Source organism: Trachypithecus francoisi, unplaced genomic scaffold, assembly GCF_009764315.1.
Source record: "Trachypithecus francoisi isolate TF-2019V2 unplaced genomic scaffold, Tfra_2.0 Lachesis_group13, whole genome shotgun sequence".
Classification (NCBI taxonomy): Eukaryota; Metazoa; Chordata; class Mammalia; order Primates; family Cercopithecidae; genus Trachypithecus; species Trachypithecus francoisi.
The window spans coordinates 14,171,204-15,203,389 of NW_022681458.1; the positions used below are offsets into that span (position 1 = coordinate 14,171,204).

Genomic DNA, 1,032,186 nt, shown 5'->3' on the forward strand with positions numbered 1-1,032,186 from the left:
CCACACACACCACACACACCACCACACACCACACACACACACCTCACATACACCACACACCACACACACACACTCCACCACATAAACACATATACCACACACACACACACACACACACACATCACACACATCACACATCCATACCACACACGCCATCATTATGCCTAGTGGAGAAACACTGGAAGAATTCCAGTAAAGATGAAAAGATATCATTAAATGTTATGTATAAGATTATAACATACATAACAACTATATTACAAGAATCAATAGCCTTTTTATAGATATTCGAAACCAGTATGAAAGTATAATGATAGAAAAGATACCATTTAAAATAGCTTCTGAAAAGATAAACTATCTATGCGTAAATTTAACGAGTAATATGCAAGTCAAATGTGAGAAAAACTTATAAATTCTGAGGAAGAAAACATAAGACTGAAATATATAAAAAGACATGCCACAATTTGGGTCTGGAAGGTCCAACCTCATAACCGTGTTAATCCTCCTTAAATTAACCTGTGCATTTAACATTGTCCCAGTGAAAATACCAATTGTTTTGTTTTCCTATGTAGGAAGTTTTTTTCTAACATTAACATGGAAAAGTATGCAAGTAAAAATAGCCAGAGAATTTCTGTCAGGAATGAATAACGGGGGAAGGGCTAACTATAAAAAACTAAAATACGCTTATGGAAATTTTGTTTATGAATGAAGGGGCATTTCAAATCCATGGGGAATATGTGGTTTACTCTACAAATGATTTTTCACCTATCAGATTAGCAAAAATTTCAAAAGTTAAAAACACAGTGGGCTGGCAATCCTTCCCTGCTGAAGAAAGTGTAAATTGGTATTGTATGAAAAGCAGTTTGGCATTAGGTATCAAAATTACAAATCCACATACCTGTGATTCCACAATCCTGTCTCATGAATTTTATGCAGTAGGTACACTAGCCAATAGGAGTACGCACACGATTCTTCACTGCAGCATTGCATGTAATAAAGAAGGACCGGAAACCAGTCTAGTCATCAGTGGGACTAGTTATATAAATGATGATAAAATACACACGATGAAATATTACATACACACAATGAAATGTTATATCCCTATAAGGATAAGAATGAGGAAAATCTTTGTTATTGATGTGGAAAGATCTCCAAGACGCATCATTTGAAAAAAGCAGGGTGCAGAAGACAGTGCGTTGTATACTATCAGTGTGTAGAAAAGGAGAAAAAAGAGATCCATTGTGTTGCCTTGCACATATAAATTTATAAACAGTGTCCAGAAGGATAGTAAGAAAGTGAAATCACAGCTACTGGTGCGTACGTGTTTTGGGAGTCACCGAGAGATTTGGAACTGGGATGAATGAAGGCTTTTTACGGTATACCCTTTTGTAAGCTTTCTTGTTTGAGTCACATTGATGTATCACCTGTTCAAAAAATCAAACAGATAAAAAGGAAGTTAAAAATTCTGTGCTAATATGATTATATGTATTCTCACTCTAAGTGATAATCTTTAAAATGTTCTTTTCCGGTACAGTGTTGCATTCAATTGAAAATAAATGAATGGTCACAATCATTTTGAACTTGTAACCATAGGACCTTTTGTCTGGAGTTGATTTTAATGATCATCTGATGAAATCCCAAGTAAGTGGTTTGTCTTGCCTATTGTCAGAGTCGGGCTAGAATTCAGGTGTCTTGCTTTTTCCTACTGATTCACTGAATTTATAGGGCTCGTTTTCTGCGTTTTGGCTCCCTCATTTTTACTAAGGTGGTTCTTCCTCAGTGTTCATGGTGTAATAACTACTCCATGGGTCTCCCAAGCTTTTTCCCTGTGTGTAAAATTAGATCTCCAAATTTCATGACAAAAGGCTGGAATGACAATCCAATTTACCTGCATACAGAAACGTTTTGCTTGGGGTCTTATCCTGAAATTATGTATCGTATAATAACTCCAAGGAATTGGAATTTAACTGCTGAATCCAAGAATTTTTGGCAATTTGGAAGCCCTGTGCAAGCCATCTGTTGTTTAAAATAATAATAATTAATAAAGCTAACATTTATTGGGCTCTTTCTATAAGCAAGGGATTGAGCTAGGTGCTCTACATGCATTAACTCATTTAATCTTCAAGCAATCTTACAAGACAGACTACCATAAAATCTATGCTACAGAGGAAGAACCTGAGGCTTGTAGAAGTTAACTTGCTCAAGTTCAGAACTGGACGGTGGTGGAACAGAGTTGCAGACACAGAAAGCCTGACCCCAGAAGCACATTTTTCATTATTTTTCAGTTGTCTCTATCATAAGATTTTTTTCTTACATCTCTGAACACTGCTTTTCCTTCCCCGCTTCCACTCTCACACCTACTGAGTTAGAAAGTTCTTCTTTGTGCTTTCATGAATTTCTGAATGCAGTGAGCTCAGATGGCAGCTTACCACCAGTTCTCTTCCTTGATACTTTATCTAAGACTTCACTTAAGAAGGACTCAGAAGGCTGCAAGGATATTTCTCTTTGCCAAGTACCCAAATTTTAGCAAAAACAATTCTGCGTAAAAATGTTTTTGTTAACACATGCTTAATGTGGGTTATAGTCATAAGACTAATATGTTCATTTGTATGGATATTTTTCCTTAGAGAAATTAGTTATTAAGTATTGGAGTTAACTCAAATGCATTAAAAGTTACACATTATGACTTTTAAAAGAAATATCACTTGTGTTACTTTCAAGTAAAAATAGTAAGTCAAATAGAGGCAATACTCTGTTGCCTTATAAGGACCTTAGATTATCTCTTTCAATACACAGGATGATTTGTAACATACATACAAATAATATTTTAATTTTAGTAACTAATAGCTATTTAAGGTGTTTAAATACTTTTCTTTAGTGGCATATTTTTGCCACCTCTTATTTATCAAAATATAAGTTATGTCCTTATGCAACAGGATGCTGACCTGGAATTTTTAATGCAGTGTCAAGATACAATAAATGCTCACACCGTGTACAAATGTCACTCAAAATTGACCAAATACCTTATTTTAACAGCAAGAATGATAAAGCTCTTTAAATAAGACATAGGTATAAATCTTTATGACGTTATATTAGGCAGTGATTTCTTACATATGACACTTAAAGCACAAACAAAGAAAAAATAGATAAATTAGACAACATCAAAATTTAAAACCTTTGTGCTTCAAAGAATACTACCAATAAAGTGAAAAAACAACCTACAGAAAAAGGTAAAATATTTGTAAATCATATATCTGATTAATCTAGTGTTCAGAATGCGTAAAGAACATTCGAGTCAACTATAAAAAGACAAATTACCCAATTAAAAAATGAGCCGAGAATTTGATTAGACATTTCTCCAAAGAAGATATATGAATGGCCAATAAGGATATGAAAAGATGCTCAACATATTAGTCATCAGAGAAATGCCAAATAAAATCACAAGATTCCACGTCACACCCATGACAATGTCTATAATAAAAAATATATTGATTTTGTATCCTGAGACTTTGCTGAAGTTGCTTAGGTAGGGAAGGAAATCCATTTGCATATTTTCTTTTTCCTCAAAGAAGTTTCAGGAGAGAATCAAATTCTTAAGGCTTTCAAAATAGCAATATAAATGAAGTGATGATATGATTGAATATAGAGAAAGACTTGAGTTTTCGGAGCAAATATGTGGGCTACTACTTAAAAAAAAAGAGAAGGCGATTCCTCAAGGATCTAGAACTAGAAAAATACCATTTGACCCAGCCATCCCATTACTGGGTATATACCCAAAGAATTATAAATCATGCTGCTATAAAGACACATGCACACGTATGTTTATTGTGGCACTATTCACAATAGCAAAGACTTGGAATCAACCCAAATGTCCATCAGTGACAGACTGGATTAAGAAAATGTGGCACATATACACCATGGAATACTATGCAGCCATAAAAAAGGATGAGTTCGTGTCCTTTGTAGGGACATGGATGCAGCTGGAAACCATCATTCTCAGCAATCTATTGCAAGAACAGAAAACCAAATTCCACATATTCTCACTCATAGGTGGGAATTGAACAATGAGATCACTTGGACACAGAAAGGGGATCATCACACACTGAATCCTATTGTGGGGAGGGAGGGGAGGGATAGCATTAGGAGGTATACCTAATGTAAATGATGAGTTAATGGGTGCAGCACACCAACATGGGATATGTATACATATGTAACAAACCTGCACGTTGTGCACATGTACCCTAGAACTTAAAGCACAAAATAAATAAATAAATACATACATAAAAATAAAAAAGACACAATAAGAAGTGTTAGCAAGGATATAGAGAAGTCAGAATCCTCATACCTTGGGACTGTAAAATGGTTGCAGCCATTTAAAAAACAGCCTGGCATTTTCTCAGAATCTCAACATAAAGTTATCATGTCATGCAGCAATTCCATCCTAGGTATATACTTAAGAATTGAAAACATACATACACACAAAAACTCTTATGTATTATTTACAATAAGGCAGGTTCTGGAGGTTACATCCTCAACATATTTAGGGGACCATTATTCAGCCAACCACTGTTTGCAAGATCAAAAGCTTCCTCATGGGTACATCTGAGCCCCTCTTTTAAGGCATGGGTATAATCACTGTGCCAGCAAGCTGTGCTATTCTAGAGGCCCCAAGGAGGAGTTCATCTACTTTTCTGAAGGCCTAATTTATACCCACAGAGGGGCTTGGGAACCAGGTTAGATTTTTATCCGTAACAACTACTACCACTATTTTATGTTCAATCTGCATGACTAACCAGAGTAAGCAGTGTTTGCCTGAGTTTGTGTGGAAATGGAGGGAAAGAAAAGAAAGATGATTGGTGATCCCTTTCTCTTCTCTTGTGCCCTTTATCTTTCCAAATGCAAGTCTAATCACCTTGCAGGAGCGTTGACAAGAAGCCCTGCTGCCTGGGATCCTCCAGAGATCCTGTATGAGGCTGTGGACTTGGCTACTTTCCACTCCACAACATAGAGCCCCATCTATGACACTGAGTAGTACATTCCCTCTCAGACTTCTTGCCATGAGCCCTTAGTGCATGTGACCTACGGTGCTAGGGATGCTATATGGAGGAGTGAGTGAGGCCTATAGTTGGATATTGTGAATTCCAGATGATGTCAGACAAAGAGCCAGCTTAACGCCTAACATGGTTTGGCTGTGTCCCCACCCAAGTCTCATCTTGAATTCCTAGGTGTTGCGGGAGGGACCCAGTGGGAGGTAACTGAATCATGGGGGCAAGTCTTTCCTGTGCTATTCTCAGATACTGAATAAGTCTCATGAGAGCTGATGGTTCTTCAAAGAAGAGTTCCCCTGCACAGGTTTTCTTTTTGCCTGCTGCCATTCATGTAAGACATGACTTACTCCCACGTAAGACATGAGTTGCTCCTCCTTGCCTCCTACCATGATTGTGAGGCCTCCCCAGCCATGTGGAACTGCGAGTTCATTAAACTTCTATCTTTTGTAAATTGCCCAGTCTCTAGTATGTCTTTATCAGCAATGTGAAAACAAACAGATACAAGGCTTAAGCACCCAGTTTCTGGAGTTAGATTGCCTGGGTCTAAATCTGGACTGTATGATCTTGGGCAAGTCGGAAAACCTTGGAATGTCTCAGTTGCCTTATCTATAAAATGGAGACAATTGCAGTTCCTAGTTCTAGGGTTGCTGCAAGGATTGAATGAGATAATCTGAGTCAAGCTTTCAGCATGGTGCCTGGCATCTAGAAGCACTCAACTCATGATGGCTCTTCTGGATAATGTGTCCCCCCTTGGGGACTCTTAGGACATGGATTTGCTGATTGATTCACCAAGGTTATGCTGACAATATGTGTGAGGAGAAATGTACTGAGTCTCATCTTTAGTCTTGTAGATAGAGACTATTTACAGGAGGCAATGCTATGAGGAAGGGAGAAATGTATAAAATTTAGACCCAACCTTCCTGGTACATAGCATCTGAAAGAGATGATAAAATAAATCTAAAAGTTTTTTTTTTTTTTTAAATAATTGTGACAAGGCTAAGGCAGCTGGATCATACTGTAAGAATCGAGAGGAAACCAGAGGGATCTGGGGCTGTGGGAAGGAGGGACAGTTTCCTATAGAATGCAATGCTCCAACAACTTGTATATCTCTGAGCATGCCATTCTTTTGATTCTCTGAATTTGTTTCCTTTTCTGATTAGTGGTGTCCATGTATAGTGAAGCGTGCTACGTGGAAAGACGATTGGGAGCCGATTCCATAAGGACAGAGCTTGCTGACTTGAAGGCCTCACAGGAGAGTGTTCAGTAGGACCCTCAGTCAGAGCAGTTGGCTTCTCCAGAGAAATGTCTTCCCATCTCCTGCCTGAGCCAGCAAGAGGTGGATGTAACAACCTGAAAACTGAGTTCCGAAGCTAAGTAGGAAAAGGAGGCTGATGAAGGTATCTACCTATTCACTTCACCTTCCTGTGTCCAGGAAGTTGCCTTACTCTCTCAAGCTCCTCGGATGTCCTCTTCAAATCAGGGTGACTGTATTAGCTTCCCAGGGCAAAATGCCACAAACTGGGTGGCTTAAAACCCAAACATATTCTCTCACAGTTCTGGAGAACAGAAGTTCCAAATTAAGATTTCAGCAGGGTGGTTTCCTGCTGGAAGGTCTGAAGGAGAGTTCCACGCCTCTCTCCTGGCTTCAAGTGGCTGCTGGCCATCCTTGGTGTTCCTTGGCTGGTGGCAGTACAGTCGCTGGTCTCTGCCTTCATCTTCGCATGGCCTTCTCCCCTGTGTCTCTGTCTGCATCTTTCTTTTTTTTTTTTTTTTTTTTTCTGGAGACAGAGTCTTGCTCTGTTGCCCAGGCTGGAGTGCAGTGGTGCGACCTTGGCTCACTGCAACCTCCGCCTCTGGGTTCAAGCAATTATCTTGCCTCAGCCTCCCTAGTAGCTGGGATTACAGGCATATGCTACCACACCCAGCTAATTTTTGTATTTTTAGTAGAGATGGGGTTTCTCCATGTTGGCCAGGCTGGTCTTGAATTCCTGACCTCAAGCGATCCACCTGCCTTGGCCTCCCAAGCTGGTATTACAGGCATGAGTCACCACACTCAGCCAATCTTTCTGTCTAAGAGCTCTTCTGATTGGATTCCGGCCCATTCTATTTTACAGTGATAGCATCTTGAGATCCCTGCCTTTATAATACCTACCAAGACCCTTATAGTAAGTAAGGTCACATTCTGAGGTTCTAGGTGGATGGATATCTTGCAGGGAACACAATTCAACCCAATACAGTAAACGCATAGTTTTCTTTCAAACTAAGACATGTTTGGAATCTACAAATACTAAACTGGACGGAATGCCACATAGTAAGTATCCTCACCTGGGCACAGTGGGCTGTATGGCCGCCCTCCAGCTAACCATGCTCCCCGCATTTTCCCCTGGGAGGGATGAGGAACAGCTGCAGGCCCTGTGGGTTGAAAAAGTGAATGTGGAGGTTGAACTATTCTTAATACAGACTGTCAGAGGCACTAGTGCCTCTCATTTTTGAGTTTTCCCAACGATCTCTTGCAAAAATTCACTCGCTTTTTGTTGAGTCCTCTCTTTCAAGACCACAGAAGTTGAAACCCAAGTCACTTTCCACTTGTCCATCTGCTTTCCCTCTTCTAAACTTGTAATATTTTTAATTTAAAAAAAATTTTTTTCAGACAGTGTCTCGCTCTGTCGCCCAGGTTGGAGTGCAGTTTTGTGATCTCGGCTCACTGCAACCTCTGCCTCTCGGGTTCAAACAATTCTGCCTCAGCCTCCTGAGTAGCTGGGATTACAGGCAGGCAACACCATGCCTGGCTAACTTTTGTACTTTTAATAGAGATGTTCGTTTCACCATGTTGGTCAGACTGGTCTCAAACTCCTGACCTCAAGTTATTGGCCTGCCTTGGCCTCCCAAAGTACTGGGATTATAGGCATGAGCCACTGCGTCCAGCCTTCTAAACTTTTTTTGATATCCTTTCCTGTTATTCTCCTTTCTTTCCTCTTCATTAACCATTTTACTGTCATATCAGTAGAAAAATGACAGTGAGGAACATGGTACTTCAAGAGTGGGAAAGGAGTGGAGATAAGTCTGTGTGCCCCATCTATTTTCATGTAGAAAGATGTGTGCAATAGAAAATTGCATTTTGATTTTATCTTGCATATTAAAACATAAGACACGAATAAATGTAAGGGAAACTTTAGCAATAAGTTTCAAAATTTCAAAGGAAACTACAATATACTATAATAATTAAATATCACTCCAATAGATTCTTTTTAGAGTGATATTTAATGTTATTGAGGATATGGGAGAATAAGGAGTCTCACACACTGCTGGTGAAATACTAATCAGCAGACTTTTCTAAAGAACAATTTGACATCAGCTTCCAAATGCCTGAAAAATGTGCATAGCCATTTACCCAGTTTCAACTCTAGGAAGTTATCTAGAAGAAAAATAAAAAGAAGATTTGCTAAAGTCTTATACATGAGAATATGTATCACAAAAATTGCATAAGTCAAAATCATTCCAAATATGAGAATGGGAATAGTTACATAAACTAGAGGGTGTCCATATGATATAGCATTCCATGCATCCATCAGGTATCATGTTTTAAAAGAATGTTTAATGATATTGCCAGATACCATGATATTATTTAAAATTTAAAAGGCAGGTTACAAAGCAGTGTGTTCCTATTGACTCCCAATTTTTTAAAAATGTTATGCATTGTTGGCTGAGCGCGGTGGCTCAAGCCTGTAATCCCAGCACTTTGGGAGGCCAAGGCGGGTGGATCACGAGGTCAGGAGATCGAGACCATCCTGGCTAACACAGTGAAATCCCGTCTCTACTAAAAATACAAAAAATTAGCTGGGCGTGGTGGCGGCACCTGTGGTCCCAGGTACTCGGGAGGCTGAGGCAGGAGAATGGCGCGCACCCATGGGGCGGAGCTTGCAGTGAGCTGAGATCACACCACTGCCCTCCAGCCTGGGCGACAGAGCGAGACTCCATTTCAAAAAAATAAATAAAAATAAATAAAAATAAAAATGTTATGCATTGTAAATACAAGGCAGCTTGGGTATATGTCAGAATGTTAAAGTTTAGCATCTCTGAGTGATGAGATTATAAGTAGTATTAATTGCTATTTTTGTGTTGTCCTGCTTCTATATGTCCCATAATAAACATGTATTAATGTGCACTGCTGCTATATTAAGAAACAAACACAACAAGGCAATTTGTATTTGTTAATACAAAAAATGAACCCAGCGACAGGAAAAAAATAATCTGAGTCCTTATCCCTTCCCCTTGTGCAGTGTTCTTTGCACGGTAGAAGGTTAAGCTATTTAGGGAATGGAATCTATACGTACTCCCCGGGGAAGACAGCCCTCTTCCTACCAGCTGTCCCCTCTGAACCAAGGCATCTGCTTTGCAGACTTTCTGACCCCAGAATGCTTCTCTAAGCTTGGCTTGTTCACATGTCAGTAAACTCTTTGGTCCTTGGGGCTGAAAGAGATTGCTTTTCTTTTCACTACTAATTTAGAGAACAATTTTGAACAGTCTTTTGTATTCCCTTTCTTTCCTTCTGTAGTGAGCTCCTTCTACAAGTCACCTAGTTGGGAGGGCAGCAATAAGTGGCGACCACTTATTGTACGGCGATTTCAGTAGTTGTACCTACTGCAATAGGTTGTGACAGGACATTCTTTCTCAAAGTGCGGTCATTAACCTTGTCCCAAAAGGTAATCTTTTGGTTAGATAAATAATCTTGAACTTATTCCGCTTCGGGTATTAATCAAGTATTTGACGCTCCTTTTTCTCTTTAAAGGTATTGATTGAATGGCTCCTAATAATAATAATAATAATAATAATAATAAACCCAGACGCCCAACTCTCCCTTTATCCCATATCTTATCTCCCCTAATCCTATTAACCAGAGCTGAGATGCTATATAATTTCTGATACTTGTATCATTGTGCCTATTCCTTTTTTCACCTAACTTATTATGCTTTCAAGGCACCCTCCTCCTGCTCATCTTAGTTTCTTGCTCAGTTTTTATGTGTGTGTGTGTGTGTGTGTGCATGTATGTGTTTTAAAACACACAGCCAAACAGGCAAATAGTAGAACAATTAGATATGTTTCTGCATACTTGTTAATCTCTTTGGGTTTAAAAAGGTAAGACTCCTTATTCAGGTTATTTCATGAGCATTTCTATATTGCTCTTCTTTTGGTATCCTTAGATTCTGAGACGAAAATTAGGACATGTGGTTTGATAAAGCATTTTTCCCCTGATGTTTAAATATCTATTTGTTCAAAATACAAATAAGAGATACAAATTAAAGAATAATTTAGTTTAGAAGTTACTTGTGTTGATAATAATCAAGTGAGATAACATCTAGACCGTTTTAGGAAATCCGCAGCACCCGGCTATTGGATTGTTACACTTCGTTTGATGAGTGTGTGTGTGTGTGTGTGTCCTGGTGTATTATGTTCAGAGATGCTCAATCTACTTTGTATACAAGTAGCATTATATACATAATTCCATGGATATTATAATATGTAGTATCTCAAATCACAGTTTACATTTGCCTAATCAACTCATTAACTTATCAGCTCCAAACACATTTAACACTGAGCAGCAATTGTCCATGGCAGGCTATTGCTTGCTATTCTCAGCTGCTAGATGAAGGAATGCTAAAAAGAGCCTTTGTAGATTGGGAGACCTATGCTTGAAAAGAAATGACGCTGCCTGCAAGGAACACAGAGCAGGCGTTTTTAGAACAAGAGTTCCAGATTCCTGTGACTCAGGTGAGTATGTTACTCTCCTGCCTGCTCCAATGTTTATCTGATTATGGAAGTTGCTCATTAGAAATAACTTATTTTAAAAAGTGAACTCTAGGAAAACAAAAAGAAAAATAACTCAATTTCAGCACTCAGAGACAGCTTCTGTTGACATTTTGACTTATTATCTTTTAATAATTTTCTGTAGCTATATACAGGTTGTATTGAATATATAATTTTGTATCCCGCTTTTTTTTTTTTTTACTTAACATAAAATGTCAAGCATTTTTCTATTTAAATGCTCTCAAGGATATATTTTTTTTCACTGTGCAAACTCCAAAATGTTAGAGCTGTTTATTTTGCTAACCAGAGTTTATCAGGTGACTAAGGTAGTGCCTGCACACAGTAGGCAATTAATAGAGAGTAACCAAATGTTCATATATATTAATGAATGAGCTTTAATTAGCTTATTTACTCTTTAGTTGTGGACAATATTTTAAAATAAATAATATTGCCATGAACACTTTTGGGCATATTTAAAAATCACCTGCTTTCGGGGTTCTTTCCTGAAAATTGATTTCCTAAAATTATAACTACCAAGTCATACAGCACAAACTTTGTTACGGCCCTTGATGCAAACGGTTTTTCACTTACAGTGCCTAGCTTCAAGAAGACCCGTAGATTATGGATGAAAATAATTTCTATGGATAGAACACAAACAACCAGTTAATAAAATAATCAAACTATGACTTTGCTGAAATAATTTAACCAAGAGAGCTTACTAGTCAGAGATAATAAGAAACAGTTGCCCATGTGTCCACATGTTCATCCTACATTTAACATTAGGAGGATTCATTCATTTATTCAATAAATACATATTGTGTGCTAATAATGAATTATGTACTAAGCCCCGGGAAAAACCACAGTGAGGACTGTCTCTGGCTTTATGAGGCTTATAGCTGAGTTGGGGAGATAGAGGCCTCTGAAGAGGTAGGAGCCATCTGGGAGTATTGAGTCAGAGGGAGACCTCAGGGTTCATTTCTTTGAGTAATTTGGGGAAACCACATGTAATTTGCCTATTTCATAACATTTAGCGGTTCTTCTCTCAGGGAAGGGATATTCAACATCATCAGAATTTGGAGAGGAATGAGAGTTAGTGTAAAGCACATATGAATTCAAATCAACAGTTAGAAACGGAGGTCTGAATAGACTCAGTAGAAAAACTCCAGCAACTGGCTGGGAGCAGTAGTTCACACCTGTGATCCCAGCACTTTGGGAGGCTGGGGAGGGTGGATCACTTGAGGTCAGAAGTTCAAGACCAGCCTGACCAACATGGTTAAACCCTCTCTCTACTAAAAATATGAAAATCACCTGGGCATGGTGGCAGGTGCCTGTAATCCCAGCTACTGGAGAATCACTTGAACCGGGGAGGTGGAGGTTGGAGTGAGCTGAGATTGCACCACTGCACTCCACCTGGGTGACAGAGCGAGCTGCCATCTCAAAAAAAAAAAAAGGAGAAAAACTCCAGCAGCTCTAGCCTGGGCAACAGAGACTCTGTGTCTGAAAAAAGAGAGAAAGAAAGATGGAAAAGCTCCAGCAGAAGTCTTGGTGGTGATCGTTTAACTTCCCAAGGCCTTGGTTTTTCACCTATAAAATAAAGAATTAAAATTTCAAGCCCAGCTCCAACCCTCCTCAAAATCTAAGCTTCAGGGGTCTCTGCCTACTGGTTTAGAGATAACCTCCACGCTGCCTCATAATATTCACTGCTCTCTAAAGGTAGAACTTCAAGGTCATAGACAAATGAGACTTAAGAATCTTCCTGGCCCGGTGCGGTGTCTCACACCTGTAATCCCAGCACTTTGGGAGGCCGAGGCGGGCAGATCACAAGGTCAGGAGATCGAGACCATCCTGGCTAACACGGTGAAACCCCGTCTCTACTAAAAAATACAAAAAATTAGCCGGGCATGGTGGTGGGCACCTGTAGTCCCAGCTACTCGGGAGGCTGAGGCAGGAGAATGGCGTGAACCTGGGAGGCGGGGCTTGCAGTGAGCCGAGATTGCACCACTGCACTCTAGCCTGGGTGACAGAGTGAGACTCCGTCTCAAAAAAAAAAAAATCTTCCTGAGCTACCCCATGATTACCTTCTTCAAAATATTTGTCTTTATAATCAATTGGCAAAATCATGTCCCCATCTACCTTGTGCCCACTCATCTGAACAGCACATCCATTTCTCTCTGGTGTGTTGGCCACACTCAGCCCAGAGCATCCGGGAGCACATAGCTGATTCTCTGTACACTATTCCTCGGCTTAGAGTGTGCCTTAGAATGAAAAAATGGCAGATTTTTACTGTCGTGTAAATATTGATACATAACTTGTTTATTTGTTTGTTTTTGAGACAGAGTCTCACTCTGTTGCTGAGGCTGGAGTGCATGGCGTGATCTTGGCTCACCGCAGCCTCCATCTCCTGGGTTCAAGAGATTCTCAAGCCTCCACCTCTAGAGTAGTTGGGATTTTAGGTGCGTGTCACCATGCCCAGACAATTTTTGTAATTTTTAGTAGAGACAGGATTTCGCCATGTTGGCCAGGCTGGTCACAAACTCCTGACCTCAAGTGATACACCTGCCTCGGACTCCCAAAGTGCTAAGATTACAGTTGTGAGCCACTGTGCAAGCTGATACATTGTATCTCTCTCTCTTTTTTTGATGTAGAGTCATAGAGGATGCTTCATGCATGTCCCCTCCTAGATGAGCAGTAGCCTGGGACACTTGTTGGATGGTACTGAGAGGGTCAGGGATGGCCATCCCATGCCCTTGGTGCTAATGCTTAGTAACTGAAGGAAGTAGCATCTAGGGTAGAACAGAAATAAAATCAGATAAAACCATCTAGCTTCATTTGCCAATCTGAAGGATGCATGCACAGAAAATAGTCCAGCCAATAGGAGGGAAACCAGATGAGTCAAGAGGGTTGAGAGTGGCTGTGGGGGCCTCTGTAGCAGCCTTTTCCAGGCACCTTATCACCACTGGGGATGGCAGAGAGCTACCACTAAGGCAACAACTGGACCCAGCCAACTATTAACTGACTAGAACAGTCCTAGCAGGCAGGATCCTGACTGGCTGGAAGCCAGCAGCAGATTTCCCTGGAACTGTCACACCAGCTCAGAGCCAAGGAGCATACGGGGGAGCCCCTGAGTCATCTGTGTTCTGCTGAAGCGCTTCAAGAGACACTGTGCAATGCTCACAGTTGGGTATTGAGTGACACCAAATGACTTTGTTTGGCCTGCTGTATAAACTATCATTACAATAGATTTTACTTGATTGGAATACACTTCCTTAGGATACTGTGTCACTAGGAAGCTCATTAACAGGGAGTTGATGTCAGCCTTCAGGGCTGCTCAATGGATAACCTTTGTCCAACCATTCTGGACAGATGACCAGGATGACAGACCGCTAGACCGCTCTGGTTTGGAGGTCCTAACAGTCATTAAGGGAACGAATGAAGATGAGTTAAAAGAGAGAAAACGTCTCCTTCATGAGATGTTAGAAGAAACCGGCATTCCTTATATTCCCCTCCCCTCCTCGGGCCCACCCTCCCCACCCACTTAAAAGCCAGCAAGAAAGTGACGCCTCTACACAACCGTGATTATGCCAGGGAGGCTGTACAGTCACCTCACTTGTTCTTGTGTGTTTGGACAACTTGAACTTTTACTCTTTCTTCATGTTAATAACTCTAGGGCTAAATTAGTGCTCTGTACTGGTTTAAAAGTTTCCTGTGGGAACCTGCACCATCTCTTCTTGTACTAGCTGTACTTCCTTTAGTGAATAGTAGCAAATATGCTACCCAGTTTCAAAGCCATATTTGGTGACTTCTCTATGATCCAGTCAGAAGTGACAAAAGAGGTAATGTGGCCAGCTTTATCTGACTTTTGATAAGAAATTTAATTCTTTTTCAAGAAAAGTTTGCCAAATGTTTCCTTTAAAAAATAAATATATCGGCCGGGTGTGGTGGTTCACCCCTGTAATCCCAGCACTTTAAGAGGCCAAGGAGGGTGGATCATGAGGTCAAGAGATCGAGACCATCCTGGCCAACACGGTGAAAACCTGTCTCTACTAAAAATACAAAAATTAGCTGGGTATGGTGGCACGCGCCTACAGTCCCAACTACTCGGAGGATGAGGCAGGAGAATCGCTTGAACCTGGGAGGTGGAAATTGCAGTGAGCCGAGATCGCACCACTGCACTCCAGCCTGCCAACAGAGTGAGATTCTGTCTCAAAATAAATAAATAAATGAATAGCAAATGCCATTTTACCCAAATTAGTATAAGCTCTGTTTTGAATTTAGTGATGAATTGTTTACCTGAATGAAGATTTATTCAATAATCAACAAACATTAATTGATTTCTCACTGCTGGCTTAGAGTTGTGTTAAATCCTATGAGGTTTGTATTGATAAATGAGATAACTCTTGCTTTCAAATAACTCACAGTCTCTTGAGGGAGACATATTATAAAACATTAGTGTCACAGAGTGATTCATATTTGGGTGTAAGTAAGCACAGGGGCATATGGAGTTACCTTGGGGACTCTGGAAAGGGAACATCAGCCTCAGAAGAGAACCCACTGAAACGCCAAGGACTTCTACAACCACTTGTATGAATCCTTGTTTCTTTGAGCATATTGCATGGTCTCTACATGTTATGTGGGTTGATATCCCATTCTCTTCAGGTTTTTCCTCAAATATCACCCTCCTACTGAGGCCTTCCCTGACCACCCTATTTAAAATTGTACCCTCTGCGTGGGCCCCCACTCCATTTTCCCCAATCCTCTTCCATGTCTTTTTCTTTCTACGTAGCACCTGTCACTATCTGACATCATATCTATTTTACTTTTTATTTGTTATTATTATTATTAATCAACTATGTCCCTCTTCCCCTCACTAAAGAGGTAATCTCTAGTCTTTCACAGCAGTATTCTCAGCATCTGGAATCATGGCTGTCATAGAGGAGGTGCCCAATAAATATTTGTTGGCTGAAAGCAAGGATGAAAGTTGTATCATTTGTGCAAAGTCAAGAATATATCCAATGGCCTATGTGTTTTTCTTTTATTTTTTACATATCCAAAAATTTTAAGAAGAAAATATTAGATACAAGTGAGGAGAAAAAGAGTCATCTTGCAGCTGATAAATTAATACATGTTTATTGAGTGTCCACTGCATCCTAGGCATAGTGTTGGATTGTATGGTGAATATAATAAAGCCCAACAGAGATCTTTGCCTTCAAATATTTTACAATTTAATTGGGGAAGAACACATGAAACAATGTATGAAAAGATAAATAACAGGGTTTGAGGACCAATATAGAAAAAGAATATTGAGACATTTCTGGTAGAAAAAGAGAATTAGCTAAAGGAATATTGTCTTAGTCTGGTTTGCTATAACGAAAGTGTTATCGACTGGGTTGCTTATAAACAATAGGAATATATTGTCACAGGTCTGGAGGCTGGAAATTGGAGGCCATGGTGCTAGTAAGTTTGGGTTCTGGTGAGGGTTCTCTTCTAGGCTGCAGATTTCCTACTTCTTATTTTATGCTCATGTGGCGGAAAGAGGGTTACAGAGCTCTCTAGGGACCCTTATGAGGGCACTAATTCCATTCCTGAAGGCTCCACTCTTATGACCTTAATTATCTCCTACAGGCCCCACCTCCTACTACCATCACATTGGTGGTTAGGATTTAAACATATAAATTTGGGGGGACTCAAACATTCAGTCCATAACAAATATCGAATCAACTTTGGCTATGAGTTGACAAAGAGTAGGATTCTTCGTCAGGAAAAGTTTCCTGGAAAATACAAAACTTAACCTTTGGTGCACGATTTAAGGAGAAAGAGATGAGACCAATGGGGCAGGGATGATGGTGGTAGAGGGGTAGTGTGTGTCTGAGGGCACATCAGTTGTGGGGAAGACTGTGCAAAGTTGTGGCACTGGGAAGTGCACCATGGCATGAAACAGTCATTAGGTGTTTACCTGTGGGTTCTTTAGAAATGTTTTCTTGGGAAACTGTAAACTAAAATCTCATCCCAACGATACTATCTTTGCCCCAACCATTCTGAACTTTCTTGCTGCCTAAGAACATACATGATATTTTGAGAAAAGCCAACGGTAGTTGAGGGTCAAGCTGGGTAAATAAAGTGACTGATCAAACCAGGCAATACTGTTCAGGGCCTTACACTCCAGTTCTCATCTATCATTTCTCCAAACTACTTTTGCTAGCCCTTTGCATATGGAAATGTTTCCTCTGCTTCCTTATCTATTGGGATTTACCCCCTTTGAATTTAGATTACTTGTGATGGCAAGAAATTATTCCTGTGACTCAAGAACAACGTAGGACAAAGAACACAAATTCATCTTTTTTTTTTTTTTTTTTTGAGACGGAGTCTCGCTCTGTCGCCCGGGCTGGAGTGCAGTGGCCGGATCTCAGCTCACTGCAAGCTCCGCCTCCCGGGTTTACGCCATTCTCCTGCCTCAGACTCCCGAGTAGCTGGGACTACAGGCGCCCACCACCTCGCCCGGCTAGTTCTTTGTATTTTTTAGTAGAGACGGGGTTTCACCGTGTTAGCCAGGATGGTCTCGATCTCCTGACCTCGTGATCCGCCCGTCTCGGCCTCCCAAAGTGCTGGGATTACAGGCTTGAGCCACCGCGCCCGGCCCAAATTCATCTTTTAACTCCAATTTTTCATAAAATGCCATTGGAATTTTGCAGGTCATTATTTAATTATTAGATGAGCTTCATTGGCTTGGTCAAAGGAGGTATTTAACTTTGACCTTAATCAAAGGGAGCAGTTGGGAGGTGGCTCCATCTTGTGAACAGATTTGAAGACACTCAGTGACCTATTTCACTTCTCCCATCCCCTTATGCCCTGCTATACCCAAGTATACTCATCAGATAGACATTGGCCTCAGGCCTGAGTTCTCAAATACTCATATGACTGTCTATATTGATAGATAATCCCTGAAGTTTGCTTGCCTCTGCTTTCCTGGGAAGATATTATTTCCAAATTCTCCAGCATTTGATTTGTGTGTGTGTGTGTTAGAGGGATTATAATTGCTAAACCATGCCTATTTTACATATAAATGGAAAGGCCGGGCCAGGCATGATAGCTCACACCTGTAATCCCAGCACTTTGGGAGGCCGAGGTGGACAGATCGCCTGAGATCAGGAGTTTGAGACCAGCCTGACCAAAAGGGTGAAACCCTGTCTCTACTAAAAATACAAAAATTAGCTGGGCATGGTGGCAGGCTCCTGTAATCCCAGCTCCTCGGGAGGCTGAGGCAGGAGAATCACTTGAACTTGGGAGGCAGAGGTTGCCGTGAGCTGAGATCATGCCACTGCACTCCAGCCTGGGCACCAAGAGCAAAACTCCGTATCAAAACTACTAGTACTAATAAAATAAATAAATAAAGATCAATAATAGATTAAACATTTAGAATTCATGGAATTTCTTTCCTTTATAGAGACTTGAAGAAAATTTTGACAGGACCAAATACTAATGGATAACATTGAAAAGGCAGACTTGGTTACTGTGACTTTGAAAGTCATTCATCTCCATGTATCTAACCCAGCGTGGACTATCAGGGAGGGGAGAAGTCAGTGTAGATATCAGTTAGGGTAGAGTTTCACTAGCTGCTGACAAACAGGTTCTAAGTGCAAGGGATCACTTGGTAAGAACAGGCCTTGTGAAAGTGACAAGGTCAAGTTTCAGGAATGGCAGTTCAATGGTCACTTCGGCTCTTAACATCTGCAACTTACAGCCTGTAAGGCATGAAGGAGCCCACTAGTTATACAGTCCTGGAATTTATAAGGCATTAAAATAGAAAGGGAGCCAAGGAGGATAATTCATTTTCCCAAATTCACACTTAATTATTCTAGCATTTTTCATTGCTGCCTAATGTGGGATAGACTTGTTTCCAAGGTTGGGTTGTATATTCCTTGAATATAGGACAGCGTATTTGTACTCATTGGGTTTTAGCAAATGTTGCACCCAATGGAAACATTCAAAGATCTGCTGAGTTACTGCAGGGATTGACCATTTGTAATGGGCTATTACTGAGTCTCACAGTATCTGTAGAAACAGACAGAGGGCAGAAAAGAAGGAGGGGGAGAGCAAAGTACATACTGCTACACAAAACAACAAAAGACAAATTATTTTACAGCAGACTTTTCTACCCCACCACAGCTCTCATAGCTGTGCAAGTCATTTGGTTACGTGGTTTTAGTTCTTATTTGTGATTGCTGTCAGATCTATAATTTTAAAGGCAATGTAATAACTGGTGTTTAAACAGGAAAATAGAGACCGCGGTATTTGCAATGAAATGCAGGAAGGACAGGAAAACATGAGCTGGTTGGCATTTTGTAGATCATTATTGCCCTTGCTTAATAATGTAATAGATGCTTCGAAATTGCTTTGAAGTAGTTGCCAACTTCTTCACAGTGCTGTGAAATCTGATACTTCTGCCTTTAAACAGTGTGTGAAAGTGCAAATGGTAGTACTTGTGAATTCATTCAGCAACTTCCAAACTGTAGTCTGGGCAGGGAATGGGAATATGAAGACTGAGAAAGGAGGAGGAAATGGTCTCCGCAAGATTCCATGGTTGGATGTCAGATTTGGCTGACTTAGAGTTATGCAGACTTGAACTTTACAGAGATAAACAGTGGTCTCCCCAAAGGATCTAAAGGAATTAAAAGAAGGAACTTTGATCTTCTTAACAATTTCTATTTAATTTAATAAGCTCATGGTAGAGTTAAGTGAAAGGCAGCTCAACCCACATTTAACAAAAACACTTATTGGGATACCAAATTTAATAGATGGCTTTTAGAAGGTGGAAATTTGTATCCAAATCATAAAGGGAAGTAGGTCAGAAGAATATTTCTTGTGCTTGAACTGAGATGACTACAGCAGAAGACTGGCCCAGTCTTTTGTGGAAATAGTTTTCTGTTATCTGACTTCCCTTCCTGAGCAGGTGGTCCATGTGCTGAAGTTTTCAAAAATGTCAAGAGGCATTTTTATAAGTGTCATAAATGTCATACAGGAAACTAGGGAAGCTTTCTTCGCAGAGCTGTGTTATGACCTTGGCTATACACGTAATCCCTGTTGCATTCAGGGAGAACATGATAACTAGATTTTTGTCCTTGCCCAATTTGCCTGCTAACCAAGTGGGTTAGAACAAAGGTTGACTGCCTGCCTGCTCACTGCCTTCTGCATTGTGTAAGAGAGAAGTCTGAATCTGTGGCTTTATATATTTCTGAAGCAACAAGCTACTAAGTTAGAAGAGCAGAGTGATGGCTTTCTTGTGTCACCAACTGGGACATTCAAAGTAGTCATGTATTAAAATCAAGAAGGCTTTATTTGAATACTGGTGAAGAACAGTAAAGTTTCCTTGCAAGAGTGTATCATATAGGGAGAGTGTAGATCTCCATAAAACTTTCCTCAATAAAGGAAATATTCTATATTTGCATTGTCCAAGCATGGTAGCCACAAGCCACATGTGACTACTGAACCCAAAGAACTGAATGTTTAGTTTTACTTATTTATAATTCACTTAAATTTAAATAGCCCCGTACGTTTGGTGGAGTCTATATTGGACAGCACAGTCCTAGAAAAACAGCAGCAGGAACGTGATCACCTGCTTCATGTACAATTTAAAATTGCGGAGACAATGTTCAGTTTATGTTTTTAACGTATTGGGAGTTTCCATTAATTTTTCTCGTGAAGCTGCAAGGCTGATCATAAAATAAGACATGTTTCTGCAATATAAGACTCTCATTAAAAAAAGAAAAGAAAAGAAAAAAACCCTGAGGTTACAGGTGTTCCTGGAGAAAGACTGATGATTATTTCTTGGCCAACGATTTGCTGTGATGAAAAGTGGTATGTTTCAAGCATTTTACCACTACCAGTCATTTTTGGATGCTGGGTTTCTGCACTTCCGTCAGTGTTGGAGAGCTGTCTAACTCCTTTCCAAGCCACATATTAGGAAAACAATAACAGATAGAGGAAGATGTGCTCAGTGTGAGAAAACGCTGAACAGGGCAGGTCCCAACTTGCTACCAGGTCAGTCCATACGTGACTGTACATCACTTATTTGGAATTTGGAACATGCTGTCTTATGGAAGCACGTTCATAATTTGCTAGTTTCCAAGGCTCATCCATGGTAGTCGATTTTGCCCATGATGGGGCTGAAGAGTGGTATATTTATAATACAAATATCAGAAAATACTTCTGTGGAAGAGAAGTTAATGGAAGCCCACATCAAAATCCAGCAATATTAATTCACTAATACTACTCTCCATAAAGAAATAAACATTACATAGAAACTAGTTTTTGTTTTGTTTTGTTTTTAAGTGTTGACTGCTCAGTGAAAAGCAGATTAAGCTTAGAATTAGAGGGAAACTTCTGGGGACATTCTAAAGAAGACATTTTGAATATTCTGGGCTCATTTTTAAGGGTGTTTGCATTTATTTATCCTAACCCTATATTTTGCTCCAAATATTTCATTTCACAGTTGATGGTTTAGATTTTCATATTTGTAGGCATGTTAATAATGCTGTTCTTAGACTCCCTAAGTAGCCTTATTTTGATTTGTGAGTGGAACAAAGAGAAGGAGAGAAAGAAAAATTGAGAGGAAGAAAGGAACTGATATATAATGGACAGAAGTTGAAAGAAAGAAAAAAGGACAATGTCAAAATTTAGGATGGCTGCTGGAGGTGAAATTCACAGACTTGTGAATAATAATAACCATCCTCCACTGAGAGAGCATGTCCACCCATCACCCGGAGCTGGACTAGATCATTTACATTAATTATTTCATGTAATTCTCATGACAACCATCTGAAGCAGGTAGGTGTTTTCCCTTTATTGCTCAGATGGAGAAACCGAAGTTTAGAGATTAAACAGCTCACTCAAGGTATATCCCACCCCCTCCAGGTAAAAGCAGCCTGGATTTACACCAAGCCTCCTGACTGCCAAAACCTTTGCCCCTTCCATTACGATAGACTTAGTGCTACCCTGTGTGGGGTGAGAGATGGAAAGGTGGGTGACCGTGGGGTGTAGGAGTCTTTTGAGAAGGATTGAAAAGAGGTGCTGAAGGGGAGTGTTAAATTGATTTCTGGTGCCAATCACCAAGTCCCCAAGAGAGCTTAGGAAACGAGTTAAAAGCAGGTGAGGAGTGAGGTGGGATTGATTGCAAGACCATTGGCTGGCAGCAGGTTTCCAAGTTTTAAGGAGCCGGGGTTCCAAATGCAGCGAATGCCTCTTCTGTTGGCGTTAATGAAAGCTCCTTACCACAGAGGAAGCAGCTGAGACAATTTGCAAACGCTGACTGTTAGATCCATTGCTGGGGGTGTGTGGAATAGTTTGTGGTCTTGCAATGCTCACCTTTTTCAGGGAATTTGCTTCAGAGAGTGTTCTCTGTGATCTCAAAGAGTAAACAATACAACATGGTATGTTCATTCAAGCAATCCACCCTTTTTGGGTGTGTGCTACACAGCATGAATTCTTCTACATTCCACAAAGATTTAATGAGCATCTACTATATCCTGGGCTCTCAATATTACCCAGTGGGAACGTCAGCTCCACATACAGGACAATGTCTTCAGAAAGTCAAATTTTAATTTACTTACCCCCTTACTTTAATACAGGCTCCCTCTACTTTTTATACCACAATGCTGTGGTATTAAAATGCTTCTTAAAAGGAAATGAGAGCATTTTCCTTGTAGTGTATTTATAACTTCCTCTAGATTTAGGGCTTGACATAGCTGAGTAGAAAACTAAATATAACCCCTGTTTGTATTTTCCCTCCTAAGCCTATTGGGCATTAAAAAGGAAGGATGAGAATATGAGCTTTGTGAAAAAGGCTTCCAGTGTTAATGAGCAGCTGTATGTATCTCAGGGAAACAGTTTGTTACTAAAAATAGAGTCTATCTAACTATAGCAACTCGAGCATTTAATATCCAGATTCTGCATGGGCAGAAATAAATTCCAAAGGAGTATATGATTAAGAAGTGGTAGTGCTGAAGTTATCAGAACTGTGGCCCCATATCTAAGGTTGCATCAGTCTGCTCATCGGCTTCCGTCAATTGTGCTTACTGCATTCACAGGAGATTTTCCTAGTCTCAGAGACAATTAAAAATTAGTGTGCAACAATAAAGCTAAAAGGAAAAACAGTGCACAGAGGCTATTTTTAGCACCCTGAGCCAAATTGTTAAACTAACAACCCCCCCCTCCACCGCCCCACTCACACACACACACACACACACACAGACAGATACAGGGAGTGAGTAGAAAGAAAGGAAATGTAACTGCTCAAAGAGAAAGATAATGTAAGCTTCTTGGTGTGTAGCCATAGTTTGCTAAAGATGCAATATATGTACAGAAGGACATTCAGGGTCTTAGTTTTAAAATGACCATCTCTGTGTTTTATTAATACTTGTTAAATTAAATTAATATCTATAGAAAGCTGCCTTCTAAGATGAATTAGATCTTTTGACTGTGTTTTTGTTTTTGTTTTTTTTGCTGTTAATCAGTGCTTTGGTCTGAACTGTGTCTACCTTTCAAATTCATATGTTGAAGCCCTAACTTCCAATGTGGTGATGTTTAGAGGTGGGGACTTTGGGAGATAGCTAGCTTTAGATGAGGTCATAAGGTTGAGATCCTCAGGATGACACTAGTGCCCTTATTTATTTATTTATCTTTTGTCAGTTTTATTTATTTGGTGTTTTTTTCTTTCTTTCTTTTTTTTTTTTTTTTTTGAGATGGAGTTTCGCTCTTGTTGCCCTTGCTGGAGTGCAATGGCGTGATCTCAGCTCACTGCAACCTCTGCCTCCCAGGTTCAGGTGATTCTCCTGCCACAACCTTCCTGAGTAGCTGGGATTACAGGCATGTGCCACCATGCCCAGCTAATTTTGTATTTTCAGTAGGGACGGGGTTTCTCCATGTTGGTCAGGCTGGTTTTGAACTCCTGACCTCAGATGATCTGCCCACCTCGGCCTCCCAAAGTGCTGGGATTACAGGCGTGAGCCACTGCTCCTGGCCATTTATTTTGTTTTTAAAATTTTTTATTTCCGTAGGTTTTTGGGGAACAGGTGGTATTTGATTACATGAGTAAGTTCTTTACTGGTGATTTCTGAGATTTGGTATACCCAAGCATTATACACTGAACCCAATTTGTAGTCTTTTTTCCCTCACTCCCGTCCCACCCTTTCCCTCTGAGTCCCCAATATCCTTTGTATCATACTTATGCCTTGGCATCTTCATAGCTTAGCTCTCACTTATAAGTGAGAACACATGATGTTTGATTTTCCATTCCTGAGTTATTTCACTTCAGATAATAGTCTCCAGTTCCATCCAGGTTGCTGCAAATGCCATTAATTTTTTCCTTTATATGGTTGAGTAGTATTCTATCATATATATATATATATATATAAAATCTCAATTTTTATATCCACTCATTGACTGACAGGCATTTGGGGTGATTCTGTATTTTTGCAATTGCAAATTGTGCTGCTATAAACATGCGTGTGCAAGTATCATTTTCGTATAATGACTTCTTTTCCTCTGGGTAGATACCAAGTAGTGGGATTTCTGGATCAAATGGTAGTTTTCGTACTTTAAGGAATCTCCATACTGTTTTCCATAGTGGTTGTATTAGTTTACATTCCCACCAGCAGGGTAGAAGTGTTCCCATTACACTGCATCCATGCCAACATCCATTATTTTTTAATTATGGCCATTCTTGCAGGAGTAATGTGGTATCATATTGTGGTTTTGATTTGCATTTTCCTTATCATTAGTGATGTTGAGCATTTTTTTTCACATGTTTTTTGGACATTTGTGTATCTTCTTTAGAGAATTGTCTATGCATGTCCTCAGCCCACTTTTTGATGGCATTTTTTTTCTTGCTAATTTGTTTGAGTTCATTGTAGATTCTGAATATTAGTCCTTTGTTGGATGTATAGATTGTGAAGATTTTCTCCCACTCTGTGGGTTGTCTGTTTACTCTGCTCACTGTTCCTTTTGCTGTGCAGGAGCTCTTTAGTTTAATTAAGTCCCATCCATTTATCTTTGTTTTTGTTACACTTGCTTTTGGGTTCTTGGTCATGAAGTCTTTGCCCAAGCCAATGTCTAGAAGGGTTTTTCTGATGTTATGATCCAGAATTTTTCCATCATTCTTCACAGAACTAGAAAAGACAATCCTACAATTCATATGGAACCAAAAAAGAGCCTGCATAGCCCAAGCAAGACTAAGCAAAAAGAACAAATCGGGAGGTATCACATTACCTGACTTCAAACTATACTATAAGGCTATAATCACCAAAACAGCATGGTACTGGTATAAAAAATAGGCACATAGACCAATGGAACAGAATAGAGAACCCAGAAAGCAACCCAAATACTTACAGCCGATTGATCTTTGACAAAGCAAACAAAAACATAAAGTGGGAAAAGGACACCCTATTCAACAAATAGTGCTGGGGATAATTGGCAAGCTACATGTAGGAGAATGAAACTGGTCCTCATCTCTCACCTTATACAAAAATCAACTCAAGATGGATCAAGGACTTAAATCTAAGACACTAGTGCTCTTATAAGACAAAGAGAAACCAGAGTCCCCTCTCTTTCTCTCCACATCATGTGAGGACACAGCAAGAAGGCAGATGTCTACAAGCCAGAAAGATGATGTCACCAAGAACCAAATCCACCAGCATCTTGATATCACATTTCTAGCCTCTAGAACTGTGTGAAATAATTGTCTGTTGTTTAAGTTACTCCAACTGTGGTATTTTGTTATATCAACCTGAGCAGACTAATAAAACTTGCATTGCCACTGTTGAGTTGAAAAATTATATGGTTATGGCTCAGTAATCAAGAAATGGCCAATTGAACATTTTGTCCCCTCTCCATATTCTTTTTTCCTCCCTTATCAGAGGTTGAAATCTTTTGGAAATGTCAACTGGTAAAGACATCTCTGAATACATTCTCTGATCCTAATTGGCCTGGACTTGATACAATGTTTAAGGCATTTTCACGACGCATATATTTTAAACGTTTAATTAAAAGGCAAGACCTGAAGTGCTGAGCATTTCTCATTTTATGGCAATTAAGTACTAAAAAGAGGAAGATCTAGACTGCCAATGTTTAAACTACCTATGGCCACATCTTTGTTTTGAAATAACAATTGTTATGATCTTGGCAATGGAGCATGATCTAGTTCCATACATATAGTTAAATACATTAAGGAAGAATTCCAGCATGGTAAAGCTTACTTATAATGTATTTGCCTAATGCCCTTCTTGTAACAACACCAACAACCACCAAATTATCTTGAGAAATTAAAATGTAGTGAAAACTTTAAAAGAATATAATCATTCCTCAACTTCACACATTAAGTCATTTTAAGTTGTATTTTGGGCTAAACTTATAGTGTCAGGCATAATCGCGCCCTTTACTGATGGAGACACTCAATCAGAGAAGTTCAAGTTGAGATAATTTATTCCTCTGTGTTAAATGTTTCCTCAGAAATTTTAAAAGAACAGCTATCCATTTCTGGAGAATTTAATGCTATTATTCTTTTCTTTTCTTTTTTTTCTTTTTCTTTTTTTTTTTTTTGGAGACGGAGGAGTCTCACCCTATGCCCCAGGCTGGAGTGCAGTGGCCGGATCTCAGCTCACTGCAAGCTCCGCCTCCCGGGTTTACGCCATTCTCCTGCCTCAGCCTCCGGAGTAGCTGGGACTACAGGCGCCCGTCACCTCGCCCGCCTAGTTTTTTGTATTTTTAGTAGAGACGGGGTTTCACCGTGTTAACCAGGATGGTCTTGATCTCCTGACTTCGTGATCTGCCCGCCTGGGCCTCCCAAAGTGCTGGGATTACAGGCTTGAGCCACCGCGCCCGGCAACGCAATTATTCTTAAATTCTACTGATGGACTTTTTTGTAGTGTTGAAGTACTCTCCTTGCAATTTCTTCTGAGGAAGAAATTTCACCACTATTCTCAGATGTACCTATCCAAACATGAATGTAAACAAGGAAGCATTTACAACAATGTATATCGTTGCAATCTTTTTAGTTAAAATGGAATGAAATGAAACAATATAAAACCATTTTAAACTGTCTGCTTCCTCCACCTGCAGACCCTTAGGGTAGATGGGGGTAAATTTTGTCAATCTATTTTCCAGATTTAAATGTTTAAATGCAATGTGAATAATATTAAATTAAACCATATGAAATTTCTCTTTTTATGGGTCAGAAATGGTCAAATATTGGCCATTTCTGATGGTCTCACTTAGAATGGTTATTTTTCGGTTTGTATTGCTCAGGGTGATTGCAAAAGGGATCAGTAGTGGCTCAGGTATTATGTTAGGCTGTTATTGCATTGCTATAAATAAATACCTGAGACTGGGTAATTTGTAAAGAAAAGAGATGTAATTGGCTCACAGTTCTGCAGGCTGTACAGGAAGCAGGGTGCTGGCCTTTGTTCGGCTGCTAGGGAGGCCTCAGGAAGCTTTTACCTATGGCGGAAGACCAAGTGGGAACAGGCATATCACATTGTCAGAGCAGGGGAATGGGAAGTGCCACACTTCACAACAAACAGGTCTCGTGACAACCCACTCACTATGGCAAGGACAGCCCCCAACCATAAGGGATGTGCTCCCATGACCCAAACACCTCTCACCCGAGCCCACCTCCAACATTGGAGATTACAACTCAACATGAGATTTGGGCGAGGACAAATATCCAAACTATATCAGACATTTTAACTTTTCTCTATGCCCCACCCCCACCACCTCCACACACCTCTTTACTACTATAGCTATTGACATTGACACAACTACTGACAAAGATTCTTTCCCTGGCCAAACTCTAGCCAGCATCCTCTGAGTCGAGGCCTTAGCCTTGGCCTATAAAGATTTGCACAAGTCGTAACATAGTTTCAAACAGTGCAAGCTGAACCCTAAGATGACCCCAGCACCCCTTGAAGTGTCCAGCTGAGAAACTGAAGGCTGCCAAAATAATCTTTCTTTCTTTCCTTCCTTCCTTCCTTCTTTCTTTCTTTCTTTCTTTTCTTTCTCTCTTTCTTTCTTTCTCTCTCTTTTTCCTTCTTTCTCTTTCTTTCTTTCTCTTTCTTTTCTTTCTTTCTTTCTTTCTCTTTCTCTCTCTTTCTCTCTCCTTCCTTCCTTCCCTCCCTCCCTCCCTCTCTCTCTCTCTTTCCTTCCTTCCTTCCTTTCCTTCCTTCCTTTCTTTCTTTCCTTCATTGTCTTTCTTTCTTCTCTTTCTTCTTTCTTTTCTTTCTTTCTCTCTCTCTTTCTTTCTTTCTCTCTTCTTTCTTTCTTTCTTTCTCTTTCTTTTCTTTCTTTCTTTCTTTCTCTCTCTTCTTTCTTTCTCTTTCTCTCTCCTTCCTTCCTCCCTCCCTCCTCTCTCTCTCTCTTTCCTTCCTTCCTTCCTTCCTTCCTTTCTTTCTTTCCTTCATTGTCTTTCTTTCTTTCTTTTTCTTTCTTTCTCTCTCTCTTTCTTTTCTTTCTCTCTTTTTCCTTCTTTCTTTCTCTTTCTTTTCTTTCTTTCTTTCTCTTCTCTCTCTTTCTTTCTCTCTTTCTCTCTCCTTCCTTCCCTCCCTCCCTCCCTCTCTCTCTCCTTCCTTCCTTCCTTCCTTTCCTTCCTTCCTTCCTTTCTTTCTTTCCTTCATTGTCTTTCTTTCTTTCCTTCTTTCTTTCTTTTTTTTTTTTTTAAGATGGAGTCTCGCTCTTGATGCCCAGGCTGGAGTGCAATGTCACGATCTCCGCACACTGCAACCTCCACCTTACAGGTTCAAGCGACTTTCCTGCCTCAGCCTCCCAAGTAGCTGGGACTACAGGTGCTTGCCACCATGCCCAGCTAATTTTTGTATTTTTAATAGAGACGGGATTTTGCCATGTTAGCCAGGCTGGTTTCGAACCCCTGACCTCAGGTGATCCACCCACCTCAGTCTCCCAAAGTGCTGAGATTACAGGCATGAACCAACGTGCCTGTCCAAGAATTTACTATTTTTTTCCAGTCAACACCTGAAGATAGGGCCCCTGTCTCCCAGCCTCTGTGGGAGGGTAGGAGCCTAACTTTAGTAAATGTCAGTAACCAGATGGTTTCACATGGAATGATGCCTCCCTCCCTGCTTTTTGTAATTTTCACTTCCCTAACTCTTCTGAGTCCTTGGTCACCCTTCTCCTTTTTCCCTCTTTCTCACTTTAAAACACCCAGCTACCGCTGTACAAATCAAGGTGGAGTTCAGTGCAGTAGTGTAGTACTGATTAAAATCTATCCTTACCACTCTGACTAGTGTCCAGCTTTGTTCATCTTTGATACCACATACTTCCTGTATATACTCAGATTTCATTGAAACCCCAAAATGGGAAGGGGGAAATGGAGGAAATAACAGCAATAACAGTTCTTATCATCGCAAGAATTAAGGGTCCGTGGCATAGATAACTTGGGTCTTAGACTACATTTTATTCCTGGTGCAAATGTCCATAGGTTTTTCTTGCATAAAAGGAAGGGTAAGTACAGTTGCCATTGTTATGGGAATAACCTGGAATTGGCTCTGACTTATTAAAGGATCCAATCATTTTCTAATTTCAGTAATGATTTATTTCCAAAATATCTTGTGCTTGACTAATATTCATAGTGTCACAGCCTCAGGATTGAGAACGCCTGGTATTGCCTACCAGACCATGGGAAAAAGGGTATAATTCTAAGACTTTTTGCATGTGCCCTTAGGAGCATGTTGAAAGGGGCTACCCAGGAACTCTCAGGATGTCCATGAGTTCCACATGTAGAGGAGACCTCTTTCAGTTTGGATGCAATCTGGAAATTAATGTCAGTTGCTTTAAAAGTCCTCTGAAATGCTGTAGCCTCTCAGAGGCTGGACAGGACTCCAACGATATAGTGACTCTAGGTGCAGAATAAAGGCAGACTTTGAGTGCCTTGCAAGCTCAATGACCATGTCCATGTTGACAGGTGGCTAGCATTTCAGGAGGCATTGAATGAAAGCAATCATGGTAGGAATAAGATTGCTAAAGACTGTGTACTTAAAATTGCCACTTAAAGCAACTGCAGACTGAGAATCATTTGCAGCCAATATTAAATGGCTTGCTACAAAGAAAGAACACACTGGTGCAAATAGGTTTAGAGCCACTAGAAATAGGTCTTTAGGCAGCAGAATTGAGACCGTGATAGCGAGAGAGGATATGGACAGGCTAAACCAGGGCAGTATCCTTTTCTGGACCTGGCTAAGAATTTTTATCAATTCCTTTGTAAGAAAGGTTGAGAAGTGAATACCAGAACTTTATAGTATGGTAATTGTAATTTGTTTTTTGGGTGTGGTGGCAGCTGTGGCACTGCTGTGACTGGTGTGTGTGTGTGTGTGTGTGTGTACATGCTTATATTAATTAGTAGTCTCCCTCTGAATTTGTATTTTGTCACTTTCAATAGATTCGTTATAAAATCTTGAGTTAAAGAACCCGTTCAGATATTTTTATACACATATCAGTACCAGGTGGAATGCACTGATACATTCATATGAGTTTCAGATCCTCTGAGGAGGCTGACCACATACATAGCTCTCCTCCCAGAGTGTGCCCAGATAAGCTTGCTCCACCCTGGGCACAGTCTATGTTGCATGAGTCAGCAGCACTCTTGCTAGTGGTCCTGCATGAATTGTTTATATTTGGCAGAGATAGGGAAGGAAATCCATTTGCATATTTTCTTTTTCCTCAAAAAAGTTTCAGGAGAGAATCAAATTCTTAAGGCTTTCAAAATAGCAATATAAATGAAGTGATGATATGATTGAATATAGAGAAAGACTTGAGTTTTCGGAGCAAATATGTGGGCTACTACTTAAAAAAAAAGAAGGCGATTCCTCAAGGATCTAGAACTAGAAAAATACCATTTGACCCAGCCATCCCATTACTGGGTATATACCCAAAAGATTATAAATCATGCTGCTATAAAGACACATGCACACGTATGTTTACTGTGGCACTATTCACAATAGCAAAGACTTGGAACCAACCCAAATGTCCATCAATGACAGACTGGATTAAGAAAATGTGGCACATATACACCATGGAATACTATGCAGCTATAAAAAAGGATGAGTTCATGTCCTTTGTAGGGACATGGATGCAGCTGGAAACCATCATTCTCAGCAAACTACTGCAAGAACAGAAAACCAAACATTGCATGTTCTCACTCATAGGTGGGAATTGAACGATGAGATCACTTGGACACAGGAAGGGGAACATCACACACCGGGGCCTGTTGTGGGGAGGGGCGGGAGGAGAGATAGCATTAGGAGATATATCTAATGTAAATGACGAGTTAATGGGTGCAGCACACCGGCATGGCACATGTATACATATCTAACAAACCTGCACGTTGTGCACTTGTACCCTAGAACATAAAGTATAATAAAAAAAATTACCCAATAATTTATTAAACATTTATTACAGGCCGACCTAATTACATAATTACAATGCGTAATTATAAATAAAATAAAATGAATAGAATTAAAAAAAAAGAAACTCCAAAAAGAAGCTAGTAGAAGACCAATAAAATCTAATTGAAGACTTAAGATTAAGTCAGCATTAAATCATCAGGCTGTGTCTCTCTCTTTCTTTTTCTCTCTGAATTTCAATTTCCCAGTCGGACAATGAGAAATTATGTTAACAAAAAGAAAGCATGAACTCCACTTGGTTTTTTCTACTCCAGGCAAAGCTGAGTCTGATCCTTACCAAGACTCCTACAATGAGGTGATCTATCCTCAGGGTGAGACACAAACTCATTTTGGTGAAAACTTTCCTGATGTACACATGTAATCAAACTATTAAAGTGGTATCTAGGACAAGAATTTTGTTTCTATTTTTTGTAAACTAGAAGTGAATCATCCCTCAATGTTGGTGGCAGCAGTTTCTTTGGCATTTTTCTAGGCGGAGCCTCTGCCTTGCCCTGTGCCTGGACTGCAAGCAGAGCTCAAAAGGAAACTCAGGGCAAGGTGCTTGGGCAGCTGTAAGCGGAACAATCACTAGAATCAGTCACACTGCAGCATGATGATCCTAAAAGGCATCATTTAATAATCCCTAAAACTATTTTTGGAACAAGACAGGACATGAATACATAAAACAAAAATAAAAATATACATTTAACACTTATGCACAGTTTAAGCAATTTGTGATGAACAGAAGACAGGATAGAAAGAAAAAAAACTCCAACCTGCTCCTCTAGCATGAGAGACTTCCTTTTAGAGCCCTGTGTTTTAAAGACTCTAACGGAGAGATGTGACCAGATGCATGAAGTAGAGGTAAGAGACATCAAACCTAGAGAAACAAGATTATTTAGTGTAAAAGAAACATCTTTTAGGGCAGAGCAGTGTCGGAGGGGCTCTTGTTTCCAGAGCAAAGGTTTTTACATTTTTTGAGGTCTCTTTGGAAGTCTGGCAGAGCCTATGAATTCCTTCTCAGAATAATATTTTAAAATTATATAAGACAACACATAGAATTATAGAGATTAATTATCCCAGAATGTGATTATCAAAATACTGAAATTTATCATCTAGTAATATATGTATTTCTTTTCTTTTCTTTCTTTCTTTCTTTTTTTTTTTTTAGACAGGGCCTTACTCTGTCACCTAAGCTGGAATGCAGTGGCATGATCTCGACTCACTGCATCCTCCAACTTCTGGGCTCAAGGTATCTTCCCACCACAGCCTCCCAAGTAGCTGAGACCACAGAAACGCACCATCACACCTGGCTAATTTTTGTATTTTTTGTAGAGACAGGGTTTTGCCATGTTGCCCAGGCTGGTCTCAAACTCCTGACCTCAAGTGATGTGCCCACCTTGGCCTCCGAAAATGCTGGAATTACAGGCGTGAGCCGCTGCCCCTGGCTAATATATGTATTTCTTAATAAACTAATAACAAGATTTAGCAGCAGGTCTGAACTTCCAAAATTTTGTAGTCATGAGACTACACAAGGGAGATTCCAGATCTCTGTGCAGTCGTAGCGTAGTATGAAAATGTCTGAGACAGCTGTTGCTGACAGAGTCACAAGCCCTGCTCCTGTAAGTCTGGCTTATAGCTTCCTTTCACCACTGAAGGAAATGCTAAATTTCAGCTACACGTTAGTAGGTCCGATAGAGGTTGAAGAAGCAATTTAACAGATAGACAATAAATAAGCAATTTTTCCCCTCTCCAATTTCATAGGTCAGCCTGAGTTCTCTCCAGGGACCTCTGTTGGCCACCCTTTCCTTATTCCTTTAGACAGTATCTGACTGGTAACTTTAGAAAAAGGAACTCAGCTCAGCTCAGCCTCTTGCAGGGCTCTCTTTCTCTCTCTAGCCTGTCTGCACAATGCTGACTTTCCCATCCACTCTCTGTCCTGCTGGAGCAGCACACCCCCATAAGGGGGACCTGCAGTTGACCCAGTGGCAAATCTGTCTCTTTCAGAGGTGGATGTCTAACGTCTTCCACAGTGGTACTAAGCCCTGTGTTCCAACCTAGCTTTTGTTGGTAATAAATTTGCCATTTTGATCTTCGAATGTCTGCTATGCCCTGCTGCCTCTGTTGACCTCACATTGGATCCCCAGCCAGCTCTAGAGTGCTGCTGAACTGCTGTGATGGTTAATTTTATGTGTCACCTTAACTGAGCGAAGGGATGCCCAGATAGCTGGTAACACATTTCTGGGAGTGTCTGGGAGGATGTTTGCAGAAGAGATTGGCATTTGGATCAGTAGGCTGAGTGAAGATTGCTGTCCCCAGTGTGGGTGGGCACACTCAAACCGTTAACAGCCTGAATAGAACAAAAAGGTGGAGGAAAGGCAGATTGCTCTCTGCTTGCGCTGAGACATCCATCATCTCCTGCCTTCAGACATGGACATAGACACTGGTACTCGTGGTTCTCGGGCCTTCAGACTTGGACCAGAACTACACTATTGGCTTTTCTGGGCCTCCAGTTTGTAGAAAACAGATTGTGGGACTTCTCAGCCTCCATAATCACGTGAGCCAATCCCTGATTTGAAACTTTTTCTATATATGTATGTATTACTGTTGGTTGTGTTTCTCTGCAGAACCCTGAACAATGCAAACGCATGGAGTTTGGAGACAGCTTGGATGCAAAACCAATCTCTACTATCACTCACATTGGACTTTGGAAACTTTATCTTTCTCTCTTAGTTTCTTCCTAAAATGGGGGTGATGATAGAACCCACCATGTAGGGTTGTGTAAGAAGTTAGTAAGTGAACTCGCAGAATGGTTTTAGAAAAATATGGAGAACCTAAGACATGCTCCCAAGAGGTTAACTGCTTCTGCATGGGGTGTGGAGAAATGTATGCCTCCAGTCTCAGTACCTTCTACTTGTGATCTAAAATATCTGCTTGCCTGCATGGATAAGGTAAACTAAATACCTACCAGATTATATTTATTTGTGCTACTTAAATGTAACTCAAGAGTTGAACTTTGCCCATTATTATGGAGATATTATCTCTGCTTCCTTTTTGGCATGTACATACTGATAGGGCTGTGTTGTTATTAACATAGTGAGGTATTAGCCAGAACCCTATGAAATGGACAGTATTATAGGCCCCAAATGGTTAAATCAGTAATAGCGTGTGATTTAACCTAGTACTTCCATACTAATTGTTAAATAGCCACTCACTGCCTCTCAGTCCTCAAGAGACTCTACCTCCTCCCCAGGACTTTCTGAATTTCTCCAACTAAAAGGGTCCGCAGGATCTTGCTGTAGTGCTTAGGTCATTTGGTGTCCTTATTGTTATTAAAGGGAAGGCTCCTGAGAGTCTGTTATGTATTATTTGATGACTTGTGCTAGATTTTGAGACTGTGTAAGGCTCTCAACTTACAGTTTGGACTTCAGTGTTCCTAAGCAATCATTAAAAAAAAAAAAAAAAAAAAGGCCAGACGCAGTGGCTCACGCCTGTAATCCCAGCACTTTGGGAGGACAAGGCAGATGGATCATGAGGTCAGGAGATCAAGACCATCCTGGCTAACACGGTGAAACCCCATCTCTACTAAAAATACAAAAAATTAGCCATGTGGTGGTGGCGGGAGCCTGTAATCCCAGCTACTCGGGAGGCTGAGGCGGGAGAATGGCATGAACCCGGGAGGCGGAGCTTGCAGTGAGCAGAGATCGTGCCATTGCACTCCAGCCTGGGTGACAGAGCAAGACTCTATTCAAAAAAAAAAAAAAAAGGATTCAAAGCCTACTTTAAAGCATCCATGATATTTCTTGAACTCCTGTGTTGTGTCCCTATACGTCTAATTATCTCAGCTCTCAAACGTGTAAGACTTAATGTCTAGTTCTCTTAGGAGAAGAACAGAGTGAGGACTGATTTAGCAGAGGCTCTAAAAGGATTATCAGCAGGCACATGGCTCCAAGAGCCCACCAGCTGAGCACAACCTCCTTAGGTTGTGAAGTCCCTGTGCCTGGTAAAGGGAAACAGAGTGAAGTGGAGGATCGTGTTATAGTGTTACCTCCTGGCACTGTGGTAGGTCATCTCATGCACACAACCCATCTGACAGCTGAGCTCACTCAGGAGAGCAGAACACAGAAGAATTATTTTGACATTTAAGAACCTCTAGAATTTGGCTCTATCTCCTAGTCTCTTCTCCAACAGGTTGTCCCATGCAGGTTTTCACCTTTGCGTTCTCAGTACCTTTTCTTCCTCCTGAAGTGCCTTTCCTTTCCACCATTCACTGCGGAAATGTACAACCCAGCCAAAGTGCCATGTCCTTCTTAAAGCCTTACAGGACAGTATGTGGCCTGATGGTGGCTAGTTCACACAGGCTCCTTTCATTATGGGACACACAGATGAGAACTTCTTTCTTCTAAAGATTGGGACAGTAGAAGGAAGAGGTTTGAGGGAGATGAGACTCTACGATGAATCAAATACTTCTGACAGTTATTGTTTGCTCATTCACAGGGCAAATGTGTATGTGCTAGGCATGTCCTAGGCAGCGGAGACAGAATGGTAGACAGGACACAGTCCCTACCCTCAAAGAGAGACCGTCCCTAAGCTACACTTAAATCTAGATCTTTCTGTTTGTGAAGCATGATGTTTTTTATTTATTTATTTGGATGGAGTCTTGCTCTGTCCCCCAGGCTGGAGTGCAGTGGCACTATTTTGGTTCACTGCAACTTCTGCCGCCTGGGTTTAAGCAAGTCTCCTGCCTCCGCCTCCTGAGTAGCTGAGACTACAGGCATATGCTACCATGCCTGGCTAATTTCTCTTATATTTTAGTACAGATGGGGTTTCACTGTGTTGCCCAAGCTGGTCTCAAACTCCTGAGCTCAGGCAATCCACCCGCTTCGGCCTCCCAAAATGCTACGATTACAGGTGTGAGCCACGGTGCCCGGCGAAGCATGATCTTTAAATTAGGTTGTTTGGTAATTTTTTCTTTTGGAAGACAATGTACACAAATACAAATACATATGGAATAATAACCAAACATATTTGTTCCACCGTAAAATCCCCTCCGCAAAATAGATAACTGTGATGATTATTCTACCCCTACCTCGATATACAGTAATATAAAAGAGAAGTGTCATAGAAACATGCTGAAATAAAAGAGCCCAGGTGGCATGTGCCTACTTTCCTTTATGACTGCAGACCCATTGACTTCTCCAACGTCTCCATGGATTTTTGTGTGTAACACCCATGATAACACCAAGCATGTCAGTGGGCCACGAAGGCAGTGCATATGCCAGCCAGGCCACCTGCGTGGAGAGGCCTGCTTAGTTTACCTGCCAGCATGTGTAGATATGGAGAGGTCCAGACTGAACTCAGCAGTGAGCTCATGCTTAGATAAGCAAGGTCAGGCGTCTCTAGCGGGCATAGACAATTACAAAAAAAAAGGCAGCTCTTTGCAGCCCCACAAATAGGTTGCAATTTGCGCCTTGCCTTCTTTTGGGCATGGGGCCAATGTTATTCAGGGGAGTTATATTGTAATATTTATTTCCCAAAAAACAAAAGGCCTGGGCTTTTTACTAATGTGAACCATTTTGAATTTTACAGCCCTTGAAGGGAAAGGAGATTTTTGCTGTTGTTTGGCTGACTTTTGCAACCATCTTGTGAAGTTGATTTTTGTTTATTCATTTATTTGTTAATTTTTTGAGACGGAGCCTTGCTCTGCCACCCAGGCTGGATAGCAGTGGCACCCTCTCAGCTCACTACAACCTCTGTCTCCTGGGTTCAAGCGATTCTCCTGCCTTAGCCTCCCAAATAGCTGAGATTATAGGCATGCACCACCACATCCAGCTAATTTTGTATTTTTAGTAAAGACGGGTTTTTTTCATCATATTGGCCAGGCTGGTCTCAAACCCCTGACCTCAAGTGATTCGCCCAGCATGAGCCACTGTGCCTGGCGGCGAAGTTGCTATTCCTATATGTGTTCCTCTGTTACAGGTAAGTAAGCAGTTCTTCTATTAGTGAGAGTAACGTAACTGCTATTTATTACTAGGTGAATACATTACATGTGAAGTATTCCGTAGACCTTCATGTCCAAAGATATTTTTGATGGGGGAAGTTTTTCAGAGATGCTCATATGAAGTCAGTGTTTGGATGGGTAGGATAGTTACAAAGAGTAACTTTGGATAGTTACATATTGATGTTGTAATTTCTAATTAGCAAAATGACTTTTAAATAAACAATCTAGCTATGTATCTAAGGAACAATGTCTTTAATTGCCCTGTGATATACTACAAAGGAAATCCACATCAGGGTAACAGAGGGCGGTAGAATCTCTCAGTCAAACAAATACTGCTGTGCCTCCCAGCTCTGCTCACTTTGTGAGAGCCCTGAAGGCACAATCTTAATGGAGAATTATTTGAAAGACATTTAGGCACGCTGCAACACATCTATGCTCATACGATTTGGGAAAGTTCTTTTTTTTTTAATCCTTCAAAGCTAATTACAAAGGAGCAAAGCACATACAAAAATATTTAGGTAAAAAGTTTCCTCCTTTGAAGACTTTTGTGTGTAAAAGCAGAACATTGCCAGGATTACTGGTACTCAGATCAAACATTCACTGTGCCTGTTTCTTATGTATGAACACTGTGTACCAGATAAATGTGATTACCATCTAATTAGGTCAGACTCCACTGGAGGTGAGTAAACACTTTCATCACGGTAATATTCTTGGTCTCTTCTATCATGTTATTATGAAACATTTTATTGTTTTAAATGTGCTGAACTCTTCATCTATTAGGTGATTTTACAATGTTACTCTGATGTGGGTGAGTGGAAATTACCATGATTTTATATTCAAGGTGGGGTACTGAACATATTTAAATGACCTTTCAGGACGTCATGGAGTAAAGATTAAGACCCAGAGAACAGGAGGGACAGTGGTAACTGTGGCCTCTCTCTACCCTACGTGATTTTTCAGGGTCTTTCTGATAGCAGCCCTCTGTTCTCCCTTTGGTGCTAACCCCGTGTGTTCAGCGTGAACTTGGTGGGGCTGAAGGTCACAGTGCCTGTCCTCCCCCGACCACAGCAGTGGGGCAGATGACCCAGAATAGCCCCTATCCATGGCTAGAGTAATCGGTTCATAGAAGGGCACATTGGCTAATTTGAGTCAATCACTGTATTTCCTAAAATTGTTAACTTTCAGTTAACTGCTTTTCTGCTGGAATTGCTACACCGAGACTATGTGGCTGGCAGCCACTGGAGGCCATCTTGGAGAGATTCAGTTTGAAGAATGGAGCCAAGCTAGGTCAAGAGAGATGAGGACCAGAGAAGCCGAGTCCTGAGGATAGTATGTATGTCCCAATACCAGTTGTGCTTGAAGCTAGTGTTCATTCTAGACCTTCCGGAAATAAGCAGTGCCTCTTTTGCAAGTAATAGTTTGAGTTGAATTTCCATCATTTGAAATACAAAGAGTCATGATTAATTCAGAGAGTAACTTGTATGTTAAGCAATCTTGAAAACAGACTTCTCTTGAATAGAAGGACTAAGTGTAATCACTACTTACAAATCCTACCAAAACCGGGTCTATTCTACTACGTGGGAAGATACAGTTTGGAAGATAGTCCTGCTAATTCAACAAAATACATTGATAAAGGTTGTTAGAGACCTCCGAAAACAATTTTTTTTTTCCCGAGATGGAGTCTCCCTCTGTCATCCAGGCTGGTATGCAGTGGGTGCATACAATCTCGGCTCACTGCAAGCTCCGCTTCCCAGGTTCACGCCATTCTCCTGCCTCAGCCTCCTGAGTAGCTGGGACTATAGGCACCTGCCACCATGCCCGGCGAATTCTTTGTATTTTTAGTAGAGACGGGATTTCACCCTGTTAGCCAGGATGGTCTCGATCTCCTGAGCTCGTGATTTGCTCGCCTTGGCCTCCCAAAGTGCTGGGATTACAGGCGTGAGCCACTGCGCCTAGCCTCAAAAAACAATTTTATGTTACATTTCTTTATGATTTCTGCTTCAATTGAACATTGTATATTTACATAGGATATCCTCTTGGTTGAGATAATTCATTTAGTTTGTTGAGTTATGTATACTTACAAGGTAACCTGGAAAGCAATAAAAGCACACTGGAGTCAAAGAAAAGGAGAACATCTTCCTTTTTCCCTTGGTGGTCATAAATATTACCTTGGAGTTGGCCAAGTCTCAGTGACTCCTCTAAGAACATGTTACTACTACCAAGCTTTCCCCAAAAGATCCCACACCCAGCTCTTTCTGATTTAATTTCAAACTTTCTGACCTCACTGGCTGACCCCCAACCTCTGTATTTGGTCAACATTAATTCCTTCATCTTGTCTTCATTTTGCAATTTCTTAGATTTGATCTCATTTCTATGTCCTCCTACCCCAACCCAAGCTATCCTCTCTCCTTTGGGTTGTGCACACCTGAAAACAGTTCTTAAGGTAAAATGCCTCATGGACTGGCCTATGCTCTATGATTTTTTAAAATTAGGTTATTGGATTTATTAAGTAATTTTATTTTAACTTTTAAGTTCATGGGTATCTGTGCAGGTTTGTCATACAGGTAAACTTGTTTCATAGGGATTTCTTGTACAGATTGTTTCATCACCTGGGCACGAAGCCTAGTACCCATTAGTTATTTTTCCTGATCCTCTCCCTCCCCACACCTTCCATCCTCCGTTAAGTCCCACGGTATGTTGTTCCCCTCTATGTGTTCATGTGTCCTCATCATTTAGCTCCCATTTATAAGTGAGAATGCTTTCTCTCACACTGACTTTGAGAAGTTTTCTTGCCTCCCAAATCCCAACAATCATCTCTAGGATATAATATCAGAGTCATTAAGGGAAACTTTTTAAAATCAGAGTACCGAAATATAACATTTCAGTATTAATTCCTTCATCTTCTTTCTATCTTTGATAGCATGCAGATATATCTGGGAGAAGTGACACAAGAAATCTCATCAACAATGTTTTCCTTTGGTATGTGCTGGGTATTGGGGTTGACTCCACAATCTTCACTCTACTGCTCCCACTGTGGGTAGCAGCTATGGGGACTGGATATTGACCCAACTCCAGGGAGAGAGGGACCCTGATTATTCTTGGCCAAGCATGGTAACCTTCTTCCCTTTGTCAGTAACTGGTTCAAAAACTCAGACAGAGTGTGGTATTCTATGTATGATGGCTCAGGGGTAAGTGACATATGTTGATCCAATCAGACAGAAGAGACAGCTTTGATTCAATGTCTGGGGAAAAGCTGTTTTCTTTTCTTTTCCTTCCTGTTCCTCTCGCCTCTCTCCCCAGTCCCTTGTTGCTCCTTGGACATGAACAATGAAGCATAGACCCCTAACTGATACACATAACAACCCTATAACCACAGGGAAAACAACCTTGGAATGAAGCTGATATTGTGTTTAGCAGAGCAGAGATAGTACCGACCTGAGTGTTACATTGTCCAGCCTCTGGATTGTCCAGCCCTTGTCAAGACTTCCAGATAAGTGAGTCATACATTCTGCCTTGTTGAAAACAATTGGATTAAAAAATCAAATGTAATGAATACAATGGGTTTATTAGTGTTTTTTTTCTGGGATAGGGTTTTGAGTACCAGAGAATAAATAGAGCAATGAAGGAGGGAAAAGAAAAGTATTTCCCAGAGGAGGACTGGATGGAATAGGATATAAGGAAAGGGAGCTAGGAATACCAGAAAATGAACTTTTCATACTTTGAAACATGCCTGAGAGTCAGCACTCTATCCAAGTAGTCTGGAGATGGGATTATTTTTTCCCATTAATCAAGGTTAAAGACTCATTTTTTGAAAATTTCCTTGAAACCCTCCAAATTGCACCAGACTGATGCAGAAACTTGTCCTGTATTTCCAGACAAAGATCATGAGGTTGGGCCATGAGTCCAGCAAATAATAACAAGGGCTAACATTGACATTTATAAATCACTTTCCACTTTGCAAGGGACTGCTACTACCCTAATACCTGATTTCATTTGAGTCTTAGGACAATTCTCTAGAGTAAGTTATGATCTACGTCGTACAGAGGAGGTTAACTAAGACTCAGGGAGATGAAATGATTGGCATGGAGCCGTGTAGCTTGTAATATCACATGCAAGACTCGATGCTGGACTCAGGGGCTTTGCTGCTGCCACCATCTCTCTGCCATTCCACTTGGCCTCCACCCTTCTCTGGCAGGCAGCTGCTTCCTCTGAATTCATAATCAGCTTTCCTTATTGGCATCTCCTTGGGAAGGCCGCCTCAGGGCCTTTCTTATCAGTTTGTGGTTGCTAGATTTCTCTTACCACAAAAAGGGCTTTATTTCTTGACATCTAATCACCTTCCTTATCTACTCTCTCTTCATCATTACCTTACTAGGCTTCCTGTTGGCTTTGAGGTATGAACACCCTGGGTTGACAATTGGAGTCATTTTCTGCATTTGACTCAAAGGAAACTCAAGTGAATGAATTCCACACAATGGTGAACCTAGTGAATCTTAAGTAATTCCCAGGAAATGCTATGAGACTATAGAACAGATATTAGTAATCCTGAATAATATGAGCTAAGAGTGAATTAACTCTTTGGTTTTTAATAACATCTGTGAAACTACTGATGTCTCACCATAAATATGAAAAAAAGAAAAAAGGGAGAAAAAATGAAAAGGGAAGAGGAAATAGGAGAAAAGGGAGAGATGGAAGAAATAAATATATATGCAAATATTGGGAGTCAAAAAGTATACACATGCAATAGTTTTCTGACCTCTAAAGTTTTCCTTCCATCTTTGAGTTAATTTAGGCATTGTTTCGTGAACAAAATTAGTTTTTCTACCAAGGCTCTTGAGTACAACTGAATGTATTACATCAGTCATTTGTGTAATGATGACATTGGGTTAACATCTGACAAAATGGCAGATGAAATCAATAACCTACTGACTCACAAACCCAGTTGATTTGGCCCCAAAACACCTTTGTTTATTTATTGAATCTCATGCAAGGATATTGATAAGTTATAAAATAGCCTTGATTGTTTTCTATAAATTATTTACTTTTCCTCCTCCCCCTAAGCCCTTACAAATTAAAATGGGAAGTAGAAGTTTTGAATTCACAGGTTAAATATAATTTTAATCCTTCATCCTATTGTAGAATTGCATCTTTTTCGAGACAGGGTCTCCCTCTATTACCAAGGCTGAGTGCAATGGTGCAACCAAATCTCACTGTAGCCTTGACCTTCTGGGCTCAAGGGATCCTCCCACCTCAGCCTCCAGAGTAGCTGAGACCACAGGTGGGTGCCACCATGTCTAGCTAATTTTTAAACTTTAAAAAAATAGAGACAGGGTCTCACTATGTTGCCCAGGCTGGTCTCAAACTCCTGGTCTCCAGCGGTCCTCCCACCTCGGCCTCTTAAAGTGCTGGGATTACAGGCATGAGCCACCACACTCACGTCAATTGCATTTTTGATTGTTAAAATCCCTCTCTCTTTGCTTTAGTGAAGATGCAATTGTTTTATATTCTATCCTATAAATATTATAGTTTAGCTGAGGTGATACTTGGAGGAGGGTTAGAACATGTCAACCAGGGACTATTAGGTCAAGAGAACTTTCAATCATATTTGCTCTAGACTTCTGGTTTTTCTCTGTTATTTGTGATGTCTTCAAATCCCCTGACATGGAAGATATTTGAGTGTTCAGGGGTCTATACCCAGGAAAAATGATAGGGTGAGCATCATACACATGTGAACCCCGTCTTTTAGAATCAGGTGGCAGTTGATTTGTTTAAAGCATTGATGAATAAGTGGAACTCTGAGAGAGAATATTTGACTCATCCTTATCTTTTAGGATGTAGAGAATCCTTGCAATCAAGGAACATTAAAATAAACCATGTAATGGTGGGTGCATCTCATTAGTTTCACTAGTAGAACTGTGAGATTTATTGAGAAAAATTAATAGCTGGGTTTGGCACAAATTGCAATTGTTCATAGGCAGAAGGCAATATAAGGATTTCAAATACACCAGAAGAGAGAGTTATGGTGTAGGTAAGCATGGAAAAACATCTTCAAAATCTGAAAATATAACATTCAGTTGTCATACCGTGTATGTAGTAAAAAATGTTCAAATGAACAGACACGATGGCATGCACATTTAAAGTGTTGTTTCTCCAGATTGATCCAGGAGAACTTGTTAACTGGAATAAAGTCATAAATTGTGCAATCATTCAGAATTTGCATTCATGTAAGGAAAGATTTTTAATGTTCTAACTCGCTTTTACTTTTCTTGGACTTTGTCATTCCTATCTCGTTGCCTTGGTGTGCATTCATGTGGCATAGCCCAATGGTACAGGTTCCCTTTCCTGCCCCACCCCACCCGCTTGTTAATATTCTGTCCAATCCAAAGTGAAGCTTAGATGAGGGACGAATAATATTAGCAAGTCACAATTAGGGCAAAGGATATGAACTAGCCATGCTGCTGCCTCATGCTATTTACAGCTTTTCTCTCTTAAGGTTTCTGATCTGCGTGTGTTTGGCAACGCTAAGAGACAAAGGGAGGTCATCTTTCTAGTTCCTGTTTCAAAGAGAAAAACAGTCACAATAGCCACAGCAGTAGTCACCGAAATAGTTACTTAGCACATGATATAAATGCATTTACATCCATTATCTCGTTTAATCCTTTCAACAACCCAGGGAGGAAGGTAATATTATTGCATTTGACAGATGAGAAAAAAGAGATGCAGAAAAAGTTAGGTAATGAGCTCAAAGTTGCACAGCTGGTGAATGGAAGCATTAGGCTTTAAACCCAGATTTGTCTGTCACTAAAGCCCGTGCTTTTGTTACTGTTGTCTACTGCCTTTTTAAAAGCAAAGTTTTGAGAAGGTAGGGATGAGATGGAGGCCACTGGTTGGTTACATGGTCTTTCTATATTTGTCACACTTTCTCTCTGTTGCACTTTCCCCCTGGCTTTTCTATCCGCCACATCCAGGCAAAAAACAGCAAGATGAACCAAGATGCTAGTTGTCACCGATTTTGAAGTAAAAGAAATTAGTCAGCTAAAGTAAATGTGAAAACACTATTCTGCCATGTTCCTACATTTTCTGCTCAGAGGCTCCTCTCTTTTCCATTAAGCAACTACTGAGAGAATCATTTAGATGGGATTTCCTCTGAAACATAACTAAAATAAATCTCATTTCTGAATTTGGGGTACAAAAGACTCATTATCATTTATTTGCATCAATTTTGCTCTGATGGTCTGAACCAGTGGTTCCGAAACTTTGGTGTGAGTAAGACTCATCCAAGGATGAATCCATTGGTGTTTGTTGGTTGTAAGTAACAGAAATCTGCTCTGGATGTTATAAGCAGCCAGGATTTGGGCAGCTTGGGGATTCTGGGTAGAAGGAACTAATTATATTTTCTCTCTATATTCAACTTGGCAATTGCATCTAATCCCAAGGTTGTATATCACTATCTACAGTAGTCAGAATTCTAAGACGGGCCTTAACATTCCTATCCCCTGTGTAATCCCCTCCCTCTGATGGGGGGTGGGAGTATGAATGTGGTGGGACTTCACCTCTGTGATTTGATTACTAATCAGTTGACTGACTTCATCAAAAGAGTGATTATCCTGGGTTTGCCTGGTCTGATCAGCTGAATTCTGAAAAGAGGGACTGGACCCTTGCTGGAGTGAAAGTCTTTATGAGAAAGAGATTCTCTTGGTGGCCTTAAAGAAGAAAATTGTCATGTTGTAGAGAGGCCACAAGGCTTGGAACCGTGCATAGCTCCTGGGACCTGAGAGGGACCCCTGACCAACAGCCAGCAAGAAAATGGAGACCTCAGCCCCACAGTCACAAGGAACCGAACTTGGCCATCAACCATTGAGCTCGGAAGAGGACCAAAGTCTCACTGTAGCCCCAGCTGGCACCTTGATTTCAGCCTGTGAGAGCCTGAGCAGAGAACCCAGCCACGCTGTGTCCAGGCTTCTGACCCACAGAACTGTGAGACAATGGATATTATTTTAAGAAGCTCAGTTTCTGTTGTTTTGTTATGCAGCAATACAAATTAACATACCATCTGCATGTTGATGACTCCAGAATTTATATTTCCAGTCCAGGCCTCTCTCCTGAACTTCAGTCTGATAGCCAACTGCTTATTTGATATCTCTGCTTGGATGTCAAATGCATGTTGCAAACTTAACATGTCCCAGACTAGACTCTCTACATCCCCTTTCCTCTAACTCACTCTTCCTACAGTCCTTTTATCTGAAAAACGACAAATCTATCCTTACAGTTGCCTAACTAAAAAATGTTGAGTCGCGTTTCATGTTCAGTCCATCAGCAAATCCCTTGACTATAGTTTTAAAATATTTCCAAAATTTCCCATTTGTCACTAACTCTTCTGCTATTTCTCTGCTCCATGCCACCACTGTGTTTCTCATGGAGTAACATGATCACTTCTAACTGGCCTCTTGGATTCCACATTAGCTCTCCTACTCTCTATTTTCAACATACTAGCCACACCGATGTTAAACGAAAGTCAGACTAGGTCACTCATCTGCTTAGAACCTTCAGTGGCTCCCCGGTTCTGAGAAGAGTTATCATTCTCCATTCTCCATCCATCCATTTGCCATATGACTTCGCAGTGCTTCCCACTAGAGGTGAAGTCCCGTTAGAGAGTCTCAACAGTGGGGAGGGGGTAATTTCCATAAAGGAGTTGGGAACGTTTTAACTAAACAAGGACCGAGGAGCAAGGCGTGGTCCATTACCTGGGGCTGGAATTTAACCGCCTATCCTTATAGCGTATTCTAGAGCCCCACAGAAGAGTGTCTGCAGCTCACATTTTGAGAAACATCAGATGCAATAAAATAGCTTAGAAAAGTCCTTTGAGAATCTCAAAGAAGGGCAAGGAAACTTGAGGTTGTCTCTTCCGTGTATAAGGGGAAGAGGAAATACCATTAGAAGCCCTTGAAGAAGTTAGCCTGCGGACTTGGGCTAGGTAAACACACAGAATGGGAAGTAGTTCCAGTACTTTCCAAGAGTTTGCAGCCTTTCCTAGCTGCTCTCACTTTGAGTCCCTGATTGAACCCTTCACCATTTCTCTGGCCTTTTCTCCACCAAAGCCACTATCCCAGGCCTCAGAGATCCAGTAGAGTCTTTTCTTCTACTTCCTGGCTAGCAGGTAAGAGGTGAAGGGTAACTTTCACCTGCTTCTAGGGTTGCAGCTTGGCAGATACATTCTTGCTATCCTGGGTTGGAATCCCAGGAGCACTTTCCCATTGTCCACAGTATGTGGGTCATGGTGATTACAGGGCTCTTTTGCTGTATTCTGCCTATAAAAAATATCTGTGGGTTGGCCCTGGACCTGACTACACCATATGAAGGTGGAAAAGAGCATTCTGAGCACCAGACACCAAGTAGCTGACTTGTTTTTAGAACACAGATTGTTTGTGAGTTAGAAATTGCGCTTATTTTTTAATTTTTATTTTGTTTAGAGACAGGATCTCACTCTGTTACCTTGGCTGAAGTGCAGTGGCGCGATCACAGCCTTGAATTCCTGGGCTCCAGGGATGCTCCTGCCTCAGCTTCCTGAGTAGCTGGGACTACAGGTGCGCACCACCATGCCCAGGTAATTTTTAGGACTTTTTTGTACGGACAGAGGTTTCTCCATCTTACCCAGGCTGGTCTCGATCTCCTGGGCTCAAGCAACCTTTTTGCCTCGGCCTCCCAAAGTGCTGGGGTTACAGACCTGAGCCACTATACTCAACCAGAAACTGCACTTTTGGAAAAGGAAATTTGCCATCTTTCTAGGTAAAGCGACTCAGTGTTTAATAGCTTGCAGAAGTTGACTTCCTTTATCAGCAATTTCTCTGCCATTTGGTATAAACATCAACGTGGGATATGTCCATCATGAAATTGGAATATGATCTTTCACTTGTATGATAAGAAACACTAGTCTCTTATGTTCCAGAAACTTGTTACCTGCTTGCCCTTACTATAGCTAGGTCACATAATTCTCCATCTTCAACCTTTTCTCTTCAATGGAAATAAATATACTTCTCATCTGGATAGCTCATTAAAAAATCAATGAAAGATGTGAAGTTCTGTGAATAATTGTGAGCCCTTTAGAGATAGTTGTTATTTAAATTCATTAATTTATTCTGCATTTTGGTAATGTGTTTATGAACTTGTTGGATTCTTGTTATTTCACCTTTGGCGAATGGTTTAGGGAATTTAAAGTTGTACCTATCATTTTAACAACTTAGATATTTCTAGGTCCTGGAAATTAGATCTGAAGGTTTAGAGCTTTGGATAATGAAAATAATAGTAGCAGTAATAATGACAGTAATAATGGTAATCATAATATTCCTAGCAGTAAACATTTTGTAGACTTTATTATGTGCTATATGGACAGTGCTAGGCACATATATTATGTCATTTAACATTTTGGATCTCTGATTTGTCTCATGTCAGTCAAATGGATGTTTACTCATGTAGTGCTGGTTTTGAATTCAGATGAATATGGGTCTGAATCCCACCTGTGCCACCTGATTGGCTGTGTAATGGTAGGCCAGTTACTTAACCTCCCTATAAAGTATGGATAGCAATCCCTACCTTAGGGAATCTTTGTGAAAATCAAGTTAAACACAATAATGTATATAAAAGACTAGGTATGGAATCAAATAGTCATCTCTTAATAGACAATGGCTCTTAATAATAATAAATTTATCTCTCTACTAAAAATACAAAAACTAGCCAGGCGAGGTGGCGGGCGCCTGTAGTCCCAGCTACTCGGGAGGCTGAGGCAGGAGAATGGCGTAAACCCGGGAGGCGGAGCTTGTAGTGAGCTGAGATCTGGCCACTGCACTCCGGTCCCGGCGACAGAGCGAGACTCCGCCTCAAAAAAAAAAAAAAAAAAAAAAAAATAAATTTATCGCATGCTACACATATCAAAGGTCCTAATAGGTGCACATAAACACATAGGAGTTGAAGGAGTAAAAAGAAATTCTACCACCCAAAGCTCAAGGAGACAGCACACACACTTTGATTTTGATTGATAATCACAATTTGCTAACCATTAATACATAGGATTAGGAGAGCTTACAAGGACTCTGCCTTTACACCCACAAATGTAAGATGGGCTGACCATCAATTATTACTTCTAAGCACTTTATTGCTTTCTCACTGAGGTTCCAGTCTTTGGGCTGTGCAAGCACCACCAAGAAAATGCAGAGTTTGTGGGAGGTGGGAGTTGGGAGATAGGAAAGACACTCTTTAAAAAATACTTTGCCCAAGATAATTATAAACACTGAAGAATGATACAGGCAAATCAACATCATAATCTATGGGAGTGGAAGACATGGTGGTGATTTTCCCACAAGAAATACGTCTATTTTGGAATTCTCAGTGGTTTACAACTTTCTCTACCAAGGGAGTCGATACAGTTTTCATTTACTGACTCACTGTCCCTGGAGTCTTTTCCTCTGAATTTTAAACAACAACAAAAAAGAGAAAATAAAGAATGGTAGAAGAGATGCAAAGCAAGGAAGAAAGTAAATGAGGGGAAAAAAGGAAATGAGAGAGAAAGAAGAAAAGGGGAGAAAAAAGGCGAGCAAAGGAAGAAGAGAAAAAAATCAGTGTGCTGTCACAGAGACTGAAAGGATAATATTTCATTTTGTTCTAATTAAGAAAAATAAAAATTGAAAACATTTTGATTTAAACCATCATTGAAAATAGTTCAAAATTTGAGTGTTATTCAACCAGTGAGCCTCCTATTGACCCAATGACAAGTGTTTATTGAGTATTTACTGTGTGTCTAACTTTGTGCCTGCTGCTGTGTGGCAGATTGGGGTTATCAATGGGTCAATGTCTGCTCCTTCAATTGTGAACTGGTTGGAGATGCTAAAAAATTAGAGAATCAGACACCCTATAATGAAGGAGCAAAATCAATAGAGAGGCAGTTTATTTTAGTTCTGTAGGTTCTGGGAAGAACACAAAGGAGTGGCCCAGTCAGATACCTTTGGGAAGTTTTGCCTACTTCTTCTAGGAGGATCACAGCACATATCGGCATATTAAAATTCCTCTCTTTCAGTAGAGCTGCCTGGGTCTCTTCAAAAGCAGAGACTTCCAAACATTGTGTGTGTGAAATTTATTTGCAAGTGTAAATGCAGAGGGCAGGGCAAGAAGCAAAGGAGAGTGAGAAAGGGAAGGAGAAGAGGCCAGTATAAGAATGTGTCACGAGTCAGCTACCATGAAGGGCACCTGGTGCTCAACACTGTGGGGCTTTCTGCCAAATAAAAAGAAAACTGGGAAAGCAGGGCAAAAAGTTCAGAAAGAGGGACTGGAATCTTGGGAACTATTATTTGAGCCTCTGACTAGGGCCTTATCAACTGTGTCTTGGAATTGTCCCAGGAGGAGGCAAAAGGGGAGCACTTACCCATTGGCTCCTGAACCATCTTGGTCAAGAGTGATTCCCATGTGCATTGGCTCCCTGTACCTCTGGGTTGCCCCTCCATGATGGCTGGGCAGTTCCCACGGAAGAACTGGGCTGCAGGGTCAGAGAAGCCCAAGGCAGGAAGAGAGAAGCTCTAGGCATTGGGCCAAAGTGAGGCATTGCCAGCTGGCACCTGGGAGAGCCTGGTCAAAGCCTGGCAGAACTGGACTCTGAAAGAAGTGGCTGGAGGAAGAGGTGGGCCCAAGAGGATGTATAAGTTGTACACAAGCATAGGCCAATCCAGACACCTATTTAAGCTTTAAAATTTCTCATCTGCCATCCTAATTGAATGATTATCCTGCTGAATATGTTTTGGTAAACATAAGAACGCTTTCTTTGAAATGATAAGAGCAGGAATTGGTCCAACATCAGATATGGCCTATCCAGGGGATCGGATAACATTTCTCACATCTTTTATTTATTTATTTTTAATCTCTGCTTTGCTATGTTTTGTTTTCATTTACCAGCAGCTCTTTTTCCACATGGCAGGAAATACGGATCCTGGTAACTCCCTCTGGGTCATTTGTCCTACTCTTTCCTTTTGCTCCTAGGCACACAATTGGACTATTTTTCCCAGCCTTCCTTGCAATTAGGTGGGAGCATAAAATGGTTTCTGATTAATGTGAGGTGGGCAGAAGAGATGCGTGTCCCTCCCTCCCATGAGTCTTCACCTCAGGTCTGTTTCCCCCGGCTGCTGGGAGACTGCAGGGGATTCAATGAGGACTCCATGGCCCAGGGGATACAGGAGGACTCGGTGGAAGGCCACCAGTAAATATCCACATTGGGCCATTAAGTGAGTAAACAAGCCAACAAAAATCAACCTCTACAGTGTTAAGCCACTACAATTTTGGTGTTGTTTGTTACAGCAGTGAGCTTACCCTGGCTAATACACTTCTCGTGATCTGTGTATCAGTATCAATTCTCAAAAAAAAAATCTCATTACTTCAATTTAGGTCACTTGGCTACTCTCTGGACTAATCAGTTTCCAGGAAGTTGGGGGGAGGCAGGGACTTTTAACCCCCAGCAGAAACATGTGGAATGGGAATAGATAGTTTATAAGATGAAGAAAGAAGGGACAGGAGGAAAAAGAAAAGATGATGTGGCAGTTGTTACACGATCAACCCTAGAAGTCAAGGCATCTGCTATGGTTTGAATGTGTCCTGCAAAAGTTTATGTGAATCACAATGCAACAATGTTCAGAGGCGGAACATCTGAGGGGTGATGGGGTCATTATTGGATTAATGGATTAATGGGCAATTGAGGAAGTGGGTTAGTTATCACACAGTGGGTCTGTTAAAAAAAGCCAATTTGGTTATGTGTCATGAAGTCCTTGCTATGTAATGCCCTGTACCACCTGGGTACCCTGCAAAGTCCCCTCCAGCAAGAAAGCCCTCGCCAGATGTAACCCCTCAACCTTGGGTTCCCCAGCCTCCAGAAGTGTAAGAAATAAATTCTTTCTCTTTATAAATTACCCAGTCTCGGTTATTTGGTTATAGCAACAGAAAATCAACTAAGACAGCATTGGAGTCCAGACTCGGCTGTACCATAACTTATGTGTGTGGCCCTAGGCCTGGTACTCACCCATTGTGGGTCTTGCCTCCTTGGTACCATGAGAGAATTGGTTTAGATGGTCTTTAATGCCTCTTTAAACTTTGAGATTATTTGGTCATAAAACGATCAAAAATTAAACTGGACAGATTCTACTCTTTTCTAGGTAGACTGAGTGATACTTCAGAGGTTTCTACTCTTCATTTTCACAAGTGTCATGGGAAACATGGGCCTTTGCCGCCTGTTCTCGGCACTGTCTTCTACTAGGCCAGTGAATCCAAGCTATGGCTGTGGAAGGTGCATGTCCAGAGTATTGCAATCACCCACGTGCAAGGCAGAGGGAAAACACAGGTGGCTCTTCTGCTGCCTCTGTACCTGCAAGGCAGATGATCTCTCATCCCAACTTAATTCTCAGACGGGGTGCTTCGAATGGAGGCAGCAAGGGAGTCCAGGGTCAGAGTTGTTTCCCTTGTGGATGGTTTTCCTGGTGGCCCCATCTCAGAGATCTCCATCTCTCTTCCTGAACAGTGGGTGTGCTGGAGGGAATAGTTATCCTGCCCACTTGATGGATGGATATTTACTTAAGAATGGGATTTATTCCAGATTTAGAAATGGCAGAGGCAGGTCAGTTCCATCGTGGGCAGCCATGTGCAGTGGCCTTGTGGGCAGAACTGAGAACACAGGGACACAGTGAGAGGACATTTCAAGGAGCATGCCATGTTGTCCTGAAAGGGGCCAGGCAGTGAGAAATGACATTTAGATGGATTTATAGGGAAAACAACAAGGTGCTAAAAATAAACAGTAATACTCATGCATGCAATGAGTCACTTTAGAGGCATGTATAAATTCTTCACTGACACCATAAGAACATGGGAGAACTTAACACATAAGGAGACAGTGGGGAATGGAATCGGGGTGGATGGGGGAGACACAGATGACCCGCTAGGTGGTTCTGGCTAGTGACCTTTGCCCCACTTCTGTGAGGAGGCATCTGTAGTCACAGATAGAACGAGTGGTGGTATTTTTAAAGTGAACTGTTTTGATGATATGTGCTTAGCTTTCTCATGTTCATCTCTTTTTGTGGTAAGTCCTTCTAAAGTTATTGATTCATAGCAAGGTTTGCACTTTAAATCTAAGGGATCTCTGCATGTTAGGAAGATTAAGGGGTGGGGAGTAGAGTTCACACATGTTGGCATGAGGGGCCACATTGTGTCTTGGGAGAAGGACGTCATTGAGAAAAAGTCTGGGTACACGTTCTAAGTTCAATAGAAAACAACTCAGCATTCTGGGGGCAGGGTCAGTGTACAGGAATTCCTCTTATGGTAACTTTTGGAAACGGATCCTATAAACACATATTTGAGCTGCTGCTGGTGGTGGTGGTGGTGTGTGTGTGTGTGTGTGTGTTTGGAAATCAAACACATGGGGAGACTGACATTCATTAAAAATGTCTGGCTGTGTGCAGTGGCTCACGCCTGCACTTTGGGAGGCCGAGGTGGGTGGATCACGAGGTCAAGAGATGGAGACCATCTTGGCCAACATGGTGAAATCCTGTCTCTACTAAAAATACAAAAATTATCTGGGCATGGTGGCATGCACCTGTAGTCCCAGTTACTTGGGAAGCTGAGGCAGGAGAATCACTTGAACCCAGGAGGCGGAGGCTGCAGCGAGCTGAGATCGTGCCACTGCACTCCAGCCTGGTGACAGAGTGAGACTCTGTCTCAAAAAAAAAAAAAAAAAAAGGCTACGGCATTCTTTCCTTCCTTAATTTCTTTCCTTCCCTAATTATTTGTTGAGCACCTACTATGTGCCAGGCCTGGCACTTGTCCCTGGAGCACAGTGATAGGTACTCATCCTGCTTATATTTGAGGAGAACAAGATCCAGATGTATGAGGTAAAGCAAGCAAATGTCAACTGGTGATGAAGACATAATCAGGTTAATGAAACTGACAGGGATTAGGGGCATGTGGGGGTGGGATTTCGTGGTGAAACTTGAGAGATGACAAAGAGCCAACCCTGCAAGGAGAGGAGTGTTTCAAGCAGTGAGAATGATGACTGCAAAGGCCCCAAGGAGGGAAGGAATTGGCATGTTCTGTGACCTGAAAGGAGGCCAGAGAGGATGAAGCAATAATGAACAGGGTTAGAGACAGGAAGTGAACTGGTCATTTGGAGCAGGGTTTCTCAGCTGCAATGCTACTATTGGCATTTAGGACTGGAAAATTCTGTTGTTGGGAACCATGCTGTGTATTAGAAGACATTTTGCAACATCCCTGGCCTCTACCCACTAGATGCAAGTCGTTTTCCCCCAGCTGTGACTGCCACAAATGTCCTTTGGAGTTGAGAATGACTGGTTTGGGCTGGAAGCCCACCAAAAGGGAGGTGGGACCCTAAGGAGAGTTACTAAAATGTCAAACACAGAAGGTGATGGATAATTTTATGTGTCTGTTTGTCTGGGACACAGTACCCAGAAATTTAGTTAAACATTTGGATGTTTCGCGAAAATATTTTTTAGATGAGATTAACGTTTAAATGAGTAGGTGCTGAGTAAAGCAAATTGCCCTCCATAATATGGATGGCTCTCATCTACCCAGTAGAAGGCCTTAAAAGAAAAAACAAAGACTGACTTCGCTACAGAAAGCAGAATTCTGCCAGTAGACTGCCTTCGGACTCTGCAGTGTCATCTCTTCCCTGGGTCTCCAACCTGCCGGCCTGCTGTGCAGATTCAGGACTTGCTCAAATTCCCTAAAATTGCACACCGCCCCCCACTCTCTCTACACACACACACACACACACACACACGCTCTCTCTCTCTTCCTCTCTCTCTCGCTATTGGTTCTGTTTCTCTGAAGATACACACACACACATATACATATATATATATAAAATATACACACAGACACACACACTCTCTCTTTCTGTCTCTTTCTCCCTATTGGCTCTGATTCTCTGAATATATATATATACACACATATATATACACACACAGACACACAGACACCCACAGACACAGACACACACATACACACTATTGGTTCTGTTTCTCTGAATATATGTATACACGCACACACTATACATGCACACACACACACACACATTCTCATCTCTGCTTCTTAGCTATTTTCTCTGTTTCTCTGGAGAATCCTGACTACTAGACTACTACAGTCATTATTCTTCACACTTTGGCATTAAATCCAGGGATTCCTGTGATAATTGCGTCGGGTGGTGCCTGGTTGGTGGAGCTGGCAGTGGAAGTGGCTGAAGCCACCACAGAGCTTCAGGACCTCCACAGAGAACACACACTTCGGACGGGAGGGCAATTTTCTTGTTGTGGGGCCCAGAGCAGGGCTGGCAATGAGGCCCCCTCCAAGGCCTCACAGTTCAGAGAGGCCTCATAGAAAGACAGGAGGAGATAGCTGCAGTAAGGACGGGACAGAGGGAATTGGATGGTTCCCAGTGCACCTGAGGTCACCCCGGGAACACTCTTACTAACGAGTAGATAGGACTTTCAGTGGGGCTAGAGATATGTGAGGGGAAGTGACAGTCAAGGAGATGGGGTCACTGCTATTTTGTGGTGTTATTTTAAATCCCAGGCTAGTGTAGGGGAACTGAGGATTCCCTACACCAGGGAGACAGAGAAGAAATATCTCGATGTGAGTGTGACTGAATTATCTGGTGGTCCTCAAATGGTGCACAAGTACAGATTATCTACTTGCAACCTGGCTGCTGGCTAACAAAAAAGAGTGCCTGGAAATAGGTAATATACACACAGATGCCTATTCTCTACACATTTCCTGCTCCTTGGGGACTTAGAGAGTTGCTTACATTGTCACACCAAAAAGCACTTTCTTTTCCTGAATATTCAGAAGTTGTATTCTTTCTCAAGAGAGGCCAAAGTGAAGAGGAAAAGTGGTTTCTTCTCCATTTCCTGTTAGGAAAACACATAGGTTTCATGATTTGGACTGGAGATTCATGAGAAGTTTCTTTTTATAGATGTTGGTTTTGGAGTGAGTTCCAGCAGTCATTACAGGTATCTCTTCAGTTGTCTCAGTAAAGTTGCTGTGACTTGGCCTTAAGAGGAGGTTTGGCGGCCTTAGCTCCTGGGATATGCTGCTGGTCCAACCTGAAATCCTTCTGTAGGTTGAGTCAGCAACATATCCCATGACTTTTGGGTGATAACTTCTTTTATGTAAGACCTGGAAGCAAATGGCCCTTTCTCCATAGTGTTGAATTTCCCAGAGGCTATGACCAGGGATTAGATGGAGGTACAAAAGTCTAAGAGATACTGCTATAAAGCATTGAGTAATACATAACTTGGCTTAGTCAAGCCCTTCAAGTGTTTGTGGAGAGCCAATAAGACCACGGGTAATTGAGAAGAAAATGTGTTTATTTTCACACATGGGGATAGCTCCAGTGGAAATAAATCCCTTTAAACATTTTAATTTCAATGTAATCCATATTATAAGAGATGTACATACACACACTCATACATTTAGTTTTTGGCTTGTATTGGTTTTACTATGACTGTAGTTTTGCAAACCTGATGTTACATAAGCACATAAAAGTTTTTCTTAAAAATGATCCAATTTTATCAAAATGATCTAAATATAAAAATCTCAGAAAAGGCCACGTCAACACATAGTTAACCAAGTAAATACAATTCTCATTGTTCGGGCCTTTATAAAAAATAATCCATGACAGTTGTACGTATTTTGGGGTATACGTGATTTTGGTACATGTGATATTCATCACTCCATTATTTATCTTTTCTTTGTTTTGTTTTTGTTGTGTGATACATGTGTATAATGTGCAATGATCAAATCAGGATAATTGGGATATTCATCACCTCCATTATTTATCTTTTCTTTGTTTTGGCCTTTTGATAATCATTCTAGTTCACTAGTTCCCCACCTTTCTTCCCATGGATGCTGTTCATGGCTAACCTTCCTATTGGTAACAGCCGCTCATACAGAGTTGCTGCATGGATAATTCTGCAATTTCCGGCTCCAAATCCTCTCCTTTCTCATGTGTTGATCTCAGATGCATCAATATTCTGCTGACCGAATATCATGGTTGACAACACTGATCTATCTTAGAAGATGGTCAGTATGATAAAAGCACATTCAAGCACTTCAAATAAACTGGTGACTTCAAACTCTAACATGCAGTTTGGTATTATCCGGGTCTGTTCATTTCAGAGTTTTATTTAAATTAGAGGCATAGTTTTGCCAAACATTGACAAAAATTGATATTCCTTAATGGAGGAGTGTTTGTAGTAGGACAAAAACTTTGTTCTTTATACTCAAGAGACCTTGATTTGTGGTCAAATCCAACAGGCTTTGAGCAGATTACTCAACTTATTCTACATTTCAATTTTCTTATCTCTAAAGTGATGCTAACAATGATTGTCACTAACTCACACACAGCCTTATTGTGGTAGTCACAATCAATAATGAGTGAAAATGATTTGTAAGTTTCAAAGCACCAGGCATATGTAAGATTGCATTCATTAATCAACAATTATTGAGCACTTACTGTGTGTTGACAACCTTAGTTTAATCCAAGTTTAATATACAGATTAGGGTAAAAACAAGGTCCCTACCATCAGGGATTGCACTAGAGAGAAGCCCATGAACCAAGAAGGAACTAAAATTCTTTGGCCCCCACATAAAAAGTAATAAAAATTTAAATTCTGTGAGAGATGAAAGATGAATTCGCGTCACAAAGCTTTAAACGGCATTAATGAATTTTTTTTTTTTTTTTTGCACATTGGGTTCCATTTTGTTTTCGAGCCAAGTTGTAAGGTTAACACATTATTTATTAAAATAGAACTCTTTCTTATTTTATAATTACAATAGATGAACATTTAAATAAAAGGCTACGGGTATGCAAAAAGTAGAAACTACAAGTACTTTGACTGGAACTGACTATGAATCCCAGCATTGCTCTTACTATTAATAGCTATGTGAGTCTGTGAACTGACAGTTTCCTTCTCATCAAAATGGGGTTAATAAACATGAAAATTTTGTGAGAATTAGGAGAAAAGTGATTTAAAATGCCAAGCATAATAATTGGTGGGTATTTAATAAATATTGTATGTTTTCTTCCTATATTTTTAAAGTTAATTTGAGTAGAATTAATTTTTTTTTTATTATACTTTAAGTTCTAGGGTACATGTGCATAATGTGCAGGTTTGTTACATATGTATACTTGTGCCATGTTGGTGTGCTGCACCCATCAACTCGTCAGCATCCATCAATTCATCATTTATATCATGTATAACTCCCAGTGCAATCCCTCCCCCCTCCCCATGATAGGCCCCAGTGTGTGATGTTCCCCTTCCTGAGTCCAAGTGATCTCATTGTTCAGTTCCCACCTATGAGTGAGAACAGGCGGTGTTTGGTTTTCAGTTCTTGTGACAGTTTGCTAAGAATGATGGTTTCCAGCTGCATCCATGTCCCCACAAAGGACGCAAACTCATCCTTTTTTATGGCTGCATAGTATTCCATGGTGTATATGTGCCACATTTTCTTAATCCAGTCTGTCACTGATGGACATTTGGGTTGATTCCAAGTCTTTGCTATTGTGAATAGTGCCGCAATGAACATACGTGTGCATGTGTCTTTGTAGTAGAATAATTTATAATCCTTTGGGTATATACCCAGGAGTGGGATGGCTGGGTCATATGGTACATCTAGTTCTAGATCCTTGAGGAATTGCCATACTGTTTTCCATAATGGTTGAACTAGTTTACAATCCCACCAACAGTGTAAAAGTGTTCCTATTTCTCCACATCCCCTGCAGCACCTGTTGTTTCCTGACTTTTTAATGATTGCCGTTCTAACTGGTGTGAGATGGTATCTCATTGTGGTTTTGATTTGCATTTCTCTGATGGTGAGTGATGATGAGCATTTTTTCGTGTGTCTGTTGGCTGTATGAATGTCTTCTTTTGAGAAATCTCTGTTCATATCATTTGCCCACTTTTTGATGGGGTTGTTTGTTTTTTTCTTGTATATTTGTTTGAATTCTTTGTAGATTCTGGATATTAGCCCTTTGTCAGATGAGTAGATTGCAAAAATTTTCTCCCATTCTGCAGGTTGCCTGTTCACTCTGATGGTAGTTTCTTTTGCTGTGCAGAAGCTCTTTAGTTGAATTAGATCCCATTTGTCAATTTTTGCTTTTGCTGCCATTGCTTTTGGTGTTTTAGACATGAAGTCCTTGCCCATGCCTATTTCCTGAATGGTACTACCTAGATTTTCTTCTAGGGTTTTTATGGTATTAGGTCTAACATTTAAGTCTCTAATCCATCTTGAATTAATCTTCGTATAAGGAGTAAGGAAAGGATCCAGTTTCAGCTTTCTACTTATGGTTAGCCAATTTTCCCAGCACCATTTATTAAATAGGGAATCCTTTCCCCATTTCTTGTTTCTCTCAGGTTTGTCAAAGATCAGATGGCTGTAGATGTGTGGTATGATTTTTGAGGACTCTGTTCTGTTCTATTGGTCTATATCTCTGTTTTGGTACCAGTACCATGCTGTTTTGGTTACTGTAGCCTTGTAGTATAGTTTGAAGTCAGGTAGCGTGACGCCTCCAGCTTTGTCCTTTTGACTTAGGATTGTCTTGGCAATGCGGGCTCTTTTTTGGTTCCATATGAACTTTAAAGCAGTTTTTTCCAATTCTGTGAAGAAAGTCATTGGTAGCTTGATGGGGATGGCATTGAATCTATAAATCACCTTGGGCAGTATGGCCATTTTCACAATATTGATTCTTCCTATCCATGAGCATGGTATGTTCTTCCATTTGTTTGTGTCCTCTTTGATTTCACTGAGCAGTGGTTTGTAGTTCTCCTTGAAGAGGTCCTTTACATCCCTTGTAAGTTGGATTCCTAGGTATTTTATTCCCTTTGAAGCAACTGTGAATGGAAGTTCATTCATGATTTGGCTCTCTGTTTGTCTGTTACTGGTGTATAAGAATGCTTGTGATTTTTGCACATTAATTTTGTATCCTGAGACTTTGCTGAAGTTGCTTATCAGCTTAAGGAGCTTTTGGGCTAAGGCAATGGGGTTTTCTAAATATACAATCATGTCATCTGCAAACATGGACAATTTGACTTCTTCTTTTCCTAACTGAATACCCTTGATTTCTTTCTCTTGCCTGATTGCCCTAGCCAGAACTTCCAACACTATGTTGAATAGGAGTGGTGAGAGAGGGCATCCCTGTCTTGTGCCAGTTTTCAAAGGGAATTTTTCCAGTTTTTGCCCATTCAGTATGATATTTGCTGTGGGTTTGTCATAAAAAGCTCTTAATATTTTGAGGTACGTTCCATCAATACCGAATTTATTGAGCGTTTTTAGCATGAAGGGCTGTTGAATTTTGTCAAAAGCCTTTTCTGCATCTATTGAGATAATCATGTGGTTCTTGTCTTTGGTTCTGTTTATATGCTGGATTACATTTATTGATTTGCGAATGTTGAACCAGCCTTGGATCCCAGGGATGAAGCCCACTTGATCATGGTGGATAAGCTTTTTGATGTGCTGCTGAATCCGATTTGCCAGTATTTTATTGAGGATTTTTGCATCGATGTTCATCAGGGATATTGGTCTAAAATTCTCTTTTTTTGTTGTGTCTCTGCCAGACTTTGGTATCAGGATGATGTTGGCCTCATAAAATGAGTTAGGGAGGATTCCCTCTTTTTCTATTGATTGGAATAGTTTCAGAAGGACTGGTACCAGCTCCTCCTTGTACCTCTGGTAGAATTCAGCTGTGAATCCATCTGGTCCTGGACTTTTTTTGGTGGGTAGGCTATTAATTATTGCCTCAATTTCAGAGCCTGCTATTGGTCTATTCAGGGATTCAACTTCTTCCTGGTTTAGTCTTGGGAGAGTGTAAGTGTCCAGGAAATTATCCATTTCTTCTAGATTTTCTAGTTGATTTGCATAGAGGTGTTTATAGTATTCTCTGATGGTAGTTTGTATTTCTTTGGGGTCGGTGGTGATATCCCCTTTATCATTTTTTATTGCGTCTATTTGATTCCTCTCTCTTTTCTTCTTTATTAGTCTTGCTAGTGGTCTGTCAATTTTGTTGATCTTTTCAAAAAACCAACTCCTGGATTCATTGATTTTTTGGAGTGTTTTTTGTGTCTCTATCTCCTTCAGTTCTGCTCTGATCTTAGTTATTTCTTGCCTTCTGCTAGCTTTTGAATGTGTTTGCTCTTGCTTCTCTAGTTCTTTTAATTGTGATGTTAGAGTGTCAATTTTAGATCTTTCCTGCTTTCTCTTGTGGGCATTTAGTGCTATAAATTTCCCTCTACACACTGCTTTAAATGTGTCCCAGAGATTCTGGTATGTTGTATCTTTGTTCTCATTGGTTTCAAAGAACATCTTTATTTCTGCTTTCATTTCGTTATGTGTCCAGTAGTCATTCAGGAGCAGGTTGTTCAGTTTCCATGTAGTTGAGCGGTTTTGATTGAGTTTCTTAGTCCTGAGTTCTAGTTTGATTGCACTGTGGTCTGAGAGACTGTTATAATTTCTGTTCCTGTACATTTGCTGAGAAGTGCTTTGCTTCCAATTATGTGGTCAATTTTGGAATAAGTGTGATGTGGTGCTGAGAAGAATGTATATTCTGTTGATTTGGGGTGGAGAGTTCTATAGATGTCTATTAGGTCTGCTTGGTGCAGAGATGAGTTCAATTCCTGGATATCCTTGTTAACTTTCTGTCTCATTGATCTGTCTAATGTTGACAGTGGAGTGTTGAAGTTTCCCATTATTATTGTATGGGAGTCTCTTTGTAAGTCTCTAAGGACTTGCTTTATGAATCTGGGTGCTCCTGTATTGGGTGCATATATATTTAGGATAGTTAGCTCTTCCTGTTGAATTGATCCCTTTACCATTATGTAATGGCCTTCTTTATCTCTTTTGATCTTTGATGGTTTAAAGTCTGTTTTATCAGAGACTAGGATTGCAACCCCTGCTTTTTTTTGTTCTCCATTTGCTTGGTAGATCTTCCTCCATCCCTTATTTTGAGCCTATGTATGTCTCTGCATGTGAGATGGGTCTCCTGAATACAGCAGACTGATGGTCTTGACTCTTTATCCAGTTTGCCAGTCTGTGTCTTTTAATTGGAGCATTTAGTCCATTTATATTTAAGGTTAATATTGTTATGTGTGAACTTGATCCTGCCATTATAATATTAACTGGTTATTTTGATCGTTAGTTGATGCAGTTTCTTTCTAGCCTCGATGGTCTTTACATTTTGGCATGTTTTTGCAATGGCTGCTACCGGTTGTTCCTTTCCATGTTTAGTGCTTCCTTCAGGGTCTCTTGTAAGGCAGGCCTGGTGGTGACAAAATCTCTAAGCATTTGCTTATCTGTAAAGGATTTTATTTCTCCTTCACTTATGAAACTTAGTTGGGCTGGATATGAAATTCTGGGTTTAAAATTCTTTTCTTTAAGAACGTTGAATATTGGCCCCCACTCTCTTCTGGCTTGTAGAGTTTCTGCCAAAAGATCTGCTGTTAGTCTGATGGGCTTCCCTTTGTGGGTATCCCGACCTTTCTCTCTGGCTGCCCTTAAGATTTTTTCCTTCATTTCAACTTTGGTGAATCTGGCAATTATGTGTCTTGGAGTTGCTCTTCTGGAGGAGTATCTTTGTGGCGTTCTCTGTATTTCCTGAATTTGAATGTTGGCCTGCCCTACTAGGTTGGGGAAGTTCTCCTGGATGATCCTGAAGAGTGTTTTCCAACTTGGTTCCATTTTCCCCCTCACTTTCAGGCACCCCAATCAGACGTAGATTTGGTCTTTTTACATAATCCCATACTTCTTGTAGGCTTTGTTCATTTCTTTTTCTTCTTCTTTCTTTTGGTTTCTCTTCTCGCTTCATTTCATTCATTTGCTCCTCAATCGCTGATACTCTTTATTCCAGTTGATCGAGTCAGTTACTGAAGCTTGTGCATTTGTCACGTATTTCTCGTGTCATGGTTTTCATCTCTGTCCTTTCGTTTATGACCTTCTCTGCATTAATTAGTCTAGCTGTCAATTCTTCCACTCTTTTTTCAAGATTTTTAGTTTCTTTGCGCTGGGTACGTAATTCCTCCTTTAGCTCTGAGAAGTTTGATGGATTGAAGCCTTCTTCTCTCATTTCGTCAAAGTCATTCTCTGACCAGCTTTGATCCGTTGCTGGCGATGGGCTGCGCTCCTTTGCAGGGGGAGATGCGCTCTTATTTTTTGAATTTCCAGCTTTTGTGCCCTGCTTTTTCCCCATCTTTGTGGTTTTATCTGTCTCTGGTCTTTGATGATGGTGACGTCCTGATGGGGTTTTGGTATAGGTGTCCTTCCTGTTTGATAGTTTTCCTTCTGACAGTCAGGACCCTCAGCTGTAGGTCTGTTGGAGAATGCTTGAGGTCCACTCCAGACTCTGTTTGCCTGGGTATCAGCAGCAGAGGTTGCGGAAGATAGAATATTGCTGAACAGCTAGTGTACCTGTCTGATTCTTACTTTGGATGCTTCCTCTCAGGGGTGTACTCCACTCTGTGAGGTGTGGGGTGTCAGACTGCCCCAGTGCGGGATGTCTCCCAGTTAGGCTACTCAGGGGTCAGGGACCCACTTGAGCAGGCAGTCTGTCCCTTCTCAGATCTCTACCTCCCTGTTGGGAGATTCACTGCTCTATTCAAAGCTGTCAGACAGAGTCGTTTGCGTCTGCAGAGGTTCTGCTGCTTTTTTGTTGTTGTTTTATATCTGTGCCCTGTCCCCAGAGGTGGAGTCTACAGAGACAGGCAGGTTTCCTTGAGCTGCTGTGAGCTCCACCCAGTTTGAGCTTCCCAGCGGCTTTGTTTACCTACTTAAGCCTCAGCAATGGCGGGCACCCCTCCCCCAGCCTCGCTGCTGCCGTTTCGGTTAGATTGCAGACTGCTGTGTTAGCAATGAGGGAGGCTCCGTGGGTGTGGTACCCTCCCGGCCAGGTGTGGGATATATTCTCCTGGTGTGCCCGTTTGCTTAAAGCGCAGTATTGGGGTGGGAGTTACCCAATTTTCCAGGTGTTGTGTGTCTCAGTTCCCCTGGCTAGGAAAAGGGATTCCCTTCCCCCTTGCGCTTCCCAGGTGAGGCGATGCCTCACCTTGCTTCAGCTCTCACTGGTCGGGCTGCAGCAGCTGACCAGCACCAATTGTCCGGCACTCCCTAGTGAGATGACCCCAGTACCTCAGTTGAAAATGCAGAAATCACCGGTCTTCTGTGTCGCTAGTGCTGGGAGTTGGAGACTGGAGCTGTTCCTATTCGGCCATCTTGCTCTCCAGCCACTATCTTGATTTATAATCGAGTAGAATTAATTTTATATGTAATATAGTGATCTGAAAAAATCCTAGTCTCTATGATATATGTTTGCTTACTTCAGGATCTGTTTTTGCATAACAAATGTCGCAAAATCCCCAGTGCCCAGTGGAGGGGACTTCCTGGCCATTTACAAACTAACTGTCTCAAGGACTTTTCAGATAGTTGATCATCAACTCTCAGCAAATGCCTAACCCATAAATTATCCTGGGTGCTTTAAATTTTTGAGGAAAAGGCACATTAATGTTTTTGTTTGTTTTTGCATAACTTTAACTTGTAATCACAATAATTTCCCTGTGGGCGCAAACAATAAAGTGTCTTTTCTGAGTACTTAAAAACCAGGGCAATCAAAATCAGTAAATAATAAAGTTTTGCTTTCATTATTCTTGGAATAGCTTTACTGTAAATTGGGAAAAGAAAATTTGCTGGATATGGTACTGGTACCAAAACAGATATATAGACTAATGGAACAGAACAGAGTCCTCAGAAATAATACCACACATCTACAGCCATCTGATCTTTGACAAACCTGAGAAAAACAAGAAATGGGGAAAGGATTCCCTATTTAATAAATGGTGCTGGGAAAATTGGCTAGCCATAAGTAAAGAGCTGAAACTGGATCCTTTCCTTACTCCTTATACGAAAATTAATTCAAGATGGATTAGAGACTTAAATGTTAGACCTAATACCACAAAAACCCTAGAAGAAAACCTAGCTAATACCATTCAGGACATAGGCATGGGCAAGGACTTCATGTCTAAAACACCAAAAGCAATGGCAGCAAAAGCCAAAATTGACAAATGGGATCTAATTTAACGAAAGAGTTTCTGCACAGCAAAAGAAACTACCATCAGAGTGAACAGGCAACCTGCAGAATGGGAGAAAATTTTTGCAATCTACTCATCTGACAAAGGGCTAATATCCAGAACCTACAAAGAACTCAAACAAATTTACGAGAAAAAAACAACCCCATCAAAAAGTGGGCAAATGATATGAACAGACATTTCTCAAAAGAAGACATTCATAAAGCCAACAGACACATGAAAAAATGCTCGTCATCACTGGCCATCAGAGAAATGCAAATCAACACCACAATGAGATACCATCTCACACCAGTTAGAATGGCAATCATTAAAAAGTCAGGAAACAACAGGTGCTGCAGGGGATGCGGAGAAATAGGAACACTTCTACACTGTTGGTGGGATGTAAACTAGTTCAACCATTATGGAAAACAGTATGGCAATTCCTCAAGGATCTAGAACTAGAAGTACCATATGACCCAGCCATCCCATTACTAGGTATATACCCAAAGGATTATAAATCATGCTGCTATAAAGACACATGCATACGTATGTTCATTGCGGCACTATTCACAATAGCAAAGACTTGGAATCAACCCAAATGTCCATCAGTGACAGACTGGATTAAGAAAATGTGGCACATATACACCATGGAATACTATGCAGCCATAAAAAAGGATGAGTTTGCGTCCTTTGTGGGGACATGGATGCAGCTGGAAACCATCATTCTTAGCAAACTGTCACAAGAACTGAAAACCAAACACCGCATGTTCTCACTCATAGGTGGGAACTGAACAATGAGATCACTTGGATTCGGGAAGGGGAACATCACACACCGGGGCCTATTATGGGGAGGCGGGAGGGGGCAGGGATTGCACTGGGAGTTATACCTGATATAAATGATGAGTTGATGGGTGCTGATGAGTTGATGGGTGCAGCACATCAACATGGCACAAGTATACATACGTAACATACCTGCACGTTATGCACATTTACCCTAGAACTTAAAGTATAATTAAAAAAAAAAAAAGAAAAAAGAAAATTTGCTGGATATAAAAAGGAAAAAATGTTTTTTCTTTTATTGGTTTCTTAAGTGTTGTGACTCAGAGCATATTAGATGAAATAACTTCTTCACTGATTAAAATAGATTATTTGCTCCAGTTAAACTAGTAAATTCCAAAGAGATCCTGAAAGTATGTCTTGAAAGTTTTCTAGGAGTTAGCATGACTATCATGGTGTCACATGCAAAGAAATGTCCTTCTTTTGTGAAGGAGGTTGGCATGGCCACACAGAGCCCGGACTTTGGTGTTGTAAGAACCATTTTCACACTGGACTGCAAATCATATTCTGTGATCCAGGGAAGTTAGCCAGCTACTTAGAACTTCAGTTTTCTCATCTCTCATGTGGGGCAAACACTGTCTGCCTCATGAGAAAGTCTAGAAGACTGCATAGGAGAATATATTCATATTTCCTATACACTGTGGGCATAAGTAAATGTTTATTATTTCACTGCCTCCCCTAACTAAAAATGCTAGGCTAGGTGATCTTAAAACTAAACACCTCTCATTTGTATGGCAGATTACAAAGTGCTTCCACATACGATATCTCCTTTGATTTTTCAAAATAACCCTGGAAAGTTGGTAGGCTTGGATTTAGTATGAATACTATTTTACAAGTAAAAAGACAGTGCTGAGACAGGTTATGAGACTTAGTTGCCCAAAGTCACTTGGCTGGTGAAGAAAGATGCTGGGAGAAGGTGTAGGCCACGTGGCCCCTGAGTCTGTGGTTTCCCCACTATATTTTGTAGGGGCCCATGTTTTTGTGGAAGATCCAAATGGCAAACTTGAATATATTCTTGTTATTTTCAGATGACAATTATATCAGTTAGGGTTCAACCAGAGAAGCAGAACTGGTGTGAGATTTATCTGAACAAATTGGTTTATGCAATTATGGGGACTGGTTATGCAGGTCTGAGGCCCATAGGGAAGATGGTCAGAAGGGAAGTAATGAGCATGCCAGAACCCCAGAAGCATGAGCTGGAATGTGGAATCTTTCAACTCAGGGAAGGTCTAGGCCTTCCTACTGATTAAAGGACTTCCACCTTGATCAACAGGACTTCCCTATTAATTAACTTGAAGTCAACTGAGTAGGACCTTAATTACACCTGCAAGATCCCTTTACACTGGCACCTGGATAAGAGTTTGCTGAATCACTAGGAGAAGGTAGGTACATGCTATAATATGGCTGCCGCCCCCTTTCCATCCTCCTTCCAGGAAAGGATATTCTTTGTAGTTCATGCTAGCCAGAAACAATTCTGGGGATTGTAGTTCAATTGATCCAGGTTGAAAAATCACAAAGCCAACACAATAACAAACCAAAGCCCACCACTGAAATGCCTTTCTCTAGTAATGTCTCTCTCTGGTACCTGTGTAAACTTTCTCATCATTGCAAGAGATACTTGAGCAAACTGGAAAAAATGATTGGTCACCATGAGTTTACTCCTAGCATTTCTGCTATCAGGTTCCAAGGACAGAGCTTCTTTGCACACTGGATCTTGTGGGCTGGATTTCTGGAAGATTCCTAGAGAAGTTCCACATTGGGAGTGTTTGTTGATAGGTGGCACAGGTGCACATCTCACAGTTGAACTTGAGGTGCTTAACCATTTTAGGCAAAAGCAAAACAAACACAAACAGCCAAAACAAACAAAAAGAGCAACTGGAGTGACAACAGTATAACAAGATCAACAGCAACACTAGAGAGTTATTAGTTCAAGGTTTATATTCTTCCCATGATGCCTGGGATTGTTAACAGTGAAAGAAACAAGGGATGGCAAACCTGGGTACAAACCAGTCATTTACCTTTACCAGGCATCAAATATTCATTTGCCCTTTTGCCTGGCACAATATCCCAATAAGTCGTTGTATTAGAGTTCTTCAGGGAAACAGAATCAATAGGATGTTGTGTGTGTGTGTGTGTGTATGTGTGTGTGTTTGTGTATGTTTATTATAAGGAATTGGCTCATGATTATGGAGAATGCCAAATCTCAAGATCTGTAAGTTGGCAAGCAGCCAGAGATCCAGGAGAGCCAATGGTGTGATTCCAGTCTGAAGGCTGGCAGGCTTGAGACCCAGAAAGAGCTGATGCTTGAGTCCAAAGGCAGGAAGTAACCAATGTCCCAGTTCAAAGGCAATCTGGCAAGAGGAGTTCCCTGGTATTTGGGGAAGAGTTAACCTTTTGTTCTATTCAAGTCTTCGATGGATTGGATGAGCCCCATACATGTTAGGGAGGGCACACTGCTTTAGATGTTAAAGTCATCCCAAGACACCCTCACAGATATGCTGAGGAAAATGTTTGACTAGATATCTAGGTATGTCATGGCCCAGTCAGGTTGGCATGTAAAATGAACTATCACAGTAGTTTTAGTTTATATGAAGCATAAAATAAAATCTCAATTTCCCACAGTAGTTTTAGTTTATATGAAGCATAAAATAAAATCTCAATTTCCCAGAGGAGCACGAGTCCTCTTTTATCAGGATCCCCGTGTTTTTCCTCTGGCTCTCTCAGCTCAGGTATTCCAACGGTGCTTTCCTTCATGTCACCACTTCCAGTTATTTGTCCAGAGACGCAAAGCTGAACTTTACTACAAAGTTACTTGGGACATCTGTCTACTACTCTGGGAAGCAGTAGCTATCTACTACTCATGCAAAAAGGATTATCTCCCATCTTGAGAGTACCAAATAGTGGGAAGGCTGCCATGAAGGAACATCAGGCATTCTTGCTGTTGCTCTGATTGTCTTAAACAGAAATGCTGCACTCAGTCAATGCTGACTATGATCTGTCTTGTTGGTTTAGCTAGTGGGACATTAAGGAGCACGTGGGAGAGAGGGTTTTGTTGGATTGCAAAAGTGGCCACAATTTTTTATGCCTGGATTTGACTCTGAAACTCCTCTTATCAATAGGTGGAATTGATTTCCCTACTTCTTGAATCTAGGTTGACTCTGTAACTTGCTTTGGCAATGGAATGTGGTGGAAATGGCAGTGTGCTAGTTTTGAACATAGATTCCAAGAGGCCTTGCACCTTTCTTGTTCCCTTTTGGAACACTGCTCAGATAATTTATGAACAAGCCCTGGCTAACTTTTGGAGGATGAAAGATTTTGTGGAATAAAGACTAGCTATCACAGCTGATACTCTTCTAGAGCAGCCTACAGGCCTAGCAGCCAACCACAGACCTATTTATAAACCGAGCTGAAACCAGAAGAACTGTCCAGATGATCACAGCCCTATTACCAACCTGAAGAACTGTGAGCTAAATAAATGGCTACTGTTTTAAGCCACTGTGTTTTGTAGTGGTTTCTTATATAATAAAAACTAACTGATAAGGAATGCCTAGAGTGGCATTCCTTATATAGGTTCCCTGAGCATTTTTATGGTTCCCTGCTTTGGAGTAAAGAATAGAGTATTTCTTCTGGCGGAATCAATAGGTTTCTTCTCCCTAGCATTTTTTCTGATGTAGCCTAGCTCCTAAATTCTCCTGACTGGCATATGTATGGACTTAGGTTGTTTGATAGAATTTTCAAATTTTGGCACATAATCCTGGATGACAGAAGTCCGTGGGCTTTGAGTATCTGTTTCAGTAGCTCTTCCATGAACCCTGACTTCTCTCTTTTCCTTGTTCAAGGAAACGCAGGTTCTAACTGGCCAACTGGTCAAGCAGTTAATAACTACTCTCATTTCCTACTGCATTCATAATTTACTGTTGAACTTCCTTGACCTCAATGGCGTCACAGATTTGAAGAATTACAGAGCTATTTAGTGGAAGTGAAAGAACAATTTCAGAGGAGATTCATAGATTTTGATGACTATGAATCATATCTTAAGAATTTGTGGCTACCTTTGAAGCACAAACCCACGGGATATGTCTGAGTTACTCAGCATCAACGTTCTTTCTGTGGTTCAGTTTCCCAAAGATCTGACTGAGCTGAAAATGGACCTTGCTCACTAAGACCACTGGTAAAAACTTTGGGTATATTAACCAGAATTATTCTTAAATTTCCGGCCACACTGCCAAAATCTTGCTGAAGTTTGGGTTTTCTTGATTTTGTGGAAATGTTTCTTTCACGGAACTGTTCGGATCAAAGTTGCATCTCTCTTAGGGATGCAGATTGTGGCTGGGAAATGAGATGTGCCTTAACTTAAAGAATGTCTGAGCTTCTTCAGAGTAGCTCAGTTTAAAATGTTTTCTCATTGACTGACGGAGATGTGCAAGAGGCTGCCACCTGACTTGTAAGAATGGATTTTCAAGTGTATTTGTTTTTTAGATTGCTTCATATTGAGTGAAGAGAATACATAGCCTAGAATTTCCTCTAATTATAAGCCTAATCCAGTTAGTGCACAAATCTGGCATGTATTTTAATGTAATACAAATTAGTGTTTTTGTTTGCTTTAACTGATTTCTTTAGTTGAAACTTAAGTGTGTTTTAAATGTGAATTTCTAGTAACTATGTATCAATTTCCATGATCAACAAATTTTTTAGAGAAATCTGATAGCTTTACTCTTCTCTAACCTCGCATGTTTTTGAAATATTTTCTACTATAATTGCAAAATGATACTACTCTTCAACTGAAATCACCTTCATCCTTCATCAAAAACATCTTCCCCTAAGAAGCCTAGTTTTAGTTTGGCAGAAGAGAGAGGCTATACCTTTTTAAGGGGTGATAACATGCTTTTAGCTTGGCCAAACCCGGTTTATTAGACCTTTAATTAAAATAATTAGTTGAATGGCTATTTGATTAGTTTATTAGTGTTTGTAGTAGCAGTGATGGTAGTAGTGGTAGTAGTATTATTAATTACATTTATTGGGCACTGAGTAAGACTCTAAGTAAAATTAGCTACGTAGGTCATCTCATTTAATCCTCATAGCAATTCTGTGAGGTAGACACTATTATTATCCCCATTCTAAGACGAGGAAACTGAGGCACAGTGAAGTCAGATGACTTCTCCAGGTGGTTAATCTAGAAAACAGAACAGTTCAGGCCCAAACAGTGTCATTTGACTCCAAACTCACAGTCGTTCCAAAATACTATACAGCATATTGTCTCTTACCTAAATAGATTGTCTCGCTGTATTAAAACATGAATGGCTAGTGGCAACTCTTTTTGAGCAGGCAAAATGGATGCTTAAAACTTAATGTCAATCATTCTAACTCTGGTGTAAGCACCATTGTAGGTGGGGTCCTGAAACAGGGTATGAGGAATGACGTCAAGTCTACCATCTCTACTGGGTTATGCTCTGAAAGATCTTTTAGACTTTAGATTCCATTCATGGCAAAATGAAATACCCTAGAAGTAGGTGAGAGAGGCAAAAAGAAAGGGAGAGAGATTGATAGAAAGGGAAAGGAAAAGCGAGAGAGAGCATGCTCCGTCTTTACCACTACGAAGGAATCACTGACCATCCTACATCTCTCCAGGTCCTTCTCAGTGACCCAGGACATCTCAGTACAACTTAGTATTTCAGTTTCATTGCCTGAAAAATTAAAGGTCAAAACACATTTTAAGGTGTTCTCTCTTTCCTGTCTCATTCTAATCAATTTTGTCCATAGCTGGTTTCATTTGAACTCAATCATTGTCATTTGCCCCTTATGGTCAGCTACAATTAGCCAAGGGCATGTTAGTCACCACAGTTTGTGTACACCACATAATGAAAAGCCCATGAAATTTAGGCATTTCGAATGTTCTAAGAGCAAGCCTCAGTGAGCTTTCCCTTGCAGAACTGGCTTCCCGGCTGGAGGGAAATGTATGGACAATGCCTTTCCCAACCAAAATGTGTTTGTGACATTTCCCTGCGTAAACACTGACTTTGTTGGGGGGGAATCCTGCGGTGCCTGGAGAAATGGGAGAAATGGATTTCGGAAATGAGAACCTAGGGGAGCAATCCGCAGTACTGCAGCCTGCTGGGGCTGTGTTTGTATGCTCCCCACAGCTGCTTCTGAGCGAGCTTATTGACAAAGGCAAAGGAAGCTCTCAGTGCACCAGGATGACTCACTCCACGTCTGCTGGGTGGTTCACACGGCTGCCTGCTTGCCGGAACAGGAAGGCCCTTATTGTGCTCAATTGTTTTCCTGAATGCCTTTCTCAACAACAGCAAAAGGAAACATTACTTTTTGGCTTCCAGCCATCCTGGCCACTTGCTACTTCCAGTACTTAGAATGCAAAAGTTGGGCTCAGCCAAGACATGCAGAGGCACAAGGCTGCAGTTATTTCTGTCTGTGTTTCAGATTAACCGCTGCCTTTTGCAGTAAACAATCCAGGGTGATTTAAGACAACGGGAACTCCCTTTACTAGCAACAGCCCCGACCCGAGTTTGACCGTTTGTTTTATGGACTTGTTTCATGTACAGTAACCCCATGGGGGGCCTTGACACCACCACCCACTGAGTTGCCTGAATAAAACAGAAAAGGCCCTGCCTGTCAGTTACTTCCTCCTTGAATCTGATTGTTCCAGAGAGACTGTGAGGGAGGGGAAAGTGTGGCCTGGGAAAAAGGGAAGGAGGAAACCAGGTTAACAGCGAAAGGAATAGAGTCAGAGTGCCTGGGCTCCCCAGCCTCTGGGTGTAATTATAGGTACAGTAAGGCCTACTGGTGGTGGTTTTATCCTTCCATGCTCCTGCATTTGATATCTTGCCTGTGCTCAGTGACAAGTCTGGATCTGTCTTCCCCTCTGGACACCTTGGCCTGGTCCTTTACTGGTTCTTCAGTGGCTGCTTCCCTCCAGGCCGTTCTTTTTGAGCTTAGGGGCCAAAGTTATGCTGCAGTTTGTAGCCAGAAAATGGGGATGGGGATGAAGTGGCAAAGCAGAGTGTCAGCAGAGTAAACAGACACCTACCAAATGCGGGAAGACATTCACAAAGGTGAAATATGCAAAATTTATAGGGAACTTGAGCAAATCAACAAGATAAAAAACAACTTCATTAAAAATGGGCGAAGGACATGAACAGACACTTCTCAAAAAGGACATACAAGTGGTCAAAAAACATGAAAAATTGCTCAGCATCAGTAATCATCAGAGAAATACAAAGCAAAACCACAGTGAAATACCACCTCATGCCAGTCACCATGACTATCACTTCAAAGTCCAAAAACAACAGATGCTGATGAGACTGCAAAAAGAAGGGAACACTTACACCCTGCTGGTGGGAATGTAAGTTAGTGCAGCCACTCTGGAAAACAGTCTGAAGATTTCTCAACTTAAAACAGAGCTACCATTTGACCCAGCAATCTCATTATTGGGCATATATACTCAAAGGAAAATAAATCATTCCACCTAAAATACACATGCACTTGTATGGTCATTGCTGCACTATTCACAATAGTAAAGACATGGAATCAACCCAGGTGCCCATCAGTGGTAGATTGTATAAAGAAAATGTGGTACATATACATGACAGAATACTAAACCACCATAAAAGGAATGAAATCATGTCTTTTACAGCAACATGGATGCAGTTGGAGGCCATAATCCTAAGTGAATTAACACAGGAACAGAAAACCAAATACCCTATGTTCTCACTTGTAAGTGGGAGCTAAATATTTAGCACACATGGGCATAAATATAGGAACAATAGACATGTGGACTACTGGAGGGAGGAGGAAAAAATGGGATATGGGTGGGTAACTACCTACTGGGTACTATGCTCACTACTTGTATGGTGGGAGCCATACCCATACCTCAGCATCACATAATATTCCCATGTAACAAACCTACACATGTGCCCCCTGTATCTAAAATAAAAGTTGAAATTTAAAAAAAGAATGTTTATCTTTTTAACTCAGTATTGCTCTAGCCCCCAAGTGGCTCCCACTGTGTTCGCAGTCTTACTGCGCCTACCATGCCATGGTTTTCAGAGCTACTCTGAGCTTTCTTTGTCCAGGTGCTCAAGCTAGAGGCCGTGGAAGGTGTGTAGGGAGGGTAGGGGTGGCAGGAGGAGGCAGATCCCACACTGTTCCTTCTGGCCTCTCTGCTCCCTGTTCTCTTCCTCCTTTCAGGTTCTCCTGCACCAACTCCACCCACTTCACCAGCACAAGATCTGGAGCTCACATGCAGATTATTTCAACCCTTCCTAGGCCACCTGTTCTGACCCAAATGAAAGCTTAAATCAGTCTGGGCTCACCCAGAGCATCCTGCAGCATGAGCTCCTTGCAAAGCCCCCAGGACTTTTGCCAGTCTTTATCAACATGGATCCCTATAAAGCAGGTTGTCCAAAAGTGTTCCATGTTCAAAATAGTTTGGGAAACTAGACTAAAGGAAAGCAAGCAGGTTCCTGGCGGCAGGACTCCTCAGATACACTGCTGTGCTGCTGAGTACTGTGGCTCTGCAATGAGGCTCAAGTATGTAGGGTTCCCTTGTGCTTGAGACTGGTTAAGTGCTAATGCCAAAGAGGGAACAAAGCATAGGTACCTTTCCTTCAACTGATTGGGCCTCTCTCAGAATACAGACTCATAAAATAAGAGTAAAAGTGAAGCAAACTTTGTGACTGCCTTTAGCACCCCTACACCTACTGGGGGTAAAGGGCGAGTCCAGCTCTGGAGAGGGGAAGGGTCACTGCTTTCAGACCCTGGGCAGGGTGACATGCATGGTGCTGGCAGGTGGAGCCAGCCACATCTGCATTTAATGTATGATACTTCACCGGGAGTAGAGTGGGGATAGCCAGTATGGTGGCAGGTCCCAGCGGAGCAACAGCAATAGTCGGTTGTGGGTCCTGTTACCTCAGTCCGTTTTTGGGAAGGGACCTGAGGCCTCGTCCTTTGGCAGGACAGACTGGTCGAGTCAGGGCTGCCAGTGAAAACAACCAAGCTCATGCAAGCTAGGGTGCAGAGACTCATCTAGCTCATGATTCGCTCAGGTACATCAAAAAGCAGGCAAACCCAACAACAGCAAAAAAACGAGTCACCGTCTTAAATTCAAACATCACATCTGTACACAAATTATACTGTCAGTGTGTTCTAAGCAGGTGGAATCATCTTGTTCATTCCTTGGGGCTAGAGTGATAATCCCATTTGGTGGCCGGGCACGGTGCCTCACACCTGTAATTCCAGCACTTTGGGAGGCCAAGGCAGGCAGATTGCTTGAGCCCAGGAGTTTAAGACCAGTCTGGGCAGCATGGCAAAACCCCATCTCTGCAAAAACTACAAAAATTAACCAGGCATGGTGGCACACTCCTGTGGTTCCAGATACTCAGGAGGCTGAGGATTGCTGGAGCCCGGGAGATCAAGGCTGCAGTGAGCTGTGATCGTGCCACTGCACTCTAATCTGGGTGACAGAGTGAGACCCTGTCTCAAAAAAAAAGCATTTTCCTAGAAGCCCATGCATAAGAAATATTATCTTCCAACTTCCCTCCCTCTATGATATCCTAAACAAGCTAAGTGAAAGAAGAAAATTCTGTATAGACGGAGAAGAGGCAGGAGGTGCCGAGTTCATGGCCATGTTCTGACTTGGGTAACTAGTAAATGGCAAGCAGAACTCACTGAGAATGGGAACATGGGAAGTGGACATATTCTTTGGAGGAGTAGGCAGATAGCGAGTTCCTTTTGGACAGGCTTTAGAGACTTCTAAGTGGAAATCTCCACTAGGCAGGAAATGTATGAGTCTGGAGTTCAGAGACGTCTGGGCTGGAGGCATAACTTCGGGTCAACAGAGAGTTGAAGCATGAGTGTGCATGAGATCATCGGAGAAGGCAGTTCAATGTGAAAGAGGGCCTTGGCTGGGCTGCAAGAGGAGAATGGACAGAGACCAGGCAGGGAGGCTGCAGAGATGGGAGGAACCCAAGACTCCAAGTGCACTCGCAGTTCTCAGCAGATGCACGTTAGCCTGTTTGGTTCATCATTTAGCAGGACAGTGTGGATTTGCATTAAACAGTGGGCCTCAGTTTTCTTTAAAAATAATACCTTTCATTTGTATACTAGAGTTTTCAAAGTGCACATTCAGTGATTTTGTTTCATTAAAAAATTACATTCTTATAACAAACCAGTGAAGAAGTCCTAGACGGTATTAGGTGCCCTGTTTCAATAAGAACATTCATGCTCATCTGTGGGAGAGAAAGGGAGAGGGGAGTTCGTTGTGACTGGGCACTAGTGTCTTCACGGGCACATGATTTACCTCACTCTTGGTTCATTGCATTGTGACTTCTCTTGTACACACACTGGTTCTGCTTTCCTGCTGGATAGTACAAGTGGGTAGGAATTGTGTCTCAATTCTCCTTCCAACTCCCTTTCTCCATCCAAAACCTTGCTTTGCAACTGCAAACTATCTGATAAATTGAGGGGTGGGGAGTTGAATCAACAACAGGACAGAGGCTTTGAAGCCTTCAGCAGAGCTCAGCAATTCCTGACCCTACTATACAATGATGGCAGCACAGAATAGGGGATTTTGTTCTGATTAGCATTAGGAGAAGAGCAAACAGATGGTAATATATTCCATAGGGGAGTCTTCCTGCGGAATTCAACATGAGGAGCTCAACAAACACTTCTTGGATCACTATGTCTTTTTACACAATCCCCCCATTTTTTCCTTTCTTTCTCTAATCGTACACAACTGCGTGGGAATTTGCTGTTGAAATTGAATGAGGGAAATGTGGTGTAGCAGTCTTCTTTCATTTTTTTTTTTTTTACAGTTCAAAACAAATCTGATTTTAATTTTTTTTTGGTATTACATTTTGTACAATTTTGAATTGATTTCTCCTGAGTATAGACAATTGATGGATTCCTGTTATTGGCCAATTCTGCCCTGGGATATGAAAAATGAAGGCAATTCATGTAGTACAGGGGAGGGAACATAGGCTTTGGCCTCTGTTGTCTGGAGTGGACCCTGGGTGACCTCAGGCCAGTTCCTTCCTTTAAGAGTCTGTTTCTAGGGCTTGTAATGAGAATTAAGTGAGATAAGACATAAAGCTGGTGCGTAGATGTAAAGCTGATAGCATGTGCTTGATAAATGTTTATTTTCTTTCTACTCCTTCTATTCTTAACCCTGACACATATTTCTCATGTAACCTGGAGAGGGATCTTTCAACATCTGCACATAATAGTCTGTACCTGTCATTTAGTACTTCTTTTTTTTTTTTTTTTTTTTTTTGAGACGGAGTCTTGCTCTGTCGCCCAGGCTGGAGTGCAGTGGCCGGATCTCAGCTCACTGCAAGCTCCGCCTCCCAGGTTCACGCCATTCTCCTGCCTCAGCCTCCCGAGTAGCTGGGACTACAGGCGCCCGCCACCATGCCCCGCTAGTTTTTTGCATTTTTTTAGTAGAGACGGGGTTTCACCGTGTTAGCCAGGATGGTCTCAATCTCCTGACCTCGTGATCCGCCCGTCTCGGCCTCCCAAAGTGCTGGGATTACAGGCTTGAGCCACCGCGCCCGGCCCATTTAGTACTTCTTACTTTTTCTTCATTGGCCTGGGCTTTCCCACAATAGGTTCCAAGCACCTTGAGGATAGAACAATATGTTTTATTTTTAGGTGCTTTCATGTCCAATCACCTATAATTATGCTCATCACCAAGTAGTAGGTGGTCAGATGCTTTTTTTTTTTTAATACTTTAAGTTCCAGGGTACATGTGTACAATGTGCAGGTTTGTTACATGTGTATACATGTGCCATGTTGGTGTGCTGCACCCATTAACTCTTCATTTACATTAGGTATATCTCCTAATGCTATCCCTCCCCTCTCCCCTCACTCCACGACAGGACCCGGTATGTGATGTTCCCCATCCTGTGTCCAAGTGTTCTCATTGTTCAACTCCCGCCTATGAGTCAGAACATGCAGTGTTTGCTTTTCTGTCCTTACAATAGTTTGCTCAGAATGATGGTTTCCAGCTTCATCCATGTCCCTACAAAGGATATGAACTCATCTTTTTTTATGGCTGCATAGTATTCCATGGTGTGTATATGTGCCACATTTTCTTAATCTAGTCTATCATTTGTGGACATTTGGGTTGGTTCCAAGTCTTTGCTATTGTGAATAGTGCCGCAATAAACATACGTGTGCATATGTCTTTATAAAAGCATGAGTTATAATCTTTTGGGTATACACCCAGTAATGGGATGGCTGGGTCAAATGGTATTTCTAGCTCTAGATCCTTGAGGAATCGGGTTGTCAGATGCTTTTTAACTAACTTTGCTTGATTTCACCTGTCATGTGGTGATAATGACTGCATTTGCCTCTCTGTAAGAACTTAATGAGAAAAGTTTTTTTAAAAATTCATGTCTCCTCAGGTATTCGTGATGGAGATCTAAGGTGGTGTTATTGTTACTATTGATTTACTCCATGCTTTCTTTAATCTGGAGACACTTGCATCTATACTCATCACTCTTCTCTTTGCATGGCAGGATTCCCAGCATAATTGGCAAATTAAGAAACAGTGATGTTTGTGCAGAAATGAAAGTCACTCAGAAATACAGTGACTATATAATTTGTTGTAATGGGGACACATTTGAAAGTGAGGAGAAGACCTATTAATGGTTGTATTGGCGCGACAGTGGGAACCAGGGCTGTCCAGGGCAAACCAAGGTTTCCTGGTTCTGGCAGATGGGCATCAAGGTTGTTTCTGCCTTGTGACAGTCACCCCAAACTAGCTGCATTGCTACTATGTTGAAGCAATTACAAGAATAATTGAATTTTGTGGTGTCTTTCTTTCTTTCTTTTTTTTTTTAATCTCTCTGTTGCCCAGGCTGGAGTGCAGTGGTGCGATCTTGGCTCACTGCAGCCTCTGCCTCCTGGGTTCAAACAATGCTCCTGCCTCAGCCTCCCAAGTAGGTGGGATTACGCTACCATGCCCAGTTAATGTTTGTATTTTTAGTAGAGATGGGGTTTCAACATGTTGCCCAGGCTGGTCTCGAACTTCTGACCTCAGGTGATCCACTTGCCCTGGCCTCCCAAAGTGCCGGGATTACAGGTGTGAGCCGCTGCACCCGGCCAAGACTAATTCAATTTTGTATGCACGCTGCAGCATTCATTTAATGTGTACATTTCTTTACCTCTGTCTAAATGTGGCACTGTGTTGGCTAAATTAAGTATATTATGTTGAAGAGAAATTCCAGGTATAGCAGGAGAGACATTACATGGTCTCTTCATCATGCAACTCACAATTTAATGAGGGTCTCAGGTGCAGTACTATGGACTTATTTCACCTGTGTTTCTCCCCTAAGCTCCCTGACATTTCTCCAACCCTAGGGCAGCATGTCAGTCCTAAGAATTTTGTCTGAAAGACGACATAATCAGTTTTCCTCTAGAATTCATTTACAATTTAATTGTAGAGTTCGAGAGAAATTTCTTTGCAAACAGAAGATGCACGAATGAACTACCAGAAGTATTAATTCTATACATCTTTTATAAATTGTTTTTCCTCATTTTGTTAGAAGTTGCCTCTCTGAGCACTTACAATGTCTTCAGCGGTATAGTAATAACCATTGGGACAGTAAGTCTGTCTTTCATGAAAGGCAAATAAATCCAGAAAGAATTTGAAATAAAGAAGGGTATTTAAACTGAATCACATATGAGATTGTTGCCTGTTTTCCAGATGGAAATCAGATGCCTTCTGATGAGCAATCACCCTGTGAAAGTCTTTTTCATGAATAAAAATGATGTTTTTGACCAATAAGGTAAGAATCTCTTTTGCCAGTTCCTATTGAGCAATAAAATACTGTGGCCTGAATGAAAGGCCTAACAATCACTTATAACAATGCCTTTCTGGCAAGTTTGGTTCATTAGGATATTGGGAAGGGAATAGAACATAACAGAAAATCAGGTTCAAATCCATTCCTTGTCTTTTACTGTCTGGCTTTAGATTAGTCACTATCACCATGGCCCTCAGTATTCTCACTTATAAAAGTAGTTCTTTTATGGACTCAATGAGATAACATGTGCCCAACATGTGTGTTCCTGTGTGTCTGTGCATCTATATGTGTCGATCTGGATATGTATCCACGTGTGTCTATCTGGGTATAACTCTGGATATGTGCACAAAGAGTTAATTAACCTGGTTGGACACAGTGGCTCATGCCTGTAATCCCAGCACTTTGGGAGGCCGAGGTGGATGGATCACTTGAGAATGTAGAATACTATGCTAAATGAATTGACATTAAAACGATCAATTATCTTCTAGTTAATACCATTTCTTCAGTGAATCAATATTTATTAAATATATAAGTAAGAACGCTAGGGATGTCAAGAAAATGTTTACTCTTGTGTTTTTTTTTTTTTTTTCCATTGTGGTATCTTCTGGGACTTGTATGAGCTGCCTGGTCCTTGGGTGCCCATGGATTGAGATCATCTTATTCTTTTCCTTTTGGGCCTCTTTAAGTCTAATAACTGAGGGACTGTAAGCTGGAATATGGTGATTTCAGCGGGGCTTCCCATGGCCCAGTCACCTGGACACAGCCCACAAAGGCCTGTCCAAGAATGAGAACAGGAGAGGAGGGTGTTTTCATGTGTATGTCCTAGTGTGTGTCCTGGGTGTCCATGGGTATCCGTGTCTGTGCCTATATGCATATGTGTGTCTGTGTATCTGTGTGTGTGTCCATGTGTGTTTGTGTCTCTATATATGTGTCCATGTGTGTATGTGTGTCCATGTCTATCTGTATGTGTGCTCATGTATATATGTCCATGTGTGTCTCTATGTGTGGCTTTCTGTATATGTGTGTGCCATTTGTATAAATATGTTTGTGTGCATGTGCATCTATGTGTCTGTGTGTCTCTAGCTGTATATTTGTGTTTATATACATCTGTGTGCCTGTGTATACATGTCCATGTGTGTTGCTATGACCATACATGTCTCTGTGTGTCTATCTGTATGTGTGTGTGTGTCTGTGTGACCATGTGTGTCTGGGTCTCTGTGACCATGTGTGCCTGTGTGTCTGTGTGGGGAGGCGTTCTTCCTGAGACCCACTCAGGACTTTGCCCGCATCACTTTCTCCCTTATTCTTACCTCAGCTCAGGAAACCTTTTTCTATCTTCAGGGAACTTCTTCCCCCATTGATTTGTTCCATCTTCCCAGAAGCAGCCCCCTGCGATGATGTCCGCGTCAGCGGCACCAACATCAGCGGCACCAGCATGATCTCCGAGGGGCGGAAGTTCCTGGAGCCACACATGCCCTGGAGATTCTGCCACACCAGTTCCTCTGGGGCAAGGGACTCTTGAGCCTACTCTTCGCTTGTGTGAGGGAAAATTACCACGAGATAAAACCAAATACGATAATGCTGCAAAAATATTATTCTGCTACATGAATGGAAGAACAACTAGAGATCAGTCACAAGGTGAGACGTAATCTGGGGCATGACTGTAGAAAGTAGCAGTCATGAATGAGCAAGCCACCGGGGAAGGGAGAGCCCGATGAGGCTCCATCTTTTTTTTTTTTTTTTTTTTTTGGAGACGGAGTCTCGCTGTGTTCCCAGGCTGGAGTGCAGTGGCGCGATCTCGGCTCACTGCAAGCTCCGCCTCCCGGGTTCACGCCATTCTCCTGCCTCAGCCTCCCGAGTAGCTGGGACTACAGGCGCCCGCCGCTACGCCCGGCCAATTTTTTTGTATTTTTTAGTAGAGATGGGGTTTCACTGTGTTAGCCAGGATGGTCTCGATCTCCTGACCTCGTGATCCGCCCGTCTCGGCCTCCCAAAGTGCTGGGATTACAGGCGTGAGCCACCGCGCCCGGGAGGCTCCATCTTTAAGCGGTGAGGGCTGAGCGTCCCTCTGTGCGCCTGTGGGCGTGGCTAGACCTTCGAGGAGGAATTCAAGATACCAGGGCTTCTGTGTGGGGCCCTTGGGGAGCTGATGCCCGCTCCTTGTGTACAGTCTTCACCAAGTTCAAGCTGCTGTCGAAGGTAAGGCAGTGTTGCCCCAGCTGGGGCGAATCTTTCAAGGACTGCCTCGCTGAGCCACTTTTGTGTATTTTATGCTCCCTCAGCAGACTACATGAAGGTTGTTTGGATATTCTGCTATTTCCTGTTCCTTTTCTTTTGCAAGTTTGTTCCAATGGAAAATATACAAAAGGGTGAAAGGCATTAAGTATGGAATTAAGTAAGGTGTTGTTTAGCATATACACAGTCTCTGCTATTCATTCGGCCAACTCTGAACTTCACTTTTCTGCTCTTTTTTTTTTTTTTTTTTTTGATACAGGGTCTTGCTCTGTTGCCCAGGCTGGAGTGCAGTGGTGTGATCATATGAGTTCGAATTTTCAGTGCAGAAAAGTATTTCTTTATACCTTTGTCTGACTCTCTCTGTCTGCCTCTGCCACTTCACCTTGTATGACTATTGAATACTTTCCCAACCTAGTACTTGTGCGAATGGAATATTGAACTGGAAGTATCCTAAGTACTTCTTATGATAGTGGAATACAGTAATAGACCCCAGCATTGGACCTCGCTAAGACTGTATTCCAACAGTGGCATGCAAATAACCGTTCCCTCTTCCCTTCTTCATTCTTTGGGGATGCTGCATTCAGAGTGTCTTTTTCTTATAACTAATTAACTTAAATAGGAAAAGTTTTTCTGACCTGCCTGCATTTCTAGATGAAACAATAAATAGGCACAGGTTGTGGAGGTTGTGGTGATGAGTCTTGTAAGAAATTGTAAACTGATACCAGTTTACAACTTTGCTTGTGTGGGGGAAAATTACCATGAGATAAAACCAAATAAGATAATGCTGCAAAAATATTATTCTGCTACATGAATGGAAGAACAACTAGAGATCAGTCACAAGGTGAGACGTAATCTGGGGCATGTAGAAAGTAGCAGTCATGAATGAGCAAGCCACCGGGGAAGGGAGAGCCCGATGAGGCTCCATCTTTTTTTTTTTTTTTTTTGGAGCGGAGTCTTGCTCTGCTCCCAGGCTGGAGTGCAGTGGCGCGATCTCGGCTCACTGCAAGCTCCGCCTCCCGGGTTCACGCCATTCTCCTGCCTCGCCTCCCGAGTAGCTGGGACTACAGGCGCCGCCGCTACGCCGGCCATTTTTTGTATTTTTTAGTAGAGATGGGGTTTCACTGTGTTAGCCAGGATGGTCTTGATCTCCTGACCTCGTGATCCGCCCGTCTCGGCCTCCCAAAGTGCTGGGATTACAGGCGTGAGCCACCGCGCCCGGGAGGCTCCATCTTTAAGCGGTGAGGGCTGAGCGTCCCTCTGTGCGCCTGTGGGCGTGGCTAGACCTTCGAGGAGGAATTCAAGATACCAGGGCTTCTGTGTGGGGCCCTTGGGGAGCTGATGCCCGCTCCTTGTGTACAGTCTTCACCAAGTTCAAGCTGCTGTCGAAGGTAAGGCAGTGTTGCCCCAGCTGGGGCGAATCTTTCAAGGACTGCCTCGCTGAGCCACTTTTGTGTATTTTATGCTCCCTCAGCAGACTACGTGAAGGTTGTTTGGATATTCTGCTATTTCCCGTTCCTTTTCTTTTGCAAGTTTGTTCCAATGGAAAATATACAAAAGGATGAAAGGCATTAAGTATGGAATTAAGTAAGGTGTTGTTTAGCATATACAGTCTCTGCTATTCATTCGGCCAACTCTGAACTTCACTTTTCTGTTCTTTTTTTTTTTTTTTTTTTGATACAGGGTCTTGCTCTGTTGCCCAGGCTGGAGTGCAGTGTGTGATCATATGAGTTCGAATTTTCAGTGCAGAAAAGTATTTCTTTATACCTTTGTTTGACTCTTTCTGTCTGCCTCTGCCACTTCACCTTGTATGACTATTGAATACTTTCCCAACCTAGTACTTGTGCGAATGGAATATTGAACTGGAAGTATCCTAAGTACTTCTTATGATAGTGGAATACAGTAATAGACCCCAGCATTGGACCTCGCTAAGACTGTATTCCAACAGTGGCATGCAAATAACCGTTCCCTCTTCCTTCTTCATTCTTTGGGGATGCTACATTCAGAGTGTCTTTTTCTTATAACTAATTAACTTAAATAGGAAAAGTTTTTCTGACCTGCCTGCATTTCTAGATGAAACAATAAATAGGCACAGGTTGTGGAGGTTGTGGTGATGAGTCTTGTAAGAAATTGTAAACTGATACCAGTTTACAACTTTGCTTGTGTGGGGGAAAATTACCATGAGATAAAACCAAATAAGATAATGCTGCAAAAATATTATTCTGCTACATGAATGGAAGAACAACTAGAGATCAGTCACAAGGTGAGACATAACCTGGGGCATGACTGTAGAAAGTAGCAGTCATGAATGAGCAAGCCATCGGGGAAGGGAGAGCCCCTCTTATGAGACTCTTATGAGACACATAAGAGTTGCTGTCACGTGGGAGTAACTTTACAGGTTTTGAAGCACTTTTGTATATGTATCTGTAAATACATTCGAGCTTCACAACAATGCACTGAAATTGATAAAGCAGGTTTTTCTTGTTTTATGATAAAGCAGGTTTTTCTTGTTTTATGACTGTGGGCCAGTGACTTGCCCATGGTCATATAAATGGTAAAAGGTAGACTTGGAACTTTAAGTCTTCTGATTCCAAGACCTCTGATGAACAATGTGTGTTAGACTAACATAGGCTTGTTTCCTTTTTTATTTTTTAAATTAAATTTTATTAAAATTAAATATGTTGGCCAGGTTGATCTTGAATTCCTGGCCTCAAGCAATCCTCCTGCCTTGGCCTCCCAAAGTGCTGGGATTATAGGCATGAGTCACTGTGACTGGCACAGTAACATAGGTTTATATCTTCATACAAATTTTAATTGGATAAACATATGTAAGTGGGTTTGCATAATATACTACTTTTGACAAGTTTAATGTCCTTAAATCCTGAGAGATCGGCTCATAAGGTAGCTGGTGGGCACACCCGTTATTTTTGTCTTCTTAGCACGCAGTCCTCTCAACTCCTGATAACAAAACATTGATTTTCCTTTGGGGTCAGATTTTCCCTGTTATTTGCAGATTTGGTAGGACAGTGTCTTGACCCCTTACTGGCCCAAGGCTGGGCAGAATTCTCAATTAGACTGTCTCCCTTGAGAATTTGAATCCTCAGCTGAGTGACTTGATGGAAAATTGTCCCCATTCTGTGACCTGAGACTGCCTACTAGTTTCTGCTACTCAGACCTTTTGAGTTTTCTGGTTCTAATCCTTTCTGAGGTCTGTATGGTCAGATTTTGTTTTTTAATTCTATGAATTTCCCCATACTCTTTTGATGAATTTCTTTGTGATTAGCTTCGCCAGATTTATTTTAGTTGCTTATACTAAAAGGTGCCTAACTTATGTAGGAATTATGAAAGTAAAGTAGAAACAAGAAGGGTGTGTGCATGTGTATGTGAGATTTACCTCTTGTCAGATATATTCCCTCCCTTCTCACTTTCATGAAAGGAGTAAACTTCTCTGAAGTTGGACTTCACCATATGGCTTTCTTTGGCTTCATAGTGGATAGAAAGTATTTCACCACTCCTTGAGTTTGGTCTTAGAATGTGATTTGCTTTGGCTAATGGGATGTTAGCAGTTGTGACTCAACAAAGGCTGAAAATGCTCTTGTATGGTAAGTTCTGGGTTCTTGTACATCCGCTGTTTCCATGAAAGGAACATGACCAGGTTAGTTCGCAGGTTCCAGGAGGGGAATGAGATACATAGTGCTCAGCCACCCAGCCGAGTTGCCCCAGGGTCTGGATAAGCAGACCCTGCCCCAGCCAATCTACAGATACCATGAGCTAAACGTTCGTTGTTGCTGTGTTAGGCCATATTTGCATGGCTAAGCAGACCCTTCCCCAGCCAATGTACGGATAACGTGAGCTAAATAAATGTTTATTGTTGCTGTGTTAGGCCATATTTACATTGCTATAGAGAAATATTTGAGACTGGGTAATTTTTAAGAGAAGACGTTTAATTTGCTCATGGTTCTGCAGGCTGTACAGGAAGCATAGCACTGGCATCTGCTTCTGGGGAGACCTCAGGAAGCTTACAGTCATGGTGGAAAGCACAGCAGGAGCTTGCGCATCACATGACCAGAGCAGGAGCAAGAGAAAGAGAGAGCTGGGGGTAGCTACCACATTTTACAACAACCAGATCTTGAGAGAACTCTCACTATTGTGAAGACAGCACCAAGCCACGAGGGATTTGTCCCCATGACTGAAACACCTCCCTCTAGGTCCTACCTCCAACATTGGGGATTATAATTCAACAGGAGATTTGAAGAGGACATCCAAACTATCCGTTGCATACCACTGAGGTTTTTTAAAGCTGTTTGTTATGCAAGATTTCTGTACCAATTGCAAATGAATATAGAAATTCGTATTAACAAGTGGTGTGCTGGCTATAAGTAAAACCTAAATTATGTGGGACTGGGTGGTGGTATATGTTGGTAAAATACTGAAGAAAACATCATTAGCAGCCTGCAAAAGGGATGGCCCGTGTTCTCTAATTGTGGTAAACTGGAAGGTAGCTATGTAACCAGTGAACTTGTGGACTTGGGAAAGATGGTTTCTATGAGAATGTTGAAGTATTGGCTGGCTTTAATATATAATATTAGCTATATGATATCATGAGCTCAGAAAATAACCAGCTGGCTTGCAAATAGAATTTCAAGGGACTGTAGAAAACCCAGAACTTGCTGGTTCGGAAAAACATGAGTTTCTCAGACCATCTCTCCATTCGGTAGGAGATTCTTAAATGAAGATACAGCCTGATCACAGAGGTCAAGTTTAGGTACCCCAGCAAGACATGGCCTTTCACTCTAACCTTTGCTCCAAGGCTTAAAGACCAAAGCAAAAGTTGGGCTGTTAACAACTTTTAAAAACCTGTGGAAGGAATAAAATGGTGACTAGAATACCCTTTCAGCCAGACAAAATGTATCTTAGAAAACTTATGAATGTCACTGGTCCCACAGCAGCCTCATGCTCCACTGCCAAGAGTGAAGGCCAGAGATAAAGGCATGTCTTAAAAATAATGGTGGGTGTGGCTTTTGGAATGTGAAATAGACAGGAGTAGTTAACAGTATGCAAGTATAGCAGACATTTATTCGTCTAAACATAGTTTTAAAAAATTTAAACAAGGAATTAAAAAAAAAAACTCAAAATGACTAAGCAACTAAAACCTAGATATTCACCATATGAAAATCTGCCCTGAGAAAATGTACAATAAACAAACAGGAATTCTAATATGGTGATATGTAAACCAGAATGATGAAATGTCAGATATTTCCTTTCCAAGCCAGGAATGAGTTGAGATTATTGCAGCTGTTAGTGGACTATAAACACAGAAGGCTTGCATGATAAAAGGCAAGTATCAATGATGCAGGGAAATATTCGCAATGCCTGTGATAAATATCAGGAAATAAAATCAGAGTAAGAAGCCCAGAATTAGAGACCGATTAAATAACAACAGTTCTAATGAGAGCTTTGAAACTGAAGAGAAAATGTTGAAACCCAAGGAAGATGGAAAATTTAAGTTGGCTAGAATGAGTCTATTGTGCCTTGATTTTAGTTTAGTTCTTAACTTTGTATTCCCTAACCACCAGAATTTACAGAGTTAAAAATGGGATTGATATTCTAATATCATAAGCAAAATAATGGTAAGAATGACAAAAGTTGATTTGGCTATCTTTATCTTTCGCCAGTAAAAATTAGAACTAGTTTTCCAAAATCTTTACATGATGTAGTTGAGTGAACTTGGCCCATTTATAGTAGAGATAAAGAATTGTTTTAACCTCTATTTTCTCACACTGTCTTTTCTGTAGTGGGATTTTTTCCTTGTTCATAGCCACGTCTCTAGAAATGTAATGTACAGTATAGTAGCCACTAGCCACATGTGGCCGTTAAAATTTTTTAAAATTAAAAATTCAGTTTCTCATATACACACTGGCCACATTTTAGGCCCTCAGTAATCACATGTGGCTAGTGGCTATCATACTGGGCAGTGCAGATATGGAATGCTTCTACCTAACAGAAATTTCTAGTGAATAACACTCTTTGAGAACCTCATACCATGCTTTTGATATCATAAGTGCCTCATAAATATTTTTCGAGTAAAATTATTACAACTGGTTGCATTTTTCAACATCTCAGAGAAATATGCAGATGATCCTACGCCAAGAGGCTGTCACTACCAAGGGAATGAATGCAGAAAGAGAAGAAAAGAGGGCCAAGAACTGGTCCAGGGACACCCTGACATTAACCAGTTAGAGAGGAGGAAGCAGCCAGGAGGTCTGTGAAAGGGCAAGTGCAGCAGGAGGAAAGATGGAGAGGAGAAGAGTGTGTGCTGAAAGCCTAGAGAGGCCAGATGTCAGGGAAAAAGTTCGCTGACAGGTCAAACAAGGGGAGGACTGGGGATTTACCATTTCTGGTTTCATTTTTTAATAGTTTTTACTGTGACAAAAAGCAATATAGTTATACTTCTCTTTGTTTCATCAAATATATCAGCATTGATTTCTGCTCTTAAAGATAAGGATTTGTCCTATGTATATTCACCTTTTTTGATTTAACCTCTTCTTTATAGGTTCTGTTATTTTTAGTTCATGATAACTCGTGTTACTTTATGCACTTTGCTTATGCTTATATCTCTATTTCTTGATTTTCTTTCTCTTGCTCTTTCTTTTCTTTCTCTTGCTCTTTCTTTTCTTTCTTTCTCTCTCTCTCTCTTTCTTTCTTTCTTTCTTTTTTTTTTCTTTTTTGTCAGAGTCTCGCTCTGTCACCCAGGCTGGAGTATAGTGGTGCAATCTCGGCTCACTGCAACCTCCGCCTCCCAGGTTCATGCGATTCTCCTGCCTCAGCCTCCTGAGTAGCTGGGATTCCAGGCGTGTGCCACAACGCCCGTCTAATTTTTGTGTTTCTAGTAGAGATGGGATTTCACCATGTTGGTCAGGCTGGTCTAGAACTCCTGACCTCATGATCTGCCCACCTAGGCCTCCCAAAGTGCTGGGATTACAGGCATGAGCCACTGTACCCGGCCGATTTTATTTCTTAATTCCTCAATTTGAGGTGGTATTTCTTTGATGCCTAACTACACAGGTGGAGGAAATTAGCCTCCTATACATCAGGTAGCTTGCTTTCTTCTTACTGCTGACTTCTGTCAGTTCTGTCTTTCCATTTATGTTAGTCACCATTTTAGCATTTACATCATGTTCTGTAAATGTAATTAAGTCTCTTGTATTATTCTGTGTCTATAGGTTGACTGTAAAAATGGAAAACAAATATAAATTATGATGTTATAGTAAGTTTTTGCTCAACTAAGACTTGTGATTGTCAATTTCTCTATTTGATGAAAGTAGCACTTTACTTTGGGGAATCATAAAAAATAGTACTTACCTTACACATTTAAATGCACGTTTATTTGCCCGTATTTGAATGTAAGGCCAGGGACCTGTTCTTTGAGCAGATCTAATAATAACTGTGAGAGATTTGGAACATTGGAGTCTCAGTATCTCTCTGAAGCAGGCTGTGCTTAGAACAATATATTTTGAGTGATTATAATGCCAGATTCCATGAATAAATAACACTGTCCTATAATTGACATATAAAATGACATGAAAGGAACGTTTGTCTGAAAAATTCCTTTGGTGTATAATTATAATATTACATTCCTAGAGTAAGCACTGTGTTAATAACATTGATTAAATCAATATCCATAAGTGAACACAGCTATTGCTTTTATGCTACAAAAAAAAAAAAAAAAAAAAAGCCATTTCTTGCCATTAAGCACTGGCAAGTAATAATGAAAATGACAAATAAAACTAAAGCAATAAAAATGCATATCATCTACAAAATAACTGTACCATTTACACATATATGGCAAATTCCTCTGCACATAAAATTTCTTTATTGGCCTTCTGCAGCATTCTTCTTGTAGTTTTAGTCCCCGCACAACCTAAATTCTCATCTTAAAGGTGAAGAAATTGCTTTTCATAAGTGGTGGGTAAAGCTTTTGCTCCTTGCCACTCAGACAGATTTGGAGGTAAATTCCAGGTTTAGCAACTGATGTTTTGAGCAGCTTTCAAGTATTCTCATCTCAGTGTGGTTTATTTTTCATCTCTGGGCTTAGTGTAATATTATTCGATGAGAACTTTTTTTAAGTGCTACTATTAGGACAGAAAATGAATTCATGAATCCTTCTGGAGTCTTGTTATTTATAAGTAATAATTTGGTGCAACCATTAGAGCCCTAAGTCCATTTTTCTGTACAAAAAACACCTGGTTTCCCGATACCCAGAAGAAGACTTTGTTAACATTTTCTCCTGTTTGCCTCTGGTCTTTGTTTTTTTTTTTAATATATAAAAGAAATAAAATGGCCTCAGTTCTTTTTAATAAAATTTTACACATATAAACTAAGAACAAAGAACTGTTTTGACAGTGTGGAGTTCTAAGAAAGGGAAGCCCAGATTAAAGAAGCAGTAAGTGCCACCACATCTATTGCCAAAGGAACAACAGTGCTCGAGTGATATTTTCCAGGCAACCCCACGGCATAAATCTTTAATTCCACTGCCTTTCATGTGACATTTATATATAAAAACTGTTTATAGAGCAATGTAACCTTTTCCTGTGTTCATTCGGGTTTATCAGGGCCGCCAGTGCTTCAGTTCTTATGCTCTGACTGCTCATAATACGTCAGCAAATATGATCAGCACATTTTGCCTTTGCTCTCACCAGAACCAAATAAGGGGCTGATGTACCAGTTACAAAACAAGGTCAGTGGCAAGAAGACGAACCTCACACAGCTGGCCTCGCAGAATCCAGTGCCTGTGCAACAGTCACTGAACTGTTTTGCAGCAGGCCAGAGTGGGAATTTCTCTTCACAGCATCCATAAATTTGGACTTAATTCATCTTTGCAGAAAATTAAGGGGGGATAAATTCAATATCGTTTTAAGCAACATAAAACCGGTCCAGAAATAAATTAGTTGCTCTATTAGAAAATAACCTGCACAAGTTAGGGAATAGAATATTTTTTAGAGTCATAGGTCTGGAAAAAGGCCATTGAGAATGATTTGCCCATTTATTGAGTCAATTAGAAAATTAATTTTATAGGACTATTCAGCCAACTCTGTGAGGCTCTTGATTACAAATGACCAAAACCCAACTCAAACTAGATTTTGTGAAAAAGGGGAGTAGATTGACAGGGATAACTAGGGAGCCAAAGACATATACTTGACCTTAGGCATCCGTGGTTTCAGGCCTCTTGGAGATGCTTTCCTCGGCCTGGCTTGCCTCTCATCCTCTCCCTAAGAAGTAGCACAATGGCCCCCAAGAGTTCCAGATGCATGTGGCTTTCAATGTTCATAATCACAGAGAAAGAGAAACCATCTGTCATGGCAAGAGTGCTGGGAACATTATGATATGGCTCAGTCTGAGGAAGGAACCCTTTCCTGACCTAACCACCATGCCCAGGATGTGGGCTCAGTTCCCTGAATGACCTAGCCTGGGTCATGGCTGCTTCTTCAGCAGGAAGGTGATATCAATTTCACCTGCACAACATGGTCTAAGGAGAGGTCCCTCCCAAAATGGTGGAGGGGTGACTCCCCAAAGGATGGGATGCTGGACAGATCAGAAAAAATACCTGCACACTACAGCTAGTCACTGACAGGGCTACAAATGGAACTCAGGATGTATTAGTCTGTTTTTACACTGCTCCAAAGAAATACCCAATACTCAAGACTGGGTAATTTATAAAGGAAAGAGGCTTAATTGACTCACAGTTCCACAAGGCTGGGGAGGCCTCAGGAAACATACAATCTGGCACAGAAGGTGAAGGGGAAGCAAGGAGCTTTTTAACATGGTGGCAGGAGAGAGAAGAAAGTGAAAAGCCCAGTGGAAACTGCCATTTATAAAGCCATCAGATCTCGTGAGAACTCCTTCACTATCATGAGAACAGCATGGGGGAAACCACCCCCATGATCCAATCACCTCCCTCCCTCCACACGTGGGGATTACAATTCGAGATGACATTTGGGTGTGAACACAGAGCCAAACCATATCACAGGAATACCAACTCCATGTTTATCTGTAATGGTTAATTGGTAGCTTCTACTCTCTGCCTAATTAGCGTGTCCAGTCTATGAAGCAAAAACACCAGAGTTGGTGGGTATGTGTGTATGTGTGTAACTGTCAGCGTACACAGACACATCCATGCTTGGGTTTGGAGTAAAGAAGTAGGTTAATGCCTGGAAGCAGCTGTCTCTTTATAAGAAAGTTCATAAATGCATCACAGACCAAAAAATATTAATAGTTTGTTCTCCAGGAAGGTATGCTGCTATCTCAAGTGTTTACCTTTGAATTACAGTACTATAAGATGCAGCAGTAATCTGGGCTTTAAGGCAATGGCTGATGGGCAAACTAAAAAATGCACACATGTGATAAGGAACCCAATGTCTTGAACCATCTTTACTATCACCTGAGTTTCCCCTCCAAAACTCATGCTGGAATTTAATTGGCATTGTGATGGTTTAAAGAGGTAGGATCAGGTGAGACCTACAAAAGGTGATTGAGTGAAAGAATTCGTGGATTAATGGGTGATCAAAAGAGTGGGTTGGTTATCTCTGAGAATGGCTCTGTTATAAAAGCCAGCACAGTGGCTTCCTTGTCTTACCCTGTGATGCCTTCTGTCATGTTATGACAGCAAGAAGGACCTCCCTAGGTGTGCCCCTCAGCCTTATACTTCTTACCCTCCAGAACTGTGAGACATAAATTTTTTTTATTATAAATTACTCAGTCTATAGTAGTCTATTATAACAACAGAAAATGGATGAATACATTACAAAACAAAGCAAAACAAAAAAGCAAACACTGGTTTGTGTTTTCCTGAGGAAAAAAAAAGATGCCTCATGATATTCACATGTCTTTTACTAATAGTCCCAGCTGGAAGAAAGAAATGTAGCCAGTGAAACTTAACAAGTGAATTTTTATTAGCATTATGGAAACCTGCAAACCTCAAAACAGTTCTGCTGCTATGTGCTCCGTTTTTATTTAGTCAGGTCACTACTTAACTGTCCTGACATTTCAATTGAGTAAAACTGTAAGAACAGACAGCAGTGAGAAGATTCCTAATCTAACATAATAAAGTTAATAAATGAACACATTTCATTTGAGCATGACACCATCACACAGCAATCCATGTGAGCGAATAAAAAAAAGATGTTCTATCGTGGTCATCATATATCGATAGATGTTCTAGTACATGTGTCTTTGCTAGAACTATAGTCCAAAGACTTTAGTGTGCAGACTTTAAGGGAGTTGTTGAACCTCAGATGGCTGGGCCATACCTGCAGAGTGTCTAATTCAGTAGGTCTATGGTGGGCCCAATAATCTGTATTTCTGGTAAGTTCCCAAGAGATGTTGATGTTGCTCATCTGTGACTACACTTGGAGAATCACTCCTCTAGACGAATCCCAATGCTAAGCTCAGATGAGTAATTATAATCTGTAGTTCAGTTGGGAGCTGAGTTGAGGCTGCCCTGGGGACATAGTAGCCAGAGTTTCTAGCAGTGGTGGTGTTCCTAATTATGGCACAGGCAGAATTCCAAGAGGGAGGCATATGGATGAGCATGGGACTCCAGCTCATCTGCAGAGTAAAGTGGCAGTCTTTATATCCTTGGGAAGACACATCAAGCAGTATTTAGGAAGGTTGTTAGGAATTTTGTCAAGTACTCTGGGTTTTAAGAGCAAAGTTTCAGGATTGGCTGGGAATTTCAGTGCCAATAAGGATAGAAGGCTCATTAAAGGGCCTTGCGTATGTATTGGGCTCACAGAAAAGGCTGGAGCTGGAGGCTATGTGGATTCCTAAGAAGGTGACCTTGACTAGGCTTAAGGCAACTAAAGATGGCCCCAAGGATGGAGTTGGTGGGATGGGATGGTGGTAGTGGTGCTAACCAAATACTAAGCCAAGTGAACACAGGATACAGACCCAATTATATCTGAAAGTTGCCTGTTCAAAGCCTGCCATGATCAGGATGAGAGCAGGCAGGGTCTATCTGGAACACTAGTTGTGCTTCTTGAGCCTTTTTTGACCTTGATATATATTAAGAAATGCAAATTACATTGCATCGATAATAGCACAATAGTGTGACTATAGTCAATAATAACTGTACATTTTTAAATAACTTAAAGAGTGTAATAGGATTGTTTGTAATTCAAGGGATAAATGATGGATGGGACGGGCACCCCCTACTCTATGATGTGCTTATTTCACATTGTATGATGGTATCAAAACATCTCACATACCCCATACATATATACATCTACTGTGTGCCCACACATTAAAAAAAAAACAAGTTGTATCATGGTACACAGACAAACACACACACACACATGCACACATAGAGTTTCCCCAAATGATACGTCCTTTACCATGTGGAATGCTCTTTATTCTATTTTAATCTATGTATTCTATCACATTCTATTACTTCATGAAGATAACAGACACCTTTTGCTATGCAGGAATTTATTTTATGACCCACTAATGGGTAGAGACCTGTAGCTGGAAAACATTCACCTAGAACTTGCAGTTGATACCATCTGCCTTGACCTACAGCAGGCAGTCTCATCCTGCATGCAGCAGCTAGCACATAAACACTGGCTGTAGAACATAAAGTCATTTCCAGTTAAAAGGCCCAAGATCTTCTGACTTCACTCAACCTGCACTTCTTGGTCAGCATCCTCCATCACAGAACTCCCTGGTTTCTTGAACTTCATGCTTTGCATAATTTTTGGTTTTGAACTCTTTTGATGATCCTAACAACTTCAGGGAAGAGTCTTTCTCCTCCAGGTTTGACTTTGCAAATCCCTTCACCTAGGCTAATCCTCCTTCCTCCACCACTGAAAGCAGATTAGTGCTAGGCAAAATTATGTATTTGTATTAGTCCGTTCTCATGCTGTTAATAAAGACATACCTGAGACTGAGTAATTTACAAATAAAAAGAGGTTTAATGGACTCACAGTTCCACATGGGTGGGGAGGCCTCACAATCATGGCAGAAGGTGAAGGAGGAGAAAAGCTGTGTCTTACACAGCAGCAGGCAAGAGAACATGTGCAGGGGAATTGCCCTTCGTAAAACCATCAGATCTCCTGAGACTTATTCACTATCAGGAGAACAGCATGGCGAAAACTTACCTTCATGATTCTATTACCTCCCACCAGGTCCCTCCCATGATACATAGGGATTATGGGAGCTACAATAAAATATGAGGTTTGGGTGAAGACACAGCCAAACTATATCAGTATTTTAATTCTGTTTCCCTTCATGTGATACCAACCCAGTCCTTTTTGCTAAAAATCTGTATTTCATTTCTCCTTGTTTAATTTGTCTTTTTCTCAGTAAAATATGTGGAGCAATGATTTAAAAATTGCTTATTTGTGTTAGAAATAATAGATAATTAAGTAACTGCCAATAAATTCCAGTTGATAAGCAAGCAAAGTTACATTAGTGTAAGCAATAAAAGCATGATACTATCCAATAATGAATTATTTCTATTATCTGTGGCACCTGTAATGCAGAAAAGATGTATCTTAAACAATCAACCAACCAACCAGACAAGCAAAATTGCCATCAATCCAAGTTTCTGAAGCAAGCTTTCGTGAAAGTGACCCATAACAGATGAGATGACATGTTGATAAGCCACATTTTCAAAAGGCAAGGTTGTGTGTTTCTACAGCACTCATAAAACAAAGAGATATGCTGGGACAAGGGTAAGATGTCTGTTTCTAAGCCACCAAATTGATCTCTGACCAGAGGTATTTTCTAACATTTTAGTGCTATGAAGAATATTATCACGGTAGCTAAGAAATGTCTTAGAATATGCCCATCTCCTGCCATGCTTTGATTTTCAACCAAATGGAACTTTCTTGAGTAGGATCATTTACTTTTCCCTCCCTTCCTCCTTCCCTCCCTCCCTCTCTCCCTTCCTTCCTTCCTTTCTTTCATTTTTTTTTTGACAAGGTCTTGCTCTCTTGCTCTGTCTCCCAGGCTGGAGTGCAGTGGTGCTATTTTGGCTCAGTGCAACCTCTGCCTCCCCGCTTCAAGTGATCCTTCTGCCTCAGCCTCTCGTGTAACTGTGACTGCAGGCATGCACAACCGTACCTGGATAATTTTGTTTATTTTTTGTAGAGACAAGATCTCACTTGAAGCAAGGTCTTCAAATTCCAAAGGTCAGTAATTCATGCTGTGAGAATACAAGAATAAACAGAAAGAATGGTGACAAGCAAAGACCAAGGGACATCCCTGCCTCCTGACTCCTCCTAAAGTAGCACCTGCCTCTGGTGCATACTGTAGCACACCCCTGCCCCCTCACTGACACAAGCATATTTTATTCACAGAAGTTTCAGAAAACTTCAGAAATCAAAAAAGGAGATCACGAGAGGAAACTGAATTTTATCCTGTGGAATGGAAGACAAATATAAAATTAAACACTTGGTCATTGATATGGTTTGGATATTTGTCCCCTCCTGATATGGTCTGGCTGTGTCCCCACCCAAATCTCATCTTGAATTGTAACTCCCATAATTCCCACATATTGTGGGAGAGACCTGGTGGGAGATAATTGAATCATGGAGGGTGGTTTCTCCCATACTGTTCTCATGGTAATGACTACGTCTCACAAGATCTGATGGTTCTATAAGAGGTTTCGCCTTTAACATGGCTCTCATTCTCTCCTCCCTGCTGCCATGTAAGAAATGGCTTGCACCTTCCACCATGACTGAGAGGCCCCCCCAGCCGTGTGGAACTGTGAGTCCATTAAACCTCTTTTTCTTTATAGATTACCCAGTCTCAAGTATGGCTTTATCAGCAGCATGAAAATGGACTAATGTACCTCCAGATCTGGTGTCTAATTGTAATCCCTGGTGTTGGAGGTGGGGCGTGGTGGGAGGTGTTTGAGTCATGGAGGTGGATCCCTCATGAATGGCTCAGCACCATCGCCTTGGTGATGGAGTGAGTTCTCACTCCCAGTTCGTGTGAAAGCTGGTTATGTAAAAAAGTCTGGCATTTCTTCCTCTCTCTCTCTCGCTCCCTCTCTCACCACGTGACATGCAGGTTCCCCTTTGTCTTCCCCCTTGATTGTAAGCCTCCTGAGGCCTCATCAGTAGCAGATGCTGGCACCATGCTTGCTGTACAGCCTGCAGAACCATGAGCTAAAATAAACCTCACTTCTTTTTTTTTTTTTTTTTGACAGAGTCTTGCTCTGTCATCCAGTCTAGGGTGCAGTGGCAAGATCTCAGCTAACTACAACCTCCACCTCCTGGGTTCAAGCGATTCTCCTGCCTCAGCCTCCTGAGTGGCTGGAATTATAAGCTTGCATCCCAATGCTCCACTAATATTTGTATTTTTAATAGAGATGGGGTTTTGCTACGTTGACCAGGCTGGTCTTGACCTCCTCACTTCAAGTGATCTGCCCGCCTTGGCATCCCAAAGTGCTGGGATTACTTTCTGTATAAACCTCATTTCTTTATAAATCACTCAGCTTCAGGTATTCCTGTAGAGCAATGCAAAATGGACTAACACAGTCATTTCTAGTAGGATATGCTATAAATGGGAAAATCATAGAGCAGTCTTTTAAAAAGTTGTAAAACATACCTAAGGAAGGAAACGTAGTTTGTAAGAACTTGCTGGCTGGTGGTCTGGCTTAGTCTCTACAGCCTGGAATTTACCATCCAGTAAAGTCATGTCATGCCTCTCTGGCCTCTCTTTGTATTTGTGAAGTGGGCACAAAAGGCTGTGTGTCCCTTAAATGATTCACGGGAATTTACATGAAATTATTAGTCTACCTCCTGAAAAATAATTTTTGTGCCTAAGGAATCAATGCTCTTTAAAAACAAAATATTCTTGTGATTCTCTTATGGAAAAGAGAGCCTTTACCGCCAGCTAATCAGTATCTTCATTCAGACAGACACACATGCGCGCGCGCACACACACACACACACACACACACATGCACACACACATGGTGGGGGGATCTTTTTTGGCATGCCATTAAAAGCCACAATAAATATTAGCACCTGACTGAAAAAAAAAAAAAAAGGAAAAGAATTTCACCGAAGCCTCAGAGTGCTTAAATAAAGACTAAAGTGCTCTGCAGATCAAAATGATTTATTCTCAGACAATTCACCTAGAGACATTTTTCTCCAATTACTAAAGGTCTGGTGAGGGAGAATCCTTAATGACATCTTCAACAGACGATATCTTGGCAAATCCTTTTAGTTCCTCTTCGGGATCTAACCAGGGTACATACTTAGAAACTAGGAAACATTTGGCCGGCTCCTCATCAGAAAAAGAGAGGTTTAATCCCATCTAGTATTACATGCAGCTTTGCTCAAAATAAAGCAGCTGCTTGCGAACTGATTTGAGCCTTTTCCCATTTAAGCAAATCCATTTTTTGGTGTGTGTCTTCTTCAGCTGAATCTGACTTGTCAGGCTGAGAACATATGTGTCTGTCATTCCAGAAAGAATGCACATTTATTTTCCTCTCATTTAATGTTTGAACATGATCACAGTCACCAGATGGGTCAGAAAAACAATGACAGCATGGTATAAATCTTCAGAGGGTTTATCAATCTGATTGAATTGAGAAGATAAAGTGGATTTGCTAGAAATCCAATAAACTCTCTCCACTTCGAAGAATAATAAGGGTTTGTGCCAATTTTCTCCTTTATTACCATCTCTGCCCTTTCTCTTTTTATGCTGTTTTCTGTTTCACTTCCTTCGTATTACAAGACTCATTTTATTCTCTAGCGGTGTTAGGTTAGCCTCAGTCCTAGCTTAGTTAGTTGAAGAGATTGGGGGCCAATGGTGGCAGTAGGACTAGTCAGGGACTTAAAGCTGGATGAACCAGAATTTGAATACAGGCTTATCACCCAACTCACTGGGTGGTCCTTCAGCCTCAGTTTCCTCGTATAAAAAATGAGGCAGACCTTTTCATAATGTGACCGTTAGACATTATGAATGTGAAGCATTTAAAGTGATTTCTGGCCCAGTAAAGAGTGCTTATTCTTATCTTGGACACCCAAGTTTAGGTTTGTTAGCCAGAGGTTCATTTTCTCTAAGGAGGCAGGAATTATCACCAAGAGGAGTGAAATACTCTTTACTAAAGACCTTTAACAGTACCATTGAATGGAACCTCTATCTCTGTTCTGTGGCTCTGATGGCAGGAATTGTAAGTCCACATCTGTGATTTTCTCTAAGCATTGAAATTGAAATGTTAAATTTGCTATCACGTACTAATCAGAAAATTGCGATCCATAGTTCAACATGCAGTAACTGGCAAAGTCAAACTCCAGGACTCGATTTTGCCGGGACACGGTGCTTCAGATGTCTGTCGTTTAAAAAATAAATGGCTACGTCTACCAGACAGGTTCTATTGGAACTCAGCAGAGCTCCCAGTGACCTCACCCACCACGGTAACTCCAGCAGAGGGAGATGTGCAAAATTAACCTGCTAAAGACACCTGTGGTCAAAACGCCTTCCTTTTGGCCAGTGAACTGAGCAGTTTCTAAGGTGAAAGATTTCAGCGAGCCCACTGTTCTTTATGTTTATTTTTCACTGGAGAAAATGGACACCATCTTCAGACTGATATATACAACAATAGAGGAAGATTTTAAAATTCAGTAACAAAAGGGTTGTTTTTATAATCACACTTTAAGATTTAACATTAAAAGAACAAAACCTCCTTTTTTGTTTGTTTGTTTTATTTTGTTTTTGAGATGCAGTTTGGCTTTTGTTGCCCAGGCTGGAGTACAAGGGTGTGATCTCGGCTCACCACAACCTCCACCTTCGTGATCAGCTGATTCTCCTGCCTCAGCCTCCTGAGTAGCTGGGAGTACAGGCATGCACTACCACGCCTGGCTAATTTTTGTATGGTTAGTAGAGACCCGGTTTCTCCATATTGGTCAGGCTGGTCTTGAACTCCCTACCTCAGGTGATCTGCCTGCCTCGGCCTCCCAAAGTGCTGGGATTACACCCATGAGCCACCTTGCCCGGCCTAGAACAAAACCTCTTTAAGGAGAGGAAATCCAAGTTGAGCCATGTGAAGAAGCCAACCATGCAAAGACTGGACATGAACATTCTAGGCAGAGTAATCCGAAGGTACATATACCCTGAGATGGGAATGGATTGGTGAGTAAGGAAAAAGAAGCAGGCAGTGTGAGGCTGGGATATAGTGGATAAGCAGGGAGAGGCATGGTGTGACAGGCGTTAGGCACCAGAACACAGGAATAGGTAGGTCCAGGCCAGGTCTTGCAATGGGGCAGCACACTACTGACTGCCTTTAGGCAGGTAATGAAGTGACTACTCTGGCAGACAGTGGATTTAGGGAGCGGCAGCCATAAGAGCAGGGAGATAAGCTAGGAAGCTGTTGAGATGGTACAGGTAAGAGATGGGTGTCCTGGGCTAGGAGGTGGCACACAGATGGAGAGAAGTGAATGATTTCAGGATACATTCTGGAAGTAGCCTTTGAATGGAAGAGTGTGCCAATGGTTTGGTTGTTGGGAGCAGAAGTGATAAGACCAAGAGAGAAAACAAGGATGACTCCTAGGTTTTCGTTTTTTCCAAATAGTGAATAATTGGTACCATTACAGAAACGGGGAGGTGAAGAGAAACAGGTCTGGGGATCAAAACCACATGCATTGTTTTGGCTGTGTTAGTTTCACCCTTCATGATCGTCTCTAGAGTTTAATATAAACACAGCATAGTGAAAGGACAATTTACTGCAAGTTGTAAGTTCACTCTGATTAAAGATCAAGTCACTGAATATCATGTGTAAAGAAAAACCTAAGTTATGAAGAAAACATAGTATAACTCGAAATGTTTTAGTTTTCCTGTCTTCCTTTTCTCCACTTAGATCCATCTTTTGAAGACCTCCCTTCCCTGCTGGGCTTCCTTGCAGCACACCTAGGGCTTGAAATGTGCTCCCTCTTCTCTTTCTCTGCTGGGCTATGCCGTCGTCATCTCCACTAGTTCTTGGTGCTTGGCACAGAGGTGGCAGCCACAGGATGTTTTCTAAATGAAGAAGCAAATCAATGAAGATGTGCCGAGGCACCTACATCTCCACCTCTGGTCAGTCTCGTTGCAGGCTGTAATCGGGAGGTGAGGGAGATTGAACGGAAGGCACCTACTGGCATCAGTTTTGTTCTGACTTGGGTTTCTGCCCTGTTCATGGCACGGAGTCCCCACCACAGACTCTAGTTTTAGTAGATGGCTATCAATTCTCTTGTGCCTAAATTCCTGCCTTGTCAACCTAGCTGCGCTGTTAGGCCCCCCAAGACAAGAGCCCAGCAGGTTCTTGACAGCAGAATTTGTCTTGCCTGTATTTTGTCCACTTTATGCATATATGAGCCCAGATCTGTCATGAGCTATACTCTTTAATCTCAGACACCTTGGCCATTTTTCAGAGTGACTAAATAGTGCCTGCTCCCAAGTCCCTGTTTTCAAGCTCCATGGCCCATCAGGAAAGACCATGATCCCTCCCTGACCTCCCCTGTGATAGCTGTTTGCAATATTTATGGCTGCTGCTTGTCACTGTTTGGCCAGGATGTTCCCTCTACTTAACCATTGCTGCCCCTGGATTCTTTCCTAACCCTTACCCCAATTCATGGGCCACCTCAGGGAACATAGCTAGTTCAACTTCCTGGCATCTTTTAAAAAGTTTCTTGAGATGGAGTCTTGCTGTGTTGCCCAGGCAGATCTCAAAATTCTGTGCTCAAAGGATCCTCCTGTCCCAGCCTCCAGAATAGCTGGGGTTACAGGTGCAGGCCACTGTGCCTGGCTTGCAGGCATCTTCAACCATGCAAGCCCACAGTTATCATTCTTCAATCTGGTCAAGTCATTAGATACAACAAATGTAATCAAACAAAACACATGGAGGAGAAAATAAAATAACTTACTGGTATAAAGAAAAACAGCAGGTTGCGGCTACGTGGCTTCAGAAGAATCTGGTTATAAGGCATGTAGTGGAGTGTGTGTGCGTGTGTGTGTGTGTATGTAACCTGATATGTTTATCTGCAAATACTTTTATTTTTTAGTTGTTCACCTGGCTTTCTAGGAGAAAAACTTAAACTTTGCCACCACCCTGTCATAAGTCAATGAACATTGATTATTGAATATTGATGCTTACTAAGGAGTAAAGCACGTGCTAAGTACTAGGGATAGCAATTTCTATCCTTTCACAGTTGAACTCTTCCTATGTGCCAGGCGGTACACTGGCTCAGGACCCATTCTTGAACATTTTTACCCAAGATTAACACTGGAGGCTCCCTCTTTTCTAGGAACTGAGTGGGAGGGACAGATCAATTCCTTGAAAAGCTCCAGGCAATGAAAAGGTTACCTTGGCCCTTTCCCACCCTAATACAATTCAAACTCAAACAACACTAAACTAAGTGGAAGGAAGTCCAACAAAGTACTGAGTTTTTCCTGTAGTGAGTGATTATTTCAATAATTTTGTTAAAATAAATATCTATCAAAATATTTCTATTTCTTCCTCTTCTTTTTGTTGTTGTTGTTGTTGTTGTGTTGTTGCTGCCTGTCTTTTGCCAAGGGCTCACACACATTTTCCTGGCTGGTAATTTAGCATATGGTTCATGGAAGCAATAAACAAGTAAGCAGATTTAAATAAATAGTTGCAACATAAACAGCCACACCCTATATTAGAAGTATATTCAGAGTGCCCGGGATGTAAACACTGTTCTGTGTGAACACGGCACTTCCTACCCTCCCTCCTCTATTGCCTTCACATTCATATTCAGGGGTAATTGCTTCCAGATTCAGGGGAAAATGGAATGTACATAAATCATAGCTCTCAGGAAAAATAAGGTAACATATGGCCGCTTAGGTTTTTGTGTGAGATGAAGGAATGAACTCAGAAATATCCGCCTGTACTTTTGAAGTTTTGTGGGTCTTGTTATTGCAACCCTAAGGTGTGAAATGTTTGTACTGTGTCTGCAATTAAGAATTAGCATAGCTGCTAACTCAAAAGCTTCCTTTATATGCTGCTTTTTTCTTTCTTACTGAGTTTTAGCTTACACAACTTGTTCAAAGGACAGCATCAAAGGATTGCTTTATCAGTTAGTTTAGGATAATAGACTGGGGTTGAACTCTAGTCAGTCAAAGGAAACTTTTCAGACTTGGAGTTAAAGTTCAATCTGTTATTCTTGGCATATGGCCCAAGAGGGAAATAGAATTTATGGAAGAGACTTGTTTGCTGGACGGCTATATGATCCAACAGTTGCTATGAAGAGATCACAGAATGGAATGATCAAATGAATGTTCACACACTACTGACAGCATGAAAAGATTTCACTTTCCTCGCATGACTTCTTTCTTTAAGCGCCGTTCTTAGTGCTCCTTCAATATAGTGAAATCTCACTCATTGTGAGTGAAAGAATAAATGTCTTCATGTGGGTTCAATTCTGGTGTTCATTAGGTTATAGTGATCAGTAATGTATTTCCACTGGGAACACATGTTTCTGCTTCATGTTGCTGGTGATTACTTGGCACTCATATTGGATTAGTAAAGATTTCTTCCTCTCTGACGTAAAGACAAGAAAGAAGTTGTGTCTGGTGTCACTTGTGGAATGATTGGGAGCAGTGGTCAGCTCAGGTGGTGCTGGATGCTCATCCTGGGCCTCGGGACCTTGACAGTGGTCTTCCTTGCTATGAAGAGTGGTGCTCTCATAATCTTAGTGCCAAAGAGGAGGGAGTAGGAAGAGGGGTAGAAAGAGAGGGGGAGAGAAGAGAAAGAGGGTAATGGGGTATAAAACTTTGTAATGGATGAGCACGCTCCTGCTTCATGATCCATGGGCAGTGTCTGCAGCTGTTGAAAGGAAGTCATCCGTAGACACCACCCCGCTGCTCCTGAGTAGGGCCGTGCTCTCTGTTTCTCAAATGGAGCCCAGCCAGCCTGTGCTTGTGTGAGTGTGCTTGTGTGAGGGTTGGAGGCTGGTTGGTGTCTGCAGAGTGACACCACTCTGACCTCTATAATTTTCTTACATCCAGCCACCTTGTCTGGGATCCCCTGACCTCTCTCACGTTTGTGTCTTCTTATGCCACACTGGAGAAACCTTCTGGTGTCTGGCAGACTCCTGCAACACTTATCCTTCCTAATCTATTATTTAGGTATGGTCATCATTTCAAAAGTATTGTCTTACCACTATCACTTCCTTTCCTCTATCCTTTAGTAGAGCTGATGGAGAAAGACTAACAATAAACGTGGCAGTGCAAACACAAATATATCCAGAGATGATAAACTCTATTCATGGGAAGATAGTTAAAAACTATCAATTGAAAGATAACAAATGTGATTGAAATCCAATTGCTCGAACACGTAAGATTGTAATAACTAACACTCCTAGAGCAATGTTCTGAGAGCTTTGCTTATATTAATGCATTTAATCCTCACAATAACTCTATGAACCTGGTACAATTATTATCTTCATTTTTGTTTTTACAAATGAGAAAACAGAAGCACAGAGATATTAAGCATTTAGCCCAAGGTTATATAGTTGGTAAGTCCTAGACCTGAATTTGAGCCTGGGCATTCTTGCTCCAGAGTCTGTGTACCTAATACATATGGGTATAATATGCACAGATCTAAGCATGAAGAGACTGTGTGTGACAGAAAACTACATAAACTTCAATTTAGAAGGCTCTGCTACAGTTCACATAATTAATTTGAGTCTCAATGTCCTCATTAAACATTAGGGATGACATGCTTGTTCACAAAGTCTGTGTTCAGAGAAAGCTTTCATAAGAAAACACTTAAGTCTAGGCCTGGTACAGAATGTGTGTGCAATAATGTTTTCTTCTTTCCTCTTCTGTCTACACAAGTACCCGATGCATCAAATTCAGTCTTCAGGTATATTGCTGCTCGGCCTAGACAATATTATTAGCATCTGCTGTTAGGTGTTAATTCCTCATTTATTGTGGCACATATATACCATGGAATACTATACAGCCATAAAAGAATGAGGTCATGTCCTTTGCAGGGACATGGATGAAACTGGAAACCATCATTCTCAGGAAACTAACACAGGAACAGAAAACCAAACATCACATGTTCTCACTCATAAGTGGGAGTTGAACAATGAGAACACATGGACACAGGGAAGGGAACATCACACTGGGGACTGTTGGGGGGTGGGGACCAAGGGGAAGGAGAGCATTAGGACAAATACCTAATGCATGCACAGCTTAAAACCTAGATGACAAGTTGACAGGTGCTGCAAACCACCATGGCACATGTATACCTATGTAACAAACCTGCACGTTCTGCACATGCATCCCAGAACTTAAAATAAAATAAAAATTTAAAAAGAAAAAAAAAATTAAGTGCAGCATACAGAATAATGCCCCCTCCAAAGATATTCACGCCATAACCCCTAGAACCTGTGAATATTTTAGCATCATGTGACAAAGGGATATTGTAGATTACTTTAAAATAGGGAGATTATTCTGGATTATTCAATATAATCACATGGACCCTTAAAGGGAAGGGAGAAGCGTCAGAGAGAAATACAGCAGAAGAAGAGGCAAGGGAGAGCCAAGGCACGAGAGGGGCCTCAGTGCATCGATGCTGGCTTTCAAGATGAAGGAGGTCATGAGCCAGATGGCCTCTTTTGCATTAGTCCTCAGTTTACGTCTAGAAAACAAACAGGGACCTTGGTTTTGAAGTCACAAGGAACTGAATTTGATCAACAGCCTGAGTTAACTTGAAAATGGGTCCTTCTCCACAGTTTCCCAAAAGGGACACGGTCCTGCTGACACCTTGACTTCAGCCTATAAGACTCTAAGCTGAGGGCTCTCCCTGAGCCACAATGTATTACACCTGGACCTTGGATTTACAGAATTTGTGAGATAGTAAATGTTTTAAGCTGCCAAATTTGTGGTAATTTGTTACTGTGACAATAGAACACCTTCTATTGCAGGTACCTACCTTGTCCCAGAAACTCTGCCAGTTACTGGGAATATAGCTGGGACCTAGACAGACTGATACCCTGATATCTAGGACACAAGCTCACCCGAATGCGGTGTTCGGCGGAGGCCAGTTCTTTCCTGATCCTGCTTGATGGTAGTTCCTAAAGCAATTTTCTTGCCAGTGTGTGCCTCAATCTCCACAACTGTAAGACAATAGTAATTGCACAGAGCTTGTCTCTGGAATTGAGGTGTAAAGACTTGTGAGCTATTGTCCATTTAGTCCTTGGATGACCTGTGAAAACTTAACTGCCTGCTGATGCTGAAATGCATCTCCCACAAAATGTAGTTGTGTCCCTCTGCTCATAGATGTGGTCTGCAAAGATGCTACCTCTGGCTCAGGCGGGAGCACTTATTTAATCGAATAAATCAGCTGTCCAAATTAGTTTTTGAAAAAAAATTCCCATGCGGGTCTTTTCTTGGTGTGGTCCCTTTTGTAATTCTTTAGACAATGGTAATCATCAGATGAAAAAAAGAATTAAAGTGGAAAAGACAACAGAAGTGTTCTCACTGTACTAACTGCAGACAAATTTGAGATCATCAGACAATTAGTTGCAACAAACCCAGGTCACGTACAAACAAATGCTATTATGTAAAAATATAAAATACTTCCCTCAGCAAACAACCTTAAGAACTGAACAAATATTTAGATTTGCCAGCATCTGTTGAAAATCTGTATAAATCGCCTCCAATAAACTGAACAATGCTTAAGAAACACTTGTGTTAAATAACCTGAAAAGAAATAATTTGTATTTACTGAAGAATTACGTGAACCAAAGCCTCACTTGCCTCAATATAATCTTATATGGAGAATTTACCTCCTGGGATAGACTTTTTCTAGTCATCTTTTCTAATTTATTATACTTGTAAGTCTGTCATCATATGATTTATTTTCTTTAGAGTCCTGAACACTGTCTGACATTTATCTTATTTAAGTATTTTGCTCATTGTCTCTTTATCTTCTAGAACATGAACTCTTTGAGGGCAAGGCCTTGCCTATCGGTGAGATGCTGTTTATGTTCCATCTGGTACCTACCTGAATTTTCCTCTAGAAAATCCTCAGCCTTCTTCTGACCATTTATTCCCAGGGAAGCAGATATCATCTTGAACTTCAGTCTTTTTTATCCATATATCTGCTTTTAAATTTTAAAATATTTAACTGACAAGTAAAGATTGGATATATCCAAGTAGTGCAATGTGATGATTTGATAAATGTACACATGGTGTATAATGATTGCCACAGTCAAAATAAGTAGCACATCCATCATCACCCATGCTGTATATTATATTAGCTCTCCAGAACTTATTCATCTTATAGCTGAAAATGTGTAACCTTGGATCAACATCTCCCCATTTCTCTCACCTCTCATCCTCTGTTCTACTCTGTTTCTATGAGTTTGACTCTTTTAGATTCTGCATACAAATGAGATCATAGAGTATTTGTCTATTTCTAGCTTATTTCACTTAGCATAATGTCCTCTAAGTTCATCTATGTTGCTGCAAATGGCCAAATTTCCTTCTTTTTTATGGCTGAATATTTCATTGTATATATGAACCACAATTTCTTCATTCATTCATTCATTAATAGGCACTTAGTTTCCACGCTGTGGCTATTATGAATAAGGTCCTAATGAGAGTGCACATGGAAATAAAAATATCTCCTCAAGCTACTGATTTCCTTTCCTTCAAATATCTATCCATTGTATGGCAGTTCTATTTTTAGTTTTTTGAGGAAACTCCATAATGGCTGCACCAATTACCTTCCCACCAAAAGTGTAAAAGAGTCCCTTCTTCTCCACATCCTTGCCAACAATTATTAACTCTTGTTTTTTTAAAAAATAGCCACCAGACTTCAGCCTTGAAAGCATTTGCATCCATGGCCCAAAGTAGTCAGCACATTCCATCCCACTGGCTAGGAGGATGGATTTGTTACAGGCACATAACCAAAGTCATACCTATCAGGATGAAAACGATTCAATTTTGGGACTTCTGTTTGAGCTTTTCCACTGGGTCTTAAGCCTGAGAGGAGGTGGGGCTAGAGCTTCTGTTGCTATTTTACCTTTACATTGGCTTTATCAAAATGGTTGAAAGGCTAAGCCCAGAGATAGAGGAAAAGTGAATCTGATGGTGTAATGTAGGCCCTAAATCCTGCCATGTTCATTTCAGCACTGACCATGGGATTTTTACTTATGGGGCAAATATATATTTTTCTCCAAACAAATATCTCCAATTGAATTATAATTGATAATCCAGAGAAAACAGAGAAGCATAAAGTACTATGGAATAATTGCTTTGCTAATCTGGGAACAAAATTTTTATAACTTAATTAAAAAATTGTGTGTGTGGTGTGTGTGTGTGTGTGTGTGGTGTGTGATGTCTATCAGCTGCCCACCATCCTTTGTCTTAGGGTCTAATTCATTTAGAAAACTCAAGACAGGCGAAATGAAATAGTATATTAGCTATTCCCTAAAACAGCAAGTAAAATCTTTGACTTGTGGCTTTGAAAACTGTACATCATTTCTATTGTACCCAAGTTGGCAGCTCTAAACCCATTGGGTAAGAACTTTCTACTCTTCTTATTGAATACCATCAGCCTTAATGCAGATTATTAGTAAGGCAGATTATTTTGAGTTCTTGTGATGTTTCAAATTATGAAATTTGAAACTGTGATATTTCTAATTATGTTCCTATGTGTTTGGGCTACTATTGGATATCCAATGAATGCAATTTATTTAAAAATCCCAACAAAACTGGACCAAAAAGCTCTAAACATAGTTACTTTATCAATATTCTCTTAAGGACGACTGATTGACTGATGTATTGACATGAGAGGATCAAGACAGCTGCACTGCTGGGCATCCTGGTGGCCATGAGGGGCTGCAGTCATTAACTGGTGCTACAGCTCAACCTGTGGACCAGTGAGTTGTTTTTGTTCAAAATTTTAATGTGAAGAAAAAGGAGAAGGAGGAAGAATAGTATATCTAGAGAACTGTCTAGAAGCAAAAAGGCAGACTTGAAAGAAGAAGAGTTTTAAAGCACGAGGATGAAAATTAAGAATTTATCATCAGTCTTGCTCCTGAACATCCACTGGGAACATACTGCTATTTTATTAGTGAAAACGTTTTTTTTGGGTCTGGTCATAGATAGGAGCAAGAGAAATCATTTGAAAGTCCAGGCCTTGGTAACTGTGAAAAATTTATAGAGAGAAAAAAGGCAAAAATATATTACATGGACAGACATTTAGAATATACATCCAATGGATTCAACCAAAACTGAGTGCTTTCATCCTGAAGGCAGTCACAGCAAACACAACTGGAAAGCGTCACAAGTACCTTCAGCAAATGTCTAAAAATAAGTCCAAGATTTTAGACTTGAGATCCATGTAGGATCAAAAAGATCCAGTCTGAGCACAGTGGCGCACGCCTGTAATCCCAGCACTTTGGGAGGCCGAGGTGGGTGTATTGCTTGAGGCTAGGAGTTTGAGACCAGCCTGGTCAACATGGCAAAACCCCGTCTCTACTAAAAATACAAAAATTAGCTGGACGTGGGGGTGCGTGCCTGTAATTCCAGCTGCTCGGGAGGCCGAGGCATGAGAACAGCTTGAACCTGGGAGGCAGAGGTTGCAGTGACCTGAGTTCACCCTACTGCACTGCAGTTGGGCAACAGAGTGAGAGTCTGTCTGTCTCAAAAAAAAAAAAAAAAAAAAGAGATCCCAGAGACAAGGACAGACTGAGGTTTCAGAGGAGGACTGTCCAAACACCCAGCAAGCACTGGAGACCTGGGCCCAAGAAGACCTGTGTTTCTTTTCCCTTCTAAGGAAAAGAACTTGGGTGAAGGAAAAAAAGAAAGAAAGAAAGAAAAGTCATGAATCCAGTTAATCCAAAATTAAAGTATCAAGAATGACTCAACACTGAGCCAGTAAATAACCAACGTAGAATTTTTTCCAGTTCCATACATATAACAGGAGTTAAATGACTCATGTTTCAGAAAAGGAAAGCATAAATGAGGGTCGCTGTGGAAATGTTTCCTTTACCTGTCAGACCCTAGGCTTGGTCAACAGAAGGTAGACAGCTCAAGAAAATCCACTGTGAAGAAACTGCCAACACAAACAATCTGACAAAGTCTGGCAATGAGCAATAAGAGGGAATTTGAATAGGTGGATGGAGTAATTGGGAGTTGGCAATAGGCAAACAGCAGAGGTACAGAGAAGCAGAGGGTCTCAGATAGACAGAATTCAGGACTCCAGAACTGAGAGTTCTGGCTCAAACAAAGCAAGAACACTTTGTCTAAAAAAACCTGGAGTAAGGAATAAGACACTTAGAATAAAAGTCAAATATGAGACAATTGGATAAATATGTGACGTCTAGATCTCAGGCATAAGGCAGGACATTTGTCTGGCCAGGCAGGGATCTCTTGAGCGTTGATTTTGTGCTCTTTTGAACCTAGGGTGAAGTCAGTCTGCTGTGAGAAGCTGTGAAATCCCACATCTGAAGATCAGATGGACATGTGGGCAGAGAATACAGTGAAGCTCATTTCTATCTTTATTCCTCAAAATCTGTCCTTTGTCTTTCTCTCCTAACTCTCCTTGGTTTCAACTTCCTCATGGCCTCAGTATATACTGAGACCTTTTCCAGCTCTCTTTCTGTATGTATATAAAAATACCTATTAAAACCTGTCCTCAGAAGTTCCTGGGATGTGGGCTGTTTGCGGCAGCCACAGCAGAGGACATAATTATGAGACCTCAGGTCATCTAGGAAGCTATCTTCAGGACTATCTTGTAGGAGATTAATGATTCGTGTGATCTCATCATTCATCCATTCAAAGCATATTTATTTAATGGAGCCAGTGAAATCTCTACTTTCCTGGAATTTACAGCCTATAACTACAGTTCCATTCCTTAGTCTCAATCTCAAAGACATTTCAGATTCAGTGTGTTCTGAAGTCACATCATATAATGAGAAAACACAATTTCTTGTGTAGTATGGTGTGTCTGACTTATTGCATGTTTCAATAACTTTTCATTAAACAAACAACTTTTTGATTTCAGTAAATAGCTTAGTAAATAACAGTTTCCATGATCTAGTCACCTGACTTGACTGAATTAAACTGCTCTAACACCTTCCAAACAGTCCACAAATTGGTAATGTACAAGTAAAAAAAAAAAACTGTAAGTGCACAATTTTACATTTCTTACAGCTCTATGTTCCTTATGTAGAATGTAAATAATTAAAAATAATAAAATTTTACTCCCCAGAGATAATCACTGTTAATCACTTATAATTATCTGGCATATAGCTTTCCAGATTCTCACACATATATGTTGATGCTCAGTAACTATTTCATGTTTTGCTTTTTATCTATTATATCATAAATTACCTTTTCATATTAGATGTATTCCTGTAGTATAAATTTGATGGCTACCTACAATCCCATCTTACAGATGTGCTGTAGTTTATAATCTCATATTGCTTGAATATAGCTTGTCACAAGTATTTTCACTGTTACAAATAATGCTACAGCAAACAGCTTATATCTTTGTAAGTATTTATGACTATTTCCTCTAGGACAAATTCTTAAGAGAACTTATAGGTTAAAGGATATGTAAAAATTTCAACATTTTTGCTATTTATGTTGTCAAATTTAACTCCAGCAAAATTTTCCCCCAAAATTACAATCAGGAATCAATTCCTTATTATGTTATGAATCTGGCTACATGAGTTCTTCTGATAAATGATGCAACTAGTTATTAAATCTTCTATTTTCCTTCCATTGCATGAATCCTGCCTTTAACAAATGAAGTACACAATTTCATATTCAGAACTAACACCTGAAATTCTAGAGGTTCGGTCCTATTAATTCATTTATAATCGTGTACTAGATAAAACTATTGCTGAAAATGTATTTAAATGTATCAAGTGGCCTGAGTCCTAATGTCAGGTTAATCTCATGTTGGTTGGACCTTTGGATTGAGGTGGAACATGGAGGATTTTTGAGCTCAAAGGAGCTTTAAGAAGTGCATGTTTTCATAATAGTTCTGGTACAAGAAGCTTTGTTTTCTTAGGCATCTGGAGAGACAGCAGATGACATGGGTGGCTACTCCCTCTCCTTCTATTGTTCTTCCTGAACCCTGTCGAAGCCAGAATTTTATGAAACTTCAGAACGTGGTTTATGGGACCTCTTTTCTTGCTTTTAATTTTAAATTCCATTTGACACATCTTTAAATGGTCTTCCTAACTTCTCAAAGATGACTATGTCCAAAGAGGTTTGATTTCTTCCAATATTGTCTCAGAAATGTCAGTAGTATTCTGTCCTGGAAAGACTCACTGTCTGATGGGGAAAGGTGGTAGATTAAAGAGGCTTATGAATACTTGGCTGCTCCCCCTTCAAGAGGTACATTCTTACTACCTTGTCCCAGGCTTGGATGGCTTTGTGACCTGCTTTGTTCAATAAAAAGTGAAGGTCGTGGTACTATCCAAGTTCTAGGCTCAGCCCTTAAGAAGACTGGCAACTCCCACTTTTTTTCTCTTGTGCAGCTGCTGTGCTGTAAGAAGCCCAAGCTCAATCACTGAGTGATTAACCAGCATGTGGAGAGAGGCCTTAGACGATGAGATGTCATCGTTGATGTTTTGCTCTCAGCATCTGAATGCAGCTACATGAGTGACCTCAACTACTACAACACTTAGCAGAAGAATGGCCCTGCTGAACCTGGTTGGCCCATAAATTCATGAAAACTTTTTAAAAATGCTATTGTTTTAGGCTAGTAAGTTTTGAGATGGTATGTTACACAGTAATACATAACTAAAACAAAGATAGACAAATAAGTGTGCAAGTTTAATTCACTGGCTATAAAATAGACAAGTGAGAGATCATAGGTGGCTGTCTACCCTTATATGGAGGAATCAGAGAAGGCTTCCAAGGAGAAATGGTATTCTACTTGAACTTCGAGAGATGAAAATGTTTCTGGACAGATGAGGGGGAGTCTCTTCTATGGAATGAATATTCCAGAAGATGACTTGGAGACCAGGAATAACATGACATTCTCAAGTGAACTGATAACCTAATATTGACGATGGTTGTAATTTGATGGCTTAGAGAGAAACTGTGTAAAATCAGGAGGAATAATCACAGGAATACCATACTTGTCTTTCTTTTGTATCATGTTACCAGGAGAGAAGACCTTGTAATTGACACATTTCACCTACATACATTCTACAGTGCCAACATTTTCTGAAGGACTAATGAGACAAAAGGAACTGCATTTGTTGAAAGGCAGCGTCTGATCCTCATTTACTATTCTAACTAAATGATTAATTCATTCCAGAAACAAAAACAAAGACATAGTCATATTATAAACATGAATTCCTCAAGAAACCCGTCTATGGACCACCTAGGAGGCACTTGGGAACACCAGTCAGGATCGGTTTGGGCAAGATTATGAAGTGGTTGGAGTTTATCTTGGTGTTCCCAGGCTCTCATTTTTGTGTCTTTCAATCTGCTTCATGTCTCAGTAGCACTAGGCTCTCCACTTTTCTGTGAAAATCTGCTTCTCAGAAAAGATCAGATACACGTGTTCTTACTTAGAAGCATGATCCCCAGAAGAGGGCTATTGTTTCCAAGAAGGATATCCATTTTACTTCTGAGAAGACAAGGTTTTAAGCTACAGGAGTGATTCTGTGATGGCGTATTTTTTTAAAAAGTAATTTAGTGTGAAAGAATTTGCAGACAGGGAAGGGGAGAAAACATGTTGGCTTCTCACTTCCCCTCTAATCACGTCCTGAATTAACAGACTGCTTATTCTTTTAGAGTGAATCCATTGGACGAGTCATTAAAGGGAGTTTGCAATGTTTAAGCCAAAAAGCCAAATGTTGTGGGAGATACAATAGTTATAATAAAACCAGTCCCCACCCTCAAACATCTCACTGTTTAGTAGGAGAGGGAAGAAACAACAACTGATAACAATAAAGTAAGGCAGAATAAATCACAGGTAAAACATATACAAAATACTATATGAGAGCCCCTCAAAAGAAGACAATTCTTTCTAAATGATGAAAGTTATGAAAGTGGACTAGTGGTCAGAGGTGGGTGGGGATAGGGAAGGGCAGGAGGAAATGTGTGGCCGGTATCGTCAACCCTACATAGCATGCATTGGAAATTGGAGGCCCATAAAGGTAAATAACTTCCCAAGGTAAACTAGTTAGTGACTGGCATGGCAGGAACTTAAGGAGAGTGAAGGAGTGTGGAGGGATGTAGTGGAAAGTGGTGTAGGGATCACATTTTAATTCTGTGCTAAGGAATTTAATTTAATATTCTGGGAATAAGGGGAGCTTTTGAAGGTCTTTTGTTTGTTTGTGGGTGGAGTGTGTTGCTGGGTGAAATAGACATGATAGATACGTAAAGATAATTTACTTGATATTGTGAAGGATGAATTAGAAAGAAAAGAGGTTGCACTCAGGGAGACATATTACAGTGACTCATCCACCCATTTATCTACCTTTCAACAAAAATTTAGTCAGAATCGACTGTTTCCCAGGCATTACAAAATATTATGGCAAGAATCCGGTGAAAGAGTGTGAGATAAGAAAGTGAGTGAGCTAGAAAGTTCACAGTAGTGATTTAATGTAGGGCTGGGACCGTCCTTCTTATGTCTGCCACTTGGTGTTTTTCTCAAATGTAGGCATGGTCTTTTCACCACTGTCCAAGTTACCTCTCTGTAAGCCACTGGCTTCCTGGCTTTGTATCATCTTATCTGGGAAAAGACCTCATGGCCACTGGCTTGCTGTAAGAAGGAGGGGTGTGGGTGATGGGGAGGCTCTGGGAGAAGCATCTGGGCTCTGGCAGCCAGTATTGGATGGAAGTGGAGATTCTGAATCCAGAGCATCTTCTCTGAAGCCCAGAGGGAGCAGAGCCTTCGACATATCCTCTCCATCTCACTCACTTTTCCCTCCCCGATAATACCTTGTGATTTTTCTTTGAATGTCTTGTTCCCAGGACTTGCTCTCTCTGCAGATTTATAGGGACCTAGCATTTGGACTGAGGATCAAAGAAATAGTACACAATGAATGTCTAAATACAAAAATGTACCCCAAAACATCTAAATCACACATGCAAATGATGCCAGCTTTTATCAGCTTTGAGGAATGCTCTCTCTTCATTAGTGCTACCTGAAAATGCAGTCAAAGAACCAGGATGGCGTTGATCAAAGGGGCTAGCTCAGCTACAGGGGCTATAGGTCACTAAGGAGAGTGAGGAAGGTGGCTAGTGCGTTGCAGGGTGTGAATTGAAGGGGAAAATGGTGGGGTGAAGCAGTCATCCAAAGATCTTCAGGGCTTTTGCCATATTACCAGTTTGCATTTATTTCTTTCAAATTTGTTGATGCTCTTCGTTCTCTTTTACCATCTGACCTTACTTTTCTACACTTTCTTTAAAATGAATAGTATATCCAAAGTTGTGTCCTTTTTGCATAATTATTGATTCTTCTTTAATCAGATTAATGTCTTTGTTAAAAGATAGACTATTTTTAGAGCATTTTTTTTTTTTTTTTACATTTACAATAAAACTGTGTGGGAAGTAGAGAGATTCCGCATATACCCCTTGCCACTACACACTCGCAGCCTCACCTGCTATTAACACCCTGAATCACATTGGTACATTTGTTACAATGGATGAACCTACATTAACACCTCATTGTCACCCAAAGTCCGTAGTTTACATTAGTGTTAGTGTTTTACATTCTAAGGTTTTAAACAAATATATAATGACATGTATCCACTGTTATAGTGTCATGCAGCATATTTCACTGTCCTAAAATTCCTCTGTGCTCTGCCTATTCATTCTTCTCTATCTCCAATTTCTGGCAGCCAGCGATCTTTTTACTATCTCCACAGTTTTGCCTTTTCCGGAATGTCATAGAGTTGGAATCATACAATATGCAGCCGTTTTAGACTTGCTTTGATTACTGTTTCTTTTAAAGTACAAAGTGATCTTCTGTGTTCTTTTGTCTCTAGTGGAACTATCTTTACTTTGACAATGTAAGCTTAGGAGAAGATTTTTTTTCTGGGCTCAGTTTAACAAACTACAGGAGTATAGGAAGCGATGTCCTTCATAGAAGCATTTTGTTCCATGGTGCCATCAAAAGGGATGCAATTATATTATCATGCTCTAAAGTTAGACTTACCTTGTCAGTTAGGAAACAACATCCTAAGTGGAAGAGTCGCTATGTGTTTGAGATCAGAACTTCATTGGAACTGTCTCTCCCATGGCCAGAAGACATGGATCTTGGGTATGTATTTAGTAGTTTATCTCACTAATAACTGAATCATCATTTTTTTTGCTTTCCATTTGGTTTTGGGTAAATGCTTCCTCGATGGCCCACAACAGGTGTTCCATTGAATTGGAAGATGAGAGACTGCCATCTGGCCAGTCTGGGCTACTCACACCATTGAACCAGCAAATCTAGAAGGGGTTACTCCAGTAGCCAGTGTGAGTGACGCTGAGGAAGTTGGATTGTTACTCACAGTGGGGACAAATAACATGTCTGGAACCTAGGAAGTTCTCTGGGGGTGCCTCTTAGTACTTTCATAGCCAGTGTGAAAAGCTAATGAAGAACTAGAGTAACTATAAAGAGGCTGAACCACTGAGTATTTAGACCCTTCAAGAAGGTTCAGATCACCCACCATGCAAATACTCCCAGTTCGCTGAGGCCCCAGTTAGGGGCAAAGGAAACTTGGAAAGAATAATGAAAGAAGGAAGTGACAAATTCCATTATGGCCTCATGTCCACTTAGGGTCACAGGAAATACACATGTTGTTTCTTTGTTTATTTTGTTTGTATTATCTGTTATCTTCTTCCCTCTTCTTTCTTTCACTATTTTATACAAGTTTTGTTGGAGGCTAACTTCACAAATTAGTATTTGGTTAAAAGTCAATTCAGAAAGGACTTTGGCTGGATTCGAGGAGTAATTGACATAGTACCCAGATGGATACAAAGACTCTCTGGACTTGTGTCTCCTCATTTAAGGAAGAGAATGAGAATTCCTTTATTTGTAGTAAGAATAGTTGCATCTTGTTAGGCTGAAACACAAAGTTGGTTTTATCACTGTACAGAAGTTAAAATAATAGAAGGATATTCACGGATGCTCAGTACCCAAGGGTGTGGACAGTGCCTGCTTCTTCATGTTACCTCTTAGCTCCAGATCTACCCCTTTACACTCAACTGAGTGTTGCTTGGCTAGGACTGTGCAAACCATACTTCTGTTTAGCTAGATGGCTCTTGGTTATGCTCTGCTAATAGGGGACACTAGATGGGGGTCTTAGAGGCTGGAGGAGATAAAGAGAGACTGCTCCTTCCAAGATGCTTCTAGTACCTGTGAAAATGATCCTGGTTATGCTGCTTCAGTTCATAAGTGAGAGAGCCTTCCTGGAGCAGCATGAGAGTCCTGCTTGCAGCATTTGCAACAATTGCAGAGCACTCCTCATCTGCCCCTCAGGGATAAAAGCACCTGATGAACCATGCCTTTTTCTCAGGGGTCTGTGTTTCTTCTGCAGGGCTCCTCTCCAAGATTCTAGAAATTTAAATTCTAATCTTTATTTCTCCCAGCCCTGGGGGTGGTAGCTGCTTCCTGTAACTGCTACCTCTCTGATACTTCAGCGCTCTCCTTCTGGCTTTTCAGTTTTCTAAGTAGATGAGGAGTATCAAGGAGATGATTTGGAAATATAAGTAGAGATTTTCTGTCTGAAAAATGAACTAAAACTAATCTATGGACCTGTTGGTCCTGTCAATCTCCATTTGCTGCAAATATACTAGCTACCTGAGATTACTAATAAGCATCTCTCACTGAGACGGATGAAGCCAATGTTTTCATTGTTTACCTAGTAAAAAATTTTATACTATACCCTTTCTGCTCTCTGCTGACTGGACTCTGACTCTGAAATAGTCATTAATAAGATGGAGCTTGGTATAGAGAGATCCATTTAAAACAGGACATTGTCAATCCCAAATTCGAATCTCACCACCCAGGATGTACTAACCTTTGCATGCACAGATGAGCGATGAGGTGTTTTTGTAAGTTAGAGTCCTCTGAAGGAAACAGGGGGTATGATGTCTGCTCTGGTCCGTTTGTAGGGTTGTGGGGAAAACAGAATACAATCGTGCAGTAAGCAATGTTTGGTCAGTCTTAAAGAGCTGCACACATGTGTGTCAGGGACTGGGATCGCAAAAGCTAAAGACATTCTTCAATGAAGACATTGGCCTCATCTGTCTTGCTGAGAGGTGCTTATTGGTAACCTCAGGTATCTGGCACCCTTGCAGCTAATGGAAATTGAGAGGACCAACAGGTCCATAGATGAGTCTCAGTTCTTTTTTTAGATAGAAAATCTCTACTCATATTTCCAAATGAACCGTACCTCCTCCCAATTGCTACTTCCAAATGTTACCCATGTTCTATTTTAGTCTCTCCCGGTTATGATAAAAATGTCAACATGATTATTGTTGCTATTTTGCTTATATATTTTTGGTTAAACCTGGTCTTCTTATGTCCTAAAGCATGCTGAATTGGCTTACTGTAGGGGCCTGGATTCTAATTCCATTTCTACCTGTAAACTAGTTATTTTACCCTTCCTGGGCTCCATTCCCTCATCTGCAGATTGGAAATAATCAGTCTTGTCCTGTCTGTCTCACGGGGCTTTTATACCCATACAGAAGTGTTTTGCAGATTCAAAGGTGCTCTCAGGGATGTTACTACTATTGTTGGTAGTGTTTATGGTCATGGGAATTTAAGAAAATTTTAAAAAGATCTTGTAAGCAGTGTCTGGAAATAGTACCTTATGGATTAGCATTAAAATTTGCTATTTCAAATCCTTTCCACTGCTGTACATTAAATATATACTAGTAAAATATGTGGTATTAAATTTCAACAAAGCATTAATTTCTGGAACAAGATCAGACTCTTCAGCATATTTCCAGGCAGTTTTGATCCCATGAGTTTGTCCTAATACTGCAACCACTTGCTTGTGTCTGAGAGAGTGATTACATGTAAGAAACATTCATGCCTCAAGGAAGAAAAGACTGACAAATGAACACTCAGAGATTCCAGAACCAGGAACAACTGATTCCAAGGTTTTAAATATCAGAGACTTATATACTAGAGGAGACATGCATGCCAGAGACGCGAAACAGTAGTGTGGAAAATACCACAGCCCAAATTATTTCTTTAATGGTCTCCAAAATAAATGGTTGCCAACCAAACCATACTTGCCATACCTTTTTCTTTTGGCTACTGTTTTGAGCTGCTTCTAGACACAAAAGGGAAAAGGAGAATGAAGTCAATTATCTGCAGAACTCATGCTAACAAGCAGTAAAGGCTTATTACATACTGACTACTTCATAAAAATCAGTTATGTCTGACTTCTTTGTGTTGGCTGTCTATATTGATTAGATTAGATTATATTGATTAGATTTCAACTGCTAAACAGTTGAAAGATGAAAGGATATGGTTCACTTAAGAAACAATGCAGACATTGTTTGTTTGTGTGTATGTGTGCTTGTGTGTGTGTTCTCTTTATTTCCACTGTAGAGCTATTTAGATTTAACAAGACAATAGAAACAACTCCTGCCAAAATAACATACATGACATGGTTAACAAATAGTGAGCCTCAAAGTCACATGCCAAGCTGTCTCTTCATTGAAAAGGCATATATGTTCATGCATAGAAGCAAAAGCAAATTACCACTCTCTCCTGGTGAATTATTGGATGGCTCTCCAGTTGTGAGCCTGTGAAAATCATAAGGAACTAATTTTAGTTTTTTATTAGATTTTTCCCAGCTAGATTACAAATAGTTTATAGATCTCCCTAAATCTTTGCCAAATTATTTTCCACTTTAAAAAGAATATTGTCATTTAAGGCTACTGTCTCAGATGGTGTTTCCTGTCACTCAGAATTGCAGAGTTAGACTTCTCAAAATCATTAAAGTGCCAGTGATTCACCACAAGACTCTTGTTTGTGTCTGCTGATATAAGACTGTTAAAGAACATATGGCTTTTAAGGTATTTTACTTCTTAGCCATACATGGTTTTCTAGTGAGTTAGTTCTTTTTCCATCAGCCTTGATGTGGTCTGGAAATGTGATTTGTAGCATAGCATATAACTTATAACTGAGGACATCTTTTGTACATAGTCTTGTGTCTCAGAGGGTTAAATGAACTCTCCGATGAAGGCATGGTCTCCAGGCATGGAGGCTGTGGTGGGGAAGAGATCCATTCTGACTTCCAGTGTTTGAACTCTCCGATGAAGGCATGGTCTCCAGGCATGGAGGCTGGGGTGGGGAAGAGATCCATTCTGACTTCCAGCATTTGAACTCTCCGATGAAGGCATGGTCTCCGGGCATGGAGGCTGGGATGGGGAAGAGATCCATTCTGACTTCCAGCGTTCCCGCTGGGTCATTGTTAGAATCAGATTGGCCTGAGGTAGGACCCTAGCAAGGTGGTAACTCAATGCTATGGCTCATTAGATCCCTGTTTTGGGTTGTAATCCATTTTAAGAGGGAAAGGCCAATCTTTTATACTAATTAGGTAGCAACAGTTCCTAGCTGAGATGTTTTTTGTGAAACAGTGAATGGAGTTGTTTATCAGTGAATAGTAACACTTTTAATGGACCCTAGTGCTGTTGAGGATACTCTCTGTGTACATCATGCTGGAAAAAATTTCAGATGTAATTTCCAGCAGGCACCTTCACTCCATTTTATCAAATAGCAATGCAAGTCCCAGAGAGATTAACTGACATTGAGCTCATGGCAGAAACAGGTATTTTGACTCTAAGTTCAGGGTTCTGTTCACTATAACCACCACTTATAGACTTCTCCAGCAATAATGAGGTGAGCAAAACAAGATGGCTTTCTCTGTTCTCTGAGATTTCTGACATCAGTGTTCTTCATTCTCTGTAGATGTAAATACATCCGGCTAAACTTAAAGTGACAGCAAATACTTTTCTGGAAGAGCTTTTTATGGAAGAAGGAGGTTATGTATCCTCTATTACTTCATAAGTAAGTTCTATTACTTCATAACTAATTTTCTTACAACTTAACAACTTAAACTAAAACATATTTATTATCTCATGGTTTCTGTGGGTTGAAGTCTGGGAATATCCTATCTGGGTTCTCTGTCTCCAGGCATCTCACAATCAAGGCATTGGCCAGGACTGTGTTCTCATCTAATGGCTCGATTGGGAAACTCTGCTTTTAAGCTCACTCACATGGTTACTGGCAGAATTCAGGACACTGTGGGCTGCTGGCCTGAGAGCCTTCATTCCTCGCTGGCTGTTGGCTGGAGGCCCCCTCAGTTCCTTGTCACATGGGGCTCTTCAACATGACATCTTGCTTTATCAAGGCCAGTGAACAGATGGCAAGGGAGAGAGAATGCTAGCAAGGCACAAGGAACAGTCTTTTCTTATCTAATCCCAGAAGTGACATCCTATCACTTTTGCCATATTTCATATTTACATTCATTAGAAGCAAGTTCCTAGGCTCAGCCCATAGTCAAGGAGAGGGAACCACATGAGGCTGTGAATGCTGGGAAGCAGGGACTCGGGGGAGCCATGTGAGAAGGTCTATCACAGAAACATTGTTCTAGTTGTCACATATTTAACATATATGAAACTTCATTTATTTTGGTTTGCTAGAGTTCATCACAATGCACTGTTTACTTTAGGTCATGTCATCACATGTTTAGCTATAGTTTACGCAATCACCACTAAAACGGCAAGGGAGAGATGAGGATAGAGTGTGGAAAACCCTCTTCCACCTCCTCCATCCTCTTCCATTCCTGTCCCTCCACCCTGAGGCATACAGAGGGAACCTACGCTTACAGGAAGTGCTGCAGGATCCTCAGCATTCTTTTAGATCAAAAGCCTGGAGAGAAAGCCATGAAGTGGTCACATTAGGACTTTGGTATTGGAAGAAGTTGGGTTTAAATGCTGTTTCCACCCCGCGGTAGCCATGGGATCTTGAACAACATTACTCAAACTATTTCGTCATATGTGCAGTGGGGTATTAATTCTTGCATAACAGGTCGTTGGGAGCATTAAGCAAGATAATATATGTAAAGGAGAATAGCCAATCCCTGCCATGGAGGAAGGGTCACAGCAGATGGGCATTTCTGTCTTTCTTCCTTTTCAAATAATGGAATAGTCCATAGAAAGAGTCAGGACAAAATATTGTCTTTGTGGTAGGCCTCTTTGAGTTTGAGAGTTGTGACACAGCTTAGTATCTGGGCGTCATTGACTCTACTTGCTCTTTATAGTTCTATAAATTAGGGTTAAAAGAAGTACCTATCTCATGGGACTTTTTTATTTTGAAGTTTAAGAAAGATAATGCGTGTTAACTGCTTAGCGCAATGGTTTCCCCATAGTACACACTCAATAAATGCTTGCTGTTATAGTTGTGAAGCTTATAGTTTTCTTCGTATAGTACCTTGAAAAATTTATGTAAACTCTCTGTTCCTCATCTAGATAATGGAGAAAATTACGTAGCTACTGGGGTGGTCATTAAGGTTAATGAGTTAAACATATAAAGTACTTAAAACAGTCTTAGCATGTGTGTGGTAAGTGCACAAAGAATGTAAACAAATATTAACATTATTTGTATTAGTGCTTGATCAGCGTTTGTTTCTGTTTTAGATGACTCTTACCTAGTATAAAAGTTTAACAGAAGTTTATATTGTGTTATTCATATAACATATATTATGCTATTATTTTATATATCTATGTCTCGTATGATTATATTATTGAGAGGTTCGACATAAGGATGTTTCAGAGACCCCTAGAGTTCTAGTGTAGAATTTGCTAACTTTTAGTTATCAGGTAAAAATGCTCTCCTATGCATTGTAGAACACATATAGGACCAACTTTTCTAAAGTGGATGTTTGCTTGGGTTTTAAATCACCTGCATTTATATTGCTCTCTTCTGCAGGTGATCACAGCAATTACCCTATGATGCAGGATGAGGTGAGGGATGCCACCATCCAGCTGAGTTTCAGCATATTAGAGGAGAGGGGGTTGACTGAAGTGCTTCTCTTCTCAAAGCTTTTTCTTTCTTTTTCTTTTTTTTTTTAAAGCATTGGCTGACATTTTGAATTGTATCTCAGTGAAAACTGAGGACAATACCTATTAGTAGTGATGCAAATAAATATCTTTTCTTATTTTTATATTTTTAAAAAACCCTGAAAAGTAAAATTGGCAAAGAAAGAAAATCCTAAGGTCACCTACTCACATTCTCCTATCTCTGCTAAAAGGACCAAGAGCTTGATTTAGCCTCTACACACACATGCATGCGCACACACACATGAAGAACCAAGTGGTAGAATCAAATATTAAACAGAACAACTTGTTTTTTTTTTTTGGTCACTGTCCACTCATACATTGCGTGTGTGAAGAGCCTGAGGTCCCCAAAGACTATATGTGAGATGGACATTACAGTATCACATTCAAATGGCCTTTTTTCACAGGTGAATCTTTTTGGTTCCAGATACTCATTCTCTCTGCTTGGTTCACATTCCAGTCACCATCATGAGTGGATACACGTGTTCTTTGTTGTCAGCTTGACTTGCCTTCCCCTTGAATAGTCCCTGCAGAAATTTAGCCCCACTTTAAACATATCAAATGCACCCATTATCTTCAGAGTCTTTCCTGGGAAGAAGTTCTCTTGTAACAAGGGACTCTTGGCAACAATGATGAACGTTAGTGGTTTCAGACATCTAACAAAGGGTATGCAAAGCAATATTTGGTGAGAGAGAGAGACTGAGAACAAGAGAGTGTTCAAGAGAGAGAGAAAGAAAGAGACAGAGGAGAGAGAAAAATCCCTTTATAAAGTCATTGAAATACAACTTCAAATACTCTTGTGTTCCTGGGAAGAAAGCTTGTATGTAGCATCCTTCCATTAAGTTCTAAATTAAGTTAATAAAAACAAGTCTGCTTTCTGGAGGTCATAGTGAGAGTCGGGCAGTGGTGATTGTTTCCATGAGAAAATTAGTTGATTGTGGGAACCTAATGATTTATCTGGATTTAGTTCAGCCTCAGTCATATGGTAAATCAAAGCATCATGTTACTCTTCCTCTGTTGCTTTCTGTCTCTTTAATTTTTCTTAAAATAAATTTCCTTTACCATCTCGAAGTAAAACAAATAAAATCTCCCAGTCTTCATGCTGTTGGGGGCCAAAAAGCCAGTGACGAGATTTGTCACGGGCTGCTCAGTGCTCTTGAATTGGAGCGAAGATGGACCCGCTCAGGTGACTGTAATAGAGATAAGAGGGGGTTGCCTAGCTCAGAAAAGAATCTGTTTTTCTTTGACTGCACCTCAGGAAAGGTCAAATAGGATTAAATTTTTAAAGTTGACCAGAACAAAGATAGATGACTTGATTTTCAGTGCAAATTTGGTTATGTCAAACCAAGTAGCACCAGAAATATGATCGATTAACCTCTGGAGAGTCGATGGCATATTTCATTTCACTCCCTCTGGAGTCGCCATGAACACTGCTGCACTGTCTTTCAGGATGATGGATTTACAGGGATTTCCAAATGTCTATTAATGCCCTTCACCCACTTTGCTGAGATCAGTCATCTGAACAAATGGTTTGAAGATTTTGTGTGAAGATGCTATAAAAAGAGTCATTGGTTTCCCTTGTTCATAGTAGTTATTATGTATGTGGGTAGAGAGGAGGCTACAATTTGAGAATTAATGTCACTGAAAATGAGAGCAATATTTGAGAGCCTTGAAATCTCTGAAGAGTTCAAATAAAGATGTCTATTTTGAAGAGGATCTTTATTTTCTTATTTAATAAAGAAGATCTTAAATTTTTTGTTTTTTCAAAGTACATATTTCTGTGGCTTTTCATATTTCCACATGCTATGCAAGTTATTAAAACCCCAAATTTTCTGTCTCTGATTGCAATGGGGCTGGTAAAAAGGAATGGGTAAGAACAAAAGCAAAATGGAGAGTGTTTAGAGAGCATAACAGAGTCATAATGGAAAACAGTGGTAATTTTTAACCTTGCTGTTCCGAGCTGGAGATTTTGAGAGGACAGCAAGTGCATAGGCTGCTATCATCTTCTATAAAACAGAAATGCGAGTAGACATTTGGCTGAAAACCACATTCGTCATTGTTAATGGAAATAACATTTAAAATGTAACATTTAAGATGTATATGTAAATACTTAATAATATCATTGAGAGATTTCTATATATTAGGGACTGAAATAGTTGATGTGATAATTTTGGACAGTCAACCCTGACTGAACACAATATATGGATGTGTGTCTATGCAAATGATCACACAAATTGTAATACAATGTGATAAAACATAAATGCTAGACAACAATTGTAAACCATGTACTACAGGGAAAATGAAAAGGAATTAATTATATTATGGAGGAAGAAGAGGAAAAAGGGAGGGAAATGAAGAAGGCCTCACAAAGGAGGTGAATGCATGAACTTTGAATCATGAATGAGATTTAAGATTATTATTATTTTTTGACGGAGTCTCACTCTGTTACCCAGGTTGGAGTGCAGTGGCATGACCTCAGCTCACTGCAACCTTACCTCCCGGGTTCAAGCAATTCTCCTGCCTCAGCCTCCCAAGTAGCTGGGATTACAGGCATGCGCCACCACACCTGGCTAATTTTTAATTTTATTTTTAGTAGAGATGGGGTTTCACCATTTTGGCCAGGCTGGTCTTGAACTCCTGACCTCAAATTACTGGCCTATCTTGGCCTCCCAAAGTGTTGAGATTATAGACATGAGCCACCACACCCAACCAAGATTTCAGATTCTTAAGGAAAATGGCAATAAATGAAGGAGATGATTAAGAGAAGGAGGGGAGGATGTGGATGATAATAAACCCATTCATTCAACAAATATGTATTTAGTGCATAACATATGCCAGGCACTGTTTCAGAATATTCTAGCAGTGTTTTGGCATCAGTATGTGTATGTCTCTCAAGAAACCTAGGGGAAGATAACGAATGAGATAAATAATGGTAAATTCTAAGAAGGAAAAATAAAGTAGAGGAGAGTATGAAGTCTTGAGGGAAAGTGAGGTGAGACCCTTGGATGTGTAGACAAGAAAGTTCTCACGGAGAACCAACATTCTGAATGAAAAGCTGAAGGGAGTGAGGAATGAGCCATGTGGTTCCTGGGAAGAGAACATTCTAGACAGAAAGATCAGAAAATACAAAGCCCTCAAGGTGGAAACATGCCTGTGAGCCAAGGGGTTGCTTGAAGGGTGAGAATGAGGGGAGGAGATTTGAGGGGAGATGATTTGGAGTTGAGGTGAGACTTTGGCTTTTACTCTGAGGGAGATGGGAAAACATCAGGGTTTGAACACAGATATGACATGATCCAACAGTGTTTGCAAAGGGGTCTTGACAGCAGTGTTGAGAACTTATATTTTTATATCACTTTGTAGCTTGTAAAGTTCTTTCACATATAATGCTACACAACTCCTCCTTCTCTTGATGAAGGAACTTAAACTCAGAGAAATTAAAACAACTGTCCTGACATTTTGTCACTAATGAGTAGTTGCACCAGAATAAACGACCTGTAGGATCCAAGTTGGAGCTGTTCCCATCGTCCCACTGCCCCCAAGAATATCTGGAACACATAGGGATAGTCAAGAAGAAAGGGGACACTTCAAAATTCCTATTTTTTTCCTCTCTTTTCCTCCTTTCTTTCAACCAAAACTGCTGTATCTTTAACTAAAAATGGCATGTCTTCAAGATTGAAAGTGTGAGAATTATAGATGATGGTGGTCATCAATACATCAACACGTTAGCATTTGTCAACACATAACTTGCCAACACATAAGCATTTAGATGAAGATTTTAGGTTTATGTTTGTGGTCCTTCCTCAGGCTGGAAATAGGTTAGGGACTGGAACTGGTCATGACTTTCAGTCATAGAAAGTTCTTTCTTTGAAGGGAGTAGTCAACAAAATCAAGAGCTGAGCACACTCAGGTTTCTAGTGGTACAAATCTAATCACTAATGTAAGGATAAACTGGGGTGGAGAGGAGTGGGTTTTAGGGCTGTGTATGTGCATGTGTGTGTGTGTGTGTGTGTGTGTGTGTGTGTGTAAACTTTCTTCCCATCAACTTTCTTGCTGGCTGTGTTTGCATTCAAAGGGTAAAGTGCTTGTAGGCAACGGATCATGTTTCCCAATTATCTCTATTCCTAGATTCTAGAAAAAAATTTATTTTAAATTTTCAATTTTTAAAAGAATTTTTACATTTTTTTTGGAAGGCTTTGTGTTGAAATTTCTATCTAGAGATAGCTAGAATGGCCTCATTTTAAACTGTTTAGGTGAAATAGTGGAAGTACAATGAACGCACCTAAATCTTGATGAATATTTACATAATAAAGCTGTGTAGGCACTACTCAGACCAGAATACGAAACTTTTCCAGTACCATAGAAGGTTCCCATTTTCCCTTCCCCAGGAACTGGCCCTATTTTAAAACAAATTTAGCTGTGATCTTGACCATATCTTTGACCTTCCATTTTGGCTTATTTTTTTGCAAAAATTCACTCCCAGTTCAAAATAGAATATGCTGTGATTATTTAGTAATTATTAATGTCTCTTATAAACATCTTTTTTTGATTAAAACATGCAAGAAAACACTACTTACATTTTATTTGGCATCTATATGTTTAAATCACCAAAGAAAGAGGAGCTGGGGTAAAATACCATGAAAATTTTATTAAACACAAAATAGAATAAGTACTTGGAAACAAACTGCCAAATCCCAATTGCCCACTGTCCCTCCATTTATCATAGGTTCTAAGCCCACAGAATTGAGGTACTTAATGAAGCCTTCTGTTGGGGAAAAAATAATCCTCTTCATCACTTTTTTTGTTGATTCGGTATGCAGTACCTAGCCACAGGTAATGTGGGGAAAGCTACTTTCAGCAATTTTCATCTCATTCAAACTGAAGAGAAAATGACTGTGATTCCCAACTGGGAAGACTAATCAATACCCCGTTCCAGTACATTGGTGATAAGTGTAGATGTAGGTCACCAACCCATGAGCATATTTACTGTCTCCTTTTATTGAAATTTTAACATTTATGATAATTTTGTAATGCTATTTAGTTCACACATTACCCTGTTTCTCAGTACATTCATTGTTGAAATATGGGACATGTGTCTAACATAAAATGTGAGTCACACAGGTTGCTTTAGAGAGACCTCTGGCAGGTGCTTTCTAATTAAGAAGCATGTCGTGTTTGCTTCTGTCTTGCATCTCCATTCTCGGGGAAAGCACGGCAGACATGAGTGGAAAGCAGGTTTTATTCTTAATCCCCAGGATGGACTCTTGGTGGACCAATGTGAGTCTCATGCCTGTTTCTTAACCAGTCATATGACCAAGGAAATGAGATAGAGGTACAGGTTACATTGGGAAATGTGCCCATCCCTAGATATGGAGGGTTACAGGAGGGCACTTACTCTACAGAACCACTTTGGACAGTGATGCGGAGAATGGAGTTTCCCATGGGAAAGTCTGCTGCTTCCAGAAACAGGGGTAGTGGAGGCTCAGCATTGGAGTAAGGAGTGGAGAGTGGGGTGGATGTGGTGGGGGAGTCCCAAGGTCAAGGTTCAGAACAGGAAGGGCCAATTATAAAGCTGATATTTTAAGACTCATCTGGTTCTTTGAGTGAATTGTGGGAGGTTGGAAAAGTGATTCCATGTCCCCAAACCTCAAAAAATATAAGCAGACCTGGAAAGCTGTATGGATTTCCTGTGATGTCAATAAGCTGCCTATTCCAGTGCCTTTTGAAAAGAAGTACTTCCCGTTTTCAAAAATGTACTTCTGTTTTCCATTCCCTTTCTCTTATATCTGCTCATTAGCACTCTTGCAAAAGTCCAGCCTTTGAATTTGGTTAGAGATATTATCAAAAGGGAATAGATGGCTATTCTTGGCCAATATTTATTAATTTATTTTTTTCACACTCTTCCAGACCATAATGGAAATTTATCTTATTGAGAATTGTCTGAGCTCTTCTAACTTATTTATAAAAACATATGTTAAAAGTTAATTTCTGAAAGAGGGCAATAGTAAGAATGATTGTTTTGTGCAATTTTTAAAATACTTGGTTTCTGGGAAAGCTAAGATGATCGATTGGAAGCAGCTATGGTCTGCAATGCTCATGGAAATGAATGAAAGGAGCAAGAGAATTTAGCACCTTCAACTTAGATATTTGGGTTCTTACATTGGTTCTAACTAGGCAAACAGCTTGACCCATGGAGGCAAAGAGAAGCAGGGTGGGGTGACACCCACCAAGGAGCAACATAGAGCAAAGGTAACTCCCTCCCCCAACCAAGGGAAGTGGTGAGTGATTGTATGACTCTGCCTGGGAAATCATGCTTCTTTCATGGATCTTTGGATTCCATGAATTAGGAGATCCCTTCGTGAGCCCACACCACGGGGCCTTAGGTCTGATATATGGAGGTGTGTGGAGTCTCAGCAGAGTGGCTGCTCAGGAATGCACAGAAACCCAGGATTTTTGCATACTCTGGCCCTGGGATCCATGACAAAGTGGGAGATCCATCTATACATATCCCTAGGAAGGGGGCTGAGTCCAGGGAGCCAAGATACATCATTCTGTGGCCCCAATTCCAGGCTTCATGGGTTGAGACCCACCGGCTTGAAATTCCAGCTGGCCAGCAGCAGCAGGCTGGAGTTTGCTTGAGTCAGAACTGAATTCCCAGAGGAAGGAGTGGCCACCATCCTTGTGGTTCAGTAGACTCAGTCATTTCAGCCTGCCAGCTTTGAAGACTACAGGTGGACAAGTAAGGGTCCCCCATAGCACAGCACAGCCACTTTGCCAGATTGTGGCCATATTGCTTCTTTAAGTAGAACCCCAATCCATTCCTCCAGGACACTGGGCAAGACCTCCCTGTGGGGGCTTATTCTACAGACAAAGCTCTCATTTCTCCCTGGAATGAAGCTCCCAGGGAAAGGGCAGCTGCCATCTCTGTGGTTTGATAAAAGCTAACATCCCTTCATGTTAAAAACTCTCAATAAACTAGGTATTAAAGGCACATACCTCAATAATAAAAAGCCATATCTGCAGTTTGGTAGACTCAGCCATTCCAGCCTGCCAGATTTGGAGACTACAAAGCGTCCAGATGAGGAAGGGTTCCCCTCAATGCAGTGCACCTGTTCTACCAACAGACAGCCAGTCTGCTTCCTTGGGCAGATCCCTGATCTTGTTCCTCCTGACTCGGTGAGACCTCCCAGCAGAGGTCTCCAGCCACCTCCTACAGGCACATTTGGGCTGGCAACAGGTCAGTGACGCTCCCTGGGACTGAGCTTCCAGAATAAGGAATAAGCTGCCATCTTTGCTGCTTCACAGCCTTCACTGGTGTTACTTCCAGGTATAGGGGAAAACCAAGGCAACTAGGGTCTGGTGTGGACCCCCAACTAACTGCAGCAGCCCTACAGTAGAGGGGTCTGACTATTAAAAGAAAAACAAACAAAAATGACCCCACAAAACCCCATTCAAAGATCAGCAACCTCAAAGATGGAAGGTAGATAAGCCCATAAAGATGAGAAAGAATCAATGCAAAAATGCTGAAAACTCAAAAAGCCAGAGGGTCTTTTCTCCTGATGACCACAACACCTCTCCAGCAAGGGCACAGAGCTTGACTGAGGCTGAGATGACTGAATTGACATAAGTAGGCTTTAGAAGGTGGGTAATAACAAACTTTGCTGAGCTAAAGGAGCATGTTGTAACCCAGTGCAAAGAAGCTAAAGATCATGTTAAAACAATACAGGAGCTGATAGCCAGAATAGCCAGTTTACAAAGGAACGTAGCTGACCTGATGGAGCTGAAAAACACGACAAGAGAACTTCACAATGCAATCATAAGTATCAGTAGCAGAAAAGACCAAGCAGAGGAAAGAATCTCAGAGCTTGAAGACTGTCTTGCTGAAATAAGACATGCAGACAAGAATAGAGAGAAAAATGAAAAGGAATGAACCCCTGAGAAATATGGGATTATGTAAAGAGATTGAACTAATAATGACTGATTGAGGTACCTGAAAGAGATGGGGAGAATGGAGTCAAGTTGGAAAATATACTTCATAATATCATCCAGGAGAACTTCCCCAACCTAGCAAGACAGGCCAACAGTCGAATTCAGGAAATGCAGAGAACCTCAGTAAGATACTCCATGAGAAGATCAACCCCAAGACACATAATCATCAGATTCTCCAAGGTTGAAAGAACAAATGTTAAGGGCAGCCAGAAAGGCCAGGTTTCCTACAAAGGGAAGCCCATCAAACTAACAGTGAACCTCTCAGTGGAAATCCTAAAAGTCAGAAGAGATTAGGGGTTAGTGTTCGACATTCCTAAAGAAAAGAATTTCTGGCCCAGAATTTCGTAACTGGCAAAACTAAGCTTCATAAGTGAAGGAGAAATAAGATCTTACTCAGACAAGCAAATGCTGAGAAAATTCTTCACCACCAGTCTTGCCTTGGAAGAGATCCTAAAGGAAGCACTAAATATGGAAAGGAAAAACCATTACTAGCCACTACAAAAACACATGGAACTACAGACTAGTGACAATATGAAGCAACCACATAAACAAGTCTGCAAAATAACCAGCTAGCATCATGATGACAGGATCAAATTCACACATAACAATACTAACGTTAAATGTAAATGGGCTAAATGCCCCAATTAAAAGACATAGAATGGCAAGCTTGATAAAGAGACAAGACCCATCAGTATGCTGTCTTCAGGAGACCCATCTCATGTGCAAAGACAGACATAGGCTCAATATAAAGGGATGGAGGAGAATATACCAAACAAATAGAAGCAGAAAAAAGCAGGGATTGCAATCCTAGTTTCTGACAAAACAGACTTTAAAACAACAAAGATAAAAAAAAAAAAAGACAAAGAAGAACATTATATAACTGTAAAGGGTTCAATTCAACAAGAAGAGCTAACTATCCTAAATGTAGATATACCCAATACAGGAGCATCCCAATTCATAAGGCAAGTTTTTAGAGACCTACAAAGAGATGTAGACTCCCAAACAATAATAGTGGGAGACTTAAACACCCCACTGTCAATATTAGATCATCAAGACAGAAAATTAACAAAGATATTGAGGACCTGAACTCAGCTCTGGATCAAGTGGACCTCCGAGATATCTACAGAACTTGTCACCCAATAGCAACAGAATATACATTATTCTCATTGCCACATGGCACTTACTGTAAAATTGATCACATAATTGGAAGTAAAAACACTCCTCAGGAAATGCGAAGGAACAGAGATCATAACAAACAGTCTCTCAGACCACCGTGCAATCAAATAAGAACTCAAGAATAAAAAATTCATTCAAAACCACACAACTACATGGAAATTGAACAACCTTCTCCTGAATGACTCTTGGGTAAATAATGAAATTAATTCAGAAATCAAGTTCTTTGAAACTAACAAGAACAAAGAGACAACACACCAGAATCTCTGGGATGCAGCTAAAGCAGTGTTAAGAGGGAAATTTATAGCACTAAAATGCTCACATCAAAGAGCTAGAAATATTTCAAGTTAACGACCTAACAACTTAACTAAAAGAACTAGAAAACCAAAAGCAAACAAACTCCAAAGCTAGTAGAAGACAAAAATAAATAAATAAATAAATAAAACAAGATCACAGCTGAACTGAAGGAGATATACTAAAAACCCTTCAAAAATATCAATGAATCAATGAGCTGATTTTTTGAAAAAATTAATAAAATAGACTGCTAGACAGACTAATAAAGAAGAAAAGAGAGAAGAATTAAATAAATATAATAAATAATGATGAGGGGGATATCACCACTGACCCCACAGAAATACAGACAACCATGAGAGAACACCAAAAGCACCTCTATGGACATACACTAGAACATCTAGAAGAAATAGATAAATTCCTGGGCACATACACCCTCACAAGACTGAACCAGGAAGAAACTGAATCCATGATTAGACCAATAATTAGTTCTGAAATTGAGGCAGTAATAAATAGCCTAGCAACCAAAAAAAAAAAAAAAAATCCCAGGACTAGATGGATTCATAGCTGAATTCCACTAGAGATACAGAGAAGAGCGAGTACAATTTCTGCTAAAACTACTCCAAACAATTTAAAAGGAGGGACTCCTCCCTAACTCATTCTATGAGGCCAGCATCATCCTGATACCAAAATCTGCCAGAGATACAACAAAAAAAAGACAACTTCAGGCCAATATCTTTGATGAACATTGTTGCAAAAATCCTCAATAAAATTATAGCAAACCAAATCCAGCAGCACATCAAAAAGCTTATCTACAATGATCAAGTTGACTTCATTCCCAGGATGCAAGGTTGGTTCAATGTACACAAGTCAATAAATGTGATTCATCACATAAACAGAACTAAAGACAAAAGCCACATGATTATCTCCATTTATGCAGAAAAGGCCTTTGATAAAATCTAACATCCCTTCATGTTAAAAACTCTCAATAAACTAGGTATTAAAGGCACATACCTCAAAATAATAAAGAGCCATATATGACAAACCCACAGCCAATATCATACTGAATGGGCAAAAACTGAAAACATTCCTCTTGAAAACTGCCACAAGACAAGAATGTCACCTGTCACCACTCCTATTCAGCATATAATTGGAAGTTCTGGCCAGGGCAATCAGGCAAGAGAAAGAAATAAAGTGTGTTCAAATAGAAAGACAGGAAGTCAAATTATCTTTGTTTGCAGGTGACATGATCCTATAACTAGAACCCCATTGTCTCAGCCCAAAAGCTTCTTAAGCCGGTAAGCAACTTTAGCAAAGTCTCAGGATACAAAATCAATGTGCAAAAATTGCTACCATTCCAATATACCAATAACAGGCAAGCAGAGAGCCAAATCATGAATGAATTCCCATTCACAATGCTACAGAAAGAATAAAATACCTAGGAATATGGCTAACAAGGGAAGTGAAGGACCTTTTCAAGGAGAACTACAAACCACTGCTCAAAGAAATGAGAGAGGACCCAAGCAAATGGAAAGACATTCCACACTCATGGATAGGAAGAATCGATATTGTGAAAATGGCCGTACTGCCCAAAGTAATTTATAGATTCAATGCTATTTCCATTAAAGCACCATTGACATTCTTCACAGAATTAGAAAAAGCTATTTTAAAATTCATATGGAACCAAAAAAGAGCCCAAATAGCCAAGGCAATTCTAAGCAAAAAGAACAAAGCTGGAGGCATCGTGTTAACTGACTTCAAACTATACTACAAGACTATAGTAATCAAAACAGCATGGTACTGGTATAAGAACAGACACATAGACCAATGGAACAGAATAGAGAAGTCAGAAATAATACCACACACCTACAGTCAACTGATTTTTTTTAAATAAAACTGACAAAAACAAGCAATGGGGAAAGGATTCTCTAATAAATGTTGCTGTGTGAACTGGCTAGTCATATACAGAAAATTGAAACTGAATCCATTCCTTACACCATATACAAAAATTTACTCTAGATGGATTAAAGACTTAAATCTAAAACCCAAAACTAGAAGAAAATCTAGGCAATGCCATTCAGGACATAGGTATGGGCAAAGATTTCATGATGAAAATGCCAAAAGTAATTGCAACAAAAGCAAAAATGGACAAATTGGATCTAATTAAACTAAAGAGCTTCTGCACAGCAAAATAAACTATCATCAGACTGAACAGACAACCTACATAATGGGAGAAAATTTTTGCAATCTATCCATCTGACAAAGGTCTAATATCCAGAGTCTACAAGGAAATTAAATAAATTTATAAATAAAAAAAAAAACAAAACCACACACAATCCCATTAAAAAGTGGGCAAAGGACATGAACAGACACTGCTCAAAAGAAGACATACACACGGCCAACAAACATATGAAAAAAGCTCAGCATCACTGATCATTAGAGAAACGCAAATCAAAACTACAATGAGATACCATCTCATACCTGTCAGAATGACTGTTACTAAAAATTGAAAAAACAACAGATGTGAGCAGGGTTGCGGAGAAAAAAGAATGCCTTTACATGGTTGGTAGGGGTATAAGTTAGTTTAACCATTGTGGAAGATAGTGTGGTGATTCCTCAAAGACCTAGAGGCAGAAAAACCATTTGACCCAGCAATCCCATTACTGGGTATATACCCAAAGGAATATGAATCGTTCTATTATAAAGATGCATGCATGTGTAAGTTCATTGAAGCACTATTCACAATAGCAAAGTCATGGAATCAACGTAAATGCCCATCAATGATAGACTGGATAAAGAAAATGCGGTACATATGGAAATTACTATGTAGCCATAAAAATAAATGAGATCATGTCCTTTGCAGGGACATGTATAAAGTAGGAAGCCACTATCCTCAGCAAACTAGTGCAGGAACAGAGAACCAAACACCTCATGTTCTTAGTTATAAGTTGGAGCTGAATGACAAGAACACATGGACACATGGTGGGAAGAACACACACTGGGGCCTTTTGGAGGTGGGTGTTGGGGAAGGGAGAGCATCAGGAAGAATAGCTAATGGATGCTGGGCTTAACATCTAGGTGATGGGATGATCTGTGCAGCAAACCAACGTGGCACACATCTACCTATGTAACAAACCTGCACATCTGGCACATGTACCCCTGAACTTAAACTAAAAGTTGAAAAAAAGAAATACTTGGTATTTAACTTTGACATTTTACAATATTTTTAAAAAGTTTTTAAAAAAGATTTGAATGTTCTGTTAAGTTCCACTGAACAAAAGAATTATGTTTTCTAGATCAGTTTCTAAATCTACTGGAAATAATCAGATCTGTTTTCACACATTTGTAAGCAAATAAACAAAATCAGAATGATGAAATAACCAGATGTATTAACATATGTATGTTTGGCCCACATGGTCTAGATTCTGTTCTGCAGAACTGTTTTCTCCTTGATCATCTAGTGATTTGTGGTGTAGTGGATTTTTTTTTTCTAACAGATGTGGTATTAATGAACTCAGGAACAATGAGGATTATTTGGATTAAAGCTTATTTATCTTCTTCTCGAATTATATTTTTAGAAGGTGGCATGGGGTCACTAAATGTGTCTTTCCTAATACTACAATATCTCTTTCCTCCAGAGTATCTCCTCAATGTGACTTTTTTTGGGTTGGAGGTGGTGGTGAGGAGGTAGGGCTTGGGGGAAGAGCTCTTACTAAGTGCTTACTTTACTCCTGTATTTTCAATATGTGGGCTACATGCCTCCCTGTGCTCATCCTGCCAAATTCTTTGCAGAGCTCTTTGATCTCTTCTTGCTGCCTTATATGGGTGTGGGAAGGATGAATTAATTAACACTTAGAAAGAGCTTTGAACATGAAAGTGTTTTGTTAGTGCCACCACATTTCTAGGCTTCTCCTCTGTCTCTAGATTTTACTATGTCATGGTCCTCCCTACCTTTCACCCCCAGGCAGACACTGTTTGAACTTGTAGGGATAGTTCACTGGACTTCTAAAGAAAGAGGCCTAGGTTTTGCAATGGAGAATGAAATAGTTCCAACGGAAGCATTCTCATTTTCCTGGATTTGTCAAAATATAGCCAGCCCATTTTAGGTCAAACTTCTTACTTAACTTTAGATATTTTTTTGAGAAGGGGAGCATTGCAGATGTGTAATGGATTTACACTCCAAACCTTTGTATAACCCAGAATGCCTTTTCTACCATGAGAAAATGTTCACGTCAGTCATTTTCAGTAACACCTACTCACTGTCTCCATCCTGGCTGACCAGAACCCTAGCCTCAGTCACTGTCTCCTGAGATCAGCACCTCTTCTCATTGAGGTTCTAGCCACACTTTTCTGTCTCACTGGAATCTCACATTTTTATAATATCTCTGCTCACTTTTTCTTTAAACCACATAGAGAAAATTACTGTGTCAACATTTTTCCAGTTTGAATGCCTATTCTCATACCAATACACTACCCAGACAGTGGATTGATCACTGATGGTCTCTGGAATGTGGATTTGGTTGACACAAAGATGTGGCCATAGACTCCACCAAAGATTGTCATGTTAGCATGGCTCTTCTATGACAGCACTATGAAGTCTCGCTCCTTCCCACTCATGCCTGTAACTGCTGAGACCAGCCTCAAGGCCTTAGTGATCTATCACTGTCCTGATCTGTCACTGCTTTTTTGGATTGACCTGAAATGGCTTTTTGTAAGTGTAAGGATAGAGAATCTTTTGTGAAAATTGCAAAGACAGGTAGAATCCAAACCAAATGGGGGCTATATTTCTTCATTTTCAGAGACAGTGGTGAAGATTTGTAAATAGATGGTGTAGCCAAATAAAGTATTACTTTAGTACATTCCACCTTTATGAAAATGACTCCTTAGTTTGGCATTGCTGAGTGTTGAGATTTGAGATTTTGCCTGTTTTATTTATTCTTAAATTTTGTTCAGAAAGAAACTATTTTTTTACATCTTTACATCATCCCTTATATTTCCTTCTGTTTTCTTCTTTGGTTTAGAAAAATTTTATAGAATTATTACTATGATCATTACTATTTACAGAGCACCTGTAACATGCCAGGCATATACTAGATGCTTTTCTTCCAGTATTTCATTTACTACAGGTATCAGAACTAGATTTGACTAGTTCCATTTTATAAATGGGAAAAATGAAGGCTTAGAAAAGTCACTAATTTGCCCACGGAGCTTGTAAATGGCAAGACTGAGATCTAAACCCAGGCCAGAGTGAATCCAGAGTCCATGCCCAGAGTCCATGCTCCAGCTAATATTCTACCCTCTCAAAGACTATGTTTACTGTAGCAGTAGAAAGTGTATTCTCCTCTGATGCATAAAATGCAGGAAGGACTTTACAATCCACTCCAACGAGTCATCTAGCATGGTGGAAATTCTTCAAGATTTTTCCAGCTGAGTTTCTAGTCTGTTAGGATTACACTGAGTACTGGCTGGGGTGACATTGAAGAAGCTTCTTAACCTCTTTGAGGTTCAATATCTCCACTTCTAAAATGGGGCCAATGATAATACCCAGCACATGGAAATTTGGCTATGTGATTATATACATGCAATACATGGTGGATGGTGAGTTGCTAAGTCAATGTGGTTAGTAAGCAACTGCGTTATTCTTGATGAGAGATCATGAAACTCCGAACTAAAGGCACCTGAAAGGAGGCAACATACGTGAGAGAAATTCCTTGAAAAAAGGATGTGAATGAAAGAGAGGACTTCAACATGAAGCATCACTGGGAGGTAGAGGCAATAACTGAGGCAAGAATCACAGGACAAGGGACAGGCTTGTCGGGGGGAGGGGGATGAAGACTTCAGTTTGGAACATTTGGGTTTGAGGTGATGGGAGAAGTTTTGTTTAGATATGTTTACCAGGACTTTGCCAAATAACACAATTCTCCTCAAATTCTTGCTCCAGTTGGCTGTTGGTGAAACTCAATCCAAAACACCAAGTAACCCAATCAATAGATCTGTCTTGCTCTTGAGTGGATAAGATACACTCAATGTTTCACGTGATATTGGTCTGAGCAGTGTTCATTCACTGGCATTAGTATTTCAACCAGCCTTAAATCATTCCATAGCTGAGAAGAAGTTTGGTCAAAAGGAGAGAAGAGAGAGCTAAAGACGTGGGTTTAGGTGCCAAAAGTAGGAAGAAGATATTTTGAGATATCAAAAGGGCCAGGCGCGGTGGCTCAAGCCTGTAATCCCAGCACTTTGGGAGGCCCAGGCGGGCAGATCACGAGGTCAGGAGATCGAGACCATTCTGGCTAACATGGTGAAACCCCGTCTCTCTTAAAAAATACAAAAAAACTAGCCGGGTGAGGTGGCGGGCGCCTGTAGTCACAGCTACTCGGCAGGCTGAGGCAGGAGAATGGTGTAAACCCGGGAGGCAGAGCTTGCAGTGAGCCGAGATCCGGCCACTGCACTCCAGCCTGGGCGACAGAGCGAGACTCCAGCTCAAAAAAAAAAAAAAAAAAAAAAGAGATATCAAAGTGGATGAGATTGTCAAGGAGGAGAATACAAAGTCAGAAGCAAATTCTAGATAGAGTCTTGTGAAAGCCTACATTTAAAGAACAGGCATTTAAAGGAAATCCAGAGAAGACAAAAGGCAGAGAAAAACTAGGGAATGAATTTCAGAACAAACAAGGGAGAAGAGAGTTTCAAGTAAAAGTTGACATCAGTGTTGAGTTCTGCAGGGATGACGAGGATCAAGGGACTGTGAATTTGCAATTATGAGAGTGTTGGAAACTTCTGAGAAAAGAGTTTCTGAAGAGTAGTTACAGCTGAAGCCGCATTTCAAAGGGCTATAAAATGTTTAAGTATTGAAATGCTAGAGCCAGGGAATGATCTCTACTCAGTCCAATCTCAAGTGAAATCTTGGGCATATCTTATCCATTCAGGAGCAGGAGGGGCCACTTGGTTGGGTTACTTGGTGTCTTGGGTTGAGTCCCACCAAAAGCTGACTCCGGTCAGGATTTGGTGAGGAGTAGTTTATTTGGGGGATGATGCCAGGAAGAACCAAGAGAGGAATGGGGACCTGAGACAGAGAAGGGAAAAAACAATACAGGATGTTAATGATTAAGTTGATATGGGCAATTGGGGCTAATTTCTGCTGGGAACTTCTTGGAGACAATATAAAATATGCCTTGGACATGAGCCCTTTGATCAGTCAGGTAACTGAAAGTGTTTATCCTCCAATTCTTACTTGTATTGACTGAGGGTTGTTCTCAGAGTGTCAACCCTGACCCCTCTGACCTAGCCTGTGTCTGCAGAGTGCAAAAAAGGAAAAAACAAAAAACAAAACGAAATGAAAAAAAAAAAAACACTTCAGATGGGGTTACAAATGCATGCAAAACAAAGCTGTTAGTGCTTATGGTGAGTGCAGAAGGAAGTGGCCAGGGTCTGGCCACTTAATTAGGGATGGAAACAAGGAAGGAGGAGACTAAGGAAAGCAAAGGAGTGAGAGATGAACGTTTACTGAGTGCTGAATATGCGCAGGATACTGCATATGTTAGCGTGTATGTGTGTTTCAGCCTCATGTCATCCTCAACGTTTTCATTTGAAGAAACTGAAATTCAGAGAGATTAAGTAACTTTGTATTGAGCAACAGAGACCCAGTTCTTTCATAGATCATCTAAAGATCAAGCTACTCCACCAATCAGCAAGTAAATGCGGGGTGTTAACGTGGGCATAGTCGAAATAGTGGCCTGTGGTGTGTTTGGACAGATCATCTCATCGGAATGGTGCTCTTTGTTTCTGAATTTGTGCTTTCATTCCTTCCCTCATTTGGAAGGAGTAATTAACAGCTTGGGTTTAAAAAGATCCCCTGCGGGTTTACGGGCTGCATACGGAAATCAAAATAACTAAAAGAATAATGAAATTGTTTTAACAAAGGATATTATTATCTCTTCTAATTATTTATGTTGTTAGAAACTTGAACGTAAGATTTGCTACAATTATCCTGGAATGCTGAAAATAGAAATTACTTGTCGATGTGCTCATCCTGTCCCACTTTGGTGTCCTTCTCTCCCCTTTCCTTGCGTTCTTCCTGGAGCTGCATTCTTCCTGTCTACTACCTGGGCTCCAGATTTCTTTCCCACCCTGCGTCTGCCTTAAGGTTCTGACTGATAACACTGATTAACTTTGTCCTTCCTGGATGAAACCTCCTGTTTCTCTTCCTATTCATCTTTTCACTCCTTTTGCTTAAAATTCTCCTTCTTTATCTTCTCAATTAATCATGCAGTGGAGGCAGTTGTTGTGCTGTTTCTGGCTTTCTTCTCCCTCTTGACACCTCTCTCTTGGGTCCTAACCTTCGGACTCTTGGCACCAACCCCAGCTAATCTGATAAAGATCATTCTGGTGAATGCTCTCCATGGGGAAGACTAGAGCAGCAGGGGGCCCTCCAAGCCCCTCCTTCCCAGGTAGAGTCTTTCTGTAAATTGCTGTTTTTTGTTAATGATTTTCCAGTTTGGGTTTTGTATTTTAAAAATGTAAGATATAAACATAACACCCAAGAAGCTTCTGAAAAAAAGAATAGAAATAAATTCGCTAATCAACTGCACCACCCTGACAATTGCTGGTTTCTTTCTGCTTATTCTTTGCAAGTCTTTATTCTAGTGTGTAGTTCTGATTTCTGCATTTTAAAGTTAATATTATTTCAGGATCACTTACAATCTATTTCCACAAAAACATCAAAATTATCCATTTTAATGACCAGTTAATATTCCATTGTGTTGGTGGTACCAGGTTTAACAATTCTCTTCATAAAAATAAGTTTTTAATTATCTAGGATAAATGCCTAAGAGTGCAATTGTTGGGCTGTATGATAAATCTATTTTTAGTTCTAAAGGAAACTGGCAAACTCTTTTCCAGAGTGGCTGTAGTGTTTTACATTCCCAGTAGCAATGCATGTGTGATCCAGTTGTGTCAGAGGTGTCTGAACCAGCGTGACTCCATCTTGAATAGGGGCTGGGTAAAATAGAGCTAAGCCCTACTGGGCTGCATTCCCAGGAGGTTAGGCATTCTAAGTCATAAGATGAGATAGGAGGTTGGCACAAGATACAGGTCACAAAGAGCTTGCTGAGAAAAAAGCATGCGAAGAAGCCGGCCAGAATCCACCAAAACCAAGGTGGTGACGGAAGCGACCTCTGGTGGTCCTCGCTGCTCGTTATATGCTAATCACAATGCATTAGCATGCTGAAAGACACTCCCACCAGCACCATGACCGTTTACAGATGCTATGGCAACGTCAGGAAGTTACCCTGTATGGTCTAAAAAGGGGAGGAACCCTCAGGTTCAGGAATTGCCCACCTCTTTCCCTGAAAACTCATGAATAATTCACCCCTTGCTTAGCATATAATTAAGAATTAACGATGAGTATCCTTAGTTGAGCAGCCCACGCTGCTGCTTTGCCTGTGGAGTAGCCATTCTTTATTCCTTCACTTTCTTAATAAACTTGCTTTTACTTTATGGATTTGCCTCAAATTCTTTCTTGTGTGAAATCCAAGAGCCCTCTCTTGGGGTCTGGATTGGGACCCCTTTCTGGTAACAATTTCTTCACATTTTCATCAGCATTTGGTATTTGGTCTAATTGCTATTTTTTATTTTATTTACTCTAATGGGCTTGTCTGCAGTAGTCTCAGATGAAACTTGTTGTTTCATTAAAATTATTAATAGTGCTTCTTCCACTCTTAAAGTTGCCAGTTTCCTCAATACAGTATCTGGTTGTCACACTAGAGGACATTATATACATGGCCACCTACTTTGCCGATACCCACTACAGTTATATGTCTTTGTGGTTTTAATGTGCATTTCCCTGATGGCTAATGATGTGGAACATATTTTCATGTGCTTATTTGTCATCTGTGTATCCTCTTCAGTGAACTGTTTTTTTTTTTGCCCACTTTTAAAATTGGATTGTTGTTTTTTTAACGTGGAGTTTTGAGAGTTGTTACAATATAATTTGTCTGTTAGATATGTAATTTGCGAATATTTCTTCCATTCCATAATGTGTCTTAAACATGCTCTTTTGCAGGGCAAAAATTTACCCTTTTTTCTCTTTTATTGGTCATGTTTTTGTTGTCAAACTAAGAACTCCTTTTCTAGTTCTAAATCTGGAAGATTTTCTCCTATTTTTTTCTAAAAGCTTCATAATTTGTATTATACATCTTAGCCTACAATCTATTTGGACTTAATTTTTGTACATGGTATAAGATTTAGGTAAAGATTCATGTAGCTTTTAAAAAACTTAGTGGAATCTCATTTAGAATAGGAGTAGGATTAATAAAGTAGAGGTATACGAGGGTTTTTTAAAATATGGGTTTATTTCTAATTTAAGGGACGACTATGATATTGGGAATCTCAAGTGCTGGGAAATTCAAACTCAGTATGAGGAAAGAGGACAACCTCAGCTCAATAGTAAGTGAAATATTTACAGGGCAGGTGGGAGTCCGTCACACCCCAGAGAGAGTGCAGACAACATAACCTGGAGTGGTCTTGCACAATCCCAGATCACAGTAGTTCCCCTGAAATTATTCATAGTGCCACTTACCCCTTCCCCTGTCAAAGGGTCCTGATTTCTTCAATACAGAATATGGTCATCCAACTGGATCACATTATGTAAGTGGCCACCTGCTTTACCTATGCCTATGTGCTTTTTCCATGTCCCTAACTTAAAGGAAATGCCACAGACCCCCAAATTTTGTATAATTGTCTAAGATATTAATTTGGTGCTTGGTGCTTTAATTTCAGAAAAGTATAGAAATTTCTTGCTGGAAGGGATCGCAGGGATGCTTCAGACAAGCTAACATGTATCTAGCTCTTACTGTGTGTCAGACGCTGTTCTAAGAATTTTATGTGCAATGATCAATTCTCATTGAAACCCTGAAAGGAAGTTTTATCATTTTCATTTCACAGACGAGGCTACTGGGGGAATACAGAGGCTAAGCAACATGCCAAGGTTTGTGGCTGGGGATTAGAAAGTCATGATTCAACCTGGGCAAAATGGCTCCAAGGACTATGCTTAACCACTGTCCCTGTCACTCCCTCTCCATGGTGTCCTGCAAGTGTACCAAGAGAACCCAGCAAGGTTAATAAATTTAAAGTGGTGAAGGAGGACTCATCCCAAGTTCCTATATTGTAACAGAGGTATTCGGCAAGTAAAATGGACTATGGAATAATAAAACCCAAACATTTCTGTGTGTGGAAAACCTGGGGTCTGATAAAGGCTTGGGTTACATAGTCCCAGGTACACAGAAAAAGACCTTGGGCAAGTCACTTAATGGACTTCAATTGCCTCATTAAAGAGGGATAATGAAAATATCTAACTCATATGAAGTGTGAGTATCTAGGGAGGTGATGAATTTGGTGTTGTCTGAGTTACATATCAGAAAAATCATTGACACAGTATTAAAATAGTGAGTAGTACTTTAAAGTATTAATGTAGTATGGTGTCCTGGGCTATGGCTGGCTGGTTGACTGTGTTTACAGCTTGGTTTGAAAAGTCATGGCTCATTCTTTTGTATGTTTTTGTCTGCTCAGAAATGAAGGCAAGAGGAGCTTCCTTCTCATATTTCTCCTTCCATAGGTAAAGATATAATTGGCCCAGCCACAAAAGTCAACAGAATCTGAAATGCCAGATGATATCCACGTCTCAACTTTATTCTGAAACAACTTTGTTCATAGTTTTTATCATATCCCTGAATGCAGTAAACACTTGTGGCTCATTGGTAAGTCTCCTGTTTATAGCACAGAACTAGAGGCTGCATAAGGAGACACCTGGCTCCCACACTATAGAAGAAATTTCCGCAGAGTATATGGGAGGCTGAATGAATGGGCTGTGTTATATGCCATTAACTTTGGAGTGATTTTTATCAGAACAACATATATTTCCTCCTATATAGACAGTGGCAGAGTGTTGCAAGTTATATAACTAGCTGTTCTGGAAGGGTTTGAAGAAAAACAACAGGGGATTCAGTTAATGGTAAAAGAGATTTAACCACTCTTTCTAATCCAGCTCAAAATTAGGAGCAGAGAAAGGTGGACAATGGAAAGAAACATATAAAGGTCATATTTTGATTATATTGATAGTGTGGAAATTGCAAATTTGGGGTATGGGGAGGCATTATGCATAAGCAGGGGTCACGTGATCTGGAACCCACGTACCCATGGTGGTGGAGTAAGAGAAGTTAATGGGTGTGATGCCATTGAGGCCTCCGTGAAATCATCTGGTGTTCTGGGCTGGCATCTGCTCCATTAGGGGCCTGTAGTGACTGCTATAAAGCTCAGTTACATTGATCAGTTGTTCTCAGTGTTGGCTGCACACTGTCATCACCTGGGAGCTTCACAATTACGGTTGCCTGAGCTTTCCTCCTCGCAGAGTGTTTCAGCCGCTCTGAAGGATCTCCCTAACTTCTCTTGGAAGTAACCCCCTGGTTGGGTCCCTCACAGTGGATTTTTGTGAGGGCCGTATAGCTTCTGTTTCAAGACAGAGCAGCCCAAATATACCTTTCAAATTGGAAGATGAGTTATATGTTTTTTCCAGCAGCTGTGGGAGGCAACTGACTCTCTATTTCTTTGCAGTGGCTTACTAATTTTCAGTTGGTTGTAGACATGCTTTCCACATTTGGTGAAGCTCAAACCATCAGTTTCACGTGATGGGGTGACAAACAGAAACTTAATTTTATTATCTAGGTTGACCTTTTATACTCAATAACTGATTCTATGGAAAAATGTCTTAATTTTACCAGTAACGAATTTGAGAGTTTGAGTCAGTTTATACATTTGTACATATATATTTTTCTCTTCATTTAGAACTTACGATTTCTTATCAAACGTGAAGTTACTTTCAGTCCTTTAGTCATGAAAGATTCTCAGTATTCGGGTTCTAGTGTTTTTCAAGTGAAGAGTGCTTTAGAAGAGAGCTATGTTTCTTTCGTGTTATGGGGTGCCTAGCACTTTGCAATACTTAATACAAATAAAACTATAATAGCTTTTTTGTAGTCATCATGCAATAAAGGCACGGCTCATCACTGAACACACTATGCAGTTAATGCTTCGTAATTCCAGTTTCAGTATCTAACAGCTACCAGCCAGAATGTAACCTGACCTGACCTTCTTTGCTGATGTAAAGTGATGCAAACTGATGAGTCCACACAGAAGGCCCTTTTGGTAGATGGCTATTGGCTATTGTCTATTACCCTGGGACAAAGAAAATAGGCTTTTCCTGAAGCAAGAGAACTGGGGGAGCACAGGAACTTGGGATGAGGTGGTATATATGGAGATTATGGGATCCTTTCCCTGGAAGCCCCTTGGTTCTTGATGTGCCCCCATCTGCTCAGGTCTAGATGACCTTGGGGTAGCCCAGTCTCTCGACATTCCTCACTCCTTTTCTAGGGAAACAGGCACACAGATGCATGGCCTGAGGTCGCAGAGTGAGTCAGCATCTACTTGGAGATTCTAATTCCTTCCCCGGAGCTCCAGTCTTAAGGGGTCTGGGTAACCATTAAAACTATGCTTTACTGATTATTGTTTCAAAAACATTCAAAAAAAACAGCTTTGGAAAACACTTTCCCATCACCAACAGTATTGATTTTCCACTATTGATAGATTTTTTTTTTTTTAAAAGGACATTTGTATGTAAATCGAGCACGCAGGCGGATCATCATTTACATTTATATTAGCAGGGTGCTTATTGCCATTAATTATTTATTATTTTTAGTTCTCCTGAAAGGTGGGTTCTCTGGTCTCCATTTTGCAACTGATGCAGGTTTCTAAGGACAGCATGTTGCCAAATCCAAGTCAGGTTGGGCTTCTGTAACTCACCTGAGCGTGGCAGCAGGGCCTTCTCCCACAGGCCAGGTGATCAGCTGCTCACTGAATGAATTTCTACATAGATATTCTTTTGGGAAAATACTCGCCAGCGTTTTGAGATTTCATTCAGTGTTATTATGGAAACCTTTTGGTTCATTTGTTGCTAGCATGTTTGGTTAACTTTTACTATGGAAATTTTCAAACATTCACAGAAGCAGAGAGAACGGTATGGTGAGAACAGGCACCCATGTCCATCTTCAGCAATGAACAGTGCTTTGCCAGTTTCATCCCTTTTACCACCAACCACTGGTTTTCTTTTGGATTTTTGTTTGCTGAAATATTTTAAAGCAAATCATAGATAGCAGGGACATATTACCCGTAAATGCTTCAGAGAGCAGATAAGAACCTTAAAAAATCAGAATCATAACACCATTATCACTCCTAATGAAATGAACACAATTATTTAATCTAATTTAATGCCCTATAATCCCACTCATGATTTTTAAATGTCTAATTATGTTTAGTTTGTCGAATCTGTATCCAATATTTGTGCCTGTTTTATTTCAAACCCTTCAGTCTGGTAAGAATGACTGAGGACCAGTTATGGGCCAGGAGCAGGGGCAACACAGATGGATAGAATCTGGTCCCTAACCTGGATGTGTTCAGAGTCTCACAGAGAAGACAGACACAACAATAAAGTACTCTAATGTTTATGATGCAAGGAAGGCTATAACCAAGCTGTGCATCTCAGGCAGCTGGCACACAGGTGGAGGGAAGTGGAGGAGGCTGCAGGGGTGACCACGGGACATTTTAACTTCTGGTAGCTAACATTTATGAGTAGTTGCTATATGCCAGTATATTAGTCCATTTTCATGTTGTTAATAAAGACATACCAGAGACTGGGTAATTTATAAAGAAAAAGAGGTTTAATGGACTCACAGAGTTCCATGTGGCTGGGAAGGCCTCACAATTATGGCGGAAGGCAAAAGGCACATCTTACATGATGGCAGGCAAAAAAGAATGAGAACCAAGCAAAAGGTATTTCCCCTTATAAAACCATCAGATCTTGTGAGACTTACGCACCACCATGAGAACAGTATGGGGGAAGCTGCCCCCATGATTCAGTTGTCTCCTACTGGGTCCCTCCCACAACACATGGGAATTATGGGAACTACAAGTGAAGATGAGATTTAGGTGGGGACACTGCCAAACCATATCAACCAGGGACTGTTTCAAGTACGTCTTAACACATTAAGTCCCCTCAACAATTGCACGAGGTAGATATGACTATTATAACTAGCCTAGAGATGGAAGTACAGTTTGGTTACATAATGTGATTATTGAAAGGCAGGTAGGAGTTTGACAGGTAGCAAACTGGAACAGGATATTTGGCAGAGGAGATCCCATAAGGAAAGAACACAATGCACAGGTTAACAGTGGCCGATATGTGTCCCAGCCAGAGATGGGGGTGGGGGCAGGGACGTGGGTGGAGGGAACACTAGGAAGATGGGCTGATAGGAGGGTGGGAATGTATAAAGGAGACAAAGGAGTTTGGGCTCTTTTCTTTTAGGAAATGGAATATCACTGAAAGTTTTTAAAAAGACAGTGATAAAACCACATTTGTATTTTGGAAAGAAAAATCTTCTGGCACAGTGAAAAATAAAGCGGGGTAGGGATTGCCTGAGAAATCTCTGGGAAATAGCAGTGGATAAGCCAGGTAAGAAATAAGATCTATTCTACACTGATTATTTTCCTAAGGGTTCTTAGGACATTCTTTTATTACTATAAAAAGCAGTACACACTCATTGTAGAAAATTTGGAAAAGACATATAAAAGAAAAAAAATGTCCTCCCAGAAGATGTATTTGCTAAGATTTTGGTATCTCTCCTTCCAGTTTTATACACACACACACACACACACACACACACACACACACATTTTCTTTTTCTAAAGTTTGGATCCTAAGTATATATTGTTTTGAATCCTGCTTCTTTCACTTAATATAATGTCTTAATATTTTCAGCGTCATTAGATACTAAAAACATGACTTTGAATGAATATATTATTCCATTAACTGGTTAAAGTGGTTACATCACCATCTATTAATTATTCTCCTATTTTTGGACATTCAGTTTCCTTTTTCTTTGCATTTCAGAGGGTAACCTTTGCTTACATTTATACAAAACTTCTACACCCATGTCAGAATTGAAATTCTTGATCACTAAGAGCTTTGACTCATGTAATTACTGAAGTTTTCCACTGAAACCATCCTCTCATGCCCAATTGCAACAAGCTTGTAGCCACAAAGAGAGGAGACACTGAACTTCAAGAAGCTGATGTGTGGTCTGCACTTGCGGCTCCAACCTCCATCCACCATAGTGCATTTTGGATAATAGCTTACTAAGCATATGGGTCGACTTGGCTCTGACCTGGGTTTGTAAGTCAGGTTAACACTCATGCTCTTACTGCTGCCATCAGGAAAACTTTTTTTTCTTTCTGGTTACTGTTCATTTGGTACAATAGCCAGCATTTAAACCTATTAATAGCTATTTCCATAATAAAAATACCTGATTTTTGAGAGCCTACAAAGAAGGGGCATGTTTCTCAGCTGGAGAAAGTAAATGCTATTTAGTGGGAAACGTTCTAAATACTCAAATGTTCACTTGCACGCTACCGAGGAACTCATTATCGTAAGTCCACCTATTGTCCCTATTTTTTACTGGACCTCTATATCAATCATTTAAATTCTTTCAAAGAGTGCCATGGTTAGGCTACTTGGGAATCCAGGTATAAAATGAAATTTGTCTGTGTTTATGTGTAATCGTATCAGACCATATATAATGGAAGGATAGGAATTAGAGGTAATGGATCAAATCAATTATTCACCCTCCTCTAAAGTAATATGATAATCCAGGAACACAGTGTGAAAATACAGGAAATTTAGTTGGTAGTGCTTCTGATTAAAGAGGCAGAAGAAAAAAGGAAAACAATTAATACAACAGAGAAGTGGCCATGTTACCAATAGAATGTTTTTTCAGTAGTTCATTTTGATGTGCACAAATATTGCTGTTTATATTCAATGGATTCTGACTACTGTTACAGTCAGTGGTAGGCTGGGTGTGGTGTTTCACACCTGTAATCCTGGCACTTTGGGGGGCTGAGTCTGGAGGATTGCTTGAGGCCAGGGGTTCGAGACCAGCCTGGGCAACATGATGAAACCCCGTCTCTATAAAATTTTTTAAAAAAATTAGCTGGCATGGTAGCACATGACTGGAGACCCAGTTGCTCAGGAGGCTGAGGGAGGAGGATCTCTTGAGCCCAGGAGTTTGAGGCTGCAGTGAGCTATGATCACACCACTACACTCCAGCCTGGATGACAGAGCAAGCTCCTGTCTCAAAACAAAACAAAATTAAAAGTGAGTGGTTTATTAATTTGTCTACTACAATAAGCAAACACCATGTATCACTTGGAGGCTGGCTGCACCTGAGCAAGGTGTGTGCACCACAAGAATCCATGGCCATCAGCATCCAAGCAGGCCTCTGTGAGATAGAAGTTAGACAGCTTTGCTCAAAGGAGAGCACCACGATCTTGGAAACTTGTCTCAACAGAGGCAGACACGTGTGTTTCTGTCAAGGATATCTGGACACAGCCACGTTTCCTCACCTCCCACAAAGGAATTAAAAGGACTTTATTGCAGGGTTGGATAGGATTTGGTTGAGGACAGTGAGCTGACTCCGAAGACTTCATGTTCCTATTTAGATTTTAAGAAGCATCATTCTCAGGTGCCTACCTTGGAATTCTTTCTCACCTATCTCTGCAGTGATAGGACGTGGGTACATGGTAGGCATTTATGAATTGTCTGTTTTTACTAAAAAAGCAGGAATACAATGTTAAGAAATTATATATATGGATGGTATGAAAAATAGAATATTGAAAAACTGAAACAGATCCCTGAAAGAATTCCCATAATTCCATTATCCAAATAAAGCCTTTATTAATGTCTATTTGTCTTTTTTGGGCTTTGTTACTTTTGATATATATGTACAATATAGTAGTTAAGACTATAATCTCTTTAAAATCAGGTGAATCTCAACTCAAGGACCTGCTCTCCCACTGAGCAACTGTGTGAACACTTAGCCTAGCTGAGTCTCTTTCTCTCTTACATGAAAGGAAGATAAAAATACCTATATTATATGGTAATTGAAAGAATTAAATGAGCTACATGTGAAAAATTATGTTATTATGTTTAGCAGGGTGGCTAATTAACAGGGTGACTATTGTTAGCATTATTAGAGTTGTGATTTCTGCATTCAACATTATAACCGATTTTCTAGATTAGCATACACTTACAATCATTTTTGCCAAGTGCATAATATTCTGTCACATATTTTACTAAATTATTATAATTTAGCATATTTTGTTTCTTTAGAAACATATACGGCCGGGCGCGGTGGCTCAAGCCTGTAATCCCAGCACTTTGGGAGGCCGAGTCGGGTGGATCACGAGGTCAGGAGATCGAGACCATCCTGGCTAACACGGTGAAACCGCGTCTCTACTAAAAAATACAAAAAACTAGCTGGGTGAGGTGGTGGGCGCCTGTAGTCCCAGCTGCTCGGGAGGCTGAGGCAGGAGAATGGCGTGAACCCGGGAGGCGGAGCTTGCAGTGAGCCGAGATCCGGCCACAGCACTCCAGCCTGGGCGACAGAGCGAGACTCCGTCTCAAAAAAAAAAAAAAAATAAAAATAAAATAAAATAAAATAAAATATGCCACAGTTTTTTCAGCTTATTAAATTCCTTTCACCCCTTGAATTTTTATCCATGGAAAATTATTGCAAATTGACAGAATGGCAAGCTGGTTGTGAAGACCTTGTCACAGGGCTGGGGAGAACTCTTGCCAGCAACCAATGCAAAAACAAATACACACTTTCAGAGCGATCTAGCTGGAAGTAGTCAAAACTAACACACCAAATCACTAGGAAGTAATTAAGTGGATAACAGCATTATAGAACGGTCAGAAAATAGATGATTCGAGGTTGGAGTGATTAGATGTTCTGTGGACATAGTATCCAAGTTGAACTTTTAAAAGACAGAATCAGGAATTTTGAGGAGCAGGGGAGCTTTTCTGCTATGGACAAGTGTGGACGAGGGTGAAAATTATATGAGAAAAGGAAGGGGGGTGCACAATGAGTGTGCGTTTGTGTGTATGTGTATGTGTATGTGTATGTGTATATATATATGTTACAATCAAGATACTGGCCTCATTAAAGTGGAAAGTACTTGTGGAGCTGTTTTAGCCCATTCTCATATTGCTGTAAAGAAATACCTGTAACTGGGTAATTTATAAAGAAAAGAGACTTAATTGGCTCACGTTTCTGTAGGCTGTATAGGAAGCATGATGCTGGCACCTGTTTGGCTCCTGCCCAGGCCTCAAGAAACTTACAATCATGGCGGAAGGTGAAGAGGAAGCAAGCAGGTCATGTGGCCAGAGCAGGAGCAAGAGAGAGAGAGAGGGGGGTTCCACACATTTTTAAACAGCCAGATCTTGTGAAAACTCACTCACTATCCTGGGAACAGTACCAGAAGGATGGTGCTAAATCATTCACGAGAAATCCACCCCCATAACCTAATCACCTTCCACCAGGCTCCACCCCCAATATTGGGAAGTACATTGCAACATGAGATTTATGAGACTTGATGGGGACACAGACCCAAACCATAAAAGGAGAAGAGGGAAGTATATAGAGAGCTTGAAAAAGGAGACCTGAGTGCTAGGAAGGGAAGTTGGTTAAAATAGGATTTTAACTTTTTAAGTGACCATGTGGAAGCTAAGAGAAGCCATTGGTGACAATCATCACATAAACTTATGTTCTCCCTGCAGTGAGGAAAACTGTAATATGAGGGATTATATCAGAGAATGAGAGTCCTGAACAGCACACTGCTACGACTTCCTTAGTGGAAACATTATGGCCACTGACTTCCATAAACCTTGGGCTTGAAGCTCCTCCTCTATTGTTGCCCTCAAAGACCAATATGCTCGTTATCCCACCCCATGTCACTCACTTCTGAATCCCATGCTGTGCAAATGCATTTCATTTAGGGAACTTGCATCACAAGGAAGAACTTAGGTCTTTAGCCATAAAGAAGTCAGGGATTGCAAATTTTCTGAACGAATTGTATAGGAAATTACCAGAACATAGAAAGATAGTTCACAAATGTTTTGTACCTGCTAAAGTAACAAATGTCTACTACCAGGTTTTATGTGGGAGGATGGTTTTAGTTAATCATAAGCATCTTTTTTTACTTTTGTTTCTTTTTGAGACAGAGTGTTGCTCTGTCGCCCAGGCTGGAGTGCGGAGACGCGATCTCTGCTCACTGCAAGCTCCGCCTCCGGGGTTCACGCCATTCTCCTGCCTCAACCTCTCGAGTAGCTGGGACTACAGGTGCCCGCCACCACACCTGGCTAATTTTTTCCATTTTTCACGATGTTAGCCAGGATGGTCTCGATCTCCTGACCTCGTGATCCGCCAGCCTCGGCCTCCCAAAGGGCTGGGATTACAGGCGTGAGCCACCGCACCCGGCTTTTTGCTTTCTTACATGAAAGAATCCAATAATGTCACCTCATGAGTTCACAGTGGAGAAAAAAATGTTCTTCCTTCCTTTCTGGTTTCTGTGAAATATCTGGACCTTCGACTATGTGACATCCAGGGTAATGGAGCTTTATATATATCAAAGGACCCCAAATAGAGGAGCTCATGCCATTGTGATGTAATAGATATGTAGTGAGTACCAAAACGTAGGGGAGGGATTGAGATTCCTTTAACCTTCCCAATTTCATACTCTTCATGCTCCTGTTGCCAGCCAACTTTCGACCTCCACGTTAACAAACAACTCCTGTATCTCAGTGACTTTCATTCATACAGGTTGATTTCTTACTCACCATTATGGGATGCAGGCTGAAGGATGGTATGAGGACAAAAGCAAGGAGTTATGGTCTAAGATTGGAAGTTTTTTGTTAGTTTGTTTTTTAGCAGCCATACCACACTATTGCTGCATGTCATGCTTATAGCCATGTGAACCCTCGATTCTTTCCCATTCGCCACATATTCCTGATTCATCCTATGCTGCCTCTCTTCTGTCCTTTGTTATTAGTCCCAGTTTGGATCACATGTCATGTGGTTTCACAGCAAGAACCTTTATAGAGAGAAGCTGTCGCACTGCTTGTGTGATTTCCTCAAAAAGTTCTCTTCTGATAAGATTTTAGTTTTAGCTGACAAATAATAATTATATACATTTATGGGGTAAAATGTGATGTTTTGATATACGTTTGCATTGTGGGATGATTAAAATCAAGTTAATTAACACATCTGTTAACTTATATACTTATGTTTTGTGGTGAGACTGTTTAAAATCTCTTTTAGCAATTTTGAAATATACAATACATTGTTATTAACCCATCAATGTAGTTCAAAATAATTTTTCAGGTTCCTTCTACCCCATCTGTTATGCCCTCTACAAATTTACATGTTGAAGCCCTAACCCCCAGTGGAACTGTTTTTGGGGAAAGCATAATTACCTTTAAAGAGGTAAGGTTACATTAGGTCATAAAGGTGGGGCCTTAGTTCAATAGGACTGGTGTCCTTATAAGAAGAGGAAGAGGCACCAGGCTTCTTCCTTTCTAACACAGAACTTTGTTATCCTCCTTCTTTGTTATTTATTTGCTTATTTTAAAAATAAATATCAGGAACTAATAGAGGGGAGCTCGTCCCATCTGGGAGCACGTTATTCTGTTCCTGATTTTTCCCATTTTCTCACTTTCTCTTTATGTTCTAACCCTCATAATTCCTTAAAATCTCCATATTTCCTCAGATTCTTTTCTCATGGCAGCAGCGGCAACACCCTTTTATGTGTGCTCTGAGTTCAGCAGAGGGAGATGGGATTCAGATGAGGCTATTTATGAGAGTCTACTGTTTATAAGTCCAGGGTTTATAAGTTGTCTTTTCCTGTATATGTATGGTAACTTGAAACATTTAAACTAAAATTTTACCTAGAGCATACAATGCTTGAATTATATCGATTTTTGGTGGGCTCACGAGAGAATTCTTCTCTTGTGCTTGGGCACAAGAAATAATTGTAGACTAATGTCTAAATGTCCATCATTTTCTCTCCACATTAAAAAAATTACACAGGCTGATACCCGTATTCACTCCAAGTCTCTTTTTTTGTGGTATTTTTCTCTTTCTATAACTTAAGACAATTTCCTCTGCATTTCATCATCTTGTATAGCCAAAAAGTAATTCCTTTCAATTGATTCAACCAGAAGGCTGAAAACCGTAATTATATTACCACAGAGATCATTAAAAATACATACAACTGAATAACAACAACGAAAACACCCTTTGGCTGTGTTTTTCTTTGTTCTTTATCCACAGAGGAAATAAATTCCAAGTACCTAATTGTGAAGGGTGAAGTTGACTAGCCTTAGGGTTAAAACTCATGGTAGATATTAAATTTGCTAGAAAGCCAAGCAATTGACTGTGTACTTAAGTTGTAAATTAACATGCTCTTTATATAAAGATAGATTCACAAATCTGTGCCTTCAGTATATTCCCCATACTCTGTGTGTGTGTGTTTGTGTGCATGTGTATAGTGTCTTTGGTTCCAATAAAATCATGAGAAAAAACAAAAGTTTACAAATTTCACGAAAGGTAAATCTACAGGGAATTGTGGGTGTTGTATTAATGACTTTCCTAGATAAATATTGCCTCTTAGGTAGTTGCATTAGCATTAAAATAAGAGTCAGTTTCTTCACTGATGCATTTATTTTACTTTAATTTTCTGTGGTTTTGGTGTACCAGGATGCTTTAGAAAAAAAAAAAAAAAAGGTAGTTAAGTTACGGAAGCTAATAACTTTCTCAGTTTAGTTTTTATTTAAATTCCTTCAAGATCTAATGATTTTCTAGATCCACTCTGGGTTCAAATCTGCCAGAAAAGGAATCTTATTTTGGATTTAACAATGTTATTTTCTAAGAGGAATTTTTTCCAGTAGAAATCTTTCACCTCTATTTATCATAATTGTTTATGTTGTTTGATCTTTGTAATGGGCAAAATCCAAGAAAGGACACTCTTAATCGTCAAAATGTCAAACATCCTTGAGGAAAGTGGTAAAATAGGATTCATGTCTCATAAGCTTTGGGGCAAATGTGAGCTTTTAATGTCTGAATCCAGGGGCTGCTCCTTGTCAGAGGGCTGAACTGTCATTGGTGGGTGGGAGGAGGTGCATGGCAGAGATCTGGACACATGGGAACACTCACCTTTTGGATTATCGTCAGGTGCGCCCACATCCCTAGCTGATAGCTCTCTCTCTCTCATTCCTTCAAGGCTGCATTGTGGATCAGTGTGAGCATTGCACACACCTGGGCGCTGAGTCAGCATCCATGTTGGTGAAAGGGGAGCAACCCAGCGTTAGCATTTGGCTAGAAAAACAAAGTTTAAACATTGTGTCCTGATGCAGTGTAGTAAGAGCAGGAACGTCATGTTATTTACATTTTAGGTTCTACTTATCATGCAGAGTCACAGGTTTGTATAATAGGACTGTGCATGGACTCACTTGTATCTTTAACACAAATACCTCTGTTGAAGCCCTAACCTCCAATGTGACTGTTTTTGGAGATGGGATGTTTAAAGAGGCAATTAAGGTTCGATGGGATCAAAGGGTGGGACCTCGATTTAATGGGAGTAGTGTCCAAAGAAGAAGAAAGAGAAGAAGAGGAAGATAGAGAAGAGAAGAAGGCCTCTACTCACACAGAGAAAAGGCCATGTGAGAACACAGCAAGAAGGTGCCATCTGCAAGCTAAGGAGAGAGGCCTTAGGAGAAGCCAATCCTTGAGCTTCTAGCCTTCAGCGCTATGAGAAATGAATTATTGTGTAAGCCACCCAGTCTGTGATATTTTATGGCAGCCCCAGCAGACCAATATGCTATTCATTAATAATTCCAGAGAAATTGTGTATTGAAAAAGGAGTCCATTATATTTATTTCTACCATTTGCACACTTGGTTGAGTATTGTCAACAAGCTGTCCTCTTATTTATTGAAAATAATGTATCTCAAGGCTTAATGTTTTATTGCCCTGTAATTAAGGAGACTGGAGAAACCTCTAATCTTTTCTGAGAGCATAGTAACCCCGTCACTACTGAAAGATCCAGAGAATTAAGAGTCAACTTAGTTATCAGGCAGTCTTACGAATAAAAGGCCATTGGATTGTGGGCTCATGAAGAGGCTGAAAAACACAACATGCATTGCATTCATCTGTATTTCAGGAAGACCCATCAGCCTTAAATGGGAAAGTCTGAAATGTAAGTGCAAAGCAGGACTGCATGACACACACACTTTGCTGGAACTACCCATTTTTTAGCGCAGGAACAGAAAATCTAATACCACATGGTCTCACTTATAAGTGAGAGCTAAACATTAGGTACTCATGGATATAAAGATGGTAACGATAGACACCAGGGACTACTAGAGGGAAGGTCAGAGTGGAGCAAGAGTTGAAAAAACTATGACTAACTATTGGGTACCATGTTCAGTACTTGGGTGACAGGATCATTTGTACCTCAAACCTCAACGTCATACAATATTCCCAGGTAGCAAACCTGCACACGTGTCCCCTGAATCTAAAATAAATTTGAAAAAAAAAAAAAAAGAACTTACTCATTGTCAGAGGCAGTCACTCTCGTCATTTTATTATGCAGTTGGATGATAGCTTGGGATAATAACCAATAAACATCAAGAGATGCCTCATGAGAATTGTTACAGGAGAATGAAAGAAACAAATCATTGGCGAATTTTTTTTTTTTCTTTTCTTTTCTTTTTTTTGAGATGGAGTCTTGCTCTGTCGCCCAGGCTGGAGTACAGTGACTCGATCTCGGCTCACTGCAACCTCCAATTCCCAGGTTCAACTGATTCTCCTGCTTCAGCCTCCCAAGTAGCTGGGATTACAGGCGTGCACTGCCATGCCCAGTTAATTTTTTTTTGTATTTTAGTACGGGGTTTCATCAGGCTGGTCCCGAACTCCTGAGCTCAGGCTTTTTTAATTTTAATTTTAATTTTTTATTTTAATTATAAAGATGAGTTCCTGCTCTGTTGCCCAGGCTGGAGTGCAGTGGTGTGATCATAGCTCACTCCAGCCCCACATTCCCAGGCTCAAGCAATCCTTCCCACTTCAGCCTCTCCAGTAGCTGGGACTATAGATGCACACTGCTATGGCTGGCTCTCAGTTAGTGTTTTTAAGCTTTAAACGTGAAGATATGCACATACAACACTAATGAAGTGAGAGAGAACAACTTGTCTTCCTCTATTTACCTTGTCTTTTTTAGATAAAGATTCCATCAGCGTGGTAGGAGGAGAGAGTCAAATTTAAGGAAGAAAGTTTAGATTCAGGGAGGCTTTTGAGAAGGGGCCCATAGCTAGTTCAGACAAGGGGTGGGGAAGACACAATTAAAACCTCAGATGAGTTAGATCATCTGAGAGTTGAGGAGAGCTATTTCTTCCTTCCTGGGTATAGCTCATAGACATGACAATTTTCCTAGTATATAAGGCCTTGCCCACGACAGCGGATGCTCTGAGTAGAAGTGTTTAGACATGGGTCAGAAATAGTCTTGAGTAGTTTTTTCACTCCTATTCATAGATTTCTTGTGTGTTCTTGAGAGGCTCAGATATGGACCCAGGGAAGTCTTACAGCTGAGGGGAAGCGACCTCACAGCAAGTGTCTCTGTAACTCAACCACTAAAGAGTTGAGATGCTGCAGATACTTCAGTTGGTGCATGGACAGGTGATGTTCTTGCACTTCTAGGTCTTGGTCTGTGCCTGCCCCCAAGAGCCTAAGGGCCATCTCTTAGGAGGACCCTCAATTGCATAAGATTTCATTTCCGGCTTCCTTGTCCTCACCCAATGCAATGGGCTGTCCAAATGATAAAAAAAAAATAGGTTTGCTGTAACAATGAAAAACATTTATTTCTTATACATCTGAGTTGGAGCCTGAGAGTCAGGGCTGCTACAGCTGCATATAAGCAGTTGCTCTTAACTGGCACACACCTGGGTGCCCAGTCAGAATCTATGTTTTATTTTTTTTTTATTTTTATTTTTTTTTGAGGCGGAGTCTCGCTCTGTCTACCGGACTGGAGTGCAGTGGCCGGATCTCAGCTCACTGCAAGCTCCACCTCCCGGGTTTACGCCATTCTCCTGCCTCAGCCTCCCGAGTAGCTGGGACTACAGGCGCCCGCCACCTCGCCCGGCTAGTTTTTGTATTTTTAGTAGAGACGGGGTTTCACCGTGTTAGCCAGGATGGTCTCGATCTCCTGACCTCGTGATCCGCCCGTCTCGGCCTCCCAAAGTGCTGGGATTACAGGCAATCTATGTTTTATTAATGACTTTCCTAGATAAGCATTTCCAGGCAACCAGTTCCCACCTGCTAGAATGGAAATGTTTGGTGTTAGAGAAGCGGATGTAGAAAGGCAAGGGGTTGCCCAGCAACTTCTTCCCTCAAACCTACCTCCATAATTGGTTAACTTTAAGATGTTGAGAGCTTCTGCTCTAAAGATTGATTGATCTGTGAGGGCTTTGTGGGGAACATTTGCTTCTAGTCCTTTGTGTCTGCTGTTGTTCTAAATCCCTGAAAGAGACTGCTCACAGCCAAACCCTCAACTTGGTACTGAGCACAGATTACAGAAGCTTTGGGGGTGGTTTCAGGTGACCCAAGGCAAGCTAGATTCCTATCACCAACCCAACGAAATGCAATTGCAGATTGACCTTGGAGCCGTGATGACCTTCCTAGAACACTCTAAATTGGGAGGAAGTGGATCAGGGACAGAGGCCTAGGACATAATAGCCTCAGGCTCCAGAACAGCCTAGGACCTGTCTTTCCCCAACCTAGGTTACCTCTTATCAGGCTATCTTAGAACAGAAATGGTCCTCAGGTGACCAGGTCCTCCCCATACTTAGCCCAGTGGGCATTCTTCTGAGTGCTCTGAACAAATATCACTTAACTAAATGATTTCCTGCCAGATTAGGCCACTTTCCATTTTTAGTGGCTTGAAGTTCAGTGAGTCTGTTTCCGTTCTTTGTGTGTCCTCTTATAAAAACCACTGTCACCCCCTTCGTGCTTTGCAAATAGCTCTTTTTGCTAGGTAAATCCCTGAGAGTCTGCACATCCTTCCTGCTAGGGATGGAAGCTCCAACCTCCCCTCTAGGTATTTTTAAAGTGTAACCCACCCAATGTAAATAATCGAGTTTTCTTACTCCATGGTCACCTATTGATACTCTTTAAATGACTTGCTTTTATTGTGCCTTCTGTGACAGAGATGTTTTAGGGAGGCAGGTTGGAACAGGGCATACAGTTTGTCATGTGTGACCTGCAGGAACCCATTTGTCTTAAGAAGAGAGACTGGTGTGCAGCGTGAGAGGGCACTACAGTGAAATTCATGGCCTGAACTGGAAAGGGATAAGAGTACTGGGAAGAGGCGTGAAGATGGGAGTAATAGACCTGAAGCTTTCTTCTAGAAATTGCCAACAGAAAAAATATGTATTTCCCATTAAGAATTGTTGACAGGGAAAGAAAGAAAACAAAGAGAGAAGCCAAGGGAAGAATGTCTGGAGGAATAATGTTGGTTCCCTTGATGTGAAACCTATTTTTGTTTTCCCTGAGAGACTTGTGTCTGCAGTTGAACAGAGGTTATTGGCTACAGTAAGTGCCCTCCACTGCGACACCAGCAAAGGCCGTACTTCCAATCACGAAGAGTCACACGCTGGCTGAGATTGATAAAGTGCCAGTACACAAATGCAGTGAGCACCAAAAACACATCTGAGCAAGGGACACACAAATACGTTAATTCTCTTCAACCAAGAAGAAAGAACTCTGCTTATTTCCAGAGTAAGCACAATTTGGCAAGGGCCCTGAGATGGTGGTTCTCCACCAGGGGTAATTCCCGGTCTCCCTGCTTCCCACAAGGGACATTTGTAAATGTCTAGACACACTTTTGGTCATCACAATTGGTGGTGGGACAGCAGGATTCTACTGGTATCTACTGGATAGGGATGAGGGATGTACAGGACAGTCTCCCATTACAGAGAATTATCTAGCTCATGCTGTTGAGAAACTCATGTCTAATGTTAATTTGTAACGTGTTTCAAGATAAAGTGGACACTCACCACACAATATCTCTTCATCACATTGCTTTTTAGATACCTGCTGCCGATTAGACATAAAAAAAGTGATTCATTGTTCAAATCACTGCAAAAAGCAACTTACAGTTAAAATATACACGAACAGACCTGCTTCTCTCTTTCAAGAAAAAGATTTACAAAGAAATGGTGCTGCTTTTTGGCTTAAAAATTTTTTTTTCCCTAGAAAATATCCTGGCTTTTACATATGTCAATGAATGTGGTCTTTATAGAATTTTCACACACTAAAAAAAATAAATTGTGAGCACTTAAAAGCCAGTTTATTAGACTGTGGGATGGTTACATTACACAGTAGCACACATGAATTTTTTTTTAAAATGTCAGCTCTTGCGAAGAACAAAAATGCTTATCTTAGATGAAAGTGTAAACTCTAGGTGAATATCTGACAGAATAGGCATCTATTTCAGCCTTGAGAAGAAAATTGATCATTCATTATGAGAAAGATTACAACCTGTTCCTATCATATCTAAAACCCGAGTCATTAAAGTTGAAAAGTTTCACAAAGACCTTATACTTTAACTACTTAGAAATTTTCATGGGCTGATATGTCATTGGGGGATGGGGAGATGAGGCAATATTTACTGTGACATTTTTGTATGTAGTTCACCTTTCCCTGGGACCATTCCATTTATACACATTGGGAGATGATCATGGTGTTAAAAGACTCTTAAGTCAATAGAACATGACTTTCCTCTAGGATGTTTCATCAAGCAGTTGGGTTGATAATGAGAAGCGTTTTCAGAGACAGAATCTTAATATAGACCTTTTAAGCTCTTATGAATTCACATCAGTAGAACTAATAAGCTTACTATCACAGGCTAGTGTGTGTCTATTAAATGAAACTAATTTTACTTAATCTTAATTAATTTTCAATTTCTATTTTGTCTCCTCTGTTCCTGCATTATTCTCTTAATTACAGCTTATGCTTAGCTTTGCTGATACGAGAAATCAGTTAAATGAGGAAAGGAAGCCATGTTCAAATCTGCTTAGGTGGTAGGGTCCAGGGGATCAAACTCTTACTTGAATGTAGAGATGGAAGTTTCTCTGAGAAGGCTGTGTGCATATAAGTGCATGCGTGTGCATCTGTGTGTTTGCCTTGTTTCAATGTTCACAGATAATAGCTCCCTTCCCCAAATATTTGAGGCTGGTAGGCCATTTTCTACCTAAAAATACCATATTAAAATAGCCAGAGTCATATTATTGTTAGTACAGTATTTACATGTTATATGAAATTACTAAAAGATCAGCTGTGAACTATAGCAACTATGCTTCTCAAACTGACCTGATTACTTTCATATATACACAGAATGGAAGAATCCTAGAATCTTTGCTGAAAGAAATTATAGATTGCCATAACAAATTACAAAATTGAACAGTTCGTGTCAGTTGATACTTATCACTTAATCACATTTCTAAGTATTTGATCTTGCTTCCTAAATTAATTTTTTATTCTATTATACTGAGTTGAACTTTTATTCTTAACTCCTGTCAAAGATTAAAAAAAAAAAAAAAAAACCCAGTTCTCTCTTAAATATTCTCCTAAAAAGCAGTTGAATTATCCTGGACCAGTGATGAGAAACCATTCCCAGGACACTTCTAAGACAGACGATGCTGGTCTAGATTGGTGAGCAATGTTACCTCTCATTCCTTGTCAGCTCCACGATGTGTTGCTAGAGCATTTCAGTTGTCTGGGTTTTTATCATTCTCCATGACACTCGCAGAGAAGGAATGTGAGTATCTGGTGGCTCTGGCCAATGTATTGCCATGTCCACCTGTCACCAATAATAATGTAATGAGGACAAAGGAAATCTCCTTCTTCAGTATCCACTTCAGAACTTCTGGTTTAAAAATAGCATTTGGTTAGCGCCCCTAAAATAAACATTTACACAGAAAGGTGAAAATTCTGTACTCTGATGGAAACCTGAAACTGACCGTTTACCTATTGCCAGAAGCTAGAACATTGCACTAAATACCGAAGGCTGGTTGAATGAGTCTGAACACTATGGTCAGTAGTCCTGCATGCGGGCGGGCATTACAGCCTTTTCAGCATTTCCCACTGTCTGCCACCAATATAGAACTTAAGGTTTTCATCAGTTAAAACACTCAACAGCCCTTGTGTCATAGGAGCTCCTCAATCACCTTTACTTCTCTTTCCACTTCAACCTAAAACTCCTAGACAGCAACTTGATGAAAAGGAAATGAGGTGGGGGATAGAACAGGATGATAGTCCGTGAAAGCAGAGGTAGGAAGAATCCTGGCTGTATCATGTTTTCTTACATAATCCACTTACTCAGACTCAGAGAGCTAAAGAGTGGGGCTGGGAAGACGCCATCTCATTGAGGACAGTTTTGTTGGTTAGAGTAGAGGAATAAGCCTGGGATCTCTGTGCACATCCACACATAGTTCCAAAAAAGAAATTTGATGAAGACCCAACTGGACAAATGAGAGAGCCAAAGTAAACACATACATCCTGTCTTTTGGATGCTAGGTTTGCCAGATCTCTTATTAAAAGAAAAAGAATATATATGTAAACACCCATGTGACATATATAATAGAACAAAGGGAGTAGTATATCATCCACGTTACAGGTGAGTGCAACTCTCTGGGCCCAGTTTCACGTGGGTGGTTAAAGAATTTACCAAGACAGCTGTAGGTAAAGAAAGGCAGATTTACTACAGAAAGTATGAAAATACGGTGGAAAGGTGCAAGAGGCAGGATGGCAGAGAAGGGGCTGTCTACAAGGGAACAAAGAATTGCTGGGGATTTTCTAGAATAGTGTTTATGCGTATGCTGAAGAGAGCTTTTTGCTGTACTGATAACGCCAAAGTTACAGTGAGCTAGTTTGCAGGTGTCTGGTGATTAGTGGGCACAGGAAGATTGTGAGTTATTTGCGCAGGAGGGCTATGTGTCCTGGACCATGAAGAAAGGCAGACTTAGACCTTATCTGCTTTTTCTTTTTGCTTTCCCTTGGTCCTTCCAGCATGACTCTTTTTTACCTAATTAGGACTCCACAATCCAGAAGACATCAATGAAGAGCAGACCTCTGAAAAAGCATTATTGTAGGAATGAGAAAAAAAAAAAAAAGTAGAAAACTGGTAGCATCTATGGGATATTAAAACAGAAAAAGAAAAAAGAAAAGGACAGGCAGTGTTACAATATAATAAAAATAAGAATTCATATTAGATGAAATTGTAGTTTGGTAACATTAGAAATATATTGTTGAAAAAATAAAGGTGCATAAATACAATTAAAGCAGTACACAGCAGAGTGGAGTTACAAGCAATCAAATAGGTATTATAAGCAATCAAAAATACAAACTTGAGAAATTCTACTAGGACGCAGAGGAAGAAAAAAATCAAGGGTTGAAAATAATGCAAGAAAATGATATGTATGGAGGACAGAGAATGGAGAGCCAACCTGAGAATTATAGGTGTTCTAGAGAAAATAAATAACAAGTAGAACAAGAACAGAAGCAATTATTCCAATATATCATTAAATAAAAGTTTCCTGAGTTGAAAAAGAATGAACCAGCAGATCAAAAGAGTTCACCATGTTCAAAGTAAATTAAATGAAAAGAGAACTTTGTTACATTTGAATTACAGGGATGGAGGGAAAGAGACTATAAGCATTCGTGTAGAAAAAATGGTGAAAAACAAAAAGAACAAAGAGCTAAGCTGGCCTTAGCCTGACTTTTTCTCTGGACACAATGGAGCAACATCTACAGAATTTTGAAAGAAAATAGTTTTACATGACCGTTTTATATTTAGCCCTGTTAAAAAATATCTACTAATATAAAAGTAAGACCTTTACAGATATACTAAAAATATGCCAACCATCTAATTTTTCTGAAAACAAAGTTACCTGATAGTGACATATTTTAATATATGAAATTTAAGAAGAGGTTATCCCAGGTAAAATATGACTGCCAGAGTGCCCAGTGCTTTAAGAGATGGGCAAGAACATAGTTTACTTACCAAGTCTTGTGGCAAACTGTCACCCCAGAAAGTGTGATTAAACTGGCCGCAGTAAGAAAGCTACAAGAATTTAAAGAAATTGCTCCCTTTTTCCACAATGTCATCTAGATGGAGCCTAAAAGTAAATATTTTTATTGTAAATGATTGCTCATTGTTGCGCAGGCATCTTTTGAACTAGCCACAAGTTTATCTGAAAAGGTGTGCTTTAGATGAAATTTGACATTGGATGTGGGTTCTGGAGTCACACTATCTGGATATTACTCCTTGTTCCATCAATTACTCCACATACCACTCCTCGCATCTTCTTGGGCAAATCATCTAATCTCTAGGGGCCTCAGTTTTATTACTTGTAACATGGAAATATTGTAGACTTCCTGGCATACAATTTTTGTGAGGATGAAATAAGTCAACACATATAAGGTACCTAGAACAGTACCCAGAACCTTGTTGCTGATAAAGAGATATCAATATACACCATGTGTAATGTGGTGGAACATGTTATATATACACACACCATATGAGACAGGGGATATACATCAGTAGATTTGTGTTTTCTTTGGATTATGGTGATTTTTTTTCTGTTTCTCTAGTTTATAAGATTTTACTTAGTGAGCTTGCATTACCAGTTGAACAAAGTATAAGCTTAAGGAAAAAATGCTGATTTAAAAATAAAAATAAATTAGAGCTGTTATGTAATTGTAATTTATGTTATTATAATTCCACATTTATTATAGCAATAATGGGTGTACAATCGACACCAGTAATTCAAATTCTAGTACTTGATATTACTTGGATTTGATTTTTTCTTAGTATCTAGGAGGGTGATGACATCATTTCCATTTAAGAGTTTATGGAAATAGACATTGCTTTTACCCTCATCCTAGCTATACTGGTGTTTCTCAGGGCTGTGTTTGGTTTTCATTTTTCACGCCTGTAATCCCAGCACTTTGGGAGGCCAAGGTGGGTGGATCACCTGAGGTTAGGGGTTTGAGACCAGCCTGGCCAACATGGTGAAACCCTGTCTCTACTAAAAATACAAAAATTAGCTGGGCGTGGTGGCGGGCGCCTATAGTCCCAGCTACTCGGGAGGCTGAGGCAGGAGAATCACTTGAACCTGGGAGGCAGAGGTTGCAGTGAGGCAAGATTGAGCCATTGCAGTCCAGCCTGGGTGACAAGAGCTAAACTCTGTCTAAAAAAAAAAATGTCCTGAACAACTAAGAAGGAAGAGAGAGGAGTCAAGTGGTCTGGGGCATCATAATTACTCAGATTTGTCTTATTTTTATCATTCCTATTTCCTCTGTTAACCTGTCCTAACTATGGTAGTGAAGAAATAAACATGTTCAAACTGCTTTTGTGGTGTTCTTGGTAGGGAAACAATTCTCTATAACCTCATATGACCACATTGCACATGACTACCAAATCAAATAGCCATCCTGCTTGACTCAAGTGCGAGAATTAGACAAAATTAATATTTGCCAGATGGCTACATGTTTTTAAGTGATAGAGTCATGTTTGTTGTACTGGTTTTGAGTTTTAATTCTTAAAGTTTTACCCTGAAGCCTTCTCTTTGCTCTTTTGTGCTTTATCTCATGATATGGAATGTGGCACCACGCTTTGAAAACATTCTTTTATGTCTGTGCCATAACGCAAAATCTCCTTCTCACACAAAACCTCCGTGGTTTTAATGGTCAACTCCTGGATGATGGATTCCACGTCAGTCATTGAACATTTCACTTTTGGAGAAAACCAGACATGTAACCATGGTTTGTAAGTATCTCATAAAGCATATTTTGAAATTTTTTTAAGCCAAGTTGTTTGCACATTATCTCATTTCTTCTGAATATCATTTTTTTTTTTTTGTTCAGCGATAAGCAGTGTACTACTTACTTTGAATCAATCTCTCCAGTTGCTTTAAATTTTTCTAAATTAGGATTTTTTTTGGTTAATGTGCGTTCCCTAAGTCTTTTCTACTTAAGGATTTTAATTCAGTATTAGACTGAATGTGGCATTGGTATTAGTATCACTTTTATATCAGTTTCACTGAGATCAACTTTCTAGATATAAGATAATTATAGAAGCAACCCCCCATGGTAACTGTCTGGGGCTCTGGTTTCTAATAATGATGAGCTAAAATTATAAGGAAAGCTTATTGTGTGCCAGGCGCTGAGCTAAGTGCTTTATTTACATGGATTGTCCTAGCAAATTCTTCCAATAACAATTGAAAGAATTGTTATTGCTAAGAAATCAAGCACTGTTTTTAATCACCGTTTTACAAATAGGACGATTGTGGTTTAGAAAGGTTAAATAGTTGCACACATTTATAGAGAAAGGACAAATGTCTAGGTCTGATTATTTCCAAAGCCCATTCTCTTAATATCTGGCTCCTGTGTGTTTCTGCTTGGTTTTGGTAGACTAATGCCATACTGAACAGAACCATGGGAGTATGTCTGGATCTCCACACGAGGTTTTCTCTTTGCAGTTTCTAAGAACAGTTATACAAATCAGAAAAAAAAATTAGAATCTTCAAATATCAGGAGGTTCTAGGAAGTTGGTTTCTGACCAGTGGTAGTAATCTGTTAAGAAGTATACGGAAGCTAAATTAAATGAGTTTTTAACTGTATGAAAGTATTTACAAAATTAGTAGCTCCATGTAAATGGGGTTACTTCTGAGATGTCACAAGGAAGATTTGCAGGAGTCTTACCTTTCACTTGGGTTTGGGCTTCAAATGTGTGGTAATGGAAAAAGCAAAACCTTTTAGCTCCACCTGGCTTATATTCAGAAACCACACCTCTTCTGCATATCACCTGGCCGTATAAAAAATGTGTTTTGCTTTTTATGGTACGTGTCATAAAGAATCAAAACACAGCGAGAAGGCTTAGCATGTCTTTAGTATTCAAAGAAAAAAAAAACAGGGCAGCCCTGCCTCGTCTGAAAAATGTGTAGAATCCACTTGGCTTTGCTTTTCAGGTTCCAGGCAGGCAACTGTACCTGTAGCAACACACCAAACTCATTCATACCCTTACTCACAACAAAAGGTGAGGGGATGCTTGGTGGGAGAGAAATGCTGATGAAACTGGATCCAGAGCTCCATTGGAGAGCAAGAATCCTTCACACACCCTGTACTTTGACAAACCTGTTCTTGCTTTGCTGCCCATGTTCAAGGAAGCAGTTTTTCTAAATAACTATGTTTAGATCAGAACTCGGTCGAACAGAAGTTCTAACATGTTGTACTGATTAAGCAAATTACCATCAAAACAGACAGACAGGAACACAAACAAACAAATATGCATTCTTCTCTGGAATGTTCCATTTCTTAGAAAGCATGCAAAGACCTCCACACATTTTGGAAAATGTTGCTCTAACCTGAGAAAAAAGAGACTTTAGGAAATAGGGAATTGTTATTTATTTGATGGGGTAAGTAAAATGAAGGAATGAAAAATTGAATGCATTTGCTTTGGAGATGAGACCATGTGCCTGAAGCTAAGCGTCTCGCTGTTGGGAGTGGAGCCGTGACCCTGACTTGTCTGCAGGTCACAGCATTTGAGAATCAAGAAACCTTGTCTGAGGATGCATCCTTGCACCAGATCCCTCCAGCCAGTTTGCCAGATGCTGACTCAATTAGGGGAGAGTGGATTATGCCCAAGGAATGGATAAATCTTCTCACCGATAATCAGACATGGATGTTACTTTCTGATTCTTTTACAAAGGCAGATGATCCGACTTAAGCAAGGAAAGTAGAGAGCAGGGAGAAGTGTAAGCTGTCATAATAATCTTTTTATAATCTTTTGGATACATTACCTTATTTTCCATGATATGTGTAGCTTCTCAAAAGCCGTATGCAGTTAGGTTTTTTGCAATTTTCATATTTTTGATGAATGCATCATTTTAAAAAGTCTTTAAAAATGATTTCTTTCAAAAGGAAAGTGGCATCTTCTAATTGAATGATTTAACAGTAAAAAAAGTCTGTGAGTCTGTGATTGGGTTTATCAATACTTAGTGCCCTTGTATAATATAGGGCCAAAGTAAAATATAACAAAGATGATATTTACCAAATAATTATGTAACAATGTTTTTTTCTATATAATTGTAATTACTCAGTAATACAGCCAGTTATTGACGTTTGTTGTCAGCAGTTTCAGGTATGTTGTATTAAAATAAAGGCTTTAAAATTTCTCCTAGAGGTGTGCTCAGGAGTCTCTAGGCTGCTTGGCAGTCCTATTTGCTTGTTCTGAGTCAGAGTAGAATGCTTTCTCTTTTAAGTGGATCAAAGCAATACAGTTTGGAATTTGGAATGCAGGGAGTTAGGGAAGTATGTTTAGAATAACCTTTAAGTTTAAAAGATACGTGTCTGTAACCTTGTAATAAAGATGCTCTTTTGCAATATACCTTGGCTATGTGTTTAATTGTAGGTGCTTGATAAAATGCACTTGTGATTCTTTCCTGACATAATGAATGCCTTCGTATTTAATGCTGGGATAAAATGTGACACATTGGGTGTAGGGAGAGGAGACGGGGCAAGGTAGGAGTCATTTCTGGCCTTTCATCACAGAAGCTAATGCACAACTTTTGGCTGCCAGTTGTCACAGCCTTTTGGACAACCTGACCTTTGACCCTGTTTAGGAACTATCTTCTCCTGCCTCCCTCTGGCTGTGCTTAATTCCTAGCCCTATCTACAGTTGGACACATCCCCGCAGCACTCTCTCCAGCTCTCCTTGCCCCCTGTCCCACAACCACTTACTTCCTCGAGTCTTTGCTGTCAGCTTACTCACAATCGGTCCCCTTAGAAAAGTCTAAGGTCTCAGTAAAGCTGAGAAGATTGAGATCTGACCAGGCAGACCGGAGTCTCCCATTTTGCTTTTTCTGTGCACTCCCCTTTATCTTTTTTCCCACTGAGAAGCTCATTAAGATCAACACTTTTACCTGTGCCCTTGATTTCATCCAGCCCATTCCCTTTTGGAGTTCTTGAATTCAGCTGTATTCAAAAGACAAGTCCTCAAACACACCTGGGGTTCCCTTGTGCCTTGTGACACCACACACATGCTCAGACACACTTCCTTACAGTGCTCCTCCTTTAGCTTCCTGAACTCTCCAGCCTTGTTTGGGAGGGGGAACCTGGACTGGTTTAAACACGAGCCAGCCTCAGGGATGAACCATAGGCTGGCAGAGAAACCTTTACTGAAGATAAGCGGAGGTGGCATTGCTGGGGATTCAGGAGAGTCTCAGGACTGCTGAGGCCCAAATGCCAGAAGAGTTAGGAGCACCGGGCTCCAGAGATCCCAGGGACAGAACGAAGAGAACCAGTGAGCCGAAACCCATTGCCAACAAAACAGTATTTATCAAGGTGGGAAGGTACGCTATTTCCCTGAGAGACTGCTTAAGCAGACAGGTAACATTTCAGGTTTGTTTTTAAGAGCCTCAGAAATGAGTGAGTCGGTTAGCATAGATACTAGTTAGCATGCTATTTTGATTTTTCCTTTGATGATCAAATTTGTTGAATGAATTGACTCTGCCTTTCACTTCTCTGTAATGCCTGCTCTCTTAGCCCCCTGTGGAGGGGCAGTTCTCCTCGGTTTGTTAAAATTAGAGTTAGTTGATACATTCCTGTATGAGTTTGCTATGGCTGCTACCAGAAACGACCACTGACTAGGTAGCTAACACAGTGGGAATGTATTTCTCACAGTTCTGGAAGCTGGAAGTCCGAGATCAAGATGTGGGCCAGTTTGGTTTCCTCTGGGACCCCTGTTTTTGGCTTGCAGGTAGATCCCTGCCTTCTCACTGTATCCTCACAGGGTCTGCTCTCAGGCCAGGTCTGTCCCATGCCTAGGTCTGCTTTGACTTACATTGTGTTGGAAAATTTTCATGAGTGGCCAAGATTAAAAATCAGATCTTGACATTTTGCATGAATGTCTCAATTTCTGGCTTTTCTTCAAATGCTGCAAGACCTGGTTTTAACCCTGTGTGTCTGTTTGCAGCTGGAAGCTTTCCATGTGATGCCATTCAGATACTCCCATGAAATCCATTATCACAAATCACTGCAGGTCAGTTCAATTCTCTCACTTTTTATGTTAGTAGAATATTCTCTATACTTTCATAGGCTCAAGTGCTGGACATGTTGCTGTGACCGCCATCTGTAATGTCTCCCTCCTCCTGTCTTCTCCACCTGCCCAAAGTGTCTTGCCTCTCTGTTATTTTACTCTGGTTTAGGTCTTCACACTATGTCATTCCTGGCTTCTTGCAAAAGCTTCTTAGCTCATCTCTCCTCTTCCAGATTCTACACACTGTCTTCAAATGGTTTTCAACATGTTACTTTCCTGTTTACTCTGTTGCCTAGATGTTTAGCCTTTTATGTCCCTGCTCGTCATTTTCGTTTTCTCTCCTTCTTTTCTGGTCAGTGACTGGCACACTTGTAGGTGTTCATTCACTTCTTGTTGATAAGGGATTGCTTTGTTCAGATCCGCTAAGCATGTCCCTGGGCTTGCTTTGCCTTATGTCATCTACACCCTCCCACCCGTAGCCACCCAAATTCTCCCCATAGTTCCAGATCAAGACCAAATCATCCATGAGCAAAACGTTTGTTTCAAATAGATTCTTTTTCCTCTGAAATCCTCAAGCCCTTAGCATTTGGAGCAAACATTTGTTATTTACTCTTTCATATTATTGATTTTCTTACAATGTTACATAATTTAGTAATCCAGAACACAAGTTCTTTGAAGGTAGAAGCTATATTTCTACCTAATAATAAACAAGTCAGTAACTCAGAACTCAGTTGTAAGTCATGGATAGGACCTCCTGCTCAATATAGAATGTAGATTGTTGGCAATAGCTATGCTGGATGGCCAGTTCCTTAAATGACTCTGGTGCTGGAGAAGAAACATGTTAGAGAGAAAACCATGGATCTTGGAGTCAAATGGACTCAGGTTTCAATAAAAGTTCTGCTACTTGATAGTGCTGTGGCACACGGCAAGCAACTTACTTTCTATGCACTACAGTTTCATGTGCAAAAGTGGAAATAAGAATACTTCTTTACTAGGTTGTTCTGGGTATGAAATGAATTTAAAAACACCTGGCATAGTGCCTGATACAAGTGGGATGCAATAAGTCTAAGTTTTCCTTGTTTTTCTTTTGCTAGGTAGCATCATGACCCCTCAAAGATACCTATGTCCTAATCTCTGAAAGCTTTGAATATGTTGGCTCTGAATTACATGTCAAGAGAGAATTAAGGTTGCAGATGAAATCAAGGTTGTGAATGGCCTGTCTTTGAAATGGAGATGTTATTCTAGATTGTTTGGGTGGGCCCAATGTCTTTAAAAAGTAGGAGAGAGAGGCAGAAGAAGAGTCAAAGTCAGAGACGGGGATGTGATGATCGAAGCAGAAGTCAGAATGATTTGATATGAGAAGGATTCAATCTGCCATTGCTGGCTTTGAAGATGGAAGGGGGCCAGGAGATAAGGAATGCAGGCAATAAAATTCTTTGGAATGAGTCCAATGAAATGGATTCTCCCCTAGAGCCTCCAGAAGGAACTCAGCCCTGCCAACACCTTCATTTTAGTCCAGTGAGACTCATTACAGAAATCTGATCTCCAGATCTGGAAGATGATAAATTTGTATTGTTTTAAGCCACTAAATTTGTGGTAATTTGTTACAGTAGCAATAGGAAACTAATATGTTTTCCTTTCCTCCCCTAAGATTTTGCGCTTAAACTACCCTCCTCATGAAGAAAGTAGAAGAGTGGAGAGCTTTTAATTTATTGTGTCACTCACTTAGTAGGTGCTTGTTGAATAAAGCAATGAATGCGTAGGAAGATTACTGCTTACATAGTGTGTTTCACTGTTCTGATTGGTACAAACTTTCACCTTTTACTGAATCAGAATCAGCTGGTGATTCTTGGCTGATTGAAAGAGTAAATCCCATAATAGCTTCACTGTAATTAAAAACTGTGTATCTGTATCATTAATATTTACTAGAAGTACAAGTAAAAAGAAACCACCAGGTTTGCTGAGATCTAGTCATCTCATAAGAATTAAACTAAGTGCAGAATCAGAGAGCATGGAGACTTCTCTTACGTATGTCAGAAAATTCTAATGAAATCAACAGGTATCAGTGGAATATCAATATGTGCACAGCTCTGGACCACATACACAAGGGAATGTAAAAGTGTGTTTAAGGGCTGGGTACGGTGGCTCATGCCTGTAATCCCAGCACTTTGGGAGGCCAGGTGGGTAGATCACTTAAGATCAGGTGTTCAAGACCAGCCTGGCCAAAATGGTAAAACCCCATCTTTATTAAAGATACAAAAATTAGCTGGGTGTGATGGTGCATGCCTGTAATCCCAGCTACTCTGGAGGCTGAGGCATGAGAATCGCTTGAACTGGGAGATGGAGGTTGCAGTGAGCTAGGATCACGCCACTGCACTCCAGCCAGGGTGATAAAGTGAAACTTTGTATCAAAAAACAAAAAACAAAAAAAGTGTATTTAAGTATATTTAAGGAATTGTCCCTGATTATATTGATAAGACCAAGATACAAAGTAATAGTAGAAGAGCCAGAGGGTAAATGGAAAATGCAGTATATATGCTGTTTAACAAGATGATTAATAAGAGGAGACCATCATTTTAGGGGGCCCCATTCTGGCCTCAAGAGTGTTTTAATCACTGTGAATAAGATTTCTGCTCATGGAGAGCTGGAAGTCTCTTTTGCCAACCCTACAAAGACTTTGAAGACCTTCAAACTAAACTCAGCTGTACATAGGGTTGGCCTAATTTTGGAAGGATAAGAGTTCTATATAAAAGAGGTGGAATGGTTACCCCAGGAAGCCTGAGATTTAAAATGTAAGCACTTTACATTTGGCCAAGAGATTTTCATTTAGGACAATAATACTGGATGCAAAAGTACCCAGGTCCCCAAAATGAAAGTCTCCAATCAACAGTAAAAAAAATCATGACTTACTTGGAGCTTTCCCTGGTACTATGACCAACCTTGCTTGAGTCTTTCCTGCTTTCACAGAACCATTAACCTGGCTAGCATTACCTCCTGTGCTACTAACCTGCTTTATACTCTTCCTAGGCTATGATACTTGTTCTTATAGAACCTTGAATTTTGCTAACATTCTACCCATTGCTGACTCACTGTCCTGCCTGTTCCTCTATCCATTCTAACTGGCCCAGAACAACTCTCCCATACTGAATCCTGCATATCTTTCTTCAGTCAAGTCTCAAAAATTGAACTCACCAGAAAAACAAATAAATAAATAAAACCTAGAATATGACATAGCAAAGTTCACTTTGCAAAATGCAAAAGAGCTATTTAACATAAATATTCAAAGTCTATTTTTATTAATGTAACTCGTTAGATATTTTCCTTTGAGAAATGGTTCAATAGAGTGCTTACTGTTTCTTCCAATTAGTAATCATTAGTGTTCTGTGGCATTTCCTTGAGAAAGAATATTAACGGGCTAGACCAATGTCACCGGGGGCAGAACTTTTAAATTCAGAAGCTACGTCAAAACCAATCATTTTGGGATCAAACATTTAGTTAGTCTCATCACTGGGTACCATGATTCTTAATCTTTATGACAAGGGTTATTAATTTAGATGAGTTCCAAGAGAATCAGTTATTCTTTTGTTCTTTTGATATAGTGCAATGCAGATTTTCTGTGGTACTAAAAGCAAAATAGGCATGAAAAAAGACACCATTTGACTGAAATGTTATTTGAAAGTCAACGATGATCTATCTCCTCAAATTCAATTCCAGAAGCCTTTTCTCAGCTTTTATTCATACTAATATTTTATGTGCATGCCATTTTAGAGTTCACAGACTTGTAAATAAATTATTTGCTAATCCTTCTCTGTGTTCCTGTATAATGATACTCATCTTCCTGTATTTGTTGTTCTCTGAGTTCATTGAGGGCAGGAATCGTTTTTTCCCCCCAGTACTTTATCAAAATTCCCAAGTCATAGCTGTGATTGACTGCTGCTGAATGAGTAAAGGATGAATTTTGTGCCTCTTACTGTTGGCCATTCTTCTCCCTCACAAATGTTTTCCTCCTTTGGGGATATGGTTTTACTGTGCCCCCACTCAAATCTCATCTTGAATTGTAGCTCCTATAATTCCCACATGTTGTGGGAGGGACCTGGTGTGAGGTAATTGGATCATGGGGGTGGATCTTTCCTATGTTGTTCTTGTAATAGTGAATAGATCTCATGAGATCTGACGGTTTTATAAAGAGGGGTTCCCTTGCACAAATTATCTCTTGACCACCACCATGTAAGATGCCCCTTACTCTTTGTTTTCTGCCGTGATTGTGAGGCCTCCCCAGCCATGTAGAACTGGGAGTCCATTAAACCTCTTCTTCTTTATAAATCACCCAGTCTTGGGTATGTCTTTATTAGCAGCATGAGAATGAACTAAAACATTTGGGTTCTGCATAACACACTCCCCCGTTCTCTGGCCTTTTTGTTGACCAAGCTTCCTTTATTGTCCTCACTAGCTTTCCTCTCCTATGACTCTAAAGTTCTATGTTCATTCCTGCTTTCTTGCTATGCTCTGTCCTTTGTTTCATTCACTAGCAATTATCTGTGTGTTAATTCTGGACCTGTAATCCACATTTTATTTCCAACCTTGACTGCTCACCTGATTTCCAGTTCTATACCTCTGAGGTGTTCTTCTGAGAACATGACATGTCAGGAACAATGCCCAAGATTTTATCATTGAATCCATGCCAGATTTCATGACGAGTACTTCTTGATTTCATTAATGCTGTTAATAGTACCTGTCACCCAGTTTCAAAACCATAAATTCATCTTTTATTTTTTTTCTTCTTCCCAACTACATCTAGCCAGCTGGAAATCCTCTCAGCCCTGCTAGTTTGGTGGTTTTCACATTGGAGTGGAGGGTTTTGATCCTTCCATTTTATTTTATTTTAAGATGGAGCCTCACTCTGTTGCCCAGGCTGGAGTGCAGTGGTGCGATCTCCACTCACTGCAACCTCTGCCTCCCTGGCTCAAACGATTCTCCTGCCTCAGCCTCCCAAATAGCTGGGATTACAGGCACCAACCACCATGCCTGGCTAATTTTTGTATTTTTAGTAAAGATGGGGTTTTACCATATTAGGCAGGCTGGTCTCGAACTCCTGACCTCAATAGCCCACTAGCCTTGGCCTCCCAAAGAGCTGTGATTACAGGCATAAGCCACCGTGACTGGCCTGATCCTTTCATTTTAAACCCACAATTTATGAAACTGAATGTAATCACCTGATGAAGTCTTCTTGTCCATTTCCCAGAAAAGCTAATGCACAGAGAACAGCAGATGTTGCAGCAAAGAAAGAGTTTAATAATCACAAGGCCAGTCAAGCAGAAAGATGGGACATGTTATGCAAATCTGCCTCCCAGAGAATGTGGAAACTAGGGTTTTTCAAGGGTGGGTTTGGTGGGCAGGGGTCTAGGGAATGGAGGATGCTTACTGGTTGGGTCAGGGATGAAATCACGGGGGGTTGATTCTGTCCTCTTGTGCTGAGTCAGTTTGAGGGTTACAGGACTGGTTGAGTCAGTTTCTAGGTATGGGTTACTGGTCTTGGTGGTGCCAGCTGGTCCATCAGAATGCAAGGTCTGAAAAATACCTCAAACACCAGTCCTAGGTTTTACAACAGCGATGTTGCCTATAGGAGCAATCTGGGAGGTGACTAATCTTGTGACCTCCAGCTACATGACTCCTGAGTCATCATTCCAAACTTATGGCCAATTCATTAGGTTTTACAAGGGTGGCTTTTGTCCCCAAGCAGGGAAGGGGTTAGTTTTGGAAAGGAACTAGTATCATTTTTGTTTTACAGTTAAACTATAAACAAAAATCTTCCCATAGTTAGTTTGGTCTACACACAGGAATGAGCAAAGGCAGTTCACTTGTGAGGCTAGAAGCCAGATGGAGTTGGCCAGGCTAGACTTCTCTCACTGTCATAGTTTAATTTGTGAAGGTGGCTTCATTTAGATCCCATTGTTCTTGTCTAATCTGTAAGGGATCAAGAACACTGGGACCAAGAACATTATGTTTGAGGGAAAAGGTACCTAGGGACACCTTTGAAATAAGATTTCTGAGCCCTTAAATAATTTTGTCAATTTATCAATGTTGAGATATCTGAAGATTTTTTTTTCTCACAAATCTCTAATGAATTTCCTGCAAAACATAGAAACCATCAGTCTATTATTAGAAATAATGCACATTGCCAGTAGTGTAATTAATGGAACATAAAGCTAGCTATAGCTAAAGGGCAAGTGGTAAACTTTGGTATTTCTAACAAATTGATGGAAAAAACAAATCTTGACACAATTTTTAGATTCTTAAAAATATAACCTGGGTAAATTGGACTTGGTAGACTTACTGCCCACAAAAGAAAAATCACTGTAATGGTTAATTAATTATTTATTTTAAAAGATTTTATAAATCAAATTGCCATGCTAATCTCCTCGGTATTGTTCCAATTTTAGTATACGTGCTGCTCAAGGGAGCACTATAATGGCTAATTTAATGTGGCAAATTGACTGGGTCATGAGATGGCCAGATATCTGGTTAAACATTATTTCTGCATCTGTCTATATATGAGTTTGTTTTCACACTGCTGATAAAGACATACCTGAAACTGGGAACAAAAAGAGGTTTAATTGGACTAACAGTTCCACATGACTGGGGAGGCCTCAGAATCATGGTGGGAGGTGAAAGGCACTTCTTACGTGGTGGCAGCAAGAGAAAATGAACAAGAAGCTAAGGCGGGAACTCCCAATAAATCCATGAGATCTCATGAGATTTATTCACTATCATGAGAATAGCATGGGAAAGACTGGCCTCCATGATTCAATTACCTCCCCCTGGGTCCCTCCCACAACGTGGAAATTCTGGGAGATACAATTCAAGTTGAGATTTGGGTGGGGACGCAGCCAAACCATATCAGTCTGTGAAGGTATTTCCAGAGAGAAATACCAGAAAGGTATTTCTCTCTGGCCATAGTTCTTTACATTTGAACTATGTAAAGCAGATGGCCTATGTGGGTGCACATCATCCAACCCATTGAGGGCTTGTATAGAACAGAAAGGTGGAGGACAGCTGAATTCTTTTTCTGTCTCTGTGTCTGACTGCTTGAGGTAAAACCTCGTTCTTCTCTTGCCTTTGGACTAGAACTTATACCAACCACGGGCACTCCTGATTCTCAGGACTTTGGACTTGGACTGGAATTTATATCACCAGCTTTCCTGGGGTTTCCACCTTGCAGGTGGCAGATTGTGGCATTTCTCAACCTCCATGATAAAGTGAGCCAATTCTTTATAATGCATCTCAGTATCTCTCTCTATATGTCTATCATCATTTAATCTCCTGTTGGTTCTATTTCTCTGACGAACTTATTAATACATTCACATTAATAGAACCTAAAAGAGTAAAAATGTGTTATTTAAAATAAAACAGGCTGGGGGGTGGCTCACACCTGTAATCCTAGCACTCTGGGAGGTGGAGATGGGTGGATCGTTTGAGGCCAGGAACTTGAGATCAGCCTGGGCAACACAGGGTGAACCCATCTCTACAAAACAAACAAATACAATGATTAGCTGAGCGTTGTGTTGTGCACCTGTAGTTTGACTTATTTGGGAAGCAGAGTTTGAAGGATCACCTGAACCCAGGGATGTCAAGGCTGCAGCAAACCGTGATTGTGCCACTGCACTCCAGCCTGGGCAACAGAGCCAGACCCTGTCTCAAAAACCAAAATACAACAAACAAAAAGCTCTCAAATACACTAAAGAAATTTGATTAATAAATCAGATATTGGTTTGTAACTATGTCTATGGAAAAAGAATTTATCTTAAGATAATTTCAGTGAGATAAGAATAAAAATGAAAAAATTAGGAACAGTTTCTTCTGTATAGAAAATTGATCAAGGAATTAAGGTGGCTTAAGGAGTTATGCCCTGGAGAACACTTTCCCCTTTCAAAATCCTCCAGTTGTTGTATATTCTAATAATACACTCAGAATGTCCTCAGGGTGAAAATGCTGATGTGAAAAAAAAAAATACTGTATCAAAATGGCAGAAGAAAGCATTCCTCCATTTTCCCCTCCTCACCAATGCTTGAATTAAAACTTCCTTTATTTCTGAAATGATCTTTGGTTGTTAGTTGTTTCCCTTAAATTTTGGCTTTTCAGTTCTGAAACTTCCCTGACAAGCTGCACTATGCTAACGTTTTCGAGGACAGTTCTCACTCTGTGTTGATGTTTAGGGACGTAGGTTTCACAAGACTCTCATTACTTAGCACACTGTAGGTGCTCAGAAATTGTGATATCCCACCGTATTTGCAAATCCTTCCATGGCCAAACAATTTAACCTGGTTTTGAAGATAATCTGTTTAACTGCTCTCTAAATTACCAGTTTCATTTCTCTTTCTCTCTCTCTTTGTGTCCTCTACCCTCTCCAGTATCTGCGCTATTTATTCCATTTTCCTATTACTCTGCTTTTCTTCAAGCAGTTCCTCAATCCAGATTGCCTCCTTCTCATTTTTGTCAGTCTGAATCTTTTTAGTTTTGTTCTTCTGTGCCTAACTTTAGTGTCACCTCATCAGATAAACCTTGTCTTATCTTCTAAACAAATGTGAGGTGTATCTCCATATAACCAACCTAGCACATTCTTTTCACCATGGTGGGGTTATATGGTTTGGCTGTGTCCCCACCCAAATCTCACCTTGAATTGTAGTAATCACCATTTGTCAAGGGTGGGGTCAGGTAGAGACAAGTGAATCATGGCGGCAGTTTCCCCCATACTGTTCTTGTGGTAGTGAACAAGTCTCATGAGATCTGATGGTTTTATAAATGGGAGTTCCCCTGTACAAGTGCTCTTGCTTGCCACCATGTAAGATGTGACTTTGCTCCCCATTCACCTCCCTCCATGATTGTGAGGCCTCCCCAGCCATGTGGAACTGTGAGTCAATTAAACTTCTTTCCTTTATAAATTACCCAGTCTTGGGTATGTCTTTGTATGTCTTTATTAGGAGCATGAGAACAGACTAATACATGGGACTTTGCACATTTTGTCTTTCTTTCATACTAGAACATCTAAATTCCATAAGGATAAAGGCTATTCTTGAATATATTTGCAATCTGAATAGTGCTGACACAGTTTCTTACAAATGGTAGGTATTCATTAACTATGTACTGCCCAATGATGTGAAGATCAAAAAATGACAAGGTGTTTTTGTAGAGACTAAGCTGATAAAAGGTATTGTCCTTCTGTGGATAAACCTACATATTCAACTCAAGTCACAGTGGTGGAAGAGAGGGGAGAGGTTACTGGCAATGAACTAGAGATTACTAGAATATAAAATATTCTTATAAATACTTCAAAACTACCTATTTTTCTTCTCTTATTTCTCCCCCTAAATCCTTAATAACTGTGCATTTGAAAAAACAAATAATGCATTTTATTCTCGCCTCTCTCTCTATATTTTTTCCTTTCTTTTGGAGTCTTAGATGTTTAGAGAGGGGGAATAGTGATAAGAGAAAGGTCCTTCCTGGGGGAAGGGGTTGACTTTGACCCTGCAGTATAATTGGTTGGCACCTGATTAAAGATAGCAGTGTTTCCAACCACTACACAAGTGTCTGAAGTTCATCTGCTAAAAAAATCCTGACTTTTCTATTAGTCTGATGATTATTTTAAACTTTTAACTTTCATTGAAATGAAATTTCTCTGCTTGGTAGATTAATGTTCAATGCATTTACTTTCTTGCGTATTTGTCCTGCAGTAATCATTGGTCTAAGTTAGTCTCTGCTTCATTCCTGTATCATGAGATTTTTCTGTTCCTCAGCTTCTTATTGATGGTTTAGCATTGTGTCCTCACTAAAATCTCATCTCGAATTGTAATCCCCAGGTGTGGAGGGAGGAACCTGGTGGAAGGTGATTGGATGTTCTTATGATAATGAATCCTCACCAGGTCTGATGGTTTTATAAAGTGTTCCCCCACTTTTGCTTTCTCTTTCTTTCCAACCACCATGTGAAGAAGGTCTTTGCTTCCCGTTTGCCTTACGACATGATTGTAAGTTTCCCGAGGCCTCCCAGGCATGTGGTACCATGAATCAATTAAACCTCTTTCCTTTATAAATTACCCAGTCTTGGGTATGTCTTTATAGCAGTGTGAAAATGGACTAAGAAGAAGATTCGACTAGCATTATTATATTCAAGAAGAAAAGCAAACATAATCACACTTTCAGAAAGCCCTGGGACCATTAGCTTGTTCCTGATCCTTTACTAAGAACCTTGATTATGATATGCTTTCAGCTCAAAGTCACAATGTGCTTTAACAAATCCGGTTGTGAGCTAATCAATTACCAGTTACTTTCCTTTAATTGAGAACATAATTTTGTTAATGTCTATCAGTTTAAGAGTAGAGAGCAAGCATATCAAGATTATCTTACTGGCATAACTAATTAGTAAAACAGTGTGAGATACTAAGAATGAAGTCACTTATATGTGTCTGAGCTTGTGCTGAGAAAGGGAGTGGGGTCAGCAGAGGAGGTAACAAAAATAGCTTTATTATTTGGATTTCAGTTCATCGGTCTCAGTCATACGAACCTTTCTGGTCCCTGTGTAGATTTAAATGCAATTGCTGATTCTCTGACAAAGTAAGCATATTTCTAAGCCTGTGAGAAAAATAATATATCAGAGCTTTCTAGATTTGAACACATTCTCAAAATTTCCAACCTGCTTCTAGAAGGCGCAATTTTCTTGAGTTTCAGACTCTTGAACATTTTCTCACCCAGAGTGTAGCCACACTAGTGAAAAAAACATTTTTTTTAAGTACAAACCATCCCACAGATTGAGGTATTAGAGACATTTTGATTATTTTCCCCCTGTTAACGTATGGAAATCAATTAGGTTTGCTCCTGCAATTTTCATTTAGAATAGAGCATTAAATTTAACAGATGATCCATCTCATTACTTTCACTGAGAAGTCTCTTGCTGCTAGTAGCCACTAGCTTCCAAGTATTTTGATATGAAGTATGGCATTTCAGAAATCAGATCCTCACATGATCTGCATCAGAATCACCTGGGAAACTTGTTAAAGATGCATTTTGCTGGTTCCCACTGGATGTCTACTGAGCTGTGGCCAGGGAATATTAACCTTAGTGGCTGATGTTCACCAACAGTGGAGAAATAATAGATTAGTATGTATGCTTTCAGGTAGCTGAGGTGGATTCACATGACAATGAAATATGGTAATACTAATAATCAGTTTCAATATGTACGATTAGCCAAGCATTCTTGTCAAAGCCAAGCATTATTTTAGGTCAAAATACTCTTAATTTTGATAGAGAGTGGAATGATTATTTGACTTGTTACTCTTGAAATGAATTCAGAGAATTCTATCAAGAATGGCAAAATAGCTGCTACAGATAAACACTTAGTTTGCCAATTCAACCTTAAGGCTACCTTTCATTCTGAAGGGCATGATGGTGGAAGGAAAGATTCTGAAGGAAAGATGGTGAAGATAGAAGGAAGTAAGTGCAACAGAAGGTACAGTTTTAAGGAAACAAGAAGTTCAATTGTTAGTGAACACATGTTGCTTCTAATTCAAAGGAAATCACAAGAGTATATTTGCAAATCTCAGGATTACGTTTGGAAAATACTATCCCTCATCTGTTAAAATTGTGCATAAAAACCTGAAAGAGACTATTAAGTAGATTTAAAGTCCTTTTTTGCTTGGTACTCTTTTATTCTTTTAAAATAAGAGATGGAAGTCAGACAATTATAGAACAATATATTTTCAAGGAAGGGAAAATGCAAACAACTATACAATCACAACAAATTATAGATTTAATCCAACTAAAATTATCTGATACCTGTTCTGTGACCAGAACTATCTTAGATAAGAGGAAAGCAAAGATAAAATGCCAGCGACTCTGTGAAGGAAACTTAAATACATATTACTAAGGGAAAGAAGACAATCTGGAAAGGCTACATGCTGTATGATTTAAATTATATGATATTATGGAAAAGGCAAAATTATGAAGATAGGAAAAAGATCAATGTTGTCAGGGGTTGCGGGGGAGGAAGCAAAGCAAAGAGAATGTTTAGGGTAGTGAAACTACTCTGTGTGAACTGTAATGGTGGATACAAGTCATTATAGATTTGTCAACACCTATAGAATACACAATACCAAGAGTAAACACCAGTGTAATCTATGGACTTTGGGTGATGATGTATGATAGGGTTTGGCTGTGTCCCCACTCAAATCTCATCTTGAATTGTAGCTCCCATAATCCCCAGTTGTCATGGGAGGGACCCACTGGGAGGTAATTGAATCATGGAGGTGGGTCTTTTTGGTGGTGTTCTCATGATAGTGAATAAGTCTCATGAGATCTGATGCTTTTATAAAGGGCAGTTTATAAAGGGCAGTTCCCCTACACATACTCTCTTTTGTAAAAGGCAGTTCCCCTGCACATGCTTTCTTGCCTGCCAGCATGTAAGATATGCCTTTGCTCCTCCTTCAACTTCTGCCGTGATTGTGAAGCCTCCCCAGCCATGTGGAACTGTGAGTCCATTAAACCTCTTTTTCTTTATAAAATTACCTGGTCTCAGGTATGTCTTTATTAGCAGCATGAGAACAGACTAGTACCATGTGTAAATGTTAGTTCATCAGTTTAAACAAATGTACCACTCTGGAGTAGGATGCTGGTAGTGGGTTGGCTGTGCATATGCTGAGATAGGGGAGGATATGAGAAATCTCTGTACTTTCTGCTCAATTTTGCTGTGAAATGCAAACAGCTCTAGAAAATAAAGACTATTTAAAAAAAGACTTGGGATTGATGGATGATACACTCAGCAGAGTCAGGGCCATCAAGGCAACAGTGGAAGTAAATACTGAGAAGTGGAACTGAATGGAGGAGGGAGCAATTATCCATGGAGAGTGGGAGGAACCAGGGGAGGCCTTTGAGAAGTGGGGCCACTGAACTGAATTCTGAGAATCAAGACAAACCTGTCAGAGACATTCTAGCAATATGTGTGGTTTGGGGAACTGTAAATTATCTGGTATTGCTGGAGCAAAATGAGAAGCAGTAAGGGAAGAGCAATGGGAAGAAAGACTGAACAAATAGGGTGAGGTCAGGAAAGGTTGACACGTGCACATACACATGCACATATACATACACACACATTCACATTCATGTGAACATGCATACCCACACACATAAGCATATTTTAAAGGACTAAGGCATTTAAACCTGTTGGGGAACCACTGAAAAGCTTTTAGCTGTGAAGTGATGTGACCTGATTTGCATTTTATAAAGAGCCCTGAGGTCATCATGGGGAAGTGCAAGGGGAAAAAAATACAGATGGAAACATCTAGTTACCCGCATGCAGTTAGAAACCTATGGCAATAAAGGAAAGAACAGATTCTCATTCAAGAGAGATACTTAAGGAGTTGAATTAGCTGAATTTGATGAGTGCTTCACCATGGGAAGAGGAGTCAGAACTAACTGTCCTCAAGTTTTGGGCTTAAGAAAGTAGAGAGATATTGGTTAATTCAATCAAGACAGGAAATGTAGAAGGAAGACTAGTTTTAGGGGGTGGCTATTTTCTCAAGATTAGGAGTCTATGTTTGACACATTGAGTGTAACGTGTCTATGGAACGTCAACTCATTCAACTCAGCAAATTTGTATTGAGTCCCTTCAGATGCTCATCCCAAGCTTGATACCGGGGACTCAGCAGCGAACATGACAGGGATAGTCTCTGTCCTTGTGAAGGTACTAGTAGTGATAAAGGAAGGCTTCAAACAATAATTGCAGGTGTGGTGTCTGTTATGAAAGGGGAGGTATAACTTAGATATACAGGAGAAGTCTAGGGTGGAGATTCACTTTACGATCCATCAGCACGTATAGGTTAGAGTTGCCATCACAAAGATGAATGAGACGACTGACAGAGAAGATGACAAGGGAGAAGAGGAGAGAAATGTAGGGCATCTCACTGTTAGACTGAAGAAATGATGAGAGAATCATAGGGAGAGAATCAGGAGAGAGAGGTGCTTGGAATCAAGGAGGAATTTCAGGAAGACTGAAGTGGTCAAGAGATGTCATGAGAAGCCGACATAATATACAGCATCAGAGATGTCTTTTGGGTCTTGCAGTATAGGAGGCTTTTGTGATGTCTCTGTCAGCTGCTCGAGTGTATTGGCAGGGCCAGAAACCTCCTCAGAATGTGTTGAAGATGAAGAAGTCATAAGAGATGAAATCTGAAGGTGACATGTCCTAGATCCTTGATTCTGATGGGAATGAGAGAGGAAAGTCAGTAGGGAGGGACATGAGATAAAAGGCAGGTTCTTGAAAATGAGAGAGATTTGAAGATATTTAGTGACTAAAGAAAGGAGGAGTCAAAAATTAAGTAAAGAAGGGCTAAATTATGGGTCAAGATACCAGACCATGGCAAGAGGGCACAAAGCGAATTCATCTCAAATTAGCTTTAAACAAGTGGAAGGAGAGTTTTCCTTCAAAACTAAATGCAAAAAGGTAAGAGCGTGCCTGGATGTAAGTAGGGGAGGAAGGATAGGGTGGAAGGAACCTAGGGGAAAACAGTAATAAAATAGAAATTTAAAGATGAACAACTGTTTTGATGTCATTAAAAGTATCAGCCCTGATCACTTTAATATTCATCTTCTATAATACATTATCTCATATGCGAACTTCGAGCTTATCAGATAAAAAGTAAAAGAAAAAAAACAAAAAGGGTGGCTTCAATGTGAAATGAATGTCAAACATCAAAACTTAATTTTATTTTGAGAGGTCCTCCCTAGGGTTTTATATTTAAATGAGGCAAAGGCCTCTGAACTCTATAGATCACAACAGAAACACGAGTCCAGGAAATTCCTAGGTCATGTCATTCTTGGACAAAATTGTAACAAACAGAAGCTTTGGTGAGGAGTCCTATAAATATTTATCGGCTGTGACTTTTACCCACTGGAGGTTAAAGATCTCTGAGTTTTGGATGAGAATGCATAGCAGTCTGATTTGACTTGAATTAGCAGCAAAAATAACTCTCCGGATTTAAAACTGCTTACTGCAACCAAATGATATATTTTACAAAACATTACAAGATAATAGGAGGTGTTCTAGTCATTGACAAAACACTCAGTGTAAGTACTGTATTAACTTTTATCATTCTTATCATATTTAATGGATTATATTTTGCTTTCAGATTGGCTTTCCGTCAGAATAAAACCAAATAAGAGATATTCTTAAAATACATAAGATGTTAACTGGGTCAATTTTAATGTTAGAAATTTGTTAACTTTCTTTTTACTTTTCAACTATCTTGAACATTAGGTTTGAGCTGGTTTAAACTGGTCATATAGCATTCCATTTTATTCAGTTTCATCATGTGTTCTTATTAAAATATATCATAATTTGTATCCTACAAGGTTAAAAAATTTTCGGCTTCAAAAGTCATTAACTTCTTGATTTTATTACAAAAGTAGATCATTTATTAACTTAAAAATAGACACGAGTCAATATATTCAATAGGTCATTTAAGAGAAATATGAAGGATAGAAAGGAACATGAATTTCACTATAAATTTCTTTAGAAATATCATATTCATTTGTGATTAGTTTGATCACTTATAAAGTGTTCCATAGTACTTAAAAGGATATTGGTGTGAACTAAATGTGATTTTTCTCTTGATAATTTTATAGAGTTTATCAAGATGTTTTAGTGTGAAGATTGAGAGACAGAGGTTTTCCCAAATGTGACAGTTCAGAAACCTATCTGATATTATAAAAAGCACACCATGAATCTGGAAGGAGTCTTTACAACCTGTCAGTAATAACAAATAAGCTGGACACGGTGGCTCACGCCTATAATTCCAACACTTTGGGTGGCCGAGGTGGGTTGATCACTTGAGGTCAGGAGTTCGAGACCAGCCTGGCCAACATGGCAAAACCCCATCTCTACTGAAACAAAAACAAAAACAAAAATTAGCCTGGCATGGCAGCCCACGCCTGTAATCCCAGCTACTTGGGAGCCTGAAGCAGGAGAATCATTTGAACCCTCGAGGTGGAGGTTGCAGTGAGTCAAGACGGTGCCACTGCAATCCATCCTGGGCAACAGAGCGAGACTACATCTCAACAACAACAACAACAAAAAACTCCCCCCAAAACTCCAAAAACAAATTGAGCCATGCTAGAAGAAAGATTGCCTTTTTTTCTCTTCTCTCCATGAAAAATAGTATCATTTGCATGTGAAGAGCCATGAAAGAGTATGCAACCAAGATGTAGGAAAAAAGTCTACTATAGGCATATCAGGTGTTTGATTAATAAAAATTTAATGCTTTTCCTCAGATTTTGTGATTTTTTTTTACATTTAAAGAACTCTGTGTTCCCCTGTGATTTATTTTCTCATTAAAAATAAACATTCACTTTTAGACTTAATTGTATTTTTGCAATTTTGCATTCTTTTTTTTTAAAGGCTCCACAAAATGTAGACTTACCCTGTGGTAAATGTTGTAATATTCATTGGAACTAGGTTTTCCCAAACATTTTCAAAAATGCCTCAGTATTTGATGTTTTCTGGGGAAGCATCATTTACCTCTGTCCTGGGGTTCCAAGTTTTTTCCTTGCAAGTATATTTTTATTGGAATAAAATCTTATATTTTACAATGTTTACATCTTTCTCAATGTTGAAGTTGTCCTTTTCTGATAATCTATTATATTTTTTTCTTTTTTAGAACTAATAGTTCATATCCCACAAAAGAACAAAACTAACATGTTCATGTTCATAGTAGAATCATAAAATGATATCTAAACAATGATCTTCATGATTTGAAGGTTCTACATAAAAGTATAAAGAGCCGCTAATGTATTGCTGGGAATGTTTGTCCTTCTTTTACACATGCTTTTTACAACTTAAAGCATTTCTAAACATCAGTGCCTACGAAATCCTAAATATAATAGAGTATTTGAGAACTTCTCATTGAAGGGGTACTGATTATTGATGCATGTTTCATTAGCAATAGATTTATTGCCCTGCAATAATATTAATGTTTAGAATCCCTTTGTACTAGTTTGTTTCTATTTCAACAAGACTTCAAAAGTAGTTATATTTAAAGAAAATGTGGTACATATACACCATGGAATACTATGCAGCCATAAAAAATAATGAGATCATGTCCTTTGCAGGGACGTGGATGAATCTGGAAACCATTCTCAGCACACTAACACAGGAACAGAAATCCAAACACCGCATGTTCTCACTTATAAGTGGGAGTTGAACAATGAGAACACATGGACACAGGAGGGGAACAACACACATCAGAGCCTGTAGAGGTGGGTTGGGGGAAGGGAAAGCATCAGGACAAATACCTAATGCATGCAGGGGTTATCACCTAGGTGACAGGTTGATGGGTGCAGCAAACCACCATGGCACATGTACACCTATGTAACACACCTGCATGTTCTGCGTATGTATCCTGGAACTTCAAGTAAAAAACTTTAAAAAATAAGTAGTTATCTTTATATTTATTTCCTAGAGACCAATATCTGAGGAAGTGGATATGTATTTGTATATATCTTGATAGTATATGTTTAGCAATCACCTATGAATTGATTATTGCAGAGTGATTTGTTTTGCTTTTCCTACTATATTGTCATACCTGCCTCAATATTCTTGAACATAGTATAAGGTGTCTGAGCAGGTTCATCAAGGTTCTTCTGAGAAGGTGTCAAGCAGCTTTGCCTCTGTGTATATAACCATTTTTCAAAAGTAAACTTAGTAGAAGACACGAAATATATTGTAATGTCATGTTTTGAATTGTTGATGGGATAGGACAGTGACCCAGAAAATAACTGTTTGCTCTAGTTCTACAGTATCCAGTGACTTATGGATATTGTCTTCAGTGGCTTTCACAAGGTCAAGGTTGTAGGAGGATCCACAAGTCCAGAGCCATGGCCACTGCTTGCACCCCTGTTCCTAGCCCACCATCTTACTGATATGTGCTGATGGTCACAAGACTGAGGACAAGGGGCAAATAGCCTCTTGTTTCTACAAGCACAAATGTATCCCTGCTAATGACAGGTTCATTCATGATCTACCTACTTGGGCCTGGAAAATGGCAAATCTGCAGCATCAGCTCCATAAATGGAGGAGAGTGTGTTATTGTAGACACCAATTAGTGGGAAAAGGAAGAATTGCTAGTTTTGGAAGCAGTTTGTCATTTTGAAAATTAAGCTTGGTAAACAGGGTTACACAAAAAGCAGTCCTGAAATACTACATCACTGTCATGCCCTGGCATGTTTGGAAATATTTCTGCTTTTGTGAAATTGTACATCATGCTAGGTTTACTATACTTATATCTCGTATTCCGCATGACAATTGGCTAAAAGTTAAAAGACTCTGTGTAGTAAAGCCAAAATTCCATATATATATATATTATATATGTATGTATGCCAAATAAAGCATATTTACTTTGAGTTGTATTTTATCATGTGTGACAGCAATGGATTCCAGCTAGACACAGAGTATATTTTTCCCTAGTCCTGATGTTCTTTAATCTTAACACAGCAACAGATTGCAGGATTTATTTCCCCCAGTAGAATCTACTGCAAGTTAGAACCACTTTGTTTTCTTGAATTCCACTTACAGCAGTACTTTGTCTTACGAAACGAAGCTGGAATTGAGTGGGGTTGTGCGGGGTGGGGGAGAGCACATCTTGGTGAACTATATAGTCCTTGGCAAAAGCGGTTTCCACCCAGGGCTGATACAAATCAAGATGGGAGTATGATCCTTCATATCTAATTGATAAAAGATTTCTCAGTGCACCCTATGAGTCATTGGCTCCCATAAATGAAAACAGGGGCTCGTGTGGCATTGCAAGGCAGTGAAGTCTCCGGACTAGCATGAGTAATTACGGAGCAGTTTCATCCATAGGGCAAAGGAGCTCACAAACAATTTAGGAGAAAAAAAATGGTTTGTTACATATTGCCTTTGTCCTTGTAAAAATCTGTTATTTCATACAGGGCATTTTACTACATTCCTAATACGATGACATCATGTAGCTGCATTTTGGGGGTGTGTTTAAAGACCAGTGCTTTTAGCAGCATAAAGTCAACCGGAGCCCATGTAATTCAAACTTTGATTTTAATTCTCTTAGATGTTTGTGTACGTATGCCAAATTTGATGTCATTTTGAAAACTTGCATTTTAACGAGTATTTATTTATTTAAATCGATTATTGGAATCTCAGGTTTTTGACGGTGTTGGTAGTTTTTAGTTTTCAAGCAGATGACAAAGTATTCCGTGAGAAGCCTTCCACCCCTACCCCTACAGCATACAAAAGAACTCCTGTGAATTTGAATTTCATTCACTAATTCATAATAGAGCTCTTATCTATGACAATAAATGTGTTGATTTTTATTATATGTTTAGTGAACACACTTAGCCATGGAAAACTGAAATACGAGCCATGATGGGATGTTCTTTATCATTTCAAATAACAACATTTTGGTCATAAGTAGAATGATCAAGTTGGCCATTTGTGACTATGGGTTTAGCTCACTAGATATTGGCAACAAAGAGAGGTAAAAGTGTTTCACACCGAAGCATGTAAATGACAGGTGTCTTACTTATTTTCACAAAAACAAGCACAACTTTGACAGGCAAGGATTTCTCAATTTAAATTTCAGTTTCCATTTCATTTCCCCCTGTAAAGGATAAGGTTTTTTTATTTTGGCTACCTATGCTTAGGTACTTTTGAAGCTATGAAAATGAATGCTTGGATAGGAAAACACCATCTTTTTAAAAAAGTAATTCAGTCCTCAACATCTACATTGAATTATAGGTGGATCTTGCTTAACTTACACTAAAATGTGGAAGCACCTGTATTATTTGAGATAATTTAATATAGTATAATTAATATAGCGTATCAATATAGTAGTTCATTTACATATGTGTAATTTTCATTACAAGGTTTCATTTGTTCTGTTAAGGATATAAATGTGGAATGAAAAACATTTCTATACAGCGAGGTGAAGGCCATGTGTTTTGCATAAGTGGATAGTCACCAAATAAAGCCGTCTTTGGAAGCATGCTGTTAACATGACGTTTACCACCTCTTCACTTGTAGCTTGAACCTGCTCCTGCCACCACACTGAGCGGAAAAAAGAAGGCAATGAGAAAGGAGAAAAAGCAGAAGTTGTTCTCACCCCTTGCAGAATACCTGCAGTAGCTCTCTTTTTCCTTCTTGCATTTTGGCTTTGAACCCCTTGAGATAACAACAAATGGCCTTAGTCATTATGTTTTGCTCTATTTTGCCTTTGGAAAAACATTGCCATTTTCTGGTGGAAAACACAGTTTGTAACCATCTGTAATAGAAATCAATATGAGTGTTTAGGAATAAAAGCCAAAAAAACCCAGGGCTAGGGCAGGATAGATGACACCTCCAAAGTGGATAAAATTGATACTGATCTGTGTGGTCCCCTCTCCTTGCATTTCATGATAAGAGCTAAAATTAAATATACATAAAGGGTCATGTACCTATAGACCAACTTGAAGTCTACTGATTCGTTGTAATCCTTTGTTGCTTCAATGCCTTTATATCCACTATGGAACAGAAGTATTTGAATATTCAATCAATTTTGTCTGAATAATTCATCCTAAGGACATTTTATTACTAAATAGACCATATTAGGATAAACTCTCACATAAAATGTGATCTCGTGACAGAGGGAAAATGCAAGTGGCACCGTTAGGCTCCCACAAAAGTCATGGTCAGTAGCGTCGTTTGTACACGTGTAGTGAAGTGATATTTGGGAGCTGAACATAATAGCCTTCATCTAGGGTGATATGTTGGCTTTGCCTGCTGCTGCATAGGGAAGAAAACCAAAGCAAGATGGGTGTGGAGCAAGGTTGGAGAAGGTGGCCGTGACAACAGATATGATTCATCCCTTGAGTTAATCCCAAGAGTCCAACTCAATTCAAAATATCAAGTAGCCTCGTCAATGGGTACTGGTGCCTGTTTGAGCCAACAACTAGGAGGGCGAAGGTGAAGATCAAAGTGAATGAAAGGACACCAGAAACTAAAAGTCTACTTCTGGAGAAAGAAAATTTGGAAGGAGTTTATTGAAAAAAGATGACCCTTTTCTACCATTCAACTGACTGGGAGTCAAGAGCGGACTTCTGAACTTGGGGAAAGCTGTAGCGAGCAGTAGGTGCTATCTGTAGTTTAGACAGGGAGGCACCATGTTCTAATTGTGCTTTCTTAAATTCTCTGTCTGTTTAGCATCCATTCATCACAGGGTCAATTCAATTAACTCTATGTTATTATCTTCCTGTATTCTTGATGCTCTGGTATTTGCGGCCCTGCCAACTGGCCAGGACTAGCCAAATTTGAGAGATAGCAGAAGTCTCCCCTGAGCGCCTGCCTTTCAGATGCAAACCAACAAATCCAGAGTTCACACCCCCAACCGTCTTTTTAAATCAAACTCTCACATACTGTGGTGGTTAATACTGAGTGTCAACTTGATAGGATTGAAGGATGCAAAGTATTGATCCTGGGTGTGTCTGTGAGGGTGGTGCCAAAGGAGATTAACATTAGAGTCAGTGGGCTGGGAAAAGCCGATCCACCCTTAATCTGGGTGGGCACCATTTAATCAGCTGCCAGCACAGCTAGGATATAAGCAGGCAGAAAAACATGAAAAGATCAGACTGGCTCAGCCTCTCAGCCTACGTCTTTCTCTCGTGCTGAATGCTTCCTGCCCTTGAACATTGGACTCCAAGTTGTTTAGTTTTGAGACTCGGGCTGGCTTCTTTGCTCCTCAGCTTGCATATGGCCTATCGTGGAACCTTGTGATTGTGTGAATTAATACCCCTTAATAAACTCTCATATATATCCTATTAGTTCTGTCCCTCTAGAGAACCCTAATACACATATCAAGCCAATATTACCCTGGTCTATCAACTCAGGTCCAGGAATCACACAAGCAGGGACAGTTCTTATACCCCAGAGTCCACCAGGATGATTCAAACGACCCATTCCTAAACTGCTTGCCCTGTCCTGTCCTGTCCTGTTCCTATGGAAACTCCCAAAAGGGCTCTGGTCTGGGCTTTCCCCTTGCTCCTTCTGCACCCTGACCCAAACTAGTGCTTCCCCATGTGGTCCTGCAGGGTGCAGCTGCCCTTTCCTCTTGGGAAATACAATAAAATTCTTCTTTCAATCAATGGCATTAGCTTCTCCATGGTGTCACTCAGTCAACTACATCAATTAAAATCCTGTGGGTACATTTTGAGACATATAGGCTTATTTATGTAGTGAGTGGGCAGGGAACAAGAGTACTTCTCTTAGGCTCTATTTACCAGTGGTTGGAGGGCTCCTAAGGATCTCTCTTGGCTCAGCACAGAATGGGCCAAGCTTAGATGTCATCACTATGGGAAGTTGTGGCTGTTTAGAGCAGGCAGAGACAAAGAAATGGCTAAATGGTATCAATATCCAGCAGCAGTCCCTGTTCAGCAAATATAGACAAGGAAACCAAATTTATATAAGGAGACCTGTTTTAAGAATACCTTATCCTTTTTCAAAGTCCAAGTCTACTGTTCGTTAGTTAGTCTTTAGTCTCAATTCCATGGCTTAGTCTATAAACACGTACTTGCCAAGCTAAGCGCTCCGGAGGCTGAAAGCAAAGGCATAGCATACTTTTTACATTCGAAGGCCATACAGTCTAACTAGTAGCAAAACCATTTGTGTTAGTCTGGGTCTCCTAGAAGTAGAGGCCAAGATGGGATGAGATGTGCAAGAAATGTATTGTACATTTCCACACATCTTGCGAGTAGAGACACTGGCTGCTTTTGCGTTAGGCTGTCTGTTCATGCATGCTTACGTAGTGAATACCCTTGGGGAATAAAGATCATGTCTCCTTCCAAAGCAGCATAGGAAAGGTTTTTTACTGTCCAGGGTAATAAAAATAATACCTTTCTTCAAGGTAAAGATTAAGCAGGCTTGATGCTTATTAGAAAAGATTCAGGTTCCCAAGCTTGGGGAACCTCTCCCATAAAAAGAAAAATAACCCTCCCTCCCCTACTGCATGTAGGGGCATCACCTGGCCCTTTTGGGGCTTAGATAAGTATGGCAAATGCTGATACTCTGGCTGCTGGTATTGTGAGCAAAAATATTTTTCTTTGATCCAAGAGATCCTTGTTTTACCAATATCCATGATGTGGATAACTTGCGGGCCGACTTGCAAGCAGAGTAAAAGTGTTGAACTCACCGGAATTTATTTTAAATTTTTAAAATTAATTAATTTTTTTTTTTAGAGATGGGGTCATGCTCTGTTGCCCAGGCTGGAGTGCAGAGGCATAATCATAGCTCACTGCAACCTTAGACTCCTGGGCTCGAGCAATCCTCCCGCCTCAGCTTCCCAACTATCTGAGACTACAAGCACGTGCCACCATGCCAGAATTATTGATAAAATACTTGTGAAAATAGGGAGGACACTGGCATAGCCTGGGACAGCTGTGAGGCCACCATATAGGTCTGTCTCTTGTAAAAGAGAGAGAAAATAAAGGAAGGAATGTTGAGTAGAAGAGTTTTGGACAACGTGTAGTTATAAGAAAGTATTTGGCAAGGCTGACAGTGAACCCTCCAACCAATGTCAGTTCAGAGCTGTCCCACCTCTAGTAAGAGTGGCTTGCCAAGTAGCCCTGTGTCATTCAGTCATTGGCTGGGAGCAGCTTGTGAGAAGCAGGGCTTTGGATCAAAAGTGGTGGTAGATTCTGGACATTGCAGCTGGAGACATCAATCAAGTACTTTCCTTATACTGATAGATTGAGTCACATTTTCATGGCTGCCATGTCAATTAAAAGTCCTCTGATTCCAAAGCTCCATTGTTTAAAATGACGTTGACCTCACCATAATTTCAAGAGTTCAGGAATTTGAGTACTGGGAATGCTTAAAGGATAGGTTGAAGAGTATGTTGGACAGAAGTCTTGATTATAAAAATTTGAAACCCAACTCACAGCACCCCAAGGAAAAGAAAATGTGTTTATGGTCTCATGTATGTAACTGAAGAATCAAAGGTGGTTGTGATATCTTTTCGGGATAGATGGGCTGGGAGGTCAGATGGTGTTTTTCATGCCATCTTCAGCTCTGTTTTCCACTTCATTGGCTTTTCCTCAGATATATTTCACATGCTGTTTCCTAGACATGTTTCCCTTATAGTTATTAACACTAGAGAAGAGAGAAACCCTCCTCTCTGATAGTGCCAGCAAAAGCCCTTGGACGGACACTCTTTGGCTCAGTCTGGATCAAATTCCTTGCCAAAACCAACTGCTTGACTTGAGAACACTATTCTCTGATTGGTTGAATTTAGCCATGTGTTTAGCCTTATGCCAGGAGAGGTGAGTAGAATCAATTCATAAATACCCAGCCAAGTGGAGGAGCAACACTTGTTAAAAAACAAACAAAATGATGCTGGGTAAACAAAGGTGTTCACTAAAGAGGAGGTTTTTCTTCTCAAAGCTTCAGTGATGGTGGTGATTTTTGAGATGGGTTGATTATGGGTGAAAAAGCTAAGAAGTTTGATGGTTGGCTGAGAATACAGTGCTTTAAAAAGATGTTGACTGAGAAAGCAGATGAAATCAGTGGTAGAGTGTTGAATTTGGGGCCCTTTCAGGCAGGTTAAATCCTGTAGATTGCATATCCCCTACATTGCTGTTACTCTTTGCAATACAACTTAGAACATCAAAATATATCTTCAGGCAGCATGCCTTCTAGGAATAGACATTATATGGAACATGAAAACCTAAGTAGATAACAGAATTCTAGAAATTCAGAGAGAGAAGAAATACTATGGGCTTCTCCCTCAGTATATTGCTCTTTGGGGTAGAAATGTTGTAAAATTTGTTTTCCAGAATATTTGAGTTCATAATTAGTAAGTTTGGCTCTGCAGAGTTTATCTTCAAATACTTGAGATTTTATAGTAGTTTTTGGATCCCAAGTAGGCTTGTTCTGTGTTTACCCCCTTTAAAGTTCAAGGTGTCAACTGACTAATCTGACGAATAAAACTCTTGGGCGTTATGCTCATACTGTTCTGGAAAAGAAACTTCTTGGGTGTGTATTTTACCTAGTGTCTTTCCGGAACAAGTCTCAATGTTTCTTTTATAACTAATTTGCAGAGTCAGTCGTGGTACTGAGTAAGACTAGCAGTTGGAATATCTGTGTCCTAGAACATGACTCACTGTTGTGTGTCCTTAGGCAAACCTTTATCTTTTTAAGTAAATGGGGTTAATAATACATTTCTTAAAGAATTAGCCAATCAATTGAGAAAATGCATGGGACGCTGTACCCAGCTAGAAAACGTGAGCATTGTCATCACATTGTTCTCAGGGATGGGAAATTCAGGCCAAAGGTGGTGATATAATGGAATCATCAATTTTCTTTCTTTCAAATTATTACACACAGAATGGAATCTTTTCTGCCTACACCTTGGATGACTTCTGCCCTTTAGCATGCTCCAAATAAGAGCTGGGCTTTTATAATTCAGAATTCAGGCAAACCTCCTCATCCCATGGTGGTTCTATGAAGAGACCCTCTTATACTCACTTCTCTTTGTTTCTGTAATTGTCAGTTTATTTCTTTTGAGAAAGAGTTTATCTCCCCATCAACTCATTAGTGATTTAATATGAAGTAAGCTGATTATAGGCAATCTGACCAGCCAGTGTTCACACTGCAGAGAAATCAAGCTAGTAAATGCCTTTCAAGAATACAGTTGACCTTTGAACAACATGGTAGTTAGGGATGCCAACCACCCTGTGCAATTGAAAATCCACATGTAACATACTTTTGACGTCCCCAAAACTTAACTAGGAATAGTCTGCTGTTGACCAGAAGCCTTCCCAATAACATAAACAGTTGATGAATAGATATTTTGTATGTTATATGTATTATATACTGTATTCTTACAATGAAGTAAACTGGAGAAAAGAAATGTTATTAAAATCATAAGAGATAATACATTTACTGTTCATTAAGTGGACATTATCATCATAAAGGTCTTCATCCTTATAGTCTTCACATTGAGTAGACCATGGAGGAGAAGCAGGCGGGGGTTAGTCTTGCTGTCTCAGTGCGTATAAGTGGAATTGAGATGCTTTAATCCATGGTGTTCAAGGGCCAGCTGTTTTTCTCCTGGACCTATCATTTCAGCTGATCTTGTTAGATGTTACATGTACAGTACTCCTGGGAGCCTGCATGCACTGTGGTCTTTCCAGAAAAAAAGAAAAAAAAAAGAAATCATGAAGCCATTATTTAGAAAGAAAGGAAACCAAATCGTTGATATCTTGCCACTTGGTTCTGAATCTGTTACTTGATTGGAATATCCCAAGATTCAGTCTGAATAAGAATGTGAGATATCATTACCAAAGGGTTCAGGGATTAGTTGGAGAAGGTAACTAAATCGTAAACAAAGAAGATTCACACTGGGTACCCAGTGAAATGAAGGCATTTGAAACCCATCCGAATCCTTTCCTTTTAGTCTGTCTCCAGGAGGCTAAAACATCTGGTGAATCACGTCAAAGATTCAATCAATCATTCCTGTGTTTGGATTTTATGATGCCAGACATCTGGATCAACTGAGTTTCTCCTTTCTTTAATTAAATCAACTGGATGTTTTGGCTTCCTGCAAAGTCAGCTTCAGTCTAAATAATACACATCATAGTCCTATGTCCTATTTGTACTCTGACTCAATTTTGATACATTTTGTTTTGGTTTTAATTTCTTTTAACATAACCCCTAGATTTAAATAGTTTTGCATATTGTATAATACTTTGGGCATTAATATGAAAGTCCTAATAAATAAATCAGAAAAACAAAATCGACTGTTTTACTTTTTTCTGGAAGGCACCCTGGATGTTGGCACTGATAAATGGAAGTTGAGAAGGCTAAAGAACAATGTTAAATAATTACACAGATAGAGCTCAGCAGAGATCAAAATATCCTCTCTGATGTAAAGACAGCTGGCACCGACAGTAATTTTAACTGTGTGTAACAAGAACACACAATTTATATAATTTATGCATTCCTAGGTTTTTGAGTGCATAGGAATTTGGTCTGGTTTTATGTTATTTTCAAATATCCTTTGCTTTCTTATCTGGAAAGGCTTCTGGGCAACTTAATGACTGGAGGAGATTTAAAAAGAGATGAAAAGAAACCATGAACACATACTGGTTTAATGAAATATCATATTTTCTAGGAGAGAAATCAAACCTCAAAATAGACAAAACAATGTTTATCGCTCTAAATATATGACATGGAACAACTGAAGAATTTTGGAATAACGTCTTATACCTTACTCCTTTATGATGTTTTTGTGGGGCCTGCCTAATATACAAGTCAAAAATGGATGCTGCTTTCTCATTTAGGGTGATTCTGTTCTTTGGTTTTAAAGAAATGAAAGACTAATAGAGAATGAAGTAATATCTTTGTACAATTGTAGTTAATTCATTGGTCTTTTGAAAGACCGATTAATTAGGATGTCATGATTCTTATTATAACCATTTGGGCCAAATTGGCTAAATATTTCGTATTTATGTTGTGAGATCTATGCCCAAACACAGATATCTAAAAGTTTTTACTGAAACTAGGCTGTATTCCTGCGAAAAGCTCCCTAATGTTAGATCTTCTTTTGCTAAGGTAAGACTTGGAAGTCCACTTTGATGTTGCTTTGCCAGATGTGAATATTTCTTTATACTTTTTTCTAAAGTTGATTTGTAGAAGTTCCTACTGCATTCAACATCTTGATTAGGACTCTTCAAGGATGCTGTACTCATAAATAGAAGATGCCAGGCACTCTCATGCACATTTTACATATATCATGTTTTAGTTAATCACAGCAAGCCTGTTAGGTAGGTACTATTATTAATTGCATTAAACAGAGGCTGACACTAAAGCTCGGTGAGGTTACTTGCTCAAACTTAAATAATTCAATTTTTGGATTAAGAGTAGTTTTTTAAAGATTGTGTGTATATACATAAACACAGATATTTATTGAAGGAATTTTGGAAAAACTATAATATTAAAAAAAAGAGGTTTAGGAGGGGGGCGGAGCAAGATGGCCGAATAGGAACAGCTCCAGTCTCCAACTCCCAGCACGAGCGACACAGAAGACCGGTGATTTCTGCATTTTCAACTGAGGTACTGGGGTCATCTCTCTAGGGAGTGCCGGACATCGGTGTGGGTCAGCTGCTGCAGCCTGACCAGCGTGAGCTGAAGCAGGGCGAGGTATCGCCTCACCTGGAAGCGCAAGGGGGAAGGAAATCCCTTTTCCTAGCCAGGGGAACTGAGACACACAACACCTGGAAAATCGGGTAACTCCCACCCCAATACTGCGCTTTAAGGAACAGGCACACCAGAGAATATATCCCACACCTGGCCGGGAGGGTCCCACGCCCACGGAGCCTCCCTCACTGCTAACACAGCCGTCTGCGGCGATCTATCCGCAAGGCAGCAGCGAGGCTGGGGGAGGGGCGCCCCATTGCTGAGGCTTAAGTAGGTAAACAAAGCCGCTGGGAAGCTCGAACTGGGTGGAGCTCACAGCAGCTCAAGGAAGCCTGCCTGTCTCTGTAGACTCTACCTCTGCGGACAGCGCACAGCTGCAGTCCATTAGGGGAAAGAGTGGGGCGCTGCAGACCCGAACGACTCTGTCTGACAGCTTTGGGGAGAGCCGTGGATCTCCTAACGTGGAGGTTGAGATCTGAGAACGGACAGACTGCCTGCTCAGGTGGGTCCCTGACCCCTGAGTAGCCTAGCTGGGAGACATCCCCCACTAGGGGCAGTCTGATACCCCACACCTCACAGGGTGGCATCACCCCTGAGAGGAAACTTCCAAAGAAAGAATCAGACAGGTACACTCGCTGTTCAGCAATATTCTATCTTCGGCAACCTCTGCTGCTGATACCAGGCAAACAGGGTCTGGAGTGGACCTCAAGCAATCTCTAACAGACCAACAGACACTCCTTCTGACTGTCAGACGGAAAACTATCAAACAGGAAGGACACCTATACCAAAACCCCATCAGTACGTCACCATCATCAAAGTCCAGAGACAGATAAAACCACAAAGATGGGGAAGAAGCAGGGCAGAAAAGCTGGAAATTCAAAAAATAAGAGCGCATCTCCCCTGCAAAGGAGCGCAGCCCATCGCCAGCAACGGATCAAAGCTGGTCAGAGAATGACTTTCACGAGATGAGAGAAGAAGGCTTCAGTCCATCAAACCTCTCAGAGCTAAAGGAGGAATTACGTACCCAGCGCAAAGAAACTAAAATCTTGAAAAAAAAGTGGAAGAATTGACAGCTAGACTAATTAATGCAGAGAAGATCATAAACGAAATGACAGAGATGAAAACCATGACACGAGAAATACGTGACAAATGCACAAGCTTCGGTAACCGACTCGATCAACTGGAAGAAAGAGTATCAGCGATTGAGGATCAAATGAATGAAATGAAGCGAGAAGAGAAACCAAAAGAAAAAAAAGAAGAAAAAGAAATGAACAAAGCCTGCAAGAAGTATGGGATTATGTAAAAAGACCAAATCTACGTCTGATTGGGGTGCCTGAAAGTGAGGGGGAAAATGGAACCAAGTTGGAAAACACTCTTCAGGATATCATCCAGGAGAACTTCCCCAACCTAGTAGGGCAGGCCAACATTCAAATTCAGGAAATACAGAGAACGCCACGAAGATACTCCTCCAGAAGAGCAACTCCAAGACACATAATTGCCAGATTCACCAAAGTTGAAATGAAGAAAAAAAATCTTAAGGGCAGCCAGAGAGAAAGGTCGGGTTACCCACAAAGGGAAGCCCATCAGAATAACAGCAGACCTCTCGGCAGAAACTCTACAAGCCAGAAGAGAGTGGGGGCCAAATTCAACGTTCTTAAAGAAAAGAATTTTCAACCCAGAATTTCATATCCAGCCAAACTAAGCTTCATCATGAAGGAGAAATAAAATCCTTTACAGATAAGCAAATGCTTAGAGATTTTGTCACCACCAGGCTGCCTTACAAGAGACCCTGAAGGAAGCCCTAAACATGGAAAGGAACAACCGGTACCAGCCATTGCAAAAACATGCCAAAATGTAAAGACCATCGAAGCTAGGAAGAAACTGCATCAACTAACGAGCAAATAACCAGTTAATATCATAATGACAGGATCAAGTTCACACATAACAATATTAACCTTAATGTCAATGGACTAAATGCTCCAATTAAAAGACACAGACTGGCAAACTGGATCAAGAGTCAAGACCCATCAGTCTGCTGTATTCAGGAGACCATCTCACATGCAGAGACATACATAGGCTCAAAATAAAGGGATGGAGGAAGATCTACCAAGCAAATGGAGAACAAAAAAAGCAGGGGTTGCAATCCTAGTCTCTGATAAAACAGACTTTAAACCATCAAAGATCAAAAGAGACAAAGAAGGCCATTACATAATGGTAAAGGGATCAATTCAACAGGAAGAGCTAACTCTCCTAAATATCTATGCACCCAATACAGGGCACCCAGATTCATAAAGCAAGTCCTTAGAGACCTACAAAGAGACTTAGACTCCCATACAATAATAATGGGAGACTTCAACACTCCACTGTCAACATTAGACAGATCAACGAGACAGAAAGTTAACAAGGATATCCAGGAATTGAACTCATCTCTGCACCAAGCGGACCTAATAGACATCTATAGAACTCTCCACCCCAAATCAACAGAATATACATTCTTCTCAGCACCACATCGCACTTATTCCAAAATTGACCACATAATTGGAAGTAAAGCACTCCTCAGCAAATGTACAAGAACTGAAATTATAACAAACTGTCTCTCAGACCACAGTGCAATCAAACTAGAACTCAGGACTAAGAAACTCAATCAAAACCGCTCAACTACATGGAAACTGAACAACCTGCTCCTGAATGACTACTGGGTACATAACGAAATGAAAGCAGAAATAAAGATGTTCTTTGAAACCAATGAGAACAAAGATACAACATACCAGAATCTCTGGGACACATTTAAAGCAGTGTGTAGAGGGAAATTTATAGCACTAAATGCCCACAAGAGAAAGCAGGAGAGATCTAAAATTGACACTCTAACATCACAATTAAAAGAACTAGAGAGGCAAGAGCAAACACATTCAAAAGCTAGCAGAAGGCAAGAAATAACTAAGATCAGAGCAGAACTGAAGGAGATAGAGACACAAAAAACCCTCCAAAAAATCAATGAATCCAGGAGTCGGTTTTTTGAAAAGATAAAAAAATTGACAGACCGCTAGCTAGACTAATAAAGAAGAAAAGAGAGAAGAATCAAATAGACGCAATAAAAAATGATAAAGGGGATATCACCACCGACCCCACAGAAATACAAACAACCATCAGAGAATACTATAAATGCCTCTACGCAAATCAACTAGAAAATCTAGAAGAAATGGATAATTTCCTGGACACTTACACTCTCCCAAGACTAAACCAGGAAGAAGTTGAATCCCTGAATAGACCAATAGCAGGCTCTGAAATTGAGGCAACAATTAATAGCCTACCCACCAAAAAAAGTCCAGGACCAGATGGATTCACAGCTGAATTCTACCAGAGGTACAAGGAGGAGCTGGTACCATTCCTTCTGAAACTATTTCAATCAATAGAAAAAGAGGGAATCCTCCCTAACTCTTTTTATGAGGCCAACATCATCCTGATACCAAAGCCTGGCAGAGACACAACAAAAAAAGAGAATTTTAGACCAATATCCCTGATGAACATCGCTGCAAAAATCCTCAATAAAATACTGGCAAACCGGATTCAGCAGCACATCAAAAAGCTTATCCACCATGATCAAGTGGGCTTCATCCCTGGGATGCAAGGCTGGTTCAACATTCGCAAATCAATAAACGTAATCCAGCATATAAACAGAACCAAAGACAAGAACCACATAATTATCTCAATAGATGCAGAAAAGGCTTTTGACAAAATTCAACAGCCCTTTATGCTAAAAACGCTCAATAAATTTGGTATTGATGGAACGTACCTCAAAATAATAAGAGCTATTTATGACAAACCCACAGCTAATATCATACTGAATGGGCAAAAACTGGAAAAATTCCCTTTGAAAACTGGCACAAGACAGGGATGCCCTCTCTCACCACTCCTATTCAACATAGTGTTGGAAGTTCTGGCTAGGGCAATCAGGCAAGAGAAAGAAATCAAGGGTATCCAGTTAGGAAAAGAAGAGGTCAAATTGTCCCTGTTTGCAGATGACATGATTGTATATTTAGAAAACCCCATCATCTCAGCCCAAAATCTCCTTAAGCTGATAAGCAACTTCAGCAAAGTCTCAGGATACAAAATTAATGTGCAAAAATCACAAGCATTCTTATACACAGTAACAGAGAAGCAGAGAGCCAAATCAGGAATGAACTTCCATTCAAATTGCTTCAAAGAGAATCAAATACCTAGGAATCCAGCTTACAAGGGATGTAAAGGACCTCTTCAAGGAGAACTACAAACCACTGCTCAGTGAAATCAAAGAGGACACAAACAAATGGAAGAACATACCATGCTCATGGATAGGAAGAATCAATATCGTGAAAATGGCCATACTGCCCAAGGTGATTTATAGATTCAATGCCATCCCCATCAAGCTACCAATGACTTTCTTCACAGAATTGGAAAAAACTGCTTTAAAGTTCATATGGAACCAAAAAAGAGCCCGCATTGCCAAGACAATCCTAAGTCAAAAGGACAAAGCTAGAGGCGTCACGCTACCTGACTTCAAACTATACTACAAGGCTACAGTAACCAAAACAGCATGGTACTGGTACCACAACAGAGATATAGACCAATGGAACAGAACAGAGTCCTCAGAAATAATACCACACATCTACAGCCATCTGATCTTTGACAAACCTGAGAGAAACAAGAAATGGGGAAAGGATTCCCTATTTAATAAATGGTGCTGGGAAAATTGGCTAGCCATAAGTAGAAAGCTGAAACTGGATCCTTTCCTTACCCCTTATACGAAAATTAATTCAAGATGGATTAGAGACTTAAATGTTAGACCTAATACCATAAAAACTCTAGAAGAAAATCTAGGTAGTACCATTCAGGACATAGGCATGGGCAAGGACTTCATGTCTAAAACACCAAAAGCAACGGCAGCAAAAGCAAAATTGACACATGGGATCTAATTAAACTAAAGAGCTTTTGCACAGCTAAGGAAACTACCATCAGTGAACAGGCAACCTACAGAATGGGAAAAAATTTTTGCAACCTACTCATCTGACAAAGGGCTAATATCCAGAATCTACAAAGAACTCAAACAAATATACAAGAAAAAAACAAACAACCCCATCAAAACTGGGGAAAGGATATGAACAGACATTTCTCAAAAGAAGACATCCATACAGCCAACAGACACATGAAAAAATGCTCATCATCACTGGCCATCAGAGAAATGCAAATCAAAACCACAATGAGATACCATCTCATACCAGTTAGAATGGCAATCATTAAGAAGTCAGGAAAACAGGTGTTGGAGAGGATGTGGAGAAATAGGAACACTTTTACACTGTTGTGGGATTGTAAACTAGTTCAACCATTATGGAAAACAGTATGGCGATTCCTCAAGGATCTAGAACTAGATGTACCATATGACCCAGCCATCCCACTACTGGGTATATACCCAAAGGATTATAAATTACTCTACTACAAAGACACATGCACACGTTTGTTTATTGCGGCACTATTCACAATAGCAAAGACTTGGAATCAACCCAAATGTCCATCTGTGACAGACTGGATTAAGAAAATGTGGCACATATACACCATGGAATACTATGCAGCCATCAAAAAGATGAGTTTGCGTCCTTTGTAGGGACATGGATGCAGCTGGAAACCATCATTCTTAGCAAACTATCACAAGAAGAGAAAACCAAACACCGCATGTTCTCACTCATAGGTGGGAACTGAACAATGAGATCACTTGGACTCGGGAAGGGGAACATCACACATGGGGCCTATCATGGGGAGGGGGGAGGAGGGAGGGATTGCATTGGGGAGTTATGATGATATAAACGTCATGCACATGTACTAGAACTTAAAGTATAATAAAAAAAAAATAAAAAAAAAAAAAAAAAATAAAAAAAAGAAAAGAAATTACTCAGAATGCTATTTTCCTGAGATAATGTCTGTTAATTTTTGGTGTATGAGCCTATATCCATATTATGTACATATATTAAATAAATACATCTACCTTTAAAACCATGGACTCATACTGAGTACACTATTTATAACTTTCTTTTTTATAATCTTAATTGGGAACTTGTTCCATATCATTTTTATTTTTCTATACCAGGGAGTAGCTGTAAGGATCAGTTGGTAAAAATCTTTATGATTTTGTGGTGAGTATAATCTTCATCACGACTACTTAACTCTGAGAAAGCAGTCAAACACATTGCATAAGTGAAAGGGTATGACTGGGTTTCAACAAAACTTTATTTACAAAATAAGCAGTGGGTCAGATTTAGCTCATGGGCTATAGTATGCTGATGTTTATTTTACAGCATCATTTTCTCAAACGTCACCAAGAGTAGTTTATCCCATGGCTATCTTATATTTAGTTATAGGCCTTATTTAGTTATTTAGTTTGTGTCTGCTTAGTAACAACATTGTGATGAAAATCTTATAATTAAAACTTAGTACACATTCGCTTAGTTTTTCTCAATTTCCCAGAAAAAGAATTTCTGAATCAAATGGAAATTCCTTTTATAAAGTGATTGACATGCATTGCCAGAAGCTGTCCACAGAATTGTAGCTTACGTCCTCACCAATGTTGTCAAGGAGGGTGTCTTTATCCGTACCCTTGCTATTAGGATAGTGCGAAAGTAATTGCAGTTTTTTATCACTTTCAATGGCAAAAACTGGAATTACTTTTGCACCAACCTTAATAACAATGCTTACTAAGGAGTTCTTAAAGTTTTTGTTTTTTTTTTTTTTTTTTTTTTTTTTTACCAATTTGATAGGCATAAAAGTATCCAATTTGGCCGGGTGCGGTGGCTCATGCCTGTAATCTCACCACTTTGGGAGGCCGAGGCGGGTGGATCACGAGGTCAGGAAATCAAGACCATCCTGGCCAACACAGTGAAACCCCGTCTCTACTAAAAATACAAAAATTCGCTGGGCGTGGTGGCAGGCACCTATAGTCCCAGCTACTCAGGAGGCAGAGGCAGAAGAACAGCTTGAACCCAGGAGGCTGAGGGTGCAGTGAGCCTAGATGGTGCCGCTGCACTCCCGCCTGGCGACAGAGGGAGACTCTGACTCAAACAACAGCAACAACAACAGCAACAACAACAACAACAAAATTTGATAGGCAAAAGCACTTTTTCAACTTGCATTTTTTTATTATGATTATTGAACATATTTTCTCTTTTCTTGCATGTTTAATATTTAACCATATATCAGCTGTTTCCTTCAGATGAACATAATTTTATGTATGAGGGAAACATGCAAATTTATTTTGGCATATTAAATGACATATTCATAGTTAGACTGACACATAAAGTGTTAAATTAACACAGAGGTGATATCAAAACTGTCCCAGTAAATCCTTGTTCATTTACTTTAAGGGTGAAATTAACTGTGCTTCTTTTTAAAGCTTGCTTCCTTTGAGTATTGTTCATAGAGTAAGAACCTATCTTTATTGAAGGTTTCTGCTCTTCTTTTCTCCCTCACTGTATCCTCTCCATGGAAGGCACTGTATCTGATTTACTGGAAGGCAACATTCTGATATCCCTTTATTCAGATTCTCTAAGTGATGAGATAAATGTGCTAAAGGTCCTAGTCATTGTTATGAGTGAAACTGTGTCCTCCAAAAAGATATGTTGAAATCCTAACCTCTGGTACTTGTGACTGTGACCTTATTTGGAAATAAGGTCTTTGCAGATGTAATCAAATTAAGATGAGGTCATTTTAAGATGTGGGCTGTAATCCAGTGTGACTGTTCTTGAAAGAAGTGAAGACAGAGACAGAGGGAGACAGCCATGTGATGATGGAGGCAGATATTAGAGTTACATAGTCACCAGTCAAGGAATGCCTAGGGCTACCAGAAGCTGAAAGAGACAAGGAATGATCTTCCCACAGAGGTTTTGGAGAGAGCTCAGCCCTGCTAGCATCTTGATTTCGAACTTCTAGCATCCTGAACTGTGAGATAATACTTTTTTGTTGTTTTAGGCCATGCAGTCTGTGGTACTTTGTCACAGAGACCCCAGGAAGCTAATGCAGGCATCGATGACCATTGACTCTTCGGGAGCTGGACAGTCCCTGGGTTCCACCGACTCTGCTCCCCTTCAAGTGGAGCTCTAATCAGAACAAACACTTTCTCCCTGATGGCTGATCTGCCCGTGACCAGCAGGTTGCTTATTTCAGGAAGGAAGGAGGAGGAAGCTCTTTGGACCTTGTGTCTGAACCTCTTTCTCCAACCTAGTCATGCCCCCATTAAAGCTGATATTTTGATCTCCTGTGCCCTTTCCTCCAGAAATCTTCAAAGGTCATGCCTAGGACAGAAAATCTCCAGAAGACATGGGCATACTGGCATTTGGTATGGAGATGCCTAGCTCTTTGCTTTGACTGGGGTAGCTAGTTTCCAAGTAGGCATGCAGATGATGTAGCTTAGGTTTCAGCAAGCGTGGCTTCCAGGGCCTCTGCAGCTGATGTTGACCAAAGAAGGCATACTTTGGTTACATCTGGTAAGGGAGATTTTTTTCAGTTTCATTGAAGTATAATTGACAAACATATTTAAAGTGTGCATTGTAAAATGAGCAACACAAGCTAATTAACATATCTATCACCTTACAGTTACCATTTTTTGTGTGTGTGTGTGTGTGGTGAGAACACTTAACATCTATTCTCTTAACAAATTTCAAGTAGGCAATACAGTATTAATAACTTCAATTGTGGTCCTTTTGCTACAGTCTCTTTGTTCTTGATTCCCAGAACTTATCTTATAATTGAAAGTTTGTGCCTTTTGATCAACATCTCCCCATTTCTTTCTCCATTCCTACCCCCAATTCCTGGCAATCCTACTCTGATCTCTTCTTCTATGAGTTCGACTTTTTAGATTTCACATATAAGTGAGATCATGGAGTATTTCTCTTTCTGGTGTCTGGGTTATTTCATTTAGCATAATGTCCTCCAGGTTTATCCATGTTGTTGCAAATAACAGGATTTCCTTCTTTTTTATGGCTAAGTAGTATTCCATTATAAGTGTATGTGGGTATATATACATATGTATATCTATCTGTATATCATAGATATAATTTTCTTTATCCATTCATTTGTTGATAGACACTGGTTGTTTCTGTATCTTGGTCATTGTGACTAGTGCTGCAATAAAGGTGGGAGTGCAGATATCTCTGCGATTCTGAATTCACTTCTTTTGAATATATACTCAGAAATGGGATCACTGGATCATATGATAATTCTATTTTTAATTTTTTGAGGAAACTTTATACTCTTTTTCATAATGGCTGCACCAATTTACACTCCCATCAATAGTGTACAAGGGCTTGGAAAAGGAGATTTTTATTTGTAGCTGTCTTTCCTCAAAACAGACAATATGTTGTAAAGGTTAGTCACTCATGGGAAATTTTTTTCTATCTATCTATCTATCTATCTATCTATCTATCTATTTTTAGCCAGGAATTTAAACTGTGAAGGCAGCTAAGTTTCTAATGAACCTCAGCAAACTTGTGCGCAAGCTTTCAACCTTTTAGTTAGTATTTATCATGAGTAGGTAGCACAAGGTGAGCTGCTCCAAATCTAGTTATTTGTGTCTTGTTTTGAACTACTCTGAGGGATGAGAAAGGAGCTATGGAAGGGTTAACCTTGTGAATTCATGAATGCATCAAGAAGAGTGGAGATTCTTATTACACTTCAGAGAAGTAATCTTGAATTGAGGAAGATACTCAGTGATATTATTAGAAACTCGAAAGATTGGAAGGAAATTAAAAAGGCTTATTCCTGGAACACTGTTTTTAGAAAAGCATACCTAGAAATTCCAGGAGGGATGTGATTGCTGTGTGTAACGTGCTTTGGTTTTAATGTCAAAACACAAGTGGGAGGAGAGAGAAACAAAGTAAGTTACACTGATTTAAGAGAGGCAGGTGAGAGACGTTCTTATTAGAAACGTTAACATCTTGGTAGATGGTACAAGGTACAGACTTGACTATTTAGAAAGGTAGCATCAAATGCTCTCAGTGATGAGGTCAAAGGGCCACAGTCTGGCCAGGGGACATGGGAGATGCTTCAGCATCACTGAGAGGTGAACAAAGTCAACCCAACCAGCAAGCATCATAGGCCATGACCAGTCAGCAAGATCCCCAGGGATGGGGCTAGAGGCAGAGCAGCAGGCACCAGGGTAGGGGCTGTTTAGTTCAGCCATTCAATTGCAGAGCCCAGGGATGTACAGGGTGCACTATGTGGATTCTGAGACTCTGTCTCTTCCTGTCTGTCATAGGGTGCTGTGTGTTATGCTCCTGCCTCATGTAGTTGGAGGCAAACTTAGAGAAGAGCAGGGGAGAATAAGAGGAACTGAGAAAGTAGGCATCTGTCTCAAGGAATTAAGTTACTGCTTCAAACCAAGTCAATTGAGTGGACTAAAGCGTAGTTTTTTCTTCCCCTCCTACCCATTAGATGGATGTCACAAATGATCAGATTATAGATTAGATTGTATTTTTCAGTTATAGAGAAAAAAAGTAACATTAAAATTTTTTCCATTTGTGTATAGTGTAAGTAAACTGGGTCTTCTAGTACACAGGGAGATTTTATTATGCAAAATATATATAACTTGGGTTTTTGTCCTCACCCAAATCTGTTGAAATGTCATCTCCAATGTTGGAGGTGGGGCCTGGTGAGAGGCGTGTGAATTACCGGAATGGATCCCTCACCAATGGCTTGGGCCATCCCCTTGGTGATACGTGAGTTCTCCCACAGAATTCACAAGAGATCGGTGAACACACAATAAAACACAAAGTCTGTAGCACCTCTCACCCCCACTCTCTCTCCCTTTGGCTCCTACTCCCCCATGGTCTTCTGCCATGATTAGAAGCTTCCTGGGGCCTCAACAAAAGCTGAGCAGTTGCTGGTGCCAGGCTTGTATAGCCTGCAGAACAGTAAGCCAGTGAAACCTCTTTTCTGTATAAATTACTCAGACTCACGTATTTCTGTATAACAATGCAACAATGGCCTAACACAGGGATTCACATACAAAATGGCACTTAGTAGGCTTCAAGAAGAGGCAACTCTTTTCCTGGCCTGACAGTTCCTAGACTGTATCCTAACACTATATCCTCTCTGTGCTCACCCTTCACTCCTGGACACTTCCAAGTGCTCTTCCTTCTGTTTTTTTTTTTTTTTTTTTTTTTTTTTTTTTTTTTTTGAGACGGAGTCTCGCTCTGTCGCCCAGGCTGGAGTGCAGTGGCCGGATCTCAGCTCACTGCAAGCTCCGCCTCCCGGGTTCACGCCATTCTCCTGCCTCAGCCTCCGAGTAGCTGGGACTACAGGCGCCCGCCACCGCGCCCGGCTAGTTTTTTGTATTTTTTAGTAGAGACGGGGTTTCACCGTGTTAGCCAGGATGGTCTCGATCTCCTGACCTCGTGATCCACCCGTCTCGGCCTCCCAAAGTGCTGGGATTACAGGCTTGAGCCACCGCGCCCGGCCCCAAGTGCTCTTTCCTTCTTAGGCTAATCCAGAAATAGGACAGGAACACATTTTTAGGCTACTACCTTCCCTTCTAACCCTCCCTTTGTCCAGCTTTCAAAAGTCTGGCTGTTAGTGAGGCCACAGGGATATGCCTGAATCTCAAGGAAATGATCTGCTCTGTGCTTAGGATCCTAATTTGTGATGTAGGCCTGGCCTCTGGCTGGAGCTGGTGAGTCTTTGTTCATTTATTCTTTCATTCAATAAATAGACTGTCTGAGCAGTGGTATTGCACTTGGGAAAGAAAACTAGACCACAATTTCCCCTCATGAAGCACCCAGTCTGAAAAATAAACAAGCAGCAACAGCAACAGAAGAAAAATGGGAAATTAAACAGGTATTCTCCACACCCAAACTGTTTTAGAGGTTCAATATAGGAGAAGAGCACTTGGCAAAATATGAAAAAAATGAAATTATTTATTTGGGTTGAACTCTCTATCATTGCTGGGTGAGTGGGGCTTTCTAAATGTCTTTAGCAACAAGATACCACGAAAGAGAGAAAGAACACTTAGCAAAAATGAACTTGTTCAATTTTCTATACCCTTGACTGAACACAAGACTTTCTTATATAAAGAACTACTTTATACAATAACAGTGAACCAAGTAGAGGATGGCATGGAATAACATAAATCTCTCCCTCAATTTGGAAAAAAGAAAAGGATTTTTCCTGTTGGTTTGTGATATGGTTTGGCTCTGTGTCCCTACCCAAATATCTTATTGAATTGTAATCCCCGATGCTGGAGGTGAAGGCTGGTGGGAGGTGATTGGATCATGGGGGTGGTTTCTCATGGTTTAACACCATCCCCATAGTGCTGTTTTATGAAGAGTGCTCACAAGATCTGGCTGTTTAAAAGTGTGTGACACCTCCCCCCACTCTCTTTCACCTGCTCCAGCCATATAAGACGTGCCTGCTTCCCCTTTGCCTTCCATCATGATTGTAAGTTTCCTGGGACCTCCCCAGCCATGCTTCCTGTACAGCCTATGGAACATTGAGCCAATTAAATCTCATTTCTTTATAAATTACCCTGTCTTAGGTAGTTCTTTATAGCAATGCAAGAATGAACTAAAACAGTTTGTGTTGTCATCTTTGACTACCATGGAAAAAACATGTTTATACACAATAGGGAAATGAACTCCAAGTACATCAGAATTCATCCAGGAAATGAGCACAACATGTGGAACTCAAACTTGCCTTCATCTTATTTCCCAGTCCTTTGCTGTTTTGCCATCATTGGCTACCCGGTTTCATCAACATTGGAGGCCCACTCAGGGGATCTTGGTGTCAGCAAGAAAAGATGCAATTTCAGTTAGGCGTAAACATGAAAATTTGTTTTAAATGTGTGAAATCACAGCTAATGGGATTCTGGGCATTTCTCTGTAATATGCGATGGAATTTATAATAAGATGCTTGGACAAAACCATGCTACTGGAACCACTGGGCTCCCAATTTATAAATAAAAATCTAAATTAAATATGAAGATGCTTAATAAGAATGCATGTATACTGTTTCAGAGCTTAAATTTCTATTTAATAATGTACTGTGAATCTGTCACTCTCAGTAAATACATATCTACTTTTTAAAAAAATGTTTTTGAGACAGAGTCTCTCTCTGTCACCCAGGCTGTAGTGCAGTGGTGCAATCTCGGCTCATTGCAACCTCCACCTGCTGGGTTCAAGCAATTCTCTGCCTCAGCTTCCCGAGTAGCTAGGACTATAGGCACCCACCACCATGCCTGGCTAATTTTTGTATTTTTTGTAGAGTTGGGGTTTCACCATGTTGGCTAGACTGGTCTATAACTCCTGACCTCAAGTGATCTGCCCTCCTTGGCCTCCTAAAGTGCTGGCATTATGTGTGTGAGCCACCGTGCCCAGTCATATCTACCTTTTTAATGTAACAGTTGAGTATTACATTTTATGATGTAACTATAGTTTATTCAACAAATCCCTTAATTTTGGATGTTTAAGTTATTCTGATTTTTTGTCAGTATAAGCAACTGTGCAATATCTTTGTGTAGATACATATACATACATGTATGTGTATCTTTGAGAAATTATGTGATTATTTCCTTAGACTAAATTCATAAAATTGCAATTGCTGAATTAACGCATTTAAATATTTTCAATGCTTTTAATCTATGTTAAAAATTTAGTCTCTAAAAATTTTGTGTTAATTTATACATCTACCAGCTGTCCATGCATATGTCTCTATCCCTTACCCTTTCCAACACTGACATTTATTATTTTAATTTTTTTCAACATCTGAGAGTGAAAAAGGATGTCTCAATGTCACTTATATTTGCATTTATTTGATTTCTGTTAAGACTGATGACTTTTTAAAAGGTTTATTTCTTTATTTGGGAATTGCCTGTTCATATCCGTTGCCCATTTTTAAAACTGCTATATGTAGTAGGTCTAGTGGTGGCCCCAAAAAAGGTAACTCTAAGTCCTAGCCCCCAGAACCTGTAAATATGAACTTATTTGGAAAAAGGGCCTCTGTAGTTCTACTAAGGATCTGAAGATAAGATCATCCTATATTATTTGGGTGGGTCCAGAATCCAATGACAAGTGTTCTTGTAAGAGACATAAAAGTATAAGACATAGACACAGGGAAGAAGGCCATTAAACGGAGGCAAAGATTGCAGCATTGCAGCCATAAGCCAAAGGACCCCTGGAGCCACACCAGAAGTGGAAAGAGGCAAGGAATCTCTCCCCTAGAGCCTTCTGAGGGAGCAGGGCCCTGCTAATACCTTGATTTGGACTTCTGGTCTCCGGGACTGTGAGAGAATACATTTCTGTTGTTATAAATTGCCTAGTTTATGGTAATTTGTTATGGTGACCTTAGCAAACTAACATAGCATATTTACAGACTTTTTAAAAAACTGACCACAATTTATTTTAAGATTATTAATCATTTTTCTTTTATGTATATGACAAATATTTTGCTCCTAATTTTTTATTTTAAAAATTTTGTTTATATTTGTATTTCTCCATGGAAATTAAAAGGTTTTTTTTTCCTATGGTCTTTTAAAAAATGTGAATAAACTTTGTGTTTCAGAGCAGTTTTAGAGGCACAGCAACATTGAGAGGAATACAGAAAGTTTCCATATATCCTGTGTCCTCACCCATGCCTAACCTCCCCTACTGTCCTCATCCCATACCACAGAGTTCCATTTCTCACAATAGATGAACCTGCACTGGCATGTCATTACCCAAAGCCCATGGTTTATATGAGAGTTTACTCTTGGTGTCATAGATCCCATAAGTTTTGACAAATGCATAATGACAGATGTTCACCATTATGGTATCATACAGAATAGTTTTACTGCCCTAAAAATCCTCTGTGCTCTGCCTAGTCATCCTTCTCTTTTCCACCAATAAACTGATTTTAGTTTACCCATATCTCTCAATCATTTTTGTTAGTGTTTTTGCTTTTGAAGATATTTTTAGAATGTTTACAAATGTACCTTTAATTAAACAATTAATGGTTTTACCTATGACTTTTAAATTGTGGTTAGTTAGAATTTATTTTGGCATAAGGTTTCCTAGAGAGGAGAATACAACCTTCCGCATTTTGTTGTATGTTTTGGTATTTGTTATGTGAAGAAAGTTTATTTTCTTCACATAAACTTGATAGATATATCAAGTGAAACTAAGTCTATTAATGTAGTTATTGCTTGTTGGACTTTGAATTAAATTCCCATCAGTGATAACTATATGTTGAGTATGAAGGAGGCCAAAAGACCATTCAAATGGTTGAGCATGAAGTATGTCCATAAGGGACAGTTCACCTAGAATGGGGAGAGACTGGCCCTATCAGTCATTCCTTTTGGAAAATAGTGATGTTGGGTGCTACCTTGTCATCTCATATCTTTCTTGGATTTTCAGATGAGATACAGGCTGTTCCACATATTACCTCATTTCTAGAAGGCCTTCATTTAGTGTTTTAGTGTACTGCTACTCTACTGTGGTGTTATCTTCCTTACTCTACTGTTTTTGATAATAATATTAAACATAAAACAGTACTGCTCAAAAGTCTGGTTCATGCCTGCCTCATCCATAGCATTTTACTTTGTTTATTCCCAGCATTGATTGTGCCTGGAAGTAGATTCTATCTTTTCGGAAAAATTCCCAGGGGTCCATGTGCAACCTGCCTGTTCTCTGAGAGGTGGAAAGCCTTTCTGTCAAGGAGCCTTTATTCATTCACTATGCCATGTGTTTAAGCCTTGATATGTGTTTCACAATCCAGATCTAACCCCCTTATAATTAATGCCAATTCCTCCTAGATTCTGGTTTTAGGTTGACTATCAATCTTAGTTTTTCTGTGTGTCGTCAATGTATCTTCTTTTGCCCAGTGTTCGTTTGTATTTAATGAGAAGATGGGGGAGGCTATGCTGGGAACTGCTCACCATACATTTTTTTGTACTTGTCTCATGTATGTTTACTCCTAGAGAAACCTGTTTATATTTAACTTATCCTCTTCTAATTTCATAGGTTAAGTTTGGTCAAAACATGTTGGTTATATTTCAAAATCTTGTACTTTGATCTCTTTGAAAAGTTTGCAGGGTCATGCTGAGTCATTCACTAGAGGCTGGAGTTTGTTAATTACAAGTAGTTTAAATAAAATCTCTCCTAGGAATAAATGGTAGGAACAAAGGATAGGACAACAATGGTTAAAAAGGGGGCTAATTCTGAAGGATTTCCAGGTTGCTAAGCTATTTTTCTCCTTTTCAGTACTTACCACTATTGTGATTAAATTATTGTGTAACTAGTTGTTTAATGTCCTAGTGTCTCTTTTAATACAAACTCAATGAGAATAAAGGCTGTATCTGTCTCTTTCATTGCTGGATCTTCAGCATCTAACGTAGAGTCTTGCCCATAGTAAGTGCTCAAATCATATGTATCATATGAATGAATAAAGGTTACCACTGTCTCTATCCACTCCCATGCCACACCCCAAAAGACATTCCTCAGAGGAAACACTACCATTTAGCAGAAACTTTTTTTTTTTTTTTTTTTAAATTCTGACCAGATAAATGAGTCATGACTGACAATAACTTACGTGGCAAAGAGATGCATTTTTTGGACTCACATCCTGGGATGAGAAGTGCTAAGATAGAGATAATCAAGAAAAAAGATCACAATTATTTTAATTAAAAATTGAGGCTACCCTCAAAAATGTTTGTAAAGTTAGTTTAAAAAACTAAAATGTAGCTTAAAACAATGGTATTAGCCACCCATATGTGTTTGTAAAATCTTTTGGATATATAGACTTTTATGCAGTGATGGTCAGAAACATAAAGCCATTGCGTGGTTTTTCCAAACATTCTCAAATTATGGTCTAATGTCTTAAATCATAAGAAGTACCTCAAGTCTCTAAAGTAAGCGTCTCCATTTGGCTTGATGTATGTTTAGTCTATTCCTTCCTGGCAAAAATATTTTAGCCTAAGTGTCCGAGCATAAGGATGACAAAATGTTTTCTTTCCTACTCATTTGTGTGGTCTTGTTTAATCAAAATTATACATAAAAAAACTAAGAATTTGTTCAGGGGGAATATATATATATATATATTCACCATACATTTTTTGGTACCTGCCTCATGAGATCTGATATATATATATTTAGAAAAAATATATATAATATATTCTCCCTGAATATATATATATTGCACACACACACACACACACACACAGTTTACTTAGCATTAAGAATAATTCATGAAAGGAAAGATTTCTAAGTGAGAAAAAACAAGAGACCATTTCTTTTTTTCATTTACTGTTCTAGCTATTTAATACAACTTTGCCTCCTTTCATTTAGAAAAAATGAAAACCTTCCAAGAAAATAATTTTAATTTTTGTGAATGATTTTATATATAATACTTTAGCACTTTATCTCTCACTATTTAATAATACATAGGTGTGGATTCGTTTCCACTCTTTTGAAACTTTTCCACGGTATGCCTATAATATTATTCTTATAATGCTAGTACATAGGTAGATAGGAGGAAAACTGCTTTTAATTCAGAAAGTCTGTACTGAATTCTTCTCATGTGCATAATTTGTTACGGAGTATTCTAAGAATCTTGTAACATAAATACTAAGACAAGATGTATTCATGTGGAATAATTGTATGTCCCCATAAAGCAATGTGTGACAAGCTATTCTAGTGAACAGTTGAGATTTGCTACAGAAGTTTAGAAAAAGGAATATCCCAGGAGACTAGAAGAGATGGAGTTTGCCCTATAGTTTAAACCTAATATGGATCTTGAGAAGAGTAAGTTTAGATACAAGAAATGAAGGGGAAAGGCCATTTCCACTCAGGAAAACAGGATGAGCAAAGATTTTCAGTTGAGAGTGAGTATAGGACAGAAAACTTGAACTATGGTGAGGCTGGCCATGAAGGGTAGGTCAAATTCTGAAAGGTCTTGAGATCCAAGCTCCTGAGTTGGGAATCTAGTTTTTAGACTGTGAAAAGGGAGTTTTGTAAAAAGAAAGAAAATGTTAAAATTTAGTTAAATTTGGAAGCAACATATAGGATAAATGGGAATATAGAAGGAGTAGAGACAGAAAGAGTACATATGGTATATTCTAGAAGTGACAATTCTAGGATTACAGTTGTGGAAGTGGATGGAGACATATGATATGGTTTGGCTGTGTCCCCACCCAAATCTCATCTTGAATTGTAATCCCCATAATCCCCATGTGTTGAAGGAAGGACTCGGTGGGAGGTGATTGGATCATGGGGGCAGGTTCCCCCATGCTGATCTCGTGATAGTGAGTGAGTTCTCATGAGATCTGATGGTTTTTTTTTTTTTTTTAATACTTTAAGTTCTAGGGTACATATGCACAACATGCAGGTTTGTTACATATGTTTACATGTGCCATGTTGGTGTGCTGCACCCGTTAACTCGTCATCTACATTAGGTATATCTCCTAATGCTATCCCTCCCCTCCCCCCACAATAGGACCTGGTGTGTGATGTTCCCCTTCCTGTGTCCAAGTGATCTCATTGTTCAATTTCCACCTATGAGTGAGAACATGTGGTGTTTGGTTTTCTGTTCTTGTGATAGTTTGCTAAGAATGATGGTTTCCAGCTGCATCCATGTCCCTACAGAGGACACAAACTCATCCTTTTTCATGGCTGCATAGTATTCCATGGTGTATATGTGCCACATTTTCTTAATCCAGTCTGTCACTGATGGACATTTGGGTTGATTCCAAGTCTTTGCTATTGTGAATAGTACCACAATAAACATACATGTCCATGTGTCTTTATAGCAGCATGATTTATAATCCTTTGGGTATATCCCCAGTAATGGTATGGCTAGGTCAAATGGTATTTCTAGTTCTAGATCCTTGAGGAATTGCCACACTGTTTTCCACAATGGTTGAACTAGTTTACAGTCCCACCAACAGGGTAAAAGTGTTCCTATTTCTCCACATCCTCTCCAGCACCTGTTGTTTCCTGATTTTTTAATGATTGCCATTCTAACTGGTGTCAGATGGTATCTCATTGTGGCTTTGATTTGCATTTCTCTGATGGCGAGTGATGATGAGCATTTTTTCATGTGTCTGTTGGCTTTATGAATGTCTTCTTTTGAGAAGTGTCTGTTCATATCCTTTGCCCACTTTTTGATGGGGTTGTTTGTTTTTTTTCTTGTAAATCTGATTGAGTTCTTTATAAGTTCTGGATATGCGCCCTTTGTCAGATGAGTAGATTGCAAAAATTTTGTCCCATTCTGTAGGTTGCCTGTTCACTCTGATGGCAGTTTCTTTTGCTGTGCAGAAGCTCTTTAGTTGAATTAGATCCCATTTGTCAATTTTGGCTTTTGTTGCTGTTGATTTTGGTGTTTTAGACATGAAGTACTTGCCCATGCCTATGCCCTGAATGGTATTACCTAGGTTTTCTTCCAGGGTTTTTATGGTTTTAGATCTAACATTTAAGTCTCTAATCCATCTTGAATTAATTTTCATATAAGGAGTAAGGAAAGGATCCAATTTCAGCTTTCTACTTATGGCTAGCCAATTTTCCCAGCACCATTTTTAAAATAGGGAATCCTTTCCCCATTTCTTGTTTTTGTCAGGTTTGTCAAAGATCAGATGGCTGTAGATGTGTGATATGATTTCTGAGGGCTCTGTTCTGTTCCATTGGTCTATATCTCTGTTTTGGCACTAGTACCATGCTGTTTTGGTTATTGTAGCCTTGTAGTGTAGTTTGAAGTCAGGTAGTGTGATGCCTCCAGCTTTGTTCTTTTGGCTTAGGATTGTCTTGGCAATGCAGGGTCTTTTTTGGTTCCATATGAACTTTAAAGCAGTTTTTTCCAATTCTGTGAAGAAAGTCATTGGTAGCTTAATGGGGATGGCATTGAATCTATAAATTACCTTAGGCAGTATGGGCATTTTCACAATATTGATTCTTCCTATCCATGAGCATGGTATGTTCTTCCATTTGTTTATGTCCTCTTTTATTTCACTGAGCAGTGGTTTGTAGTTCTCCTTGAAGAGGTCTGAGATCTGATGGTTTTATAAACATCTGGCATTTCCCCTGCTTATACTCACCACTCAGTCTCTCCTGCTGCCTAGTGAAGAAGGTCCCTGTTTCCCCTTCCACCATGATTGTAAGTTTCCTGAGGCCTCGCCAGCCATGTGGAACAATGAGCCAGTTAAACATCTTTCCTTTATAAATTATCCAGCCTCGGGCAATATTGTTATAGCAGTGTGAGAATAGACTAATATAGTGGCCATTCTCTATTTGGTTGTCCAAATAGAAATGCCTCTGAGATGGTTGGAGATTGAGGCTGAAATTGCTCAAGAAGACAGAATGGAGACATAGATCTGAATGGTCAGCAGGGAAGCAATGATGAAAATGAAGAGGAATTGTAATGATAAAGATCTGATGCTCTAGATAGAGGACTAAAGACAGCTTTGGAGAATTTGCCCAGTCAGTTGCTTGGGGGAGGAGGAAAAAGTGGAAATGAGTGGTGGGAGATGGGAATAAAACTTAACGTCAGTCAAGTACAGTGTCAGCAACAACAGGTGTTCCCTGCCCATGATTTTTAAGTCAAGTCTGAGGACTACGAAAATACTTTGAATCTACCAAAAAGAAAGCGGCTGGACGTGGTGGCTCACACCTGTAATCCCAGCCCTTTGGGAGGCTGAGGTGGGTGAATCACGAAGTCAAGAGATGGAGACCATCCTGGCCAACATGGTGAAACCCATCTCTACTAAAAATACAAAAATTAGCTGGGCATGGTGACTTGCACCTGTAGTCCTAGCTACTCAGGAGGCTGACGCAGGAGAATTGCTTGAACCTGGGAGGCGAAGATTGCAGTGAGCCAAGATTGTGCCACTGCACTCCAGCCTGCTGACAGAGTGAGACTCCATGGAAACAAAGAAAGAGAAAGAGAAAGGGAGAGAGAGAGAGAGAGAGAAAGGAAGGACGGGAGGAAGGGAGGGAGGGAGGGAAGAAGGAAGAAGGAAGGAAGGAAGGAAGGAAGGAAGGAAGGAAGGAAGGAAGGAAGGAAGGAAGGAAAGCTATTTAGCCTTTGTGGGGAGGCACATTTGGGTAGAAGAGTGTGGACAGAAGTAAGATTGCAAGGCACTGGGGAGAGAACTGGAGTAGTAGAGATGAATTAATGATTGCATGATGCTAGTTTAAGAAACATGGGAGGGAAAAGGATAGAGGCATGGGTGTAATGAGGGAAAACGGAAGGGTCAAGCAAAGACATTTTCAAAATGGGTAAATAAGTGAAATGTGCAAAATACAGGAATTTAGAGGAAAAGGAGCTTTTGAAGATGGCTGGGGATGATGGAATGAGTGTAACAACTGTGCACTGACGGGAATTGAGGATGCAGGTGCAGGGTTCGTTACCTTAGAGAAGGATGAAATGTATTTCACAGCATTCAAACACAGGATCTAAAGGAGGTTAGGTGAGGAAACTAAGGGCTTATGCCCTTATAATAATAATTATTATTATTTCAGAACAATAAGGGCAGGAATTTGCTGGCAAGAATAGAGTGGAGGAGTGAGGAATAGAAATATTTACATAGTAAAGTCTCATATATCAATCCCACATTTAATTTATGTGAGTATTACCAAATATGCTTTGGGAAAAAAAAAAAAGGCAAGGTAACACATGCCTTTGGTTTCACATGGATAAATTACTGAACGTGTTCTCCACGTAAAGCATGATTTAAGTTTTTCTTTGGCCATAAAATGAAATCATAGTGTATCTTGTATGGTGGACACTGCAATGTGCACCAAGATTCTCCTTCTGCATTGAAGAACCTATTTCCCCTGCTGCTAGGAATGCTGCCAGAAAACACTCTCACTGTCATTCCATTTTGGAGATTGTCTTGGCTGAAGAAATTTGCCTCACCCAAGGTCATAGCCCTTTCTGGATGGCCCACATCCAGTGAGTGATCCATATAGGGTGTAAAAACCTGACCCTCTCTGTCCAGCAGGGAATGAGTCTGAATGTCCAAGCTCCAGAGCTTCCCACAGGGTTTGCTGAATTCTTTATTAACATTGTATTCTGCTTTCATTCCTTCCTTTTAGCAGGTGCTGAAGAACACTTCCTGAACATCCGTTATGTTAATCTATGTTTGAATGGCTGTTTCTGGGGAAACCATCCTGCAACAGTTGAAAGGCTTATTCCTCCACGTGCAGTAAATGCTACTAGCAGACAGCTGTCAAATGTCAGTCTCCTTTAATTTGTCTCAGCTGAAGAAAACTTTCTTTACCAAGTCAGAGCTCCTTCTAGGGACAGCCCATGTTCAATGACTGATTGATGCAGCATCATCCTCGCTTTACCTTGGAACATTTCTGATAGGCCAATCACATTTAAATCTCTCCAGGGCATTAGCTGAAGCCCTAGCTGAGACTGCATTGAAACCCAGCTTTTCCTTCTGTCCAGTTCTCCTTCAATCCCTTCCCTTCAACAGGTGCGATTCCAAAGGCACTCAGTCAACCTTCTGCATGCTAAGGTCCATCTATGAGTCGGCTTCCTGTGAAAACTATCCTACAGTATCTTGCTATCCCATATTATTTTTTAATATCGATTTTTACCTTAGCAAAGTATTCCAGTAAAGGTTCATTGTTTTATTTGACCCTGGAAATAAATAGTTAAATATATCTTAATGCTTGGCCGGGCGCGGTGGCTCACGCCTGTAATCCCAGCACTTTGGGAGGCCGAGGCGGGCGGATCATGAGGTCAGGAGATCGAGACCATCCTGGCTAACACGGTGAAACCCCGTCTCTACTAAAAATACAAAAAAAAAAATTAGCCGGGCATGGTGGCGGGTGCCTGTAGTCCCAGCTACTTGGGAGACTGAGGCAGGAGAATGGCGTGAACTCGGAAGGTGGAGCTTGCAGTGAGCTGAGATCACTCCACTGCACTCCAGCCTGGGCGACAGAGCGAGACTTGTCTCAAACAAACAAATAAAAAAAAATCTTAATGCTTAATGCTTTCCATAAAGACATTTTCCTCCAGTGCTTACGTTTTTTTTTTTTTTTTTCAGAGCCTTGCTCTGTCCCCAGGCTGGAGCCTGGAGTGCAGTGGAATGATGTTGGCTCACTTCAACCTCCGCCTCCCAGGTTCAAGTGATTCTCCTGCCTCAGCCTCCCGAGTAGCTGGGACTACAGGTGCGCACCACCACACCCAGCTAATTTTTGTATTTTTAGTAGAGAGGAGGTTTTGCCATGCTGGCCAGGATGGTCTCCGTCTTTTGACCTCGTGATCCGCCCACCTCGGCCTTCCAAAGTGCCGGGATTACAGGCGTGAGCCACGGTGCCACCCTGCCCGGCCTCATGGTTTAGTTTTTAAAGGTCTGCTGATAATGCCACCTGGTTTAGGATATTTGTGTATAATATTTTTCTTCATTAATTTCAAAGATCAAAAACTCTTAACTTAAAGTTTATTTGAGCTTCTTTATATTAAATTAAATTTCTCGTTGCCTGATACCTCTACAGGATATTAATCAATACCTGTGCCTGGTTAGTCACAATATATAGAAGATAATTTCTATTATTCTTTTACTAAATACTGAACACAAATTTCTATCACACTGATAACTTTAGCTGAGTGTGGCAGAAATTGCTGGTTTCTCCAGTATCTATTTTCCCTTTATTATTTAGTTACAGATTTTTTTTTTTTTGAAAGGAGAGCATAATGCTACTTTGTTAAATATTACATTTCCCATTTTCTCTTGCAGCTACGTATGGCCATGTGACTAAATTTTGGGCATTTGGAATTTGAGTAGGAATGATGTTGAAATTTCTAGGGAAGAACAACTATCTGTTCTTGGATGTAGTCACAATTAAAGAAGATAGAGGAGTGGGCCATGTTGAGGATGACAGAACAAAACAGATGGAGCCTGGCTTCCAACACAGGCCACCATATTAGCCAAGACTTTTACATAGGAAAAAAATGAAACATCTATCTAAGCCCTTATTACTGTGAGTCTCTCTAATAGGAGCCAAATCAATTCTTTAATCCTTTAAGAATATGCATATCTGCAAGATGCTTCCTAATGTTATATTCATGTAATTAGTTGGTAGTTGCTTGCCAATAGGTTGGGAAATATAAAAATTCTTCTAAAATTATGTTTATTAATATGGGCTATATGTGCTCCTATGGGTAACTGATAGCTTGACAGAGAGTCCAGTTACTTACAGGATCAATATGACAGATAGTCCCCAAGTATTGACTTCACTCAGAGTTTAATAAAAAAAAATTCACAAATTTCCTGAGGTAAATAATTTTAATAGTCATACAGATATATACATTACATATATTTTATATATGACTATAAATATAATTATATAGAGATAGATGTTAAGGTATAACTCAAAATTATCATAATATTTTAGGACAGATACAAAACTTAAAAGACATTTAATGCTTGAGTTGTGCTACTTTCTACTGTGTTTACCATCCAGCCAGTGGGCTCATGTTCCCAATCCCTTTACTTTTATGGTACTTAATGGAGAAATTTTTGAAAAACACTTGCCTCTGCAGATATTCTGTATCAAAGTCAGGAGCTCTCAGGCTGAATCAAAATGATCTTTTCCTTATTTACATCAACGTTTAATTTTGTTCCACATGGGTTATAATACCATTAATTAAATTGATGCTTTGGTATTTTAGAAACATCCTATTTTGGGAATTTTAGAATGAACTTTTGTGATTTTTTTGACTTTATTATTTGAATGCTTCATCTACTCTTATTACCATTTAAAACAGAGGTCTTATTTATTCCAGCTCAGTAGTTATACATGACTGAGTCTGGCTCAGACCAGGGAGGCCAATTTATTGATTTTGGCCGTCCTTTTCCAACTTTGTTATTCAAACCCCTGGGTCTCTACATGCTAGTTTTTGAGTATCTGATAGTGTTTGAGGGATTCCAAGAAGCAGAATGTGAGGTGAGAAGGCTGCTTGGGCTCTAGTGAGTAATATAAATTTTGGTATAAAGTTAAAAATGCAAATATAAGTAGGTTTTCTTCCTGATTAGAATTAGACCTTAATGAAATTAGAGTATTATTTGGAATATTAAATCTAAGAGCTAACAATGGGGATGAAGAGCAGGACAGATAGTTGAAGATGTTTAATATAGTTTTGAACAAGACATGTTGGGGTAGATTTGGAATGCTGAACAGAACCAATGAAGTAGCTAGCACTTACAAAAGCCAGGTAGAACTCCTTTGCTCTGTGCCCTTATGAAATGGGTTTATTTGTGAAGGGGGTGGCAGAGGGGATGGGAGAATGCTTTAGCTCCCATACTTACCATAAGCAAGGGGTCCCTTTTCCTTAGTCCAACGGCTACTGGAATTAAAAAATTGGAAAACAGGAAGCCGTTATTCTATATTTGCACTTTCAGATCAACCTCAGAGCGCAGGCCTTATGCTGAGCAACATGAGTTTAGAGGAGCAAACAAATGGGCGAAGTGGCTTATGAAACAGAACAATGCAAAGCTGCCAGTGCTCAATTGTCAAAGGCCATGGAGGTTCCATTTGGAGCCTGCTGGTCCATTGATCACACTACTTGGGCCAAATCAGCTGCAGCTGAGGAAAAGCCTAGAAAACTGAGGTGCTGTGAAGGCAACCTTGAAGACTCTCCAGTTATGTTTTAGCAACCCAGGAACAAAAGCTATCCCTTAGCTAGAAAAATAGAGTGGAGAAATGACGAGTCATGGGGACCTCATCTGCCACGGAGGAGCTTGAGCAAGTGGCTGGTCTGCTCTGGGTCTGTTTTTTTTTTCCACTGCACGGTGTTTCTTGATGATTCAGCTAGGGTACTTGTCTTACAACCATAGACACCAATTGTGCCTACTTAAGCAGAAAAGCAGTTTACTGGAAATATGTGCCATCGTTTACAGAATCTAGGAGACTACTGAAGGAGCTGGGTGAACTAACATGTCCAAAAGGAAGACAGTTCCCAACATTCCCTCTTCTGGATGAATCCAGTGTTTGTACCTTTTGCTCAAGGATCAACTTTCAGTCAGACGGTTTGATTTGCCTAGTTTGGGTCACTTGGAGAAGGATGGGATGGGCTGTAGGCTTTGCTTGACAGACCCTTCAAACTGTATTCAATGAAGAAGACCCAGAAGGAGAGATGTATATTATCTTTGGTCACTTTCCAGTTAATTTACAGCACCATTCTGGCTTTGAGTGTTGGTAGTTATGTCATCCCGGGGAAATTAATTAAAATCATTTGTACCTCGCTTTCCTCATCTGTAGTGATAGTACTTAATTCAAAGAATTGTTGAGAGTATATATTGATATAATTCTAAATTTTAGGCTGGTGAGTGGAACATAGTAAAAATGTAATAAATGCTTTTTGCTGTCTCTTACTCTTTGGAAGGAAGGATTGCTATATGGTTTAGGAAATATCACGAATACCTGCAATTATGTTCTTCTGTGCATGGGTGGGTGAATGACTCTCTCATATCTCTCTATGCTTGTCGATTTCTGAATGTTTCATTATCAGTAGATGTTTATGAGTATTTCTTTAAGTACATGGTGCTAGAGATACAAAAATGCGTAATATGTTGTTTCTCCTTAAGGGAAATTGTAAACTGCTAAATAAAAATAAGGTAATAAGCACATTAAATATAAAATACATGTAATATTTTCAAGTGCTCTCAAAGGTTAGAGTGGTTATATAATTTTTTCAGAATTTGTTTTTGTTGTTTTTGAGACAGGGTCTCGCTCTGTTTCCTAGGCTGGAGTGCAGTGGTGCAATTGCTGTAGCATTGACCTCCCTGGGTCAAGTTATCCTCCCACCTAAGCCTTCTGAGTAGCTGGAACTAGAGGCATGCACCACTACACCTGGGTAATGTTTGTAGTTTGTGTAGAGAGTTTTGCCATGATGCCACTTGCCATACAAGCCATTTGCTCTATTTTTACATTCCAAAACCTTTCCCCTCAGTGTGGATTGCCTGTGTATTCTCTTAATTAATGGAATTTAATTCGGTATTAAGAAGTTAGTTATTCTTAACTTTAATGTAATACAATTTATCAGTCTTATATGATTATTTTCTGTGTCATATGTAAGATATCTTTGCCTACCTCGCCTTCATAAAGGTATTCATCTATCTTATTTTAAAAAGTTTTATTAGTTTGCTTTTTTATATTTTGATGTACAATCTATCAGATATTGATTTTTGTGTACAGTATTAAATAGGAGTCAAATACATTTGTTCCCGCATGACTATCCATCGATCTAGTACTATTTATTGAGAAGAGCACTTCCCATCTACACTGCAGTGTTACCTTTGTAATAAATAGGTGACTCTATTTATGTAGGTTCTGTTTCTGGACTATATATTTCATTTATTTGTTTATCCTTAGATAGACAAATTGATTGTGTTATCTTGATTGCTGTAGCCTCATAGTAAGTCTTAAAATTAGATAATGTAAGTCCTTTAATTTTGTTCTCTTTCTATCAAGACTATTTTGTCTCCTGTAATTCATTTGCATTTCTGCAGGATTTTGGACTCAGTTTCCATTAAAAACAAGCTACTGTTGGGAATTTGTTTGGGATTTTATTTAAATCAATGCATCAGTCTGAGGAGAATTGATACCTTAATATTAAGTTTTTCAGCCTATGGCATCTTTCTGTTCTATGATGTGGTATAGCTGTGCATTATGTTTAGGTTCCCTTTATTTTTTCTCAGCAATATTTTGTAATTCCTTTTCTTTTAATAGAAAGGGGTCTCGGTATGTTGCCCAGGATGACTTGAACTCCTGGCCTCCAGCTATCCTCTCACCTCAGCCTTCCAGTATTTTGTAATTCTTAGTGTAAAAGCCTGTAACATTTTTCATTAGACTTATTTCTAGGTAAGTGACATTTTTAATACCTCTGTGAATGGTATCCTTTTAAAATTTTTAATTCTGAATTTTTGTTGCTAGTATATAGAAGTTCAAATAACTTTTGAATAGTTACTTTGCATATGTCGTCCTTGTAGATAAACTTATTAATTCAAGTACTTTGTAGATTCTTTTGGATTTTTCACACATAATATTATGTTATCTAAAAATAAGGACAGTATTTTTTCCTCTACCATTCTGAATTTTGTTTCGTTGCCTTGGCTAAAGCACAATGTGGATTATCAAATTATTTTTATCCTTTAACCTGTTCATATGAAAAATTACACAGATGTTTTTATATTGAATTGTTGATTTTTAAATCACTCTTGCATTTCTGGAATGAACTTGATTTAGTGGTAATGTATGCATCTGTTTAATTTTTTATTGTGATATTTTGATCCATAAGTCATTGAAAATTATATTACTTAATGTCTAACATTTGTAATTTTTCTACCTAAATGCTTGCTTCCCATTTCTAGCTTAATTCTACAGTGTTTAGAGAACATATTCTTAATCATTTCAATTTTTTGATCTTAATGAATCTTGCTTTAGGGCCTAGCATATGGTCAATTTTGGTAAGTTTTCTGTATGCACTTGAAAAATAATGTATTCTAGAATTTCTAGGTACAGTTTTCTATATATTTTCAATTTATTCAAATATTCACTAGTTTTACCAATCTTTGGTCTGTGTCTTTTGACTTATCAAGAGAAGTATGTTAAAGATTTTTATTTTGCTTCTGTGTTTGTTGATTTTTTAAAATCATTTTCTGCTTTATATATTTTGAGCTATGCTGCTAGAAGCATACATACTTAAGATTGTTGTATATTCTTTTTTATTGACCTCATTTTCTCTAGGAAATACCATTCTTTTATTTTGTATGATATTAGTATAGCTACACCTGTTTGTTATAGCTACACCTGTTTGCTAATGTTTTTATGTGTTGTTAGTATTGGTACAGTATGTCTTTATCCCCTTAATTTTAACATCTCTGAGTCTTTATCTTTCAGTTGTACCTTGCAAACAGAATATGTTACTATACATATTTTTAATCTCTGAAAATCTTTCTATTTTCAATATTTAACCCATTTAAAATTAATGTAATGAATATATTTGGATTTATATCTACCATCTTATTATTTATACTACTTGCTCTATATTCCCTTTTCTCTCTGTTCTTGCTTTTTTGTTTTTTATTTTTTTATTTTATTTTTTGAGACAGTCTTACTCTGTTGCCCAGGCTGCTGCAGTGTAGGGCAATCTTGACTCACTGCAATCTCTGCCTTCAGGGTAGCTGGGATTCTCGTGACTCAGCTTCCCAGGTAGCTGGGACCACAGGTGTATGGGACCACACCCAGCTAATATTTATTTATTTATTTATTTATTTAGTTTTCAGAGCACATGGGGTTTCATCATGTTGGTCAGGCTGGTCTTGAACTCCTAGTTTCAAGTAATCCACCCACCCAGGCCTCCCAAATTGCTGGGATTACAGGCATGAGACAATGTGCCTGGCCTTTTTTCAATTTTTGTTTTCAAATTCACACATAATAATTGTATATATTTATGGGATAGAGAGTGATATTTCAATAAATTTATACAATGCATAACAATCAAACCAGGATAATGGGCATATCCATCACTTTAAGTATTTATCATTTCTTTGTTTTGGGAATATTGAACATTTTTCTCTTTTAGCTATTTGAAAGTACATGATAAATTATCGTTAACTATAGTCACCCTATAGTGCTATAGAGCAGTAGAACTTATTCTTCCTGTCTCGCTGTAATTTTGTGTCATTTAACCAACCCCTCCTTATCTTCCCCTCCCTCCACTCCTTCCCAGACTCTTATAACCACAATTCTACTCTCTTCTATGAGCTCAACATTTTAAGTTCCCACATATTAGTGAGAACATGCAGAATTTATCTTTCTGGGCCAGACTTACTTCACCTAACATAATGTCCTCCAGGCTTATCCAAATTGCTGTGAATAACAGAATTTCATTCTTTTTTATGGCTGAATAGTATTCTATTGTGTATATACACCACATTTTCTTTTTCCATTCACCTGTTGAAGAACATTTAGGATAATTCTATATTGTGGCTATTGTGAATAGTGCTGCAGTTAACATGTGTGGTACACATATTTTTGATATATTGATTTCCTTTCCTTGAGATAAATACCAAGTGCTGGGGTTGCTAGATTATTTGGTAGTTTTATTTTTAGTTTTGTAGTTCTATTTTTAGTTTTTTGAGGAACCTCCATACTGTTTTTCATAAGGTTGTACTGTATTCCCATCAAAAGTGAATAAGAATTCCCTTTTCTTCTCCTCCTCACCAGCATCTGCTATTTGTTGCCTTTTTGATAATAACCATTCCAGCTGCGTTGAGATGATATCTCACTGTGGTTTTAATTTTGATTTCCCTGATGATTAGTGGTGTTGAGTATTTTTTTTCCATATACGTGTTGGCCATTTGTATGTCTTTTTTTGAAACATGTCTATTCAGATTATTTACTCATTTTAAAATCAAATTATTATTATTTGTTATTGTTGTTGAATTGAGTTCCTTGTACATTCTAGATATCAATCTCTTATCAGGTAAATAACTTGCAAATGTTTTCTCCCATTCTACAGTCTTTGTTTCCTTTCCTGTGCAGAAGTTTTTAGATTGATATAATTCCATCTCTCTACTTTTACTTCTGTTGCCTGTGAAGTCTTTGAAGTCTTATCCATAAAATCCTGTGCCAGACCAATGACCTAAAGCATTTCCCTTCTAATTTTTTCTAGTACTTTTACAGTTTTGGCTCTTATATTTAAGTCTTTAATCCATTTTGAATTGTTTTTTATATGTGGTGAGATGTAAGGGCCTCCTCTTCAGCATGTAGCTATCCAGTTTCTCTAGCACCATTTATTAAAGAGGCTGTCCTGTACTTAGTGTATGTTCTTGGTGCCTTTGTTAAAAACCAGTTGACTATAAATACATTGATTTATTTCTGGGCTCTGTATTCTGTTCCATTGTCCTATGTATCTGTATTTATATCAGTACCAGGCTGCTTTGGTTATAGTAGCTTTGTAGTATATTTTGAAGTCAAATAGTGTGATGCCACCAGCTTTGCTCTTATTGCTCAGGATTACTTTGGCTATTCATGGTCCTTTGTGGTTCCATATGAATTTTAGGATTTTTTTGCTGATTTCTGTGAAGAATGTCATTGATATTTTGATAGGGATTACATTGAACTGCAGATTTCTTTGGGTAGTAAGATTATTTAAATAATATTCATTACTCTAATCCATGAACATGGGATATCTTTTCATTTGTTTGTGTCCTCTTCAATTTATTTCATCAATGTCTTACAGTTTTTCTTGTAGAGATCTTTCACCTTGGTTAAATTTATTTCTAAGAATTTTATTTTTATAGCTGTTATGAATGAGATTTCTTTTTCAACTAGTTTGTTATTGGTGTATAGAAACGCCCCTGATGTTTTCATTTGATTTTTTATCCTGAAATTTTACTAAATCTAGTGGAGTCTTATATACTGTAAATTAATTCAACCATTGTGGAAAGCAGTATGGTGATTCCTCAAAGAGCTAAAAGCAGAACTACCATTCAACACAGCAATCCCATTAAAGGGTGTATACCCAGAGGAAAATAAGTCCTTCTACCATAAAGACACATGCACACAAATGTTCATTGCAGCATTGTTCACACTAGCAAAGACATGGAATCAACCTAAATGTCCATCAATGACAAACTGGATTAAGAAAATGTACATATACATCATGGAATATTATGCAGTCATAAAAAAGAATGAGATTATGTCATTTGCAGGGACATGGATGGAGTTGGAGGCTCTTATTCTCAGTAAACTAATGCAGGAACAGAAAAACAAATACTACATGTTCTCACTTATAAGTGGGAGCTAAATAGTGAGAACACATGGACACATAAAGGGGAACAACACATACTGGGGTCTACTTGAGTGTAGAGGGTAGGAGGAGGAAGAGGAGCAGAAAAGATCACTACTGAGTACTGAGCTTAATACCTGGGTAATGTAATAATATGTACAACAAACCTTGTGACATGTGTTTGTCTATGTAACAAAACTTTACATGTACCCCCAAACCTAAAGTTAAAAATTTAAAAAAATTTTTTTTACCTCATTTGTACCTCATTGGCAAAGAGGTACAACTGAACTTCTTTTCCAATTTGGATGCCCTTTATTTCTATTTCTTGCCTAGTTGCTCTGGCTAGAACTTCCAGTATCATGTTGAATAAGAGTGGTTGAAAGTGAGTATCCTTATTTTGTTCCAGTTCTTATGTCAGTAACATCAATATATTAGCTGTGGTGTTTTCCTAAAAGGCCTTTATGGAGTTAAGGTATGTTTCTAACTTGCTGAGTTTTTACCATGAACGGGTGTTGCATTTTACCAAATGATTTTTGTGTCTATTGAAGTGATCACATAGTTTTTGTCCTCCATTCTGTTGATGTGATATATCACATTTATTGATTTGCATATGTTGAACTATCCTTGCATCACTGGGATAAATTCCACATGATTATGGTGTATAATTTTTTTGATGTGCTGTTGGATTTGGTTTGTCAGTATTTTGTTGAAAACTTTTTCATCTATATTCATCAGGGATATTGGCCTGTACTTGTGTTTTTTTTTTTTCTGTGTCCTTGTCTGGTTTTGGCATCCAGAAAAGGCTGGCTCTAGAATGCATTATGAAGAATTCCTTCCTCTTAATATTGTTTTTGGGATATTTTGAGAAGAACTGGTGTTCTTTAAAAGTTTGATAGAATTTAGCAGTGTTGCCATCTAATTCTAGAATTTTCTTCATTGGGAGACTTTTTATCCAATCTTGTTACCTCTTATTTGTCTGTTCAGGTTTTATGTTTCTTCTTGGTTCAGTCTTGGTTGGTTATATGTGTTTAGGAATTTATTCATTTCCTCTAGGCTTTCTAATTTGTTGGTCTATAGTTGTTCATCGTAGTCTCTAATGATCTTTTGTATTTCTATGGTATCAGTTGTAGTATCTTCTTTTACATCATTTGATTTTATTTATTTGGATTTTCTATTTTTCTTTAGCTAATGATTTGTTGATTTTTAAAAATCTTTACAACAAAACAACTTTTCATTTTTTGTTGATCGAGGCGGCTCGACCACCTGAGGTCAGGATTTGAGACCAGCCTGGCCAACATGGTGAAACCCCGTCTCGACTAAAAATACAAAAAATTAGCTGGCCATGGTGATGGGAGCCTGTAATCTCAGCTACTCAGGAGGCTGAGGAAGGAGAATTGCTTGAACCCGGGAGGCAGAGGTTGTAGTGGGCTGAGATTGCGCCACTGCACTGCAGCCTGGCGACAGAGCGAGACTCTCTCTCTAAAAAAAAAAGAAAAGAAAAGAAAAGAAAGAAAGAACCATAAAGGAGGTATTGATATTACTCATAAGGTTCCACATGTACATTCAGAATTTCGTTCTTACAATTGATAAAGAGAAAATATTAAGACAACCTCTCTCTTATAACAAGGTCTTGGGTTTTTTTTTTTGTTTTTTGTTTTGGTAAAAATCACATTATACATTTGAAGTAAGTTTACCACTTTTCATGAAGAAGAGTTTAAATATAGCAATAAGAGAGTAGATTCCTATGAAAGGCATTGGACTGATTAGAAAGTGGGTGCTAATAGCTGGTTCTGAATCTCATTAAAACAAATGAAAGACTTGGAATGTTTTCTTTTTTTTGGCAGAAATTATACAACCACATTGCAAGTTTAATGATTTTATGCTTGTGATTAAAACTTGAGTACTTTTTTCCTTTGAAGAACATAATAAATGCATGTGGCACCCATAATATTCAGTACTTCTCTGTCATATAGTGGGATTTCTGGGTGCTTAAACATATTAACTTCTTTGCATAATACTGCTGGGGAATAATTTCTGCTTTATAACTCCCATTGTATCAAGGAGAAAATGAAAATAGAAGGATTTTTTGTCAGGTCAGCGGCAGAATCCCAATAAAAAGTAAATCGCCTGTGAAACCCAAACCCAGGGTTAGGTTCCCCTCTGGGGAGCTGAGAACCTTTATTGGATCATCTGGATGACGGGCTCATGGAGTCCGAATCATAGCACCTTGCCTCCCTTTCCTTCTTCCTGTCATTTGGGACTTCTATGGGTGATATTAATTTATAAGAATCTTCATGCGATTCCACTTACATTTAATCTACACAAAATTAAAATCACAAATATTGTTCTCCATGAGCGTCGTAGAATACACTGTTGCTGAATAACTTGTCTCCTTCCTGCTTTCCTGAACATACCAGTTTATTAACTTTGCCGGTCCCTACGTTACATAGAGGCAAAATCAAAGTGAAATCCCTCACAGGAAACCCTCACCTTTTCTCATCAGTGGACCTGCCTCCCCATCCTGGCAGGGATCCTCAGAGCGGGGAGTCTGGTCCTCCGCTGGCCCAGGAGCTGGCCAGGCTCTGGGCAGCTGACATCGAGGATGACCCTGGTTGTCTGTCTCCTGAAGCCACAGAACGTTTGCTTTTGGTTTTGCTCGGTTGCCTGGCCAATCAAATAGATTACTGTTTTAAATAGCTTTTTTTTTTTTTTTTTCAACCTTGGCCTCTGAAGTCTTCCAGAATATTGGAAACCTGTTAAAGCATAAACATATGTCACGCAGAGCGAGAGGTAGTCAAAGAAATCACGATGGCAAAGTCAAAGATGCAAATTAAAACCCAGGAAGAATCAATTAAATAGGCACCAAAGGTCTGTTTAAATGATTAAATGAGACAGAAGTGCATCTTGAGATGAATAAATTACAGCAATGTGTGAGAAAAGTAATGAAGGGCTGGGAGGCTTGGAGGGGAAGGATGAATGAATAGATATGAATGAAGAGATTTAATAGAGGTGATATGCACACAGTGTCAGGTTTTGGTTATTAGATTGATTAAATATGCAAAAATGTTACCATAGCCTCTGGGTAATTGTACAAAACACCAATACAACAGTAAACTCCCACAGCTAGAAGAATAACAAAAGGAAAGCCGTGGCATTCCTCATGGTTCTGCCTAGCACGTGCCTCTCACTGTGTGGCTGTTTGTCTTTGCACCAAATGCAGTGTGTCCTAAAGCTCAGTCACGCTGCACTGAGCCTCCCAGTCCCCTTCCTCCCTCCTGGCTGGGTGCAGAGACTTGGGTTAGGCTACTCTGTAATAATTTCTGTCACTCTGTATGTTTCCCAAAATGCTTTTACATATGTATATCATGTCATCTTTAAAACCAGGTGAGAATGGCAAGTATGCTTGCAATTGTAGCTTTCTCGGGGGAGAAACCAGAAGGTGGAGAAACCTAGGTGCTCAAGATCACCTCAAAGCCAGAGCTGCGTTAGGACTGCACGCCCAGTTGGGCAAGTGGGGCAGGTCTTGCAGCTCTCAGGGTTACTGGCTAAAAGGACAAACAGGCCAAAATGCAAACCTTGTCAGGTTCACCAAACTGTGCAGCTTGTCATGGGGCTTGTTTACCTGGAGGCAGTGGTGTCATTTCCTAGTTTGCAAAGAGAAATTTACAGGTGGCCCCGAAATGAACTTGGGTCTCTTGACACTTCCTGTTTTGGTATCCTGCCCTAAGAGAGTTCTCTTCTTTCTCTTCTCCTACCCAAGTCATAGTCTTCTTTTCACTTCAAACCCACCAGCCTAAAAACACTGAAGTGTTCATTTATCTATCTCTCTTTTTTTAAATTTAAACTTCTTAAAATTTTATTTGTCCGTAAGTTATTGGAGTACAGGTAGTATTTGGTTACATGAGTAAGTTCTTTAGTGGTGATTTGTGAGATTTTGGTGCACCCATCACCTGAGAGTATACACTGCACCCTGTTTGTAGTCTTTTATCCGTCTCCCCAATCCCGCTCTTCCCCCCAGGTTCCCAAAGTCCATTGTATCTTTATTCTGCTTTTGTGTCCTCATAGCTTAGCTCTCACATATCGGTGAGCACATACAATGTTTGGTTTTTCATTCCTGAGTTACTTTTATCCTATGTAACCTGCAGTTCTGGTGACTGATAGTCTATCCCCACTACCTTAGGGTATGCAGTAGAAATAAACAGTAGGGAGGAAAAGCAAGCTGGATGGCACAGATAGTATGAACTATTGGTACTGTCCTACCAGGGAGCCCTGCTGGAGGTAAAGATGCAGGGGGAAAGAAGGGCAATATAGGTGATCGGGGGACAGTCAACAGACAGTCAGCACAAGGGCATTGGGGTAGGAGCTCTGCTGAGAATGCTTTTTATGTGACTACTTGGGCTACTCAATACCTCAGGTGATCTGCCTGCCTCGGCCTCCCAAAGTGCTAGGATTATAGGCGTGAGACACTGTGCCTGGCCAATGCTTTTTATTTCTACATTCAATAGTGTAATGTATGTCTCTCATTTCTGGTTTTAGTAATCTGAGTCTTCTGTCTTTTATCCTTGGTTAGTTAAGATAAAGATTCATTACTTTTATTGATATTTTCAAGAATCAAAAGTGGTTTTGACTTTTCTGCTTTGTATATTCTCTAGTTCAGTTATTGCCACTCTAATTTATATTATTTTCTTTCTGATTGCTTTAGTTTTAGTATGCTTTTCATTTTCTAGTTTCTTAAGGTAGAGGATTAGTTTATTAAGTTGAGATTTTTCTTTTTAAAAAAATATGGGCCTTTACAGTTATAAGTAAGAAGTAAAAAAGAAAATGAACTGGTTTTCTAGGAGGTGGAAGTCTTATGCTAATGAGGCTTGCTTCCTGAGCTCATTCAGCTTTGCATTCCCACTTGCTAGATTCCTGTTGGGGCAAAGGGAGACCAGGGGTGTCTTTCTCGAAAGGCAAGCTCTTCTGCACTAGAAGGGAAACCAAAGTTATTTACTTATGGCCAAAGAGAAGCATCATTGTCACATGTAGGACTGCACCTTATGATTTTCAGATTAACTACTCATGGAATAGCAGTAACCATTTTACCAGTCTTATTAATTTCCCAGCAGAAATCAGGCAGTTTTATTCTTTCTTGACAGTCTGCCTCACTCACTAATGATGCTCACTGTTCATTCCTGTCCTTGGTGCTGCATGTACATCAGAAGAGAAATAACAGGGAGTCTCCTACAGACTAATCTGATGCGGCTATTTGCAGAGGAAGCCACATAGTATTATTTAAACGGTTGGCTTGGCTGAGTAAGGAGGCCAGGCCCCAAGATCTGAGTTTCATAGCACCTTCCCTTCACAGTACTATACTTCCTGGCTGTCTCTATCCCACCTTCCAAGAAATTGGTACTTCAACTTCTTTTTCATCTTTTCATATCTTATCAGTGGAATTATAGGGTAGGCTGGAAGGCCAAGATATGCAGACACCTGGAGTGTTGTGAAGTGAGTACGTGAGAGATTGGGGTTAATGGGTCTTGAACATAACTGACAAAATTATCTATCTCTTTTAATCATTTTCTAGTTTTTTTTTTTCCCCCCAAGATAATCCTTTTCATGGTTCTTCACAGTTTTCTAAGGGCTTCCCCATGCACTGTCATGAAAACAACTGCATGCAGAAACTATTATTACAGAAAAACAGCTGGGAGAGCATTTCTAAGGTCACAGTGCAAATAGGAGGCAGAGCCTGGATTAGAAGCCAGGCGTAGCTCCCTGGATCTGGGCTCTGTCCACCATGCTAAATTGCCTGAAGCCCAGCTTCCCTCCCCATCTCCAGTAACAATCCCTTGTGGCTTCTCTCCAAATACCTGCAGCAATTTTTACCTCCTCCGTGAGTCTAACAGCTTAATCCAAGTAGGCCCAATAACACTCTGTTTCTTCCCTGCTGAAATTTGATGAAATGTCCACTTAGTCTTGGCCCAAGGCAAATAAGACCAATACTTTGGTCTTGGCTTCGATTTCTTTTGTTAACATTCCAATTCAATGCTGATTTTCCCTGGGATCTGTCACTCTACTCTCTTCACACAAGCCTCTGAGGAGGCTAATTGATCCCATCTCCTCGTTTTCCCCCACCAGACTCTGACCCAATTCAGAAATAGTCTCTGAGGGTCAGGAGAGAGTTATAAATTGTATTAATGGGTATAAGAATGATGCAACTAGGACCCAATGCTACAGTGTCATTCTGACCACCTACCTGCCCAGTTGTAGGCTATATAGCTGGGAGCTGGGGGAAGGGAGCCCTTCTCAAGGCAGATGGAGAGACAGAAGGAAGAAAGCACCTATAGGACAGGTTGTTTCCAAGAGAGATCCACGAGCAAAGATGCGTGGTCCCATCAACTCTCCCAAGAGAGGTTCTTGTCATCTTCCTCTTTACTGTGGATGGGAGAATGGGTAAGGGGGAGAGAAGAAAGATTTCTTCCTGGATCCTTTCTTGGGAAGGCAAAGGAGTAGCAGAAGAGCCAGTTTTATGGGCCAGGGCGGGATTTGATTCATTAGAATAAAAGTTCGCAAGATGACCTTCATGCGAGTCCCTTTACTCAGAACACCTCTAAGCTTTCCCTGCTGTTCCCATAGGAAAGCTGTTCAGAGTGTCCTGCCTCTTCCCCAAGACCGTGCCACTAAGAAAGACTTCTGGAATAAAATGCAGTTCACAGAGCAACCTTCTGCCCACTCTGTGTAATGGGCACCCCCATTCTGTGGGTTCACAGGGTAGGAGGAAAAGTGCTTCATTTTTCTGTGTAAGCTATTGATGGTTTTGCCAGACTATTCTCTGAAGTGGACTTTTATCCTATGTTGTAGCAAAATGATGAATATACCCATTCTGAAATTATTTAGATGTTACATGTTACCGGGTTCCTTCGAAACCAGCAACAGTAGCCAGAGACTTAGGGCTGTTGTTTTGATATTGGCACTAATCATCTGTGGTATGTTGGATATGTCTTTTAAGCACTTTGGATATCAGTTTGTTTTATATATATAACAAAAAGGTAATATCAGGTGGATTGTTCCAGACTCAATGTCTCCCACTTAATGATCTCTGGGATCTTAAAAGCAGTAAGAAAACTCTTGGTTAACTTGGTATCAACTGCTGACTCACTCATCTGCAAAACAATGGTTTTTAGAGAAGTAGGAAGGAGTTGACTTTGACAGAAATGAATGATATATCTCTATGTTTCACTGTCTTAGCAAGCGCAAGACAGCCTTCCTACCTGGTTTACTAGTGGAAATATTTTGTTTGCAAACACTGTTTAATCAGGAAAGACAAAATGCACCACTGAGCAAAGTGGTGGTAACAGGTTCGAAAGACTGCTGGGTAGTATTTCACAGGCAAACTATCTCCATGAATATAATCTTGTTGCTACTAAGAATGGGTTATTTCAAATCTCTGAAGCATTAAGAAAGACATTGATTTCCCACAGATATAAATCAGCAGAGTGCAAATATACATTTTATAGGAAATTCTATATAGGAGGAAATAAGGGAAACATAAATGTGGTAAGGATTAAGTATGTGAAATGCTATATTGTTGTAGACGCTTGCTCTTCCTTTCTCTGGGATAGTAAATGATGGTGGCCCTGTCCACAAGAAAGATCATGTTAATTGGACAGTGTCTCTTTTTAGAGAAATGTTAAATGTTAAGGTAAGGGGAAAAAGTGAGACAGCACTAAGCAGGGTTCCAGGAATATATATGGCAAGGATATTTTTCTTTAAAGTTCAAAACTGGTATTCTGCCCTTTTCTTTTTTTCTTTTAAAGGAAATATTTTGAAAACGGAAACTTGTACTGGGGACTAGTAACCAGTCATACGTCTCTTCTACTCTGGAAACTTGGTTGAGATCCAGTTTGAATAGATTAAGTGTTATTCCTCTTACAGTCCAGCTTGATTTTCATTTTTGGAATTGGGAAGCTTTATACAATTAATTCACATTAACTTCACCTAAAATAAAATATTATACCTTCTGTCAGATTTCTTAATCTTGTTTTCAGCTTATGAATTTTTGTAAGTCTTGACAGAAGTGTATAGCTTATTTTCACTATTAAATCCGCTTAGGATAGTCTGTATATTTTGAGCCTACTAAGTGGACCTTCACCAACTAATAAATTATAACTTATTTAAAATTAAATATGCAATTTTAAAATTAAAGATTCAGAAGTGGAAGTGCCTTGCTTAGGTTCATGTATTTGGTTCCTGACATGTGAAGTACAACCTGTTCTCCTGATTTATGGAAAAGAACTTTGTTTATGGTTGCCACGGTTTTGACATAAATGGATATTTTGGTTACTCTCTCTCTCACACACACGTGCACACACACACACGCAAGCACACACACACTCAAAAGTCTTAATATTAAGTATATGATAATATTGTAGGAAGAAAGGAACAAAATGAATTTCCTAAATACATTTATGGACAAGGTATACATGGCTAAATAATTCATGTATAATTTACAGTTCCTCGAAAGTAGAATGGCAATGGGGGATGTGAATGGCTTGAAGGTAGCTTCCACATTACAAATTCACTGGGAAATCCCAAGTCAGTTGGTTATCTGTTGAGTAGAGGAAGAGGTTTTTTCTGAAAGACCAAATCTAGTTTGAGATATGGATACAGACAGGTATAGATATAGGTATAGAAAGTGTGTGCATCCATAAGCACACATACATAAACACACTACATTTTAAGAGAATGATTCATGTACTGGATCACTTCATTGTCCATCTCCAGGAAGTACCACTTACACTAAGTTCAACATGAATGGCACTCCCTCTGGACTTGTGCAATGTGTAGAGCTGGGTGTTTATATTTGAATATGTTGGAGCTGTCATCACATAAATGTATAATTTCATCAGGCATGTTTTTAAGATTCTTTGAAAACTTCTTAATCATATATGAGTTCTCATGTTTAATTTTTTTATGAGTGAAATAATCTTGCCAAAAAACTAACTGTATTTAGAAAATCAGTCTAATTTGGATGAGGCTGGTGGGTATGACAAGACTTATTTCAGAGGTTGCTACTTTAGTAGAAGTAGATTTAATGCAGATGAAACTCATTCTACTTATTGGCAAGATAAATAGTGGAATCAGGAAGTCCCCAAATAGAGTACAAGCTGACAGTTTCCCCTCTTGCATCTACCATGGTGTGTGAAATTCCTGGTGTTAGTCATTCCTTTGAGTCATGGTGCTGTCTCCAGATTGGCTTCTGCAGGCCCTAAAATTATGACATTCTACCCAAGTGTGGTGCATTTATGTTTTTAGCCATCATTATTAATTCAGCTTATAAGATGTTTATGGCCAGGCACGGTGGCTCATGTCTGTAATCCCAGCACTTTGGGAGGCCAAGGCGCACGGATCACGAGGTCAGTAGATTGAGATCATCCTGGCTAATATGGTGAAACCCCATCTCTACTAAAAATACAAAAAAATTAGCTGGGCATGGTGGCAGGCGCCTGTAGTCCCAGCTACTCGGGAGGCTGAGGCAGGAGAATGGCAAGAACCGAGGAGGCAGACATTGCAGTGAGTCGAGATCGTGCCACAGCACTCCAGCCTGGGTGACAGAGTGAGACTCCGTCTCAAAAAAAAAAAAAACAGACATTTATTAAGGACCTGCTATTTTCTATTTTCCTGACAACAATAATTGGGGTTCATGTATAACACCACTTACTTCCAAAGAGAATGTGAAACAAATTAAGATGCTTTTGCAATAAATTTTGTACTGGAAATATAATCATCTGATAATGATAATCATCTGAAAAGACAGATGATGGGGAAAAATATGTTTGGGTGGGGTGTTTGAGTGTGTTTAATAGTTGTGATTGCAGAATGTTGGTCTTGGTTTACTATTATGTTAGCAAAAGGCATGATCTGCCCTAGAACAAATTCATTAATATGCATTTACAGTCCTTCCTCCTTTCCTACATTTCTGGCACTGAACAGTACTCTCAGAGCCATTGTACATTTTCTGCAGTTGAACAGACAGTCTCTGCAGTAAGAAATTGCCTTGAGAATAGAGCAGGACTGGTAGACAACCACCCAGTGTGTAGTCTGGTTGTTTCCTGCTTCTGCGTATATTCTCCTGTTTAGCTTCAATGTGTTGACAAGGTTGAGGGATGCCGTTTCTCCCAATTTCCCAACCCGTGTTTTATTGAAGAGCGTCAGCATGTATTTTCTTTTCAGAGACCCTTCCTATCAATGGAAGGTCAGCCCCGTGAAGGGGAGCAGATTGCATCATTGAGCTCAGCGGGAGCGATTCTAGAGTTCACATCAGAGAAGACCAAGGTTTCAAGGGACTGCGGAACTCTTTGTTGAAAGTCAACCTCAGATTTAAGAATCAATTATTTAGATCGAGGCTTTGGTTCAAAAACCACACAATAATATCAATATAATATAATATAAATATAAAGCCACAAAAATAACGTATTTTTGCTTTTGTTAATTTCTCATTGACTCTGCATCATACATAAGTGGAATATAAGATTCATGTATATATGATCTCCCTTAGGAGAATGAAATATGTGCAGAAGCTATTTGTTTGAAATACTCAGCATCAGTTGCACTTCCTTCTCTTTGAGGGATCATCTTCTTCTACTCTTTGTCCATCTGGTTCTGGTAGATGGACATCTACCAGATGTCATATTTGACACTAGGAATGAAATCTGTGATTCAAGCTTGGTCATTTAGTGCATCAAAGCCCCTTAACCACAATGATCACTGTAGAGATGGGAAAGACTGAATCCAAGGAAGATGGAAGGGCTCCTGGGAAAAAACACTTTCTGTTCTCTGCTAGACTGAGCATGGGAGAATGAGCCTAGAGCTGACAGGAGTCACAACATGGAGACTGAAAATGAAGTTAACACAATAGGAGGCAGAGTACAGAGATGGAGACATTTTTGTTCAAGTCTTTATTCGAGCCACTGAATCAAACCATACCTGAAACTAGCTCTCCTTTTGACGAGTGTTGCAAGTGTAGGCATTACTAAGTGTGGACAAACTCACACCCTCTAAAAAGGCTCTGGCTAAGTCCAATAGCTACTTAAACATCTGATACACAAGAAAATGCTTAGGTTTTCAGACATAAAGGATATTTAATATCATATTTTTTAAAATTTGAGAACTGTTATGAATTTGACTTTTCATTTTTTAAAAAAACTTTTCATATCTGAAGATTTTAGCTTAAATTAAAAGAAAAACTGTGTCTGAATTCCTTCAAGCAAATATGATCTTTTGTACCTATCTTTCTCTCACGATAATTTGTATACCTTTTGTGGCAAAGGTATTTATATATCTGTCTCATTACCATAACCAATTATAAAGTTCTTTTGAGAAAGGAGAGGCCTATGTATTATAACATAGCACCTAGTCCTCTCTTATACCACACTTGTATACATTCATTAAAGTTACCTGAAGATATGTCTGAAGTCAGGTTGTGGGTGCATAAAATTCAGGAATTGAGCCAAAAATTAGGTAAAGAAACCAACTGTGTAGTCAAGATTTATTGATGCTTAAAAGTAACCACATTTAAGAGTTGACCACTAATGCTTCTGTGGGAACAGACATATGTAGAACCCCCAAACAGTAGTTAATCCCTCTGTGAGATTGGTTATTTCGTTCAAATCTGTTTTAAAAAATTATGCATATCTAAATAAAACACAGTCATTCACAGAAAAGGCTTACTGATGGTGAATATTCTATACTCTGTCATTTGTCTATCTCTTGCACTAGACTGGCAGTTCCTCAACTTATATCCATAAGTAGTGATACACCATATTTGTTGAATAAATGATTACCATATGGAATGAATGAAGGATTTTCCCCTCTTTCGCTTTCATTATCCCTTTGAAGCACTTACTAATAATTTTGTCTACTGCTGTATGGCTGCTTTTGTCTGCCATTTTGATGGCACTTGTCAGGTGTGTTTGTGTGTGTGTGTGTGAATGGCAGCAGTTGTGAGGGGTTGGGTTGGGGGTACTGTGAACTTTGGATCTTTCTAGAGCGTTTTAGTATCAAAAAGTTTCTGCCTCTTTCCTCAGGTCCCTGTTATGACAGGGTTTATATATTGTATTTGCATTTTATTTCAGATCTCAGGTGGAGTATCAACACAAATGACATGTCTTGGATCATCAGTGTTTGGGGTCATTGGCTGGAAAACCTGTGAAGAATCCACTCAGGAGATGTCTTCTGCATTGCTGTAGGGCTGGCCTTGCTGAGTTTGTCTGTGTGAAAGGAATAGCCAGACTGTGAAACAGTTTGCTTGTGTTGGCCCTTTACATTTTTGGAGCTTTCCATAACCCAATCAATTGTGTAGCAATTGGCACTAAACTTGCCCAGAGATACTCAGCTGAATACATTTTCACACTTACACACATGCGCGCCTCATCCTCACTGTGCCTGGCCTGAACATCTGATGGATGAGCCCAAGCTCTCAGCATTCAGAACATGCATGGGCATCATGCAGGAGATAGTAGACATTAACAGCACAAGTTTTGAAGGTGGATTTTCTGACAAGTTTGAGTTCTGTCACCTACCAGTGTGTGGCCTTGAGTATGATATTTAATATTTACCTAACACCTCAGTGCTTCAGTTTCTCCACCTGCTAAATGGGGATATAGCTCTTGGCTCATGGAGTTATTTGGAAGACTGACTGAGATAATCCATGAATCATGCTTAGCTTCATGCCTGCCAAATGGTAACTCTCAATAGTTGTTGGTTTTCATTATTGCTATTGCCATTACTATCACCACGACCATCACATCATTACCATCATCATCAACATCTCCATCATTATCAGCATCAGCATCTCCATCATCTTATGAAGAACAGCTGTTCTGATATTTAAGCTGGAATTTGAGGGTGAGATAAGAGGAGATTTCACATCCGTGCACATGAGCTCTAAAAATTGAGGACCACATGCAAATAAGTTAGTGTTGAAGTCTCAACTCCTGCAGATGTATTTGCTGCTTCTTGATGAATGGCTACCTAGATATAGTCTTCAGGAACAAGACCAAAAGTTAGGTCATGATTTGGTCATTGAAAATCCGTGGTAGTCTTTAGGTAACTTTTTGTGTAATGTTTTGATGGTGAGTCATAAATGTCACCTTTGTGTGAAAAGACATACGCACACAAAAATAGCCACGGGGCGTTAAAAAGGCGAGATGTGGAAGCATTTTTTATATATATATATATATATTTATAAAATATATGTGAAATATTTCAAAGGAGTGAAAAAACACCCGGCAGATGGGGTGACATGGGGAAACATTTGCTTGTGTTGGCCCCTTACATTTTTGGAGCCTTCCATAGCCCAATCAATTGTGTAGGAATTGGCACTGAACTTGCCAGTTGTTTGGGAAGTTTAGATGGGGAAACAAGCAAAATGTTTTCCCATGTCACTCTATCTGCTGGGTGTTTTTTCACTCCTTTGAAATACTTTATATATATATATTATATATATACAAACATATATATGTATTTGTGTGTGTGTGTGTATATATGTTTATACATATATATGTTACAGAGAATGATGTTAAAGGAAATGATCGTTCATAAATTCACTCATGAACTGCAGTTCTGCTGGGTGTTTTTTCACTCCTTTGAAATATTTTATATATATTATATATATGTTACAGGAAAGGGGTCCCGATCCGGACCCCAAGAGAAAGTTCTTGGATCTCACATAAGAAAGAATTCAGGGCGAGTCCACAATGCAAAGCAAAAACAAGTTTACTAAGAGAGTAAAGGAATGAAAGAATGGCTGCTCCATAGACAGAGCAGCCCTGGGGGCCGCTGGCTGCCCACTTTTATGGTCATTTTTTGATGATATGCTAAACAAGGGGTGGATTATTCATGCCTCCCCTTTTTACACCATATAGGGTAACGTCCTGTCATTGCCATGGCATTTGTAAATTGTGATGGCTCTAATGAGAGAGTAGCAGTGAGGACGACCAGAGGTCACTCTTGTGGCCATCTTGGTTTTGGTGGGTTTTAGCCTGCTTCTTTGCTGCAGCCTGTTTTGTCAGCAAGGTCTTTATGACCTGTATCCTGTGCTGACCTCCTATCTCATCCTGTGACTTAGAATGCCTTAACCATCTGGGAATGAAGCCCAATAGGTCAGCCTCATTTCACCCCGCCCCTGTTCAAGATGGAGTAGCTCTGGTTCACACACCTCTGACATATACATTGTTGATCTTCTTCTAGATCTTTCTATCTATCTAATCTACCTATCTATATCTATTTATGTTTTTATTTATCTCCATCTCACACACACACACACACACACACACACACACACACACATAAAAGCAGCTAAGTCTGGTTTCTGATTTCTCTTTTCTAACATAAGATTTGGGGATCTCTACCATATCTATACTTAATTCCTTTCTACTCTAGAAACTCCAGCAAAACAGCTCTTGGGGAAGAATGCATTCCTCTGTGAGTTACCTCATGAATGCATAATATGGGAGAGGTCAGCTATGATATTTGCTGCACAAGGCAGGATTTGAGAAATTCTGGGAGGTGGCTGCTTCTCTTGCCCCAAAGTCTGAAATGGATGGCAGGAACTCATAATAATAAGTTCCGTATCTAAGTGAAATGCTAGAAGTTCATAGTGCCTCTTTGTGACTCTATCAGTTTTTTTTTTTTTTTTAACCTAAATGGGAACCCTAAGCTGCAATGATCTCTGAGGACATCAGCTCCATTATTCGTGCGTCCAGGCTCTCCCGCTTTCCCTTCTGCAAACAACAGCTCTGCCTCAGCCTCATGCTGCTGGGCTGCTTGGAATTCCTGAGATGGTTCTTCTACATTCCTCACCCTGAAGGGATAATAGTCATTTATAGAGGGGCCACCTTCTATTCACCTCCTGAGAAGGAGGGAGGTTTGAAAAAAAAAAAAAAAACCAAAACTACCAAACGAAGAAAAATGTGAGATATGGTGAGAAAAACATGGAAACAGCCAAGACGCTAGAGAGAGATGGGAGAAGCTGATCCACGTGTTCCACCTTTGGGCTTGAAAGGAAATGATCGTTCATAAATTCACTCATGAACTGCAGTCCTGCTGGGTGTTTTTTCACTCCATTGAAATATTTTCCTTTTTACAGTGCTCAAATATTTTGTTTCCCCTTTTCTGGGATTCTTATCCTGGGTTGTGTTCTGTTTTAACATTTGTTTCTCCTTTTTAAAGCTTTGTCTTCCTTTCACTTGCTTTTGCTTCTCTACAGGGTCTTTTTGGTTTTGCCTGGCTTTCTTCAAATTGTGTGTGTGTGTGTGTATGTGTGTGTGTGCATGCACATGCATCTGTTTCAATACGAGGATAAGGGAGAGGAAATTTATAATATAAAAACTGGTAAACCAATTGAGTTTGCAAAAAGCTGTGTTCTCTGAGGCACATTCTTTTCACCATGTGCTTAGAGAGACATGTCCTCTGTTGTGTGGTATACCCCAAATCCCGCAGTCAGTGCAAACAGTGGAAAAAATGTCTCCCTTTCCTGCTTTCATACAAGCTACATGAACAGAGGCCATGGTCTCTAGGACAGAGTGAAGTCTTTTCTGCTTCCCAGTGAAAAGTCAGTCAAGAGGTAGCATGCTGTGCCTAGTGTCAGAGGCTACAACGGGACGAAGAAGTTATTTTACATGTTGCATGATGAAAGAATGTTGTTTGTGCAAGATCTGATGAGCAGAAGTGCCTATTAGGTGTACCTTGTTAAACCAGCGCCTCATGTAATCATAATGATTGTCTTCTGTGGTGGAGATTAAATTACAGAGCTTCTCCTATATAAACAGGTAGACAATTGAAGTCTCGCTGAAAAGAAAAGCATCCATCCTGGTGCTCCTGGAAATGTCTGATTCCTCCAAGGTAGAGAAGAATTCGAAAAATCTGACGTTAGAGCACTCAGACAGTTGGAGAAAGAAGCTGCAGCTTTTCCTCCAAGATATATGTATTTTTGGTTTAATGTTCACTCCCGTAGGATGAAAATCAAATCCAAACACAAACTCACTCATGATCACTTTTTTTATTCTGGAAAACCCTTGAGAACCGCTTTAAAAAGTTATGATACTTTTGGGTTTGTTTGACTTTTAAGTCTTTTGTAGAGTCTGCAATTATAATTACTGTGCTTCTTTCTTCTAAGACCTGAAAAATTTAATAGGTACCTGAGCAGGACGGTTTAATTTTTGTTTTGAAACTGTGTTATGGCAAAGCTTAGAAATATTATTATTTATTTTCTTGTTTCAAATCAAAGTCATTATTCTCAAAAGACAAAACAAAATAAGAGTCACTTTTGGGGAATAAGATTACATCTCAAGGCCATGTCAAAATCTTGACAGTGGCAATTCTCATGGAATTTTCAAAATCTAAAATACAAGGGTCATTTTCACTCTCTGAGATTGTTTGAAAAGTAATTAAAATAGTTTTCCCATCACAAAGAAAGGATGCTCATTCACATGTTACCTTTAGAATAATAGAATAATTACTAAGATTATCTACCTGTCTGCAATAATATATTGCTGATTTCTTTTTAGCTATTACCTTGCTCAATATATAAAGTTCTGTTAGATCTTGCTATATCATTTAGCGCCTGGGAGTTGAAACGCTATTGTAAAAGCTCTTCTGTGACGACTCATGGAAAAGGAAAGAAAGCAGAATGATTTGAAATAAATAACAAATATAGTCATACTCAATGTAAATAATACCAAGAAAAAAATTAATGAAAAGTTTTATTTTGAATTAGTACTTTCAATTCTGTAATTTCATGCTTATCAATATTGCCTAAATTGGCTCTAAAGCCTTTTATGATTATTCATGACACACATACCTAATGTTCTGGGCCTCAATTTCTACCCCCCACCCCTATCATGTAATGTACATTTTATAAGTGTGAAATTAAGTTAAATGATCTGTGTCCAATAACAGTTATAACAAAGCATGACCTAATTTTCTTGATTCTCTTATAACATACAATGATTTTGTTTTCTAATAAATATTTGTTTTGTTCAAACCAGCAAAAGAAAGGAGTTTGAGCCTTACATGACTTCTTGCTAAACCCTGTTATAGTGCAAATGACTTTTGTTTTCTTCCCCAGGAAGTCTAACATTTGACCCATTTGAGAGGAACTCTTCCATTTGAAAAACTTTGCTCTTAAAAGTGATGGTTTTGGCCTGGCGCGGCAGCTCAAGCCTGTAATCCCAGCACTTTGGGAGGCCGAGACGGGAGGATCACGAGGTCAGGAGATCAAGACCATCCTGGCTAACCCGGTGAAACCCCATCTCTACTAAAAAAAAAAATACAAAAAACTAGCCGGGCGAGGTGGCGGGCGCGTGTAGTCCCAGCTACTTGGGAGGGGAGGCTGAGGCAGGAGAATGGCGTGAACCTGGGAGGCGGAGCTTGCAGTGAGCTGAGATCCAGACAGAGTGTGACTCCGTCTCAAAAAAAAAAAAGCGATGGTTTTAAGATCTGAATCAAACACCAGCATATTACTAACAATTCAAACATAATGAAAATAAGCTATCTCTATTTTCACTACACCTCTAAGTTTGAAGGCTATATTAAGTGCTAAAATGTGCAGTAAGATGTAGAGTACCACTCCAGACTCCAGGCATAGTACAAGTCACATCTCAACCTTTATCGAAGATGTTCTGTTTTCTTGGAATGCCTTTCTCTTGTTCCTCCAGGTCACTTTTCAAGGATGACATCAAATGCCACTCTCTCTGTGAAGTATTTCTCATGTCTTCTCTCTGCATTCTGTCACATGCGGAAGTAGAGGCTCCCTCTGCCATGTTTCTGACATACCTCTTCATGTCTATTATAGTGCTCATTGTGTTATAATTATTTGTGTCTATATGTTGTTAGGTGGTAAATTATTTGAAGGAAGTAACCGTGTATTCACCTTATAACTGAATTCAATAGCAGGCATAGAACAGATGTTTGATAAATATTTATTACCTAGAACAGTGAAAAAACAATTTGTTACCTAGAACAACAGCAAGAAACTTCAGGTCCTGTCATTTGGTAATCAGTGGCTTTTAAGCTCTTGGTAAAGTAATGCTCTGTAAAAAATACTTATTTTACATCACAACTTAGAACACACTGACACAAAACACAACTGATAGTTTTATAATACAGCATTTTCTACCTTTAATATGTGTGAGGTACACTGATATTTTCTATTCTGTTCCAGTTTTAAAATTTGATCTCACTCACTAAATTGATTTCATAACCTAACTGGTTGTGGCCCATGGTTTGAAAAGCAGTATTTCATCTTTGTGGCTTTAGGAAGATCTATTTCTTTCATCTGGTTTTGGAGCAATCTGTTCTGTTTTTAAATGTTTTCAAAGATTCATATTATTGTAGCCATCTTCAAAACTCTTGTTCTACTAGATATAACCAGTGTGTAAATTAAATGTTATTTCTATAGTCTCTCATTGCCATAATTTCTTTCAATGCTTCACTTTGATATTATGTTGGAGAGATAAGTAAGTAAAAAGTTATCTAATCCTGGTTGTACTTAGTCCGTAAGAGATTTTTTACCATGTTCCGTAATGGAACATAAGGAGTGAAGTACCAAAAAGGTTAGGTGTCCTGAGAGCTGGCCAGTAGCCACCACATATAATGTATTTGAATTCATACAGCAATGAATCATTTTCCAAGAAAACTGTAAAAGGATGTTATTGAAATAACTACCTGGAGAATTCAAAGTCTTAGCAACTGATTATAATTCTTGACTCCAAACCTACAGAAGAAAAAAAACTGAGCAGAACCATTTCTATGATCTGGAAAGTTAACACCACAAATCAACTTACAAAAACACTTAACGACACACCATAGCCATTCCGCTGTGCTTAGGTTATAACGGGGCAATGACTCACTGGGAAACTTTCATTGGAAAATAGATAGTCGAAGGCAGTTCCTTCTCTCTGTGAAGTCAGAGAGAACTAATCAACCGCTTCCTGACCTCCGTGATCTTACTGCTCCCTGATAGGCTATCCTGAGTAGACCGGAGATAAGATGGCCCTTCTGAACAACTCAAAGGAATCCCTTTTGAAAGTGAAAATGATTTGAAGTTTTTTCATGCCTGAGCTAAATACAGGCACTGTATCTTATTATAGGTTAACATGGGGTTTTTGATAGGTAGACACCGTCTTCTAAATCCAGCAACACCACTGGAGTCTAATGGCTGGTAGAAGCATAATGTAAATTTTTCCAAACTGCTTTGAATCTCTTGGTTCAGTCAATATAATTTTATTCTTTAGAGCTACATGGTCCAATATGATAGCATTAGCCACATAGGGCTATGTCAACTGAAAGTAATTAAAATTAAACAAAATGAAAAATTCGGTTGTTCAGTCAGAGTGATTCCACATCAAGTGCTTAGTATTCATTACTGTAGAAGGTTCTATTGGTTCCGTACGGTGCTGTCTATAGCCATTTCATTTTATTAACATCTGATGTCTTTGGTCACTTGCTTGATTGCTAAAAAAGGAAAAGTGGCAGGACAGTGGAGCTTTGCTTATCCATGTTAGGAAAACATTTATTTCAGCCTCTACAGGGCTTCTTATCTAAAAGTCTTCTATGCTGACTCTTACTGGGTCCTCGACATGGGTCCATTCCATCTCCTGCCTTGATCCTGTCTAATCAATCCTTCTCATTGCTTCCAGGATTAGCATTCTTAACCACAGGGTAGTAGAAGTTATTTTTTTCCTAGGAAAACTTCAACTCTTCCCCATTACCCACAGAGTAACTTTTACTTTTCTTGGTTTGGATTTGATCTGGCCCGAACCAACCCTTCCAGCTCTTTTTCTGTTTCTCTAACTCTCCTATGCCCTGGCCACAGTCAAATTCGAACACCCTTGGCTGCATATCCAAATATCTTTAGTGTCCACGCATCTTGGTTCAGTTTACATGCCAGAACCTTTGTGAAAACTTCACAATCTTGCTGAACCAAAACATGTCACTACTTTATCTAAGTGCTCACAGCACTTGCAGCTCTGTTTCAACATTGTTTTTCCACTTAAATTTGTACGTGTCTAACTCTCCTACTGGGTGATAAGCTTTTTAGATGCACAAGATCTTGCACCTCTGTGTCCTGCATAGCTTTCTCCACATAGCTGTTTAACAAGAAATATACAGAGAGAGTTGAATTTAATTTGGGGTGAGGATAGAAAAAATGGTTAACTGGAGTCAGGGAGGGTGTCCTTAGAGAACTATTGCTGGGGGTTGTGTAGGATTGTAAAGGATGCAGACTGGAGGAGGACTGAGGTTAAGATGAGAAACCTACCCTTGGCAGTGCTGAAAAACATAACAGAATTGTGCGGCAGCACTGCAGGCTGCCAATGTTTCATAGGTCACAAAACACCACGAGGCATTCCTCCTGATGGAGGTCAACCTCCAGCAGAGTGAGTCACTCTCTCCCTGTGCTCATGAGGCCCTTAATCCATGGCTCTGCGATATTCCAAGGCCTCAGGCTGAGCACTTCTTGGTGTCGGGGCCACCCTCTTACTCTATCCTGCCTCCTTACCATGCACACTGCCCCATCTGTCCTAGGGCCCAGTTTCATGCATCCCATAAGGAGGTTTGCAGTCAATTCTGACTGAATCAATTCAGCCGTGAGCTAAGACCTGCGTGAAAGGTAATCACAGTCAGAATGCAAAGCATGTAAATTGCCAAGTACAAACAGGAATGCAGAACATGTTGCTGGAGTAATTTTATTTATTTTCAAACAGCACAGGGTCTTTGGGTCATCTCCACCATTTAACCCAGCGATATCGTGGCATCCCTGGAATTCTGAATGCTGTTTGATCAATCATCACGTCTCCTTTCCACAAAAGGGCCTGTTTTTACTAAAGATAAAACTCTCTTTCCTCATCTTCAAAAGGAAGCTCAGTACATTAAAAAAAAAAAAAAAAAAAAGAAATTCCCCCTTTGACTTTTCTCACTCTAAGTTTCCCAGGGGTCGATGTGAAGTGAAGGAGAATGTGGAGAATTGGAGCTGGAAGTGTTAGGAACCTAGAGCTCTTTTCCACGAATGGGAGGGAAGTTCATCAAAGCACACGTGTGGTCAAAGAAGCTTAAAAATAAAGCTGATTTCTAACAGAGAAAAAAAAATTCATTAAGCTTTCAATAAGCTGCTTTTTTCAAGGAATAAAAAAATAAAAAAGGAAAAAAAAGAAAGAAATGTCTGCCAAGAGAGGAAAAGGCAATACACTCTTCCAAAAGGATCTTTTGAGTAAAAGGAACATGTAAATTCCAAGAAAAGTTAGTTAGAAAGAACAGTTTATTCTCACTGGTTCCTTCTCATCACATCAGTATTTATTTCCCCAAATGCCCTTTATTTATTCATTTTAAAGTATCATAGGTGTCTACATGTTGGTCAGGGTATAAAGAACTTTTCTTACCGCAAAGACCCTTTGGGACACCAAGCAGAGACCTCAGCTATCCTTTTAAATTCTCAGGACTCTGAAACCTAATGTCTGCATAGACAAACAGGAGGGCTGCTGGAAGAAGGCAGGAGCCCAAGTAGTTAGCACGTAGGCCGCTTACCAAGAAAATCACCAGGGTGTTCCAGCATGAGCTGGTTTGACATCAATCCATACGATGGGGTTAGCGTGTGCCAGCTTCAGACTGTGTAACTTCTGTTTACCGAAACTGTAACACATATTCATGGTGAGCTACAATTATCCACAGTTTAGTATGTTTATGAAACTATTTTGTGGTTATTTATTAAAAATAAAATTTATGTGTGCTTATTGAAGCTATATTTTGGCAGGCAAAGGAGGTTGGCAGAAATGTCTGAGTCAACAGCGGGTACTAGCCACTCTTTATGTCGTCATATAAAAACTTGTCAAATAATATTTAGTTTTTAATCTTCAGTTGCAAACATAAGGTTAGTCATGAAAAATATTCTGTGAGTTGGTCTCCTTGAAACAAGAGACTGGGTGTTTGGATTTAACTAAAGGTGATAATTAAGTTTCTGGCTGGTTTAAGGGTGATCTGTTATCCCTTTTCTCCCACCAACTTCTACTACCTGTTTTTTTATCCATGTTCCTCTTCCTCATGTCTTCAAGAACTGTTTAAGAATGATTTTTTATAATATGAGCTGTTTATCTATCAAGACAAAAATGCAAAGACAAATGTATTACTCATGATCCAGGATAAATTATCCTGCCTGTATGGTCATGGTACTATTCTCTTGGAGATCTTTTGGGAGCAAATGGATTATTTATTTTCTCTGAAATTTTTAGTTAATTATTTTATTTATTTATTGCGACAGGGTCTTGCTCTGTTTCCAGACTGGAGTGCAGTGGTGCAATCACAGCTCACTGCAGCCTCAAATTCCTAGGCTTGAGTGATCCTCCCACCTTAGCCTTCCAAATAGCTGGGAGCACAGGTGCCTGCCACCACACCTGGTTATTTTTTTATTTTTTGTAGATATAGTGTCTCCCTATGTTTCCCAGGTTGGTCTCAAACTCCTGGGCTCTAGTGATCTTCCCACTTCAGTTGCCTGAGTAGCTGGGAACACAGGTACTTGCCACCACACCTGGCTAATTTTTCATTTATTGTAGAGATAGGGTCTCCCTATGTTGCCCAGGCTGGCATTGAACTCCTAGATTCTAGCAGTTCTCCCACTTCAGCCTCCCAAAATGCTGGGATTACAGGTGTGAGCCACCACACCCAGCTAGTTATTTAAATCACTATACTTACTTTCCAAGAGGGCCTTTTAAGAAGGAGTTTCTTCTTCCTCCTCCTCCTCCTCCTCCTCTCCTCCTCCTCTTCTTCTTCTTCTTCTTCTTCTTCTTCTGCTTCTGCTTCTGCTTCTGCTTCTGCTTCTCCTTCTCCTTCTCCTTCTTCTTCTTCTTTTTTTTTTGTAGGAGGTTCTTCTTAAAGTGGCCACAGTTAGCTTCAGGAATGTATAGTCCATCATAATTAACTATGTGTACTTACACACAAACTGGAATCATGGGAGTTTGTTCAGAAGGATCCTGAATGGATAGAAAAGTAGCATTAAGTAAGGGGCCTTGGGATTAGAAAGGATATACTATGAATAGGTGGAAAAAGGAATTATTTGTCTTTGAATCTACTTACACAAAGATTCAACAGGAGAAGAGGAAAGATTTAGTATGGAATTGTTCAAGAAGAAATCTTTCCTAAAGGGGAGATTCTGAGATGTGATAAACTGGAGTTGAAAAAAGACAGCCCAATGTACTTCTTGATACTTCCTTAAGTACCTTGAGTATGACTCACTGCTGAGGTTGTGCTTTAGTCTGCCTTGAAAGAATTTCTGATCTCAACCGCAGAAGACAGTTGTCAATTTTATATGTCAATTGTCTCCCGTCTCTCTGTAGTTTTGCTTTGGTTGTAGTAGAAGAGCTGTTTTGAGCATGCCCTTGTTGACAGTGACTTTGTCCTGAAATAGAGTATTTGCTGCCAAGTAACCTAATCCATACGCATTTTATTTATTTATTGAGTATCTTTTGTGAGCAAAGCTCTGTACCAGGTGCTATAGAGAATGTCAAACCTTCTAAGAGTCATTCCTCTAAGAAGTATGTAAAGTGAAAAAATGTGTTATCTATGAGTGGTCTCTATAGCATAGTCTACAGTAGTTTGGATGCCATCATCAGGATGAAACCTTATTTTGGATCCACCAAACACATTAATTCTGAGACCTGCAGGAATTTGGTGTATTTGAAAACAAACATGCAGCAGAATAGGGCAAGAGAGTGGAAGGGAGGAATCTGTCTGGGTAGGTAGGACCCAAATAAACCCATCATGTGGTTTCAAAAGTCTTGTAGATAGTGTTCCTGAGGATGCAGTCTGAGTCAGAGTCTGGTAAGAAGGATGTTTACTAAGGACTAGTCTTGGATTAACACATGTGGAAACAAGAAGGAAGAAGGATTGGGCAGAGAGATAAGGGGCTCTGGGGTTTGGGCCCAGTGACAGTCTTGGTTGACCCCATGAGGAGCAGTGGAACTATAATGGTTCTCCAGGGGGGTCCCCAGTTGGGTTAAGATATTTGGGCTTTTATACCTTCACATTGACCAATCATTGGATGAGGGCCTCCCCAGGATCAAGTGTGACCTCCTGGGGCAAGGCAGTTCTTTGCAGCTAGAACAACCCTGAAGGGGCTGGCAACACTCTCAGCCAATAGACAATAAGTCTTTATTGAACGGGGATCTGAGTGGTGCACCTTGGTGTCTACCTCAAAAATCTTATTTGCATTAAAAAAATCATGTTTTCAGTTTCAGGAGAATAGTTTAGTGAGGAACAGAGTAGGAGTGGAAATCAATTAGAATGCTCTTGGAATTGTTCAATGGAAAATGATCATGTCGGTTTGAACTGCAGAGTGACTGTAAAAAGGCAAAGAAGTAAATGGAACCCAAAAGCATTTTTGACATAGCTTTTATAGGAATAGGAAATGGATTAGATGGCGTACACAAGGGATAGAAATATACCTATGATAAATCTGAGTCTTGCCACGAGCAACTGGGAAAATAGAGATACCATTTATAGAGGAGGGACTTCTTGAGAAGAATTGTGAGCAGGGGCAGGAATGGGACTGAAGACTATTGGTGATTCAGCCAAGTGGTGTACAGCCATGCAGAAAGTTGGATGCATAATTCTGGAGCTTAGGAAGAAGGTCTGGAATGTTGTTTTATAATATGCTGCTGTGTTGCTGCAGAACCTCAGCAGGTGATAACTCCTAGGGAGGGAATGTGATAAAATGGGAAGGAGGTTCACAGGAAGCCTAAGGCATGGCCATCTCTAGAAGTAAAGGAATGAACAAAGGACACAGAGGAGCTATCAGAGAGGCCTGAAGAAAACCAGCACCATGTGATGTCCTTGAAGCTTAGGGAGGAGACCATTGAAGAAGCATTGTTAGCATTCTTTGAATACTAATGAGGAAGAACATCTATTTTAATTTTTATTGGTCATTTATTAACAACTCGATGGAGGAATATTTAACATAACATATAATTCACCCATTTCTAGTGTACAATTCAATGATTGTCTTTTTTTTTTTTAGTAAATTTACCAAGTTATATAATCATCATCCTAAACCAGTTTCAGAATATTTTTATCACCCAACTAAGATTCTTCATGCAGATTCATTTGTTTTAGTCTTTATTTTGAGAAGCGCCTTTGAAATTAGCTATTGCCTTTTTATTTTTAAAATTTTTTATTTTCAGGAACTTTTTAAAAAAATGGTATTTTGTTTTTTGGATCTATATTTGAAAAATTGCTCTTCCATGTTGTCATTTATCCTTCAACCTAGTTTGTGAAGATGTTTTTCTCTGCAGAAATTTTACAGTTTTATGGAGTTAAATGTAATGATCATTTCTTTTATAAATAACTGTTTTGTTTTCTATTTTTGATATTATTAGAAAGCATTTTTTCTCCCAAGATTATAAAAGTATTTTCCTATATATTCTCCTATTATTCTTCTGGTTTTAATTTTTGGATTTTGATTTCTGATTCCTTTGGAATTTGTTTTGTTTTAAGGAAATAAATGGTGATCCATTTTTACCTTGTTTTCCAAACTGCTGGCCAGTTGTTCCAAAACCAATTGTTCATGAATAAATATTGTCTCCCTTGATTTGGTTAAATTACCATATTCTGCCTGTGTTCGATCTATCCCTGCCTTAGTGCCACACTGTTTTATTTACTATTCCTTAACTACATTTTAGTGTCTAATAGCATGAAACTGTAATAGAACTTGGTTAAGTGTTCATGTGACTGAGTGTGTTAAAAAATTTCCTTACTACCCCTCTTTCTCTAGCAGCTCCCTTGGCCTTTCTCTCTCTTTGGCTACAATTAGACCCTCATTCCAAGTATATCCTGCTAACCCTATGGCTTTGAGTTCGTTTGTTTTGGTTGCCAAACTCTCAAAACAATTCTGATTCTTCAGCCAGACTGTAATTTGGAAGTTTGATTGTTTTGTTTGTTGGCTGCTTGTTAATCTGAGGGAAGTTCATCATCATCTGCAGTCCATTTTCTGCGTAATGTAAGGTAAACACCATCTTGTGATGCCTGAAAGGAAGAGGTAACTATTATAATTCTATTGGTCAACTGTCATATTTAATTGAAATCTCTATAACTAACAGACTTTTGTGACAGTTTTGTGTTATATTTCACTCTGTCTTTCTGGTAGGCTTCAAATGAATCTGAAGTTGAGGGTTATTTTTCCACTGGCTGTTGACTGACATTGGCTATCTTTATTCATTGCATCAGCTCAAAATATTGCCTCAATTTTGCAAAGCAGTTTTTCTGCATGATCTTTGTTTTTTTGTTTTTTTTTTTGTCTGTTTGCTTGTTTTTTAAAATTGTTTTCTTGCACACAAGAAGTCTTCTACATATCAGCACATAGACTCTGGAATTTTGATGTTGTCTGTGACTTATAAAGTCAAAAGGATAGAAAGAGGATGGAAAGTGGTTTTACAGCTTCTATGCCTCTTATTATTGTTTGGGATTAAAAGGTGATTTAGAGTAAGATTCTTATATATGCTATTTCTCTACATTGTTGAGTAAAAGGTTGTCAGTTCCAACCAAAGTTGTACAGGCAGTTTTCAGACCTTAGTTGAAATGTAGGGTAGTGAGACTTTTATTCAGAGCAAAAGCCTAAGAGTAATAATAGTGGGTAGTCAGACGAGCAGCCGCTGGTGCCAGAAGACCTTATTAGGCTGCTGACTCTGTCAGCCAGTGGTCTTGTGCAGGAGAGCTCACTTCTCTGAACCGTGGATTTCTCATCTGTGAAAGGAAGGGATAATAAACATCTATCACTTAGGATTGGCATGAATGGAAAGAACGTATAGAAATGTGTTAGATAGGATAAGAAGCTACGGAAATATTGAGTAGGGTTGAGGTTAAATGTCTTGCCTTTCCTTGGCTTGGAAGTGTTCACATTAATTGGAGGCAAATTAATGATGTGGTTCATCCAGTCTAAATCACTATAGATTTTCAGATATATCTTTCTTTCATTTACCACTGGAGAAAAATGCTCCCAATTTCATCATTGAGTATAAGACATCTAGGTTTCTGAGATGTCAAACTCTGAAAGAAATGGATGTGAAAGACACATCCCTTTTGTGTCTTATGGATGAAATATAGTAAGTAGAGAAAATATAAAAGACATGGACTGATTGGGGAGAAGGTCAGTCTGAATTAGGGATAATCAGACATATAGGATCTTTTAAAAAGGCATACAATTTCTAGCTTTTGAATTTATAATAGATGAAATAGGGTAAATTAACAGATCACTAGAGAAATTGCCTTAATGAATAGATAACTGAGTCTGTGGCATCTGGCCCCCACTGGGCCCTGAGCGGGTCATCTGATTTAGCTCTTTGGGGACCCTGCTGAGTTTTCCACAGGAGACACTTCAAGCTGTTTCCACACTTTCCAGGCTCCTGCCCCGTGTTCACTGGCCAGTCATTAATTTCTCCACTTCTACTTGGGTGGGAGCAATTGTAGTTTTCCTGATCTTCATCCCAGCCTATCTTTCCTTCTATTTTAGTTCAAAATGTCTCCTTTCTCTTCCAAGATTAAAATTAAAATTGCATCTGAATATGTCTTTCTGGAAATTTTGCTTTATCTACTTACTTAACTTTCTCTACTAGGTTTTAAAAGTTTGCTTTCTGGTGGGCTAACATTTTCCTAATTAAAAATGTCCTTTTAACCTGTTAACTGTTGACAGGCAGTACAGATAAGTCAATAAAAGCATAAGCTACAGAACCATATACTGTAAGTTTAAATATCAGCTTGTCTCTAACTAGCAGGACACATTGGGAAATTATTTAACATATCTGTTCTTCAATTGCTTCATTTGGAAACCGGGAACATTGGACAATTGGGACTTTATGTTTGTCTCATAGAGATGTTTAGGAATTAAATGGATATATATATGTGTGTATATATATATTTAAGTGAATGACTATATATATTCATTTAAGTGAATGACTATATTCGTTTAAGTGAGTGAATATATATTCGTTTAAGTGAATGAATATATATATCCGTTTAAGTGAATGAATATATATATTCGTTTAAGTGAATGGGGTATATATATATTCATTTAAGTGAATGAATATATATATGGCACTTGGGGCACTGCCTGGAACATGGTAAGTTTACCAGTCTGTTTTTTCACTTTTATTCTCTTACCACTAACAAAAAAAGTTACTTCCTGAAACCACTGCATTGGACTTACAAAATGTTTCTCATGTTGGGCTCTGCTATATTTTCTTTCATGCCACTTTCTGTCATACCACATATCCTGGTGAAAATTAAAGGGGCAAAGGTCAGTGGGTGTAAAAGCATTACGTAGTCCCCAAATCTATTTTAACTCATCTTTACTTCTGATGATGAAGGCTACTTTTACTGTTCCTATGTACCTGGGACAGTGACTTTCTACAATTTTTCTAATGGGTACAAATTTGATTTTTGTGTTTTAACTGCCAGGTCTCTATGTTTATATTCACAGAAAATTAGAGGCAGATGTAAAACACATTTCTGAACACTCTACAAATCAAAGTACCCACTTGACATAAATATGGATATCTGTTTGTAGAAGTGGGATCATTGCATTTTCCTTTTAAGAACATTCCATAGAATTCTTTCAGCTTTCCCATTTGCTATCTCCAACATTCTTCAGCACTTTCTCTGGGAAGGCAAGTTAAATGATTTGAGCACAACTCGGAACTCATAAACTCTGAAACAATGTCATTATAACTGCCCACAAATTGCTCTGAGTACAAAATGTCTAGATAGCTTTATTCACTCAGGAAGCAGTGTCGACCCTTGCAATAATGATTGGATGGATGGGGGAGACACAGGGTGGGAGCAGGCAAACAACAACGCAGCAGCTTAATTTGGCATGCAACTGTTTTTATAAACAAAGCTGTACTGGAATGTAAGTATACTCATTCATTTACATATTGTGTATGATTGCTTTTGCCTTACGGTAGGTAGCAGAGTTAAGTAGTTGAGGCAGAGACTGTATGGTCCACAAAACCTAAACGATTTACTATCTGGTCCATTACAAAATGTTTGAAGACACCTTACGCACAGTATCAAATAAATCTTCTTTTTGTCCTAGCTCTGCTTTCTTATATATATGGTTTTGGATTCATGACCTTAATACCTGTGTCATTTTTGTCAAATAGTTTCTTTTTTTGTGTGTCATGTGATGACAAAATGGAAAAGAAAAGTTAAATTTGGGGGGATAAATTTTAGGAACCTGAAGTTATAAAGAGTAAGGAGATTGATATTAATATTGAGGGTAGAGGAGAGCCATCTCAGATGCCAAGACTTAGGGATAAATGGTGAAACTTTGAGAAATCATTAAACTAGCTTGCCCTGTTGAGACCCTCGTAGTATACTATGTAGGGAAAATATTTTGTATTTTATCTATTAAAAACGATCTATTCTGCATATTTTCTTTAACTGCAAAACTGGCTCAGGTGAGAGGACACTTACAAAAAAATTTTCCCCATGCAAAAGCAACACTTTGTATAATTTTGTATAATTTTTGCAGGCATGAGTCTTGATGCATGACAGCCCAAGCTTTTGTAACCCATTCTGGTCTACAGCAAATGCAGTATCTGTCTTATTGTTTATCTTTAGAGACCTGACTCATTTGTTCATCCATTCATTCAAAAACCACTTACTGATGACTAGTCTATTCCAGCACTCTATTCTACATAATTGGTATTCAACAATAAAACAAATGAACAAATAAAGTAGACTGTTCTGCCTTGAGGGAACCCATAACCTTGTAAATTACATAGCCTGTTAGAAGGAAATAGGGATTATGAAGAGGAATAAAGAAAAGGAGGGGTAAGCACCGCTAGAAAAGGGATGGGAAGGTAAGCCTCACAGAGAAGAGGACATTTTGAGAGAAACTTAAAAGAGGTGAGGAAACAAGCCATTCCTTCCAATAAGTGCGAAGGCCCTGTGGTAAGGAAATGCCTGGCATGCTCTGTGAATGGCAAGGAGACAAACATGGCTGGGGCAGGATAATCGAAGGGGATAATTGTAGGCAATCAGTTAGTGACATAATGGGAAGCAGGTCAGATCATGCAGGGCATTGCAGGTCACTTCAAGTACTTTGGAATTTTGACTAGATAAGACGGGAAGACACTGAGACTTCTGAGCAGAAGAGTGCCATAATCTGATGTATGTTTTTATAGGATTACTCTGGCTTGTTAATATTAGACTAAAAGGGAAATGATAATGTTGGGAAGCTGTCTCAATAATCCAGGAGAGAGACAATATGGTTTGGGCTTTGTGGTATCAGATTTGAGTCAACAGGATTGCTGATGAATTTAGATGGGAGACGTGAGAGATCAAAAACAGATCAAGAATGATTTGAAAGTTTTTAGCCTTAGCAGCTAGAAGTGTGAGGCTACCCCAAACAGAGGCGAGAAGCTGTAGAGCACATTTATTGAGGAAGAAGAGTAATTCAATTTTGATCGTACTGAGTTTCCAATGTCTGTTAGTGAAGATGTTGAGTATGTGGTTGACTATACCTGTGGGGAGTTTGTGAAGCAGCAGGGGCCACAGCTATAAATATTGAGGTCATCAGGATAAAGGGTATTTAAAGCCTCTAATGAAATCACCCAAGAAGTGAGCAAAGAATGAAATAAAATGGAAGTAAAGACTGAGAACTAGGGAATTCCAGTATACAATTGCTATAGAGATGAGAATGGAGACAGAGAAGGAAGGGTCGCAGTGAGGTGGGAGGAATACTGGGAGAGCCAAGGGCAGGAAGTGCTGGCAGGGAAGAAAGAGTTGTGTCAAGTATGTTAGACAGGTCAAGCAAGTGGAAGACTGAAGATCGCCCCTTGGATAATCAGCAGGAGTGTCAGTGATGACCTTTTCAGGAACATTTTGATGGAGCAGTGGGAGTGAAACTCTAATGAGTGGGTTTAAGAGAAAATGAGAGAGGACAAATTATAAAAGACAAACATAGATAATAACTCTTTGGAGGAAGTGTGCTATAAATAGGAGAAACAGGGCTGTAACTGGAAGGGGAAGATTTTTTTTTAGGATGGGAGGAATAACAGCATGCTTTATGTAGTCAGAAGGATCTGGCAGAGTGTGGGCAGAATGAGGAAGCAAAAGAGAGTGGATAGGTACTAGGAAAACATTCCTGAGTAGGCAAGAGGGCATGATATCTGGTATACAAGTAGAAGAGGTTGACCTAGATAGAAGTACACACAATCCGGAGGAACAGGTGGGAAGGCAGAATGTAAGAGAACATGTGCAGGTAGGCGGGTGGAAGTGAGGGTAGAAGTTCTGATAGTTGTTATTTCTCAATAACGTAGGATGATTGCCTGGTAGCAAGAATGGCCCATGAGAGTTTGTCCATACAGTTAAAGTGATACTTTAAAATGTGGGAGTCCTGGAGTTGAGATTATAGAGGTGTTGCATTTTTTGATAATAACAAGGTCAAACTTGGGTACCATAATCACATAGAAAGGTTATTTAATAGAGATTGCTGGGCCATATCCCAGATTTCCTGGTTCAGCAGGACTGAGGTGAGGATGAGAGTTTTAATTTTTAGTATTTTATCCAGTGATAGCAATATGGAACTTTGAGAACCATTGGTTTGGTGTATGAGCATGATGAGGAAATGGCTGAGATAGGTTGAAGAACATGGTCATTAGGATAAATGGGTTCAAGGATCTAAGAAACCAGAATATTGGAAGAATCATCTATTTCGACATAGGAAACACCAAAGAAGGAATAACTGTTGGACCGGGAGCTAGAGCCATTGAGAAATGAGAGACGGTTGCAACAGGGAGGGGAGCCAGGTGGGATAGTCTGACAACCTGAGATTCAAATTTGGATGCTTTAATGAAGGAAGAAGGAGCTCCTGGTCTCCATGGAAGATTATACAGGTTGTACCCTGCATACCCTAGAAAGTGCTGTCTGCATCATGGTTTCTGGGAAAGAGAATGGCCTGTAAGCTTCATTGAGACATAAGGGACAAACTTCTTCAATCCCAAGCCTACAGATATGTAGGCTGTACCTATGTTTTAATTATTTCTGCCCTAAAAGGAGAATGCCTTGGCCCGCTTAAAATTGTGTGGCTTTACTTTCTCTTGAAGGAACCACTTCAGGAAAGAAAATGCAGATAATCACCACACATGCACACACCTGTGTCCAAATGGAAATTAGTTCTTCTAACTTTTAAATTCATTAAAGTAGGGTCCTCAAGTGTCAAAGAATATCACAAAATCCTGCCAGTGAAGAAACACAAGCAAGTGCCACAGTTTTTGCTGTGTGCTATTTAATCTAAAAAGTCCAGTGAACAATCCTGTGTGGTAGGTATGTTCTCCACCTTTTAGAAACTTGAATAACAGCAGGTTATTCACCTACACCATAGGTGTTGGGTCGGCTCACCTATCCCCAATGCTTTCTTTATTTTTTTCTTTAAATCCTTCCTTTCCTTTTTTTGTCCCTCCTAATTGTATATCTTTTAGCCAACACCATCATCCAGTGAAATGAATTAATAAATGTCCAGGTTTTACTCATTTTCATTTTAGCTCTGATGGTGGGAAAGTGAAGTGAGGTCAGGTGTACCTTGTGTGGGTTCAGCAGCCTGAAGTGAGATGGCTTCTGGTTAGGGGTGTGCTCTCCTCTGCTGGATGGCGTGGTTCTCTGAAGATTCTAAGTTGTGTTAGATGATAACCCAGAGTCGGTAAGTAAAACCAGACTTTCATTTTCATAATTTAAAACTCTTGCCTTTACTTTCAGACTTGTTTTATAACAACAACAACAAACATACAGAAACGATCTTAAGAAGGTGATTTAAATTGGCTGGGATGGGACTATTGTTAAAACCCTGAGAATACAGGTTTTGAACATTTACTTTCAAATGACTATGAAAATAAATATTAATGCATAATATTCTTAGATAAACTGAAATTAGGAAAATTATCTGAGCGTGAAGAAAACATGGGGTTTAAACTAAGCTTGGAGAAGGTTTTTGGTCTAGAAAATCGCTTTGGGTTTTTTCTCTGCTTTTCCTGGAATTGCATTTGAGGGTTTTTTGGAAAAAAGAAGTTTGTTTTTTTCTCTGTAGTATTTGATATATCTTAATTATGTATGGAGCTTGTTTTTATGAATGTGGAAAATATGCTCAATCTTCAATAGCAATGTGTAAAAAACTAAGAAAATTACATGAAGGGTGGTAAAAAGAGTAATTTACTTTTTCAGGATTCATCTTTAAAAATACTCAGGCATTACTTACATATAATACAATGCATGGATCTTCAGTGTTCAGGCTGCGGAAGTTTGACACTTGTATTCTTGTAAATAACCACTACCAAAACCAAGATTCCATTACTCCAATTGTGCTCCTCCTTTCTTGTCCATTCTCACCTTTCTTGTCCAAATGGCAACTACTTCCTGACTAAATAGTAATTTTACCTGTTCTTGGAAGTCAAATAAAGGGGACCATCGGTATGTATTAGGTTGGCACAAAAGTTATCTATGCATAATTATTTTGAAATTTTTCCATGTTGTTGCTTGTATTAATAGTTCATTTCTTCTTATTATTGAGTAATATTCCATTGTATAAAAATACTGCAGCTTGTTTATCCATTCACCTGTTGATGGCATTTTGGTTATTTTCAAATTTGGGCTATTATAAATTAAACAGCTATGAATATTCATGTACAAATCTTTGCATACACATAGGCCTTAATTTCTTCTGGGTAAATGTCTAAGCATCTAATGGCTGAATCATGTTTTAATTTAATATTTAACCTTTCAAGGAACTGCCAAATTGTTGTCCAAAGTCAATGTACCATTTTACATCCCCACTAGCAGTGTAGGAGTGTCCCAGTTCCTCCACATCCTCGCCAACACTTGGTATGGTCAGTTTTTAAATTTTAGTCATTCCAGTAAGTGAGTGGTGGTAGTTTATTGTGGTTTTAACTTTTGATTTTCTTAAAGAATAATTATGTTGAACATGTTTTCACATACTTATTTGTGAAATATTTGTTCAAATCTACTACCTGTTTTTATAATTGGGTTGCTCATTTCCTTACTGAATTTTGAGAGTTCTCTTGATACCAGTCCTTTTTCAGATATATGATTTGCAAGTTTATTTTCCTAGTATGTAAACTGCCTTTTTATTTTTTTCAAGAATATTTTCTGAAGTGCAGAAGTTTGGTGTTGAATTCCGATTTGTCAATTTGTACTTTTACACATTTTGCTGTTGCTTTTGTGTCTAAAATATCTTTGCTCAATCCAAGGTCACATGTATAAGGCATATACATAAAACTTTAACTTTGTTTTCCCACAACTCTATAATGTCCTGTTCATTTTTTTAAGCTTCTTTTTAAATGTGCTTTATTTTGGATACTTTCTGTTGCTCTGACTTCAAGTTCACTAATCTTTTTGTCTACAATTGCTTATTTGCTGCTAATTTCCTTTAGTGTATTTTAAATCTCATACATTGTAGTCTCTTTTCTAATAGTTTAATTTGGAGTCTTCTTTTATACCTTTTATGCCTCTACTTTTCAATACATGAAACACTTTTATAATAAATGTCTTAATGCCTTTTTCTACTAATTCTAATATCTGTGTCAGCTCTTGGTTGGTTGTGAATGCTTATTTATTTCCTCCTTATGGGTCATACTTCTCTCCTTCTTTGAATGTCTGGTAATTATTAGTCAGATATCAGACATTGTGATTTCACTTTGTGGGTGCTGGTTACTTTTGTATTCCTATGAATATTCTAGAACTTTCTTCTGGGATGCAGTTAAGTTACTTAGAAACAATTTGGTACTTTTCGGTCTTGCTTTTAAGATTAATTTAGGGGAAACTGGAGCAGCGCTCAGTCAAGACCTAATGATTCCCCATTACTGAGGCAAGAGCTTTCAAACTCTCTCTCCAATATCCCATAAATCACGAGGTTTTCCAATATGGGGGGGAAGGGCTCTATTGCCAGCCCTCTGTGAATGTGAGTAATTGTTCTCTCTAATCCTTTTGGGTGATTCTGTTTCCAGCTTGGGTAGTTCCCCTATAAACATGTGCTTATCAGTAATCAGCTGAATATTTGTGGTAGACCTTTGAGGACTCCTCCTTCCCCTGGGATCTTTCTCTGGGCAAGTCTCTTCTTTTCCAGTCCTCTGTCCAGAGGACTTATAGTTTGTGCTGGTCTCCCTGAATTCTCAGCTCTTTCTCTGCAATTCAGAAAGCCTACTGGACTCCACCAGGCCCTGCTTGGGTTTCTCCTCCCTATGCTGCAACACGACGACGGCAGTAAGCTTGGCGCAATTTTGGAACTCAACTCGTTTGTTTCCTGTCTTTCAGAGATTGTGAAACTTGAATGCATTTTTATGGTTTTTTAAATAAATCATTGCTTTATATATTTTGTTAAAAATGTTATCTTACGTGGAAGGGTAAACCTAGTCCCTATTAATTCTTGGCCTGAAGCAAGAGTTGTCTTTTACTCTCATCAGTTTTTGCTTTGTGTATTTTGAAGCTCTGTGTTGGGTGCTTGTGCATTTAGGATTGCTATGTCTACTTGATTAATTGATCATTCTATTGTTCTGAAATGTTTCTCTTTATCCTCTATAATACTACTTGCTTTAAATCCACTTTCTCTTATGTTTATATAGCATACCAGATTTCTTATGCTTAGTGTTGTTCAGTATACCATTTTTATCTTTTATTTTATCTTGCCTTACTTTTATAGTTAAAGTCTATTTTGTGAAGAGCATGCAGTGGGTCTTGCTTCTATTACCTTTGACTGATAGTCTTTTGCTTTTAACTAGAGTGTTTAATCCTGTTCCATTTAATATATTTATTGATATGGTTGTGTTTAATCTACCATCTTGGTCTTTAAATTTTATTTTGACTTATTAATCTCTTTTGTTTCTATCCCTCCCTTCTCCTTTTTTATATTATTTTAAAATAGATCACATATTTTATGTGTAACTTTTTGAGTTGTTTTCTTATTAGTTATTCCAGTTGTTACAATATGTATCTGATAGGGTTTGGCTATGTCCCTACCCAAATCTCATCTTGAATTCCCATTTGTTGAGGGAGGGATGCGGTGGGAGGTAATTGAATCATTAGGGCAGGTCTTTCCCATGATGTTCTCATGATAGTGAATAAGTCTCATGAGATCTGATGGTTTTAAAAACAGGAGTTTCCCTACACAAGCTCTCTTCTCTTGTTTTACCATGTGAGATGTACCTTTCACCTTCCACCATGATTGAAAGGCCTCCTCAGCCATGTGGAAGTGTAAGTCCATTAAACCTTTTTTTCTGTCTAAATTACCCAGTCTTGGGGATGTCTTTATCAGCGGAGTGAAAACAGATTAATACAGGATCTTTACGTTTTCACAGTTAACTTGCAGATAAAATGGACACCATTACAACTTTAACAAAGAATCATTTACTTTTAAATTTCTTTCTCCTGTCATTTTTATTTTATATTTTACTTCACTACATATGTAATATACCTCTAATACATAGGTGTTATTTTTATCTTAAAGAGTCAATAGTATTTTATTTATTTATTTATTTTTATGCCCGGCTGATTTTTTTCTTTTTTAATTTTTGTAGAGATGAGGTCTCACCAAGTTTCTCAGGCTTTTTCCAACTCCTGGGCTCAGGCAATCCTCCTGGCTTGCCCTCTCAAAGTGTACAGAAGGTCCGTTTAGTTTTTATTTTTTATTTTTATTGTACTTTAAGTTCTGAGATACGTGTGCAGAACGTGCAGGTTTGGTACATAGGTATACATGTGCCATGATGGTTTGCTGCACCCATAAATCCATAATCTGCATTAGGTATTTCTCCTAGTGCTATCCCTCCTGACAGGCCCCAGTGTGTGATGTTCCGCTCCATGTGTCCATGTGTCCTCGTTGTTCAACTCCCACTTATGAGTGAGAACATGTGGTATTTGGTTTTCTGTTCCTGTGTTAGTGTGCTGAGAATGATGGTTTCTAGTTTCATCCATGTCCCTGCAAAGGACATGAATTCATTCTTTTTTATGGCTGCATAGTATTCCATGGTGTATATGTGCCACATTTTCTTTATCCAGTCTATCATTGATGGGCATTTGGCTTGGTTCCAAGTCTTTGCTGTTATAAATAGTGCTGCAATAAACATACATGTGCATGTGTCTTTATAGTAGAATGATTTATAATCCTTTGGGTGTATACCCAGTAATGGGATTGCTGGGTCAAATGGTATTTCTTATTCCAGATCCCTGAGGAATTGCCAAACTGTCTTCCACAATGGTTGAACTAATTTACACTCCCACCAACAGTATAAAAGTGTTCCTGTTTCTCCACATCCTTGCCAGCATCTGTTGTTTCCTGACATTTTAATGATTGCCATTCTAACTGACATGAGATGATATCTCGTTGTGGTTTTGATTTGCATTTCTCTAAAGAGCAGCAATGATGAGCTTTTCTTCACATATTTGTTGGCTGCATAAATGTCTTCTTATGAGAGGTGTTTGTTCATATTCTTTGCCCGCTTTTTAATGTTTTTTTTTTCTTGTAAATTTGTTTAAGTTCCTTCTAGATTCTGGTTATTAATCCTTTGTCAGATGGATAGATTGCAAAATTTTTCTCCCATTCTATAGGCTGCCTGTTCACTCTAATGGTAGTTTCTTTTGCCATGCAGAAGTTCTTTAGTTTGTCAATTTTTGCTTTTGTTGCAATTCCTTTGCTATTTTAGTCATGAAGTCTGCCAATACCTATGTCCTCAATGGTTTTGACTAGGTTTTCTTCTAGGGTTTTTATGGTTTTAGGTATTACATTTAAGTATTTTATGTTTGTTTGTTTTCTTTTTGAGACAGAGTCTCACTCTGTCACCCAAGCTGGAGTGCAGTGGTGCAATTTGGCTCCCTGCAACCTCCACCTCTTGAGTTTAAGCTATTCTCCTGCTCCAGCCTCCCAAGTAGCTGGGACTACAGGTGTGCACCTCCATGCCTGGCTAATTTTTGTATTTTTTAGTAAAGATGGGGTTTCACCATGTTGGGCAGGCTGGTCTTGAATTCCTGACCTCAGGTGACCCACCTTCCTCGGCCTCCCAGAGTGCTGGGATTACAGGCATGAACCACCATGCCTGGCCACGTTTAAGTCTTTTATCCATTTTGAATTAATTTTTGTATAAGGTATAAGGAAGGGGTCCGGTTTCAGTTTTCTGCATGTAACTAGCCACTTTTCCCAACACCGTTTATTAACTAGAGAATCCTTTCTCTATTGCTTGTTTTTGACAGGTTTGTTAAAGATCAGATGGTTGTAGATATGTGATGTTATTTCTGAGGTCTCTGTTCTGTTCTGTTGGTCTATATATCTGTTTTGGTACCAGTACCATGCCGTTTGGTTACTGTAGCTTTGTAGTATGCTTCGAAGTCAGATAGTGTGATGCCTCCAGCTTTGTTCTTTTTGCTTAGGATTGTCTATATGGGCTCTTTTTTGGTTCCACATGAAATTTAAAGTAGTTTTTCTAATTTGGTGAAGAAAGTCAATGGTAGATTGATGGGGATAGCATGGAATCTATAAATTACTTTGGACAGTATGGCCATTTTTACAATATTGATTCTTCCTATCCATCAGCAAGGAATGTTTTTCCACCTGTTTGTGTCCTCTCTCATTTCCTTGAGCAATGGTTTACGGTTCTCCTTGAAGAAGTCCTTCACATCCATTGTAAGTTGTATTCCTAGGCATTTTATTCTCTTTGTAGCAATTGTGAATGAGAGTTCACTCATGATTTGGTGCTCTATTATTGGTTTGTATGAATGCTTGCAATTTTTCCACAGGATACATTGATTTTGTATCCTGAGTCTTTGCTGAAGTGGCTTATCAGCTTAAAGAGGTTTCAAGCTGAGAGGACGGGGTTTTCCAAACATACAATCACGTCATTTGCAAACAGAGACAACTTGACTTCTCTTCCTATTTGAATATGCCTTGTTTCTTTCTCTTGCCTGATTGCCCTGGCCAGAACTTCCAATACTATGTTGAATAAGAGTGGTGAGAGGGGGCATCCTTGTCTTGTGCAGGTTTTCAAAGGGAATGCTTCCAACTTTTGCCCATTCCGTGTGATAGTGGCTGTGGGCTTGTCATAAATAGCTCTTATTATACCTAGTTTATTGAGAGTTTTTAGCATGAGGGGTGTTGAATTTTGTCAAAGGCCTTTTCGGCATCTATTGCGATAATCATGTAGTTTTTGTCATTGGTTACTTTTATTTGATGGATTATGGTCATTGATTTGAATATGTTGAACCAGCCTTGCATCCCAGGGATGAAGCCAGCTTGATCGTGGTGGATAAGCTTTTTGGTGTGCTGCTGGATTCGGTTTGCAGTATTTATTGAGGATTTTCGCACCAACGTTCATCAGGGATATTGGCCTGAAATTTTCTTTTTTTGTTGTGTCTCTGCCAGGTTTTGGTATCAGGATGATGCTGCCATCATAAAATGAGTTAGGGAGGATTCCCTCTTTTTCTATTGATTGGAATAGTTTCAGAAGGAATGATACCAACTCCTCTTTGTACCTCTAGTAGAATTTGGCTGTGAATCCATCTGATCCTGGGCTTTTTTTGGTTGGTAGGCTATTAATTACTGCCTCAATTTCAGAACTTGTTATTAGTCTGGTCAGGGATTTAACTTCTTCTTAGTTTAGTCTTGGGAGGGTGTGTCCAGGAATTTATCAATTTCTTCTAGATTTTCTAGTTTATTTGCATAGAGGTATTTATAGTATTCTCTGATGGTAAATTTGTATTTTTGTGGGATCAGTGGTGATATCCCCTTTATCACTTTTTATTTTGTCTATTTGATTCTTCTCTCTCTTCTTCTTTATTAATCTGGCTAGTGGTCTATCTATTTTGTTAATCTTTTCAAAAAACCAGCTCCTGGATTCATTGATTGTTTGAAGGATTTTTTGTGTCTCTGTCTCCTTCAGTTCTGCTCTGATCTTAGTTATTTCTTGTCTTTTGCTAGCTTTTGAATTTATTTGCTCTTGTTTCTCTAGTTCTTTTAATTGTGACGTTAGGGTGTCGATTTTAGATCTTTCCAGCTTTCTCTTGTGGGCATTTAGTGTTATAAGTTTCTCTCTAAACACTGCTTTAGCTGTGTCCCAGAGATTCTGGTATGTTGTGTCTGTTCTCATTGGTTTCAAATAACTTATTTATTTCTGCCTTATTTCGTTATTTACCCAGTAGTCATTCAGGAGCGAGTCGTTCAGTTTCCATGTAGTTATGCAGTTTTGACTGAGTTTCTTTTTTTCCCCTGAGTTCTAATTTGACTACACTGTGGTTTGATAGAGTGTTTGTTATGATTTCTGTTATTTTGTATTTTCTGAGGAGTGTTTTACTTCCCATTATGTGGTCAATTTTAGAATAAGTGCTACGGGGTGTTGAGAAGAATGTATATTCTGTTGATTTGGGGTGAAGAGTTCTGTAGATGTCTATTAGGTCTGCTTGGTTCAGAGCTGAGCTCAAGTCCTGAATATCCCTGTTAATTTACTGTCTCATCGATCTGTCTAATATTGACAGTGGGGTGTTAAAGTATCCCAGTATTATTGTGTGGGAGTCTAAGTCTCTTTGTAGGTCTCTAAGAACTTGCTTTATGAATCTGGATGCTCCTGTATTGGGTGCATATATATTTAAGATTGTTAGCTCTTCTTGTTGCATTGATCCCTTTACCATTATGTAATGCCCTTCTTTGTCTCTTTTAACCTTTGTTGATTTAAAAACTGTTTTATTAGAGACTAGGATTGCAACCCCTGCTTTTTTTGCTTTCCATTTTCTTGGTGAATATTTCCCCATTCCTTTATTTTGAGCCTATATGCGTCTTTGCACATGAGTTGGGTCTCCTCAGTACAGCACACTGATGGGTCTTGACTCTATCCGATTTGTCTGTCTGTGTCTTTTTGTTGAGACATTTAGCCCATTTATATTTAAGGTTAATATGGTTATGTGTGAATTTGATCCTGTCATTATGATGCTAGCTGATTATGTCGCACATTAGTTGATGCAGTTTCTTCATAGTGTCCATGGTCTTTATATTTTGGTATGTTTTTGCAGTGGCTGATACTGGTTTTCCTTTCCATAATTTGTGCTTCCTTCAGGAGCTCTTGTAAGGCAGGCCTGATGGTGACAAAATCCCTTAGCATTTGCTTGTCTGTAAAGGATTTTATTTCTCCTTTCTTTGTGAAGCTTAGTTTGGCTGGATATGAAATTCTGGATTGAAAATTCTTTTCTTTAAGAATGTTGAATGTTGGTCCCCACTCTCATTTGGCTTGTAGGATTTCTGCAGAGAGATCTGCTGTTAGCCTGATGGGCTTCTGTTTGTAGGTAACCCAATCTTTCTCTCTGGCTGCCCTGAACATACCTTTCTTTACTTTAGCCTTGGCGAATCTGAGATTATGTATCTTGGGGTTGCTGTTCTTGAGGTGTATCTTAGTGGTGTTCTCTGTATTTCCCGAATTTGAATGTTGACCTGCCTTGATAGGTTGGGGAAGTTCTCCTGGATAATATCCTGAAGTGTGTTTTCCAACTTGATTCCATTCTCCTTGTCACTTTCAGGTACACCAATCAAATGTAGGTTTGGTCTTTTCACATAGTCCCATATGTCTTAGAAGCTTTGTTTGTTCCTTTTCAGTCTTTTTTCTTTAATCTTGTCTTCGCGCATTATTTCATTAAATTGATCTTCAATCTCTGATATCCTTTCTTCTGCTTGATCAATTCAGTGATACTTGTATATGCTTCACAAAGTTCTCATGCTATGTTTTTTGGTTCCATCAGGTCATTTATGTTCTTCTCTAAAGTGACTATTTTAGTTAACAGTTCCTGTTACCTTTTATCAAGGTTCTTAGCTTCTTTGAATTGGGTTAGAACATGCTCCTTTAGCTCAGAGGAGTTTGTTATTGTCCACCTTCTGAAGCCTATTTCTGTAAATTCATCAAACTCATTCTCCATCCAGTTTTGTTCACTTGCTGGTGAAGAGTTGTGATCCTTTGGAGGAAAAGAGGCATTCTGGTTTTGGGAATTTTCAGCCTTTTGGCACTGGTTTTTCCTCATCTTTGTTGATTTATCTACCTTTGATCTTTGATGTTGATGACCTTTGGATGTGGTTTTTACATGGCTTCCCTTTTGCTGATGTTGATATTATTGCTTTCTGTTTGTCAGTTTTCCTTCTAATAGTCATGCCCCTCTTCTGCAGGTCTGGGGAGTTTGCTGGAGGTCCACTCCAGACCCTGTTTGCCTGGGTATCACCAGTGGAGGCTGCAGAACAGCAAAGATTGCTGCCTGCTCCTTCCTCTGGAAGCTTTGTCCCAATAGGGCATCCACCAGATGCCAGCTAGAGCTCTCCTATATGAGGTGTCTCCCTGTCAGGAGGCATGGGAGTCAGTGACCCACTTGAGGAGGCAGTCTGTCCCTTAGCAGAGCTGGAGTGCTGTGCATGGAGATCTGCTGGTCTCTTCAGAGCTAGCAGGCAGGAACATTTAAGTCTGCTGAAGCTGCACCCACAACTGCTCCTTCCCCCAGGTACTCTGTCCCAGGCAGATGGGACTTTTATCTGTGAGCCCCTGACTGGGGCTGCTGCCTTTCTTTTAGAGATGCCCTGCACAGAGAGGAGGAATCTAGAGAGGCAGTCTGGCTACAGTGGCTTTGCTGCACTGTGGTGGGTTCCATCCAGTTTGAACATCCCAGTGGCTTTGTTTATACTGTGAGGGGAAAAACTGCCTACTCAAGCCTTAATGGCAGACGCCCCTCATCGCACCAAACTCTAGTGTCCCGGGTTGACTTCAGACTGCTGTGCTGGCAGCGAGAATTTCAAGCCAGTGGATCTTAGCTTGCTGGGCTCCATGGGGGCAGGATCTGCTGAGCAAGACTACATGACTCCCCGACTTCAGCCCCCTTTCCAGAGGAGTGAACGGTTCTGCCTTGCTGGTGTTCCAGGTGCCACTGGGGTACAAAAAAACAAAAAAACAAAACAAAACAACAACAACAAAATACCTCCTGCAGCTAGCTTGGTGTCTGCCCCAAATGGCCTCCTAGTTTTGTGCTTGAAACCCAGGTCCCTGGTGGTGTAGGCACCAGAGGGAATCTCCTGGTCTGTGGGTTGCAAATACCATGGGAAAAGCATAGAATCTGGGCTGGATAGCACTGTCCCTCATGGCACAGTCTCTCACAGCTTCCCTTGGCTAGGTGAAGGAGTTCCCAGACCCCTTGCACTTCTCGGGTGAGGCAATGCCCCACCCTGCTTCTGCTCGCCCTCCATGGGCTGAACCCACTGTCTAGCCAGTCCCATGAGACGAACTGTGTAATTCAGTTGGAAATGCAGAAATCACCCACTTCCTGCACTGGTCTCACTGGGAGCCGCAGACTGGAGCTGTTCTATTCGACCATCTTGCCAGATCTCCCCCCCATCAATAGTATTTTAAATTAAGAATGAGATATATATATATATATAATATATATAAAATGTATATAATATATATTTAAAAAGATATATAAATATGTATTTTCTTAATTAAAAATGAGAGAGATATGTATTACATGTATATATAAAATAATGGCAAAAGTTATTAGTTTATATTTACCCAGCTTTATTCTTCTTTATGCTCTTTTTTTCTTGTACAACTCTGAGTTCTGGCATCATTTTCTTTCAGATTAAAGAATTTCTTTTATCATTTGTAATGAATATCTGCTGGAAATGAATGATCTGTTTCAATCTGAAAACATCTTCATTTTAATGTAATATTTTTACTGGATATAGAATTTGAGGTTTACTATCATTTTTCTTTGGCATCCTATCAATGTTATTCCATTGTCATTTTCTTTCCATTGTTTCTGATGATAAGTCAGTCATTCATTATATTATTGTTTCTCTAGGTAGTGCATATAATTTTTTCCTGGTTTCTTTTAAGATTCATTTTTGCAATCTTCAGTTTTCAGGAGTTTAACTACAATGTGTCCGGGTTTGGTTTGCTTTGTGTTTATTCTACTTAGGGTTCATGGAACCTCTTGGATGTTGAATTATTTTTTATTAGTTTCAGAAAGATCTCAAATATTATGTTTCCAAATATTTTTCTGTTTAATCTCTCTCTTCCCTCCTCTGGGACTCTAATGACTGTAGTAATCTTAGATCATTTAATATTGTACTGTAAATCTTGAACACTCTTCCTCTTTCCCTCCTCCTTGTTTCTTTCTTCCCATATTTGTTTTCCTTCTCCTCCTCATTTTTATACTTCTCTCTGTTTCTCACTTTCTCCTCCCTTCCCCCTTATTCTCTCCTCCCCTCTGCCTTCTTTTCTTCTTCTTCTCCTTCTCTTTTCTCCTTCTCTTTCTTCTTATCTTTTTCTTTGTGTTTCAATTGGTATACTTTCTAATGACTTGGTTTCAGTTTCACTGATTTTTTCCTCTGGTGAATTCAGTTTACTGTTAGCCAATTGAATCCTTCATTTTTTATATATTGTATTCACATCTAACATTTCAATTTAAATCTTTTTCATAGTTTCTGTGCATATACTCAAATATAAAGTTCCATGCATCTGCTCAAATTCCCCAGCTGTTCATACTTGTGGTACACCTTTCCTATTAGAGCTTTTATAGTTTATATTATGATTATTTTAAAGTCTGATATGTAACATCTAGGCCATATTTCAGCCTGTCTTTATTTTGCTGTTTCTTTTCTTCACCATGGGTCATGTTTTAATTGGTTATTTTTGTGCTTTATAATGTTTTTATTTTATAGCAAACATTTTGCATATCATAACAGTGAAGTGCAAAGTAAATTATATCTTTCCCTAGAAACTGTCGTCATACCCCTTCATGCATAAATTGATAGATTTGGGGTCTGTGTAAATCTCATCTGTAGCCAAGTTGATCTGGGCTTGACTGCAGCTTTAGTTGAATATAACTTACTACTCACTTCAAATATTTTGAACACAGTATCAGAAATTTCCTTTCTGCAGGGCTGAATACTGGTAAGATTCCTCTTCGCACTTTACATACCAATCTGCTGCCAGACTTCCAAACTGCACCTAGGGAGATATCTTTTCGCTCAGAGTACATCAGGGAGATTTCTCTTAGCTCTTCTGCCTTGCCCCAGCCTTTGAGTTCCTGAGTACTTAATGATAGAGAATTGTAAAATCAAAACAAAAAAAAGCTTGACATGTGTCTGTAAACTTGCCCTGTGGCCGAGGTTCCTTGGGATTCTAACATGCCTTGCTAGCTCACATACACTTGTCATAAGTTTCTTAAAATTTTAACTGATTTCTCCGTATCTGCATAAATGATGGACTTATTTATTGCCTGCCTATCAGGGTTGAGAACAGCTATAGTTCTCTTATAAAATACTAATCACTTTCTGGAACTTAGTTCTCTTTGCATCCTCAGATCAGCAGTAGGTTCAGAATACTGTGATTTTATAATTGATATGGCTTGGTTTTGGTTGTTAGGGTAAAAGCAATCGTCTCTTGCAGCTTTCTATGTCCTAACCAAAAATAAAACTCCTCTATTTAGGGGCTTCTTAAAACAATAAATTTGAGTAATATTTTAAGATTCAAGCCTCACATTTACTAACATAGGGCTTCTTTTTATCCTTCTGCATTTTAAGTGGAGTTATTTTGGAGTTGTTCATGCATAATCAATTCAAACAGATATGTAATTTTTTAAAACTTAACCTGATCAACTTGATACTGTTTTGCTGTTGTAGTTAATGCTGAAAAGGAAAGAGGGTAATATATAGTTTATATAGTCATGTACCAAATCTTTACTAAAAATAAATAAAGGCAGTTTTATTTTGCCTTTCTAGGATAAAAAATTTCTGACTAAAAGGTATGTTAATTTCACTTTAGGAAAAATTAAGAAGATAAAGAAAAAAGTTTGTTATGATGGTGTGGGGATAGTTTATAAGTCCTTATACTTATTTGTCATTTTACGATAGAATTGAAATTATTGTTTTGAATTCTAATATATGGAATTTATGAATTGATCAAGGTTGCCTTTACCATAGCTAAAGATAAATTTGATCTAAAATGGTAGAGATCCTTTCCGTAACAAGTTAAGTTTTTATTGCAGAGGTAAAGGGGTGAGAATTTCAGAAACTAAGGCATGAACCCTTTAATACCTGATCATAGGTTCTATTTATAGAAGGTAACAAGGCCAGAACATTATCATTAAAATGCTATTAAAAGTATATCTAAATATAATACATTCTCTTCTAGTTATGAGATCCCATTGGCACGAAGGAGATGAACACATATGAATGAAATTGAAGCCCATTTAAATTATTTGCCTTGTACCTGAAACTTATTTAGAGTTTGTTTCATTTGCTTGTGGTAGAGACTGTGTTATTGCACCCACTTATTTGTTGTTTTCTTTGTAAGAGGATTGTATATTCCTACCCATTGTTATAAGAGCCACAGTGTCTTTCTGGTGAGGCTGGGCATTATATACTCCAACCCCACTGAGTCAGGCTTCATCAATGACTTAAACTAATGGAATGTGAGTAGAAGTAACTGTATATGGCGTCTGAGTAGGTCCTTCAGGAGCCATTATATGATTTAACCATTGTTCCTTCATTTTGTCTAAGATTAGAGTATCTTAGTGAATTTGCTTACTGAATTTTTATTTAGCAATGTAGCACCTGAAATTTTATTTAAATACAATTTGAATATTTGGAAACTATGGTTGACACTATTTAAAACATAATTTTAATATATGTGTGGAAACTGATAGAGAAACTTACAATTGTTTGGCAGAATAAGGCTATTGTATTATTTAGAGCAACTTTTAGGATGTTTTCACAAAGAGACTCCAAGATATGGTGGTCTGAATATGAAAGTAGTCTTTGATTCCTCATGAAACCACCTGCTTGGTCTAGCCGGGTGAGGAAGCTCTGCTCCCTGGGACCATTAAGAGAACTGGCTTCCACTGACATTTTCTTCTTCTACCCATTAGACCACTGACCAACTCTGCATGATCAAAGTGGGACATTGATTTTTCTTTATTTATAGCTCATGGTGAAGGAAAAGGAAGAATGTATTTTATTTTAAATAAACAACTTGGAAGTTATGCAGAAATTATTTCTACTCGTATTTCTTTGCAAAGGAAGCTGAAAATGCAGTTTCTAGCAGGTTGCCCATGACTCTAGCCAAAACTAAAGGAAGAAATTCTCTAACCATGAGGAAGAAGAAATTTGAGAAAGGACATGATTAGCAATCTTCACCTCACTATTGAAACTGGCAATTCAGATTATTTAGTCTCCATGTAGACTGTACTTCTCAGAATTCTTGAGCATTCTAGAAGCCATTTCACTCAGGCCTCTGAGAGAGACAAATGTTTCTTCTTCATCTTTGCCTTTTTGAGAACAGAAAATTTAGATCTCCTCTTAGCTATCTCCTTTGGTATCCTGAGACACTAAGTCATGAAGTTCTTTACAATGCGTGGTACATAGAAGACATATGATTTTAAAAAATAGTAAGTTAATACATATTTATTAGACTTTTAGGACACTGGCTGTTAGAATATATTCAGTAAGTGGTTTTTGAATACAGAATGAATGGGTAAGTGAATTCTCAATTATTAAATATAAACAGGCTTTCTATTGAAAATGGTGAACTGCACACACAGGTTTCTTTCTTTTACATTCAGAGATGGAATGAAAATGACAGTAACAGAGTGAAGACCAAGTATGAGCCTAAAAAAAACATAGATGGGGGCAAACTTAACCAAACAACATATTTCAAAAAATTTTTTTGGATGTGAAATATAGAATATAGAATATCAGAATAACCATAGACTTGAGTACTCTGAGAGAAAGATGTAGCCTACAAAGAATTCAGGTCTTAAAGACTATAGAAATGATGAAAGATTGGAATAAGAAAGGGGTGAAAAACGGAGGGTCTAATTTAAAATTTGTCAAATAGGTAGATAGAGGTCAAATATCTATCCAAACTCCTTTCTTTCCTACCCCAAAGAGAAAAACGAATCAGTTTTTTTCCAACTGTACCATCCACTCCCTCAAATCTCAGAACTAACAGTTTCTAAGATTGCTTTTCTCTTACTTTTTTATGGGGGACTTTGGCAGAAAAAAATCTTTGGAAAGCTAGAAATGATTGGAAAAGAGGATTGCTTTTACTCCATTAGGTAAGGATTTAGGTTGGATAAAGTACCTCCTACTATTGGTTTTGGTTTTTTGAAAACTGTCCTTAACTTCTCCCTGTTCTGACAAGTAGTTAGTTTCACATGTCCATATATTTCTCCTTGGATCTGTTAAAGAGGCCTTAAGAAAATAGATTGAGATTTCTAGAAGATTTTAATATTCTAACTCTTGGTATTCCCCTAATTGATCTCACACCCTATTTGCTAGCTCTTGAACTCAGTATAGGCTATTGGTCAAATAAATAAAATGGATTTAACCTTATATAAAAGTTTTTTTTTCTAGTGCTAATTTAGATACTTTTTCCTATTTTACATTACACAAATCCTTTAAACTGAAAACAGTTGTAACATTTATATAAGAAGATCAAGTAAGTAACATTTTGTGTGAGAATGAACACTGGTCACTCTTCACTATTTGCTGATTCAGGGTAACAGCTGTCCAGACAAGCATCTTCAATTGTCATAGAAAATGCTTGTAATTTTTTTGGCCTTCGTCATTGTTTCATCTCTTGAAACATGTAGAAGTGGCTGACATAATAGGGAATGGCCAATGTCCCATGCTCAGCTAACTTTGTGAATCCACCAATCCAAGCCATTTGCATGATTCATACCCCATTCTGCACACCTGTTTTCTCTGAGCATGCCCCAGACTGTGCTTTTCTGTGGTGCTGGCTTATGCCAACCTTCATGAGCCAAACAATTTTCTGATTTAAGACCTCATATAGTCATCCCCACATATGCCCTTGGGTTTAAATTAATTCATGTGGTTGATCTCATTTCTGAAACTAAGAAACAAAAAGCAAGAAAAATTAAAGTTAAGTAAAGGTAATTACTTCCTTATTGCTCCCATAGACTTGGCATTTTTCTACTGGTTCTCATAGTTACCAACATGCAAAACATATTGGCTTTGGAACATAGGGCGATACTTAAGAACAAGAAATCCAGGTGTCAGATTATACGACCTTGGGTACATAAAATTCTTTAAACATCAAGCATTAGCTACCTTATTTGTGACATTTAGATAGCACAGTCATACTGTGTAAGGTAGTTGCAAAGAGAGAAGGAATACTGGAATCAGAGTGCCTAGTGTTTAGCTTGACTCAGAGTGAGCAGTCAGGGCATGTTAGATATTATCAGTATAGGTCTTGTGCTTAAGAGAACGTCTAAAAATGTATGTTTGTGAGATAAGAACGAATGCTGCCCAGAAGAATCCTATTTAACCTTATTTGTGGGACTTCTTTAATAAGATATTAACTGAAATGCTTAATATACTTCTTTGTAGAAACCAATACTAAATTTATTTCACAAATAGTTGAGATTCCACTATGTGTAGAGAGCTGACAAAGTAGATACAAATGAAGCTTTTGCTTTCCAGGAGTTCACAATCTATTAGAAAAGACTGATGGATAAAGAAATTATAAAGGATTAAATGAACTCAAATAAATTAAATTACAAAGCAAAATTTGTGTTGGTACTGAATGCATATTGCACAATTACTGTGTCACTAGTACATGACAGAAATTGAGAAAGTCAAAGTCATCAAGCACATCATGTGAATGTGAGCTTCGTTTTAGTTTCAAGTGGAATAATCCAATAAATTGGAACTGGCTTCTCAACTCATCTTAAATTCTTTGTCTGAAGAAGCTCTTGTATTTTTTTTGGATACAAGACAGAAAACTACTGCATGTATTAAATTGCGTTGCCTTACATGGTTTGGGGAAATGAGGCCAAAAAACATCTACCGGATAGTCTACTAAATGTTGTTTATGTGAACCAGCAGAAAGAATTAGTTTGCACATACATATCAAATGCCCACTCTCTCAACTCCCCAATTCTTTATATAGCTGTCATGAAGTAAAGATAGGCCTCATTGGCTTTGCCAGCAGTAAGGGATAAGCTATCTTTTTTTTTTTTTTCATCTTCATTGGCTGCAACTCTCATTCCTGATTTGATACAGAGCACTTAGCTTCCTCTAAAAAAGGATTCATGTTAAAATGAGTCCATGTACAGATGCCTTTTTGCACATAGTCTCCAAAGAGCAATGACATGCTGGAAGTCTCTAGTGTTGTGGAAACTTCTGATTTGGGACACGTGACTGGCATTTCCTTCAGGGGTGCAAGTGGTTAAAGTGGCTCAAGATAGAATGCTACGCTGTGCCTGGTATTACATTATGCACTGTCAGAAACCCTGACACTCATTTATTGCTGTTACTTATGTGTTTTACATGATTTAATGTCTTACGTGAAAGAGACTCCAACTTAATTGCTAACATTGTTTTACTAATAAGAAATGACCCAGACATCTTAACACATGTCATAGAATAATTATAGCCACCATTATAAAATTCTGCTTCCAACATTTTGGAAAATACCACTGACTTGTCTTCCTTTTTTTCTTCTATTCTCACAGCTTTCCCTATAGAGGTCAGATTTCACTAATAGGACAAGATAGCCATGAGTGTGTACTCCAACCTCTATTGCTTTTTGTATAATAACATTAAATTGTGCTTAATCTGTAAAATATACATAATAAGTAGTTTAATTGTACATTTGGAAATCCTGTGACTTTTTACTCATGATAGATAATGTTATCACTACCTTAAATAAATGGGAACAACAGAGAGCTTATGATTACAAGTTAATTTTTATATTTTGTTTACTAAAGAGCTTATTTTAGTTCATTTCTGCCATATACATTTATTTACAGAAATCCGTATGTAGTAGAAAAGGAAGAAAGTAAGAAAGTTTAGTCTTCACAAGACAACTCTTGCACCACGTTAGACTAAGAGCTAAGAGCACTGTATTTACCATTTCTTTACGTTAATTCATTCAGCCAGCCTTTTCTTTTCCTCCTAGTATATTTGTTTGAGAGTAGATTTATCTGTCAGGATTCATTTGGTTCCACGAGATGCATAACTGAACCCAAGCATTTTTAGGTAAAGGAGCCATCTGTTGACTCACACAATGAACAATGCATAGGGCTGGCTTCAGGTGAGGTCTGAGTCAGATACTCAAAGAGGGCATTAGGACCCTTTTCTTCTTTTCAGTCACTGTAGTCAGGTTCCACTTGGATTCGTTCTAATAGAATATTCTCTCCTTGTAGCATCAAAATGGCTGGCACAATTCCTTGCTTTATGGCTTCAAGTCCAACTAAATAGAGCAAGGGTATCTTTCTTAGAAGTCCCAGCCAAAGTCCATGTTTCTGTTTTGTTTTAATTGACTAATGTGCAATTCTCTGAACCAATCACAGTCACCAGGCTAATGGTTAGCATTTACCATCTTTTCCACTTTTGAGTGGAAGAAACACCCTACCTGATGTGAGACAGTCTGGAAGGTAAATCCCCAGATACAATTCTAGAGGTAATATTGAAAAAAAGGGGAGGTGCACGCTGGCCCTGAAAACAAGCGAACACACACAAATATCCACTGCAGAAGGAACACTGGTGTTTCTGCCAGTGACAAACCAGGCTGGGGTACAAATGACTGTGCCAAAGAATGGTTCAACAGGGGGATCAGTTGGAGGCACTCTGACCTTTCCAACACATGTCTCTAATATTCCAAGAATTTGGTTTGCTAGAGTGGCTATTATCATTCTTTGGAGGATGTGATTCGGAACCACAATGGCTTTCTAAGTCCAGAATAGGAGCCTGTGTATCCTGCTGTGTGGAACCTTGGGTTTTCTTTCTTCTCTCTTCCTCCACTTCTGCTGTTTCTCTTTCTTTCCACTTTAAGTTCTCAGAGAGATCCCCTTTCTCACCCCTTCCTTATCACATTTAGTACTCGGGTAAATGATATTGTTTCCACTGGCCTAGTGCAAACATTATATACTTTTTTTTTCACGGGGATATGCTTTTGAAATTTTATCTCTAATTATGAAAAGAGTTGGAAAACTAATTTCAACATCAGTAAGAAGGTTAGGGGAATATCAGGTGCAGTAAAGAGGCCTCTCCCTAACATCAGCAAAAATCTTTTAAGTAATATACTTGCAAAGTTTAGATGTGAAGCCAGTTCTAATGGAAAGGAAAGATGGTCTCCGATGAGTGAGGTTGAACACAGATCACATTTAAGAGGACTCCAGAGGACTGAATTCTGGAGGCATTCCTTTATCTTGGTGTCTTTCTAGGAAGATTGCTGGAGTAATATTGTAATCTCTAGTTTCTCTATTGAACACATGACCTCTGGGATTTTATTCCCCTGAAGACCCAGAAGCTAATCAGCCTCCTCATCAAGAAATATTTCAGAGCAGTATCTCACAAATTGTGATGTGTAAGTAAATCACCTGGGAATCTTGGTAAAATGTAGATTCTGTTTGTAGATTCATGATTTCCCATTTCTTTTTTTTTTTTTTTTTTTTTTGAGACAGATTCTGGTTCTGTCGCCCAGGCTGGAGTACAGTGGCCGGATCTCAGCTCACTGCAAGCTCCGCCTCCCGGGTTCCCGCCATTCTCCTGCCTCAGCCTCCCGAGTAGCTGGGACCACAGGCGCCCACCACCTCGCCCGGCTAGTTTTTTGTATTTTTTAGTAGAGACGGGGTTTCACCGGGTTAGCCAGGATGGTCTCGATCTCCTGACCTCGTGATCCGCCCGTCTCGGCCTCCCAAAGTGCTGGGATTACAGGCTTGAGCCACCGCGCCCGGCCTGATTTCCCATTTCTAACAGAAATGCAGCAGGTGATGTGAAAGCTGCTGGTCCCCAGACCACACTTTGTGTAGCAAAACTTTAGTATTGTGTTGTCTGATATAGTAGCCACCAGCCACATGTGGCTATTTAAATTAATAAAGATGTAAAATTCAGTTCCTCAGTCTCACTAGCTACATCTCAAGTGCTCAATAGCCCCTCATGACTAGTGGCTACTGTTTGGGGCTGTTAGAATAGAACATTTCTATCATCTCAGAAACATCTTTTGGAAAACCCTGTTCTAGAAGATGAAGAGTCCAACTCTAGATTGAGTACAAAGCTCTAAACAGAACATGTTTTGTTTATTTTTCCTGGAAATGTCAAGGTAGCACTATTTGCCAGAGAAGTGGTCTGTATTTCCAGAAGGTGCATAAACAGAAGGTCTAGCATTTCCTAAGCCATGGTGTAATCCAAGCTACATGAGATTTCTCTTGAGACCTTCTCTTTCTATTTGCACACATTGTGGCCCCTGTCCATCAGCACACCAGAGAAAGATATACATATACAATTTAGTCCTTCATGGAGTTGATGGCTACAGTTCTCATTTGGGTACTCCTAATTACATATTGTTGATTTAGGAATTAAAAAAAGACTATAGAATAGTTCTTTATCTATCTTGAACTCTTATGTGGCAATTATATATATGATAACAAAAGTACAAACGAAGAATTTGCAAAAGTTGTTAACAGCCAAACTACAAGAATGACAACAAAACACAGAGACTTTGCAATCAATTAAACAACTAAACGTGTCTATAAAACATCCAGTGCATATGGCAATATGTAGGTCTTGGTGACACGTGAATACTGTCTGCCTTCATCGTGGGCATATGTAGTTTTAACTTTACACACAATCAGCTCTTGTTTAATCGGAACCTATTGATTTCAGTGTCTTGGAGGGCAGAGTATACCAATGTCTCAAGTGATGCTCAGCTGCTTTCATTTGAGCTCTGGAGCTCCTTTTCAGTGTGTTAATGTCACTGTCTTTTGCATGGCACCAGAGAATGTTTCCTGAGCACAGGAGGACTTGTGCAATTCAGGCAATTCTATCCTTTGGATTTGCTTCAATATGGACAGGACCTTTGTGGTGAGAAGTATGTGGCACACTTCTCAATGCCTTTCTGTGACCAAGACACGGTTTAGATTTTGGTGTCACATGATCTCCAGTGTCATTCCTCCAGAGTCACATGAGTCTTTAATGTTTTTGTCTCCTGAAAGCTGGCATGACAAGTATACACTTGGCCTTAGCATGTGGTTATGTGAGATCACTGGCCTGGATAAGGACATGAGGTAAATTCTCTCAAGTTTCTGTAAGGATATGCGCAGATTATATTGGCTACAGGTTGAGGTTAATATCCTCAGCAAGATTCTGCCCCACATTGGATAAATGCATAGTCAGAGAAGTGACTTAGAGATCAACCAGTGGTTCAGTTCCACGGAGAGGATGCCCAGCTGGGAGTGGATAATTTCAGTGATGGGTGTTGGTTACTTGAAGAGCCTGATAACTAGCGTCCTTCTTCCCCTCCTGATATTGTAACCAGTAGAGAAAGGAACACTGGAGTCAGACTTTGGGGATAAAAGTATCACATGTATATTTTCTGATAAAGCTGATAAACAATGGGTCATAAGGGCTGTAGAAGGCAGCTTCTGACCTGGTCCCCATGATACCTACCTCCTGGTATTCACACTCACGTGAAATCCTCTCCCCTTGAGTGTGGGCAAGACCTGGTAATTTGCTTCTAACCAGTAGATTATGACAGTGATTATGGGATGTCCATTCTGTTACTATGTTCCGTATGAGTGTAACTTCCATTTTGCTGTCAGACTCTGCCTATTGACTCCCTTACTGGCTTTGCTGAGGCAAGCTGCCATGTGGAGACATTCAAATGGCAAGAAATTGAGAGCAGCTTCTGGCCAACAGCCAGTAAAGAACCAAGGTCTCCATCCAATATCCTGCAAGGATGTGGTTCTGTCAATACGTCAATAAAAATGTGAGCTTAGAGGCAGATCTTTCTCCAATTGAGCCTTCAGATGAAATCTCAGCACTGTCTGACACTTTGATTGTGGCTTTATGTGAGATCGTGAAAAGCAGAACACCAGCTAGGCCACCCCAAGATTCCTGATCCACAGAAACTGAGAAATAGTAAATGTGTGTTACGTTAAACTGCTAAGTTTTGGGTAATTTGTTCTTAAGCAATAGATAACTGATACAAATGTGTTTGCCAAGAAAATGATGATAGATAATGGATACAGATGTGTTTGCCATTCTGCCCTGCAAATACACAGATGTATCTTTCTAGTTTCTGGTGATGCTGAGCAAACACATGCCCTCTTCTTGGGAACCTGCTGCTGGAAAGCTCACAGCATGTGGGGGCAGAGAAGAGAATATGCTTTTGTTAGGCAGGTAGATTCCAAATCAATTAAGGAAAAGATAGGATCAAACTATGATGACTGTTCTTTTTTTTCTGAACTTACCGGCTGATAAGTCAGTTTCTTGTCCACCGAGGAAGAGGATCTTCACCACAGGTCTCTCCACATCTGCAAATGCAATGGATGAGCACTCTTGAGTTATGGGGTTGCCTGGTGAGCAGGTAGGTAACTCATCTCTACAGGGAGAATTGAGGTTGGAGCAATAAGCCAGGAGTGTTTAGGAAAAATCTTTTCTTACGGAAGCCAGAAGAGTAGAAAATAAGTATTTTTCTTTTACAAAGAGCAACTCTCCATATGAAACAGAGTCTTACATAAAAGAATCTTCCTTGTGTTGCTTCAAAACCTAGTTTTGAATTTTCTTAGTTTTGATTCCTTAATTTGTATAAGAAATATATGAATGTGTCAGTTCTTAGCAATGCAAAGATGCTTTAAGATCCATCTCTACCCTCAGGAAACGTATGGCTTGAAAGACAGATGTATTTATAAGCAAACAACTAGAACAGCCATTGCAGGCTTGATTCCCCTGGAAGCTAACTCTCCTGTGAAGTTTAATATGTATAATGTTTACTAGGGAGAGTTCTTGGGACCAATACCTGTTGAAGGGAAGACAATGATGCAGAAATGGGCAGAGGAAGGAGTTGAACTGTGTGGTAGGCTTGAGAGAGCCTAGCTGACTGCACCAGAAACTCTAACACTAAAATGGCCCGTCACGATTGACCTGATGGGCTGAAATGGCTTGGCCTTACACACCACTGGCTTCTTCACCGGACGTGACCACTTCATGTGCAGTGATGTTCACACTGGCCTTTTTCCTCATCTGAGGGAATCTCTGCAAGGCTAGCAGCTGAAGGTGAAGTGCTGTCAGCACTTGCTGGGACAACAAATCCTTCCTTGATAGGGCAATTTAGAAAGTGGGACCCCCCTGACCCCACCCCCAAAAGGCAGGCATTAAGACTTGGCTTAGTAATAGCCCTCTCCAAAATACAAATATTCCCCAAATCCCCTCCTTTCATATTCAGGCCTATTTCTATTTTTCAAAGTGGAATAGTGGTTCAAGAAGCTCAGGCTGATTATTTACCTTGAATCCACATCAGCTAATCCACATCAGCCATGTACTCACTTTTGAATCTGATGTCTATTGAGGTGGGAGCAGATCTCACTGGAACATCTCCTTGCAACCAAGTCAGTGTTATTTAAAGACAGAGATGTGGTCCTTAGAGAAATGTATCCTTAGGGGATTTCACTGTTTTGTGAACATCATAGTGTACCCCCACAAAGCTGGATGGTACAGCCTACTACACACCTAGGCTGCATGTTACAGCCTATTGCTCATGGCTACAGACCTGTTTAACATGTTACTGTCCTGAATATTGTACAACACAACACAGTTACAACACAATAGTAAGTATTTGTGTATCTAAACAAGTCTAAGCATAGAATGATATAATAGAATACGGTATTATAATCTCATGGGGCCACCATGGTATATGCTGTCCCTGGTTGATGGAAACATCGTTAAGCAGGGTGTGACTGTACTCGGGTGCAAAATGGCAGTGAGGAGGGAATATCTGGCTGTGAGACTGCGAGGTTGCCTGGGGCCTGGTTGTGAAACAAGCTGCACTTTGCAATAAGAAAGTTGAACTTTTTGGTTAATGAGACACTATTGGACACCATTGGAAATTTGTTCTCCTTGGCATCCATGGGGCGGCTCACTGTTTTAACCCAGTAACAGGTGGTGGTGTAGACAGTGGATTAAAGAGGAAGAGACTGGAGGTGTGGACACAAATGAAGAGATCAAGAAGCTGTAGAAGAGAGAGGTGATGAGGTGCAGGGCAGAGCAGAGTCAGCACAGACAGCAGGGTTGGGAGCTCTAAAGGAGGGTTCTAAGGTTGGACAGACAGGGTTTAAAGACTGATCAGATAAGTGAGGTGAGAATAAAGTTAGTTACAATGAATTTGTTTTCCAACTTGAGCCAATGTGAACTGACTGGTTAGCTCCATTGGTTAAAATGTGGTGCTAGTGAGGGAGTGGAGTTAAATTCTTTCCTATTGCAAAAATACATTTATTCTAAAACAAACATACCAATATACTATCAGGAACATAATGTTTTATTTTTCACATGTTCACTTCTTTCATACTAATAGTTTTTCGGGTGTTGAAAATTTGGGTGGACATTAAAATATTCCAGAATATCAGCTCACAGTTGATTATAAGAATAATAGCAACCATTGGTTATTTTCCTTTTAAAAAAGTTTCATGGGAATAATTTTTTATTTTTAATTTTAATAGTTTTGGTGATACATGTGGTTTTTCTTTAGATAGATAAGTTATTTAGTGGCTATTTCTGAGATTTTAGTGTAGTTGTCACCTGATTAGTGTACACTGTAGCCAATATGTAGTCTTTTATCTCTCACCCCTCCCCCAACCTTCCCTCCATAGTCCCCAAAGTCCAGTACATCATTCTTGTGCCTTTGTGTCCTCATATCTTAGCTCACATTTATAAGTGAGAACGTACAATGTTTGGTTTGCCATTCCTGTGTTACTTTACTTGGAATAATGGCCTCCAGCTCCAGTCAAGTTGCTGCAAAAGACATTATTTCATTCCTTTTTACAGCTGAGTAGTATCCCATGGTGTATATATACCACATTTTCTTTATCCACTCATTGGTTGATGGGCATTTAGACTGGTTCCATATCTTTGCAACTGTGAATTGTGCTGCTATAAACACGCGTGTGCAAGTGTCTTTTTCATATAATGACTTCCTTTCCTCTGTGTAGATACCCAGCAGTAGGATTGCTGGATTGAATGGTAGTTCTACTTTTAGTTCTTTAAGGAACCACCATACTGTTTTCTAGAGTAGTTTTAGTAATTTACATTCCTACCAGCGGTGCTAAAGTGTTCCCTTTTTCCTACATCTACACCAATATCTATTGTTTTTAGACTTTTTGAGTATGGTCATTCTTGCAGGAGTAAGATGGTATCTCATTGTGGTTTTAATTTGCACTTCCTTGATTAGTGATGTTGAGGATTTTTACATATGTTTGTTGGCTAGTCAATAAATGGTGCTGGGAAAACTAGCAAGCTACATTTAGAAAAACAAAACTGGATCCTCGACTCTCACCTTATACAAAAATCAAGATGAATCAAAGACTTAAATTTAAGACCTGAAACCATAAAAATTCTAGGGGATAACATTAGAAAAACTGTTCTGGACATTGGCTCAGGCAAAGAGTTCATGACCAAAAACCTGAAAGCATATGCAACAAGAACAAAAATAAATAGATGAGACCTAATTAAACTAAAAAGCTCTTACACAGCAACAGAAACAATTATCAGAATAAACAGACAATCCATAGAGTGGGATAAAATATTTGCAAACTACGCATCTGACAAAGGACTATATCCTGATTGGGCTTTTCTTTCTCTTTCTCTCTTTCTCTCTTTCTTTCTGACGGAGTCTGGCTCTGTCGCCCAGGCTAGAGTGCAGTGGCGTGATCCCGGCTCACTGCAACCTCTTCCTCCTGGGTTCAAGTAATTCTCTGGCCTCAGCCTCCCGAGCAGCTGGCATTATAGGCACCTGCCACCATGCCCGACTAATTTTTGTATTTTTAGTAGAGATAGGGTTTCACCATCTTGGCCAGGCTGGTCTCAAACTCCTGACCTCATGATCCACCCACCTCTGCCTCCCAAAGTGCTGGGATTACAGGCATGAGCCACCACGCCCGGTCTGATTGGGCATTTTCTATGTTCTAAGGACTGAGACACTTTCCTTAAATAATGCTGTTAAACCTCATAGCTACATGATTATTCTGTGGTGTGATTATGCCAGTCAACAGTGAGAAAAGGAAAAATGGTAGATCCAAGATTGGAATCACAACAGTCTGACTTCAAAGATCATACTTTGATTTTACAGTCAAGACAAAGCCTCACTGAAGTGCTATTAGTTTTCCCCTGTGCCTGTCCCCAGGTCATTCCATCACTGCTGATGACCTGTGCTTCCTATCATTGACCACCGAAGGGTTGAGGGTAAGGTACCTGGCCCTATAGGCAGCAGTTTATGGCAGTAATTTGTAGTTTGTAATGTTGAAGTGTTGAGAAAAAAGATGTTCATGTTGCCAGGGTTTCTTGCGTGGAAACATAACTTCCATTAGCATTCTGTTGAGTTTTCAGAAGCTAATTAAATGTAGGACCAAAAAATGCAGATGAACACTGAGGAAGTTTGGGAATAAGATTTTCAGTCCTTTTTATTTCCTCCTTTAAGAATTATATATGTATTCAGTGTTAAACTTTGATTGAAATACTACCTACAGGCTATTGTGTCCTCTTCATTTTCTAGTATAATATGTTACATTTGAATAACACTTTGTCTTTTATCAGCTTTTTTGCATGGAATCCTATTTGATCTTGCAATAATGTAAGATTGAGTGACTCAGAGGGTTGAGTGAGTCGTCAGATCTCACCCAGCTACTGAGTCAAGACCAGCTTTCAAACCTGACACTTCTAACTTCACGTTCAGTACTTTAAAACTTTTTTTCACCATATTTAGGAATTTTGTAAGCCAAATGTGATCTAAAGCACACGATGCCAATAGTTATTTTTTTTTTTTGCTTATTTGCTTGTTACTGATCAATATATAAAAATTACTTTAACTCTTTTACTGTTAAACATAGAGTTTGAGTCAAGTGAGTGCAAGTTTTTTTTTCTTTTTTCTTGACCTAGAAACATAGCACGAAACAAAATAAAACAGGAGACAGATTCATTTTTTATAGTGACGTGAGACTGATGACATCAGTTTACCAAGGATTTGCATAGAGTTTTCATTGTTTTTGTGAAATCTTGTGGACTGCTATGCTATTGAACTGAATAATGACATTAGAATTTGGACTTTGAAATAAAGACAAACAGATTAAGTCTTGGTGATATACAAAGACTGGCCTCTTTTGCCTTCGATTTTCAGACAGGGATTTCTGTGTCATTCAGTGATTAAGGTTGCCAAATGTAGCCAGGAACTGTTTCAGCAATCATAGATGTTGATTTTCCAATTGGACCAATCTGCCAGACTGGCAGACAGAAAACTAACAGAAATATTAAATATAGACAGCTTCTATAGTTGAATCTTGTTTTTCCCTCTCTCTGCTGGAAGCCACTATAAAATAGTAGCCTGTATGTAGGTCCTTAAAAACATACACAGATACACACAGCAAGTTGTGTATTTGCACTGTTAAATTAAACCTTTGTGGACTCAATAACTGGGTGCCAACACAGTTGTTGCAGATGTATTAGGTGATTGAAACAGTCTTTCATTGACGATGTCATACCCAGATACTGTCTGCTGGCTCCCTATCCCACTGTGAAGGATTCCATTCTCTGTTGACCCACACACCTTTGGGAATCATTTTAGGGGAAGCACAATTTTTTAGTTTCCAAATTCACACTCTTGAGATCTCATAAATTTGATAGATGTTTGCTGGGAGAACTTGATAGAATAGTTGGTTTTGTTTTTAGGATTCGCTTCCATGCATGGCCAGCAAAGATGTATAATTGTGTGCAATTCTTCTCCTGGCCACAAATACAGCAGAAGTGAACTTAGCTTCTGTGACCACAATTTATGTAGGGTGAAACCCTCCCCTCAGATTCAAAGAAATGATGCAATTACATTGCAACACACATATGTGGCTTCCCCAGATGCCCCTGAGATACAAAAGGGCCTTATGTAGCTTGCGTGGCACCGTGATCCTCCTTTTCTATGAATACTCTTCGACAATTTTCCTAGCTTTTTCTGAAATATATTTCTACCCACTTTGTATTTCTTTAGAGGAAAAAAGTTGAGTAATATAATGCAAAGTGAATTTTTGCTGGGTAGGATTGATTAATGTCCACTTAGGAAAAATATCTTTCAAATATGTTTTTTCTGTCCTCCCTCCCTCCCTCCCTCCTTCCCTTCCTCCCTCCCTTCCTTCCTTCCTTCCTTCCCTCCTTCCCTCCTTTCCTCCTTTCCTCCCTCCCTCCCTCCCTCTCTCTTTCCTGAGTCTTGCTCTGTCACCTGTTGCCCAGACTGGAGTGCAGTGGCCCAATCTAGGCTCACTGCAAGCTCCGCCTCCTGGGTTCAGGCTATTCTCCTGCCTCAGCCTCCCGAGTAGCTGAGACTACAGGTGCCCACCACCACGCCGGGCTAATTTTTTTTTTTTTTTTTTTGTATTTTTAGTAGAGACGGGGTTTCACCGTGTCAGCCAGGATGGTCTCGATCTCCCGACCTCGTGATCCACCCACCTTGGCCTCCCAAAATGCTGGGATTACAGGCATGAGCCACTCCACCCAGCCCAAATATATTGTTTTCTAATAGGTGGGAAATGTACAGAGAGAGTGGGTTTTCATCATAGCTGATTTGGATTGATCATTCCCACTTCCTTTTTCCCTTTCAGCAGCAAAACTGGCAAAGGAAATTGTGATGTATTTGGACACCTGTGTTCTTTATACATGGCGTGAGAAGACTCTTTAATATTAAAAACAGCATTTAATAAACATATTTCTGTATGAGTTGGGAATTATGAATTTTCTCTCTGTTTTGGAAGGTTTGGGTTACTTGACCCTTTGACCAACCAGCCAGTGAATTTAAGGACTAGATGACATCTTCCATCTAGAACTCTGTGTCTTGACAGGTTTAGATGTGATCCTGAGTTTAGGTGAGGAAGGCCGATTTTCTCTCTTCTTCTTCTTTTTTTTTTTTTTTTTTTTTGAGATGGAGTCTCACTCTGTCACCCAGGCTGGAGTGCAGTGGCTGGATCTCAGCTCACTGCAAGCTCCGTCTCTCGGGTTCACGCCATTCTCCTGCCTCAGCCTCCCGAGTAGCTGGGACTACAGGCGCCCGCCACCTCGCCCGGCTAGTTTTTTGTATTTTTTTTTTAGTAGAGACGGGGTTTCACCGTGTTAGCCAGGATGGTCTCGATCTCCTGACCTTGTGATCCGCCCGTCTCGGCCTTCCAAAGTGCTGGGATTATAGGCTTGAGCCACTGTGCTCAGCTGATTTTCCCTCTTCTTATGTCTGAGAGGTAGAAAACAAGAATGAAGAGGGAGAAAAGTTGCATTCCTCAAACAACTCACACCCCAGAATAGAGAGCATAGATAATCTTTTCTTGATAATTATACATGGCCAGTGCTTGCTAACTAGTTTTTGTCTGACTTCTCAACCTAGACTCTTCATTTTTGTGTCCCATATCCACTTGCTACTCACTTTTTTTTTTTTTTTTGAGACAAATTTCACTCTTGCTGCCCAGGCTGGAGTGCAATGGTACTATCTTGGCTCACTGCAACCTCTGCCTCCCAGGTTCAAGCGATTCTTCTGCCTCAGCCTCCCGAGTAGCTGGGATTACAGGTTCATGCCACCACGCCCAGCTAATTTTGTATTTTTGGTAGATATGGGGTTTCTCCATGTTGGTCAGGCTGGTCTTGAACTCCTGACCTCAGGTGATCCGCCCGTCTCGGCCTCCTGAAGTGCTAGGATTACAGGCATGAGCCATCGTGCCCAGCCTGCTACTTTTCATACACAAAGGGACAGCCCTGGCCTAGTCACCTTATAAATGTGTGAAGACAGCAATTGCAATCCTTCTCTTCAATGTAGTAAACTCCCTCTACACAGCTGACCTCCCTTGTCCTGCATATTCATGTGTGGTTGATGGCTCAGAATTTGTTGGAAACTCCTTGTATTAGTTTTCTATAGAAGCTTAATAAATTACCACATATTGAGTGGCTTAAAACAACATAACTTTATTATCCTATAATTCTTCAGGCTAGAAGTCCATAATGGGTCTCACTGGACTGAAACCAAGGTGTTGGCAGATATGCGTTCCTTTCTGGAGGTTGTAGGGGAGAATTTGTTTCCTTGCTTACCCTTGCTTCTAGAGCCTGCAGCATTCTTTGCTCCGTGCCTCTCTTCCATTTTCAAAGTCAGCAATGGGTTGAATTCTTCTCACATTGTATCATTCCAGTCTTTGCTTCCATTATGACATTGCTTTCTCTGACTTTGGCTCCTTTTCTGCCTTTCATCTACTTTTAAAAGACCCTTGTGATTGCATTGGGCCTACCCAGATCATCCAGAAAAATCTATCTCAGCATCAGCTGATTAGCAAACTTAATTCCATCTGTAACCTTAATTCTTCCTTGCCATATAACATAACATATTCACAAGTCCTGGAAATTAGGCTGTAGACATCTTGGGAGGCCATTATTTTGCTTACTACACCCTCCCCTGTCTCAGATTCAGCTAACAAAGGATGGAAGTTATGTTCTTGAACTGGTGATATGGTTTGGATCTGTATCCTCACTCAAATCTGACATTGAATTGTAATCCTCAGTGTTGGAGGTGGGGCCGGGTGGGAGGTGATAGGATCATGGGAATGGATTTTTCCTGAATGATTTAGCACCATCTTCCCTGGTGCTGTCCTCATGATAAATAGTGAGTGGATTCTCATGAGATGTAGTTGGTCTGTAAGTGTGTAGCACCTTCCTTCATCTCTCTCTCTTGCTCCTGCTCTGGCCATGTGACAGGTATGCTCTCCTTTTACTTTCCATCATAATTGTAAGTTTTCTGAGGCCTCCCCAGAAGCTGAGAAGATGCCAGCATCATGCTTCCTGTACAGCATGCAGAACTGTGAGTCAATTAAACCTCTTTTCCTTATAAATTACCCAGTCTCAGAAATTTCTTTATAGTAATGTGAGAATGACGTAATATAACTGAATTAGCAAAGGTTAGCTGATCTCAGCAGAGGTGAAATGGTATTTCTTGGATAAGTGCTCACTCTAAGCCTGAGCATCTTTTTTCAGAGTAGGTATGCACGAGGGCTCTCTGCAGAATCAGATTAGAGCCAAAGTATTGGATCTACAGGATTTGCAGAAGACTGTCGTAAGTGAACACTGCTCTTTTTAAATACAAGCTTAGAAGTCCTAAAAGGAAATTTTAACATATACTGTTTACAAACTCTTTGGTCCTAGTCAATGAATACATTATTATTGTTTTGACAAACGATGCTGCATGGACACTGGAAATCTGTCAGCATATTTGCCTTTGAGAAGACTACATCGTTCATGAGAGGAGGCTGTGGGGTCCTGGTCCTTGAGAGAAGCCTCTGGGCCTCTGGTTCATGAGAGGATGCTCCAGGCCTCTGGTCCACGAGAGAAGGCTCTGGGCCTCTAGTCCATGAGAGGAGGCTCTGGGCCCCTGGTCCATAGGAGGATGCTTCAGGCCTCTGTTCCATGACAGGGTCCTCCAGGCCTCTGCGCCACTACTTTTGCTCAAGTACCTTCCAAGCCCTGCCAGTCTGCAGGAGAACCATCTCCTGCTAACCCTGATTAGACTGTTTCAGATCTGGCTGTTCATTGTCTGAGCACAACATGCTCATTCCTGCTTTTGGGATGTGCTTTCAAGTTTTCTGAAATGTTCAATTTCCCACTTTTTCACATGAATCCCAGAATTCTAGCTGTATACTCCAGCTTTGAATGTGACCTCTTCCCCTCTGGCCAGCCTGGAGGTCTGGACTGGGGCCTGGAACTCAGCTCCTTGACGTCTGCCTATCATTGTTGCTTGATCGGTTACCGTGAATTGGATTTTCAATACTCTTTTTTTCTTTTTCTATTCTAACCCTTCCTTCTCCTTTTACTCCTACATGTGATACCACTTAAAGCATGTGGAACTCTCCTAGGTCTCACTGACCTGGTCAGGTTCTTATCCAGTCCTTTCAGGTCTTTCTTTGCTCATTTCCCTTAACTTTGGGCACTTAGACAATGGCAAGGCTCATTAATGTAAAGGTAGGTGCTTTAAAAGAAGAAGCAAGGAAACTTCTGATAGAGACACTGCTGGTAATTTCTCAGCATCACTTTATAAGGAACAGGGAGTACAGGGAGCCATTGTCTCATATTTTGGTGTTTATAGCAGCCAGAGCAGAGCCACAAAAGAAAGGGAATCCTAAATACCTTTCACCAAAGGGACATTGTCATGATTAGAAAAGAATTGGCCATATAAATTTGGTCTCTGTGTAAAAAGAAAATTGTTCCCACTCAATTGACAGGTTATTTTTTCCAAAATAAATTTATCTTTGGCTTTGGATGGAAACCTTTCCCAGCTTTCTAATTACCCAGAAATAGCTTTTTCTAGGACCTTTTGAGAATAAAATGTGTCATTCAGAGAGGAGGAAGAAAGTATCTGAAAGCCAAAAAAAAAAAAAAAAGAAGAAAAAAAGCTAAAGTAGAGTACTGGGTTTCCTTGGGGTCTTTTTCTCAGCTATCAACAGTGTTTGGGACAGTTGGGCACCACTGTGGGAGTCGTGGGGACTGTGTCTTCCACAGCAGAAGGAGGAAGACTGCACCTGCTCAGCTAGGCCTGCTAGACATTCACTGGACAGAGCTACTCTGAAACCAGTCATCCTCCTCAGGGGGAAAAACTATTCTCCTTCTTGACCTATAAGACAAGAACAAGGATGAGAGAATAGTGGGCGTATAGTCTGGGGGACTCCAGTGTAATATAACTCCATAGAAACACCCTTAACCACATATCATATGGTTTGGCTGTGTCCCCACCAAATCTCATCTAGAATTGTAGCTCTTATAATTCCCACATGTTGTGGGAGGGACCCAGTGGGAGATAATTGAATCATGGGACAGTTTCCCCCATACTGTTCTCATAGTAGTGAAAACGTCTCACGAGTTCTGATGGTTTTATAAGGGGAAATCCCTTTCAATTGTCTCTTATTGTGTCTTGCCTGCTGCCATACAAGAAGTGCCTTTCACCTTCCGCCATGTCTGTGTGACCTTCCCAGCCACGTGGAACTGTGAGTCCATGAAACCTCTTTTTCTTTATAAATCATCCAGTCTCAGGTATGTCTTTATCAGCAGCATGAAAACCAACTAATACCACATGAAAGGGACCTGGCTGAGGGTATGATGGATTTCAATGAGAATTTTACAGAGAAGACACAAGGAGAGAATCATTCGCAACCTGCACATTCCAATAAAAACCTTAGCTCCAGCTCCAGCTCCAGAGTCATGGAATGTTGAAAGGTGAATGGTCTCAGAGTCAGATGAGTGAGAAACGTACTGTATCTGCAGCATGTTACTGGCTGTCTTCTGGTCACCAACCAGATGTCTTTGCCCTTTGTAGTGGTTTGTGCTCCATGGGGTCTGATGGGATGAGTCTAGACCCTGGCTTCCCTGATTACTCTCTGAGTGACCCCCAAACAATGTAGTTAGCCTCTATTTACCTTCCATGTGATACAGAAATTGCAACAGACTCTCCCTCATTGTGTAGTTTTGAGGCGTATGTGAGATAACACGTTAAACACAGCACACTGACGGCTACGTGGTAGAGATTATTAAAAGTTAGCTGCCATAATTGTTGTCATTCATATGATTATGATTAGTTGGACTCAGTAACTTGGGAGACGTGCGTAGAGTAATAGCTGGAGTTCTGTTGCCTGATTGTGCCCTATCAAAGGGTTAACTTGTAGATTGTAAACAAGCTCCCTTTTCCACATTCCACTTTCCACTTTCCAGGGGCTTGACTTCAAAGTTTAGGCTCTCTGTACCCTACAATTTGGATTTGTGCTGCTTTTGGTTCAACTGTGAAATTGTGGTATGCTAGAGCTTAGCTCAGCCAGGCTTACTATTTTAAATTTTCTCTTGCAGCCCATTTGGCGTTACATGGATCTTAAAGCTGGTTTCACACTCCATTGTATCAAAGGTTAGAGGTCAATTTACAACATAGCAGGAGTGGACAGTAATAGCATTTGGCACCTAGATCTCCTTTTCATACAGTGGGAAGCATTTTAGAAATACTAACCTCAGTGGGGTTCTCAGATGAGCTCTGTTTTGAATTAGTCCCTCCAATCTGGGTGGTAAAATGCAAGCGGCGAGGTTAAATGACCTTTTTCAAGTTCAGAAACAGAGAGCCTTTCGAAACAGAGATTCATATTTAAAACTTCAACCTTTGTTGCCTGTTCTGCTTTGTTTCTCCTTCCTTCTTGGCCTTCCCTGGAAGCAAATGCATTCTCTGACATTTGTAAGTCTTCTACATTGAGAAGGAAATGACATTAGTTTATAATATTTGTCATCCTCTTTTTAGTGGGTGGAGTTTATAATATTTGTCATCCTCTTCTTAGTGGGTGGAGGTTTTGTTCCTGAACACAGGGCATCAGGAAGGGAGGAGGGGGAGAATCATGCTGTGGGTCTATTGCTGCCAGTTACCATGATAGCTTATAAAGTCATTGGAATGATGGGAGCTGCAAAGACTTCCTTGGAAATCAACTGCCAGCACTAGCTGTTCAGTAGAGAAATTCCGAAAGCTCAGTGTGTGTGTGTGTACATGTGTGTGTGGAGGGATGTAAGTTCACAATTGTCATGAATACTCACTTTTATTTTCCAAAAGTAGAAAGTTTCAGCAGATCCTCCCTCTCCAACCCTTTAGAAAGGTTGTAGGGCTGCTATTGCTGGCTCTGACAATTTGTCGAAGTGAAAATGAAGTAGCAACAGAAGATGAAGTGGAGAAGGAAGAGAGGGAGGAGGAGAAGGAGGAGAAAGAGGAGAAAAGAATATTTTATTTTCTAAATTGCTGAACAAGACACCTCAGCAAAATGGAAATATCACATTCTTTATTTCTATTATTATTTTCCTGCTAGGATGAGAAGATACGTTAAATACTTCAGGTTCAACCATAATTGCATTTGAACAACAGGTTAACTCATTAATGGGAGGTGGCTTCCTTTGGTTTGGGGTTATCTCCAGTATTAGTGGAGAGATGGTTAGATAAGCTAATCAGACATGTCTTCTTTTCGATCAGTGTCACTGAACAACAAAGTGTCACTGACCTGTTGAATTTGGCATAATGGGTTTTGGCCTTACTGATGTTTACATTATCGACCCATATGTAAAGTTAAATACCTTTTGCTTATTCCTCTCACTAGTTTCCTGACTGGTAAAAGTTGCTGTAAATTGTTTAGCAGGGACTCTGACTTTTTCTATCACTTGGTGGGGAATAGCATCTTACTTGTTTGCTATTTTAGGCTTTATGAATGTGTCCAGTTTATGAAGCTAACAAATGCCTTTTTAGTGTTCTGGACACTGTGCCCTCATTTCATCGTGGGGCTCTTTCCATTCAGCATTGGACACATTTATAGACAAAGACAAGCAAGAGAAATAGAGTTTTATTTTCTTAGCTTCATGGCACATTGAGGAGGAACCCCACTCTCCTGCCCTTTATAGCTCATGCTAGAACACACATCAGTGTTCAGTCTAGGCTCTCAGTCAAACATCAAAAATTGACAGTAAATTCTGAAATGCTATTTTGGGTGCTGTTAAAGGTATGTCTGTGGCAAATTCAGTAGAGTGCTATTCAAATCCCTGCTGAGGACCTAACAGGAATGCTGAAACTCAGTTTCACCAAGTTCTACCTTGGTGAGAAGTAGCAGAATACAAAATATTTCTCTTATAGGCCCCAGCAGCATATTTATGGAAACCTTAAGTATACATCTAAATAAAATAATTAAAATACAACTCACTCATTGACTTCCTACTCTCTAAAATAGAAAGTCAAAATTCAAGGTATTTAGTTCCATTAGTTTTGATGTCTCCAGGCAACAAGGATCAATAAGGCTGAGCAGGTTTGAAGAGACAGGGCATCCTCTTCCTTTTCAGGAGTTTAAGACTGTCTTGGGTGTCAGCTTAACATTCCATCGATAGGGGGTTAGTTCTATAATACGAAGCATATTAAATGGCATTATGGAGTCAGTCCTGTATTTAATGTCTTGAACATTTTAAATTACTTCTATTCTCATGTTGTTTTTTAGTAGAATTGTTTCCTAAAGAAAACCACTCTTTGATCATGGCTTTCCCTGTCAGAATTGTGTGCACTCTGTAACATCTTTGGTTGCAGTAGTCCTGTTTTCCTAATAACTTTGTTACTGTGCTGTGAAAGATTAGAAATTTGAATATGTAGTGTACATGCTATTCAGTTTGTGAACTAGTGGGCCGTATGTAACAGCTGACCAACATGTGAAGATACTGGTACTTGATAGCCTCTTCAGGAAAATTTGCTTCCAAATTCATAAGCTGGAACGTCACTGGAATAACTTTAAAAAATGATTACAATACATAGTTTTTAGAATTTCATTACATATGTTAAGAATTGTGTACAAATTGAAACGTCTGTACTGATCCTCAACCAATAAAATCTCAATTATGGGAAAAAAAAAGAATATGATGGAGGACCTTAAGCATCAAGATGTTCACCTTTGGGAAGCTCTCATTATTTCTGAAACTAAAATTAAGTGCATGTAAGACATACATTCGTGAATGGAAGATGTGCTTTAAGGTATACTTAAAGTTGCTTGGTAGTGTCATTTTGAATGGAAAATTGTCCTACAAGGCCAAATAGAAGTCTTTCTGACAACATCTTATAGTATTCACTGGTAAGTTAGTATTGAAAACTGCTTGGATTTCAGCAAACAGTCTAGACTTTTCCAGTTACAGACTGTGCTGACACGGCTTGCCTTTATTAGTAGGTTTGGATATTTCTAGTTCCTGCATATTCTATTTTGTGAGTTTTCTCTTATATTCTCAAGAAAGGAATAGGACTTTGAAGAAATATCCCCGAGCAATAATTCTTTTATGATAGTCCTTGATCCTCTGTCTTAGGATGATTATCTGAAAATTGTTTACATGGTCTAAGTTCATTTAACTTTTTGGGGAAATAACAGATATTCTAACCCACCATCTTCACAATCCTATTTATAATTCTTCTGGATGATGGACATACAAAATGAAGCAACTTTTACTGTGTTCCTCCCTCCCAGCTGAAACTGTGAGAGCCAGATACCAGTTTAGAGTTTTGGTATTTCAAATTATTAAATATCTAGAGTTCCTGTGTAATTTGGGGTGGGGGTGGAGTCTGATACCATTTCCCAGTGAAAAATTATTATTATTTATTTTTTTTCATGGAAGTATAATGTAAAAAAAAATCTCCAACATTCTTCCTGATATTTGCTGGCAGTAGTAGTAGTGTCTCTTCTCCCTGTTGAGTAACTCACTCTGGGAACAAGACTTCAAGCAACTGGGGCATCCAGGGCAGCCACTGCTTTTGTGTCTGAAGAGCTCTTTTTCACTACTATGCCCATCATCAGGGACACCTTTGATGGTGGCAATCTAGAAAAGCCTCAGGAACACCTCTATCAGGGTTTCTCTAACTGCATGTGGTAAAAGACCAGGTTTTATTCTTCATTTCCAAGCTGTCAAAGACATACTTTTGTAAGAGACAGTAACAATGAATTGCAAGAAACCTATAAAGGAAAGACGTGCAAACACCAGTCTGCTGATCCCACACTTGGATGTTGAGACAAGTCAAATTGCTAAAAAGGTTTTAATTATTTCATTTCAATTCCCATACTTATGTCATTATGGACAAGTAACAAATAGTTTGAAGACCAGCACCAGTCTCCACATTTTGAATAGCACTGACCTGGGTTCCTTGACAGAAGGTCACGTTAGTTCCACTCCATGGACAAACTAACATCCCTGCTGAACCTTGTGGTGGAAACTGATATTCAATGTCCTCTCAAGTTGCTTTGTGAAGGAAATTTATGTAACAATCCAGCACGCCACCTTTCTCACAGTCCAGTCAAGTGTCCTGAAATAAAACACTTTTATCACCTTCCTTTAACTAGGGGAGTGTTCTCTCACTCAGAGAATACCCTTCTTTGGATTTCCTGTTTCATCTTGCTTAAAATGTTTGAATTCAAGAATTTAGAGAATTTGGCAAAAATCCCAAATTCCTTTTGAATTTCTCCCATATGACACAAGGACAAACGTGCAATTGAGTATCAGAAAGAATGTGGGCAAATAGCTCCCCAGGGTACATATGTAAATCAAGCATTACTAACAATTCTGGGCTATATTAATTAGCATTCACATACAGATAATGAAAATTCTGGAGTGAAGGGACAGTTGCACAGGAAGCTACTTGTCTGTCTCCTTATATGTGGAAAGATCATTTACAAAACAGATCACTATAAATCTATGTCTTTTCAGTATTTATTATCACTGATATATCTTAAATGTACAATTGGAAGAGCTGTGGTTTTTTAAAAAGCAACATTTTTCTTCTCGATTTTTCTTTCTTCTGTCTCTTTTTGTTGTAAAACCAATAACTTAGTGGTGCTCAACAGGTATTTAGTGAGTCCTTGAGGAATCTTTCCCAAGTCAGATTTGATATTTAAGACAAATTGTCTTCTGTGATTACTGATAATTTGAAAAAAAAAAAATCAAACTGTCTCTCATAAATATTTATAGAATAATAAGTGAAACAGACTGATAGGATTTCCATTACCTAACTAAATTAGCATTCATGTTCACAAAAGACAATGCGCTTCTACTTGGTGGTTAAGCTCAACCTAAGGCAAAATATTTTAGAGTTGGTGAATTCAGAAGACTCCAAAGCGGGGAAAAAAGTATCCTTGCAGAAAAAGATGAAGCATACTAACCTCACATCTTTTATTGGAAGGTAGCGTTCTGGTGGTATGTCCTAAGAAGTCAATTAAAATTGAATTAAGCGTCTCTTATTGTATCCTGTTAACATTTAGCTACCTCTAAGCACTTTTAGAAAAGAGAAATAAAGAGAATTCAACCTATCGAATTTCAGAAACAATCTCTGCCAAGGCAGAAAATACAAAAATTAACTTGAGTAACTTGTCCATCATGTTACTGGATGCATCTCATCTATTTGCACATGAATCCACAATAGTAGAGTCTGACATCTGCAGAAGGTTTAGATGTAAAATGAGAGAATTCTCTTCAGATGCTGCAATAATCATCCCCAGTGCCCTGTAGTTATTGGCAGAGCTCTAACCAAACAGAGATTTTTTGTGTGTTTTTCTTTCCTTTTACCTCTAAAGGGTGCAGGAGCAGAGGAGAGCTTTACGCCTGGGAGAAGGATCATGGGGTACGTACATCAAGGCAGGGTTTAGGGGTGGCATTAGAGTTAGTTTGACTCCACCCATTGTGAAGTCACTTCTATTCACACATGCCTCACATGGGTCCGAATACCCCATCTTAAAAAGCCCAGGAATAGAAAGGAAAGGAGGGAAACATGTAAGATCTCACCCTGTATTTTTGGATGAATTATAACAAGATGAAGAGTTTTCAACTTGCTTAGAAGAATAACTTATCTAGAAAAATGCATTCAGAGAAGAAGCTTATCCAGAGCAGATTCCTAGCAATTTCAGTCCCAATAGAACAGAGCAACGAAAAAAAAAAAAGCTATTGCTGCAAATTCTTGCAACATACTGTAAGGGAGCTCTATGGTTGTCACTTGAACTTACTGACTCCTGGAATAATTGAAGCTGTTGACTCTCATTAAGCCCCCTCCTAACACGTCATCCCATATTACCTACCAGGACCTGTGCTTGCCTATGGGACAATGAGGGTAAGTCCCTTCCCTCCAGCTGTACCCAGTCTGGTGAAGAGAGACAATGACATACAGCACGTGATAAAGTGTAGCGATATTATGGGAATACGCAGGAGAGGCAAATCATGTCAATAGAGTTTCAATGAAGGTTCAGGACTAGAGCCCAGGTTTTCTGACTCACAGCCTGTTGCTGGGTTGCATCCCTTTCTCATTTATTCTAATGACTAGGTCATTTTGCTCTTGATTCAAATGCTTGGAAAAAGAAGTGAATAAGAGGAGGAACATCTGAAGAAAATAGATAAGCCGTTAGCCAAAAGGTAGCCAACAGCAAAAACAGAACAAAACCAGTCTCTGGATTTTGATTATAAAAATTAATAGTCACAATGCTAACACAATCTAGAAAAGGGTAAATTACATTTAAAATTCCATGTTTAATAAAACAAAGATGTAGGTAATATGGCTTAGACATATTTAATCTAAAATGATTACAATTGAAATGCCACACATGTTTTTTGGAAAAGCATTGAGCATCTATTTAATGAAACACATATAAGAGGGGAAGCCTCAGTTACCTGGAAAGTAATGTGACATAGAGTACATGATTCTCTAACACTAACAGGTAAACAGGGTAAAGAAATGCAATTTCTTGGGTGGACTTTATTAGCAAAGGAGAAAATATGCTTAGAGTGTCTGACGTACCACATTGCATTTGTAATTGTTCTTCAGCTATTACTGAACAGTGTCTATAATAATCATATCACTTCCAGGCTATCTTTGTACTTGACTCAGGTATAGCCAAATGCTTGAGGTTTTCTTTAGAAACACTAAAAATATCATATCCGGGGGCCAGACATTTGTAGGGCAGCTGTTAAAGGAGACATATAACAGTTTTGTTCAGAGGCGAATCATTCACTGAAAAGGGCATTGTTGTTTAGTTGGAAAATTTTTTGAAGGACAAATACAAGCTCGGATGGAAGAAATAAAATAGAAATATAATTGACCAACACTGATAATCCCAGAGTGTTAGGTATATTTAAAGTACTAGGGCATGAGGCAAACTCCATGGAGATGGTTAATAATTAATGTGGGAACTTGAAATTCTGTTTTACCAAGGAACAGAGCCATCCCTGGGGAAACGCGCGCGCGCGCACACACACACACACACATATGCATGCAAATGCACACACACACACACACACACACAGATATGCGTGCAAATGCACACACACACACACACACACACACACACGTGCTCCAGATCCCTTTTGGTTCAGTGAACTCTCTAAGGGAAGGGTGGGGTTCAGGCATCAATATTTTTAATTAGTGTTTTTAAAAAGCCATGCATGATGATGTTGCTACTATGTAGCTAGGATTGGAAACCATTGCTCTAATCGAACCAGGCGTGTGTGTGTGTGTGTGTGTGTGTGTGTGTTTGTTCATGTGTAGGGAAAGTATTATGGCCTGAATGTTTGTGTCCCCCACCAAATTTATATGTTAAATCCAAACCCCCCAATGTGATAATATTTAGAGATAAGGCCTTTGGGAGGTAATTTAATGGAGGGTGGAGCCCTCATAAATGGGATTAGCACCCTTATAAAAGAGACTCCCTTGCCTATTCTCCTCCAAGTGAGAGTGCAATGAGAAGCTGACCATTTGCAGCTTCAGAGAGGGCTCTCACTGGAACCACCAAGCTAGCATCCTGATCTTGGACTTCCAGCCTCCAGAACTATGAGAAATACATTTCGTTGTTTATAAGCCACTCAGACTATGCTACTTTGTCATAGCAGCCCAGACTGACTCACATAGGAAAGGAGTAGTTAGGAAAGTTTTTTCTGGCTCTGTTACTTAGGAGGGAATGCAGTGGTGCAATCGTGGCTCACTACAGCCTTGACCTCCCAGGCAAGGCTCAAGCCATCTTCCCGCCTCAGCCTCCCAAGTAGCTGGGACTACAAATGTGTGCCACCATGCCCAGCTAATTGTTTTTATTTATTCATTTGTTTGTTTATTTATTTATTTGTAGAGACTAGGTTTCACCATGTTGCCTAGTCTGGTCCTGAACTCCTGGACTCAAGCAGTTGGCCTGCCTTGGCCCCTCAAAGTGCTGAGATTACCATAGAGAAGGGAAGGTAAGCAGGTTCAGTCTTCTGCTGGAAAGAACTGCCTTAGTCAGACGCTGTAGCTGAAGATGCCTCTTGCGGCTGTGGTATCCTGAGCAGGATATTCAGGGTCTAGAGTTTCATTTGCCATTCCTCCAGAGGGCTAGTCATCCTCTGCTTGTGGCTATGGCTCTTCCTCCTGGCCCTCACTACTCAAAGTATGATCCTTTGGAATAGCAGCGTCAGAATCACCTAGGAGTTTTATTGAAATAAAGAATATAAGACCCTATCCCATAAATATATAGATAGATAGATAGATAGATAGATAGACAGATAGATAGGTGGAAGTCTAAAACTATAGATAGATAGATAGATAGATAGATAGATAGATGATGGAAGTCTAAAACTGCATTTTAATAAGGTTCCCCTGTAATTTTTTACATATTAATGATTGAGGAACTTTACAGCAATGTTTTTCAAACTTTTAACCAACACCCTCCCACATGGCAAGAAACACATTTTACATTGTGTCCTAGAAGACACACACACACACACACACACACACACACACCTGAAACAAACTTTTCAGGAGGCAAAACATATGTGATCTATTCTCTGTTCTATTTTTAAGAAAAGAATACCAGCCAAGACTCACTACATCAATTTCATAATTGTCTAATAGTTCATAATATGTGGTTTAAGCACCTAAAGAACCAAAGTGACATAGAAGTAAAATGGAATACTGGAAATATTTTCCCACTTTGCAGGAAAATTAAATTCAATGGAAAACCATTTGTCTGTCTAAAGATATTTTTTCCTACAGATTTTTTTTTAAAGGTCTGGCTTTTGCCACTGCTTGATTGCTAGCAACTGAGTGCCAGTAAGCATAATCAAAAGTAAAAGAAAAGGAGACAAATATTCATGGAAAAAGAATTGGAAAGAGTCAATCATGCTTAGCTTAAAAGTTAAAAAAATAAGTGACATGCTTTTGGTTAAAATTACATGTGTCAAAAATTATTTTTTGAGATGAAATATTTCTTGATATGAGAAAAGTTTCATCATATGATATCAATAAATGAATTAAATGTGTTAACATTTAATATCACCTGATCAAGGTTGAATATCATTGCTCTGGAAAAGTATTTCTCGAATTATTTTTTGTGACCATAGTGCAGACCGAGAAGGCAGAAGACTTCACAGACCACTTACCCTATCCATTCCCACTCTACAGAGGGAAAAGAATAGAGTAATAAGAGGGAACGTGTCACTGCATAAGCAGATTTTTGTGGTTTGCCTTAGCACAGTGGTACAGATGACTTGTATTCGAATCACAACGTATACATGCCTTAAAGGCTAGTGATTGCAAAATTACGGTCTTCAAATGCGGTTGATGGAAACATATATCACTACACACTTGGGTTAATCCAACAATCCACAACAAAGTCCAATGTAAATGAAGAAGTTAAGCCAAAAGTAATTCCTAAGTAGAAGGCATTTGGAAACCACGACCAAGTTAAGACCACACTGATAATCAAGTGTGCTTCCTGAAAGCAACAGGAATTCCACAAGTTGTGCTCAATTAAATTGTGCAACCTCACCAGCATTACATGGTAATGCAGGACCCTGAATCAGAGTTCTCAGCAATCTCTACTAAAGTAAGAGTTTAGTTTTTTGAATACAACATTAAGCAATATTAAGTAACAATCATTCACTTAGAAGATGGCCAATATGTAACCTTTGAATGCATTTAAAAATGATAGTAGGAAGAACCAAAGAATGCACATTATCAGGAGGCCCCACCTGGACTATAATCCATACTCTAAGAATCACTACTATAGAATCATTAATTGTCAAGGCCCCAACTGAGCTATCTAGTGATGACTCTGAAATTCCACAGCTTTTTAAGGCAATAGTTTTTTAGTTTTTTTTTTTTTTCCTTAAATTTATTTTCTGATTTTTGGAGAATGCAAAAAACAAAAACAAAAACAAAACAAACCAAAAAAACCATTGAGATTTGCCTGGAAACCAAGCCTGGGTAACTTTATGTATTTCCACACTGTTAGTCCTGTCTAGGCCAGGGATAGTTAAAATGTTTCATCTTACAAGACAAGTCTGATTGATTAGTAATGAATGCCTGAGTGGCTGTGTTGAAGCAAGAAAGGGTGTCTTGATTGATAAAGGATGTTGGCCATGGGTATTGGATAGTGGAAGGGCAGTGATGACTGGTTTTGCTGTCTCTGCTGTGGGCTCTTTTTTTCTAAACATTGGGGCAAATCATGGATCTTTTATCACCCCATACATCTACATTGAGGTACCCTTCTGGGATATAATTGATAATTAAGCTTTGGCATCTTCCTTCCCATGTTCACATACAGCTAAGGTTGCCAGACAAAATACAGGGCATCCAATTAAATTTGAATGTCAGATAAGCAACAGATACCTTTTGGTATAACCACGGCCCAAACCTCACATGAGATCAACTTATACAAAGGATATTGTTTATCTGAAGTTCAAATTTAATTGGATGTCCTAAATTTTTATTTGCTAAATTTGACAGCCTAAATTCAGCATTTAGGACACTTGACAGTGTCCCAGTATCTGGGTTTCTATGTCACCTACCTCCAGCTTCAGGGACCACAAAGACCCCGAGTCCTAGGATAGCTTTGTGTATCCCAGGGTGACCCACGGCAAATATGCAAACTAATCCTGAATTACAAAAGTTTGTTAAGTCCCAGGAATGTAGAAAAGGGGAGTAGGGGGAGAGATTTAAAAGATTAGAGGGTGAGTGGCATGCAGGAGTCAGGAATGTTCAATATTGTAGGTTGGGATTAAGCATGTCTAGAGGTGACTGAGATAGGTAAGAACAGTTGGCTTGGACGTGACTCACAGGGAGGGATTTAAAGGGAGAAAAGGGGTGCAGCATTTTGTTTAGTCCTTTCAAATCTGCAACTACTTCCGTGTTAGGTGTTTATTAATGGGGTTTCTATTACTAATGTGAAGAACAAAGCATTTCCTAGGGCTCAGGCTCACACTCCGCTTGGAATAGAGATTGTAATTCTAGATGTGATTTTGAAATATGGCAGCAATAATCTTTGGAGTCCTGCAGAAACATTCCAAAATAATATTCTTAGCACTTGAGAAAAGAAGGGTGAGGAGAAACTATTTTAAACCCAGAGTGCCAGGAGTGAGTCTTTGTACTTTCAGTCTCTCTCTCTCTCTCAATCTCTCTCTCTCTCTCACTCGGTCTATCAGGTTTCTGGGAGTAAGATCCGTTGATGTTTGTTTCAAGTGTGTGTGTGTGTGTGTGTGTGTGTGTAATTTGTGTGTATAATTTAAAACCATGGTCATTTTGGCAATGATTCAGATGTACCTTAAGCTCTGTAAAGCAAAACAACAGCAAAACTGGAAAACAGATTAAACTCGTGACCAGCCATCGAATGATTTGTAGTTATGTGCTACTATTAAAACTAATTTCCCTAGTGGTTTCACTAGTTTTTCTGTATGCTGAAGAGTTACACTGCAGTGTGACAGATCTTTGTCTTATTGGTAAATCACACAACATTAACAAGTAATTTGATGACTGTGGATTGGAGCTGTGATTGAGTTCTGTCTGAATTCGCAGAAAATGTTTGACTTAGAGCTCTTAGAAAATCTAGAACAGACTTTTCTTTTGCCTTACCAGCATGCTTTATTAATCACTGAAATACCTGCAGAGTACTCAAGGACTGCAAATGAAATGGGGCTAAAGGATATTCATCTGATAAGCTTCACATAAAGTCTAGATATTCAGCAATTTAGGAGGAATTGCACGTACCAGCCCCCAAATGAAGTTGCTGGTAAATTGGCTGTATTATTTTGCCTGCTAAGAATCTCTCTCTCCTCTCCTCTCTCTCTCTCTCTCTCTCTCTCTCTCTCTCTCTCTCTCTCTCTCTCTCTCTCTCTCTCTCTCTCTCGTTTTCTCCCTACAATGGCCACTTCTGTGTTACTTGATGTAGGAGTCCCATGAGGATGACGGCAGGAGAAGCAGGAGAAACAGACTATGTGCCAGGCAGCTGGAATTCCTCTAAAGCCTTTTCCTTTGAAATCAACTTCCTCCTTTCACAGGTTTATAAACAGCCCTTCCTGTGATTTTGCAGTACAGAATATGAAGATTGCCCCTGCCAGCTCAAAGCGCAGCGAAGCGCTAAGTCTCTGTTGCAGCGAGCTAGTTCCTCTGCAAGCTGCATGCTCACCATCGGTGTATGATCAGCATTCTGCCATCATCCGGGGGGCGGGAGGCTGACCGTAATGTTCACACACAACCCTCCCCACTCTGTCTTGGCAGTTAGCGAGACTGTTACATTCATGTGAAATGCTGAGTTCTGTTTCTGTGTTGTTTTCCCCTGCCAAGACCGTCGCAGTGATATAAAAAGGAGGAAGCCCGGACTGGGCAGGACTGCTTCGTGGTTAAGAGGTTGTGGAGGTGATGATGGAGGTAGTTTCTCGTTTCTGTGATGAGCAAGAAAAAGTTTCATTTTCTTCATATGATTTCTTTTCCCATGTAACTGTCGAATTTCTAGCATAGTGGGGAAAATATATTGATAGATGGGATTCTAGATGGAGAACTTGCTAAGCCTATGCAGGTGCATACACAGTGGCATGGGTTAGTAGTCAGTCCTTGTGCTAGAGTTAAAGACAAATATTGGGGAAGCTGTCCCATATGCATGATTATTAAATTCTTGATAGCATAATTATTTCAAGTGGCATAAAATTTAGACCAGTGAGTAACTGAGCAAGTGTTCTACTTTGATAATTTTGTATGTGATTTGTAAATTACATTAATAATTTGTGATCAGTGGCAGTGTTGCTGTGATCAAAATTAACCCTATCTTATATTTCTGCATGATTGTACCCTGAGTTAAATGTATTTCAGATTTCCTTCATTTCAAGTGCTTTATATAACAGAAAATTCTACGTTTGATGAATTTTAATAAATCAAATTACCTTTTAACCCTATGGTAGTGAAGCAAATGTGTGTAGGTGGATTATTTAGTAATCACTATGTACCAGGCACAGCGCTAACTACTTTGTGTAAATTTTGTAATTTTCATAATCACAAAGACTGTATAATTAAGATACTATAATAATCTCCATTTGATGCATGTAGAAATTGGTTAAATAACTTTCCTTAAGTATTTAGTGAGAAAGTCTGGATTTCAACTGAGGCAGCCTGATACCAAGAAACAAACCCAAATACACTTGCTAGATCAGAGCAGTCAGTCTACTAGAGTAGATTAAAACAGCCTTCACACATAATATGAAGCTATTAATCTGGTGAATAGGTATTCCCCCATCCTTATTGAAAAGTAGGATCAGAAGCCATTTGCATTCATTTGAGACAAAAAATTATATGCATTGGTGGGATGCAGTGGCTCATGCCTGTAATCCCAGTACTTTGGGAGGCCAAGGCGGGCAGATCACTTGAGGTCAGGAGTTCGAGACCAGCCTGGCCAACACAGCAAAACCCATCTCTACTAAAAATACAAAAATTAGCCAGGCATCCTGGCACATGCCTGTAATCCCAGTTACTCAGAAGGTTGAGACACGAGAATTGCTTGAACCTGGGAGATGGAGGTTGCAGTGAGCTGAGATTGTACCACTGCACTCCAGCTTGGGTGACAGAGCAAGACTCTCAAAAGAAAAAAAAAAAGTATACATTTACTGTCTTTTCTTAGGGCTAGTTAGCTTGCATCTCTTACCATTAAGACAGAGCACAAGACTTAAAAGATATCTTCTGATACTAGCATATGCCACATTTGGATATGCTGTTTCCATCCATTTACTGGGTGACATGGAAGACTGACAACTTTGAGTGGGGCCTGGAGTGGGAAAAGGTCCCGCAGTGAGTCCAGGTTGCCATGAAAGCAATCTTTCACTTGGGTCAGCAGATCACGTGGCGCCACAGGGAAAAAGGCACACTGTAGAGTTTATTGCAAAACCCAATAGGAGAATTATGATCAAGACCCAGGGAGCCTGGAACTGGGTCACAGCATCTGCAGCAGAAGACTGTGCCCGTTTGGCTGCCCTAGTGTTGTCATGCTACTAGACTCAAGTGGAGACACTATGTGACTTTGTGACCAGAACGTATCATGATTATGTTATTTCAGAACAACCAAGTCATAAGATAGGATGGATCCGGCAGCAGGACATCATCATATGGTAGTGCTATTAAAGCTCCATAGGGTCTTCTCGTCTTACTTGTTTACATCTGCCTACTCATGGATAGGTCAATTTCATTGATTGAAAATAAGAGACAGCTGAATCTATTAGATTATATATGAGAAGAAGAAGACAAGGTGGATGGATCATTTGAGGTCAGGAGTTCGAGATCAGCCTGGCCAACATGATGAAACCCTGTCTCCACTAAAAATACAAAAATTAGCTGAGCGTGATGGCATGTGCCTATAATCCCAGCTACTTGGGACACTGTGGCAAGAGAATCGCTGGAACCTGGGAGATGGAGATTGCTGTGAGCCAAGATCATGCCACTGCACTCCAGCCTAGGTGACAGAGTGAGATTCCATCTGGAAAAAAAAATGTGTGTATATATATATAAAATATATATGTATGAGAAGAAACAAAAGGTATAAGTAAGCTGAAAGTAACGTTACCATGATTCATTCCCCTTTTGCCTACAGGGTTTAACTGCTGTCTCTCCTTCACCTCACACTGCTGGTTTCCTGGGGAGTCCCTTATGACAGCTGGTGCTATCTCTAAACCACGCTTGGTTTACAGACGGTCAGCTTGGTTTGTGGGTACGAGTTGAAAGTGAACTGCGCTTTATGATGACCCCACTGGTTCTGAAAACCAGTGGTGAGGGTAGATTCTCCCAGTGATAAGGAGAAATAGGTCAAATTAGAAGTAATGGTTTTATGAGCAGAATGACATGTCTCATTTGCCAGGGGCCTAGAAGGAAAAAGACTAGAACATCAAGTTCAAGTAGGTTCATGGATGGGCCTTGGGGATTGATCAGCTTGTGGATATCTGTGTTCATCTTAACAGCATCAATAATGAAAGAGGGCCTAAGTAGATAGAGTAACTACCCAACCAACTTTAGCCAACTCTGTCATCAGCCACCTAGTGCTGGCACAATAGACTCATGAATGTTATAGCAGTGAAGTAAGGATGGAGGCTATACCTGGGCCCTGGGCCCTGAGCTCCCACTCATTAAGGCTAATCTCGTTACAGAGACCAGTGATGAGCTTCTGAATCAGCAAATCTTTCAAGGAGACCAACCTGCCACTTGGTGGCAAGTTGATTACATTGAGCTTCTACCCTGTAAGGAGTAGCAATTCATCTTGCCAGGGTACAAAATATCTTGGGAGTAAGTTGCCTTTCCTAGCACTGCTCTCTGAGGGCTTGAAGAATGTTTCATCCACTGACAGAGGATTCTGCATAACTTTGTTTCAGACTAAGTAATGCACTTAACAGCAGTGGGCCCATGACTGTGGAAGCTCCTGGTGATATCACATACGGCTATGTGATGAATATAGAATGGGTCCCCATTCTCCAGAATGTGGTGTATACACTAAATCAATAACCAGTACATGCGCTTTACCCCATTATGTAGAATACATGGGCCTGGGAACCAGGAGATAGTTTTAGAGATGGCCTCACTAACCATCATAGGTAGTGCCCACCATGGGAATTTGTGTCCGTCTCTTTCTGATGACGTTAGAATGTGTATGTCTCGCCGGGCGCGGTGGCTCAAGCCTGTAATCCCAGCACTTTGGGAGGCCGAGACGGGCGGATCACGAGGTCAGGAGATCGAGACCATCCTGGCTAACACGGTGAAACCCGTCTCTACTAAAAACTACAAAAAACTAGCCGGGCGGGTGGCGGCGCCTGTAGTCCCAGCTACCCAGGAGGCTGAGGCAGGAGAATGGCGTGAACCCGGAAGGCGGAGCTTGCAGTGAGCTGAGATCCGGCCACAGCACTCCAGCCTGGGTGACAGAGCGAGACTCCGTCCCAAAAAAAAAAAAAAAAAAAAAAAAGAATGTGTATGTCTCAAAGTCCTGATTCCCAGAGAGAAACTGTTTTCACCAGGAGCCACATTGAGAGTATCATTGAACTTTAAGCTATGGTTGCCATAGAACTTGTTCAAGAAACTAGAAGATATGGAAAAGACGGCAGAGATTATTGATCCCGATCACCAAGAGGAAGTAGGATCACTATTATAATATAGGGCTAGAGAGAAATATGTTTGCCATGCAAGTGTTTGAGTAACTCTTAGTACTGTCTTGTGCAATGTGGTGTGAAATGGACAAATGCATAAAGTGTGGCCTGGGAACGGCAAGGTGACTAGACTCTCAGATCTCTCAGGTAAGAGCGTTAGTATCATTCTTCCAGGTAAGCCTTCTAGATTATCAGTGTTACCAACCAAGGGTGAGGGGAATCTAGAATGAGTAGTAGAGGAGGGGAAGCAGGAGTGTTAATTGCAGCCTTGAGACCAGCTGCATGGATGGGATTTATAGTTTCTCTCACTCTCACTAAGCTGCTTTGTCCATGCTTTGCCAAGGAGCAAAACCAACCAGAATCCTGGAGAAGTTTTCCCCAAATGGCGTAAATTTACTCTAAGAAATAAGTGGATCTAAGTTGCAGAAGGGGTGGGCCAGAGTGAATACCATTCTACTTTTTCACAATCATAAGGGAGATAGATTCACTCATTCCCCAAGCTACTGAGGGGTTTGGCTGCTGGCTACCACCTTGCCCAAGGTTATGCCCCTTCTTATCCCCAGAGGCAGCTCAGACCCAAAAAGTGAATGATGGAAGTTTTCCTAGGCCTGGCCTCCTTGCCTCAATTGGCTGAGGCCTCCATTGTAATTGTATCACAGTTCAATTCAGCTTCTCTCTCTGTCCAGTTCAGCTTCCCTCACTTCTCTGTTGGGGGGATGTTCTTTCCAATAGGGCCCCTGTCCCAGTCTCCTTCTCAAGAGTCTGTTTGCTGCAGAATATGACCTAAGATAATGCCAAAGTGCTTTCAGCAAAGGATGAATAAAGCCTTCAAGTCCACAATGTCACCTACAAACAAATGTCCATCCTACTCTCTGGTTCTTAGTAACCATCCCCTCTGTGAAACTGTGAAAATGCCCTTGTTCCCACCTGCATGGTCCCTTAGGTTTTGAGGAGGTCCCTCTTGGGCACATGAGGATTGTTCTGTTACTTCTGTGCAGTGCCAGAGCACCAGAACGTGTACAGCAATCTCTCACCTGGGATGCTTGGGTTTACCGTGTGGCCATCCCCCGTCTCTCTCTCTGTCTCTGATTTTGCTGCCTGCTTCGGCTCTTGTTTTTCTACTGTCTTAGGCTCTTTTTGGGAGACTGATGGGCCCCTGTGATGAGCATCACCTACATCTCTCTTCTGATCATTTATGTTTTGTTCCCTTCTTTCCCCGTGTCCAGAGTGAGGTTTTGGTAAAAGAATTCACTTCTCAAACCCTCAGATTCAATGAAATCAGAAATCTCTCTACTCCCTTCAGAGTATAGGCTTTTAAAATAGAAAAGAGGCTGGTGGCCTTCAGTCTTTGTGCTTGAGGTCTGGCTGCAGCCCTGCCCGGAGGCAATGACTCAGGCTGGTGGGATTGGGCAAAGGGTGAAAAGTGGAGGAAGAACCCGGTATCTGCGGTTTGGCTTTCCATGGTTTTAGTTACTCATGGTCAAACGTGGCCTGAAAATATTAAATGAAAAATTCCAAAAAATAAAAAAAAAACAATTGATCAGTTTCAGATTGCCCACTGTTCGGATCTGGTGTCATCCTCCTGTGTCCTGCCCAGGGCGTGAATCCTGCCTTTGTCTGGAACCTCCATGCCATAGACGCTCCAAGCCTACCAAAGAGTTGGTAGCCAGCTGGGTTATTGGATCTACTGTCTTGGCATCCACAGTGCTTGTGTTCAATGAACCCCTATTTTACATAATAATGGTCCCATAGTGCAAGAGTACTATGCCTGGTTTATAAATTACACTTTATTATGGGTATGCATATATAGGAAAAAACAGTATATATAAAGTTTGGTACTATACGTGGTATCAGGCACCCTCTGGGGGTTTTAGACCATATCCGTGTGGATAAGGGTGGGAGGTTCCATACTCAGAAATACCCCCAAAATATCAGTTAGTATAATATTTCAAAAATACAGTCTCATTCCATTTAACACTCTGTTGTAGTGAATATGTCCTTGCCCTTCAAAATGGTATTAAAGCATCATCAATGTCTTTTGTCTTTTTTTTTTTTTTGACCCTAGAATCTAATGTACTATTCTCTGTGTGGAAGATTCTAATTGTTTTTATTGTTGTTCTTATTAATGAAATTATTCACTATAACTGACACACAAAATAATAAATGTATAATTTACAATGTAAACATTGACGTTAGACTCTTGAAAGTCAACATTGACCACACGGGCCATGGTGAGGGGAATTTATAGTATTCTCCTCATGGCTTACTGACTTATGTTTCCTTTTATATTTTGAAATTTATAAATGTCTTCCTTAGTATCCACAAGAATCTATTTATAATGCTCACATGCTTCAATAATTCACTGTAGTCAACACCTGTAAGTAAATATCTTAATTCCTGGTTAATTCGATTTCATGAATGAAGCTGGAATTATGAATGAAAGGGTTACCAAAAAAAAAAAAAAAGGCAAACCAAATCCAGGATTCATGTATGCCAACCTTTTCTTTTTTCATATGTCCCTGAGATGAGTAAGGAAGGTGCCAAGTAGATTTCAGGTGACAACAGTTTGATTTTATCACTAGAAGTGAATATTTGAGCAATAGAAATCGTAGTGTTCAATCATGGAAATGTGAAGGAAATGAATGTAGAACTCACAATGATGTACCATGTTATGACTCTTAAATTGCCAAGGATAACTAAAACAGGGGTTTCCATGGGCACAGAAAATGCTTGCTCTTCTCTCAGCTGGTGAGACTAAATTGACCCAGTCTTTCAAAAGGCTAATTGATAATTTGAGACAAGAGCCTTAAAATATGTGTTTTCCTCTTGACTTAAGATAAATCTCTGACTATGAAATTACTAAGGACAACATCAGAGATGAGGCCAAGATTTATGTACTAGGATGCCCATAGAATATTTATGTATAATACTGGAAATTTAGAAACAACCCAAACGTGTAGCAATAGAGAGAGGGTTGAACAAACGATTCATGACTATACTATGGAATAATATGCATCAATTCAAATTTTTGAAATTCATCACACTACCTGGAAGGTACTTACTATATTAAATGAAAAATACTACATTTACAGAATCATCCGAATTTTGTAAGAAAGAATAATCTTTATAAGTGTCACAGGAAATTCTAGGAGAAACCAACCCTGACAATACCTTAATTTCAGACTTCTAACTTCCTGAACTGTGAGACGATAAATTCCTGTTGTTAAAGGCAAAAAATATATATAATGAAATAAAATTTAGGAGGACAATGCACTAACATGTGATCAATGTTTAACAGAGTGAAGAGGAGTTTTAATTTTTTCTTTATAATTTCTGTACTTCTAAAATTGTTCACAGTGGCAATGTCTTACTTAAAATTGTTAAATAACAATAGAAGTACTCTTATATAAAGGAGAATTGTCTTTGGTGATAGCATTTGTGACTCTATGTGGTGAAGAGGAAAACACTCTGTATGCATATGGTACCATGCAATGAGGAACATATGTGAGGTTCATTTCCATTAGGTACCCACCATCTTTTGTCCTGCTTACAAAGTTCCAGTCCTGGGTTTTTTTGTTTTTTTTTTTGGCATGTGTGTATTGTGAGTATATTATTAAAGTTCAATCTCTTCTTTTGTAGGGTACAAATGTAAATTGATATCTTTTCTTATTTCTTGCTGATTATTTACTAAAATGCTTATGACAATGCATAATTCTCTTCTCAGAAACAACAAACTTCTGTTACTTCTCTTCTCAGAAACAGCAAACATGTTAAACTCTCAGCCCAAGGAGAGGGCTTAGAGCATAGAATTTAAAGCACAGAATTATAGGGCCCATAGTCTTTCTTAACTGCTATGGTAGGAATTTTTGACTTACACCCAGGGGGATGTTTATGAGTAAAGAATTTGAACAGCACTGGGTGGAAGGAGAAAATGTCCACTTCCGGAAAATCAATAGCAAGCTCATGGTGTCTGTGTCAACCAAATTAGAAAAGAAATTACTCGTTATTAGGAACAGAATCCATGCAATGATGAATGCAGTGCAAGGATGCAGGGATTAGTATTTCTTTAAGGAAATGTTTTTCTTCATCTGGTTCTATATAACCCTTTCATTTTGATTCATTATTCTTAAGTTTTCTCCTAGCATAGGTATTACCGAACATGATTCAGGAAATGAAGAAAACAAATAAAATGCTGAAAAGTTCCCATATGTTTTCTATGAATAAAGTATTTTAGTGCTGCTACAACAAAATACCACTGACTGGATAATTTATAAAGAACAGAAATTTACTTTCTTCTTTTTGAGACGGAGTCTTGCTCTGTCGCCCAGGTGGAGTGCAATGGCACGATCTCGGCTCACTGCAACCTCCACCTCCTGAGTTCAAGCAATTCTCCTACCTCAGCCTCCCGAGCAGCTGGGATTACAGGGGTGAGATGCCATGACTGGCTAATTTTTGTATTTTTAGTAGAGACAGGGTTTCACCATATTGGCCAGGCTGGTCTCAAACTCCTGACCTCAACTGGTCTGCCCACCTTGGCACTCCAAACTGCTGGAATTACAGGTGTGAGCCACTGCACCTGGCCAGAAATTTATTTTCTTACAGTTCTGGAGGCTGAGAAGTCCAAGATCTGGGTGCTGCCAAGTTCAGTTGTCTGGTGAACTTACAAGATAGCACCTTATTGCTGCATCCTCATACGGCAGAAGGCAGAAAGGCAAGCTAACCAAATGCTGCATAAAGCCTCTTTTATGAGGGCTTTAATCCCATTCATAAGTGAGGATCCCTCAAAGCCTAATCACCTCTTAAATGTCCCACTTCTTAAAACTATCACATTGGCAACTCCTGAATTTTGGAGGAGACACATTTAAACCACAGCAATAAGAAAAAATAGTTTTTCCTTTCCTTCCTCTCTCTGTCTCTTTACCTCTCCCTTCTTCCTTTTGTTCTTTCTTCTCTTTTTCTCTTTCTGTTTATTCTTTCTTTGCTTCCTGATTTGGGTTGTTACATAAAAATCTGATCATGCTTGTTACTTTAGAGGCAAAAACGTACAAAATCTTTGGTTTTTATAAACAGTATTTTAACATGCGTAAGACATAACTGCCGCAATATGAATATGTTCTCCTGTGTAAAAAATGGCATATTTGTTTGGAATTTAATTATGGCGTGTCATTTTCCTGGACAAGGATACTCACAAAAGAGTGTCTTTTCTAATTTTTAGAGACTTTGAGATGCCTTGTGGCTGTTTTTGAATGATAGACTCAGTGTGGATTCAAAACAGGGGAAAGTCTTTTTTCTTGTTTCTTTCAATAATTTTTACCAAACATCTGCTAAGAGCTCCCAGGGGGTATATTTTGCACAGGACTGAAAAATGACTGCTGGTAATGCTAAGAGCCTGCTACTTTCAGAATACGTAACACAGATAATATGCATGACGATTTAATACATCTATGAATGGATATTATATGGAGATTGCAGACCAGCTGTTCCCTCCTGAAACAAGCCACAGGAACAAGGGCTGCAGCTAGAGAGACTCAGTGTCAATATAAAGAACTGGAAGAAGTTGCTAGGGAGGTTTCTGCGTCCCTTAGGAAGATTCTGACTTAGAACATCGAATGTTGTCAGTTCTGGCCTGTGATTCCCAAGTCTTGCAAGTTAAAAAAAGAACAAAATATTAACTTGGATTTTAAACTTAGGTGAAAATCACTTTATTTACTGGAATAAATTCTTGATGGGTACTTAAAATGAAGAGAAAAAGACTTTCGACTCAAAACTTCTGGAGTTCAATTATTCACCCTCTCCTTCGTAGCAAAAGCGGAATCCCCGCAGACTGTAGAAGTAACTCGAGGCCTCCTTGCACTAAACTTCTGTCATTACAGCTTCCTCACTAGGACCTCTCAACAAACCCCGTCTATTAACCCTACCAGCCAGGGTGAGTCCTGCCATAAGACTGTGAAGCAACAGTGGTGTCTTTAATTCCTGCAATGATCTGTTAATGTCAAATGCTTTCCTGTTTAGCTTCTTATTTGATCTTCTTCATGAACATACAAAGCCATCATTATTATCCCATTTCCAGATGAGAAAAATGAGGATCATGGGGTGACTTATCCAAAACTACCCACTTCGTAAGTGGCAAAGCCAGGCCAAAGCCTAAAGTCTTTGGAATCTCAATTTAAGGGCTCTTTGTACTGTAGTCAGTCATTTTGATTCTCTCATCATCTTTGTCAGAGGTGCTCTTCTTTCTAACATTGTGACTGGTTGGTCTGGTATGTCCCTGGATCTCTACTCTTCTAAGAAATGGCAGGATAAATAGTCAGACTAGAGCCTTCCAGAAATCATCCTGTGAAACAGAAAGCTCCTGCCCATCCCTCCAATATAAACATGGATGGTCTGGCTTTCCACGTGCCCATTGTGTCATCTTGGGCAAGTTGTTTAACCTCTATCTGTTTCAGTTTCCTCATCTGTATAGATGGAAATAATAATATTACCTATCATGTAGGGACATCGAGAGGGAAATGCATGCAAGGTATTTGGAACAGACTGTTTGAAACAAAATAAGTAGAGTAAAAATGTTACTTAATATTATAAATTTGCCATCAATTCTAGACTCCAAGCCTGACTTTCCCATGTGACAATATGGCATTTAACTAATTATATAAAAATCATCTGTATATATGCCTCTTTTCAAGGTAATGGAAGAATACAGGGATCAATAAAACTAGTATCTTTCCCCAAGAGGCCTATCATTAAGAAAATTGGGAAATACACACATTTTGTGTGATTTTGAATATCTTTTTTTTTTTTTTAAGACAGAGTCTCACTTTGTCACCCAGGCTGGAATGCAGTGGTGCGGTCTTGGCTCACTGCAACCTCTGCCTCCTGGATTCACACCATTCTTCTGCCTCAGCCTCCCCAGTAGCTGGGACTACAGGCACCTGCCACCATACCTGGCTAATTTTTTGTATTTTTAGTAGAGACGGTGTTTCACCATGTTAGCCAGGATGGTCTCGATCTCCTGACATCGTGATTCACCCACCTTGGCCTCCCAAAGTGCTGGGATTACAGGCAGGAGCCACTGCACCTGGCCTGAATATCTTATATGCCTTAAACTTCCATGAAACCTGGCCCAGTGGCTGCTACACACAAGATACTCAGAGAATAAATATGGAAGAGTTGAATATGGTGAGTGAAAGATTTAGGGAAAGCTCCCTGGAAGCAGAAACAACATAAGATACACATGGAGGCATAAGAAGGATCCATTTAAGAAGTTCATGGTGGTAGATTCATGGGTTCAGGGTTAGTGTATAAAAAAATTGTAATGATAGATTTCAACCTGGATATTGGGTGGTCTTGAATGACATCCTATCGGCTTAAGTGCCATGTGGTACCCAATGGAGGCAAGCAGGACATCACATGGTTCACAAAAGAATCTGGTGTGATCGGATATGAACAATAGGATCATGTCTTTTATGATTTTGAGGACTGTTAGGACTGGTAGTCTGGTATACTAATCTTCACAAGATCATAACCACTCATCTCAAAAGGTTGCCAAGGGAAATGTTCATGCTTGGGGTCAAATGCAAAGAAAAGCAAAATAATGTGTTTTTTTTTTTTATTGGTTGGACTTTTTATCCACAACTCCATAACGCCAGTAACTGTTAAGATGGTCTTGCAATATGGCATGTAGACAAGAAGCCCAAGATACCTTCCTGCTATTCCTAAGCCTAGACTGTAACTTGGATGCTGTGCTCCAACTTGCCTCAAGGACAATAAGTTTTGAATCTAATGGCTTAAATATACATAAAAGAGCAAGACAACTGGATGACTCCTCCGCGTGGAGAAAGGCTTGGGCCGCTTTGCTATTCCTTGGCCATAAAAGGAGAAAGAAAGAAAGAAAGAAGAAAAGAACCACACCTGTGGATGTGATGATTAATCCACAATAACCATGCATGTGCAGGCCAGGCACATGCTTGGAGTCTGACTCATTAAATGTGTGTCCCTCCTCATAGAAGAATAAGAAGATATGGGGGAAAGTAGCTGTTTGTTTTTCCAGAAGCCTACCTGGAAGATGGGTTAAGGAGGCTAAATATTAGAGGTAGAAGGAATTTGAGCTAGGTCAGTGTCCGTGGGACTGAACACTGTCTTTGATCTCAAAGGCATTGAGAATTCTGATTTAATGTTGAAGTGAGAGATGTGGAGACACTGAAGATGATTATTAGTTTCTAGTTTTCTGTGTCTGGGAGCATGGTGCTGCCATTAACTAAGAGAAGCAATGAGGAGGCTAAGATGACTTCTCTTTTTTTGTAGTTTTAGTGTACCCTTTAAACAAAATACATCTGCTAGTACCCTGAAGCTACCTCAAGGGCAAGCAGAACATTAAGTCAATTGACAAGTAATATTACAGTGTGAAGAAAAAGGGAAGGATGAATACCACCTTTTATCTTTTCCTAGAAAATAAGTAACAGGAGTGTAGAATTATTCATGAGGCAGGTGGACGCAGGGTCCTGTAGTAAATGGCTGCTTTTTAAGCATCCTTGCTGTGTTTCAGATGATGTTGTAAACTGTCTAAGAGATGCTGAAAGCTTTTTCAAGAAGTATATAGCAAAACTTTTGAAAGGGGCTAGTCACAGAAATTGATTCCTGTGATGGTTAATTTTGTGTGTCAACCTGACTAGGCCACAGGGCATCCAGGTTAAGTGTTATTTCTGGGTGTGTCTGTGGGGTGTTCCAGATGTGGTTAACATTGAAAATTTGAATTGGTAGACTTAGTAAGGTAGACTGCACTCCTTAGGGTGAGAGGATAGTATCCAATTGATTAAGGGCCTAAATAGCACAAAAAGAGGAGGAAGGGAAGACGTACTCTCTTCCTGTCTGTCTGTGTGAGCTCAGGTGTTGGTCTCCTACCCTTGAACTCGGATCTTCACCTTTGGTGCCCTGGCTCTCAAGCCTTTGGACTCAAACTGGAGTTACACCACTGGCTTTTCTAGGCCTTTTGCTTGCACACAGCAAATTCAGGGACTTCTCAGTCTCTATGCTCGTGTAAGCCAATTCCTTATAATCTATCTCTCCATATGTATATGTATGTGTATGTATGTGTGTGTATATATAATATATATTATATATAAGTTATATATATAAATTAAATTATTTATATATTATATATAAATTAATATATTATATAAAAATTAAATATATATTATATATACACATAGGTGTTTTCATTGGGTTCTTGTTAAGACAACAAGAACCATATACACACACACACATATACTCACACACACCAGAGAAACAGAACCAATATGTTTATATATATATAAACATATATATATATATAAACATATATATATAAAAACATACATATATATATGTATGTGTGTGTATATATATATAGGTTCCATTTCTTTGGAGACCTTAACTAATAAACCCTCCTAGCAGTATTTTCATAGTTTAGCAGAGGGACTTAGCTCTGGGAGTTGTTTAAAGCCAAACTTAAGTATGTGAGAGAAAAGACGCCACTTAAAAGTCAACAATAGTACTTAAAAAAAAAAAAAAAAAAAAAAAAAGGAAAGAAGTAATATGATAATCTGGGCCCGCAAGAAAAAGATACACATGTGTACCCTGACATTTTACCTGGAATCAACAACTGAGAGAAGAAGTGCTGAAGGGTAGTTGGTATTCCAAATGAATAGTTTAGAAAGATAGGAAAAAGTCTGGATTAGTGATTACTAATGGGTCATGTAATTCAAAACCAAACACCACATGTTCTCACTCATAAGTGGGAGTTGAACAACGAGAACACATGGACACAGGGAGGGGAACATCACACACTGGAGCCTGTTGAGGGGTGGAGGACTAAGGGAGGGATAGCATTAGGATAAATACCTAATGTAGATGATGGCTTGATGAATGCAGCAAACCACCATGGCATGTGTATACCCTTGCAACAAACCTGCACATTCTGCACATGTACCCCAGAACTTAAAGTGTAATTTAAAAAAACCAGATCTTCTTAAAAGCACTATAACATATTAATGAACTGTGATTAAATTAAATAAGTTAGGGAACAAATTGGTTATTACAATTCAATAAAAAAAAAGAGCATTCATAGTTAATAGGGGTCAAAATCAGGCAGAAATCAGAAGGCCTGAGAGCTGAGTACTTAGGTGGTGATATGGCTCAGGTCCTGTCCCTGCCCAACTCTCATGTGAAATTGTAATCTTCGGCATTGGAGGTGGGGCCTGGTGGGAGGTGATTGGATCATGGGGTTGGAGTTCCCCCTTGGTGCTGCTCTAGTGATAGTGAATGCTCATGAGATTTGGTTGTTTGAAAGTGGGTGGCACCTCCCTGCCCTCCCTCTTCCTCCTGCTCTGGCCATATGAAGACCTGCCTCCTTCTCTTCTTCTTCCATCATGATTATAAGTTTCCTGAGGCCTCCCCAGTCATGCTTCCTGTACAGCCTGTGGAACTGTGAGCCAATTAAACCTCTTTTCTTTATAAATTACCCAGTCTCAGGTATTTCTTTATAGCAATATGAGAACGAACTAAAACTGGCAGTATGAAAAAGCATGCACAGACAATAGCCAAGACCCAAAATGGCAGCTGGAATATGAGGGAGAAGGCAAAGGTGGGGCTGGGACTTCACCACGTGGCTGGGGAAAATTGTAAGAACCCAGTGTAGAAGCAGGAAGCAGGACTTTATAAATGAAATAACTCAGGTGTTTTCATTTGGTTCTTGTTAAAACAAGAGGCAGCCCTCAGGATGAGTTGCCTTAAGCCCTTATTTAAAAAATGAGTAAGCTCTTCCTGTGTATGCAGAGAATGATCCTACAGAAAAGAACAAAAGAAATACAGAGCCCTGGGGTACTTGTAGTCATATGCTAGCAATTATGTAAGTTAAAAGGGCACAGTTTGCAGTATGTATATGCATATGTCAGAACTTCTAGAAAGATCCATAAAAATCTATAATAGTGGCTCATGGTTGCTTGGTTTAGTGGTAATCATGGTGGCAATGGAAAACTAGGCAAAAAGAAAAAAGGGTTGGAAGGAAGACATTCACTTACACCTGTGAGTTGGTATATTACCTATGGAAAAAAATCAGACATTTATTTTAAAAAGAGTATCTTGCTTGGGGATTTTATGTGCAGTAAATTAGATTATGTGTCTTGGAAAAGATAGGTGATCAGGTGAGCAGTCATCTTATATATAATAGAAGGAAACATTTTGTTTTTACTGGTTTCAAGTATGCATTATCAATAATTTGTGTTTAATTTTTAAGTTAAAACTTCATAAAATCAAATGTGTGAGGTGAGTTTAGAATAGATAATTCTTGGAGAATTGAAATAAATTGTAATCCACCCACTTTTGGGGCTGCATGGAACTCTGTTTCTTGCTACATTTAGCAGTGTAGTTCAAATTCAGAAACGAACCTTGCGGGATGAACAAATGTTTTGTATGTAAAACGTGAAGTAAATTTCACATGATAATAACTTTGTGAGAGGGCTCTTCCTGCTTGTGTTTTCTTTAATGTTTGAGTTTAAAGCTGTCAACAAATCAACTCACCAACTTAACCAAACTGAACAAAACAAACCAGAAAGAATAGACAAAGATGGTGGTGATAAGAAGAAACATTTATATGTACTTCGCTGCTCTGCTCAGGACGAGTTTTGTCTGACACATTTTTTACATAAAATCACAGCAGCTTACAATACCAATTCATGGTTCATTAAAAACCTTTCTCCTGCCTGTAATTCTTATTGAAATCAGTGGGGACAAAAAAGGAAATGGATTTTGGAGTGATGGTGAGCAGGCTCTTGCTATGAATGGAATCCCATTCATGATGACTGAAGGATTGATTTGCATGAGTTATGGAAGCAGCATTGACTCTAAGTGTTGGGTTCAACTTTAGGAAGAACTGGAAATCCTATTGGTGTATAGATTTATATTCAAGTGTTACTATGTCAAGCCAATGCTAAAGTTACGGTCAACCAATATATTTTAGCAGTGTAAAAGAAATAGCATTAGTTAAGTAGATATAAAGAAAATATTAAAAACAAAGATTTTTATATTTAATTCTGATTCCGGCATTTTCTCATCTTATTTTTGTCCTCAATAACCTTAATGTCTCAGTTGTTACCATCTCAGAAATGGGGCTACCAATGCTGCTTCATAATGATACTATCGAAGAAACCATGTAAATGTTATTGCAGTCATTCTACGAGAAGAAAATATTAAAATTTTAGAACAATTTATGTCTATGTGAAAACATTTTCTGTTGGATTTATTGATAACTCTAATGTTTTACCTGTTCTTTTGAGTTTTTCTTTTTATTGACACACCAATAACTTACTTAATTGCTCTTTTGGAGACATTCTCATTGAAAAATGAAAACCAGCAATGTTCCTTTCTTTCTTTCTTTAAGTTCTTTTTTGAGTTTTTAAACATCTCTTTTTTTAATCTAAAGCTATCTTAAGAGTCTTTTTCCTCTCCTAAAATGTAGGATAGATTCATGCAAGAGAATTTTCTCCAGTGCTCCAGTCTTGTTTATAATAGCAAATTCCTTTTAAATTTTATAACTGGTGTCTCCAAGGGTTCACAATTAAACATTAATGTGTTGGGGTTGAACTACCCAACACCAGTTTTTGAGGAAAAGAACCAAATGATCAACAAGCCAATGAATGGTAAACGCTATTAAATACTCTGAGATTCCAGCTATTTATCACTGATGTTTTGGTAATTGTGATTTATTGGGGAAGTTACAAAGCTCCGAGTTCTTCCAGCTTCCACTTCTATATTGTGGTCCAAGCTTACTGCTTTTGTTTGTGACATAAATCATGTCCGGATACCAAAGACTCCAGATCTGCTAACCTCTAAGCTTTTTGTTTTATTTTTTTTCCCCTATTCTTTATGTTTCCTTTTTAGGAAATGTTGATGCAGTGATTATAGGCATATTACTTCTTTCATGCCTATTTCTAAAAATAGGACCTAGAAATATTATTTTGGGTATAAAAGTTACTAGGAGACAGGTGAGGTTAAAATTTTTGGCATTTGACTTTTTTCTCTCTTTTTAAAAAAACTGTTTGGATCATTTTGAATCAGAATCACTTAAATCATAGACTTGTTTTCTTCCAAAATCCTGGCAATAAAGTAGATAATTAGAAAATTAGTCTTCTAAATATTGCTTTGAGAAGTTACAGGTTACAATCTCTCTTCTTTGAAGAACCCTACTAGAATTACTTGCCCGTAAGTGTTTACTTCCTAGGGTCTTTTCTGTCATTCACAGTTCACTTCAAATGCCATTTCCTCAAAGAGGCATTTCTAGTACTTTCTAAGGTTGTCCCCTGACATTGTTCTCTATTATGTTCTTGTTTTCTGTCAATATCTGAAATTATCTTACTTATCTATTTTCTCTGTCACTTTCTGTATCATCTTAGTAGAAGCAAACTTCTGTGTGGGCAGAGACCTGACATCCTTGCTTTCAGTTGTATCTTCACTTCACAGCACAGTCCAGGACTCAGTATGCAGTAGATATTCAATAAATACTTGAATAAATTCAATACATAAATGAATTGAAGTTCGAAATAGATTTTTCCCTGCAGTTTACTGCATGTGTAATCTTAAGCATATTACTTCATCCCACTCACCTTGTATCTTCTTTTGAAAAATAGAGTTGAGTGTTGTGATTTAAAAGGTTGCTTTAAGGTAGAATAGTGCTATACCTTTAACTTTAAAAATTCCATCTAGTTAGTATTGCTTATAGCAAGAAAGCCCATTAGTTGTGTCACTCTACTAATGAAAGTTTGCAAGTGTATTTTATATTTTATTTTTATTGAGACAGAGTCTCACTCTGTTGCCCAGGCTGGAGCGTAGTGGTGTGATCTTGGCTCATTGGCAGCCTCTGCGTCCCGGGTTTGAGTGATTCTCGTGCCTCAGCCTCCTGAGTAGCTGGGATTACAGGCGCGAGCCACCACGCCTGGCTAATTTTTGTATTTTTAGTAGAGATGGGGTTTTACTATGTTTGCCAGACTGATCTTGAACTCCTGAACCTAGGTGATCCACCTGCCTCAGCCTCCCAAGGTGCTGGGATTACAGGCGTGAGCCACTGCGCCTGGCTGCAAATATATTTTAGTTGACTTACTGTTTTACTTTGCTTTTGAGAGATAATTGTCCTGATTTTGTTTTTTTCTTCCTCAGTGGATACATTCTGTTGTATTGTTGACCTGACATCATGCTCTGAAGAAAAAAGATCACTGCTTAAAAGGATACCTATCTCTGGTTGCACACTTTCAGGACCTAATCAAATTTGGCTTAGGGCTACTGAAGTTAGGCTTGAGAGATGTCACTGAATCTCTTGTCTACTCTAAGTGACACTTGAGGATCATTCTTGGGAATCATCACTAATATCTACTCTTCATTTTTTCCATGATTCAAATTTAAAGCCTAGATTTCAAGTGACTAAAGCAAATGAATGACAACTGACTTTTTCTCCTCATATATTTTTTAAAATCCAACTATATCTGTTCATGCCCATTCTTAAGATATAAATAATTTGAATAACACTGTTTAAAATAGGATAAGGAATCCAGCCCTTTTTATTGTGTTTTTGTGTTACTTTTCTCCTGGGTTTATGTCAAGTTATTGCCATCTAACATCATATACATAAACACACAATTTATTTTTTGATCTTGAATTTTCTGTTTCTCACCAGCAGATTATAATTTCCACAACAAATATTGTTTCCATTTTTGTCTGATGGTTCCCTGTTGGGTCCTTAGCACCCATGTTCTGTGTGTCAACTGTGTATCTGTCACATAGTAGAAATACAGCAAATGACTGTTTAATGAATAAATGAGTGTTCTCAGGCATCATTTCTAGATAATTCTTTTTACTTAATCTATTGCCAGAAAAGTAGGCCCAATACCAGTGACTTCTTATTGTCTCTACTCTTACACTGGGAATCTATGAACAAATTGCGATTCAATAAAAATAAATCAGTAACTGTGCTCGAACTTCATTTCGTCATTGTGTAGTGCACACTATCTGTACATCACAATTTTATTTTGGAATGGGACTTAAGAAAAAAAAAAAGAAGATATTTAAGTTAGCTTGAATGCAAAAAGCCAACCTTATGATTCTAATGAATAAGAGAGAGTGCACTTAAAAAATCATTATGCTTCCATGGGTATATAATTAAATGATCCCATATAAAAGACCTCTTATTTTAAAAATTCCTCATTAAGAAAGAGGAAAGACATTGTGTCTATTCTTTTGACCACCATACTTCTTTCTGTGTTGCCTATGAAGCAGGAGGAAAAGGTTTAATTTGTTTTTTTCCACGAGTTAAAACATTCATAAATTTGATTTTTTTTCAGTATAATTTGAGCTTTTTGTGTGGCAAACACTTGTTCCTTTCCTCATATTTAACTAGATTTAGCACAGGAGGAAGTGCATTCGAGCAGCATTTCTTTCTTTCCAGTAAATCAAATTAAGAGTTGTTCAACATTTCAAGCAGGATGGGGCGGCTCTCTGAAGCTTTTATTCCAGAACGCGACATTTGCTATTCACAAGACTCTAGTAAGCAGAACAACAAAGAGAGCTAAAGAGGCAATTGCCAGGACTTAATAAAAATCAGAATGACCTTTCTTTCTTACAGGAAAGGGTCACTGATCCAAAGCATGCTATTGGTACCACCAAGAAAAAAAAGATGAATATGTGGACTCAGAAAAGTGAATTTTAGGTTAAACTGAAACCACCTGTTGTCTCCAATTCTTTAATTAAAAAAAAGAGAAAAACCCAAAGCTTATAAATCCAAGATTATGAGGAGCTATTTTGGGAGTTACATGAGGCAAAAGCAGTAATTTCCCCTTCCGAAACACATCCCATTTATTCATTTACTCATTCATTCATCTATTCAACCAGTGCCCATCACCTACTAGACAGACTAACCTGGAAATAATTACAGTGATATAACAAATGTCTTGACAAAAATGTGAACGAGGCACAAGGAAGGATTTGCTTAACTCTGCCTGCAAAATTCAGAGAAGGCTTTTGTCAGAGAGTGATATTTGAGCCATGCTGTAAAGAATAAGGAGGATTTTTCAGCAAGACAATGTGGAAAGAACGTATTAAGTAAAAGGAAATAGCTTTTCTTACAGCAACTGAGATGAAAAAGAGCAAGTCAAAAATGTGTAGTGTTTTCTTGGTTCATGAGAAAGGTCGTTATGCCATTATCCTGCATGCTAATCTTAAATTTTCTTCTCACAATTATATGACTGCTTTTCATGTGTAGCTCAGCTGAGTCTCCAATAACCCAAGTCAGATTATTAGAACTAGAGAGTCAGGGAGAAATGTTTTCAATGGGAATCATTTATTTGGATCACTATGGTGAAGCAATGTGTTTACTGACTGGCCAGTTAAATAGCCTAAATGTTCTGTAAGCATTTCCAGGATGGCTCTTCCTGATGGTTGGTCCTCCCATGGTTGAAATGCTGCTGTTCCCCCATTACTGGGGACGGAATGTCTTGATTAATATCTCTCACTTTTCTTTGTTCTACCTCCTGGGTGTTTTGGCCATGACTTCATGGGAATTAAACGGTTGCTTGGTAGAAATATTTGTACAGTTAGGACAACTCATATATTCTTTTGAAACAGATATTTGTTTGCTCCCTTCACTCCTTCTGACCTCTTGACTCCTTTCTCAGCTGCCTTCACCTTTTTCCCATCACCTTCTTCCCATTCCCCCAAAAGGAGCTCAGACTTGTCCATGCCAAGATCCAGGATCTTGGTTCATTTTTCTTAATCTTTATTATTTACTCAATATTGTAGACACGATAAAATTAAATGAAACTTCAAAATCTGGTTATTCTTGCTTAATACTTTAGGAAATTTAATCATTTGAGTTTTAAGTTTACAATAGAAGTGTTTTATTGTATGGAAGCACTAATAACAGTAATTCGTACTTTTTATGATAACAGTGTTTTACATTATTTTATAATAATGTTAAATTTGTCTTAAGACATCTTTCTAAATTAGTATAACACCATAAAATTATATTTAATGCAATGGAATATTAATCTTTACACAGAGCTTATTAGCATACACTTATACATAGGGGATAAAAAGGAAAAGCAATAAGCAGAATATTTTTACGTTTATAATATTCATCAAATCTAAACTTAAATTATGACAATTATTACTTATGTCCATCAACATTTATTTCCATAAATGGAACATTTGCATTTTTACTTTCCTTACAAATTCCTAAATATTTGAAATGAGTACAGCCTACTGATTTAGCTAGGAAAAGAAAAAAGGTACTTTCTCAAAATATAAATAAAGATTTAAAAAAGTCCTTATGTTTATAAAACTAGTAGATGTCAATCATATTTAAAATGGTATATTTCAGTTATCCCATTTTGTATCCGTATTTAAACATAATTAAATAAGGTCTGATTAGTTTGGAATGTACAGTTAAATTCAGTGGCATTGTTTAGCTGAAAACAAATTGTACCCTGAAGTATAATTTTTTTGTGTGATGCAACTTAATCTCACAGATCCTTATTTCCATAGAATCATCAATTTTTTAATGTTACATAGTAGTTGACACTTACTTTAATATAGGTTTCATTCTAAGTCTCTTTCATGTTTATCAACTTGTTCAACAATCAAAATAACTTTCTGAAGAAGGTACTATGGACCTCTGGTTTGCAGATAAGGAAACTGAGGCACAGAGGGTTTAGGTCCAGGTCATATAGGTAGTGAGTGGCCAAACTGGGCTTTCAGCCTCAGCTCTCTGCAGAGTTTCTGCTGTTAACCACTGAAATCTATTGTTTTTAGTAATTAGGAATCTAATTTGATTGCTCCTTCTACTAAATTAGCTGTGTGTTTTAGGAAATTTTAATGAGTGACAGAGAATTATATATAGAATTGTGACCAATAGAAAAATGGAGGAGACAGGCATGAACTTTACAGTTAATGGGGATTTTACTTTGTGCATGTCTTATTCCTCTGGTCTTGGTTTTTTCATCTGTGAGACAGCAATAATGATGTACACTTCACCAGGTGATTTAAAAAAGCCAATAAGATAACTTAAGATTAGATATTGTAATCTGCAAAGTAGCTTTTGTGAAGGAGAAGTTATAATTAATACAAAACTCAAAGCATGTACATCCTGCTTCTGCTGCACTGAAAATGTTCACTTCTTTGTAGCTTCTGTTTCTGTTGATAGTGGAAGTCAATTAAAACTCTATGTTCAAGTTAAGATGGAGCCATTTCAAATGTCAAGAGACTGTTGGGAGTTGCTGAAGTATTACTGATTTTGTATTTTTTTTCTTTTACAAACAACTGGGCTGTAATAAATATTTTGGCCTCTTTCCCTGGTTAAAATAATCAATTTGATCCATTTCTATTTCTCTGAGCATCTTAATGTTATGTGCTTGATAACTTGAGAAATTTTGGAAGGTCTACCACTGACAATTTCATTAGAAGGGATTATGGTGACAACTCAAAGAAAAATTCTCATTTAAATATCTATTTAACCCAGTATTTCCCTGGCTCTTTTTTGTAAATAATGTGACAGGAATGAATAAAGCAAGTGAACTTTGGAAGAGTTAAGCATGCTTGCAGACAGATCTTTAAGCTTTTTTGTACCATTGGCTGGGTAAGTATGGTGATAGTTGGGTATTATTGGAGGAAAGAGAAGTATCTTCAATCCAGACTTCTCGGAGGAGATGAGACTTGATCTGAGATTGAGAGAAGAGTGAGACAGCACAGCAGTGGTGGGGTGGAAAGGTGTCCTGTCCAAGGGCTCAGCCTATACAGTGGAATGGAGATAAGAACCATCTTGTTATTTGAGGGACTGAAGCATTTAGTATGCCTGGAATGAGGGACTTAAGAGAGAGCAGGAAGAGACCAGATTAGGGATTTCGGCAGATCTAGACCTTTAGTGCTGATATGGTTCAGCTCTGTGTCCCCATCCAAATCTCACTTTGAATTGTGATAATCCCCACATATCAAGGGTGGGACCTGGTGAAGATAACTGAATCATGGGGGTAGTTTCCCCCATACTGCTCTCATGATAATGCATGATTTCTCAGAAGATCTGATGGTTCTGCAAAGGGTTTCCTCCTTCACTTGGTACTCATTCTCTCTCCTGCCACCCTGTGAAGAGGTGCCTTCCACCATGATTGTAAGTTTCCTGAGGCCCCCCCCAGCCATTCAGATCTGTGAATCAATTAAACCTCTTTTTAAAATAAATTACCCCAGTCTTGGGTATTTTTTTCCCAGCAGCATGAGAATGGACTAATACAAGTGCCTTGGGCACTCACCTACTGTTAAAACTTGATCCTAAAACCTGCAGGGAGTCATCGAAGGATTTATCACAATTATATTACCAGATTGTCAATTAGAAAATATAACTGTGGCGGTACAATAATGGAAAAGTGCCCATCCTGGAGGCAAGAATGGAGAGAAGACTTCTGTACTAATCCAAGTGTATTGTGATGAGAGCTTGAGAGGAGGGAAGATAGAAGAGATGTGAAAGATGGAATACTTTTGATTTGGTGATTGCTTGAGGGTAGGGGAGGATTGAAAGGGTATAGTCTTGAGTGATTCCTAGGTTTCTAGCCTGAGAAATTGGAAATGGGTGGTAGGATAGGACAAGAAGGGAGAAGCAGCCATGCTTGGAATTTGAATGTTTTTAAAATTCAAGGTAGTAGTTTGGGATCTACATTTGGGATCTTCAAAACATGGGTTTTGAAGGTATTCTCTTGCATCTTAGACTGAACTTCAGCTAGGCAAGAAGAACGGGATCCTTGAAAGCTTAGATGCTCCCATTTGACCTCATTTGGCCCCTTTAGTTACACTTCTGATTTCTGTAGAGCATTGAGTATCAGCTGTATTCTTGCCTCAATATAGAATGAAGGCAGTTAGCACTCAAGGCAATTATTCTCTTCCAAAAGACTGATCTGGTCCTTGTGGAGATGTGCTTCATTGGCCTACCACAGGCAGAATTCCAGGTAAGAAAACTTTGGTAATTTGGTCTTAGCTGATATTATGAATAGTATCAGCAGAAGTTTAGATGTAACATAATAAATATGAGGTAGGTGTAAGGAAGAATCAGAGATTTATGTTGACTCTTACTATAGATAAAACAGAAGAGATACTAGAATTTGAGAGGACCCATGTGGTAGCCATGGTGTTGTGTCTCTCGTCTCTCTTTTCAAGAGAATTGCTTTGGGAAACAGAGTCATCTAGCAGCCCCTGGCTACCAGAACTTTGGGATCTATCGAGACATTCACAGCAAGGTCACTCTTGCCTCTAGCTGCTCACACCCAATAACTAAGCAGGATGAGAGAACTAGATCCAGACCAGTTCTACCAGACATGGGAGTCCTCTCATGGTCATTCTTTGCTTAGGGGCTTTTATTAACCCTACAAGACTTTTTCAGAACCTCACTGTGGTCTGAGGCTTCTCCTACCTAATTAACTTCCCACTCATCTGGCATAGATGTCAGACCTGCATTGTGCTAGACCAAAGGGAAGATGAGTTTGATGAAGCGGGGTTTGAATCCAAGTTTGGGAGAGAGTGGATTACAATAGGACTTGTATGTTGGATAGAAGCCAAAAATGGCAAAGAGGAGGGAGATGGGGGCACCGACACATCTAAAGGTTTGGAGTGGAGCTTTGGTATAAAGTTCTTTTTGTGCTAATAGAACACTGGGCCTAGGGAAGAATGTTGTTCTCTGTGTGATCTTATGAGCAATATGCAGCCATTGCTTATCATGAATATAGAACATTGATAAAATGTCTTTTGACTTGGCAAAGCTCAGAGTTGCTTAAAAAGAATAATGTAATTAGAATCTAATAAGATGTTGTCACCAATTCCTTTATGACCCACTGGATCTAATGAGCTCAAATATTTGCCAAATGACTGCTAGTGCTCATCCACATTCCCTTCTTCCTGGTCACACATCTAGACTACATATGCCAGTCTTCCCTCCAATTTAAGTGTAGTCAAATGACTGAGTTCCAGCCAGTGGGGTTAACAGAAATGATGTATATTGCTTTTGGTTCTAGCCCACTAAAATTCCCAACACCCCTTTCCCTAACTGCTCTTGGAATGGGGAGGTCTCTGAGGATGTGGTGGAGTGAGAGGCAAAAGGAGTTTAGAGCAGTCTTCTTTTCTCACTGCCCTCAAATAACCCACATTGCAATGGGACATTAAACAATGAATTTTTATTGTGTTAAACTAGTGGGATGGGAGTTATTTACTATAGCAATGGTCTTACCTAACTGATACAGTATCTGTGGAAACTATGTTTGTTGTTTTGAGCATGTGGCAAGCTCTGTAGAGGTTTGGAGCAAAGCCATATTTTCTCAGCAAGTAATTGTATTTTAAAGGAGACAGACCCTGGCTTGTTACTGGGACTTCATAGAGAGTAAATGCAAGGTGACCATGCTATCCAAGCTGTGTCCGTCATGCATTCAGATTCATCTGATTGACTGAGCCATGAAGCCAAGTGTTCCCATGGGTGCTCCTTCAACTCCTTCAGAAGTTGAATTCATGGAACATGACTCAAGCGTGTCATGTTGGCACAAGGTGGCTAATAATCCCACAGTGCCTATTTTTGCCACACTGCTCCTTCTTTCTCAAAATACTATTGTGGCCTCAAAAGCAGTTTCCAAATGACAGTGGAGAGAAAAACAGATTCATTTGAGATGATTCAACATGATATGCTGGCACCAGTATCACAACCTGGGGCATGGTTGCTCCTGAGAGCAGTCAGGGAGGAGAAATCCTCCAGTTCGGTAGAATTTTTTATACTTACTTTTTGGCCTACCACAGGCAGAATTCCAGGTAAGAAAACTTTGGTAATTTGGTCTTAGCTGATATTATGAATAGTATCAGCAGAAGTTTAGATGTAACATAATAAATATGAGGTAGGTGTAAGGAAGAATCAGAGATTTATGTTGACTCTTACTATAGATAAATTTTGCGTTCATAGATAAAGAAGATACCCTCAAAGCATATTCTCTACATTATGAATAGTCTTTAAATATTAATTGGATAATATCACTTGCTTGTACAAAATTATTCTGTGGCTTACTATTATACTTCACATAATTTTATACTCCTAACTTCTGTCTACAAGACTGTAGGGGGTATAGCCCTGGCTGGACTCTAGAACTTCAATTTGAACTCTTACTTATTTTGCTGCTCTAGCCGCTGACTTTATTTCAGTTCCCCAAAGCACTGAACTCTCAGCTCATTGAAGGTTCCTGTGCAGACCTTCACCTTGGCTAATTCACAGCATGGCTGGGTGTTTCTAATCATTCAGGTTTTAGCTTGTGACCCCCTCTGATAGATCCTCACTAATCTTTCAACATAAATTAAGCTTCCTCTGTTGCTCTACCTTTTCCAACTTTTCTTTGGCTCTCTGTTCTTTCCCTTCATAGAAGATACTACTATCTATATAATTGTTTATGTGTTATTTTACTTAAAAGTCTTCTTTACTGTATCATACATTCTGTAATAGTGAAGTCCATGTTTGTTTTGTCCACCGTGCGATGTAGAACACCTACACAATGCTTGGCTCATAGTGGGTGGATGAGAAATTTTCAGTGAAGGAAAAAAATGAACAACAAAAAAATGAATAAACAGCTATCCATCTGGAAAGTAATTAAGCAGAATGTGAGTCTCTAGACCAAGTGCAAGTGTGCAGGTACTGGGAGAGTCATTTGATTCAACAGAGCCATGGGGAAGAAAAAAAATAGAAAGCTGGTAGAACAAAATCAATGATTCTGCGTGGGATGTGAAGAGGTAGATAAGACACAGATATGGAGGGTGGTGGAACAAAGAAGGTGTTATAGATATCAGGATGTAGCCAAAGATGAACAGAAACTTTCCCAGGCCCTCCAGTGGCACTTTGAAGGGATAGTTTACCTAACCCTGACTGGCTTCCTACATGCCTTCATTTTCTCATTCTTTTGTTATTCTTTTTCTTTTTCTAAACCAAACAAGAAGACATAAAGCAACTAAATAATTGAATTTTCCAAGATTTTTGACCAAATTATTGAGGAAGATAAAGGTAATAGCCAATGAAATTTCCATGAGCCTCCTAATTTATTAATTCAAGAAAAATAGTATATACATTACTGTTCACCAACAAAATAAAGGTTAATTTTCCTAATAACATGTTTAGTTTTTTTCCTGAAAAACTATTGTAAAAATGTTTTATAGGCCTAGACATTCTGCGAAATACAGCTTGTAATTAAGATCCTCATAGCATCAAGAGAGAAAATTCCAGATTTCCAACTGAAAGTCATCCCTTAAGCTGATTAAATGCTAATATCAAACAAACAAACACCCACATACAAAGAGCAGACCACTAAAGGTCATAATTTTGAAGGTGGAAGGTTAAAAAAAGAGAAATCCCTGAGGGTGACTGGATATTACTCTTAATTTCAAAATACTTTCAGTTTCAGTTACTGTTTTCAAGATGCCAGAAAATCCTGTAGTCATTTCAATCATTTATGCCTAAAAATTTTCCCATAGTAATAACATAGTTGCTAGGACATCATTACAAAAGGAATGACAAGAAGTTTTATTAAACATCTATAGAAGATCTGTGAGATTAAAGAACTTTGCTGCTTTGTGATATGTGTATTCCTTTCTCCTTGTGACAAAGGCATTTTCCCCACCAATATTAAAAAAAGAGTGCTCTGATGTATATTTAAAGTCAGGAGTTATACCTGTTTAAACAGCCAAATACGACTCGCATAAGAAATTTGTTGTAATCATGGGTGTATCAGACAGTGTTGTTAATGACAAGCAACAGAAATGAACTAATTTAAGTAGTAAAGAAATTTGTTAGGAAGTAGGCACCAGCTCATAAAGTCTTCAAGAGGACCAGAGACCTGACTTGTGGGATATGCAACCAGGAACAATGCCTGAACTACACATAAAGCTTTTACAGCATTACTACTGCACACAATCATGGCGCCCAGTGCCATCAACACCTTTTGGGCATTTCTGTCCCTACAAACTGGATGCAGGTGCTCATTCTGCTGCTCCTGCCCTGTCCCCAGTCCACCACAATGGATTCTATGTGGACACTGTTTTCTTGCATCTTTATCATGAGATTCAAAGTTCAGGGAAGATTTATCTGATTGCAGGAGCCTGGGTTATAAGTCTGTGCCATAGCTTCTCAGATTCTGTATTGAGAGGTAGACTTTTCCATAAGGCAGACATGTATCTTGGACATAGGGAGGATGATAGGTTCATGGATGATCTAAAGGAATGAAAAATGTCTGCATAGTGGAGTTTGATTTTGATTTTACTTTGTGTAGTTTTCTTCTTTTAAAAATAAAAGAATCTCCAATTTCTGAAGTATTTAATAAAATCAAAATGTTTTGGGAGTATAAAACCTGGGTTCAGAGCAAATCTTAGGTACTTAAGCTCATCAAGCTTCAGTTTTCTCGTGTGTGTGTGTGTGTGTGTGTGTATTTCAAATTCCCACATTGACAGGAATTTTATTTCATTTTTCTGCTTCATGTTGATACTGGGATATTCCAATGGAATTATGTGTATGAGAGCAATTTGAAAATTTAGATGAAAGGGATTTAGAGTCAAACAAAACCAGATTCAAGTTTGAGCTTCATCCGTTATCACATGTATGACATTAGAGTTGTTATTTAAATTATCCAAGCTTGAGTTCCCAATGTTAAGTGGGGATAAAATGGCTTTCAGAATTCTTAGGAATGAAATGGGATAATGTGATTAAAAACTTGGAATAATGCGTTACACATAAAAGGAACTCAACAGTGTCATGTTTGTATCGAAACACACACATACACACACGTGCACACACACACAAATTTAAAGAAGCATGGCAATGATGTTAATGCTTTTCCTAGATAGGAGCTGTTGGAGCTGAAATTAACATGAGGATAATTTCCTCTCCTAATATGTAATCATCAATTCTTATATGGTATAGTTAGAAATAAGAAATATGTTATTTTTTAAAAAATTTCAAGTAAATTTTTAATTGCAAAATATTGTCATTGATGAAAATATACAATTATAAATATGTTACCACTGAGAAAATCTGCTCAAATTCTGAATATAAATAAAATCTGAAAGTGCCAAATAACTTTATAAAAGATAAGTAAGGGAAAGGGCCTTCTCATCAAGCATCATTGTTACTTTCTCTTCATCCATGTTTTCTTTTGCTATTTTGCAAACAATAACAATAGTAATTATGACAAAAACAATTTTTGAAAAAATGCCATCTTTTTTTCTTTTCTCTTGAGACAGGGTTTTACTCTGTTGCCCAGGCTGGAGTTCACTCATGCAATCTTGGCTCCCTGCAACCTCCGCTTCCCGGGTTCAAGCGCTTCTCATACCTCAGCCTCTCAAGTAGCTGGGACTACAGGTGCACACCACCACACCTGGCCAATTTTCTGTAGTTTTAGTAAAGATGGGTTTCACCATGTTAGCCAGGCTGGTCTTGAACTCCTGGCCTCAAGTGATCTGCCCACCTCAGCCTCCCAAAGTGCTGAGATTACAGGCATGAGCCACTGCGCTCAGTCGAAAAATACCATTTCACAACTGTATTATCTCTTAGGTACTTTACACAGAAAGAATAAACATTACACAATTTACATTTCTTTAAGTGCATTCTAAGAAGTGTCTCTTACTCAAAAGTCAGATCAATATAGAACCTCAGAATTTCCATCCACGTTAAGTGCTACACTTTAAGGTCTCAAACAATAAACCCTGTGAATTTTCCATTTACTGTATTAGATTATTTTTTCATCTATTTAAATGTGGCTCCTCTGATTTTGACAGTCTCAATCTCTCATAAGTCAAATAGTGTTGCCAAAAGAACATTTTTAAGTTTCATAGTAAGCAGTTCATTGTTGACATCGTTCCTTGCCAGACATGTCATTTTTATTTCTGCAACATAGTGAATTTTTTTTCTTTTTAAAATTGTGTATATTTAAGGTGTACAACATGATGTTTTGATAAGCACATACACGGTGAAATGGTTACTATAGTAAAAAGTTTTCTCTGTTGAGGTAAAATTTGCATATAGTGAAAAGCACAGATTTAATGTGTACAATTTATTATTTTGACAAGTGTAAAACATTGGCATACTTAACACCCCAGTCAATACCTAGACTATTTCCACCCCCGTAGAAAGTTCCCATAGGTCCCATTCCAGTTAGCCACTACCCCCACAGCCTGTGGGCAAGCAGTGTTCTGATTTGTATCACCATAGATTCGTTCTGGTGTTGTTGAACTTCATATAAATGGATTAATTCAGTATGCACTCTTTCATCCAGCTTCTTTTCTTCTTTTGTTGGATATATATATATATATACACATATATATGTATATGTTGGATATATATATACATATATATATGTATATGTTGGATATATATATATATATACATCTTTTGTTGGATATATATATATGTATACACACAAATATATATATATATTTTAGATTTACCAATATTATTGTATTTATCAACAGTTCATTTTTTTACTGGTGACAGGTACATCATTGACAATTTATTGACATTTTTCTGTTGATGAATTAGAAGGTTTCTGTTGTTTCACTATTATTAATAAAGCTGCTGTAAGCATTATGGCTCAATTCCATTTGTAGACACATGTTGTCCTTGTCCAAATACCTAGGAATAGATTAACTGTGTTATATGATGGATGTATGTTTAAGTTTTTAAGAAATTGTAAGATGGTTTTCCAAAGTAGTTATGCCATTTTACACATCTACTATCAATGTATGAAATTACAAATTGCTTAGCCAATATTATGTGATTTCAGTGTTTTGCTAATTTGAAGTATTCTAGTGATTATGTAGTGACATCTAATTGTGGTTTTATTTTGCATTTCATTGATGACTAAGGACGTTAGTACCTTTTTCTATCTACTTGGATCATTAGAATATCTTCCTTTATTAACCCTCCAGGTTTCCCCTACTTTTTATTAGGTTGTTAATCTTTTATTAATGACTTACATGGCTTTTAAGTACATTCTGGACTTAAGTCTTTTGGCAGATACATATTTTGCAGATACTCTGTTCATTTCAATTTTTCAGTCTAATTTTTTTTCTGTTGTTCATATTGTGTAATTTCTATTCTCTCTTCAAGTTCACCAATTTTTTCTGTCTTCTAGTGTTGAGCACACTCAATGAGTTTTTATTTCTGTTACTATATTTTTCAGTTCTAATATCTTCATTTGGTTCTTTATGTCTTCTACTGTTTTATGAAACATTTTTTAATTTGTTTCAAGCACATTTGTAACTGCTCACTGAAGCAGTTTTATAATGATTTCTTTAAAATCTTTGTCAGCTGATTAAAATATATGTCATCCTAGTGTAGGCATTTATAGCTTGTCTTTTACCATTCAGCTTGAGATCTTTTCTTTCTGGTTCTTGATCGGATGAGTAATTTTCAATTGAATCTTGTATATTTTGAGTATTTTGGTATAAGACTTTGGATCTTATTAAGATCACCTCCTTTAATAGGCCTCCTCTATACTGCACTGGTGGGAGGAGTGACCACTCACTGCCTACTTAACTGCCTGAGAGAGATGGAATTCCCAGTTCCCCTCTTAGCCGCCATTGACACTCAAAGGGGAAGAAGTGCCTCATTACTGCTGGGTAGGGGTGGAATTTCAGGCTCCTCATTAGTAATCACTGACACTACCCTGGCTGGGATGAGTAGCAGTGACTTTTTACTGCTCTCTCCACGTCTTCTAATGACACAGCAGATGGTTGACCTCATTACTGGAGGTGCCACTAGGTCTCCTTTGATACCACCTGAATGAAGAGGGGTAGGGACATTTCATTACAGTCAGGTGACTATGTCAGTCTAGGCTCTCCATTCAACTTTTGATGATGGGGTTTGGTGTGGGATTGCAGTTTGTATTCTTTGGTATTTGCTTGGAGTAGACAGATTATGGTCTAAAAGTTTTCTGTCTTGCTAGGCTGTCCCATTTCTGGTCTTTTCATAACTGATGGCAGACTTTTTGGGATTTTTTTTTTTTTTTTTTTGTCTGTGTCCATTAGCAATTCCGCATTGTTGGTTTCTCTAACACCCAGCCTGGATATGTGAAACAAAAAGAAAACCTAAGGAGCTCACCGCCATTCTGTTCCTTGGATCTTTAGCCAGCTTGTTTTTTACTCTTCACCTCTTAATGTCTTTTTATGTTTACTTGATATATAATCTCTAGGGCTTTAGGCTGTATTTAGAGAGAGGAAGAAGGAAAAGTGCATTGACTCCATCTTTCCAGACATAGAAGTAGGCAGGGCAGGTCAATTTTAATTTCGTTTCTAGTCTTAGGCCTTTACCCTCAGGCCTAGTTCTTACCCCTACTTGTGGCTTTTCCTGGGTTTTCACGGAATGCCTGAGAGCCCATATCATGGAATGCCACCCAGCCCGTATAAGTTCCCCTATATGGGCTGGGTGGAGACTCCTATAACCTCCTGGCTCTGGATGACCTCTGTTATGCTGGTTCAGATTCCAGTCCCATACCAGTCATTCTGTGCCCCACCATGCATAGGTTTGCTCTGAATATGTGTATCCTGATTTTTGGTCAATAATCTTAGAAATTCCACATACAGGCTCCTTAGATCCACCTCTGTATATTTCTTGGCTCTCTTGTACTTTGCCTACGAATTCTAGGTGCTTCTGCAACCTCAAGCTCTAGTCTTTGCCTCTTCAGGTCAGGGAGGTCACTACCCCCTTGTTAGGCCTTTTTTCTCCATTGTGGTTTGACCATTGCCCTAGACAGAAAGGCTGGAAAAATATGGGGCTTGCCACATTTCTTTTCTTTAACGATCATGGTATTTCCTTTATTTAAGGATCATGGTTCTGAGATGCCTGTAGACCAGCACCTGAAAACAATTGCCTCTTTTTTTTTTTGTTCAATTTCAAACTTATTTACATGTGGGTAATGTAGTACCACTTATAATGACTGGAAGTAGAGATCTTTACACTGGCTTTTAATTTTTCAGTTATTGAGTAAATTGTTAGCAAATATATGTGACAGAGATACTTAGATTCGGATTCATTCAACAAAAAATTAAAACTTTTCCAAGTTTACCCAGTGAGATCTATTATGTGGCTGACAGGGAAAATATATATTATGTGTTAGTCAGAACTCTCTAGAGAAACAGAACCAATAGGATGTGTATGTGTGTGTAGACAGAGAGAGAGAGAGAGAGACAGACTGGGGTTTATTGTAGGGTATTTTCTCACACAATTATGGAAACTAGAAAACCTAGTATCTGCAGGGTTGGGGTTGGCAACCTGGATCTCCAGTTCAGATTGTGTAATTTCTATTCTATTTTCAAGTTCAGTGATTCTTTTCTTTGTCTTCTTGTGTTGAGCCCACTCAATGAGTTTTTATCTTAGTTACTGTATTTTTCAGTTACTACTTCCAGTCTAAGCCTGGTAGACTGGAGACCCAGAAAATCTCATATTCCCATTCAAGTCTGAATGGTGTCTGCTGTAAAAACAGGAAGAAAGGATGTTGAAGATGAAGTCTGAAAGCATTTTTCTAGGGTGTTCTCTCTTCCTCAGGGGAAGCCAATCTTTTTGTTCTGTTTCTGCCTTCAACTGATTGGATGAGGCACACATACATTATGAAGGACAATCTCCTTTATTCAAAGCCCACTGATTTAAATGTTAATGTCTTTCAGAAACACCCTCAAGAAACACCCAGAATAATGTTTGACTAAACATCTGAGTACCCTGTAGCCCAGCCAAATTGACACATACAATTAATCATTACATATTATTTATGTACTTTTGAATATTTTCTGGTTGTTGCAAGTTAATAATTTAAAAAAAAAATTTAATGTGCTTTAACTTACCTAAAAACATATATCTCATTTTACATACAGTGTGCATTAAAGTAGAATCCCTACTTTCCATTTATCTCTCTTCTCATCTTCTCTCAAATACACTGTTTTTTATAGACATGCTAAATGTCATAGGGTAATGTCATGCATTTTTTTTCACTTAACAAATGTTTACGTACTTTGTACTGTGGTAGTCACTGAATGCTCAGTAATGAGCTAAAGGGACATCACTTAATGATGGAAACAGAAAACATAAACAAGTAAATAGACATTGTGAACAAATCAGATCATGTCATTCCTGTGCCCCAAAACTTCTATTGGCTTCCCATGTAATTCAGCATAAAAGCCAAAGTCTTTATGGCGGCCTCCAACGTCCTGAAAAGTCTTCCTCTGGCCTCTTAACTCCACGAGCTCACTTTCCGCTGGTGTCCCTATCTCTCATTTCATCTCAGCCATTCTGTCATCCTTGGTTCCTTGATTGCAGAAGGCATGCTCCTACCTGAGAACTTTTGAACTGACTGTTCCTCCTGCCCAAGTATGCTCCATAGGTATTCTTGCTCACTCCATCTGTATCCTAAAGCCTTTCTGAAATTTCATCTTTCTGCGATTATTTTAATTGAATGATTAACCATTCTGCTTAGCTGTGGCTCTTCCCACCTCCCTGTTACTCCTGATACCTCCTTAACCTGCTCTGTTTTGTTCCATTGTACTTATAACCTTCTATCATTCTATGTAATTTCTTTATATATTATTATTGTTGATGTTTATTGTCCATATCATCTCAGAATTTGTTATATGTGAGCAGGGAGTTTCGCTGACCTGTTCATTACTGTGTTCTCAAGTGCTTATCACATCTGTTGGCCCACAGTAGGCATTTCATACATATGTATTGAATAAGAGAATAAAAGAAAGAAACAATTTTGGTATGCAGAATTGAGAAATAAATAAACAAGACACCAAGAGAAAGGCTAACAGGTTAAGGGAGGCCTACCCTATGTAGGATGGCCAGAAGAGGCCCCACTAAAGATTAACTAACTGCTTTGTCAACATAGACTAAAGGATATGATGGGAAGATGTCCCAAGAGGAAGGATCGATATGAACATCGAATCTACTGCAGAGAAGATAGTTCTTATTTGAAGAACTTGGAAAAAGCTCCTGTGGCTTGGGCACAGGGGAAAAAGGGAGTGACCCTGAACGTTGGTAAAGGGCTAAGCAGAGCCCTTGATCCTGTGTAGGCCTTGTCAGCCAAAGTCAGGTCTTTGGATTTTCTGGGAGTGCAGGAAGAAACACTTTCCAAGGAGGAGAATAGTGTGTTTTAATTTATATTTGCAGAAGATTATTCTGACTGCTGGGTGGAGAACCCCAGCAGTACAGAAGGCAAGAAGACTTTTTAAAAATCTATTAAAGTTTCTAGAAATGGAAAGATTTACAATATATTTTGTATATAGGAAACACAGTTCTTGCTGATGGGTTAGATTGGGGTACAGTGAGAGAGACAGGAATAATTAATGATTCCTTCCACCTTCCTCTGAAATCCCCAAGCACTAAATGGGTAGTTTCACCTTCAACTTATAAGAGCAGGGTGGGATGACATTTTTAGATGGAAAATCAAGAGTCCCTTTGTGCACATGTTAATTTTGAAATGTTTTGGGAACATTCAAGTTTACATATGTAGTAAGCATTTGAAAATACAGAAGTCTGGACTTCTGAGGAAAAATTTAGGATAGAGATGTGAATTTGGTAATTATCATCATAAGTACATTGTTTAAAACCATGAGAATGTTTGTGCACACCCAAGAAGCAAGTGTAGAGATGAAAGAAGGGACCTAATTATAATTCTTTTTTTTTTTTTTTTGTTGAGACGGAGTCTCGCTCTGTCTCCCAGGCTGGAGTGCAGTGGCCGGATCTCAGCTCACTGCAAGCTCCGCCTCCCGGGTTTACGCCATTCTCTCGCCTCAGCCTCCCGAGTAGCTGGGACTACAGGCGCCCGCCATCTCGCCCGGCTAATTTTTTGTATTTTTTTTTAGTAGAGACGGGGTTTCACCGTGTTAGCCAGGATGGTCTCGATCTCCTGACCTCGTGATCCGCCCGTCTCGGCCTCCCAAAGTGCTGGGATTACAGGCTTGAGCCACCGCGCCCGGCCCAAGAAGGGACCTAATTATAATTCTTAGAGTTTGGGTTGAACTGTAAGCACTGGCCAAAATGAATGATACCAATTGGCAACTAGTAAGTAGGAGAAAAGCCAAAGAGAAGAAAGTATCCTAAGAAGGAGGAAGCATTTTCCAGAGGTTCTTGGAATTATAAGACAAGGACAAACATATGTACATTGAAAAAGAAACTCACTGTGGACATTCACAATGGTATTTTCAGAGGAGAGAAGTGTTAGGGTAAAATCATATTGCAAGGAGGTGAAGAGTGAATGAAAGGGGAGAATTAAGGATCTGAAAGGGAGCTAAGAAAGGAGGTGGTAGCTACAGGCATATTGTTTTTGTTTTATATTATTTATTTTATTTGTTTATTTATTTTTGAGACAGGCTCTCAATCTGTTGTCCAGGCTAGACTGCAGTGGCATGATATTGGCTCACTACACCCTCGACCTACTAGGCTCAAGCAATCCTGCTTCAGCCCCTCAAATAGCTGGGACTACAGGTACGTGCCACCATGTGTGGCTAATTGTTGCATTTTTTGTAGAGACAGCGTCTCACCATGTTGCCCAGGCTGGTCTCAAACTCCTAGGCTCAAGCGATCTGCCTGCATTGGCTTCCCAAAATGCTAGGATGACAGGCATGAGCGTATTTTTTTTTTTTGTACTGAAGAAAGTAGAATATGTTGGTACATATTCTGATGATGGTAGAAAGGGAGTTACAGCTGGTGCAGCAGAGTGAGGCTAGCCAAAGGAGCAAAGTCCTGGCTGGGCAGGAATGGAGAAATGATGTCCTGAGAGAACACTTTGTCTGTTAAGGGAGGAAGCAAAAGATGGGAGCAGATGCAGACTGCTTCCACTGCGTGTTCTTTCTGCTCTCAGCTGGGCTAATTCAGATGTCTGGTGGTTGACTGGCTCTTTAATGGAGTGCTGGAGACAGCTGGGTCACACGTGTCATCCTCTAGCGGATAGTTCAGGCATCTTCTCACAATGTTGGCAAATACAGCAGGAGTCCAATCACGTGAAAATTTCTGTTGTATCATATTTGATAATATCCCATTGGCCAAGCAAGCCACATGATCAAGGTTAGAGTCAGAGTTAGGGCAAACAAAGTTACATGGCAAAGAGTGTGAATACGGGGACCAGTGAAGAACCTGGGCCATTAATGCAATCTATTCTAGAACTGGTTAGGGCAGATGAGGGAACCTGGTCCTATGGAATGAGGCAAATTCATCAAATGAATGTTGTGAGAATGAAAGGTGAGAGCTTAGAGCAGTGAGGGAAAGAAAAGAAATAAACTTTATAAGGAGGGAGAGACATAACCTTTCATAGAAACTAAGTATAATTTTTGAGTATCCTTTTGTGATTGACTGTCATGAATTTGATACCAATTTGACTACATGCATGATTTTCTTCAGCAGAGATTTGCTTCAAGAATGCAAATATTGGAGAAGGTGAATTCTTGGGTTAATTCAAGGTTGTGGATGTTTTATCCCAGCCTATGGAGGTAAAGGGAGTTAAGGAAGTTTCAGTAGTTACTAGGGCATCATAATGATGGACCACATAATTTAATCTGAACAAGAAGAGAAAGAAAGACAAAGGGGGCTGGGCACAGTGGCTCACATCTGTAATCTCGGCACTTTGGAATGCCGAGGTGAGCAGATCACTTGAGGTCAGGAGTTCAAGACCAACCTGACCAACACGCTGAAATCCTGTCTCTACTAAAAATACAAAAAATTAGCTGGATGTGGTGGTGCACACCTGTAGTCCCAGCTACTTGGGAGACTGAGACAGCAGAATCACTTGAACCTGGGAGGCAGAAGTTGTAGTGAGCTGGGACTGCATCGCTGCAGAGCAAGACTCTGTCAGAAGGGAAGGGAAGGGGAGGGGAGGGGAGGGGAGGGGGGAGGGGAGGGGAGGGAAAAGTAAAATTGGTGAACTGGGGACTTTAATGAGGTCAGACAATGTTTTCCATGAGGATAACTAAGGAAGTATATTGGAAGACTCAAAGTTGTGGTTGGAGGGGGATCTATGAATGCATGATGTTGAGTCTGTTGTGTCCTTTTATGCCTGTGCTTCAGATTGTTCTGCCTGTGTCTGTGGCATTTTACCTTCCTTGTCCACCTGAATAACTAGCTCCTTCCCTAATTTTATCAGGCTGATGTACATGCTCTTTCTCTGTTCTTACCCATGCACATCCTATCAGTAGGGATATTACATGTCTCATAATTGCCGTCTCATAATACCAATCCAACTGCACTGCTAGACTGGGAACTCTTTGTTGATGTCTGCCTTCTAAATTGGCTGGCACAGTGCCTGATGCTCACCATAGATTTAGCTGAAAAAAGGAAGAGTTGACAATGACTTTCAGTGATGGAGGTTATGAGGGTAGATGCTATTGTCTAGGGCAGTGCTGACCAACATGGTAGACCCCATTACAAGTTGCTATGCAAACCTAAATATAATATAATGAAAGTTAATTAAATATAATTCAAAATTTCATTCCTCAGTCACGCTAGCCACATTTCAGGTACCCAATAGACAAGTGTTGCTACTGTGTTAGAAAAGCACAGAGATCTAAAATGTCTATTAGAGCAGAAAGTTCAGCTGGATTGTTCTAACATTACAGAGCAAGAAGTTTGGGGGTGGGTGGGCAAGTGCTTATAGAAGATATAAGGAAGCACTGATAGAAGGGGAGAAGGGATAGAAAGGAAACCAGAGTGCTAGGAAGTGGGCCCTAGGGGTGATTTTCCACAAGAAGTCTTGTAAGTTATAGGAAAAACTCACAAATTGCCACAAGAAATTAGATGTGTAAAGTGGTAGTGTTACAGTAAAGTGGTAGTGTTAAGAGACTACAGTAAAGTGGTAGTGTTAGGAGAATGTTTTTCTTTTTTTTCTTTTGGGATGGGACAGTGAAGTATATTTACAAAGAGAAGTTTTGCTACTAAGTAAAAGAGTGAAGAAGGGAAAGGATGGAGGTCATCAAGAACGCAATTTCCAGAGGCCAAAGGAAAAACTGGAATCTAGGACGTGAGCACTAGGTTAGGCCTTGAGAAAAATGCACATATAAGTTTTTGTTTCGGAAAGCCAGACATCCATTTATTCAACTGTATTTATTGAGCACCTATTTGTGCCCAGCACTTTTCTAGATGTTAAGAATTCAGCAATAGGTAAAACAGAATAACTGGTTTTATGAAGCTTACATTCTGACATTGGAGACAGGAAAGAAAGAAGTAAAATATATGGCATGTTACAGAATGATAAATACAATAGAGAAAAAGAAAGCACAGCTGGAGGATGGAAAGTTTCAGAGGCACAGGATGGTGGTGTTATGGTTGTTAATTTCAGATAAGGTGACCAGAGACATCTCAATGAGAAGGTGAAGGAAGGAGGGGACAGTCCTAGAGATGAGTGGCTATCAGATAACTGTGGAGGTAGGGAGAGAAATTGAAGGAGTTCATTTTTTTTTTTTTTGAGATGGTGTCTCACTCTGTCTCCCAGGCTAGAGTGCAGTGGCGTGATCTCAGCTCACTGCAAGCTCCACCTCCTGGGTACACACCGTTCTCCTGCCTCAGCCTCCCGAGTAACTGGAACTACAGGTGCCTGCCACCCGACCGGCTAATTTTTTTTTGTATTTTTAGTAGAGACATGGTTTCACTGTGTTAGCCAGGATGGTCTCGATCTCCTGACCTCATGATTCTCCCACCCTAGTCTCCCAAAGTGCTAGGATTACAGGTGTGAGCCACCTCGCCCCGCCTGAAGGAGTTCATTCTTAATGATACTTGTTGCCTTGGAAAAATCTTGTGCTGAGGATGATGAGTATGGCAGAAGGTTTGAGTGGGTTTGACGGAGGGGTGGTCCACTGCAGAAAGTCAAAATATCATCATCAATAAAATTAATTAAAATATATATTTTTTTCACCCTGCACTAAAGATGCAGCAATGTGCTTTTAATTTGCCTATTATTTTTGGTCATACTTTACCCAGCCACTGTCTGCTGCAGTCATTGAGTGGAAAATATTACTTGACTCCTATCAAAGGTTGCCTGTTAAGTTTGTAAATTTTGTGAACTGATACCCAACTTAAAATTTTTTATTATTCATGGGAAAAAAATCACGTAACTCAAAAACCAGATGCTAAATTACTAAAGGGTCCAGAAGACTATGAACTTGCATGATTGAAGAACTCCAGCAGAAAGGGTATTACAGTTACAGAATGGAGTCCCAAGTTATGTTCTTGAATAAATTTAAGGGACTTAGCAGAGCATTTGAAGATTTTTGTTCCATTTTCCTTTACTTAGGATAAATGAATATATTCATAAGTCACTAAGGTGATTCAGAAAAACAAATTAAAAATGTATCTTGTAGGTTAAAGATTATATTAGAAGTTAGATTGTCAAAAGAGTGAGGCAACGTTGAAACAGTGATACTTGCTTAATGTAATATGAAGGATTCTTGATATTCCTGATGAAATGAAAAATGGACAACTTTCTCTGAACAGTTAGGATTGTAGAGTGCTGTAAAACTAATCAGATGCTATTTTCTTTTAGAAGCAGAGGCAGATTTTTATAATTTAATAAACATGCTAGAAAACTGCATAAAAATTGACTTGAGGGAAAAAGAAACATCTGGAACCTTTGCAGCATATATCTGGGAAGCAGGGCTGAGGAATCTATTGATGGAATAAATGACTGCCTAACTGGGAGATCCTGTACCCAAGTATTTCCTCACAGGTCTCTTTCTATTGTGAAATTCCACTATTAGTAATTTATTTCTTTGTTTAAGCTTTGTGCGTGTGTAGGGTCCAGAATTCGTTTTGTCTCTCTTTCCTTCTCTTTCTTTCTTTCCCCATCAAGTGTCAGTGCTCTTCAGCACTGACGCCTCCACCTCAGGCCTCTGTTCTGGTTACTGTGTATTTTCTTCTGCTGCCACCATCTTGAGCCAACTGTGTAGTTGTGATTCTCCAAACCTCATTGACTGCTCTGGACTCACTCAACCAACAGCCTACTGGATATAATAATAGTAATAAATAATAATGAATGCCCTTTCTGAATGGCTTACACACACCATATATCAGGCTCTTGACTAATAACTTTAAAATATGATCCCATTTGATCCTCATTAGCCTGTGAGGTTTGCAGAGGAGGAAACCAAAACACATTAAATATAGGTAACTCACTCACGATTTCATGGCATACAACAGCTGTGACCTAAACCCAGATCTGTCTGATTCTAAAGCCCTTGCTTTAATCACTACCTTATACTAGCTTTCCATTTAGCTATGCCATAAGAACTTTAAAATCAACATATCCAACCAAGTATCATTTTATTCTTCCCTCATCTACCCCTTCTCCTGGGTTCTGGATCCTACTTAATGATCTCACCATCTACTCAGGCACTTTAGTGAGAAGCTGGGAGCAGGGCCAGCTTCATGGACATGTGACCTGTGTAATTGCCCAGGTGCCATGCTCAGAAGGACCCTGTGCTTGGCTTCCTCTCAGCCATCTCCATCTTGATATTCTTAATAATTTTAAAATAATATCATTTTGCACTGGGCCCCACACATCACATAGCTAGTCCTGCCTAGAAGTTATCTTTGACACTTTCCTTGCCTTCCTGTGTTCCTCTCACCCTTTCCTCCACCTCTGATTCGTGATGCTGATTCTTTCTCTTAAACCCCACTTGAGCCTCTACCTTCTTCCCTATAGTACTAAATTTCATTGTCTTCATTTAGGTCCTCAATATGTGTTTACTTGTTTACTACAGAGTCTCCTCTCCCCGTTTCTAGTCTCAATTTTCCATAATTGGTGCTATGCATTATTTCAGAAGGAGCTCTTAAAGTATACTTGTTTATACTATTCCTCTTCTTGTAGCCCTTCAATGACTTCCCATTTCCTGTTGGAATAAAGTTGACTCTTTTTCTTTTTTCTTTTTCTTTTTTTTGAGACGGAGTCTCGCTCTGCCCCCAGGCTGGAGTGCAGTGGCCGGATCTCAGCTCACTGCAAGCTCCGCCTCCCGGGTTCACGCCATTCTCCTGCCTCAGCCTCCCGAGTAGCTGGGACTACAGGCGCCCGCCACCTCGCCCGGCTAGTTTTTTGTATTTTTTAGTAGAGACGGGGTTTCACCGTGTTAGCCAGGATTGTCTCGATCTCCTGACCTCGTGATCTGCCCGTCTCGGCCTCCCAAAGTGCTGGGATTACAGGCTTGAGCCACCGCGCCCGGCCGTTGACTCTTTTTCATGGCATGCAGTGCTCTCAGAACACTGTCCTTTGCCTATCTCCTTAGCTGTGTCTCTCACTGCCTCTCTGTTAGTGCAGTTTTCCAGTCATGCTGAAATGAACACTGGGTTGACCATTTCATGTGTATGCACTTGATAGTCCTCATTCCTGGACTTCCCTTTCCTCCCTTATCTCTCATGATATAGCTTAAGCATGTCTTCCTAGGAAAAGGCTTTCCAGAACTTTCTCTGCTTTTTCCCAAAGGCAATTGATCATCCCATTCTTTACAGCACTCAGGACTTGTTATATATCTTTATTAAAGACATAAAGCAAATACTGTATTAGGCTAAGCCATTGAAATGGCTGTTTCTGTAGCCCTTGTAGCCATGGTTGGACATCTGCAATTTCGAGTAGCTTGACCTGTACTCTGTTGTGATTTCTGGAAATTTTATTTAATTGTGAGTTAAGGGCGGGCGCGGTGGCTCAAGCCTGTAATCCAGCACTTTGGGAGGCCGAGACGGGCGGATCACGAGGTCAGGAGATCGAGACCATCCTGGCTAACATGGTGAAACCCCGTCTCTACTAAAAATACAAAAAACTAGCCGGGCGCATGGCGGGCGCCTGTAGTCCCAGCTGCTTGGGAGGCTGAGGCAGGAGAATGGCGTAACCCAGGAGGCGGAGCTTGCAGTGAGCTGAGACCCGGCCACTGCACTCCAGCCTGGGCGGCAGAGCGAGACTCCGTCTCAAAAAAAAAAAAAAAAAAAAAAAAAAAATTGTGAGTTAAGGACAGAGACTTTTGTATTAAACATTGTGCTTCCATCGTTGAGGATAGTACTTGGCACAGAGTAGGTGAATGAACTTCATGGAAAGAACAACAAAATGGAGAACATTGTGAGGACATGATTAACCTGAATTAAAAATGGTCACATGTTATAAAATTATTTGTTCTAGATAATTGTAGAATGTGGATAGTTTTACATAAAGTGCAATCTCTGAGCCAAAGGAAGCCCAAGTATTTCAGTATAAGGGTTCCACCAATCGGGAATGTTTCTTATAGAGTCCTTGTCAAAACTTTGTTTATAAGGCCAGTTTGTAAAGCTCAAACTTTTACTGTTAAAGGAAAACTGTGAGAAAGAAGCTTTCAGGGATTTGAAGTGACTAGTTTTCTTTAGAGCCTAAGCAGATATACCTGTGGGCTTGGAAGAAAGCATTGCCATCTGACACAGGCACCCAGGATTGATAGATGATGAGAACCCTGGGGATGGCGAAGGAGGACAAAGACCAGCCTTAATGGGCTTTGGGAACCCATTTTGGTGCCACTTTCTAAGAAAAGTCTATAACATTTACTGATGTTTTGTGGATCGCCATGAACCCACCACAGTAATTTCTAAAGTTTTCAGATTCTGGTTCTAGATTTAGCCTTAATACCTGCTTCAGGTTCTGTTCATTTTATCACCTTTGAGGAAATTGAAGCCCTGAAGCGTTCTCAGTCTGAATGTTTCTGTAGAAATCCCTCCCAGGAGAGTGCCTAAATAAGGGAAATGAAGCCTACTTGTCTAGGAATAAGGAAGGCATCCTAAGTGAGTGTTTCATGTTCCCACTCCATTGATTTTACATTATTTTGTTTTTCATCGATCATTGTATTCATCACACACAAATGTTGTGCCCAACGCTAGTCCATACATTGTGAAATATGGAAAATAAAAGCTCAGATGCATCAAGAAATTTATAATCTACCTAGGATGCCCAATGCAGCCCTCCAGCCTCCCAGTTAGAGAATGATTAGAGGAAAGCTTTTGTGGTACTGAACACTTACATAGGAATTTAGGTAAAGATGTGGTTCCTTTGGGTTATAGTATCAGAAAAGACATGGAGATGCTGAGCCTCCAGGTGAGCCTGACACTAAAGAATGGACAGGAATGGTTGCTGTGGGCTTGTTCCCTCAACCATTAGGCTTTGATGAGAGGATGAGGGCTTGTAATAGCTGGTGTTCTCCAGAGAGAAAGAACCAATAGAAGATCTATCTATCTATCTATCTATCTATCCATCTATCTATCTGTCTATCGAAAGAAGATAGACAGATAGATAGGTATAGATGTATATATAGAATAGAAGATATAGACAGATATATATAGAGAGAGAGAGAGAGAAAGAGAGAGATACAAGAATGGCTTTATTAGGGAAATTGGCTCATGTGATTATGGTGCTGAGAAGTCCAGTGACTGGCTGTGTGCAGACTGGGGACCCTGGACTGCCAATAATGTGGCTTAACAAAGTCCAAGATTCCTTCAGAATCAAGGAAGTTGATGGTGCAAATCTCAGTCCCAGGCTGAAGGCCTGAGAACCCGAGGGACCACTGGTGTAAGTCCTGGAGTCCAAAAGCCAGAGAGCCTGGAGTTCTGATGTCCAAGGATGGGAGAATAATATATTCCAGCTGCAGGAGAGAGAGGAAATCACCTTTATCTTCTTTCTAGGCTCCGGCCGATTGGATGGTGTGCATCTACATTGAGGGTAGATCTTCCCCATTTAGTTCACTGACTTACAGGCTGATATTCTTCAGAAACACCCTCCCAGACACAGCCAGAAATAGCCCGTTACCAGTTCTCTAGGTTATCCTTATTTCAGTTACATTGACAGCTAAAATTAACTATCACAGTGCTGAAAATCACTGTGGGGTCAGGAGATGGGGAGGGGAACGGTGAGTCCAGGGAATCTTTTCATATAAGGGGAAACATAAGACTTCCTGAGAGACTGATTACAGGCAATCAAGAAAGCAAAATTCAAGGTGTCTAACCTAAAACCTGTCAGAATAGCAGTCCTGCTGGAGTTATTTGGAAACTGGACTTTGTTTTGGGAAGGGGATGTGGGAGAAGGAGAGGATAATGCTTGACATGTAACTTGAGGAGCTAGACTCCAGTGGGAAGCAGTGCTTCCCAGCATGTGATTTGAGAAATGTAGATTATGACAGGATGTTAATAGGTGCTACCTAAAGATGGATAAATAAATAAGTAAATAAATAAAAGAGAGAGCTCTATGGCCAAAGACGCTACAAAGATTTCGTATAAAACCAAGGCAATTTAGGTTTTTTCTGTTTTTTGTTTGTTTGTTTGTTTGTTTTGTTTTGGTATGGTAGGACTTCTCAGATTTTCTCCCATGAGAATATTCCCTGTAAGAATAGTCAATGTTCAGCAATTCCTTAAGTTACTTGATAGTAGTCCAGTGGAGCATTCCCTGGGACTGTCATTTTATAGTAGATGATTTATAAAATAACAGAATCTCAGAGAATACACTGAGCTAGGCAGTGGAAGTTGCAAGGAGAGAATGCAATGGAGACCATACATTTTAAGAAGCAGGCAGTCATCACTCCCAAATGATTTGAGAAAAAAAATTTCTCTTCCATCCTTCACTATAAATAAATAAGAGACGTAAAGATAATTTGAGGATGAAAAGTGAGATTTGCAGCTGCCCCAGTAATATCCAGAGACATGGCCAGTGAAGAGTCTGTGAGTCCTGGATGATGTAGCTCAAGGAAAGAGGGCTAATGATAGCAAGATAAACAACTAATGTTTACAGCTAGGTGCATATCCAGTTTTATTAGCTGTCAGTTGTTGCTTTTTAAAGCAAATGACAAAGATTTATGACCAGTCAAAGTTATCTGATGTGCAGTTTAAGTTAATTGCTGCCATGTTAGATTTCAGAGCCAGATTCTATTTTGGGAAGACCAATTTGGCAGTTGCCTTAGCTTGTATGTCAAAATGAGCTGCATGTATGTAAGAAAAATGAGCTCAATTAAAGTTGGTTAAAACGCATGTTTTTTACTTTGAAGTGCAAACACACACACATTAGAGAAAGTTTTGCTCTTTTAGGATCTATGTAATATTTGGATTTAGGATTGAATATAGGGAACCACACATTTTGTAAATTCATAACCCTAGGCATCATGAATCTGGAATAGACGAGATGCTTATAATTACCAGAGGAATAATTTTTGCTACCCTATAATACTGTTTTCTATTTTATCTCTTTGGGACCAACAATGAACTTAAGTCTTCTGTTTATTTATTGTAATAGATTATTTTTTTCCTTCCATTGACCCCACTTCCAGATTCACTTTGAAGGATGGATGGCTGTTGATAAACAAACTCTCAGTATATTTCTTCTAGAGCAGGGTTGGCAATGCCTTTTAAAATATTTATTTGTGTACTTGATCCAGCCAAGTTGTTCAGAGGTGCACATTTTTCCATGTGAGTCATAACAAATTCTGTCCCTATCACTGTGCAAACACACACGCACACATGCAGACACACAAACTTCTAGCTCATATAGATAAGCTGTGATTCCACTGAAATGAAATAGATACCACAAGTCACACATGAATTCTTTTCATTAGGCCTTTCTTATCCCTTTATTGTTGTTAAAAACTGTGAGATTATTAATGGTTTGCAAAATCTATTTTGGGATCTAAAATATTTCAATATATGTTTAAATGTTAGTAGGATAAAGCATTATAAAATCTAGAATTATCTTGATTCTTCTGCTACCCCAATATATTCCTTCTTTTTTTTTTTTTTTGTATTCTGTAGTTAGTGGCACCTGGAATTCCACTTGGGCATGTGATAAATGCACTAAGATTTTCAGGAAATAGAGATGATTGACATCTTGTCCCATCATTAACATGCTCACAGACTGGTGGTGAGAAAAATGGTGAGGGGAGGGTTGTACACATGTATCTCAGCTACACAGACTGTTGTGGCTGTTCTGATGGGATGCTATGGACAATGGGAGAGAGAAGAAAGATGTTGGGGTTTGGGGATACAGGGAGTAGGTTGTAAAGGGCTCATGTTGGATGTGAGTTCTTGAAGAGCGGGCAAGATTCTGATAGATGGTATAAAGAAAAGGTCGCTAGGCCAGGCGCGGTGGCTCACGCCTGTAATTCCAGCACTTTGGGAGGCCGAGGCGGGTGGATCACGAGGTCAGGAAATTGAGACCATCCTGACTAACACGGTGAAACCCTGTCTCTACCAAAAATACAAAAAAATTAGCCGGGTGTGGGGGCGGGCGCCTGTAGTCCCAGCTACTCCGGAGGCTGAGGCAGGAGAATGGTGTGAACCTGGGAGGAGGAGCTTGCAGTGAGCCGAGATCGCGCCACTGCACTCCAGCCTGGGCTGCAGAAGGAGACTCCGTCCCCTCTCCTCGCCCCCCGAAAAAAGGACACTATAGGTAAAGATAGAATGATAAATAAAGTCATATGAATGTCAGAGTAAGGAGAACCTGTTTAAGAATCTGCACTGTAGGGTGAACAAGACTGTAAGGGGATTTGAGTATTATGCTTAAAAGTTTAGATTTTATTATCTGTAAAAAAAAAAAAAAAAAGTGGGTAACCATTGAAAGAGTTTAAGAAGGAGAGGGTCATGATTTACCTTATCTTTCTTAGGTTCCATGGTTGGTAATAAATATCTAAAGTAGGGCAGTGACTTCTAGAGTGTCAAGGGAGGGGCTGATGAGAGATAGACTCAATAAAGTCACCTAATTATAAGAAGTAGGCTAGTTCTTTCCTTTCTTTCCTTGTTCTGTGATCCAGAATGTGCCAATTTCTAGGAAAAAAATGTAGTCAGAGCATGAGGATAATAATGGATCTTCTTGATCATCCAGTGAGCCAGTTCAACCTGCTATTTGTAAAATGAGACTCAGTGATTCTCCCAAAGCCTTGACAATAGAAAGTGACATAATACAGTGAAGAGCCCAGATCATGGCTTGCTTTGAACATGAACCTCTTCCAATTAATAGCTATTTCTCTTGGGCAGAGTTTTTAAAATTACTGAATATCATTTTGCTCTCCAATAAAATGAGAAAATTAATATCTTCCACATTTGAGAATGAAAGAGAAAAGAATATATAGTTACAATTAGTTGGACTGTTTATATGGGCCAAGCACTGTTCTTTGCACTTTAAATGGGTGAATGCATTTAATGCTCACAAATATATTTATGTTAGGCACTATTTCACAGGTTACAAATTAAGACTGAGAGAGGTTAAAAAATTTGATCCAATGTCACATAGCTAGTAGGAGGTAGAGCTGGGATTCAAGCTCTTGAGGATGGTATGTATTAAGTTTTAATAGTTTCTGAAAATATTGGTAGAATTCAGTAAATGACGGCTTTTGTTATTGTTGTTACTGGCTTCCTCTCTGCATTCCAAGACATCCTGTCCTTGCCTCCAGATGGAATTCCTGAAAACACAACCTTGATCGTGTTACTCCTAAGATCTTTTTTGTTTCTGATTTCTGTTAGTTAAATCCAAACTCTTTAGCATGGTGTTAGATGCTCTCTGTAACTCGGATTCTTTCCTACGTACAAATATTATCTATCGTTATTTCCCTTGTCATCTCTTCTGGTGAGCTGGTTTTTGTATGAGGCCATCCATTCAGATAATACCTAAGAGGCCTCTGGGTCATGGAAATGAGTACCCTGGGAACTATGAGGCGACGGGCAGAGGGGGAAACTGGCAAGCAGGGGTGTGTGTAAATACTTCTACTAAGTTCCTGCCAAGGGTGTTCATGGGAACATGTTTGCTGACCATTGCTGGATCTTTAACTTTTTAAAGTAAAGCTTGGCACTTGAATTTGTATATGAAATTTATCAATTTTGAATGCTGTCAATTGAATTGAAAAATTAATCTGCAGCATAATTAAAAAGTATATCCATGGGCTGAATTTGGTCTGTGAGCTTCCATTTTGAGACTTCTTGTCTCAGTCCTGAGAATAACTCATGTTCCTCCAGCGATCTACCTTTGTTTATACTCTTCCTTTTGTGTAGAATGTTCTGTTGTCACCATTTCATTCTATCAGAAATCTTCCCTGCCTTTCAGTACCCAGTGCAGGGGCCACCAGAGCCTGCCTTGCTCCAGTGTGTTGACCTCATCTAAATACCACTGGTATTGCTTGCTGTTCATGCCTCTTATTTGATGCTCACAAAATCTTTTTGCCTTATCATTATTTTTGTATATGTCTTTGTTTTTTGTTTTGTTTTGTTTGAAATGGAGTTTCGCTCTGTCACCCAGGCTGGGGTGTAGTGGCATGATCTCGGCTCACTGTAACCTCTGCCTCTCTGGTTCAAGTGATTCTGCCTCAGCCTCCCAAGTAGCTGGGATTACAGGCACATGCCACCATGCCCAGCTAAATTTTGTATTTTTAGTAGAGTTGGGGTTTCACCATGTTGGCCAGGCTGGTGTTGAACTCCTAACCTCAGGTGATCTGCCTGCCTTGGCCACCCAAAGTGCTGGGATTATTGGCACCCTGCCTGGATATGTCTTATATTTACTGTTTTGAAAGCTAGACTGTATTTTTTTAGATTATAGTTTAACCATAACTGCAATATCTGTTATGGGGTCTTAGAATAGCTCTTGTACAGAATAAAGTCGTTGAATGAATAAAATGATGTATCTCAAAAGATTTTAAAATTACTTTTGTATATATGTGAAAAAATAGCTAAAGTTTTATGTCTTTAATCATAGAATTAACATTATACTACTTAGAAACAAACCTTTATTTGTGGAAAAAACAAACCCAATTTTATTTTCATAACTCTTGGAGAATGGATAGTTATTTAGTATCATATAGTACAAATATTTCATATAGTTGATATGGTATATCACATTTTTAAAGCTTTTTTCCTTCAGGGGTTTTAACCTAATGCATATTCTGTGAGGTTAGGGATCTTTTGAGGTATAATTGCTTTGGAATTGTTGAAGAGGAAAATTGTTCTAAAACATTCTGGAAATGCAGTGGGCTGTTTATTACTCTCTGCTTCACACTGATTAGGCAAGTGTTGTAAGATCTTAGGCTTACCTTATAAAGATGCTAAGTTCTCAAATTGCCTAGGGTAAATGAAATTTAAATGTATTCTCAGAGCAATTACTTGAAAATTCTCACATTTAATCCTAGGTTATGAGTGTGGACAGAGAAAAAACAAGGCAAAGAGCTATAGAGTTTCAAATAGGAGTTTAGCAAAAATTATATATAAGACAAATATAGATATATATGAAAGTTTAAAACATCTTTTTATTCTAAGGAATAGCATAACATATTTATCTAAATCACACTATAGAAAGAGGGAAGATTCCCAACATCTGTTGGACATATTAGTACAGGGATGTTTGAGCTGGTCAGCCCTATAATATTTTGCTTTCTACTGCATGAAATAACACACATATGGCAGTTTGTCTGTGTCCTATAACAAGGTCCCTTTCTGACTGAGATTTGTGAATATTTCCAGGGGCTGATCACACTTGTTAAAACAAGGGGGAAATTCCTCTTAGATGAAAGAGTATAATAACTTTAAAGACTGGTGGAGTAATGTACTAAGTTCTTTTTTTTTTTTTTATTCTTTTTTTTTGAGACAGAGCAAGACTCCATCTAAAAAAAAAAAAAAGAAAGACAAAGAAAGGAATGGGAAAAAGAGAGAGAGAGAGAAAGAGAGAGAGAAGAGAGCAATGTACTAAGTTCTTAGATGTGAACTCTAGAAAAAGCTGTGACTTTCAGAAGGTAACTGATAATAATGTCCACTGTTCAACAACATCTTTGTGCCCAAATAAATTTGTACCTGATAATCTTGGAGTATTTTTTTAATTTGAAAAAAAATGCAGTCACTGCTTTATGCTTCATTGAAGCAACGTTTGAAATGAAAGAAAATGAATCTCTCCCCTTTTTCAATAGCATTTATTAATCCCCTACTATATTCTGGTCATTGTGAGCTCTAGGAATCAAGTGAAAAGCACTTTCACTTGATTAAAAAAATCAATAATAGAATAAAAAAAGTTCTCGGCGATTGTAATGCAAGATGATGATTGTCATAGTGCAGAAAATGCCGGAGAATGCAATCTGCACTTTCTTTGGGAAGCCAGAAGAAGAATAGGAGGTAGGACTTCCAAGATGTATAAGGATATGCTTGGGAGCTCAGGCATGAGAGGACAATGCAGGCAGAGGAGCCTTAAGTGCAAAAGCCCAGAGGCTTGATAGTCAACCCAGGTCTGGTTCAGAGAAGGGCTAGTAATTTGGTGTGGTCATATGAGTGAGTGTGAGGGATGAGGCGGGTCAGAACACAATGGACATCATATATCCACCAAGGTTTGCTAAAATTTATCCTGGAGGGGACTATTCCTATTGCATTTGGATAGCTTTTAAGAGCAAAGTTATAACACTTAAAAGGAAGGCTAATTAATATGATATTTCGATGTATGTCTGGTTCAAGTATCAGGTACTGGTCTGCTTTCAGTTTTCTGCTTTCGGTTAAAATTTAGAATTTATGCCTAAGTCAATGAAGCCTGTTCATGATTGTGTGCATGTGTGTGTGCAGGTGTGTGTGGTGTGTGTTCTCAAGGTAATAGAGAAGATATGGATAGACAGAGGAGTCAAGTAACCTTTCAGAGAGGTCTTACAGATTAATTCACTGTGGTTGCAGCACAGTAGGGTTTTGAGAAAATAATCTTAATGTGGAGGGACACTGTTTTGGGTTAGGGAGAAAGTCATCTAATAAGGATTGGATAATGTGAGGAAGAGAAAAATATAGAAATGAGTTGAAAGAGATAGCCTGTGCAAGAAAAGGATAGAGGATCTGTATTTGGATTTACAATCCCTTTTTTTGACAAGTAGCCCCACTGCCTACCATCTGAAGACACTGGGGCTTGGAGAGGTTCAGAACTTGTCCCAGAGTCTGACACCCAGCGAATAGCAAAGCTTCTTTCACACCCAGGAAACCTGTCTCCCGAACATACTCACATTAACCACTTTGGCATTTTCCACTCTAGACCTGTCTTCTGTTCCCTTGTATTGTTTGTCAATACAGTAGCTGTATTGTTTAGTTACAGGTTACTGACATTTGTCAATAGACCCAGACTTGTGAAAGCTCAAAGGCTTAATGAATAAAATGATTAAATACCACATGTTAAGACAAGAAGCCATCTTCTTTGTGTGCTTCAACTGTAGCAGTTGGAATGAAAGTCTATTCAGACCAATCCTCATCCTTCCCCTGGATATTAAAGACTGAACCTGGGAAAGAAAGAGCCATTTTTGCTCTTTGACAAAAGGCTATAAAGATGTGATCTTAGAACTGTTGGGAGCCATAACCTTCACCAAGCAGAGGCATGAGAGTAGAGCTCTATCTGCAAAGAGATGTGGAGATGAGATTTGAAAAGAGAAGGGTCCGACTGTGCCCCAGGTATTCAGTCCTTGTCATACCTTAGTTTAGAAGACCGTTTCCTTTTCCAATATTTAACTATGTGAATCCATCAAATCCCTTTTTCAACTGAGTTACCTATTGAATTGGATACTTTGTAGCCCTAACTCTGAATATTTGACTGAATATATTCCTCATTCTTAGAATAGTTCAGTACTTAAAATTTATATTTTCACTGCATATTATACCTATAATTTAGGTATAAAAATAATTAGGCGAAATGAACTGATACCTAATGACGCTACTCCAAACAATTTTCTTTCTTTGAGCTAGTACAAGTAAACTTTTATTTGTTACTTGGCATTTAATAATCCAACACTCAATAGGGTTTTCTTGATTGACAACAAGGGAAAATGTGAAAGAAAGATATACTGAATAAATGACTCAAAGAGAATAGGAGAAATAGTCCTTATAAAATGGGGTTAAAACCCCTCTTTAATGAATTGCTTTTGACACCTTCTCTAGCAAATTTAAATGGTTAGACTAATTAGGCTTTCAGTTGCTGAAAAACTTTAGGATGCCCTTTGAGTGTGATATTAAAACTAGGTAATACATGTAATGCAAGAGTGTTGACCAACCAGAATGAATGTTGCCCTTCAACAACTGATATATGGCCTTATCGGTGTGGCAGGTATGGCCTGAACACAGTAACACTTACTGAACACAGGCTGGTCCTCATTCCAGCTTCTAACCTTTTCATGAAAGGTTACTTTACTCTTCTGTCCATCCATATCTTCTCTGTTACCCTGAGAACATCCTGCTATCTCACACACCTGCACACACACGCACACAATCCTGAACAGGCTTTATTGACTTAGGCATAAATTCTGTTTTCACTAAAAGCAGAATTGGTCTCATGGGTTTAACAAACACATGTTTTTCCTATTAAGGTAAGGGCGGCTTGTTTTAAAATTTAAACAAGCGTTCTGTGTTGTATGACTATCATTTGACTATTTTTGGCACCTTAATAACCATTATTTATGCAATCCTCCTTATAGTAAAATGTCTTCTATGTATCTCAAGACAGCATAGGATTCCCTGGGTCCACAAGAAAACCCATTTGACCTCAGTAATACTTTTTCCCATACGAAGTTCAAAGTGGTTTGGACTTCATGCTTTATGTTTGAAGGTGCTACTGTTGCTGATTTTAGCTTTTGTACTTGGCCTGCTCACCAGCAGAGAGATATGTATGAATTATCAAAGGCAAGGGTGATTTGAATGCTTCATCTTTGACCCCAGAGCTAAGCGGCCCCCAAAGTGAGAGCCAGTTTAGGGAGTAATTTAGTGAAAAGTAGCTCTTTAGTGTGTTCAACATGTAACTCAGGAACTCATGCTCTTTCCTCACAAATTCTGTCCCAGGCTTGATTGTTAGTCATTATAGAGAATTTTGACATGGGCATGATTATGATAAAAAGTTTAATGCACTGTGGTTGAAGCACAGCAGAGTTTTGAGACAAGATTCACAAGGTGGAGGGACACTGTTTTGGGGTAGGGAGAAAGCCATCTAACAGGAGTTGGATAATGTGAGGCAGAAAAAAATCTAGAAACAAGTTGAAAGAGATAGCCTATGCAAGAAAAGGATAAAAGGGCAAAAAAATACAGATTAATAAGGATGACAGCAACGAGGCTGATATTGTATGAAGAGGACAAAACCATTAGGTTTACAGAGAAACAATCCTAGAACTGTTTTGCTTCCTTGTAAATGAGTCTCCCCAAGAATGAGACTTGAGGCATTCAGGGTGATGGAGAAAAAGACCAAATAATTGGGGGCTTTGGAGGACACTCAGAAATTCACTTACATTGATTCCCTGACTTCCCCTAAGGGAGGGAGAACATGAAAGTTCTTCAACTCCAAGGAGTTCCAGCAGAGATCCAACATTTTTCTATTAATCCTGTAACAAGAACTTACTGAAATCTAGAAACTCTGCTAGCCACTTCAATAAAAAAAGAAATTCAGATTGTTCCATTCATCCAGTGACACAGGAAAAATACTATTAAAAAGACAGCAAAACAAATGCTTGCATTCACACTCATTGCTATGTGGTAAGGCAACAAACACATGGGAAACCAAATCAGCAGTAATGGGGTTACGGCCCCCAACTAATGTGCTGCAATGAATGCTCAAAACTAGCAATCTTCTCTGCAGGTTTGTAGTTTCAAACAGCTCCAGAGATAAAAATTATTTGTATTAGTTCTTTCTTTATAAGTGGCATTAAGGTTTGTAGAAATGGGAAAGTATGAATTGTAGGTGGAAAAGTATACAGTTTTCCTATGAGGCTGGACTTACAGGATATCCTGTAAAACGTATGTTTACTGTTATGGAGAGACAAAGGACCAATGTAGGGAGGAAAGAAGAGAGGTTGAAAAAAATAAAATTAAAGCATTTTATGAATCAGGCAGTTCATACTTCATTGTGCTTACATACTGGTAGGATGTTATGTTAAGCACAGCTTATACCAGGAATCCATAAACTGTGGTTCAAGGACCAAATCCAACCCACCATTTGTTTTTATCCACAAAATTTTATTGGATAAAGCCATGCTCACTGGTTACACATCTTCTGCCACTGTAATGGCAGAGTTGAGTAATTGCTACAGAGAATATATGGCCTGCAAGCCTAAGATAGTTACTACCCATCCATTTACAGAAAAAGTTTATAAACCCCTGCTTTAAATGGTTTGAGGCTGCAATACTTATAGGTATTCCTAAGGATTTACAGTCATAGGTAGACTACAATGAGTGGGTCTCCCCATAGTCTTTGGGAATGGTTGAGATGAAGATGAACTTTGAGTGTAGGTTGAAAGATGATCAAAAAAAGGTCTATGTGTTCTAATGGTGCGTGTTGAAGGGGCAGGGCCCAGCGTGCTGATTCTCAGCTGCGGCCTGCAGGATCCTTGTGATTTGCTGACCTCAGATCTGCTTTCCAGCCAGCTTTCCCTTCATTCTTGCCACATGAAACTTTAGCCACCTGCCCCAGCATCAGTGAGGTCCCCCCAGAGCTAGGGGCTCAAACTGATTAGCCCAATTTGTTATACTTGAGAATTTGATGGTGGGAAGTCATACAAAAATGGTACACTGTTAAACACAGGCACTTACTGAACAGGGTGTTATGGGATAAAATACTCATCATGTGATGCATACAAAAGGCATAAAATATGTAACTTGAGGGAGAGCCATCGGCTGGTGTCATGAGCCAGGAATTCCCAAGAATGATGAGATTTGAGACAGACTCTCAGGAATGGGAAAATATGGGTATATGGAGAAGGGTGGAATATTCACACTTGTGAAATCAGTGGCAATTTCCTCTTCTCTAGAACAGAGCTAAGCAACAGCTGGCTGACTTCCTACAGAGAACAGCCTTTGTACACAGGGACTAAAGACATGGTCGAGGCTTTATACTCTAGGATTAAACAACCTCAGACCTTAAAGATATGGAATTTCTCAGCACAATTCTCACTATTGTTCATTCAGGAATTTTTATTTGTCTGATCACATTTCTCCCCAGTGCTATTACAATGTAAAGCCACAGGAGATATTTTGCAATTTACACATTGACAAAGAAAGAAATGCTTATTCATAAATCCATTTAAATGAAATTCACATGGAATGAATTAAGGTAGAAACAGCAATAAGCTTATTTTCAAGGTAGGGAAATTGAGGTGTGAAAACAATTTCCCAGAGTGACAATTAGTGCCAGATTAGTTACTGAACTCAAGTCTATTAACTTGGAGTGCATAGAGCTGATACAGAGTCAATATGCATGAGTGAAACTTAGTTGAGATATTTTTTAAAATTTCCTTTTTGGTTGGTGAATATTCACTGCTTTGAGTTCCAAAAGACTGAGGTGACTCTAATTCTTGCTTTTGCCAGGAAAGTCCTGGTTTACACCTGTCATTCTCAAAACTGCCCCAGTTTGGGTGATAAATTATACCCCATACCCCCTTGGACCTCTGTAAAAACGAGCAAGTAGTTGATGGGGGTTTAATGCCCACATAGTCAGGGACTATGGAGGGGAGCATGGCCCACACAGTGTCCTAGCCTAAGCAGTTATTAAATATTTTCAATCCCAGCACTTTGGGAGGCCGAGACGGGCGGATCACGAGGTCAGGAGATCGAGACCATCCTGGCTAACACGGTGAAACCCCGTCTCTACTAAAAAAAATACAAAAAATTAGCCGGGCGAGATGGCGGGCGCCTGTAGTCCCAGCTACTCGGGAGGCTGAGGCGAGAGAATGGCGTGAACCCGGGAGGCGGAGCTTGCAGTGAGCTGAGATCCGGCCACTGCACTCCAGCCTGGGCGACAGAGCGAGACTCCGTCTCAACAAAAAAAAAAAAATATTTTCAATATTACTCCTGTTGGCTTAGTGTTATTCAGAGTCACAAATTCTCTAGGTGGCTCACAGTCATTCTCCTGCATCCTGTGGCTTTGACAGTACCCTGCAGAGGGGAGGACTCTTATGAACTGTGTCCAGTGTCCTCTTGTGACCTGCATGGCTCTGAGGATCTGGTTCAGGTGATCCATCCACACCTCTCACCAGCCCACATCTCTCACCAGTCCTCATTCTCTGTGCTCTTGCCTGTGGGCCTCCTTTCGGTTTCATGAGAGCAACTCTTCTCCTACACTCTTACTCTGCCTCTAATGTTCCTTCTCCCTCCTCATCTAGCTAAGGCATCCTCTAGACCCCAGCTCTGCTATCCCTTCCTCAGGCAAGCTTTCCCTGACCTACTGTGGTAGCAAAATTCTAAGATGACGCTGCAATGGTTAATACTGAGTGTCAACTTGATTGGATTGAGGGATGCAAAGTAATGATCCTGGGTATGTCTGTGAGGATGTTGCCAAAGGAGATTAACATTTGAGTCAGTGGGCTGGGAAAGGCAGATCCACCCTTAATGTGAGTGGGCACCATCTAATCAGCTGCCAGTACAGCCAGAATATAAAAGCAGGCAGGAAAACATGAAAAGGCTAGATTGACTTGGTTTCCCAGCCTAGATCTTTTTGCCGTGCTGGATGCATCCTGCCCTTGAACATCAGACTCCAAGTTCTTCAGCTTTGGGAGTCGGACTGGCTTCCTTTCTGCTCAGTTTGCAGATGGCCTATTGTGGGACCGTGTGATTGTGTGAGTTAATACTACTTAATAAACTCCCCTTTATACACAATATACTCCCCTTTATATATAATATACTCCCCTTTATATATAATATACTCATATATATATGTGTGTGTGTACACACACACACACACACACACACACACACACACACATATCCTATTAGTTCTGTCACTCTAAAGAACCCTAATACAGACCCCTAAGACCTTGGCCCCCTGCTATGCTCACATCCTCTAGTTATTCACAGAAACTGACCTAGGTACTGCTGTGAAGAGATTTTGCAGACATAATTAAGTTCCCAAATCGGTGGATCTTAAGATGAGGAGATTACCCTTGGTAAGCCTAACCCAATCAAGTAATTGCTAAAGAGGGTCTGGGTTCTTCCAGAAAAAGAAGATTTAAATCAGGTAAGAAATACTACATGAGGGAGGTTCCCCGTTACTGGCTTTGAAGGTGCTGGAGACCATGTGACACAGTGTGGGTCGCTTCTAGGACTTCATCACTGATATCATTGGGCTGTGTTCCCACCCAAAATCTCATCTTGAATTGTAATCCCCATAATCCCCACGGTGTCAAGGACGGGACCAGGTGAAGGTAATTGGATCATGGGGGCAGTTTCCCTCATGCTGTTCTTGTGTTAGTGAGCGAGTTCTCACGAGATCTGATGGTTTTATAAGCATCTGACATTTCCCCTGCTTGTTCCTACCCCGTCCTGCCATCCCGTGAAGAGGGTGCCTGCTTCTCCTTTGCCTTCCACCATGATTGTTAATTTCCTGAGGCCTCCCCAGCCACATGGAACCGTGAGTCAATGAAACCTCTTTCCTTTACAAATTACCCGGTCTTGAGCATTTCTTCATAGCAGTGTGAGAACGGACAAATACAATCGCAGTCCCCAGCAGTAAGCCTGTATGGTAGTCTGCATGGCTGCCGTAACAAAGCACCACAGACGAGGGGCTTAAACAGTAGATTTTTTTTTCTCAGAGTTCTGAAGGCTGGAAGTCCCAGATTAAAGTCCGTCAGGGTAAGGTCCGGCAGGGTCAGTTTCCGGTCAGACCTCTCTTCCTGGCTTGCAGATGACAGCATTCTCACTGTATCTCCATGTGCCATTTCCTCTGTGCTCGAATGGGGAGACAGAGAATCTGTCTTCATCTGTTTATGAGGCCATCAATAGGCAAATAGGATCGTATTTGACCTTAATTACCTCCAAAGGCCCTCTGCCCAAATGCAGTCATATTGGAGGTTTCAACAAATGAATTCAGTGCAGAGCAACCAGCTAGCAAACAGGACCTCGTTCCTATGACTGCAAGAAACAGATCTTTTCCAATATCCAAATGGAGGTTCTAAGTGAATCCTCTTTGGAGCCTCCAGACTAGAAGTGAATGTGACCAAAGCCTTGATTTTAGCCTCTGAGACCCTGAGTGCAGAACCCAGTCCTACCATTCCTGGAATTCTGAGCTACACAAGTTTGAGATAATAGGTACATATTGTTTTAAGCTGCTAACTTTGTGGTGGTTTGGTGCAATGTGAGAGAAAACTACTACACGCACAGGCCAGTTCACACACCTTTCTTCCCTACTCATACAACCATACTCTTTCCTTTTGTTACTTTCATTCAATTTGCAGTTATATATTGAGTTGTGTGGTATGTTGAATAATGTTGCCCCAAAATTCCTGCCCACTGGGAACCTTAGAATGCGATCTTATTTGGAACACGGCCTTTGCAGATGTAATTAGGTAAGGATCTTGACATAAAATCATCCTGGAGTTAGAGTGGACCCTGAGTCCAGTAACTGATTTCCTTATAAGAAGTGAAAACAGAGATACACAGAGAAAAAGATGATGTGAAAGTGGAGGCAGAGATTGGAGTGAAAATGTCTAGAAGTAAAGGAATTCTGAAACTGGAAGAGGCAAGGAAGGATTTCCTCTCAGAAACTTCAGAGGAAGGCCAGGCACGGTGCCTCATGCCTGTAATTCCAGCAATTTGGGAGGCCAAGGTGGGTGGATCACTTGAGGTCACGAGTTCAAGACCAACCTGGCTGACATGGCGAAACCCCGTCTCTACTAAAAATACAAAAATTAACTGAGCATGGTGGTGGACGCCTGTAATCCCAGCTACCTGGGAGGCAGAAGTGTGAGAATTGCTCGAACTCGGGAGGTGGAGGTTTCAGTGAGCCGAGATTGTACCACTGCACTCCAGCCTGGGTGACAGAGCGAGAATCCATCTGAAAAAGAAAAAAAAAAAAAAAAGAAACTTCAGAGGAAGCACGACCATGCCAGCATCTTAATTCCAGGCTTCTGCCTTCCAGAACTGTGAGAGAGTAAATTTCTGTGAAGTCACCCAGGATGTGACTACATTGTGTATACTCACTTTCAATTTTTGAACTCTTCCTACCAAGGCTCTTCAGTTAAGGGAATGTATATTTTTGTCCAGCATGGTATCTCCAGTACCTTTCCCAAAATAGGTGCTTAATAAATAAATCATCATCTAATTAACGAAGATATGAATGGAAAACCAGTGAGCACTTTGCCTTACCTCTCATTAGTTGATTTTCCATTTCAACAAGCTAAGGAATACATATCTGAGAAGGAGTACACAGCACAAGTCCAGGTTTGAAGTCAGTCAGAAAACTATGTATGTGGAGACCACAGCCTCTCATATTCTCTTTCTACAACAGAAATAGCAATGGTCTTCATTTATTTCCATAGGGGGCCAGGCATGATATTTGTCAAAAGTCCAGTCCTGGATGTCTAAGGTAATGTGGACTATTATGAGAGCCTCTGAAGCTAGCCCCATTGTACTCAGGCTCTGAGGCTGCACTCTGCAGAAACTGGCCCTAACACAGGCAACAATAGGACAACCTATGGGTACACACTGAGTAAGCCACAGAATTGAAGGAAGAGTTGAACTAAGCTAGCCTTCTGGAAGCGCAGGAACTGAGGCTCCATTGGGTAACTGGCAGTTTAGAAACAGGCTGTCTTGCCCTCCCTTTGGGGCTCTATCTTTGGATCACACAGCTGCAACCATCCTTTGTGTCTCAGAGCTAAAGATTACATTTTCCAGGAGAGGAAATCTGATTGGCTCACTTGAGTCACATATTCACTGCTGTGATCAGAGCCTTGTGGTGGGCAGTTCCACTAGACCTTGTGAGGTAGGGAAGTTCCGCACATAAAGATGGTGTTCCCCGAAGACAGAGGTAGGATGCTCGGCAGACAACCAGGCCAACTTCCTCTAAACTCTTCATGTCAACTCATCCTCAAACCACAGTGACCCGAAAAAATATTTGTTCTGTTATTCCATCTGCTCTTCTAAAATGCACCTCCTCTTGTGGTATCAGGGCCTCTTTACTCCTTGGGCAACCTTCTCTACAGTCATGTGGTATCAGTGGAGCTCTGGGAATGCACAGGTGACCCTGGCCAGACAATTCCAGACCAAGGAGCTTCAGGTTCCTTGAACATATTAGAGAAAAAACACTATTTTTCCTTTGGAGGTTCCTAAGAATATAGGGTGTAACTCTTGAAAGTCTATTACCACACAAAATGAAATGCTTAACTGAGAGTGAAGGCCACACAAGATAAAATTTGAGTCCAGGGCTGAGGAGAGCAAGATTTAGCTACAATGATGCCATTCATGTCCTAGATCTGACCAAATACTGAGCTTTTGGGTGAGTGAGCCTCCCTCCTTCCCTCCTGCCCTCCTTCCTTCCTGCCCTCGTTCCTTCCTGCCCTCCTTCCTGCCCTCCTCCCTCCCTCCCTCCCTTCCCCCCTCCCTCCCTCCCTCCCTCCCTCCCTCCCTCCTTCCTTCCTTCCTTCCTTCCTTCCTTCTTTTCTCCTTCTTTCCTTTTGACATCCCCCTATTCTTTCACCTACTCCTTCCCTTCTTTCTTTCCTTCTCCTTTCCACCCAGAGGGCACATACTGTATCTGGTATTATTGTTTTAATCCTCACCTTTCCCCCACCTCAAACTTTGATTGATTGTATCCAATCTTTGTTGTTCTGTGACATGGCCCCTTGTATCATCTTCTTACTCTTTTTGTGTGTGTGTGTGCCTGCTTTGACAGACACTCTTACTCTTTCAAAAGTCACAAATGTTTTTCACTGTTGCACTGAAAAGTGGGAATCCTACGGAGAGAGGTGATATCTGTCAGCACAGCATCCTAGTAAGATCCACTTGCCAGGCTGGCAAGACCCTTCAAATTGTTTCCCTCAGGGTGTGAAGCTTTGTGAAGATCTATTTCACTTATGCTGTAAAGAACTCAATGCATAAATGTACAAGTACCTGTCCTGTGTGCAGATGACACCTGCCTGAAACAGCCTGGGTCACAGAGTGGGCTTTTGTGAGGACCCAGTGTCATCTGTCATTTTTGCTGAAGCTCGCAGCCTCTGCTTTAAGTGTGATTTGCTAGGCTAAGGCCATGATATGAGCCATAACTGAACTAAGAAAGAAAAAGTTAAGAAAGGGCTTCTCAGGGCTTCCTTGTTTATTCTGGAGCTGAACTGTTGGCATAGATGTAATATCTTGGGGCCCACCTCTGACACAGCAGCTGGTGACTGTTAGAGCAGTTGCTAAGAGGAGTGGAGCTATTTAAGGATAACACAGAACACCACCTTTATGGACCTCAATATATTGGCTCAACAGACAGGTGGCTTCCAAATCGAAATCAATTCCTGTGAATGTGAGATGTTGTTCTTTATCCTTCCATGGAAGTGGCTATCACTGTGATGCTGTATTCATGGTTTTTATTATGATCATGTCCATTGTCTGAACTGATGGAACCATTTTGTCCATTGTCTGAATTGATAGAACCATTTAGCTTATAAGCCTAAGTAACAGCAGCTGTTTTTCAGTTTAAAGAAAAGCCCTACATTTTTATTAGTAAATTGCTAAATCTCTCATGAAGAAATAGTGTAATTATAAACAGAGGTCTCCCTGACATTCATTTATTTATAATTGATAAACTTCTTCTGGCAAGAGGAATTCTGAGAGAGCACCCAGGGAGAGGCATGCAGGGTGCTAGGAGAACACATTAGAAGGCTTAGAGGATATTTCAGAGAAAGCTTCTGGAGGAGAGGACAGAATAATTCTGGGAAAGGCAATGAAATTTAGCCAGGTGAAAAACTACAGCAAGAGCATTACAACAGAAGAGGAACAACACAGATAAAGCTAGAGCATGAAGCAGCATCGTGTAGGCAAGAATGCAAAGCAATTCAGGTGTACTAGAAGTCATGGCAGGAGGAACAGATGCCTGGAGGTTGTAGAAACAGTTAGGACCAGATCCCAGAAAGACTTATGGAGACTGCAATGGTTTGAATGTGTCCTGCAGAAATTCATGTGTTACAAAGTTAATTCCCAATGCAACAGTGTTGGGAGACAAGGCCTAATAGGAGGTGTTTAGATTATAAAGGCTCCACCCTCATAAATAGATTAATCTCATTATTAAAAGGACTCCTGGAAGAGGGTGCACTCTCTCTTGCATTCTTGCCATGTTGCTATTTGCCATGTGATCATACAGCAGAAAGGTCCTTACAAGACCCCTCGTGCCTTGACTTTGGACTGCTCAGCCTCTGGAACTGTGAGAAAATTAATTTCTGTTCTTTATAAATGACCCAGTCTCAAGTATTCTATTATAACATCACAAACAGGCTAAGACAAATACCAAGCTAAAGAGCTGGAGCTTTCTTCTATATGTAATATAAATAAAATCTGGAATATATCATTTTGGAAATGTGAGAGGGAAAGGAAAAGGAAAAAGGAAAAAGAAGAAAGAGCAAAAGTAAAAACCAAGCACATTAGTTATCAGAATAAATGTGAGTGGGTTAATCTTAGGTATTAAAAAGAAAAAGATCTCAGATCCAAAGACTAGTATATGTGGAATTCTCACATAAAATGAAATGACAAGAAAATCTTGGAAATAAAAGGAAAGGCAAAGATAAATTAGGCAAGTAGAGCGTGGAGAAGGCATTGTTAATATCATACACAGAAGAATTAAAGGTAAGAAGGCATTGAAAGAGAGACATTACACTATTCTCAGGCTGGGGCAAAACATGTCTATGAAAATAATTGAAATTGAGTAAATAAAAAAGTTAAGTAAAAATTGAGTAAAATAAATAAATGTGAATAAAATTTAATAAATTCAACTTATCTGATATATAATGGATATTCTATTGTGTAAGGAGAGAATGCCTCTTTCCAAATATTTCTGTAACATTGGTAAGAATCATTAAAAATAGCAATCTTATGGAAATGCTTTGATAAGTTTCCAATGGGAAACTCCTTGATACATTTTGTCACACGATAATATTAGAAAGTGCAATGAAAATTTCATTAATATATGCTATTTCTAGCAAAATAAAACAGAAAACATTATCCTAGGTAGAACATGTAAATTATCCTTCATGTTAAGAAACTATCAAAAAAGAACAGGACCCATCCCATCCATCTCATGGGTTGTTCCCACAGCTTTGTGCCCACAGGCAGGGAAGTTCACTGTCTTTGAATCTTTGCACTGTGTGAGGAGATAAAGCCCGGATTTCACCATCTGTTTACTATGTGAACTTTGGAAGTTGTTTAACTTACTTAAGTCCACTTCCTCAGCTATAAACCAGAGCTAAGAATAATATCTACTGAGTTCCTGCTAGGGTTAGATATTTCGCTTAAAGTACTTAGCAATGTTTCTATAGAAAGAATAAAAATGAATTACCTAATTCTTCAAAAAGGTAATTATAGAAAATAACCTAGAGGAAAATAGAGGAAATAGCATAATGCAGAACAAAGAAAACCTTATAAATTAAACAGATAAACGGTTGACTTAATAAACTAGGATTTCTATATTGAGAAAAGAGGTTAATATTCAAATCTCACTAAAATCAGAGAAAACACCAAACACAATATTATATATTAGATGCTTTAAAATACTCATAGACTTTGATTCAGAATTTCCACTTCTAGAAAATATTCCTAAGGAAATAACTATAGAATTACATCAAGATTCACAAATATACGTATTATTTATTTTAAGAAAATAATAGAAACAAACATCCATTAGTATATAACCGATTTAATAAATTGCATTAACTCATTGCATGAATTATGCTAGAGACAAACAAAATCTATGGAGCATATTGCAGGGCATAAGAAAGGACTCATGATATAATAAATAGTAAAACTGAGCTAAAAAGCTATATTCTTAGATACTAATGTGATTTAAAAAATCTGTATGAATTCATAGGCACAGGGAACAGATATGTGTGTGTGTTTGTGTGTGTGTGTGTGTGTGTACTGGGGAGAGGCACTGATAATGGACCCCAACATATTCACATACTCACAGTGAAGTGAAATACTTTTAGTAAGTTTGATTTTCTTTTGTCTTTTTAAAAAATTCCTAGTTTTGTGCAATGAGCATATATTGCTTTGGTGTTTGGGGAAATTATTAACATTAGAAGTTACCAGTTTTTTTTTTTTCAAACCATGAATTAACATGGAAATAATTGAAAATCTCCTCTCTCTCTGCCCCCTCCCCCTCGCTGTCTGGCTCTAACTCTCTCTTTTCTTTATCTCTTTATCTTCCCTCCCTCCCTCTTTCCTGCCTGTAAGACACTTTGCTGGACTGGGTAAAGTTGAAGGATTCTTGCACAAACAGGATTTGGCATGAGGAAACTTTTATGGATAAAGATTGTTTTTCAAAACTTGACAAGGAGCTATTTGGAGGGGAAAGTTGAACACGTCTGTCATCCCCACCAGACACTCTTCTCACATTCATTTCTATCTTTCTTATACCTTGACCAGGTTTTACATCCCACAATAATGAGGGGCCTTGAAGCTCTCCATGTTCCCACATCATCCTAATAATAATTTTTTTTCTTGACCTGGCAGAGTCAAATCACATTTCTATGAATTTAAATGTAACTTACATGCATAAATTATTATTTTTTTAAAAAAACCCAGCTACATGTTTCAGTTCCTTTCTCACTTAGGAAATATGAGTGGAAACTGAAGTCCATTCAGTAGTACTTACTTTGTTAGTTTCCCGCAACAGTCAGAAGAAAAGATCCAGCTTCTGAAAAATTGCATAAGTATCATACAGAGGATTCATTTCTCTTATATGTACCCTGACTTTTTAAGATTGATTTGAATCTTACACTTTTTAAGTTTTTTGTTTTAAATCTCATATCAATTTGGGATTACTTTATGCCTAACAGCAAGTGATCTAGTAAAGGAATAAACCTGGAGAAAGGGTTGAGTTCCGGGTCATCCAAAGGAAAACACTTGATCTTCCTGTAGGGCAGCATTCTCTTCTGTAAAAGGAGAAGTTTATTTGCGTAAATTCTCTCGGTTGTTCTGGAAGGATTAAATAGCCAATGTCTGGAAGCAACATGAGCAATTCTGAAAATAAGGCTCTGGGAATCCGTGATTTTCTTTCTCAGAAGGATTGATTGCTTCAGCACTGGAACTTGCGTGCATTATGTGTACAAGGCTAGGAGTGAGGTTCTTGTCTTGAGAAAGGAATTTGTTTATTTAACAAACACATATGTAGTGCTTACTATGTGCCAAGGACCATTCAAAGCTCTTCACAGATTTTAACTAATTTAATCCTTGCAATAACTCTATGAAATAGGCACTATGGTTATATTCATGTTAAAGGGTTTCATTTTACATTCATTTTGTAGGGAAACTGAGCCCCAGAATGGTTAAGCAATTCACTCTAAATCTTACATTTACTAAGTGATAGAGCAAGGATGTAAACCCAAGTCACCTGTGTCTAGATCCCATGTTTCTAACCATGATGCTATGCCACTTCAAAAGAATTTTCAAGAATTCACTGAAAGTCACCCCCATGCTGTACTGTAGAGGTTGGTTTATTTTTAAAATAATCTTACTACTGTTGCCTAATTCCTGATTACTAGTCAATATTTATCTCACACGTGAAAGTGAATCCTGAACTTAACCTTTCAAGGGTAATTCTTCCCCTTAAATGCCATGATCCATGAACTAACCTAACCCTTCGCATCACATTTTCTTAAATGTATTTTATGTACAGGTTGAGAACGGTCAACAAGAGAGAGGAAAAGTCTTTTTAGTGGATCCAGCGGGGAGGAATCTCAGCCCAAATCCACATGCACTTAGGAAAACCTCTAAGGAGAGGGAAATTGTTTTGAGGATTTAAAATCTATAAGCTCAGCAGATTCCCCACTGTGCTGATGGACAAGATTCACTTGACTAGCCCCGCCTCAATGTAACACCATCTTCTTGGCCCTTAGTGAAATTAGCTTGACTGCAGATGACATTCAGCATTTGATCAAATTTAATGTAATGCAGCTGGAGTTCCAGATAAGATTAATTAATTTCCAAAATGTCGCTGTTTTTCCTAACATGAAACTTGGGCCGATCATGGCTTTCTTTGCTTCAAACGTTAATGCAAGTCTAAGTACCTGCTTTTCAATCCAATAAAAGAGAAATCCTGAAATGTATGTCACCATCAAGCCATTTCATTTCTCTCTGAATACATACATAAAATTAAATGCCATCAACCTCAGAATCGGCTGCAGGGTTCAGAATAAAGCAATCTCCTTGAAATAACTGCTATCTGTAAGAGCTATAATAAAACTTGTGAACATCATCTCTGACTGCATTCAGTGACTTAGTATGATATTCTTAGAGTCTTGGTGGCACTTTACCATCAGAATTGTTCTTTAATAAACTCTTTCCTAATGGCTTAATTCCCCTCAATAATTAATTTCATAATCCATTTAAAGGGCAGGTAACTATAATTCTCTTTATAAGCTGAAGGAAAATGTGGTAAGTCAAAATTTGAAAAGTGGTTATTAAGGTGAAGGCAAAAAAAAAAATTAATGACAACAATGTTAAAAATCAAACATAGACTAGACAAGAAAACAGATATTTAAAAACTCCTGTAGGCAGTGAAAAACGCTCCCTAGTTTTATTTTTAAGTACCTAGACAATTATAAAATGCCCTTCACCAAATTCCTGCATGCCTTCTGTTTTTTATTTTTTGGAGAACAGTTGGTTTGTACAGGCTACTTAGAAGGTCAAACCAAGGGGTTTTAGGTAGATGGAAGGGTGGTGTGTATATACTTCTGCTGTAGTAATACACTCAGCTAGACACCCTCCGTACAGGTGAGATCTAAATGGCTTCTCAGCTCCACAGTTGCCTTGCTCTACTTGCTTTCTTGAAACTGTCAGCATCTCCAACAGTTCAGCAGTGCATGTAGCCTGTGAACTGCAGCTCAAGGGCAGCGGTGGGCATCTGTTCTCACTCTGTGGGTATGAGCCCTGTTTCCTTTTTGCTCCTGCATCTCATGTTTATGCAATATCTCTTTAAATAATTAATTGCTTCCATTAATGCTCCTCTGTTTAAAGTACCTAAAATAACTCAATTTTCCTGGATGGATGCTAACCTTAATTTCAGCAGACTCATCGAAAATAAATGATACTTCTTTTATCTTAATCATTAGGAACCATTCTTCTACTGGCAAGTACTTTCAGAAGGGGTTTCCAGAATGGGTTTTAGCAGGTTTTCTTTAAACTGCTAGACGTAGTTTAAAAGCTGTTACCAAGCAATGATTAATCAATTTCATTTATTCACTAAACATTTACTGGTTGCGTTTATTATATACATGTAACATTTATTCCTAGCTTTTAAAAGCTTTTCTTTCATATTTCCTACTTAGTCTTAACTAGACCACAAAACAAGAATTTGTTATGAAGTAGAAATAAATGCTGGTTTTATTTAAGACCTCTAGTTCGCAAGGAATAAAGCAACTCTGATTACTCTAAGCAAAACAATAAGGCAATTAAAAATCTTGGAACTGTTAAAGGAGCTTGAAACGGCTAGAAAATTGCCAAGCATCTGTAAACTTCTAAAGTATGTTTTGAAACATCACTGAATAAAATAAACTTAAATTCTACAATGGACTTTGCAATCTGCTAACACCACTAGATAGAGTGTTGCTTTCAACTTCTGTAAGGCTCATGGAAATCTCAGTGGATAGTGGAATGCATGGTCAGTCTGGAGAATAAGAAGCAGCTGCAGGGAACTAGAGACAAGTGGCCAAGAGGTACAAAGCCAGTCTACCTGAACTTGAACCCTGGCTCTGCCAGTCATTACCTAGAGTTCTAGGGTATAGCTTTCTTATGCCTGAGACTGATGGCTAAAATTATAATTATTGAGTCAAAATTCATAGGGTTGTGATGAGGATTACATCTAAAGTACTTAGAATAGTATCTGGGAGATAGTAAACATTCAATAAATGTTATTATTAACAGTTATTATTATAGCAAGTAACCTGGAGTCTAATGAGTAATTTATCTCTGACCAATCAACCACTTCAAACTTGCTCCTCCCCCTTCCCTCTGTCTCTGTTTTCCTTCCTTCTTTCTTTCCTTCCTCCTTCCTTCCCTTCCTTTCTTCCTCTCTCCTCCCTCCTCTCTTCCTTCTTTGCTCCTTATTTTCTCTCTCCCTCCCTCCCTCCCTCCCTCCCTCCCTCTCCCTCCCTCCTCCCTCCCTCCCTCCTCCCTCCCTCCCTCCCTCCCTCTCTCTCCCTCCCTCTCTCCCTCCCTCCCTCGTCCGTCCCTCCCTCCCTCCCTCCGTCCGTCCCTCCCTCCCTCTCTCCCTCCCTCCTCCCTCTCTCCCTCTCTCCCTCTCTCCCTCCCTCCCTTCCCTCTCCCTCTCTCCCTCCCTCCCTCTCTCCCCCCGTCCCTCCCTCCCTCCCTCCCTCTCTCCCTCCTCCTCCCTCCCTCTCTCCTCCCTCTCTCCCTCCCTCCTCTCTCCCTCCTCCCTCCCTCTCTCCCTCTCTCCCTCCCTCCCTCTGTCCCTCCGTCCCTCCCTCCCTCTCTCCGTCCGTCCCTCTTCCCTCCTCCCTCTCTCCTCCCTCCCCTCCCTCTCTCCCTCCCTCCCTCCCTCCCTCTCTCCCCCTCCCCTCTCCCTACCTCCCTCCCTACCTCCCTCCCTACCTCCGTCCCTCCCTCCCTCCCTACCTCCCTCCCTCCCCCTCCCTCCCTCCTCCCTCCTCCGTCCCCCCTCCTCCTCCCTCCCTCCCTCCCTCACTCCCTCCCTCTCTCCCTCCCTCCCTCCCTCACTCCCTCCCTCTCTCCCTCTCTCCCTCCCTCCCTCCCTCTCTCCCTCCCTCCCCCCTCCCTCCCTCTCTCCCTCCCTCCTCCCTCTCTCCCTCCCTCCCTCCGTCCCTCCCTCCCTCCCTCCCTGTCCATCTCCTTTGCTTCCTTTCTTCACTCCCGCTCTGTCCTCCTTGTTTGCAATAATTCTGTCTTTCTGTTGGCTTTTACCTCTCTTCCTCCCTCTCTTCTTTCCTTCCTTCTTTCTTTCCTCCTTCCCTCTCCTCCCTCTTTTCTTCTTTCCTTCTTTCTTTCTTCACTCTCACTCTGTCCTGCTCCTCTGTTTGCATGTTATTCTTTCTGCTAGCCTTTACTGCTGTCTCCATCACCCCACTGTCTCCATTTGTCTGCCTTCAATCTCCCCACCTCTATTTTCCCTCACCATCTTCCACTCATTGCCATCAGTCTCATTAGTGTCCTTCTTCAGTTTGTTATGATCTGTTTAAAATGCATATTTCATTACTTATTTTAAATAATCAAAAATTTTTATACCTCTGGATTAAAAAAAACAAGTAAAAGGAGGCAGGAGAAATGTTTTACTTCGTTAAAAACAAATCCCTCAGATCTAACTTAAACCATTTTACACTTGCCATTGCCCAGGTTGGCAGCAACAAATGGAGATTTCTTCCCTTTCACTATGATAAAACATCAAGGGCTTCCTAGCAGGAAAGAGAGACAGAGGAGTTAGGACTTCTGCAGGCTCTAATAGATTAGCACCTTCAGTCTGAACTTTGCTCAAATACACAGAAAACTGGGCTGGGTGCAGTTACTCATGCCTGTAATTCCAGGACGCTGGGAGGCCATGGCAGCCAGATCACTTGAGATCAGGAGTTCAATACCGGCCTGGCCAATATGGTGAAACCCCAACTCTACTAAAAATACAAAAAAAAAAAAAAATTATCCACGTGTGGTGGCATGTACTTGTAGTCCCAGGTACTTGGGAGGCTGAGGTATGAGAATCCCTTGAACCTGGGAGGCAGAGGTTGCAGTGAGCAGAGGTCGTGCCACTGCACTCTATCCTGGGGGGCAGAGCAAGACTGTCTCAAAACCAACAAAGCATGCAAAACCAACCCACAAAACAGACAGACAAATAAACCTCACAAAACACAGGAAATTGGTCAGTGCACAAGACTCTGGGGCCAGATAACCCAGGCAGCTCACAGCACTAAGCAGGGGACTGGCTGAGTAGAGATCTGACTTGGAGGGCAGCCATGGCCAGGCAGTTGCAGGGAGATTTCCTGTTACGGGGGAAGAGGAGAACTAGAGGCCCCCCAGGGCTTTTCCTCCTCTGGGATTTTATGAGGCTGGGAATCTTGTGTCTGTTAGGTAAGCATATCTGTAGTGACGCATCTATCTCTACTTGCTTGTATTTCAGAGCAATTAAGGAGACTTTAAACATGAGTGAGGATAGAATGACCAAGAAAAACTCAAGTGCATTCCAAGTGCCCTTGCTGTCATGCATGCTTGGGAGGGCCAATATCCTTGTGCATTTGTTCACTTATTTAGTGGAAGGTGCACTAGAATATGGGTACAAGGAGTCACTTGGTAGACAGGAAACTTTTTATTAAGAGATGCCTATGAGGAAGCTACTTTATAAAAAGTCAGAATTATTTCTTGTATAAGATATTTATATCACTTTTAATAACACATAATGATCCCTATCATAATATAAACAGAAGTGAAATGTGAATGGAAACAACGTTTTATTTTCCTTCCCTCATTGAAAGCCTCCCACTTGGTAGCTACTTATTTTAGGGATGTCACAAAATGATCCACAGCCTATCCCTGTCAGCTGGTATGTGGAATTCTTAGAATTAGAATGAAAACCTGTGTGAGTACCAGAGCTCAAATACTTAACAGAATAATTACAGTGTAGCCAGTGTTTCCACTTCCTTATATGTTATATTTTCGTCAGAATTCTTAAGAAAATGACAATTGAAGAAGCTGACTGAAAAGCCACTATCTTCAAGAACTCCTTGTCTTCAATTCCCTCGTGTTTCTGACATTTATAATGTTGTTTGCAGGACACTTTCATCCACTGTACTAGTTTGCATCTGTAGAGTGTATTTAGCTTCATAAAGGTCTTTTACGTGCATCATATGATTTTGCATTTGTGGAGTACTTCAGGGTTTGTGAAGCACAGTCACCTAAATGGTATCATCTGAGTTTCACAACAATCTTAGTGTATTCATGAGGGGCCAACTGAAAATCGGCAATTTTAAAATATCCCCAGGTTGCAAAGCTAAGAGGGAGGAGGTAACCAGCTGTTGTAATGAAGCCACATTAGAAACCTGGGCTTCTCATTCCTTTTCCCACAGCAAACCACCAACCAGTACAAAAAACCTTTGCAGATTTATGCAAAGAGGGAACAATGCACAGAATCTGAACAGAAGTGATGACAAAATTTCCACAAGCTGGGCACAGCCCTAAGCATAAGTCAGGGTAGGAGTGTCGCCCTTTTCCACATTAAATCATTCCAGCTATATGAAGCACATTAAGATGACAACAGCAGGACACTGCCTTGATTTAGAACTGAGCCGCACACCTGTTCATCTAAATATAAACAAATTTGTAACCTGAGCTGGTGGCAGTCATTTGATGGTGAGCAAGTGAAAGCTGGGGCTGGTGCCTGCCTGCAACCTGGCTCTGGGCTCACAAGTGCACAAGGGCCAAGGAAGGACCCTGCCAACAGGATATTTGGCATTGTGTCTGGTGGTCACAGTGATCTTCTATCTCACCAGAGAGATTATAATTATGATCCTTCTTATCCGTATTGTTATTTTTAAGTGTGCTTAGTTTGCTCTTGTGGGTCAACTTGTACCCAGCTTGTTGAATGTTCCAGGCCTTCTTGGTTCATGTATGTGCAAGTTGCCTGAGTTGCTGTGTTTAAAGAAAACTTTTTCTCAGGGAACTTGTTTGCTGGGCTCCAAAACACTAAATTAAATCTTCTTGTCTATGTGAAGGCAATATTCTTTCAGGTTATAGAGTCCTTGATTATTCAAAGTAGGTAACTATTTCTTGATACTATCTATCATTCCTCTTTCTGTTGTTGCTCTGAGGGAAGGAGACCGTGCTGGGGCCCTTGGAAAAGTTGCACATTATCCTTTGCAGGTGGGATACTACAGAGGCGAAGCAGATGACAGTAACCCAGTGGCAGGCATGTCATTGTGCATGTGGTAGAACTGGACAGAACTGGGAGACTTGGTTGGTCTGATTGGCCAAAGCCTATGATTACCAGCATGTTCTGAAAGCATTATTTCTAGATGCAAAGAACCAGCAGATAAGTTTCTTAATTCTCTTTGAAAATAACTATGAATCTTTAATGCAATCCCAAAAGATTTGCATGTCAAAAATTTTAAACACACAGAAAAACACCAAAGAAATTTAAAAAGTGTTTCCATTTTTTGATTTACTTATATGTCCCCCACCCCTACCTTGTAATTTTGTGAATTTCACCAAAATATCTTCTAATGTGAATAAATGTCTTTGAATTCTTGTGATAAATCTTGAGTATGGTAAAATAGACATATTTCGATATAGATGGAGATGTAGAGATCGATGTATAAATGTACATAGGTCTAGCAGTAGTGACCATAGAGGTGTGTAGATCAGTTCTCCCATTGAGAGTTCAGGCTACAATGAGTAGCTGGCAGACACCCTTACCTGCAGCCATTTTGGATCCTTCTTATTCATTCAGTGGCCACGCTCTCACTGGTCTGCTGTCAGCCAATGTCCGAGTGCGGCAGGAGTGTGGGCTGTTTTTGCTCCTTCCCATCCTCCACCAAAAGAGTAAATGAAAACAAAATTGCAGCCCAGGGGAATGGTAAAGCTTAATGCTACCATTGAAAACCTGAAAGATGCAAGGGTGGTAGTCCCCCTTATATCCCCACTTCTTTCACCAGTCCGGCCCTTGCTGAAACTAAATGAACCCTAAAAAATGACTACAGATAAAGTCAGTCAAGTAGCCCTAATCACAGTTTCTGTACAGATGTGGTATCAGTGCTAGAGTAGATTTATCCAGGCCTCGAGTGTATGACGTGGCCAATGACTTGTGGAATATATTGTTTTCTATTCCACTCAGAACAGATGTCCAGAAACAGTTCACATTCGTGAGGAACTGATAACAATAATTACAGTTTTGCCTCACAGGTATGTTAACTCTCCCTCTATCATAATACAACCTGAAGAGATCTTGAACAGCTCCGTATCCTGAGGAACATCATATTGATACCATACATTGATAGCATCATGTTGATGTGGCAGCATGAGCAAGAAGTTGTTAGTATGTTGGACACCCTCATAAGATACATGCATTCTAGGGGTATGGAAGGTAAACTCAATGATAAGTCAAGGACCTGTCACTTCAGTAAACATCTTAGGGATCTAGGTGTCAAGGAATTTCCAGGACATAACTTCCAAAGTACAAGCCAAATGGTCATATCCTGCATTACTAAGATGACAGGTAGCGCAGCTCCTTATAAACCACCTCAGGTCCTGGAGGCATCACATTCTGTACCTGGGTCTTTGGACTACTGCCTCAGCTCATACACTAGGTGACAAGGAAGGCTGGTGATTTTGGGTGAGGCTTGAAAGAAGAAAGGACTCTATAATAGGTCAAGCTGTGGTATAAGCAGTTCTGCCATTTGGGGCATACAGTCCAGCAGACTATAAGCTATGGCTTCTTCCAAGGTACCGGGAAGTTCATGTGCCCAGAGATGAGCAGGGTAGAAGAGAAATCTTCATTCCATGGGTAACTGATTCTGACCACGAGGAGAAGGTAAGGCTTTACCCAGTAGGAAAATGTGTATGGAACCCAGGTGACTCACTTGGGCACCAACTAGTACATTTTTTGCTTCGTTGTAACCATAAACTGATTTGTTTGGCAACCTCAGGCTGAGAATGGTCTGATGACCAGTGTTCAGACCCCTAGACAATAAGGGTTTGTGTCACACTACCAGGTAAGCCGTTAAGACCTGCTGAGGTGGTAACACAGGAAAGGGAAAATTTAAATAGATAGTGAAAGGGGAAGAGAATGAGTACAAGGTATGCCCTCAAGTCCAAATGCAGAGATGGGGGCTGCAGTTTATCTTGCTAGTCTCTTCCTCCTGTGTTTCTCTTCAGGAAGAGAAGCTCTAGACACTGTAGTGGAGCTGTTTCCCAAATGTGTGCGGAAGTGGCCACGTCTGATGTGTGGTTCCTGGTGGTCATTAACCTGTATCATTCAGATCTCACCTAAAGAGCAGCTGGTAGATCCAGGGTCATTGACGGAAAGCCTCCAGGGTTCACCCATTTGAATTCCCCACGGTGTCCAGGTGGTGGTCATGCTTTTTTCTGGCTGCTCCCAGCCAATGACTGAGCAGGGCAGGTGTAGTGATCTGGGCAATTCCTACTTCATGCAGGGTTCCTTTGAGTACTTTGCTCTAGAGCTCCTCATCAGCCTGGTCAGGACTTTCTCTGAGTTGCTCTGCAATCTGAGTGTCCTACCCAGTTCTCTTCCTTTCCCTCACTGCTTTCAGGGTGTCAGGCCAGCAATGCAGATGGAAGCCTCTCCATGCCTTCTTCTGTTTTACCCCCTCTACCCTCATTTACCCTTCAGAGACATTTCCCTGAAGACTTACTTCACTTGCATGTCTAATCAAACCTTGGCATTTCCTTTGCAGAGACTTGAAGTTACACACTGGATTTAAAGCTTAAACCTTGGCTTCAAGACTTCCTTTCACTTTCCTGCAGCTCTTCCCCTCAGGTGTGCCTTCCTTGAACCCGGTGATATAGACAGCTGCAGGCAGGGCTGGCCTCATGGGCATGCAACCTGTGCACTGGCACCAAGCCCCATGCTGAGAAGGGCACAGTGCTTGGTTTAATGCTCTGCTGTTACTATGATTTTCTAGGGCTGTTTGCAACAAAGTTCCACAAACTGGGGGCCATAAGCAACAGAAATGGATTGTCTCACAGGTGCGAGCAGGGTTGGTTCCTTCTGAAGCTGGCAGGGAGAATGTGTTCCATACCTCACCCCCAGCTTCTTACGGTTTGCTGTTGTGCTTTGACATGCCTTGACTTGCAGATGCATCACCCTAATCTCTGCCTTTATGTTTGATATGATTTGGTTATGTTCCCAACCAAATCTCATCTTGAAGTGTAGTTCCCATAATCCATATGTGTTGTGGCTGGGATCAGGTGGAGATAATTGAATCATGGGGCAGTTTCTCCTGTCCTGTTCTCCTGATAGTGAATGAGTTCTCATGAGATCAGAAGGTTTTATGAGGGGCTTTTCCCCCTTTTGCTCAGCACTTCTCTTTGCTGCCTCCATGTGAAGAAGGACATGTTTGCTTCCCCTTCGACCATGATTGTAAGTTTCCTGAGGCCCCTAGCCATGCTGAACTGTGAGTCTATTAAACTTATTTCCTTTTAAATTACCCAGTCTTGCGTATGTCTTTATTAGCAGCATGAGAACAAACTAATACAAAATAAAAGTCGGGCATGGTGGCTCACGCCTGTAATCCCAGCACTTTGGGAGGCCAAGGTGGGCAGATCACCTACCTGAGGTTGGGAGTTCAAGACCAGCCTGATCAACGTGGAGAAACCCTGCTTCTACTAAAAAAAAAATAATAATACAAAATTAGCTGGGCGTGGTGGCACATACCTGTAATCCCAGCTACTCGGGAGTCTGAGGCAGGAGAATTGCTTGAATTCAGGAGGTGGAGCTTGCAGTGAGCCCGGATTGCCATTGCACTCCTACCTGGGCAACAAGAGTGAAACTCCAACTGAAAACAACAACAACAACAAAAAGAAAAAGAAAAAGAAAGAAAGAAAAGCACATGGTGTTTTGTGTCTCTGTGTTCAAATTTCCCCCTTTTAGAAGGATGAAGTCATATTGGATTAGGGCCCAGTCTAATGATCTCATTGTAACTTAACTAATAACATCTTTAATGACCCTATTTCCAAATAAAGTCACATTCTGGAATACTGAGGGTTAGGTCTTCAATATATAAATTTTAGGGGAGATGCAGTCATCCTATATTAATCAACACCTTGAAATTTCTAGTAGTTTTCATTTTGCACTAAACCCCACAGATAGTACAGCCAGTTTGGCTCTGGCCTTCTGCTTCCAGGCTTTAACTTACCTTAAAATCTTGAATCTCGGGAGAGAATGAATTTTTTTTCACATAATTACAGCAAAAGTCTTCCTGGGAGCTTGATTGGCTTAGACTGGATCATCTAACCATTTCTAACCAATCCTTATGGCAATAAAGATGCCGCCTCTGAGTGGTCAGGCCTGGGGCTTGGATCCCCAGATCGCATTGCCTGTGACTAGGGAGGGCAGCCCAGTCTTCGCTCTGCTCTAGCCCTCTTGACAGGTTTAGGACCAGGCTTATGCTAGCTTTACAGAATGACATTTATAGCTTTCCTATTCATTTTGTAGTCTTAAATGGTTTTTGTTGTTTAATATTTTTCTGTGACTTGAAAGCCTAAGCACAGAAAAAACACCAGTGAAGTCTGCTGCGTTTCACTTGACAACTTGATACATTTTGTATCATTATTAATCTCAGTTTTCTATTTTTTTGAGTCAAATGTTAACATTTATGTTTTCTTTAAAATTTTGTTCAGCACTGAATTGGCAAATTTAAAACTTTTCTTCTGTGTATAATTCTTTAGGTCTGTTATGAGCTGTCGTGCTGTCCACCCCCTCCCAATTCATATGTTGAAGCCCTAACCCCAGTAACCACAAAATGTGAATATATTTAGAGATAGGGTGTTTTTTTTTTTTTGAGTTGGAGTTTTGCTCTTGTTGCTGAGGCTGGAGTGCAATGGCATGATCTTGGCTCACTGCAACCTCTGCCTCCTGGGTTCAAGTAATTCTCCTGCCTCAGTCTCCTGAGTAGCTGGGATACAGGCATGTGCCACCATGCCTGGCTAATTTTTTGTATTTAGTAGAGAAAGTGGATCACCATGTTGGTCAGGCCGGTGTCGAACTCCTGACCTTAGGTGATGCACCTGCCATGGCCTCCCAAAGTCCTGGAATTATAGGCATGAGCCACTGCACCTGGTGTGATAGGGTCTTTAAAGGATAATTAAGGTAAAATGAAATTATTAGAGTGTGCCCTAACCCAATAGGACTGGTGTGCCTACGAGGAGGGTAGATTTCCTGTTAAATATTATTACCACAAAACAAAAATAAAACACAAAAACACAAGGACATTTTTGGAAATGATGGATCTGTATCACCTGATTATGGTGATAGTTTCATGGGCTGATGGCATATATTCAAACTCAGCAAATTGTATACATTAAACGTGTGCAGTTTTGTATATTAATTATACCTCAAGAAGGCTGTTTAAGAAAATAAGAGGAGGTTGGGACACAGATCACACAGGGAAGAGCAGGAGAACACAGGCAGAAGAGGGTCACCTCCAAACCAAGGAGAGAGACATTGAAAGAAACCTATCCGGCTCACACCTGACCTCAGACTTCTAGCCTCCAGAACATGCGAAAATACATTTCTGTTGTTTAAGCCATTCGGTCTCTGGTATTTTGTTACAGAAGCCCTAGCAAATTAACACAATATGGAAGGCTTAGTACATGTGTTTTCTTTTATTTTCTTAGGTTAATTAGACTTATATGTTTAGAAAGTATATTTAATTAAAATAACTTCTGAGGCTTTCCACGTTTGATAATATCTTTCTGTTTCTCTTCTCCCATCTTGTTAGCGATTTCCTATTTCACAGTCATTTTGCATCAACACTTACTGGACCTTGCTTCATTGCTTTCTGTCATTTTGCATTGTGAAAAGAATTTTCATATGAAACTCATACTTTATCCTGTGTAGACAACCTTTTTATTTTATGCCTGTATTCTCTCAGTTTATTGCTTCCTTTATTTTTGAAATACAGTCATATTGAATTAGTCAGGATTCCCCAGAGAAATAGAACTAATAGGATGTATCTATATAAAAGAGGATGTTTATGATGGAAATTGACTCCTGCAATGAAGGAGGCTGAGAAGTCCCACAGACTGCCATCTGCAAGCTGGAGAAGCTGGAAAGCTGGTGGTATAATTCAGCTCAAATCCAAAAGCCTGAGAACTGAGGGGATTGTTGGTGTAAATCCCCGAGTACAAAGACCTGAGAACCAAGAGTACTGTCTGGGGGCAGGAGAAGATAGATGGCCAAGCTCAAGAAGATAGAGAGAATTCTACTTGCTTCCACCCTTTTCTTCTAGTCAGGCCCTCAGTGAATCTGCTAACACCCACCCACCCCCACCGTGGTGGTGAGGACCATCTGCGTTACTCCAGACTACCAATTAAAATGCAAATCTCTTCCAGAAACTCCCTGACAGATACACCCAGAGATAATGTTTTACCGGTGAACAGGGCATCCCTTAGCCTCGTCAAGTTGACAGATAAAATTAACAGTCACAGATATTATAAGAATATATGAGACCGGGTGCGGAAATGCCTGTAATTATGCCTGTAATCCCAGCACTTTGGGAGGCCGAGGTGGGCGGATCACTTGAGGTCAGGAGTTTGAGAGCGGCCTGGATAACATGGTGAAACCCCATCTCTACTAAAAATGCAAAAATTAGCTGGGCGTGGGGGCACATGTTTTTAATCTCAGCTACTCGGGAGGCTGAGGCAGGAGAATTGCTTGAACTTGGGAAGTGAAGGTTAAAATAAAAAGTTTTTATTTATTTTGTTTGGCAATTAGAATCCCTCTTACCTGAAACCTCAAACATGTCTTGAATTCAGGAAATCCTTCTCATGCTATTTTGAACATTATGTCTCATCTTTTTCCTTTGTCTTCTTTTCCTTAAACTGCTGTTGCATGTGTGCCATAGTTGCAAGGCATCTCTTCTATGTCTCTTATCTTTTCTCTCATCATTTTTATATATTCATCCTTAATTCTCAGTTGCTGACTAATCTGTGAAGCACATCTTCTGCTTTAATAGGTTAGATTTTATGTGATTCTAATAAAGGTTTCACCACCTCCATCACAATTTTAAATCTGAAAATGGGCATTTCTTCCAGATCTCAGATGACTGCGTCTTAGTGTTTGGCTAATATAGGTTCATAGATGTAATGTTCTCTTTTACTTTTCCCCAAATATTTTTGCTTTTATTGCAGAAAATTTGATTGATGGTAAAACTGAGGAATATTTATTTGATTTTTTGTATTGGCTATTTCCTCTTAAATTGAAGCTCCTTTTATATATCTGGTTATTTTTCTCTGTTCGTTCTTACATGCTCAAGTTTTCCTAATATTGAAAATTCTGGTGCATTCTAACCAATGTTTTGTAGTCCCTTCTTGGATGTTTTAGGCTCAGAGAAGGCGAAAGGAACAATTTCTATATATAATAATTATATTTACCAGGTAGTAATATGTATTGTGAGAGGTAGTGAGAGCCAAGGTAGTGAAAGTAGCCACTTCACCACTGCCAAGGAGTCTGTTTTGTTTTGCTTCTCTTTCTTGTTGAGGTTAGACTATTCTTCCATTCTCTACCCTAGCTCTCATCATTAGGATATATTGTGGCATTGCCTCCACTCTTTGGCCAGTAAGTCGGTTTGGGATGAATTTACATCTGGTTGAATGAACACTTTTGAGGAAATGCCTTATGTTGTTGCAAGTACTTGCTATACTCCTGGGCTCTGGTATGCCACCTTCCCCGCCCCATCAATAGTCCCCAGCCCTACTTCACTGACAGCCCTTTCTTTGGAAGTCGTGATATGCCAATGTGATCAAGTCAATTTGCTCCCTCTCTCATGTGTAGGGGGCTTTTCTTTTCTTTAACATATGGTGAATTGCATATTGGCTAATCATCCCCTTAATTTTAGATCTGTCTATGCAGTGTGTTGAAGAAATTCTGGTTTCTGACTCATGGACAGTAACTTTTTCTGGTGTCTATTACTTGTACAGAATTTTTCCAATGTTATTTTTCTTTTGACTATTTAAGCAAACATGCTTAAGCTGTCAATAATGCTGTAACAAATCCTTACTGAGCTTTATTTTGGTGAAAGTAATTTATGGTAAGAGTCCTTTTATTTTCTAGTAATAAACCTAGGAAATGCATCCCTATACTATAATCACATTAATTACTATTGATAGAAATGTGGTACCTCAGAGGAAGGCCATATGCTTTAGTTTCAAACAAAACCTGAGCCTTTACTAGCTGTAAGACTTTAGGAAAATCATAAAGATTCTCAGAGCTTGGCTCCTTCCTCTGTGAAACAGAGACAGCAAGACTTGCAGGATGTTTTTGAAAATTTGATAATAACTGCAAACATACATTGAGTGCTTACCATTTGCCAGACAGTGTACTAATATATACATGTATCTATATATAAGTATATGTAATCATATATGTTATATACAATACAAAATGTTATATATAAAAATATATGTTAAACACAATGTCATATTATATACTATATAATATGTAATTACAAGCCTTCATAACAGCTACCTACAAGGTAGGTACAATTAATGTCCCTGTTTTATAGGTTATGCATATGAAGCACAGAAAGGTTAAATAAGAGTCTTGATAATACAAGGTTTAAGTAGTACAACTACTGAATGATGAAACCAAGGTATAAACCAAGACAGACGGGCTCTTAAGTACCTGCCTCACTGCCTCCCTAATGACATCAATCACCTCGTACAGTATATGTATATACCTCACCAATAATATGTCCTCCAAATAAGAGAGGAGCTACAGATGGAATTGTTGCATAGCCAGTGTTTTCATGTGCATAAATACACACACACAGACCCATTTACAAGTTATGCAATATTGTGTGTTTATACTATGCACACATCTAAAATATGGTTATCCTGGGAATAAGTGAACATACATATTAATTAAATCACAACATAAAAATATTATGTGGAATGCTAGAAAGACACCTTGGAGAGATAAATAGTCAATAGATATTTGACTTTTGGTTACTCATTTATCTCCATGAAGTTAATAAAAATGAAATGCTAACATATTGCCATAACTATTTTTCAGATGTTAAATAGAATGTGATCAGTAATTTTCTTAAACTCTTTAGATACTCCTTTTGTTCAGTGTAATCTCAGTGTTTTATATGATTATAGGCCAAAATCTCTTGCAAACGACTTTTTCATGTTGGTTGCTCCATTTCTCCCTAGTCTCCTTCCTTCCCACTTCCCTTACTTCCTTCTTTCAATGCTTTCTTCTTTCTTTTTTTTAAATTTAATATTGTGAGCATCACTGGAGTACTTCCTTTAAGCCACTTAAATATACAGTGTAGGAGTGACAATTAGCATTTGCATGTCTGATAACTTTCACCTAAGTTTGCATTTTTATTTCATAAAAAATACTTCTTTATACATTTTACTTATTTTAAAGATATTTTATTTTATCGATAGTATCATAGCGAAATTCCTAATAAATATAAGAGAACATGAATTTTTGAATAATGTAATTATAAAAAAATCCAAACTTTTACCCCTAAATTTTGCTTCGGGAAGTGCTCCTAGAGAGTTAATTGTGACAGACTATTTTGTAGAATAAATTACAGAGTTCTTTAGCAAATAAGTGGGAACAACAGAAATTTCAAAGAGTAGTGAGATATATAATATAATGGGATAATTGTGTAATAATATTATTGTATAGTAGTACAAGGAAATGATACTAGCTATGAATATTGAAATTAAGGATATTTGTAATATATTGAAATGTGAAAAATAGATGAGTATGAAGCAGTACATATAAAAAGACATTTTGTGAAAAAATATATTTTCATATAGAGAAATCATATACATATGTCAAAATGTTAACTGATTTTTTCCTGATTATTAGAGGATATGTTACTGATATTTTCATAAATGTTTTCTTTTAGAACAGCTTTAAATTTACAGAAAAATTATGAAGATGGAAGTTTCCATATATACCACATCAGTTTTCTCTATAATCAACATACAGTAGTATAGTTCATTTATTATGAACCAATACTGATATATTGTTATTAACTACAATCCATTTTTTATTCAGATTTCCTTAGTTTAACCTAAATTCCACTTTTATTTCTAGGGTCTCATCCAGGAAATCACATTACATTTAGTCACCACCATGTTTCCTGAATCTTCTCTTGGTTGTCAATTTCTCAGACTGTTTCTTATGACCTTGAGAGTTAGGAGGAAAACTGGTTAGATATTTTGTAGACTGTCGCTCAGTTGGGATCTGTCTGAAATTTTCCAGCACTATGTGCTGAAAAGACAATCATTTCCCCATTAATTTACCTTTATTATTTTGTCAAAGATCAGCTGACTGTATTTGTGTGGTTCTAATACCGCATGTTCTACTCTGTCTCACCAATCTTTATGTCTGTTCTTTTGCCAATGCCAAATTGTCTTGATTGTTGAAGCTTTATAAGTCTTACAATCAGGTACTGTGAGTCTTTCAATGTTATTCTTCTTCAGTCTTGCTTTTGCTGTTGGAAGGTTTTTGTGTTTCAATATAAACTTTAGAATCAGTTTGTCAACATATACAAAACAGGTTGTTGGGAGTTTGAGATTGTATTAAATCTGTAGATTAGGCTGAGTTGAAATAGTATGTTACTAAAAGAGTCAATCCATAAAAACTGATCAACTCTCCAATTGTTTAGCTCGTTGTTGATGCCTTTAATCAGAGTTTTGTAGTTTTTTTCATATAGGTCTTGCACATATACTGTTAGATTTGTACCTAAGTATTTAATTTCATTTTGGTATTAATGTAAATTGTGTTTTTTCTTTGAGGCAGGGTCTCACTCTGTCACCCAGGCTGGAGTGCAGTGGTGCAAACAGGCTCACTGCAGCCTCCATCTCCTGGGCTCAGGTGATCCTTCCACCTCAGTCTCCAGAGTAGCTGGGACTACAGGTGTGTGCCACCATGCCTGGATAATTATAGTATTTTTAGTAGAGGCTGGGTTTCACCATGTTGCCAAGGCTGGTCTAGAACTCCTGGGACCAAGTCATCTGCCTCCCTTTGGCCTCCTAAAGTGCTGGGATTACAGGTGTGAGCCACGGTCAATAGATTGTATTTTTAAAAATTTAAGTTGCAATTGTTTCTTGATGGTATTAGAAAAAAACACTCAATGTTTATATCTCAACCTTTTACCTTGTGACTTTGCTGTAATGACTTAGTAGTTTCAGGAGATTTTTGTTGATTCTTTGAGATTTTCTGTAGAGAGAATTATGTCATCTGCAAATAAAGACAAATTCATTTCCTTCCTTCCAAACTCTTTCTCTCTGTATTTTTTGAAATGAGGCCCCACTCTGTCACCCAAGCTGGAGGGCAGTGGCAGGATCTCGGCTCACTGCAACCTCTGCCTCCCAGGCTCAAATGATCCTCCCACCTCAGTCTCCTGAGTAGCTGGGACCACAGACGCACACCACCATGCCTGGCTAATATTTTGTTTGTTTGTTTTTAGTAGAGATGGGCTTTCACCATGTTGTTCAGGCTGGTCTCGAGCTCCTGAGCTCAAGTGATCTGCTCTCCTCAGCCTTCCAAAGTGCTGAGGTTACAGGTCTGAGCCACCGAGCCTGGCCTGAACCTGTATACTTTTTACTTCATTATATATTCTTATTATAGCTAAGCCTTCCAGTATGACATTTATTAAGGGCAGTGGAGATAACATCCTTGTGGGAGCTGTTCATAACCTTGAAAGGCACAAACCCAAATGCCATAATCCTCAGTGCTAAAATCCTGAAAGATGAAAATCCTGTATATGTAATTTTGGAAAAAAATGATTAAAAATTCTTTACAATGTATTTCCATTTTTAAAGGAAATTTACCTGAGAAACAAAAACACAACAGAACACTTCATAGGCCACTTTACACAATAAAATAGGCAATAATGAGACATATTGTTGCAAGTGTAAACACTTAGGCATATTAGCAATGGTAACGCAGGTATAACAGTTAAGAGCGGACGAGCTGTATTGATGAAGAAAAAGGTGAAACCAGCCTAAAGCAAAACAATAAGGCCCCATTTCTACCAAAAAAATTAGAAAATAATCATTAGCCAGGAATGGTGGTTGACCCCAGTAGTCCTAGCTACTCAGGTGGCTGAGATGGGAGGATTCCTTGAGCCAAGGAGTTTGAGGCTGCAGTCAGCCATGATCACACCACTAAACTCCAGTCTGGGCAACAGAACCAGACCCTGTCTCTTAAAAAAAAGAAAGAAGTATATAAGAACATATCACTGTGTGGTCGTCTGAAATACTGTAGTGAACAACCTTTTAATGGGATGATCAAAGACCACTGTGTGTCACCACCATTTGTTCAAAGAGATGAGATCTCGAGAAATTTTATCTTTCACAAATACAGTTGTACAGAAAGAACGTCTCTTCATTTATTGAGAAAGTTTCAATGTTTTCATGTATACACACAATGCTTGCATACAAAGTCATCATTGTTATCATGCACTTGAATGGAATCAAATTTCTGATGTCCTAGGCAGCAGCAGAAATCTGTACCACTCTCAGAGAGAACAGTTTGCCTTCGGTGTTTGTTCTCTCTGGGACTCTGGCCGTTTAGATAGTGCCTGTCAGCACTGAGGGCAGATCTTTCCCCGCTTAGTTTACCCAGTCTCACATACTAATCTTTCCTGGGAACACCCTCACAGTCACACCCAAAATAATGCTTTATTCGGTTTCTAGGTGTTTCTTTATCCATTCTAGTTGACACCTAAAATTAAGTTCACAAATCTACCTACTGTCAACTTGTCATCCACATACATCTCCTTAAATTATACTTAATTGGCAAATAAAGACAACAACAAAGTAATAGTTGTGCCTAACATTCAGCAACTAATTGTGTATACCGCTGAAAACATACTAATCTTCCCCCAGAATCCAGATTTTAAGATTTCAACATTTGGGATTTTAATCTTTTGGGATTGTGGTTTTGGGGATTTTACATGGTAGGGATTTTAGACTACAGGGATTTGGGCTTTAGAGGTTTTGATCTTTAGGGAAGATTTCAACATTAGAGTATGGAGTTTGGGAGTGTGTCTTTTGGGATCATGATCCAAACCCCATTCTTGCCTAATTTCTTTCCCTCCTTAGGAAGAAAATGTCTAGTTTCTCATTATATGTATGATGTCTTCTATAGGGATTTGTGTTTTTCAAACAAATCCTTTTTTTAAGTTGAGGAAATTCTCCTCTGTTCTTAGGTTGCTGAGAAGTTTTACAATATGAATGAAGGTTGGATTTTGTTAGATGCTGTTTTCGTATTAATTGATGTTATGATCTTTTCTTTTTTAGCTTGTTGATGAGGTAAACTACAATGGTTGATTTTCCAGTGTTGAACAAGCTTAAATTATCTGAAATAAATCCTACTTTGTTATCGTGTATAATTACTTTTATATATTGATGAGTTCTGTTTGATAGTATTTTGTTAAGGATTTTTATATCTACATTTATGAGACATGTTGGTGTGTAGTTTTCATTTTTTGTACTATGTTTTTCTGTTTTGGGTATCAAAGTAATGCTAACTTCCTAAAATTAATTGGAAAGTGTTCACTTCTTTTTTATTTTCTAGAAGAGATTATGTAGAATTGGTGTTCATTCTCCTTTTAACCTTTGATAAAACTCCACTGAAACTCGAGTCTGGAGATTCCATTTTTAGGAGTTTTAAAATTATGAGTTAAATTTTCTTAATAGCTATAGGGCTGTTCAAATTGTATGTTTGATGGTGGGTGAGTTATGGGACATTTGTAGTTCTTGTCCTTGTTCCTTATAGGTAAGATTTTTTTCCTCTTGTTCCTTCAAACTTTTTCTCTGTTTTTGGTTTTCTGCAGTTTGCATAGTATATGCCAGGTGTCAGTTTTTTGATATTTTTTTCTGCTTGGTGTTTGCTCTGCTTCCTGAATCTGTGGTTTGGTGTTGGTCATTAATGTTATAATGTTCTAGGTCATTGTCACCTCCAATATTTATGCTTCATTCTTTTTTCTTCTTCTAGTATTTTAATTGTTTGCAGATTGCACCTTTTGAAATTGTCCTAGGGTTCTTGGATGTTCTGTTCGGTTTTATTTAGTCTTTTCTCTCTTCGCATTTCAGTTTGGGAAGTTTCTAGTGATATATCTTCAAGCTCATTGATTCTTTTCTCAGTCTATTAATGAGCCCATTAAAGGTATTTTTTATTACTCTCATATTGTTTTTAAATTCTAGAATTTGCTTTTGATTATTTCTTAGCAATTCTGTCTCCTGATGTCTAGAGTATTAATGTGCTTATCAAAGAAATTAATATCTAACATTTCCCTTTGTTTCTTTCTTAGGGTTTTATCTCTTTGCTTACATTACTCATCTGTTCTTGATTGCTGTCTACTTTTTTCCCATTGAGCCCTTGATGCATTAATTATAATTATTTTAAATCCCTGCCTGATAAGTCCAACATCTGTGTCATGTCTGAGTCTGTTTCTGTTGTTTACTATGCCTCTTAAGACTATTTTTCCTTTTTTTTTTTTGGTTTGGAATGCCTTATCCTTTTTTCTTGGAAGCTGGACATTTTGCATTGGGTAATAGGAACTGAGATAACTGGGCCTTTAGTGTGAGGATTTATGTGAATATGGCTGGAAACTGTGCTGTGTTTATTGTTTGCTGTAGCTGTAGGACAGGAGGTTTTGACTTTCTCTAGTGTCCTTGATTTGGTATTTTTCTTGACTTGTGTCTCTGGGCTGTGATCTTCCCAAGTATTTTTCCATGGCTCCCTTCCCTAGTGAGACAGGAAAGCTAGAGAGGACTAGTTGGGGACAGATGTCTTCCTGGCTTGAATAAGGTTCTGGTAAATTCTTTTTCTCTAGGCCTTTGCCGTGGAGACTTCTCTGGGTGATTATTATTTCCTTTTTCTTGGGTCTAAAAAAATGTTAACTTTAAGTTGGTTCAGCTTTTTCATATGATTACAGAAAATGTTTCCTATCCTCATACCTAACCACTAAACTAATAGGGCTCTGCTATATTACCAATGCAAGATGCAAATTCTATCTAATCAGGGTCTTTGCCCATTTAAAAAATTGGCTTATTTGTTTTCTTGATGTTGAGTTCCTTATATATTTTGGATAATAATCCTTTATCAGATACATGGTTTGAAAATATTTTCTCCCATTCTTCAGGTTTCTTTTTTGTGTCGGTTATTTAATTACCTGTGTAGATTACGTTCATTTTGGCCTACTTGTTTGCAGCTTCCACACACTGCACCTCCCTGTTACCTCTCTTCTGTGCTCAACTGGGTTTAGGGAGAACTACTTGGGATATTCAGGTATTGTATTTGAACTGTAAGTCTATAGATACCGTCTGAAGCTGTGAGGGAGAATTTGTTACTCTACTACTGCAAACAAGTAAATGACCTATTTGTACTTGATGTAGTGACTATGACATGACTGATTTAATACAAAACTATGGAACATGCAAGATTATTTTTTGAGACGTTAAATATTACTTCACAAACTTACATAACCTTTTGCTAATGCATGTAGTATCAAAAAGCAAATATGGTTTTAGCTTCCTTTACTCAAAATATGAACATTAAGTACTGTGAATTTCTCTGCCAACTGGTTCAGAAATACCTAATAAATAACCCAGTTTAAAAAAAGAAATTGTAAACCATCTTGATCAGTCTACTCTATTCTATGTTTATATGTTGTTTTCTCAAGCAATCACTTCATAAGTATGGAGTTTACAAAATGACTGAGAAAGAAGAGGGAAGGCAAAATAGCCTCTGCTGCATTACGAGGAACATCAGCATAAAACTGTACAAAGAATCACATCATTTCCATACCATGAACGTAGAAAGCAGGCCAGGTTTACAAATGATAGGACAGTGCGCTCTCTGCAATAGCCAACTACAACAAAATACTTTGAAAGTAAAGGTGAAAATTGTATAAAGAGAAAATACAAGCCTTTTAAATAGCATTATGCCAAGAGGTGAAGACAAAAAATTCACCTCTTGATATATGACAATTTCTTTATCCATTGATCGGCGCTGGGTTGTTTACACATCTTGGTTACTGTGAATAATGCTGCAATGAACATGGTGGTATAGATGCTGATTTTACATGATAAAATATCTTTTTATCATATCAAATGATTATATAAAAGATATTTTAATATATTATGAAATTATAAATTATAAATATAAACTTATATAATATGGTAACATTTATATAAAAGATAACATCTTATAATTTAAAATAACTTCAAAAATGCTGATTTTATTTCCTTTAGATATATACCCAGAAGTGGGATTGCTGGAGTAGTTCTATTTTTAGTTTTTTGAGAAACCTCCATACTGTTTTCCACAATGGCTTTACCAAGTTACATTTCACCAACTGTGTACAAGGTTCCCGTTTCTCTGTACTCTCACCAACACTCATTATCTCTTTTTCTTTTGTTAAAAACCGTCCTAACAGGTGTGAGGTGATATCTCATTGTGGTTTTGGTTTTCATTTCTCTGATGATTCATGGTGATGAGCACCTCTTTGTATGCCTGTTGGCCATTTGTGTGTCTTCTTTGGAAAAATGTCTATTCGAGTTCTTTGCTCATTTAAAAAATTGAGTTGTTTTCTTGCTATTGAATTCGTTGTATATTTTGGATAATAACCTTTTATCCAAAACCTTTTATATTTTGGATAATTACCATACATGGTTTGCAAATATTTTTCTACCATTATGTAGGTTGCTTTTTAATTTGGGGGATTATTTCACTTTCTGTGCAGATTACTTTCATTTTTTTAACTACTAACAATGATGCTTAATACTTATATAATAGGTAAGAATGTTAAGAAGATGTTTTAAATGTACCAGATACAACACAAAGAAGAATTTAGATTGGATACACCAATGACGTAAATGCTTTTATATTATTTACCAGCCTCTAGGCACTATGCTAAATCTTTTCACCTAATTCATTTACTCTTCATAATAACCTTATGAAGTGGTTACTACTTTTATTCTTATTTTATGTGATGAGGAAACCAAGAGAGGTTAAGTAATTTTCCTTTGGTCTCACAGCTGTTAAATGACAGAGCTGGAAGTTGAACTCCATTAGACTGGCTCTAAAACATGCTTGGTTAAACATTGCAATATGCAGTCTCACTTTTTTGTTAGCTAAACAATTTTACAAGTGCACAAATCTGTGAACATGATACAGATACCAGTGGAGGCTCACAATCTCTCTGAAAGTCCTAATAATACAGCAGAAAAATTTGGGAAATGTTGATGAGCATTAGGTTTTCTGTATCTTTAAACAATCTACTTATACTCTTCAGATTGAAGATAGACATATTAAAACTGTCTACAAAATAGTAATACACGTAAGTGAGGAAATAATGAACTAAGAAAAAATAAGGTGAACTGAGAGCCAGTTAGCCACCATGCTGCACACCTGCTGGGCTGTGAGGCCAGAATCTGAGGCTAGCAAGGCATCCTGAGAATGGCCCCTTGATTCTTGTGCTCTAGGCATCTGGGAGACTGTTTTCAGAAGAGATGGATCATGGACTTGTCTGGGGTTGGGTTTCATAGCAGTAAATACAAAAAAGGAAACATGATGAATTTCACAACTCACGTCACCTATAGGATGAAAAGCAAAGCTAGTAACTTACGAGAAATACATCTGTTGTTGGAACTGGAAATGAAAAAAACAAACAGAACATTCTCCAGTGGTTGCTCACAGGGAGAACTTTGTGACTTATTATGAAAAATATTCCCAACAACATCTGAGTGGCAAAAAAAAAGGAATGTCATAGGACAAGGCTCATGACATGACAGCTAAAAGTAATCCAGCGAAAGTACTGACCTCATATGAGGTCTCCAGGCACGATATTCCCATGATCCAGGCTTATCCGTTCTTGCACCCATTACTCCTAGGTCCCATCTAGAAGCATAAGGAGCTTAAATTTTTTGACTCATTTGTTTATTTTATTTAGCATGCCCAAATGTAGTGAGTAATTAGGATGTGTGTGTGTGTGTGTGTGTGTGTGTGTGTGTGTGTGTTTGTGGTGGGGGAGGGAAAAGAAACCAGGACTTAATAATCAGTTCTAATGTATCTACAGTTTATATAATGTGAGACACTTCTGCAGGATCTGCACTTCTGTTTTGCATAAACACAAAATTAGGTCTAGCGATATTAGGAAATATATAATTATTAGGAGTGTAGTGGCAGTGAGAACCGTAGAAAGCTAGAAATAGTGGCAGACTAACACTGGCCTGGATTGACCCTTGCTGTATGGTAAGCTCAAAAGGAAGTAATTGAACACATTTTTTCAGTCATTTATTTATTTCATGATCAGTCATATTTGGTATCATGACAGATGGTGGCAGAGTTCTGCTGAAATAGAGTCAGCTTTGAATAAGACAATGTGTGAAAACTCAGTAGCTCCTCCTACAATAAATTCATTAATATTCAACAATTGCATTTAGCTTGTGGTTGAATGTGTTAGTGTTTGGGGTTCAAGCCTCATTACAGATATGAACACTTCTATAAAGCAGCACCAGGTTAAGCTGTGATAAAGGAATCTAAAGACTATTGACACTATTGAGTAAGTGCCTAGAATAATATTCTTAAAGAAAAACTGCTTTCTCCCCCATTACAGTTGTATTTTAAATCGGAGTTTATCTTTTTCTGTGTAATCTAATTATTTTTATCATTTTATAATTAAAATGATAGACTAACAAATTTTAGTAGAATTATTATCCTAAAGTTACCAGTTTTCAGCTTCTATAAGTCTCCGTTCCCTAGTTTGATTTCCACTTTGGAAGGGCAACGTCATAGTTTTGAAAGGAGGAGACATATTTTATGTAATTATAGAGGATGAGTATTTTTATTCTTTCTTTTTTTGAGACGGAGTCTTATTCTGTTGCCCAGGCTGGAGTGCAGTAACATGATCTCGGCTCACTGCAACCTCTGCTTCCCAGGTTCAAGCGATTCTCCTGCCTCAGCCTCTGGAGTAGCTGGGATTACAGGCACCTGCCACCACGCCCGGCTAATTTTTTTTTTTTTTTTTTTGTATTCTTAGTAGAAACAGGGTTTCACCATGTTGGCCAGACTAATCTCGAACTCCTGACCTCAGGTGATCCACCCACCTTGGCCTCCTAAAGTGCTGGGATTGCAGGCTTGAACCACCACGCCCGGCCCCCTGCGTTCTTTAGAAATAATAAAATGTCAAAGAATTGCAGAGTACATTGGATATGGTTTGGCTCTCATCTGGAATGAGATTTGGCTCCCCCCAAATCTCACCTGGAATTGTAATCCCCATGTGTCAGGGGTGGGGCCTGGTGGTAGGTGATTGGGTCAAGTGGCAAACTTCCCTCTTGCTGTTTTCGTGATAACGAGTGAGTTCTCATGAGCTGTGTTTTTTTTTTAAAAGTGTGTGGCACTTCCCAGTTTGCTCTCTCTTTCTCTAGTAAGAAGAGATCCACCGTGGTAAGAACTGCTGACTTCCCCTTTGCTTCTGCCATGACTGTAAGTTTCCCGAAGGCTCCCAGTCATGCTTCCTGTTATGCCTGCAGAACTGTGAGTCAATTAAACATTTTTACTTTATAAATTACCCAGTCTTGGGTAGTTCTTTATAGCAGTGTAGAAATGGACTAATAAAACATGTATGTTTAATGTCTCCCAAGTACAGGGTTTTTTTTTTGTTGTTGTTATTCTTCGTGTCGCATTTGGTTGCTATAGGTAGAGTATGAATCACATAATGGATTTGTTCTCCTATCCAAATCATATACCTTTGGACTATGAACCTTTGCAAGGGGGTGAAACATTTTATTGCAGTAACCATCAGCACAACAAAATTCTGAATTGCAGATCACTGTTTTGTTGGAAACATCTGACTCATTGATTTTGATTACTTTTAAATCTACTCTCAGAATCAACTGAAATCCTAAATCCTCTACACATTCTTTCTTAACTCCTTTCCCTTTGATTAAATGCTTTAATCTTCCATTCTTACAGCATCTCTCAATTTCTACGCTGTATTATAGTTACCAGTGCCTGGGTCTCACTGTTCCTGTTGGATTGTTTTCCTTTCAAAGGCAAGATAAATGTCGATTCAACTCTGACTTTCTCAAAGATCTAGCTAAGTATCGCCTAAAAAGTTAGTGTTCAATGGATGTTTGTTGAGTGAATATGTAAGAGTTGACCAATGTAGATAATATAAGATAATGAATGAGAAAAAGGGATTCGGCTCTTAATGGCGTATCTATTGGAGAATTGGCTTAATATCATACATGGTGTATGGCGGAAGCTACTGAAACACACGATAGGTGACCCAGATGTCAGTTGTCCCTTTATCATCCTCTTGAAACTATCTGTCTATGTTCTCCCCCATTCTAGTAAGAGAGAAGCAAGCATTGGTTAGCGTAGAATCTACTGAAGATCTGCTAGGAGAAGCAGAGGAGTGAGTTGTCTCATAAAAAAATTTAGAACTTAGTAAAGTTCATATAGTGGCCTTTTCTTTTTTTTCGTTCCTGGGTTCTTTTTGTCTTGTTTCATCTTTCCTTCTGTAAAGCACTCAGATTTCCCTAAATGTAATCTCCTGCTCTCAAATATTTCTCAAATTTTACAAATCCCTCATCTTTATTAGATGTAGAATTTGCCTCTCCTAACTTATTACAATGCTTGCAAAATGCCCTGTGCTTAGCACCCTCCCACCTCCTTAAAATGTGTTGGGGAATTATATTCATTCAATAATTCAATGCCACCCTCATTTGTTTTTAATTTTTTCCATAAGTTATTGGGGGTACAGGTGGTATTTGGTTACATGAGTAAATTCTTTAATGGTGGTTTGGGAGATCCTGGTGCAACCTGATCAGTATACACTGCACCATATATGTTGTCTTTTATCCCTCACCTCCCCCTTCCAATCTTCACCCCCAAGTCCCCAAAGTCCACTGTATCATTCTTATGCCTTTGCGTTCTCATAGCGTAGCTCCCACATGTCAGTGAGAACATGTGATGTTTGGTTTTCCATTCCTGAGTTACAAAGTCACCTTTATTTAAATGATTAAATGTTGTTAACAATTAATGCATTAACAAACATTAATATTATCAGATAATATGGCTGTCCTAGATATGGCAGATGGAGAAGTTCTGTAGTATACACAGAATTATAGCCATTTCTTTGTTTGGGAAAGTTAAAAAAAACTAAGCCCTAGAACAATATGAGCTATGGCCCATCTCAGGAATCTGTCACTTTTCTGGGCCTAACTGGAAATAATTAGGGAGTTCCTGAATCTGTATGGATCATCATTTTAGACTGCGCAAACACGCCTCCACGTGTTTGCTGATGGCCAATGGGAAAAGTTGCCCAAACGTTGCTCAAGGAGAATAGAGAATGTAGTGAACCCCTAAAGCTATTTTAAGTAGGATTTTGTAGGGCAAAATTGAGAACATTTTATTGTTGTTTTCAGTACTCCTGGGACTCTCCTCTTTTCATACTTTTGTCATAAAATATCCCTACCCTTCTACTTACTGCTGAAATCAATTTAATGCCTCTCAAGACAATTGAATTAGTGTTAACTTGTATAATACTTTGTTAATTTGATGACTATTCAGAACCAGTGATTTGAACACTATTCAGAATTAATGGTTAAACAGACATTATAATTATTATTATTTTAATAAGCAGAGCTGATCTCTCCATTTCTCAGAAGGTTTGTCTTGGTGCAGATGTGCAGAGATTCTACTTTGGTTTCCAACAGACTCTTGTCTTCCCACAAGAAACTGTGGATGAGCCTCTTTTATGGCCAAGTCTGCCTTTCTCCTTCAGCTTTTCCTGCCTTAATTCTCTTCTTATACGTAGACAATTTTAGACCATCAAGATTTGAATAGCCTAGAAGAAGGAAAAAGATTCCAGTTGCCTTTGGTCAGGGAACTGACCATGTGGTTGTAATAGAGATTGGTCGATGAAGTTCCTTGCACACTGTCTGAAACAAAAGCAGCCAAAGGGATGAACCAAGAGTTTCCACTGTTGGAAAACTCTTTCTACGAATCTAGTTACTGCAGAGATCCCCTTGGCTTTATTTTAGGAAATGATCCAATAAGTTGGTAGCCATAGAATGGTTAAAAGAGAGCAGGCTGACTAAGGGTAGATAATCAGAGGGCAGCCAAGCTTTTAGAAGTATCCTTGCAGCTGTAAGAGATGCCTCTGCATAAGAACCACACAGTTCTGAAAAATTACAACTGAGTGATTTGCCTAATGCATGAAGTAAAATGGAAGAGCTGCACCCCAGTCCCCCAAAAAGAAACACACAGAAGCTATAGACCAGGGGTTACTTTTTGGAATTTTCTGTCCTTTCTATGGAGTTTCTCCATGAGTTTTTTCATTTAGTACTATTACTGTTCCACTTTATAAACTTAGCTTGGAGGCAAATAAATTTCCATTATAGGGCCTAGAGTTAAATCCATTTTATCTTTTACAAGAACTTAACTGTTAAAGACATTCCAAGAAAACTAAAATAAGTGTTACAAACCCATTTTACCACACTGCCTTATGGATAACCAGAATGAATGTCATCTTCAAATATGAAGGACAGACCCTTCTCTATTTTAAGAAAGAAATATTTGAAAGTAATTTATACTCAAATTATTTCAACATGAATGTCAGCTGCATTTAGTCTGCATTGCTGAAAAGGTGAATAAAGACAGCTGCTAAACCACTCTGGTTGTTTTTAGAAATATTTCTGTTATTAGGTCAATGGAAGCAAATTGAGACACCTTTGTTTCCTTTTATTTATTTTATTTTATTTATTTTGAGACAGAGTTTGGCTCTTGTTCCCCAGGCTATAGTGCAATGACGCAATCTCAGCTCACTGCAACCTCCGCCTCCCAGGTTCAAGCAATTCTCCTGCCTCAGTCTCCCAAGTAGCTGGGATTATACGTGTCCACCACCATGCTGAGCTAATTTTTGTATTTTTAGTAGAGACGGGGTTTCACCATGTTGGCCAGGCTGGTCTCGAACTCCTGATCTCAGGTAATCCACCTGCCTCGGCCTCCTAAAGTGCTGGGATTAAAGGCATGAACCACCATGCCTGGGTTATTTATTTATTTATTTATTTATTGAGACAGAGTCTCACTCTGTTGCCCAGGTTGGAGTGCAGTGGTGTGATCTCGGCTCACTGCAACCTGTGTCTCCCGGGTTAAAGCGATTCTCACTTCTCAGCCTCCCAAGTAGCTGGGATTACAAGTCCATGCCACTACACCTGGCTTATTTTTGTATTTTTTGTAGAGAAGGGGTTTTGCCGTGTTAGCCAGTCTGGTCTCAGAGCCAAAGAGAAGAGCATTACAGAGGACATGATGGCATGATGGATTAGTACATGCCTGGGTCCAGTCTAATAGTCTCTGAAACATCTTCAGTGTTGGCAGGGTTGACAGTGAGTGGACGGTTTGGATGTGCTTGCAGCACAGGGTGACAGTGTCACCAAAATGTTCTCGAAACTGGAGTCCTTGTCGTCAGTGTCCATACAGAGGCCAATGCCTAAACCGTGTATGACGTCTGAGCCTCCAGCTCCCTTTTCTGAGGACAGACTGCAGCAGGCACAGGAGGGGAGGTTGGTTGGAAGAGCTGAGGCAGAGCTCAAGTTTCTTGTACTGCATTTGTCCTTAAAGCCACACTCCTCACAAGACATTCCTTAACTTCTTGTCTCCATGCAGGACCTTAGGTACACAGAATCAAACTGACTCAGTCAATCATCTTCCCTGATACCAACACAACGTCATTTCTGTTCAAATAATAACTCCATGGCTGCTGTTCTCTCCTTTTGTCTCTTTTTCCGGTTTCCACCTCTTTCTGTGCATTAGCACCTAATCTGAACATTTAACTATCTATCTCCTATCGAGGACTTAATATACATATATTCCAAAACATATAAAGTATTGCTTAGTGTATAATTTTAGAATTCACAAAAACACATTATTTGGTATGAACTATACATACTGCACCTTTTTCAAATCATTTACCCTTATGTTTTTGACATTTATAGTGACAAATGTACCTTGTTTCTTTTCACTGCAGTATAGTATTCCATGGCACAGTTATATCACAATTTTATTATTCCTCCACTACCCAGCATTTAGATTGTTTCCCAATTTTTGTTACTATAAGTTTTACAGCATGAACAATACTCTAACAAGCAACTGTGTACATGTTTCCTGTTAATTTGTGCTGTGTTTTCTCTAGAGTAAATGGCAAGCATGAGGATTTCTGAGTTTTGAGGCGTATGTATTTTCAAATTTGTTTTTCAGAATGGCTGTGTCAACCTTTTTTCCTACCTGGAGTACAGGACAATACTCCAATAAATTTGCGTGCCAACCACAGTCATCTCTGATGACTGGTTATGATATTATGTTATGATGTGGTTATGATATTATCTAAGGGTGGGTAGTTTGAGGTTCTTGACAAAGCCTTTCCATAGGATTAAGCTTGATCACTGGGGAAGCATTTCTAGGTGACCACGTGAAAGACAAAGACAGAAATGACCATGGAATCAGCCACCACCTAGTGCTGTATTTGTCGGTGTGTTGGTGTTATTAGGAAGCTGATGGAATTTGACACATCACGTTATGCACTGACTTCACACCAACTCTTAGGCCCCAACTTATGGCCTAGCCACTCCTTTCAATCTGCTGGCAGCCAAACAGGATACTCTGGGGTCGGCAACTTGCTGAAGTGAGCATCCACCTCTGCCAGCAGGCTTGAATTAAGCAGCTACATAGAAAACAGCTGTGAAAGATTCATCAGTCACAGGATGTCTATTATTGGAATTAAAACACCTTCTAACGGTGGCATAGATTTGCATTGATTGCTCTAGGCTGCGAGTAGCACCCTGCATTTCCTGCTTACTCTGCACGGCTTCTCTGCCTTTGGACTGAAAGCTCAGATGTGTGGGCTGATTTCTTTTCTTTCTTGGAGCCTACTTCTGTAGTGCAGAGACAATGGGGTGTTAAATGGAATATGGGTATTTCAGGTGATGTGATTGGTGTGCAGCCATTAAACTTGATATTATTGCAAACAATTCTTTGACAATTAAAAATGGGAACATATGATTTGACAACGACATTTTATGCTAATTCAGAGTGTCAGAGGCAAGCTGGGACCTGCTGTTTGGCACTGAAATATGGTATATGGAAACAAGCGAAGGCTATGTCTGAAATCAGGACTTTGGAAAATAGGGATGGTGGCTGTATTTACATAATTGTCTCTCATATCATTGCTCCGTGTCCTTGCATAGCTGAATGAGGGGTTGTAGTTTATATTGAGGACAGTTTTATTAGAAGGATTTTTCTCTTGTTTATGAAGTATGTTATGACAGTCTTTTGGGGTCTTCTCAAAGTGCTCTAAATTTCATGACAAATAATAATGATTGATAATTTGTTATTGATAATTATATCAACTGTTATTATAATTTATAATTTTTCTCTTGCTACTGTAATTGATAATTGTTCAGTTGCTATTGTAATTAATAATTTGTTGAACATGCATCTGACATAGCGTTAAATACTTTATATAAAATGTCAATGAATCCTTACAAAGATTTAAATTCTGAATATGATTATGTCCATTTTCAAAACATGACATCTACATAAACAATTTAAATTGATTTATTTGCACAAAGGTGTCCAGTATTAAAATGTTCCTGGAAGCATGAATTTGTCAGGCCCATCCGAGGGGGAGGTAAAAATGCCAGGAGCTAAAATTCACCTGGCATTACCAAAGACGAACTTCTCTCCAGCTTCACATAGTCTTTCCTCAGCTTCTGTGCAGCTTCCCTTTGTGCGGTCTACTTTTATACTGTTACCTTAGGTCACTTGCATGTCACCTTCAGACTTTCATTTTTCATGTGGTCAGTGAATATTTTAAACTATAATATGGCAGTGCCAAATACATGCTTATTGTTCAATTTCAGGAGAATTGGAAGTTTTGTCCATATAGCAGCGTCTATTTGTGTAACTTAAAATATTTTCTTCATTTTTAAAATGAAAATAATACTTTTAAAAATGCAAGTTCAATTACTTAATAATAATGAAAGAAAATTTCCTAGTATGGTCATTAAGACAAGAATGGGAGTCACTAGTCTGAATTGAGGGTTCAATGGATAAATGCATGGTTTACTGAAATTACATTTACATGTATTTCTGCATTTAAAATTATAATGTGTAGGTTCTTGTTTTATTCAGAAAAAGTAGAAAACACATGTTTTTTGCATCGTAGTACTTTCCTCTCCTAGGAGCCGTTTCCCACTAAGAAGATCTCTCTTGCGCCCCAAAGCTTTGTCCTTTCTGGGAAAGTTGCTTTCAGCCCACTTGTTGCTTTACTGGAGCCTCAAGGCTAAACAATAGGACAAAACATACCATGCAGGAAGAAGCCCTAAGACTGGATGCAGGAAATACCAAACCAAGGAGTAGAGCAATGGACAGAGCATAACTGCCATCGCATTAATAAAGGGACTTAAATGTTGATTTGTGAAATATGGCAAATCCCCAAACATTCTTTGATATAAGTTAGGGTGTAAGTGCATAACACAAAACATAGTTTCTTGATTTTTTTTTTTTTTTTTTTTTTGAGACAGGGTCTTACTCTGTCACCCAGGCTGGAGTACAATGGCATGATCTCAGCTTACTGCAGTCTCAACATCCCAGGCTCAGGTGATCCTCCTAGTAGCTAGGACCACAGAGGGATGCCATCAAACCCAGCTAATTTGTGTGTGTGTGTGCATTTTGTAAAGACAGGGTTTTGCCATGTTGCCAAGGCTGATCTCAAACTCCTGAGCTCACGTGATCCTCCTACCTTGGCTTCCCAATGTGCTGGGATTACAGGTGTGAGCCACCATGCCTGGTCGTTTTTTGAATTATTTTTGATGCTTCTCTTTCTCTTACCTTATATCTAATTTTATACAAAAAAACTTTGAAATATAACTGCTTTTATCAAATATAATTGCTTCTTATCACCTCTACTGTTAAAGTGGTCCCAGTCACCATCACCTCTCATCTGAATGACGGAAACAGCCTATTTCATCCTTGCCTCTTGCGGTCACATCAGCCAGAGTGAATCTTTCCAAAAGGAGTTGGGTTCTGTTCCTCTGCTTGAAAGCTTCAAGTGGCCACTCTTCTTACTCAGTCAAAGGCATTGAAATGGCTTGTGGGTCTATATATGCTGTGGGTCCTATATATGCTACCCCCCACTGCCCTCTGTCCTCTCTGACCTCTTTTCTCACTACCCTCCCCAGCTCCCCAACCCTGACCACTGCTAGGACACTAGTCTCTCTGTTCCCCCTTAAAAGAGTCAGTCACATACTGCCTTTACACAGGCTGTCCCTAGATGTCCACATGACTGTCTTCCTTACTGTTTTTACATCTCTGCTCAATATGAATGCTTAAATGAAGTCTACCCTGACCACTCTTTAAAAAATAACACTTTTAAAACAACTGTTTAAAATACTCTATAAAAAATAACTACCCTGACTACTCTTTAAAATATAATAATTTAAAAAAAAATAACAATTTTTAAAAGAGTGGTCAGTGTAGTTATTTTTTAAAGTGGTCAAGATAAACTTAATTTAGGCAGTCATTTGCAGTGTCCTTAAAAATACAAACTAAGTATCATTACAAACAAGATGTAAATAAAAATATTTAAAAATATGTCCCTGTCAAAAAGATAAGTAAATATCTTTAAAATAAGGTATTTAAGAAATGAATAGAAATTGAATATGCAAATAACTATGCACATATGTTTGAGTTTGGGACATAATAGAAATTAAAATCAGTTGGACTGTGTGTGGTATTTCCCCTAAATGTTTTTTTAATAATTTTTGAATTTTTTGGTAAGTTGCCTGCTTTTTAATTTCTGGAACCAAAAGCAATACATGCTGTTTCTTAATAAAAAAAATAATTTTTTAAGAATAATGTTACATTTACAGAAAAGTTGCAAAGATAGTACACAGAGTTCTCATAGGCCCTACACCAATTTCCCCTAATTTAACATCTTAAATTAATATGATATATTTATCACAACCAATGAGCAAATATTTTTACGTCATTATTAACCAAAACGTCTATACTTTATTCAGATTTGTCAATTTTTACCAAGGCTCTTTTTTTTCTGTTCTGGGATCTGCTATAAGACACCACATTACATTTCATCTTCGCCTCCCTGGGTTCTTCTTGACTATGAATACGTCTCAGACTCTCCCGATTTTTGATGTCCTTGAGAATTTTGAGGCATATACTGGTGGGTGGTTTTGTAGAGTGTCTCACCATTGGGATTTGTCCGATGTTTTTTCTCAAAATCAGGCTGCGATAATATGCTTACAGAGTGAAAACCACAGAGGCAAAGTTCCATCTCATCTCATCCTACCAAGGACACACCCTATCAACATGACTTATCATGGCTTATGTTGTCCTTGATCACCTGGCTGAGGTAGTGTGTGTCAGATTTCTCCACTGTAAAATTACTCTTTATTTTGTTGTTTTTACTTTCTAAGCTGTATTTTTTCAAAAACATGGCATTGTAATCAGCTCACACTGGTAGAGTGGGGAGTTATGCTTCTTCTCCTTGAGTACAGAGTATCTACCTAACTTGTTTGAAATTCCTTTGCATAGGAGATTGTCTCTTTTCTCCTATTTATTTAGTCATATATTTACATCAGTATGGACTCACCCCTATATATATTATACTTTGCGTTATAATCCAATACTATGGTATTTATTTGTTGTTCAAATTGTTCCAGCTTTGGCTATTGGGAGTTCTTTCAGTTGTCTTCTGTATCCCTTTGAGATATGCAGCCATTGTGCATGAGTGCGTGTTGGCATGTTTAACACTTTCTTACTTTCTGGCACAACAAAATGTTCCAGGTTTGTCATATATATTCCTTGCTCCAGTCCTAGAGTCAGCCATTTCTCTGAGGACCTTCGGTTCTTTAATGGACGATGAGATAGATCACCATCTAGGTTGTGAATATGCTTGTTGATACTGGGGTATCATTGCTTTTAGGCCCACTCATCTTCAAAGCAAAAGCATGTACCAGCCACTCTTTTTGAACATTGTCCTTACAGACCAAGTCCTTACTCTATTTTAGTCACTATAGGGGAAATGTATCCCCTGATTAAATCCTATTGACTCTGTTTAATTATTTATACATGTATGCATGCATGCATTTAAGAAAATATAAGTGAATCAACATTAGTTCACAAGTGAAAAAAATAGCATCCATGGTGATTTCACTTCCCTGAGGGTGAAACTTACTGGAGAGGTCAGCAGCGTCAATCTCAAGTGGAAAGCACAGGCCTGTCATTTGCAGTGCCCTTAGAAATAAAAACTTAATATCATTACAAACAAGTTATAAACCAAAATCTCCTTTAAAAATCTGTCCCTGCCAAAAGGATAAGTAAATATCTTTTAAATAAGGTACTTAAGAAATAAATACAAATTGAATATGCCAATAACTATGTATATTTGTTTGAGGTTGGGGCATAATAGAAACTCAAATCTGTTGGGTTATAGTATTTCCCTTAAATATTTTTTTAAAATAATTTTTGGATTTTTTTGATAAGTCACGTTTTTAATTTCTGAAACCATAAGTAACACATGCTGTTTCTTAATAGTTTTTTTGTGCATTGCAACCTTAAAGAAATATCTGTTTCAATACCTATAGATTAATGACATTTTAAATGACTGCATATATCCCTGTGTATCATATAGTATCATAACTAATCAAATCACTATTAATGGACATTTATGCTGTTTTTCACAATGTACTCAACAATACCTCACTGGAGAACCTTGACTATTATTTGCCTAAGTATTTTTTAAAGGGCAGATTCCTACAAATGAAATTTCTGTGACAATGTAGGTAGGTAAAAGTTTTTATTCAGTTTCCTAAAGTGCTCTCCAGAAACAAACCAAATTGAGATATGTATCAGCCATTCATGAACGTGACCAATCCTTCACATGTGTGCTAATTCTGTTTTCTAATGCATACTAATTCTTTACATTTTTGCAAATCTGAATTTTAGCTTTCTTTATTATTAGTGAGCATATTTTCAGAATGTGTTGGCTATTTGCACTTCCTTGGTGAATTGCCTCTACAACTTCCTATGCTATTTTTATATTGTGATTGCTAGCTAGATTTCTTTTCTTACTGACATGTAAGAATTAATTGTATATTAAAGATAGCAATACTCTGTCTTAAGTAGCCAGTGCTTTTCTAGGGTGTCATTTGATTTTTGACTTTCTGTATTTTTTTCTTTCCTTTCCTACAAAGCTTTTCATTTTACTCTACTCAATCTTTCCTTTATGACTTGTAATATTGGAATCATGGTAAAAAAATGAAAAAAAGAAAAATTCTGTCTTAGTTCATTACTAAGATTAAGAATGTTGATTAAAAACATGTGTTTATGCTTTGGAGCATATTTTTAATTGTTACAAATTTTAAAATGTAAACTGTTTTCAGGAAACCTCTTAATCTACTTATGTATTGCTTAAAGAGGATTAAAAAGTGCTTTGTATTTTTTATCCTCTTAAAATTATTTATTTCATATCAATGTAGATGTTTAAAAACAATTACACACTGACTGTATGAACATAAGTATTTTGTTCTTAATATTTTTTTCCATCAGAAGAAACTGAATTATCCATTTCTGTCATTGAAAAAAATGGGCAGTTTTTAAAAGAGGCAAAATTAATATTTCATTAAATGGGAAAATTTCTGTATTCAATTCACTTTGTTGAGATGAATAGAATTATACATTATTGCTGGCAAAGAAAAGATCAAGATGATGTTATGTAAATTTACATTAGTACTTAACAGTTGCTGTAGAATGAATCCAACAGACTTATTTGTATTTCTTAGTGACTTTATATTAGATTCTTCAGTTTTTGTTGAAAGGCATAGTCCAAGTGTTACAGATTAATGGGCACCCTGAACCTAGAATTCCATGTTTCTTCTTCCTTATCTCTTATGTGGAAGGACAGAGGAGATCAGGTATCTACAAGAATTGTCTATTTCTTAAATCCCTACCCCAAAAACATGTTTTCTAGTGAAAGGACAGGAATGGTGCATAGAACTTTTAGGGAAGTGGGCCAAAGAAGGCTGAGAATTAGTGAACAGTCATGATGTAGGGCTGAGCACTCTACCTGTGTGAGCTCTCCTTGCTCCCTGAGCTCTGCTGGGTCCCTGAGTCTGGCCAGTGTCATTGGGTGGCACTCAGCTACTGCCACGGGGCACGCTAGCAGAGCACCAGCTAGCGGCAACTGGTGACCTGGCTTCTTGGAGCCTTCACTGGAAAATAAATTGAGCACACAATGGGCAACCTTTTAAATTCCATTCCAAATAATTATATTTACAGAGTGGAGATAGAGTGCTCAACAGGATGGGGCTGAAGAGCCCTGAATTAGCCACATTGATCCACGCAAGTGATGGATATGTTCCCCACTGAAGAGGAAAGCCTCACAGAGTGAAGAGCTTTATCTTCTATTTAAAAACTCTATGGGCAAATCCATCAGGCTATTTGACAGGTAAATTAAGCAGGGTTGCAGCTTCCAGGGAACCCAACTCATATTCTGACCAGGCAGCAACAAATCACAACCCGTTCCATCCACTGGGCTTCCCCTTCAGGAGCTTAACAGGCTCAAAAACCAGCCTCAGAATTTATGCCTCTCAGTCTGCCTTGCCATCCCAGCCAACTCTCTGAGAGTCACCAACAGGTGCTGTCACTTCTCCTGGATGTGGAGGCTATTCCCGGAACAGGCAGGCTTTTCTTCTTGCACAACTCACCCCAAGGGTAATTCATTCATTCCCAGGGCTTGGGGGAAGCTGTGGCACTTATGAGGCACAGCTTGGTCACTGGTAGACCATTACAGTGAAGTAAGTGAATTCCTTTCAGGGACAGAGAGAACCAATACTTTCCACTTAGTTTCACTATAATTGGAGAGAAAAACATAACACCAGCCAAGGGATGGGAGGAAGAAAAGAGCTACAGAGGTCACCTTCCTAAAGAGACATACTCTGTTGGCTGCACAAGAGGAATTAAATAAACAAAATCTGTGTCACTTATTTGTTAAACATATAGTGGATTGCATTGCCTGAGATGCAATTGTGAATAATATACTTGTGGCCTTGTCTGCAAGGAATAAAATGCTCATGCCCCATGTGTATGTTTTTAATGTACCAATACATAATTAGATTGCTAATTAAAGACCATGTCCTGGTCACTGCAGATAAATAAACATAAATGATGTATATTTTTTTCCCAGGCCTTCATCCCTTCATGGCTATAGCTTCTTTAGTGTTTTTCTCGAGCTCAGCCCTGCAGACAACACTGCCAACTAATTTCAGCCTTTTTCAGCACTATCAGTGATATATTATTGGACTGATTTCACAGTTGAGGGGATCAATGCTCAATGTCTTTCATTCATTCCTTCTTTCCCTCAACTGATATTGAGTGTCTACTATGTGCCAGGTGCTGTTCTGAGGTCTTACCCTAGAGGTCTGGGGGCCTTCAAAGTCCCTCACCCCCAGGCAATGCCTCTCTTCACAGAAGCTCTTTCCTCCTTGTAGGTCTGCCCCACTCCATGCTGGACATGTAGGCTGAGGCTGGATGGAGGTTCACAGAGCAGGACTCATCACCACACTGAACCCTGTTTCTATAGTGGCAAATGCTATCATGGCTTTGGGTTCCCATTTGAGGAGCAGGACTTGGATGTGATTCCATTGGGCCCTCCCTTTGCTGTGAGGAGCCTGACACGATGTCTTGATAATCTGCTGGATGTTCCACTGGTGCTTAAACTGAGGTGCTGTCTGGCTCTTGCCAGTCCTTGCAGGGGTTTAGTAGCTATCCTCTCACCCTTCAGCTCCATATCACGATCCATCGACCCTTCCTCACCTTCCTGGATGGCCTGCTCACAGAAGGGTCCTGTGTGTGGTCCCCCCAGACTCCCACTCATAAACAAATGTACAGAAACCTAGGGCTCATTCCTGACTCCTCCCTCTCCTGCATCCCATATGCAGTCCACAAAAACTACTGCTTATTTCATCCTCAAAATGGCCCTGTATCTAACCATTCTCTTCATCTCCTGGTCCAAGGTACTGTCATCGCTCCTTGAGCTACTAACATGGCCCCAGACCAATTTCGCTGTAGTCACTCAGGCACCCTCCAGTTTGCTCCCCACCTGCAGCTAGAGTGGCTTTGTTTAAACACAGATCTGAGGACTGTCCTCCTCCTCCTCACCACTCCACCATGCTTCAACTCTTTAGTACCTTTCTCTTCTCCTTAAGATAAAAACGAAACTCCTTAACTTTGTTTCCTTCGGTCAGTCTACCTTTTTGTTGTTGCTGGTGTTGTTTTATTTTTTAAATAAATAATAATGGAATACTTGTAGATTTATAGAAAAATTTCACTTATAGTACAGATGACTCCTGGATACCCCTTGCCCAGTTAACATCTTAAATTACTCAGGATTGCATTTGTCAAAACAAACAAATTAGCATTGGTGCATTACTAATAACTGAACTCCAGACATTGTTAGGACTTCACCACATTGCCGTTAGCCTAATTTGGTTTTTGATCCAGGGGACTATAGTATTTAATGTTTGATCTGGGATTTTTTTTTTTTTTTTTTTTTTTCAGTAAAAGGGCCCTCTTAATAATTACCAGGGACAGCAGATATGGATGGGAACTACCCCAGGTCACTTTACCTAGAGTGCAGGAGGACGACACTCCTCTGCCTTCAACTCCCCCCACATTCTCAGTGCTCCAGACATGCCAACCTTCTTTCACTCTTGCTACTCATTTTCCCTTCACATGAGCTCTTCCCATTCATCTTCTCCTGGCCAATGGCTATGGACACATTCTCACAAATCTTCCCTGACCTCCAGAACTAGGTCAAATGACTGTTTTCACTTTTTTTTTTTTTTTAATGTAGTATTGCACTCTTCCTTTCCTCTCCTTCCTTCCCTTCTCCCTCCCCTCCCCTCTCCTCCCCTCCCCTACCTCCCCTTCCCCTCCCCTCCCTTCCCCTACCTCCCCTTCCCCTTCCCCTTCCACTTCTGCTTCCCCTTCCCCTTCCCTTCCCTTCCCTTCCCTTCCCTTCCCTTCCCTTCCCTTTTCTTCCCTTCCCTTCCCTTTTTCCTTTCCTTTTTCCATTCTGTTCCATTCCATTGCAGTTGTACTGAGTTCTGTGAGGTTATTTGATTGAATTCTACCTTCCTTATGAGCCTGTAATCTCCATGAGGGAAGGGGCAATGTTTCATTTTTCCATCCTTTGTCTCCTCTGTGCCAAGAACACAGAGTGAGTATTGATATGAATAATTCTTTGTTGAATACCTGAGAAAATGTGCCTCTTTGATACTATAGTGCCATTCAGTACATGCCACGGTATTCTCTGAATAGCAGGCTCCACCTGCCTAGCTCCATCCTCTCCCACCAGCCTTCCCTATGCGCTTATATCACTCTAGTGGAAATGTCTAGTTTTCAGACTTTGTCCATGATAGGCATTGGATAGATACATGTTCGATGAATAAATGTCTCTATATATACACTTGTCTTTACACCATGAATTAGTCAGGACTCTTCCAACTGTAAGTGACAAGTCACTATTCAAACTACTTTACCAAAAACGATGTGGAAGGTGGAAGTAAGCAGTGAGTCACATAAAAGGGAAACAGAGGGGCTGGCTAATTTCCATGGTGGCCTTGATCTGGGTACTTAGATAGAGGCCACCAGGAGGCCATCTCACTCCCTCTCTCCCTACTCTGCTTGCTTTTGTGTTGACTCCATGCTCAGGCAGATTGCTCTTGTGTGATGAAAATGACCAGTGGCCATGTCAAGCTCATAAGGTCTTTAGAAGTCAAAGCTCAGAAGATAGTAATGTGTTATGCTATCGATATCAATATCCATCCCCAACAAAAGATTCTGAATTGGCCTTCCTTGGCCAACAGGCCCATCTGTGACTCAATCTCTGTGGCTGGGTAAGTGATTTATGCTAATTGGCCAATGGGAATAACATACTCAGCCTCCTGGAGCGGGAGGCCAGGACATACGATTCATGGTCCTGCTGGATGGAAATGGGACTGGCGAAAAAGTAGAGCTGCTCACTATAATCCCTGGCTTCCAGAAGTCTCACAGTAAGAAATAGATTTCTAGCCTCTCTCTGTTACTTGTTTTCACTATTTAAAATAGTTAAGTTGCACATAGCAATAAACCTTTTCTTTCTGATAAACACCTGTATTGAAGCAGATATTTGATGCAGTATGAATTAATGATTTGTACGCAAAATACCGTCAAGGTTGATTTTCTCTTTTCTTTCAGTTAAAACCAACTTTTAACTTAAAAATTTCTGGTCTTTGGGCTCAGTGTTCCATATTTTACTTGGCATATTTTCTGGAAGTGGAAAAGAAAGTTAAACTACTTCTCTAGCATCCCTTTGGAGTAAATTTATTTTCAAAACATTATTTAAGAAGAAGTTTTTAAAAAAATAATATAACAAGCTGAGAAATTCTTCTGTTTTCCAGATTAATCATAGAATGACATGCTGTGATTATTTTAATATTCTGGTTAATTTAGAGTTACCCAAAATACCCTTCATTAATATTTTACAAAAATAAGGCCTGAAATTATTTAATCTTTACTATGTAATTTCAGAGAGGCTTCAGACACATTTAGATTATTTGGTTTGAGCACCACAGTCAGGCAACTGTGAAAAAAGTGTGTATTTGTTTGTTCGTTTGTTTAGGTCAGGAGCCAGCAAATGTTTTCTACGAAGGACCAGGTAATAAATATTTCAGACTTTGTAGGTCACGTGTTCTCTACCTTTACTCAAAAGGGTGGCAGGCTGGGCACAGTTGCTCCTACCTGTAATCCCAGCACTTTGGGAAGCCAAGGTGGGCGGATCACTTGAGGGCAGGAGTCCGAGACCAGCCTGACCAACATGGTGAAACCCCATCTCTACTAAAAATACAAAAAAATTAGCCAGGCATGGTGGCACATGCCTGTCGTCCCAGCTACTCGGGAGGCTGAGGCAGGAGAATTGCTTGAACCTGGGAGACAGAGGTTGCAGTGAGCCGAGATTGCGCCACTGCACTCCAGCCTGGGAGACAGAGTGAGACTCCATCTCAGAAAAAAAAAAAAAAAAAAAAGGTGGCAAAGCAGCCACAGACAATAAACAAATGAACTGTGTGCAGCTGTGTCCTAATAAAATTTTGTTTATAGATACAGGCAACAGGTACTTTTGGCCTGGGCCGTAGTTTGCAGACCTCTTGTTTAGATTCTGCATACACAGAATTTATGGTTGTTATCTTGTGGTCATAATCAAATGTTGCTTGGGTGTTTGCAGTATACTCTTTTAGCATGGTTTAAGGAAGAGAGTCTTGAAGAAGAAATCACACACTTAAAGGGTTCTGGATCTATATGTTGACTATAGTCCAATTACTTCATCCCTCTAAGCCTTTATTTCCCAAACCATAAATAGGGCCATTGAAAACTGTTCTACCAATCTTAGAGTTATTTGGTGAATCAAATAAAGAAATGTATGAGAAAAGGAATTGAATACATAGTTATTTTCCACCATAAAGTACAATTGATTTAATTTTATGGCACAGCAATTGTCAAAATATTTGAGGAAAAGAGAAAAACCATCTGAAAAAAATAATATGAGTTAAGAACCCTGTAAGAAACAGATGAACAACACACATATTAAGATTTTTTTTTTTTTTTTGAGACGGAGTCTTGCTCTGTCACCAGGCTGGAGTACGGTGGTGCAATCTCGGCTCACTGCCACCTCTGCCGCCCAGGTTCAAGTGATTTTCCTGCCTCAGCCTCCCAAGTAGCTGGGACTACAGGCACCCACCACCATGCCTGGCTGATTTTTGTATTTTTAGTGGAGACGAGGTTTCACCATGTTGGTCAGGATGTTCTTGATCTCCTGACTTCGCAGTCTGCCCACCTCTTCCTCCCAAAGTACTGGGATTACAGGCGTGAGCCACTGCACCCAGCCTTAAGGTCATTTTTGTAGGGTTTTACACAAGGACTATTTAGAAAGATGTGGACAAAATATGAGGAAGTTACAAGGGTAGTGCAGTAATGTGGGAGAAGCAGCCTCAGAACTTATTGACCTGAGACCCAGAAGGAGGAAGGAATGTAGGAAGCTGCCACAAGAACAGCTGTGCCTTTCAGTCCAGGGACACAACTAAAGTGACCCTGGGACACAAATATCCTGCCCACATCCTCCTCCTTCCCTCTTCTCTCCTGGTTGATGCCTCCAACTGGTTGAACCCAACCAGAATCTGTTCCAAGCAGGTGAATGTCCCTGGGCAGAGAACAAGGTGAACAGTAGTTGAGAGGGGACATGAAGGTGCAGACAGAAGCAATTCAAAGTGACATGACACCTATATCTTCTCAGCTAGCCTACACTGGCTTATCGGTGATATTTTGCATGTTGCGTTTTTCTCCTTTTTCTTTGTTGGCATGTTTATTTGTTGTATAGCATCGTTGTAACTAAAGCTCATTGGTAAACTTACAGATTAAAGCAAAGTCCAGAATACTTTGGAACTAAATAAAAATAGCCTATAGAGAAATTAAAACTTGGCTGAAAATAAAAATGGGATAAAATGCTGCCTGCTACTCATTCTTTACCTTCTCATTGAATTGGTGTTTTCTGTTACTATATACTAATATATTTATGCCGAAGTGAAAGGGGAACTCTGATAAAAGTTGTGCTAGGCTATTATAAATGCTTAGCCCAGTGTGTAAAAAAAATTCCAACAAAACAAAACAAAAACTCTCATCAAAACAGAGCAAAAGCTCTCTTAGTTACTAGCAAAAAATTTATCTGTTGAAAATTTGACCAGTGTGCATGTTTAGACTTATTTTATCAAGTCTGTTAAACTAACCCAAACTCAAGTAACTAGCATTTTCAAGTTGCTTTAAAGAACATACTCAAATTTTCAGAGAAAGAAGCTAATTTTTGAAAAGCCTACATTAAAAATGGATTTTGGAAAGCCTGACAACTTCCGTGATATGGTTTAGTATGAGCTCTTGCTCGTTTCTAAGTCTATGCCAGAGTCCAGCATTGGGTTGAAGAAAGGATCTGTCACTTTGGAGGACCCTGCAAACCCAGAGATATTATCAAGCCTTGATTGAAGATGAGAATCATGACTGTGGGCACTGTGAAAACCTGATTAACTAGAACACAGTTCATCTTGATTGAGTGTATGTAACCAAAGCAGGAAAGTGGTCTATTATATTCCAACAATAAAGGAGAAAACAAGAGTACTTCCTGGTCAACTCTCAATTTGCAGAATATTTGAATAACTCGGATCCTACCGTTCCTGAGCATTTTGATTAAAGACAGCTCCTTGCACATGTCTTCTCATTCTTTTCAGCATTTCAGAGGCAGCTCTGATATTTCCAATTCCTGATCATTCTAATGAAAGTAAGGTTGTTATAGACATATAGGTATGCCTATAGGCATATAGGTACATTGTATAGGTATACCCTATACATCTTATTTTAATTTGCAATTGTTCTTAGTTATTTGTTTACTTGATTTTGTGGTTTGTTTGCCCCATTTGATCATAAATTTGTGACTTGTTCTCCATTATATTTCTTATGCTTAGCACAGTGCGTGACACAGAGTGGATGCTCAATATAATATCCTTTGAATGAATGAAACAATGAATATCTAACCCATAGGTAAAGGGACAATAAACCTGGCAGGTTGGTGATACACACGAAGGTAGAGTAATTGTTAGGCTTGCCTGAATGTCTGTCTTAACATAGTCTTGAAAGAAACTGGGCTTTCTTTATTACTGACGTGCTTTCTTCATTATCATAGACAATGGAGGCTGCTGTGAAACGTGGCTTGTGAAAAGAATACATATGTCAAGTTCTAAAATATGCAGTGCTACAAATCATGAGGATTGACGTGTAGACAGAATCTATGTAAATGAATCACTGATCAAAGATAGACTTGTTAGGAAAGCAGACTTTCCATGACACTAGTCTATACATTTCTGAGGTTTTCACTGAATTATTCATTTATAGAAAGTGTTCGTGGGTCTTGGCATTTACTTTTAAGAAAAGTATATAAGAAAGAGATAGTCTTTGGTGATAACTTTTCAAACACACTCTTTTCTTAAGGGTGGGATTTATGACATTTTGGGATAAGACAATTTGACATACATTATTTAAGGAAATGGGTTATTGAATCAAATAGCTGGGTTTCAACTTCAGGTGCTTACTTATTATATAACCTCAGAAAGCCTCAGATTTCTCAATAGTAAAATTGGGAGGATGATATAACAATAGCATGTATCTGATGTGCGTGTGTGTGTGTGTGTGTGTGTGTGTTTGTGCACGCATCACAGAGAGAGCACTGAGATAATCTATGTAAAAGTACTTAGCACATTATTTGGCACATTATTTATTCTCAATTAATGCACTTTTATTTAGATTTAATTACATGAAATTGTTTCCTAAGTTTGCTAAAACAAATCTCTTTGTACGAACATATTTCCCTTAGGTTTATATCTTATTTATTTTTGGTCCTTCCCTAATTTACCCCAAAGTGCAACCACTACCTTCACTCTTTTGGAGACAGAAAGCCACTGTCTCAGAAAATTGAAGACAAAGCACCTCATGTGTGTGCTGGTGGTGGAGTGTAGGTAAGGGATTGATTTAAGGAATGACCCCGTCTGATAAAATCATTGTAGTCTTTTAGATTTGTTGTCATCTTAGGAAACACAGAATCTAGCGCCAGCAGCGGTTGTATGTGTAATAGATTGATAGCAGTATTGGCTATAATCCTTCAGCCAGCCCTGAAACCATTCTTTTTGCCATGCGACTTTGCAGAGCCTCTTATGCAATCGGCAGATTCTCTTATGTTAGACAAGCATCTTGTTTTGAACAAAAGAATGTTACCAGACATGACTCTTTAGAAACCTAAGAAAACTCTTACACATTTCTGCTTCCCTTCTTGCTCCTCTGCCCTCCCATGAGAACATGCACAGAGTTGAGATTTGGGAAGCAGAGATGAGTCTTCCTGGTTGCCCCAGCCTAAGCCAGCCTAGATCAGCCAATTTATGGTCAGTGGCCCCCCAGACTTGGTGAACCCAGCTGAGTCCAGGAGGATGTGCAGCCTCATCCAGTCCAAATTGCTCGTCCTGTGCCAAATAAACACTTGCTGTTTTAAGCCACTGAGTGTTGGGATAGTTGGTTACTTGGCATTATTGTGACAATGTATAACTGATATTGGACATGAGCTGAATAGTTTCATGCATGGACTTCTCTGTGGAATCTCTCTAATGTATAACTAATCATACCATGTTCATACTTAAATGATCCTACTTTAGATAGGCTCTATTTCATCAACCTCATCTTTTCTCCCCCTAGAGCCCCAAAACTATGCTTTTCTTGAAATTGTACTTGTATTTCTGAGCACTGCATATTATCTCAGTCTCAGGCCTTGGTTGAGCTAGTTGGTCAGACTTCTTCCACTCCCAGCAAAGTAGGTTTCTATTAGTCCTTTGGTTCTTATTTTAGGAATCATCTCCTTTGGAAAATCTACTTAACCTTGCTAAGAAAAGGTTGGGTGACTCTCCTTTGGGTGCCCATAACATTCTGGTACTTAAGGTGTTAGCATTATGTCACTTTCCAAGTACTTATTATATATTGACGTTATCACCTCTTTTGGGGCTTTTCTCACTGGACTCCATGTTCTTGGAGGGCCAAGAATATGTGTTTTGGGTTTTGTGAAGCAACTCATCTCTAGCATAAAACTCCGTGTCTGGCACACAGTGTGTCAACTATCAACTAATAGATGTAAAAGAAATGAATGTAGATGTTGAATTCATGGGCAAATGGGGAAAGGATGATAATCGTGAGGGTCCCCTGTCCCAGGATGAAGATAAGTGAAATAAATGGAAAGGAGAATATGAGGTCCATCCATAACTTGGGAATGTTGAAACTACTTAGAATGGTTTCTACACTATAGACCTTTTGTATGAACTTCAAGGAAATATCAACACCAATCCAACTGCTGAAATAAAATTAGAATTGTTGGTTTATAAGTAAGTCACTCTTTCTAAAGAGGGTGATCCAAATAGCATCTGCCAAATAGGCATGTGGACTGGACTTCAATTTCTTCCCTAAGTAAGTTAAATAAAAATTGTAAAAAGACCCTGTTTAGAATTTCTTTTACAAGAGCCGCTTACAATTTTGGGGTATTATTTTAGGCATTGAATATGCACATTTAAAAACAAACAAAATGAAGGGCACAATCTTTTGGCAGTAAAGATAGGTTCCTATGTTACCAGGAGAATTCATGAGCTAGGGATGTAGAAATTTATAATCTCATGGATACAGGATTCTAGACAAGGAGTAAACCTTTTGGATTAGCTAAGCCAGTGTGTGCTGCAAATGAGTGGAACACAGGTTTGACATCTTAGGTCCACTCTTTCTTCCACTCCGGCTCCTTCAGGGTTTTCCTTTGTCTTCCCACTCTTCTGTTTTCTAGAGTATTTAGACCATCAAAATTTAAATTTTAACCCACGGCTTTAGTTTACCTTTCTTCACTTTATAAGTAAAGACAAAAATTCCCCAAAGTCATGATTGCCTGAGTTAACCCAAATGGTAATGCAGAAGGTAAAATCTACTTCTGGAAACTTGTACACCTGGTGATTTTTTCACTGTGATGCCTTCTCTTTGACCCTTTTCCTCACACATTCCATTGGGTTGTACAGAATCTGCATGGCTGGAACGAATACAAATTGAAGGGGAAGTTAAATCCATCTAAACTTTAAAGTGTAGAGATTTAACATCCTTATGTCCTTTGGAACATTATGGTGCATTCGTGGTTCATACAGTCAGCAAACTAAAGGTCGGACTTCAGTTGGTATTCAGCATAGTGTGTCATAACACTGACAGACTATATTTATACAGTGGTGCTGAAAGATTAAAATAAATATATATCAATGTTGATCCTAACAAATGTATACATTGCAGCTGATAGAGTTAATATCAGTGTTTGAGTTTGTAATTGTTTACCCATATGTTGCCAATGGCAGTTTTTCCAAAATATAATAATTTGGCCCTTCATTCTGTAGCTTTTTTTAGAGAACTGAAAAATAACATATTTAATATTGTTAGGCCTTGATTTCTAGACTACATTTGTGAGCGGAAAATAGAGACCTGGCTTTTGATCAGTTCTCCAACCAGTTTTATGAGAATTCCATCTCTACCAGTCTGTCTGGCTGCAATTTTTGCTCCTCCAAGTGCTAAGAAAAAAATTCTTTGTACTCTTTGATTTCTCACAAGAGAAAATGGCATGGACCTAGGGTCTTTGGGTGTTTAGAACAATTTGTTACTCCTACCTCAGCTCTATGCCCACATTTCTCTTGTCCCTTGAGCACTGGGGACTCCAATCTCCTTCCAACAAGATTCAATTCATAATTTTCTTTTCCTTTTTTTTTTTTTTTTTTTTGAGACAGAGTCTTGCTCTCTGTTACCCAGGCTGGAGTGCAGTGACGTGATCTCAGCTCACTGAAACCTCTGCCTCCTGGGTTCAAGCAATTCTCCTGCCTCAGCCTCCCAAGTAGCTGGAATTACAGGCGCCCAACACCACGCCTGGCTAATTTTTGTATTTTTAGTAGAGATGGGGTTTCACCATGTTGGCCAGGCTGGTCTTGAACTCCTGACCTCAGATGATCCACTGCCTCAGCCTCCCGAAGTGTTGGGATTACAAGTGTGAGCCACCACGCCCGGCCTCATAATTTTCTTTGTATTCACATCTCCAAGCGTAATGAAATGGTTCCTATACTTCTGTTAAAAAGAACTTCTGCCATGAGAAGGAATTCTCTCTCTCAGAATGGTGATTCTTTTGGTTCAGCTCCTATGATCTTGTTAGTCCTAAAATGATTGCCTTGCTATATCCGGTTTGGGACTCTTTCAGATGAGGTCGTTGACAAAAGAGCACATCTGGTAGCTATTCAGGGCAGCTCTACTGGATACTGCTACCCATGACACATGTCTGGTGTCTCACAGCTGTGCACGCGTCCTTCCTATCCTCTCTGCATCCTTGCCTCTCCAGGGAACCCTCTTGAGGAGCTGAAAGACAACCTTTGGCTTATCTTGTTTGCATTGAATCTTTAATGGTCAGGGAACGTTCCTCCTTCCAAGCAGCTGAGTGTATTTCATGCAAATTGCACTTCTGGTACCTTTCACTGACCATCAAGAGCTACTGAGATCTGTCTCTGTTCTTCTGTACAGGTGTCTTTTTTTTTTTTTTTTTTTTTTTTAATCCCAGGTGCATTGCCTACATTGATATTTTAATAATGTTACAGATAATGATAAAGACAATACTTAAATTAGATATACATATATGATTGTATGGGAGGGCTCAGTAGGCCAACATAAGGACAGTAACCATTCAGTAGATTCCCCATCTTTAGGTTTATCAAGAGATTTGAAGTTGCTATCTAGGGGACTTACTCATGTTGTCTTTGACAATCTCTTTCTAGACTGTTTTTACAGTCTAACGTCCTACAATTTTCTTCCCTTTTAATTTAATGACTATACTTTATTACTCCCTATATTCAATTGTAGTAGGCATTTTTTTTTTTTTTTTTTTTTTTGCCTTTACTCATGCTGCTCCCACCCTGGGATTCCTGTCCTGGGTTTTCCACTTATTAGAATTGTTTCGAGTGATAGATCCCAGGGCAGTGTCTTCAGAAGATATGAGCAAGCACTCTCCATGTCTCCATCAGAAGTCACTACTTCCTTCTTTGTACTCCCACTGCACATTGCTGACATTGCTGAGAGGTCATTGATCCCATCATTTACTGCTATTTCTGTTGGGTGTATATGAATATTTATAATATACATGTGTATATATGTTCAATATTATATATTTGTATCATACATTTATGTAATATTATCATAGATTCACATAGTGTGTTTAAAAATAGGAGATTCTCAATGACTGCTAAACCAATGGATATTTTGTGTGGGTAACTGAACATGTGATTTTCTTGTAAACCAATTTTATTTTATTCTTTTAACGATTAACTTTAAAATAAAGAGGTAACTATTTTGAACCCCTAATTGCTGTTGACCATGATTCTGATGAAAGTAACCTATGTCTTCTAGAAGTTTAGATTCATTCTGCATCATCTGAGCACATTTTTAATAAGAGTGTCCAATCTGGACCTATATAGTATATGGGTAAAAGGAAAATAGCACAGGCTCTTGGCGATAAAGCTTCAAGGTGAATTTATGAGTGTTCAGGGGAAGTTTTCTCCTTCACTTCCAAATGGACTGTCCCAATTTGACTGACTATTTGCATAATATGCTGTGCAAATATATAAAGTACCCTTTCATTTTGTACTTTCAATGCTTGTGCCGCATAGCACCATAATAGGGAAAAGAGGACAAGTGAATCACTGAACAGAAACGAAAATGGTTTTATGTCACCAAGAACTTTGTCCTTCCTCTTTTGTAATAACAACAACAGAAAAATAGCAAACATACACACACACACAGACACACACACACCCCAAAAAGAGATCAGGAAGACTCCGTCTATGATGGGTGTAATTTTTGTGCTGACATGTTGGGCAAAAAGAAAATCACTGTCAGCCTCCTGACTTTCACCTGCTAAACACACAACCACAGGCACGAAGAAACCTATGAAAGCACTTTCATCAGCAAAAGTGTGTCTCCCCCAGCTACTTGGTAACTTCTTGAGTCCTCTGTGCCCTCTGTCAATTGCTCCAGGAGACCCAGGGCAAGGTAGATAAAAGTCATTAATTAGGAAAAGTAAAGGGGAAATCATCCACAATGAGCATCTAGTGAATTGTTTTCACTGCAATCTAAACTGCAGAGATCAGAGTACAGGACAGTGATACGACATTGTGGAATCCAAGTGGGCTTAGATGTGTTAGATGTTAGTTTGTGAAAAAATATTTGCTTATCATCAATGTCAGAATAAAGAGGTATAAATATTTATTTGAAGTTTAAAATCCAAATTTCAGTTATTTATCCTACTTGAGTCTCAGTTATCCTAATCTAGGAAATGGGATAATAATAACTATACTCTAGAGTTATTGTAATAATTAAAGAATATATGAAATGCTTGGCATCGCAGTTGAAGTATCATGCATTCTCAGCACATGTCAATTCTCCTAACAACAATATAATATTTATTCAGAACTTATTAGTGCCGTTGCTATTTTAAGGAATTCATATGGATTAGCTCATTTTGTCCTCTTAACAAACTCTACCAGACCCTCTAAATGTTAAATATAACACAAAAAGTTTAGTTAAAGCTTTACCAGATTATTGCTGATATAGTATATATAAAGCCATCCTTTTATAATTTAGTATTCAGAGATTAGTTCATAGGGTCAAAAATTCTACGAATGAGGCTAGTATATATTATATTCATTATTGGAAATATGATAGCATAATGATTTGTTCACAATTGCTTTACAGTGCTAAAATCTCTTACATATGTGTCTTATTTGATCTTTAGAATAGTCCTATCAAATAAAGTAGTTATTATTATGTTATTATTACGTTTCTTTTTTTTTTTTTTTTTTGAGATGGACTCTGTCACCCAGGCTGGAGTTTAATGGCGCAACCTCTGCTCACTGCAACCTTCACCTCCCAAGTTCAAGCACTTCTCCTGCCTCAGCCTCGAGTAGCTGGGATTACAAGCACCTGCCACCACACCCGGCTAATTTTTGTATTTTTAGCAGAGACAGGGTTTCACCATGTTCGTTAGGCTGGTCTCGGACTCCTGACTTCAGGTGATCTGCCTGCCTCAGCCTCCCAAAGTGTTGGGATTACAGGTGTGAGCCACTGCATCCGACCTTTCTTTATATTTAAAGCAACTGAAACTGAGACATCTTAAGCAACGTACATTGGTGCATACCAAACATGAAGAGCCGGGTCTCTGAATTCTCATTTAATGTCCTAAGTCTTGTATGAGTCTAAATCATATAGCACCTCACACCACTCATTCAATAACTAGTTTATTATGCATTATTTAAGTATATATCATTCCCCAAGCTGTATAGTGAGCACATCTAGGGTACTCTAGGGTATCTTATGAACATTGAGATTTACAATTGGATGGGACGTCACATCCAGTTAACAACTTCAGAAACTGCTCCTCTCTGCTCCCAAGATCCACATTCCCCTCCAGGACACACAATTAGACCACTTTTCTCAAGTTAGGTGTGCCCTGGGCATAAGTTCTAGCCAATGGGATGTGAGCAGAATTGACTTGTGCCATGTAAAATTCTTTCTACTCCTCCACTAACTGGGAGAAGAGAAAAGGGGACGTGTTGAAATTAGAAATATTTCATATATGTACATAAACACACATTCTTATGGATCTTGACTAGTAACCTTATTTGTATACATATGTGTGTGTATATGTGTGTGGAGTGTGTGTGTGTGTGTCTCCTTCCTTAGAATATGTACAATAGATGAGGCTACAAGGCACTTACAAGGATGAAAGAGACTTTGGAACTTGTTTCCCCAGCAATCTTTCTTGTTACACGTAAAGAAAGTTAAGTGAATTAAGAGACTTGCCCCTGGGCACCTAGACGGGGACTATCTGATGTGAGATTAAAGCTCAGGTTTCTTTGCTCTCAACCAAAAAATATCACAAAATGTCCAGTGAAATACTATTTCTGCTGGATGATCACAGTTTTTATGAGACAAAGGGTTTCCTGGTCATGTGCATTTGGAAAATTCTGGGTTATCCAAAGCATAATAAGTTCATTTGCTGCAGGGTTTCCCAGGACCTTAATTTAATTTGCCAGTGAGTTCTGTGAGTCTCCAAGCGGGCAGCGCCAAGTTTTCAGAATGTTCCCAAGTGATTTGTTACTGGGAAGCAGGGTTCCACATTGCACCAGGTTCAGCTTTTCTCCTCATTTATATACAACCTGTCTGTGTGTTGAGAATAGAACGTGAAATTCCTGTTCACGTCTCTGCCAACAATAACAAATTGACCCTAAGCTAGTTCCTAGTTACTTATTTTGACCTCAACTTTTCCATCTATAAAAGGAAATGTAGGATGGTTTTCTTTTGAGGGTTTGATTATCTGGGTTAAATGCTGCCAATCAGCCATATGTGGAAGGGGACAAGGCCAGGATACCTCAGGGTCAAGTAGTTCTGTCACTAACAAGCTGGATGGCTGTTGGCTCACTGAACCTTTGCAGGCCTCTCAGTTTTTATCTGAAAAACAGTAAAGTTGGACTAAATGGTCTCAAGCTCTGTGCTCTAGATCACTGTGTTTGATAGGCCAAATATCATTCGATTTTACGGAGACTAGACCCATACTGAGAAGTGCTATAAAAAATAGTGAACTATTCAAATTTGATGAGCTGAACCTCAGAGAAAAGTGATACTACAAAGAGAAATAATGTTATCTGTGGAATAGGAGATAAAATGAAGGTGACCCTCTTATTCTAAGATGGAGGGAAGAAGAAAAGAGTGAGGGGAATCAAAGATAGCTATGATAATATAAGGGGGAAAAGTGGAGAGGGAAGTGTTACAAATGTGTTGGAAATTCCTGAGATTAAGTTCCTCTTTGTCTCCTATCAAGTCCCAAATCTCATAACACGAATAAAGAAACTAATTAATTAAGGGTAGTACTTTTACCGAATTGAAAAGAAACTCTAGCACTATTAAAAACTGTATCCTCAATTCAAATGACTTGTCTGGGGAAAACCAGGTTCCAAATATATCAACATCTCATATAAAAGTTAACAAAATGGAAATACTGATGTCATCATTGGTAGTTTACAAAAATGAATATTCTCTGATTATAAAAGTGGCATGTTTGAACGTATATTGCAAATACTTCCCCAGCTTGTCACTTCCTTCTTATCCTTTAGGCTTACAATATAAAACATTTTTTAAAAATATAATCTTTACCGAATCTTCGTTTGTTATTATAAATAGAAATTATTTCCCATTTCAAGACTATAAAAATATAAATTGATATTTCCTTCCATTGATTTTTACCTTCATTTTTAGTTATATTTCTGGTGCGTTTGAAAGGCTGTTTGTGATAAGGAGTGAGGCAGATATCAGATTCATTTTCTCCTCCATATGGTTAGTCAATTGTGTCATTACATTTTATAAGCCATTATTTTCCTCGTTAATTCAAAAAGGCCTTTTAAAATAAACTTACATAGTTAAATTTATCAGTATTTTCCTTTATAGTTTCAATGTTGAAAGAAAACCATTTTTTTCTACTAATGTGAATGTGTAGTTTATTTTGTTTTTCATCAAGAATTATTTGTGATGAAAGGCATGAAAATGGAATTATCTTTCCTAGCCAATATTTACCCAGGTATTTTCAGCACCGTTTATCTACTCTTCCGTCACTGATTTCAAACGTCAACATTCTTGTATGATACAGATAGAGTGTGCTTCTGTTCTTTCTGCTTTGTCTGTTTCTGTACCATTACTATACCTTTAAGATTGCTGTGCATTTATAATATACTTTAATATCTGATCATATATTCATAAATAGCTGGTAAAGTCCCTGTCATTATATTCCTTTTCTCTTAATGCTCTTGGCTATTTTTGTATTTAGTCTTCAGATAAAATTTAGAATCATTTATCAATCTAAGTATGTATAATTATATAGCCAGGATTAACATGTGTTATTTGGATATAGAGGCTTTAATGTTCTGTAGAGCTTTTTGAGATATCATAGGGAAAGTTCTTATAGAAAAATATAAACTTTTTAAAAAGGTAAGTTCCATTGCTTTAGATCAATATTCAACCTGAATAAGAAGTGAAAGACACTTATAACTTTTTATTTCTGGTATGATATAGACTTTTTTTTAAAAAAGAAAGCTATATTCTAATTTTAAGTCCTTCTTAAAACGTTTCACTGTCACCACAAAATTATTAATAAATATTCGTAGACTAATAAATAGAAAACCGTCTGTGGAGTTCGTAATGAATGTATGAGTCTTTGAAGACTCATACATAGTCCCTCTTTAAGTCTATCCAAGTCAGCATCCTAGGAGGATAGCACATTAAATTTAGCATAATAGTAATACTTGTTTTCAAAGACTTTGTTTCTACAAATCACAGAATAACACAGAATATTATTAACACTCAGTTTGCAAGATAACAACTATCTTTCAACTTCCTCCTCCCTTGCACACAAAGCACCAGTTAAGAGCTAGTCCTATAGTTCTCTTCCAGATCAGTAGCTCTCTTTGATGACAGTTTATGCAGAAAAGAAAGGAATGAGTGGGAGGTTTTGTGTAACCCAAATAAAATTCAAGATGTTTCATGGTTCTGTATTAGCAGTATGTTTTTCTGAAAGAAACACTGTCTAATAACCAGCATTATTAAACATCAATTTCAACCTTTACATATTTTTCTAATAATTTTAAAATGGATTCAAGAAATAATCTTAGACATAACCCTTTAAATTTCCTTTTCCTCTGTTCGTCTATTCTGTAAAGCACAGAGACTTGTCCAGGGTCTCTTATTATTCATAGTCTTCGTTCTCCATCAACATTTTTTTTTCTCTAATACTGTTGCATCCATAATGTCTCTCTCTTCTTTTCTTACTTTTTCATTTTTATTCTTCATTTCTAGTCCTTTCTATACTCCCAAGTGTAGATTTTATAGGCATCACATGATTTTATAGGCCAATCACATATAACTCTTCTTTAGAGAATAAAGATCAGGGATTGGAGGAAGAAGTTTAGTGGGAAACTCCAAGATTTTCTTTGACAGGTGGGATGAACAGGGTAGAGATAGTTTAAGGCCAATAGTACTTCCATACTAAATACTTTTTTTCCTGTTACCTGTGTACAGGTTAATAAAATTCTGTCTAGGGCATATCAAGTTGTGGAATTCGGATTAGCATCTGTCAAAGGAGGAAGGCATTAGTAATTATTCTCATCTTTTACTTAAGGAAAGAATTGCAGTTTTCTGCAGTATACTTTACACATGAAGTAGGCAAAAAAATAGGAAGCATTGTTAATAGTTATATTTTATTAACTACTGACTATAATTCCATGCAGTGGGTCAATTACTTTACATCCTAAAACAACAATGAAACTTTATGAGAGTATTTATTTTTATCCCAATTTTTCTAGGAGGAAACAAATAATCAGAAATGTAATCAACTTTCTTCAAGGCAGATAACTAGCAAATGGTGAATTAGTCTTCCACTGTAGAGTCCTGACTCCATATTTATTATTTTCCAACATACAGCAAATTTGGTAGAATATTATAAATTAGGAAAATAGAAGAGTAAAAGCATCTACAGTGAACTATCCACAAAAAGTTCAGTGGAGAAAAACAGTATATACTCTCTCTAGTTACAGAGCAAATGTTCACTATTTTCCCAGTGAAATGAATAAATAAATGAAATGACAACTTTTCTTAATCATTAGTACTGTTAGTATGTTTTATTTTATTTCATATTCTCACTGATTTTGAGTTTATTCTATCTTGCTCTATTTCATAAAGTATTGGAAATTCTTTTAAATTATCCTTGCAATGATGAAGGGGTCATAATTACGTGTAGTCTTGACAAATCACGTGAGTCAATAAAAATCAGAATATGTTTAGTGTTGTATTACTTCCAATTTTCATATTCCTTGGGATCCTTATTGAGGATGTAATGTGAATCAAGTGAATCAAGAAGAATCCATGTAAGACGCTTCCTTAGAATTTTTGAGAAAGTCTACAGGATGTTAAATTTCCTGTTGGAGTAGAAGCTCATGTTATTCATAATCACATATTTTGGTATAATCAGGTCAATATGTAAGTGACTTTGAATTTGATACATTGTGTCCATATTTTCTTTCAAAGGTTCAGCAAATTCTGGTTCCTCCCGAGACAGCTTAGTCAATATCTGTGACTTGCACAAGCCAGAAATGTGACATTTAGGGAACCAAGTGCCATGGAGGAATGGATTCCCATCTCATCTGCACACTGCACAAAGATGAGCAATTATAGTAAGGATGACACTAGCATAAAAATTCCTGCTCCCCATTGTAGCCTGGACTTGCCGTTCCATCAGTTCAATACAGATTATTTGTGAGCAATTCTCCCCTGCAATTACCTGATTAGCAATCCCAATTGCTTCTCCATGTTTTGAAGACCTTGATTAAATGATATCCCCTCCTGATTACTTTATCAAGTCTAGCTACCATGGATTATTGACAGCTCTGTGTTAACTAACTGCCTGTTTCTTTGGCAAACTGCCAGGCAAATGGGAACCCAGCTGTTTCTTGAGATGGGGAGAAGAGAAATGCCAATGGATACAGTCTTTATGGCTTTTGCAAACTGAGAGTCCATTAGCTGAACTGAAATTGTTTCAGTGGTAGTCAGTGTGTTTGACATCACTTTGGATTACCAGAGAGTGATAACTAGATGGTGGAGGTGGTTGATAACCTGATGCAAAACCCCATCACCTTACAGTTTGTAGAAAGCAGGTGTACTGTGGGTTGTTGTGAAGGTTTGCTAAGTGAAGGAAATGAATGCTTCAGCCAATTTTTCAGAATGCTAACTACACAGATTGTCCAAAGCCACAATGGTCATACTCGACTTTTGCTGAACTTCCTTGTTGAAACTGCAATCATGTGTAAAGGCTGCTGAACATGCTGATTTTCACTGAACAGCTCTATATGGCAGGAATGGTAATCTCTTTTCTATCCCTTACTCATAAACTCAGAGAGGCTTTGACACGTGTCCAAAGATGACTTAAACATATTCATAATCATTCTTCTACCATTGTCTTTAAATGTAGATTATTTAATTTTTAGCTTTGTTCTTTCCTTTCAACATATGAAATCCTATTTAATTTATTGCCTTTTTTCCCTCTCCGTCAAAGGTCCTTCAATCTGAATCTTATGGCAGATGGGTAGGCAAAATGTTGTGCGAGACGGCGTGAGTTGATGAGTATCACTTAAGCACAACAATGTTTGCCTTAGCCTCACACTTAAATCACAACATTTTTTTCTTTATCTTTTAAAATAAACTTCATTTTAGAATAGCTTTAGACTTATAGAATTGTTGTATAAGTTGTACAGAGAGTTCTAGTACACACCACATCCAGTTTCCCCCACTATAAATACCTCTACAATATTATGGAATATTTTTCAAAATTAATTAAATAATATTGGTACATTACTACTAATTAAAGTCTATAGTTTATGTAGGTTTTCTTAGTTTTTAATGTCCTTTATCTGTCCCAAGATTCCCTCCAACATACCACATTGGATTTAGCCAGCATGTCCCCTTAGGTTCCTTTTGGCTGTGAGAGTTTCTCAGGATTAACTTGTTTTTGATGACCTTGACAGTTTTAAGGAGTTTTAAGTGAGGTACTTTGTAGAATGTCCTTACATGTAAAGAGTAATTTTATAATGAAGAAACCTGAAAAACATTACCTAAACCAGAAGGTCAAGGTTAACATCAACAGTGATAAGTCATGTAAATGGTATGTACCCGTTATATGATATCATGAGAATCACACATTACCTTTGTGACTTTTCTCTCCTAAACCTGATACCCCAACCTAATGATGAGAAAAATATTAGCAATATCAATTCAAGGTCCCTCTACAAAATATCTGACCAACATGCCTCGAAACAGTCAAGGTCTTTAACAACAACAACAACAATTAATCAACAATGAATGAATGAATAAATAAATAAAGGAGAATAGGCAAATCTCTGTGCAGAAGTACTTCATATAATTTATGTAGATATTCTGTCTTCACAATGGACTCATGAATATTTATTCTGTACTTTGGATTAGAGGCCAATACTACTTTGCTTATTTGTTGCTCTAATTGTTTCAATTTGAACTCTTTTCGTTGGCACTTGTATCCCTTTGAATTATTGGAGTTGTATCTTCATCATTGTGGGGCATTTTTATTTAGTTTTTTTCAGCTGGGGAGTACTTTATCAACTCCAATAATTCGAATTGTGAAAAAAAATGCACATAATACAAAATTTTACCATCTCAACTCTCTTTTTTTTTTTTTTTTTTTTTTTTTTGAGATGGAGTCTCACTCTGTCACCCAGGTTGGAGTGCAGTGGCATGATCTCGGCTCACTGCAACCTCCGCCGCCCAGGTTCAAGCAATTCTTCTGCCACAGCCTTCTGAGTAGCTGGGACTACAGGCATGCACCACCACGCACAGCTAATTTTTGTATTTTTAGTAGAGACAGGGTTTCACCATATTGGCCAGGCTGGTCTCGAACTGACCTCATACTCCACCTGCCTTGGCCTCCCAAAGTGCTGAGATTACAGGCATGAGCCACCGCGCCTGGCCTCAACTCTCTCTTTACGTCTACAGTTCAGCAGTATTAAATGTATTCACATTGTTGTGCAACCAAACTCCAAAAGCCTTTCATTTTGCAAAATTGAAGTTCTATACCCATTGAGCAGCAACACTGTTTTTTCTATGTCTCTAACCCCTGGCAACCACCATTCCACTTTGTGTTTCTATGAGTTTGACTACTCTAAATATAGTATATAAGTGGAATCATACAGTATTTGTCTTTTTGAGACTATCTTCTTTCACTTGGCAAATTGCTCTCAGAGTTCATTTATGTTGTAGCATTTGTCAAAATGTTCTTCCTTTTTATGTCTTAAAAATATTTAATTGTACAGTATGTAGAAACTATATTGTCTTTATTCATTCATCCATTGATGGAACTTGGGTTGCCTCTACCCTTTGGATATTGTGAATAATTCAGCTATGAATATGAGTGTACAAATTCTCTTTAAGACCTTGCTTTCAATTTTTTGACATATACCCAGAAGGGAATTGCTGAATCCTATGGTCATTCTATTTTTAATTTTTTTGTGGAACCACCATACTGCTTTCCATAGCAACTGTACTTTTTAAATTCCCACCAATAGTACACAAAAGTTTTAACTTCTCCACATCCTTACCAATACTTATTATTTTCTGTTATTTTGTTGTGATGGTGGTTTGTTTGTTTTTGGCAGTAGTCATAATAATGGGTGTGAAGTCATATCTCATTGTGATTTTGATTTGTATTTCCATAATGACTTATGATGATGAGCATCTTTTCATATACGTATTGGACATTTGTTTATCTTCTTTGGAGAAATGTCTATTCAAGACGCTTACCCATTTTTAAATCGTATTTTTGTTGTTGTTGAGTTGTAGGAGTTCTTTGTTAATTTTGGATATTGATCACATATCAGGTATATGATTTACAAATATTTACCACTCCATAGGTTGCTTTTTCACTCTGTTGATTGTGTATTTTGATATACAGTAGTTTTCACATTTTAATGTTGTCCAATTTATTGATTTTTACTTTTGTTGCCCATGCTTTGGTGTCATATAGAAGAAATTATCATCAAATCCAGTGTTTTGAAGATTTCCTTCTGTGCTTTTTTCTAAGAGTTTTATAGTTTTAGCTCTTACCTTTAACTCTTTGATCCCTTTAGGATTAATTTTTGTATATACTGTAAGTTAAGAACCCAATTTCATTCGTTTGCATGTGGATATACAGTTTTCCCAACACTATTATTTTTGAAAAGTATATTCTCTTCCTACTTAGTGGTCTTGGCACCCTTGTCAAAAATTATTTGACTGTATACATAACAGTTTATTTTTAGGCTCTCTATTCTATTGCATTGGTCTATATGTCCACCTTTATGCCAGCACCACACTGTTTTGATAATTACAGCTTTGTAGTAAGTTATAAAATCAGCAAGTGTGAGACCATCAACTTTGTTCTTTTTCAAGATTGTTTTGGATATTTGAGGTTCCTTGAGATTCCATATGAATTTTGTGATGAAGTTTTCAATTTTTGCAAAAAAATTCATTAGGATTTTAATAGGTATTAATTAAATCTGTAGATGGCTTTGGGTAGTATTCACATCTTAGCAATATTAAATCTTCCAGTCTACGAACATTGTACATATGTTCCATTATTTGTACATTCCTTAATTTTCTTCAGAAATGTTTTGTAGTTTTCAGTGTATAATTTTTATCTCTTTAATTAAATTTATTCCTGAGTACCTTATTCATTTTGATGCTATTTTAAATGGAATGGTTTTCTTAATTTTCTTTTCAGATTATTCATTGTTAGTGTACAGAAACACACCAATGTCCAATAACTTTTTTTTGAAGACACAGTCTTGCTGTATGCCCCAGGCTGAAATGCAGTGGTGCCATCTCAGCTCACTGCAGCCTCTGCCTCCTGGGTTCAAGTGATTCTCATGCCTCAGCCTCCTGAGTAGCTGGGATTACAGGCACCTGCAACCACACCCAGCTAATTTTTGTATTTTTAGTAGAGATGGGGTTTCACCATGTTGGCCAGGCTGGTCTCGAACTCTTGACCTCAGTTGATCCACCTGCCTTGGCCTCCCAAAGTGCTGGGATTACAGGCGTTTAATAACTTTTAATTCTGATTTAACTGATAACTTTAGAGAAAAAAAAAAAAAAATATATATATATATATATATATATATATATATATATATATACAATTTTAGATTCCATTGCAGGACCAAGTAGTTTTTCTGAAGAGGAACCCACACCTTCAGCATTTTGAGTTTAGTTGTTTTCACTTACATATGTGACTCAGCATCTAATTTATTAAGGTCAGTTTTTGACTGAAAGACTTTCCTTTTTACTATTTTGCTTTTTTTTACTTCCAGGGAGTTGTCATGCTTGTTCTTCTTGGTTATGGGAAAGAGAGAGACCAAGTTAGTCTCGTCTTGTGGGGCAAATTCCCTGAGATAGTGACAGCATTATTGCTACTGATAGAAAACTTTACATCACATGAGATAATTAGAATTTACTTATTTGATAGGAGTATGGTTTTGAGGTTAGAAAAATCTGGTTTTGCCTCTAGCGCCAAGATTTACTAGCTGTGAAAGCTTGGTGATTTACTATCACGAAATCTCAATATTCTTCTTTGAAATAAATGATGAAAATACTATTAGTTACCTCCTAAAGTTCTTGTATGAACAAATCAGAGAACAGATGTGAACTGTTTAGCATAATACCGACCATGTAGAAGGCCCAACATATTGTATAAGTCACTATCATGTTTATTATTTGATTAATGGCCAGGTAACACATCTGGGTAATGCTTAATACTGAAGTTCTTCAACTTTACTATTATTGAATGCAAGAGAAAAAAAATACTAATCTTCTCTGATACATACAGCAGCACCAATGACTTTATTTTGGGAGTGGGAGAAGGGATTTGCACCAGAAGGCATGACCATGAAGGAATACATCCTTACTTATCCTTGTATTTAAAATTTGGTTGAGAAACATCAATCTGTGGCACAGGGCCTTGGCAACGATAACATATGTGTATCAGGGGACAGAAAGTAATGTGTGGAGTAGAATTCATAATCTACGATGATTAGAAATTCAGATACAAAATTTCACAAACTGGCTCCATTCCAACTCTCCTGAATGTGTGCCTGAATCCAAATAGCATCCTTAGAGAGAAAAGAACAGCAAAACTGTGAAATGTGCAGTTAATGAACTTCCCAAATACAGGGACTCAAAAAAAAAAAAAAAAAATCAGCTCTAAATGAAATAGATAAATGTGTGCTAAATGAAATTCTGTCTTCCAATACTCTGCAAGCCACTTGTCCAGAAGTCCTCCTACACCAATATGCTTGGGATTTTCTTAGCAAATGTGTATCACTTCAGATGAAAATAGTTAAAACTGAAATAAGTGGGTAAAAAAGAGAAGAGAACAGATGGTATGTAAGTATAATGATGATCCAATTGCACCATATTATAAATGAGCTATCACAAAATCTCAGGGGAGCTTCTGGCCAAACATTTGAACATAGTGGAGAAAAACCTTACTCTTATCTCCCCCACCCTTTTCTTTCACATTTTAAGAAAATTGCAAACAAATCAAGCAAATTACCAGAAAGTGTAACACAGAACACCTACTCACACAACAAGTATCCTTCTTATCACCCTCTGCTGGAAATTGAAAAACGCCAGGCACTTGGTCAGAATGAGAAGTCTAAATACTATTTCCATGGAATTTATAGAATAAGGGGCGATCACTGAAAGGGCCTTCAGAACAGCAAGAGAACACAGCACTTCCCCTTCCCTGATCTTTTAGGGAAGCCATGCATTTCATTTCTCTCTGCTGCTGTGTGGCTTTCTGGCATCTTTTCTAATTTCCTCAAATTGTTGGTGGGAATTGCTTGAAACTACTTTCTTATCTCTCTCAGATGTTCTTATGGAAACTGAAATGAATGTGTCATCTGTAATCATTTAACAGTTTTTAAAAGTACTTCTGTTAGACTCTCACAACATAATTTGGCATTCAGTTCAATCCCTTTCAACTAAGTTGAGCCAGTAGCAGAGATATTTGCAAGGGGCCAAAGATAATTTTATTAGCCTTAATCAAACTAATTTCAATTCTTCTCAGCAAATATTTCCAGTACGTCTACTGTCAGCTTAAAACTGAGCGAGGTAGAAGGTCTCTATGTTCTTGGGGAGTACTGAAATTTCCATGCATAAAGAAATCTGTTCAGCCTGAATAGTTCACATTAATGAAATGTTAAAAAAGACATTAGTGACTATTCACAGCTAAATCCTTAATTTTAACAACTGACAAAATCCAAATGCCTATCATGTTAAATGATGAATTTTAAAGATTACTGTGAAATAGAGTTTCTCAGTCTCAGCCCTATCGACCTTGTGGTTCAGAGGTTGAAGGAAGTTATCACGTACTTTGAAGGATGTTTATTAGTATCCTTGGCCTATATCCACTAGACACCAGTAGTGCTCCTTATCCCTGAATTGTGATGGCCAAAACTGTCTCTAGACTTGGCAAAATCACCCCAACTGAGATGCTGCGAGATTTTTGTTTCCAGTGAGAAAAGGAATAGTACACATATTAGGCGATTAAATTATTAACAGTGCAAAGCCAAAGATGACTGTTAACTAGAAATGGCCTTTTGAATGGCAGTAATTGGAAAAAGCATGGTACTCATGCCTGTTGACATTTTTTAAATTTGTTGTATGATGTCTCACCTCATTCCTGATTTTCTGCCTATGCTATTTTTTCCAGCAATTGTAAATGGAGAACCTAACTCAAGTACATTAGAGGTAGTACCTATGCTATCTCTTCTATGATTGGAAGTTATAATGTCAAATATCTGATATTAAACAAAGAGATATTTCATGGAGTCCAGAGTTAGCTCTAAGAAAATTGTAATCACTGATATCACTGACTTTCCATCACCATGATTACATATCATCTACCCACTGAGCATTTGTGGATAATTTACTGTGCAAAAAACTGTCCTTTCCATCTCTTGTGAGTTGAGAGCAGAATCTCTCGCCCTTGTTAAAGATGGAAGCGACAAGATACTCAATTCCTCGTTTTCCTTGAAACCAGGGCATATGAGAGAATTCTGACTCCCCGAAAAGAAGACTGCAAGAGTCGGAGGATGTGAAGCTTCTGGAAAAGGTTTGGTGCCATGGTGAGAAGGAACTCTTAGGAATAACTCTCTTATTAATCCGTTCTCATATTACTAATAAAGACATACCGGAGCCTGGGTAATTTATAAAGGAAAGAGGTTTAATGGATTCACAGTTCCACATGGCTGCGGAGGCCTCACAATCATGGTGGAATACGAAGGAAGAGCAAAGGGACATCTTACATGGTGGCAGGCAAGAGAGCTTGTGTAGAGGAATTCCCATTCAGAAAACCATTAGATCTCATGAGACTTATTCCCTACCACGGGAACAGTATGGGTGAACCATCCCCATGATTCAATTATCTTTACCCGACCCCACCATTGACATGTGGGGATTATTACAACTCAAGGTGAGATTTGGGTGGAGATACAGCCAAACCGTATCCCTCTCTTTCTTCTCTGTGGCTATGGTCATATGAGCATATAGCAGCAGGAGCTGTAGCAGGCATCTAAGAGTGATAAGGAGACAGCCAGAGGATGGCAGCCACACTGAACAGTAGAAGAGAAAAATGAACATCCCCGTGTCTATGGTAACATGCCTGTGTGGCTGCATTCTTCAATCTTATGCTCCCTGACTTCATACATCTTGTTAGGGAAGATTAACTACCCTTATTAAAAAAGCTTCTGTTAGCAAGGTTTTCTGTGAATTGTAGCTTTACAAATTCCTAGATAGTATTTTCTACTATTTGCAAGACACAATGCTATTTGGTGTGTGGAATTTAAAGACCAATGAAACAAGCAAAAAGAATGATGAATTCTGTCTTTAAGAAATGCATTTTAACATCATTGTGGACACTCTGTTTCCAGAATTGATATTATGGCTTCAAAATCATCTTCAGCCTGCAGTGGCCACAGATAGCATATAGCATTTTGTCAACTTCTTTTCCATGTCAGTAACAGGTTGAATTGTGTCCCTTCAAATTCATATGCTGAAGTTCTAACCCACAGAACCTCAGAATGTGGCCCTATTTGGAGAATGTGTCTTTGAAGAAGTAATCAAACTGAAATGAGGTCATTGGGGATGGCCCTCGTCCCATATGACTGGTGTCCTTATAAAAGAAATGTGGACATAGAGATATACGAGGAGGGAAGACCATATCAAGAAATGTAAGAAAATATGGCAGTCTACAAACCAAAGAAAGAGATCTGGAACAGGTCTTTCCCTCACAGTGCTTGGAAGAAAATAACCCTGCTGACACCTTGACTTTGGTCTTACAGCCTCCAGAACTATAAGGCAAAATTTCTGTTGTTTAAGCCACTCTATTTGTGGTACTTTGTATTGTCAGCCCTAGCAAAGTCATAGAGTGTCCAAAACTGAATTCTTCATATTCACTCTAAATCTGCTGCTTCGGTCATTCCTATCCTAGTTAATGGCAACTCCATCCTTACAAAGCTGAGGCAGAAAGTCTTACCTCCTGGATGTTCAGGCATTATCCCTCACTACTTCTTTCCCACTCTGCAGCTAGTCAGCACTACTGTCAAATGTATTAGAATCTCATAGTTTTGGGGCCAGGCATGGTGGCTCACGTCTGTAATCCCAGGTCTGTGGGAGGCCGAGGAGGGTGGATAACCTGATGTTGGGAGTTCGAGACCAGCCTGACCAACATGGAGAAACCCTGTCTCTACTAAAAATACAAAATTAGCTGGGTGTGGTGGCACATGCCTGTAATCCCAGCTGCTCGGGAGGCTGAGGCGGGAGAATTGCTTGAACTCAGGAGGCAGAGGTTGCAGTGAGCCGAGATCACACCATTGCACTCCAGCCTGGGCAACAAGAGCAAAACCCTGTCTCAAAAAAAAAAAAAAAAAAAAAGAGTCTAATAGTTTTGACTTTACATTCAAATTTGATAGCATATCATTATCTCTTTTTACCTCTATAGCCACTACCCTAGTCAAAGTTGCTGTCATCTTTTTATTCAATTATAGCAAAAAAACATAGACCTCTCATTTTTTTAACCTCACTGGCTTTTCTATTAAAGTAAGCAGATTTATCCTGTTAAAATAACAGATGGGTTATGAACCTGTTTAAAAGTCTCCAATGGCTTCTGATGACATAAGCCCACACTACCAGATTAAGAGGATGAATTATTAGGGGCTTAGTAAAATTTTGTTTAGGGATTGAAATTGCAAGTACTTGCCTTCTAACTTTTTTTTTTTTTTTTTTTTTTGAGACAAAGTCTCACTGTTGTCTCTCAGGCTGGAGTGCAATGGCGTGATCTCCGCTCACTGCAACCTCCACCTCCCCGATTCAAGCGATTCTCCTGCCTCGGTCTCCTTAACAGCTGGGATTACAGGCACCCACCACCACACCCAGCTAACTTTCGTATTTTTAGTAGAGACTGATTTCACCATACTGGCCGGGCTGGTCTCAAACTCCTGACCTCAACTGATCCACCCACCTCGGCCTTCCAAAGTGCTGGGATTATAGGCATGAGTCACCTCTCCCAGCGCCTTTTTACTTTAAATATCACACTCCAGGACTACGTGGGTGAATACAGTAAGGAAATGTTTTGTTATTGTTGTTGTTCCTTTCATTCAGGGCTTGTTCTTAGGTCCTTAGATTTGAAAGTTGCCCAGGTAGATAGCTGCCTTTGTAAATAGTTTATAATATTTCTTGATGCGAATATTAGACTCAACTTTTGTTGCTAAATAGGTATAGTTTTCACTGGAGTGGGGGCAAGAGGGATAAAGCAAAATAGATTTGTTTTTATTTTTAGATTTTTATGATAGTAAAATTTGTTTGAAACCCCTCTGAACATAAATACATTTTTTCTTCCCTCAATTTCTAGTAAATACATTATATAGAAATATTTAACATCCACTGCAAACATTTTATATGATAGAAGTATATGTTCGTTTTTCGTATGTTTTATGCTTGATATAGACTTAGGCCTCATAATTTTAAGCTCTGTCCATTAGTCTGGAATCAGCTATCAAAGGATATTTCCAAGGGAACTCTGAGTGTGGTCATGGACTCATGTTAATGAACACTTCAACCATCAAACACAGGTGTTTTTATAGTCTGGTTTTAAGGATTTTCAGGGTCAGACAATCTACAAGGGCTTCCCTTCACTCCTGAGTCTAGATCATGCCTTAAAACAAACAAAGCTATGCCTCGCTTAAATCATTCTTGCTAAAGGTAATTTTTTAAATTTTTGTTTAACTGTTAGCAGATATGGGTGGTAAAGGTCACGAGAAGAGGGGGAAAAAAGTACTTTAAGGCTATGTGCATGACACAAAAGCAAACTTTTAACCCATAGGCTTCTGGCAAATAATAGTTATAGAGATTCTTGCCAGAGATTTTGTAATGAGAAACATTACAGCTCTATTGGGTAAATTTATATAGAACCACAGTGGAAGAATCTTTACCACTTTAGCTTACTCTCTCCCTTCTTTTTTCTCTCTTCTTGCCCCTAATATAAAATTTTAAGACCATGTCTTTCATGTGGCAATTAATAATGGTGGGGCATCTATTACCCTTAATTCTTTCTACAGCCTCTCTGTTGCCAGACTAATCAGCTTAAAACACAGTCGCTCTAAAACCTCCATAGTTCCTCCATTGTGTATATAATACCATTTAAACTTCTGAGCTAGGTACTCCTGACTGCCTTAGTTCAGGTCCCCTAGAAGCCAGATCTGAGATAAGGATTCTTGTGCAAATAAATGATGAAGGTGTTCCCAGCAGAAGTCCGTAAGAAAGAGAGGGAAGCAGGGAAGCAGGAGAGCGCAGGGGAAGAAGCTAAGCAAACCACTAGATGGGGTTTCAGTTGACATCTAGCCTGAGTCTGACCCACAGGGTGTCTGAGTTATGAATGGCACCATGAAATTTTTCCACTTTGAGGCAGAGGCCAGCTTTGTACCCTTGTATCAGTGGTTGCAGCCCACCACCAATACTGCAGATCCTAAGCATCAGCTGAGGTGGGCGCCTTCAGCCAAGGGCAATTTTCCAGGAATGGTGTGGCTGGGAGCCCCTGTCACCAACACTCACTGCAGCTGGGAGAAGGATGCTCCAGCCCAGGGAAGGGAATCTGGGTGGAGCACTGATAGGCTCCAGTAGGAAGGCTCTAGGATCTGCCTTCACTCTAGGATACTATTTTCTTTTGTGTATCTTCCCCTCTGCTGCTTGCTGTAAAACTTACTTCCCCTTTCTCCTCCTTTGTAATGTAAGGGTTTAAGAATCTATCACTTCTTTAACCTTCCCTTCAGAGACCTGGATGATGGTTCATGCTAAGATTCTCTAGACAACTAGTAAACTAGTACAACATTTATTAGACTCTGTATACATCCAGGTAGATTTTCTTGGCTGCTTACCCAACCACCATTCCCATCTCCCTTCTTCCTGGCGGACAAGACCCATGTCATTCCAGCAGCTGGAAATGCTGCATACAACGTTTCCCAAGCTCTCCTGTTGCTACGGCATGAGTGTATGACCTAGCCCTGGTCAGAGGATTGGAGAAGTCTTCTGAGGGCTCATTAAAGGAGGACCTCACCCTTGCCTTGCTGCTCTTGGACAATGTCGTGTGAAGATGTAGATGTGATGCTCCAGGCTGTCTCAGAAACCTTGCAATTCAATGATAAAGCCCACAGAAGCTCAGGAAAGTCCAGCTGGTCCCCAGCTGGCAGTGAATTCCCAAATTCACCCTTGGGCTGCCATGGCCTTTTGTTGTTGTAGGTGAGTCAAACAAATCTCCACTGTTTAAGTTGTTTTTGTTTGGATATTTTGTTCTACGCAGCCGAAAGCACCTTACACTATGAAACTTTCTGATAAAAGCTGGAATTGAGAAAATGGCTAAGACCTTAGAATTATATAGATTCTTCTACTCCCTTCTCTCTGTATTGACAGTAGCTGGACCCAGCCAACTACTTGGATGTGGGCTGTGGCCTATTTCACAAGAGAGAAAATAAAAGAGATCAATGGTTCAGTTTCTATACTAAACAGAAATATGCAGCTCAAGAGTGCAACTAATGAGGGGTCCAAGCAGCTGTTCCTACATGCCTGAACGCAGGCAGGCGGAGGGAACTGGCAGGGGAAGGTTCTCCCACGAGGCACAGTGATTCTACCCACTAGGGCAACATGCCCTGAGGAAGGCTATGCATGGCCGCATCAGGCGAGTTACTCCTACTTCCTGGGAGACAGGAGTAGGGGTGCAAGAGAGAGGCTGCAGTTGGCGTCAGACTTTGTCTCCCAGATGGATTCATGCTTTTGGTTTCTTTACTCTGGCCAAAAAAATGGAGTGGAGAATGAGAACAAAAGGGACTCTTCTCTGAAAATAATAGCAGTAATAATAATTTTAGCCTATAGCATGCAGGATGCAGTTTACTGGCTGACAAAATGGAGTGGAGAATGAGAACGAAAGGGACTCTACTCTGAAAATAATAGCAGTAATAATATTTTTAGCCTATAGCATGCAGGATGCAGTTTACTAAGAGCTTAACATGCATTATCATGTCTAAACTTCAAAATATTTATGGAAATCTGGTGCTTCCTTTCCTCTTTGACTTTTCTTTGTGTTTTCTTTCCTTACAAGTTCCTCTTTTGTTTGGGCTTGTACAAAACCCAGCAATATTTAGCTTACAAGCCTCTTTCGTACATTCACAGGAGCAAAGTTCTCTTCTGCTGGTGAACAGTGCACCTCCCTCCCCTTGCTTTTGTGTGCATAGAAGGGAACCATGGGGAATTGGAATGAGAGAGTGATGGATGAAATGCCTCCTGACGAAAACCCATCCCTTTCTCTTCCAAGACCTTTAAGTTTGGGAACAATCTTATTTATTTCATGCATCTGTGCAAATTACCTAAGACATTTTATACAGACCACCCTGGAATGTGTGTAATAGGAAATGCTCACTATTTTGTAGACTTTGAAATTGGAATATAACTGAGTATAGAAGAAGTTTACACAAGATCACTCTTGTAGAACATTCCTGTTTAAGACTATGTCTCTGAGCTATTCGTAGATATTCTTTGGGAAGAAGATTTTCATTAAATTAATTTGAAAAACTCTGGATTTCACTAAATTAAAGAGTTTTTCTTCCTTACAGACTATTCTGGAAATTTAATGCATTGATATTAACTGCAACTTTCCAATAATATAATATAGCCTGAAGAATTTATCAAATTTATCCAACTGTGAGTTTCATTTGATGAGGAGCACCTATTAACATGTCTCATGTGAGTGTTCTGTGGCAGATACTTTGGGAAATGATTTTCAAATAGGCATGAATAGTTTTTCTTATAAATCCTATCAATAACCTGATTACTAAAATCATGACATGAGCACTTATCACCAACTAAAGTTCTACTTCAATCACATTGTTATAATTCTCAGATATATAAATAATACTGGATTTTATATATGTAATTGTTAAGACCACTTACATTGAACTTTCTTTTTTTATGCTAAGTTACTTCCTTATTTTCTTGCTTGGAAATGAACCAATCAAGAATATCTAAATGCATTAAAAGTTACTTCAGAGACGGGAAATGGGAACATTATATTTTATTAAAAATAAGAATTAACTCATAATACAATATAGAGAAAAAATAAAACCAACAATCAGAAATATTATAAATCACTCTATCTGGAACAGCAAGGAATTAACTTATCTCTAATCTTTTAAGAAGTCCTTGCCACTTATCAGTGACAGGACTAAATAGTTCCAATATTGATACCAGATTAAATATATTATAAGGTTATATAATTGCATAATAAGTCATATAATTCATTAATTCATGATAAGTCATATGATACAAAGATAAGAACAGCTTGATTATGTATCAGATAGGCAGAGCTTTAGAACATAGAGATGCCCTCTATGGTATTGGTTTGAAGTTTACTGCCAAGAAGATGAGGAACAAGGACTAAAAGATTGTAGGGAAAAATATGAAATTGCAACATACATCACATAAAAGGCACAATAGTCAGTTTTCTTTTTGGGGAAGGACCTTATAAATATCTCTGTACTTTTACTACTAATAGCTGCATTTTATAGGAAAAACTCAGCAATTCCTTTGAAAGTTACATGAGAATATCCACAAAGATGTGAGGATCATGAAATACCCAAAGATTGAGTTGAGTAATCGGAAAATCCCTGAGCACAGAGCAAGAGAAGGTGTTTCTAAGTCTAACATTGTCCTGGAGGGAGGTATGTGCCCTTGGAAGAGGGTTATGAGTTACCAGATCATCAGTAAAGTAATTTGTATTTCTAAATGTATGTCATTATCTTAATGGCATGTGAAAATAATTTACTAGATGCCAAGTGTTTTTGGTATGTATAACTTTGCCGTATGTATATTTGTTTAGCCTCCATTGGAAATGACATAATTATGTGTTAAACATAATTTACTGGATTTCTCAAGAGATATATGAAAGAAAACTGAGGACTCCAGAGGAAGTAAGATGAAAGATAAGAAGGGGACTTGGTGACATGGTTTGTGTTTTTTTGTTTGGTGTGTGTGTCACCTTAGAAAGATTCTTCAGTCCAACTTGTCTTGAGGTTTTCTTTACAAAGCCCTAATTACCATCAGATTTGGTAGGGTTTGGAGACTGGAAGGAGGTGTGTTCTGGTGCCTTTGTGTTCCCTCTGCCTTGGTCTGTACTGCAACTATCCTCTTTCCCATAGGCCCTGAAGCTATGCTTTTGTACCAGGCATGATGGTCTCACATGGGCTCAATAGTTGCCTTGCCCCAAAATGTCTTCAGAAGAAATAGCTGGAGGGTATGTCAGAGGTGAAGTTTCCTCTCAAACATATTTATGTTTTATTTATAATCATTCTGTAAAAACCTAATTTTTGGAGTCTTTAATGTCTGCATTTTGGCTAGGACACATTACCACAAACATAGCAGCTTAACGTTCATTTGGTATCTTAGTGTCCATGGCTCAGAAGTTCAGGTATAATGAGGCTTTACTGTTTCCCTGATGAGAGTCTCACAACATAGCCACACCCTTTTTCAGAGGATGTAAGTGTGGGATTCATTTTCAGGTTTATTCTGGTGAATTCAGTGGCAGGCAGTTATAGGACTGTGGTCCCAATTTCCTCACTGGTTGTTGGCTGAGGTTGTTCTCAGCTTCTGGCAGCCACGGGCATTGGAAAGGCTTGTGAACCCCTTCAAAACAACAGTGGTGGGTTGGGGTCAAGAAGTCCTTTTCATGCTTCTAATTTCTCTGACCTCCCCCTTCTGCCTCATGTCTCCTGCCTTCCTCTTCTGCAACGTCCCTCTTCTAGCTCCAGCCAAAGAAATGTCTCTGCTTTTAAAGATTTAAGTGATTAGATTGGGCTCCCATGGCTATTTCAGGATAATCTCCTGTATTAATGTATTCTTACACTACTATGAAGAAATATCCAAGACTCTATAATTTATAAAGGAAAGAGGTTTAATTGATTCAGAGTTCCACATTGCTGGGGAAGCCTCGGGAAACTTACAATCATGGTGGCAAGCAAAGGAGAAGCAGGCACCTTCTTCACAGGATGGCAGAATAGAGTGAGTGCCAGCAGTGGAAATGCCAGACCGCTTATAAAACCGTCAGATCTCCTGAGACTCACTCACTATCACCAGAACAGCATAGGGGAAACTGCCCCCATGATCCAATTACCGCCACTTGGTCCTTGACGCATGGGGATTATGGGGATTACAATTTAAGACAAGATTTTAGGTGGGGACACAGCCAAACCATATCATCTCCCTATCTTAACATCCATAGCCTTAATTACATATGCAAAGTCCCTTCATTGCAATACCCAGATCAATGCTGAACAACTAGGAGATAGGAATCAGCGTATATATTTGCAAGTCTACGTATTATAGTGGCATAATTTGGAATTTAATTAAATGTAAATGCTTGTAATTCTTTCATATGAATAAAAAAAGTGTCATTCTCCTTCTTGGCCAATTCATTCGTATACCTATTTAACAATTCTTTTGGGAATACCTGTTGATTATTTTCCATGCACTGATCCAGGCACTCAGAATACAAGGGTAAAGTGAGGCTAGACCTTTGTTGCCCAATATGGTAGCCTGTGACCATCTATGCAGCTATTGCAAACTTGAAATGTGCCTAATGAGACTAAGGAACTGAATCTGTAGTTTTGTTTAATCCTAATTAATTTAATTTAAATTTAAATAGCCACATGTGTGGCTATCTGACAGTACAGATTTAGAATATTTTGATCATTGCAAACAATTACACTGACAGAACTGCACTAAACAAAGTCTGCATTCTTGCTGTTGATATTTTAGTGTGGAATTGACATTCTAGTGTGGAATTGTCAAACTTTTTCTGTCAAAGGCTATATAGTAAATATTTTAGACCTTTTGGACCAAATTGTTTCTGTTTCAACTACTCAACATTGACATTATTGCTGAAAGCTACCATAGCCATCCATAAGTGAAATAATGTGGCTGTATTTTCTAATAAAACTTTATTGACAAGAATAGATGAGGGCTCAGATTTGGCCAGGAGGCGGTAGTTTGCACACTCCAGTTCTTCCCAATTCCATCATCTTATAGCTATTGCAAAGTTTTCTCCACTTTTGCTAGGATCTTCACTTTTGCCACTAGGCCAAGCACTCTGACATCATCTTATTCAACAATGTATGGGGCTTCAACCTTGTATTTGTTTGCTAGGGCTGCCATAACAAAATATCTGGTGGTACTTAGGACTGGGGGCTTAAACAAACAAGTTTATTTTCTTGCAGTTTTTAAGTCCAATAGGCATAATTCTTCTGAGAGCACTCTCTTGGCTTGCAGTCATATGCCTTCTCAGTGTGTGTTCATGTAGTCATTACGTGCTAGCCTCCCTGGTGTCTCTCTGTGTGCACAAATTTCCTTTACTTTATTATAAAGACACTAGTCAGATTGGATTAGGGGTTACCCTAGCAACTTCATTTTAACTTAATTACCTCTTTCAAGGTTTTATCTCCAGATACGGTTACCTATGAGGCACAGGGAGTTAGGGCTTTAACTATGACTTTTGAGGAGTCAAACTGTAGCCCATAACAAGCCTAAAGTTTAATACAGTGCTTTCTAAACTTGGTCAACTTTAAGACTACTTGAGAACTTAAAACTGCATCATTAGGTCTTCCTTAAGAGATTTATTGAGTAAATTTGGAGTCCTGCCTGGAAACTGAAATTTTTAAAGTTCTCTGGACGTATTAGTCAATTTTCATACTGCTGTGAAGAAATACCTGAGGCTGTGTAATTTATAAAGGAAAACAGGTTTAACGGACTCACAGTTCCACATGGCTGGGGAAGCCTCACAATCATGGCAGAAGGCAGAGGAGGAGCAAAGACATGTCATACATGGCAGCAGGCAAGAGAGCATATGGAGGGGAACTGCCCTTTATAAAACCATCAGATCTCATGAGACTTTTTGACTATCACGAGGACATCATGGGAAAAATCCACTCCCATGATTCAATTACCTCCCACTGGGTCCCTCCCATGATGCATGAGGATTATAGGAGCTATAATTCCAGGTGAGTGAGATTTGGGTGGGGACACATATCATTATGCCCCTGGCCCCTCCCAAATCTCATGTCTTCACATTTCAAAACCAATCGTGCCTTCCCAACAGTTCCCCAAAGTCTTAACTCATTTCAGTGTTAACTCAAAAGTCCACAGCCCAAAGTCTCATCTGAGACAAGGCAAGTCCCTTCCACCTGGAAGCCTGTAAAATCAAAAGCCAGTTAGTTCCTTCCTAAATAGCATGGGGGTACAGGCAATGGGTAAATATACCACTTCCAAATGGGGGAAATTGGCTAGAATGAAGGGGCTACAAGCCCTATGCAAATCCAAAATCCAATAGGGCAGTAATTAAACTTTGAAGTTCCAAAATACTCTCCTTTGACTCCATGTCTCACATCCATGTCACCCTGATACAAGAGGTGGGCTCCTAGGGCCTTGGGCAGCTCCATCCCTGTAGCTTTGCAGGATACAGCCCCCCTCCTGGCTGCTTTCATAGACTGGTGTTGAGTGTCTGCACCTTTTCCAGGTGCACTTTGAAAGCTGTTGATGGATCTACCATTCTGGGATCTGGAGGATGGTGGCCCTCTTCTCATATCTCTACTAGGCAGTGCCCCAGTGGTGACTCTATGTGGGAGCGCCAACCTCACATTTCGTTTTTGCATTAGCATAGCAGAGATTCTCCATGAGGGCTCCACCCCTGCAACACACCTCTGCTTGGACATCTGGGTGTTTTCATGCATCCTCTGAAATCTAGGTTCCCAAACCTCAATTCTTGTCTTCTTCAGACCTGCAGGCTCAACACTATGTGGAAGCTGCCAAGGTTTGAGGCTTGCACCCTCTGAAGTAATGAACTGAGCTGTACATTGACCCCTTTTAGCCATGGATGGAGTGGCTGGGACATAGAGTACCAAGTCTCAAGGGTGCTCATAGCAGGGGGTCCTGGACCTGAACCAAGAAACCGTTTTTCCCTCCTAGGCCTTTGGGACTGGGCCTGTGATAAAAGTGCTGCTGCAAAGGTCTCTGACATGTTCTGGAGACATTTTCCCCCATTGTCCTGGTGATTAACATTTGGCTCCTCATTGCTTATGCAAATTCCTACAGCCAGCTTGAATTCTTCCCCAGAAAATGGGGTTTTCTTTTCTTTCGCATCATCAGGCTGCAAATTTTCCAGACTTATGCCCTGCTTACTTTTGAATGCTTTACCACTTAGAAATTTCTTCTGCCAGATACCCTAAATTCTCTCTCTCAAGTTCAAATTTCCACAGATCTTTAGGGCAGGGACAATATGCCTCCAGTCTCTTTGCTAAAGCATAGCAAGAATCACCTTATTCCAGTTCCCAACGAGTTCCTCACCTCCATTTGAGACCACTTCAACCTGGACTTTATTGTCCATATCACTATCAACATTTTGGTCAAAGCCATTCAACAAGTCTCTAGGAAGTTCCAAACTTTCTCATATTTTCCCATCTTCTGAGCCCTCCAAACTTTTCTAACCTCTGTCTGATACCCAGTTCCAAAGTTGCTTCCACATTTTCAGGTATCCTTATAGCAGCTCCCCACTCTACCAGTACCAATTTTCTCTATTAGTCTGTTCTCACACTGCCAATAAAGACATAACCAAGACTGGGTAATTAGTAAAGAGAAAGAGATTCAATGGGCTCATAGTTTCATATGGTTGGGGAGACCTCACAATCAGGGTGGAAGACAAAGGAAGAGCAAAGGCACATCTTGTATAGTGGCAGGCAAGAGAGTGTATGCAGGGGAACTGCCCTTTATAAAACCATCAGATCTCATGAGACTTATTCACTATCATGAGAACAGCATGGGAAAAACCCACCTCCATGATTCAATTACCTCCCACTGGGTCCTTCCCATGACACATGAAGACTTGAGAGCCAGAATTCAAGATGAGATTTGGGTGAGGACACAGCCAAACCATATCACTGGATAATAAAAATAATCAAACAGGTTGGAAACTCTTGTCCTATCATGTATCCAAATGCTATATACTATGAAATCCAGTGGTGACCTATATGACACATCATGAGCAACTCTTCAAAGGCATGATGTTTGCATCTCTATGACCAATTCTAAACATTAATTCAGTTTAAACTAACTTTTCTCAAGTTTTCCTCTTCTACGATAATTTTGAACAAGCTAGGTGCACTCAGGAAAACACTTAGTCTTCCAGGGATGGTGCTGATACTCCAGGACGCAGCAGATTTGTCTGTTTTACTGCATATGATGTCACTCATGTGTATGAAAATGGTGATGGTGAGGGCTCAGATAAAGACATACCAATAAAGACCTTGGCTATGTACTTCTAAAAAGAAAAACAATCATTACAATTATAATGTGCCCTTGATTCTAAGCATCATTAACAGTTATGAATAATTGAAATCTTTCATGTACTGTGGAGTCCTCGACCAGGTGGCTTCAAGCTCTTTTGCTTCCTTTCCTGCTAACCTTATGTAAGACTTCCATGTTATAACTACCTAGCACATCTCACCATGTTTATGCATGTGCTTTTCTCTCTATGGAAAGTTCTTTCTCTTTCTTTATGACTTTTTAAAAAACACCTTTTGATATCTTCCTTACATTTGTAGACACAAGTGTTTATGACCTCTATTTATTATTATTTATCCTCTTGGGTTGTAGTTTTCTCTTTCTGTATTTATGCTGCTCAACAGATCAAACATTTCATCTTCCACGCATTATCTTCTGACTGTGGAGGTGACCTATGATAGCTCTCTCTCCTGCATGGATGATATGTAGACTCACAACACAGTTCAAAAAAGTACTCTGGGAAGACACCACTCAGTGACTATCTGGCTTGAGATTCAAACTGCTTTCCATTTGGGCATTGAACAGCCTCTTAAGAGTGGAAATTGACAAACAGTCAAAGCTTGGTAAATAGGTAAACGTGGGGCCAGGCACGGTGGCTCACACCTGTAATCCCAGCACTTTTGGAGGCCGAGGTGGGTAGATCACCTGAGGTCAGGAGTTTAAGACCAGGCTGGCCAATATGGCAAAACCCCGTCTCTATTAAAAAATACAAAAATTAGCTGAGTGTGGTGGTGGACGCCTGTAATCCCAGCTACTCGGGTGGCTGAGGCTTAAATCCGTGAGGTGGAGGTTGCAGTGAGCCGAGATTGTCCCACTGCACTCCAGCTTGGGTGACAGAATCCATGTCAAAAAAACAACAACAACAACAACAATAAAACAGGTATATATGCATTGAATTAATATAATTTTGACATAATGAATGCAAGCATAGCTTTTTGTGAAACTTTTTATTTTGAGATATTTGCAGATTCATATACAGTTGCAAGAAACAATACAGAGAAATGCTATATACCCTTCACCCAGTTTTCACTAATGGTAACATCTTGTAAAACCATGGTACAAAATTACAACCAATATATTGACATTGATATAATTAAGATAGAGAACATTTCTGCCACACAAAGATACTTCATGTTGCCCTTTGATAACCACCCTGTCTTCCTTCCCATCTACACCTCTTCCCCATAGCAACCACTGGCCTGTTCTCTATTTCTGTAATTTTTGTCAAATTAAGAATCTTCTATAAAAGGAACGATACAGTATATAACTTAGAATTGACTTTTTACATTTAGCATAAGTCTCAGGGGTTTCACTCAGGTTGTTTGTGTATCAATTTTCATTATTTTTTGTTTATGAGTAGTATTCCATGACAGAGATGTACCCACAGCTGACTTAATCATTCACCCATTGAAAAACAATTGGGTTGTTTCCAGTTTGGGGCTATTACAAATAAAATCTCTATAAACATTTGCATACAGGATTTGTGTGAGCATAAGTCTGTATGTCTCTGGGATAAATGCCTAAAAGTGCTATTGCTGGATCATAAGGTAGTTGCACAACAGATTTTTTTAAAAATTGCTAAACCATTTCCCAGAGTGGCTGTCCCATTTCACATTCTTACCAGCAATGTATGAATAATGTAGTTTGCCCATATCCTTCAAAGCATTTGGTGTTGTCAATATATTTTACTTTAGCCTTCCTAATAGGTTTGTAGTGATATCTCATTGCAGTTTTAATTTGCATTTCCCTAATGGATAATGATATTGACTATCTTTTCAAATGTTTATTTGCAATCTATATATTCAGTGAAATATTTCTTCATGTCTTTGACCATTTTCTAATTGAATTGTTTGGTTTCTTTTGTTCTTGAGTTTTGAGAGTTCTTTATATTTCCTAGATATTATGGTCATCTCCATATGCAATTCGGAACTATTTTCTCCCACTCTGTAGCATGTCTTTTGATTCTCTTAAAGAGCAAATCTAAGAACAGAAGGGAACTTCTTTAGCTTTAGAAAGAACATCTACAAAAACTTTATAGCTAGCATTCTGTAGTGAAGCCACCTGTGCCTGTAGATTTCTGTTTTAGGAGTTCTTAAATTACAAATTCAATTTCTTTAAACTATAGGGCTATTTAAATTATCTGTTTTATAATGGGCAAGTTTTGGTTATTTTTGGTTTTTGAGAAAGTGATCCATTTCCTCTAAAATTTCAAATGTATATGGCTAGAGTTGTTTGTGGTATTCCTCCCGTGTCCTTTTGATATCTGCAGGGTTGTGGTTATATCTTCTGTTTCTTTTCTGATATTGATAGCATGTATGTTCTCTCTCTCTTTTTATCCTTTGTCAGTCTTGCTAGAGGTTTAGTAATTTTATCAATCTTTTCAGCTCTTTGTTTCATTGGTTTTCTCTATGGTTTTTCTCTTTTCAGTTTTATTGACTTACGCTCTTTACTATTTTCTCCTTTCTGTTTATTTTTATTTTTTTCCTGCTCTTCTTTGTTTTTGGTTTTTGAAGAGGGAGCTTACTGATTAATTTCAAACTTTTCGTCTTTTCTAATGTGTGAATTTAGTGCTACAGATTCCCTCTCAACACCATGTTAGCCATATCCCACCAATTTTCATATGTTGTATTTTCATTTGTATTTAGTTCAATGTATTCTTTAAATTTCCTTTGAGACTTCTTCTTTGACAATGGATTATTTAAAAGCATAAGGGCTGGGGAACCAGGAGTAGAGTGCTATAGACTGAGTGTTTGTGTTTCCTTAAAATTCATGTGTTGAAATATAATTCCCCATGTGGTAGTATTAGGAGGTGGTCCTCTGGGAGGTCATGAGGACAGAGCCTTCATGAATGGGATTAGTGTCCTTATAAAAGAGATCCCGGAGACTGCCCATGCTCCTTCTGCCATGTGAGGATGTAGCGAAAAGGTGCTGTCTGTGACCCAGAAAGCTAGTCCTCACTAGATACTGAATATTCCAGTGACTGTTGTACTTCCAGCCTCCACAACTGTGAGAAAATAAGTTTCTGTTGTTGATAAGCCACCAAGTCTATGGTGCTTTGTTACAATAGCCCAAACAGACCAAAACATACAGCTTTTATATATTAGTTGCTCTAAGAATTACTTTATATATATGTGTGTATATACACATATATGTGTGTATAAAGATTATGTATATATAAAGTTTTATATATATATGTGTGTGTTATTAGTGTCTTCATATTACCAGTTCAAGTAAGATATAGAACTCTTATCCTTTTATCTTCCTCTATTTATAATATAATTTTCATAAATATTTCTTTCATATACATTTAGAACCACATCAGGCAGTGTTATAATTTTTGCATCAACCATCAAACTTAATTTGGGAAACTCAAGAAATAAATATTTTAAGAATAGCATACATGTATTTGTGTGAATATATACACACACGCAAATCCATACTAAAAATAAGAGGGGTTCATTGCTATTCACACTGTTGATCGACATTAATCAAATATATTTTATTTGTAATCAGATTATTTATACACTTACTTCTTTCAATCTTTTAAAAGACGGAAGTGGCAATAAATCAATAGAAGAATTGTGAAATCCTCCTAGAGCATTTAAACTTTCTCCTCTAAGCAGTGATTTATCACCATGAGAACTTGATGGCATTGCTTGTACTTCATATTATTAGTTGTTTTATGCATGTTTGCTCTTAGGCTTGGTTGTGCAGTCTGTAATAATGACTCCCTTGGAGAAGAAGCCTTCTCATACAAAAAACGTCTCATAGAAACATGAAAACAAAACAATGGGAAAGTCTTTGTACTACATCTCATGAAGCAATATTGCGTATGCCTTTGCCATTACACAAAAATACCTCAGCTGACAACTTCTACTTTGTCCAAATGAACAAAACAATGAGCTCAGTATAGACAAGGGGTTCTCAACAGCACCACTCTTGGCATCTGAGACAGAACATTCTTTTCTTATGGGGGCTGTCCTCTGCCTTGTAGGATAAGTGACATTCTTGACCTCTACAAACAGATGCCAATAGTACCCCTACCTCATCTCAGTGGCTACAAGCAAACATTTCTCCAGATGTTCCTAAGCATCTCCTGGGGTGCCGGGGGATGTGGTCCCTGATTGAGAGCTGTTGATGTAAAGATGGGAGCTCTGACACTTGCCCTCTCTTGTCCCTGCTCTGTGCTTGTAGGCTTACTTCTTCCATTTCAGTGAGAAACCCTTACTCATGACCAGCAGGCTGTCCATCTTTCTCCCCCTGTTCACTTATAAACAAAGAATTAATTAATTAATTAATTTTATTCCTGCATTAATGTGTACAATTCCCACTATTGGGGAATGTGCTTGGTTCCAGTGGACAGATTTGATCATTCCTTGAAGAGGCCATCTTCATCAACAAGGCACCCTGCTTAGCCAGCCACAGCTACCAAATCAGAGCACAGGCAGGGTGCCTTGATGTCTGGGAAAACTTGGCGTCATCCTGAAATGGGGTTTTGAGACAGCTGGGTTTTAAATTTTAATGTATTTATACGACATCTCAGAAATTAAGCAACAGACACAAGGAGATTGGAGGTGTAGTTTCCCAGTTCATCATTTTTAGCTACATATTTCTCAAAAACTGTTTCTTTGGAAAATAGTTTCAAATTATTCTCATAGGAGTAAAGCAAAAAAGGCTTCCATAGTCAGATGAATTTGGGAACATATGAAGTTAAGCAAGACTCTTAGAGCTTTTTATGTCCTATTAAAAAGGATAAGGCTGAGGCAGGAGAATCACTTGAGCCCGGGAGGCAGAGGCTGCAGTGAGCCGAGATCACGCCACTGCACTCCAGCCCGGTGACAGAGCAAGACTCCATCTCAAAAAACGAAAACAAAAACAAAAAGATAAACAATAAGATAAAAATGATATGGAATACAAAAAGGATACATAATAGGACCTAACATTTTAAACTTTTTTATTTCCTAGATATAGTTAATCATAGGACCTTTTGTCTTCACAGAACATGTCATCTGATCAATGATCCCTATATTACACTCTGGGAAATCTTGCAAATCTTAATTTGAAAAGTGGTACTTTAGAAACCTTTGGCCTAATTTTTTATTTTGGGAGAAAGAAAAAGACAGACACAGAGAGAAGTTATTATTTGTCTCAGATCATTTATAGAATAAGTTATTTTGATCTTATAGTTTCAGTAGGTCAGCTCTCATGAAAGGTAAGCACATTTCCCAAAGTTCATTGGACTGAGAATAGGACTGAATTCTATCTGCTCCACATGAACTATGGAATGATGGGTAAAAGCTCATCAACTCCATCTTTAACGTGTTAACTAATTATGTAGCATTAAGGAAAATGTTTCTTGTCTCTGAATCTATTAATGTCTGTGTCTATTAAACATTGGTATCCCTTGGTCTTTAGTTGGCCCTCCATCTCTGAGTCACTATGACATCTTTAGTTTCGTCAGTTCATAAGTAAAACAGATAACGCTTGACCCAGCTTCTGAAGAACTTGTGGTAGGAAGATTTTTGTCTAAATGCAATTTAAATGTTTAATGTCAATTTGTGCTATATTCTGTAATAAATATCCTTCTGGGATTTCAAGTTCCCCTTTTGGATGTTAGATTATGAACACTGGATGTTAGAAATATTTCATGTTTCTATAGTTCTGACACCAGCCTCAGAGTTTACAGTGGAGACAAGATACTTAGTGATTTTCTACAATGCACTAATGAGGCTGTTATAAATTACTATGTTCTTCCATTTGAAAAAAAGGGCAGTTACCTAAGGCTTAGTCACCTTCTAAGCCTTTATGACCTACTCAACAGAGTAGAAAAATATCTACAAAAATTGCACATTTAAAGTCAACAGGAAGCACATACATAAAAGAAGCTGAAGAGTTGCTTTTATAATTCAAAGTCATTCTGTACACCTTAACTTTAGTATATGAGACGTTTTTTCACCTAGAAATGTGGGCAGATCTACTAAAAGTTATTTGAGTTGTATGAATTTTAAAAATCATTTTATTAAAGTAAATTCAAGGTAGACATATATATGTGTATCTTATCTTGTTCATTTATCTAAGCATTCTCACAAATATTTTTAGAATCTATTTTGATCTAGAAAACATGGAGAAGATACTCTTGTTTTTACCTCTCTATTCCACTTTCATAGAATTTACAATTCTCCTTAAAACATTGGGATGACCATTAAACAAAGGCAGCTCTGTCATTGTATTTTCTAACATTTCACATTTGAATTCCTGTGGATTCTACTTGTAAAGGTTACATTTCAACTCTGTCATGTTCAAGCTCAATTTATTAACTAGCAGATTCTTTTTTGTTAGCCAAGTTCCTGGTTGCCAATTCCTTTATCCTTTATTTCATTATTTCCATCCATTTTTTTTATTGTTGTTGTTCATATACCTACTGTGAAAAAATATTCTCCAGCCAGCAGATTTTCTCTGAATCTGTGAAAAGAGCGTTGATTCGTTTGCTGGCCATCACAAGGGTAGGGCTGTGTAAGGCGGGGAGTCTGTCAAAATAGGAAATCATCTTGTGGCTAGATTTGAAAGATCTAAAATCAGGATGCTGAAATGTATGCAATAGCAATATCTGGCTTTCAGTGCAGGTAGAAAAATGAAATGAAAGCCTTTCCATTCGATCCTCAGAAAAGATGATTGACTGCAGATGTGCCTATAATTGCAGTGCTGTGCAGCACAGTACAATAGAAAACTTTATTGCTTTGTGTCCCTCTAACTCCCATTTGCATCTGTTTGCTGGATGAATGTATTGGCCATGATCAACACGTACAGATCTTGGCTGGCTCTTGCTTTGCTAACGGTCTTTCATGGCAGAGTGCTTTATTATTTATCTAGATATGTTTATGTTTTCCTAAAAGAATACACTTTGATAGAAAAGAAGCAAAAAAGAACTGTGCCATTCAGAGATACACTCATACTAGGCAAGTTCTGTGCCAAATGCTGGGAGAGTCACAGGATGTATTGCACCTGAGATAATGGAATCATGTGCTTGGAGGTGTGAACAAATAACTGAGAATAGGATGCATTCATCATGAAGACCAATGTGCATTGCCTCTCTTTTTCAATTTTTCAAGTGTTTTTCAAATGTACATGACCTGTAATGTATACTTATGTAACAGGCTAATAAACACTTCCCTAAGTTAAAAGCAAATCAGAAGACTAAGCAAGTTGATATGATAGAAATTGGGGAAGTCTCTATAATCCTCATGAACTTCAGTAATATAAAAATGTCATCTACAAAAGAGACACTCATTTTCTCGCTGTTTGTTGTTCACATTTCATTCTCTCTTCCAGCTGTTCCTGAAGGGTGGTTGATCTCAGCTTGTTTCCCTCTCCCTTTCAGCAAATAGAGAGGCAAGGCCATTTATTAAATTCAGACCAGTTGCATACAGATGGGGCACTCATATTGGATTTGGGGTGCTCTGATCAAGTCCTAAGTCACTCAGAGAGACTATTGTTTCTCCAAAAAGCAACTACTGTTTTCTCAAACTCAATACTTTACATATTTTTATTGCTTTAGAATATAAAGTCTAGTTTCATATTTCTTCTTTCGCCTACACAGCACTCTACGAAACCCTAGTTATTAAGTGCACTTTATAAGGTTGTTAATTATCATTATTGTTTTATTGCACAGATTCTTGTGAAACAGCTCAAAACTGTAAAGGAATGAAACGGGAATCAATCAGTCAATCAATCCATATTGCCTACAGAGTGGTAATAAAACAATCATAGTGAGGACTCAGGCTCTTTGGTGCTGAAATCAGCTGCTCCAGCCTGTTAGGAAGATGTTCAGAATTAGACTCTGTCAAGAGTTTTCATTCCATGACTCATTATGCCACACAATAATTACCAGAATAAATGTTTATAGTGCATTCAGAATTAAATATTTTAATGATTCGCAGGACAGCTAGGATGGGGAAGCTGACTGGCTCTCTTCTTGGACACTAAAAGCAAATGGGCATCTTTTTAAGGTACATGCATTTCTTCAGTCACAGATTCCTCCACTCCTTCAAGATAAATGAAATGTGACCTGTTTCCAATATAGTGCCATTTGTGCTGAAGACCCAGTCATAAAAAGAACCATAATTTATGCTCTTTTTTGTTCAATAATGCTGACATTAATTGTAGTAAACCGTTGTATTTATATGTGGTATATAGTATGTAGATAGTAGTAAAAGCTTTGTGGTAGATGAGGTCATCTAAGTCAATTATGGAAAATGAGAAGAAAGAAAAGTCTGAAAGCCACATTCCAGTACATAGCAACATATAAATATTCAGTGAAGGAACAAGATTTTAAAAACCTGAAAAGAAGTAGGAGGAATTTGAGAATAGTTTAATGAGCATTAAAGGTGAGTGTATTCATTTCCTGGGGCTTCCATAATGAAGTATCATAAACTGAATGGTTTAAAGCATGAGAAATTTATTCTCTCATAGTTTTCAGGCTTAAAGTACAGAATCAACGTGTCAGTCGGACCATGTTCCCTTTGAAACCACTAAAGGAGGATTCTCCTGTGCCTGATCCAGCCTTTGGTGGCTCCAGGAGTTTCCTGGCTTGCAGCTGTGTAACTCCAGTCTCTGCCTGCACCTGCACATGGCTCTCTGCTCTCTGGTGTCTGTATTGCCACATGATGTTCTTCTCTGTGTTTTTTTCTGTGTCTGATTTTTTTTTTCTTCTTGTGAGGACTTCAGTCACATTGTATTAAGACCCACCCTGAATAACTCCTCTTAACTTGATTTCATCTGCAGAGACGTTTTCCAAATAGGGTTGTATGTATAGGTACTAGAAATGACCACTTCAATGTATCTTTTGGGTGGACACCATTCAGGAAGAAAGGAAGGTAAAACACAAGAAACAGAGCAGAGTAAGGTCAAGGCAAAATGTGTCTGCTGGATTTTATGACGAAAATTTGGTTCATAACCTTATTTTCAGCAGACTCATAGGAATGATAGGAACCACAGCAGAACACATGGGGTGGAGAAATAGATTACATAAGAAAACAGTGTCAAGAGAAAAAAGAGAGGGCAATGACTAGAATGAGATCTAGAGATGAGTGTTGGGGGTGTGTGTGTTAGTGAGGTGTGTGCATGGTGTGCATGTATGTGTTTGTGTAAAGCACTTGTATATAAGTGTGCATTAGGACAGATTTTCTGCTGTTTTTAGCCTCTTTTTTCCTTATCAGTCATCACTCATAAGAAGAAATAGATCTTTTGATATAGTGATGTCAAAGTGATGCTCTGAGAGATTAATATTTGTGAGAGGAAAGTCTGCAGAGACTGTCAGAGTATTGCCAGATTGAAACCAAGACCATTCCTCTGGAGTGACTTGACACAGGCAATGGGAAAAGTGGAGACCCTCTCTGCCCTACTTGATTTTGTGCATGTTGAGTTGCATTGCTGCTAAGTAAAGTTGCCAGGATAAACACAAGGTGTCCAGTGAAATTTGAATTTTAGATTTAAAAAATCAAATACTTTTTGTAGAAATATATCATGCACTATTTGGGACACACTTATATTAAGAAATTTTTCATTGTTTAAATGAAATTTAATACATTGTTTTGTGTTTTCATTTGCTAAATTTGGCAACTCAGTAGCTAAGTGAATACGTTTTAACATATGAAGGACGGGGTGTGGGGTGAGAAAGGGAGAGGAAAAGCAAAGGAAAGAGACACAGACAGAGACAGAGAAAGACTGAAAATGAGAGAGAGAAAGTGTGTGTGTGTATGTGTGTGTGTGTGTGAGAGAGAGAGAGAGAGAGAGAGAATAAGAATGAGTACAGGAACGATAGGAAGGGATAAAATCCTATGTTGGAGGAATTAACATGAAGTAGAAGAGACAATTCTTTCTACTGAGACAAGGAAAAAAGATATGGATCACATATAAATATATTCAATTTTGGGAATGTCAACTTGAAAGAATTTATTCTGAATCATCTCTACTTTTATCTGAATTAGGAGGGTAAATCATCTTCTGGGATTGAAGAAGTAGAAGTAGAAGTCGGAAAGAGGAGCTTGGAGGAAACAGGGAACACTTGCAATAGCCAGTGGAAAGAAAGTATCATAGGAAGGGGAGGGGGCTGATTTGGGACTAGGAGCAAGCCCATGCACTTCCCTGCTGTTCTGCAAAAGCAGCAGGAAGAGTAACCCTACTTCTCAAAAGAACTGCAGAAAAAATTGCTTAATGGTTTACATTGTAGGGCAAGGAGAGTTGGCAAACCTTCAGATCTCCAAATTTGGAAAATGAATTGGTGGACTGTAAAGGGGAGAGAAGACTGAAAAGATTCTCTCTCTCTCTCTCTCTCTCTCTCTCTCTAACACACACACACACACACACAATGCATTTCCACGCATTAGTTGACTTATTAGTCAAGCTAAAGTGTCACTGTGGCAAGATGCCAGCTGAAGCCTTAGACTTCAGCCCCCCAGCAGCAAGATAATTTCTTTTTCCTAATTTTGATAGCATGCATTCAAGGACTGATTGACTATGCTTGAAGTAACTATTTCTGAATCAGTCATGCAGATCAGGTTAGCAGAAACTTTTGATTGGCCAATATTGGGGCTGAACTGCATGGATTTGAATCCAGGATCGGGGCAAGGAAACCTAGAGTGCCCTGTGGCTGACAGACAGATAAAATCCACTGCATAAATATCTAGAGTTTGAGGAAGACTAGGAAGGTAGAAAGTGACATCGAGGGTCAGGAAAGAGTTAAACATAAATTGAAAACTTTGTTCTAAGATTTATCTGCCTTATATAATTTTCTATGTTAACTTTGAATTCAGCCCAGTCATCTACAGAGCTCAAAGTTTACAAAGGGGAATTCTGATGAAATCAGTGGCACTTTTCTGTTTACAGGTGCAACCGTGTCTAACCATTTCAGGTTGTTAGATGTCTGTCTCCTTTTTCTAGAGCTCAAGATCTGGCTGAGAGTTATCCTAAATGAAACAGAATAATATGTAGTCTTTGAAGTAATCATGGCATGACCTACTTCAATTCAACAATTCAGTGTAACAAGCATCTATTGGATGGCTGCCACGTGTAAGCCACTGTCTTACAGATTAGGGAATATGGAGTGCTGTATACACAGGTGCTCTCAGAAAATATTATTAAATGAATTCATTGATTTATTTAAGGGGCAGATTTAATGTTACATGGAATTGTAGCAAAAGTTCAATAGTAATGATTTACGTGGGTGATATTGGGTAAACAGTTGTGAAGATTTGACTTTGAAATTTCTTTTTGTGTTAATCACGATAGTCCAGGTTAAAGTGCACTAAGAGAAAATAAATTTCAGAGGCAGAAACAAGACGGGCTTATTTTTGCTCATGATACAGGTCCATTTTGCATTGGCAGGGTGCTCTGCTCCACATGGTTCTTGCTGAGGGGCCAAGGCTGATGTAAGCTGTGAACACACAGCATGGCTGTCAACACTTCAGAAGAAAGGGAGGGTAAAGAATCATGCGGTGGTTCTTCTGTGCTTCCACCCAGGAATGACATGAATCGCTTCTGCCCCTATGTCAGTGGCTAGAGGAAAGTTCCATGGCCAAGCTTAACTTCCAGAGGGTCAGGAAAATAGAATCTTTGCCTGTGCTAAGAGCTCATGGGAAACCAGACAGTAGTCAATCTCAGACTACCTCAGCTTCTCAAAGATGGATTATAACATTGAGTCATTAGCTGCTATCATGATGAGGATACTAGAGATTTTAATGATGAAAACCACCATTTATGGAGATCCATTAATTCTAAGTATTGTGCAACACTGGTTAATATTGGGTTTCCCTTTTCATAGATGAAGAAAATGAGTCAGAAATTGTATAGATTATCTAATGTCACAGGTGCTAATGTGGCTATATAAATAATTCATATTGTCCAATTCTAAGATAGTTCACAAATATGTCAGATCTTGTTAGTGAGGGAAACTTAGTGCTGAATAAATGTATGTAAATTATTACTCACAAAGTAACTAGTGAATGCCAGCCAGTGGTCTAAACACTGCCTGTGTAATTTCCCATTTTGGAAATACACATCTGCCTCAATTGCTCTAATTCTGCAGCTTACTCTTTCGTTATATGATGGATATGTAATGAATTGGTTTGTTGCTGTAATCTAATAGTTAAAAATATTCAAATAGTTTAAAAAGAACACTTCAGGTAGAGAAGAATATTATATGGAAAGATCTTTAAGCTTGGCATAGAAACTTCACACTTCATTTCATCTTCATTTGTCACTTCCTAAGCCAATCCTTGGACCTCTGTTTCCTTTTATGTAGAGTGAGCAAAGTAGATCAGTTGACCTTTACGTATCCTATGTTACCTATGGCTGCTTTTCTTTCAGCCGTTCTACATCCAGTCAGATTAATACAATCAGATGAAATTTGAAGCCTCTATCAGCTTTTTGGGAAGGGTCCCCAAAGCAAGAAGAGTGACTAAAATAATAGCAAGAATCAGGCAAGAACACATGCAGCCATTGGCAGTGGTATCAGCTCCAGCAAGACACTCTTGGTTTGTGCTTGGTTTTGAGGGAGTGACTTAAAGAGTAATCACTGTGATTAATGAAAGCCAATGGCTCTGAATTTTTTCTTAGGTATAAGAGTGTACACACATATGCCTATCAGCTCATTGCAGCTTTTCCTACAGCCTAAACATTTTTTCTTAGCCTCAGAATTAATACTATACAATGAATCTGAATCAAGAAAGAAGTGAAATCAGAAGGACTTTAAGAAGGAAAAAAATCCAGCCATTCCCCTCTCATTTTCACCTCTTTTGTTCCTTAAACACTTCTTAGCTGTCCTTTGAGCTCATGATTCTTAAGTGGTTACTAAAATTACCTCCTTTTCATGCTTCTATAATGTTAAAAAACCACATTTCTAAAATGAAGTGCTATACCAATGGTATGAAAAGCAGGCTATTTTATGGAGTCAACAATTTTCTCTCCAAACAATAAACTTACCACACCAATTTACCCAAGTGGCAATAAACATACCAAAGAGAAGAATGGTTTCCTTCTTCAAATTTTAAAGTTAAGTGCATTTGCTAAAGAATAGGTTGCATGAGATGAAAAATGCATACTGCATATAAAGTTTTGATTATTTTAGTTCACCATAACATGTAGAAAAGATAGATGCTATTATAATTCAGTTACAATGACCAACTAAGTTTCTAAACTTAGAGACTCAAGAAAGAACTACCTGGAAATATAAGTAAATCATTTAAATTCTTTCACATGTTTAGCCAATTAGTAGTATAGATTATATCCAAGTAGTATAAATGTCTTAATATCATTTTCAGGCCCCATTCTGCTCCTCGTTAATTCAGATAAACTGGCCAGATTTTCTTGTTAAATAGCAATAATCAGTATCTCTTTAATGTTTTACTATGAATAGTTGACCCTTTAACAATGCAGGGGTTGGGGGTGCCAACCCTTTGCATGGTAGAAGATTCATGTGTAATTTTGGACTCCCTGAAAACTTAACTACTAATAGCCCGCTGTTGATTAGAAGCCTTAAAGATAACATAGAAAAGCTTATTAACATATATTTTGTAGGTTGTATGTATTTCATACTATATTCTCACAATAAGCTGGAGAAAATAAAATAGTAAGAAAATTCTAAAGAAGAGAAAACATATTTGCTATTTATTAAGTGAAAGTAGATCATCATAAAGGTCTTTGTCTTCATCATCTTCACACTGAGTAGTCTGAGGAGGAGGAGGAGACAAAGGAGAGGGGTTGGTCTTGCTGTCTTAGGAATGGCAGAGGTAGAAGAAAGTCCATGTGTAAGTGGACCTGCATATTTCAAACTCGTGTTGTTCAAGAGTCAACTGTATACATTTTTTTCACATTAATTATTGACTATTTACAATAACACTGAAAGATGGTATTATTTTAATTCTCACTTTACAGGAAAGGAAACTGAGGATCAGTGTCCAAAGCTCAAGTTCTAGTGTGACCATGATACAAACCGCCCCCCATCTTCAGCCTCCAAATTCACAGGAAGCCCTTCTATCACAGGAACTCTAAATTAACCATTATATTATATGTTATCCTCAGAGGAATAGAGGCAAAGTGGGACATTTTGATGTGACTAGGTATAGTGATGAAGACAAAGGAGTGCCTACTATGTACCAGGAATGCAGACACAACAAGGAACAAAACCACAGAAAATTCCTGCTTCACAGATTTTAATGGAAATGGGGTAGAATAGGGAGAGTCAGATAATAGGTAAGACAAAATATGTAAACTACATGCTATGTGAACTGATGATGAGAGTGAGAAGAAAACAAGGTAGGAGAGCACAGAGTGCAGGCTGGTGCTACTGTTTTAAATGGGCCGGTCAGAGAAGACTTTCCTGAAAATGTGGTGATTTTGCAATAATCTGAAGCAAGGAAAGGAGATGAAGATGCAGGTAAACTGTAATTTGAAGAATTTTCAGGAACAAAACTGAGAATGCAAATTCTATCTTAGCTTTCCAAGTTGTCTGCATCCAACATGGAGGGAGGCAGATGAGCCTTGCCGGTGAACTTCCTACTAACTTAGGATATTCCTGGGGGGGGGGGCGGAAACCAAGCGATGGACTGACTCCAAATGGTGACAGTGGTGACTGAAGTGCTAGCCGTAAAATAACCAGGGAGGAACAAGCTGAGGAAATGCCCAGTTTCCTTGGACAAAATATTGTTCTTTCACTTTTCATGTTGGGAGAGAGCTCCTGGACAAGGTTCCAACTTTATTTCTCCTTCTTTCTCTAAAGCACCTTGTCTCTTTGCGCCTATCATCCTAATTGTCTTTTCCTTCAGATTTCCACATAGTAGGAAAAGGAAAAAGGGTGTGAAAAATAGTAAGTGACTGAAAAGCAGAGTCAAATCAGAGTTGTTGGAAGTTAAAATCAATTTCTCTCTTCCTCCTGTCCCACCTCCTACTCCTAATAATTTGGCTCATTGCTCATCTTAAAAGTTGCAGTTGCATTTTTCTTGACGATGTTTAATCAAAGTTGCCATCTTTTTTCTTCATGTAAACTCAATTCTCTTTGAGAATTTTATAAATAAAAACTACATTTGCATGCATAAAGCAATTGATTCCACTGGGTGATAGATGAGTTTAATCTTTGAATGGTTAAGTAAAAAAATTTTTAGCTCCCGGTTTGCTTTTATTTAGTGAATCATAGCATTTGACTGAAATATTACAGCTAGAATAGTGAATTTGGTGATGTCAGGGGTGGACACATCATACCAACTGAAATAAAATGAAGTCAAACTCTCCATCTTTAGTCAAATTGGACTATATGGAAAAGTCTCCAGATATTTTTATAGCCATATTGCTGGATAATACTGAAATACAAGATTTTTAAAAAGTCTTCCCTTCCACTTTTACTTCCAGCAGGTGTATTCAGTACTGGTCCTCATTGCCTTCAGCGATGCTGTCCCAATGAATCATCCATCTGGGTTGTCTTTATACTTTTGAAGCACAATGATGAATACCTGATTTTAACATTTCACAGATGGTGTCTCCTTTTTGTTGGTCTTACTTTAAAAGAAAATCCATATTTTATCTGGAGGTAAAAAACAGCTCCTCTCATTTTACAGACTTCCCGAGCCTTTCCAACACTTCAAATACTTGCTTCTGTATAAATAAATATAATGTAGAAATAAATGCAATGCTCTAGTTCAATTCATAAATGCCAGTTAAGACTTAATTTTGGTTTTCATTATGTATCGAATTGAAAATGATGTTTTTAAAATTTAGAGTTTGTGTACATTGAGAAATTCATAGGCTTATAGAAAATCTAATTGGAAAGGTTATTAATAGTAATCAATCTGTACTCTTACCTGATATGTAAATCCACATATAACTGCCACAAAAATGGTTGTTCAGTTCATACTTGAACACTAATAGAAAGTCTTTCAAAATATACATGAGATCCATGCTGTGTTAGTTGAAAAAAAATTTTAAAGGACAAGAATTAATTAGAAATATGATATCCTCTACTGTCTCTTTGTCCTCATCATTTGAACTAACTAGTCTTCAGCGCAAACCCAAACATCCTCATGTGTTCTGGAAGATTTTTAAAACAAGGATACATTTAAAGACAGTATTACATGTGAAAATGTGTATCTCTCTGCTTATCACAAAGTAAAGTTACAACAAATTTTAGTCATTATTACTTAAAATGATTCCTTGGCATACATTTGATTTGCAGACAGAACCTGTTTTTTTGGTGTATTAGTCCACTCTGACACTGCTAATAAAGACATACGCAAGGCTGGGTAATTTATGAAGGAAAGAGGTTTAATTGACTCACAGTACAGCATGACTAGGGAGGCCTTGGGAAGATTATAGTCATGGCAGAAGGGGAAGAAAGCAAGTCCTTCTTCATATGGTGGCTGGAGAGAGAAGTGCAAAGTGAAGGGGTGGGGAAAGTCCTTGTAAAACCATCAGATCTCATGAGAACTCACTATAACAAGAAAAGCATGGAGGTAACCATCCCCATGATTTGATTACCTCTCACCATGCCCCTTCCATGACATGTGGGGATTATGGGAACTACAATTCAAGATGAGATTTGAGTGGAGACACAGCCAAAGCATATCACTTGGGCTGTGTTGGTTGAGAATGAACGAAATCATCTGCATCTGTGGATGGCCAGTGTTTCTTAATTTTCCAGGGACTTGCCATTTTAATGCTGAAAGCCCTACATTCTCAGAACCTTCCTTATGCCTGGGCAAACCAGGATAATTGACAATCTGACCCAGAATCCAGGTTTCCAGCCTGGATCTGTGATTCTCTAGTCTCCTCTTCATGTCTATAGACTTTTTTCCACAGAGTAACTTCTGAATTTAAAAATACATATAATCTTCCAATATATATAATTGAAGAATGTAAAGGTTTACTCTGAATGTTCTAGTTCTAGATTAATAACAGCATGCTACTGTTTTAGGATCTGTACTACTAAAATGTGTAATGGTGGTTATTTTTCTCACCCATATCTCTTGTGACAAATGTAATTGGTTCTCAAGTTTGCTGGTGCCTTGATCTTGGATTTCCCAGCCTCTGGAACTGTGAACAATAAACTTCTGTTGCTTACAAATTATCCAGTTTAATGTATTTTATTTTAGCAGTCCGAACTGACTAAGACACAGGGCTCTACCCAAAGTTTCTTGGAGATATAGCAAGAAATGAGATGTTCTCTGTCATCCAGAAAATCATGCTCCATTGTCAGACACACTGTACTTGGCTGAAGAGGTATTATGTAAAACTTAGCAGATTGATACCTCTAAATTTATGATTACCAATGTTACATGCACCTTCAAAATTGTCAATCTTGCTACTTTTTTGAACTGGCTTGTGGTTCCATTTAACATAAATGTCTATTTCAATATTCCACAGTAATGTCAAACCTCTAGACTTCCTCCGCTTTTCACAGTCAATAGATAACTGCTTCTTGCTTTACAAAGAAAGTATAAGTCATCAGGGAGAAAGGCTTTCAGTTTCTGAAACCAAATTTGCCCGCCTGCTAAATGGAAGTGACAGACATTTATTTTTCAAGCCCAGTTCCTTCAACTCTGTTCATGTCCTTCTCTTCCCCCTGTTTCAAGAATCTTGCACTAGATTTTACCTTCTGTCTTCCATGTCTTCAACTTGTGACTCTCTACCTGAGCTTTCTTATCTCAGCTAAATTTGCTTCTCTCATCTTAAAATATAAAAGCCTTTCCTTAATTTGAATCTCTTCCTACTCCTGCCTTTTATGCTTCTTCCTTTCCCAATCAAACTTCTTATGAGTTGTCCAGGCACATTGTCTCCACTTTTCCACTCCAACACTGTCCGTGCTAATGCCACCTACAACCTCAGTATCACAAAATCTAAAACATGATCTTTCATTATTTTCTAAGTAACATCCCAATCACATTCAATGCATTTGATTTTCCTTGAAACAGTATCTTGCTTTGACTTCACTGACACTGGAGTTCTGATTTTCATTTACCACTCTGGTCACTCCCTGACAGTCTCCTTTGCCATCTCTTTCTTTTAAACCCAATTTGCAAATGCTGACATTTCCATCCCAAGCTTGACCTCTCTCTCTAGTGCTCATTCCAGGCAAGATTTTATCCTTTTATCCCTCAAACTCAACTGCTGACTTGATCCGTGTGTTAATAGCTTCAAAGTGAACATTTTCAAAACGAAATTAATTATTTTTCTTCACAAACCTGATTTTTTCCTAGGATTTTCCATCTCAATAAATGAACATCATCAACCAGCATTTTGCTCAATATAGAATTCTGGTTATCAACCTTATTATCTCCCTCTCCCCACATCTGCATTGTATTAATCAGCATTCTTTCAATTTTGCTTACCTCTCTCCATATGTAACATCGTATTCGAAATCAACAATGTCTTTCACTTGTTTTCCTTTTATCCGGTGTTGCTCCCTCAACCTCTACCTCTATTTTTTTCTTCTCTAAGCAGTTAGAGTTGTCATTGCAAAAGCAAACTTTTATCATGTCATTCCTCTTCTATTATTCAGTGGTTCCTCATTGCTCCTAGAAATGCTTTTAAAATCCTTAACAGAGACTACAGGTATTGAAATTATTTCATTTGTATTGATCTTGCCAACCTAATTTCTCACCATTCCCCACCCTATTCTCTGTGATATAGTCACCTTGGACTCCCTTTACTTTTTCAACTGTTCTGTGCCTCTTCACACCATGGAGCCTTCATGCACGTCTGACCTGTCCTGCCTAGGCAGCTTTTTACCTGCCTCTTCACCTAGATAACACATGTTTCAGTTCCTCACTTACAAGTTGTTTCCTTTGAATCAAAAAAATCTCATATTTCCATTTTGTGATACAACAATTGCCATGTTTGTAATTTTTTGTGTAATTATTTGTTTATAGACTATTTTGCTAGCAAGATGAGGACAGGTATTATCTGCTTTATTTGCAGCTGAGACCAGGCATTACCTGCCTTATTTATAGCTGTATCACTCATTATTTGTTGAATGCATGAAGATACTCCAATCAAATTTCCCCTTTGTAATAACTTCTTTATTTATCTTGTTGCAAAAAAAAAAAAAAATCAGTCTGATAACTAATACAATAAAAAAACTCCGCCTTTAAATTCTTCCTGGTTGGTTGATTAAGGAATTTCCAGACCTCTTCATAACTATTTGTAAAGTCTATTATTTTTTTTTTTTTTGAGACGGAGTCTTGCTCTGTCGCCCGGGCTGGAGTGCAGTGGCCGGATCTCAGCTCACTGCAAGCTCCGCCTCCCGGGTTTACGCCATTCTCCTGCCTCAGCCTCCGGAGTAGCTGGGACTACAGGCACCCGCCACCTCGCCCGGCTAGTTTTTTTTTTTGTATTTTTAGTAGAGACGGGGTTTCACCGTGTTAGCCAGGATGGTCTCGATCTCCTGACCTCGTGATCCACCCGTCTCAGCCTCCCAAAGTGCTGGGATTACAGGCTTGAGCCACCGCGCCCGGCCAAGTCTATTTTTTAGTGTATATATCTTTTGTTCATTTGCATACTTATTTACTGTATTGTAAATATTGCAAACAGTATCAGAAACTTTTAACAAACAAAAGTGTTGTGCTTTTGTGATTATCAAGTTCTTTTAAATAAACAAATAGCATCACCAGAGTTTAACTTTCAGTTAAACTCTAAATTAATTATCTGGTCATTTATTTTTAAATTCGTAGGTTAATGTGCATTTATGTATTTAATTTAATTAGAATCTAAATTACAGAGACATGAGCAGGGGGAAGAAAACCAACAAGGGATGGTGATGCACCCAGGGGCTAGTAGTATTGTGAAGCCATTATCATCACTAGGGCTGAACGAAGGGGAGGGAAAAGTGTTATTGGAATCTGACAAGAGTTAAAACAATGGAAGACAGGTCCCTCACCTGAAGCTGGAACATAGAGGAGAAAGGACACTGCCTATGTGCATGAAGCCTGGATAGGACCAGCAGCAGGGTGTGTGTGGAGGGGAGATTTCCTCACCTTCACCGCCATTATCATCTTTAAGCCTCTTGCCTCTGTCTGCCATTGGTTTAACCCCACAGGAAACCAGGGAACACTGTGGGAGAGAGGGTAGAGTTTGGGTGGGTGAGGGAGCTTCAGAGAACACCCAATACATCTCTTTTCCTTCATAATATTGTGGCAATATGGGTTCTTATCTTACAACTACTTTTTTATTTCTTCCATGTATGTTGTTTTATCTGTCCCAGTAGCGCAATGGTAAGAGTTCCGTTCTCTCATTTCCAGTATAAATTTCTGTAGATTCCTTTTGTACAACACCAAAGTAGGCAGGTAAAATCACTAAATAAAGACATTTCATGCAAAGTACAACTCATAAATTACAACTTTCCCCGTGGAAACTTTTATTAGATCATCATATGAATAAGACACAGAAAGAAGTTTTATGAAGATATGACCGATGTGAAACTGGCATCATCATGATTAAAAGAAAGCTAATATTAGGTTCTTGATATCATATGGATACCTATAAATGTTTTAAGCCACAAATGAAATTGATTGAATAAGGCAAAAAAGAAAAAAAAGCAAGAGGTAGATAATAGCTAATAAAATAATTTGTAACTAGAGTATAAGATTTATTTCTATGTTGGAACCCATTTAATATTGTAACTCAAGCCTCTTTATTTTGCAGTTTAGATTTCTAAAGTTGTCCTATGTCATCTATGTTAATTGGACAATTAATCAACTTTAATGTTACTTGATAATAGACCTTTTATTAAGTTGAAACATCTGAATTGCTGATTATTGTCAATTTTGGCCCATAAAAACAGTAAGACAGTGATGCCACCTACTATATAAATGCACATTAACCTATGAATTTAAAAATAAATGGCCAAATAAATAAATGCACCCTTTGTTTCCATTATTTATTATCATCATTTTTTATTGAACTATAATAGACATACATATTTTTGAGGTGCATCCAATAATTTAACATATTCATATAATTTGTAAAGATCAAATCAATGCAATTTGGATATCTATCACCTTAAATGATTGTCATTTCTTTGTGCTAGAAACATTCAAAGTCTTATTCAAAATATGTAGCCTTTTAAAAATGACATTTATTTATTTGATAGAATGGTAACAATTTTGAAAGAATTATACAATACTTGTATTATAGCTAGTGCCAGCATGTACATCTGTGCCAGAATTAATCTCTTTGACATAGCACTTTCTGAAAGTAATTTGTTTATCTCTTCCACAGCACATGCTTGTACACAATTCTTTTGTTAATATAACACAGACTCATCTTTTCATTAAGCATTTTGAATGTAGTCAGGTACCTTGGTGATGAGGAATGACAAGTCTGCCTAATATATTTTTAAAAATCAAACATAGCACAGCTATGATTTCTTCTTTGGCACTTTTACTCTTTGTAAGAATGCTCTGTGGATATATTCTCTCTTTCAATTTTCACATTTTAACTTCCATCAAATTTAACAGGAGCTGAGAGTGTTAATTAGAACAAGCTTTGGCACAGTATTTTTCAAACCTCCAATCCTGAAGACCTCTAACTACTTATTTATCGTTGGAAAAAAAATAATAATTTTGATGTGTTGAAGATTTAACAAGAACATGTATAATGCCTATTTTTAATACAAACTTTCTCTCACTGGTATTATATAGTATAGTTTTAGCCAAGAGAGATACACTTATCTAGAGACATGTTTATATTTAAGTTTGTTAAAATCTATAAGGTAAATAATTTGTTTTTAAATCAATGTTTAATTTTCTATGATAACATGCAATCTAAAATACCTCTAAAATAAACCAATTTTCCACTCTAACAAAATATAGTGTTTTATTTTGTATGTTTCTGAGACTTAAATAGGAGTTCAAAAGTGAATAGACTATCAATTTTATAAACCATTAGTTAATACATCTTAAAATCTTGTTCCACTAAAAGTGAGCTCCACTGTAAGAAAGAAATGAATATAAATAAAAATAAAGAAAGGAGAGAAGGTAGGGAGAAAGAGGAGATACGAAGAAAGCAAAAAAGGATTAAAAAAGAGAATCAATCTAAAGCAAACTCAAAACAGATATAATGGCAGGAATTGCATCCCAGTGTGTTGGAGAGTTATTCTGCATGTTTCCTAAATTGGCTGTACCCTTTAGTTGAGTAGGGATGGCAGGTGACACTGACCTGGGTCATGTATTTGCTGAGGGATGATAAAGGACAGGAGCAAAGCCCTCCCTCACTGTCTTGGCAGTCACCTCTCTCTCCATCACCATGGCTTCAACTTTTGTTTTTAGACGAGAATTTTAGGTGAAAGCAACATGCCTGGGGTTACAGCCAAACATGAATCAGAGGGAGTTGCCATAGTAATGGCTACCTCTGCTCAGGTTCAATTCTCATATGTCAGCTCGACATTTGCTCAGGGCAGGTGGTCTCGAAGATTTGGCTTACAGGGTATTTTTCCAACCCTCGATGGAACTGGAGAAGCTGCCAAAAATAAGACAAGAGTAAGGAGTAGGCTCTCTGGACAGCTGATCAGCTACTCTCTATGTGCTAAGAACCAAGTCATTTCAAGTTCCAGAGTGTTATCCTCCCTGCATGTAAACTGGTATCTGTTTTTCTGGTTGCAGGAAATGTAATGTGCTTAGATTAGAGAATACATATGGATGTGCTTTAGACGCTACAGAGTATTGTACAGATGGAAGGTATAGGATTACAATTGTATTAATAGCTAATTTTAAGACATTGATTTGGAAAACTGAAAAATCTAGGAAACGTAAATCCACAAGAAAGTAAACTAAACCATTTGAACTTTTGGATAGTCTCTACTTATAGTGCATGCTCCCCAAGTGCTGTATGATTTTCTCTATTGTGAAGATTCGGTCTATGGCTGTGGATCTTAAACATAAGAAGTATCTGCTACACTTAATAAAAATGCTGATGGCATTCTGCTGGAAGTGGTCAGCATAGAGTAGCTGCTACACTTGTATGGCTATCATAACATTCAACAGTATTAGCCTTTGAGTCAGCTGTGAGCCTTACTACCTCCATAGCTTTCAGCAAGTTTCTGTGTTTGTTTATTAATTCATTAGTCATTTATTCAGTCCATACTCACTGAGCATTTGTTATGCTAGATACTGGCCAAGGTGTTGAGATAAACTGACAAACCTCTTCCTCTAAAGATTCTGATGCTTGTGGTAGCCAAGCAGGCAGGCAACAAGGAAGTACAATCAAGTGATGATTCATGGTGGGACAATATAAACACTAGATTTTTTAAAAAAATTATTATTATACTTTAAGTTCTAGGGTACATGTGTACAACGTGCAGGTTTGTTACATAGATATACATGTGCCTGTTGGTTTGCTGTACACATCAACTCGTCCTTTACATTAGGTATTTCTCCTAATACTATCCCTCCCACAGCCCCCGACCCACCGACAGGCCCCAATGTGTGATATGTCCCACCCTGTGTCCATATGTTCTCACTGTTCAACTCCCACCTATGAGTGAGAACATGTGGTGTTTGGTTTTCTATCCTTATGATAGTTTGCTGAGAATGTTGGTTTCCAGCTTCATTCATGTCCTTGCAAAGGACATGAACTCATCCTTTTTATGGCTGAATAGCATTCCATGGTATTTATGTGCCACAATTTCTTAATCCAGTCTATCATTGATGGACATTTGGGTTGGTTCCAAGACTTTGTTATTATGAATAGTGCCACAATAAACATAAATGTGCATGTGTCTTTACGGTAGCATGATTTATAATCCTTTGGGTATATACCCAGAAATGGGATCGCTGGGTCAAATGGTATTTCAGGTTCTAGATCCTTGAGAAATTGCCACACTGTCTTCCACAATGGTTGAACTAATTTATACTCCCACCAATAGTGTAAAAGCATTCCTGTTTCTCTACATCCTCTCCAGCATTTGTTGTTTCCTGACTTTTTAATGGCTGCTATTCTAACTGGCGTGAGATGGTATCTCATTGTTGTTTTGATTTGCATTTCTCTGATGACCAGTGATGATGAGCATTTTTTCATATGTTGGCTGCATAGATGTCTTTTGAGAAGTGTCTGTTCATATCCTTTGCCCACGTTTTGCTGGGATTGTTTTTTATAAATTTGTTTAAGTTCTTTGTAGATTCTGGATATTAGCCCTTTGTCAGATGGGTAGATTGCAAAAATTTTCTCCCATTCTATAGGTTGCCTGTTGACTCTGATGATAGTTTCTTTTACTGTGCAGAAGCTCTTTAGTTTAATTAGATCCCATTTGTCTATTTTGGCTTTTGTTGCCATTGCTTTTGGTGTTTTAGTCATGAAGTCTTTGCCCATGCCTATGTCCTGAATGGTATTGCCTACGTTTTCTTCTAGGGTTTTTATGGTTTTAGGTCTCACATTTAAGTCTCTAATCCATCTTGAGTTAATGGTTGTATAAGGTGTAAGGAAGGGATTCAGTTTCAGCTTTCTACATATGGCTAGCCAGTTTTCCCAGCACCATTTATTAAATGGGGAATCCTTTCCCTATTGCTTGTTTTTTTTCAGGTTTGTCAAAGATCAGATGGTTGTAGATGTGTGGTATTATTTCGGAGGCCTCTGTTCTGTTCCACTGGTCTGTATATCTGTTTTGGTACCAGTACCATGCTGTTTTGGTTACTATAGCCTTGTAGTATAGTTTGACATCGGGTAACGGGTTGCTTCCAGCTTTGTTCTTTTTGCTTACTTAGGATTGTCTTGGATACGCAGGCTCTTTTTTTGGTTCCATGTGAACCTTGAAGCAGTTTTTTTTTTCCAATTCTGTGAAGAAAATCAGTGGTAGCTTGATGGGGATAGCATCAAATCTATAAATTACCTTGGGCAGTATGGGCATTTTCATGATATTGATTCTTCCTATCCATGAGCATGGAATGTTCTCCCATTTGTTTGTGTCCTCTTTTATTTAGTTGACCAGTGGTTTGTAGTTCTCCTTGAAGAGGTCCTTCACATCCCTTGTAAGTTGATTCCTAGGTATTTTATTCACTTTGTAGTAATTGTGAATGGGAGTTCACTCATGATTTGACGCTCTGTTTTCTGTTATTGGTGTATAGGAATGTTTGTGATTTTTGCACATTGACTTTGTATCCTGAGACTTTGCTGAGGTTGCTTATCAGCTTAAGGAGATTTTGGGCTGAGACGATGGGGTTTTCTAAATATACAGTCATGTCCTCTGCAAACAGACAATTTGACTTCCTCTTTTCCTAATTGAATACCCTTTATTTCTTTCTCTTGCCTGATTGCCCTGGCCAGAACTTCCAACCTTATGTTGAATAGGAGTGGTGAGAGAGGGCATCCTTGTCTTGTGCTGGTTTTCAAAGGGAATGCTTCCAGTTTTTGCCCATTCAGTATAATATTGGCTGTGTGTTTGTCATAAATAGCTCTTACTATTTTGAGATACATTCCATCAATACCTAGTTTATTGAGAGTTTTTAGCATGAAGGGCTGTTGAATTTTGTCGAAGGCATTTTCTGCATCTATTGAGATAATCATGTGTTTTTTGTCATTGGTTCTGTGTATGTGATGGATTATGTTTATTGATTTGCGTATGTTGAACCAGCCTTGCATCTCAGGGATGAAGCCCACTTGATGATGGTGGATAAGCTTTTTGATGTGCTGCTGGATTCGGTTTGTCAGTATTTTACTGAGGATTTTGCATTGATGTTCATCAGGAATATTGGCCTAAAATTCTCTTTTTTGTTGTTGCATCTCTGCCAGGCTTTGATATCAGGATGATGCTGGCTTCATAAAATGAATTAGGGAGGATTCCCTCTTTTTCTGTTGATTGGAATCGTTTCAGAAGGAATGATACCAGCTCCTCTTTGTACCTCTGGTAGAATTTGACTGTGAATCCATCTGGTCCTGGACTTTTTTTTTTTGGTTGATAGGCTATTAATTATTGCCTCAACTTCAGAAGCTGTTATTGGTCTGTTCAGAGATTTGACTTCTTCCTGATTTAGTCTTTGGAGGGTGTATGTGTCCAGGAATTTATCCATTTCTTCTAGATTTTCTAGTTTATTTGCATACAGTTGTTTATGGTATTCTCTGATGGTAGTTTGTATTTCTGTGGGATTGATAGCCCCTTTATCATTTTTATTGCATCTATTTGATTCTTCTCTCTTCATCTTTATTAGTCTTGCTAGCAGTCTATGTATTTTGTTGATTTTTTCAAAAAACCAGCTTCTGGATTCATTGATTTTTTGGAGGGTTTTTTGTGTCTCTATCTCCTTCAGTTCTGCTCCAATCTTAGTTATTTCTTGCCTTCTGCTAACTTTTGAATGTGTTTGCTCTTGCTTCTCTAGTTCTTTTAATTGTGATGTTAGGGTGTCAATTTTAGATCTTTCCTGCTTTCTCTTGTGGGCATTCAGTGTTATAAATTTCCCTCTACACACTGCTTTAAATCTGTCCCAGAGATTCTAGTATGTTGTGTCTTTGTTCTCACTGGTTTCAAAGAACATCTTTATTTCTGCCTTCATTTCATTATGTACCCAGTAGTCATTCAGGAGCAGGTTGTTCAGTTTCCATGTAGTTGTGCAGTTTTGAGTGAGTTTCATAACTCTGAGTTCTAATTTGATTGCACTGTGGTCTGAGAGACTGTTTGTTGTGATTTCTGTTCTTTTACATTTGCTGAGGAGTAAACACAAGTTTTAACAGAAAATGTCATAGGATTTCTCCTAGTAAAGTAGTCAGAATTGTTCAACATAAAGATGTCCTGGCCACATCAATGATTTTTGGTCTTAGTCTATGAAGCATTTAAATATTCCAATCCTCCGTTTTCTCATCTGTGAAATGGGAATAAATTTGGGAACTTGATGTAGTTTGGATGTTTGTCCTCTTTAAATATCACGTTTTAATTTGATCCCCTATATTGGAGATGGGGCTTAGTGGGACATGTATTGTTCATGAGGGCGGATTCCTGATGAATGTCATAGTGGTGTCCTCATGGGAATAAGTACTTTTGCTTCATTCATTCCTACCAGACCTGATTGTCAAAAAGAGTCTGGAACCTTCCTCCTCCTCTCTCTCTTCCTTCCTTTCTCACCACATGATGGCTGCTCCTTTTCCACCATGAGTGGAAGCTTCCTGTGGCCTTCACAGAAGCAGATGCTGGCACCACACTTCCTATACAGCCTGCAGAACTGTGAGCCAAATAAACTTCCCAGCAAATACTGAGCCTCGGGTATTCCTTTATAGCAACACACATGGACTAAGACACACCTACCTCGAAAGGTTGTTGGGAGGATCAAATGTGGTGATCATTAGCAGATTGTCAGGTACAAAGCAAATGTTCAATAATGGTTAGTTATTAATAATTACTATGTGGTTTCTTGTTATAGTAAGGAAATGTAAAAAGCAATAAATAAACAAAACAAGATTATCTAAGTGAATGATGTAATAACTTTCTACTGTCTTGGAATTTTATCAGTAACTCAACAGAGAATGTGGGTTGTATAATAACAGATTTATAACTTGTATAAATACGTTGCCCCAAGTTAAAGAAAACGAAAGCTTTTTTAAAATGTCAGAACAAGTCAAAACAATTGTTTTACTGAAGATAGGGACATCATCTGGAGGTTTAGATGAGGTCAAAACAGGAGTTGAGATCAAGCCAGTAAGCCTGTTCTTCGTCAGACTCTGATTCTGCTCAGTTCTGTGTGCTGCTCCAACCTCAGGCTGGCAACCCAATGGTTACAGTAGTGCCCACACTCATAGCAGGACATATCTGGAGCAAGTGGGAAATAAGTGATTATTCCCAGAAGATTTCTCAGAAGTGAGAATTATCTTCTTTCTCAGAAATCTCAAGCAAACACCTCCCATCATCTCCTTTGGCAACTGGGTCATCTCCTTATTCCTGAACCAACTTTTGTAGGAAGAGGAATGCCCTTTGCTCATTGACATAGACCTTCCCATCCCTATCCAATCACTATGGAAAGGGTGATAGGATTAGCCTAATTGTGGGCTAATCAGGCCAATCCTGCTGCATAAAAAGATTTTTCAAACCACATCACTATATAATGAAAAGGGGACCGTTGGGAAGGCCAGCACATACCCTATATGTAGTTCTGCAATCCTTAATTCCACAGTGGACTTCTGTGCATCCAGTTGTAAGTCTAAAGGAACCAAAATTTGAGCTTCTTACACAAAAGTAAGGTAAAGGTGACTTGAGGGAGAAATACTTTGATCTAAAGGGCAGGGTTGATACCAATCCTGTGAGCAGGGAGGATTTCTCAAGACCAGAAATGTGTGGGCATAAAGCAGTTATTCATTCATTCTTCCATGTATTAAGTGCTAACTATTTGGTAGGTGCTATCTCCCTGCTGGAGCTTACATTCCAGTAGAGGTGAGGATGTATGAGGGACAAGAACAGAGTATAAAATGGGAGGCATGCTGGTGAAGATAAGGAATAATAGCATGTTGAATTAAGACAAAGGAAGATCTTCAATATTCCCTATCCAGAGAAAGAAGAGCAAAGTAAGAGGGGCAATTGCTTTATAAATGCTTGTACTCTCTGTTCCAGCATTACTACAACCTTAGTTCTCTGGGTGCCAACTTTAACATTGTTTTTCAAATCCATATCTTATTTAAACCATTATTTTCACTACTTTCCACAAAGTAACTCTTGGAAACTTAATTTTATGTTATTTTCATCTTTGCAGTCCTCAAACAGAAGTTTAATATGCTTGTTATATTTTCATAGGTATTCATTAAATGTATAATCAAATTTTTAACAAGTAAAATAAAATCAACAAGTAAGCATTTCTGTGTGCCACTTAAAATAATATCCTAGCTGGGTGTGGTGGCTCATGCCTGTAATCCCAACACTTTGGGAGGTCAAGGCTAGTGGATCACCTGAGGTCAGGAGTTCAAGACCAGCCTGGCCAACATGGCGAAACCCCGTCTCTACTAAAAATACAAAAATTTTTCAGGAACGGTGACGTGGGCGCCTATAATCCCAGCTACTTGGGAGGCTGAGGCCAGAGAATTGCTTGAACCCAGGAGTGGGGAGGTTGCAGTGAGCTGAGATCACACCATTGCGCTCCAGCCTAGGCGATAAGAAACTCTGTCTCGAAAATAGCGATAATGATAATAATAGTAAGTAATAATATCTTATCAGTGGAACCTGTCTCATGCTTTGAGAAGCATTGTTTTATTCTGATAATCCTTTTGGTAGACTCTAGGTTTTAATTTCAGCGTACCCAATCCAGTTTCAGGGCTCCCTAAGTCTCTAGATTTGGATGTCTTTAGCAACTATTAGAGAAGCATTTTTCTGGGGATTTCAACTTTTATTTTTAAATCTCCTCAAGCCTTTTTTACTTACCCTGTTGGTGGATCCTGAGAAAGTTCCCTTCCTTTCTTTCTTAAGATGGAGTTAAAAGTTGGGTATATCCACCCTTCGTTCTCTGCTGACAGCCCTGGTACCCCTGGCTTAGCAAATGCAGTGAACACATTCGCCATGGCAGTTTGGCAGATGCCTCAACCGTGACATTTGCCTTTTACAGATTAAGAAAAGAAGGTGTCCCCTTATGAGCTGCCTGTCCTAAATCCCCTGACACATTTATTTTCGATTTATGGCATATTAGATTTCAGGTTTTTAATTTGCATGTTTCTGGCAAAGTGTCAGAAGGTTGTGTCTTCGCACATGTCTAGAGTTGTATGTACATAAAACAAAGGCAAATTCAAAAGGTAAAGCTCAAAGAAGGAAACAAAGGGCACATCTAATTGTTTAACCCAAATTGTTTCACTCTTTCTGCTGCATGTGTCCGAATATAAAGTGGCATCATTTAAAAATACTCTAGATTATTTCTGAGGTTGTCCATTGATATTTTTGGTTTTTTACATCTAAATTAAAAGCAATGTCTGACTTTTAAAAATATGTTTTTAACAAAAAAATACGTAACGCATACAAAATAGAAGCTTGTTTTATAATTCAGATCAGTTTTCAAATTGTGTTATGATGAATGCAACCAGAAAATTATGAACAAATTCCTTCTAACAGGGCCTTCATTAAAACTGCTCATAAAGCAGGCTCTTTCCTCTTTACTATTCAGTTCACAAACACTGTTTTTAGACAATAACAACCATACAATATAATTATGTACTTTGTCTGAAATATTTTATTAATTAAATGATAGGTTTAGATGACTGAATTCTAGTCAACCTCTGCCACTTGTAACTCAACAATCTGTAGCAGACATGTATAGCCTCTCAGAGGCTCAGGTTTCCTCAGCTGGAAAAGGCATAATAATAACTAAGTTAAAAGCTGACTTGTGGACTTGTAAGGGAATTGAATAAGAAAATCTATGTGGAACTGATTGGTAAATTCTACAGCACTACAAAGAGTACATCCATATTGTAACATAAAAATTAACTAGCACATGTTGTAATATAATAATAGACCATAATACCATATAATCTCATAAACTTAGAGAGTAGCCAGGACTTATAAACATGCTTGTGATTTCAAATACTATCTCCATATGTGTCTAAAAATATATTGGCATATAGTTGTCCAACTGGTTTGTTCTTCAATAATATTTCTGGATCATTTGTAATTAACATGGATTTTAATCACTGTAGTTGCTTGAATATACTTAGAGTTTCGATTTTTAATTTTGTATTTTGAAGTGGCTTTTGCCAGAGTAGCCTTCTTCGATTGGGCTATATAAACATGTAATTATTTATACCAACTCACGTTAGGTTCATAGCTTAGACTGCCAATTTTCCACTGTTGTAATTATAGCCATAACAGATCTTAAGTTGTTTGAACTAAACAGTTCACTGTCTTTTGAAATTTGCCTTGTAAGTTATACATTCATTAAATTTTTAAAGGTAAACTTACTATACACACACACCCGTACACACACATACAAATTGTGTATGAGACATGCAATTCTTAAAAAGTTGGTAATTCTGACATTTAATATATGTTTCAGAAACAGTAAATACAACTTTCATTTCAAAATGTTCCTCAGATTTTAAAATAAGTTTAATGTCCTTGGATATGAGTACTCTGTAATTAAGTAATCCCTGTTATACAGAAAAAAAGTGTTAGATGTAAATACATAATTCTGCCACCACAGCTAACAGAAATGTTATCATTAAGTGTTTTCTACATTCTTGAAGAAGTGAGTAAATATTTCCAAGTCTGTCTTTTTTTTTTTTCAAATGAAAGAAGCATTAGTCATACTGAATATCCAGTTCTAGCCAGGAAACAGGAAAACACAGAAGACATATTATCAAATACCTCTTGAGGGCAAACGTTCTGTTTGTCAACCTTGGCTGCTATGAATGACATTATTAACTAAGGTTCACTATCATAATGCATTTCTTGTAGTTCTCACAGTTCTTAATTCTCTAAGTTGAAATAAATGCTCTTTGCAATATTATGATTCCCAAGTTGGCCTCTGGTTTTGTAGGTAATTTTTAATAGGTATTTTTCACTTATTCATTCTGTTTACTTATAGGGCACAGCTAATTTATGATTGTTCTGATTTAGTTCCAAACGTGGTATGTTGCCTACCACTGAATCATCAAACATAATTCACATATCTATGTCTAGGTAAACACAGCACCCAATGTATTTAGAGTAATGTTTTCACCAGCAGTTCCTGCAAAACTTTATATATAGCAGTATGGGATGTTGGCATAAACACACTTTTCAGGATAGATCAAAGAAGTTTGTGTGTGAGTAAGGAAAGGTTGACATGAAGCATCTCATAGCCAAATATATATGCTAGATTCCCTTTCAACCCAAGCCACCTTCAGAATGTGCCAGATTTGGATAAAATTGCCTTTTTTTCCTCTCCAGAGCTTGGCTTCACTTATCCATCTCAAATTTTTCTTGGAACAAATCAACTAAAAACTCCCTAAACAAAAGTTATGAGACTCCAAGCCTAATATAGCAGTTTTTCTGAAAACTACTAACCAAAAGGTGAGGAAATGTACCAGAAAAACACTTGTGCATCTATATATTTTCCAACATCTCCTAAATGACTTGTCTTGATTGTGTATGCTGAATCTTTTGCGAGTACACATAAAAAAATTGACATATATGTAAATGATTTATAGGCAGAGATGATATTTGTATTTAAATATGAGCTAATTGTATTCTATCATTGTATTGCCTTACACTCATAAAAGATCACATTTAATTTCTTAAATTCAGATGATTTCAGACTTTGTTCCTGTAAGTAATATTATTTTATTTGAATTGCAAATGATCACATAATCTCATTTTTAAATTTCAAGCCTGGGGACCCAAAGATTCTCCTAAAATCCAAACAGAGGTTTAACATGAAGAATGTTTACAGACTTACTGAATCAAATGTTTTTTGGTTACTAAATTTTTTGACAGTGCAAAAAGTTTTTAAGAAAAGAAACTAATTTTTGTGTGTGGTTTCCTTTACACAGCAATGGTGTGTATGATCAATTGTTAAAGCTCCTTAGTGTCTACATGATAGATTCTACAGAATGCAGCAAGGTATTTTTAAAGTTAATGTCTGTACTTCTTATAGCAAAAGTGAAAGAGACCAGATTTATCCATCAGTATTAAGCACATTTTTAGTTTAGGAAAAAACTTAAAAATATATATATATATTAGATTCAGATATTGGAATACAGGCAATGAAGTTCTGTAACATTAGAGAAGATAAAGTATGAGACATGAGACATAAAGTGAGCAAGCTAGGTCCTACAATTGCCCCAGATTACTGCCTTGACATTTTCCAGGGAGGAGAATGCAACAAAAATCTCGTGGTTACCTGCGTTTTGAAGATAGCATTGAAAGGTAGGAGAGGACGAGGAGTCAGAGTTCCCATGACAGAGTAATGGTGAACAGAAAGTTGCGTGAAGGGAATATGAGCTACAAAGACCTGCCAAGGATTCCCTCTTCTGTCTTCAGCTGAGTGAAATTGGTGCATGCATTTGTGGCAGCTAGCAAGGCCAGGAAAATAACTACCTGTAAAGAGCAGGTGGAACAATCCTATGCTCACACCAAGCCTTTGAAAGTTGATATTCTAAATAATCAGAATAGAATGGAGCATTGAGTAGAACGTTAGAAAATGGTATTGCCTTAGCAGTGAGGAAAAATGAGGACTGAGCTAAAGACTTTTCTTAGAGGCAGGTTTCAAAAACAGGAAACTATTTACAAATGACTTGAGAAGCCTAGAAAAAAAAATCTCAAGAATATTTAAAAAATACAAGACTATTTGAAGAAATAATTAAAATTTTCCCCAAATTTGATTAGGAGTAGAAATACATTTATCCAAGAAATTCAATAAACAAAGCACAGGAAAATTAAGACAACTGCAAGGCATGCCATAATCAAATAGCCTACTAACGATAATAAAGAGAAAATTATTAAAAGTAGCTAGAGAAAAAAGACACACTATATATAGTAAAACAAAGATCAGGATGACAAACAATTTCTCTTAGGAAGCAATACAAACCAGAATACAGTGGAAAAGTATTTTTAAAGTTTTAACAGGAGGTATTATTGTCCACCTAGAATTTTATATATAATATAAAGTCTTTCAAAAAACTAAGACAAAATACAATATATTTCTAGAATACAAAAAAATGAAAAACATTAATTACTAGTAGGCCTGCATTATAGGAATGTAAAAGGAAGTCTTTCACAGAAGGAAAATTATATTGGGTAGATATCTGGATCTAACAAGAAAGAAGGCACAGAATTAGTAAGCACGCAGGTAAATATAAAATTGTTTTTTTATTTTGAAATTCAAAAATAATGATCTAAGTAAAAATGATATTATATTGTAAAGTTCATAACAAATACAGAACTAGAATGTATGGTAATATCAAAAACTCTGGGATAGGTGAAATGGAAATATTCAGTTGTATATAAAGTGATGTAATATAATTTAAAGGTAGACCATAATAAATTAAAGGTGTATATACTAGAAACCCTAAAAGTGAGCACTACACACACACACACACACACACAAGGTTAGGACTAATAATCCAACATGGAGATAAAATTGTAAAAGATACTCAATCCTAAAGAATGTAGAAAAAGAGGAAAAAGAGACAGAAAATAGATGGAACGAAAAAGAAACACAAAACAACGGGATTGTAGATTTAAACAAAACCATGTCAATAATCACATTATATGTAAACGGCCTAAACAATCCCATTTAAAATACATAGATTGTCAGTTTGTCATATTGGATTAAAAAATAAGACTCGACTACTTGCTGACTATGAGAAACTGACTCTACATTAATGCCACATGTAAGTTAAAAGTAACACTACTGAAAAGAAAGTAGGAATGCTAACACAATAGTATATAATGTAGACTTCAGGGCAGAGTTTAATAGAGGTAAGTAAAGTCATTTCTTCAAAATAAAGTGGTCAGTTAATCATGAGGACATACCAATCATGAATGTTTATGTACCTAATAGCAAGCTTCTAAACACATAAAGCAAAAACTGTCAGAACTGAAATAATAAATAAAGCAATTCACAAATATAGCCAAAGATAACACCAGTCTCTCAATAATCCCTAGAAAATGAACAGCAAAAAATGTATTGGCAAATATATAGAAGACTTCAACAATGTCATCATCTATTTCATCTAATTGACACTTAGAGACTATTACTCCTACCCAATACAGCATTGTGCACATTTTTTTTCAACTACATATAGAACATTTTTCGAGACAGACCATATTTTAGGCTACAAAGCAAGTTTTAGTAAATTTATTTATTTATTTATTTAGAGATGGAATCTCACTCTGTCACCCAGCCTGGAGTGCAGTGGCACAATCTCAGCTCACTGCAATCTCTGCCTCCTGGGTTCAAGCAATTCTCCTGCCTTAGCCTCTTGAGTAGCTGGGACTACAGGCATGCACCACCACACCCAGCTAATTTTTTGTATTTTTAGTAGAGACAGGGTTTCATCGTGTTAGCCAGTATGGTCTCGATTTTCTGACCTCGTGATCTGCCCGCCTCTGCCTCCCAAAGTGCTGGGATTACAGGCATGAGCCACCGCGCCCAGCCAAGTTTTAGTAAATTTAAAAGTATAGTAGTTCCTCCTTCTTCATGGAGGATATGTTCCAAGACTCCCAGTGGGTGCCTAACACAGAAGATAGTACTAAACCCTGTAGGCACTGTGTTTTTCCTATGTATTTATACCCATAATAAAGTTTAATTTATAAATAGAGCACAGTAAGAGACTAACAAAAATGATAAGAAGAACAATTATATCAATAGGCTGTACTAAAAGTAATGTGAATGTAGTCTCTCTTTGCTGTCAAAATTCTGTAATGTTTTCAGATCATGATTGACTATGGGTAAATAAAACTGCAGAAAGTGAAACTGCAGACAAAAGGAGACAACTGTATCCAAGTAATACAAAATAAATTTTATGATGATTATGAAATCAGCAATCAATAGCAGAAAGTTCTCTTTAAAAATTCTCCAACGTCTAAGAATTAAGAAACTTACAGCAAAGTTAAAGAAGAACTAAAAGCGGAGATTAGAAAATATTTTGAGCTGAATGAAAAATGAAAACAATATGAAAGCAGTTCTGTTATGCAGCCAAAGCATTGTTTAGAGGGAAATTTATAACATAAAAATCCCGAAAACCTGTGACATCTTTAACAACTAGAAAATTAAGAGAAGATTGAACCTAAAGGAAGTGTAACAAAGGAAATAATAAATATAAGAGCAGAAACTACTAAAATATGAAATAGAATAACAATAGAGAAAATCAGTAACACCAAATGCTGATACTTTTATAAATCTTTAGTCAGACTAATCAGGAAAAAAAAAGATAAGACACAAATTGTCAATATCAAGAATAACAGACGAAAGACCTCTGTAGAACTTACACATATTATAAAAGGAAAATAAAGAAATATTACAAATAAATTTATGTCAATTTCTACAATTTAGGTGAAATAGACAAATTCTTTGAAAAACTGAAACTACTAAAGCACTGCAAGAAGATATAGATTTACATATATATATATATAAACAGATGAAAGATATGTATAGACACAGATATGTAGAGATTCATGAACAGTCTGTATCTACTAAAGAAACAGAATCTGTAGTTCAAAACTTTCCCACAAAGAGAACTTCAGGTGCATATAGCTTTACTGGTGATTTTTTTTCAAACATTTAAAAAGAAAAATATGTCAATTTTACACAAACTTCACCAAAAAGTTAAAAAAGAAGGAACACTTTCCAACTTATTTCATGAGACCAGCATTGGCCTGATAGCACAAGCATATAAAGGCATTTTAAAAAGCCTACAGCATCTCAATATTTAGCCACTCAAGAAATAGTGCTGAAACAATTGGAGGATATCTAAATGCAAATCAAAACAAAACCCCAAACCAAAAGTATTTTTAAAAATTTTTAAAAATTATATCTTTTACCATATAAAATATTAACTCCAAATGGATATTCCTAAATATAAAGCCAAAAAGTATAAAGCTTCTGCAAGAAAGCACACGAGAATAATCTTTCTCATCTTAAATTAGGCAAAGATTTATTAGATTTAGGACCAAAAGCATGGTTCCTAAAGAAAACATTGATAAACTGAACTTTATTAAATTATGAACAAAGTTGTCTGTTTTCTGGAAGACATTGTTAAGAAAACATGGACATGGCCGGGCGCAGTGGCTCATCCTTGTAATGTCAGCACTTTGGGAGGCCAAGGCAGGCAGATCACCTGTGGTCAGGAGTTCGAGACCAGCCTGGCCAACATGGTGAAACCCTGTCTCTGCTAAAAATACAAAAATTAGCCAGACTTAATGGCAGATGCCTGTAATCCCAGCTACTCAGGAGGCTGAGGCAGGAGAATCACTTGAACCCGGGAGGTGGAGGTTGCAGTGAGCCGAGATCGTGTCACTGCACTCCAGCCTGGGCAACAAGTAAGACTCTGTCAAAGAAAAGAAAAGAAAAGAGAAAGGAAGGGAAAGGGAAAGGGAAAAGGAAAAGGAAAGGAAAACGAAAAGGAAAAGGAAAGGATGGACACATAGAGAAGAACCACACACATGGGGACCTATCAGAGGGTGAAGGATGGATGGAAGGAGATGATCAGGAAAAGCAACTAACAGGAACTAGGATTAACACCTGGGTGATGAAATAATCTGTACAACAAACCCACATGACACAAATTTACCTGTATAACAAGCCTTCACATGTACCCCTGAATTTAAAACTAAAATTTAAGAAAAGAAAGAAAATGAAAAAGACATACCACAGACTGTGAGAAAATGTTTGCAAATCAAATGTTGGATAGAGGACTTGTTTTCAGAAAATATAAAGAACTTTCAAAACTCAACAATAAGAAAGGAAATAACCAAATGAAGGAATGGGCGAGAGATCCAATCAATTCTTCACCAAAGAAAAAAAAAAGAATGGCAAATAAGAACATGATAGGATGCACAGCACCATTAATAATTATAGAAAAGCAAATGAAAACCACAAGGGGCTACCCTTCTGCGTACACAATGATAGTAAAACACAAAACAAAATGGTAGTGCCAAATTCTGGCATAGACGCAAAGTAAAATATACTGTTGGCAGGAATGCAAAATGGGGAAGCTTATTTAGCAAACAGTTTGGTAATTTCTTGCACTTTTAAATATCCACTTGACATATTCCCCAGAAATCTTACTCCTAATTATTTAAAGGAAGTGAAAAATTATGTTCATATTAAAAAATCTGAACTCAAATGTTTATTATAGCTTTTTTTGTGATCACCCCAAACTGAAAGCAACCAAAATGCCCTCAGTTGGTGAATGGATGAATATTGTATAGATATACAATGGAATAAAACTCAATAATAAAAAGAAACAAGCTGTATTAGCAAGGATCTCTAGAGGGACAGAATTAATAGGATATACGTATATATGAACGGGAGTTTATTAAAGAGAATTGATTCACATGATCACAAGGTAAAGTTCTACGATAGGCCATCTGCACGTTGAGGAGCAAGGAAGCCAGCGGTGGATCAGTCCACGTTGCAAAACCTCTAAAGTAGGGAAGCCAACAATGCAGCCTTCAGTCTGTGGCCAAAGGCCCAAGGGCCCCTGGCAAACCCCTAGCGTAAGTCGAAGAGTCCAAAAGCTGAAGAACTTGGAGTCTGATGTTCAAGATCAGAAAGCATCCAGCACAGGAGAAAGTTGAAGACCAGAAGATTCAACAAGTCTGCTCTTTCCAACTTCTGCCTGCTTTATTCTAGATTCACTGGCAGCTGATTAGATGGTGCCAACCCAGTTGAGGGTGGGTCGGCCTCTCCCAGCCCACTGACTCAAATGTTCAACTCCTTTGGCAACACCTTTACAGACACACCCAGGAACAATACCGAGGTGGGAGAATCACTTGAACCCAGGAGGCGGAGGTTGCAATGGGCCGAGATCGCACCACTGCGATTTGGTTATTTGCTTTCTTATTGTTGAGTTTTGAGAATTCTTTATATTTTCTGAAAACAAATCCTCTATCCAATATTTGATTTGCAAGTATTTGCATCTTTCAATTCAATCAAGTTGACACTCAATATTAACTGTCACAAAATATGGATGTGTGTACCAACATGGCAGAGTCTTGCATTAGTTTACTAGAGCTGTAGTAATAAAGTCACAAAAACTGGGTAGCTTAAACAGTAGAAATTTATTGTGTCATAATTCTGGAGACTGAAAGTCTGAGATTATGGTGTCAGCAGAGTTGGTCCTTCTGAGGGCTGAGAGGCAGAAACTTAAATACATCTCCCCTAGCTTCTGGTAAATTTCTGGTAATCTCAGTGTTACTTGGCTTGTAGAGGTATCATCCCAGTTTCTGCCTTCATTTCCCCATGGCATTTTTCCTATGTGTATGTTTGTATCCAAATTCCTCTCTTTTATAAGGACACCAGTCATATGGGATTAGGGCTCACTCTGCTCCAGTGTGACTTCATATTAGCTTAACAATTATGTCTATAATGTTCTTTTTTCCAATGGATATATAGTAATGTATAAATAATGGAATATTATTTAGCCATGCAAAAGAATGAAATCCTACCACTTTTGACAATATGGATAAAACTTGAGGGTTTCATGCTAAGTTAAATAAGTCAGAGAAAGAAAAAATTTATATGTGGAATTGAAAGAAGTTGAACTCATAGAAACAATAGAATGCCAGGTGCTGGGGAGCTGGGGGAGAATGGTAGATGTTGGTCAAAGGCACAACTTTTCAGTCATTGTGATGAATACGTTCTGGGGATCTAGTATTTCGCATTGTGACTGTAGTTAACAATACTGTATCATACACTTCAAATTTGTTCAGAGTAGATCTTAAATGTTCTTACCACCTGCCCCTCCCCACAGTGGTAACAATGAGGTATTAGATGTGTTAACTAACTTGCTGTGGTAATCATTTCACAATACATATAAATATCAAAATGTCATATTATACACGTTCAGTTTGTCCAATCTTGTGTCAATTATAGCTCAATAAAGCTGGGGAAAAAATCAATAGGAGCAGAAGTCTCCACATACATTAATTTTTATACAACATTGTTTTACTAAAAAAAATTAGAAATAGTTTAAGTGTTCATTGATAAAAAGAATGTTCAAAATGTATTACCAATGTTTTGAAATACAAAACACAACTGTTAAAATGTCATACACCTTAAACACATGTGAGCTATTTTGTCAATTATTCTGCAATGATGCTAACATAAAAAAAAAAAAAAAAAAAAAGGCTGGGCATGGCGGCCGATGTCTGTAAACTCAGCACTTTGGGAGGCCTAGGCAGGCAGATCGCTTGAGCTCAGGAAGTTCAAGACCAGCCTGAGCAACGTGGAGCAACCCTGTCTCTACAAAACATACAAAAATTAGCCAGATGTGGTAGCGCCATGCCTGTAGTTCCAGCTACTTGAGAGGCTGAGGTGACAGGAGCGCTTGAGCCCAGGAAGTTGAGGCTGCAGTGATCTGTGATCACAACACTGCACTTCAGCGTGGGCCACAGAGTCAGACCCTGTCTCTCTCACACACACAAAATAATAATAATAAAATCTAATCAGTCAATCAATCAATGATGTAGATTGGTAGATTTTCATTTATTCATACAGAAGGTGTTCATGGTACAATGGACTAATGCTACAGTGCCTACCAAGACCAGATGCTTCTTTGCTTGAGAACTGCAGCATGCTATTCTCAATGCCTAATACAGATGGAGTCAAAGAGATTTTTCCCTTCTGAGAATTTGGAATTGGGGTAAGAGGTGCTAGTTTATCTGAAATAGTTACAAGAGTGAAATGTGAGAAAGCCAAAACTGTGAGAGTAGTGACAAGCAAATGTGCAGAAAGAAGCAGACATGAGGCTCAGTGGCCCCAGAGAAGAGAGAAGAGCATAATGAAAGACAGTGGTTTTCCCAGCATCTCTTTTTCTTGATGCTGGTATTTCTTGATGCCTGTATTTCTTGATGTCCAGCTATTCTCTCATCTTTGGGTTTTCTGAAAGATCCCCTATTCTTTATTTCATTCTTTATATAAAATGTTTCATATTTGGAACATTTCATATTTCCAATGTCCTTTACTCCCTAAGCTAATCTTTCCTTTGGAGTTGAAAGATTACATGAAAAATAATGCTTAACAATTTACAGACCCCCAAAAATGTTAGAGAAAGAGAGAGAATGAATAAGCTTGGGCAGGATATATTTAAACCTGTTACTAGTGATTATCTGTATATGGTGGGGCCATAGATGATTTTATTTTTTTACTACATACCTTAAATTTAAACACAAGCAGTTTTTCAATACATAGACACAGGAATGTGCCTTTCCATCCCAGTTTAATTATTACAAGTGAAAATTATTAATGGTTTGATATTTACAGTAGTTTAGAATTCTTTTTTTTTTTTTTTTTTTTTTTTTTTTTTTTTTTTTTTTTTTTTTTTTTGAGGCGGAGTCTCGCTCTGTCGCCCGGACTGGAGTGCAGTGGCCGGATCTCAGCTCACTGCAAGCTCCGCCTCCCGAGTTTCCGCCATTCTCCTGCCTCAGCCTCCCGAGTAGCTGGGACTACAGGCGCCCGCCACCTCGCCCGGCTAGTTTTTGTATTTTTAGTAGAGACGGGGTTCACCGTATTAGCCAGGATGGTCTCGATCTCCTGACCTCGTGATCCGCCCGTCTCGGCCTCCCAAAGTGCTGGGATTACAGGCTTGAGCCACCGCGCCCGGCCTAGAATTCTTAATTATATCACTGAAGTATCATCTTTTTCACTTTCAAGTAGTTTTGTTTGCAATGATAATGCATTTCTTTTTACAATAAAAGACCCATAAACATGTTTAAAATAAGTTAAAATCAATTTGACTGTTGTGAATGTTGCCTGTTTTCAGATATGAAATTATATCACATTTTCTCATTTCCTTGTAACACTATGCCATTTCCCCTCGAAAATACATTTCTTTTAAGTTAATGCTTCTCTTAGCTTCAGTGATCTTTACACAAGCAAAAGGAGAAATGTTTATTATCTTCCTTTAAGTAAACCTTCGTATAGTGAAGAATTTCCTAAAGGCACTCTAATTTGTTTGCTTTTATTGGAATTTATCATATTTAATATTGTTTCATTAAATCATAGGTATTTTGGATAACCATTTTTTAAATTATTACTTAAATTTCTCACTCTTCAAATGACAAGAATAAGACCTAGAAATGTTAAGTTACAGAGATCACCTTCAAGTTGGTATTCTGTTTTCTAGAAGAAAATAACTTTGTATGCTGTGATGTCTCAGGATATTAGATATTTCTTCTATCAATGGCATAATTACAACAACTATAATTTATTCCTTTTTAATATATGAATTTGTAATCTGTATATCTAAGTGCAAATGTATATTCTAGAATACATTTGCTCTTCCTCCCCTTCCCATCCTTCTTCCTGCTCCTCCTCCCCTTCTCATCCTTCCTCCTGCTCCTCCTTTTTCTCCTCTTATCTTTCTTTCTCCTCCACTTTTAAATAAGATTTGACATATGAAGCTGTTTTAAGATCTTGTCTACACTTCATTTTGAATTGGGTAACAAGTGAGACAAATAAGACATTGTCTTGATAGGGAGTTGGCATTTGTTTTTCTTACTCTATTTACGTTTACAAATTTGAGAACTCGATACCTCACATTTGCCAAGTATGGTCTGTGAGCCAGACACTGAACTAAGTGATTTATACTGATTATTTTGTTTAAACTTCCCATCAACTGCTTAGAGTCTCCTGTGGAAACTGAGGTCCATGCACTTGTTCAAAAATTCAAACAGATTGCAAGAGGTAGAGTTCTGATTCAAATGCAGGTGGTCTGATTTCAGAGACCAGACTCTAAAACACCAGGGCACTAAATTTGGTCAAGGTCATAAGGCTCAGTATTTTAACTTTTCAGGTAGGAAACCAGCATTTCTAGATCACCACAATGGTCTGCAGATGTCTTCCATTGTGACCACTGACCGAGTTTCTCTACTGGGAGAGGCTAGTATGGACTCCAGCCGAGAACGAGGACATCCAGTTAGATAAAATTCAGTCAAATTCAGAATGCTAAATTACTCTTCTAGCTGTGGTTTCAGGGTAATCTTTTTTTTTTTTTTTTTTTTTTTTTTGAGAAAGTCTCACTCTGTCACCGAGGCTGGAGTGCAGTGGTGCGATCTTGGCTCACTGCAACCTCAGCCTCCCAGGTTCATGCAATTCTCATGCCTCAGCCTCCAGAATAGCTAGGATTACAGGCGCCCACCACCACGCCCGGCTAATTTTTGTATTTTTGGTAGAGATGGGGTTTCACCATTTTGGCCAAGCTGGTCTCAAACTCCTGACCTCAGGTGATCCACCCACCTTGGCCTCCCAAAGTGCTGATATTACAGGTGTGAGTCACTGTGCCCGGCCTCAGAGTAATCTTTTAAGGAAAATTCTTATCTGCCTTAAAGCTCAAGATGTTCTATGCTGGAAACTAAGTGACTATATATATTTTAAAAGTTCTTTCTTTTTTTTTTTTTTTTTTTTTTTTTTTTTTGAGACGGAGTCTCGCTCTGTCACCCAGGCTGGAGTGCTGTGGCCGGATCTCAGCTCACTGCAAGCTCCGCCTCCCAGGTTCACGCCATTCTCCTGCCTCAGCCTCCCGGGTAGCTGGGACTACAGGCGTCGCCATCTCGCCCGGCTAGTTTTTTGTAGTTTTTTTTAGTAGAGACGGGGTTTCACCGTGTTAGCCAGGATGGTCTCGATCTCCTGACCTCGTGATCCGCCCGTCTCGGCCTCCCAAAGTGCTGGGATTACAGGCTTGAGCCACCGCGCCCGGCCTAAAAGTTCTTTCTTCAGGCTATTTCCTTAGCTCCATAAGCAATGTTAAAGGTTATGTTCCTTGCATTGATTGTTTATGGCAACCACATAAATTCATGCAGACTGACAGTTTTGTCCTGTTCTCCAAAGACCTTGGAGTATAGATAAATATGATTTCTTAAAATAATTAAATATATGCTTGATTAATCCCATTATTTAGGCAGATGATGGCCAAAAGATACTTCTTTGCTTTTGTCATATTAATATGGAAAAGGTAGAAAAGATTTGGGGCTGATAAATGTATTATTTGGTGGCGAATCACTTGAGCCCGGGAGGTGGAGGTTGTAGACTGTGCCATTGCACTCTAGCCTGGGTGACAGAGTAAGACACCATCTCAAAAAAGAAGAAAAAAAATATATATATGTATGTCTAGATATGTGTGTATGTTACATATGTGTGTATACATATGTGTGTGTGTGTATATATATATATATATGGTGGCTAGCATATTTTTACTTTTATTATACCAAGGCTAGCATATTTTTACTTTTATTATGCTACTAGATGTTAGTTAACCATACATCATAAATTACAGTGTTGTTTATAATAAAAAAAATAAAAGAAACCTAAATGTCTAGCAATACGGAATTGGTTAAGAAGTTTCATTCATAAAATGGGAAACTACACTCATTAAAATGTATCCAGATGAATAATCACATTAAAGAGCTTCATGAGATGTAATTAAATGGAAAAAATTTTAAAACACTATAAATCAGGATATGGGATATGAGTTTATTTTTGTAAAGCAATCAACAAATTATTTGCCTAGTGTGAGATGTTTTACTTTCTAACTTTTTCCTTTCTTTTTGCACGTTTCTATTTTTAACACCAAATAGGTTTTTTTTTTTTTTTTTTTTTTTTGAGATGGAGTCTCACTCTTTTGCCCAGGCTGGAGTGCAGTGGTGTGATCTCTGCTCACTGCAACCTCTGTTTCCCAGGTTCCAGCAATTCTCCTGCCTCAGTCTCCCTAGTAGCTGGTATATTACAGGTGCCCGCCACCATGCCTGGCTAATTTTTGTATTTTTAGTAGAGACAGGATTTCGCCATGTTGGCCAGACTGGCCTTGAACTCCTGACCTCAGGTAATCCGCTCGCCTCAGCCTCCCAAAGTGTTGGGATTACAGGCATGAGCCATCACACTCGGCTGTATTTTCTATATAAGAAAAAATAACATATACAAAATATTACTTGAGGACAATGTATAAGGAGATAATCTGTGTTTAAAAGAAACGCCATATTAGGTATTGTGAAGGAAAGACAAAAATAAAAGTATCTCATTGAAAATGCTATCTTAAGATTTTATTTATGCAAATATTTGGGACCATATGCTGAACCTTACAGTTTGGCATGCAAATATCTCAGCTTCTAATTGCCCAGGGGATCTTGCCTAGATTTGGGAGATTATTTAAAGTTATTTCCAATAACCAAGACCATTTAGTCTGTAAAACCAAGTAGAGTATAAAAAGATACCCCCAGTAGAAATAGGTCAATTACATTATCAAAACCTATGGGCTTGTTATATTATTAATTCTCCTTAGGAACAATTATGTCAGTATGCACTTGTATTATCTTGAAAATAAAATTTATATCAGTTTGGATCAGAAATCTTATTCTTTCTAAGGATAGATTATGGCCCATCTGGCCATTTGCAATCTTACTCATTGGCAACTTTCCAAGGAAGATCCAACATGCTCCAAAAGAGGTCTTCCTTACAAATGCAAACAAACATTAAAACAACATTGTCAACACACATGAAATGCTCAAACCTCTTACAAAGTTCCCGTTGCTCTTAAAGTCTAAAACTTTAAAAATGATGTATAAGGTCCTCTGGGATTCATTGCCTGCTTGTTCTGGTCATATCTGTCATGATTCCCTAGTCTCTCAGTACACTCAGACCAAACTGGATTAATTTCAGTTACTTGATTGTGTCACACTTCCTTGTCTCTGTGCCTTTGTATGTGCAATTTCCTGTGCCTAGAACACCCTGCCCCTTCTTCAGGCCAACTCCTACTCAAATTTGAGATCTGGGCTGAGATATCCCACTTCTTCCAGGAACTACATGGTATCACTTATTAGAGAGATGGTCATACAAATCACCTTTCCACTCAGATAGGGGATAGAGACTGAGTCTTTCCTTCTCCATGGCATCACCTGGTCCTAACATAAAGAAGTATAGAAGGTGTGCATTGAAAATGCAATGATCAGTATCAATGCAGTTTCTTTTAAAGTGTTATGCTATTTTCAGAAGATCAATGTGATTCTTCCCCCACTATGATATGAGGGAAATAGAGAAATTTGAAATTGAAAGGGTTCTTGTCCTTGGATGTTGAGTTAACTGTGAATGTGATCTGTAATTGATTTCACAACTTCCCCAACTCTCAGTTTCTTCCATTGTAAATGGGGCCAATAAAGATATTCTTAATCTCTTCCTTAGATTAACGTGAAGAACAAATTAACTCATGCATAGGAAGGCATTCTTTAAAGGAGCAAGTGCCATGTATATGTCAGTTATTTTATTGACCACATTTTCAGTGGAAACCTCATTTGTCAGTGGTGGTGCTTAGATTGTCGCTTCCCCTAAGGTTCTATCACCATCTCTCAACAAGGAACACCAAACGGATATATAAACTAGTATTCTTGCTCTGCAAGTACATTGTCATACATCCTGAACACCTAATTCCAAATATGTTTCTGCTCCTCTTATAATGAAATTGGAGAGACATCGCCATCTTTATGCTCAAAATTCTTATAGCCACAAGCATGTAGTCAACAAAATCCATCCCACACAGATTAGCTTAAAATTAAATTGGCCAAATCTCGTAGGGAAATGTTTTAGTCACCTTATTCTGTTACTGGATATCATTAAAGTGAAGTTCTGGATGGTGAAGAAAGCATCATTTGGCATAGCATTAACACCAAGATCAGTAGAAGAAAGGCTGTTTTTAAATAGATTTTTAAAAGGGTTATCTGTAGAAAAATCTCCATTTAGGAAATGGTGACATTTGATAATTAAAACCTTGGATATCTCCTAAAGCAAAGGTTCAAAATAGTTTTCTCTCTTGCCTGTCAAATGCTCTCTTTTAAATAAGGTGTGTTGAGCTCATTGATTTGCATGAATTCTTCTGGTTTCTGTCATCTGAAAGTCGTGTCTTGCAGCTTTGAATGTTTATGTGCTTTGACAGTTCCCATCTGCTGTGGGGATGTCTAAGTGCCCCAAGCCTCATTGGCAGAACGCAGTTAAATCTTTGTTTTTAGTTAATAGATTTTAAATTATTTATAGTGATTATGTCTCATTGATTATTAGATAAAATATTTTGATGACACAAGAATGTCCTGTCAACATTTTCCAGATTATAAATAAATGCAAAGCAAAATGACACACACTTCTTATTAACATGAACTTTCTGATATTGTGATCATAATTAGTTGATCTGTGGCCGCTTCATTAGTCATTTATTTATTCACCTTCATTTTCCACTTCATTTTGGAAAGGATTTGTGGTGGTGTCATTTCATTAAGAAAAGTACAAGGGCAACCACATCGGAAATGTCAAGTATTCAGAAATTGTCGACCTTGAAAAAAATCACCCTTAGAACTCTACAGAGCTAAAACTCTTAACTAGGACAGGCAGGCTTTCTACAAGAAAGGAGCTAGGGGAGAGGTCAATTGGGAATGCCAGCCCTATCAAGATGGCTGGCCCACATGCCATAGGTGCCGGCTCTTTAGGTTCAGGTCATGGGTATTCAAGCTCTGTGTATCATTGTCCTTACTACACTTTATTACCTGGGAACCAACTGTGTGATAGTCATTAGCCATAGCACCGGGAAAAAATAGAAAACATAGAGAAGGTACCTGTCCTCATGGAGTTTACATACTAATGGGACAAATCAGTCAATATATGTGCCTCAAAACTTTTTTTAAGAGTTCTTTGCGGAAAATGGAGTGAGCTGTGGCTGAGAACAATGGAGATCAGGCAGAGAGACATCCTCCGCATAAATGTCTAGTTGCTCTGTTCTTGTCTTTGTTGTAAAATACCCTTTCAAATGTGAATGTGAGGTTGTGATGTTATGTAAACAATGGACACTGCACCTCTGATGTTATAAGTTTAGGTCCAACTCTTTCTCTAGTGTAAAGTTGTCATTTTTCTTAATTGTAAGGTTGCCTACTAAAAATTTTTCTTTTCTTCTTCATTTACTAGTTTTTTAATTATTATTATTATTATTTATTATTATTATTATTATTATACTTTAAGTTCTAGGGTACATGTGCATAATGTGCAGGTTTGTTACATATCTATACTTGTGCCATGTTGGTGTGCTGCACCCATCAAGTCATCAGCACCCATCAACTTGTCATTTACATCAGTTATAACTCCCAATGCCATCCCTCCCCCCTCCCCCCGCCATGATAGGCCCCGGTGTGTGATGTTCCCCTTCCTGAGTCCAAGTGATGTCATTGTTCAGTTCCCACCTATGAGTGAAACATGCGGTGTTTGGTTTTCTGTTCTTGTGATAGTTTGCTAAGAATGATGGTTTCCAGCTGCATCCATGTCCCTACAAAGGACCCAAACTCATCCTTTTTTATGGCTGCATAGTATTCCATAGTGTATATGTGCCACATTTTCTTAATCCAGTCTGTCACTGATGGACATTTGGGTTGATTCCAAGTCTTTGCTATTGTGAATAGTGCCGCAATAAACATACGTGTGCATGTGTCTTTATAGTGGCATGATTTATGATCCTTTGGGTATATACCCAGTAATGGGATGGCTGGGTCATATTTTTTGTAAGAACAAAGTAATGCTATGTAGTATTTATTAAAATTTTATTATGGTAAGCATGAGCTATGTCATTTAATCTTCACATATTTTGAGATAGGTAGATATTATTTCTAATCATTTTGTACAAATATAATATACAAGTAGTAGAATGTATAAATCTTAAGTCTACAACTTATAACATTTTACAAAGTGAATATACCTATGTAATTCCACCAGATGAAATTATCCGTTCCTAGATAATGCTGGCGAGCACCCCTCCAGATCTCACCCCGTACTGAATCTAGTCAATGCCTCCTCCTAAAGGCAACCACTTTTCTGACTTTTATTACAATTGATTAATGAAATTCCTACAAATATGCATTCTTTTGTGTTAAGCTTCTTTTTCTCAATAGCATGTCTTGAGATTCTTTTGTGTTGTTGCATGAAACAGAAGCTCATTTCTTCTCACTGATAACGTATTCTCATGTGTGGCTATCTCCTACTGGATTTATTCCTTCTTCTGTGCATAGACATTTGGGTTGTTTCCAGTGTGGGGCTATGATGGATAAAGACCTATGAACATTTTTGTTTATGTATTTTTGTGCACACAGATACTTGTTTCTAAGGGTGGATATTTAGGAATGTAGCTGCTGATTTATAGGGCATGCATGGTGAGGGGTGCTCGCCAGCATTATCTAGGATATTGACAAAAATTTTCTATCAGTTGAGATTTCATCAGAAACCTCAAGCCACTGTAAATAATACATAATAAGAGATTTATTACCATGATTAAACTTGACTCAATTGTGGAAACTAGAGGAGCTGTCTATTGAGGATGCTGTCCCCTATCTGGTATCAAAACTCAAATTAGTCTACATCAGCTAGACCAGAAGTCAGGAAGAAATGTTGATTTTAAAAGAGAATGATAAGAAACTGGAAGTCACAAGGCAGAACTAGAACGCTTGGGGGAAAAATGGAAACCTTTGAGAAAAACTCAATGATAGCTGATGAGCCGCTGGTGAGCCCCCTTCTAAATCTCACTTAGAATATCTTTTCCAACCAGGGCTAACAAAGAATCACATGCAGAAAGAACTTCTATGAAATGCAGTTCTAGATTATTTGCGTAGACAAAGGAAAAATCCACTACATTACAGCTCTCTTTCAACTATCCTTGCTTCTTAAAAAAAGAAGCAAAATTATATTTCTACCTGGCATAATGCAACTATCTCTCATATAACCCCCAATATGCTATCCTTTTCTTCAAAGGGGAACAAAAATACTTGAATCTATTTTTGGATTGTACTATTTATCCCTTTAGCTAAGTCAAAGTCTCATTTTTTTAACTCCTGTATTTAAATTTGGTTTCTATGAGTATGCATTATAGCAAGTGGTAGAGAATTGGGAGAGAAAAAGGAAAAAATGGTTAATATAAATATAAATACAGTCATATCAAAATAAAGAAGAATATCCATAGCTACTCTAGTCCTCATTTCTACACCTAGCCACACAGTTGGAACCCGTATCCTTCTTTTTAAAATGGTAATTGTTAATTATAATTTGTATACACTTATGGGGTACACAGTGATGTTATGATTCATGAATGCAGTGTGAATAATTAAATCAAGCTAATTCACATTCATTACCTCAAATACTAAAATTTTTTTGAAAATTTTTTGAAATTTACTTCCTTGGCAATTTTGAAATCTACACTATTATTAACTGTATTTACCACACTGTCCAATAGAACTATTAAAAAAAACCTATATTTCTCCTGTCTGAGATTTTGTACCCTTTGGCCATCATTAGCCCATTGCCCCCAGTCCCCAGCCTCTGTAACCCCATCATGCTACTCTTTGCTCCTGCGTCTGATTGTTTTAGATCCTACAAAAAGTGAGAACCTGCAGTGTTTGTCTTTCTGTGCCTGGCTTATTTCAGTTAGCATAATGTTCTCAAAATTCATCAATGCTGTTGAAAGTGACAAAATTTCTTTCCTTTTTAAGACTGGTTAGTATTGCATTGCTTATATACATTAGCTATTCTTTATTCGCTCATTTGTTGATGGACCCTTTTGTTGATTCCATAACTTGGCTATTGTGGATAGTGCTGCCTTGAACACGAGAGCGCAGACATCTGTTCGACAAACAGATTTCAAATCTTTTGGATCAATATCCAGAAGTGAGATTGCTGGATCCTCTGGTAGTTCTATTTTTAGTTTTTTGTGGAAACTCCACACAGGTTTCCATAGTGGCGTACCAATAGTACCAATAGTGTACTAGAGTTCCCTTTCCTCCACATTCTCATCAACACTTGTTATCTTTCATCTTTTTGATCATAGCCATTCTGACAGCTGTGAGATGATATTTAACTGTGGTTTTAATTTGCATTTGCCTAATGATTTGCAGTGTTAACCATTTTTTTCATATATCTGTTCATCATTTGTATGTTTCCTTTTGAGAATTATCTATTCAGGTCGCTTGCCCATTTTTTAATTGAGTTTTTGTTTTCTTGTTGAGTTGTTTGAGCTCCTTATATATTTCAGATATCAATTCTTTATTAAATGCATGGCTTACCAATATTTTCTCTCGTTCCAGAAGTTGTCTCTGCATGCTGTTGTTTCCTTTGCTGTGCAGAAGCTTTATAGTTTAATGTAATCCCATTTGGGTCTATTTTTGCTTTTGTTGCCTGCACTGCTGAAGTCAAATAAAAAAAAAAATTATCCAGAGCAATGTTGTGTAGTTTTACCCCTATGTTTTCTTCTAGCAGTTTTTGGTCTTGTATCTAAGTCTTTAATTGATTTTGAGTTGACTATTTGTATACGATGTGAGATAAGGATCCATTTTCATTCTTCTGCCTGTGAATATATAGTTTTCTCAATGTCATTCCCATAATTATTTTTTCCCTAAGCAAGAACTCACCTGGTGGTAATTCCTTTCCTGGTATGGTGATTCAAGTATTTATTCCTGAATGATCTGGGTGATTTACAGTCCTGCGTGTGTTGGGTATCATTTTTCATTTATTTTAATGACAGGACACAGGAGTACTAAGAGACACCCAAAGGATATTCCACATTCCAGGTATATTCCCTTATCCTCACTATGTAGTAGTACAGTTTCCCCTTGATAATGAGGAATAATTATTCCAGGCAGCCTAGTAACTGTTGAATCATTGTCATAGAAGCCTAGAATGGACAGTTATCAATTTCAACTTTTAGTGTAATGGGAACATTACAATCCCCTGGTTAAAGTATTAATCTTTTAAAACTGTAGACTTTGAGATAAACATTAGTCTAATATGATAGTCACTAGGCATATGTGGCTATTTATATTAAATTAAATTATTTTGAATTAAATCAATTTTTAATTATATTATTTCAGTTGCAGTAGCCATCTTTCAAGAGTTCAATAGCCACATGTAGCTAGTGGCTACCATGTTGAATTGCACAGATATGGAACAGTGTTATCTGGTCTGGAGACCACCAGAGTTCAAAGTTTTGTTAACAAACAACATTTTTACTAGGGGAATATCAGGGCTAATAGTTAGAAGAGTTCCTCTCATTTCCAACTGTGTTGATCCAAACCCATGAATTTTAGATATGGGGAAACAGCACTATATATATTTGCTGAGTTAGAGCATACATTGCATCGTGGAGGACATTATCTCAGTTTCTTAAGGTATTCTTACCCAACTGGTGCCATAACTAGGTTTTCTAAAAGCTATTGCACTATGCTATCATACCACTGCTTCAGAGTGATGGGAAACACCGCAAGACCAGCGAATTGCATAAATACAAACTGTGCCTTGGTCAGAAGCAAAGGTGTATGAAATACCATAATGGTGAATAATATGGAAGTTGTGTTTGGTGAGGGTTCACATGAAGAGCAAATATTGTCATAGTCTGCGCCCAGTTACAGAACCAATTTTCTGATTAGGTTTCTTCTAAGTCCCTGTCCACTTATTGAATCTAGTAGCCACTGTCTGCTAAGTGGCATAGATTCACAACTGTGGCCAGAAGCCATGGATTTGGCAGAAGCATCACAGGCAAAGAAGGTAGATCCATATTTAGGGTAAGTATCTATTCCAGTGAGAACAAAATGCTACATCTTCCATTATGAATGGTCTCTCAGGAGTGTCCAAGGGAGAGAACATAGTCATGGGTTCTTAGTTTCTGTTTCTGGTTGGGCCAGTAAAACCCCTTCTTCATCCTTCTTTTCTGCACATTACTAGAGACAGAAACTTAAATCCGTGGCTTTGAGCTGCTAAAAGCCTAAAACGAAACAAAACAGAACAGCAACAACAAAATAGGGCAAGTTGGACAAGCTTGGATGCAGTTGACCTGCAGCGTGTTGCTCAACAATCTCCTTGGTGAATGGTGCAATCCTGGGGGCTCAACAGTTGTCTCTGTTGATGGTAGGTCAGCAATGACTTTAGCCAAACTGGCCTTGGTGAGTGATAGTTTATGTTTCTGAGCCCAAGTTTAAACTCTAGCCCTAAAACATCACCACTTTGTTCATGAAGCTCACTCATGACAAGGATAGAAGTGACTGACTTACCTTCACAGAATGGGTCATTTTGTCTAAATGATCATTAAACTTCTCTTGTTTGAGGTTGTTTTGTTAAGTGTTCAGATGAAAAGCAAATATCATCATAGTCTGTGCCCGGTTACAGAAGCAATTTTCCAAGTATGTTTCTTCCAAGACCCTGGCCACTTATCTAATCTTTTAGCCACTGTTCATTAAGTGGCGTAGATTCACAAATCTGGCCCTTTCTTCTTCCAAGCAAAGCAAACAGCCAGATTCACTGCTCAAAGTTTTGTCCACTGGAGGCCTTCCCTTCATCCTTGTCCTCCAAGGCCACCCTAAATAGGTCTGTAAGGGGCTCCCATCTTTAAATGAAGCCATATTATTTTATATAAAATAATATAAAACCAGCTATAGGAAATCTCCATGTGGCCTTGAGGGCAGGTTGAGAAAGAGGAGGCATTGGATCAGGAATATGGCCTGTGGGCCACTTGCTCTTGCAACTTACATTTGCCTTTAGGATATGACTGAACTGAATCTCCTACATGCCATTTGAATATGAAGTGCTGCTGTGCTGTTCAACTTTTTGGTTTGATGGTTAGACAGCAACCAGTTCATGATAGGCAGCTAAGGCCTTGTGGTAATTTGGTAGCTTATAATAAAACATTCATTCTTTGCTTGGCCCCAGCAGCAAGACAGAAGTTGTTCCTCAAAACTGTAATAACTGTTTGCAGAGGATGACATAGCTTTGATCCAAAATTTTAAATGGTTGTACTGTGAGCCTCCTAGAGTGTTTTGTCAAAATCCTCATGGAGCACCCTATCTGTCACAGACATGTGAAGCATCAGGAGGATATTCAGGATCATCTGGTCCAACTAGTAGGGCATCTGAAGAATTTTTTTTTTTCCCTTGGCCACACTCAAAATTGGTAGATTATCAAGTTACTCAATGAGTTGGTCTGAATAACAGGCCCAAGTGAGCTTTATGGCTCTGCCAACTCTAAAGTGGTGCACTAGTTATTTTGGTTCTTTTTTTTTTTCATGATAAAAGGGTGCAGATGAAGCAACTGATCTTTCACTTTGAAAATATCATGCCATTCCTCTGTGCCCCTAGAAATGTCCCTGAGGTGACAGGTCCCTGAATTTGTGTAGGATTTATTTCCTTTCTTCTCTCATGCGTATATCTTCGAAAGATGCCTAAAGCAGTTGTTACTTTCTGCTCATCTGATCTAATCAGCGAATGATGATCACTACAGAGTAATGATTCCCGGTAGAATGAAGATGCCATAGAAGTCCCTGAGGAGTAGATTATGGCATAGGATTGGAGGTTTAATATCATACTGGCTCTGTTAGGGAAAAGCAAGATGTTTCTGAAGTTCTTTACACACACACACACGCACACACACAGACAGGGACAGAGAAAGCAGAGAGAGAGAAAGAGAGATAGATGCATTTTCAGATTGCAGATGCCAGGGGTGTGTTGATTTGTTCCGGTAATGATACTACAACTGGACTAGCTACTGCAATGGATTTCACCACTTGATTAAGTTTATAATAATGCACTGTCATTTGCAAAGTCCCATCTGTCTTTTGCACAGGCCAAAATAATGGGTGTGTTGAATGCAGGTGTGGTAGTATCACCATACTGCATCCTTTACACCTTCTTGTTGGCTTTTATCCTTGAAGTCCCGAAATAATATGCTATTTGCTTTGGTTTTAGTATTTTGGCAGGTAGAGGCAGTTTCATCTGGACTTTTCTGCTATATTTGCCATGTCTCTAAGAAGCTGACAGAGGAGACTTAGAGGGAGCAGAAGGAGTTGAAGGTCTGATGTATGCTCCAGGCCAGCTAGGAAAGCTGGCAGATTAGTGATAACTTACATTAGCTGCCCTAGTACCTCGTGCTCCAAGCTGGCTTCGGGGTATAAGCTATATGAATATTGCTTTACTTTGCCACCCAAATACTACCTCATAATCCTGAAGATTTGTTTCATTTTATCTTACAGAAGATTTATTGTTTATCATTCAAATTTAGTTCTACAATCTATCTGAAGTGGATTTTTTTTCTTCTTTTTTTTGAGACGGAGTCTCGCTGTGTCTCCCAGGCTGGAGTGCAGTGGCGCAATATCGACTCACTGCATCCTCTACCTCCTGGGTTCAAGTGATTTTCCAGTCTCAGCCACCTGAGTAGCTGGGACTACAGGCATGTGCCACCATGCCCTGCTACTTTTTTTTGTATTTTTAGTAGAGACAGAGTTTCACCATGTTAGGATGGTGTTGATCTCCTGACCTCGTGATCCGCCCGCCTTGGCCTCCCAAAGTGCTGGGATTACAGGCATGAACCACTGCGTTCAGCCTGGAATGGATTTTTATATGTGGCTTAAGATAACTACTGAAATGTATACTTTTCCTATATTGATACTGTTAGTCCACTTTTGTTGCTATAAAGGAATACCTGAGAGTGGGTAATTTATAAAGAAAAAAGAACTTTATTTGTTTATGGTTATGCAGGCTACATATGAAGCATAATGCTGACATCTGCTTTTGGTGAGGGCCTCAGGAAGCTTACATTCATGACAGAAGGCAAATGGGAGCCAGCAGGTCACATGGTGAGAGAATAAGCAAGAGAGAGAGAGTGGGAGGTGACAGGCTCCTTTTTAAACAATCAGATCTTGTATGAACTCATTTTATGGGGAGTTCATTCATGATGGATCCACCCCCATAACCCAAATACCTCTCACTGAGCCCCACCTCCAACACTGGGAATCATATTTTAACATGAGACTTGGAGGGGATAAACATCCAAACTACTAATATATCAGATACTGATTTGATTCAGCATCATTTTCTAAAAAGGACATCCTTTCCTCCATTTTGCAGCAGAATCTTTGCATAAAACAGGTGACTGCATAGGGATTGGAATGTGATGTAATTATTGTACTTTAATAATAAGTTTTTTTCTTTTCCTTTATTATCTATTTATTTATTTACTTATTTATTTGTTTATTTAATGATGCTCACTCTGTCACCCAGGCTGGAGTGCAGTGGCAACATCTTGGCTCATGGCAACCTCCGCTTCCTGGGTTCAAATGATTCTCCTGCCTCAGCCTCCTGAGTAGCTGGGACTATAGGCATGCACCACCATGCCTGGCTAATTTTTATTATTATTATTATTTTGGTAGAAACAGGTTTTCACCATGTTGATAAGGCTGGTCTGGAACTCCTGACCTCAAATGATCCGCCCACCTTGGCGTCCCAAAGTGCTGAGATTACAGGCATGAGCCACAGTGCCAAACCAATAGTGTCTTGATGTCCAGTAGTGCAAATTCTCCAAAATGTTTGACTTCACAATTTTCATCTTTTGTTCTTTCATACATGTTTCAGAACTCGCTGGTCAATTGTCACCACAGTTTCTGTTGAGATTTTGATGGGGGTATATTGACAACTTGTAGAGAATCAACATTTTAACAATATTGTGTCTTCTCATCTATGAACATGATGTGTTTCTCTATTTAAGTCTTCTCTAATTTCTCTCAATAGAATGTTGTAGTTTTCTGTCATGTACATGTCGTTAGCTAGATCTAGTCATAGGTATTTGACGTTTCTGTATTTCTGTGGTACTATTGTAAATAGTATCTTTCTTTAAAAAAAATTGTATCTGAATTGTTTTAGTACTATGTAGAAACTTTTTTTGTTTTTTTGAGACGGAGTCTCGCTCTGTCGCCCAGGCTGGAGTGCAGTGGCCGGATCTCAGCTCACTGCAAGCTCCGCCTCCCCGGTTTACGCCATTCTCCTGCCTCAGCCTCCCGAGTAGCTGGGACTACAGGCGCCCGCCACCTCTCCTGGCTAAGTTTTTTTTTTTTTTGTATTTTTTAGTAGAGACGGGGTTTCACCGTATTAGCCAGGATGGTCTCGATCTCCTGACCTTGTGATCCGCCCGTCTCGGCCTCCCAAAGTGCTGGGATTACAGGCTTGAGCCACTGCGCCTGGCCTAGAAACTTTTTATATAGTTCTTTCATCTTGTAATTTTCTACATTTAAATATCAATACAGTCTATTGAATTTTTTACGTACTCAGTTATTTCACATGAAAATAATGAACCTATAATTCCTATCTTTCCAATTCTCATAACTTTTATTTAAAAAAGAAAAAATAAACTTCCTTTTCTTGTTTTCTAGACTCTCCAGCACAATGTTGACTAAACATAAGGACAATGAGCAGTCTTGTCTTATCTATAATGTTAGCTAAAATTTGTTGTGTAGAATCTCTTTATTAGGTTAAGAAAACTCTGCCTTTCTATTTCTTGTTGCTAAGCTTTTAAATTAATGGAGGTTGATTGATTTTCCTTAAAATATGAAGATAATGATATGACTTTTCTTTATTTTTCTGATAATATGGGTAAATCACATGAATCAATTTTTGAATATTAGCTGACTTTGCATTTCTTTAATGTAATTTTAAAAATACGTTATTTTGAATTTGACTGCTATCATTTAGTTTGGTATGTATGTACACATACTTACATTTATGCTTATCAGAGAGATTGCTGTTAGTTTCTTCTATGATCCATAGACTACAGATTTGGAAATTAAGGTATAGAGAGATTAAATAATTTAATGAAGCCAGACAGTTACTTAAAGTAAGGAAGTCTGATTCCAGAATATATTTCCATGAAATTAAATTAATAAATGGCAGCTGCAGATTAGTGTTTTCAGAAAATGGTATAAAAAAATGATCCTGCTGTACTGTGAAGTGCCGTATAATAAAGATTATAAATTTGTGTTTGTCTACAAATCGTATCATTTTGACAAGTTTTGTTTTTTTCATCCAGTGGTAATGTGTTTTTATCTCAACTTATAAGGCCCTAAATAATCTCTCTTATTCCTTTTCCACATTCACACACACTAGTCTTCAGCCACACTGCCCACTTACTGGTTTTTGAACATGCCAAGGCTAACCACACTTCTTTGTCAAAGTCATTGTACATGCTATTCCCTCTGCTTAGAAATATCTCCCTGTAAACATCCGTGAGCCTCACTTACTTCTTTCACTGCTCTGAAGAAATGGCTTCTTATCAGACAGCACTCCCAGAGCCATGCTGCCATCCTAGGCAAGTGACTAGCTTCGAAACTTAGAGCCACACTCCCTCCTTCCTGTTCTCCCATAAACTTTTTGCTTGTTCTCTTGTATCTTACCTCTTACAACCAGATATTTTAAATTCATCTATCTAAGGTCTCCAAAAGTATGTAAATTCCCTTAAAAGAAAGGGCTTTGTTCTGCGTCCTGCTCTATGTCTAAAACCCAGATGAGTACCTGACGTACTATAGATTTTTTTTGCTTTACAAATATTTGTTCTATGAATGAACAAAGAAATGAATGAATAAATTTACAAGTGTCAAAAGTTACCTAATTTATCAGAAATTCTTGCTAATTATTTTTCTTCCTGTGAATCTAACCTGTTTTCCCTTCTGTGAATCTAACCCTGAAGCAAGACAAGCTTGGTGCCTTCATCATTATCTTCTCTTTATAGCAATCACTGCAGAAGGTGTTGATAGATATTTAACACATCTCTGAGAGGCATCCTGGCTGTGCCCAAGGTAACTTGGAGGTGGCAGTATTAATCATTTGCCATATGATAAGCTTCTGTTGTTCGCTTGTGGTGCACGGAGTTCGTAATGCCCACTTTATATGCAATATGCTTGAAAAATGAAAGATGATTGTTGATATTATAGTAAGATATGTAATATCATATGTAATTCATTCCCCTCAATGTATGCCCTTTAGCTATACTCAACCCTGTTCTTCACACCTAGTCCTGAGATAAATGTAAATGTGAGATTCTGTGTATAAACGGTGCATCTATTTACCAAATTGATTTCTGGGGCCAAAGAAATAATTGTAATTTATGAGATACATCTGTGATAGTCATGAATGTTAAGCAGAGTAGAGAGGCTGAGTGGCTTGACTTTGATTTTTAATTACAGGTCAGCTCAGCTTCTTAGCTTAATTCCATTGTGTGAAGCATCACCTTTCTTTCAACTGAAAGCTAAAAGTGCAACAAACTAACCTTTGAATGTTAATCTGAGTGCCAGAAACTAGATGTGCACCTCTGAGCAATTATTCAGCCTCCTGGGACCTGAGTTTTTTTGGCTCAAGATTTCTCAATGTCCATCCTTACACCTGCAAAATACGATTCCATATATCATCGTTAATGAAGGGAACCAATTTGGGGGTTAGAACTTAGATGAGAAGAAGTGTTTTAGTTATGTCCTATACACAGCTTTCTGATAAAGAGAGAGGCAAAAAGAAAGGGAGGAGAGTGACAGTCCTGTCATATCTTTAAAAAAATACACAACCCCAGTTTTTAAAAAGTACAACCCCGGTTTTCCAGACCTTGTTTTCCTGTGGGGCCAGACTAGGGTCAGAGTTACGGAGTAAACCAAGTTTTACAGGCTCTTTTCTTTGCCTGCTGACGCAGAATCTCACTGTCTTCTTAAACACCATTCCTCCTCTCCAAGCACAAATACCCCAATGAAATGTGCTTGAGAGTTTGAAAGAAAATTGGGCAAGATTCAAGCAAAGAGATTTTGGAGATGTCAACAGCAAGGATAAAGGTTTAATTATCTGATGCAGCATAGTGCAATGATATAAGTAGAGCCTAAAGAATGGGGCTTGAGGGGGAAGATGGGATAACATAAGACCAGAAGGGAAGACAGGGGCTAGATCAAGCAAGGGTCTGTAGGACAGCTCTTTTAGCTTGTATGTATAATCCTTCTGTTCAGTCTAGGTAGGGTTGATATGGGAGGAACAATCAAGTGCCAAATATCATATTATGTTTAGGATTGATCCTTCTCCCACTGTCAAGGGTTTCCTTACTAGTTCAAATTCCTTCTAGGTGGTTCCTTCTTACCTAAGTGTAAGAAGCCTCCCAGGAGGTCTCCACTTTTTCATAAATTTGTGGAGATCAGCCTTGCTAACTTATTAGATCAGCCTTGCCAACTTATTCATTGTATCAGAATCACATTTTAGGTATAAAGTAATTTATCTTAGGCTATATCATAACATAATATTATAATCAAAACTTGTGATGCCTTCAGGTGTCTAAAATCATATATACTAAGTAGACATTGACATCTAATTAGAGATTAAAGATGTTTTGGTAGGATTACTACTTGCTTTTCTCATCAAAAATGGGTTTGTCCATGGCTTCTTCACTATCTCCTTATCGACCCATGAATCCTGGCCAATCTCACTGCTTTATCATAGAGATGAAATCATACCCCTCTTGAAATAGATCTCCTTACTATGACAGGCCAGTGCCAGTGTGACGATTTTCAAACTCTTCAACAAAACGTAGCCATATGTTTTCAGAAGGGCTGACAGAGAAATAGTTGAAAGTTGATATTTAAAACAGCGATTTAGAATCTTTTGTATAACCTTAAAAGTACACTGATTTCATGCAAACATGTTGAGGGCATACATTGCTTTCCTATTAGGAAAGATGAGTAAATACATTTTCATATTACATATATGTAGCAAGGCTAGTTAGCAAGGTCTAACAGAATATTTGTTTCAGCCATAATGATGAAAACAAATGCTTGCATTTGGGAAACTTCCTCAAGCGGAACCAATCATTTTAATGGAAGGAACTCATTGTACTGCTAAAATTATGTTCCAGTAAAAAATGTTTACTTGTGGAAATGACGCTCTATTTAGAAATGCTTACAAAGCTTGATGAGGAAGTAAAAGAGCCAATAAACTGAAGTATAGTATTAATTTCTTTGTAAGGCATTTTGTGTGGCTTAACTGTTTTGTGAATTGGTGTAAGGCTGTTTGTTTTTGTTCATTTGTTTTAAAGGGGGAGAATTCATTTGCTGATTCTTTTCCCCTTGTTGGGTTTATTACATGATTTTCAGGGACACTATTTCAGGCCCTTTATCGGTAAGCTATTATTGGGCTAATATTTCATTTATTTGTTTCAAAGAGTCAATTCTATGGTTATTTGAGATGAATTTGTTGACACCTAGGTTTTTTTGTGAAAACAAGAAGCTTTAATTGCAAAGTTGAGAATAACACATGTGAGAGTTTGTGATGTCCACTTTGCTAACCACATTATGTTGCAGAGAAACCCAATAAAATTTCATTGACACTTAATTTTATTAACTAAGAGATGTATGTATCTAAGTAATTTTATAAGATATCTCAGCACAGATTAATTAGAGACCTAAATACAAAATTCTCTCTTACCCCAATGATGGCATGAAGAATTACACATTGTTTGAACAAGTGTGAAAATTTCCAGACATTTCTGTGCATCTATGGAATAGGTTTTAAAAATTCTTTTATCAGTTAATTGCATTTATTTGCCCAGACTAGTATACAGTTATGTAAGACTAATCAAACTGTTGAAATTAAATTTTCTTAGAGTTTGAGATATAATTTAAAACTTGAAACTCATAGGAAAAAAAGCATCACTTTTTATGCTATTGACTCTTGGAAAGTTTGTATGCATGGCCAAAGGCCAATGACATAAATAGCAGAAACAGAATTGCTTCAGTAGGGAAGATTTGGAGATGAAACAATCATAGAAAGTGTTAGGAATGTAGGGTGCAAGTGGGACTCCAGAAACAAGGATCCTTCCGGTAGAATCTGAAACCTCTAATGAAAATTCAGAGAAAATGGCTAGAGAAAGTTTGTTCTTCAGAAAGTAATGAGACAAAAGCCAGTTTCCTCCTGTAACTTAAAGTTATGTGACACTATTGCAGAGTTGAATCATGATAATGACAACTACTGTCTTGAATCTAGGGCTTACTGTGTGCCAGTCACTTTGCATATTTTAGCTCATTTAATCTTCACAATAATTCTCTGGGGCAGGCTTACTGTTGTTATCCCTCTTTTAGTAATGATAAAACTGAGGTACAGAGAGATTAAGTGTAATCACGTGGTCAAAGCTAGACAGCAAAAGGACAGAAGGGGTAGGATCTGAACCCAGGACATTTCCAGCATCTGTGCTCTGCACCACAGGTCTATGCACAAAGTTGGTTCCCACCATTCTTGCTCTGGGTGGGTTATAACGCTGCCTGGACTCATACTGGCTTACAAAGCTGGAAGAACAATTCCAGCTTAAGGTTCTAGTGGTTATTCTGGACCCTTCCACAAGGGTCAGACCCTCTTGCCCTCTCTTTCCTCTGTTGGTTGCAGGTGGTAGCAATCAGGTTAGTTTTATGAACTTTGTGAAGAGAGACAGGAAGGGGAAACAGAACTAACATTTGTTTGAAAGCTAAGCATAAAGAAGAAGAGCTTATCAAGACACAGTCAGGACTTTTCAAATAAGAAACTTGAAGAAAAATATAAAGAATCTTAGCATACATTTTACCATAGCCTTGAATAATGGCCCTCCATTAGAAATGCATAATCCACTTACACCAGGGTTTCTTAACCTTAGCACTACTGACATGTTGAAACATGATTTTGTTGTTGTTGTTGCTGTGAGAGGCTGTTATGGGCATTGTAGAATGCTGACCAGCACTTCTGGCCTCTGCTGACTGGATGCCAATAGCAGTTTGATATGGTAACCAAAAATGCCTCCAGATGTTGTTCAATGTCCCCTGGAAGTAAATTTTTTCCTAGTTGAGAACCACCCAAACATGTAGCTATGATATTCTATTTAGGCAGGGTAAAAGGTTTCCATGACTTTAATTAATATTAGTAAAATGATATGAATTCCTGCATTTTTGGAAAAATGAGAATTTTTCTTTCTTTCCTGAGTAGAATTCATATTTATCTTTTAATTCATTAATTGATTTTTAGTAGCATAGTTAGTGGTATAAGATAAGAAGGTTTGTTTTCAGGGTATTAAATACTGAAGCCTAAAACAAACAGGAATGCTAAGATAGTGACTTACTGAGGAATTTCAGAAGTGATTCAATAGAGATTTCTACTATAAGAAGAATGGAAGTTTTTCGTATAAAAAGATAGGGCTCAGATGGACATAGCAAAAAAAATATCAAAGGTGAAATGTTGATTTTTATCAGCTTTCTTAAAAGATTAGTATCATGGCATGTCAGAGTCAGAAGTATCAGATAAGATCCTCTTATTCAATTCTTTAATTTTAAAAAGAAGCAGGGATATAGGAAACCCAGATAGAATGGGAGGCAGATCTGATCCTCATTTTCACTAAACACAGTTTCTCTGGTGAATGCATGAAATCAAGAAGTTAGTTGTCCTAAAGAGCCTCCAATTCCTACCTGTAGAATCAAGGATTCCTTTTTTCTATTCCCATTAACCATTTGGTTGGTTTCTCTTTCCCCAATTAAGTTTTGTTTTCTGTAGAGGAGAGGCTATCTTTATATCCTTTCACTGCCTAGCACAGTAATTTCAGTGTTAGAGAAAACAATATTCTATGCATCTTCAGAATGATAAATTCCAAGCACTGTAGACTGATACAGAGATGGTTGCTAAGTGCCCAGTGGTACTTGTGCTTTCCCAATGTAGGGGAAAGTATAATTAGACACTGTCATTTTATTTGATTGATTTTTCCATCTTCCCAGACGGACATGCTTCAACGTGGACAGGGCCCTTTTCTCTCTTGTTCAATCCTGATTCCCCAGGGCCTCACATGGTAATTGGCAATGAGGAGGTCTTTAATAAATTTATTTGTTGAATGATGAAATTAAGTCGTAGATTTGCCAGGGTGGACACAGTGGAAATTTTCAAAATGAGTTCACTTAGAACATAGATACTTGACAACCATTTACCAAAGAGGGTATGTAGCATAATGTCTAAAAGTGGCGACTGCACAATTCAGACTTGGATGAGAAAGCCAGTTCTGCTTGCTGGCAGCTTTACGACCCTAGACAAGTTATTTAACTCAGCTAAATCTCAACTTCTGCATCTGTAAAATGGACACAATAGTAGTATTTATCTATCAGGATCGTTATGAAAATCCTTATTGTTATGAAAATCACTTCAAACATCTGAGCTGTAAGTGCCCTCTGCTTCCCTCCCTCCCTGCCCTAGGCGCTCCAGGGGCAGGTCATGGGCCCTAGGCCAGGCCCGCCATCTTTATCTATGTGATTCACTCTGTAACTGGACCCAGCGCCTCACCCACAGGACAGCCATCCTGGATTCAGACACGGTGAAAAACAGCTCTCTGAAATTCAGCCAGAGTCCTGCAATTCAGCAGTGGTTTCTAGAGAAACCCTGCCTGAGGAACAGTATAGAGTGTTCAGTAACTCTCGATGAACTGCACTTCATTTTCCGCTTGGTCATTTTTGTCCTTTGTGTAAGAAACCTCCAGAGAGAGCACCAGGAGTGAGGTAACAAGCCCCAGCCCCTTTATTATTATTAAAGGAAATGTTGGCCTGAGGATCCTATCCTTTATCGAAATGAATAAATAAAATATACATAACAACTAGCTAAGGGGTGAAATATTTAAGTGAAGAAAATGGAACAAACTATACATTTAAATGCTGCAGAGAGACACTGAGAAATGCTGGCTGTATCATAATCTACCCCCCACACCCACACCCACTGCCATTCACCTCATGCCAAACTGTGTCATCTATGTACTTTTGAATGTTTCCTCCTATGGTGTGACTTGGGGGTTGCATATAGAGTTTTTTTTTTTTAGTCATTCCAGACAGGGTAATTAGAAATGAGGACTCGGGGTGTTGTATGGAGGTGAAGGTGAAGTTGAGCCGTCTAGAGTCTGGAGCGCCCCCTTGAGGAAGAGGAAGGAAAGGAAGGTAGCACAACAGCTGAGGCCTGCAGAAGGTGGCGAGTGAAGGAAGATGGGAAAAGGTGGCCTCGGAGAATGCCTGTGTTCTGATGACCACTGCAATGCGAATGTGTGTCGATTATTTTTTAAAAGTGATCCTTTCTTTTTCCCTTGAGCATGAAAACCTTTTATGTCTCTGGGACCACTTGTGGGCAAGAATCAGGAAGGTGACAATTTTGAAACTTAAACAGGCCTTAACATTAGGAGAAAGTATTCATTCATTCATTCATTCATGCACTCAGTCATTCACTTGTTCTTTGAATAAACAGTGTTTTTCTCTTATGTTCCAGACAAGAAAAAAAAAATTCAGATATATATCTCAGTTGTGTCAAAGCTCTTATTGAAAATTCTGGGGATAAAAATTTTGGAAACATTCTAGCAAGCCAGAGATGGTATATTAAAAATAACTGAGCTTTTACTGCAAATGAAGCATGTAAGAAATATCAGAATGCTTCTTTGTTATTTTATTTTAGTGAATATTAGGAAAATACTTATAAATGTCTGCATAAGTTTACTGGTGTTCTGTATAAACTTTAGATCTTCAAGAATGATCTTTTTTTAAAAGGATAATAGGGGTTTTATAGAGCTGTACACTCTACATTTTGTTGTAACTGCTTTATCTTATAACAGAATGATAAAAATAAATGCAAGACTTTTTTTTAGAGAAAATTATCTATCACCCACTCATAACTGGGTGATAGATGATTTATTTTAGTTCATGCTGTTGATTGGCTGTTTATGATAATTGCTTTTTGATTGGTTTGTGCAAATTGGAACTTGAAATTCCAAGGTGAGATTTATAACACTAGGAAGATTTTTATTAAGCCCTGAAAAAAATATGTTTATAATGTGAATTTTAATTGCATTCCACTGGAAAAAAACAAGTTCATATTTCAGAATTAAATGAAAACCACTTAGGATTAAGAAATTCCTATTGCTGAAATATTCTGAGTTCCTTAAAAAAGGTAAGCATTACTGGCTTGTTCTAGCGCTACTGACTCTAATAATCAAAATCACATATAAATTCCAAAATAATAATAATGATAGCTTACATTTATTGATCACTTAGGATGTGCCAATTTCTGTGCCAAGCACAGGTCTGCTAGTTATTTTACTTCATGCTCACCACAGCCACATGAGACAAGTATTATTATTCTCACTTTACAAATGAGCTGCTGTGGCACAGAGATGTTGAGTAATTTGCCCAAAGTCACACAGCTGGTAAAGAGTAGAGGTTGGATTTTCCGGGTCTGTCTTGTTCCTTAGCTCACTAGATTAACTAAGCTGAATGTCATGATATAGAAATTACTTTATTTCACATTGTCAACTGACATTTGCATTAAAAAAAAAGAAACGATCTTAGTATAATTCTTGTTTGAATTCAGAACATGAAGGAGAAAATGGAGAGGAGAGTGGAGCCCGTCTCTTGGCGAAAATTTTAAATGCCATCTTGATGGGACATGCCTTTTGATAGTTATTCTATTCTGCATCATGGCCCCCCACTCGGCTCGAAGAACTTTTAAGCTTGAAGAACAGCACATTCTAACCATAGTGAGCATTTGGGAAAACTCCACAAAGTATACATTATAAGGGGAAAATCCCAACTGAATCTAAATAAAATAAAATGCGAAAGAAGAAAAATGAAATACACACACACACACACACACACACACACACACACAAAAGTTCAACTCTATTCTTCCCTTCTGCCTAATCCACTTTTTTCCCACCATCCCCATTTGGGACATTTTTTCAACTTTCTCATGGTTTGAGCACAGATTTAGCTTTTTTGAGAAAACCATATTTGTCTTAGGCTAGAATATCTTTCATAAACATCCCCTCCCTATGTATTGAGGAGAGCTTCTGTTCCTTCTCACATTTTCTCCTTCCACATTCACTATTGTGATAGCAACCATAGCCTCCAAACTTTAATAATTAACAATTAGTAATAGGAAGGTAGGCAAATTTATTCTCTGTTTCTCTTACCCCAAAATGAAATTGCTTTTTCTTCAAGATCTCCAGGGAACACTAGGTAGTGGGGCTGTCTTTTCTGCATCTCATTCCTGAAAAATTCCAGTGATGGAGATTAATCAGTTAGTATTGCATTGAGAATAGATTCTTTTCCTTAAAAGCTCTTGACTGACTAACGCCACAAAAATGACATTTTAGCCAGAGATCCCAAACTGAATTGAATCCTTCTTTCTCACTATTCTTAAGCCACTCACAGTTGTTTGTAGTATTTATGCATTTAAAATGACAGGCCAGACAAATGCCAGATTGATCAAATAAAGATGAAAATAGAAAATGAGGCTGTAAGAGAGACTGGGAATTCAGATGAATGCTACAGAAATATGCTGTGGTTTCAGATGAAACATCAGATTTGTTTGTGGTATAACCCCAAGTATCAATTTATGAATAATATGTTATTTGGATAATACTTACATTTGAAAATATTTGGAATTCTTAATTTGATTTTTTATAGCTTGTGATATTTTTTATTTTCAGTTTTATTACAAATTTCTTTCTCACAATCTTTCAGCTGGACTGGTAATCAACTTTCCCCAAAACTAGTGCTAACTAGCCTTTGAAAACTATTCTCACAGTTCTCATGTAAGCCTGTTGAAATTAAGCCTCTTACAATTTCCTCCCTCTTCCTACCCGTGATGCTAGCTTGAATCTACTGTTTCTTTTCCACATTCCACATTCTGTGCTTGTTAATAATTTCTACTACTCTACTGGTGGGAAGAAAATTTGCCCCCACTTTGCTGGGGAGAAAAGAGAGATGTACCTTTTGGAGCTGAAACATTTTGATTATATAATTTCAAGACATTGTGTTTTGTTGTGTTTTTCAATTTTCTTGAGAATGACAAAATTGTCAAAATGTTAGAAAAAATGTAATTGTCTCTTCGAGAAAATACAAAGAACAGATATGAAATATTTGGCCATTTTTCTGTATTAAATAAAGCAACAAATATATATTAGCTTTCTCATCCTAATCATGAGCAGAATATTTGTTTCTGGGATATTCAGAAATGTTACCCACTTCTACCCAGGAGATAGAAAAAAAAATTCCTATCAATTTTTTGAGGTTTAGCTGGAGCTATAGTTGTCATTTTGTTCTTGAGAGACCTATATCTTTATCACATTTGAGAAAACTAAAGAAAACAGACAATATAGATCTAAATTTTAGGCAGGTAAAGTCATTAACATGTGATGGGTTTTGAAGGATTCTAGAAGGTTCTGATTCCTGCCCTTCTCCCAAATTCTCTCTACTCCTCCCTATTCAGAAACATGTCTACATGTTGGGTTAACCTCTATTTTCTTCACTTAAGTTACTCTTTTTAATATATGGTTTCAAGTCCTGTTAAAATGCAAGAGCATCCTTTTTCTTGTTTTGCAAAAACAAAAAACACAACAATGAATGTATTTACTTTGCAGAGATAGCACCATGGTTACTGCAGAGTGTGACCATGATTAATAGCAACTTCAGGTGTTGCTTGCCTAGGAGGTAGCCTCATTAAAATGGACTGCATCCTCACCTTCTGAATGAAGAACATGGGTGGTTTTGATAAGACAGTAAAAGGTTCAGGGAGAGAACTTAACCACTTGAAGTGCAGCTGCAGGTGATGGTGCTACAGAAGAGGCTCCAGGACACAGAAGGAGACAGACACTGAGTTAGAGACAAACTTACTTGCTTTACAATTTTGCTGAAAGCAGCTTTGGCAGAAGCCTGCACTTATTGTCACCCAATTTGTTTATAGTTGCCAGCTCACATTTTCACCTCACCTCAACCTTCAAAATCCAGCTAATAGACGTGATTATAAATGAGAACACCTGCCACTCAATAAAAAACTATTAGGTCCCAAGAATCCACAGTGACAAAATGCAATTTCAGATAGATACAATTGTAAATTTCCTTATTTAAAACCTTGTCTCCCATTTAAACTCTCTACATTTCATCTTTGGTAGGCGGGCTTTTCTGCAATAGAATCTGAATATGAACAGTCAATGTGCCTAGTAAAAATAGATTTCTAAGGTAAGGAGGAGTTGTTATTTATTTTTTGCCCACACCATTAGCATATTATTAGCAGGATATGTTAAGATTACATAAATAAAGTGTCTTTATGTCACTGAATCATACAACACATTATTATATATATAATATACACATATATAAACACACATGTACACATATATAATATACACAAATACACACACAGAAATGTGAAACAACCTTTTACTTTTGTATTAGCCTTAATAACTAGTAATACATGACCTCCTATGGGCCTAAGATTATTAATATTGTTCTCATTTGACAGAGGAATTACCTTGGATAACCTGTTTCCACATAAAGGTTTACGGTCTGCTTTCCAAATTGTACAAATTACTCTGAAGTGAAAGTCACAATGGAAAAGTTCCAGAATCACATTCTTGGCACTGGAACACAATGCCTTGGTTGTTTGCCAACTTTCTTTGCTTCATTGTTCAGAATAGTTTGTAAAAAATGTTTATATATGTCTATATTGAGCACTAGCTCTACTGTGTTCTCCTTTAAATGTATTGCTGGCAGCTTCCAAGATAATTTGGGAAGGAAAAGATCAGTATCAATTGAATAATTCATTTGTATCTAGGAGATCTCGTAGTATCCTAAATACATGATTAATTTGTATCACAGAGACTCCATCTGAAATGTGTGGTCAGAAAGCAAAGACATGAACCAAGACTTATAGGAACTTGCTGATAGAAAAAGATGCTACTGCCAATTTATGATCTTACCAGGGTAAATCTTTCAATGCCTCAAAGTTTCATTGCAAGCATCATTAAAAAAAAAATCATTTAGCATTCCATACAACATTCTGGGCATTTAAACACAGTGCTGTATAAACAATGCAAGGAACATATATTCTAATATTAATACACCTATAGAAATTATAATACAGTATTACATTGAAATAGCATAAAATATGATTATGTAAAGTTCACTCAAGAATACAAAAATGTTTTACTGTTAGGAAATCTGCTTATCTACTTACATAACTCATCATATTAATAGGATGAAGAAAAATATGTAACTCAATAAAGAAATTTGATAAAATTTCATAACCATTTCAGTTAAAACTTATTAAAGTGGTCATCTATTTTTCTTAATAGGATAAAACTAATAAAATTCAAGTAATGTCTTACATCACACTAGAAGGATTATTATAAAATAATGAACAAAACATGAATTTACTCTCGTCATCATGTTTTAACATCATTCTTCAAAAGCTCACCAGTCCATTAGAAAAGAATAAAAAAAGGAAGTGGTGTAAGGACAGAAAAAAATAAGGCACAATTGTCAGTATTTTATTTTTTGATTCTATGTCTATAGATCCCAAGATAATCAACCAGGTGGAGGAAGGACTGTTAGAACTACTCAGAGTTCAGCAAAAATAAGCCATTTAAAAATTAATTTACAAAACTATTTTTTATTTTATTTTGACAATAATCCATTGAAATATATTGGAAACAAAGATAAAACGTTCAAAGAAGAGCAAGAAATGCATGACATCTTCATGAATAAAACTATAAATGTTTTCTTGAAGTACATAAAATAAGACTTAATATATGGACAGTTGATTTTCCAAAGATGTCAGATTTTTTTAATGAATCTATGTTAAGTCAATCCTAGTGAAAATCTAAAGATACTTTGTTTATTTTCTAGAATGTGATCAAATGATTCTAAAGTTGATGTGGAAAGGAAAATATCTGATTGTACACAAACATCTGAAAAATATGAATGTTGAAGGAAATTTTAAAATTCATTGAAAAGCCATGGTAGTCAGAAAAGTCTGGTACTGAAATAAACATAAAGATAAAGCGGAACTTAAATCTACTATTATGCTTCCTTAGTGCATGCTAAACAGAAGCATCATTTCCTGGGCATGGTTTTTAATCACTTTACTCCCATTAACCTTGGTTCCATAAGCAAACAAAATTCACTGGAAAAATTTACAGTTCTTGCTCTTGTATTCAACAATATATTTTTTTTTCATAGGGATGGACAGGTTATATGAATGCAAAAAAATCACTTTTTAATGTCAAAGGTGTTAACTCATTAGTTCTAATTTCCTATAAACATTTATAGATTTTGCTGCTATTTATGTGTTTTGTAATTTTCACATATTAAAAAAGTTATATATATATATATATATATAATATATATATATATATAGAACACATATTTAGAGACAAATGAGAAAATATAGATCTTTACCCACACTAGACATAATTCTTCTTTTTCATCATTGGGAATCTGATGGACTAAAATTAATATCTTATCTTAAAAATGTTATATTTAATTACTAGTGAGTTTGAAATTTTGTCTTGTGTTTATGGACTACTTACATTTTCCTGTGTGGATTGAATATTTATATTTGTAGGCTGTTTTTCTTTCTAATCTGGGTTTATATTTTTACAAATTGATTTATAAAAGTATATGTTCATACTAAAGGTATTAGGCCTTTATCTTTCAAACATGTTACAAATGATTCCCCATATTGTCATTTGACTTTATTTAAAATGCATTTCATCATAGAGAAATTGTATTTTTTATGTAGTCAAACCTGTCGATCTTCCCCTGAAAGTTGGAACAATAGAAAATGCAGTGAAGGAAATGAATGCAGAATATTTGTTGACAATTATGGAACAGTATTATTCTCCTTGAAATATGAGATATTTTAGTAGTTTGTTTGTTTGTTTGTTTTTACCATGATTAACTCCCTACATGTCTTACATTTACCACAGTATCACTAGCTTTCATTTAATTTTTTTTCTTGGTTTGCCTATTTTTGTTTGCTGAACAACAGAACTCCATGAAATGGGACCTTAACTTTACCTGAATAAAAATGTTTATGTATAAGAACTTAAAAACAAATCAGGCAGTTTCACTTAATTCCTGAGACGGCCTCAGTAATAGTGATTGTTTCCCTCCTATGCTAATCATAGGCAGCATTTCCCAAAGACTATGACTTGGAGCCTCTCCAGAGGTGACTGATAGGCCTATCCCCAGCAAAGTGTTCTAGGGCCAATGAATCTCTGGGAAATTCTATATTAAACAAAGTTAAATATTTTTTTTTTTTTTTCTCCTCAGCATGACTTAGAGTCTTTAATATACTAGTATACACTATGACTTCCTCCCCAGTCAAGGGTATTCAAGGGTATTTTATTCAGGGTTTCTCAAACATAGTGAGCCACAACCCCTGTTTTCCTCAGAGTCGTCAGGAATACAGGCCCAGGGATCTTTGCCACATCTTAAGGAGTCTCTGCTTCAAACACCAGCCTATCAGAGAGATGTTCCCCTGTTCCCACCTAACTAGCTTACTGTCAAACCCACATCAATTTCTACCCTCTCATTTCACTTTTTGTTTCATCAGAGAACTCAGTACCTGGCATTCTTACTGACCGTTCCTCACTTCCCCTTGGAATGGAAGGTCTATTAGAATTGAGTGCTGCTGTCTCCTTAGTGCCTGCCACATAGTAAATACTGAAAAACTGTTTGTTGCCTGTGTTTGTTTTCTGGCTTTTGGCCCCAAGTCCACAAGATGGCTCCCCTGCTTCCAGGCGTCATAACCGTATTCTAGATAAAAATGGGCAAAAGGCAAAATCCATGTGCCTGCTGGGTCTGTCCTTTGTGTTTGGAAAACCACTGTTTTCCAAGTAGGTCTACCCTACAGACTCCTAAATTGATCAGGAGCATGTCACATGACTGCCACAGCTGCAAGAGGGGAATATTTTAACTAAGTTGCTATGTTAAAGGAAGTAAGAGTTCTGTTAATAAAGAAGGCTATGCTGGGCATTTTGTGCACGACTCCCAGAAAGCTGTGATTGTCACACACTTGGCTTCACTCATGTCACTTGTTTGGCTCTCATAGGCATTTGAGTTTGCAAATTTGAACTAGAAATTTCTTCAAGTCATTTGTAATCTTTAAATCTAATGATTTTATGATCTATACATCTCCAGAAAATGCCCCAGATTTATCTGTATACAGATGATTTTCATGTGTTGAGTTTAAGGGGAAAAAAGCTTTCTTTTTTTCCCTCCCATTTAAAAATAAGTCAACACTTCTAGGTAATGGTCAGCTCTGCTCTGAAGTCATTCTTGGTCTTGTTCACTGAAGTAGAACAAATGCTCTGGAACAAGTAAGTGTCCCTCCCCTGGGATGGTTTGTCATGCAACCATCACGAGTCCTAATCACAGTCTCAGGACAATGATGACGCTGTCACTGGAAGGTCAGTAGAGGAAGCTGAGAAGCTCTGAAGTCTAAGCCAGAGCAAGAGTGACAAAGGACACATTTAAAAAAAATTAGACCCACACGCACAAAGAAATGAAGACACGTGAGGAAAACACTTTGTGAAATGTGTTGAAAATTGGAACATTTGGTTCCATAAAATATCCTGTCACCTTCTAACAACTTTCCATTTTGCTGCTTGATAAGTGACAAGTTTCACATTGCACAGGTGGCCAATTTCACTAAAAATAGTTTCTTGAGCCTTATCAGTATCATTTATCAGAAGCAGCAGGGAACGTTGCCTTGCACTGGAGACATTCTTTCTGGGGCTATCTAAACTCCTGACTGGTCACCGGACTCCAGGATGGGCTAAGATGAGATGAGGACATTTGTCAAGTGGCTGCTAAGTGGGAGGCATTATAGGAGACATCTTCACATTTGTCATATTATTAATTTTTATTATAACCTTTTTAAACATGCTACAAAAAATGAAATGGAAGCACAGGGTTTAGATGTAGGCAAATTATTTGAATCTGCTGGTTTCTCTTTTTCTCTAAGCTTATTGCGATTGGACTGGGTGACATTCTTTTTCATTTATTTAAGACTAATTTTTAACAAGTGTCTTAACTTCCTTAAAATTTGGTTTCCTCATTTGCAGAATGGAGATAAGAATAGCTACCATACATCCCTCGCTGGGTTTGCATAAAAATAAAATGAAATAATATGTAAAAGTGTTTTTTATTACTGTCAACAATATGTAAAATTAAGTTTGTTTTAGAATTTTCAATTTATGTTCTTATGAGGTTTTCACAAAACAATCTAGAATTGCATTTTTGTTTATGATATGAGACTAGAGGGTGAAGACCTTTTTTTTCCCAGTAAGTATATCCAGTTGATGCACCATTATTTTTAAATTAATGCCAACCCCTTCCCACTGTTCTGCTGTGTCACCTTTGCAATAAGTAAGGTGACATATAGCTGCAAGTCTGTCTCAGGACTCTGTTCTGTTCCATTAGTCTGTCTAGCCTTGTTTCACTGCCACATTGTCTTAATTATTATAAATTAAGTAAATAGGCAGCTTTAAAATAATTATCGATGCCAAGTAGTGTTAGACTACTAAATTTATTCTTTTCTGGATCGCCCTAGTTATATTTGGACCTTAACAATATTGAGTTTTCCAATCCATGAACATAGAATATCACTCCACTTATATGGGACTTCATTAATTTATCACAATAATGTTTTATAATTTCCAGGGTGGGAATCCCACATACCTTTTCTTAAATTTATTTCCATTCATTTTTTAAAGTTTTTATGAATTTTTTAAATTTTAAGTATCATTTTTTAGTTTTCCCAAGTGGTATATAGGGATACATTGTACTTTTTTATATTGACCTTGTATCTAGTACCTTAGTAAATTTACTTATTTATTTCAGTTGTTTGTCTGAAGATTCACTTAATCTTTTTAATTTATACATTCATGTTATACATGAATAATCATAACTTTATTTTATTTCTTCATTTCTAGTCCCTATGACTTTGGTTTTGTATTCTTGTCTTTTTGCACTGCCCAGAACCTGTATGTAGCATATTTTGGAATAGAAGTGGTGACAGTAGGTGTCCTTGTCTCATTCTCAATATCAAGGGGAATATTTGCAATATTTTATCAATAAGTATAAAGTTTGCTTAGGTTTTAAAAAAGATATTATTAGATTTAGGATAGTCCATTAGGCTTCTAGGATGCTGAGATAGTTTTAAACCATTTAATCAAATTTTAAAAAATCTCTGCCTCTCAAATGTGACTAGATAGCTACATATCATCAAACATATGTTGGGAGTTTGCGATGTAAAAGATTCAAACAGGCAAGTAGAAACTATAAACGAGGAACATGCATTTCTGGAATGAAAAGATCCACCAATTGATTTGCACAGTGAATTTTAAAAAGCCCATTCCAGTGCACATCATTATGAGATTTTAGAACAGAGATTTTAACCATTTACAAAGAAAGAAGAAAAAGACATAAATAACAAGGAAATATATAAGCTCAGAACCAGACTGTCTTTAGATTTTCTAGAGCACCATGGGGGAAAAATAGTAAATAAATAAATAAAACAATCACTTCAAAATCTTCAAGAAAAATTATTTTCTCCTAGAATTCTGTATCTTGACAAATATCAAGACAGTAAGAGGATGGAATAGGAATATTTTTAGAACTGCAGTCCCCCAAAATTCACTTAATTTTATGGGATCTCACCTTCCATTCCTCCATCATGCTTTCTCCCTCTTTTCCACCAAAATTATGACAGCAGTGCCTCAAATATGATTCTTTTGTGAAATTCAGTAAAAAATGAATTACTGGAAAAATTAAAGTTTTATCAAGACATAAGCACACACATTAAATTACATTCCAATAAATATGATCTGAACAAACCTAACATCGGGAAAAAAGGGTCTCAACATCTGTATGTGTTGTTCATTGAAAGTGAGTGTAAATTAATAACAGGAGGAAAATTGAAAAATTCACATATATATGGAGATTAAACACACTCCAGAACAATCAAAAAGTAAAAGAAGAAATCAAAATGGAAAGTTAAAAACATCTTGAAAGAAATGAAAATGGAAACTCAACATACTAAAAGTTGTTCAATGTAGCAATAGCAGTTACAAGAGGAAGGGTTATAACTGCGAATGCCTATATTAAGAAATAAAAAGTAATCTCCAATAAACAGTCTAGCTTTATACCTCAAGGAACTAGTAAAAAAAAAACTAAGCTCAAAGGTAGCAGAAGGAAGAACAAATAAGGATTGAGTAGAAATTAATGAAATAGAAAATTAAAAGACAATAGAAAATATCAACAAAATGAAGAGTTGGTTATTTGAAAAGATAAGCAAACCTATAGTTGGACTAACCAAGGATAAAAAGGGATAGGGCTCAAGTAAAAATAATTAAAATTGAAGAGGAGATATTACTACTGATATCCCCCAAATCCCAAGGATTGTAGGACTAAGAACAATTTTGCACCACCAAATTCGATGACCTAGAAGAAATGAAAAATTTCTCGAATCCTACTAAGTCTGAATATTGAAGAAATAGAAAATCTGAATAGTTCAGTAACAAGTAAGGGGATTAAATTGGTCATCAAAAACCTCCCAACAACAACAAAAAACCAGGACCAGATGGCTTCGCTGACGAATTGCACCAAAAATTTAAAAAAAGAATTAACACCAAATCCTTGTCAAACTCTTCCAAAAAACTGAAGAGGAGGGAACACTTCCAAACTCATTTTATGAGGCCAGCATTACACTGATACCAAGGCCAGACAAGGACACTACAAGAAAAGAAAATTACAAGCCAACATCTCTGATAAATGTAGATCCAAAATTCTCAACAAAATACTAGCAAACTGCATTCAACAGCACACCAAAAGGGTCATACATCATGATCAATTTGAATTTATCTCTGGTTTGCAAAGATAATTCAACATATGCAGATCAAGAAATGTGATCTTCCATATCAACAGAATGAATTTTAAAAATCGTGTGATTATTTTAATAATTTCAGAAGCAGCATTTGACTGAATGCAACATCCTTTCATAAAAAAAGTCTCAGCAAATTGGGGATGGAAAGAATTATCACAACCTAATAAAGGCCTTATATAACAAGCTCACAACTCACATGATGCCCAATGTTGAAAAGACGAAGGCTTTTTTTCTAAGATCGGGAACAAGACAAGGATGTCTACTCTCATCACTTCTATTCAACATAGCACTGGAAGTCCTAACCAGAGTAGGCAAGAAATAAAAGGCATTGAAATCAGAAAGGATGAGGTAACATTATCTCTGCACATGACATGGTCTTGTATATAGAAAAACTAAAGAGATTTCATTTTAAAAATGAAGTAACAAATCGAGTGAAGTTGCAGGATAGAAAAACAACGTATCAAAATCAGTTGCATTTCTATATACTAAGGGAAAATGATATAAAAAAGAAAAAACCTTTAACGGTAGCATTAAAAAGAGTAAAATAGTTCGGAATAAATTGAACCAAGAAGTAGAAAGATCTGTATGTACACTACAAACTAAAGCATTGATGAAAGAAATTGAAGACACAAATAAATGGAAAGAGATCCCATGTTTACAGATTGGAATAATTTATATTTTTAAGATGTCTATATTACATAAAACAGTCTATAAATCCAATGCAATCTCTATGAAAATCCAAATGGTGTTTTTCACAGAAATTAAAAAAAAAAATTCTAAAATTCATATGGTGGAACCACAAAAGGCCCAGAGTAGTCAAAGCTATCTTAAGAAAGAACAAAGCCGGAAATATAACACTTCCTGGTTATTACATTTGAAAATTGTAGTTGCTGCACATTTGTAACTTAAAGTTTTTACTGAAATAGTAATCCCTTATTTTAAACATCTGTATTTATAATGAAATAAATACTACATATATGAATATTTAATGTTTGTAGTACCACAGATGTGCTTGCTTTTTGCTTGTTCATTTATCCATTCTAGGTTGAACTGGTTACAACAGTATTCTAGGGAAAAATGTATATCTAAAATGTTTCTATCTTTTTAAAAATTACATTCGTAATAGAAAAACTAGTTTTCCAGAATATGTGACAAAAACTAAGGAAGAAATTTCAAAACAGTTTCAGCATGCTCAGGATAGTCAGTTTTACTTTTTATTTAAAATGAAGCAAATGATGCTGTAATTTCAACAATCATTTTCAATCTTTCACCAATAGACAGTTACAACAATCTATGCCTTAAAATATACATTTTTTGTTTCCAATGAAATAACAAGGTTCTAGACTCATGAATGTCCTGTTGCCTTTTTTGTGATATAAAATTCTATCAAATTTGTGAGGTGTTCAGTGTTAACTTTTTCAGATGTATAATATCAAGATTACCTTCTACATTTCAAGATTATTGAAAATTGTGTTAAATTATGAAGTACATATCATAACAACCTGCAAAAATTCTCTAACTTGTAAAGTTTTCCATTGCCTTTCAATCTGATTTACCACTGAAAAGTATGTTGCATTCCTTCTTCACGTAGTAGTCAGATAATTAGAAATATCAGTGATATTAAACACATAAGCAAATTTGTAAAATTTGTGTTCAATTTATATCTTTAAATTTGGGGACCCAACTAATTTCTTCTTTTTCAGGAGCACCAGAGTTGATTCCCTATTTCAATTTAGTCTAGAGTGAGTTTTTTCCCTTGACAACAATTTTACTTCAGTATACAAAAAAGCTGTTTGCAATTACTTTCCTTATTATTCCATAATTAGTAGAATAAGCGGAATATGATACATTAACCTTACAGCTGATAGCTTTTTTTGGCAATAAGATGTTTTGAGTAAAAGATGCTATGTCATTGACAGACATATTGATGCAAAATGTAATATTTTATAATCTATATTCTAGACTGCAAACCTAGGTAAATTATTTTCTGCATTGGAAAAGCTTTCTTCAATTTCACATATTTTTGAATAATTACTATATTAGCCATATATGACCAATTCTCAACTTGTACTAAAAAGTTTTAAAAAAGAAAATACTCGCTGGGTTGATTTATTCCAAGTTAGAATTTGCTATGTGCTAATTGCGAACATGGCCCTTGATCAAATGTGTGCATGGAGTAGCACTATCAAAGTATTATAAAAGCCTTCGAATGCCTACTATTGATTTCTAGATCCCTCTCATCACACAACGATGATAGTCTGTGGACCAGAAATGGCTTGCACACTCTCTAGTCTGCACACTGTATTAGACGATGTATTCCACCAAGACAAGGGAGCAAAGGAAGAACAAGAAAGACCAGACCTAAGAGAATCCGGAGTAAGTGAAGTTAGAGAACAGCAACTGTTGAGTAGACATAGAGAGCAATTTCCAGATTGGGCAAGGACAGAGGACCAGGAAGAGCCTACAAGGAAAAAAAAAAAACAATTGAACTGTTAGCTTCTCGGATGTGCTTGGCAATGTGACAAGGTGAATTCATGGGTGTTTTTAATTCACTTGGAGAGCTTGGGAAGCATTAATTACAATGACAAAAAGTCATGAAAGCAAACAAATAGATATGATTATTAACTGCAGAAAAAATGAAGTAAATCATGCTTCAAATGATCATCACAAAAGTATGACATAACTGCTGGAGGATGTAGAGAAAGGGATTTGAGGATGAGGGATGTAAGGATGCTTCTTGTTCTGTTTGGAAATTCAATAGATAATACCTAAAAATTATAAGTCAAGAGGTAACAGGAAAAGTGTGTTATTTAGAATTGTGGAAGCATATGCCTGACTAAAGAATTGTCAGTAGTTACTTCTGATGAGAAGCAGGCCAGATTAAAGTGAAGTCAGAGACTTCTGATTTCTAGATAAGGTTCCTAAAATAATTTGATATGGAAAAATCTGTATATGTATAAAATAACATAATGAAAATTGCTAGTCTAATTTAGTATTTTTATTTTTAACTTTATTGAAATTTTGATCTACAAAAATATATTTCACACAGGATTCTTTTTGCTAAGTATATGTACCTACCAATCTCTATAAACTCTTTAAAATTAAACTCAGTTATCATAACTACATCTAATATTCTAATGTAATTTTGAGCCATTCTTAAAACTTCTAAACTTTTATGTGAAGAATAAAATAATTCCCACACCATTCATTTTTGTGTTTAAAGTTCAAGGATTTTTATATTTTAAAGTTTCAATACGGGTGATTGTTTTTTGTGCTTATGACTAAAAAGTGGCTTAGAAGACTTCAAATTATCTTTTTAGACATTCATCTCACCTCTGAGCAGAGAAACCCCTGCCCCGTAGAGAAAGAAAGCATTTGTACAAATTTCAACCAAGAAGAAATGAGGTTAGAGTGGAAAGTATTTGGCAATGATAAATTTTAGATCTTGCCAGAATGATAGTTATTGTGTTTTAAGTTTGTAAAATTTCATATTGCCATGCTTAGTATAAAATACGGTGATGTTCTTTGGGTATATACATTAAATGTTGTATTAAAACAGGTGAAAGCATAGATGAGCTTGGTTTCATCAACTGCTGACATATCCTGACAATATCTTTTTCATGATTTCTTTTTCTATTATTATTTTAATTATAAAGATAATGCCAAGATAAGGCCAAGAGCTTAAACCTAAAATGAATTTCATTCTGCTCAGTGACCTAAAACATCTCACTGGGACATTCTTACTTCAGTCATATAACCCTTGTTTGCTCTTTGGTCTTTGATGGCCCAAAATCTTTCAGTGCTTCTCATCCTTCTAAATGAAAAATCATTCTCTGACTGCAACTTAGAGTCTCTGAAATTCCCACTGGAAATGCTACCAGGGTATGTGGATCAAGAGATGCCTGGAGAAAAACACATGAGAAATTGCCTTGAGTTATTCTGGAGCAAAATGACACTTGTGTTTGAAATGGAGAAGAAGTTGCTTTCTTGCTCAATCCCTAGGCTCCAAGTAAATTATACCCTCTATCTGAAGATTCACCATAGGGTTCACATTGACCTGGAAAAGCCAGGGGGAAAGAGAAATAACGGTATAAAAGCCAACTCATGACATGAGTCTTTCATTCCCGAAATGAGTGTGCAGTTGAAATCAGGTTAATATGAATATCAGGGTCACAGCATGGCATAAGGAGGCTATGTAGAAATGCAAGGGCAGAATGACCTGCTTTGCTTTGGTGATGGCAGGTAGATTAATCTTAGGCTGCTTTGGCAATATATTGTGATTATGAGACCTTCTTCTCTACTGGCTACTTCCTCAAGGTGCTCCTTAGTCCTCTGTTTCTATGGAGTTCCCAAAGGCTCTGGGTTCAGATTCATAATCCAATCCCTATACCCTTGTTGTAAGTAGCCACAGGGAGTAGAGCAAGAGAGATTTTAAGGACTGATTAGGTCCTATTTGATTCCAAGTCTTTCAATTACTCCAACCCACAGTTGATCTCATTCCATCTCCCCCAATCCACTATTGAAGGTTCAGTTTCCAGAACCACTTCTTCGGCCCTATGGAGGGAGTTTGAACTAGCTTCAACCATGTCCAGGGTAGTTAAGCATTGCCATCCTTTTTTTCTGGGAAGCTCCTCAAGGCAGTGAATTAAATCCCAGACCTCCACAATGATTTCTAGTCATCTTTTATCTCAGGCTCTAAATTTCCATGACCTGTCCAATACACTAGGTATACTAGGTCCAAAGGCTTTCCTAGATTTTTCCATTTAAATATTAAGAGGAATCTCAAATGTAAAATGTTCCAAACTGAAATAATGATTTATGATGCTCCAAACTCAATCTCCCTATCTGTTCACTTTAATTATCGGTGATAATTCCCCTCTCCTCAATCAACTAAACTAGAACTAGTGGTATTTTCTTTGATTCCTACTTCCAAACTTTGTTCTTTATGTGACTTAATCACCAACTCTTGGTAATTCTTACTGTATTCTGTTTCTCCCATTGATTTATGTGGTCATATCCCTCCCCTAAAACTGAAATCTGCCTTCCTACTCTGCTCATCCTGCCCCCAGCCTTGTCTCCTTCCTTATTCTGCTGGTGCAAGTCACAAATAGAATAATTAAAGTCTTTCAATGTCCCCTGATTGCCTCAGGATAAAATTCCTTTTCCTTAGCATAGCATGAAAGGCTTTTCTGATCTGATTCCTGTCTCTGTTCCACAGGATATCTCTTGTTCTACTCAACCATTCCCTTTACATTAATGCCTTGACAATGCTAAACTTCTTGTGTTGTTGAAGCAAACCAAGCTGTGTAATGCCTCTGTGCTTTGTTTGTGTTCTCCCCCGTAAAGCCTTCTCTTCAGTCCATCTAGCAGATATCTAATCCTCCCTCAAAGGCTATTCAGGCTTCATCTTCTTGTGGATTGGTCCCACACACAGAATCCCTAAGACAATCTAATCTTATTGTCCCACTATGTCACTTTCCTATGTCTTGTTTACTTCTCAGTCCACTGAAATCTGGCTTGTGCTTTCAGTATTCCTCTGAAACTACTCTTGCCCAAACCCAAAATGACGTTCAATTTGCCAAATCCAATGGGCCCTTTTTGGAACTTAGCTTACTTGGCACAAGTGCTATGTTTGATACTGTGAATTCTGTCCTTATCTGGGAGATCTTTCTACACGAATTGGGTTGTTAGATCTCCCATGCTCCTGATTTCCATCTCTCTCTCTCTGACCAATCCTCTGTCTAATTTCCCTCTGTTTACTCTCTTTAATTAGTGGTGTTTCTTGGGTTACATTCTTAGCCTACCAACTTACTTACCTCTCTGATCTTACCCACTTTTATAGATCTTAGACTTATAAACCAACAGCCTATTAAACTTTTTCATACAAAAGCCCAAAAAGAACTTCCAATCCAACATGCTCAAAACTGAACTCATCTTTGCCCTCTAAGACCTGACTTGCTATTCTGTTCCTTTAGTTTGTGAAACAAAATTCTGTCTTCTAATCTGAAATAGAAACTCAAGGTTTTTTTTTGATTTCTCACATTTCCAGAATCCCTAATCAGTCACAAAGTCTTACGGATTTTTTCCCCAAATGTTTGTTGACTCTGTTGTGCCATTCTATTCTGTATTGCTTCTTTTTAGACTACTGTTGCAGACTTATAATTGGATATGTGCTCTTCCTACACTTGTTCAATCCCTCCTCCCCATAGCTGCCAGAGTAGTATCTTCCCAGCATATAATTGTCCATGTAACTCCCTTGCTGATATGGTTTGTCTCTGTGTCTCCACCCAAATCTCATCTCAAATTATAATCCCCACATGTCAGATGAGGGGCCTGGTGGGAGGTGATTGGATCATAGGGGTGAATTTCTCCCTTGCAGTTCTCATGATAGTGAGTGAGTTCTCATGAGATCTGAAGGTTTAAAAGCATGGCACTTCCCTCGCGGCTCTCTCTCCTGCCACCATGTAACGTGTGCCTTGTTTCCCCTTCGTCTTCTGCCAAGATTGTAAGTTTCCTGAGGCCTCCCCAGCCATGTGGAACTGTGAGTCAATTAAACCTCTTTTCTTTATAAGGTATTCAGTCTCAGATAATATCTTTATAGCAGTGTGAAAATGGACTAATCCACTTGCCAAAGCCTTTTCAATAATTTCCTCTTACCTACAGGACTAACCTCCGTGCTTCCTGACAGCTCCAATATAACTTGATCCCTATCATGCTTTATGTTGTCTCTTTTTACCTTCTACTTTGCACTTAATCAGCATCCACACTGACCCACTTATAATTATCATACCCAACATGACGTTCCTTGGTTTTATGTTTTTGCTAAGTATCAGTACTTCTCCCTGGAATGCTACATTCTCACATGTGTAAAATTTCTGTTTATCCTTGAAGAGTCAACGTTTCTCTTCCTCTCACTTTTACTTCAAATCCTATAACATACAACTACAGATTGAGTTATTTTATTCTCTGCTTTGCTCCATGTTCTTTTTCTCCATAGAAGACTCATTTCAGGCCCATCTCTTCTCTCCTAAGATCTGGCTTCTGAAATTATCCCTTGCTATTGTCCACAAGCATGATCTCCAGCTCCATTGGATATTTCCCTTCAGCTTCCAAATGTGTTCTTCCTTTTCAAGTGCTTTTAAAGTCTTTCCTTGATTCTACTGTCATCTATTTTCTTTCTTTTATCATCCACAAAAGAAAGAAGAATAGGCTACATCTGCTGCTTCAATTATGTCACCTTCTACTTATTCTTCAGTCTGTTGTAATGTCACTTCAAATAGCAGCACATAATTGAAATTGCTGTCTCTAAGTCACCAATACTCTGCTGACGTTAAAGTCAAGGATTGTATTGTCCTTATGCTATACAATCCCTCTGAAGTAATTGTGCTTAATGCACATTTCTCTTCTCTGAAAATCTTTTTAATGTGGTTAATCTACAGTGCACCATTTTACTTTTTCCTCCTGTATCTACTAACACTCCTTCTCCTACTTTTCCACTTATTCCTCTTCTGTTTTCCCCATATGCAGGAATGTCCTAAAGGTACAATCCACTTTCCTTTTATCATTTTTTTATGTTGTCACTTCAATCATCTCTTCTTTATCGATAGAACTCAAATGCGTATTTTAAAACTTATCTCTTTCCCTCTTCTGCATTTCAGATCTAACTATCTATCTATCTATCTATCCTTTTTCTTTTTCTTTTTTTTTTTTTTGAGACAGAGTCTTGCTCTGTCACCCAGGCTGGAGTGCAGTGGCGTGAACTCAACTTACTGCAACCTCTGCCACCTTGGTTCAAGTGGTTCTCCTCCTCAGCCTCCTGAGTAGCTGGGATTACCTGCCACTCTGCCTGGCTATTTTTTGTAGTTTTTAGTACAGACGGAGTTTCACCATCTTGGCCAAGCTGATCTTGAACTCCTGACCTTGTGATCCACCTGCCTCGGCCTCCCAAAGTGCTGGGATTACAGGAGTTAGCCACTATGCCCAGACCAGATCTGTATTTCTAATGACACCTCTCGCATTGAAAAAGTATGAAAAGGACCTAATAAATCCTTATCTTGTTTCTTTCTTGAATGACCCATTCTCTTTTGTCCCCTGTATTGATCATGTTTTGGAGCCTTAAATTCATCTTTGAAATAGTCTTTTCTCCTCATCTTCCATACCCAGGTGATCTCTCAGTGCTTCCAATCCTATCTCCATACAGTCGTTTCCTCTTTTTTGTTCCTGTTGCCATGGCACCGGTTCATAATCTCTCTTTTAAGGTTTTTAACTAGATGCTTCATTGGTGTCTCTTCTCTCCAATCCATTTTCTATGTTGCCATCATTACTCTTTCTAAAAGTTTAGGTCTGTTTACATCATTTTCCTACACACAAATCTGCCTTCTTTCTGATTGCTAATAAAATAAGGTTAAAATATTTTTTAAAAATTGTAAACCCCCTCATAGTTCACACCTTAGCATCATCATAATTTGGATCAGTCTCTTTTTCCCGACTTCATTTTTCCAGTCATACTTCAAAATTATTAAAACACTAGTTGTAGAGAAATCTGCACTCCCATGTTTATTGCAGCATTATTCACAATAGCCAACATACGGAATCAACCTAAGTGCCCATTAATGGATTAATGGATAACGAAAATATGACATATACACACAATGGAATATTATTCAGCCATTAAGAAGAATGAAATCCTGTCATTTGCAGCAACACAGATGGAACTGGAGGCCATTATGTTACATGAAATAAGCCAAGCCAGAAAGACAAAGATTGTTCTCATTCATATGTGGGAGCCAAAAAGTGGATCTTATGGAGATGAAAATAGAGAAAGATGGGTGGTTACCAGAGAGTAGGGGGAAATGGGGAAAAGCCTAACTGTTCTAGAAGTTGACCTGCACAGCTCCATGTTACCTATTAGAAATAGTAATTAAGCACTTGCTCTATGCTGGATTCTATGTTATGTACCAAAGATGTAAAGATGGATAAGACAAAAACTTCTCTTAATTTTCACAGTCCTAATGCAGAAAAATAATAAAATATAGTGTGTTAGATGCTACGCTAGAGGAAATATAGGATTCTGAAGTATATACAGTAAGGCAGCTTGCCTCATGCTTATAATAATTAAGCACTTGCTCTGTGCTGGATTCTATGCTATGTACCAAAGATATAAAGAATAATAAGACCACAACTGTGGAGGCTGCAGTGAGCTGAGACCATGACCCTACACTCTGTCTCAAAAACAAAATAAAATAAAATCCTATTTCTATTGGGAAGAATTATTCTGGCTGCCGTGTGAAGGATAAAATGGAAAGACAGGACCAGAAGAAGTGAAAATATTTAGAAACAGTTGCTAAAATTCTTCAAAGCAGATTCTTTGTTACATGAACAGAGAAATGTGAACTGACTTAGAAAACAGGCATATAAAACAAGATTTCATGATTGCTTTACTGTTGATGATGCAAAATTAAGTAGAATGGATGATGGCCAATACGTAGGGGTTATACTGTCTGGAGCTCAGAAAAGAGATCAGGAGTGAAGATGCAGATTTGAGCTTCATTAGCATACAGGTTTATATAGCTGTGGAAGCAGATGAGATCACTCAGAGAGGGTCTGTAGAGTGAGTACAGTACCTAAGACAGGACCTGCAGCAATGCCAATATTTTAAGCATTGTCAAAAGAAGAGGACTAGGTGGTCCTAGGAAACTCAGAGAAGCCATTGAAATTAGAAAAAGTTGGAAATGTCAAATGCAGTCAATGGTGGAAATAGGAGTTACATTTAAAAAAATTGGAGTTAGCCTTGAGGATATCATTTGTGAGTCTGGTGAGAGCACTTTCAGTGGAAGGTTGAGATGGAAGCTTCATTGCTTTCTTCATTTACCTATTGTTAGGTCCCTCCCTTGGACAGGCCACCTTGGCAGCAGCCCTAGCCTTGCCTTTGGCACTGGAGGTAGGGAGGTACAGAGACCACGGGCCACTACACTTTACTCCTCTCTTGGAGCATTATTACAAGGCAATTTTGACATTTCTGCCTCTATTGATGGTGCCAAGTATCTTATAAAAGAAGGCAGCAGCAAGGCTTCCTTTCAAGTGCGATTGTCTTGGGCTCCCTGCCATTGAGGGTTGGCACAGACCCTCTTCTATCTCCACTTTGTTGAAATTCTATTCATTTTCAAGAGGCAGGTCAAATGTTACTTCCTCCTAAAAATGTCCTCACTTCAACAGAGAATTCTCGTTCCTCTGTGTTCTCAGAAGAACCATAAATGCTTTTATAAATTCAAATTTATTTGTATAAATTCAAAAAGCATTTAAAACTTTTTCATAGTTACATATGTAGCTCTGTCTTCCCCTGTTTGTATCCCAGATTTTATCTAGTAAGTTGAGATATTTAATCCTTGTTTATGGAATTGAAGTGTTTACATGCCATGGTTTGCCTGATCACAATAAATTATTTTGAAAGTTCAGACTTAGCTTTTCATGAAGAAGGACTACATTTTCACAGGGAAAACAATCTATGAGACAATTGCAATCACTTTTGCTCTGTTTCATACTATGGATACCTCTTCAGATATAGCTCTGAAGTTGGAGCTCTAGTCTTTGTATGTGAGAAAGATCTAGTGAATACTTCCTTGAATGGGGGGAGCAAATTGGACTCAATATTTTGTGACTATCGTCTGTGGGCAGACGATCTGAAAAATGCACAGTAATCTTGGGTCTGCCTATAAATTAGATTTGCTTTGGACAGTCAGCTATATCGATATAACAGATAAGTGACTTGCTACTGGGGTGATGGTCTACTTTGCAATCTTTACCTTCAAGGACATATTGGAGCTGAATAAGTCATACAATGTTGCTCCTAAGGAAAGAAATTCAAAGCATGTGACTAAATGAAGTTTACATTTCCTGCTGATCTTATGCCTTTTAAAAATACAATTTTATTTGTATGGTCTCAAATCTGGAAGAGTCATGTTTGGTACTTTAAGCTGATTATTGCCAATGTGATATTGAATTTGTAACATGTTTTCTCTGTAGTAGAGAAATATTTGAAATATGTATCAATTCTCAAGTCTCAAATGAATTATCAGGGTCCTTGAATGTAATAAAATCTGAATACCAATGAGAAATATGTCAGTTTACAAACTAGGCTTAGCCTTAAAGAAATCATGAATTTCTGAACTTTTTTCTTTCTTTCCAAAATACTGCTTTTCTATGAGCAAACTGATATTTGGCAGAAGACTTGATGAAAATAAGTAATACCAGAAAGTGCTAAGAACTCTTGAATTGTGCCCATGCTTTAATTGTTATTTGACTCCATTCCTCTTCCCACCAGGCAGAGCATATAGCAAATGAGGTATATCAAATGCATAGTTGTAATTCATCAATTAGGTAGACTTATAATGCTGCATTTTCAAACTCAATGAAAATGCCCAAGCTGATCAATATCTCAGTCAGTAGAGTTGATGCTAATATAATAGAGTTTTTTTTTTTTTCTTTGAATATATTTATGGAAGCAGAGTAAAGAGCAAACTTTATTTCTTATGATAGCAGGGGTAGGATATCCTCACAGATGCGAAAGGAGACATGAACAGAATTTATATTCTGTATTTTAGAGTGTGTGTGTATGTGTGTGAGTGAGAAAGAGAGTTATTAAAATGGTGTAAATATCCTCAAGTGTTACACAAGGAGGAGAGTGTCATTGGAAAACAAATACTTGTTTTCTTGTTGGAATTATACTCATGTATTTTAATGAATGAGTTCCCTGTCATTAATGCCTTTAGGCTAATATTAAGCAACATTGTAATGAAGTGAAATCATTTTTTCAAGATAACAATGAAACTTTGCTTATATCTTTTTACAGTAGAAAATAGCAATAGATATTTTGGCATTTTAAAACAGTTCATTGAGAATTTTCCATGAATACATAACATTTTTTCCTTTGTCTAAATTCACTGCCAAAATATTTGGGGCTGGACACTTGGGGCACTTGCTTCCTCTTTGGGTGCAGGCCTCCTTCTCAATTCATGTAGTGTTGACCCAATAAATTCCGTCTGTTACAGTCAAAACCCACATCCATCCACAGTCAAAGAGAAAAACCTTGATGTTGGTGTCTACAGCTTCACTTCCTGCTTTATGGACTCCACTCTGGAGTGCCCTGTAAAGCTCCATCCTTTCATGAGATTGAGGTATTCCTGATTTCCTGTACCACCCTTCTCTGTACTTCAGATCAATTTCAGTCAGTTAGGGCTCATTGTGATTTTTATTTACTGGTACCTTTCTAACATTTCTGCATTTTATCCAGGCTCAGATAAGTACGTGTATAGCTCTGTCCCTATTAGAGGATTTCCAGGCATCCGTGTCCAGGGGAGACAGCAACAGTCTCTTCCTGGCCCGTAGAAGTCATGGGCCCACACTTTAACCACACAAGCCTGTCTTCACTCCTAGGCCTGTGATGGACATTCAAGTCCCTGTGACCTAAACCACCAGCAGCTCTTTTCTCCTTTAACTTTTGGTCCTTTCATAGTCCGTAGTTCTTCAAATAACTTTAATAGCTTCTCTGATCTGTGGTCTATACATTGCATAATCATCTTTCTGTCTCTACATGTATAGATATAAACCCTTTTAAATATTTCTTGGAAAGAGCAATTCATTTTTACTTTATTTGTTCCCATTATTCAAACTCAGACATGTTCTATGGGACAAACCAACCACTAGAGCCAATGTGGACCGAATAATAGGGTCTTTTCTCCTGTTTTAAAAAAATATGTGCACACAATTTTTACGGGCTTCACCTCTGTTACCATTGGGCACACAATTCTGCTGAAGCCACAGCTATTTTGCAAGTCAGCGAGGACTTCTCCAGCACTGGGTTGGAGTTACATTGGTAACTTTGCTCTAAATTCCCCCTTTAATGGAAAAAAATATGGATAGAAGGCGAGGAGCATAAATCTTACAAGTTGCTTTTCCATGACCAGCCAGAACCAGCCCTAAATGAAGACACTGTATGCTGCTGGCGGCTGTACTCTCTTCATTCCGATTTCAGTAAGTATCTGGCAGCCACAGAAGCATTAGAAGGTAAAAGGGGATCAACCAGTTGTTAATCCAGTTGTGACTTTGGTTTGGGGTTCATTTCTTCAAACAGCCAAGTTGTGTGTTGTTCTGTGATTGAGTGCTTTTGTCCTGACAGAACTTTTCATTTTGTACCTTTCACCATTGTTTTTGGCCACGGACCAAACCTCACATCTTCTGGTCACAGAATTCCTTTCTGCAAACTCCAGTGTAGGCCAAGGCCTCCGGGTAACATGAGACGCCTCTATTTCCCAGTAGACAGCACATTAAAGTGAGGTCTGTTGGCCAGCTGCAGAGACAGGTGTTATTCTCTTTTAATTCACACCACCCCCATTTATTTGTCCTAAGAATTCCTCTTACAGTGTTGTTCACAAATGCTGAAGGAATTGGGCCGATTTTATAGGTGGTGGATTCTGGGATTAAAGTGCTTCACCTGCTGGGTAGTTTAGCTTCATGAACAATACTTTCAGATTTAGCACACGTTCTTTTTGTTGTTGTGTTTGTTTGCCCTCTATTAATGGGCGAGAAGAGGCACAGTGCCGCTCAAAAGTCCACCACACAATGTGTTTACCGACTCAGATTCCATCTTCACTCTTTGAAGAAGGCTGACTCATGCTGCTTTCTGAGAAACTGGAGAAGAAAAGTAAATGCTATGATCATTGTCCCTTTTTCATCCATATAGCAGAGCCATGAAAACCTGCACTGATTGTGTCCTATCAAATTTAATGTTGGAAGCCCTAATCCAGATCATTTTTTATACCTCTATTATGCAGATGGAAAAGGATCAAATATCACAGTGTTTACTACAGATTTTGCTGTTGTTTCAAATATGACTTTGAAGAGTTCTATGATTTTCATTGGAGAAGGAGCTTATAGGATGCGTGAGGGTCCAAGATGTGGTCTATCTGGTAGAAATCACCACGTTCAACTCTTACCTCTCCTAATTGGGCAACTCTATTTCTAAGTTGCATGAGTTTGTTTGTCTTCCTGATCTGAAATTTAGCCATAAAATGCCCTCTTTGAGTGGCCTCAACAGTGTTTCAGAAGCAACCTGTCCAACCCTCTGGGTCGATTTGCACAGGCTTGGCTCGCTGCTTTTTCTGTGCCTGAATGTGCTTCCATCTTTCCTTCTTCAAGGCCCAGCTTCTTAAATGCCTGCTCAGATGGGAGCTTCAGTGGCATGCAGAGGCATCAGTGACATCTGTTCAAGGGCTTTTCTTTTCTTTCCATTATTTTTTTATTTAAATCCATTATCCTATAAACTCCAAGAGGACAGGAAAAGGTTCTTCTGATCCACCCTTGTGATGCCCCTGTCAGCAGTAACTATTTATTAAATAAATGAGAATACAATTTTCCAGCTCTGGAGACAAGTCTTGCATTTAGTTTGACAGAGTCACAAGTGCAAAAGGCTGGTTTCATTCGTTTTATAGTGTCTCTCTTTCAGGATAGTTGACTGGCAGGATTTGAGGTGGATAGCAATATTTATTAGATGAAAGGCTATTTAATGCAAATTTCTATGTCATTAGCACAATATATTTTTTATTTTTAATTGACTTAGGTAATGTGTAAGTAAATGCTATATATCCAGTGAAACTATGAGATGAACAAAGTGACTATAAGTTCATATAATTTCTTTGTAACATTAAGAATTGTCTCTTTTAAGATGTTTGGATGTGACATAGGCCAAACAGGAGACAATATCTGGCTCCCTATCTTCCAGCATTCCCAGAAGCTGGTTTTTAAAGAAAATCAGCATGTTCTTCATTTAAATGCCCAAAGGCTGTTGCATCTGTGGACTCTTCCTCCCTTCCTTCAGGCAGGAAATCAGATAAGCCTGGATGGCAGCCAGACTTCATAAATGGCCTCCTACCTTACTGTTACTTGTGATTCTCTGAAGAGACCTGGGCCATTGCTATGTTTGCCAATCCAGTGCTGCCCAACACACACTGCATTCCAAGCATAAACATAATAAGGCATGCACTATGCATTTGATGTTCTTCCAGGCCTTGGTGTCGTTGCATGTGACATTTCCTCTGCCTGAGCTGCTTCCTGGCCTCTTCTTTTCCCTGTCGTCACCTGGTGAATCGCGACTTTTCTTGTAGCCCTGAAAATCAAGCACCTTCTTATCTGAGATAACTTCCTACCTTTTCTAAGCAGAGCTGGCTACTTCCTTCCTACTTGGTTTCTTGCCCACACCCCATTTTATAATGCATCATGTGATCTTTCTTCTACTCTTTGTTTGCTTTGGAGTGTTTGTTTTATACGTAAGCCATGAGTTCCTTGAAGGTGAGAACGGTATCTTACTCACCCTTGTGCGTATAAGGCTTTCTTCACACCTTTCCTTTCCAAACTTCCTCCCCTGCTCTGTCTTGCAGAGTCCAAGACTCTGTAGGTGCTCAACTAATTTTGGTTAAATGAATGATTGAATAAATATGTGAGGAGTAAAGAAAATCATACTGTTAATTGGTCTTGAAAGGTTTGGGGGGATAAAGACAGCCTCTAAACTCTGGGAGGGAGTCAACGAATGAAGGATAAGGAAGGGTCCAAACTTTACGAACTCATTCACTTGGACATAGTACAAACTGGTTACAATGGACTCATCAGACCTTTATGTAACTTTTCCCTTCCCATCTATTTATTACTACTGTTTTCAGAAGCGGCACATGATAAGTAGACAGTGTGGACAATTACTAGCATGACATCCTCCCCACTTCCCAGCAACTGGTGATCATGAACCATTTTATGCAGTGTTTTAAGGCTTAATACACTTCTGCACCAAGATAAATATTAAAGAGCATTGTATTTGTTTTACTGTATGGAAAGTGGTGATTTTTGATTATGTGGTCTTTCTGGGATGATCTGTTTCATTCCTTCTGTTCTCAACCTCTGTGCATATCCAACTGTGGACAAACAGTCTGGTAAGATTGTGAGTACTTTTTAAAATCCTCAAAACAACCAATTAAGAAAGATGCTATTAAATCCCAGTTTTACAGGGGAAGAAACTGAGACTCAGAGAGGTTAAGTATGTTACCCAAAGGGCACACAGCTGTAAAGAGGCAAAACTGAAATTAGAACCCATTCAGTCTGGGTTGAGTCTGTGCTTTTAACTACCGTGATAAACGGTCTCTTCTTCAGAAGTTGACCCTGTACTGTGTGAAGGAAAATTTATTTACAGGGATGAAAACTGGGCAGCTGGTTCAAAGGATCCCTTGGAACTACTCCATAGAAGGATAAAGAGTAGAGACAATAATAAGCTCACTTGTAGTTTTAGACCCTGGTAAACTTTTGGATGCTCCTGCAATTTCATACTTCAAATGAAATAACTGAATATTTCCTGAAGTAAGTAACCAGCTCTCTAACTTGGCAGAAATCTCTAACTCCACTTAACTCATGCAGGGGGCCATGACATACAGCCTAAGTGCCCAGGAATTTTAAGTTAAGATGTATCTATGTAGTGAAACTTTGTGTGTGTGTGTGTGTGTGTGTGTGTGTGTGGTTGTTTTACCCTTTTCTTCCTGCTTGGAAAAAATTTAAATATTTAAAGTTATCTACAAATTGTAATATTTCCCTAGAAAGCAAGGGTCACAAAGATAAACATTAGCTGTCAGAAAAGCTTCATATCATCTGAGATAAAGGTGGTGCTTTTTTATACAGTATCTGAGAAAAGCTTTCAGTGAAATTCAGTAATCCCTCACTTCTGATTCCATGTCTACTGAGATGTTCACATTTGAGTGCGGCCCTTGGTAAAGCACTGATTGCTGAAAGGTAGCTTTGTCCCGTGGGAGGATTTAGAATGAGATCTAGTAGAAATTTTCATTCAAGTTGAACGGAAAACAGAAAAGTGAGTGTTCTACGGAAAGCAGAAGTCTGGCAGCGATGGATTTGCCCTGTGAGTGAAAGTCTAGGAATGTGTGCCCTTCCCACAGTTGGTTTATTAAGAAAGTCCTGCAAGTTAATATCGCAGTACCTGTTTGAATACAGATATAAATTCCTTGAGAGTCCACAAATTAACTATCAGTGGAAATCCTGATACCCACCAAATGATGTTTTTATATCTGTGTATTCATCAATCTAATAATTTTTTAAGAGATAGCGGTGTGTCTATTCTATTGAGTAGAATACTATTGTTTTTCTTTTCTTTTTGTCTTTTTTTTTTTAAGATGAAGTCTCGCTCTGTCACCCAGGCTAGAGTGCAGTAGTACAATCTCGACTCACTGCAACTTCTGCCTCCTGGGTTCAAGTGATTGTTCTACCTCAGCCTCCCAAGTAGCTGGAATTACAGGCATGCACCACTACACCCAGCTAATTTTTGTATTTTTAGCAGAGACAGGGTTTCACCATGTTGGCCAGGCTGGTCTCGAGCTCCTGACCTCAGGTGATCCACCCTCCTCTGCCTCCCAAAGTGTTGGGATTACAGGCATAAGCCACTGTGCCCAGCCTGTTTTTCTTTTATTTGTAAATTTAGATATTTCTGAAGACAATATTAATTGACAGGGAAGTCATTATCCTTCTTCTTCGAATATGCCTGCATAAATCTATGGCATGAAGTGCACACATTTCCGACAGGATTCCTTTAGTAATACTCTCTCAGTTTACAAGATGCCCTGACACCATAGCATGACTGGATGAATTATTCTCCAGACATAGCCTACTTTCCAATAGTCATATTTCTTAAATATTTTTGAAATTATTTTTAATAGAAATTTGTAAGATTATCAAATTCAGCATTTTTCTGATGGACAATATTGTACCTGAACTGTCTTAAAAGTGCCACTTTTTGTTTTTTAAAAGCAACAGAAAATGAAAGGCATTCATTTTATAACTCCCTAGTGTGGATCCTTCCTCCTGTTAACAAACTCAAATTTTTAGGAAGCTTGAATTCTTCCAATTCCATTTTAATGCCATTTTTCTCTCATTCTGTTTTCAGAGGCAATGAAGAACAGCTGGTGACCATTCTCTGTAATAATAACCTTCATATAGTTGAAACCCAAACGGTTTTGGACATGGTACTTACAAAAACATCTCCTTGCAAATGATGTAGCCTATTTGGTATTTCCCCTGTAAATAGCTAGATTCCTTATAGCCGACCCTTCCAGCAACTATCAAATTTTAGCTCTGTTTAGTATAATGGCAAGCATTTTCTGCTTTGTCTATTCAGGAATGTCTTCCTAGGAGGTTTCACAATAAAATTTATTGTGTTTAATTTATGACGTACAATGTAAGAAGAGTGGAATGCTTTTCTGTTAGGATTTGCATTGATAATGAAAGGTTACTATAGTGCTGGTCTGCTTTGACCAAATTTGCCAAATTCTGAAGAGAATGCCAATTAGAAGTCTATAATGCTTTTCACTGAAACAGACTGAGGCCAGTACCAGGTGATGGGGACCTGTCGCTGTTGGCCAGACTCTATTTTTAATTGGGAGAGAAGGCAAATGCTAGATCAAATACAGTGTTTACTAAGTGACACCAATAATTCCAAGTCATAGCCACACCCCAAAAGAGCTGAGGAAGTGACTAAGTCCTTCTGAGGTCGTCTTTTCTATTAGTAGCAATGTAGCCAAAAGTCTGAAAACGCTCACATTTTGCTCTCTTTAGGAAAAGACAACATTGATTTTAGAGGTTTTTGTTATGGAGGCCAGGGGGATTTTTCCAGTGCAGCACAGAGAAAGCTGGGTTTGGATTGGGAAGCCAGACATTTCTTGGCGCACATTCCCTACTTGAATGGGATTTGTTTGCCCCCTCCTCACCTCTCCCCAACCCCCAGGCAGCTAGAAGCCCCACCTCCTCACTTGGACCATATGGGGAAGCTGGCTCAGTGGCTGTTGTTCTACTGACTCCAAGTTCACGCAGCTGTTCATCCCCTGCTTAATGTACCGGTAATTACAGCAATGTGCTCTTCTCTTTCCAATCATGTAACTTTTACTAATGGAAAATGATTTGTTTTTAACAACTTCCATGCATTTCTTTCTGGTTTTAATAAGAAAGGGTGTCTTGCGGCATTGAGCGATTGAATTCTCTATAAAAAACAAAAGTCTCCATATGAGTTTCCAGCTCCATAGGAGGGCTCTGTGGGATTGGCCAAAGGTGGTGGGGAGACTTAAGTGGGTGTAACTAACTTGATATGAATAGGTCAGTTGGGAAACAAAGCAAGCTCATTGCCTTCTGCACATGGAGGTGGTGAAAGAACATTTTTTAAAAATGTGAAACTGGGAAGAATCAAAACTACGAATTGAGCTCTGCTTTCATGATCCAAACTCCATGTACTCTCAAAGAACTTTTAAGACAAATATCTGAAGAGGTTTTCACTTATTTTCATTCGATCTTTCAGAGCATGTAAATGTCCTCCTTTGATGAGAAATGCTGATGGTTGGGGTTGGGTGGAGGCCGAAATGATTACAAGTGCCTCACTTGCTGTAGCCATGCTAAGCTACCAGGCACAGATCAAACAGGCATGTGTTCACATGATTGTTTTATTTGTAGATAAAATATAGACACCTTGGACTTTCCTTCCTTATATCCCCTAAATGGCACTGGAAATCACTCTAAAAGGATTATTTTTAAAGCAAAACTTTTCCAACTCATTAGAGGATTTCAGTTTTAGACTTTTATTTTAAATAAATGGTTGAGTAGCGGTTGTAACAAAGAATGTGAAGTCACACCCTTGTGTGTGGATGGAAATACTACTACACAACACACATAGCTAATTTTATCAGAAGGACGACAGCAAAAGGAATGCCTTCTTTACATGAGAACTCAAAAGTCAAGAGCACTGACAAGATGACAAACCATGATTGTGAAGTAGCTTTGCCACATCTTGACATTTTAAAGATTTATATAATTCAAGATTTATCTAAAATTATAAAATACATATCCTGAGCTCAAAATTCTTTGATGTTAAGATGTATCCATAGCTTTTAAGGACATTAGTTTTATTCCTTGTGCATTTCCTTTCTTCTATTTGTGGTTAATAATGACATGGCAGCCAGAAATCATCTATCTTCTCCTTCTTATCTCCCTCCAGAAGTCATTTTTTCTTAGAGATTTCTTTGGAAATGTTATGAAGCTAGAGTGAAGTAATTTTTAAAAACACACATTGAAACTTAGAACTGAATAATTTTTAAATATTTGTAATAACTTTGGCAAAACCGTTGCTTTCCTTAAGAACCACAAGACCACACCAGCAGCAAAGAGGCATTATTGTTCCTCTGGAGTCTTGAGAAGTTCCTCGTGTGACAGACTCCAGCAAACGGGGTCTGTGCTTCGCTCCTCCATAAATGCACCACACAAGTCTAGATCTGATTTTGCCCTCTAGGAATTCTTGTGCCTTGATTTATACAAAGCAAAAATTATGTTTAATATTTTAAAACTAGCTTCAGGAAGTAGGATCTTCAGAATTAGTGGTCTGACTCTAGTCATGTGCATATCTTACATCATCTTCTATTTTTTCAGATGGTTGCATCAGTAGCTTTGGGAATATTTTATTTTTAAAGTTTTAAGTCATTCTGGCATCCACTAGACCATCAAAAATATAACTATGATCTAATGAATGCCCAAATAAGTTGTCACATAATAACAGCTACTTATCATGTTCACTTTCCCCGTTATTCATTTATTCATTCAGTATTAATTGAACAACTCATATGTGCCAGGCATATTCTAGGGACCGTAGTGAACTCAAAATCTTAGCTTTATAAAGGTTGCAGTTCAGTAGGAGGACATAAACAAATAAAATATATAAGTAAAAAAAGTTAAATAGCAATGAGCTCTAAGGACAAAAAGCACTGTATAGGGGACAGAATGTGATGAGAGAGTTTCAATTTTACATGGAGTGAAAGAGAAGACCTCAATATGTGACTTTTGAGCACACAAGGGAAGGAAGTAAGATATAAGCTTTGTAGATATTTGAGGGAAAAACTGTCCAAGCAAAGAGTACAGCAAGAGCAAATGTCCTAGGGGTTATGAATGTAGAGTGTTCAAGAGTGCCGAGGAGGCCAGTGTGCCCAGAGTACAGATATTAGGAGATAAGTTTAGAGAAGTGAAGGAAGCCAGATCTTAGAAAACCATAGTTTCTTATAAGGACTTTGGCTTTTAATTTGAGATAGGGGAAGCTGCTGGAGATTTTTGAACAGAAAAATGACAGAATCTCATGTAACTTTTAACAAAATAATCCTGGCATTTATGTTGAGAGTTGATTTAAGGGCAGCAAGGGAAGCAGCAGGGAGACAGGTTAGAAGGCTATTATAATAAGCCAGGCAACAGGACAAAGGGTAAAGGTGGAGAAAGTAGATATAAATGGAGTTCCTACTATATAGCAGGCACTATGTTAGGCTTTGTGGATACATCAGGGGGAAAACAGTGGCTGTGTTCCCGGGGGCTTTGCATTCTACTGGGAAGAGCCAGGCAATCAACAAATAAGCCAGTGCATACATAAAATATCAGGTGATGATAAGTTATATCTAGAGAAACCCTAACATGTTCCAAAGTTCATTATGGCAAACACCTAGAAACAAACACAGTCCTATATAGTGGGGACTGGAGAAGAAACGTGTGGCATATTCAAACAGAGACTATTATGTAGCATTTAGACTATTATGAGTGATTATAACTACATGCAACATTGAAGATGGATCATAGCAATATAATAGGAATATAAAATAAGCTAGTTTATATTTAAAACATTATATTTTTTATAAAGCCTAACACATACAACCCAAACTAATATTTTTAAAGAAGTACAAATAGATGTGTTAACGTATATCAAATGAAATCGAGAACATTGTTAATACAAGATTCGGGGTAGTAGTTGTCTTGAATGAGGAGTGGCAAAGAAATTATTGGGTAGTCACATGGGTTTCTGTGAGTGTTCTAGCTTCATGTTGGATGTTGGATTACTGGATTTAATTATATTATTTGCAGGGAAGGAAGAAGGAAGGAAGGAAGGAGGAAGGGAGGGAGGGAGGAAGGAAGAATGGGAGGCAGGGAGAAAGGAGGGAAGGAAGGAAGGAAGGGAGGGAGGGAGGGAGGAAGGGAGGGAGGGAGGGAGGGAGGGCAGACATTTTACAGGGTTAACATTGAATATATGCCGTGAACCATGGATTATAATTCATCTAAATGTGTTTCCCTGTGGTGTAGGGTGGGAAAAGTTACGGAGTATTTGCTTTTATATATGTAAATTTGCCAGGGAAATCCTCTCTAAGGAAATGACATTTGAGCAGAAGCATGAATGGATTGGAGAAGTGGTTGGAGGAACAAGGAGAAATTCCTGGCTGGAGTGGAGTGAGCGAAAAGAAAGCAGCAGGAGGCGAGGTCAGGGAGGAGCAGGATCAGGTCATCTTGGCCTTTATAAGCTGTGAGGAACTCTGACTTATACTCCAGCAGACACTGAAAACAACTGAGACGTTCTGAGCAGGGAAGTAACATTACCTGCTGTAAATTTTAAAAGGATCATTCCTGCTGCAGTGTGGGAATACACCAGGGTTTCTCTGCACAACTGACATCTTGGACTGGATGATTCCTTGTTGTAACAGATATTCTTCTGCATTGTACGATGTTTACCAGCACCCCTGGCTTCTCCTTAATAAAACTATAACGTCATCCCCTACCCCCTAGTTATGACAACCAAAATTGTCTCCAGATATTGCCAAATCGGGGGCAAAGTCATTCTGCTTGAGCACCACTGGAATGTGTTGAAGGTGGCAAAAGACAGAATCAGTGAGAGGGGGTAGGAGGATGTTGTTGCGCCCACCAGAAACAATGGCTGGGACTAGGGCAGAAAGGCTGTCTTTTCTAAACACATGTATTTATAGTTTGGGTCTGTACCCACATGGCTGGAATCTCTACAATTTGAGGATGTTCAGAAATTCTCAAGGATGAAGTCAGAGATGAATTCCCAAAGTCAAATATTCATTTGCACTCAAATATTTCCCAAGTGCTATAGAAATGGGGTAAATGTGAGCATGAAATCATCCATATCGTGATTCCTTAAGGACTAGGTCCAAACTGTCCACTTCTTTTTCTCTTGGCTTTGTCCAGTCTGACAACTCATTCTTTGATTTGCATCCAGGTGAGTTCCTTGAAGCCCTGAACCGAGGACTTCTTGTGTACTTTAACAGTTGTTGTATCAGAAGATATTCTGATTGGCAACATTTTTAACATAGAGAACTGTTTAAAGAAAATACTGCCAGCACACAACTCATCCACAAAATGCTGTTTCTAAAGAAGATAGAGGAGGCTGTGACTGAGATCATCAGAAAATCAGCCCGACACCCCAAACATAATAGGGCAAAGGACTCAGATGAGAATTTTGTTCAGTAGGAGACACTGGACAACAAGACAGGACCCTTGACCTCAGAAAAGCAGGAATTCAGGAATATTATAGAACATGAAGTAGCAGAGCCATGGAGCAGAATTTATAGCACTAATCTTGAGCGCTTTCCCCCGAGGACTCTGTGCTGTTTTCACAAAGGCCTCTGGGAAGGCCAGGCTGTGAAAGGTAGAATGTAAACACAGGGACAGGAGTGGCCTTCGGTCTAAAGAGTGAGCCACGCAGGTTTCTAGTTGCCAGCCTTCCAGTAGTGGTACTGGGAAATGGTTTTATAGGAGAGACAGATCACCCGAATGCAGAAAATGCAATTCCACTGAAGCAAATCTAGCTTCCTTTCCTGACGGAGAATGTAATGAAATCCTGCTTCGGAGGACGGTTTGTATCCTCTGCTGCTGGGGGTCTTGGCTCATGCTCATCGCTGGTGTTTACAAGATGATATTCCCTGCCTCCTGTGACATGCTGAGGCAGCCCCGACTTTGAAGATGGGGCGGTGGTGCATGCGAGGGAAGGGGGATGAGTAAGGCTCTATTTTATTTGCAGAGCTTGGCTGTTCATCTCTCACATTCACGTCTGACACCAGAAGCCCACACCATGCTTGACTTTTCCAAAACAGTGATTCTAATGTAACACCCTAACGAGCTGTATTCACTTACCTTTCAGAAGGAGACTGGGGGGACATACATCCACAAGGTGAGAGGAAGGGGCGATTGTAACAATATTAAATGTGATTACCACCAGCAGAAGTTCTGCGAGATGAAGTGACTGAATCACAGCTCACGATGTCATCAAAATACAATTAAAAGTGCAATTTTACCTTACTTATTTAGTTATTCACTTGTATTTTAAAAGTGGAGTCATTGGCAGTAATCTTATCATGGCCTAAATGAAAAAAATCTAAGAGGTTCATGAATTTGCTACTCACTTTTGGTCCTACAGTCACTTTGTAACACATAATGTCTATTTGGAACATAGAATGTCCTGCCCAAGGTATTAATCAAAACTCAAGTTTGTTGTGATATCAAATATCACATCTTCTCCCTTCTCAGTTTGGATCTGCTTCTCGCTGGAAATCGACAAAGGGAAAGGGCTGTGGGGGTAGGGCTTGAGAGGCACCTGATTTCCTTTCTATCTTTTACACTGTGATCCTAATCCTCCCTCTAACAGCTCACCAGTGTCTGTCATTCAGATCCTAGCAGCAGGGAGACTTATTTGAGGGAGCAGGGAGCAGGGAGCAGCAGAGGAAAAGCCTTATTTGAACTGGACCTTCCTTATCAGGCTTCACATTTTCAGGGTTCAACAGATGGCTAAGGTTGATGTTTCTGCTCGAGAGTCATTTTCATGGATTTGCAGAAGACCCCACTGCTGAAGTCCCTTTCACCTGGACAGATAGATGTATCTAATTATGATGGTAGACTGCAAAGCTTTGCAGCTCCCAGGGACACAGTGTTCATTCCCATCTTCTCCTGGGGTGATGCCTGGCCCATCTAGCTGGATTTCTTAGAAAGACTCAAGAGCTCTATCTTGGTTCTCTCTCCCACATAAAACAAGGCAGGGAGCAAATTTGCTCCTTTATTCCAGCACTCTGAAGTGCAGACAGGCCCTCCCCAGGGCAGTGACCCCTACCCCTCTACCTGAAGCCACTGTGCTTTCTGGCAGTCATGAGTCAAGCTGAGCCCATATTTTCCACACATTCCATGGCCTTCTGAATCATTACATAGTCACTCCTCACCAGACTTGGGATAGAAGGGTTACCACTACCTGTGGAAGAAGAATGGCACCGTGGCCAGTAACAGCTCTCTCCCAAGGCATCTCTCCACTGTGTTCTCTTTCCCTCTCCTCTGTAAAGACTCTTACAGCCTTGGAAAAAAGGAGGAGATATAAGAATTATGGAATAGTTTTTTTTTAACCTTTGTAAAATCTTTTTATAGTAAACTCTCTCATACACATCTTGTTATCTGATGTTAATTATTGGAACCTCATTCAAAGTTATGTTAGAAAGATTCCCATTTAAGCTTCTCTTAAATTTATAAGAGAAAATTGTTCATAAATTAAATTATAAGGAAAAGAGAGTTGACTTTCTATATTCTTCCATGTTTGGCCTTTCCACATGGTCATGGAAACCACCTTACCCCTCTTAATTTTTTAGTTCTTTTGACAGAAAATACAGAAACTATGGTTCCCAACACCATAGGGCAGTACTACCACTGTCTTCACCACCTCAAGCAATAGACTTTCCAACCCCTTCTCTCCATTAAATTTCTCTATTGCCAGACTCTTACTAAATTATCTTACTAAAGATATATTTGAGTGTCTCTCTTGTGCCAAGAATTGTAGAGTTCTGGTGGCAGAAGATGACAGAGATTTTTTTGTTTTTGTTTTTTTTTTTTTTTTTTTTGGCCTAGAAAAATTTATAGTTTAGTCTAGTTCTTTCCACTGGAATCTGAAACAATATATAAAAACAATGCCATAGTTTTCTTCAATACATTTTGATCAATGTAGAAATACATTTTCGTAACAGCTGAGGATTCATACTATATATTATAATGTTGGTCACAATAACTGAGTCTGATGATTGAGTTGGGAGATGTAGAGTGGGGCATGGCAGAATGTGCCCCTTTAGGTCAGAGAGAAGCTGGTGCCACCAAAAGGATCCCTGTTTATCACAATCCACTAGAACGTTTAATTTCTTTGTGTTTGTGTTTTCCTTCATAGGACAAGGTCAGGGAAATAAGCATTTCTACTCAAACTCCCAAATAGTACTGAAAGAATATCAAATGAAAAGGACTATAATGGTATATTTTAAACATTTTTTCAAAAGAATTGGCATTTACTTTTAATTCCTTCAGTGTCACCCTAAGCTCTAGTGTTAGTAACTTAGAAAAATATAACAACAACTGATCCATTCACTATTAAAGAAAATGTTATAAACTCATTTGGACTGAGGTGTTAATTGTTATTTTTAAGGTTAATGGTTATTAGTTGTTCCTGATCTTCTAGGATACCATTTGCATTTTAGGCTTTCAGGCTTTTTAAAAAACCCCAAATGTTCTTAAACCTGAAGGACTTGGTTAGATAAACATTTTGCGGAATGATGGCAAAGCCTGCTGTGACAATTTTTTGATAGGGTGACTACCAGTACTGGCTGATCCTCCCACTCAAGAAACACACTTAAATCCAGTGTTGGCTTTGGGAATGCTGAGAAAACATTGGCTTTGGGAATAGAGAAAACATCAGTGGAACAATGAAAAACAGAAGTGATTTGAAGGACAGCTTTAGGCTTCACCATACTCTGTAACCATTAAATAACTCCCCATTTTCCCCTACTCCCAGCCCCTGACAACCACCATTTTAATTTCTATTTTCATGAATTTGACAAATCTAGATAACCTCATGTAATTAAAATCATACAACATTTACCTTTCTGTGATTGCCTTATTTTACTTAGCATAATGTCGTTAAGATATATTCATGTTTAACCCATGCCGGAATTGTCTTCCTTTTTAAGGCTTAATAGTATTTCATTGTGTGGATACGCTACATTTTGTTTATTCATTCAGCTATGGATAGAAACTTGGGTTGCTTTTATTTTTCGCTATTGTAGACAGTGCTGCCATGAACATGGAAACGCAAATATCTCTTCAAGATGCTGCTTTTGATTCTTTTGGGTAAATATAAAGAAGTGAGATTGCTGGATCATATGACAATTCTACTTTTTATTTCTTGAGGAACTTCTGTACTGTTTTTCACAGTGGCTGCACAATTTTACATTCCCACCAACAGTGTACAAAGGTGCCAATTTCTCTGCATCCTCACCATTACTGTTATTTTCTGTTTTTTTTTTTTTTTCTTTTTGATAGTTGCCATTTTCATGGGTGGGAATGATATCTCATTGTGGTTTTGATTTGCATTTCTCTAATGATTAATGATGTCGAGTATCTTTTCATATGTTTGTTGATCATTTGCATATCCTCTTTGGAGAAATGTTTATTCAAGTCTTTTGCCCATTTTAAAACCAAGTTTCAATGCTTCCTGCTATTTATTTTGAATGTGCTTTACAAGTTAGAATTTCTGAATTTTGACCAGCATGACATAATGCCACTCAGCATGGCTTTTCAGGCTGGTGTAGGGCTGGTAGAAGGATGAGTTAGAATGAGCAAGGCCAGAACTCAGAGTTCAGACAGGGGCAGGGAAAGATAGATAGTCCAGAGAGAACCATTCCTTTCTTCCTTCATGCAAACACGCATGCAGATAGCAAGGTTTTGTTCCATGCTGCCATGTGCTAGGCACTGAGCTAGAGATATGAAAAAGGACACACAGTGGGACAGGATAACTTTGGGGTTTGGAGGGCAGAATCTGCACTTAGCCTGCTTGGGTGTGAATTTTAGCTGCAGTATCTGCAGCGTGTGGACATATTTTGACTGGGTTACATCATAAAGAGCTTTTGTCTCGTGCTAAGGGCTTACTTGTAAAGCTGTAAGATGGGACCCATTGAAGGGTTTTAGGTATTACAAGTTTCAAAGAAAAACAAGTGATATAATCTAAACTTTTAAGGAAATTATCATAGAAAGACAGATTTAGAAAACAGAAAGGGGAGGAAAATCCCCCTAAAAGCAAGAGCTGTAATGGACACAATTAAATGCTAGGGTCTTTGTTCTATAATTCTATAGTTGACTAGTTATATGACCTGACAAAGTCATTTTTTTTATTATACTTTAAGTTCTAGGGTACATGTGCATAAAGTGCAGGTTTGTTACATATGTATACTTGTGCCATGTTGGTATGCTGCACCTATCAACTCATAAGCTCCCATCAACTCATCATTTACATCAGGTATAACTCCCAGTGCAATCCCTCCCCCCTCCTCCCTCCCCTTGATAGGCCCAGGTGTGTGATGTTCCCTTTCCCGAGTCCAAGTGATCTCATTGTTGAGTTCCCACCTATGAGTGAGAACATGCGGTGTTTGGTTTTCTGTTCTTGCAATGAGAATGATGGTTTCCAGCTGCATCCATGTCCCTACAAAGGACACAAACTCATCCTTTTTTATGGCTGCATAGTATTCCATGGTGTATATGTGCCACATTTTCTTAATCCAGTCTGTCACTGATGGACATTTGGGTTGATTCCAAGTCTTTGCTATTGTGAATAGTGCCGCAATAAACATACGTGTGCATGTGTATTTGTAGCAGCATGACTTATAATCCTTTGGGTATATCCCCAGTAATGGGATGGCTGGGTCATATGGTACTTCTAGTTCTAGATCCTTGAGGAATTGCCATACTCTTTTCCATAATGGTTGAACTAGTTTACAATCCCACCAACAGTGTAAAAGTGTCCCTATTTCTCCACATCCTCTCCAGCACCTGTAGTTTCCTGTCTTTTTAATGATTGCCATGCTAACTGGTGTTAGATGGTATCTCATTGTGATTTTGATTTGCATTCTCTGATGGCCAGTGATGATGAGCATTTTTTTATGTGTCTGTTGGCTGTATGAATGTATTCTTTTGAGAAATCTCTGTTCATATCCTTTGCCCACTTTTTGATGGGGTTGTTTGTTTTTTTCTTGTAAATTTGATTGAGTTCTTTGTAGGTTCTGGATATTAGCCCTTTGTCAGATGAGTAGATTGCCAAAATTTTCTCCCATTCTGTAGGTTGCCTGTTCACTCTGATGGTAGTTTCTTTTGCCGTGCAGAAGCTCTTTAGTTGAATTAGATCCCATTTGTCAATTTTGGCTTTTGTTGTCATTGCTTTTGGTGTTTTAGACATGAAGTCCTTGCCCATGCCTATGTCCTGAATGGTATTACCTAGGTTTTCTTCTAGGGTTTTTATGGTATTAGGTCTAACATTTAAGTCTCTAATCCGTCTTGAATTAATTTTCGTATAAGAAATAAGGAAAGGATCCAGTTTCAGCTTTCTATTTATGGCTAGCCAATTTTCCCAGCACCATTTATTAAATAGGGAATCCTGTCCCATTTCTTGTTTTTCTCAGGTTTGTCAAAGATCAGATGGCTGTAGATGTGTGGTATTATTTCTGAGGACTCTGTTCTATTCCATTGGTCTATATCTCTGTTTTGGTACCAGTACCATGCTGTTTTGGTTACTGTAGCCTTGTAGTATAGTTTGAAGTCAGGTAGCATGATGCCTCCAGCTTTGTTCTTTTGACATAGGATTGTCTTGGCAATGCGGGCTCTTTTTTGGTTCCATATGAACTTTAAAGCAGTTTTTTCCAATTCTGTGAAGAAACTAATTGGTAGCTTGATGGGGATGGCATTGAATCTATAAATTACCTTGGGTAGTATGGCCATTTTCACGATATTGATTCTCCCTATCCATGAGCATGGTATGCTCTTCCATTTGTTTGTGTCCTCTTTTATTTCACTGAGCAGTGGTTTGTTGTTCTCCTTGAAGAGGTCCTTTCCATCCCTTGTAAGTTGGAGTCCTATGTATTTTATTCTCTTTGAAGCAATTGTGAATGGAAGTTCATTCATGATTTGGCTTTCTGTTTGTCTGTTACTGGTGTATAAGAATGCTTGTGATTTTTGCACATTAATTTTGTATCCTGAGACTTTGCTGAAGTTTCTTATCAGCTGAAGGACATTTTGGGCTGAGACAATGGGGTTTTTGAAATATACAATCATGTCATCTGCAAACAGGGACAATTTGACTTCTTCTTTTCCTAACTGAATACCCTTTATTTCTTTCTCTTGCCTGATTGCCCTAGCCAGACCTTCCAACACTATGTTGAATAGGAGTGGTGAGAGAGGGCATCCCTGTCTTGTGCCAATTTTCAAAGGGAATTTTTCCAGTTTTTGCCCATTCAGTATGATACTGGCTGTGGGTTTGTCATAAATAGCTCTTATTATTTTGAGATATGTTCCATCAATATCGAATTTATTGAGCGTTTTTAGCATGAAGGGCTGTTGAATTTTGTCAAAAGCCTTTTCTGCATCTATTGAGATAATCATGTGGTTTTTGTCTTTGGTTCTGTTTATATGCTGGGTTACGTTTATTGATTTGTGTATGTTGAACCAGCCTTGCATCCCAGGGATGAAGCCCACTTGATCATGGTGGATAAGCTTTTTGATGTGCTGCTGGATCCGGTCTGCCAGTATTTTATTGAGCATTTTTGCATCGATGTTCATCAGGGATATTGGTCTAAAATTCTCTTTTTTTGTTGTATCTCTGCCAGGCTTTGGTATCAAGATGATGTTGGCCTCATAAAATGAGTTAGGGAGGATTCCCTCTTTTTCTATTGATTGGAATAGTTTCAGAAGGAATGGTACCAGCTCCTTGTACCTCTGGTAGAATTCAGCTGTGAATCCATCTGGTTCTGGACTTTTTTTGGTGGGTAGGCTATTAATTGTTGCCTCAATTTCAGAGCCTGCTATTGGTCTATTCAGGGATTCAACTTCTTCCTGGTTTAGTCTTGGGAGAGTGTATGTGTCCAGGAAATTATCCATTTCTTCTAAATTTCCTAGTTGATTTGTGTAGAGGTGTTTATAGTATTCTCTGATGGTAGTTTGTATTTCTGTGGGGTCGGTGGTGATATCCCCTTTATCATTTTTCATTGCGTCTATTTGATTCTTCTCTCTTTTCTTCCCTAGCGGTCTATCAATTTTGTTGATCTTTTCAAAAAACCAACTCCTGGATTCATTGATTTTTTGGAGGGTTTTTTGTGTCTCTATCTCCTTCAGTTCTGCTCTGATCTTAGTTATTTCTTGCCTTCTGCTAGCTTTTGAATGTGTTTGCTCTTGATTCTCTAGTTCTTTTAATTGTTATGTTAGAGTGTCCATTTTAGATCTTTCCAGCTTTCTCTTGTGGGCATTTAGTGCTATAAATTTCCCTCTACACACTGCTTTAAATGTGTCCCAGAGATTCTGGTATGTTGTATCTTTGTTCTCATTGGTTTCAAAGAACATCTTTATTTCTGCCTTCATTTTGTTATGTACCCAGTAGTCATTCAGGAGCAGGTTATTCAGTTTCCATATAGTTGAGCGGTTTTGGTTGAGTTTCTTAGTCCTGAGTTCTAGTTTGATTGCACTGTGGTCTGAGAGACAGTTTGTTATAATTTCTGTTCCTGTACATTTGCTGAGGAGTGCTTTATTTCCAATTATGTGGTCAATTTTGGAATAATTGTGATGTGGTGCTGAGAAGAATGTATATTGTGTTGATTTGGGGTGGAGAGTTCTGTAGATGTCTATTAGGTCCGCTTGGTGCAGAGATGAGTTCAATTCCTGGATATCCTTATTAACTTTCTGTCTCGTTGATCTGTCTAATGTTGACAGTGGGGTGTTGAAGTGTCCCATTATTATTGTATGGGAGTCTAAGTCTCTTTGCAAGTCTCTAAGGACTTCCTTTATGAATCTGGGTGCTCCTGTATTGGGTGCATATATATTTAGGATAGTTAGCTCTTCCTGTTGAATTGATCCCTTTACCATTATGTAATGGCTTTCTTTGTCTCTTTTGATCTTTGATGGTTTAAAGTCTGTTTTATCAGAGACTAGGATTGCAACCCCTACTTTTTTTTGTTCTCCATTTGCTTGGTAGATCTTCCTCCATCCCTTTATTTTGAGCCTATGTATGTCTCTACATGTGAGATGGGTCTCCTGAATATAGGAAACTGATGGGTCTTGACTCTTTATCCAATTTACCAGTCTGTGTCTTTTAATTGGGCCAATTAATCCATTTACATTTAAGGTTAATATTGTTATGTGTGAACTTGATCCTGCCATTATGATAGTAACTGGTTATTTTTTTTTATTTTTTATTTTTTTTTGAGGCGGAGTCTCGCTCTGTCGCCCAGACTGGAGTGCAGTGGCCAGATCTCAGCTCACTGCAAGCTCCGCCTTCTGGGTTTACGCCATTCTCCTGCCTCAGCCTCCCGTAACTGGTTATTTTGATCGTCAGTTGATGCAGTTTCTTCCTAGCCTCGATGGTCTTTACATTTTGGCATGTTTTTGCAATGGCTGGTACCGGTTGTTCCTTTCCTTGTTTAGTGCTCCCTTCAGGGTCTCTTGTAAGGCAGGCCTGGTGGTGACATAATCTCTAAGCATTTGCTTGTCTGTAAAGGATTTTATTTCTCCTTCACTGATGAAACTTAGTTTGGCTGGATATGAAATTCTGGGTTGAAAATTCTTTTCTTTAAGAATGTTGAATATTGGCCCCCACTCTCTTCCGGCTTGGAGAGTTTCTGCTGAGAGATCTGCTGTTAGTCTGATGGGCTTCCCTTTGTGGGTAACCCGACCTTTCTCTCTGGCTGCCCTTAAGATTTTTTCCTTCATTTCAACTTTGGTGAATCTGGCAATTATGTGTCTTGGAGTTGCTCTTCTCGAGGAGTATCTTTGTAGTGTTCTCTGTATTTCCTGAATTTGAATGTTGGCATGCCCTACTAGGTTGGGGAAGTTCTCCTGGATGATATCCTGCAGAGTGTTTTCCAACTTGGTTCCATTTTCCCCCTCACTTTCAGGCACCCCAATCAGACGTAGATTTGGTCTTTTTACATAATCCCATACTTCTTGCAGGCTTTGTTCATTTCTTTTTCTTCTTTTTTCTTTAGATTTCTCTTCTCGCTTCATTTCATTCATTTGATCCTCAATCGTTGATACTCTTTCTTCTAGTTGATCGAGTCGGTTACTGAAGCTTGTGCATTTGTCACATATTTCTCATGTCATGGTTTTCATCTCTGTCATTTCATTTATGGCCTTCTCTGCATTAATTATTCTAGTTATCAATTCTTCCACTCTTTTTTCAAGATTTTTAGTTTCTTTGCGTTGGGTACATAATTCCTCCTTTAGCTCTGAGAAGTTTGATGGACTGAAGCCTTCTTCTCTCATCTCATCAAAGTCATTCTCCGTCCAGCTTTGATCCATTGCTGGCGATGAGCTGCGTTTCTTTGCAGGGGGAGATGCGCTCTTAACTTTGGATTTCCAGCTTTTCTGCCCTGCTTTTTTCCCATCTTTGTGGTTTTATCTGCCTGTGGTCTTTGATGATAGTGACGTACTGATGGGGTTTTGGTGTGGGTGTCCTTCCTGTTTGTTAGTTTTCCTTCTAACAGTCAGGACCCTCAACTGTAGGTCTGTTGAAGATTGCTTGAGGTCCATTCCAGACCCTGTTTGCCTGGGTATCAGCAGAGCAGCAGAGGTTGCGGAAGATAGAATATTGCTGAAGAGCGAGTGTACCTGTCTGATTCTTGCTTTGGAAGCTTCCTCTCAGGGGTGTACTGCACCGTGTGAGGTGTGGGGTGTCGGTCTGCCCCTAGTAGGGGATGTCTCCCAGTTAGGCTACTCAGGGGTCAGGGACCCACTTGAGCAGGCAGTCTGTCCCTTCTCAGATCTCAACCTCCGTGTTGGGAGATCCACTGCTCTCTTCAAAGCTGTCAGACAGAGTCCTTTGCATCTGCACAGGTTTCTGCTGCTTTGCTGTTGTTGTTGTTGTTGTTGATTAGCTGTGCCCTGTCCCCAGAGGTGGAGTCTACAGAGACAGGAAGGGCTACTTGAGCTGCTGTGAGCTCCACCCAATTTGAGCTTCCCAGCGGCTTTGTTTACCTACTTAAGCCCCAGCAATGGCGGGCGCCCCTCCCCCAGCCTCGCTGCTGCCTTGCAGTTAGGTCGCAGACTGCTGTGCTAGCAATGAGGGAGGCTCCGTGGGCGGGCGTGGGACCCTCCCGGCCAGGTGTGGGATATAATCTCCTGGTGTGCCCATTTGCTAAGACCCTTGGTAAAGCACAGTATTGGGGTGGGAGTTACCCGATTTTCCAGGTGTTGTGTGTCTCAGTTCCCCTGGCTAGGAAAAGGGATTCCCTTCCCCCTTGCGCTTCCCAGTTGAGGCGATGCCTCCCCCTGCTTCAGCTCTCTCTGGTCGGGCTGCAGCAGCTGACCAGCACCGATTGTCCAGCACTCCCTAGTGAGATGAACCCAGTACCTCAGTTGAAAATGCAGAAATCACCTGTCTTCTGTGTCGCTTGCGCTGGGAGCTGGAGACTGGAGCTGTTCCTATTCGGCCATCTTGCTCCTCAAAAACGACAAAGTCATTTTAACTCTCTGGCCCAAGGTTTCCTTACATATAAAACATGGATAATGCCTTATAAAACTTTAAAAAATAATTAAGAAGATGTACTCAAAAGTGTATTGCAAGGGTTTTTTTTTTGTTTTTTTGTTTTTCTCCCACACAGGAGCAGTATGCTGTGTTTTAAAGGACATTTTAAAAATTGGCTTGGTTTCCTCTACTCACACCATTTTAGCCCCCACATTTGGGGCTATTTCACCCTCGTTTGCAAGCTTAGAGCTGAGCCAGGGTCTGAGATTCATCAGGCTTCAACCCGTGCCAGTTTAGGTTTTTACTGGTATTTGTTTTTTTTTTTTTTTCCTTTTTTTCCCCCCAGAAATTTGGCTATTATACTTTTTTTTATAAAAGCAACTTGCTTAGACTGTTTGCCCCCCTATTTTCTTCTTCGCTTTCCCCTCAACATCACGTATTTGGAAAAAAAAGGTAACAGTCTGGATTATGAATCCAAAAATTATTGTTACCTTGTATTTTTGCCTGTGTTGTTACCTGTATTTTTCTAAGGCACCATGATCACACCACAAAGAGCTGAAGACACGCAACACTCCAGTGAAGGATAGAAGGATAGAATGCCAGTTCCAGTTTGATTTTCAATATTTTTCAAGATTTTCTTTGGTGCTGAGTATTCTGTTGAAATATTTTTTACACTGAAAGAATCAGGAGATAGAGTTTTAGGAGAATACATAACCAGGTGTATGCCCTGGACAGTCTATCTCGGAAACAAAAATGTTTTGTTCTTTCCAGAAGGGAAGGAAGAGAACAGCAACTGGCCACCTGGCACTCCCGCAACTCCTCTCTGATCAGGAAGGAAACTGCCTGGGCTCCTGTGGAAAATTAGTGTATTCTCATGGCTTTGGAATATGTTTCTCCATCCATTAAGAATACCTTTCTATCAGAATGGGCTGGGAGAGAAGCAAGAGAGAAATTTAATTTTTGATCTAGAGATCAAAAACTGAAAAGCCTTTGTTTGTTTTTATAAGAGAGTAGCAGAACAGAATTAGAATGTAGATTTGAGGAAACATAAGGAAAAATAAACCCATGATTATGTGAATTGATTAATGTATCATTTGTTTCTTTGACTATTTTAATTATTAATATATAAATATAAATCACACTGCAGAAGACTAGGAGGAAGATTACGTCTTTCCTGATGAAATTATAGCCCAGCACATGGCACAGTGGCTTTAGTAGATATTCAATAAACATTTGTTAAATAAAAGAAGGTAAGGAGAAGGAAGAAAGGAATGAAATATGTAGGGAAGGTGAAAAGGAGGGAGTGATCAAAGAAGGTAAGAAGGAACATATGCAACTGATGCGTGATTTCTCTATTGAAACTGACAAGGGTACAATTGCATTATTTACCTTGTTCAATAAAATAAATCTGTAGATTTTCACAAACAATGTTATGGAGTGACCATTCCATATTTTTATCTATAATAAATAACAGAGATGAAGTGAACATTTGAGGGAGAAGCTTGGTGATGAATTATTAGATAAATTATTTCAAGCAGTTTCTGTTCACTTTTCAAAAACAAAGAGATTGGATTAGAATCATCCATTCACATTGACATTCATCTATAAGTTATAGATGACTCAGTAATTCTCTAACCCAAAGCCTTAATTGAAGATGCAGCTGTCTGGAAAGATTCTCCCCCTGCTACTTCCAAAATACCTCTTTTAAATTTGAATTGTGGAACATTTCTTTATTGGAAAAATAAGAGCTAACATTTATTCAGTGCTGACAATGTGGTGTGAACACCTATTCTAATCACAAACCACACGCACATACGCACACACACACACACATACAAATACAAATATCCTTTAATTTTCACTAGAACCCAAGATATGATAGGTATTGTCGTACAGTCCAGTTTTACAGATGAAGAAACTGAAGAATGGACAGGTTAAGTAACCTGCTCAGTAGAAGCAGAATTCAAGTTCAGGCCAACTGACTCCAGAGGCTGTGCTTATATCTAATATGTCTCATTGCACTTTCTGCTTACATTTTAAGTCTTTATGTGCATGGTTTGTTTTTGCTTCTAGTACAGTGGTTCTCAACTGGGGGATTGTTAGCAAATCTGGAGATATTTTTGAGGTGCAGGAAATGTGACAGAACATTCTACAATGCACAGGACAGTGTCCCACAACAAATAATTATCTGGCCAGAGGTTGAGCAACCTTGTTGTAGAGTATTAGACACTAAAGGACAAGAATTATGCCTTACTTATATTTGTATAGCATTTGGAACAGAGTTGGCTGAAAATAAATATTTATCGATGAAAAACTTAAATTACCTAATCTGTTAAAAGGAAGTAGTTTTCCTAAATAATCAATAAGGTACCACTGAACTCGAACCCAGCAAATTACTGTCTGTGTCCTGGAAATATACGGTTTACCTATTGAGGCCAAGGCACCGGTTTTTCCTGCCTCTTAACTGTATGATGCTATGTTATGAAATTTTGGCCTTTCATAGAAAAAGAATTCAGATATACATGGGGTAGATTAAAAGCAAAAGAGTATAGGTGAGTATCATTAGAAAAAATGGTAAATAAGCATGCAAAATATGGTTTTTATTTAATGAATAGAAGAAACAGATGGAAAGGTGATATTACTCACCTTAAGAATTTACCAGCTGCAAGGGAAGTATAATTTATACAAAATTTTGGAATGAATGAGTTTTATGCCTAACATCATTAGGCTAATGGCACTACAAATCATAACAAAAAGACAAAATTTTAGTTTAACAAAGCTTATTATGAATTGTTCTTGTAAAATTCTTTGTGCTTACATAGCAACAGACACAGACGATGGTTCCTTAGTCTACCTCAATCCAGGACTCAAATTTTTTGGAGTCTAACTTGTCAACAGAGAACCCTTCCCCAGCTCAAAGACAATAGTATCTCCCCTCCCCTTTGTTGACTTTCTGCAGGTAAGGTGCCCTGCTTTGTCACTCCATGAGAATATTAAAATAAAAGTGCTACATAAAGGATAATTTTGGCAAACTGATAGTGTTTCTCTTTCATGGACTTTCAGAAAACAGGAGCTAAAATACACCTTTGAGCTAGCTCCATAAGGGAGAGAAAGTAGAAAAATGCTCTGACATAACAATACGGTACCACCCAGTTTAATAGGAGTCAGGGTTCTTGGTAGCCTTCAGTGTCCTGCCAGGACACTTCATGAAACTGAAGAGACTCTCGGGTTCAGAATGTCTTTCTTTTAAAAAATTTAACAATAGTGTTATCTCAAATACCATTTTTATGGTATTTTGAATGGAATTCTTTCTGTTTTCCTGGAATCTGAGTATCAGGCTCAAACCTGTGGGCAAAGTGAGCTGGAAAGTCAGACATTCCACAAACAGGAAATAAACATCTCCAACCTATTATAACCCAGCCCCAGTGGAGACAAGCAAAATACCAAAACATCAGCAGAGAGAAGTTTCCTATGAAGTAATAATCACCACACACAAAAAAAATGCAAAAATAAAAACCCCATATTACTAGGAATTGAAGAGCTTGGGATTTTGATGTATGAAGCTAAGATAATAAAATAATGTATTATGCCCTGTCGCTGAAATTCTGAAAATGCTGAGGGCAAAGTAGTCTCTGATCCTGTGGACTGATTGATCCTTCAAAGGACCCCGTGAGGCTGTCATGGGACTTACCTGGATAGCTTTTGCAGTAACCACAAAATGACACTCACTGAAGCACCTCTCTAAGGATCTGTAACTCTCTAGTTACAAGGGAGAGTTTCACCTTCAAGTGTCACTGAAAACACAAATTAAATCCCAAGCCCAGATGGTTGGCTTTTCTTTCAAACTCCCAACCACAGCATTTTTGTGGGAGTGTACCATTCAGAGAGATTCATTCATTATATTTCATTGTGTTCAGGTCTGACTGTGATTTTTTTTGGAATAGTGCTTTTTTCAGATTTTTTGATGGTAGCACTTTTATGAGAATTGTTAGCTGGGCATGGTGGCTCACGCCTGTAATCCCAGCAGTTTGGGAGGCTGAGGTGTGAGAATCACTTGAGGTCAGGAGTTCGAGACCAGCATGACCAATGTGGTGAAACCCCATTTCTACTAAACAGACCAAAATTATCTGGGCCTGGTGGTGGGCACTTGTAATCCCAGCTACTCGGGAGGCTGAGGCAGGAGAATCGCTTGAACCCAGGAGGCAGAGGTTGCAATAAGGTGATATCATGCCACTGCACTCCAGTCTGGGTGACAGAGGGAGACCCCATTTGAAAAAAAAAAATTGTTGACTATTCCTAGGTAGGGACAAAAATTAAATGAAAAATGGCAATGCCAATAGACAATAATGCAGCTATGTAGGGTCACAATGTCTTTGATGCATTTCTAATATCACTATTTTTATGACAACTTTTTTCTTTTTTTTTTTTTTTTGAGACAGTCTCCCTCTGTCACCCATTCAGTGGCATGATCTCAGCCCACTGCAACCTCTGCCCTCAAGGTTCAAGTGATTGTCCTGCCTCAGCCTCCCAAGTATCCCAGCTAATTTTTGTATTTTTAGTAGAGACGGGGTTTCACCATGTTGTCCAGGTTGGTCTCCAACTCTTGACCTCAAGTGATCTGCCTGCCTCAGTCTCCCAAAGTGCTGGTATTACAGGTGTGAGCCACCATGCCTGGCCAATTTTTATGATAATTATTAAATTTATTCCTAATGGTGCTTTTTTTCCTCAAGGATTCACATGACCTATTGTCTTTAATTATGATTCATTTTATAACCAGAAAATGTCTCAAATAAGTTAATGGCTCACCATCTTCACTGTCCCAGCCTTAGTACAAAATATACCATCTCCTACCCAAGCTACTGCAACAGACTCCGAAACCCTGTGTCCACACTTTCTCTTGCCAATCTATTATGCTTGAGGCAGCTATCATGTTCGATTCTCTGAGACACTTGTTTTAAACTCTTTTTTTAAAGACGTTTATTTTCCTTAAGAATAAATCTAAATTTTTAAGATATGACTGACAACGTTTATCAAGACCTGCCCTTCTCTAGTGTCATGTTCCATCAACCCCTTATACATCCCCCACCATACCTACAGACTCAACTCCGCCACTGTGGCCATCTTTCAGTTCTTACAATTCTCCAAATAGCCTTTGACATGCGTTTGCCTGTATCTAGGATTCCCTCCTCCCTGCTCTCTGGCAAACTCACACTTATCTGTCATGTTACAACTTACATGCAACTTCTTTTTTAAAAAAAGTCTCCCTTAGCTAGGTCATCTAAACTGTCTGCACCTCATTATTATCTTCCAAAATACCTTGTATCCCAAGTGCCCCTCAGTGCTTGGCGCATTATAAATACACAGTAAATATTTGTTAAATAAGTTTAAAAAATGGTCTAATTTATAAATATGGGACATTATTTGTAATAATGCCGATGGTAGAATGAATGCATTTTTGCACCAGCAGTATAGTGAAAGGTAAAATCTTTTAAATGATTTTTCAACTACCAGGTATTTTAGTCTTTCAGCTTAAAAAATATTATCACAAATTACAAGCTATCAAAGCAATTTCAGACAATCCGTTGGGGGACTTGTCTGCACAAAGCATAACTCTCCTATGTTTGAGGCCTAGTGCCTCTCTGGATGGAAAAGGATGGAGTGTGTTGGGAAAAGTGTCTGACACTGTAGTGTGGCCATGTGGGGCTGGTATGAGACTAGTTGGAGACTGAATGTGAGGAGGAAGAGTATGTTGAGCAGACCTGGCTGTACACAGACAGACACGGGACCTGAAACTATGTGGAAGCCCAAGATTAAACATAAATATTGTAGCAGAAAATGCCTGTGTTGAGTAAACAAAGACAAAAGGCTGAACAGTATTCAGCAGGTCTGGTTTCCAAGGGTAAAATAAAAGAAGCAGGAGCATTAGCAGGAATGTAGGTCCTCTGCTATAGTCTTGCAACTAGCAGGACCAGCATCAGACTCCAAGGAAGAAACCCTAAACTTTGGGCTATGGAGTTTTTGAGCACACATCCCTTTCCTGATGTTTTCAGAAGGTGGGATCAATATTAGATCGTTTGGCAGAACTTTGGTTCCAGCCTAATTCCATTGGCTCAACATGCATGGTTGCAGCAGACCCAGCTCCTACTGTGCTATGATCAGTGGGCTGGAAATAAGCCTCGTGGATATAATTCACATGATATAGTGAATGGATAACTGAATTAATCAGCTCAGAATTCTTCCAGGATTGAGTGTCTTAAACGCTTGACTATAGATAGATGGTACCCATGGCACTTTATGAGTGGCAGGGAATCACTCTTAAACAAAGTACTCCTTCCCTAGCAAGTCTTGCCCATCAGTAGCCATGATTTTTTTCCCTTGTTCCCTGACACACAATCAGACTTTGTTTCCCAGGCTCCTTGAGGTTAGTTGTGGCCACATTATTAAGATTTGCCCAAAAGAATGTGGGTAATGGAATGTAGATACCATTTCTAGATCTGATTTCCACAAATTCCTGGGCATCCTTTCATCTTTTCCAATATCTGTTGACTGTAGGAGATCTGTGGAATATGCTAAGGCCTTAAAAGGTACAGGAGCCATACAGTTGAAGAATCCTGGCCTTGAAATGACTATACAGAGCTAAGCTCCTTGCTAATACACATTAGATTTGGTATGAGCAAGAAATAAACCTGTGATTTGTTAAATCACTGAGATTTGAGGGATTGTCTATATAGCAGCTAATGTTACATACTCCGAATAATAAGTGTGTAAAGTAAGAGGCTGGTAATTGACGAGAAGTAGACAGCTAAATAACACATAAAATGCATGAAAGATCAAGACCTACTTGGCAGATGGACAGATTTTACTGGACAAAAAAGTGCTACGTCAATGGGTTATTTTTGAGCTTTTTTTCACTAAATTATAAAATTAGGGATATATATTTTGCCATTGAAACTCTACTTACTGTATCCTGATCTATTTAATGGAATTGCATGTTAAAACACCCCTCTCTTTTTCTTTTTCCTTTCCCCTCTACCTTGCCAAATATTTTACACATCCCAAAGTCAGTCAACATTAACATTTGCAAATGCTCCTGAGTGAGTACGTTCGACTAACATTGATGAAGCTCTTACTCTGCACTGTCACTGCTAAGTGCTGAGGTTGAAAACGCAATAAGACTTGTCTTTCTTTAAGGCATTGAGAATCTAGTGTAGGATACAGCTGTTTAAATAACACGAATACTGTGTGCTGTAATTGAGATGCATACAAAACAACAAAAAAGAACAGCCATCTAGTTAATATCAATTACATCATTAATTTTTTTAACATAGAACTTACCACTTTGTATTTATGTTTGTTTTGTTTATTTTATTTTCTCTGACCTTTTCCATTCCGTATCCTTGGTGTCTAGAGCATTGCCTGGTGATACTCAATAAATATTTGTTGAATAAATAAACGAAACTAGGTCAGTGAACTCTGTTCTTATTCATCTGACAGAGGAGCTCTAACATCAGGGTAGGAATTTGGACTTTATCCTGTAAATGGTGGACTTTCAAAAGAGTTGTAATTCAGGCAGTGACATGGTAAAAGTTGTATTTTGAAAATTTACTCTGAGATCTGAATGGAAGATAGATTGCCGGCAGCCAAACTGTAGGCATGATAATTAGTTAGAGAATGATAATGATAGATTCGAAAGAAGACTAAACAATGACAATATCAGTGAGAAGAGAGAGAAGTGTAAACTAATGAGAGTGACTGAGAAATTTTTAAAAAATGACAGGGCTAGAGGATCTGTTGGATATTGTGAATAATGTTGGGGAAAGGAGGTAAATGAACCCCAGATTTTTTGCTTTGATAATTATAGAGACAGAAATTCTGTTTAACAAATATTTTGGAGAAAACAAAATAATCAGTCCAACTTGGACAGTTTGGGCTAAATGTAACGGTAGAACATGTAGTTTGAGTCGGCAAGAGGCAGGAAAATATATGGACTTGGAACTGAGAAACTAGATAAGAACTAGAGGTAAAAATTTGTGAATCATCTAACCATAGGTGGTAGTGAAGGATGAGGCAAGGATAAGATCAGCCAGAAAGGGTAAGAATCTAGACCGGAGAAAGACAACAGGTCAAAATCACTGAGGTGCTTTTTAAAATTAGATAAAATCTCCCACTTCCAACTTAGTTTTGCAAATGTATGAGCTTCTGTTGCTGTTGCATACTGGGGCCTTCAGTGTGCCCGGCTTGAAATACACTTGAGAACCACTGGGCTGAAAATGATATGTGGAGACCAAGAAGAGAACCCTGGCAAAAAAGAAAACAATGTTAAGAGTTAGCACACAAAGAGGGGCTCAGGAAGAAGATTGGTACCACTGCGAAATGTAGGAGAATACGCACAAGCAAAACAAAAACCAGAGACATGTCCTTAAAACTGTGGATATTGAAAGTTTCAAGAAACAATAGTGATCGACAATGTTAACTACTGGTACATCAAGCAATGCAAACACTTCAAGATCCCTATTAAATTTGACAATTGGCAGGCTATTTATGATCTTAGTGACAGCATTCAGACTTTATGGTGAACTTATGAGTGAACAGAGAGTGAGGAGCTAGAAAAAACAAATGTTTTTAACTCTTTGAAAAGTTGAACTGTGGAAAATGTTAGTGATAAGGCAGTGAAGGTCCAAGCATGATGAAAGCATTGTTTTGTCCTGTTTATTTCAGGTGAGGCTGAAAGAGATGAAGTTCAGAGGAAAGAAATTATTTTTAAGATCCATAGGAAAGGGTGATCAGGGATAAGACTGGAGAGTCAAGCCACAGGATCATGGCCCCATGCACATAAAGCCTCACCAAAACACCTGGGAACACAATAAAGGATTTTAAAATAGATGTTGAAGAGATCACATTTTTTTTTCTTTTTTTTTTTTTTTTGAGACGGAGTCTCGCTCTATCGCCCAGGCTGGAGTGCAGTGGCCAGATCTCAGCTCACTGCGAGCTCTACCTCCATGGTTTACGCCATTCTCCTGCCTCAGCCTCCCGAGTAGCTGGGACTATAGGCACCCGCCACCTCGCCCGGCTAGTTTTTTGTATTTTTTAGTAGAGACGGGGTTTCACGGTGTTAGCCAGGATGGTCTCGATCTCCTGACCTCGTGATCCACCCGTCTCGGCCTCCCAAAGTGCTGGGATTACAGGCTTGAGTCACCGCGCCCGGCCTAGATCACATTTTTATTTAAGACAAAGTACTCTGAAGTACTATGGCGATTGAATTAACTAAAGACAAATTAATGAGAGAAAACTAGCTATAACGCTGTTGTAGTAATATCAGTGAAAAGCAATGAACTACGTCAGTTGTGTTAGAGAAGAAGGATGGCAACTGAAATGAACAAATACTTGGGAATGAAAATCACGATGAACTATCGATGGACTGGAGTTAGAAAATGATGGAGAGAGACATGGTTAGAGAGTTCCCAGGTTTCTAACTTGAGTGATAGGGTTGATATGTTACTGTTAACGAAATTAAGAAATAATGGAGGAGAAACCAAACTGGAGGAAAGATCATTGATTCAGGGTGAGCTATGTTGACATTGTGGTTCAAAACATCTTTGCAAGTGGATATTCAAGTAGATATGTCATAGGAGCTCAATAGATAGTGCTAGAAGAGTTATGTATATTGGAGATTGCTTGATAAATTGTCCTGCAATAAATCAGGGCTGTAGATAAGATACATCTAGAATGAAAAGAAAAGCAGATATTGGATCACACACGTGGGACATTTATTTGAAGGACAGTCAAAGGAAGAGGCATCTATAAAGAAGACTGGAATACTATGATCAGAGAGGAAGGAAAAAAAAAAAAAAACTAGGAGATATAAGAACCACAGATTTTAAGACTCAGTGTGCCTGACAGTCAGTTGGCAGTCAACGAGTGTTAAATTCACTTCACTTGGTAACATAAAGTGGGACTGAAAAGGACCAATAAGACCAAGAAGATCAAGTTAGAGATGAGTTCAGAAATGTCCATTTGGCACAGTTGATTACTGGGTATCTTACTGATCAAGTTTTTAAAGTCGTGATCCAGATGGAAATAAAATTTAGTAGGGTTAAGGTAGAAAGGATTGTGTGGAAATTTCAAGACAAAATGTGTCAGTCTTTTTGGACATTGTCTAAGGTGCTATTACTCCTGTAATATTTCAAAAGACTGATAGTAAATATTTAGGACTTAGCGTGTTCTTCTTAATAATACTCATATCATGTCTTCTACATTTCTCTAAAGATTGTTTCATAAGGAGGTTAGTGGAAAGTGGAACAGATTCTAACACAAGTCTAGCATGATGGTTTCATGTCACTGTGCTTTATCACAAACCGATCATCGCCAGATCACTTTGGAGACGTGTCTGAATATATTTTATCAAATAATGATAGCTACCATTTATAGAGGACTTATACTTTGCCACACATCATAGCCAGTATTTTAAATAGATTATCTATTTCATTTAATTATCACATCACTTAACCAGTGAATACTAATATTATTCTTATATTATAAATGATGAAAGTGGGTGCAGAAAAATAATTGCCCACTGGGGCCCATCTAAGTAGTAAAGAGGTTTTACCAAGAAGTCTGATAATTGCTCCTGTGATCTTACTCACTGTACCTCACTTTCTTTTGCAATTTGCATATTCATTTTTTTCTTTTTCTTTTCTACAAGCAGCATGTTATAAGAGGCAGTTTTAAAATTTAGCACAAAGGAAGTGCTTTGCAATCAATATTTTTTCATGAAACAAGAAATAGTCAAGTTAGAAAGAGAAATAAAATGTGCTGCTCCTGCACCTTTAATTTTAGTACTCAATACAAGACAATCAAGAAGAATCAAGCAACTTATTTTGCAAAGACAAGGTAAGATTCCAAAAATCTTTTGTATTGTGGCTGGCAAAATTTGTTTGTGCATCCATTGTGAACATTTGTGGTCAGAATTTTTGAAAGCAGATAATTTTATGTACCAGGGCTGATCTCTAGTTGTTTAGATTAGTAATTTTTCCAAAATAAAATTCTATCAATCTATGCAAGCAACCACGGCTTATTTGAAATGATATAGCAGTCTTTATGGCAGTTTTAGCTTAAGTTCCAAAATTCCATTCTTCCTTTTCCTAAGATGACATTGTTTAATATTTTGTCATGATTATTGAATAGGAAGGGGTTTATCAGGAGACTGTGTCTCTCAGTATTCACTGAAAAATATTTAAATAGCATCTTCTAAATATTTATCACTCAGTTGTAGTGATAACAGTCAAATAATTAGACAGGACTAGAGTAATCCCACTGATACACATTTCACAATTCCACATAGTTACCTTCAGGCATTTTATAAAATTCCACTGCTCAGTTGATTGCTAATCCTGATAAATCCTTTGTGGGAAACAAAAATAAATAAATAAATAAGAAAAGAGGAAGAAGAAAAAGGGGGAATTAAAATGTCCTTGGAAAACATAGGTTTTTATTCTTTGTCTCCCCAGTTGCTACTTCACTCCATTTGCTTTATCTACTATCTATCTATCCATCCATCTATCCATCCATCCATCCATCTGTCCATCCATCCATCCATCTATTAATATCATCTATGTATCAAATGCTTCCAAATACAAATATACATGGCACAGTCAGAGAAAGCAGAAAGTTTAAAGGTTGAGTGTGATTATAGACATATCTATCCATTCAGAAGCAAAATGGATTCAGAATCATTACAACTCTCACTGTGTAGTGGAATTGATTAGTTGCAGACGGTTTATGACAGATTCAAGTGAAGGTGGCAGGTTTCCATCAGTCACTACCTCTGTCAGCGGCAGTGGACAGGCTCCACTGTGTTTCCAGGAATGGAGCTGCTACTGATTGCTCACACTTCTGAATATGGAGTCACAACCATCATCTCACATCCTAGAGTCAATATTAAGAGAGTACTAGACATTCTTGTTCCTGAAAGGGCTACTAGAATTTCCAGGCCAGAGATGAAATGTGCTTACTTAATCTTTCTAGGCTTGATTAATTTATTCCTCTTCCAGAAAGCCTTTCCTTATTTCCTGTAGCAGGGACAATCCTGAGTGATTCTTGAAGTCCTTTACATTTTCTTTCTCAGCACACAAGAGGACTATGTTCTGCAGTCTGACTGCCTTAGAGAAATTGAATTCTGGCCAATAAGATGTGTAGGGAAGGTAGATTAATTTTTTTGTAAAACAGAGTCTTACTCTGTCGCCTCAGACTGGAGTGCAGTGGTATGATCTTGGCTCACAGCAACCTCTGCCTCCCGGGTTCAAGTGATTCTCCTGCCTCAGCGTCCTGAGTAGCTGGGATTACAGATGTCTGCCACCATGCCCAGCTAATTTTGTATTTTTAGTAGAGGTGAGGTTTCGCCATGTTGGCCAGGCTGTTCTCAAACTCCTGACCTCAGATGACCTACCCACCTCTGCCTCCCAAAGTGCTGGGATTGCAGGTGTGAGCCACCATGCCTGGCCAGTCAATTCTTTTACATCACAAAGTGTTAAATAAAATATTCCTTTTTATCTTAAACAAAATGCTAAGATCTTTGATAAAAATAAGAATATGCCATTTCTTGGCCTATTATTATTTTTAAAAAGAGATAGTTGGCCCAATCGGTGAGTCAAGGTATTTTTAGCCTTTTAAAAATAAGGATATATTTATAGTAACTTATTTCATATTTTTTCTGCTAAAATGATATTTCAAACCCAAATATACAAATTGTATTCTCAAAGCTTTTTTTTTTTTTTTTAATGATGTCCTAAGGATGGCAACAAAAGAAATTGGGCACTACTAGAGAGGAGAGAGTAGGATGGGGACAAAGGTTGAAAAACTAACCATTGGGTGCTATGCTCAGGGTGATGGGATTAATCGTGCCTAAAACCTCAGCATTATGTAATATATTCAGACAACAAACCTGCACATGTACCACTTGAATCTAAAATAAAAGTAAAATTATTAAAAAAAAAAAAAAAAGATGCCCATGGCTGGAATAATATGAAGGATACAGAACACCGAGTTGGGACAGAAGACCAGAGCATGAATGTTACTTAAGTCCAAAATAAAGAAAACATTCTCTTGTGTTGTTGTTTTGCTTAGACAAATAGAGCACTAGAGAAAAAAGGATCATGGCAATTAAAGAGACCCCAAAGAGGTCTCTTTCAGGTCCTTCTGGAAGCTGAATTTTACCATAAGTCAATCAGCTGGGCCTAGGTTGACCTAAGAGCTCATTAAACTCCTTTTCTGGGATCAGCTTATGGAAGGCCAATCGTGTGGCCACCATTCCCTTCGAGAACCCATCACGCAGCATTTTCTTGGCCTGGTGTTGCGTTGCAGAGGCATGTTGGAGGGTGACTGGTGGCAAAATGCAGTATGTAGATGATTAACAATTGTTTGCCATGGACTGGCCTCCTGTTGAAGGTGGTTAAGGGATAGCCATATGTGAAACATGGTCAAAAGCTTCCACCAAACTTCTTTTAGTTTGTCTTTTCTCAGCCTCACCTAATGTATAACATTTTAAAGTTTTCTTTGTGAAAAATAAAAATGAATTAGCAGTAGAAATATCATGAACAGTATTTGGTGAAAGTTCTAAATGTGGTTAGAATAATTTAATTCAAATAGTAAATTTCCTGGTCTTACATTTCTTTTTCCTTATTCTGAACAACAACAACAACAAAAAACCCTCAACTTTCTTTTGGGAACCCATTCTTCTCATATTTTTAGTCAGTTATTGGCTGGGATGGCAGTGATGACCAGGGTGGGGCATAGCACCCAGGCTTGGCCAATGAGAACTCCCAATCCCCCTTACTTATAGTAAGTGCCTCATGTCTCCCACATGGTTCCAATCATAGTGAATCTGTGTTTCTGTGCTGTATGTACTGGGAATAGATGTTCTCTTATTCTGTTGGACTTAAATTTGAGAGAATGAATATAGAAAGCTACTGCTAGCTTCTTCCCATTATGTATAGCCTAAAGAGGAAGACAACACTCAGAGATGGGTAGAGACAAGCTGGAATAAGGGAGGAGACCACCCCTCATATTGTCTGATGCCCAATTTTTGCCTCCAAAGAAAGAAGAAGTAAAAAAGCAGAAATGAAATCCACAGGCAGACAGCCCAGCACCTGGTAGTTAAAGATTGACCCCTGACCTAACCAGTTATGTTATCTATAGATTCCAGACGTTGCATGGAAAAGCACTGGGAAAGTCCCTGTCCTGTTCTGTTCCAATATGATTACTGGTGCATGCAGCCCCCAGTCACGTACCCCCTGCTTGCTCAATTGATCGCAACCCTCTCATGTGGACCCCTTTAGAGTTGTGAGCCCTTAAAAGGGACAAGAATTGCTCATGCAGGGAGCTCAGCTCTTGAGACAGGAGTCTTGCCGATGCTCCCAGACGAATAAACCTCTTCCTTCTTTAACTGTGTGTCTGAGGCATTTTCTCCTGCTACAAAACCAAAAGAAAGAGAGAAAACTAGTCTTCATTGGCATCATTTTAACACAGGGATTTCTCAACCATATGTGCCAATAAATTATCTTTTTCTCTCAGTTTGAGATTATTTTCTTGCAAGTGATTGAATAAATAGCTGAATAAATAGTGTATATCTCTCATTTTGAAGAAATAACTATAGTACTGTACTGAAGCTTTTCTTGACATTCTAACAGTATATATTTGGGAAATTTATCAGGAACGTTTTTATTAGGTGAGTTTGAAGGCAGAAATTAAGTAAAAGAGTAAACACTTCTTTGGAGTGCCAGTTTAGGTATATATTAAATTTTGGTATCTATTCTCACCAAAATATGTATCAACAGGTATGTCAGTACATATCCGAGGGAAAATTTCATACTTTTTCCTGTTTTAAAAATAAATATTTGGCTGGTCAAAGGGAAATTGATTAAAAGAATTAGAAGGCCCAGCACAGTGGCTCATGCCTGTAATCCCAGCACTTTGGGAGACTGAGGTGGGTGGATCACTTGAGGTCAGGAGTTCAAGACCAGGCTGGCCAACATGGTGAAAACCTGTCTCTACTAAAAATACAAAAATTAGCCAGGCGTGGTGGCACACACCCATAATCCTAGCTACAGGGGAGGCTGAGGCATGAGAATTGCTTCAACTCGGGAGGTGGAGGTTGCAGTAAGTCGAGATCATGTCACTGCACTCCATGCTGGGCAACAGAGGGAAACCCTATCTCAAAAAAACAAAAACAAGAATTAGAATAAATCACCATGTATTATACCAGAGAGCTGTTGAAGTCATCATTCCTAGGAGAATAGACAGACGGTATTCCAAGATTGGATTCATGGCAATCATATTTAATCACAACTTAATGGTCCATAAATATATGTGCTGTTATCAGTGGAACTGTTCCAGAAAACAGACATAATCTTAAACTTTCTTTGCAAAGGATCAGCTAGTAAACATGTTAGGCTTTGCAGGTCCTACAGTCTTTGTTATAACTATTCAACTCCACCACTGTTTTGTGGATGCAGCAATAGGCAATATGCAAATGATTGAGCATGACTGTGTTCTAAAAACACTTTATTTATGGACACTGAGAGCTTAATCTCATGTTTCCTGCCTTTCATGAAGTACTATTTTCTTTTAAATTTCTGTTGATTTTTTCAACCACATGAAAATACAGAAAACATTCTTAGCTCTCACTAAAACAGGTGGTCGGCCCTTTTGGCTGATTTGGCCCAAGGGCTGTAATTTGCCCACCCACTCCCCATATCTTAGAGACAAGTCCAGCCTTCCGTGGTCCTCAGTCTCTCAGTAAACCAAAAAGTTACTTTCCCATATCTAACTTTTACTTTTTGGTAATCAGTGAATCATTTGAAAATGGTCCATTTATAATATTAAAATTCAGCTTTAGTTTTCAATTCTACATATTTGATCACTCAAAAAGAGGTGTTCTTGTTTTCTTTTTAAATATTACCACAAGAAATGAGAAGTACAAATTGATACTTTTGTGTGTGTGTGTGAGACAGAGTCTCTCCCTATCGCCCAGGCTGGAGGGCAATGGTGCAATCTCAGCTCACTGCAACCTCTGCCTCCTGGATTCAAATGATTCTCCTGCCTCTGCCTCCCAAGTAGCTTGGATTACAGGTACCTGCCACCACGCCCAGCTAATTTTTGTATTTTTAGTAGAGATGGGGTTTCACCATGTCAATGAGACTGATCTCGAACTCCTGACCTCAGGTGAGCCATCTGCCTCAGCCTCCCAAAGTGCTGAGATTACAGGAATGAGCCACCACACCCAGCCTGATAAGTTTTTAAATTGGAAAAAAAATTATTTAATAATAGAATCATACTAGAGGATGGGTACCAAGAATTCTCTATTGTTTTTCAATGTTTTAGGAATATGCATAAGGAAAAGAATTAACCCAAATATTGAAAGATGTACAAAAATATGAGGGATGTCAAGAGGATATTAATTACTAATGTTAGTTGATATGTATTTGAGAAAGGCACAAAACAATGGATTTTTTTTTTTTTTACGTGAATTCAAAAGTGGAGTATAATTTTGGCAAGTGTTGTCTGATTGACAAGGGAATTGTTGATGGCGGCTTATTTTATTATGACATCAAGAAAATATAGATTAGTGGCATGTTTTGAACAGCACAATCTGACTTAAATAGGATCGTTGGGAATAGGTTTACCAACAGAATTTCTCAAATAGACTTTTCTGTCTCCCGTCTTTCAGCGTGTAGAGAAGGGACTATGTTACAAACTTTAACCTCTAAAGCAATAACTGCAGTGATAAACAAGGGTAGAGTTTAAATTTCAAAAGATTTACTGCTTGGAAAAAAAAAAGAAACAAAATGAAAACAAATTGCTTTTGAAGCTGACAAACAGAAATATCTCCTCCCTAAGTTAAATTTACCTTTGAGTTTAAAAACAGAAAATGTCAGGCAAAGCACAACTGAACTTCCAGTCAAAGAAGCTATTGTTTTACAAGCTGGGAAGCCTGAATTCTTGACATTCCTCGCTAAAATACACAAGACCCTTGAGACACCTTTTTGCTGCTTCCAACCTTGCATGAATTTTAAATAAAACTGAAATCTCTTTAAAGCACAGGCTTAGGATATTTATATGTAAACAGATAATATTCTGAGATTTATGTCCTGTAGATGCAGGTAAGATTGGAAATAAGATTTTTATTTACATTTATGCTAGAAATGATAAGAAATGGACCATCATATTTTCCCAGACTAGAAGTTACCTACAATTCCAAAAAGATAAAGAGAAATATGATGTATTGTTAACTTCAGAAAAAGATAGATTTGTTTAAGTTCCTTATAGATTCTGGATATTAGACATTTGTCAGATGCATAGTTTGCAAATATTTTCTCCCATTCTGTAGGTTGTCTGTTTACTCTGTTGATAGTTTCTTTTGTTGTACAGAAGACCTTTCATTTAATTGGGTCCCATTTGTCTTTTTTTGTTTGTTTGTTTCTGTTGCAATTGCTTTTGGAGACTTTCGCATGAAATCTTTGCCAAGGTCTATGTCCAGAATGGTATTTCCTAGGTTTTCCTCTAGGGTTGATATTTTTTTCGTTTTTATATTTAAGTATTTAATACATCTTGGATTGGTTTTTGCATATAGTGAAAGGAAGGGGTGCAGTTTTAATCTTCTGCATGTGGCTAGCCAGTTATCCAGCATTATTTATTGAATAGGGAGTCTTTTCTCTATTGCTTGCTATTGTTGACTTTGTCAAAGATCAGATGGTTGTAGGTGTGCAGTTTTATTTCTGGGTTCTCTAACCCATTTCATTGGTCTATGTGTCTGTTTCTATATTAGTACCATGCTGTTTTGGTTACTGCAGCCTTGTATTATAGTTTAAAGTCAGGTAGTGTGATGCCTTCTGCTTTGATCTTTTTGCTTATCATTGCTTTGGCTATTCGCTCTCTTTTTAGGTTCCATATGAATTTTAGAATAGATTTTTCTAACTCTGTAAAAAATGATGTTAGTAGTTTGATAGGAATAACATTGAATCTGTACATCACTTTGGGCAATATGACTATTTTAACACTACTGATTCTTCCTATCCATAAGCATGAAATGTTCTTCCATCTGTTTGTGTCATCTATGATTTCTTTCAGCAGCGTTTTGTAATTCTCATTGTAGGGATCTCTTCTTACCTTGCTGATTAGCTGAATTCCTAGGTATTTTATTCTTTTTGTAGCTATTGCAAATGGGATTACATTCTTGATTTGACTCTCAGCTTGGACATTTTTGCTGCATAGAAATATTACGATCTTTTACATTGATTTTGTGTCCTGAAACTTTACTGAAGTTTATCAGTCTGCGGGAGCCTTTGAGCAGAGACTATGGGGTTTTCTAGGTATAGAATCATATCATATGTGAAGAGAGATAGTTTGGCTTCCTCTCTTCCTATCTGGATGCCTTTTATTTATTTCTCTTTCCTGATTACCCTGACTAGGACTTTCAGTACTATGTTAAGTAGGAGTGGTGACAGTGGACATTCTTATTCTTGTTCCAGTGCTCAAGGAGAATGCTTCCAGCTTTTGCCTGTTCAGTATGATGTTGGCTGTGCATTTGTCATGGACAGCTCTTATTATCCTAAAGTATGCTCCTTCAATGCCCAGTTGGTTGAAGGTTTTTAACTTGAAGGGATGTTGAATTTTATTAAAAGCCTTTTCTCAGAGAACTTAAAGCAGAATAACCATTCAATCCAGCAATCCCACTACCCAAAGGAATATAAATTGTTCTACCAAAAAGACACATGCACTCATATGTCCATCACAGCACTATTCACAGTAACAAAGACATGGAATCAACCAAGATGCCCAACAACAGTGAACTGGGTAAAGAAAATGTGGTTCACAGCCGTTAAAAAAGAGAAAAATAAGTCCTTTGCAGCAACATGGATGCAGCCAGAAGCCATTCTCCTAAGTGAATTATCGCTGGAACAGAAAACCAATGAATGTTCTCACTTATAAGTGAGAGCTAAACATTGAGTGCACATAGACACAAAGAGAGGAAAAGAGACACCAGGGTCTATTTCAGGATAGAGGCTAAGGAGAGTGCGAGGATCAAAAACCTACCTATCAGTTACTATGTTCACAACCAGAGTGATGAAATAATTTGTACACCAAACCTCAGCTACATGCAATTTACCCATGTAACAAACCTATATACGTGCCCCATGAACCAAAAAGTTGAAAAGAAAAAAATGAATTATATAAAAATGGAATATGGCCATTGTTAATAAGTGGTACTGCAAAAAGCAGTAGAAGTTAGAAAGGAATCAATGTGGACTATGCATTTAGATAAAACATAGCTGAAGCAATGGGGTTGAGCCAGACCAGATGGGTAGGTAGGGTTTATATTGCAAGGGAATGAAATGAGGAGACTTTCTGGACAAGAACAAACATGCGAATGAACACTAGGAACTGACTGGGGATCTGGGATAAAGTAAATTAAACACAAAAGAAGTTTTGTACAGCTGAGAAAAAAGACAAAAATTAGTATAAGATTTATACTGAATGTATAGGATTCATGCAGTGTAACCATAATGCCACTTAATTTTGTATTCTGTCTCTTTAAAATTCACTGGAGGGATTTCTTTCTCTGCCTGAGCTGTATCTTGGGGTATGAGATGACTATGCAAATAAGTACCATGGATTCTTAAGTCACCAAACAGAATCTTCCTTCAGAAATTAGAATATCCAAATGCATTTAATATGCAAAACTCCAAACTTGATTAAAGTAAAATTTTCTCACCTCCTCCAGTTGGAGCCTGCCTCAAACAGGAAGCCAGGAATGGAGATGTGGTCCTCATTACCTCCATCTCTCTCTCCCTATCGTAATGAGACTGGGTTCTGATCCACCCTAGCAGCAGGGGTGTGGTGGGAACTAAGGGCAAAAATAAAGGTGAAAGGAAGGTATCCCTTGACCAGCATTGCTGTATGATGGTATTGCACTCTCTGGGCCTGGCAAGTGTTTCAAGCTGCCTCTTGATTTGTAAATGTCCACCTGGTTTATGCAGAGGTTTCTATGAAAAAAAAAAGTGACTGTGCTGCAATGATGCAGACCACCACCTTCCATTCACCCCTCGTGACTGCCCACCCCTCACAGACTGTCTCTGTTGAATCTCATTACACCTCTAGTTGTTCGTGACCTCGGATATTTATTCTGGGGAGAGCGTGTGGTGGGATTGCTGCTCCCCAGTAACTCAGAGATTACTCTAAGAGAAGTAAAATCTAGTTCTTAACCTTTCTCTCCTGAGCCAAGGTCTCTACAGACTGATATAGGAGGCCTAGGAAGGGTCTTAGGTCTATTTTGAGCCTCCATCCTTGACTAAGTTATATATTGGGACATATTTGAAAACATAGTATGTCATAATATTTGACATATTTAAAAACACATCTTAAGGCGATTTTAAATGTCATCGTTTTTAGATGCCAGTGTTGCATCTAGACTTTTGGTAATAGGAAAAACCATCTTTGAAACTGACTGGGTTCATCACAGTGATCTGAATGTGTCTGTACCTGTGTACTGAGATCACACACACCCAAACCCTGAAGGAATGACGGGAGTGCCTTTGCCTAATGAATACAGATTTAGAGTAGGGCAAACATTCTTAAGCTTTTTGTGCTATGGACTTTGCAGTATGGTAAAGCCTATAGACCTTTCTGAGGAAAAAAAAAATGTTTTTTAAATGCATAAAATAAAATGCAAATGATCCCAAAGGAAATAAATTATATTGAAGTATAGTTATAAAATAATTTAAAAGTGATATAGTAGTGTCTGTTTCTCTTTTTTTCTTCTTTTTGTTTTGCCTTCACTTGGCATGAACAAAATGTGTTTCTATATTATATAATAAGAGTTAGTGTCAGGGCCAGGAACATTATATTTTTGAAGTATTGGTCCATGAAAATGGTATTCCATAATATCTGCTACAATTGAAATGTGATATGTGGTATGACATACATGATTTCCACTGGTGACACAGTTAGAGGTGTTGCAAATACTGCTGCAGTTTGTTTTCATGAATTCCTAGTTAAGTAAAGTGCCAAATGTTAGAGAACAGGGAAGACAAAGGTTTCTGAATTCCATCCTGGATAGAAAGCAATCTGCTTGCATATTGTCACTACCTGTTGCAGTGAAATATTGCTAGTCATTCCACCAAGAAGGTTTAGTCCATAGAATTTAATGAAAGATTTATCCTTTCCTTGAATCTTCTGTCTACTGATTCCTCCCATCCCTTCTTTTCTCCTGGTAGATTGTCACAGTCTGTTTACAATGCTCAGTTCGGCCTGACTTCCCTCATCAGCAAGGCGTGGTCCCTAGCTATTGAAAAATATTACCATTTCCCAGGACAGCAGTTTTTTGTTTTATTTCTCTTCGATCTTTCCTGTGCATTGGGCCACTTATCCACACTGGATATGACTTTTGAAAGAACAGGAAGGGACCTATCAGGACCAACAGTTTTCCTTTTGCCTAATAAGATAATGATGGCACCAAAAATAAATCCCTCCCTTCCCTCTGGAAATGCAGGCCTCCTGATGGGATTTCTACTTTGCCTCTTCAGCAGTGTGAAATGACCCAGGGAAAGACTTAATAAGTAGATGTCAACCCCAGTGTAAGCAGAAAAAAAATGATGAATGAACCACTAGGCAACCCTATCCCAGCACAGTTTGGCCGTGGACTTTGCATTAGATTCTATAGTTTTTCTGTCTTAAATATCGTCAGGGATTCTCAAGTAGTTTCAGCCTGAGGCTATTACTCCTAATAATTGAGACTGATGAAAGGTCATGGTATTTTTACAGCTTAGCTGTGGGACGCTATATATCACTTTGCTTCTGTCAAAGAAAATATTATACATTTCGTTGGCAAAAGGTTTGATCCTGAGTTTTTCCTCTGCACATTGTCTACAAGGTATTTGCTTGGGTTTACCTATACATTTTATATTTAAAATGTTCCAGAAAATTGCCTGGTGCCAGAATGAGATCATTCAGGTAGAAAGCAAATGTTTCAGGATCATTAGGAAATTAATTACATGAAGTGATTGACATGTTGCAACTAGAGAGGAAGTGTTTCATACAGCCGTGCTTGCTTGAACACAACACTACAGATCCCTTGTGAAAAGCTGCTTATTGTGCTAAAATAGGAAAAGTGACTTAGGAGGAAAATCAACGGTGTTAGAAAAGTATCTAGTCAGGGAGTTTCAGCTCTGTGGTGATTAATTTTCTTTTCCTGGTTATGCCTAGTTATTACTGGTTTCTGCGTTTCTATATAAAGGCTGGCACCCCAGCCGTAAGTGCCTTGGAAGTGTTTTTTTTTTAATCAGCAAAATGTTTTATTATTTGGTGGTGGGGGCATGAGGGGTGTACAAATTGAGGTGACTAGTAATAAAAAGAACAAGTTATTTATGATAAAAGAAATAGCACATATTAAAACCCAGAACATCTGTCTGAAGTATTCAGAGGAAAATTCATAGTGTCAAATTCTGTGTAAGTTGAATAACCCATACAGAAAACTAGAAAACATGTAAAGTAAGCCTATAACCAAAGAATCCTCTCAAAGTCTTAAGGAGGACAAAACAAAGAACCAATAAAAAGTAAAAATAAGTATAGGTTTTTAAAAAAGATATACTTGGTTTAATATATCTTAAATTATTTACTTATGAAAAATTTTGCAAATATTATACGTTTCAGTTTGTAAGAAAGGTTATAAGTAGAAAAAAAAATCTAAATAACCGAACATAGAATGCTATAAAAGTTTCTAGTACCTGCTATAATGGTGAATTTGAATGGACTGCACACTTTATTCTTCTGAATAAATCCTAGAGAGATTACAGAAGTTCAAGGAAAGCATAGGTAAAGGAAAATGACCATAATTAAGACAATAAAACAAGTTGAGATTGAAGACTGCCAGGAAGCAGCCTCTGTGTAGAGAGGGCTGTGGTGTGTCTGCAGCAGGGGCACAGGATAGTAGGAGGTAGATAAAGGTGAGTAGTTTGGGGGAAAGCTGTTTAGTTTTGTTTTTCCCTTTCTATGTCACCTTGGCATAATCAGTTTCTTTGCCATGAAAAATACAGGACAGCCCAGGCCACGGAAGCTATCAAACGGTAGGTTTGCAGATGACAGTGCGTCTGGACTGCTGCTGCTCTCCGGCCTTCGTTTTTCATGTCCTCTTCCTCCAACCCCCCCAGACTGGGTTTATAAACTAAACAGGAAATTGCTTATTCAAAGTAATTTAAAAATGAATCTTTGACTAGGAGACTTATGTAGTGGTTAACATGATTCTGTGGGGCCTGGGTTTCTCTGCCCTGGGGCACGTCCCTTCCCCTCTTTATAAAGACAATGGAGAGACACAGGAAAGGGCCTAGCCTTTGGGTCTACCCCAACACATGTTATCAGGAATACCAAAATTAATAGACACCTGTGGAGTACAATCATTAAACAGACAAATATTCGGGTGTATGTACATACATAAGTGTGTGTGTGTATATATATATATATATACACATATAAAATAGAGCGGAATTTTGGAACAGGTAAACAAAGAAATATAACAAATATGCACAAAGAGATACGAGAAAATGGACAGATATATGTGTGTATGTGTGTGTAATCTCCCTGTGACTTTATTAGGAGTAAAATATAATACTTAACACAAAGAACGCATAGAAAGGATAAACACCAGGATGGATAGAGCTAAAGAAAAAGCTGGGAATTATCCAGCTGAAAAGTCATATGGAAAAACTCCATAGGAACAGAAATTGATGAAGAAAAATAAAATAATAAGCCAGGCTAGAAGATGGAGAAAGAATCAACATATGGTAATGGGAGTCTCAGCAAAGAAGGAAAAAAACAGAAAAGAGAACATATCTTTAGAAATAATGAATATACATTTTAAAAATTTCAAAAAGATTACATACCTTGCATTAAAAAGGCTCCTAGAGTAAAAATTTGGAGAGAATTAAAAACCTACATCTTGACATATTGCAGCAATATTTTAAAACATTGCAGGGAAATAAATTATTCTAGAAGTCTCCATAGAGGAAGAATAAATCACGGCAAAACAATATAGTCAGATTGATGCCAAATTTTTCAATACCAATGCTGGATATAAAAGAGAAACATAGAAATATTTTTAAATTATGAAGAAAAAGAAATTCTCTCTCACTTTTATTTCAAGCCAAATTATTATTTAAATATGTATGTAATCTGTTATAATAGCATAAAATACCTCAGAATGTTTACTACACAGTCTAAGAGGAAATATTGAGATTTAAAAAAAAGAAATCAATGAGTAGCGGATGCCATAACATATGGGAAATATATTTGAATAACTTACTTGGTAAAGATTACTGTGGTTTAATAATCCTATAATAGATAGCCAAAAACATTGAGATAATTTCAAAAGAACAAATCCTCCAAATAGTCCTGAGCCAGATTGAATGATGGACTTATTCACCAAATTTCTGAATAATTGGTATTTATAAATATAACATACTTTTTTCAATAACCTAGAGAAATATTTCAAGTGGACCTATCAATTTATCTTATAAATAAAAGTTTAGAATAAAACTTAATACATAGAGTAAAATAAAAGATGACAACTAATCTCTATTTTAAATATTGGTATAAATATTACATTGAAAATATTGAATATATTATTTTGAAATAGGAATAGCAAAAAGAATTTGTGACAGGAATGTAACTATAAAGCAATATTTGGTTATATAAAACTATAGTTCATTTAAATAGGCTAATTAAGGAAAAAATCTGAAGTGTCACTGGAAAGATAACTGATACAATTCTACTCATATTTGTTATTAAAAATAAAACATTTAAAGTAACTATAAAAATAGTTAAGTATTAGTTTATTATTTGAACTAGGAGCAAGGAGACTTCTAGTTGGGATAATGTAATTTCAGATATTTAAGGACCCCATCTGCACCAGACGTATAGCATAATGGTAAAATATAAAAAGAAGAAATGACTATTCATATGAGCCACAAGTAAAAGTTAAATATTTCTGTGGATGAAAAAAGATAAAATGAACTTAAATCTTCAAGTATGCAGGGATTCTGAAATGATACATGTGGCATTACCAGAATAAATATTGTTCAGTGAGGCAGTCTCTTTACTGAAAACTGAGGGCTGAGGAAGCTCATCTCCTTGAAAAGAGGTTGAAAAAAACAAGCTAAGTCTAACTAGAGCCTGAAGCTACACTGTAGTTATAATTATAAACCAGGGACGTCAAAGGAGCAGGCATCACCTAGCAACCAAGACTTGGGTCAAGCTGCCCTCTGGTTTCATGAGTTGATCAACATTGTACTCAGTATCACTGTGGGAAAAGTCTCAATAGCGAGCATAAGATCTAGCCCCAGACCACTATCCAACTTCAGGCAACTGTGAAAAATTGTTAAAGGGAAAAAATAAAAGGGTGGGGTGAAAGTATGGAGGAGGAAAAGGAGAACTACAATTTCCATTTAATATCAGCCTGCAACCTAAACTATTAAAAAACAAAAAGTGAACTAATGCTAAGACAGACAACCAACAATTTGAAGGTTAATTCACCCCAAGGAAAATGAAAACAATAGAATGTGCAAAAATAATTTTAAAATGTGTGTGCTTTAAATCCTGTAATGAATAAAGAACTTGGAATGCTGTAAATGAACAAGAATTTATGAAGCAAACATGGGTAGATATGAGATACCCAGGGGTTATTAAAATGAGAAAGACTGGAAATTTAAAAATATCTTAATTTCAAATAAAATGTCAATATATGGAATACTCTCAAGATAGCAGCAAGGATATTTGGTGAACTGAAAAATAGTAACACAAGAATTCACTAGAAGGTGGGGCACAGAAATAAAGCAGGATTTCTCATCAGAACTTTTGTCACTTAGGGCTAAATAATTATTTGTTGTGGGGAGTGTCCTGTGCATTGCAGAATTTTAGCAGCATCTATAACCTCTACCCACTAGATGCCCGTAGCACCCCCTCCCCAGTTTTGACAACCAAAACTGGATTGTCCAATGTCCAGGTGAGTAACTCTTGCCCAGTAAGAACCACTGAAATAAAGAGATAAAAGTATTCAAAAAGCAGTTAAAAGACATGAAATTGAGATGGGAAACCACAACAAAGTTTTAGAAGGTGCTCCACCAGAAGATTCTAGAAGAAATGGCAGAAGAGGAATATTGGCAGACATTTTCTGTAATTGAAGAAAACGTAAGCCCTTAGATTAAAATAGATTCCATCTAGAGAAGAATAAATACAAATAAATCTAAACTTCATACCAGACTAAACTATAGATCACTGAGTATACACAAATAATAGTAAATGTTATTAAAAAGCATAATGGATTTCCTAAAAAACTTTCAGGCATATAAAGAGTACAAAGTCACTACCTACTGGTCTTTTCTTTTTTTTCTTTTTTTTTTCTGGGATGGAGTCTCGCTCTGTTGCCCAGGCTGGAATGCAATGGTGCGATCTTGGCTCACTGCAAGCTCTGTCTCCTGAGTTCACACCATTCTTCTGCCTCAGCCTCCTGAGTAGCTGGGACTACAGGCTGCCGCCACCACGCCCGGCTAATTTTTCTTATTTTTAGTAGAGATGGGGTTTCATCGTGTTAGTGAGGATGGTCTTGATCTCCTGACCTTGTGAATTGCTCACCTTGGCCTCCCAAAGTGCTGGGATTACAGGCGTGAGCCACCACACCCAGCCCCTTCTGGTCTTTTCTAACACAAATACCAAAAAGAAAAATCAGAGAAAAAGAGGTAAGCAAAGATAGTGGTAAACTGTATTTATAAATATCACCAATGATATTAAAATAATTCATCTTGATCAATTTTGCATTTAGCATTCTGACAATAATAACAGAAATAAGGTTTTCAAGAGAATATGTAAAAGAAACAGTCTGAGAAACATTTTTTTTTTTTTTTTTTGAGACGGAGTCTCACTCTGTCACCTGGGCTGGAGTGCAGTGGCCCGATCTCAGATCACTGCAAGCTCCACCTCCCGGGTTCCCGCCATTCTCCTGCCTCAGCCTCCCGAGTAGCTGGGACTACAGGCGTCTGAGAAACATTTTAAGGAAAAGAATCAAAATATTGAATAGATTTTGTTGGAATAATTTAAGTGTGTATTTAAAATTGATAGAGAAACGAAATACTAAAAAATATAATTTTTGTCTTGAAACAAAAAAGAAATAAAATAAATATTATTAATAAAATAGATAATAGGGAAGTAGAAAGTGAAAGAGGTAGTAAAAAGAAAACACACCATAAAATGGTAAGAATAGTTTCAAAGTACTAGTTATCACACTAAATATTGTCCTAATCTATTGAAGGGCAAAGATTATCTGGATTAAATACATTAAACAGTAGTCAGCTTTGTACTTAATGGTCAACCACTAGCCGTGTTCTTCTAAAAGAGAAAAGGTTATCAATAGCAGAGCTACTATTTAATATTGTTTATATACTGTGATGTTTTTGAGGAAAAAAGGATAGCAATACTAGCATTACTATTTAATATTGTTTTGCAAGTTCTAGATAATGCATTAAAATCTATGAGATATATATGTGTGCTTAATAAACGGTAAGAACAATATTATCATATTAGTTGATAATATTTTTTATAGGAACTATATTTAAATCAAAAAACCCTAAAATCTTAGAACTAACAAAATCTATTGAATGCCCTAAAATTTTATTTATTTATTTATTTATTTTATATTTTACGTTCTAGGGTACATGTGCACAACGTGCAGGTTTGTTACATATGTATACATGTGCCATGTTCATGTGCTGCACCCATTAACTCGTCATGTCATTAACATGAGGTATATCTCCTATTGCTATCCCTCCCCCCTCCCCCCATCCCACAACAGGCTCGGTTGTGTGATGTTCCTCTTCCTGTGTCCAAGTGATCTCATGGTTCAATTCTCACCTATGAGTGAGAACATGCGGTGTTCGCTTTTTTGTCCTTGCGATAGTTTGCTGAGAATGATGGTTTCCAGCTTTATCCATGACCCTACAAAGGACATGAATTCATCCTTTTTTATGGCTGCATAATATTCCATGGTGTATATGTGCCACATTTTCTTAATTCAGTCTATCATTGATGGACATTTGGGTTGGTTCCAAGTCTTTGCCATTGTGAATAGTGCTGCAGTAATTGTTGTTGTTGTTTGTTTGTTTGTTTGTTTGTTTGTTTTATGTTTGAGACAGAATCTTGCTCTGTAACCCAGGCTGGAAAGTGCAGTGGCGCATTCTTGACTCACTGCAACCTCCGTCTCCTGGTTCAAGTGATTCTCCTACCTCAGCCTCCCAAGGAGCTGGGACTACAGGCGTGTGCCACCACGCCTGGCTAATTTTTGTATTTTTAGTAGAGACGGGCTTTCACTATGTTGGCCAAGTTGATCTCAAACTCCTGACCTCATGATCTGCCCGCCTCAGCCTCCCAAAGTGCTGGGATTACAGGTGTGAGTCACCACACCCGGCTACAAAGTTTTTAATGTATAAACCTATTCCTTATATTTGGTTTTTATCCTGAATTCCAACCTGTTACACTGTCCACACAAAAAAAGGTGGAAATAGATCCTCTCTCCCATTCTGCTAGGTTCCTTTTTACCCATCCTGTTTCATGATGAAAATTTGCAAACATGTAGAAAAGTTGAGAGAATTTCAGAAGGGACACCCATATGCCCACTAACTAGTCTCTACAATTAACATTTTGCTATACTTGTTTTTATCACACATGTATCTCTCCTTCCTTTTCTGAAAATGTATTTGAAAATAAGTTGTGACTTTACTACATGTTATGAATACTTCAGCATACATATCATTAGAATGCAACATTTATTTATGAGTTTTCTTCTTTTCAAGTAATATTTACATACGCTAAAGTACTCAAATCATGCGACCACTGGATTACCTGAGAAAACCAACCTACTATTAATAAACAAAACATGATGGTCACTCCAGAAAGTTCCTTCCCAATAAATCCTTACCCCCATTTCCACAGAAGCATTCATTGTTCTGATTGTTTTACACCATGAATTAATTTTGCTGATCTAGAAGTTTATACAGATAGAATCATAGTGTGTGTGTTAATGTGTAAGACTTCTTTCACTCTATATAAGGCTTTTGCAATTCATCCATGTTATTGTATATATCAGTAATTTATTCTTTTTATTGCTGTCTAATATCCCAGTGTAAAAATAAAGCATATTTTATTTATCCAGTCTCCTATTGCTGGGTATCTAGGCTGTTTCTTTTTGGGGGTTATTATAAATATGGCTCCAATAAATGATTTTGTACAAGCCTGTTTGTGGAAATATGTTTCTTTGGAATCACTAGGTCTTACATGAGAGGTTGATCCACTTTTTTAAGATGCTAAGGGAGCTTTCTCTAAAATTGCAGCATTTTCACTGCCATCAACAATATGTGAAAGTTCTGGTTGCCACAAGCCTTCATCAACATTTAACAGTATTTCTCTTTTGATTTTAGCTACTTTAGTGGATATTTGGTATCTCATTGGGGTTTCAATTTTAATTTTCCTAATATCTAATAATATTCAGTGCTTTTTCATGTGCTTATTGGTTAATTATAAATTAGCCTTTGTTGTGCATGTTCAAATCTTTTTTCCATTTTTTTCTTTTTATGATTGCCTTATAAACTTTATTATTTTTTGTTTCTGAAAATGTATGCTAGTTACCAGTCCTAAGTTAAGTGTGTAAACTTCAAGTATGTCTCAGTCTATAGCTTGCCTGTTCATTTACTTGATGTCTTTAGATGAACCAAAGTTGTTAATTTTTAAAAAATATAATTTATATGTATTTTTATTTCATTGATATTGTTTTCTATGGTTTTTAAAGAAACTTTTGTCTATTTGGAATCCACAAAAATATACTATTTATTAAAGCTTATAGTTTTAGCTAATATGTTGAGATCTCGAATCCATCTCAAATTAATGTTTGTACATGGTGTGAGATAGGGGTCAAAGTTTAGTTTTTAATTTGCATAGCTAGTTGTTCCAGGATCATTTGTTTAAAAGCTTTTCCTTTTCTTGTAAGATTGTTTTGTCCCTTTGGTGAATATCAAATGATCATGTAATGTGAATGTATTTCTAGGCTCTCTATTTTATTTCATTGATTTATTTGTTGATTCTTTGCCAGTGCTACACTGTTTTTATTATGGTGGCCTTATCGTAAGTGTTGAAATAAGGCTAAATAAAAGACTTTTGAGTTGTTAGGTAAAATACATACAGTATATAAAAAACATAATGAAGGAATCATGTTCATTTAATGTATTTCTTATAAATTAAAACTCATAGGGAAATAATATGAACTAAAGGCATTAACAGATAAATTAGAGAATGGTACATCAACTAATGTCATATATCATTCTGGCATTAAAATATCAGGCTTTAGAGAAAACTTACAGAGTTAGGAAAATGAAATAAGCAGGATTAAAAATGTATGGCTGATATAATCCTAACTTTCTCAAATAAGAAAATTTATACACAGAAAATAAAAGTTACTGTAAAAGAAATTATTTCAGGAATTTAACCATTACTTATTTGATATTGGCTACTTCTGGACAATAAGATGCAATATGAATTTTATCATCTACTTTATGTTTTTCTGTTTCTCTTGCATTTCATAATGAATATTTATTTTTATGATTAAAGATAAACATTTTTTAAAAGCTTAATTGGTGGCCAAGTGCAGTGGTTCATGCCTGTAATCTCAGCACTTTGAGAGGCTGAGGTGGGTGGATCACGAGGTCAGGAGATCGAGACCGTCCTGACCAACATGGTGAAACCCCCATCTCTACTAAATATACAAAAATTATCTGGGCGTGGTGGCACATGCCTGTAATCCCAGCTACTTGGGAGGCTGAGGCAGGAGAATTGCTTGAACCAGGGAGGTTGCAGTGAGCTGAGATGGTGCCAGTGTACTCCAGCCTGGGCGACAGGGTGAGACTCCGTCTCAAAAAATAAGTCTAATTGTTTAAGTACAGTAAGAACACCATCTTAGTTCAGGTTGCTATAAGAAATTATCATAGACCAGATGGGTATAAATGATAGAAATTTATTTCTCACAGTTTTGCAGTGTGAAAGTCCAAGGTTATGGTACTGGCATGGTCAGGTTCTGGTAAGGGCTCTTTTAACACATTGGAGACTGATGAGTTATCCTAGCCTCGCGTGGTGGAAGGAACCAGCTAGCTCTCTGGCCTCTTCCTATTAAGGGACTAATGCGATTCATGAGGGCTCCAGCCTCATGTCCTGGTTATCTCCCAACAGCTCCCCATCCAAATATCATCATAATGAGATGAGGGTTTCAACATACAAATTTTGGAGGCACACTAACATTCACTATATTGTAAACATATGTCCTCAGAAAATCTCTGAAAACAGAGCAAGTCATCACTTATGCATGAAGGAATAGAGGTGTACCAGAAAGAGAAAGGCTCTGCACTAGAAAGCTAAGCAAGGGAGAGCACAATTTGACATGCAGGATCTTGCCTCTTTATCTTGGCTATTTCTGCTGTTCAAGACTGCATCTTTGGATAACTTCCAAACAACCAGACCATTCCACTAAGCTGGATGATCCCATAAGACAACAGAGTTAGCAGTTCTTCACACTCCCTGCTATTCTATGCATCTGCACAGAAAAGCAGAAGCCAATGACATCCTGAACCTATACATTCGTTTCATCTTAATGTAAGAATTTTAGTGCCCTTTGAACCAGTGGCATACAGTCAGAGTATGTATGTTTATTTGGTGCTGACTGTGTATCAGTTACATTGCAAGATCTTTGGGGGTTCACAGATGAAGGTGGCATGAGTAGAATCAGCATCCACTGTAGCTGCTTCCAGGATAACCAGGGCAAGGTGCCCCAGCAGGCCCTGGAGCTGTTTCCAGTGTGCCAGGCCTGCTCTAGGAGTATCAGTCCATTGGCTGAATCTGAAACTTTAGCGGCTTCCTAATGCCAAGAATAATGTAGCATTGTGTATGCCACTGGAGAGTGTAAGAAACAACATTTAATTCAGTTATAAATTATTCTGGCAATAAGCATTCGCTTATAATGACCTGTAAACAAAGCAAACTTTTTTTTTTTTCTCAACCTTGTTTTTTATTTATTTATTTTTCAGTCGTTAACATGGTACCTTGGTTAGATAACCCAGATTCAGTCAGGTTGGTGACCTGGGCATATAATTGGGAGAACTGAAGATGCATGATTGTGATGGTTAATATTGAATGTCAACTTGATTGGATTGAAGGATACAAAGTACTAATCCTGGGTGTGTCTGTCAGGGTGTTGCCAAAGGAGATTAACATTTGAGTCAGTGGCCGGCAAAGGCAGACCCACTCTTAATCTGAGTGGACATAATCTAATTGGCTGCCAGTACAACTAGAATATAAATAGGCAGAAGAATGTGAAAAGAGAGACTGGCCTAGCCTCTGAGCCTGCATCTTTCTCCCATGCTGGATGCTTCTTGCCCTCAAACATCTGACTCCAAGTTCTTCAGTTTTGGAACTCGGACTGGCTCTCCTTGCTCCTCAGCCTGCAGATGGCCTATTGTGGGACCCTGTGATCATGTGAGTTAATTATATATATATATATATATATATATACACATACACATTACATTAATTCTGTCCCTGTAGAGAACCCTGACTAATACAATGATTAAATACATAATTGATTTCTTTAGAACTGGGCTAATTTTGATCAGGTTTTTTTTGTGTTTTAAAAATCCGATTAACACACACTAATAGCTACTTGGGAGGCTGAAGCAGGAGGATTGTTTGAGCCAGGAGTTCAAGGCTTCAGTGAGCTATAATTGCTCCACTGTACTCCAGCTTTGGTGACAGAGCAAGACCCTTTCTCTAAATAAATAAAATAAATAAAAATATATGTGATTATTATGCATTGCATTCCTATATCAAAACATCTCAATAAATATGTACACCTACCATGTCCCCACAAAAATAAAAAATTTAAAAATTTAAGAAATTCAATTAACACATCTGTTTTATAAATATAAGCATGGACAAAAGCTATAAAAATAAGTAAACATTCTGGAGAGTCGTGCACAAAGGTAGTCATTCACATGGGATCAGGAAAAAAATTCCAATTTATCTAACTTCCTCTCACCACGTGGAAGGTGCTAAACCATAGTCAGAACTCTGGGCTATGAAGAAAAAACTGATTTCAGTTTTCAAATTCAATAGAAGAAAAATAATTTGATCTTAATTTTAGTGACCGGATGAAAATAAGATAACACAAAATACAAAATACGAGTGAGGTCTCATTTATAATTTGACAGACAACCTGTAGGGAAACATATTGCTCCTTTTGATTCTCAAACGCAAAAAAGGATATATTGGGCGCCTTGGGTTGGTCAAATTACCTCATGCAAAGTGTCACATATTAAGCCGCAGTGGTTTGAACACTAAGGCTGCACTCACCATGTGAAGAACCTGGAAGTATCTTCTTTGGAATGTTCATGTGCCCACACGGTTCCGGGTACTGTCAAAATCAAAAGGAGTAACCTTCAACGCTGACATTCTTTTATATTTTCATCTTCTTTTTGCACTGGGGTGGACTTGTTCATTCCTCTTCCACCCCCAGCCAGAGTGAAGCTCTCCCAGTTTTGCAGACAGAGTCTCTCTCCCACTTGGTCATACCATCTGTTTCCACATTGCAGTTTACTCTACATGAATACCAGGTAGCAGACGGGATTTTGCCCAATAGCAAGTACAGCAAAAAGTCTTTCACAGGCTCCTCACAATCTGTGAACATATGATCAGTCTAGGATAACACATTGTACTAAAAATATACCAGAGAAGTGTTCATGTGGTAATAAACAAGGAACCTGAATCAAGGAGGAAACATGCCATGAGCTTCTGAAGTGTATACTTCTCTGTGTACCAGAATGATGACGGTCTGTCAATGGGAGATGACTGGATCAACTAATGTTTGTTTCTTTATTGCAAGTGTTAATGTACGTTTAACAGTGTGGGCATAGTGTGTTTGGTCTAAAACCCAAACTGTGAGTTAAATGAGAGGGAGTCTACAAGTATTTGTCATGAGGTGGTTGATTTGATAAAGAGAAATATATGTAATTTCCATGATAATTTCTGAAACTGCACAGTGACATGATAAAGAATATCTCATCAAGTCTGAGAGTGCAAATTTAAAATTCAAAGGACTGTGTCCTATATTTTATGCTGCATCATTCATTCCTTATTAACTATCTCATAATTTTAATAGAACTTGACAATACTCCCTAAATGTTAGATATATATATATTATAGAGAACTTATAAAGACTGATTGTCAGTTTATGCAGAAAAGACTTGTGCAGATTTTTAATATCTCATTTTATTGCTGGATTCTGGAACCTGATTTTCTGAGCTTCGAATTTTTAACTTGCTTTAATTTATCTGTTAGTCATAATACAGTTTTATTATTTAGCTAAGTTGAACTTTATCTCACATTGTACCTGTTCCTCACCTCTCTTATTTTCATTTATATTTGCTAGGGGAGGATAGGAATGGGAAGTCAGATGTCTTCTTAGATTGGGCAAATGATTATGTCTAGAATTGAATTGCACAATATAGATGTGGGTCTAAATTCTGCATCTGCATTTGGTACAACCATTTTGATTCTCACACTAGTCATAAAGGTTTAGAACTCCAGATGGTATCTGCTTCCCTTGGTGCTTGAAAGCAATGGGATGTAGTAGCAGTAACAACACACTAAACATCAGAAGGCTGGTGTTCATACATGGGCCTTCCCTTCAGTGACTGTGTGGCTTTGAATCACTGATTTAAAGTCTATATGCCTCATCTATAAAGTTTGGAAAATAGTATATAGGCCACTGTGCTATGCTCCAATAAAATGCCTGGTCCATAACATCTCTTTTCTGTATCTGTATAATCAGTCGACACAAATAGCATATTCCTTACTGTCTTCCAGTTCACTGTTTTACGTATGGATCTAAGAGAGTATGATGAGTTCATGGTTCCAGAGGCCTAATTAAATTTAGCCTCATTTAGTAGCTGGGTGATGAGAACCTATCACTTGCATTGTTGTGAGGATTAAACATATATTAAAATAGTATCAAACACATAATAAGTGGCTCATTAAGATTGTTTTTACCATGTATGAACAACGATTTGGAAGTATTGCTTCTGCAGGACTGGTCACTTTGTTTCTTCAGATCTTCCTCAAGCATTGATTGTGCAAAAAGAAACTTTTCTCTAGCTGTCATGGGTAGAGATTTCAACCAGTCCTCTATTGTCTCTGCATGCTGCTCACATATCCATTCCATCACATTTCATTGTGAATATCAATTGTCAGGTCTGTTTTCTCCATTGGACTTTAAACTACTCAAAGACAAGGGCATACATATTCTTTTATTTCTCTCAGCGTCATTGGGTCCAAGTTTTGCTGGCAAACAAATACCTGATAAATGTTAGTTTGATATAATTGTGATTGAATGGAAGAAATTGATTTATTTATTCTTTTATGTTTCTCCTGTAAAAGTATGTTCTTAATCTGTGATCCATGGATGTGCCTGGGCTGGTGGGTGTTTGTGAGCCATCTCACATTGTTTGCCAAATTTGTTACCTTATACATTTGTCTAGGAAAAGGGTCCAAAGTTTCATCAGCTTCCTGGGGCAGCCTGTGGTCTTGAACAGAGTAGGAACCATTGATAGAGAAGTTCCTTATATTCTTTCTAAGAACATCATTGTCTAAAAATCATGAAGCCTTTAGAATAATAGTTGGCTCAGATTACTTTGACATTTGCCTTAGACATTTGCCACTTTCTGTACTTTCTTCTTCAGTTTAATTCAATGTCTGCTGCCTTAAAAAATGCAAGCAGTTGCTGTGAAAATTATGTATGCAATATCTGTCCATGAGAATGCAATATGGTCAATCAGATTCCTTTAACAAGTGATTTGCTTCTCATGTCAGCATATTGCCACATCTTGAAAATTGAGTGATAATCAATCATTATTATATCTGGAAGATAAAATTGACTGCAGCCCATGAAGCACAGGTGTCACCTAAGGTTTCCCCTGTCCCCTACCCTGCCTACTGAGAAAGAAGTAGCAAAGAGAGGCAAATAACAAAGCAGAAGTTTGACTGATTTCTAGCATATGCAATATTTAAATTATGTCTTATTTAAATACAATTAGCCTTCAAAAAGCTACCCAAACTGTAGAAAAAAATGAGAAATATTTGGATCTGTTAACCAATGAGTAATTGTAAGATTTCTATCAATTATGTTGTAGCCACTAGAATGAAATCTGAGTTGATGTAACAAGGAGACCCAAAGATGATGGTTCAGCCAAACAAAAGTTTATTTTGTGTCTCTTCATGGCACAGAGCAGGAAGGTGGCTTCTATTTCAGGAAGCCATGCCTTGGACAGAAAGGCAGTTCTGTCATCTCCAGTGTAGCTTCCAAGGGAACTCTCTTGTTCTCATTCTCAGCGAGCAGAAAGACAAGTGAGGAGTGGTTTCAGAGCAAGTGTTTTCTAAGCAAGTAAGGCAGAAGCTGAACATTTTACTTCTGTTCATATCCCATTGATGAGAATTTAGTGGCATGGCCACACCTCGCTACCAAGAGGCAGGAAGAAATAGTGTACCTGAGCAACTGAGCACCCAGATATACACTATTACTCTGGAAAAAGCAGAACAGATTTTAGTCGGACAAATAAAAGTCTATGTTGAACATACAGACTTAGAATTTAGATACATGCATCAAAAACGAGTTCTTCTTACCTCTTCCTTCTGGAAGGAACAGTACTCATTCCATTTTGAATGCTGTGACCAAAAGTATTCATCTTTTGGTCCAAACTCAAAATGGTTTTGCTGTCCCAGAAGAATGTGAAAGACAAAAAGGAAAAGAGCCTAGGTTTGGGCTTCAGCAGGACAGACAAAAAAGAATGGTCAGGATGCAGAGATAAGAAAGCTCCATTTGACAAGATAGAGGATCCAGAAAGATCCAGGTATGAGGTAATAGAGAGGATAAGAGAGGGCTCTGATGACAGGTAGTAGAGATAAAGGCATGGAGCTTCATGTACATATCTCTGTAGTTCCCGCAAAATCTGTGAAGAGCAGGCAGGGAGCTGGTCATGGGAACCAGAGCAACAGGTAGAAAGTTCTGGAAGAAAATGCCTGTCTGCTAGAACCCTGACATGCAAGAATAAAGAAAAGGTCTATTCACTGGAATCAAGATGAAAAGAATGACTTAGCTACAAAAGAGATGAATAAAGAGTGGCTCAGCTAAACACATAGATTGTCGTTATTTATTATTTTTAGAAGTTTAATAAGGTCCCACGGACTAGAGTAAGTTAAACCTGTAGGTGTCGTTGAAATAAACCCAGGTGTGGTTTTGAGGTTCTAGGAGTACCCAAGGAGTTAAACCATCTTAGTTTCTTGAATATAATGGAATGAAACTCCTAGTCATCTTATCTCCTTAAATAAAACTGAATAAAACTCTAATCTCAGGATTATTTTGAAGAATGAACAGCTGCTTTTTAGATAGGAAGTCAAAGAGTAGATAAATTAGAAAAAGAATCAAAGTCAAAAAGATTTCTAAGGAGAAAGAAGAAAATGACAGTTAAGTGATTAGAACCCTGTTCTAAAAATCAGTGAGGGGTACAGAGTGTCACTTGGGGAAGATGAAAAAGTTCTGGCAATGGTTTGTAGTAATGGTTGCACAAAATATATATGTATTTAATGCCACTGAATTGTATGCCTAAAAATGGTGAAAATACCCAGGCATGGTGGCTCATACCTGTAATCCCAAAACTTTGGGAGGCCAGTGCGGGTAGATCATCTGAGGTCAGGAGTTTGAGACCAGCCTGGTCAACATGGGTTCATGGTTCCAGAAGCCTGAATAAATCTCTACTAAAAAAATACAAAATTATCTGGGTGTGGTGGCACATGCCTGTAATAACATCTACACAGGAGGCTAAGACAGGAGAATTACTTGAACCCAGGAGGCAGTGATTGCAGTGAGCCAAGATTATGCCATTGCACTCCAGCCTGGGTGAAAAGAGCAGAACTCCACCTCAAAAAAAAAAAAAAAAAAAAGTAAAATTAAAATGGTAAATGTTGTTGTCTCTTTTACTAGAATAAAAACGTTTCAAAATTAAGAATTGAAAAAATAATGAAATGAATAGAATGTAAAGCAATTATGGTATTTTAAAAATTTGTGGAGGCATGCCTAAGATGGCCGAATAGAAACAGCTCCAGCCTCCGGCTCCCAGCGTGAGTGACACAGAAGATGGGTGAATTCAGCATTTTCAACTGAGGTACCGGGTTCATCTCACTGGGGGGTGCCGGACAATCGGTGCTGGTCAGCTGATGCAGCCCGACCAGTGAGAGCCGAAGCAGGGCGAGGCATCACCTCACCTGGGAAGTGCTAGGAGGAAGGGAATCACTTTTCCTAGCTAAGGGAAACTGAGACACACAACACTTGGAAAATCAGGTAACTCCCACCCTAATACTGCACTTTACCAAGGGTCTTAGCAAATGGCACACCAGGAGATTATATCCCACACCTGGCCTGGAGGGTCCCATGCCCACGGAGCCTCCCTCATTGCTAGCACAGCAGTCTGAGATCTAACTGCAAGGCAGCAGTGAGGCTGGGGGAGGGGCGCCCACCATTGCTGAGGCTTAAGTAGGTAAACAAAGCCATCGGGAAGCTCAAATTGGGTGGAGCCCACCACAGCTTAAGGAGGCCGGCCTGCCTCTGTAGACTCCTCCTCTGAGGACAGGGCATAGCTAAACAAAAAGCAGCAGAAACCTCGGCAGAGGTAAATGCCCCTGTCTGACAGCTTTGAAGAGAGGAGTGGATCTCCCAGCATGGAGGTTGAGATCTGAGATCTGATCTCAGAAGAACTGATAGAGATGAAAAGCATAACACGAGAAATACGTGACAAACGCACAAGCTTCAGTAATTGGCTCGATCAACTGGAAGAAAGAGTATCAGTGATTGAAGATCAAATGAATGAAATGAAGTGAGAAGAGAAGTGTGGAGAAAGAAGAGTAAAAAGAAATGAACAAAGCCTCCAAGAAGTATGGGATTATGTGAAAAGACCAAATCTACGTCTGATTGGTGTGCCTGAAAGTGATGGGGAAAATGGAACCAAGTTGGAAAACACTCTGCAGGATATCATCCAGGAGAACTTCCCCAACCTAGTAAGGCAGGCCAACATCCAAATTCAGGAAATACAGAGAATGCCACAAAGATACTCCTCGAGAAGGGCAACTCTAAGACACATAATTGTCAGATTCACCAAAGTTGAAATGAAGGAAAAATTGTTAAGGGCAGCCAGAGAGAAAGGTTGGGTTACACACAAAGGGAAGCCCATCAGACTAACAGCAGATCTCTCCGCAGAAACTCTCCAAGCCAGAAGAGAGTGGGGGCCAATTTTCAACACTCTTAAAGAAAAGAATTTTAAACCCAGAATTTCATATCCAGCCAAACTAAGTTTCATAAGTGAAGGAGAAATAAAATCCTTTACAGACAAGCAAATGCTTAGAGATTTTGTCACCACCAGGCCTGTCCTACAAGAGATCCTGAAGGAAGCACTAAACATGGAAAGGAACAACCAGTACCAGCCTTTGCAAAAACATGTCAAAATGTAAAGTCCATTGATGCTAGGAAGAAACTGCATCAACTAGCGAGCAAAATAACCAGTTAATATCATAATGACAGGATCAAGTTCACACATAACAATATTAACCTTAAATGTAAATGGACTAAATGGTCCAATTAAAAGACACAGACTGGCAAATTGGATAAAGAGTCAAGACCCATCAGTTTGCTATATTCAGGAGACCCATCTCACATGCAGAGACATACATAGGCTCAAAACAAAGGATGGAAGAAGATCTACCAAGCAAATGGACAACAAAAAAAGCAGGGGTTGCAATCCTAGTCTCTGATAAAACAGACTTTAAACCATCAAAGATCAAAAGAGACAAAGAAGGCCATTACATAATGGTAAAGGGATCAATTCATCAGGAAGAGCTAACTATCCAAAATATATATGCACCCAATACAGGAGCACCCAGATTCATAAAGCAAGTCCTTAGAGACTTACAAAGAGACTTAGACTCCCATACAATAATAACGGGAGACTTTAACACCCCACTGTCAACATTAGACAGATCAGTGAGACAGAAAGATAACAAGGATATCCAGGAATTGAATTCAACTCTGCAGCAAGCAGACCTAATAGACATCTACAGAACTCTCCACCCCAAATCAACAGAATATACATTCTTCTCAGCACCACATTGCACTTATTCTAAAATTGACCACATAGTTGGAAGTAAAGCACTCCTCAGCAAATGTAAAAGAACAGAAATTATAACAAACTGTCTCTCAGACCACAGTGCAATTGAGCTAGAACTCAGGACTAAGAAACTCAATCAAAACCACTCAACTACATGGAAACTGAACAACCTGCTCCTGAATGACTACTGGGTACATAACGAAATGAAGGCAGAAATAAAGATGTTCTTTGAAACCAGTGAGAGCAAAGATACAACATACCAGAATCTCTGGGACACAGTTAAAGCAGTGTGTAGAGGGAAATTTATAGCACTAAATGCCCACAAGAGAAAGCAGAAAATATCTAAAATTGACACCCTAACATCACAATTAAAAGAACGAGAGAAGCAAGAGCAAACACATTCAAAAGTTAGCAGAAGGCAAGAAATGACTAAGATCAGAGCAAAACTGAAGGAGATAGAGACACAAAAAACCCTCCAAAAAATCAATGAATCCAGGAGCTCGTTTTTTGAAAAGATCAACAAAATTGATAGACCGCAAGCAAGACTAATAAGGAAGAAAAGAGAGAAGAATTAAATAGATGCAATAGAAAATGATAAAGGGATATCACCACCGACCCCACAGAAATACAAACTACCATCAGAGAATACTATAATCACCTCTACACAAATAAACTAGAAAACCTAGAAGAAATGAATAATTTCCTGGACACTTACACTCTCCCAAGACTAAATCAGGAAGAAGTTGAATCCCTAAATAGACCAACAGCAGGCTCTGAAATTGAGGCAATAATTAATAGCCTACCAACCAAAAAAAGTCCAGAACCAGATGGATTCACAGCTGAACTCTACCAGAGGTACAAGGAGGAACTGGTACCATTCCTTCTGAAACTATTCCCATCAATAGAAAAAGAGGGAATCCTCCCTAACTCATTTTACGAGGCCAACATCATCATGATACCAAAGCCTGACAGAGATACAACAAAAAAAGAGAATTTTAGACCAATATCCCTGATGAACGTTGATGCAAAAATCCTCAATAAAATACTGGCAAACTGAATCCAGGAGCACATCAAAAAGCTTATCTACCATGATCAAGTGGGCTTCATTCCTGGGATGCAAGGTTGGTTCAACATACACAAATCAATAAATGTAATCCAGCATATAAACAGAACCAAAGACAAAAACCACATGATTATCTCAACAGATACAGAAAAGACCTTTCACAAAATTCCACAGCCCTTCATGCTAAAAGCTCTCAATAAATTCGGTACTGATGGAAAGTATCTCAAAATAATAAGAGCTATTTATGACAAACCCGCAGCCAATATCATACTGAATGGGCAAAAACGGGAAGCATTCCCTTTGAAAACTGGCACAAGACAGGGATGCCCTTTCTCACCACTCCTATTCAACATAGTGTTGGAAGTTCTGGCTAGGGCAATCAGGCAAGAGAAAGAAGTAAAGGGTATTCAGTTAGGAAAAGAAGAAAAGTCAAACTGTCCCTGTTTGCAGATGATATGATTGTGTATTTAGAAAACCCCATTGTCTCAGCCCAAAATGTCCTTAAGCTGATAAGAAACTTCAGCAAAGTCTCAGGATACAAAATTAATGTGCAAAAATCACAAGCATTCTTATACACCAGTAACAGACAAACAGAGAGTCAAATCATGAATGAACTCCCATTCACAATAGCTTCAAAGAGAATAAAATACTTAGGAATCCAACTTAGAAGGAATGTAAAGGACGTCTTCAAGGAGAACTACAAACCACTGCTCAGTGAAATAAAAGAGGACACAAACAAATGGAAGAACATACCATGCTCATGGATAGGAAGAATGAATATTGTGAAAATGGCCATACTGCCCAAGGTAATTTATAGATTCAATGCCATCCCCATCAAGCTACCAATTAGTTTCTTCACAGAATTGGAAAAAACTTCTTTAAAGTTCATATGGAACCTAAAAAGACCCCACATTGCCAAGACAATCCTAAGCCAAAAGAACAAAGCTGGAGGCATCATGCTACCTGACTTCAAACTATACTACAAGGCTACAGTAACCAAAACAGCATGGTACTGGTACCAAAACAGAGATATAGACCAATGGAACAGAACAGAGCCCTCAGAAAGGATACCACACATCTACAGCCATCTGATCTTTGACAAACCTGACAATAACAAGAAATGAGGAAAGGATTCCCTATTTAAAAAATGGTGCTGGGAAAATTGGCTAGCCATAAGCAAAAAGCTGAAACTGAATCCTTTCCTTATTCCTTATATGAAAATTAATTCAAGATAGATTAGAGACTTAAATGTTAGACCTAAAACCATAAAAACTCTAGAAGAAAACCTAGGTAATACCATTCAGGACATAGGCATGGGCAAGGACTTCATGTCTAAAACACCAAAAGCAACAGCAACAAAAGCCAAAATTGACAAATGGTATCTAATTAAACTAAAGAGCTTCTGCACAGCAAAAGAAACTACCATCAGAGTGAACAGGCAACCTACAGAAAGGGAGAAAATTTTTGCAATCTACTCATCTGACAAAGGGCTAATATCCAGAACCTCTAAAGAACTCAATCAAATTTACAAGAGGAAAACAAACAACCCCATCAAAAAGTGGGCAAAGGATATGAACAGACACTTCTCAAAAGAAGACATTCATACAGCCAACAGACACATGAAAAGATGCTCATCATCACTCACCATCAGAGAAATGCAAATCAAAACCACAATGAGATACCATCTCACACCAGTTAGAATGGCAATCATTAAAAAGTCAGGAAACAACAGGTGCTGGAGAGGATGTGGAGAAATAGGAACACTTTGACACTGTTGGTGGGACTGTTCAACCATTCTGGAAACTAGTTCAACCATTGTGGAAAACAGTGTAGTGATTCCTCAAGGATCTAAAACTAGAAATACCATTTGACTCAGCCATCCCATTACCGGGGATATACCCAAAGTATTATAAGTCATGCTGCTATAAAGACACATGCACATGTATGTTTATTGCAGCACTATTCACAATAGAAAGACTTGGAATCAACCCAAATGTGCATCAGTGACAGACTGGATTAAGAAAATGTGGCACATATACACCATGGAATACTATGCAGCCATAAAAAAGGATGAGTTCATGTCCTTTGTAGGGACATGCATGCAGCTGGAAACCATCATTCTCAGCAAACTATCACAAGAACAGAAAACCAAATACTGCATGTTCTCGCTCATAGGTGGGAATTGAACAATGAGATCACTTGGACACAGGAAGGGGAACATCACACACGAGGTCCTATTGTGGGGAGGGGATAGTAGGGAAGGCTAGCCTTAGGAGATACACCTAATGTAAATGACAAGTTCATGGGTGTGGCACACCAACATGACACATGTATACATATGTAACAAACCTTCATGTTGTGCACATGTACCCTAGAACTTAAAGTATAAAAAAAAAAAAGGCACTAGGAAAAAAAAAATTGCATATGTCAATTATTAAGTTAAAATAATACAGTTTTCAGTGGGCCTATATGTTGAATATGAATATTTTACCATTTTCTCCTGTCTTAGACCCTTTACGGGATCTTGAAATTTTCATTGTTAAAGTTAAGGTAAAGAAAAAGAAAAAGTAATTATGAAGAAAAAATACATAAATTTAATTAAAGAAAATAAATACGTGATACTGTGACATACAGGAGAGCAATAGGAAAACCCAGCCTCACCTACATGTTCCAGAAGAGCCTCTGATCTGTGCAGGTGCCTGAACCGGCCGCCCTGACCACCCACTACTTTCTACCAGGCAGGCTCTTTCCTCAGCTCTATTTTGGAATAGAATTAGATGTCTAGACACCTTCTTATATTCCTGTTATCAAAACAAGTTGAGAGATGTTTATGTATTTTTAAATGCTAGAGACTACAGATGGAGAGCCTTGTCTGCCCATACCTGTGGTCAGTGGGCAACCTGGAACATGGCCCCTCATCACTGCTCCCTGCTACTCATATCCTTGTGTACTGATCTTCCTTTGAGCATGAATTGGACCTGTGACTTGCTCCAAATGAAAACAATGCAGCAATATTGATGACATCGTCAACCTTAAATGATGAGATTTGGGAAATATGACTAAGAATAATGTTTATTTGAGTGCAGAGCTTAAGAGTAGCCATCTGGGAAACACAGATTCCAAAAGAATGGGTCAGCATTCCAAGGTGGGAAAAGTAAGGTTTCATTTATATAGGCGAAGACAGAGAAGGTTAACAAGGTTGCAGCATTTTTCAAAAAAGGTTAGCATATGTGTTATAGTGATTTGATTGGTACATTTGGAGGAAAATTCCCTTACCTTTCTGTGGGGAGGGGTAATGGTTTTGATGGGTCTTATCTCTGGTGCCGTTCAGCCTTTCCTAATCATTTACAGGGCAAGAATGAGGAAGAGATACGATCTATAATCAGAAAAGCAGAACTTGCAGCTGCATGCTTTGTGACTTAGGCCACATAGCCACATTCCTCTCCAGGCTTAAAATAATTTAAAGTTACAACAGCTTTAAGTTTGAATTATTTAATTTCACAAGATGAAGCTAACAAGATTAGGCTACAAAATATGGTGAGTTCTACCTTGAGTTTCCTTTCTCAGTCTCTCGATGGCTCATTAGAGTGGAAGCCAGCTGCCAAGTTGTGAGTTTCCCAATGCAAAGGCCTAAGTGGTCAGGCGCCCGAATCTACCACCAAACAACTGCCAGTGAGGAAGTGAGGCCTGCAAATGGCCAGGAAAGTGAACTTGTAAGTGGATCCTCCCTACAGTGTCTGTTGATATCTATGAAAGACCGTGAGCCACAGGTATCCAGTTGAGCCACATCAATACTCTTGACTCATAGAAAACATGAGATACAAAGCGTTTATTGTTTTAAGTCATGACATTTTGGGAAATTATTTTTCACAGCAACAAACAAAAAGTAGACACCTGGGTAGTGCATAACAGTGATTCCTAAGCAGAGGAGGATGAGGAACACCTTGCTTCTCAAAACAGTGCTAAGCAAAGATGGCTGGCAGTTCACCAAAAAATCCATGGTGACCTTCTGCAGTGTAGAATTGTTGCCAGAAGCAGCTGCCAGGACAGAGACTAGGATTTCCAGCTCCACCTCCACCTCTTCATTATTATTATTTTTTAAGATGAGATCTCACTCTGTTGCTCAGGCTAGATTGCAGTGGCATGGTTATAGCTCACTGCAGCCTCAAACTCCTATGCTCAAGTGATCCTTTAGCCTAGCCTCCTGAAGAGCTGGGACTCCAGGCATGCGCCACCATGCCCAGCTAATTTTCAAAAATTGTTTTGTAGAAATGGGATCTTGCTATATGGCCCAGACTGGTCTCAAATTCCTGGCGTCAAGCCATCCTCCTGCCTTAGCCTCCCAAAGTGCTGGGATTACAGGCGTGAACCACTGTGTCCGGCCCATCTATTCACTTTGAGGTGCCATGTGACTGGTTTTCACTTACAAGAACATGTGTGGGAGTGATTGTGGTATTTGCAGGCCTAGGGGTTAAGCCATGGATGGGCCAGCCCTGCCTTCTCTCTTTCTTTCTATGCCATGCTGGGTCCTGAATGACCAGAAAGAACAGTCCTGACTCACTCATAGAGGACAGGAGCATTTGCTCTGAACTATTGTGAACAGAACATCTATTCTGGGCAAGAAATTAACTTTTCATGAGTTAAGCCAGTGAAATATTGGGGGTTGGGTGTTTAGTTACAGCAGCTCTAAACAATACAGAAATACAGGAGCATAGCTTGAAACACTGAGATGAGACACTCCTCATGGAGAGTTAGTGCACACATACTTAGTAATGTCTAGATGCCAAAGTCATAAGTTTTTATATTTCAGAGCAAAGTCTTGCAGGTAGCTGTGGTCTCTAGGGCAAGGCATAGGGAGAAGATAATATGATATGGATTAGGACTGGTCATATCCAGTATGATCACACGAAGGAGGGAGAGGAGAAATGAAAAGCTTTGTGTGTTTCTTTTTTTTCCATCTCTATTTCCTTACTACAAAACTCTTGTTAAGTATAGTAAATTGTAGGTGGTTTAGTATTTGAAACTAACTCACAGAAGACCAAAAGGAGAGAGAGGAGAGAGAAGTGGCAGGAAGAGAGAGAGAGAGAGGAGAGAGAGAGAGAGAGAGAGAGAGAGAGAGAGAGATATTTTGTAGGGCGAAAGAAAAGTGAAGAAATGGAAAAGGAAAATGGAGGAAAGATCATACAGTTTGAGTAAATATTCTTCTCTTTTAGCAAGATTGAACATCTTATAAACTGTTTCTAGAAAACTGTAATTGAAGTTCTTAAATTGGGGTTCAAAAAAGGAGATCTGAGAATCTCAAGATTTTCTACCAAATGTTGATATTTACACACACAGATTTTTTTTTTTTTTCTGGAATTGGTGATCCCCCTCCCCCAAGCTTAAGAACCATTTCTCTAAAGTGACTTTGGCCATATTATTTAGGACATTTTGATTTAATCTTATTCTTGCCAATTTTTTTTTTTTTTGCCTCCTTAGAAGTTATTACCAAAGGAAAATTTTATAAAAGCCATATGAAGAATGTGCATTTAAAAGCAGGTTGTATGTGTTTGAACAATGCTTGTTCTGTCTGCCTCTACATTGCTTTCTTAGACTATAGACAGAAACCATGCTTTTTCCCCAGAAAAATTCCTTTATCAGAATACCTAAAACCAGGTTCCTTGCAGGATAGAGCATAATAAATGCTATTGGTTCCTGCTGATGAAGTGTCTAACCCAGTTCACTCAGAAGTCAATGAAAATACTGAAAATAAAACTTGTATTTTCTATTTCACTGCCTAGTTAATAAATGTTGACATGCATAATTATTTTAGATGTAGGAAGACAAAACAATAAATAAGAGGAAAATACTGATAAGTTGTTATTGATTTAAATAAGGGAGCTGGTCTCGTGTGATGGATGTATTGCACATAGAAGCAAGAGGCAAATGTGATGGTCCTTTTATTCTTGCATACTGTGGCTTATTTAAATGGAAGTTAATGGTAGAGTATTAAGTCTTGTCTCCTGTGCATGTCATGTTTTAATGGTGCTATTTATTTCTTTTCTTTCTTTCTCTTTTTTTTATTTTTTATTTTTTTTTTGAGACAGGGTCTTACTGAGTTACCCAGGCTGGAGTGCAGTGGGGCAATCTTGGCTCACTGCAACCTCTGCCTTTCAGGTTCAAGCTATCCTCCCATCTCAGCTTCCACGCTCAGCTAATTTTTTGATAGAGAAAGGTTTTCACCATATTGACTAGGCTAGTCTCAAACCCCTGACCTCAGGTGATCAGTCTTCCTCGGCCGCCCGAAGTGCTGGGGTTACAGGCGTGAACCACTGCACCCTGCCTAATGGTGCTATTTCTTTCTTTCTTTTTTTTTTTGAGACAGAGTCTCGCTCTGTCACCCAGGCTGGAGTGCAGTGGCACCATCTCGGCTCCTTGCAAGCTCCGCCTCCCGGGATCACGCCATTCTCCTGCCTCTCAGCCTCTCGAGTAGCTGGGACTGCAGGCGCCCACCACATCGCCTGGCTAATTTTTTGTATTTTTTTAGTAGAGACGGGATTTCACCGTGTTAGCTAGGATGGTCTTGATCTCCTGACCTCTTGATCCGCCCGCCTCGGCCTCCCAAAGTGCTGGGATTACAGGCGTGAGCCACCGCGCCTGGCCAAATGGTGCTGTTTCCGGTCTAGGTTTTGTACCACTGACCTGGATGTCTTCTACCTTTCCCAAGTTTGCCTGAGGAGCCTCAGAACAAATAGGAGTATTGGCATTATTTCACTACTAGATAAATTAAAATGTCCTCCTGGAGATGCTCAATGAACATTTGTTGGTGATTATCAAGTAACATATGTAAAATTAATGAATATTATTACTTCATGGATTTTTAAAGAATGTAACAAAAAAGGAAATATACATCCAGATGAGGATTTTAGGTAAAAACTATGAAAATAAATTAGTTACTCATCACTTTAAATTAGCAGATTAAAAAAATGTAGCCATCCTATAAATGAAGTGGTTTATCTACTCACGTGTTTTGGTTGGAACATTTTTATGAAATCGATTGGCTTGGTGATAAGACAGCATTAGAGAGAGACCATGAAGTGCTAGATTTTGAGTTCTGATCTATCTATATCTAGAAGATGATTTCACATGTTAGCAACAAGAAATTAGATTGAACGTGATGCCAGTAGCTCTTTAGGAATCTACCTGCAAAACTTAGCATGTAGGGGACAGAGATGGGAAGCTGGAGAAATAAGGATGATGTTTCTTTTTTCCTGCCTCCTCTCAGTGACTAGGCTTGACCACTAATAGGAGCACAATAAAGAGAGAGATCTGAATTGCACAGGAAGAGAAATGCAGAGAACCAGCGGCTCAGCTCTGAGTGTAGATAGCAAAATAGAACACAATTGGAGAAAACACATCTCATTTCTGACAAGAGCTCACCATGATTCAAGTGGTACAAAGAGGGCTGGAGAGGAGGCAGTGCCCCTTGATATCTGGCATATTTGCAGTCTGGGGATGCCCTGGAAGGCTCCATCCTTAGTAGAGTAGCAGTGGGCCCAGTGAGGTCACCTCCAGCCACGACCCCACAAGGCACAGCCCTCAAGTGGCTGGCAGACAGAAAACATCCAGAAGAATGCCAGCTGAGAAGAGGAGGGGGATTTTTCCAAAGCATACATGAAACATCCCAGAGAATAGGAAAAACAGGGCAGAAAAGGATCTCAGGCGAGGTTCTGTGAGGGTCTTCAGGATGAGAACGAGGACCCTCACAGAAGGCTCCTGACACCACAGAGTTTGTGCTTATTTGCAACAAGGGAGCTGGGCTCTGAAACTGCCTCACTAATTAAAGTCAGCCATTGTCTCAAGGCCTCCGGGCATTTGGTGAGCAGGCAAAACAGCTCAGCTAGCCCAAGGATAGCCCTCTGACAAAAATTGCAAGTGTTACACCTTAGAAACAAAGCTCTCAGAAGTTGGGGGTGGACACAGAAACAGTAAAAGAAACTTCAGGGGATCAAGATAGAACCCAACCAACACTTGCTATGCCACCTTACCCAGAAATAGCTGGGGCTAACTTTGCAGAAAATAGCATGGGTGCTGAGGGCCTGCAGTTCTGCAAATGGAGGCTAGTAAGTTTATGTAACTGCAACGTCAGCATATACATGAGCTCATTGATATTTGCAGGATGGTGAAGCCTTGGTGAGTTATATATGAATAAAAAAGTTCAGAATTGTAAGGGATCTCATGGATCATCTAGTGAGAACTCTTTCTTCTCATTCTGTAGCACAGATACTGAAGTACCAAGACAGATAAGTGATTTGCCAAAGGCAAGAGAGCTAATGTGAAAGTGAATCCAAATGAAATTACTTGTGTTAAAAACACTGACAAACAGGGCCAAGGAAGGCCGTGAAAAAGATTTCTCATGCACGAATCCCTGATAACAAGGCTACCACAAAAGACTCTCCAAACACCACAACCTTGCACAAAGGCCATTGCAATCTTACAAACAAACAAAACAAACTCACCAGATCATCTGCCCAACAATTGCCTGTCCAACATCAGACTGACATCACACTTGTTGCTGATCCTTGTAGCCAAGGATAATTTTCTCAAAAGAGCTATGTAACTTTTTTTTTTCTTTTATAAACTTTGTCTTTACCTCCTCGGATACACGTATAGTTTACTATGGAATGGGTTTTTCACTGCAATAACCATTACTGAATAAATATCATTCTATTTTACAGAGTCTCTCTCTGTCTGTTATTTAGGTCAACACTAACTAGTGGCAAAGCCAGGATTAAAATCAAGTTTTCTGATCTCAAATTATATTTTCTCTAATTATCCAAGACACATCATAATGCAGGAAAATTTTGTAACTTGAAGATTTGCAATGCCTACCCTGAAAACATGTCAAGTATGTTATGCTCCTTTCCATGTTATATGATAGAGTGTTGGCACCATGATTTTATTACATTTACATTTAATCTACTCTTGTTCATATTATTATTATTATTATTTTTTTTTTGAGACAGAGTCTCTCTCTGTTGCCCAGGCTGGAGTGCAGTGGCCAGATCTCAGCTCACTGCAAGCTCCGCCTCCCGGGTTCACACCATTCTCCTGCCTCAGCCTCCCGAGTAGCTGGGACTACAGGCGCCCGCCACCTCGCCCAGCTAGTTTTTTTTTTTTTTTTTTTTTGTATTTTTTAGTAGAGACGGGGTTTCACCATGTTAGCCAGGATGGTCTAGATCTCCTGACCTTGTGAGGCCCGCCTCGGCCCCCCAAAGTGCTGGGATTACAGGCTTGAGCCACCGTGCCCGGCCAACACAAACTATTTTAATATCCATCTGTATTTACTAGTGACTCTCCAGGTAAGATAATAGGAAAATGCAAAGCTCAAATTGCTGGTGCTGCTGAATGGGGGTGATAAAGAATATCATGTTTTCTTGTCTTCATAGGGCTAGATTTGTTGGAATCAATCTATTTCCTTTTTGAGAAATTGGGCAGCCAATCTCTGACTCCCTGGCCCATTGCTTTCTTTGGGCTCTGATAGAGATTATTACATAGTTTATTAAGCTTGCTTCCCCCAAAAGCTGAATGTGATGTAATAGTGCCATCTGTCACCTTTTGTAGAAGGCAGAGAGGAAAAGCAATGCCTTAGGAAGCCTGAGGTTGATTATAACAGGTCCTGAAGTGCAGCTGTGGCTTCAGGTATTAAGGCCAATGGGCTGCTCTGTGCAGTGCAAAACGATGACAGAGCCTGGAGTGTTCTGGGCCATGGCCAGGGAGGAAAGGCCAGCAGAATAGCAAAAATAACCCTGCTGAGTGACCCTGAAATACCTGGTGCAGAGCCACATTCCTCTCAAGGTGAGCCTGGCTTTTCCTTGCCCTGGTTATCACATGGCCAGGGAGGGTGCTCTCTGTGGTATCAAGACTATTCTTAGGCCTGATTCAAAGGGAACATATGAGGTCACAGAAAGTAGGTTTGGATACAGGACCAAATCTGCCACTGATTCTAAGATATTATCGTTTAACTATGCTATGCCTCAGCTTACCCACTTTATAATGTAGAGTACAAGAATATGATGAAAATTTATGCTAGAACATTACGCACAAACACATCTCTATATTTAGACTGCATACATATATGCCTTGCTTAAGACTGGGATCAATGAGGGTATCAGAAATTTAGAAAACCTAGTCTCCTTGGGATAGGACTAATCCTTCAAATTTTTCTCCATAGATTATTTTATCATTCTTCTATTTCCTCCTTCCCTGGCCATGCTCTATTTTGGTGTGTGCTGAGTGTTGCATTCATCTTCTTATTTTATTTATCAAAATATTTTCAGTAAATACATGTAGAATTTCTGTATTAAAGTATTAAGAAATAAATTCCATCTCTCATAATCATCTTGAATCAACAAAAGGTTAGATTCTTGGCATATTTTATCACAACAAGTAATTCTATAATACAGTTTATGTTTCACAGAAATGATTAAAATTAAATAAAATATTGGGGATGGAAGTGATTATGTTTGGTTATCTAAATAATCCAATTTTGTAGCACTCTGATTCTATCCCATAATAGAGAAATGACACAACATCGTAATTGAATCAAAATGTCTACCGTATATATTGAAATAATGGGATTTTTTAAAATAAAAAAGATATAGCTAGAAGAAAATGGAGATAGATACATTTTTAAGAAGTAAAACTGAAGAGAAGATTGAGAAAGTGGCTCGAAGGATGCAACTTCTTAGCTTACAGGACTAGCCAAGAAGACTTGAGTTTGTGTATTTCAGAGACATCAGGGAGGAGACCATTCTCTGTAGTATTTTGGTGAGAATACCTTGGACAGCGAACATCAATGTAACGCAACTCATTATCAGCAAGAGAGCCAACTGGAGGGTTTTCAGAGGCCTCCTGGGAATGTCAGCATGCTTTATGACAACTTTCAAAGAAACTGAGAGGGTCCCACTTACCTGGTATTTTTCGTGGGCCCAGCACTTAAGCTCTAATTTCTGCCATTTAAAGTAACATTTTCTAAACAAATAAACAACAAAAAATAAACAATCCTTATACACTTTTCCTTTTGATTTGGCTCTAGAAATTTACTTGATTCCTAACCTATTGTCTTTGATAGTTTTACATATTAATAATCTTTGTTACAATTAATATTAGATATATCATATGATATAACAATGTAATGTGAAAAGTCAAATTAACAATATAAATAAAAATTACTAAGTAAAAATTGAGCAGATGCTATTTGCCTCCACCAAGGCCACTTTCTTCTTTAACCTAATTTTAATTTAGTTTGCACATCTACTCTTACTTCAACTGATTCACAGCCTAGCTTTTGAAGTAGATTGTTATTGGTCTAGGACAACATTATTTCAACTATGAGTCGAAATCATTAGTAAATCCTAAAATCAGATTAATGGATCATATTATTGTGTCTCAAATTACATAGAATAGGAAATATCAAGTTACATATAGATTAGAAACAGGGTAAGAAAAATCTCACACAAACTTTAAAAAAATTATGTATACATATGTACTTTGTGTCAATGTAAAAACAATTCTATCATGGGTCACAATCAAGGAGTTTGGAAATTTTTGGTGTGAATCAGTCATCATGGCCTTGTTTCCTCTGTGACTGTATTATTTGTAAATGTGCAACAAAATTGCGAACACTGAGCTTTGATGAGAAATTTGCTAAGTGTCATCCAGAAAAGTTTATTTATGGATTGTAGGAATCACTGAATAAGTGATAGTCCCATTTCTTCCTCTGTACATTTTCATAAATGGATATGATAACCCAGAACTGCTGCAGAATCTTGCAAACACAAGGTGAGCTGACCTGTGGAAGGGTCACCTTCCTGATGTGATAAAACTGAGAGACAGAATTAATCTAGATTCTTAATGATATCATTGAGAAGCCAAGTGCACTCTGGTGCATCCTTACCTCTGAACTTCTTGTTGTAAGATAATACATGTTTGGGACTATGTAAGCCACTTGGCTTTGGGTTTCAGTTTTCTGCAGCTTAAAGCATCCTAAGTGATGTAACTACTATCTTATGTGTTGGTGCAGACATGAAGACTAGGGCTAACTTATTTGATAAATTGCATATTAAGTGATTATTAAGTGCAGGGGTTTAAGTGCTAGGCATATAGCTGTGAAGAAAATAAATAATGCCTCTGCTCTCAACAGTTTAGATTCTAGTGATGCAGACAAGTAATAGATAGTAAACAAATACATGCAGTTAGATTATAATTAATCCTCTGAAGGAAATAAATAGAACGACATGATAGAGTGATTTATTTGGTTAACAGGTGCTTCTTCAAACAGGATGATTACTAGTGACCTCTCTGAGGAGGAAGAGGCATTGGAGCTGAGACTTAAAAGAGAAGTTAGTCATGGAAAGAAACAGTGAGAAGTTCATCCCAGAAAGACGGACAACAAAAGTTACAGACTGTCTTGCAAGTATAGTGTAGTCACACACTCTTTATATTTTTAAATATTCAATTCTGGGAAGTTTGCAACCATGGTAAATGTTTTCCATTTATTTATTGGTATGAACTATAATATCACCTGGAATGTGCACTCCAGATGCTAGAACTTAATGGATTTTCTGTCAGTAGACTGATTATCCCATAGTTTATTGGATGATCCCTTAGTAGAAAGGGGTCCTGTTTTCCTGGCAGTCAGCTCAGCACCTGGACATTGGAAGAGCTCACTGTGGGTTGTATAAATGGATGAGTGAATGAAAACTTGCAGGGAATTTTTGCATTTGATGATGGCTAAGAGTAATGGAAAACTTACTGTTCCTGAGAAGGTTATTCAGGTATGAGAAGGTTTACTCATACCCAAAGGTAGACTTATGCTATTTACCTCTAATGATTCTTCTTTGAGGTGCATTATTGCATAGAAAAATAGTTTGGCAAAACCCGTATCAAATGTTCAAATACTAATGAGAGTTATTGGATTAGCAGATGTCTCCAACTATTTATAGGAATTTAACATTATCTTATTTTCTGATTTTATAAAATTACAATGCATCATTATTAAAAGGTGAAGACTATTAATTCTGTGTTAGGACAGGATCTTGTGTATGGAGTAACTTGCTAATCCCTGGTAACTATTTCTGGAAAAGCTTCTGATTCTCACTTCTCCTCTTCTATGTCTGAATAGCTTTCCACAGTTTACTTAATGTCCAACTCTGAGATGACAATGGCCAAGTTTATTGTGGTCTTATATTGGCTTGTATCCCTCACTAAATTATAATCTACCTTTCAATACATGATGTAGGTCTTATTGTATTTTTACCCCAGTGTATAACATAGGGTCAAGATTTGCTGAGGTTTCAATAAATCAAAAATGAAAAAGGGTGAAAATCAAATTCGCTCTAGAATCAAATTGCTTTATTTTTATACTATTGACCAAACCTCTCTATATGTTCTGTTCTTTCTCACCTCCAATACACCATTCATCACTCCTTAGCAATATTGTATAATGTAATAGAGTTTTGGAGCTGCCAGTTGGAATTTTAGCTGTAACATTTGTTAACCATGTGATCTTTAGCAATTTCCTTTACTTCTTTGAGTCATAAGATAATTTGAAGAGGTCATTTAAAAACCTAGGGTGGGAGAAGGAAGAGAATTAGAAAAAATAACATTGGGTACTAGGCTTAGTACCTGGGTGACAAAATCATCTGCACAACAAACTCCTGTGACATGAGTTTACCTGTATAGTGAAGCTGTACATATACCCTGAGCCTAAATAACGTTTTTGTTTTTTAAACCCCAAAACCGTCCAGGCACGGTGGCTCACACCTATAATCCCAACCCTTTGGGAGGCCGAGGTAGGCGGGTCACCTGAGGTCACGAGTTTGAGACCAGCCTGGCCAACATGCTCTCTACTAAAAATATAAAAATCAGCCAGATGTGGTGGTGGGAGCCTATAATCCCAGCTGCTTGGGAGGCTGAGGCAGGAGAATCGCTTGAACCTGGGAGGGGAAGGTTGCAGAGTGGAGACCTCGCCATTGCACTCCAGCCTGGGCAATAAGAGCGAAACTCCATCTCAAAAGAAAAAAAAAAAATACTTATCAAGGTGAAAGACGAAATGGGCTACGTCATCAGATGATTGCATTTCTTACTTTAAACACTTCATAGTTCTCATGTATACCTAATTTTTCCTGTTCATTTTCTAAGTCAAAACTCATGATATGCTTCCAAAGTATTCTATGCTGTTTTCATCCCACCTAAATGAAAATATTCTGTATTGGAAGCTCTGCCCTAGTTCAGTTCTGCCTGAGACCAAATGGTGAATCTACCTAATTTTAGGATGTAATTAGTAGGTCCACCTTGACAATTGACCAAATCTATGTTCTCTAATCTGACCTTCATCAGTAATAAAAATGGGATTTTGATAGTTTTTTTTTTAACCCCTTCAGATGTGAGGGGAGTAAAAGTGTTAATATGTATTAAATACTTTTTGAAGACTGTAATAATAACTGACATGTATTGAGTGTTTACTGTTTATCTGGAGTGGTGATACATGTTTTAGATACTTATATGCCCAGAGATAATAATTATTTGGAATTCCGTTAGAAGCAGAGGCTGGATGTGGTGGCTCATGCCTGTAATCCCAGCACTTTGGGAGGCTGAAGTGGGAGGATTGCTTGAATCTGGGAGTCAAGACCAGCCTGAGTAACATAACAAAAGCCCTGTCTCCATAAGAAATAAAAAAATTAGTCAGGTGTGGTTGTGCACACTTGTAGTCCCAGCTACTCAGGAGGCTGATGTAGGAGGATTGCTTGAGCCTGAGCGTTCAATGCTGCAGTGAGCTGTGATCACACCACTGTACACTCATCCTGGGTGACAAAGCAAGACCCTGTCATAAAATAACATAAAATAAAATAAAATAAAATACAGATTTCCATGTTCATATTTAGAAATATAAATGAGATTTTCTAGGAGATTTATCTAATAATCTGTTTAGCCATATACTAGAGGAGCTTTGTTTTCAGAGAAGGTTTTGGAAGCACTGAATTATTATATTTAATATTTACACCAGGAAGGATTCCATAAAACTTCTTATATAAAAAAATTGAAGCTGTATCAAGAACTATAAAGGGTCTGAGATTTTACTCCATCTCCAAGCTAATAATTTAGTCTTCCAGACATTCGTAGATGCTGGCAGAAAACACAGACTCCTATGTCAGAGAAAAAGGAAAGTGTATTGGTCACAGAAATAGCAGCAGCAAGAGTGTCAGAATTTTCTTCTGGGAGTTCCTTAAGCCCTCATTCACATAGAGTGAAAAGATACAATAGAGTAGTGGGTTATGTGACAAAAGAACCTGAGCTTTGCTCCAGAGGAAAACAGTAGTTCCATCTTTCTAGGCTGTTTTCCCTATAAACATCTTTGGAAAGGTAGCCTGGAACAGAAGCAGTCCTTGGCTCTGCTCGTAAAGTGTGTAGGAACACAAAAGACCTTAAGCAATGGTTTCTCAATAAGCTGTACTATGATACTTCAAGCAAGAGGAATTGCTCAAATAAAGGTCCAGGGAGAGGAAAATAGAAAAACAACACAGCAAATTCTTCAGTTTTGCAGGAGGCTGGGAACAGATATGAATCATGTTTACATTCAATGAATTGAATAATTCATGTAAAGCGATTCTGATCACTGAATTTGATTTCTACTGCTATGGCTACCAATCAAGGATAAGTTACCACAGAAGTAAGGCCAAGGCTAACTACCTTAAAAGTCTGTGACCAAAAATGGATTATCTCTATGTTCAAATTTAAGAGATATGCAGTTCTTTAGCAATTGCCTGGCAATTCCCATATACAACGTGCTCGAGCAAGTTTTATCAGGCAAGTTTCAGAAATAAAATGACTAGTGAAGGGAATCAGAAAATGATTAAGACCAATAACAAGAGAAATATGTAATTGTTAAGTTTACCACCTTAAATTTATTAACTTTGGAAAATGTTTGTTTTCCAACAACTCCACTAAAAGGGAAGAGTGGATCTTATGAAATCTCTGTCTTTTTTTCCTCCAACTGGGAGACAAAATGACAGATAAATCAATTGGCCTTTTTTATATCTAATTCTCTGAAGTCTCTTACTTAGAAACTTAAATGCTTCCAGTTTTGTTTCATTGGTAACTTGCTTTTTCATCTCTGTTTACTTCACTTTTTCTTATCTTACCACTATCCCATGCCAAAAGTATTACAAATACACATTAATATATACCATCTGGAATATTTTTCTCAAGAAGAGAAAAGAAAAATATGAGCGCTGATGAATTTGACCCAGGGCCCCAGTCCAACATCTGTAACACCCTCTCTCTCCAACAAGGCCTGTGGGACACAGCAAGTCTCTTTTAGATCTAATCTGAACGTCAGTCAACCCTGCCTTTCCCATAATGAAAGGGCTACTCAGACACAGAGGGCTTTCCTAGGTATTTCCTAGGTATTTCAGGAAGTGGGGAGATTTCCACCAGACCTTTGAAGTAAAGTAACTTTGGAATTGAGGAAAAGCTTTGTTACAATCTGTGAAATGGGAAGGAGATGTAGGAAGAGTAAAGAGACACTGCTCTGCCACAAAAGAGTAACATGGGCTGCTTTCTTCTAGCACTAGCAAAGACTTGAATATAGTTGGAGATCTTCCATGAAGGGAATTTGGGGTGCACACACACAGTTTTACCTATTTAATTATCTTTGAATCATACAGTTTTCTCAAGGTCTGCTATATATATAATTTTATTGCAAGGTACAGAGTAAGATTAAAGTTTGTGTATTCCTGAGAATGACAAAAGCAGTAGTATTGAGAGGAACTCTATAGATTAGAGTAGCCAAGAAAACATTATGTCAATAAATGAATTGGCGTGATAGAGATGAAAATCTCTCTCCAAGTCTGATGATAGACTGCTAGACTAACATATGTTTTATTCCTCAAGCAAAACTATGTTATAACCAGTATTTGTATGATTTTCCTTTTTTTTAATCATTTAGTGAATTGCTAAATATATTATCTTTGGTGAGTAAGCTTCAAAAATAAGATTAAATGTGATAATTTTCCTGTAAAATTAAGTCTCTATTTTTTCCCCACATGTTTACTGGAATATAGTTTCATAGAATATTTGAATACATACACGATTATAATAGAGTTAGGCTGGAAAAATTTGCACTTCTAAAGTCTGTGTTCCTCTGAACAATGGCTGACAGATAAGGAGGGACTGATTTAAAGTATGAAAAGATGGATTTATTCTGTTGAACCAGGTCCCTACCCATTTTACCTGTCTTGAATTAGGATTTTGCTTTTGGCAGAAAGACCCCCCGCCCCCTTTTATATGCTAGGATGCTTTCAAAAACAATCAAGAATTCCATTACTGAGGAAGCAAGCACTAAAGTAATTGCTGCTTCTCATTTGGGAAAAACTTAGGTTCAAGTCATACACAGTCCGTTCTTGAAAAGTTTGAGAAGTGATTGAGTTGACAAAACAAGTCAAAATGAAAGAGAGGACTCATATCAAGACAAAATAGTATTTCTTGAAAAGAAAGAGGAGGATAATGTCCTCAATTAGTTTATTTCCTGCTCTTACAATTGTGTAATTAGTCTGGTCTAGCAGTTGGCATGATTCAAAGTACTGCAGAGAAACATCAGGAAGCTTTTTTTCCATTTAAATTTTATTATGTGGCTGGCTCCTCCCTGGGAAAAACAGCCTGTTCACATGAGTTAGCCATTCCACTGACATTTGAATTCGAGAGGGGAGAGCCAAGTGTCTCTAGCATGCAGTAAAAGAAATGCACTGAGGTCATAAATATCCTCCTGCTGATGCATGATTTAGATAGAGTTGTTTATTTAGATAGAATAGTCATTTCTCTCCTTCTACTCTTCCTTCCTCTCTTCTCTGTTCTCCTCCTTGCTCTTCCTCTTCTTTTTCTTTTTTTTTTTTTTTTGTACAGAAACCTGTTGAGACAATATGGATGCAGCTGGAGGCCATTATCCTAAGCGAATGAACACAGGATCAGAAAACCAAATACCGCATGTTCTCACTTATAAGTGAAAGTCAAACATTGGGTACTCATGGTCATAAAGATGCCAACAGTAGGCACTAGTGGGGAGGGAGGACAAGGGGTAAGAACTGAGAAACTAATTATTGACTACTGTGCACACTACCCGGATGACCAGATCAGTGGTATCCCAAACCTCAGTATCACACAACATACCCATGTTACACATCTACATATGCACTCCCTGAATCTAAAATAAAAGTTGAAATTATATAGAAAAGGAACCTGCTGAGAACTAGGTAACCAAAATAATAATGACTGAGATGGTTAATACTGAGTGTCAACGTGACTGGATTGAAGGATGCAAAGTATTGATCCGGGGTGTGTTTGTGAGGGTGTTGCCAAAGGAGATTAACATTTGAATCAATAGACTGGGAAAGGCAGACCCACCCTCAATCTGGGTGGGCACTATCTAATCAGTTGCCAGTGTGGCCAGAAAAGAAAAGCAGGCAGAAGAACATGGGAAAGACTAGACTGGCTTAGCCTCCAAGCCTACATCTTTCTCCTGATCTGGATGCTTCCTGACCTCAAACATCTGACTCCAAGTTCTTCAGCTTTGAGACTTGGACTGGCTTCCTTGCTCCTCAGCTTGCAGATGGCCTATTGTGGGACTTATGATCACATGAGTTAATACTCCTTAATAAACTCCTTTATCTATCTATCTATCTATATCTGTATCCTATTAGTTCTGTCCCTCTAGAGAACCCTGATTAAAACAATGACTGAATCAGAAAATGCCAGTCTGACTTGATACTGATAGTAAGAAGCTGCACAGAGATGGTGTGAATCCTAAATCACACCAACTTCCTCCTCTTCTTTCCCTTCTACTTCTTGTCTTCACTTTCTTATTTTGCAACAGCACTGAGTGTAACATGTGCAGAGATTACTCAAAGAAGAAATAAAAAAAAATGTGTCTAAGGGAATCCAATTGTTTAAATTTAATTCTGATTCTATTACCTAGTAGCAGTGTGACATGGGACAAGGCTCTTAACGTCTCAACCCTGTAGAGACTGAATACTAATCTCATCATATTGTGGAAGATTTAAATAAGGTTGTATAAATAAAGCTCTTAATATGATTCTTAGCTATAAGAATGATATTAAGCTAGAAACAGGAATTACATGTTAATTTTGTATCATTATAGCCATATCTTTTTCTGTTCTATTTTTGTGTTTTTATCCTGTATTTTTATTGTTTTTATGCCATGAACTTAGACTTCTTGGTAGGTTTCTGCAATTTAATGGCTAAACATATTGTAAAGGTCAGGAAAATAGCTTTACAAATATTGTCCTATCTTTTAGAGTAAGAGGGAGGATTTATTTTGAAGTTGGCATGATGTGGTCACATTTCCTCCCTAATTTAAATTTCCGTATTATATATAAATCTGAAATCTCTTTTGCTGTCTAGCAACTATAACAATATGATAGATCAGAATATATATCAGGAAGCAGACATGCCATAAATATGTTCAATGTTTTCAAAGATGACAATTTTAAATGGGAACACTGTGGATGAGATGAAATGGAAGGAAATATGAGGCTATTAAAATGGAAGAAACCAGGAAACATTTGGATTTAATTCCATCTTGGATCCATTCCACCAAAGTTCAACATAATGCAAGACTGAAGCAAATGATTGCTCTCCTTTGCCCTTATTCTTTTAGTCTTCTTTGTACTTTTGCACTGTAGAATTCTGTTAATGCCACATAGTTTTTAAAGGGTCATATTTCAGGCCAGTTAGTAATATTACTTGTTTTTTTAAGGGTTGAAAAAAAAGAGAGAAAAATAAACCTAATTTCAGGCTCTAGACGAATCTGGAGGGGGTTGTTTAAAGTGTTAAAACACAAGACAGCATTAGAGTTGTGCAGCCAAGATGCATTTTGAGGAACTAACCCTAAACAGGAAAAATACTTTTGTAAAACACTTAATAGTGATTCTTTCATGAAAAGTCCTTTGATCCGGAATCACAAATGTGCCTACCAGGAAACCAGTGAAACCAATGAGGGGCCACTACTGGGGACGCAAATCTAGTTGATAATTGTTGCAGACAACGTATCATCAACTTGTATTTTATTTAAAACTATTATTTTGCTTATTTAAAAAAGTTGAGAAGTGAATTTGATGATGGATAGAGCAACACTGCATGTACATCCTTATCCATCAGCTGAGTCTCATAGTTTACATATGCAAAACAAATATTACTTCAAATCTGTAGCTTTTTTTTTTTTTTTTTTTTTTTTTAGTTTTGTGGTGAGATTAAAACCACAGCAAGAAAGAATAACCTGCAACATGAGTGGATACTATGCTTGCAAAAGTTATTTAATATCCACATTTCATAAATATTCAGCAAAAGATTTCTTAACAAAATTGAATGACTTTCAAATGGACTTATTTTGAAAGTTTTAAAAACTCAATTTTACCTGAAAACAACAAATTATTAGCTGATTTTAATAACTGGTCTAGAGATTATATTTACAAAAAAAATTATTATGGAGCCATTGCATAGCATTTAAAGTCATATCACTTCACCATTAACTGAGATATAACAATTTGAGGCAAAATAACATTTAATATTCTTGAAATTACCTAAATAAGACCATTTGTAATCAATAATATATTTAACTTTTCACCCTGTTGGAGTGGTGGCCAAATATATGATGATTGGATGCAAAGTGCTGTGAGTTCCATAAGACAAGCATTTATCCAATATGATAAACATCAGTATAATAAAGATATCTAGAAATTTCTAGAAGTAATTGATGATCTGTTATATTTTGGATGAACATTGACTTGTGTTTAGGTATTAGGAATGTGTGTGTGTGTGTGCATGTACCTATATATGTGTATGTGCATTAACTCTACACAAGATAAAGATTGTTGAATGCAAATATAAGGTTTAAAATGTTTAATTTGCATTGCTTTGTCTGCTATACATATATATTTTTTAGATGAGCAAAGCTTAGACAAATTGATTTTTTAAAAATAATATAGCATAAGTATACTTAATTTTTCTAGTTTCATCAAAAGTTTTTCAACGTAGAAACATAATTTAATAACAAAACTAAAATATTGAAACTGGACTGCAGAACAAAACCTAATCTTTTAACCAAAAGCAAACAACTAGTTTTGGCTTTAAATATAAGACATAATGTGTATTTAACCATGCCTATTTAGGTAGAATGTCTTATCTGATCCCAAGTCTACCCTAGATTTTTCTGTGAGCCCCCAAGTTCCTATTTCCATTGTAAACTCCCATTTTCTGTAAAAATGTGAACTAACCTAAATGATTGTTCCACAGACAAAGAACATAAAATCACAAAACACTATGCCATATAGTAATTTATAAAATTTTATTGATATAAACAATAGCAACCTTTATTATGATTTCTTTTTCTCTTGAACAAAGAATTTTTGAGTCCCAATCAACTGAATCTTTGTGACTTTTCCAGCCAAATACTTTTAAAAATATCAATTAGCCAATCTCAAACATTGACATGTAGCTGCTATTAACACAGACCTTTTTGTTGTGGGATTATACAGATATAATATGACACTGAATCCCTGGATGTTTGACCATTAGGAAAGCATAATATTTTCATGACGTTTTTATCCACCTATTTGTCAACTAAACTAATTGATTATTCTCCTGTAGCATTTTATCCTGTTTATGAAACTCTTTCCTTAGCCACCTTTATTTGGCAAGTGCATATCATAAATTATAAAATCAATGGCATAGTTTGTCTGGCACGCATAAAATTGATAGCTTCCCTTTCTTTTATTAGCATAATCTGCCAATTTATTATGAAAGAGTGAATGACACGCTTGTGATTAGAACTGGTCATGATGGGTCACTTGAAAACTTATTGGTGGTGTGTGAGACATGCTTTTTAATTAAAATGTAGGTCTGAGCTGGCTAGGCAAACACCAGTTTCTCCTTACTCATCACATTTATTGAATCATGTATTTGCTTATTTATAATATTTTAAATTAACAATAATGAGTCAGATTAGCATACAGAAAACATGCCCCAGAGGAAAACACAGAAAAAAAGCATGCTATTTTACTTAGGGCAAGCAAAAGCATACTGCCTGTAAAAATACTGTAAGAAGGTGTGAATATTAAAAATGATAACTCGAGAAGTATAGAGTTTTACCAGATTTACCAGTCACTTTTAAACTTACCCCTGTGTATTTACTTAATATCCACTCAATTGTCTTAAGCAACATCAGCTCCCCCACTTTCACCCGCTTTCTTTCACAAAGTTATAACTTAGGCAAGACAGTCCCAACTCCAATTGCACAATATCCTCAGGGTTACGGTGAGCTCAAAGGATGTTGTGAAATCCTCGAGGCAAAATGAATCGTGATGTGACTTAATTTTTTAAAGTGAAATGTGTACAATAAAGTACACCTAAGAGGAGGCTTAGTGGATGATGAGGGAGGTAATGAATACAGCAAACAATTACAGGGTGTCAGAACAGCAGGACTGGGGTGGCTGGCAGTGACTACTACTTTCATCCCACAGACATCTGCGGGTGAGGGCAGGAGATGAAAAGCCATGCATCTTCTCTGTAATTTGGATTGCCACAGCATTCCATCTTGGCCACACGACTCAGTCACACGTACTTTTGTTGATTCAGAAGAATTTCCGAAGGACAGGCTTGCACTCTTCTTGCTATGAAAGAGAGTTCTGCTACATTTTGATGAAATTGTGAGTTAGGGTCTGGCTTTATGTTTGTTTGTTTTTGCTTGTTTGTTTTGGAATACAATCTATGATTTCTAAGCACCCCCTTTTACTTTCATCAACAGGACAGAAAATGGATCCAGTCATAAATAAGACAAATGAGAAGCAAGGGGCATGTGTGTTTTGCCCCTGGTCGTCTCTCTGACTCTTTTAGATTTTGTGAAGTGATTGTAACATAAAAAGAATTCAAAACAATGTTTTTAAATAGAGTAGAATGCACTCAAAGTCCAGGTGTGATAGGGTAAGCATGCTATTATTTTTTGGAGATATTTTTTGAAATGACAAATAATCAATCATAACTATTTAATGGAGGTAATAAGTGGATCAGGTTGCCACCTTAAGCTGACATATTCATCTTTTTCAAAATCCTTCTGTGTCTCATAAGTGTTCTTGCCCTCAGCTCAATGTACTCTACATAGTCCAATTATAAGACATTCTGGTACAATGGAATCTGATAGTATACAAAGCTCAATTCAGGAAGAACAGATAAGATGTGCTTGTGCCCGTCTATTCCATCCCTCCTGCAGCGTTGCTACTTAACTTCTCCAGGCCCAGTGAATTCCCAGCTTGATTGTAGAATTCCATGGGTAGCTTTACATTGTTTCCAACAGTTGTCCAGGCTGCTTATTTTCTCTCACTTTCCAAATTCATCTGATCTGAGCATATATGGCTTATGCATTATGGTTTACATACCATGGCTTATGACTGAGGATGTAATGATTTTTTACTTTGTTTTATTGCACTTGAGCTATATTAAATTAAACTGGCCTTCTCATTAATTTATCATTGGTAAAATATTTCAAATGCATTTTTTGTTAATCTTGTACTTCAAACCTATGAATAGCTTGCTTAATTGTGTTTTATGAACCAAACTATAATGACCTCATACTTAGGCTTTACTTTTGTAATAAATTGACATAAGTAAAAAAAAAATGTTAGTAAGTAATGTGAAATATTGCTAATATCATTGGGCTTGACATTTGCCTGGAAGGAAAACTAGGAGACACATCTTTTGAAAGCCAAATCTTTATACAATACATCCTGTAATATTTTCCTCATACCTCTGTAAATTTCCCTTGTGGATTTTAGTCTTCCCTACCTGATAGCAGCCAACACACTCTCTTGATGTAAGACCGTGTAGCGTGGAAGAAAAAGAACGTTGACATCAAAAGGACCTCTTTTTGATTGTAGGTTCTGTCCAAACTTTTGATAAGTTATTTAAGTTCTTCAAACTTCAGCTGCCTCACCTGTGAGGTGGAGATTTGATATTTACATTTTAAGGCTGTTTTAATGTCAAATGAAATAATATTTGTGCAGCAACATGGAAGGTACACAGAATCAGTAGTAGCACTAGCCCTACTATTCTCTTGAAGAATCTATAGAATCATGACAAATGATCTTGATGGATCTTTTTACCATTTATGGGCCTTAAAACTTTAATACATTCATTCATTCAATAATAATTTATTTAACAACTCAACTTGGAAACATAACTACAGAAGATGAGAAGATGAGAATCAATAACTAAGACTGATATGTTCTACTTTCTATGAGTACGACTAGTAGGAAAGGAAAATTTTAATTTTTTATTCATTTTATAAAGAGTTGCATAATATTATATACACTGAGCATTGTTCCAAGTAGTTCACAAATATTACCTAATTTAAATCTTATAATAACTCTATAGGTAATACATTATACTTATTTTACATTCAAGGAATTGACACATAGAAGTTTAGTCACATATCCAAAGCTATACATTGCTAGTAGGTGATGGGAGCAGAAATGCAAGAATGAGCCCTGCTAGACTGGCTTCTGAGTTCATCCTCTTAGCCACTTAACCATGGTGCTTCTCCAGAAGTAATTGAATAGGATTAATTCTAATTGTAATAAGTGATATAAAGGAGATACACAGAATGCTCTAAAATGAGAATAACAATATCTGCCAACAAATGACTTTTTGAGAGTTCATTGTGTTCCATGCCCTGTGGAGTCCACAATGCCTTTAATTTCCTTTACTGAGCTCCTCTCGCCACTAAAATACATTCTGATTTGGAAATTTAACAAATGTTTTTCTAAGAGTGACCTGCTAGTTCTTCTGCAAAAAATAAAAAAGAAAGTGGCCCAAGCAATTACTTTAAAATATTATTATGCAAATGTTACATTAATTTAGAAAAAACACGGCTGAATTCCATTGCCATTCTTCCAAAGTAAAATCTCATTTGATAAAAACAGTTTCTTTGTGAGTGAATGGTACAACGCCTTTAAATACAGTTAACAACAACAACAAAAAGTATTCAGGCATGCTGTGACCATTGCTAACAATGAATGCAGTAGCAAGTCCTTACACCAGCCTGATGAAGTAAGTACCAAGAGAGAAATGTTCTAGATTAAATCACAAAAAGAGTAGCCAAGACTGTCCTTTTTATTACCTGTTTAAGGCTTATCTTGCTGTTGATATGCTACAAATGGCCTCTAGCAGGAAAAAAATATATATCTTTGCCAGAAAGTAAAGTTCTTGATAAAAAAAAAAAACTGCCTGATTCACTGTTGTATATCCTACTCTTAAAACAGGACCAGACACATAGTAAGTTCTCAATAACTACCATTAGAATATTGAATTTTGAGTAGATGTCTTTTTGGTTACATCAATACTAGTCAACCAAGGAAGTCTAAATGGGATGGACATAATGTGGGTGAAAGTTACCCCTTATGTCTGGATTCTAGTCCAACCTTTGCCACCAATTTAGCTTGTGATCTGAGGTGAACTACTTTATCTCCCTATTTCTGTCCTTCCTCAGCTATGGAAGACCTAATACACTTCTAAAAGTGAACAGGCACATATCCCTTTGATAACTTGTTCTCAGTTTTAGCTTGCCAGACGTTTATAACTTTATTTTTGACTACAATTAATATCTTTCTCTTGTGGTAGTGGGAGGAGAAACATGATGATACACAAGCAAAACCAAATATGCCAAAAAAATGCTTCTATATTCCCTCTGGAAGGAGTGCATGAAAGTTAGGCATGGTGAGTGAGTAACCCCAACTGATTAACTCTACCCCTGATTAGAACACTGACTCACCATATGACTAACCACACATCAGATATTTATCTTGGGCCAACTCTGGTTGACTCATAATCTATGGTTTAAGATGAAGATCAGAGCTACCTTTGATCTTCTTCTCGCAAGAATTACAAAGAAGATAATACCCTGTGTACTAGCAAAGCCAACTTTACTGCCACAGAGGATGTACCCAACTCCCATTATTCTGATTCAGTGGAGAACAGGTTACAGCAATAGCAACAGGGTCTGAAATAATCACTTTCAAATTTGTACTTGGGGCTGCAGAAGCTGATAGAAGTTATACCCCATTGTGTAGCTTTGAAAAGATATGTATCTGAAAGCATGTGTAGACTTTTAAAAATAATCAACATCCCTGTAACATTAGACATAGAAAACCAGTATCAAAAATAAGCCACATGTTTTCCCACTTTATAAACATTTTTCACTTCTGATTTCTGTGTGGTTACAGATTGTAATCTTTAAAGGCAGAGACTGAGCACAGTTTGATATGAAGGATATTGATCAGGGACCAACACCTGGGGGAGGGAGAGGCCAGCAGTAAGAGCAGGCAGAGAGAAGTCAAACATTGAGGCAAGCCCGACAAAGCCTTGGCTGAATGTGCAGCGAGCTTTGGCGTGCCTATGGCTTATCAGGCTTTTTCCCTGGGAGTCAGAATGACTGCACTTTGGCACCCGCCAGAGGTCAGTCACTGGATGCCGGCTACTATGGAAAGGACGTGACCTCAGCCAGATGTGCCACTGAGGAGGCACCTAAAGGAGCCGATAGCTAGACCAGGCGTGTGATCAGCAGCAGCAGCAGCAATAGATGCAACAGTCCCTTTCTGAAGAGGATCTGGGTGACAAAACTCCTTGTCTACCAGGCATATCACATAGTAATTTTTAAGGAGAAAAATACAGAATATGGCCAAATTTCTATGAAACAAACATAATTGCTTGAGAATAAAACTGCTATTCTATGATTTAGTATGATTGTCCCTCTGGGATGCTAGTATAAAGCTTACTTTCTGCAACATACAAATATCTTGAGGCCATTGACTATATCGCTGAACTGTCTGGTTTTTTTTCAAAACTATATTAAGAAATCATTTAACACATCTAGTAATTGGCTGGCTCTTGTGATTCAGTTTTTTTCAGAATAAAGATATGGTCATACGCCTCGAATGGTCAGAATTTACTATAGAGGGAAAGCTTCTTAATGTGTCTATGTAATATTTATAAATATAAATATAACCATATGTACATGTATATATGTATTCACATACATGCATATATATCTCTCTTACAAATTATAAGCTGTAAGTCACAAAGGATGCATGATGGTTAATTTTATGTGTCAATTTGACTGAACCATGGGCTGCTCAGATATTTGGTCAAACATTACTCTGTATGTGACTGTGAGGATTTTTGGATGGAATCAACATTTGAATCAGTCAGTACACTGACTAAAACAGATTGCTCTCCTCAATGTGGGTGGCCCTCCTCCAATCAGTTGAAGGCTTGAATACAACCAAAAGCCTGCCCCCTCCCACAAATAAGAAGAAACTTTTCCTGCCTGACTGCATGAGCTGGGATATCAGTCTTTCTCATCTTTAGACTCAAATGAAAATGTTGGCTGTCCTAGTCTCGAGCCTCTGCCAACTTTTGGATTTTAGACTGGAATTATACAATCATCTCTTCTGTGTCTCCAATAGATTTTGGGAGCTCTCAGTCTCCATAAACTTGTAAGCTCATTCCTTATGATAAATATTTTTGAGAGGATATGTCAATAAATATCACAATCAAAATACATAAATTCACCACCTGCACTTCTCTATTTAATTCTTATATGTAATAAACTTTGATTTTCTTAGTAACATGCCAATATATAGAAAGTTTCAGATCTAAGACATATAAATAGTATCAGAATAGAAATTAGAAAAGAAAAATAAATGTAATTAGGAGTTCTGATATGTGTTACATGTTTTTTTCTTATATATTTTACTTTGGGGTTGAAACAAAGAAAAAAAAATCACCCTGATAATTTATAATTACAAGCTAAATTTCATGCAGAAACTCAGCCACATTCTTATTATTTGCCTAATTTAAGAATAAGCTTAAAGGAGTCTCAGTCTGTGAGTACAACCCAGGTTACTACAAGAGGCAAATATATATCACTCTGGAAGAATTCCCTTTATTCCACTCTTCTAAGAATTCTCATAGACAATGTGTCAAGAAAAATGAGCAGGTTACAGTTAAGAACCCACAAAACAATTAAGGAAAAAGGCATCATGGAGAGAGCAGAAGAAATAACACATAGAGCTAACATTGATTTGTGAAGTTTCAGATATTTAACTATTAAACACAGTTTGCAAATTATCTAGTGTTTGATGTTTTAAAGAAATTATGTTAGATATTTAAAATGGGAAAATGGGAAAAATTCATTACCAAGTGACAAATAGAACTTTTGTAGATGCCAACTATAACTATTTGCAATTAAAAAACTCAATGAATAGATTTGATAGTAGATTAGACACTGTTGAAGAAAAAATTAATGAACTGGAATGAATACATAAAATATCTAAAATATAGCAATTTTACATTTAGATTTAGATGTGGATACACAGATATAGATATCTATGGCTCTTAAAATAAGTAATAGAATATTTGACAAATAAATTAAGAGACAAGGTAGATTTTATAAGATATTTGAACTAAATCTAATCAAAATTCTAAGGAACAGGGAAACAGATACACAAATTACTTGAACTTATGGAAACTATCCTAAACACTTATGAACTATCTCTGCAGAAAATCTACAGCATCCTGTGTTCCTCATTTTTTAAGTACAATTAGTCTTTATTTTTGATTTCTGCATTTATGTCATCACTATCATTCCTGAAGCCCTTCACCACACATTAGATTGTGGCCTTTTTGTTGTTAGAGTTCGTATTGTCTTCATGTTGGCATTCCCATTCATCCCCAATACAATACTATATACTTAGGGCAGTAAATAATGTCTTTTCTTAATTCAAGTTTTGTGGGATGGATCACCACAGTCTGATCTATGTCTATACAACTCAGTACAATCACTTGTTCTCAGTATTTCTGTAAGGAAGGAGACACTTCGGGTGTAGGAAGACCAATGATGCTACAGCATAAGCTTTGAGATATCTGACTCTTTATGATTGCTTAAATATATCTCATTAGTCCATGTTTATTCCCTTTTAGTTACCTACAATGTAAAATGTATTGCATTCTTTCAGAAATGTGTATTTTTAATATTCTAGTGGTTTGGGGATTATTAAAGTAATTAATTGAGCTGAATTAATAGCATAAAACATTTAAGGACATTTCTCAGAAAAAAATGAAAAAGGTACGTATATTTATATGTAGTAGATGGTGTTTAAAATGTAATTCAGAACAAATTTCATGGCTATATTATATATCTCTCTAAATATGATTGCCGAATGAAGTATTTCAAGCATCAAGAAAATAATCAACCAATTTATCAAATTCTAGTATTTTTAAATATTAACTTTATATTTTTTAAGGCAACAGATGTCATAGGTATATTGGAAGACTGTCATTTGCCTACCTCCATCAAATGAGATCACTTTAATAGAAACTCTGACCCTGATTTAACTACAGGAACATAAACAGTACTACTATAATATAACCCAGAAGTATAAAACATTATAAAAAATGACAGTAGTTCAAAAAAAATCCCCTTCAGGTTAAGGAGAGTTAGATATCTATTTAATACACTGAAAAGGCCTATTGCTTGATTGTTGACTGCTCATGTATTTTTATTTCACTATTTAAACTCCAGGCATTTATTTTTAGGGAAACTCATCTATAATCTGAGTTGAAATTATAAGAATGTGGGAATTAATAAAATGCTTGTAGAGTTGGCTGCAAACATACCACCTGATTTTATGTAATTAGAGATGACAGACACTGAGGCTCAATGAATAATATACTTTCTATGTACATCAAATAGGGTATGAAAATTAAGTGGAATAATGCCAGTGGAAAAAAATACAGGTAATTTATTAAATGAAAAATAGGATTGTGTTAGTCTTATTTTTCAACAGCTAAGTCATTGCTTTCATCCTGGTTTATCATATGTCATAAAAAGCACTGCACTTTCTGAAAATCTAACTGAAGATCACTGTATTAGCCAGGGTTCTCTAGAGGGACAGAACTAATGATGTGTATATATATATGTATAGTTTATTAAGGAGATTTCAACTCACATGATCACAAAGTCCCACAATAGGCCATCTGCAAGCTGAGGAGCAAAGAAACCAGTCCAAGTCCCAAAGCTGAGGAACCTGGAGTCCAGTGTTCAAGGGCAGGAAGCATCCAGCATGGGAGAAAGATGTAGGCTGGGAGGCTAGGCCAGTCTAGTCTTTTCACATTCTTCTTCTGCCTACTTTTACCCTAGCTGAGCTGGCAGCTGATTAGATTGTGCCCACCCAGATTAAGGGTGGGTCTGCCTTTTCCAACCCACTGACTCAAATGTTAATCTCCTTTGGCAACACCCTCACAGACAGACCCAGGATCAATACTTTGCATCCTTCAATCAAATCAAGTTGACCCTCAGTATTAACCATCACAATCACAATATGTGGGAATGAAGATAATTAAAAATTCAATGTATTCCCTGAATGCTAAAGCTAGTCAACTAGTAAGTGATTGAAAATTGTAAAAATGGCCGAGTGTGGTGGCTTAAGCCTGTAATGTCAGCACTTTGGGAGTCCAAGGCAGGCAGATTGCTGGAGGTCAGGAGTTCGAGACCAGCCTGGCCAATATAGTGAAACTCCATCTCTACTAAAAATACAAAAACTAGCTGGGCGTGGTGGCCCACGCCTGTAATCCCAGCTACTTGGGAGGCTGAGGCAGGAGAATCACTTGAACCTGGGAGGTGGAGGTTGCAGTGAGTCAAAATTGCACAACTGCACTCCAACCTGGGTGGCAGAGCAAGACACCCTCTCAAAAAAAAAAAAAAAAAAAGAAAGAAAGAAAAAGAAAATTGTAAAAACAGCAAATGTGCTTCTTTTGTTGTTAAACTACTTTATTGAGGTTTGATGGGCATACAAAAAGATATACATATTTACAATTGGAGATAAGGATACACTCATGAAACCACTACCACAATCTATGCCATAAACATATCTATATGTTTCCATATGGTTTCCTCCCACTCTATTTATTTCAGCTTGTTTATTGTGATAATACAACATACGATCTCCCACTTAGCAAAATTTTAAGTATATAATATAGTATTGTATATAGGCACTATACTGTACCATAAATCTCTAGAACTTACTCATACTACATAAATAAAACTTTGCATCCTTTAACTAGTATCTTCCCATTTCCCCTTCTTCCCAGTCACTGGCAACCACCATTCTTCTCTCAGCAGCTATGAGTTTGACTATTTTAGATTTCTCATGTAAATGTATCATGTGGTATTCATCCTTCTGTGTCTGGCTTATTTCATTTAGTATAATCTCCATCAATTTCATCCATATTGCAAATGGCAGGATTTCCTTCTTTTTGTGGCTTCATATTTTATTGTAGGTATATGTCACATTTTCTGAAATGTATCACGTACTATTCGTCCTTCTGTGTCTTGCTTATTTCGCTTAGCATAATCTCCACCGGGTTTATTCATATTTCAAATGACAGGATTTCCTTCCTTTTGTGGCTTAATATTTTATTCTAGGTATATGTTAAATTTTCTCTATTCATTCACCCATCAATGGACGTTTAAGTTGCTTCCATATTTTGGCTATAGCAAATACTGCTGCAGTGGATGTAGAAGTGCACATATCTGACTTCATTTTCTTTGGATATATACACAGAGGTGGGATTGCTACAAATATGGTAGTTCTATTTTTAGTTTTTTGAGGAACCTCCATACTGTTTTCTATAGTAGCCACACCAGTTAATATTCTCACCAACAGTGTACATGGGTTCTCTTTTCTCCAGATTCCTGACAATACTTGCTATCTCTTTGCAGATGACATGGTCTTATTCGTAGAAAACCCTTAAAACTGCACAAAAAAATCCCTGATAGAGCTAATAAAGAAATTTAACAAAATTGCAGAATAAAAAAAAATCAATATACAAAATCAGTTGTGTTTCTATACAATACCAATTAACTATCTGAAAAAGAAATTAAGAACACAATCTATTTATAATAATACTAACAATAAATAAGTAAATAAATAAGTAAATAAATAAATAACTCAGGAATAAACTTAACCAAGGAGGTGAGAGACTAGTACATTGAAAGCTATAAAAAAAAAAAACTGACAAAATAAATTAAATTTGTGAAGACACAAATAAGTGGAAAGACATTTGTGTTCATTGATTGGAAGAATTAATATTGCTTAAATGTCCATACTACCCAAAGAGAGTTAAATATTTAATACAATTCCTGCCATAATCCCAATGGCATTTTTATAGAAAAAAAATCCTAAAATTTATATGAAACCAGGAAAGACCACAAACAGCCCAATAAATGAGCAAGAAAAAGAAAGCTGATGGCATCACCTTTCTTAATTTCAAAATATATTACAAAACTGCGGTAATCAAAACAGTATGGCACTGGCATAAAATCAAACATCTAGATCAATGGAATAACATAGAGAGCCCTATAACAACCCAAGCATAGACTGTTCACTGAGTTTTAAAAAGGATACCAAGACTACTCAATGGGAAAAAGATAGTCTCCTTAATGAATGGTGCTGAAAAAACTGGATAGTCACATGCCAAAAAAGTAAGAAAAGAAATTGGGCCCTTATCTTACAACATACACAAAAACCAACTCAAAATAGGTGAAAGACCTAATCATAAAATCTGAAGAGATAAAACTCCTAGGAAAAAACAAAGGAAAAGAGCTTATTGACATTGACTTTTGCAATAATTTTTACCAAAAGCAAAAGCAAGAAAAGCAGAAACAAACAAACGGGATTCTATAAAAATCAAAAGCTCAGAATAACAAAAGAAATAACAAAATGAAAAGGCAATCTATAAAATATGAGATAATATTTGCAAACCATGTATTTGATAAAGGGTTAATATCCAAAGAGTATAAGGAACTCCTATAACTCAGTAGTAATAAAACTAAATAACCCAATTTTAAAAAAACGGGCAAAGGGAATGAAAAGACATTTTACCAAGTACAACATACAAATGGCCAACAGATACATAAAAATGATGCTCAACAATACTACTTATCCATGAAATGCAAATCAAAACCACAATGAGATATTTTCATCTCATACCTGTTAGGATGGCTATTATATAAAAAATATATATATACACATATATATCAAAAGTTCCAGATAAAATTAATGCAGAATAAATAAGAATTTTTTTATATAGCAGAAATACATTTTGAGTAAATATGTGCAAAACTCAGAAATACACAATTATGGCTCATTTCTATAAATACTAAAACTATTTACATTGCATAGATTATCCTTCTTTTTCAGGTGTTTTGACAAACAAGTAAAAGATCTATGATACATAAAGTCTAAATTAGAGAAAGCTAAATGAATCTCATACTGATACCCAGAATTCCGTGTATGTGTCTACTCTGCCACTGCAGCACTAGACTAAGATAGGCAAATCTGTAAGTTTGCTCAGATAAGACATATATCCTGGAAGAAGAGGGGAGAATGCATGCCACTTTCAGGTAGGTATTTTGTGCTCAAAGGAATAAGGATCTTGCCCAGTTCCTCTCTCAAATTCATCTATCAGGTAATTCATTGGCTTTCTTTAAGATCTTGTAAAAACATAATTTAAAAGTTGATTATCTGAATGAATAAAACGAAGTAGACATAAGTATTTTCTAGATCAGCACTTTCTAATAAAAATGTTATACATGATGCATATTTAAATTTAAAATTTTTAGTAGGCAAACTAAAAAGAAAACTAAAAGGAAACATGAAATTGATATAATAATATATTTTACTTAACCCAATATATCAAAAAAATCCCTTCTATTCATAAGTATTCAAGTATATCTAAAATATTCATTTCAACATGCAATCAATATGAAAAATTTATTAACAGGCTACTTTGTATTCTTTCTTTTTATACTAAGTTTTCAAATTTACACTTACAGAATTTCTCAGTTTGGACAAGCCACATTTCAAGTGCTCAGTGGCCATATGTAGCCAGTAGCTGCCATATTGGATAGCACAGATGTAGGTTATCAAGTCAAGCAGGCCCTACTATTATTCAGTATTAGTATTAATATTTTCCTTCCTTCGATTTCTTTCCAGCATCAGCTGGAAGAAGAATATAGGTGCAAGAAAACATCAATGTAGTTCATTAGAAACCAAAAGCAGTCAAATTCAAAATCTTAAAGTTTAATAAAATTTCTCTAAACCAATCCACCCAATAAAGAAAGGATGCTGTAAATGAGAGGTATTATGTGAATACATTAACATTCACATTTTGGATGATGTGAATTAATATACAAAAATTAAGAGATATGTTAAATATGTCTCTACCACCACAAAGTAATTGGGTGAAAAAGTATATTTAATCATTTCTGTGTTTAATCTATAAAACATATAAAACTGATTTTTCTTTTTGCTAAAATAACTTGCCAATTGATTATTATTCAACCCATGTATTTATATCAGAAGGTATTTTAAATGGTATATATAAAGTATTATAGCTATTATTCAAATATTCCTCTGAATATTTTAAACAGCAAATTTTAGTGCTAAAATTACACAAATGAAATATAGTAATACAACACAAAAAGTGTGTATTCATGTCATCTAATTCATTATTCTATCATAACATGAATTCAATTTGTCTTTACTATCACTTTTGAGATTCAGCTAATTTATCATTTTTAAATGATGGAAACATCTATAATGTCATAATAAGTATGCTATTTGAAAATTTTTTCTTACTTTACAATTGTTTTCTATGAATATTACTGGTTATCCTAAGTAATTTTAAGAGCACTGTCTTGAAAACTGCTTCTTCTCCCAGATTTAGCATTGTCTTACAGTATATGTTTTAGAAAAAAATGCTAATTCATAAAGTCAGGAATCATAAGACAAAACATGAAAATATGAAATAAACATTTTCTTTCATTAGTACTAATTTTATGGTTGATAAATTAAATATTTAGAAGAATTGATAAAAATCTATGTCAAATTTCATAGTAATAATACTAAATATAGTATCCTAGACCATGCTATGAATTCAAAATGTCATGAACCTTGACTTGTTTATCTTTGTTTTTTTAATGGTTTCTGATGAGGCAATGCCAGTACATTTTGATTGTTAGGGTTTCTCTTCATTACAAAATCTAAAATTTAACTTTTATCTTGTTTATAAATATTTGGTTTTGTAGTGACTCCTCACATGACCTCTTTAGTTATAGAATTCATATGTTAGTTGGAAATTAATTACCAGATTAGCATTTAGAATGTTTTTACAATGCACCAGCTAGGCAAGCACTAGAAAATACAGACTTACTTTTCTCAAATGTATTCTTAAAGATTCACTGGCAATGTTATGGATGAATTGTGCGTTCTCTCAGTCCACATGTTGAAGCTCTAATTCCCCATGTGACTCTATTTGGAGATAGGGCCCTGAAAGAGGTAATTAAAGTTAAATGAGGTCATAAGGGTGGGGCCTTAATCCAATACATCTGGTGTCCTTATAAGAGAGGAAGAGACACTAGGATGTGCATGCACAGATAAAAGGTCATGTGAGGTTGCAGCCTGAAGACCAACATGTGCAAACCAAGGAGACAGGCCTCAGGACAAAGCCAATCTGTGGAGACTTTGATCTTAGACTTCTATCCTCCAGAACTGTGAGAAAATACGTGTCTGTTAAGTCACCCAGTCTGTGGTATCTTGTTATGTCAGCCCTAGCTAACTAATATGGACAGGTAATCTCCCAAATCCAAACAATCTTGTTCCCATACACTAGTACAGCTCTTTCTACATCGGTAGTCATTCTGCACTGTGGCATTTTGTTATATTTATGGTATCATTTATAAACACTGTAATTCACCCATTTTAGGTGTACAGATTGATACATTTTGATAACTATATATAATTGTTTAATCATCATCATAAAAATATACAGGATGGCTTACTCTGCATGCATCTTTATAACTAGAACCTTTGTACCACCAATCTCAGCATCAGACAAAACCTGATGTCCTGTCACACTATATTTGCCTTTCCTAGCATATCATACACAGGTAACCATACAATATGTTGTCTTACTGACTGATGATTGACTGTGTTTGTCTTCTACTTATGATAATTTTTTAGATTCATCCATGTTGTTGTACATATTAATAATTTTTCTTTTCATTGTGAAATAGCATCCTATAGTATAAATTTACCTCTGTTTGTTTATTCATTCATCAGTTGATGGCCATTTGAGTTGTTTTTACTTCCGAATCTTACGAATAATATTGCTAAGAAAATGCGCATAGACTTTTTTTGGTGGAATTGTTGGGTAAATACCTATGAATGGAATTGATGACTTATATGGTAACATGTACCATCTTGCATTTCTATCAGCAATAATGAGATTTACATTTGCTTCACATTCTCACCAGCACTTGGTATGGTCAGAATTTCTAAAATCAACCATTCTAGTGAGTATGCAGTGATATTGCATTATGATTTCACTTTGCATTTTTCTGATAACTTGCAATGTTTAACACCTTTCCTTGTGCTTATAGACACAGACACTTCATTTGATAAATGTGTATTCAAATCATTTGCCCTTTTTCTGTGGTTTGTTTTCTTATTATTTAAAGAATTCTATGTATTTTCTGTGAGGAAAAGCCCTTTCCTGTATGTGCTGCAAAAATATTTTTGCCAGACTGTGGCTTGTCTTACATTTTTTAAACTGCATTTTTTGAAGAGCAAAATGTGTAATGAAGAGAGAAATTTGGGTCCAATTTTATTATTTTTTTTCCACTAAGAGTTTATACTTGTGTCCAGATTAAAAATTGTTTGCCTAATTAAGTGTCACAAATATTTTTCTCCTTTTTTCTTCTAGAAGTTGAATAACTTTAGCTCATTTTGAGTTGATTTCTTATATGATGTAAGGCAAGGGCTGGAAATAATTTTTTTATGAAGATATGCAGTTGTTCTAGCACCAAAAGACTCACTTTGTCCCCATTTAATTGCCTTGGCAATTTTTTAAAACATCATTTGATCATGAGCATTGTTTTATTTTTGGACTGTTTATCATGTTTTACTAATTTCTATGTGTATCTACACACCAATTCCAAACTGCCTTTAATACTGTAGAGTTACAATAAGCTTTCAATCAGGCAGGTTTTTAGTTTGTTTGTTTCAAATTCTCTTATATATTCCTGCTTCTTAAAATTTAAATATAAATTTTAAAAGCAGCTTATCAATTTCTTTAATGAATTGTGTTAGAATTTAGTTATGAACATTTTAAAAATAAAAAATAAAGATGCAAACATAAAAAAATAAAAAATAAAAAACAATAATTGATTGCACTGAAGCTATAAATCTATTTCAGTAGAATTGTTCTTAAGATCAAGTTACCAGTCCATGAACAAGGTATATATCTTACTTTAAGTCTTCTCCAATTTCCCTTTGCTTTGTAGAGTATACAACTTTTGCACAAATATTGTTATATTTATTCCTAATATTTAATTTTTGATGCTCTTTTAAATATAACTGGTTTTTAAATTTTATCTTATATTTATTAATTGTTAGTCTATGGAATTATAATTATTACCCTTAATGGCAAAAACTGCAATTATTTTTGCACCAATCTAATACTTTTTAAATCAACCTAGTGTCCTATAACCTTGCTAAATTCACTTATTAGTTGAAGATTTTTTTTTGTAGAGTCCTCAAGATTTTAAAAAATACAGATGTCTGCACAGGAGAGTTTTAATCATTTTACTTCCCTTTATCCAATCTTTATTAATTTTAGCTTTCCTTGCTTTGTTGCACGGGTTAATACACTGAGTAAAATGTGAAATGGAAGTAACTAGACATCTTTGCATGTTTCTGATCTTAGCTAGAAACAATGGGCCTTTAACCATTGAGCGTGATATCTGTAGGCATTTCACATATGCCCTTAATCAAATTAAGGATGTGTTCTTCTTTTTCTACTGCTTAAAAATATTTTATCATGTAAGAATGTTGAATTTTTACAAACAACTTTAATGCATCCATTGAAATGTGGTTTGTTTTCATTATCTATTGCTAGGGTGACATTTTTAAAAACTTCAACTTTTATCTTCAATGCGACGGATAATTGTTCAGTTTTGTTATATGGGTATATTGTACCCAGATAATAGACATAGTATACAATAAACCATCTCAGGCTTGTTTTTATGTATGGTGAAAGGTAAGGGCGTAGTTTTATTCCTTTGCATGTGGTTAGCCAGTTATCCCAGCATCATTTGTTGCATGGGATTTTCTTTCTCCATTGCTTGGTTTAATTGAACTTGTGAAAGATCAGATGGTAGTAGATGTGTAGCTTTATTTCTGAGTTTTCTATTTTTCCATTGGTCTATATGTCTTTTCCTTTTCCCCCCCAGCACCATGCTGTTTCGATTACTATAGCCTTATAGTATAGTTTAAAGTTGGGTAGTGTGATGCCTCTAGCTTCATTCTTTTTGCTTAGGATTGCTTTGGCTATTTGAGGTCTCTTTGGTTAGATGTGAATTTTAAAATAGCTTCTTTTTTTTTTTTTTAATTCTGTAAAAAATGACATTGGTAGTTTGACAGGAATAGCATTCAATCTGTAAATTGCTTTAAGCAGTACGGCCATTTTAACAATAGGGATTCTTCCAATCCATGACTATGGCATGTTTTCCCATTTTTTGTGTTTCATTTCTGATTTCTTTCAGAAGTGTTTTGTAGTAGTTCTCCTCGTAGAGATCTTTCACCTCCTTGGTTAGCCATATGCCTAGGTATTTAACTTCCTTTGTGTCTATTGCAAATGGTATTGTGTTCTTGATTTGAAGATCAGCCTGGATCTTACTGGTGTATAGAAATGATACTGATCTTTGCACATTGATTTTGTTTCCTGAAAACTTGCTGAGATCATTTATCAGTTCTAGCATTCTTTTGGTGGAGTTTTTAGTGTTTTCTAAGTATAGAATCATATTGTCAATGAAGAAAGATAATTTGACGTCTTTTCTTCTTTGGATGACTTTTATTTCTTCCTCTTTTCTGATTGCTTTGTCTAAGACTTCCAGCACTATGTTGAAAGCAGCAGTGAGAGTAGCCATTCTTGTTTTATTCCAGTCTTCAAGGAGAGTGGTTCCAGCTTTTGCCGCTTCAGTATGCTGTTGGCTGTAGGTTTGTCATAGAAGTCTTATTATTTTGGGGTATATTCCTTGAATGTCTAGTCTGTTGAGGGTTTTTGTCATGAGATGTTGAATTTTATCAAAAGTTTTCTGTGTATCTATTCAGATGGTTATATCGTGTGTGCTTTTAAATTTATGTAATGAATCACATTTCTTGATTTGCATAATTTGAACCAGACATACATCCTAGGAATAAAGCTTACTTGATCATAGTGAGTTGTCTTTTTGATGTGCTCCTGAATTCAGTTTGCTAGTGGTATTTTGTTGTGGACTTTTTCATCTATGTTCATTGGGGATAACAGCCTGAAGTTTTCTATTTTTCACTTTGTTTCTGCTAGATTTTGGTAGAAGGCTGATGTTGGCTTCAGAGAATGAATTAGGGAGGAATGCCTCCTCCTCAATCTTTTGGAACAGTTTTAGTAGGATTGGTAGAAGTTCTTCTTTATATGTCTGGTAGAATTTAGTTGGAATCCATCTGGTCCAGTGCTTTTATTTAGTTGGTAAGTTTTGTATTACTTAATCAATATCAGAGCTCAATATTGTTCTATTCAAGGGTATCAATCTCTTTCTGATTCAATCTTGGGAGATTGTGTCTTTCCAGAAATTTACCCATTTCCTCTAGATTTTCTAGTTTGTGTACATAGTTGTTGACAGTATTCTTGGTTGATCTTTTGATTTCTGTGGGACCCGTTATAAGGTCATCTTTGTCATTTCCGATTGTACTTATTTTAATCTTCATTTTTTTTTCTTTTTTAATCTAGCTGGCAGTCGGGTAATAATCCTGTTTACTTATTTATTTATTTTTGAAGAATCCACTCTTGGTTTCGCTGATCTTTTGTATGGATTTTTGCATCCCAATTGTATTCAGTTCTTCTCTAATTTTAGTTATTGCTTTTCTTTTACTAGCTCTGGGTTTTTTTTTTTCTTCTAGTTTCTTCAGGTGCAACGTTAGAGTGATAATTTAAGATCTTTCTCACTTCCTGATGAAGGTGTTTAGGGCTATAAACCTTTCTCTCAACACTGCTTCAACTGTATCCCAGAGATTTTGTTAAGTTGCATCGCTATTTTCATTAATTTCTAAGAATTTCTTGATACCTGCCTTAATTTTGATGTTCACCCATGAATTATTTAGGGGCAAGTTGTTTAATTTCCATGTATTTATGTAGTTTTTGAGGGATCTTCTTGATATTAATTTCTATTTTTATTGCATTTTGGTCCAAGAGTGTGCTTGGTATTGTTTCATTTTTTTAAAATTTGTTGAGATTTGCTTTATGACCATGCACCTGTTTGATTTTAGAATATGTTCCATGTTCCATATGCAGAAGAGAAGAATGTATATTCTGTGGCTTCTGGGTGAAGTGCTCTGTAGAGGTCCATAGGCCCACTTGGTCAAGTGTTGAGTTTACGGACAGAGTATTTTTTGTTAGTTTTCTGCCTTGATGATCTGTCTCATAATGTGACTGGGACTTAGAAATCTCCCTATATTATTGTGTAGTGGTCTAAGTCTTTTTAGAGACCAAGAAGAACTTGTTTTGTGAACCTGGGTCCTCCAATGTTGGGTGCATATATATTTAGGATAGTTAAGACTTCTTGCTGAACTATACCTTTTATTATTATGTAATGCATTTCATTGCCCTTCTTAATTTTTTATTGGTTTAAGGTCTGTTTTATCTGATATAAGAATAGTGACTCCTGCTCTTTTCGTTTTCTGTTTGCGTGGTAGATCTTTTCTCCATCCCTTTACTTTGGGTGTCATTACATGTGAGATGGGTCTTTTCACAACAATAGATGGTTGGGTCTTGTCTTTTTATCCAGCTTGCCATTCTATGTCTTTTAAGTGAAGTGGGACATTTAGCTCATTTACCATCAGGGTTAGAATTCATATGTGAGATTTTAATCTTGTCATCATGTTGTTACTGGTTGTTATGTATACTTTATTGTGTAGTTGCATTATGGTGCATATGGGCTATGTGCTTAAGTGTATTTTTATGTTAGCAGGTGTCATTCTTTCAATTCTGTGCTTAGCACTCCCTTATAGACCTCTTGTAAGGCTGGTCTAGTTGAAATAAATTGCCTCAGCATTTGTTTGTCTGAGAAATTTTATTTCTCCTTTACTTATGAAGCTTAATTTGGTGGGATATGAAATTCTTGGTTGAAATTTCTTTTCTTTAAGAGTGCTGAAAATAGGCCTTAATCTTTTCTGACTTGAAAGGTTTCTGCTGAGAGGTCTGCTGCTAGCCTGACGGTGTTCCCTCTGCACATGACTTGACCCTTCTCTGAAGCTGCCTTTAAGATTTTCCCTTTTGCATTGACCTTGGTAAATCTGATGACTATGTGCCTTGCTGATGGTCACCTTTTATGGTATCTAGCTGGGCTTATTTGTATTTCTTTTACTTGCATGTTAACCTCTCTAGTGAGATTAAGGATATTTTCATGGACCATATTTTCCAAGTTGCTTATTTTCTCTCCTTCTCTCTCAGGAATGTCAAAGAGTTGTAGATGTCCTCTCTTTGCCTATACCGTATTTCTCAGAGGTTTGTTCATTTTAAGGAATTATTTTCTTTATTTTTGTCTGAATGAGTTGATTGAAAGAACTAGTCTTCAAGCCCTGAGATTCTTTCTTCAACTTGGTCTATTCCACTACGATACTTCCAGTTGAATTATGAAATTCTTACAGTGAATTTTTCAGCTCTAGAAGTTTAGTTTAATTATTTCTTAAAATAATTATTTTGTCTTTCAGCCTTTGGATTGTTTTACCGTATTCCTTGGATTCCGTGTATTGTGTTTCAACTTTCTTCTGAATGAGAGAAAGCTTCCTTGCCATCTACATTCTGAATTCTTTATCATTTCATTCATTTTATACTGGTGAAGAATCAGTGCTAGGTAGCTAGTAAACTGGAGGTAAGAGGGTACTTTGGCTTTTAGAACTGTGAGAGTTCTTGTGCTGATTCTTTCTCATCTGGGAGAGTGGTGCTCCTTTAACTGTGATATAAGTTGAGTATAGTCAGTTGACTTTGTTTCTGGGTGCCTTCAGAGGGCCAGTTCTCCGTACAGAATCTTTATGTGTGGATGAATTATTGCACTTGGTTTCACAGGTATAGATAATAACAGAATAATTTCTGGTAATAACGTTTGAGTTGCAAGCCAGTAAGTGATGCTTAAGAGTAATGGCTGGTAGCTAGGTTAATACTCAGCCATGGCTTTTTTGTACTTCACATTCATAGACATGCTATGTGGTGAGGCAGGGAGAGAGATGGTCCCCTCACCAAGTCTGCTCCTGGGCCCTGGGGGAGCCACCTCCAATTACTTGTACTACACCCATATATTTTTGTTAAGTGTTCCAGGCCATGGGGTTCCCCTTGGGCAGAGTCTGTGGCAGGGATATAGACCATACTCTTTCAGGACTGAAAGAGTCCTGAAATACTCTGTGGAGGGAGGCATGCCCCATTTCTGCACTGGCTTAGAAACCCAAATGTCTAACCCCTGTCAGTGCTCTGAGAGTGGAGGATTCTCACCTGCTCAAGTACTGGCCATGGGTCTTGGCTGTTACTACTGAGATGTGTGCCACAGCCATGGGGAGGAGGTGCCAGGATGTCTTGCAGCTTGACTTTGGGCTCCAGCAGTACTAGGGGATCCAATCTGCCCCAGAGTCACCAGGGAATTACTCCAGTGGAGCAATACACTCAGGCTGGGATGCAAAGGCTGTACTGTGCACCTACTTTTGCAGGGCAGCTAGGCATAGCTACTGGTAGGGGGCAGAAAGCAGGAGGGTTTGTAGAACAGCTGTGCACTAGTCCCATGGGGAAGCCTCTCTCCTGGCTTTGAGGTCAGCTGGAGACAGAGCCTCCTGCAGTAGATGAAGAGCACTGGGAAATGGGGTTGTATGGCTGCTCTCAGCCACTGATGCACAGCACACAAAAGTTCCCAGGTTCTCTGCCGTCTGAAGGCCTGTCTTTTTCTGCTCCCCGGGGAGATCTTGCTGCCGGCTGACATGTCCATAGGGGGCAGAGGGTCCCCTGCAGCTATTGTAGGATCCCAGAGGTCTGTGGTGAGAGTGAGCTGACTCTCAGTTCCTGCACTCACCCCTTTCCCAGGAGCCATTTGGGGCAGGGAACTAGCTATAACATCTGGATATGCCATGCATAGTTCCCAGCTACCTTTCTCTTCAGCCTCAGCTTCAGCATTGTCTCTCCATCTACTCTCAGCATTTTCTCTCTGAAGACCTGCCCAAATGATAGTGGTTTATTTGATAATTTGGTCTCTCTTGGAGGGAGTGACACTTCTTGCTTGTGTCTAGTTGTCCATCTTGTTATCTACCAATATGACGACATTTACTGACTGATAGTTAAGTGTCATATTGACCTTGCATTCCCGAGATAAAAGGAGCTCAGTCATGAAGTGTTATCTTGTCTATGTATTGTTGGATTTGATTGGCTAATATTTTGTTAGTGATTTTTGCATCTCTATACATGACAGGTATCCTTGGTCTATTTCCTTTTCTAGTAATGTGTTGTTGTGTTCCTTTTCTACTAAAGTAAGTTGTCTGGTTTTAATATCAGATAATACTAACCTCATTAAATTTGTTATGAAGTGTTTTCTCCTCCACATTCTAAAATAGTTAGTGTAGGATTGGTATTATTAGTTCCTTAAATGATTGATAGAATTCATGAGTGAATTTGGAGTTTTTTATGAGAAGAGTTTTTTGTTGTCGTTATTAATTCAGTACATAATTGATAAAGTGAATCATGCTTGTTATTTCTTCTGTTATCGGTTTTGGTGATTTTCACCTTTTAAGAAATTTCTGCATGTTTTCTAAGTTACAAATTCATTGAAATAAAGTTATTTATAACATTCCTCTGTTATCTTTTTAACATTTTGGTATCTCCAATGATTTTTCTCCTTCAATTTTGTTAGTGATAATGTGTTTTCTCTCCATTTAATTATTTTTTTGTTAGTCTGCTAAGGATTTTGTCAATTTTATTGATACTTTTCAAAGTGTCCGTTTTGGTTTTATTGATTTTTCTGTACTGGGTTAAAAAAAAATTGTTTCAACTGGGTGCAGTAGCTTATGCCTGTAATCCCAGTACTTTGGGAGACCAAGGCGGGTGGATCACCTGAGATCAAGAGTTCCAGACCAGCCTGGCCAACATAGTGAAACTCTGTCTCTACTAAAAATACAAAAATTAGCTGGGTGTGGTGGTGGTGGGCACCTGTAATCCCAGCTACTCAGGAGGTTGAGACAGGGGAATCACTGGAACCCAGGACAAGAAGGTTGCAGTGAGCCAAGATCACGCCATTGCACTCTGGCCTGGGCAACAAGAGTGAAACACTGTTTCCAAAAAAAAAGTATCATGACATCTGCTATTTTATTTTCTTCCTTTTACTTTGTGTGTTTAATTACTCCTGTTTTTTTCTGGTTTCTTATGGTGAAAGACAAAAGAAAGAGAAGGAGGAACAGAGGAACAAGAACAGATTGGACAATGAGAAAACAAACACCAACATGTTAGTCTTAAACCAAAGATATCAATATTACATAAAATGTAATTTAATAAAATATTCAAATAAAAGGCAGAGATCTTCAGCTGAATTTTAAAAAATTAGAGCTCAATTATATGCTCCTTAAAATAATATCCCTCACATATAAAGACACAAACTGATTGAAAGAAAACGGTGAAAAATGTGTTAGGTAAGCAGTAATTAGAGAATGTTGATTTTACTAAATTAATATCAAGCTGAATTTTAAGACAAAGAACATTTCTAGATATAAAAGGGACATTTTATAATGATATAAGGACAAATTTGTCAATAACACATAAACTCCCAAGTTTCTTGCCATCTGAAGGCCTGTCTCTGCCTTTATTCCAAAGACAGACTTTGGAATAAAATCAAGAGTCTTAAATCTGTACAGAAACAATAATAGAACTTTACCATATATGAGTAAACATTGGGCAAAACAAAAGAGGAAATAGTCAAATCTACAATCATATTTGGGAGTTTTCATATGTTTTCCTCAGAAATGGATGGAACAAATAGACAAGAAATCAATACAAATATAAAATATGCAAACAATTCTAGCAACTAAGGTATAGTTAAAGACTACTACACACACAGAACATATCATCCTTTCAAATGCATGTGAGACATTCACTAAGAGAAATGATACACTATTTTAAAAGAACACACAAAATAAATCTTTAAATATCTAAAAAGAATTAAATCATACAGGAACCAAAAAAGCATTACATTTGAAATCAAGAATATTGTGATACCTTAAAAATTTCCCACAGGCCAAAGAAGTCACAAGAAAATAACTTAAAATTCATGTTTTAATGTGAATGGTAATAATAAAGTAACATGAAAATTTATCAGATGCATGTAAAGCTGAGCTTAAGAAAAATTTATAGTTTTAAATGCCACTACTTAAAAAGTATAATGGCTTAAAATAAATAATCTAAGTTATGGCTGAAGAAGTAATTAAAAAGAGAAATCAAAGTCTAAGTAAATAGAAGAGATAAAACTATAAAAATAAAAACAATGCTCTTAAAAATCTTACACACAATAAAGAAAATCAACAAAGTCACATGCCAATTATTTGAAAAACATAAGCTAATATAGTAGCAAGACTGAGTTGAGAGAGAGAGAGAGAGAAAGAAAGAGACCTTGAAATAAAATCAATAATTTTTGTTTGGTTCATAATTGTGAAACAACTCTGCAAAATATTGATGCTACTTTGCCTGATCATTAAATGACTCTTCTATGCACTGAGCGGTGTTTGTGGAGCTTCACTTCAAAATACAATGAAAATTCATTCTTCTGTCCTGTTTTTATGGTGTGAAAATCTATCATCAGTCTTGGATATTTTCTAAAATTTTTAGAATAATGGTATTATTTTTCTGTTGTCTCAACTCCCAACAATCATTTTTAAAGTTAGCTATGCAAAATTATAGAAATAAAAGAAATTATCTCTAAAGAATTATCCTTATGATGACAACAACAGCCTATCTGAAGTGGCAGCTGCAAGGTTGCTGGCTGTAGTGGGGAGGCATGGCCAGGATTGTGCTCTTCATGGAGCTGGCGGTAGCTAAAAACAGGCGAGAGCCCTGCCCCCTACTGAGTTTGTGAGGCAGGAGCCCACTCTCCTGGGTGCAGGTGCAGCCACCGACCTTACCTCCAGACCCTACCATCCTTGCACTCTCAGGGGCTCAGGAAGCTCCCTGCCCCTGCAGGCTTAAAGTGCCTGGTCCTGCTCCCTGGCCTTTCCCCACTCCAGGTGCCCACTCCAGGGCAGAGCAAAGTTGTGACCAAGCCCAGGCACTGTCACAACCCAGCCAGCTGTGCATGCACTCAGCACTGACACACCAGCCCCCTGTTGCCTTAGCCCCCTCGGACTTTGGTGCCAAGGAGCACAGGAAGGTGGGTGGGGGTTAGGGCAGCTCAGCACTGGCCTATGGGAGCTTCTTGGTGTGGACAGCCTGGGTGCCATGAGTGGCATGTTAAAGGCAGGCAGGTTCCTAGGCAGGATGGGGCGGGTCCCTGGTGAAACCTCACTTTCAAGCCAAGGATAGCCTGAAGCCTGGAAGCTGTGCTGCCAGTTCTGGGCAAAGTCCACCACTGGGAATGAGAAATTCACTGATAACCTTTTGACCAATTGGATGGTACTTTTCCCAGGCCTGCCCTGTGGCTACCCATTGACCAATCAGCAGGCACTTCTCCATTCAGAGCAGACAAAAAGCCCAGACTCAACCAGTCTCACACACTCATAAGGACTACTTAGCTGTGGAAAGGAGATAGCCACTATGGGTCTCCTCTCCACTAAGAGTTGGACACTTGTCTAGGTGACCTGCCTGCAGAAAGGAGCTACCCACTATGGGTCTCCTCTCCTCCGAAAGCTGGACACTCACTGGGACAACCTTCCTGCAGAAAGAAGCTACCCACTTCAGGGCTCCTGAGAGTTGTTCTGTCACTCACTAAATCTCCTCTCTACCTTGTTCACCCTCCAGTTGTCTGTGTACCTCATTCCTCCTGGACACGGGACAAGAACTTAGGACACACCAAATGGCAAGACTGAAAGAGATATAACACAAACAGGGCTGAAACATGCCGTTTCACTCACCAAGTGGTGGGCAACAAGTAGGAGAGAAGAGCTGTGTCCCTTTGGGGATCCCAAACCTAAGGGCTCCCCAAGCCAGGGCTGTGACACCCTCTTTTGGGGTCTATGGTTCCCAGTGTCTCCAAGCTTCTGGGCACCACTGTATTCCCTAGTGCCTGCAGCAGTGCAGCTTGTGGTACACCTGATCCAGCCACAACCTCACATGGAACTAGTGCCTGTGCTAGAACCTGGAGATGCCTGCCCTGTTGCAGCCAGCATGCCAGGCTGTGCACACTTGCTGGACCCTGTGCTCGCTTGCTCACACATTCCTCACTGCTCTGCTCCTGGCTCATCCTTGGCAGGTATGGGATCTGGGTCAGTAGTATGAGCCAAGTGCAGCCTGCTGGACCAAATGGGTGAAATGAGCCCTGCAGGTGCAAGCAAAACGCAAGCAGAGTTGCCACCAGCCACAGAGGTTTCTGGCCCCAAAGTGACACCCCAAGGAACCCATTACAGTCAAGCAATTAAACTAAAAATATATCACTTTTTTGCAGTACCTGAGGATACAATAATGTATACTGTAAATTCTTATTTTGGGTATGTGTAAGCTGCATGCTTCATATGCTATCTTTTAGGAGATATATTAGAATATCTTACATTAAGTATAAATTATTATTAATGTAGTTTTAGAATGGTATATTTGTGATTAAATCATAAGATTTTATGTATCAGGTTTGAATCTTTCTTAATTGACTTTTGTGTTTCATTATAGATGTGTTAATTTATTGCTGAGAATTTCCCTTTTGAATGATACACTGATAGGATGTTTCAGTGTTATGAATTCTGTATTCTAGTGCGGATGCCTCCATCCCTAAAACCTGCCATTTCACTTTAAATACTGAAAAACAGGTTACCTCTTCTCATATGCAACTCAGAAGCACCTAATAATATGGCTGATATTCTTTTTTTTTTTTTTTTTTGAGACGGAGTCTCGCTCTGTCGGCCAGGCTGGAGTGCAGTGACGGGATCTCAGCTCACGGCAAGCTCCGCCTCCCGGGTTCACGCCATTCTCCTGCCTCAGCCTCCCGAGTAGCTGGGACTACAGGCGCTCGCCACCTCGCCTGGCTAGTATTTTTTTTTTTTTTTGTATTTTTTAGTAGAGACGGGGTTTCACTGTGTTAGCCAGGATGGTCTCGATCTCCTGACCTTGTGATCCGTCCATCTCGGCCTCCCAAAGTGCTGGGATTACAGGCTTGAGCCACCGCACCCGGCCTAGTATGGCTGATATTCTGTTGAAATAAACAATGTAACAACTTGTATTGTTTGTTTGGAAATTCAGATACTGATATTCTTTGCCCTTTAGCACTTCTGTCTCACCCACTCAACTTCTCTTCAACATCCTCCCTCAACTTTTCAAATTATAAATCATAACAAATCAATGAAAACAGTATTGCTTATATAGCAGCACTCCTTTAGGCATAATCATCATTCAGTTACTAATTCGTATAAAATGACAGGCCCAGGGAAGAACTGAGACCTACCACAATACCATGATAAAGGCAGAAGTCATCTGAGAGACACGAAAAGGGACAGAGGGTGTGAAATTAATGGAGAGGAAACAAAACACACATTGAAGTCAGATGAGGGCTTGCTTTAAAGACTATTTTGTCAACCATGTTCTAACAGCCACCATGGGGTTTTTTGTAACTCTTCACACTTAACTCCAACTGCCACTGCTCTCTGTGGGCTAAACTCCTATCCACACTGACTGATTTCAGTTTCTCAAAAGAGACAAGCTCTTCCTGCCCTGGGACCTTTGCATACACTGTTCTTCATACTTGTGATTCTCTCCTTAATATCTTTACATGATGTCTTTTTCTTATCTTAGCCCCAACTTAAATGCCATGTCTTCAAGATATTTTATCCAAGTACCTAATCTAAAATAGTGGCCACCAATATTATTTTCGTGATTCCTTTTTTTCCTCGTGTGTAGAACTTATCACATTTGAGATCAAGAATTTGTTTGTTTCTCTCATTTGAGTTTGAGTAAATTAAATCACCAGTATCACTATATACTTGGCTGTACCCAATTGATACAGTGTGGCTGTGTCCCCACTCAAATCTCATTTTGAATTTTAGCTCCCATAGTTCCTCCATGTTATGGGAGGGGCACCATGGGACATAATCAAATCATGGGGACAGTTTCCCCCATACTGTTCTCATGGTAATTAATAAGTCTCACAAGATCTGATGGTTTTATAAGGGGAAGCGTTTTTTGCTGGTTCTCACCCTCTCTTTTTGCCTGCTGCAATCCATGTAAGTCATGACTTGCTCCTCCTTGCCTTCCACCATGATCGTGAGCCCTCCCTAGCCACATGGAACTGTAAGTTCATCAAACACTTTTTTTCTGTATAAATTGCCCAGTCTTGGGTATGTCTTTATCAGTGGCATGAAAACAGATTAATACAGTAAATTGGTACCAGTAGAGTGGAGTGCTGCTGAAAAGATAACTGAAAATGTGGAAGCAACTTTGGGACTGGGTAACAGGCAGACATTGGAACTGTTTGGAGGGCTCAGAAGAAGAAGAGAAAATGTGGGAAAGTTTGGAACTCCTTAGAGACTTGTTGAATGGCTATGACCAAAATGCTGATAATGACATGGACAATGAAATCCAGGTTAAGGTAGACTCAGACGGAGATAAGGAACTTGTTGGGAACTGGAGCAAAGGTGACTCTTGTTATGTTTTAGCAAAGAGACTCGTGGCATTTCACCCCTGCCCTAGAAATTTGTGGAATTTTGAACTTGAGAAAGATGATTTAGGGTATCTAGTGGAAGAAATTTCTAAGCAGCAAAGCATTCAAGATGTGACCTGGGTGCTGTTAAAGGTATTTAGTTTTAAAAGGGAAACAGAGCAAAAAAGTTTGGAAAATTTGCAGCCTGACAATGGGATAGAAAAGAAAATCCCATTTTCTGAGGAAAAGTTCAAGCTGGCTGCAAAAATTTGCGTAAGTAATTAGGACCCAAGTGTTAATCACCAAGACAACAGGGGAAAATGCCTCCAGGGCATGTCATAGACCTTTGCAGAAGCCCCTCTCATTACAGGCCCAGAGGCCTAGGAGTAAAATGTGGTTTCATGGGCCGGACCCAGGGTCCTTGTGTGTGGCCCCTAGGGACTTGGTGCCCCCTGTCACAACACTCCAACTATACTTGAAAGGGACCAACATATAGCTCAGGCCTTGGCTTCAGAGGGTAAAAGCCCCAAACCTTGGCAGCTTCCACATGGCATTGTGCCTTCAAGAGCACAGAAGTCAAGAATTTGGGTTTGGGAACTTCTGCCTAGATTTCTGAGGATGTATGGAAATGCCTGGATGTCCAGGCAGAAGTTTGCTGCAGGGGCAGGGCACTTGTGGAGAACCTCTGCTAGGGCAGTGCAGAAGGGAAATGTGGGGTTGGAGCCCCCACACAGAGTCCTTACTAGGGCAATGCCTACTGGGGCTCTTCCCTGTGAGAAGAGAGCCACCATTCTCCAGACCCCAGAATGGTAGATCCACAGGCAGCTTGCACTGTGCACCAGGAAAAGCCACAGACCTTCAACACTAGCCTGTGAAAGCAGCCAGGAGGGGGATATTCCCTGCAAAGCCACAGGTGTGGGGCTGCACAAGACCATGAGAACCCACATTTTGCATCAGCATGATCTGAATCTGAGACACAAAGTCAAAGGAGATTATTTTGAATGTTCTGGATTTCAAACTTGCATGGGGCCTGTAGCCCCTTCATTTTGCCCAATTATTGTCATTTAGAACAGGTGTATTTACGCAATGCCTATACCACCATTGTATCTAGGAAGTAAGTAACTTGCTTTTGATTTTACAGGCTCACAGGCAGAAGAGACTTGCCTTGTCTCAGATGAAACTTTGGACTCTGGCCTTTTGAGTTAATGCTGAAATGAGTTAAGACTTTAGGGGGGCCAGGTGCAGTGGCTCACACCTGTAATCCCAGCACTTTGGGAGGCTGAGGCAGGCAGATCATGAGGTCAGGAGATCGAAACCATCCTGGCTAACATGGTGAAACCCCGCCTCTACTAAAAATACAAAAAATTAGCCAGGCGTGGTGACGTGCGCCTGTAGTCCCAGCTACTCGGGAGGCTGAGGCAGGAGAATGGCATGAACCTGGGAGGCAGAGGTTGCAGTGAGCTGAGATTGTGCCACTGCACTCTAGCCTGGACAACAAAGAGAGACTCCGTTTCAAAAAAAAAAAAGAATCTTTGGGGCACTGTTGAGAAGGCATGGTTGATTTTGAAATGTGAGGACATATGATTTGGAAGGGGCTGGGGTGGAATGATATGGTTTACCCGTGTCCCCACCCAAATCTCATCTTTAATTGTAACTCCCATAATTCCCATGGAAGGGACCCAGTGGGAGATAACTGAATCATTGGGTGGTTTCTCCCATTCTCTTCTGGTGGTAGTGAATAAGCCTCACAAAATCTGATGATTTTATAAAGGAAAACCTCTTTCGCTTGGTTCTCATTCTCGCTCTTTGCCTGCTGCCATCCATGTAAGATGTGTCTTGCTCCTCCTTGCTTTCCATCATAATTGTGAGGCCTACACAGCCATGTGGAACTGTAAGTTCATTAAACCCTTTTTGCTGTATAAGTTACCCAGTGTCGGGTATATCTTTGTCAGTGGCATGAAATGGACTAATACACCAACCCATATATAGTTCAACTTTCCTTGATCACTTAGTGATATGCTCTATTTTATTTTATTGATTATTTTACAATTCATAAGTCAGAAGGAGTTTTCTTTTAAGGAAAACCTTCAATCATAATCTTACCATCTAGGCATAACAACATTTTATGACATTGTTAAGGAGAAAAAAAATGGGCAGAATCCAAATGCCATCAGTAGATAAATAATCGTGAAATATCCATATATAAGACAATTAAAATGAAATATAAGTGTACTGTCACCATGTACATCCATGTCAATACTCTAAAAAAGTTTTGTTTCCTGACATCTTTACTACTACAAGTTTTAATTTCAAAATTGTGCCAATCTAGTACATCTGAAATGGTATCTAATTTTTAAATTTAGTGATATCATGATTACTAGTGAAGTTGAGCATCTTTTCAGAAGGCCTTTTCTATGAATTGTATCTTTACACACATTTTTTTTCATTTTATTGATTTGTAGACATCCACTGTGTTTTCTGATTATTAATATTTTAATCAATTTTATGTAGCAATAATTTTTCCCTTTTGATTTGCCTACATTAAGTTTTCTTAATCTGCAAAATTTGTTTCAGTGAGATATGGAAAATAACCTCCATCTCGTGTATTCCCAGTTCTTTGGTATCAACATTTGTCTGAGTATTTGATTTTCTTTCTGTTTTGTTAATGTTAATCTCTAAGTTTTTGCTTCTAAATTTTGGAAGCTCTATTGAAATTTGTCTTCCATATTTTAGTTTTCTGTAACATCAAATTTGCTGTTTTCTGTCTTTACCTCCCATATTTAATTTTGATCCTATGATTTTAGTTTTCTTTTTCTCTCTTTTATAATTTTATTATTCTTTCTTTTCACCTTTTCATCTCATATTGTTATCTTTTCATACAGTTCTTTCATTCAACGAAACTTTCTTATGACATTTTTTTCTCTTTATTATCCAATACATTTTGTTGACGTATATAGGAACTCTTCTGAAAAATTATTCTAGATATTTTAGTTAGTTTTTACAAGTATTTTTAGTGCAGTATCCCTTGTCTTGTTCTATAGTATGCTTTCTAGTTGATATATCAGCTAGCGCATATATATATGTATGTATGAATGTATATATGAATATGAATGTGTATATATATGTATATGTGTGTATCTATGTATATGTGTATATTTGTGTATATATCCTCTTTAATGATCTGGACTAAGATTTTTATGAACAGACAGAATAAATTGGTCACCTGTGGCTCTGCTCTTTTTCACTAAGATGATTAACCAGTCTCCTTCTGAAGTCTTTGATTACTTGTGGGCCTCAGGCAGAACACAGATCAATTGCTTGTATCCAGTAGATTTTCATGGAAGCTACCTTTGTTCTTTTGGAGTAGCTTTTTTCTCCCATTTCTGTTCTCTTTACTCATCTCTGAAACTCTAGACAGAGAAAATACCATGCAAAACCTCATTTTGTTACCTGCTATTGTCCCGCTATTCACAATTCTTAACTTCTCGTCCCACTGTTTCCAAAGTCTCCAGTTTCAGCCTAGACATAGAACAACTGAGATGGTGGAAAGTGAGAAAATAGTATCATGACTGTGGAGGCAAGAGTAATCAAAGGGGAGAAAAGAGTATATGCTTAGTTTCTGCTTGCCATAAACACTTGCGCTCGTAGTCAAGGGACAGGGAAGAGAGTAAGAAATACCTTTCCGCTTTGAAACTTTTCTGAGTAAAATATCATGAGGTTTGTCCACATTCCCTGCCCAAATTTCTTGCCATATGAAGTAGTGTCTTCGTGGGAGGTAGTAATTTTAAAAAGCATAATTGGATTATATATTATCTGATACTCAACTGTTCATGAAAACTATTTCTAGCCTAAAACTTCATTATATACTCAATCTTGTTATGTTTTTATTTTTTTATTTTTATTTTTTTGAGACGAAGTCTTGCTCTGTGGCCCAGGCTGGAGTGCAGTGACCGGATCTCTGCTCACTGCAAGCTCCGCCTCCCGGGTTTACGCCATTCTTCTGCCTCAGCCTCCCGAGTAGCTGGGACTATAGGCGCCCGCCACCTCGCCCGGCTAGTTTTTTTTGGTATTTTTTAGTAGAGACGGGGTTTCACCGTGTTAGCCAGGATGGTCTCGATCTCCTGACCTCGTGATCCGCCCGTCTCGGCCTCCCAAAGTGCTGGGATTACAGGCTTGAGCCACAGCGCCCGGCCTTTGTTATGTTTTTAAAAGTAACCTTATGGTATTTGTTAAAAATTGCCCTCTCACACATTTTGGTAATAGATATAATGGCAGTCCACTTGGAAAGAGCTTTTACCAGGTGCTTATTATTTTCTACTTAATTTTTTCCTTGCTGGTTACATAGTAAATATAGCTGGAACTGTATTTTACTTCTTAGTATCCTCATTTCAAAAGTACTACATTTGGCACATAATAGGAGCTATGTTAATGTTTGTTGAATGAACACACAAAAGAAATACATGAATTGAGAAGGGTAAGTAAAAAGTCACACATTTTCTCTGATAATCTATGCTTTAATGTACAGAACTGGCTTTAATTCCAGTGGCCAACATTATTAATAGAATGAACAATGCTGGTTCATGTTTTTCTTTGAAAACATTTCTCTTAACAACATGGGTATTCAATCGATCATTTATTTCTTACTTGAGCAATCGTGATTTAACATCTCTTTTGTAGCAGACTGTGTTCTATGTGTTGAAAACACAATCATGAATATGATGAACAAAGTTTCTGCTATCACATAGCCAACATTCTGGTGAGAAAAGTGAGATAATAAATACCAAAATGCACAAACAACTTGCAGATAATAGTATGCATTATGCAAAATTTAAAATCAGTAATAGAGAAGAGCATCAGAGTTTAGAGATTCAGGCTGCTATAGCTGAGGACAGCCTTTCTGCTTGGTAACTTTGAGCTGAAACTTGATAGTCAGTACAAGGTCCTGCAACCTTCATGTGAAAAATGTTGAAGTCAATATAGTCATTTCCTTTGAATAAAAATGCACTTGATTACATTCCTACGTTTCCCTAGGGGAGACATTTCCTGCCACAGCCTTCTTCCCCTTTAGTGTTGCATATATGAACATCCACACCGAAAGACCTATACATGCCTTCTTGGGAGTAATTATTGTGTTAGTCTTATTTAGTAATTTAATGTTGATAGCCTGATACTTCACATATTTTAATTATGTGTGTTTATGGCAGCATTTTTCTTAGGGAAATGTGTGGAAATTGCTATGAACTATGCTACTCATAACTTTAGAGAACAATTAAAATCATTTAGACGAGAAGGTGCAAATAGAGGAGGAAGATCTTTAAAATAAGCTTCCTATTTTCCTGCACTTGGCCCTTGACAAGATAGTCTCTTGGTCTCATGGCCTCATATGACATAATGCCGTCTGTCTTTGATGGAGTTTCCAAATGATTTTGTGTATTAGCACTTTGCAAAACAAATGATAGATAACAGTGCAAGAAATTGCATAAAGGCACAGCTCCAACCATGATAACCCCCCTGAAGCATCAACTCCTGCTTACGCTATTTGTGGCTTCTTATCTCCACCCCCAGTCCAAACAGAGATAATACTATGGTCAGCAAAATACAGTAAGAGGGGAGCAAGAAGAATGAACCCAACTCCACTGGTTTGCTTCAAGGCTTGAATGATGTAATTTACTGTCATGCTTCTCAATGTCAAGGCTCCCATAGATGACATGAAAGTGCACTAATGCACCTCTGCAGAATGCTGTGGTCATGAGATCACCCTATTCACTAAGACTCAAAGTCATCAACACACCCTCAGTGTCCTGGCCAATTCATTCATTGTATAATACGGATATAAATAATGTTTTATTTCAGATCCATTAGTCAGAACATTGGATTTGGGCCTTTGGAGCATATAATGAGTTTGCTTCTAACTATAGGAACTTGCTCCAACTATCTTCTTAAGAAAGTTCTGTAAAACAGAAACTCACAGCACACACACACACAAAAAATATTAAATATTTTTTAAAAAGAAAGGTCTAAAAGCTTCTCCATATTCACGGTTATAACATATTAATCCCTTTTCCAAAGTGAGTTGTTCTCCCCAGTGGCCCCCAGTGGAGCCATGATGTACTTAGGCTACAGTGAATCATTATATCTGGCTCATTTCCCTTGACTTTCTCTTCCAAGGTGGAACCATGATGGAAAATGCATAAAAACAATTGTTTTTGCACTCAGTGAGGTTTTGCTCAGTCTTTTTTTAATCTCAAAAAGATAGAGCTAATTCCCTCTTCGTAGGATTGCTGTCAATGAACAACGCATATTCACATTTTAGAGAAGCCATTATCATTCCTAACAAGTTATCTAACATTTACTGAGCTTTTGAGAAATCCTAAGCGCTGTTCATACACCATCCTTTCAAATCCCCAACAACCCTGTGAAATAGATTCTATGATTACCCCTATTTTCAGATGAAGGAATTTCCCACCTAGTTCGTGTGAAAGGGGGTCAAAATAAGAACACAGCCACTCTGATGCCAGAGCCTGCAGCAGTTAGCCTGTAAGGAAATTCAGATTAGTTTAGAGAAGACAGTAGGCCTGAGTGGGCAGATAAGGCCAAGCTGATGAAGGTAGAGGAGGAAGATGTGCCTCCAAAGTGTAGCAGTTAAGCCATTGTGTGGCAAGAATGTCACCAGTGTTCCTTATTAATGAGAAAAATATGACTTATCATGAATCCGTTGCTTGACTGTGAGAATAGAATACAGGTATCAGGCCATAGTTGAGGAATTAGAGCTACCTTTGGGAGAAAATAATAAAACTGAAAATATAAACTGAGCATATGGGAAATGGGCAAAAAACAGAATCTGATCAGGGAAAGGAATAGGATTCAGCATCTGTCAGAGGAATGCTAAGAGCAGATTACAGTATGACCAGGATAACTGGACCTTGTCTTGGCTTAGGTATGCATTTTCGTGTAGGCTGCTGTTTATACAGTCCCTGGCTTTTAAGCCTGAAGAAGGCTTTTAAGCCAAGAAGGAAGCTTCATGGTCAAAAGTTTAGGTTCTAGGAAGATAGCTTCCAGGTGTAATAGGGAACAACATTAGACAGTGGCCTATAGTTAAGAGTCATAATTATTTGTAAATGGTGAAGAGCAAATATGTTTATCTATTAATGTGCTAGGGCTGCCATAACAAAATATCACAGAGCAGATGGCTTACACAATGACAATGTATTTTCTCACAATTCTGGAATCTGGAAGTCCAAAACAAAGTTATTGGCAGAGTTGGTTTATTCTGAGGCCTGTGCATGGCCACATTCTTCTTGGTTCTTCACATGGTCTTAACCTCTGAGCTTGTTTGTGTCTTAATCTCTTTTTCTAAGGACGCCAGTCATCTTGGATTAGAGCCCACTCTATTGACCTGTTTTAAGAAAATTACCGCTTTAAAGGCTGTCTCTCTAAAATACAGTCACATTCCCAGGTATTAGGACTCAACATCTGAATCCTAGGAGACACAAACAACATTCATAACAACATCTGGTGCAAGTTTGTTGTTGAGTAGCTAAGAGAGGTATCTCTTGTATTGTTTCACAAACCCCAGAGACTCTTAAAGGATTAGGCTATATAAATAGCATTAACTATGTAGTCATCTTTTCTATGTGTAAGAATTTCTAATCCCAAATTATTTAGTGTTATAACAGCTTGTATCAAGATGGTCCCTAGTGCAATTTTAAATATCACCCAGGATGGAGGATGGCATATTTTTGAGACTATTCACTTTAAATATTTTTGGAACTATTGTATAGCCACCTTTATAAATGCAATGAAAGCTATAGCTGGGCATGCATGCTTTGGCAATTACAAGATTTCATTCTCTATCCTCCCATGCTTAGATACTTCCGTTTGAGGACAGGGAAGTGGAACGGAAAGTAGAAAAGGCAAGAAAAAATATCAAAATGATAATTTATTTGTGTTGGTGGCCCTGAGGGTTTCTTCACTCCTTCTGATAGGCAGATGCATGTAATAACATCTCTTGGAAGCCTGCTCCTTAAAACTTGACTCTTTTTCAGTAATGAACAAGTAACAGCCACCTTTCATAAAAGATTTCTTAAGAAAGGAAAATAAACTCCCAGTGTTTGGGCTGGGAGGTGGGACATAAGATGTCTCAAAACAAGTTCTGAAAAATGCACTACACTTTTGTTTTTATCGATTCTAAGTATAACTTACCAGGCATTCTCTTCAGCTTATGTTTAAACCCATGTATATCTCAATGGAAATCCAATCCATATGTTCCTGATTCATTTACACTTAGATCATCAAAATACTGTTTTGCAAGAGCTATTTGAAGTCCAAAAAGGCTTTGAAAAGCTTTTTTTCTTAGAAACAGGAAATCAGTTTTTGCCAACTGTAAACAAACACATTCCCCTACTCCCTGTGCTCATATTTTAATTGGAAATTTAGAAGACAGGAGGTTAGAGAGCTGTAAACCTGTCCAGAAACAAATTCATCCTCTACATGGCATGAACAGAGAAGTGTATTTCTATTTTCTTTATATTCATTTTTAAGTGACCTTTTTCATGTAAATTTCCCTGTAATTGTATAAACACTTAAATTAAGGTTTTCTATTTTACCTTAATTTTCATTAAATTCCTATCTCAGTATTCTCAAAATACATTATTTCTCCTAGGAAAATATTGTGCTTAAGCATTTGTCTGATAGTTTCAGATAAAATGATACCCACTTAAATTTTCTCATAAATCTGTGAGTCAGGTTCAAAAACTAACCCTGCTTTGTGTGCTTGACTTAGATAAATGGCCACATTCATACCAGAGCTGGTCATATCATTGTTCTTGGTCAAATTCTTTTGACATTCAGTCAAAGCATGATGAAGGTCTCCAAAATATTATAGAGTAAGATATTAATCTGGTAGATAAGGAGACCCAGGAAAGTCACACTCAAATAAAGCACCCAGAACCATTAGCTTAATGTAAGGATTCCAAGTTGAAGACATGATGTGTTATTATTTGGCATTTAGAAACACCTGAATCTCTGGGCTTCACTTATAATAATTTGGAAGGTGACCACTATATGTCCATCTATATGTCCATCCTGATGAGTATTTAATGTAAACCAAGAAGTAGATCCAGGGACTGGTCAAATAATATAGTGACCCAAACCAGGTGTTGATAATGTAGATGAGTAACTCAGAGCAGCCAGGAGCAAGAGTACCCAAAGCTGAGGGCAGATTCTCATCCTGAAAATATCCGTAGTATCAAAAGGATGAAGAACCTGAATCAGTAAAGGAAGTCAAAAGTAAGCAATCACATAAGGGCAGGAGTGGAATATGAAAAGGTAGAAACAGAGGCTGAAATGAATCAACAGAATTTAAGACTTTTGCCATGAACAGCCTAGAATGGCAAAAAAATACTATTCCCTTACAAGTGGAGGCCAGATGGCATGTGGATTACCCTGGTTTAAAGCACAGGAAGGCAATCCATGTAGACTGGATGCTACTAGTAGCCTCCTAAGTAAGCCAGATCTCTTCTTCCCTACCAGCCTCATAAGAACCTCCTATTCTGGAATAGGCAGGAGATACAGGGAAGGAAAATTGTGTGATACTGGAATGCAACTCAACATCCAAGCCATGGCTCAATTCAAAACCCAGTAACCAGCTATTTTAAGGATTATTTAGGAATTTAAATGGAAACATTCTAATGAAATAGAAACCCTATGCCATCCATAAGATTCAAATTCTACATGTTATTAACTTGACACTTGTATCATGTGATTAAAAAAAAAAGCTGGTGAATTAGGTTATACCTGTCTCCTGCTGAGATTTCTATAAAGACATATGCCTGTAGAAAAAAGATGTTCAAATTATGAATTATTATAGTGATGCAGGATTTTTCTTGGCCCCCTCACTGGACTCACAGCAGGAATGCCCCTCTCTGCTTGGCCTGCTGTGCTCCATTATGGGAGGGAGCATGTGTGAGAGCAAATGCGGGACCCAGCTGGCTGCTCCAGGCACTGACACAGGAGCAAGCTCCATGCAGGGTCTGTGGTCAGACCAGGCATGTTGCCTTGAGGGGAACATGGTGGTGCCCAAGTGAGGGTACTCGTGACTCTGAAACCCCAGAGGGGGTGTTACAGTGCTCATTTAGTTCTACTGTCCTTGGACAGCAGTGTGTTAACACCTCAGTTGGCCCCTTGCCTTGTCATGAGAGGCAACTGCTCTCTACCAGCGATAGCAAAGGGCCAGTGTGACAGTCTTTCTGGGTACCCACACTCAGTGGGTCTTGAACTTTTGTCCAGAAGCTAAGAAGAATGAGGTCACATAGATGGTTGAAGGATGGTGAAGGTGGAGAATTTTCTTGAGCAGTAAAAATGACTCTCAGTGGAGAGGGTTGGTGGAGAGAGGATGGGAAGCTCAGGTCGTCTTCCCCAAAGTCAGATTGTCCCTTCCCTGAAGTCAAGCCATCTCCTTTCCTGAAGTTAGGCCATATTCTCCTCTACTGACTGAGCCTGGGGTCTTTATAGGCACAGGATGAGTAGAGCAGGCGGACGGTTTGTGAGTGTGCAAAAAGGTTTTAAGCAAAAACACCACTCAAAGGTGGGCATGACAGTATAGAAAACCAATTAGGAAAAGTTAGGTATACGTAAAATAGGTGAAGAGGGGAGATCAATCAGAGGAAAACACACCAAACAGGAAGACAAATTCTTAATATGCTCTGAGTATTTAAGTTTTGACTTGGCTTTCAGGCTTTAAAATATCTTTGGATTGGAGGAGGGGTTTTAGTGGGTACCCACCCCTATCTGCCTAGGCATTTGGCTGCCTCCTGTCACTATCAATAGAATTATATATTCTTTTAGGTAAATATATGAATCAAATGAAAGCTGTATATAATCTACATTGCCAAAGTATCTAGAGAAAATAATGGTTCATAGAATAGTGACACATGAGGTAGGCATGGCCTCATGTTTGGGTTTGGACGAAGTCATGTCATTTGCTAACTCAAAGGATTGGAAGGACCTTAGAAGTCATGAAATTCAATGTGCTCTGATGCTTAAATGTCTCTCACCCCTCTCCCCAACCCACGTGATCTAGATCTGCTTTAGCACTCTCCTTGAGACTGTAAACTATTCATATAGTTTCTCCTGATGTATACCACTTGATTTTAGAGAACCAAATTCTTAGAAAGGCCTTTCTTGTTTTAACTAAATTACATAGCCCTATAAATATCTTGCTTTACTCCTGGGTCTGCCCTTTGGGTCCAACCAGAAAAACTCTCAAAACAGAGAATATTAGTTTTTAGGTTTTTGCTCTTTGCTTACAATTCAGCTTTTCAGACATTTGTAAATCCTGTCATAAACCTCTTTATTTAGCCCCAGTTTCTTCAATATTTACTCATGTTTCCTAATTGCTGCTAACTGCCCTCTCATCTGGGCCCTCTCCTCTGGCTGGACATGCTCTATTTTCTGATGTAGGTTCCCCAACTTCCCATGATGCTCCCAAAATTTATACAACTTCCAACAATTTCTCCCACATCAGGAATAGTTTTGAACTAGGCCAGAATTTCTTCTGATCTTAAAATCCTGTTTTTGGGTACCAGGATTTCAGGTCTAATCCAATCACCGCTGACTTCTAAAAGCAGCAATCTGTCAAGTTTTCACCACCACTTTCTTCTTTCCCTTTCTGTATCACAGGCCCAGTTTTAAACTTCTGTGAGTTGTGATTCACATTGGCAATGTCAGGGAATGACCTCTTCAAGACAACCTGTAAGTCACTTTTGAGACTCACATTACTGCTTAGGATAACACATCACCTTGATAGCAGAGACAAACTTTAATTTTAAATGATTAGGTAGTAGCCTTACATTGAACCCAGGCCAAAGTGAATAGTGCTGCAATAGCTATACCTGTAAATTATCGTATGTCCAAATGTGTTCATCCTCTGATCAATGTGTTTTGGACAAGCTATAAATGTGTCAGAACATTTTCTCATTATCACCTTGCCAACTAATCATATTCAATGTTTATTTTCTTATGCAAAAATCCCAGATTGAAGTTCTATGTAATACATAGACAAGGCAAAACTTTATTAACTCCTCTCATGTTCTAGTAAATGTCATCTGTGAATGCTCATAAATAACTTTTCAATTGGTTCCAATGCTTGTTTATTTTTTCTTCTTTTATTCTCAGACTGAGATCAGGGACTATTTTTCATAGAAGTCTGGTAATATGCCAAAGTTAGAAGCTATTGTTCAGCATATTTGGTTACTGTTGAGGGAAGGACATTTATAATGCTTTAATTTTACACTTTAAAAGTAAAATCAGAAGCCCATCAGACTAATAGCAGATCTCTCGGCAGAAATGCTACAAGCCAGAAGAGAGTGGGGGCCAATATTCAACATTCTTAAAGGAAAGAATTTTCTACCCAGAATTTCATATCCAGTCACAGTAAGCTTCATAAGTGAAGGAGAAATTAAATCCTTTACAGACAAGCAAATGCTGAGGTATTTTGTCACCACCAGGCCTGCCCCACAAGAGCTCCTGACGGAAGCACTAAACATGGAAAGGAACAGCCGGTACCAGCCACTGCAAAAACATGCCAAATTGTAAAGACCATCGATGCTAGGAAGAAACTGCATCAACTAACGAGCAAAATAACTACCTAACGTCATAATGACAGGATCAAATTCACACACAACAATATTAAACTTAAATGTAAATGGGCTAAATGCTCCAATTAAAAGACACAGACTGTCAAATTGGATAGAGTTAAGACCCATCAGTGTGCTGTATTCAGGAGACCCATCTCAAGTGCAGAGACCCAGACAGGCTCAAAATAAAGGGATGGAGGAAGATCTACCAAACAAAAGGGAAACAAAAATGGAGGGGTTGCAATCCTAGTCTCTGATAAAACAGACTTTAAACCAACAAAGATCAAAAGAGACAAAAAAGGCCATTACATAATGGTAAAGGGATCAATTCATCAGGAAGAGCTAACTCTCCTAAATATATATGCACCCAATACAGGAGCGCCCAGATTCATAAAGCAAGTCCTTAGAGACCTACCTACAAAGAAACTTAGACTCCCACACAATAATAATGGGAGACTTTAACACCCCACTGTCAACATTAGACAGATCAATGGAACAGAAAGTTAACAAGGATATCCAGGAATTGAACTCAACTCTGCACCAAGCAGACCTAATAGACATCTACAGAACTCTCCACCCCAAATCAACAGAATATACATTCTTCTCAGCACCACATCGCACTTATTCCAAAATTGACCACATAGTTGGAAGTAAAGCACTCCTTAGCAAATGTAAAAGAACAGAAATTATAACAAACTGTCTCTCAGAACACAGTGCAATCAATCTAGAACTCAGGATTAATAAACTCACTCAAAACCGCTCAACTACATGGAAACTGAACAACCTGATCCTGAATGACTACTGGGTACATAATGAAATGAAGGCAGAAATAAAGATGTTCTTTGAAACCAATGAGAACAAAGACACAACATACAAGAATCTCTGGGACACATTTAAAGCAGTGTGTAGAGGGAAATTTATAGCACTAAATGCCCACAAGAGAAAGCAGAAAAGATCTAAAATTGACACCCTAACATCACAATTAAAAGAACTAGAGAAGCAAGAGCAAACACATTCAAAAGTTAGCAGAAGGCAAGAAATAACTAAGATCAGAGCAGAACTGGAGGAGATACAGACACAAAAAACCCATCAAAAAGATCAATTAATCCAGGAGCTGGATTTTTTCAAAAGATCAGCAAAATTGATAGAAAGCCAGCAAGAGTAATAAAGGAGAAAAGAGAGAAGAATCAAATGGATGCAATAAAAAATGATAAAGGGGATATCGCCACTGACCCCACAGAAATACAAACTACCATCAGAGAATACTATAAACAACTCTATGCAAATAAGCTAGAAAATCTAAAAGAAATGGATAAATTCCTGGACACATACACCCTCTGAAGACTAAACCAGGAAGAAGTTGAATCTCTGAAGAGACCAGTAGCAGGCTCTGACATTGAGGCAATAATTAATAGCTTACCAACCAAAGACAGTCCAGGACCAGATGGATTCACAGCCAAATTCTACCAGAGGTACAAGGAGAGATGTTACCTTTCCTTCTGAAACAATTCCAATCAATAGAAAAAGAGGGAAACCTCCCTAACTCATTTTATGAGGCCAGCAGTATCCTGATACCAAAGCCTGGCAGAGACACAACAACAAAAGACAGTTTTAGACAGATATCCCTGACGGACATCGATGCAAAAATCCTCAATAAAATACTGGCAAACCGAAACCAGCAGCACATCAAAAAGCTTATCCACCATGATCAAGTGGGCTTCAACCCTGGGATGCAAGGCTGGTTCAACATATGCAAATCAATAAACGTAATCCACCATATAAACAGAACCAAAGACAAAAACCACATGATTATCTCAACAGAAGCAGAAAAGGCCTTTGACAAAATTCAACAGCCTTTCATGCTAAAAACTCTCAATAAAATCGGTATTGATGGGACGTATCTCAAAATAATAAGAGCTATTTATGACAAACCCACAGCCAATATTATACTGAATGGGCAAAAACTGGAAGCATTCCCTTTGAAAACTGGCAAAAGATAGGGATGCCCTCTCTCACCACTCCTATTCAACATAGTGTTGGAAGTTCTGGCCAGGGCAATCAGGCAGGAGAAAGAAATAAAGGGTATTCAATTAGGAAAAGAAAAAGTCGAGTTTTCCCTCTTTGCAGATGACATGACAGTATATCTAGAAAACCCCATCGTCTCAGTCCAAAATCTCCTTAACCTGATAAGCAGCTTCAGCAAAGTCTCAGGATACAAAACCAATGTGCAAAAATCACAAACATTCTTACACACCAATAACAGACAAACAGACAGCCAAATCATGAGTGAACTCCCATTCACAATTGCTTTAAAGAGAATAAAATACCTAGGAATCCGACTTACAAGGGATGTGAAGGACCTCTTCAAGGAGAACTACAAACCACTGCTCAGCAAAATAAAAGAAGGCACAAACAAATGGAAGAACATTCCATGCTCATGGATAGGAAGAATCAACATCATGACACTGCCCAAGGTAATTTATAGATTCAACGCCATCCCCATCAGGCTACCAATGACTTTCTTCAAAGAATTGGAAAAAAACTACTTTAAAGTTCATACAGAACCAAAACAGAGCCCGCATTGCCAAGACAATCCTAAGCCAAAAGAACAAAGCTGGAGGCAATATGCAACCTGACTTCAAGCTATACTACAAGGCTACAGTAACCAAAACAGCATGGTACTGGTACCAAAACAGAGATGTAGACCAATGGAACAGAACAGAGCCCTCAGAAATCATACCACACATCTACAACCATCTGATCTTTGACAAACCTGACAAAAACAAGAAATGGGGAAAGGATTCCCTATTTAATAAATGGTGTTGGGAAAACTGGCTAGCCATATGTAGAAAGTTGAAAGTGGATCCCTTCCTTACACCTTATACAAACATTAATTCAAGATGGATTAAACACTTAAATGTTAGACCTAAAACCATAAAATCCCTAGAAGAAAACCTAGGCAATACCATTCAGGACATAGGCATGGGCAAGGACTTCATGTCTAAAACACCAAAAGCAATGGCAACAAAAGCCAAAATAGACAAATGGGATCTAATTAAACTAAAGAGCTTCTGCACAGCAAAAGAAACTACCATCAGAGTGAACAGGCAACCTATAGAATGAGAAAACATTTTTGCCATCTACTCATCTGACAAAGGGCTAATATCCAGAATCTACAAAGAACTCAAACAAATTTACAAGAAAAAAACAACCCCATCAAAAAGTGGGCAAAGGATATGAACAGTCACTTCTCAAAAGAAGACATTTATGCAGCCAACAGACACATGAAAAAATGCTCCTCATCACTGGCCATCAGAGAAATGCAAATCAAAACCACAATGAGATACCATCTCACACCGTTAGAATGGCAATCATTAAAAAGTCAGGAAACAACAGGTACTGGAGGGATGTGGAGAAATAGGAACACTTTTACACTGTTCATTGGACTGTAATCTAGTTCAACCATTGTGGAAGACAGTGCGGTGATTCCTCAAGGATCTAGAACTAGAAATACCATTTGACCCGGCCATCCCATTACTGGGTATATACCCAAAGGATTGTAAATCATGCTGCTATAAAGACACATGCACACGTATGTTCATTGTGGCACAATTCACAATAGCAAAGACTTGGAACCAACCCAAATGTCCATCAATGTTAGACTGGATTAAGAAAATGTGGCACACATACACTGTGGAATATTAGGCAACCATAAAAACGGATGAGTTCCTGTCCTTTGTAGGGACATGGATGAAGCTGGAAACCATCATTCTCATCAAACTATTGCAAGGACAAAAAAACCAAACACCTCATGTTCTCACTCAAAGGTGGGAACTGAACAATGAGAACACTTGGACACAGGAAGGAGAACGTCGCACACCAGGGTCTGTTGTGGGGTCGTGGAGGGGGAGAGATAGCATTAGGAGATATACCTAATGTGAATGATGAGTTAATGGGTGCAGCACACCAACATGGCACATGTATACATATGTAACAAACCTGCATGTTGTGCACATGCACCCTAGAATTTAAAGTATAATAATAAAAAAAAGTAAAAAAAAAAGTAAAATCAAAGCTTTGCTACTATGCTTTTTGTATCTCTTCTCTGCATTCCATCTACATACTTATTTTGTCAAGTTATTCACTATCACTTGCATGCAAATCATTAGGTTGGTCATCAGGAATTTTCTTTAGAAAGTGTCATGTTTCCTATCACAAACAATATCATGATTGACTCCAAAGACTATTGGCTCAAGTAGCAGAGTGACCTTCAGAGCAATTTAGTATTGTTCTCACTGCAGATTATCTTTTCCGTAAAATTTATAATTTATAATTGAAGTCTTCTATGAAACACACTTCTATTTTAAAGTCAAATATCTTTTCTTAAAGGAATTCTTGAAACAGATTAATGGTGACTTCATAACATCCATGACTGGGGCCAAAATAAAGACAAATGTCTTACTTGAATACAATTTGAGCTGATCTTAAAAAATTATAGAGAGAACTAAGACTCAGTCTGGAAAAGATTTCAGAAGACTTGGTTTACATTTCAATAAGGTGATCATTATTGGTGACTTTTATATCTACACTTCCTCTCTCTCTCTTTCTCTCCTTCTCCCTTTGTTCTTTAACTTGGTCATCTCCACCCCTATCTGAGAAGCCAGCAAAACCATGAGGATATAAGGAAAAATATTAAAGCATACCATAGATGTTAAAAAAATCCTATTTTGCATTTTAGACAAGATTCTATTCAAGTCCCTTGAAAACCTGCATTTTAAGTCTGACTCCTCTCCAAAAAATTAAGGAAGATTAAAGTTATATATATTACATATGTATTTACTGAGTATAAAATATGGAGCCAAAAAAAGGGTAAACTTGACAGTTATTAGAAATTGGTCTTTGACATCTGACCGTAAATTTCCTGCTTAAAACTGAAAATTTCTGTGCTCGTTACAAAGCAAAAAACGTAGAGGAATTTCCTTTATTTTAATTTAAAAATGTATGTTCTGTTAGTGTCTCTTGGATTTCCAACCTCTCTAGGGAAATACAGGTTTGGGGTTCTTTTTGTTGGTTTCCAAAAAGGTACTGTTTTTGATATTGCATTTTATATAAATCTTTAATATGTATCAAAGTTATTATATTTCAAAATTACATTGGTTCTATAAAATTTGCCCTGCTTCCACTAAGTCTTAACATTAAGATAGCATCATTCAGATGTGCCAGTGTAGAAAGAAGCAAGTGAGTAGAGACTGATTTTCTTAAATGGCTTAGATGGGAAAGAAAATTAGAAAGGGTGGGTTTTCATTTAAAGACTGCAGATTGAAGATACACATTTAGCCAAACTCCCTCTTCAAACCTCCTAAAATTATACTAAAGATACATTAACAATAAAAGGCATACACTTACAAGTATAAAAAGAGGTGGTAGGAGATAGAATAAAGTATTTGAATGCCTGAAAGCAAAGGCCAGTGAAATAACAGACAGGGAAAGGGAATCCTAAATAAGCAAGAGGGTAAGATTCTAAAAAGTCCCCAGATGATCAGATGACTTTGGAAATGGGAAGGAAGGTGTGGCTAAAAAATAATTTGGTCAAATCCTCTTAAGAGACAGGATGCCCAATCTCTCCCCAACCTCTTCGCCAACTCTGAGTGTTAATAATCATGTCTTTTACTTATTGATAGAACAGTTCTGGCAAAGAGTCTCAGCTTTCAAACATTTATGTGATATGATTGGGCTCACCTGGATAATCCAGGCTAATCTCCCCAAATTAAATTATTTAATCTTAATCATATCTACAAACTACCTTTTCCCATATAAAATAACACATTCTCAGGTTCCAAGGATTAGTACTTGGATATTTTGAGCTGGGGTTGAGGGAGCTTGCATAAGTCACAAAGCCACAAGGGCTTAAGGAAGGTATTACTTTTAGAAGAATATGGCAGTAATCCCTAAAAGGAATCACATTTACCTAAAATCAGCTATAAGGAGAGGGGACTGACTCCAGAAATTTGAAAGTAGTTCAGACATTGTGGGGGTGATTGCTTGCATTGATTAGATATGGAAAGGGAACATCCAAATATAATGCACAGATTTCTTTGTTGGACACTGAATGGTGAAGTTTTTCCTTTATAATCAGAATCATAAGAAAACAGAATAAGTTTTGGGAAGGATGAATATAGTTTAAGGTATGAATTGAATGAGGAGCCAGGAAACTTTTAGTTGGAAGGCTCAAGGCAAAGACCTCAGCTGGATTTACACATTTGAGGATCATTAGCAATGGCATATGAGCCCATGATATTAAGATCAACAGTGGAAAAGATCTGTGTCCAGAGAACAAATGTAAGAATTTAGAGCAGAACTCAGAGATATATACTATCTGTATTTAAATGACACACACAGAGAAAAAGGAGGTGGAAAAACCAAAAAGTAGATGAAGGTTGGATGAAAACCAGGAAGACATAAGAAGGCAAAGAGGTCAGTAGATACTGAGGATTGCCTGTTCTCATGGGCTGTGTGTGATAGCACTGGGCGTGCCATTAACCTTAGGAGGATAAGAAATTCAATGGAGTATGTATGTAAACATATGTGATTGCCATAGATTTTTTCATAGCTGAGAAATAACCACTTATTCATTGGTCCTGGAGGTTCTGAATTTTTAAAACTCATTTGTTTAAATCTTACATAGGAAAGGCCTTCTCGCTTCTTCCTGCTAATTTTCTGTATTAGTCCATTTCCACACTTCCATAAAGATACTACCTGAGACTGGGTAATTTATTTTAAAAAAGAGGTTTAATTGACTCAGAGTTCTGCCTGACTGAAGAGGCCTCAGGAAACTTACAATCATGGTGGAAGGGGAAGGGGAAGCAAGGGATGTCTTACATGGCAGCAGGAGAGAGAGAGAGAGAGGAAGTGCTACACTTTTAAACCACCAGATCTCGTGAGAACTCACTCACTGTCACAAGAACAGCATGGGAGAAACCAACCCCATGATCTAATCATCTCCCACCAGGCACCTCCCTCACATGTGAGGATTACAATTCAAGATGAGATTTGGGTGGGGACACAGAACCAAACCATATCATTTTTTAATAGTTCTATAAAGTGTTTTTTTCTTTTATACTCTTCTCCTATACTTAAACCAGACACAGGAATTTGTATTAGTGACATGAAAAGATGTTCAAATTGTATGAAGAATTTATCTGTAAGATTTCAAATCTGTAGCCTGGAAGATACAGTGTAAAATTTTGATCTACTGACTTGTTTGATTTTCACTTTGTCTCTTTCAAATGAGGATCATTAGCAATGGCATATGAGCCCATGATATTAAATAAGATCAACATTTAAAATTTCTCTCCTAAAAGTACATGCCAAATCACATCAGGAGGTACCTACTTACTTCTCCCATTTTTAAAACCAACTAGATCATTTTACCAGATATTAAACGCTTATTGGGGGCCAATATTGTGTTGAGAACTATGTTGACTGCTTCATTGAACTGAGTCTGTGGTTTTCCCTAAGGCTCCTGATACTATTGCAGACATGTTGACATGGTTCAACATTTCTTTTTAAGTGACTTTTATACAGGATTTAATATGAATATAGAAGTTAGCAAGGTATTATGATCAAAAGCCTAATCACATATTGCCATGTAGCAATGAAATTTGCATTAAAAATATAGTAAATCATTAAGGGACTACATTGAAACATTTCAAATTTAGATTTATTTCCCAAATTGTGAATAATAGTATTTCTGAAAATATCTCAATGCAGAAGCCTCGTTCTAGTAGTAAGTTGATGTGTGATTTCTAATTTAGTAATTAAACTATTTTAAGTGGCAGACATAAAATGTGTTAGATTTTGTCAAAATACTGATCCTATCCAAAATAGTACTTTACTTTTTTAAAAATAAGAAAGCTCTGCATAGCTGAGACTCTTTTCTGTATAAAATATATGTTGATTCCTTCGAAAAATTAACCATCTTCATATTTAGAAGTTAGAATGGATACTGAAATGTCTCAGATAAAGTAGCCATACTGGCATATATGCAATTGACTTGATATAGGCCAAAATGATCATGTACTTCTTTATATGTTCCTGTTGGAGGTATTCTTGAATTTATCATTGCATTGGAAGATCCTGCTAGGATTTTGATAACTATTTTCTCAGTCACTTATCACCAAGCTCTATGACATCAATATGGCACAAAGTCATAAATTCTTTTTACTTTTGACCTTAAGAGTCTTTTTCATAATTTCAAAGTCACCCAAAATAAATGAATATCTGAACGTTACAATCTAGATCCTCTTTTAAAATGGGATTGTCTGCCTCTATGTGAGGAACTATCTCAATTTCCTTAAAAAAGAAGATTATGGTTTGGAGAGGGAAGTGAATATAAAGTTAGAAGTTGTAGGTGCCCTAAGATGATAACCTTGAACATTTTTAGCAGTGGAATTTTTGCTGCTGCCTTTTACAATCTTATTTGTATTTGTCTGCCACTTCCTCTATATTGTTAGTTCTTAAAGGGTCCAAGACAGGGTACACCCTGGGTATTGCATTCTTAGGAGAGGTAGATATATTAGGAGTTGAATAAATATATGTTTATTGATTGAATACTTGAACAATGGATACCTGAATAAATACAAGCAATATTATCAGTGGTGGCAAGATATGGTTTGGGGAAAGAGAAAGAAAAGATATGAGATAAATTATAGCAAGTTAAGATAATGAATTTTATTTTAGTCATGCCAATTATCATCTTTACTTATAAAACACATTAATATTTACAGATAATTCTCTCTTTGTGTATAGTATTATTTGATATTCTTAACAACCTGGTAAAGTCATTTGGGAAGATATTATTTCCTCATTTTAATCATAAAAAACCTGAAGTCCACTAAAATAGTGGTATCTCCAAGTTTGAAAGGCCTAGGTAGCTGAGTCTCCACTGTTGTTATTAAATATAAATCCATGCTTCATAGTTCCTCACTGACTTTGAGGTAAGAGTGATTAGGTTTTAGGTCAGGTGAAAAAATTAAGTAACTTGCCAGGTGCCATGGCTCATGCCTGTAATCCCAGCATTTGGGGAGGCCCAGACAGGTGGATCACTTGAGGTCAGGAGTTCGAGACCAGCCCGGCCAACATGGTGAACCCCCATCTCTACTAAAAACACAAAATTAGCCATGCATGGTGGTGCACACCTGTCGTTCCAGCTACTTGGGAGGTTGAGGCAGGAGAATCGCTCGAACTTGGGAAATAGAGGTTGCAGTGAGCTGGGATCGCACCACTGCACTGCAGCTTGGGCAATAAGAGAGAAACCCCATCTCAAAAAAAAAAAAAAAGAAAAGAAAAAGAAAGAAAGAAAGAGAGAGTAAAGAAAAGAAAAGAAATTAAGTAACTTAAACTTAAAATAAATAAATAAATAAACTGTCAAAAAAAAAAACTTGAAACAAGAAAATGTGTACACCAGATTTCAGGTTTCATGCTTAGGGGAATTAGTCATTTGAGGATGGTATAAAAACAGGAGAAAGGAAAGACAAAAGAGGGAAGGAGAAAAGGAATGTGAAGGAAAGAAAAATAGAAGAGAAATGAAAATGTTATACAATGCCAGCAAAGAAAGTACTGTGGTCAGCAGAAAAGAAAGCAAAGAGTAATTGCACAAAGAATATTGTATTTTTAAAATAGCTCTATGGAGTGAGAAACCAGCAAATTTTGAAATGTTAACATAGTGATTCTCATGAGTGATGCAAGGTCAGAAATAACCAGGTTCATGAACGTTTGTGTCTTTCCACAATGTCAGGCTTTTATCCATGCTATTTCTTTTCTTTCTTTTTATTTTCTTTTCTTTCTTTTTTTTTTTTTTTTTGAGATGGAGTCTGGCTCTGTCCCAGGCTGGAGTGCAGTGGTGCGATCTCGGCTCACTGAAACCTCCGCCCCCTAGGTTCACGCCATTCTCCTGCCTTGGCCTTCCGAGTAGCCGGGACTACAGGCACCCGCCACCACGCCAGGCTAATTTTTTGTATTTTTAGTAGAGACGGGATTTCATTCTGTTAGCCAGGATGGTCTCGATCTCCCGACCTCGTGATCCACCCGCCTCAGCCTCCCAATATCGATGCTATTTCAATCACAAAAGCCGGGAGCTACAAGGAACTTCCAAGCAGGCAATTCTCCTTAGTAATTCCTGTTCACTCAGTAGTCAGAGCCTATGGCACACAGGCTCCAGCTATTCCATAGGTCAGTTGATATTGCAAACTATACATAATAGTATACTTAATCAACATACAAACAAACGTTATGGATTAAACATTCCATAACAAAGTGACATTGAATATCAAGAGAAAGGGGATAGAAAGGGAAAAGGAACCAGTCCAGGGAGAACGAAGCAGACAAAAAGAATCTTCTGGTCTGGGCCGGGCGGTCCATTGGTCTTGCAAGGAAGAACCTTTGATGTGGGCAGAGCTCTCAGCAGCAGATCCTGGTGCTTATCACAAGTAACAGCAAGACTGTGTCAGTCTGTTGTTTTTATAGCCACAGAGTTGTCTGGTGAGGACTGATAGTGGAAGAGTGTGCTTGGTTATGTCCTTATCTGGTTCGATGCTGTCTTTATTTATTAACCAAACTATCTGGTCCCTGTTGTCAAAGTGCCTTATGAAGTAAGATGGAGTTACTTATGGCAAGGGTGCTCTATACAGTGGTGGTGAACGTTAGGAAGAAGAGCAATATGTACAGGTTTCTTCTTTAAGATGGCGGCTTTACAGATTAGCAGGTTTGGAAGGCAATTGGGTTGAGTTTGAAACTTGGCCTTAGACCTTGCTGGCTTTATAACCCAAAAAGAGTTGTTAAGCCTCTCTCTTCTTCAATTTCTTCCTTTGAAAAATGAGAAAGATCATAGTAACTGCCTCAAATGGTTTTTATGAGTTTTAAAGTCGCATATGCAAAAAGGCCTTGCAAGGATCCTAGGCACGCAGTCAGCACTGTACCACTAGAAGCCTTGATTAGGAATTTTTACTATAAAGGATGTATTATTTGATGGAGAATGAGGACTGCTATGGACTGAACTGTGTCCTATCCAAATTTATATGTTGAAGCCCTAACCCCAACGTGATGGTATTTGGAGATGAAGATTTGGGGAGACAGTTAGATTTAGATGAAGCCACGAGCGTGGGCTCGTCTTCATAAGGGGATTAGTGATTTTATAAGAAGAGGCCCTGGAGAGCTTACTTTCTCTTTCTCCCTTTTCACCTTGTGAGGACACAGCACCTACAAGTTAGGAAGGACGCCCTCACTGAGGAATTGAATCTGCAGGCATCTAGATCTTGGACTTTCCAGCCCCCAGAACTGTGAGAAATAAATACCTGTTGTTTAAGCACCTGGTCCCTGGTATTTTGTTGTGGTAGCCTGAGTCTATGCAGACAGATACAAGAGCTTTGTGCAGATCTTTTTATTTATATTTAAAGGTAGAATGGCAGAAACCAATGGGGAAAATGAACAGGAAAATACTTGTGAGAAAGGTGATTTGTCTAAATGGTCTTTTATGTACTCCCAATTTCTAATTTGCAATTCACAAATTGTATTTTAAGTTACACATAAGGCAGGCAACTAGTAGATTAGAAGTGGTCTTGTTCTGTTTTGCTTTGCTTTATTCTGTCTTCTTTTAGATGTGGGCCTCTTGCATATGTAACAACACAATGCCCTATTTTTTATTATAAAATTGAATTTTCATTACTTCTTTCTTGCTACAATTATGATTTAGATTGGAGATGATGAAACAAAAGATAGAATTTGGTGCCATATATCTTACATTTCTTAATGCACAACAGAGATTTCTAATAGATGCAGGAAACTCTGATTTTACAAATATGTTTATATCTGTTTTATGTTACTGAAATTGCAGAGTAAAGAGTGATTTAAAAGAGAGGAGAAAAGAAAATAAGAAATTAGCAAAGGAGATAGAACAGAATGGAAGGGAGGAGGGAAATATCTATTCCTTTTCCTGATTTCTTCTAAGCTCTCTTTACTATTTTTGCCACTTCTCTTGTCATCCACTTAACTAGTTCTGCCTCCAAGTACATGATGAAGTGAGAATCTATTAGGCTGGAAAATCCCAAGGCACAATAGGCTATTCTGCATTCACAATGTGAACTGACTGTTAGTTATGGCCTAGCTGAAAATGACAGCAATTCTCCTAAAGGCCATGGTTGTTCAATATACAGTCAAGAGTAAGTTCCCCTGCACAGAGCTGCTTGCTTTCTCTGGCTACATCTCTCAAATAATTCTGGAAGCATAAACTTTAAGTTGACTTTTAGAAGTAAAGGTTGATCCTAGGTCACAGGATGCCCTGTGAATTGAACAGTGGTTTTACACACACACACACACACACATATATATATATAGTATATAAGAACTATTATTAGCTTGGAGCAGTGGTGCACACATATAGTCCCAGTTACTCAGAAGGCTGAAGAGGAAGATTATTTGAGCCCAAGAGTTCAAGGCTGGCCTCAGCAACACAGTAAGACCCTATCTCAGTAAAAAGAACTATTACTGTTGCTAATAATAGTGAGGAATAACTATTGTTATTCATATGAAGAGTGATAGGAGAACTGATTCACAGTGTGAATATAGAATATGGGCATTGTATTAGTTCATTCTCACACTGCTATTAAAAAAAATAGCTGAGACTGGGTAATGCATAAAGAAAAGAGGTTTAATTGGCTCAGTGTTCCACAGGCTGCACAGGAAGCATTGCAGCCCCTGCTTCTGAGGAGGCCTCAGGGAGCTTTTACTCATGCAGGAGGCAAAGTGGGAGCAGGAGCCTTACATGGCAGGAGCATGACGGAGGTGGTGGGAGGTGCTACACACTTTAAAACGACCAGATCTCATGAGCACTCACTCACTACCAATTGCCTGCCACCAGAGCCCAACTCCAACATAGCGGATTATAATTTGACATGAGATTTGGGCAAGGAGACTAAGCGAGGATCGGGCATCTTGACAAGTGTGGACATGAAAGAGGTTGGGAAAGTCCAAGGGAGTCAGGGTATCACTTAATCATGGATAGAATGGGGGGATTAAGGGCTGAGTGATGGCAGGACGTTTATTTCAATTGCAAGCTTTAACCTTCTGAGACTCTGGGCTGGGAAGTAGCTCCCAGAGATCAATCAGTCCATCCCTCTGCCTCTGGGCAGAACCACACCTAGGTAATTCCAGACAGATGAGATATACTTCCACTGGGATTGCTCCATGACTGAGGCCTTACCAAAAAATACTCCTGCACTTGAATTACAAATGACTCATGAGCTTCAGAGCCATGATGTTGCTGTCATTTATAGCTTAATTAGTACCCTTTAAACCACATCATATTTTACTACATTTCTCATTGTCAGTTATAACTAATGGAAATAGCCCAAGCCATAAATAATTTTATTATTTAAAGTATTAAAAGGAATAAGCTAGACACACAATGTTGGTTTCACAAATTATAGTAGTTAGATTTGTTTCAAACAGAGACAAACTATATACAAATGCTCAAATGTTGAACCTAGCCCATACTATTTGTCCACACTTGTCAGGATGCCCCATCCTCACTTAGTCTCCTTTTAGCAATAACTCAAATGCTGATTCACTTGAATCAAAAAGGAGAAATGAATCAGTTCCATTTTTATTAGTAATTATTAGAAGTCTTAATGAATGGATTTATTTTTAAAATTAAAGTACATGAAAAATATTATAAGAAAAAGCAAGAGTTCCAGCATTATTGTTTATGCTAATGATGCTTTATAAAGGAAAATAAGATAGTCAAGCTTATCTATTTATCTACAGTTCTATCATCTATCCATCTATTTAATCTATCTCTCAATATACATTTACGTTTATTTTTAAAATTCTAGGTCAACTATTGCTTTCGCTTTTTTGTCCACATCCTCACTAGCATTTGGCCTTATTTGTTACTTAAATAAACTTTGTTCTTTATGAGCAGTTTTAGGTTTACCGAAAAATTGAGGAGAGAATACAGAACACAGACAATTCTCACATACCCACTCATTCCTTCTGACACTAACACTGTTAGCACCTTGGATTTATGCCATTTTACTATGTTTGTGGTGCTATCTCATGTTAATATCGATCGTCTTTCATAGGCTTATTTTCTGTATGTATATCTTCCTTGGTGGGGCATCTGTTCAGATCTTTTGCCCATTTTGTAATTGGATTGTGTGTTTTCTAATGGACAGATGTAATACATAGGGCTTTGGAAGTACGGCCTTAGGGTACTGGGTGAGGAGAAGCCTCCTATACTCCTGTCATTAGGTCTGTCTTTTAGTCTTTAAGTATGCCTCTGCCTCCGCATTGAGAACTGGATTGTGAACACACACACCCTCTCCCTCTCATTCCCTCACCTCCACCTTAGGTGGGATAGGTGGAAAGAGAGGGGTGGAGTTGGGTATTTCTCTTTCCCTTCCGCAAATCAGTTAGGCTCCAATAAAACCTCCATAGGTTAGCTATGGTAAAATCGTTTCTCTTGAGGGTAGACCTTGTCAAGAATAGTAGAATGCCCTGGTATATTTCAAAATGGCTACTTCTCCCTTTCCCTTGCTGGAAGCAGGAGGGGATTTTTCTCAGATCTTCACTGTGAGAACCTAATAGGGTTTCTGGAGGTAAAACTCATAAAAGTGTGTAGCCCCCAGAAGACTGGCCCCTCCTGGAGACTTTAAATCTCAGATTTATCAACACGGCGCTCCAGCAATTTGTCAACTATAATTTAAGTTTTCCTTCCCCATATTGGTTCCCTCAAAGATTTCTGCTCAGTTAAGTTGTGATTCTTTGTATCTGCCTGTCTTTTCAATTTGAGGGGTACTGGTTTGTCCTGTGAATTCAATTATCTGGCAGATCTAAGGAAAGTTGTCTATTTTCAGTAGGTTCAGCTTTTTTCTTGTTGTAAGGATTGCAGTGATGCCTTCTAAGCTTCTTACATGCTGGACTGGAAACCAGAAGTCACTGAAATATTTGTTTTTAATGCTTATGACAGAAATTCAACTTGGTCTTCCATTGGATTTATTAATGGTTTCTCACCCGTATTTGCTGTTTTCATTCATCACAGAGCCTTTAAATCATGATATTTTCTTGTCAACAATAATTATTTTGTTCTTAAATTTCATAAAGTAAATCCTATTAAAGTAAATCTCATACAGAAAATCCTATTGTCATTGGCATGCATTTTTGTCCATCAATATTGTCAAAATATTTTAATATTATTAAAGCCTCATGGTATCTCAAGAAGATACAAATTTTCTCTGAGTATGTTTTAATATTTTCAGATTTATGTTAAATATATCTGTGCTATAAATCCATTTAGGGTTGTATAAACTCTCAAACCACAAATAAAACTAAAACAAACTACTAACAAACCTGAACTAGTGAATTTGTAAGCTTTACACAGTAAAATCATAATCATGATGTAGTGAAAAATAAGAGTGTAAAAATATATTAATTTCCTGTTTGGTGTCTTTTTATATTTCTGTAATTGATCATTTAGATTGCTGTAGTTGCTAACTGAATTATATTTTAAAATATATATACTTTATTTAGATCAGTGGAAGCTGTGAGCTATGTAGATGATAACATAATTATCCACTTTGTTTTCTTTTTATGAATGATTTGTAAATTTCAGCAATCATATTTTTTGTTTAATTGTAGTCTATATATCACCACTTCCTCTTCAAACAGCATGTTTCTGTCTGTTGGAATTTCACACCTCTACACTTACTTACTCACTTCACCACTGAGGATAATAAATATGATGTAGAGCTTAAGGTTATTTTCCCTTTTCATTGGTAATAAAAAAGAAATAACAGTAACTTTTTAAAAAAATGTAAAAATCTACTTATTCATTAACTTAATGAATGAGGGAAAAATAGTAATTCTCTGTTTCCTGTCCCCTATTTTTCTGCAATTGATAATTCACTTTTAAATATCTGCTGATATAAAAATACCTTTTATCGAAATGGCTAACTTACAAATAATTTCTTAAAATGATTGTGAGATACTACGTTCATGTTCATGTAAAGCAATCACTTCCATTATTAAGTTATAGGTGTAAGGTTAGAGCTTGAAACATTACAGAGGTACTACAGATGGATTTCTAGGTTGATACAAAATATTTAAATATATATTTTAAAAGTTGATGACACTGTCTTCAAACTTCTAATTTCCATTAATTGTCATGTGGAACAAATTAACCAAGAGCTAAATATATGGAGCAGTTGAAATTGTAGAAATATACACATAATATGGTAAGAGAAAAGATCCTGCCTTCCCATACGGAAGTCACTGAAAATCAGTGGGAATATCCTCAGCTGAAAAAAAAAAATCCATGTCCTAGAATTAACAAGAGTATACATTTTTTACAGTTTAAGAAAGAGCAGCTAACACATCTATGTAATTTTATTACTGGTGAAATAAAATCTGTGTGATTTTATTATTGGTGAAAGTGAGGCTATCCTTGTGTGTGTGTATGTATGTGTGATGTCAACACCTATGAGACAGATAACTAACTGACAGAGAAACTTAGGGATGTTGAAGATTTACAGTTTGCATCATGAAGTTTTGCTGTGGAGGCAAGTGGCATGAATAAACTATTGATTGCAAAATATAACCGTAGTGCACAGATCACGTTGGTTCATGGGAGTTCAAAGGGTTTACTTCAAAAGAAAACTTTATTCTTGGCTAGAACAAATAAGGCTTTATATGAAGATGAATTCAACCAAAGGCATTTGGCACTACTAACTTTAAGTTATTTGGTTCCACACTGACTAAATTGTAAGTCAAATCTCCCCAGGAGCTATGCTTTGGACTTTTAGAAAAACAAAAGTATTCTGTCTACCTTGTTGATGGCATTTTTGGGGGGCCTGATCCATGCACTCACACACACACCAAGCACTCTGCAGTTCATAAACATGAGTCGGGTTCTCCCTGTTCCTCAGTTACCTTGTCAGTTGCCCGGTTCTCCTTTCTTTGCGAATATCTGAGATGCTGCTGTGCCAATCTCATTTTTGATGCTTTGATGATAATAGCAATAAGAGTAAATGATTACTTAATGCTCACTACATGCCAGTCTCCTAAGTGCTTATATGTATTAACTCTTTTAATCCTTAAGATGAAACCCTATGAGACAAATACTATTATTGTCACTCTTTTACCAATGAGTAACCATCTGAGGCAGGTTCTATTATTACCCCCGTTATACAGATGTAGGTACTTTTAGTACCCCCATTTTACAGATAAGTGCACTATAGCACAGGCAGGTTAAGTAAGTTTCACAAAAGTTACACAGACTGATAAGTAACAAAAGTAGGGTTTGAACCCAGGCATTCTGTCTCCTTAACTTCTGCTCTAACTTCTATGTGATGGAGCCTCAGTCTTGCTGTTGGCTTTTGAATGTTGTTGGTTCATGGTCTCCATGGGTTTGAATTTCAGCTTTCCTAATGGACTTGACTTGGTTCTTGGTGTTCTCTTCCTATTTGAAGTCCATTAAAAAATATCCTCTTGAAAAATACCAGTCTGGCCGTGCGCGGTGGCTCATGCCTGTAATCCAAGCACTTTGAGAGACCAGGCAGGCAGATCACAAGCTCAGGAGATTGAGACCATCCTGGCTAACATGATGAAACCCTGTCTCTACTAAAAATGCAAAAAATTAGCCGGGCATGGTGGTGGGTGCCTGTAGTCCCAGCTACTTGGGAGGCTGAGGCAGAACCCAGGAGGTGGAGCTTGCAGTGAGCCGAGATCATGCCACTGCACTCTAGCCTGGGCAACAGAGCAAGACTCCGTCTCAAAAAAAAAAAGAAAGAAAAGAAAAATACCAGTCTGTCTTCTCTTCATTGATGCAATCACCAATGTGTACACATGTGTGTGTGTGTGTGTGTGTATGTGTGTATACACATGCCTGTACATGCCTGCATGTTCATGAGGGTTAGAGGGGTTATGAGAGGCATATAGGATTTTGGAAAGCTACCTTTTACAAGTACCAAGAATTCTAATAAACAGGAATTTAAGAGTGTCAAAGTATATCTGATTGCTATGGTTTGAATATTTGCCCCCTTTAAGTCAGGCTGAAATTTAATCCCCAATGTGGCAGGATTGAGAAGTGGGGCCTTTAAGGGGCAATCGAATCCTGAGGGCTCTGCTGTCATGAATGGATTAATGAATTAATGGATTAATAAGTTATCTTCAGAGAGGAACTTATGCTTTACAAGAAGAGGAAGAGAGACTTGAGCTAGCACATGAGCACGCTCAGCCTTCCCATCATATGCTGCCTTTTACCACCTGGGTACTCTGCAAAGGGCCCCCACCTGAAAGAAGACCCTTATCAGATGCAGCTCCTTGACCTTGGACTTAGCCACAAAAACCATAAGAAATAAATTCCTTTTCTTTATCAATAACCTAGTTTCAGAGATACTGTTATAAGCAATGGAAAACGAACTAAGATGCCACATCTTTCACAGCCCAGATTCAAGTACAACAAGAGGTTAACATTGTCTTAATGATGTTTTCCTCTCAAAGCAAATAAAGCTGTTGATTTCACCTTGCACATGCATGGGTCACTTGATGTGTCTGCAGTTGAGGGCTAAGCTTAAACTCTGGGAGAAAGTTCTGTACCAGTGCGCTATGGTTTGAATATTTGTGTTCCCTCCAAAATTCATGTTGAAACATAATTGTCAAGGTGATAGTGTTAAGTGGTTGAGCCTTTAGAAGGTAATTCATTCATGAATGAAATTAATGACCTTATAAAAGAGGTGAGGGGCCGGGCGCAGTGGCTCAAGCCTGTAATCCCAGCAGTTTGAGAGGCCGAGATGGGTGGATCACAAGGTCAGGAGATCAAGACCATCCTGGCTAACACAGTAAAACCCCGTCTCTACTAAAAAATACAAAAAACTAGCCGGGCGAGGTGGCGGGCGCCTGTAGTCCCAGCTACTCGGGAGGCTGAGGCAGGAGAATGGCGTAAACCCAGGAGGCGGAGCTTGCAGTGAACTGAGATCCAGCCACTGCACTCCAGCCTGGGAGACAGAGCAAGACTCCGTCTCAAAAAAAAAAAAAAAAAAGAAAAGAAAAAAAAAAAGAGGTGAGGGAGCGGGAGCAGTACATCCTTTGGCCCTTATATCTCTTTCCCATGTGAGGACGTGGCAACTAGGTGCTATCTTGGAAGCAGTGACCAGGCTCTTACCAGACACCAAAACTGCTGGTACCTTGATCATGGACTTTTAGCCTCCAGAACTGTGAGAAATAAATTTCTGTTTATCATAAATTACCCAGTCTCAGGTATTGTGTCAAGGCGGTAGGAACAAACTAAGACATAGTAGAAAAATGATGAGCAGTTAAATAAAAGTGTGCAAAGAGAGAATTTGGATACCATTATCCAACTTCAAAATTTGCATTGTTTTATATGGTTTTAATTTTCAGTTTTACTTGCAATTAATTACCCAATCAGAAATTTTCGAGTTCAAATCTAGGTAAGCACACTAGCACAAAGAAAAAAAATAATACGTGAAAAACCTGTACCAAAAGCTACAGCTACAGCATACTATCTCTATCAAATTTGTGTCCTTTATGCTTAGGTGAAAATAGAATAAAGGAAGCCAAGTGATGATGTTTTAGATAATATAAACAACAAAAACGAGATGGCTCATTAGCATTTATAAAATGTTTCAAAAGTGACTCAAAACTGAAATACACATGCAGAGAAATATGAGTTTGCATTGGCATAAAATAATTGACATTGTAATTAAGCTATTTTGAGCACTTAATATCTTCAAAGCACTATTCTAAGGGCTGAATATTTCTCAATTAATTTAATCTACTAACAGGTCTATGTAAATAGAGTTGATTATCCCCATGTTAAAGAAGACAAAATGTGCTGAAGATCACACTGCTTGGAGGTGGGAGAGTCAGGATTTAAATCCATGCGGCATAGCTCAGAGTTCGCGCTTTTAGTCACTGTAGTTCCAATTTTCATTTCTAAAAGCTTCTAACATTGATGCTGGGGTAACGATTTCTTCTTCATGCTCTGTGTTTCCATAAAGTGGAGAGAATAGAAAAGCTTTGGGGAGGCACATCCGGCTTAGCTGTGCTTTCACTCACCCTTCCCAGGGTGGAGGAATGACTTTGCTTCCTGGTAAGTCAAGCAGGAGGAACCCAGTGTCCTGAGCTCAGCTCTTCCAGGCTCATTCCTTTTCAAAAACGCTCTGCAGAGCATTTTTCTTCTCTGCCTCTCCTTGCAGTAAGTGTTTCTACCATGAGGGAGGCCTTAAGCCGTCCAGTGTTCCTACTGGTGATTGATGTGGGATAGAAATGGTAGTCTCACCTAAAGCCATATTCTTCAATCAGCATGATTATTGACGTTGTTCTTTTCATGTGCTGAAGAACTGTTTCTGTTTCTCAAATAGCTCCAAACTTGGGAGCAAAAGAAAAGGTCCCACAACTTAGTGCAGTCTTACCATAGTGCTCATGTTCTTGGCTATCTTTATTCTTCTGCACCAGGTATTCCAGGTGTTACAGATGTAAGGTCAAATACGTGTGGTGGGTTAGAGGAAACGTGCAAAGGACTCATTTGACCTCTTTTCTCTAGCTCAGGAAGGAGTCCTGAATGATTCAGCTTAGCTCAACAGAAATCTCCACTGGACTAGGATTCATACCTAATGGTAGTTAGGGTAGTCATTTTCCAGGTGAATTCTGTAAATGCGATTTCCTCAGGGAACTCAAGTTTAGGGCAGGATAGGGAGGGTCCGGTCAGCTGTCTTTTTCTCTAGAGACAGAGAACAAAGGGAACAGGTTAAGAACTTGGTCTTCTGCAGCAGCTCCCTGTTTCAATCCTGGCTCTGCCACAGTTGAGGTTTAGTTTATGGGGCTAAACACCCCTGTTTCTTTGAGGGCTCATATTTATATTGTATAAACTCCATGGCATGAACACAGAGGAATGAAAAGGTCAGTTTTATTTATGGTAATGAATTAATGAAGGACCTAACCGACTTACGCATCAGGGAAGAAATTTGCAATTTTCCTGCCTTCATCTGAGCTGGAGATAAACACCTCCTTCTTCTTTTCTTCCCAGTTAAGCCAAAGCGAACTGACAGCATGACCTGGGGAAGAAGTCAGAGCGCAGAGAGGAGACTAAGGAGCTGGGCAGGGTCAGACTGTATCTGGTGAGCTCAGTATAGGAAGTCAGAAAGCAACTGGCAAGTGTAACCAGCATGGGGAACAAGCGAGGTTCCCTGACGGCAATTCAGTGCAAGTACATTGTTGTCTCTCACTGCTCCCTTTAAATCTCTTCATTGGAAGGAAGCTCTTCTCTGCCCCTGATGGAAATTCAGGGATTAAAAACTCAGGCAGGTGCATGCCTTTTATGCTCACTCTTCTCTTAGGTAATCAAAGATCCTATGGCTTCTTTAAGTGGCAAACAGTCTTAATTTAGTATTGAGACTGCCATTACTTTTAATGGCAAAAATGCAATTACTTTTGCACCAACCTAATTACAATTGCTCAATATAACATGTTAATTTATAATCCAATATTTATTGAAGGAAAACATTTTCACTTCACCTACCCTGGGCTGGTAGCCTGTAGCCCTGCCTTTTCCAAAAGCTAAGCACCTTCTCTCTGTTGCTCACCTCCTCACCACTCCTTGGCTGCTGTTGTGAATGACTTCAAGATTAATACTGGGGGAGGAGTAAGGGGAGAGACAAGAGATAAAGAAGGTTCTTATATAACTGATAATGTGAACATGGCTTCATGCTCTGAGGTCTTGGCAGATTTTTAAACTTGTCTGCATCTATCATGGGAGCTTTCCTGAGTTTCTCAGCATTTCCACTGGAGTAGTCAATTGTGCTTTCTGTGATACAGTTGTTGCAACTTTATCTCATCCTCTGGACTCCCATTAGCCTCTGGTTTCTGATAGTCCTTTTATACCGTGTCTCACTGTTGGTCCTATCATTCTTTAAGGTGGTCTTTGTAGGGAATGTCAGGTGACTCTGTCTGTGCATGGTCCATCTCTAGACAATAAGACAAACTCCTAAATTATTGTAGAATTGTAGCTAACTCAAACATAGCTGAGCACTCTTTTTATGTCCTACACTTTACAACTAATAGCTGTAGATTCTTGCCTTTAGAGTCTTTCGGCTTTTGTGGGGCACGTGTCCACTATATACCACCAAACTTCTGGCTATATTGAAGCTTATGTCTTGTAATGAGGGGCAAAGAGTTGGATTGGAAGATGGACTCACAGCACTCTGCCAATTACCCAATAATTTATTTGAAAAGGAAAGAAGATCTGTTCTGATCATTGCCACCTTAATCATCTTATATATTTGGTGTAGAAGATATACATTTTATATTCTCACTGCTCTCAGTCACCTACTTTGAATTACTTATAAGCATGCCTGCCTTATCCCTTCTATTGTTGGCTTGGTTCAATTTAACATCCAATTTCATGAGCTTGCTCCGTTTGTGAGCAGAAAAATAAAAAAGAGAAGAGAAAGAAGGCATTGTTTTCCTTTAGAAGCACCCACAGAACTGGGAACAAATGTGATTCCCATCTCCTTATCCCAAATGGAAGGGATGATAAAGATTTAAGAAGAAGGAAGCTTCCTTATCACCACTTCTGGGCTGGGAAACCTTCCTAGGTAGAAAAATTCCAAGAGGAAAGGGCATCAAGCAGTTGAACAGGCTGATGGTTTTCTACCCAGTAGCTATTTTTCTCCTTTCTAATAAATTTGATTTTGAAGGGAGCAGCAATAAGCCCAGTTTAGAAAATAAACAAACATGCAAACAAACTTTCATTTCTTAGACTTATTTGCATAATGGGTCAATGAAATCCACCTTGCACAACACTTGTTGACTTGGATTTCTGAAAAAACAGTACTTAAGAGCCTATTCAGCCATTGGCACTTTCCTTTTCCCTTCTTCCGGTAGTAGTTAGTAGTCCCTCCTCCTGGACTACTAACTTGCCACTAGTGTTGGAACAGCCACCTTGCAACAATAATTTCACAACCAAAAGAATCATAGGGCTTTCCAGTTGATGTTCCCAAGTCTTAAATACCTGTTTCCAGACTTCTTGTTACAATAAAAAATGTCAACCCTCATTTGTTTAAGTGTTTTTTTGGTCTCTTTTGTAGCCAAATTTTATTCTTAGATTATGTAGTAGCTGTGAGACTTTAGGCAGATTTCATAATATCTGTGGACCCCAGTTTTCTTATTTATAAAATGGAAATTTTACCCATCTCAGAAATATTTTGGAGATTAAAAAAATACCATGGATGGAGCGTATTAAGCACAGTTCCTGGTGTACCGTAGTGAATAAATACAAAATTACTACTTCTCTCCATGTAAGTACGAATATTTCTCAAATCCAACTTAGATTCTAAATCAGGAAAATATAGGCTGTGGATGAGGAGAGTGGAGCATATTTAAAAAATCACTGCAACTACATGAGAATTTTTTTCTTATTAACTCTTATTTGTAAAATTTGGGGAAAAAATGAAGATGTACCCAAGTAAGTCAGCCAAATCCATTCCACATAATCCTGTATAACAAAAGCAGATTATTTGGATGAAAGAAGCTTATGTGTTAAATTTTAAAAATTATGGGGGTTATTTGAATCCATTCTAATTCAAGAAGATTTTGTCATTATCATATTTACTTTTGTAAATGCAGATGTGATGTGATAAAATTATAATATTTCTAACTGGAAATCTCACCTTCCAGCAAATGTACACTGCCACAGATGGTAACTGCCTTGGCTGTGGTCACATAGGTTAACATATATGCATGTGGATGTGTGTGTATCCATGAATATATACCTATACATTTTTTGGGTTGAAATGAGATCCCTTGTCTATTAAAACTTAACACATGGTACTTCTGAAACAAGACCCTAAGATCAAGAGAGGATGATGACTTGTTATTAACTCTCATGGCACCAATTAACAGCTCAAGCAAATGCTAGCTTTCTCCCCAAATTTAATCTTTGTTTTCTTTTCTTTCCTTTTCTTTTCCTTCTTTCCTTCCTCCCTTCCTTCCTTCCTTCCTTTCTTCCTTTCTCTCTCTCTTTCTTGCTTTCTTTCTTCTCTTTCTTCTCTTTCTTTTCCTCCTTCTTTCTTCTTCCTTTCTTTCCTTCCTGACTGCCCTTCCTTCCTTCCTTCCCTCCCTCCCTCCCTCTCTCTCTCTTTCTTTTTCTTTCTCTCTCTTTCTTTCTTTCTTTCTTTTCTTTCTTTTTCTTTCTTTCTTTCCCTTTCCTTTCCCTTTCCTTTCCTTTCCTTTCCTTCCTTCCTTTCCTTTCCTTTCCTTTCCTTTCTTTCCCTTCCCTCCCTTCCCCTCCCCTCCCCTCCCCTTCTTTTCCTTTCCTTCTTTTCTTTGCTTCGTTTCAGAACCCTCCAGGAGTCCTACCATGAAACCCTCATGTCCTCAGCTTCATATTTTATACCATCTTGTTGTCAAACACTTTTTAAGGCTTACTTCTACAGAGTACCCTCTTCCTAAGTACTGCCTTTAGCATTGACCTGCATCTTGCTAGGCGATTTCTGTCCATAGTTGGAAAAGGTTATAGTGAAAAAGATTATGTGCCATGGTCAATAACTTGTAACATTTCCTTAATGCCTTCTTTTTCATCTTTAGGGCTACCAAGGATGTAGATACTTGATTCTTCCATAACATGTAAAAACAAATGGTTAAAAGTTAGCTATTAAATTTTTTCATCAATATCATTCTTAAGGTCTTTATAATGGAAACTTAAATTTTCCATTGGCACCTAAGGTATCGTATAAATCATGGTGTCTGATTCTAGAGGGCTCTGACTGGGCTTAGAAAAGCCTTGGCAGGACTCATGTCACGGATGTGCAGTCTCATACAGGGCCCTGCACTGGGCTTTAGTCTAATGCTCTGCTGTCATCATCTTGAAATTTTTAATTTGTAAACAAGCGCTCAGTATTTTCATCTTGCACTGGGCCTTGCAAATTATGTAGCTGGTCCTGGGCTCAATTTTTGACGACTTCCATTCAGTTGGAATCATAACTTCTCTTATGATAAGTTGATTTTCAGAGACTAAGTCTCTGGCAGTAAAGTTTCCCAATGGACTTTCTTTCTATTTTAGGATTTCAATATTACATTAGCAAACAAGTCCCAAGGGCTTTGGATTCATACCAGTGTTTTATAATTGACTTTGTCTTTTACGGTAAAAATAAAGTTTGTGCATCTGCCTATTATTTAAAACCACCTTCTGCATGGAAACAATTACTTTATTTTAAACAGATTCTCTTAATTTATACGAACTATTTTTTCTCTTCTTTCCTCTACACATCTAAGAGTCATGATTAATTGCAATTCAAATTTAAAATATACTAATCAGTGTTTCAAAGAAGATAAAAATACTGAGAATTTTTTCTTGCAATTTAATTAAAGCTCTTTGATTCAGATTCTAAGCACATTGTGTAAACTGAGATTGAATTTGGACTCTACAAGTGTATGTGTTCACGTGTTACCTCAAGAAGGAAATAATATTTGAGATGCAGAAATAAATGAAATGCTAAAAATAATATTTTTTATGGACAGAGAGCTAATACAGGATTGATAGATATTGAGATAAATTACAAGGTTCTATTTTCTCTCAGTTGGTTCCTGAGTGAGATAGATTCATTCTTTCGAAAATGTACAGTATAATCAATATCACTAATATTGTGCAAGTCCATAGTGGCTTTGATACTCTGGTATTCTAAAGACTTTTAAGAAACTGATGCACTTTAATCTCTATAGAAGTATTAAGAAAAAAAAGCTCCAGTGAATAATGATTAATATGAAAGGGCAGTTGAAGGTAATGTCTCTTTCACTGAAACCCATTCCAAACAAACAAGTAAAAGAAGTAAACTATAAGTAACATGTTACAAGTTGGTACTACATGGTCATTTTAAGAAACAATGCTTTGATTTATCCCAACAAGGTGCTTTGTTTGTCTTTTGTTTGCTTTGTTTTATTTATACATAAAAGTTTCCAGCATTTCTTTTTAAAATTAATTCCAGTTTCTATCCTTTATCGACTGCATGCTAGTATCTCAAAAACATGACATGTTTTCATTTTTGTTCTTTTTACTTCTCTTTTGCTTCTCTCTTCTGTTTCCAGTGAGCTTCACCCTTTTGGTGAGTTATCTCCTGACGACTTTCCACACTTCAAGACTTAACGTTTCCTCTCCCAGTGGGAGGTAAAAGGCGGGTGTTTTTCAGTCTTAACACCATGTCTGTCTTTGTTTTCTGTTCAGGAGCTTTATATTATCCATGAAGTTTATGCTGAATATCCAAACAACATCCCTACGTGAAGCACAAGTTATGTCACCTTATTTTCTGTGATCTCTAATTGACTTTACTTATGTGCTCCGTCTCTAAAATGTGTTGCTTAATATTTGTGGAGTTATCAATTCTTTTGAGAGTCTGATAACAAGCCATGGTTTCTTGCTCATTTCCAGATGCCGCATACAATTGCAGGAGTTCACAGGCCTCTGAGGCCCATTCATGAACCAAATATTACAAACACCTGCTCTGATCTATTGATTTGTATTTTGCAGATACTGCACTATGCATTGTTTTTCAAGTATGATCGACTTTGTGTCACTGGCCTTTGCTATCCACTCTGCCACCTTCTTTACCACATCCTTTCATTTTCAACTTTCATTTCTGATGTTCTTACCCAGAGGTCCTTTAATTCTGGATATGTTCTTGCCCTATTGACTTCTCTTAGTGAAACATAAAACAGGCATGCCCTCATTTAGCTCATATGGATTGAGTGCCTTTTACATGCTAAGCATCATGAGGTGTGCAAAACTAAAATTGAAAAGGCTAGTCCTAATATATTAATGATAATTGACAATATTTTAAATTACTAATATTAAGTGAATATATTTTATTTTCCAAAAAATATGCCAAATACATAATTATCATCCTTCATCCATTGTTTTTCTTCCTCCTCCTCCTTTTCTTTCTTATCCTCTTTGTTTTTCTCCTCCTTTCTCTTCTTCCTCTTCCTTATCTTCCTCCTTCTCTCCCTCCTTCTACACATCACTTCTTTTTTTTTTTTTTAAACAGATAAGATAACCTAAGTTTAAAGAGGATAGATAACTAACTCAAGGTGTCAGCTACAAACTAACAGAACTTGGCTTCAAATCCAGCTTTCTCTAGTTTCAGAGCAGGCACTTTTAATGTCTTTATGTATCTTAGATAGTCTCTGGCTCTCGTTTATCATAGTAGTGGAGAATATTTTTGGATGTGTGAATGTACCCATCCATCCACTCATCTACATTCACCTATAATTAGTACAAAAGAGGAAGAAAGAAAGTTCATAACATCCATCCAAAATTATGTGCGCATTAGGAAAAGTCAGGAATTACTTGAACTTTTCTACATGGAAGAGGTAGCATTTGAAACATGCCATAAATGACACTGAGACCAAATAGGGAATCACATGACAAAAACTGTGAAGGCTGAGGAAGTTGCAGAAGTGCATGCACAAGAAATGATTGGCAGTTTGACTTGGCTAGTGTAGAAAACGTGGAAAGTAGAATTAGAAGAAAAAATAAATGTCGAGAAGAGTTATAGGCCAAATATCAGAGAACTCTGCATTCCAGGAATATGGGTATGACCTAATTTTAACAGCAGTGAATGAAATAGGGTTTTAAACAGAAAAAGGACATAATCAGAACTGTGTTTTTAGAAGATGACTCTGGCTGGCTGTGACCAGGAAGACGAGCAAAGGGTAGAGACTGAGGATGTGTGCTCATTCTTTTGACTGTATTTTTTAGATTAAGACAAAAGTAATAAACTTTTCTCTGGGAAGAGGCTTAGTACTGGGAGATCTATATAACTAATACTAAGAATAATTGAAGTTTCAACTGCTTAAAAGGCTCAGTGTATTTTATCCTTTTGTCTGACATTAGTTATACATTCACTCACCTTCATCTTCGCCTTCCTCTTTTGTTTTGTATTCCCTCTTGTAAGAATTGCTTTCTAAGGCTATCTGTGTAAGGCCATCTTCACCACTGCATTTTTGATGACCTTTCTCTTCTACTCACTTTACCCCATCCACTGCTTTTCTTTTATTCTTACGGCTCTAGGTTCAGAATTGTTGATACCTGTTTTAACTCCCCTTGGAGACAATAATATGCTTATTTGTTGATTATTACCATTGTAATCCTCTGAGCTCTGCCTCACATCAGCCCATCTTCCACCATATTTTTTCACCATCATATTGCATTTATCCTTTATATGTTGCAGATTTCTTTATAAACTGATCAACAGCATGGAGACCTTGGCCTTTGCTGTAGCCTTCATGTGTGAGGGCTGGGATTCTGAGACAAAGCCTATGTGGGTAGGCCCAGGAATTTATGTCTACTGACAACTGTGTTAGGATGAAGGCAACACCTGTCCTAGCCAGTAATGAAAGGAGTTGGTGGGTTGAAAAGCAGGATTCTATCAGGAATCAGACAGATCTTGAACAGAGATTGGACAAGGTCTGCAAATAAGTGAATATGTTTTCATGGGTCATGAGAAATAAGAAATATGATAATAACAAGAAGATAACAATAACAACCACATAACAAGCATGGATAGGTGCTGAGTCATTTCCTGGGGGGTCGTAATTTGTGGAGGGCTTCTTGTTTGTTGATGGGTGATCCTTGCTTAGAGTTGCAGTGTTACGGTCATCAGCCTAATTCTTTGTATGTTACCATCTCTTTCCTCTTTTGTGGGATTTAGTGACACTGCTAATCATTTGGATAAAACACCGTGCTTACATTATCTAAAGATCTTGCTGCATATTCTGAAGTTTCATAGGGTATGCATCCTCTTTGAAGACCGAGAGGAAAAAACTGTGATGAATCCAGATTTCCCTTATCCAAGTTCAACATGGTTATCTCCATGATGTATTGAAGGGTGTGCTGTTACCCTTCTGATAAAACTTGATTTTCATTAAAAGATTGATTGCACTAATGTAATTCATTATTGCTTCTTACTTATTTTTCTCTTTCAAATTGTTTTTTTGGCCTCTAATTGTCACATCAAGTAGAAGCAAAAAAGCAGATATACAGATAGCTTGGGGTCTAAAAGGTAGGAAACAGGTCTTAAATGGAAACTATGATCCTTTCTCAGATTAAAATGATCAGAAATGTTCAGAAATTGAGTGATTTTCCCATTTTCCTAAACAATTCAAGGAACCAATGAATTCATTACTTGCATCAAATTGATAAATCATTTGGACTCCATTAATAGCTTTCCAATAAAACACAGGCAACGTCTTCCTCCCAACATGTTGCCCTCCTGCCTTCCTTTCCTCAACATAGCAACCTTATTATTTCTGCAGCCTGAGTATGACATTAATGAAAATGTGTTGGGTCTTAGTGGGTGAAGTAGTGAGTGCCACGTGTGTGAAAGGACAAGAGGATATTCTGACATCTTTTATATCTTAAACAAAAGCTGCCTTCTTGCTGGTCACAGGCCTGACTTGACTTAAAGATATAAAAGAGAAAGTTAAAGATTACAGTTCATGTAGAGTATTTACATATTTTAATTTTATGTCTATCATTAAAGAAGTATAACTAATATAATAATAACTGTAAGAATAATAATAGGAAGAAGATGAGAAAGAAAGAAAACAAATTCCTACTAATTCAAAACACTGAAGTGTTAGTGATATAATATCCATGAGAATTTTCTTAATTGGAATTATTCACCTATAAATATTGATTATATTTTTCTTTGATTTTGTTGATTGTCAAATATCAGCTATTCTGTATAGATAAGAAGGCTTTTAAATTTAAATGTATTAATTAGACATTTAAATAAATTGATTATAAAACAATTGGTAAAGAATATTATCCTGGGATAAAGAAATAAACAATTGTACTTTTGAGCAGTATGTTCATTAATTTGCTCCAGCTCCGCAATATTCCTGAATGATAATAATTTCAGAAATATATCACTGATACTTTTGAATTTTTGTAATTAGTAGGATATATTATTCTCTTCTTTCTCATCTTCTTACTATTATTCTTGCAATTATTATATTGCTATTATTATAAGTATTATAATAAAATTATTTAGTACATGCCAAATAATTAAATTCTTGAATAAAAATAATTTATTACACAGCTTAAATGTTTGAATGATTGTCATATTGCTATATATTTGTTCACATCCCAACCTTTCCTAAGTGAATAATTTTCTCAACTAATTTAATATTAAATGACTGCTCTGAATTATTACCTTTGAGTTATGTTACATAAAATTGGCTCAATAAAATATTCCTAAACCGTTCGCTTATTCTGAATACACATGATTTAAGGGCTGTTTGCTGTTTTCTGTCATTTCGGACAATGTGGTTATAGAAAACTCTTTGGGCTTTGGATTTTCTCCTTTACTAAATATATTTGATGAGGACTTCCAAGGGTAATTTAACTTCACACTGCCTTGGAGTATATTTTTACTTTTCCATACAAGTCACCTCTAAACAGCGCCAATCCAACTCTTTTATGAAGTAAACTCTCACAGCAGTTAAGGTAGAATTTGTACGTTGCTCCCTCTCCCTACTTCCATCCTAGTTACTTCACCCAGGCTAAGGAAAGGGGTTAGAAGACAGTGCGTTACTGAGTTTAATTTATGCCAGTCCACCTAGTGAGTTGAAATATTTCCTCAAGGAAGTTTTCATTCAGTTGACACCCTGAAGGGTTAAGAAAACAGAACCCCATAGTATTACGGAGTTGTTGTTATGGATGTTGCTAAGGAAACCATAGCAGGAATGTTTAAGTGTCTTGTTTCTTTCCAAATCCACAGGAGTGTAGCTTGTTTGAGGTTTTGATGTCCTCTCAGTTCTTGCCATCACTGCTCTGCGGTAGGGTTTCCAGCAGGGTCAGAATCCCTGGCTGCAAGCAGTGCTGGCTCAGGGGCACAACATGCTCTCAGAGCAGCATTCAATTTTGCATCCTCTTTCTGAAACATGTTAAAGGCAATTCAAAATCAAATAGAAATGGATTTTATTTAAAAAAAGAAAAAGAAAGAAGTCTCTTTAATGTTTTTCCCCTAAATGCCCAATATAGATTATTTTTAAACTTGCACATTACCATACTATCTGAATATTTGATGAAACATTTTTAAAAATGGATTTGTGTTGCAGAGATTAGAAGACTGAATGTATATGATAAATCAGAACATGTGTTGTTTTAAAGGTGTTTTAAAGAGTGTGGGAGATGGAAGTTCTGTGATTTCTTTTGCTTTATATAGCTATGAACAATTTTTAATGTCACTTTATTTGGGGGAATTTTTTGTTGTTGTTGTTGAGAAGGAGTCTCACTCTGTCACCAGGCTGGAGTGCAGTGGTGTGATCTTGACTCACTGCAACCTCAGCCTCCTGGGTTCAAGCGATTCCCCTGCCTCAGCATCCCGAGTAGCTGGGACTACAGGTACATGCCACCAGGCACAGCTGATTTTTTTATTTTTAGTAGAGATGGGGTTTCACCATATTGACCAGGATGTTCTCAATCTCTTGACCTTGTGATCTGCCTGCTTAGGCCACCCAAAGTGCTGGGATTACATGAAATTTTTATAATCAAATAAAATTGAAATTATGAGGAGTTCTGAAGTAATATCCAAGAGTAGTAATTTGCTTAAGTTTGACTTAAATATTTTCATAATTAGATTCTACAGGATGATTAGTAAATCTTTTAAAAATGCTTACCCAAATATCGTGAAGCCAAAGGAAACATAAACAATTTTCATTCGAATTGTATAGGGAGAGAAAAATGTCTCTCTCTTTCTCTAACTCAGTTACTGTCCTTTATTCAGAAACCATGAACATACATATGTATATTATAGTTCTATTTTATATATCCCAAACATTTCAAATTAGCTACATATATACACAGAGTGGTAAAAACTTCTATTTTATTTCCATATCACAATTAACCAAGTGAGATCATACACTTTTGTTATTAAATATGTGCAAAATAGCGAAGCAAATTTTCCCCCTAATCTGAGAAAGAAATATGACTATTTTAAATTCTATAATTATTCGTTTATCCTATTGTATTTTAATATGACATGATACATTGTATATTATTTAAATGTATATATTATATAATATGTAAGATACACTTAAAATATATAACTGACATTTACTTTTCTCCCAATGTAATTTCTCTGTAATGGGCTTGGTTTATCATTTGCCATTTTCTCCTTTATTTAAGGCCAAGTAAAAATTTTTGAAGGAACACAAAATATTTAACCATATATGTGTGTTGTTGATTTATGTAAGTCACTGAAGCTAAAATATTGTTATTAGAATCTTTTGGGTAAATATTGGGTGCTTCCAAAAATAAGGTAGTGAACACCACACGAATCCCTCTTATTTAATCTGTTCCTAAAGACAGATTTTAAAAAATTGTTGGATAAAAAATTTTCAGGTAGTTACACCTTATCTTCCATTATTTTTAATTGAAAAAATAACAATTTTCTGCTAACCCATCTAGAATCGCCAGCAAATTTCACTAAATACTTTAAACATATATGCAAATCCTCCACTGAAGATAAATACTGTCATCATCAATTCCCCTATCATTTAACATTTAATGAAGTTGTGTGTAGTACATAAAGATGGGCAGGACATTATACTAATCACATTTCTTCAGCACTATAATGCTGATCCATCTGTAAATGAGCAATGAAATAAGATGCTAAACCTATAGACAAGTCATTCTGAACAAAAATAAACAGTGTTAAGGAAATAAATGAGTGATTTTGGAGATTTTTGAGATATCTTTTTGCTTTTTTCTAAGACAATTTTCATGCAGGTTGAAAAGAGGCAGATTAACTACCAGCCAAAAGCCAAGGCTAACTCAGTTCTTAAGCCATCACTTTTATGGAATGGCTGAAAACAGGTGTAATAGGACTGTGTTTCTTGGTCTGGGTTCCCTTGAAAGCAGAGTCTGAGACAAAGACTTGGGTGTAGGCAGTTCATTTGGGAGCTAATCCGAAGAAGCAGAAGTGAGAAAGGAGGCAAAATGAGAGAAGAAAAGAAGGCAATATTGGAGTCTGCTGTGGAGGTCACTGCTTTCGGGAATGTGATTGAATTCTCCAGAGAAACTTGCAAGAATTGTCTGCCTACAAATGAAAGGCAAGAGACTATCCACCAACTGTCAGTCTCTCTTGGTTGAAGACGGGCTGCCCAAAGGTTATTCACTACTCTGCATTTCTAGGGTGCAGACCTTCCATGAACCAACGGGCTCTGACAGCTTCCAAGATGCTCCTGGGTGGAAACCAAAAAGAACATGCAGTGAGACACTGAGCACGAAGTTAAACTGCTGGCCACAGCTGGGCTAGTTACTGCTGAAATCAAGTGTCAAGGGGTATTGAAGCAATGTGTTAGCAGCCTTGCCCACAGCTGCATTCTATTTAGGGTTTGAACACAATCTGCATGATTGTATAGACAGCTTTCTGGTATAATGCATTATTTCAATTTTCAGTTGGCTTTTAATTTGAGAGCATAGGCATTCCTACAGCACTATGATAGTTCTGTTTCTGGAAGGCGGTGGTTTTCAATCACTGGTCAACACAAAGGTCTGCTCTACCTTGGGTCTATGGAAAAGCTCAAAGATCTCAGTTTCAAAATCCTCTAAAATTGTCTTGTTAACAGCATCATATCCATATGAGTCCGCAGCAATTCATCCTTACCTCCTCCGGGGAAAGAATCTGACCAAATGGCAGAAGTAAGTTTAAGGCAGAGAGTTAGACCAAGGCAAGTTTTAGAGCAGGAGTGAAAGCTTATTCAAAAGTTTTGGAGCAGGAACAAAAGAAAGTAAAGTACACTTGGAAGAGGGCCAGGAGGGCGATTTGAGAGATTCAAGTGCCCTGTCGTGCCCTTAACTGGGTTTTTGTTTGTTTGTTTGTTTGTTTTTGAGACAGAGTTTCGCTCTTGTCGCCCAGGGTGGAGTGCAATGGCGCGATCTCAGCTCACTTCAACCTCCGCCTCCCGGGTTCAAGCGATTCTCCTGCCTCGTAGCTGAGATTACAGGCGCCCATCACCATGCCCAGATAGCTTTTGTATTTTTAGCAGAGACGGGGGTTTCACCATGTTGGCCAGGCTGGTCTTGAACTCCTGACCTCAAGAGATCCACCCGCCTCGGCCTCCCAAAGTGCTGGAATTACAGGCCTAGGCCACCGTGCCCAGCCGACTTGGGATTTTATACGTTGGCATGGTTCCGGGGTTTGCATTTATTCTCCCCTGATTCTTCCTTGGGGCAGGCTGTCCACATGCATAGTAACCTGCCAGCACATGGGAGCGGCGGCGTACGTGCTGTGTTTACTGAGGTTGTGCGCATGCTCACTTGAGACAGTTTTCCCCTACCAGTTGCGCATTCCTGGAGGAAGGTCATATACCCGTTAAATTCTGCATTTCGCCCTTTAGTGCATGCTTGAGTCGGCTCCGGGAAACTGCCGAACACCAGCTTCAGGTGTTTTCTATCTATTGAGAGACTGTCTTTCGCTGGAGCTGGCTGCGATAGATTATTATTTTAGAGAGACAGTTCAACAACCGCTCAACTATCACATGATGGTCTCTTGACATTCCTGGAGATGAGGGAGGGGGGTGGTTCTCCTGCCCTGCTCATGTCTACCTATCTACCTAACAGTTTCATTTCATCAATATTTCTTTTTACTGCCATCAGTTAATTATGTCATATATATGATTTTTGCTTCATTACTGTCTTGTAAATTTGACTTTACTAAATTCATTAATTAAAATTTTCATTTAACGTTCTCCTTTTTTGGGGTACTATGAGCTCTTCTTAATTTTATAGTATGATGCATCTCTTTATCACCCACCAAGGTTTATAGTATAGAAACCAAATATTTATCCCAATTAGTATTTTTTTCAAACTTGTATTTAATTTTCCTGTAGAGGAATCAGGATGTTTCCTGGTACCTTATATATATATATATAATTTTCAAAGAACAGTCTATGTAAATATAGACTATACTTGAGGTTTAGACAAAATCCTCCTTTGGCTTTATATGTATTGTTAATATCCTCACTTTGATGACAGGTAAACATAATACAGAACTCCGTATTCACATAAGCATTTGGAAAAATACACATTACTGCTGAAATAAAACTATAAGAATTCTAACTTTCCAAAGATAACTAGAGATACTATAAAAGAGAGCCATAGTTTATCAAAATAAATTACAATTACATTTTTAAAGATGACTGGAAAATGTGTAAAATATTACATGTTTAAGCCACACCCAATAATTCAACTGGGGTCTTTTGCAGAATTTATATCATCTTTGGATTGGTTCCTGATAGGACCATTTCATAAGGGTAATTTTTTTCACCCAACTGGATGGATCACATTTTGATTGAAATCTCATACTTACATCAAACATTAGCTGTGTAGTTTTAATGAGGAAATCCAAACTCTTCCATGGAATTAAATATGCCTAGCCCCAAATTCCCCATTTTGCATTCTCCAATAATTTAATCTACCAGTGCAGAGTAAAAGAGAAACATATTTTTTAAAATAAAGTTAGCAATTATTTTATTGTTTTATTTTTCTAACCACCTTTTCAAACTCAAGAAGCCTTTAATACAAAATTCCACAGTTTTTAATAAATGTTATATTTTACTTATACATATGTATATATGTGTGTGTGTGTGTGAGCGCGCTTTGTATCTATATAGATAGATATAGATTAAAAATGAATCTTTTACTGAAAAATAATTTCCCCCTACTGGGGCCATGATATTAGGCTACCTTTTCAAAGCTTTTTCTTAAGTCCACATTGCTTACAGAAAGCTTAGTCTATGACTTTTTCTTATTACTCCTAAATTAAATTTCTCTTCTTGAGAGTAGAAAGTGCTTACAAAAAAAAAATTGGTTTAAAACATTTAAATTTAGATATTTTTCAATTTGACACACAAATTCTTGATGTCATCTTCTCTTTCTTACTATAAATCACCAAACCACATTCAATCAAAATTTCAAACACTAAGTCACTAAATATATCATATATATGTGTGTGTGTGTATACCCTAAATTCTCTGACCATCCTTTATTTGAATACATTGACAACAGTGTGTTTAATTTTTTTTTTTTTTTTTTTTTTGAGTTAGAGTCTCACTCCTGTCACCCAGGCTGGAGTGCAATGGCGCGATCTCAGCTCACTGCAACCTCTGCTTCCAGGGTTCAAGCAATTCTCCTGCCTCAGCCTGCCGAGTAGCTGGGATTACAGGCACCTGCCACCACACCTGGCTAATTTTTGTATTTTTAGTAGAGACAGGGTTTCACCATGTTGGCAAGGCTGGTCTTGAACTCCCCACCCACCTTGGCCTCCCAAAGTGTTGGGATTACAGGCATGAGCCACCATGCCTGGCAGTGTTTAATTTTTAAGATGAAAACTCTTATCTGTTAAACAAAAAATTGTCTTATACTTTGGCTGCTAATAGTTTTATTTCAGCATCTAAGATTCTTAACTTATAATACCCTCTAATTCTTCTACCCTCTGGTCCTTCATAATTAGGCTCAATCTGGGGAGATTTACTACTATTTATGTTAGCTACATTACACAAAATTGAATACTGGAAAGTGAAGTAATTTCATTAAAACAGAGTTTAACTGCAAAGGGGACTTTGGTGCATTTCATTCACCACCGGCCAGGATTTCTAGGGAGTCCTGACCTCAGGGCTCAGAGACTAGAGTGATGATACCCCAAGGGTGTGGTATAATATGCAGGCAGTCTGAGAGATAGCATCCTGCACCCCCAGGGCCAGATGAAAACTAAAGCCCTGTGAACTCACCCCCTATACCCAGATGGTTTAAACTGAGGGGTAAAATACAAAGAATAATGAGGTTTACTCATTCTCATTTCCCCAGTTGTCAAGTGATTTTTAATAGTTATACATTTCCCAAAATATTCTAGTGCTTTGGTATAAAGTTTGAGACCAGTAACTTCTGTGAGGAGTGACAGTTTGGTCTTAAGCTTTTGGGAACATTTTACAGGTACCTGAGAAGTCTTTCCCTCAAGCTAACTGCCCCCCTCCCCAACAAAGATTCTAAATGAGGCTTTGGCATCTCAGATGGGCAGCTGAGGATTTTGTCTTAGCTGTATAAATCTCATTTTCCCAGGGGCACCAAACTTTCATCTGGCCAAAATGTAATTTTTCACAGATGAGTTAAGGCATGATCACCCAGGAGCTATAAAGAAAAAAAAAAACTATAATTAACATTCTAGCACATAGTCTATGAATTTATCTACCTTAGCTCAATGAAAACATCTGTAAGCATTGAGAGAGGAATTGATTTAAGTCACGGAGGAGAATATATATACTAAAAATAATTTTACAGCTGAATTTATATAGAATGGCAGTTTGTAATGTCATGGGTCTAGGAAAATGCTTTTCCGTCCATCAAAGAAGAATTGTAAGATGTTATATATACCAGGGTCACAGTCATATTTTGACCTACATTAAATCAGGCCTATTGCTTTGTGTGTCATAATATCTTTATTTAGAAAGCAGCTCAGCATTTGTTCTTCTGTTGAGGTTTTAGCTGTTTCATCCGAATAACTTCTGAAACCCTGGAGCCTCTTAACAAATGTAATGTGAATTTATACAATTGTTTCCTGCTCTTAAATGCCATATGAAAGCAGTTCAGACTTCTAGTGAATTTCCAGACTTCTAATATCTAATAGAAGAGTGCTAAGCCTTTCCGGATGTAGAACCAGTAATGTGCAGGTTGTCTAAATTGTGAAGACATAGTGAAGGCGTGTCAGTTGCACTGTGCATATAAACTTAGGGAGTTATGGTGGTTTACATCTTGAGTGAGTTGCATGGAGTGCTTTGAAAAGTAGTTCTTTCTTACAATAATCAGACTTATTTATAGCAGAAATGATAGCACTGCCAACCAGAAGCTTGATGAACATAACTTAGAAAGAAATCTATTATAATACTAGATATCCAAAGTAAACATTCTTAGAAACATGTTCAAGCAAGCTGGGGTCTTTTCACAGAAGCAAATGTTTTCCTCTCTGTGTTTAGTTTTCATAACTAGCTGCTTTCTTCTCAAAAAGTAAGAAAAAAACTCAAATTACCTGGAAATTCTGTTCCTCTCTATGTTTACCTCTGTGTCTAAAACTGGCAAAAGTTATTTTAAATGACCTATACAATGATCATGATGTCATCCATGCTCATATAAAGGTTTTGCTGCCTTGGGCTGTTGTAGGACTCTTCCAAAATGAAAATCAAATGGCAGATGAAGTGTAAGGCACAGAAAAAGATATTGCCATTCTTATAACTTTTGGATCCAAAGCTAAAGAATAGTGTTAGCATTGGTAAGATTGGTGATCTCATTAAAAAGTTATTAAATGTATTATGTTTTGTAAGTTGTTAACAGCATTGTATATAGAAAATAATGGAGGTATTAAAGGTTCAAATGATGCAAGTTAACAGAATGTAATTAGTAGCTTATATATGAAGCTCTATATAGTTCATAGCATATACAGATACAGTGTAGTACACCATCTTCTATTTTAATATTTATTGATTGATCATTTTGGCAGATATTTATTGGATATCTATGTGCTGGGCACTGTTCTAAATGCAGAGAATACACAAATTAATATAATTGGCAAAATTCCAGTTCCAACGAGTTTGCCTTCTGGTGAATTTAGACAGAAAATAAGTAAGTGAGCAAATAAACTGCTATTTGTAGTCTGTGATGAGTGAATATAAGAGTTAGCAAATTGGGAGGCGTTAGGGAAAGCCTCTGTGAAAATGTAACACTTAAGGTGGGACTTGAAAGCCAAGAAGATGTCAGTCAGATAAACATTCAAGGGAAGAGCTTTCTGGAAGAGCCAACAATAAATGCAAAGGCCTAGAGGCAAGCATGTTCATGGACAGGAATTAGGCCAGAGGGACTGGGGCACAGTGAGCAGGAGGAAGGGAGTGTGAGATGGGGTGGCTGTGTTGGCAGGAGCCACATCACACCAGTCCTTCCGGGGCATGGTAAGGCATGTGATGTGATGCTAATGGCAATGGAAAAGCCTTTGATGATTTTTAAGCTGGGAAAGGAGACACAGAGTAACAAGATCTGACTGAGGTATTTAAAATATTACCCTGGCTTTTATATGTAGAGTGACTTGTTAGGGGAGAAAGAACTGAAGCGGGATGCTAGGGGAGAGGATGGCTGTGAGTTGTAAAGATGGAGAGAGACAGACACAGGAGAGCAAGCTCTTAGAGGACAGGAAAAAAGAAGACTTCACGTGGCTTCCTTGGCTCATGCTCAGTGGTACTATTCACGGTGGTGAAGAATGTGCTTCCTCAGTGATCAGAGAAAATTTTCAAAGTCCTCTGAATATAAGAAAGCAAAAATCCTAGAGACTACTTGATATAAGATATTTTAAAAACACAGTTTGAGCACTTCTTGAGTCATGCTTGTTTTCTTATTTAGGGAGAAGAAAAGACTGCTAAAAAAAAAAAAAAAAAAAAAAAAAGGAGAAAGCCCAAAGAATGTCCTGAAGTCATAGTTCCAAGAAGCTTTCCAAGTTTTTTAATTAAAGCAAGATTTACAGTGTGCTTGTATTAGTTTCTGATGGCTGATGTCACAAATTACTGTGAAGTTGGTGGCAGGAGTCTGAAATCAAGGTTATTCCCTTAGATCCAGTTTACAGAACAGATCCCAGTTTTTTTTTTTTTTTCACTTTTGCTCTGCACCAGGTGGAGAATAACAGGAAGATTACCTCCTTGAGCTCACACACCACAATTAAGCATCTCTCTAACTTTGTTGTACAGAATTGCACTTAATAAATTCACAGGACAACTTAACTGCAAAAAGAAAGAACGCTTTTTTATTTTTTGGGAAATGCATCCAGTCTTCTTATTTGAAGCCCACTGATAGTTTAAAAGTATGGTGAGAGAATAAACATACTTTCCTGTGACGGTCAGCTCTGTGTGCCCATTTGGCAAAGGTACAGTACCCAGTGATTCAGCTAAACACTAATCTAGATGTTGCTATGAAGGTGTTTTATACAGGTGATTAAGGTCCATAATCAGGTGACTTATACAAACCCATCCTAGTTATCTGGGTGGGCCTGATCTAAGCAGTTGAAAGGCCTTCGGAGCACAGCTGAGGCTTCCCTGAAGAAGAAGAAACTCTGCCTATAAATAGTAGCTTCTGCCCCTGGCTGAGAATTCCAGATCATCCTTCCTGAAATCCTGCAACACAGATTTCAGGCTTTCCCAGCCAGTCCCACAATTTCATAAACCAATTCCTGGCAATAAATCTCTTAATATACATAAACTATTGGTTCGTTTTCTCTGATTGAATTCTGAATTATGCATTCTCCATCTGGGAGTCAGAAAACAATCCAATAATGTAAACTGGCTTTTTAGGATTCTAAAATCCCATTGGCGTTGCTCATAATTGATACAGATTCTCCTTCTGTGTCCACTGCCACCAGTAACAGAAAAAGTTATTTTTGTTTTATTTGGTATTGATTTGTTTTGTTTCAATCTACAATGTGTTCTTGGTCTTGGGAGCACTAATGGTCTCCATCCATTTTGGCCCAAGCATCCACCCTACAGCTGCTGTCCTGTTTTTGTTTTGTTTTGTTTTGTTTTTTGAGACGGAGTCTCGCTCTGTCGCCCAGGCTGGAGTACAGTGGCCGGATCTCAGCTCACTGCAAGCTCCGCCTCCCGGGTTCACGCTATTCTCCTGCCTCAGCCTCCGGAGTAGCTGGGACTACAGGCGCCCACCACCTCGCCCGGCTAGTTTTTTTGTATTTTTTAGTAGAGACGGGGTTTCACCGTGTTAGCCAGGATGGTCTCGATCTCCTGACCTCGTGATCCGCCTGTCTCGGCCTCCCAAAGTGCTAGGATTGCTGTCCTTTTATTCTATACTAGTAGGAGCTGCTAGAAAGCTCTGGCTAGGCTTTGATCTATTTGGGAGCCATGTCCCTGCCAAACAGGAACTGAGGGTAGTTAGGGCAAGCTAAACACTGAGCCCTCCTCCTCCCAACAATGCTACCTGACTTTGATATAGCAATGCCCCATATGGGTGTGGGAGCAACCTTCAAGATAGTCTTTCCTAGAGCCAAAACTTTGGAAGGAAGAAAAGCCCTAGTGGCCTTGGTGCGCCTCCCACACTCTTTCTGAACATGTCTAGGTTTTTCTGAAGCTACCTTATATTCTTTGGGATTGGATTTACCAAGAAAGTGGGGATGGAAATGAGGAGAGAACCTTATATTACATCATTTTCCTTCTTTTTCTTCAATCCCCAGGGCCTTGAAAGAATGGAGCTTTCCCTCTTGCTGTTCCTATCTGGAATGCCCTTGAGTACACTCCAACAGTCTAGTTAGCTAACCATGGCATCCTTTTCATCCATACCAGTTAGTAAATCTATTTTCTCGTGAAGTTTCTTAACTGCCCTCTCTGTCCCTGGGATGATAACCCAAAGGATCCCTCTGAGAAGGAAAAGCATTTAAGTATTCAGTAAATTGAAGGAGAAATAAAAATGGATCACTTTAGCATTTTTAGGCATAAATCAGAAATACTGTGGGGTTGGTTCCAGACCACCACAATAAAGCAAGTCACACAAATTTTTTGGTTTTCCAGTGCATATGAAAGTTACATTGCTCTCTACTGTAGTGTATTAAGCATGCAATAGCATTATGTATAACAAAAATATGTACATTTAAAAATACTTGATTTAAACATATTTTACTGCTAAAAATGATAATGATTATGAGACTTCAATAAGTCCTAATCATTTTGCTGGTGGAGGGTCTTGCTCTGATGCTGATGGCTGCTGAATGATCAGGATGGTGGTTGCTGAAGGTTGGGGTGGCTATGGCAACTTCTTGAAATAAAAATAAAAGGAAGTTTGCTGTATTGATGCACTGTTTTACAAAAGACGTGTCTGTAATCTGTGATGCCCTTTTACAGCATTTTACCCACAGTGGAGCTTCTTTCCAAATTGGTGTCAATCCTTTCAAACCATGTCACTACTTTATGAACTAAGTTAATGTAATACTCTGAATTCTTTGCTGTCATTTCAACAGTGTTCACAGCATCATCACCAGAAGTTTTGCTTTCAAGAAATCACTTTCTTTCTCATCCATATGAAGCAACTCCTCATCTGTTTAAGTTTTATTATTAAATTGAAGCGATTCATCCACATCTTCAGGCTCCACTTCTAATTCTAGTTTTCTTCCTATTTTCACCACATCTGCACTTACTTCCTCCACTGAAGTCTTGAGCCCCTCAAAGTCATCCGTGAGGGTTGGAATCAACTTCTTCCAAACTCCTGTTCATGTTGATGTTTTGACTTCCTCCCATGAACAGCAACTGTTCTTAATGGCACTGAGAATGGTGAATCTTTTCCAGAAGGTTTTCAATTTCCTCTGTGCAGATCCATCATAGAAATCACTATCTATGGCAGCTATAACCTTACAAAATGTATTTCTTATATAATAAGACTCGAAAGTTGAAATGACTTCTTGATCCGTGGGTTGCTGAATGAATGTTGTGTTAGCAGACACAAAAACATTACTCTCCTACATCTTCATCAGAGCTCTTTGCTGACTAGGTACATTGACAAGGAACAGTAATATTTTGAAAGAAATTTTTGTTTTCCTGAGCAGTGGGTTTCAACAGTGGGCTTAAAATATTTAGTAAACTATGCTGTCAACAGATGTGCTGTCATCTAGGCTTTGTTGCTCCATTTATTTTTCTTTATTTATTTGAGATGGAGTCTCACTCTGTCACCCAGGCTGGAGTGCAGTGGCACAATATTGGCTCACTGCAACCTCCACCTCTCAGGTTCAAGTGATTCTCCTGCCTCAGCCTCCTGAGTAGCTGGGACTACTGGCACATGCCACCACACCAGACTAATTTTTGTATTTTTAGTAGAGATGAGGTTTTGCCATCTTGGCCAGGCTGGTCTCAAACTCCTGACCTGAAGCGATCCATCCACCTTGGCCTCCCAAAATGCTGGGATTACAAGTGTAAGCCACTACGCCCATCCCGTTTTTCCATTTATAAAGCACAGACAGAATAGATTTAGCACAATTCTTAAAGGCCCTGGGATTTATAAAATGGCAAATGAGCACCAGTTTCAACTTAAAATCACCAGCTGCATTAGACCCTAATAAGAGAGTCAGTTTACTCTTTGAAGATTTGAAGCCAGGCATTTACTTCACCTCTCTAGCTATACAAGTTCTGGATGGCATCTTGTTCTAATATAAGATGTTTTTATCTACATTGAAAATATATTGTTTAGCCATAGCCACCTTCATCAATTATCTTGGGTAGATCTTCCAAATAATTTGTTATTTACTTCACCTTACACTTTTATGTTATGAAGACAACTTTTCGCCTTAAGCCTCATGAACCAACTTCTGCTAGCTTCCAACTCTTCTCCTGCAGCTTCCTTACCTCCTTCAGCCTCCACAGAATTGAAGAGAATTAGAGCCTTGCTCTAGATTCGGTTTTGTCTTCAGGGAATGTTGTGGCTGGTTTGATCTTCTATCTAGACCACTCAAACTTTCTCCACATCAGCAAGAAGGCTGTTTCATTTTCATATCATTTGTGTGTTCACTGGAGTAGCACTTTTAATTTCCTTCACAAATCTTTCCTTTGCATTAACAACTCAGCTATTTGATGCCAGAGGCCTGTCAGCCTATCTCTGCTTTCAACATGCCTGTCTCACTAAGTTTAATTATCTCTAGCTATTGATTTAAAATGAGAGCCATGTGACTCTTCCTTTCACTTGAACACTTAGAGGCCATTTTAGAGTTGATTAACTCTCTTACAAAAGACTTGTCTGAATTTCAATATTGTTTGTCTCGGGAAATAGAGAGACCTGAGAAGAAGAAGAGAAATCAACCAGAATGGCTGGTTGATGCACCAGTGAAGACACACATTTATCAATTAAGTGTACTGTCTTACATGGGTGCAGTTTGTGGCACCTCCAAACAATTACAATAGTAATATCAAAGATCACTGATCACAAATCACCATTAGAGATATAACAATGAAAACATTTGAAATATTGTGAGAATTGCCAAAATGTAACACAGACAGGAAGTGAGCATGTGCTGTTAGAAAAATGGCACCAATAGACTTGCCTAATGCAGGGTTGCCACAAACCTTCAATTGGTAAAAAATACATTATCCATGAAGTTCAATAAAATGAAGCTCAATAGGCCGGGCGCGGTGGCTCAAGCCTGTAATCCCAGCACTTTGGGAGGCCGAGACGGGCGGATCACGAGGTCAGGAGATCGAGACCATCCTGGCTAACACGGTGAAACCCCGTCTCTACTAAAAATACAAAAACTAGCCGGGCGAAGTGGCGGGCGCCTGTAGTCCCAGCTACTCGGGAGGCTGAGGCAGGAGAATGGTGTAAACCCGGGAGGCGGAGCTTGCAGTGAGCTGAGATCCGGCCACTGCACTCCAGTCCGGGCGACAGAGCGAGACTCCGCCTCAAAAAAAAAAAAAAAAAAAAAATGAAGCTCAATAAAACAAAGTATGCCTGTGTAACAATGCTATCCCCACTGCATACAGAAGCTCACACTGATTCCAGTATATGATATATTCTGTTGTCAATATTTTAGACTTATGATATGGTTTGGATCTGTGTCCCCACCAAATCTCATGCTGAAACTGAATCCCCAGTGTTGGAAGTGGGGCCTGGTGGGAGGTTCTGGGTCATGGAGGTAGATCTCTCAAGGCTTGGTGCTTTCTTCATGATGGTGAGTGAGTTCTCTTGAGATCTAGTTGTTTAAAATTGTGTTGCACCCTCCTACTCTCTCTCTCTCTCTTGCTCCTACTCTGGCCATGTGAGTTGTCTGCTCCTGCTTCACGTTCCATTATGAATAAAAACTCCCTGAGGCTTCCCCAGAAGCCAGCAAATGCCCATGCCATGCTTCCTGTACAGCCTGCAGAATCTCTTTTCTTTATAAATTACCCAGTCTCAGGTATTTCTTTATAGCAGCACAAGAACAACCTACCACAACTTCTGTCTACCTCCTTCTATGTGGAGGAAAGGTCAGTTTTCCTACAAAGTCATGTCAGAACATGGACACCCATGTAAGTGGCAGTATTTGAGTGAGAAAAATTAAGAGAAATCTTCAGATACAGTATATCTTTCCTGGGGTAAAGAAGTGGTTTATGGCATCAAATTTAGACCTTTGATGTAGTTTTCAAACAAAGTTGTACATTCAGAAACTACACTGAAAGATGTTCATCATCAATGTCCTGTGACTTTTGTCCTGTGACTCAGACACATTAAATATGCCCTCAGATCTAAGCTATAAATTATCAGTATTATTGTAGTCAAGTTATCTTTCCATTCTAATATAGTAACAGGCACATGGTAGGTTATTAAAAATACGTATTGAGTAAATCAAATAAAATATCTGAAGACTGTATCAGAAAGTTAGATATGGCAACAAAAGCACAAATGATAAAAGAAAAATAATTGATAAATTAAATTTAACCAAAATAAAAACTTTACTGCTTTGAAAGACACCATCAAGAAAATAACAAACTAACCCACAAACTGAGAGAAAACATTCATAAATCATATATCCAATACAGGATTTGTGCCCAGAATATAAAAACAAGTCAGTTCTAAAAGTCAAAAACAAGTCAAATTCTAACAAGTCAGTTATAAAAACCAAATAACACAACTAAAAATATGGTGGAAGGTTTTGAATATTTAGCTATTTCTCCTTAGAAGATACACAAATGATTAATAAACACAGGTAAAGATGCACATGATTGAACATCACAAAATGCAAATCAAAACCACAATGTGATGTTATTTCTCACTCACCAGAATGGCTATAATCAAAAAGGCAGACAATAACAAGTGTTATTGTTTGGAACAATTAGAACTTTCATACACTTTTGGTAAGAATGTAAAATGGTACAGCCACTTTGGAAAACAATTTGGCAGTTTCTGAAAAATGTAAGCATACCATATGAAATAGCAATTCCATGCTTAGTTAGGTATCTACCAAAAATAAATGAGAATGTGTCTGCACAGTGACTTATATGTGAATGTTCATTGCATCATTAATCATCACAGCCCAGAAATGGAAACATTTCTGTTCGTCAACTGATGTTCCTCAACTGATGAATCGATAAGTAAAATGTGGTGTATCTATACAGTGGAAAACTATTTGGCAATTAAAAGGAACAACATGGATGGACCTCAAAAACATTAGTTAGAGCTGGGGCAGGAAAGGATAGTGATCGTAAATAATCACTATCTTTCTTTGTAGAGTGATGAAAATACCTTAAAATGGAACTGTACTAGTGGTGGTGTAACTGTAAATCATACTATGAACCATTGAACTGAACACTTAAAGTAAGTGAATGTTATGGGATATGACTTATATCTCATTAAAACTCTATATAAGTAAGTTGTTTGTAAGGACAGACAAGAACATTTATATTTTAAGTATATAATGAGTAACTCACAGTATATTTCTTCAATCAACTATGGGCATTGCCTTGGCATTTGGACATAGCTTAAGAATTGGTCTGAACCAAATATTGTTTTCTATGTAAAATTTACAAGTCCCAAGGTCCATCATAGCGTTGAATTTACATATCCAAGTACAATTAAATTTTTGGAGCAGACGTTGGACTAATACAAGATATGCTGATCTATGCTTTGGATTTGTCAGTAGATGGAATGTTGACCACGTAAATTCGGTCATCTGTAATTTTTAATAACGTTTACTTGAAATGGACAAATAGTTTTAATAAAGTGTTTTCAATATAATTCAACAGTTATTAAATTATCAGACTACTATGGAGAGGAATGTATTTAAAAGTGCTGCTCAACACACATACACACATATTCTACTCATAAATGTAAAGCAAGTTTTCTTTAGCTTGTCAGTGTGCTGTGGATCTGATAGAGAAAAAATCAGCATAGCAAATGAAGATCATTTGAACTTCATCCGTGTACGTGCAGTACACTCACTGCCTGGCAGTTTTCTTTCTTTCTTCTTGACAGAAGCTTTACAGAATAACAAAAAACATGGCTCCTTGTTAGTCTCTGTTTTTCTCCATTGGAACATGAAATGATAATTCTAACATTCCTGGTCGTGGATATACGAATACACCTGCACACAGCTTCTGAGATGTGATTGCTCTCACCCTGCTCCATTACCTAGCTGCTGGTGATGCAATTCAGGTGCCCACTAACAGATGCCATCCATAGGGTGGCAAAACCTCGTGACTCCTGTTAGGATTTGTGGTTCTTTCGGACAGAAAAATGCTCCTTAAACTGAAATCCTCTAGTGTCCAACAAATACAGCTGCACCATCGTTTTAGTATTCTGGATGCAAAGTAAGTATCTCCCTAAGCACACAAGTCTATTTGAGGAAGCACACATGTACTCGTAGACACACTTCTACAGTCATGATCCTCTGCTGCTGCCAGTGTCTCAAGCATCATTCCGTTCCTCTCAGGAGACATAGGGGACCAGAGAGAGGGAGAGCTGAGATTTCAGCCTCTTTCAGTCTTGGTATGCAGGCACAGGCACTATAAGAATGTGGTAGGTTGGCTAAAGCTATTTATTTGCTAGATTTCTCAGAGTTCAATGAGATCATTTTTGTCATTTTCCCTGTGCTCCCCTGTATTTTCCAAAGATCTGCCAGCTTCCAACAACACTCTCTTTCTTCCCATTGGAAATGGAAACGAGTCCTCTGCCGGAATTTTCCACTTAACAGTTCCCCCTTCCCTAGCTGGGGCCTCAGCGCACCAGCCTGTAATGCTGTATTTCTTTCCACTGCAGTTTGACATTTTTGAGCCAGCACAATGAGTTGTATTCAGTCATCCTAAGTCCCCCTCCTTCTACATTATCTTTTTTCTTTAATAATACATACTTTCGAGCAATTTCAGAAAGAGAGCAAAGGCTTTTAAGCAACATTACATTTAATTAGTTATGTCACTGTCATCGAATCACCAGAATCCTTTGAATCATCCCCGCCACCTTCCCCCCACCCACACACCTCACCCCATAATTTTCCTGTCTCCCAGCCCCCTTCCCTGTCCTTCTGGTAAGTACATTAAAGATAAACCTCATGGTCCATATACTTTGCCTGCAATTGTTTGCCTTTGCAAATCATTTCCTTTAAATAATATTTACAAACTATATATCATTGCCTGACACGATGATAAGAGGGCACATAGATTGCTTATAATCTTAGCTGTAAACAAGAAACGGGGACGTGAGCTTGGAAATATGTTCCAGGTCCTGTCTGGACGCAGCCGCATTTGCAAATGCGCGCAGCTGAGCCGGAGCTGGGTCGCACCCGCAGCCTCGCTCCCAAACACTGCAGCCAGAGACCAAAACGCAAGTCCAGGGAGTCTGCGGGGCAATCCCAAGTCCCCGAAGGGGGAAGGGAAGCGGAGGCATTGGGGAAGGTGGGTGTGGGTCAGCAAAAGCTTGCATCCAGAGGAAAACATTGCTCGCCTTCCGGAAAGCAAACGGCAGAACCTGCGAACACAGATGCCTGTGGGATCCGGGCTCCTGGGCGGCGGGGGAGAGGGAGCCGGGTGCAGGGGCGGGGCGGAGCCTCCCCTGTCTGGCCGGGTGGTAGCTTCTCAGACAGCGAGGGCCCAGGGGGTCACGCCGGCACAGTGGAGGGTGTCTCAAAAGGAACTGGGATTCTGCAGAGAGGGGAGGAGGGAGGAAGAGGGGGATTTGTTCAAGCTGGGAGGGTGGGCCTCAGGAAAAAAAGAAGAAAAAGAAGAAATAGATTAATGCTTTGCAGGACACCTAGGGTATTTCTTTCAGGGGGTATTACTTCCACTTTTAGGCAGGAACAAGAGCTGGGAGGAAAACAGCAGCAAGGGCTGACAGCTCCAAGGTGATCAAAGGGGACTGCGTGAACGGCTTGCTCTGCCAGCCGTTTATTAGAAAGAGAGGGGTGCTCCTGGGCCACGCTGGCGGGGGAGAGGGATTAAGATCAAATAGAAAGAGATCGGCCTGACTCCTTTATGCAGGAGAAAAATGCGCGCATATATATTTATATATTTATATGTTTACATGTATATTTACATTCAAAGAATGCTGTCCACTACAAGATCCACTCCTTCCCATAGGCCCCCCACCCCACCCCACACACACAGGCGCGCACGCTCCTCACACATGTAAAGAAAGGAAATTCCATCCTTTCTTGCCAAATGTTGTCACTTCTGCTGTCTCAGTGCTTGAAATATCACATGATGAATTATCCATTGGAGGACATTTTTATGCAGAGGTACCCCCGCTTTGGGGAACGCTAACTTTGTGTGAGTCTGATTTACCTCAGAAATAAAGTTTAAGGCACTCCTGGCATTTGGAGAGAACCTCTCTTTCTATAGATAAGAGGGCAAAGTGTTAAAATGCAGGTCACTGGTGCGAGAGATATCCTGTTGTACAAACGGTGACCTCCAGAAGTTTTGGGAAGGATGGCAGCGGAGCCATCTACATATAGAAAGAACACAGGTGTGGCTCTCACAACCAACGCATGAGAATGGTAGGTAGGCAGCTGCCCAGCATATATAATGCAGTTTCTTCCCTAGTGATCTTCCCTATATGATCTTTATACCTAGAAATGCAATAAAGTTATTAAGGGGCCTGAATGGAATGAGAAAGACCTTCTCAGATGATAATGACTTTATTTTGCCTAAGCGACAGTTACTCTCTCATCTCTCTCACAAAACTTTTTGTCAGTTACAGTTTTACAAGAAAAAAAAAAAAAAAAACAGCAGCAACAAGCAAACTAAATTTTAACCAAATTCACACTTTGAAATCTCCACACCCTAAATCTTACATTTAATCATAAAGTGTTAAATTTTAATGTATTCTTTTAACACAGTACTAGCATTTTGTCAAAAATAGGCATAGCCAGGAAGTTCAGAAGCTTTTCTTACAATTAGAACACGTGTGCTTTGTTTTTCCCTTAAGAAGTCTTTAACTTTACTGTTTTCTCTAATATTAGGGAGTTTTTTTAATATCTATTGTTTATTTTTCCAATTATATAAGAACATATTTTTATCATAGAATATTTACATAACGTAGGGTTATACACATGAAACAATGAAAATCTCGTATGAATTCCCACTTTCCCAAATGATTCCCTTCCCCAGAAGTGAATTCATACTTCCCCACAATAGTATTCATCCAACCCTTATAAAATTCATCCAGCCCTTGTAAATATTTTTATATGCATATATGTATATATGCAATCCTATAAATTTTAAAAGCCTACAAAATCAATCACATTATATGTTTTATTCTGCAAAGTGATTTTGTTCACTTACTACACCAAAGAGATCTTTTTAAAAAAATCAAGACCTATAAATCTATCTCATTTTTGACTGGTGCATAACATTTCATGATTTATTATTACATTACTGATACATAATTAGGGTATTTCCAGTTTTTTGTTATTATAAATAATACTGAAACTGACATTCTTAGGTACACATATTTGACCATACATGCTAGTAATTTTATGGACTAGATTGTATTGAAATTGATAAGTGAAAGGATATATGCATTTTAAATTTATGGATACTACCAAAGTAGTCTCACAAAGAGCAAAAACAATTTATATTCCACCAAATTGTCTATTACTAGACTGCTATTTTGCACAGTCTCTCAATCACTATTTATTATCAATTAAAAAATGTTTTGTCAATATTATGTAAAAAAAAAACAAACCAAAACTTGTTTTCTCACTTTCCTTTTTAAATTGTTACTGAGGTTGAACAAGTCTTACTTTGTGTTTTTTGTTTGTTTGTTTTGAGTTGCCTGTGTACGTATTTGCCCCATTTTTTCTTTGGATCTTTCTTTTTCTTCATGATTCTAAGAAATCCTTTACATAAAATGAACACCTTTCTTCCTTTTACTTAGTGTAATTGTTTCTCTTAGCCTGTTGTTTATCTTTTAACTTGAATTATGGAAACTTCATCATAGGGACATTTGAATTTTTATGTAGCCAAATCTGTCAGCAATTTCTTTTATAGACTCCAGGTTGTGTCCTGATTAAAATTTAATAAAGAACATGTACTTTTATCTTCTATTCCAGATGGCAGATTAGCTATCTAAACTGTTTCTATTTCTTTAGGACCATTCTACATTAAAATAAGTGTACACTGTATCAATTAATCAGTAGGGTACTACATTCATTTGTTCTTTTTATCAAAGCACTGGTTACATCTTCCCCTGTACTAAACTAAGACTTTGCCTGTAGATAGACCCCAAAAATGTCTGTGGATTGTAGAGGGAAGAAAAAAGCATCAAAATAATGACTTTTTAAACGAATTAACACAGAAATAGAAGACCAAATACTGCATGTGTTCACTTATAAGTGGGAGCTAAACGTTGGGTACATATGGACAAAAGGATAGGAACAATAGAAATGAGACTACTGAATGAGGGAGATGGGGGCAGGGAGGTAAGGGCTGAAAAACTACTTATTGTGTACTATGCTCACTACCTGGGTGACAGAATTATTTGTACCCCAAATTCAGCATCATACAACATACCCATGTAACAAACCTGCACATGAACCCCCGATTCTAAAATAAAAGTTGAAATTATTTTTTAAAAAGAAAAACAGTTTATTAAATAAAACTCATCAGAACTCCTGGTTCCATCGGTTTTTAGAAACATTAATATACTAAAGATTGATTTTCTCAAAGAAATCTATGACATAGCCACTCTCAAAAGTTATAAATGATGGCATCATTCTTCTTTCTCCTAAAGTAGTGACACACATCCTCTCTATAAAACTAGATACAAGGTATCATTTAATGGAACAGATCAGTGTTAATGACATGGCTTGCCACCTACCAGGCCTATGGCAGAAATGACCACAGAAAGTATTCCCTGGGAAATTTTTTTAAAAATAAAGATTTCTAGCACCATCCCAGACATTCTGAATACCAGTCTCAGGAATGGAATGATATGGTTTGGCTGTGTCCCTACTCAAATCTCATCTTGAATTGCAGTTCCACAATCCTCATGTGTCAAGTTGAGGGCCAGGTGGAGATAATTAAATCATAGGGGCAGTTTTCCCCATACTGTTCTCCTGGTAGTGAATAAGTCTCACAAGATCTAATGGTTTTATAAAGGGGAGTTTCCCTGCGCTAGCTCTCTCATCTGCCACCATGTAAGATGAACCTTTACTCCTCATTCGCCTTCTGCCAAGGTTGTGAGGCCTCCCCAGCCATGTGGAACTGTGAGTCAATTAAATCTCTTTCTGTTATAAGTTACCCAGTCTCAGGTATGTCTTTATTAGCAGCGTGAGAACAGACTAATATATGGGGCTCTGAGATTTATAGTTTTGGGCACTTGCTCATAGAGTAGCACTGGGAACCACCTTCTCTTGTTTATTTAGAACATGTAGGATTCTTTGATTTCTCTTTGACATGGTTTCTGTCTCCTCTCCTCACATAAAATACATGAATACGTCTTATTGATTTTGCTTCTGAAGTGTCTTTCAATTCATATTATCCTTCCCATTCTATCTACTACTCCCCTATTTTAGGCCTCCACAGTCTCCTTATGAAAAACGGTCTCCTAACTTATTTTCTCAGTCTTTGTTGCTCCTAATCTTAGTATTTTCCAAAGCTTCTTGGCAGATTTATTCATGCTACCAGTACGTGAAAACCTACATCTGAATATCCACACTCTTTTCACTCATTGAGTAACTTTGTGATTTTTACCTCAACTGACTTTTCCATATCATCAACATCTCCGCTGACCTCCTTTTCCTCCTGGAATTTGTCAGTGCCATGCCACAGCTTAAACCCTCTGTATTCGTCTGTTCTCACGCTGCTATTATAGCAAAGACATACCCAAGACTTGGTCATTTATAAAGCAAAGAGGTTTAATTGACTCACAGTTCAGCATGGCTGGGGAGGCCTCAGGAAACCTACAATCATGGTGGAAGGGGAAGCAAACACATCCTTTCTCACATGGTGGCAGAAGAGAAAAGAATCAGTGCCTAGCAAAAGGGGGAGGACCTTATAAAACCACTAGATCTCATGATAACTCATTCACTATCATAAGAACAGGATAGGGAAAACCACCCTCATGATTCAATTATCTCCACCTGGTCCTTCCCATAACATGTGGGCATTATGGAACTATAGTGCAAGATAAAATTTGGGTGGGGCACAGCCAAACCACATCACCCTCCATTTTACTTACCTGCTGTGAAGACACTGTCATATTTTTCTCTAGTGACTAACATGCTGTTCCCTTCATTATGGCTCTGACTTTTCAAGATTCAAGTCAAATGCTCTTTCTTTTGTAAATTTCTTCCCCTAATTTGTCCTTCCCTCTTCTGACAGCCTCACACTTTGAATTACTTTCTATTCTGTTATCATTATCAAAGACTCTATTACTGTCTTACATTATTGTCTCCCACAGTAGGTTGTAAATTCCTCAAAAACAAGATAATTTCTAATTGAACATTTGGGTCATAGTACCTAATAGTGTCTATTACAAATGGTGGGAATGAGATAGATAACTTGAATATATCCAAACAGTCTATCTGAATGGTAACAAAGACTATGCTTTGTGATTCTTTGTTCCTATTACAGAAAATTTAGAAATAGTTAAAACCAAGATTTTGATTCCATCTGTGTCAAGAATTATAAATAAGTAAGACTTACCAAAATAACAGCATGTCTACTGCTAAACAGTCAAACAAGATGAAGAAATAAATATATATCCTCTTGAGAATTACAGAGACAAAATGATAGAATAAGTCAATTCTATTAAAGCTGACTTTTGTCATTTTTCATGTTATGATATTTAAATAATTCCCTCTAATATTTCATTGAATGGAATTATATTACAAGGTAAAAGGATTTATAGGTAAAAACCCATTCCTTTATCCAGGGAATACAAATTCAGATAAGAGAAGTATAAGTTCATTTGTTTTCATGTCAAGTCACATGATGTTCTAATAGGTATGAAATACTAGAATAAATGGCAATATTTTAAGTGCCATAGAATATGGGCTGACGTAGGAATCAGAGGATCTGAGGTTGAGTCCCTGATTGCTTATGAGATCTAAATAACTTACATACCTTTTTTCTCTCAATCTGAACTGTCTGATTGTAAAATGGAATGCTTTTTCTACTGTACAACTTTATTTTTATTACCAAATGAGGTAATGTGTCTAAAATTGCTTCACAAACTATAAACAATGATGTAAATATTAATAATCTGTTTCAATTTAAGTCAGAAACTAAAGTGAAAGATGAGAAATGGGGCAAGCTCAAACACTGTACACACCAACCTGGCTTCACTTGACTTTGCTAACTTTTTATAGCACCGATGGTAATATAGATGCTCTTTGGAAATTTAGGGAACATCTCACTTTGCAAGTTAGAGTTATAGGTCCTTCCAAGAGTTTCATGAGGAACAATAGCAACCAAAAGGGTGTCAATTTGTGAGAAGAAATTAAAGGACCAATGGTCTAGACATCTCAGCGTCGAGCTCGATGCAGTCAAAGAACAGATGTCGTAAAGCAGAGGGCCTGTGAAGATCATAGATGGCGATGTCAAGGAATAAAGAGTCTAGGACAGAGCTTTTCTAACTTCAGTGTGTGTACCATGTACCTCAAGATCTTATTAAAATTTGGTTTTTAAGTCTGTAGTCCTGTAAGGGGATGAATTTCTGAATTTTACAAAGTTCTGAGGTGATGCCAATGTCGCTGGTCTGTGGACCACCCCGCCTTTTTTTTTTTTTTTTTTTGAGATGGAGTCTGGCTCTGTGCCCAGGCTGGAGTGCAGTGGCACGATCTCGACTCACTGCAACCTCAGCTTCCCGAGTTCAAGCGATTCTCCTGCCTCAGCCTCTTGAGGAATTGGAACTACAGGTGTGCACCACCACACCCAGCTAATTTCTGTATTTTTAGTGGAGACGGGGTTTCGCCATTTTGGCCAGGATGTTTTCGATCTCTTGACCTCTTGATCCATCTGCCTTGGCCTCCCAAAGTGCTGGGATTACAGCTGTGAGCCACCGTGCCCAGCCTGGACCACTCTTTAAGTATGAAGAGGCTAGAACATTTCATAAATCGTGCATGTGGATATGAAGTCACCTGGATGGGACCAGGATGTGAGCTATAGTATAATACCATGAGGCAAGTGCCGCCATGTCTGTGAGAAGGACTTCGTTAGCTGGTAGAAAGAAAGAAGAGTAGAGGAGAAAATTTCTAGTTAGGAGTTTCCAAGGAATGAAGAAAAAAAGCTCCAGCAGTGAGGATAAAGGACAATGTTGATCCATGTGAATTGCCATGTGCCAATATGGTAGAGGAAAACATGTTATATCCTTAGAGGTGAATCAGATTTCAGTTTAAGCAAAGAAAAATTCAGCATATTCTGTGAAGGGTTTTGAGGACTTTGGAAAGTTTGCAAAGATAAGGCCAGGATGGTGGCTGCTGACCCATGGAAGAAGAAGCACACAACAAAATGTTGATGAAAGTGTGGAAGAAGAAAGAGCAAACATAAAGGTTTACCTCTGTGAAAGGAAATTAAATTTTGGGACCCCAAACACATTTAGCCAAAGAGAAAACTCAAGCTGGGGACTGGGTCAGGCAAACCTGCTTCCTCCTTTTAGTTCCTGAATAAGATGGCTGCAAGATGAAAAGCTACATCCCTCCCCCATATTTTGCCCACAAGGAAATTCCTAGTGAGCTGTTAAAATTTTCCCAATGCAATGGAAGTTGATAACTTATCTTTACAGGTGCAGTCACTCCAGCCCACCAGACACAAATGCATATCTGATCGTTCCCCTACCCCATTTTGTCTGTATGACCTTATGTAAAATGCAGATTCCCTGCATTTTTCCTCTGACTCTTTTGTTTATGTCATCTTATGTAAAAAATGCAGATTCATTTACATGAAAACTATGCACTTCTCGGCTGACCGGGCGCGGTGGTTCATGCCTGTAATCCTGGCACTTTGGGAGGCCGAGGCGGGCGGATCATGAGGTCAGGAGAGAACGAGACCATCTTGACTAACATGGTGAAACCCTGTCTCTACTAAAAACTCAAAAAATTAGCCGGGCGTGGTGGCCAGCGCCTGTAGTCCCGGCTACTCGGGAGGCTGAAGCAGGAGAATGGAGTGAACCCGGGAGGCGGAGCTTGCAGTGAGTCGAGATCGCGCTACTGCAGTCCAGCCTGGGTGAAAAAGAGAGACTCCGTCTCAAAAAAAAAAAAAAGAAAAAGAAAAAAAGAAAACCATGTACTTCTTAATCTCCCACCCTTTCCCCTTTAAATTTGGAGCCCTCAAAATCGTCTTTGGAGAAAGGCTTAGGTCTGTCTTCTGGGCATGTCCTTAACTTTGGGAAATAAATCCCCTAAAATGAATGAGACTTGTCTCATCATTTTCCTCAATTGACACCTCTTAAGAAATCTCCTAACAAGATCAGTGTAGTGGATGCTGTCGTGTGTCTCCCAGATACACTCCATCCCTCGGCTACTGGGATTTTGCAGGCTAACTTCCTCAGTTGAGTGCTGCTCCAGGATTTTCCCTGGGTTATGGTTGTTGAAAGCCACTCTGTGGTAGGCATGCCACCTTCTTGGGGATGACCCCTATCAAATGACTGGCTGATATGTATGTATGTGAGCATGCTTGGGGAAGTGTGTCACAAAGATACTATTCCTTCCACAAATCTCCCTGAAACTGGATTTATTTTCTTTACTATGAGAGATGACACTACTAATATCAGATAAAACTTTTTTCCTCATATTGTTTCAAGGTGGTCTATCACAGGTGAATAGACTTCTTGTGCAAGGTAAAAGTTTGAATGTCTAAAATTAAGTGTATTCAATAATAAAACCAATCTAAGACCAACATATTTATGTCTTTTTAACGTAATTTCCACAGTATTTGTTCTTGAAAAATTATTTTTCATTTAGTTAAGCAGCTATTTTTATAATTTATTTCAGAAATATTTAATAAATTACATCACTTGTATAACATGTGTATGTTGTAATGTATGTTATGTACACACTTATGTCATATATTACGTGTACATCCATTTCCGAAGCAAAAAGCTGCCACACGTATGCACATATAGACAGTTTTAATCTACTTTTACATTAGCTACTTCTTCAAGGATTTTTTTTCCAAATAGCATTATTTTTCATTATATTACATTTACATAGCAGAGCATAAGCATATTCAAATAAACTAATCTGGATGCAAGTTTATGTCATTGTTTTTAACATCATTCACTATTTTACCAATATTACAAAGGTAATTGGTGATATTTCTTTTTTTTTCTTTTCTTTTCTTTTTTTTTTTTTTTTTGAGACAAAATCTTGCTCTGTTGCCAGGCTGGAGTGCAGTGGCATAATCTCGGCTCACTGCAACCTTCACCTCCCAGGTTCAAGGGATTCCCCTGCCTCCCGTGTAGCTGGGACTACAGGCATGCGCCACCACGCCCAGCTAATTTTTAGCATTTTAGTAGAGACGGGGTTTCACCATGTTGGCCAGGATGGTCTCAATCTCCTGACCTTATGATTTGCCTGCCTCGGCCTCCCAAAATGCTGGCATTACAGGTATGAGTCACTGTGTCTGGCCTTAAATGGGTGATATTTCTTGCACTTAATAAAATGCCTCTTTTATTTCTCAATTTTGTTAAATGTCGATTTTAACATGTCTATCATGAGTAGGCATCTTAGGGCTAAATTAGGTTATAATCTCTGTTCTTGGAACAAAAGTACTCAAGGAGAGAAGAGTCATCTGCTGGTACCTATAAAGTGTTATACTTCTCAGTAGAATTAATATATTTTTTGGTCAACTTTTCTTTGCCTTTTATGCTGCCAAAATATGAACCTGTATGCCATCTGAGCAGACATAATATAATTATTATTTGAGAAAACAAACCCTTGAACTCTACGTATGTTATTCAGAGAACAGAAGATATAGACAAAGACATAGTAAAACTGGTTTGTTTCAACAAGTATGATGGTAAAATCTTGACCATGCTCTGTATCAGCGGTCCCCAACCCACGTGCTATGGACTGGTTGGTTCATGGCCTGTTAGAAACCGGACTGCATAGCAAGAGGTGTGAGCAGCAGGGAAGTAAGCATTACTGTCTGAGCTCAATCTCCTGTTAGCTCAGTGGTGGCATTAGATTTTCATAAGGGCACCAATTCTTTCATGAGCTGTGCATGTGAGAAATCTAGGTTACACACTCCTTATAAGAATTCAATGCCTAATGATCTGAGGTGGAACAGTTTCATCCTGAAAGCATCCCCTGACTCCCCCTGCTCCCCTGCCAAAATTATTGGGGACCGCTGCCTGATGTTGATGTTCTATCTTCTCATCTTTGCTCTAATTGTAGGTCTCACCCACAATTGTTTAGCACGTAAGTGCTATACGTGTGGACAAATGGTGTTAAGTCATATGAGTCAGGGAAGTATAATGAACACTTATTCACTTTCTGGTCCAATAGCTCCTCAGGAAACAGTGTGGTTAGACAGTTTGGGCAGACTTTAAAATCTGTGCAGTGCGGCCGGGTGCTGTGGCTCAAGCCTGTAATCCCAGCACTTTGGGAGGCTGAGGCTGGTGGATCACAAGGTCAGGAGATCGAGACCATCCTGGCTAACACGGTGAAACCCCGTCTCGACTAAAAAATACAAAAAAACTAGCCGGGCGAGGTGGCGGGCGCCTGTAGTCCCAGCTACTCGGGAGGCTGAGGCAGTAGAATGGCGTGAACCTGGGAGGCGGAGCTTGCAGTGGGCTGAGATCTGGCCACTGCACTCCAGCTTGGGCGACAAAGCGAGACTCCGTCTCAAAAAAAAAAAAAAAAAAAAAAAGTCTGTGCAGTGCTTCATCAGGTACCATGGAGTCTACTAGCGGATAAAATATTATCATCTGGCCATAAATGATTTATAATCTATTGAGAAAGTAAAGTACAACATATGAGCACTAAGGAACATTGTGGTAATAGTGTAGAACATTTTAATAAAGGTTGCCCAAAAACTATACTAGAGGCAGTTAAATAATGAGAAAGGTCTGGCTAGGCAGAGGAGTGAAGAAAGCTGAACCAAAGCACTATCCATTAGAGGTGTGAATATTTACTGTGTGCTTCATAAGGTTCAGCCTCCTCACTTAATCTTACATAGTTTTATTTTATTTAATCCCCCCAAAATCTATTTTACTGTTAATAGTCTCATTTTACACAGAAAGAAACTCAGGTTTAGTGAGATTAAGTAACCTGCCTACTGCAGATACTGGAAAAGTCACACTTTCAACAACTCAACCATCCTGATTCCAGAGATCTCATTACAACATGCTGTCATCATGAGCCATGAGGCAACAGGGCGAGGGATAGTGTTGGTGATGAGTACACGAATGCTACAAAACATGAAGTGACGAGTTTTGAGTGGAGGCAGATTTGAAAGTTAGGCTGAGAAATTTAGTCTTACTGTGGTGATGTGGAGGGTATCACTGAAGGTTTGAGAGCAGAGGACTAACATGGTAGAGACAGTATTTAAGGAATATTGGTTGGGCAAAATTGTAGGAGGTGGGCAGGGTTCTCCAACTAGCTGACATCATTTTCAGAAAAAGGATGAAGCCTCTCATCACAATGATAATGGTGAGAATAGACTTCAGGGTACACATAGATCTTTGCAAGTAAAACATAAGCAAGAACTGTATCCCTTTAAAGAATCCAGTCAATAGGTGAAGTAGTAGTATAGAATAAGGATTAATAACCATACCAGTATTTATTGATCATATATCAAATTCCAGGTACTATGGCAACTACCTGTATAGCATTATTTATAATTCTTTGTGATGACTTTGTGAAGTAGGTTCTATTATTATAAAATTCAATTACATATGAGGTTATGTAGTATAAGGAGAGTTCATTAATCACTGGTAGATAGAATAGGCAGGATTAAACCTAGATTGTCTTGTTTTCTTGAACTGGCATTTCTTGACCTAGAAGGTAGAGTTTCTGAAGGCTAGTGATGCTGACAAGGCTCTGATATCTCTCAGCTCCACTGTTCTCCTTTGGGAGAAAAGGTGGCATTTGTTTGCTTGCTTGCCTGTGTGTTTGTTTTGTTTTGAGATGGATGGGTGAGTCCAGAGTTGTATGAGGGTTATTGGGAAAGATGCAATAGAAAGTAGGAGGTTGAGGAATGAGGATTGAGACAGAGTGTTTAATCAGCTTATTTTTAACAGTCATTGTCATTTGTTAGCCTGGTTTTCATTTACGGTTTATCATTATTAGCTAAACTAGGGAAGTGAACTTTGGTAGTATTGGTAGTATTTATTTTTAATCCTAGTTTACACTAGGCAAAATGTGCTGAATTTTGGGATACTGGATTTGCATTAAGTAAAGACGCACATTTACTGAGTGTAAAAATAGTAACAAATCAAATAATGATGAAAAGTATTCTGAAGAAATAAAGACCAAGAGAGTTTGCACTGATTCCACTCAACCTGGAGGTGCACATCAGAATGCCACAATAAGCATCTGGTCAGAATTAAAGTTCATGCATATTAATTCTGTAGCCTTAAACCTGAGAAACCTGTTGGTAAATATTAAGGGGTTGATATGATTTGGCTGTTTCCTAACCCAAATTTCATATTGAATTGTAGTTCCCATAATCCCCACGTGTTACAGGAGGAACTCTGTGGAAGGTAGTTGAATCATGGGGGGCAGTTTCCTCCATGCTATTCTTGTGACGGTCGGTTATCACAAGATCTGATGGTTTTTATAAGAGGCTTCTCCCTTAACTTGGTTCTTATTATCTCTTCTGCTGCCTTATAAAGAGGTACCTTCCACCATGATTGTAAGTTTCCTTTCCACCATGATTGTAAGTTTCCTGAGGCCTTCCCAGCCATGTGGAACTGTGAGTCAGTTAAACCTCTTTCCTTTATAAATTGTCCGGTTTGGGGCAGTTCTTTATGGCAGTGTGAAAACAAACTAATACAGTACATTGGTACTGGGTAACGGGGTGCTGCTCTAAAGATACCCGAAAACATTGAAGCTACTTTGGAACTAGGTAACAGGCTGAGGTTGGGACAGTTCGAAGGGCTCAGAAGAAGACCATAAAGTGTGGGAAAGTTTGGAACTCCCTAGAGACTTGTTGAACAGCTTTGACCAAAATGCTGATAGTGATATGGATAATGAAGTTCAGGCTGAGGTGGTCTCAGATGGAGATGGGGAACTTGTTGGGAACTGGAATAAAGGTGACTTTTGCTATGCTTTAGCAAAGAGACTGGTGACATTTTGTCCCTGACCTAGAGATCTGTGGAACTTTGAACTTGAGAGAGATGATTTAGGGTATCTGGTGGAAGACATTTCAAAGTAGCAGAGGATTCAAGAGGTGACTTGAGTGCTGTTAAAAGCATTCCGTTTTTTGTATTCACAAAGATATAGTTTAGAATTGGAACTTACGTTTAAAAGGGAAGTAGAGCATAAAAGTTTGGAAAATTTGCAGCGTGAAGATACAATAGAAAATAAAAACCCATTTTTTTGAGGAGAAATTCAAGTTGACTGCAGACATTTGCATAAGTAATGAGGAGCCATATGTTAATCACCAAGACAATGGGGAAAATGTCTCCAGGAAAAGTCAAAGACCTTTGTGGCAGCCCCTCCATCACAGGCCTGGAGACCTAGGAGGAAAAAATGGTACTGTGGGCTGGGCCCAGGATCCCATGCTGTGTGCAGCCTAGGGACTTGGTGCCCTGAGTCCCGGCTATTCCATCTGTGGCTAAAAGGACCCAAGGGATAGCTCAGGCCATGCCTTCAGAGGGTGCAAGCCCCAAGCCTTGGCAGCTTTCACGTGTTGTTAAGCCTGTGAGTGCACAGAAGTCAGAACTGAATTTTGGGAACCTCCACCTAGATTTCAGAGGATATATGGAAATGACTGGATGTCCAGGCAGAAGTCTGCTTCAGGGGGAGGGCCTTCATGAAGAACCTCTGCTAGGGCAGTGTGAAAGGAAAATGTGGGGTTGTAAGCCCCCCACAGTCCCCCCAGGGCACTGCCTAGTGGAGCTCTGAGAAGAGGGCCACCATTCTCCAGACCCCAGAATGGTAGATGCACCAACAGCTTGCACCATGTGCCTGGAAAAGCTGCAGACACTCAACAACAACTTGTGAATGCAGCCAGATGGAGGGCTATACCCTACAAAACCACAGTATCACTAGCCAAGGCCATGGAAGCCCACCTCTTGTATCAGCATGAACTTAATGTGAGATATGAACTTAAAAGAGACTACTTTGGAGCTTTAAGATTTAATTACTGTCTTATTGGGTTTTGGACTTGCATGGGAACTGTAGCCCCTTAGTTTTGGCCAATCTCTCCCATTTGGAATGGGCGTATTTACCCAATTACTGTACCTCCATTCTATCTAGGAAGTAACTAGCTTTCTTTTGATTTTACAGGCTCATAGGTAGAAGGGACTTGCTTTGTCTAGATGAGAATTTAGACTTGAACTTTTGGGTTAATGCTGGAATGACTTGAGACTTTGGGGGACTGTTGGAAAGGCATGATTGTGTTTTGAAATGTGAGGACATGAGATTTGGGAGGGGCAAGAATGGAATGATATGTTTTGGCTGTTTCCCCATTCAAATCTCATCTTGAATTGTAGTCCCATAATCCTCACATGCCATGGGAGGGACCTGGTAGGAGGTAATTGAATCATGGGGCTGATTTCCACCATGCTCTTCTCATGATAGTGAGTAAGTTCCCATGAAATCTGATAGTTTTATAAGGGGTATCCCCCTTCATTCAGTTCATTCTCTCTCCTACCACCCTGTGAAGAGGTGCCTTCCACCATGATTGTGAATTTCCTCAGGACTTCCCAGTCAAGTAGGACTGTGAGTCAATTTAACCTCTTTCCTTTATAAATTACCCAGTCTCAGGCAGTTCTTTATAGCAATGTGAAAACAAACTGATACAGTGGTGTTCAGTAACTTACACCATATTTGGTAAATTTAGAAGAATTCTGTGGATCCTCTTCCTTTCAAAGTAAAGAATTTTCAGGCCAGGCACAGTGGTGGACATCTGTAATTCTATCACTTTGAGAGGCCAAGGTGAGCAGATTGCTTGAGCCCAGAAGTGTGAGACCAGCCTCGTAACATGGTGAAACCCCATCCCTACCAAGTGTGGTGAGTGATCCATGTCTATAGTCCCAGCTACTTAGGGCACTGAAGTGGGAGCATCACCTGAACTTGGAAGGTGGAGGCCACCCACAGTGAGCAGTGACTATGCCACCACACTGTAGCCTGGGTGACAAAGTAAGATCCTGTGTCAAAAGCATTTTCATTTCTTAGTTTACATGGATTTGCAGTGTGTTACATGTATATGTGTGTATGTGTATATATATAATTTTTCTTGACACAGGGTATGTATTATATCTGAGTGTACTTTTTAAAATGAGAGAACAAAAAGATGTCCATATATCACCTTTAATAATTTTGATAAAGCATAACTAGACATTGAACAATGTGAATTATTAAAAATAAATCTCTGAGAATTGATAGGAAAGACTTTCAAAATTAATTATTCCTTAGTTTAAATCAACTGTACATAAAAAGTAATGAGGTATATGTCACAATTTTAAGATTTTAAAACCTTCTCTTTTTCTAGTTTCTATTATTTCAGTGAATTCTCAGAACAGATTGTGTAAAAGTTGAAATTAGGTTATGAAGACATTTAATCTTACCGAGCAATACAGTCAGTATACAGGATATATAGAAAGCATGAGGATCTAGAAAAAGTGGAAAGGAGAAAATGGGTAGTAATATTTACACTAATCCAATGTACAACCAAATGAATGATTAGCATATAAATCATGACAGGCATTCATACATACCATGAATAACAATGACACAGGAAGGGGATGGTCATGATGTATGAGACGTTAGTTATTTTAAATGGGTAACAAGAATGTTCTGTCTGATAACATTTGAGCAGAAACAGGAATGAAAGGAAGAAACAAAACATATTAATTTCTGGAGAAACACTATCTGCAGAGGGTGTAGCAACTTCAATATTCCTGAAGCAAGTGTTTCTTTACTCCTGGTGTTTTCAGGGAGCAAGCCCGGAGCTTGTGGGTTTGGAGTAGAGTGAACAAGAAGAGTTGTAGGCAATAAGGTCAGAGATGAAGCTGAGAGTAGACACTCAGAGGCAAGAGTAGGATTTTTTATTTTACTTTGTGGGATGGAAAAATACTGGGGACTTTCAGGAGAGAAGGTATATTATCCGAGTTAGGTTTTAATGGAATTATTCCAGTTCTAACATGGTAAATATAATATAAGCGAAAGGGCAGAAACAGGTAGAACAATCAGGAAGTTAATAAAATCATGAAATAATCCAGATGAGAGATAATGGCTGACGTAGTAGTGGCAGAGGTAACAAGAAGTGATTAGATCAGAATGTATATTTGAAGGTAGACCAGTCAAATTTGCCCATTAATTATCTGTATAGTAGACTAGATTGTTCAGTACACGAGGACAGAGATTTCTGTTTTGCTCACTGCTGAATCAAAAGTACCTCAACTAGTACTTGACATACTAGGTGTTTAACAGATACCTTTAATGCAATAAATGAATCAACAATGGACATGAATAAGTGGCAAGAAAAGAATTATTTGTATTAATTTATGTAGTCAGAAAAATAATATAGCTCTGTTACTTGTGTAATTTATAAATGGAAGCTATAATCTATTATACTTATAACCTTACCTTAACATTAAAATAACTTCAAGGATTATTTTACTTGAGAATTTATATAGAAGTTTAAAGGACTAGTTGAGAACAAATTTTAATCAATATTAAAAACCATATAGATAACATTCTAAACAGTGTGTGTGTGTATATATATATAAACACCCACACACATATAGACATATGTATATATGTGTGTGTAAACATTTATTCATCATTCACAACAGATACACAAGTGTAAGTTACCAATAAATCAGTATTAATGACAGTAATTCTTCTTGCTAATAGCTCTCAGGACCGTTTTCTGTTCTTACTCATTCTGGATTGAGATCTTGCCCTTTGCTTTTTCTGTTTCTGATTCTTCTGCTGTTTTATTTTTTTCCTCTAAACATTCGAATAGACGAATAGAGACTTTTTTCTGTTGCACCTGCAAGGCTTCATTAATTGCATATTTTGTTTAAACCATTGATTAACTTTAAACAATATTTATTATTTCTAATATATATTCAGGTAGAAACTTATTTAAAGAAGGCACATGACTTGTGAATATTTGTCTCTGAATATCTAGAAATATATCTTGGTTTACCTCTTGGTTCATAGAGAAGAGGGGTTTTCAGGCAATGTCATGTTTTAGGTGAAGACAAAAAACTGGGATTATCTGGAAGTTCGGTTTCTTGTTTCTTTGAAGCCTCTGCTTTATAGTTTGTCTTGGTGTCTGACATCGGCAGCTTCCTCATCAACTGCAAGGCAGTTAATGTTATTTGTCTGTGGTCCTATTGGGCTTTTGTTTATCAACACTTTGTTTCATATCTGTTTATATAAAATTTGAATGCATATCCTTGAAATTTTTTTTCTTTAGTTTTTTTCTAGAGGCATAATGATTCAGGAAAAGTTGATGAAAGCATTTTATTTTTCTCTGAATCAAGAATAAGTCTCCCTAGGTATTAGCAAACTTCTTCCATAAAGGGCCAGATGGTAAACAATTTGGGCTTTGTGGGCCATGTAGTTGCTATCATAGAAACTCAACTTTGCTATTCTAGCAGGTAAGCAGACAGACAGTACATACATGAGTAAGTGTGACTGTCCTCCAGTCAATAGAACAGATATGGTCCTTGAGCCATAGTTTACCAACCTATGAGTTGCACAGTTATAGGTAACAGGTAAATAATTTTGGCATCGGTATTTGAATTTATGTAAATTATGTTGTATAATGTTAAATATGTTTTCTTTTTTTTTTTTTTTTTTTTTGAGACGGAATCTCGCTCTGTCACGCAGGCTGGAGTGCAGTGGCCAGATCTCAGCTCACTGCAAGCTCCGCCTCCCGGGTTTACACCGTTCTCCTGCCTCAGCCTCCCGAGTAGCTGGGACTACAGGCGCCCACCACCTCGCCCGGCTAGTTTTTTGTATTTTTTAGTAGAAACGGGGTTTCACCGTGTTAGCCAGGATGGTCTCAATCTCCTGACCTCGTGATCCGCCCGTCTCGGCCTCCCAATAACTATGTTTTCATAATCCACATTTCAGTGTTCTCAAAGATTTCATCTATGTATAACTATACAGAAAAATTGTTATTTTCTCTTTGATTCTGTTAGTCTTAGATGACATGTGGAAAACCTTTGGTTCTGAAGGTCATAAGCAAGTTACAACTGCACACCTGGTGGTAGGTAATATTCTCATAAAGATGGAACACTCAAAAGGAAATGATTATCCCTGGGGTACCAACGTTTGCAAGCCCAAATAGTAAAACCCACAAGGCATCTTGAGAAACACCAGCAAGCTGAGCTGCTTTTTCAACTAGCAGTTCTGTTGTGTCAGGGTTTTCCTAGTCAGTGATTTGAAACACCTCAGGCAGGGTGGACCAACCTGAAAACAGTCCCTACCATTCTCCTGGATTTTTTCCTGTTTTGTTTTCTGCCCCTGTCCCAGAAAGACAGTTGCTCCATAGATCTTTTCTTTCCTTAGCCTTCCTTCATATTTTGACATTTATTTTTTGGAAGTTTTGTGTCATTTTAAAAATATATATTTATTTCAACAATTTTTGGTTACATGGATAAATTCTTTATTGGTGATTTCTGGGATTTTAGTGTACTCATCACCTGAGCAGTGTACACCATACCCAATATGTAGTCTTTTATCCCTCACTCCCCTCCCAACCTTCCCTGCCAAGTTCCCAAAGTCCGTCATATCATTCTTTTTTTTGTTTTTGTTTTTTTGAGATGGAGTCTCGCTCTGTCACCCAGGCTGGAGTTCCGTGGCACGATCTTGGCTCACTGCAACCTCCGCCTCCTAGGTTCAAGCAATTCTCCTGCCTCAGCCTCCTGAGTAGCTGGGATTGCAGGTGTGCACCACCACGCCCAAACTAATTTTTGTATTTTTAGTACAAACGGGGTTTCACCGTGTTGATCAGGCTGGTCTTGAACTCCTGACCTCGTGATCCACCTGCCTTGGCCTCCCAAAGTGCTGGTATTACACATTATATCATTCTTATGCCTTTACATCCTAATAGCATAGTTTCCACTTATAAGTGAGAACATGCAATGTTTGGTTTTCTATTCCTGAGTTACTTCACTTAGAATAATGGCCTCCAATTCCACCCAACTTGCTGCAAAAGATTTTATCTCATTCTTTTTTATGGCTGAGTAGTATTCCATGGTGTATATATAGAATATTTTCTTTATTCACTAGTTGGTTGATGGGTACTTAGGTTGGTGAGAATTGTATTGCTATAAACATGTAAGCACATGTGTCTTTTTCATAGAATGACTTCTTTTGCTTTGGCTAGATACTCAGTAGTTGGATTGCTGGATCAAATGGTAGGTAGTTCTACTTTTAGTTCTTTAAGGAATCTCTATACTGTTCTCAATAGTGGTTGTATTCATTTACATTCCCACCAGCAGTTAAAAGTGTTCTCTTTCTACTACATTCATGCCAACGGCTATTTTTTTTTTACCTTTTTAATTATGGTCTGTCTTGCAAGAGTAAGGTGATATCTCACTGTGGTTTTGATTTGCATTTCACCAATGATTAGTGATGTCGAGCAATATTTCCTGTTTGTTGGCTGTTTGCATATCTTCTTCTGATAATTATCTATTCCTGTCTTTTGCCCACTTCTTGATGGGATCATTTGGTTTTTTTTTTTTTTTCTTGCTGATTTCTTTGAGTTCTTTGCAGATTCTGGATATTAGTCCTTTTTCAGATGTATAGATTATGAAGATTTTTCTCCCATTCTGTGGGCTCTTTACTCTGCTGATTATTTATTTTGCTGTGCAGAAGCTTCTTAGTTTAATTAGGTCCTATCCGGAAAAATTTTATCAAGATATCAGTAGTGGATTTGAGTTAATGTATGTGTATTGTAATTTCTTTAATGCTAAAGGCATATAAGCTTATATTATTGAATATGAAAGTAGAAGTTTCCTCTTGACTTTGCCCCAAACAGAGTTAGGCAAGGAAAAAAGAAAAGAAACAAAGTTAGGGGACATGATATAGATGTAAAAAGACACCATCCTCAAATTCTGAAAAGCTAAAGGGACTATTATGGACATAGATGGTTAGCCATGGAGAAGTTAAAGCACAGTGCTCTTAGACATCTCCTGCATACATCTAAAGTGCCTTTCAACCCCTTTAGGCTCATATTTTCTGCTACAATGACTGCTACTAGTTTTGTAAGTGCTACTGCTAATTGAAACCACATCATAGTGCAGATCAAAAATAAGCCAGTCAAGCATCCCTGCTGAAAACGTACGCAGCAGGACGGCCCCTTTGTTCTTCTTAAAAATGAACTAATTCAAGAAAGGCACTGCCTCTGGATCATTATTCATTAATGTATGCAACACTCCCTCTGCCACGCTCTTTCCTCTTTCTCTCTCTACTCTTCACTATAATTTTCTTGTGGAAAAATAAAAGAACGCCAGTTCTCTTGTAAACTGCATAATTGGGTTTAATATGCAGACGTGCCATTTCTAGGCATGTACGTTTTCTGCATTAATAGGAGTTATACGCGGAGCATTTAGAGATCACCTGTGGATAGGCTTGTTAATTAACAGAGTTAGAGCCTTATTTCATTCCATTTAAACCAGAGTAATTGAAATCAGCATAATCACCACTGCAGTATTCAGTACTTTCACCCCTTTTCAAGGTTATTTTGGCAATTATGTTCTTGGCTGAGCATGTTAGTAAATGCTGCGGTTACTTCCCGTACTACTTGACTTTTCTCAATGCTGTGCCCTGTGGTATGTATTATTCATTGTTCCATTAGTTTAAAAAAGCTAGTAATAATTTGAGTCACCCTTCAGGTTTTTCAAAACAAAACAAAACAAAACAATTAAACCTAATCCAGTCTACAAGTTGCTTGGGGAAAATGTCAGAAAATTAGATTAAATCTGATCCTCCAATAGGTCATATGCTACCTTGTGAAGAATTTTTTAAAATGCATATATATATATATATACACACTATCAAATTTAATATTGGTTGGATGCTAGTACATATTCTGAGGTTCCGGGACATTTGTTACTATATATTTGTTTATAATACAAAGTTTTTTAAAATTTGAAAATGAATGTGAATATTCTTAATTTTATCAGATGGAAGAAACTAAACTACTTCAACCTGTAGACAAAAATAAAAAGCCCCTTGAAATTATTTTTTAATTTTTGAAAGTCATTTTTATAGAAGATGATAAATTATCATCTTTCACACTTTCTACAACTACTAGGAAAGAAAATTTCCTATTGCTGTTCTGCATAATTCTAGGATTAGAATGTAAAACCCAAGCTATATTGTAATGATTTATTCTATTCCATTGAATTATAATAAGTACTTTCTTTCATCCAAAGTGATACTGCATAGTGGCCCAATGATTTTTTTCCCTACATACCCATTTTCCTGGGTATAAATACAACATTTTCTTACAACTAAATTCACACTAGGAGTTTATACTGTGTTTGATAGTTTACACATTTAGCCTCTTTCCACTTGTCCTTGGTACAGTTCCAACAGCTAATATTTACTGATTTTTTTCCTATGTGCATATCCATATAAACATATTTCTGAAGACTAGTTTCACCGGCAATATATACTTAGTGAATACTTTTATCACCTGCTGTATTAACAATCTTACAGTTTTATCATAAAATTGGTATATGCCTCATGTTGCTGAGTGTTTTTAAGGGATATGAGAATATTGCTTATTTAGCACCTTAAGATGAAAATGAGGATGTATGCATATTTCCATTCGGTACTGTTGCCTGAATTGTCTTTTTGCGAGGAGCATTTGAAAATAATCAACTGTTCACATATTCTAGCCAATGGTATTTGAAAAAACAAAGTTGATATTTACATACATTTTAAACCATTTTCCAGTGGCTTAGTAAATCTTATTTCGACATGCATTTTTCTGTCTATATTTGAGCAAGTTTTTTTTTTTTTTTTTTTTTGGAAAACTCTTCTGCACTGTGCTTTCCAGTTAAAATTGTCTTTGTCAAAGACAACTTGAAAACATTCTTTTGCATCAGCTCATCTATGAAGGACTTACATTTAATATCTCAATGAGAGAGAAAAAAGAGAGAGGTTCATCAATAATGATGATTTAAATTTACTGTTTATCAGTGTAAATGAACAATCAAAAAACAAGACATCCCTGGTATCTTCTGTACTATCCTACCCAGGAGAGCTCAGCAATAAGCTACTCCAGCAATTCTAGCTAATACTGCCTTGCAAATTTACCCAAATGCATTTCTGTTCATAGTCTATCTGATTTGGTAATATGCAATTAGAGAAAATGACCATTTTAATATAGAACAATTTTCTTGTAAATTACACAGTAAAAAATATTTGAAACATATTAAAATCAAGTGGATTTAGAATGATTATAGTTATGAATTACTGTAATTTGGTCTTACACAGCTAATTCCAAAAGATAGAACAGCCGTTTAGCAATTTCCATTCTCTAAATTTCTCATAATGGGATTTAATGAAAAAATGAAGTCATCGTGTTTTTCCTAAAACTCTCTCCTCCTCTTATATGTTCTATTTAAATAAATGAGACTCCACCCTTTCAGACACTCCAATCAGGGAAACCCAGGAATCACCTCAGTTTCTTTCCTCTACTCCTTACTTAAATACTCATGTTCTCGTAGATACCCAGGTGAATGGATCCAGTCTCACCCATCTCCTCTACCATCTGCTCCCACTTCAGATACTCACTACTCACTAGTCTTTGAGCCTCTTCATAAGGCACGTAGCCCACCAAACATACAGTCCTTACTACACGTTCAGCATAGTGGCTACAAGGTCTCTAAAATGCAAATCTAGCCACGCATGGTGGCTTACACCTGTAAGCACTTTGGGAGTCTGAGACAGGAGGATCACCTGGGCCCAGGAGTTTGAGACCAGCCTGGCCAACATGGCGAAACCCCATCTCTAATAAAAATACAAAAATTAGCCAGTCACGGTGGCACATGCCTGTAATCCCAGCTACTCGGGAGGCTAATGCAGGAGAATCACTTGAATCTGGGAGTTGGAGTTTGCAGTGAGCTGAGACTGTGCTTCGGCACTTCTCAAGCCTGGGTGACAGAGCGAGACTGTGTCAAAAATAAATAAATAAAATACAAATTTAACAGTGTCACATTTCTGCTTAAAATCCTGCAGTGGGGGTCAGCACAGTGGCTCACACCTGTAATCCCAGCACTTTGGGAGGCTGAGGCGGACAGATCAGTTGAGGTCAGAAGTTCGAGACCAGCCTGGCCAACATGGTGAAACCCTGCCTTTACTAAAAATACAAACTTAGGCGAGCATGGTGGTGTGCATCTGTAGCCCCAGCTACTCAAGAGGCTGAGGCATGAGAATCTCTTGAACCCGGGAGGCAGAGGTTGCAGTGAGCTGAGATCACGCCACTGCACTCCAGCCTGGGTGACAGAGTGAGACTTCATCTCAAAAAAAAAAAAAAATTCCTGCAGTGGGTAAAATATTGTTTACTGTAAATGCAAACTCCCTAGCATAGCACACAAGGCCCTTGATGCATGAGCAGCCCCTGGCCAATGTCTCCATCTTCATCCCACACCGTCATGTCAGTTGCATCTTATTCTCCAGCCACAGACTATCCCAGCCAACTGTCTTGCAAATGTCTGTCCTTACCCTGTGAATGCTATTCGCTGCTCTTCCCCACCACCTGCCCCTCCTCCATCTGCTCTTCCTTATCCTTCACGACTTAGTGTCATGATAGCCACTTCAAGGACGCCTTCTGTTAAAGAATAAAACCATTCTGACCCTCATTAAAGTGGTAAGGAAGACTGTATTCAAGACTCACAATAGGGATATTGCAATAGGGGAGAGAGATTGGGTTCAACTCTAAATACAACAAGGGCAAGTGGGGAATTACAGCCAAGGAGCGAGGAAGGGGGTCAGTAGATGGAAAAGTACTAAGAAGAGAAATCTAGGGGAAAGAGATTCTTATAAAACTGATCTAATAAGATTCTTCCTAAAAGCAGGCGAAAGACTTATGCATCAAAAGTGGAAGAAGAACTTGATTAAATATCAAGGATGATTAGATATTTAAGGCTGGGGGATGAACTAGCAGGATTCTTTGCTAAGATTGGGCTAATCATACCAAAGATAGGGCTAGTGCCAAGATTGAGTCCTAGTTGAGAAGATGGCTCAGAGGAGCCTGACTAAAGCTTGTCAGGGAGACAGTCTTTGTCATTTCCCTAAGTCTCAGACACGGCTTGATCTCCACTCCTTCCTGCAATTTTCTGGGTTTCAAAAGCACTCTAAGTATCTCTGTAATCCATGTGTCACATTCTGTTGTATTATGAGTATTTGTCTGCTTTTCCTCTAGGGTGAAAGTTCTCTGAGATAAATAATTTTGATTCTTATCTCTTGCACGTTGACTGTCACCTAGATGTTTAACAATGTTTGTTAACTAAGAACTGTGTGTGAACTGAAAGAAAAATGAAAATTATCTGTCTACACATCCTCTCTCTTTTAAAAAATATTCTGTAAAGATGGGGTCTTGCTATGCTGCCCAGGCTGGTCTCAAATTCCTGGCCTTAAGCAATCCTCCTGCCTCAGCCTCCCAAAGCACTAGAATTACAGGCGTAAGCCACCATGCCTGGCATGCCTTCTCTTTTGTTTTCCACCTATTCCTCCAGGGTCTCTTTTGCTTTTAGTAAAAAAAGTATCTTTGTTGTTTGTAGGGATTATTCTTTTGACCTAGGAATTCCTAAACCAGATGTGAGTCACTAGTATTCACTCTTCATGTTCTTATTATGCCTCTATGAATTTATCTTGTGCAAGGATCTATACAGGTGAAATCTCATTGCAAAAAACACCATTAAAATAAAATGACTGAATCTAAAAGCATATAAACCTATTTTAATTTTATATGCTTTATTTACAATAATTAATATTTCATACAATTCCAACAATAGATTTCCATTCGTTTTGGAATTTGTGTGTGAAAGAATAAGTTATATCCTGAAAAATACATTCATGACTGTTTCTCTGTTCTTATCACTTTAACTCTAAAATTAAGAAATAGTGTATTCTGTAGAACCTAAACAATTATTCTATAACGATAATTATCTCTTTCTGAGCATGAAAATGAATAAAGCCCTTCTCTCCTTTTTTTCAAAACAAAAAAATACCCATTCATTCTTAAAGCCTATGTATTAAGTCATTGACTCCTTTGCTTGAAAAATGTATCACAAATTCTTGGCGGTGGTGAATTCAGTTTACATAGCTCTGAATTCATAGCAAGTTTATTTCTTTAGGAAAATGCAAATAGTTATTGTGGTTGGCAGAATTATTTTAATCCCACAAAAGTATTATAAAATTAAAAATTAACATAAAACAGTCATTCATCATCTTACTAGCCAGAAATAACCCCTGTGGATAAGTGAGAAATTGTTACTTTAGTAGCTGGCATTAGAGATTTTTCAAGGTAGGAAACTATCTTTATTTAGGAAAGTATTTTAATTGGCCACATTGAGTGAGAAAAGAGAGGCCTAGAAGGCATGAACTCAAGAAAAGACCAAGAAACGAAAGAGCTCTGCCTAAAAGTAGAGCAGGACGATAAATGACATCAATTCCACTGAGAACAGGAGCTCCAGAACAAGAAGCCACAAGATTATTAGATTATAGAAATATGCAGAAACCTCAGGGAGCACATTGGTCTTCCCAAAGTGCAGACTAAGGGACTTAACCAAAATTTATGTAAACATTCCTGGCAGGAGTAAATTCAATTGAGAGAAAGATCTAGGATGGTGCTCAAGAGAGTAGATTCTGGAATAAGATTGCCTGGGGGTCACTTTAGGTTCCAACACACTTTCTCTGTTTCTGTCTTTGTGTGTTAAGGTGTGTGTTCCTCAGGACCCAACCAGTAATGCAGAAACTCTTAAGAATTAAAACCAAGGGAGTTTAACGCTAGTTACACTGATGATGGAAGGATGGAGAAGCCAAACTGCAGATAATATGAAACCCAGATATTGACAATAGGAGAAAGTCATTACTACCCTTAATAGAAAGGAACAAAGGGAGAAGCAATTAGTGGGGCCCAGAGGTGAGAGTCATGTTTCAGGATCTAGAATCATAATAGAGAAAACTAGGAATGTAGCAGGTATGTCTAGTGGGAGTTGGAGCCATGGGGAAGGCACAGCAGCTTTCTAAAGCTCTGCCCAGTGAAAACATCAGATACTTTACCTGGAAAAAACAATTTGGTCCAACACATCCATAAACCAGATGAAATAAGAAGAAAATAATTTTGACCAATGAGGTTCTAGGCCAGCCTAATGTATGTGTTTGTATATATGGATTTATCTTATCAAATATAAATATATAGGTACTTATATATATATATAATATATATGCACATACAAGTGTATCATGCAACCAAATGGTTCCATCATGCACACATTTTTATAATCTGATTTAATACTTAATGTGAACGTAGATATTCCCTCATGACACTAAATATAAATGTAAGTCTGTAGTAGCAAAAAATGTGGCTGAAGGATGTCCACATCCTAGTGATTTGTGGAAGACAGAACTTAAGAAAATAACCAGACTATTTGGAGGAGGAACTCTCTAAACAAAGTGTTCAGAGTACTGCAGGGCTTTTCTTTACTGCTTATAGTGAAGTGTGAGAAGAGAGAAAAAACTTAAAGATGGAATTTATAATTAAAAGGGACTTAGGACTTAAAGATCTGGAAAACTCTCAGCCTGGCCATGTCAAGAATGAAAAAGTACATGGGGAAAAGAATACCAAGGGTGTGGCCAAGTGAACATTTGATAAGGAGATGAGTATGGATACTAGGAAGCCAGATGCTATTCATCAAGATAATAGAAGGATGACCTCAAAAGCATTTCAGAGATCTTCATGACTACAATTCCCATCACAGGCCCAGAGTACCAGGGTATTGAGGGCATACCAATTTCAAAGGAGGGGCCTGAGACACCCATGGAAACTTGGGGCTTGCTGCCCAGGCTCACTTCAAGTTTCTGCTCCCTGCATTCTGGTGCAGTGTTTCTTGGCTACCCTAGCTATGGCTCAGGTGGCCCAGGTCCAGTTCAGGCAGCCCTTCCAGAAGGGCCTAAGTGGTAAATTTTAGTGACACCTGCCTGATTCCACCTCTGCACGTACACAGATTGCAAAAACTGTGGAGGAATAGTTACCTCCATTTAGATTTCAAAGGATTCCTTGGAGAGTCTTGTGGACCAGGTAGAGAACTGCTACAGAGGCAGGGGCACTCCAGAGAGTCCACAGTAGGACAATGATTCGGGGAGCCATGAAGATAGGGCCACCTTGAGACCTAGAACTATAAATCCAGTATGCAACACCAGCCTAGAGGAGCCACAGACACCTGAGAGCTGTCACGTGGGCTACACTCAGCTGAACCATGGGGGCGGGGCCACACAAGACCTTTGGGATCCAGTTCCCATCCCCGTGTGTCCAGAAGGCAAGACCTGAAGTCAAACAAGATGGTTCTGAAGCCTGAAGATTTAATGTTGTTTGCCTTTTTGGGTTTTAGACTTTGTTGGGACCTGTTACCCATTCCTTCTTCCATATTTCTCCCTTTTGGAATGGGAATGTCTATCTGATGCCTATCCCACCATTGTACTTTGGAAGTACATAACATATTTGATTTCACAGGTTCAGACCTAGACGTAAATTTGTCTCTGGATGAATCATACCTCGAATCTCACCCATATCTGATTTAGATGGTATTTAGGTGAGACTCTAAACTAGACTTTTGGGTTGGTGCTGGAACAAGTTAGTACTTTGGGGGCTATTGGGGTAAAATTAATATATTTTATATATGAGAATGAATTTTGGGGGATCACTGGTGAGATGGTATGGTCTGAATGTGTTCCCTTGAAATTCATGTGTTGAAACTTAATCACCAATATGAAACTACTAAGAGGTGGGGCTTTTCGGAAGAGATTGAGTCATGAAGACAGATTCCCTCAAAAAAGAGATGTGAAGGAGCTGTTTGTCTAATTTGCCCTTCCACCTTCTACCATATGAGGACACAGCAACAAATCTCCATCTTGGAAGCAGAGACCCCTCACCAGACCCTCACCACAGTGCCTTCATATTAGGCTTTCTAGTTCTTAGAACAGTGAGCAATAAATTTCCATTGTTTGTAAATTCCCCAACTTAACATATTTTTAATAGCAGCACAAATGAACTAAGACAATCTCTAAAGGGATTCATTTTTTTTTCAAGCACCCATGAATATTACAAAAACTGGCCAAGGTCTTACACTATGAAGAAAATATCAAGTAATTCTCTAAATTACAAATCAAAGAGGACACAGTATATAAAGAGTTAAAACACATGTGTTTTTTTTGTTGTTTGTTTTTTGTTTGTTTGTTTTTGAGACGGAGTCTCGCTCGCCCGGCTAGTTTTTTGTATTTTTTTTTTTTTAGTAGAGATGGGTTTCACCGTGTTAGCCAGGATGGTCTCGATCTCCTGACCTCGTGATCCACCCATCTCGGCCTCCCAAAGTGCTGGGATTACAGGCTTGAGCCACTGCGCCCGGCCTCAAAAATACATTCTTGTATAGTGTTTGACTTAAAGCAAAAACTAAAACCAAAAAGAGATTATTTATAAATAAATGACAATTAAAAGTAATACCATGAAATCAATGAAAAGTGGATACCAATGAAAAGATGATATCAAGATGGCAATTTATACTGTTAAATGCATTTAATTTAAAGCGAAAGATTAAAATGTAGACAAAGAATGAACAATGAAGTAAACCTTAAGTTGGTAAAAGAAAAGAATTAAAAACTGTTATAAGAGAAACTAATAATTAGACCTACAAATAAAAGAATTTTTAAAATGAATTCAAAACTAGTTATTTGAAACTTTTATTGAATTGCACAAATTTTTGAAAAGTTTGATGAAATAATAAGTAAAAAAGAAAAAAAGACATTGTGAATGTGAAAGGAGTCTTAACTAAAACTATCAAAATTGTGTAAAAATTGTGACAGATCCATACTATAGTTTTATATAGGTCCATTTGGACACCTGAGGTTAAGTGGATAGTTCTAGGAGAATATAAATGATCGAAATTGACTCAAAAACATATTTGAAAGGAAAATAATAAGTTAATAAGCTAGTTTAAATCAATTCTTTTTAAAAAAGCCACCAAATATTATGAAAGAGAATTAAAGAAAGGACACAGTAAATACAGAGAGCTTTTGAGAGACGTTGGGAAGGGAAGAAGAGAGAGAACAATAGCTGTTGAGGAAGAAGAGGTCTCTGGAGTAGGTACAGTGCGAATGTGCATGTGTGTGTATGTGTATGTTTTATTGAAGAGCCATGAGCATATTTTATGCTGAGAAAGGCTATGGTTAAAAGTAAAAATGAATATGAGGAAGAGCAGTGATATTTAGTAGTATAAGGTCTCTGGACAGGTAAGAATAGTGAACCAATGCTTGGCTATTGGATTGGCCTTAAATGTGAAGTGATACTATTCCCTCTTTGTAATAAAAAGGAAGAAAGACAAGACTCATACAAGTGTAGTAGGCTAATATGCTTTCTGGTGGGAAGATGACCATACCCCCTCTGGATACCTTTCATCTTCTCTATAGAGGAAAGCAGAGGGATGGGGGAGTTGGAGATCTGACAGCAATAAAGAAGATTTAAACAAATAACTGTGGAGTTTTTGAGACTGAGTGCAATAAGAAACATAATGCTCTCTAGGCAGTCTTGAGGACTTAATTGAGGTCAATAACCATAAATTCAGCAATTATTTTCAGATTTTCTTCATCAGAATTCAGCAGATCAGGTGCAAATGTCAAAAGAACAGATAGTTAAAGTTCATCGAGAGCTGTGACTTCAACATAGGAATAAGAATAAAAGATGGAGAAATGAGAGAGTGGAGTTTAGAATTTTGGCAAAAGGCAAATCATACTTCTGAAATAACTCATGAAATTCAAGTTGGATGAGGAGCAAAGCAAAGAAAGGAAAAGACTGAGAGACTGAAAGTACAGGAAGTCCTAGTGAAGTCAAAATATGGGCTGCAGTGACCATGTTGGCCAACCAGCAGATTCTCTCACACAAGCAGATTTCCATGGGAACCAAACTGTAACCAAATGATTGCTCAGTAAGCAGGAAGTCACAATCTTATGAGATAGTTGGATGACTCAACAAGAACAATCCTCCCAAAAGACCAGAGTGTCACAGAGTTTGGGCACCAAGATACCCTTCCTTAGACAGTGTTTGAATGGGCTCTGCTAATTTCTACTTTTGAGGATCTCTTTTTTTCTATATGCTAGCTTATCCTCTCCCAATGTGTGTTCCACTAGTTTATCGAGATGCTCTGAAGAAAAGGGTTTCCATGAAATAACTTTGAGAAAAGCCATACATAACCTTTTGAGACGGTCCATTTGTGAGGTTTTTTTTTTCATGCATAATGCAGCTGTGATTGTGTGGTAGGTTAGAGTCAAGAGTTTTTCCTTTAGAGGGCACGCTATTGATTGGCTATAAAAAGATCATGGTAAAACAACAACCAAATGTCAACGTAGTTTTGGTGAATTACTCTTTCGAGAAAATGAATTGATTTTCATTATATTGGTCTGTTTCTGATAGAAGTGAGAGGCAAGTCTGTGATTCTCACCGTGAATTTAGTGTAGCCTAAATAATTGCCCAACAGTAAATGGAATCTGCTTTTTAGAACCAACTCCCTTCACAGTTTTAGCCCACGTTTTAGAAATACCGTCGGCTGCCACATAATATTTTGATCAACAATGGACCATATGATGATAGTCCCATATGATTATAAATGGAGCTTACAACTTCTATCACCTTATTACATTGTAGTCATGGTAACTTTATAACATAATGCATTACTCAGGCATTTGTGGCAATGTAAATAAACCTACTTCTCAAGAAGAATAAGTCCTTCAGGATGGACTCTGGAAGAGAACATTATTATAGGAGATGACAGTTCCATACATGTTACTGCCTCTGAAGACCTTCCAGTGGGACAAAATGTGGAGGTGACAGACAGTGGCATCGATGGTCTTGACTCTGTGTAGGCCTAGGCTAATGTGTGTGTGTCTTAGTTTTTAACAACAACAAGAAAAAGTGTAAAAATAAAAGAATATTTAAAGGATATAAAGAAAATAATATTTTATGCAACTGTACAATGTGTGTGTGTGTGTGTATGTGTGTTTCTTTGAGACAGAGTCTCACTCTCTGGCCCAGGGTAGAGTGCAGTGACGTGATCTCGGCTTACTGCAGCCTCTGCCTCCCGGGTTCAAGAAATTCTCCTGCCTCAGCCTCCCAAGTAGCAGGGACTACAGGTGTGCACCACCATGCCAGACTAATTTTTTTGTATTTTTCGTAGAGACAGAGTTATGCCATGTTGAGCAGGCTGGTCTCAAACTCCTGACCTCAAATAATCCACCTGCCTCTGTCTTCTAAAGTGCTGGGATTAGAGGCATGAGCCACCTCACCTGGTCTACAATGTGTTTTTGTTTGGAGCTAAGTGTTATTACAAGAAAGTCAGAAAGTTTAAAAAACTTTAAAAGTTTATAATACATAAAAGTTACAGTAAGCTAAGGTTAATTTATTATTATTACTATTGCTTATTTACTCTTCATTAGACAGGATCTTACTCTGTCACCCAAGCTGGAGTGCAGTGGTGTGATCATAGCTCACTGCAGCCTGAAACTCCTGGACTCAAGAGAACCTCCTGCCTTAGCCTCCTGAGTAGCTGGGACCATAGGTGTCTGCCACCATGACTAGATAATTGTTAATTTTTCAATTTTTTGCAGAGACTGATTTTTGCTTTGTTGCCCAGACTGGTCTCAGACTTCTGACTTCAAGCAATCCCCCCTGCTCAGCCTCCCAAAATGCTGAGAATACAGGCATGAGCCACTGTGCCCAGTCTAATTTATTGTTGAAGAAAGAATTGTTTTAAATAAATTTAGTGTAGCCTAAGTATACTGCACTTATGAGGTCTACAGTGGCACAGTGCAACTTTGTAACCTAGGAGCAATAGGCTACACCATACAGTGTAGGTCTGTAGTAGGCTCTGCCACCTAGGTTTGTGTAAGTACACTCTGTGTTGTTCACACAAGAACAAAATTGCCTAACAATGCATTTCTTGGAACGTATCACCACCATTAAACAACACACGATGGTGGAGGTTTATTTTAAGGCATGTTCTGAGATTCAGCATTAAAAATGAGATGTGTACTTCAGGCTTGCATAGGGAATTGTCTGTACAGCCCGCAAACCGGCCCCCAGCTCTTTGGGATTCCTTTCTGTAACTTAGTGTTCTGATATAGAGAATAGACGTATGATTGGCACCACAAGTCTCAGCTGACACATTTTATTGTATAACCTTACCCATAAGTTATTTTTCACTCACACCTTGCAGGCAATTTCTTGAATTACTTCAACAGAGGGCTAATGACTTATTATATCAAATGACCAGAGATATATGTATTAATTGGAAGGTTTCTGAGAAGGGGTTATCTCATCTATGAATTGAGAACAAAAAGAAAATGTAGAATTTTAATAGTAGACTCATATCTCCATTTTATTTTGCATTCCAAAAAAAATTCCTTTTTAAGACGGGATCTTGCTCTGTTGCTCAGGCTAGAATGCAGTGTCGTAATCACGGCTCACTGCAACCTCAACCTCCCAGGCTCAAGTGATCCTCCTATCTCAGCCTCCAGAGTAGCTGGGACCACAAGCATGTGGTCCATACCTGATTTTTTCTTTTTTAATATTTTGTAGAAACAGGGTCTCCTTACAATGCCCAGGCTGGTCTCAAACTCCTCAGTTCAAGCGATCCTCCTGTCTTGGCCTCCCAAAGTGCTCTGACTGCAGGCATGAGCCACCCTACCAGGCACCCCCACCCCCGAACTTTTTTAATGGGTGCTACTACTATTTTTCTCCAAATATTCTACTCAGCAGTCCCTCTAGTAACTTACATATTGTACTACATTTTTTAAAGTACCTATCCTGAAATTGTAGGCTACCTAAGTTTTGCAAGCATTTTAACGTTCTCTTGTTTAGCCATTAGATAGGGGAAAAGAAACTCTAACTGTATCTCTAATTTTGACTTTGTATCTCTAATATCTATTTGGCAACATTCAATTAAAAGAAATATTAAAATAGTAACTACATGTTTAGTAATATTTATCTTAAGTAAAATGAAGGGACAAAGAAAATATAATGTATTAAATAATGTAAAAACCAATATCATGTGTATGTGTATGTATGTCTATTATACATACACATATGTATGTGCATATTTTTTTAAAATGTTAAGTCTGCACTTCTAACCAGAAGAGTTGCATTCAAAATCCGGAAACATATTTTTTCCAAGTAGTTATGTCTAAAGGCAATATTTTAGTTCCTACTCTTTCTAAAATTCACACATTTAGTAATACATCTGGGAATTGTATTGACCTCACAAAACTCTGTGGGCAAAGTGTTGATGCAGAGGACAACAGGTTCCCAAGCTTGTTTATTTAGCTGAGGAGTCTTTGTTCTCAGAGACTTCATCCATCTGGTTTCTGGAAGTCAAACTGCTTACAGTAACTTTGAACATGGCAGAAGGAACCAGCAAATGGAAAACTAAATAGAACAGATTTCTAAAACAGTTCATTAGGCATTTGGGGAGTCTCTACAATTTCTGGGCATTAAGTCTTAGAAATTGTGGTGACAGTGCAGCCAAGATCAGCGATGCCCTTTGGAATATTTTATAAAAGATCCTAGATACCCAAAATAAATTCTAAGGAAAAAGAAGGGAGAAAAAGAATTTTTTTTGCTCTTGTGTGCAGTGGAAATTTTTATTTTCCCTTAGGGATCAGTAGAGAGAAATAAAGTAACTTGTTTTTTCTAATTAGCAAACCTAAATGTAATACAGACCTCTCAATCACTTCATTCTCAAATATATTTTCCCTAATTATGACAAGAAGACTACCATGCCGAATTATAAAGCCCATAATCATTTTTAGCCCACTTTCATCCTCCCCCATCACTGTGCCTCCTATTATACCTAGGTACTCATGCTCTCATGCAGGACTTTGTCTAGGAAGGCCTTTGCCTCACCTGTGATTGCAGGGTCTTCCATGGACGCGCCAGGTCTGGTAATATGCTAATCAAGGAAAATAATCAACCAAAAAGAGTTGATTAGTTCCAAATGATAATTTAATGTAATATCATTCCTGTATAAAATATGTATTTTATATAATGCTCTGACTGAAGTATGTGAAGAGTTTGAGGTTTTCAAACACCCTATCAGCTCCAATAATAAAGACATTTGTGCTCGTATCCCTTCTGTCTAGCTCTTAATCATTCTTGTCTTTTCAGCCCAGACCCATACCCACTATTCTGGGGCAAGAACTTGCCTTTCTATCCCTATATTGTCACCAAAACTTGACTGCAATCGCTTTGATGGCAAGGATCCACTATTATGCTTCTTTGGAATTCTTTAAGATTCCATGGGAAGAATGGGAGGAGTTTAGAGCTGGAATGTTATACTACTAACAGCAGAGGCATATCCAGCAATATGGCTTTAAAACTGCCTGCCAGAGTCATTAGCTGTCCTGTGGTTGTTGTTTCCTGTCTTCTCAACAGTTATGCTGGACGCAAAGGCATAAGAATGACACAATAGACTTTGGGGCCTCAGGAAAAAGTGGGAAGGGGGTGAGGGATAAAAGACTGCAAATTGGATGTAGGGTATACTGCTCAAGTGATGAGTGCACCTAAATCTCACAAATCACCACTGAAGAACTTACTCATGTAACCAAACACCACCTGTTCCCCAATAACCTATGGAAATAAAAAAATAATAAAAAAGAGTCTGGATTGTAGAGCCAGACTTTCAATTTGAATATCATTTTTTCCCTCTTATTAGTTATATGATCAAGAGGGAGTTATTTAACCTCACTGTTACTTAGTTTTATCATCTGTACAATATGGATAATTACAATACATTTCTCAAAGATTTGTCATGAGGATTAAATAAATTAAATTAGTTAATATATGGAAAGCACCTAGGACAGGGCCTGACACGTAGTAAGTTGTGCAATGTTAGCTGGAATTATTATTGGCTGTATAATTACCAGCAGCTTTTGTCTTTGAGATCCATGGTGCTTCGAATTATTTCTTTGGCCCTGATGTTTCATCTTCTTGATGAAACGTAAGTATTAAATGTCCAAGTTAGATTTGAATCCTGGATACATTCGATCTTATTAGGCTAATTGGTTTTTGTTTATTCTAGAGAAGTTGAAGATACACAAATTGAAAGTTAATTTTCTCTAGTATAGAGAAGGCATTCTTGTCCATACCCTTTTTTCCAGGCTCTTTGGCTAGGTTTAGGAATGATGACAGTGATGTGTGAAGTTAGGTTAGTTAGTCACTAGTGGATTTGTGATGTTTCCCATTCTTCTGTATGTCTGAACCTAGGATCCATTAAAAATGAATGCTGGACCTACCTTGGAGATAGGGTGACAGCTCCAAGATATCTAGAAGTCAGAATATGATGTTATATTTGCAGGAGGAATTATTGTACAAGCTGCAGTGGCTTGCATATATGATGGGTATGTGAGGCCAGAAAGATACATGACACATTGCTACCATTTTGAAACATATAAAAATTATAGCTTTCAGAGATGGAACGAATGAAAAGACAATCTTGTCCACTGACCCATTTTCTAGACTAGAAAACCACAGAAGCTAAGTAATTTGTGAAAGTTTATGCACCCAGTTTAGTTGAAGAATCTGGTCGAGAATGGAGTTGACTGGCCGCCTAGTCAATGTCGATTCTATTATTCCGTAATGCACACCAACGCCAAAGAGAGTCTCAATATCGTAAATATTTGTAAATAATTTGCATTAATTAAAATGTATTAGCAATGTAAGAAATCTATGATATCAGGATTAATCATTAGATCATCCAAATATAAATGGTTGAAAATTACATTAATACCTGTAAATTGGTTATATGTATGACACTTACCTAAAATTACTAGCATATATGAATTTTGTAACATCATTTAGCACAGTGTCTTCTGCATACAAAATTCTCAATGAACACTTAGAAAGAAAAAATTAAAACTTGAACATTATCTTAGTGTCTTAGCATGAAATCATATAATATTAGTACTATACAAGTCAATAAAATATAGATTCCTTATATTGTAAATATTCTTTCTGTATTATAATTGTTCCAAATGTTCAACAGTCATTCAAAGTCTATTTCCAGGAGCATAAAATACAAATTACATTCATTTTAAAATGCACTAATTAAAATATTTTGTTTTTCCTTAAAATGTTTTCTTAATCTCCAAATATAGTGAGAGAATTCTGACTTATGATTTTTGTTAAGGTTTAGATCCTCTGAGCCTTGCTGATTTTTAAAAATTTGGTTATTGACAAGCCTAGCATCTACCACATTTGTGCTTTTGTCTTCAACTGACATTTTGTTTATGGTTCCAAACTTAAGATCTGTATCCAAATATGAATTCCTTTAAGATACTTATTTTTGGCCGGGCGCGGTGGCTCAAGCCTGTAATCCCAGCACTTTGGGAGGCCGAGACGGGTGGATCACGATGTCGGGAGATCGAGACCATCCTGGCTAACACGGTGAAACCCCGTCTCTACTAAAAAATACAAAAAATTAGCCGGGCGAGATGGCGGGCGCCTGTAGTCCCAGCTACTCGGGAGGCTGAGGCAGGAGAATGGCATAAACCCAGGAGGCGGAGCTTGCAGTGAGCCGAGATCGCGCCATTGCACTCCAGCCTGGGTGACAGAGCGAGACTCCGTCTCAAAAAAAAAAAAAAAAAAAGATACTTATTTTTTTTTATGAATTTTTCCTGGAGGTGGCCTTGATTATTAATTATTTGCTAATGTAGCCATGTCTTTTAGCTTCATCTAGGTTGCTGTACTTTTTATGACAGCGAGTGTATTTTGCACTTCATTGCATTGCTCAATGCGATGACCAAAAAAAAGATACAACCTAGTTATTGTGAAATTTGCAAAGAAATTTGCAAAGATTTTTATGTCACCAGGGTTATTTAATAACTAACATGCTAAGATTTGGAAACTTTAATTCAACTCTCATCATTTTAACATAGCGACTTAATATATATATCTGACTGTCTTTACTTCTTGGATAGTAGAGTGCCAGGTTCTGTCAACAGGGTCTCTCTAAGGTGTTCAGTGATCAGTATTGAGTCTCCATCATAATACCAAGAGCATTGTTTACTAAGGATATCATCATCTCTGGAGGTGATATTGCCTATTAAGAAAAACAGTCCTAACTGAGGGCCAGGCTTGGTCTACTTTATAAAAAGAAACCACAGCCCAAAGTTCTTACAATTCACAAGCCTGAGGAAATCCTAATGTAAGTTGTTTGCTGTTACATTGCATCCTGCCTACTCTTGCTTTGAGGCTACTCTGAAAATTCTTCAGTTATAACCCAATGCTAAAACAGGAGGGGGCATATTTCACTGTAAGAGGGCTTTAAAAGTCCACAAATTAATTTGCTTTCTCCCTCCAGCTGTGCAATTCACCCCCACCTCCAGCTTTGAGCTGTAATTAAGTACATGTTTTTATAATAAAAGTAATCTTTTCCTGGTGCTTCCCCAGCTGCAAATTCTGACCCAGATTCCCACTATGAATCATGACTGTCACATGTGCTTGAAGTAAGTTTAATTTCCCTCTGCCCACCCCCAGCTGTTGGAGATTCTCACCCCTGGATTTAGCTCCAACCTTACTGAAGAATTGGAGAGAGGATTTAACTTGTAAGAGCTCTTTGAAATGCTTGTTCTTTTTGTTTAAAGAAGGAGACATCAACCAAGCATCCAGTAATGACAGCTGAGGGCAAAAACCACACTTGTTTAACCTTGTCAAGTAACACTAAAGCTGGCCACTGAGGTTAATTGGGTGCAGAATTAATACAACATTTTTAAAGTGAAGGCACACATCTCCAATAAGAGTTAAGGCCTAAGGAGGCTGTGTGTGGAGAAGACATGTGTTTATGTATTCATTAATTGTGTCTAGATCCTTTTCCAAATTGTATCTTTCATTTGAAGATCTTCAAGCTTATCCTCATGTGTTCCTTTTTCTCTATATCTTCACAAGAATTGCACTGTAGTCCAAGACACCTTTGAGCCATCGTTGCCTTTATCTTACAAGAATCTTCTAAGTGGCTTCCACATTCCCATTTTTGTATTTCTCTGATCCACCATTCATCGTCACAGGGCTCTTTGAAGCATGTAAATAATAAAAAATCATCGCTCTATCCCTAACACTCTCCATTGGTTTCTCATCATAGTCTGTGTGATCTGACACCTCGTAGGAGGACTGCTAACCTCTTCATTAAAAAGTTGTCTTTTCTGTTCTCCCTGGCACTAAGATAGGCTGTTTCCTAGTGGTGGGGAACTGGGGTCACTTTATGACTGTGAGCCGTTGGAATGTCAGCAGCAGAGGTGCATGTGACTTCCAGACCAGGAAAGCAAACACCTCCAATGTGCCATCCTCCGTGTTCCTTTCCTTGGATGTCATTTGGAGGAAACCTGGAAGCCAAAGGTTGCACATGGCAGAGTTAGCATTCACCTGGGTCTCTGAATAACCGCATGGGGGCACAATGCTTCTGCCCTCTCTATAATGGAACCATATTGGATTATTACATAAATGTGGTTTGTCTATCACATCACTATCCTAATACAATTCCCCATCTACTACTGCAGCCACTGAGTCACTCACTGTCTATCACACCACCATATCCTATTTCTATGCAGAGTACTCATCACTCTGATATGATTCCTGTTTATTTACTACATCTGCTTGTTTACTTTTTGTTCAGTCTCCCAACTAGAATGTGAGCTCCTTGACAAAAATGACTTGTCCTATTGTTCACAACTATGTGTCCAAAAAAAGACATGCTTGACATATAGTAGTCATTTTTTTTTTTTTTTTTAAGACAGAGTCTTGCTCTTTCGCCCAGGCTGGGGTGTAGTGGTGCGATCTAGGCCCAAGGCAACCTCCGCCTCCCGAGTTCAAGCGATTCTCCTGCCTCAGCCTCCAGAGTAGCTGGGACTACAGACATATGCCACCATGCCTGGCTATTTTTTATTTTTTTGTATTTTTAGTAGAGATGGGGCTTCACCGTGTTAACCAGGATAGTCTCGATCTCCTGACCTTGTGATCTGTCCACCTCGGCCTCCCAAAGTGCTGGCATTACAGGCATGAGCCACTGTACCTGGCCGATGCTTAGTAGCCTATTACTAAGTTTCTACTGAATTAATGAATCCCATGTGGCTTTTGTAGAAAAAAAAATATTGATTTAGGTGATAGCCCTGAATATTCAGAAAATCAATTTTCTCTGCTTACATTTTTTTAAAATTTAAAAAACTATGGTTTTTTTTAATTATTAAAAATTATCATCAGGAGACCTTTTTGAATGAAACCCTCTTTTAAACCTTATCTTTTGACATGAAGTAAACACAAACATGCATTGTTACTTCCCCAGGTTTACTAAAATACTTTTTCATTTACTTAAAGGATTCTGTAAAGACTGTATCCATCCTTTAAATAAACTACAGATTTAATTCAAATTAAAATGAAATATCAAGTCTGGCATGCTCTAGTCATTTGTTCCTCCTAGACAGACATTAGTTCATGCCAGTCCAAGGCTAACCTCTCTTCTTGTCTCAGGATCCTCTCTCCTCTCAGCATTTGTTCTGCTCACATCCTTTCTTCTCTCTTATCAGACATCAAGTTCTTGCCAGAGAGTCATCCCTGCTGCCAAAAAGCCACTCCTCTTTCTTAGTTCTCTCTGCCTTCTCATTCCCTGAATAAGTTCTCCCCTTTCTGCTCTCTCCACCACTAACTCAGAGCATGATCTTCCCTTCCTGACTCCACCTAACAATTACCTTCTTCCTAATTCTTTATATTCTTTATCTATCACATCCCTATCCTAATACAATTTCCCATCTACTGCAGCCACTGAGTCACTCACTGTCTATCACACCACCATATCCTATTTCTACATCACTCTGATGTTTCCTGTTTATTTCTTTCCGTCTTCTAACAATTGAAACGTCTCTTCCAGAGATGCCCAAACACCAAAAAGAAAAGGTGTCTTAAAGTCCTCATCACATCCTCTCTTCAGTTCTACACCCTGGTAAAGTGTCTTCATGTCTTGAAAGTCTTTTCCCAGAGTTTCTAAAACATTTCCACCTTCCATTTTTTTCTCCTACCACCCTGATTGTTCATTTTAGTCATTGTTACTGGTTCGTTTCTCTGAATCTCTGTAGCAGTTGATCTCAAAATTTACCTTCATAACCATCACCTGAATGGCAATTAACCCGAAGGGTTAAAACTCATATTGCTGGGCCCCCACTCCAGAGTTTTTGACTCAGTAGGACTACAGCTATGTAGAACTGTTTTTGAATTTACAGCAGGGGCAAGTGGTGGCGCTTATGGTAGCCAAATGAGGGGAGGGGTGGGCTTATCCAACCAGTCTAGTTATAGAGGTCCTGCTAGCCAGCAGCTGAGTGGTGGTTATGGAGATGGTTATGGTAGTCAGAGCAGTGTGAGCGGATATGACCAAGTTCTGCAGGAAAACTCCAGTGACTATCAGTCAAACCTTGCTTAGCTAGAGACGGAACACTAAACAGCTACCCCAGATATAACAGCTGTGCATTTATGGGAGTTGAATGGAATGGGAGGGATGTTGAGTATATCCAGTATGATTGGTAGATGGGAAGTATAATTGATTCTGATCACTCTTCATCAGCTTCTCTTTCTTTATCTTTTCTCTTTCTCCTTTTTAAGAAAACAAAAATTGGCCGGGCGCGGTGGCTCAAGCCTGTAATCCCAGCACTTTGGGAGGCCGAGACGGGCGGATCACGAGGTCAGGAGATCGAGACCATCCTGGCTAACATGGTGAAACCCTGTCTCTACTAAAAAAAAATACAAAAAACTAGCCGGGCGACGTGGCAGGCGCCTGTAGTCCCAGCTACTCGGGAGGCTGAGGCAGGAGAATGGCGTAAACCCGGGAGGCGGAGCTTGCAGTGAGCTGAGACCCAGCCACTGCACTCCAGCCTGGGCGGCAGAGCGAGACTCCGTCTCAAAAAAAAAAAAAAAAAAGAAAACAAAAATTAAGTTTAACAGTTTTTGCATTACAGGATTGTGATTCATGCTTACTGTAAAGTGGAAGTTGAGGTTATTTTAAAAGTTCAAGCTCAGTAATTTTGAACAGGGAAGCATTCATCTAGGACATAATAACAAAGTTCAGTATTGACCATAACTGTTAAAATAATTTTCAGCTTTCCTCAAGTTAGTTAGGTTGTAGGAGTGTATCTAAGCAGTAAGCATATTTTGGTTAATGCAGTTTCACTTACGTTAAATGTTGCTCTTGTACCACAAATACATTGAAAACTTCAGATGCATGTTGAAAAATACGCTTTTCTGTGAAACTCAAATATAGGAACTGTGTCTACGATTCAAAATAAAGACATTTGGCATGTTTGTTAATTCCGGGTTTTTGGTTTAATATCCTGTAAGGCATGTGAGTGCACACTTTTACTTTTTTTTTTTTTTTAAATGATATGGGACAATTTTAAGATGTAATACCAATACTTTAGGAGTTTGGTCATGTTGTTTGTATGAAATTCTGAGGCTTTGGTTTAAATCTTTCCTTGTATTATGATTTCCTTTTATATGTATTGCACTAAGTGAAACTTGTTAAATAAATGTTTCTTTTAGAAACTTTTTTTTTTTTTTTTTTTGGAGAATGAATGAGTTTTTATCAGATCCTTCCTGAGAATAGGTTTTTCTGAGAAAGGGTAAGTGTTTGCACACAAAGGCACTTAGCTCCTGGCCAAGGCAGCAGGCCAGCAAAGGGAGGGGAGAACAGAGCAGGGAGATGGCTTGCTCCATGCTTTCACTAAGTCCCTAGGTGATGATGAAGCTCCTTGTCTGGAGACTGCATTTGAAGAATGGTGTTTAAATTTCCCCCAGAATTCTTCTCTACCTCCACTCTTTCTTGGGATCCTAGTTTATCATTATGCGTCATACCAGCTCCACGGAGGATGGCATCCAGAACTGCATATTCGGATATCACGTCTCTCTTAAGTCTGACCAGTGATTTCAATTGCCCACTTAAACTGAAATGTCATATGGTCATTGACACCCTGCCCAGCTCCTTGGTATTTTCATGTGCTGCTTCTTCTGCCTGGAATATCCTCACTCTTGTTGATTCAGCACAGATATCACCTCCTCAGGCACCCCACCCACCTACCAAATTCCATGTGTAATATACTCTACATAAGTAGATTAGTACTCTCTCATATTGCTTTAAAACTCTTCCTTCCCAACCTGAGATCTGCTCCCTGATAGGTATTGTTGATATTGTTGTTTTTGCAAATTTAGTGCATACCATGATGCCTGGCATATGCTTAATATGCAACTGAAAGTATATGAAGAAGTATCCTACTTAAAAACATATTCATCTTGCAGGTTTTTGCAAGACTAACTCTTCTTTTTTCTTTCTTTCTTTTTTTTTATGATCTTTCTCTCTTTTAAGAAGATCACCGTGCTTTCAGCTCTAGCTTTCTCCTGAATCTCCATCATCTTTGTATCCAATTAGGCAGCATACCATATTATTTCATTCCTCAATTGTTTCTTAGAGTCATTTCCTTCTTTTTATAACCAATGTCATTGTGACTCTTGGCATTTCCACCTGGATTTTGGAAAGCAGCTTCTTTCATGACCACATCTTTCTTTAAGATTACTTTAAAACATAAATCAACAGTTCCCATTGCCTACAGATTAAAATTTCATGTATTTGCTTGATTGGCATATAAATCCCTTTGATCTTTATTAAAGGTTTCAGCTCCCATGAGTCCTCCTAGCAAATACCTTTCTCTGTGCTGTTCCTAATGCCTATCTGTATAGAAGGAAAACAAGTGTCCTCCCACTGTTCCCTGCCACCCCCATCCATGATGGTCACTGTATTTATGTGTGAAGAATTATCTTCCATATTTCAGGCTCTCACTTTGTTTCTTTGACTTACAGTATTCTTCCTCACACCAAAATTACTATTTGCATATGTTTACCTTGCCAACCTTACTAATACACTCAGTGAGGTCAGGGATCCTATTTTTGTTAAAATCTTTTGTGAAGTATAAACTGCTCAGCGTAGAGGTATGTAAGTTTTAAGTGGTCAACAAGTATTTGTTAATTTGCACTGACATAGAAGTATCTGTGAATGTGTGTGTATAATAAAGGAACAGAGACACAAAATTAGTTCTGAACACATTTATCTTTATATAATTATATATATATAAATATACATACATATGTATATTTATGTTAGTCCATTCTCACACTGCTATAAAGAACTACCTGATACTGGGTAATTTATGAAGAAAGGAGGTTTAATTGACTGATGGCTTCATAGGTTTAGTAGGAAGTATGAATGGGAAGCCTCAGGAAACCTAAAATCATGGCAGAAGGCGAAGCAGAAGCAAGCCTATCTTAGCATGGTGGAGCAGGAGAGTGAGGGAGGAAGTGCCACTCTTTTAAATCTTCAGATCTCCTGAGAACTCACTCACTATCACGAGAACAGCATGGAGGAAATCCACCCACATGATCCAGCACCTCCCACCAGCTACCTTCCCTCACATTGGGGATTACAATTTGACATGAGATTTGGGTGGCGATACAGAGTCACACCGCATCAATATTTGTGAACATATACCATTACAAATTTGTCAGACATTCACTAACAAACAATTCTTGAGTATTTGCTATGTGTTAGTCTGTGTTGGTTATTTTTCATTTGCACTCCAGGCCTCCCTCCTGTCCATTCATTCTCTACTCTCCCACACGCCAGAGTGCAGACACAGGTGGGCTGTATCACCACTGGCTTTCTCTCTGTCTTTGAGTTGAGTTGAGCAAGGAAGGTACCATCAGGAGATCAGACGGTAGCAGGAGAGAGAGATCTTCCCCACTTCTTTCTTGCCTCACCCCAAGGTTCAGGCAGTAGCTGCAGTCTCACAAGTAGAACGTCTGTTGGGCAGAGCAGTCCAGCTCTTACTTGTATTATTCCAATTAAACTGTTTCAGCACTCCACCACTTCTTGCCTAGGTATATAACAAATTCCTACTGTTACGGGTCCCTGGATGTTTCACCATCTGTGTTTGTTTCCTCGATTTTTTGTTTCTTTCTTTCTTTCTTTCTTTCTTTTTTTTTTTTTTTTGATGGAGTCTCACTCTGTCGCCCAGGCTGGAGTCCAGTGGTGGGATCTTGGCTCACTGCAACCTCTGCCTCCCGAGTTCAAGTGATTCTCCTGCCTCAGCCTCCTGAGTAGCTGGGACTACAGGCACCTACCAGCTAATTTTTTGTATTTTTTTGTATTTTTAGTAGAGACAGGGTTTTACCATGTTGGGCAGGATGGTCTCAATCTCTTGACCTCATGATCTGCCTGCCTTGGCCTTCCAAAGTCCTGGGATTACAGGTGTGAGCCACCCACTGCACCTGGCCTCATCAACATTTTCTATACCTCTGTAAATAATCCCTCTTAAAAGTTCACTTATTCTGATTGTGGCTTCTGTTTCTTGTCAGATCTATATATATTGCTTTAAAAATTAGTTTCTATTTCATGCTCAGTTCAAAATAAGTTCAATAGAAACAGAGATTTCTCTTTCTGTTTTGTTTTGTATCTGTATCTTTAGGACTTACATGAGGGCCTGTCTCATAAAAAATGTATGGAAACATGAATGAATGAATAACATTTCTTGTTAAGTTTTTGAAATGTATTAATTTTGTGGCTTGTAATTAGTAAAAATTAAGTTCAAGCATTTTTTGTTAAATGGTAGGAAGATATTAATATATTTACAATTTGCTACTTTTAAAGATAAATTTTGTCTTTCAAAATTGTATTTGTATATTTACTGCTGAGTTCCTTGGCACTTAGAATAAAAAGTTGCGCTAATGGTCATTAAGTCTAAAAATTTACCTGGCTCTAAATATGGAATAGTTAGCAAAAATCAGGAGTTAGAGTCCTACATGGTTGTATTATGGCATAATTCTACATTATGACCTTATTTTCAGCCAAAGATTGTAAGGCATTGGAAATACTATGACAATACTGCTACTTAAATACTTTCCATAAATGCTAAATCAAACACTTCATAGTGAAATATTTTTCAAATATTGAGATATAATCCACATACCCATAATATTTGCCATTTTAGAGTGTATAATTCAATGTTTTTCAGTATATTTATGGAGATGTGCAATCACCATCTTCTAATTCCAGAACATTTTAATCATCCCCAAAAGAAACATAACTGTCAATTTCCATTCTCCACCTACCCCATCCCCTGAAATCACTAATCTACTGTTTGTCTCTACAGATTTTCTTATTCTTAAGATTTCATAGAAATGAAATCATATAACATGTTGCAGCATGTACTGTCACTTTATTCGTCTTTATGACTAATACTCTTATATATGTATTATATATGTACTTAAATATAAAATATAAAATATAGTAAATATTATTTATGTTTTATGTATTATATAGTATATGTGTTTTATATATTATATATAAAATAACAATTATATAATTATATTGATAAAATATATGATATATACTATATAAAATGCATATTATTTATAATATATAATACATAACACATAGCATTTATTATGTATATTATATATTGTATTTATATATACACACACACCCACCCCACATTTTGTTTATTCATTCATAAGTTTATGGTCTTTTCAGCTGCTTTCACTTGTTGGCTATTAGGAAAAGGTTGCTATAACCTTTTCTCCAACCAAACAATACTAAAGATTGCCAAAAAAAAAAAAAAAAAAAATCCATCAAAAACTATGAAGTGGCAAGAAAGGATATTCCTGAAAATTTTAGAGGGATTGTGACCTTGATGATAACGTTGATTTCAGACTTCTAGTTCTAAAAAATGTGAGACCAAAAAAAAAAAAAATTCTGTATGTTTAAGCCACACAATTTATGGTACTTCATTATGGTAACCCAAGGCTAATATAGCAGCCTTGCACAAATCAGTTAACCCTAGGTGTATGGGTTTATTTCTGAAGTTTCAGTTGTATTACACTGATCCATTCATCATCTTCATGTTAGTAGTACAGTGTTTTGATTAAGGTAGGTTTCTAATAGGTTTTGAATTCAGAAAACGTGAGTCCTCCAAATTTGTTGATCTTTTTCAAAATTGTTTTGACTATTCTTTGTTTCTTGCATTTTCATTGGGATTTTAGGATAAGCTTGTTTTTTCTTGTTGTTGTTTTGTTTTATTTTATTTTTAAAGTAAAGTTGGAATGTTAACAGGGATTTTGTTGAATTTGTAGATCAATTTAAGGAGCATTGCCCTCCTAATAATATTATGTCTTCTAATCTGTAAACACTGATGTCTTTTATTTTCTTTTATTTTGATCTTCTTTAGTTGCTTTCAATAATGTTTGGTAGTTTTCAGTGAACAAGTCTTGCACTTCTTGGTTGCATATTTTTTCCTAAACATATTATTTTGCATGATACTATTGTAAATGAAACTGTTTGTATTTTATTTTTAGATTGTTCATTGGTAGTGTACAGAAATATGACTGATTTTTGTATGTTGATCTTGTATCCTGTAACTTTGATGAACTCATTTACTAATTCTAAATGTTATTATTTTTGTGGATTTTTAGGGTTTTCTGTCAATAAGATCATATCATTTTCAAAGAGAGATAGTTTTACTTCTTCCTATGTAATCTGGATGTCTTTAATTTTTTTCTTACTTAAGAAAAATCTCTAGTTCTGGCTACAGCCTCTAGTATATTGTTGAATGGAAGAAGTAGTGAGAGTGGACATCTTGTTTTATTCTTAAGAAAAAAAAGCTTTCAATCATTAATCCTTAGGTAGAACGTAACTGTGTATTTTTCATAGATGTCTTTTACCAGGTTGAAGGTGCTCCCTTCTATTATCAGCTGTCAAGTGTTTTTATCATGAAAGTGTGTTGGATTATGTCAAATAACTTTTATGTGTATTGTGATGGTCATGTGGATTTTTCCTTTATTCTATTAAAATGGTATATTACAATAACTGATTATCATATGTTGAACTGACTATGCAGGACTGGGATAAATACCACAGTATCATGGTTTCTAATTTTTTAATATCTTACTGAATTTGGTATGCTAGTATTTTATTGAGAATTTTTACATCTATACTAAGATATTGTTATGCAGTTATATTTTCTCAAGATGTCTTTGTCTGGTTTTGATATCAGGGTGATACTGGCCTCATAGATATGTGAGGAAGTTTTCTATTTTCTTCTATTTTTTTTAAAGAGCTTGGGAAGAATTAATGTTAATTCTCCTTTAAACGTTTTACATAATTAATCAGTAAAACCAACCTGGTTTTGGGCTTTTGTGAAAAGTTTTATTATTATTATTGCTCAATCTCTTTACTTGTTATGGATTTATTCAGGTTTTCTGTTTCTTTACAAATCAGTTTTGATAATTTGTGTCTCCTAAGAGTTTATTCAAATCATCTAGGCTATCTAATTTGTTGGAGCAATATTATTCATAGTATTTCCTTATAATCCTTTTTGTTTGTATAATGTCAGGAGTAATGTCTCCTATTGCATTTTTAATTTTAGTCATTTGAAATTTTTCTCTTTTTTTTCTTGGTTAATCTAGCTAAATGTCAATTTGTTGATCTTTTGAAAGCAATAATTTTTTGTTTCATTGATTCTTTCAATTGTTTTCCTGTTACCAATTTCTTTATCTTAATTCTGATATTTGTCTTCTTCTTTCTGCTTGTTTTGGGATAGTTTATTCTTCCTTTTCTAGTTTCTTAAGGTAGAAGTTTTAAATTATTGATCTGAGGTATTTTCCCCCTTCTAATATATAAGCATTTTGAGATATAAATTTCCCTCTGAGCACCATTTTGACAGCATCCCATCAGTTTTGGTATGTTTCATTTTGTTTTCATTCACCTAAAATCATTTTCTAATTTCACTTGTGATTTCTTCTTTGACCCACTGGATTTTTAGCAGTGTGTTATTTAACTTCTACATTTTAAAGAATTTCCTACATTTCTTTTGTTATTTATTTATAATCTCATTTCATTATGGCCACAGAACATGCCTTGTAAGACTTCCATTTTTAAAAAATTCAGTGTAACTGATTTTACAGACCATTATTAAGTCTATCCTGAGGAATATTTAATGTGCACTTGAAAACAATGTGTGAAAATTGTGATGGTGTTGGGTGAAGTGTTCAGTAGATACCTGTTCCTAAGTTTTTATATAGTGTTGTTCAAGTCTTCTATTTCTTTCTTAGTTTTCTGTCTAGCTTTTCTATACATTGTCGAAAATGGAATATTGAAGTCCAATATTATTGCAAAATTGTCTATCTCTCCTTTTTAGTCTTACCATTATAAAATGTACTACTTTATCTCTAGTAACAATTTGTGTCTTAAAGTCTATTTTATATGATATTAGTATGTCTGCCTCAGCCTTCTTTTGATCACCATTTGCATGGTATATCTTTTTATTCTTTTACTTTTAGATAATTTTTGTATTGAATCTAAAGTATATGTCTTATATAGAGCATGTAGTTAGATCCCGGTTTTGTTTTTTTTCCCATTATACTGAAACCATCATTGCAAAATTATAACTGAGAAAACTATTGAAGTGAAAGAGATCTGATCTAACCAACTCCATCTTGCTTCTAACCTCCAAGCTGTCCTTGTTCATTCCTGAGTGTAGGCTGAACTAACTTTGGGAGAAATTTAGTTTATAGTTTAACTTTGAAACAAAGGTGGTAACAGCCCTGTCCCAAAACAAACCCAAAACAAGTCTTCCTGCCTGGAGACTAGACTGTCTTTGTAGGACTAACAAATTAGCCAAAAGATTGGAAATTACCATTTGGTAGTCATGCAGCTGGAGGTTACAAGGTTCTGACCCTCCCCAAATTACTCCTGTGGCATAACATCACTATTGTAAAACCTAAAATCAGGGCTTGCGATATTATGAAGACCCTGCACTTGATGGATCAGCTGGCACCATGTAGATAGATAAACTGGCTCATCTGATCTTGTGGCCCCCACCCAGGAACTGACTCAGCACAAGAGGACAGCTTTGACTCCCTATAACTTTATCTCTGACCCAACCAGGCAGCATTCCTGACTCACCGGCCCCTACCCACCAAATTAAACTGATAAACTCTGATCCTCAAATTCTTGGGGAGACTGATTTGGGTAATAATAAAACTCTTGTCTCCCACGCAGCCAGCTCTGTGTGAATTACTTTTTCTCTATTGCAGTTCCCCTGTTTTGATAAATTGGCTCTGTCTAGGCAGTGGGCAAGGTGAACCCCTTAGGATGTTACAATACCAACCCTGGTCTTTTAATTGGAGAGTTTAATCAATTTATATTTAACATAATTACTGATATGGTATGATTTACATCTGACATTTTGCTATTTGTTTTCTATATCTTAGGTCTGTTTTGTTCCGCAGTCTCTTCATTGTTGCCTTCTTTTGTCTTAGCCATTTTCTGGCGCACAATTTTAATTTTCTAGTAGTTTTTTATGGTATATTTTTGAGTTATTAACAATCAGTATAGAGACTGCCATTAATACCAACTTAAATTCAATAGTATACAAATACTTTGGTTCCTTTAGACTCCATCTCCTTACATTTTGCTATTATCACAGGTTACATCTTTACACATTGTGTGCCAATTATGTTAGATTTTTAATTATTGAATTATGCAGTTGTCATTTAATTCAGATAGGAGCAAAATAGGAGATACAAACAAAAATATATTTATAATGTCTTTGAGTTTTACACATATACAAATGTAAATTATTACATTTACTGATACTCTTGACTTCATTATGTGAATTGGTGTTGTTGTCTAATGTACTTTCATTTGAACCTCAAGGTCAGTAAGGAATAAGAGCTTAGGACCTCTCCTGTCTTTGGGAGCATGTGTACAGCTGCATATAGCCTGTGCATGCACAATGCCTTCTAGATTTCCAGGGATATGTTGGAGCTTTGCAAAGCTCCATACCCATTGGGTATCTCATTCTGCAGCTTTTTCTTTTAAGCTTTTTGGCTAGTTTATTATTAGTCCCAACTTGTATCCATTGCCTCAGGCAGCTGTGATGCTAAAACATTAGACACACACACACACTTCCCTGAGGCATTTAGCACTGGAGCAATTCAAGTAAGTTTGCATAAAGATAAGCTTTTGGAGTGGTGTTTTCCAGGGAACCACAACACAGGTCAAATAATGGCAATCATTTGGGAATGAAGTCTGTTCTCCCTCAAGTGCCAGGAATATAGGCTGTGATTTTTTTTTTAAAGACTACCACTGAAATAAAAAACAGAAGATGAAACTAGGGTAAGTTGAAACATGAGAGAACCCACTGTTCTTACTGATATTCAACAGTTTTTCTTGACTAAACTCTCCTCTGTTTGCTGCGAGCCTTTTGTTAATTCTCCAAGTTCTAAAAAAAAAAAAAAAATCAATTTTGGCAATTTTTGCTAGTTTCTTTTATTGCTTTTATGGAACGGTGAGCTTTCAGAGGTTCTTACTTCTCTGTTGTCACTAACATCCTAACAGCATCCTGTGTTTTATGGAACATAATCACATTATATTGTATTGACTATAATCATTACTTTAGTAATTTAAGGAGTCATCAGTGTGAACAACGGTTATTTACATTATATGTATAGATCTACCTGTCCTAAATTCTTGTATTTGCTCAGAATTTAAGTGTAGCTCAGTTTCTGGTAGCTCAAGGTCAGTATTTATATGCAATCCATGTTTTGACCTAAATATTGAACATCATCTAATATTGCTGGCTAGTTTATGAACTATCATATAGATTAAGTTCATCTACCTGGAACTATTTTATAAATATCAAAATGAAATTAGTGTAGAGAGTTGAGCTACAGGTAATTTGGACCACAAAACTAATTTCATGGCAATGTTTGGAAAGCTTTAGTATTATAATCACAGTTAAAAATGCTTTCCCCGCCGCCCACTCTTTAAATCAAACTCATACTATCAACAAAACACAGTATAATAGAAACTACTGCTAATACTTTATTTGGGAGCAAAATAAGTTCAGAAATAACTGTGGAATGATGAGAAAGAGAACATAAGCCTAAAATTACTTGCAGCTATTTTACTTGTCTCTATCTAATCTTTTAACTTTGTTGCTTTACTAGGAGATTGCATCCTTCAACAGCTCTTAATTTTTCTCTGGAGCAGAGAACAGCTAGCCATAAAACTAATTGCTTACCCTGAGTGACTATTAGTTGAACTGCTAATGGGAAGTTATGCTTGGAAATGTGGACACACATTTCCAAATGGGGGATTAATAAGTCTGAAAGCAGAGGCTATATCATATTATAATCTGCCTTTTCATTCTGTTGTCCCAGAATTCCATAAGACTTCATATTCTTTAGACAGTCTATCATGTACATTTCTTCTGTATCAAAATATCCACTGGGAAGACATTGCATCCTTTATTTTAGGATAAAGGTAAACAGTGGCATTGTTCAAGAAGGAAGTGGAGATCTGCAATTTTTGAATAGCAATTCTTTCAATGATCAAAACGTCTCTCGCATGAATTCAGAGTCACTCTGCAGTTCACAACTAAACTAACTAAACTGTCTGTTACACTGTGAAGCTTTCACTTCTTGCACTTCTAAAGGCCAGATTGATACATCCTCTCCCCGTCTTGCCGTAGAACTTTGTTAATCCCTCCATCACAGCATTGTTCACCTTGTATTATGGTGGCATGCTTGCCTGTCTCTTCAGTTACATTTTAAATTTACGTAAAATAAGAATTGACTCTTATTTATTTTTATATCTCACTCCAAGGGAGTTTTCACAAATGCCATGAAAGAAAGGAGCAGGATTTGGTAAAAGAGTAATAGAGGTACTTATATAAGACTATACAGAGGACAAGGTCCTTCCACAGAGAAGACATTTAAGCAGATTCCTAAAAAATAAGACAAAGCTAAAAAGATAAAGTCAAACTGAGTAAGTAGAGTCTGGGAAGTATTTTTAGGTTGAGGAAGCAGATCATGGAGTAGACGTAGGTTGAAAAGTAGATAAATGGGTTGTATGAAAATGCAAGGAGGCTGATGTGAATGTTGCTTTGTTTGTTCACAAAGGGAACAAGAGAAAGTTTGGCATGAGAAAAGTTCAGCAGCCTAATCATGCAAGTCTTTGGAACAATGATAAAAAATTTGATTCTAAATATTTATTCAAAGTGCAATAAATTGCAATTGAAGATATCAAGCAAAGGAGTGCAAAAATGTAATTTTCACTTTAAAGAAACCATTCAGGCTGTTAAGTGAGAAAGTATTAGGAATGGTGATATGATTTGGCTGTGTTACCCACCCAAATCTCATCTTGAATTGTAGCTCCCATTATCCCCATATTTTGTGGCAGGGACCCAGTGAGAGGTAATTGAATTATGGGAGCAGGTTTTCCCATGCTGTTCTCGTAATAGTGAGTAAGTCTCGCAAGATCTGATGGTTTTATAAAGGGCAATTCCCCTGCATAAACTCTCTTGCCTGCTGCCACATAAGACATGCCTTTGCTCCTCCTTTGTCTTCCACCATGACTGTGAGGCCTCCCCAGCATGTGTAACTGTGAGCCCATCAAACCTCTTTTTCTTTATAATATAAATTACTCAGTCTTGGGTATTTCTTCTTAGCAGTATGAAAATTTACCAATACAAAGGAACATATTCCTCACAAAGTAGGAGACTAGTTAGCAGGCTCAGGCAGTACCTTCAGCATTGGATGGATGAGTATTCAGGCTAAGAAGGACTTGGAGTGAGGTGGATGGATATGAGATATGCCCTGTAGATACAGTAAGACTTGTAAATCAGGTGACTGGATGTGAGAATCAAGGGAGGGGATATGTTAAGACTGACTCTTGGATCTTGGGCTTGAGCAACTGGGTGATGCCATATCCTAAGATGAGGAAGGCCAGGCAAGGAGCAAAAATGAAGAAATAGATCAATTTTTCATATTGAAATGTCTTAAGTCTGGGATGGAGAGGAAAGGTGAAACATTCACATGTACATGTCTAGAGGTCAGATGGGAGGGTTGCATTAGAGAGTCATTAGAATATGAATGTGATTAAAAACTGTGGAGATAATGGGGTTGTTTAAAGCTAGAATAGAAGAAGTCTTATCTGCAAGACCTGGGGCACTCTAACATTTACAAAGTAGTTAGAGGAAAAGACCAAAAAGTTGAGAGAAACACCAGAGGAGGACAATATTATAGAAGCCAAAAGAAGAGAGGTTTTCAAGTCACAATTTTATTCATTCATTAATTTATACTGTAGCATTAAGCTCTGGGTCTGGTGTAAGAGGTCCCAGGTTCACATCCCAGCTCCACTATTCACCGTTTTTTGCCTCAGTTCATACCCCATAAGATGTCATCAAGATTAAATTAAAACACACCTAAAGTATGTAGGACAATAGTCAATAAATGTTTATTGTCATTTTTACTATTTTTCATTCATTCAGTATAATTTATTGCATAATTTATCCATAAAAGTAGAGTACTGACAACTGGTAAATATCACTAAAGAACGTGACATTTAGATGAGGCATTTGCCTGGGAAAGTTGACACTTTTCTTCTCGGTGGAATTAGGGAAATGAGATGTACAAGGTTAATAGAGACAATTTAGGATGAAAAAAGTAGTAGAAAGAAAAGAAACATATATTTGAAAGAGCCTTAAAGGTAGTGAAGGTTATAAATTCTTCATTATGAGTAAATTACAAAGTGAAAGAAATCTGGTTAGATAGGCATGCACCTGACCATAAAAGAGTTAGTTTGATATGTAAAGACATTAAAATTGGACCTTGAGATCATGGAGAATTGTGGAATAAATTTGAGGAGGAAGAGACTATAGCAAACAAAAGTGGTTAGCTAATACAATAGCCATTGACAGACTGTACTCTCCCCTATTTTCTGCTACCGAGACTGGGAAGACTGATTCTCAGTTTCAAGCATCTATTGCAACCAGAGATATCCATAGGATAAATTTCTGCACTGTGGAATGTAGGTATTACCTGGTACAATGACTGGTTCATTGCCCAATTGCTGTAAAGCAAAGCATGTCGGACAATAACCTCTGCCTAGATTCATACTGGTACTAAGTCATCTGCGTTCTTACATAGGAGCAGACAATTAATGACTCCCATACCTTTGAAGAATGCCAGCAATATTGAAAAGTAAGACAAAACAAATGAAAAAGTAAATAATCATAGATTGAGGAACACAAAATAAATTACAAAAATGTCTTAATAGTGTTGTCAGATTCAAGAAGATACTTGACAAAGCAAGAAGTATGAGTTATGAAAAATGAGCAAATAACATGAACAAGTTTCTTGAAATTGAAATATGATTTTCATTAAAAAATAATCAAAGGAGTAGAAAATAATGTCAAAACGATTTCTCAGATTAAAGATAAAAAAGATAAAGGATCAGAATATTGGCTTATGAAGATATATATGATCTTAGAAACGTTTTCTCTTTTGCCGTCTTCTTTAGGAAACTAAGGATATACTATAGTAGCACTTTGGAAAAGATTAAGAAAGAGGAAGATGTGGAATCCATGAAATAGTGCTTTAGGAGGGCAGTGAGCTGTCCTGTGTATAATAGGAGAATAGCAAACTTAAATAGCAACAAGTTGATATGGGAATATGAAGGTAGAAAGTTCTGGAAGGGAGATTATTTTGGAAACAAGAAGCATTAAAACAGAAATAAAATTATGAATCTTTTAAGAAAAAGTGAGCATATTGTCAAAATGATTGATGGAGAATAAACATTTATGAATCCATTCTAACTTGACTATAATCATATCCCATTTTCAGTGCACAGAGGTTATAATATTGGTTGTGTTTGACTCTGGAGTAAGCACTCTGAGTGATCATCATACTATAAACATCCTTGAATGCTTCTTAACTTTTAGATTCCACTTGCAGATAAATCATATAAAGCCCAAGTATATTTATTGAACACAATGTAAATATTATCAGCCTTATACAGGGATACCTCATTTTATTGTGCTTCACTTTATTGCTCTTGGTAGATATTGTGTTTTTTACAAATTGGAGGTTTGTGTCAAGCCTGTATCAAGCAAGTCTATCAATGCTATCTTTCCAACAATATGTGCTCAATTTTTGTCTTGGCGTCATGTTTTGGACTATTTCAAATGTCAATATGATTATTCATATATTTCAAATTTTGCCATATTATTATATCTGTTATTTTGATCTGTAATCAGTTATCTTTGATGTTACTGCTGTAATTGTTTTGAGGAACCACAACCAGCACGCATATAAGACAGCAAACTTAATCCATAAATGTTGTGTGTTCTGACTGCTCCCCTGATCAGCCATTTACCCATCTCTCTCATTCTTCTTGGGTCTTCCTATTCTCTAGACACAAAAATATTGACATGAGACCAATTAATAATCCTACAATTGCCTGTAAGTGTATAAGTGAAAGGGAGAATCACTCATCTCTTACTTTAAATCAGAAGCTAAAAATGATTAAGTTTAGTGAGGAAGGCATGTTGAAAGCCAAGAGAGGCCAAAAGCTAGGCCTTTTGCACTGAACAGTTAGCCAAGTTGTGAATGCAAAGGAAATGTTCTTGAAGAAAATTAAAAGTGCTACTCCTGTGAACACATGATGATAAGGAAATGAAACAGTCTTACTGCTTGTATGGAGAAACTTTTGGTGGTCTAGATAGATCAAACCAGACACAACATTTCCTTAAGGTAAAGCTAAAGTAGAGCAAAGCCCTGACTCTTTTCAGTTCTATGAAGGCTGAGAGAGGTGAGGAAACTGCAGAAAAAATATTGGAAACTAGCAGAGGTTGGTCCATGAGATTTAAAGAAAGAAGTTGTTTTTATAACATAAAATGCAAGGTGAAGCAGCAAGTTATCCAGAAGATCTAGCCAAGATAATAGATGAAGGTGACTATGCTAAAAAATAGATTTTCCATGTAAACTAAACAGCCTTATATTGGAGAAAATGCCATCTAGGATTTTTACAACTATGGAAGAAAAGTCAGTGTCCAGCTTCAAAACTTCAGAGGTCAGGCTGACTCTCTTGTTAGGGGCTAATGCAACTGGAAACTTTAAGTTGCAGCAAATGCTCATTTAACATTCTGAAAGTCCTAGGGTCCTGAAGAATTACACTGAATTTGCTCTACCTGTTCTCTGTAAGTTGAACAACGAAACTTGGATGGCAGCACATCTATCTATTTACAACATGGTTCACTGAATATTTTAAGCCTACTGTTGAGACCCACTGCTCAGGAAAAAAAAAATGATTTCAAAATATTACTTCTTATTGACAATGCACCTCGTCAGCCAAGAGCTCTGATGGAGATATACAAGGATGTTGTTTTTGTGCCTCTGAACATGCTAGCCATTCTATAGCCCGTGGATTAAGGAGTAATTTCTAATTTCAAGTCTTATTGTTTAAGAAATATATTTTGCAAGGATGCAGCTATCATAGATAGTGTTTCCTCTGATGGATCTGTGCAAATAAAAGTAAACATCTTCTGGAAAAGATTTATCATTCTCAGTGCCATTAAGAACAGTGGTCATTCACTGGAGGAGGTCAAAATATCAACATGAACAAAAGTTTGAAAAAAGTTGATTTCAACACTCATGAATGACTTTGAGGGGCTCAAGACTTCAATGGAGGAAGTAACTGCAGATGTGGTGGAAATAGCCAGGAAACTAGAATTTAAAACGTAGCCTGAAGATGTGAATGAATTACTGCAATCTGAAGATAAAACTTTAACAAATGGAAAGGTGCTTTTTATGAATAAACAAAGAAAGTGGTTTCTGGAGATGGAATCTGCCCCTTGGGATGATGTGAACAGTGTTGAAGTGACAACAAGGGACATAGAATATTGTATAAACTTAATTGATAGAGCAGTGGCAGAGTTTGAGAAGACTGACTCAAATTTGGAAAGAAGTTCTACTGTGGGTGAAATGCCATCAAGCGGCATCACATGCTACAGAGAAATCTTTTGTGAAAAAAAAAGAATCAATTAATGCCAAAAACTTTAGTCTTATTTTAAGAAATTGTCCCAGCCACCCCACCTTTCAGCAACCACAACTCTGATCATTCAGCAGTCAACAACACTGAGGCCAGACCTTCCACCACTAAAAAGATTATGGCTTGCTAAAGGCTTAGGTGATTACTAGCATTTTTCAGCAATAAAGTATTTTTAAATTAAGGTATGCATTAAATTAAGGTTGTTTCTTTAGATATAGTGCTATTACACATTTAATAGACTGTAGTATAGTGTAAATATAACTTTAATATGTACCAGGAAACAAAAAAATGTGTGACTCACTTTATTGCAATACTTATTTCATTGCAATGGTCTGGAACTGAACCTCCAGTATCTCTGAGGTATAACTGTAATGTAAAAGTATAGATGTAGCTGCAGCAATGAAGAGGTTGAAGGTGAGAACAAGAGGTAAAAGGAAAGTTGGCAGAATTAAAGGCTTCGTCTTACAAAAGAAATTCTAAGTAAGTTTAACTGAACAAGAAAGGAAGAATTAACTTACCCTTTAGTAAAAGAAGTGACAAGTAAAAAACTGACAGTAATGTTTATGCTTACATTAGAAGGTCAGAGGGAAAGTAGTGTTGTAATTTGCTAAATCCTAACATAGTATATTAGAAGATAATAGAATATGTATTCATTTTATAAATAAAGGAAATAGTGCTATAATTTTTTTTTCATTGCAATAGAAAAGAACCAAACAATTGAAAATGTGTTTGCCAGCCTTTCCCCACATGCCAGCAGGATTGGGATTGGTGAAACGTTGCTTTTTATTACATGTCATACTAGAATCTGATTTTACTTGTGAGCTTTTACTAGTGGGATAGTTTTTTTTTTTTAAATCTTAAAAATGACTTTTTTTTTTTTTTCCTGTAATGATAAGTGAGTATAAGAGGGAGGATGGATTTTTGATCATTCCCAGATTTTGGCCTCGCTAGGTAGGAGAGAAGCAGGCTTGGAGATGAAAAAGGAAAGAATTAGGGGGGACATTGAGGTAGCAATATTAAGTAGGCCTATAGATAATCAGGTTCTGAGCAGTGGAGAGAAATTTGGGCAGGGGTACATATTTTGGAGTCATCAGCACATAGATGTTAATTGAGGTCATGCAAATGAATGAGATCACTCAGAGGATAAGAGCAAAGGAGACTAAGACTGGAGACTCCTAATTTATGAAGAAAAGAAGAAAGATGAGTCTGTAGGTAGAAGAAAGCAGGAATATAACAAAAATCAGTAGAAGGGGCACATACTCAAAATTTTCCACTTGTAGCTTTTCTTTTTCTTTTCTTTCACTATAATTTGCATGTACATGATTATGCAGTTTCTTACTTTCTGGTTATACCAAGTAAAAACCTCATATTCTGGAGTTGCAAATGATAGTAAATCTATTACACATGGGCATCAAAGAAAAATAAGCATTTGGCAGTCATTTTATTCAGAAAAAGCTAACATTTATTAAACACTTGTTGTGTACCACATGTGTTTCTAAATGCAGTAAACCATTCAATTCTCACCACAATATATGAAAACATTATTATATTATTGACTTAGAGTTGGAGAAACAAAGGCACAAAAATCATGATTACTATAATTCTAAAATCCAGTAAACATCTTTCTTCCCATACTAATGTATTATCTGCATTTTTTCTCAGATCCAGTATCCTAAACCTCATAGTTCATTGAAGTATTAATTTAGTCTGATGACTTCTACTTCTATACCCCTTGAAAAACCTTCTTTACTGTAAACACTGATCCTGGTCATGATGCCAAAATTCAAACTCCAGGTTCCCAGGCAATGATAACCATCCCCTACCTTTCCATTACTCCCATTTCTAACTTCCACTAATTGCCCTCTGCAAACTCCTTAGGGCATCTCATCTCATAGTCTCTGCTATTTATTCTGTCTGTCTGAACCCTCATGGTTTTCCTGCAATGTCTGAACATCATGGGCAATTGGCTTTATGACTCTTTTATTAAACTTTTTTTCCACAATTTGACTTTTCATACCCTCCTTGGATGATCAGATTGCACTCTCCACTTGAGAACTTGTTTTTATATTTACTAATAGTTATCTCTAGGATAGTAAAGTTAATAGTTGACCTAACATTGATTTAAACATCACAGTGAATGGTATTCACCTATGTGATTGTTAATTTTGTGTGTCATCTAGACTGGGCCATGGAATGCCCAGATATCTGCTTAAACAGCGTTACTGGTTTAGTTGCTAAGGATGTATTCAGAAGAGATTAGCATTTGAATCCACAGACTGGGTAAATCTGAGTGCCCTCTCCAATGTGAGTGGACATCAACCAATCCACTGAAGATCTGAATAGAACAAAAAGGCACAAGAAGATGAATTTGCTGTCTGTCTGCCCAACTGTTGAGCTGGGACATCCATCTTCTCATCTTCTCCTGCCCTCAGCATTCCTGGTTCTCAGATCTTCAGACTGTAACTGGCATCTACACCATTAACTTTCTCCTTCTCAGGCCTTTAAACTATACTACGGGTCTCCAGGTTGCAGATGGCAGCTCATGGGACTTCTCAGCCTTCATCATCACTGAGCCAATTCCTTATAATAAATCTTACCTGTTGGCTCTTTTTCTCTGCAGAACCCTATTACATCCAATATACATTAACAAAATTGATATTTTTGCTTTTTCCTCCACATTTCCAGGCTTGAAATATGTATTGCTATTAATTATAACATTAATGGCTTTAACAATTTCACATTTCTTTTCTTTTTCTTTTTCTTTTTTTTGAGACGGAGTCTCACTCTATTGCCCAGGCTAGAGTGTGGTGGTGCGATCTCAGCTCACTGCAAGCTCTGCCTCCTGGGTTCATGCCATTCTCCTGCCTCAGTCTCCTGAGTAGCTGGGACTAAAGGCACCTGTCAGCATGCCCGGCTAATGTTTTTTTTTTTGTATTTTTAGTAGAGACAGGGTTTCACTGTGTCAGCCAGGATGGTCTCGATCTCCTGACCTTGTGATCCACCTGCCTTGGCCTCCCAAAGTGCTGGGATTACAGGTGTGAGCCACCACGCCAGGCCAATTTCACATTTCTTAGTATGAACTCAATTTGACATTTATATACAGCATTGTGAACATTTGCTGCAGCCATTTGAAACTCATGCTGGGTGTTATTTCTGTTACTCCCCTACATTCTTTTTGTATCAGAGCTTACTCATTCTGGAAGTTTATTTATTATCAGTATTAATCTGATACATCCCTTGCCTGCCTGGACATACATTTAGTTCACATTTTTTCAGAAAGTATATGTGTAAGGGTTAGCTTTACACCCTAACTCTTTCCAATATTTTTCTATTGCCCTCACACTTAAATAGCACCTTGAACTCTTAAAGAATTCATAGGAAGCACCCCTCCCACACACACACCCCACTATCAGCACCACCTAGCGTTTAATGATCTAAAGGTATTACTTAGCTCTTTGTAAATAAATGCTTCTAATATTATTTTTTCTTCTGGACGAAGATCTGTCATTCTTCCAATGTCCTAGAAATTTTTTATCTCCAGAATTTGTCACATATTGACATATTTTTTATTAATTTTGCTTATTACTCAGAGGGTTCTCCAAATATTCAGAAAATATTTTTGCCCATTCACAAAAAGCATTTTTCTAGTATATATTCTGTTATTGCTCCCATATTCTTACTTCTAGCCTCTTCTTAGAAATAGCAATGAACTATATGCTTTTTTCTCTATTCTCTGTTGTATCTTTTTATTCACCAAGTTATTTTTTTGTTTTTTTTTTGCACTTTTCCTTTGTATTTAGAGAAAAAATTTAAGGTTTTTCTCCCTTTCTCTGACACACTGATCATACTGTTTTATTTTATTGACCACTTCCAATGCTCATTTTAAGTACCTCTGTTTCTTTGTTCTCTCTGATTAGTTTTCTTTCATGCATTTCTCACTTTTTTCATTTTTCATTTGTCTCTGTTTCCTTTGTGTCCTTCTCTTGCTTTATTTAAGTTATTTTCCTTTATATGTTGTTTTGTATGCACAGCAAGTGATATCTTGAATTTTATTGACAGTACAATGTGTCATTTTCTAAATGTATTTCTGTTTCTTAAAAAAATACTCTTCAAAAACTTGTTATTTTTCATTATTTGTTTTTTGTTTGTTTGTTTTTGAGACGGAGTCTTGCTCTGTTACCCAGGCTGGAGTGCAGTGGCGCCATTCTGGCTCACCGCAACCTCCAATTCCCTGGTTCAAGCAATTCCCTTGCCTCAGCCTCCCGAGTAGCTGGGATTACAGATGCCCACCACCATGCCTGGCTAATTTTTTTGGCTTTTTTAGTAGAGACGGGATTTCACCATGTTGGCTGGACTGGTCTAGAACTTCTGACCTCAGACAATCTGCCCACCTCGGCCTCCCAAAGTGTTGGGATTACAAGTGTGAGCCACTAGGTCCGACCACATTGCTTGTTCTTAAAGGAGGCTGGACCTTTCCAGGTCAGATGTTAGCCCAAATCACTGCGGGTGTTTTTCCTTAGTTCTTCATACATTCATCTGGGTATTATTGGCTTTAGTTAGTTATTTTTGGAAAACTGATGTTCGTAGCTCCGGGACAAATTCCTGGTAGTTTCTAGTCTTTTGTCTAGAGTAAATCTGTGGACCTATGCAAACACACTTCTGATGACCCTACCTAGCTGGAAATTAGTTGAAGATAATCTGAAATTAGTTGTATTCATTCTCTTGCCAGAAAGAGGTTGGATTGTGGATTTCTGAAGGTAGTCTGGATCATTTCAAGGTACTTAGTTTAGAGAAGTTGATAATGCAATTTTAATGTTCCACCAGTTATATTTTTTCCATTAGCTAATTATGTAATTTAATAAACATATATTGAATGAGTATTTTGTGCCATGTAATTCGCTGGGGATATACAAAGAAATTATCAAATTTGCTTCTTGCCATCATGAAGCCTACATTTTTCAGAGTGGTACAATAATAATCAAGTACTTACATATCATATCATTCCATTTTATTTCATCATTGGCCTTAGCAGTACCTAAGACCAATGATGATATTTTCTAATTTATTTCTTATGTATTGTCTCTCTCTTCCCAAGAGATAATGTTCCATGAAAGCCTGTTTTTATTGTTGTTGTTACTAGATTGCTTTCTGCATGTCCAGTGTTTGGAACAGAGTCAGAACTTCATACATGTTTGTTGAATAAATGAACTTAAAAAATATCTGGAATAATTACAGATTTATGTTAGTGCTTGAAGGAAGCAAATAGGCTGTTATGATGAAAATAAATTTTATATAAGAATAGCTTAGAAACCTCTTTATGTTGAAATGGCATACAAGTCTTAAAACCTTAAAAAATAAAATTGGGATCACAAGGGAGAGAAAGGAAGGAAGGAGGAAGAGAGGGAGATAGGAACGAAAGGAGAAAGAAAAAACTGAGGTGTCGAAGGTGACATTAGAGAACTTAAAACTTTTCTCAGTGGTTTGAGAAATCACTGATGAACATTAAGCATGGGTGTTAAAGGACCCTGAGTGTTAGAAACAAACAGGCTTCTTGTACATCCAGTATCACACTAACCATTTATCTCATTTAATGTAGTGGGAACTTTGTTAAGTCCCCTAAAACTGAGATTTCCAATCCATTTAAGCAGGTTATACTAGGGGTGCATGTGTGTGTGTGTGTGAGTGAGAGAGAGAGAGAGAGAGAGAGATTTAACAGAAAACCATTGCTCATGAAGCACTTGAGGATTCTATATGGTACCAGTAAAGAGCATTTGCCGACACACAAGTGCCCAAAGAGATCACTTCTTTAGATAGCCATGAATTAATTGACTTAAAATCATGATAATCATGTTACAGTGAATATACTGAGTACATTAGTAGGGAGAATGATCACCTATTCTGTATCTGTAGTCCCAATATTGCATCCAATGTTTATAGTTGTCTTTCCTGCCTTCACTTTATAGTGTTTTCCACAAATTTCCTGAAGGTTGGAGCTGTTGTGAAGAAAAGCTGGTAATACATACAATGTGAACATCAGTGACAGAGCAGGATTTAAAGTCTCTTTCATGAATTCCAGGATTAGATTCTTCTGGCAAGTAGTCTTGGGAGACGTTCTCAGCTTGACATCATTACATGACACTATGGAAGAAAATAAAGACATACAAGTGCCACTGAACCACCATTTTCAATTTATTTTATCATTGGAATTTGTATTTGTAATTTTTTAGCCTACTTTTTGAATGATTCCCCATGGAAACAAAAGAATTGAGATTCATATATAAGAAGCCTGTTTAAGTGAGATATTTGAAATAAGCTAATTTCTAAACGTTTACTCTAATATTGACTTTAGATTTTCTGGAAGCAGAGGCAAAGATTAAAAAATTGGATTTTGTGATTTGCTTTTCCTTATTTTTTTCTAAGTCAAATGTTTATTTTATGGTTTTATATGGGGCAAAGAGAAACAGAATAAGGAAGCTCATGCTCTGGTTTCTCGAGAAGAAAATGTTGCTCAAGTATATGATTCTAATATCAACTATCAGCAAAGGCAGAGGGTACAACCGTGAATCATTTTAAAATATAGTATTTTTACCATCTTTATTTTCTTCAATCAGACATGTATTCATGCCTTTGATAGGCCAGGCATATGATAGTTTTCAGAGATACAAAGTGAATTAATATATGATCTATGTTATTTGATAAATATTTATAAAGAGCCTAAACATTCAGTAAAATGTTAAAACAGAGTCTAGAGTCTGGTGAAGGTCCTTATGGGTTCTTCAATAAATTTGAGGGTTAGATTTGTCTTCGTTTAACTATTTCAAGCAGTTAGAAAAGATCTTCATCTTAACCATTCTCAGAGATCTTTAGTTATTTATGTAGAGTCAAGTTTCTGTTACCATATTCCTTCTATCTTAAAAATTTATTTAGCATTTCTTTTAATGCAAGTCTGCTAGTAATAATACTCCCTTTTTTTGTCTTTAAAAGTCTTTATTTCACCTCTGATTTTGAAAGATGTTTTTGGATATACTCACACTATTTATCTTGAAATGTATCGTCTGATAGTATTAGCCATTCCAGCCTTACGTTTTCTGTTTGCATGAAATACCACTTTCCTTTCGCTTTACTTTAGCCTGTATTTTACCCATATTTTTAGATTTGTATTTTTTATTTATACATGATATTTATACGTATTCATGAGGTACATATGAAATATAGTTATATGCATAGAATGTGTAATGATCAAGTTAGGGTATTTACGATATTCATCACCTCGAGTATTAATTCTTTCTTTGTGTTAGGAGTATTTCAAATCTTCTAGCTATTTTGAAATATAAAATACATTGTTGTTAACTATGGTCACACTACTCTATTTACTACTACGTAATAGTAGTAGTGGAAATACACAATACATTCTTGTTAACTATAACCACACTACTTTATCAAGTACTCTGCTACTGAATACTAACACTTATTTGTTCTATCTAACTGCATGTGTGTACCTATTAACCACCCTCTCTTTACCCCTCTCGCTAACACGTCCTTCCCAGCCTCTAGTATCTATCATTCGACTCTCTGCTTCCATGATATCAATCTTTTTTAGTTCCCACATATGAGTGAGAACATGCAATATTTATCTTTCTGTGCCTGGTTTACTTCACTTAATATAATGACCTCCAGTTCCATCCATGTTGCTGCAAACAACATAATTATTTTTTTAGTGGACAAATAGTGTGTATGTGCGTTTTATATATATATATATAATAAATTTATATATAAATTATATATATAATTTTCTTTAACAATGTATCCATTGATGAACACTTACGGTGATTCCATATCTTTACTAATGTGACTAGTGCTGTATGTTTACATCAATGGGGTTCAGGTATCCTTTTGATATACTGATTTCCTTTCTTTTGGATAAATACCCTGTAGTAGGATTACTAGATCATATGGTAGCTCTGTGTTTAGCTTGTTGAAAAATATCCATACTGTTTTTCGCAAAGGCTGTACTAATTTACATTCCCACAAACAGCATATAAGAGTACCATTTTCTCCATATCCTCACCAGCATCTGTTGTCTTTCATCTTTTTAATTATAGCCATTCTAACTGTGCTAAGATCATATCTCATTGTGGTTTTGATTTGCATTTTCCTGATGATTAGTGATGCTGAACACTTTCTCATATACCTTTTGGCTCTTTGTATGTTTTCTTTTATGAAATTTCTATTCATGTGCTTTCTCCATATTTTAATGGGATTATTTATTGGTGTTTTTGTTACTGTCAGGTTGAGTTCCTTGTATATTCTGGATATTTCGTCCTTTGTCGGATGAGCAGTTTGGATATATTTTTTCCCATTCAACAGGTTGTCTTTTCACTCTGTTGATGGTTTCTTTTTCAGTGCAGAAGCTTTTGAGTTTAATATAGTCTGATTTGTCAATATCTGATTTTGATTGCTGTGGTTTTGAAGTTTTAGGGTGAAATCTTCGCCCAGACCAATGTCCTGAAGTGTTCTCCTATGTTTTCTTCTAGTAGTTTTATAGTTTCAGGTCTTATATTGAAGTCTTTAATCTACCTTGAGTTAATTTTTGTATATGTTGACAGATAGAGGTCCAGCTTTATTCTTCAAGTTTTTTCCTCTCTGTGCCTCTAATTGGAAAATGCATAGTTTACTAACTTTTAATGTCTTCTTCATTCTGCTCATTAGTCCGTATTTTATATATGTGTATATACATACATTTATGTTTAAAGTGTGCATATTACATTTTTCACTTTTAGAGTTTCTTTTTCTTTTTTTTTTTTTTTTATTATACTTTAAGTTCTAGGGTACATGTGCATGACGTTTATATCATGTATAACTCCCCAATGCAATCCCTCCCTCCTCCCCCCTCCCCATGATAGGCCCCAGTGTGTGATGTTCCCCTTCCCGAGTCCAAGTGATCTCATTGTTCAGTTCCCACCTATGAGTGAGAACATGCGGTGTTTGGTTTTCTCTTCTTGTGATAGTTTGCTAAGAATGATGGTTTCCAGCTGCATCCATGTCCCTACAAAGGACGCAAACTCATCCTTTTTGATGGCTGCATAGTATTCCATGGTGTATATGTGCCACATTTTCTTAATCCAGTCTGTCACAGATGGACATTTGGGTTGATTCCAAGTCTTTGCTATTGTGAATAGTGCCGCAATAAACAAACGTGTGCATGTGTCTTTGTAGTAGAGTAATTTATAATCCTTTGGGTATATACCCAGTAGTGGGATGGCTGGGTCATATGGTACATCTAGTTCTAGATCCTTGAGGAATCGCCATACTGTTTTCCATAATGGTTGAACTAGTTTACAGTCCCACCAACAGTGTAAAAGTGTTCCTATTTCTCCACATCCTCTCCAACACCTGTTGTTTCCTGACTTCTTAATGATTGCCATTCTAACTGGTGTGAGATGGTATCTCATTGTGGTTTTGATTTGCATTTCTCTGATGGCCAGTGATGATGAGCATTTTTTCATGTGTCTGTTGGCTGTATGGATGTCTTCTTTTGAGAAATGTCTGTTCATATCCTTTGCCCACTTTTTGATGGGGTTGTTTGCTTTTTCTTGTAAATTTGTTTGAGTTCTTTGTAGATTCTGGATATTAGCCCTTTGTCAGATGAGTAGGTTGCAAAAATTTTTTCCCATTCTGTAGGTTGCCTGTTCACTCTGATGGTAGTTTCTTTGGCTGTGCAAAAGCTCTTTAGTTTAATTAGATCCCATGTGTCAATTTTTGCTTTTGCTGCCGTTGCTTTTGGTGTTTTAGACATGAAGTCCTTGCCCATGCCTATGTCCTGAATGGTACTACCTAGATTTTCTTCTAGGGTTTTTATGGTATTAGGTCTAACATTTAAGTCTCTAATCCATCTTGAATTAATTTTCGTATAAGGGGTAAGGAAAGGATCCAGTTTCAGCTTTCTACTTATGGCTAGCCATTTTCCCAGCACCATTTATTAAATAGGGAATCCTTTCCCCATTTCTTGTTTTTCTCAGGTTTGTCAAAGATCAGATGGCTGTAGATGTGTGGTATTATTTCTGAGGACTCTGTTCTGTTCCATTGGTCTATATCTCTGTTGTGGTACCAGTACCATGCTGTTTTGGTTACTGTAGCCTTGTAGTATAGTTTGAAGTCAGGTAGCGTGACGCCTCCAGCTTTGTCCTTTTGACTTAGGATTGTCTTGGCAATGCGGGCTCTTTTTTGGTTCCATATGAACTTTAAAGCCGTTTTTTCCAATTCTGTGAAGAAAGTCATTGGTAGCTTGATGGGGATGGCATTGAATCTATAAATCACCTTGGGCAGTATGGCCATTTTCACGATATTGATTCTTCCTATCCATGAGCATGGTATGTTCTTCCATTTGTTTGTGTCCTCTTTGATTTCACTGAGCAGTGGTTTGTAGTTCTCCTTGAAGAGGTCCTTTACATCCCTTGTAAGCTGGATTCCTAGGTATTTGATTCTCTTTGAAGCAATTGTGAATGGAAGTTCATTCCTGATTTGGCTCTCTGCTTCTCTGTTACTGGTGTATAAGAATGCTTGTGATTTTTGCACATTAATTTTGTATCCTGAGACTTTGCTGAAGTTGCTTATCAGCTTAAGCAGATTTTGGGCTGAGACGATGGGGTTTTCTAAATATACAATCATGTCATCTGCAAACAGGGACAATTTGACTTCTTCTTTTCCTAACTGGATACCCTTGATTTCTTTCTCTTGCCTGATTGCCCTAGCCAGAACTTCCAACACTATGTTGAATAGGAGTGGTGAGAGAGGGCATCCCTGTCTTGTGCCAGTTTTCAAAGGGAATTTTTCCAGTTTTTGCCCATTCAGTATGATATTAGCTGTGGGTTTGTCATAAATAGCTCTTATTATTTTGAGGTACGTTCCATCAATACCAAATTTATTGAGCGTTTTTAGCATAAAGGGCTGTTGAATTTTGTCAAAAGCCTTTTCTGCATCTATTGAGATAATCATGTGGTTCTTGTCTTTGGTTCTGTTTATATGCTGGATTACGTTTATTGATTTGCGAATGTTGAACCAGCCTTGCATCCCAGGGATGAAGCCCACTTGATCATGGTGGATAAGCTTTTTGATGTGCTGCTGAATCCGGTTTGCCAGTATTTTATTGAGGATTTTTGCATCGATGTTCATCAGGGATATTGGTCTAAAATTCTCTCTTTTTGTTGTGTCTCTGCCAGGCTTTGGTATCAGGATGATGTTGGCCTCATAAAAAGAGTTAGGGAGGATTCCCTCTTTTTCTATTGATTGAAATAGTTTCAGAAGGAATGGTACCAGCTCCACCTTGTACCTCTGGTAGAATTCAGCTGTGAATCCATCTGGTCCTGGACTTTTTTTGGTGGGTAGGCTATTAATTGTTGCCTCAATTTCAGAGCCTGCTATTGGTCTATTCAGGGATTCAACTTCTTCCTGGTTTAGTCTTGGGAGAGTGTAAGTGTCCAGGAAATTATCCATTTCTTCTAGATTTTCTAGTTGATTTGCGTAGAGGTGTTTATAGTATTCTCTGATGGTAGTTTGTATTTCTGTGGGGTCGGTGGTGATATCCCCTTTATCATTTTTTATTGCGTCTATTTGATTCCTCTCTCTTTTCTTCTTTATTAGTCTAGCTAGCGGTCTGTCAATTTTGTTGATCTTTTCAAAAAACCAACTCCTGGATTCATTGATTTTTTGGAGGGTTTTTTGTGTCTCTATCTCCTTCAGTTCTGCTCTGATCTTAGTTATTTCTTGCCTTCTGCTAGCTTTTGAATGTGTTTGCTCTTGCCTCTCTAGTTCTTTTAATTGTGATGTTAGAGTGTCAATTTTAGATCTCTCCTGCTTTCTCTTGTGGGCATTTAGTGCTATAAATTTCCCTCTACACACTGCTTTAAATGTGTCCCAGAGATTCTGGTATGTTGTATCTTTGTTCTCATTGGTTTCAAAGAACATCTTTATTTCTGCTTTCATTTCGTTATGTACCCAGTAGTCATTCAGGAGCAGGTTGTTCAGTTTCCATGTAGTTGAGCGGTTTGGATTGAGTTTCTTAGTCCTGAGTTCTAGTTTGATTGCACTGTGGTCTGAGAGACAGTTTGTTATAATTTCTGTTCTTGTACATTTGCTGAGGAGTGCTTTACTTCCAATTATGTGGTCAATTTTGGAATAAGTGCGATGTGGTGCTGAGAAGAATGTATATTCTGTTGATTTGGGGTGGAGAGTTCTATAGATGTCTATTAGGTCCGCTTGGTGCAGAGATGAGTTCAATTCCTGGATATCCTTGTTAACTTTCTGTCTCGTTGATCTGTCTAATGTTGACAGTGGAGTGTTGAAGTCTCCCATTATTATTGTATGGGAGTCTAAGTCTCTTTGTAGGTCTCTAAGGACTTGCTTTATGAATCTGGGTGCTCCTGTATTGGGTGCATATATATTTAGGAGAGTTAGCTCTTCCTGTTGAATTGATCCCTTTACCATGATGTAATGGCCTTCTTTGTCTCTTTTGATCTTTGATGGTTTAAAGTCTGTTTTATCAGAGACTAGGATTGCAACCCCTGCTTTTTTTTGTTCTCCATTTGCTTGGTAGATCTTCTTCCATCCCTTTATTTTGAGCCTATGTATGTCTCTGCATGTGAGATGGGTCTCCTGAATACAGCAGACTGATGGGTCTTGACTCTTGATCCAGTTTGCCAGTCTGTGTCTTTTAATTGGAGCATTTAGTCCATTGACATTTAAGGTTAATATTGTTATGTGTGAACTTGATCCTGTCATTATGATATTAACTGGTTATTTTGCTCGTTCGTTGATGCAGTTTCTTCCTAGCCTCGATGGTCTTTACATTTTGGCATGTTTTTGCAATGGCTGGTACCGCTTGTTCCTTTCCATGTTTAGGGCTTCCTTCAGGGTCTCTTGTAAGGCAGGCCTGGTGGTGACAAAATCTCTAAGCATTTGCTTATCTGTAAAGGATTTTATTTCTCCTTCACTGATGAAGCTTAGTTTGGCTGGATATGAAATTCTGGGTTGAAAATTCTTTTCTTTAAGAACGTTGAATATTGGCCCCCACTCTCTTCTGGCTTGTAGAGTTTCTGCCGAGAGGTCTGCTGTTATTCTGATGGGCTTCCCTTTGTGGGTAACCCGACCTTTCTCTCTGGCTGCCCTTAAGATTTTTTCCTTCATTTCAACTTTGGTGAATCTGGCAATTATGTGTCTTGGAGTTGCTCTTCTGGAGGAGTATCTTTGTGGCGTTCTCTGTATTTCCTGAATTTGAATGTTGGCCTGCCCTACTAGGTTGGGGAAGTTCTCCTGGATGATATCCTGAAGAGTGTTTTCCAACTTGGTTCCATTTTCCCCTCACTTTCAGGCACCCCAATCAGACGTAGATTTGGTCTTTTTACATAATCCCATACTTCTTGCAGGCTTTGTTCATTTCTTTTTCTTCTTTTTTCTTTTGGTTTCTCTTCTCGCTTCATTTCATTCATTTGATCCTCAATCGCTGATACTCTTTCTTCCAGTTGATCGAGTCGGTTACTGAAGCTTGTGCATTTGTCACGTATTTCTCGTGTCATGGTTTTCATCTCTGTCATTTCGTTTATGATCTTCTCTGCATTAATTAATCTAGCTGTCAATTCTTCCACTTTTTTTCAAGATTTTTAGTTTCTTTGCGCTGGGTACGTAATTCCTCCTTTAGCTCTGAGGGTTTGATGGACTGAAGCCTTCTTCTCTCATCTCGTCAAAGTCATTCTCTGACCAGCTTTGATCCGTTGCTGGCGATGGGCTGCGCTCCTTTGCAGGGGGAGATGCGCTCTTATTTTTTGAATTTCCAGCTTTTCTGCCCTGCTTCTTCCCCATCTTTGTGGTTTTATCTGTCTCTGGACTTTGATGATGGTGACGTACGGATGGGGTTTTGGTATAGGTGTCCTTCCTGTTTGATAGTTTTCCGTCTGACAGTCAGAAGGACTGTCTGTTGGTCTGTTGGAGATTGCTTGAGGTCCACTCCAGACCCTGTTTGCCTGGGTATCAGCAGCAGAGGTTGCCGAAGATAGAATATTGCTGAACAGCGAGTGTACCTGTCTGATTCTTTCTTTGGAAGTTTCCTCTCAGGGGTGACGCCACCCTGTGAGGTGTGGGGTGTCAGACTGCCCCTAGTGGGGGATGTCTCCCAGCTAGGCTACTCAGGGGTCAGGGACCCACCTGAGCAGGCAGTCTGTCCGTTCTCGGATCTCAACCTCCGCGTTAGGAGATCCACGGCTCTCCCCAAAGCTGTCAGACAGAGTGTTCGCGTCTGCACCGCCCCCGCTCTTTCCCCTAATGGGCTGCAGCTGTGCGCTGTCCGCAGAGGTAGAGTCTACAGAGACAGGCAGGCTTCCTTGAGCTGCTGTGAGCTCCACCCAGTTCGAGCTTCCCAGCGGCTTTGTTTACCTACTTAAGCCTCAGCAATGGCGGGCGCCCCTCCCCCAGCCTCGCTGCTGCCTTGCGGATAGATCGCCGCAGACGGCTGTGTTAGCAGTGAGGGAGGCTCCGTGGGCGTGGGACCCTCCCGGCCAGGTGTGGGATATATTCTCCTGGTGTGCCTGTTTCCTTAAAGCGCAGTATTGGGGTGGGAGTTACCCGATTTTCCAGGTGTTGTGTGTCTCAGTTCCCCTGGCTAGGAAAAGGGATTCCTTTCCCCCTTGCGCTTCCAGGTGAGGCGATGCCTCGCCCTGCTTCAGCTCACGCTGGTCAGGCTGCAGCAGCTGACCAGCACCGATTGTCCGGCACTCCCTAGCGAGATGACCCCAGTACCTCAGTTGAAAACGCAGAAATCACCGGTCTTCTGTGTCGCTCGCGCTGGGAGTTGGAGACTGGAGCTGCTCCTATTCGGCCATCTTGCTCCGCCCGGGTAGAGTTTCTTTTTCTTACTTTATTATACTTGTTGGTACCACAAGTACAATATTAAACAGAATTATGATAGCACCACACTTGCTTTATTGCTGACCTTATAGGGAAAACTTCCAAAATTTTATCATTACATGATGTTTTTATTAGATAAAAGAAGGTTTTTTTAATCTAATTTTCTAAGGATCTTTATATGAATAGGGGATATTACTTATCAAATGATTTTTCTGAACTTATTGAGAAATCGTGTTTTTGTTTGAGGTAATTGTAGGTTCTGTGGCAGTTATAAGAAATAACCAAGAGATTCCATTTCTTTTTTACCCAGTTTCCTCTAATGATAACATCTTGCAGAACTATAGTACAATATCACAACCAGTATATTGATATTAATACAGTCAAGATACAGGACATTTCCATTGCCACAACAATCATCCCTGTATAGCCACAGTGTCTTTCATTCCACCACCACACTCTGTGTAACCTCTGGCAATTTCTAATCTTTCTGCTGCTTTTACAATGTTGGCAATTCAAGAATGCTGGATAAATGGAATCTTACGGTATGTAAACTTTGGGAATTGGCTTTATTTTGATTTTTTTTTTTTTTTGGCTTTGGGAATATGACTTTTCCACAATCCTCTGGAGATTCATGTATCTTGTTATATTTACTAATGGTTTGTTATTTTATATTCCTGAGTTGTAGCTCAGGGTATGGATGTACCATAGTTTATTCACTCATTGAAGGAAATTGGATTGTTTCCTATCTGGATCTATTATAAAGGTGCTATAAACATTTGTGTACATGTTTTTGTATAAAATAAGTTTTTATTTTTCAGGGATAAATTATGGTGTGTAATTAATGAGTTTTTGATTTGTCAAATGATTTTTCTGCGTCAACTGATATGAACATGTGATTTATTTCTTTAGCCTGTTAATACGATGTTGTGTATTAATTATTCTTTGAATATTGAGCAAACCTTGCATATTTGGAATAAACCATCTATGTATTGAGATGTTATCATTTAAATAATTTATTCTGTTATTGTAGTGGATTATATTCCAGTCTTGAATAAACTCAATGTGATTATAAGAGGATATCCCTTTTCTATACTGTTAGGCTTATTTTGTTAATATTGTTAATATTTAATTTAGGAATATTACATCTATACTTTTGAGTAAAATTGTCCTACAATTTTCCTGGTTAAAAATTCTTTTGATGTCAGATATGTTATAAAGTTCATGCTGATCTTATAAAATGGGCTGGAAACTATTCCTCCTATTTCTAGTCTCTGGGAGAATTTGCATGTGGTTGTCGTTATTTCTTTCATATATGTTTGGCAGAATTCACTGGTGAATTCTTTTTAGTCTTGGTATTTTGTGTTTTTCTAGGAATTTGTCCTTATTTTCTAGATTTTAATTTTTATTGCTTTGAAGTTAATCATGATAGGTTCATATTATATTGTTTGATGTCTATGGTATTAGTAATGTAACTCTTTTCAGTACTGGCTATTTAAGCTATCTCTCTGAAATTTTCTCTCTCTCTCCCCATCTCTGTCTCTCCTCACCCCACCACTTCTCCCTCTTTGTTGATCAACATTATAAGGGAATTATCCATTTTATTAATCTTTTTCATATGCTAACTTTTTTGGGCTGATGATATTGTCTACTTGTTTTCTGTTTTATTATTTTCTCTTTATTAAATTTTCCTTCTACTTTGTTGAGTTTAACTTGATGTTATTATAACCTCTTGAGAGGGATTCTTAGATCATTGTTTTCTGCCTTTCCTTTTATATATTAAATGAATTTAAGGCTAAAATTTCTCAGTAAGCAGCATCTCCCTTGCTCAGATATATAATACTTTTATTCATATTCAGCTAAATATATTTTAAATTTTTATTAGAATTTATTTTCTGAAGTATATTTCTCTAGAAATATGTTCCTTAGTTTCCAAACATATGAGGATTTCAAAGTTAATTTTGTTTTAATTGAATTCTAGATTAATTTCACTGTGATTTAGAAATGTACTATTCATTATTTAAATTCTATGACATGTTGAGATCTTATTTCTAGCAAATAATAAATTTTGTTAAATATCTTATGGTCACTTAAAAAACCTATTTTCTGTAGTTATTAGGTGAAGTATGTTCATTAGAATGCATCTGTAACTCTGTAGTCTGGATCATCTATATGCTTACTTTTTAATCTGCTTGTTCTATAGATTACTAAAAAGAGGCTTAATAAAATCTTCCAAACTTAAAAGTTTGATGGTTTTTCCTTACAGTATTGTCAACTTTTTCTATATGTATTTTAGCCTAGGTAATATGTCCACATACATTTAAAATTGTCATGATTTTTTGTTGGCTTGACCTTTTATTATTATAAAATATCCCTCTATTTCTACTAATTCGTCTTTCCTTAAAGGGTTTGATATTAATTTAGCAACTTTTTTTTCTTTTTTACTGTTTACCTCGTATCCACACCTGGTATCTATGATTTTAATTTTATCATTTTAATCTTTACATTCAACTTGTGCTCCTTGTAAACAACATATAGGCTAATTTAAAATTTCATTTTTACAATACTTTAGATAATTTAGTTTGTTTACATTAAATGTAATTATTTCAATATTTAAATTTAAATCCATAATATTGCTATTTGCTTTATATTTGTTCTGCCTATACCATGTTACTTTTTCATTTTTCTTATTTACAACTCATTAAATATCTTATTCTTCTAATTTGTTATTTGTTAACTAGCCATTAGTGTAGATAAAATATAAATATAAATACAGTAAATCTACTTTTACTCTTTCTTTGTCAGTGAATTTACTTTAGAAAACTAACTTGACTTAGGCTCCTGAAAGCGAATCCTGCATTGATAGTTGTTTTCTTTTGTTCACTATTTCTACACAAAGAAGTCAAATATTAGATTGTTTCAGTTGTTTTTATGAAGGTATTAATATTTCTATTTTTTACCTACTTTTAAGATTTCCTCTCTCCACCCTTATTATTCTACTATTTTATTATGATGTATATAGGAGGTTTATTACATATTTTTAAATCTCATTAGAGAAGAAGATTATTTCTAATCATTTTAATATCTCTTCTCAAGTTTGAAGAATTTTCCACCATTATCTTTTCAGTTATTAGTCCTAACCCATCCTCATTCTCTTCTCTTTTTCTTAGGCTCCCACTACACAGATAGCAATTTTATAGACAGATTGCAGTAAAGTTGATCACATCTAAGACCTTTTTAGTTCCACCCAGTATGACTCTGGCCTTCACCATGTGGCTTGCTAAGCCAATGGCATGTTAACAATGTTTATACAAGCAGAGGCTTGAAGAAGTATTTGTGACCATTCAATTTCAATATTTATGCCAGGGTAACTGGCAGCAGACTACCCCTTATGTTTTTAACAACCCCAAAACCCACCAAATATACAAAGAAAAACTTTCAGTATTGGAAGACAGGTTCCACAAGTCTTTGATCCATGAAAGAGGAGAGATTAGGAAAATTCTCTGGCTCTCTGCCTTGGGACAGTATTCCAACTGAAGAACGGATTTCTGGAGATTGAGGTGACTCTGACCATCCTAATGAGTGAGAAGATAGATATCAGAGTTTGAGGCAACTGATGCAGCTGGAATCTGTAGGACAGGACCTGAGACAAAAGGGATACTGAATCAGGGTTATCTCAAAGGTCTACAGGTGGCTTCCCCATGAGTCCTGGACTGAAAGCTAGGTTTTACATGGAAGGAGTAATACAATGCCTGACTTACCAGATACCTGTTCTACAGGGTTGAGAATGGAAAATTGATATTAGCAGTCAGTTAGTGATGTGGAACATGTAGATGCTGGCTAGCCAAAGTATATTTTTTAAAACAAATTATCCCTTATTAACACCCTGGAGATACTAGAAAGGCTATTCTTTAGGAGTAAGGACAATGACCTATAGTAAGCTCTTCTTTTAGCCTCATCCTAATAAACTTTAAAATTAAGTCTGAATTAGAGAAGACAGAGTTGTAGATTGAGTCTGTCAATGAGAGGATGTCAGAAATTTTGGGGGGATTTTTGTGGATCCATTCTTACAAAACATAAAAATAAAGGCTACAGGAGTGTAAGTTTTTTTTTTTTTTTTTAACCAATAACTCAATTACCTATTAGAACAAAATGAATAACAATTTTAAGGGAATATTTGAAGGAAAATCTAGAACATCTACAGTATATCTTTTACTATGTCCAGTGCACAGTTGATATTTACTATCCATGCAAAGAAACAGAAAAATATAATTAATAGTCAAAGGGAAAATCAATAGAAGCAGACCTTGATGTGGCCCAGGTGTTGGATTTGGCAAGATGTTTGATTTAGCAAGCAAGACTTTAAAGCTACCAATATCAATATTTTAAATAATCCAATAATGCCCAAATAATCTAAGGAAAATATAATCGTAATAGAGAAATAACAAGTAATGTGTGCAAAACAATTAGTTATATGAAAGCACCTTAAAAGCATGATAACTGAAATTATATTTTTTCTTTACAGCCGCAGAGGCATATTAAAGATAGTAGAAGAAATTGTTAGTAAACGTGATAAGCAATCTATGGAAATAACTTAATCTGAATAAAAAGGGGAAAAAAAAGGAAAAGTGAAGCGAGCCGTCAGTGACCTATAGGAAAGTATCAAGCAATTTAACATTAGTAAAATTAGAATCTCAGAAGAAAAAAGAGAGAAAAGGAAATAGAAAAACTCTATAAAAAATAATGGCTCAAACATAGTTTATTTATACTAATAGTAATAATGACAATAGACAATGATACACATATTAAAGATTCTCAGCTAGTCCCAAATACAATACATATGAGAAAAATCACCTCTATGCACATGGCAGTGAAAATGCTTTAAACAAATCACAAAGGTAAGATCTTATAAGAAAGCAAGGGAATGAAAGGTCAATCATATATACGGAAACTCTAATGATGATTAACACTGATATTTCCTTGGGGTCGAGGTGGTGGGGGAAAAGCAGCAATAAGGACAACAGAACAATTTAAATAAAGAAGGGGGGAAAGTTAACTCAGAATTTAGTATCCAGGAAAAATAAACTTCAAATGTTATTTAAGGTAAAATATTGTCAGACAGATAAAAGACAAATGAATTTTTTTACCAGTATACCTTCACTTCAAGTAACCCTAAAAGATGTTGTTCAGGTTAAAGAAAATAATACCAGATGGAATCTTAGAGCATTGGAAATGATAAGTAAAGAGGTAAATGTAAAACACTATTTTGATTTATTTTAATTAATTAATTAATTAATTATTGAGATGGAGTCTTGCTCTATTACCCAGGCTGGGTAATATCTATTATCTCAGCCCATTGCAACCTCCACCTCCCGAGTGCAAGCAATTCTCATACTTCAGCCTCCCGAGTATCTGGGATTACAGGCGTGCACTACCATGTCCGACTAATTTTTGTATTTTTAGTAGAGATGGGGTTTAACTCCATGTTGCACAGGCTGGTCTTGAACTCTGACTCAGGTGATCTGCCCACTTCAGCTTCCCGAAGTGCTGGGATTAAAGGCATGAGACATCACGCCCAACCTAAAACACTATTTCTGTCGGAAAAAAAAGAATTTTTGTAACTGTCTCAGACTAATTTAAGTAAAAATAACAATATGGTGAGGTAGAGCTTATAAATACAGCATATGATTAAGAGAACACAAAACTGTAATCCCAGAACTTGGGAGGTCAAGGCAGGAGGATCACTTGAGGCCCAGAGTTTGAGACCAGCCTGGTGATGTGGCATGTGCCTGTAGCCCCAGCTGCTCAGGAGACTGAGGCAGAAAGATTGCTTGAGACTGGGCTGGAAGCTGCAGTGAGCTGTGGTTCCACCACTGCACTCCATCCTGAATGACAGAGCAAGACATTCTCTTTCTCTCTTAAAAAAAAATAATAATAAAGATAATATAAGAAAAAGAAAATAGGACAAAAGATAGAAGTGTGGGTAAACAGAATTATGACATTATTAGGTTATCACTTCTAGAAAGCATGATGTGTGAAATTTCAGGTATGAAATCAGAGGAAGTATCAAATAGGAATTGCAAAGAGTCAGGTATGAAATGTAAAATAATACAATATTGACACTAATGAGATGTTGTTACAAATATATTTATTTACAAATGCATATTATTCACTTCAGAGCATATACTGAAAATATTTTAAAAGGTGTAGCTAAATTTCTGGTAGTGTGGAAATAAAATAAAACACTAAAATATTATCAATTAATGCAAGAAAGACAACAAAGAGCCATAACACAAAATAATAACAAGAGTAGAAGAGACCAGTGGAAAACTAGGTACAAGATATTTTCCTTAAATTAGAAGGTGTCAATACCTAATTAAATATAAGTGGATTACTTATTCTCATTAAAAGGAACAGATTATTAGAATGTTCAAAAATGCACAACCTACTACATGAGTTGGAAGCATACAGTCTGTAATAATAAAGCTCATAAAGCCATATTGGTATCAGAAAAATGACTATAATGCAAAGAGTATTATGAGTCTAAAAAAGAAACATTTTATAAAAATGAAAGAGGCAATTTATCAGGAAAACATAACAATCCAAAATATGTAGGCATCAAATAGCAGAGATTCAAAACTCAAGAAGCAAAAGAATGACAAAACTAAGGAAAAAATACATACATATAAAATAAAAGCAGGAAATTTTAACATCTCATTCTGGTAATCAATAAAACAAGTAGTCCAAAAATTAATAAGCATATAATATACCTAACCAGTCAACCAAATTGACATTAAAAGCATTTTCAAAATGCTACATAAATCAAAAGCAAAGTACACAATATTTTCAAGTACACATGAAACATTTTTGAAAATGAAAGTTACATTGGACCACAAAGTGAGTATAAATAAATTTTAAAAGATTGAAGCATTTTGTAGAATATTATCATAAGACAACACACTTAACTTGAAATCAATAAAATTTCAGTATTCAGGGGATGCCCAATGATATAAGTTCTCATCAAGACACCATAAAAAGAAATTCAGATGTAAGTAGAAAGAAAACAAGTATCAGAGCAGAAACCACTGCAATAGAACACTGAAAGATAATAGAAAAAGTAAAGAAAAGTTGGATATTTGAAAAGGTGGATAAAATTGATAAGCCCTAGCAAGACAACACAACAATAAAGAAAGCACAAATTACCAATATCAAAATAAATACAGAAATACTGTTATCAGTCTTCCAGATATTTAAAAGATAATAAAGATATGACAAACTAATCTATGGCAACAAATTAGATGATGTGGAAGAAGTACACAAGTACCTCGAAAGATACAAGCTACCAAAACACATTCTAGGTGAAATAGATAACCTAACAATATCATATATTTAAGAAATTTTGAATTGTGATAAATAAATAGGTTCCAAAGGGCAATCCAAGAGTAGATTGTTTCACTACTTTTTCGGTCAATTATTTAAGAATGAAATTCTTTCTGTTTATGAAAACTTAGGAGAAGAATAAGCAAAAATACTTTGCTATTGAGTTTTGTGAAAAGTTTAGGGTCTGTGTGTAGAATGTTTTTGACTTTTTAAATTTGCATGTGGATGTCCAATTATTCCATCACTATTGTTGAAAAGAATATCTTTGCTCCACTGTAATTATAATTTTTTTTGATTCTTTGTAAAAAAAAAAGAGTTGACTATATTTATATGAGTCTATGGTGTGTGGGTTTGGGCTTTCTAGTCTGTTCCATTCATCTATTTGTCTACTCTTTCAGAGATACCACACAGTTTTGATTATTGTTACTTTAGAGTAAATTTTAAAGTCAGGTAGTGTCAGTTCTCTGTGCTTTTCTTCAGTATTGAGTTGACTATTCTGGGTCATAAAAGCTTTAGAATCGGGTTGTTGATATCCACAAAATTACTTGCTGGGATTTTTTAGTTGGATTGCACTGAATCTATAGATCAAGTTGGGAAAAACTGACATTTTGACAATATTGAGTCTTCCTACACATGAAATATGGAAAACCTCTTCATTTATTTAGTTTTTTGATAGTTTTCATCAGAGTTTGGTATACGTTTAGTTGGATTTATATCTAAATATTTCATTTTGGGGGCTGCTAATGTGAATAACAATTTGCTTTTATTTTCAAATTTCACTTGTTCATTGCAGCTGCATAGAATAATTATTGACTTCTGAATATTAACCTTGTAGTTGGCATTCTTTTTTTCCCCAGAGACGGAGTTTCTCTCTGCTGTCCAGGCTGGAGTGCAGTGGCGCCACCTTGGCTCACTGCAACCTCTGCCTCCTGGTTTCAAACGATTGTCCTGCCTCAGCCTCCTAAGTAGCTGGGACTACAAGTATGCACCACCACACCTGGCTAATTTCTGTATTTTTAGTAGAGGCACTGTTTCACCATGTTGGCCAGGCTGGTCTCAAACTCCTGACCTCAGGCGATCCACCTGCCTTGGCCTCCCAAAGTGCTGGGATTACAAACGTGAACCACCACACCCAGTCATATTTTGCATTCTTGATATTGTTCTAGGAGGTTTTTAAAATTGATTGATTTGGATTTTATACATAGGCATTCATGTCATCTTTCAACAAATACAATTTTATTTCTCTTTGTCCAGTCTGTATACATTTCTTTTATTTTCTTATTGCATTAGACTTCCAGTTTGATGTGGGAAAGTAATGGTAAAAGGAAACATCTTTGCCTTTTTCCTGATCTTAATGGAAAGGCTTTGAGTTTCTCACCATGAAGTATGATGTTAGTTATACTTTTTTTTAAATGGTGTTGAGAAAGTTCCATTCTACCCCTAGTTTTTTGAGAGTTTTGTCAAATGCTTTTTTAAATTGCATCTATTTATATGATAATGTGATTTTTTCCTTCAATATGTTGATGTGATGGATTACATTAATTGATTTTTGAATGTTGAACCAGCATTTCATGCCTGAGATAAGCCCTATTTGGTTGTGGTATAGTTCTCATTATAAGTTATTTGTTTTGATATGCAAATATTTTATTGGAAATATTTTCATCTGTCTTCACGAGAGGTATTGATCTGTGGGTTTCTATCCTTATAGTGTCTTTGTTGGGTTTTGGTATTAGGGTAATGCTGAGCTCACAGAATACAGAAGTCTTGCCTATGTTTCTTTTTTGAGATTGTAGATAATTGGTATCATTTCTTTTTTAATTGTTTATTAGAAATCACCAATGAACCCATGTAATTAACTAGCCTGGCTAGAATCTTATTAATTTTATTGATATTTTCAAAGAACCTGTTTTGGCTTTGCTTTAGTCCATTCAGGCTACTTTAACAAAGTACCATAAATGAAGTAGCTTATAAATAATAGAAATGTATTACTCACAAGTCTGGAAGCTAAGTCCAAAATCAAAGTGCTGGTAATATGACATTAGCTATGGGTTTGTCATATATGGCCTTTATTTTGTTGAGGTGTGTTCCTTCTATGCCTAGTTTGTTAAGAGTTTTTACTGGGAAGAGATGTTGAACAGATTGAGGAGAATTGGTGGTTTTTTTTCATTGTAAGTTTGGTAGAATTCAGCAGTGAAGCCACTCAGTCCTCGGCTTTTCTTTGTTAAGGGCTTTTTATTACTGATTCAATCTTATTACTCATTATGGGTATGTCCAGATTGTCTATTTCTTCCTGATTCAGCCTTCATAAGTTGTAAGTGTCCAGGGATTTATCCATTTCCTCTGAGTTTCCCAGTTTGTTAGTGTACAGTTATTCATAATAGTCTCTGATGATCTTTTGTGTTTCATTTATCAATTGTTTTGTCTCTTTTATAATTTCTGGTTTTGTTCATGTGGGTCTTCTGGGTCTTCTCTCTTTTTCTTTTGGTTAGTCCAGCTAGTGGTTTATAAATTTTTTTTTTCCAAAAAATCAACCTTTTATTGTATTGATCCATTGTATTGCTTTTTAGATCTCTATTTGATTAGTTCTGCTCTCATCTTTATTATTTCTTTCCTAAAACTAAATTTGAATTTGGTTTATCCTTTTGCTTCCATGTGTGGGATTCCTTTAAATATTTCTTGTAGGGTCAGTCTTGTGGTGATTAACTCCCTCAGCTTTTGTTCAGCTGGAAAAGAATTTATTTCTCCTTTATTTATGAAGGATAACTTTTCCAGTTATAGTATCCTTGACAAGCATTGTTTTTTTTTTTTCTTTTTCTTTGAGTATCTTGAATATATCATCCTATTCTCCCCTGTCCTGTAAGTTGTCTGCTGAGAAACCTGCTGTTAATTTGGTGGAGGTTGTCCTGTAAGTGACTAGATGCTTTATCTCACTGTTTCTAAAATTTTCTCTTTGTCTTTGTCTTTTAACAATTTGATTAGAATGTACCATGGGAAATATGTTTATGAATTGTATATATTTTGGCATCTCTGAGCTTCCTTTATCTGAATGTTTAAATCTCTTGCTGGACTTGCAAAGTTGTCATCTATTATTTCATTAAATATGTTTTCTTTTTTTTTTTTTTTTTTTTTTTTTTTTTTTTTTTTTTTTTTTATTATACTTTAAGTTCTAGGGTACATGTGCATGACGTTTATATCATGTATAACTCCCCCATGCAATCCCTCCCTCCTCCCCCCTCCCCATGATAGGCCCCAGTGTGTGATGTTCCCCTTCCCGAGTCCAAGTGATCTCATTGTTCAGTTCCCACCTATGAGTGAGAACATGCGGTGTTTGGTTTTCTCTTCTTGTGATAGTTTGCTAAGAATGATGGTTTCCAGCTGCATCCATGTCCCTACAAAGGATGCAAACTCATCCTTTTTGATGGCTGCATAGTATTCCATGGTGTATATGTGCCACATTTTCTTAATCCAGTCTGTCACAGATGGACATTTGGGTTGATTCCAAGTCTTTGCTATTGTGAATAGTGCCGCAATAAACATACGTGTGCATGTGTCTTTGTAGTAGAGTAATTTATAATCCTTTGGGTATATACCCAGTAGTGGGATGGCTGGGTCATATGGTACATCTAGTTCTAGATCCTTGAGGAAACGCCATACTGTTTTCCATAATGGTTGAACTAGTTTACAATCCCACCAACAGTGTAAAAGTGTTCCTATTTCTCCACATCCTCTCCAACACCTGTTGTTTCCTGACTTCTTAATGATTGCCATTCTAACTGGTGTGAGATGGTATCTCATTGTAGTTTTGATTTGCATTTCTCTGATGGCGAGTGATGACGAGCATTTTTTCATGTGTCTGTTGGCTGTATGGATGTCTTCTTTTGAGAAATGTCTGTTCATATCCTTTCCCCACTTTTTGATGGGGTTGTTTGTTTTTTTCTTGTATATTTGTTTGAGTTCTTTGTAGATTCTGGATATTAGCCCTTTGTCAGATGAGTAGGTTGCAAAAATTTTTTCCCATTCTGTAGGTTGCCTGTTCACTCTGATGGTAGTTTCTTTAGCTGTGCAAAAGCTCTTTAGTTTAATTAGATCCCATGTGTCAATTTTGGCTTTTGCTGCCGTTGCTTTTGGTGTTTTAGACATGAAGTCCTTGCCCATGCCTATGTCCTGAATGGTACTACCTAGATTTTCTTCTAGGGTTTTTATGGTATTAGGTCTAACATTTAAGTCTCTAATCCATCTTGAATTAATTTTCGTATAAGGGGTAAGGAAAGGATCCAGTTTCAGCTTTCTACTTATGGCTAGCCAATTTTCCCAGCACCATTTATTAAATAGGGAATCCTTTCCCCATTTCTTGTTTCTCTCAGGTTTGTCAAAGATCAGATGGCTGTAGATGTGTGGTATTATTTCTGAGGACTCTGTTCTGTTCCATTGGTCTATATCTCTGTTGTGGTACCAGTACCATGCTGTTTTGGTTACTGTAGCCTTGTAGTATAGTTTGAAGTCAGGTAGCGTGACGCCTCCAGCTTTGTCCTTTTGACTTAGGATTGTCTTGGCAATGCGGGCTCTTTTTGGTTCCATATGAACTTTAAAGCAGTTTTTTCCAATTCTGTGAAGAAAGTCATTGGTAGCTTGATGGGGATGGCATTAAATCTATAATAACCTTGGGCAGTATGGCCATTTTCACGATATTGATTCTTCCTATCCATGAGCATGGTATGTTCTTCCATTTGTTTGTGTCCTCTTTGATTTCACTGAGCAGTGGTTTGTAGTTCTCCTTGAAGAGGTCCTTTACATCCCTTGTAAGCTGGATTCCTAGGTATTTCATTAAATATGTTTTCTATGCATTTTTCTTTCCCTTCTGGGCTACTAAAAATTTGAATATTTTGTTTATGGTGCCCTACATGTCATGTAGGCTTTGTTTATTATTTTTAATTATTTTTTCTTCATTTTTGTCTGACTAGATTATTTCAAAATACTTGCCTTCAAGTTTTGAAATTCTTCAGCTGGATCTAATCTATTATTAAAGCTTTTAAATATATTTTTTATTTTATGTAATGAATTCTTCAGTTTCAGGATTTCTGTTTGGTTCTTTTTTATGAAACATATCTCTGGTAAATTTATGATTTATATCTTGAATTGTCTTTCTCATTTTTAAAAAAATTTCAGCACTTACTTTCTTCCCAAAGAAATTCATGGCGAGTGATAGCAAGCGAGTGAGAGGGAGCGTGTCTGATTTTTTTGTATTATCTATCTGTGTTCTCTTGTATTTCACTGATCTTCTTTAATATCATTATTTAGAATTATTTTTCCGGGATTTCATAATTTTTATTGAAATATGTTGCAAGAGAATTGTTGTGTCCCTTTGGAGGTGTTATATTTCCTTACTTTTTCATGTTTTTTGTATCCTTACATTGATATTTGCACATCTGGTGTAACAATTGCTTCTTCCAATTTTTGGATTTGCTTTTATAGGGAAGGACTTTTTCCTGAAGATGTATCTATGGTGTTGATTGGGTACAGCACTTTGCCTTTGCTTTTGGGTGTGTGAAATAGTGTAGCCTCTATATGATTTCTTCATTTATAAGCAGTGTCAATGATTTTTTTCTGTGGCTTAGGGTGTAATTCTTACTGGAGATTGTGTTTAAGTTTTACTGTGGATGGGGATGCCAGGTGGGCCAATACTTGGGCCCCATTAGCGGCAGCAGAAAGCCAAGCATGCCTGTACCGGGGCCCCAAGGTATTGTACTCTGGCCCCAATTTTAATGGGCTTACGTGGGCTGATTCTCCAGGCATCTTGTGGATTAGTTGTGGAATGGGCTGGTAGGTGGGTCCTTGGGTCCCTAGGCAATGGACATGACATGAGTGAGGCCATGAAAGATAGCAGTGGCAGGACAACCTTCTTGTTTCCAAGCATCTACACTGGTGTTTGTGGTGGCTGTGAAAGGCTAAGTGGGCTAGTACTCAGGCCCACAAGTGGCATGTATCGGTGGGTGCCAACTGTGGTGGTTGCAGCAGGTAGGATGGACCCATGCTGAGGCCCCTGGGAGGGGTGCTCAGGTGTCAACAATGGCAGAATGGGCAGGATGATCTCCAAACTCCCAGATGGTGTGCTTAGCTACTGAGAGGGGCAGAACTGGGCCTGCCAGGTGTGTCCTCAGGCTCCCCAGTGATATGTGCAGGTGCTTGCTGTGGTAAGTAGCCTAGATGATACCCAGGCTCCTGGTAGAATGGTTGGGTGGGGGAAGCAGTGGTTGTGCTGCAGGCCTGCTGCTGGTAAGAACAGGGTTGCTTTCAGTGGCAGTGGCCTTAGGCAGGCAATTGAGGAGTTCTCACATTAGTCCCAGGGAGTGGCTTCAGGCAGAGTAATCTGTCCTTAGGGTTGCTGCCAGTGGCTCACACTTTGGCCTCAGAAGTGACAGCCAGCAGCAGCAGCAGCTACGGGTCAGGGAGTCTGTCCTCAGGGTACATGAAAATGTGAGTGGCGGAAGGACTGCTGCCAACAGCTCATGCCTTGGCCCTGGCAGTAGCAACCAGCAGTAGCAGAGGCTGCAGATTGGGTATGTCAATGGGGCTCCAAGATTTTAGAGATGCAGGGGTTGTGGGACCCCAGGACAGGATGCAATCTTGTAGGGGTGGGGCTCTCTTTGTGCTATAGCATCTTGGAACTTGGGCGATATGGGACCCAGTTTGAATACCTTCTCTGGAGCAATACCATTGTGTGGTTTCTAGGCAGCTTCCTATGTTAGTATTAGGGCCCCAAGGGTCAAGGGGCTCTCTCATGGCCAGGATTGCAGGAGTCTGCAGAGGAAATGTTGACCACTGCAGGTCTCTCACCCTCCCTTTCCCTGTATTGAGGAGCCTCTCCAGGCTCCCAGCTGATCCCAGCCAAACAGGCTGCCTAACTTTCCTCTCCTTCCTTGCCTTAGGTATTTCCTTCCAGCCACTTCCCTATTGAATCCCTATGTTCTCTCTTAGATGATCTTTTTGAAGTGTGATTATTTACTTGCTATTTTGGTTCTTTGTGGAGGAGGTGGGTTCCAGAGGCCTCCAATCACCCATCTTGAAATCCCTTCTATACATAGTTATAGCGGTTTTAAGATTGCCTCTGATAAACCCAACATCGGCATCATCTTAGTAATAGTGTCTTGATTATATTTTCTCTTAAAATTTGCCACATTTTCCAAGCTTTTCAAATGTCTAGTGTACTGGATTTTATCACTGATGTTGTAGAGTTATGTTGGGCATGTTCTGAATTCTATTATACACATTTGGCCATGTTTGTTTCTTTTATTTTGCATGTAATTAAATTGGTTGGGTTCAAACTGTAAACTCTGTTTCTTGGGTAGCAAATCAATCTCAGTACTGATTTTACATTTTGGAATATGTGCCATAGTTTAGTGTTTAGAAGTTAGCCTGAGATTAGACTAAATTTATGCACAAAATTTGGAGTTCTCCCTCTTTGACTCCACTTACCAGTGGCTATAATACAACAAATCTTTTCTTGTATTTCTGCAGGGGGGAAAGTATGTGAGCTCCCTAGAAGGGTTTTATATGACCCATGTGTAGACTTTGACCTGACCCTGAGTTACAATGCATAAAACCTGATAACTCACTCGTGCCAGTTTCATCTGCCAAATGTTACCTTCCATTATGAATTGGCCTGTGTATTAATCAGTATTCACACTGCTAATAAAGACATACCCGAGATTGGATAATTTATAAAGGAAAGGTGTTTAATTGACTCACAGTTCCACATGGCTAGGGAGGCCTCACAATCATGGCAGAAGGCAAAAGAGCAAAATCATGTCTTACATGGCGGCAGGCAAGAGAGAGAGAGCACATGCAGGGAAACTCCCATTTATAAAATCATCAGATCTCATAAAAGTTATTTACTATCATGAGAACAGCATGGGAAAGACCCGCCTTCATGATTCAATGACTTCCCACCAGGTCCCTCCCATGACACATGGAAATTATGGGAGCTACAATTCGAGATTTGGGTAAGGCCACAGCCAAACCATATTAGCCTGTTTTGGTCCATTCTCCAGTTCCTTTATGTCGTTATGGGATTTTTGTTTATATGTTTGTTTGTTTATGTTTTTAAAAAATTTGTAGCTTTTATATGTGTCAGTATTGGCTCCTTTAAGAACTACTTGGTCATACCAGAGGCAAAAATCTCTTGTTAGACTATTTTAACCCAATTCTCTTAAGGTAAAGAAAACAAAAATAGCAGTGATGCCTTATGTTCCACTAATTTAAATATAGCATATAAAATATTTTAAAAATCAATTTTATATTTGCCTCTATCAAGTAAATCATCCCTTAGAAGAAAGGTTGAATAAAAATGACAAGTGTTACTAGCTCAGCGATTTCTTACATTACCTCTAATCTTGTCTTTAGTTAACAATATTTGTCTAATCATCATTGATATTTTGGCTTGTTAACTTCAGAATATGTCCAGTGACGTCTTATCAACCACTATTTATAAAGAGGACTGAGAATCAGCCTTTTAGGCTCATGCAATTAAATCCACTCTAAATTCAGTGCAATTGGCTTTTATTTGTTTGCTTTGTTTTGTTTTGTTCTCTTTAATGATCTACACACAGATGAGTGGGCAGTAGATTTTTTTTAAGATGCACAGTATTTTCAAAAAATCTCTATTAAGAAGTTATAAATTTACATTTATTGGTTGAACATGTAAACAGTATGGGCTCTGTTACAAGATAGGTCTGAAGTCCTATCCTTTTTCAGGTTATTTAATCAAACAGCACCCTTCTCATCAAACTCGTCTCCAGTCACCTTACCTAAAATTAAAACCAATAAACCCTTCTCATTTCTTATTTTTATTCCTACTTTACCTTCTTCTTTAACACACATTACCTCACGAACTAACATATGACATATTTTATTGTCTTTTCTCCTAAAACCAACTAAAATGGTTGACAGAGATCATAATCTGTTTTATTTATTGCTATTTTTATTGCTTCTATAGGTCCTGGTATAAAATAGAGACTCTATTTGTTGAATCATGAATTTGGCCTTCCATACTTACTAGCTACATCATCTTGGGAAAGTTACTAACCCTCTCAAACCTCAGTTACTGCAGTTCACAAATGAGGATACTAATAGTCACATGCTTTTTTATTGAAAATGAAATGAAATCATTCATCTAAATAATTTTGCACAGTATTTGGTCTAATTCAACACATGTATATATTTCATTTGATGCCAACTAATTCATAGTAACACTATTTTTAATATGTCCAAACTAGAAGCAATCCAAATGTCCATCTAGAATAGAATGGAGAAATACATTTTGATATACTCATGTATTCAAACAATACAATGCCATTATATAAATGTTACAACTTCCCAAAACATAAATGAAAATTAAAAACATTTAAATAAACATTTAATTAAAGATAAAAAGTAGGCATATGTTGTCTATAGTGTGAAGAATTAGTGGAGATTTTATCCTACAGAAGGGCAGTGTGCATTGGAGACTCTTAGGGGTCTTTATGGGAGGTTGGCAGGACTTTGTTCTTTGATCTGGATGCTGGCTGCACAGTTGTGTTCACTTTGTAAAACTTTACTGAGATTTATGCATGATTTATGTACTTTTCTGTAAACATGTTATATTTGAATGAGACTTTTACTTGGAAAAACATAGGTACAAACTTAAACAGCCTAGTTATTCTCTCACTTAAATGATTTCTTACATCAGCATAAATTCCAAAGGTTATTGATTCAGCTTTTCTCAAGAATATTATATAGACAGTTTATTTTATTGTGGAACAAGCAATTTCTCTTTCATTGTCACCTTGTTATTGATCATTTTCCATGTGGTTTTTATTATATTTAAATAACCATTTATTAATTTTTTACAGAATATTTTTCAAAGATAGTTTCTGGTAACAAAACAAAGAGAAAAGGTAGATGACAAATTTTAAAATTGCAAGCAAGAAATACATGAAAAAGGAAAGTGGCTGCCTTAGAAAATTTCTCAAATGTTTAATTTCTATTTTAATATGTTAATAGATAGGATCTACATATAAATAAAATTTCCATTAAATATTGACACAGGTAAACCACGTTCATTATTTTGTGCTACGTATTAAGAGTGTCTTTATCATATAATGGTTCTTCATTTACTTTTCTATATGGCTAGTTGTGCGTTTTTACTTTTTAAACTCAGATTATAAGGCTCATTAGGGAGGAGATATTGCATGTGAGTGCATGGGTGTGTGTTTAATTTCTTTCTTATTTTATTTATTTATTTATTTTTTGAAATGGAGTCTCGCTCTGTCACCCAGGCTGGAGTGCAGTACTGTGATCTCAGCTCACTGCAACCTCTGCCTCCTGGGTTCAAGAGATTCTCCTGCTTCAGGCTCATATTTGAAAAGCTGCAGGACAAGCATTATTTTCAGGACCTGGTGGTGATAGAAGAATCTTAAGAACTGCATTCTTCCCTTCCTTTTTCCCTCTCTTTTTTCTCCCTCCCTCCCTCTCTCTCCTTTCGTTCCTTCTTTCCTTCCTTTCTCGCTTTCCTTTCTTTCTTCTTCTTCCCCTCCTCCCTGTCCCCCTTCCTCTCCCCCTTCCTCCTTCCCTCTTCCTTCCTTCCTTCCTTTCTTTGTCTTTCTTCCTTTCTTTGTCAGTCTTTCTTTCTTTCTTTCTTTTTTCTTCTTTCTTTCTTTCTTTCTTCCTTCCTTCCTTCCTCCTTCCTTCCTTTCTTTCTCTCTCTCTTCCTTCCTTCCTTCCTTCCTTTCTTTCTCTCTCTCTTTCTTTCTTTCTTTTCTTTTCTTTTCTTTCCCCCTCTCTCTTTTTCTTTCTTTCTTTCTTTCTTTCTTTCTTTCTTTTCTTTCTTTCTTCCTTTCTCTCTCTGTCCATCCCTCCCTCCCTCCCTCCTTTCCTTCCTTCCTTCCTTCCTTCCTTCCTTCCTTCTTTCCTTCCAGAATCATTACCTTCTTTCTGACCCTCTGCTTAGTAGTGAGGATTCAAAATTAAAACATATAATTCCTAATTACAGTGTGCTCATACTAATAGGATAACGATTGCATAAATTGAAAATTAATCCATAAAGATGTACTATAACCATAGGCAGTGTTCTATAGGGATTGTTGAAAAGAGTATAAAATTAAACCCTGAAGGGGAAAGGCTTGGAATTTCTAGGAGGAAACTCTTGCTAATTGATGGAGCTTGAAAGCTACAGTTTCTTCTTGTGTTTCTCAATAACAAATTTAAATTCAAATATAACCACAGAAAAAAGCATATAAAAATAGTGAAAGAAAATATTATAGAGGCTTGCATAAAGAATAAAATTAAACTACCCAGTCTCACTACTTTTCAGCATCCAGCTTTCCAGTACTAAAGATGTTAAAATGTACCTCCCTAGACTATCAACTCTAATAATAGACAACTAGTGAATGCATTCGCTACATGGTTTGTATCTTAGCTTTGCATCACTCCTGAATGTGAAAGGCATTTGGAGTGGGGTGAAGTGGAATGAAGAACAAGAACTTTCAGGAAGTCTACCCTGGGAAACTTGGGCACATATGTTGGGGAATTGCTGGAGCTGTTGTAGGTATGTAACACATATTTTTAAAGTACTTACTATGTGCTAGGAAGAAGACCTGGAGGTTGTGAAAACTCAGCTCTTGCTCTTAAAATGTTGATACATTTTTGGACTAGGTAAGCAGGTAAAAAAGACGACTAACATACTGTACGATGTGATACATGCAGAAGGGTAAAGGGGAGCAGTATGAGAGTGCACAGGAGAGCACTGAATCCATTATTAGCTTCTATGTCTCCTTTATCTATTCCCCATGGGGAGAGCTATGAACATTCTAAAGGGACATCTTTACAAATAGCAATTTCAGGAGGAGGATCTTAGCATTTATTTTCTTCTCTTCAAAAGTACCCCTAAATATTCATTCTAAACTGAAGTATTTAATGACCTTTAAATTGGTCTTCTTTCTTTCACTTTTGTCCATTTCTCCTACAGTCTGTTTTCTACAAAACAAGCCAAACTTTTAAAAATGTAAATCAAATTGTGTAACTTTCATGCAAATGTTTAAAACTCTCTAAGGCGTGCGCATTGTAGCTGGAATCCTTACCTTGGCCTGTGAGACTCTCCAGACTCTGGGGCCTTTCTGTTTCTCTAACCTCATCCTCTCTATTCTCCCTTCCAGCCTTACCAACTTCTTTTTGTCTTTTGACCATAACAAACTCATGTCCATATAAAAATTTTACTTGCTGTTCAATTTGCCTAAAAATGTTCTTCTGTTGTGCTGTTGGATGGCAAGCTGCTTGTCATCATTGTAATAACTCCTGTAATCCCAGCGCTTTGGGACGCTGAGGCGGGTGGATCACCTGAGGTCAGGAGTTCAAGACCAGCCTGGCCAATATGGTGAAACCCCATCTCTACTGAAAATACAAAAAAAAAAAAAAATTAGCCAGGCATGGTGGCAAGCACCTGTAGACCCAGATACTAGGGTGGCTGAGGCAGGAGAATCTCTTGAACCCGGGAGGCGAAGGTTGCAGTGAGCCGAGATTGCGTCACTGCACTCCAGCCTGGGTGACGGACAGAGCCTCTGTCTCAAAACAACAACAGCAACAACAGAAATATCAACTAAAATGCTGCTTTATTCTTTGAGCTGTACCTAAAAGGAAAACACAACAAAACAAAATAAAAATAAAATGCTGCTTCATCAGAGAGGGCTTTCCTGACCATCTTATCCGAAATACCTTTTCTCACTTCCCATCTGTCCTCTGTTTTCATTGCTTTGTTCCACCGAGTTCATTAGAACTTTTTAGAGATCAAAGGATAATCATCTTTATTGCCTCCCTGCCCTTGGCAGTAAGACCATGATAATATGGACCTTATTTATTATTTTTTAATACCTGCACACTGGCTCCAGATTAGTCCTGGACATAGTGAAGCTTACCCTAGGTTTAGCAAATAAATAAACAATGATTTCAATAGTATATTCAATTGTATAATGACTGTTTAGTCAATCTATAATAATTCTGGTGAGTTCAGTGAATAAGTAACCTTGAGCAATTTGCAATTGTTCGAATTCTCTGTTGACCTCAGTTTTTGTATCTGTACAACAGAGGTAATGATTGTACTTGTCTCATAGAGCTGTTACCAGGATTGAGTAGGTTAATGTATGTCTAGCTCATAAACTGTACACACAAGATATTATGTAACCTCCCTAAAGAAGGTCTTACAATCTATTAAGATACTACAACCATACATAAAATTAATCAGTGTGCTAACATTTCTCTCCCAGTGCTTGGTGGTTTTTCTAAAACAGATTTTGTAAGTAAATTAAATAAGATGCTATTTGATGCTCCAAACTTATGTACACTGGGTTAGTAATTTACAACCTCTATTTCTAAGTACTGTTTTGGGCCTGTGATATAATCCTGCAGCTGAAAGGTCTTAGTGAGTAGATGCTAAGGAGAAAGGCCAGGTCACATTTTAAACACCAAACCAAATTAATCAAAATTAATGTCAAGCCTTATCTCTATTATGATTAAATGCAATTACTGTTATGTAAGTGAAAATGTGTTAACAGTAGTTATGCTGCTGATTTCTTAACAGTAATATTGACCTTTCACATTAGATATTTGCATTCACTTGTATTAGTCTTTGGCAGTTGAATATGGTGGGGAAATTGCACTTGTTGCATCATTTGGAATGTGAGACAAGATAAATTTAAGGGCTGCACCTGCTATGAAATCTTTAGTCACCACTGACTGATTTGATTTCAATATCACAGCTGCATTTCTATTTACGTAAATATTTAAATACTTTAATTAGGAAAAGGACAAGGCTTATGTAAGATGAACCATGTATGCTGTTTTATTTACTATTTACATATTACTACATTCCTTGTATCTCAGGATCCTAAACTATAAAATAAGTGGATATGATTTGATTCTTTGATTCTTCCAGTTCTGAAATTCTCTAGATCCATTAAAATATGGAGAAAAACATTGGCTACTATCTAAATTGATGGACTGATGACAGTAATTTTATACAGAGGGTGCATTCAAATTCCCAAAGCAATGCTAATGACTCCATAGATAACACAGATAAATGATATGACTAAATAAGTCATGCAAACATGACTAGAATTCAAACACAGTAATATGGTACCATTTTCTGAATGATCAACATTTAAAAAATATTGCAAATTCTAGTACTAAAAATTGATGTACTCATCAATTATTGATTACAGTGCAGTTACTAGTTATCTTTTGGAAAGAAATTTAAAGAATTTTCAAAAAATTTTAATTTCAAGGAAAAAATACAAGCTCTGCCTAGCATGAGAAAAGAAAGTAGGATGGTGGTGGGTAGTTATTAGGGTCATGAGGCTCCATGTCTTAGCTGTGCCTTCATCTTTGTTGGGTTGATGCTCAGGCTGACCCTCTTTAGGGACTTCATTGTTTTAATCTATATCATTATTTGTCTGTAGTGTCACAGATTTACTGTGAGAACATATATAATAGTCTGTTCTCATGCTGCTATGAAGAAATGCCCAACACTGGGTAATTTATAAAGAAAAACAGATTAATTGACACACAGTTCCACATGGGTAGGGAGGCCTTGGAAACTTACATTCATGGCAGATGGCCCCTCTTCACAGGGTGGCAGGAAAGAGAATGAGTGCCGAGTGAAGGAGGAAGCCCCTTATAAAATTATCAAATCTTGTGAGAACTCAATCACTATCACAAGAACAGCATGGAGGAAATCGCCCTCATGATTCAATTATCTTCACTTGGTTCTGCCCTTGACATGTGGGATTTTTACAATTGAAGTTGAGATTTGGGTGGGGACACAGAACCAAACCATATCAACATATGTGTTTGATATAGGTCTCATGGCTAAACTTATAGCATCATTGTGGCCATACAATATGAGACTCTGACAGGCTAGGCCTAGATCATGAGTCAACATTTGGATCTGAGTGACAGAACTATTCATTCATTCATTTATTCTCCCTTCAAGAATATATTTAACATCTATTCACTGTGCACCAACAATATGTTAGGCACTGTCCTGGGTGCTGAAATATGGAAATAAGCAAATCAGTTTTTCTTGTCTAGTACACCACATGCCAGTGAGGAAGGAAAGAAAATAAACAAAAGTGTTGGGTGGTAATAATTGCTGTAAAAAAAATTCCACTACTAGGTATATATCCAAAGGGAAGAAAATTAGTCTCAAAAAGCTATCTTATTGCAGCACTATTCACAATAGACAAGATACAGAATCAAGCTAACTATCTGTCAAAAGGTGAATGGATAAAGAAAATATAGTGTATATATACAATGGAATACTATTTAGCCATACAAATGAATGAAATCCTGTCATTCATAGCAATGCAGATGAGCCTGGAGGACATTATGTTAAATGAAACTAGCCAGGCACAGAAAAACAAATACCGCATGGCCTCACTTATATATGGAAGGAAAATGTTTGAGCACATAGAAGTATAGAGTAGAATAGTGCTTACTAGAAGCTTAGAAAGGTAGGGAGGAGTGGAGACAGGAAGAAGTTGGCTAATAAATACAAAAATACAGCTAGATAGGAGTAATGTGTTCTAGTGTTTTATAACACTGGAGGGTGACTATCGTTCACAATAATATATTGTACATTTTCAAATAGTTAGAAAATTTTCAATGTTTCCAAAATGAAAAAAAAATCATAAATGTTTGAGGTGATGGATATGCTAACTACCCAGGTTTGATCATTAATCATTGTACACACGTATTGAAATACCACTTTGTACTCCATAAATAGGTACAGTTATTATGTCAATTAAAAAGTAATAAATGCTTAGCACATTTTTAAAAATTAGGGAGGCTAATAGGATAAAAGCGTTTGTTCATCTATTTGTTTGTTTGTTTTAGATAGAATGGTTAATACAGTCCTCCCTGAAAAGGAAATATTTGAACAAAGACCTCAGTCATGTGAGGGAGTGAGCCATGTGGTTATGAACATGAGAGCATCCCAGAATGAAGAGACAGTAAGTTCAAGGGCTTTGAGATGGGATTGTGCTTGAGATGAGGTATTTGAGCATCTGCAAGGGGCTGGGATGGGGACATAGCATGGCAGGAACAGAGCTGGTGGATTAGTGAGAGAGCATGAGGTCAGAGAGGTACTTGGATACAGTTCTCTAGGCAAGTCTTGAAGGTTATTTAAAGGGCTTTACAGTTCATTCTTAGTGAACTGGGACACCTTTGGCAGATACTGTTATAGCTTATGGTTTTAGACTGAGAATGAACTAAAAGTGTTTCCAGAAGGAAAATTTAAGTGCTAAAAGAGGAAGAGTGAATATTGGGAAAGAATATAAAAGTCATTGAAATTCTCAACTTTTGATTAGCCAATAAATGTGAACTTATTTTAACTACATGTGATATGAAAAAAAATTTATAACTGCAGCCTGATTTAAAATAAATTTGATAACTGCAGCCTAATTTAAAAGATCTAGGAAAAATATTGACACGTAAAAAATCGATTAAATTATTTGGTCTACACCTATAGTTATTTTCTATTTGTTGGAATTTAACTAGTTTTCTAGAAGCTTCTGATATCTACAATAGCACAGTTGTTCTAAAGTTTATAAAGCCACCCCCCAAATTGTATCATTTTGGAGGAGTTTATGTCGATTGGACAACTCTAAATACAATTTTAGTCTGCTCAGGATTCTTTCCCATCTTCATTTGGGAATACCTTCTCCATTCCATACAATTTTGGTAGGAATTTCAGTCAAAATTCTATAGCATAATCTCGCATCCCTTCTACCCCTACCATTACAAGGATGTGTGCCTTATGTAGACTAGGCCACACAGAATACCACATCTTCCTACATTTTTAAGAGGCATCAGCCCAAGGGAAACTGCCTGTCTTCAAATTTCTGCTGGAAATAAAAAAGGCTAACCTTTGAATTTTAAGTTTACAGAAAATTGTGTTAGAACTGTTACAATGAAGAAATCCAGTCAATGTAACAGAAAAGCACATAATGAGGCCAACACATACAGGATGCAGGGCTGAGAAATTAAGAAGGAGAAAAAGAGAGAGCAGGTAATGTGATGGCATAATTTGATCAAACTGAATCTGAAGATAGTCTGTCCTTGGACTTTTGGTTATGTAGCAAGATTTTTTTCCTTTCCTATGGTTTAACATGGCAGAATTTGGATCTCTCACTTTCAACTGAACTAATCTTGACTAATACAGAGCAATAAAAGACAAACTCTAGAATATATCGGAAGGTAGTTTCCAAAGCTAGAGAACAATATGTCAGTTGTTCCTAAGAGAAAGGACCTCTGAAAAATAGAACTTTAGCAAGGGTAACAATCTTTTTCTCAACCAGTGTCTGTGTTTAGTAAATACTGGTAAATTGTCCAAACTATACCCAGGTCAACTCTAGAGACATTACTAAGGAAACTCCTTGTTTGAAAGTTTGGGAACAGACTCTTTTGGGTTATGAAATGGTACCGATGGATTATTTCATTAGAGTGTGAGTTATCAAGTCTTGATGATGGCTTGGAGGCAGGATAGCCAATAGTGACAATTGGAAGGTGAAATGAAGGTGAGTGAAGATTGAACTCTCAAGAATGGGGTAGGACAAATGATGGACATCCCAAAATAATTATTCAGGACTTTACTAAGGAGGAACAAATGGCTTATTCCTTGTTGGTAGTAGGGTTTTATGAGGTCTCAGACCAGGAATATGAATAAGTAATATCTAAGGAAAAAATTGGGTCATGTGTAGTTACTCACGTCTGTAATACCAGCACTTTGGGAGTGGGTGGATCACAAGGTCAGGAATTCCAGACCAGCCTGGCCAACATGGTGAAAACCTGTCTCTACTAAAAATACAAAAATTATCTGGGTGTGGTGGCGCATGTCTGTAATCCCGCTACCCAGGAGGCTGAGGCAAGAGAATCACTTGAACCCCAGAGGCGGAGGTTGCAGTGAGCCAATATCGCACCATTGCAGTCCAGCCTGGTGACAGAGCGAGACTCTGTCTCAAAAAAGGAAAGAAAAGAACAAAATTGGAGGATACAGTGATAGGAGAGATGAGAGAGTAAGAAAAGGGCATAAGAAAGACAATTTGATTTAAAGGGGAGGATGTATGACAAAATAAACACATAAAATAATAATATATTTTGAAAAAAATAATGGAATGGCTCAAAGAAGGGAAATGGCAAGGTTGGGGGGAGAAGAGAGAGAGAAAGAAAGAGAGAACAAAGCAAAAGTTGCTTTGATATAGGCAAATTTACACATTTTAAAAGGTGTTTAAATATTTAGAAACTTCATTGTATTATTTTCTCCTTGTCTGACATCTAGGTGTAATTATGGTTTGCTTTATACCAGCAGTTAAAATAAAGAAAAAAATAGCAACAATTTCAGATCAACATTTTTTTTTTTTTGAATGAGTGTTTCTCTTTGCTTCAAACTTTGTCGTGTAAACTAGAAATGCCATAAAAACATTTAGCATCCACTATAAAATGTGGTTTGGTAGTCCTGTCCATAAGACATTAATTTACTAAACCAATTTTATTTAATTATTTTTTCCACTCTAGATTTTGAACTACTAATAGAGGTTTTTTTTTTCACATTAAAATTGCATTTTAAAATTCTTCATCTTTATCAGCTGTTTACCAATGTTCCAGGTATCATTTTAAAACAAAGTTCTGATTTTTTTTTATCATAAAAACTTTAATTTGAAACACTAGACAGCTTATATTAATAGGTATGGGACATGTAATTGCCAATATTAAACTCCCTAAGTATTATGTTGTAGTGATCATAGCACATAAATAAATGCCATTTATGCTGTAAGAGAAATTGGGTTATAAATTCTGTGCATTAATCTGTTTATTCTTGTATCCCAATTGCCTATATAGAAGTCTAGGAAGTTCTCAGTTTTTTTCATGCATGATTGGATGAATGACGTCTAATATTTTATTTTATATTTATGGAAACTGAGACCCAGGAAGTAAAACAATTAGCCCAATGTAATACTCTTTAGCGGAAAAGTAGTGATAAGGTTTTACATTTCTTGATTCTTGGTCCATTTCTCCTTTCACAATTGCCTTTCCTCACTTGGGTTAAGAAGAAGAGGAAGAAAAAAGACACCTAAGTCTATCCAAGTTAATATTTCTTTAACAGCAAAATATATATATTTTAATTATGAAAAATTCTGAGACCACTTTGATGTTTCATCTATGTTATATCAAATGTTCAGATATTTTTAAATGCTAATTGAATATATTTCACACTGAAGAAAACCAGAATTAAGTGTTTAATAAGCTCTTATAATCTACTTCAATTAGCTAATTTAGCTATGAAAATAATCTCAACGGACTAGTTAATTGAAATGTTGTCGAAAATCCTGTTTATCATTACTAAACACCTGTCATAGTTTTAGTACTTCCCTTAAACTTCTCCAACAGTCTTTGTATTTTAATATGTTTTTGAGATTTAAATGTATATTTTGCCATGTTTATTTCCCCACCAGGATTTTAAGTGGCTTGAAAAGTCTGTCTTCACTGTCCTGACTAAACATTTGGAATCACTGCAATGATCTCTGGGCTGAACAAAAAGTTTCTATCTGCAGTTAGATGAATGTTATTACCCCACAAAATACATTTAAAAATGTTTGGTTTTAGTGCATGTTTATTTCATGACTGATTTGGAAATGTTGAAATCCCCATAAGCCTTGGTGACTGAGGCTGTTATTCCTAACACAGAGTTAGAATGTTGTAAACATGAAATTTTATACAATAATGGGGTTGAAATTGGAACCAAGAGAGGGTGGGAGCTTACTAGTTGGCTTGAATTAATGCTTTGCCTTAAGTAGGATGCAGAAATACCAATTCCAAGAATTTTATAAAATAGGAAGAAAGGAAAGTATATGTGGAAATAAGCATCAACTACCATAAACCAGAGCCTACAAAGCAAAAAGCATAACATCAAAGCAGAGTCTGATTAGATTGGCAAGTTTACAATCTGTCTCACTATTAAATAACATTCCCAGCTTCTGACCCAGTCCAACTCAGTGCTGAACCTTATGGCTTGACCTTTCAAGACTCTCACTTCTTATGATTTATTCTTCAATGGTTATAGACTTGTTGCATAGAAACATCTCACAAGAGAGTGTAGTTCATTTCTCAATTTCCCAGCAGAGATGCATCAGAGCAAACTCAAGCATTGGGGAAATCTAGCATGTTCATTCATTTCTTTAAGGAATTAGATTCTGTTTCCCAAAACAGAGTCTGGAGAATGATGCTCATTTCCAGTAACACTGCCATTTGAATTCATTTATTTTTATTTATTTATTTTTTTATATTTTTTGAGACAAGAGTCTCACTCTGTCACCCAGGCTGGAGTGCAACGGTGGGACCTCGGCTCACTGCAACCTCTTCCTCCCAGGTTCGAGCGATTCTCCTGCCTCAGCCTCCCTAATAGCTTGGACTACAGGCATGTGCCACCACACCTGGCTAATTTTTCATATTTTTAGTAGAGACGGGATTTCACCATGTTGGCCAGGCTGGCCTTGAACTCCTGGCCTCAAGTAATCCACCCACCTCGGCCTCCCAAAGTGCTAGGAGTACAGGTGTGAGCCACTGTGCCTGGCCTCTATTTTGTTATTATTATTATTTGATTGTTGGTTGAAATTAAGAAAAATTGGTTACTGTATACTTCTTAATTCTCAAAGAATTAAGGGGCAGTGGTTTTCAAATTGTTTTATTCTCATAGGGCATTATGAAGGTCTTAGTTTTCTATCGCAGCTGTAATAAATAACCACGCATTTACTAGCTTAAAACACAAATTTGTTATCTTACAATTCTGTTAGGTTAGAAATTTGATGTGGTTCTCACTCTGAAACCATGGTGTCAGGAAGGCTGCATTTCTTTCTGGAGCCTCTAAGAGTGAATCCATATCTTTTCCTTTTTCAGCTTCCAAAGGACGTTCACCTCCCTTGGCTCATAGCTTTCTTCTCTCTTCAAAGCTATCAATGGCAAGTTGAGTCTTTTTCCCATCATATCATTCTGATGCTGACCCTCATACGCCTGTCTTCCACATTTAAGGATCCATTAGCACCATCTGGAAAAGCCAGGATAGTCTCCCTATTTTAAGGAAATAAGCATCCTTAAAATTAGCAATCTTATTTTAATTCCCCTTTCCATGCAACATAATATAATCACAGGTTCTGAGATTTAGGATGTAGATACCTTTTCTTTGGTGGAGAGTGTATTATTCCGCCTTTAACAGATGACTCTAAACAATGTTTGTTTCTATTCAGTTCTTATAGTGCTACACACACACACACACACACACACACACACACAAACAAACCCATAACTTTAAGGAAAAAAAATTAAAACAAAGTAAAAATATTCCCCATGCTTAGGTTTAGTCGATTTTGGAATATCAGTATTTTCACCTAACGGAAGTTGATGACTTGAAGAAGCAGATGATAAGATGACCCAAGACCAAGAAGAGAAGGCAGTTAGAATACAAAAGTGATGACCGGGCATGGTGGCTCACGCCTGGAATCCCAGCTCTTTGGGAGGCCGAGGTGGGCGGATCACCAGGTCAGCAGATTGAGACCATGCTGGCTAACCGTGAAACCCCATCTCTACTAAAAATACAAAAAAAACAAAAAAAAAACAATAGCCAGGCATGGTGGCGGCCGCCTGTAGTCCCAGCTGCTGGGGAGACCCAGCTGCTAGGGAGAGTGAGGCAGGAGAATGGCGTGAACCCGGGAGGCGGAGCTTGCAGTGAGCCAAGATCGTGCCACTGCACTCCAGCCTGGGCGACAGAGCGAGACTCCGTCTCAATCAAAAAAATAAAAACAAAAAAAAAATACAAAAGTGATGATTACAAGGGTTTCCCATTTATGTCATCACTTCCAGAAATTCCCACTGAATAAGTTGTAACAAGATATTAGAAGAATCAACCAAATATGTTTTCTTCTTTAGACAAGGTAACTCAAAGTGACAAACAATTTTGGTAGTCAAACATTCTCTCTCTTATGACTTTCATAACTTCCCTCTAGTTCTCGTAAGTATAAAGTCTCCTGAATAAAGAAAATCTCTACCAAAGCTCTTCTCTTAAAAAATTTCATTCTCAAGAAAAGAAAATTTATTTCTCAAAATGTGCTATTTTTAAACACACTAAAAAAAGAATAGTAACGTTAATATAAAAATTTTGAACTTTATTAAAGTTTCTAAGGACTGCTGGCATGGGGCGGGTTTCTTTTGGCTGTATTTGTCATTTCCTGCCCTCCAGAAATAAGACACCTAAACATAAACACCCTCAGGATTTCTCTTCATGTCCTACTGCCAATGATAATACCCTGTAAATGAGAGATACTGGCTGCTATAGAATATTTACATAGTAGAGAGTACTGCTTAAAAAAATCTATTTATATGGGTCAAGAGATCCTTTCCTAAGAGAAATATAGCTTACAATGCAATATTTGAAGTATTAACTCTCTACCATCATTCTTTTATATTCCAAATTGTTGTATAAAGATGAAGACTCCAACATTTGACTAAATTTGGGCATGTTGTTCCCTTTTTATTTAGTTTGGCCTCAGCTTCTAATAAGCTTTTTTTGAACTAAATATAATAGGTCAAAACACAAATACTTGTACATTAAGTGCTACGTGGAAATATCATGGCACAAAAAGTGCTGTCTAAAGTTGTATTCATTAGTATATTCTAGGTTGTGCTGAAATGACAATCAAAACAAGTTAGTGGCTTCACACCCCAGAGGTTTCTTTCTGAGTCATGCTAAGTTTTTGTCCATCCAAGTGACTCTCTCAGGCAGGTTTCCTCCAAGTGGAGATTTTGTTGACACATGAACCTTCAAATCCATAGTTCCACCATTAGAACATGAGTCTTCTTCCGTGATTATCATAGAAGGAAAGAGTGCGTAGAGATTCATATCAGCAATGAAATACTTTAGCTGGGAAATGACCCATGTCACTGCTGGTTGTTTCCGGACCCGAACCAGTTGCACGTTGCTACCTGGATGTAAGGGTCACAAAGCCTAACCATTCCAGAAACCTGGAGAGGGAAGATAAGTACATATGTGTGAGTACTATGGGCTGTACCATAGCTGTCAAAGACAAATAAAACTAATTTATGTATGTTTTGCAGTCTCTTTAAATTATATCATTTTTCACATAGAGTCACTATGTTGAAGGCAAATTTTCAGTCAGCCCATTGAATATAATATTTTTCCTTAAAAAGTCATAAACCATTCTGATGTGCTTTGCAGGAGTGTATTTCAATGTCATTTATAACCAATAAAGAGTGTTTTTGATTTAGTGAAGTAAAAATTATCTACTCAGTTTCTATTTAATCTGTCAAAATAACAACTGGCAGTGACAAGTATATATATAGTCTATATGTAATAATTTTACATGCATATATATGTATAATTTCTTCAGATTCATGATCCTAGTAGCTAGTATGGGCAAAAAAGCATAATGTTTTGTTGAAAACTATCTTTCACAAAGACAGTAAAGAATTTGAACTTTCCAGACAGGATTTATGTTTGTATCAAAACCTGTATATCTGTCATGAAAATAATTTATATAAATTTTTTTTCTGAAATCTCTCCAATGTTTAGACTTAAAATTATTCATATAAAACAAAATAAATTGTCTTGATTAGAAGACCTCAGACATCATTATTAAATTATTTTATAATACAGGTAATTTTTTTCTAATATTAAACTTACATGCCTTATACAAGAAGGTTAATTAAAATTATGTATTTTGATTTGCTCCCAGGGTTGGTTCTAATCCACTGTATAATGACCATTGCCCTAAACTGTCACTTATGTAGTGCATATCACACATAGTTTGCTCAGGACCAAAAGCCACTTATGCCCTGAATTCTGAGTTTTAAATATCCTGGGTAATTTATTCTTCTTTCTTCTGACATGCATTTGCTCCAGACTTTTTCAAAATAATTTTTATTCACATATCATTTCCCTGGATCTTTCTCCTGGGCCTGTATTCTGTTTGTAGAATATTGGGCTTAGTCCTTCTTCCTTTTCATCTTCTGTAAGCGTGTGGATGATATAAACCTGGGTATCTGGGAGCAATTTCCTAGGAAACAGGAAGGGCAACCCCTGTCTTTGCTGTATTCTGTCCTCATCACTTATCTGAGCCCTTAGCAATATTTCCTTTAATTCCCTCCTGTGTCTTCCTTCTTTCTGCTCAGCTCCAGATTCATGTTTGTAGAGTAACAAGGTGAAACTCATGCTCTCTAGCTGGCCCCATTACTCTTCCAATGCTCACCTCCCCAATTGTCACTCCTCCTGAGTTATGTGTTTCCTAATACCAGAGAGAGGTTGGGGCTTGGGAAAATGCTATCAAATTTTTGTCTCTAGATTTATACGTTTCTATTTGATTAAAGCAGCCATAGCAACTTGGTATACCTAAGTATTAGGACACAATCACAGAAGCCTTGTTTCTGGTACCATGCGTGTTTTGTAAACATTTTCAATTATCATCACCATAAAAAAATGAAGACTTGTGGTAACAAAATACTTATTTGTCTTCTTAAGTGCTTGTTTGTAATTTAGTTTAATGATGCTACACTTTCTTGTGCTCTCTCTAGACCTCAAGGGCCATTTGTATTGATTTAGCCATTTGGTTTGTTTCAGTAACAGCTACATAAAACACAGAGTGGAAAAAGGAAGTTTTCTGATGTGGAAATTCACACTTATCAGTATATTAGAACTTTTGATTCTGGGTGACATCTAGGAAAGTATTCTAATTCTGTAAATATAAATTTAGATGAACATTATAAAGGTAAACTTAACTTTCATGGTTACTCATTTTGCATTTTTAGTATTATACACACAAGCACACATCAATTGATAAATAAAGCTTGTTGAATTATTTTGCCCTGGAAATCCAGATTTCTTATATTATTTCTGGTTAATATGTAAGACAGTGGAGTAAAAAATGAATTAGGACAAAACAAAGCAAATAGGCTAAAAAAAAGGAGATGAGAAATCGACTAATTGAAGTCACCCTTAGATTGTGCCTCATTGTTTCTGGTATAAAGTCCCCTGAGAAAATATTACTTTTATTTTAACACACAGCAAAGTGATTTTTTAAATTATTTTTGATTATGATGTTCATTGAAATGATCATATTTTTCTTTACACATAGCATCCTTAGTTAACTGTATAACTCAAATCCAAGAGAATTGGAATTTGAAATCACAGAGAGCCTGTCATTTAAGGTACTCAAGCACTTCACTGCAACTTATTATCCATGACAGGTTTTTCATTACATTTTTACAGGGTTGAAATATTAAAGCATTCATTTGGATACAGGTATCTAGTTGAAAAATGAATCCAACTATCAATCATGAAAAATCCCCATAAGACTATTGCACTGCAAGGGGAGGATGGGGTCAGAAAATACTATTCTGTGAAAATTTATAATACTATATATATAGTACATGTAGAAATGGTATGCACGCAGGAGAAAAAAGAATCATTTCATGCTTATTTGCAAATGACCAGAGAAACATCTGGGGTCACTTCAAATCATTAGGACCATTAACTGTGATTTGAATTAAGAAAATGGAATTTAATAATCTTTGATGAGATACCTGATAAGTGCCAAGGACTGTGCTGGGAACACTGAAATGAATAAAATATGGTACCTTCATTTCGTGAGCCCAAAGTCTATTGGAAGAGACAAACATACAACGAGGACTCGATACTCTTTTGCCCTTGTGGAAACTGACAGAGCTCACCTTCCGTTACCAAATCAATCTTCTGTGTGTCTCAGCAACACAGCCAGCTGGTTTCCTTGGTCGCATCAATGTTCCTGAAAAGACCATGCTGGAGATTTCAGATACTTTTCCAAAAATGAGTTTCCAAAAAGTTGTTTTTACATTGGCAGCAAACTTGGATAAAAATATAAGTGAGATTACAATAAATATAGTTCATTTTGATGTGTACATTCTGTTAAGTTGACTTTTTAAAATTATCGGTCCTATTTGCTAGAAACAGCATGGTCCAAAAAAGAAAATTAAAAATTGAGTAAGTAGATCTCAGTCACATTTTTATTCTAATAAAGGTTTTCTGGACAATGCTGAAAATATTTTTTCTATTTTTCCTTATTGATAGGCAAGAAAAGGTACTTTTTCTTTTCCTTTTTTTCAGTGCAAATATATTATAATTAGCCTATTTAAATGTCTCCAAAACAAAGTTGGCAGAATTTCTCAAGGTGGGCACCAGAAGGAAATGCAGTCTCATCTCAGCCAAAGTTAGGTTACAAAGCCAAGAGTATCAGGCAAACATTGCATGGGGTCAGATCCCCCTTGAAAATTGTTTGGAATGCTTCCATGTTTCAGACAGCCATAAGATATCTAAAAGCCAACACCACTGCATGTGTAACTGTGGATATTTTGTAGTTCATTTCTTTCATTTTTATTCTAAAGTAGAATACATAGATATTTCTTTAGACGATGAGAAATTAAGTAGTTGTCTTACAGTTTAGTGTCTTTGTTTATAAAAGATATCTATCTTTAAACATTCAAACTTCACCAAGAGTGGCACCCAGGAAGAAATCAATTTGGAAAACATGCTCTGATCTCCATGTAATTCTCTTTCTGTCCTCCTTTTATTCCCTCTAGTCTCAGAGAAGGAAGCTGATCCGCTTCTGCTTACGAAAATGATTTCTACTTCCGTTCAGACCTTGTTCCATCTCTCTTCACTCTCTGTGGTTGAATTAGATTTTACCTTTGTTATCCACTGAATCTTCCCATGAAGTCTATGAATATATGACTCCTCTAACAAAATGTATGATCTTGATTTCAGAATTTTTTATAATAAGGAAAAAACTCTAAAAAATTCATATAAACAGGCTAATAACTGTGTCATTTATATCACAGAGAAAAGAAATGCCAATCCAAGGTTCTATATTCAGCAAAAATATCCTTAGGAATGACGGGGAAATCAAGAACTTTTTAGGTGAAGAAAAACTAGGAATTTTTTTTTTTTTTTTGGCCAGCAATTTAACCCTTAATAAATGACTGACCAAAGTTCTCTAAATAGAATATAAATGATAACAGAAGAATACCTGAAACTCCAGAAAGGAAGGAAAACCATGGATATTTATAAAAATGGGAGTGATTGTGTATTCCTTTAATTAGTTTATTAAATCACATTTCATGGTTGGAGCCAAAAATGTAACACCATCTTACATGCTACTCAATGGATATTCAGGAAATACTTAAGACAAACAGCTATATTTTAAAAAGTAGAGAGGGCAAAAGGAAGTCAATGAAAGTTTTCTACACTTCGCTTGAGTGATAAGACATCAGTGCCAATAAACTATGATAGGTTACACATGTATACTGTAATTTCTATTTATTTTATTTTTTATTTTTATTTTTATTTTATTTTATTTTTTTTTTTGAGACGGAGTCTCGCTCTGTCACCCGGACTGGAGTGCAGTGGCCGGATCTCAGCTCACTGCAAGCTCCGCCTCCCGGGTTTACGCCATTCTCCTGCCTCAGCCTCCCGAGTAGCTGGGACTACAGGCGCCAGCCACCTCGCCCGGCTAGCTTTTTGTATTTTTTAGTAGAGACGGGGTTTCACCGTGTTAGCCAGGATGGTCTCGAACTCCTGACCTCATGATCCGCCCGTCTCGGCCTCCCAAAGTGCTGGGATTACAGGCTTGAGCCACCGCGCCCGGCCAATATACTGTAATTTCTAGACAAGTCACCAAGAGAACTATACAAAGTGACACACTGAAAAACACTGTAGATTCATAGGAAAAATTTCTAAAACATATTTAAGAAACCAACAGGTAGGCCAGAAAAGAGAAACAAATAAATTAGAAACAGAAAATAAATAATAAAATGGCAGATCTAAGTCTTGATATATCAACAATTTCCTTAAATGTAAATGGTTTAAATACACCAATTAAAAGATAAAGTACATTTCAGATCAAAGAAAATGGCTAGAGACAAAGAAGGACATTACATAATGTTAAAAGGATCAATCTACCAGGAATTTGTAGGAATTCTAAACATGTCTGCCTCAAATAACAGCATAGACTGCCAGGCAAAATCATTGTTACCAAAAAAGAAAAAAAAAGTTATAGAAATTATTAATAAAATGTATACTATGCCCTGAACAGTCAAGAATGTTAATATGGCAGGTGGCATTGTATCTAAAAGTAGAAGAAAGCTTGAATCATCTGAATTAGGATCCTCTGGGTGCTTTGCAAAAGTGAAAATAGTTCACCCAAGAGCAGTAGACCTTGAATGGGAAAACTAGGAGTAGAGCCGTGGAATTCACAATTTGAACAAGCTCCTGGATAATTCTTTCTGCAGCCTGAAGTTTGAATTCTGAGAGTTAAGAATCATGCATTTGGCATGATTGCAGCACAGGACTTATCATCCATGGAGAAATAGTTGGTACTAGAGAAAAAACAATCACTGTATTTGTGACTAAAGTAGAGGGAGAGTAGGGCCTTAGTTATAGTTCTAGTTGAAACTGATAGTATTTTTGTTCACAGTCAATGTATTTGTTGCCAGAATGTAGGACAGAGCAAATCAGTGAGTGAAGAGAGGCAGAAAGAGAAGAGAAGCATTTTACCAGGAGCCTCAGGGGCAGATTGGCATGGAGGTTGCTTCATGGAGAGACCACGCATGACTGAGGGAGAGAGGGAGGGAAATCAGGGATAAGCAGGTGTCCCATTGCTTTGCTTCTGTACTTCTCTGTGATCAAGCAAGCTAATAATGCAAATAGTGCAGTTGGCTCTGACTGAGTGAGGCAGCAAGAGAGCAGAGTGGTTTCACCTGTGAGGTCAGCAGTGTTGGAAGTCCTAGTAAATATTATCCTTGTTGTGAGCATCACCAGTCACAGGTGGCCACAGCAGGCATGACAGAATAGGGGACCACTTTTAGCAGAGAAACAGAGAAAATAACTGCCCATTTTCTATACTATAAGAAGATAGCGTTACTTCTTAAAGTCTGTCGGTAGTTAGTTTGTGGGTTCCAAAGTTCAATGTGATGTAAGTGGGATTAGGACCAGTGAAATTTGGGTACCTTGTTAATGTGAGCCCTGTTTATTGCCTAAGATAGCCATCTGATTATCAAATGACTGAAAAAATAGAATTCTAAACCCAAGAAAAATGATGTATGTGCTTACAGTGTACCTTGTGGAACTCAGTACTATAGTTTGAATAATTGCACTTTCCAAAATTCAACAAATTAATCCTGCCACGTATCATAGAAGGTTAATTCCTTTTAATAAATAAGTAAAAGAACCTCTGTATTTTTAGAACATGTAAAGGTACTGAAAGAGTGTTGGCTGTTTACATAGTCTGAAGTTAAAAGAAAGAAACACTGAAAACAATAATAAAAATATGTTCTTCAAGCTATTTTCACATTCTCATTGAGCAAAACCAGTAAGTTTAGTAAAAGTCTCAATAAATGTCATAAAAGGGAAGTTGTTCAAACCTCTGTAGCTCTACTCAGTTGGGGAATTATTGGAAAGGCCTTGAGTTGCAGTGGACTGACTTGTGTCCTGTGGTATAAAGCACACAGTTCAGGAATGACATCTGAAATGACAAGAGAGTTACCATCTTTAGTATAAACCTCAGAACTCAAACAGATGCCAAGAGATGGACACATTTTGGGTTGTTTGGCTCCAACAAGTCTTAACTGACAGGCATCTATCAGAATGTGAAGTTTCTTAATGTTTTATGCAGGATTAAGAAACAATTTTAGTACCTGTAGAACTAACATTTGAGAGTATTTAAAATATAGAGAAAGGGCATTCTCAATATAGTAAACTTTGTGGAATAATGCCAGGCAGGCCTGGGTAAAATGCCTAGTTTGTAAAATTCATCTGAGTTTATTAATTCACAAAATGTCTTAAGTCTGTTGGGACAAAGTACCATACATTAGGTTGTTTATAAATGAAAAACATTTATTTCTCACAGTCCTGGAGGCCAGGAAGTATAAGATAAAGGTGGTAGCAGAGCTGATAAGTCTGTTGAGACCCATTCCTCAAGGACAGCAACTTCTTGCAACATCTTTACATGATAGAAAGGGCCAATGTGTTCCCTTGGGTCTCTTTTATAAAGGCATTAATCCCATTCATTAGGGCTCTGACATATGACATAATCACCTTCCAAAAAAGCCTGCATCTTAATACTGTCACCTGGGAGGTTAGAATTTCAATATGAATTTTGAGGGGACACAAACAGAAATACCCTAGCCCACGACATAAGGGTAAAGTTGTACATATAGAAGTAATAAAATTATTCTAGTGAAATGAAGTGTGGACAGTGCTCTGCATGCTCAAAAGAAGAACACAGTAACCAGGTATTTAATGAGTAGATGGTTTGTGAATGAACACCCCAAGAGTAAAGACCTTCCTCCCTGAAATGCAACTGCACAATGACCTACATAAGCTCTGGAAGTTCTGTTGAGTTACCTTTAGAAGACACATTTGGAATCAGAAAATATCGCCCCCAAAATCAGCTGCCTAAAGAGTACAATCATAATTTCAAAACAGAGTTAAAGAAGATTATCAAGAACTGAGGAGCATAAGTGAAGACAGCTTATTTCTTGCTCAAGCCCATGCTTAATTTGGACAAATTTCCTGGGCAGCCACTGATTCAGAGACCTGGACTCTCATCAACATATGTCTCCACCATCTTGGAATCCTTTGCCTCCGGCCACACAGTCTGGGGAGAGATAGCATGGAAGATTGTGCAGGATGTTTTATGACCAGGTCTGGCCTGAGAGAAACAAATACTACCTCTTCTTGTATTCCAGGAGCCAGATGCAGGAGGACTGTGAAATACAGCATTGTGTGCAAAAAAGTGAAAGGGATGCTGGCTACATAATTATTATAGTCTGTATTTCATAGGTTTGTATTGGTAAACTTAAACTGTGAATTTAATGACAGATAGCTTAATAAAAGCAGTTATACAACATAAGCAAAGGGGAAAAACTTCTTTTACCAAAAGAGACATGACATTAGAGGAATGTAAAAGCCAGTTAGACATGTTGGACTTTTTCTTAAAAAGTTCATATATGTAACTAGATAAGCCAAACAAATACACACACATACACATACACACATGCAAACACAAAACAAAAATGTAAAGATAAAATTAAATAGACATATTTATGTATCAAAAGCATGGTGTATGCACATGATTTATTGCATCTGGGGTCTGTAATTTAGAGATAAATCCCCAAATTCCCTAGCAGAGCATCCAGTTTCTGCAGGCATGCTGGATAGCATCTCTTACACCAAATTTCAAATCAAAGGAAACTTACTTTTAACTCTTTTATTTTTGGTGGACACATAATAATTAAACATGTTTATAGGGTTCAGAGTGATATTTCAATACATGTATATGTGTTGAGATGTGTAATGTGTAATGTTCAAATAAGAATAATTAGCATATCCATCGCCTCAAACATTTGTCATTTCTTTGTATTGGGAACATTTGAAATCCTCTCTTCCAGCTTTTTGAACATACACAATAAATTATTGTTAACTATATACACCCTACAGCACCATAGAGCACTAGGACTAATATCATACTTAATACTTTAGCTCATATGGAAGATGTGCTTAAAATTCCAAAGAATATATGTGCATTCAGTCTTCAAAAGTATCCAAAATCATTTATGTGAATACAAAAGTCATCCTATGTGATGGGTCTTAGGAAGAATAGAGATCGACAGTGCATTTTTCTCTCTCAAAGTGATGTAATCAATACCTCTTTTAGAATTGTATGTAAAAGGCTATGCCTAGCAACCCAGAGCTCGTGGCCTTACTTGGAATGAGAGGTGGGTTTAGAAGCCTGCTAGAAGAGAAAAGGATCATTTATTTGCCTGCATAAACAAATATTCGTTTAGTGTGTTTGTGCATAGACTACCTCTATCCCTACCTCCAAAGAGAAGATCAAACACAACAGATTGCATGTTTTACAAAAACCACACACATCTAAATCCATTTTTACTAGCAGTGGGTTAAATTTACTTTGCCTTAATGTGTAACGCATTATCTGATTGCTTTCAGTGACTGATCCATCCAGCCTCCGTATCAGATTTATAGGAATATAGGGGAAATACTTAGAGTGAATCAATTTAAATGCGACGTTGAAGAAAAAGCGACCTTTGTGTGAAATCCAGATTTTATGAATGTGCTTTGTTTCATGTGAGCAGAAACATCAGTCATATGTATAACATTAGCATAAGGAGTCACACAGAACATTAAAAGCTTTAACAGGAAGAGCGCTTGAAATAATTTAGTGCTGATAAACAGCACTGCAGGCAAGGTTTTGGCAATTTGTGACAAACCACAACATTTTAAAAGACTCACAGAAATCTTTCTAAATGTGCATTACACTGGAGTCACAGTGAGTTCATGGGGGTTCTCAGAAGAGTATTTTCAGAGCTGGACATTTTGCCATGGTTAACAAGAAAGCCGTTTCAGTAAACAGTGGGAAGTCTGCACACTTTAACAATGTTCCAATTCTGGATGCTGGCAAACCAAGACAGGTAGTAACAGCTCAGTCAATCAAGGTTGTGATTCTTGATCATGGCAAACTATAAAAGATAGTAATGATTTTTAAAAACTAAAAGTAGGGAGAAGTTTAGTTTAAAAAAAAGGTAAAAATTCTTAAATGCTGGATAAGTTGACACAATTTTCTTACCAATTTTGTTTCTCTGTACATTATCTTTTACCACTTACCCTGGGCATTTGCAAGACACATTTCAATTCTATTACAGTTTCTATAAAAAATTCATAAAATAATTAATTTTCTAGAATAATTTTTAAAAATGGTTAATGCCTTTAGAAAAATTCATGTGATGAAGGAAGCTATTACATTTTTGTATAAGGAAGCCTCTATATAAAGCTGACTACAAAATCTGAACCCATAGTTACTGGGCACGTAGTCAAGAATAATCCTTTTGAAATGTGATGACATAGCAGTCTCTAATGGGTATAGTAGTTTAATTCTGACTAGAATACGACAACACAAAAAACAACAATTCATGACTTCTGGAAATAATTAGTAAAGGTATAATAATTTTGGAATGTTTTTGCTTTAAACATTTTTTGCATTAAATCCTTTTTGTGGGACAGATAAGATAAAATTGATTGCATTGGGACTTTAGCACATTTCGGCTTGTATCTTTCTTTATAGAAGTGGATATAATGGCATCCTCTCTAGATATAATTTGAACAGTATGGAAAATATATAATTTATTGGAATTCTAGGAAGGCTGGGGAAAGATAGTCAGCCAGTTGGCACTTATCCTCAAAGAGGAGAAGGGAACAGACCAAATAATCTAAATGATCATGCTTTCTAGGGATGATATAAAACTGTGGTTATTCACTGTCAGTACATCCCTGCAAAGACAGTGGAATATGAGTGCAATCCTAGAAATGGAACAAAAGAGTGCAAAATAGAGGAACCCAATTGTCAGAGAAATGCTGAGATGAACAGAATTGTCAAATGGGGTGTTTAATCAGTGTTTTGCTCTGTAATGTGAATCCTCCTGCCTCCCTTGAATCTGTGGTACAATCCACTTTAATCCTAAATGCTTTTGCATGGGCATGTTCTTTACTTTGAATGTAAAGAAGTGCTGAGTCTGTTTTCAATGTTAGTATCAAGTGAGGAAGGAGGCTATATATAAGATCACCCACATTTTGAAACATTATCCAAGGCTTTTAATTTACGATGCAGTGAAAGTTCCATCTTTGATGAAGTATTCCCTTTCTATTCAATGAAGGTGCCAGGGTGCACCTTCATTGTCACCATCAAGCTGTTGCTCTACTGATGCACAAAGATGGTTGCAATCAGGGAAATGATTCTGAGATCACTATTTCATTTTCTTCTTCTTGTGGCAAGAACATATAGCATGAGTTGCACTCCTTAGCATTTTAAGTGTACGGTACAGTATTGCTAATGATCAGCACCATGTTCTCTTCTGAGTCTGCTCCACCCTTGACTCATTGTTTCAGAGAGAAAGTAGGACAACTGTGGTATTGTGTGAGCAAGTCTTAAAACATACCTTATGAAATCACCAGCTAATAGTCAATGTTTAATTCAGTATTGACTGTTATCCAATATCATAAGATGAAATTCTTCCTAGAAGCAGAAGAGGTACCTATTATGGATTTGGAACTCAGAGTCCACTCCACTTGATTAGACAGGATTTTCTCTAGTCTGAGCTGAAATGTGGAGTTGTCCATCAAATATGCATGAAAAACCCCATTTGACAATACTTGTCACCAGTGACCAAAGCCATTTGCAAAGCATGAAATGGTTATTGTAAGAGAGTACCACTAAAATCCTGCAGGAGAGACAGAGAAGCAATGGAGGTTAATACAATGTTCACAGGTTCAGTCTTTAGGAATAATATGTGGACATGTGGCTGCAAATGCATCTCTCTCTGTGGGAATACCTACAAGCGCACCTATGGTATGTGGTTATGCAGACAGCTGCTGTAATTTCTATCAAGTTTGTGATCACTAAATCATGACAGAGAAAAGAACTGCATGTGAGTGTATTCCTTACATCAGCAGTGATTTATCGAGTGCCTTTTATGGCATACAATATTGTAATTGTAGGACATATGGTAGTGAGAAAAAAAAAATGTCCTTGGCCATATAGAGTTTTCATCTTTTTCTTTTTTGTGTGTAAGGCTGTAAAACAAGGTAGGTTGACTGAAATTCTTTACTGAAGAAGCACCTTATGAAGAAGCACCTTATGGAGAAGCCCAATTGTAAAAATTCAGAATTCGCTGAAGAGAGTTGAACTACTCTGTGAAAGCCTGCTCTTAGTGAATTAAATTTGAGACAAGAAAGAAAAGAAGGCAATAATACACTCAGTGTGTAGGACCAAATCTCTGAGGTTGAAAATTGGTTCCAACCTGGGGAACTAGAATAACTGGACTAGGGCTCATTTCCCAGATGCCACATTCTGATGAGAAACACTGGGGTAGCAGGACAATTCAGGTCTCTCATCTCTGTTCAGGTGTCTCCTGAGAATGCATCTGAAATTTTAGTTGAAAACATTGACCATTAACTCATGTGGGGAATGGGTAGGAAGGTGAGTTACAAACAGAAGAACAGGTACCACAAATAGAACATGTCTATCGGGTGCCAGAATGATTACAGCAAGATTACAGAAGAAGCAAACTATTGTCTAGCTGCCTATGGAGTGAGAATACTCGCTCATTTGTTTTTATTCATTGTTTTGGTGGCAATGGTCTATGACTGGAGTCTCTTTGTATGAGTGAAGTTTGTCTTCCTCCAAAATTAAAGCCTGTAATTGAGGGAAACTAAGAGTAACTAGCCATTCTGCACCAAGAACAGAAAATTTCTGTGGACACCTGCACCCTTGAGGAGACAGAGTCCCTGATGCAGGGGAGGAAGTGAGCAGATACTCAGCAAAGATGGATGAACTTGGACAATAGGTGACACCGAGATGACTCTGACAATGAGAATGGAGAGAAGTTAGTAGAAGATCCAGGCTCCAGATCTAGCTCCTAACAGTCCAAGTACATGAACAGATGACTGGATCAACAAAATGTAGTATATACTTATAATATTATTTAGCCTTATAAAGAAACTGAATAGACTTTTGGTTCCAAAATGGCAGTGTAGACGCAAACTGGCTTTAGTACTCACCCTCAAGGAAAACCTGTATATACATAAATATACACACATAGTGCTGACATCACCTGCAATATCCTAGAACTCAAGTGTGAGAATGAGACAGTTTCTGAGGCCACAGAGAAGTAGAAGTAAAAAGACTACAAGCAGACAATAAGAGAATCAGACTTCTGTAGGAGCAATGCCCCTTCTCCCAAACTGCCTGGCTATAAGCAAATGGATAATTTCCCCCAACTCATGGTTTTTACACTGGATAAAGTAAGATATGACAATCAGCTTCCCCACCATCTTGAGTTCCCTGGCGAAAGACTTGTCTCTGTCTGAAACCACAGGAAGATTGGGAATGTCTGAAGGGAGAAATGCCCCTGAGGACAGCCAGAGACAAAGGGGGACATGGTACTGCCATTCCCATTCCTGGAAATTCTGCTCTGCAACTCGACCAAAGGAAACAACAAGTCAGAGTGGCTGTTTAGCAGCACCATGCTGTAGGAGATTCGCTCCACTGGTACCCCGGGCACAGACACACAGCCAGCCTTCCCACAGTACCCATGTATCACCTTTGGAACTTGCCTTATTCTTAACAGGCAGTACTCTGATTGTTTACTAGAACTGAGGCAAACCTGGGCTTAAGGCACCATGTAGTCCTGAACAGGAGGCAACAACCTGAGGGATGAGGGGAAAGAAAATAAATAACATTAAGAAGTAAATTACAACAAATCTATAAGCAAACATATTCAATAAAACCCAAAGCAATACAGACAGAGAAGACTTGGAAGAAATAACAAATCATTTAATGCAAAGACAGATGTACATCCCCAGGAAAAATGATCTCCTCAAATGGACAAAGCCAGGAACCAGTGACTGACCTTAACAAGGCAACCATATACAAATTCTGACCAGAATTCAAAGTAGAATTTCGGCGGAAACTCAGTGACCTTCAAGGTTACAGAAAAGCAATTCAGAAATTTATCAGAGAAATTTAATGACGTCATTGCAATAATAAAAATAAAACCAAAATAAAACCAAACAAATCTTGGAATGGAGAAATATGCTTGTGGAGCTAAAAAATTCAATAGAGGCTCTCAACAGCAAAATGGGTCAAGCAGGGAAAATAATTAGTGAACTCAAAGATGGACTATTTAAAAATAAATATTCGGGGGAAAAAGAATAACAAGAAACAAAGTTCACCCACAAGATATAGAAAATTATCTCAAAAGATCAAATCTAAAAAGCATTGGTGTTCAAGATGGAGTTGAGCTAAAATATGGGGTAGAAAGTTTATCCTAAGAAATGATAACAGAAACCTTTCCTAAACTTAAACAAGAGATAAATATCCAGGTACAGGAAGGTTTGAGAAGACTAAACAAATTTGAGCCAAATAAGAATAACCCGAGACACATAGTACTCAAATTCTCAAAGGCCAAGGACAAAGAGTGGATCCTAGAAGCAGCAAGAGAAAAGAACCATGTGACATATAAAGGAGGTTCAATTTATCTGGCAAAGATTTCTCAGTGAAAACCATACAGGCCAAGAGGAAAGGGGACAACATTTTCCAAGTGCTGAAAGAAAAGGACTGTCATCCAAATTGGTGTACCCATTCAAGCTACCCTTTAAGTATGAAGGAGAGATAAAGTATATCCCAGAAAAACAAAAACTGAACAAATTTAGCACCAGCAGACTCATCGTATAAGAAATGCTAGAAGAATTCTTCCACCAGAAAATTAAAAAAAAAAAAAAGGCTAACATGAAAAGTGAAGATATTTGAAGGTATAAAGCCAATGGATAAAATTGAGTACATGGACAAGCCTAGGTACTCTAATGCTAGATTTTTGGTGTTCAATCCACTCATATACTCTAGTATAAGGACCCAAACACAAATCAAAAATTATCCACAGCAACTTAAGAAATAGGCAGTATAAGATTATGTACATTGAGAGAGCACAAAGTAAAAATGGATGGAGTGAAAGTATAGAGTGAAAGTGAAAGATCTACAAAATACTGATGAAAGAAATTGAAGAGGACACAAAAATAAAAAGATATTTCATGCTCATGGATTGGAAAAGTTATAATGTTAAAATGACAATTCTACTCAAAGCAATTTGCAGATTCAATGCAAGCTCTATCAAACTACCCGTGTCATTTTTCATAGAAATAGAAAAAGAAAAAGTAATCCTAAAATTCATATGAAATCACAAAAGACCTAGAATAGCCAAAGCAATCCTGAGCAAAAAGAACAAAGCTGGAGGTGTCACACTACCTAATTTCAAAATTTACTACAAAGCTCTAATAACCAAATTGGTCAGCATGGTAGTGGCATAAAAACAGACACATAGATCAGTGAAACAGAATAAAGAAACCCATGTATAAATCCATGCATTTATAGGCAACTCATTTTCAACAAAAGTTTCAAGAACATATAACAGGGATAGGACAGTCCCTTCAGTAAATGATTCTGGGAAAACTGGATATCCGTATGCAGAAGAATAAAACTAGACCCCTAACTCTAATCGTATACACAAATCAAATAAAAATGGATTAAACTATGAAACTATTAGAAGAAAACACTGTGTGAAATGCTCCAGGACATTGGTCTGGGCAAAGATTTTTTTGTGTAGGATCTCATAAGCACAGGCAACCAAAGCAAAAATAGAGAGGTGGAATTACATCAAGTTAAACAGTAAAGGAAACAATCAACAAAGTGAAGAGATAATGCACAGGATAAAAGAAAATATTTGCGTAGGCCGGGCGCGGTGGCTCAAGCCTGTAATCCCAGCACTTTGGGAGGCCGAGACGGGCGGATCACGAGGTCAGGAGATCGAGACCATCCTGGCTAGCATGGTGAAACCCCGTCTCTACTAAAATACAAAAAACTAGCCGGGCGAAGTGGCGGGCGCCTGTAGTCCCAGCTACTCGGGAGGCTGAGGCAGGAGAATGGCGTGAACCCGGAGGCGGAGCTTGCAGTGAGCCGAGATTGCGCCACTGCACTCCAGTCCGGGCGACAGAGCGAGACTCCGCCTCAAAAAAAAAAAAAAAAAAAAAAAAAAAAAAAAAGAAAATATTTGCAAGGTACCATCTGACAAGGAATTAATAAACAGAGTATATAAGGAGATCAAACAGATTTGAAAATGGGCAAAAGACCCGAATTGACATTTCTCAAAAGAAGACTTACAAATAGCCAAGTACATGAAAAAATGTTCAGCATCCTTAATCATCAGATAATTGCAAATAAAACCACAATGAGATATCATCTCACCCCAGTTTAAATGCCCTTTTATGAAAAAACAGACAAAAAGCAAAACAAAACAAAAAAACAGAGACTAACCGACAGTGGCAAGAATTTGAAGGGGAACCCACATACACTATTGCTAAAAATGTAAATCAGCACAACCACTACAGAAAACCATATAGAGATTTCTCAACAAATTAAAAATACAACTACAATCTACTATACTGGTTATATATCTAAAAGAAAGGAATTTCACATATCCAGCAGATACCTTCACTCTTATGTTTATTGCAGCACCATTCACAATAGCCCAAATATGGAATTAACCTAAGTGTCCATCAATGGTGAATAGATAAAATGTTGAATATATACATAATGGAATACTATTTAGCCATAAATAGAATGAAATCCAGTCACTCGCAACAACATGGATGGAACTGGAGGCCATTATATTGAGTGAAAGAAGCCAAGGACAGAAAGACAAATACCACATTTTCATTCATATGTGGAAGATTAAAAAGTGGATCTCATGAAGATTGTAGATTGCTGGTTACCAGAGGCAAGGAAGGGTAATGGGGAAGGAAGAGGATGAAGGGATGCTGATCAATGGGTACAAATATATAATTTGGTAGAAGAAATAGGACCTAGTATTTGATAGCTCAGTGAGGTGACTATACAATAATGTATTGTATATTTCAAAATATCTTGAAGAGATTAATTTGAATGCTTCTAGCATAAAGATAATTATTTAAGGTAATTCATATCCCAATTACACTGATATTTTAAAATTATATAAATGTGTTAAATTATCAGTTGTACCCCCAAAATATGTACATCTATTTTCCATCAATTAAAAAATAAAAATACAGTAGAGCACTGATACACACCACAATGTCGATAAATCTTAAAAATATGATGGTAAATGAAAAAACCAAACTCAAAAGCTCACCTATTGTATGATTTTATTTATATTAAATGTTCAGAATGGTTACATCTACAGAGAAAGTAAGTAAATTAGTGGTTGTCAGAGGCTAAGGGTCAGGGGAAAAAGGGGTGGAGGGTGACTGCCTCATAAAGATTAGATAGAGTTTACTTTGGGAGTGATAAAAATGTTTTAGAATTAGATAGAATTGGCAGTTGCATAACATTGCAGATAGACTCAATGCCATTGAATTGTGCACTTTAAAATGGTTAATTGTATGCTAAGTAAATTTTTCTTAAAAAATGTAGCTCATGTTTCAGATAACTGTCAAATCCTAATGCTACTGGGTCTCATCTGATGGAAACTTACAGCTCTGAGTGTCCTCTCCCTGTCCCAAGCCCATAAAGGAAGACGTAAGACTTGGAGGAGATGAGACCCATTTGGGATCTTGTACTGCCCATGAGGAGATAGTAATGCAATCTCTTTGTGTGTATATAGACATGATTGACACCCATGAGAACACCGGAGACACAGCAGAGTGTGAGCTAAGGGGCCTGCAGCTTCTACAGTGTGGGAGGGCTTCTTTAATAAATAAAAACAATATTTTGAATACAAAATTAGGAACCAATGTGAATATTTATTTAGAATAAGAAGATAGCAGAAAATTGTACATTTTAGAATGCCGAGGAACTTACAATATAACAAAATCCATAAAAATAACATGATGAAAGGCTTTAATACATAATTTGGCAGAACACATCTTCATAAAAAACTCAAAATATTATTTTCTGTAAAGAAATAAAGAAACTATTCACTACTGTGACTAAAAATCTGTCTCTTTCTCTTAAAGAATTATTACTTTTGACAAAATCTGTGTATATTTTGGCTATAATTTGTTCTCAGTATGAGAATAATTTCAGTTGATTTCATTGCTTAACTTTAATACTTTTGTTTAAAATATCATTATTTTATATGAAATTTCTTTCAACTCTTTAATCAATATATTTAAATTTGATAAAGATAGTACACACCATATGGATATAAGCCAAATTTTTGTATTTTTTAAACTATCTCAATCATCTTTCCAAATTGGAAGTCAAATGATGTACTCAAACTTTATTAAATATTTTGTTTCCAGTTAAAAAAAGTATTGTGAATTTTTGATTGAATATACTGCCTTACTCATAATATTGCTGAAAGTAGAAATTTTTGCTCTCAACCAGGCTTTAATGAGAAACACATCCCCTGATTGTAATTTTATATTTCTGATTTTGTGAAGAATTTTCAATAGCCTCGCTTCCAACTCTGTGCATTTTAACTCATTTGCCTCTTCCTACCTGCTTCTGGGACTGGGTTCCATGATTCTCATTCGTAGCACAATGCAGGGCTGGCTTTGTATTCCCCCAACAGGTGAGTGGTAATGGACAGCAGTGGGACTGTTCGCAGAAACTGTCCCCAGCTAGCATACAGAAGTGACAGGGACCGCATAAAAACATCCCACTAAATAGAAGTAAAAATATCCCTAACTCAGCTTCCCCTTAGCTGAATCTCCAAAATGCCATGGCCAAACAAAAAGCAGAGAGAATTTGGAGTGGTAAGTAATAGTTTTCTTAACTAGGTATTAACAAAATATATGACTTTTGCAGAAATTGTATAAACATAAGACCATGTGAACACACAGAAAGGGCTCATTCCTGGAAAATGTTCTGCAAGTAAGCAACTTTGAAGCTTATTCTTTATTTATTTCACAATAAACCTGACTGCAGTGGGTGGAATTCTAAGATAGTCTCTCCCAGACGCTCAGCCACTGGTGTACAACCCTTCTCCCAGTTAATTAGTATACTAATCTACGTACTGCTATGAAGGGATTTTGCAGATATCGTTAAATCAGTGAACCTTGAAATAAGGGAGATTATCCAGGTAAGCCTGAGCTAATTGCACCAGCCCTTTAAAAGCCGCGTCTTTTCGCTGACCAGGCACAGAAATGAAAATTAGAGTCATGCACTAGCTGACCTGGAAGAAAACAAGCATAGGCTGTAAACTACCTACAGGGCCCATATGGCAAGGAACTGCCAGCAACTTCTATTTGCTGGGAATTGTCTTCAGCCAACAACTGGAAGAAAAATAGGGATCTCCATCTTGCAGCTTCAGTGAAATCAATTCTGTTGACAATCAATGAGCTTGAAATAGAAACTTGAGCTCAAATGAGACCACGGCCCCAAATCATATTTAAATTTTATCCCGGTGAGATCCTAAGCAGAAAATCTAGCCACACTATGCCCAAATTTCAGACCCACAGAAACTATGTGTAATAAATCTGTGCTATTTTAGGCTGCCAAGTTTGTGGTAATTTTTAAATACCTTTCTTAGCAAGAATTAGGCATAGGAAGTAAGTTATAAGTTGGAGATATACAAGCTCATACATGCAAAACCAGGGTGTGAGAGAGAGAATGCATAGCAAAATGAGATGGAGAGGACTTTATTTACCACAAGTAAATTTGGTTTAGGGATGACTGGTGGGTGCATGGAGACTGGACCCAACTCCCCATGGATGTGAAAGCAGCTCAGAATCATGAGTCAGGAGGGCTGGTCTTCAGAAGGCAGAGCATTGTGGGTACCTGGATTCTGTAAAGGCTTCTTTGAGCACAGCCAACACGGAAGTTCGAGGGGTACAAAAATAATGAACAAGTCAAATAGTGTTTTTTTCTGTGTGATTTGCACACAGACTCTCCGGGTCTCCTCCACAAAGTCTTTGCACAATCTATCTATTTAAGGGGGTTTTGTTGCAAGTGAATACTCCATGGTGAGAGTGAAGAGACCTAAAATTGGTTTCAAGTTTGGGATAGGGCCAGTGCAGAGAAGCATGAGAGTCCTTTGTGCCCAGGAATAATTAACATCCTTGTTCTTGGACAAGGAGGTTCTAGGCATCAGCTAACTTCAATCATGACCTCAAATTGAGGGTGCAAAAGAATTGTGAGTAAAATATTCATAACAAACACATGTACCTGTTGATATTTGAAAAAGGACATGCTGTGAGATCAGAAGTGCCATCAGGGAAACAAGGTGGCATTTGCTTTGATGAATTCTCTAAGGTTCAGGGTTGGAACTCTGCTTTCATCTCAGAAGTCTGATTTATACAGCAGATGAAGAGGGTCTGCATCTCTGGGGAGAAGCAGGGGAGGGAACTACACAGTAATCAAGCACCTGGAAATATATTTACACAACAATGTAAATTGACAATAAAAATATAATGTCAAGGGTACTGGTGTATTTCTTTTTTCTTTTTTTTTCTTTTCTTTTTTTTTTATTTTTTATTTTTAGAAGGAGTCTCACGCTGTCTCCCAGGCTGGAGTGCAGTGGCGTGATCTTGGCTCACTGCAACCTCCCTTTCCCCGGTTCAAGCAATTCTCCTGCCTCAACCACCCTAGTAGCTGAGATTACACGTGCCTGCCACCATGCCGGCTAATTTTTTGTATTTTTAGTAGAGATGGGGTTTCACTCTGTTGGTTAGGCTGGTCTAGAACTCCTGACCTCATGATCCACACACCTAACCCTCCCAAAGTGCTGAGATTACAGGCGTGAGCCACCACACCTGGCCGGCCACTGGTATATTTCTACTGAAATGCCCATAATGAATGACAGATGAACAAATGAAGTCTATGGGTGATATTTTATATACAGTCACCTTTTTTTTTCACTAATTTTTCATTCTTCAGAGGGCTTGATATATTTCAGTTTTTTCCTCTAATCAAACTCTGAGATAGTTGGCATCCATTCTATATTCTGCAGATGTGCTCAGCAACCTGTAATTTTAAAAGTAACTAAACATCTTTGTTCTATCATCTTTAAAGTGCTCTTTAAGTGTACAGTGTACAGTGTTAGCAGAGTCGCTTTCAACATAGATCCATTCCAACCTAGTTTGTCTTGGTTGTACATATACTGTTCTTTAAGCATGTTTACAGAGCATGTAACATGTTTATGCATTTTTTAAATGCGTAAAAGAAATACCAGTACTAATGGGGAATGTAGACCTTAAAGTAGCTCAAATTTTATAAGTTAAAAAGTTCCCTTATCCTCATTGTATCTTTGGAGGGCATTTGATACAACTTAAAGATAAGCAAAACATAAAACCTTACAAAAAATAGTTCATTGCTCTGTTGTCAGTTACTACGATTTTAATGAAAGAATTAGATTCTAATATTTTTTATATTGTAATAACTCAAAAAGATTTCAGGAAGAAGTTAGAGTGACCATGAGATACACCTTAGTTACTCCCCAAGTCTGTACAAAAATTCCAGGATTTGTCTTTATCTATGGTCAAAAGAAAGAATAAATTATGTGTCATTACTTTCCTTTAAAATGAGGTTTATCCAAAACACTGCCATTGGTGAGAAAGGGGACCCCAGACATTCTCTTCACAGATATTTGTGGATTACCTATTGGGCAACTAAAAAATGAATCAGATACTATTATGACTCTTAAGAGACATATTCTAGAAAAAAGAGAGAGAGATTTATGTAAATAAATGAAGAATATTTCAACCCAGTTGAAATCTATATCCATCTAACTAGATTGTCATTCAAGATAATGCAAAATTTAGACATTTTTCAGATAAAGATGAGACAGTTAATGACTCAAATACCCTTTCTGAAGGAACTTTTAAAGAATACACTTAGTAAGAAATTGAATTCATAAGGGAACATGATGCAAGAACTTGTAACAGGAAAAGAGGTTGGTAAACTAATTGATAAATCTAAATATGAACCTTTTGTCAACCACCAGTGTATTCGCTACCTCCATGTGATCAACTTTTTAGCTCCCACACATGAGTGAGAATATGAGACATTTGTCTTTCTGTGCCTGGATTACTAAACTTAACATAATGCCCTCCAGTTCATCCACATTGTTGCAAATGACAGGATTTTATTTTTTATATGGCAGAATAATATTCCATTGTGTATAGGTACCACATCTTTTAATCCATTCATTCATTGATGGAAACAGCTGGGAAATGAAGTTGAGTGGGCCTGGTGGTGGGGGGCAGGTAGATAAAGAGGGGCTGGTTAATGTATAAAGCTATAGTTAGATATTAATAGAAGGAATAAGATCTAGTGTTCATCAGCACAATAAGGTCCCTATAGTTAACAGTAATTTATTGTATGTTTCAAAATAACTAGAAGACTGGATTTAGACTATTCCTAACACAAATAAATAACAAATGTTTCAGGTGGTAAATATACCAGTTAGCCAGATTTGATCATTATATATCGCATGCTGGTATCAAAATATCACAGGTACCACATACGTAAGCACAAATATTAGGTATCTATAAAAACTAAACGTAAAATAAATAGAACATTTTGAGAGAAAATAATGACTAAGAAGTAGCAGAAGTTAAAAATAAGTTGAAACTAAAATATTGGCCTGAAATACAAATTTATCAGTGAAGAAAACAACAATTGAAAGAGAAAATTATGTCTTACAAAAAAGAAATTCTCAGTTTTGATTCTCAAAAAATCCAGCTATCAGCTGCTTAGAAGAGACATGTCTGAGGTAGGTTGACCTATAAAGATTAAAAGTGAAAGGTGAAAATAAGATATAAAGCAAATCTTGTAAATTAATATTAATGTTGGATAAAAATTAACTTCATTATAAATAAAAGTCATTCCCAACTTAGAGATAAAATGAGTACTCACTAGAAAATTAAAATTTTGAACTTGAATGCAACATAATCTTAAAATATACAAAAAATGTTTGACAAAATTATATTTCAAAATTGGAACATACAAAATTAGTGGAGATATTGACATAATTCAGAAAGTTGGCAGGATAAGCAGAAAAATAGTAATAAAAACACAGATTTGTAAACAACATAATGATTAACATTTATTTGAAGGAAATATGCCAAGTTTACATGCCAGTTTTAAAGAACACAAATTATTTTTTAAACTTGCATGGTGGAATCTTTGCCCCTTCCAAAAAATGATTTTAATATTTCTCTCTCAGAAGCTTGACAAGTCAAGCAACAAAAAAACTAGTGAAAATATAGAAGTATTGCATGACATAATTCATACTCTTGATTTAAAATAAAGAAAAATTCACTTTACCTTTATGTAACACTGATTATTTTTCAAGACATATGGGACCTTCACAAAATCTGACAAGTGCGTAAGTCACAAAATTAGTTTCAATAAACTCAATGATCTCCACCACTGACTTCACCCTCAAAGTCCCATCTTATATGAACTTTGTTTACAACAAATGGTCACTTGGAGATTTCATTGCCAGTGATAATTTAGTATCTGTAATTTATCATTTGAGCTACACAAATCATTTCTTCTACCTGATTTCCTACCTTCTGTTTTCTTATAGTCTACCTAGTTGTCATGTAATTTTTTTTGTTTACTCCTTTCCCTTACCATTAATCTCTACCTACAATCCATGTTCACTCTTAATATTTCATTATATTTCATAACACATGTCACATATAACCTTCTTTTTTATGCCAACTACTTCCACCTTGGTTATAGTATTTCAACGAGTTTAGCCTTTCTCCCTTTGGACTTCTCTCCTCAATACATCTTACATTAAACTAGTGGTGCACTTTGCTGTTACAGTTTTTTAATCTTGCCACTTAACTGTTCAAATAATGGGTTGTTTCCAGCATTTACGGGACAGACACTGGACCTAGACTCTAGCATTTAAAAAAATCCAGTAATTCCACAGATGCCGCAAATGACCTTTCCAAGTTTATATTTCATAATGTTCCTATGTGGATATTTTCCCCAGAGAGTCAGAAGCATGGAACTGTCTCTGCTGTGCATAGTGTACACATTTCTCTTTTTGATTTTGTTTTCACCAATTTTTTTCCCACTATCGATGTATTTCCCACTCCTCTTTCCACTCATCTTTCAAGGTCCAAGTTTCTACTTGATATATTATCTGAACACCTCCTTCGAGGGATACGGCTATCTCTTCAACTCTTCCAGCACTTATTGTTTGTATTATCAGTCTGTGTCTTCTTTGGAGTCTGTCATGTGATCTCTTACATTGTATTAACCACAATATCATTCCATGCATTTTTCTTATTTATTCTCTAAGAAGATGAACCTATAAAAGGTAAAATAGAGAATGTCAGAGCCGAAAGGTGATGTTTTCTTTATTCAACAAGTTCTTACAAGTTCTTACTCTCACAAACCTATAATGATAAATGTCTCAGGTATTGTCTCTGCCTTCATGGGTTTTACAGACTGGTGAGAAGAAATACAGGATACAAATAATAATCAACTTAGGGTAAGAGCTCTGAAAGAGAAGTATATTGTATGTACAGAAAGTATTAACAAGGAAGGATATTTTAAATTGAAAGGGGGAAGGTCTGGTAAGGGAAGATTTCTCTGAGTATATGACATTTACTAAAAGTTTAAGTATGTATAAATCTCTTCAATCCAAATTAAAAAAATAATGAATATATTGTCAGAGAGACATAAGATTCAGCCAGTTTTAGAACTCTGAATGTGTGCGATTTAGGGCAAGAAAATACCATAGGGAATGATTAAGAGATTAACAGCTATAGGTTAAAGAAAATAGTTTAATCCAAATAAGACATATTTCAAGAAAAAAATATCTTTCTCTTCAGGGATTGGTAAATAGTTTTTATACATGACTATCATTTAATATTTCTCACATTTTTAGCAAAGGAAGGGGTATTTCCTACTTTTTACAAAACAGCACCGTTATATTGGAGGTGTAAAGACTCAGTAAATGTTGGTTATATCTCTGTGGGGCAGGGATGAGGTACTTAGAAGGTAGTTAAATGTGGAGGGTGATGTCTACCAATGACCAGCAGAGAGGGACTCTCACAATCTCTTCTGTCACATTCTTCAACCGTTTTGGGAACACTCATATGCCATGTCCTGATTTATGCCAAGGCTACTTGTTGCATATTCATTAAGTCAGGTGAGATCTTAGAGGAGAGCATAGAAGAGAACATAGCAGTCAGATGACAGGTTGCAATTCATTCACAATGTCCTTTACAATCCTTTAGCGATGTCCTGGATCTTAAGTTTCCTCAGTCATAACATCGGGGAGTTTTAGGCCAAGATTATCATTAAAGTCTTAGGTAACCCTAAATGTATGCTCTCTTCTAATCAATCAGATGCTTACAATCAACTTTGTTCTAGAATATAAAACAAAAGGAGAAAGCACTAAAGGGAATACGTCATGAAAATGAAGAAACACACTTTGGAAGAGAAACATGCCTAATAAAATGTATTACAATTGAAGTTATAGAAGTATTTGTTGAATTGTTTTGTTTTTGTTTTTTGTTTGTTTGTTTCTTTGCCCATGGGTATTATTCCAAAGAGGATGTCCTATAAAAACTGGTAATTTTTTCTCTAATATTTCAAGGTAAGCCTGATCTCTGGAATTATTCAAAATGGACTCTAGTATCCAGAATATTCTTACACTCTTCATCAGCTCGTACAAATAGCATCAGGGTTTGCAATTCAATCACTCTCCTAGACCTTTGAAGCCTAAGAAATTTGCTCCAAATATCATTGAAAGTAAATATTTAATTAATCTATTTTCCTGAGATTGCTGTGAAAAGATGTCAGGTTCAGTCATCTCCAAGACTTCATTATTCCCATATCTAGATCCTAGCTTGGGATGACTTAAACAGCTACGGAGCTAGAACTTCTGGGGCTCTTTGGACAACACTCCTTATCACTATGTAGTTTCTCAGTGTGATTCCTTCAGCATAACAACTTCAGAATGATTAAACTTATGTGATGGCCCAGGACTTCAAAAATGCAAGGAAAGAGAGAAAGAGAGAAACTGAGATTGAAGGCCGGATAGAAATTAGCAGAAGCTAATATTCAGAACTGCACAGCATCATTTCTATAAAGCCTGCACATGTTCAAGGAGAAAAAAGCTGAACCCAATCTCTTGATGGAGGAATGTTAGTGTTGTGTTAAAAGAAGAGACATTTTTTAAAAAAATATATGCTACTATACTCACAACTCATTTGCCGTAAGTGGGTACATGACCCCATCCATTCACAAGGAGGCAAAAAAGAAGAACTAGATATATGTGTTGAGTCACACTAATATTGAATTTATGAGCCCCCCTCACAGACTTCCTTATGATGCACTGAAGTGCTAAGTCATGATATGTCTTGTTGGTTGGAATTTATGAATTTATACTTTATTTTTTATTTTTTGGAGGGCGTGGGTTTTTATTTATTTATTTTCTTTGTTTTTTATTTTTATTTTCATGCTTTTTATGATTTTTATTTTTAATTGTTGTGGGTATATAGTAGGTGTATGTATTTATGAGGTATTAAAATATACAAGATATTTTAATACAGGCATGCAATGCACAATAATCACATCATAGAAAATTTGGTATCCATCCCTTCAGGCATTTATCCTTTGTATTACAAACAATCTAATTATACTATTTTAGTTCTTTTAAGATGAACGATTAAATTATTATTGACTCTATTCCCCATATTATGCTATCAAGTACTCGGTCTTATTCTTTCTATTTTTTTTTGTACCAATTAACCTTTCTCACCTCCCACACAATCCGCACCCCACTACCTTTCCCAGCTCTAGTAACCATCTTTTTATTTTCTTTTCCTTTTTTTTTTTTTTTTTTTTAATTTGAGGCAGAGTCTCACCCTGTCACCCATAGTGGAATGCAGTGGCATGATCTACACTCACTGCAACCTCTGCCTCCCAGGCTCAAGCAATTCTCCCATGTCAGTCTTCCCAGTAGCTTGGACTACAGGTGTGCACCACCATGCCTAGTCAGTTTTTGTATTTTTTTGTAGAGATGGGTTTTGACATGTTACCCAGGCTGGTCTCAGACTCCTAAGCTCAAGTGGTCTGCTTGCCTAGGCCTTCCAAATCGCCGGGATTACAAGTCATGAGCCACCGCACCAGCCCATCCTTCTCTATCTGCATGAGTCTCTATCTGCATGTTTTTATTTTTAGATCCCACAAATAAGTGAGAACATACAATGTTTGTCTTTCTATGCCTGGTTTGTTTCACTTAACATAATAACCTCCAGTTTCATCCATGTTGTTGCAAATGACAGAGCCTCGTTCTTTTTTTATGGCAGACTACTACTGTATTGTGTATAAGCACCACATTTTCTTATCCATTCATCTGTTAATGGACTCTTAGCTTGGTTCCAAGCCTTGGCTATAATGATAGTGCTGCAACAAACAGGGGAGTGCAGAGAGTTCTTCGTAAACTGATTTCCTTTATTTTCGGTATATACCTAGGAGAGGGATTGCTGGATCGAATGGTAGCTCTATTTTTACTTTTTTATGGAACCTCCAAACTGTTCTCTATAGGGTTGTACTAACTTACATTCCCACCAATGGTGTACAAGGATTCCCTTTTCTCCATATTCTCACCAGAATTTGTTATTGCCTGTCTTTTGGATATAAGCCATTTTAACTGAGGTGCAATAATTTCTCCTTGTAGTTTTGTTTTGCATTTCTCTGATGAACAATGATGTTGAACACCTACCTTTTCATATATCTATTTGCCATTTGTATGTCTTCTTTTCAGAAACGTGGGTTCAAACATTTTGCCCATTTTAAAATCAGGTTATTTGATTTTTTTCCTGTGGAGTTGTTTGAGCTCCCTTGTCAGAGAGGTAGTTTGCAAATTTTTTTTATCTCATTCTGTGGATTGTCTCATCACTTATTTTTAAATTAAGAGATTAACAGCTATAGGTTAAAGAAAATAGTTTATTTAATCCAAATAAGACATATTTCAAGAAAAAATATATTTCTCTTCAGGGATTTGTAAATAGGTTTTATACGTTACTATCATTTAATACTTCTCACATTTTTATCAAAGGAAGGGGTATTTGCTACTTTTTACAAAATAGCAATTATATTGGAGGTGTAACAAGTGAGTAAACGTTGTATCCTTTGCTGTACAGAAGCCTTTTAAGTTGACATGATCCCATTTATCCATTTTTGCTTTGGTTGCCTGTGCTTGTGGGGTATTGCTCAAAAAATTTTTGCCCAGACCAATGTCCTGGAGACTTTCCCCAGTGTTTTCTTGTAGTAGTTTCATAGTATGAGGTCTTAGATTTAAGTCTTTAATCCATTTGTATTTGATTTTTGCATATGGTGAGAAATAGGGGTCTAGTTTCATTGTTTTGCATATGGATATTCAGTTTTCCCAGCGTCATTTATTGAAGAGGCTGTCTTTTCCTCATTGTATGTTCTTGACACATTTGTCAAAATGAGTTTACTGTAGGGGGTGTATTTGTTTCTGGGTTCTCTATTCTGTTCCATTGATCTGTATCTATTTTTTTTTTTTTGTCAATACCATGCTGTTTTGGTTACTATGGCTCTGTAATATTATTTGAAGTCAGGTAATGTAATTCTTCCAGTTTTGTTCTTTTTGCTCAGGTTAGCTTTGGCTAGTGTGGGTCTTTTGTGATTCCATATAAAATTTAGGATTTTTGTAGCTATTTCAGTGAAGAATGTCATTGGTATTTTGGTAGGGACTGCATTGAATCTGTAGATTGCTCTGGGTAGTAGAAACTTTTTAACAATATTGATTCTTCCAATCCATGAACATGGAGTATCTTTCCATTTCTTTGTGCCCTTTTCAATTTGTTTTATCAGCATTTTGCAGTTTCATTGTAGAGATATTTCCCTTATTTGGCTAATTCCTAGGTATTTAATTTTACTTGGTCTATTTTAAATAGGATTACTTTTTCAGATTGTTCATTGTTGACATATAGAAATGTTACTGATTTTTGTATATTGATTTTGTGTCCTGCAGCTTTGCTGAATTTGTTTATCAGTTCGAATAATTTTTTGTGGATTTTTTAGATTTTTTTCAAATAACAGAGTATATCATCTGCAATCAAGGATAATTTGAATTCTTCCTTTCCAATTTGGATGCCCTTTGTTTCTTTCTCTTGTCTGATTGCTCTAGCTGGGACTTCCGGGACTGTATTGAGTAACGGTGCTGAAAATGGGCATTTTTTCGTGTTCCAGATCTTAGAAGAAAGGCTTTCCATTTTTCTCCATGTGGTTGTGGGTCTGTCATATGTATATGGCTTTTATTATATTGACACATGTTCCTTCTATACCCAGTTTTTTGAGGGTTTTCATCATAAAGAGATGTTGAACTTTATCAAATGCTTTTTCAGCATCAATTGAAATGATCGTATAGTTTTTGTCCTTCTTTCTGTTGACATGATGTATTACATTGACTGATTTACATATGTTGAATGATCCTTGCATCCCTGGGATAAATCTCACTTGGTTATGATGAATAATCTTTTTAATGTATTGTTGAATTCAGTTGGCTAGTATTTTGTTGAGGATTTTTGCATTAATGTTCATCAGGGATACTGGCTTGTATTTTTTTGTGTGTGTCTTTGTCTGGTTTTGATATCAGAGTAGCACTGTCCCTGTAGAATGAATTTGGAAGTATTCCCTCATTTTCTATTTCCCAGAACAGTTCTAGTAGGATTGGTATTAGTTCTTCTTTAACTGTTTGGTAGAATTCAGCAGTGAAACTATGGGTTTTGGACTTTACTGGGAAACTTTTTATTACAGCTTCAAACTCATTATATGTTACTGGTCTGTTCATGCTTTGGATTTATTTGCGGTTCAGTCTTCATAGGTTGTATGTGTCTAGGAATTTATCCATTGCTTCTAGACTTTCCAATTTATTGGCATATAGTTGTTCATAATAGCCACTAATGATCCTTTGGATTTCTGCAAAATCAGTTGAAATATTTCCTTTTTCATCTCTGATTTTATTTATTTGGGTCTTCTCTCTTTTTTTCTTAATCTGGCTAAAGGCTTGTCAATTTTTGTAATCTCTTTTTCTTAAAAAAAAGATACAGCTTTTCATTGATCTTTTGTGTAGTATTCTTAATTTCAAATTTATTTCTTTCTACTTTGATTCTTATTATTTTTTTCTGCTCCTAATTTTGTGTTCAGTTTGTTATTGCTTTTCTAGTTTTTAAAGATGCTTTATTACATTGTTTATTTGAAGTTTTTCTTCTTTCTTGATGTAGGCACTTATATCTATTAATTTCCCTTTAGTACTGCTTTTGTTATATCCTATAGTTTTGGTATATTGTGTTTCCATTATCATTTGATCCAGTATTTTTTTCAATTATTTTCTTAATCTCTTCATTGACACCCTGGCCATTGAGAAGTATATTGTTTAATTTCCATGTATTTGTAGTTTCCAGACTTCCTCTTCTTAGTGTTTTCTAGTTTTATTCCACTGTGGTCAGAGAAAATGCTTGATATTATTTCAGTTTTGGGGGTTATTTTAAGACTTGATTTATAACCTAACATATGGTCTATCCTTGAGAATAATCCATGTGCTGAGGGAAAAAATGTGTATTTGGCAGCCATTGAATAAAATATTTTGTAAATATCAATTAGGTCCATTTGCTCTACAGTACAGATTAAGTCAGATGTTTCTTTGTTGATTTTCTGTCTGAATATCTGCCCAATGATGAAATTGGGGTGCTGAACTCTCCAGCTATTATTTATTGGGTTCTCTCTCTTTCTTTACCTCTAATAGTATTTGCTTTATATAACCAGGTGTCCAGTGTTTGGTGCATAATTATTTATAATCATTATATTCTCTTGCTGAATTGATGCCTTCATAATTATATAATAACATTCTTTGTCTCTTTTTATAGTTTTTGTCATGAAATCTACTTTGTCTGATATAAGTATAGCTACTCCTGCTCTTTTTGGTTTCCATTGGCATGGAATATCTTTTTTCATCCCTTTATTTTCTGTCTATGTGTATCTTTATACATGAAATGTGTTTCTTGTAGGCAACAGACCAATAGGTCTTGTTTTTTAAATTCATTCAGCCACTTTACATCTTTTGACTGGAAAGTTAATCCATTTGCATTCAATGTTATTATTGATAAGTAGGGGCTTACTCCTGCCATTTTGTTAAATGTTTCCTGGTTCTTTTGCAGCCTTCTCTTGCTTCTTTTCTTTCTTCCTGTCTTCCTTCTAGTAAAGGTGATTTTCTCTGGTGGTATGCTTTAATTTCTTGCTTTTTATCTTTTTATGTCTCCATTGTATGTTTTTGATTTGAGGTTACCGTAAGACTTGCATATACCATCTTATAACCTATTAATTTAAACTGATGATAACATAACACTGATTATATAACATGAAAAAAGAAAACTAAGAACTCTATGCTTTAACTTCATTCCCTGCTTTTTGACTTTTTACTGTTTCTCTTTATGTCTTATTTCACCATATCTTGAAAAGTTGTTGTAATTATTTTTTTGATTGGTTGATCATTTAGTCTTTCTACTTAGGACCAGAGTAGTTTACACACCACAATTACAGTGTTACACTATTCTTTTTCTTCTGTGTGTTTCCTATTACAAGTGAGTTTTGTACCTTCAAATGATTTCTTCTTGCTCATTAACTTTTTTTTCAGATTGAAGGACTCTCTTTAACATTTCTTGCAGGATATGTTTGATGTTGATGAAACCCCTCAGCTTTTGTTTGACTGGGAAGGACTTTATTTCTCCTTCGTGCTTGAGGATATTTTTGTCAGATATACAATTCTAGGATGAAAGTTTTTTCCTTTATGTCATACCACTCTCTCCTGGATTGTAATATTTCCACTGAAGTCTGCTGCCAGACTTATGGAAGCTCCATTGTATGTTATTTGTTTATTTTATATTGCTGATTTTAGGATTCTTTCTTTATCCTTGACCTTTTAGCGTTTGATTATTAAATGCTTTGAGGTAGTCTTTGTTGTTACATCTCCTCGGTGTTCTATAACTTTCTTGTGTATGAATGTTGATACTTTTCTCTAGGTTTGGGAAGTTCTCTGTTATTATCCCTTTGAAAACCATTTTTACCCCTATCTCTTTCTCTACCTCATCTTTAAGGTCAGTAACTCTTAAATTTGCCCTTTTGAGGCATTTTCTGGATCTTATACACAGGCTTCATTGTTTCTTATTCTTTTTTCTTTTGTCTCCTCTAGGTATTTTCAAGTAGCCTGTCTTCAGGCTCATTAATTCTTTCTTTTGCTTGATCAATTCTGCTATTAAGAGGCTCTGATGCGTTCTTCAGCATGTCAATTGCATTTTTCAATTTAAATTTATTTGATAGAATTCTAAATTCCTTCTCTGTGTTAACTTGAATTTCTTTGAGTTTCCTAAAAATGGCTATTTTGAATTATCTGTCTGAAGGGTCCTATATCTCCATTTCACTGGTATTGGTCCCTGGTGCCTTATTTCTTTCATTTGGTGAGGTCACATTTTCCTGGATGGGACTGATGCTTGTAGATGTTCATCAGTGTCTGGGCATTGAAGAGTTAGGTATTTATTGCAATCCACGGGCTCTAAGCCCAGCCTATCTCTAAGACTTGCCTGGAAATTGCAGTCCTTGTGTGCCAGACTGCCTTTGATCTTTACCTAAGACCCCAAAACACTTCACCATATGGTGGTGAGAGGCTTTCTGAGAAACTCAGATTCTAACTACTGGGATGGGCAATTCCTCACTGGCTAAGGCTGGCCCATCACTCCCTGCATGCATGGACACTGACTGGGTCCAGCATGGCATTTTTTGTGTGTAATAGTTGTTAAAATTTGTTATTCTAGCAGGAGGAATGAATGGTGTCAGCTTTTTTTTTTTTTTTTTTTTTGAGGCGGAGTCTCGCTCTGTCGCCCGGACTGGAGTGCAGTGGCCGGATCTCAGCTCACTGCAAGCTCCGCCTCCCGGGTTTACGCCATTCTCCTGCCTCAGCCTCCCGAGTAGCTGGGACTACAGGCGCCCGCCACCTCGCCCGGCTAGTTTTTTGTATTTTTAGTAGAGACGGGGTTTCACCGTGTTAGCCAGGATGGTCTCGATCTCCTGACCTCGTGATCCGCCTGTCTCGGCCTCCCAAAGTGCTGGGATTACAGGCTTGAGCCACCGCGCCCGGCCGGTGTCAGCTTTTATTCTACCACCTTGCTCCACCCATTGAGTTGTACTTTAATAGTTTGGTTTTTGCCTTGTGACCAACAATGTTCATAATGAAAAGTAGCCAGCTATGTAAAATTCATGTTTGTGTTTGCCATAGAAATATCGTTGAGAATGCTGTTTATCACATCACTGTGGCCTATGTAAAACTTCTCATGAGTTATTTCTTTTACATTTGACACCAGCAGAAAACTTCTCTCTACTTAAGTACTGGCTTGCTTCCTTCTTTCTAATAATGAGGACTATGCCATTTATCTATCATGTTCTCTTTTGACTCTCATGCCAGGAATTTCAGAGCCACTTCTGAAACATAGCCATAGTGACTATGCTGACCATTACTAAGCTTAGCATACTATGGTTTTCTGTTTTCAATATTCCTAATTTTGTATTTGTGTTTTCTTAGCCTTGTTATACATATGTCGATATACGTCATGTTAAAGCCTTTGGAAATAAATGCATATAGATAAATTCAATACGTAAATATCATAAGTTGGAATATTACTCCGCAGTAAAAAGAACAAGCACACAACAAATTGGATAACTGATTTTTAATGAATCGTAAGGGCATTAGTTCAGTGATAAAAGCCAGTCACAAAAAATCCACATTCTGTATCATTCCTTTTATATAACATTCTTGAAATGATAAAACTATAGAGACAAACAACAGATTATTGGTTATCAGGTATTAGAGTGGTAAAAGATAGGGTGTGGAGGTAACTACAAAGGAGTAGCATGATGCAGCTTCCTGTGAATGTATACTAATTACAAAATTTTTTAAAATTTAAAAAGAAATCTGTGTACCTCCTGCCCCCACACATGCATAGCCTCCCTTATTGTCAACATCCCCCAGTAGAGGGGTACATTTGTTACAATTGAGAGTATATGAGAAATCTTTAAATTTTCTTCTCAATTTGGCTGTAAACCTAAAATTGCCCTAAAATACAGTTTATTAAAAAAAATTCATCAACCTGTACATTTTACATGGGAATTTTAGTGTACATAAATTATACCTTAACTAACATTGGTTAAATAATTCACAAGAATGGCATTACCTACTAAATAATGAATTGATTGATTACATTGATTAGCTATTGGAGGGAACCTAGGTTTGAGTTCCCTAAGAAAATAATTATCCTGGAGATAAGTTGCTTGCAGTTTCATTGGTCAAATCATCTCATGAAAAGCCCTAAAGACATTTACACTCAGCCCACTTGTATAAGTGAATATAGTGCTGACAGCATAAAGCATAAGCGGCTGGCCTGAATCAGATGGGGTTTATCTTCTGGGTACAGAATGATAGAAGTGCAAATAAGCAGAAAGGAAAGCTCTCAGAGTGAAAACAAAATGCTTTATCTGCTCAGCCAGCAACACCAAGGCCAGTATCCAAGTAGATGAGCGCAGGTCACCAAGACCCACAGACCATGTAGGCATGCATAGACACCTCTTAAGTAAGAGAGGGTCTTGTGCAAAGCCCTGCACCCCTGCCACCTGTGATTGTTCCAAAGCCATGACTAAGTACCATGAGGAGTTTGTCACTTTCTCAGACCCTTGAAGGGAATGGGTGATGCTCACAACCGGAGAGTTTCATCTACAGTGTAGCCATTAGGTCCATCAAATGAGGTGACAATATTAATAGGTAATTTTTAAGCTATCCCCAATACTCTCTTTGAAACATTTCTTGTTAATGGGCTATTTAGAGAGAGTGTCTGAAACTTTTGAGGCCCAGGGCTGTACCTGCCGCCTTGATGGCACTAAACTACCAGCTTCTGAGCCGCAATGAAATGTTTCTTCTAGAAACTGTTCAGTCAGCATAGATAAAAAAGTGCGCTGGTTTGACTTGATTTCTAAAGATCAGGCTTGGGACACAGGAAAATGTAGTGCTGTGTTTCTCAAAGTGTGGCCCCCCAAGCCCCAGGGATTCCTAGTATCAAATATAGATTTCAGTTCCACCCCTGCTGAATCTCAGGAGGCAGGGTCTGGGAAGCTGCATTTTAACAGAAATCCACATTACTGTGTATGCTGAGAATCACTGGTAGAGTGCAATGGAAAGAAGCAGATTGGTCAAAAACATTTTCACCAATAGCATTTCATCATCCCTTTATTAATTTGTAGACGGCTGGTAGAACAAACCGGATAAAAACTCCCTCTTTTTCCCGCTACATTGCAGGAGCCAAAAATTGGAAATCACCAGGAGGCAGGTAAATGAGAGCAGATGACCAGCAAGGGGCCCACTATTTCCACCTGAGTAGTAGTTGGCTTCTGTGTGACATAGCATTACTAGATTCTAAAAAATCTTTGAAGTGCACATGGCTCAAAAGAAACTAATAATGTAATTCTAGAAGTCCACATTTGTTTCCTTAGATACATAACACTGCCCAAACAATTTGGTTGCAATTTTGAGGCAGTGGTTTCACAGTTACTTGATTAAACTGTGGTGCATTTTTATAAGAAGGAGATGGACTGATAGCACTCAAAGGTTTCTGCAAGTACCACACTTGAAAATTCTAACTTTGCTTGCTTGTAATATTTTCAGCTGATTCCTCCTGTTTATAAATATATTTCCGTAAGATTTTCCTCATGATCACAGGGGCTTCTTTATCAACTAAGTTAATATGCAGCTTTTCTGAGACAAAAAAAAAAAAAAGGAAAGAAGTGAGTGTCACATTTAGCTTTTGAGAAAAACGTGTCATCAGCAAAGATGATACCTCTACATTATTGACAAGAAATACTTCCACAAACCATGAGCTTTCCTTACAGTTGACCTTCCTTCCCAAACCCCTAACATCTTCAATTAAGTAAGCTGACGTTAGGTGCAAAAGGGAAAGGGACTGAGCTATGAGATTCAAAGTAAGCAAGCAAGAAAGCTGGAAAATGCTGATGAATCACTGTGTATTCTGAAAGGGTGAGGTCATGCATTTTTTCCCATGAATAGTTATCTCCCTTTTTGCTATGGACTACATCATCCATTTTATTTGGGATTATTTTGTTTGGGTGTCAGGGATATTTGTTCCTGTGACCACCCTCCCCCCATAGAAACCAAAATTTTATCTATAAACACAAGGCACTGTATCCTTTGAAGCAGGTAGCCCCTGGAGCCCCTGGAGCTGCTCAGCTGTTGCCCTTGACCTTAAGAGAACTTTTATTTTTCTCTCCACTTCTCAGTCCAGATTCTATTTTCATGCCAACGTGACATTGTGGCCTTTCTTATGAAGGGTTTGCCAGGTGCGCTGAATAGGCAAAATTGCACCAAGTATTTGATATATATTTAATATATGTCATGTTGAACTGTAAAGAATTACTTTTGTGGAATACATTGTCCTTGATAGAGCAGGCAGCTTGATCTAAGCCAGTTTAAATATGTATAAAAGTGTGTGTACATTTATTAAGAAACATTAATAGCCTAGAAAGCTTTATCTTGTTCTTTTATTTTCAGCTTTAGATCTAAAATAGAAGCAAAGCAAAACAGAGTGATTCATTCAATACAAATTAATAGTTACGTGTTAATTTGTTGTTAATTATTATCAGCGAGTGTGTTACTTTTAAAAAATAACAGTACACTTGAATTTTTTTTATTCTAATTTGGGGAGAAGACAGCTACTCAGAGAAGCAAAATAAAATAAAATAAATATGACTAAAATGATCTGTTCCTGAAAAGAAATTCAGATTCTACTAATATCTCCTAGATGTTTGCATTATTGAGGCCACATATTTTGTTTTTGGGGGGAACGAACTTTTCATGTTATAAAAGTCCAAATATCTGTTTATTCTCTCCTAAAATGAGGCAGAGATAACTGCTTGGTGATGAAAGCTATATATAAATACACTTCTTTCTTCCTTTGTGACTTTTAAAAATAAATTCTGAAATGCTCATTATATGCCATGTAGAAATGCAAAGTCTTTGAAACACCTCCATTATCATTCAATAATTGCAAAGGTGACCTATTTAAACTAATTTTTGAGAAAGTACTACCTTCCCTGTGATAATATAAATAATGTCTCTAGAAAGATGAATTAATGTATTTTATGGTTTATAGAAATGTGAGTAACTAAAATCATAATTTGCATTATGAAAACTGATTTCAAAATTCAATGGAAATTAACATACTTTTCTGTTAGGAAAGTCATTTTTCAGTGTTAAAGTAAAAAGTTTATCAAGAGATAATTCTGATAACTTCTGATGATCATACTATTCTGGATGTCATCCATGTTCTTGTCTAGATCCATATACCATCCTTCCTGGCTCTACCCTATGTTATAGAAGGCTGACCTCTATGGACTGCATCATTGGGCTACCTTGCCCTTTGGCTTGCCAGTGGGTTGGATCAGTGAGAAGCCCTGGCAGTAGATCAAATTGGAGGAGAAGAATGTGGTCACCCTTCTTACCAAGTGGCCACTGGTTAGCTGTGTCACTCTACCAAAGGCCAGAAGCTTCCCAGGCAGTCCTGTCGATACATCAAACTTCTCCAAGTTCTGGTGACCCCTTTCTTCACTTTAGGCCTACGGGTAATAACAGCTACCCACCACTGCTAGCCCTGTGTGTGCTGAGCCATCTCTTGGTTTCTCTAAACTCTGGCCCACCCATGTGTAAAGAAAAGGGTTATCTTTATTAAAAATCTCTTAACTATGGTATTTGAAACAGGCATTTGTTTCTATCCAAACATGAATATTAACAGACGTATCATGACAGACGTATTGATTATCAGAATTAAGTTCAAGCAGACCTTACAGAGATTTAAAAAAAATAGAAACTTCGTATCAGTTCTAGTTTTTTTTTTCCATATTCTCAACAACCTAGGTACATTTATCAAAACTTAGCTATCTTTTTAAATGAAATGGTTAATGTCCTAATAAAAATATATTCTATTTGCTATGGTTGGCATCATTACAGTGCTTTTAAAAAGCAGATTTTATTACTTTGGTTAAAGAAAAATATTAAATGCTGTGGAGAAAGGCTGTAAAAGCAGTGGGGTCAAAATATCTCCAAAATATACAATTTATTTTATTTTATTTATCTTATTTTTTAAATTGTATTTTAGATTTGGGGGTACATGTGCAAATTTATTACTTGCGTATTTTGTGTAATGGTGAGGTTTTGGACTTCCAGTGAACCCATCACCCAAATTGTGAACACTGTACTGAATGGACAGTTTTTCAACCCTCTCCCCGCTCCTCCCTTCTTCTATTTTGAAGTCCTCAATGTCTATTATTTTCGTCTTTGTGTCCACAAAACATAAAATTTAGTTAGAACTATTAGCCTTTCCATCAGTTCAAGTGTCTGCTTCATGTGGAGGACAAGAAGTGTTTTCTTCATTGCTGTATTCCAAGCACTTACCAGAGGTTGGCTCATGATAGATTCTCAATAAATATGTATTGAATTTGTAAAGAAATCAAAACTTACTTTATTTTCTAATATAACTGAAAAGGAGGATGTAAAAATATAAAATCAGAGTCTAATAACTACATATTTATTTTTAAAATTAGGTTATACCTATCTGTGATATAAATTTCTCTATATAATTATTATTACATTAGAAATAAACAAATTTAATTGAGTCATCATGATAAGGGGATTAGATTGAATACCCGACTTTGAGTTCCAGAATTGAATAATAGGACCTCATACTTAAAAGAGTTCTGCAACAAATCCAGCATAGAATTGGAAAATCCCTCTAGAATTTGAAAATTGAGACCAAGAGAATGTAAGTGAATCATCCAAGATCACAAATGATTTAAAATTTAAATACTTTCCAATTTTACAGGCCAAATGTAAGCCCCTGGATTTTGATCTGCAGTCTCCTAGAGAATTCCAGCTGCCCTGTGGACCAAGCGCTCAATCTATGCTCTGAGAAGTAGATACCTTTTGGGAGAAAAGGACCTTTGAAGCTACTAGAATATCGTATTGTGCAAGGAAAGGGACACAGGGTGAGGGAGTTGTCTCACCCTCCTCTCTTCTCCGGACCTGCAGAGCAGGGGCTGATCCCTGGTTGGATCCTGGCTAGACTCCCAAAGACTTTAAAGACTGATTGGTTCCCAGTGAACTGCTAAGAAGAAGTCGGTTCACTATTGGATGATGGGTTCACTGGAAGCCCAAACCTCACCATTATACAAAATCCGAAAGATGAGAGAGAGCTAAGACAGGAGATCCCAGACACAATACTATTCAGGGGTAAGGGAGAAGCCCAGTTATCCTTTTTGCTGCTCATTCCATTCCTCTTTGTCCCTCTGTTCCTCTCTTTTGTATCTCTCTAATCTCTCTTTTTTCACAAACTTCTCTCTGTGCCTCTCTTTCTCTCTTATCACTGACATCCTACTTCTCATTAAGAGTTTATCAGAGCTGTACCATTTCTCCTTCCACTGATAATGTCAGCCATATCTATCTCTTTAATTAAATGGAATTCAATTTACGTTACCCATTTTTTGTTGAATGCCAAACAGTGTTTCTAGGAATAAGTCACAGTTGCTAACGTAGTGACTTTAAAGTCTAGGCAGACGGTTAAGACCTTAGGTAAATAATGGCTCTTCAATTTCCTTAAGTAGGAATAGATTTGATCACATCTACCTTAGTGAACCAGAACAAGCATATGAAGTAAGTATGTAATATTTAGACTGAACAATTATTTACCACAATAAGTAATTGGGGGGAGAGACCTTAGATTGTTTTTCAATTGTTAGGGGAAGAAAAGACTAGATAAGGAGGATGAAACTAGTTTGGGGAGAGATTTCTATGCCAGAGTCCGAAATTCCGAGATGATTAGGTAGTTAGTGATGATTCTTTGAAAATACATTTAAATAAATAAGTGACATACAGTATTTGTTATAGGGGAAGAAAAGACTAGATAAGGAGGATGAAACTAGTTTGGGGAGAGATTTCTATGCCAGAGTCCGAAATTCCGAGATGATTAGGTAGTTAGTGATGATTCTTTGAAAATACATTTAAATAAATAAGTGACATACAGTATTTGTTATATGTAACTTAAGTGACCCAAACTGACTAGAATCAATTAAAAAAAAAGATAACTCATGAAAATAAAACAAAAGCAGATGGAAAGTGGGGCACACTGCTTGTTTGTTTGGTTTCTTGCTTGTGGTTTTTTTTTGTCTACCAAAATGGTTATTTATATGACACATTTTGAGAATCATACGTTTTGCCAAAAATTAAAATAAAATAATTACAAATAGAAATAAAACAAATGAAATTTAAAAGACATAGAAACTTAAGCCTAGTATAATTTTAAAAACTAGCAAGAAAGCAAGCATTTATTTAGTAAATATGCAAGAAAATAATCAGATTCTGCTCATCTTTCATTCATTCATTCATTTTTTCCCAACAAATAAATGCTAATTGTTTTGGCCAGAACTATTTCAGAGATGAAAAGGTATCCCTTTCTTCCTTACTTTAGAGAAATATAGATTTTGTGGCAGAAGCTCAGCATATCTAAACACACCCACATAGAGTGTATTCTATGCCACTTTGAAGTGGTCTGAGTATCACCTAAATTGGGATATTACTTCTAATCCATTTCAGGTCATCTGTTGTTTATTTTTTTTCACTTTTCCCTTATAGACTAAATGTTATTATAATATTAGCACATATAGTATATATGTCAATCTATATAACATATGATGTTACTAATAAGGATATTTACAAGAGAATTTCGTCTCATTACTTATGTTCACAAATTTTAATAAACTGTTTCTGCCTATTGCCAAAATGTTTCCTATCCTCTCAAGAAATAAAACTGTTACTTTGTGTTTGGTTGAACTCACAGAATATTTTCTTTCTTGGGGTAAAATTATTATTTTTCTTACATAAGTAATATCCTAAAGTCATATGTTAATATGTTGAATTCCATACCTCACCAACTGGGATATAAATGATATAACTTACGTTTGAAGTGGAAAAAAAGCTGTTAAGGTGGGCTGATGGCCATTGTCTTAAATATCACTTTCCCAACACCAAGGGTTACACCTGGAAACTGTTCATCATAGCCAAAAAGGCAGGGCTTCTTGGGATGTGGCTCATCAGAATGACTAATATAAAGTCACTTTTCTCATAAATCTGCCTATTCTCCCACCATCTGCTATTTGCATTTTTCCAGAAAGTTAAAAAAAATACTGATGGAATGTTTTGACCCAATTGCAGTTAAGTTCACATGGTTTACTCTTTTAGTTCCCAAGATGACATTTCAGCCAAGCCTTATAGTGGGGTATTGCATCAGAAGAGCTTCTGTTATACAGTGGGAATTACAGGTGAGACATCTAGAGGCAAAAGGCAGAACTGCTGAAAAATTCAACTATCATTAGTAATATTTTGTTTCATATCAATTTTGAGCTATAAAAATCATCTAACAAACTATGTTCCCATCACTGAATTACTACCCTCTGTTCAGCTCATAAAACTTTACATGTTTTAGCATGACAAAACTATAAGCTTAATAGTTTTTTTTTTAATTTACAATGATTTGATAGAATGATTTGCATAGATTTTAAACTATCAACACCAAAGCAGATGCATATTTCCAATTCAAGGAAAATGTATATATATAGAATACATATTATGTGTTATGTCTGGACATGCACACACATTTGAGCTTGGACAAAGGCAAGGTCATGCCTGTTAAAGCTATTAATCTAGATGATGTTTCATTAAAACCAAAGGCATATGTAACATTTGTAATAAAAGCCAAACGAACAAATAAAAACTTGTTTGTCTAATTACATCTGAGACATTCTACTGGATACTGAGCTAATAGTAGTAAACAAGGCAGAGATGGTCTCTGCCCTCATGGAGTTTATAATCTAGTATGAAGAGAGAGATACTTCAAAAAGCAACAATAACAGGATGGATTATTACAAATTACAGGAATTGCTATGAAGGAAAGCAGAATATAAACTCATGGAACTATAGATGTTCGTTGACAGAGTGGCTTTAGACATCATCTAGTGATCAAATATGATATTTCACAAATAACTAATATATTATTTGTGATATAGTTGTGATATAATTGTGATATAGTCTAAGGTGATTATGGGATCTGTCCAAGGCCACATAGCTATAGGGGACATGCATCAAATTAGACATAGAGAAAATTGACAGTTGCTTTTTTTTTTTAATTGCAAGAAGAGTTTGAAAATTTTTAATTAATTTTTTGACATGATAGATGTACATAATTCTGGGGTATCTGGGGTAATATACTTTCATATAATTTATAGAGATCAAATCAGTGTGTATTAGGGTTCTCCAGAGGGACAGAACTAACAGGATATATGCACATATGAAAGGGAGCTATAGGATATATGCATATATGAAAGGGAGCTTATTATAGAGAATTGACTCAAAAAAATCACAAGGCGAAGTCCCACGATAGACCATCTGCAAGCTGAGAAGGAAAGAAGCCAGTAATGTCTCAGTCCAAGTCCAAAAGCCTCAGAAGTAAGGAAGCAGACAGCGCAGCTTCAAGGCCCAAGAGCCCCCCGGCAAATTACTGGTGTAAGTCCAAGAGTCCGAAGGCCAAAAAACCTGAGGTCTGATGTCCTAGGGCAGGAATAAGGGATGGAAGCATCCAGCATGGGAGAAAGATGAAAGCCAGAAGACTCAGCAAGCCCCCTTCTCCCACCTTCTTCTGCCGGCTTTGTTCTAGCTGTGTTGGCAGCTGATTGGGTGGTGCCCACCCGCATTGAGGGTGAGTCTTCCTCTCGCAGTCCAGTAACTCAAATGTTAATCTCCTGTGGCAACACCCTCACAGACATGCACAGACCCAATACCAGCTATTTAGGCATCCTTCAGTCCAATCAAGTTGATGCCTAATATTAACTGCCACACAGTGTGATTGGGTATCCATCACCTTAAATGTTTGTCTTTTCTTTATGCTAAAATCATTCAAATTATTCTTCTCTTGCTATTTTGAAATAAACAATAGAATCATGCTACTGATCTATCAAATGTTAGGTCTTATTTTTTCTATTTGACTGTATATTAGCACCCATTAATCAACTACTCTTCATTCTACCTCCCTTCTACCCTTTCCAGCCTCTGGTGACCACCAATCTACTTGCTATCTTCATGAGATACACTTTTTTTTAAGTCCACACATATGAGTAAGAACATGAAATATTTGTTTTTCTGTGCTTGTTTTATTTCAGTTAATGTAATGACCTCCAGCTCCATCCATGTTGTTGCAAGTGACTGGATTTCCTCCTTTTTTATGGCTGAACAGTATTCCACTGTGTACACATACCACATTTTGTCTATCCAGTCATCCACTGATGGGCACTTAGGCTGATACCATATGTTGCCTATTGTGACTAGTGTGCAATAAACACGAGAGGGCAAGTATGTCCTCCATGTATTTTCTTTCTTTCATAACCAACAGTGAAATTACTGAATCATATGGAAGTTTCATTTTTAGTTTTTAAAGAACCTCTATACAGTTTTCCATAGTGATTGCACTAATTTACATTCCTACCAACAGTGTACAAGTGTTTCCCTGTCTTCCTCTCTTCACCAGCACCCCTTATTTCCAGGCTTTTTGATAAAAGCCATTTTAACTGGGGTGAGATGATATCTCATTGTGGTTTTGACGTGCATTTCTCTGATGATTAGTGACATTGAACACTTTTCATAGACTTCTCGGTCATCTATCTGCATATCCTCTTTTGAAAAATATCTATTCAGATATTTTGCCAATTAAAAAGATCAGATTATTTGCTTTTTTTTGGTATTGAATTATTTGAGCTCCTTATATATTTTGCTTATTAATTCTGTCAGACCGATAGTTTGCAAAGATGTTCTCCCATCCTGTGGGTTGTCTCTTCACTTCGTTCTGTTGATTGGCTCTTCACATGTTGTTGTTTCTTTAAGGTCAGCCACTGGTTTCTTTGTCCATTTAAGGAGGTCCCTGTTTGCTGCTGTTTCTTGTGGATGTATGTCTATATCTTTGCATTAAAGGACGAGTTATGTATTCCAGTCTTCTTTGTCTGGCTTGTTTTGGTTTTTATTGGCTATGTTTACTTACAGATTCTTTGTAATTTACCTGTTGCTTTTCTTTCTTTTCCTACAAGGTTGATGCCTCCTTTTAGGCCCTAGATGCTTCTTTAAACTCACATTTGCCTAGGAGCTAGTAACATATCAGACTGTGCCCATCTTGAATGGGGGAGGTCCCAAAGGCAATATCCCAGAAGGCTGGCTAGGCATTCCTGCCGAGGGACCTGTAGAACAACCTTCCTGCATCATGCTGCTGTTACACGGCCACTCTGATCTCACCTCTCCTTTGGCCAAGTTACAGAGCAAAGTTTTTGGGACTGGGTATGGTAGTGCTGCTTCCCCACTTTGTCTCTGAATGTTCCCAGAGATATTTCTCTCTTCAGGCACTAGCAATGATTCCTGTGGGTTGAAGCAGGGAAAAGTTGGTGCTAGGGAGTCCAGGATGGTGGGGAAGCTGGTTGTCCACCTTGATCCCACTTTGTCCAGTGTAGAAACCGTGAGTTAGGAGGAAATTGTCACTGTACTTTTTCCTGGGCAGAAAAGGGATAGGGAACTTGTGGATACAGGAATCTGATTCTGTTCTGCTCAGAGTTTTTCACCTCTCTGTGACCCCAGGAACTCTCTTATTCTCATGTTAGAGTTCTGGGATATTGTTCATGATCATTGCCATGTGGTATATTTGTTTTGGCTTGCTTCTGTGACGCCATTTTGGAACTGGAAGTGAAAGACGGTTAATTTTATATATGTAAATAGTATTATATTAAATTTAAATAATCCTTGATTTGCCTAGCTTTTCTGGAGTAAAATGAGATTAGAAAAGCAGTAGAAGAAAAGATTCTCCTTGGTTTACATATGCCAAAAGAGAAATAAATGTGGTGATCCTTTTCAGGAGGTTTATCAGTCAGGCTAAGTTATATTTTGATAACAAATAATCCTAAAATTGTATGGATTTTAGCAGAATAAATCTTGATGTGTGCAACACATCAGGAAAGCTCTCTCTCTCTCTCTCATATCCCATGTGTTTCATAGGTTGCCTGTGGCTGTACCCCATTTCATCTTCACCTCTGGGAACCAGGCTGATGGAGAAGTCTTCTAGCAGAAGTACTACTGGTCATGATGGCAGAAAGAGGAGCAAACTTGGTAGACCATGTGCTGGCCCTTGATCAGTCTACTGAGATGTGTCACATATCTCTGCTCACAAGGTGAGTCCCTGGTTTCACCTGAGTATAGTTTTATTGCCAGGAGAGGCACCAAGTATGGGAGAATAATATACTACCTACCACATGCATGGAGTATATATATGTTTTTTATATAAAGACTCTAAGGGGTGCAGTATTTTCGTGAAAGGAACACACTGGCTGCTTGTCTGGATTAGTTCTTAACAGTTATTTACGCCCTCAGTTTGAATCTACTTTCTTCTGGTAATAGCTCACTCATTTTTTGCTTGTGGAGGTCCCTCCTTCTCTCTTAGCCCAGGAGATCTAAGTCCCACCTCCAACTTTAAGAGTGAAATATCCACTTTATATGCCATCTAAGCCAATCACTACTTTATATTCTCCTGGCCACGAGGATTGGGTCAGAAGTGGGGACTTTATCTGTAGCAAGTCTAGTTAAAGCAATTTTCATGTTTTTTGTGAAGCCACAGGTGGACGGTAACATAAAAGAAAACTTTTTCCTGTGGGATCTGGACCTTCAAGCATGTGAAGCACAAGCTTCTTGCAGTCACCATGCTCATACTTAGATCTCAAGGGGGAAGCCCAACATAGGGAAGATGAGACTATTGACCTGAGATGCGTCGAGAATTAAAACCCTTGCAAAATATCTCAGCTCCTGAATGCGGCTATTCCTGAATACAGCATTGCTCTTAGGCTTTATAGTTATTGGGGGTTTTTGTTGTTGTTGTAACTAATTTATTTTATTTGGGCTTTCAATACTTGCAACTTGAAAAACATAATGCATATTTTGGGAAACTTGTTGTGAGGCTATGCCTTCTTCCCTGTTTACAGAAATAAGAAGAGGATAATTGAATTAGATGACATCTGGATTTAGCATTCCGTAATTTCGTAATTTAAGACACCTTATGGCCGGGCGCAGTGGCTCAAGCCTGTAATCCCAGCACTTTGGGAGGCCGAGACGAGTGGATCATGAGGTTAGGAGATCGAGACCATCCTGGCTAACACGGTGAAACCCCGTCTCTACTAAAAAATACAAAAAAAAAAAACTAGCCAGGCGAGGTGGCGGGCACCTGTGGTCCCAGCTACTCGGGAGGCTGAGGCAGGAGAATGGCGTAAGCCCGGGAGGCGGAGCTTGCAGTGAGCTGAGATCTGGCCACTGCACTCCAGCCCAGGCGACAGAGCGAGATTCCGTCTCAAAAAAAAAAAAAAAAAGACACCTTATTTCATGATTAAGATGTTAGTAGAAGAATATTAATGTTTATATCCAATTGAGATTGGATTTCTAGCACATCTCTAATACTGTTGGTGACAAAAGTTGCTCTTTTCCATGGTAATGCAGCTTTATTCTATGACATGGGTACTTTACAACCACTTCTCAAGGGTCAGGAAATTATCACAGAATAAATCTGCTAATATAGTTTTTTTTTTTTTTTTTTTTTTTTTTTGATACGGAGTCTCGCTCTGTCGCCCAGGCTGGAGTGCAGTGGCGCGATCTCAGCTCACTGCAAGCTCCGCCTGCCGGGTTTATGCCATTCTCCCACCTCAGCCTCCCAAGTAGCTGGGACTACAGGCGCCCGCCACCTCGCCCGGCTAGGTTTTTGTATTTTTTTTAGTAGAGACGGGGTTTCACCGTGTTAGCCAGGATGGTCTTGATCTCCTGACCTCGTGATCCGCCCGTCTCGGCCTCCCAAAGTGCTAATATAGTTTTAATCATTGTTGAGTCATTAGCTTGAAAGTTTCCTAAGTCCCAGGCCTCTTGAATGCCACCTCTTCCCCTAGTGGAGCTACAGTAAGATAAGAAGACAGTGTATAATACATGTAACATACAAAATGTGTGTTAATCGGCTCTTTATGTTATGGTTAAAGCTTCCAGTCAACAGTAAGCTATGCAGTTAAGAAAATGTTAGCTAAAAATCATAAGAAAGAGAAAGTATATTTACTTTTCATTAAGTGGAAATGAATCAGCATAAAGGGCTTCATCCTTGTCTTCGTGTTGACTAGGCTGAGGAGGAAGAGGAAGAGGAGGGGTTGGTTTGGTTGTGTCAGGTATGGTAGAGGCGGGAGAAAATCCATGTATATATGATTGGACCTGCACAGTTCAAACCATGTTTCCAGGGTCTGCTGTATAGTCACATGTCACTTAACAACAGGAATATGTTCTGAGAAATGCATGGTTACATGATTCTGTCATTGCATGAACACCATCAAGTGAACTTACATAAACCTCGATGGTACAGCCTACTGCACAACTAGCCTATTGTGTAAAGCCTATTGTTCCTGGCACAGACTTGTACAGCATGTTACTGTTCTGAATACTGAAGACAGTTGTAACATAATGGTGAGCATTTGTGTGTCTAAACATATTTAAACATTGAAAAGATACAGTAAGAAAACAGTATAAGAGATAAAACATGGTGCAGCTGTACTTACCATGAATGAAGCTTGAAAGACTGGAAGTTGCTCTGGACATCAGCAAGTGGTAAGTGAATGTGAAAGCCTAGGGCATTACTGTATATGACTGTGGGCTTTATAAACATTGTACATTTAGGCTAGAGAAATATATTTTTCTCTCTTCAATAATAAATTAACCTTAGTTAACTGCAACTTTGATACTTTATAAACTTAATTTTTTGAACTTTTTGACTATTTTAATAACACAGCTTAAGACATAAACACATTGTACAGCTATACAAATATTTTCTTTATATCCATAGTCTTTAATCTTCTTTTTTCTGATTTTGAAATTTCTCATTTTTATTACATTTTACTTTTTAAACTTTTTAAAATTAGAAATGAAGACACAAACATACACATTAGCCTCAGATAAAAGAGTATCACTGTTTTCTACCTTCATATCTTATCCCACTGGAAGATCTTCAGGGGAAATAATGTGCATGCACCTTCCATCTCCTGTGATAATACCTTATTTTGGAATACCTCCAGAAAGGCCTGCCTGAGGCTGTTTTTACACCTATTTTTTTTTATAAGTAGAAGAAGTACACTCTAAAATAACAATAAAAGTATAGTATAGTAAATACATCAACCAGTAACACCATCATTTATTATCATTATCAAATATCATGTCCTCTACATAATTGTCTGTGCTAATTTTATATGACTGGTAGTGCAGTAGGTTTGTTTACACTAACGTCACCACAAACATATGAGTAATGCATTTTGCTACAACATTATGATGGCTGCAGCATTACTAGGTGATAGGAATTCTTCAGCTTCATTATAGTCTTATGGGACCACTATCCTATCTGCAATCCGACATGGATTGAAATGTCTTTATATGGCACATGACTATAGTGTTTTATGCAACTACATGAGGAGATATTAAGCCCAGTAACATGCTACACCCATACCTGGTAGCAATTCAATTCCACAAATGATACTAAATTCTGGTACTGAGCTTTACATACATGAAAGTGTCATGTTAAATATGATAGGGACATGCAGATAAAATCAGTTATTTACACTCAGTGAGTTGGCACTGCCTTGGAAGATAAGGCAAGCATCAATAGATAGAGACGGATTTCAAGGTGGAAGAGGTCCCACATTGTAAGGGAAGGGGAACTGAAAGTATTTCCTGGAGGAAATAAAAAATTGAAGCCGATTTCATGAAGCTAAAAACTTAAAATGGTGTTGATAATGATGATGATGATAAACAAGCAAAAAACAGAAACAGCTAAAATAATAAGGAACATTTATTAAAGTATTATTTACAAAGCCCAGTAATAATCCTATGAAGATCATATGATTAAATCCTCATAATGACATTAAGAGGAGGTACACCTTCTTCATATTATGATCAAGTACTACTACAGCCCAGTGTGTTGAAATAACTTGTCTGTAGCTACACACCTAGTAGTGGAGGAGTCAGGATTCATATCCAGGTTTATCTCATCCTAGAGCTTGAGCCCTCATCTTGCATCTTGTCTCCTTGCCTTCGTCTAATACACCTTCTTCCTTCTCAATGTGTCTCACCCTCACCCTGTTCTAGGCTCTAGGGCCTCTGAAGGAAGGAAACTAGTCTGACTTGCTCTGTCCTAGGATTCCAACAGTCATAACAGAGTTATGCTGATGCTGACAATGCTGACAAAGTGGAAGTAACCCCACAAGGGCCAATGTCTTACCAAGGACTGGTCCAGTCCAATCACAGAGCCCAAGGGCATTCCCAGGGTACTCTGAAACCCCTTGCAGGTGGGAAATTTCTTCCATGCTTCTTCATCCTTTTACCTTCAGCTGTTAAATATCATTTATACTCTCAATCAGATGATGTGGGAGTCAACTAGTGGTGAACGCCCCACCAAAAGATGCTGAGTCCTTTCGTTTCAAATATTTAAGTAAAGAGAAGAACCAGAAAATCACTTCTTCATATATTCTGAAGTGACAATACTTGTATTAGAATATGAATGGTGTTGAAAGTGTGATGTCCAAGAATATGTCCTGAAAATCTTCCTAGTTTTTGATGTGCTAGCCTTAAAATTCTTAAGAAGTACAGATTACTTTGTGACTATGATAATTTAGGTGTTTCTCTTGGGAAATTGCTTTTAACAAATATCTTTGAAATAATCTTGTTGTACTATAGCATTCTGGTTATAAAATTTTCAAAGAACGATAGATTTATTAGCCTAAGAATTTTGTGAATTAAATCTAGAGAATGTCATGAAAAATTGCAGGGTTTGGCTTTGTTTTTTAAAGATACTGAAGGCAAATAAGTCTTCACCTCTCCTCTGGTGACCACTTCCCCACAAGGGTTTACTTTCTCTATTGGTTGCTGAAACTCGAAGGTCTTCTGGTTTTCAGTCTTATTTTTATATGATTCTGTTTCTTTGTCATTTAATTGTTTTAGCTTAGAATTTGCCTGTGGGCCCTTTGAGTTGTAACAAAACAGCTGGCACATGACAAGTTGCTAGAGTTAACAGCCGCCCGTCACACTCCATTGCCAACTGTGACACCAATGATGAACACAATTCCAGCTTTAAATGGACCCATTTTTTAACCTTGGAAAATTGTCTTTGTGATTTTGAGCTGTCAAGAGGAAAAGAAAATATCTACAATAACCTATATTTAATTTGTCATTTCTTTAATGCTTTTCTCATACTGCTTTTTATTGATAATCAAAAGGTCATATCAGTTACAAATACAGATTTAAGAAGCATATGAAGAAGAAAGCACATTATTAAGGAACCACATGGAAAATATGACACATTTTAAGGGAAAAATATGAACACCTCATCTCATACTTCCTAGGACATGAAATATCACAATAAACTAAGTAAAATACCATTATAAAGTAGACTATAGGACTGGGCATGGTGGCACATACCTATAGTCCCAGCTACCTGGGAATCTTGGGCTTAGGCAATTCTGAGCTGTAGTGCACTATATTCACGCCTGTGAGTAGCCACTACACTCCAGCCTGGGCAATATAACAAGACCCCATCCCCCCCAAAATCAAGTAAAATAAAAGTAGGCTATAAGTAAGAAGGTATAAAAGAAGGTTGCAAAATTTTAATCAGAATTTATATTATACTATCATATTTAAGTCAAAGATTGCTACACGTGATGTCTTACAAGTCACCAAGTACAAATCACTCATCCTTAAAGAATAAAGTTCAAACGTACTAATACCATATTGTGATGAATTGGAAATTAAACATCTAAGAATCTATTCTGGTTTTTTTTCAGTATGAAACAAGCCTTCCACAAGAGTCCAAAAGAAAAGTAACATTTCACACAAAAAGTCATACTATCTTTACTACACGAGGATGAAAAGATAAATTTGAACAACACTGTTACAAAGCAAAAGTTAGAATTTGAGTAATATAGAAATAGAAAAATGAGGGGGGCATGCCCAAGATGGCCAAATAGGAACAGCTCCAGCCTCCAGCTCCCAGCATGAGCGACACAGAAGACGGGCGATTTCTGCATTTTCAACTGAGATACCAGGTTCATCTCATCGGGGCGTGTCGGACAGTTGGCACTGGTACACGGGTGCAGCCCGACCAGCGAGAGCTGAAGCAGGGCGAGGCATCGCCTCACCTGGGAAGTGCAAGGGGGAAGGGAATTCCTTTTCCTAGCCAAAGGAAATTGAAACACACAACACCTGGAAAATAGGGTAACTCCCACCCTAATAATGTGCTTTACCAAGGGTCTTAGCAAATGGCACACCAGGAGATTATATCCCACACCTGGCACAGAGGGTCCCACACCCATGGAGCCTCCTTCATTGCTAGCACAGCAGTCTGAGATCTAACTGCAAGGCGGCAGCGAGGCTGGGGGTGGGGCGCCCGCCATTGCTGAGGCTTAAGTAGGTAAACAAAGCCACTGGAAGTTCGAATTGGGTGGAGCCCACCACAGCTCAAGGAGGCCGGCCTGCATCTGTAGACTCCTCCTCTGGGGACAGGGCATAGCTAAACAAAAAGCAGCAGAAACCTCAGCAGAGGTAAATGCCCCTGTCTGACAGCTTTGAAGAGAGCAGTGCATCTTCCAGCACAGAGGTTGAGATCTGAGAACAGATAGACTGCCTGCTCAAGTGAGTCCCTGACCCCTGAGTAGCCTAACTGGGAGACATCCCCCACTAGGTGCAGACTGACATCTCACACCTCACACAGCAGGGTACGCCCCTGAGACGAAGCTTCCAGAGCAAGAATCAGACAGCAACACTTGCTGTTCAGCAATATTCTATATTCTGCAGCCTCTGCTGCTGATACCCAGGCAAACAGAGTCTAGAGTGGACCTCAAGCAAACTCCAACAGACCTACAGCTGAGGGTCCTGACTGTTAAAAGGAAAACTAACAAACAGAAAGGACACCCACACCAAAACCCCATCAGTACGTCACCATCATCAAAGACCAAAGGCAGATAAAACCACAAAGATGGGGAAAAAGCAGTGCAGAAAAGCTGGAAATTCAAAAAATCAGAGCGCATCTCCCCCTCCAAAGGAATGTAGCTCATCACCAGCAATGGAACAAAGCTGAATGGAGAATGACCTTGACGAGTTTAGAGAAGAAGGCTTCAGTCAATCAAACTTGTCAGAGCTAAAGGAGGAACTACATAACTAGCACAAAGAAACTAAAAACTTTGAAAAAGAATGGATGAATGGATAACTAGAATAATCAATGGAGAGAAGACCTTAAAACAACTGATAGAGATGAAAACCGTAACACAAGAACTACATGACAAATGCACAAGCTTCAGTAACTGACTTGATCAACTGGAAGAAAGAGTATCAGCGATTGAACATCAAATGTATGAAAAGAAACGAGAAGAGAAGTGTGGAGAAAAAAGAGTAAAAAAAAATGAACAAAGCCTCCAAGAAATATGGGATTATGTGAAAAGACCAAATCTATGTCTGATTGGAGTGCCTGAAAGTGACGTGGAAAATGGAACCAAGTTGGAAAACACTCTGCAGGATGTCATCCAGGAGAACTTCCCCAACCTAGTAAGGCAGACCAACATTCAAATTCAGGAAATACAGAGAACATCACAAAGATACTCCTGGCAAAGAGCAACTCCAAGACACATAACTGTCAGTCACCAAAGTTGAAATGAAGGAAAAAATGTTAAGGGCAGTCAGAGAGAAAGGTCGGGTTACACACAAAGAGAAGCCCATCAGACTAACGGCAGATCTCTCAGCAGAAACTCTCCAAGCCGGAAGAGAGTGGGGGCCAATATTCAACATTCTTAAAGAAAAGAATTTTCAACCCAGAATTTCATATCCAGCCAAACTAAGATTCATAAGTGAAAGAGATATAAAATCCTTTACAGACAAGCAAATGCTTAGAGATTTTGTCACCACCAGGCCTGCCCTACAAGAGATCCTGAAGGAAGCACTAAACATGGAAAAGGACAACAGGTACCAGCCATTGCAAAAACATGTCAAAATGTAAAGTCCATCGATGCTAGGAAGAAACTGTATCAACTAATGAGCAAAATAACCAGCTAATATCATGATGACAGGATCAGGTTCACATAAAACAATATTAACCTTAAATGTAAATGGACTAAGTGGTCCAATTAAAAGACACAGACTGGCAAATTGGATAAAGAGTCAAGACTCATCAGTTTGCTGTATTCAGGAGACCTATCTCTAATGCAGAGACACACATAGGCTCAAAATAAAGGGATGGAGGAAGATCTACCAAGCAAATGGACAACAAAAAATAGCAGGGGTTGCAATCCTAGTCTCTGATAAAACAGACTTTAAACCATCAAAGATCAAAAGAGACAAAGAAGGCCATTACATAATGGTAAAGGGATCAATTCATCAGGAAGAGCTAACTATCCTAAATATATGTGCACCCAATACAGGAGCACCCAGATTCATAAAGCAAGTCCTTAGAGACCTACAAAGAGACTTGGACTCCCATACAATAAAAATGGGAGACTCTAACACCCCACTGTCAACATTAGACAGATCAATGAGACAGAAGGTTAACAAGGATATCCAGGAATTGAACTCAACTCTGCACCAAGCGGACCTAATAGACATCTACAGAACTCTCCACCCCAAATCAACAGAATATACATTCTTCTCAGCACCACATCACACTTATTCCAAAATTGATCACACAGTTGGAAGTAAAGCACTCTTCAGCAAATGTACAAGAACAGAAATTATAACAAACTGTCTCTCAGACCACAGTGCAATCAAACTAGAACTCAGGACTAAGAAACTCAATCAAAACCACTCAACTACATGGAAACTGAACAACCTGCTCCTGAATGACTACTAGGTACATAATGAAATGAAGGCAGAAATAAAGATGTTCTTTAAAACCAATAAGAACAAAGATACAACATACCAGAAACTCTGGGACACATTTAAAGCGGTGTGTAGAGGGAAATTTATAGCACTAAATGCCCACAAGAGAAAGCAGGAAAGATCTAAAATTGACACCCTAACATCACAATTAAAAGAACGAGAGAAGCAAGAGCAAACACATTCAAAAGCTAGCAGAAGGCAAGAAATAACTAAGATCAGAGCAGAACTGAAGGAGATAGAGATACAAAAAACCCTCCAAAAAATCAATGAATCCAGGAGTTGGTTTTTTGAAAAGATCAACAAAATTGATAGACCACTAGCAAGACTAATAAAGAAGAAAAGAGAGAAGAATCAAATAGATGCAATAAAAAATGATAAACAGGATATCACCACCAACCCCACAGAAATACAAACTACCATCGGAGAATACTATAAACACCTCTACACACATAAACTAGAAAACCTAGAAGAAATGGATAATTTCCTGGACACTTACACTCTCCCAAGACTAAACAAGGAAGAAGTTGAATCCCTGAATAGACCAGTAGCAGGCTCTGAAATTGAGGCAATAATTAATAGCCTACCAACCAAAAAAGGTCCAGGACCAGAAGGATTCACAGCCGAATTCTACCAGACGTACAAGAAGGAGTTGGTAGCATTCCTTCTGAAACTATTCCAATCGATAGAATACAGGGAATCCTCCCTAACTCATTTTACGAGGCCAACATCATCCTGATACCAAAGCCTGACAGAGATACAACAAAAAAAGAGAATTTTAGACCAATATCCCTGATGAACATTGATGCAAAAGTCCTCAATAAAATACTGGCAAACTGAATCTAGCAGCACATCAAAAAGCTTATCCAGCATTATCAAGTGGGCTTCATCCCTGGAATGCAAGGCTGGTTCAACATATGCAAATCAATAAACGTAATCCAGCATATAAACAAAACCAAAGACAAAAACCACATGATTATCTCAATAGATGCAGAAAAGGCCATTGACAAAATTCAACAGCCCTTCATGCTAAAAACGCTCAATAAATTCGGTATTGATCAAATGTATCTCAAAATAATAAGAGCTATTTATGACAAACTCACAGCTAATATCATACTGAATGGGCAAAAACTGGAAGCATTCCCTTTGAAAACTGGCACAAGACAGGGATGCCCTCTCTCACCACTCCTATTCAACATAGTGTTGGAAGTTCTAGCTAGGGTCATCAGGCAAGAGAAAGAAGTAAAGGGTATTCAGTTAGGAAAAGAAGAAGTCAGATTGTCTCTGTTTGCAGATGACAGGATTGTATATTTAGAAAACCCCATTGTCTCAGCCAAAAATCTCCTTCAGCTGATAAGCAACTTCAGCAAAGGCTCAGGATACAAAATCAGTGTGCAAAAATCACAAGCATTCTTTTTTTTTTTTTTTTTTTTTTTGAGACGGAGTCTTGCTCTGTCGCCGGGGCTGGAGTGCAGTGGCCGGATCTCAGCTCACTGCAAGCTCCGCCTCCCGGGTTCACGCCATTCTCCTGCCTCAGCCTCCCGAGTAGCTGGGACTACAGACGCCCGCCACCTCGCCCGGCTAGTTTTTTGTATTTTTTAGTAGAGACGGGGTTTCACAGTGTTCGCCAGGATGGTCTCGATCTCCTGACCTCGTGATCCGCCCGTCTCGGCCTCCCAAAGTGCTGGGATTACAGGCTTGAGCCACCGCGCCCGGCCCACAAGCATTCTTATACACCAGTAACAGACAAACAGAGAGCCAAATCATGAATGAACTCCCATTCACAATAGCTTCAAAGAGAATAAAATACCTAGGAATCCAACTTACGAGGGATGTAAAGGATCTCTTCAAGGAGAACGACAAACCACTGCTCAGTGAAATAGAAGAGGACACAAACAAATGGAAGAACATACCATGCTCATGGATAGGAAGAATCAATATTGTGAAAATGGCCATACTGCCCAAGGTAATTTATAGATTCAATGCCATCCCCATCAAGCTACCAATGACTTTCTTCACAGAATTGGAAAAAACTGCTTTAAAGTTCATATGGAACCTAAAAAGACCCCACATTGCCAAGACAATCCTAAGCCAAAAGAACAAAGCTGGAGGCATCATGCTACCTGACTTCAAACTATACTACAAGGCTATAGTAACCAAAACAGCATGGTACTGGTACCAAAACAGAGATATAGACCAATGGAACAGAACAGAGCCCTCAGAAATCATACCACACATCTACAGCCATCTGATCTTTGACAAACCTGAGAAAAACAAGAAATGGGGAAAGGATTCCCTATTTAATAAATGGTGCTGGGAAAATTGGCTAGTCATAAGTAGAAAGCTGAAACTGGATCCTTTCCTTACTCCTTATACGAAAATTAATTCAAGATGGATTAGAGACTTAAATGTTAGACCCAAAACCATAAAAACCCTAGAAGAAAACCTAGATAATACCATTCAGGACATAGGTATGGGCAAGGACTTCATGTCTAAAACACCAAAAGCAACGGTAACAAAAGCCAAAATTGACAAATGGGATTTAATTCAACTAAAGAGCTTCTGCACAGCAAAAGAAACTACCATCAGAGTGAACAGGCAACCTACAGAATGGGAGAAAATTTTTGCAATCTGCTGATCTGACAAAGGGCTAATATCCAGAACCTCTAAAGAACTCACTCAAATTTACAAGAGGAAAACAAACAACCCCATCAAAAAGTGGGCAAAGAATATGAACAGACACTTCTCAAAAGAAGACATTCATACAGTCAACAGACACATGAAAAAATGCTCATCCTCACTCACCATGAGAGAAATGCAAATCAAAACCACAATGAGATACCATCTCACACCAGTTAGAACGGCAATCATTAAAAAATCAGGAAACAACAAGTGCTAGAGAGGATGTGGAGAAATAGGAACACTTTTCCACTGTTGGTGGGACTGTAACCTAGTTCAACCATTGTGGAAAACAGTGTGGCGATTCCTCAAGGATCTAGAACTAGAAATACCATTTGACCCAGCCATCCCATTACTGGGGATATACCCAAAGGATTATAAGTCAAGCTGCTATAAAGACACATAGACATGTATGTTTATTGCAGCACTATTCACAATAGCAAAGACTTGGAATCAACCCAAATGTCCATTAGTGACAGACTAGATTAAGAAAATGTGGCACATATACACCATGGAATACTATGCAGTCACAAAAAAAGGATGAGTTTGTGTCCTTTGTAGGGACATGGATGCAGCTGGAAACCATCATTCTCAGCAAACTATCACAAGAACAGAAAACCAAATAGCGCATGTTCTCACTCATAGATGGGCATTGAACAATGAGATCACTTGGACACAGGAAGGGGAACATCACACACCGGGTCCTATTGTGGGGAGGGGGGAGGGGAGAGGCATAGCATTAGGAGATATACCTAATGTAAATGACTAAGTTAATGGGTGCAGCACACCAACATGGCACATGTATAAATATATAACAAACCTGCATGTTCATGTACCCTAGAACTTAAAGTATAATAATACAATGAGAAAAGAACAATAAGTAAATGACAAAAAAAAAGTAGAAAAATGGAATGAGCCTTAAAAAATGACCAAATGTGATTGAAAATATTACTGTATAACACCTTTGGTTTGTTCAAACTTTATTTTAAAAGTTAAAAACACTCAAATTCAATCATAAGGCAAAATTCCCAGTTAATATTTATAAGAAATATAGCTAATCCAACATGTTCCATAAATAGAAGAAATGATGAGATGAAGAAGACACTATAGGCATAGAAACGAAAAAATGAAGTAAAATAAACACATCATGGTAAAATTAGGGAAATAATATATTTAATCACCAAAGGGCTTACCAATACCGATAAAAGGTACACCCTACCATGAAAATATAGTAGCCATGCACATTGAAATACTGAGTAATACAAAGTTAATGTGAGAGGTTGTCCAAGATCGCTGAGTATGTAAATCATAGAACTAGAACTTATACCACATTTCCTGTAGCTGAAAGTCAGTGCTCTTTCCAAGCTGATCAAGTTTTCAAAATATGGTTAGTTGTGGATGCCCAGTTAGATAAATTTCATTAACATGACTTCATGTGTGCACCACTTTAAGGCTCCACATGTACCATGACAAACAACCTGTGGTCATTTTCAGAGATTAAAAACACTATTACCAATAGCAAGATGCAGTGCAAAATATGGAAATTTAGCCTCTGAGATCTTTCCCCTTTCTTTCTTGACCCCGAGTCCTCCAGTGCCCCTTCCGAATGCCCTCCTGTAATATTCCTTCTCACCAGGCACTCTCACTGGCTATTGTAAGATATGCTTTTTAGCATGATCTCTGCATCCTCTCCTGTACCCTTCATGAGAAAATTTTGTAAATGTTTTGCCCGAGTCAAGTACACCTAGGCAAGGAGAGACTCTTAGAATATCAGCTGGTGGCACAGAGCTGCTTTTGGTTCTCTGCAAATTCAAGGCTTCTTACTCTAGAACACAAATGTCCAATCTATTGGCTTTCCTGGCCCACCCTGGAAGAAGAATAATTGTCTTGGGCCACTCATAAAACATGCTAACACTAATGATAGCTGATGAGCTTTTAAGAATTGCAAGAAAAGCTCTTCATGTTTCAAGAAAGTGTATGAATTTGTCTTGAACTGCATTCAAAGCTGTCCTGGGCAACATGAAGCCCGTGGGCCATGGGTTGGACAAGCTTGCTCTAGAATGAACGAAGGAGAGCCTGAAACGCTGCGAAGGGAGAAGTCATTATTCCTGGCATAGGACAGAGAATGAACTCGCCTTTCCTGTGCTCAGTATGTTAGGAAAACCAAAGTGAGTATGCATGCTTCACTTGATCCCCAGAGTGTTCCAACAGGTATTTCTTTCGGTATCTAAAGTAGCCACCCCCATCAGCCTAACCCCCTTAACTGCAAAAGTTTTTCTTCATATTATTTGATTTCAGTGTTACATACTTACTGTTTTAACAGTCTTCCCTAATAGAGTATGAACTACATGAGGGCAAGAATCATGTCTGTTTTGTTCACTATGTCTCCAGGCCACTGGCACATAGTAGGGACTCAACAAACATTTGTGAAGGAAGGTTGGAAAGAAGGAAGGAAGGAAGTGAGGAAGAAAGGAAGGGAGGAAGGGAGGAAGGGAGGGAGGGAGGGAGGGAGGGAGGGAGGGAAGGAGGAAGGAAGGAAGGAAGTGAGGAAGGAAGGGAGGAAAGAAGTGAGGAAGGAAGGAAAGAGGGAGGGAAGGAAGGAAGGAAAGAAAGGAAGGAAGGAAGGAAGGAAGGAAGGAGACATGAAACAAAATGAAAATAAATGGAGAATCTTTTTTTTCAGTGTGCTTTTCTGGAATCGGAGAAAATTCTAGGCTTCCACATAAAACTAATGATCTCTATTTTTCCACAATATTTTACTACGCTTTTTTAAAGTAATTAAATTTGTTTTACATCTGAATGCCTTTCTGAATGCTTGCCTAAAAAGAAATCAAAACTAAATTACTTCTATAGTGGAGATATAGCTACCCTTACTAAGCAATCAGTTTCCTTTCACATGTTTCATATATAATGACAAAGAATAGTTAAAAAAAAAAAAAAAAAATTAACTTGAAACATCGTGATAACTGGTATTTTTCTGCCAGATGCTGAAGCAACCACTAAGAGCATTTCTTATCTTCTTTCTTATTGGCATACACTTTAGGTTAGCTGTGTTCATTGCGTGTACATTGATATAAAAACACGTTGCCCTTGTGTAAAGGGTCAGTGAAGCACATGACTTTTGGCAGGTAGCCTTCAATTTAGTTTTCGAACCATCTGTATAATATAGTACATTTGAATTTTTATGCAAAATAATAAAGGGGTAGAGTGAAGTTAAATTGTTGATATTCATGTATCAGAATGTCTTCCAGATAATATTAAAGATATTATTATAACTTATTCTTTTGCCCAGAGGGATTCAGATACTTTATAAAATGATCCAATTAGTTTTCCCAGAATCTTTTTTAAATAGCCAATGCCATTAGATAGCAAATGATTCATTTCTATCAGATTGCATCTTAAGGCACTTTTCGTTACTGGATGCTATTTACCTGGCCTCTTTAGGTTAAATTAACATAATATCATGTATTATAATCAGACAAAGTCCTTTTAATTCATATCTCTATCTGATGTGGTTTTCTAAATGCTTAATAAAGAAAATAAAATGTTAAAAATTGCTAGGATGGTAATCAAAAACAGATTCATGTGAGATGAGAGAGGGCCCTGAGCTCCAGGTGAGGAACTCCCTCAAGTTGATACCTTGATTTCAGCCTGTGAGACCCTGAGCAGGGAACCCAGTAGAACTGTGCCTGGACTTCTGACCTGTAGACACAGTGATATAATACATGGATACTAGGTTAAGCCATGAAGTGTATTATTATTTCTCATGCAGCAATATAGAATTCTTTGTGTACACAAGTTTAATCCTACAGACTTTTGCATGTTTGACTATTTTTTGATGCATAAAGTAATGGTAATTTCATAGAGTTCAATAATAAATCCTCATGCTGATTAGTGATTTGTGGTTGTAAGACTGAGACTCCTAGCAGTTAGAAGACACCTGCAGTTGCCTGCCGTATAACCCTCCCCATAAGCAATTACATGGCAGTTTGTTTCTGCAAGGCCAGCAGAAGTATCTGGCTACTTCTATGTGCAACCTCTAGACCCTCTTTTAAAGGGCTCACCTGACTGGGGAGGGGGGTTCACCCAATATAATCTCCTTTTCAATTAAGCTGAAAGTCAACTGATTTAGGACCCTAATTACATCTGCAAAATTCTTTCACCTTTCCTATTATCTATCGGTTAGAAGCAAGTCACAGGTCTCACCCATACTCAAGGGAAGGGGATAACACAAGGAGGTGCGCCGTTATCATTTAAAATTACTCTCATTCAGAAACTGGTTAATTTGTTAATACGATATGGCTAAGAAAATGATCTGTAATTACTTATCCAGAAAATCAAAGTCTGTTTCTGTCTCTTTTTGTTTCTCTCTCTCTCCATAGTTCAGCTGCTATTTATTTTAGTCTGTATATGACAAGAGGTTTTTCCCTTAACACAAGTTTGTTAGTTGTAGATAATTCTTATTCTTTACCTCTTCACTACTATAAAGTCTGTAACAATGTTATTGCTGAGCTTTGTGGGGATTTTTGCTGATACACCTTCTGCTAAATGCCTGAGGCTGCTGACTCATGCCCAGAGATATTTATCTATTTTCATGATTGTGGGGCTTTATATTTTGTTCACATTGCTTTGGTCTTGCTTCCTTAATTCATTTATTTATTCAAAACTGTTTCAGGATCCTACGCTGTGTCAAGGGAGATGAATATAGGCATACAGACTCAAAAGTGGAGCTTAAAAACTAGTAGAGGAGACAGCTATTAGTCGAATAATCATATAAAAATGGGTAAATTGTGACTGCAACGACAGCTCTCAGAAAAAAAAGTGCATGGCTCTACATTTGGACAGTCTGCCCAAGTCAGGTGGGTCGGCTGCATTTCCCTGAGTTAGGAATGTTTGAAGTAGGTCTGAAAGGTGAGAAGGAATAAAGGCTAAGTGGAGGGAAACGAACATTATGCACATGGGACCGTGCATGTGCCAAAGCCCTGTGGTAGAAGGGAGCATGATGAGGATGAGGGCCTGAGAGTAGACCTGGAATGAAAACAATGGTTTAGGATGAGGCTGGAGGAGAAGCTGGGGACCACATCCTACAAGTCTATATTAAGTTCCATTATTCTGAGAGCAATAGGACATTCATTCAAGAATTCCTAGCAGGGGAAGTGTAGCATTCTTCAATATAGTTTTGTGCTGGGCAGTGCAAGAAATTAGAAGATATTCAAGGTGGCTCTGCTTAGATCAAGTACGAGGCTATTTAAGACCCATTATGAGAAGGGTTGGTAGGTAGAAGTAGGATAGAAACAAGGAGACTGACAAAGGTGGACGGATTCAAGAGGCATTAGCGAGGTAATATTGATAGACTTGTTCATCGGTTGGATGTAAGGTGGCCAACTATTCCAGTTTTCCTGGAACGGAGGGAGATTGTGGAATATTAGTTTGGATGGAGGACTTTCGGTGCTGAAAGTGGGAAAATCCCTGCCAAACCTGGGTGAGTTGGTCACCCTAGAAGGGAAAGTGAAGGGTGATTGCATTGGGCTTGAAAGTACTTCTACCCATTTGGGCAGAGGAAATAATCTCCAGAGCTATCTCCCACTGGGGAAAAACTATGGGCATGGAGCAATTGTGTAAGTTGTATTGATAAACATTTTCCAATAAATTCTTTCCTGTAACTTCTCAGTATTTTACTGCTCAACCATTTTGTGTTCTTTCATCTGTGAGTTATAATTCATTCATTTATTCAGTTAATATTTTATGGAGCTTCTATTAAGCCTATGGAGCTGAACATTCTAATGGGAATTCAAGGGAGGGGACAGGCATATATATTAGAATGTCAGATTGCAGTAAGAATGACGGAAAATGATTCCCCATGATGAGGATTCCCAGGTGATACAGTTTGGCTCTGTGACCCCACCCAAATCTCATCTCAGATAGTAGTCCCCATGTGTCAGAGGAGGGTCCTGGTGGGAGGTGATTGAATCATGGGAGTGAACTTCCCCCTTGCTGTACTCCTGATAGGGAATGAATTCTCATGAAATCTAGTTGTTTAAAAGTGTGCAGTTTTCCCCCTTCACTTGTTCTTTCTCTCCTGCTCGTATGTAAGACATGCCCTGCTTCCCCTTCACCTTCTGTCATGATTGTAAGTTTCCTAAGGCTTCTCTAGTCATGTGGAACTGTGAGTCAATTAAACTTCTTATCTTTATATATTACCCAGTCTCAGGTAGTTATTTATAGCACTGTGAAAATGGGCCAATACACCATGAATAGTAGTGATTCAGAGTTTACTTTTTATTTCTAAATAGTGTGTCCAAGAAAAGCCTAGCTACAAAGGCAGCAATTTGAGCAAAGCTCTAAAGCACATGAATTATATTAGCCTACCACATGGAAAGGAGCATTTAATTAGAGAAGAAAACAATGGTAATTCCTGAGGTAGCAATCTGCCTGGAAAATTTGAGGGCTTACAAGGAAATCCCAGGGTTCAAGCATTGCAGCAATGGGCTATCCATAGGATATAAAGGGCAGGGTGATAATGTGCATGCAGATTGCACAGTTCATCCTGATGAGCTGTCTTGATAGAGGGCACCAAAAGTACAAACTATACTAGATCATTTTCTTTTTAGTAATGCCATCAGTGCTTGTCTAAACCAGCTCTATACTTGATTATTGAGGATATGGTGATTTCTTTCTGCCTTTTTAGCTTTGCTCCAAAATGATATTTAAACTGTAAAATGAGTCTTTTCTTCTTTTCTTCTCTTACTTTGTGTGTGCATGTGTGTACATGTGTATATGTTTAAGATGGCAGAAAAGGGACAAATGTTTCCTATGGATTTCTACATGCAAAGCACTATCCTAGGCAATTTTCATGCATTTATTTTCATGAATTAGAATAGTTACTAAATTATCACAATATTAGGGATGAATAAATTAGGAGACCAAAAAGTACTAATACACACTTGCAGAATGGAGTTTCATACTCAAACCTTCGTATGGTGCTGAATGATGCTATGATTAATTTCACCTGTGATGTCTATGATGCTAAAAATGTTCAAAGAAAAAACCAGTGAATAGAGACAGCTAATTTCTTAATAGGCATAAAGGGTGTATATTGGTGGGTAGATAATTTTATCTGGCATATAGTTCGGTGTGCTAATGAAGTTCAGACTCGAATAAGGAAAAATAAATTGCAAGCTATTAAAAAGTTGGGAATCTCTGCAAATCAAGTGTATTAGTCTATTCTCATGCTGCTAATAAAGACATGCCTGAGACTGGGTAATTTATAAAGGAAAGAAGTTTAATGGACTCACAGTTCCGCAAGGCTGGGGAGGCCTCACATCCAGCACACATGCGGATGGCAAAGGAGAAGCAAAGGAACATCTTATATGGTAGCAGGCAAGAGGGCTTGTGCATAGGAACTCCCATTTGTAAAACTATCAGGTTTCAGGAGATTTACTACCATGAGAATGGTATGTGGGAAACCACCCATATGATTCAATTATCTCCACTCAGCCCTGCCCTGGACACGTGGGGATTGTTACAATTCAACGTGAAACTTGGGTGAGGACACAGCCAAACCATATCACTAAGGAATAGAACCTTTCACATTGTGGGGATTCATTGGAAAGGGGAGTGGTCATGAGAAAGGCTCAGTCCACAAGCCTTGGTGGCCCTTTAACTCAGGCAACTCTAATCGAGTCACTGATTCCACTCCCCAGCAAGCTACTGCTTTTTACATTTTATCTGTTTTTCTCTCTCTTTATCATTAATACATTTTATCATTAATACATTTTTGTTAACATTAATCCATCTTTATTAAGTTAGTTCGTTTCTGTTAAGCTAGTTTTATTGATGAACTACCTTGTTAGGATGGTCACTGATAGCTTAAAAAAAAAAATTGAAATCTTACATCTTGACTGTGGTGGCAATTACAAAAATAGCCCTATGTGACAAAGTTACACACACACATACACACACACACACAGCCCTACAAATAAGTGCACATGAAACTGTGAAATCTGAATAAATCAGTGGATTGTACCAAGGTTAATTCTCCTGCTATGATATTATACTAGAGTTACGCAAAAAGTTTTCACTGGAGAAATTTTGTGAAGGGCAGAGGGATTTCTCTGTACAGATACTCCTCAACTTACAAAGGGGTTACAGCCCAATAAACCCACTGTAAATTGAAAATATTTTAAGTCAAAAATAAATTTAATACACTTAACCTACTGAACATTATAGCTTAGCCTACCAAATTAAACATACGCAGAGTATTTATAGTAGTCCACAATTAGGCAGGATCATGTAACAGAAAGTCTATTTATTTATTTATTTTTTAGAGACAGAGTTTTGCTCTTATTCCCCCAGGCCGGGGTGAAATGGCATGATCTTGGCTCACTGCAACCTCCACCTCCCGGGTTCAAGCAATTCTTCTGCCTCAGCTTCCCAAGTAGCTGGGATTACTGTCATGCACCACCACGCCCGGCTAATTTTGAATTTTTTGTAGAGATGGGGTTTCTCCATATTGGTCAGGCTGGTCTCAAACTCATGACCTCAGGTGATCCGCCCGTCTCAGCCTCCCGAAATGCTGAGATTACAGGCGTAAGCCACTGCACCCAGCCCACAAAAAGCCTATTTCATAATAAAGTATTGAATATCTCACACAATTTATTGAATACTGTACCAAAAGCTTATCACTTTTATACCATTGTAAGTTAAAAAAATCGTAAGTGGATCCATCATGAGTCAGGGACTGTCTGTATTGCATTCAATTGCATGTAAATATATAATTACCCCAAAATAAAATTTTAATAAATTATTGAATTATTAGAAACCAACATTAAAGAATATTTAATTTATTAAAATTGATACATTAGAAACCAACATTAAATAATATTATTGGAATCAGACTTGACAACAAAAACGAGTAGAGACATTTTAATGTTCCAAGGATATGACTTCTAATTTGTTGGCCAATTTTGTTTAAATTAAATTAAAAATAACATTTACCAGAGCAACCAATAGAGAACTGTTTCTTTATTTTCCTTGGTCATGTATGACAGTGGTGGAATATTTTTGTTTGCAACTAATTGTTCCCCAGTAGACATTTTCTTTCTTTTTGTCTATATTATACGTATATTAATTCTATATGCACATCTAATATGTTTACTGAAAAACTAAGGAACTCTTTGTTTTACTTCTTTTTAAATTCTTTTTAAAGTATCCATAGAAGAGGAAAAATGAACATAAGCAATATATGTGTGGTTTGTGAGTTCACATATTTAAAAATAAAGCATGTTCTAAATTTAATATGTAAAATACTTTTTAACATGATGTCAGTCAACCCATTTTAAATTCCAAAACCACAGAATATTCTTTATCTGATACTAAAACAAGTACCATTTAGGTAGGTATGTAGCTTGAATGTTGCAGTGGTTAATTTTATGTGTTAATTTGACTGGGACAAAGGGTGCCCAGATATTTGGTCAAACAGTATTCTGGGTGTGTTCGTAAGGGCGTTGTGGATAAGACTAACCTTTGAATTGGTAGAGTGTGAAATGAAGATTTCTCTCCCTGTGTGGCTGGGCGCCATTTAATTTACTGAAGAACTAAATAGAACAAAAAGATTGGCCCTTCTATGAGTAAGTGGAAATTTCCTTCTGTTTGACTGCCACCAACCAGGGCATTGTTTTTTTCAAGCTTTCAGACTCAAATGGAAGTACCACTCTTTTTGGATCTTAAGCCTGATGGCATTTGGACTGGAGCTACACCATTGACTCTCCTGGGTCTCCAGCTTCCTGACAGCAGATATTGGGACTTGTAAGCCTTCATAATCAAGTGACCCAATTCCTTATGATAAACTATGTATCTGTATATCCCATTTGTTCTATTTCTTTGAAGAACCCTGACTGATACAAATATGCACTATATGTAATATTAAATTCTTAAAGGTTAAAGCATATAAGCTTTTCTGTATATATGTGTACATTTATTTGATACACTATGTCCTTATTGATATTCTGCTCACTATACCAACAGTACATAAAATAATGAGCATGAAACAAGTATGGCAGAAATTTAATCCCCATCCTAAAGCAATTTTCATTTTAAAAGAAGAGATGTTTTGCATAAGTAGGAAACAAATGTAGACTATATATATAATTTATATACATATATCACATATATCATGTATATATATCATATATATGAATACATATACACTATATATTTTTATATATAAATATACATGTATACATAAAATGCTTAAAAGTATGATACAAATCAATGATATTACCAGATTAAAATAATATTTGGTAGGAAAGTCTTCCAGATGAACAAATAATAAAACTAACTAAAGTGATTAACTAGAAAACTACAATAAAACTAGAAGAAAGTTACTTTCACAAATTACTTTCATCAGTTGTCTGAAATTATGGAAGATCTGGAGTTGTAACTGAGGGAGCTTAAGAAATGAAAGTAATAGAGCATTCCAGCCCAATTAACTCGTAAGATAGAAGTGTGGTTTCAGGAACCAGCAAATAGTGGTGGTAGCCAAGGAAGGTGTGGAGGGAGGGCTGCTAATAGGAAGGGGAAGTGACAAGATGGTATTTAAAATGCCACGGAATACATCACTAAAACTCTGTACTCAGCCTCTAGAATGGCTTCACCACAGAGTAAAATTATAGAAGACTGTTTGAGCAGTTTTTATTGGAGTATTCTGAATATTAACAACCTAAGTCAATGTCAGATGCCCATCGTATTTCTTCCAGCTGAGCATCACATCTGGTTTTGATTATTAACATGTCCTTATCTGTTACCATTCTTGGATAGTGAGTACTACCAGGGACTTCATGACTTGTTAGTCTTTAGGTTGGAATTTTAAAATACCTGGGGAGAGTTTTTCTCTCACTCTACATGTAGCACACTGAGATGTAGTGAGTTTATTTATTAGCAAATCTGCTTCCTGGGAGCCTGACGAGAAACTTTTCAGAAAGTTCAGACAAAAGGAATGCAAAATTGTAAAGACACAGAATGCTCTGATATGCATCCACAAAGTATACTTTCCTAATGTATTGAAAGCAAATTAAACTGCCTGCTTCCAGTGCTCCTGAGGCTGTGGTAGAGATTGTGACTTCAAGGTACAGTGATCACAGCTCCATGGTTACTAGGATGCAGGATCCACCAAGACGGAGAAGAAAGCAGCTACTTTTCTGCTGGAAGAAAAACCAAAACCTCCTGGCAATGATTGCTAATACTGGAACTGGATTTTAGATAAAATGGTATAATCTAATGGAGGTCTTTATAAGCAGAGGCGGGTTTAATATGTGCAGGAGAGTACATAATTAATAAGGTAGACTATAAATTAAATGACTCTTGTAAGTTTTTACCATGGCCAATTTAGTTACAATTATTGATAATACAAAAATCCCAAATTAATGTATATGATAGAATTAGATGACTGTTGCTCACTCCTTAATCTTGTTTATGGTTTTCGGTTACCTATAGTTTATAGTCACATTTCGTCAGCATAGACTCATCCTAAACTGTTTTTCCAACCTTCTAAACTCTCCCCCAAGTTTGCTTTCTTCTCCAACATCACATATCCACTCTATAATAGCATTCTTAGTTACTTAATAATTAGTTCTTTATATTTATATGTTCATATTGTTTCTTGGTAGCATTAGAGACTGAATTTGTATTTCATATTGTAGTCTTAGCCTTTATTCTCTCTTCTTTTGATAATTCTAGTCCCAAATTCTAGGTTACCTCCTCAGGGAAAGTCCTAATTCCCCACTGTCCATGATTCTATATAATTCTTATGTCACTTATTTTCATGGTGTCTTTGAGATATCTGCATACCTCTCTTAACAGTGAACTGCACAAAGGCAGGTAAAGATTATATTTTGCTCATCTTCCAATTATAGTTTAAAAACCATGATGCATACATAAAAGCATTAGAATGATGTGTATTTTCCAAGAGGTGCTTAATTACATATGCATATTCAATATGCTTATTGGGAAATTCTTTCAGAACACCTCCTGGATAACCCACATGATTTGGCAGGTAAATCATAAATTCTACTGTGGAAATGTGCCATGACTTTTTCTCATTCTTTCTAATCTCAGTGTCTAAGGCTCCCATAATTTTTACCTAGATTTTAAAAAAATTGTCTCCTAACTAGTTTACATGTCTTCAGAGATTCCTGTTTTTAATACATCTTTCACAAAGTTACCATAGTTATTATTTTCAGGTGATTAAGATGTATCCCTGTCTTGTTCAAACAAACAAACAAAAATAAACTTTGATGTGTTTTCAGTAGATAATCAGCAAAGGAGAGATTGATGACTGGGGACACACTGAACTAAAAAGTTAAATCAGACTTACTGGCAACTGTGAAAGTAAGGATAAGCCTTGCTGACAATATTTTCATCAGAATATGAATGATGCTCAAACCAGGACAAAGACAAAGCCATGGTACTACACATTCCTCTCTTCATCCCTCTCTTCTGGCCAACATGAGTGATTGCTGCTTTTTTTCCCATTACAACATGAGCCCCATTTTGATCTTCCCACTGCAGCGACACATTTACTAAGATTCCCAGTCACAAACTAGCCCCTGTTACTTCACATTGCCCTATTCAGAACTGACTTTGGCTTCCCTAATTCCTCCTAAAAATCACTGGACATAAATCCAAGACTCATAAAATGTCCCTCCTTAATCCCACTACATAGTCCTGTCAACTTTCCTTTGGAGTGTGTTCACCATTGTGGCAGTCAGATAAGTAAACCTAACTCTGTTTGGCTACAGCAGTACTCCTGGTACTTTGTTGTTTGTTGAACCTTGATGGACATATTAAGAACCTTACAATTACAAGTTATAATTTTACCCTCCCATCCCAGGGTACTTTCTATTCCCACAGAGATAGTCATGGTCCATAATGAGATTTAGTCTTGATGAGAGAATATTACTCATGAATGGTGTTTGGAGGCAGAAATGGTCAGTCAATCTACAGAAATAGTAAACACAGCATTTAAGGCACTTGGTCGGTTATCAAAAACTCTACCTTTCTATCTCCTGGCCATAGATCTTAAGACATCCCCATACCAAAAATATGCTCTTCCCTCACACATCGTGCACTTTCTTATGTGATATTGCCGTGCACATTCTCTCCTTTACCAATTCTATCACCAATCCTCTATGTGTTGACTTTGTAAAGCCCAGTACAACTCTCATCTTTTCTGGGAAATTGTCTCCAGTTCCAACATTCAGAAGGACCCACCTTTTCTTCTAGATCCCATAGCACTTTAGAGTTTGTGTATATATCCATTTCCTAGTATGGATTGTGAGCCCTTTGGGGGTTATGAGTCCGCAATTTTTTATTTGTGCCCAACATAGTTGCTTGACTGTAGGGCTGCTCAATGTGTATTTAATGGATTTGCCTCAGAGGCATTGACCCATGTAACCAAATTCCAAGACACTGGTTAATAATCCAGGATTCCAAGTTAGCGTTTCAACATAGGAGTCACATCTGGCTTGAAAACTTGAAGTCTAGCTTCCCAAACCATTTTTGATAGGAAAGTTGCCTGAGGAGGCCAAAATATAGATGCAAATATTACCATGGAGCACCATATTACAAAGGAGATGAAACTTTTTGGAATTCCAGTTCTAATAGGTCGTATGATATCCTAATGTACAGTCTTCTTCCACTCAGGAATATTGCTAGGGAAATAACTGCTGTATTCAGCAAAATCCAGAGCATTTGCTTCCCTGAGAAAATTAGAAAAGCACTAGTGTTCTTGCTTTTGTGACCCCACCACTCTGGAAGATTGAATATATTTGATTGAACCACATCACATTTCCATTTTTTGGTCAAAAATGATCAAATATCATCAACACCTTAAGGTCCAAACCAGTGTATACCTCCTAACTCTAAATTGTGTTATGACAATTGAGTTGATTAAATTGCAGCTTCCTTTTGTTTCATTTTGCTTTGGATGATGTGCTCTCATCATGAAGACTGAACTTAGTTGTTCCCTATCTCCTTAGCAGCAGATACACACATCATTGTATAATGGGAATTCTTCCTGTAGATGGTGAATCTTAACCAGTTGCTATTTATTTTTATAGGTTCAAACCAAGAGTTATTTTTCATCTTGGCCTTAAATTCACTAATAAGACCAAAACCACCAGACTGACTATAGTTACCATTTTAGATACTTTAATCATAGTGCTGATCTAGGAATATATTATTAAAGTTTAAAAATTAAATCTAATCATGATGCACAATGCACTTTACTGCAGCGAATCTATCCTAGATCACTGCCTGCATAATACAGTCTGTTTCTAAAATATCAAATAGGGCTTGTTCTGATTAAAAATTATTTCACACATATCGAGATCTCACAGCATGCATACTAAGAATGGAGCTGTAGGCAGCAATCAGTGTATGAGTCCAACATGGTTGGTAATCTCAACATTTAAAAAATCCTGTATAATAATATTTGTAACACTAAGTGGTACACTTTACCTATTGTTGAAAATTTGATTTTTCTAAATTGCACCACCTGGGAAATATCGCCACCTAGGAAACTGATTACACTTAGGTATCTTAACATTTACAGATTTCCTTTATTTAATTTATTTGCTATTTCTTTCTCCTTAGAAATCCTTGGCTCAAACATTTCAGTTCATTTTTCATCAATTATAACTATAAGTTGAAAGGTGACAGCAAAGTTTGTATAAGCAAGTGAGATGGTGAAAGAACAAGAAGGCCTAACTGACATATTGGTGGAAAATGATGAACAAAACATCAATATACAATGCGAAATAAAAAATGGGAGTCTTAATTACTTTGTAAGCACCTGTGCTGCCAATAATATCCCAGCTTCCCGCAGTCCACATCAGCACATTTTAAAATATATTTTATATTTAGTTTTTGTGAGTGAGTACATAGTACATGTATGTATTTATGGGGTATGTGAGGTATTTTGATACAGGCATGTGATACATAATAATCACATATGGAAAATGGGTATCTGTCCCCTCAAGCATTTATTCTTGTGTTATGAACAATCCAGTTATACACTTTTAGTTATTTTAAAATGTACAATTACATTATTTTGACTACTGTCACATCAGCAATTTTCAAAGGCTCATATATTTAAGTTTTTGGAAGAGTATTTTTTTAAATAAAACATTAAAAATATTTTTAGATTTATAGAAAACTTGAGAGTTCCCACCTATCTGACACCTAGTTTTCCTTTTTATTAACATCTTAAAGTAGTATATTTTCACAAGCAATAAACCAATCATACTAGGTTATTAGTAACTAAAGTGCATACTGTAATCCATTCTTCCTGTTTTATTTATTTGTTTATTTTTTACCATATGTCATTTTTCTGTTACAGAAACCCATCTGCAATACCAGATTACATTTAGTTTTCAGACTTTCTTAGGCTTTTCTCGGTGGTGACAGTTCCTAGGACTTTCCCTGTTTCTGATTATGATAGTATTGAGGAATATGGGTCAGATACTTTGTATAATGTTTCCAACTGGGATTTATCTGATGTTGCTCTCATGATTAGGCTGCATTGTTTCAAGAAATAAGTGCTATTACTTATTATCAACTTGACTTATTGATGATGAGTTCATCTTGATCATTGACTGAGTGAGAGTTTGTCAGTTTTCTCCACTGTAAAGTTACTTTGTGTCTTAATTCATTTTGTGCTGCTATAACAAAATACAGAAGGCTGGGTAATTTACAATAAATAGAAAGCTTATAGTTCTGGAGGCTGGGAAGTCCAAGATGGAGGGGCCAGCATCTAGCAAGTACCACTTGTTGCATCATCCCATGGCAAAAGACAGAAGGACAAGAGAGGGTGAGAGAAAAGTGGGGGAGGAAGAAAGCCAAAAGAGGGCTGAACCTGTCCTTTTATGAGAGACCCATTTCTGCAATAATGGTATTAATCCATTCAAGAGGCAAGAAACTTCACAGCCTAATCACCTCCTAAAGTCTCACCTCTTAGTACTGTAAAATTGGAAATTAAGTTTACAACACATGAACTTTGGGGGACATATTCAAATCATAGGACTTTTTTATCCGCTTTCTGTACTATACTCTTTAAAAGGATATGACTATGTGCAACCTGCACTTAAGAAGTGGGGTGTTCAGTGTGGGCCGTTCTTGAGAGCAAAATACTTACATCAATTAGTTATAATTATTCTGAGTAGGAGGTTTGTTCTTACTCCTCCGTGAATTTGTTTATTCAATTTTTTTTTTGTAAAAGTCTAGACTCTTGGCTATTTACTGTTTACTTTGGTTTTAATCCAATACTACGCTATTTATCTTATTGCTAAAATTATTCTAGCTTTGGCCACTGGAAGCTCTTTCAGTTGGCTCCTGTATCCCTTTCACATATCCCATCATATATCATGTGTGCATTTGCGTGCATGCACATGTGTGTGTATTTTTTGAAAGCACCTCATCACTTTTTCTGGCACTGCAACATGCTCCAGGCTCATTTTGTGTCCTCTGTAATCCAGATCTAGAATAAATAATTTCTCAGGGGGTCTTTGGTTCTTTTTTGTTGAAGAATGGTATTAGAAACCAAGATATGGGCAGAAGTTGTGCTCATTGCTACTGGATCATAGTTGCCTCCAGACACTTTTAGCTGAAAAAGAGTAAGGAAATATATATGTGTATACTAGCTCATTTACTTACACATATGTATTTTTTCTATATATATTCTTTGCATATGTACTTACTTTCTATAACTGTATATTTATAGTATATTTCTATATTGATATATCTATATTTATATTAAACATGTTTATATTGATGTTTCCAACTCTAATGCATTACCACATGCATTATACTAGATTCTTTCTTTTGTTCATCTGTAACCTTCCACTCCAGCATGAGAAACCTAACTCCGACCATGTGCCGTTTATTAAGTTAATTGTTCAGTTCCCACATATGTGCACAGTGGTTTCAAAATTGTTTACGGATATATCCCCATGGGAAATAACTTTATCAAACAAAGTGCAATACTTATGTCCCTTTACTCTTTGTTTTATAGTCTCGATTCATTTTCAATGTTACTTAGAACTCTTACCCCAAACCCCTTCACAGAGATTATTTATAGCATTTATAATATAGTTCCATACTTTTGTCACAGTCTGCCTTTCATTTGGCATCCCCCAACCTCCTAAATGAAAATTTAAATATGCATATATTAAGGTTATTTTTTTTCACTGTGTAGTTTTATGGGCTTTAACAAATACAGAGTGTTCATGTACCCACCATTATGGTATACAAAACAGTTTCACTGACCTAAAAAGTCCACTATGCTGTATTTATTCAACCCTTTCTTCTACCCAAGTCCTTGACAATCACTGATATTTTCAGTTTGTATAATTTTATCTTTTCCAGAATGTCATGAAAGTGGAATCATGCAGAATACAGTGCTCAGAATGACTTCTTTGGTTTATAAATATGCTTTTAACATGTGTCTATAATTTTGCATAGCTTAGTGGCTCACCTCTTTTTATTGTTGAATAGTATTCCATTGTATAGATGTATCACAGTTTACTGAATAACATCTTGAGCAACATATTGTAAAACATCTTGAATAAAACTGCTATAAACGTTTGTATGCAAGACTTCATATGGGCATAACTTTTAAAATTAATTTGGTAAATACCTAGGAACACAATTGCTGGATTATGTGGTAAGACTGTGTTTTACTATGTAACAAATTGCCAAACTGTCTTCCAAAGTGACTGTACTGTTCGTATTCTACCCAAAATAAATGAGAGTTCCTGTTACGCTGCATCCTTGCCAGGGATCATTATTATCAAGTTTCAGAGATAAACCATCCCAATAGATAGGTCTCAGCATTTCATTGTTGTTGTAATGTGCGTTTCTCTAATGACAGATTATATTGAGCATTTTGTGTGTGTCTTTGTCCTCTGCATGTCTTCTTTGGTAAAGCATCTAGTCAGATACTTGGTTGGGTTGTGTGGCTTCTTATTGTTGACCTTAAAGATTATTTACATATTTGTATACAAGTCTTTCTTCAGAAAGACTATTTTGTCACTATTTTCTCATAGATTGGGGCTTATCTTCTCATTCTCACAGCAGTTGCTTTCACAAATGTGAATTTTAAAATTTAATAAAGTCCAAATTATCCATTTTTATTTTATAAATGGTGATTTTGTGTTATATCTAACAATCCGTCACTAAACTGAAAGTCAACTACACTTTATTATGTTTTCTTCTAAAAAAAGTATAGTTTTAACATTGACATCTGTGATCTATTTCCAGTTAATGTTTGTGTGATATGCAAGGGCTGCGTCTAAGTTCATTTACTTTTTAAATTTTTATTTATGCATGTGAATTCCAATAGTTCCAGCACCATTTGATTGAGAGACCATCTTTTCTCCATTGAATTGCCTTTGCATCTTTGCCAATTATTTGAATCTGTTTGGGTCAATTTGTTGAGTTCCTTTGATTTAAAGGTGTATTGTTTCACTATTACCACTGTGTCTTGATTATCGTAGCTTAATAGTATGCCTTGAAGTTGAGGTGTAAGTTGCCAACTTTGTTCTTCTTTCTCAAAATTGTAGTTGTTATTCCAGTTCATTTGCCTTTCCATATTAATTTAAGAATCAATTTGTTGATATCTACAAAATATCTTTCAGGAAGTTTGATTGGGATTGCATACATTCTGTAGGTCAATTTGGGAAGAATCAACATCTTAATATTGAGTCTTCCAGTTTATGTACAAGGAATGGTATGATTTGGCTGTGTCTCTACCCAAATCTCATATTGAATTGTAGCTCCCACAATCACAATGTGTCCTGGGAGGGACCCGGTGAGAGGTAATTGAATCATGTGGGCAGGTTTTTGCCATGCTGTTCTCATGATAGTGAATAAGTCTCATAAGATCTGATGGTTTCATATAGGGCAGTTCCTCTGCACACGCTCTCTTGCCTGCCACCATGTAAGATGTGCCTTTGCTCCCCCTTTGTCTTCTGCCATGATTGTGAGGCCTCCCCAGCCATGTGAAACTGTGAGTCCATTAAGCCCTTTTTCCTTTATAAATTATCCAGTGTTGGGTATTTCTTCATAACAGTATGTAAATGGACTAATTCATCTAAAAACAGATTTTTGCACATATGTTGATATATTTGTACCTAGACACCTTACTTTGGTGCTATTATAAATGATACATAGTTTAAATTTCAAATTTCAATTGTTCAATGCTTGTATATAGGAAAGCAGTGCAGTTTTGTATAGTGTTCTTTTACGTTATACTCACTTATCAATTCAAGAAGTATTTATGTAGATTCTTTGTAGCTATCTATATAGACAATGTTGTTATTGTCAAATAAAGATAGTTTTGTTTCTTTCAAATCTCTATTTTTTTAAGTTATTCTGGGGCTTCCAGTATGATATTGAACAACAGTTGTTAGAGAGGATATCTTTCCCTACTTTCCAGTCTTCGAAGGAAAGCATCCAGTCTCTCACCACTAAATATGTTACTTGTAGAGCTTTTTGTTCTTGATGAAGTTGAGAAACTACCCCTCTATTCCTAGGTTGCTAAATGATATTTCCTGTATGGGTATGAGATTGTTTCGAGTGGTTTTCTCATGTGAGTTAATATAATCATATAACTTTAACTTTTCTTCTTTAGCCTGTCAATAGATGAAGAACATTAATTTCTGAAAATGGAACTAGCCTTACATACCTAAATAAATGTTTCTTGGTTGTGATGTAAAGTTTTATGCATTGTTGGACTCAATATACAAAAATTTTAGTAGATAATTTTGCATCTATATTCATGGTAGTTATTGGTCTATAATTTTATTCTTTTTTCTTGTAAAGTCTTTGTCTTGATTTTAGTGTTAGGGTAATGCTGAGCTTAAAGTATGAATTAGGAAGAGTACCCACTGGTTCTATTGTATGGGACAAATTGTGAAAAACAGTGTCTGTTTTTTTCCCTTCAATGGTTGGTACAGTTCAAGAGCAAAACCATCTGGGCCTGATGGATTTTCTTCTTTAGTTTTTAAATCATTTGTTTATAGTGTAAATATTAGCCTAATCAGGTTATCAATTTCTCTTTGTGTGAATTTTGATATTTTGTATGTTTCAATAAATTGGTTCATTTCATTTAAGTTTCACTAAGTTATCAAATATGTGGGTATAGAAATGTTCATAGCCTTGTCTTTTGTTTTCTTTGTTTGAGACAGGGTCTTGCTCTGTCACCCATGCTTGAGTGTGCTGTTGGATCACCACAGCCTCAACTTCCCAGGCTCAATCGATCCTCCCACCTCACCCTCCTGAGTAACTGGGACTGAAGGCACAGGCCACCATTCCAGCTAATTTTTGTATTTTTTGTAGAGATAAGATCCCCCTATGTTGCCCAGGGTAGTCTTGAACTCCCAGGCTCAAACGATCAGCGTCTCAAAGTGCTGGGATTACAGGCCTGAGCCACCATGCCTGGCCAGTATTTTCTTATCCATTTTATGTTTTTATTATCCATGAGATCAGTGTGGATGGCTCGTCTACTGTTGGTTATTGTGTTTTCTCTCTTTTATTCACTATCAGCTAGAGTTTTATTAATTGTTTTATCTTTGCAGTGAACTAAATTTTGTTGATGTTCTTTACTGTTTTCTTAATTTCAATTTCATTGATTTCTGCTCTAATTTTTATTTCCTCCATTTTGATTGCTTTTGGCTTAATTTGTTCTTTTTTTCTCTTATTTCTTAAAGTCAAAACATAACTTATTGATTTAAGATCTTTCTTATTATCTTCTTAATATATACATTATATATATTTCCCTCTGAATACTGTTTTCACTGAATCCCACAGATTTTGATAAGCTGAATTTTCATTCATTGAGTTCAGGATAATTTTTACTTTTCTTGAAATTTCTTATTTGACTTACGGGTTATTTAGAAGTGTATTCTTAAATTTCCAAATATTCAATGATTTTCCAGCTACCTTTCTGTTATTCATTTCTTTTTTAATTCCAATGAGGTCTAAGAATATATTTTGTATGATTTGTTGTCTCTTAAATTTTTAAAGATATGCCTATGACCCAGAATATGGTTTATGCAACTGTTCCATGTGAGCCTGTAAAGAATAGATGTTCTGCTGTTGCTGAAAAAAGTGTTCTGTAAGTGATAAATTTGATATATTCTGATACCTACATTATATGGTAAGCTGTATAGAATTATTTTAAGGCACACTGGGATAAGTAAGTATACTGTAAGTTGTAGCACAAACACTTGTTTTTTTAAAAAAAATATGTAATTGATAATCCGAGAGAGTAGGTAAACTGGAATCATATAAAGTGCTTACTGAAGCCAGGGAAAGTGAGAAAAAAAGTTAGGAGGAAGAAACAAGGAGCACATGGAATGAATAGAAAGCAGTTACAAACATGGTAGATATTAACCCAACTATCTCAAATTCATTCCAAGTGTATGTTATAACATTGCACTCATTGATTTCACTTATCCATGTGGGTATAAACATAAAATACAATGCTATTATTATTGTTTTGAACAAAAAGTTGTCATTTAAATCTGTTAAGAAAATTGAAAATAAGACTACTTCCTTATTCCTTCTTCAATGTTCTTCCTTTCTTTACATAGATATGGATTTCTGACCTATAACATTTTTCTTTGGCCTGAAGAAACTTTTTAAAATTTCTTCCAGGAAAGATCTGCCAGAGATAGAGTTGTTTGTATTTGTCTAAGAATATATAATTTACTTCACTTTTGGAGAAAATTGTTGCTGAATATAGAATTTTAGTTGATTTGTTTTCTAACTCTTGAGATATTTCAGGCTATTCTCTTCTTGCTTGCATGGTTTCAGATAAAAATTCACTATAGTTCTTGTCCTTGTAGTTAAATTTTTTATTCCTTCCGGATTCTTTAAAGAATTTCTCCTTGACTTTGATTGATTGTAGTTGAAATATGATATACTTAGGTTGTTTTTGTTGGTTTGTCTCTTTTTTGGTGTTTATAATTTTGGTATTCTGTAAACTTTCTGAATATATAGTTTGGTGTTTGTCATTAATTTTGCAAATTTCTTAACCATGATTGCTTTGTCTCTTCATATTGCATTTTCTTTTATTTTGTGGCATGACTTTTAGTTTTCTTGTTGAAACCTGAACATACTCTTTGGATTACAGGGACTGAAGTAAACTTACATTTATTGTAAGGATATTTATTACTTTGGCTAGACGTTAGGTTGCATTTATGTGTTGTTGTAGTTACATATACATAAGGTTCCAAATTTTTTGGTGTCATTGTTTTTGTTTCTTCTTTTAAGTTTGGGTTTTCTCAAATACTTCTCCTTGGAGAGAGTCAGTATATTCCAGCTCTTTCAGCTGCAATTTGTTTTTATTATAGTTGAGCTGTGTTACATGGTGGTAAAGTGCAGGTGAGGAGAAGCTTTTAAAATGCTATAATTAAATCTTCAAACTTGTAGTTGGCATCTTTCTCAGACCTATGACCTTCACAGGTGTTTCCTCACTGTTATAGTGTTCTTCTCTGTGCCCTTAATTCTTCCCTGGCTGCTACATTATTGATCTATTTTTTTTTAGACAGTTTCACTCCTGTTACCCCAGCTGGAGTACAATGGTCAAACTCGGCTCACTGCAATCTCTGCCTCCTAGGCTGAAGCAATTCTCCTGCCTCAGCCTCCCAAGTAGCTGGGACCACAGATGCATGTCATCACACCCAGCTAAATTTTGTATTTTTTGTAGAGACATTGTTTTGCCATATTGCCCAGGCTGGTCTTGAACTTCTGAGCTCAAGAGATCTGCCTGCCTCAGCCTCCCAAAGTGCTGAGATTATAGGCATGAGCCACCACACCTGGCCTATTGATCTATTTTGCTGAAACTCAGACCCCTGGTAACTGTATTTTTTCCCTCATTATATATGATAAGACACACTGGGACATATCATAGTCAAACTTATAAAAAATAAAGACAAAAAAAATCTTCAAAGCATCCAGAGAAAAATAATATGTGATTTATAGTGAAAATAAAATGGAAAGTTAGTTTCCAACTAGAAACCATGAAGTCCAGAAAGAAGCAGGGTATAATTTTTCAAGCGCTGAAAGAAAATAAGAAAATAACTGTCAACTCAGATTTCTATATCTAGCAAAACAACCTTTATGAATGAAGAGAAAGCAAGACATTCTTAAATGATTAAAAAAAGGGAATTTTTTACTAGCAGACCTTCTCTTTTAAAATATGGCAAAATGAAGTTATCTAAACAAAAATGAAATAATAAAAGACAGAATTTTAGAATATTTTGAAGGAAGAATTAGTGAAAAGAGGAAAAATACCGTAACACAATAGATTTTTCTTTCTTCTTGAGCTTTCTAAATTACATTTAGAGTGAAGCAAATAATTATAATACTGTGTAATGTGATCCTCAGTGTTTATACAGTATTTAAGACAATTATATTGAAAATGGGAGGGAGTAATGATCTCTGCACTTTACTGAAATTATTAAAATATTGGTTGACTAAATAAATCAAGATGGAAGTCTAAATAAATATTCATCTAACTCAAAGGAAAGCAAGAAAACAAAAAACATAAATAAGAGAATGAACAGAAATAAAACATAAATCACCACATTTGAGCCATAACACACAAATAATTATATTAAATATAAAAGGACTAAATACATCAATTAAAAGACAGAGATCGAGATTGCAGTTGGGTTTAAAAAATGACCCAACTATATGCTATCTACTAGAAATGCACTTTAAATATAGTGATATAAGTAAGTAGAAAATAAAAGGATGGAAAAAGTTATATAATACAAACATTAATCAAAAGAAAGCAGAAGTGACTACATTAACTTCAAATAAAGCATATTTTAAAATAAATATAATTATCAGAGACAGAGAACATGTTACACAATTTTAAAGGATGATTCCAAAAAAGAAAACACAAAGATACAAAATATGTATACACAAAGCAACGAGTTTGAAAAATATGTGAAGTAAAACTTATTGAACTGAAAGGAAAAATAGACAAGTCCACAATTACAACTGGAAACTTAAACACTATCCTCTTAAATGTTGATGGAACAATTAGAAAATCAGCAAGAATATAAATAAACTTAAAACACTATCAACTAAGAGATCTAGTTGACATTTATAGGACATTCTATGAAACTATAGCCAAATACACTTTTTAAAGTATCTATAGAATATATACTTAGGTGGAACACATTATTTGCCCTAAAACAAACCTCAACAAACTGAAAATAACTGAAATTATACAGAGTATGTTATCTGACTACAATTAATTGAAAATAACAGAAATATAAAAGAAAAATATCCAGACTTAAAAACTTAATAACATACTTGTAAGTAACCCATGGGTTAAAGAGATAGTCTCAAGGGAAACTTTAAAAACTAGAAGAAAAATAAAAACTTAAAGAAAATAAAAATATAGCTTATCAAAATTTGTGGGACACAGCTAAGAAAGTATTGAGAGGAAAATAAATAGCATTAATTGGATACATTAGCACAAAGAGAAAATCTTAACTATTTAAGTACTAAGCTAAGGAACCTAGAAAAAGAAGAGCAAAAATTAGCATAAAATAAGCAGAAAGGGGAAATTACAAAACATAAAAACAGAAATAATGAAATTAAAAACAAAAATAGAGAAAACCTAATGAAACAAAAAGCAGGTTCTTTGAAAAAGACCAATAAAATTGACCAAATTCTAACAAAGACTGACAAGAAGAAAAGAAAGAATACTCTAATTACCAGTATCCTAAATAAAACAAGATGTCTCTACAGTTCTCTGAGACATCAAAATGATAATAGAAAAATGCTTAGAGCAACTTTATATACATAAATTTGCCAACTTAGGTGAAATAGAAAAAAGTATCAAAATACAAATTAATACATCTTACCAGATATGAAGTAATTTGAATAGACCTATACCTATAAAGGAAATTAATATTTTATTATTTTATTTTATTTATTTTATTTTATTTTGAAACAAAGTTTAGCTCTGTAGCCCAGGCTGGAGTTCAGTGGCACGATCTTGGTCACTGCAACCTCTGCCTCCCGGGTTCAAGCAATTCTCCTGCCTCAGACTCTAGAGTAGCTGGGATTACAGGCGTGCACCATGGCACCTGGCTAATTTTTTGTATTTTTAGTAGAGATGGGCTATCACCATGTTGGCCAGGCTGGTCTTGAACTCCCAACCTCAGGTAAGCTGCCCACCTGGGTCTCCCAAAGTGCTAGAATTACAGGTGTGCGCCACCACGCCCAGCATAATCTTAAATATCCTGAAAAAAAATTTCCAAGCCCAGATGGTACCTCTGGAGAATTTTACCAAATAATTAAATAAAAATTAAGACAAATTTCATATAGTCTCTTTCAAAAAACAAAAGAGGAGGGAATGCTTCCTGACTTATTATAATAGCTAATGTTACCTTATTACCAAAACCAGACAGCGTACACACAAAAGGAAAACTGCTGACCAATATCTTTCATGAATATACATCCAAAAATTTTAACACATTATAAAATATGGTTCAGCAATGTATGACCAAGTGCGAGTTGTAGCAGAAGTAAAGGCTAGTATAGTAGTTGGAAATTAGTGTGGTCCAAAATATAAGCAGACTAGAAGGAAAAAAAATCATAACATAATATCAATTGATGCAAGGAAATATTGACAAAATTCAACACTCATTCATAATGAAAACTCTCAGGAAACTAGAAATGGAGAACTTCTTCAACTTACTAAAGAATATCTACAGAAAAAAATTAGAGTCAGGAAGTTAGAATGTTTTCTCTCACCACTACTATTCAACATAATACTAGAAATTCTAGCCAGCACAATAAGATTTTAAAGAATAGAAAGCACATAGACAGAAAAGGAATTTTTTAAAAAGAAGACCGTCTGCATATAGGCAAATGCCATAATAGTCTATGCAGAAAATCCCAAGGAATCTACAAAAATCTTCTAGGACTCAGTGAGTTCAGCAAGTTCCCAAGAAAAAAAGATAAACATACAAACATCAACTGTATTTTTGTATCCTAGCAATTAACACGTGGAAACCAAAATTTAAAATTCATTACTATTTACAACAGCTTGAAAATAAAATGCTTTGGTATAAGTCTAATAAATATGCATAGGACTTCTATGCTGAAAATGAGGAAATGTTAATGAAAAAATAAAATATATGAGAGACATTGCGTTTCCATGGGTATTAGTAAAGATGTGACTACTCAAATTGATATACAGGTTTAATGTAATTCCTATCAAGTTTCAGAAGATTTTTTTTGCAAATGAGACTATTCTAAAATTTATATGAGAAGGTAAGCTAACTAGAATAGCTAAAATAATTCTGAAAAAAAAATGAAGGGAGAGGAATCATCCTAACGGAATTTAAGATTTATTATACAGCTACCGTTATTATATGGCTACAGTTATATGACTCTTATGACATGGCTGTGTGGTGTTTGTGGATGGATATCCATATAGATCGATAGAACAGAATATTGAATCCAGAAATAGATTTATATAAATATGCCTAATTAATGTTTGACAAAGGAGCAAAGCAATTCAACAGCAACTGGATTGCTTTCCCTATAAATGATACTGGAGAAATTGAATATGTATAGACAGAAAAAGAACACTTTATACAAAACCTAAACTTCATGCTTTATACAAAAATTAACTCAAGGGCCAGGTGCAGTGGCTCACGCCTATAATCCCAGCACTTTGGGAGGCCAAGGCGGGCGGATCACAAGGTCAGGAGATCTAAACCATCTTGGCTAACACGGTGAAACCCCATCTCTACTAAAAATACAAAAAATTAGCCGGGTGTGGTGGTGGGCGCCTGTAGTCCCAGTTACTCGGGAGGCTGAGGCAGGAGAATGGCGTGAACCCGGGAGGTGGAGCTTGCAGTGATTTGAGATCACGCCACTGCACTCCAGCGTGGCATAGAGCGAGACTCCGTCTCAAAAAAGAAAACAAACAAAAAAACCCCTCAAAATGTATTATGGAGCTAAATGTAAAGCCTAAAACTATGGTACTACAGTGTGAAGAGTTTTTAGATGTGAGACTGAGGGCACGTTCTATAAAAAAATTAACTGAGATGTGTCATAATTAAACATTTTTACTCTGTGAAAGATGCTGTTAGAAAAATTAAAGGATAAGCTACAAGAGGTAAAAAATAAATTGCCAATCACATAGCTGGCAAAAGACTCACATCTAAAATATATAAAGAACTCCTGAAACTCAATAGTTAATGAAAAAAGTCAATCCAATTAGAAAATGAGTAAAAGACATGATGACAAAAATAAGCCTAAAAACAGGTGTTTAACACCATTAACTGTTAGGAAAATGAAAAATCACTGCTCTTCTATTAAAACAGTATACAGTTGACCCTTGAACAAAAGGTTTGAACTGTGCAGGTACACTTCTGCATAATTTTTTTTCAATAAAAGTTACAGTAAGTATGCCTGCTTCTCCTGCCTCTCCTTCCATCTCCTCCACCTCTGCCACCGCTGAGACAGCAAGGTCAACCCATCCTCTTCCTCCTCTTCCTCAGGCTACTCAACATGAAGACAGTGAGCATGAAGACCTTTAGGATGGTCCACTTCCACTTACTGAATGCTGAATATATTTCTTCTTTCTTAAAATTTTATTGATAACATTTTCTTTCCCTAGCTTACTTTACTGTAAGAATACAGTACATAATACATACAGCATAGGAAATATGTATTAATTTATTGTTATTGGAAAGACTTCTGGTCAACATTAGGCCATTATTAGTTAAGTTTTTGAGGAGTCAAAAGTTATACATGGATTTTTGACTATGCGGAAGGTCAGCGCTCCTTGCCCCCATGTTTTTCAAGGGTCAAATGTATAAACACACACACACGCACATGCACACACACACACACACACACGCATGCACAACCAAATACCAAATATTGGTGATGGTGTTGAAAAACTGGATCTATATCCATTGTTAGCGGGAATGTAAAATGGTACAACCACTCTAAAAATATTTTGGAAATTTCTTTGGAAAACACTAAAAATACAATTATCATAAACTCAGCAATTACATAGCTAGACATTTATCCCATGAAAACAAGAACTTATATTCACACCATGAACCTGTACACTATTTTTTTGAAACAGCTTCATTTGTAATAGCAAAAACTTGAAATGACCAAAATGTTTCTCACTAGGTGAATGTTTAAAAGGTGGGTCAGCTATGCCATGAACTTTTATTCAGCAATTTTAAAATAACAGAATACTGACAGATATAACAATTTGGATGGATCTCAAGGATATTCTCCTGAGTGAAAAAGGTCAATCCCAGAGTCGCATACTTTCTAATGTAATTTCATTTATATAAGATTCTCAAAATTACAAAACTATACATGTGAGAAGCACATTAGTGGTTTGCCAAGGGTTAGCAATGAAGAAGGGTGGAAGAATGTATGTAGTCTTAAGGGGTAGCACAAGAAAAGTCTAATGGTGATGGAATAGTTCTGTATCTTCATTGGAGTGATTCCATAAATAGGCACATTTAATAAAATTTTTTAGTTTCTGCACACACATTTTACCAAGGTCAATATTCTGGTTTTCATCTTGTACTATTATTATTTAAGATTTAACATTTGATGGAAGACACTGGACAAGAGAACATGGAATATCACTGTACTATCTTTGCAACTTTTGTATATCTATGACGATAAAATAAATTTACAAGTTATAAAATATTTTCCTATGACTTAAACTCTCAAAAGGTGCTTATTAATTCAACAAATGTTATTAAATGCTTCTTTTGGCAGTTATTACTCTAAATGACAGGAATTTATCCATGAATAAAGCAAAGCTTCCATTTCCTTCAAGTCTCTATTCTACTTGGGGGACACATAAAATTGGTGAATAAGCCTATATGTGATATATTTTGTGATTAAAGTTGCTATAAAAGACTAAAACAGAGTGAGGGGATAGAGAATGCTGGGCCAATGTGATAAGGTATAACTCATCTGAGCCCTGAAGGAGAGACAGGCACACCTCATTTTATTGTGCTTCACTTTATTGCATTTCACAGATATTGCGTGTTTTACATGTTGAAGGTTTGTGGCAACCCTGCGTACGGTGAGTTTATTGGTGCCTCTTTCCAATAGCGTGTGCTCACTTCATGTTTCTGTGTCCTGTTTGCGTAATTCTCACACTACTTCAAGCTTTTTCATTAGTATGGTATCTTTTACGATAATTTGTGATCAGTGATCTTTGATGTTTCTGTTGCAGTGGTGGTGGGGCACCACAAACCGCATCCATGGCAAATGTAATCAATAAATATTTTGTACATTATGACTGTCCCACTGATTGTCTGTTCCCCCATTTTTCTCCCTCGCCTTGGGCCTCCCTGTTCTGCGAAATACAACAATATTGAAATTAGGCCAGTTAATAACCCTACAATGGTCTCTTAAGTGTTCAAGTGTAGGGAAGAGTCCCATACCTCTTGCTTTAAATCAAAAGCTAAAAATGATTAAGCTAAGTGAGCAGGGCATGTCAAAAGCTGAAATAGGCTGAATCTCAGCATTCTTGCAACAGCAAAGTCATGAATGCAAAGGAAAGAATCTTGAAGAAAATTAAAAATGCTACCCCAGTGAACACACAAATAATAAGAAAGCAAAACGCCCTCATTGTTGATATGAAGAAAGTTCTAGTGGTCTGGATAGAAGGTCAAACCAGACACAATATCACCATAAGCCAATCTAATACAAAGCAAGGCCCTATCTCTCTGCAGTCCTATGAAGGCTGAGAGAAATGAGGAAGCTGCAGAAGAAAGATTTTAAAGCTTCAAAGTTTAAACCTACAAATGTTGGTTCATGAGATTGAAGGAAAGAAGCCATCTTCACTAACATGAAAGTGCAAGATGAAGCAGCAAATGTTGATATAGAAGCTACAGTAAGTTATCCAGGTGATCTAACTAAGACAGTTTGTGAAGGTGGCTGTGCTAAATAACAGATTTTCAGTGTAAACAAAACAGCTTTCTATTGGAAGAAGATGCCACCTAGAAATTTCACAGAGAGAAGTCAATGTCCAGCTTCAAAGCTTCAAAGGGCAGGTTTACTTTCTTTTTAAGGGATAATACAGTTGATGATTCTTAAGTTGAAGCCAGTGCCCATTTATCATTCCCAAACTCCTGGGGTCCACAAGAATTTTGCCAAATCTACTCTGTCTGTGCTCTATAAATGGAATAACAAAGACTAGATGATTGCATATCTGTTGACATCATGGTATACTGAATATTTTAAGCCCTTCGTTGGAGCCTACTGCTCAGAAAAAAAGATTCTTTTCAAAATATTAGTGCTCATTGACAATGCACCTCATCTCCCAGGAGTTCTGATGGAAATGTACAAGGAGATTAGTGTTGTTTTCATGTCTTCTAACACAACATCCATTCTGAAGCCCATGGATCAAGGAGTAATTTCAACTTTCAAGTCTTATGCAAAAAATACATTTTGTAAGGCTATAGCTGCCATAGACAGTGATTCCTCTGATGGGTCTTTGTAAAGGAAACTGAATGGGAAAGATTCACCATTCTCAGTGCCATTAAGAACAATTATCATTCATGGGAAGAGGTCAAAATATCAACATTAACAGGAGTTTGGGAGAAGTTGATTTCAACACTCATGAATGACTTTGAGGGGCTCAAGACTTGAGGGGAGGAAGGAACTAAAGATGTGGTGGAAGTAGCAAGAGGAGTAGAATGAGAATGGAGCCTGAAGATGTAACTGAATGGCTGCAGCCTCATGATGAAATGTTAGTGGATGAGGAGTTGTTTTTTATGGATAAGCAATAAAAGTCATTTCTTAAGATGGAAGCTGTTTCTGGTGATGATGTTGTGGACAATGTTGAAATGACAACAGGCAATGTAGACTATTACATAAACTTAGTTGATAAGGCAATGGCAGGGTTTGGGAGGATTGACTCCAATTTTGAAAGGTGTTCTTCTGTGCATAAAATGTTATCAAATGGCATCACATGCTACTGGGAAGACTTCTATGTAAAGAAGAGTCAATAAATGCAGCAAACTTCATTGTTGTCTTATTTTAAGACATTGCTTCTCTGTCACTTAGCAACTGCCACCCTGATCAGTCGGCAGCCATCAACATCTGGCAAGACCGTCCACCAGCAAAATGTTTACAACTTTCAAAAGGCTCAGATTATCATTAGCACTTTTTAGCAATATAGTATTAAGTACACACCTTAATTAAGGTGTATGCATGGTTTCTTTAGACATAATGCTAATGCATAGTTAATAGACAATAGTACAGTGTAAATATACTTTTTATATTCACTGGAAAGCCAAAAATGTTTGCGACTCACTTTATTGCCATATTTTCTTTACTGAGATGGCCTGAAACCGCACCCACAGTATCTGTGAGAGTAGATGTGGAAAACTGGGATACAGCCTGTAGCATTGCTAAATTCTGGGCACCACTGATCTCACATTATTGAGCAGAAGTAAGGCTGGAACACGTTCTCCAATTCCAATTACAGCCTCCTTGAACAGATTTTTAAAAAATTGTTTAATGTATAAATAAATTCATACATTTTATTTGTTTTTAACATGTTGATGACCTTTAGTGGATATGTATAATTTTTATAATAAAATAAGTGTATGTGCCGAGAATATGGCTTACATGTGGCTCAACAAATAACCTGATGATGACAAAACAATTACGGTAATGATCCATCTCGAAAGGTGAACCCTTAAAGATTACCATCGGAGGCAGCTTTGAAGCCTGCTTCACCATCACACTATCAGTACCCTTAGGAGGACATGGTAATGTGCTAGGGGCATCTCAACAACAGAGTAAACATTACATGTCTCCTAGAGCATAAAAATTGCCCAAAGTCCTATAAAAACAGCAGTATCTATCACAGAGATAAAAACCAAACATGAGTCTTTCATAGAGCTGAATACAAGTATCTGTTAATTTTTTAAATAGACTACAAGGTCTAGAGATTTATTTTTGCACTTACAAAAAATCTGCTTAGATGCTACCCCCTCAAAGATCTGATGAAAATATACCTTTCGAGTTCTTCCACAGCTGGGAATATTTATGTTTGAACAAGACTTCCTTATGAAGTTTAAAGCTTGAAAGCTCAGAGGGAACAAGAAATTGGATCTTGCCCAAGATACAGGTAGCATAAATTAATAGCTCCTCTTTTAAGGTCTTCAATTTTGAGAAAAATCAGCTCCACTCTTCCATGCCCCGCCTGCCACATCCTTGTGTTGTTTAGATCAAGATTTAAACTGTCAGGGCAGAGAGTTTGCTGAGCCAAACTGTTTACAGGTCCACTGTTTAGTGGGGCTCTTGGACATCTTTACTGGTAGTTTGGGAAAGGCATCATTTGCACCTCTGAATATATGTCAGACTTCTTTTAACTACATCAAGTCCCTTCGCATTGCCTTCTTTCTTCTACTAGCTCCATAGTTCAGTCAGTTTAGACTTACTGAATCGAGTCCATTATTCAAACAAGATTGTTTTGTGTCTTTAGTCTTTTGCACATTTAGTTTTTTCACATATTTAGTTACTGAAAACCTACAAGGATGTAAACTACTGCCACATAAAACTGAAGTTTTTTTGAAAAAATTTTTAGTCAAGTCATTTAACATATGTTATATGCAAACTCAGTATGATATCATGAAGCACAGACTTTGACATTCAGAGTACAGCCTATTAATGACATAAACATATAATAAGCTAAATCATTCACACAGACAATATTTAATAGATGTGCTTTATAGTCCATCATATGCTAGAGTTGAAATTTCTTCATGCCTTACTTTCTTCAGCAGTAAAGTAGAATATATGCTGTACTTTGGTACAGACTGTCTAGCTACTTACCAAATATACCCATTCCTTTTCAGTGCAGAGCTAGGTAACGCTTTTCCAGCCTCCTGTGCAGTAAGATGAGGCTGTGTCTCTGAGGTCTATAATGTATGCCACTTCCAAGCCTGGCCAATGAAATTATCCCATTTGATTTTCTACTATTTCTTCCTTCATCCATTTGGTGGATTGTATTGCCTACAAAGATCACTGGAATCCACATAATTTGTATATGGCTGTGCCTCCTTCAGCCTGAGTCACCCGAAAGACTGTATAGAAAAGACACCTTGCTCTGCTCCCAAGTACATAACTGTGCTTTACATGAGTGAGAAAACAATATCTTTGTTTAAGGTACTCAAATGATGGGGTTTCCCTGTTACAGCAGTCAACTTCCTTTTAGCTAATGCAAATGCACACTACATAGGGTTGTTGCAAAATTTAATTGAGATAGGGCTCACAAAGAGCTTCATAGAGTTCCCAACACATACCAAGATCTGCAATAAATGTTACTGCTATGGCTAGATAATCCATATTTCACTGAACAGGAAGAAGACAAACCATATCCAATTATTTCCCAAAAGATTATTAGGATTTATTTATCTGAATACATTTTTACCTAATTTATTTTAAATTTGCTATTTTAGGTCAATGCTTAAGTTTACAGTTACCAAGAGTTAAAAAGTCAAAGTCTGAAACTGAACCAGAATCACCTTTAAGAAAAAAAAAAAAAAAAGGCTAAGCATCATAGTTCATTCCAAAAATTTCTTCCAAAGGCTCTTTGAGGTCTGTAATGTTTTTTTCTTTATTTGTATCCAAATAAAACTCCATATAGAGATTGATAATGTTAACTATTAAAGGAAATTGGTGCGAAAATAAATCATGAATAAGTCATCCTGGACTTTTATTTTTTTAACTCATGCCATGGGGTTAGGTGCCATGGCTCATGCCTATAATCTCAGCACTTTGGAAGGTTGAGGTGGGTGGACCACTTGAGCTCAGGAGGTAGAGACCAGCCTGAGAAACATGGTGAAACTGCGTCTATCCAAAAAATACGAAAATTATCTGGGTGTGGTCGTGTGCACCTGTAGTCCCACCTACTTGGGAGACTGAGGTGGGAGGATGGCTTGAAACCGGGAAGTAGAAGTTGCACTGAGGTGAGTTTGTGCCACTGCACTCCAGCCTAGGAGACAGAGCCAGACCCTGTCTCAAGAAATAAAATTAAAAAAAAAAAAATTAAAAACTCATTTCATGAGTATTGAATTAAAAAAGAAAAAACAAAAATGAAACATCTTTCAAATCAACAACTTCAATACTTTCATGAGTTTACTGCTTCCTAAGAAAATCTACAAGTCGAAATTCTTTATTAAGTAGTCATCAACAATTCCAGGCTATTTGCCTAGATTTTGAGAAAATATTTTACTGCCTTTATTCGTCATCATCTAATGACAGAGAGTTGGAGAGAAAAGTACCTGGTCAGATGTCAGCTTAAGTTGCATAATTCATTTTCCGTACATGAACAAGGAATTAAATTCCAAAGTGGCATGTTCACTATTCCATAGTGAACAGATCCAAATTCCTAATGATACTTCTATGTCTGAGAAATACAAGTATAATTTTTCTAAAAGGAAGATGGTACTTGACGTAATTCTATTTGGTAAGATACAGAATTTGGCATAAAAACATGATCTCGATTGTGTCTCACGCATGTGGATTTGGCTGCTTGATAACCCTAAGACCTTGTAGGTGGTCCCATAGCATGAGCTTTAAGTGTTTAATTAGAGCGATGTGTGGCCATAACCCTGATCTTGGAACTACTTATATTACAAAAATGTATACATAATGTAATCAAAATTATGTTTTTTCATAGTTTTCTATGCTTACACAATTCCTTGTACAAACATAATTAGGATGACCGTCACATTGTATTCTGTCTGAGCCTGTAAACATTTTGAGAACAGGCTTGTGTTTTACTGGTCCATCTGTGACCAGCAAGTGTTCAAAACTTGGAACAAAATCTTTGTCTAACTCAATGTTTATTTATTGAATGAGAGAAAGACATTTATCTGAATAATCCGTTTTGTAGAAACTCCTTTGATTGCAGAGATTGACTGTGAAGCTCTTTATGAAAAATGATGTTTATTTTTGTTTGTTGGAAATAGTTAAATAGTACCTGGGACCAAACTAGAACTGGAAATGAAAGGCTTTGCCTGGCAAGGTTCTGTTTGATTCTTTATACTGTCTTTTTGCCTAAAATTAAAATAACTGTTTAAAAGATAAAAAGATACTAACCTGATCCTATCAATTTATAATAAGTTGCTGATACTATAAATCTAGTGACTTTGATACAAGCAATAGATCCTCCAAATCCTAACATGTACCTTAATCCAGATTATATATTTAAAAAAGACTTTTTTATATCTTTTAGTAAATTTGCAGTGCTTTAAACAAGATAAAGTTATAACTTTAATGTACTTTATGAAGTTCACCTAGAACATTATTTTAATGTTTCTAAGGACACTGTGTTCTTTGCAAGGTCACAATGACATGAACAAAGCAGCATGAATGACTAATAGAGAAATCTGTCGTGCCTCTGCACAGATTTTTCAATGTGAACTGCTGGATTTAACATCAGAATTCAAAACAAAATCTGTTTCTGATTAGATACAATTAAAAAGTTTGTTTTGTGTCAGGTACAAACCATGACCCCAATACCCACCCCTGCTCTGCTTTCTTGGAATTAGTGAAATTCAAGCTTTTGTGTTTATAAAGATGACAGTAAAAAATCAAGTCACTTGTGTCACAATTTTCTGGATAATTAAACAAGCAAGCAAGCAAAGCTAAGAAATGAAGTAAAAATCATTGAAATGCCTCTTTTAACCATTTGATTATATTTGCTCTAAAAAAATGGTATTTTAAAAGTTAGCCTTCATTCTGAATACTAATTTGCAGTAGAGTGGTGGGTGACTATTATGTGTATGCTTTTGTATTGGACTAAAAGAGTCAGTTCTCAACTTGCAATTAAAGCAAGTGGTAAGGGCTTCCTGATGGAGTAAATTCAGCATTTTAGTGATGGTTGTGGGTTTATCAGCTAGCTCCCAAGTCTGAGCTTAAAAGCTAAAGCGTGTTCTTTCCCATAGAATTTTAGATCTTCGTATCATCAGACAGCATGGAATTCTGAAACCTGGATCCCAAATTTTCATCTTGAGAGTATTAAACTTCGTTATTTTTCTGTTTGTTTATGACATTATTAAAAGCGATATTACATTTCTACCCTGATATGTATGTAACTGTACAGATGTGGTCAAATCATACATATGTTTTTAATGCAGTACTTTAAAATATGTTTTTGCTTATGTCCTGTCTTTTATTCTCCTTCCTGCCCCTCTCATCTGGTCCCCCATAGCCCATGTTAACAACATAGAAAGCAGCCTTTTTTCTTTCTCATGCTCAATAATCATTTCAATTGATTATTTGATTTCAATTGATTCAATTGATATGAAATAATGAATATATATGTATATGTGTTATAAATATTTGTGATTTCTATTTTCCTATAAACATGTATATAAATACAAGGTTTTGATCATCCTTTTAAAGAAAAATCGGATAATATGACAGACAAAAATGTAAAAAAATATTTTACATTTTTCCTTTTTTCACTCACCAGTACTTTGTGGCATATCTCCAAGTTAATTGGCACATAGAGGGATGCCAAGGGCAGGGAAGTGGCAGGGAGGATTTACTCTGGTGGGAAGCAGTGTATTGTCTTGACCTCCTGGCCTCAAGTGATCCTCCCACCTTTGCCTCCTAAAGTGCTGGAATTACAGGCATGAACCACGGGGCCTGGCTGAGAAGTATATTATCAGTAAGATTGTTTAGAATTACCAGCAGCATATCTTGATATAAATAAGCAGAGTATCTTCTATTTGGGTAAATGTGTTACAGACAGAAAGCCTCCTTATAACCATTATCTGGGAGGACTGGTCTCCCCGCCTGTCCCCTAATCTACTTAGTACACTGAGTGTACACTTAGCTCTCATTCATTATTTTCAATAGCCACATAATATTCAAGGACGTATATGTTTCATAACTTGTGTTTCTCTCTAATTTGGCGTTGAGGTCTTTTTCTTGAAAGTAGCTATAAACTCTAGCCCTGCCCTGACTCCAGAGGATTTGGTCATGAATGTTTACAGTGTGCTTTTCATCGGATATTTCTTTAACCTCACGGATGGCCTAATGCCTAAGTGTTCAACCTGGGACCAGATGTCCCTTTCATAGAAAACTTGTTTATACTGGCAGACACCCATGTGGTTCTTCTCTGATCTGTGTCCAGTTTACTCCTGCCAAGATAGTCAATGTCTAAGAGAACACTCATCTTGAAAAATGTTAGGTTTGCAGATCGGGCAGAAACTACAAGCAACTCAACAAAACAAATACAACAACAGGAGTAGTTTGTTACTTACAGATCCTAGAAAGAAGAGGGCAGCATGCCTTACAGGCCAAAGTAAAGGGCAGAGCCATTCAGGACATGCATACTCAACCAATGGGTGGGGGAGCCAGAGAGATGGACCTATGAACCATGACCTTTATTGGGGTCTGAGGTATTATCCAAGCAGCTTTCCTGCAGGAAGATCTAAATGGTGAGTTTAGAGCAAGCAGGCACATGTTCAATGGAGTCCCAATGACTGTGGCATATCTATATAGTCCATACGGGGTATAGAAACTATGTAGGTTATATATGGCTGTCCCACAGAGAGATGGTCACCAGGAGGCAATTTTACAAAAGTTGGTTGATTATACTGAGAAACTGGGAGGAGGTGGAGAAATGAAAACTGTCAAGGGTAAATAAGCCCTGCTTCTGGTACAAGAAAGTTAAAACCATATTTAAAATGGAAGCCAAGGCAACATAAAATTATAGGAATTCACTTATTGAACTTATTAACTTGCTTTCCTATTGAAGGTCATTCATTTTTCTTTTCTTTTTTGTCACTATAATATTACTCTAGATACCTGTGTTCCCATGTTCTGGAACTTCTAGCTATCAAATAAAGTCTCAAGATAAAATTGCTTGTCCAAAGGAATATGTATTTTTAATTCATATTATTAGAATATTTTAAAGATGCTCTATGAAAAACTGAAGCAATTCAATTCTTACCAGTAATAGGTGTTTTTACTCTTTTTTATTTAAATTGCTGCAATGGATATAAAAACCTTATTATATTATAGTTTACATTTCCTTGAATTTTATTGAGCTTCAGCATTTCATTTTTTCATACATCTGTAGTCTCTTGAAGTTTGCTCTTCTATATTTACACTTTTTGTTTTAGTTTGTCTCTTTTTAGTGAAAAAGTAATAGCCTTTTGAATATTATACATGGAGCTCTCTGCATCAAAAATATTTTTCATCAAAACAAGTGTTTGTATATAGAATTAATTTTGCTATCAGTTAGCCTGTAACATGACAAAAGCCTGTTTGAACCAGATTTAAAGAGGAATTAAAGGAGAAAAAGAAATAAGCTGAAGTAATTTTTATAGAGAATAATTTAAATTATATTAATATATGTCCATTTTTTCAAAAGTATATCTCCTGGGTTCCCAGTCTTGGTTAAGAAGGTTTCTCCCCTTACTACATAGGAAAATATAGCCTCTCAGATTGTCTTACTATACTTTTACTTGTATTGTTTATTTCTTTATTTTTACCTATCCATTGATAAATAGAGTTTAAGATTGGGGTCTGTCACAGGTTAGAATCCCTAGGAAGTGAACTCTAAGCTGAAGACCACTAGCACAAGCTTTGTCAGGGAGTGCTATTAGGATCATTACCTGCAGGGAGGGAGGAACAAATAGGGTTGGACAGAGAGAAAAGTTGGATCACCATAATGTCTCATGAAGACCTCAGTCAGATCCATGGAAGCTCTGAAACTAGGATGGCTCTTCAAAGGTCTTACTAAGTATGTCTCACTTGATTTTAATCAACCTAGAGTCACCTCAAAGTCTTCCTCACTCACATGCTTGCTGCTGATGCAGACTGTCACCTGGGACTTCAGTGGGGACTGGCAGCTGGGACATCCACACATGTCTACTCTATTTTGCCTGAGTTTCCCCACAACATAGTGGCTGCATTCCAAGCATGAGTATCCCTTGGGAGAGAGCAGAGGAGCCATGTTCTTTTTTAAACTTTGTCCCAGAAGTCACAAAAGTGTCACTTTAACCACATTCTGTCTGTCAAAGAAACTACAAAATATCCTCTTGATGGGAGAGTGTCAAATAATTTGTAGACGTGCTTTAAAATTACCTCATTTTTTCACTCTTCTTTCTTCTTGGGCTTCAGTTAGGTATTTTTTATTGACCCATCTTCAAGTTCACTGATCCTTTCCTGTATTGTATCCAATCTGCTGTCAAGCCAATTTAATATTCTTTATTTTTGATTTTGTATTTTTCATTTCTACCATTTCTACATTTCCATTTGGCTTTCTCATATTTCTGTGAATATTGTGAATCTTCTCAAGTATATCATTTAACGTATTTTACAATAGTTATTTTACAGTTCCTATCATGTAATTACAACCTCTGGGTTGCCTCTGAATCTTCTTTACTTGACTGTTTCCTTTCTTGACCATGTTTCACATTTTCTCATTAAAAAAAAATATATGGCATGTTGAAAATTTGTCTCCAGAAAAAATCACACTTTTTTTCCATTCAGGCCAAATGGGCAATTATTGAAGCTGGCTGAAGAACTTGTTATAGCTTTAGTTTGATTCAGTTCATTACCAGATTCAAATATTTGTGGTCAGTGTCAGGACCTTCTCTCTAGCAAGGCCTGGGGGCTGAGCACTGACAAGCCCCCAGAGATCTCTGTGTACTTTATAATGAAGAAGCCTGCTTTTTTGGTTGCTGGAGACTTCCCTTTGCTCTCCAATTTCCAACTCTGACATTTTGCTCTAAGCCTTTTGAAGGAACTGCCTTGCAATCCCTGAGTGCTCAGAACTCCTTAGAGATGTTTTCCCCAGGTCTCCTGTGCCATGCTCCTGTTCTTGGTAAGTGAAAGCTGGGATGTCTCAAATTGCTTTCTCTCAACTCTCTTTTCCTGCCGTAGTGTCATAACTGAACACGAGTTCTGTTGTTTGTCATTTGCAGAATCCAATTAACAAGAGTGAGGGATGGTAAAAAGAAGGTGACCTTATTGCCAAAGCTAGCAAATGGGAGATGGCTGAATTCCCATCTAAAGTACAAGAGTGAGGTATAGTAGAAAGAAAGTGACCTTATTTTCAAAGCTAGCAAAGGAGAAGTGGCTGAATTCCCATCCAAAGCAACCACTTCAAATTTGGGGGGGGAAGGCAAGAGTTTAGAAAGAGAAAAGTTGATATGCAAGGGATGCAAGAATTGTGCCAAATGCAATGCCTGTGTGTTTTGTTCTGGTGGCTATCTTGGGTCTCAGAGCACCTGGAGCATGGGCTGGCATCATCTCAACAGTGGCGGGGTTGTTGACTAGCTGCTTTGGGGTAATCGCTGGAATTTTGCAGCTGGGTCTCTAGGCTTGGTCCGACTGTCTCAGATTAGCCCCTGGACTTCTAAGAAGGCACATAATTAGATACTAGCCTACAGTTAGATAAATGTAAAGGGAGTATATGCAGTGGGAAAGGGAGCAATATGGGGTTTAAGGCTAAGTGAAAAGACTTCTATGGTTTGCTTCAAGGTTACATCTTGAAATCCAAGAGAAAGGTGTAGGGGGAAATGCTTTAAAATGCATTTTCAAGTTAAGCTGTCTGGTTACAATCTTAAAGGTAGGCGAGGGACTTTATACCCCAGATGGATTTCTCTCACCTCACTTCAACCCTCTTACTCTCCCTTGTACCTGACCTCGTAATGGAAGTGATTATTTCCATTATTGTAAGTTTCCATGTGTGCTTAAAGATTACATTATTCCAGTTTTCTTTTCTTTTTTTTTTTTTTTTGACTTTTCAAATGAAATTTTGGGTTGGTTTTGTTTTAATATTTTTGTCACAGAAAACCTACTTTCTTGTGTCACATACTACCTCCCCACACCAAGTAAACAGGTTTCCAACTTCATTTGAATGATGTACTGCTGCTTTGTTAACCTAATGAGATTCTGTGGGGGGACCTCTCTTGAACACTTGTGAATCAGATATTCTCCTTTGAAAACATTGGAATGTATAGAAACTAGCAGATAGTTAGACACTACAAATAACTAAGTCCCAGTGCAATGAATTATCTTTTGTGACTTGCCTCTGACTTAGCAGTCCTAGAGACCAGGACCACACAGCTAAAATGTGCTGATCCTTCCTGGCCTCTAACGAAGGCCAAGAAGGAATGTTGCACTCTTAAATGTGAATTGGAAGACATAATTCACTAAAGTTTCTATATTAAGAGCGGGGTGTGATCTTTGGTATTGGCAGAAAAGAAAAAATCAATAAGACATAATGACCTTTTTGCTTTACATTTATTTTTGTGAAATGACTTTTTGTTTTACAGATTTTTAAATCAAGTTTTTACACAAAAGTGTCATCTTAGAAGAGATAACAATTAACAACTCCAGCTCCTACTGGACATTGCTGAATATGCATTCCTATTAAAAAGAACCAGATACAGTGATTTTGATCTGCTGTATGTGTTTATATAATTACAGAACACTGATTGAACAGAACATGTAAGTTCTTGGAGGTGTAATTTCTTCTTATTGGAAATGAAATATATAGGAGTGGGAACTTTTACGTGAGGTCACTGGACTCAGCTTTAGAGTCCTGGAAGACCAGGATACAGTTTTCTCGGGAGAGATAATTGATAGTGTGATGGTTAATATTGAGTGCCAACTTGATTGGATTGAAGGATACAAAGTATTGATCCTGGGTGTGTCTGTGAGCGTGTTGCCAAAGGAGATTAATATTTGAGTCAGTGGACCAGGAGAAGCAGACCCACCCTCAATCTGGATGGACGCCATCTAATCAGCTGCCAGCACAGCTAGGATAAAAGCAGGCAAAGGAGCATGGAAGGACTAGACTGGTTAAGTCTTCTGGCCTCCATCTTTCTCCTGTGCTGGATTCTTCCTGCCCTCTAACATGGTCAACTTCTTCAGCTTTTTGACTCTTGGACCTATACCAGTAGCTTGCCAGGGGCTCTTGGGCCTTCGGCCACAAACCAAAGGCTGCACTGTCAGCTTCCCTACTTTTGAGATTTTGGGACTCAGGCTGGTGTCTTTGCTTCTCAGCTTGCAGATGGCCTATTGTGGGACTTCACCTTGTGATCATGTGAGTCAATACTTCTTAATAAACTGCCTTTCATATATACATCTATCCTCTTAGTCCTGTCCCTCTAGAGAACCCTGACTAATACAGATAGCTTTCAAGAAATGTTCAAATAAGCCCATGGCTCAATAAATGGTTTGGAAATACTATCAGTATATTTGGATGCTAGATTGTCCCAACATGACTTCTTGGTATATATTAACAGGCTTTAATAGTAAAACGTAGTTAATCTGTGCTAATGTCTTCTAAAAATTAATATTTATTGGAGGCATACCGTGTTCTAGGAATTGAGCATGTGTTATCTCATGCAGTCTTCATAGTATGAGAAAGTGGGAGTTAATACCACTCTCATTTAATAAATGAGAAATTTGTGTCTCAAAGAAGTCGGGTTACTTTCCATGGCCATGTGATTTGTAAGCTGTGGAGTTAGAATCTGAGGCCAACTCTTGCTCCATTCAAAAACTCTTATGAGCCTGTGCTTGAAGTGTTTGGGGAGGAAAAGTTACAGTATTAATGTCTTACTGAAATAAAGGAGATGGGCAAAATCATAAGTAATCACAAATCTTTACATATTTAATGAAAAGATAAAATACTAAATTTGATTCCAGCATCCTTGGGAGATCAGGTAAACCTAGTTATCTAAACAAATACTTGGTGTCACTGATTCTGCCTTAATCTATTATTCTTAACTTTGCAAAGTATTTTTTAAATGTCCCTCAGTGAGGCCAAAAAACCAATTATCCACTGCTTGCTGTAAGGAAAATTCTAGGTGTTAATGATTCTGCAGGGTGGCATAGGCAGGAACAGGCGTTCCCTCCTAGTATTTAATTTTTAGATACTATACTTTAAATACTTTAAAGAAGACATGACTACTTTGGGAAAATAGACATGAAATTAGGATGATCCACAGGATCTACAGCTTGAATACTCATAGAAGATACAGGAACGAATAGTAAGGGATAGTGAGTAGATATATATGTATTATTATCAGGAGAGGCATCCAGGGTATTATAAATTGAGGTGGTAAAATCCTTTCAAAAGGCAATTTGGCAATAGTTTGAAAAGCTATAAAAACCATTACACTTTTTGACCCAGTAATATCTCTCCTGAGATTTTATCCTAAGGAAATAATTTAAAAAATGGAATACAACTATATGCATAAACTTATTAATTACAGAATTTACTCTACCTGTGAAAAAAAGAAAACAACCTAAAAATCAAAGAATTGACGAATAGCCAATTATGAGACATTAAATTTTAAAAAAAGCCAAAATTGCAACTGCAATTATGAAACTGAAGCAACATAAAAAATACATGCAATGGATTTAATGAAAATAATGACTACCAAATTGCAGATATGTAGTGATTCAACCCTTTTTAAAAGGCAATTAGTTACACTTGGATGAAGACTTTAAAAGAAATAGAAGAAAAGGAAAACAGTTGTGTATCATGACAGTGGAATTCACGGCAAAATCAGTCTCCTATTGGCATATCGTTTCCTAATGCTATTAGCAAATTGTGTACAATAACTGAAAATCAGCAAAGGTCTTATATGTTCATCCTGCCTCTCTGGTATTTATCAGAGGTCTGCAACAAAGGCCCAGTGGTTACCAGTATTCATGGCAGAGATATTTTAAAACTTGTTCTCTATATTTTGGTGATTTTGAATTGTTTGGTTTATTAGGATAAATAATATTAAGGATTATGGATTTGTTTCCTCTTTCTTTTGGGTCTTCTCAGCCTCATTTATTGCAAACTCTTAAATGTGTGATTGTTACATTTATTTTAAAAAGCATCATAAATCATTTTCAGCTTAATGCCATTAAAGTAAAGTAAAATTCTGCTATTACAACGTTTATATGCGAAGAAACACTAGGATACATAATATCAAAAAAGATTACTTCTCTAGATCTGTTTCAAGGTGCAATTGTTCTGGGGAAAAAATAAACATAAATACAACAACTTTCAAGATAGTAATTTCCCAAATTGTTTAATGATATTTTAGTTGTATTCATAAGAGCAAATTTAAGCAAAATACTATTTAATTTTATTATTATCTCTACAGCTCAGTTGCACAATACATTATTCAAAACATACAATATTTTTCTATAAATATTTTCTTATAGTAAGAGGGTTTAAGAAAGTACCTGGGTGCGGTGGCTCATGCCTATAATCCCACCACTTTAGGAAGTGGAGGGGGGTGCTAGAGACTTGTCTGGGCAACAAAGCAAGACTCTATAGTTACAAAGAAAACAAATCCTTAAAAAAATAAAATAGGAAAGAAAAGTGGACATTTTTAATGAAAATTTAGATATTTTGACTATTTGTATAATATTAGACATATCTAAATAGCTAAAAATGAGTATGGTTTTCCTAACTGCATATGCATTAAGTACTTTTAGTTATTCTTCATTTCCTATTGGGTTAGTAACTAAATCCCTGAGTCCCTACTTTAGTATGTTCCATTTTCAGATGCATTTTGTGAAAGTGTGCATATGAAAGCCTATATACATTCTTTTAAAATTATTTATTGAATATCTAATATTTTCGGGGTACTATATCTCTCTCCTATGCTTACAGGAGAAAAAATCCTTTATGTTGTATTCAAGGAACCTCAAAATCTATCCTTGTGTCCTTTGAATCTCCCATGAAACTTTGCTTTGTGTGACCAAGAAGCGATACTTGCCAATCATAGCACACCACTTGCAGTTTCTCATATGTGTTCCTTTACAAGCTTAAAAACTCTACACACACCTAGTAAATCTCCCTTCTCTGATCTCTAGGTATTTAAATCCTCTCTATTTGTCAAGGCCCAACTAAGCCCTTTCTTCTACCAGAAGTCTTTTCAGAAAATTCTGCTGTAACTGACTTTCTCTTCTTTGAAATCTTATGTCACTGCAATTTGACATTACTTATATTGTTGATGTATTATTATACACTCAATGCTGCATACTTTTACACTTTGCGTGTCTTTATTTCAACAAGCAGATTATTAGGACTACAAAGACAGGAAACTAAAACCCCATACCTTGTAAAAGTAGGTATATATAAGCAACCAATGCAGATGTGAATTAAATATTTGCCATCTGCTTAGGACACATTTGGCATTGGCTTAAAAACTCAACCATCTCTGAGTCCTATCAAACTTTATCTAATACTCCGTTACAATACATTACCCACAAATGCCAAAATAGTAAAACCGCTTTATATCCTGTCCCTCTCTCAGAGGCAACATTGTTGCATCCAAAGGTACAATCAATCCATGTGTTATCTTTTTTTGTTTACCCCAAACATAAACATGGCTTTTGTCATGGAGAAGTTAGCTGATATTTGCTGAACTTCACTTCCTTGGAGTATCTTATTATTATGTATTAATTTTAAAAAATGCATAGTATCCTCTTGGAGTTTAGAAACAATAAATTACTGTACAAAAAGAAATGAATAATGTAGGACATGAAGAAACAAAAATTTCTCGAGAGTTCTCTTTATGTAAATACTTTAATATACATTATTTTATTACTAACAAAAATGCCGACATTTTTGAGTGTTTAATATGTGCCAATAACTATTACAAAATCTTTACATGTAGAATTCTATTTGATTCTCACAACACCACTGTGTAGATACAATTATGCACAGATAATGAAGCTAAGGTAGCAAATATTTGTAAGTGGAACACTTGGTATTCCCAAACAAGCAGTGGACAGTGTAAATGCTAGAGAAATTAAACTTTCCAGAGGATGGCAAATAACAGAGAAAGGGTTAAATTTAAAATAAACTTAATTCATTTGTAAAAGGAAAGGTAATGATATGAGTTAATCCCTGAAAAACATATTTTATGTATATTATAAGTTGCTTTTCATTAAACCTGCTATGGTTTCATTGAGGGCAACATAAAAATAGATTTTAAAAGAAATATGAGAGGACTTCAGAAAAGTTTGTGGAAAATTTACATTAAAAGATAATGAAAAATATATAATTTATTTCTCAATATAAGCTTCAAGCTCAAAACACTTTTGTAAGCAATAGTACAAACCATTTCGTCAATCCCTTAAAGAACTATGGGACCAGGAAAGAAAAGATGTGAATGCAATGTTTGTTACATTACTAACTGAAAAAAAGAAAAAAGGGTGACCTTTACAGATTTTCTTAAGATTAGGAAAAAAAAAAAAAAGTCGGAAGGAGACAAATCAGGATTGCAAGGTGGATGCCTAATGATTCCTCATCAAAACTCCTGCAGAGTTTCCCTTGTTTTATCAGAAACATGAGCAGGAACCCTGTTGTGATGAAGAAGGAATCTCTGGTGAAACTTTTTTTTTTTTTTTTTTTTGCTGTTTTCCTGATAAAGATTTGGCCAACCATCTCAAAACACTGTCATAATATGCAGACGTTTATTGTTCTTTGGTTCCCCAGAAAGTCAACAAGCAAAATGCCTTGAGCACCCTTAAAATCTGTTGCCATATAACAAACCTGTATTTTCTGCACATGTATCCTAGAACTTAAAGTAAAAACAAACAAACAAACAAAACAACAACAACAAAAACTGTTGCCATGTCCTTTTCTCCTGACCCATCTGCTTTTGCTTTGACTGGACCACATTCAGCTCTTGGTAGCCATTGCTTTGATTGTGCTTTATCTTCAGGATCATACTGGTAAAGCCACGCTTCTCCCCTGTTACAATACCATGAAGAAATCCTTCAGGATCTTGATCCCACTTGTTTAAAATTTCCATTGAAACTCTGCTTTTGTCTGCAGCCAATCTGAGCATAACATTTTTGGTACCCACAAAGTGGAAATTTGCTCAAGTTTAATTTTTCAGGCAGGATTATGTTTACGGAAACAATCGACATTTCTATGGTGTTGGCTATTGTTTTTGCTGTTAATTGTTGGACCTCTTCAATTAGGGCACAAAAAAGATGAGTTTTTTCCTTGCAAATTGATGTTGATCATCTGCCACTACAGGCTTCATCTTTAACATTGCCTTGTCCCTTCTTAAAATGAATAACCCATTCTTTGTTGTTGTTGTTTTTGGTTGATTGTCTTTTGTTTGTTTGCTTGTTTGTTTTTATTTTACTTTAAGTTCCAGGATACATGTGCAGAATGCACAGATTTGTTGCATAGGTGTACATGTGCCATGGTGGTTTGCTGTGCCTATCAGCCCGTCATCTAAGTTTTAAGCCCTGCATGCATTAGGTGTTTGTACTAATGCTCTTCCTCCCCTTGACCCCCACCCCCTGACAGGCCCTGGTGTGTGTTATTCCCCTCCCTGTGTACATGCGTTCTCACTGTTCAACTCCCAGTTATGAGTGAGAACATGTGGTATTTGGCTTTCTGTTCCTGTGTTAGTTTGCTGAGGATGATGGCTTCCAGCTTCATCCATGTCCCTGCAAAGGACATGATCTCATTGTTTTTTATGGCTGCATAGTATTCCAGGATGTATATGTACCACATTTTCTTTATCCATTCTATAATTGATGGGCATTTTGGTTGGTTCTGTGTCTTTGCTATTGTAAATAGTGCTGCAATAAACATACTTGTGCATGTGTCTTTACAGTAGAAAGGTTTATATGCCTTTGGGTATATATCCAGCAATGGGAATGCTGGGTTAAAAGATATTTCTGGTTCTAGATACTGAGGAATCACCACGCTGTCCTCCACAATGGTTGAACCAATCTGCATTCCCACCAACAGTGCAAAAGCGTTTCTCTTTCTCCACAGCCTCACCAGAATCTATTGTTTCTTGACCTTTTAATAATCACCATTCTGAGTGGTGTAAGATGGTAACTTATTGTGGTTTCAATTTGTATTTCTCTAAAGATCAGTGATGATGAGCTTTTTCTCATGTTTGTTGGCCACATAAATGTCTTATTTTTAGAAGTGTCTGTTCACATCCTTTGCCCACTTTTTGATGGGGTTGTTTGTTTTAGTCTTGTAAATTTGTTTAAGTTCCTTGTAGATTCTGGATATTAGACTTTTGTCCGATGGGTAGATTGCAGAAATTTTCTCCCATTCTATAGGCTGTGTGCTCACTCTGATGCTAGTTTCTTTTTCTGTGAAGAAGCTCTTTAGTTTATTTAGATCCCATTTGTCAATTTTGACTTTTGTTGCATTTGCTTTTGGAGTTTTCATGATGAAGTCTTTGCCCATGCTTATGTCCTGAATGGTATTGCCTAGGTTTTCTTCTAGGGTTTTTATGGTTTTGGATTTTACATTTAAGTCTTTAATCTATCTTGAGTTAATTTTTGTATAAGGTGTAAGGAAGGGGTCCAGTTTCACTTTTCTGCATAGCTAGCCAGTTTTCCCACTGCCATTTATTAAGTAGGGAATCCTTTCCCCATTGCTAATTTTTGTCAGGTTTGTTGAAGATCAGATGGTTGTAGATGTGTTGTGTTATTTCTGAGATCTCTGTTCTGTTCCATTGGTCTATATGTCTGTTTTGATACCAGTACCATGCTGTTTTAGTTACTGTAGCCTTGTAGTATAGTTTGAAGTCAGATAGTGTGATGCATCCAGCTTTGTTCTTTCTGCTTAGGATTGTCTTGGTTATATTGGCTCTCTTTGGTTCCATATGAAATTTAAAGTAGTTTTTTCCTAACTCTGTGAAGAATATCAATGGAATAGCATTGAACCTGTAAATTACTTTGGGCAGTATGGCCATTTTCACGATATTGATTCTTCCTATCAATGAGCATGGAACGTTTTTCCATTTGTTTGTGTCCTCTCTTATTTCCTTGAGTGCTGGTTTGTAGTTCTCCTTGAAGAAGTCCTTCACATTCCTTGTAAGCTGTATTCCTAGCTGTTTTATTCTCTGTGTAGCAATTGTAAATGGGAGCTCATTCATGATTTGGCTCTCTGCTTGTCTATTGTTGGTGTATAGGAATGCTAGCAATTTTTGCACTTTGATTTTGTATCCCGGGACTTTGCTGAAATTGCTTATCAGTTTAAGGAATTTTGGGGCTGAGACAATGGGGTTTCCTAAATATAGAATCATGTCATCTGCAAACAGACACAATTTGGCTTCCTCTCTTTCTATTTGAATACCCTTTATTTCATTCTCTTGCCTGATTACCCTGGCCAGAACTTCCAATACTAGGTTGAATAGGAGTGATGAGAGAAGGTATCTTTTTCTTGTGGTAGTTTTCAAAGGGAATACTTCCAGCTTTTGCCCTTTCAGTATGATATTAGCTATGGGTATGTAATAAGTAGCTCTTATTAATATGAGATATGTTTCAACAACACCTAGTTTATTAAGAGTTTTTAACATTAAGTGACATTGAATTTCATCGAAGGCCTTTTCTGCATCTATTTAGATAATCATATGTTTTTTGTCATTGCTTCTGTTTATGTGATGGATTACATTTATTGATTTGCATATGTTGAACCAGCCTTGCATCTCAGGGATGAAGCTGACTTGATCATGGTGGATAAGCTTTTTGATGTGCTGCTGGATTTCGTTTGCCAGTATTTTACTGAGGATTTTCACATCAATGTTCATCAGGAATACTGGCCTGAAGTTTTCTTTATTTGTTGTGTCTGTGCCAGGTTTTGATATCAGGATGATGCTGGCCTCGTAAAATGAGTTAGGAAGGGGTCCCTCCTTTTCAATTGTTTGGAATAGTTTCTGAAGGAATGATACCGGCTCCTTTTTGTACCTCTGGTAGATTTCAGCTGTGAGTCCATCTGGTTCTAAGCTTTTTTTTTTTTTTTGGTTGGTAGGCTACTAATTACTGCCTCAATTTCAGAACTTACTATTGGTCTATTCAGGCATTCGACTTCCTGGTTTAGTCTTGGGAGGATGTATGTGTCCTAAAATTTATCAATTTCTTCTAGATTTTCTAGTTTACTTGCATAGAGTTGTTCATAGTTTTCTCTGATGGCAGTTTGTATTTCTGTGGGGTAAGTAGTGATATCACTTTTATCACCTTTTTATTGCATCCATTTGATTCTTCTCTCTTTTCTTCTGTATTAGTCTAGCTAGTGGTCTATCTAGTTTGTTAATGATTTCAAAAAACAGCTCCTGGACTCATTGATTTTTTGGAGGGTTTTTTGTATCTCTATCTCATTCAGATCTGCTGTGATCTCAGTTATTTCTTGTCTTCTGCTAGCTCTTGGATTTATTTGCTCTTGCTTCTCTAGTTCTTTTAATTGTGATGTTATGGTGTCAATTTGAGATCCTTCCAGCTTTCTGATGTGGACATTTAGTGATATAAATTTCCCTCTAAATACTGCTTTATCTGTCTCCCAGAGATTCTGGTACATTGTATCTTTGTTCTCATTGGTTTCAAAGAACTTATTTCTGCCTTAATTTCGTTATTTACCCAGGAGTCATTCAGAAGCAAGTTGTTCAATTTTCATGTAGTTGTGTGGTTTTCAGTGAGTTTCTTAATCCTGAGTTCTAATTTGATTGCACTGTGGTCTGAGAAACTGTTTGCTATGATTTCAGTTTTTTGGCATTTGCTGAGGAGTGTTTTACTTCCAATTATGTGGTTGATTTTAGAATATGTGCTATGTGGTACTGAGAAGAATGTACAGTCTATTGATTTGGGGTAGAGAGTTCTGTAGATGTCTATTAGGTCCACTTGGTTCAGAACCGAGTTCAACTCCTGAATATCCTTTTTATTTTTCTTCCTTGTTAATCTAATATTGACAGTGGGGTGTTAAAGTCTCCCACTATTATTGTGTGGGAGTATAAGTCTCCTTGTAGGTCTCTAAGAACTTACTTTATGAGTCTGGGTGCTCCTTTATTGGGTGCATATATATTTAGGATAGTTAGCTCTTTTTGTTGCATTGATCCCTTTACTATTATGTAATACCCTTCTTTGTCTTCTTTGATCTTTGTTGGTTTAAAGTCTGTTTTATCAAAGACTAGAATTGAAACCCCTGCTTTTTTTTTTTTTTTTTTTTGCTTTCCATTTGCATGGTAAATTTTCCTCCATCCCTTTATTTTGAGCTTATGTGTATCTGCATGTGAGATGGGTCTCCTGAGTACAGCACACCAATGGGTCTTGACTCTTAATCCAATTTGCCAACCTGTGTCTTTTATTTGGGGCGTTTAGCCCATTTACATTTAAGGTTATAATTGTTATCTGTGAATCTGATCCTGTCATCATGATGCTAGCTGGCTCTTTTGCACACTAGCTAATGCAGTTTCCTCAGAGTGTCATTGGTCTTTACATTTTGGTGTGTTTTTGCAGCAGCTGGTACCAGTTTTTCCTTTCCATATTAAATGCTTCTTTCAGGAATGCTTGTAAGGGAGGCCTGGTGGTGACAAAATCCCTTAGAATTTGTTTGTCTGGAAAGGATTTTATTTCTCCTTCTTTTATGAAGCTTCGTTTGACTGGATATGAAATTCTGCATTGAAAATTCTTTTCTTTAAGAGTGTTGAATATTAGTCCCCACTCTCTTCTGGCTTGTAGGGTTTCTGCTGAGAGATCCACTGTTAGTCTGATGGGCTTCCCTTTATATGTGACCTGACCTTTCTCCCTGACTGCCCTTAGGATTTTTTTCTTCATTTCAACCTTGGAGAATCTGATTATTGTGTGTCTTGGAGTTGATCTTCTTGTGGAGTATCTTAGTGGTGTTCTCTGTTTCCTGAATTTGAACGTTGGCTTGTCTTGCTAGGTTGGGGAAGTTCTCCTGGATAATATACTGAAGAGTGTTTTCCAACTTGGTTCTCCCTGTCTCTTTCAGGTACTCCAATTAATTCTATGTTTGGTCTTTTGACATAGTCCCGTATTTCTTAGAATCTTTGTTTGTTAATTTTCATTCTTTTTTCTCTAATCTTGTCTGCATGCCTTATTTCAGCAAAGTGGTCTTCAAACTCTGATATCCCTTCTTCCACTTGATTGATTCGGCTCTTAATACTTGTGTATGCTTCACAAAGTTCTTGTGCTGTGTTTTTCAGCTCCCTCAGTTCATTTATGTTCCTCTCTAAAATGGTTATTCTAGTTAGTTCCTATAACGTTTTATCAAGGTTCTTAGCTTCTTTACATTGGGTTAGAACATGCTCCTTTAGCTCAACAGAGTTTGTTATTACCCACCTTTTGAAGCCTACTTCTGTCAATTCATCCATCTCATCCTCCATCCAATTCTGCACCCTTGCTGGAGAGGTGTTGCAATCATTTGCAGGAGAAGAGGTATTCTGACTTTTGGAATTTTCAGTGTTTTTGTGCTGTTTTTCCTCCTCTTCATGGATTTATCTACCTTTGATCTCTGAGGCCAATGACCTTTGGATGAGGTTTTTTATATTTTAATTTTTTTGGGGGGTGTCTTTTTTATTGATGTTGTTGTTGCTTTCTGGTTGTTAGTTTTTCTTCTAACAGTCAGACACCTATTCTGCAGGTCTGCTGCAGTTTTCTGGAGATCCACTTCAGACTCTGTTTGCCAGGGTATCACCAGTGGAGACTGCACAACAGCAAAAATTGCTGCCTGCTCCTTCCTCTGGAATCTTTATCCCAGAGGGGCACTGGCCTGATGCCAGCTAGAGCTCTCCTGTATGAGGTGTCTGTTGACCCTTATCAGGAGGTCTCTCCCAGTCAGAAGGCACAGCAATCAGGGACCCACTTGAGGAGGCAGCGTGTCCCTTAGCAGAGGTGGTGCACTGTGCTGGGAAAATCCCCCTTGTGAGGATCAGCTGTTCTCTTCAGAGCCGGCAGGCAGGAAAGATTAAGTCTGCTGAAGTTGCCACTGCAGTCGCCCCTTCCCAGAGGTGCTCTGTCCCACGGACATGGAAGTTTTGTCTGTAAGCCCCTGACTGGAGCTGCTGGATTTCCTGCAGAGATGCCCTGCCCAGTGAGGAGGAATCCAGAGAAGCAGTCTGGTCACAGCCGCTTTGCTGTGCTGTGGTGAATTCCATCCAGTCCAAACCTCCCAGTCTTCTTAGCACTGTCAGAGAGAAAACAGCTTACTAAAGCCACAGTAAAGGTGGTCACTCCTCCCCCGACCAAACTCAATAGTCCCATTTGACTCTGAACTGCTGTGCTGGCAGTGAAAATTTCAAGCCAGTGGTTCTTAATTTGCTGAGTTCCATGTGAGTGGGACTCGCTGAGCAAGACCGCTTGACTCCCTGGCTTTAGCCGCCTTTCCTGGACAGTGGAGAGTTGTCCTGTCTCACTGGAGCTCCAGGCACTGCTGAAGTATGAAAAAACTCCTGCAGCTCAGCGTCTGCCTAAACAGCCGCCCAGTTTTGTGCTTGAAACCCAAGGCCCTGGTGGTCTAAGTTCACGAAGGAATCTCCTGATCCTCAGATGGCAAAAATCCATAGGAAAAGCATAGTACCTCAGGCAGGTAGTATAGTCCCTCACTGCTTTCCTCAGTGAGGGAGGGAGGTCCCCAGCTCTGTGCACTTCCTTGGTGAGCTGACACTCCACCCTGCTTCTGCTCACTCTCTATGGGTCACACCCACTGCCTAACCAGTCCCAGTGAGATGAACTGGGTACCTCGGTTGGAAATGCAGAAATCACCTGCCTTCTGTGTTGGTCTTGCTGGGAGCTACAGACCAGAGCTGTTTCCATTCAGCCATCTTGTCCCCTCCTCTGACTTAATGACTCCATTTGTAAACTGCTGATTCTTGGGGGAATTATCCCTATACACTTTTCATAAAGCATCAATGATTTTACCAGTCTTCAATCCAAGCCTCACCATTGATTTAAGGTTTAGCTAAATTAGCTAAATTTGCTAATTTTAGCAGAATACATGTTGCTTTCACAGGGACTGTTTTCAAATTAATGTATCATCCTTCTCACTGCCTCAAACTACATCCTATTCTGGCATTTTATAACCAGTTAATATGAGTTTATTTCAGTGCAAAAATATTTTGAAATCCATGCATAGTTTCTTCACAATACACATTTTCCATGAATATTTTGAAGACTCCTCATATACTTTTCCAATTCTTAAATATTTAACATTATTTGATTAAAAATCAACCTGGTGTTTGTGAATTAGACTTTTTTCTTTTTTTTTACAGATTGATTTAAACCACACTCAAGGAATGGTATGAATCAGGATATTAGTGAAAATTTAATTATAAGATTTATTTGCTCTCTAGAATGTTGATCAGCAAACACATTTTTGTGTTTTTTTAATCTAAAAATAGCATTTTTAGACATCAAGGAAATACTGTTAAGTAGGTTTATTTATTTTATTATCAGTTATAAATGACTAAGCGGATCAAGCTGATATTTATTTGACACTTCTTATGTTTAGTTGATAAATTGAGTCTATTTCCCATTAGAATTTTTATAGCCAAGTATATAATTGTGCCCTATAGTGGTGTAAAATAATTTTAGACATATCCAAAAGCATCACAGCAACATCTACTGTGTTACTAATGGTTAGAAATTTTGTATTCATTTAAATGTACTTAAAATAAAATGAATAACCATGGGTTTATTCAATTCTTGACTAAAAGATGCTAAATTATTCAACTTCTACCCTGCAGTGATACCTTGATTAATATATCCTCTGGGAAGAAGGCTCAGGATCATTTATATCAGCTGAACTGTTTTATCCTAAAACATCAATTGGAAGATGAAAGAAAGTGTCTTTCTAAAGGAATGTCATGCATCAACAAACCAGAGGAGAGGGTTTTTGTTATTGCTTGTTTACTTATATGCTTTTTCTTTTTTTCTTTTTCATGAAGGCCCTGGAGTAACAATACCTTTTTTCTGACTTGTTCTGAAAACAAACCCAATTTGGTCCTTTTTGGAAAAAGGGATCACAGTGGCTATAATGACAGAATGAAAAATTTGTGATTTCTCATCTCATTTACTTCTACCTCTGACGCGCCCCACTCCCCACCCTTCTAGTATCAGAAAGCTACACAGCTGATAGAAGAAAAAGGGAATAAACTTATCACTTGTAGCTGCACTCCCAAATCAGCATGAGGCTATATAAAGACAGCAAGTTCTGGAGTCAGACAGACCTGGTACTCATATTTTAATGTTTGTTTTATTTAGCAAACACTAATACAGTGCTAGTTATATCCTCAGTACAGTTCTACACACTTGGCTAATGAGAACTTATTTAATCCTTATAGTACTTCAAATAAGGAAAATACTCTTCATACACCCATTATATAGAAAAAGAAACTAAGACACAGAAGGCTTAAGAAACATGCCTAAGATCACAAGCCAGCAAGTGGCAGAGACTGGATCAAAGAAATATAGTTGGAGTATGTGATCTTTACCATGATGTACCTGAGGCTGACTCTCCAGATCTTAGCCAAACCACTTAGTGGCCAGGCCCTCTTGGGCACTTCACTTTTCTGAGCTTCGATTTCTTCACTTGAAAAACAGGAACAGTATCTGCAGCCAGGGGCAGTTGTCAAAAGTGTATATGACACTTTCTGATGGTCCTGTTCCTTATGATTCTCTTCCCAGAACAGATCTGTCCAGCAGTGTTTCCTTCTCCAGATATTGCCACATTCAAATTTCAGCTGGATCTTGCCACCACACTTTTAATTCAAAATTACATATGTATTTGGGAATGGTGGTACATTCAACATTATTAGAGTTAGTATTTAATGGCATTAATACTAGTAATGTAATGACATTAATACTGTAACACATATTATATTGTAAAACATGTCCCAATATTTCTTATTTATTTTGCACATCTCTCAGTAGACTGGTAGTTGCATCAGCATAGGAAAATGTGTCTAATCTATTCAAAACTCTATCCAAAGCCCACAGAGGACCTGGAAAGCGGGAGGAATTCAAGAGTTATAATGTCATAAAGAAGTGAGTGAATGGTTTTCCTACAACCTATAAAATTTCCATCAACAACATGTGCTAGTAAATGCATCCTCATTAACAGGCATGCTATCATAACGACAGCATTTCCAAGGAATGACAGCAATACAAATGAGCCAGAAGAAATGTTTAAAATAAAATTCAAAATTGTGCAAATGGAAAAACAAAGGCATTTGGCAAATTCTTAAGTTATTATATTATTGTGTCAAATTAATGTTTATTTTTTCCTTTAAGATAAAATATGAATTACAGTTGTGAAATCAGACCTACTAACAGAAAAAGAAACCCCAAACAACAACCACAATCAACTCAAGATCACAAAGCAAGATGTTTAAATGACATTTTTCCAGCGCCGTGTTCCTGTCTGAGCACCGTGAGATAAAACTCTCAGAACCAGATGCTCTGGAGGCCGACCCTGTTCCAGAGAGCTGAAGGTGAAGGAAATCCCCATATGTGATTACCAAGCATCTTAAAGAGCCACATCTCACATTAAATTGCATTCAGGAGACAAAGGTTTGTCTAGTACAGCCGCTGCTCACAAATGGCTTCCATATGGTGATGTCTTCAAGGCAGTAGGATCCTTAGTTCTCGCCTGTGACTCCCCTTTCTACAACTTGAATTCCGAACTGAATTAAAATTAAAGCCTAAAGGTAAAATTGTCATGTCTCTTCTATTTTTATGCTAAAATATTTTATGAAAAGCAGCCATTTTTTCCTTAGTTTGGAGAATTATATTTTTATTCATTCATATGCTAACAGGCTGGATATAGAAAACATATCACTATGCTAAGTGTGAGACCATATACTGACTTTCCATGTAAAAAAAGAAAAAATTAAGAAAAATACATGAAACCTTTCTAAAATGAACAGTGAACCTACAGAAGGAAACTCAAATGCTTTTACAAAATGGACTTGAAGGCAAAACCAAAAGATAAATGTACGGGTTTAAAATTACTAGTGGGCAAGCTTCCCATCTTAAATATTTGAAGTATTCAGGCCTCCAGGCACCTGTTCAAGTTTGTGCTGATTCTCCCCCCAGGCAGCTGCCTCACTTGCCTCTGCCTTGGGCTGGTCCTGAACGTGGTCCAGGATGCATCTCTGATGAGCAAGTTCAGCTGGTGCTCAGTGACAGGTGTGGGTCCTGATTGCCTTCAACAGCATGGCATGTTTCTTAAAGAGGGAAAGAAAGCCATCAAACACTTGCTTCTCAAACCCAGCTTTTTAATGTGTGAGATCAAAATAAAAGCATACGCTAGTAAAATAATAGGCCAATATCAGGTCTATAGAATACCTTTTTAAAAAGAAAACTAAATTATGGACAACTGTGGCAAAGCAAAGAGCTGACATCACTGGTGGGATTTGAGGCATTCTATAAGGTCCAGTAACTCACAGGACATGCCTTTGTGAACACTAAAGCCTTGAATCCAGGTAGATGATGGACCCAAATGTCCAGACTCATGAAGAACTATAAGATCCCACTGTGTTGGCCTCCAGGCTTCAGAATGTGAGTCACTGATGACATGGGCATGGAGAGCACTGTCAATAAGGATGTGGGGCTAAGAGTGATGGTTCTACAACTAGATGGCCATATAACCCTCCCAGTTCCATCCCAGAACACAGTGGGATTTTTCTGTGTGGCAGGATACAGCAAACTATGACCCATGGGCCAAATCCAGCCTACCACATGCTTTTATATGCCCATTGTACTAGTCCATTTTCACACTGCCATGAAGAACTGCCTGAGACAGGGTAATTCATAAAGGAAAGAGGTTTAATTGACTCACAGTTCAGTATGGCTGGGGAGGCCTCAGGAAACTTACAATCATGGCGGAAGGGGAAGGGGAAGCAAGGCACCTTCTTCACAAAGCGGACAGGAAGGAGAAGTGCCGAGCAGAGGGGAAAGAGCCCCTTATGAAACCATCAGATCTCATGAGAACTCACTCACTATCATGAGAACAGTATGGAGGAAACCAACCCATGATCCAATTCCCTCTCCCTGGTCTCTCCCTTGACATGTGGGGATTAAAAGAATGACAATTCAAGATTCATCTTTGTTGCTTTGTTCTTAAACTGGATTGTCTGGTCACAGTGGGGACACAAAGCCTAATGCATATCACCTGTGACTAAGAAATTTTTTTTTGCATGTTTGAAAAGAATCAAAAGCAGAAGAATATATAATGACATTGAAAATTATATGAAATTTAAATCATAGTTGCTATATATAAAGTTTTATTGGAACACAGCACATCTATTGTTTACATATTGTATATGGCTGTAGTGCACTACAATGACACAGTAGTTGTTACAGAAACTGTATCATCCACAGAGTCTAAAATATTTACTACATGACTCTTTAAAGAAAATGTTTGCCAGCTCCTGGTGTAGCCCCTTGTCAGCTGTGGTAATGGGTAATTGACTAAGACACTCCACTTTGAGTCTCAGCTTTCCCATTTGTAAGGGTATATGAATACATGTAGTGTTGTTGTGAATGTTACAGGGGATAAGGTATCACAAAGAACCTAAAATAATGGCAACAAATGATTGTCATTTCTATTCTTAAGGAAATGGAAGGGAAAAAAGTATTTCCTGGTCTCTTTTGTGATTATAAACAATGGAAGTGGCCACCAATCTCCCCTTGGTTTTAGGCTGTTAAAGACTTGAGATCACTGAGGGGCAACCTCAGAAACAGCCTGATCTTATGGACCCTCACACTGCTCAGAGGGAATCGTAGAGGATTGCATTTGTCTACATGAAATCTCATAGTGTCTGATGCAACCTGTGTGCATAATAAATATTTGTTGAATAAACTATTAAATGGAATAAATAAAGAAGAAACAGATGTTGATACAAATATGAGATTCTATAGAATTTGGAGCTTTGCTCTCTGGTGTGGATGAGCAATAATAGAATATAACACCAAGGTGCTTTCCATCCTTAATGCTGAAGTGTTCCTCTAGGAATCTGAGCCTAGGTTGCTGGTAATAACCTTTAAAGAGCACCAAATATGTTCACAGCACTGAGACAAGCTGGCCATTCTGTTGTATGAGCGGCATACACAGGCTCAGGCAATCTCTGTACACATTGTGATTCTTCACATACTAGGTACTTGATCTGGATGTGGTACTCTTCTTTAACCAGTACAGCCATTTTTAAGCCCAGACTCCCTTGTCAAGACTGGCTTTCATATATTGCACTCTTTAGCATGCTGTTGTAGGCACTGCCCTATTCTAGCATTCTCTCCACCAAGTCAAACATGAGACACACAATGAAATAACAGGTCGGAATTCCGGCAAAGTTATTTTTCTTAATATTTATCCACAGAGAAGTGTAAGAGAGAAGAAAAAAATTGTAATGCAAGAATAAAGCTTGACACCTTTCAGATGAGTGAGAATTGAATTAAATTCTCTTCTTGTCCCTCTCACCACTACAAATAGAAAACATATCCAAGAGCTCTAATGCCTTTGGACATTAAATTACATGCATGTCAAATTTTGTAACTGATTGTAACTCCTTTCAAAATAACACAGGAATTTCTCCACAACTAAATAATTGGTACTGTACCTTGTAAATGCCAAGTGGAGAGACAAAAAGAATGACAATCTTACAGATCATGTGGGTAGCCGAGCAAAACCTGTTTATGCCTGTCAAGCTGTGTAGCTGATTTATTTTTTTTTCTTTTAGACATATTTGAAATTAAATCAACACAAGAATATGAGAGGAAAATCTGTCTCCTAGGATTACTCAGCATAAATAAAGCATAATACAGGAGATTTGGATCTTCTTTACAGATTCTGTAAGACTGTCTGCTCAGACTTGTCTCCATAAAGATTACTGGATGAAGTTGGCTTTTAAAATGTCAGTAAAGTCAAACAAACATTTGTAATCTTCATCAGTTGCTCTACCCAGATTATAGTTTTTTATATACCTGAAACTATACCCATGATACCTCCAAGATTTTTCAGGTATTCCCTTCTATGAGGAACTGATAAATTCTACCATTTTTGTTTTCTGCCTCTTGGGAAATTCTTCTAAATCATTGTGGTCTTTAATTTTATCATTTAAACAGCATACTACTCTTTCTTCTCTATATTATCACCTGTTTAATTTTCTTCTCCTTTTCTATATCTCTTTCTCCTTTCCTCCTCCTTCTCTTTCTCCTTATCTTTTTTCCCTCTTCTCACTTTCATTTATCCCTTAGTGATGGTCTACAAGGTTCTGCATGACTGGCTCTTCTTTGTCTTCTTCAACCCATTTTTTTCCCTCATTATATTCATCTCTAGCCTTAAACTTATCATTGTCCAACTCATGTGCTTCATATTGGCTCTTCCTTGTGCCTAGAATGCTCTTCCTCAGGTTGTCTTCTTTCCCATCAAGACTACAATATGTGGCTATGCGTTGCATGCAGAAAAACCCCAGGGGCAATACTCAGATTATGATGTGACTAGCTTCTCCAGAACTTGCAATATGGTGGCGTGGTTTTCTATTCTAAGGAACTCAGCCTATGTATTATATGTTTTTCCAACTCTGACAGATGAGACATAAAATGAAATTTTAAAAATAAAAATAAGGCAAAAAGGACAAATTCATATCCAGTTTCTCATACTACTTTTAGAAATGGGAAAATTTTTCATCAACTTTCTTGCCCTATTTTTTTAAAATTGGTGATTTATAAATTATTATTATCTTATGAGTTAATGTTAATAAAGAATATCTCTCTATGCTAGTCTTCCATGACTCAGCTAAAAGAAGAAAGCAGAGCTAAATACACTGATGTGGGAACATTCCCAAAATATATATATGGAGAAAACAAATTATAGAATCATATTATTGCACAAGCTGAATTATGTTTGAAACAAACCCACAAATTCTTAAAAGTATACATATGTATATGCATATACATACACAAACATATTTTATATCATACATATGGGAAAGCAAGGGTGTGTATACATATACCAAACATTTTGAAGAATGCACATAAATTTTGGGTAGAACACTGGTTAAGGCTATAATTGATGGGGGCCTCACTTTCTGCTATATATCCTGCCCCAGTTTTTGTATTTTATGGTGGTATATGCATCTATTCATGAATTACTATGTAATAAACAGAAGGTAGACCACGTGTTCATATTTCCAATCCCTATCATTTTGTATGTGGCATTTCTCTGTGCAGATTTTTCAGTCTACACCTGCAGCAGAAATAATTTTAATGTAGAGACAAAACAAACGTTATTGTATTTTATTTTTACTGTCACAAGATATAGGACCTGGGCCATGAGAATCACTCAGTAAATGTTAATTGATTATGTTAAGGAGTAACTAAATAAGTGATTGATTGAATACAGATATTAAAGCTCCAATCTCTATAACATAAGCCTATCATCCTTATAGTTGACTAGCAACATGGTATCCAATACAATCTAGTAGCTGTGGATGACCAGTCTTAATGAGGTTCCTGGAAACTCACTTTTAGTTTCTATTTAGTTTCTGTATTAGTCTGTTCTCACACTGCTGATAAAGACATAGCTGAGACTGAGCAATTTACAAAAGAAATTTTGAAATTTAATGGACTAACAGTTCCACATGGCTGAAGAGGCCTCACAATCATGGCAGAAGGTGAAAGGCACATCTCGCATAATGGCAGACAAGAGAAGAGAATGAGAATCAAGCTAGAGGGGTTTCCTCTTTTAAAACCATCAGATCTTGTGAGACTTATTCACTATCACAAGAACAGTATGGAAGAAACTGCCCCCCATGATTCAATTATCTCCCACCGCATCCCTCTAAAAACACTTGGGAATTATGGGAACTACAATTCAAGATGACATTTGGGTGGGGACACAGTCAAACCATATCAGTTTCCATATCAGTTTTGTAGGGTTGAACTATGACTAGAAAAGGAGGTGAGATGTTGTGCACTGACTTGAAGATGGTGAGATCAGTTGGTTTTCCAGGAGCACATTAGAGAAAATTTAAATGTCTATACCAATTTTAGTCATACTCTCATGAAAACTATTTGGAATGACAAATTCATTTTGTTTTAGTGGAGTGCCTCGTAATCCAGTATTGCTCTGGAGGTGATGGCTGTAATGAGAAAACTGCTAAGGCAGGCAACCACCCATGTTCAGTTGGACAAGATTCACTTTATATATCCAAGTATTCAAATTTCTGGCTCACTGTTAGATAAATTATACTGCTTACTGATCAGCAATGTTCCTCTCTTCTTAACATACCAAATATCCACTCTCCAGGAAAGAGAAATGGCAAATTATAATGTACCATGGACATCAGTGCTGTCAGTAATGTTCAGAAATTCTTGAGAAAACCCATCATCAGATACCTCTCTGGAATCATCTGTATTCTGAATAAAACTGTGACAGTTATGTGCTAGTAAATGATACAGCCAAATGTGAACCCAGGCCACCTAACTCCAAAGCCATTAAATATTAAGTAATGTTAAATAAGTAAATAGTCATCAAATCAGATCAAACTTAAAATGTTTGGCAAAAAGCTATTATAGTCAAATCACTGTTCTAGAAGAAACTGGTCTCTATGCATTTTAGTAGAATAATTCATGGTATGGATAATGGTGGTGCTATGCTCACTGATGTCATAAACATGTTCAAAAAGTTGAAAAAATGGATGCTAGATCAACAAGTACAACTCTATTGATATGGTTTGGTTATGTCTCCACCCAGAATCTCATCTTGAATTGTAATCTCCATAATCCCTATAATCCCCACGTGTCAAGGGAGAGACCAGGTGGAAGTAATTGAATCATGGGGGTGGTTAATTCCATGCTGTTTTTGTGATAGTGAATGAGTTAACGCAAAATCTGATGGATTTATAAGTGTTTGGTAGTTCCTCCTGCATTCATTCTCCTTCCTGCTGCCTTGTGAAGAAGGTACCTTGATTTCCCCTTATCTTCTGCCATGATTGTAAGTTTCCTGAGACCTTCCCAGATATGCAGAACTAACTGTCAGTCAATTGAACCTCTTTCCTTTACAAATTACCCTGCCCCGGGCAGTTCTTTATAACAGTGTGAGAAATGGACTAATACACCAAGAGTAGTAGTGATTGGGAGTTTTAACACGCTTATGATTATTATCCATTTTCAAAATGTCCAGAAATGACATCAATATATGATGGGGCCAAGTTCATTCTTATGAGTCTTCAAGATAACATCACCCAAAGTATGACACGGTGAGTTTTGTATGATTTCTTTTTTATTAATATTATTTGGTTTCTCCGGCTATAACATTCAGAAAAAAATCTGCTCATGTGTATGAAAATCTTCATAACAGGAAAAGTGTAACAATAAGCACTGAAATTTCCTTCTGTGAAACTTACATCTCTATATGTACAAGGTGGTCTTCTTGTGCTGTACACACATGAATAGGCTATCTGGTTAAAACAAGAGAAACAGCCATGCCCAAATCTTACCATCTCTGAGTGCTTTGATGGCTTATTTGAATGAATGTATTCTCCCCAAAATAATTAAGAAAAAATTTTACTTGACAAATACTTAAAACATCTAATGTGAACCATCTGTTAAACAGAAAAAATAAAATCAATGGCAAAAAGTAGAATAAATATCATATATCATATATGTGTAAAGTGTGTGTGTGTGTATGTCTGTGTGGTATGATATGTGCTATAAGGATAGCAGGTTAGATATAAAACATAAGTAGAGGGGGCATGAAATGCATTCAGAGTAACATGGTTATCATGAAATGTTTTCATATTTTAAGAGGGGTTGAAAAACATACGTATTTTTTACTAAATGTTATCTGGACCTTTATAGGAGGGCTTTTCAAAAAGTCCTTGGAAAATGTGTATTATGAAAAAACTATGCCTGGATTTCAAAAATTGTACACCAAGATAAACTCATACTACGTTGCTATAACATGTTTGAACAGAATCTAGTTTGAAGCACCAAGGAGAATGAGATATAAGTTTGAAAAGGGCCCCTATCAGGGCAACATGTATTCTGCTAAAATAGAAACAAGAACAAACATCAAACTGATGAAGCTTCAGTGGAAGAAGAGTTAAATCATCGATGCTTTCTGAAAAGTTTATAGGGACAATGCCCCCAAGAAATCATCAGTTTGCAGATGGATTATTTGTTTCAAGAAGGAATAAGACAATGTTGACGATGAAAACTGCAATGGCAGACCACCCACATCAATTTGTGAGGAAAAAGCTCAGTTTATTCCTTGCCCAGTTGAAGAGGACTGAAAATTAACAGCAGAAACAACAGCCCATACCATAGACATCTCAATTGGCTCAGCCTACACAATTTAGATTGAAAAATTCAAATTTAGCTTATTTTCCACTCAATGGGTTCCAAAATCATTGCTCTCAGATTAGCTGCAGACAAGAGCAGAGCTTCCAATGGAAATTTTAAACAAGTATGATTAAGATCCTGAATCATTTCTTTGAAGAATTTTAACAGTAGAGGGAACATGGCTTTACCAGTACAATCCTGAGAGCAAAGGACACTCAGAACAAGAGATAGAAGTCCAGTCAAAGCAAAAGCAGACCAGTCAAAGTAAGGGTCAGCTTTTAGGGATGCTCAAGGCACTTTGCTTGTTGACTTTCTGGGGGACCAAAGAGCAATAAACTTCTGCTTATTATGAGAGGATTTTGTGACTGTTAGCCAAAGCTTTATCAGAAAAACACCCAGGAAAGCTTCACCAGAGAGTTCTGCTCCACCGGGACAATGCTCCTGCTCATTCTTCTCATCAAACAAGGGAAATTCTGCAAGACTTTTTCTGGGAAATAATTAAGCATTCACCTTACCATCTGATTTGGCTCCTTCTGACTTCTTTTTCTTTTGGTTTCCTAATCTTAAAAAATCTGTAAAGTGCACTCATTTTCCTTCTGTTAATGATGTAAAAAAGACAGCATTGATATGGTTAAATTCCCAGCACCTTCAGTTCTTTAGGGACAGGCTAAATATCTGGTATCATCATTTATAAAAGTGTCCTGCACTTGATGGAGCTTATATTGAAAAAATTATATTTTTATTTTTATCTTTTAATTTTGTTTCCCAGGAACTCTTGAAGCTCCTTATGCCTCTATTATATTATTATATTCTAGTTGTAAAATTAATTTACTTAATAGGCAATAAATGTTTTTATTTAAAGAAAAATGTAAGGGTATTTAAGGTTAAAAGAGGAAAGAATTATTACTAATATGACTTCCAACCCTCCCCACCCCCTCAACCCCTGCATTAGTCTCTATCCTTGGGGAACACTCATTGTTCCCAATTCTGGACTTTGACTTGCAGATTTTCTGTGCCTATGCAATTGTCTGTTAGGACAAAGGAAACCTACTTATTTTATATTTGAGTTTCATAATATTCCATGATATACTATGTTACATTTTACTTTAATTATTAGTTTACTTAATTAATTCTTTACTGGAATAAAATTTAGTGCCTTTGCATTACTGTTGTATATTCTCCATCTGCAGTGCTACTCAAAGTGCTACTCAGAGACTGCATTACTGTTGTATATCTCCATCTGCAGTGCTACTCAGAGTGCTACTCAGAGACTGCATTACTGTTGTATATCTCCATCTGCAGTGCTACTCAGAGTGCTACTCAGAGACTGCATTACGGTTGTATATCTCCATCTGCAGTGCTACTCAGAGTGCTACTCAGAGACTGCATTACTGTTGTATATCTCCATCTGCAGTGCTACTCAGAGTGCTACTCAGAGACTGCATTACTGTTGTATATCTCCATCTGCAGTGCTACTCAGAGTGCTACTCAGAGACTACATTACGGTTGTATATCTCCATCTGCAGTGCTACTCAGAGACTGCATTACTGTTGTATATCTCCATCTGCAGTGCTACTCAGAGTGCTACTCAGAGACTGCATTACTGTTGTATATCTCCATCTGCAGTGCTACTCAGAGTGCTACTCAGAGACTGCATTACTGTTGTATATCTCCATCTGCAGTGCTACTCAGAGTGCTACTCAGAGACTGCATCACTGTTGTATATCTCCATCTGCAGTGCTACTCAGAGTGCTACTCAGAGACTGCATCACTGTTGTATATCTCCATCTGCAGTGCTACGCAGAGTGCTACTCAGAGACTGCATTACTGTTGTATATCTCCATCTGCAGTGCTACTCAAAGTGCTACTCAGAGACTTCACCTTTAGATAAACTACCACTGATCTGCAACAAAAGTATATAAACTAAGCATTAGTATTTAGAAACTGTAATAGCAACTGATGTAGTTGCAGTAACAAAAGATATATTCCTGTATTTTACAAAATCATCAGCCTACAACAGATTGTTGAGGGAAAACTCAATGGTTACAGTTGGAGAAATACAGCATTTGACTCAGACTCATGAACAATGGCTAATACAGTGTAGGCACTAAATAAATATCTGTGGAAAGAATAAATATGAATATACTTACATTGAGAAAATGAAAGCCTCTCCAAGCAGTTATTATTCTCCCAAAATGTGAAATGTGACCAAAGGAACAGGATAGAAGTTCATCTTGAATTGAAATGAAATTAGTTTTATTTTGTACTAGTTGGAACTGATATGTAGGAGATTATGTTCCACAACCATTTAAATAATGTGACTAATGCATTATTTAAGCTAATAGACAGCACTGCTACACAGGACTGGATTTCCAAGTCATACAGAAATCAGAGCTCTCACAGGATATCAAGCTTTATTAATACAGGCAACCAAGGATATTTTGCAATTAAGGATATAAACAATTGAGAGGGTCAGAGGAGCAGGAGGAAGTTTAGGACATTGAGGGCATCTCTCCCCGTCCTTCCTTCCTGCATCAGACACAGACTCTCTGGCCCAGTCTCTAAGTTGAGGTCATTACCTCCCACCATAGAGCATATTTAGTTTATGAAACTCATCCATTTTATACCCCAATTTACATGACATTTTCCAGGGAGTCAAGCCTCATAAATACATACATTTCCTCTTTATTTACTATAAACAATGCTTAACCAGGAATATTCCATAGATGTGAACTCCTTACTAAAAATGTTATTAGTCTATTTATCTGGAAGTCTGGCTATCACAGTGATAAGGCAATTGGATAAAGTCAGTTGACTTTTTTTCCTTCCTCAGGGTGTGTCCTCCATTAAAGAGAATGTATAGATTGTAGACTAGACTAGCCACCTTAGCTCCTTCCTCCCCACAGACTAAAGTCAGTATTTAACAAGTATTAAAAGTCCGTACAAGTGGTCTAAATATCAACTATGTCTTGACAGTTGGGAAAAAATGTAACCAAATATCATAACTGGTAATTCACTCTTTGTAAAATGATTGCACTAATGGCTCAATTCTTACACCTCGGTGAATCCACGCCCATGGGTAGTGCCCTCCCACGCTGACTCAAGTTTTCGCCATCTGACTTGCTTTGGAATTAGAACATGTGATGTAAACTGAACTTTGAGAACACACTCAAATTTTCCACTCTCCTTTCAACCCCTGCCATGTGAATAAGATTTGGCTGTCTTACTGGAGGATGACAGACAACATAAAGAAAATCCACTTCATCTTAGCTGAGGCCATCCTAAGTCAGCTGCATTGAGCAGGTCAAGGTTAGAACAGCAAAGTGGCTCAGATCAGCAAAACATCGTAATCAGCCCAAAAGCTCTCCTGAAGGAGAGAGAGAGCAAAAGAGCTAGACCGAGAGCATGAGAGAGAGAAAGAGATAGAGTGTGCACAAGAGAGAGTTGTTTTAAGCTGTGATGTTTTGAGGTGGTTTGTTACAGAGTGTATTAGCTTCCCAGAAGTGCGCTAACAAAGGGTAACAAACTGGGTGTCTTAAAATAGCAGAAATTTATACTCCAACAATTCAAGGGAGCCAGAAGCCCAAAGTCTTTTTGATATTTGGTTCCTTCTGGAGGCTCTGAGGGGGAATCTATTCCATGTCTCTTCCCAGCTTCTGGTGATTCCAACAGTCCTTGACTTGGCTTACAGATGCATCATTTCAATTTCTGCCTCTATTGTCACATAACCCTCTTCCCTGGGTGTCTGCCTCCTCTGTTTGTGTCTCTCTGTGTCATGCCTCTTCTTATAAGGCCACCAGTCATTGGATTTAGGAACCATCCTAAATTCAGGAGAATTCCATCTCAATATCCTTTAATAACATTTGAAAAGACCATATTTCCAAATGAGGTTGCATTCAGAGGTCCCAGGCATGAATTTTTGGGGACACTACTCAAAGAACTACACAGAGCAATGACTAACTGTATTGGAATATGTTGTGATTAAATATGCACAATAATTAAGCCCATAATTAACTGAGAATGAATGAAGTATGAAGCAGTTTGCATACCAGGCTCATTAGCAAAATCTCTATATACTCAACCTTTCCTCAAAAATGTTCCATTTACATTGTTGTCACTGAAAGCTAGACATTTCTTGCTTTTCACCCTGCAAGTTGCAAGTATTTTTATCTCTAACACTCCTCCTTTGCCTGGAGATAGGGGAGCTATTCTTCATGCTCTTTATTGTCAGGGGCAGACCACTTTGCTCTCTCTGTCATCTCTTACTATTCCAAGTTTAAATCTTTTATTATGTCTTGCTTACTGCAATTATCTGCCAACTCCATTAACTTTCTTTCATTCTTCTCATATTTGAGCTTCTTGTTCATTATCAGTCTTAAACCATCACTCCTAGTCTACAACTTGGTGATTTTAATATCTGCATAGACAGTTCTTCCTACATCTTGCCCATTCAGATTCTTCTCAATAAATTTTGTGCACTCCTATCTCAACTCATCATAGAAATACCATTAGACTGTGTCATTACATTAACCACATCCCCTATACAATCTCAATTTTAAGCAACCAACTAACATTTTCTATTTTCCATCTCACTCTTTCTAGTCCCTAAATCCTGAAAATCCGTTCACTAACCAGAATCTTTGATCCATTGATTCTACACATTTTCATTCTCCCTCAGTTTCCTTCATGTTCTCACTGCTTTTTATGTAGTCTAAATTCCAGAGTCTGTCATCACACTTATGCACTGCATAAATCCCTAATTATCTTGCTACTATGTCATTTCATTGTAATTGATGGCAAAACAATATGATTTTGCTCATTTGTGCCTGCAGCTACACAGCTGAACAAGGGTGGAGAAAATATACAGTCATGCCGACTTTTCTTAGGTAAATTTTGTGGCCAGTAACTTCAAGTGTGACCTTGGTACTATCTAGCAATTTTATCAAATTTAACTAGTTCATTCTCTTCCATTCTCCACAGCTTGTATTGCTGATTTACCTCTCTCCTCAATCTCTTAACACACACACTTTCATAATCACTCCCAGTTGATGATGTGGCCTCGTATTTTACTGAGAAACAATCAGTGCAAACTTTCACAATAACCTACCACCACCACTAACCACCTACCTGCACACAGGTAATGGCCATTATATATGCTTCTCTTCTCTTACTATGGATGAACTTTTCATGCTTGTATCCTTAGTCACCTCTTTATTTGTGCACTAAATCCTATTCTAGCTCATTTTATGAAAATAATATCAATTCAGCAAAGCTTCTCCTGTTTTTCCTGCATCACCAGCTTTCCCTGGCTATTGGGTATTTCACATCAGTATAAAAATATGCTGTTTTGGCCTGGCGCGGTGGCTGATGCCTGTAATCCCAGCACTTTTGGAGGCCGAGGCAGGTGGATCACTTGAGTTAGGGAGTTCGAGACCAGCCTGACCAACATGGAGAAACCCTATCTCTACTAAAAATACAAAATTAGCCGGGTGTGGTGGCACATGCCTGTAAACCCAGTAACTCGGGAGGCTGAGGCAGGAGAATCACTTGAACTTGGGAGGCGGAGGTTGTGGTAAGCCGAGATGGCACCATTGCAGTCCAGCCTGGGCAACAAGAGCAAAAATCTGTCTCAAAAAAAAATAAATAAAAACAAAAATAAATTTTAAAAAAATATGCTGTTTTGTTGCCTTCCATCCTAAAACAAAACTTGCATTACCCCAGTTTGTATCCTATATTCCTGATTCCCTTTATAACAACACTGTTCTAAAAGTTTTTTTATATACTTTTTGCTTCTAATTCCTTCTCTCCAGAGATTGAACTGCCTGTTTAACATCTCTACTTGTGTGTTAAATGTGCATCTCAAACTTATCTCTAAAACAAATCTCCTGATTTATTGCCCAAATTTAATCTATCCAGTCTTCTCCATTTTAGTGAATGGCTATTCCATTTTTCCAGTTGCTTAGGATACAATAAAACAAACAAATAAAACTTGGATTCATCCTTTATTCTCTTTAGCCGCATAGTCAACCCATTAGCAAATATTCTCAACTTTCCCTTCAAAATATATCTAGAAATGAGTGTCTTCTCAACAATTCCACAAGTGGCCTAAGATTTTAGTACCTCTCACATGATTATTGAGGTTTCCTTATTCCTGCCGTGGAACTCTGTGGTCTGCTGAATACAGTAGCCAGAAGGATCCTCTTTCAAACCTAAGTCGGATGATTTGTCTCCTCCACTGAAAACTCTCCAATGACTGTCTCCGTATTTCATTCATAGTGAAAGCCAAAAGTCCTCACAAAGCCCCAGTGTAACCTGGCTTTCCATTTTCCCTTTTATTTAATCTTCTACCATTTTCTCTCTCTTACTACATTTAAGCTACTTGGCCTTTGCCCTTTCCATTCCTTCTGCCAAGAATGATATTTTCCTAGTTATTCGCATAGTTGGGTCTCTCATTTCCTTCAGGTATTAGATCAAATGTTACCTTTGCAGATATGACCTTTATTCCCATCTTATTTAAAATTATACTTTGGCTGGGTGCAGTGGCTCACACCTGTAATCCTAGAACGTCAGGAGGCCAAGACAGGAGGACCTTTTGAGCTCAGGAGTTCGAGAACAACCTGGCCAACATAGTGAGACCCCATCTCTACAAAAAAAAAAAATTAAAAATTAACTGGCCATGGTGGTAAATGCCTGTAGTCCCAGCTACTTGGGAGGCTGAGTTGGGAGGATCTCTTGAGCCTGGCAGGTAAAGGCTGTAGTGAGCTGTGATCAGGCCACTCACCACTGCACTATAGCCTGGGCAACAAAGTGAGACCCAGTCTTAAATAGATAAGTAAATTGTACTTCTTCAGTATACCCCCTCCCCAGTGCTTTGCTTTTGACAGTGATTTTTGTTTCTTTTGTCCACCGTTGTGCCTTTCAGAATAGTGATTTTAAAAGTTTGGTGTTTGTTACTGGTCCAAGACATGAGACGTATAAAGAAACATTTAAAAAGGTTTTATAGTCTTTTGACAGAGTAGTTTTATGCCTGTTGAATCCAATAATTTTTTAAAAAAGCCTTATAATTTGTATGTCTTTTTAGATTTACTTTTAAAAATAATTGTTTTATTTTATTTTTAAAATGTATCATTGGGCAATCAATTTAAAATTTTAAAAACAAAACTAAACTGATCTTTCACCTGAGATAGTTTTAGAATTATTGCCCTATAGTATTAGCTGATTGAATCAATGTCTTGAGTGGCATAAAACCACATGAAGTTTCTAAGGCAAAGTACAGTTAGCAAAATGAGAACAGTAAAATATTTTAAATGCATTTTTAAATGGTTTATTATTTTTATGAAATTGTTATATCATGATTAATAAGCAGATGTAATACAATACCCAGTAAACATTAAGAAATGTCAGCTTATAGAAATTAACCAATGGGTATAATCATACTGTTCTACCATCATTTCAAATTTGGTACTTATGGACTCATTGTTTTCTTTAGGATTTTTATATACTATTTAAAGACACATAACAAAATAATTTTTTTCTAAAAATGTATATATGTTTTCATCGACTTATTTCCTCTTTAAAAGTTAACCGATTTGTTTCTCTTATAGATTTACTAAAATAAACATGTTTCCTTTATATTTAGCATATGTATAGGATGATATGTTGTAGCATGTTATATATCCCATTTTTAAATGTCTTTGTGATTTCTTATTTGTTTGAGAACTGTCTATTACTTTTTAAGTGGACTGTCTTACATATAGTAATTTATTGGTAAATGCTTCCTGAAGATTAGTTGACTGAATGAATGGATTACCCAACAGATGAATTGTTATCTCACAGACTGTTTACATTCAGGTAACGGAAAAACCATCTTTTACTTGTAGAAATTAAACCCTCATCTAAGACATATTTTCTTAAAGAATTTTGTTATTCTAATCTAATATATTATTAAGGTGTTTTACACAAATGTGATAGTATTTTGATGCAATTTGAAAATTGTATTTTCAAATTATGTTTTTACCCAAATTATGTTTTTACCAGTGCTTTAGAAAAGCTTGTGTTAATCTGCAAATGTGAGTAATCATTGATAAGTTTATGAGAATAGGTCTGAAGGAACAAGTTCACTACAGTATTTTAAAACATTATTGAAACTGTTGCAAAAAGGGATTCAGCCTGTGCTTGATATTTAAGTAATCTGTTAATTAGCATCCTATTTGGCTATAATACTTTTGATCAGTTTAGAATACATTAATACAAGCGTCCTTTGTTAATTAAAGGTTTAATTTATTAACAATAAAGGAGACTGTATTCGTCCATTCTTATGCTGTTATGAAGAAATACCTGAGACTGGGTAATTTATAAGGAAAAGAAGCTTAATTGATTCACAGTTCTGCATGGCTGGGAAGGCCTCAGGAAACTTACAATCACAGCGGAAAGCACCTCTTCACAGGGAAGCAGGAAAAAGAATGAGTGCCAGCACAGGAAATGCCAGATGCTTATAAAACCATCAAATCTCATGAGAACTTACTCACTATTACAAGAGCAGCGTGGGGGAAACTGTCCCCAGTGATTCAATTACCTCTCATCGAGTCCCTCCCATGAAACATGGGGATTATGGAATTACTATTCAAGATGACATTTGGATGGGGACACAAAGCCAAACTATGTCAGAGATCTATGGCAAATATGAAAAGACATTAGGATCAAAATATTAAGTCCTGTGTAAATGTGTTACCAAACTTTAAATATGAATGACATTTCTCATTAATGAATACATAGCTAGACCATTAATATCTTTGACATATATTTCATTCTCTTCATGTTCATAACCTAATCTTAAAAAGTATAAATCTCTAAAATATTAGCGGTCATTTAATCATTTTTTTTAATGGTGTGGGACTAGCTCTGTGCAATGGGAGATACAAAATCTTATAAGACATTGTTTCTGGATTCTGATAACATAGAGGAAAAAAAAGGGTGATAACATTTTCAGACATTTATTTTCAACATGAGTAATATTGGATTCACATATAGTGAGTTCATGAAGCAAGAATCTATTAGCCAGCGGGTGCGCCATGGGAGAGTGTTTTGGACCAAATTGTGTCCCCTAAAATTCATACACTGAACCCCTCAACCTCAATATGTTGAATTTGGAGATAGGGCTTCTAAAGAGGTAATTAATGGTAAGTGAGGACATAAGAGTTGAGCCCTAATCAAATACAACTAGTGTGCTTGTAAGAAGAGGAAGAGACACCAGGATGATGCACTTGCACAGAGAAGAGGCCATGTGAGGACTCAGTGAAAAGGCAGCCATCTGCAAGCCAAAGAGAGAGACCTTAGGAGAAACCAAACCTGCCAACACCTTGATCGTAGACTTTCAGCCTCCAGAACTGTGAGAAAATTCTGTTATGCTGTTGAAGCCTACTGTCTATGGTACTTTGTTATTGCAGCCCTAGCAAATTAATAAAGAGGGAGGAATTTCATTAAAGCTCAGATATTGGAAGGCTAGACTGCTATGCAGGGAGAGCTCCTTCATCCTAGAAATGATGGTCCTCCATTGTTTCTGCTTAGGAAATGGTATCCACGTCCACCTACATGCTGATAAGACGCCTGGAATATAGTCTCATCTCTTCTACTTTTCTCACTCAGGTATGAAATCTTGCAGTAAATATTTTCATCCTTCCTCTTAGATATCTTTTAAACTCTGTGCTCCTCTTCATTCTCATCACCATGGGTGAGTCTAAGCCTTTATGGTCTCAACTCAGAACCACATCCTTCTTTCTGGCTCCCAAACAGCTCTGGCTTCTAAGTGACTTATTTTTCAAAAGTAAATGGGGCAACACTTTCCTTTGTTTGCAGCCTCTTTAGGATAAGACGTAAAATCCTTTATTTACCCTATATTAATCTGATCGTCATCTCTCTCTTAAGCCACCTTTTACCCTCGTACCTGTGTTCACTCCACCTATGATGGAATCCTTCCATTCTGTGAAGATACCACAGTCTCTCGACCCTGAAGATCCTCAAGTCAGTTGTTGTCTCTGTCCTATGAAGTCTTCTCATGCTTGTTTAATTTGAAGTCTCAGTCACATATTTCTTCCACCAGGAGGCCCCATGACTTCTTCCTGGTCTCTTACCTCTTACCAGAACAAGTTGGTGTTCCAGTTATTAATCATTTGGTACTTTCTAATTTTTTCCCTTAGCACCTGCTTTATGTTTATATAATTATTTTTTAAGTTGACATTTCCCCCTCACTGAAAATTCCTTAAGGATAAGTAACTAATCTGTATGTTCACTATTTTATTACTATTATCTAGTAAATAGCATAACACAGTAAATATTAATTAAGTAAAGAAGCAGTGACTTTAAAAAGGGGGAAAAATGTGTTGCTTTGATCTGAGATTAAATTGGGGTTTTCTATTACCTCTCCAACAATTCTAGACATTGGGACATGACTCTGTCTCAAACACTCCACCAGCCCCACAAAGGGTCACCATCTGGCGAACAAACCCAACTGTTGATAGGGAGCATCAACACGTGGCCCCACTGCCTACCTTGGGAAGTCAGGCTCTCAGCCTTGGCTCAATGGGTCATAAAGAATGACAGTCAATGGTCCTTCCAACCTGAACACAAAAGGAGCAGCTCCAGAGAAAACAATAGATGTTGATCCAGTCTTGCCTCGGATAGTAGTCATGAATTAGCCAGTCCACTTTCCCTGAGTAAGTAAGAGTGAAAGGTTGTTCTTCAGCACTTCTGAGAAAGGTGAGGTAGTGATAGAATGCTTCTCTTTGCAGGTTGATACTGGAATGTAATAAGAATGGGGAAAGTGTTCCCTCTTGTGTAGGGTAGAAACAAGTTCAGATCTGCATCATAGAATGAGTGGAAAAGGACAATTATTGTAAATGAAAATGTAGAGGGAGGTAAGAAAGTGACTGAAGGTGTAACCTGGAAAACCCCAACACTTAGGGAATAGAATGAGAAAGACGTGTTCGTGAAAAAAAAATGTATATATTGACCATGCCAAATAACTTTTATTTAATATTTCAATGCCAAATAGGATTGACATTGATAAGATCACTCTTTAAGAGAATAAAAATACTTTTTAGATCAAACGATGCTTTTAGCATACATGAAGCTATGTTTGCTGAGAGTCTGCGAGGAGAGCTGCTGTTCCTGCTGAGTACAGTACACGTTGTTATTAAATAAAGCAAACAGGTGTTAAGCACCCAGTCATTCCTGCTGCCTCAAGAATTCTTATACCCACCATTGAAAATGTCAGACTCAGTTTTGAGCCTATAATTCATATTTACAAAGTTATTATTTGAACTTCTTTCGCTTTCTGTTAGTACTGCTTCAGAAAAATAATTACTAGGTGCCTGAATAAATACAGAGATATTAATGAATCATTCAATAGTATGCTGGGAAAATAACAGAAAAAATATTTATTTTTTTAAACAGACAAAATTATACAGGCAAATCAATCTTTTAGTGTGAATAGAATCCCGAATAATGCTATTCTGGTCAAAGATCTTTTGCTAGATGGTTAACACTACTTCCAAATTTAGAACACATGAGATTCTTTGGTTTCTATATTATTTAGGGTATAATTGTGGCTTCTTTAACTGGGTCTGCAAATGGCAATGGTTTAAGAAAGACAGTTTATTTCCCTCCTAGGGAATGATCATGGGAAAGGAGCCTCGGGCTTACGTGGTGGCTCCATTATGTAGAGAATCGGAACTGAGCCTCTTTCCATGGAATTACTGTGCAGTCCTTGGGTACTATCCTAATTCTCATGGTTCAAAGTAGCTCACGCACATTTCAGCCAGTGTAGAAGGGGAAATGTAAGAGGAGGCCATGTGCCCTCTTAAAAAGGTATGACTTCATTCTGCTCACCTCCCAGGTTGCAGAGTTAAGTAACATGGATAAACCAGACTACAAGGGAGGTTGTCAAGTGCTCTCTTGCTTGAACAGCCATTGGCATAGCAAAGACCCAAAGGCCTTATCACTACCAGAAGGGAGCAGAGCAGGGATCTTGGGAGACAGGTCAGAATTGCCACAGCAATTGCTTGCTCTAAATGAATGTTTAGCTGCTCCTGGAGAATGTTTCTCCACCAAAATCGTCAACTCTGGACCAGTAAAAGAAAAAATAGTTTGTACTTGACTATATAAAATTATAAAACTGTGTAACAAATCAATTCACAAATGATATATTTGCAGAAAAAAATAGATATAAATAAAATTTAAATTTAAATGAGTTGACAGAAAAATATATGTAACATACATGCTAATGAAGGTTAAACATACGTACTATCCAACAGATTCATGTGAATTGATAGGAAAAAGGCATCTATCACAATTTAAAACAAGTCCAAGTGGCCAAAGAAGGATAAAAATATGGTCAAACCCGTTAGTGAGGAACATAAGAGTAAGATATCACTCCATACTCATTGTGCTGAAAGATTAAATACAAGCTTCAATACCTGTTCTGGCAGAAATGCAAGAAAAGGACTATGCCTGTTTACTGTTGGGGAAAAGACAAATTGTTGTAACTTTTTGGAAATTAATCTGGTAACACCTAGGAAATTTAAAACACATATAGCTTTTGATCCCACACCTTGGAATCTGTTACATAGATACAAAGAACTAGCTGGGAAAGGTACTAAGGCACTTAGGGCACCTTAGTTTGTAGTGATGAAATCTAAAAAACAGTGAATGCCCTTCATTGGCAAGCAGTGAATAAATTATCAAGCACCTATACCATGGAATATTATACAGGCATTAATAAGTGTGTTAGAGCCATAACAACTGACTTCAAGGAATTTCCATGAGGTATTATTCTGTGAAGAAAGAAAGATGCAGAAACTACATGTGTATGTATGTACATATATGTTTTGTAAACAGCTCTTAGGGGTTTAATTGTGTCCCTCATGAAAATATATAGAAGCCATAACCCCCAAAACCTATGCATGAGACATTATTTGTAAATCAGGTCTTCACAGATGAAGTAAAGGTCATATTAGATTAAGATGGTCCCTAAATATAATATGACCTTTTCCTTATAAGAAGAAAAGAAACACAGACACACACAGAGGAAAATGCCATCTGAAGACAGAGACAGAGATAGATGTGGTGAATCTGCAAGTCAAGAAACACCAAGGACTCCTGGAAACCACCAGAAGGCAGCAGGATGACATGAGACAAATGCTCCTTCAGAACCTCTATAAGAGAGCAATCCTGGATTTGGAACTTCTTACCTCCAGAACAGGGAGAGAATAAACTTCTGTATTTTTTTTTTTTTTTTTTTGAGGCGGAGTCTCGCTCTGTCACCCGGACTGGAGTGCAGTGGCCGGATCTCAGCTCACTGCAAGCTCCGCCTCCCGGGTTTACGCCATTCTCCTGCCTCAGCCTCCCGAGGAGCTGGGACTACAAGCGCCCCCATCTCGCCTGGCTAGTTTTTGTTTTTTTTTTTTTTAGTAGAGACGGGGTTTCACCGTGTTAGCTAGGATGGTCTCGATCTCCTGACCTCGTGATCCGCCCGTTTCGGCCTCCCAAAGTGCTGGGATTACAGGCTTGAGCCACCGCGCCCGGCCAATTTCTGTAGTTTTAAGCACCCAACCCTAAGAAATCAACAGAACACCTAAATATCATATATTTTTCCGTATGATCTTGGGAGAGAACGTGCAGGGGAAGAAGAAAAAAATAGCAAAAATGAAGTTAATGAGGATTTTAGAAAATAAGAACCAAGTAATGTAATGTAAATGTGTATGGATATAAATGTTTTAAATTAACAACCTAAAAATCCAACACATAAACACACACACTCCTTCACCTCTGCTATACAATTTTCACTATGATGTTACTGTGTTTGGGTGAATGGGCTTGTCTTCTGTTTGCTTGCAGTCTTTGAATAATATATAAATAGATAACTTCATCTTTTCATCATAGAAGATACCTAGAGACTATAATCATTCTTTTTTAAGATTCTGATCTGAGATCATGTTGAATTAGGAGGGATAGAAGGTTTCCATGAACATTTAGTCTCATAGGTTTTTAATGGAATATTGGTTAAATAGCACATTCAAAAATGTCTAAAATAAATGATTATTTCACATGTCAAGCTCACAAAAGAACAAATGTCTGTGAAAGCAACTATTATATTATCATGAATCCACATCATGATGTTTGTACATCAGGGTGAAAAATTCTTGAAGCATTATTCAGTCCTCTTAATAACTTGTAATGGTCGTTTATTTGGGTTGAAAACCTATCTTTCGTTTCTCTTGCTTTTACTCTTAGAATATTTATGAATGTCTCTTCTTTTACTATTACCATTCTCCTCCACTATAAAACATCGTTGTGCTCTTAACTTTATACTGAGTATATTTTATGTCATTAAAATAATGAAATACAAGTATATATAAAGTTTCACTTCTGGGACTGACCTAAATCTATGCCACCTAATTGCACATTGGTTAGTTTAAGAATGTTCCTCCAGAGACAGTGATGTTTGCATGTTTGTAACCTGCAGGAAAGACATGTTAGCCTGAACTTTTTTATTCTACTAATGAGGGTTCTGAACAAAAAATATGAATCTATAAGATTCTAAAATTGTTTCAAAACTTAAACGTTAATATGCTTAATGTTCAAAGTAGCCAATAAAATGAATCAACAAGAATCCAAAGTTGTTAAATAATTGAATATCTATACACTTCTTGTATAGAAGTGCTATCGCGAATACAAAACAAATAAACAAATAACTAGAAATTAGAAATAAAAGCGAATACACCAAGTATCAATGACTAAGAATTTCTTTTAACAATTACTGAATGCACTACTATGAAAGTATTACTACGCAGGTATATTGTAGATTTCAGAAGATCAAAGTATTTTCCAGATTTTTAATTAATTTTGGTAACTTCTCTTTAATGTAGAGAAGGAGCAAGCACTCATTTCATTATATGATGTGATTTTTAAAAAACTGGTCCAGTGAATATTCAACAGATTTGCTGCCCAGAGTTAACATGTTAACATTGTGTGTGTGTGTGTGTGTGTGTGTGTGTGTGTTGGTGACCAGTCATTTTCCAAGCAGAGTTTTCACATCAACATAAAAATCCAAAGAAATATTACAAAATCACAGTGTAGGATTACAGCATATATCAACCACTCCTATTACCACAGAAGACTATTAACATAGCTGAGCCATCAAGGCTACTACTTATGTTATTCTATCACCCAAATTGTTAAGGGGCTAGCACATGAATTTCACTAGGATATTTTATGACAAACATCTTTTACTGCAAGGAAAAGTCAATTCTTGGTCCAGCAAGAAAGATTTGTATCAGTTGCATGTTGAACTCCTTAAATATTGGATGCATTAGCAGAGAGGAGTGATAGCCTTTAAAAGTAAAAGACCTAGATGATCTGATAGCTGTAGCAAGAATCACGGTGATCAAGATGCCCCCTGAGTATTTTGAAGTAAAAATATTTTAATGGAAGCACAATAATTGATCAAAGAGACACTCAGGCCTCCTGGGTCTGGAGTGAGGCTCTTCCAAGTCCTTAAATCTGCCATAAAGCTCTATTGGACACCCAGGGGGATACTTCTGACAATTTATTTTAGTTTAAGTGAATTCCAGAACCTTAAATTACCAGAGAGAACCTAGCCACTTGCTATAGTTGATTGCATTTTCTGTTTCTTATTCGTTTATGGATCAAATTCAAATTTTTCATTATTAACAAATTTGTGATCAGCATCAAATAGCTAACAGCTATGTCATTGAATAACTCCTAGAAGGGAAAAAAGATTATCTACTCAAAGGGTCTGAATTTTATCATCTATGCATGTTTATAATCCTTGGTTCAGGCTCTTAAAATACTCTCTCATTGCCTGCTCAAACACTAGCTCAAACCATCCTTTATGCTTGTATGTTTCATGTCTTTTTAAAAAATTATATATTGCTTATGTAGTAGTGATATTAACTCACAATATTAAAAAACCACAAATTAATGTTAGCCTACTAGCATCGGAATAGAATCTTAAAATGAGAGACCTCTCTAAAATTACTTCGTTTTTTCAGGCATCAGCAAAACAATTGAGGAAAGAAGTAAGTTTGTTGCCTTACATAGTATGGAGAATCTTCTTCCAAATAGCCTGCTCAAGTATGCAATGCTTTCCAGTCACACCATAACAAATGTCTGGAATAGAGCTGCCACCATTGATTTTATTCTTCCAGCTAAGCGGAGGAGAGTATATTTCCTTTTTTTTTTTTTTTTTTATTATGCTTTAAGTTCTAGGGTACATGTGCATAACGTGCAGGTTTGTTACATATGTATACTTGTGCCATGTTGGTGTGCTGCACCATCAACTCGTCAGCACCCATCAATTCATCATTTATATCATGTATAACTCCCAATGCAATCCCTCCCCCCTCCCCCCTCCCCATGATAGGCCCCAGTGTGTGATGTTCCCCTTCCCGAGTCCAAGTGATCTCATTGTTCAGTTCCCACCTATAAGTGAGAACATGCGGTGTTTGGTTTTCTCTTCTTGTGATAGTTTGCTAAGAATGATGGTTTCCAGCTGCATCCATGTCCCTACAAAGGACGCAAACTCATCCTTTTTTATGGCTGCATAGTATTCCAGCTAGATGTACCATATGACCCAGCCATCCCACTACTGGGTATATACCCAAAGGAGAGTATATTTCCAAATAAAAAAAGAAAGAAAGAAATTAGGAGCCCAAAAGGCAAATGTGTAAGGCACTTTCGGTTTTAAAGATACATTGTTCTGGTGGTAACTAACCCCAGCCTCCATCTCAGATTTGCCTCCTTTGAGTCATCCAACTGATTAAAAATAATTTATTGAACACCCACATAAGCTGAACACGTTGAAAACTCACTCCTTCTGTCTCTGCAAAATTCATGGCTAAATGTACAAATCTGAAAACTGAAAGAATCTAACAGAAATGAAGGCCCCTTGGAAATCATTTATGGTTTTCAAACATGGATGTTCATAAACTGTTTTAAATTACTTTTTACAAGTTACAAATTTCATACAGTAAAACTAGCCTATTTTAAGGGCTAGGTTTGATGAGTCTTAGCAAATGTACACAGTTTTATAATCACTCTCACAATTAGGATATAGAAGATTCTATATCCTTTAATTGGGCATGGAAGAACTGCTCAATCAATCTGCTCATCTCACCCTTAGCCTCTGGAAAACACCAGTATGTTTTCTGTCACTAAAAGTTTGCTATTTATGTAACTTCGTATAAGTGAAATCATAGCTTGTATAATAATTTGTTTCTGGCTTCCTTCACATAGCATAAAATTGGATCTTGCTACTTTATCCAGTGTGAACAACCTCTATTTTCTCATGGAAGCACTTAGACTATCTACATTTATTCGAAATTATCCATATGATTACTATGTTTCCTATTTGTTCCATAGATTCTTTGTTATTTTTTTCCTCTGCCCCTGCTTCCTTTTATATGAATTAAGTATCTGTAAGTTTATGCTTGGTGCTACTTTTATCAGCAATACTTCTTTTTAAAAATTTTTTGTAGTCGCTCTGGGTTATAATGTACCTGCTTAATTTTTTATAGTCTATATTTAAACAACATAATGCCTTGTAATATATGACCTAGTGCCTTACAAAGTATCCTTCCATTTCCTCCTCCCTCTTCCACTATATTATAAAATCTATAATACATTGTTATTATATTTGCTTTAAACAGTCAGGTATCACTTCCAGAAATGAGAAAATGCAAAGAAAAATCTGTTTTATTGATTTACTTATTAATTATTACTGCCAGTTTTCTTTTTGTAGATCTAAATAAGCAAGAGATTCTTTTTAACATTGTTAATATTTAATATTTTAAAATATTAAAACAAACTGAAAGAGAAAAATTCAAAAATTATATTATTCAATGATTTTTTATTTCTGAATGAAGAAATATTTTATCACAATTAGAAAGTATATTGTGTGAAGCACTTTTGGGCACCTTTAAACATATTCTATTAGTAAGTGTAATATAATATTTGCTTAATTTTCAGAAAACCCACTATAACTAATTTACAATATTCTATTTAACAAGTAAGAAAACAGACTTATAGAAACTACTTAACTTAAATAACTAATTTATATAACTAATCAATAGTACAGCATGGTCAAGAAGCTACATCCATCTGACACAATAGTTTATATTTTTCATTTGATTTGATTCCCATATTAGTTGATATTTGCAACTCAGAGAGTTTAAGTAATGTGTCCATGGTTAAATACTGGTATGTGGCATGAGGAGAATTAAAAATTTTACCTACTTGATTACAAACCTTTTGCTAGAATCCATTACATTATACTAATATCCAATCAACTTTAAAGACATGTGATCATCTATCTACAGTAAAAGACAATTAATAAAATTATGCATTATAGTTCTATGTACATTTCTAATATAACCTCAAAGGAAATTATTTTAATAAATTCTTTTAATTTGATGTCATCTAGAAGCAATTATAATTCTGATTTCTCCCCAAATATCCTTGGAAGCATATTAAAAACTAATTATTAAAAAATCAAATACCACAAGAGGAATTAAAATTAATATCAAAGTATATGTGAATTTTAAAAGACCAAATGTGTCTTTCAGCACTTCCAAATGTATCCTATTAATCAAAGTAATTCTTACCTGACTTTTGGCTATAACTACATTTCATTTAGATGGTATTTTAGAAGGTTAAAATTCCACTTGTTTAAAAATTGCTAAATTATTTTTTAAAAGTAAAATTGTTCTGAAAATTAATTAGTAAGATACAACTGTATGTGGCATATAAGAAACCTAATTTAAAAACTGATTCTCTTAAAGCTTAACATATCAATCAACTTCTAGCCAAGCTAACTAAGAAAAGTGGTAAGAGGGTCCAAATTAACAGTATCAGAAATGAAAATAGCATCATCCCTATTGATCCCACATATGTGAGAAGGATAGTAAGGGAACGCTTCAAACAAAACTATGACTACATCTTTTAATAACTTAGATAAAATGCACAATAGCTTGAAAAATACAAACTTCCAAAATGCATACAAGGAGAAAGACTGACCTGACTCATGCTATGTATGTTAAAGAAATTCAATCAATATTTAATAATTTTCCAAAAAAGAAAACACCAGGCCCAGATGGTTTCAATGGTGCATTCTACCAGACAGTTAGAAAAGAAATAACACTAACTCTCCACAGACTCTACCAGAAGATAAAAGCAGAGGGAACACTTCCTAACTCATTCTATGAGGCCAGCATTTTCCCAACAAAACCAGATGAACACATGAGTAGAAAGGAAAACTTTAAAGACTAGTATCACTCATGGGTAAAGATGCAAAAATTCTCAACAAAATATTAGCAAACAGCATCCATCAATGTATACAAAGAATTACATACCACAAATGAGTGGAATTTATTTCCAATACGCATACTGATTCAGCATTTAGAATTTAGTCAATGTGGCCAGGTGCAGTGGCTCACGCCTGTAATCCCAACATTTTGGGAAAGCTAAGACAAGCAGATCACATGAGGCCAGGAATTTGAGACTAGCATGGCCAACATGGCAAAACCCCCTCTCTACTGAAAATACAAATATTAGCCAGACATGGTGACACGTGCCTGTTATCCCAGCTACTCAGGAGGCTGAGGCAGGAGAATTGCTTGAACCTGGGAGGCAGAGGTCGCAGTGAAAGGAGATTGTGCCATTGCATTCCAGTCTGGGTGACGGAGCAAGACCCTGTCTCAACAAACAAACAAACAAACATAAAAGTCTAGTCAATGTAACAAACCACACCAACAAGCTAAAGAAAAAGCATATGATCATATTAACTGATGCTGAAAAAGCTAAAAAAACTTCGATATCCTTTCATGATTAAGGGAAACCTCTCAGCAAACTAAGAATGGTGGAAAACTTGCTCAACTTGCCAAAAAAATTCTCATCTACAAAAATCCTGTAGCTAATATTGTACTTAATGGTGGGAAACTTTCCCATTAAGATTTTTTCCCCCTGAGACTTGGAACAAGGTAATGATGTCTCTTCTCACTACTCCTGTTCAGGATGGCACTGGAAGTCTCTGAAAATAAAATAAGAAAAGAAAAAGAAAAATATACATGTATACACGTTGACAAGGAAGCTATAATACCAAATTTATTTGCTAGTGATATTATACACCAAAAAAAGGAAAAGAAGAAAAAACAACAACCCCAAAACTAATAAGAAAGTACAGCAAGGTCATGGAATAAAAGGTTCACTTGTGCAAGTCAATTGCTTTCCTGTATATATGCATTGCACTATTAGATGTTGCAATTAAATAAAACTACCATTTACAAGAGTACCAAAACAAAGAAAAACAAAAACAAGAAATTAAGTTATTAGGCATAAATCTAACAAAATATTCACAAGATCTATTTGCAGAAAACTATCACACATAGGAAAAAAAATTATCCGAAAAAGGAAAAATATATTAGATGTTCATGGATTAAAAGACTCAATATTGTTAGGATGTCAGTCTTTCCTAAGTTGATCTATAGATTTAATGCAATCTTAATAAAAATCCAAGTGAGATATTTACTAGACTCTGATAAAAGACAAAATAATTAACTAAGATTTTGATTGAAATTTTGTTAAATATTTGGATCAAGTTGTGAAGAACTGACGTCTTGACAACATTGGAGTCTTACTGTCCATGTTCATGGACATGGTAAGAGAGTTCAAATTAACTTCACTTAATTAAATCTTATTTGATTTCATTCATCAGAGTTTTATAGTTTTCTTCATAAATATTTTAGATTATTTTAGACTAATACCTAAGTATTACTTATTTGGTGCTAATGTAATGACAATTATTTTCTTACATACCAGGAATAAAAAATTGAAATCCCAATTGTCAATTATTTTCTTAGATACCAGAAATAAATACTTGGAAATTCAATTGTTCATTCCTGGTATCTAAGAAAATAATTGACTTTTAAATATTAACCTTGTATCCTGCAAGCTGGCTATAATCATTTAGATCAAGATTTTTGGTTTTGCTTTTTATTCTTTAGGATTTCCTACATAGACATTCATACAATCTGTGAATGAGGACATTTTATTTTTCTTTCCTAGTCTTCTGTTTACATTTTTGTATGAGTCCGGATTCTCCAATGAAATAGAATCAATAAGGTATACATACATATACACATGCACACATATACTCTGTTGTTTCAGTAAGTGTTTTCCTGTCCTTAGACTTGAATTGAAATATCTGCTCTTCTTCAGGTGGAAACTACACCATTGACTCTCCTGGGTCTCCTGGGTCAGCAGCTTGTCAACTCAAACTATGGATCATTTATATACACATATATGCTCATGTATGTGTGTATGTATATGTATGTGTGTATACATATTTATATAAAATAAGGAATTGGCTGTCATGTTTTCTTAGTCTGTTTGTGCTGCTGTAAAAATACATATAAAATACTATAACTTAGACGGCTTATAAATGACAGAAATTTATTTCTGAAAGTTCTACAGGCTGAGAAATCCAAGATTAAGGTGCCAGCAGATTCAGTGCCTGCTGAGGGCCCTTGTGATAATTAATATTGAGTGTCAACTTGGTTGAGTTGAAGGATGCAATGTATAGTTCCTGGATATGTCTGTGAGGGTGTTGCCAAAGGAGATGAACATTTGAGTCAGTGGACTGGAACAGGCAGACCCACCCTCAATCTGGGTGGGCACCCTCTAATCAGCTGCCAGCATGGCTAAAATAAAGCCAGCAGAAGAAGGTGGAAAGAGCAGACTCAGCTAAACAGTGCCATCTATGAATGAGAAAGAAGACTGTATTGTCAGCGTTCTCCAGAGGGACAGCACTAATAGGATGTATGTATATATGAAAGGGAGCTTATTAAGGAGAATTGACTCACATGATCACAAGGTAAAATTCCATGATAGGCCATCTGCAAGCTAAGGAGCAAGGGAGCCAGTAGCAAATGAGTCCAAGTCCTCAAACCTCAAAAGCAGGAAAGCTAACAGTGCAGCTTTCAGTCTGTGGCCGAAGGCCTGAGAGCCCCTGGCAATAAACTAGTGTAAGTCCAAGACTCCAAAAGCCAAAGAACGTGGAATCTGATGTTTGAGGGCGGGAAGCACCCAGCGTGGGAGAAAGATGAAGCCTGGAAGGCTATCTTCTTTCAAGGAAGAAAAATCCCTGGTGATCTCCTCAAGTCCACAAATCTTGTGGAGTATATTTTCTGTTTAAACCAATGTTGGTGTTCGTGCTTTTCTTCACAGCTCTTTCTTTTAAGAATCCTTCAAAGGAAAGACATAATTACATGTTATTTTAACTTGCCTGGAGATTTTAATATCTACTAATCTCCGTTTTAGGAAAGGTGCTAAATTGAAGGAGAAGAACAGAAGGGAAAATGATGTGGTTCTGGAGTTACTGTGATGAACAAAGGATCCATCGAACTCTTCATAGTTTGTCTAAATAAAAAATTCAATAATCAAATCATAAAATTCTATGTTCATCCATAGAGAATCTGTAATCCAAATGGAGCCCGTGCCAATTTTATTTAAAGCTTCATTTAGGCCAGGTGCAGTGGCTCACACCTGCAATGCCGGCCCCTTGGGCCAAGGCGGGAGGATTGCTTGAGCTCAGGAATTTGAGCCCAGCCTAGGCAACACAGGGAAACCCTGTCTCTACAAATAGTTTTAAAAATTAGCTGGGTGTGGTAGTTTGTATCTGTAATCCCAGGACTTTAGGAGGCTGAGGTGGGAAGATGGCCCGAGTCCGAGGAGGTTGAGGCTGCAGTCAGTTGTGATGGCACGACTGCACTCCGGCCCGGGCGACAAAGCGGGACTCTGTCTCAAATAAATCCATCCATACATAAATACAAATAGATGTATTTAAAGCTTTGTAATTTTTGAGGAGGTCAGGGGGTGTTTGCCAGAGGCTGGAGATGAAAGTGAGAGATTGGGAAAGGGAAGATGGTGGCCAAAGGGTGCAAAGTTTCAGTTAGACTGAAGGAATACATTTTAGTGAACTGACTGCACAGTGTGGTAACTGTGCCACAGTCAATAATACTGCATTGTGTATTTCCAAAATGCTAGAGGAATACATTTACAATATTCCTAATCACAAAACATGTTGGTAAAGTGATGGACATATTAATTAGCTTAACTGAATCTTTCTACAATGTATACATAGATCAAAACATCACACTATAGCCCCTTAAGTATACACAATTATTATTTGTCAATTAAAATACAATTTAAAAAGTTTAATTTTAAAATAGACCTTGAAAAGGAATCACATAATTATAATCTATAATATACAAATAAATAAAACAGCAATTTTAAGGAAAAATCTTGTAACTGATTTATAAAGCAACAAATTTAGGTGTATTTTCTTTCATAAAAGTATAAAAGAGTTCTTTTAATTAAATAACCTTAAATATGTATAAAAAGATTTTTGACTTTAAAATGTCAACGTACTCATGTTTTCTGAAATACATCCAATTGTAAAAAGAAAAACAAAACTTGTACGTGTAATTGCTAACATGATAGATATTAGCATTAGACTCCTTTTTAACCTATGAGAAACGAATTTATTTCTACTGAACTTGCATAAATTATATTATTATGAGCCATAGTTGTTTTATGGTCAAGTTGAAGGTTTCAGACCATACATATGTTTATCTGTCAAGTTTGGCTTCACCTACTCCTCTTCAAAGAGAGAGAGAGAGATCCTACACAAAGCTGAATATTTGCACACTGTAAAATGTATGTAGTGTCTTTTATCTCAAAGTGCTAACCTGTTATATACTAATAAATCAGTATATGCCTCAGAATAGCTACTTCAAAGGAATCATTGTAAACTGTTTACAATGGGGGCATTTAGAGTACCTTGTTTTCCAATTGACAGTCAAAGCAAAAAATTATTTTAGATTTTTGACCAACAGATAAGGAGGTGCTAAAATAGCTTCAGAAACTAAAACAATCTACAGGGAGAGATTTAAATAACACTTTTCATACTAATTTTTTAAAGAAAACAAAATCTTTTCTGGGAATTATTAATAGTGGCAAGAGGTATTTCAACAATTTTGATGAATTTACTTAAGAAATGGTTAAAGCAACTGCTTATCTTATTTAAGTAGGTTCTGGGATTCAGCTCAACTACAAGGACATTTAGTTTCTATTGTAAGATAGTGGAGCAAAACAGGCTCCAGAAATGAGAAACTGCAGACACTGCTTTTTTAGGTCATAATGGATAAATTATGAACATCAAATTAAAAAATAAAGCTGGGTTCTCCAGTGCTTTTTTCCCAGCAGGTTTTTCTTTTCATTTTAGTTGGTAGTTATTTCCTCTTTGAACTCAAGAAATTGTGAACATGTTCCTGGCCTTTCATATTAAAAGTATTTCCTTGTTCATTATCCATGCACTCCCATGGTCCACCTAAACAGCGTGTGTGTTTTTGAGAAGACAAAATATGCTCATTGTAATAGAGTTAAGAAAGTTTCAACCTTTAGATATAGCAAGGCATTTCTTAGTGAAACATACCTCTTGAGTGTATTACCTATGTCTCATAATCAATATGAGTATATCCTTTTAATGCTGCTTTAGGCAATTTTACTTTGTAAATTGTCTTTGAAATCTTTTCCATATATATATATATATATATATATATATATATATGTATGGAAAAGCTTTTATATATATATATTTATATATATATAAAATCATTCTGTATTTTTATACATACATGTATGTGTGTATATTTGTAAGTGTGTGTAGGCATATATATGTGTGTGTATTCACATACATGTGGACTATTTTGAACTTTCAGTAATTGAGAGCTCTCAGGGCAACATAAGTTATAAATTTGTAGGTATTGTCTTATTATATTTTAATATTTATGTTATACTTTCCTAACCAACAGGTATTACAATACCACACATGCTGTCAGCTGATAAGTACTTTACTACAATCTCATCTTGACTGTGATTACAGTATCATGAGTGTATGTAAATATACATATAAACTTATCAAATTGCACATGTGTATGGTATGTGGGTTAAAGTAGATCAATTAAACCTCAATGAGCTTGAGTAAAAGTGGTTTTGGATAGGTTTGGGTAGGTGGGCAGCAGAGAAAGAAAATTTCTGTCCTGAAGGAAATATTTGCTATTTTTCTTTGAATGGTAGTTACAAATTTATTACACAGTATATTCAAAATATGAGTAAAAAATAAAATAAAAAACAACGAAATAATAAAAGAATGTAGAGATCGCTGGAAAATGGGCATACTAAAAGGGCCATAAGTATCACTGCAGTCTGAAATTAATGAGGGCAAACTGCAGGGAAGATCACTGGAAGAAACTATGGACAAGGCACGTCATGACCACTCAGGATTTGAAGAAAACAAAAGCAAAATTTTTAATTTAAAAGTACCAGAGATGTATTTACCTAGAACAGGGGTGTCCAATATTTTGGCTTCCCTGGGCCACATTGGAAGAAGATTTGTCTTGGGGCGCACATAAAATACACTACCACTAACAGTAACTGATGAGCTAAAAACAAACAAAAAAATGCAAGAAAATCTCGTCACGTTTTAAGAAAGTTTATGAATTTGTGTTGGGCTGCATTCAACGCCATCCTGGGCTGCATGCAGCCTGCGGGCTGTGGGCTGGACAAGCTTGACATAGAGGATATGTAATATGTCTTTCATGACCAGGAATTCATCCTCTGCACCAACCATCTAAAGACATTAGGTTCCTAAGCACTGAATTCAGTGGCCAATGTGTGTACAGCCTAGTCATAAAGTACTTGGAGATGTCAGTTTAAAGCTCTAGATACTCTTCAAGGATTTCAAACTGAGGATTTACTAAAACTTTTAGTGTTGGCAAGCTTACAAAGTACCACTTCTACTAGACATGAGGGATAAACCACCAGAAAAATAAAATCTAGGGTTTAATTTATACTTTATACTCTGAGCACCACCAAGGAAACCCAATAAGACCTCTGATTATGTGATTAGTTTTGGTCTTACACAATTCAACAGCTCTGCCTAATTAATAATGACATTTAGTTGGTCAACTGCACCAAGTACTAGGAAAGGAATTCTTTTTGCCTGTGTTCTCTCTATGCTTCAGTTTCCCCTTCAGGAAAAATAGAATTATAATAAGGGTAGCAACACCATGAGGATTATAAGTATTACATATGTAAAGAGCTTAGACATGTACCTGGCAACAAAATACAATATATCGGAATCCATCGCTGTTGTCATGATGGACATTTCATTTCACACAAGCTAAATTAGTGAAGTGACCATGAGTAAGGTGTTATGCCTATGTGGCATGAATGTCAGACATAGACTGTAGTCACGTCTGGGGAGGAGAGGGAATTTGTAGCCATGCCAAAATGTGGCCCTAGGACTGCCATTACTAATATTTACATGAGAAGCTAAAATATATGATTTGCACATTGAATCTCTAAATTTCCAAGTTTTGGTTCAAATTCAGAAATTCCATAAAGCTCAAATAAAAAATATCTTCAGCTCAGATCTGCTCTTGAGTTTGTCATCTTTCAAACTCTGTTGCAAATATTTACATTGACTGTTTTTACTTAAGTGTTTACCAAGTTGACTTTTTGTGCACAATCCCCCAGGAAAAAAGTCTTCTGTTGTTATATTACATAATATTTCTTCCTTGTATACAAACGTATTTTCTGTCATTCCAGAAAATTAAAAGTGTAAGAGCTGGTTATCATGAATAGAGTAGGAATGCTACATGGGTGAGCTTGGTATAACACTTATTCTGGAGGGAGGGAGGAGGGAGGAGGAAGGAAGGAAGAAGGAAGGAAGGAAGGAAGGAGGGAAGGAGGGAGGGAGGGAGGGAGGGAGAGAAGGGAGGGAGAGAGGCAGGGAAGGAGAAAAAGGAGGGAGGAGTAGAGAGGAGGGAGGGAGGAAGGAAGGAAGGAAGGAAAGAAGAAAGTAGGAAAGGGGAAGGGGAAAAGAGGGAAGGAGGGAAGGGAGAAAAGGGGGAATTGAGGAAAGGGGAAGAAAGGAAGGGTGGAAGAAAGGAAAGGGGAAAGGAAGAAGGGGGAAGAAAGGAAATGGGAAGGGAGGAAGGGGGAAGGAAGGGAGGAGGAAGGGAGGGAGGAAAAAAGGAAGGAAGAAAGGGAGGAAGGGAGGAAGGGGAAGGGAGGAAGCAGGGAAGGGAGGAAAAGAGAAAAGGGAAAGGAAGGAGGGAGGAAGCAAGGGAGAAAGGAAGGGAGGAAGAAAGGAAGGGGGAAGGGAGGGAGGGAGGAAGTAAGGGAGGAAGGGACAAGGGAGGAAGGGATGAGGGAGAAAGGGAGGAAGGGAGAATGGAGGAAGGGAGGAAGGGATGAGGGAGGAAGGGAGGAGGGAGGAAGGAAGGGAGGAACGAAGAAAGTGGGGGAAGGAATGATGAGGAAGGAAGGGAAGAAGGGAGGGAGGAAGGAGAGAGGAAGGGAGAAAGAAAGGAAAGTGAAGAGGGAGGGAGGAAGGGGAAGATAGTAAGGGAGGAAGACAGGGAGTAATGAAGAGAAGAAGGGAGGAAGGAAGGGAGGGAGGAAGGAAGGAGGGAGGAAAGGAGGGAGGAGGGAAGGGGGAAGGGAGTTATGGAGGAAGGAAGGAAGCAGGAAGGGGGAAGGGGAGAAAGAGGGAAGGGGGAAGGAGGAAAGAAAGGAAGAACGGGGAAGGAAGCAAGGTAGGAAGGGAGGAAAGGAGGAAGAGGAAAAGGAAGGAGGGAAGAATGCAGATAAAAAGTGAGAGAGAAAGGAAGGAGGAAGGGAGGGAGGAAGAGAGAAAGGGAGGAAGGGAGGATGGAGGAAGGGAGGAAGGGACAAGGGAAGAAGAGAGGAAGGAGGAAGGAAGGGAGAAAGGAAGGGGGAATGGAGGAAGGAATGAAGAGGGGAAGGGAAGAAGGAAGGGAAGAAGGGAGGGAGGAAGGGAGAGAGGAAGGGAGAAGGGAGTGAGGAAGGGAGGAAAAGTGGAGGGAGGAGGGGTAAGATAGTAAGGAAGGGTGGAAGAGAAGGAATAAGAGAGGAAGGGAGGGAGAGAGGGAGGAAGGGAGGGAGGGAGGAAGGAGGGAAGGAAGGAAGGAAGGAAGGAAGGAAGGAAGGAAGGAAGGAAGGAAGGAAGGAGGGACAGAGGAAGGGAGGGTAGAACTGGCACAGTGAGTACCGCACTTTGGTGCACTAATCTGGTTTGGATCCTTATACCCTGACTGATGAAGTCTGCACTACCTGAAGATGTGCAAATCACTTTGATGCTTTCCTCAATAGCTCAGCAGCCTCAATCCAGGCAGATTCTGCTACCAGACAAACTGATGATCAGCAACAGAATTTATTAACCCAGAATGATTCTAGGGATATAGACAGCAATGGCTAACACTGCCTTATAACCTTACAATCTTTCCAATGTTTATCACTTACACTATCTCAAAAGCTGCATTTGTAGATATTGTCTTTTGAATGGTCAGCCAGAATGTACTTTTCAGAGTCTATCTGCTGAACTGTAACAAGAGTTTATTGAATAATTAGGCACAGAGGTAAGTAAACAAGACTCTTTAATAAAAATGTGGTTCTTGTCTATCAAATTCCCAGAGAATATTATGCAAAGTATAAATCCTCATTCTAATACTTCTCTGTCAAGCTTATATCTGCAGTTTTTTATTGCTCTCTATGTGTCTACTTTAATGTTTCTTATTTACTCATGAAACTGCTAAATAGGGATTATTAGAATCACATGCAAACAAGAATAACTAGGAATTAGTGATAATTGGGAACCTTGCCTAGCAGTGGGCATTTAGGCAAATTATAATACCCAATATCATATTTAACTTAGATGTTGGGAGATTTTTTTAATTAAATTATTTATTCTGAGTTGTGTTTCAAAAGGTGGACTGGCCACTTACTCATTTCCAGCTAGAAGGACTGTCTCTAGTGCAAACATTCACTAATTCACACAACACTCTTGCCTTTAAGACTCATGATGAACTTCCAGAATTTCCAGGCCCATGATAGATGGATGATACAGAATTGGACAAGAAACAGAATGATAGGCAAGAAACACTAACAGACAAGAATATAAAATCATATAGGGTGCAAAATCTTTAGTGCATTCCCTGAATTAATCTAATGCCAGATTCTCAATGTGCTGATCAATTCAAGGACAGCAGCCCTATTTTATTTATCTTTATACACTAACACCTAGCAAGTTATTATTGTAAGACTGGGCAGGAAAAGTTGATAGACCTGAAACTCACATAGTATTGCAGTTTAAGGACTTACTAACTCCAGCAAACCAGGTACCCTCACTCCAATGCTACATGCACTCATTCAGATACAATAAATGGCTTCGCAGTTTGTGCTTCTCTTGGTTGGGCTTGTGATTAAGGTGGAGCAGAGGTCTGTGAATCAGCTGTTGCGCAAAGAGAACTGCCCAGTAAGGTTCCCTTGGAGTGATCTTGCCATTACTTGGCATAGTGGATAGAAGAGTGACCCTCAAAAAGATAGGTTCACTCTTCATTCCCGAAACCTGCTAAGGTTACCTTGATTTGGAAAAAGAGCCCTTGTAAGTGTAATTAAATTAAGGATCTTGAGATGAGGAGATTATTCTTGATCATGTGAGTGGTCATTATTTAAATTAAAAGTGTCCTTATAAGAAAAAGTCAGAAGGAGAGTTGAGACAGACAGAAAAGAAGATGACACAAACAGAAGAGGAGGAGGCATTGTGATCACAGAGGCAGAGATTAAAGTGATGCGACCACAAGTCAGAGAATACCAGCAACCACTAGAAGCTGGAAGAGGCCAGGAATGGATCCTCTAGGGACGCCAAAAGGGAGCTTGGCTCTGCTAACACTCTGAATTTGGACCTCTGGACTTTAGAACTGCAAGATAAAAAAAAAAAATCTGTTGTTTTAAGCCACCCAGTTTGTGGAAATTTGTTAAAGTGACCACAGGAAACCAATATGCCTGGGATTGTTCTCTGGTTTCAACTCATAATGATGCCAATGCATTTCTGTCCTTACAGAGCAACCACTCTCTTAGAGTGCGTGAATTCCACATTCCAACTCACATGTATGGAAATTATGTTCATTTAGGTCTTTCATTTTTAAAGAGTTTCAAGTTGGCATTGTTTTTTCTTTAGGAAAGGCATGTTTAGCTCATGAGAACCTTGCAAAATGCTCTGGATATGGCCACCTTGGAAAACAAAGTCCTTGCTTTCTGCTGACTTAGAGGCTACTTTGGAAATTGACATTTTGACACCCATGCCTCCTCATCTGTATCCATGCAGAGAATTGTGGGCAACCATTGCATACTTTCACTGAATAGATCTTTGCCATCGTTTTTTATTTGTTTGTTTTAGGCAAGAGACACATTGTGGAAGGCTCTACAGCAATGTAAGGTACTCAGTTCAATAATGACTGAATGCATGATGTGATATAGCAAATAAATAAATACATAAATATTCATTCAAGACCTGCCTTCTTTATGAAAAGTTTGCTTCTTCAACACTCCTCTATGAAATGCAATTTGGCTTGAAGTTAAGAGAATGGTCACCAAGGTTGAAGAAACAGGGTTAAATCTACTGCCCACCTGCTGGGCAATCTTGCGTGCATTACTTAAACTCTCTTTGCTTCAGTTTCCCCTTCAGGATAAAGAGAATTATAATAATGGTAGCAATATCCTAAGGATTCAAAATGCTACATATGTAAAGCACTTAGACAAGTACCTGGCACACAAAATACGGTATATCAGAATCCGTTGCTATTGTCATGTTGGACATTTTATTTCACACAAGCTAATTTAAAAGACTACCTCTACTGGCTCAGTAGATTAGACATGGAATTGGATGGTGTCACATTCTCTGGGAATGGGAACCCTTCGTTTTACTGTAAATACCAAGAGCTCTCATCCTCAGTGTCTGATCTCCTGGACTTTCTTACTACTTGGAGAAATTGCAGATTTTTTGAGGAGAAATATCACTTGTTCATTTTGCATCTCTCTTTACAATATAGAGTCCTGTCCCCAGTTGCTTTGTAAAGGTAGATCTCGAAATAAATTGATTAGATTAATTTTCTTCTTAAAATTTGTTCTTAATAATTGTTCAGGGAACTTGCTGTAGCTTCTTGGAGTTTTAAAAAAGACTAACCAGCATGATGAGTGGTAATGATGGCTGCTTTTGCCAGACCCATTTTTTGTCTGTGCACCAAAAATGTGACTTGGGGCTGGTTTGGAAGGACTTTGAAGTGACAGACTAGCTTGAAAGCCCTGATTAAAGAGGACTTGTTTACAAAACAAACTTTAAGATTATAGGAAAACTTCCTCAGTGACTTTTTTAGGTCTTTGATTCAATGAACCAGATCCTTCTTTTCTCCCATGGGGTGAAGCTGACCTAGACCACAATAGAGAAAGTCTCGCAGATAAGCTTGCCAAATCCATGCCCGATACAATTAGTGGGAAGCAAACTATAATCTTTAAAGAGCAGGTGGAGGAATGATGAACAGAAACAAAACCCGTGTTTGGCCATATCTCCTGTTTTACTGACCATTCATATTTCTGCAAACGTTTAATTAAAGAGACTTTTTTATTTTATTTTTCATCTTGGAGCTATAAATATGGTACTTCCAATCATAGATATTCTTGGAGCAGGTGATGAAACTAAAATGTCAAACCAAAAAGGAAGACTTTTGAGTGTCGTATAATTTTAAGACTTCCTTTCTCTTCTCTCTCTCTCTCTCTCACTTTTGTTATTTGTGTGTGTGTTTGTTTTTAAAATCTGACTGCTTTATTTTCAATGATATTTCTCATGGAACCACATTCTTCATTCCTGAGGGTCAGTAATTCTCAAAGGCTGCTCTCAGAGACATGTGAATAGGCTGCTTTTCTCAGCATCGTGTTTCCCACCTCTAGTCCACAGCATGAAATATTATACACACTCAGTAAATAGTTGTTGAATAAGTGGAATAAAAGCCAATAGGATCTTGTCTTCAGGTGTGACCTTTTTTTGACTTCCTTTTCATGTGCTAGCCATAAAAGTATTTTGATAAAGCTGTGAATAGACATTACTATTAGCACGTGTAAAATTCTTTCTGAAGGTTTCTTACATTTATTTACTCCATCTCAAAATCTTGCCATTAACAGATTTTCTGTTATTTTTCAGAATTTTTGAGAATTTCTCTGACTGCTTTAATCACTGTGGTCCCTACCACTCCACTTATTCTCCATTGTACTAATTCTTTCCTTCTCTTCATCACACTTAGTGTGATAGGAAATGGGACTTTTACATGTTTACTGCCTGTTTCCACCACTGAAATGCAGTTCACTAGGTCTAAGTGAGCAGGGATCTGGCCTCTCTCATTCACTGTTCTACTGCCAAAATTTAACATAGTTCTGAGCTCATCATAAGAGCTTAATAAATATTTGTTATAAATAAATTTTTGCATTACAAAACATAAACGTTTCATTCAGTAAAGTTAGCATTCATTTGTTAATTTTAGAAAAAGTTTTTCAAAATAGCTTTAAGTTATGTTTCATCCACATGATATTTAAGGTATATAAATTATTACAGAATATGAAACAAATATTGTGATTTCATCTCAACTTATCTATTTTATTTCCTATTGTGGTTTGTTTTAATACATAAGACTTTTCTGTGTTATATGTACTATGTTCAGGCTGTTAACTAAAATAAGCTACAAGAATTTGCGTCAGAATAAAAATACCTGAGATAAACACTTCATTACATTTGCCTTTACACTTATAAAATTCATCTAAGTAGGTATAATTAAAAGTTTTGATTTGTATAAAATGATCTGAAGAAAGACCAACTGCAAGAAACAACATATAAAATCAGAAAAGGAGCCAAAAATTGTATTTATTCACTGTTGGCTTTTTTTAGTTTTGTGCATGTCTTAGTCCGTTTGGGCTGTTTTAACAGAGGACTATAGATCAGATGGATTATAAACAACAGAAAATTATTTCTCACAGTTCTAGAGCCTGGGAAGTCCGAGATGAAGGTGTCAGCAGATTCAGTGTCTTTGGAGGGCTCATTTCCTGGTTCGTATCTAAATGGCGGTCTTCCCTTTGAGGCTTCACATAGCCAAAAGGCTAAGGGCACTCTCTAGAGTCTCCTCAATATGAACACTAAGGACACTAATCCCATTCATGACAGTGAAGTCCTAATAACCTAATTAACTACTAAAGGTCCCACCTCCAAATATCATCACATTTGGGGATTAAGATTTTAGCATTTAGATTTTGGGAGTACACAAAATTCAATCTATAGCGTTCCATCCCTGTCCTCTCCAAATTTATGTCTTTCTCACATGGAAAATATGTTAATTACATCACAACAGTTGCAGCACTTGTTCCAGCATCAACTATAAAGTAAAAACCCAAAGTGTAATCTAAATATCATCTAAATATCATCTACATCAGATATGGGTGAGACTCAAAGTATGATTTATCTTGAGGCAAATTCCTCTTCAGCTGCGAACCTGTGAAACTAAACAAGTTATATGCGTCCAAAATATAATATCGGGACAGGTGTAGTTTAAAGATATCCATTTCATAATGGAAAAACAGGAAAGAAGAAAGAAGTAATGGATCCCAATTGAGTCCAAATGACAAGGCAAACTCCATGAGATCAAAGGCTTAAAAATAATCCTTTGTGACTTGATATGTTCTTCTCCAAGTCCAAATGACAAGGCAAACTCCTTGAGATCTAAGGCTTAAAAATAATCCTCTGTGCCTTGATATGTTCTTCTTCAGGTCCACTGGGCTGAAGGTCGCACCATCAAGACACACTGGGGTGGCAGTCTTGCTCCTGCAGCTTTCCTGGTCGGAGTTGGGCATTCAGAGCTTTGATCAGCCCTGCCTTCAGTGGTTTTGGACAGAAGCCATCTGGTATGTTGAAAGGAAGGCAATGGTCCCCTCCATTTGAAACTCAGGAGGTAGCCTTGATTATCTCTAAGTCACCTTTAGGATCACACTTGTCTTAAGGAATAGCATCTGGTTTCTGTTGAGATTAATAATTAGGCCCATGATGCACATTCATACTTGTCTCCACATCAATGGGTCAATTGGCCACATCCTTAATGTCCTTTTCTGAACATACTTTCTCGTGTTTTGCCATATGAATTGGTTAAAAACTTCCACAAGTTTAAAGTTCCAATTCCTCTCTGCTTAGCAATTCTGCCTTTAAGTCAATTCTCTTCTCTCTCATCTTACCATAAGCAGTAAGGAAGAGCTAAGCTTCACCTTGAACACTTTGCTTAGAAATCACTTCAGCTAAATACCTTATTTTACCACTCACAAATTGTAACTTCCACAAAACACTAGAACATGGACACAATTCAACCAACTTCTCTGCCACTTTATAAAAATAATCTCCTTTCTTCCACTTTCTAATAATGCTTTTTTTCAATTAACAGCTCATCAAATGACCATCCCTATTTGTACCAACACTCTGCTCATCACTGTTACTATGGTTTGAGTCTGGTGTGTCCCCTCTGAAACTCATGTTGAAATTTTATCCCCAGTTCAGCAATGTTGACAGATAAGACCTTTAATAGATGATTGGGTCATGAGGGCAGGATTAATAGATTAATGGGTTACCACAGGAGTGGATTAGTTTTCAAGAGAGTAAGTCTGTTACAAAAGCCAGACTGGCTCTCAGTGCACCCCTCTTGCCCCCTTATGCCTTCCGCCATGTTATGACGCAGCACGTGGCCCTCACAGGAAGTCAGTCAGATGTGGCTGCCCAATCTGGACTTCCCAGCCTCCAGAACTGTGAGAAATGAACCTCTTTTCTTTATAAATTACCGAGTCTCAGGTATTGTGTTATAAGAATAGGACTAAGGCAATTACTTAAGTATTAAGAAGATTCAGACTTTCTCCACAACTCTCTTTTTATCTCTGAGCTCTCGCCAGAATTTCTTCTAAAGTTCTATTCACAGCAATGTAGGGTTTCTCTAGTATGCACTTCCAAACTCTTCCAGCCTCTACCCATCACCCAATTTCAAAGCTGTTTCCACATTTTTAGGAATTTGTTACAGAAGCACAACCACTTCTCTGTATCAATTTCTATCTTAGACTGTTTGGGCAGCTGTAATAAAATGCTACAGGTTAGGTGGATACTTTGCATGTGAGGATGTAAATTCTGGGAGTCCAGTGGTGGAATGTTATAAACGGAATGTTAACATCCCCCTAAAATTTGTATATTGAAATTCTAACCACTTAGTACTTGATAGTATTAAGAAGTGGGGCTTTTGGTAGGTAATGAGGACATGAGGGCTCCACCCTCGTGAATGAGATTAGTGGCCTTATGAAAAGACTTCTGAAAGCTCCCTTGGTTCTTCTGCCATATAAGGACTCAGCCAAAGATGGCTGTGAACCAAGATGTGGGCGCTCACCAGACACTGAATCTGTTGGTGCTTGATCTTGGGCTTCCCAGCCTCAAGAACTGTGAAAACTAAATTTCTGTTGTTTATGAGTCCCCCAATCTACAGTATTTTCTTACAGCAACCCAAATGGACTAAGATAGTGTATTTTGGTATATTAAAATAGACTATTAGACAATAAAACTATAAATAATGTGGTTTTACTGAAATGTAATGACTATAGAAATGAAAACTTCCCTAAGGCATTCAGTTTTAATACTTCATCATTTTAAAATTTTTCTTAAATTAAAAAAATAAACAAATGTTCAAGAATCTTGGGACTGGATATTTAAATAATTTTACAGAAAAAAAGAATTAAAGTTTTCTTAGTATAAGCTGTGATGGTAATGAAAAACTTATTTTTCTTATCATACAGTTTTGCATTTTTTTCCTACCAGTTTTCTTATCCCAAATTATCATCACTCTGGCTACACCGTTCATGTTATATTATTTTCTAAGTAAGCATGTAATAGTCACATTGAATATAATACAAACTTTATTGAATATTTTTCAATGTTTAATAAATGTTTATGATCTTCTTTATGATTGAAGATCACAGATCAGTGATATCCAATAATCATTATTGCTTTCTGCAGTAATAAAAGTGTTTTATTTTTATTTGCCCAACATGGTAGCCACTAGCCACATGTGGCTATTGAACACTTGAAATGTGGCTAGTGTACCTAAAGAAATTAATTTTTAATGTCATTTAATATTATTAATTTAAATTTAAATAGATACCCATGGCTAGTAGCTACCATATTGGGCAGCACAGATATAAGTTATGGATTTGAAATATTTTTCTTGCTTTCACTTCCCAAACTCACAAAAGACCAATTTTAGAAGGGCCAATACAGTGTTAGTTCTCAATATTTCTGGAGTTCATCTGGCATAAGGACTTAAAGATTACCATTAAATTACAAACAAAAGTATGCTTCTCACTTAAAGTTACCCAGGCTCTGTCTTTTCTTTTTTCATGCTAAGGTTTTGTCTGGGTTTAAAAATCAGAGGGTCAAAGTAAGGCTGATTTTGCAGGATTCCATCTGGGAGTGGAAATAATAATGGGTGAGTGCCAGATATCTCAAGAAGGAGCCAGCACTGGTGAGATCCACAGCCAAATTTACCAGATAAGGAGGAAGACAGAATGACAGAGAAAGAGAATCAGACAGAACAATATTAATAAAACTGTTTTGTTTAGCTAGGTCTGAACAAAATGGTTTTATTTATATCAGTCTGAGGTTCAAACTAGGTAGGAATCTCACCATATAAAAAAAACAGATGTTTTTGGGGTTTGGGAGCAGGGGTTTTCATATAAGAAGAAAATAAGATAAGAATTTTAGTTTTTTGCCAGGTGCGGTGGCTCATGCCTATAATCCTAGTACTTTGGGAGGCCGAGACAGGTAGATTGCCTGAGTTTAGGAGTTCAAGACCAGCCAGGCAATATGGTGTAACTAGCTGGGTGTGATGGTGTGCGCCTGTAGTTCCAGCTACTCGGGAGGCTGAGGCAAGAGATTTGCTTGAATTCTGAACCTGGGAGACGGAGGTTGCAGTGAGCTGAGATCATGCCACTGCACTCCAGCCCAGGCGACAGAGTGAGACTCTGTCTCTAAATAAATAAATAAATAAATAAATAATTTTAGTGTTTTTAAAAATATGGGAAAAGTTGTTCTTTTACTTCCAGCAAACACACCTATTATTTTTGCTTCCTATAAGTCATAAGATTTGGAACAGAACATATTATATTCCAAATTGAACTACATGAATGCATAATTGCCTATTTTCTTAGATATCATTACTCACTTGCCACACCCCTGAATATGAAACAGAAATTAAATTTGTGGATTTCCTGTAACTGTAAAAATTATACATTTCTCAAAGGGTTTAACTCACCACAGAAATTATCAACCCCTTTCGGCTATTGGGCCCCATTAATCTCTGTCATATTTTGCAGATATATATCTGTCAGCTATGCTCAGAAGTTTGCTGTGCAACAAATACATGTATTTTACAAGAGAAAAACACTTTTGGAAACCACTTTTATAATGAACACCTTTTTCTTCAGGCTCATTTTTTGGAGTTTAGAGCTCCAAGTAATGGAAATGGACCTGTCTGCTATTGTGTAATGTAACAAATCCATAGGGGAAAATAGAATGAAATCAGAACCACAGAAAACCAGCTTCCTGCACTTCATCACCCTCCAAAGGAAACAAGGTGATATATAATACGTGTAATAGAGTCTTGTGGGCCAAAGACAAATAGAACAGGCTGTACATTCCATTTTCACTCGAAAAGTTACATTAGAAATATCACCAAATGAGCAAACTTTTTAAATGCCTGAAACAGAAACCAAGAAACAGTAGGTATATTTGAAGACAGAGATCTCTAGTAGATGCACTAATGAAATCTTCATTGAAGGGGATTATAAAAAAGTTCCTCAAGTCAGTGACCAGCTAATTTATCATCCAAACTGAGGCATATTGGAAAGTGAAAGTTGGTGCTATTAATAATTAAGTGACTCTTCCACACAAGCCAAGATGTGTGGCCATCCTAATATGTGTCTCTCTTACTTAGCCTGTTATTCATTCTTCCTGGTGCCCCTCCATTACCCAAATACCACCATTTTTTAAGACACTGTTTAATTCCTACTGTAACAGTAGTACTTTCACAAACTCTTCAGCCCTCTTGGATATCTTCCTTGTTTATGCTTCTGCAACTCATAATCAGTTCTACAGGTTTATATTACATTTATCATTCACTTGTATGCAAGTTCTATTGCTATAATTACACTGGAAGCTTCTGAAACCAAGCATCTTGCTCCGTTTTTCAAATCTCCCTAAAGCCCAAAACAGTCCGCTGGAAAGAGCTGCTCAACAAATACTCCTCTTCTTATTAGTTTCCTATATTTTCAAAGCCCCACTCAGGTCTTTCTTCTCCTATGAGGCCTTCTCAAACCAAAGCAGAGATAGTAAGCACTCTTTCTCTTATGGATTGTGGATATTGCTGGCTAAAACATAGCAATGCTTCATATATCAATACTGACTGCCTTACACAATATGGTATCTTGCCAGCTGGATGACAAGGGCTTTGAGGGTAAGCATTATGTCTTACCCTTTTTCCCGTCTCCAGTGTCTCTCACCACACTTACATCTAGTGATGCTAGGAAACATGTAATGTTGAACATTCACAGCAACATCACAGTGACATATAGGTCATATGCAGCAGCATTTAGCATACATACAGGTCATATGTAGCAGCATCTGGCAAGGCCAGTTTAAGTAAAAATGACCCAGATAACATAGAACCAACCATGTCTTGAGTCATACATCTAGCTCCTACAGTAAAGGGGAGACCCTCTGGTCTCCCAGACACACTGGGACAAGCATAAAAATAGGACTGAAAGGGATAAGAAAAGACTGAAAGTTGACCTGGCTAGAAATAGAGTTCATTGTTATTACCTCCTGATCTCGCTTCAGTACAGGACTAAAAGAATCTCAACTCAGTACAGGGCTAAAAGAATCTAGCCAGCTGCCCAGTCTGACGATGAAGAGAGACTCTGCGTGACCCAGAGAAAGCTCAAGCATGATCAGGCGAGTGCAGTAAAAGGTGATCCCAAACGGCGATCAAGGTGAAACTCCAGAGAGGCTAGGAGAAGGGCAACTGCATGGCAGGAAGCACATGATAAAAAGCTGGTTCTGGTGCCCCAAGGAAGAAGACTGTGTTAGTTCATTTTCATGCTGTTGATAAAGACATACTTGAGACTGGGCAGTTTTCAAAAGACAGAGGTTTATTGGATTTACAGTTCCTCATGGCTGGGGAGGCTTCACAATCATGGTGGAAGGTGAAATTACCTTCACCATGGAATATGAAAGGAGCAAGTCACATATTATGTGCATGGCGGCACATGGAATATGGAGGAGCAAGTCACATATTATGTGCATGGCGGCAGGCAAAAGGAGAGCCTGTGCAGGGAAACTACCTTTTTTAAAACCATCGGATCTCATGAGACTTATTCACTATCACGAGAACAGCATGGGAAAGACTTGCCTCTATGATTCAATTATCTCCCACCAGGTCCCTCCCACAACACATGGTAATTATGGGAGCTACAAGATGAGATTTGGGTGGGGACACAGAGCCAAACCATATCAGAGACTGTTGGAGTTAGGCTAGTTTAAGGACCAAAATCAAGGCAGGACTCCGGACCACTGAGAGAACACTGTAGGAGAGGGGAGAGAGTGAGCAAAGCTACCATCGATGCAAGAACAGACTCTTTCATCGCCCACCAGATAATGAGGGGAATCAGGATGTGACTTGAGCCCTGGCTGCAGTGCAGCAGCAGCAGCTGGGACTCTTTTGAACCTGTAATGATGGATGCAGAAACTGCCATGGCCTGGACACAGAGAGGAAACCTGTTAATATCCCCAGCTGAGAAATACTAAGAGATAACATGAAACAAGAATGGAGAAGTCCATGGACAGAAGATGAGAAGAGAGTATACTTTCCCTATGGGCATTCTTTAGGATATTAAGGATAGAAGAAAGGAGAAAGTAGCAAGGTAAGTGTTGGAAAAGCTGGGTTAAACAAAATTAACCATTTTCTTTTACTAAATAGTCTCATGTGCGCTATCTCAAGACATGGCTCTCTTATGCAGTAAAACACTAAAACATCATTTCTAAACAAGAGAATAGAACAGAGCCTGTATAGAAATGTTGCCTCAGGCACACTGGACCCGTGGAGGTGACAGAAAGTGGAGGGATGGTATACATGGAGCAAGTCCCTGGTTCCCTGGAGCAGTGTTGCTCATCGTCTGCATTGCCTCCCACCACTTACTTGCCAGGAAAGTATTTGGGGGAATAATCTTAAAAATTAAAAAACATACAGACATAGATTTCATATAAATGTGTGTGTGTCTATATATACACACGTATGTGTGTGTAAATATGCACACATATGCAGATATATATGCATGTGTGTAAGCCCTGATTGTTTATTTGCCTTACCAGCCTCCCAATTACTCACTTTATAGCACAGATAATAAATAGTTGGCTTGTAAAAAAAGAAAATGTGAAAACATCTGCCAGTAATTATATAATGCATGAGTTTCCTATTCATCTCAGTAGTGTTTTCATATAGTCCTTTTCTTTTCTTTTTTGCTTCTTTGCTGCTAGAAAAAAAAAATAGTCTAAGGTAGGTGTTCCTGCAAGAAAACAGAAGGAATAAAATGAGTAATGCTAAATGATGAAGCAAGTTATATCAAGTTCTCCCAGCAAACAGTCACATGATGGGGAATGGTATCATGTAGGCTCCCTTTGAAGTGACTCTGTGGTTACCACCCAACAGATTTCTTACATAAGTTGTGTGAGAGGCTCTGCAGCACCGTACAAGGAGGCAGTGGCTTACAGAGTATGGATCTGACTGAACCCAGCTCTGTCACTTAAGACTTTGTGCTCATGGATTTGCCATGGAGAGACATCTGGATATCTCCCTATGACCAAGGCATTTATTCTCCCAGCAGCTGCTACGTATGGGCTTCTGTAGGCTCTCACCTGAGAACACCCTGGAAATCGCCTTCCTCCAGAGGGAGCTACTTCACCCTGAGTTGTGTCCCCTTCCTGGACCCTTTCATATCCAGTGACTGGTCAAAGCACAGATGCAAAGGCCTAGACCTCTGTCCCCAAAGGGAGACAACTCTGAAGGCCATCCCAGCTCAAGGCTCCTGTGGCATCAGCTGAATTCTACTGCCTCTGCGTCACAGCTGACATCTCTGCTCAAACCAGCTCCCCAACTCCCCCACAGGAGTTGTTGCTAAGAGTGTTTTCTAATAATTTTTCTGCACATGAACCTCAGTCTCAGAGTTAGTTTTCAAGAAAACTTGGTCCACAACAGCTGGTTCACTGACTTATCCAAGCCTCAGGACCCTCATCTGTAACATATGAGAGATATTAATAGCTCATTGAGCTATTAATTGAATGGAGTGGTTACCATGTGTTGGGCTCTGTTCTAAGCATTTTTTAGGGATTAACTATTTTAATGACTCAACCACGTTATAATATACTTACAGAAATCACTTAGTTGTCCCAAGGTCCCAAACCTAGTAAGTGGGGTTCCTGGGATTAATTTTATGACTCTGATTCCCTCACAGAACAATGGTTAAGATTGGAGGAGAATGTACATCCTATGTCTATCACAGTGCCTGAATATAGTATGCAATCCATAAATCTTCATTTTCTTCAATCTGCGTATACATCTAAGTGATACAGGGTCACGAAGATGGCAGAAGATGATAGGATGCCGCGATATGCGTGGAAAGTCTGATCTCCAACTACAAGTGACCAGTGCTAATTTTCCAATGGTGGCACATGACCCTGTGGTAGGAATGTAAGTTTTAGAGTGGGATTTTTCACATTTGGAGCCTGGATCCTCTGTCTGCCATTTTGGTCTTCTGAACTTTGGTTTTCTCATCTATTAAAAAGGAAGTAATAATATTATCTACCTTGTAAGGTTGCTGTGAGGATCAAATTAATTATTATAGTGTTTAACACATTATCTGATGCATAGTAAAATTGAATAAATGTTAGTTGTTATTATAATTGTTATATTATTTATTATTGTAGTGTTATGGTACTTTTTTACTTAGGATTAGGCTTGTTTTCACATGGCAGTAAAAAATTGAAATAATTAGTTTAAATAAGAGGGAACTTAATTTCTCTTTCTTGTAAAACAAGTCCAGTGGTAGGTAATCCTACACTGGCATGGCACAGCAGGTCCATGAAGGCACTAGGTACCTTTCAACACAGGGAACTACTAGTCTTGCTATTGCCTCGTGGTCCAAGATAGCTGTTAGTGCTCCAGCTATCACATTTGTATTCCCAGCTATATGCTAGAGAAAGAAGGAATAAAAGAGGATTATCCTTCCTTTGAAAAGTGTCCCACCAAAAATATTACTTCTAATTTTTATGGCCATCTACTAGCCACATGCCACATCTAGTATGTATAGGAAGCTGTGATATGTGGACTCTTATTCTCAGCAGTGATGTGTTGGCTGAAATCAGGATTCTGTGACAGAGAAAAATGAAATAGATCTTAGAATTGCATCCAGCAGTCTCCACTGCAGGGAATGAGCTCTCGAGGCATCCAGTTATTAAGTTATAACATTTTTCTGATTGCCTTTAGGGAAAAAGACAAATTGTTATTTTAGGTAATGCAAATATCCAATGTCAGTTAACTTAAAACCTCAGAGTTTTAATTCTAATCCTAAACATTTTCATTTATTTCTGTAATAGTTTACTGACAATTCTAATTTATACAGCAAAGTTTACTATAGAAAATGTTATAAAATCATAAAGTAAAAATTAGTGACCCACCACACTAGTTCTTGCAGGTGTCTCATAAATAACACATTAAAAATATTAGTTTAAGAAGTACAAAGCTTAAAAGATATTTATGTTCGCTATGCAAATGCATTGTCATGAAGTTCAGTGGAAACTAATTATATGGAAAATAAATAAATAGGACCTTTGAATATTCGGGACTAGCCCTTTGACACCTAATATTAAGAGACAAGGAGTGAGAAATTGCCAGCAACATTTTCATTATGTACAATTAATAAGAATTAATAGCCTTGAAATTATTTAAGAAATTTACAATTAAAAAAATTCTACTCTGTTAATTCAACTTACTTTCTTCACAAATACACATAAAATTTCAAAACAGCAAGATGTTAACTACTAAAAAATGTGCAGAGGCAATCAAATACAGCTTATTTATAACAAGGAAGAAATCATCACATGAAAAGAAGCATGTCACTGTAATGTGAGGAACTGAATACTTTCTCCATTCTAAGAATGTGTTAGAAAGAAACCACCCACAATTTTCCACAGTTTTTTAAATCTGACTTCACCATGAAGCCAGCCAGTCAAAATATAAAGTTACGGGAACGTGATTTTCAGCTATACCACAAACCTGGAAAAACAAATGTTATTCTGAATCTATGATCTCATCATAGACAAGGATTACATAACAGGAAACAGCCAAATGGCTGGTCGATCATTGACGAGGCTTAATTATTTACAAGGATGTAGTTTACTAAATGCATATTCCGCCCAGTGTCCAAATGTATTCTGCATTGCTTCATTGGAATCCAAAGAAAATAGCTTGCGTAAAGAAATCATTCTGAACCACAGTTGCACTTTTCAAATTAAAGAAAATAAAAATTGCAAAGAACAAATATGAGTGTTTGAATTTCTGAGAAACTGTAGGCCTTGACTGACTCTACAGAAAAATGAAAACTACACACAGCTGATCATCTTAACTTTGGGTTAAGAGGCTCCCAAAATTAGACACAATGTAGATCACCTGATTGCTTTATATTTTCTTGTCATTGAGTTGGAAAGATTGGCTGGTGGTTAGTCAGTAGCATCTACCTTGGCCTAATGGGTAATCAGCTAAAGAAAAGGTGATTTGTTTATATAATATTGTAAAATATGCACAGCTTTTATTTCTTTTAACTTCAGTTAAAATGTAAGGCATGGGAAAAATGTAATGTTCTAGGAACTCTTCCAACTGAAAAAAAAATTCCAAACCAAAGTTGCAAATATTATTTTTTATTCTCTCTCTCTCTCTCTCTCTCTCTCTCTCTCTCTCTCTCTCCCTCTCCCTCCCTCTCTCTCTCTCTCTCTCTCTCTCTCTCTCACACAAACACACACACACAAGCACATACGTGCACAGATACACACAGAGTCCAGTGTAAAAGTGAATATAAAGATCACAGTCTTTAGAATATTTGGGATGAAAAAGAAAGTCTGAGGTTAAAGTTTCTGTGATTTTCAGATGTTACCTAATGTGTTAACCCCTTTGGGCTTGTATAACAAAAATACAATAGACTGGGTAGCTTTATCAACAAACATCTATTTCTCTCAGTTCTAGAGGCTGAGAAGTGCAAGATCAAGGTACCAGCAGATTCAGTGTCTGGCAAGAGCCCATTTCCTGATTCATAAATGTTCCTTCTTGCTGTGTCTTCACATGGAGAGTGAGGGAGTTCTTAGGGTTCTCTTTCCCCTCCAGACTTAACCACCTCCCAAAGATTCCACTTCCAAATACTATAACACTGGGAACTAGATTTCCACATAAATTTGAGGACATACAAACGTTCAATCAATAGCACCTAAACTCCCTGACTCTTAACTGCTTCAGTTGAGAAATTAGGATAACACCTGTATTAATCAAGGTTCTTCAGAGATACAGAATCAATAATATGGGTATAGATATGTAGTTATAGATTTATCATAGGAACTGGCTCACACGATTATGGAAGCTGAGAAATTCCACATTATGCAAGCTGAAAGACAAGAATGCCCTTGGTGAAATTCAGTCTGAATTCAGAGGCCTAAGAACAAGGGGAACCAATAGTGTAACTCCCAGACCAAGGAGGAGGTCCTGAGAACCCAGTAAGAAGGGGAGTGCTAGTGTAAGTCCCAGAGCTTGAAGGCCTGAGAACCAGGACTTCTGGTGTCTAAGACCAAGAGGAGATAGACACTCCATCTCAAGAAGAGAGGAATTTACCCTCCTTCTGCCTTTTTATTCTTTTCAGGTCCTCAATAAATTAGATGATGCCTCACATTGGTGAGGGCAGGCTCATTTCTTCCATAAATACCCTCACAGTCACACATAGAAACTGTTTTACCAGCTATCTGGGCATCCCTTAGTCCAGTCAAGCTGACACGGAAAATTAAACATCACAACACTTATTTTAAAGTCATGTCAGAAAATAAAGAACATGAGCTTTGCAGTCAAAAAGGCCCAGTTAAATCTTGCTCCTAATCTCTCTGAGCCTAGTGTGTCACTGGCACACAGGGGATTATCTGTCACCTTTCTTATTTGGTCTATTGCTGCAACTTTTATATTTCTGAGGCCAAATCAGTATGCACAGATCCCACAAAAGAACATTTTTCTTGAAACCTAGCATTATCAAATGATCGACACCCCACAATCGTGAACGTTTTCTCAGTCCCCTTAGTTGCAGAGTTTTCCACCTGTTTGTGTCCACCAAGTATTTTGATCGTCATCTCTGGTTTGTTTTCTCCATGTCTCAGATTTCAGGTTGAATGCCAGTCACGGTTCTCATTGGTGGCTATCCCACATTCTACGTAAAAAAAGATGCTCATGGACAGCAGTCTCATCAAAGAAATGATCTGTATTGAAGCAGTATTTGTCATATAGCTGTTTTTAATTAAAAAGATCCCTGGCTGGGTGCCGTGGCTCATGCCTATAATCCCAGCACTTTGGGAGGCTGAGGCAGGCCGATCACTAGGTCAGGAGATCAAGACCATCCTGGCTAACACGGTGAAACCCCGTCTCTACTAAAAATACAAAAAAATAGCCAGGCGTGGTGGCATGCGACTATAGTCCTAGCTACTCGGGAAACTGAGGCAGGAGAATTGCTTGAACCCAGGAGGCGGAGGTTGCAGTGAGCTGAGATCCAGCCTGGGCAACAGAGAGAGACTCCATCTCAGAATAAATAAATAAATAAATAAATAAATAAATAAATAAATACATACATACATACCTGATTCTCTCCAAGCGCACTATGCAAGACATTTCCTCCTTGTTCTCAACTGTCCCGTGCCTGCCACCTATAAGGTCAGGGACAACTAGAGATGCTTAACCCACCCCCCATTCCCAAGGGCCTTGTAGAATCTAAAGTTACCTCCGCACCAAAGTAAAAGAGGCTGATTGTGGCTTAAATCCATAGCCCTTGGGCATGGTGTTATTCTGGAATCTACTTTAGGAGGAGCAAGCCTAGAGCCCAGAATCAGCAGAAATCAAAGCTTGACAATGTTTTTAAGCATCCTCTTTTCCAATTACCCCGTAATGCTGCCTATGCCCCCATCCCACCCAGGATATGTAAAGTATTATTTCAGTACTATCAGAAAGAACATATATAAATAAGTGGATATGATTTTCTGTATTATTTATGATTTCTTTGTCTTATTTAAGAAAGATTTCCTTTTCTGTATTCTTAAAAATATGCTATTCTATAATTTTAAATATTTGCTTTTCTACTTAGACCATTAAACTATTAGTTGGTGCAGATCTGCAAGATTTAAACTTCGAAAGTAATGGCAAAAACTGCAATTACTTTTGAGATGGAGTTTCGCTCTTATTGCCCAGGTTGGAGTGCAATGGCACGATCTCTGCCCACCGCAACCTCTGCCTCCTGGGTTCAAGTGATTCTCCTGTCTCAGCCTCCTGAATAGCTGGGATTACAGGCATGTGCCACCATGCCTGGCTAATTTTGTACTTTTAGGAGAGGCGAAGTTTCTCCCTGATGGTCAGGCTGATCTCAAACTCCCGACCTCAGGTGATCCGCCCACCTCTGCCTCCCAAACTACTGGGGTTACAGGCTTGAGTCACTGCTCCTAGCCACTTTTTGTACCTTAAATTTATGTGTAGTAGTGAGGTGAGAATCACATATTATTTTCAATGGAAACATCAATGGAAACATAGGGTCAATAAGTTAAGGTGTTTTTGGTTTTTTGGATTTTTGTTTTGTTTTGGTCACTTGTAGCAAACTTTTTCTGTGTGAACTTTCTCCATGTAATCTAAGGTTTCAAAGGTATTGTGTATGTCTACAGTGTCCCATATCTACACATGTTTTTTTCCCGCGGCTGGCTTTGTGCTCTTCTTTTTTCTTTTTGTAGTAAATCAATTTGGGCAGGAGATCATTATTAGTCTCTAACTTTTATTGGGTCCTGTATTAGTCAGGGTTCTCCAGAGAAACAGAATCACTAGGAAATATCTATAATGGGAACTGGCTTGTGTGATGATGGAAGTCTTATGATTTGGTGTCTGCAAGCTGGAGCACCAGGGAAGCTGGTAGTGTCATGCAGTCTATGTCCAAAGGCCTGAGAGCCAAGGGAGCCAATGATGTAACTTCCAGTGGAGTCCAAAGGCTCAAGAACCAAGAGCTGTCATGTTTGAGGGCAAGAGAAGATGAAATTCTAGCCTGAGAGGAGAGAGGAAATTAGCCCTCCCTCACCTTTTTGATCTCTTGAGACCCCCAATGGATTGGATAGTGCCCACCCACAGTGGTGAGGGTGATCTCTGCCCATCCTGCCAATTCAAATGCCAGTCTCCTCCAGAAATCCTCTCACAGACATACCAGAAGGTCATGTTTCACCAGGCATCTGGACCTCTCATGGTCTAGGCAAGTTAACATAAATTAGCGATCTTAGCTCCCCTAGGATTTGTTTTCTATTTCATTGCTTAGGGATCTAATTTTTATTCTTTTCTTTAGGTTTACTTTATGTATTAGGCTTCTCTAGAGGGACAGGACTGATAGGATAAATGTATATATGAAAGGGAGTTTATTAAGAAGTACTGACTCACACGATCACAAGGTGAAGTCCCACAATAGGCTGTTTGCAAGCTGAAGAGCAAGGAAGCCAGTTTGAGTCCCAAAACCTCAAAAGTAGGGAAGCTGACAGTGCAGCAGTCAGTGGCCAAAGGCTCGAGAGCCCCTGGTGAACCACTGGTGTGGGTCCAAGAGTTCAAAAGCTGAAGAACTTGGAGTCTGATGTTTGAGGGCAGAAACATCCAGCACGGGAGAAAGATGGAGGCCAGAAGACTCAGCAAGTCTGCTCTTTCTATTTCTGCTTTTATGCTGCCAGCCGATTAGATGGTGCCCACCTAGACTGAGGGCGGGTCGGCCCCTCCCAGTCCACTGACTCAAATGTTAATCTCCTTTGGCAACACTCTCACAGACACACCCAGGAACAATTGGATGCTTCAGTCCAATTAAGTTGACCCTCAATATTAACCATCACACTTTGTGTTCCTTTTCTAACCTCTTTTTGTTTGTTTTGTAGTGATAATATCTTGCTATGTTGCCAGGCTGGCTATTCCCAGGCATGATCATAGTGCACTACAGGCTTGAACCTGGGTGCAAGTGATTCTCCTGAGCAGCTGGGACTATAGGCATGTGCCACCGCACTCGGCAATCTTTTCTAACTTCTTAATTTTCAATTTTTCTTTTTTTTCTTCAAGCATATGGATGTAATGGGATATATTTTCCTGCAAGTACTGCTTTTGGCTGTGTCATACATTCTGGAAAGATGGTTTAATGTCACTCTGTTCCAACTACTTATAGTTATGATTTTTTTATCACTCAAATTATTTTAAATAGCTTAAAAGTAGATTTTTAAAATTTAAATATATTTTGGAGTTATAGTCCTACCTATGTCTAATGTTACCTTTTTTTCAGATATCATGGTCATCATATTTAAGATTTCCAAGATTTGAAGTATGGAAGGTGATTTTTATAAATGTGCCATGCTCTTTGAAAATATGTATTTTCTAATTTTCTAGTGCAGCTCACTATGTATACACACATACATATGTATCATATTTATGTTGTATATATAATATATATGTGTATCATATATGTACCTATACATATGTAAATATATTCTATAGGTACATGCACACCTATGTGTGTGTATATGTCTCTATTAGGCAAAGCTTATTATGTTTTTTGCTCAAATTTTCTTTATATTTATTAATTATTTTCTAACCTATCAGTTACTAACAGAAATTCTGAAAACAATTTTAAGAACTGTTTACCACACTCCTATGATTTCATCCGCAATCAACATTTCCCATTTCCTAGTCCCATGCCTACCGAACTATCCTTGAAAACCCCTAACCTGCGAGCCTTAGGGAAGATTGATTTGAGTAAAATCTCCTTCTCTTTCATGGCCTAGCTGACCTAGCCTCAATTAAATTCTTTCTTTATTTTAATACCATGGTCTGTGCAGTGGTCAGGAAGAACCCGTTGGTTGATTACATGGGCAGTTCATGTAAAGTGGTCTCTGTGACAACTCATGGTGCAGGCTTGCCTGCTCAGTAAAGGCAGTATTTCCAAGATCCCCACTTTGGGAAGAGGTCTTAGTCCTGTTTCCTTGCCTTTTCTCCAGCTCAAGATTATTCCTCTTCTCCCTTCACAGGGGTTAAAATTGTAAGTACTAGAATAAGGGCTTCTCATCACTCACTCCCTTGATAAGCCACTTCAGCCCAACTCATAAAATTAAGCTTCGATCTTCATGTATGCTTATTTAGAATCTCCAAAGGTACTTTTCATCAGTTTCTCCAGCATTTTTATGTGTTTTGGGTAGAATTAGAGTTTTGCCTTTGCCAGTCCCACCATTTCATCTGAACTGGCACTCTGCAGCCAATTCTTTAAGAATGATCATTCATTGCTCCCTACCATGCAGGGGGAGATAAATAACAGATGATTGCTGTCCTCATTAATCTAGGGGAAGAGAGAGAGATTTGCCCTGAATTGTGTGTGAAGGAGCTTCATGGAAAGGCCTGAGGAGGCACAAAGAAATAAGTCATTAGCTGGAATCTGAGGATTGAAGAAGGCTTCCCCAAAGAGAGGTTTGAGATGACCTCTACAGGGTGTTAGGGAGCCCCAGGGTGGAAAAACCAAGAGGAAGACATTCTCTTAAAAGGACTGAATGTGTAGCCTCAGGATGTCATATCAACGTAGAGGCGAGAGTTGAGGCTATAAGACCAATGAACATAGTCATGCAGAAAGCATGGGGTAGAAGGAGAAAAATTAATGACATGGAACTTGGGAGAAACAAAGTTGAACAAGAACCATCAAAGACCCTCACGTTCTATGGTTGAACAAAAACCTCCGTTGAAAGGAAGTTCCAATATTGATGGAAATTACAAGCAAAAGAGAAGGCCTTTGTGGGCCCAAATGAAGCAATGAACTTTCCTGTTTGAGCAAAACATGTTTTAATCTTCTGTTCTCAATAAGGTGGTTTTAACCTTCTCATAACATTAATTGCAATGCTTAACTAGAGTTAAGGCTTATAGAAATCTCATACATAACAAATCATAACTAAAGCAAACAGAATATCACAAGTTTGCTTACTGCGTGACAATTTCTATAATTTTTTTATTTTTATTTTATTTTCTACAAGGCTAAAAATGTACTCGCCTTTATTTTACCACATACACATCCCATGATCATCCAAAATGTCACTGTGAGTAGTTAGCAAAGAAAGGAAAAAACTAATCATCCATCTACTGAATCAAGAAAATGCCGGAAGGGTCTCTTAAACCTCCTCAATCAGCATAATCTTCTCCTTTATCTTCAGAATCCCATGAGCTTCTATTATAACGTAGACTCCTCTTGATCCCCTAAAGGTTTACAATCAGTCTAAAGTTTCCTCATTCTAAGCCCCAAAAGGGAATTTTACTTTTTAACTATCTGCACTACACAAAAAGTTAATTCAAGGAATTGACTTCTGTGGCCTCAAGAATTGAGTAATAAACCCTCTTGTATCCATTAAGATTCTTTGAGAGTGAGAGTTCCCCCAAAGCACCAAAGGGCAATTATTGTAAATCTACCTGGACAGAGCTTTCAGCATCAGGAAAATTTAATTCTCAGCTTACTCAGAGGTGAAAAATGGCCTTACTGAGACTCTGCTGGTTCCATATACAGCACCCACATTATACTACACTCCCTCTGACAAGTAAGCACAATTTGAAACCATGATTTTCCCTGAATATGTTATTCATGGTTCTCATGCAGCAGCGTTTACTACCCAATAGGTACTAAAAAATGTTTATCCGGATTAAAGCATGAATAACTGAGTGAAATACAAATCTTTTAGTTGAACAATAATTGAAGATGAAGAAGCAGTTTCAGGGAAGTTGGTAGTGGAACTGAGTCTAGGATGGATGCCTCTATCTGACTTACCTTCATCACAGTCTGCTTCAAATAAAGGACAAACTTCAGTAGTGAAGACACACTGAACTTAGCATGTTCAGAACTTAGCTCATTCAATCTCAGACTTTAGCAGTCAAGGAAACACCTGAGAAGCTGACTAAAATTAAAATTAACTGCTTTCATACCCAGACGTTATCATTCCGTAAATCTTGTAAGTACCACAGGAATCTTCTTTGTTTTTTTTTGTTTTTTTTTTTTTTTTTTTTTTTTTTTGGAGATAGAATCTCGCTCTGTCGCCCAGGCTGTAGTGCAGTGGCGCCATCTCGGCTCACCACAAGCTCCGCCTCTCGGGTTCACGCCATTCTCCTGACTCAGCCTCCGGAGTAGGTGGGACTACAGGCGCCCGCCGCCACACTGGGCTAATTTTTTGTGTTTTTAGTGCAGACGGGGTTTCACAGTTTTTAGCCAGGATGGTCTCTATCTCTTGACCTCGTGATCCGCCTGCCTCGGCCTCCCAAAGTGCTGGGATTACAGGCCTGAGCCACCGCGCCCGGCACTTTTTTTCTTTTTTTTTTTTTTTTAATATGCCTGGTGATTCTGATGAGATACTGTGTCAGAGATACAGGTGCAAAGCCAAATAAGCCACTGTTCTTATATCCACCATGAAAAATTTCACCACACACTACTAGAGAAACCTTCGTGTAGCTGTCTTCGTTTAACATCAGTTATTGCATATAGAATCTTCTTCCATAGCTAGCTGACTCTACGCAATTTAAGCACTTCATTTGAGAATCAATAATAGTTGTGTACTAACCAGTGGTACTAAACCATTTTCTGTCACCCATGTGTCTGAGGACATAATACTTTCATATCATTTGCAAGGACTTTTTCATTCAGTAAATAGCGGAGACATTTGAGATGAGTCAAAAGAGGAGTACATATCATTTGAAAGGACCTCACAGTTAATCCTAGTGCCCATTAATGTTTAATTTGGATTTTTTTGTTCTGAATTAAGAGCTACCATGTGCTTTTAATATTTAGTCATTCTCTTATTTTTCAACTTTTCTGCTCTCTTTTCAATGCCTGGCTTAAATTATGCCTCTTCTCTGAAGTTGTTTTGTTTATACCTCTAAAATTATTCTATTCATTTATGCTTTTCAGCATTTTGTCCAAAACTCTGCATAATGTAGCATATAATATATAACAAAAAATATTGGAACTTTTTGTTTACATATACACTTCCTCGTATGCTATAGCAGAAGCCTGTCTTACTCATCTTTACATTGTCAGCTTTTAGCAAGTTGTGTAGCCAGAATGTTGTTTCAATAAATATTCGTGGATTAAATAAAACTGGCAGACAGGCACATGCAGATGTCCTGATGCTGATGTTAGAAACTCTCTGCACATAGACAAGGAAAGGCCTAGTCATTAGACTATGGCAGTAGACATAGACAAGGATAACTGGATGAAAGATTCTTCTGAGTCTAATCGTCAATAACTTCGTAGTCTGCTAAACCTAAATACTTGAATGTCTTTTGGGTGGTTTCAGTTTAAACATTACATATTGTAAAACTATGATAGCTTTACAATAATGACATGTGTGTTGGATAAATTATGCATTTTTTGACGACCTAAAGCAACTAGCATATAATGTTACTTGGTAAAGAAATGTTTTAGAGATTTACTTTAAAAACTGAAGATCCAATAACTTTTAAAAAATAATATTTCAGAAGAATAAAAGCCTTCTCAAACTTATACAATCGTTGACACTTTTCTCCTCACCATGTACGAGGTTTGGAAATTTGTTTTTATTGATTAAAGTCTGCAAAGAAAACACATTTATTTAGATTGATTTGTGAAACTGGCTGCAGTAATGGAATACTGTACTACTTGTTTTAGTATTGGGCCCTGAAAATCAATTACTGGGCACTGAGGCCATTATTTTCCTCTTTGTACAAAGGTTCTTTAAACTACAGAATATATCCATTATGTTAGAGAATATGAACCAAAGTATTGCATTTAAAGAGGGTATGCCAACATTTTCCAATTTAGATTAGGTAAATGCCATAAAATTAATATTGGCTGATTCTGAATTTTCCAGGTATTCTCGAATGTATATATTACTAGAATAACAAAACAACAAAAGTCCTATGTTCACAATGACATAAACTTAAATGCCACTCCTTAAAATAAGAGGACTTTAAAGTCATTTCAAAAAATAATCTAAATTCTATGAAATGTCTTAGTCTGTGTAGAGCTAGAAAGGAATCTTCCCTCAGTGTGGGCCACTTGGCTGCAATGAAGGAATGTCATGGTCTTGTGGAATTTCCGGTTCTAGCCACTTAGAGTTTGACCAACCCTCAATCATGCAGGTTTCACTAGTATTTACCAGGTTCTTTAAAAACAGATTTCTTCTTTTTCTGGAAAGATCATTTACAATTATATCCAAGGAACAATGCTTAGAGTTTATTTTTAAAAAGAAGAGGAAGTGTAGGTCAAGATTAAAGCATACAACCACAGTAAAGTCTCCACCCAAAGAGGCCCCTTGCATCCAAGTTCTAGGCCTTCTTATTATACTTCCTCATGGGCTGCTTTGGAGTCCTTTGTCTCTTCCTCTACAAAGAATGGAGGAAAATTCATGGCAAAAGGAAGCTGAAAACCCAAACATGAACTTTTCAAAACCTTTGGAAAAATATACCATGTAAATAGCTGATTTTCAATAAGGCTTTAAGATTCTCAAAAAGCAATCCCATGTTTGGAAAAAGGGTTATCAGTAAGGATCAGTGCATCTGCATATTAAAGTTAATGTCAAAAGGAGTGAAAACTGGTAATGAGCATTATAGTTTTAAACAGCACCTGAGCTACTTCTTTTTAAGAAGTACTTGCGAGAGCACCACACAACATCCACACGTGTAGAGCCTGCAATTGTACAAAGCAAACTTACCTATGGTGCTTCATTTCACCTTGTCATCAGCTGTGTGACATAGGAAGGTAGGATTTACACTCCTTGGAGAAGTCTCTGAATCTCTGTTTCATCATTTGTGAGACTGTGATGATAAATAACAATTGTTCTAATTTTTTCTACTATAGAAAAGAATAAAATGGTCTATATGACAGATAGCAAAATAAATAAAATGGGAAACTAATGTACATTAATGTCCTTAAGGAGAGAATTTGGGTTTTAAGACTATATACATATATGAAGAACTGAAATAAACTAGATTGTTAAAATTTGTCACCTAAATATATACACATGTATATATACACATGTAAGACTATATATATATATACACATGTGACATGTATATATGACATATATATGACTTACATATATACATTTATATATACATATATAAGACATATATAATATGTCTTTTATATATGTCTTATGTCTTATATATATAGTCTTATGTCCATATGGTCTATATATAGCCTATATATCTATTGTCTATATATTGTCTATATCTATAGTCCATATGTAGTCTATACATCTATAGCTTATATATAGTCTTTATACTCTATGCATATAGTCTTAAACGTATATATAGGTATCTATATCATCTTACATGTATATATACACATGTATCTATATAGTCTTACATGTATATACATACATATATAACAAATATACATCTTTTATATATAATATATAAACAAATATGTATATAAACATATATAACAATATATATGTTTTATATATATGTAACGTGTAGATAACAAATATATATGACTATATTTATATGGTCTTTTCCTGCTAACGTTTCACAGCCTGTGGAACTATAAAATATTTGCTTTGTGCCTATTATTGCATCTCTAATCCCCTGAGAAAGAGTTTAATAAATGAATGGAGAAATGAACATAGCAATCTATCCAGAGCAAGGAATAATTAGATATAAAGACCATATTCTGTGCTATAAAGCAAACCTCAATACAATTGAAAGGATTGAAATCATGCAAAATATTTTCTCTGATCCCAATATAAGTTATGTTAGAAATAAAACAAACAAAAATAGCAAAACCAATCAAATATTGGAAATTAAGTAATTTAATCTACTTTTAATTAATCCATGAGTAAAAGGATATTCAATAAAAATGACAAATATTTTGAACTTAATTTTAATGCAAACGCAATATATCAAAACTTGTGTTATATAGCTAATGGTGTAAATAAAAAGAAATTTTGTGATCTTAAATGCATATATTTGTAAAGAAGAAGTGTTACAAAGAATAATTTGAGACTGCATGTTGAGAAACATTTTATATAAAAGTTATATATACATATAAAAGTTATAACTTTTCTCTTGAGAAAACTTTTCTCTTGTGGAAAGTTTTTTCCGCCTCCCTTAATTTGGTCTTAGTAATATTTTTGAATTTATTTTGAAGCTGTACAGTTACCATTTTGTCAAAAGGATAAAGAAGAAAACCATATAGGTAGCAAGGTGTACATTCACTAGTTTCTGTATTTCTCCTCCATCCTTTCCAAGTTCCAGCTGCAATGGTCTGGCATAAGGTAAGAGGGCCAATTACTTGCTATCATTACTTGTTGTGTGGGTTGGGGAGCAAGAATAAAATCAAGGGCCACTTGGGTGTGCTGTTGGTAAATCCCATGTCCTGATAAGAGACTGTGTGGTCCTAGGTGGCTGCTAATTCTGTCTGATATTCAAATTTCACTTGGCCCTGTCTACACACTTGAGGACAGCATTATGCCTTTTGTTGGCCCTCAATAGATGAATGGGTTTTTGTTTGATTATCCTTCAAAGATAGTAACAGCAGCTATTCTGTGTGAATCTAAAGCTCTAGCATTCATCAGAATGACTTAAGAACTAGTAAAATGCAGATTCCTTGTTTCTAACCAGAGATATTCTAACCAACACACTGGGTCTGGGCAGAGCATATGCTGTTTGCACATCCCAAGGGATCCTCATATTGATAGCTCACAATATATGAGACTGTGAAGAAGTCGTGATGAATATGCAGGTAAAAATGAAGTGCTATTCCCTTTGTTTGATTCTAAACGTTTTCTCAAGTCCTCCTAGACCACCGGTCTATAGAATGGTCGGTTCTTAATGCTCACTTTGCCAAAAATCCAGAGGCGGGCTGAATTAATCTCCTAGGGCTGTCATATCAAAGTGTCAGAAACTGGTGGCTTAAAAAAGCAGAGATGTCCTCTCTGACTGTTCTGGAAGTTAGAAGTCCAAAATCAAGGCATGGGCAGGGCCGTGCCACGTCCTGAGCCTTTGGGGGAAGATCCTTTTTTGCTTCTTTCAGCTTCTAGTAGCCTCAAGTGTTCCTTGGCTTGTGGATGCATCACTCTGATGTCTGCCCCAGCGCTCACATGGCTGTCTTTTCTCTGTGTCGGTGGCTCTATACCCTTGTATCTCTTCTTATAAGGACACCAGTCATATTGGATTAAAGGCCCACCCTATTCCAATGTGACTGCATCTTATCATTATAACTGAAATGACCCTATTTCCAAATAAGGTCAGATTCTGAGATTTCAGGAAAGACATGAACTTTGGGGTGACACCATTCAACCCAGTCTACAAGTCTTAAGCTATTTAATTACCTATTTTCTTAAAATAATGTTAAGTTCTTCACAAGAAAATGAGAACATGCCCTTAATCTCCCACTTCTATTTCTTTTAGTTTTATTTTTTTATTTCCAACTTTTTATTTTAGTCTCAGGGGAGTACACAGGCAGGTTTGTTACATGGGTAAATTATATGTCATGGGGGGTTGGTGTACAGATTACCTCATCACACAGGTAATAAGCATAGTGCCCTACAGGGATAGTTTTTTGATCCTCACCCTCCTCCCATCCTCCACCCTCAGAGTAGGCCTCAGTGTCTACCATTCCCTTCTTTGTGTTTATGTGTACCCAGGGTGTAGCTCCCACTTATAAGTGAGAACATGTGATATTTGATTTTCTGTTCCTTTATTAATTCACTTAGAATAATAGCCTGCTGCTCCATTCATGTTATTGCAAAGGACATGATTTTATTCTTTTTTATGGATGCATAGTATTCCATGGTGTATATGTATCAATTTTTTAAAATTTTTTAAATCCAGTTTATCATTGATGAGCATTTAGGTTGATTCCATGTCTTTTCTATGGTGAATCGCGCTGTCATGAACATACGCATGCATCTTTATGGTAGAATGATTTATATCCCTTTGGGTATACATCCAGTAACGGGATTGCTAGGTTGAATGACAGTTCTGTTTTAAGTTATCTGAGAATCTCCAAACTGCTTTCCACAATGGCTGAACTAATTTACACTCCTACCAGCAGTGTATAAGCATTCCTTTTTCTCTGTAACCTCGCCAGCATCTATTATTTTTTGACCTTTTAATGATAGCCATTCTGACTAGTGTGAGATGGTATCTCATTGTGGTTTTGATTTGCATTTCTCGAATTATTAGTGGTTGAGCATTTTTTTCATATGCTTGTTGGCCACATGTATGTCTTTTTTTGAGAAATCATTTTATTAAGGTTATCTTTTATTCCTGTGTTAATTCTTTTTTAAGTTATTTCCTTTTGTCTGTTTTTCAGAGGACAAAGCTATCATTCACTTTAGAATTACCTCATTGCTGTCTCTGCCAGATTTGGCACATCCTTAGAAACTAGGGATTGCTTCAGTAATATGTCTGTGTGTGCATACATGTTGGGGGAACAGAATAAACATCCCCAGGGAAATCAATGCTCCATTATCCTTTGGTTGCCAAAAGAAAGAACTTTTGCAATGTGATGAATGGAATGACCTTCAGAAGAGTGAGAAATAAATCTCCCTAACCTTGTTGAACAATGCAAGCCTGATAAGCATTGCCCATTAACTTTCTAAGAGAAAAAGCAAAGCTGAGTCATAACAACTCTGAAAAATAATGCTTTTTTTTCTAGGACAGACAAGGGAAACTCTTGAAATTCCAGGGAACTTTATTTACTGAAGCCAAAAGACTGCAATAGTCATGAGTATTGTCATCTCCAAAAAGCTCAGTTCTCAATGGCAGCATTTTCAGGATGGAGAGATGTGGTAACATGCAACAACAATAAAAGTTACTCACAATTTAAATTGTTCTTGATTTTGTCTCAGCATCACATAACTTCATGCACTTCATTCTTTTCAAAGAATAGAGTCGAAGCTTCATTTAACTCAGAGAAACTCCTTTAATATGTGTTTTAATTTCTATAATCCTTTGTTCTCAAGCTGCATGTCCCTTGTGTAAGCCTCCGTGGAGTCTTCAAGGTCTGCAGCCACCTCCTTGTGACTCACAGTTGCTCTATGTATCCAACATCACCATAATCTATTACATCACAGAAATTCACAAACTGTCCCAGAAACTCACATTTAACCAAAAGGCACTGACACCTATAGTTATCACTCACTATCCAGGAGCCATTGGTTCCAGGACCACCTTCATGTATATATCTTCCTGTATACCTTAAATCATCCCTAGATAACTTATAATACTGAGTATAATGTAAATGCTATGTAGATAGTTGTATCTTTTTTTAGTTTGGATTATTTATTTTTCTGAATATTTTCAATGTAAGCTTTATTGAATTTTTGGATGTGAAATTAATGGATATGGAAAGCCAATTGCACGCTTGTTCATTGTTATATTGAAGTTTCCAGGATATTTCTGATGCTATTACTTCTGCGTTTTGCCTTTAAAGGATGGCTGAGGCACAGATAAACCCTTACAACCAAGCTTTCATGAAACAAGTGGCTGTGCCCTTATACATTGTTCTTAACCCTAATTTATAAACTTGGATACTGAAGTATCTTCATAATGCTATCCAATGCTTTTGGTCAGAAATATGTATATGTTAGATAGTTTAATAATTGTGGGCCGGGCGCAGTGGCTCTCACACCTGTAATCCCAACACTTTGGGAGGCTGAAGCGGGCAGATCACAAGGTCAGGAGTTCGAGACCATCCTGACCGACATGGTGAAACCCCGTCTCTACTAAAAATACAAAAATTAGGCAGGCTTGGTGGCGCATACCTGTAATCCCAGTTACTCAGGAGGCTAACGCAGGAGAATCGCTTGAACCCAGGAGGCGGAGGTTGCAGTGAGCCGAGATCGTGCCACTGCACTCTAGCCTGGGCTACAGAGCAAGGCTTCCATCTCAATAATAATAATAATAACAATAATAATAATAATAATTGTGGGTCCTGAAACTAGTCTTTTATAGGCAAGAATTTTCCATTTATGGATAGGAGAAGATGATCAAGAATATGTTTTTTTAAAAATAAATCTTCCACCAGCATTTTCAGGCCCCATTGATCACAGAGATAGTTGGATATGTGGTATGAATTCACTCTGCCATGGAAAAGTACATGCATTTTTTAGACAATGTCAAATAAAAAATAATTATTAAGGTGATATGATCAAAGTTATTATGTGTTTTAGATAGCGTGGTCTATAAACTAGTGTGTGATAATTCTAACTTCTTCCACATAGACCATTAAATGAATCAGTGCAAGTACAATGACTGAGGCCTCTATAGGTATTTGGTAAAATATAAAGTAATATTCGTATGTAAGTTCCTTTATGGTACTGGTTCTCAACCCTCGCTATGCTATCGGAAGCTTTTAAAGAGTTCAGATTGTTGCATCGACTAGTGAAGGAAGAGACAAACTGTAGTATGATCATACTATACAATACGGCTCAATATTCTCAATACAGTTTAAAGGAATGGTCTTCTGACACACGTAATATGATGAATATCAAAAGAAATATGCTAAGTGGAAACCAGGCAAAAAAGACTAAATGGTCTCTGATTCCACTTACATGATATTCTGGAAAAGGCACAACTATAGGGATAGAAATCACCTTCAGGCCGGGCGCGGTGGCTCAAGCCTGTAATCCCAGCACTTTGGGAGGCCGAGACGGGCAGATCACGAGGTCAGGAGATCGAGACCATCCTGGCTAACAGGGTGAAACCCCGTCTCTACTAAAAAATACAAAAAACTAGCCGGGCGAGGTGGCGGGCGCCTGTAATCCCAGCTACTCCAGAGGCTGAGGCAGGAGAATGGCGTAAACCCGGGAGGCGGAGCTTGCAGTGAGCTGAGATCTGGCCACTGCACTCCAGCCCGGGCTAGAGCGAGACTCCGTCTCAAAAAAAAAAAAAAAAAAAAAGAAAGCACCTTCAAATGATATTTTACCGTAGTTAAAATATGTATAAGTCAACAAAGCTTGTGGAAAATTCAGATACTCAAGTCCTACCCACAGAGATTCTATCTCAGTTGTGGAGGAACTCAGGCAAGAGTAAAATTTAAACACTCCCCAGGTGTGTCTAATGCTGGGCTTGAAAACTATCACTTCACTGCATTAATTTTAGACACCCCAATCCATCGTGACTGTAGTATCACAAATCTTATGCAGAAAAGACAGCTACCTGAAGTGTTCAAAATATAAACATCACTTCTTCTCTACAAATAGAATCATAATAAAATTTCCCTTATCAATGAACATACACTGACTGATTTATAATGCACTTATGACTAAATACAGCGGTTTAAAAAATATTGTTCCTCACTTTTACACTGTTGGTGGGACTGTAACCTAGTTCAACCATTGTGGAAAACAGTGTGGTGATTCCTCAAGGATCTAGAACTAGAAATACCGTTTGACCCAGCCATCCCATTACCAGGGGTATACCCAAAGGATTATAAGTCATGCTACTATAAAGACACATGCACACGTATGTTTATTGCGGCACTAGTCACAATAACAAAGACTTGGAATCAACCCAAATGTCCATCTGTGACAGACTGGATTAAGAAAATGTGGCACCTACACACCATGGAATACTATGCAGTCATAAAAAAGGATGAGTTTGTGTCCTTTGTAGGGACATGGATGCAGCTGGAAACCATCATTCTCAGCAAACTATCGCAGGAGCAGAAAACCAAACACCGCGTGTTCTCACTCATAGGTGAGAACTGAACAATGAGATCACTTGGACACAGGAAGGCGATCATCACACACTGGGTCCTATTGTGGGGAGGAGGGGGAGGGATAGCATTAGGAGATATACCTAATGTAAATGACGAGTTAATGGGTGCAGCACACCAACATGGCACATGTATACATATGTAACAAACCTGCACGTTGTGCACATGTACCCTAGAACTTAAAGTATAATAAAAAAATTTAAAAAATATATTGCTCCTCTGTGAGGATCACATTCAGGTATAAGATTTAACTTCATTCAAGAACATTGGTGAACACTGGTAGTCCCTATGTAATACACAACAACACCAGACTAAATCCGTTTACCTTATGATAACACATAATTTTGGTTTCATTCATACTAAGACCTTTATGTGAGTCAAGATTTTGATGTAATCACTGAAATAGCTAAGGCAACCTCGGTTTAACAGGAAATACCATACAAATCATCTTGTATTTAAAAGGTACCATCACCACCATGACTACCACACCCAGAACTTTAACTCTTGTGTGAGAAATAGGTTATGTCCATTCAAAACTAGAAAAGATGGCAGGTACCAACTGGTAGCAATCATCTCTACAGCCACAGGGGGAGGTAAAAGATTCCCCCACCTCTAGTGCTCAAACCTGGTTAATCTCCTATTTTTCCGACATCAAATCCATCCACCATATGAACACAGAATTCAATTTCCTAATCTACAAATTTCATCTGTGACATCCCAGCTTTAAATAATTCCATGATGCCTCTTGACTTACAGGGTAAATACCAAATTCAACATGCAGTATAAAACTTGGCTTGATCTGGGCTCTGTCTCTTATACCAGCTTCATCCCACTCCTTTCCACTTTCCCCTCCCCAACTGCCAAATGCGTTTCCACATCCCAAGCTTAATTAACACTACATTTAGAGACGGTAGAGGGGAAATCTGAAAGTTTGTTGATCATCTGCTAATTTATGCTGAGCTAAGTGCAGGGCTGATTTTACAGGCTTGAAACCTGTGCAGTAGCCCTACTCTGAGAAAAACCCTTCACTTGGTTTAATATTTTACTCTCACCATTTTGGAATTCTTTAAAATTTTATATTTGACTCTGTGTTTTGGAAGTAAAATCCAATAGGACAATGGAGCATATGTGTAAGTAGAGGAGATAACCCAGGTGGCACCATGTGCTTGTGTAGTTGGGTCCAGCAACTGCAGATATGGGTATTAACACAGATAGTAGTTGGCCTCACATGCAAGCTCAGACTCCAGGGAAATACTGAGAACCCCTCTTTGTTTTTGCAATGGTGTTTTCTATGCCTGAAATGTGATTTTGCAACCCCCTTCATCTTTGCCAACTTATCATTCCTCTGCTAAATATTGGAGAAACTCCTAGGCATTCTCCGAGATTCAAATGGGCCCTCATTTCTTCTAAGAAGGCTTTTCCAAGCCTGCAATAGTCCATTATTTCCTACGTTAAGCCACTGCTAGTCCTAGCACTAACCGCTATTCCAGCATGTATTATGAATAGTATACAATCCTCCACAGTTATTTCAGCCCTCACTAAATTGTAGATCCCTGTGGGAAGTAACTCCTTTTACTAATCTCTGTATTCCTGATACTTAGCACAGCGCTCACTGCTCTCTCAGTAAGTGTTTATCTGAATTAAGCTGTTGACTTTACTTAGTAAGTGGGCTTCCTGCTAATGGAAAGTGAATGTGTGGTCAAATGGTCCTCTTTATAAGCTGGGAAAGGCATAGTCAGAGGAGAAGTTCTGTGTATTTGGAGAATTCCAACCTTTCCAACAATCCACCAGCACCCACTCTGATGAAAGATGGCTATTTGCACAACAGGGAGCCTACCCTTTCCATCTGCTCTGTTCCCTTTGCCTGCCACTTATTCAGAGACCCTTTTATGTGAAATTAAACAATTTCTCAGATCCACTGGGGAGTAGGTTCCTCCCAGCTGATTGTATTTAATATTACAGTGTTTACTTTCTGGCTTTTTGGTGAGTGTTTAAATCCAGGTGTTTACAATATGGGTTTCTTCTGTAATTTGTGTTTATTTCAAGTGCAGATATTCTTAAGCAGCCGGTGGCACATATGTAAACAAAATCAAAATATTTGTTTAAACTTTTCTAGGGTTTTGCATCTACTGGGCCTAGTGATAGAAGGTGTTTATTTTACAGATGACTGTGAATGAGGTAATAGAGATTGTAGTGTCTGGGAAATGTAAAACAATTGAAGTGGGATTTTTTTAAAGAACATTAATGATTAAGGTGTATTGGTATAATTATTGGAATAGTTATTGGGATAGTGGCTGAATGAAGCTGAAAAAGGCATATATTGATATTGATATAGGTAGCACATTTTACTCAGCACCTATTATGCATGAATAGTAAGTGCAAATCAAGAGAATATGCCATGTGCTTTGGTAGTTGGAGAAAATAGGTACTCATTTTTGGGCCAGGTTGTAAATTTGTACATTATTTAGGCATAACATATTATTTAACTGATCTAAAATAATACCTAATCATTATGACTAATTTTCTTAAAATATAATAATCAAATTTTCTTTCAAGAAAGACTATTTGGGCCAGGCACGGTGACTGACACCTGTAGTCCCAGCACTTTGGGAGGCCAAGGCGGGCAGATTGCTTGAGTCCAGGAGTTCGAGGCCAGCCTGGGCAACATGGCAAAACCTCATCTCTACCACAAAAATTAGCTGGGCATGATGGTGCATGCCTGTTGTCCTAGCTATTCGGGAGGCTGAGATGGGAGAATTGCTTGAGCCCAGGAGGCAGAGGTTGTAGTGAGTTGAGATCACACTATTGCACTCCAGTATGGGCAACAGAGCAAGACTCTGTCTCAAAATAAAAGAAAGACTATTTGGCTTAGTAGAAAGGATGGATAGCAGTTAAAGGCACAGCCAAAGCACATATGTAGACACAGGGTGGGCATGAGGAAGCTTTTCTTGGCCATTTTCTGAACTCAACACACCCATTAGCAATGGGCTGGACACTGGAGTGCAGTGCAGAATGAACCAGGCATGGGTCTTGTCTGTGGCAGTATCTTGATATGTATTAAACAATCAGAGTTCTAACAAAAATTACACCTGGGTAAAATGCTCTAAGGAAGAATTATATGATGAGATTAAAGCCTGTGCTAGGAGGAGGTGATGTCATCTGGAAATCTTGACGAGGGAAGCAGATAAAGGGAATAGCACGTACAAAGAATAGCAGGTTTGAGGGCTAGGGCTAGACTCTATGGGGCAGATGTGAGGTGGGGTCATGGAGGGAGGCTGGGGCCTGTGGAACACGCCAGGAATTTCAATTTTCATGTGAAAAGTCATGGGAAGCCCTTGCCCTTTAGCAGCAGAGTAAACTGATCCGCTGAGCAGACCTTGGAAAGTCTGTCTGGCTGTGGAGGGGGGAAATATTAAAGATAAAAGAACAAGAGAAGCCTCTCCACCACTGCATTGTTCTCAAAGGCTCTTATCTTAACTCAGCATCCAAATGCAATGGGCAACATGAGGTCAATTGTGGATACTATTTTCTATTTATATATATATATATACACACACACACATACACACACATATATATACACACACATATATATGCATCTATCTATTATATATATATAAAGATATATACATAAAAATATATATATATATATAAAGATACACACACACACCACACACACACACACATCTCTCCCTTCTGAAGACCTAGAATTGGCCATAAACATTAGTTAGTGGTGGAAAATATTCCTACCTACAATCTAAAAGCAACTCCAGGGACATCAAGGCCGAGGCTTAGTGAGGTCACACAGCTGTTCAGCAGAATGTCTCTATCTTATAGGCCATGACCCCAGTATAAAAATGAAAACAACCTTGGGCGTTCCTTAGTTAACCTTGTGGAGCCTGGCAGCCATGCACAAGGATAGGCCAGCCAGGTTCAAGAATCATCTGTGAGTGTCAAGGTATGTATAGAAATGTAAGCCAGATAAGCACTTGATTCGCTTTTGTAGGTTCTGACTGTGGGAGCACATATCTGTATGACTGTGTATTTGTACTTCTTGCTAATCAAAAGCACCTGAATGGGGGAAACACAGAAGTCATTTCCTAATTGAGAACAGTTTGGGAATCTAAATACTGGCGTTGATCCACCCCTACCCTTCCTAATGAACTGTGTGGAGCTTTCCCAGCATATGGAAGAAGGAGTGAAGCTGCAATAACCTTCTGCTGAGCTAAACACCAAACATCGTGCCAGGCAGGAAGGTTACAACTCATTCCTCATCCTGGATTGCAGGGATGTGAAGTTTTTCTGTAATGAATTACTGCAAATGTTGATAACTTAAATATAAGCAATTTTACTCTAGTATGATTATGTTTTAAGATATTTTAGTTCAACATCTATAAAATAATTACCAAATTTATCTATTGAGTTCCTTCCTTCAGCCTATATTTCTTTTTTTTTTTGAGACGGAGTCTTGCTCTGCCGCCCAGGCTGGAGTGCAGTGGCCGGCTCTCAGCTCACTGCAAGCTCCGCCTCCCGGGTTCACGCCATTCTCCTGTCTCAGCCTCCCGAGTAGCTGGGACTACAGGCGCCCGCCTCGTCGCCCGGCTAGTTTTTTGTATTTTTTAGTAGAGACGGGGTTTCACCATATTAGCCAGGATGGTCTCGATCTCCTGACCTCGTGATCCGCCCGTCTCGGCCTCCCAAAGTGCTGGGATTACAGGCTTGAGCCACCGCGCCCGGCCAGCCTATATTTCTTGTACAACACATCAAAAGCTACGATCTAGACCAGGTTCCAGAGACATGAAGACAAATGACACACAGATCTTGCCCTAAGGAGTGTCTACACTAATGGTAGAGACAGACTGGTAAACAAGTAGGAAAGCTGATAGAAGACTGTGGTTAGTGTTACATAGGCACACGGTGGTAGGGGTGACGGGAACCATACTCTTTATCTGAACCTGGTGAGTTTCCCTTGTCTTCTGTTCTCATCATCTATTTGTCTTATTGCAGATGGCTACCCTTGCATTTCATCATGGCTCTGCTTGCAAGAATTGCAAGGCGGATCAAGCCCAGAGGCTTAAGGTAAGAAAACTGTTCCCCACCAGTCTTGCGGGAAAGCCAAAGATAGGAGTCCAGTTATTCTCTAACCCTTCTCATTCTCTATCCTCCAACTCCAAGGATGACTTGCCTTATTAGAAAAGGAAGTGAAAGCATGTCAACAGAAAGTAAATTTAAAGCGTATTTTTCATATTTTATGGGCTGCAAATCTCTGTCTTGCCAATCAATAAAGAAGACTCAATCTGTACCTTCTATTTTAACTGCTTATATAGTTGTATACCTATACTGTGTGTGTTTTAATTTATCACAGTTTACACAGAGCAAGGCAAATGAAATGATAGCTTCATAACTATATTATAACATAATTGTATTAATAATCATGTAAATGTTATTGCAAATGAATACCTTCTTAAAACAGTCAAGAAAATGTGGCAAAGTACCTTGTAACTATTACTTGGTGATAAAATATGAATAATGTGACTATCACTGATGTGGAAGAATCAACAGTAATCTATATATACACACAAATATGTGATATATATTTTCTATTTTTATTACTGCTTTAAATCTCTTGGCCTCTGATATTTATGTGACTACTCCACCTCCTTTCACATAAATCTACACATATGTATCATTCCTTCAGTTATCTTCTTCACTCCCACATCTTGAAAACTGTGTGATGCAGGAGTAAATTATATTATTGCACAGTTTGGTGCTGATACATCAGGTTTTTCTGTCTCATCTGGATCCTCAACACCATTTGTCAGTCTTTTGTCTTATTCCAGTGATTAGCCCCCTTGATTCCATTAAACTTTGGCTATACTCCTCGAAAACCCTACACCAAATCCTCGCGTCTAACTCTAAACCAATATACTCACCTAAATCAATCAATAAAGTATATCAGATAGAAGCCACCCTGTCTTACAATACTGCTCTCTCTGAACCAGTCTTCTCAATTCTCTGTTTTCATAAACAGATATCTTTCCTCTTTCTGCATCTTAAAGGTTGGTGATCTACAGAATTCTGTTCTGTCTTCCTTCTCAGTTGTCACTCGGTGACCTTTCCCAGGGAAAGATAGATGTGACTGGACCAGAGCTTTGTTAGGGTATTATCTGGGATTCTACACCCGCGGACAGGAAGGGATCAGAGGGACCTTTCAGAGCTTCCCTATGTTGGAGAGGGAAGGGCAGGCTTTTCTATGTTCCTGTCAGTCAATCATCAGATGCTTAGTTTGCTAGGAAGCAAGTTTGACCTTGAAAGAGGTGAATCTCTCCAGTAGGATAAATCTCTAAAAAGGGCTACATTAGAGGGTGACAGCAACGCTCTCAGGAGTTGAATAGGAGTCTTTCATTCCTGAAGAGGGATCTGGGCAGTGGGTCACATCATTGTGTCCACCACAGATCGCTGCCCTGGACACACACACACACACGCACGCACACACACGTGCTCACCATCACACACACCAAGACCTTGCGACTTTTAGGTCTTGTCTGTATCTCAAATATGACCTATTCTACCATGCTAATATCCTCTTGGGCACTGAAGATGAAAGATTCAAGATTTAGGAGGTGGTTTTCCTGCTCCCTTTCTCTTGGAGAAGGGTCATCCATAAGAATGAATCCTATGTTCAGGGAGAAAAGTTCCAGTGCAATCCTCTCTTTTCCTCAGCTAATTCAAGTAGTGCTTCTGATGCTTGGGACTGCAAGAAATCTTGACTAATACAGAAAATAACCACAGGCTGAACTGAGCCAGTTCCTGGTGGGTCATGATGCCCTTCAGGTTAGGCAGCACCTGCCATGGAATCTGCCTTGTTTTGTATGTATGGCTGACTTGTGCCAATGTGATTCATTCCCACCATATTTTCTCTACAGCCATACTTTCTTCCTCTTCTTTAATTTTATTTTAGTATGTTAGGTTTAAATAAGGAAGCACTTGCATTTTTCATGCAGTGACAGGATGATTCATTTCCCAGAAATGTTTATACCTCTTTTATCAGAAAGAAAAGACAAAGAAAGCTTTGGAATTACGTTCTCTCACTTCCTTCCCCACTCCCAAGATTTAATTGCTCAGAAACACTCTTATAGAACTATCTTTCAGCATGGATAGCATATATATAGAGGGGAGGTCAGAGTAGCACATCTGACTCATCTTTTATAAGGTAAGAATTTAAAGGAATATTGCTAAAGAGGAGTGTGTGTGTGTGTGTGTGTGTGTGTGTACCTGTGTGTGCGAGTGTACAGGCATGCATTGTAATAGGGGCTTTTTGCGATAGGGAGGTTCAGAAGTGGTCTGACTGTCTTAACAAGCCTTTTTCATCCAACAAACTGTCCATTCTCTTGTTAGAGGTTAACTGACTTCGATAGAGGCTGCACAACCTCTATCTTTAGAGTTGAGCTCACATGAAAGTGACCAATGCCTCGATAATGCTGATTGTTGAAACAACAAAGCAAAAAGATGTGGGAAAGAAACAACTTCAACTCATTGACTGATATTTAACTTGCATTCGCTTTAAACCCACCTGTCTCCCAGTCATTAAGGAAAACATTTTCCTAGAATAAAGGATTAGAAGGACTTCATCCCCACTGCTTCTATTATTTAATGCTGAGTTCCAGTTTACACTTTATTTCTAGGAAACACAAAACAAATCACATTGGTATAGAACTTCATACTGCATTTTTTCACATACTTTTTTTTCTTTTCAGTGCTATATGATATTTTGAAAAGTAATTATTAACTTTCCCAGATTAGAAATTTTAAAACTTTAAAGGTCAAAGGAGGTTAAAATGTTAAAGCCAAAGAAGATCAAAAGAAGTGCCCCAAATCACCAAATTGCTAGAAAGGGGAGAGTTCATGTAACTTGAGTTTTCTGCCAGCAGCAACGAAAATTCATATAACACAAGGAGACAATAAATAAATGGGGAAGATTTGAGTTTCTCTGAAACAATATAAACCCAAATAAGCCTCACATGAAAGAAAAATAAAAATAATATGTGTCCAAGAGCTAGAGAGAATTCATTCAACAAATATTTATTGAGCCTTTATCATACATCCACTTATTTTCCTCATGCCCAACAGCCTTGGCCTATTTGACAGCCTTTGTATAAAGTGAAATCCACATACCATTAACCCTTTTAGAGGCTGCGAAAAAAATGCCTGTTGTGTCAGAATCCATAGGAGGAATATGCACCTTTAATAGGTGGTCTAGGTGATTCTTATGGATGATAAGGCTTAACAATCCTGATTTAAGAATCTTGATTCAGATTCCCAAGTAGATTCAATGCATCCTTTTCTTATTTCCAGTACACAAGGTAAATACTTTCAGAGAAATGAGTGCCACTTTCTTTATCCTTCTATTATTTGCATTGAAATAATACTTTCACTCAAATAGTTCTCTTCTGAAACAGTGAAATGATAGGTGCTGTACTTCAGAGCCTTAGAATCTAGTCACTAAACACAGCACTATCTGTCTGGGTTTGTTGGAGAAATCTACTAGGGTGGCCCAACTGCAAGATTTTTTTCTTTGGCAGCAATCCCATCAGTTTGTCTGACTAAAGTTTATGCCTATATTTTAATGACTCATATTCTCCTTCTGCTCTGTCCCATGAATTACTTGGCAGAATTTCTGCTGATTTGGAACATCACATGTCAAGGGGAAGGTATCAGATTGTGTGTGTATATATTTCAAACTGAGCAGATGCAAACGTCTGAACTATTTGCTCTTTTGCATCCTCTCAGGATGACCTAATTTTCCCAAAGTCTTAAATTTACAATCATAACATGCACTTCATATTCCTTAACATAAACTTTAACCTTTAAAACTTTCAAAGGATAAAATGACAAAATAACAATATTGACAGGGAGTTAGGGTGACAAAAAAATGCTGTGTACATCAAAGGAGAGAGACGAAGGGAAATTTTACTGTTTAGCTCATGACGATCACTATTCCCTGACCTGTGAATTCTGCCCTCTAGAGATCTACTTCCCCTGGGAATTAATCCTTCATAAAGACCCATGTAAGGAAAGCAAGGCAAGAACTTGGATCAAGAACTCATGAAGTATATCAAAAGATCAAAGCCACACAGTATGTCTGAGACAAAAGTGCCAAACCATTTAACTATTGTTCATCAATAATATAAATCTCAAGTCCTTTTTTGCAATCTGAAATATTACCTTCTTTCCACTTCAAAGCTTTCGCTATACAAAACTAGCCCCTTCACTGTTTGAGGTGTGGAGTGGGGCGGTGAGGTTTAAAAAGGGAGGGCTGAGCAGGAAAACAAACAAAAGGGGGAGTTCCTCAAACCACAGGATGTAGAATCTTTTAGAACATGGAGAAGGGACATTTTCTAAAGTTCTATGTTCAATGCCAGGAATTTAAATTGCATCCTGCTGTAATTGAAAACACGTATGTCTAACCTAGGGTTTCTTAACCTCAGCACTATTGACATTGGAGTTGGATAACTCTGTTGTGGAGGCTGACTTGTGCACCGTAGGATGTTTAGTAACATCTCTGGTCTCTTCCCCCAGATGCCGGTTGTCCTCTTGCCGTTAAGACAACCAAAATGTCTCAAGACATTGCCACAGGTCCCCTGGGAGACAAAATCATACCCTGTGGAGAATCACTGCGCTAACTGGCCTAGATCTGCCATGTGGGTGACCCTCCACATATGAAGCAGTACCCAGCCCACCTTCCACCCTCAGGGAGTACCTGCTGCCCACTCCACCACTGCTGGTTCAGTCTTCCCTGCTGTTGGGCTCCAGCCGGCATCCTCTCCATGCAGCTAGTGCAGGTGAAACTTCTCACTAAAAATTGGAGGTGGTGAAAATTGTTGCTATGCCTCAGCACAAAACAAGAAGCAAATTGTCAATATTTGATATCAAAATTAATTAACTATATTGACCAATTCCATTGCAGAGAAGTTCTCATGAGCTATCTTTTTCCTCAATCTCTGATCTCCTAACTTGGTCTAGGTTTCTTCCTCTCCCCAAAGAGTCCTTCTCTGGCTCACTCTTCCCCTCATACCAGTTTATGAGTTCCTTGGTACCATTGCATAACTACACAGACCAATTTTACTCTGTGAGTATGTGTATGTATGTATATATGTATGTATGTACATGTGTACCTATCTATTCATCTATCTAGTCCCAAACTTCGGGACCTATCTTTGCGTGGTAGATAGATAAATAGGTAGGTACACATGTACACACATACATACACATATTCACTTACATATAAAGCATGCATATATATGCTTGTATATATATTAGCACACATTTGCATAGAGGAATATATGTATCAACACACATGCAGAAACAAAACCATATTTGCTAAACGAAAGGGTTTAAATTGTTTGATGATCAATATCCGGATTCACGCCATTCTCCTGCCTCAACCTCCTGAGTAACTGGGACTACAGGCGCCCGCCACCACACCTGGCTAATTCTTTTTGTATTTTTTTTAGTAGAGACGGGGTTTCACCGTGTTTGCCAGAATGGTCTTGATCTCCTGACCTCGTGATCCACCCGCCTCTGCCTCCCAAAGTGCTGGGCTTACAGGCGTGAGCCACTGCGCCCAGCAGTATTTTCTCAAAATATCTCAGGTAAATGTTTGTGTAGACCCCTATCCCCTACCAAGCCAAGGAAACCTCAGGGATCAAAGAACAAGTGGTAATTGTTCTGATTGCATAGTAGAACAGGTAGGTTTTATCCCTTTCTATACTGAACACAGACCCTCACCCCATCCAGGCTAAGGCAATAGCAAACGTTTCTTCTATGATGCAGTGCAAAGCAAGACAGGGAAACACCTAACAAGGCACAGGCGCTATTCAAACAAGAGGATAATCTTCACTATGTAAAGATCTGATTGCCGTTAAGACCCCTTGCATCAAAGTCATGCCATAAGGTCACAGTGAGGTCTTGCCCCATTTTCCTTTCTCGTATCAAGATCTAAAGCATCCCTTTTCCGTGGAGTGGCAGATCTGGTGCAGACTAGGGAGGTGCCTAAAACAAGATGCCCGTTAAAAAGAGGCAGGACCTCACAGAAGAGAGAGGCCAGGGGAAAGGTTAAGACCCTGCAAAAAGATGCTCCCTGACAACCATAGGGTAGCTGCAACGGGGTTCTCTACAGTCATATGCTCAGACCACAGGTCTAGAAACAGAATTCAGGGAGAAGTAGAATAGAATAGGCAGACCTTTGCAAGTTGAAATTTGTTGCCTGAACTTGAAATAAAATCCTGATTAATCACTCTGCAAATTTTACTGGCAGCACCGTCTTATTGAGCAATATGAAACTCCTCCCTTCCATAATTAGGGAATCACATCAACAAGTTTATATTACACTTAGAATATCCCCGGCATTCTCTTGCACCATATTGGAATATCTAATAACTGGGGTATTTTGGGAGGTCCCAGCACCATAGGTGACTAACTAAAATGAAAGTTAAGAGATTCGAATCGTTGCAGGCATTTTAAACTACACCCATGACAAACCCAGGATGTAACACTCCTTCTAGGTGGGTTTAATGGTGTTGGCTTGGGTTTTATTGCATCTCATATATTTCATTCGAAATCATGTATGATCTGATGGAAAGAACTTTCCCTGCTTAAAATAATAGAAAGCATTCCTAAAGGGATGTGTTTTAGTCAAGGGAGAAAGGATTATGCCAAGGGATGTGAGTTAGTTCATGCAGCTTTGCACATCACTCTCATAGTCATGCTTGTGTCATATGGTTGTTTTATCTTTTTATTAGCACATTTAATACACTTGGATTCTATGGTTTAAAACTTTGAAATCTCAAATGTTTCCTTACAGGTACTGGAAAGGAATCCAAATTATATTTAGGAGAATATCACAAGAAGGATTTATCTCAAATTCACAGGTCAGTCAAGAAATTTATACACACACACTCATACATATATATACACATATGTACATATATATAACTTATATATACATATTTACTATATATGGTATATGATAGTTGAACCTTCACTCTTATGGACATAGCATAAGCTGTTGTCTAGATTACTAAGTCAGGAAAAAGACACCCATCAATATCCTGTACAGTATATACTCCCTGCCCATGGAAATAATTCAGTCCATTCTTGTTGAAGTAGAGAATCCAAGTCATAATGCAGTACCTAGATATGGAGTCTAGAATGGATCCCAAAAATTGCTTTGGGCAGCAAGTAGTTTTAGAACCCTTGTTGAGTACTGAAGACTTTTCTTGATGCCTCTTTTCCTTCTTCTCTGATGTGTGTTTTTTTTTTCCTTATCTTTATGTCACCAATCAAGCTTGCCTTCTCATTTTTCTCCCAGTACCCCCATCCATCCTAGATACACGATCTCATGAGATTAACCATTGACCAATTAAATTTAAACCACAACTTCCTTTTCTAAGCTTCAGGACTACACATCCGAATGCCTCTTTCATATTCCTGTCTGAATGCCCTACAGACTCTCATGTTAACTTTCTGGGGATCTTTCTACTCATGTCTGTCCTACTTCTCTCTTGGAATACAGTGCATCACCAAAAGTAAGTGAGATCTTGTCAAGGTTATTTTTCACACAGTTTGTTGAATGAAAACAATAAGTCAGATAACTGTGTTTTTTAAAGTCACACTCATCCCCTCGATATTCTGATGGCTCACCCCTCTTCCAAAGGAGAGTTTCCTGCCATGATGAAAATTGCTGTGTTTGGTTATCCTTGGCTTCGGGGTTGTCCTTCTCAATGTATCATCCACGTGCTGCCAAACACCTGTCAAAACAATCCAGATAACAAGTCTTCTTGATTCTTCTGCTTAAACCCTTCAATGGCTCATACTGGTTTAAAAGCTTTTTCGCTCGCGTCCAGCAAAATCCTCTTGAGAGCAAAGTACCTACTTCTTTCATGGCTTAACCACAGTAGTTCCCAAATTACGGAAGGACTATTTTATATTGCTTCTAACAGCAGGCTACATAGGAGAAGGAGACAGATTTTTTTTTTTTTTTTGAGATGGAGTCTCACTCTGTCGCCCAGGCTGGAGTGCAGTGGGGCAATCTCGGCTCACTGCAACCTCCGCCTCCTGGGTTTACGGCATTCTCCTGCCTCAGCCTCCCCAGTAGCTGGAACTACAGGCACGCACCACTACGCCCAGCTGAGTTTTCTATTTTTCGTAGAGATGGGGTTTCACTGTGTTAACCAGGATGGTCTCGATCTCCTGACGTCGTGATCCATCCGCCTCGGCCTCCCAAAGTGCTGGGATTACAAGTATGAGCCACCGCGGCCAGCCAGGAGACAGATTCTTTAAGCAAAATTTTCTTTCTTTTTCTCCAAACCAGTCACTCTTGGCTAGGTAAAAGATGCTTGAAACCAAGGAAACAGTAAATTGGTATGTCCTTATCTTTTTTCGTCTTTTTGTGGAGATCCAAGGCTGCAGGATGGAGAACATCCCAGGTCAGATCAGGGATAGAGACGGTGACGAAAGGACCCCATAGAAAAGGGAGGCCATCTTGAGGGTAGCATTAGGGAATGGAAAATTAGGGCCCGCCTTGGGACCTGAGCAGTGAATGAAGAAGCAAGAAATGATCTATGAGGTATTCCCAGCTCCCTCCCCAAAGCAAACTCTGTCCAGTCCACACCTGAAATAAAGACCCATTCTCTGAAGTCTTTGGTGCTCAACATGTGAGGGGTACACTCCTTTTCATTGAGGAGGGGAGGGGAACATGAGATGTACCTTTCTAACTTCTTAATGTCAAGCATACAGAAAAGGCATGGTGAATTTTTGAAAAGTCAAGCTTCCCAGCAAAGCTTTTCATATCATTGTCTTAATCTGCCTCTGAATACTCATTTTCTGCCACCGACTGCTTGACCCTTTATGAACTGTCAACAATGCCTGAACTTCACAGTTGAAACACCGCACCATGATCCGTGCTTTTGCTTGTGTGCCCCTTTGCATCAAATGTTCTGTGTTTCTCCACTCTGCCTTGAACTTCTAAACCCTCCTAATTTTTTTAAGACTCAGCTGATCTTCTACAGAAATATTTATCTCACGTTTTCTCTCAAGTTGAGTTTGGTGCTCTACGATATTCATGCTGCAATATATCATCATTGCAAGCAGATATATTTATCCCATTCACTAAGTTGCTAGTTGCTTGTATAACTGTATCCTATTAATCTTTCAGGTAGCTTCTTTAGCACCTAGTGGATATTCAGTAAATTTATTGAAGAAAGAAATACTGGTATATGCATATTTGAATTTTTTTCCTTAGAATAAATTAGAGTTTCTTTTCCTTATAAACTAAGGGTGATTCAGAGAGTATAATGACGGGGCATTTTTCCAGCACCCCTACAATCTAGTCATGATACAAATCCATTGAAGATCACGGCGATCTGGGCAAGGAGCTACTTCAAGTACTCTTCAAGTGACAGCAATCCTCTTCCTGAGGCCAGGTAGAGACCTGCCCCAGCAATCTGCCAAAAGCACAGCCAAAACTGAATTTTTGCCACAGCTACCTCATTTAGTTTCTGAAGAATGATTTACATCTTTCGATGTTCTAAGAATCAAGTATAAATGACATTATGAAATGCGTATCCAATGACTTCAAGGAAGCATTTATTCTCAAGCGTCTACAGGCAGCATCTTTGTTTTGACAACCCACAAATCTCAGCACAACTAAGTAATTTCTGTGAAAAATTAAACTTCTAGTTCCCAGTAATAGTGATTTTTATCTCAGTCTCCTTATAGGAGAAATATATCTTTGAATTTTCTTAAATTTAATCTTGACTTTTAAGGATTTTTTTATCATGAGCCCATTCCCAATTATTAAATGTCCACTTAATTATTTAAATCTATTACAAAATATGGATAACAATACATTAGATTGTGTTTATTGTAGCATCCTTTGATGAATATCACCTATGATATTAAAGTGACTTAATTCAATCCTGTTATAAATGGTCTACTGCCTATTATAAGGTGAAGGTTTTTCTGGATAAGATCTTGAGTCCATGATCTGAATAAAATATCTATATAATTCATCTTCACATAATCTGCAAATTTATGAAATAAGAAAGAGATACCTAACTTAAAACACTGAAAGAGAGAGAAAAGGGAAAATGCTTTGAGTGGAATTTTGTGGTGGTATTTGGGAAAAAGGAAAAACAAAGTGGATTATTCACTCTGCAAAAATTCTTAAATGCTAACTCTAAGGATTTTTCTGGAAGGCCTTGACAACATTATGATTTACGTGGAACCCATTTGATCATTCTAGCTCCCCTCTTGCTTCTTGTCAGACAGTTTCCCAGGAGCTGGAAATGTGGCAATAAATGAGACAGACAGGACCCTTACTCCCATGGAATTTGAATTCTAAGATGGTAGTTCAGAGAAATAAATGAAGAAAATATTTCTGAGAAGTGCCTTCAAGAAAATAAATACAGTGATATATAGAGTGTTGCTTGGAGCAGAAGGGAAGGACCACATATCAAATCACATCCTCAGGGAAGGCCAGGAAGGTGACTTCTGAGTTCAGATCTGAAAGATAAAAACCAATAAGATTTGCTTAAAAACAGTTGAATAATGAGAAACAGCAAATACAAACACACTGGAGAAGAAATAAACTTGGCAAGAATGTGGTCATGAGGGCTGAAACTTCATGAACCAGGAATACATAGGCAGGGACTGGAGCAAATAGGTATATATGAATTAAAATGGGAAACTGGATTCTGTGGCAAAGGCAAGAAATCACTGGTGATTTCTAAGCCATAGAATGACATGATCTTAATATTTTTGAAATATCTCTTTCTTACTAACAATGTTAAGGTCCAAACACAATTCCAAAACAATAATATTATTTTACTTCTGACAATTTTCTAATCAGTAGCATATCGAGTATTATTAGCAGTTTAAAGTGTGACTTAATTTCCAGAGCCTATCTCTGTATTTTATTTTTATTTTCAGTCATCATCATCATAACCATTAATGTCATCCATAATCTCAGGCATTCTTTCTGTGCTACGAAAAACATAATTCTAAATAATTAGAGTTTTATTATACTTTTATTCCCCCAAATATGGGCCTTAATATTTTAATTATCTCTATAAAACATATTCTGTCTTTCTTTTTTGACTGTCAATGAACATTTACTTTTTTATACAGCTGTAAACCTGTATTCAAGTAGATAAAATGCACTTAAAGTTTTATGAAATCCTTTAAAAATAATTGACCACTAAAAGTACAGAACTAATCTTTCAAATTTCCAAAGCTCATAAAAAGCAGTAAGTTAGAATCAGTGAAAAATAATTGATAGGGCAATAGGTTATATATAAATGTGCAAAAATATTATTAAACTTTTTTTGTTGAAAATGTTTATAAAATTCATAAGAAAAACATGTTCTTTCTCTACAATTGTATGTTTTCAATTTATATATATTTCAAACTTATTATAAGGAAGAGCTAGAAAGTGGCACAGGTAAGGTATAAAATAAAGGAAAATGAAGGAAAAGAAAATAAATACTCATGGGTCACAAACACTTATCTTAAAATCTCGGTCAACTAGATCACTATATCCAAACAGAAAATATCAGGAAGCATTAGAAAGTCGAAAAGAGAAATGTTTCAAGTTACTTTGCTTTGACTTGCAAGAAATTGTATTAGTCAGCATTCTCCAAGAAGGACTTATTGTAAAGAATTGGCTCACATGATTATGGAGGCTGAGAAGTCCCAAGCTCTGTACTTGGCAAACTGGAGACCCAGGAGGGCTACTGATGTAGTTTCAGTCCGAAGGTTGGAAGGCTTAAGATGCAAGAATAGCTGATGCTTCCATTCAAGTTCAAAGACAAGAAGAAACCAATCTCACAGCTCTAAGGCAGTCAGGCAGGAGAAATTTCCTTGTATTCAGGGAAGGGTCAGCCTCTTCGTTTCATTCAGGCCTTCAACTGATTGAACAAGACCTACCCAGTTTGGGAAGGACAATCTGCTTTGTTCAATCTATTGATTTAAATGTTAAACGTTACAAAACACCCTCACAGGAACACTCAGAATAATGTTTGACCAAATGACTGGGCACCTCATGGCCCAATCAAGTTGACACATGAAATTAATCATCATAAACAGTAAGTCAATCTTTCTAGCTCAGGCCAATAGTCACTTATTTATTCATTCTCCCATCGTTTGTTGATACCCTGAGAAGCATGAGGTCTATTTTACATGGTGGGGATTCAGTAAGATATAAGAAATTATCTCTGACTTCAATAGATTCATGGTCTTTGGGAAAAAGGAAAATACATACATAAAATGCAGTGAGACAGTTTCCAAACAGAATAGGTTAGAAAGAAACACTGAGGTCACAAGTCACAGAAGGGATGTTCAAAAGTTTTAACTCTAAAATGTAGAGAAAGGTAGTGAGATTACTTGCAAAGAGGAGATAAGCATTCCAGGGAGAGACAGCACACTAACAAAAGCAATGGAGACAATCAGGAAGGACAGAGTGGGAAATGCAAGTGGACTGGGAAGGAAGAAAAGCCTGAAAGATCAGGAGAAGCCCAGGGACAATGGAAGGTTATGTCATCAAAGGCTTTGTATGTCCTGCGCAATACATTGCTCCTTGATTGTTACCAGGATCCAGTATAAAATGTCTCCTAAGTAAAAGGGAACTCAACAGCTCACATTTTCCCAAAATGAATAAATGAATTTATTTCATTTTGGGAAAATTTTAGCCAGTCTTTACTTGAGTTTCAGCAAATTGTTTTTTGCAGTTACCAACTATTAATACTCATGCTGTCCTCTAATGACTTGTTCTGTCCAACAGTTAGTCTTCAAATGCACATCATTACTCTTTTACTCAGCACCCATTAATTAAGCATAAGTTAAGTCAGGTACCATGCTATGTGCTGATAGATTAGAGTGGACGGAACTGATGTAACCCCTTCCTCATGAAGTAGAACAGCTTCTAGAGGAGAAAGTAAATAGAGAATTACAAAAGAAAAATACATAGTTTTAAAATGTGATTACTGCAATGAATGTAAAGTACAGACTAGCTGGTTGCCAAAACTTAAGTCAAAATCTTGACCAGATGAAAGAATCTCAGAGAGACCCAAAGAAATTTGTTTTATCTCAGAGTTCCTGTATCACAATTGTTAAGGTCCAAATCAAACCCTAGGTTTCTTTAAAGTATGCATTAACCCATGGTCTCATCCAGGAATAGAGCTGTTATTCCTGTCGGAAAACAAGAAATAAATTTTAAGTTCCTTTTTGACTTCAGGGTTAGATTTATTTATTCATTACTTCCATTGATTATCACTGACAGACTTAACCACTCCCTTTTCAGTGGTGGTGTTATTTAGTTCACTTTGAAATTATACCCAGAGCTCATGCTGTCAACATCCAAGAAGCAAAATAGGGAATAAGAATAAGGTTTATCACAGTTTTCTGCCTCTAGGCAATTAAATTTTTATACTGCCTTCTTATAACTAAATAAGAGACATAAAACCCTGTAATTGAAATGAGATAAACTCATTTGCTTTTCCAAAGTTCAAACTGGTTTTCATCATGCCAACTCCATTCAGACGCTCCCAATATCGTCATCCTCAAGCAGAAAGCAAGAGATGTGCCCCTCCAGTCTTTGGTAATAGTTTTGATATTGAAAAAGTGAGCGAGAATAAAAGAAACTCAGAAGCTGGTTCATATCCACTAAACTTTGGCCCAATTCTCCAGGTTAACCTGGTATTTTACAGACCAAATAATTTATTGAGACTTTCTCTTATCAGCCTTTTACATATAACCAGCTCTTTCCACTGTGCTTCTCTCCTTGTCTTCCTGCTGTTGCTGGATCCCAGCCATTACTATTCACCACTCCACATTAATCACACACCTGCTTTAAACTGTCTGGGCCCTGGTCGACTATGCTTTGAAAACATCTGCCTTCACAGCATCCACGCTCACAGGTGATGGGACTAAGGCCCTTTACAACTCCTGGTGAGCTGGGATTCTCTGTACCATTAGCATAGTAAGAACATATGAAGGCTGAAAAGGAGACTAATGTTTGGGATGAATGTTTTTAACAGAGTAAAAGATTCTATACACTGAGCTGTAATAGATAAAACATCGAATACATGATTTTAGGCTCTAATTTTGCATTTAAATATCACCTATTTCAAGAACACCAAGACATTTAACTCTACTAGGGATTGAAGTTTTTAATTCTAAAAAAGTGAAAATTCAAATACAGCTGGCAGTTAAATTCAATTAATTTTAATAGACATTATTGAGCTCAGAGTGAACACACATTAATTCATTCATCCATTTAGCCATTCATGTATTATTTAATATATATGTATTTAGGATGAATTCTGAGTAAGACTACGAGCCCCAAATGTGTGGGAAAAGATTGGTTTTTATTTTCTCATCATATTGCACTTATATCACACAGAAGCCTATAAATGTAATTTTTGAGACTTTCAATGACAAAAAAATGTTATCTATTTCTAGAGTCAAGCAAACAACAGCATTATTGTAGTTCTATTATCTCATTGATTCATTTGTTCATTCAATAAGCATGTACTGAAATCCTAGTATCTATGCTGGATGAAGCTCAGTTGCTATAGAAAGAAATTATTATCTCAATAGATTTTTTGGATAAATACAAAAAATTAGCATGGCTTGCTCACAAGATGTTAAGTTCAGAAGGTGGGAGAGCAAAATAGATTTGTTACTTTACCAAGAAGTGGAAACTCTCCTTAGGCAATTGAGAATAATTAAAGACTTTAATAAAGAGGAATCTGGTCAAGTTAGCAAGATCTTTTGGAGGAAGTTTAGAGAAGGAGTTAGGAGAGGAGAGAGGACTGGAAGGGAGTTACTGCAGTGAACCCTGGGAGAGACAGTGGGATCTCAACCTGGCACTCAGGCTGTGGGATGAAGAGGAAGTAACACATTTGGAAGAAGTTGTTATAATTGTAGTAGTCCGGATTCTTCAGAAAACCAGAATCAATAGGAGATACATGTAGGAGATATATATACATACACACATACATATATCAATATATACATTTCCATTCATTTGTATCTATATATATATACACAGACATATATTACACACCTATAGGGATATTTATTATGAAAAATTGGCTTGCATTAGTGTGGAGGCTGAGAAGTCCCCCATCTGAGATCTGCATGCTGGAGAACCAGAAAAACTGGTGATGTAATTCAGTCTGAAGGCCTGAAAGTCATGGAATCAGTAATGTAAACCCCAGCCCTAAGACAGGAGGCTATGAGATGAGATGTCCCAACACAAATAGTGAGTCAGGAACAAAAGGGGCGCATCCCCCTTCCACATTCCAATCTATTCAGACACTCTATGAATTGGACAATGTCCACCCACATTGGGGAGGACACTCTATTTTGATAAGACCAGTAATTCAAATGCTGATCTCATCTGGAACACCCTCACAGACACACTAGAAACAATGTTTAATGTGAGCACCGTGTGGGCCACTCAAATTAATACATGCAATTAACCATCACAAACCCCAGTTATGTGGATTTAGGAATCACCATTATGTAGACAAATATAAATCTGTTAAGGATCAGAAGTGCTAGGCAGTAAAGCCTAATATTTCCATAGCGTTTACCATATGTCTAAATGCTGTACACAGATTAACTTTCAGAGAACAGACTCACAGATTAAATCCTTGCAGTGATCCTAGGAATAAGTTACAATTTATCTCTGATTTTACACGTGAAGAAACTAAGATGAGATGGGTTAAAGAAAGTTTCTCAAGCCTCTGAATAAGTGCTAGATTTAAAAGCCAGAAATACTCATATCCATGGATTTAACCACTACCCGAATGGTATTATCGTTACTGTCATTGCATCTTTATTATAGTAATTCTTGCTCATAGTAACATTAAATTGTACAGAAAAAAATAGGCTAAAGTATAACAGTGGTCTCTTTCTTTCTTTCCTTATCCATGCTCTATGAATCTCTTTTCATCTCGATTGTTTTTAGATCTTACAATGGTTCCCTCTGTAATTGTCAATGATATGCTTATTGACACTCTTTAATAAAGATGACACTGATTTTCCCCTCACTCTGAAAGACGAGTCAGCTTACATGCACTTCATCCCACATTCTCCATTCCTGGTCCCAAAGTCTGATAGTTGTGATCACTGCTCTTAGCTTTTAAATTGACCATTTAAGACACTAGTAATGTACATATTTATTGTTCCATAGCACTCTTTTGGGATCTGTTGACCCTTACCCACTTCTGATGATGAAGTTGTCATAACCCTCACCCCTACTTTCCTGATATTCCCACACTTTCCTTGCTCTTTCATCTCCTGTTATGCTAGTGAAATTTTTCCTAACTTTACACCTCCATGGGACCCTTCTGCCTGGGTCAATGTAACAGACTCTTTTTTTTTTTTTTTTTTTTTTTTTTTGAGACGGAGTCTCGCTCTGTCGCCCGGGCTGGAGTGCAGTGGCCGGATCTCAGCTCACTGCAAGCTCCGCCTCCCGGGTTCACGCCATTCTCCTGCCTCAGCCTCCCGGTAGCTGGGACTACAGGCGCCGCCACCTCGCCCGCTAGTTTTTTTTTTTTGTAGTTTTTAGTAGAGACTTTCACCGTGTTAGCCAGGATGGTCTCGATCTCCTGACCTCGTGATCCGCCCGTCTCGCCTCCCAAAGTGCTGATTACAGGCTGAGCCACCGCGCCCGCCGTAACAGACTCTTTGAGGCTTGTTAGACTCTAGGGTTTTTGATAGAAATACCATAAAAATCTTTTCTGTGTTTGACTTCCCGAAATTCCATAGAAATTCCAACACTCCCACCCTCATCCCCAACCCCACCACACTCAAGAATGTAAGCTCTGGAAGAAACTAGGAGGCACAAGTCCTTTTACCAAGGACGAATATCAGTGATTTATTGTATGCTATTTTTTCTGAACTCTCACCCTTTCCCCCCAGTTCAGAGCATTCTTAGCTGCTGGAAAGATTCATTCTCTATGATTCTTCCAAATCTCTCATTTAGAATTGTCCTTCAATAATTAGCATATTTTATGTAATTTTGCTTTTCTTTTTTTAACCACCCTACCCTGTGTGTAGAAGATCCTTTAGACCAAACTTCTCCAGAAAATTGATTCTTTCAATAACTTCCTGGGGATCAACATACCACACTCCAAAAATGCCTGAATCTTAATTCCAACTTGAGTTGGAAAATAGTTCTACAGAATAGCCTTAATTAATAAATGAGTTTTATCAAACATTAAACCCATGCTTTCCTAAAGCAAAGCTGGAAAGCGAAACTGGCCAAACAAAAATATTTTTGAAATTGAACCTGACCCTAACTGATAAATCTTTCTGGTTTAGTTCCTCAAATAGAATTGTTTCTAAATTTGACCTCATCTCAAGGTGTTTGGAGACAAAAACAGCTAAAGATACCCATGCCTATTAATTCTAACCTCAGGTCTCCCATATATTGTGGGCATCTGAAGGCCAGTCCTGTTTATGCCATGTCTTTCATCTCAGCCCTTCAGGGATCTGCTGGAGAAAATGGGCTTTTAAGAGGATGGCTGAGGAAGCAGAGTTTCTGCCACTTGGGAGTCTGAATTCCCACGTGCTGCTAACTCTGATGAACTGGCAGCTTTTAAAGGCTGTTCAAATTCATGCTCAGTCCTCGGGTGGCCTACAAATATCAGACATTTTTTTCTGAATTTTTTTTCTGGTTTTCTCCTTTTTGCTGTCTTCTCTCATTGGAAGACCATTTAAATGGGTTAAGTCGGAGCTGTGGTTATTTTAAGTAGATGCTCTAACAATTCTCATTAAAGTTTTAAGGATCTTCTAGAAATAAGGAAGTAGTTATTAGCAGGTATTTCATGAATTTTTGAAATGAGGAGAAAGATAAATCATCAAAATGTCCCAGTTTTGTGCTTCAAAATATCATAAACCTATTTTATTATTGCTACATGCTGCCATACAATGCTTTTTTTGGTAACAAATTCTTAGGGAATCCTGAGGGCTTTTGAAATATTATGGAATAAATTCTTACAACCTGAAACCATGGAGGTCTAAATATGGGAAGAGTGCTGGCTACATAATCTTGCAAAATCCTCTAACCCTCTAATGCTTTGACTGATGAATCTGGTATTACTTTGCTTCAAGCTTCAGAGGTCCATTGACTACAAATCAGGCTTAATAAATATAATTCTACTTGAAAATATTAAGTACCATAAAATTATTGCCTTGATGATTTTTAACTAAGTGCATTGATAAGAATTTCGGACAGTCTTTCTGAGCAGTGATCATTCAACAAAACTTTTTTTCTGGATAGAATATATCACTGCCAATTTCCTTAGAATTATACTTTCAGAGGTTTTCCTATTCATCTATAATCCAAGATGAAAAGTTAACTAGGTAATGAACAAAGTTTCTTAATATGACTTACAAGATAAAAGCTTACGAAGAAAAATTCATGAAGGCAATTTATTCTCCGAAAATTCAAATAAATGGGAGTTGAACAATGAGAACACATGGACATAGGGAGGGGAACATCACATACCATGGCCTGTCAAGGGGTGGGGGGCAAGGGGAGGGATAACATTAGGAGAAATACCAAATGTAGGTGACTGGTTGATGGGTGCAGCAAACCACCATGGCACGTGTATACCTATGTAACAAAACTGCACGTTCTGCACGTGTACCCTGAAACTTAAAGCATAATTAAAAAAAAAAAAAAGAAAATTCAAATAAAGTTTACTAAGTAAGTGGGCAAATCTATTTTGATAAACATGGATTACATAATTGGGCAACATGTAAGTAAGAATACATTGGCTTAACTGAAAATTTAAGGAATCAATTAGCTTCTTTAGTGCTTAATGCCACCAAGGGGAATTTCATAAAATGTTCTTGAAGCTTTTATACAATTTATTTAAGAATCAGTTTATTTATTGCACAGAGAGCAAGATATGTAAAACTGAGCACAGATTTATCATGACATTAAAATATAGATCCTGATAGACTTACATATGATAAAATGGTGAGAGGATAAGCATGGTGGCTTATACATTTTCACAATCGAGTTTTTACAAAGTTAATATCTGGCTAAACTAGCAGTTGCAGAAGCAAGTTCATTGTACTATCAGGCTTCTGTGATGGTTAATTTTATGTCAACTTGACTAGGCCATGAGGTAGCCAGATATTTGGTCAAGCATGATCCTGGGTGTCTCTGTGAGGGTTTTAAAAAATTATTTATTTAACATTTAAATCAATGGACTAAGTAAAGCAGGTTGCCCTCTCTAAGGTGGGTGGGGCACATTCAATCAGTTGAAGGCCTGAATACAACCAAAAGGCTGACCCTTCCCTGAATGGGAGGGAACTCCTCCTGCCTGACTGCCTTCAAGCTGAGACATTGTTTTCTTCCTGCCTTCAGACTTGAATGGAAACATCAGCTCTTCCTGGGTCTCACCCTGCCAATCTTTGGACTAAAACGACATCATCAGTCCTCCTGGGTCTCCGGCTTGCCAATCCCCTGCAGGTCTGGGAACCTGGGACTTGTCTGCCTCCATAATCACCTGAGCCAATTCTTATAATAAATCTATTCATATCATATAAATATATGTGTGTGTGTGTCTGATATATATGCGTATACACATCTATATAGATATACACATATATACACATCTTTATAGATATCTGTATACAAATATATACACATATATAGATATATACATACATAAATAGATATGTAGATATCTAGATATGTTAGATATATACATATATTAATATCTATATGATATCATATATATGAATTAGCTTAGGACAATCAATAACCCTGTGTGTATATGTTAGGGGAGTGTTTTGCAGGGGGATGGTAGGGATGGTGTTTGTGTGTGTGTGTGTGTGTGTGTGTGTGTGTGTAAGTAGAAAGTGATGGCTGTGATGACTATTGAGAAAAAGGATCAGGATTTTTTTTCCTAAATAACTCTTTTGTTTTAAGAAATGGAGAGCCACAGGGAAGAGACCAAGGGCTAAAATATCCTAGTAAAATATATTTTGGTCTGATAAAAGTTAATGACTCCTTTATTTGGGAACAGCTAATATTATAGAATGCATCTTCACCAATCCACACAAATGTTACTTGGAACATAAACAATATGGAGAGTAAATCCACACAAATATTTTTTGGGAAATACAAGATATAGATAATAAATCTACGCAAATATGTTGTGGGACTTACAAGATGCAGATAGTAACTTTATTTTTCCAGTTCACCTCTTGACAATTATTTTTTTCCATCTAAAGAAATGGGAAAAGAAGGTCCAAGAAACTTTGGTGACTTTCTTAAATTAGTTTTTAAATCAAGCAAGCAATATTGATGCATTCCTACAATTATATTTTGAGAAGCATATTACAGTATATAAAGTAAAAAAGTATCTCATCATTACTCCCAACCAATGTTGTGCCACAATCTTCTTGTTAATGGTTGGTCTTACAATTTCAAAACTTTGTCAGTTCATTTACATGAATGTATATGTACATATACAAATATATATGTTTTCAAGATAGCAATGGAATTTAAATACACTGTAGAACTACATTGGAACTTTTAAATTAAGATATGAACATATTTGTCTAACTCATTCTTTTTAGGTATAATATATTTTTATTCCATGAAGTGGTAGTTCCTTAATTTCTTGTACTTCTAAGAAACACACAGTAGATTTAATTTGCAGTGGCCTTGAGGTTCGGTATTTCCCTGTGAATGATATGTGAGTGGGAGAGACATGTTATCATTTTTAAGTGGAAGCTTTAAGAGCTGTCTGCAAGGCACCACACCCTCTCTTCTGCTAGGAATATGGTATAAAACTCCAGACTGGTGACAGCACTGTCTGCCTGGCCCCTGGATGAGAACACAAGGCAGAGCCCCAGCTGACCTGAGAGGACCCTGTGTGAGCAAGAAATCACCTTTTGTGTTAAGCCACTAAGATTTTGGAGTTGTCTATTATTGTGACATACTCAAACACTTCTCACCTCATACCCAGTACTGAGATACAATCCGTATTGTGGGCTAGTTTAATCATTTTCCTAATAGAATTATTATTATTGCTTCCAATTGTTCATGAATACAAAATAATGGCAATACACACATTTATATTTATACTGTACAATTTTATACCCACAGGCAGATTTTTGTGTAGGCAATTTTGACAAATATTGCTGAACTGTCCTCTAAAAAGGTTGTAGTGGCCGCACGTGGTTGTTCACACCTGCAGTCCCAGCACTTTGGGAGGCTGAGGCCAGTGGATCACTTGAGGTCAGGAGTTGGAGATTAGCCTGACCAACATCGTGAAATCCCATCTCTACTAAAAATACAAAAATCAGCCAGGCATCATGGCAGGTGCCTGTAATCCCAGCTACTCAGAAGGCTGAGACAGGAGAATCAAATTGCTTGATTCCTGGAGGTGGAGGTTGCCGTGAGCTGAGATCATGCCACTGTACTCCAACCTAGTCAACAGAGTGAGACTCCATCTTAAAAAAAACATAAAAATAAAAATAAAAATAAAAAATAGAAAGATTGTAGCAATTTATTCTATTAGAAATGGTCCATACATAAGCAATATAGAGAGACCGTGTCTCTACCCAAAATTTAAAACAAAAAATTTAGTCAGGTGTAGTGGCCCACACCTGTGGTCCCAACTACTTAGGAGGCTGAGATGGGAGGATCGTTTGAACCCAAGAGGCTGAGGCTTCAGTGAACCATGATCATGTCACTGCACTCCAGCCTGGGTCACAGAGTGACACTCTGTCTCTAAAAAACAAGAAAGAAAGAAAGAAATGGTCATGAGAATACACATTAACTCATAGTGTAGCCAATATTAGATATGACCTATCAATCATGTTAATTTGTGTAGGATCTGATAATCTAGAACTATCTACCAGTGTTGTTTAGTTTGCATTTTCTGATTATTGATTTGACTATATTTTGTGTATTAGATTTTGTGTCTACTCTGAATTGCATGTTTCTATTATTTTGCTTTTCCATATGGCTATTTAGGGGCTCTTATGTGTTACACATTTTTACTTTGGGTATGTTGTAAATTTTGCTATTTTTTTTTTCTGGTCTAACTTTTGCCTTTTGATTTGATTTGTGTGTATGTCATTGCACATAGTTTTTACTTTCGTAGAGTAAATCTATCAGTTTCTTGATAGATATGGAATCTGAAATTTGTTGCATAGAACTCTTGGCCGGGCGCGGTGGCTCAAGCCTGTAATCCCAGCACTTTGGGAGGCCGAGACGGGCGAATCACGAGGTCAGGAGATCGAGACCATCCTGGCTAATACGGTGAAACCCCGTCTCTACTAAAAATACAAAAACTAGCCGGGCGAGGTGGCGGGCGCCTGTAGTCCCAGCTACTCGGGAGGCTGAGGCAGGAGAATGGCGGAAACCCGGGAGGCGGAGCTTGCAGTGAGCTGAGATCCGGCCACTGCACTCCAGTCCGGGCGACAGAGCAGACTCCGCCTCAAAAAAAAAAAAAAAAAAAAAAAAAAAAAAAAAAAAAAAAAAGAACTCTTTCCCCACTCTGCAAAACATTATGAAATGTATTATATTCTATTATAACTTAAATTATTTATAAAATGCCATTATGGTTTTGAGGGGTATTTTATGTTTTATTTCTCAATGTAACTGGAATTTATTTTAACAAAATAGAGACCAAAATGAATTTTTCGTTCGACTGAATAAGCAATTATGCCCACTATTTGTCGAATAATCTTTTTTTCCTGCTGACTTGAATGCCACATGCATTCTATATTTATTCCATATATATACATATATATGCACACATACACACATATAGATATAGATATAATATACTTTGCTCTCTCTGACCTCTATTGTGTTATTTTTACCTCCCCTAGTCTATTTTTTGTGTCAATATGACACAATTTTAATTATTGGACTTTCATAGAGTGTTTTAAAACCTATCAGGCCAATTTCTCTCCATTTGTTCATTTTCAAAATTGTATTGCCTATTCTCACATATTTTTAAATCTAGATGAATGTTAGAGCCAACTCATCAAGTTTGATACAGAATCTTGTTGGATGTGAAATTTTAGATTAATGTGTGTGGTGGAGTCAAGGTGGTGCCACTCAGGTCCCCATCAAGAGGACTTCAGCCCAGCTACAGAGAGTGAGGGCAGATGTTGGCTCCAGCTATCCACTCCTCAAGGCTATTTCCACAGCTGTTGCTGGAGCTGAGAGGCATAAAAAACAGACCATTTGGGCCCAATACAGGACCTTTCAGAGCTCCAGAGCTCCCTTCAGGGCCTCTTGCCAGGTTGGCCAAGACTTTGTGGGGCCTCCATCACTGTTCAGCTTCATCCTTGGCCCAGTCCTCTTCTTCACCCTTCCCTTCACATTTGCTGATCACAGACAAAGACCTTGCATCCCAAATTCTGTCTCTGCTTCTGGAGGGGCTGAATCTGTGGAAATTTGGAAAGCACTGATACATTTACATTATTGGCACTCAGTGGCTGATGTGTGGATATCGTTCTTGAGAATAGTTCATCCTTATCCTCATAAAACCCTTCATCCTTAATCCTCATAAAACCAAGTCCCATGAAGCGAGTCTGTAATCACTGTTTATTAACTCCCAGAATGCACACCACCATGACGGAAAACCAGCACAGTACGGGAAACAGAGTTCAAACAGATGTCGAGCTGGTAATATCACTGAATGAAGTGGATCTTAGGAAGACAGTGGGGCGGGGGAGGAGAGTAGAGCAAATGGGAGAGGATCTGCTTTGGGTACAGATGGGATACTCAGTTTCAGCCTTTCCCTGCCATGTGGACACTTGGGCCCAGGGAGGTTCCTCCCCCAGTTTTATTTTTTCCAAGGGAATACTATATATCAATGTATTACATACTATTTCTGGCTGCCTGATCTAGAATATGCACAAACATATTTCCAACCATTTTTTTTCCTAGAAGGAATAAGGTTTCTGAGAGAAAAAAATTGCTGTATTGAATATGTATTAAACCTTAATTTATCCTTAACAACTTGCCTGTTTTCAAAGTCGTGAGGTATGAGATGACAATATATTACCAAGGCCAAATGTCTGCTGCTAGGTTCATCAACTTTCAAATAGAAGCAGATCAAAATGCATGCCCTCCGTGAGACATGGAAGCCATTTGAGCCAGGTTTTTGTCTCAAACCAAAAATGATATGATTCCTTCTTCCCTAGGGAAGAATAGAGAAGGCAAATGAGAGAGAATCCCAAAAGTTATTGGATGCCCCTTGCACAGAGAGAAACATTACACTGGAAAATAAGCTTTATGCATTGTATTAATGCAATTATACTATTTGATATTTTAGAAAATAATTATATGCTTAAACCCAGACGGTATCAGAACAGCTAACTTTCACATTCTGTATTTAAGTATCATAAGTAGTAAAATAGTTACATTATTTGATTTTATAAGAAAGAACAATAATTGTATAGTTCTTGGTGTCATCATGGAGTCTTTTCTCCAGAAGAATACAAGCTCTACTCTAATTTATCATTTATTCATTCATACATTTTTATCTACTATAATCATTTATAATGTAAAATGACAGAAAATAATGTTGTTTCTTATAGAAAAATGGAAACAATACATATTTAGCTCTTTTATCATATTACTGCCTTCTACGGACCAAGCCAGTTATATTTGTTAGGGCGGGGGTTGAATGGTAGCTATGAACTGAATATTTGTGTCCCTCCAAAATGTATGTCTTGAGACCCTAGTTCCCAATGAAATGGAAAATTTGGTAATAGGGCATTTGGGAGAAAACTAGATCATGAGGGTGGGGCCTTCATGATAGGACCAGTGCCCTTATTAGAATAAACACTAGAGAGCTGGCTTCTTCTCTCTTCCTCTCTACCTTCTGAGGGTGTAAACAGAAAGAGGACCCTCACCAGGAGCTGAATCAGCAGGCAGCTTTGATCTTGGACTTTCCAGCCTCTAGAATGGTGAGGAATAGATTTCTGGTATTTAAGCCACCCAGTCTATGTTATCTTGTGGCAGCCTGGACTGACTGAGACAATGGTACAACAAATAGATTCACACATGTAACAAGTCATTATATTAGATTATTTTCCCTTTCTGTAAAAGTCCAGGTTAGTTCCAAGTGAAATAAATGTGCACAGATGGGGAAGAGGTAACTCAGTTTTATATACTGATGCAGAAACTAGTGAAAGGACACTATGCTGCCTAAGTTGACTAGGGTGGGAGCTGAGGGAGCCCACCCTAGTCAGTCTGGAGAGGTCGAAGTCACCAGAGCCCGTCTAAGTGGTTTCAATAGACTGGGCTGGCATGGATGCTCATCTTCTCTGTTAACATTTTAAATTCGGTCAAGGGCCACATCCAAGTGTGTTTCTGGAAATGCAATTCAGTGGTAAACACAGAGAGAAGAGAAAAAATGGATTTTAAAAAAGGATTAGTCTCTTATCTCTTTCAGGTCTAAACTACTGTTAAACAGCCAATATAATAACCGTCTAGCAGATCAGTCCTGCAGTCTGCTCGTCCTAACCAGCCCCACACTGAGGGCTGAGGGACACTATGGAACAGCATCCTTGTACAAACAACATTCTTAGGAAGACAGGAAAATACTTTATTTAACCATTGCCATCTCCATCTTTGTTGTGCTCATTCTCATCAAGTCTTATACCTTTTCTGGATAGCAGATGACCTTGTATCTTTCTGTTTGGGGATAATTAAGAACATAGGACAGAAATTCACCTAATATTCTGCCTCATTCTCAACAAAATTCTTCATATCTTTACCCTTTGCTCTTTCTTTCCAACTTCAGATGCTATAAAGCCATTTGTCCACCTCAAGACCAACTCTTTTACCTGTGTTCAGTTTTATAAAGTATCAAATGCATTAAATTTAATTTTATTTAATATTAACAAAAATCTTGAAAGTGAAGGGAATAAAATTGGAGAACTTGCCGAATTTCAAATGTCTTTTATTTAAAAGCAACAGATTAAGAATACCCCAATAAAGTGTATACAGGATGTATTAAGACATCTAAGAAGTAAGTAGGACCAAAATCAACCGATACTTATTTTGGCTCAAAAAGTTTATCACAAGTTTCAGTGCTTTGCTGCCATCAATAGTAAAGTAACTACGAGATTTATAAAATGCATATTTATATGATGGGGATAGTAGAAATAGTTTATAAAACTGTTTATAAAAAATGAAAAACATAATGATAATAGCAAAGAAAAATAAAAGTATATCATCAGAATTCAACTAGGAGAAAAAAACTACACAGTAATTGGAATGGGAAAAGTTTGAAGTAAAGAACTATTAACTCTAAACAAGAAAATCTAAACAGCAGTAAAGAGAATCCTAAACATTTCCCTAGGGTAGGGGGAGATTGCTGAAAAGAGAAATACATATAGGGAAGGTGAGAGTCCCTTCCTCAAGGCTGGGATCCAACCTCAGGAGACAAATGTGGTTGTGACCCACTGGATGGCAGAGATGTTTTCTAGGTTCTCTGGGACACATCTGGCTCATAGTCCCTGGAAAAGCAAAAAAAAAAAAAAAAAATCCCTTTCAGGTTCCATTGAAATAAGATGGAGGTGCACACTACAAATGACTCACAAACATTCTGCTGACAGCTGCACAATAAGAGTAAGAAGTAGGTGGTAAAAAGAACCAGGAAGAGAGGACCTTCCTCCTGCAGTGTCTCTCCATCACCCTCTGCTTACAAAGCTTAACATCATACCAGCTATATAGAAAAACTATGTAAAGGGCCCAGCTAGATTTTTATATAGCAGGCAATGAAGGGTAACTTTTGGAGCTGAGAAGGTGTACATTGATCATTTTAAGCTATATGTAACTCTCTTTCTTACCTAGTCATTTCTATGTGAACATATGTG

General features: G+C 38.1%; 2 long non-coding RNA genes across 2 annotated transcripts; both read left to right on the plus strand.

The window, feature by feature from the left end:
• Nucleotides 1–369,863: 369,863 nt before the first annotated feature.
• LOC117094440 lies at nucleotides 369,864–931,387 on the plus strand. The gene is made up of 4 exons (XR_004441547.1): nucleotides 369,864–370,197; nucleotides 401,058–401,166; nucleotides 863,239–863,411; nucleotides 931,006–931,387. It is a non-coding gene; the product is annotated as an uncharacterized LOC117094440 (long non-coding RNA).
• Nucleotides 484,568–487,074, plus strand: LOC117094441. Its single transcript, XR_004441548.1, has 2 exons — nucleotides 484,568–486,130; nucleotides 486,374–487,074. It is a non-coding gene; the product is annotated as an uncharacterized LOC117094441 (long non-coding RNA).
• Nucleotides 931,388–1,032,186: the final 100,799 nt, after the last annotated feature.